Source organism: Ambystoma mexicanum, chromosome 8 (genome assembly GCF_040938575.1).
Source record: "Ambystoma mexicanum isolate Mex_15411 chromosome 8, UKY_AmexF1_1, whole genome shotgun sequence".
Lineage (NCBI taxonomy): Eukaryota > Metazoa > Chordata > Amphibia > Caudata > Ambystomatidae > Ambystoma > Ambystoma mexicanum.
Window position 1 is genome coordinate 488,850,338 of NC_090929.1, and position 1,030,320 is coordinate 489,880,657.

Here is a 1,030,320-nt window from a genome sequence, read left to right on the forward strand (position 1 = left end):
CTTATTATGATTTTTTGTTGTTAAATTATTTTTATTAATGATTGGGAGAATATTACAACAAATTGATATATATACAAATTGTTGATGAATAATGTGTAACGTAAGAATTATTAAATACAATAAATATTAAGTAATACACATTAAATAGGATATTTTGCAAAATTTAAACGAATAACTATAAACTACACAAATTAGGCCTCACAGGGTGGGGGTGTAGGGTGGTGGGTGGGCGAGGGACAGACTAGACATACAAGTGAAACAATAGGGGAGGGGAAAGGGGATTATTAGCTATAATAAAACACAATGTGAAAGGTTACTATTGTGGAGCCTGCTATGGGCACATGGTTGGCCTTCATAGCTCTCAACTCACACGCTTTTGGCGGGTGTCACCCGCCTTGTAAACAGCTGCCTCACCCGCCGAGCCTGCAGCACGCCCATTTGTATCAATGGGCCGCTCAACCGCCAAAAATAAAATCGGGTGTTTTCACCCGCCTTTGCCACACAAATGGTTGAGAGCTATGTCGGCCTTACAGGTTCTGGGGTCACACGGACTTATGATTGTTGCAGGGAGGGACCCTGATAGGCTAAAGCATACATGCCAACCCTCCTGATTTAAGCGGGAGATTCCCGATTTTTCACTGAAAAATATTGCTATTTTTAACATTCTCCCGCCTAAAATAATTGAAGCTTCAATGCATTCCTATGGGAAAATGCATGTCTCCCGATTTCCCTGACGAAATCTCCCTCCCAGGTGTGTTGGCATGTTGGCATGTATGCCATAGTGGCACGGCCTGGGTGCTGGGGGAGCCATGGATGCCTGGGAGAATCTTAGATGAGGGTGCCATGGGTGGACACAGGGCACCCGGTTGATCCGGGGCCCAGACCAGTAGAGAACTGGAGGACCCTGATCACACGGTGTGGGCCGGCAGGCCAGGGCTGCTGGACCGTGGTCACACGGTGTGAGCGTGCAGGCCCGAAATGAGAGACAGAGTCAGCAGTTCCATTGTTGGGGTCTACAGCCCTTCTGAGGCATGTACATGCAGGGTCTCCTTTTATTAGGTTGGCCATGACACAGTCATGGCCCATCTTAAAAGGGCAATTTTATCTTTTCTTTTTTTATTGTGCAATAGTCAAAAGAAAACAAAATTGACTTTTAACACATTTCATAATATCAGATAATTTGTACATTGACAACATTTAACTACAAAAAAGAAATTGAATTAAAGAAACACACAACCCGGTTAAAAGGACAAAATTAGATTCCCACCAAAGCAGACAAATAAAAAAAAAAATAATAATTTTCTCTTTTTCTCATTTTACATCACACATAGATCAATTATCCCTCAACCCGGTTAAGTTCCAGTCCTTTAGTAACCAAACCACCTCAGTCGTCAGGAAGACTTCGTTACCCGCTGAAAGTCTTTGTCAAAACAAAAATGAATCAAGAAAACATTCATCATGTAGAAACCTCGAGGGTTTTTCAGCCCTCTGCTTTAAGGTGCCTTTACAGATAGACAAGGGATGTCCAACTGACTGTAGCTCCTTGTCTGCACACTTATCATAGATATTAGTTGGATATAGATCCTTATCTCTTGTATGCAGAATTTCTAAGGTAGGTAGGATGTTGACCCTTAATCTTAGAAAATCCGCTCATGCTCTTGGGTCTGGAAATTTCTTTAAATACATTGGAAGAGAGGACCTTGGTTTGTACGTTATGGTGCTGGATGCCGAGAATTTTGCCTTTCTCATTTCATCAATTGTCCTAATCCAATCTCGGCGCTTCATTCTTTCCTTTACTTTTATAGGGTTTTGCAGTAGAAGGTCAATAGAACTGTCTGAATCGAACAATATCTCATTACATTTGGAACGTAGCTGATTGAGGAATACATTTTTCGAGTTAGACATTAACAATTTAACCTCTTCAAATAGAGATGATTTAGGAGGATCCAAAATCATCCTATACAGCAAAACCCATTTCCACTCGATCCCAGACAGCAAGGAGCAAAGACCCAATTCAAATCTTATGCATGCTATGGGTACACAATTAGGTAACATCAGAGTCCTTCTCCACATTTTTCCTTCTACTCTATCCCAATTTAGAGCAAAAGCTTGAGGATTACATTCCAACCCAGACAGAATAATCAGATTCACCTTTCCACTATAGAATTTAAGCAGAGGGAGTATCGAAAACATACAACATTTTACATACATTCTTTTCATGTGTGAGCCCAAATTCAACACTTTCTGATCAATGATTGAGAGAAGATGAAAACTGGTTGGAAACCCAGAATTTGAGTACCTAAATATGTAACTTCTTTTGAAATGGGAATTGAAAGATCATCCAAAAGCCAACAATACGATTTTAATTTTTTTAGCGGATGTTTAAAGATGAGTATTTGAGATTTCATAGGATTTATTTTCAAATTGTTAATAAGTGCATATTCAGCTAGTGCCATTAATAAACGCTGCAGTGCGACCTGTGTATAATCTAGAACTACAATATCGTCTGCATACGCTAGACAATTTAGCTTTAGGGTACCAATCTTTGGGCTAACCAAGCCAGAGTCTCTCAACCATTGAAACAAATCAGAGAGATAAAGAATAGATTAAAAAGGGGCAATCAGACATCCCTGGCAGACTCCTCTAACAATCTTATGGGCTTGAGTCAGGGACCCAGATTTCAACACTCTCACTCTCAGAGAGGATCCCCGGTGGAGTTCTATTAAAATTGATAGTAGACTGTCAGGCAAGCCCCAACCTTTCAACTTAGTCCACCACCAGTTCCTATTAACCGTGTCGAAAGCCTGGGAGAGATCAACCCAAGCTTCAAACATTGGCGATCCCCCCCTGACCAGACTGTCAGCAAACAGGCAACTAAGTACCAGAGTGTTCAAAGAAGTAGATAGTCTCCTTCTGAAACCTGTCTGCTGTCTGGGAATTATTCCCTTTCCCTCCGCCCAGGTCTCCAGATCAGCTGAGATGAAGCCTGCAATCGGCATCCAAAGGGGAAATGGGTCTATAATTTGAGGTGGCCAATCAATCCCCTTTTGTTATAAATAGGAATTATAACTGATTGCCACCAAGACTTCAGGATTTTTTTTGAGGATATAGCATTGTCAAAGAGCAATTTTAGGACTTTCTCCCACAATGGCGGATTCAGCTTAAAAACAAAATTACTAAAACCATTTGGACCCACAGCACTCGAGCTAGAAGATTTAATTACAAGAGTCTCGATGTCTTGAGCAGTATAGTTCACACTCCAATTGGAGTTAATTAGTATATTAGAGTCTTGGCTGACAGAGGGGCCATGCATCTTAGAAAATCTTTCTATCCAAGCCCGCTCAGAGTTCAAAGAATCTTGTGGTTGTTTACTGGAGATATTCATGGATCCAACAATCAACCAGAAATTTCTCTAGTTCTTCAGATATACTGGTTTTAGCATCTCTTCCACCTTTCTCTGTCTTATCAAACATATGTGGGACCTCATCCAGTTTCTATGCGCAGTCCTTATTGCTCTCATTCCCACTTCATATTCTTTTGAGTTTTTTAATGAGATTTCAAAAGAGAGATCTGTCTTCTATTATAGATCTTCCTTTCCTTAACTGATAGATCAAAGAAATTATTATGCTTCTTTGACTGCCTTTGGGACCTAGATTTTGGAGGGTTTAAATCCCACAGAAAATCTATGAAGCCACTAGGTTCACAATTAGTGGATAACTGTTTTACAGATAGCTCATTAACCGCAGTATCCAGATTTTCTGTGAGTATTTGACCCCCCCGTCAAAACTCACCACACGATTTCCGGCATTATTTACCAAAAGTTGTGGAGTATAACAGGAAATCGGGATGGTATGAGAAGCACGCAGTGTTGCTTCCAAGATAGAATGATCACCCAAATCCCCCACCGTTATACAGAAATGATTACAAATCTCAAAAATAGTTTTAGACGCAAACATATAATCAGTAGTGGAAAATGATTCTCCTCTTTGCCAAATCTGATAGACTTTGAAGAAAATCTATGAGTTTAACAGCCGAGGGGTTCCAATATAAATTCACTACAATCCAGTGACTACCAGTGATATTTATTCTACTTTGCAGTCTAATGGCTCAGATACCCTCGATCCCATTTGATAAAAAACTTGACAAGGGGCACTGTCCTTCATACAAACCGTAAGAAGGCCTCCCCTTGGGTGGCCTTTTTCCCCACTAACGGCCATCTGCTGATATATAGTAAAGGCATCCAAACTCAAACATTCCGATAGCAAGGTTTCCTGAAACTCTATAACATCAAAATTTTGAAAGATGTGTAATTTTCTCGTGCTTTTCAGAAGGAGTTATAGCCTCTTGTATTCCAGGATAAGAGTTTTACCACCTTACCAACTAAAGTTTCTGCTCAGGGCGGCCCATTTTAGAAAGACTTGAGAGATGATTTCAGGGATCAATTCCCACAAATTGGGTCTAGCTCCTTGCAGAAAACCTGTGTTCCAGCATAGACCTGAAATGGCTTGATTTAAGGGCTCTCCCCAATTTTTTTCTAGTTGTGGACAAGTTCTCGAGACCAGGAAACCTCTTCTAGCCCACTCTTCTTTTGCTCCCATTATAGTTTCCAAGGCCAATTTGGAATTCATTGCCATTTCAGCTATCTTAATATTACGTGCGTGATTCGGAAAACGTAGGCGATCCAGATCATCTGAAGATAGTTGTTTTAGAGCCACGATTGATTTCATTTCAGTCAGAACTATTGATCGACTCAGTGGGCCTTTAAAACTCTTATCATTATTTTCTCTAGCTAGAAAAACAGTTCAGCTAGAGTCTTTCTTCTGGCCCTTCTTATTGGAACTGGCCAAATTATTGTCCCTAGTGCTTGGAGGCAATCTTATCGAGAGAATTTGTTTTTGAACTTGCGACTTCTCCTTTGGTTGATTATAACTTTGGTCCTGCTGATTTAAACTGCCCATCCCTTTTTCTGTGCCAATGTCCACTGTATTGCTAGTACCTTTTGGCCCCGGATCCGTATTGTTATGATCTTCCCCAGCCGATACCCCGAACGAAGCAGCGATGGTCCTTGGTTTAAAAAAATGGGGGCAATTTTTCTCACAGACGACCTTACCTTCAATTTTTGCTTGTGAAGCAAACACATTGGGGCTATCTTCCTTATGGGCTGTGGTAACTCCATCTGGCTTCCCAGCATTGTCTTTGATATTTCAGGAGTTTTACCCACTGAGTCAGGGGTTCCAGTTTTAACCTCTGATTTCTTTTTCTTGATTTTGCCCCAACTTGGATTGAGGCCTTTAATCTTTTCTTCTCCATTAAGTCAGCATTCAGGGCCTTTAAGTTTTTTATGAGCTGATTATTAAGTACTATTCGCGCGTTTCTTTTTTTTTAATACTTCAAATAGACTCTTCAGAGATTTCTTGGACTGACAGTTCCTTTTGGAGTCTGCTAGCTTTCTTCCCCGCTTCCTAGTTTTCCCATATGCTTTCCTTGGCCGTTTTCGGCCTTGCTCTTTAGCGGCTAATACTGCTTTTAAAGTGTCAATTTCCTTTGTGGCTTTGGGAATCTCCTCCTGCTCCTCAATTTGGGCCAGTTGTATGAATTCCTCCATTGTGGAGGCAGATAGATGTGTATCACCTTTAGCTCCATCATGTGAGGTAGAAAGCGAAGGTTGTATACCTTGTTAACAGTTATTTTGTACACAATGACAAGTACCATCGCCCACCTTCACATTCAGAAGTGAAAATTCCTCTTTTGCCCCAGCCCATTGATTCGTGAGCAGGGATAGATTTTCCATTACTAACGAGATGAGTTAGCAGAGTTCACTACCAATTCAGTCTTTAAAATCGTTCCCTACTGATTGAAGTGCTACCATAGACAACTCATTTGTTCCAAGTCCTTCGCTATTTCTAGCAGAAACCCTGTTTGCTGCTAAACCTCTAGCTTCAGATTTTCAAATTCCTTAACAAGTGTGTTTTGCACAAAATTTAGGGACACAATAATAGGGGGCCCCAACCCCTGAGCTCCCCCAACCTCAGGGGTATCCAGCCCTGGAGGAGCATCAGGGATAACAGTGGGGGTGGGGGTTTTAGATTGCAGGTCATTTGCAGGGTCGATACCCTCCCTCAGGGTTGGGATAGGGTTTAACTCGTATGAGGTGTCCACCGCCATAGGTATAGACCCTGACCCCAATTCTTCCAGGATAATGTCTGCATTATCTCTGGGCCCGTCTAAGGACTCTCCAGCAGGGTCCGGCCTTACCTGCTGCTTAAGATGTTGGCCCTTACATGCTTCCATCCCCTTCCCACCCCACCTGTACCCACTGAGAGAAGTGTTCAGAAATTGCAGTTTTCATTTTTGTTGCTGTCAGCGTATTGAGATTGGAAGAAAAGGTGACTCTTAGTAGTTTGTTAATCGGGGTGGATTCACTGACCGGTTTTGTTACTACTGGGGGGTTTCACCCACACCAGAGCTAGTAGGTCTCTGTGAGTGTTTAGGGAATATGCTCAGCAGTGGGTAGAAACTACCTGCCCCCATTTTATAGGGACAGAGAGAGGATCTCTCCGACCTAGTCTGGGAGACCTCCTGTGATATTCCCTCCTGTGTGTCCATGGAACAGCGCCCCTCTCCAGATGTTGTACTTCTCAAGTTATAAGCTTTGGACATAGTATACTGGAATGAAAAACGATTTTATCACCAGTTTAAGTGAGAATATTTCTGTATCAGCAACAGATAATTTCCAACAATTGTTTTGATAGGCAGACAGATGCGGCGAGCACTCCGGCCCATAGGAGGGGGGATGCGATTTCAGTGTAGAACAGGACAGGGGAAGTTATTTGGCACTGCTGGTGAACTACGTTTAGTTCACAGATATTTTCAATACCTTCTCCTGCGGCAGCTGGAGCACGCCTCCCCTGCTCCCCGCTCTTACTCTCCAACAGTAACCATGTGGGGAGCCGGCGTGAGAGAGAAGAAATTACCGCCGCGGGTGAAAGAAATCACTGGTGGCCCCGAAAAAAGGAACCCAAATGGCCTCAAGGCAGCTCATCTCAGCTCGGGATGCCACAGTCACAGTCTCGCAGTTTCACTCAGCACAACACGGATCCATACTGCATCTGCCAGACGGCACAATTCTGCACAATTCCGATTAGAGCAAAGTACGGATCGTCAAGCCGCACTGTCACGTAACACACCAGCCGCTTCCGACAATCAGTAATCCAGGCCCACTTCAAGGGCAATACACTTGGGAGGGACACACAACACCCCCATCTTAAAAGGGCAATACATTTGGGAGGGTCACACATAACACTCCTCCTTTTTCATAACAAACAAAACAAATATTACTGAAACATAAACGATCCCACCCCGCCACCCCTGTTACAGAATGACAATACTTCGACCACTTGGGAATTGTAGGGTAGACAAATCATAGGATACACCAATGATACAGATATAGGGACTCAGGTAGTTGCAGACGTATAACACATATCAAACACTTTAAACATATTTAGTGAGTGACAGTCGTGGTTGACGAACTGCTGTTGGTATGTTGCAGTTCTACCACAGCCTTGATTAACCTGGGGTAAGTGGAACTCCAACCACTGAATGATGCCATTCTTAGCTGCTGGCACCATTTAGAGCATATTCACCCAAACACTGCACTTATACAGTAACTTGCTAATTGATTAGTAATGTAATCATATGCAACCTCAATGGCCCTCCAACCATACTAACTCTGCCCTTGCAGTTCTGGAAGTCCCTAGATGTTAGTGGTGAGCCGCCTGTGTAGGGGGAGGGGACAGAGAGAGGCTTGCTCTATTGCTAGCAGAAACAAGTATTAAAAACACTAACTGGACACTTCACACTGTGCCCTAGAGTGCTAAGGTTCTAGCAGGAAACCTTATTACTTTAATGATACTGCTATTAAAATATATTAAAACAAAATTTAAAAAGAACCATGTGTGTTTTCTCTATGCACATATACAAATATAGGGTATCCCTGGCGAGGTCAGAGATCCCGAGAGGGCACAGTTAGTAGTCCCCGGAGATCTGTCATCAGGGTGGCCAGGACACAGCCATCAGCTTTGGATCCATTTTCTGGGGGTGGACCAGTGCGGGAGGATCACCTGGGTGAGGTGTCTTCTGGGAGTGGGACTCCAGATGGTGAGACGCAGTATCCCCTTCCCTGTAACACCTTTACCCCATCCTACCTTGTAGGATATTTAGAAACTCTACCTAGTACAACACAACACGTTCTCATGGACAGCCCGCTACAAGGAAAAACAGACTAATACCCGAGATGTGTACCTGACATGTCCCAATACTATGGTCAGGTGAGGTCAAGCAATTATCACCAGTCAGTCACACCTGACTACCATTACACTTCCCCACATGGATAAATGCAGATAAAAGGCGGAGCACGAGAGCACACTTCAAGCGAGGCAAAGCACACAAGGAAACAGCAGTTTCGAGACAAGAAAACCAAAGGGGATCGCTGTCACCACGTCACTTACCTGGGGAAGGGGGCGCGCCTGTCGGACCCGGCGTCCCCATCCTGGCACTTCTATCCCCGATTTCGGCTGGGAGGACCGCGGTCTTTTGCGGCACTCGCCGCTTCCGGGTTTCCCGTGCAGCTGGACTCGCGCATGCGCGGAAGGCCGTGTTTCTCCCTTCGCGCATGCGCCGTCCACAGAGTGCTTGGGAAGCCGTAAGCTTGCTTCCCAAGCCTCGTTTTGGGCACGGCAGCTCCCGGGGACTGCATGGCTTGCGTTCCAAGCCTCCCGGGTGCTGCCGGCCCCATTTAAGGGCCAGTATCTTGAGTTTTCACTGCATCTCAACGCGGTTTGTTTCTGGTTTCTCGTGTCACACCTTCAGCATTCATCATTCGGACAGCCTGGCGACCTCACCACGATCAACATCCGGAAGTTCAGGTATTCAGCGCCCTCGAGACGCTTTCCTTAACAGATTGAGACGCCTGCCTTCCGACTCTGAGATGGATGAGGCTCAGGAACATCGGGAAGAGATGCCAGTTCTTCGAGCCGAGATGACTGCGCTCCGTCAAGAGAACATTGGTCTAAGACAGATGGTGACTCAAGGTTCTGGGGCTGCACCTCAGGGTGAAGGAGCTATGTCTCATACCACACCTATCAAGTTTGACGGAGATTCAAGGCGTGTGGCAGAGTTTTGCAATCACTGTAAAATACATTTCCTTTTTAGAGCCTCTTATTTCAATTCAGACAAGGCCAAGATTGGATATATACTGGGAAACATGACCGGAAAAGCCCTTGCGTGGGCAGCCCCCTTGGTGTCAGCCAATAGCCCCATTCTTAATGACTTTGCAGCCTTCGAAAAAGCATTTTTGGAGGTTTTTCAATCACCTAACCTGGCCTCCGCAGCACAAAACCAATTGATGGACCTCAAACAAGGATCTATGGACATTATAGCCTACATTGGTCGCTTTTGTCAATTGGCAACCGATTCGCAGTGGCCTGAAATAACCCAGAAAACTTTGTTTCGAAGAGGATTGAGAGATGAGTATAAGGACGAATTATTGCACATCCCAGAGCCTGACACCCTCCAGCAACTAGTAGAACAAGTTTTGCGCATAGACCATAGATTGGCAGAACGGAAGGGAGAGAGGCGCCGAGCAGAGTGGGTCTTCTCAAGATCACCCCACACACCGACCGGAACTTCTGGGTCTTCGGACCCTGGCCCAGAACCCATGCAGTTAGGAGCCGTGAGGTGACCGCTGTCAGAAGCAGAACGGAAACACAGAAGAAGTCTGAGGCTTTGTTTGTACTTTGGGGCCGCCGGGCATTACTTGGGTTCCTGTCCTCTACGTCCCCAAAGGAAGTCGGAAAACTAGAAGACCTGTCGTCAGTAGGAAAGGCAACGACAGGTCCTTATTCGTACTCAGTCCTTTCCGATTCCAGTTCTTTGCTTCAGCCCATGAAACCGGCTGTCCTACTGGTTTTGAAGATCAAGCTTACATGGTTAGACAAAGAGGCAGAAGTTCTTGGCTTATTAGACTGTGGGGCCTTGGAAACTACATTGATGAAGCATTTGCAGCATGTCATGGCATACCTTTGTTCACCCGGAGAAGCGTCCTGCCCGTAGATGTGATTGATGGGACCCCCTTATCTTTAGGGCCAATACGTCAACAAACCATATGCTTGCGTATCCAGATCAAGGAACATGGGGGAAAGAATCGCCCTGGAGGTCATCAGATCACCCTCCTATCCAGTGGTTTTAGGATTGCCCTGGCTTCTTCACCACAATCCAACCATCAATTGGGAAGCTCGCACTTTGGACTTCTCTTCCGCTTATTGCCTCTGTAATTGTTGCTCGCCCGGCGTGCCTCAGAATGGCATCACCTCCATACCCCTTACGAGGAGTACTGGTCCATCTGGGCTCTGCTCGTTGTTGCCAATCCCTCTGGAATACTCCGAATTTCAGATTGTGTTTTCCGAGCCTGGGGACATACCTCTGCCACCTCAAAGAACGTTTGATTGTTCTATAGATCTGGTACCTGGTTCTGTGATACCCCATGGGAAGGTGAATGCCTTGTCCCTAACCGAGAAGACGGTCCTACAGGAATACCTCTCTGATTGCATCAAGAAGGGATACATTGTACCTTCAAAGTCACCTGCGGGTTTTCCTCTATTTTTTGTGAAAAAGAAAGAAGGTACCCTACGCCCCTGTATCGACTATCATCAATTGAATGACAACCCACGAAAAGACAGATACCCACTTCCCTTAATCCGGAACATCATGGAATCTCTTCGAGCGGCCCAGGTTTTTACCAAGTTGGATCTGCGTGGCGCCTATCATTTGATTCAAATAAAAGAAGGCGATGAATGGAAGACGGCGTTTAAGATTCCTTTTGGGCATTACGAATACCGGGTAATGCCATTCGGGTTATGTAATGCCCCGGCTGTTTTCCAGCGCTTTATGGACAACATCTTTTGTGATCTGATTGGCATCTCGGTTTGGGTGTACCTTGATGATATTCTCATCCTTTCTGCTTCCCCGGAACAACATGTGGGACACGTTCAGGAGGTGCTTCGACGGTTGTCCCAGAACCAGCTGTACGCTAAGGCAGAGAAGTGTTCCTTTCATCAAAAAAGCATGGAGTTTCTGGGTTATGTGATCAGTGGCAGAGGTATCTGCATGGATCCAGCCAAGGTACAAGCCATTCAGAACTGGACTCAACCTTCCGATCTGAAGTCTCTTCAACGATTTTTGGGATTAGCCAATTTTTATCGGCAATTCATACCCCATTTCTCACAACTCACAGTTCCTTTGACTCAACTAACCAGCAGCAAGGTACCCTTTCTTTGGAATTTGCAGGCCACTAAGGCTTTTGACACCTTGAAGCAAGCTTTCTGCACTGCACCCATTTTGCGTCATCCCAATGACGAGATGCCATACATCGTGGAGGCAAACGCTTCCGACTTTGCTGTTGGTGCCTTTCTCCTGCAGAAGGAATCCGGAACGGACATGGAACACCCTGTGGCATATTTTTCCCGCAAACTCACTTCTAGTGAACGGAATTACGCAGTAATTGAAAAGGAGCTTTTGGCCATAAAAGCAGTGTTTGAGGAATGGAGGCATCATCTTCTTGGGGGACGGCATTCTGTGGAAGTTCGTACAGATCACCGAAACCTACAGTATTTGCGGTCTTTGCAGTGTCGAACCTCTCGTCAAGCCCAGTGGGCCTTCTTCTTCTCCCACTACGATTTTCATATTACTTACATTCCCAGTGCTCAGAACGTGAAAGCCGCCGCTTTGTCCCGGTCTTTGGAAGAAGACGTAAGAAGTGAATGTAAGGATATGCCACTAATATCTCCTAAGCATTTTCTATTCACTCTTTCACCTTATCTCCAGACAATTCTTCAGGACACAATATCAGATCCAGCTAGGGAAAGCATTCTGATGCAATCTCAGATCACTGAACGTAATGGGTTGCTTTTCTTTCTGAACAGGTTATATATCCCCACAATCTCTCTTCGAACTCTTGTACTTCATGGGTTCCATGATTCCCGAGTGGGTGGACATCGTGGGGTAAGAGCCACCCGAGAATTAATATCCAGACAGTTCTGGTGGCCAGGATGGGCCGACGAAGTTGACCGGTATGTCAAGAGCTGTCCTGTGTGTGCACAGGCTAAGACACCTAGGAGGAGACCACTGGGGTTGCTTCATCCCACAGAGATACCTCCTTACCCGTGGCACACCATTGTGGTCGATTTCATTGTTGAGCTTCCCCCATCGGAAGGATATACCTGTATCATGGTTGTTGTGGACTGTTTTACTAAGGAGGCCCATTTCGTTCCGTTTCATAGAATACCCACTGCATCTCAAATGGCCTTGGCATTTCTTCAAGATGTGTACAGGATACATGGATTACCAGAAAAGATCATATCCGACCGTGGATCCCAGTTCTTGTCATCTTTCTGGCACCAATTGTGTGGTCATCTCGGCATTCACCGAGCACTCAGTTCGGGTTATCATCCTCACACTAACGGCCAGACTGAAAGAACTAACCAGACTCCGGAACAGTACCTTCGGTGTTTTGCCAATGCCACCCAATCTAACTGGAAGATGCATCTGGTTTTTGCTGAAGTCTCCTATAACAACAAGGTACATTCTGCTACCGGTCTGAGCCCTTTCTTCTGTTCTTCTGGTCAACATCCTAGGCTGGTGCCTTTTCATCCCGTGCTTCCCTGCACGGTTCCTTCTGCTGATCATCTTGTCACTACCATCCAAGATCAACACTCCTTGGCACGCAGAACCCTGACAGAGGCACAGGAACGTATGAAGCAACGGGCTGATAAAGGGCGAAAACCAGAACCCGCTTTCCGGGTGGGAGATTTGGTTTGGTTGTCCTCCAAGAATCTACCAGTGCGTAATTTACCTACCAAGCTGGCTCCCCACTATTTTGGCCCATTCAGGATTACTAGGCGTTTATCATCAGTAGCATTTCGTTTACGGTTACCTCAGGCCTGGCGGGTACATCCTGTCTTCCACGTCTCCCTTTTGAAACCATACGTGGTTGATACTTTTGGACGGTCTCCTCCTCGTCCAGCCTCAGTTGTTGTCCGGGTACCCCAGAATTTGAAGTGCAGGAGATTTGCGATTCGCGCATAAGACAGGGAGTTCTCCAGTACTTAGTGGACTGGAAGGGCTACCCAGCCTGTGATCGCACTTGGGAACCACATAGTTATGTGCATGCTCCCCATCTGGTCCGTGAATTCTATCACCGTTTCCCTTGGAAACCTGGGGCACCTGGCCTTCCTGGGAGGGGACATAGTGTCACCACGTCACTTACCTGGGGCAGGGGGCGCGCCTGTCGCCCCCCATCCTGGTGCTTCTATCCCCGATTTCGGCTGGAAGGACCGCGGTCTTTTGCGAACCTCGCCGCTTCTGGGGTTCCCGTGCAGCTGGACTCGCACATGTGCGGAAGGCCGTGTTTCTCCCTTCGCGTATGCGCTGTCCACAGAGTGCTTAGGAAGCCGTAAGCTTACTTCCCAAGCCTCGTTTTGGGCACCGCAGCACCCGGGGACTGCACGGCTTGCGTTCCAAGCCTCCCGAGTGCTGCCAGCCCTATTTAAGGGCCAGTATCTTGAGTTTTTACCGCGTCTCAACACGGTTTGTTTCTGGATCGCGTCCTCGCCCCCTGCTGATTCTGCAGCTACACCCTGCCTGTTTTCCTGACTACTTGCTCCTCCCTGGTTCTCCCTGCAAGTTCCCGTGGGGGTTTCCCCTTCTCCTCTTCTCCTTGTTGGTTCCCCCTGCGTTCCCCTAGTCTCCTTGGATTCCCTTTCAGGCAGCTTAGGTGCTCTCCCTGCTTTGCTCCTCTCAGCCTTTGCTTCTGACCCTGTGCTGCCCTCTGCCTGCTGCCATTCCTGGAGTCTTCACAGAAATCTGCTCAGAACTTTCTGCCCAAGTATCTGCCTTCTGCCTGCTGCCATTCCTGGAGTTTTCACAGCAATCTGCTCAGGACATTCAGCCCAAGCATCTGCCTTTTGTCTGCTACCATTTCCAGGAGTCATTGCAGCACTCCGCTGTGGACAACCTTCTCAAGCTTCAGCCTTTCACCAGTTGCCATTTCTGGAGTCATTGCTGTAGTATCCAGCTGTGGACAGTCATCTTTGTATTCAAGACCCGCCTTCCCTGACAATGCTTGCACTGTCCCGACGTCACAAATATCAGGGAAGTGCGTATCCGTGGCGTTGGGAGCCAGTCCACTTCTGACCCTGTCTATTCCAGGGTGAGGCTTGTGCCGGTTTCTCGCGTCACACCTTCAGCATTCATCATTCAGACAGCCTGGCGACCTCACCACAATCAACATCCGGAAGTTCAGGTATTCAGCGCCCTCGAGATGCTTTCCTTAACAATCGCAAGGAGGGAAATTCCCTTGACCTTTTCGACAATGAACCATTACTTTCCAGACACCTTGAGAGTAGAAAAGGTAAGACCAGGAAACCAAGCTGGACAATCCGGCATTGTGTGTCAGAGATACCGGGGCCCTCCTGCATCAGTAATTAAGGCAGGGAGAATCACTAGCTGCTGTGGTACCGTCCTTGGCTCCAAGAAGAAAGCAGGATCAGTGAAATCAACACAGCCAGTGAATTGGGGAGACCGATACAAGACCGGTCTGTGTTGAAGCCAAGGTTGCAAGCAGCAACATTGTATGGCGAGCGCTGGAATGAACATTGTTAAAACGTGTGTGATAAGAGACGCAAGTGAAGTTAAACTGCTGATGAGAGATTAAACTTTAAAGCAAGCTACAATACCTTTGACGGAGTGGTCGGGCACCACGTGAGTGCTCAATCAAAGGTCTCTAAGGTATCCCGCTGAGAAGTAATAGCAGTAGATAAATTTGGTCCGAGCCCGGCGAGGGAGACCAATTGAAGGAGAACAAATAAATGTGAATCGAAGTGGTCCTGCGACGGGTCAAGCAGAATCCTGCACACAGTCGAAAGTCTTTGATCTTGTTGAAATAGAGAACGTTGGAAAAGTATGTGAATTTGGTCCAAGCCCGGCAGAGGGAGACCAATTGAAGGGTTTGTGTTACAGCGGGTCCGAGCCCAAGCGCTTAATGAATGAAGAGGTTTCTTACCCAGGAAAGGAACTAGGATTGCGGGATGGTTGAGAATGTAATCAGAAAGAGTAAATGTTTAAAAAGCATACGTTTGTCTTATCTGAATGACTGCAACCTTCTACTACGAAGCGCGGTTACAACTGTGAGGAAAAAACCTCTGTGGAGCTTCAGGTACGTATGCACGTAGAATTTGTCTTCTCACTAAACTCTGTAATGTTCTTTTGTAACTAAATACCTTTGTTTCTGCAGGTCTTCGCAATGCGGAGAAAAACCCTCGGAAGATGCTGCGAACGAGAACTGCAGACTAAAGACACTCTGTGACAAAAAAATATTCTTCTACTGGAAGACTGCAGCCAAGGAAAACTTTGGTCAGGTAAGTCTTGTCTGTGATCTGTGGATATTCTGTGAGCTATTCAACGTATTAATATTTACTGTCCTTTATTTTTCAGATTTTGTGGGAAGAAGCACCGGTAGCGTTACACTGCTGTCAGCGTGGAAAACGCAAAGCGCACGTTCCAACGGAGGCGGAGCTTAAGTAGCTCTCTATGACAAATGAAAAGTTCAATGCTGCTGCTTGTCCATGACCCTCTAGGCAGCCATTTTAGGGGTATTGTAAATCTGTTGTAACCCTATCGATGTCTATGGTATTTCAATGCTGTGAATGGTGTAAATGCCATGTGTGCCAGGCTAACACCCACCTTTGACCCGCTGATCTATGCAATGAATCCCGCCTGGCCTGAACACCTGAATCAAAACTATGAGCCCGGGCTGTGATCATGACAGGTGAACAGTAAATCACCCTAGAAGTTGCATGAGTGAAAATCCTGAGAAGAAAGTAACTTTACTGTTTTGTCGTGTTGCATAAGACCCACTGAAATAAGAGACTTTTGGCCTCATTACACGGACGGCCGTAAGGGAATAACGGTACCGGTAAGCGATTACCGGTACCGCTAAATTCCCTATTTAATTACGACCCGGACTTGCCGCTATTAGCGCAACCGTTAAGTACGGTGCCACTAATAGCGGCAAGTCCGTGGGCACGCGACCCCCAGGTCGGAATAGCGGCATGGCGCTAATAGCATTCCATCACAAGCTAGGCGGACATGGCAATAGCGGCATGGGAAAGACCCAAAAACCCCTTACCGGCATGGCGCAAATACCGGCATCGCGAACCACCCGTTAAGAGACCTGAGCAGTGTTTCCACCTGCCACAGCTGGACACATCCAGCACAGGTGGAGGCGATGGAGATTGTGGCAGCACAAAAGAGCACACAACACCCCTTCCCACACAAAAATGCTTCCAACACTGCCAGCATTACATGGGCTGGAGGACATGATTGCAGTGCGGCAGCACCAACAACAGGCAGCACAGAGGAGACGCAGGAGGAGGAGGAGGAGTAGGGCAAGACAGGCGCAGCAAGCACCACCAGGGCACCCAGAAATACCACAGAGCAAGCCACCAATCTCCAGGATCCAAGCCAGTCCATTGAACCAGACACCTGAGCACATACAAACCCTGTACCGTCGGCACTGGGATACCATCACCATCATCGTGGATAAGATACATGACGACAGCGAGAGACTCATAGACATCAGAACTGCAATCCCCCCTCTAGTGCAGGTGTTGACTGCGCTCCACTCCCTGGCTAGAGGCTCGCAGCAGCATAATGTGTGGCAGATGCATGGCATTTCACAACCAGTATTCCCATGCACGCCGAACCAGGTACACAATGCCCTCCTGAAGCTTGGACATGAACACATATTCCTGCCACGGACTGCCCAGGAGATTGCAAACACCAAATTATGCATCTATTCACTTGCAACCATCCCAAGTAGCATCGGAGCCAGCAACTGTACCCATGTGGAATTGGTGGTCCCACATCACAATAAAGTAGTCCACAGAAACAGAAAATATTTTCACCCAATCATTTTCCAAATGGCATGTGATGCAAAGAAGGCAATCACACATTGTTGCGCCAGACATCCCGGATCAACGCATGATTCGATGGTCCTGCAGAACTCAACCATACCAAGCAACATGGAGCGACAAGCTGGCCAACGATCGTGGCAACTTGGTGAGTAGCAGGCCATGCACAGGGCGGTGTGATTGGGGGGAGAGAACGATACACCAACTGTGAATTGTCTGGCGTGCGTGGGACAAATGGTCATACAGATGTACTTCAATGTCCATTGGGGGAGTTCACAATGTACTTGATAAGACCCCACATGAAATGCGAAGGTGCACAACATTGCATACATTCCAACATTTCAAAGATGACACATCCATCCACAACCACATTTCACATCATGCCACACCACATAATACACAAATCATCATCTTGCCCTCAGGACAGTCATACAGAATTTGAGCAGCACAACATTATTACCACAATGTGCCCTAAAATGCATGCAAAGGAATCACCCCTAGCCATGGCACATGACCACAAACCCATAGCACCACTGAAGTGATGCCCCGCAGCACAGGAACATGGATGTAGGGATGGCTGCACACTGGCATAGCGGTACAAAATTTGCCTGGGCCCTAGGACACCTGAGGCCTGGCCTCAGCCAGGACATTACCATTACTTGCGGAGGCATGTTTCGGGCATGTCGACTTGCATGGTTGAGCCCAGCTTTGTACATTGCAGTCACGCAGATTGTCTGCATGCATGCTGTCAGTTGTGACTTCCAATCACAATGCAAAGAAGACACGTGTGACATGTACAGTCCACAGCAGGGTGGCCGGTAACAGGTACCCATTCTTCACCCCATACAGGCAAAGCCGGCTATCCCCTGAAGAGGTAGCACCTAACCCCTGTATGGAACCCACAGAACCAGCAGGAAGAGGACAACAATATTGCACATACCCGTACCTGCGTCGTGATGGAGCAGGCATTCGGCCTCTCCAACACACAGCTCCGGTGCCTAAGCGTGCCGGGTGAGGCTCTCCTGTACGGCCATGACAAAGTGCCGAAGATAACCATGGCATGTGTGATGCCGGACTAAATTCTCATCAGACGGAATGTGCCTATGCCACCTGACATGCAAGCGCCAGATGAGGATGATGTGGATGGTGATGAGGATGGGTCAAAAGGCCCGCAAGGACATGCAAGTGGCAATGTCCAGGAGGGACACGATGTGCGTCAGCATCTGATGTATCAGATTCCATGACATCCAAGGTATAACTATTATGGATGCAGATGGGTATTACTGCCCTGATGCATGTGGTCAATCCCACAAAAAAACATCTCCCCAATACAGTACACACACACAATGATGAATACCAAGCCTGTGTTTCAACTTTTCAACAGTGTATTGTGAACAAAAGACAATAATTAAGTGCATGGCCCCAACTGTGCAAACAACTTTACCCCCTCCCCCCACTACACTCCCAAGAACACCCTTACCCCCCTGCCCCCACAACACTCCCAAGAACACCCTTACCCTCCTCCCCCACAACACTCCCAAGAACACCCTTACCCCCCTCTCCCCACAACACTCCCAAGAACACCCTTACCCCCCTGCCCCCACAACACCCCCATGTGAGCCTCATGGTGTGAACGTGTCCTTCTCCACATGTGCCACCTAGTCCTTGCTGGCCCTAATTGTCAGTGCCTCCTCCGCCATTTGGTGGTTGGGATGTGGTGCGCCTCAGGTTGCGCAGAGACCGGTGTAGGGGGCTAGTTTGCCGGGAACTCCCAGAGGAGGTGGTGCCCGGTTCATCCTGTGTTGTGAGTGGGCATCGGCGCTCAATCGCGCCTGCTATACGGATCATGGCCTGCCTGAGTTGGGCCATTTCATTGCAGATCCTGTTGGTGCATGCCTCCATGCCCTCCCTTGTCTGCCGTGCATACATACTGAGGTCCTCCCTCAGACGGCCTGCCTCAGCCACATGCTGCCCTACTAGCACAGTGATCTCTGCCTGCCTCTGGATGATGGATGAGAGGTCATGTTGCATGCTAGGTGCTGGTGAGATGACTGCTGCGCCTTGATCCATGGCACTGGCATCAGGTGAGAATACCTGGGGGCTCCATGCCCCTTCCAGGGTGGGGGTGGGTGATCCTCCATGGCTACCCGGACCTGATGACAACCTTGGGCTTGCCAGAATGGAATGTGTTGGTCTGGGGGTCTGGCTTTGATCCACAATCCCATGTGCTTCCTCATCGTCCGAAAGTGGGGCACTGGCTGCTGCCTCACCAGTTGAACTGGTGGCAGCAGAGTGCGTGCCCTCCATGCTGGTTTCACTTGCAGGGAGACACACTACCGTGGGTGCTATGATGGCAGCAGGCATAGTCTCAGGCTGCGTGGAACTGGTGCTCCTGCTGCCTTTGTCCCTCTGGTTATGGTCACTCCTCCCGGTTCCTCTTGAGGCTGTGGCGGTGTCCCCTGTGGCATCTCTCCTGGGTTTTTTGGTGGATGGGGGAACAGGTGTCGCAGTGCGTGGCGCCTCCATTTCTGTGTAATATCCTGTAGAAGTAAGAAATGGGGATATTCATCATTTATGGTTCGACCTGCCTTATGCTGAATGATTACATCATGCGGCTCTATGCATTTGGGCCTCTTTATTGTGGATTCAGGTAATGGGGATGTTGGGTGGGTCATGCATGAATGGGTCTGTGTTGCACGTGTATGTGGTGATGCATGCATGTATGTTTGTGGCTGAATCCACGGCATTAATATGGACACATAATTGGGGGGCCCCTCACACTTCACTGTGCATTTTTTGATGCATACACTCACCTCCATCGGACGAAGTGGCCACGCCATGCTCCATTTCTCCAACACCCTCTATGGATTCCACTCCAAGTGTGGATGCACAGGTCTCCTCCCACTCACAGAGTTTAATAGGCGATTCGCTGCCTCCTCCTGTGCCCATAGCCAGGTTGCGGTTCGCTGCCAGTATGTTCCTGACACGGAGCCGGAGGGCGTCCCACCTCTTACAACAGTCTTTAACTGTGCGGGTGGTGGTGTCCACCGCGCTGACCTTGTTGGCAACCTCTGCCCTGATGGCCTTCTTCTTGAGGATGGTCTCCCGCCGCATGTCGTTGCTGAAGACCACATGTGAACTTGCCGCTAGTGTCTCGGTCAGCATTATGAGCTCCTCATTGCAGAATTTTTCCTTACGTTGCCTCTCTGTAGATTTTTTTACGGCCTTGGGCATCTTTAGGCTGTCCTGGAAGGATTTTTGTCCGAGTTTCCTGGAAAGGTGTCCTGGATGTGGAGGATGGCAATGGATTGTGTTTTTAAAGATGGTCGCCGTGCTCTTTCCCGTTCCTGTGTGATGACGCTATTTCCGCTTCTGCGTTTTTACGATGACCGCTATTAGCAGTGACCGCAAATTGCATGCAGTAAGAAGGCGGAGGTGCTATTAGCACTTTGGTCGAATCCGTTAATGGACTTTTTGGGGGCTTTTACGACATGGCGGTAGGAGGATTACCGGCATGGCGCTATGCTCGTGTCCGCGTACTCGTAATAGTCTGCAATTTGCGGGCTCTTGCGAGGGCGGAGACGCAAATAACGCCATGCCGGTAAATGCCTTTTTTTACCGCACAACGTGTAATGAGGCCCTTTGAATGACAAAGAAACTTTGGCACAGAAGGCCCTGGTGTTGAAATCTTAAACTGCATCCTCGTGCTAGAGAAGCCAGAGAGTGCGGGGAAGGGAAGCCAACGACTTGAGTATCCTGACATATCATTTCTTGAACACTTTTCTTTTGCATAACATTGTTTCCCACACAATTTTATTTAGAAGTAAGGATTGGCAATAGGTTTATTAGTATAGGCCATTTAATTTTGACAAGACACCACTAGGGCTGCGCTATTATTATCTGATGGTTGTAGCTTGCTCCCATCTTAGATTTAGGATTAGATAGGCGTTTTTCAAACCCAAGTGAAGTTCAGTAAACACTGTTCAACTGTGATCACTTGTGTTTGTCTTACTGTTTGATACCATGCCTTCCTTACAGAGCACAGCGTTCCATCCGTTTAACTGGGACCACTTTAAGCACATAATTTACATGCAGGCTCACAGCATCTAAACACGTGTTTACTGAGTCTTCTTTGAGCACTTGCAGGACTGCAGGAGACCAGTTCACTTTACATCAGTGTGCGTTCAGGGTAGTCACTACTACCGGTCAATGTCTGTTTATGGCACAGTAGTTCAAATGATGGCAAAGCCCCACCTGGGAACACCAGGGGCCATATCGGCTTAGTCCCTTGATGTTGGGGTAGGCAGCAAGACGTGGGTAGCACAGCGTCTAGGTTGCACCACATTCCGGCTCAGTTCTTTGATATTGGGGCAGGCAGCGGGATGCGGGTAGCAAGGCTTCTATGCTGCACCACGTTCATGCTCAGTCAGTCACTTGATGTTGGGGCAGGTGGAGAGACGCGGGTAGCAGGTTGTCTAGGCTGTGCCACATTCAGTCCTTTTCTTTTTTTTTAAATTTGGCCTTATTTGGTTTTAAACAAAGAACATTCTAACATACATTTGGCATTCGGGTTATCTTACAACCAAGCAGTTCCAATCTCCCCCTCCTTCCTGCTATATGAGTCGTAACCAACAACAATAATTTCACATCCCCCTCCCACCTCCCTCCACCCCCCTGAATGAGGTTTCTTCTCTTCAATTTACACATTATCATGCTGTCACGTGTATGTTGTACAAGGTTTGGCGACCATTGTCTCATGGATTGCCGGGGCCTCACATCTTATAGCTTGTAAGGTCTATTTCAACTATTGGTTTCCCCATCGGATCCGCTGGGATGAACTCCATCAGGGTCAGGGATTTATACCTTTGCAAAGTCATTCCATAGTGCCTCATTTTGGGCAGTCTTCCCGTGGAGAGCTGTTGTGATTCTTTCCATTGTATAAATGTTTGTGGCCACTCCAATCCATGCTCTCTTACTGGGGAGATGGCTCGCCTTCCATTTGATTACCAAGCAGGGTCACGCAGCAAGGAGTAAGGGGGCCACAATTCCATTCACTTTTGACACTTCATCTTCTCCCTCCTCTAGGCCAAACAATATCATGAGGGGGGGTGATCTCTCGGGAGATCCCATCTACATGCTTAATCCAGCCCAGGACTTTGTTCCAATATACGTGGACCCGGGGACAATCCCACCACATATGCCAGTAGTTGGCTCTGTCTCCACATAGTCGCCAACATAAAGGATTCGCAGCATGAAAGGTTTTGGACAGCCCATACAGGTCGTATTGCCACCTGTGTAGTAATTTGATAGCATGTAATTTGTATTGAGCTGCAATTGACACCTGTGGGGGTCCCTTACACATCTTTGCCCATGTACTTTCATCCAGCTCTCTGCCGAGATCTTGCTCCAACCTGTGCTTGAGTCTGGCAGTAGACCCCCTCCCGTTATCTATTAGGGCTCTGTACATATTCAAGGTCATCCCTTTGTTTTCCGTCACCGTGTCAATCAGCTTTTCGAATGGTGTGAGTTCCCTCTGTATTTTCAGTCATCATTTTTCTCTGGAGAGGACGCCCTTAAGTCTGAGATAAAGGAAGACTGGGATTGGATGAAGTCCCAGTGCCTCCTCCAAGTCTGGGATTGTTCAAAATACCCCATCTTGCCATAGCTGCCCCACCCTCTCTAGACCTGCCTCATACCAGGATTGGTATCTTGCATGTTCAGGTATCTCCTCACGTACCCCCAGAGCCCATATGTGGCTCAGTGGAGAAGGCCACGTAGTGACGCCCTTCATGTCCGCCCCCTCCCTCCAAATGTCCCATATCGTGCCAAGTATGGGGTGGTCTCGGAATCTACGGAAGAGTCTCTGTCTGGGGACCCATAACCATTCCGAAACAGTGGCAGGAGCCAGGTTGTGATTGTCGAGATGAACCCATTGCAGGTCTTTTCTCCCTCTTAGGTGAGGAATCAGCACTCTTAATTGTGCAGCTTGCTAGTATACTTTTAAATCCGGGAGGCCCACCCCTCCTTTGTCTTTGGGCATGATGAGTGTTTCATACGCTATTCGCGCCTTCTTCCCCTATCATAAGAATTTCAGGATGGCACTTTTTACCTCTCTAAAGAATGCTTCAGGGATCCTCAAAGGGAGTACCTGGAATGGGTATAGAAATCGTGGTAGGCAAACCATTTTGATGGCATTGAGCCTCCCAATCCAGGAGATTGTAAGCTTCCGCCATTATGCCAAATCTGCGTGAAACGAGGTGAGGATGTGGGGGAAGTTTGCTGCCTACATATCATCCATGTTCCTCATCAGATTGATCCCCACATAACGTACGGTGGCTCCCCCCAACTCAAGGCCCAGCTGAGAGAGTGTCTTAGAGTTCTCAGGGGTGGGTATCTGTAATGGAAACAGTATCAATTTAGACCTATTGATTTTAAAGCCCGAGAGTGTACCGTAAGTCTCTATCAGGTGTATGGCTCTAGGTATTGATGTCATGGGGTTTGGCACGTGGAGTAAGATATCATCTGCATAAAGGGCTACTTTATATTCTTTTCCATCAACTTTGAGGCCTTCTACCTGACAATCAGCTCTAAGCATTAGGGTGAGCGGCTCGAGTGAGGGAGCAAACAGTATTGCTGAGAGGGAGCAGCCCTGTCTCGTACCTCTCCCCAGATTGAATCATCTAGAATATTCTGAGTTAACCATAACAGATGCCTAGGGGGATGTGTAAACTGCCTTGACTCCTTTTCTGAACGTGGGGCCCATTCCAACCTTACCCAATAATGCGTCCAAGAAGTCCCACTCTACCCTGTCGAATGCTTTTTCAGCATCAATGGACTGGAGTGAGAGGTCGCCAGCCATTTTCTTTGATTCATTTATTAAGTGGAGAGTCTTGCGGATCGTGTCGGCCCCCTGCCTTCCCATAATGAATCCGACCTGGTCGGAGTGTATCAACAAAGGCATATGGATCTCTAATCTGGCTGCCAATACTCGGGTGTACATTTTTGCATCAATATGAAGGAGGGTGATGGGGCGATAAGATCCACATTGCTTGTGGCCCTTACCTTCCTTAGGAATCACACATTTTAGCGCTTGTGAGAATGACTGAGGCGCTACTCCCGTTTGTAAAATGTCATTAGATAGCTCAACTATAAAGGGTAGGAGGGACAAGATAAAGGTCTTGTAGAACCCGGCCGTGTACCCATCATTCCCAGGTGCTTTGCCCATTAGGAGCCTCTTAATCTCCCTTTCCACCTCATCTGCCGTTATAGGAGACTCTAGAACTTCCAGCTTGTCCCTTGAGAGTTTGGGCATATCTACTCCCTCCATGTACTGGTCTATCTCTGCTTTTCCCTGTGTCATTTCGGATCTATAAAGTTGTTCATAAAAATCTGCAAAAATCTCTCGGATATCTTTTGTGCCCCCTGGTTGGGGATCACCACCTCATTCAAAGGCTGTGACCCACCTCTCCGCTCGCTGTCCTCGTAGTCTCGCTGCCAGGAGAGCATCCGCGTTATCGCCTTTCTCATAGTGTTTTTGCTTAAGGAACTGGAGCTTGCGTATAACCAACCCATCTCTAATTGTCAGAGTTCATCCCTCTTCTGTACCACTTCTGCAATTCTCTCTGTCCTTCCTACTCCAGAAGTCTGTGCTGTGACATCTAGTTGTGCGATTTCCCGCCTCAATCTATTCTCTATCAGGGTCCTCTCCCTTTTCTTGTTGGCCCCCTCCTTAATCAGAATGCCTCGCCATGTTGCCTTCCCTGCTTCGCATACCATTCTCTTAGACACCTCTCCCATATCATTTGTTTTGAAGTACTCTTTAATCTCGTCTGCCATGCGCTCACGGAAGACAGGGTCTTTCCACAGCGTGACGTTGCAGCGCCACTTTGCACTCCCATGGGGTAACGCAAGGAGACTGATATATGTGGTGCCCATATTGTGGTCCGACCATGAAATTGGAACAACCTCAGAGGCGGTCGTGGCCTCACACAATCGTTAAGAGAGATATAGGTAATCTATTCTGGTGAATGGGGAGTGTGGCGCCAAGTAGAAAGTGTACCCTGTTTGATTAGGATGGGAGCGTCGCCAAATGTCCTGCACAACCACATCTGTATGTCCACCATTTGGCGGTTCACCTGTTCCCGGAGTGCCTGTCTGTCTATCAAGTGTAGGGTCAACCCATATATTAAAGTCACCACCTAGGAGGACCTGTCCCACAGCTTCGAGCATAATCTTTGGGACCATGCTTTGAGGAAGTGGGATTGCCCAGTGTTGGGGGCATACAGTGTTGCAAGAGTGAGAGTGGTATTGCGTACCCTCCCAACCAACACAACAGCCCTTCACTCCACGTCAGACCAAACCTTAGTGACCTCAAAGTTGAGTCCCTTTTTTACAAGTATACCCACCCCAGCTTTTAGCAAGGGGCCAGAGCCCCAATGTTCGGATCCCTCTCTGGTTTACAAGACCCTACGCTCCTCTCCCCGTACGAACCTGGTCTCTTGAAGGAAAAGTACATCTAGATTCACCCTCTTGAATTCTCTGGCAACCAGTGACCTTTTGGTGGGGGAATTAAGACCCTTCACATTAAGTGTGTATGCCCTCAGGAATCCGGATCTATCCGATGTATAGTCCGTTGCCCTAGCCATGTCTATCACCTATGTGCACATATGGTAACCTCAAACATCCTTTTTCTGAAGCATTTACTGCATCCTTGCACATAACAGTATAGAAACCTGGTGCCGTCCCTCCCTTCCCCCAGCCCATTGCCCCTCCCCCTTCCCCCTTGCAGCGTCTGATCTAACTGGGTGATCTTCACCTAGTCAGTCTCAGACCACCAGTGAGGACCGTTAACCCCCTGGTCTCATTTCAAAAACATAATTACAAACATTGAGCCCCAGCTCCCGCTCCTCCCCCCTTCTCTATACCGCATGTATGATCATCAGTGTCATGGTCCTCATTGCCCCTCGTGTGTGAGCCATCCATCTAATATGGATAGGGACTCCGCCTGTCTGGGTGTTCATCTTTGCAGGGCCACCCCTTAGTAGATAAAATCTGTGTTCCATGTCCGGGGACGCATTCATCCTCCTGAACTTTCTCGATCCTGGTATCCTCCTCCGCTTTGGTCCTTTAATTCGCCATTCTCTATCCTTTTCTCTTTTTCCGTCCCTGTTTGCCTCATCCTCCTGGTCCCCTACCAGATCATTCGTACAGCTGCGGATGTCCCTTTCCGATTTTAGCCTGATCGTACTCCCCTCCCACTCAAATGTGAGTGAGAAAGGGTAGCCCCATCGATACCGTACACGCTTTTCTTTTAGCCATTTGGTTAGCGGGAGGCATTTCCTCCTCATGGCCAGTGTTAGAGAAGACAAGTCTTGGTAAATCAAAATATTCGGTGTCCAGAGAAATGTGTGCGTTGAGAATGGCCTTCTCGAGGACCCTAGGTTTGTCAGCGTAGTTGTAGAACCGCGCCAGAACCATCTTTGGGCTCCCTGCAGCACCCCCGCTCTTTGTATGCGATCGATTTTTGGTTCATCTATGGAGTCGTCCTCAAACAGAAGTTTCATAAGTGTGTGCATGGTCCTTTTTAAGTCTAGTTCGGTTTTCCCATCCCTTTCTGGGATGCCGAAAATGCGTATGTTGTTGTGTCGCTCCCGATTCTCCAAGTCATCGACTTTCAGGCGGAATTCTTCTTCCCTGGCTTCAATGTCTGCGATCCTCTGGTCCATTTGGGATTCCAGCGTGGCAAGGGAGGTCTGGTTATTCTTGACACCATCTAATCTTTCCTACATTTTATCAATTCTCTGGGTTATTTTGTCAACTTTTCCACCTATATCGGCTCTCATACTCTTCATTTTGTTCAGCAAATCAGCTAAATCAGCTTTGGTTGCAGCTGCTTCTGCCCCTTGTGTCATCATTATAGAGGCTGGAGGAAGAGTAGTATCTTCACGATGTGGGGAGAACCTATAAGGGGCGAGCTTCTCCTTAATGTCCATGTGCTCTTGGTCTAAGACGTTTCAGAGGGAGGTGTTCGGTATGGTGTTTCGAGGTCTTGCGTAACCCAGTTATTCCTCTGGTCTCTGCCAAAACAGAAGAGGGCACATGCCCCAACAGTGGGGGCTCAGCCTTCTCACTTGTGGATGGTGGGCAGGGTTAACGGAGAGAGTTGTTCTTTACTATGGCACCGTGCTCCTGGGAAAAGCCAGGTTTCCACGGGTCCCAATCGCCCCTCGCAGTGATATCCTGTCAGTCGTAGTTGGGGTGCGGAGTTCGGTGACTTGCAAGAAGTGTCTCCAAATGAGGAGGGTCTTCTTCAGCTGGCAGACTTGGTTTTGAGGAGGGCACATGCCCTGTTCAACAGGGGCCCAACCCTCTCGTTGCGGATCTTTAAGAATTTGTGTTGGCACTGTTATTCGGCCACTTTTCCTAGGTTAGCAATATCATTTCTCATATGGATTTCCTGTGGTTGTGAGAGACTGCTCGGACCACTCAGGGAAGGGCCCTTTTTAGGTTGACGTCTGTCGTGGCCCTTTACTGTAGAAGGATAGTGGGCAGGTTCTGACGGCATAAGGGGGCTATTTGCGAGGGTTGCCGGTGCTGTCTCAAGATATTCTCAAGGGTTCTCCAATATCCTGTTCTTCTTGTCACCTTTTCCTTGTGCATGATGTCGGAAACATTTCAAGTCTACTGGCTCGGGCCCTCGAAGTCTGTAGTAAAATCGGGTGAGTTCAGAATGACTCCAGGAATATGGATCGGACCGCGGTGTACAGATGGAGCTCGTGATTGAATTTTGGACTGGTTCTGTCCTCGCTCCTGTGATGCTGGAAATGCATCGGAGGGACAGGGCCTCCTGTACTGCTTTTTATTGTGTGTTCTGTTGTGTTTTCCGCGCAGAAGTTCATGTGGGACTCCTGGCGGTGCAGCTCTCTTTCTTTTGGTTTGGTGAACGGACACGTGGGATACCCTTATGGCACCCATGGGTGGGGGGTACAACCCTGTGCCCCTAGTGTATGTTTTTGGGCACCTGTGGGAGGCCCACAGAGCAGGGTATGGGCTGGTGGCAGCTCCATGCTGTATTTGACAGGTGCGCGGAGTATCCTCCATTTTGGGATGCCCCGGCCCTGCCATTGGGATCAGTTGATCCCTGATGGAAAACAAGATGGCCCCGGTGGCCTCTTGCTTTCCATCACTCAAGAGGGCACTCAAGAAGGGCCGTCGATTCCCCGACACCGAACGCCAAGTTCCCCGACACCTCTCTACGATCCGTGGCTCCCGCCTGAAAGGGAGGCACTCAAGAAGGATCGGTCGGTGCATCGTGGGAGAACTCTACTCAACCAGGTACATTGTGGGGGTAAAACCTTAATAGGAAGAAGTGAGACTATCGGACAATATATGGACTGGGCTTGTGCTATATATCTTTATTTACAGGTTGCCCAGGTGGGGGGATCTCCACTCAGAACTGCGCCTAGCGGTAGGGGTCAGAATTCTGACTATTGTTTCAACCATCTTGCGTTCCTTCCTATCTCTATTGCTGGTTTACTCGTTATTGATCTGTGTGACATTTTAACCGTACAGTTGATGCACTTTAATGAGATTTGATAACATTAGTGGTACCACTCTAGACGTGTATATATTTATCATTATTGACTTCCAAGTACAAAGTGCGTTATTGTGATCGTGTACATACCTTTGAATATTAATTATATAAAGACTGTGTTTTCAGTAATACAGTGTGTGGACATTCCTTTGTGGGGGTTCGGGGACTACACTGTACTTAAGAACCAGCCCGCATCACCTCTTGAGAAGCTAGGCCTTGATTGCTCGTCCATTGCTACCTTATAGAGAATCTTGGCTGGGGTCCGCTGTGCCTCTCCTCTACCATATAGAGAGCGGAAGTACAGACACCCCCTACCGGTCTTTACAACTCCTCCTCAACTACCCCCAGTACTTTTGGCTCCTGCTAATCATTAACCGCTCCCTCTAACCCCCTCCAACTTCCCAAAGGGCCGTGTGTGGGCGAGGCTGCACTGAGAATGTGCAGCAATCTTGGGTCGTGAGTTACCTAGGTATATGGTTCAGGCCGCCCCCACCCACCCAGAGGGCCGGGTGAGATGCGTGTCTAAGTGGACTCAGGACACAGTGACCGCCTCATACGGCCACTGGGCGGATCATGTGTGCGCCATATAGCTAATAGCCCCCTCAAACAACCACAACATTAATGTGGGGAGCAGTCGTGTTTCAGGGACCTGGGCACCTTCCCTACCTGTCCCCGTTGCGTCCCGTTGTAGTTTCTTGCTTCCGTTCACTGTAAGGTGACCTATGAAGCAGGGCGCAAATGCTCCATTTGGAGAAGAGCCGCTGTGTGGGCTGGGCCGTGTACAGTCTTCAACAAGGGTGTTCAAGAGGTTTGTATTAAGGCCTGGGCCCCCAGACTCTGAGTGGTTTTTTTTTTGTGAGAGTGAAACTCGTGACTCCAAAGGGGGGCCTGTACACCACCACTTGCCTGTTATTCTGGAGGCAGATTTATGCCTTGGGCTCAGTGGCCATACGTTCTCGGGCAGCACAGTCCGGAGGACACCGTTCTTCCTCGATGTTCCCCCGCTGGAAGGGGGGCTCCGGGGGGAACGCGAAGCGTTTCCCCCCGGGGAGTTTTTTGGCGCTGCACACGGCAAGCGAGTGGCCGTGGGGGGGCAGAGTGCCTCCCTAGGGGTATTTAAGGGCTTAGGGAAGGTTCGGGAGGCAGGCGACGGTTAGGACTTGGTAATTGTATCAGTCCTGTCGCCCGCTCCCGAGCCTTCCCTGAAGCTAGCTGGGAGGAGGGTTAGTTAGTATATTGGGGGTGGTGCAGGCAGTTAGGAGTTATTTGAAAGTTAATAAAAAAAAAAAAACAGTGGGGAGTAGCGTAAATAAGCTACCCCCCCCTTACCTGAGCTGCCGTTGGCGTTCCGTACTCGGTGGGGCGGCGGGATCGTGGGGGCAGGTTTTTTCGTCGTGCAGTCTTCGGGCCTCTGGGGAAAGGGGTCGTTGCGAGGGAGAGGGATTTTCTCCTCGTCGGGCCCATCTTGGGCTTCTTCCTCCGTCGCGCGGGAGGGGGAGGGCGTGCAGGCCTGGTTGGGCTGCACATTAGGTTTCCGTGCGGGAGCCCCGGACACTTCCTTTTCTCTCTCCACACGGCGCCGGATCTTCCCTGCCCGTTTCCTCTGGTTTTCGCGGGGGTGTTGATTAGCAGAGCCCAGGCCGCCCTGTCTTTTTGGGAGTGTACAGGCGCGGTGACAGCCTCCTGTCAGAGGGGGCAGGGCATCCGCCTTAAAGGGGCCGCGCTGTTTTACTGAGCTGCTAGTAGTGCGGTGCAGCTCGTGGGCCACCAGGGGGCAGGGCGGGCGGTTCTATAGTGGACTGTTACCGGATTGAGAGGGTTTTTTCAAAACAAAAAAAAAAGGGGAATAAGTTCAAGGGAATTAGGGGTGATTATCAGCAGCAGTAGTAGGGGGCTCCTGGGTGGTGTGCATTTAGCAGGGGAAGAAGTATAGGTAGGAGAGGGGGTTCTTTCTTTGGGGGAGGGGTATTTTTTAGGTGGGGGGGCAAATAAAAAAAAAAAAAGATTTTTCTTGAATAAAAAAGAAAAAGACAAGTGCTATTTTGGGGTTATTTAACCCTTTTGTGTTATTAGGGATATAGTGCAATTTCTGCTGGTTTTTCCCTCGGCTAGGAGTAATTTTCCACGGGTAGGTACCGGCTCGGGTGCATATTTAGCTAGTGAGCGTCAGGGCGAGGTTTAGTGCGCTCTCAGATTAGTAGTGCACGATGGTGGGCCAAGGGGTTAGCAAGAAGGGGCTGGTTGATGCTAGGGCTCTTAGGGAGGCCCTGGAAATCATCAGCAGGGCATCGAAGGCCCAGTTGGAGGGGGCGGTGGGGGAGGTCACGGGTGAGGGGGATATAAGGGGCGGTAGACCGCAGCGTAGAGCGGCAGCTGATGGGGCGCTTGCGGCATTGTTGGCTTGCACCCCTACGGCGGGGAGAGGGGGAGGTTTTGGAATCCAGGGGCAGGAAAATGAGGAGGGAGATAGACAGGAGGGCGGATGAGGGAGTAAGGATGTCGGGGGGGCAGCCTGGGAGGGAGGGAGGGAATGATAGCCCTAGGGAAGATGGGAATGCTCAAGAGGGTGGGGCTTCAGGGAACAACAGTGGGGGCAGGGATGGGGCACAGAAGGGGGTGTCAGGGCAGAGGGGAAGAGGGGGTAAATACCTTCAGAAGAGTGCAGGTGGGAGAAGGAGGGAGAGGTCCCCTTCAATTGAGGAGGGTAGGGTGGGGTGCGAAAGGCCCCCCCTGGGTAGGAGGAGTGAGGGCGGAGGGCGCTGCACAGCCCCCGCTGTTCAGGTGGAGGTTGAGGGTTTCAGTACGGCCCCTCCTCGGTCAACGCAAGGAGAGCCTGGAGGGCGCAGCACAGCCCCTAGCAATGAGGATTTCAGGGTGGAGGTCGGAAGGCCTCGCCCAAGAGAAGAGGACCAGGCAGGGGTTTCCACAACCCCGCCGAGAAGACGTCAAAGGAGTGGCGGGGCGGACGCCCTGGGCTCGCAAGAAGGTCATCAACTCATCTCAGGCATGAGCTCGCATCCACAATGGTATTTAAGGGGTGATGAAGTTGGTTGGGAGGAATATGTGGGGCAATGGGAATTGGAAGATTACAGGGCGGAAAGGGAAAGGGGGGAGGAGAGAAGAAGTTCAAGGTGGGATAGGGAAAGGGAAGTGCAGGGTGGACGGGGTGAAAGGGGTCAAGGGAACTATTGGCTGGGTGAGTGTGCTGACATGTTTTGTCCCCGCAGTAGGAGCCCTCTAAGAATGGAGAAGAGGAGCACCGGTGTGGACGCCAGGCCGCAGGTGGCAGGTGTGGAAAGAGGTGAGCGGGAAAGGGAATGGTCATCTGCATGGCAGAGAGGGGTTACAAATAGGTGGATAGGGGATGAACGGGCTGGTTTTCAAGGTGTAACGAAGGAAGTTGGTGTGCAGGCCATTGGAGCCGAGGGGGTTGAAAAGAGCATTTGCTCAGTGGAGGTCCAAACGGACAAAGTGGTGGAGCCATTGGGGCTCGAAGTGCAAGCTGTTAAAGATAAAGAGGTGGAAGTGAAAGGAAAGGAGAACAAATTTCCATACATGGGGATAACAAAACCATTGGGGGCGCACTTGATGGCAGCGACCAGGGAGAAGATCCAGGCAGGGGAATTTGTGGATGTCTTCAAATTGCTCCATAGGGAAGTGAGAGCGAAGGAGGGGTCTAAGGAGGAAGAGAGGGAACTGGCTTCACGCCCGAGGGTCCCGGTGACCATTGAGAATTGGACGTCGGCGTTTATCATTTATGCCAGTGTGTATTGCTAAAAATTCCCGGAGCGTTGCGTGGCCCTGCTGAAATATATGGATGTAATAAGGAAGGCTTTTACAAGCTTTGGGGGCTTTGCCTGGGTAAGGTATGATGAAGAATTTAGAGCGAGAATGGCAGAGGACAGTCAGGCGGTCTGGGGGGAGATAGATATGGATCTCTGGCTGCAATGGATGGCCCCAACGAGACCTGCCCCGACATTACATACAGCGAGTGGGCTGCCTGTGCCTTTCCGGCCCTTTCTTGGTCGCCCCGCCCATGAGGGGGTGGGGGGAGGAGGCAGGGGCCAGTCCTCAGCAGCGTGCTGGGGGTACAATAGGTTCAGGCACGAGTGTAGCAAGTGCGGTGGAAAACACCCTCTCACGCAGTGTTTCCAACAAGGAGACAGGGGGAGGGGGAGAGGTGCAGGAAAAGGGGTTCGGGGGAAAAGCTTTTACTCCAATTAAAGTGGGTGTGTTGGAAAAATGGTTGCAATTTTATCCGGATAGGGAAGGGGCTAAAATTTTGAGTGAGGGGTTTTGTCAGGGGTTCAGATTAGGTTACCAGGGTCCAAGGGTGCGGCGGTGGGCGGAAAATTTGAAGTCGGCAAGAGAAAATGTTGAGGTGGTAAGACAAAAATTGAGCAAGGAAATAGCGGCAGGAAGGATAGTGGGCCCATTTGATGACGTACCGGGTGACTTAGTGATATCCCCATTTGGGGCGGTGCCCAAGAAAGCTCCGGGGGAGTTCAGACTGATTCATCATTTGTCATGGCCGGAGGGTATGTCAGTTAATGATTTCATTGCCCCGGAAGAATGTGGGGTTGTGTATGCAAGTGTTGACCAAGCGGTTGAGCTGATAAGGAAGGAAGGGCGAGGGGCCTTCATGGCCAAGTGCGATATGAAGGCGGCGTTTAGGTTATTGCCGGTGCACCCGGAGAACTTTTGGTTGTTAGGTTTGCAGTTTGAGGACCGCATATACATAGACAAAGCATTGCCAATGGGGTGCGTAATTTCCAGTGCTTTGTTTGAACGGTTCAGCTCTTTTCTACAGTGGGTTTTCTCATTCAGCTCGGGGTGGGAGAGAGTGCTGCACTATCTGGATGATTTTCTGTTCATTAGCGGGGCAAAAAGAGAGGAGGATTGCAGAGAAATGCTAAAGTTGTTTCAGGAATTGATGGAGGAGCTAGGTGTACCATTAGCCGAAGACAAAACAGAAGGGCCGGCAGCGGTGTTAACATTTCTAGGAATTGAACTGGATTCAGTGGCCATGACCTCACGCTTGCCGCACGACAAGGTGAGCAAATTGGTGGTACTGTTGGAGAAAGCGGTGGGAGCCAAGAAAATGATGCTGGTGGAGATGCAGAGATTGGTTGGGCATCTGAATTTTGCATGTAAGGTGGTGGCCCCAGGGCGGACGTTTTGCAGGAACATGGCAAGGGCCATGGCGGGAGCAAAGTGCCCACATCATCGGATAAGAGTATCGGGGGCAGTGAGGGAGGATTGCAGAATTTGGCTGCGCTTTTTGGAGAGTTTCAATGGAATGTCAATGTGGTTGCAGGGAGACCCGGTGACATGGGAAGTTCAGATGCTCTCGGATGCAGCGGGGGCCGATGGTTTTGGGGTGTTTTGGGGGGGGGATGGTGTGCGGAAAAGTGGCCAGAGAGATGGTTGAAGGAAGGGAGGAGTATAGCATTTCTTGAATTTTTTCCATTACTAGTAGCATTGGAGTTGTGGGGGAAGGAGTTGCAAAACAAGAAGGTGAACTTCAATGTCGTCAACGAATGCGTGGTCCATGTGGTAAACAGACAGTCAGCTAGGGATCAGAGGGTGGCAAGGCTGATGAGAGAATTTGTCCTGCGTTGTATGGAATGGAATGTGGTGTTTAAGGAAACACATGTGCCAGGGAAGGATAATGGCATCGCTGATGCATTATCTCGTTTTCAATGGCAGAGATTCTGTGGATTGGCTCCAGATGCAGATCAGGAGGGGCAGCAGATTCCGGAGGAGCTGTGGAAGATAGGAAGCTGAGAGCGCTTGCTCTGGTGGAGGGTTCATTGGCCGCGGCATCTAAGAAGTCATACAGGAGGGCCTGGGAGGATTTTATTAGAGGAGGAGCTTGTAGTTGGAAGGGTAGATGAGATGCAGAAGAGCGGAGGAGGGATGATGTCACACATTTCCTTCTGAGATGCATGGACAGGGGCTGGTCAAGGGCAACGATAGCAGGAAAGCTAGCAGGGATTGCCTTTTACGGGAAATGGTTTTGGGGTTTTCAACCAAGTGGGGGGGAGATGGCGAGTAGGATGTTGGAAGGATGGACAAGGGAGAGTAAGAGGGACAAGGATAAGAGGAGGCCGATATCGGCTGAATTGCTGCAGAGGTTGATTGAGGTGGTGGGGGGAGTTTGCTGGTCGGTATGGGAAGGGGAACTGTTTGCGGCTTGTTTTACATGGTTATTTTTTGGGGCCTTCAGGGTTTCTGAGTTGGTCGGGGGAAAAGGGGGGGTAGGGGGACTGCAATGGGAAGATGTGCAAATTACAGAAGAAGGTTTAGACATCAAGATTAAAAGGTCCAAGACGGATCAGAAGGAAGGGGCTCTTGGGTCCTGCTGGGTCGAGGGAGCGAGGTTTTATGCCCAGTTCAGGCAGGTAAGGTGTGGAAGGAGCGCTGTGGGGGTAAGTCAGGTTTGGTTTTCCAGCATGCGGACGGATCGCCGGTTACAGCGGCACAGGTGCTAGGGGTATTGCGGAAGGCGCTGGCCACGGTGGGAGAAAAGGCTGAGGAGTTCGGGACTCATTCTTTTAGGATGGGCGCAGCATCTGAGGGTAACAGACTGGGTTTTTCGGAAGATAAAGTGAAAAGTTTGGGGCATTGGAGGTCGGGGAAATACAAGGGTTACGTCAGGGATTTTGGGAAAGGGGATTGTTGAAGAAAGATGGTGGAGGACTTTGTGGGCAAGATGTTGTTGTTGTAATAATTTGACTTGTCAGTAATTTTGTGATTTCTGTTTCAGATGCTGCGCAAAAAAAAGGGGAGTTGGCGCAAGTTTGGATTGTTGGCCATTCAATTGTGAAGTGGGCTGGTAAAGAGGCGGAGAAAAGGGTGTTTGGAAGGCAGTTGGGGTGCAGTTACAAGGAAGTGGTGGTGAGGTGGCACGGTTTGGGGGGCCTGCGGTGGGATCAGCTGCTGCCCATATTGGCAGGGATGAGGGAACGCTATGGAGTTCCACGGGTGGTGATGCTGCATGCTGGGGAGAATGACATGGTGAGAGATACAGGGGTGGCTCTGCTAAGGAAAATGAAGAGGGACTTAGTGTGGATTAGGGATATGTGGCCTCAAGCGGTGGTGGTGTGGACTAAGTTGTTGCCGCGAAGAGTGTGGAGGGGAGCAAGAAGTGAGGGAGCAATAGAGCGGGCCAGGAAGGGGATAAACAGGGAAATGGAAATATTTTGTGCCTCAGTGGCGGTGAGGGTCATGGACCATAAGGAAATAACATATGAGGGTTTTCTTATCTTTAGGGAGGATGGGGTACACTTGTCCGTGTATGGGAATAATCACTACCTGGCGGACTTGGGTTCTTGGCTGGGAGACTGGGTAAAGAGTTTGAGGTAGGAAAGTTGGGGGGGGGTGGTTTGGGGCAGAAAGAACTCCTCGGGGGAGGGTTTTTCTGGTGCCGGGGGCATGGCCCCTTTTGATGTGGGGGGAGGGAAGCACAATGGGGGAATGACACGGGAAAGGAGGGGGTGGCGCTGTTTGCACAAGCAGGTCACCGCGGGGGAACAGGTATTGAGCCTGGAGGGGCATGGCCCCTGGGAGAAAGCGGGACACCTGGAAAAGGGGCAAGGAGACGGTAGGATCCAAGGGATCATTAGGGAGGAAATTGGTTATTTAATTATTTAATTGTTGGGGGGAAAATGAAAATGTTTAAGTTATTTAATTGATTGTTCAAACATCTCTTTAGCTTGTTAGGCCATGGAGCCAGTTAAGCGTTTTGATTGTAAGCTTTGGCCTGTCACATTAAAGCGACCTTTTCCACTTTTAAATGAGTCTGGGTTTTTGTGCAGTAAGCCAAAAGGGACTCGCCACCATCGTGGAAAGCGGAGAGAGAAACCTTTCGGTGTCAGTGAGGGTAGTGCATCGTTCGTTGGTACACCCCTGTCGTGACCGCACGTTGCAATGCTGTGATCCGGACCAGCTCCGCTATTTCCGTTTTAAGGGTCGGAGGAGTCAATTGTTTGCAGATGTTGCCGACGGGTGCTGGGCCCCGGGGGGGTGGGTGTCGCTTCCGATGGGTTCTCCTCAAGGGTGCCGGTTTTTCAGGCTCCTGTCGCAGAACAACGATCGGGCTGCGGTGTACTGCAAAGCTTCCTTATTGCAGGCCTGTTGCGCAGTAGATCAGCATGGGTTAGCTCTTCACGTATCTCGATGAATACACCTCCGATTCAAGTCGGATTTTTCGCTCACGGCGTTGAGGCGACCTTGTGCCACAGGGTTTGCAGTTTCCCAGGTGGAGAGCGGGGGGTCCCGTGGCGGGGCTCAATCCACTTTTCGGGACCTCTGGACAGAGCTCACACAGAGGAGGTGTCCATCTATGCGCCCCCTGGTGGCCGTCTCGTCAGTCAGTCCTTTGATGTTGGGGCAGGCAGCGAGACATGAGTAGCAGGGTGCTTAGACTGCACCACATTCAGGTTCCCCCAGGCAGAACTGCCTCTGGGTGTTGAAAGGGCAGGGGGTGGCAGGATGTCCCTCACCCCCTTCTCGGCAGGAGGTTGGGGTCGGCATGATGAGGAGCCGGCTTAGGATAGGCTGCTCCGCGCAGCACGCAGGAGTCACATCTTTGCTGCAGGTGCAGGGCAGCAAGAAATTGGTGGTATGGTGTCTGGACCACACTCCCTCAGGCAGGAGTCACTGCTATTGGTAGGGCAGCGGTCCTGGCCAGTCCTAGCTTCCCTCTCCCCTGGCAGGAGAATTAGGCAGTTAATGTCCCAGTTCAGGGGCTGGCAGAAACCCACACCCAGGTCCACATCAGCCTGGTCCATGGATGGTAGGGCAGGCAGGGCAGCACTAGTGGCAGGGTGTTAGGGCCACATGCAGGGCAGGCAGGGTGACACTAGTGGCAGGGTGTTGGGGCCACTTGCTTCAATCCCCTGCACTGAGAGGCCTTTCTTCTTCCTGGAGTGGCACCACCCACTCACCTCCCCACCCCAGGCTGGGTTGTTTGCCAGCATTAGAGGGCATGCAAGCACTCGTGTTGAGCTGCAACCCTCAGGTTGCGGTTTGAACCGTACTTTCTCTTTATCTCACACTGGACCTGTGTAATGGCGTGGCCTGCTGTGCAGTTGTGGGACAGTAAGCTGTGTGTGGGATCTCAGCGGTGGGTTGGCAAGGAGCGCTTTTAGAACAGCGTTTCCTTTTGAAACTTCGATGACAGGAGTACTGTGTATTTGTTGGGCCAGGATTTACGGGGAGGCCTCTCCTTCATGCCCCGACGTGCAGCGTATTAAACTTCACTGCTGTATGGCCCAGGATCTTACTGGGGCTTTTTATTTTCACCTTCACTGGAGCTCAGATTAACATGAGTTCTCACAGCTCACTGCGCAGCAGCCCAGGATCACCCAGAGACTCATGAGGATTTGGTATCCATGCTCCGACGTGGAGCATAATGCATTTCACTGCCACTTGGCCCTGGATCTTCTTGGGGCTCTTTCAATCCTTGCTCAGATGATTATTCATCGCCAGTGGGGGCCGGGGACTTGCAGGGAGCAGCGGGGAACACCCAGGGAGGCTGCCGGCATAGCAGATAGTTTGCGTGCCTTGCCAGCAGCGTGGCTGATCTCACGCGGGCAGCCACTTGCCCCGTTCCTCTGTGTTCTGACATGGAGCAATTTCCTTTCCCACCACCCGCCTGGTCTGGGATCTTTACGACGGTTTTGGCGGGTGGGCAGATGGAGGATTCTGTTGCGGGGGGCACTAGCCTTCTCCTTTGCTCCGACACAAAGCACTCTCCCCTTTTGCCACCTGATGGCTCGGGATCATTGACTGGACGGCAACATACATACTTACATTTCTGCTTGTGGGGGTGCCTTGGCACCCCCACATTTTTTCCTTCATTGTACCATATTTGTTGTGGAGCTACGATCGTGGAGCCAACCACTTTCTCCCTCAGGTCGGACCAATGGCAACGATGTGGCAGCAGATGCTGCAGGTGCTGCACGAGCACCCTATTGACTGAGGGCCTCCTCCTCACAGCGGTGGATGCCGCTTTCACTTTTCATTGTGGCGGTGGATGCTGCTTACCTCTCTTCCCCCTCGAGCGGCGACCACACCACAGGGGTCCTTCTCCTTCATCAACATTATTGTGGGGATGGCTGCGGTAACACAGCCAGCCTCACAGTACTGGGGGGCCCAGCGCCCTGTTGGGATTGCAGGGATCACCTGGACTTATGATTGTTGCAGGGCGGGACCCTGATAGGCCATGGGGGCACGGCCTGGGTGCTGGGGCACCATGGATGCCAGAAGCATCCTAGATGAAGGGTGCCTGGGGTGGACCCAGGGAACCAGGCTGATCCGAAGGGAGCCCAAACCAGCAGGGACCTGAAGGATCATGATCACATGGTTGCTGGAGGACCGTGGTCACACAGTGTGGGCCTGCAGGCACGAAATGGGAGACAGAATCAGCCATTGTTGGAGTCCGCAGCCGTTCTGAGGCATGTGCATGAAGGGTCTCTTTTTATGAGGTTGGGCGATTTATTTATTTCATTTATTTAATTGTTTTTTTATGACACACTTAATACCTGAGTTTGATTTCTAAGCGCGGATTTGGGATTCAAACCTCTATTGATCTGCGTGGTCTTGCTTCCAAGACAGTACATTGCCCTATGCTATCTTCCGTTCACAAGGATGGTACAGTCATGGCCCATCTTAAAAGGACAATACACTTGGGAGGGTCACACATAACACTTATGACAAATGTGCCGTAAAAACACTCCATTTACTTTTGAATTTAGGCATTTTCGTGCAAGAAAAGGCATAGATTCTCTCAATTCTGTGAAAAGAACAAATCGAGTTCCACCAGAGATTGTAGGGCAATTTCTGGGCTGTTTCCCATTTGGATGAAATAAGATGAAAAGCAACAATGATGAAAAAGCAGAATAAATCAGGGGATTGGATGGTGGCCATATATGGGTTCGCTAAGAAACCTACCATCAAATTACCCAGTGTGAGAGATTAATGAAACGAAAAATATATGTTGCATACAATCCCAATTGGTTTCCCAAAAAGAATAGACATATTTACACTTGAATATGGAATGGGTAAAATCAGCCAGTGAGAATTGACAAGACCAGCATAGATTAGAGACAACACCAGACATTTTTGCCAATCTAGTTGTTAAATAAGCTCTCTCTAAAATAAAGTAGTGGGACTGCGTAAGATTATCAGCAACTGATAAGGTAAAGGACTGATTCCACATTTTAACCGATAAATCTGGAGAAGTTTGTAAGTTCCAATAGAATTCCTATTGTTTGCAAATTTTGGAGTTGAGATTATTATCTTCTATAGGTTGATTGAGAACTGAGTATAGTTTAGATGCTTTGGTGGATGAAGAATTAATTAATAGTTTTATGAATTTTGACGGCACTTTTTGGTTATATTGAGGAGAAACGTTTAGAATTAGATTTACAAGAGTATGATATACCTTTGGATCAGAGTTATTGAAATTAAAATGGATGCATAGCTGAGGAAATGGAATAGCAGCATAATCATGAAATATGTGTTTAACAAGATAGATACCTGAAGTATACAATTTTTGTAATAATGTAAGTTTGGGTTTAAAAGGGAAGAATTTATTATAGCATAAGAAGGTGTTGGCGGTATTCTGAATAGTATCAGAACAATTTAGCAAGCAGTGGCAGGCGTTTTTCATGGAGTGTTAAAGGGGCGATTTGTAATACCAGGCCACGATGAAGTCTGAAATGAAGATGAAAGAGGTGCGATTAATCTAGCTCCTATTTTAATCCAAGTAGGGGCTTTTGTCATCTGAGGTTCATTATGTAGAAACAAAATAATATGTTGCAATGAGAAGGCTTTTTGATATTTCAGGTGATCTGAAAACTTTACACCACCACTATCATTATTGGATTTAAGCTTATTAAGAGCCAATTTGGGATTTGTATTATTCAAAAGAAATGTTGATAATCATTGTCAATATTTGTAAAGAATGTAGATTGTAGAGGGTAAGATAATTGGGATCATTGAGAGATAATGGGCCTCATTACACGGTAGGCACTAAAAAATGTGATTTACCGTCATGGCGCTATTAGCGTGTCCGCCATCGTAGGAGACCGCCAATAGCGTTCCATTACGAGTTAGCGGACACGCGCATAGGGCCATGCCGGTAAATGACCCCACCGCCATGGCGGAAAAGCACCTTACCGGCTCCGACCAAAGTGCTGATAGCACCTCCGCCCTCATGCTGCACGCTATTAGCGGTCACCGCTGTTAGCGGTCACTGCTATTAGCGGTCACTGCTATTAGCGGTCACCGTAAAACACCGGAACCGGAAATAGCGTCATCGCACCGGAACGGGAAAGAGCCCGGCGGCCATCTTTAAAAACACAATCCATTGCCATCCCCTGCAGTCAGGACCTGCAGCAACACCACGACTGGCAAAACCACATCCCAGAAGAACAAACAATGCCCAAGGCCCTAAAGAAAGCCGATGCGCACCAGCGCAAAGAACGCTTCTCAAACGAGGAATTGAAAATGCTGGCAGACACCCTGGCTTCAAATGCAGACGTAGTGTTCGCTAGCGACATGAGGCGCCCGGCACTCCTGAGAAAAAAGGAAATCTGGGCTGAGGTGGCGCAGAAAGTCAGTGCGGTGGGCTCCACCCCCCGCACCGTAAAGGACGTGCGCAAGCGGTGGGATGATCTGCGCCTCCGTGTACGCAGCATTTTATCGGCCAACAGGAATCTGGCCATGGGCACAGGAGGCGGAGGTGGATCCCCGATGAAGATGCAGGAGTGGGAGGAGACATGTGCCAGCACCATTGGCATAGAATCCATCGAGGGAGTGGGCCGAATGGAGTGTGGTGTGGCAACAACGTCAGACGGAGGTGAGTGACCACGCAAGACACAGCAATGCCAAGCATGAGTCCCTCCCCCAAATGTGAATTGGGAATCAGCTAATGGATGGGATCATCACACACACATGTACACAACCCTGCATATATGCCCTGCACATCCCCACACAACCACATGCATGCAGCACCTCACACACGTGTCACCCTGACACATGTCCGGATGACCCACCCATCTGGCCAACAACCTGCAGGCCCAAAGTAGATGTCCAAATCCAAAGAACTGCAGCAACAACAACATATGCATGATGCACGTTGACCCATCACTGATGTTATCCCTGTCTTGCTCCCCCACAGGGTCACAATCTGACAGTGAGGAGCTGGACTCTGCAACGCAGGCCCCACCACCCAAAAAGCAGGCCAAGGGAAAGGATGCAGGCACCAGGCCCAGTACATCGAGGGGCACTGGGATATCTGGAGTGGCCCAGCGTTCAAAAGCCACCCACGCAACGACCACACCAAGGGTCGAAATGCCATCCGACACTGTGGCAGCACCCCCACCACCCACCCCCACCACTCAGGAGCCAGTGCCAGAAGGCACGCCTTCCGCAGCCAATAGCTCCGTTGGGGAAGCAGCAGCCACGGCACCTATGAGTGATGTGGACGACCCATGTCCGACACCGGAAGGGCAGCGTACACCCAGCCCCCAGCTGTCCCCACTCCACAGCCCATGCAACACATCCAATGGCAGCATCCATGAGGTGCATGCCGGAGATGCAATGGATGGGTCATTCAGTCCCGTGGCGAGCTCACCTGATGTCGGCCACATGCAGCAAGCTGCGCCGAGGAGTAACAGGGGCAGGGCCGCAGACGACACCATGAGCCTGATACGCCAGCGCCAGGAGGAGCTCAATGCCCTGGTTGCCCGGCAAGTGAGCGAGGCTGCCTCGACCAGGGAGGAGATCCGGGTGTTGTCAAGGGACATGAAAGCTGCCATGGACAGCAACACGACGCGCCTATGTGACGAGATGGCCGCTGTGAGGCAGGTCCTAACGCGCATTGCTGAGGCGATGGAGAGCATGCGTCACTCACAGGGAGCAGATCAACCAGCCACGCCCTCGTCTACTAGCTCCGACCAGACAACCATCCTGCGCAGGTCCAGCCGGTCCTTGCGGCGGTCAGACTCACAACCCCCCAATGGTGGTAGTGGAGGAGGGAAGTAGGGCCAGCCTGTCCCTGTTGACACTTGGGAACTAATGCAGCACTGATGTGCAGACCATGTTCGGTGGAGTTGTGGGGGGAGGGGGGTGAGGGTGTTCGGCGGAGTTGTGGGGGGAGGGGGGTGAGGGTGTTTGGGGGAGTTGTGGGGGGAGGGGGGGAGGGTTGTTGGGGTGGAGGGTACATGCACGTTTGAATGTCATAATGCTCAATACACACGTAATGGCATGGATAATCACATGACTGGACATTGATAATTGTGTATGTGTGCTTTATTGTTGAAGGGTGCACTGTGATTATGTCCTCCATACACCCCGTGCCCTGAGCTGAACACCAATTGCACCCTCCTAATCCATGTGCATCAGAAACAATGGTCTATCAGGTGCTGCCGCACAGCACGTCCCTCATGGGCATCGCCACCTGCATGACCTGCAGCCCCCTCTCCTCCATCCTCATCCCCGTCATCATCCTCAGACGGTGGTCGCAGTTCTATGTCAGGGGGCATTGGCACATTCCGTCTGATACACATATTGTGAAGCATGACACATGCCATGGTGATCTTGGCCACCTTCTCATGCCCGTACAGGAGTGCCCCGCCCGACCTGCTGAGGCACCGGAAGCGTTCCTTCAATAGGCCGAATGTCTGCTCGATCACCACGCGGGTACGGGTGTGTGCATGATTGTAGTCCTCTTCGTGCCTGTTCTGTGGGTTCCGCACAGGGGTAAGGAGCCACCTCTTCAGGGGATAACCTGCATCACCTGCATGGGTGCAACAATGGGTATGTGTAAGTGTCTACATAATGTGGAGCGTGCACATATCACACAAACAAACATTGCATATTCAACGACATCCACTGATCCAAGCACGCATGGCAATCAGGGTAACTGCAATGTGGGAAGGTGAGGTGGTCCTTGCAAGTGGACATGCACCATGCATGCATACAGCAGGGATTGCCATGTCCCGCCAGAGTTTAGGTGATTTGTGTTTCCTGGCCCTGGCAACGTTAGTGCCACACTGCTAGTACACTGCCATTCCTTAGTTGATGTCCCCATGCTGTTTGATGGCAATTCTGTGGTGGGGTACGGGTGTGCCTCACCACAATGGCTACAGGGGATCCATTTGTATGCACTCATGTGCGCGGACCATTTCTGATGTTGTTCAGCGTACATTTCAGTTGTGATTTTGATATGCATGTTGCTGATTTGTGTAATGGGGGAATGGTGTGTTGTGCGGTGTGCATGTTGTTTGGAATGGCCTGTTTGGCGTAATGGATTGATATGTTTGCCGTGGCACTCACTTCCGGCATGTGGTTTTGTCTCTGGTCCATTGTGGGCTGCCTCACTGTACAGTGATGCAAATATGTATGTCCATTCTTCTCATGACACAAGTTCACGCCCAGTTGGAGTATGCATCTCCCCCCCCCCCATTCACGGCCAGTTGGAGTATGCATCTCCCCCCCCCATTCACGCCCAGTTGGAGTATGCATCTCCCCCCCCACTCACAATCCACATCACACTGACATGTGGTCGGCCTGCTACTCACCAAGTAGCCACGAACGTTGTCCAGCATGTCGCTCCATGTATCGTGGTATTGTCGAGTTCCGCAGGACCATTGCATCATGGGTTGAACCGGGATATCGGGCACAGCAATGTGTGATGATCTTATTGGAGTCACATACCATTTGGACGTTGATGGAGTGGTATTGCTTTCTGTTACGGTACACTACCTCATTGGCATGTGGGACCAGCAGTTCTACATGGGTACAGTCGATGGCCCCGATGCAACTTGGGATGCCTGCCAGTGAATGGAAGCCAACTTTGGTGTTGGAGATCTCCTGGGCAGTCCGTGGCATGTATATGTGTTGACTTGTGTGCTGCAGGAGGGCATCGAGCACCTGGTTCAGTGTGCGTGAGAATACTGGTTGTGATATGCCATGCATCTGACCTACCGTATGCTGGTAGGTGCCTGTGGCCAAGAAGTGGAGCACTGTTACTACCTTCAGTAGAGGGGGGATGGCAGTACGGATGTCAATGAGACTCACAATGTCGTTGTATATCATGTCTACTATGGTGGTGATGGTATCCCAGTCCAGACGGTACAGGGTGTGTATCTGCTCAGGGGTTAGGTTGACTGGACTGGCTCTGATCCTGGGAATTGGTGGCTGCCTCTGTGGTATCACTAGGTGCACTGGTGGTGCTTGCTGCGCCTGTCTTGCCCTCCTCCTCCTCCTCCTGCGTCTCCTCTGTGCTGCCTGTTGTTGTAGCTGCTGCACAGCAATCATGTCCTCTAGCCCATGTAATGCTGCTAGTATTGCATCCATCTTGGTGTGGGAATGGGTGTGGGGAGGGGTGTGGTGTGCTCTTTTGTGCTGCCAGTCTCCATTGCCTCCACCTGTGCTGATTTTGTCCACCTGTGGCAGGTGGGAACTCTGCTGTGCTCTTTTAACGTGTGGTTCGCGATGCCGGTATTAGCGCCTTGCTGGTAAGGGTTCTTTGGGTCTACTACATGCCGGTATTGCCATGTACGCATGGCTCGTGATGCCGTGATATTAGCGCTATGCCGCTATTTCCGGTCTGAGGGGCCGCGCGCTCACGGACTTGCCGCTAATAGTGCCACCGTACTTTGCGGTGCCGCTAATAGCGGTATGTCCGGTTCGTGATTGGGGAGGGGATTTACCGATACCGGTAATCCCTTACCGGTAACGGTATGTCCCTACCGCCTACCGTGTAATGAGGCCCAATATAAAATAATAGATTCAAGCATCCTTTTGATGTAATCAAGGTGACCCCACCAAGAGAGAAAAAGAGGGGACCAGTGATTTATTAAAGTATTCATTTGATCAAAGATACTATTTTGATTCAAAATTAAAGTGGAAGTAATATCTTTTGATATGTGGATGCCTAAGTATTTAATAGAAGAGGTTCAATATTTCATGCCAAAAAGAGGGTAGTCAGCAAAAGTACAAGAATTAGTTAAGGGTAACATTTCAGACTTATCAAAATGTAATTTATAATGTGAGACTAAGGAGAATTTATTAATGACATTCATCAATGCTGGGATGGATGAGGATGGCAGGGTTAGGGCAGAGTTTCAAGTACTCCTGGTGAAGAGAGCCACGCTTTCACCACGGCAGCAGAAATTGCAGGGATTTTTATTTTCAAATGCAGGAAGGTATGCCCTTGCTATGCGTGAAGGCTGAAGGATACTAAGTCGTGTTTTCTTCTTCTTGGAATTCTGAGGCTGGTGGCAGACCTGCCTAATTTAAAATCAAAATTCCTGAGATTTCTTCCACCCCTATAAGTGCTATTCTGAGCCAAACACACCCTAGGTAACATTAAAAAAGAGGGCACATATATTATAGGGCAGCAGTCGCAGCACTATAGAGATATTGGGGAATATGGACAGCTGTGATCGTGCCAAACCGGGTTGGTATCCAAGAAAGGAGTCACTTGTTTTTTAAGTAAAAAGTAATTTTAAAGTTTATTTAAATATATTACAAATGTTGTTCATCTTTGTACAAATTTGGGTTTATAGAAAAATATCTTTTGTTCCTTGGTCGCCGCACTATAGTTGAAATAAGTTACAGTGGGCCTCATTAGGACCCTGGCGGTAGATGTGCCCTTATTAAGGGCATGGCTGCCGCTGGAAATGAATTTTTACTGGGTCCATGGAATGGGCAATTACCGGATCTTGCCGACCTTGAAGGACCCGGTAATTGCCCATTCCATGGACCTGGCAAAAATGAATCCCCATTCCCATTTGAGCCCCATAGGGCTCAATGGGAATGTTGATGATGCTAACAACGGGCCCGTTAGTAACATGCTTGTCCCCTCGCAGGACCTGTAAAGGATGTCTGGTAAAACCAGACATCCAGAGCGGGTCCCGCTGGGGGACCTCGTAATAGGGCGGTATGGGGTTAACAGCACCGGCACCTTTGCCGGCGCCGTTAACCCCTTACGGCCCTCCTCGTAATGAGGCCCAGTGTGTAGTGAGTACCATAGGAAATCAAAAAAATGAATTTCTTATAACTTTTGACTCGTACGACAGATTTGGCTGAAGTTTTGCAGACAATGTTGTACGCAAGGGCCCACTCCGGACTGGAAATGTTGGGAACGATTCATTAAAAAATAAAAAAGTTATTAAAAGAACTAAAAAAAACTTTCGGTCTAGTCTTCATTCATTTTCTTGTAGACAAAAAAGATCAATTTGTGCCGGACTGCGCATCAAAAACTGCTGGACAGAATTGAACCAGATCCAAAAGAACTTGGGAATGAAGCAAATGAAGCATTGATTCACAATCCTTTTAGAGTCTGGGGTTATGACTTCGAGTATTTTTTGTAAATTTGACGTAGAGGGCGTGCTCCCTTCCCCCCCAAAAATAGAGCGATCTCCCATGGTGCTTTTCAGGGTAGAGGCTTTTTTTTTAAATGAAAAAGCCACCATTTTTTTCCTGATGCGAGTGATAGCCACGGCTATACCCATGAGTATCAGAAAACGCAAGGCAGAAAAATTGCATTTTGAGGCAGAAACACATTGACATGGCATCAGGCTAGAGGTGGAGGGGGAAGTGGGCTAGGGGATGAGTTTTCAGCACAAACGTTTTCCCCAAAGCTGCGGTTATTCGTCCGATAATGTTTGAGGGGGTATGAGAGAGGGCTAGGGAGGCAAATGGGAGTGTGCGGGAGTGGGGGGATCTTGCCATGAGGAGAGGGGTAGTTGGTGAGTGAGTGCAAATCCAGGGGAACATTATTTTTCTGCCGTTTTTCCCGATAATCGCATTTATCCGAAACTACTGATAATAGTGGCTACATTAATATTATAGCCGTGGATATGTGGAAAAAGTAAAAAATAAAAAAGGATATTCTTACAGCTACAGTGAGGTTGGGGGTAAAAAAATCACAATGCCTTGGTAGCATTTTAAATGGCTAAAAGCCTGGTAGTGTTGTAAAATACACAGCAGGCACGGTCAAAGGCCGTGGCCAGTGGCCATGGCCGAAGGATGTGACCAGTGGCATATTAGTGTTAAAAAAAAATAGAAAATGGGCACAACCGAAGGCCAAGGAGTGATTTCAAAAATACAGTGAGCATTTGGGCACGGCCAAAGGAGTGATTTAAAAACAACAGTGGACGCAGCTGAAGGAGTGAATTAAAAACAACAGGGGGTGCAGCCGAAGGCCATGGCCAGTGGCCCATTACTAATTTAAAATATACAGTGGGCACGTCCGAAGGCCGTAGCCACTAGTCATGTCTGAAGGCCATAGCATTTGGCTTGTTAGTGTTTTCAAATAAACGGTGGGCACAGCGAAGGCCATGTCTAGTGGCCTGTTACTAATGTAAAATATACAGGGCGGCCATGGCCAGTGACGCTGAAAAATATACAGTGGGCACGGCCTGAGTTTCCCAATGTGCTGAACTTCAAGGGTTTCATTGTGTTATGTGTAGTCACCTTAACTGCACTTTAACCAAAGGTGTTTCCTTAATTATAATATATACATATATATGTACACACACTCATGCCAAATAGACATTTAATATTAGGAATCTGAAAAAAATAACCCCTCAATTGCAACTTACTATCAGCATCTCTAATTATTTCCCATCTGGGAGAATGCAAATAATCCTAATTTGTTATTTATTAAAACAACTACACAGATGTGTTTTCTTTAATTATTAGATCTTCATACGTTCATGACAAAAGTGGGGCTTACACATGCAAATCCGCAGATAAGGCACAGTGAGATGGAATTTTTGCCTAGGATAACACCCTTTTGTGAAGTGGTGAAGCTGGGATTGATACCAGTCTGCAATTCAAGCACTTGACTGCATATTTTCTCAGACGTAGTTGGTAGGAGTCTGTGTTACTGTTTGTCTTCTTAGAATACTCTATTACTCATTCTGTAGCAAACCTTTCCTTAAACAAAAAGCTTGAGAAATATACAAATCCATATATAATATGTTAATCAAAAACATAACAATTGTACCTTACTCCCCTTTCTGCTCCCAATTGAAGGAATAGTACTTCCAGGACGCAAAGTATTCCAAGCCGAAACAAATAGTTACGTTTTTCAACTGTACTCTCAACACTTAAAGCACCAGAACAAAGGATAGTGTCATATGTTTGCTTGTTCATTGGTTAACCCAGGCATTCTGCTTATTTATATGTAGTTCCAAGAAAATGTTACATAAATTGAAACATTCTTTCTGTGTGTGTCAAAATAAAAACACAACATGGGAGACAGTTGAAGTGTTACTACCTTTAAAAAGGCACAGACTTGGACATTTAGCTGAAGCTTTATTTTAGGATTTCTGATGCAAAATAGCGAATTCCCCCTCATTTCTGTTCTAACCCTTACAAAGAGGCGTTAAGTGTACAAATGCCCCGTGGGCGCTGTAAGGAAGGCATGGTAACAAACAGTAAAACAGACACAAGTGATCACAGCTCAAGGAGGTTTATTGAACTTCAATTGCTTTTGAAAAACACCTATCTAAACCTAAATCTAAATATGGGAGCAAGCTACGACCATAAAATAATAATAACACAGTACTAGTGGTGTCTTGTCAAAATAAAAGGGCCTATACTAATAAACCTTTTTCCAATCCTTACTTCCAAATACAAATAGTGTGGGAAACAATGTTATGCAAGAGAAAAGTGTTAAAGAAATGATATGTCAGGATATTCAAGCCGTTGGATTTGCTTCCTCGCGTTTTCTGCTGGGGACAAGGCGGCACACTCGAGCTTAGCACAGTCTCTGGCTTCTCTAGCATGAGGGTGCAGTTCAAAACTTCATTATCATTGCCTTCTGTGCCAAAGTCTCTTTGCCATTCAAAGTCTCTTTTCCAGAGGCCCCGATGCAATACGACAAACAACAAAGTTCTTTTCTCCTTAGGGTTTCAGATGTTCAAATTACATTACACTTCCCCACACGGATAAAAGGCAGGGCGCGAGAGCACACTCAGAGCAAGGCAAAGCACACGAGGAAGCAGCATTTCTAAGATGGTAGTTTAACACAAAGCGAAAGACGGCAAAACCGAAGGGGAACGCAAGGAGGGAAGTGCCTTTGACCTTTTCAACGAAAGACTGTTACTTTAATGAACCTTCGAGAATAGGAAATGTAAGACCAGGAATCAAGGCTGAAGAATCCTGCATTGTGTGTCGGAGGTACCTGGAGCTCTCCTGCGTCGATACTCAAGGCGCGGAGAATCGTGTACCACTGTGGTACTGTCCTTGGCTCCTACAACAAAGCAGCACCAGTGAAGTCAGCACAGCCAGTGAGTTGGGGAGACTGATACCAGACCAGTCTGTGTTGAAGCCAAGGTTGCAAGCTGCAACATTGTATAGTGAAAGCTGAAGAGAACAATATATGAAACCTATGTGGCAAGCAACGCAAATAAAATTAAACAACAGATGAAGGATTGAACTTTGAAGCAAATATACGATACCTTAAACAGAGTGGTCCGGCACCACATGTGTGCTCATTCGAAAGTCTCTGTTAGGTATCCAACTGAAAGGAGGCAATGCTAAAAAGTGATAAGGAATTGTGAAATCAAAGTGGTCCTGCAACGGGTCAAGCAAAACCATGTGCACATACGAAGGTCTTCGATAGTAATAGCATTAAGAAAGGTGACGACAAAGTAAATGAAGTAGCCTCCCTGCCGCCCTCCTTCTTGAGCCAGATCTCCTTAACTTTCGTGGAAACTACTTAAGATATTCCTCTTCTCCTCTTCCTTCTCTCTCCCTCTACTGTGCTAACCTCTCTCTCTGCTCTATCCATCTCTCCCACCTTTTCCGCACAGCCCGCTGACTGGCTGCCTGGTATACCTCAGAGTCTCACAGGTCCCTGGCACCCTCGCCAGTCCTCTCGCACTTGCCTCCGGCCCTTGCACTTGCCTCCTCATTACTGCACTTGGTCAATGACCCATGAGAGTGGCATCTCTCAGTACTTACCCAGCTTTGACTGACTGGGCTCTCTTGGTCCCCCCTGCACTTGCCCCCCCTCTCCTGCACCTGTCTGCGCACTTGCACGATCTGAATGTACCATGCATTGAACATCGTCTACCTGTTTTTCCCTTGTCTCCCCACTGCATGGGCGCGCCTCAGTGCACTTGGAAAAACTGCAGAATCGTCATCAGACCTATTTGCTGTTATCTACACTGTTAATTGTACTTATGCACTTGTGCCATGCGCTTACTCTGCCCGGTGTAGACTTGTATCATTCAGAAATTCAAGGGATCTGAATAACGGTTGTCTTTTCCCCTTGTTCTCTCCCTCCTTGAGCGCTTTGAACACTTGCTTTGTGTAAAGACATTTTGCAAATAAACAATACCAATACCAATACCAGAATTGGTCCGAGCCAGGCGGAGGAAGATCAGCTAAGAACTTTGATTAAAACAAGTTTGTGTTAAAAGTTATATTGGAAATTGAAATTGGTCTGAGCCCGGCGGAGGGAGACTAATTGAATGTTTTGTTGGAAAAGGGATCTGAACCCGGCTGAGGGGGATCCAGAGTGAACTGTGAATCACTCGAGAAATTGGATGCCTGAATAATCTACGAACATTGTGTTAAAAGGATCTGAGCCCGGCTAAGGGGAATCCGAGGTGAATAGTGAATCGCTTGAGAAACTGAGTACTTGTGAAAATCTGACAAAGAAAAATAACGTATTGTTTGTTTGTCGAATCGGGCCCTCTGAAAGAAGAGACTTTGAAAGGCAAAGAGACTTGACAATGGAAGGCCCTGATGTTAATGATTGAACTGTATCCTCATGCTAGAGAAGCAAGAGACTGTGCTAAGCTCGAGTGTACCGCCTTGTCCCATGCTGAAAACATGGGTTAGGGATGCCAACGGACTGAACATCCTGACATATCATTTTGTGAATATTTCTTTCTTTTTCAAAACACTGTTTCCCACAGTATCTGTATTTAGAAGTAAGGATTGGAAATATGTTTATTAGTATAGGCCCTTTTATTCTGAAAAGACACCACTAGAACTGTGTTATTATTATTTGATAGTCGTAGTTTGCTCCCATCACTGGCGTAACACAGGCCCACAAGCCCCCTCGGTGCGGGGGGGCTCGCCAGCACATGTCCTGGGAGGGGCCCCCACTTGTAGAAAAAAAATATATATTTTTTTTCTTTTTGACTCCCTCTGTATTTATAAAGAAATTATTTCTGTAACAGAAATAATATCTTTATGAAGTCAGAGTGACTTCAAAAAGAAACGATGGACCTCATTACGGGTTTGGCGGCAACTGTGCCATTGCTGCCAGCAGGTTGCCGCCAGACCCATAATGATTTACCAGCGCCCGACTTCCCGGTAACAGCGGGGGATTACAACCCTGGCGGTCTGGGAAGTCAGGTGCCGGCAAATGGTAAGTCCCCATTTCCATAAAGTCCTATCGGACTCTATGGGAATGGGGACCATAGAAGCACCGGCACCGTTAATAACGGTGCCGGTGCTTCCGTGAAAACTATGCGGGTGGGTGCCATTCTGCCCGGCAGGTTTGACCTGTCGGGCAGGACGGCAACCGCCAGCAGAGCTGTAATATGCCGGCCCGGAAAAAAACAGTGCCGGTGAGCTTACCAGCACCGTTGTTTACAGCCCGGCATAGTTGTAATGAGGCCCAATTTCTTTTTTAAGTGTTAGGGCTCCCCTTAACCCCCTGATGTGTGCGTGTGTGAGTGTATGTTGAAAGGGTTCACACTTAAATATATAGGTGGCTGCCTGTGTGAATGTATGGTGAAAGGGTGCACACTTTAATATACGGGTGGCTGCCTGGGTTTGCCTGTATGGTGAAAGGGTGCACACTTAAATGTATAGGTGGCTGCCTGTGTGAGTGTATGGTGAAAGGGTGCACACTTAAATGTATGGGTGGGTGCCTGGGTGTGTGTGCCTGTATGGTGAAAGGGTGCACACGTAATTTTATGGGTGGCTGCCTAGGTGTGCTTGTTTGGTGAAAGGGTGCAGACTTAATTGTATGGGTGGCTGCCTGGGTGTGCCAGTATGGTGAAAGAATGCACACTTAAATGTATGGATGGCTGGGTGTGCGTGTGTGTGTATGGTGAATGGTGTGTGTGCTTGCTTTCAGGGGCGCAACAAAACCTACATATCGGGGGCTAACCATCCAAATGTTGGTAGGGGTGCCAACTTCATGGGCGGTGGGGGGAGGGGCAAACTTATTTGTTTGGGTCATCTAATTTCTTTATTCATTTTTATGAGACTATTCTAGTGCAGCTTCAATGTTACAAGCAGTCAACTCTCTCCTTTAAGGTTTAAAGCACCCACTTATGACTGCTGTGAGAATGAGTGGTCTCCTGTTCCCTCTCTACCCTTCCAATCACTCCCCTGGCATGCAAGTATTAAACCCATATCACGATTTCAATTGCCTAAAACATTTGGCATTTGAATGCAGGTACTAACAGTGAATTGCTTTATGTTAGTAATCGGTGGGTTCTTGTTAACAGAGAAAACCCAGGTGCCGTTTAACATCTGTGTCCTTTTCTGTCTGGCAACTGCTCTGAAGGTCAGCCAGGTCTGGTCAACATAGCCCAATATTTCAGGGGGGGGGGGGAGTGCTGAATCCCAGTCAACTCAATGGTGTTGCACCAATACTTGTGTTTAATGCCTGGATTACTTATTGGTAATCTTCATTACTTCTAGCCCTATTCTTCCTCGTCCCAGTGTGTATGAGACAGTACTTGTGTATAAGGCACTCTGCCTCATACACAAGTACTGGGATGAGGTAGAGGTACATGGAAGTAATGCTTGATTTAGCTTCCTGTAATCTTCATTACTCCTAGTCCCACTCTTCCTCATCCCAGTACTTACCTATGAGGCAAGGAGCCTCAACCGTAAACTCTGGGGCAAGGCAGAGGGACGTAGAGGTAATTCTGGGCCAAGGAGCTGATTTTGGAGGTTGGGGTGGGAGGGAAAGGGGATGTGTGGGGGGGCAGTATTATACAACAAATTATAATGGCTGTCCATATCCAGGCTAAGCAGGCATGATATGTGGTATTAGTGGCTAGAGAGGCATTTTGGTGCAGCCAGTCTAGTCATTCCTCAATTTGGTATGACTTTTTTTTAATGGGGCATTTATGACAAAGCAGTCCTGCTAAGTGAATTACCTGGCTAGACTGCCATTTGGGGCTGCAAGTCAGCCGTTTCTTACTGCAGCATTGTATATTTTTCCATGATCAAATGATATGATATAAGTCATTTATAACGCACCTGCACACAAGTGTTTCTAGGCGCGACAAGACAAGGGATGGAAGATAGAGGGAGGACAAGACAAACTATCTTACTAGGCCTTGTGTCATTCAGATCGTGCAAGTGCGATAACGAGAAGCGCAAGGGGAAAGGGACGGGGAAGTGCAAGGGAGAGGGGAGGGGAAAAACAGGGCAGCAATGCTCTGAGTAAGTGCTGTCAGCTCTGGGTAGTGCAAGGAGAACAAGGGACTGTAGGGTTACAGTTACAGCCCCTAAGTGCATGGTAGGACCAGAGGCAGTGCATGGGTGACTGATCAAGAAAGAGTCTCGACTCAGTGAGACTCTGAGGGTAGCCAAGCAACCAGTCGGTACAGCAGACAGGTAGGTCAGGTAGGCCAGCAGGGGAGGGAGAGAGAGAAAGCAGAGGAGAAGAGGAAAGGTTTGAGCTGCTTCCAGAACTTCAGGTGGTCTGCTAACGCTTGAGAGGGGCAGGGAGGCTATTACAGAGGGAGGCACCTGTAGAGGAGAGAGATCTACCACCACTCTCTTCCTGGAGAAGCGTCTAACCCTTAGAGAGTTGTAGGTAGCTGAGCGAAGGGCTTGAGAAGGAAGATAATTTGGAAGAGAGCGTTGAATGTAGTGCGGGCCCCGGGCCCAGAAAGCCTTGTGGACAGTGCAAAGGGTCTTGATACTTGCAGCAACTGGGAGCCAGTGGAGAGATTTCAGGCTGGAGAGATACAATCCCTGTGATTGAGGCCAAGGATAAGTCTTGCAGTCCTTTTCTGGATTAGTTGCAGGGGCTGGATAGTAGAGAAAGGCATATTGAGAAAGAGGCTGTTCCAGTAGTCCAGCCTAGAAAGAACCAGGGCTCTGCAGACAGTGAGCTTCTGGGGGAAAGTGAGAAAGGGAAGAGTCCCTTTGAGGAGGAGCAGCTGGTAGTGTGACTTCTTGGCAATGTCTGAGATGTGAGGAGAGAAAGAGAGTGGAGTCAAAGATGACACCAAGTCCAAATGAGAAGGATCTCCATTTTACTGACATTAAGGCAGCGATAGTTGGAGGCACACCAATCCTGAATCGCGGATAGACAGTCGGGAATGAGCGAGAGATGAGAGGAGTCTGAGGGGAGCCTGAAGGAAAGCGGAGTGTCATCCGCATAACACTGAAAGTTAGAGGAGAATGTAGAGATCAGGTGGGTCAAAGGGGCCACATAGAGGTTGAAAAAACAGAGTGAGAGGATGGAGCGGAAGAAAGGGACCAAGTTGGACCTGGGAGGGGCAGTCCAAGAGGAATGAGGTCAGCCACTCAAGGGCCTGATCCGTGATGCCCAGGTTCTCATGGAGTCGATTGGTCAGGATTGATCAGGATGGCATGGTTGACCGTGTCGAAAGCACAGGAAAGATCAAGGAGGATGAGGACAGAAGGAATGCTGGAATCAAGGTTAGAGAGCAGAACTTCACAGGCGTTTAGGACAGCCATTTCCGTGTCTCCGGCACTGAAGCCAGACTGATGGTCATGGAGACAACCAACAGATTCCGTGTGGAGAGTAAGCTGGGCGATGTCCAGGTTTTTCAACAGTTTGCCCAGGAAAAGGGTGATGGAGATTGGGCGATAGTTTGCCGGGCAGGCAGGATCGGCAGAAAGCTTCTTGAGGAGTGGGTGCATAAGGGAGTGCTTAACAGGAGAGGGAAAAGAGTGATTACAGAAATCGGTCAAGGCTGGAGCGCGGGTGTCAATATGGTTCTTGATGGTTCTGGTGGAGCAGGAGAGCACTTGTTTGGATGACACTTTCATAGATCGGACTTGTCTAGAAACCTCGTCAGTGTTGTCAGAGAGAAAGAGGAGAAAGGAGGAAGAGAGGTAGAGATGGCCAAAGGGGGGCCGAGAGAGGAAGAGGGAGAGGGAGAGGAAGAGGAGATGGAGGACAGGATGTCCTGAGTTTTAGCATAGAAGTGAGATGACAGAGCCATACAGAGGGCCTGGGAGGTAACAGGAGATGTAAAGACCTCAACAGGATTGACCAGTTCTTTTCAGATTTTAAAGAGTTTGGCCGTGTTGTTAGAGGCCACAGAGACACAGGCTTGAATGTGTGTTCTATTCTTGTTGAGTGTTATTGCTTCGACTGCCATTTTGGTGCAACCAGTCTAGATATGTATAAATGTGGCCTGGCAAGCTTTACTATATTGTTATTACATGTCGACACTGGTCTACCTTGTGCAGCCAGTTGGACATGTTTTCATTGTGGCATGGCATTTTTAATAGCAAAGCTTTAATGTTCCTGTGCTCTGTTGGTGACTTGCATCTATTGGATTGGGGTTACCCTACAAAACAATTGCAAACACTCTGGCTTTTTAGCCAATTTTTCTCAGACAGTGTGCTGTATGTTATATTAAAACATATATGTATATCTTTCTCCTAGTGCAGTGTGCGGCGTTCAGCAGCACGTTTGTGCGTATTGCGCAAGTGTGATAATCTAGGCTAGCCCAGAGTGTGACGCGACCCTTGATTTGTTGCTGAGTTGGGGGCCCCCTCAGCATGGCTTGCAGGGGGGCCCCCACATCTTGTGTTACGCCACTGGCTCCCATCTGTAGATTTAGGATTAGATAGGCGTTTTTCAAACACTTTTTGAAGTTCAATAAACACACTTGAACTGCGGTCACTTGTGTCTGTCTTACTGTTGATACCATGCCTTCCTTACAAGAAACCCTGCAACATGCACATTATTTCTTCTTGAAAAATGTTCTTGCTCAGAACACTTGACAGTCAATTTCTTCACATGAATCTGTAATTCTCTTATTTGATCAGCCATCTTTCGTGAATTATCATCCATCATATTTAGGTGGCTTTCCACGGTGGTAATCTTCCCAGATAGTTCATTATATCTGACCACTGAAACAAGAAGTGTAGTCTTGATCTCCGCAATATCAGCAATCACTTTCACTAAAAGGTTCCATCAATTTATCTTCTCTTTTCTCACAGTCCACCTCCTCTCCCTTCTGCCTCTTTGATGGTTGTGAAGTTTCTGTGTTTTTTTCCGCCATTCCAAGTGGTATCAAAAGAGAGATGAATGCAGGCACCGGAGCTCAGCCTTCAGGCAGCCATCTCTGGAACTACAGGTTCTAGACTGCATTTGTGAAGGAACAGAATAGCCAACACGTGCTTACACCTAAGTGTCTTTATCAAGACAAGGTGGTTTCAATATGTCGTCCACTACTTAGGGTTGGTCACATGGTTCTGGGGTCCATGGTTCTCCGTGTGCATCTCCGCAGATAAGAGTAGTCTTGCCAAAGACTACCTTATCCACTGGGACGCACACAGAGAACCAGCTTCCTCGTAGAATGAAGAGCCCGCCCTTGGGCAGCAAAGATTACTAGCTGATTAAACAAACAGCAGGAGTAGAACCATTGAGGAACCCGACCTTCTGTTTGACTGCATCTGCAGCGAACCACTGACAATAAAGCACAGATTCCTGCAATTATCTAGACCACTCAGCTACAAGTTCTTCAACTGAAGTTCGCATGTCTACACCATGTGCCAATAATGTGGAAAAGTGGAATCCCAGATTAGGGATAGCCCTATCACCTGCACCTTTAGACTGTGAAAGACCAGTCATAATATTATTCAAACCAGTATAGGTAAACATATATCTTTCAAAATATTTTCCCAAACATGAAGTGTAGATAAGTTCCAACATAATTATCTAGATTCCAAGATATTTTTTAAATGATTTCCAGGTTTATTGAGCCAACATTCAACACGTTTCGGGAAACGTTTTTCCTTCAGCAGGAGCAACACACTTTTCTGTCAACAAAAAATAATTTTAGGACACAATACTGATAAGAGTTAAGAGTTAAGATAGTGACTAAATTCACACCATATCACTCAATAATGACACTATAGAAAAATCTTTAAATTCACATCAAAAGTTTAGCTGAATGTAGATCTAGCACATTAATTTGACAATATGGAAAGAAAACTAAATCTGGATAATCTAATGATTTTATATAATCACAAAAGCTCTAAATGATTATCTTAATTATTTCATTGTTCTTTACCCGAGTCTGCTGATCTATATGGAAGCTATTCAAGTAGTATAACACGTTAATCTTTATTGGTTCTGTCTCTTATCACTAACTGTTATCACTAATACTGCTGCACCAGTGCCCACGTACATTGCAATAAATTATGAGATGTTGTCTATCACATCATCACATCATCATGTTCATTACAATAAGTCTGCACCTGATTTACCACCAGCAAATGGCTGGAGGGAAGTCAGGCGCCTTACAGGCAAAAATAGCCGGTGCCAGTAATGCAGGCAAATTTACAACCCTTTACCGCCACTTGTAATCCAGCGGTAATTCCGCCGGACCAAGTGGCGGCAACAGTAATTCTGTTAGCTGGTATCCTGGCTGATTTTCCACCAGGATACTGGCAAACCTATAATGACCCCCACTGTACTCCAAAATGAAAACAACCATCCACTGGAAGTTTTGCAAAGTACCCAAGCAATACCTCAGAGGTGTTGGAGAACTCTCAAAAAGGGGAATAAAATGTTTGAGGTATTTAGACATTTTTGTCTGAAGTACCTAAGTGTGTTTGTTTGATAAACCCCAGGAAGCTTGCAAGGCTGCTGACTGATATGTGAGTACTTGTGCCCAGAATAAAAAGGCTTGAGTGAGCACTCTCAAATCAGAAGAGGCGTCTGAGAAAAATATAATGGACAAGTGGGTAAGGACAGGGGTTCTTAATTCTTCTTCCGAGACACATCTCCAAACATATGAAGGGCAAGGGCAATTCCCATCACATGGCCTGTCAGCTTCCACAGAAAAGAAGAGAAATGGTACCACTAACACTGGGACAACAACACCCTCAACATCCAAAGGATGTTTTCTGTGTTGGGACCTGACCTATAAAAAGGGTGATCCAGCATGCACAGGGAAACCCAAGAAGGTCATAGTCATTGCTGGTCTCATGAAAAGGTCATAATCCTTCTGGGCTTGCTAGCAGATTAATTGCCACCTGGCCAGGGAGTGGTAGAATGTTCTATGTTCACTCTTAGTGGGAATGATACCTGGTCCCCAGAGGAGACTCCAGTGCATGCAAATACTCATCTATTTATTGACCATGTATTCAGATTTAGGAACAAGGCTCTAGCACTCTGCGACATGCCTGCTAGTATCACAGCTGTGAGGTGACAATGTGTGCAAGATGGGGAGTATGTCCAAGGCCCAGAATAGATTGTGACATGTTTCTGATGGCCTCAGCCCATGTCCGGTGGCATGCCCATTGGCAATGTTAATGTTCAGCAGGGACAAAACCTCACGCACTGTATAGCAGTCAAGGGCCCCATTCCATTAGGGTGTCTGATAGGCAATGACTTTCCTGATCCAGAGATGGTTGTGGTGGTAACTATAGCCAAGGCTCTGCAAGCAGCCAGAGAAGAGGTGCTTGAGGCCCTAGGCTTGAGACTCTTCCTGCTGGAAAGTGGGAGGGACCGGTCACACCTGTAGCCCCAAGTGCACTGTATTGCCTGTTGCTAGAGTGAAGGACTATCGATCACTGAAGTGTCTATTGTAGTAGGAAAGGAACCTGAGATGGAGGACATGGTGTCTTCAGAATGGAGATGTGTGGCAGGATGGCGGATGGTCTGTACCAGGCTGCTAGGCTCCATCTGAAGGACTAACTGGTAAACTGCAGCCTGGCGTGAAGGTAAGGAGGTTGGGGGGAGCAGTAGGAATGTCTGTATTTGTAACCTCACTCCCGTAGGGGACCGAGGTCACATAGCATCAAAAGAGGCTCCGGTTACTTAGGTGATACTCCATTTCCTGTAGCACTTGAGCATGAGGAAACATAGTAAAAGTGCCATTTTGCCTGACTCTCCTCATTCCATTCGGTTTGTATGGATAACGAGAGTCCACTGAGGGTATTACGCTAACTAGAGTTAACTAGAGCCCCACGCTACTTATATTAGCTTTGCATTAGCTTGCTGCCCTTTGGAAGGGAAGGGGGAGAAAGTAAGGAACTCTGAACTCGACTACTTGCAGGCTCCCCTCGTTTGGATTTGTGTGTGTGCTGGGGAGAATCCTGCAGATCTCACACTAAAGCCCTGCCTAAAATCTCCTCCCAGGTGGCCAGGAGAGGGCAAATGCTTCCTGATCCCAATCCTAGGGGTGGTGTACCACAGGAGGATCACCTCTGTGGAGGCGCAGTAGTTCTCCTTGGAGAGGGATACTCTGGCCACTGGGTTAAAGGAGGAACTGGCTTATTGTCATTTTGATACATCTCATTTTGATACATCTCGACCCTCCTAACAAAGATAGAAGAGTAAACTCTAAGGAGGTAATCCACCAAAGTGTTGTATCCCAAGAACAGGCCTTTTCTACTCCTAAGATCACATATCCTCCCCTACGCCAAAAGTGTACCAAAACGAATGAAGGAAGCGTGACTTTTTCTATTCCATCTGCCTCTAAAAAGGTTAAGCCCTACAATCCCTCTTCTACAAACATCAAGTGAGGGGTACTGCAGAGGGGTCTGGGTCCCAAGAGAGCCTGTAGCAGTAATAGCAGAAGAAAGAAAGTCAGGAAGTAAGTGGAAGCCAGTGAGTGAAACTCTGTACTGCAAATCACATACAACTCCTTGCTGGTAACTGTAACCAGCTGAATTCACACTTGCATATAAATTGAAGGAAGTGAATTTTTTAGCTGCTGTGGGAAGTCTTGTATATTAAAGGGAATAGTTTCACACACCTATTCAGCATCAGTTAAAGTGCTCATGTAAGAAGAACACCTTTCTTTTCCCACTGTTACATATAAATCATTAACAGAGAGGTTCTGTGCCTCCTATTAAGAGGAGAACATTGTCTGTAATGGTTCAAGAAGTAGCAGCTAACTTTCCCAAAGTGTTACAAGAATATTTCACATCAAAGAAAGGTTGTGTTTAAGACACTGGGCCTCACTACAAATTTGGCGGTAGCCTTGCCGGTAAAACCGGCAGGCTGCCGCCAAACGTGCAATTTTTTCTGGCACCCGCGAATGGGCAATTACCTGCTCATTACGGCCCAGACGGACCCGGTAATTACCCATTCGTGGGCACCAGAGTCAAATGCTCCCCATTCCCATTTGAGCCCCATAGGGCTCAATGAGAATGGGAGGTCGGATGCACCGGCACCATTCAGAATGGTGCCGGCGCACCCGACATGCTCTGCTCGTGGGTGCCTTTCCGCCCGCTAGGTCAGACCTGGTGGGAGAAAAGGCACCCGCGAGCAGAACTCGTAGTTTGCCGGTCCGATAACTACGTTACCGGCAAGCTTACCGGTACCGTAGTTACCAGACCAGCAAACCTGTAATGTGGCCCACTGTGTTTCCTGATTCTGGAAGGATCTTATCCAGGATTACCATTGGTGCTGTTTTCTTTGTGGAACTTGGAAATAGAATATTTCATCAAACGAAGAAGGAACTGTTGAAATGTTGAAGCTGACCTCTGCCTCCTGTTGATTCCCGTCCATCGATCTGGCCCTAAAAGTGTATAAGTGTATAGGGTCTTGCACTTTAGAGGACAGTTTTGGCTTAGAGGTTTTGGCTGAGTTCACACTTACAATTGTGTTTGTACCTGAACTTGAGTTGTAATAATGGTCAGTGGATAAGACCTGGGTATATGCTGTCTTGTTTTAATGCTTTAATTGTTTTAATTTTTTTTTTTTTTTACTTTGATTCATGACTAAAAGGAAGGCTGCCAAATCTCTGCCTAATGCAGAGCCTGGGAAAAGAGCAGTTATGCCTGTCAATCACAGAGAGAAAGCTAATGTGATGATTATTGAGATAGCCACATTTTTGTATGATATTGAAGCCACTTTAGATTCAGCTAATCCACCTCATCAAAAAGTGCTCTTTTACAAGGCAGAGCTCCAAACACGCTTTCGAAGGCTGTTACTTCTAACTGTGCTATAAATTACGAGAAAAAACGTACAGCGTTAGAAGCAGCTCCAGATATTCCTGCAGCTTGGGATGCCGGTAATTCCAACTTCTAATTCAAGTTGTACTTGGCTGACATGAGAGCCCTACCTTTTGACAATCTCAATAAAGAGAAGCTCTCGATACCGGCACTAGTAGAGGTGGGCAAGATTCCGCCTTGGTATGAAGTCCCCAATATTTTTTTAATCAATATTCCATAGTCAATGCATTGACTTTTCATACATCACCATGATGGACATAATAATCAAAGAACATGTCTGGTCCTCAACTCCCTTAGATTTTTCCTCAGCTCTTTTTTTCAAAACCAAGTTGCTTCATCAAATTGGTACTTGTGTATAGATTTACTTTTCCTCCCTTCCATTTGGGGTTTATGCCGGTCCCACAAGGAAAGGCTAAACTGTTTAGACATACAGGCATCTTTTAACTGCTCAGTAGTTTTTGCACATAAAAAATATTTTAGCAATCTATTCAGGCATCTGCTGTTTTTCCCAAACTTGACCAACCGATTACCTCCTTGATTCACTGTGAGATTGTCTGTTAGCTCCTGGCTACCAAGTATCCCCCATCTGAGATCCTTGCGGTCAACATATTGTGATCGCTTCTTTGCGTTGGTCGCACCCACATCCAAGTTCACTGAAGGAACAAGTCCCTTGATAAAATATACAGTCAATAACTGATTTAGCATTATTTCCTGCCCAGGAAAAAGCAGAATGCAAGTCCCCTTTCACACTCCCATTACGGTACACTAATTCCCAATCTTCAAAAAACATACACCACTTCTTACCATTCTCTCCCACTGAAATAGTTCCCTTCTGACGTTGAATTACATTCAGGGATTGCGAGTTCAAGTCTCCAGATATTACAATGCTTATAGCTTCTCCCAAACTAACAGCATTAGATATCATTTCAACAATTGACTCCAAATATTCATCAAGCTTGGAGCAGGAGCGGTTATAGTATAAATTGAGCACTATCATACTCCTCAATTTGCCTTTAGAAATATGACCCAATTTGGTTGGCAGGATTCCACAGTGAGAGTTTGATAATTTCAACATAGATGATATTTTGGAATTTTGAGACGTGACAATAAGTCCTCCTGATGGCCGACAAGCCTGCCGTCTGGTCGCCTGTTGTCATATTATAGTAAATCCATAAAATTTAAAATCCATAAGCAAACAAGTTTCCTGTAACAAATTTAGGTCAAAGGAATCAAATATTTAATTTCTTATACTCTTATTAATGAAACATCTATACCCCCTCATATTCCAACTCAAGATGTTCAATTCATTATTCACTAAAACAATGTGTTGTTTTTGTCAGGTTTTTGGAATACTTGGGTCAGGATCCCTGGCAATAGAGATCACAATTTACTCTTAGAACCTCCCACTTCACCATTCACAGGCGCCTGAGGATCTAGACTCTCCAGGCCCTGCATTGTTTTACCGGTCATCATATCATGACACTCAGCCATTCTAGTGGGCACATTTATTCTCTCTTTCGGTTTGGCAGTAGATCATTTAAAACCCTTTTTGAGGAATGTTTCCCCTGCCAACAACAGAGTGTTTACCCACAAGCAAGAATGAAGACCAATTTCTATTATTTGAGTTGTATTATCATATGGAAAATGAATGAAGTCTATGTCATAAGTGGAGAAGGAATATAGCTCAGGGACATCCTTCACTATCCTCAAGATGGATTGTCTGTTTAAAATAGTTTGTTCTCCCAAGGTCGACATATGCTCCAGCCATACGTGAGGACATGCAAAGAAGGATTTTGAAAGTTCCCCATTGACTGCAGAGGCTTCTCTTTTGTTCTCCACCTCCTGTCCATGCCCCTTCATCAAAGTTATAGCTAGCTAATTCTGTTGTAGAATTTGGTGCTGAATTTTCGCCGATTTTTTTCTAATGCCTCGTTGGATTCTTGTACCACAGGCAAATTCCCTACGACTCCTGTGTCTGCTTTTGATTTTTTTTTCCCCATTAGGAAGATCGGAGCCCATTGCGTCACTGGTAATTTCACTGGGTTTCTGGGAGCATTTCACTGCGCATCCAACCTTGATTCCAACTGCTTCCAATCTACCTGTGTTTGCACATTAGAGCAACACTTCATATTTCAATGATCCGTCATGGGATTTTTCTCCTGCACTTTTCTTCCCTTGGCCAAAATTATTTTTGAGCCGTGTTAGAGGCACTATGATCCTAACTGTTCTCACACGCAGATAGGTGAGTATGCACATCTTCATGCGCTACTATAAGACAATCACTTTCCTCTACACTATTCACCATAGCCCTTTGATTATTCATTTGTCTGCTTTGTTTTCCCTCATCCAGTGCATTTCCTATTCCACTCTGCACTTGGTCCTCTACAGCTCTCTGATCATCAGATATATCCAGAAATATCATGTACCTTCTCAAGCCTTTTGTATTTTTTCCATGATTGTTATTTTTGTTCTTTTTCTTTCTTTTCTCCTCCTTTCTTTTTCTCTTACCAACCAAATTTGTATTATCAGTCTGGGCCGTATCAGAAATTGTTTCACTCACCACAACTCCCCCATGGGCTGGCACGGGATCAGGGCCACTATTTTTTTGTAGGTTGCATAAAGGGATTTGCCCTCGACAGTCTTGATCCCTGCCAACTTTAAACACTTGAGGAGTTCCTCCCCAGCGCTTTCTCTTGGGCATCGCCAGCAAGCCTATTACCTGGGGCATCTCCCGTCCCTACCCCTGGCTCAATCCGTGTTTCATTCAGAATCAGCCGGTTCATAAGTAAGCAGTGGTGAGTCTCTATGGTATTCACTAAACTTTCAACTTTCTGATACAAATCTTCAAGGGGAGTTGACATTTTTGTTTGATCAGTTAAATTCTTATTAAGCTATTTTCTCATCATGTCGTCCAACACACTAATCATTAGCTTTATTTCGCTTGTCTCTAACACATTTGCTGAAAGAGTGTCTTTAATATTCTCATATAGATTAACAAATGTCAGGAACAAAGCATGGTCACCCACAAAATCTAACCCGGTCTCTTCCCTAGACTTAATCTCACTGATGTCAATAACGAGGGGATTCCGGTCTTCTCGGATGCCTAGTTTACTCTCCACTCTTGGCAGGGCTTCTAAAAAAACTTTGGTCAGAGACTTCCATAGTGGATTCCGATTTATTCTTTGTCTCATGTTTCTTTTCCAGAACTGATTTTGATCCCAGCCTTAAAAAAAGTCTTTCATATTATTCTGTGATGTCACACTTGAGACCTGTTGAGGTACATGGTTGGACTCAAAATGTACTTGCACCTTAGTTTGATTCTTGTTTTTACTTATTATTTCGGGAAAGGCCAAAGAGCTATTTACCGCGGACATCTGCCCGACCGGAGCAAGAGCTACTGTTTTTTTTTGTGTTATGTTACCCTGCGCTGCTCCCTTTGGCGTTGATGTAGAGCTCAAAGCCTGGGACATGCCAGTGGGGCTATCAATCACGGGGAGATCTGCCCCGCCAACCTGTACAGACTGGGCTTCACTTTGAGCTATAACATGCGTTATTGAATGTGTTATTTTGTTTTGCTGGTCATTAAACAGACATGCCGCAAGTGTAGCGCACAGCACTTCCCTAATCTCACTCTCAGATTCACCCCGCAATGCTGCTGCTACTGCAGGGCTTACATCAATCAACTCTCCTGGAACGGTAACACAATGTTCCGTCCTCCCCTCCTTAGAGAGAACCAGTTTCTTTCGCATATGTTGTTTGGCTATTATTTGGTGAGAATGTGGATAGCTAACACCCTTTACTTCACTCTCCAACTGATTTCCGTTCTGCAATGTGGACATACACCCACCACCCAAAATGAGTGGTGTCTCCCATTAAATCCCATCAGTTCGGGTCTACTTAAGGAGATGGTGTACTCACACCCTTAAAAGACCACATGCGGTCCTCTACTCAGAATTTTCCTCAACAGTTCTTTTATGCATTGAATTTTTTGTATATTGCTTAAAATCAATTCAACCTTTAACAACTACATAACATACGAACATTTAGAGATGAATGAATACATACCACAGAGAATAAAAATAGTTAAAAGGAAAATGAAAAGAGAACGAAAAGAGAAAGAAAAAAAATGAAATCGAACCATACCAACAATTCATCTTTCCGTTTGCAATTTAAGTTACAAATCATTTGCACTCAAATTGAGGCAGGATAAAGTAAAACTGCATTTTCAGCCGACACAATTGGCAATAAGCTTCAGACAATTAATGTTTCACTTTTGCAGATAAACTACAAGTCATTCACATTAAGAATTGAGAAAGCTGCAACTGCATTTACAATCGATGTGGGTGAACCTGACAAACAGTCATTCCCGTTATGTTCAATTGATATGGAATACTCATTTTAAAACTTATAAAATGCTCTAATCCTAACCTTCTTTAGAGCTTCACATGTAAGCAGTAAGTAACTAACTGTCTCTAGCTGTGTTTCATCCTTGCAGGATCTACAGAAAGCTTTATCTACCGTAATCAATCCATATCTCAGTAATATTTCCTTTGTCCAGACCAAATTTAACCGAAATCTCAGAAAAGTGGTTCAAACTATGCCTTTAATGTAAAAGCGATGGCACAGTGAGTTGCAGGGCTGAGGGACTCAAACACTCTGAGACTCCAACACTCAAAGGCTCAAGGGTATATAACCCGCAGTCAACCTTGTGTAGGTATACGTAGACTTAATCCGTGCAGTGTTTCTTCACGCACTGCCCGCACTCACTACCAGTACACAGACTCTTTCAAGATTAGGTGTAACTTCTCCCCCAACACAGTCAATCCTGGGACTCGCCCGACAGTACTCCCCTGCCTTCACCCCAGCTGTCTCCCACCCCTACAAAGGGATACAGGGAAGCGGGGTGGTACACACCTGTGCTTTCCGCTGACTCTTGAACAATGTGGGAACTAGGACGTCCAAACAGGACTCAAGGAACAGACAAGAGCAGCAAAGGGAGCTGCTAAAACTTACAAATAACCAGGGACTGGTTAAAGACGATGGTCGTGCATGGAGTTCTTTTTCGGTGTAGAGCTTCAAGTTCAAGTTCTTTTCGGTACAGCCTGCTTCAAATTGCAGGCCCTTTCAACTGCTAACTACCACACTGTCTCCTTGCGTCTCCCTCATATCGAAGAATTACTAGAGAAAATTACCTCTAAGGGTGCAGCTATGTGTCAAACCGTCACTGCTACCAGCAGCCGCTTCCGACACAAAAACAGTCTGATGCCAACTGAAGTTGCTCAGAGTTTCTTATCCAATTGCTGGATGCTGGTCCCCAATATTCCAACTCAAAATGGTGGTAAAAGGTATTATAACCCGGTGGAGCTTAAAGGTTCGGTGGCGACAGACAGGAAACCAGTGACGCGTGCTGTGAACATTGAGAATGTTGAAAAAAGGGGTCACTTGGCATCAGACCCTGTCTAAACGTCCACAGTCATTGTAGGTAATGTCCTCATATCTAACAGATTTAATCCTCTGATTGATCTTGATAACATCAATTGCCAGCCCAGGCAAGCGTGTAGGGGCAGGGTGGGTAATGGTGGCAGGAATATTATTGAGCAGTCTTGTTTCGGTAACTGCATGGGGTGTAAACACAAACTTTACGTGTCCATGTAGATAAAGAAAGACTGTGAAAAACTCAGATGTGAAGTTAATATGTTGAAAACCATGTTGGCTGATATGTAGCGGATCATGTTGGGCATAGCGATATAGGGGGTGGGTAGCCTGAAGGCGTGTGATGAAGGCTTGTGAAATTGGTACAAAAAATGGTCCACCAACTGTTTACACTGGTAATAGTTTAAGACACTCCTCAGAACAGATCGTTAGAACAAGTAAAGCTTCTGAGACAAAGAATCCCCCTCCCAGGTTGATTGAGCGAGTCCCAGCGCCAATTTCAAAGGAGGGTGGGTTCCTGACAAAATCAGCTGTAACCAGTCCCTCTGTTTACTTATTAAATGTACCTAAATTGACAGGAGAGAATTGTAAATCTAAAGATAGCCTTGTGAATAAGGTCATACATTGGCTGAGGGTGAAAAGAGGATGCTACTCAGTGATAAGGGAGAATATTGTGGCCTTTGAACACAAGAATGGGTCCCAACTGAGGAATTGTATCAGGATACAAGTGACTTCAAATGCTTTGCTAGTGGGCTTGCTTGGTATGGAACAGAGGTCTATGCCGCCAGCTCACCTAAAGGTGAGAATTAGTATATCCCTGTAATCATTTCTGCTGCCTCAGTTGATAGCTAGTTCTGATAGAACTCTGGGAGGAGTTCAACAAAAAGGACCAGTGAGTACTGTGAGAAACCTGAAGGTGTCTCACACGCCAGTCTCAGGGGATCTGTCATTCAGGTGGCCAGGACACGGCCATCGTTATTGGATCCAGTTCCTGGGGGTGGACCAATGCGGGAGGATCACCTGGATGAGGGGTCTTCAGGGAGTGAAAGTGGGACACCGAAGGGTGAGACGAGGTATCCCCTTCCCTGTAACACATTTTCCCCATCCTACCAGGTAGGATACCTAGAAGCTCAACCCCCCCACCCACACCTTTCACGACACAAAAACTTTCTCATGGGTTGTTACATGGACGCCATCTGATGGGCCTGGTAAAGGAACGAGACTTGCTTGTGTCATGGTTAGGCGTTTTGCGAGGTCCTCGGTTCTCTCCCGGTTCACCGCAAATTATTTTCTCATGGCATTAGTCTCAGAGCGGGCCGCGAGAACCTCTGCTTGCAATTTCCCCAAAAGCGCTGCCAAAGGATCTACCTCCGACTCCATGACACTAGGCCAGGGCTTGAAATGTGGGCTTAGCATTCTGTAACGCTTACCTCTGGTGCCCTGCAGGAGTGCCTAGTCCGGACTGTTCTGAAGTGTTGCCCCCACTGGATAGACTGGTGATGATTGATACCCAAACCTCTCCTTCCCCCACTGACCCACTGAAGAGCTGTAGCCCAGTGACCAGTGTGGTTGGGAGGGGCTCGGTAGGATTATGAGCCTTGGGTAAAATGTGCGAGGGGTTCTGGGTGGAGACCTAAGGACAAGCAAGTACAGGTATTCAGTATGTGTCTCCCAACTCTTCCCCCACTTCCCCTTATGTATCTCTGAGGTTTTATGGCTGGCATGCAGGCGGTTGTGCTCACCGTGTTTAAAGAAGAAGAAGGCTGAAAATGCCAGGTAAGCTGCGACTCACGAGATGCTGAGGATGTTGAGGTAAGTCTTTGTATAGCGCTGGTGGCAGATTGAGCTTTAACAAGTCTCTTTCTCCTTGCCGGTGTAGAGTATGCGAAATGCCGTTCTGGATCGGACCGCTGCATGAAGAATGGTTGGAGCGGCAGCTGAGCAGGACTCCAGCCAGCTGACAGCTAGTTCTGGTAAGTGAGTTCTCAATGGGAATTTGGGTGGGGATTGTCTTAACACTTCAGGCTCTTACTGTAGTTTTCTCTGTTGCAGGCGCTGCAGTTGCCGTGGAACCCGATCAGTGAAATCCAAGAACTGAAACGCTACGGAGCTCGATCAATGAAGTCTTCAGGTAAGTATGAATGCAAAGACAGATTCCAAGCACTGATGAATTTGGGCGTGCACCGGCAAGGTAAGAGCCTCTGTGCACGTGGAAACAGGAGCGGTAAGCATTACACTGCTCTTGCATGGTGCAGAAGAAACGCTAAGCACAGGGTGTGGCCCGGGGCGTGGTTTTATAGTCTCGGGCTGCACTCTATAACACTAGACCACCAGAGATGTCAGGCCTTTGGGTCTGCTGGTGGCCATCTTGAGTTGCACAGCAGGTCCTAACTTGGTAGCCATGTTGGTGTGGGTCAGAGCAGCTCCTAGTACACGCCTTTGCCAGCCAGCCATCCTGCACGTCCAGTCCCTTCCTACACTAACATATGAGGGTGTGCCTTGTGTTCTCACTGGGTTCATGTCAGCGTGCTATGCTCGAGTGAACCGCCTTTTCCCGTGCTGAAAACGTGGGGACTGAGGCCATCGGCCTGAACATCCTGACTTATCATTTTGTGAACACTTCTTTCTTTTTCTTGAACATTCCCCCACATTATTTGTAACTTAGCGGTAAGGATTGACAATAGTTTCTTTTTATTATAAGCCCTTTTATTTTGACGAGACTCCACTAGGACTGCGTTATTATTATTTTGATGGTCGTAGCTTGCACCCATCTTGGATTTAGGTTTAGAAAGGCGTTTATCACACCCTTGATAACATTTAAAAAATCTTGAACTGTGGTCACTTGTTGATACCATGCCTTCCATACAGTACGTTAGGTGTGCCTCCTGTTCTAGACAGCAGCAATTCCTCGGTTCAACCTCTAGTGCAGGTCACTGTGAGAAACCAGAAGGTGTCTCACCCGCTAGTCTCTGGGATCTGTCATCCAGGTGGCCAGGACACGCCCGTCACTTTTTGGACCCAGTTTCTGGGGGTTTACCAGTGCTGGAGGATCATCTGGATGAGGGGTCTTTGGGGAGTGGCAGTGGGTCGCTGGATGGTGAGATGCGGTATCCCCTTCCCTTTAACACCTTTTCACCAGCCTACCAGGTAGGATACCTAGCAACCCAACTCCCCCCTTTCTGTACGCAAAAGCTTTCTGTCAATGCGAGGGGAGAGTATTCAACACTCTCTCCCGAACCACAGAAGCCGAATGAAAGTCGACCCTCCACCCTTGGTTGGCACAGGCACCTGATAGTATAAACAGGACACCACGTGGCAGCCAGTGGGGGGAAGAGGAGTTAGGGAGAGGTTGTGGATGGGTAGGGGAATATAGGAACACCGGAACGAGGTTGAGGGAACACCTAACGTGGATAGGACGAGGGGAAACCACAGGGAAAACACCCTACCTGTATCTACCTCTGACTCCATGACACTAGGCCAGGGCTTGAAATGTGGGCTTAGCATTCTGTAACGCTTACCTCTGGTGCCCTGCAGGAGTGCCTAGACTGGACTGTTCTGAAGGGTTGCCCCCACTGGATAGACTGGTGATGATGGATACCCAAACCTCTCCTTCCCCCACTGACCCACTGAAGAGCTGTAGCCCAGTGACCAGTGTGGTTGGGAGGGGCTTGGTAGGATTATGAGCCTTGGGTAAAATGTGCGAGGGGTTCTGGGTGGAGACCTAAGGACAAGCAAGTACAGGTATTCAGTATGTGTCTCCCAACTCATTCTGCCTCAGCACTCCAAGTAAAACACAATGCTTTCTTAAGCAATTGTGTAATGGGTGTCACAATTTTCGAGAAATTGCCAATGAATCTTCTGTAAAAGTTGGCAAACCCCAAAAACGACTGAATGTCTTTTATGCATTGTGGTGATGGCCAATCCCTTACTGCCTGCACTTTCTTGGGATCCATCACAATTCCTGTTGCAGTCAAAATAAAACCCAAAATCTCTACTTGAGTCACATGGAAGGCACATTTCTCCAATTTAACACATAATTGATGCTCTTGCAACCGTTGCAATACCTTTTGTACATGTAGTACATGTTGCTCTGGAGAGTCTGAATAAATTAAAATATTGTCAATATAAACAATAACAAAACCATCAATGAAATCATGCAATACCTATTGCATAAAGAACTGAAAAGCCGCTGGAGCATTACATAAAGCAAAAGGCATAAGCAAGTATTTAAACAACCCAAACTTTGTCCTGAAAGCGGTTTTCCACTCATCACCCTCTTTAACTCGTATCAGGTGATATGCTCCTCTCAAATCCAACTTAGTATACATCTTGGCTGTCCTCTCTTGATCCAAGAGGACCGCAATCAATGGCAAGGGAAGTCTGTTCTTAATTGTTACTTTATTTAGGGCACGATAATCTATGCATGTTCGTAAAGTTCCTTCCTTCTTAGGAACAAAAAACAATGGTGAGGAGACTGGGGACGTGGAATGCCGTATAAACCCCTTAGCCAACATCTCATCCAAATAGTCACGTAAATACTGGTTTTCTTTTTCTGTAAGAGCGTAAATCCTACTGCAAGGCAATTTTGCTCCTTCTTCCAATTCGATAACGCAATCATAAGATCTATGAGGAGGTAATTGTTCTGCTACCCTTTTGTCAAACACCTTAACAAACTCTCGTTACTGTGGAGGGATTTCTCCATTCATAGCCCCCACCATCTGGTTGTCCAATCCCCTCTCCGTCAACACTTTGACTGGTCCTGCTTCTGATACTGTATGTCCCTGACAATGTTCCCCCTCAAACCACAATAGTTGTCTTCTCCAATCAATTCTAGGATTATGTAATACCAACCATGGCATGCCCAAAATCAATCTGAACTGCGGGGCTGCAATCAAATCAAATGTGATTTCCTCCCTATGACCTGATTCACATATCATCTCCAAACTTTGAGTCTGTTTCCGTAAGGGCCCAGATACTAACAGTGACCCATCCACCGAATGCACACCTTCCATCTTTAGTTTCTCCACTACTGGCAATCCTAACTGTTTAGCAAAAGAAATATCTACAAAATTACCTGTAGCCCCTGAATCAACCATGGCCATCACCTCTTGTTTAGTGTACGCAAAACATAATGTTACCAAAATGTAAAAATGAGAAGTTTTATCCCCCACTGTATTTGCCACCCATCTGGGGAACCAAACATCTTTCAGGCCTGACACCTGTGTTCCCCCTAAGGTCGGCCCATCTCTTTTCCCGCTTCCTTGGTACTCTTTTCACCTCCCACCTTCTTCTGCGGAGTGTTGGGACAAGTCCGTATAAAATGTCCCGTCTGCCCACAATAAAGACATAACTTGCTCATTTTATGTTGTTCCTTTTCACTTGCTGATAATGGTCCTCTTATACTTCCAATCTGCATGGGCTCCACTTCACTCATCCTGCCTCCCCGCCCACGATCCAATTGTGCAAAGGGAACTACCTGTGGCCTTTTCTTGTCCCCTTTTCTCTCATTCATCCTATGATCCAAACGTAAAGCCAAGTCGATCATTGCCGTACAAGTACTGGCTTGCGGCTCAACTTGAGCAGTGGCATCTTTAAGCTCCTCACATAACCCCTGATAAAACAACACAGTCTGCTTGGCCACCGGCCACTCTGTTTCAATTACCAGCCGATTAAACTGTGTTACATAGGTGACCAAGTCCCCCCTTTCCGTACGCAAAAGCTTTCTGTCAATGCGAGGGGAGAGTATTCGACACTCTATCCCGAACCACAGAAGCCGAATGAAAGTCGACCCTCCACCCGTGGTTGGCACAGGTGCCTGATAGTATAAACAGGACACCACGTGGCAGCCAGTGGGGGGAAGAGGAGTTAGGGAGAGGTTGTGGATGGGTAGGGGAATATAGGAACACCGGAAAGAGGTTGAGGGAACACCTAATGTGTATAGGACGAGGGGAAACCACAGGGAAAACACCCTACCTGTCTCTACTTGTAACACTCTGTACTCGTAATTTTCATACCAAACCATACATTTTTTCTCCCTAAGGCTTGACAACTCTTAATACATGTCGAAACCACAGGGTACTAGTAACATAAGCTTACATACACCTTATTCAGTATATCTGGATCTAGGATGCCAGGCTGACAGCACTAGTCTCATATCAAAATGTAAGTAGATTGCCATCTACCAAACTGGTCGTACTCACATTGATCACAATGACATTAAATACAATGATAGACAAGAACACATGGCCATCAGGCACATATAAGCAATGAACATAAAACATGACGTGCAACGTGGACTTGATAACATAACTGAAGGCACCATATCCCTTTTGGAAATGCTGAGAGTTCCTTACACCCCCATCAGAGTCCTTCCTTGTTCTGAACGGGTTAAACTCAGACCTGCACTTAGACCTGAACACAAGAAATGCTGTGCAATAAATCCAACATTATCCATAATTGAAAAGTAGAAACAAGTTCCTAACAAACTCGTGTAACACTTATCCGAAGTCTGGGAGACCCGCAGGACATCCCGGACACCACAGTAATCCACCCGTAACTGGCAGCCAGGAATCTCCACCCGCCGCCGCCCAATATATTCACACAGTCTTCCCCAGTACTTATCTCATGTCCGGGAGACCTCTGAGCCGTCCCGGACGCAACAATCACTGCGTTTGCTATCCACTCGCGGCCGCTGCCAATCGTCTGAGTTTCTTCATAGAACGTGCTGCAGCCGCCGCATTCCGAAGTCCTGACCGCCCGTCTCCTGCTGCAGATACAAAATAAGCCACACCTGCCGTATGCCGCTTGCCCATTTATTGTGTTGGCTGATTGTTCACAGCTGTTCCAACGGGGGTACGGCTAGGACTACACTCTTCCCAAGTGCTGCTGGGAGTTGTAGTTTTACTCCAGATTTCCATTTCTACGTGTTTTTACACACACCTTTCTTGCTCCAGCCCTTAATCCTAACACTTTCTCACGGACAGCTCATTGTGAGGGAAAAGAGACTAACACCTGAGCCGTATACCTGACACGTCCCAACACGAGGGTCAGGCAGAGTCAGGCAATTACTTATAATTACACACACCTGACTTCTATCACACTTCCCCACAGAGATAAAAGGCAGAGCATGAATGCACACTCTGAGCATGGCAAAACACACGAGGAAACAGCAGTTCCAAGATGGCAGTTTAATACGAGGAGAAAGACGGCAAGACCAGAAAGGGTTGCAAGGAGGGAAGTACCCTTGACCTTTTCAGAGAGAACCGCTACTTTCACGAGCCCTCGAGAATAAGAAACATTAGACCGGGAATTACCGCCGAAGAAAGGTGCATTGTGTGTAGACGGTACCCGGGGTCCTCCTGCACCAATAGATAATACAGGGAGGAGAGATTGATGCTGTGGTACTGTCCTAGGCTCCTACAACAAAGCAGCGCCAGTAAAGTCAGCATAGCCGGTGAGTCAGGGAGTCTGATAGCAGACCGGCCTGTGTTAGAACCAAGGTTGTAAGTGGCAACATTATATGGATAAATCTGCAAATAACAGAGTGTGAGGCGTATGTGAACGACGCAAATATAATTGAACATGCAAGGAGTGACTGAACTTTTGAAGCCAACATCCATATGATACACAGAGTGGTTCGGCACCACGTCGGTGCTCATTCGAAGGTCTCTGTTAGGTATCCAATTGAGAATGTAAAATTGGGAACTGTGAAATCAAAGTGGTCCTGCAACAGGTCAAGCTAAACCCTGTGCACATTCAAAAGTCTTTGATAGCTAATATGAACTGCAATTGGTCCGAGCCCGGCTGAGGGAGACTAATTGTGTAAAATGGATCTGAGCCCTGCTTAGTGGGATCCTGGGTGAACCGTGAGTCAGCCGAGTAAACATATTATATAGGCATTGGAGAGGAGGATCTGACCCGGATCCAAAGTAAAGATTGTAGTATAAAACGGATTTAATCCCAGCAGAGGGGGATCCAGGATGAAGAGTGAATCACCGGACTTGAGCACTTGTAAAGGAACCTTTTGTTTGTTTTGGTACATCAGGCCCTCTGAATCAAAAGACTTTTGAGAACTTAAGAGACTTGGGCACAGAAGGTCATGATGTCGGTAATGGAACTGTGTCCTCGTGCCGAAGAAGCCCGAGAGTGTGCCATGCTCGAATGAATCGCCTTGTCCCATGCTATGCTAAAAACGTTGGGAAGGGAAGGCCAATGGCCTAAACATCCTGATTTATCATTTTGTAAACACTTCTTTCTTTTTCATGAACATTACCCCACACTATTTCTACTTAGCGGTAAGGATTGGCACTAGGTTTGTTAGTATAGGCCCTTTTTATTTTGACGAGACTCCACTAAGAGTGCATTATTATTATTTGATGGTCATAGCTTGCTCCATTGTGTAGATCTAGGATTAGATAGGCGTTTATCACACCTTTGTTAAAGTTCAATAAACACCCTTAAACTGTGGTCACTTGTGTCTGTCTTACTTCGATACCATGAATTCCTTACATCACCCAACCCATTTTGGTTATGGCAAGTATTTTAGATCGTATGGTGGGGGGAACTGTGGGTCCCATATTGCAACAAACACCATATGCCAGTCTTTCCTTAATTACATGTGCCAGATCAGCTTCTTGTATTTCACCAATATTTATCTCGGCCACTCCTGATGTTGTGAATGCAGACGCAAATTACCCCTTAAATATAGGTTGGAAACCAAGAGGCCCTTCACCGAAACTGAAGGTGACCTTTAACCAAAACATCACTGTGGGCAATCCAAAGGAATCTATTAGCAATTCTGCAAAAAGGTTAAAAGAGCAAGAACAACAACATGGGCCTGGATCCCAGAAGCCCTTGCAAATCAATATCGAAGTTAGCCCTTCACAGATCTCAAATCCTGCCAGAGAAAAAAGGCAAATACGGAAGTACAGGCCGAAAGGACAAGTTTAATAACCATGGGCTCATGGAACACCAGGGGCTTCAGCTATCTTACAGCCCCTAGTGATGTCAATCTCAGAGACTTCGATTTCCTGTGTCTCCAAGAGACATGGCTAATGGAAAAGCCTCACCTGGACCGCTAGGAAATCTTTATTTTACCTGTCCTAAAAGGACCAAAAGGTCACCCAACCTCTGGCCTCATAACGACTGTAAGATCTGGCACTGAGATATATCTCAACAAGATTCTAAATTCAAATCAATCTTTTTAAGTCTTACTCATGAAATGGAGAGGCCAAGGAAGGCGAGCAGATGACAACTCAGAAGACGTCATGGCGATCATAAACACATATTGGAATCCTCTGATAATGCACAACGAAAATTTCATCTCGATGGCTGAAACCATAATCGATGAGTTGTACACAGATTACCAATCGAAGTATACAATCATCTGTGGCGATTTAAATGCAAATTGCCCAAAACATCCAGGAGGTAAGAATCGTCTCAAAAAGCAACAGCCTGTAGTCAAAAGAGGAATCCTATGGTCATCCATGATGGACTCTGGAGATCTTCACAACCTCCATGCGTTGTTGGAGCAGAACATATCAATAATACCGACTTGGGAGAGGGGTGGCAAAACTGCTACCTTTGACCATATTTTTGTTTCCAAAGAATTCCTTTCCTTGATCACTTCCTTTGAAATAATATGTAAAAAATATAGTGATCATAACTTGTTAAAAACACCATGGAATTGTTACACTTCAGACTTCCCCGCAGGCATCCTTGAAAAATACAACTTCTTTACAGGCTCCTCTATGGTCCAGATACAAGCTACCATGGCGTCTGTACAAACGTCGCTGCACTCCAGGTCACCTGACACGTCTTGTACGTGGAAGACGTACAGTAAGCCACGCCCCTCTTACGACTATAAAACCACCGTCTTCCAAGGGGCTCGTTGCTGCTAATTAGCGTTACCAGCTACACACGGTTTTTGTACCGTTTCCTCTTCGTGTTTCCTTACACAAATCCTTATCTGAAATCCTGGTTTTGACCCTTTGCCTGACTTTTGGATTGCCTTGTCTCATCCTTTATTCCTGTTCTGCTCATCTGGTTGTTGGACTCGGAACGCTACTGGATACGGCTCTCTCTTCTTTGGCGGTTCTTCCCAGCGGCCGCTCTGCTCTTCAATTGCCTTCTTCTATCCGGATCATCTCAACAGCTACTCAGCTATACTCGTGTACTCAGGTACATACCTATTGCCTTCCTTGTACATTGTCTTCTGTTGGATTCTGGGACATTGAGTGACTTTTCTTGTGATTGCTCCTAAGTGCACATGAACGCCCTCCTGAACTGCACCAACCCGGCACTAGTGCGTCCCTCGTGCCGTTCGGGGTTACTTACCTGTACTAACTTCCCTGTTTGTTATTTTCTCCTGTCGTTGTCTTCAGAATCCTGGACTCCTCTTACTCTACTATCTTATTTCAGGTCAGTGGTTATCAATCCTATAGCTATAGTGGGAACCGATACTGAATTAGTTCAGTTCCACTCATTTGTGTTATTCTTTATTTAGATCATTCCTGGGGAAATTCAACTCCTCTCCAATCTCTATATAGGTAGTTGTCCCATCATTTCATCATTCTAATTATTTGCATAATATCAACACTGTCTAATATCTTGGTATTCTTTTGCAACATTGGTATTGGCGGTGTGTGTTCTCCCCGCTCTTTTATTCAATTGACATCTCTGTCTGTTCTAACTAAAACAGCAGAGAGGTACATTGTGGAAAAGAGCCCCTCTTTGAGGAAGCCTGAGTCTTGTACTCAGGGGAGCTGGGATGGAAGGCTGAGTTTGGAATCTTATACCACCAACATCTCCAAGGTCATTATCTCTGTATCTTCGGCCTACTCGGAGTGGTGAGTAACAGGAATGCTAAAAGAGAGCCAAGAACCAGAATGAAGGCTGAAGTGGAGGAATGCAACAGTGGCCCTCCTCTAAGATTGAGTGCTAATTCCATTAAAGACTTAACAAGGAAATGCATGGCCTCTGTCGATTCTGACAACGACGGCTTAAATGACCTAATGGTCAACTATCAACCCTTGCTAAGAAGTTTACTACATAAAGAAAAAAGAAACAAAAGACAGCACAAAGACAAACTTGCATTTCTATGACAGGCTTCTGGTGGACAAAACAAGAACCCTAAGGGCTGCTAGGCGTATGGCAATCAAGACCAAAAATTCAAAAGACAGAGGTCATTACGACCTTGGAGGTAGCCACGCCGCTATTTGTGGCATGGCTACCCCCATTCCGGGTACCGGGTCCGGGTTGTTAGCATGCTGGTAAAACCAGGCGTCCTTAGCGGGTCCTACGAGAGGAACTCGTAATGAGGCGGTAGGGGGTTAACGGGGCCGGCAGCTCTACCGGCCGCATTAACGCCCTACTGCAAATCTCGTAATAACCCACATAGAAAAGGCTAAGTGCGCGCAAAAGACACATAAAAAGATGGCTCATAGCCCATCGAACCCATTTGTAAGAAGCAGACTCGGAACAAATGCTTAAAGCAATATGTGGCAGAAAATCGAGTGAGTTTTGGTCCTTAATAAAAAGCATCATCCAATGAAACTAATGATTCCCTACAGAATAACATAGGTGAAAAACAATGGGTGGAACACTTTTCAGCTTTGTTTCAAAAGCCGGTTTTGGAAACAAGCCCTTCGTGAGAAAGTACACAAACGACTTGGAACTTCCCACATGATGTGGAAACAATTTTCGCAAAGATCAATAAGCTTAACACCTCAGGGGTGCCAGGCCCGGATGGGATTACAAATGCGGACCTCAAGGAACATCCGAATGAATGGGCCATTTTAATCCACAAAGTCTTTAAAAAATGCTTACAAACAAAAACCATTCCAACATCATGGAAGACCTCGACAGTAGTCCCTATTTACAAGAAAGGATCTAAAGAGAATCCGAGGAACTACCGCCCGATCGCCTTATTAGACGTAATCAGAAAGGCCTTTGGGTCTTTAGTTCTAGACTGCTTTCAGTTATGGGCAAGAACAGCAGGCTGTGCGGACCTGTTTCAGGCAGGTTTCGTGAAGAACATGGGAACAACTCCTTACATCCTTCTTTTAAGTGCTCTGAGGGCAAAGATCATGGAAGGCAGCCCCAGGATATTTCTCGCTTTTATTGACCTGGTCCAAGCTTTCGACCAAATTGTCAAATTGGAGGTGTCCATTGGAGATCTTGGAGCCCACACAAGCCCTCTATACCAACACATCAATGATGGTGCGGCTGAATCGTGTGGGTGTGTTATCAACAGAAATCAAAACAGCAAGAGGAGTAAAGCAGGGCTGTCCACTGACCCCTGCTTTATTTAACTCCTACCTAGGGGATTTTCAATATTCCAAAGAACAAATAATATCCTTTCCACCTGCACCAGGAGGAACAAAAATCACTTGTCTCCTCTGTGCTGGCGATCAGATCTTATTAGACCAGGCAGCCGTCGGCTTATAGTGACAACTGGACAGCCTCGTAAAATATATTAAGAGGAATAACCTGGAGATAAATAAAGAGAAAACTAAAGTAATGCCTTTGGAAATAAAAGCCAAACGAACTGAAAAACTCCATTGGCATTTGGGAGGATCTAAAATCGAACAGGTAAAGGAATTTAAATATCTCGGCATGATCTTAACAGCACTGTTGAACTCCCAATGTAAGACGTCCTGCTTATAAAAATCAAAAAGCTGACTGCCCAAGCAAAGGCAGTTGATAGAAAATTCGGTCGATTTTCTATAATACTGGTCAGAAACTTCTGTAAGGCTAAGGTTATCCCCTCACTCACGTACGGAGCGGAGGCAATGCCACAAATCCCTGACAGAATTTAGCTGAGGCTAGAAGGACACGTTTGCTGTTGTGTCTTACGACTCCCAGCATCAACGCCAATGGCTTCCATTCATCACAAGTTGGGCTTGTTCTCACTTCGATCAACGGTCGACAGAAACAGTTTAATGCTATACAGAAAGACAACAGCAGACATACGACTGCACATCTTTGAGATCATAAATAGTGAACTCAAGTGGGGATACAACAAGATGTTAACAAATTGGGCAAATAAAAATAAAAACAAACTGGAAGATCTTGACTGCACAGAAGAGGATCTCAGATAAAAACCCAATGAAAGTGAAAAAGAAATTGGAGGAATGGGATTGGATTCAGACTCTCTAAATTGCGTCTAAGAACAAGCAGACAGTTAATATACCAATGAACACAAAGAAGTTAAACCAGCTTCCAGAGTATATGAATATGTTCCCAAACAAAACTCTCCGAGACATCTTCCTGCGGGCACACCTGAATCTGCTCCCGATTAATGAAATTATGGCAATCAGGGGAAAGTCCTTGTCAAACAAATGTCGCGACTGTGCAATTACAGATCATGTTGAAACCGTAAAACACCTGTTATTATCCTGCCTGGGCTTAACAAAAGTAAGGATCACCTACTTGGGCCACCACTTCACGGACCTCTGGACCTGCGCAGAAGAAGATTGGTGGTCTCGTTTGATGTATGGTGAAAGAATGTCACTAGTGATCTCTGTGGCACAATATTTCAAACACATCGCACTTCAGCAACCTGGATAGTGTTCCGCTTATTCAAAGAAAATAAAAAAATATAAAATAAATATAAAAAATAAAATAAAAACTGAAAGACGAAATAGAGGATGGCATAAAGAGGGGTGAAATCTACCAAGGAACTGGCAAACAAAATGTTTTCTTAATAAAACATGCTGTACAAATTGCAAAGCCATTGAAACAAGCAATAAAAAAAATGTTAAAAAATGATCGCGTTCTAGGGCAGATTGATTGATAAGACGTGCACCCTAGCGCAGAGGATACTTTCATCCCCGAGTGAAGTGAATAGTGGGGCCAACATTGTAGAAACCACGATCTGGGTGGTAGGGTCCCCTTCAATGTTCCCTCTAATTTCTTTGGGCTGTGTGCGCAAAAGAAAAGTTGTGTGCGGGCTGTTTTTCAGTCATGTGCGCAACTGAGTGATGCGCTGCCAGACCGGGGGTGGTCGGCGCCGGCGCGGCGCCCCACCAGTGAGCAATGCTTAGTGATCAGATTCCACAGTGTGCAAGCGAGGAATGTGAATTTGCGGCACAACAAGCTCTACTTCAAGGGACATTTGGGTGCTCTATTCTCCTCCCAAGACTTTAGCTCATCTCAAATTGTGTCCTTTTACATCTCTAAACATTAGCAAGATCTTTCATTTTATGATGGGTTGGTACAAGTCAAGAACAGAGGGGTTCTTGTAGTGGAACACAGATTCTGCCTCACAAATTAATATTAGCACAGCATTAGCTTCTCCATTCACTAAATGTATGGAATATAAAGGAAATGCTTTCTATTGGTTTAATGAAATAAACAGTACATGAACATGATTAATGACAAAGACGACTTAATAGAAGGTGGGGTATGACACACAAAGCAACACAAAAATAGTTGTACAGAGGAACTGCACACAACCACAAGCAGAAGCAAAGCCGCAGAGCAGGGAACTGGCTACTAAGTGTGGATACAGACCAACAAAGGTTCACAGGTGTAAACCCTTCCGCTGCATCTTGACACTCTGACCTTACAGTATGAAAGGGGGTTACAGGCATCCAATGAGCGATAACCCTGGGAGATGAGCAGGGAGTCTTGGACGAGATCCTTGAAAACACTCAGCATTACCTGAGCAGCGCGTGCACTATTGGCCAGTGACAACTGGTATACACTGTGTCCTTGCCACTGTACACAGGATGCCGTGCTGCTCAGATGACAGTATGCACATGACACACAGTGTCCTCCCCAGGCCCAAACACATTATGCATACACGAAGAGCCCCCGCTTACAGTGTACACAGATGAAGCCCCTGGACGGTACAGAGCATGTGCCAACAATGTGCACAGCCGGTCTGACCTCTGTGCTTCTACAGTCCTTCAGTACACACGTGTGCCATGCTTCGATCGTGACGAGTATGTTGTATGTTAATGTTATAAACCCTCTGCTTCAGATGTGAATGTGCATGCCATCTTCTCTATATCTGTGCATGACCACGTTATTGTGTGCAACACCCGCCTGCCAACCTTCATGGAGTCAACGAGGCAAATTCGGACATGGATGCTATGTGTGACATGAGCATTTGAATTTGAAACACAATCTTTCACCCTCCCGCAGCCTTTCATATCCCCATGAGAGCACCGTCATACCCTACCCCATGAATAATTCATGGGAGATCAAATGCATAAATTCATACTCAATACACCTAAATGAGATCACAGTGTTGTGCATTGCATTTCGCTGCAATACAAAATTGAACACAATTCATCATGACGAATACCCATTCTTGTCATGGTCTCCCCCTCCCATGCATGACGCGAGAAGAGATTTTAGCTACAGCCGGCAATTATTCGCACCAGTACCACGAGATAATCTGCGATCCTTTTCTCATTAACCTGCATAGCGCATAATATTTGTGTTTAGCAGATTTGTGAAAGTGATTATGGGTCAGCATTTCGGATGCTGCACAGTTCGGTGGTCGCACGCAATCTAATGTCAACTCCTCAGACGGGTATTGCAACGCATGTCTGCCCCCTGACCCCCTGTTAATCCAATGTTTGCATATACATTGTGAAGGGGAATGCATTCATATTACGCAGATGGTGTAAAAAGAATTGGGTGAGACTGAGATTGTTACAGGTAGTGCATTCTGGGAGATGTATTCTTGATTTAACATGCCAAACACATTCATAAATGAAAGCATAGGGCGTTGTAGAATGTTCACATCCGATAGAAACATCTGCAACCTAGCCCAAGGCATTAACAACATAAATATAGTTCAAGCATGAAATAGTCCAGATAACGTTGTAGACCTATATATTTAAAGGATAATCAGGCCCCTTTGTTTGCTACAGCACTGTATTTTCCGAGTTTAACGGCTGATTTTTATAATTCTGTAATTTTACAAAGTATTGAGGCGTGCTAGAGCAGTCTTGGACCACAGTGGCAGTTCTACACAAAACATATGCGTCTCTCCCTATCAAAACTTAACAGGCAGGTCGGCAATTCTGATGTATATAATTCCAGTTCGGGTACAGGTATCTACAAACTAGGGCCCACGGCCACGTTTATTTTCTGGGCCATCTTCGAAAAGAGGAAGTATTTACGGAGGTCAGGTGAGGGCAAGAGTCTCAGCAAAGCACTGCACAATTCCCACAGCTCTAATGTGATGCTAGGAGGAGAGACAACATCCCATTCCCAAGAGCTGTCAGCAAGTCCCAGACCCACGCACGCACTGAATATGTCACACATACCATTCTCCGTGAACACACACTTAGCCCGGGGCCTCTGTCACTAGGATGGCAACGTGAGTCTCCTTTAGATCTGAGACTCTCCTTTGGCGGCGTAAGCAAACGTGGATTACAGGGAAATCAGACGATTATTCGGCGCTCCTGTCGCCGACCCGCCGAGACTGACTCTGGCCGAGACTGACAAGCTTTTCAGAGGCACACCACACACTTTCACTGTCACATGCCTATATTGAATGGGGGATGGGGGGTAGGTACAATCATTGCATGTATCCAATGTTGCAGAATGCTTGCACTGTGTCGTCGTAATACGACCACGGTTTCAGAGCAAAAACCGAATATCCCTGGAGCCACAAAATGCACCCTCTTGCCAAAAGAAACACGCGGGGACTACCTCCACAACCAACCAACTTGTGCACCATTTATTTCAGAATACAACCACTCCATGGCATACATGGGGATAGTGGTTCCACTGTACTAGTACCCACTCACAGGTTATAGCAACATTGGGCACTGGAACTTCAGAGGGAGCAGGTGCCAAAGCACTCACTAAGCACTTGTGCACAATACATATGGTTTCTCGTTCTGTCGGTAAGCAAGGTCTCTTCTATGCATCCATCATACCATAGTACTATAGTACTATAGGCTAGGTGCACACTGCGCTGCATGGCATGGGGCCCGAGCCGGGCGGCAGCTCTTAAATTCTTCACAGGGGGCCGGGGGGCCGGGGGGCCGGGTCAGGAAGGTGGTAGCAGCTCGAGCTCGGAGCTAGTCCTCGCAGTCAGCAGCACGTGCCAGCCCCACTGTGCAGGAACGGGGCGTCTCTCACACCACTACTGCACAAGTGCGCATGCGGGATGAACTCAGGGCACGTGCATTTGGGCCCGGGGCTGGGCGGTGGCTCGGCTCCCTATGCGCAAATGCTGCAGACTTCACTGCGCAGCCACGGACATGAGCCATCAGCACAGCAGCAGCACGAGTAGATGCAGGCCTGCCAGCCCCAGGAGGCAGCAATGTTCGTGTCTTTGACTTGGATTGTCAATCTAATCAGTCACGAACGTGCTGCCTCCTGCTGGGCCTGCATCTACCCGTGCCGTCACTCGTCAGCGTAATCATTTCCTTTCCATTGGAAAGGAAATTATTCCAGGCAAATAATGTTCGGGGCTAGCCTTTGTTTGTAGCCCCGCGATCTTCATCCGGGGCTACAAGCAAAGGATCCGGGGCTATAGCCCCTCTAGCCCCCCCCCTAGCAACGACCCTGATTCAATCTGACCTTACACAAAGCCAGTCTCTAAAGTTAATACAGGGAAGCAGGAAGGACAAGGGGGGAAACCGTGCTACGGGCGCACAGTACGTTCTTTTGAGAGCACTCGGACCATTTCTAGCCAGTGGGCTATTGAGTAGGAGGAGGCCACACACTCATCTTGGCAGGGATTGCGGGAAAATGGCTCAGAGGCCGCGCATGCAGCAGGTCTTTAGGCCTATGTTGCTGGTGGAATCTCTGCTCCAATCAGGAGCGGGGGATGTCAGAGAGCCGGGGTCAGGCACACAAGGAAGCCGGAAGGACAAGGGGGGGAAAGCGTGCTACGGGCGCACAGTATGTTCTTTTGAGGGCACTCAGACCATTTCTAGCCGGTGGGCTATTGAGTAGGAGGTGGCCACACACTCATCTTGGCAGGGATTGTGCGAAAATGGCTCAGAGGCCGCGCATGCAGCAGGTCTTTAGGCCTATGTTGCTGGTGGAATCTCTGCTCCAATCAGGAGCGGGGGATGTCAGAGAGGCGGGGTCAGGCACACAAGGAAGCGGGAAGGACAAGGGGGGAAACCGCACTACGGGCGCACAGTACGTTCTTTTGAGGGCACTCAGACCATTTCTAGCCGGTGGGCTATGGAGTAGGAGGTGGCCACACACTCATCTTGCTAGGGATGGCCTAAAAATTATGAAGAATAATGAATAATGAAGGGAGGGAGGGCTGGGAAGCACACTGCGCGGTAAAGAAAAGGATATGCGCGGCTCCAGAATCAAAGGTGCGCGGCCGCACAGCCGCGCACCTTACAGGGAACATTGGTCCCCTTCTGTGTTGGAGGTGTGCTTGGTATCATGCAACATAACTGGAGTCCACAAGTATTTGTTGGATGATGATTGGGTTCAGTTCATTCGTACCATGTGACAGGCCAGAATTTACAGAGGTATGCCACTTATTCCATCCTGGCAACCTAGGGAAGAGGAGGTCTTGCAAGTGGAGGTCTCCTCATCTGGGTTCATATATCACTTTTTATCGAATATCCAGGTGATAGATGTGGGCTCGAAGGACTTTCTTGAATTACGTATGAAGTGTGCAGATGATTCAGAGGCTCTTTTGATTAATATATAATCGACTGGCTTCCCAGGGAGGCACGAAACCTTTTGCTTTGCTGCAGGAGAGAGTGGGTGTTTGGAGATCTGAGCGTCATGATCCTCCGAGGATCATAGTTTGTGGTTATTTTAATCTACAATATGAGCCATTGGAGATCATGGCTAATATTTCTGAGGAGGAAGATGGTATTTGGGGCATAGCGGAATTGGTGTCCGCCCCATCTATACATAAATATATGAATTCTGAAGAAGTGTTTAGTCTTATCATGACATCCAGTTTGAGTGCATGCAATGGCGGTTCTCAAGCCAGCCAGACCTTAGCCATTGGAATGTGCTCAAGTATAGAGGCTTGGTATCTTATTATACATTTCCAGGTTCAACCTTGTGTAGAAAGTGACCATCATCCCATCATGGTCACCATTTTGGTGATATGTTGGGGATCCTTTCGCTATCAGCACAAGGCCCTGCGGTGGCCATTTCGATCATTGGCCTCTTTAGACACGCAGTAAGGTGATAATGTTTAGATCAGGCCACTGCAATTCCGGCTATCTACCATTCCATCTTGCCTCTCTTGGAAGAAAAGCTTTCATTAGGGGTGGGGCAGCCTGATTACACTTTAGGCATACACGAAGACCTATTAAACCATTTAGGCAGCTTTTTCTCTAGGTCCAGAAAGACAGTTAAGAAATCTACTTTAAGTAAATCACCATGGTATGATGGGGACTGTCGCTGGGCGAAAGAAGATGTGATTTGACAAGGAACAGTGGTTTCCCAAGACAGAGGGCTAGCCCTGCAGTAGGCTAGAACGTATTATCAAATGATTACTAGGGAGAAGAACAGAGCCTACATGGAGGAGCTGTGGAATTTTCTATTACAGGCTATCATGGATAGGAATATGAAAACATTTTGGGAACTAATGGCAAGGGGGCGTACAGATGACATTAATATTATACAGGGGTGTATTCCGGAAGAGAAGTGGCTGGACCACTTTGGAGCTCTGCATTGCGAAACTAGGACTTTTGAAGTTTCAACGGCAAGTGATGTAACATCCTCTGTGTCTACCCCCTCGTTATTATTAAATGAGAGAGAAGTTAGCCTTGCTTTGTAAAGTCAAAAAATTGGCAAAGCTCCTGGTCCCGAAATTACCCCAGTTGATTTCTATGCAGCTGAACTTAAAATGTGGGAGCCTTATTTAAACAGATTGTTCAATGGGATACTATCAACTATGCCTGACGCTGTGGGCGTATCAACAAGGTTTTCCGCTCTGTTGTTCACCCCACTCGAACCCAGAGAGTCTTCCAATTCCCCTTCCTCCTCACCTGATGTAGATGAGAAGTCCAACTTCTTTCCGCGGGATCGACGAGTGAAAGTCCTCCTCTCCTTGTGTAGATAGGGTCGGCCTCGGGAGGAAGCCACCGCGACCCCTTGGGAACGAATCAGCGGTGACCCCCCCCCCCCGCGGCAGACAAGTGAGGCAAGGGGAAAAGCCTTACGGCACAAAAACCCCTTTGGAGTGTAGAATCCGATGCGGCGGAACAAGAGGAATGCTCCAAGGCCAGCTGGAATAAGGGAAACCCGCAATCCGGCGGGTAGGGCTAAGCTTAGGAGGGGAGAGAGGACGGAGCGAAAGAGATGCCAAAGGGGGGGGGAGCCTGAGAGAGAGGGAACTCAAGCGAGGCAGGAGAAGAAAAGGGGAAGCTAGAATCCAAGCGCCCAAGCAAACAACGAACGGGGCACGGGCAAGAGAGAGAGGAGAAGAACAACGGGAAAGGGGGGGCAAGCAAGGTAAAAATAGGACAGGAGCGGAACACCGCCAAGAGAGAAACTGTAGAGCGTTAGCAACGAAAAGAGGAATCCGAAGTTGAAACGCGCCGATCCGCCGAGCGTAAACAGGGAAATACCCTCGGCGGCGGCCATGATGGAAAGGACTAGACCGCTAACGGCGCTTGAGAGCACAACGTAGCGGCACAGTAGGACGGCCGCCATGTTTCCACCTCTTCCATAACCGCCAGGAACCTGCGGTTGTGACAGTATGCCCCCCTCGAAGTCGGGTTCCCCCCGGCTTGCTGGGATATAATCTGTGAAACTGACATAGTAAACGGGGAGCATGTACATGGGTGCGAGGTTCCCAGGTATCCTCAGATGAATGATAGTCTTTCCAATGAATAAGATATTCGAGGCGACCTCTGTGGTAACAAGAATCCTGGATGTGGGAGACCTCGTATTCCTCAGAGGTGGGAGCAGGCAAAGTGTGGAGTTTGGGGGTCTTCTGTCTTCTGTTCCCTGATACGAAGGGACGTAATTGGGAGGTGTGAAAGGTCGGATGGATACGACTAAGAGTCTTAGGTAGTCTAAGGCGATAAGCTACTGGATTGATCCTGGATAGAACTTCAAAGGGACCAATAAACCGGGGAGATAGCTTAGAAGGACGTACCGAATCCGGTACAGGTCTCCCGTGTTTATCAGCTTGTAGTTTGTTACGGGTGTTGGCCTTTAGAAGACTTTGGTTGGCAGTGTTATGGGCTTCCTTTAATCTAGACAGAGAGGTTTCTAAGGATGGTATGGGAGTCTCAGTCCAGAAGGTGGATACTATAGATTTGGGATGGTACCCATACGTACAAAAGAAAGGGCTGATCCCAAGTGCGCTGTGTACAGAATTGTTGTACGCGAACTCAGCGGTTGGTAAGAGAGAAACCCAGTTTTCCTGTTGTTGGTTAATGAAACACCTCAAATACTGCTCAAAGGTTCCGTTTAACCTTTCCGTCTGTCCATTAGTCTGTGGGTGGAACCCAGAAGACAGAGCCCTTTCGATACCCAGCAGTCTGCATAAGGCAGTCCAGAATTTTGAGGTGTATTGACTCCCACGGTCAGACACAATCTTTTTGGGGAGACCATGCAACCTGAAGATATCTTTCATGAAGACTTCCGCCATAAGAGAGGCCGAAGGTATCCTGGGTAAGGGGGAAAAGTGAGCCAACTTTGAGAAGGAGTCCACAGTTACCATGATACAGGTACAACATTGGGAAACCGGTAGATCTACGATGAAATCTGTAGATATGTGCTTCCAGGGGCCTGAGGGAATCGAGTCTTGTTGAAGCAGGCCAAGGGGACTACGAGTGGAATGTTTATTTCGCATACAGGTCAGACAGGTCTGGATGTATGTCTGAGTATCGGCTAGCATACCGGGCCAGTAAAAGGATCTCTGTAGTAATTCCAAAGTCCCTCGTAAGCCTCTATGCCTGGCCACCTTAGCGTCGGGACACCACTGGGGAGCTCGTATTCTGAGGTCCTGTGAAGGAAGGATCAGCCTCCCTCGAGTGAAGTACAGACCGTCCCTCTGATCCACCGGAGTCCTCCCCACTAGCAAGAGCGTTTCTTCTGGGGAAAGAGATCTTTCCCTCACTTCTTCCAAGAAAGATGACACAGCGGAAATGATCTTGATATGGGGAAACATGAGCTCTTTCTCGTATCCCAGAGAGGTCTCATCTCTGCGAGATAAGGCGTCAGCAACCTGGTTTTGGGTCCCCGGGATGTATGTTATGAGAAAATGGAACTGTGCAAAGAAATGCGCCCATCGGGCTTGTCTGGTGTTATAACACTCTTGTTGACGTAGGATCTGCAGGTTCTTGTGATCAGTACGTATCAGGAACGGGTGTAAGCTTCCTTGGAGAAGATGCCTCCATTCAAGACAAGCCAGTTTCATAGCTAAGAGCTCCTTTTCTATGACGGAGTAGTTTAGCTGACTAGGGTTCAGAGTCTTTGAGAAATAGGCGATGGGATGTTCTTTGCCCTGATTGGATTGTAGGAGAACGGCGCCACCCGCTGAGGCGTCGGTCTCAAGAATAAAGGGGAGCAGTTGGTCCGGCTGTCTCAGAATAGGGGCAGAGCAGAACCTTCCTTTCAGGCAGATGAAACTCTCCTCGGCTTCCCTAGACCACCGAAAGGGCCGGGAGGCTTTCTTTAGTAAGGAGGTGATAGGCAGAGTGAGTCCAGAAAATTCGGGAATAAACTTCCGGTAAAAGTTGGCCAGTCCCAGAAATCTTTGAACCTCCTTGACCGACGAAGGGGAGGGCCAGCCTAGAATAGCTTCGACCTTCTTGGGATCCATGGCGATCCCCTCGCTGGACAAAATAAACCCCAGATAGGAGACGGAGGATTTGGCGAAAGCACACTTTTCCGGCTTGACCAATAAATGGTGTAGCTGCAGCCTGTGTAATACTTCCTTTACATGATGAGTATGCTCTTCGGGCTGTCGGGAGTAAACCAGAATATCGTCCAAGTAGACAATGGTGTTTTGGCCCAAGAGATCGGAAAATATGCAGTCCATAAACCTTTGAAAGATTGAGGGAGCGTTGACCAGTCCGAACGGCATAACCTGATATTCGAACAACCCATAGGGAGTGCGGAAAGCCGTCTTCCATTCATCACCAGTCCTGATGCGGAGCAAATGGTAAGCATTACGTAGGTCGAGTTTGGAAAAAACTACAGAGCCTTGGACGGTCTCCAGGATCTCCGAGATGATGGGCATAGGGTAAGCTGATTAAGCCCTCGGTAATCAATACAAGGTCTTAGGTCCCTGGAGTCCCTCTTGGGAATGAAGAATAGAGATGCTCCTGCTGGTGATCTGGAAGGTCGGATAAGTCCGTTGGCTAAGTTGTCATCTAAGTAGCGTCTAAGAACTTCCTTTTCCGACAAGGAAAGGGGATACATCCTACAAAACGGTACCAGAGCCTGATGGACTAAGTCTATCCTACAGTCCTCAGGTCGATGAGGAGGAAGTTCCATGGGTTGTTGGTCTTGGAACACTGCGGCGTACTCCTGAAGACAGCTTGGGATACAATGGATCGTGCTCCTCTCAGGGGCACACCCCGTCTTGACGCTTTCGAACAAGGGTCCTGGAAGACACTTTTCCTGGCAGTAAGCCGAATGAAAACTTAAAAGATTTGCCGACCAATCTATGGTGGGGTTGTGTCGTCGGAGCCAACCAATCCCCAGAATGAATGGGAAATGAGCTGCGCGAATGATATCGAAGCTCAGTACTTCAGTATGTTGTTGAATGGATACTCGTACCTCCTCTGTGGTATTGTCAGGCTCCTGTTGTCTGGCTCAGAGGCAGTACAAACACCTGCCTCCCCGTTGGGTCTTAGCACCTGGGATATTAAAACCGCAGGCCACCTTGACCCGCCGGGGAAAGAGGGTTAGGGTCCGTTGGTTTGGATGGGTAGAGGGAGTTCAGGATAACCGGAAAGAGGGTTAGGAGGCTGTTGTGGATAGGTGAGGGTTTTTAGGGAAACATACTCCTCGGCTCCTGTGCGCCACTCCGATGGACGTACTCCGCCCATGCACTCATGCACCTCACCCACACTTGTGTGCTCTTCGGAGGGGAGCCTTTGTACTGGAGCTCCTGAACCAGGACACTATAACCTTGAAGTGCTGACCCTTGCAGCTACCCCGCTACTAACTGCAGCGTCTCAACATAAATTATACCGGCATTTAGTCATGCAACACTTTGCCCAGATCATGCGCGTGATCACCAACCCCTTTGCATTATTCTCATACAGGGTACAAACATATAACCGCACTTAGCTCTGATTGCTGGCCGGTGCCTCCAATTCTCCTGCTTGTTCATGTGCTCAGCCAAAGCACACTCTGCTTTCACTGCAAAATACCAAAACACACTGTCAGTGCGGGCCAAAACAACCCGTAGTTGACTTCACTCCGAGTTGCCTATGTAATGCCTTCCCCGCTTTCCGTGCGTGGACAATTAGTCACAGCATTGCCCAAATCATGCAGGGTCTATGCATTGCTTCCCAGTTTACAGGGGACTCATGCGCGATGCTTCTCGTGCCTCAGCCCCGTTGCGGTTCGGTATCTAAACCGAAATCCAAGCCAAAAAGTGCAGCCGACGGGGACTCGTGCGCGATGCTTCTCGTGCCTCGCCCCCGTAGCGGTTCGGTATCTAAACCGAGATCCCAGCCGAAAAGTACAGCCGATTACAAGTACTTCTAGAAGAGGAACTTATCTTTTAGTTGTACGCGGGGCCTGGGGTGTTCAGGCGAGAGCTTGTGCCCCGCGTAGGCGTGCCTGCCGGAGCTCGGATGGAACACGTCTTCTCTCCTCTGCATCCGGAATTGCGAGCGTTGTCCCGATGGCGCGGCTCGCGTATGCGCGTTAGCGCGGGCGTGGCATTTCTTGACAGCAGGCTCGTGCAAGGCACGGCCTGCTGGGAAATGTAGTTCCAAGGCGGTTCTCCATCCCAGGGACTTCTTTCTGCAAAAGGGATGGAGAATCCGCCTTGAGTACTGGGTAGGGCTTTTTGGGGGGACTCTAACCCCTTCTGCAGCCCCCACAGTGGCTGCAATCTGCCTTTTGGCCCCAACCCGTGGTCCAGCCCTGACAGGTATGGGTAATGAGGCCGGAGCACAGAGGGGTACCATCTACTCCCTCTACCTTCTGGTCTTCCTTCTTGGCTATCCTGCGAAGGCCTACCTTGTCGGCCCATAGGGTGTCCAGGAAGTTCCCGGCTGCTCCACAATCCAGCAGGGCCAGAGTCTCCATCTCCTTTCCTCTGAACTGAAGCTGGACGGATATCACCATAAGACGTTGATCTTCCGAGGGTTGGGCAGAAGTGACTGAAAGAGTGACATAGGAACTGGGGAAAGCCCCTCGGTAGTCCGTCCTGCCAACTACCGAGGGCGTTCGTTTCCCGGACGTCTGGGGGGTACATCTGGACAATCTCGCAAGAGGTGTGTGGAGGAGCCACAGTATAGACAAAGGCTGCCCTCTCTTCTCCTCTTCTTCTCTTCCGCTGTCAAGGGCGCTCTGGTTGTTCCTATCTGCATGGGTTCTTCCCGGATGGATGGACGAACGGCAGGTGAGGAGGTCGATGGGTGAGTCTCGGGGTAAGAGCTGGAGTTACGGGTCTTTCTCTTCTCATTCCTCCGTTCAGTCAGCCGGAAATCTATCCGTACAACTGCCTTTATGAGATCTGGGAAAGAATCGGGGCGAGGGATCCTAGCGAGCTCGTCCTTCAGCTCTTCGCGCAAACCCCTCCTGAAGATGGTGTATTGGGCCTCTTCTTGCCAGCCAGCTTCTGCGGCTAGTCTTTTGAAGGAGGATATGTAAGTGAGTAGGTCAGAACCACCCTGACGTACGTCCAATAGGTCTTCACTAGCCAGGTGGGCACTTTCAGTGCGAAGAAATGTCTGCTTGAGAAGATCCTTGAATGCTACATAGTTCTGTAACACTGGGTCGGACTGGGACACCAATGGGGTAGCCCACGCTAGGGCATTACCGGTCAGGTGTGTGATCATAAATCCCACTTTAGCATGATCGGAAGAAAAGGTGTTCTGTCTGAAAGCAAAATGGATATTACATGCTTCCAAGAATTCTTTGACTTTTTTCTCTGATCCGTCGAATTTGCCTGACACCAAAGGCAAAGGTGGTAGATCTGTGACTTGCTGTTCTCTGGCGGTAACTCTCTGTTGGAGAGCGGTATTCGCCGCCTTAAGGGCTTGAACTTCCAGGTTTAAGTTTTGTACCGCCGCGACCAATTCTTGAAGTTGCTGGGGAGTGGCCATGTCAGTATTATGGCGTTTCAAGCTATCAACTATGCCTGACGCTGTGGGCGTATCGACAAGGTTTTCCGCTCTGTTGTTCACCCCACTCGAACCCAGAGAGTCTTCCAATTCCCCTTCCTCCTCACCTGATGTAGATGAGAAGTCCAACTTCTTTCTGCGGGATCGACGAGTGAAAGTCCTCCTCTCCTTGTGTAGATAGGGTCGGCCTCGGGAGGAAGCCACCGCAACCCCTTGGGAACGAATCAGCGGTGACCCCCCCCCGCGGCAGACAAGTGAGGCAAGGGGAAAAGCCTTACAGCACGAAAACCCCTTTGGAGTGTAGAATCCGATGCGGCGGAACGAGAGGAATGCTCCAAGGCCAGCTGGAATAAGGGAAACCCGCAATCCGGCGGGTAGGGCTAAGCTTAGGAGGGGAGAGAGCACGGAGCGAAAGAGATGCCAAAGGGGGGGGGCCTGAGAGAGAGGGAACTCAAGCGAGGCAGGAGAAGAAAAGGGGAAGCTAGAATCCAAGCGCCCAAGCAAACAACGAACGGGGCGCGGGCAAGAGAGAGAGGAGAAGAACAACGGGAAAGGGGGGGCAAGCAAGGGAAAAATAGGACAGGAGCGGAACACCGCCAAGAGAGAAACTGTAGAGCGTTAGCAACGAAAAGAGGAATCCGAAGTTGAAACGCGCCGATCCGCCGAGCGTAAACAGGGAAATACCCTCGGCGGCGGCCATGATGGAAAGGACTAGACCGCTAACGGCGCTTGAGAGCACAACGTAGCGGCACAGTAGGACGGCCGCCATGTTTCCACCTCTTCCATAACCGCCAGGAACCTGCGGTTGTGACAGATACTTCAACTTAATAAGTCCCCATCTCATGGGCCCAAGCGGTTATAGTTTCAATCTTTAAGAAGGGAGACTGAGACGTACCCTGCAGATATATACCAATTTCTTTGTTGGACTCAGGGGGCAGGAATTTTGCTAAGGTGCTCCTGGTTCATCAATCCGAATCCTGGATTGAGGACAATTTTATCTTATGTCATCGACCAGCAGGTTTTAGGAATGATACAAGATTACACCTTGTGTGTGATAAATACAACATATTTAGGAGAATGCACATTTACTGTTTTCATAGATCTTAAGACTGCGTTCGACAGGGTACCTAGAGCTAGGATCTGCACTATCCTTGACAAATTGGGCATCCCGCTGGAACCATCAGAAGCCATCAAGTCCTTGAATACAGCCAATGGGGCAGTGATCCATTGGGGACATGGGGGAAATATCACAGCGCCCGTCAGTATTGAAATGGGCATAAAGCAGGGCTGTGTATTAGCCCCTAAACTGTTTATTTTGATCAATTGGGTAATTACCAAATTGTTAGTAGTCCTGACTGATGCCCCAATCTTAGCACATGATAAGATGCCTATATTCATGTTCGCTGATGATGCAGTTCTGCTTTCCCTCACCCCAAGGGGTCTCAGACGTCAATTAGAGGTCTTCGCAGAATTCTGCGATTCGAATGGGATGTCCGTCAATGTACAGAAAACCAAGGCAATGATATTTAGGGCCGTAAAGTTGAGGAAGACCCTCAGTCTTAAACTCTCATTGAGAGGGGGCCCAATTGAGCAAGTCAAAGTGTACGATTATTTGGGTATGAGAGTAAGGGAGGTTGGAAGTTGGTATAGCCAACTTTCGAAGGCAGAATTGTCGCTCTCCGGGTATAGAGCAGCGATTGCGAGGTTTGCACAGGAGTTTGGGAATGGTGTGCTGAGTGTGACCCTGGAAGCCTACTGTCGAGACAATCAGGCTTTTATGGAGTGGACATTTGGGGCTGGATTAAGTCCCCAAAACTTGCTATAGTGGAACATAGGTTCATAAAGTATATGTTTGGTCTTCCAAAGTTGACTCCAAATCTTTTGGTCTGCCTGGAAACCAATCTCTGTAGTATTGAAGTAATCATCAAGGCGATGCCCATTTTTTATTGGGCAAGAGTGTGCTCAAATGATAATTTGACAAAATATAGACAGGCTATCCAGGCTGTAATGCCATAAGATGGAAGCATGAAGTTACCATGGTTTACCCACTTAAGGAAAGAGTTTCATTACATTGGTTTAAGTGACTTTTGGGTTAACCCAACCACTATTTCGGCGGTTCTAAGCAAATTGACACAATTGAATATATGGAACACTTAGTATTAAACTAGTCAGTATCATTAGTTGTATTTTATATGTAATGCATTTTATTTATGTAATTTTGAGGACAGGTATTCTGTAATATTTTTAAGTCCAATGAATAAGTGTACTTGAGGAAGGTTGGTATTTTAATTGTTTGTATTCTTTTGCGTTTATGGCATTTCCAAAATAAAGCATAACGTAATGTATTATCTGAGCCCCTGATGTGCACTGGTTCTCCTCTGCCTACTACTCCAGATCTTTCACCAGAAGTCCCGGGTCTCTGGAAATTACTGCTGCCTGTTGATGTAGCACACAACTGTTGTCTTGTCAGACTGAAACAACACCACTTTTCTCTGGAGCGTGGTTGGGGGGATCTGTAGGCCCCAATTGAAAAACTGGGAGGCTTTCTGCCTGTCTATTCTTCCTGGTGCGTCTGATTTTCCACCACTGCCCCCAACCCTTCTTGATCGCATCTGTAGTAAGGGTAGTCAGTAAGGACTGACTCTGAGGAAACTCCTTCAGGAGGTTGTCCAACAGCAGCCACCATTGTAATTCGAATTTCAGACTAGGAGGGATTGGGATCAGGGACTCAAAGTCCTGAGCCTCTTCTTTCCAGAACTTGTGGAGACGTGATAAAAATGGTCTAATATGAAGGTTGTGAGAAACCAAATGGTGTCTCACGTGCTGGTCCTCAGGGACTTGACATCCAGGTGGCCAGGACACGGCCATCGCTTTTGGATCCAGTTCCTGGGGGTGGACCAGTGCGGGAGGATCACATGGGTGAGGGGTCTTCGGAGAGTGGGGGGGTGGCAGCAAATGGTGAGACACGGTATTCCCCCCTTTTTTGTACACCTAGCCCATCCTATTCTTTAGGATTATCCGATATCCCAACTCCTACCCCCCTTTCTACACAAGCATCTGGGGCGACAGGAAAGAGGGCAACTGAGAGTAACAAGACTAAGGGGGTCATTACACGGTAGGAGGTAACCATGCCGCTATTAGCAGCATGGCTTCCCCCTTACCGGGTACCGGGTCCGGGTTCCTTGAATGAGGAATTACCGGGCCATTCTGACCTTGGAGGGTCCCTTAATTCCTCATTCAAGGAACCCAGATCCTAAACATCCCCATTCCCATTCGAGCCTCCATAGGGCTCAATGGGAGTGGGGAGCATGCTAATAACGGGCCCGTTAACAACAGTTAGCATGCTGGTCTCCTCGCGGAACCCACTAAGGATGCCTGGTTTTACCAGACGTCCTTACCGGGTCCCGCGAGGAGACCTCGTAATAGGGCGTTAAGGGGTTGACGGCTCCGGCACCTTTACCGGCACCGTTAACCCCTTACCGCCTACCTCGTAATGACCCCCTAACTCTTATACAGCGCACTGGACATGTCCCATTAATCAGGTCAGGCAAAGTCAGGAACTTGACTTTAAGTGCATAGATCTGATATCAATCAGCTCTCCTCACACGGACAAAAGGCGGAACCTAGAGACACACTCTGAGCATGGTGGAACAAGGTGAACCTACTGGAGCAGGGCGACAGTCCAAGGGATGAGAGTACCGGGTCGAGAACCCTAGGAGTTACCTACATGAGGTTGTGGCCTTCAAAAGGCTGTGAAAGGTATGTGGAGAAGGCCAGATCCCAAAGCAGAAAGCTGAATTGTGTTTCACGGATGCCAGTGGCCCTCTCGGGTGAACGGCAGAGTTGGGGAGGCGAGACCAAGCTGGTGCTACTAACCTTGACTTGTGAATTGGAAAATTGTATAGACAAGAAAGAAACGCACATATCCGGTGAGTTGGCAAGCGACCTGAGAGACATTTGTGTTAAGGAAAGATTGACGTTGCTACATTATATTGCATTTGAAGGCTGCATGTGTGTGGATGAGACGCGAAGAAACGCAGACCTGTGAATGAACTTTGAAGTAAGGACAGCTGTGAAATCAGTGATACCGAGTAACGGAGTGGTCCGGCGAAAGCAAGTAGCCCACTCGAAAGTCTCTGTGAAAGGTGCATTGTTTGTAGTGATAAAGTGAATGAACTGTAAAAGTGAAATGATCAAAATTAACCCCAAGAGAAGGGGAGAGTAAAAAGTTGAACTTTGAGTCAATGTGGTCTTGCGGTGGTCGGTAGAGAAAGCCACGCACATTCGAAAGTCTTCGACATCTGGAAACGGTCTGAGCCTGACTGAGGGAGACCTGAAGTGTATTAAGTTTGGGGAAGGGAGACCCCTGCAAGTATTGATGACCTTTTGTTGTTAAAGGTCTGAGCCCGACAGAGGGGGACCAACGTGAACTTTTGTTTTGAAGAGATCTGAGCCCAACAGAGGGGGACCAACATTAACTGTTGTTTTGAAGAGGTCTGAGCCCGACAGAAGGGGAACAGCATGAACTTTTTGTTGAACAGTGTTTGGAAGATTGGAAAGAGAAACTTTAACATGGAAGGCCAGGCGGGCCTAGATCCACGTTTTGAATTGTTTTTGTGTGGAAGACCCGAGCCAGAGTGTGTCTTCCTGTCTACAGTGACCGCCTTACTCCGTGCTGTCTAACGTGGGGAGGAGAGCTGATTCAGTTTGATGTGACTGACAACCCCATTGAATTTTAATAAAGGTTTTACAAATTGTACCTTTTGTGTCAGTGTCATACTTGTGATACCATGCCACCCTTACCAGGTGCATCCATGGTACCTGAAAAACATGCAAGGTCAAGTGCCCCTGGACCTGCAGGAACCCCCTTGCATTCCCCTGTGCTCTGGACAGGAGGTCCTTCAGGGTTGCTTGCAACCTGATTGCCCTGTCCTCTGGGAGCATTGCTTTCCTTCTTGCTGTCCAGAATCTTGAAACAATTAAATGAACATCTTGGGAGGGAAACCTGTTGATGAATCGAATCAGCCCCATGGTCGTGCTAATCTGGTCCACGTGTTGCACCAGTAGATCTTGTGACACTGCTCTGATCAACCAGTTGTTCAGATAAGGGAAGACCTGAATCGCCTTCAGGTGGAGTGAGGCTATTATTTGCCCCAGGACTTTTGTGAAGACCTGGGGAGCTGACTTCAGCCCAAAGGAGAGAGCTCTGAACTGAATATGGCTCTTTCCCATAGCAAATCTCAATAACTGCTGGTGTTTCTTCTAAAGCGGTATGTGAAAGTAGGCATCTGTATGTCTAAAGATGCCAGGAAGTAATTGTCCTGAATCAAGGGAGTCACTCACTGAAGACATTCCATCTTGAAATGCTGTATGGTTATGGAGAGATTCAGCCTTATGAGGTTTATAATCAGCCTGTACTTTCCTGATGGTTTAGGACCTAGAATAACTTATGGAGTAAATGCCTTTCCCTTTTCCCTGACTGGGAACCCTCCTAATGGCCCTGTGCTGGTACAATTTCTGGATGGCTTGTAACATGGCTTCCCTGTTGGAATGTCCTCTGGGAAAGCAGAGTATGAATGGTCCATGAGGGAGTCAAAACAAAGCAAAGTTGTATTTGATAGCCCCATCCAACTAGCCTGTTGACCCTGGCCTCCTTTTGGACTACGTGCCATTCTTTTCAGAACCTTTTGAGGTGACCTCTAACCAGCCTGGTTTCAGGATTTATGTGTTTGGGGAGGAGTGGGGGGTTGTTTATTCTGTTGTGCCCATCTCTGTTTGCCAATTCCTGAACATCTGTGTGTGATGTATCTTGATGCCTGTGGATTGTTACTTCTCTTGGTGTAATAAGTCAGGCTTTTTCAACTATTTCCCAGCATGCTTATCCGCCTTAAAAAAAACCTATGGATGTTGTCCTCAAAGGAATCTTCAGAGCTGTGGTCTGCTGATAACAGTCTGTTTGCCAGTCTCGAATGTAGGAGGTGACATCCTGGTGTGGTTGATCCCATGGCCATTGCTGAGGCCTTAACCGAATTATAGGCCAAGTCAAACATAAACTCTGTCTGGGATCTGGCTTCTTGTAGAACTGGCACTGGATTGGTACCTTCATGTAAGGTTTTGGAAAGTGCCTTAATGCCCCAGAGCTATCTCAGCTGTATGCGAGGACTAAGGGCCTACTCTTAGTGCTATGTGACTTCTCAATAAGCCTTTTATAATGCCACATCAACGTTCTTGTCTATATAGTCTCAGATGGCTTTTTCCAGGGCCATGTATGAACTTCCTACCAGACTAGGGAGGACAGTGTCAACTTGAAAAAACTGAGGTAGGAGCTTTTCTTCTCCCTTCAATAGGTACAATTTACTAACAAATCTGAGAACACCAATATTTTCAGGTTCCCTCCACTCCCTTAAAGTCTCATCCTTTACTGCTGGTACAAGGAGAAGACCTGCTTTTACCGTATGGTTAAATTTATGTTTTTAATAGCTCAAGATACCTTTTCTCTGATAACCCACACTGCCGCATTTTTCTCTTTCTGTTCCTATCTGGGGTCTGCAAGTTGGAGGAGTCCTATGCCTCCAGGTGATGCTGTTTTTCAGTGTGCTTAGCCATCTTACACACTGCCAGGGGTGTTGCTAGGTCTGGAAAAGATCTGGCGCTATGCTAATTTTGAGACTGTCAGGACAGGGGGCTAGCTAGCCTTTTTGGTTGTAACCCCTGAGCTTCTATCCAGGGCTACAACCAAAAGACCCGGGGCTATAGACCCATCAGCCCCCTCAACCCCCTAGCAACACCTCTACACCCTGCCACAGCAACCGGTCCCCACCAAAATGAACCCTAGACCATTTATCCTTGGTTCTTCATCATCAATTAGTTTATTTCGGAATTGAAGACAATCCATAAAACACATATGTACACAATAAAATATTCAGAACGTCATTGTAAAACTGTGTTCTCAAAAACACCATTAGCACAAATAATACTGTAATATGTCTAAGGCCTTGGTTCTTATATATACAAATGAGGGGTGTTTTGACCGCCTTCGGGTAATAGCACGTGCAGCATGCTATTTCCATGGCATTGTATACTATTGCCCTGGTAACCCTAGTCGTGGTAATGTCTCCTCCTTCCATTTCACTTGACACAAAAGGACCAAGAAAAGGGTCTCAAGCCTGAGTGTACCCTTACGTATTCACATAATAGAAGACTCAGGTTGGTCGATTCTGTAGGGATATTTGCACAAAATGTTTAATTTTTTATTTTTAGTTCGCCCTCTAGAGAGGTACTTGGAATTACTTTAAAAAGACTGCTTGATAGATGAAAAAATGATTTTATTCGGTTTCTCTATCCACGGGGTATAAAAAGAAGGTACAGATAGATATATTTCTATTGTATACACAATAGAAATATATCTATCTGTAAGGGTATAAAAAGGAGGTACAGATAGATATATTTCTATAGAAATATATCTATCTGTACCTCCTTTTTATACCCTGTGGATAGAGAAACCAAATAAAATCAGATCCTCCTTCCCCTTACCAACACCTGAGCTAAGGGGTTTGTTTTTTAAAACCTTTATTTACTAAGGTTCCTGGGTTGGTGTAAGGCCTGGCCCTAACTCTAAAGGCATGGTTCCCTTAAATGATGTTTCTAATGGACGTCACTGTCTAATAGTCCAAAATAAAGGTCTTTCTGTGTCTAAACCTATGCTTGCCCTCACTCCTTACAAAATGTGATAGGAAGTCTTTAAAAAGTAAAAAAAAGTGGTTCAACAGAACATGGGAAACCAAAGTCGGTTTCAGGTGGTCTTCCCACCAGGTGCAGTTTGCTCACTGTCCCAAAAATGAGTTCAATCAACAAGGGCTGTACGTAAGACCTTCTCCATAGAGCCCTTGCAATGGTTTGAAATACCTTCAGTGTCTTTGGGTTCCTTGGGGTTCCCTTCCCCAAGCTTCAATTTGTTCAAGTGACAGTTCCAAACACCACCAAACAAATATAACACAGTTCCTTTTGACGCTTCTCAGGGTTCCCTTCCCCCTAGCTTCAATCCTTTCAACTCTACAAAAAACAATGTCTCCAACTTAGTTGGGCCTCTCAGGGTTCCCTTCCCCAAACGCAGGTCCATTCCGGCTTTCAGCACAAAGTCAGTTTTATCAGGATGCACTTTGCTTTCGTTGCTAGGCCTCTCAGGGTTCCCTTCCCCAAGTGTAGGCCCCTTTCAGCTCCAACAAAATAGGTATTCAGCTTTGGTAGGTCTCTCAGAGTTCTCTTCTCCAAGATTAGGCCCCTCTAGTTTAAAACGTTTTTTTTAAAAGGTTCAGCTTGTCAGGATGTAGCTTTTCCATATATACAGTTTCTCTTACATAAATCCTTTCATGGGGTAGAATCAGAGACTTTCCAAAATGCCTGGCTTTTTGCTCTTCCTATGTGTGACCACTCTGATCCTTTGCCCCTCTCTTTATTTCTTACACTTGCTTTCCTTTGTACTTTTTATCTTCAGGGGCTTCCTGCACAACTTTCATCTTTCTGTCTGTGTCCCTTTCACTTCATCCTGCACACTTGCAATGTTCTTGTCTTTCTCTCTGTTGTGCTTTTTGCACGCTCCCATCCTTCTGCCATGCACACTTGCACATGTCCTTTTCGTATTGTGCCTCTTGCACACTTCTTTTACTCTTCCGTACATACCTGCGCTTGTTTCCTTCTTTCCGGGTCGCTCGCACCCTTTGCTTTTACTCTGGACTTTGCTTTTACTTCTGCACCGTTAGTTTGCCTTTTTCTTCCTTCTGTGCCACTAGCAGGCATTCTCCCTCTTTCCTTGTTCCTTCTTTCTTTAAACTGTTCTTCTCGCTTTCTGCTCTGTGCCCCTTTACAAATCTTGTTTTTTTCCCTTTCCTGCTCCAGCCACCCGCACGCTACCGTGTTTCTCTCTCTCTCATGAGAAACTCACCGGGTAGCGTAGCGCTGGCGAGCGGTCTCTCCTGGATGCTTTGGGTCAAGGTCAGGGTCTCACCACCTGCCCCTCAGACATGGGCCAAGGGAACGAGCAATTGTAACGACACTGCCAGCAGGATACCGGCTACCTCGCTCCAGCTCTCTGGAGACACGGCTCCCCAGCCATGCTGCAGCCCCTCAGGAACACCGGGCCAGCGTCGCAGCATACCATTCTCCTCCAGATCCTTCTTTCTGCAGCTTCCAGCTCATTGGCTTCTCTGGTCCAGTATACCTCCCCAGCTCGCTCATTCACCTGTGTAGAACCACACCTTTTATAGTTCCTAGTGGAGTCAAGTGGAGACAGGTGTGAATGATTAGTGTAGAGTGCATGACTTTGCCTGACACTATCAGTGGGACAATTCAATGGTAGTTGGTAATAGTAGACCTCTCCCTGTCTTCCCATCTTAACCATAGGGGAAATCTTCATTGCTCTTGATCACCTCTTCCTTGTCCCAGTATTTGTTGAAAATGGGGAGGGGGAGTCAAGGCAAGATGGGAATTGATATTTACAAGCTATATTATTAAAAGGTAATTGGCAAAGGATATGGGGGGTCCCCTGGCCCTGGTTTTGTATACAAAAGGTGATTCTCTTTGTATCAAATTACTCCCTATGTTACACACCCGGACATGCAAGCATGTGTCTGTATAACACTTCCCATGATTTAAACTACAGAAAGACAAAGAAGTGTTGGGATTGAGGTTATATCTTTATTTTACCTTGCTTACCCCTTTTCCAGTATTTGTTCTGGGATGATCTGTTTATCTCTCTCTTGGGTTAGGGACAATGGGACCTGCATAACCCATAAAGGCTTGTGGGATCTCTTCACCTATCATCCTGTTGGAATAATGCATCCCTCCTAGGGTACTCTCCTGAGTGCGACCCTGGACTCCCCTACCCAGGTGATCCTACCTCACTTGTCCACCTCCAGGGTTGTGATTCAAAAGAGATGGCCATCTCTGGCCACCAGAATAGAAGATTCTCAGGGTCCACATGGGAGAATACCCCTAGGTTTCTCACAGATGGTAGTTCGAGGGGGAATCCTGCTCTGCTTTTTTCTTATAGAGGAGTACAATATTGCTACTATGCCATGTTTCTGGTAATCTGCTTTCCACCTTTATTTGCTTAAACAAGAGGTAGCAACACAGTGGCCCACCACTGGACATCTCCTTTTAGCATTAGTTTTGAAAGGCCATCTGGTCCATTGGTCCTATAATGTGTACACAAACTAATAGTTCTTAAAATATCATCCACTGTCACTACTCTGTCCGAACTTGGTAAATCTCCTGGAGAGAATACATGTTTGGTTTGTGAGGAAGACCTGAATTTCTCATAAATGTTTACCTAAGATGCTTCAGAGACAGGACCGGTTTGAGGACTATTTTGAGAAATACCAAAATGATTTATATAATCCCCTAAAACCCTCAGATTATTTGCATTCAAAGCTCTAAGCATTCTAGCGGTATCTTCAATATTCATAAACACTTTATGATGTTTAATCCAGTCCTTGTATTTTTGTAGAACTAAATGCATGTTTTCTTGCTTTTCTAAGGGCTTTAAGGATCTATCCTTCCACAACATCCTTATATTACTTGTTAGGGCTTTTTTTGCTACCATAACATTTCTATCAAAGGAGTGAGCTTTACAGTTAACAAAAACGTGTTGGGATTTTTTGGCCCTACGATTCTCTACTGCTAGTAATTCACTCATCCTTGTATTGTAGTTGTCGATATGAATGTTAAGATCTCCCGCTATATCTATTGCCAAAGTTATATGATAGTTTAATTATGCCCTTGATGTAGTGGCCCTTCTCAACCTGTTACCCTGGGGATTAGTTCCTAAATCTACTGAGGCCAATATTATATGTAGAGAAACCAGGGCTAAACTTAATGCCAAAGTTGGCATGGAGTGTTCAATATAACACGAACCGGCAACCACCAAAGATTTGGCACTAGGGAGCAATTTTTGTAAAACAAAGAAGTAGTCTATAGTAGAATTACTCCCACCTTTCCTCCATATTGCAGTTGGAGGAACGTCCCCGTTGATGTGCCCATTCAATCAATATCAGTTCTACCCTTCCACTTACTTCCCACATGCATACTGTGAGAAACCAGAAGGTGTCTCATCCGCTAGTCCTGTGGATCTCTATTTCAGGTGGCCAGGGCACTGCCGTCGCTTTTGGATCCAGACCCTGGGGGTGGACCAGTGTGGGAGGATCACCTGGGTGAGGGGTTGTTAAGATGGATTTCTGAACTCTGACTTGGTAGGCAGAGGTTCAGGAGGCCAGCCTAGTTTCTTGGAACAGGGTAACCTTCTGGACAAGCAATACCAATCAAGGTAGCTTGGCGGCGGTCAAGACTAGGTCTCAGGAGGGGTGAGGGTGATTGAAAGACCTCAATGAGCACACAGAGTAAAGGACACTTACAAATCACTCCCTGTCAGGTGTAGATATATTAAAAATACATATACATTTATTTCAAGGCCTTTGAGTTTCAAACACACAAATCAAATCATAGTAATACTATTTAGACCAACACAATACTATCAAAAAACATATATACAAGACCAATGGGGTCTAAAGGGTTAAAGCACCAGATGGGTCCACAACCTAAAAGGGGGAGGAAACAGTGCAGTCTTTAGCCCCTTCTACATCCAACACACTCCTAACTAAGAAGCAGTCCGATCCCTACAAAGAGAGGAGCCTAATGCTCAAAAGTACAGGCAATGCAAGCGCACGTGGTTGTTCCAATGGGCAAAACGGGGTCTCTTCAAGGGTCTCTAGTAGCTCAAGAAGGTGGGTGAGGCGATGGAGAATAGGTTCCCACTATTCGAGTAGGGTCTCCACTTGAGGGCAGAGTCGATTCCAAGAGTTGGGAATAGTTCGCTAGTTCGCACTAGCAGTGGAAAGCAGAGGGACCCCCAGGGGCCACTCGTGCGTAAAAATGGATGGAGGCGCTAGGTGCCACCAGCTAGGGTTGAGATTACTCACTGACCCCCTGCGCACTCCGGACCAAACTTCGGCAGTCGAGTCCACTTCGGTTGTAGGTGCAAGTGCGGCAATTTGCGGCTCTGCGGCTTTCAGCGCTGAGGATACAGCGATGATTCCCAAATGGGACAGTGGGGATTTCTCCGCTCCTGGTAGAGAGATCAGGCCAGTTTCACTGCAGCAGGCTTCAGGGGCAAGAGGGGCAAAAATGCAGCACACCTGCAAAGGTCGTCACCACGGCTGGACAACACGGTTACTGCGTATGCTCCGTTTCGAGCACACTCATCTCACTTCAGACTTGGGAATGCAAAGTGTACAATATTCGGTGTGAGGGTGCCGTGAACATAGATCTAGCAGTATACCGAGTTTCGACGGCCTCCTCAAAATGGCGGCGGAGACAAAGCAAAGGTCCTGTGTAAGCTGGTCAGCCCACTGGTTAGCCCAGGGACACTTCCGAGAAGGCTTACTTGCAGGTTTTGATGAGGATACCGAGAATAGTTGGTCCCACTATTCTAATGGGTCAAAGCGTCTTTGCATACCTTTCAGGCCGACCAGATGCAGAGGGGTCCCACAGGACAACAGGGGGCTCAGGGTGCCACACCTTCCAGCGGGTCCCCAAAGGTTCCTCGACTTGGCTTCTTAGCTTCAGGATACTTGGATCCTATCCTTCTTTCAGTGAGAACTCCAGAGATCGACATGGTATGGGTGTTTGGGGGCTTCTCTTATCCAGAATCTCCTCTGCGCCAAAATAAAGAGGGCCCAATGGGAGATCTGCTCACGTACAGGCGTCCCATACATGGACCAATCACGGACCACAGTGTTCCCAGGCATTCACAGCACTCCAGACTCTCTGGCACCCAGGATGTGTATTGGGGACAGACACCTCAGGCCACATCCTGGAGGCACAAACACAAGGCACGCAAAAGCCTGCGAAAGCTTGGTGTTTCGCGGGGAAATGCCTACCCAAATAGGGACTGACATGGGTCAGCTCGAACTGGGGAAGGCGAAGGGGCAAGATGGCCAAAGGACAGGACAAAGAACCTTGTGGCATGGCCATTTCGGAGCCAGGCCACCTATCCGTGCCAAATGTGGTAATCGCGGTTTACCTGGCAGGAAAGGGTTAAAAATTATATGAAAAGATAAGCTGCCACCAGCCCTGTCCTTGACACATCTGCACATCTCCTAAAAAATCCTTCGAGAGTATCTAGGGCCTTTGGAAATGACTATGAGACCCAAGTGCACTGTATTGGAAGGTACTTTGTTCACTTGCTCCATGTTGCAGAAAAGTTGCAACATTGGAAAAGGACTAAGGAAAACAACGTTTCCCAGTACTGACTGTCTTAAGGGCATGTCAGTTTCCCCATAAAAAGTGAACGAAAACTCAGAGGATCTGGCAAAGTCAGACTATGGTGTTAAACAGTAGCAAAAAGAGTTGGGGGTACACAACTTGAGGGAATATTCCACATAAATGGAAATCTATCCTAACAGGGGTCCTCAGGGAGTGGAAGTGGGACACCGGATGACGAGACACAGTATCCCTCCTCCTGTAACACCTTTACCCCATCCTACCAGGTAGGATACGTGGGAATGTTAACCCCCCCTTACCTTTTGCACTTCCACACAAACAGCCCATTCTGGGAGAAAACAGACTCACACTCGAGCAGTGTACCTGATATGTCCTGCTACTACGGCCAAGCGAAGTCAGGCAATTACTGACAATCACTCAGACCTCACTTCCATTAAACTTCCCCACACGGAAAAAAGGCAGAGCACAAGAGGACACTCTGAGCGAGGCATAGCACACGAAGGAACAGCAGTTTTGAGTCGGCAGCTGAATGCGGTTAGAAAGATGGCAAACCAAGAAGGTTTCGCAAGCAGGGAAATACCCTTGACCTTATCAGCAAGAAACTGTTACTTTCAAGAAACCTTTGATTCGGAATGCGTAAGGCCAGGAAACCAGACTGGAGAATCCTGCATTGTGTGTCGGAGATACCAGAGGCCCTCCTGCGTAAACATCCAAGGTGGGGAAGAGCCGCAGCTGCCATGGTATCATCCTTGCCTTCAAGAACAAAGAAGCGTCAGAGAGATCAATACAGCCAGTGAGTTGGGGAGAACAATGCAAGACTGGTCAGTATTGAAGTCAAGGTTGCAAGCAGCAACATTTAAAATGAGTGCTGGAATGAACATTGTTAAATGCGTTTGATGAAAGACGCAAGTAAAGCTAAACGGTTCATGAATGTTTGAACTTGAGAAGGAACGATATGATACTGTTGACAGAGTGGTCTGGCACTGTGAATGTGCTCAATCGAAGGTCTCTGTAAGGTATCCCGCGAAGAAGTGACAGAAACAAAAGTAGAAGATTGATCAGAACATTGTGTAAAGTGAATCGAAAGTGGTTCTGCGACGGTTTAGGCAAAGCCCATTGCACATTCAAAAGTCTTCGATTTTGATCTCAAGAGGAAACTATAGAAAGTGAGAATGAGGGAGACCAAGAGTAAACATTGTGGTAAAAAGGGGGTCCAAACCTGAAGGAGGGAGACCCATGATGAACACTGGTAGCGAGAACTTGTGCATGTGAAAACCCTGATAAAAGTGGAACTTTGATATTTGTTTGTTACGACAGGCCCTGTGCAGTAAAGACTGTTATTGGGAAAGAGGCTTTGGCAGAAGGCATTGATACCAATGCTTTGAACTGTATCCTCGTGGCAGAGAAGCCAGAGTGTGTGCGAAGCTCAAACGTGCAGAAAACGTGGGGACGGGAAGCCAACTGCTCAACCGTCCTGACATATTATTTCTTTTCTTTTTGCATACACAATTGTCCCATACCCTTTTGTATTTTAGAAGTAAGGATTAGCAATAGGTTTATTAGTATAGGCCCTTTTATTTTGACAGAGACTCGACTAAGACTGCATTATTGTTATTTGTTGGTCGTAGTTTGCTCCCATCCTTAGCTTTGGGTTAGATAGGTGTTCAACCAACCCATTGAAGTTCAGTAAACACCCTTGAACTGTGATCACTTGTGCCTGTCTTCATTGTTTGATACAATGCCTTCCTTACAATACCCCCTAAGATATTTCCAGACCACACTTACTAAGTTACATCTTTAACTGTTCAGATTGGTTCCTTTCAGTACATGCACAATTCTGATGAGGTTTCCAAGAACCATTTGAATAACAGATCCACCAGAGCTACAATGAGTTCACTCTTAAAGGATTACAGTACATTTTTATTACCAATAACTGATGATTACCCCATTTTGTACTAACCTCTGTGATAGCCTCACACATAACTGCCCACTACTGGGTTTTAAAACCCCATGCATTGTTTAATCCTTTTTCCTGCTTTTAGAATACTTCTATTCCCATCTAGAGTTGATTTATTCAATGGGAATTTCCTGCAGTAGGAAGACATGATGGCTAATTGTACTTTCAGCCCATCGTGGTCTTGGTGCCGTCTCAACCCCCTCCAACTGTTTCTTGGGGGTCCTGCCACATCCCTGTGCTACAGCGGCGCTGCTCTGCAGTAGTGGCAGTCATTCTGGCCCCTGCGGTACCTTGCGGTACCATGTCCGTGCCTTTGCTCCAGTGCTGCGGTCTGCTCTTGTATGGTGCCTCTTCCGTCTCTTGGTGCCAGTGGAATAGGACACCAGTGCATCCAGATTTTTTTGGTTTGGTTTCGATCTTTCACGGTTCCCGTCTCTCTGGAGCAGCTGCGTCATTCTACAGGCTGCCTTCGGGCTCCTCCCTCCACTACGACTGTGTGGATGTCAGCTCCTCCTGTGTGGTAGAGTCTCCCTCTGTTGGAGCGTCTCAATCTATTGCGTGTCTATGCAAGCCCTCGTCCATCACCTTCCAGCAGATTCTCTCTTCCTTGGTTGGCGTGGTGCTGTATTGAGGCTCCTCCCTGGAATCGAGGAGAATATTCCTTTGGTCCGTAGTTTCACCAAGGGGCGGTAACAGGTATGGGTAAAAAACCAAGCCATCCACATTAAAGGGGCCCTGTACCTGATAACCCTGATCAGTTCCCACATAACCCATACATTTTTGGGATTTTGCAATAAGGGGAGGTGGATTGGAATCCCTACTTGGGCATTCTTTGTCCCCCCCCAGGGAGGTCACCCCAATGGGATCTGCTTTCCCTGTCCCCTAGGGAGGGCACTGTGTATTGAGCTCAGCTCCCTAATCACAAATGGGGTGGCTCCCCCTTTGGGAGAAGGGACACATTCCCTGGATTTGTCACAAGACACAAAGGTGAAGTGTTATCTTTATTGTGATGATTTTATTCTTTTACTCTGACCAAGTGTAGCAGAGTGGTATGGATCCAATAGCAGCGGCGCGTACCAGAGGACTTTTCTTCTCTAATGCCAACTGGAGCTGCTGTGCGCAGTACTTGCTTGGCAGTGCTAAACGCTGTTGCTATTGGATCAAGACATAACTCGATTGATTAAAGCGAGCTGAAAGAGCTCCCACAAGGAGGTTTTTTGGGATAGAAGGGGTAGGAACTGGATGCGAATGGCCATGGGGATTAGTATGGCCATGGGCCGTCAACGGGTGGCTAAATTAACAAACAACATCTACAAGCTGTGTGTCCCTCCTCACAAACCATTTCTCCCTATCTGTAGTGTGATGCAATAGTTTCAGTTTATAGGTGTTGCAAGCGACACCTAATACCCTAAAAATAAGTACTGGATGGCCTTCTCAAGCATGGCCAAGGAAACATGAGAGCTCTGGTGTTACTAGTTGAATTTAGATACTGTTCTCTGAGATTGAAAGTGGGAGACACATAATATGAGTTTACAGTCTTGCCAGAGAATTCTGTGGATTAGAGCGCATAGGGCCTTATCACGAGTTTGATGGTAATTCGGCTGTTAATCCACTGAATTACCTCCAAACACATTTTACAGTTGCCGCCACTTTGTCCCGTGGAGTTTCCACAGGATTACCTAGCTGTCAAATCACATGCTTTTGATAGGTGTCACCCTCCTTGCAATTAGATGACTCACTCGTGGTACCACCTATACGCCCATTCACTTCAATTAGCTTTGACCCACTCCGCAAAAAATGCTGTGTATTCACCCGCTTTGGTGACACAAAAGGTAGAGAGCTATGGATTACAAGTGGTGGTAGAGTGGTGTAATTCCCCATTTATGGAGTCAGGATTTCTGCCGGATTTACATCCGGTGGAAAGACTGCATACTTGCCAACATGACCCATTCCATCTGTAGGTGCTTGTTTAGTCCTGGTTTCTTTCTTTGCATTCTGGGATTTGTGGTTCCACTTTTGGGCCATTATAAAACTCGGACTACAGGTCCCAGAATGCAAAGACAAAAAAACAGGACTGGATAATGTTGCGTAGTAATACGCGGTTCTGCGCAGGCGCGGCCCATAACAAGGCTCGCGCATGCGCGCAGTAATAAAGACGGTCCCGGCCGGTAGTTCGCGCCGGAGACCAGAGCAGCAACACGTCTCCGGCGTGTCTCTTGGTGCGAGTGCTGTGTGCGTGCTTGTGTGCCTGCAGGTGGGGCCTGCCATCGCCCCACACCATCACACTGGCGACGAGGACGGTGCGGGAGCAGTCCTCCGCTCCGGTAGCGTCCAGAGAGGAGAACGCTGCTCCGTGTCGGCACGGGCTCACACGTGTGGCCGGCGGCCATCTTGGATTGAGCGCAGAACGCAGTGGTTGCGGCCCGTGAGGGTGCTCGTGCGCCACGCTCAATTTGCACCGAAAAGAGTACATTTTTGGACCCTCCACAGCCTGTGCAGCCGCAAGGTTGTGGCATTCTGCCAATATAACAGAAAAAAGAAGAAAAGAGTTGCACTGGAGAAGATATTGCGCCAAGGGTGACCCGGGGCCCTGTCTTCAAAGCAGTTCAATGTATTTCTGTGAGCACCACGCAGGGAAATGGGGGAGGAAGAAGAACAGGATGGCGCTCCTGCCCCCATCCCTCGCAGGGTGAACAGCACACTAGCCCCCATGCCCGAATTTGATACCACGGGCCCACCTTCCAAGTTGGGGCCTAAATGGCTCCTGTGGGTGAAGAGGTTGGAGATGTTCTTCACGGCCTCGGGGATCACGGAAGACGACGAAAGAATTGCAATCATGGTGTACTCGGCAGGTGCCGAGGTGCACAAGATATATGACTCTCTGAACATTCCGGTTGCGACATATGCTGCAGTGAAGCAGGCGCTCCGAGATCATTTTCTGCCAATGGCGAATGTAGACTTTGACAGGTTTGTCATGAGTGCGGAAAGACAACGAGAGGAAGAGTCATTGGATCAATTTTGTGCACGACTCAGAGTTCTAGCAAGTTCCTGTAGATGGGGAAATGAAGAGGAGATGGTTTGGAACCAGTTGTTGGAGGGCTGCAGCTCTGGTAAACTGAGGAGGCAGGTATTGAGGGAACCTAGTTTGACCCTACAACAGATTCTGGACACAGGAAGGACCTATGAGCTGGCTGACGCGAGGGGTGTGAAAATGGATGCAGCCACGCATGGGAGGAACGAAGGTGAGGCTTTTGCAATTGGCCGCACTAACCCAGGAAAGTCAAGGTGGACGTCAAGAGGAGGTGATAGCCCGGGGGGGCATAGCAGCGCTCCCTCGTGCCAATATTGTGGGTACGACCTGCCACATATGGGTGACTGTCCAGACAAATAGAGAACCTGTGGCCGGTGTAACACCCCAGGACATTATGCTAGGGAGTGCAGGGCATCAGCACCTGTCGCCGTGTCGAGAGGGCCCGAAAGGGTTGCCAGAGGCAGCACTCGGAGAGTGAGGGATGTATCATCCATTGAACAAGGCGTACAGGACCTGAACATCGCAGAGGAGGAGGAGGAGGAAGACGAAATCTTCTTCATCTCGAGCATAGCTGAAGGCCCAGGCAGGAGACGACAACCCAAGAGCACAGTTAACATTGGGGAAACACCCACACCGGTCTTGATAGACACTGGGGCGTCCGTCTGTGTGCTGGCAACAGAACACTACAACGCACTCTCTGGTCCACCAGGCCTAGCAGAGTCCACAGCACGGATATACGCTTTCGGAGGACACACACCGCTTCCCATCCAAGGAGTATTCATGGCCCCAGTCACTCACGGACAAAACAGAATAAGGGCAAGATTCTTTGTCACAGATGTGAGCCCGCATTCCCTTCTGAGTTGTGCTGAGGCAATGGAAATTGTACACTTCTCATTTGCGATCTATCACACTGACTTGGAAAATCTGTTGAGTCGTTTTGAAACGATATTCCGAGGGATAGGGAAACTAAAGGCTGACCCAATACACCTCCACATCGATGGGTCTGTGAGACCAACGGCTCTCAAACACCGCTGCGTCCCTTTCCATCTGAGGACACAGGTGTAACGCGAGCTGCAATCCCTGATAGACAAGGACATCATTGAGAAGGTAGAGGGCCCCACCCCGTGGGTCTCCCCGATCGTGGTAGCCCCAAAGCCCAAACAACCGGGTGCGGTATGCATCTGCATGGACATGAGGCTTCCCAACCTAGCGATCAAAAGAGAGCGCCACATAACACCCACCCTGGAAGACATCATTGGGGAGCTTCAAGGGATGAAAGTGTTCTCAAAACTGGATTTGAGGTCCGGATACCATCAGTTAGAGCTCCACCCCGAGTCAAGATACATCACGACGTATACGACTCACGAGGGGTTATGCCAATATAAAAGACTCCGTTTTGGTATCTCTTCCGCGGCAGAGGTCTTCCAGAATACCATCAGGGGAGCCCTGTCCGGACTCAAGGGAGTGATAAACATGTCGGATGACATTCTGGTCTTTGCCCGTTCTGAGGCTGAACACCTAAAGCGCCTGGAAAACACACTGGCGAGGCTGCGCGACCTAGGGTTGACACTGCACAGAGAGAAGTGTGAGTTCCTGAGAGACAGGGTGGAATTTTTTGGGTTCGTCTTCCACGCGGGGGGCATATCACCTGATCCCGAAAAAGTGAAGGATATTCGGGAAGCTACCCCGCCAACCTCACCATCTGAAATCAGAAGCTTCCTGGGTATGGTGACATATTGTGGTCGCTTCAACCGCGATCTAGCCTCCCTGTCGGAACCCCTGAGAGCGCTAACCAGAAACGACATCGCCTGGAATTGGGGGGAGAAAGAACAGAGGGCTTTCGACAACATCAAAAATGCCCTATCGGAACAAGAAACAATGGCATACTTCAATCCGGATCGGGAGTCCGAAATTGTAGTCGATGCCAGCCCCGTAGAACTGGGGGCTGTCCTCATGCAGGCCGACAATCAAGGAACCATGAGGCCCATCGCATATGCCAGCAAAGCACTAACAGAGATGGAGAGACAGTACTCTCAGATCGAGTGGGAAGCTCTGGCCATCCTGTGGGGGTGCAAGCACTTCCGGATATATATTTTGGGAAAACCGGTCGTGGTGGTAACCGACCACAAGCCTCTCATCCCGATCTTGTCCGGAACATCATCCAAACCACTGCCTAGAATAGAGAGATGGATGCTGTCGTTAATGGAGTACGGGGTCAAACTGCTGTATCGACCAGGCCCTGACAACCCGGCAGACTACCTGTCCCGCCATCCAGGTGCGGGGAGGCCAAAAGACACAGTGGAAGTGGCAGAGGGGGTTGAAGCGATACATCTCGCGGTCGAGGCGGCGCTGCCCGTTGCCCTATCCCGCCAGGAGATCGCCGAAGACTCCAACATGGACGAGACATTCACAAGGATCAAGCTTGCCATGGCAAATGGAGAATGGCGAGCGGTCCTACAGGACAACTCCCGAAGGAACGCAGGGGCTCAGAAAGACCTGCAGGCCCTCTGGAAAGCGCGCCATGAGCTCTCGGTAGCCGAGGATGGCCTCCTGCTAAGGGGACACCAGATTGTCATCCCGAGAACACTGGTTGACAAGGTTCTGCAGCTCGCACACAATGGACACCAAGGGATGGCCAATATGAAAGCAAGACTGAGACTCAAGGTCTGGTTCCCCGACCTGGAAAGTAGAGTGGAGGAGTTTGTGAGAAGGTGCATCCCCTGCCAAGCAGCCCACCCGGTGGAGAGGGCCCCGCCGATCCAAACCATGGAGAGAAGTGACCAGCCATGGGGGACGGTCCATGCCGACTTTGGATCCACCGGCCGAGGGCTCTACTTTCTAGTGGTGAGAGACCAATGGTCCCGCTATCCGGAGGTTGAACTGGTGGAGTCGACGGCGAGTGACCACACCATCATGGCGCTGGAGAAAATGTTCGCCACGCATGGATTTCCGGTGGAGATATGCTCAGACAATGGGGCACCATTTCGGGGGCAACCTTTTGCTCAGTACTGTGAGGAGAGGGGAATACGCCATAGGAAAATCACACCGCTCTGGCCGAGGGCAAATGGGGAGGTAGAGCGTTTCATGCGAACGCTAAACCAAGTGTTCTGCATATCAGCAGATGGAGGCGCAGACCTCCAACGCAACTTAGTGGACTTCCTTCGAGAGTATTGCTCGACCCCCCATCAGTCAACCGGGGTCGCCCCTGCCGAAGCACTCTTTAAGCGTGTACCAAGAGGGCTCCTGCCCGAAATGGAAGGCCGCCAGCCGGGGGAGATTGAAAAGGATCACGTGCGAACAGAGAGGGAGGTGTGGAATGAAAAGGAGACGATCAAGAGGAAGCTCTCGGAGAGGCCGATTGCGGTGGGGGATACCGTATTGGTGCGAAACAGAAGAGCAGAAGTAAAGTTATCGTTAACCTACGAAACCCAGCCCCTGGGGGTGACGCACGTAAAGGGCTCGATGATCACAGCGGCCAACGCACGTGGAACTGTCACCAGGAATGTCTAGTTTTTCAAGCGCGTGGAATCTGCCGAAATGGATGAAGTCGACCCTCCGGCACCTGAGCCAAGCGATGAACCGCCACTGAGACCCGATGGACTGGCCGAGGCACGCAGGTACCCGAGCCGGGCGGGGCGTAAGCCGCCGCAGAGGTTCCAAGACTTTATTATGGACCCTGCCTAGTCATCTAGGTCGTGCTAGAACATTTATGTTTGAAGAATACGTTGTTAAGTTATACTGTTGATCAATGTTCATTTTTTGGGGAAAAAGAAGGGATGTTGCATAGTAATACGCGGTTCTGCGCATGCGTGGCCCATAACGAGGCTCGCGCATGCGCGCAGTAATAAAGACAGTCCCGGCCGGCAGTTCGCGCCGGAGACCAGAGCAGCAACACGTCTCCGGCGTGTCTCTTGGTGCGAGTGCTGTGTGTGTGCTTGTGTGCCTGCAGGTGGGGCCTGCCATCGCCCCACACCATCACAGATAAGCACCTACAGATTGGAATGGATCATATTGGCAACTATGTGACGGTGCAGCAAATCTGATTTTTTTGGAGGTTAAGTGGATGATGTATCTCTTGCTGGAGATTAATCTGCCATTTTTCCACCAAAAATCTGCAGATTTACCGCGTGGTAATTCCGCTGGTGGTAAATCCGCCAAAAACTATAATATAGCTGTGCAGGAAAAACAGCCTTAATTCTGCCAAAAAAAGTATTTTTTAGGCAATTACTGCCACTTTTTCACCCACACGGCCAAACTTGTAATGAGTCACGTAGATTTTGCGTGATTAAAGTTATAGGAAAAGACTATAGCTTAAAAACACCATGTTCAGTTCTGACTGCTTTCTTTGGTCAGAACGCGATAAGGGCTCTGAAACGTGCCTCAGATTACAGACTCCAACATGGCCAATGCGAGGGCTGTGACCTATTGAAACTGTTAGTTTAACAGTCTGTCATTTAGACTGACCAATGGGGAAGAGGACATGTCCCCATTACGAGAAGTGTCTAGTATTTGAAGCATGCGTATTAGCATTTGACCGCTACAGCTGACATGTCAGGAAATGTGTTTCGGCGATGCAGATTTCAGTCTCGAGGTGTCCTGGGAGCGAGTGTCTCTCCTTACGCGCATGCGCTTCCGACACTGTGACACAAAAATATGAATGGTTCACTAAAGTCGCATGCGCAGCTTTTCAATGTGTCTCACGTGTGCAGTAAGCGGTAGTTGCTTGCTGGTTGCATCTTCACACACCTGACGTTAAGGACATGTCGTGGCTTTTCGGTCTTAACAAGACTCCTTCAGAGCCTACCCCCGCGCCACCTGGGGGGCCTGTGCCCCCGCCTCCACCTCCTGGGTCGGGAGATGGAGGAGACGGAGGAGGGTCTGGGGGCAAAGCCAAGGACAAGTGGAGCCACTTTGACCCCACGGGCTTGGAGCGGGCGGCCCGTGCGGCACGGGAGCTGGACCAGAGCCGTGAGTTGGGGAGGGGGTGTTGTGAGGGTGGGGGTAATTGATCCTTGCTTAATTTTTAAGCAGAGGCGTTGGTAGAGCCTCAGCGATGTGCTCGGGGTATGTGTAAGGTCGAGTGACAAGGTGATTGAAAGGTTTTCTTTAGATCTATTATTTATTTATTTATTTTGCATAGTCGCTAGCCTGATCCATTCCAAGCTGCAGGTGCTCCTACAATTCATCATTGGCCCCTGGTGCGTGAGAGGCTTAGGTGAAGCTTGCACCAGAACACAGCTATGGAGAGGTTGTATCGGTACCCCCTTGTGATGTGTTATGGGAGTATACGTTTATTTATAACTGTGTAGTGCTGAATAATGCCTTACCTGCATGTAAACTTTAGAATGTACCTAAGTAAACCTTAATATGATCCTGCATGGTCAATGAAGTTTACTATAAGTAATGTCCTTTCATAGATCATATCGTAGAAAAGATATTTGAGCGTATCTACAACACATGATTCTGCAAGAAACATAGACCACAAAGTTAATTTTAGGTTTTATTCAATGTAGCTTTACATTATTTTGCTTTAACTACATTGGATAAGACCCAATACACACAAAATATGTGGTTTGTTTTGGGGTCCCAGATTTAAAAACACACTATTTGGCACATGGTGTTATGTGGCATTGATTTTTTATTCATGGGTCATCCTGTTTTTAGGGCTGCACTTTTTATTTTTTTCAACAAAATATTTTATTAAAAATGTTTACATCAACATAGCTATTAGACATAGATGTAGATAGGGCGAATATTAATGTGTGCAGGCGTTCGTTCCAATGAACATGTCGCAGGGATAGTGCTGTCTAATTGTTCAATGCTGTAGCAAATTTTGTTATGTTTGAGAGCAGGGCCTCCATGAGCTGTTTACAGGGCTTTTGTTAGTTTGTTGCACTGATGAGAGTTCTAACCTTCTGGGAATTCCATAAGACCTGTGGTTTAGGGTCGACCCCTGTCGGTAGTATTACTTGAGCCATTGGGTTATGGGGGGTTGGCGAGTTATCCCCGGAACTTCTCAGAGTAGTCCAGGAAGGAAGCCAATGTACTGTGGAATTCATGTTCTCAAGGCGGATGGCAGTGATTTCTTTTTGGAAACTATGTCACAACACTTTACTCACCACATGGGGAGCGCCGGGCCATCAGGGTGCTTCCGCAGGGGTGCCATGGTGATTTTGGCTGTAGTGAGCAATTGTGTACATAGATTTGCTATGTGTACCGTCAGTGGGAAAGCTCCTTTCCCCGGTGTCCCCCAGTAGCACTTTGCCCGGGTCCCATGGGATGGTTAGTCCCGTGATCAGCCAAATTTGTTCCAGCCCCTCTCGCCATAACTGAGTAGCCTTCGGGCAGGACCATAACAAGTGAAATAAGGAGCCAGTGGCTGGGCATCCTATCCAGCATTGGGGTGGGATCGCCGGGTTACTTTTGTTTAATAGTTTGTGAATTATGTACCACCTATAGCACACTTTCAGCCCCCACTTCCTTAATAGTGACACATTTAGAGCTTTTATACAGTCGAGCCCATATGTAATCCCAATCTTCCAGTTCTAATACTCGTCCCAGGTCCCTTTCCCAATTGAGCATGTCATTTTGCTTTCTATTAAGGTCATTTTTATGTAGTAGTCCGTATAGGGCTGAAACTTTGCCCTTGGTGCTTGGTGTTGTTAGGGTGCGCTCTAGAGCAGTTAGGTCCCTCCCTCCATTAGCCCTCACTATGTGATAACAAGGGCCTTAGTTGTGCCTAATGAAATCTTTCAGCCTCTGTCACCCGGACTTTTATTTAGCACTCTTCAAATGTTAGAGGGATCCCGTTGATCAGGAAATCTGATACCTGTGTTAGACCCCTCCACCCCCCTCCATCTGGCAAATCCTTGAGGGTGCAAGCCAGGAGTGAAGTCGGTATTGGGGTTAGTCGGCTGAGAGTACCTCTGCATCCCCCTTTTCGGGCTGCTTTTCTCCAGCTTTCTATTGTATTCTTGGTTGATGTCAGTGGGCCTGAGTTCGGGGTGTTTGGAGGAACTGTGATGTGTGGTAGGGTCGCTAGCAGAGCTAGGCTCCATGCTTCCTTTAGTTGCTTCCATCGGCGCGGGTTAGTGGTAATTTGCCATGCAAAGGCATGTGAGAGTTGTGCTGCCTGGCAGTATCTGGATAAGTCTGGGACCCCCAGCCCGCCCATGCTTATGAAACGTAGCATGATCCGCTTAGATATGCATGGTTCCCCCCTGAACCCCCCAAACGAATTTCAATATGCTTTTTTGCAGTTTTTGAAGATCCACCTTCAGGATGTGGATTGGCAGGGCTGTACAGTGATAAATTAACCTTGGCATTATGTTCATTTTTACAGCTGTTATTCTCCCCAAGCAGGAGACCTCTTGCTTGTGACAGCGCCCTAGATCTTTTTGCAGTTCACTGAGTAGCTGTGGGAAGTTAGATCGGTTTTTGTGTTCTATTTTAGTTTGGGATTTGCACCTTTAGATAGTTGACACATGATTTAGCCCAAGGGATGGGGTAGGGCGTCATGTTTTACATCACTGTTCCCAATACCAAGTGTTTTTCCCATTGCATATAAACTAAGGTTAATTGTGATGTCTCGTTACCAGCAACGACTACTATCACCCTAACGAAACATTGGTAATTTAAGTATTTTCTGTGCTGTAGTCCTTCGGCGCTATAAATCAGATGCGTTTTTTGAATTTTTTTTATCATCCTCGGGAGGATGAAATGCTGAGTTAATCATGTTATGTGAAGGTTAAATATTGTCTATATAAATGCCCATAGTAGGTAGGTGTACCCACTAAATTAAAAGCCCACCTGTACGATTGTATATCAGGCATCCTGAAGGAAAGGGCCACAAGGCTGGACTACAGTGACTCCTTCCACTTACCAATACTGATTGATTTCGTCCCGTTGATCACTTGATCTCCGAATGTATCATTTGCTCAAGATCGCAAAGGACTACTTGCTGCAGTTAGAAAAATACAACCGTCACCCTGGCGCCATGATCTCATGCTGTATGTGTAATGCGTCACTAAACAATACAATATGTTTGTTGCAAAGTAAAGTTCAGCTCTGAAGGGTATTGTACTAATATTACAAATATGTGAAAATATTAATACATTAAAAATATATTACATTTGAGTATTTATATTTTTGGAGTGTTCTTTGCGAGTGCATTCAAATACTTTGCATTGCATTCTTATCTTAAATTATCACTACGATGCTCCATGTCCAACAGTATTGTAATTACAATCGCAAAGTTGTTTCAGAATTATTTCAATTTTGCCCTGCACCTTGAAGTGCAATTATTGCACATTGTTCAGTTGTCAGCCCGGATTTTCTTTTCTTTGCATTCTGTACCTATGGCGGTTCTGGGATGATAGATGAACACGAAGTAGGGGTACACGAATGCAAAGAAACTAACAAAATAGAAGCATGGTGCAAGGGAACATCTAGCACTGTATCGCAACCATCATATTGAGTAAGTCGTGGAGGGGAAGTAGCGGTCTCGTGTAGTCCACTTTTTTTTGCCGTTTACACATTTGATGACTCACAGGTTCACACCTACAGTAAAAGCTAAAGTCCCATTTTTATCAGTCCGTTACACTTCACAATGTGTGACACATGGGGCCACAACTACTGTAAAATCTAAATTCCCAGAGAGCAAACTTTAATCAGCCAGGGCTTGATTGAAGCGTTAGATTGTCATTGAGCCAGTTACTAGTGCTTAAAACTTTGTTGAAATGTGGTCCCATCTGTTTTAATCTAGAAGGCTGTCCAACGGCAAGTATTAGTATACCTCACAAGTACTGGCCTCCAGACACGTATCACTGTGTAAATCTGCTACTTCTGCATCTTATGTGGGTAAAATTCAACTTCACTACAGTGAAAGGGAACCATATGGCTTGAGCTAAAAAAACGACACGACTGGCAGAAAATCTTCACATCTGCCATCAATACAATAAACTCCAGTTCTGCATATTTTTTTCAGAGGTTGACAGGTGGCAGCTTGACCAGCCACCAAAATGATCTCAATTAGAAGTTACTTTTCGAGTATACTACAATATGACTAAACAATCCAGTATATGCTGCTTCTCCACATTGAAAGTTGGGGAATCCACCATAGTTAGACCCTTAAGGATTCTGGCTAAGAGATGCCTCTGCGACTTGCGAGAGAAATTAGGCAGATTTTGAAAAAGATATGCACTGGCTCATATATAAAACATTTTTTTAAAATGTAACTTGAGTGATTGCCATATACAATAACTTGACTGACATTAAGGAGCAGACCCATTGAAATGAATTACTGATATTTCTTCATGTCTGTTAAGAAGCAACCCCACTCCCCCATCTCTTCCCATGCAAGTCGCCTACCCATGTGGGCCCCGAGCAACATATGTTGTTGCAGCGGCTGTTCTCAAACTCTCAACACATGTTCAGTTAACAGCATCCTTCAGAGCAGTGAACAATTGCGAAACAATGCTGGGCGTAAATGTGCATGATGGGCAAGTTTGGCAGTATTCAATCGTGGGTGCCCATACATTTTGGTATTTACTAGCTTGATCATGAATGAGAGCTGTGAATCCCCACCCATTTTTTTTTTTTATTTCATTTTTTTTTCCACTTTTTAAAATTCTTTTGCTACCTTATTTTCCGAATTTTACTCCCACATAGGCGGTGGGGGGGCATCGGCACTTTCAAAGCGAACGTTATCATGATCTTGGCTGCTAACAAGAGCAGCAGTGTTTCTAGTACGTGGGTATCTTGGGTCTTCCAGTAGCGGGAGACCAGTTATTGCTTTACTGGCCACCAGAACCGTTCTCCAGAAATCAGCAACCTTCGGACATCGCATGTGATAAAATCACAGAATTCCCTTTCCCCACATTCACGCCATCAGTTCAGTGAGTATGATGCATTCATTATGTTTTAGTTTCGATGGATGGGGTTGGGGGCCTGGGGCGGTTGACGAACCATTGATGGCATAATTTGTTTACACATTCCCCGTTAGTGGTACAGCGGGATGTAGAGTGATTGCAGAGCCATATTTCTCTCTCGGTGTCATCAGAAATAGGGACTCTGGTCCTCCTCCCAGCTGGTCGTATATGCAGGCTTAAACGTTATCATATCTTTTTCAATGAAGCTGTATAGGTTGGATACCCTGGCACTCGACAGGCCTGCTTCAAGGGTGTGCTCCAGAGCTACGTGGCGCTGTGTATCTCCAGCCTTCGTCATGGATTGGCATTCCTGTCTGTTAGTTGAGGGCAGTGATTAGCTCTCTCTCCTTCAGTCGTTTGAAAAGTGTCCTTCCATTCTATAAAAGTGAGGGGAGTGCCATCATTGTATAGTTGGGATAAGATGTGTAAGACCACCAGCCTTCCAGTAAGGTGAGGCTTTCTAATGTAAACTAGGGGTGAAGTCTGGGTTCGCACTGAAGGCATGGCACCAGTTGCGTGGTGTATTTGCCATTTAGAATGCGCTTTCCACCAGTAGTACAGTGAGATTAGTGTTGATGCTTATAACTGAGTGCTTTGTGGAGTCTTCCTTGTATCCACAAAGTGAAGGTGTGGTAATGGTATGTGTGTCATGACTTGCTCTACAAGGCATAAATTAGTTTTAAAAAATTGATTAGCAGAGCTTGCTAATTAAAATGTTTTTGATTGGCAAACAGACCCATTTGATTAGCAATTTTGTACTAATATTGTTAATGTCACTGTATGTTATTTGTACCCAAGACATGAAATGAGAAACAATACAGCAGTTTTGCTGACCGCTGAAATAAGACATTTGTGAGAGGAGTCAGGCCTTGCAAATTCTTTTAATCTTCAGCTAGATCTGCGGGTCGGGTATCTTTTTTGTTTACCTATTCAATATAAGAGCAATGCACTCGTCCCATAGCAATGTATAATTTTTTTGTAAAATGGTAAATGTCACTGCAAACCCACTTAATGTTTGGCAAACTGCTGCCACCCAGAGTCCAGCCATGCACAGTGAAACCTTTGACATTTACTGCAAACAAAGTAGATGTTGAATTAAAGTTTCAAACATCTCTTGTAAATGCTACTCGACATTCATAAAATCTACTCGACTGAGTGGGGCAAAACGACTTTTTACAAGCCGTAGATGAGTGTCTGTAAAATGTATTTGTATTTATTGAATTTTTATATAGCGCTTTTAGCCAAAGCGCTTTACATGGAACAACAAGCAATACATTACAAAGCAAAATGTAAAAGATTTGCTGCATGAATGGACACAAATAGATACGATAAAAAAGCCTTGGAAAACAGTTTGGCCAGCTGTCTCCTGTGGGTGGTAATATATAATACAATCATAAAGCAAATTAAGCTCTAGAGGCTAACTACAGTGTTTGGTATGGCAGTAGATCTACAGACTGGATGGCTTTATTGATCACTACCTGGTGTAAGCATTTAGTTCACTTTGTGTATTATGTAAGAGGAAAGAGAGAGTAAGAGTGGATTGCGTAGCATGCAGAGAACTGGCCAACTAGGTGGAATATTGTAGTTTGTGGCCATCTCACTTTCAGGGTACCTGGTATAAAGCGATAGAGTGATATAGAACGTCAAGGAGTATGGGTTCTATCATGGGTTGAGCACCAGTTGCAAGATGTATGCAACCTGCAGGTTACAGAACTAGGTTTGCCATCAAAAGCATTTGATCATGTTATACTGTACATTTTCAAAAGTTCATTAGTCAACATGATGCATCTTCCCCATCAAAATGAAATATAGTTAACAATATGAAATTCAGATACACCAACCTAAACTTTACTGTAAAGCATGGATTGGTGCAAGGTTTTACAGTCTCAATACTGTAATTATGTCTTATTACACAACATACATTTTAGCAATGGAATTGCATGACTGTCTTTTTAAAAGAGATAAAGTTGCCACATACGTGTCTTTGCCAGACAGGATATACAAAGCTTAATAAAAGTATCATCCTGATTGCTTCTGGTTTGCAATAATTTGGAGAAAAAAAGTCTTGCACTCCTACATATCACATGCATTTGGCACTTAAAGGGATGGTCTAGTAAAAATTTTTATTTCAAAAATAGATAGGCCACATAAAAAAAAATACTAGCATCCTCCGTTTTAAAACTTCCTATGTAAAATTTTGAGCTATTCAAGCTCAAAATTCGAAAAAGCAAGCACAGGGGCGCAGCCATTTTGTGAAATGGAGGCCCTCCTGTGCTGGCTTTTGCTTTTGCGGCACTAATGAAGGAAAAGCCAGCCAGCTGTAGTAAACAAAGTCTACCGCTGGGTGGCTTTCCCTTCATTAGTGCCGGGACTCGGAGGAGGCGGACAGGAGACCAGGGCAGGAAAGCTGCAGCTGAATCTCGGTAAGTGCTATTTATTTTTTTTACAAAAAATAAGCACTAGCTGCGGTTTTTTTTCTAAGTTTTCCGGGCTGGAGGAGCCCGGAAAACTTAGAAATAAAACTGCAGCTTTAAAAACGTTGTATTTATGTTTGCGGTCGCTTTTGAAGCGACCGCAAACATAAATACAACGTTATTGTGTTGGAAAACGCTGCGGTTTTAAAACCTCAGCGTTTTCCAACACAACCGCGTGTGTTTCTGCCTGCTGTGGCTAACACTTTGGGTCTCCGGTGCGCAGGAGTTGAGTTCGGGTGTGAAGCCCTCCGAGTTCATGGTTGAAAGCCAGGCCTGTATGTCTGGGTCTTCAGTGTTGTTTGTGAGGAGCAGGAATTCAGTCTTGGAGGGGTTGAGCTTCAAGTATGCACAGGACATCCAAGACTGGATCAGCGAGAGGCAGGTTTTGAGTCTATGGATGCCTTGATGGAATCAATCTTGAGGTATAGCTGTGTGCAGCGCTCCTGATAAGATTTTGAGGTGGGAGTATTTTACTCCTTGTTTTTAAACTTTGAGAGTAAATGTGATTTCAAGAGCAAAAATGACCTTTCTCTTTTGTAAGAGAGTAACATGTATGACATCCAGCTGACGTGTGCATAAACTGTATACAAATCATTATCATCCGGCAGCTTTCTGCATTGTGACAGAATACACCTTTCATTATTTCGCTATGGTCTGGCCATTTGATCTCTCCTGTATATATTTGAATGTTGAAAACACAAACCTAGTCAAGTAAGCAAACATGAATTGTATTCTGTGTTTTGAGGTTCGATAGCAAAAAAATATCTTTTGATATCTCATTTACTGGAGTTAGTACTACCTAATGGTATGCTAATGTTATGATGGGACTCCATGGTAACTTTTATACCTAATTTCATGGAAATGGTCATTTATGTAGTGCTTTTGGCAGAGCGCTGTACATGGAACATATTTATCACAAGTATCACCAAACCGAAGTTGATACTCCTTTATCGACCTCGAAAGGATGAAAGGCTGAGTTTGCCTTGCCAGGATTTTAACCTGCAACCTACAGATCGCAGCAATGAGCGCTCAACTGGCTGAGCTATCTTATTGGCTAACATGCATCATAGGTCGGTAAATAGAGTATCGACTGGGGTACAATAATCACAGTGCCTAGATTTCGACGAACCATGTATGAAGCACTACAAAAGTTAAATACCTATCTGGATCATCACAGGGACAGGTTTTACTGAGTTTCTATTTCAATTACAAATGTAACTTTCGTTTGTATTTGAACAGCGCTTGCACTTCCTGGAGAGTCGGGTTTTGGATGTTTTAATTGTAGTCTTGAATATTTGAGAGGCCAAAACACATGTGATTGGTGTAATGACAATCCATCACCCATGAGCAAATACTCTGCTGCCACTGACCATTAATAGTAATGTACCCCATTGACTGCAGGGTTGAATTGATGTAAACTAGACTGTGCATGCTCATCATTTTATACACTGTTTGTATAATTGGAGTGTAAATTAAATGATGCCTCCATGATTATGTACACAGCACAGGAACTGTGAAAACAACAATTGTGCAATACTTGTATGCTTTCACTGGAGGAAAAAAGCATAGTTTGTTACAAATGTTTTCTCATTTGCAACTTAGTTTTCCAACTTATTAATTTTACAAAGCTAGGAAAATATGCACAGTGCTTCTATTTGCTCCATGAGCATCTACACACAACACAGCATAAGCTGAATTGAAAGAAACCATTCCTTCTATCACAGTGTGCAGTTTCTTTTTTTGAATTGCTTCAGAGAAATACATTTTTGTTTCAGAGGCTTTTCTCCAGGGCTTGCAATTACATCCATGTAGATAAAAATCAAAAGGAGCGTTTTTATTTATTTTATTTGTAATGCGCATAAACATGGCCCGTAGACATAAGTGCGCAAGGAGACACAGTTAGAACACATTTATGATCCGAGAGCATGGGCAGGGAGAGACAAAGGATAGTTTAGTAGAAAAGGAATGTCTTTAGTACCTGTTAAATTTCAGAAAGCTACTACAGGCTCTCAGATATGGCGGAAGCTCATTCCAGAGCCTGGGAGCTGCGTGGGGGGGAAAAAGGTTCTATGCCACAATGGCCAATCCTGCCTTAGGAATGAGCAGAAGATTCAAGTTGTTGGATCGTAGGACCCTGCTTTCTGGCAGTCGGACCAATTTCTCTGTGAGATATCTGGGGACATCTCTGTGCAGGCATTGGTGTGTGATGCAGTGTATCCGGAAGATCACTCTTATCCACTGGGAGCCAGTGGAGATTTTGTCTCGCAGTAGATACTTGGTCAGATCTTTTAAGATCCTCAACCGATGACCTTTAGCCTGGCCAGTTCCCCTTTTCCAATGCCCGGAACAAGACTAGAACAATGGTCTATACGGGTCCCAATAATCGCTCTTGCGATTGCTGCACAGTTGGATCTGCAATTTCAGATAGTAGCCTGTGCTGGATACTAGGCCACTAATCCTGCAATGTTAAAGGATTGATATTCATCCCCAAGTTTTTTTTGTCTGTCCAACAGTTCTAGTTTCTGTCAAGTAACCTGACCTTTGCACTGTCCTCTGCTCTAAACTTGTGTGTAAATGTACACAGAAAAATAATAAAGCTGTCGTATTTACAAGATTTTCATGCGTAAAAAGGCCTGGTGCGAACCTTTATATGGAGGCCTGGCTGTGTGTCGTCAGCGTATTGGTGGATGTTGTGTGTGGCTAGCAGGGGCTCCCAGCGGCTCCTGTATAGACTGAAGATCACTGGGGAGATGATGAAACCCTGTGGGACTCCTCAGGTGACTGGTATTGTTGGCAATCTAGAGGAGTCCATCTAAACAAACTGCTTGCGGTTGGCGAGGTAGGACTTGCACCAGCGTAGGACAAGGTTACGAATCCCCATGCACTGATGTAGGCTGTGTGGAAGCACCTGATGGTCTAATGTGTCAAAAGCGGTCGAGTAGAAGCGGGGTGGCCGTTTATCAAGTATGTCGATGTGGGGCTACCGCTTTCTCAACAATAAGATGGCTGATGGGGCGATAGTTACCTAGGTTGTCGAAATATCCAGAGTGCGTCTCTTTAGTAGGGGGAGGATTTGTCCTGTTTTTAGGGTTGGTGGAAGGTGCCTTGAGTTAGTGAGCTGTTGATGATCTCCGGGTATGGAAGGAGAGCTTCTGCAGGGAGTGTCTTGAGGATGGATGCTGGGTGGATGTCGTTTGTATATGATGTGGCTTTGAGGGTGGCCAGGGTTCCTACCAGGTCCTCTGTCGAGTCTCAAATGTTGTCCAGGATGTGGAGATTTCGCGAGGAGGGTCTGTGGACACAGAGCAGGCATCTATTGGCTGGCGAATCTTGCTGACTTTGTGTCTGAAGAAGGTGGTGTTGGCAGTGAATATTTTGATGGAGTGTGGTATGGCAAGGTTGGGTAGCGGGTTTGATGCACTGCTTGATCGCTTTGAAGAGTGCTCTGCTTTTGTTGGCTTCTGCTATGGTTTTCTGATAGTAGGAGGCCATGACACTGGTGTTTAGTTGCTGGCAGGTTGCACGGAGTTCCTTGAGTGCCAGGTCGGATACAGACCTGGAGCGGCTCCAGGTTTTTTCTTATTTCCTGACTCTTTTGCTTGGGTTGAGTTCTTGCGTGTACCAGGATGCTGACGGTTTCGGTTTGCTGGTGCGCTGTTTCAGAGGTGCGTGTTGGTCGATGGAGGCTGAGAGGGCGGCGTTTTCACAGTTCGGTTGGTGGGTTTTTTGTTCATGTAAGGTGTAGGTTGGCGAGCTCTTCTGTGAGGGCTTCCACTGGGAAGTTCTTGAAGGACCTGTAGGTTTGTCTGCTGGGTTTCTGCTGGGAGTGCTTGACCGGGGTGGTCTGCAGGATGTTGAAAGGCACTGCTATGGGGGGCAGGGGAGTCAGACCAGTCAAGCGGGAGAGGAGAGCTGTAGTGGAGGGAAGACAGTGCAGTGATAATTAGGTACAGGATTATACCTTTCTCGTGTGTTGGGTCTCTCGTGTTTTGTGTGAGGCTGAGGATGTCTAAGGATGAGGAGAGCTTCATTCATCAGTTTGGTGGCCTTGTTGCCTGGGAGGTTGAAGATGAGATATCAGTCGGTCCCGTTAGACGAGGATGGACGAGTGAGAATGGTGGTTGCAGAACATGGAAGCATTGAATGGGTGTGCCATTTTCAGAGACGTCCCAGAGCTGGTCATAGTCGGACGCAAGCAGTTCCGGTTGGGGCGCAAGATGTGGCCAGTTGGAGACAGGAGGCAAGTGGTCCAAGAAGGAACTCGACCTCCATTTCAACTCTCTTGAATTGCTAGCAGGCTTGTTTGTGGTGCAGACGTTTGCCAAGGACAAGGCGAGCTGCTGCGTTCTACTGATGGACAACGTCACTACACCCCGCTATATCAATCGGCTGGGAGGCACAAAGCCAAAAAGGCTAATGGAACTGGCAATGGACTTCTGGCATTATTGCCTGGAGACAAAGATAGTTGTAGCAGCGGAATATTAACCGAGACCAGAACGTAGTAGCGGACTGGAACTCCTGGTATCTAGAGGATGCCAGCAATTGGAAGTTGCACAGAACAGTGTTTACACAGTTACAAGGGATCTGGGGGCTGCTAAGTATAGATCTTTTTTGCCTCCAGGTTGAACACTGAGTCCCAAATGCTACAGCTGGTGGTTGGACCGGAGAGCATTAGGAACAAATGCATTTCTGCTCAACTGGGCGGCAAAGGTCCATTTTTCTATCCCAAGGGGGCAGCCTTTGCAATAGCCAAACGTACTAAGAATGGGTCCTCAATGCTGTCTTACCCGCACTTTCTTAGACTATCACCTCCGCCAACATAGCGAGGTGGGTCAGGGAGGTTAGGAGCTGGCAGGCATTAACTTTTAGGTTTTTGGAGCCCATTCAGTGAGGGGCGGTATGGCATCTAAGGCCTTCACAGCGGGATAAAAGATATATAAGGATAGTGTATACAATCTAATATACAGGGAACCATATCATTTCAATGTGGAGAAGAGAAAGGATTCAATTCACTTCACTCCTTATTTAGTTCACCACCCCTCCCCCCTCTCCACCACCCTTCCATATTATCCAGTGCTTCTGTTTTCTGGATTCGTGGCTTCTTCCCACCCCATATAAAATGTAATTATTTCTGCTGGAATGTGCGCATGGTTGGGCTAGGTATTTTGACCGGAAGAGCTATACAGTGGTAAAGGTATCTGGGCAAGAGGTTCATTTTAATTGCCGGAATTCCACCCATCCAGGAGATATCTTGATCAAATAGCTTGGGGAAGTTGTATTTTTTCGCATTATATGGATCTGCAGGGATATGTGCACCCAGGTATTCAATGGAGTCATTTATGGGGCAAAAATGCGCTTCACCTCAGCCATGAGGTTTTCGGGGACGGAAGCAGCCGTCCTGCAGGATTTTGATCAATTAAAAGGAGAGCCCGAGACATGTTCAAATTCCTGAAGTCTGTTCACACAACCTAGCTGCTTGGGATCAAGGCACGTCTGGGAAGGTTACCAACGTTAACATAAAGGGTGGTCTTGTACGTAATTCCCTCTAATGGATGGGCTGCTCCTAATCTCTCTGGTGCAAGGGAGGCATGGTATCACAAGTATGACACTGACAGAAAAGGTACAATTTGTAAAACCTTTATTCAATTCTTGGAGTTTGGAAAAACTCCTGCTTTGCCCTATAGCTAAGATGGGAGTAGTCTTGACCATCAAATAATAAAGAGAAAAAAAGTCCTAGTCCTGTCTCTGTCAAATCAAAATGGCCTATACTAACATATCCTTCCCTATCTCTTATGCAGAAAGTGTGCAATGGGGAATGTGCATGCAAAGGAAAATCCATGTTGGATATAAAGTATCAAAGTGTCTGAGTCAGCTCTCCTCCCCATGTTGGACAGCATGGAGTAAGGTGGCCACCATGGGCAGGATGACATACTACGGCTCAGGTTCTCAAAACAAAGCAGTTCAAAACTTGGACAGAGTTACTGCCTGGCCTTTCACGTTAAAGTCACTTTTTTCAGCTTTCCAAAAAGTTCCTTCACAGTTCAACAAAAGGGTTCACAATTCAACCAAAAAGTTCACGCAGGTCTCCCTCGATTGGGCTCGGACCTCTCCATCACAGCACTTGTAGGGGGTTCACTTCCCTAAGCTTCATTCACATTCGTTAGGAGTTACCTTCAACTAACCTATCACACTTCCGGTCTCCCTCAGTCGGGCTTGGAATGTGCAAGGCTTTTACTATGGACCTCCGCAAGACCAGTTCGACTTTTCCCTCACCTCACACTCTTGTTTCTTGGTCTATGTAGTTCAATGTCATAAGCACAAGAGTTTAATATTCAGTTTCCATGTCCCCTTTTGCCGGGGTCATTCTTGCTCATTACGCTTTTTAAAGTTAATTCACTTTGTGGCTTTAGAGCAAACATTTCACCTTTCGCAGAGAATTGAGTGGGCTACTTCCTTTCACCGGACCACACTGCTACTCTGTATCACACCCTTCACAGTCATCAGTAATTTTAAAGTTCACCACAGGTCTGCCATTCTTTGCGTCTAATCCACACGCGTGCAGCCTTCAATTATAAGGTATATTGTTGCCTCTTCAAGCTTTTCTTAACGCACACCGGTCTTTCATCTTACTTGCCAACTCACCAGCTGTGTGCATTCCTTTCTTATCTTCGCCGTTGTATAACTCACAAGTCAAGATTAACACCACAGACTTTACCTCGCCTCCCCAAATCTGCCGTTCACCTAGGAGGGTCACGGGTACCTTTGAAACACAATGCAGTCTTCTTGTCTGGGATTTGGTCTTCTCCACGTATCTTACGGTTCTTTGGAGGCAACAACCTCATGCAGGGAACTCCTGGGTTCCCTTAACCTTGGTTCTCGCCCCTCAATCCGTCGCTCTGCTCCAGTAGGTTGGCCTTCGCCATAGTAGTTCTGCTGCTTCTCGTGTTGCACCTTGCTCAGGATGTGTCTCTGTTCCTCCTTTCACACGTGTGGTGAGAGCTAATGGGTATCGGATATATGTGATTAAAGTCAAGTGCCTGACCCTATCAGCGGGACATGTCCAATGAGATGCGCAAGGGTTAGGCTTGTTACTCTGTCGCCCTCTTCCTCGGCCCAGTGTTAGTGTAGAAAAGGGGGAGGAGTTGGGATCCTATGAAATAGGAGGTGTCATGGGTACGGCGAAGGGAAAATACCGCTTCTCGCCATCAGTCGTCTCACACCCACTCCCCGAAGACCCCTCAACCAGGTGATACTCCTGCATTGATCCACCCCCAGGGTCTGGATCCAAAGGCGATGGCCGTGCCTTGGACACAAGTGAGACACCCTTTGTTTTCTCACAATGGCCACTGGCTCAATTACAAGGGAAAGATCAGCAGTGATAGAAGGTAGCCTTGACACTTGGATTGGATCAGCCAGTTCTCGATTCACCCATGTTCCAGTCAACAGGGACTGATAGTTAGCCATCACCATCTGCCAGTACCTAGGGCTCAAATTATATGCTTCAAGGACTTCTGCATTTATGTCCAGTCAATTCTTGCAAAGGCTTTAGTGGCGTCTAAAGCAAGGAACACACCCTCCCCCAACCCCTGCAGTTGGTGTTTCACCTCTGAACGATCTCTATCAAATCAAGAGTCTGATGTCTGATGTCGTATGCAGGCCTGTCTGCTATGACACCTGTTTGGTTGTACCTACGAGAAAGGCAGCATTTGTGCTAGTCCTGTGGCCAAGTGAAGCCCCGGTTTTATTTTTATTTGATCTCCTTCACCCAGGTGAGCACAATATTAAAAAAAAAATACTCTGGTCCGGGAACGGACCATACTGGCACACCCACCCACCATCCCAGACCAGCTGCTTTGGTGAGGTGCTGGACAACCTGCTAATAAAACTGATGTCAGTTCAGGATATGGGCCACGATACTGAGTTCCAGATCTTAATCAGGCACAGTATAACAGAGCAGAGTTTTAGAACCCTGACTGGCTTTTATATAAAACAGTAAAATAGAATCTAAATGTTATGTTAACCATTAGACCTATCCACTGCCATCAACTCGTTTCATGCCCCAATCCATGTACCCATTCTATGTTAGACAATGCAATAATATATATGGGTTAGAGATGCCCATTGCACAAACCCCACTTTACATTAACCTTTAGCAGGTTATCTATATCTTCACCCTGAGCATCACTCATTCCATTCCCGCCCGCTTCAGTTCACTTTACCTTTCCTCTATAACACTTTAATCTTGGCAGCTGCAGACTCAGCTGCAGACTGCCCTTATTTAACAAAGTCCCTGTCCCCATTTGTTAGTCATTGAAGTACATTACCTTCCTGGGATGCCATCATTGCTGTGTTGCACCAATGCACCCAATCTCCTGCTCTGCCATGGGGCACCTCTCTGGGCTTTGGGAGCCCTGGGTCCTCATGGGGTGGTGGTCCTTCTGCTCGAATAGGACTTTGGAAGCCCTTTGTCCATGTTTCTTATTACTCTTCTTAATTGATTGGCGCATTCCCCTCCCCCACACCCCCCCCCCCAGAAACTCATTTTTTCTGCTGGTTGTGCCATATTTTTCGATTTTAGGCAAAGTGATGCTTCTTCAGTTGACACTATGCCATGGTATAACTCGGACCCACAGTTTCAATTCAGTTGCCCAGGAGCTCCCTTTTGACTGCACCGATACCTCAGACACTCAACTGTAGTGTCACTCAGTCTTACGTGGAATTATGGCAAAATGCAGTAGTAGTGTAGTTGCATCCCTGGCAAAAGAAATGGCTAACAGTGCCATGGTAGCCGTTTACTCTAAAATACATCTCAGCACACCTTGAGTGTTACAGATGGTGGTTTGATGTGCACATCTTGAGTGTATATCATGCATCCCTTTGTCAAACGATGACTACAAGCAGATTGGTTTATCTCAAAGTCTCTTCTAGCAGTGCCTAAGTCTTGAACCTATTAAGACCTATTGGACAGTTTAAGGAGTAAAAGAGGATATTGCTCCCAATTCATGGAAAAGATCAATAGTCCTCCCAATTTACAAAAAAGGTATAAGAACCTTACCTTTGAACTACAGGTTCCTGTATGTTAGACACGACAGGGAATGTCTTTGCTTCCTTTCTGCTGGATGAAGTGCAAAAATGTGTTTGCCTAATTACTTGGCAAATTTCAAACAGGCTTTAGGGTTGGCTCTGCAACCTCCCGGTGCTTGAGGTTGATACATTTGTTGACGGAAAGGGCCAAGAAAAAGGGAAATCCTCTGTTCTATGCTGTAGTTGTGGACTTTCGGGCAGCATTTGATTCTGTGGACAGAGACACTGTCGTGGAAGATTGAAGCATTTGGCTGTTCTGAGAATCTGTTGGGCCAGTTGAAATTGTTTCATGAAGAGATAAGTGTTCAAGTGAGGTTGAATAGCGGGGGGGGGCATCACAGCACAGATACCCACTAGTAGGGAAGTCAAACCAGGGTGTGCAGTGGCTCCCCTGCTGTTCAACCTATACTTAAGAGATCTGCCTGCTCGATTGGGATCACTACGGAATTGTCTCCCTAAGATTGCCTTGACTCGCGTGGTTGGCTTGCCCTATGAAGAAGATCTGGTCTTATTTGAGCATACTTTTTTCATTATGACAAGAACATTTAAAGAACTTTGTATATGCAAAAGAAATAATTTGGCCTTTAATATGGATAAGACCAAAATAATGAGATTTACAAATAAACCGACAAGAAGACTTGGGTTGATATTGGTTGTTGGTCAGATTAATTATGTAGTCTTATAAATACCTGGGCATAGAGATAAGTACTGCCCGAAAAATATGATAAGCTGATTGATGCAAAATAAAAGTGCGAAGGATAATTGGCTTTCGTTACTTATTGCAAAGTTCACATAGCAAACAGTTGGGACATAGCCAGGAGGGAACTATTAGATTATATAAACAATGTTTTTGTCCGGCAATACTTTATGGTCCAGGCACATTTTGAAAACAAATATTGAAATTCCATTCTGCTTTCCCAATTGAAATCCTAAAGCTTCAGATGGGATCAATATCATTATATGCTCTGAAATTAATGAGATGGGGAGTCCTGTATATTAAGGCTATGACTATTCCTAGGTTTCGATATCATTATATGCTCTGAAATTAATGAGATGGGGAGTCCTGTATATTAAGGCTATGACTATTCCTAGGTTTCAATTATTGACTATGATTGGGAAAGCCATGAAGCAAAGATTCAACGATTAATTTCCTGACACCGTAATAAAGATTTTTGATTTGATAGATTGGAAGCCTGACTGGGATAGTAAGTTTTCCAATGTCACGTGTGAAATAATTAACCATTCCTGGTTTTTAGTTACATTCACACAAACGTGCATGCAAACACATGTTGTGAACATGTGTGTACGTGTCTGGACCAAAGGTTTAGTTTGTGGGCAGTGACATCATGTAGATCTGGGGGTCAGCCTGGACATATGTTAAGGCAGACTGTAGAATTTGATTTGGGCACTACCATCTTGGAAGGTAGGTAGTGCAGGCAGATATTGTTGACAGACCCATTTATTGGGCACTATCCGCGTGAAAATGTCTTTTACGGGGCAATACAGGCATGTATTGTGTAGACCAGTCATTACTTTCTTAGGACAAAAGGCATGAAAGGGGACCATACCTGGTTTGGGGATAACTTGCTTGAAAGTGGGGCAATGCTGGCATATATTGTGGTGGCCTTCTGATTTTTTTATTTTATTTTGGGGACAACTAAAATCAACACCCACTACAAGATTCTCATGAGTCCTGCTTGTGACATGGCATCTGTTGGAGTATTCCATATGTCCCTTGCAGAGCACAGTGTCAATTTATACATTTGTACTCAATTTTCTGAATTTTGTTTGCTGTGAAATGCATGATTTCAACCCTTTGTTTTTTTTTTTTTTAAATGGTGGCTGACCGACCGACAGGCTGTTTCCATAGCACTGCGTTGCTGGTTGCCGTGTTCATATTGGATCTGGAACTGCTCCCAGTAAGGCGGCGGTCTTCAAGAGTCACGTGGGTGGTGGCGGCAAAGGTTTCTTGCCAAAGGTTGCATCACTGTGTAATCGGGTCATTGATCTGCTAGTCTGACAGTAGACCGTTTTTGGGGATGGTAATCTTTAGAGCGGAGAGTTTTTAAGTCGTACATTCGAATTTCCAACACTTGTTGGGTCCAATGTTTGCCCCCCACACCCCAGCCCATTGGGTGTTGAGTTTGCTTGTGAAAGCGAATCTCAGCTGTAGAACCAGTGCTCCACTATCGAAGCAGTTTTTAAGGCTTTTATTTCGTTGTTTTGGTTTAGTGTTTGGTTCTTTGAATGCTCCATTTGCGTTTTCATGGTTGTACACGTCACTTTTAGGAAGTAATTAATTAAAATCATTGGAAATCATGGCATTCGTGTATCTGCTGGGTACACGAGCACTATCATGAATGGTGCACGTTGGTGTTTTGCTGCTTTGCCCCCATTAACCTGCATGTGGGTTCAGTCTGCGTTCAATCCCCCTGCTCCCAGCATTCAGCCAGCGCACAATAAACCCATCGAGGTCCGTGTTGAAAATAACAATCTACTTTTTGCTTTTTGTTGTTGCTGTAAACAAGTACAAATAGTAGAAACTTCACCTCGACTCCTCTCTTTCTCCCCCACACCCCGTCAGCTAACGCCCCAGGGAAAGGCGTGGAAACACAATGTCACCAAGCACACACACTTCTGTTCTCTCTCTCCTTGTAATCGATATTTGTAGGTGCTCAACCCAGAATTGAAATGTATGTTTTCGCGTATACAACCCATTGAACGGCCAGAGAGACGCTAGAGTTTAGAAGGGGTTTTGAACCAGGAGGTCGTTTGGTACATATTGAATGAAGACCCATAGGACAGACTCCCCCCCCCCCCCCCCCCCCCCCCAAATCCCCCATTCTGCTTTTGGATTCCTGAGACAAAGGAGGACTGCAGAAGTAACCTCTAAATGTGCTTAAACCAGGCTATTAATTAGACGGCTGATGAGGTGTAATATTAAGAGTCGTGAGAGCCAGCCTTCACGTATGTCCAGCACTACAGGTAAAGGTGTATCGGCCCCTTTTGCTCTCTAAAAATAGGCTCATACTCCAAAAAAATAAAAACGGGAGTTAAAAATACTCCCTTCACTCCTTGTGCCCCGGCTTTCACCGAAACAGCTCCATTGATATGTTTGGACCAGTTGTGCACATGTTGCCACAGGAAGAAACTAATCAAGCAGGAATAATAAACCTGTATCTTTTAATGTGCATGAGTCACTAGGTGCAAAGAAATAATTATTACAATAACTTCCGTTTTCCAGTTAATATATTTTTACTCCTAAAATACTCCCTTAGGGATTGGACGTACATTTTTACTCCCATAAAAATAATTTTACTCCCAACTTTAAACATGGGGAGTAAGACGCTCTCACCTCCCAGATCGTATCTGGAGCACTGAGTATGTCCACACAATAAACCACTCTACCCTGATCATCAAACTAGCTGAAGCAGGGCTGGAACAGTGTTAACATGAATTGCCTCCTTTTCTCAAATGCAGAACAAACTACCTGCTTGCTTAATTACAAATCGACACCATGGGAAATCGCATGTAGCCTTGCACAGGCATCCAGTTAATCTTGCCCTCCCCCTTCTTTTTCCTGCCTCTTTCGCTTGCTCTTTTGCTACTGCCCCCTTTGTTCTTTTACGCCTCTTGCTCTTTGCTCCCTCTCACTTGCTCTTTTGCTCCCACACGCCCTCTTCAACATCAACATGGCTCGTCTTTTTTGGCATGATCAGAAATAAGGCCATTTAAACTCTGGAATTATCCTTATTAGACTAGACCACTTTGCATACACGAGGAACATTTGACCTTTTGCAAACTTCTGAAATCAGGTCTGATAAACATACCTTAAGCAGGAATTTATTAAGATGGTCGCCTCACTGCTTCAATACTTGGACACATCGTATCCACGCTAACCTTTCCGCAACATCTAAAGAATATCACTGCACGTACTGGATAAAGGAGGGTAGCACAGACACCCCGTCTATATCCGTTGGAAACCTAATTTTTCAGCCACCACCTAGCTAGAAGTAACACCCAGATGCCAATTAAAACAGCAAAAGCCTTCTTGGTGCTGCTCGGTCATCTGTTGGTCAAAAGTACACACCACCACGGAACTAGAAAAACCCACGTGATCTTGGACATTAACCAACTCAACAATTACATGAATCTTCGGTGCATGTTTTGTTTCCATGTACCCCACTTAGTTTATAAATGGTGCTGTGCATTTTGGCACAAGCAATGCATGGCGAGACGCTGCCCAATATTTATTTTGTGACCACAAAAGCGATGCTGTATTATTGCCCACCATTCCCCAAGCTTACAGTTAAAGGGGTAGACATGCAACACAAAGTATATGCAGTCCACTCCCTTAATAATGAATACACCCGCTTGTGGGTGAACAGGATAGGCTATTTTGTAGAAGCCTGGGCTACTGTTTAAGTTTGGGCTAGCGTTGTATATTGTTACATCTAAGAGCCCCTTTCTTAGTGCGTTTTTCTTTTTTGCACTAGTCCATTTATGTGCATTTGTATTATTTTTTTATAAATGGAACAGGCTACTCCATAGTGCATGGTTAACCTGGCAAATATTTAGCAAGGGATGGCATTCTGATTGATGGGTGTGCCCCAAAATATTATATGTACCCCAAAATCTATGTACCATTGCACTGTGCAAAAATGTGGAACACCAGCAATCGGTGTCCTGGAGTACACGGTTAAAGTGTTATATGCTGCGAATTGGTGGCCATTTCGCAATCTGGCATGAACACACTTATACAGTAGTCCACTACCACACATGGTTAATAGAGGCTCTGCAGTCTGGCACAAGTAATGTACCTATGGACTCGCTGACCTTAATGTAACACTTGTCAATTGTGAAACACAGCCCTACGAATCTGTACTACTTTAGTGTGTACAGGTGCTTGCAGTGTATTGCATTTTTTTTTCTCTCCCGATATGTGCAGCATTCAAAGTATTCTGCTTATAAAGGGATCACATTGATCCGTGATGCATTGCTAAACACGTTATTTATTTTTCTTTCTTTTTTTTACTACGAAAATGATGCAATTTAACCATCCCTCCACTCTAAGCTAGAGCAACTGATAACGCGGAGGGTTGTCGTGGGGGAGGGAGCAGGACTGTATCACATAGGAAAAGCAGGAAACCTTCCTAAAAATGTGCACCAAGACTTGTGAGTGCATAGGATCAGATATTTTGTAGCAACCAGGGCTAAATGTAAGGTAGAGTTGAAGAATGCGGACTATAAGAGCTCCTTTAGTCTACTCTGCCTAGTGCATTGAATTTTGTTACCACGCGTGTGCTACATTTACATGTATACATATCCTTTCGTAAAGGAAGTGGGATGATCCATGATGCATGGCCAAACACTGACCAATTTTTGTCAAGGAGCCAGTCTGATGAGCGTTGGTATCCCACCATTTCTATCTATGTACCATGGCATTGAGCAGTATGGTGGGGCCATGCAACAGAAATTGGTCTTTAGAAGTGCGCTATCTCAGGCTTTAATGTGCAGCTTTCGCAGCTGGCTACCAACTTTGGATGTACAAGGTTGCAGTACTGTAGGCCGTTAATTGGTGATGCGCTGTAATCTGCAACTAACACATGCCTACAGCAGAAGAGTACTGCACTTCGTTTATAAGTAGTGTTGTACAGTCTAGTAGAATTTACCCTTTTGCCGCGGTGACTAATGAGTTGTTTTGTTTTTTTTGTTGATTTTGGACTTTTGCACCACCACCTCCATCTACTTCTGCTCTGATAGACGGTTTTTTGCACTTGAGCACCAATATTGGATGGATCTCGGTGCACTACCACACACTGCTAATAAGTATGTTGTGCAGTCTGGCATAGTTATTGGGTGTGCAGCCAAACTAAACCTGTAACTCTGTTACATTTGACATAGTGAAACATCCAGTTTGGAATGTGTTCTTGCTGGTTTTTAACAGATGTTTGAACCCGCAGCAGATTTATAAACTGAACAGTTGTAGAGTTGATGTCCCCTTTGTTTTGCTGCGTAAGAACAGATTCGGAAATCGGGCCTCAAAATTTGCACCAGCCATTGGAGAGTGATGATCAATGATTTCCAAGTAAGAAAGGTGTGTTGTGTGTATGTAGAAAAGTGAGAAGGCGAGCAACGTTTTATCCCTGGTTGGTTGCAACTTCTAATATGTATCCATGTATTATCTACCATTCACACATCGGTCATGCTGCTCAGGTATTTCTGAGCATACAATGTACACTACACTTTTATATCACTCCAACCAAATTCTGCATTTCTATGAGCCTTCAGGGCCCTAGTGTTTTGCTATGTTTTATTGAGGAAAAACAACAAAGTAGGTAATTATCGCAAATCTAATTCTTACCTGCTCAATCCTAATATAGAAACTTTACAAATGGACCTGCTCATCATTTCCTATTAATCCTAAAGGCCCTTTGTGACGGAATGCTATCTGCGATGGTGTGCAATCCCTAGCTTTTTTTAGTTTTGCAATGCAAAATTATGGTTTGTCTCTTGGAAAGTAGCTCCGCTCAATGTATGGAAAGTATAGGTCACACATGTACTTTTCCCCTGCTGGTGTTTTAGTAGACCTAACCCAGCAAAGTGATTTGGCAACAATGGCAACTACAGAGTAACATTTGCCTTCCTAGAACAACCTACTGCTACTAAATTCATTCAAACAGCCATGAGCTGGTTTTGAAAGTACTGGCACCCATGTTAAAATACCTTAACTGCATGTCCTCGTTCGTCTGAGGCAGAACTTTGGCTAAAGATTAATTTGTAGCTCCATCAAATTTTGATGTAGCGGCATATTATGTTAATAGGAATTTTGTGTAGCCTCTTGGAGCATCGGTATGGTCTCAATGTGCTGTAGGTTTAATGCCCTCTGGTACCGGGGTTCAGGTCAGATGAGATAGTCTGAGCAGTAAATAGTGCTTGTGTGAAGGCAGACCGAATTTCTTGTGGTTGATTGCTGCAGTCTAATGCTGGCAGTAGTGTGCAGGTTATATGCGACAGGTAGTATGTGTGCAGATGGGCCGAATTGTCGTGGGGGTAGGTGAATTCTAGCAGGGCTGGTGCTTGTAGGTGAGCTTGTGTGCACTTAGGCCAAATTGATCATTGGGGGATAGCTCCATTCTAGTGTTTTAGGTGCTGAGCGTATTCTTGGTAGCTGGAGGTATGTGCGAGTATCGTTGGTGTTGGAAGAGGCCTCCGTGTTACTGATTGTCTTCCTGTGCCTACAGAATTGATTATGCTCCCCCTTACAGGCATCTGGTGCGTCAGGAACCTCGCAAAGTCTAGAGTGAATTTAGCTCTGTTCTGCATTACATGGCAGTACCTTCCTAGGCCTACAAACAATGCTGTTTGCCCACAATCCCACCTGCTGTGTGAGGCTAAGCTCTTCCAGGTACAGAGGATTTTTGAGTAATCTAGGTCCAGGCATGGCTAGGGCTGATCAGTGTAGTAACAATGCTACAGTCATGTTGTTGTGGTACAGGACCAAGGCATTGCAGATCTTCTGTCCACTATCCCTGTGCCTACCTGATTGTGGATTGCTCATTGATTATAAACTACTGGATGGACAGATACAGATGCGTCCAGGTCAACAAGAATTTCGAATACTTCCATCAGTACGTGGCTGGATCCTCGAACCCAGAGACTGAAGCGTTGAACGAGTCCATCCTCTTGTGTGCATGTCTGAAACTTTCAGGTGCTGGAGTTAGCTGAGTATTATAGGTGCAGTGCATGACTGGAGGTTGCAAGGGGCAGTGCATCACTGGCCATTATAAGAGCTGAACTTGTCAGAACATCACCAATCTAAGAGTGTAGTACACAGCCAAACAAACAGAGCCAATACACTCATAAAGTTAAAACATAAGTGCTATTAGCCCAGGGTCCCTTGTTCCAGGCATACTTAACTGTCCGTTGTAGTGGGTACTTGATCATTCCCTAGCTGTGGGTGGCTCGCTGGGAGGCATGCTCTGCAAAGCCAGATTTGTCCTTTAGCACCATTTAGGGGGAAAAGCCAGGACTTGTGTGCTTTTTAGGAATGCCATGTCTTGCATGTATCGAATGAGGGGTGGGGGGACGGAGAGTTCAAGTTTGTGCCAGGTTTGCGAAGGTCGACGCTCCGAACCTGGCTGATTTGGAAAGGGGGGGCAGTAGGAGGTGGTCAGTGCTTGACCTCAGGATGCGGGTTGGCAAATAGGACGTCATCTTCCCTTGTAAGTATTTGAGGCCAGGTTTGTGCACGGCTTGGTGAGTAATGCACAAGATATCAGTGGCTCGTCGCCAGGCCTCCAGATGCGTACTAGGCCTTTTTACGCATGAAAATCTTGTATATACGGCAGCTTTATTATTTTCCTGTGTACAGGTTACTTGACACAAACCAGAACACTTGTTTTGATTTTTATCTACATGGATGTAAGCCATGGATAAAAGCCTCTGAAACGGAATGTATTTCTCTGAAGACTTTCAAAAAATTAAACTGCAAACTGTGATTAAAGGAATTGTTTATTTCCATTCAGCTTCTGCTGTGTTAATGCTCATGGAGCAAACGGAAACACTGTGCATATTTATTTTCCTAGCATTTTAGGATTGTATAATTAATAAGATGGAAAACTAAGTTGCAATTGAGAATTAACATTTTGTAACATTGTGCTTCTTTTCCAGTGAAAGCAAACCAGTATTGCACAATTGTACTTTTTAGAGTTCCTGTGCTGTGAGCATAAGCATGCAGAGGCAGATCATTTTTACATTTATAATTTAATTTACACTCTAAAAATAAAAACAGTGTGTAAAATGATGAGTATGCACGGTCCAGTTTACATCCAGTCAAACTTGCAGTCAATTGGGTACATTACTATAAATGGTCAGAGGCAGCAGAGTCCTTTGCTCAAGGGTCATTACACCAATCTCAGGTGTTCTAGCCGCTCAAATCTTCAAGACTACAATTAAAACATCCAAAACCTGACTCTCCAGGAAGTGCAAGTGCTGTTCAAAACCAAACCAAGGAAAGTTACATTTGTAATTGAAATAGAAACTCAGCAAAACCTGTCCCTGTGATAATCCAGATGGGTATTTACCTTCATGTAGCGCTTCAAACATGGTTGGTCCAACATATAGGCACTGTGATTATTATACCTCAGTCGATAATCAGTTAACCAACCTTTGAAGGATGTTAGGCAATAAGATAACTCAGCCAGTTTAGAACTCGTTGCTGCAATCAGCGTGAACTGTAAGGTTTGAATCCTGGCAAGGCCAACTCAGCCTTTCATCCTTTTGAGGTCGATAAAGGAGTATGACTTGGGTTTGGTTATAATTGTGATAAATATGTTTTATGTACACTGCTTTGCCAAAGGTGCTATATAAATGACCATTTGATCATGAGATTAGATATAGAATTTAGCATGGAGTCCTTGCGTCCCTTTACTGTTGTATCATAATTTTTACATATCATTTGGTAGCAATAGCTCCAGGAAATGAGGACTTTCATTAAACATCAAAAGTCAATTCTGCTATAGAACCTCAAAACACGCAATACAATTCATGTTTGCTTTACTATGCAATTGGCTAGGGTTTTGTGTTTTCAACAGTTAAACATATACACGAGAGATTAAATGGCCAGACCTTGGAGAAATAATGAAAGGTGCATTCTGTCACAACGCAGAAAGTTGCCCCACTGTAATGATAGTTTTTGCACACGTCGGCTGGATGTCGCATAAATTTTACTCTCTTGCAAAGGAGAAAAGTCATTTTTACTCTCTTAAAATCACATTTACTCTCAAAGTTTAAAAATAGGGAGTAAAATACTCCCCACCTCCAAAAATGTATCTGGAGCACTCAGTATAATTAACTTTACCCACAAATGCAGTACATAACGGCAGATCACTGGCACACGACTATTGTGTTGTATACAAAATAACACTAAACAGAATACCTTCAATGAATTCTTGTGCAAAATTGGAACTACAGCTCCTAAAGTAAGAAGTGTCAGAAAAAAGAGGATATATAAGGAGAAATGCAGGAATATAGTCAACATATTTTCTGGTCCCAAAGAACAACTTCCAGATGCGTCCAGTCCTCAATCTGCATCCAACAGATACGTGTATAAATCCACATCATTTCAGAATGGTCATCCTTTAAGAATTCATTCCATTGGTGAACAGGTGAGACTTGCTGGCATCTCCTGTAATAAATATGCATGCTTTGATATTTCAATGTTCCAGAAGCACCAACTGCATCTCCGGTTCAAGGTAGGAACCGCTTCCTATCAATTCAAAGTACTTCTCTTTGGGGGTAACATCAGCAACTTCAAAGGTTTTGTCAGCGTTGATGCACCTGACCACGCATCGTTATCTAGTCCTATCTATACACAAGAAACATTGCTGCTGTTATGACAATTGTGGTTGCTTAATAAACCTACCCAAATGTGGATTTGTCCTTTTACAGCTGAAAGTTCTTGGGGGCAAACTTCAACATGGAATATCCTCTAGCTTCCCTGGCCAATAAGGGAATGCAAACATTTCAAACCTTAGTTACCCTTTACCAGCCATCTTTCTCTGTCTTTGAGGAATCTGTTGGACATGATGCCATTGTGCATTATCTGATACTGTATGCAACTCTGCATATGAGATCAGTTCAATCATGGCAAAAGTTACCAGGATTTGGGAGGAATTAGTGAGCATAACAAAGATCTTCTGTGCTCTGCAATGGTGGAATGCCACAAACATGCTAACGGGATGACCGTTCCGAAATCCTCCTCCCTGCCCCCCGTGCAAATGCCCATCACAACAGATTTCTTTACGAAGGGGTCAGTTGTGGAGCGCACCACCTCTCGCTCTTTGCCCAGAGCAAATGGGCAGCCCAGAATGCACAGTTGGTTTTAGAGTATGTCTGTTTCCTTCCGCATCAACTGTTCAACATTGAAATGAGTGAAGTGTAAAGGTCAAAGAAATCTTAGGTCATAGGTCTAAAAATATACATAAGATCCTTTAAAGATCAACCTTGAACAGCAGCAATGGTAGTATTTTCTAGAAAAAACAAAACATTTAAGCAAACCGGGTTTAGTTACATAAAAATACAAACTTTTTAAATGTAACACACATAGGGCCTCATTACACGGATGGTGGAGAACCATGGCGCTATTAGCGCCATGGTTCATGCCGATAAAATACCGGCACCGCCTTGGCGGAAAGGGGAATTACCGCCCCATTCCAAGGTTGGCGGGGCGGTAATTCCCCCTTCCACCATTGCCCTTCCCCATTCCCATTTTTGCCCCATAGGGCATAATGGGAATGGGGAAGGCGCTAATTACAGTACCGCAAATTGCGGTACCGTAATTAGTTCCCTGGGTCCCTTTGCGGTTGGTTTTTAACGCCTGCAAAAAGCAGGCGTTAAATTCCCCAACCCGCAAAGGGACCTCGTAGTAAGGCGGTAAGGATTTAGCGGTACCGGTAAAATACTGGTACCGGTAAACCCTTACTGCCATCCGTGTAATGAGGCCCATAGACTTGCTTTATGGAGAATTGATATATACATGACAATAGGTGCTGGACCAAAGTATCAATGGCATCATCCCTACTTACAATGTGGTATATTCCTTATGTGCATAAAACATAGTTTAAATGTGCAGAAAATGTACAAAAGCAATACTAAAAAATAGAAATGATTTCCTAAATGATTTGCTTCGTAACCATCACTAGACTTGATTATGGGGAGAACGGATGTAAGCCAACATGCACGTCTTAAATAAAATGGACAGATGGCTTTTATCTGGGAATGAGCACTTCTTGTAGAGACATTTTGCACGCAGGTCTTTAAGATGTTCAAACTTATTGATAACTTAGATTAGAATTCATTGCTCCGACTCTGGAGTTGTCATTGGTGTAGTCATGCGAATTTGCAATAAGTGTCTGAAAAATGTTGAAATTATTCTTATTCATAAACGAAGCAAAGCTACTGGCAGCACGCTTACATTCAGGTGTTTCAGTAGATTGATGGCGCATTGTGGCATTGGTGATTATAATTTACCAATAATAACATATAACTCTCCCCCACACCCTCCTTAGGCTTTACATGCTGGTCACGGCCTCTCGGAGGCCCAAGTTATAACAGACCCTGCCCAGTACAGATACTAGTCCGTAAAGCCATAGCTGATGGCAATATATTGGTTTGACAAAATGGGAGTGAGCTTGCCCAAATCAGTTTTCTCAAACACTCACCCAAGATGGCAACCAGTTAATTTCCATGATAGCCTGGGATCCAGGTGAAGTGGCAGTGCCAAAACACAAGTCAGTTGAGTGGGAGTGGAAGAGGCAACTGGAGGGAAAGGAGAGTGGGGGGGGGGGTAGAAGTTGGTAATGCGGGTACAAGCAGCTCTCGGCGTGCTCGGAACACTGGCTTGGTTTGTGAGATTGGCTGCAGAGCCCACCCCAGGTGCTAATGTCCCATCCTTCCATTGCCGCGTGGGTCAAGTTCTCTAGTTGTGTTCCGTGGTTTACAAACACAGAATCCTGTGGCAGTTTAGAATCTAAATTGTTAGTGGCTTCTCATGTTTTTGATTCTGCTCAGTCTGTACTTGCTTTTTCTACAGACTATGGCCCAGTATCTCACTTCTGTATTTGTCTATATACAGAATGTCAGAATAGGTCATTGTATCATTACACTTAATAAATGGAATTTGCGGTTTTCTATTGTTGGTGATAGATCCGATGGCCTCCCTCATAGTAATTGTGCCCATTTTCCATTGACTTGAATGGTTTCAAGCCTTCCTCTTCCCTGTACTCGTAGATTATCCCAACTGCCTGATTCTGAGAATGGGATGTAATATGAAAGCATAAAAACAGTCGAGTGCTCTATTTTGCAAACCGGCTTTAAGGACAATATTTAGGTGGGGAGGCGGGGGGGGTGGGCTGCAACAGTCCCTGATGAGGCTTGCATGCAGAGGCCATCTAGCACCTTAATCACCGGCTTTGAGGCCTTTCTATAGATGGATAGTGGATGTATTGTTTTTATTGGGTTTTTGTACTGCAAGTTCACCGCCATAGTGGTCTCAAAGCCTGTAAACATTGTCTGAGTTAAGGCAGTTCATTCCTGCCCAGGGATCACAGACCTTGGTCTGCTGGAAGATATTGACTTTACCCCAGGTTCAACTGGGCCCTTTCTCGCTACCATCTTGCTCTCCACCTGCAGTGTCCCTCAGGGCTCTATCCTCTCGCCTTGGCTTTTCAACATCTACCTGGCCCCTCTAGCCCATTGGATCTCCACCTTCTCTCCTAACTTCCAGTGCTATGCAGATGACATGCAGCTCTCCTTCAAGCACCCCCCCCCCCCCCGCCTCCTCCTATTCCTCTCTCATTCCCGACTGTTATTCAGGGATGTTGCACTGCTATTGACCTGTCTTAATGCCAGTAAGACAGGGATCCTTCTCGTTGGGACCCCTGCCCCCTCTTTCCCTCCCACACTCTGGCTGCCCTCCATGGGCCCCCTCCCTTCACCATTCTGTGAGGCAAAAAAACGTAGTGTCATCCTAAACTCCTCTATCTCCTTCTCTCCTCACATCAAACCTTGCCAAGAAGGCCCACTTTCAGCTGCACCTCCTCAGAGCCATTCTCCCTTTCCTCACCTCCCCCCCAGAAACTCGGTGTCTCCAGAGCTCTGGTCCACTCTAGGCTGGACTACTGCAACAGTCTCTTCTTCAGTTTGCCTAAGACTTCTCCTTGGCCTCAAGCCCAGGGACCGTATCTCTCAGTTGTAAAATCTATCTACTGGCTCCCAGTTGCTGCAAGGATCAAGTTCAAGACCCTCTGCATCATCCACAACGTTTTCTGGGGCCTGGGCACCCATTACATCCAACTTGCTCTCCATAAATAACTCCATGCTAGAGCACTTCGGGCATGTAGCTGTAACTCTGCAGAACAGACTTTTCTAAGCACAGAGTGGGGACGGGGAGGTAGTTCTCATTTGCAGGTGCCTCCCTCTGGAATGTCCTCCCTGCCCCTCTCAGACTTGAGCCGGATCTTCTTAAGTTCTCAAGAACTTCCTTTTCTCTTCTTCCTTCCCCTGCTGATGTCCCACGCTGCCTCTTGACTTGCTGCCTGGTTCCTTCAGAGCCTTACAGGGCACCAGGACCCACTAGTCCAGTCTACCCCTGCACTTGGTCTCTCCTGACCCCTCCCCAACCTGCACTTGCCCTTCCGCCCCCACACTAGCAAGGCTGGGCCTGCACACATGTAGCCCTTCAAGCGCTTTACCTCACACTTAGCTCATGGACCTTCCTTCCCTTATACTCTATGCCTTTCCCTGGCTCTGTCCACCTGGCCTCCTCTGGCACTCTTTTTCCTCACAGGCCCTGACTGGCAATCTACCCCACCACTTCTCTTTACTGCACTTGCACAATCCGAGTAGGATCGTTTTTGTTTTGTCCTCCGTTCCCCCACCCTCTTGTCGCATTGCACCTTGAAACTCATTGTGTATTATAAATACCCAATAAATAAATAAAATCTATACTCTATACATGAGGAACTTGAGATGTGCTCTGCTATAGTAAGGATAATGTGGGCACGGACAGTGGAAAGGTAGAAAAAATGTGAGCGCTCTGCCTCTATTGAACAGCTGGTGCTCAAGGGCGAGGGGGGCTCCTATAAGCATGAAGAGCAAAATCCCAATTGTGTACAACGTTATAACTGACTCACAGAGCAGGGATTCAGAAAATGCCCGGGCTCACATAGTGAAGTGCTTGGTTTAATTTATTATTGCAATTGCAGACAACAGGATTGTTAAGACCTATACAATCCACAGGGACCAGTTAAAAAGAAAAGCACTCGCCCCCAGGGGTAAGAAAAATGCCATGTGTTCCGCCCAAACGGGGGCTTCCTCAGGCTATAATTAAATAGTACTAAGCGTTGGCTTTCTTCTATATCTATACAAACATAGGCCACCAGTCCCACCCCCTCAATCATAATCATGTGATGACCATTGAGTATGGGGATGCAAATGGTAACGCCATCTTGGAGTGAACTGATTTCACAGTAAATGTCGTGTGACCGCAATATCTGTTGCTTATTAATATATGGACCAGTGAAAGTCTCTATACATGTGATCCATCTGATTTGAAGTCGCATAGAATATAATATATTAAGATTGAATCGACTGGTAGCCAGTGTTGACACTAACATTTAATTATGAAAACATTGGTTCGCTAGTGCGTTTTTTATATTTTCTGTGCCAGCATTGTATGATCAAATATCAGTCATGCTGGCAAATGCCTCTTGGAGCAAGTGTACTGACTAATCAGCACCTCCATTCAAAATTCAATCATTTTATGTATGTGATATATTTGTATTACCTCATCTATTCTAAATATAAGGTATACACATACGAACGTCATCTACCATTGGGTGACGCACGATTGTGCCGCTTTTAACAATGAGCTGAAGCGCTTTTAACAATGAGCTGAAGTGTCAATTACTTCATATTGCACGAGCCCACATAGTGCAGGAAATGGGAGAACAAATGACATTACGTGAGGAGACGATAAAGGTGAAGGTTCCTAAATAGATATGTTGGGCTTCATATACGCTAACATTCTAAACCATCATCTAAAATTTCTATAGGCACATATGCCTGGTTGTCAGCAGCAAAATGGGATTTCTAAACTGCAAGTGCTTCGGTATGGAATTCTACATAACTGAACACAATTCTATGTAAATCTTTTCTACATCTCATTAGAATGAATTTGGTTAATCTAGCGTAATTCATGGTAAAACCTCCAATATACGCATACGGTGCTAGTGCAGTATATTTTAGCAGACACAATAAGATTAAGTGCAAGTGCTGCAGCACATAATTCTCAATGAACGAATGCTATTGGACACTCTTTTTGTCTGCAGTCTTATACTGCAGACATTCTAAGTGATAAAAATGTTCTATGGTTCTAGAGTATAATTTGTAAGTGCTAGTCCGTCCGTATATATTGAAGACCATGCCTAATCTATGATTAAATGTCTTTAAATATCAAAATACTCTATTATGGGTGGAACAGATAGTCACCTCTACATTTCACCACTTGCACGTATCATGTCTCACAATCAACAACTAAAATATCATAATTAGCTAGTCTACAACTCTAATGTCTAATTTTAAAAATGTATACATTTGAGTCCACATTTAATCCAGCAGGTTTTAAAGTATTCAGCTTGCATATCAATCTAGCTTATAGTTGTCGTAACTTGGTTCTCTTTTGCCTTTTCTTTCCTGTTTAGGGGATATGAGCCAGACCCAAAAATGTCATACTGTGCACATCACTATTTTTCTGAAAAATGCTGAGTTAATGGGTAACTTAAATCAATATTTGTGGAGAATAATCTGCACCGTGGAAGGTTTGAGTTGGGAACCAGAGTGCGCCCCTTCCCCACGTATGTCAACATATTTGAGAGTGCCGGACTCCAGAGGGGCAGCACCGGATGACTTGTTTATTTTATTTATAAAGCACGGAAAAACCCCACGGCATTGAGGCGCTGTTACAAATGCACGTTATTTTCGTTCACGTGGTGCATTCTGTCTGGATAGTGGTTACAATTATTGCTCTGTTAGATGCCCCTATAGGCAGTGTATTGTGCATGATGAACTGATGCAAGGGGGTAGAGAACATAGCAAAGAATCAAAATCATGTTACATACACGTCTAATCAAACAGCTGTTTTTTTTTTTTACGGCTCTGTGGAACAGCCAGTACGATTGGTCTATTCGTATCATGGGAGGAGTGGGGGGTGAGTTTCACCGTGATGTAAAGAAAGCTTGAGCCACTAGCTTTGACTCATCAGACATTGGGTAAGAGGAGGTGGTGGGTATAGGGCGTTCTGGTGGTTTGTGTTTTGGAGATTTTCTGGGAGAGGTAAGGGTGGGCCGTGTTTCAGATGCATTTATGAGTGATGGACAGTGTTTTGAAAATTATGCGTTTTCTGATAGGTGCTGCTCTTCTAGCTGCCGAGATGTGCTCTTTTCTTTAGGATGTTAGTGCAGCTCGAAGGGCATTATTTTGTATGACTTGAAGTTTTTGTGTGTTTCTAGCTGAGGTGCCAGTGAAGAATGTTACAGTAGTCTAATCTGGAACCTATGACAACTCGGGTGACGGTAAGGCAGCTACCTGTCTGTGGAAAGGAAGGGTCTAGAGGTGTTTAGGAGTTTAGTGACATAGGCCGCAGAAGAGGCGATGGTGCTCACTTGGCAAGTCATGGAGAGGGTGGCATCAAGGTAGACCCCTACGGGTTTTACTGATGAGACCATGTCAAAATGGAAGGCAGAATACTGTCCAAGGTTTTTAGCACTGTTGAGGGCTCCACCGGCAGGATTTCTATCTTATCCCCCTTAAGACCTAGGCGGTTTGCCGCCATCCATGTCTGGATCGTGGAGTGTGTTGAGGGTGTGGAGTCAACCAAATCGTTTCCTGTGAGTGGGAGGAGGATTTGTGTCATCGGCATAGTTGGTGTAGGCTATGCCGATGGCTTCCAGGATGGCAAAGCTGGGCCTGGTGAAGATGTTGTATAGTGTGGGGGATATGCACGAGTCTTGGGGTACCCCACAAGGAACAGAAGAAGGTGCAGCACTTGCGTTCTCCGCGAATACTCGTCATGACTCTTTATTCAAGAAAGGAGGGGATCCAAGAGGTTGCCTCGGCGGAGAAGTTAGCAGAGGTAGTGAAATGGTGGCACAGAATTTTATGATCGACCAAGTCAAATGCTGCAGAGGTCCAGGAGGAGAAATGCTGGCTTTCCCTTATTCATGAACTTGTCCAGCTGTGTTTTTTAGGTCCAGCAGGGCAGATTTAGTACCGTGACCTGGGTGGAAGCCAGACTGTCGTATTCCGAGGATGTGGTTGGCTTCTAGGATAGGCTGCCCGGTTCAGTATTTTGATCAGCCTGCAGTTTTTTGGGGTTATGGGGTCTAATTAAGGTTTTTCATAGTGAGGGGAAGTACTGATGCTTCTTTGAGGCTGGCAGGCACTGTGCTTGAGGAGACTGAGGTGTTTATGAAGGTAGTGATGAGAGATGCTAGAACTTCAGAGCAGTCCTTTACAGGGGGGGATGGCGGGACATGAATCTCCTTTTGCACCTAGATGGTTTTAGGCTCTTGATAATGGCCCGGACTTCTGATTCTGTGTTCATTTTGAAGTGAAACGGGGGGGGGGGGAGGGTCGGGAGGTTGTGAGGTCCATGGTAGCGGGTGTAAGCAGGGGGTTGTGGTGGAGGTCTTGTTTGCTAAGGCTTTTTTGTTCAGTGTATCGATTTTGTTAAGCATTGCAATTTGGATGTTTGTGCACCAGTTGTCGTCCTTAGCGATGGTCTGGGGCGGGGGCAGCGGGACGGTAGGGGGTCTTAAGTTCCCTAAAGATAGCTAAGATTTCTCTGGTGTCTGATTTGGTATTGGCGATTTTATGGTTGAAGGAGGAGTATTTGGCCACAATAATTTCTAGTTTATAGGTCTTGGCTAGCTTAGTATATTCCTTTCTCGGAGTTTCCGATTTTATTATTTTTTTCCATGTTCAATCTGCCTGTCGTTTTCTGTTGCGCAGTTCTAGGAGGTCGGGAGTGAACCATGAGTTTGAGTGTCTATGTTCCGCTTTGCGAGGAACTAGGGGTGTGGGGGTGTATTTTACTGCTGTAGTATGTTAGTGTCATTGGAGTATGGTGGCTTAAGGGTTGGCATGTCCAGCCATGGCAGGATGTGTTCTTTGGTGAGCTTTGTGCGAGTGCAGTGGGTAAAGGTGGGGCAGTATGCTTGGGCTTCCTTTGGTGAGGGATGGAGAAGCTGATGATGCGGTGGTCAAACCAGGGACAGTGTTGGCTGATGAGGCTTGGCAGTTAAGGCCACCGATACTCTAAGGTGCAGCCTTTTTGTGTGCGTGGGGTTGTTAATTTAGTGTCTAAATCCTAGGGTTTCCAAGGCATTTGCAAGCGAGGAGGCATGATGGTCGTCCGGGTCGTGGAGTCCCAGGTTGAAGTCTCCCAGGAGGATGGCTTTGGAGGAGGCCTTGATATTGTCTGTCAAGATGAGGAGGAAGTTCTCTTCGAAGTTAGGTGTAGGGCCAAGGGCAGTGTGTGAGGTGGAATGATATGGTGTAGGGGAACCACTTAAAGGAGAGAATGTCTACATTTTCTTAGAGGGCATTGTTAACCAGTCTAATGGGAAGGGAGTCTTTGGCCACAAGGGTGACCCTGCCTCCTCTGGATGTGCTCTGGTCCTTCCGGTAGATTGTATAGCCAATAGGAAGGACTAGGGCTAGGGTAAGGCCGGATGCTTCATGCAACCACGTTTCTAAAATGGATAAAGCATCCAGGTTGTTGGAGGTGATTAGGTCATTGATCTCAAGGTCATGTGCTGCTACGGAGTGAGCATTGATGAGGGCACAGGTTAGGTATGGCTCCCTAGCTAGGTTAGGATAGTTCAAGCTTTTTCTTGGACATGTTGCTGGTGGTGGGGGGGATGTCTTTGATTGAAGGGTGTGTAGGTTATCTTGGAGTGAGGCAGGGTGGACTCTGTCTGTGCAATTCCAGATGATATGGATTTGGGGAAAATCGGGGGCAGACATCGTGGAGCCAGTGCTGTAGCTGGGGTCTAACTGGTTTACAACTGCAGGTGTGCTTTGAGCGTCCTGGCATTTGGGGATGCCAGGAGTGAGGTGGTGCTAGTAGGAGTGTCAGCATTTAACAAGTAGTTTAGCTTTACACAAGACTGGACAGCGTTGTGTGAGTGGGTGACTGTCGCTGGGCATTGTGAGGTAGTTGGTGTGCAGCATTTGGGGCTTACTTTCAATGCTGGGTTGTTGGGGGTAGTGTGGTGAGGTGGTGTGCATTTGTATAAGGAGCTGGGTCAACAGTTGGCAGGCAGTGCAAGCATGCATGCAGAATATTGGTGGCATTGTGGGAGTCGGCATAAGTAGGGTCAGGAGAAGGTAAAGGTTGAAGTGGCAAATTTACAGGCAGTGTTGGCACACCAAGACCATTTTTGAGCAACCACTTGCATGTGGCAGGACATTACAATCGGGAAGGTCCGTGAGAATAGTGGCAGCATTAATGCAGCTTACAAATCTGGGCACATGATTGCAGAGGATAGCGTTGGCATTTTCTTCATCCATGCACCTATGATTTAGAAAAAGCACTTGTATTGCAAGGGAGACTGTTAGTGGATACGTCGATGTGCGTATCGCTAAATAGTTTTTGTGGTGGACTTGCCTTTGAGGGTCCTAGGGCGGCTGTTAAGGGGCTTGGCGTCCTGAGAGCATCCATGTTGGAAAGTTTTGTGTCGAGCCGCATAAGTTTAACGTCCAATGACGTGCGGTTGATGTTGGCGTCGAGAGCAGGTGCCTGCCAGTAGTTGAAGGTCTCAAGCATAGTTTGTCGCAGTCACAATAACTAGGGCATTGTGTGGGATTACAAGCGGCTGTCCTGTTAGCCGCTATATGTGAGCGATCAGAGCGATGCAGCATCCAGGTGCGCTACCTGTGTTTCTGGTTGCGTGCTGCCGGTGCATGGTGAGGTGGGGGGCTGGGACGTCGGAGATCAGAAGGGCCGTATCTGCTTCCCAACCAGGGGAATAAGTAACGGTGCATGTGGTTTCCTTTGGCGGGGTTGAATATGGAAGCGAGGGTCTGAATAAGGAAGGCGGCAGCATTGGTGAAGGAGTCGGCGAGGTAGCGGGTGAATGCAGCGGTCGGACTGCTGTAGTGGCTCGGCTGCTGGGAAGTGGCTGGCCGATCAAAAGTGGCGAAGTGTACCGTAGTGTGATAATACAGCGTGGGTTCCGACCAAGAGGCAGCAATGTGCTTGCAGGCACAGCAGAACGTGCAGAAGCGCACGGTTTTGCAGGAATGGCAGGTAAAATGAAGTGGGAAGGGGATGGTAGGTGAACAACCTCAGAGCAAGTTAATTTGAGAGGGACGGGCAAAATAAGCTTAGAGGACATCTCAATACATGAGGCGGGCGGCATGTGGATTACCTGTTGTATGTTGAAGTGGTTGTTGGATGGACTTTTGGATGTGAAAAGGTCTGTTGTGGCATCTTGGCATTGCTGGAGGAGACCGGCAGAGACAAATGGCAGAACCCTTAAAAGCAGGCCTTGAAAACAAGGCGACTTTGCCTCCTGACTTGCTGGGAATGGGGTCGAGGGGGATGACCAGGCCACCAGCCAATCCACTCCAGGGCAGGCTGGGAACACAGTGCTTGTTCCTCCATGGTGGCAACCATCTTAGTGTCGTATCTAGATGGGACATACCCCAATTCGGAGAGCCATACTATTGCCCCCCCCACACTCCCAAAAACCCCAAATGTGGGACTCCTACTTAGTAATGGGAGGAGGAGTTGGTTCCTGGCTGCCTGAATGGACTGCAGTTACCAGAATTCCCTGAGGCTACAACTGTGTACTAAACGACAACACCAGATTGGAATACCTCTCTGAGTGCGAGAGGCATGAAGGCGCTGGCTAGAGGATACAAATGGCATCAAAAGGAGCATGTACTTCATAAAGCTGTCCCCTGTGGGGGTTGGGGGAAACTGGCGCTGATTAAGATCGTAGAAATACATGTAAAGCCCTGTAATAAGTAGGGCTCGAACCCAACAAAAACATCTTCAAAACTGCAAAGAGGTGATCTCAAATATGTGCACTAAAATAAATTGTCAAACACCTTGTAGTAGTAATGATGAGCACATCTTCATACATTTGACCAGTAGGTGTCACTGTGTGCTTGGCAATGTAATAACTGGCTGTATTGAATTGAAAATATGGCGATCACGATATCAAATTGAGAGGTGCAGCATCAAAAGATTACAAGCTGCAAAAAAGTCTTCCTTTTCATAACTGTAGTCGGTTGGTCGAATTCCCATGTATAAGAATCCTCTGGCCTCAGGAAATGGCAAGCATCAAAGCAAGAGTGCCCACGGGTTCCACCCAGTGCAGTGGGAGAAAGCAAGAATATAAGTCGATACCTGAAATTGGGTCTGAGCTATTGATCATAGTGCTTGCAATATATTGTGTCCACAGCGGTTATGGCGCTTGAATCTGGACTAATTAATGCCTGCTATGGTCTTTATAGGAGCAGTTTCAATGCGCATTGCCCGGATTCTTAAGTGCAAAAAAACGGCTTCAAGCATCAGTGCAGTGCTTTGTCAAGGTCACTGCCAATCTGATGCGTTGCCCCACTGCCCAGAGCAAAATCTCTTACCGTGGTAAGGATGTAGCAGCTCATATACGTGAGAAACCCAAAGCTGTGATATCCACTGGTGACAACCATATATTTGCATTCTTAAATCTAGCACCGAGGTGGTGGTGGTCATGGACTTTTTTATGGCTGACTAGAAGCTTGCAACTCGAAATGTCTACCTCTGATTAACTGCTGGCTTAAAGAGGATTCCGGTTTACTTAATATATGTTTCAGGGATCGAAATTAAGATTGGTTAATGCTGAATACCCAGAAGCTGCTTTTAGCTCCTGGTTATCCAGTGTCCAGGAACTTCCGCCGGGGAACAAGGAGCTAGTACATGGCGTTCCGCCATTCTAAATTATATATAAATTGCAAACATATCATTTTGTCCATTATTTACGACGTCTTCTGCAGAAAATGTCGTCATCTAGAGGTGTCCTAATGTGTATTTATAGATATTCCTAAACGCAGGGTTACTCCGATAGATGTGTGTGTTTGGCATCAGTTGGCCCGGGGAGCCAAAAGTAGTACCTGTTGATGTCAAGCTAACCAGTCTCTTCTAGGCTGCAGGTGCCTCTCTTTCTCCTGACACTTGATTTTTCAAGGGTTTATCAATTAGCAGTGTGCCCCTGGCAATGGTGGTCTCGGATGGTGAGAGGAGGGGATAAGTAGTGAGGAGAATGGTTGCAGTAGATGGGGGAAAATAGCCAAAATGGATGTGGTGTCTCTCCTGCTTCTCCCCTTTCTCATACCACAATGTAGTTCTAATCCGGTTACATCTCGGTATTTGGTAGAGGCCTGCTCTTTGGGTGCATGGAAATGTCATGTATTGCTTGTCCGGATCAATGCTTTGCGTCTCCGAAGAAATATTAACTCCTTCTGCCCTTCCCAGCTGGGAAGGTTACCAAAACACGTGCATGAAGCCCTACAGATGAGGGATGTGTCGGCCACTTTTACACCTCCCCAACCCCTCCAAATAGGCAAAAACGCACAAAAAACAAAAGTCTGGGTAGTAAAGATGCCACCAAGAAAAAAATAGAAAACGGACACATAGGAGCTTGTCCCCCTGCTTTCACCTACATAGCTACTTGGATATGCTTGGACTAGTAGTACATGCACTGCCAAAGGAAGAAAAGTATTACTGCCTGATCATAAGAGTTCAAAATTGACGTTTTTAATGTGCGTGACTAACTAGGTTCAAAGATATATTTATTACAAAAATCAGTGTAGTTTTTTTATTTTTTTTTTTACAATTAAAACATTTTACTTGCTGATAACATACTGCCTTAAAATTATTTTACTCCCTACTGTCAAAAATAGGGTGTAAATACAGTTACTTAAAAATCTTGACTGGCGCACTGCTTGCAGTTTTACTACTTGAGCAGGCTACCAGAGTTCCAGCAGCAGGCAGGTCTTTTCCAACAGCAAGTCGCATCAAACGTTCCTCTGAAACTGGTAAGGGGAAGTCTGCACCCTCAGTGGAAATCCTCTTCTACCCTAATTGCTGGGGACTTTGGGCAAGCTTTAGCACAAGGTTCCACTGAAATCTAGAGACATTCTTCAGGATTTTTGTTCGAGTCCAGAGATGATTCAGTTAAGGTGGTGACCGCATCTGTAAGGAAGGCATGGTATCAAACACGGAAGACACACAAGTGATCACAGTTCAAGGGTGTTTCTTCATTGGGTTGGATGAACGCCTATCTAACCTAAATGTAAGGATGGGAGCAAGCTACGACCATCAAATCACGCAGTCCTAGTCTATTCTCTGTCAAAATAAAAGGGCCTATACTAATAAACCTGTTGCCAATCCTTACTTCTAAATACAAAACGGTGTGGGACAATTGTGTGTGCAAATGAAGTGTTCAAGAAATATGTAAGGACGGTTGAGCAGTTGGCTTCCATTCCCTGTGTTTTCAGCACAGGGCAAGGCGGCACAATCGAGCTTCGCACACTCTGGCTTCTCTGCCAGAAGGATACAGTTCAACGCATAGGTATCAGGGCCGTCTGCCAAAGTCTCTTGCCCAATTACTGTCTCTTACTGCAGAGGACCTGTCGTAACAAACAAATATCAAATTTCCACTTTCATCAGGATCTTCACATGCACACGTTTTTGCTTCCAGTGTTTATCATGGGACTCCCTCCTTCAGGCGTGGACCCCCCTCCCCTTTTTACAACAATGTTTACACTTGGTCTCACTCGTTTAGGCTTGCACCATGTAATCTCACTTTCTACGGTTTCCTCTTAGGTATCAAACTTCAGACTAAACATCAAATGGTTGATTTAATTACATGAGAAAAGTGTTTGTAAAAAGTTTCACATGAATCTACGACAAAAAAAAAACAAATGGTTTAAAGAAAATGATCACTAATCTCAGCCTAACCTCAGACCATGTCTGACGCTGGCTTGAAAACCCTACTTTTTGTAACTTATACCTGTGTGTATTTCTGCCTGTCATTACTATTCAACTGTACACTGTATTCTGTATTGTATTTTGTAACCAGTAAGCTTAAAGTATTCATATCCCTGTGCCCTGATAGCCTTGGGTCTGGTGCGCTTTATATATAAACAAACCAGCATAAACAAAAACGAAGACTTTCGTATGTTGGATAGGTTTTGCTTAAACCATTGCAGGACCACTTTAATTTACTTTGCACAATGTTCTGATCAATCTTCTATTTTCCTTTCTACCGCTTCTTGGATACCTTGCAGAGACCTTCGATTGAGCACATTCACGGTGCCTGACCACTTGAGCGGTATCGTATCTTTCCTTCTCAAGTTCAGACATTCATCAGCTGTTTAGCTTTACTCACGTCTTTCATCACACACGTTTAATGTTCATTCCAGCGGTCATTCTACAATGTTGCCACTTGCAACCTTGATTTCAACACAAACCGGTCTTGCATCAACTCACCGGCTGTGTTGATCTCTCTGGCGCTTCTTTGTTCTTTAAGCTAAAGGACGATCCCACGGCAGCTGCTGCGCCCGGTATCTTCGGCACACAATGCAGGATTCTTCAGTCTGGTTTCCTGGCCTTACGCTTTCTAAACTCTAAGGTTTTTTGAAAGTAACGGTTTCTTGCCGGAAAGGTCAAGGGTATTTCCCTCCTTTTGAAGCCTCCTTGGTTTGCCGTCTTTCTCCCCTTGTTCAGCTGATGACTCGACTGTTCCTTTGTGTGCTTTGCCTTGCTTAGAGTGTGCTCTCGTGCTCCGCTTTTTATCCGTTTGGGGGAAGTTTTAATGGAAGTTTGATGTGAGCGATTGACAATAATTGCCTGACTTCGCCTACCATAGAAGCGGGACATGTCCGGTACACCGCTCAGGTGCAAGTCTTTTTTTTCCTAGAGCGGGCTGTCCATGTGAAAGTGTTTGTGAAGGGAAAGGGGGTGGGGGGAAAGATCCCACGTATCTCCCCTTGTAGGATGGGGTAAAGGTGTTACAGCAAGAGGGATGCCACGTTGCGCCATCCAGTCTCCCTCTCCCCGAAGACCCCCTCACCCAGGTGATCCTCCTGGACTGGTCCACCCGCCAGGGTCTGGATCCAAAGGAGATGGCTGTGCCCTGGCCACCTGAGCAATCCACGGGGACTAGCTGGTGAGGCACCTTCTGGTTTCCCACACATCTCACACCTTGTATAATAATTTTGCCACAGTGAATTGGTCCATTCCAAGCTTTCTGCAAGGGGCCAATCCTTGTTCCTAGAACAAGTGTTTGCCTTCGGATGCCAGCTCTGAGAGGCCTTGTCTTCAGGAAGTTAGGAGGAGTCAGAAGAAGGCACCTCCTCGGAGGAGTCACAAGAAGCCAGCTGCACCTCCTCAGAGGTATTCTTACTTTCTTCTCCTTCCCCAGAAGCTCACTGTCTCCAGAGCTCTGGTCCTCTCTAGACTGGACTACTGCAACAGCCTTTTTCTACATCTACCTACCTCTACTCTCTGTCCTTTACAATTTCTCCAGAACAGGACTGCAAGACTTGTCCTTGGCCTCCAGCCCAGGGATCGTATCTCTCCAGCACTGAAATCTCTTCATTGGCTCTCAGTGGCGGCAAGGATCAAGTTCAGGAACCTCTGCATCGTCCACAAGGCTTTCTGGTGCCGGGGACTGCAATACCTCCAACTCTCTCTAGCGAAATATCTTCCCACTTGAGCCATCCTCTTCTCCTCCAACTCCTTTAGGGTCCGTCGCTTCTCCAAGCAACGAGTTGGGGGCAGATCTTTCTTCGGCTGGTGCCTCCCTATGGAACAGTCTCCCTGCCTCTCTGAAACTTGAGCAGAACAATCTACGGTTCCGGAAGCAGCTCCAGACCTTCCTCTTTGCTTCTGCCTCCTCTCGTCCTCTCCCCTGCTGATCTCCTGTCTGATACTCACACTAGTCACCTGGCCACCCTCTGAATTCGGGCCCAGGTCCCTGCCTGTCCAGCTGCAAACCCGCACTGCCTCTTGGCACGCCCCTGCACTTGTGGTCTGTATCCCTACAGTCCCCTCTCCTGCACTTACTAGACACTCGTCTGCACTCCTGAGTCATGAGCAACCGCACTAGTTGTGTTTACGGTTTCCATTGTCCTGCACTTCTCCATCCACCCTCCCCCCGGCCCTTCTCCCCTACCCGTTCCCTTGCACAATATGAATGTCAATAGGCATAGTACGTTTTTGTCCCCCTCTCCCCTCCCCTTGCCTTGTCGCGCCTGTAAACACTTGTGTATAGGTGTTATAAATCCCATATTGTATATCATATCATATCAAGGAAGTGTGACATAGGCATTTTCAAGATGGCAGGCCCCTTGTTCTGGGTTCAGCCTCTCTCCTCAGCGGCACTATACAGCCCCTTTTTAAGATCAAAAATACCATAGTCATTATGCCCCCTGTGTGCAATCACTATTGTTTGAGCAACACTCCTTTTGCAGCACCATTTCCTGCCCTTCTTCCAGGGCGGTATGCTCCTGGGAAGTTGTTAAGATGTCTCAGCAGAGAAGAAAGGGCCCTCCAATGCTGGGACCAACATTTGTTGTGGTAAAAGTCCCAGAGGGAAAGCAGTGCATAAAAGCTCTGACCTTTGCAGGAGTGACAGGCAACCCAGTTTATAACAAAATATCAGTTGGGTTTTGGCATTATAACTGTACCTCCCATAGGCCACTGTATACAACTAGATGTAATAGATTTTAATCTAGTTTTTACCAAAGTACCCAAGCTAGGCCTTGTGGTTAGTTTTATTTGATGGTTTATTATTTATTTAATGTGCTTATATAGCACATTTATCCAGTTTTCTTTAACAAAAGGATTACAGTACAGTCACAGTAGGGGTTACAGATTAAAGACCAAGAATCAAAAACAGAATTCAAGAGAAGGAAAGATTGTGTATCTGAGAAGCGGGAGAGCAAGGAGCAAGAGCGAATTTCAAAGCAGCGAGAGTTCAACATTTTTGGGGCAAGAAGTTAAAATGAGCCGCGGCGGCTCAAGGCAGACCGGAGAAATTGAGAAGAAGACCAGAGATTCCAATTGAGTTGATAAAGGGAAATCCTAGTACAGACGTAAGAATGAGCAAGAGCATGAATAGATTTGAAGAGAAGACAAATTAAATTTGCATCAATGGTGGACCAAAAGCCATTTAAGGCGGGTAAGGTAAGGTGAAATGTGAATAGAGGGATGAAGACCAGTGTCCTAACCGCAGAGTGCCGGATAGAACGGAGAGGATTAAACACATATTTAGGTAGGCCAACATAAAGTGAGGAGCAATAAGAGATGAGCGAAACAGAGACTGGAGCAACGTTTTGGTTGAAGAGGAAGTGAGCAAATTGTACATTTTTCTTATTTTAAACCGATGCAAGTGGTAAGAGTGAGATACAGACGCAATGTGCTTGAAAGGAGGAGGGGTCAAAGATGACTCCCGGGTTCCATGCTTCAGAGGACAGAGGTGCAGCAGGGGAAAGTAGATGGAAGGTCGGGGGAGAATCTTGGAGGAGGGGAAGAACAAGATTGTAGTTTTACTTTGAGTTGAGGCCCAAAAAACGAGAAGACACCCAGGCAGAGATGGGAGAAAGAGAAGAGGATTGACGAATAGTCAGAAAGGGAGAGAAATGAAAGAAAAATCTGGGTATCGTCCGCATAGATGTGTGCCTGAAACCCAAAACGAGTAATCTGAGCAGGCAGAGAAAGTGTGAAGGGAGAATTTAATAGTATCTAGGACAGACCCTTGCAGGTCACTGTGATAGAGGGAAGAAACAAGAACCTTTCCAAGTGACAGAAAAGGAGCAGTTAGAGCGGTAGGAAGTGTTTCGGTTGAACACTATGCCAGAGAGAACAAGGGAGGAGAGTTTAGAGAGCAGAGTGAGGCGATCAACCGTGTCAACGGCGGCACTGAGATTAAGAAGAATCGGCAGAGAGGAAAGTTTGAGCTGATGTGCATGACAAAAAGAATCGGATACACACGAGTATAGTTTCCGTAAAATAGCCAGATCTAAAACTAGATTGTTGAGAAGGAAGGAAGTTATTTAAGAAAAGAGGAAAGTTAAGTCGACTAAACGCTCTAATAGTTTAGATGCATATGGAAGGAGTGAAATAGGACAGAAGTTGGAGGGATCAGACAAAATAAAGAGGGTTTTTTTTTAAGGCGTGGTAGAACAGTGGCATGCTTAGAAACCGAAGGAAAGGAACTTAAGAGCTACAAGAGATGAAATAAAGTAGTAAGGAAAGAAGCCAGAGCAGGATAGACCGATTTGGACCAGAGAAGCAGGGAGATGGTCAAAGGGAGCAGCAGTACGGTGCATCCAAAGGATTATAGATAAGACATCACCTTTGGAGATGGGTGTGAACAAGGAGAAAGATGAATGCAAGGAGAGGGAAGCACAGGGAGCGGAATCGAGGAAGGCAGGAAGACTTGATAGGATGAAATTACTGAACTTGCAGAGGAACTAATAGTGTCAGTCTTAGCAAGGGAAAGAATTGGCAAAGTCTATAGGAGAGAGAATGAAATAGATCGAGGGGTCGACCAAAGGTAATTTGGGTGCCTGTGGGGAGGGGAGCAGGGGGTTCAAAGGCCTGTTCAGAGTGTGAAAACGCAGCTTTGGAGAATTAGAATGAGAAGAAATACGTTTTTGAAAGTAGCTTGATTTAGCTTGTTTGTGACGAGAGGTGTGTGAAGGAAGGGTGGCAGAGAATAAGCGATAGTTAGCAGGGGGGTTTGTTTTTGAGCCAATGGCATTCAGCTATACGGTAGGGATGTAACGGTATACCGTTAAAGATACCGTGAACCACTTAATTGAACAATAATAACCGTCACATTGTTTATACCGGTATACCGTTAATACCGTTAACTGTGCTTTTCTATCTTATTTGGAAAAGCTGCAGTAAGCAATTGCTGCGCAGTCTTGGTCTTGCACTGTTGGATGTGCCATCTTCCAAGTAGTTTCAGTTGGAGCAGTTTTTAATGCCATTCCATAAACCACACGTGTCTGACCAGACACAAAATCAGTATGTTAGCAATAGGAAGAATAAATACAGTGCCAAGAAGGAAAAAGGGTTTACTTTGGGTTGGCGGCTTTGGGGTTTATATATTTATAATGGATACTCTTTGCTAAACATATGACAATGGGGGATTTCCCTGGATCTATCATTGAATTTACATATAATAAGTCACACTGCAAAATTCACTCATCTCTGTGGTTATTCCATGCTGCCATACCAAAGGGTAAGATGTCTGTGATTACTGAACACCTTTTGGCTCGCAAGTAAACTAAAGGCTGTAATGTAAAGCGAGCCTGCGTGTGTATGCACACAAGCATATACTACCATCAGACCCCATTGATCTGTGGCATGCAGGTTATAAAGATGGCAACATGTTCATCTTCACCAGTAGCCAGTGGGGAGCTAAAAGCCTAAATGACCACTTAAGAAAAGCTATTCAATTTGCTTTGCCAGTCGCAGCAGGCCCCCCCTGTTAGGGAGAATTCTCAATTTATGGCTAATTTCCCTCACCTAGTGAGCCCCCAGCAGCTTTGCTGGACCTGTGGAGTTAATTTTCTTTCACTTGGTAAGAGTGAGCTTTTCCCCCACTCTTACCCATGTTTTGCCATGTGTATTTCATCTGTTTTTGTGATTGTGTACACCACTTCAGTACCCCCTTCTTTTGTGTTACACAGCACCTTCAGTGCAATGACACAGGGTTGTCTTTTAGACTTCCACCGACTCCATTTGTGAGGCTGACTACTGTCCCCCAGAAAAGGGTAAAGTTGCCATTAACTTTACTTAGTCATTTTACCACAGATCCAGTTCATCCGATCGTACATGGAGTACTGGAAAGGGTTACTCTGTATCCCTTTTTATCTGTACCTCCTAGAGCATTGTTTCGCTCTTTTAACATTTAGACTTGGCTGGTGGCAGTGTTATCTACCCTAACTTTTCTACCGCGATTATATTATATAAACGTGGTATTGTTTTAGGCTATTATATTAGCCTTGAAGTTAAACCCACTGGACCAAATACTTTTTCTTTTGGCTCCGGTCAAGTTTAGTCACCATTTATTTTTGTTAGTCTTTCTTGTGTTTTACTTTGCGCGGCAAACCAGGTTTGCTTCCTTTGTTCACTGTCTTTTGGCGGGCTTCTGCCAAGAAGCCCTCCTCTAGGCGCCTGGGTGTCTAGGTGGGCGGAATGTGAGGGAGGGGTGTAGTCACCCCCTGCACAGGGTTTCCTAGGAAACACAAGTCGCACTTTGCCATGATTGGCTGAGGTGGTTGTCCGGGCTGGACAACCCCCCTGCTGCATGATTGACAGCCAGGCTGTGTGAATGGGGGATTTTCGCATAAAAGGCAGGTCTCTTGGGCTAGAAGTCAGAGTCGCCACTGGAACTACAAGGAACCGAAGAGAAGCGGAGAAGACGGCTGCTGCAACTACCCCGTCCTGGTGAAGCCCTGCTGCAGTCCTGAGCTATCTACCCTTCGACGACCAGAGAAGATCCAGTGCAGAGTCTTCTTCCCTTGAGCCTGGTGGGGATAACCAGCTCATCTTCCACAGTCAGAGGATCCTCTTCTTGGTCGAAATCGCTGCACACTGCTGTAGTGGTCCAGATAGCCATCTGAAGAGCCTCTCCTGTTTTTAAGGAGAGCACCTTTTACTCACCGTCGCTGCTGCCGCCCTCATCCCTGTGTGATGCAGACCCCTCCAGACGTCCTCCTTCACACCGAAGCTACAGGAACCATGGGTCTGCAGGAAACTACCAGGAACAACTGCCGTGGCACCAGCTTCTTCATTGAATAAGGTACTGTGTTCTGCTAGAAGAAGTAGGGTGAACCCCTTTTCTTCACCTCCAAGGCTTGCCCTTGTTTTCCCTCCTTCTTATAACTTTTGCTTCCTCTGTTGACAATATCCAAGTACTCCTGGCAACGTTGAATCTCGAACCATCCGACTGTGATCCTCGACAACAGGAACCCGGTTCAACTTGACACTGGCTCCGGGCTATTGACTCTCGAATTTCTGTCTGAGTGTTCTCTGATTCTGTCTGCCTTGACAAAAGTATTGCCTATGATTTCTGCCCCAACTCTCTCTGGTTAACTCAGGTGCTAAGTGTGTTTTTGTCCCGGTAACATTTCTTGCCGCGGATACGCGTTTCTTTAGTAAGACCGAACTGTCATTACTGTCAAAAAGTGATCGCAAGTGTATTCCCGGTAACCTCTTTTGTTTCACAACACCGGTCCGTTAAACATAGGGTACTTACCTGGAGTTAGAGTGTACCAAAGTGAATTGGTTGGTTGTAGTGTATTTTACGTGTGATATTGAATTAATAGAAGTGTTGTGTTTATAACGAATGGTTTAAAAATAAATGTACTTATATTTTTTTTCCTGAAACCTTAAGTCAGTGTTTGCTTGAGTCACAGTAATTGTGGTCCCTTTGTGAAATCTCTGCTACTGCTCATATACTCTTGAGATAAGCCTGGCTGCTCTGCTACTGCTACCACTTTGACATAGTAGTACAGGCTTGTACCAAAGGTAAAACTTGTATTGCCACCTGTGGTCTTAATTGTGTGTAGTGGTCCCTAAGGGCACTGCACAGGATTCTGCCTAACACCCCCCCCCCCTCCTCCTCTCTACACGTGTGTTTGTGTTTGGTGGAAGCAAGAGGTGTCATTTCAGTGGAAATTATGTTGAAAAGCCCACTTCTGGCCCTGGGTACCTGGTTTTGTTTGTGATGATAAATCTGACAATGTATGACCTTTTAGAAAATATTTGTTAAGATTGGTTAACTCCACCTGCTAAACCGCGATCACTATGATATACCGTCATTTGGCAAGAAGGTTATCGTACCGCCATGAAACTAATACTGTGACACCCCTACTGTACGGGCAAGAATCCCTAGAGATTTCAAGAGGGGCGAGAACCAGGGCTGTGGAAAAGCGGAATCAAGCTTCTAAAGATCACATCTAAGAAAAGTGGATGCTTTGGGAAAGGAAGGAGATGAAATCTCATGGAAATCAAGTGATGTGCGGACCAGGAAATGATCAGCAGGAGGAAAAGAGTGAGGGGTTAATGGATTCAATAGAGTCGAGATCACAGGATGTAAAGATTTCTCATTTTACATCAGTTTAGTTTATTATTTATATAGCGCACCGCTTGACCCTGGGGCATCCAGGCGCTTGACATGGTTACACAGTAGTGAAAAAGTGTTGCAGACGGGTGTTACAGGCATGGTAAGAATAGGTAAGCGTTACATGAGTATGTAAACATTACATGAGATGAAAATATTGAAAACATTGGGAAAATAGTTGCTGATAATATACATGTTGTAAAAGCAGTAGCTGATAAAATACACATTGTAGCTCAGTTACTAGTAACATACAGCTTGAAACGTATATGCACGATTTGAGAATGTGCAGGATATACGGTATATACAAATGAGTTGTCATAAGTCGGCGATTTAAGCTTCTTTGGCCAGAAGCCAAGTTTTGGCGCTATGTCTGAAGCGGTGGAAGGATGGTTCGACTCTCAGGTCGGTTGGTAGTGGTTTCCAAAGTTTTGCGGCAAACACTGGGAAGCTTGTGCCGCCTGCTTTTTGGAGCTTAAATCTAGGGATATTTAAGCAGTGGGTTTGGGCTGATCTGGTTAGGCGGGATGGTGTGTGGAACGTGAGGTTGTCTGAGAGGTATCTGGGTGCTAGGTTGGATAAGCATTTGTGTGTGAGAGTTTTATATTCGATTCTCTGAGGTATTGATAGCCAATGACAGTCGCATCTGGTAGCAGAGATGTGCTCGTGTTTGGGAATGTTCATGGCTGCTCTTAGTGCGTTATTTTGTATAATTTGAAGCTTGTTGATATTCTTTTGGCTGGTGCCCAGGTAGAGAGCGTTAAAATAGTCGACTTTGGAAAGTACTAATGCTCTGGATAGGGTGGTGCAGTTGGAGGTTGAGAGGTAGTGTCTGCTGGCATTGATGAGCTTGCATGTGTAAGCGGTGGAGGATGAGATAGCGTTGATTTGTCTTGTCAGTGTGAGGGAAGAGTCAAGGTAGATACCAAAAGTTTTGACGCTGTTGGAGACAGAAATATTGTTGCCGTCAATGGTGAATGTATGATGAAGTTTTTCGAGTTCAAGTCTGGCTTGGGAGCCTAGGAGAAGGAGCTCAGTCTTGTCGTTAAGGCAGAGTCCGTGTTTGGCCATCAATTCTTGGATAATAGAGTAAATGTTGTTAAGTACTGTGTTGTCGGTGGAATAGTCGCCTGTTAGTGGTAGGAGTATTTGCGTGTCATCGGCGTAATTTGTGTAGATGACACCCAAGTGTCTAGTATGTCGAAGAGGGGATTTGTGAATACATTGTATAGTGTGGGGGAAACGCAGGAACCCTGGGGGACGCCGCAAGTAACGGGGGGTGGTGTGGCAGAGGCTTTGGGAGCGAAGACCCTAGTCGATCTATTATTCAGGAAGGATTGAATCCAGGCATTGGCTTTGTCCGAGAAGTTGGCTGCTGAGGCTAGGTGATTGCAGAGAATGTCATGATTTACCATGTCAATGGCGGCCAACAAGTCGAGGAGGAGAAGGAGGGCTCGTTTGCCATTGTCTTTGAGGTTGTCCATTTGTGTCTTGAGGTCGATCAAGGCTGTCTCTGTGCCGGGTTTGGGATGGAAGCCCGATTGTCTAAGCCCTAGCAAGTTGTTTTTCGCTAGATGGTTCTTGATCTGCAAGTAGGCAGCTCTGCCGAGGATCTTTAGGAGGAAGGGCACAGTGGCGATAGGTCTATAATTCGTGGGGACACTAGTGTCTAGAGTGGGTTTCTTAAGTAGCGGTAAGACCCAGTATGAGGGGCAAGTTAATAGCTTAAAATTGTAGGCAGATGTAAACAGTAAGGGACATTGAAGTACGTCAGTCTGAGTAAAATGAATATTAGTCACAGATATGATTAATAGGGAGTCGTATGGGAAAAACTGAAGCTAATGGGGTGTCCATATCCTCATAAAAGGATGCGATGTGGCCAGAGGTGTGATAAATAGTAAGAATAGAGAAACTGAGAAGGAAAAAGATATGAAATGGAATTCAAAGGACGAGACGGTAGGAAGGGGAGAAAGAAAAGGAACAGAAATCCAACGGGGGGTGAAATAAGAGATCAGTGCCGCATCGAGGGTAGCGAGGTCGAGGAGAATTAGAAAATGAAGAACAGCAGGAAGTATAGAATTGAATAATGGGTGCCGGCAGTTAGATTGGCATGGCTGTTGGAATTAATGTAATTCCAGCATGTTATTTTCAGGATTGCACATGTTAATCTGTTGCTGCCCTGTTGACAACTCAGATTGCAGCTGCTGCTGTCTCAGTAGCCCACGCCCATCGAAATACTGCACGTCTGGACTATACTTTTTTAGCATGGAACATTTTGAAGGGAGGCCTAATTAGACAAGCTCACTTTCTGGGAGAGCAAACCACCATTTCGCACAGCACAAATCGAAAACGTTCAGATTATATTCCATTACATTTTATTTATATGCATGTTATTTATTTTAAAACCAGGATTCAAAATTGCCCTTAGTGATTAATGAATCCTGATGTGAGAAATTGTGCTGTGTATGTCTAGAACTGTGGTGGATAACTGCAAATGGCTAGTAGGTTGCCACTTGAAATATTTATTAGACCATAACTACTTACATTTAAGTATGCTTGAGTTTAAATGTAATTGTCTATGGATTTTCATAACATTTCTCTTTTTAACCCATCCATGGAAAAAAATATGCCACCCCTGTATAAGTCGGCGCACCACTTGGGACACCCCAGTCAAGAGTTTAGACACGCCACTGGCTTGGTGGGGGTGAAAAATGTGAAGTAGCATGCCATTTTTTGTTTCTTTCTTCCACAGTGAATTACCACTCGCCAATGGCTACTGGTGGTGAATGCATGTTTTGTGCCCCTTGCTGTTGGAATTTTCAAAGGTCTTCGATCTGTTGGTTGTAAGGTGCCATGTTTTCTATAAAGCCTATTGACTAAAAGTTTGGAGGTTCGGTCAAAAAGAGCAACATTCCTCTTGAGTAATGCTTATTGTGTCTTTTTCATGGCATGCAGGAAGAGTCCGTCAAATAGGATCCAGACCCAAGCATAGTAACAGAGGAGCCATTTAAAAACGCTTGAAAGTGGTGATCACAATTTGGTTCCCACCAGTCCTAGAGCTATAATTGTGGAAGGATGGACATGAAAACTTGGCACAAATTAAATTGAAAGTCTTGTTTTCAGGATGGAAGTAGGAGCTTGGGGGGGTTTAGTGCAGATCCTTTTGTGTGCTTAGTTTGGACATTGCTTCAGGGTTGTGTATTAAGGTTTAAAAGCCTATCTGAGCTGGGTGAACTGCATGCACGGAAAAAGTGTGCTAACTTACAATTTAAGCAAAGCACTTGCGTGCTCATTAAAACTTCTTTGTGCTTTTTTTGTTTTCTAGGCCATGCCAAGGAAGCCCTCAACCTTGCACAGTTGCAAGAGCAGACCTTGCAACTGGAGCATCAGACAAAAGTTAAGGTATGTTGTAGATGCTTACTGTGTAAAGTGAGCGAGCTCTCAAGGAAACTTGACTCTTGGGGAGCTTATTTTGGGATGGTCCAAGCTGGATTGGAGTATAAAGTGGTGGTTAGCATGGAGAAGCCTGATGCAATGTATTTTTGTTTTTTCTTGAGCTGATGGTGGGGGGGGGAACCTGTGGCACAGATTTTATGCGATTGATGTGGAGAGGTTTGTGCGAAGTTTAAAGTGGATGAATCTTGTTTGCTGCAGATCTGTACGGTGGCTCTTGAGTTCTTTTTTTTATATAGCAATGTGGTGATTCACAAGTGTATTTGAAGTGTGAAATTGAAGAGCTCTTTATGCTTATGTTTGTAAAATTTGTTGTATTGTGATTGGATCCTGTAAAATGGGATTTTGTGAAGCTTATCACATAGAAACCACAATACCTTGTCTTCGAGATCCCATTGTGCTGTTTCCACGTTTTAAAGGCCGAACACAAAAAAGACGGATTTTATTTTCCGGACGGTTTTGTTTGGCTTTTGTGAAATAGCTGAAATATGAAAATCCAACCCCCCTTACATGACCACCCTCCCCCACCGGATTTCTAGCAAATCTGGGGGTTTTCCCCAAAACCCCTTTCATCACCAAACACCCAGCTTCCCTGCCCAACACATTCCCCTCCTCTCCCACACAGTCACACAGGCACACATTTACCCCCCCCACCCCCCAATCCCCTCCTCCATTACAAAAATTCACCCTCCTCTCCTGCAAAGACACGCACGCACTAACAACACATTCGTAACACTGAAAAGACACTTGCCTGGCTCCTGCACCTTTCCTCCTCTGCCTGTCAGCCTCTGGACACACTTGTGTGTAGCAGGGGCATGACAGTTTGATTTGGAAAGACCGCTCGGAGTGGTCGCTGAGCGGTCTTTCTTAATGGTATTTTTCCTGCTTTCTTTAGAGCGAGGACATTCTCTCCACACCGGTATTGTGAAGTACACCATGGAATGGTCTATAAGGCAATTTATTTTGCCCACTAGCCATTGGCAAGTGAGAAGGTGTGTGCTGTTTGCATTTGATGAACAGACCTTCATGTCCGGTTGGCGACTGACTTTTATACCTGGTTAATAGCTTAGAACTTGAAATGTGCACATCCTTTTGTTTGTGAATCTTGATGCAATTGGTTGAGATAATCGGATGCACTGCACACACAAGATATGTAGCACTGTGCGTGGGGGGGGATGTATGACTAGTTTTAGTTAATTTCAGAACAAAACAGTAAATCTCTCTGCTGACTTTGTAAACTTGACCATTAAGCCCTGCTCAGCATCCTCACCACGCACAAAGGCTTTGACTGAACAGTCGGGCATTGGTTCACCGTCTATCTCCTGCCGAGACAAACCTATACCTATAGGCCTCAAAAGATCCCAGCGTTGTCATGTGACATGCAGAGCGCCACAAGGTTTCATCCTGTCCACTTTTATCTTTAAACTCTACATGGAACTTCTGGGGAACTCCTTGCCAACGACGTCAAGATATGCCAATATGCTGATGACCTGCACATTTCTGTAAATGTCAATTGTATCAGATAGTGCTCGAGTTGATGCATTTTGCTGCCTCTCATCCAAGCCTGGACCTCAAGTTCCACCAGACATAGTCCAAATTCATTCTCTTGGGAATCCCCACCAAGAATGCTGAAGTCCTGGATTGGCTGATTGATATGAAACAACAGCTCAGCGTTGCAACATCTTGGCTTTACTATAGACTGTGACCTCTGCTTCAAAACACTTTTCACCAAGAAGACCTAAGCAGCATAGTACCAGGGTGCACTCCTCAAAGTCGAGCCTTTAATTTGTACCCCAAGATTCAGATCCGTTGTCAAGCCCTGATATTCACCCACTTGGACTGTATTAGTGCCCTGCCTGCAGGAGGCCTCATGCCACCTTGACCCATCTGCCAGCCATCCAGAAAGTCTCATCACAGGACCAAGAAAATGTGACCACTTCACCCCCATCCTTAAGGAGCTGCACTGGCTATCCGTTCGATCTCGCATTGTGTTCAAGACAGCCTGCGCCGCCTACAAAGCAGTCGCAACCAAAACTCATCTCTACTCTGGACAAGACGTTCACCTCTTGAGATGAGGCCAGCAAACTACCAGGAGCCACAAAATGCCTAGATTGGAATCAAAGAAATACAGGGGAGAAAAATAAACTGGCCTTTTCCTACTACGCCCCTTGTCTATGGAACAAGTTAACCAACACAGATGATGCTTGCCCCCTCCAGCCGGCACTTCGGGAAGAACATGAGGGCCCCATTCTTCAAAGAACATCTCAGCATTCACTGATTGCTTTACTCGAGCAACACCCCTGACCCCACCCGCTGCTCCTACCCATACCATCCTAGCTACCCCTGAAACCTACTTATCGCACCTTGGGTGCCTTTCCTTTGAGCAGCACTCTGTTGCTTCTCAGCTAGCTCTCTCCTACATAAGTCCTATACATACATAAACTCAATGACTGAGAATTTTGAAGATCGACAAAGTTCTGGTCTGTCAAGCTTTTGTGGTGCTCAGCACTGGATCGTCTGTTCTGCAATATTTTATGTAGCTTGAAATAGAGATTCTATAGAGAAGTGATACAAACACGGTTTTATCAAGCTTGACTGGGGTTATTCCAAATAAGTTACGAGTCTCGGCCTGAGTTGGCTTCATTTGTGGAACTCTATACGTAAGGGTCTGTATCGTGACTAGGTTTTATCTCTACGTTTTATTTATTGGTGATTTATAACCTGCTCCTTGCAACCAGGGCTCTCGGACCTCTCTGTGTCACATGACCTTAAAACTGTGTGTGCACAGGTCTGTTACAGTAGCAACCTGGAATCAAATGGGCCATATACATCGGTGTTGACTGTGAAGCTTGATATGGGGAACAGAACAAGGATTTGAATGAAATGGGGCTTGCTCTGAAAATGATGGTGCAAGATAGCATCTCAGCTTTTAGCATTTTATGCGCAAATTTGCTTGGTGGGGTACAGTTTGTGTGGCAGAGTGAGAAACTATAAACTAGTCATACGTACAGTCCTTTATTGTGCAGTGAAGATCAGTTTTGTGTGCAACACCACTTTCTTTCTATTTCTGCACAGGAGTATGAGGCCGCCGTAGAACAGCTGAAGAATGAACAGATCCGCGTGCAGGCAGAAGAAAGACGGAAGACCCTGGGCGAAGAAACCAGACAACATCAAGCAGTATGCATATCTATTTCCTAAGGTTTTGGGGTCAGGCTGCTTTGGCTGGAAAAGGCTGGCCAGTTCCTCTTGAGTGGGCATAGGAGGCGGATGGGCTTACGCGTTGACAAATTCTCCCAATCATCCCTGATTGGGAGAAGGCATTGCATACAAACTAGTGACTAGTGCATACTTCTCGTTATACAAGCTATGATCTTTAGACCATATGGATGTAAATTTGTGTTACGTTAATCTGCTTTTATATTGCACCAAATCATTTGTTTTGTATGTAACCAGAAATTAAAAACATAACCTGAAAGATACATTTTACAGAAGCACAGTTGGGTGACCTTAGCAAGCTTAAAGAAATCTACCGCAGGGTTCATCATCAAAAGAAAAACTTCCATGACCATACTTAGAGTACCAATCCGTAAAAAGTCAGTTGCCCCACCCTATCCTCCTCCATTTCCCAGGGCAGCTTCTTGCATTATATATTTTCTCGAGAGCCATACAGCAGTTCATTTCCACAACCCACTTTGCCAATCTCGGTCAATCTGCCGACCCCCACTGCGCCGCAACAGTTTGCTTCACCAGTATGGCCACCGTAGACAGTTTCTCAAACCTAGTAAAACCCCCCCACCCCCCACCAATACTCATAAAAGCAGTAATCGTAGGCCCGTGGGTATTTCCAATCCGGAGACAGATTGGATCTCGTCAAGACATTTCTGCGAGAAGCAGTGAACCTGTGGGCACTTCCAGAGAATGTCAATAAAGGTCCCTTCTGCCCGCCCACAACCAAGACCGTCCGCATGATCTGCCTGCCCCCACTTGTGTAAGGCATTACGAGAATAATATACCCTGTGCAAAACTTTGAGTTGTACCAGCCTTATACGAGCCGAGATACCAATCTCCCTAGGAAAGAGTAGAGCCTCCACCCAATCATCAGGTTGCAACAGGCTAAGGTCCCTCTCCCGCCATGTTTTAAGATTGACCAAGTCTTTTGTAGCAGAGGCGGCAAGGATCTGGTAGAGGGTGGCAATAACCTTTCTATTTATGCGCTTCGGGAGAAGGTTCTCTATACGTCGCACCTCACATCTTTCCTAAACCCCTATTCTGCCTATCTTAACCACTTCCGTGACATGGGCATTATTCCACAGTGGCTGCATCAGGGTGACTTTGTTCCCCCCAACCCACATAACGATGGGAGTCTGTCCATATCTGCCTAGTGTGTTGCATCATGGGTGGAAGCAGTGTTTTCTTCTGGCCGCTGTAGAGAACCTGGGGAGGAGGTAACCCTGTTCAGTCCCGACATACGGCAGTGACACAGCCACGTGGAGCCAATTGTTTACAACTGCCAATTGGGCAGCCCAGTAGTAACTGCGCAAGTTAGGGAGCCCAATAGCCCCTTCCCAGACCGAGCACTGCAGCGTGGCCAAGGTGATAAAGGGCTGCCCACCCTGCTATTCTTCTATAGAGTCCGAAGACCTGCATCCACTTTGTTAAATTCTACCCTGGGAGTCTGTAGCTGGGCGCTTTGCAGGATATCCATATACCTTGGCAAGGCTAGCATGTTGAACAGAGCCGCTTTCCAGAGTAGTAACGGGAGGGACTTCCAATGAGTGTCATCCCACAAAAACCTATTAGTGATGGGGTGCAGATTGCAACATATATAATCGGCGAGGTCAGGACCCACCCACACCCCTGTGACTGAGATCCAGTAAGGACCGTTCTGGGGAAGATCGTCCCCCAAAGGGGGAAGAAAATTGATTTATCCCAGTTCACCTTCATCCCGCTAGCCCCTTGAAACTCATGCAGAGCCTGTAACACTGGCACAGGTCTCCTGTGGTTTAGTGAGGTACACCAAGAGATTGTCTGCATATAGCGAGACTTTGTCCTCACCCCCATGCTTCCAACAGAAACCTGACCAGGTCTTGTCAGATGTCCAGTGGCTCGCGTAAATAGGAAGGGGGGTGGGGGGGCAGCCCTGCCTTGTTCCCCTACAGTGGAAACGCCCAGGAGGTCACCCCATCAACCCACACCTTCGCAGTTGGAGATGCATACAGTATTCGTATCAATCCCATGAAACTTTCCCCAAACCCCATGTGAGAAAGGATTTCCCACAGGAACCTCCACTCCGAGTCGAAATCCTTTTTCAGGTCCACCAAGAGAAGCGCCAACGGATCCTTCAACATATGTGCCTGAGATATGGCCATGAACAGCCTGGGAAAGTTCATCTTCGTAGTTATGTAGGGCAGAAACCTGCATTGGTCCGGGTGGACCAAAGAAACAATAAATTTTAGTAAGGCAGTCAGCAAGCCCCCTTGCCAGGATCTTAACTTCCCCGTTCACGAGAGCCCCTTCCAAATCGATCACCTCTCACATACCTGTATCCACTTCCTTTTCAGCCAGGCCAACATCTTACCAGCCCAGTCTCCCGATTTGATATATCTATGTTTATTTTATTTTATTTTTGTTTATTTTATTTTTTTAGCCACTGCGCCTGTTTGCCATTGTCAGAGCAATATTTCAAAGTCATTCCTGTGCTTTGCGAAACTCATCCCGTCTATATAGGGTACCCTGCTCCAGATACGCCTTTTCAACCGCCCTTTCCTGAACCGCCTGTCTATGGACCGTTCTGTGAGCAGCCACTAAAGAGATCTCGCCCACAGGATCGCCTCGTAACCTTCCCATAGCACCTCCGGATTATGCGCTGATTCTGTATTTGTCAAAATATGAATTGGTCTTGCATGGCACCCCCTCCAGAAATTCAGGCAACCCTAGATGATAGCCATTTGTACGCCATGGGGGCCGTTCCATCTTTGTACTTGTATCAAGTACCATGACCAAAGGAGAAGGATCTGAGATGCCCTTAGCCAGGAAGGTAGCTGACCGAAGCCTATGTACATCCCTCGACTGGACAAAGAAGTAATCTAACCTGGATAGCGAGCCATGCACCCCTGACAAGGAGAAGCCATCCTCAAGTGGGTGGACCTCCCTCCAGGCATCCACCAACCCCATCGTTAGAGCGATTGTGCTCAATTCCATGGGTGCGCCACCCGTTTTAGCCCTGGTGTGCCTACAATCTGGTGCAGGATCCATGACCTCTTCGAATCCCCCCCCTCCACCTCCAGGGCCTATCTATCCACCTGAATGCACAACAGTGTTGTCTGGATTTCATTCAGCAGGTCCAATGCCAGGGGTGGGGAGGCCACTCCACTCCCCAAACCTTTCCCCAAAGTTCCCCTGTCACCAGCACAAATCGCCCTTGCAGATCTTGCAACACTTCTCGATGCCGGAAGCGGACCCTCTTGTGCACGAATATCAAAACACTCCTTGCCCCTTTAGGGAAGCCAGCGTGCAATGCCATACGATAAGAAGCTGCACTGCGTCTCCGCCAAGTGAGTTTCGGTCAGGAGGACCTTATCTGGGGGAGTGCCGGTTAAGGGATTGCAACACCAGTATTCTTTTAATGCTGGACTGCAGCCCATTCACATTTCACGTTAAAGAAGGAAACTGTCTGAGGTTTATCCCTCCCTGCCATACTTTGGAAGCCAAACCAGTATTTTAACCAAGGGAACCCCCGCACATCGTGGTCTGCACTAACAATGAAACAACCCCCACAGAATCCCATTCCCTTCCTGTGCTCCTGTCCTCAAACCAACTCACCCAATCCCAATAAACCCAACCAACTATCTGTAATATGAACTGAACCGAACCAAACCCCCTCCACTCTCCAACCAGAAGGACCTTGCGTCTGAACCCCAGAGAACCCAAAAACACAACAGCCCTAAAACCTATTAGGAGTAACCTGCGAAAGCCACCTTAGCTCCCTCAAACCCTATCTTGGGGCCGCCATATACAGGATCTCAGCATGCAACTTGGCATTGAATGACCTCCTTCACCCCTTGCAAAGCGTGCAGCATCCCCCCCTCACCCAAATTCAGCCAGCGTGCTGATGATCTTGTATGCCTCCTACTGGTGTGGCTGGGACAGACCCCTGTGTGACGAACCAGACTGGGGACAATTCTTGGTTGCGACCCCGATTGGACCGGCCTTTTCATGTTCCGGAGACCGTTTCAATGAGGACACACATCTCCATCCAGTCCCAAGCCCCCTTAGGATTGTGAAGCAAATGAACCGTGCCCTTGTGATAGACCTTGAGGAGAGCCGGGAAGAACAGGGTGTACTTGATACTGAGCAACATCAACTTCCTTTTGACAGAGTCAAAGGATTGTCTGGCCCGCTCAACCTCTACAATAGTCCGGGGGGAAAAACCATGCAATTCACATTATGTGATCGGGCCCGTCGCCTTTGCCATATGCAGGAGAGTATTGCACTCTCTGTAGTTGAGACGCGCAACCACGGTGCGTGGAGGTGCTTCAGGTACTGGGCAGCCCCTTGGGACTCGATGAGCCCTTTTTATTGAGAAAAAGTTAGATGGTTTCTTGAGGGCCATTAAATCCCTCATTGTTCCAGAAATGGCTCCATACAGGGCCCTTCCTCCTTCTCCAGCAATCCAAGTATGCGCAAGTTATGTCTGGGATCTGTCCTCACTGTCCTCGGCTTGGTTCTCCAGGACAGTAAGCTTCTGCGACATAGAGGCCAACTGTTTCTCCATCTTTGTGAGCGTGTCTTCATTTTTGGATATCTTTTGCTCCACCTCGTCTACCCGTGAGGACTTCCAAGGCCAACCCATTGATCTTCGCTTCCACCGAAGACCTGGAGTCTTCTTCGCTTCCCCAGAGGCACCCATACCGGTTGTCGCTGTCTCTTGCATCACAACTTGCTGTGGAGGGGGACCCGCTGTGTGCCGATCCATCTTATTCTGTATGATCCCCTTCCACGGTTTGTCCTTTATCATTTCCAGAGGAATGATTTGCGACTGAATGGCCCTCGGCGGTTACCGGGACAATTCTCCCACCCCCCCCCCCCTGTTCTGCAATTGGCGGTTTGAAGGATCCAGGTGCCTGTCTCCAATTCCACCTCGCCAGCAGGGCTCCCACTGGAAGCCAACCCCCAGCCCCCCTAGCTCTGGATCACCAATTACTGCTGTGCGAGCTATCGTGGCCCACAGAGACTCCCGATATGAACACACAAGTAACACAATACCTCCTTAATGTAGAGACTTCTACTGTCAGTTCAAATCTGTTGTCGTTGTGTTAATGGGGGAGGATCAAGTAGAGCAGGTCGAACCATCTGTGAAGGTGGCGCAGACTCTCAGCGCTGTGACGTGTTTATTCAAGGCACGCTCCCTACCCCCAGATGTACAGTCTGCGCAAGCGGGAGGGGGAGCTATGCACCCATCTGGTGCACCCCAAGGCTGCCAACAGTGGCAACACCTGGCTCTCTGCAGGGATCAATTGGCCGGCGCAGTCCCTGCCCACACCGCCCTGGACCGCCTCAGTCCAGGCTCTGCCACCTGCAAGACTGACCTCCTCACTCTGGGTTGCTATACCTCCGCTCACCTCGCTTCTCACCAGGGACACCCAACCCTGTCAGCTGTCAGGCTGAGTTCAGAACTGAATGTCAGTGGAAGCTGCTGAACCCCAACTGTCGTCCTAGAGTGTAGCACACTGAACCAAATATATACAGCTGGGCATGGTACACCCCTGGGCGAAAGGGGAAGTGGAGAAAATAAGAAAACGCCAGTTTCAGTCCATTGCTTTCACAAACTTGCGGATAGGACGAAAAGAAATGACATTCCCATGTAAATAATACTCTTAAATTACCTGCATCACTCCTCTACAGCCACAACACCATATCAATTAACCATACCTGGCACTCCTCTACTGATTGCCCAGAGGAGGTAATTACCTGTTAGACTCTTGGTCTAATAGTGTCAACCTTCACCTCCTGGTACACACAATTCTTTTCTCAATGAGTCTTTGATAAAAAGGAATTGTTCTGTTAAACCTTAATATCTTTCTGATCAGTTTCAACCTCTTGGCTAAGTCTTTAGAAATTGTTTTCACTATCTTGCACCAAATAAATAACTCCTTTACAGTTTTCTCTTAAATTTCTGCACTTTTAAGGAAGCTCCAGTGCCAAAAAGTATGCTTCAAACTTTACTTAAAAAAGGAAACCTATCTTTGAACTCTGCACACGCGCGTCAATGTCTCCATGTTAGTATTCAGTCTCCACGCATGCGCGCCAAAGTCTAGTGTTGTAGTGTCTCCGCGCACGCGCCATTCAGTCTCCAGGTTAGTGTTGAAGAAGCAATTGCGCCTATGTCTCTGAGTAAGCGTTGAAGAAACCGTGCATGGTAGCCGTAGCTTTCAGTTCCGTAACATGCCGCGATCACAACCAGATAAAGTCACTCCCTGTGCAGGCTAGTTGTGTTAGACGCTCACCTGCTTCCGCTCAGAAAACCTCATCATTAACTTTTGCTTATTTAATGAAATAAATCGCATTTGCTGCGCACTGTATAATGTACAAGTGAAAACTGAGCTGCACCTGATATTGGCGTAGACTCAAAAACAGGCAAAGAAAAACTCGCTGCTGGTGCGGACAACAAAGGCTACTGCTGAGGAAGCCGGCTTGCGTGCTCATGCATCTTAGTAATGATACGTCGCACAGAGCCAGAAGTCTTTACCCAGTTCAACGCTCATTGAGCAAGACGCTCAATAAGTGGATTTGAATACTTATTACTTTAAAAATAACTACATCACATATAAACTCTTCCTCCACACAACGAGAAGATTAATAATATAACTTTTGACTTCTCAATACGTTTCCTCTTTTGATATAACACGCACTTGGCTTGTTTTCCTTTGGGGAACTCCTGCAGTCTTCTATCACCTGAAATACTCCTGTGCCTCCTGACGTTTGTCTCTGCTTGTAGGTTGATCTTGAAACGGCCCCCTTAGGCCTAAACTACTAGAACTCCTAGAAATATGTCGATGAAAGCCAGTTTAGAATGCCTATTGTCTGCCCTTCAGTCGCGTTCAGCCAATCAGGATGCTTGCTGAGAACCTCCATCTTGGCTTGGGAAGTTCTCCACACTCTGCATAAGGAAAGTTAAGGTCAAACCCATCACATAAAAAAAACTACGAACACTCCCAAAGCACACATTCCTAAACTAGGAAACAGAACCTGACAAGAGTCCATCCGCCTTTCAGATGCAGCCAGGGCCAGGCTTGAAGCACCCCAAAAGCACTTCCGCAGTGTAGCTGGTCCTGATGTCTTTTAGGGGGGGGGGCACTTCTCAGATGGCACCCTACCCCCGTGACCAGTTTCTTGATGGCGCCCTTCTGTGTCCACTGCACCCAGTCGTTATGCATACTGGCTGTGCGGCGCAGCTCTAAATCACTGCCACAGCCTAATGTGGGCCTTATGATCAAATCCTGCGCTGTTCCCTTCCAGGGATGCCTTTCACACCTGGAGGCCTCGTCCGGAGCACCACCCTATCGTACACGCTCTCCCGGTGTCCACCCCTCCCTACTCACAGCATCCTCCGTTTTCCTTTGTCTCCGTGTGCAGCGGGTGTCAGGCTTCTCACCAGCTTCCCTGCTGCCCAGCAACTATGGCGCTCCAGCTACCGCATGCACCGCGGGCACCGGATTTCTCATGCCTGCTCCCGTCGCTGCTGCTCCACACGCTCCTTGCTTCCTCAGCCCAACGGGTCCACCGTAGCGGCACACAGCTCACCCGACCGTAGGTGGGATCTCCAAGGCCGCCGCTCCTCTCAGCTAAAATGGCAGGCGGCTGCAGGCCTTTTGGCAAAGCCGTCCGTACGGGGGTTTCCTTGCACCGTTTCACATAAGAGTTGCAGCAAAATGTAGCGGCAATGTTCTGATTCTTAACTCTAATTTCTTTCAAATTCACGAAAAGGATCTACAATGCATCATCTAGTTTGCCAATTTCAATAGTTCACAGAACAATTGCATTTAGTCTCTTGCCACTGTTGTTCCCTATCCCTCCTGCTTCTCTCTTCCTACTTCCTCCCTTCCCGCCCCATGCTGTGATTGGCCTCTTGGCCTTGTGCTTCCTGTAGTACCGTTGGGCTCACTCCCTGCTCGCCTCTTTGTGCTGTTGGTGAGGCACGTGTGTTGGCCATTGAAGATCCTGCCATCTATGCCTTTTTGGAGTCCCATGCCCTGCGCTTGCCACTGTTGTGTTCCAGATCCCTCCTGCTTCCCTCTTCCTCCCTCCTCCCGCTCTGATTGGTCCCTTGATGGTCCTCACTGACCTCCCCATGCAGCCCTCTGCCCGGCAGCCCCTGCTGCTAAGGGCCCCAAGGCAAAGGGCGGCTCCAACTGAGGCGGCTCCAGCCAGTGTCTGCAAGTGTCTGCAAGTGTCGGCAGGGGAAGCCAGTTGCCAGCCGTCAACCAGCGACTAAGGCAGGCAGGAGTGGCCCAGCATAGGTTTAGAACCTCACTCTACCCTGCAAACCTGACCATATATAGCAAACTCTCAAACTTGGGTGTGTGTTCTCCTGTTTTAAAATTGCATTGTGAAAGTAGTGCCGGTCTGTGGCTTTGCCTCCTAGCAAAACCACTCATCTTGCAAACCTTTCTACCACTATCTAAGCGTCTGTCATTTTATCCAATTCTCTACTTGTCTCGTATGCTTGCATCCTGCCCAGTGTCCTTCCCTAGTATTCTCAACCTACCCATTCCCTTCCTCCTCTCCTGACCTACTCTATGGTGCTCTCTGTATCTCCTATCTTTTCTAACTGCTTCTCTATTGACTACCCTGCTCTCCTCACTAAATCTAGTAGGAAGAAGTTTAAAAAGGACATCCTGGTCTCCAACCCAGGCCTCACTATCGCTGACACCTATACCAGTGCCTCCTCCAGGCAAACCTTCACCGACATCCTCTGTCGTTCCCTCGCCAGACCTGTGGACTCTACATATGGTCTCTGTGCTCTCTCCCTGCTCTTCCTCTCCCATTAATGGTGGCACCCGGCGGGAAGCCATCCTGTCCTCCTTCCACTCCTCTAAGGTCTTCATTAATGTTTACTTGAATGGTACCGTCTTGGTCCAAGGCCCTCAAGCCAACCTTCTCCTCTTTGATAGATGCTTCCCCTGCCTCATCAATTTCCTTTTCCTGTTGTTCCTGCTCTCCCCTCCACGGCTTCCTCGCCTCCCACTGCTGTCTCCTCCTTGGCTACCTTGCCCTCTCCTCCTTCCTCTTCTACCCACCCCCCCTCAGGCTGCTTCTATACCTCTGCAGGGCATACCTCTAACTTGTACCCCTCCCTGGAAGTCTTTCAAGGATGGCAACTTTCTCCATATTGCCACTCTCAACTCTCGCTCTGCTGTCAAACACTCCTCTGACATCTGCCCGCCCCCCACCCCCTCCCAGCTTGGCTGACTCACACCCTGACACAGCACTTTCCATGTTCCACTCTGCTTTATCTGATACTCTTGATGTTCTTGCCCCTGTCATGAGGATCCGCTTGAAACACAAAGCCAAGTGCAACTCTTGGTATGACTCAGACCTCGTCACCCTTAAAAGCAAGTGCATGGTGACTGAGGGGATATGGCGTGCTTCTGGTACATCCTCTGACAATCTGGCCTGCCGCCTGCTCCAAAGGCAATAACGGCTCTCTGTCCACACCAAGAAGATAGCCCACATCCAAGCACGCGTCTCTGCGACATCTAACAACACGGCCAAACTGCTGCAGTCTCTACCTCTCCTGTCCTCTCCCAGGCCCACTGCTTCTCATTTCATCTCTACAACTCAGAACATCCTGTCCTCTCTCTCTTCCTCTCCTCCTCCTCCGTCTACTCCCTGCTCTTCCTCTGGCCCTTCTTCTGCCACCTCTCCTCCCTGCTCCTCTGCCTTTCCCCTGCTCTCCTCGGACAAGTCTGATCTATGAAAGTCTTGTCAAAACAAGTTTACCCCTGTTCCTCCAAAACAATCAAGGACCACATTGATACCCTGGCTCCTGCTCTGGCTGATTTCTGCAACGACTCCTTCGCCACTGGAGTCTTCCACCACTCCTGAAGCACTCCCTTGTGCACCCTCTTCTTAAGAAACCCTCTGCCGACCCTTCCTGCCTGGCTAACTATCATCCAATCTCCATCACTCCTTTCCTGGGCAAACTCCTGGAAAAGCTGGCCATATCCCAGCATGATCTTCACTCTGAATCTGTTGGCTGTCTCCATGACGATCGGTCTGGCTTCAGAACTGCCAGACGCACAAACTGCTCTCCTGGACATCCGTGAATACCTGCTCTCCAACCTCGATTCCAACACCATCTGTGTCGTCCTCTTACTTGATCTCTCTTCTGCCATTGACACAGTCAACCATGTCATCCTGCTCAACCGTCTGTGAAAACCTGGGTATCACTGATCAGGCCCAAGCTTGGCTGACATCCTTCCTCTCCGATCGACCCTCGCAGGTCCAACTTGGGGCCTTCCTCTCCTCTATCTCGTTCTCTACCTTGGTGTTCCCCAGGGTTCTAACCTCTCTCCCTGGCTGTTCAACCAATACCTGGCACGTCTTGCCCACCCCATAGACGCTCTCTGCCTCAACTTTCAGTGCTATGCAGGTGACACTCGGCTCATTTTCAGGCTCCCTTCGGCCACCTCTTCTCCTTCTCTCATCTGCGACTGTCTGCCAACCAGGAGTGGTGTGCCACCAATGATCTCTGCCTTAATGCCAGTAAGACCGAGCTTCTCCTCATCGGCACACCTGCTCCCTCCTTTCCTTTCGTTCTCTGGCCGGCCTCTCTTGGCCCTCTTCCTGCTCCCACCTGTGAGACTAAAAATCTCGGGGGTCATCTTCGATTCCACACTCTTCTCGCCTCACATTTCCGACATCTATAAGAAGTCACTTTACCAGCTGCACCTCCTCTGAGGTATTCTTCCTTTCCTCTCCTTCCCCCAGAAGCTCACTGTCTCCAGAGCTCTGGTTCTTTCTAGGCTGGACTACTGCAACAGCCTCTTTCTAAATCTTCCCTCCCTCTACTCTCCGCCCTCTGCAACTCATCCAAAACAGGACTGCAAGACTTTTCCTTGGCCTCCAGCCCAGGGATCCCATCTCTCCAGGAATGAAATCTCTGCACTGACTCCCAGTGGCGGCCAGGATGAAGTCAAAACACTCTCCATAGTCCACAAGGCCTTCTGGGGCCTAGGACCTCAATACCTTCAAATCTCTTTCTAAATATCTCCCTTCTCGAGCTCTTCGCTCATCCGCCTCCAACTCCCCCAGGGTTAGTCGCTTCTCAAGCAGCGAGTTGGTGGTAGATCTTTCTTCTGCTGGGACCCCCCCTCTGGAACAGCCTCCCTGCCTCTCTGAAACTTGAGGCAAACCATCTCCGGTTCCAGAAGCACCTCAGGACCTTCCTCTTTGCTTCTGCTTTTTCTCCTTCTGTCCCCTGCTCATCTCCTGGCTGAATCTGAAACTGCACTGGTTTACCTGGCTACCCATTGATCTCGGGCCCACACCTGCACTGCCCCACTGGCAACCCTTGCACTCGGGGACTATCCCTACAGCCCCTACTAGCACTTGCCACGTGATGTCTTTACTTCTATCTATTCTATTTATTTGATGGTCATCCTATGTACTGCACTGCCCGCTTCCCCCCTGCACTTTTCCCCTTCCCCTGCACTTGCGCGATCTCAATTTCACCTGGCCTAGTAGGGTCGCTGTCTGTCTTGCCTCTGTTCTCACCTCCCTTGCCTCATCGCGCCTTGAAACACTTGTGTATAGGCATGTTATAAATGCAATATCATAGATCTCCAGCATAGCCCTCACCCCATCACTGTATGTCCTTCCACAATTATTACCACTAAATTCAGGCCTTGAATTTGACATCATTTACACACGTTCCTGGTCTGATCCTTTTCCCTCCCCACACAAGCTTTTTGGTTGATATCAAGAATTTTAAGAGAACAAGATTGCTTCCTGTTTGTTCCATGATTAATTTTGAATGTACCATCACATCTCCCCTCTTTCTTCTTTATTCAAGGTACTCTGGGGAACAAGGAGCTAGTACTGAGTTGCAAATATGTACCAGTGTACTTTATTGACTCAAGACGCATTCCAAAACACCCTGAATTAATGTCACATATGCATGTTTTTACAGCAACACTCGACATGGTATATCAAAAGTAGCTCCTGATAGCTTTAGTTGCCAAGCTAACCAAGCTCTTCTAGGCTACAAGCCAGAGCTACATAGCTCCTGCCAATTTAGAATTCTGGAAAGTGTACTTAAGATTCATGATGTACCTTATGACTGGTCAGACATGAAGTACCTTGCTTTCTTTACATGGAAGTGTGAAAGGAGGAGGTCATGTCTGACTAAATATCAGGAAGTTGCAACAAGAAGATGTAGCACAGGGGTAAAGAAGGGTAGCCCTGCTATTATACCAGGCTATCTCTATGTAGTAGTTATTCTGGCACTGAGCATTCACCACTCGATGCTTTCATAGAGGCAGTTTCACTCTTGATTGTCCCTATACTGGACCTTTGCTCAAACCACTATCTTTCTTTACAGCGAGCGCAGTATCAAGACAAGCTGGCCAGACAGCGGTATGAAGAGCAATTACGACAACAGGTGAGTGTACGCTAATCTCTTCCATCATCATAGTAAAGCACTTCTGTGATAATTTTGTTTCATAAAAATGTAGTTAAAAGAAGCACATGTGATCCAATATTAATGACTTTTTAAGACGCATTGCTGTATAAACGGAAAAATATTGTATAAGAAAAAATGCTTCAAACTGTAAAGATTTTTTGAAAAATTTATAATTTTCCATAATGCAGATAATGTTTTCCCCAGTAATGAAATTACATATAACCCTGTAAATGCGGTACTGGTGTAGTAAAAATATCATAACCAAGTGTGCCTTTTCCTAGTTTAATTTGAGTTCTCCTTGTTCTTTATATTGAAATTCATTTTAAACCAGCGTTAAGAAAACCAACAGTTTTGGCTTGTTATTTAACATTAAAAGACATTACTCCTACGTCCCGTCCCCTTTCCTTCATAGTTGTGGGGACATTCCGTCCTTTGGGACGGGACTAGAGCACTATTGTAAAAAAAAAAAAAAAAAAACATCAAAAATGTGGAATTTTAGTTTTTTTTTTTATGCGCAGTACTGAACATGGCTGTAACTCTGCCCTGCGCATCGCCCTTCAATCCTTTTGTCCGCGCAGTTGGGGCTGGACGCACTAGGATCACTGGGAATTTTTATTTGTATTCCCTTTTTTATTTTTATTCCCTTTGTCCTTCCTTCCTGCTCCGGTTCCTCGGTTATCTAGTCCTCTGTCTATGCCGGAGCGTCTGGGATTCGTGTCCTGTTCTTCATGCGAACGTCGCTTAGCTAGGGCGGATCCCCACTCTCTTTGCTTGAAGTGCCTAGGTCCAGAACATCATTGGGATTCGTACTTCTACTGCGACTCCCTCTCCGTCCAGGCACTCCAACAGCATCATCTTCGGTGGGAGGAGGCGTTACTCCACCTCATTTTCAGCTTTTCCTTGTCGAAAAGAAGAAATGCCCTGTAAGTTCTTTACTTTTTAGGGCGCCACGGCCAGGAGACTCCTTTCCGGGGTCTTCCAGGTCTGTGAGGGGCTTGTGTAGCTCTGTCACGAGGGTGAGCTCGTGCCCCAGGGGCCTAATGGGCGTACTGGAGGGTTCCCGCAGTCCACCTGCCGGTACCGAACATGGTTCTGAGGTTCACCATTTGGGTGCTAAGGTTAAGCCCAGTTCGTCTGTGGCTCTGGATACTAGGGTTTGCCCTGAGGTCTCCATTTCTAGAGCTTTCCACGCTGACACCGGGGTACGCCCTGAGGTCTGCGTTTCTGGAGCTTTCCATACCGAGTCACGGCTCGAGGCCCCTCTTGAGGGAGCATTACATAACTGTTTTAAACCCGAGGTGGTTCTTGTTGTGGCTAAAGTCGGCACCGCCAGATCCGAGAGACCCTCTTTGAAGGTCTTGTCGGTAAGGTATATCCCTCAACCGCCCCACGCTCAGGGTCGTGGTAGTACCGGTTGTGTTGAGAGGGCAAAGAGGGTGGTCACGGACCATTACCCCTCCACTACCGGCTTTGCCGATGTTCCTCCACTAGAGGCTAATTTTGGGACCAGTTCCAAGAAATCCAGTTAACATCTGAGACCACCCAGTACCGGCTCTGCCGAGGATCCTTGCATCAAGGCTTGGGTTGAGTCCCCTGACTCCCCTGAGGAGACAATTGCCGCATCTCCACGTGTGACACAGTTCTCCTTGGGTGTCGGCAAAATGGCGGACCAACACCTGTGGTTTACGGCGGCCATTCTGAATACCTCTCTTACACCGACTTTCACATCGCCTGGTGCTGGGAGCATTCCTTTTGGGGCTGAGCAGCCTTTTCCATGCCATGTGGACAACCGAAATCCGTTCCGCCCGGACAACAATGCCTCATTCAGACTCGGTACCCCGGCTTCCGCTCCACTGAATTACGTGGACCCGGCCGGTGGTGGGCCTTCCTGGCAACCATCCTCCCTGCGTTGATGGTGGTATGACTCTCATGAGCGGACTCTGCTTGTACCAGGGCCAAAGCCTTCGGCTGAGGATGAGTTTTTTGGGAAGTTTCAGATGCTCATGCACTCTGACCCTATGAAAGCGTATTTCAAGTGTCTTTTCAGGGAAATGTACCCTGAGCCTCCTGTCCCACCTTCTGCCCCGGCTGTCCCAATGCAGGTTCCGGTGGTGCCACTCCCTCCACCGCTTCCTTCTGCACCACCTCATCTCTCCCTCCTCAGCCCCCGTTGTCTCCTATAGAGAAGACACCGGCGGACCGGGACAACACTTTAAACCCTGAGATGGTATGCGTGGTGGGGTTCAGGATGCTCAGGGTCGTTCAGGGAGTTTCAGGATCGTCGTGCGCGCCTCACTGATGCTGGCGGGACCGCCGAAAGCAACAACAGCAAGGTGGTCAATTTTTCTCGCCCATCAGCCTCTTCTCCAGGGACAGGTAGTCTTCCTGCCGGCAAAGCAGCAAAATATTTTTTGTTGGTCGCACAAGACTCCGGTGGGAGGACGAGTCTAGTCTCATCTGGAGGCCTGGCAGACCATCACCGAAGACTGGTGTGTTTTGTCCATTGCTCAGGTGGGCTTTCACTTGCCCCTCCCTCCTACTCCACCCTTCAACCCTCCCTCCCTTCCAACAGATCTGGACGCCTTCCCTCAGAGCCGAGGTACAGAAACTTCTCCACCTCAAGATGGTGGAACCTGTTCCCCTCGGGAGCAAAGGGAGGGCTTCTACTCATCTGTTCAGTGCCCAAACTCAACCAGGCTGGCCTGCACACTATCCTCAACCTCTCCAAGTTCAATCTCTTCCAACCCCAAGAAAGATTCAAGATGATAACGCCCTGCCAGATAAAGACATCTCTCCGGAAGGGCGATTGGCTCAGCGTGGTGGACCTTGATGATGCATGCATTAATATTCTCATCTGGAGTCCAAATTGAAAATATCTGCAGTTCTCCGTGGGAATGGACCACTTCCAGTATCGTGTGCTTCCGTTTGGTCTCCGCTCAGCACTGCATGTCTTTATGAAGATGTTGGTCATTACAGCATTCCTCAGACTACAGGGGAGTCATGTATATCCATATTTGGACGATTGGCTTCTGCGCAGTTCTTGCCCACAAGCCTCCTGATGGTCTCTCAAGACCTGATCTTTCTGGGTTTCCGTTGGGACACTGATAGTACCAGAGTCTTCCTGATGGACAGAATTGCAGACCTTTCAGCCACGTGCCAGCTTTTCCTGCAGTCCTCCCATGTCGTCCTGGTGGTTCCAGAGACTTCTGGGCCTCATGGCCTCTTGCGTGCTAGTTCTACCTCTTGCACGCCTGAAACGGAGACCCACTCGGCTTGCTCTTTGGAGCAGCTGGCCCCAGGCTACAGACCTAGATTCCAAGATGTTACCAGTTCCGTCCTGTTGGTAGATCTGCAATGGTGGTCATCCGTCAAACAACCTCGCAGTGGGGACCTCCTTCCAGGAGCCCTGCCCACAAGTAAGTTACCATGGATCCCTCCCTTTTGGGGTGGGGTGCTACTCTGCTCCACCACAAAGTGTCCAATTTGTGGACGCCCCAAGAAAGGTGCTTCCATATCAATTACCTGGTGCTCCTTGCAGTTTTTCTGGCGCTCACAGCTTTTCAGCCCTTGATCACCAACAGTTGCGCGAATACGCACTGACAATTCTGTGGCAATGTTTTACATCAACAAGCAGGGTGGCACCAAGTCTCCCCTCCTGGTTGACCTGGCTACCCAATCTAGGATCGGGCCATCCAGCACAATTTCTGGCTCCAAGCTGCGCACATCCCGGGCCCCATCAATGTGACAGCAGACTTGCTCAGCCATCAATCTACGACGAGTTACGGATGGGAGTTGAACACACATGGGCCAGCCCAGAGGTGGACCTCTTTGCGACTTTATCGAACAAGAAACTTCCTCTTTACGCTTCCAGTGACGGGCTCGGAGTGTCCCCCTTGGGGGACGCCATCAAGATCCGGTAGGACAACATGAGTGTATACACATTCCCTCCTCTGCCACCAAAATATCGGTCACTCTGGAAGCTCAGGAGTGCATCCAACTATACCCTCTTCTCTAAATAGCGCCGTGGTGGCCAGCCAGCTTCTGGTTTTTGCACTTGCAGCACCTGTCAAGATTCTCTCCTATCAGGCTACGGCAGATTCCCGAACTTCTTCACAAGAGCAATCACCAGTTGTGTTACCCCTTCCCACAATCGCTCAGCTTGGCGGCCTGGTGCTTCAGTTCCGGTCATTAGCGCAGTTCAACCTCTCCGAGGACAACATGTGACTAATACAAGCAGCGCGAAAGCCCTCTACGAGAGCGCAAAACAGGAGCAAATTGCTGTTTTTGTCACTGGTGTTTGGCCTAGAGCCTTGACCCCAGGCAGGCGTCGATCGACCCCGTTTTGTCTTTCATATCAGACCTTGCAGCTTCTGGTATACAAGTCTTGTCTTGCAGGACTTATTTGTCCTTCATTGTGGCTTACCTGTCCACGGACAGCTGCTCTTTTTCACTCACTAACCCTGTCATCAAGAGACACTTTGCGTGTCTTCATCTTTTTCCGCCGGTTCAGACTCCTCATCCCAAATGGGATCTGAATGTAGTCCTCACCGCTTTATGCCATAAGCCTTTTTGAATCCTTGGCCACTACTGATCTCAATACCTTTCTTGGAAAGTTGCTTTTCTGATTGCAGTAACATCGGCAAGGTGAGGAAGTGAGTTCCAAGCTCTTTCTGTGGAACATCCATTCTCCAGCATTGCATCTTTTATGGATTCACATGCTGTGAATATTTCCCGTCAGGCTGGGAAACCTCGGTAACTTTAACCCAGCTTTTTCCTATGGAAAACATCGACACCTTAGTGTCCTATCAACGTCCTTTTTGGGTGCTTTAGGCTTCCCAATAGGACGTTCGGTATAAATAGCCCCACCCCCATGACTTTCCTTCAGATTTCAACCTTCTCCAGATCAACTCCTGTCTACTCTTCGTGTTCTACACGTGTTTTTCGTACTACCGGCCATCATGTCATCTGCTGACCAGAAAAAAAATCAGCATTTAGTCCGTGCTACCTGCGGCCTGAAGGTCTTCGAGGGGGGCGGCTATGCAGATTGCCTTTATTGCCTTTACCCCAATCATTCAGTGGATGCCTGTGAGATCTGTCGTAGGTTTTCTCAGAAAACACTGAAAGACCGCAACCGCCGGCTGATTAGTTGGCTCAACGAGGACACTTAGCCTGGGTTTGGAGGTTTCCTCCGCGGAAGCAAGTCCTCTGCTCCGGCGGTGAAGGCGTCTACACAGCAGAGGACGATGTCCACAGAACCCGCCCCCCCCCCTGCCTAGAAACAACGCACAGAGGTGCCAGCATCGGAGGTAGGGAAAGGTGGTTCCTCTGAATCCAAGTCGCATCGGTCCCAAGGTGCGAGTAGTTCTTCGCTCTCCAGGTTGGAGAGACTGGACAAGCTCAAGGGGTTGAGTGATGGGCCGAAGAAGTCGGTGCAGAAGTCTGTGTCGATGGAGAAGGCGAGGGTTAGCGAGTCCTCTTCGAAGCACTCGTCGTCTAAGGACAACATAGGTCCTCTTCCAGCGGAAACTCGTCCAAGCACCGTACCGGCGCTTCAATCACGTGGACGGTGTTGCCAGAGAAGGCTGGGCTTGTGGAGGCCTTAGGGTCGTCTACAGAGGTTCCGTCGTCGCTGATTGTGGCACAATACTCCCTTCCTTCGCCGACAGGGGTGTTGTCGGCTCTGTCTACGGCTGTGACTGTCAGTGGCTCGCAATTGCTGATGACGCAGCTGGAGGTGGCTGGTGGTTTGTTGCCGGCAGGAAATCCGTGGCAGTCTGGGGTCAGCTTTGGGCTGTTGCTCCCAGTGGACATTCTCCAACAGAATCCGGCTTTGTATTTGGGTTTGGAGGAGGAGCATGAACCAGGTTTCCATCCATCAGTGTTGGGTCTGCGGGAGGCAGGTCCGTCTACGTCTAGTGGGGTTGAAGCTGGGGCACCCCTGTAACTGTTGGTGAACCCACACTCACTGCTGTCCATGCAGGTGTTAAGTACGCTCCAGTCGTTGTTGGGACAATTGGATGCAAGACTTCCAGCGGCTCCGAGCCCGGTGGCTCCAGTTGTGCGCAGTGTGCCTGTTGATGCCCCTCGCCCGAGTCTCCCCGGGGATTCGCCTCTGGCACGGCTGACGTTGCCATCACCGGTGGGGTTGGGCCTTCCAAGAAGTCATCCAGAGGAAGGAGAGCTGGTCGATTCGGATCAGGAGAGCAGGCCTCGTGACACGGTGTACTCGACGCCCAGGACATATGATACGTGTGATACAGACCCGGAGGTGGATCCGCCTAATGGTCCTGCTCAGCCGAATTTGGCCTTGCTCCTGAGGATGAGCGAAAAGACTGTTTTCTTTTCAATCACATGGGGAAGCGACGGAAGGCAGTCTTCTTGGTCCCCATTTTGGACAAGGGGTGGCAGGAGGGCCTGTGCACGATGCGCCATCCTTTTTTCAGAACCAGCCGTGAAGGGACGTCTGGAGAAGAAATTTAAGGTACCTGATTCGAACCACCAACCCAAATCCCCACCACCCACCCCCCCACCCCACCCCCACCTCCGAGTGCCTCGTGTCTCAGCCCATGCCGGAGACGGTGTCGGTGGCAGCTAGCCGGAAGGCGAGGAGCCAACACAAGTGTGTTCCACCACCGGCAGCGAGGCCAGAAAACAAGATGCTTTTAGGAAGAAAGTCCTCACAGTGGGTGCTACGACAGTGAAGGCGGCGAATTCCTTGGCCATTATGGACTGGTATGACCAGGAGATGTGGCACCGTTTGGCTCCGCTCTTGGAACATCTCATGGAACAACAACGCAAGGAAGCTATGCTGCTGGTTCGAGAGGGGGGGGGGGAGCTTCTAACCACAGCATTAACATTGCAGTGGACTTGGCGGAGTCAGGCTTTAAACAAATTAATAACAGTGTTGTTCTCCGGACGCAGGCGTGGTTGCGCTGCACTGACTTCCGTCGAGCATAAAGTCGTGGATACGCACTGTGAGGGGGAACAGCTCTTTGACAAGAAGATCGATGAGGCGCTCAAGGGCATGAAGGAAGAGACGGCTAAGTCCCAGGGGGCTCTGCAAACGGGCCGCTCTTTTCACCCCTTTGGGTGTTTAGAGGGGCCTCTGGTAATGCCAGATTTGCCTCGTCCAGTGACCGAGGTTACAGTTGCCCCGGTTACTCTTCCCAAGATTTCAGGCATTCGTTCCAAGCGGCACAGAATAGACTACCAGGCACAGCGTAAGAAGGGTCCTGCCTCCTCACCTGCTAAGGGATGCCAATCTAAATTTCACCAATGACTGCCGTGTGGGCTGTCAACTTGGGGGCAGAGTGTCCTGACATGTCTGAGTGGAATCTTATGACTATAGACCGCTGGGTGCTGGATGCGGTACGTCTTGGCCACTCGTTTGAGTTTCGGCGCCCTCAACTCCCAATTCTGCCTGTGCACGTGGTGCAGCCGCACCTGCCTGTCTTGCGGCAGGTCGAAATCATGTTGGCGAAAGGGGCGATAGAACCAGTACTGGTGTCGCAACAAGGACGGGGTGTACTCCCAGTATTTTGTCATCCAAAAACCCAATGGAAAATGGAGGCCTATTCTAGATCTTTGGCCGTTAAACAAGAATCTGCAACACCTGAAGTTCAAGATGCTGATGCTGCAGGATGTGATCCGGGCAGTGCAGCCGGGGGTGTTCCTTGGCGTCGTTGGATTTGGAGGACGCTTACTTCCACATCCTGATGCGGCCAAACCATTGCAAGTTCCTGCGCTTTCTGGTCGGGGACGACCATTACCAGTTCCGTGTCCGCCTGTTTGGGCTGAAGTCTGCACCCAGAACCTTCACAAAATGTCCAGCTCTGATGGCTGCCTTCCTCCGCAGGGAGGGGGATCATGTGTATCTATATCTGGACGATTGGTAGGTACAGGGGTTGTCGCCGGAAAGGGCGTGGGAGTCTTCAGGTGTCCATGAGTAACTTTGCAAAATCTTTTCTGACGCGATCCAGGGAGTTGGTTGTTCTCGGTGCCCAGTTTCTCACACAGGACAATCTGGTGAAGCCGTCTGAGGAAAGAGATGTGAAGCTGCAGTCCAGAGCAGCCAAATGGGGCCGAGGAACGGTGGTCTGGATCCGCATTTACATGTCACTGCTGGGGTCCATGGCGTCCTGCATCCTGCTTATCCCGAACTGTTTGTTCATGCAACCAGTACAAGAATTTCTCACAGAGAGATGGTCGCGCAGTCTAGGGTTATGGTCGGACAAGGTGGTCATCTCCAAGGGACTGGTGGAAGCCCTGTGATGGTGGGCATGCACAGACCATCTGGTATGTGGCATGCCCCTGCTGGAACTGGATTTTCATTTCACGATAATGGCAGACGCCTCCCAGGTGGGTTGGAGAGGCGGGGGGGGGTGCGCACCTCGACCAGTCGCAGGTCTAGGGCCTGTGGTCCCAGCAGGAGGCAGGATTGCACATCAATGTACTGGAGTTGTGAGCGGTGCACTGGGCTCTGAAGTCCTTTCTCCCTCTCATCGGAAGGCGCAGTGGTTCGAGTGTTAACGGACAATACCACCACAATGTTTTATTTAAGGAAACAGGGGGGCACGCATTCTCGGCTCCTGTCCAGAGTCTCAGGAGGTGTGGCATTGGGCCATTGCTTGGGGAATTCACATCACGGCTTACCATCTGTCGGGGATCCAGAATGTGCAGGCAGACTCTCTCGGCAGAGAGGGGGGGCTGAGGGGGGGCAAGTGCCTGAGTGGATGCTGTAGAAGGAGCAGGTGACGAAGATCTTCAGGGAGTGGGGTGTGCCCCCTCCCCTTCGCTTATTTTCCACGCCAAAGAACAAGCAGTGCCCATTGTTTGCCAGCAGAGTGGCTCAGCCAGGGTCGAAAGGGGACGTGTTCTCGTTCCCATGGACGGGCCTCTTCAGGTATGCGTTGCCTCTGTTTCCGCTGCTTCGGCGGTCGATACAGTGGGTGTGCAGATAAGTGTAGAATAATCTTAAGGGGGGATTGAACCCAGGAATTTAAAAGGCAAAAATAGAACGGAAAATTACTTTACAGTGGGTGAACCGCAACCTTATTAAAAGGCCCGGATTTGTGAAAGGCGCAGCATAGACGCCGAAACACGTGTCATCCAAGAAGGGCTAAACCTTTAATAAATCAAACAAATAAACCAAGAATTATTTACATCAGAAATAACAGCTGTTTTGGAATTTTTTATTCACTTATTGTGGCGCAAAGAAGTGCAGGCACTGATGTGCTTTTTCGTAGAATAATCTTAGTCGCCGCATTCTGGCCCAGACAGACTTGGTTCTCAGATCTCCTTCATCTAGCAGTGCAAGAGCCGCTTCGTCTGGGGGCGGAAGAGGATCTACTATCACAGGACAAAGGCAGAGGGTGGCAACACAATCGGCATCTCTGAGCCTGGCTCCTGACCACTCAGAGTTTGGTCATTTAGGTATTTCACAGGAGTGCTGTCGGATCCTGGAGGCTGCAAGGGCGCCTTCCCCTAATGTCTCTTATAGTAAAAAATGAGCGAGATTCTGTGCCTGGTGTGAACAGCAGCCGGGAGTACGGCCATTGGAGGTTACTCCAGCCCAGGTACTCCCATACCTGCTGCATCTGGTGCAGGGGTGCCTGGCGTTTTCTTCAGTCAGGGTGCATTTAGCGGCCATTTCCAGATTCACCCGACAGCGTAATGCTACTCCTCTGTTTAGTGACAGACTGGTTAAGCACTTTCTGAAAATACTTTTTCCTGACATTTCCCCTGGAGAAAAGGTTTGCTCCGGTATGGAGTCTGTGTGGTTCTCGCTGCTCTCATGAAACTGCCGTTTGAGCCCATGTTGACAGCGTCTTTGAAGTTCCTCTCGTGGAAAGTCCCGTTTCTGGTGGCAATCATCTGCCAGGAGGATTTTGGAGCTTCAGGCGCTGGTCATTGACCCACCGTACCCGAGATTCATGAGGGACAAGGTCTCCTGTCTACTAATCCGCACTTCATAGCAAAAGTGCCTTCAGAGTGTCACAAATGCGCTACAATTGCCTTGCGCTCGTTCTTCGCTAAGGCGACCATTCCGGTGGAAAGCGCCCTACATTCTCTGGACGTTAAGAGTGCGCTGAAGTTTTATCTGGCCCGTACTCCGGACTTCAGGCAGGTGAAACGGCTGTTTGTGGCGTTTGGTCCCTCTAGCAAGGGACGATCCTTTTCCAAGCAAGGACTTTCCAGCTGGGTCTCGTCCACAATTTCATTTTGTCACGAAAAGGTTGGCAAGCCCTTGAGGGGCTATCCTAAGGCCCATTTTACAAGGTCCACAGTGTCGTAGGCAGCGCTCTGGGCTGGAATCCCGCTCATTGACATTTGCCAGGCGGCTTCTTGGGCAGTGCTGCATACCTTCACCAGACATTGTCTGGGTCAGCAACATGTGGAAGATGTACAGGTGGGACAGGCGGTCCGTCAATGCCTGTTTCAATAAGGTAAGCCCTGCAGCTTCCTGGGTTTGTGTTTCACTCTATCACTTGCTGGTTCTGTTATCATGCATGTTGTTTGGTGTTATACGTTATGTTTTTGGTTATGGCAAGGGGTTGGCTTGCCCGTCATGCACCTCCAAGGGTTATTTGTACTGCTATATAATCTATTCACAGCATGTGAATCCATGAAAGATCCAATGCTGGTGAAGGGAGTCGGTTCTTACCTGCAACTCCATTTCTCCAGCGTTTGGTATCTTTCATGGATTCACATTCGCCTGCCGGCCTCCACCTGCAGGCAAACCGGGATTCGGGTTTCCTCTACTTTGGAGGATCAAATCTGATGATAAGCTACAGTGGCGGGACTAATTATACCGAACGTCCTATTGGGTATCCCAAAGCACCCAAAAAGGACGTTGATAGGACACTAAGGTGTTGATGTTTTCCATAGGAAAACGCTAGATTAAAGTTACTGAGGTTTTCCAGCCTGACGATGGAAAATATTCACAGCATGTCAATCCATAAAAGATACCAATGCTGGAAAAATTGAGTTACAGTTAAACTACTCCCTTCCTCACTTTCCACAAGTATAAGGTTGTGCTTCGCACTCCTCCTTCCTTTCTTCCTAAGGGGGTTACGGATTTTCATTTGAACCAGTCAGTCTATTTACTGGTCTTCTTCCCGAACCCAGCCTCTGATGCCGAGAGAATTCTGCATAATCTAGACATTCGGAGAGCTCTGAAGTTCTACCTGGATAGAACTGGTGAATTCAGAAGCTCCTCACAACTCTTCGTCATTATCGGCGACTCGAAAGGGAAACCGGCCTCGAAAGCATCCATTTCCCACTGGATTGCGTCATGTATTTCTGAGGCCTACAACATTCAGGGCCTTCAGCCACCAAAGGGCATCCATGCACATCTGGTCCGTGGCACAGCAGCTGCTGTTGCTTTCCAAAGATACGTCACTTGGGAGTCCACCGCCAGGGCGGCTACATGGCCCTCCCATTGGCTTTTTGCAAGCATTACTGTCTCAACCTGAGCTCCCGGCTGATGCCCTATTTGGCCACGCAGTTCTCAAGAATGTATTTCAATAAGGGGATTTTCCATTCACCCGTAGTACCTATGGTCGGTGCTTGGGAATCTCCCACAAGTATGGATGAAAGGAGACGGAAAGTAGAAGTATGACAAAGTTAGTCACCATAGTGACTACCTAACTCCTAGTCCATAGTCCCTTTTACTCCATACGCCCGCCTTCCTGGCCCTCCTAATAAGTTTCCTTGATTATTGCTAAATGGTCCTGGACCTGGCGATAGAAAAGGACAGAAGGGCGATGCGAAGCTCAGGAGTGCGGGTCTATAGTCAAGTGCAGTAGCCCAGCGTAAAAATAAAAGGGACAAATTCTTATTTTTGATGCTTTAAAGGTGCTCCGGTCCCGTCCCGTAGGATGAATGTCACACAAGTATGGAGGAAATGGGATTATGGACTAGGAGTATGGTAGTCACTACGGTGAGTAACTTTGTCAGTCACTAAATGAAACGAGTCTCATACTGAATAGTCAACTTACTGCCCTAGATCTTATCCTTCTCAACGGATTGGAACCTCTACAGCCCAGTATGAAGCTACTGTCTCTACTGCCCGATCTAGTAATCCTTGTTGTGATGTAATACATAATGGTTGTAGTTAAAATACTGTACTGATCTACACTGCCATGCTTTCTTTTGTTTGTACCCATTGTTGTAATGTCAATCACTCAATAAAGAAAGGTTAACAAAACAAAATAGATTGAGCTATACCACGTCCAAAAGCCGATTACTGTGGCCCTCTGACGGCCAGCTTTCAGCCTTATGGCTTCCTCCTTTCTTAACTTCAGATGCACGCAAAGGACGTTGATCAAACTACTTTTTGTGTAGAGATTTCATCTATTTGAAATGTGAGGTTGTCCTCTGCACTATAGGAACTTTTCTGATTGCATGTGTTCATTTGGCCCTCAAGTGATGTGAGGTTGTCCAACGACCATGCCATTGCACGTCTGTGAAGATCAAACATTTATTCCAATGTAAAATATTGTTGTAAAGAATAAAGATGGTTGTGGCTTCAGGTCGAAGCATATAAACAATGGTTTTCAAAGAGAAACTTAGTTTGGTGAGGAGGCATCTTGCTCTATTTCTCATCTCTAAAGTGACAGAGAACACTCTGGTCTCTAATGGTGGCTGCCTTTCTCTTTCAGCAACTTCTCAATGAAGAAAACCTGCGGAAGCAGGAAGAATCTGTACACAAACAAGAAGCGATGAGACGAGGTAGGACTTCAACCACAGGCAGTGGGAGAATTATACCAGATTTAAAGCTAGAACACTCTTTAGCAATATGTTGTATTGAAATGTTTTTGCATAATCCACTAGCGTAGGAACCTCCAGCACCGTGGCCCTACTGCAACAGTGGTCATGCTGACTGCAACAATGGTCATGCTGGAGTGTGCCAGAGAGCATAGGAGCATGACTCTGTTTGCATGGCATGATAAACATTTGTGCCCTTAGATTAATTGACCCAAACTTCAGTGTTTAAAGACATCAACGCTTGGTGACTGTTATACTGCGCCTTCACTGGTACTGAAGTAATCTGGCCTCTTGCAACCTAGAGAACTTTCCTGTGAGATCAATTGCCTTTGGAAGGCCAGTAGAGTTGGGGCAGGGATAGTACTTTGTCAGGCTTCAGGATCTTACTAATTGGCTCTGCTCAGATTGAAGCCCTTTACTTCAGCTTCTTACTTTATCTGGCAGTGCTTGCGGGTGCATTTGGAAATAAAATATGGCATGCAATATAGCCCACATTTCTTCTGTATTAGCTGAAAGGAAGATCGCTTGGTGGGTTAAATAAGACTGCTGCAGAGATCTGAGCTGCCATAATAGGTTTGAATCTTGACATTGTTGGAAATACTAATAATGCTCTATAAACTCTTAAAGAAATGTACTTTGCACATGTTCTATATATAAAAAAAGAAATGGACCATAGTAACCTGTTTTAGTCCCACAACAGCCACATTTCAACTTTGGAATGTTTACTCTATTCCTCTTTTAGTTGGTAGCAAAATTGGTGCACTCTTTTTTATTCCTGGTGCAAAATCCTGCCAATTCTACATCCCTTATTCAGTGTTGCAGAGGCTATAACATTTCTTTCCTTTCTTTTTTAGGCACTGTAGAACATGAAATGGAGCTGCGGCACAAGAATGAGATGTTGCGGATAGAAGCAGAAGCTCGGGCACGGGCCAAAGTGGAGCGGGAGAATGCAGACATCATCCGTGAGCAGATTCGGCTCAAGGCTGCAGAGCACCGGCAAACTGTCCTGGAGTCAATTAAGTACGTGGCAGCGGAGATCAAATTGGTGAAGTATTTGCAGAGCTACTGGGCTCGCAAAGGAAATCTGAAACACCCTGAGGTGTGCCCCCTTTGGCTTTCTGGCACTGGCCCAATTTTTCATACAGGGATCAAAATTATTTGATGAGCAGGAAGGAGCGAGAGCATCCCCTGGGCAACGTGTTTCACCCAGTAATTGGGACATAGCCTTCTAGGGAACAGGGGCATGTTCATGTTATGCACAAGTATAACTGCCACCTGAGCTCCAAACTAGAGCTTTTTGCCCCTTGCATAGTACTAATATTCTTTTAAAGCTCTTTATAATTATTTACCAATGTGCCTTTGGACAAAATATGGAAAATGGCAGTCGTCGTAGGTATTTCTTATGACATTAATTTGCCTCGAGAGTCACAAGTACGTCCTTTTAGGTAACAGTGGCTTGCTAACCAGGCTTTTTATATGTAAGCTCGCCCTAAGTGGTTTCAAGCAATTTTGACCTGTGAATGTGTGTGAACTTAGAATGTACTGTAGTGTGGATAGTGGGTGAACGACTTCCTCAGCACCACAAAATGGATAAGTGGTACCTGCGTGGCTTTCGTTGTCGTCCTGTTCACAACGCTATATGTTTGGTGTCGGAGCCCTATTTCTTTTGGAGTTTGGCGGGAGTTGTAGAATTTGTACACTTTTTTTTTTTTCTTTTTTTTTTTTACAATGGCATATATGTAGTTAATTGAGTAGAGTAAGAGGGGAGAGGGTGTAGTTATTTTAACAGACTTCGATCACTCCCATTACCTATATAACTTGTATTAGAATGTCTGTTGCTTATCTGATGGAACAGCATGATCTTTAACTGCAGCTTGTTGCAAGGAACTGGGCACACAGTGTTTCGGGGGAAGGAGTGGGGATCGGAGGGTATACCATTCTTTCATGTCTGTTCGTGGTCTACTGCGGTCCGATAATTAAAATCTGTATCACCCACTGTCCATCAGAATGCATCCATGATCAGAAATGCCCCAACCTTGTATTCTCTGCCTCAGTGGATTTTGGTCTTGTGACAAATCTTGCATTGTGCATGTTAAGTCCACTTGAGCAAGGCACGCACAGACTTTATAATCGGTGATTATAAACATTGATCATACATCATTGATTTGAACAAAAACACCTATGTCCATTTAGCGAACCTTGTTACCCGAAGAAGCAGCGTTGCATACCTTGCAGAATACTTAAACTATGCAAGCTTCAAGGATTGTTGCGACACATTGTAGTTTTTTTGAAATTGCATCACATTTATTTTCACCTTGCTGCAGATTCCCTTTGTAATTCAGTCCCCCTGTAGAATATTTCTTTATTTTTGGTAGCACAGAGTAGAGTTTTCTGAATATTCTGATGTGGTGACCTTGCATATCTATGCAGGTTGGCACGGTTACATCCTACCCTTGATACATTTCTGAATTTCTCATGAAAATGGCGATACCTAAATGTTCTGGTTTTAAAAAGGTGTCGGGATTGTGACGTCAAGCTGTCACTAACACCCTCTGAAGGTTTACCTTTGGTGCGGGTACTGTCGGACTATGACAATGAAGGTATTGTAGAAGAGGTCTTCCCAACTGACTCTCGGATGCTCAATCTCTAACTTGCCCAGTACAACCCTGTTGCAACTCAAATATTCTGAACGGAGAAGCTCTGATGTGGTCCAGAGATCCCTGGAGAGACCCAAGTTCCCATTCCAAGAGCAAATCCTGTTATTTTTCTCAATAAAAGGAAAGCAGATACTCTTCGTCTGATTCACCTGATAGACTGGTACCTTTTCCCTCCAAGTCTGCTTCTGCAGAGAAATGGAAGAAATTCCGTTGGCAGATGATGGTAAAGCAGGCTCCTCTTCTGTGAGGAAAAAGCAGTCGATTTCACTTTGCACAACAAAGCCAGCAAGGTATTGGAGTCTCAATCATCTTGTGCACCCAGGATCCTGGTTATATACAGACTTCGAAGAGAATTTGAGTCTGTGCATCAGCTGTTTTGACCCCCCTGTGCGTTCTTTAGTCCATCGGCGCAGGTTTAGACAGTTGATCCATGCTCGCTATCCAGGTTCACTCAGCAGTTGAGAAAATATAATAGGGAGATTTTTCAACATATCTTATCATTATTATATCTTTCATTATGCCTCTGAACCGATTCCATTCAGCTTTGTGCCTTTTACAGCTTCTAAGGCTCCAGGGGAGTTTCAATAGAAGGAAGTGAGATTTAGCGAGATGGCATTGAACCTGAAGGAGTCGGGTGGTCTCGACACCTCCCCAGAGGTAGAATACGAGCATCCAGACTCACAGGCACCCTAATGCTGCTTACAGAAGGGTGATGTGAAAACAGCAGGTGTCCACAACCTTTGTGGAACACTCCCGTCCCTTGCACACCCTGTAGTTGAAAAAAACAACCAAATCCTCTTGCGTAATTTCAAAATAAAACTTTATAAAAGGATGATTTTGTCATCCATGAGTTCCATACCCCAGTTAGGGTTCATTTAGACAAACAATAATTCAACATTCAATTTGTATCAGTTCATAACCAACATATATAACATAAAAAAAACTGTTTTTTACAGTACATGGTACAAATAGTAACAGTTTTTTTATAGTCCAGACAACCAAAATCTTCCATTTACAATTCATGTGGCTTATAGTAGACAGTTTGTACTTGATTTTAACTCGTAGTCCAATGTTCACAGTAATATGTGGTATGTTAAATGCGTCTTAGCAGACAGAGCCAAAGTCTTCAAAGTACAGTATGCTTTATGCGTTTTGGGGCGAATAGAGCCCCTTCTTCAGAAGATGTCTACTAGACTTGTTTTTTCTTCAGTTTATCTGTGTCAACAGTAAAAAGTATATTGTTATTTTAATCATCATGATATATTGTAATACCTGTTTGTCATGACTGGATATTTCCTTATATATAATCACCTGTTAGAGTCTTAGTATGCCCTCAATTTGAAATTCAAGTTCCATCCTGATTAGTATGATCTTGTCTATCCTAAAAAAAATTAAATAGGGGCTATAAATCCAAACGGTAGTGAGAAGTAAGGGTATTAGATATAAACAACCATGTTTGTATTCTCAAACATGTCCATTAGAAAAAGGGTATTAGTAATTACCTGATCAGCAGGTCGTAGTCAGGATTTTGGATAATCTCCCACTTTATTTAAGCTCTGTAATCCTGTAGTGGGTCTTAGCAGCACAATCAGAAGTAACGTGGGCCCTGTAGACGGAAAGAGGTTCCTCAGAGGCTATTCTTACCAGTTAGAAAAAACGCTATTGAATCATTCTATGTGGCGAGTATAAGGTTCTAACACAGCTTTCCTGAAAAGGGGACGCCCTTGTGCATGTATCCTGTGGTGATGCTCGTACGAACGGCAACTGAGAAAAATGGCCGTCGTAATGTTTATATTGCATAATGACGTCAATGCGTGACAACGTCGTGACGTCACAATGTTTACTTTTGACGCGATATAATGCACGGTATTTATAAAACAGGGTAGAGTCTAAAAGACTAAGTTGGAACCTCTATTTTTAAACATATCTAATGGTGGGTAATATAGATCCATTGAGCTATTACATGGATCTAAAAAACATGACATTTAAAATGATCAGTCTCATGATTAGAGGAAAAATCCAGCATGCTCACAGTCTATCTGTTGTTAAAAATAAATGTACATCCTCTATGTCAATTAATTACAATCAGGCAGCATCTATATAGGTGTGTATATTTATTTCATCATTTCAAGTAGAAAATAGAAACTCAAGATCTATCAAGCACAAACAATCTAATGACCTAGCTGTTTTTGCAACTTCAGTAACTATTCCTTAGATGGTAAAGGAGCAGTGAATGTATATTTTACTGTTGGATATTTTTATACGTCAAATTAAAAATGTGTCTTAGTACAGCTAGTCATGCATGTCTTAATCACAGAAAAATATTCAAAAGTCTAACAGTAAGCTTATAAGGAGACTTGTAAGAAAACACCCAAATTATATTCTTCGTTCATTCCATTGGGGGAAAGACTGTTCAGTTTTTCAATCCAGTGTAATTCTCTCTGACCCATGCGTCTGCCATGGTCCCCCCCTCCCCCCTAGGTAATTTTTTCACTTCCTCAAGAATAATCACTTTAAGTTGGGCTATTGTGTGTTTATTCTGAGAAAAGTGTCTAGCAACAGGAGATTTGATACTGTTGGTACGGATATTGCTCTTATGTTCATTCTATCTTTCTTTAGCTTTCCTGATAGTTTGACCCACGTAAAAGATACCGCAGGGGCAAATGAGACCGTAGATGACTGATTTGGTGTCGAATGTGGTGTAATGATTCAATCAAATTTTTTGACCACTGTTGGGGTGCCTCACATAGCTGCCCTTCATCACATTGTTACAATTGCCGCAATTTAAGCACGGGAATGTGCCTGTCTTCCTCTTCTTCAAAGTCTGTTGTCTGTCTTGTTTGATTTGTTCCTGCTTTCACTAGTTCGTCTTTGAAATTTCTTCCCCTCTTGTATGCAATTAGGGGAGGTTTTGGGAATAGTCTGTCCAGTTGTGGATCCATTTTGATAATATTCCAATTTTTCTTGATGATCCTAGTAATGTGATGACTTTGGGCAGAATATCTCAAAGTATGGAGAAATGGAATATCCTTAGATTTGTTCTTATTAATGAGGAGATCCTTTCTTTCAAGTCTTTCTTTCAAGTCTATCGACTTTGTCTTTAGCCTTTTCGATGATGTCGCTAGGGTAAGCTCTTTGTCTATATTTCTCGGACAGCAGTTGATTTTCTTGTTGTGGTGTCTGACGTTATTCTTTTAAGCCGTAAGAATTGGCTATAAGGTAAATTTTTCCTTAGGTGGTCAGGATGATGGCTCAAGTAATGTAATGAGTTGTTCACATCTGTCTGTGTGTGATAAACATTAGTGATTATTCCTCCATCTGGTCCAATCCAGATTTTTAATGAAATCCAAAAAAGCTTGTAAATCTTTCGATCCTCTCCAGACGACAAAAATAATTGTGAAGCCAACAAAACTTTCATTCTGGAACTCAGTAAGATTATATTGGTCAATAATTATTTCAGAAACAAATCAAAATTTTATCTACAAGCATCAGGCACGTCTATGGGCTCCTCAATTGCCCCGGCGTATGCTAATTTGTTCATGTTTCATTAAGAGAGCAAACATATACTCAATGTACGTCAATGGCAACAGAACCTAATAACATGGAAACGTTACATAGACTATATTTTTGTCATCTGGAGAGGATCAAAAGATTTACAAGCTTATTTTGGATTTCATTAATCACCTTCACAATCGGATTAAATTTACAATGGAGGTGGGAGAACCCAAACTACACTTTCTAGACGTTGAACTGTGGATTGGACCAGATGGAGGAATAATCACGAATGTTTATCACAAACCGACAGATGTGAACAACTCATTACATTACTTGAGCCATCATCCTGACTACCTAAGGAATAATTTACCTTATAGCCAATCTTACGGCTTAAAAGAATAACGTCAGACACCACAACACTACAACAAGAAAATCAACTGCTGTCCGAGAAATATAGACAAAGAGGTTACTGTCATGATCTCTGCTTCCAAAAGGTCAGGGTTTTCCCAACTCCCATGGAAGCAGATCCATAACCCAGGTTCCGAGGGCCAACCAGTCACAATTGGGACCTTTTGGACCCAGTCCTGGCGCCAGTGGCACCAGGCTCATAAATGTGCCCAGTCCCAGCGCTGGAAGCGCCGGGCTCATAATGCTTGGGTGGACTTACCTGCAGCAGACCATGCTGCTTACTTGCCTGCCAGCTGAGCCTCTGATCCTCTTCTGTTTGGAACTACTTTTCCTGTTGGGTGGGGCAGGAGCCACTCCCTAGATTCAGAACACTGGAACTCTTCTGGAAAGCAGGAACTCTTTTCTTACCTAGGCATGGCTGTGGAAGGAGACACCTAAGCACTATAGGAGGCTATTTAAACCACACCCGGTGGATGAATCTTGCTTTGCGTTATTCTGCATCCTCTGCAGCAGAACGCTCATCGTGTCTTCTGCATCGGATCCTGGGCCTAACGAAAAAGGCTTACCATCCTGAATCCAGTCTTCAGCAACACCTATAAAGACAAGAAAACAGGTTAGCATTCCGGCATCTGAAAGACAAAGGCTTACCTACTCTTCGTGCGCTCCGGAGGTCTTCACACTGCATTCCGGCATCTGAAAGACAAAAGCTCACCGACTCTTCGCACGCTCCGGAGGCCTTCGGCGCTGCATCCTGCATCTGAAAGACAAAACAAGGTGCGTTTAAAGACATTGGGGAACTTTAATACTCACGTGCCATTACTCCTTTCCACATCAACCCCAGTGGGTATTCCGGCACCCTGCAGCCGCTCCGAACTTGTACCTGCAAAATAAAAGACAGTTAGAGCGCATCGTGAAGCAGGCAACAAGCGCTTACTTACGTGCTTCCAGGCGCTTCTATTCATCATACGGACTCCATCTTCAACTCACTTCAGCCCGTCATCCGCCATCGCCGGAACCTGCAAAACAAGAGACATCATTGCTAAAGACTTTAAAGACAATAGAATTATTCGAAACTTACCGTTCGTGCAGTAAACGACGGACAGCAGTCCTCTGAAGTCAAGAGGCCTGCGCTACCGATCCAGTGAAGAAACTGGTTACAGCACCCTGCCCCGAGGCAGATGGAGAGCTCGGCATTCACTTACCTAAGGTGAGAGCGTTAACCTTTGGGGGTCTACAGGAGAGCAAAAAGGGAAGAGATAGGGACACCCCAATAACCCCAGTTCATTAATCCCATATTTTCTGTCTGCAGACATCTTACTCTTGAAGTCAGGCATACAGTGCACAGAGGTCCAGCCCAAAGAGCCAACCGGGTGCTACACATCACCTTTGAAGATACGGTAGTCGCCCAGTCAAGACCGGCGCCTCTGCGAGAATCAGGTGAGCGTTACAGTTACCCTAGCGACATCATCGAAAAGGCTAAAGACAAAGTCGATAGACTTGAAAGAAAGGATCTCCTCATTAATAAGAACAAATCTAAGGATATTCCATTTCTCCATACTTTGAGATATTCTGCCCAAAGTCATCACATTACTAGGATCATCAAGAAAAATTGGAATATTATCAAAATGGATCCACAACTGGACAGACCATTCCCAAAACCTCCCCTAATTGTATACAAGAGGGGAAGAAATTTCAAAGACGAACTGGTGAAAGCAGAAAAAATCAAACAAGACAGACAACAGACTTTGAAGAAGAGGAAGACAGGCACATTCCCGTGCTTAAATTGCGGCAGTTGTAACAATGTGATGAAGGGTAGCTATGTGAGGCACCCCAACGTGGTCAAAAAATTCGATTGAATCATTACACCACATGAGACACCAAATCAGTCATCTACGGTCTCAGTTGCCACTGCGGTATCTTTTACGTGGGTCAAACTATCAGGAAAGCTAAAGAAAGATGGAATGAACATAAGAGCAATATCCGTACCAACAGTATCAAATCTCCTGTTGCTAGACACTTTTCTCAGAATAAACACACAATAGCCCAACTTAAAGTGATTATTCTTGAGGAAGTGAAAAAATTATCTAGAGGGGGGGGGGGGGGGGGGACCATGGCAGACGCATGGGTCAGAGAATTACACTGGATTGAAAAACTGAACAGTCTTTCCCCCAATGGAATGAACGAAGAATATAATTTGGGTGTTTTCTTACAAGTCTCCTTATAAGCTTACTGTTAGACTTTTGAATATTTTTTTGTGATTAAGACATGCATGACTAGCTGTACTAAGACACATTTTTAATTTGACGTATAAAAATATCTAACAGTAAAATATACATTCACTGCTCCTTTAACATCTAAGGAATAGTTACTGAAGTTGCAAAAACAGCTAGGTCATTAGATTGTTTGTGCTTGATAGATCTTGAGTTTCTATTTTCTACTTGAAATGATGAAATAAATATACACACCCATATAGATGCTGCCCGATTGTAATTAATTGACATAGAGGATGTACATTTATTTTTAACAACAGATAGACTGTGAGCATGCTGGATTTTTCCTCTAATCCCGAGACTGTGATAATTTTAAATGTCATGTTTTTTAGATCAATGTAATAGCTCAATGGACCTACATTACCCACCATTAGATAGATTATATATATGTTTAAAAATAGAGGTTCCAACTTAGTCTTTTAGACTCTACCATGTTTTATAAATACCGCGCATTATAGCGCGTCAAAAGTAAACATTGTGACGCCACGACGTTGTCACGCATTGACATCATTACGCAATATAAACATTACGACGCCCATTTTTCTCAGTTGCCGTTCGTACGAGCATCACCACAGGATACATGTACAAGGGCGTCCCCTTTTCAGGTAAGCTGTGTTAGAACCTTATACTCGCCACATATAATGATTCAATAGCGTTTTTTCTAACTGGGAAGAATAGCCTCTGAGGAACCTCTTTCCGTCTACAGGGCCCACGTTACTTCTGATTGTGCTGCTAAGACCCACTACAGGATTACAGAGCTTAAATAAAGTGGGAGATTATCCAAAATCCTGACTACGACCTACAGATCAGGTAATTACTAATACCCTTTTTCTAATGGACATGATTGAGAATACAAACATGGTTGTTTATATCTAATACCCTTACTTCTCACTACGGTAGGGACTTATAGCCCCTTTTTTATTTTTTTTTAGGATTGACAAGAACATACTAATCGGATGGAACTTGAATTTCAAATTGAGAGCATACTAAGACACTAACAGGTGATTATATATAAGGAAATATCCAGTCATGACAGACAGGTATTACGATATATCATGATGATTAAAATAACAATATACTTTTTACTGTTGACAAAGATAAACTGGAGAAAAAACAAGTCTAGTAGACATCTTCCGAAGAAGGGGCTCTATTCGCCCCGAAACGCGTAAGGCATACTGTACTTTGAAGACTTTGGCTATGTCTGCTAAGACGCATTTAACATACCACATATTACTGTGAACATTGGACTAGGAGTTAAAATCAAGTACAAACTGTCTACTATAAGCCACATGAATTGTAAATGGAAGATTTTGGTTGTCTGGACTATAAAAAACAGTTACTATTTGTACCATGTACTGTAAAAAACAGTTTACTTTGTTATATATGTTGGTTATGAACTGATACAAATTGAATGTTGAATTATTGTTTGTCTAAATTAACCCTAACTGGCGTATAGAACTCATGGATGACAAAACCATCCCTTTTACAAAGTTTTATTTTGAAATTACGCAAGAGAATTTGGTTGTTTTTTCAACTACAGGGTGTGCAAGGGACGGGAGTGTTCCACAAAGGTTGTGGACACCTGCTGTTTTCACATAGTTTGGTACAACCCAGTGTCAGGGTTGATATTCTCCCCTGCACCCCGCTAAGTATCTTAATACTTTTACTCAATTTAAATAAAAGGTGTGCACTAGGCAAAATTGTTTTAGCTTTTTACTGAAGGGTGATGGCCAAGCTAACCGATGTTTTGGTATGGGTTGTTGGTGCTAAGGAGATCACATAATATAATCTTCCAGACCTCTTGGCCAGGACCTCTTCTGGGAGGACCTGTTCTACCCTTTCAAGCTGCGTTGATAGATCCTTTACTATGGCTGTGGAAGAAACCCTGCTCAGCATTGCAGTGCACAAGGATCTAGTCAGGAAGTACAAGCCAGCAACTTCTGAACCAGATATCCTCTGCAAACACTCCTCCCTGGGAGCCTAGTGGTGCAGGCTGCTACATCCGGGACAAAGCCAGTATATTTTCATTGTTGCACCCAGACAGGGATGGCAAAAAGTATGGTGCCTTGTTTGAAAATGTTTTTGCATCAGGTAGTATTACCTTAAACGCCAGCAGTGCGACATATGCCCTCTTAAGTACACCTATACTTTATGGGCGGTTATATCAGAGGCTGCAGAATACGTCCCAGAGGAACAAATCGGGGACAGCTTCTTAAGCATTGTTAGTGATGAGAAGGAGGCAATGTGCCAGGCACTTCATTCTGGCCCGGGTGTCGCTATTTGTTTCAGAAGAGGCATGGACAAGTTCCTTTCTAGATTCACATGGCTAAGGTGTTGTCCTGGACATACAGACCAGAATATAGCTCTAACATTTTTGACCCAAAGGCAGACGATAATCTGGGCAAATTGCAAGCTTCTAAAGCTGCACCCGAGTCACTGACCGCAGCGGTATGCCAACCGACTCACAGTAACTCTGACCTGGATAGGGAACCCCTTTTGTTACTACAGCTATCGCAGTTGTAGAGGGAAATGCCAAACACCTGGCAGACTAAGCCAGAAAATATTTGTGAGGCCATCAAGGGGCAGTTGCAAAAACCTCTGCCTGCTCGCGCTTCAGTCTCCTCTAGCATGGAAGCGGCTCCAAAAACTCTTTGAGAACTTCGCCTATTCCATGTTAGTGGGGGTAGGGGTTGGGGAAAGGGAATCTGACTCCTCATTCAAAAGAAGGGTACGATATTACTTATGCTGGGCTTAACCAGTTGTGCCTCCTTTTCTTGCAACGCTCACCAGATTATTCCCCACCCTCTCAGCCATCTTGTGCTCTAAGCTCTCTACTTCAGCACAAGATAACCTCTGTAATGGAGACGGGTGCTATAGAAATGGTACCTGAAGCAGAAAGGAATTTCCGTTACTTTTTGGTTCCAAAGAATGATGGAAAACTGCGGCCCATCTTCGAGTTGACATACTTGAATAAGTTCCCCTGGAAGGACAAGTTAAAATGGTAACACTCTCTCAGATCTTCCACGTCCTGGAGCTCCAGGATTGGTTTGCGTCACTCGACTTCCAGAACACTTATTTCATGTGCTGATCCATCCAAAGCACAAAGTACTGGAGTTTCGTTATCAGCAGTTCTCACTACCAGTTCTGAGTACTGGAAGAATAAGTAATTCAGCCTGAATAGCGGTTACTGGGGCCCTTGTATTTTTGTAGATGTTTGTTAGTTGGAGAAAATTAGGTTATTGTATCTAGGCTGCTCATTCAAAATTACAAATCACCCTAAGTCTGACCAGGGTATATTATACAAAAAAGGAAAGACTGCCGTAATATTTTGAATTGCGCCTTTATTATTAGAATTGAAAAAGAAAAAAATAAATGTAATCTTGTCACATGTTTCAATGTTGTCTAAGTTCCAAAAATAAGATTGAACTTTTGTTCCTCTTTGGTAAGTGCACCATAGTCACTGAATTAACATTTTCATTCAGTTAGTTTGCTTAATATGCTTCAAGTTGTGCTCCAAATTGCTTTTTGTACTTAGGTTTGTATCCTTTGGTTTTCGTACCTTTTTTAAATAGATGCAACACATTCACTGAATTGTCGTTTTCATTCAGTTGGTTTGCTAGGTTTAGGTTCCTCTGCTTAATATGCATTGAAGCATATTAAGCAAACTAACTGAATGAAAACGTTAATTCAGTGACTATGGTGCACTTACCAAAGAGGAACAAATGTTCAATCTTATTGAATCTCGCTGAGTTTTTAAATCACCAGACCAAATGGCGTCAGATCAGACTACCAGCTTTGCACCGGCCCTATGAATGGTAACAGTGATAAAAGGGACCAGATAATTTGTCTGGCATGGATTCACATGCTCCTGAATATTCCCAGTCAGGCTGGGAATCCTCGGTAAAAGAAAGAAGCGTTTCACTTTAAAACTGTTATTTCTCTTCTAAAACAATTGTTGTCCTCTGGGTCATACTGCCCCCATCCAATGACAGTCCTCTCCCTTAGCTCCACCCCTGGTGGCCATCTTCAGATGTTTACTGCACGATTCAGTGTTCGGAGTCCTCAAGTTGCTCTCCAAGCTAATTTTCATGTTATTTCAGACTTTTATCCACAATAGTTAGAATTTTGACCAATATTTTTTATTTTTTTGCTTAATTATCTTTGACGAAGGACCGAGGCCTGCAGCGGGGATCCGCTACCAGTGAAGATCTTCATCCACTGTCAGATTGTCATTGAAGTTTCGAGAAGGCCCAGCCTTGGGCCGACTTTGCGCCTTTCAACCATGAGTGGAGAGAAGGAATGTCAAAGCCTCTTCAAACTCTGTGCAAAGTGTGGATTAAGGAACATCTTCGTGGAAGATCTCCATCATAAATACTTATATTGCCTGTATCTGGACCACGATGAGGGATGTGAGGTGTGCCATGGTTTCTCGAAGAAAACCAAAAAGGATCGCTACAGCAGACTGGCAGCATGGTTCAAGTCGAGCAAGGCCACTGACTCAGCTGCGGGGCAGAGTCAAGCTTCATCTAGGACTGGTAGGTCTGAGGAGCGAACTCCTGCGAAAGGCGATTGCGATCCTACCATCGAAAGGGTCCTCTTCAAAGAGTAAGTCCCAAAACCTGACAAAACTCTGTGTGTCTGGGGTGAGAGGAGGAAGGGAGGGAGCGAGGGAGGGAGGAAGGGAGAGGGGGACTCCGCTGGCCCAGTCACTGGATGTTCGAACGACCTTGCACACACTGGTCACTGAAATCCAGCAGAGGATGCCACCAGGACCTTTACGGGACACATGAGCCTCCGAGGCTAAACTCGCCCCCACGAAAGAGAAAGGCCGAAAGGGGCCGCTGGTCCTCGCCATCATCCGACTCTTCCACCACCACCTTGTTGTGAAAAGTCCCCACCCAGAGCCCTGGATCCACACGGACACAGCTACCGCTGCCAGCCACAGGCACTGACGAGATCGACTTCATTGCGGCCCACTGGGAGATGCTGCATGCGGATGTGCCCCATAGGGTCTCCTCGCCTGACGAAGTTGGATCCTTTTCATCCTGTCATATCAAGGGCCTCGAACTGTTTCAGTTACCCCCAAGGAGACCAAGAAAGAAGATTCCTGTACCAACGGCACAACTCGAGAAGAAAGACAATCATCTCTGGTCCCTTCCTGGATGACATCTGGGAGGAAGGCTTGGCACTAATGAAAACCAGAGTATGGCCTTGAACAAGCAGGACAGGCTGGAGAAGTACAGGATCCCAGTTTCGGCCCCAAGATGCTTAAGGTCTCGGCCCTCGCCTGACTCAGTCCCGACAGCAGCCAGAAAGCACTCTGTGAACCTGTCGTCGGCAACCATGGTACCTCCTGTACAGGAGGTAAAGAAGCTGGATGCAATGGGCAAAATAATAATTTATACAGCAGCCTCTACTATCAAGGCAGCCAACACCCTAGCCATCTTGTCCCTATATGACCGGGCCTATGGTTCAAGTCGGGTCCTATTCTGGACTTCCTGGCCGAAAGCCGACAAGGTAGAGGCAATGGAACTCTTTCAGGAAGGGGAAGTGTCCTTGGATCAAGGTGGCAGTGGAAAACGCGGACACAGGTTTCCAGGTGGCCAATGGCATTCCTTGTAGGCATCAGATCGGTATTAGCAGACTGGATCGCGGCCCAATTGACCATTTCCAAATTTACTGAATTTCTTTTGTTGTTTTTTGAGGGTGTGGGGGGTAATTTCGGTCAATTTTAATTAAATATAGATGTGGAGTGGGGCAAGGGAATAGGTTAAGGTGGGGTGGGTCTCCCCCTGCATTTACGAAAAAAAGAAATTGGGTCAATTCGGCTTTTTTTCAAGATCAAATAGACCTAAACAATCATATCTTCACGCAGAGTAAATGAGTTTCAAGCTCTTGTGTAAACCACCTTTGTCTTCTCAACGGACAAAGTCACACTTTCAATATGCCCTTCCTTTTTACCGTGGTAAATTGTCGTGTTGTCTGAGTTTTACCTTGCTCAGAAAAATCTCTTAACTTACTTTCTATCCTCCACCTCATCCATCCAAACAAAGGGAGAGGCTGCATAGGTTAGGACCTAAATGACTGAGTTTTTACATTACCAGAACAAATAGCGACAGATCAGACGACCAGCTTTGCACCAGCCCTATGAAAGATAAAGGTGATAAAAGGGACCAAATCATTTGTTATGTGCGTCTTGGAATGCTATCCTATAGCAGGGAGGGAAATGCATTCCTGACTATTTCAGGGCACATTTGACTTGAGGGGTAGCTGCCACGTTGGCACTCCAAAGAGGAGTACCGGCTCAAAACATCTGCTTTGCGGAAACTTGGGCTTCTAGCCACGCTTTTGCAAAACATTATTGCCTGGACTCTGTCGGGTGACTATTTCGGTGGAGCTGTCCTGCAACAGGTTTTAATTTGTCAGTGGGAGTTCGCTATGGAAGATTATCGAAGACTAGGAATCTGTGGGAGGATACAATCCATTAGAAGAATATATTACTTACTTCGGTTGATGTTCTTGTTGATGGATGGTCCTTCCGCAGATTCCTCATCGCCCTCCCATCCTGCCCCACAATCGAGAGCTTTGTCCCTCTACATCTCCTTCAATGCTTGCAAGGTTTTTCTTGCACAATATGCAATTCCCAACACGGTTGCACATAGGGGAGGTTTATGGCTGCAATAGAATGTATTTAAAATGTGCAATCTGTGGGTGGAACATTCAGCAGAAAGACCATTAATGGAGGTAAATAATTGGTGGTTCTTCCCACACTCCACTGAGCCACTCTTCACTATCATCAAAGGTATTTCATCAGTGGACAAGATTCCACCCGCCGGTGTCCTCCGGAGCCCATTTAACGGCCTCATGCAAGCCCATGTTACTGCCTCACCCAAACCTCAGTTTGCCACCTAGCCCACTTGTGCCTTGTTCTCCCAGGATTATCCAAATATAATATCCCACTATTTGTTTACTTGGTTTAGGTGTTTTTATGTTGGCCGGTTTGTTTTGTAGTACTGTCCGAGGCCTGCTCGCCTGCTAGTAGGCCTTCATCTCCTTGTCTAACTAATTCAGATCAACAAAGCTTAATTTAAAGGCACCATACCCAGGGACTGCTTCTGGCCTCTGCGATTTTCTACTGTGTCCTTTTTGGGGAAAATTGTATCCTGCTGTTTCCGTAAATACAAAAAGACCGACACAAATGCTTTATAGCAGCCGGAAGGTGATCTGCAGCACTCCCCAAATGCTCAAATGAATGTGTTATGAAGTTCATATAAAGGACCATAGGGACCAAGATGGTGCTAGAATGTGAAATGTAAGCTGCTAAGTAGTCTCTAAATTCCTATTGAACTTGAGACCCCCTTTAGCTGCTCTCTCAAAAGGGCAAGTTAACTATAGCCCAGGGCGAGAAGTGTAGGCAAGACTGTAGCAGGTTTCACCAAGAAAAGCCCATCCTTGGTCTTCAAGGAGGGTAGCCTCCCACAACAATTCAACCACAGAAGTTTGGTCCATGGCATTGCTCTCAGTGGAGCAACAGTTTCATGCCCACCCTCATTTTAGTGTATGTTGTTCCTCCCAGCTTTCCTATATTAATAAGCTGGCTGTTCGAGACCTAGGGAGTTAGTAGATGGGTGTTTTGCTTTTCTGTTTCCCGGTGCATTGTTTTAACACATGCTAACAATGACGTCCAGGTGTTGCGGTAGGACACAAAGCCTGACACTCATTTGCCACAGATCTCCTCGCACCACTCGAACATTTCACACAAAATGGTGCCATACCTTCACTTCATACAGAAAGATAGACCTCTGGCCCATTCCTCTCCTTACCCCGTTTATCTTTAGCCACCATTTCCTTTGACAGTTTGGTCTGAACTCAGCCAATTTTGGCCCCAAGTTGTGGCAGTCCCATAATTAATTAAACATTTTTTAGGAGACATGTAATCTGTGAATTCCAGGGAAACTCTAGAGTAGCCCATCAAACAGCCATACAGTACCTTTTAGTAATATTGATGTAGCTCTCTGAAAGTGCCCTCTTGTAAATATTCAATGCTCATTCATACAATCCTGATCTTTCACCTACTTTGGCTGAATCTACATGCACCCAGGCTATCACAAACCTTGTTCTTTCTTATACCCTATCCCACCTCCAGTTGAAGCTCCTGTTTATTTTTTCTGTACCCTTTTTACCTTATCGCTTCACGCCTTCTCTTTTACTTCCCTATGCAGTCTATGGTCTGGATAACCCAGGTGGGGACATGACGTGCCATCATTCAGACAAGCCTCTGTGCTTTGAGACCACTATGGTGGTGAGTTCACGAAGTATCAAGGATTGCACACATAACCTAGGCTAGCATGATTTTGCAAGATAAAAAATAGATATTTTGTCATCTTTTCCCTAGCATGTAGTACTTCTGCTAACCCTGAATAATATTTTTAGTGAAACTGAATATGGTTTTGAATACCATAATCCCACTCCCTCAATCACCTCTTCTGGACCTCCCCCTTCAACGCTTCATTGTCCGAGTCTTTCAACTCGTGACTACCATGCATTTCTTTCTAAGGTGATGGTTTAAAACATGTTGTCCAACTTTCCATGCCTCCTTGCAACCACTCTTTGCTATTTCCGCTGGCTTGCACCAAATCCATATGCTACAACATTCTTCTCTTGCCTAACTCGCTTACTAGCCAGAATTGGGCATACCCATACCCTTCAGAAACAGACCCCTATCTTTTCACAGGAATCTAACCCCTCCAACTGAGCTCCTGTGGATGGTCTAACTCATACAAGAATCTTAAACCAGATTTAGAGTCCTGTGGTGATTTGACACAATTGAGAGCCTCCACTCAGGCAGTCAACTAGAAGCCACCAATGTCCAAAAGATGATTAAAGTCTTAAAACCATTTGTGCTTGATTCCAGTTTCCTTACTGGTATTTACCAGATTATTTGAGGTATCTATTGCACTGGTGAGCTTACAATAGCAGATTTTAAGGATTGCTGGGAAATGTTATGGAGAGTTTGAGATGGGGATACAAAAACACTTCAGCTGTGCACTCCTTTCTTAGAACGAGCTGTCTCTGTGGCTCCTTTTGTCTTTTTTAGCATTCATTTACACTCACTACAATAAAGCAAATGTTCCTGTCCTCTGTCACCTTGTCTCTCTCTCCCCCGCAGTATTCGTCTCCCTGTAACGGTCTAAAATATCTTTCATGAAGCAACATGCTTTGGGGTCTAGGCTGACTCAAGCTGATTGTATGTTATTCTGTGCCTTGAACCCCTTTTTCATGCTCCACCACTACCAGAACTAGCACTGCTTTCAGTGTCAGTCTATCCACCACTTTGCATCACAGCCACTACACTCGTCTGTGTCAGACTTTATACAAGCCAGACTTTATACAAGCCAGTGCATCATCTTCAATCAGTGGTGTGACCAGCGTCTGGTCCTACAAGTTGGATCAAACATATCTTGCCATAGTTGTCTGGGATCTGGTGTTGGTTTACTTAATAAATTTCCTCCTCCCTTTCCAGCTGGCATGTTTCAAGGATGTTTGCATCCACTATTTGTGCTTTGATGAATCTTGTTGAAGTGTCTTGTTTTAGAACGTGATAACGTGAGCATGCCCAAAAGTGGAGAGCCACCCACCCCACTAACCTGAGTCAGTTGCTCATAGAAAGGGGCAGGTTTTGCCGTTTGCTTGTGCTGCACAGAGGATATTCCATGACCTTGATGACCTTGCCGATTCCACTCTTCATTCACTTGTTCTCCCGAATGCTTCATTTGATCATTATTGCACATGGTGATCACATCTTACGCAGTTTACTCTCCCACATACTCAGGAAATGTTCCACTTTACTGAAATACATGGGTCGAGAAATGATGCCAGTTGGTACTCTATTGTAACAATGCATCAACATCCTCAAGGTGGTGAACGGTTTCCTCGTCAGCTGGGCCACCTGTCTCTTTCCAGATGTAACCAACTCATGCCTCTAAGGTAAGAAGGGGGGCTCTGCAGCACAGGATAGCTAGCCTACCAGGACAGCTTTGTCAAAGCTGAGATCTACTTGGGGGTGGTTGTTCTTGTACAGCTCTCTATTTAGGGTTGTACAACCATCTAACCGAACAAAGACGGGACTTCCAGACAAAAGATGGTCCAAACTCTTTAACGTGATAGCTATGGCTTAACTCAATGGATGAGGTAGGTTGGTAGTTAAATGCAGTTAGTCCCAGTAGTTATCCCCATAGAATAGGCCACTGGTATGCTGAAAAATATATACTTTATAAGATCAAATGGGTACTTTGTGTTAAACCTAATACATCGTAACAACGAGCATGTATATAAACAGTAAAGCGCCATGGGAGACCATACCCACTTCTAAGCTAAATGTATCACCACTATCTGGTTGTAGGCACAATACACAAGGGTAAGGGATGGAGAGGAAAAAGGGATCCATAGACAACCGTAAAACGCATTTGGTCGTGATTCAGGCCCAAGATGGCAACACATGAGTAGTCACAGTAATTGCTCATACCGCTAGTACATAGTAGAAATATTAGTACAAATGTTCGCCATGAACTACATCTAGCACCTACAGGGAGGGCAATGGGTTAACACTTGACAACAATGTCCAGTGATCCCCCAAAGTTAAAATAAAGTAGTCTCACAATACCTGTTACATAAGGTCACGTTAGAGTTTAAGAAATTTGATACGAGAGTGACTAGCATTAATTCATAATAACTTGGCACATTTCACTAAGCAAGAGTAGAATGCAGTGATTTGAAAATGTGAGAATGCTAAAATTCCAGTCTTTTGTAGAAAACTCCAGGAAGTCCATGTGCAGGTAAGTACCACCTTAAGTCATTTCAGTGGGGTTGAAAGTTTTGAAAAGTTGTAGAGGTGTACAACCGTAGGCTCTTCAAATGTTTTGGACTACAACTCCCATTAGCCCTCATTGTTGACTGCTTATGGGAGTTGTTGTAGTCCAAAACATCTAGCGAGCAAAGGTTGCAGACCGCTGATGGGACAAACCCAAAGGGGAGAGCCTCCAGTTCTAGGATGAACTCTGGTAAGACCGAGTTCTACCCCGGAGGTGTGGAAAAATGTGCAACTACAGTGGAAACCAATTTAAAGAGCTCCAATTGGAAAATGTGACTCACTGTAGTGTATTCTGTACAGGCTCATAGTCCATTTTCCTAAATACTTATGGGAGTCCGTCCAGGGGGTTTTGCAAAGAATAAAAAGAATAAATCCCGTGTCGGCATGGCTAGCCCCACTCACAATGTCTCACCAAGCACTGATGGGTGCATCAGTGCTTGGTACCCCCTAGGCTGATCACCTCAACTATCGCTCTTTATAGGGGGCCGGCATGCGGGGCGTATGGAGGAAAGGAGACTATGGACTATGAATACAGAAGTCACTATGGCGAGTAATTTTATCGTACTACTGCGCCTGTGCCCTTTTCTCCACACTTGGGGGAGATCGAAAATAACTAAATCACCCCGGGAGGCTGAAAAATATATTTCTGATGTTTGTTAATCTGCTCAGAATCACATGCTGTGCATAGGTCCGACATCCAGTGGTCACTGCGGAGTATTGCATTTTGTTTTTCGTAGTCGAAAAGGGGACGTCGACAAGGCGTGTCTGTAACACTATCCCTATAGTGACGTGCGTTGTACCCATAATCCCTCACGCGTCGAGGTCCCTCAGATTGTTTTTTTCCGCCCAGCTTCTGGTCGCCTTACGCGCGGAGCTCCTAGAGAGACATTGCAAATACTTACAACGGACCGCGGTCCTTAATTTTACTTATTATATTGTTAAAGATCCCTCCCCTCGACGTTAGCTGTGAAGCTGTTCCTCCGCCGAGCAAGTTTTCGACGGAGGAGATCCTTCGGCGCTGCCGAACACGTGGCCTGGCCTCGCCGGCCAACATACAGTAGGGAGAGTGGGGGTTCGAACTTTTATCTTCTCTTTGAGAATGTCTTTCTTTCTCCCCTATCTTTCCCTTGGGGTTGTTATCACCAGTTATTATTGCCTCAGCTATGGAGAGGACACCTTTTAAGTTTTGCCCACGCTGTAGGGGCAAATACACTTGGAAGGACAAACACAAGCTCTGTAATCGTTGCTTGCCCCTCGATCATAAGGAGGACAGCTGCGCGGCCTGTAAGCTCTTGAAACCAAGAACTCTTAAAGAACGCAAAGTTAAGAGGTGGGCGGACTAAGCTATGTCGAAGTCAGTTTCCTCACCCGCCGCCGCTGTTACAGAAAGTGACGAGGAGGGTGATAACTCGACGTCCGTTACGGAAGTCATTAACCCCCAGAAGGAGCGCTCGCGCTCCTCGACGTCCGTCCCCGGCCCCGACGGGCTCGGCTCACGCCCTGCTCATGGGGATGAACACCCCGGCGACAAGGACGCACACAGACCCCATAGGCCTAAGCACACAACCCACGGCTCTTCTTCGTCGAAGACGAAGGATCCATCAGCGCCGAAGGAGACGCAGGGCACTCCGGCGTCTACCTCAGACCATAAGGGTCTCAAGCCCCACCCGCAAACGCAGTCGTGACCAGCGATTGGGCTTTCATCAAACACAGGCGCTACCCCAAAATCATCCGACGTAACGCTCCATAGAGCGGCCTTCGAGGAACAACGCGTAACGCAGGCAACGTCGACACCAGAGTCCTCTACTGACAACCTTGTTGTCGAGAGTCTGGCGAGAATTGTTTCCGAAGACAAACGTAAGCGGACGACGAAACAAACATCGAATACCGCACAAAAAGCTATGGAAACGCCGAAAAAGCACAAGAGTAGCCAGGAACTGCCCCCTTCATCTAAGGGCACTTCTGAACTACCGGAGGGCTTTTCAGAGGGCGACGGAAACCTTTCTTCGACGTTGTGGGAGCGTTCTAAGCGTTTTGAAGGTGAAAACACTGATTTCCCCCCTCTAGACTATTCAGGGGTCCCCCATGAGACCCTTGAAAGACTCCATTCTTGTATGGAGAAAATGGAAAGGTTTTTGGGAAACCAAAACCCACCCACACCCAAAAGACCAAGAGAATGGCCCCAGGATGACCCTAGGGTCAAGATTCCTAGGCTGTTTCCCCCTTCTACAGACGTATATGACCTCACTGAAGAGGAGCAATACCTCCAGGAAGATGAGGAGTGTTTGGGTGGAGAGGAAGAACATGAGGAAGAGGGGTTTGAAGAAGATCCTTAAACTAGTGCAGGAGCTTTCGAAGAAGATACAGCTACCTCGCAGCCCTGGCAATCCCCATCAGTGCAGCCTTGGCAATCCCCATCAGTGCACTCAGACCCTGATGTCTTTCACCCTTCTCCTCCTATTCCTATTGGAAACACCTCTCCCATAGATGACCTACCTTCACTTAATGCACTATTGCGCAAGGCAGCAGCGCATTTTGAAATAGACACAGGGGAGACTCTTCCTGACATAGACTTTGTAGAGAAAGTTATTAAAGAAAAAGCCCCTGTTAGTCAGTCTATGCCGCTCCTGGCTTCTATAAAGAGAAGAATAACTCCTTCCCTTTCCAATCCTGCCTTAGTCAGAGGGGTCAACCCTCGGATAGAAAAGCTCTTCAGCCCTTCGTCCTCTGACCCTTTGTACATCAGAGGCCATTGTATTCCGGACTCCCTCGTAGTTACTAATACAAGGAAAAGAGCAGGGGTACCACTATCCACTAGTGAGGCACCACCTGACAAAGAGGGCAAAAAGCTCTATGCACTTGGGAAGAGAATCACGACGTCCGCTGCCTTTTCAACTAGGATTGCAAATAACAATTCCCTACTAGCTAGCTACGCAGATGCACAGTGGAGCAAGCTGCGCAGCTAAGCAGAGGACGCACCAGAACCCCTGCGTTCACGCCTGTTAGCTACAATCTCAGAGGGAACTCTTGTAAACCAGGGCATCGTAAAGAACTCCTTAGATGCCGCAGAGACGGCTGGCCGTTCCCTGGTTCAGGGAATACTTCTCAAACGCCATGTCTGGCTGCGCAATTCGGGATTTAAGCCGGAAACCCAGGCTTCCCTGATAAATAAGCCCATAAAACAAACACATCTGTTTGGGAAAGCAGTTGATGAGGCCCTAGAACATGCGAAGAAAGAGTTTGATACCATCAAAACTCTTGACCAAATTTCTAGGCCCCCTAACAGACGCGGCTATGGCAATAGATGCTCCTTTCGTGGCCAACGCCAGCAGCAAAACCAACAGCAATTTTACTCTGCTACCAACTGGCCCTCTAACCAGGGTAACAACACCCAGTTCAGTCAAAGAGGCCAACGCCGTGGCAGAGGAAGAGGTCGCGGCTCCAGCCCCAAAGGTTCCACGCCCAATACCAACAAATGACCCGAAGATTCGGGTCCCCTCCCATGCATCACCGGTCGGGGGCCAGCTAACATTGTTCCTTTCAGCATGGGAGGGAATATCGTCAGACCGCTGGCTATTATCCACCATAGCCCACGGATACTGCTTCGAATTCAACGGTTCCCCGAAGTACAGACCCCCACGGAACCGACGCATGACACCGGAACACCTCACCATTCTTCTTCAAGAAGTAGAAGAGCTACTGAAAAAAGAAGCTATAGAGGCTGTCCCCCTATCTCAGGTAACAGAAGGTATTTATTCAGTGTACTTCCTTGTACCCAAAAAGGACTTAACCATGCGCCCTGTATTAGATCTGCGCCCAGCGAACAAGTTTGTCGAACCCCAAAAGTTTTGTATGGTGACCTTGCAGGAAGTAATCCCACTGTTATCACAATGGGATTACATGACAACACTAGACATGAAAGATGCATACTTTCATATTTTAATGTTGCCAGCGCACAGAAAATACCTCCGGTTCAAGATAGAGAACAAACACTACCAGTTCAGAGTACTACCCTTCGGGATAGCATCTGCACCAAGGGTATTCACGAAAGTACTGGCAGTGGCAGCGGCCCACCTGCGCAGGTTATCCATTCCGGTATACCCTTACCTCGACGACTGGCTGATAACAGGGGATTCTTACGAAACATGCTTCTCCAATACCCAAAACACTGTAGACCTTTTGTTCCAACTGGGCTTCTCCATCAACGAAAAGAAGTCCAGCTTAGACCCCAGCCAAATCAAACAATTCGTAGGGGCTCTAATTCGAACAAAGGACGGCCTCGTCTTCCCCTCCAACGAGAGGGTCCAAAACATGCTGTTTCAGATCCCCCATTATGTGGCAGGTCGAGAGGTGACGGTACGCAAAGCAATGCGCTTGCTAGGGATGATGGCGTCATGTATTTATTTGGTACCTCACGCGCGCCTGCGCATGCGCCCAATGCAAGAGTGGCTCAACAGCCAGTGGTGTCAGGCCAGCGGACAATGGGACGATCTAGTGGTGGTCTTGCAGGCCTTGGTTCTCTCGCTACGGTGGTGGACAAAAGAAAAACTGTTATTAGGGAAAACTTTTGCCACACCCGCAGTGGAAGCCACTCTAACCACAGACGCATCCCTTACAGGATGGGGGGGCTCACCTATCCCATCAGACTGCTCACGGAGCGTGGACTCCGAGCTTAGCATCCAAGCATATAAACCTGCTGGAACTACTAGCGGTGTTCAAAGCACTGAAAGCCTTTCAGGAACACCTACAAGGAAAGACAGTGATGGTCCTCACAGACAGCACCACAGCCATGTACTACCTCAACAAGCAAGGGGGCACTCACTCTCCAGGACTGTCCAAGCTGTCCCAGAACATCTGGAAGTGGGCTCTCAAACACAACATGTTCCTACTATCACAACATGTACCAGGGGAACTCAATCTGCTAGCAGACAAACTCAGCAGAGACTTCCCCCTGCCCGTAGAGTACGAATGGCGGTTACAAGAAGACATTGTCTTCGACGTCTTCACACAGTGGGGTTTCCCAGAAATAGACCTGTTCGCAACTCTGGAAAACTCTCATTGCCAAGATTACGCCTCCAGGTCCCCCCAGAACCAGTCCAAGGGGAACGGTCTATCGATTCCATGGTCAGGGAAATTTGTTTACGCTTTTCCCCCCGACTCCCCTTCTCAACAAGATAGTGCACAAGATGCACCAGGAACAAGTTACCATGATACTGGTGGCCCCTATGTGGGCCCGCCATGGTTCGCTCACTTGTTGAAGATGTCTCTATCTCCTCCAGTGAGACTGCCCTGCCGTACAACATGCTGTCACAAGACAGGGGCAGGACACTGCACCCATGCCCTCAGACCATGAACTTAGCAGCCTGGCTCCTGAGGTCATAGAATTTGGACATTTACAACTTCCACAGAGGTGCATGGACATCCTCAGAGAGGCCAGAAAGCCTAACACTCGTCACTGCTATTCTAGAAAATGGAAAAGATTTGTCATCTGGTGTAGAGGGAAGAGCATCAACCCCGTTGACTGCTCTCCCACACAAATTATTCTGTACCTGACCCATTTACTGGACTCGGGTCTAGTATTCAATTCTATTAAAGTACACCTGGCAGCGCTTTCGGCTTACACCACTTCACAACTCAAAGTATCGTGGTGGAAGATCCCAGTAATCAAAGCCTTCATGGAAGGGGTAAAGAGAATACACCCTCCAATAGCAAACCCAACTCCTGGCTGGGATCTTAATGTGGTACTCACCAGGCTCATGGGGTCACCCTTTGAACCCATGCACAAGGCAACTCTTAAAGATCTCATTCTTAAGACTGCTTTCCTAATCGCTATTACCTCCATTAGGAGAGTAAGTGAACTACAGGCCCTTTCGGTTTTGGACCCCTTTGTAACAGTTCACAAGGATAAAGTGGTTCTACGCACACACCCAAGGTTCGCACCGAAATTCATCTCCAAATTTCATGTCAACAGTCTATAGAACTACCAACGTTCTTTCAAAATCCTTCAAATCTAGGAGAAAAAAGCCTGCATACACTTGATGTGCGCAGAGCTGTCATGTTTTACATGGAAAGAACTAGTCCACTGAGAAAGACTAATCAGTTCTTTGTCTCCGTGGCAGCAGGAAGAGAAGGAGATGCAGTTTCAAAATCCACTATATCTAGATGGATTGTACAATGCATCACTCTCTGTTACACTCTTGCTAAGAGAGAACTACCCTTCAAGCCAAGCGCACACTCTACTCGAGGCACTGGGGCATCCATAGCATTCATTGCAAATGTTCCCCTTGAGTCCATCTGCAAAGCGGCAACCTGGAGTTCTGTACACACCTTTACAAAACACTACTGTCTAGATGCCCACTCTAGATCTGATTCCCAGGTGGGACAAGCAGTATTAAGACATGTTTTCTCTACTGTTCCTTCTCACAACCCACCTCCAACTCCGGGTACTGCTCGCTAGTCTATGCACAGCATGTGATTCTAAGCAGATTAACAAACATCAGAAGACAATGCATTACTTACCGTAAAAGCATTTCTGATGGTTGTATCTGCTTAGATTCACATGCGCCCACCCTTCCTCCCCGCTCCGATGGAAGGAACATAGACATCCTTTTCTATATCTCTCTCTTTTCTGTACTCACTCACGTCTAGAAGGCTCCCTCAGGGCAGAAAAATACAAACAGAGGGACCTCGACGCGTGAGGGATGATGGGTACAACGCACGTCACTATAGGGATAGTGTTACAGACACGCCTTGTCGGCGTCCCCTTTTCGACTACGAAAAACAAAATGCAATATTCCGCAGTGACCACTGGATGTCAGACCTATGCACAGCATGTGAATCTAAGCAGATACAACCATCAGAAATGCTTTTACGGTAAGTAGTGCATTGTCATATTTCTGAGGCTTGTGGAATCTGCTTAGATCACATGCTGTGCATAGGCCGACATCTGGTGGAAGCTGCAGAGTATTAGTTTGTTTTTCGAAACTCGAAAATGGGCGTCGACACAGGGCGTGCCAGTAATACTATCCCTAGTGTGACGTCCACTGTACACAAGATCCCTCACGCGTCTAGGATCCTCAGATTGTTTTTTTCCGCCATACTGGTCGGAAGCATTTTGCGGAGTCCCCTGGCCTTAGCCATACTTTTGCTAAAAATTTAAAATAATAATCTATTGACATCCTTCCACACCCCAACGTCGACACTCTACGCCGGCTGGAGAAGAAATCGACCGTCGGCTGCTGCACGACGGATTTGGGCCTCGGAAAGGCCGCTGGCCTTGGCCCGGGCCTTGGAAGGCCTCTGGCCTCGGCCCTGCAAGTAGGGAGAGTGGGGGGTGCTACATACTCTACACTCTTGGTATATAGGTACACCTTATACATTTCCTACACTTAACAGCCCGCTGCCTCAAGGTGCGTATGGAGGGTACCCCTTTTCAATTCTGCCCCAAGTGCAATCGCAAATACCCTTGGGTCGACAGGCACGCCACGTGCAATCTCTGCTTGCCGAGGGACCACCCCAAAGCGAACTGCAGAGCGTGTAGTAGGTTTAAGCCTAAGACACTTAAGGACCGTTCGACGAAGCGTTGGGCCCACTACGCCAGGCAGGCGGCCATGGCAGCAGAGGGTGCCTTCAGCGACGGCAGCGACGCCGTACTTTCGGACGCGAGGGCATTACAATGTGGAAAGACAGCCGAGCGCAGGTCCCCGACCTCAGAAGGTCGTCCGGCAGGGCGGCTATGGGGAAGACCCCCGGCGACACAAGCGCTTCACATACTACACACACTAAACACACTAAGTCCAACCGAGACTCGACGACGTGGAGTTCTCGGAAAGAGGCACAAACAGAACGGTCCGATTCGGTGTCCTCTGGGCGCTCTCGATCAAGATCGCCGCATGACTCCAGGCAATCATCCACTCTTGCCAAGAGTGCTCGCTCCCTAGGCTAACAGAAGTTCGATCGTTGGGAGACAAAGACGACTTCCACCCCCAGGCCGCGCTCCAGGAGTCGGAGCCCGCAGTTAAAACCAGCGAGGCCCCACGCTCGAAGGACAGGGACACCACCCCCGATCCTCGACGCCAGGCGTCGAAAACCTCCGGAGCCACTAAAGGACGGGGAAAACATTTTTCCACTCACAGGGAGGGGGGAAAACAGCAGAAGAAACAACCTTTGCACTTTTCCACACCTGTGAAACACACCACTCCCCCTAAACAGACAGACAAAACCAGGTCTGCTGATTATGTCTAAAACCAGCAAAGCTACTCAAGATAAATCCCATAGACTTGCTGAGAGGGTCATCCCCAGTTCCAAAAAATGGTCCAGTGAAGACATAGATAGGGTCATGTCAAGAATGTCTTTGGCAGATTTTTATGATAAAAATCCAGAACATTTCCTCTCGTATGATCCACAGGGGGCGACACCCTCAGGCTCTACTGATCCTATCCCCCCGAGTAAGAAGCCCCGGTTTGAAACTCTGATGAGATCAGAACCCTTCGAGGTACAACCTTACGCAAGACCATACTCACTGTATCAAGGAGAGGCTTCCTTTTGTGAGGACCAAGAATTTGGTATGATAGAAGAGCCACCCGGGACGGGCTACTATGGGGATGATGAGGACCAGGAAGAGGAAGAGGAGGACCCGGAAACATACAGAGTAGATTCCCCGGTAGAGAACGAAGCCCCGGTTACCGACTCCCCGGTCGATAACCAACCCCTCCTAAACGAGGTTCTTGCACGCGCAGCAGAACATTTCCACATTGACACCCACGGTGTCCAGGAGGAAAGGGACTTCGCAGAAGAGTTAGTGGGAGAAAGGAGGCCTGTTGCCCAGACCATCCCTATCCTTAAGTCCATTCAGCGGTGAATAGATCCGTCCCTGGTGAACCCGAACCTCACCAGAGCAGTCAATCCCAGGCTTGAAAAACTTTTCAGGGCGGCCCAGTCTGACCCTCTCTATATAAGAGGACATCTGAAGCCAGACTCCCCAGTTGTCACCAACACTCGTAAGAGGGCTGGAACACCCTTGTCATCGTCCGAAGCAACTCCCGACAAGGAGAGCAAAAAACGATACGGTTTCGGCAGGAAAGTAGCCTCAACGTCCGCCTATCAAGCAAGGATTGCAAACTCAACCACCCTGTTGGCCAGCTACAACTGCCATCAGTGGGAAGAAGTCGCGGCACTCATAGCCTCTGCTCCTGAACCTTTAAAGGGCCAGTTAGCTTGGATTTCTGCAGAGGGCAGAGCCGTGTGTGGTTGCATTTTGAAAGCAACCTTCGACGCTGCGGACAACGCAGGCAGATTGATAGCGGAAGGCACTGTTATCAAAAGACATGTGTGGTTACGGCAGTCTGGTTTTAAGGCAGAAACCCAGGCATCATTGTTGGAAACTGATCTGTTGTTTGGTAAGGCGGTCGAAGACGCACTGAAGAATGCCAAGGACGAATACGAAACACTCAAGTCCCTTGGCCAGTTAACCAATAAACCCCCTAACCAGAGAGGGAATAGTAATTTTCGTCGCCCACGCGGCCAAAATTCCCAGAGAGGATCTACCTATTCCCAGGGGCAGGGTACACAGTGGAACAACAACCAACAGTTTACCCAGGGTTACGGCAGGGGTAATAGGAGAGGTCGTGGTAAAGGCAGAGGCAGCCCCAACAAGGGAGGCGGCACGCCTCCACCAAAGCACTGACGCTCAGTTCAGGGTTCCTTCTCACTCAACCCCAGTAGGGGGACGCATTTCCAACTTCACCCAGGCTTGGGAAGGGATCACATCGGACAGATGGGTGCTGTCAACAGTATCCACAGGATATTGTATAGAACTACTGCAGCGTCCCCGGAACCATCCTCCACGACAAAGAGTACACTCTTTAGAACATCAGAAGATTCTCCTCGAGGAGATCGCCATTTCTGCTAGAAAAGGACGCGATATAACTCGTCCCGGGACACCAGGTAAACAAGGGTATTTATTCAACTTACTTCCTTGTGCCAAAGAAAGATTTGACAATGCGCCCAGTATTGGACTTACGGCCTGCCAACAAGTATGTCAAGCCCCAAAAATTTCATATGACCACGCTACAAGAGGTAATCCCCCTCCTAAAAAAGGGGATTACATGGCAACCTTGGATATGAAAGATGCTTATTTTCATATTTCCATGTTCCCACCGCACAGAAAGTATTTGCGCTTCAAGGTGGACAGTCGACACTACCAATTCAAGGTACTGCAATTCGGGATAGCTTCAGCACCAAGGGTATTCACCAAGCTACTGGCGGTGGCGGCTGCACACCTACGCAGGGAGGCAATCCCAGTGTACCCATATCTGGACGACTGGCTCATAACGGGGGAAACCCCAGGAATTTGCAGGACAAACATTCAAAGGACTATCGACCTCCTTCACAAGTTAGGCTTCTCAATCAACGAGAAAAAGTCAAGCCTAGTGCCAAGCACTTCAAAACAATTCCTAGGAGCAATCCTAGATACCCAAGAGGGGTTGACCTTTCCTTCAGAAGAAAGAATTCGGAATATACTACTGCAAATTCCTCATCAGTCCGGTCAACAAATAACGGTACGCAAAGCAATGCGTTTACTGGGCATGATGGCGTCATGTATTTACCTGGTCCCCCACGCGCGCCTGCGCATGCTTCCCATGCAGGAATGGTTGGCGAAACAGTGGTCTCAGGCAAGTGGTCAGTGGGACGATCTAGTGGTTGTTTCACCAACACTGGTACAAAGCCTTCACTGGTGGACAAGAGAGAATCTCGCACAGGGGAAACCCTTTTACGATCCCGAGGTACAGGCAATAGTCACTACAGATGCATGCCTGACGGGGTGGGGAGCTCACCATCTCCACCACACAGCTCAGGGTCTCTGGTCTCGCTCAGTTGCCAAGAACCACATCAACCTGCTAGAGCTTCTGGCAGTATTCAGAGCGCTTCAGGCGTTCGAGCCCCACCTACTAAACCTGTCAGTGCAAATCCGGACGGACAGCACAACAGCCATGTTTTACCTGAACAAGCAAGGAGGGACTCGCTCGCCAAATCTGTCCAAGCTTGCCCAGAAAATCTGGATATGGGCACTCAGACAGAACATCTTCCTGTCATCACAACATGTTCCAGGGGAGCTCAATTCCCTAGCGGATGCTCTGAGCAAAGACTCCCTCCCAGAGGAACACGAATGGGTTCTACACAGAGAGGTCATAGAAGATATCTTCTCTCAGTGGGGTTTCCCCACTATAGACCTATTCGCCACAAGCGAAAACAGACAATGCCCAGGATTTGCATCCAGGTTCCCCCAATTAGACTCCCAGGGGAACACCCTGTGGATGAACTGGTCAGGGATGTTTGCGTACGCTTTTCCACCAACTCCTCTCATCAGGAAAGTGGTGAACAAGATGAACAGAGAGTCGATGACGCTCGTCCTAGTTGCTCCCATGTGGGCAAGACAACCGTGGTTCCCACACCTACGCAGGATGGCGGTGTGCGAGCCCATCAAACTTCCAGCCTGGTACAACCTATTGTCCCAGCACCAAGGTCAAACGGTGCACTAGCAACCCAACTCAATGAACCTGGCAGCATGGCTCCTGAGGTCAGAGTTTGGACATCTCAATTTGCCACAGAGGTGTATGGACATCCTAAAAGAATCTAGGAAACCAAACACAAGGCACTGTTACTTTGACAAGTGGAAGAGGTTCGTTATCTGGTGCCAGAGTAGATCAATCAACCCCGTTGATTGCACTCCTTCCACTATTGTTACATACATGCTCCACCTGCTGGATGCAGGATTGGTTTTTAACTCACTGAAAGTACACCTGGCAGCCCTGTCGGCTTACACCACTTCACATAGCAAGGTTTCGTGGTGGAAAGTACCAGTAGTTAAAGCCTTCATGGAAGGAGTAAAGAGACTTCAACCTCCTATTTCAAACCCACCACCAGGGTGGGACCTTAATGTGGTGCTAGCCAAGGTCATGGGCCCCCCTTTCGAACCCATGCATAAAAGCAGTCTCAAACACCTGACTTATAAAACGGCCTTCTTAGTAGCTATTACTTCTATAAGAAGGGTCAGTGAAATTCAGGCTCTGTCAGTGCAGGATCCCTTCTTTACTGTCCATAAAGACAAACTGGTTTTACGCACACACCCTAGGTTCTCACCTACATTTATATCTAAATTCCATGTAAACCAGTCCATCGAGCTTCCGGCTTTCATCCAGGACCCGCAAAGCTCGGCTGAGATGAAACTATACACCCTAGATGTGCGTAGGGCGGTCCTCTACTATGTAAATAAGACCAGACCGCTAAGAAAAACAGATCAACTGTTTGTCTCCGTAGCTACAGGCAGAGAGGGGGATCGCGTCTCTAGAGGTGCCATCTCGAAGTGGATTATTAACTGTATCCAGCTGTGTTACTCCCTTTCTGAAAGAACTCTGCCTTTCACGCCAAGAGCCCACTCTACTAGAGGCATTGGGGCCACTCTGGCTTTCATTGCAAATGTTCCCCTTGACACCATTTGCAAAGCAGCTACTTGGAGCTCTATTCACACTTTTACTCAGCATTACTGCATTGACACCCATTCCAAGGCAGATACACAAGTGGGACAAGCGGTTCTAAGACACTTATTTGCTCATGACCCTTCTCACATCCCACCTCCTTCTTCAGGTACTGCTCGCTAATCTATGCACAGCATGTGATCTAAGCAGATTCCACAAGCCTCAGAAGGGATACATTACTCACCGTAATCGTATTTCTGATGCTTGTATCTGCTTAGATTCACATGCGACCCACCCTTCCTCCCCTCTGAGAGAAGGCGCATGATGGCTTGTAGTCTTACCTTTCTATCTATCTGCTTGGATTATCTGTACTCACGCTACTCCTCATGCTACCTCATGTCAGAAAAAATACAATCTGAGGATCCTAGACGCGTGAGGGATCTTGGGTACAGTGGACGTCACACTAGGGATAGTATTACTGGCACGCCCTGTGTCGACGCCCATTTTCGAGTTTCGAAAAACAAACTGTAATACTCCGCAGCTTGCACTAGATGTCGGCCTATGCACAGCATGTGAATCTAAGCAGATACAAGCATCAGAAATACGATTACGGTGAGTAATGTATCCCATATATATATCTCCTGAGCCAAACAAGTTTAGCAAGACTGCCTGTCCATATCTGCCATCTCACCTGGCAGCAGTAGCCATACAGTAATGTTTGCAAAAAGCAGACTGGGATGACTGGGTTGCGGCCTTGATGGTGATGCGCTTGGGGACACTCCTCTGGAAAGCAACTGCTGTAGCCTTGCCTCTTACATGCATGAGCATGTAAGCCATTGGTAACTGTTTTCTTTTGAGGTTTTTAAGACTCCAGAATGCAAGAGATAATCCAGTAGGCGATCGTTGCCACAGAAACTTGAAATCCTAGCTGTAGACCACCAAATGTTAGAAACAAACCGTCAGATTTTGTAAATCCTCTGTATCGGCTCAAGTTAAATTTAAGCAAGCGCCTCGCATCCAAACTGTACAAGGTCTTTTCTCCCTCGGTCTGAGGAGAAGGGAAAAAGTTAGGAAGAATGACTTCATTTATGTGAAAAGGGATGATTTTGGCCCAAAAAACAGCGATTCTTAAAAACCACCTTATCCTTCTGAAAATAGGGCTCTGAAGCTGACCGTGCCTGAATTTCGGTAACTAATCTGGCAGACCTCATTGCTACCAAAAAAGCGGATTTCCAAGAAACTCATTTGTCTGCTGTAGCCTTTCGTCAAATGGCTTGCAAGCTATAGGGTCCAAGCACAACATCAAGATACCACGATTTCTGATGTGTATTTACTGGTGAACACCTTCAAAGGCCTTCGAAAGACCTTTTGTTATTATTGGCTTTCAAACTAGAAAGTAGTTGGGACTCTAAATATGCTCCAATCGCTGATAAATAAGACCTACATGGTTGAACCCTGACTCCAGATGTAGTCGGATGGGGCAGGAATGCTGGACTATCATGGATCCAAGGAACATGCAAGCCTACAGTAGCAAAAGCAAGTCCCCTTGCTTGCATACTGACTCCTTGTAAATTCTTTCCGGGCAGCCTGAATTATTGACCTTTTCTGCTCAGATAAACCTAGGTTTCCCTAGGCCAGGGATGCACAACTGATATTGACAGAGGGCCGAAAGTACCTTACATGATGGCTATAGTGGGCCGAAAAGTAAATGTGGGTGGGGCGGTAGGCGCAGTGGCGTTACAGGAGGCTTTTTCAACCCCCAATTTTTATTAAACACATGGAAAAAGAATACATTTTTGAGGTGTAACGGTTTTTATTTGTATTTCAAACTTACATTTTGTACTACACATTTTCCATTGTTATCATTTATTTCTATTTAGTTATTGCATATCATATGTTTAATTAAATTATATATATTTTATGGACCCTTGATTGGACATTCCATTATTTTGGACTGCTATACTTTGCTGTTTGGGTTGCCTAAGAGGAGTATGGACTTCATTGAGTTCGGTTTCCACAAAAAGCAAAGGATGTACACATCTCCTAACTGTGCCTGTTTTAGCTTTATTATTGGGTTCACTCTTGGGAGTGCGACACTATGCCCTATGGTCCCCACCCCCCAACCAAACACTATGCCCCATGGCACCCACCCCTCAAGCAAACACTATGCCCCATGGAAGCCACCCATCAACCAAACACTATGCCCCACAGTCCCCACCCCCAACCAAACACTATGCCCCATGGCACCCACCCCTCAACCAAACACTATGCCCCATGACACCCACCTCTCAAGCAAACACTATGCCCCATGGCACCCACCCCTCAACCAAACACTATGCCCCATGACACCCACCTCTCAAGCAAGCACTATGCCCCATGACACCCACCGCTCAAGCAAACAATATGCCCCATGGCCCCCACCCCTCAAGCAAACACTATGCCCCATGGCCCCCACTCCTCAAGCAAACACTATGCCCCATGACACCCACCCCTCGAGCAAACACTATGCCCCACGATACCCCCCACCCCTCAAGCAAACACTATGCCCCATGGCACCCACCCCTCAAGCAAACACTATGCCCCATGGCACCCACCTCTCAAGCAAACACTATGCCCCATGGCACCCACCTCTCAAGCAAACACTATGCCCCATGGCACCCACCTCTCAAGCAAACACTATGCCCCATGGCACCCACCTCTCAAGCAAACATTATGTCCCATGGGCCCCACCCCTCAACCAAACACTATGCCCCATGGCCCCTACTCCTCAAGCAACACTATGCCCCATGACACCCACCGCTCAAGCAAACAATATGCCCCACGGACCCCACTCCCCAACCAAACACTATGCCCCACGGCCCCCACCCCTCAAGCAAACACTATGCCCCATGGCCCCCACCCCTCAAGCAAACACTATGCCCCATGACACCCACCCCTCAAGCAAACACTATGCCCCATGACACCCACCCCTCAAGCAAACACTATGCCCCATGGCCCCCACCCCTCAAGCAAACACTATGCCCCATGGCCCCCACCCCTCAAGCAAACACTATGCCCCATAGCCCCACTCAGCACACAAACTCCCAAGCATACACCAAAACACCATGCACCCATACAGACCCGAACCCCCCCCCCACCCTCAACTCACCATACAAACTCACAAGCATACACCCATACAGACCCGAACCCCCCCACATCTCATCATACACTGCACTTGCACACAAACACATTCAGGCAGACACCCCCCCTCCTCCCCCACACACCCCCCTCCCGCCTCCGCATCTCGACATACACTGCACTTGCACGCAAACACATTCAGGCAGACCCGACAACATCCCCCACTCCCACCCCCACCCCTGCATACAAACTAACAAGCATACAACATGCACCCATACAGACCCGATCCATCACAAGCACACAGTACCTGAGGTTCGCCGTTGGCAACTCACTATAAGTTTCGAGTTCTGCCATTCGGGTTAACCTCCGCCCGAGGGTTTTCACCAAGCTAATGGCGGTTGTGGCAGTGAGTCTCAAGAGAGGGGGATTTGCGTATACCCCTACCTGGACGATTGGCTGATCAGGGGCAGTTCCCCAGAACAAGCCCTAGATCATCTCGGCTATGCTAGCGCGCTTAACCCTCAGGTATCTAGGCGCTTCACTTGAGAGCAGTGTTACAGATGCCGGCAGAAAAACAGAAAAAAACAGTACAGGAATTACAGAGGCAGGCAGATAACGGAAGACTTAGGTTGCATACGATAACACGTAACTGATTGAATACTGGTTAAAAGTGCTGAACATGTTACAAATACAGGCAGTGTCAGCATAGTTTATGTACAGTTAAAGTTGCACATAGCAGTTGAGATGAAGTACATACAATTCTGATGGAAGTTAGACTGGGGCCCTATGGTACAGTAAGACACAGTGTCTGGCGAAAGTTAGTTTTGAAGTTTATATGTTGGAATATTCGATGTAGGTAGTTGGCTCTACTGGGTCTGGAAGATTGGCTTCTGGTGAATTTGTTGGTCAGGTATTTCAGAGCCATATTGAACAGGCATTTGTGTGATTACTAATGTGCGCAGTGAGATTCTGTCGCGCACTCGTAGCCAGTGAATATCATGCCCGATTGCTTAGATGTGGTTAGAAGGGGGGGGATATTTAGAGCTGCTATAAGTGTGTACTCACTGTAATTGTATTTCTAGTGCTTGTATCTGCTTAGATTCACATGCGCCCACCCTTCCTCCCCTGCTGGAGTAGAAGGCACGTAGATGTTTTCTGGGTTATCACTGTTTCTGCTTTACAACATATATACTCGCGCTATACTTCATGCAACCTCATGTTAGAAACAAACAATCTGAGGGACCTCGATGTGTGAAGGACCATGGGTACAGTACACGGCACACTAGGGGATAGTATTACTAATCGCGCCCTGTCGACGTCCATTTTGAGTTTCGAAAACAAATCTTGTAATACTCTTGACTTCCACTAGATGTCGGAATATGCAGAGCATGTAAATCACAAGCACCAGTAATAAGAGTATGGTTAGTAATGTATGCCATGTAGTGGAAACCACTAGTTGTAGCCATTATGGCTCACAAGTAGTCTTTTCCTCCTCAGGGATTCCGAAAAATAGCCTCTATCGTTAAATCCAGTTCTCCAGCATGGGGTCTGGCATGGATTCAGATGCTCATGAATATTCCCCGTCAGGCCGGGAATCCTCGGCATAGAAAAAATCTGTATCAGTTCCGTCTCTGATCTGTCTTTCTTAGTAGTAACCAATCGCTGGTCTCTGGCTCATACTGCCCCCAGCCAATGACTGTCCTCTCCTCAAGCCCCGCCTCTGGCAGCCATCCTCAGATTTTTACCGCACGTTCAAGTGTTGGGAGTCCTCATGCTGTCGCTCTCGAGCTTTTGCTGCGTTTTTGCGCTTTTTCAGGAGATTTTTCTTCTAATTTTTCAGTAAAAAGAGCCTCAAGCTCCACCGTTTCTACATCCGATCAACGGGGACCCGTTTCAGAGTTTTCTACGCCCCTCAAGGGTGAAGATTTCGTCAAGTTACGCTTTTGGAGGATTCCAGAAGTTCCGAGGCCTACCCCGGACATGGCCCAGGAGAAAGGAAGCTCGACGCCCGGGAAGCTGTTCAGGACCTGCCCTGGATGCCAGCTTCAGAATGTGTTCAAGGAGGACGAGCATTCGTTATGCATCTACTGTCTCCATGAGGACAAGGCGCACGTGGAGAAGGACTGTGCGTTTTGTGGGAACATGTCGGAGCGGACCATGAAGGATCGCCACCTCTGTCTCGCCAACTGGTTGGAAGGTAGGAGCCCGTCAGGCGAGAAGAAGTAGTCCGAGCGGTCTTCTAAGTCCTGTGAGGGCGCCCCGGCGACGGGGGCCCCAAGAAAAGGCCAAGCACTGCGAGTCCGCGGGCACTGGGAGCGCCGAACGGTCGGGCTCCATGGCTGCCAGGCAGGGCGCATCCTCCCCGGCGCCATCAACCACGAGCCAATGCTCTGGCTCGGGTAAGAGGAAGTCCGAGAACCCGGCGAAGCTTCTGGAGTGGCTCCGGTTGATCTCAAAGATTCCGGCAGAGGGGGAACGAGGCTCGGACCCTCCCCCCAAGGTGAAGGCCCCAGGTGTACAGAAGGTGACGATGGCCTTAATTCACCCTGCTAAGTCCTCGATTGAGGATGTCGCAGCGGCCCTGGCTCAGCCTGTGGAGGCTACGCTAGTGGAGGCGACCTCGGGATCCAGAGTCTCCCTGCCACCGCGGAGGGAGTCCTCTTTCAGGCCCATCGAGAAGACCCCCACAAAGTCCCCGCTGGAAAAGGAGGGGGAGGGGCAGGTGGCCATCGTGGATACGGACACGACCTCTGAAGAAGAGCTCATCGAAGTCGTGGAGGAAGCCCAGCCCATCGGGAGGGATCCCGACGAGGGCGACGACGGGAGCGACGGTGTCGCTGAGGAGGTTCCTCAAGAGCCCTCGCGCCCGTCGTTTCCGGTGCCACAGGACACTTCGGTGGCCATTTTGTGAGCAATTCAGTCCTTATGCTCGGAGATGAGGACAAGGTTGCCCCTCCCCCCCCGACGGAGGTACCTGAGCCAGACCCGACGGGGGAACCGGAGCCAGGACCTTCGGAAAGTCCACCGCATAAAAGAGGACGACGCATCCTCCGCCACCTCTCCCACCTCTGCGGCCCGCTCTGCCTTCCCCCTGGTCAACTACCCACGGGGATGATGCAGGCATGGACACGGCTACGACAGGTACAGATGACGACGGAGGTGATGACGGAACGTATCCCCCGTCGCCCCCTGCTCAGGCGTCCCGCCCAACGAGATTGGATCCTTCCATGCCATGATTTCCAGGGCATCCGAGCTCTTCCAGCTCTGCCCCGAAGAGAAGAAAAAGGAAGGGTTCCTTTACCAACGGCGCAAGGCTAAACGTGGCCAGGAAGGAAAATTACGTCCCTCAACTACTGTTGGAAGTAAGGGCGATGCTCAAGAAAGGTGCCATCGAGCTCGTTCCAAAGAGGTTTCGGGGCTCCGGAGTTTACTCAAGGTACTTCCTCGTAAAGAAGACAGGAGGATTGCGTCCCATCCTGGACCTGCGACGACTGAACAAGTACATCAAGGCTCAGAAGTTCCGGATGGTCACCCTCCAGCACGTGCTGGGATAGCTGGAGGAGGGCGATTTCCTGTCGTCGTTAGACTTGGAGGATGCGTACTTCCACATCCCCATTCTAAGAAGACACCGAAAGTTCCTCAGGTTCGTGGTCCAAGGGCGGCACTACCAGTTCAAGGCCCTCCCGTTCGGATTGAAGTCGGCACCCACGGTGTTCACCAAGTGCCTCACACCGGTGGCGGTGCGGCTGCGCCTGCAGGGGATCCACATCTACCCCTACCTGGACAACTGGCTCATCCGGGCAAAGACAAGAATTCCTCGACGCACGCTGGGTCCAGTCGATGGGCAGCTTCAAGGACAGGATCCCATTCTTCATCACAACCCAAAGTCGCTGAACTTGCAGGCCTGGCTCCTGCAGCACTAGAGTTTGGAGGGTACGACATCCCAGCCGACTGCAGAGAGGTTCTTGCAAAGGCCAGGGCGTCCTCAACTCTCAAGTGCTACGGACATAAATGGAAGAGGTTCTCTGTCTGGTGCCGTGCACAGAAGATTAACCCTCTGCGGATTACGGGCCCTCAAGTACTGCCGTACCTACTGTCATTGGCCAAGGCTGGACTAGCTCACGCTTCCAACGCTTCCATCAAAATACATCTGGCCGCCATCTCACGATACACCAGGACTATGGGACGGGCGTCCTTGTGGTCTCATCGGCTGGTGAAGGAATTCATGAAAGGACTGTTCCGATCATTCCCGCCGGTGAAGGCCCCTGCCCCGGCGTGGGAGCTCAACGTGGTGCTGACCAGGCTCATGGGGGGGGGGGGCCCATTTGAGCCTATGCATTCGGCACCATTGAAGTTTGTCGTGTTGTGGCCATCACCTCCGCACGACGAGTGGGAGAGATCCAGGCCCTATCTTGCAAGCCACCATACTTGACTTTTCACGACACAAGGGTGGTGCTGAGGACGCACCCCTCCTTCATGCCCAAGGTGCCGTCGGACTTCCACCTCAACGAACCCTTGGTGTTGCCAGTTTTCTTCCTGTCGCCTTCGTGCCGGCTGAGAGGACTCTGCACTCGCTGGACGTAGCTAGAGCGCTGAAATTCTACGTGGACCGCACGAAGAGTTTTCGGAAGACATCACAGCTGTTTGTAAACTTTGGACCTGTGAATCAAGGGAAGGCTGTCTCGAAGGCTTCCATTTCCAGATGGCTCTCCGGCTGCATCATGCACTGTCACCGGTTGGCAAACCGACCGCTGCACGGCCGTCCGAGAGCCCACTCGACCAGAGCGATCGCTGCTACCATGGCGTTCCTTTCTGGTGTGCCCCTGCTCGACATCTGCAGGGCTGCGACGTGGAGGTCGACACACACCTTCACGAGATTCTACTGCGTCGATCGGGACTCCAGGGAGGAGTCCAGGATCGGCCAAGCAGTGCTGCGCAACCTGTTCGCTTAAGGTGAGCCTGGTGAGGAGGTAAGAGATGCTTAATGTTGAGTGTTTTGGTATTGCTTAATGTTGAGCCTGTTGCCACCTCCCGTGGTTGTGCATGTGTATACTGCTATGTATTCTTATATTCATGAGCATGTGAATCCATGCCAGACCCCATGCTGGAGAAGGAACAAGTTACTTACCTGTAACTGTTGTTCTCCAGCATGGGTCTGGCATGGATTCACATGCGAACCCTCCCGCCTACCCCTCTGCGGCTCTTCACTTGGTCATACTGCCACTTTACGTGCTACCAAATCTGAGGATGGCTGCCAGAGGCGGGGCTTAGGGAGAGGGCAGTCATTGGCTGGGGGCAGTATGACCCAGAGACCAGTGATTGGTTACTACTAAGAAAGACAGATCAGAAACGAAATTGATACAGATTTTTTCTATACCGAGGATTCCCAGCCTGACGGGGAATATTCATGAGCATGTGAATCCATGCCAGACCCATGCTGGAGAACAACAGTTACAGGTAAGTAACTTGTTCCTAACCAACTGTACTTTGTTGTTCATTGGCTTGATTGGATGGAGACCATGTAGGTTCCTTTGTATGACTTAAGCTGTGGCCAAGAGCTCCCAAAGGAATTGTGGGGTTGGAAGGACATTGCACCCCAGTTGGGTGAAGATTCAACGCTCCATATACACTGCTTATTGGTAAGGTTCAACTTATTTTCCAGAGTTCAGCAGATCTGATCAGCTAATTAGTTATCCTGACAAATAACATCCTTTTCTCTTTATTTATCTTTTATTTTGTGTTGATAAATGGCCAACGCATGTTTTGGGGAATTTGAGCTTTTTCAAGGCTTTAGGATGGGTCTTCAGTGTTTTTCCAGTTGCATACGCTGCGTTGGTCTCCTTCCTGTTTGAGCAATTGTTAATTTAATCAGGAGGCAGTATGGGTTTGCTTTTCTGCAAATGTTCTAATGTATGTGGTTTTCTGGGGTTTATGACTGGAATATCTCTACAATCTGCAACCTCTCTGCCCAGGAGATTGCCTACAAAAAATGTGTGTGGCATCCAGCACTGGTTGCTAAAAGTTTGAAGGGTGTGTTGGAGTAAGATTAGTGGTTAGTGTTAAGACTCTACCCGCCACTTTGTCATAAATGCGGTTTGTCAACTGCTGAGATTTAGTCCTGAGACGACTGACTGAAGAACGACCATGAAAGCTTTTCATCAGCAAATTTTGGATTCTTGATTGAAACTGATGGCTTCCCTCCTCGCTAGAAAGAACCTATACTCAGCTGGACAACAGTTCTTCAGTGGGCGTTTGTTTCTCTGCAACTCTCAGGACTTGCATCTGGTGGTTTGACCTCGTATCCAAGTACCATATCCTCCTTCCCAGTGAGGCTGTTGCCTCTGCTAGCACCTTCGCTCGACAAATCATCTGCGTAGTAGGACCCTGCTATACCATTCTCCTGACTTGGAAACCTCCGGTGGCATGTTTTTCTTCAAACCTCAATCTGGCATCCCTTTCTATGGTCACCGTTGTTGAATCTACATTCAGCAGTTACTGAGTTGCCCTTCATTGTCCTGCACATATTCCTGGGCTTTCTGATCCATTCCGCTCTAGCATAAATCGCGTCCATCACTGCGGCTGCTCGCAGGACTCCACGTTGGAGCGTTTACTGGAGCATCAGTCTTCACTTCTTTGTTGGGATGTTCTGTTTTGGTATCCCTGCGTACCCTGTTGGGGTTTGTTCCGTTCTTCTGTGTGTGGCTGTAGGGCTCCTATGGTGAGCCCTACATCCAGAACCAAGCTTCAATCTTTTTTGCTGCCGATTTCATCACTCACACCTGCAATCCCTGGTACTTGTTAGTGACTCTCTTGAAATGAACTGCCTCTGGTGGGTCTTCTGATTCTTCTGGAGTTCTTCTTTAGAACTGAACTGTTTTCAGGGCCTGGTGGCAGACCGCATACTTGACACCATAGGTTCACATTCCCATTTTTTTTTTTTTTTTTTTAAACTTTTTGTTTATTGGCAAAAAATTAAGACAGGTATAGCATATTTTACACAGAGATAAACAGAAATCACAATGTTGCATTAGTCATTAGATCATGCACTTATTGATACAGCTCAAAATGGGGTGGGGGGATGCTTGACAACATGAGGGGGCGCGAGGTGCGCAGTACTTATGGTGAGGCGTCGGGCGGGCCCGGCGGGCGGGGGGGTTGGAGCTCCACTCAACCTCGTCTCTATTGTTCAGATAGCTGCAGAGTTCTGTCCACACATTCTTTAGGCGGGATGGCGTGGGCAGGGATTCAATATACTCCTCTTCACAGATTTGTACCTATGTGAGGGCCTTCAACCACATCTCGAGGGTGGGAGGGGAGCGGCGCTTCCAACCTTGTAAAATGCATCTTTTAGCGACAATAGCACTTACATTTAAAAATGTTGACTTTTTTTTTTGCATTTTCTCCAGACCATATCCCAAACAGTAGGGCTAGCGGGTCAGGGTCTACTAGGGACCCAATTATCTCTGTGAGCGGTTTCGTTACCTCCAGCCAGAACGCCCTCCGCACAACACAGGACCAAAACATATGCATGTGATCTGCCTCTTCAGAGTTACATTTCGGGCATGTGTGGGTCGGGTTGTGTGTAAATTTCGCTACTATGTGCGGTGTGCAATAATGTCTGTTGAGTTTATATTGTATGTAGCGGAATCTAGCGCTAAGGGAGACTTTGCACGTGTGCACGCATATTTTGTTCCACATATCATCAGTGATTTCTATCTCCAGCTCTCTAGCCCAAGCTTCCCGTGGTTTAAGGAATGTGTTCGCTCGCTTTTCCAGCTGCATTTTATATAGAGAGGATATTATGCCCCTACCGCCTGTAGAGTTTGCTATGTATTGGATTTCAGGTGAGTCTGGGGGCTCGTCTGGGTAGGAGGGCCATATTGCACGGACTGCCGCTCTTAGCCTGAAGTATTGTAGTAGCTCAAGCGCTGAGTTGGAGTGCTCGGGCCGCCACGTTTGGGGGGTGATGAATTTACCGTCGGGGTATAGATCAGTTAGTGCTGGATATCCCAGTGCCTCCGAGTGTCGCATGAAATGCTGGTCGTGCGTGAGGGAGAATCCTGGGAATTGTCGTATGGGTAGCCATTTATAGTATGGGTGAAGCTCTTGTGTCGGTTTCAGAATCCTATTCCATGCTCTTATCCTGGTGGCCACAGGGTCTGCTGGGGCGTCTGTCCGGAACGTGTGATGATGTAATAGGGTCATGATGTTGGTCCCATCCCCTGCCAGTTTCTCTAATTTGATGTCGGGGGGCGGGCTCAAGTGTGCGTACCAGTGTGTGGCGTGTTGGGCCTGTGCTGCAATCCTGTATATGGTTAGGAGTGGGGCTGTGAACCCCCCTTTTTCGTAGGGAGGGGTCATATGTTGCCACTTCTTGTGGACAGCTACGGTATGCCAGAGGAATTGGGCGCACGCCGCGTGGAGCCTCTTGAAATATTGCCTCTCGGGCCACACTGGTATGTTGGCAAAGATCTAGAGAAGCTTAGGGACCGTGATCATTTTTACTAGGGACAGTCTGCCCTCCAGGGACAGAGGGATGCTGTGCCATTTAAGCATCTTGGATTCAATGAGCTGTGCAGTTGTCTCGTAGTTATCCTCCAGTAAGGAAGCTTTGGTTAGTGCCACTTGCACCCCTAGTTACCTGATGCCCCCCCCGGGGACCAGCGTAGGGGAAATTTGCATGATGGTTGCTGGGTTGCCGCAGTAAGGGGGAATATTTCGGATTTAGAATAGTTGATGGTAAAACCAGAGTATGATCCTATTTTTGTTATGTCTCGGATGATCGGGTCCAGGTGTGTGGAGGGGTTTCTGACATATAGAAGTACGTCATCAGCATACAGTGAGACGATTTCCGGTGTATCCTGTAGTTGAACACCTTTGCGGGTGTGTCAGTCCCTAATGTGGTCTGCCATGGGTTCAATGGCGAGCGCAAAAAGGATGGGGGAGAACGGACATCCCTGGCGGGTACCCCTGTGTAGCACAAAGGGAGAGGAGACGATGGAGTTGACAAGCACCCTGGCCATTGGATCAGTGTATGGCAGTTTTATGTAGATCATGTTTGGTCCTATTCCCATTTTTTTCCAGCACGGCCCATAAGTATTTCTATGAAACCATGTCAAATGCCTTCTGGGCGTCTAGCGTGGCGGCCACTGCATCCGCCTTCGGGTCAATTCTGGACATTACATTGAATAATCGGCGGATATTGAGTGTAGTAGAGCGGCCAGGAACAAATCCACTTTGGTCTGCGTGGACCAGGTGGGGCATAAATGGAAGGAATCTATTTGCAAATATTTTTAGCAAAAATGTTCATGTCCGTGTTGATGAGCAATAAGGGCCTATAGGAACCACATTCGTCTGGAGGTTTCCCTGGTTTGGGGAGGACGGTGATTAGGGCTTCCCTTGGGGAGGGAGGCTAACCGGAGTGATTCGGTCCAGACCCCGTGCAATATGGGAGCTAGGATAGCAACGTGTTCCCGGTAGAACTGAGATGTGAGCCCATCGGGACCCAGTGACTTGTTTTTCGGAAGGTCAGAGATTACCTGGACTATCTCATCCAAGGTGAATGGGGCATCGAGTTGTTCCTTGGTACTCTGGGAGATAAGGGTCATAGGGATGCGTTCTAGCAGGTCGTCTAGGTCTTGAGCATTGTGTTCTGGCTGGGGGCCATATAGACTGGCATAAAAGCTAGCAAAGGTGTCAGTGATGGGTTGGTCGAACCAGTGTCGTAGCCCCTGTTTGTCTACAATGCTATCGATTCGGGACCTGCCTCCCTCCACTCATACTAATTTAGCTAGGGTTCTACTGGGTCTATCACCCTCACCATGCCGTCGGGCAGCCACGGGGCGAGCAAAGTACCGCACCTCGCTCCGGGCGTAAGATTCAAACAGTTCTAGTTCTGTTCTGATTTTTGCTAGGATTGCCGGAGCTGGTGCCGAAGCATGCTGCAGTTCTAGAGTTTCGAGCTTCGTTTCGGAGCTGTTTAGGGCCTGCCTTATGGCTTTGAGAACCCCGGCCTCCCTTGAGATGCACATCCCTCTGATGTATACTTTAAATGCCTCCCAGTGGGTCCCCTCGGGTGTGTCCTGTGTGGTGGTGTTCTCGAAAAAAGTGTTTATGTCCAACAGGATCTCCGCTTTAAAGACAATATCAGATAGAGGCTTAGATTTAAAGCGCCAGGTGGGGCGGGCTGCCGGAATGTTACCCAGTTGGATCTGCAGCAGCACGGGGGAGTGGTCGGAGAGCATACGTGCAAGTATCTGAACGTTCGACACCCTGCCCACTCTATTCTCGAAGAGCTGTCGTGTACTGTGGAGTAGAAAGTGTAGTCTCTGTCATGGGGATGAACCGTTCTCCACACATCGTGTAAATTCAGGGAGTTCATGTGTGTAAGGAGTCGTTTGGCGGCTCGCGACATGACCCTGCGGGTCGTAGTTATCCTATCTAGGACATTGTCAAGTATAAGGTTCATGTCTTCCCCCCGCCCCCCATATAATAGGAACTTCCACATATCTCATGAGGATGGCGGTCACAGCATCTATAAATTCAGCGGAGTCAGTGTTTGGGCCATATGAGTTCACAAGCAAGCATTCCTCGTTAGCCAGAGTGCAGTGGAGGATCACGTATCTGCCCTCCGTGTCGATGTGGGATGTGGGATGTGTGGAGTGTGAATTTTAACGATTTGTGGGTGAGAGTCAGGACACCTCTGGATTGGGTGGAGAATTGGGTATAGAATCTGTTGGGGCCCCAGGACTCTGCAAGGTTGGATGATGGGAGTTTCAGAGCGTGCGTCTCCTGCAACAGGAGTACCTTGATTCCGTGTCTTTGTGCATATGCTGTGATCCTGCGGGACTTTGTAAAATTCATTAATCCCCGAATATTCCATGCCATCATTTTAATAGCCATGCTGACAGTTTATGGGACATCCCAACTAAAGGGACTAAAGGATCTGCCTCTGTTTACCAACATATGTGCAGCTGTGGCGCGGATGCGACTCGCTTCAAGACCAGACATTCCTTTCCTGCCTATTTTTTGATAACATTCCCCAACTTCACCACCACCTGCCCTCACCGCCCGGAACAAACTAGCAGTATTCGAATACCCACCCTTAGAGCAACCAACTGCGTGCCGTTCCCAATTTGGCGACACTTGACTAATAGCCCAACAGGGGCTTAAACATAAACACTCCACCTTAGAAGGCATTGCAGCTGCAGTGGGGGCTACCGCTGCAGTCTGACCCACATTTGTTAACGCATATTATGATGATACATCATTAATCCTTTGAACGGCTGATGAAACTTAGGGTTACAAAAAAGAAATAAGTATGTTCTTGGGTCCTGAGAACTGAGCAATTACTGGCATAGTTCGGTGCCTAACAGTTAGGCTGAGGAGTCGAGGTTCAGGCCTAGTGTTTGCCATTTTGGTCAGGTACTTTAGGGATGTACTCCCTTCCCCGAGTCATGCACTTGAATATAGCCATTGGGGCTATGTACAGCCCAGAATAGTACAGAGGAGGGGGGGGGCAAGTTCGCCCCCCCGGGGGAGGAGGGGGCAGTCTCTAGATGGGGCTTGGTTGATGAGGCCTCCAGTAGGGTCATGCAAGCTTTGATCTCAGTCGTCGTTCATTGGTTCCTCTGTGGGATCCACTACTGGGATTTGTGCCTCGATGAATTTGACTGCCTCATCCTGGACCGTGAAGAAGTATAGCTTGTTGCGGTGAGTGAATTTTAGGCGAGCCGGGAAGAGCATCGCATACTCGATTTTCCTTTCTATTAGCATTTTTTTAACATCACCGAATTGACGTCGCTCCATCTGCACCCCTACGGAAAAATCGGGGAAAATCCTGATGATTTGTGAGTCTAGCCTTAGTTCCCCTTTCTCTCTGGCCAAGCGAAGTATATGGTCTCTGTCTTTGTAGCTTAGCAGTTTTGCAATTATTGGTCTGGGGAAGTCTCCTGGTTTAGGCCGGGGTGCCAGTGAGCGATGTGCTCTTTCTACATTGAAGAATGGTGATAGCTCAAGGTTATCGAAGAGGTCCTTGAAGTTGTTCGACCGCGGGTTCCATACGACCCTTCAGAGCGAATTCGGGAACCCCCACTATGCAAATGTTATTTCTTCGCGACCTCGATTTGAGGTCGTCACACTTAGCTTTGACCTGTTTCATGTCGCGGACGAGCTCTGTGACTGTGCTGTGTAAGGTATGAACATTAGCCTCGTTGGTTCCTATCCTTTGCTCTGCCTCTGTGATTTTGGCCCCATGTTGATATAGTTTAGCTCTCAGGGAGGCTACGTTTGCGTTTATATCGTCCAGTTTTTCATGGAAGGCTGCAAAGTTTTTGGCCATGGATTCCATCAGTATAGTTGCGTCAGGCTGAGGTGGGTCCGGCAGGATATCGCCATCTTCCTGTACTATGGAGGAGGACGCCTGGTCCGCCCTGGGCGCTGCCTTGGTGAACTTATCCACGGTGCCTACTTTGTTGGCTCCTCGCGATCTGTTGGACATTGTTACGATGGCGAGCAGCTCCCAACTGGGAGGGTTTGGTGGTAACCGTAGTACAGGAGTCCTGTATTGAAGGTGGTAGCAGGCCAGTAGTTTTGGCGTGCTGGGAATTCACGCCTAGTAATTGCAGGTATTTGGCACAACCAGTTGAGGGTGGCCAGCTCAGGGCCGGGCAGTGGTAGTGAGCGCTGTGAAGAAGGGATGGCCAGGGTGGCTGTATGATGGTGGGCTAAGCAGGTTCCCCGCGACAGCCGCAGGCACAATCGGTGGAGATAGCTGAGTGGAATCAGGTGGGCTCCTGTGAAGCCATTATCGCATTAGGTGGTATTTCGGCTTCTCTGGGCGAAATGCAATGGGTGAGGTGTGTGTGTGGGGGCCCACTAGGGCGAAGAGACGTTGCCACCGGAGGCTGCGGGTGCTGGTGGAGCGGGGTGCGTTCGCCCCTCGTGGTGTACTGTGCAGTCCCAGCTCCCCTGTGGAGGGTAGAGGCCTTCTGGTGTGGGAAGCAGCCGCGTGGGAGGGAGAGCTGGGGAAACTGGTTGGTCCTTGCATCTGGGAGAGCAGCAGGCGATGTTGGGGCAAGGAGATCAGCCTGCGGCAAGCATCCCGTCGTAGATCCGGGGCCCAGGAGCGGGTCGTCGCAGACCACCGCCGCGTCCAGGCAGGGACGGCAAGTATTTCTGGAGTTGAGGGGGAGGGGAGCAAGCCGCAGCTGCCCTGTAGATGCAGCAGGGGCTCGCGGGAGCTCCGCTGGGCAGCAGGGGGGGGTGGGGGACGGCGGTGTACCAACACACCACCCCGGGGCACTCGCTGTTGCCGCCCGCCGTTGGCAGGGCCCGCGGCAGCAGATTGGAAGGAGCTCCTGCTGGTGTCGCAGAGCGGCAATGCGGTCCTTCGTCCCACAGCGGTTGCGCCGCAACGGCAGCACGTCGGGAGGTTCGTTAGCAGGTATCTCTCTGGCCCAGGAGTGGTGTATCCCGTGGCCGCCCAAGCGCCATCTCCCTCCGAAGATCCAGGAGGTAGGCCCAGTGGGAGTACAGGGCTGGCCTGCATGGTCGGCTGTATCTCGGCCGCAGCTGAACTGCAGGTAGTGGTTTTTACGCAGTATGTGTCCCGTAGTTAGGGGAACCGTCCGGTGTAGAGATGGCTGGATTCTGCCGATGTTCATCTGTGGGTTGCGGAGCTCTGTAGCTAGGCGCCCATCTTGTTGGCTGCTCAACAGCGCCCCCTTTCTCACATTCCCATTTTCTTATGGGATTTGGGGATACTTGCGTTTAAGAGGCCTGGGTTCCCCCACAAAAAGTCCACTTCGATTTCTGATATTTGTGTAAACTTTCTATGGCCACTTTCTTAATGTTTAACCATATTCTGAAATGTTATACTGTGTACTTTTTAAAATGTTGGAGTTATTTCTTATGCGCTAGTTCATATTAAAGAATATATTTTGACAGAACGTTTGTGTGGACCTTCCCTTTATTGGTTGATAATCTGAGTATTTACTGTCTCTTTAAGCCAGCTCCCATCTTCTGGAGGCTTGCCTTGATTGTAGTGTCTTGCCTACCACTTGTAGAGCCAGGAACTCAAAGGCGAGGTCACTGTATGCCCATGCCTGGGCTCTAGAAATGGAGCCGACGAAAAATATTCCTAGCAGGAAAGAATGTTAGAGAATACTATCTTACAAGGGACTGAAAACGGACTTTAATCAATAATTGCAGCTGGTTGTTTCCAAGTGTGGTGGATGACTGGTGGAGGCAAGGAAAACCTCTTGGATCCCTTGCATACACTAATTCCTGGATAAATGCTGCATCCTGTTTTAAAAAAAAAAATAACTACTTTTCCTTTACATCGCTAGTCTGTTTTTATTACCAAGCAAATTTGCTTCAGGTGACAGAGTGGGATGTAGAGGAAAGAGGGCGATTAAGCGTGACAATGTAGGGACTGGGGAGGGGAAATACAAATATGAACTGCATGAGGGGGCATGAGTTGACAGGAATGTGTATTGGCAAAGCAAATTAATCTCGCTTTGTAAATGTACAACAATATAATACAGCATAAAAGGGCAAACAAATTAACACAACAGTACCAAGAAGCAGGGGAATGTTTTAAAGCATCCTTCACAAAACTCTTCCACCACATTACTTAATACGCCTTCAGAATGGCTGCAGCTATAACCAAGCTTTCACCAGGATGCACCGCTTCTGCATCACTGCACCAGAGCCCCTCTCTTGTATGAATCTTTAGGATGCATATGCACAAAGCTCTGTAGCCAAGCCTGAAAAGGGAAGAAACACTAGTGTGCCAAATGAAAATAACCATATATAACCCTCAATGTGATAATTGCATGAAGAAATTAAACTAACTTTACATATTCAAAGTATTTTGAGACCTATATTGCTATATCTACTTTATTTGGGACCGCCTTTGGATTGAAAAACACAAATTAAGATCTCTCCTTCCCATCCCTACCTTATAGCACCTTCACCTCCCCTGCACCCCACACCGCAACAGAGGGTATCGTTTACCAGTGTATGGCACCCTGAACCCAATAGATCAAAGTATTAACGTTGGTACCATTTCTGTGTTGGGACCGCAATTAGTAGTTCTGAAGTCATGTCTTGCTCATCACTGTCTTTCTGTGATGCTTGTTTTTTCTTTCCTGAAAGGACTGCAGGCACAGTGTTTGGAGAAGGGTTCCGGGCCTTCGTTTCAGACTGGGACAAAGTAACAGCCACAGTAAGTATTGCTTCACACAGATTTATTTTTAAAATATTTATTTTACATATACTCATGCGTCCTATTCCCCTTTTCTCCATCCTTGTGGGCGTCACCCAACATGGGGACGCTACTGAAACCTTTGGCAGCAGAACATTGAGCTTCCCCATTAAATTTACTTTACAGTGCGGGGTGTGCCTCTGGCGTGTGAACGCCCCACTGAAGCCCTGCCCTCTGGCGACTCGCCACAGTCCCTTTTTCTGCACGGACGGTGTCAGACTTGGCAGCCACTGCAGAGATGTTTTTTAGCTTTCCGCTTTTTTTTCAATCTTATTTTACTTCCCTTCGATACCTTTCCTCCCACCGGCACGTGTCAGCTGCAGGAGGATTCATGAGATGTGCCTCATGAGACTGCTTGTTCCCAGCCTCGGACTCCCACGCACTCTGTCTTGAGTGTTTGGGGCCCGACCACCCCTGGGTTATGCATGTTTGGCTTGCCGCGCACTCGATCACACGGCATTGAAGAATCGGTTGTCATGGTGGAGGGAGATCTTCTACACTTCTCCTCCCCACTTTAAGGACTTTGTCTCCAGGACCTCTCGTCAAGACAAGGTTAGCCCTCTGTTCAGCACAGCAACTCCTTCCTCAGGGTTCCCATGGATAGGGGTTCCTCTGATTCAGGTTCTGGCATGTCCAAGGCCTCTAAGGCTACCGGCTCTCAAGCCGAGGGGCTTGGGTTCTCTTCCAGGCGCTCCCGGGGCCGACATGAGGCCGTCCAAGCTACCAGTTCCCATGCTGAGGGGCTCTATCAGGCTGTCCTCGGAAGGGCGATCAAGTTTGTCCTTTTCTTCAAGCCCAGCTGCTAAGGGATAATAGAGTGCCTCCTCCAAAAGCCTGTCCTAGCGTGTCGAGCCTACTGTTGCTCACTCCAAAGTCCTGAGTCAGGCCGTTATGACTAAGGGCCAGCGGGCCGAGGGCACATCCCCTACCAGAAGGAAAAGACCAGGTGAGGTGCCCAGACTGGGCATGCGGCACAATGGCCCAACTCCTTCTCTGCCCCCAGTTCGGGGGTTTGTGCTCAGTTGCGTGGTGGTTGAAGCGGGCTCTTCCAAGGTCGGCTCCCCCATTGGCATTATTGGCAGAAGTAGGCAGAGACTCCCTGACCCACTCAGGAGGATAGCTCGGGGGCAACGTGCTCGCCTTGGAAGCAAGACGACCTGCAGCAACACAGGTTCGATCCCACTGTCCGTGCTTAGAAACCTCTTATTAAGCGCATTCTAAATAACCTATCATATCATATGCCAGGACAGCGCCCATCTTGGATCCAACGCAGGGCCTGCCCGTGCTTTCGGCCATTGAATTGGCTTTGCAGGATACTAGTCCCCTTCCTTCAAAGTGGCAGCAGATTGTATGGTACAAGCATCTGGCATCCTCCCAGATAAATTTACCCATCGCAGCCTTATGGCTACACGCTCCAGGCCCCTCGGCGCTTTGACCAGGAGTGGAGGCCCAGCGCCGCAGAGAGTTGGGCCCCTAGGGACCTGGCAGCTAGCGAGGACTGCTTCTTCGAGTGCTTCCTCTTCCTCGTGCGTTCAGCTCAGATGGAAGGGCTCCTGAAGGATATGGTGAAGTAGGTCATCCCATAGGTGGTGCCTCCCTGGCCCCCCTCCTCTGGGTACTCCTCCCGTTCCCCCAGCGCTGCCGGTTCCAGTGCTGATCCCTCCTCCGGTCAATGCCCTACCAGTTGTACCTCCTACTGTACCACAAATGCCTCCCCCTCAACAGCCGTTGGCCCTGTCTTCGGTATTCGGGGTGAGGGGTATCCCCATCAGTACCTGTGTCCCAGGGTCTGGACTCCCTTCGGTCTGTAAAAAAAAAAGGGGGGGGGGCAGGGCGGTGTGATGACACCCAGGACCCTGACCCCTTGGCAGTAGTTAACGCCTTTCATGACTGCCTTTGTGGCCTTCCAGAGTTCTTGGGGGAGAGGTGGGGACGGGTCCCTCTGCCTGAGGAAGCACCCCAGGAGTCGGAAGTGCTAGCAGTGGTCTTGGGTAAGTGCACCACGATCCGGTCTGGCAAGCCTCTACAGAAAGATGTCCTGCAGGTGGCGCAAAAGGTCAGGGCCAACGCCCAGATGAACAAGAAGTTGGAGAGCAGGTTCAGGCTGACGTACAGGGAGCCAATCCTCCTGGCCCCCCACCTGCAGCTGCATTCTTCAGTGGTGGCTGGTGCCTCATATTCTAAACCATCGTCTTTGTCGTCTTCATCCATGGGAGCCACCTCAGTTGTCTTTCCAAGGAGGACAAGGTCCTCGAGTCTTTGGGAAAGTGTTACTATTCCATCACAGGACTAGATCTGCGGCAGGCCAACGCAGACGCCCTCTTGGCTGCGGCTGACTACAAGCTGTGGAAGGTGCTCAGGAATTTCTGCCCAACCAGCCTTTGGACAAGCAAGCCTCCTTCAAGGCCGGTATGGCAGATGCTTGGGCAATTGTGCAGGACCTCATGAAGTCTTTGGTTTCCCGCATCAGCACAGCCAGCAGAGGGCTGTGCCTTTGTGTCGAGATGAGAAGGACAGCGTGGATGCACGCCACAAAGTTTTCATCTGATGTGCAGGAGCGGATCCTGGATCTGCCCTTCAAGGGCATGGACCTTTTTCATTCGTCAACTGATGAGTTGACCAAGAAGAAAATGTCCACTGACACTGCCAAGTCCTTGGCCATCTTGACAAAACCTGGACAGAAATCCTTCCCTCAGACCCAGGCCAGGACTGAGTTCAAACCCAGCGCTTTCTCCGGCTTCAAGGGGTTTAGGCACTGCGGTACACAGAGGCCTGACCGGTCACCCAGCGACAACAGTAGGAAGCAGCAGAGGACTTTGCTGGTTTTCCCGCACCCCCCCTCCTATACCCCCAAGAAGCAGTGATGTCAAGGTCAGGGAACAGCTCGCCTGTGGGGGGCCGTTTGGCTCTTTTTCAGGACACCTGGAAGTGTCTTTTCAGCAACCCATGGATCCTAACCATTGTCGCCACAGGCTTTAGTCTTCCTCTTCCTTGGCCTCTACCATCCTCTGTCGGATCGTGTCCCTGGCTCTTTTACAGGAGGGTCTTTCGTTCTTGACAATGTAAACGATGGAACCGGTTCCTCTTTCAGACAGGTGCTCCGGGTCCTATTCCAGGATGTTTGCGGTACCCAAGAACAACCAGGCTGGCCTGAGGGGTTGTCCTGGATCTGTAATTTCTAAATCTGTCTTTCCAGCGGGAACGCTTCAAGATGATTACTCCTGCACACATAGCAGAGTCTCTGTTTCCAGGGAACTGAATGTGTTCCCTGGACCTCAAGGATGAGTACCTGCATTTACCCATCTACCATCCGCATTGGACATTTATTGTCAGACCACTTTTAGTACAAGGTGCTGCCCTTCAGCCTGAACTCAGCCCCTCGTGTCTTCAGAGTTGATGGATGCAGTGGTGGTCCTTCTCCTCCACTTGGAGGGCCATCATCTGTACCCTTATTTGGAGGACTGGCTGGTGAAGGGCGGGCCTCCCCATCCCCACACGAGGGGGGTGTTGCACTCTTGCCAGAGATTGGCACATATTCATCAGTTGAGATTGCCAACTCGACTACTTTGGCGTGGTGGGTCCAGCATATTCTGGGCCTGATGACCTCCTGCGTGCTGCCTGTACAGCATGCTCGCCTCAAGATAAGGCGCTTCCAACTCCACCTGGCGGCCAATTGGGATCAGGAGGCAGGGTCTCAGTTGGACAGCATCACAATACAATCGCTCCTACTGCCAGATCTTAGTTGGTGGATGGCAATGTTTCAGTGGGAGCCTCCTTCACCCATGATTCATGACGTATGGTCCAGGATGGAAGCCCTCCTGCATCAATCTGCTCGAGCTGAATTTGGTGAACCTGGCCCTCAAGGTGTTTTTGCCCCTCATCAGGGACAGGTTTGTTCGGGTCAGGCCGGCTAAATCGGCTACAATTTTTTACCTGAACAAGCAGGGTGGCACTCTTCTTCCCCCACCCCGCCCCTCCGCCACCCACCTTCTATGCATGGATGTCAGTATCGATCTGGGAATGGACTTGACAGAGGGTGTTTGGATTTCAGCAGTCCACCTACCGGCAGACAGCAATGCAGAAGCAGACAATCTGAGCTGCTTGGGATTCAACACCTACTAGTGGAAATTGTACAGAGACTCTGTTGCAGCTGTTCCAGCATTGGGGGTTTGCAGACCTGGATTTGTTTGCATCCCCTATGAATTCCAAGGGCCCCCAGTTTGTTTCATGGGCAGGATGAGGTTGGGGGTGGTCTCTGGGAGATGCCTTCCAGATCTGTTGGCATGGCCCACAGTTATGCGTTCTGTTCCAGCGGACCCTCGGCAAGTTTCGGGCTTTGGTGTGTTGCATACTCATCCCGATTTCCCCCCACTGGCCTTCGAGACCCTGGTTTTCAGATCTGCTGCAATTGTATTCGCACGGTCCTGTCCACCTTCCAATCTCCAGCAGGGGATTCCTGACTCAGCAGGGCGGGGCGGTGGAACATCCGGACCCGGCCAAGCTGCAGCTGGCGGCCAGGTTCCTGACCCGCTGACACATCAGCATGCTCAATTTCTGGATGACAACTGGGACATTATTCAGCAGGCCAGGAGGCCCTTGACTCGGTCCCAATATTGGAGTAAATGGACTAGGTTCTGCCTTTTGGCTCATAAGTATCTGGACCCGGTCACCTGTCCTCTGGATGACGTACTGGCTTTTTCAGCACACCTGGCTTGTTCTGGGGTCCAGGTTGATACTTGCTGCACTTATTTGGCAGCCATTGGGGCTTATAAGAATTCCCCTGAGCACGTTTTTTCTGCGGCCAACCCAATGGTTCAGGCCCACCTTAAGGGATTGTCTAGGCTTTTTCCCCCGGTACATAGGCTGCACCCGGTCTGGGACCTCAGTGTGGTTCTTGCAGCTTTGCACCGCAAGCCTTTCAAGCCAATGGCCTCTGTGGACATCCGCTTGATGACATTAAAGACAGTTTTACTGGTGGCCCTCACCTCTGCGCGCAGGGTTTGTGAACTGCAGGCATTGTCCTCGTGCAAGCCCTTCACGACAAGGTCATCTTGCGCACTCACCCAGATCTCTTGCCCAAGGTGGTCTCTCCATGTCATCTGAATCAAGAGATCTGCCTGCCGGTGTTCTCCCCTAACCCGCATTGGAAGGCAGAGTGGGCCCTGCATTCCTTGGACTTTTGGAGTTTTGTCTCTAGGATGAAATCCTTCATGAAGTCCAGGGCATTGTTTGTGACCTTCGGGGGCTCCTCCCCTGGCTCTCACGCTTCCAAGGCTACCACGCTTCCAAGGCTACCATCGTCTGTTGGATGGTTTAAGCCATTTCAGAGGCATACACAGCCATGAAGAGACCTGTTCCTGAGGGGATTTGTGCCCATTCGGTCAGAGCCAAGGCAACAGCTGTCGCGCTTCAGAGACCTGCTTCTTGGGATGCCATCAGCAAGGCAGCTACTTGGGCCACTTTGTCAGCCTTCTTAAGCACTACTCACTGGACACCAGCTCCAGGCGCGATGCATTGTTTGGTCAGGTGGTTCTGAAGAACCTTTTTGCTTCGTCCAAGATATGAACCAGCTTATCACAGCTCCACTCTGTTCTTATTCGTTGTAATCGCCCATGAGGATGGAGGAAAGGGGATGGGACGGAGGAGTAATTAAAGTTACTCGCTGTAGTGACCAGAGTACTTGTAGTCCCCTTTCCAACATACGTCCCAACCGCCTTCCCCAGCTAGTATACCAATGGTGAATATGTAATGAGCGTAGCCAGGTTTCCAAGCGTCCAATGTATTCAAAGGGGACTGAGGTGAGGCGCCAGAGGGCAGGGCCTCAGCAGGGCGTTCCCATGCCAGAGGCCACGCCCCAGCACACTATTCTCAATTTAAAGGAAGGAGAAGTTTAATTCTTCACTGCCAAAGGTTCTGGTACCGGCCTCATGTTTGGGGACGCCCACAAGGATGGTGGAAAGAGGACTATGCACTATGAGTACTCTAGTCACTATGGTGAGTAAGTTTAATTTATTTTGATCAAACTGCATTATTGGGACTTCTGTTGTAAACACAGACTTTAAGAGGCGATTTGGATCCATTGTGTACAAACGTTATTGTATTAGTTGATACTGTTACAGTACTCTTTCTCTCATCCTCGCATGCACAGACATTATCACAATTGTGATACTTACTGGCATTTTTTCCTTTAAAAGGAAGGGTCTAAGGATGTGTTTCTATGTGTTCTGCCACAGTCCCTTTGGTTCAAGGATGATGCTTTGGCAGAGCAATGAATGGTCGGCTTGTATCAAGGTTGCCTGTGCTATAACTGGATCCATACAAGTCGTGTATTTGTGAACCAGTATGGTGTCTCTTATGCACACTAATTAAAAACCAGTTTCACTTGCGTTGTGAAAAAAAAGCATAATTATGAAGGCCTTAAATTAGCCTTTACTTTTAGTTCCATTAGTACTTTTTGCGCGGAGACAATGATCAAAGCAAGGATGAGCATGCTGCATTTTAGAGGAATGGACAGTTTCCATTGCAGTTTATAAAGGTTAATGCTCAGGGTTGGAATGGAAGCTGCTGGCCTAGTTAAGATCCTTCTCTACTCTTACCATCCTTCCAAAGAGATGCATACTCAACACATCTAATGGACTTTTGCAGCTATTTAGATACTTCATGACAGAAGATAGCTAGCCGTGTGATGCCACCCACAGGTACTCGAACACTTGGATGTGCAAGTTTGTTTGCAGTCCATGGAGGTGCACATTTAACCTTGTACCAGTTCAGCAACAGCACATCTGATACGTTTCTTATTCTATGGGTTAGTACCAGAACACTATGCTAGTCTCAAATTTATTTTCTGATGTGTCCTTTGGGTGTGCCTTATACACTCCCAGGGGAAAACTCTGGAGTGATCCTAATCCAACCTGAATGCCAGAGTGATTTCTTCCCATAGCCTGCAGCCTACTGCTGTAGATGAAAGATAGTGCAGACATGAAGCACTTCAAAATGAAGCACATCAGATATGCCAAAAATGTTTGGTGGAATGTAACAGTGTTCCTTTTCTTTTTTGGTACCTACTTGTGCTTCAGTGATCCTCCAGAATATTTGCTCTAGTTGTCTTATTTCTTGTTAAATAGAAGCACACTGTATGGCAAACTTGTGCTTCGACATAAGCCACAATAAAATATTCCAACACTGCTAACAGCCACCCTGTAGATCTTGTGCGTCTTAAGTAGCATGATTGAGAAAAGCTTATCCTCAAACTGTATCATGGTACAGTGGCACATGCTTCTGAATCCATTGATGGTTTGTGGCGTTATCAACAAAATCCACAATTCAGGACATAAGTGTAAATACAGTTTATGGGTGGGCTGGGATACACTGCAAGGTTTTACCTAGAACAAAAAAGGGATTCTTTCTTTGGGATTGACTTAGACTGAGTAAGGATGGGTTACATTGGAAGTATCCGGGAGCTACTTTTCATAGGGATACTAGTCTCCTCAAGCTCTCCATAAACAAGTTTCATGGAGTCTGCGATACAGGATACTGCGCCTAGCTACTTCCTGTGTCAGGTTATATACACATGGCTATACCACCCACTGCTTCTTTGCCACAGGTCCTCTTTGAAAGAATACATCAAAAAGTAAATTCTGTTTAATCAACACCAGGTGGCTAGTGCCTCGCCCACTTCTTCCCAGTCTGGTGCTATCGTGCCCCAGATCACCTTAAGGGATAATGGTTTACTTCCCACTGCTAAGGAATGTGATCTGTTGTCACCCAGTAAGGGACCCTTCTCACCATGTGTGTGGATTTCTCAGCCCTCACTCCTAGAATTGTATGTTTTGTTCTCACCTATCTTATCTTAATAACACTTAAAAAGCGAAGCGTAAGCCTGAAGGCATCTTGCCGCTAGAGCGAACAAGGTCAGGTCAGTCCAAAGCATCGGAGGCTAAAAAAGAAAGGTCTTCAGTGCCCGACGGAAGGGCAGATGGGCCTCGCTGTTGCACAGGGATAAAGGAAGTAGATTCCAGACCTTCGCAGCCGCCACTGAGAAGGTGCGGCCACTGACATGGGCAAGCCTGGCCATCGGGTGCTGAATGGTCTTCAGGGATTGTGAGCGAAGCAGCCTAGCAGGTTTGTAAATGCAAAACGTAGCCTGAAGAAACTCTGCTCCCAATCCTATGAGATATAGTGCTCTACCCATTAATGTCAAGGAAGTTGGTAGCCTCTTTCCTCGGTCCATAGTCGAGCATTGAATCAACATTCTCAAGGGGGTCCAACTCTGCGATCATCCCAGATATTTCTCCACAATGTGTCGTTGACTCAATTCAAGACCCTTCTGAGGTCTCTCTAATGCTCTCCTGACCAGTGGCAGCTTAAAGGTGCAAGGTTCCTACTTGGTTTTAAAAAGAAAATGTTTTTATTTTAGTGTTTGGCTACAAGGTCCCTACTGCTTTTTTTTTGGTGTTGCTGACGTCTCCTGGCAGTCTAATTTCCCTGGTTTTCTCCATGCCACTTCTGCTCTTCACCTCTGTGCTCTTACTGCTCCTGCAACCTCCACAATGGCTTCTCCGGTCTTATATAGCCCACTTTATCAGCGCATTGTTCTTGCCCATGCTCTGGTTAACCCGTTGTGATGTTGACAGGTTTAGGGCTCTGACATTGATCAGGCCCTTTGTCACTCTGATTTTCACCTCTTGCTGCTCATCTGTGACGTTCTAAAAGGCCTGGCAGCCACCTTTTGTATGAGGTAGAAATCTTACCCACCCACTCAGACACTGCTGCAAGATTTTGACTCCGTTCACTGGTTCTTGTTTGCTTCCCTGTGTCACTCGCTCTGCTCATCCCTGCTTCTTCAAGGTGTTGGATCTTGGGAACATTCCTGATAAGTTCATGCACGGTTTGCAACTTGTGAACGGGCCGCTGTATGTTTTTTGCCACCGCTCATTCTCAGTGATGGTACTCTTTCACTCTGTGGGGGCTTACCTCAGCACATGGGGGGGCCTTGCAGGCTTAAATCTTCTAGTAGAAAATGTCTTCATTTCTTTTTCAACCTTTATTGCTTTGAGTGACATATGTTTCCTGGGTCTCCTTGCTACAGCATGATTGCCAAAGCCGACACCTCTAACAGTGGTATGAACGTCCTTGTACCTACTTATAATCAAGGATGGACTACCACAACAATGGTATAACTCTCTTCTGAGTCAAAAAAATGTTGGTTAGGTCAGGACAGGACTGTGATGATGGATGAGGCCCCTGCAGCTCCCACCCTTTTCATCCTCCAGGTGTTGCACACTTGGCTATGATGATTTATGCTGGGTCACAGAACCCCTCTGTTCCTTGGGAGGTAGTTAAGTGCGCGTGTGTGTGTGTGTGTGTGTGTGTGTGTCTACACATGTACATATACTGATATTAAATCAATGGATCCTGGCCATGTTTCTGCAGACCTTATTGCCTCCGTACATGACTTCACTGTCAGTCTTTCCACTTTTTCCCAACTTCCTTACCTGCTGTCTGTTGCTTTCGCTCGAGGGGTGGTTCCTACCCCTCTCATGCTTGCCTACTTGTGTTAACGGGCATCCTCTTCATCCTTCTTTCATCATATGCCCTTGCTCTTACCCTTTCGCAAGTCTTCGTCCTGTACATTCTCTTTGCGCCAAGGTGTCGGCTATCTTGCACGTCTGGCGTATCATTACATTGGGCATTTTCATGACCAGCATGTATTATACGTTTACACGGGGGAACACCCTGTGGCACACTACCCTGCATCAAATATTGTTCTACCCCAGGACCCTTTCATTTCCTAGTAAGTTCCTCTGCCTTGCCCCCAATCTCTGACTGATGGAGCCACCTGCTCCCATTGTAAAGTATTGTAGCCACAGAAAGCTTTCCACACAGCATTGTCTCCAAAAACATTACCAGATCCCCATCTGTCTTTGTTTACAGCAAACCTTGTGACAGGAGAGAAGGATACACCATCTCCGAGGTAGCACCTGTTGTAAAACCAATCGGGGCTAAGCAAATGAATGGTCAGGAAGTTCAAGAGTGGCAAGATTAGCAGTAACCTGTGACAGGAAGCAACATCTGCTGAGAAAAGACTCTTTCATGCAGAATAGACCACCTTCCCGTCCAGCTGTCCTGATCCTGGAGGTGGACAATTATTGTATATATGCCAAGCTGAACTCTAGTAAAAACTAAACCTACGTCCCCCGCTGCCAGTTGTTACTTGTGACCATCTGATTATTGATTGATTGATATTTTATTTCTATTGCGCTCGTACACAAGTGTTTCAGAGCGCGGCAAGGGAAGGGAACAGGGGAGAACAAAACAGCGATCTTACTAGGCCCAGTGACATTGAGAATACGCAAGTGCATGGGAGAGGTGGAGGGGGAAAGTGCATGGAAGGGGGAGAGGTGGAAAGTGCGAAGCAGAGGAGAAACAGATAAATAACAATAAATAAATAATAAAAGCAACAAACGGTGGTAATGCAGCCAGCAATTTGCAAGTGCTGGATTTAAGGCAGCAGACAGGGTAGGTCCGATCAGTGCAGGAAGAAAAAGGGGGGGCTGTATGGGTACAGATACAGACCCCAGTGCAAGGGGTGGCCCGGAGGCAGTGCGGGAGGGTGACGGGATGAGCAGGTACCTGGGCCCAAAAGACAGAGGGTGGCCAGGTGCACGGTGCCAAGAGAGAACAGATCAGCAGGGGAGAGGGGGAGCAAAGGCAGAAGAAAAGGGGAAGGTCTTGAGGTGCTTCCGGAACCGGAGATGGTTCTCAAGTTTTAGAGTGGCAGGGAGGCTGTTCCAGAGGGAGGCCACAGCCGAAGACTGAGATCTACCCCCAGCTCTTTTCTTAGAAAAACGACTGACCTTGAGGGAGTTGGAGGAGTGAAGAGCTCGAGAGGGGAGGTATTTGCGGAGGGATAGCTGAAGGTCTTTTGGACCCAGGCCCCAGAAAGCCTTGTGGACAATGCATAGGGTTTTGAATTTAATCCTTGCATCCACTGGGAGCCAGTGAAGAGATTTCAGAGCTGGAGAGATACGATCCCAGGGCTTGAGGCCAATGACAAGTCTCGCAGTCCTGTTCTGGATTAGTTGCAGAGGGCGGAGAGTAGAGGCAGGTAGATTTAGAAAGAGGCTGTTACAATAGTCCAAGCTAGAGAGAACCAGAGCTTGAGATACCATGAACTTCTGGGGGAAGGAGAGGAAAGGCAGAGTACCTCTGAGGAGGTGCAGTCGGAAATTTGACTGAGACCTCAGAGATGTGGGCGGAGAAGGAAAGGGTGGAGTCAAAGATGACCCCGAGGTTCTTAGCCTCGCAGGTGGGGGTAGGAGGAGGGCCAAGGGAGGCCGGCCAGAGAGTGAGGGGAAAGGATGCTGCTAGGTGAAACCTCAGGTTTGTTTTCCACATTTTGGAACTCTAGCTAAATGGATTATCTTAGAAAGTGAAAAAAGCAAAAAAGTAAATTTTGCGACATGCTCTGTGTTTAGAAATTGATGGTATCTACACTAGTGGGCCTAATGGCCTACAGGATGCATAACTGAAACACTGATGTCCTTGTAGTAGACAAACCTTGTGCTGTGCAGTGTAACAACATTTCAATGGATTGCTTTTCTCCGGCAGATTCCTCATCTGATGGATATTCCGTCCAGCTATGTTGCTTTGGAAATCTTTTGATCGAGGTCGTAGTGGACCTTGACCTGGCCGTCTACCATTGATCCGTCTTGCTCAGCGTCTGGTGGTCGGCTCTGGAAATGACGTCCGGCATCGTATAAGTAGCACATCACTATGCCCTGACCTTTCTGCGCGCTAACACGCTGCTTTGGGAACGCAGAGCATTTGGCTCCACATTGTGAGAAAACATTTCTTTTCAAAATTCCCTGATGCGAGATGTCGGTCGCACGAGTGTCCGGTTTGAAGCGGTGTACCGATTGTGGCACCAAGATGTCCCTAACCGACCCACACAAGTTGTGTCTCTGGTGCCTCAGCATGAGTCACGGGACTGATGGGTGTTCCTAGTGCGCCAAGATGCAGCTGAAATCCGTTTGCGACCCAGCTGCTAAACTCGCTCTGGGTCGACCGCCCTCAAAATCTCCAGTGAGGTCGACGATTCGGTCTTCGAAGGCCAAAACAGAGGGGCATACCCCCAAAAAATACTGGCAGACTTGGTCCCAAAAAAGAAAAGGCGCCACCACCATCGTCAGGACTCCGTTGTTGACGGAAGAAGGTAAGCTGTCGGCGGGGCTTACCGCCCGCCAGGAGTGGGAGGATTTTAAGTTCTCAATGCTTGAAATATTCAAGCAGCATGCTGCAGTCGGCGCGGTTCCCACCCCCACGCAGCATGCCTCAGAGGGAAGAGCGGCGCTTGGTGTACCAGACTCCTCTGGTGCCCCTGTACGACTACGTTAGCGCCGATTAATCTTTTGAAGTGAAGATATTGTATTGAAGCCGGATTACCCCCGTGCGTCCATGGATGCCGATGCTACTGTTAGCACATTTTTGAGAATTCTCCCCAATTCCCTTCACCTTAGAGACCTCCAGCAACTTTGCTGGATTTTGAGGACTTGATTTTTTACCTGGAGAGAGTGTACCCCTTTTTCCCACTGTAATGTATTATGAATGTGTTTTTACTCTTGTGTTTTCTTGGCGATGGGGTCTACACAACTCCATAAGCATCATCTTGTCAGGTGTGTCACACAGCGCCCTCAGTGCAGTGGCACGGGGAAACCTTTTCATGCTTTCCCAAGGTTTAAATACCCTCTCTGGGATAAACTGTTTCACAAAGAAAGTAAAGTGAAATTGACTTTACTAGTCTTTTTAAATACCTAGACCCAGGACACCGTATCTTACAAAAGTGCTGGAGGGGTTACTTAGCATCCCCTGTGTCTAGATACTCATGTAGCAGTCAAATGCTACCCTTTCCTCTTAGAATGGCTGGTGTCCGTGGTTTTCCAACAAACTACCATGATTTTTCCCCGACCGCTGACTATTCGTAGTTCCTGTAGCGTTAAATCGCGGGAGCCATGTTTTTCAAGATGGCGTCTGAGTGTTTAAACTGGTCCCGGTCTTCTTTTTTCGCCATTTCTTTTTGGAAAGGTCCTTCTAGAGTTTCTCTGCGCGCCAAACTAGGTTTGGTCCCTTTGTTTATTTGCCTTTAGCAGGCTTTAGGAGTAAAGACCGCCTCTGGCGCCCGAGTGTCTGGGTTGGGCAGGAAGTGAGGTAGGTGCCCAAAACTCCCTGTGCTTAGTCTCCTAGGAGACCCAAATGCACTCTGGCACGATTGGCTGGTTGACTGTCCGGCAAGGACAGCCACACTGCTGGGTGAGTGACAGCTAGGCTGGAATGAATCGGAGAGAACTGAATAAAAGGCGAGTCTCTTGGCTTGGAAGGCAGTCGACCACTGGAACGAAGGAACCGAAGGAGGAACTGGATGACGGCGCCTGCTGCAACTCCTGGACCGTTGGTTTGCCTGGTGAAGCCCTGCTGCAGTGCTTTATTACCATTTTTGTATCGGCGGAGAAGCCCCTGCAAAGACGACTCCTCCCTTTTGAGTTGGTGGGACCAATCAACTCGACAGTAAGCCACCTGGATACTCACCTTGGAGCTGGTTGAAGTTCCTCGGAGTTGCTGCAGGAAACTGTAGAACCAGGGAGGGAGACACCACTTTGTGTACTCTACTTACAACCACCGGAATTGAAGTTTTGCCAAGCTTTTTGACTTTTCAAGTGTAGTGCAAGAGTCCCCCGACGTCCTCCCTCTTGTCACCACGATTGAGGCTCAGGAACGGCGAGATCTGCAGGAACTGCCAGGCTAAGAGTACTTGCCTCTCGCAGTGAAAGTGTTTGAAACTTTCCCAACTCACAGACCTAATTAGCTTGTGACTGAACATATGATTCTTATTACTACAAACGATTCCTAAGAACTTTTGCAGAGACTTTTCCGTTTAACTACCAGAACTGCTTTATCCTATGCAAGGGTTTAGCCCATTGACTTTGGCCTAGCCTATTGAATTGACTCTTCTGGTGAACTCTAAATATTTGCACTGTCTAAGAATAATTGTAACCTTTCATGTTCTAATAATCTTTGCCTTTTACTCCTCTTGAAAAGTATTTCTGAAATAGTATTGAAGTGTATTTGAGTTTATTATAGAATTGCCTCCTTCTATTGAATGTTTTATAACTGACAGATACATAAATTAATAAGTATCAAACCTTGAGTGTAAGCGTTTATTTGAACACCTGTGATTGTAGACCTGTGTAACATCCTTACAGCTCACATTCTTTCTTGAGATAAGCCTGGCTGCTCAGCACCGCTACCAAAACTGTGTAGTACAGACTTATACCAAAGGTTGGTTTTGCTTACACCTGTAGTCATAGTTGCATGTGGTGTTCCCAATGGGTACTGCATTCAAACTTTGCCTAACAGCTATGGCATCTCGGTCGACATCCACCTTCACAGCTCTGCAGGACACGCCCTCGGCGGTTGTTGACAGTCTTTACACCACAGCCCCGGTCTGAATTTTTCGAGACCATGACGGGTATATTCAGCCATCACAGAAGCCGACAACCAAAATGTCGAACCCGATGTTCTTGGGCAGAGGTGGCATCGACTATTTTGACAACCAGAATAGGCTACAACTACTGGCTCAAGATTTCCAAGTCGCCAGGGGTCTGGCCACTTCACCTTACCTAGAGTTTCAACAGTCTCAGCCTTATCTCCACAATGTATCCAAATGCAGGGCTCTGTTGGAAAGGGTTATTGACACCCTGGGTTTGCACTAAACCGTGGCACCTCCACAAGGTTATGACCTTCCCGACATCCTAGAGGAAGGTCTTTCCACTGAAGGCATATGCCTCTAAACCCGGGCACTGCCGATCGTCTGACAACTCTGTGGCAAACGCCATGTTCGATTCCTTCCGTCAACTCCACCATTTCAGGGATTTACAGGCTGTCTAGAGGAGACCCCTTATACCTCTCCTCTCACCCTTCCCCAGAAGGGCTTGTTATGCAAGCTGCTACAGTGTCTTGTCTAGACCTGTATAATCTACATCCACTCTGCTGCAAGACCGAGGCAAGAAAGAAGATGCCTTGGCAAAGAAGGCATTCATGTCGGGTAGCATGGCCCTCAGAGCTACCAATGTTGCAAGCAATTTTGCCATATACTCCTTCGGTCTATGGAGAGTAGAGGAAAATGCTGCCGAGTATGTCCCGAAAGGAGAGATGTGTGAGGGCTTCCTACAGCTAGTGGAGGATAGGAAGCAAGTGGCTAAGCAGTCGCTGCAAACGGGCCTGGACATCGCAGACTGTGTGGTCCGATCTGTGGTTTCGGCCATAACTTTAAGACGACAGGCCTATTTAAAGACCTCCTGGTTTTTCACCCAACGTCAAAATGAAACTTTTGGACATGCCCTTTGAGGGCGATCTTTTCGGTGACAGCCGAAGATTTCTTGGAAAAATTACAAGAATCAAAACTTGCTGCCAAATCCTTGGGCCTAGTGGCCCAGCCAGCCAAACCTGCCTTTAGTTTTGCCTCTAGGGCACGGGGCTACAGGACATATGCTCCTTATAGCAGAAGCGCAGCTCCCACTGGCCAGGCAAGGGCAGAAGTGTTTCACGTGCTCCAGAAGGGGCAGAGGGGCTTCTAGAGGCCAACTAGCAGCGTCGGCAGCAGGGGCGACCCAGCCTCTGAAGCTGCTTTGATTTCCCCTCTCACAGCACACCGGTTGGAGGAAGGTTGACGGAGCACTTACTCCTATGGCAGGAAATTACCTCCGATGCCTGGGTTTAACAGCTCATTCAATGGTGTTATTGTCTGCCGTTTCTGAGACAAACCACCCGACAGAGCACCCCCACCTCCATTCTAACCAGGATAGGAACTCCAGGAAGAACTGAGAGCCCTGTTGCTGAAGGGTGCCGTGGAAGAGGTACCTCCCGAACAGAGGGGACCGGGTTGGTATTCCCGTTACTGCCTGGTGCCCAAGAAAGGAGGTCTCCCTCCCATTCTGGACCTCAGTGCCTTGAACAAGTTCTTGAGGAAAGACCAATTCAGGATGGTGATGTTCAGAGAAATTCACCAGGCTTGTGAACTTCAGGACTGTCTGGTGTCCATAGACGCAAAGGACGCTTGTTTCCATGTGCCAATCCATCAAAGGCACAGGAAGTTACTAATGTTCACCATAGGGGATATGCACTACTAATTCAAGGTGCTTCCCTTTTGGTCTTACCACCGCCCCAAGGGTCTTCAACAAGCTCATGGCGGTCGTTGCGCTCACCTCAGGAGATCCAGGCTCCACATATGTCCATATCTGGACGTCTGGCTGATCCGAGGGAAGTCTGTAGATTAGTTATTTCCCATCTCCAGGACACTTGCTCACTGCTTCACAGGCCGGGCTACTCCCTAAACTTAAAGAAGCCCCACATGACACCAGTTCAACGGCTCCAGTTCATCGGAGCAGTCCTAGATACCAGCGTGGGAAAGACCTTCCCTCCCGAGGAGAGAGTAGTCAGCTTGACACAGATGGTGAATTTATTCTGGAACAATGCCACTCTACCAGCGGCTTCCTTCCTCTGCCTTCTTGGCCCTTATGGCTTCCTGCATTTTTCTAGTGCGAGAGGCCAGGTTGCGAATGAGGTCCCTGCAATGGTTACTGAGGGATGAGTGGTCTCGGTACTTTGACACTGTTTCGGATCTCCTCAGTGTCTGCATCAGTGGTCCACGGCCTGTCCCGGTGGGCGGACTGCAACAGTCTTTTGGCAGGGGAATCCTTCTGGCCTCAGACCAGAGTGGTCACGGATGCGTCCTTGAAGGGTTGGGGTGCTCACTGCAAGGGATTTGCAGGTGAGCGGTCTCTGGTCAACGACAGAAGCCAGTTGGCATATCAACAGGCTAAAGTTATGTGCCATCAGTCTAGCCCTGAAAGCCTCAGGCGGATAGCTCAGGGGCAACGCGCTCGCCTTGGAAAGCAAGACAACACTAAACAACACAGGTTCGATCCCTGTGTCCGCGCTTAGAAACCTCTGGGTATTAAGCGCGTTATAAATAACCGATCATATCATTTGCCCCGTCTCTGCAGGGAAAGCATGTCCTCATTCTGACAGACAACACTGTGATGATGCACTACCTCAACAACCAAGGTGGGGAGCACTCCTGCCCCCTCTGCAGAGGCGATGCTTTGGTTCTGGTTGCTGGAGAACAGGATCTTGGTCTCAGCAGTTCATCTGGCCGGCACAGAGAACAACTTGGCGTATGCTCTGAGCAGGCAGAGCACAGTCTTGCACGAGTGGGAATTGTGCCAGGGAGTCCTAGAGGTCTTCCGTCTGGGGTACCCCAATAGTGGATCTGTTCGCAACAGAATCCAACAGGAAATGTGAACTGTTCTGCTCGAGGGAATTCACAGCGGGTGCACTGGGGGACACATTTCTGGTGGATTGGTCCTTCCCTCAGATGTGCGTGTTCCCTCCAATTCCCGTCATTCCATGGGTTCTCCAGAGGTTGAAAAGGTTTCGAGCGACCCTGACCTTGATCGCCCCGGACTGGGCGAGGAGCACATGGTACTCGGATGTCTTGGATCTGTCCATCTGTCTGCCTCACTGGTTGCCTCGGCGTCCGGATCGCCTAACCCATTCGGAAGGCCGGATACTCCATATGACCCTGGAATCCTTGAACCTACATGCATGGCTCTTGAGAGGATGAGATATGATGACTAGGACCTCTCTGAGGAAGTACTTGGTGTTACTGGCTGCACGCAGACCATCTACAAGATCTTTACATGCGTGCAGATGGAGGAGATTTAAGGCGTGGTGTAGGGAACGCGAGATTGACCCCATCTCTTGTCCCACCAATGCAGTGATTGAGTTCCTTCTGTCACTGCCCTCTACAGGCCTTCAGGTCAACGCAGTCAAAGGATATTTGGCAGCCTTGTCTGTGTTTAAGAGATCCCTGGATCAAGTTTTATTTTTCATGATCCCGGTAAGGGCACAATTCTTGAAGGGCCTTGTAAATAATTTTCCGCCAACTCCCTTTGTTGTCCCAGATTGTGATCTTTATCTGGTTCTTAAATCTCTACGCTGGCTCCTTTTAGAAAACAGCCTTCTTGGTGGCTATTGCATCCGCTAGGCGGGTGAGTGAGGTACAGGCCTTAGGCTGGAATCCACACTTGTGCTTTTTCCAGGAGAAAGTTTAATTCGGGGTAAGGCCTGGTTTCCTTCCCAAGTTCATGTCAGAATTTCACTTGTCACAGTCCTCGACCTTCCGGTCTTCTATCCTCCACCTCACCCTTCTAAGCAGGAGCAACGATTCCATAGTCTTGACTCTAAGAGGCCGTTGAGTAACTATGTTGCCAGAACAGCTGATTTTAGGAGAACTGACCAGCTCTTTGTGCCTTTTTCCTTGGCCCGTGAGGGCCCGCCCATAACAAAGCAGACTTTATCTCATTGGATAATTCTCTGAATAGGGGAGTGTTACCAGGCATCTGGGAAACAATTACTAGCAGGCATCAGGGCCCATTCTACAAGGAGGGAGGGGAGGGTCTCTGCATCCACCGCATTGCAGAGGGCAGTCCATGTCCGGGTGATTTGTCGTGCAGCGACATGGTCATCTTTGAATACCTTTGCAAAGCACTGTAGCCTGGATATGGCTAGCACATCCGTTGCGTGTTTTGGCAGGGCAGTACTACAAAATGTTTTGGTATGACTTCCTACCCGCCTTCTTTTATTACTGCTTTTGGAGTCGGATGAGTAATCAGATGAGGAATCTGTGGGAGAAATGCAATCCATTGAAGGAGAAATTACCTTACCGTAATATTCTTTATATGGATTCTTCTACCGCAGATTCCTCATATCCCCTCCCATCCGTCCCCGCTGAGAAAGTCTGTGGTTGGCGCGTAACTTTCTATTTCAAATAACAATGACTTGGAGATGGTCCTCTTTGTCCTGTTTTCTGTCTTCCTGCCACATTCTTAAAACCAACATTTTTCTAACACTACTATTAGTGTTTATTTTTCAATTATTCCTTCCTCTGAGGTCTGTAATTACTTTCCTATTTTTTTTAAATGTGTTTATTAGCCCGCTTGTTCTCTGATTTCCTATGCCGTGTGTGGTGCTCTGGAAAAAAGGGGAACTGTGGTCTGGGCGTAGTGACGCGCTACTTAAGCGACGCCTGACGTCCTGTCCGGAGCCGACAACCAGACACAGAGCAAGACGGGTCGATGGTTGACGGCCAGGTCGAGGTTCACTACGCCCTCTATCAAAAATGTTCCGAAGCAGCGAAGCTGGAGGGAATATCTATCGGATGAGGAATTTGTGGGAGAAGAATCCATAGAAAGAACATTACGGTAAGGTAATTTCTTCTTCTGCAGCTGTAGCCGAGAACGCGTCCTTTCCAAAATGAGTTAACACAGTATTAAAAAAACTGTGCGTGATACCCAGCGTTGCAATTTTCATGTTTGCCTAGGTTTCCAGTCCAGTAAAACTTTGCTATTTGTGTGATGCATCGATTGCTTTTCCCAGCAAGTTCATCCAGATCTCACTGGGGGTGCAAACTTAGTTGTGGCCTTTCACAAAGTGACTGGAACCAAGAAGTATGTCGACCGATATATTTTAGTTTCTTATTATATTTTGGTTATTATTTTGAATCCAATAACAATAAGACAGGATCTTAAAGAAATAATTGGTAAGGCTGGACTGTTTATTTCCCCTGTTCTCATTAAGCCCCCCTGACCTGTGGTTTTTCCCTTTGTTCGGTATTAATGTCCAAATGTCTTTTTGTCACCTCTCCTTACACAGGTGGTCTTGCAGTACAGGCGTTCATGGTTTCCTAACCCTCTTTTTTTTTTTATTTTTTATTATATATTTTATTTAATTAAAGCGTGCCTCCGTTGAAATCAACTTTTCACGCTGTCACATATACCAACAAAGAAATTATATCGTTATTCAATCATTTACATGGTCAACACATACCAGTATAAACACGTTACCCGGTCTAAAGTCATTATATTTAAAAAGGTAATTCTATTTTTTTGCGCGCTAAAGCCCATGGGCATCAAAGCGCAAAACCAAAGCGTCATAACTGGTATGGGACAACAAATAGCGTAGTCTGGAGAAGGACAATGCCTAGATTCAGCACATAGGGTATGGGTCCGGATCTAAATCAGAAACATAATTTAGGTAAAGAATTCGGAAAGAGGGTTTTGAGCTTTTTCCTAAAAGAAAGGAGGGATTTGTCAGACTTTGTAGCGATGGGGAGAGAATTCAACAATGCCGGTGCCAAAACCTGAAATGATTTGCACCTGCCGGCTACGTTTCAAAATGTTTGCAGACCATATGATGTTGAGAGCCCGAGCGCAATTCTTGAATTGGTTTATACCATTTAAGGCACTCTTTAAGATATTACGACACACTGCCATGGAAGCATTTATGTGCTGTTGGCGTTTTAAATGTAATCTGTTGGATGATTGCAAGCCAGTGGAGTTTTTCCAGGACTGGTGTTATGTGCTCCCGACAACCATTGTTGGATAGGATCTGGCTGCAGCATTCTGAACCACCTGCAATCTGGCTATTCCATATGCTGGAGTCCCCAATAACAGTGCATTACTGTAATCCAACTAGCTTCCTAGGATTTCTCTGGTGATGATTGCCACATTAGGGTTGGTTATGAAAGGTATAAATCTGCATGAGCAGCAATAGATGACGATAAGATCAATTATTACCAGCAGAAAAAAGTAAATGGTCCACTTTCAGGCAAACACTAAGGATAGTTAGTGAAACTGAAACGTGTGTATTTGTCAGACATCTCCTCCAAAACGCCTCAATGTTGGTATCTAATCCATGAACAATGTTGCTCAAACAAATTTTGTGCTAATGAAGAACAGCTAAGCATTGTGCAAGTAGGTGCTGATGAGTTTCACTTTGACATTAATTCTTGCAAAGCGTACAAATTAAACTTATTTTTGTAAATTAATTCTGGGACACAGCACCAACAGCGTGGAAGTGAGTTAATTCTAATTAGCATGAAAAGTCTGATGAGCGAAGGAAATTTCAGCAAATCATTTTAGGATTTATTATTATTGGCTATGCACGCGCTGTAATTTGCCCGGGATTTTATCCCTTTTCACGTAGTCTTAATTGAAGCACCAATCTGATGAACTTGATTTTGCTTTAAAGGACCTGTTTGTGTTCTTTAAAAAAAAAAAAAAAAAAATCTGTTTCTCAAACTAAAGAGAACCAGTGTTCTTACCACTTAGATTTTCCCAAAAAGGCAAATGAGGGGAATTCTGGATGTTTTCAAACTCTTAATAGATAAAAAGTCACTCCTTATGGCTGAGAGTATCAAATGATGTAATAACCAACTCCAGATATAAACATTCAATAGGTACACATTGAGGGAGACGAGCATCTTTCCCCAATGTTTGTCTTCAATAACTTCAATTTTTTGAAGTTTAACTCCTATTGGTAGCCATTAGACATATGGCTTTTGTCTCTAATGAGTCATTTCTTCTATTGTCACTCAGTTGACCCCAAATATTTAAGTCTGAGTCACCATACATCAGCTATTAAGCTGTCCCCTGTGTTTTCCAATGTACATGACCTTTATTTTATTAGCACCCAGGGCATGGGAACCAACCAAATTGGTTGCTTGGTTTGCTGGCCGAAATCCACAATCTTGGTTCGTGTTCCAGACAGCCTAGCCTGATGGCTGCTTTTCTGCGTTACCATCTCCTCCACCCCCACTCTACTCCCTTTCCCTCGAGGGCTCTAATCCCATCCCACACACCCTACGCCACTGATTCCTTCGGCGGCCGCCCTTCAAATGGAAGAGGTACTGGTAAAAAAAATAGCTACATTATGGGCGCTGTTTGGCAACCGAAGCTTAAAGACGTGAGCCTTGTTGACTCCATCGCACCCTGCAAGATCCTGGCATGAATATCCTGGAAAACCGCTTTGAAACCCGGGAATCCCAGGCATGGTGCAGAGAGGAGTGGCTTCTAAACATCCTGTCGCTGTTCCTGTGCGATACAGAGCCGAACAGCTAGAACACGGGAGACTGCTTTGGAGAATATGTGCCATCTTGTGCAACCTCAGAAATCCATTCTAAGAGCAGTGGCCAGGGTGGCGCGCGCTCCCTGGGCTGTGCAGCCTGCAACATAAGTGCCGGGAAATGGATGCTGCCTCTTTCTCTCCTCCACCGGAGATGGGAGACCAGCAAGATAACACACTGGCGGTTAAAGCTCCCCCTTTGTGTGCTAGGTGGGGCACTGCAGTGACCCTCTTGAGCCCAGGATAGGCCTGACCAGACTTGTGAGCACTCCTCTACGTTCACGTCGAACTGCATCTAGTGCCACTGGCGATACAGGTACTCTTCCCTGCAGATCTTCTACGGGATCTGGTGCTTTGCATTGCCCTCCTTGCTCGTAGCAAGGAATCTACATTTCGGCTGCATTAAGATGTCTACACCAAAAGAGGAACGGAGTGGAGTTGGTGCTCCTTCCTCTGACCGCAATCCTCCGCCAGTGATGGTGAAGAGCAAGAAGATGAAGCGCAGAGTAAAAAGTCCAGCCACCTCTAAAGCACTAGTGCCCATTGTCTCTCTCTCTCTCCCTCTGAGTTCGGAGGTGTCCCTCATGTACCACGATTGAAACAAGCTGTCGTCCTGAGTAGGGGAAGCTTTGAGGTGCATCTTTGACTTGGAGGACAACATCAGGACACTGGGGCACCGAATAACTATGTTCTCACAGCAACTCGAGACCATGGTTAGTGAAGTGGATGAAAGTGAGGGCTGATCCCGGCGAAACAATATTCATTTTGAGTCTCCCAGAAAACTTGGAGGGGCCCAGCATGGGGGCTCTTCCTTGAACAATGGCTCGCTGACTTAATGGCGCCCAAGAAATGCTCTCATTTTCTTTGGATGCCCACTTGTCTACCCGTACCGGGCATGCCACCATGTACAGTGACTGCAAAATTACTGAACAACTGCGACGTACTTCTGCAGATGGCATGCTCGAGCAGACAATCGCCTACAATGGCTCAAATTGCCCTCTTCCCAGACTACAATAGAGATGTACAAAGAGCCAGGCAGTCCTTTGACTTGATCAAGAAAACACTGCAGGTCCAAGGTATTCAATACGGCCACCTCTGCCCAGTACAACTCAAGGTATACTCCAAAGAGACCACTCATGCCTTCAGTGATCCTTGTGAAGCCTGGGCCTGGTTCGCAACAGATTTTGAGAAGGACACTAATCCCAAAGTATGCAAGAACATACCACCAACACGAGAACAGGGGTTGCTGCCACGCCCAAGTAGGCCCTGAGAATAATATTCTACTTAAACAGAGGAGGGGATTTAAGCATCCACGGACACAGGCTGACAGACCCGGAATGAGGTGACTCCTCTCTTGGGCCAACGCAGGGACGAGACATATTTTGCGCTTTGGACATTAAGGCTTTGCCCGACTGGTGGGGCTTGTGCTGTTCCCTCTCATATGCTTTTCCTTTACAAGACCCCCCTGGCGGTTATGTACATTTACTGACCGGTGTTTGTTTGCTGAATGTTGGATTTAATGTTTGGGCAACTGGTGCTTCAGGTTGGGATGAAGTACGGTGAGCAGGGGCTGGGGCGCTTTTCGTTTTAATAGGTGATTGGCGACAGTCTTATGCAATTTATGGGGAAAGGTTATTCCAGTCTCTTCTGTGATAACCGGCAACACAGGTATTTCGCACGCACACATTTTAGCTGCTTGTATGGGGACTAATGACACCGATAGGCACTTGTCATTCTTGACTTGTGTGAACGGGCTGGGCTCCAGCATTAAGCAAAGGCTTATGCTGCAACCTCTTAATAGATATTCACCATATGTAGCTCTCTGCACCGAAAAACACCTGGCCAGGTCAGAATGCAATGTCTTTAGAAGATCAAAGTACAAAACGGTATTACCCAAATTCACCTTTTACAGTTGACCTTTTGCACAATTGACCTAATTATAGTGGTCCTAATTGACCTGCACAATTGACCTTTATTATTTTAGTTATTTTATATATGTATTGGGTTGGTTTTGGATTACAAAATAATATAAGGGGATTGGGTGGGGGATTGTGGGGTTTTTTGGATTGGGTGTGTTGCCCCCCCGCATATATGTCCAAATTGACCTTCTAAATTAGGACAGTTCTCCCGAGGTCAATTGTGAAAAGGTCAATTAGTATACAACCTACAAAACTGCATCCCACACCGGCTTCTTTGGGTTTTCCAGGGACACCCTCATCTTGATTCATAAACGGTTACCCCTTAGGCTCATAATGATACAGCAGGATCGTTGCGGGAGATTGTGTTGCGTTGGTAGGCGGGGGGTGTTACCCTGCGTATTATTGCTGTCTACACCCCTCCATCGCTGGCACTGGAATTACTGGATATCATCCAGGCATTGCTCATGAGTCACCAAGTAGATTCATGGGTCATTGGGTAGAGGGAGAGTGGGTGGGAATTTTAATGAGGTCATGGACTTGATCCTGGACCGAACCCACCTTCGAAGTATGAATTCTTACACACCCACAAAACGACACACTTTTTCAGTGGCGCTCAGGCTATCTGACACCTGGAGAGCACTGCATAACACACACAAGACTGCGGTTTCTCATTTCACTCTGGAGCTCCCACATTGTGGGGAAACAGGAATGCTGCGTGTTGGCACCCGTGGCAACAGCAACATCCGCAGTGGGAGAAAGGGAAAAGGCCGAGGCAGCAAACTCAGCACCCGCTGTAGCAGGAGAGGAGCTACAGTAGGTACGGTACCCGACAGCTACCTGGCCACTTCTGCTGGGTGTTTCGGGAACCAGCCGCACCCGCCGCCTGCATAAGCACGGTGAGTGAAAGGGAGGCAATTCATTACAGAGGCCAAGCATCCGTCAACCCCCCTGACAAAACGCTGCCAACCAGTTGGGGGGGAGGGAGGGTTTGAAGAGAAACCTTACCTTGATGACTGGACGATGAAAACCCAGAATGCCAGAGAAAAACACTCCCAAGAAAAGAAAGCGGAGTATGCACAACAGGAGGACATGAGGGAAGAACAGCTGCCATGACAGGGGCTTACAGGGAAGAGACGGGATTTGTGGCCTCCACAAAGGACTTTGTTTGGCTACTGCAGGCAGGTGGGGCTAAAAAAGGAAAAATAATTCCTATTACAGTGTTGCCTTTTCTGCCTTTCTGGACAACTTGCTGCTTGAGGACCCAGAGAACTGGTGCGCCTATCAGTAGCCTTAGAAGGAAGGAGACTAGCCCTTTTGCTGAATACTTGACCAGGAAAATCCCTGCAGAATGGGAAGAGGGGTGAATTAACCCTCTGCCCAATGTATACTTGACAAAAATTGGAAGTTTTCACCTACCTCCACAGTCTGCCTCCTCTATCAATCTCACACGCATCCATGTTGAGGATTGATGACTTTATTTATTCCCCCACATGATACACATAGACTGGTATTGGGTAGGTTTTTGGCTATAGGGATTTTGGATCACTCCTTGCTTTTAATGGCACTAGTTAAACTCAAATTAATGTGGTCGCTAAACAGCTACTCTCTCGGCTTCCCCGAATTTGTGGATGGTATAACCTCTAGGACTACTGAATATAATATTTCACCATCAACGAGGGGACAGAGGGATATAAAACTGTAATCCGGGAGGGAAATTATCTCATTGATGGAAGCGGAAAGTGCAAAGAATAAGGGATGCAGAATCTACTACAATAGCAATTGAAGAAGAAATCATTAGAACAGTGTCTCAGACATTGCACGATTCGCTTCTTGGGGCTCGGAAGGCACTTACAAATGCCTCCCTGGACAACGTACGGCAGGCACTCTGGGTAACACTGAGCCAAATGTATGAGTCGGGTGATAAAGCAGGGAAAATTCTCTCATAGCTGGAAGATGAATGAGGGGAATAGGCACTTTAGGGAACTATTAGATAGCGGGCGAAGAAGGGTAACTGTTGTGGCGATAGCAGAGGAGTTCGCTGACTATTGCGAGGCGCTCCATCATGCTCCGCTATATCCGGTTTGGACAACGGGAACCAGTGTATTGCGTGATCACACCCTCGCCCCGCATACTGAACCAACAAACTAGATCTGGATGCTGAGATTTGAGAGTAAGACATAGCCATTGCCATCTCGCCTCCACTCTAGGAAGACTCTGGGTGCAAACGGTTTCCAAGTAGACACCTGGAAGAAGCCGAGTGACCTCAATGTTATCCCCTTATGCAAGATATTCTCTCACAGCAGAGAGACTGGTACCTTGCCTCTTGATCTCCGGTGGGCCAGTATTGTGGTCTTCCCCAAGAAGGGCAAGCTCCTGAGTTATGGTCGTCTTATAGACCCATTTCTCTCATTCATGTGGAGGCTAGGATTCTGGCCGCCGTACGGGCTAACCGCCTGCTCGAGGTGATACCTTCCCTGGTTCACCCGATCAATGTGGAGTTATGCCGGATAAATCTACTTGCATGAATATCCGGCAGCTGCATCTAGCGATGAGCATAGCTTCTAGGCTTTGTGACCCATTGGGTCCTTTTGTCGGTCTATTTTGATTATTTATTTTTTTGATTCGATTATATGGTAATGTCTGTGGGGAAATCATGGCGGTATGGGTTTTGGAGACCACTTCCTTTCGATGGACTCGCCTGCTTAATAAATCATGGACTACAGAAGTTAAGATAAATGGGGTGACCTCTAGGTCCTTTACTTTGGGTGGAGGGACAAGGCAGCGGGGGGATGCCCCCTTGCTCCCTTGATGTTCATTCTGGCCATAGAACCCTTAGCAATACAACTAAGAACTGACCTAAACTGGGTGGGTTTCTGATGGCTGCCTGGGTGGGAGGAAACTTCAGGATTACAAGAATTTCAGCTGTCTTGGGGTAAATTGGCAAAAGTCCACTTTCTTTTCACTACAAGGAGAGGATTGGCCTATTCCCCCCCCCCCCCCGATCAGATAACGAGGGAAGATTTGAAATGTTTATGCACAATACAAGTAGGACTCGACCATGTAACATTCATCCCATTACCAATTGATTCTTACAGGGCGTCCTACATTGGAGAGCCCTCTTGGTGAACATGGTGGGGAAAGCCGCCCTGTTTTAATATGTTAAATTATTGCTTCCCACACCATAATTTGAATTATGTAAATGTATCTAGGTAGTGTTATCGCTCTGAATACGTTACAGTGCTCTATGTGGGAATGAGGTATTGGCTAACTTAACATATGCCATTATTGGGCGACTGAACGACTGGCTGCACGGGGACCTTCAACTACCACATATTAAAGTTGAGCAGGCACGGATGAAAGGAATCTCGCCAATCCCGCCCTGAATGCATGTCGTGGGGAGCTTGCTTTGCTCTACCAGACTTTACGCAACATACCAAACGCGTTTGGAAAGAACCACACCCAACATATTGGGTGGGGAGGCAGGCTGACATTAGTGGAACCTCTATGGTACAACATGTACATACCCAAAGTCAATCAGATAGGTAGATTTATGGTATGGGTTCACTGTAATATTCTGGTATTGTTTGTGATAAGAGAGAAACATTATGCACTTTGCAGATCTCCATCTCACGTTTGGGCTGCCGAACATGGAACATTACCACAATATGCAGTTTGCATATTTCCAGGCATACAACTCCAGAATTTTCATGAGGTTCTGTTCTTCTCTCATCTTGAAAGAAATATTGTTCTGGAGCCTATAGCTTTGAAAGTTACCTCCACACTAGATCAGGTTATGGCCTCTTTTATTTAATTTATTTGTATATTTGTATAGTGCACCAAACCCGTAGGCATCCAGGCGCTGTTGCAGACATTCATAGGTTACAATAGCAGCATTACAATACAGGGTCAAGGCGATATACCGTTCAGTTACAGTGGAAGAAATCAAATGGGTTGCTGTATCCCGGTGCCATACCCGGGAAGGGATATGCTAATGTTTGTCTAGTGAGAACAGCCAGGTTTTAGTTTTTTTCTCGAAGGACCAGGAGGAGGTGTCGCCTCTATGTTGGGCAGGTAGGGCATTCCAGTGTTTTGCTGCTACTAGAGGAAAGCTGCCCGGGAGCTGGCCAACTTTAAAGCAAGATGGGAGGCTGATGTGGGTGTAATTGACCTTGAAGATCGGACTGAGGTGCTGTTGCTCCCAAGGGAAGTGGGGATCTCGACTAGGCTGCAGTTAATGCAGCTTAAAATACTTCAGAGTGTATTACCTCCACACTTCCTTATTTAAATGGGGGTGCACTGAGCATAGCAACTAGATGTGGAGGATTTGAGGGAACTTTCTTTCATAACTTGCGGGTGTGTACCCTATTAAAGGACTCACTAAAGGGACACAAGCAGAAGCTTGAGTCGTAGGTAAGAGGGGCGGGGGGCGAGGGGAGTTCCCTGGACAACTCTATGTGCACTGCAATGCTCTGGAGTGACTTTCTGGAATCTGGTAAGCCATACCTTTTTCCCCACAGAACTTTTGGTTAGAAGAAAATGTTTGTGGTGGATGCTCCGCGATGTTGCAGCTCTGGACCCGACCTTTGGATTCCTTGCTCTGATGAGTAACTGCAGGAAAATGGACGGGATCTCTTAGCAGTCTTGAGGGAGGATTTCTGCCACGACTCAACTTCTTGGGTCACTCTGCGGTTCTGGCACCTTTTCTGCATCACCAACAAAGGACTCGTTTTGCCCGGTATTCTTCGCTTACTGCATTCCTGTACTCTGAGGCGGGGTCTGGGTAAGTTGGATCCGATCTCTGGAGTGTCATTGAGGGCTCAGCAAAGATTTGGACGTATTCAGCCTTTCCACAATGATGCACTCGAAGTAGGTAGAGCGTCTCCTGGTATTGGGGTTCTGCAGTTCTGGAAACTCGCAGGACCTCGGGAGATGGCTCAAATCAAAGTTCTTCCCTTTGGCTGGTCGGAACAACCAGTACCAAGACGGAGTCGTTCTATTTTGAGCTCCTCTGTTGCACCGAAAACTGGGGAAGGACAGCAGTGGTCTCTTCAGTGTTGGTTAGGGGGGGTCTACAGGCGTCTTTGCTCGTCTTCTGCTTCGGTTACTTCAGCTTCCAGTGGTCGACTTGCTTTTCACTCCAGAAGCCTCATCTTTTATACAGTTCCAGCACTCACTCCTCTGCAATCTCTCTCAGCAATTTACAGAAAGCGGCGTTTGGCTTTCCAATCAGGACAGCCAGACCCCCAGTGGGAGCTGGTTCTATTCAGGCACTCTGGCAGACAAAGGACAGGGGGTAAAACCTCCTCCCCAACTTTCTGCCTGCCCAGACACTCTGGAGCCTAGGCAGGGACACCAAAGGGTTCCTGCCAAAGGCAAAACACACACATGCTTCCCCCTCCCAGAATGGTAGAAGAAGGGTTAGCAAAGAACAACCATGCTAGTAATGGAAAAAAGGAGGCCCCCAAGTTGGTACTTGGGTGCACCTATTGTGAATTACTGATGCTATGGACATAGCCTGTAGTAAGAAACTCACACAATAGTTGGCAGAACACGTCCACTGCCACCAGCCATACCTAGGAGATTGCCTGTGACTAAAAAGTCACAGGAGCAAATAGGGGCATACTAGCTATCCCTTTGACACTGCACATAAGGTGGTGGGTGCCAATCTCTTGGACTATAGTTTTAGGGAAGATACTAAGAACTGTGGTAACTTGACGATAAGAAAAATAATCTCAAAGGAGGACCCTAAGGGTCCCCAGCAACACTGCCCATAAGGAGCTGTTTGCTGCAATAGTAAAAAGGATTCCTTTAAGAGTTATGGAGAAAAATAGACTCCATAGTGGAAAAAGGCTCCACTCATTCAGGATTTAAAGAAAAAGGTTCAGAAGTCCAGCAGAAAGTGCTGGGGGGGTCTCACTAGACGAGGGGATGAAGCATAACAATGATACATCTCCCTAACACCGACATTGGAGCACGAAGAATCCTTTCGCTGGGCGTCCTTTCTCCTGACTGCTGCTGCTGCAATATCTCTGCCAGAGTCCCTCCTTTCGTCAACAAGACCAAGGAACAGGAGACCGGGCCCACTGTTGATGTATAGTAAAAGATTCCAGCTGCATCTTCTTCACAACTCCTTAGGTACTGTGGGACTCGTGGTAGTAAATACCTCAAGTCATTCTCTCACTCCTTTGCTGCTGAACTGCTGATTCCCGTGTTTGGGCGTTCGCCCATACCATTTGCCCAGGCCTAATGCTTGTGCACCATAGGGAGCCTTTCCCAAGGTCCCTGAAACCTTTTGGACCCACAAAAGCATCTTACTGAACTTTGCCTTTTCTGCTGTTGTGCCTTACCTGTGTTACTGCCAATCTGAAGGCTTTAACTTCAATCTGACTATGAAGAACTCATAACTAGATAGGGATGGACTGCTAATGCCTTCAGGCCACTGAAAACTATTGGACGTCTTTTTAAGTATTGAACTGCTATTGCTGGTGTTGAATAACCCCTTTTATTTCTACATCAGACCATTTTCTCGGGTATCCAGTGATATTATCCCCATATATATATAGTCTGCCATACATAATCTCGCCGGGAGAAGGTCATGGCGACATTATATATGGTGACCATATATATGGGGTGAAGGGAAGTGGGGGGTGCGGGGATGCCCCCCGCATGTTCAATGTAATGATGTCCCTGCAAAAAATGACAATTTTATTTTTTTTGGTGACTTTTTTGCCGGGACATTATTACATGGAACCTTTTCTCAGTTGCTATAACCAGTGATTTTACTTACCGTTGAACTGTGTTAATGATCTGTATAATTCCCTACGATTTGTTTACTCACCTGAGGTTTTGCTTATGTTTTCTATTGTGCCAATTATTTAAAATGGTAACTTACTTACCTGAATATAACGTTACCTTGTGTATATAAAATAAAGATCTGTTTTACTTGCCTACATCTCACAACTTCCTAAGGTAGAATGGCAGCGCCTGGCTGCGCTGCCATTCTACCAAACCTTTGAGTAGTACAGCTCTGTACTAGAAGTTGGGTCCTGTATACCAAGGGATAGTTTTATAAAGTCTCACCACAGGTGGACTTTAGGAAAACTCCCACTACCCCTCAACCCCCCAGTAGATTATACCTTATCCGCAACTTCCATAATGAGCAAGATTACAGGCTTTTCCCCAGAAGATGAGGGGGTTAATTTGTGAGATTTAAGGGTCAGTTCACCTGTACTTACTTAGCCGCAGGCCCATAGGGAGACTTTCACAGAAAAAGGAACAAACAGAACATAGGGTTGAGTCTTTATTCCACAGAACTGTTTGGATGAAATATTGCTGGGCACTGTAAACTCGCCTTTTGCAAAGCCTCTTCTGGTACTAATGCATTGTTTATTATCTCCCCTGTTTGATGAGCAACCTGGGTACATCTTTGTCCCCTCCACCTCTGGGTTTGAATATTGACGCTCCCCTTTCAGCAGCGATTAATTGTGTTTAAACTTCCTTGTTAAAGCATGTGAATCAATTAAGGAGGAAGTAAGATCCAATTCTGCTCAATTAACTGATCTGCAAGTCAAGATGAATCAGTCTGCAAAATACAGAAGACATTGTTGTCCTCCTAAAAAAACTCAGGGGCAAAAAAAAGAACTTGAAAAATCTTTTAATGGAGAGGTTGATACTCCACCAAGTTTCTGGAGGAATTCTCCAGACTAGCTGTTATGCTGTGTTGTCCGGAGGAGGATTATATCTCCCGGGGTCATGGCAACTGCACCTTTCAAGGGGAAGTTCATCGAATTATCAGTGGCCAAAAGAAACCAGGGCAAGAAATCTAAGACTACAAAGGTAAAAATGATTAAAAAGAGCGCTACAAATAATTTAATTCGGGCTCTGAATTTCTATCCAGACGAGGTTTCAAAGTTCGACCCAAGCTGCTCATAGACCATTAGCAATAGAAACATTGCTCACATTTTTCTGAAATGATAACGAAGGAAAGCAAAACGGAAAAGCCACCTTTGGTGAATGAAGATGGAGCATTCAAGCCAAGTGGAACAGTTATAATAGACTTTGTGGAGAAACCTCCTTCTCCTTCGCGAAAGATTGACTTCATTAATCAACATCTGGGGGACAGTTGCTCAGTGGAATGTCATATCCTGACGTATTGTATTACAAATGAGGAATTAAGGAAGGATTATATTCTCCAGCATGGGGTCTGGCATGGATTCACATGCTCATGAATATTCCTCGTCTTCAGGCTGGGAATCCTCGGTAAAAGAAAAATCAGTTTTAGTTTGTTTCTGAACTGTCTTTCTCCCATAAACCAATCACTGAGCTCTGGGTCATACTGTCCCTAGCCAATGACTGCCCTCTACCTAAGCCCCTCCTCTGTCAGCCATCTTCCGTCTGCTTCAGTCTCCAGTCACCACTACTGCTCTTTGTCCAAGAGGAAGTTGGCTACCCCGTGGAAGCTGAGAGAGCGACTCTGGAGAAGGCAAAGCAGGATATAGTGTCCTACCTACCCGTGAAGAAGGCTAGACCAGACAAGGGGTCCAAGCAGGCCCCAAAGGAGAAGGCCAAGCAGTACAAGGGAGCCGGCCTCTCCGTGAAGGCCCAGGTACACCAGGCCAAGTCATTATCCTCCATGGAGTTGGTGGTGGCGTCGCTCTTTAAGACCGTAGGGACGGACCCGACCCAGGGCACCCGGACGACTCTCAGAAGGGAGGCTTCGAGCAAGCCAGACGAGAACTCCTGAGAAGAGGATGCTGAACCTCAGCCTGAGACTGATCCCTCTGGATTCAGAGAAAGCGTGAGGGGCGGGGGGCAGTGAGGGTCTCTTAGGAACAGAAATGTCTTCGCCCAACGAGGATGAGATCACTTCCATCCATACCGTCCATGGTGACGAGGCCGACTAAGGGAACATCGGGGAATCGCTCTCCGGAGGCGGAGACGATGATGGGGATACCGTCCATGGGGACTACGCCCCCGATCCTGCTGCGCCTATTCCTCAAGAAGACTAAGCCCCTGGGCCCAGCGCTCCTACACCGCAAGTGACGCAGAACAATCTTTCACTGGACATCCTTTTGACCCACCGCACGCTGGTGTTGGAGATAGAGAAGGATGCTGACGGGCCCTCTGCCTGCTCTACCCTCGGCACCGGTTCCGGCCACCCCGTTGACACCGGGGGAACCGCTGACCAAGAAGAGGAGGCATCCCACGCCTCCATGTCACCCATTTCCACCCTCTCCTCCGAGGGAGATACACAGCGATGATGGGCACGGATGACAACAGTGGGATAGGAGAGCCCCCCCCGAGTTGGGTCCTTCAATTCGATGATCGCCTGAGCATCGGGAGCGTTTCTAGCTCATACCTCAGGAAAAGGAAGGCTTTTTATATTAGCGCCGGGAGGCAAAGAGGAAGATCATCCTTTCAGTCCCACTCTGGGATGAAGGGCTGGCTTTGCTGCGGAACCCCTCAACAGCTCCAGTGGAGAGAGACCGATTGGAGAAAAAGTACAGGGTGCCGGACTCCGTACCAAAGTGCCTTTGGTCTCAACCGTCACCAGACGCTGTGGCTGCAAGGACGAAATCATCTGGTTCGGCATCTTCCTTCTCCTCCGCTCCAGACAACGTGGGGAAGAAATTGGATTCCATGGGTCTAAAGGTTGTCTAGTCGTCGGTGACGATGGTCAAGACTGCCAATGCCCTCGCGATCTTGGCCAGATACGACCAAGAGCATTGGTATAAGTTGGCCCCGCTACTGGACTTCCTCCCCGATGACAAGAAGGTTGAGGCGTTGGAGATCCTGCAAGAAGTGGCAACGTAACCACGCCATCACGGTGGCCCTGGACATCGCAGACACGGGTTTCCGCCAGATGGGGAACAGTCTGTCTTCGCCGGCGTGGCTGGATCCAGGCCACCAACTTTAGACAGGAGGTCCAGACGAGAGTCCTAGACATGCCCTTTGACAGGGCCAACCTGTTAGGAAAGGTGGTGGTTGAATCACTCCAGGCCATCAAGACTGACAGAGACGTCACGTGCCCTAGGTACCCTGCAGCAACGTCAACAGTCCTTTCGTTCCTCAGGAGGGAGTTTTTTCAGATCTCTGAAGGGTTTCAGCAGGAGCTCATCTTCTTCCCACCAACCCTCCTGCTCCTCGACCCAGGAAGCCAACAGGGGTTGCTCCAAGGCCTTTGGGGGTGGACGCCGTCGTTGTCAAGGTCCGGGCCTTCAACCTCCAACCAAGAAAGAACTGGCCAAGACTTCGGGCTCCCAACCGTGCACCCTGGTAGGAGGCCGGCTGGCGAACTTAGTCAGCATGTGGGAGACCATCTCCACCAACCATTGGGTGCTGAACGCTCTCGCCCGCAGACACTCTCTGGAATTTCAACAAGTGTCCTTGTATACCACCAGTGGCCCGGCAGGAGCTGCACATCCCTCAACTGCTGTTGGAGGTCCCGCCCATTTTACAGAAAGGGGAGATCGAGCAGGTCCCACGACGACTCTGGGGCTCCGGGATCTACTCCAGATCAGTCTTCACCAAATGTCTGGCTCCTGTGGCGGCCCATCTGCGACTACAGGGGATCCACATGTACCCTTTATTTGTGCTGGCTCATTCGGGCCAAGTCAAGGCAAATCGCTGTATATCACACGGCACAGACCGTCCAGCTGCTGACTAACCTGGGGTTCTCAGTAAATTATGTGAAGTCCTGCTTGACTCCATCGCAGAACGGTATTTTCCTGGGAGCCAGACTCGACACAGTGGCTTGCTTGGCAGCTCCGGAGGAGAGGCTACCGGCCATCCTAGGCAAAGTGCAACAGCTATTGGCATTGAAGATCGCCGCGGTGTGGACCATTAAGTTGCTGCTCAGCATGATGTTGTGCATTTATCTTATTCGGCTCTGCAGGCTGCGGATGCGTCCTCTCCAGGAGTTCCTCGACAATCACTGGGTCCAGGTGTCTGGAAGTTTGCAGGACAGACTCACGCTCGACAAGGAGTACTGTCGAGCGATAAGGTGGTGGGGCGTGCGTTCCAACATCCCCAAAGACACGGACTTTGAGCCCCCTGTACCAGGAGACAACTCAACGGATGCTTCTCTGGAAGGCTGGGGAGTCAACACCGGGCGTCTTCACGCAAGAGGCCTGTGGTGGCCGGAAGAGAAGATGCTGCAGATCAATGTTCTGGAACTACGAGCAGTGTTTTGGGCCCTCTGGTCATTTCTACCGTCCCTCAAGTGCAAGGTGGTGAGGGTCTTCATAGACCATACTACCATGATGTTTTACATCGGTAAGCAGGGGGCACCAGATCCCCAGCTCTCTAAGGAGGCACAGGACTTGTGGCACTGGGCCATGGGCCGTCACCCAGGGTATGTTCCTCATTCCGTTCCACCTAGCCGGAGTAAAGAACATCATCGCCGACTCTCTCAGCAGGGAGCTATGCTCTTGCCACGAGTGGGAGCTACGACAGGATCAAGTGTTGTTCCTCAAGTGGGGCAATCCCCAGATCGATCTGTTCGCGACGGCAGCGAACACCAAGTGCTGAAGGTTTGCCAGCAGGTTCCCCCAGCCGGGGAGCATGGGGTACGCATTCTCCTTTCCTTTGGACAGCCTGTTCTTGTACGCGTTTCCTCTGTTGCCGTTGCTATTACGAGTCATCAGTCAACTCAGACGGTACCTGTGCAGGATGATCCTCATCGCACCAGCGTGGCCGAGACAGATCTGGTACCTGGACCTTCTCAGCATGTCGACATCCCCGCCAATCAAGCTGCCAGTGGTAGCAGATCTTCTCGCCAGAGAAGGAGGTGCAATTCTGCCACGACCCAGGATTGCTGAACCTGAAATCCTGGCTCCTGCAGCATTAGAGTTTGGTGGTTGCGAGCTTCCGGCAGACTGCAGGGAGGTGCTCACCAAGGCCAAGGCGGCGTCAACGTTTAAGTGCAACGGACACAAGTGGAAAGGCTTTGTGACCTGGTGCCGTATGCAGAAGATCAACCCTTTGAGGGTCCCGGCCCCTCAGGTGCTTCTGTACCTACTATGTTTGGCTAAATCGGGGCTGGCGCACGCCTCCATCGTGCATCTAGTGGCTATTTCCTGCTACAAGCAACCTTATTTGACTTTCCACAAGACGAGGGTGGTGCTGCAGATGCACCCCTCCTTCATGCCCAAGGTTCTGTCAGACTTTAATCTCAACTAACCCTTGGTGTTAACTGTTTTTTTTTTCCGACTCCATCTCCGGCTAAGATGACTTTGCACTCGCTGCATGTGGCTTGAGCGCTGAAGTTCTAATTTCTCTGCTTTTTGTGAACTTTGGTCCTGTGAACCATGAGAAGTCCCTGTCCAAGGCTTCCATTTCCATGTGGCTCTCCGGCTGCATCACCCATTGTCACCGGTTGGCTAACCGACCGTGGCCTGGCCGTCCAAAGTCCATTCTACCAGAGCGATCACTGCCACAACAGCGTTCCTGTCTGGTGTGCCCCTGACATCTACAGGGCTGCTACGTGGAGGTCGACGCACGCACCTTCACGAGATTCTACTGCGTCGACAGGGATACTAGAGGAGTCCAGAGACGGCCAGGCAGGGTTGTGCAACCTGTTTGGTTCAAGGTGAGCCTGGTGAAGAGGTAAGAGATTGCTTCTGTTGAGCCTTGCCACCTCCCGTGGTTGAGCATGCGTGTACCGCTATGTATTCTTTATTAATGAGCATGTGAATCCATGCCAGACCCCATGCTGGAGAAGGAACACGCTAATTACCTGTAACTGTTGTTCTCCAGCATGGATTCACATGTGAACCCTCCCTCCTACCCCTCTGCGGCTCTTCTCTTGGTCCTACTGTTGTTTTTTACGTGCTACCAAATCTGAAGATGGCAGACAGAGGAGGGGTTTAGGAAGAGTGCAGTCATTGGCTAGGGGCAGTATGACCCAGAGCGCAGTTATTGGTTTATGGGAGAAAGACAGTTCAGAAATGTAACTTTCTTTTACCGAGGATTACTAGTTTGACGGGGAATATTCATAAGCATGTGAATCCATGCCAGACCCATGCTGGAGAACAGTTACAGGTAAGTTCCTTATTACAGTGGCAAAGCAGAGTGTGTCAATTCAGTGCAGAAGTGACGGTTTCAACACTAGAGGGGTGGTGGCATTGACTTGGATAATCAAAGGGGAGGGAAAGGTGGTCCAGCACTAGTTGGCAACAAACACATTGTGGCTGAACTTGATGGGCAAGAAAGCCAGAGAAAAAAGTTTAGAACATGTACCTTAAGGTGAGAGTAGTTCTGAGGATCAAAAATGTGAATCACCAGCCTCTTAAAACAATCATTCCGTCTTGGAGTCTTTATTTGCAAAGGAGAATGGGGTGATTTTGAATCGCCAAACAATACGGTCTCCTTTTCACGATATCCTACGACTTTAAGGATTGTTGTTTTTGGAGATCTGACGCGGGTAGAACTCCCGATTGAAGACCGACTAGATGTTGTGATTATAGATATTCCCCCTCCTTTGGTTTGTAAATGCCTCTTTAATGCGCTTGATCTCTGGTTACGGTGGTATATGTCCATTTGATGAAAATACATATCATGCTCCGGGTAAGTGGGGAGGGAATAAGATCCAGTCTTTGAAGGTTTCCTGCTTGGTAGGGGAACACACTGTCAGAAAAGTAGGATTGTCCGAAGATGCTATGTGTGCTTCCTTCAAGTGTGAGGCTTGGTCTTGGATTATGTTGTAATTTCATACATGGAAGCCTCAATATGTGTGTGACAAGATTTATTCGTAAGCTCCTGGAAAGCTGCCTCCAGGTGAAAGCAACAAACATACAATGGTTCTGGAATGGCAGCATTCCAGAATCATTACAGCTTGGATTCCACACGTTATGCAGTGCTACTGCATAACGTGTGGAACCTTTACATTACATAACATCCCCCTTCCTTATGCTAATAACTTTTAATAAATATGAGGTGCGTTGCACATACCCACGTCACAAGCACAAAGTTCTATAAATGGAATAAAAGATGTGCAAATTCAGAAACGTGGTAAAACACTAGTAATATATGTAATCATCTTTAAAATTCAGTATGATTCTGCGATTCCTCTTGGATAGTCCACTAGAAGTGGGTACACTGCTCCCACCAGTCTCCAGCGTGTATCCCTTGGCTTATTTCCTGCATTCCACAATCCATGGCCCTTTCCACCACTTTTTTTGTAAAAGTACTGGTGCTGGGACATTCAGTATCATTCTGCACCCCAACAATATCAACAACAGACCACATCTTGCCATCCTCCAGCACCACTGACTTTCCCGAACAGCTCTGTACCTTCTGTGGCGGTCTGAATCTGGATTCACCCTTATTTGTCTTTTTAGGTTTTCTGACACAGACCAGATCACCTTTCTTGAATGTCCTCACAATCACTCCTTTCTTGCGGTCATAATAATCCTTGTACTTCCCTTGTTTCTCACCCACCCTCTTTACAATCTTTTCTATGTCCAATTGTACATCTCCAGTTTTAGAAAACATCCAAGCAGGCCTCAATCGATTGAATGCTTGCCTACCCCTCATCATGGTGAAAGGTTCAGTTTCCATAGCTGTGTGGAGTGGTGCTATACGTAAAAAGAGCTTCCTTGAGGGCTTCCCTCCATGGAAGTGAATTTGAAACGGGTACTTGAATCACTCCTTTCACAAACTTGTTCATCCTCAACAAGTCTGTTCGCAATAGGGTGGTACAATGCTGTTCTTATGTGGTTGATGGCTCTCTCCTTAAGAAATTGTTGGCATTCTAAAGAAGTGAACTGGGGCCCATTATCTGACACTATTTCTTTTGGGTCTCCTTCTCTGTTAAAAATGTCATTTAGAAAATACAGAATTTTACCAGTGGAGACATTCTCCTCAACAATTCCCCACTCCACCCACTTGGAAGTGTAATCCACTAAAACCACAATGTAAATTTTGACCACTTCCAAATTTTTGTATGGTCCCATGATGTCTATGGCCAGTTTGGACCAGACCTTGTCTGGAATCTCCACAGGTTGTAGCGGTGCCTTTCTTACAATTTTAGTTTTGTCACTGGTGGCACAGGCAGCACAATTCCTTACATTTTCTTCTACTTCTCTCCACAAACCTGGCCACCAGTATGAACTTCTTACCCTTCTCTTAGTCAAATTCCTGCCCAAATGTCCTTCATGGGCTAAAGTGATTATCTTGTTCCTAATTCCCACTGGGGGAATTGCTCGCTCCCCTCTATATATGTAATCCGGTTCTACCCAAATCTCATCTTTGACCTGAGCATAATCCCCAATACTGTGGTCATATTCTTGCTAGTCATTCTTGATTGCCTCTCTGATGTACCTTTGTTCCTGATCGGTATCAGCCACGTTCTTCCAATCTTCTCTGGTTATACCCGGATTTATGGCGGCAATGATTTCTTCATCTGCCAATTGTACATCTAACACAGCATTTCCTATTACCTCGCTAGTCTTGATAGTCTTCAGGTAATCTGGATAGACAATCGGCCACAGAATTCATTTTACCCGGTGTATAGCAAATGTGGATGTTGTACTGCATTATGTCCAGAAGCCACCTTCTGATTCTAGGTGAAATCAAATGTGGCTTTTTGGATTGCAACACATGTACAAGAGGTTTGTGATCAGTCTTGAGGATGATGGGTAGTCCCCATATTAGATTTCTAAAATGTTCCAATATCCATTTCACTCTAGCGCCTCCCTCTCAATCGTCGAGTAATTCAACTCCGCATCCCTTAAGACTCTCGATGCAAATGCTATTGTAACAAAACCCTTTTCTTGTAATTGTTCTAATACTACACCCAAACCAATATTGCTGGCATCAACTGAAATAATGGTTTTGGCTTTGCAATCAAACGTGCTGAGTGTTGGGGCTTCATTAATCATGGATTTAATTTGCTCAAATTCAGATTTGCAGTCCTCTGACCATATATACTTTGCAGATTTCTTTAGAAGCGCTCTTATATTTTTAGTCTTGTTGGTGTAATCATGCACAAACTTAGAATAATATTCCGTCATGCCCATGAAACTTCTCAATTGCTCTTTGTTCTTAGGTTCCGTGATGCCCAAAATAGTATCTCTCAGTTCTTTTTTTGGACTGATTCCCTCAGAATCAATTGAATGACCCAAATATGATACTCTGTTGCACTTTATCTAGTCAAGCTTTAAGGTGAGACCACTTTTCTGGATTACCTGCAGTACACCCATCAACTTTGCGTCATGCTCCTCTTCTGTGTTAGCAGAAACTAGAATATCATCTTGAAAGCAGTATATGCCTTCTAGACCACCAAATAGCGATGACATTAGTCTCAAACACCGCTGCAGCGGAGGCGAGGCCGAACGGCATGCTCTTAAACCTATATGCACCCAATGGAGTTACAAATGAGGTTAGACTTTTAGATTCTGTTTCCAGAGCTATCTGGTGATAGGCAGAGACCAAATCTAGGGTGCTAAAAAACTTTGCAGGTTTCATGGTTGTCAGCAACTCGCCTATATTTGAAAGCGGGTGTCTGTCTATCCATATATTTTTGTTGAGATCTTGGAGATCCACACACATTCTTATGGATCCGTCAGGCTTATTGACTAGTACTATAGGGGCCAACCACTCCGAACTTTCAATAGATTCAATTATATTCTGCTCACACAAACGGTTGAGTTCCTTCTGAAGTACTTCTTTGGTGCCAATGGGAACACCCGTTACCTTGTGTGCAATAGGCTTTGGTCCTTTCTTGAGAATTATTCTGTGCTGGAACCCCTCTAGAAGTCCAATTTTGTCACTGGAAACTTTGGGAAACTGCTTAGCCAGCGTAGCTTTAATGTCATCATTGTCTTTGAAAATGCTGAGAATGGGAACTTATTCCCCAGGATGTATTCTTACTCGAAGGGCAGCCTGTTCTTCCCACCCAATAACAGATGAACCATTTCTTGCTACATACAGCTTGCAATACGTTTCTCTTCCACGGAATCGCAATCTTACCCCTGAACAACCAATGATTTTAATTGGAGTTTTCCCATAACCTGTCACTCTAATTCTTGTATCTTGTAATTTCTTCACATCACCAGATAGTACTTTCACAAAAGTCTTAAAACCCACCATTGTATAGGGAGATCCCGTGTCTACAATTATAGGTAAGGATATGCCATTAATTTCCATATCCACCCATGGTCCACCTTTCCTTCCTACTGCAGTGACTGTGAGTATTTGCACATGTTGTGTGTCTTCCTCTATGATTGTCATCATACTGTCAGGTCCGTTACTCTCTTTGACCACACTTACTATGTCTCTGTGTGGTCTATTGGATTGATATCTGTTAATCCTTCCACCTCTTCCACGGACGTTTCTGCATACTTTAGCGAAATGTCCAACATGGCCACGTGTAACATTCTACAGCAGCAGCAGGGCATTCCTTCTCCGTGTCATTATGCTTATACCAACCACATTTCTGACATCGATTCTGAGTCACATTTCTGTATCCGCCGTTGTCCCTACCTCTTCTTGAATTATTTCTGGAGTTGTTGACTGACATTCTCCTTACCACTGCCACTAAGGACCATTCAGAGTCTCCACTTGCTTCTTCCTGGACCATCTTGATTTCTTTTTCCTCAAATTTGGTAAACCTCTCTCTCATACAATGATCTCCCAATTCCATAGTTCTGGCAGTCTCTAAGGCTTGTTCCAAAGACGGGTCCTTCATTTGCCATAGTCTCTGCTGAATGCGAGAATCCGCCACATTCAACACTAATTGATCTCTCAAATATTCATTGTATACTCCAGTAAATTTGCATGTAGACATAAGACCTCTTAGGGCCGCTATTTAAGCATCTATGGACTCTCCTCTTTCTAATACAATGTTGGTTTTGTTGCCAAAATTCTTCGCCAATTTCCCTAATGCACTCTCAAATTTACAATTATCACTAGCACCACTATCGTTTTCTTTGAATTCAGGAAGTGCCCTGAAAATTCTCAATCATTCTACTCCAATACAGTTTAGTAGGGTGGCCTCCTTGAGATCATCATCATCATTGTATTTTCTGCCTCCCACAGCTCTCGGCTATACCTGGAAACCATCCACTCACTGTTCCCATGGGCAAATGGGGTTACCTGGCAAGGGAAGGAATTGTGCTGGTGCTGTAACATGTTGCATTTTCTCAGTTGTTGATTAAACTGCAGGGGCTGCAGACAGGGCTGGCTGTTTGCTGATGTAAAAAAAAATGATATATATTTATTTTTTTAAACTGTCTTATTCAACTTTGAGGCAGACTTGTATTAACTTGGGACTGAATGTGTGCATACATGTATATATACCAGCAGGTGGCGCTGATGCTTCACTGTGCAGAGTGGATATCCTCTTTTGTTTATTTATTTTTTTATATATATAACTTCACACAAGTCTCATGAAAGTATACCTCATAATAGGCCAGCACAACCGCAGTCCTCCATCAACCACTGGTAACGTGCACTGCTTGCTGCAATTTTACCTCTTAAAATCGTCATATACAATGTTCGTCGCTCCGTAGCACGGTTACTATGGTAACCTGTGTACATTTTCGACCTGACTTCAAAATGGCTGCCACGCTGAGCCACGCCTTAGGGTCCTTTACTCTAGCGCACACACACTATTGCGACAGTTTGTGAAGCGTTCAAATGATGCATCCACAGCGTTCATAAGATGCAGTCACTTTCCTCATGTTTTTGGGCTGGAAACTTGCTTTATAAGGAGATATCATCACTCACCAACGCTCTGAACTGTTTTGTCCGTGATACTTATATACGCGACATCAGCGGTGGAGTGTATCCTTCACGGTCAAGCTGTCGCACTGAAACTTTCCTCCGTGACACTTCCCTGCGTGACTGTGATGGCGACCTGGGTTCTGGGGGCTTCTTAATGCGCAGGTACCTCATCGCCAATTGTTGTCATTTCATACACGGGAGCCTCAATATGTGTGTGACAAGATTTATTCGTAAGCCACCGCAGAGCTGCCTCCAGGTGAAAGCAACAAACTTACAATGGTTCTGGAATGCATTCCAGAATCATTACAGCTTGGATTCCACACGTTACGCAGTGCTACTGCATAACGTGTGGCTCCCTTACATTACATAACAGTAGGGGAACACACTGTCAGAAAAGTAGGATTGTCCGAAGATGCTATGTGTGCTTCCTTCAAGTGTGAGGATTGGTCTTGGATTATGTAGGCCCTCTCTGTAACAAATCCTCTAGTTTGCTTTAAAAGGCCTGGTTTTTAACATTCTTTCATGGAATTTGGGGTGGGGTTTTCATACATCTTTTATACACAGTTGTAATCCTATTGCTGATTGGTGGTGCCGAAATCATTTTACTACAGGAAACCTTCCTGGTGAGCCCGTCTCATTGGTTGAGTTTTTTATCTGCCAAAAAGGGACATTAAAAGGGGCCATGGGTCACCCGAATGGAAGTCCCCTTGTTGCCGTAAATTTCGAGCTGGGCTGGGAAAGTACAGATTTGTATTATCCGCCCCCCACCCCCACCTGTTTGTTCATTGTGAGCATCAAAACCTGTATTGTAGCTATAATGAAGTAGCGTTACGTACCATCAAGGGTGTTTTATTGCAGTCGTATCAGTTTTATAAGCATTTTTATGTTGTAGCAGGAGATTTGAGTGTTTATCCTTTTATAGAGATAATCAGGAGGTGGAGGAGCCCAGGTCTTAAACGACAGGCGGGTACAATGTGGGCAGCATTCATGGACAAATGGAATTTGTTTCCATTGAATGATAACGTGAGGGGCTATGAGGACGGTCATAATGCATTAACTGTCCTCTAGAATTGATTTTATAATGGTAACCGAAAATGTATTTCAGTTATGTGCCATTTTAAGATGTGTAGGTCATCCAAGTGTTCATCCGATTCTATTGGGGGAGTTTGGCTAACCGGTGGTCCGAGCAAGTGCTGGTCAAATTCCCATAGTTACTGAAGTAGGGGGAAGAATAGGCTGGTCTGGAATGATAGGACTGTGAACAGCTTTAGGACTATGGTTAAAAGTAAGTACTGGGGCCCTTTAGCTGAAAATGATGTGCAAGAGTGTTACCTTAATTATTGTACTTCAAATATTTAGAATTCATTGCTTTATACTCCTTTTTCTGAATTTAGAACCCATGGGCGCCCTGGTGGCTTTAACCTGGAGATTCAGGAATTCAAGCGGGGCTTGAGGAAGAATATACGTAAGATATGAATACATAGGATAGCGGTATGGATAGAGCTATGCTTATCCATAGTGAGAGGCATTGTTACAAGAACAAGATAAAAGCCAGGTGACACTTAACCCACCAAATGTAGGGAGAAGCAATGCTTCAAAGTTTCATTAGAAAGGTCGGACTACAATGATTGGAAACTGGTGTATTCTGGAGTGGATCAGGCATTTTCAAAACGTGTATATGACACCCCTTGGTTTGCAATTTCTTTTCTTTTTTTTGTCATTTGGTTAATGAATGACCTTTAACAAAATTACATCAAAGTATCAAAAATACATATTAAAACACATGATTAAAACACTTCATAAAGGAGAGATTAAAAAGTTCACAAAAGACTTTCTCATTACAAACTCATGATAAAACAAGATATCCTTACAATCAATACTTGGTTCATACTAGGAGGTAGGGGCCATTTCGGTCGTTACTCACCAGACTTAGACACAATCGCACAATACATCATGGGCACTAATCTTTATAGTAAAGAAACAAACGGGGATAGCTTGGGAAAGGTAAAAACACGGTCTCGCCGTGATCGTCCTGTTAACCGATAACAAGGAAACATGTAGTAGCACAATAAACAACGGTTTTCAAGGAAGGTAGTCATTCAGACGACATGTCACACATGAGAAAACTGGAAACAAGTTAAAGCCTATGCTCACATTCTAATGCAAATAAAGAGGGGCCACCCGGCTTGGCGTATCTCACCCTAGAGAAGAACACCCTGTCCCTGACGGTGGCGCGTGTTGTATCGCCTATCTAACAGATATAGAGGAGAGAACTATCCCTCAACCGTCTATACTAGTGGCAGTGTCTGAAGGTAGGTAAACTAATGTTGTGAGCACACAAGGTTCCTCAATTTTTTGTAAAGGGGGCTGTGGTATATGAGGAAGGATGCATCAAACAAGCGAGTACATTAACCACTAGCTACCCACCTCTAACACACCCAACAGCAGCAGTACAATGCACGCTTTCAGAACTACTGCATTGTTCTAGCTATGGAGCTCCGTGTGCTGTAGCTGGGTTGGGTATACAGCTTGCCACTGACGAGCTGTATACCCAGCTACAGCACACGGCGCACACGGAGCTCCGTAGCTAGAACAATGCAGTAGTTCTGAAAGCGTGCATTGTACTGCTGCTGTTCCCTCTGCCCTTGGTCAACAGAGCGTTCTCCAGCCAACATACGCCTTCTTGCTCCTCTAATCGGACGCAGACCAGCAGGAGACCACAGCACTGCTCCTCAGTTCAGCATCCCTTGAACTTTTACAACTTAGCCTGTTTTGAGAATTACGGTCCTGAAGAAGATGGCGGCACTTACCCACGCCATTGAAAACGGTCGACCCCTTTCGGTCATGAGGGCTGTCATGACCCACTTCTGATCTCTCCCACATCAACAGAGAGACTTGGTTTTCTTCAAAATTGCTTGCTCTAGCATACTGTCCACTATCGAGTGAGCTGTTTTTATAAGAGCTTTTTACCCCCCCAGCCCTCCGGCTGTTTTTTACTACCTAAACCCACCAGTGGGTTCTCCAGCTGTACTGTTTCGCACCCCATACATAGTGACCTACAGGCTGTATTAAAATTGAACACTTTGGATGGAAGATAAACAGTTGACCTGCTCCTCAGGTTGTACCTGAGTCTAAAACCACAGCAGTCACAGAATCTAATCCACAGCTCTGTGGTACACTTCTATACCACTCTGGAGAGCACCATTTTTAGAATCCTTTTTGGAAAGTGTTCTGCCCAGTGGACCACTCTGCCTTCAGACACTGCCACTAGTATAGAAGGTTGAGGGATAGTTCTCTCCTCTATATCTGTTAGATAGGCGATACATCACGCACCACCCAGGGACAGGCACCCCTGTCAGGGACAGGGTGTTCTTCTCTAGAGTGAGATACGCCGAGCCGGGTGGCCCCTCTTTATTTGCATTAGAATGTGAGCATAGGCTTTAACTTGTTTCCAGTTTTCTCATGTGTGACATATCGTCTGAATGACTACCTTCCTTGAAAAACGTTGTTTGTTGTGCTACTACACTAATCTTTCTATATAGTCTAAAAATGTTGAGATCACCCGGACAATTGTGACCAATCACTTCCCTCCAATCCCAAACCATTAATAAATCCCACCACAGCCAGGGCAATAGATTTAGAACAGCTTAAAAGCTAACAAACCCCAAAAGCTTCCCAATCAATAGAGGTGTTCGAGTTTACAAACTTAATAAAGAATGTAATTCATTTTCCCTGAAATGCGGTCCAGTAAACCAAAAGATGTTTCATCGTCTCAAGTTCATTGAATTTCCCACAAAATCTACAATTGGACATCATTCCATATCTAACTAATAATTGTTTCGTATGATGCAGATTTAGCCTGAATCTTAGAAAGGACCCTCAAACCTATCTTTTGGGCTAGATGGACTGACTTGTTTTTATGCTACAAACTAAGATGACCCATATCTTTGCATTCCCTCAAAGTTGGAAATCCAGTCATGTCTATACAATGCTTCTTTTACTTTATCAGTGCTACTCATTAGGACTCTTTTTGACAAATCAATCTCCTGCATTAAGTTAATACAGAATGATGAAAAGCTCTGCAGAAATTGATCCCCCACCCTATCCATGATGTCCTTCAAGTCAGAGAATAGAGAATCCAGAAGAGGGCAGATAATCTTATGTTAGAATGACAAGTTTCCAAAGAGCCCTGCTAACTAAAGATAAAATCCAAAGCTCATACCTAATTGCTGCAATAGGCACCAAGATAGGAACCCTCAAGGCCATGTGCTAAATAAGCCCTTCAAACTGGGGCAAAAAATCCAAAACACTCAGTTGCAAGACTTCAATACCAATATAAAATATTTGGTACAACTTTACCTTCGTAACATTTTATAAGTGGAATTAACCGCATAAATTCAACACATTTGGTTGGAAAGGGCATTAGCCCTATTCTTCGTCCATTCTCGTAGCTGGGGATTATAGGGCTTTGAAGTAATCAGAAACCCAAAGTGTGCAAAACTATCTACCTGCTCTAATACATCAGGCAAAATTTGCCATCGAAAGGATGTTACATTTTTTTCATTTTTTAACGGAGCATTGTGTTACCTTAGTTTTCCCAGGATTCATATTTTTTAAAAAAAATGTCTTTCCATATTCCACAAATGTGCCCCTTCTGTGCAGTCAAAAAGAAACGGTCATTGGCGTATGCCAGCCAGACTCCTTTCAGCTGACCTTACTTGTGGGAAGCAAAGGCAGCTTAAACAAGAAAATTACCAACATCCGATACATGCAAATTGAACAAACAGGGAGCTAAAATGCATCCCTGGGATCGTGAGCGACAAAGAACCAGATTGGTCCAGCCTCAATTGTATGTTCTTGGAGGCCTAAAATCGGGCAAATACCAGCTGGAATCCCTCACTGCTTCAATTTGGCACCAACAGTCCTCTATTAACTCTGTTGAAAGCAGCGGAAAGGTCTATTGAAGCTGTGAAGACTGAGTCATACTACTTCGTCCATGCAAACTTATGTGCACGTGTCGAAAGGAAACCATTGAGCCAAATATAAGATTTCCTAAAGCCAGTTTGCCATTTTTGTAATCTGCCTGTCGCCTTAACTCAACATTCTAAATGGGACGGAAGTACACCTGCTAACACCTTGCTGTTCGCATCTAGAATCTAGATATATCTGTTTTAGTGTCAGCCCGTAAACCCTTCTTAAAGATGGGAATGATGTAAGCAGTTTTTTTGGAATTAGAAGTATGAGTCTACCACCTGTATGGTGGGAATAGTAGCTCAAACCAACAGATTGCCTTATAAAGTCTATTTGACAATGCATTAGAGCTGTGGGCCTGGAAGGTGTGATTTTATTTATTTTATTTATTTTTTTTTTTTTTTAACTAAGCACTTCTTCAGTGGTTGCTTGATCAACAATAGAAAGATTTCAATTGTCAGCAAGGTCGGGGCTTCAGAACAATCCACCCCCACGATGGATGCCCTTATAGCATATATAGCTTCAAAATGCTCAGACCAATCTTTCTCGGACACAGAATGTATCATTCAGCCTGAGAGACTCCCACTTCATTAATCATTTTCCAGAAGGTAAAAAAGCTCTTGTTGCATAGTAAACAGAGCATCTGTTCTGCATCCCTCTAATCTTAAAGCTCTGTGTCACAGACAGTTTTTATATGCTTGTTTAACCTTTCTTATCTGACTAAGAGCAACATCCGGTTCCAGTACCATTGAATGCTTTCTGCCTCTAATATGGGCTCTCGGAGCCCTCTTCTCAACCACCGAGGAATCGTAAACATGTAAATGCCTAAGTGATCGGTTTGGGATCACTGCCTAGGTTGTCCCATGACCGCCTTTAAGGTTCCTCCATGAAAGTATCTTGATTACTAATACTAAATGTATGATTCTTCAACACTAACAAGGTGCTTTACAAGAGTCATTGACATGATTAATAAGCCTGGGATTCCAAGAGATTCTATTTCCAGCTGGGTTGATAATACCTGAGTCGGGCCGTGAACATCCCCTCGTAGAACATTCAATTCAAACTCCATGATGACCAAGCTATGATCGCTCGAGGGAGGGTCTAAAACCTTTAAACAGCTGCTCTCTCACAAAGACATAGTCAATACTGCAAGAAAACCCACCACTATGCCATGTGGGGTTGCTTGGGATGTCTCCAGGAACCGTCCCATTCAAGATCAATAGCGCCAGCCCACAAAGGCAGCTTACCCAGCGCAACCCATTGATATACTTATTGTTCCCATTCTTATGGGTTGGAGCTATATCTGATGTTCTATCTATTTCAGTACAGGAGGCATTGAAATCCCCTGCAACAAGCAAATGCCCCCTCCCCTTGATTCTCCATTAATTTACAAAAGAGGTTCGTTTTTCAAGTAAATATTCAAGAATGCATATACCTGTGTCAAACCTTTAGGATCCTCACATTCCAAGGTCACCAACTGTTAAGACTCTTAACATGGGCTGCTAAAACACCAGTACAGATGTCACAGATTGTGTAACCTCCAGCCCATTGCGCGATTTCACCAATGTCAGTGAGCCTCTGGACGGTCTACCAATAGGGCTTTTTTAAAGCTGACTCTTTCATGACATAGCGAGGGATTGGTGAAAAGATTGGTTTTACCCCATGGATTCCATGATAACAAGGATGGTGTTTCACCAGTGCTAAAGACATTGTGTTTGAGCGGTACTCCTTGCCTGTACCATTTGATGCAGGGATTCTGATAACCACGACAAGTCCTAACCCGTTCACACTTCTGCTGCTTTATTCTGAACCAAATGAATCTCGCTTGTTGCATAAGCATCCCTATCCACTGAGATGGCAATGTCTTTAAGGAGGGGAGGACCCATCCCACTTGCCCTTTGGGGGGGCCACGAGACACCTTTTTAGGGGCATAAGGCATTACATCATACCCCAGCTGTCTCAGGGATTGGGTTTCATTCATGATGGTTTCAATAACAATTCTTGATCCGATATGCATTACAGCCTGATCAGTCCTATGTATATCAATAAAGTCAACCTATTTGATGTCTTTTGTTGATATGGCTGTTCAATTGGGTACTTCACCTAATAGCCAAAGTATCGTAGATCGATTCAACACAAAATGTCTATTTTCCAGCAAAAGACTTTCCACCGAATCTTTGTGGGATGAGCTAAAGCCGGTCATGCCCCACTGTAACTCCTTTCGGATTGCCAGGTCTTCACCTATCCGTTAAGGGTTCTTCTGTCCAAAGAACAGGGATTTTCCCCAGTGCCCCTAGAACCTTTTAATACACTTAACACTGGTATGTTGCCTTTGTTTTTATTGCCTTCCTGAGTTGTCTGTTGGCAGTCAGTAGCCCTATCCCCCAACAATAAATCTGATGATATCTCTAGACCTACCCTTTGACCGTCGTCATTTAGGGCCCCCATGAACAGAGGATGGTCTTCAGCAAGGCAAGCTGCCTCCCCACCTATGAAAAAACCTCAGCCAAATGACGTCGTGACACAGGATCAGTTTGTGCAGACATCGAAACAGTAGAGGCTCTGGGGAGATTATAGCCACTTAATCCACTCGAAGGGGCTCCTTCACATCCTTGATCAAACCTTGACTAATGCCCTGATTGGGTGCAGGAGGCTTTGCCAAGGCTGCTTTAATGGTAGGATATCCAATCAATTCTCAATGGAATTTTCTTGATTTATTGCCAATACTGCATGAGGTCTTGTTCTTATTTTTTGGCTACATCACCTTGCCCTTTGGTTTCTCCTGCTGTGAGACATCTGCCTTCTCAGCTTCAACCTCCCACTCCTGCTCCAACGGCACTGATGGTCTTTCAACCTCTAGGATCGAGTTTGATATGGACTGATCCAACAAGACACAGGCCTCTGTTGCCATAGGGATTACCATCTCCACAACCTCTGTAGAAACTAAAGCATCTTGGTCAGCTGCCGGCCACCCGACCCCTCCATGTGTCTGGCAAGCCATATCGGAGGCATTGACCCCATTCTGGCAACCACCTTCCATTGGGTTATGACGGAGCCCGGTCAAGCTCCCCACAGACCTTTCAGTCAGTTGGAAATCCTTCATTTTGGTGTGAACTCCAATATTCTCAAATTTAAACAATATAAACTCCTACATGGTCGAGTCTTGTTTCAGCTTTTTTCCCCTCATACCTAGGATACCAGTATACAAAGTACTTTATTGATTTCTTGAAAAACACCTTCCTGACAATCTTATTGTCCATTTGCGTTAGCTTTGTTGAGTCTCATCGGAGGAACAGACCTTGGGGTAGACCTCATAAGAGATAATTAAGGTTCCTGTGTCTTGTGTGCAAGCCTCAGACAATGGGTGAGGTATCAAGATAAGAATCCTGCCTCGTTCCCTGTCCCAGGGCACCAATATCCGAGATGTTCAACAACTGTTCATCCAGTATGAAGGGTCCTCTCCCTGAAGCTGGAAGCACACTGCCGAAAGACTCTGATAAAACAACCGGATTTGAGGGATTGGCTGCAAGTGGATTAAAAAGGCGATTTTAGCTGCTTTCAAAGTTTTGGTGTTTGATGCAGCCCCCAAGCAACCTTCCCCCTGCGAGAGGGGCAATGGTAAGTCAATTGCCATTTGGAGGATTTTTGAAGAATCAGGATGCATTATGGTCTTGGCGGTTTTACATCTTAGATTGTACATGGACCAAGCAGGCAAGTACCATAAATAGGCACTCGCCCTCGGAGGTGATATTAGTTCATACAGATTATTCTCTTTAATACTAAGAAGCAGGAGCTGTGCTGGTTACTCGCAAATCACAAGTAAAAATAATCCTCTGCCACTGACGAACTGCCAAACTGCTTCACACACTGCTGAATGCTCTGTTGAGGAGTTTGAAGAGTTGTGGGGAGGTGTGATTGGTTCCAGCCCTGTAAACTGAGAAAACAAACTCTGTATCCAAATAGTAACTTCAGCTAAGGCAACATATCTTGCCAAACTGTTTCAATTTTGTACTTCGGACAACATTTAATGGATTTTGACCTTTGACATTGAGGATGGTAAGGTTACTGATCAAAACGTATAGTGTCTCAAGGGCGCCTAGCCCTAGTGGGTTTTGTAATTTAGGTGTAAAATCAGATTTCACTTTCTGGCCAATCACCTTAGGTATATTGTTCAAGGAAATACTCTGGGCTAGTAAATTACCATTCACTTGGTCGAGGTTTAACATTGTGTCACTATGTAAAAAAGGTAATCCAATTGATCCCAGCAACTACAGGCGTATTGCCTGGATTAATGCAGACTCAAACTTGTTCGCCTCATTAGTGCTTGAAGATCGTAAGGCTTGGGCTAAGTAGTGTGGAATTTTAAATCGCGGTAAGTGGGCTTTCGGGAGAATATATAATTGTAATTGGTTATTTTTAACGCGCTTAATACCCAGAGGTTTCTAAGCGTGGAGCCACAGATCGAACCCGTATTTCTCTGCCTCATCTTGCTTCCAAGGCGATCGTGTCACCCTTGAGATATCCTCCCAAGACGCCTCGATTGCTGGGCTCATTGTAGATCATGTGCATCAAATGGCATAGCATGAAACCTTTGTTCATGCTTTAAGTATTGACATGTCATTAGCCTTTGACAGGGTCAATCGCAATCTACTTTGGCACAAACTACAACAATGGGTGCATTGCATAATACTACAGTCAGATTGAACCAGTTGGGAAACATGACTAGAGAGATTAATACATCGAATGGTTTGAAACAAGGGTGCGTAATCGCACCTTATTTGTTTAACTTATACTTATCGGATCTGGGTGACGCACTGGCAGAGACGGTCTTTGTGTCACCAGTAGTGTATGGAACTAAAACGCCATTCATCACCTACGCAGATGATATTCTGTTTGATTGCTCGAAGGTTGGAATAAACCATCCCCTCAGGGCTTTCGAGCAATATTCTAAAATATATTATCAATACTGCAAAGTCAAAGATGCTTGTATTTAAGGCGGGTAGGAAACGGCAAAAATGTAACAAAGTTTAATAATGATTGTATGGAGGAGGTTATTGAATTAAGATATCTTGGATTTCAAATGTATAGAACAGTTTAATAGAGTTTCTGTTTCACAAAAATAAATCGTGGCTATCCCAATTTAAACACTTCCACAATAGATGTGGTAGATTCTCCCTTAAACCAATGATTAGATTTTGAGCCGATCATTCCTTCTCCAAGTTATAGCTTAGAAATGTATCATTTATTAAGTGATTTTAACATTGATTTAATTGAGGACATTTTGTGGAGAGGTTTTGGGTTTAACTCGCTCTGTTCCATGTGAGTATAAGGCACAAATTGGGGATTGTCTCTTTAAATGCCAAAATTAATTGGAAAAAGGGTCCAGCAATATAGTAAGTTCAAGTACCCACCAAACAATATGCTATATGAAGAAATTGAGAAGCCCTTGAACTTGCTTTGACTCATGGCTTAAAGATGGGGGTTTTTGCCAACAGAGTGTAATGATGCTACTAGTTTCAACAAGAAACACATGTGGAGGCATTACTGGTCCAATACAGTGGACAGGCTGAGCTCTTACAGTAGATATGGGCACTTAAATAATGGTCATCGGGTTCTTGCAGCTCCTGTCCCATATCTGCTAAGGCATCCCACTTGGAATATATGCCAGAACTATTGTTTTGATTTATTTCCAACTACGGCTAATCAATTTTTATGGAAAGAAATTGAAATGACCGCTCGGAATGTAGGTTATGTAAGGAGAGTCTGGAGACATTAAAACATTTGTTAGTGTAGAGCCACACAAACACCGTGCATTAAGCACTTTCATAAGCTTGTACACGATCTCACCGCCCTTCCTTGACTATTGCTCCCAGCCTTGGTTGATTGCACTTCATCACTTCTTGAATGCTATGTAATTAGTTGTATTTTAATGAATTGGTTTTAATGAATTGTACTGATGTTTTATCATTTGTTTGTATTTTTAGAATTGTGGTGAATTATGGATTAATGTGGTTTATTGTGTTTGTATAGTGTTCAAATTCATTCAAACTAAGTGATGCAATAAATGAAATGATCACCAAAGTTTGACCTTGGTCACATCCTGCAGAAAAGTTTCCTCACAATCCTTTTTAGCTGCAGTTGGCTTTTCGGGTGCTTTGAGACTTTTCCCTGCCTTTGACAAAGCTAAGGTGCAAATTCACTTTTCAATTAGCCACATTGGCAATCGAGTGCAAGCTCTGGTTCCAGTCATTAGCATGCATCCCTTAAAACGTTTGGCAGTTGGCCACGTTTTGGGGAATGCCACATTGAAACCATCTAGCCTTAAATCCGAGACATCCTAGCCCCCTTGTACTGTTGATGCACTAGCTAAATCTTGGCCTAGCTACGCCTCCCTCTGACTTCTTTAGAAGGCAGTAGCCATGACCATATATGGCATCATCCACAACCTTGTACACAAAGGAAAACAAGATGATCTGCAGCACTCCAGGAATTCCAATGCAAGAGCACCACTTAGGGGTCTGTCTGCATCCATCCAGCCATGGCACCTGCAGCTAAAGGCCGAAAGTAGAAAAGGGAATCTCCCTATTTGGGCAGAAAAGAGCTTAGGACCATAGCCTCTGCTGAAGCAAGAAATCGCTGAGCTTGACCTTTGCCTGATTCTTGCTTCCACACATGGGTATCCTTTGTTCCAGTGACTCTGTTATTACCTTTATGAACTAAGGGACATCCCTGTTTGGAACAGTCTTTTTGGAGGCTTGTAGCTACATTTTAGCCAAACTCAGTACTTTTACTAGCTCCCTCACAGGCAGCTTAACCCCTTTCCCTTGTCGCTCGCACACCTACATTGTCTGGTTGCACCCTTCCCTCACTGTCTTCACTTCCCTACTTTTGCACTTTACACCATATTATGCACCTTGACTTTGCTTCTTTCCTCCCTGTACGCACTCTTCTCTCGCAGCCTTCAACCACACATTTCTTTTTTCTAACTCCATCTCCCCCTCCACACGCATCCCTCAAACCAGACGCTCCTGTTCTCCCAGAATCTCCAATCTCATTTATCCTCCTCGCTTAATGCAAACACCTGCTCCTGTATCTCACCTCCTATCACTTGGCCTCTGGAATGCACAATCCCTCTGCAGTAAGGCTTCCTATGTCACTGACTACTTTGACTCTCGCTTTTGAAATAGCAGGAAACCGGTTCACCACTCCTGCTTCTGCTACAGTAGGTAGTAGCTCTCCGCACTCATTCTGCAACCTTCTCCCACTTTCCCTGACCTGTTCCTGGTCAATAAAGGCTTTCACTGTTGCCTCCTCTTTCCCAATTCTAACATCTCAATTTCCCAAATATGTTACTATTCAACTCCTCCATCCTGCTCTTTGCTGTTGTGGCTCTCTACCGACCCATGATCCTCTGAACAACTACTTCCCTCACCTAAACCTTCTCCTTGAGTCACTTCCCTCTGACATCCCCATTGTTCTCCTGTGGGACTTTAACCTTCTCAATCCCGCCACAGCCACCTGCCTTAAACTGAACTCCCTCCGATCTGACCACTCCCTCTAGTACCTCCATGACCAGCCTACCTTCTTTAGTGGGAACTCGCTTGACCTGATCGTTCTCTGTACTTCGCTCCCCTTCTGAACTTTCAATTGACTCCTGTACCCCTGATCGCTCCATTGTTAGTTAACTTCTCGCTCCCTTCCTCATTTTCCCCTCCTCTCCCCTCTTCAATGACCAAGAAGAAATTCAAGCAAGACTCTTGCCTCTTACCCAGTGGTCGAAGTGTACGGGAAAAAAAAGTTGTGGCACTATCTATGTTCGGTTCTACGTCATATCGACAGTAATTTTTACCACTGTTTTTACGAATACATTTTGCCGAAAAGTCTGACATTTTTTAAATTATTTTTGGTGGGTGCCCCAGATCCCCCTCCCGCGCCTCTTTTTAACACTTTCCAACCCCGCCTAGCCACTAATCTGCCCCGCTCAAAATTTCGACAAAGTATATTTGTAAATAAACCAGTCGTAAAAATTACAGTGCTATACCTTATGTTCCCTGCTGGCCTGCCCCCGCTCCCCACAAACCTCATTGCCATGCCCCCTCACATGTGCAATACAAACCCCCGAAACACACCTGCTGTTTAAGGGAATGTTTAGTGCTGTGCACTGAAGTGCAAGTTTAAACTACTTCCTACACTTTTTTAAATTTTATTTTAAAAGTAAACCATTCCGGAGCAGTTTCTTTTTAAAATAAAAGTATTGGAACAGTAAAACATAATTTCTTTTAAAAAAGAGGAGCACCGCTCCCACCCACTTTGACCACTGCCCTTACCTTGACTTGATAATGTAAGGACTTCACTACTGGCTCTCCCTCCCGTTTTCATGCCTCTCCAATTGACTGCTCTTTTTTTCTTATTTTATTTTTTTACTTTTACTGTGCACTTATGGCTCTCTTTGACCAACAATAGCCTTAATGTACATTCACAACTTCCTACTCCTCTTTTCATCCCTCAGTCACCTTTTGCGATTCAAACCCTCAAAAGAAACCTGCACTGTGACCTAGGAAGAATGTGCAAACTTGAACCCACGTCCTACATTTAGATTACAAAAATAGCATTCTGGTTTTCTCATATGAACTGGGCTCTACAAGTCTTACTTCACCAACCTAATCTCCTCTCTTCACAATCACCCTAGCAAACTTTCATGTACTCTCCAAGCTTTACTCACTCCTCCTTAGCCAATATCCATTGCATTCCCCCTATCTGCTAATGATTTCCTCACAAATATCTAACACCTGTGACAGTTTCACAGAACTCCTCTCTCGCCCTCATCCTACATCTGTCCCATCTCTCATCTCTTCCACCTTACCACATTGGCACCCATCCTTTGCAGCACCAGCCCATCTTGTTCCCCCTATTGACCTGTTGGCTCCTCAAATGGTCACAATCACTTGCCCGCTGTAAGCTCTTTCTCTCTGCTGGACTGTTCCCTGCCTCCTTCAAATCTGCAACTGTCCTACCCATTATGAAGAAACCCTCTGCTGACCCAACTGTTGTGGTGAAATATTGTCTGGTTTCCCTCCTACCCCATTATTAAAGGTCCTTGAGCAGGCAGCTTCAGTAGTACACACTCATCTAAACTGCACTCCTGCTAGCTTTCTTTTGTATGCTCATAATACTTAACCTTTTGGAACTCTCTGCCCCTTTCAACACTGTTGAACACTCCTCTCTCCTGACACTCTCCAGGACCTATAATTTTGCAACTGTGCTCTATCCTGGATTGCCTCCTACCTGGAAGACCCCTCTTTTAAAATGTCCTTAAAGTCTCAAACCTCTGACCCTACTCCTCTCCCCGTTTCTGTCCCCAAGTTCTGCTTGGAACTCTGCTCTTCACCGTCTTTACCTCAGCCAAAGGATGAGAAAAGTCTAGTCAAGGCATTCATTATTTGCTGATGACACTAAAATATTTCTGCATTCCCTTGTTCACCCCTGCAATCTTGGAACAGTTGACCAACTGTCTCACTGCAAACTATCACCAGATGGCTCTTTGCTGTCTCATACTGAACTCCTGCAACACCAGCGCTACCCTCCCCCTCCCCCTTCACGTCTCTCTACCTGGGTAGGCCTCTTATCAGGGCAGTGCCATACCTACTGCAGAGGTGATGCTGGCGATTTGAGAGGGGACCCCCGTCCCCAGCTCACCTGTATGGGTGGAGCAGGGTACATGCATTGGTGTCTCTTTGACCCGATGCTGGCAAGGCTCTGTGCTAGCCAGGTCTTTCCGTTGGTTTCTGAGACATTAAAGCTAAAAGTGTGAACCAGACTACTCCAGACCCCTGGAATGGATAAGGACTAGTGGTCTCTGTGAAGCTGCAGTCTGCAGAGAAAAACCCATAATGCATCTGAGCCAACTAGACAAGATCAGGCCTAGAACAGGGGCAATGAATGGCCGTGGAACACACTTTACAATTGAACAGCTGAATGGGAGACCTAGCATCAACCCTACAAACCCCAGACTGGCTACATGTGAACAGTGGAGAAGCAGCTGGAGCAGAAACCAGCAGCGAGCTGCCCAGGACCAGGAAACGCTCCCCAATTCTTTTGCGGAGAACAATTTACTTGATCTAGGAGGAGAAGGGAGAACAAACGACAACATTGACCGAATGGCAGATGAAGGTAGAAAACAGGCTGGGGCTAAAGGCCCTTATGAACACTTCCAGGAAAAGACCCAGCACAAAAGAGAAGGAAATGGCCCAAGAAGCATCAGACCCATCTAACCAATGGGAGCGGAGATGAGCATTCAGACAGGAAGTTGAGGGCTGTAAAAAGCCAGCAGCCATTGAAAGGTTAACGGGTGAGATAGGTGCAGCCTAAGAAAGACCAGGTAACTGAGAGGCGCTTGTAGCAAGTGAAGGAGGACTTCGAGTTGAGTTTAGGTGTGTTTGGAGAGAGTGATGGTAAGGTGTTGGGGGACTGTGAAGATGGTAACAATGTGGCTCTGTGTGTGATTGAAGGTAATTTTGTAGAGAGAGTGAAAACACCATTATGCTCTGCAAACTAGACTGCTACTCGTGCCTACATCTTGGCATTCTTATACTCATTCCTCCCTCTAGACAAAGTCCTCAACTTCGCTACTTGCACTCTACAACCTACCCATACCCCCCCCAATTATACCTACCAACATCTTGATGGTTGGCTCTCTATGCGCAACCACTCTTTCCAAACTCCTTCCCCCTATTTGTCTAGTACTCTACCTGTCCAACGTTATCTCCATCTACTCGCCATCTTTTTCCCTCCACTCCACCTCTGCACACTCGATCTCTGTCCCATTTTCCACCACCGTTTGCATCCTCTGATTTCTGCTATTTTGCCCTGCTCGACCTGCTCCTTTGGAACCTGCTGCCCTTTACAATCATAGCCAGCATAATTGTGGATTTTTCCAATGCTTGGCTTAAACTTCACCTACTGGCCAAAGAGGGAGCTGCTTCCTCTAGTGCTGCGTAATACCATTTTGCATATTTGTATAGTACTCCTTTGTAGTTTTCGGCACTAAACCCCCCCTCCCCCTCTCAGGGTAATGATTGTTACTTTTGTAAATTGCCCGTTTTCTCCCTGATTTATGTCCCACTTTGCTTGCACCCTTCGAAACTGGCAGTTAAGGTGTTAAGGCAGTTTGTACCATCTGCTGATGCTACAACTAACCATAGGGGGGGAAGGCTAGGAGGACTCTCGGGGGTGAGTAGCAAGAATAATCATGCTTCCCAGGACATCACGATTTGCACTTGCCTTGGTTGTTTTCCTGGAAACCACTCCAGTGACCAAAAACAAAGTGGGAAGTCAAACTGCTCTTTTCCATAGGTCGGGGTTTCAGAATCCGGTTCCCAGGGCCTTGCACCCTGAGCAAACAATGATCCCAGTAACACAGAAGAGCAGGGTGGATATCGACCTGATGCTGAACAAATGCTTAAATGCGGCTGTTCAAAGAATTCCTGGGATAAATGGGCTCTGCTCAATAACATGACTTTCCAATTAGCCACTTTATCACAGGGAGTATCAGAAATGCAATGGCTGTTACACTTCACCAAATTGTTTGCGGCACAAAATAATTATAAATTGGCAAAACGTAAGATTACAACTACTCCTTGGAATATTCAATTTGAGAGAGATGACCTCCTTACACTGATTAGAAAACTAAGCTCTTCACAAGCTCCTAGCCCAGATGGGCTCCGCAATGCTATCTTGAAACAAAATCCAGAAGCCTGGGCTGACTTCTGTATGTTGCTGTTTAACGAGATAATGATGACTAAAGAAGTCACTCCCTCTTGGAAAACTGCCTTGATCATTCCGATATATGAAAAAGGCAATAGTGAAGAACCCAGCAACCATCTCCCCATTGCTTTGCTTGATATCTTAGGAAAGATCTTTGGAACAATATTACTACTACATCTAAATAAATGGGCAAAGTGCTTCGGCCAACTAGACCCCAGACAATCTGATTTTTGTAAGCAGCGTTGGTACCAACCAGAACTTGTTCTTGTTGAAATTATTGAAGCTTAAAGCCATGAAAGCAAAATCACGACTATATGCATCCTTTTTTGACCTCAAACAAGCATTCGATGGCGTTATGGGCAAAGATGCATGGGGATGCCCTGAAGACCTATATGAAGCAATTGAAGCTCTTTATTCAATTTCTATCCAATTACGATTATTGAAAGAAGGTATGTTCTCTGAAAAAATCACCACTTGTGGATTAATACAAGGCTGTCCTCTTGCTCCTGCCCTTTTTAACATATATTTGGCTGATATGAATTTGAACCAAGCCGCGATTCGAGCATTCCCTCCAAATTAATTACACTGAGATACCTTTTTTAGTGCTATTTGACCAGATTACCAGCAATGCGACCCCAGGTGAGCTGCAGGACCCTCTGCCCCACGCTTGCCACCTTGTGGCCAGGCTCATGCCCCCTTTGCGGCCCCAGACCCCCTCACTCCCCATGTTCCCCGGCTTCCCTCTTCCCCTCCCTCCGCCCACCTCCCGGACCTCCCTCCGCCTGTGATTGGCCTCTCAGGCCTTGTACTGAGCGAGGGCCCGCAGCTGCACCTGGGGAAATGCCATTACCAGCTCGGCGACCCCAGGTGAGCTGCAGAACTGTCTGCCCCACGCTTGCCACCTTGTGGCCAGGCTCGTGCCCCCTTGCGGCCCCAGACCCCGTCGCTCCCCATGTTCCCCGGCTTCCAGTCCTCTGCCAGGCTGCCCTGCGGCGAAGGGCCCCAAGGAAAAGGGCGGCTCCTGCACTGGCAGCTCCGAGACATGATTCCGGGTGTCCGCAAAAGGAAGCCAACAGACACCAACAAAACTGGAAGTGTGGCATGGGTGGGGTGTAGAGCCATTACTCTACACCAGAAAGCCCTCGCCACTCTACCTTACCTTCCATAATGTAGACTGCCATAGGCTTACACCATGCCTACTTGGAGAGATTTGCGACCACAAATCTAAATCCACTCTTAGGTGAACCGTAAAGGTTGCATTCCATCACACACTAACATACTAGCCACACCTATAGAGAATGATCAAGATTAGCCTGCATGACCTTTAGACAGCTGTAACAATGTTAGCATGTGCCATACTTGGATGTCATCCTTAATTCTAGCTTCCGTCACTTCTAGACGGAGTTGGGAATTTTAGCATGTGCTACACTTGAATGAAACTGTTCGGGATGACCCATTCCACACCTGGATGGAATAACGAATAATGGCGGGCATCACACCTTGACACAATTGCAAGGACAGCAATGCCAACTAAATAATGCACTAACAACTTCAGCCCTCTGCATACACCTCTCAATCTCTAACAAACACAACCACAAGCCTAAATACAGCAATCCGCAAAACTTCACTACATTACAACAACAAAATAAACCACACATAGACTTGCACAACAGCACACGATGACTACAGACCGTAAAACACCCCAAGGCCAGCCAACAGACCCACCTGGCTGAGGCTGCCAACAGCACATCACTACTCTCTTGCACTTTTCCAGCTTATTCCCACTAACTAACCCCCGCCCCTTTTCTCCCTTTTCAGAGCCACCAGAGCGCCAGGGGACCACTCCAGTGGTGATAGTGCGCGGTACAAATATCCTTTAACATTAACATGTTATCATCTTTGACAGCCCTCCAGGGAATGCCTTTGTCATTGTAAATGTCTTATTGCAAGTCATTTCTGATTACAATGAACATCCTTGTTCATCAAATAAATACAAATACAGATCATTGCCTCGCTGGACTGCTAGGGCTTAAAGTAAATTTGCCTTAACTTTCTCTTCATTCAAATTTTGTGTTTTTTTGACAGGTGGCTGGATTAACACTGCTCGCAGTTGGGGTGTACACAGCAAAGAATGCCACAGGTGTTGCAGGGCGCTACATTGAGGCACGGCTGGGCAAACCCTCGCTAGTGAGAGAAACATCTAGGCTTACTGCGCTGGAGGCACTCAAGCATCCAATTAAGGTAAATGTTGTTTCTGATGAGGGCTCTGGATTTGGGAAACTTGATTTATTTTTCTTTCTGTAGCTTTCATTGTGGTTTGGCATGATTGGGTGCTAACTAGTACAAGTGAGACCGTAAGAAAGCACAACAAGTGCAGTGCAATGCTTTTTCTGGTTAAAGTTAATAAGTGCATTTGCACAACGCCACTGGAAAGTCCCTGTGTGTAAACTATGCAGGACTTGAATAGATGCCACAGGGACCCACCTCACATTTTTAGGAATGGCAGAAGAAACTCTGAATATCGTCAAATTACAATGTTCAATAAAATTCATAATTCTGTGAATGGTACATGTTTGGACAGAATTCAATATTTGATCTGCCGTTTGGTGTTCCTTTTTATGGGACTCCTTAACCTTTTTGCTTTTTCCTCTGTCTTCTTGGCTCCTTTACATTATTTTAGTTTTTAAGAATCCAGTTTTGACCCTGAAGTGATTCTATCACACTACACATAGGCTAATCAGTAACGTATTCCTTTTTCCATTGTTTTACAATATTCCCATCAAATTGGACACCCTACTCCAGAGACTTATTTCATAACCCTTCTGATATTACCATGCCTGTCCTAAATCGTGCCCAATCATGCTGTTTGGTCTTCTGATAGCAATGACACTGAAATGGATTTTAATTCCTATCGTTTTAATAACTTGCTATGCAAATTACTTGGTCCCTCTTTAAAACATTTTTTTTTTAAGAACTCATACTCTTGGCAGTCATAAAAACTTGTTGAAAATAAGAGTTCTGTTACATGTCTTGAAAAAAAGATTTGTCTGCAAGCTCTTTACTCTTAAGTGCAGCTAGCCTTAGTTGCAAAAAATGATTGCTGCAACCATAGCACCGTTTACACTTCAACTATCTCTAAGGCTTATTCCAATCCTAATGCTATCTTTAAAATGATCTAGAACTGTTTGAATCGACTTTCGGCTACTGTGCCCCATTATTCAAAGGACAAATGACATGACCAATTTATCTTTGGTTGAGAAAATTAAGATTTAAGAAAATTTGATCTCTCCTGATTCCATTATTCACCCCTCATTAAACCCCTGTTTGGTGTTCTTTCAAGCTACTTACAACAGATTTCTTTTACTTCACTTCAGTCCACCTTCTATGCAGATTTAATTCCTGCTAGTTTTTGTTAAGATCTGCCCTTTACTGGCAACTTCAGTTGGGTGATATTATATGTATATATGTTCTATGTAAATACTCATTATGATTACTGCCCTCATTTTTTTTAGACTCATGTGACAACTTTATTCATAAAATATACATTTATTAACAGTTTTGCAAACTGTTCAAGTACAAAATTCTAACAAATCAATTCTTTTCAAGAAAATCAATGTGTTAAGGAGCCAATACATGCAAGATGGAAACAGTCTTTTAGAGTCTAGGTAATTAAATATATAGAAATGATTTGTAGAAATTACAGGCTGTTAGACACAGACCCACTTAAAGAAGAAAAATTAGACTATTACAAACAAAGAAGTAAAGCAGTATTTGATCGCCAAAAAAGTTGAAGTTGAACCATCTGAGGCATCCCAGTTAGCTGCATGAAGACGCACTTTTGACAAGGAATCCCAAGCAGGATGCCAGTTAACAGAGCATATACTGTCCACACATTCATCTTCTGGGGAGCCATTGCATGGTGACCCTAATTTAAAAGACCTTTCATCTTGAATTGCATCCGGTGCATAGTTGCATTCTGAGAAAATCCTACACAACATTGGACATGAATGAAGAGCGTGACCAACTTTGTAATCTTCAGTCCAAGCAATCTGTGGTCTAATGGCCTTGCACAGTATATTGTGCACCTCAGCATAATTCATTATGAATTTTGCGTCAGTAATTTCTGGTATGAAGAAGTCAGTCGGCAGGCATAGATGCGCACAACTGCCAGCCCCAACAAGGGCCAACAAATAAACCGAATTGTCGCCATGCTGCGCCTTGAGGTGTCAAGCAAACAACTGCGTCTCGTTTGAGTAGTCTGATCAATCTTTCCTTGATGCAATTTTCCCATCCTATCTTAAGACTAGACCTTCTTCCACTCCTGAACCAATAGTTTCTGGATCTTGTGCTACATAATTACCCTCCCATCACTAGTCTCCCTATATTAGGCACGATGCTAGAGACGGTAACTGCAACTCAAATAGTGAATCATATTGAGACCATTCGGCTTCTCTGTTTCTACTCATCTGGATTCCTTAAGCTTCAGTGTACCTAATCCACCACGCTTCAAAATGTAGACCGTATATAAGACTCAGCTGATGCTGGTCTGCTGATGTAACTTGGTTTGTCCGCAGCTTTTGAGTCATGCTGCGCTGGTTGACGTCCTTCAATATAAAATGGACCTTGATGGAAAATGTTTAGCCTGGCTTACCTCCGACCGCTCCACTTGTCAACAAGCAGACTAAGACAAACCTATTCATCTGCAACCTGCAGAGCTCCATTCTGTCAACTATTTTGTGGAGCCCTCAGAGGATATTGTCTAGAAGTTGTGAGTCCGTATGCTGATGTCATTCAGCGTGATCTGTTTCATCTGCTGCAGACCTTATGAATCTGTCTGCTCCCTTTCTGACTTCGAGAATTGGATGGCTTCCACGAATAAAGCTGAATTTCTTTTCTTTGTTCCCCCCGCAACAAACCGCTCATAGCGTTCTAGCTTGTTCAAATGGCTAAGGCTGGGGTTACTCAATCTATGGTGCCTGCAGCTATGTTTCTTGGGTTTGGTCATAAAACAAACTTTGATTACAAATACACATTGAAAACAATGAGCTCAGGTTGCCAATTTTCTCTTTTACAAAAAAATCAAACATTTCATCCCAGCTGAACTTTTTTTGTTCAGTGGTACAAGCCCTTTTCCTTTCACATATTGATGGAGGTAATGCTACTTTCTGATGTTTGTTAATCTGCTTAGAATCACATGCTGTGCATAGTCGACATCCAGTGGTCACTGCGGAGTATTGCATTTTGTTTTTCGTAGTCGAAAAGGGGACGTCAATAAGGCGTGTCTGTAACATTATCCCTATAGTGACGTGCAGTGTACCCACATCTCCTCGCGCGTCAAGGTCCCTCAGATTGTTTTTTTCCGCCCAGTTATTGGTCGCCTTTATGCAGAGCTCCTCGAGAGACATTGCGAAATCATTTCCTCGACCCTTGGTCATTTATTATTATTAGCTATAACGCATAGATCCCTCCCTCGACGTAGCTGCCAAGCTGTTCTCCGCTGAGCAAGATCTTCGACGGAGGGACGAGCGGAGGAGATCCTTTGGCGCTGCCGAACACACGGCCGGGCCTCGCGGCGAGCGATCCCTCGACGTAGAAGCTGATCGCCGAAAGCCTTGCGCGTATAGCTTCTAAAGACAGCCAGAGACTGACTACGGGTGACACGTCGAAAACCGCTCACAAGGCCAAAGAAACGCAGAGGACGCAGGAGGGTAGGCTGGGACAGCTCCCACCGTCGACACAAGACCCTAGCCAGCGAGAGGGTTTCTCAGAAGGCGAAGAGACTCTATCTTTGACGCTATGGGACAGAACTAAGCAACTACATGGAGAGGGAACTCCCTTTTCACTCCCAGACCACTCTGGCCTACCTTACTGGACTGCAGAGAGGTTCCAGTCATGTATGGACAAGCTAGACCGGTTCATGGCCATCCCAGAAAATAGGACACCCAAGAGGTCAAAGAAGGTACTCCAGGAGGGGCCATGGGCTAAATACCCTAAGCTCTTTAACCCCCTACAGAAAGACATGAACTCTTACGACCTCACTGAAGAGGACTCTCACTTCCAGGAAGAGGATGAGTTTGTGAATAATGAAGACCAATAAGAGGGAGAAGGTTTTCATGATGACACTAACATAGGTGAGGAGGGCTACGAGGAGGACCCAGGTGAAGGTAGCTTACAGCCCTGGCAGTCGCCATCAGGGTCTACAGACCCCGACATTATAGACATTTCTTCTCCTCAGACCACACCGGTCAAGAACCCATCTCCAGTAGACGGATCAGCCCACCATCAATGCGCTACTGAGGAAGGCAGCAGCGCATTTTGAAGTTGAAACTGGGGAGGTCAGCCCAGATACTGATTTCGCCAAAGATTATTAAAGAAAAACCTCCCACTAGTCAAACTATTCCTATGCTCGCCTCGGTTAAGAGACGACTCCCCCTATCGCTGTCCACCCCCGCGCTGGTAAGAGGGGTCAATCCAAGAATCGAGAAATTGTTCTCACCCTCTGTCAGACCCATTATACATCGGAGGTCACTCAGTCCCGGACTTCTTAGTGGTGACTAACACAAGGAAGAGGGCTGGGGTTCCACTGTCAACCAGCGAGGCACCCCCAGATAAAGAAGGGAAAAAGCTTTATGCCTTGGGCAAAAGAATTTCTGCCTCAGCAGCGTTTCCGATTAGGATTGCCAATAATAATACATTGTTGGCAAGCTATGTTGATGCTCAATGGGGAATGCTTAAGCAGGACATCGAAGAAGCCCCTGAACCTCTAAGAACTCGCTTATTGGCTAGAGTTACAGAAGGAGCTCTGGTCAACCAGAGCATCATTAAGAACACTCTTGATGCGGCAGAAACTGCTGGCTGTTCTTTGGTGCAGGGAATAATGCTGAAGCGTCACATCTGGCTTCGCAATTCCGGTTTCAAGGCATAACGCAGGCGTCACTCATTAATAAGCCAATAGAAGAGTCAAATCTCTTTGGAAGGGCAGTGGACGATGCACTGGAAAATGCAAAGAAAGAATTCAACGCCATAAAGACCTTAGACCAAATCTCAAAGCCCCCAAACAGGCGGGGATTTGGGAACAAGCGCTTTTTTCGTGGCCAACGCCAACAGCAGCAGCAGCAACAGCATTACACTGTGGGCAACTGACCCTCTAATCAGGGTACCAGTAACCAGTATAACCAAAGAGGACAACGCCGTGGCAAGGGCAGAGGCCGGGGCTCCAGCCCCAGAGGCACCCTGGCAAGTAACACCAAATGACCCGAAGGTTCGGGTCCCCTCCCATGCGTCTCCGGTTGGGGGCCGGATAACATCGCTCCTTTCAGCATGGGAGGGAATAACATCAGACCGGTGGGTATTGTCAACCGTAGCCCACGGGTACTGTATAGAGTTCAATCGGGCCCCCAGCTACAGACCTCCAAGGGGACGACGCCTGTCACCAGAACACCTCGTCATCCTCCTCCAAGAAGTAGAACAGCTGCTACAGAAAGGAGCAATAGAGGTCGTGCCCCTATCTCAGGTAATGGAAGGTATATCAGTGTACTTCCTTGTACCCAAAAAGGACCTAACCATGCGCCCTGTACTAGATCTGCGCCCAGCGAACAAATTTGTAAAACCACAAAAATTTTGTATGGTAACATTACAGGAAATAATTCCCCTGCTAATTCAGGGGGATTACATGACAACACTAGACATGAAAGATGCATACTTTCATATTTTGATGTTGCCAGCGCACAGAAAATACCTCAGGTTCTTGATAGAGGGCAAACACTACCAGTTCAGAGTGCTACCCTTCGGCATAGCGTCTGCACCAAGGGAATTCACAAAGGTACTGGCAGTGGCAGCGGCCCACCTGTGCAGGTTGTCCATACCGGTATACCCTTACCTCGACGATTGGCTCATAACAGGGGAGTCCTACGAGACATGCTTCTCAAACACCCAGAAGACAGTAGACCTTTTGTTCCAACTGGGCTTCTCCATCAACGAGAAGAAGTCCAGCTTAGACCCCAGCCAAATCAAACAATTCCTAGGGGCTCTAATTCGAACAAAGGACGGCCTTGTCTTCCCCTCCAACGAGAGGGTCCAAAATATGCTGTTTCAGATCCCTCAATATGTGGCCGGTCGAGAGGTGACGGTACGCACAGCAATGCGCTTGCTAGGAATGATGGTGTCATGTATTTGGTACCTCATGCGCGCATGCGCCCAATGCAAGAGTGGCTCAACAGCCGGTAGTGTCAGGCCAGCGGACAATGGGACGATCTAGTGGTGGTCTCGCAGGCCTTGGTTCTCTCGCTACAGTGGTGGTCGAAGGAAAACCTGGTAATAGGGAAACCATTCGCCACCCCCGCAGTGGAAGCCACTCTAACCACAGACGCATCCCTCACAGGATGAGGGGCTCACCTATCCCATCAGACTGCTCGCGGAGTCTGGACTCCAAGCGTAGCTTCCAAGCACATAAACTTATTAGAGCTACTTGCAATGTTCAAGCCTTCCAGACACACCTACAAGGGAAGACAGTGATGGTCCTCACGGACAGCACCACAGCCATGTACTACCTCAACAAGCAAGGGAGCACTCACTCTCCAGGACTGTCCAAGCTGTCCCAGAACATTTGGAAGTTGGCTGTCCCAGAACATCTGGGAGTGGGCTCTCAGACACATGTTCCTATTGTCACAACATGTACCAGGGGAACTCAATCTGCTAGCAGACGAACTCAGCAGAGACTTCCCTCTGCCCTCAGAGTACAAATGGCGGTTACACGAAGACATCGTCTTCGATGTCTCCAACCAATGGGACTTCCCAGAAATAGACCTGTTCGTAACTCTGGAGAACTCGCAATGCCTAGATTACGCCTCCAGATACCCACAGAATCGCTCCAAGGGGAACGGTCTCTGGATACCATGGTCAGGGAAATTTGTTTACGCTTTTCCCCCCGACTCCTCTGCTGAACAAGATAGTGCACAAGATGCACCAGGAACCAGTCACCATGATACTGATAGCCCCGATGTGGGCCAGCCAACCATGGTTTGCACATTTGATGGAGATGTCCCTGTCCCCACCAGTGAAACTGTCCTGCCCGTACAACTTGCTGACACAGGACAAGGGCAAGACACTACACCCATGCCCACAGAACATGAACTTAGCAGCCTGGCTCCTGAGGTCATAGGATTTGGCCATTTACAACTCCCTCAGAGATGCATGGACATTCTCAAAGAAGCTAGAAAACCCAACACTCGCCACTGCTAGTCTAGCAAGTGGAAGAGATTTGTCATCTGGTATAGAGGTAAGAGCATCAACCCAGTCCACTGCTCTCCCAGACAAATTGTCCTTTACCTGACCCATTTACTGGACTCGGGTCTAGTGTTCAATTCTATTAAAGTCCATCTAGCGGCACTTTCTGATACACCACCTCTCAAATTAAGGCGTCATGGTGGAAAGTACCAGTTATCAAAGCCTTCATGGAGGGGGTAAGGAGAATAACCCTCCGATAGCAAACCCAGCTCCCGGCTGGGACCTTAATGTGGTACTTACCAGGCTCATGGGCTCACCCTTTGAACCATGCACAAGGCAACTCTTAAGGACCTCACCCTTTAGACTGCTTTCCTAATAGCGATCACCTCCATTAGGAGAGTAAGTGAACTACAGGCTCTTTCTATTCTAGACCCCTTCGTAACAGTTCACAAAGATAAGGTGGTTCTACGCACACGCCCAAGGTTTGCACCGAAATTCATATCGAAATTCCATGTCAACCAGTCAACAGAACTACCAAGCGTCTTTCAAAACCCTTCCAATTTGGGAGAAAAGAGCCTGCATACAATAGATGTGCACAGAGCTGTCATGTTTTATATGGAAAGAACTAGGCCACTGAAAAAGACTAATCAGTTTTGTCTCTGTGGCAGCAGGAAGAGAAGGGGATGCAGTCTCAAAGTCCACTATATCTAGATGGATTGTTCAATGCATCACTCTGTTTCCTCTTGCTTAGAGAGAACTACCCTTCATGCCAAGAGCACACTACTTGAGGCACTGGGGCATCCATAGCATTCATTGCAAACGTTCCCCTTGAGCCCATTTGCAAAGCGGCAACCTGGAGTTCTGTACACACCTTTACAAAACACTACTGTCTCGATGCTCACTCTAGATCTGATTCCCAGGTGGGACAAGCAGTATTAAGACTTATTTTCTCTACTGTTCCTTCTCACAACCCACCTCCAACTCCGGGTACTGCTCGCTAGTCTATGCACAGCATGTGATTCTAAGCAGATTAACAAACATCAGAAGACAATGCATTACTTACCGTAAAAGCATTTCTGATGGTTGTATCTGCTTAGATTCACATGCGCCCACCCTTCCTCCCCGCTCGGATGGAAGGAACATAGACCTCTTTCTACATCTCTCTCTCTTTTCTGTACTCACTCACGTATAGAAGGCTCCCTCAGAGCAGAAAAAATACAAACAAAGGGACCTCGACGCGTGAGGGGTTGTGGGTACACTGCACGTCACTATAGGGATAGTGTTACAGACACACCTTGTCGACGTCCCCTTTTCGACTACGAAAAACAAAATGCAATACTCCGCAGTGACCACTGGATGTCGGACTATGCACAGCATGTGAATCTAAGCAGATACAACCATCAGAAATGCTTTTATGGTAAGTAATGCATTGTCTTAATAGGCTCATGCAGATGCTTTCTTAGGCCTTAAGTCCCCTATACATGCAGAAGCCCCAATTGTGGCAAATGTAGCTTCTCAATTCTGTTTAATCTTTGTTGGGCCCTTTAGGAACTGTGGAACTATGGAAATATGTATACAGATAAGATCATATTGTGGCTACGTTTTATAGGTGATATATTTGTCATATGGAAAGGGAGTGAATCGGAATGGTTAGAATGTGTAAAGATTCTCTGTTAATAGGAACCTGCAAATCACTGAATCTTATAGCAGTAATTCAGTAGTCTTTTTAGATGTTCTAGTACAAAAGAAAAAGGCGAATTGTTACTGAGCTCCACAGGAAACCCACTGGTTCCAATGCACCCCGACATGCTACCAGCAGTCATCCCAAAAGTCTGATTTGGAGCAACCCCTATGGGGAGCTTATCGGACTGTGAAGGAATTGCTCTTCCTTAGCAACATATGATGCAATAAGCAAAATTACTGTTAAGGGGTTTAGTCAACAAGCATATTCCAGAACAGTGATTGAAATAGCCTATATTAAAGCCTGCAACAGCAATACGGTCTTCTTTTTACATGTTCCAATTAAGAGAAGAGGGGAGACAGTGAGCATGATACCAGCCTTATTTTAATGTTTGCACATTTCTGAACAGATCAGGGAAATCTTAGTCATTGGCATATTCTCAAACTTGACAAAAACATCTCTTATTCTGGGCAAACAACCTAGTAACAGCTTTCGAAAATCCACCTTTATTAGGGCACACGTTGGTGTTTAGTGAGTAGTGTCCCTGGAATCCATTGGTTAAGTGAATCTGGCACAGAATGTAATAAATGCATGAAGTGTGAGGCCTACCAATATGCCCACAATTGTACTTGATACAGACATTCTGTCCTAGGTAATATAGTAAAGATTGGTTCAAAGGATAACTTGTGATACATCACAAATTCTGTATGTCTTGACGTGCACATGTAATAAATGGTGTGTGTCACGACTCGCCTACCATGGAAACTCACCACTCGCCTGCCATGGAGAGTGTGGAGGAATTAGAGGAAGGACTATTCCCTGAGAACGCTGTACGCGGTCTAGACTTTTGCTGCTTGCCGGCCATGTCACCATGAGCAATAGAGGAAGGACTAATTCGGCTTTTGTCTTCCAGGAAGCAACTAACGCATTCGCGTTGCAACTTCCAATGATACGGAAGATAATCCAGCGCTCCTGTGTGTGTGTATTCTTTTGCAGCTCCCAAACGGCTTACCCTTCGTTTCCGCTGTTCTCAGACGGCTTGTACTCCTTGTGCCTTCTACTTTGCCTAACTCTTGTATTCCCCTTCTTCCCCGTGCACGCTTGTTCTATCCTACGCGAGGTGCACGCCACGCTACCTTTCCCTTTCACCTCCAGTCTCCGAGTTTCCATCTGTCCGCGTTATTCAAGCATTCGTTTCTTCTCCCGGAGATATCACGGAACACTTCATCAACTACACGGTGCATTCTGGGATTCGTTGTCCATTCAGCCATAACCATCTGCCAGGGTTTTTCGGCAAGGCTTTTCCCTGGCCTGGGGTGGGCTCCCCGGGGTCACCGCTACCAGGCAAGCTGCATCTCTGGCAAAGTGGCCTCCGGTGGAGCTCACACCCATCTCTTCAAACAGGGGAAAAGGACGTGTATGAAGCCCAGCGATAATTGGAGAGAAGGAAAGAGCTATCTTCGGACGACTCCGGGGACACAGATACAGACGATACCTCTACCTTCAGGGCATCAGGTGAGGAGGGGGTTGGTGAAGATATTAAAGATCAGACAGAATCTGAGAGATTGCAACGCCAAAAGAAAATGGCCTCCCTAGAACAATACCAAGAAATGGTAAACGCTATTCAAGCCTTGACAGCTGAAGTACAGTCTCTAAGAGCGGATAATACTACGTTGCAGCAACAGATCCAACAGGTGGGACAACAGGCTCTGCAACGGGATGATATCAGAGGGGAACTGCCTCCCCTTACTCTGTCATGTGGGAAATATGATGGGGACCCAAAGAAGATAAAGGAGTTTTTGGACGCCTGTACCATTCAATTTACCTTTCGTCCTAAAACCTACGAACTAGACAGAACGAAGGTTGGGTTCCTAATATCCAATCTAACAGGCAATGCACTCGCATGGGCCACACCTAGTCACTACTTCGGACCCGGTCCTTACCAGTTACGACCCATTTGTGCAAAGACTGCGAGAGTTTCGAGAGACCGGAAGTATTCCACTTTCGAAGACTTGTTCGACATACGACAAGGATCATCTGATGTCCAGACTTACGTTATGAAATTTCAAAGGATAGCAGCAGAGGCACAATGGCTCGAAACTGCCCAACAGACTATATTCCGAAGAGGACTTCACAAAGACATTAAAGAGGAGCTGGCGAGAGTAGCCAGACCTACTACTTTCCAAGACCTGGTCTCTTTGGTCTTACAAATAGAGTACGGTATGGTGGAAAGAAAGGCAGAGAGGAGAAGACAACGCACCTTCGTATCGGGACCAAGGCCCCCCTATCCCCCCTCGGTGCCTGAAAAGGGATCCACGGAAGAGCCTATGCAGATTGGAGCTACAAGAGGACCACTCTCTTCCAGCAAAAGAAGTCCGTAAAAGAAGGACGGACCTTGGCTTGTGTATGTATTGTGGATCAGACAGCCATTTATTGAGGGTTTGTCCAGAAGTACCCCCCAGAAGGCAGGCAAACGAAAGACCCCTACCTTAAACGGGGAAAGGGAAGGGGTGAATACCACAAATCCCTGTCTTATGACACAGCCTCCGATGTTGGACTGCTGCAGTGTTATGGTGATCAAGGTACTGATAGAATGGGATCCAAAGGGTTCTGTGGAATGCATAGCCATGTTGGACTGTGGAGCAGCAGGCAATTGTGTGGACGACAAGTGGGCGAAGGAACATCTAATACCCAGACGCCCAAAGATTAGGTCCATACCGGTGGAAGGAGTCGATGGTACCCCACTCACTTCAGGTCCCATTAGCCACGAAACACAGGAACTGAAGATAAGGATGGCTAACCATCAGGAATACCTTACCTTTGATCTGATCAGGGAAGCACATTTTCCAGTTATACTGGGAATTCCCTGGTTAAGGAAGCATAATCCTCACATCGGCTGGAGTTTGAACACTGTAGACTTCAGATCACAATACTGTGATCAACATTGCTTGACTAAGGAGATCTTCCCGGTCATTCAAGCAACACTACATGCTTCCTTCAGCGTCAACATACCAGCCCCATATAGGGAATTCATGGATGTGTTCACAGATGCACAACCACGTCGTTTGCCCCCACACCGTAAGGAAGATTGTAAGATTGATCTGATACCGGAAGCAGTTGTACCTGTCGGTAGAATGTTCCCACTTTCTCCACCCGAAAAAGAAGCTCTGAAAGAGTATCTTGCAATCAATTTAGAGAATGGGCTCATTAGAGAGTCGACTTCTTCAGCAGGAGCGTCACTATTCTTCATTTCCAAGAAAGGTACAACAGAACTACGTCCCTGTATAGATTAGAGGTCTAAACAGCCTTACAGTACGGGACAGATATCCTATGCCTTTGATGAAGGATATAATTGAAGCCGTCCAGGGTGCTCGGGTTTTCACTAAGTTGGACTTGAGAGGGGCATATCACCTTTTGAGACTCCGCGAAGGAGATGAATGGAAGACTGCGTTCCGGACGCCACTAGGACACTACCAATACAGAGTAATGCCCTTTGGGCTTGTCAATGCACCAGCACAATTCCAAAGATTCATGGACAACCTTTTTTCAGACATGCTCTATTCCTCAGTAGTCGTTTACCTGGACGACAACTTTGTCTTCTCTACCACTTTGTCGGAACATCGCATCTTGGTTACAGAAGTTTTACAACACTTAAGAAAAAACTATCTGCTAGCTAAACCTGAAAAGTGCGTGTTTGAGGCATCCACTGTACCGTATCTGGGTTTCATATTATCCGCAGATAACATACAGATGGACCCAGCCAAGACTAATGCCATTACCAACTGTCCTGCACCCTCCAATGTCAAAGGGATCCAACGATTCCTAGGACTAGCGAACTTTTATAGAAAGTTCATCCCAAATTTCTCAGAGATTATTCTTCCTATCACCAATCTTTTGAAGAAAGGGGTGAAATTCCTCTGGGATTCCAGCACTGAACAGGCCTTCCAACTACTAAAAATATCCTTTGTAACAGCTCCAGTTCTAAGCCAACCAGACCAAACACGCACATTCCTAGTGGAAACCGACGCTTCCCATGGTGCTATTGGGGCAGCTTTACTACAGAAAGAGGAAGACTGATTAGAACATCCGGTCTCTTATTATTCCCGCACATTGACCACTAGTGAACGTAACTATTCCGTTCTAGAAAAGGAACTCCTGGCCATCCGACAGGCTTGCGAAGAACGGAGACATCTTCTACAATGCTCTGTAGTTCTGTTTTTGGTCCGTCTGGATCATCAGAACCTTAAAGTACTTCAAAAGATGGAATGTCGCAATTCACGACACGCCAGGTGGGCATATTTCTTCTCACAATTTGACTTTGAGATTACCTACCTTCCAGGAAAGGACAACACTCTGGCAGACGCCCTTTCTAGCAGCATGATTGAGGAAACGGGAGATCCACCAGAACCGGAACTCATGTTGGCAGGAAAGACATTCATCAATATCATAAATACGTTTTTACAACGGGTAAAGACGGAACAACAGAACAAGAGAGGTGTAAGGACGGACTTAAACTGGAAGGGCAACCTTCTCTTCAAGAAGGATGCGTTGTATATACCGACTCGGAATCTCCAAGTACACGCAATGTCCTGGTGTCATGATATTCCTTCTGCAGGACATAAGGGCCAAAGAGCCACTTTGGACTTAACATCCCGTCAATTTTGGTGGCCTTCTCTGATTAAGGATGTCAAGGAGTATGTTCAGGCTTGCCCGGTGTGTGCCCAAAACAAGTACGACCACCACAAACCCTTAAGACTCCTACAGCAAGAAACTCAACCTCAAGGACCTTGGCAACACATTTCTACTGATTTTATAGAAGATCTACCGGAGTCAAGTGGACACACTGCCATAATGGTCACTGTTGATTCCTTTAGCAAATTAGCTAATTTTTCACCTCTTAAAGGAATCCCTACAGCCAGCATTACTGCAGAAGTCTTTCTTAAAGACCTTTTCAGACTACATGGAATACCCATCAATATAGTGTCCGACAGAGGCCCTCAATTCACGTCCAAATTCTGGGCTACTCTGTGCAGAACACTAGGAATCCAAAGATCGCTTTCATCAGGGTTCCACCCGGAGAGTAATGGGCAAACCGAGCATTTGAACGCCACACTAGAACAGTACATAGTGTTTTTGTAACCAAGAGCAGGATGACTGGTTTCATCTTCTACCCATGGCGGAATTCTCATACAATAACACTACACATACCTCCCTAGGTAGGAGTCCTTTCAAATGCACGTACGGTTATGACCCGAAACATATACCTCTCTCTGGTATTCCTCTTACAAATACGCCTTCAGTAGACCATCTATTAGATACCATACAGAGGATGCATCGAGAATCCAAATCCAATCTCACAAAGGCTCGACAGGATTGTAAGAGATGGGCAGACAAGAAAAAAAGTCCAAACCCCCAGTGGGAAGTAGGGAATCGAGTGTGGCTAGCTACGAAGTACCTACCCAGATGGGGTCATTCAGGAAAACTTGCGCCCAGGTATTTAGGACCCTTTGGTATTACAGCCAAGATCAATCCTGTAGCTTATAGATTGGATATTCCTCCAACTCTTAAAAGAATCCATCCTGTCTTTCATACCTCACTCCTCAAACCATACGTTAAGGGCCCTCATTTTCGAAAGACAAAAGGACCTCCTCCCAAGATCACAGAAATCGCTGAGGAATGTGAAGTTTCCAACATCCTTGATTCCAGATACAAAACAGGCGTTCTGCAATATCTGATATTTTGGAAAGGATATCCAAAGACAGACTGCACTTGGGAACCTGTTAAGAACATTACTGCTGCTCGGCTAATGCAAAGGTTCCATCGCCTTCATCCCGGGAAACAAGGGGGAGGAAACCTAAGTAGGGGTCATACTGTCACGACTCGCCTACCATGGAAACTCACGGCTCGCCTGCCATGGAGAGTATGGAGGAAATGGAGGAAGGACTATTCCCTGAGAACGCTGTACGCGGTCTAGACGTTTGCTGCTTGCCGGCCATGTCACCATGACCAATAGAGGAAGGACTATCTTCCAGGAAGCAACTAACGCATTCGCGTTGCAACTTCCAGTGCTACGGAAGGTAATCCAGTGCTCCTGTGTGTGTATACTCTTTTGCCGCTCCCAAATGGCTTACCCTTTGTTTCTGCCGTTCTCAGACGGCTTGTACTCCTTGTGCCTTCTACTTTGCCTACCTCTTGTATTCCCCTTCTTCCCCCTGCACGCTTGTTCTATCCTACGCGAGGTGCACGCCACGCTACCTTTCCCTTTCACCTCAAGTCTCTGAGTTTCCATCTGTCCGTGTTATTCAAGCATTCGTTTCTTCTCCCGGAGATATCACGGAACACTTCATCAACTACATGGTGCATTCTGGGATTCGTTGTCCATTCAGCCATAACCATCTGCCAGGGTTTTTCGGCAAGGCTTTTCCCTGGCCTGGGGTGGGCTCCCCGGGGCCCCCGCTGCCAGGCAAGCTGCATCTCTGGCAAAGTGGCCTACGGTGGAGCTCACTCCCATCTCTTCAAACAGGGGAAAAGGACGTGTATGAAGCCCAGCGATAATTGGAGACGGAGAAGGAAAGAGCTATCTTCGGACGACTCCGGGGACACAGATACAGACGATATCTCTTCCTTCAAGGCATCCGGTGAGGAGGGGGTTGGTGCAGATATTAAAGATCAGACAGAATCTGAGAGTATGTGGGAAGTACAGTGTGCAAATTAGATGTATGGATTGTGCAACACATTGGAGCAATCAAGAAAGCTGATCATACTTATCTGATGGCCAGCCACTTTCACGAGGTGCATACAGGCAGCTTTGCACGCACCGTTACTTTAGTCTTCATGCAATAGCTGTTTCACCAAGAGGTGGGAACAGCGAACTGCTACTTTGCCGATTGGCAACGAGATGTATTTTAGGTTTTGAGACTCGGTGACCAACAGGACACAACATTGACAAGTGTTTTACACCTTCTTGGGAACGTGAATTATCCATATTCTAGTCAAGGGTTTATGTCCTGTGGAGTGTTTATAGATGGTATATGAATAGGATGAGTCAAGAACCTATGTTTACCTGTAACTTAATTGAACAATTCTTTAACGCTCTGGCGAGGATCCATTGGCGAGAGCCTCTTAAGAGAGAGGGACAACATTTTGTCATTCATTGGGTCTCTTTCCCATATCAATGTTTCTCTTTTTTGGATTGCAATACATTTTTTAATTTTTCTTGAGTTTATGCATTGAAGTGCTGTTCTTTTCTTTTTTCTTATCTTCATTATTTTCCTTACTTTTGTACGTATCTTATTACATATGTGATTATTTTAAATGTATTTGTCTCTTGTAGGCTTGTGGGTACTATGGTATAATCAGTGGCTAGGGTTAATTGAAGTGGCACAAATAATTGGGCAGAAATCATGTGCAGAACCATTTAGGATTCATGAGAGAAAGCAGTTTTTGTAATCAGCGTTCCGATCTACCAGTGTCGGGTCCGATTGGCGTTTCTATTTCAGGTTAAAAAGATTAAAACATTTCTTGTTATACTGGTGCTCAGAACATCTAGGCTTTAATGCCTTGTGATGCATCATTTTGTATCTGTTCATTATATGTGTATATTTGGATAACGTATTGCACTGGCACTTTATAACGAGCAGCAGTTAACTGTACTGTACATCATGGGTTTTATTAACTATCTTAACTATCTTTATTAACTATCAGTCCTCGGTTCACCCGGCACTTTTGGACTGAACGTTGTTTCTCCCTCGCTTTGCTTCCTGCTTTGGGCCACTTTGTCAACTAGTGAACCTGCAGTCCCTGTGGGCTGCAGCTGCTTGGGATTCCTCCATTCTACCCTGGTGCCACCTACAGCGGTCCGGTCCGCCTGAAGCGTGTTTGCTCTACAACACGTTTGGTCTCCTCCAACCACATCTTCGAGTGCCTACTCCCTCTGACTCTAGTGGTTCCTGCTTGTCATCTCTCAACACTGGTCCCGTGACCACCTGGCGGCAGTCCAATATTGCCACCTCATTTTCCTGCCTCAAGCACCTGGACTCCTCCAACTGCAGTTTCAAGTGCCTGCTCCCTTTGACACTTTTGGCTTCTTCCGGGCCATCTCTCATCACTGGCCCCGAGTTCACCTCTGGCGCCATCCCGTACCTGAACTCCTCCAACTACAATTCCGAGTGCTTGCTCCCTCTGACTCTACTGTCCCTACCGGCCAACTTTAATCACTAGACCCGTGTCCACCTTTGGCGCCATCCCATACCTTCCCTTGTCACTTTCCACACCCCATTCTTCTCCTGGTCCTACATTGCCCACCGGCTCCCCCTTTCTGTAACTGTCACACTGGTCTCTGCCCCCCCCACATTCCTAGCTCCTACAACTACGGCCCTTTTCTAATTGTCCTTCTCTATGTCCTTTGGTATGCGATCTCCCATAACTCCCTTCCACCTCACTCCCCCCTCCCCCCCTGTCCACCCTTCCACCTTCCCCTTTCCTTCCTACTCTCCTCTCTCCTCCTTATGCCTAGTCCTCTTCACTATCCTCACCCCACTCCTTCAGTGACCCTCTTTCCTTCTCTCACCACCCTAACCTTCCTTACCCCCCCCCACTGCCAACCACTCTGCCCTCATGAACACTGCTCTTTGGAACGCCAGATCCATCTGTAATAAAACTCAGCTACCCTTGATTTATTCTTTCGCCTCAACCTTCATTTCCTCTGTCTTACTGAAACCTGGATTCCCCCTCATAACACCTCTGTCCCCGCCTCCTTCGTTCACACCCCCCCACCCCTCTGGCCGTGGTGGAGGCTTTGGTCTCCTGTTCCACCCCAAATGCATCTCATCCTCTTCTTCCCCAACTCTCCCCTCTTTCCCTTCCTTTGAATTCCTCTACAAGTCCTTCTCCTCTCCCCACCTTATTTCCTTCCTGATCATCTATCGTCCCCCTGGCCCTCTCTCTTCCTTCTATGAAGACCTGGATCACCTCCTCTCACTTATGTCTCCCTCTCCCCTATCTGTACTTGGCGACTTTAATAGCCATCTTCCTCCTCCCCCTCAATCTTTTCCCCCTCCATCCTCGACTCCTACCTCCTCTTCCCCCCTTCCCTCATCCCCTACTCACTCCTCCTGGCTCCACTCTTGACCTCATCTTCAATTCCTCCTATCCCTCTTCCCCTGTCTCTTCTATTCCTATTTATCTCTCAGACCATGCCTTACTCTCATTCTTCCTCTCTCCTCTCTCACACTCCACTACTGCTAATCCCTCCCCTCCAATCTACTTGCATTGTGACCTTCGTGACTTCGACGCTACCCTCTTTTCCGACACCTGCTCAGCTTCTCTTCCATCTACCCATGACTTTGCTGTACTCTCTGCGGACGAGGCTCTCTCTTCCCTTCCTCTTCTATCTCCATTGCCCTAGATCAACTTTACCCTCTTTTTTCGTCCTACTCGGAAGCCTTCTCAACCCTGGCTTACTTCCCATCTCCGTTCTATGCAGCGCCTTCTCTGGCGGTTAGAGACACTCTGGCTCAAAACTCCCTCGCTTTCTAATCAAACATCTTACTTTTCTTACCACGCACTTTACAACTCTTGTCTTGCAGCGGCCAAATCCTCCTACTACTGTAACCTTCTCCAGTCTCAAGCCTCCCACCCTCGTCGGATTTTTCAAACTCTCTCCCGTCTTCTCTCTCCTCCTACTCCTGATCCCTCAACCAATTCCACACTTTATCCTTCTGACTTTGCCAACTTCTTCTCCTCCAAAATCCTTACACTCCGGCAAAAAATGAACCCCCTCTCTTACTCACCCCTCTCATCCGCCTCCCTCTTCTACTATGTCCGTCTTCTCACCTGTTTCCCCTTCTGAAGTCTCCTCCCTTCTATCCAAAGCCCACCCCACGTCTGCCCCCTCTGACCCCTCCCCTCTGTTCTTATCCCCAAGATCTACCCTCTTCTTATCCCTTACCTTACCACTTTCTTCAACTCCTGCCTCTCCTCATCAACCTTTCCCTATGCTTTCAAACATGCAACGATTATTCCTATTCTTAAGAAACCCTCTGCCGATCCACTCCTCACTGCTAACAGACCTATCTCTCTTCTACCTTTCCTTTCTAAGCTTCTTGAGCGCCTTGCCTACTCTCAACTCTCATCCTTTGTCACTTCATCCTCTCTCCTTCCTCCCTTCCAGCAAGCATTCCACTGAAACTGCTCTTGCCTCTATCCTTAACTCATTCCTCTCTGCTCGACATGCCAAGCAATCCTCTATCCTTATTCTACTTGATCTCTCTGCAGCTTTTGACACTGTCGATCATCCACTCCTGCTCCATACTCTTTCCTCCTTTGGATTTAAAGGCATTGTTCCAAAATGGCTATCCTCCTACCTCTCCTCCTGTTCCTTTGCTGTATCGTGGGGAGGCCAGACCTCTCCTTCCTTTCCTCTTAGCTACGGTGTTCCTCAAGGCTCTGTACTTGGTCCTTTCCTTTTCTCTCTTTCCACCTCCCTCATTGCCCCCGTCATCTCCTCGTTTGGTATTTCCCACCACTTCTATGCTGACGATACTCAACTCTTTCTCTTTCTCCTCCTTCTCGCCTGACCTCCACCTTAAACTCTCCTCCTGCCTCACTGCTATCAAAAACTGGATGTCCTCCCGCTTTCTCTCTCAACACCGATAAAACCGAAGTCCTTTTCTTCCCCTCTAATTCTCTTCTCCCTCCCTCCCCGCCTCCTTTCATTCACTTTCCTCCCTCCAATCTCCCTATCTCCCCCCAAACTCGTAATCTTGGTGTTCTTTTTGACTCCTCTCACCTTCTTTTTGCAACACATTTCACTCGCCTCCTGCACCTGTCGATACCACCTCTACAATATTAGCAAAATCTGTCCTTCCCTCACATTCCACGCCACCATTTCCTCATCTTTTGCCACCTCTTCTACTGCTCGTCTCTAATCTTTGGACTTCCCGCATCTCAGCTTGTCCCTCTTAAATCCATATACCACTCTGCTGTTCGTACTCTTTGTCTCCTTACCTCCCGTGACGCCATCTCTTCCTCGCTCTCACCTTGGCTGGCTACTTTTCCACTTACAGCTAAAATGTTACTTTCTCTGCCTTGTCTTCAAATGCCTCCATTGTCTTGCTCCTCAACTCTCCTCCCTTCTCTCCTTCTACTCCTCACCCCGCTCCCTTTGTTCCACTGACCATTTCCTTCTCACTGTACCTCCATCCCCCTGCGCTTCCTCCCGTTTCCGCTCCTTCCAACTCCTTGCACCTCTGCACTGGAACTCGCTCCCTCTCACAATCTGCTCTACGATGACCTTCACCTAATTTCCTAGGTGAAAATTCCTCCATTCTCCTCCTTGAAAACTCCCCCTATGCCCTATCTAGTACCCCTTCCCCCTCCTTTTCCTTCATCTGATTCCTCTCCCCCTTCTCCTACTCCTCTCTCTCCCTTCCATTTTCCCTCGCCCTATCCATATCTGTCATACCGCCGAGTTCTTGGCGTCTATGGAGCCGCTGGCGACGCGGAACCTAGCTTCGTTCGCTTCGGCCACGCCCCCTGTTTCCTGGTTTCCTTTTTCTGATTCTGATTGGCTAGACGCTCCGCGGCCCGGTGTTTTAACCAGCCACTTCCGGGTCACGGACGCGTTGCAACGCTTCCGGTTTCGTCCGTAGGCTGAGTTGCTTGCTGCCTGTGGCTTTCGTGCTGCTCTCTCGCTTGCTGCCGGTCGGGTCCTCGTACCCTGTCTGAACCTGTCTGTCATTCATTCCGCTGGATCTGTCTGCCTTTCCCTTTCTCTCTTGGTTCGCAATAATTCTCCTTTGCCCTCCTTCCATCTTACTTCCCCTCCCACCTTCCCATCTTCACTTACCGCATTTTTCCTTTTTCTGTCTGTTATTCTTCCCGCTCTTCCTTCACCTACCTTCAGTATTGCTTCTGTGACCTCCCGTGTACCAGACTCCGGCCTGTTCCCCTGGACTGCCTTTGCTTGCTGCTTCAGTACTTCCTCACTTAGCCTGTGTACCAGTTCCTCGGACCTCTTAATGGACTGCCTGTGTTTCTGAATCTTCACTCCACGTGTTTTCTTCAGTCACTTCTACCAGATCTTACCTAGAGTACTCCGGGTTCCACGTTTACAAGACACCCAACGATTCTACAGGGGTTTTTTGTGCCTAAGGCTTTTTCCCCTCTTGGTCGATCCCGGGGGTGGGCCCCCTGGTCTCCCTTCTTTGGGGAGCATGGTGGCTTCCTTCCGGGGTCGTCCCTATCTTCATAAAAAAAAGGTGTCAACTCGAAGAAAAGAAAAGAAGGGTTCTTGGAAGGAAGAAGAAGGTGAGGAGTCGGGGGAGGGGGAGATTTCAGAAGCTACACTTTCGGACGAAGATATCACCGACCCCGGTGACAATATCCTACTCCCAACCCCCACCTTTTCCCACTCCTCTCCCCCCGTCAGTTAATTGCTCTTTGTACTGTTTTGTTGAGTGATTCAAGATGTAACTTTTGCTCCCATTGTTAAGTTTTGTTGTTGTTATTTTGTATCTTGTTGTTCCATTGTACAGCGCCTTGGTGTAAAGCGCTCTATAAATAAATCAATCAACTATCTTATTGGTAGAAAAGGTTTTGGATGACCATTCAATTATTTTCTAATAACAATGAAAGGTGAAGCATTAGCACTTTTAATATAGATTAAGTATTTTATTCATTATATTTGTAAGCACTACGCACTTAAATGAATTATAAGACAATCAGCAGTGACAAACAACATTTAAGTTTCTCAGTTTCAATGCATTTGCTTCTTTTTTTATATTGTTTTTTATGTAGATGTTTCAAACAATACACACTTTATCAACATTATGTCCCCACTGATGAATTTAATGCCTGCACCTTTTCTCAAGCACTGTGCACTTTAGTCAACAAAATGTAACAATGTTGCTAAACCCGTAACAAATTTTGAGCTCACTTGTCTGTGTATACTAGTCCTCTCGTGTACTAATGTACTGTTTGAAATACAGAATTTAGAACTTGTTTCATGATACTTTAGGAGAATCTTTCTGGTGCATAGTCTAAGGTTCGTCTATTTAAAAATTCCTAAAATGGCCAACATATTTGCATGCAGTAGTCACGCTTTACCTGGAGCCACCTTAACCAAGGATTACAAATGGACTACCAGAAATCATAGAGCTTCATTAAATAGTTGGGAAATGACTAGATGTCTTTTTATGTGAACAAGCAACACGTTGGTTATGAAAAAGGTTGTATGGCCATTTCACAGTTCTGCCTATTCTGTGAAGGGGATGCTTCAATAAAAGACTGTCTTTTCCAACTTGGTCATATTTTAATCTTTTTGCTGGCTTCTCGAGTGCGATTCTCGGTATGCTTGTTCCGTATTTGTTATATATTCCGACTCTTACTCGTGACTCATGGCTTTATAAGCATTACCAAGTGAAAAGGCCTGCAAGGATCACCTATACCTCAATTCGCTTTAGGTCATTATTGAAATTAGATGGTGTACATCAGCCTCCTCAGTAGCCTTTTTTTAATGGATTTCCCTTCCCCTCTTTGCCTTGCCAATGGCACATATTGAGTGCAGAATCTCTCAGCCGGATGACTGCTTTCTGCATGAATGGAGGCATATATGTCTTCACCCATGAGATCTTTATTCATAGAGCCTATTGAGTGTTTGTTCCTGCTGGTATATCCTGCTCCCATGGTACTCTGCCTGCCTCTACACCTGGCCATCATGGTGGTCCGCCCTCTGCCCACCAGCCCCCTCCACCGCTGATACATCCACCATTACCATCCTTGTCGCCTTTGGGTGACACTGCACCTCCCTTGCCTGCATCTTCATGAACACCTGCTGGGTGTTGTGCAGTTTCTGGTTTTGGAGGCCCAGAAGCCAGAGCCCATTGAGATGGGCATCCTGGTGGGATTATCAGGCACTCGAGGAAAAACAAGCATTCTCCAACATCCTCCGTTTTAAGAGGCACATAAGCTTTTTGAGGGACCTTTGCTCCACAGCTGTAGCCACCAGACACTGCCACTAGGTTCAGATTTTGCTTTGAGGATAAACTCTGGGTAGAGTGGCTCAATCAGCTGTCGTGGCTGAGGCTCTGGCCAGACCAGAATCTTCACTTCCTCCTCCTCTGTGCCTGCCCTCCCTCCCACTGGCAGAGAAATCGCTATGTGCCATAGGAAGGAAGCATTCACAAATTGGGGTATTGCACGTAAAACAGGATAATTCTGATGCTATCTTGGTAGTGGTTGGCAGGCAATATTTATGGACGTCTTACAAGTGGCAGTGTGACAAATGGAATGTGTATTTTGATGAATTGTCAGAAGCCGAAGAAAAAGTTGGTCCTTTCTTTCAATGGGTACCAGCTCTTTCATTCCTCAACAGGTGAGGTTCCAGTGAAGTTTCTCCTTGCCAGCACAACTGTCAGGATTTAAACCCTTTCAGCCCTCGTCTTAGAAATGGTTTAGGGGCAGAGCCTTTTACCAGTTTAGGGGCTTTCTACCTAGAAGGTAAGCAACATATTTTTGTCATTGCGATATCATACCCGGAAGCGATATGTTCACCAACGTGTTTCTTCCCCTCCAGTTCAAATAGGCTTTTTGGGACACAGGATTGTTAGGGCTGTAAGACTTGCTCACGATCACCTGTTTTTCTTTTCTTCTGTTAGAAAGGACCCTGGCATACCTTAGAGCTAAGTAAAGAATAGATCGTCATTTGATTAAAGCACATCACCTTTTGTCCATCTCATGAGTCTGACTTTCCACACGGGGTAAGAATCTTCATTTGCAACTTTGGCAGTTCCAAAGACTACCAGGCTAGATTCTGGATGAAGAACTTCTGCTTCCAATCCCATGATGATGAAGGACCTGCAGGGTGCTACATACAAGCTGAGCAGTTGACGTGACCCTACAGAAGAAAGCAGAAGCTAGGCACAGAGCCCACAGGACTTGGGCTACAACAACGCTCCTCCTGTTGGCAGAGAGCAGTAGCAGTAAAGCAGCACTGTCCTGGAACCACAATGAGTGTCCATTGTGGGTTTCATAGTACCACAGGGTGCATGACATACAAGCAAAGGGAGAAGTTCAGTTTTTGTATTGGTAGATGTCAGCTACAGGCCGACAGATCTTCAGTGCTCCAGGAGAAAGACCTTGGTTATGCAGGACTTGAACTTCTTTGGCCCACAAGTTCAGTGGAGGAAAGCCTCATACAATGAATTGCATGTTGATGACAGTGCAGTGATTCACCATGTGGTAAATGGATTCAGCAATGCTTGTCAAAGAAGCAGTCTTCTAGCATTCGCTGCTGCCTCACGTGATTTTGATCCTGTGACTCCAGTGTTCAACTAAACAAATGGCTTTAGATCCTCTCCTGATATACAGAAACCTGGGCATGGGCAGACCACAGCCCACTTTTCGGGGGCCTTGGCGTGGTCAAACTGGGCAGCTGTCCAATCATGGAAAGTCTGCTAAGGATATAAAACCTCGTATAACTTTTGGGATGTGTTATCCAGACCAAACCATTTCCATGCACGCACTGAAGGCCTACCTCACAGGTTCTGGCCTGAGGTCTCAAAGAGGATGCCTCTATATGGCAGTGTCCTACTCCTGCCCGGGTGCAAGACAGTCAAAGGGACGGTGAAGCACAAAGGCAGTGCTTAAACATGACCAGCCATTTTGAGCATTGCGAAGAACAAATGTTTGTCATGCGATTAAATAGAATATGCCCAGGAGTGCACTCTGTGTAAAAGGAATGTTCCACTGCTACGATACAGTCAAATGAAAGGGGAAACTTTGTTCACCTACACTACTCTTCTTAAGGGATTTGGTAGTGCTACACAATTGACTTATATTGGGGACAGGGTTTCCCTGCACAGTTAGTCTTAAGGATTAACCAGTACCCCCCCCCCCCCCCCCCCCCCCCCCAAATGAAGAGTAAAGTAAGGGAGTGAGGTTAAAGGAAGTCCTTGCTTCCAAATATTAGATCTGGGTCTCAAACTGCAGATTATTTCAGTGGGTCCTTTGAAGTTGATCTGTACCTTTGGCACTTTAAAGCAGATTTGCGTCTGCTGGGTTTTTCAACTGAAAAGAAGGCATCAATGGGCCAAAGGAAACTGCCTCTGCATGTTAGTCATAATTTGTTACACATGTAGAGATCTCTGCTAGCATTTGGGATTACTGTCTTCTAGCGTGGAGTGCAGCCAGAATTCAGCATTCAAGACTGCACCACTATGCTCTGAGGTCAAAATAATCTCCAGCCACTGTGGTGCACACTCGCACTTGACTACTGTTAAATCTAGCTATTCTTAATCCTTCACGAGTGTGCCTAATGGGTCATGCAACTGCCTAGAGAAACACAGCCCCACCCATCAGACCGGACACAATGAGCTAACCATTTCCCATAGTACATCCATCTGGCCCACTGTGAAGAAGAGCCAAACCTTGGCATCCTAACCCTTGATTTCTTACTTTGCTAGCATAGAATGACCCCATATAACATCTAGTGTAATTTTATGAAAATTATGATTTCTTAACAAGTTTCCGTTACACTGAGAAGGCTTTTAGGATCCTTTGTACCATCTAATTTTTATTTATTATTTATTGGATATTTGTAAGGTGCCTATACAACAAATGGTGTTTCAAGGCGCCACAAGAGACAAAAAGGAGAGGGGTTTGGGAATGGGGAGAACGATAACAATCCTACTAGGCCTTGTGACATTCGGATCGTCCAAGTGCAGTAAGAAGTGTGAGGGAGAGAAGGGGGAGGGTGGTGGTCTGCGTGAAAAGCGTGCTAGGGTGGGAAGGGACGTACAGGGTCTAGAGGAGAGAGGAAAAGTGACAAGGGGCGGGGCGGGTGGAGGAGTGGGGGCAAGAGGGTAAAAGGGGCTAGGCGAGTGGTAAGAGGAGGCCAGGAAGGCAAGTTCCAGGGATTGTATAGGATGCAGGTCAGCATGCTAAGTGCAAGAGGGACTGGATGGGTGTCTGGTTCCCTGTAGAACTCAGAGGCAACCAGGCAGCCAGTCACTACGGCAGATGGGAGGTGTTAGCAGGGGCAGAGTAGAGGGAAGGTGGGGGTCTTGAGGGGCTTCCGCAACTTAAGGAGATCCGGCTCAAGCCTGAGAGGGGCGGGGAGACTATTCCAATTTGAGGCTCCTGCAGAGGAGAGAGATCTATCCCCTGCACCCCATCTCTGCTTTGAGAAACCTCTGATCTGCAGAGAGATGGAGCTAGAAGACCGAAGGGTACTAGCAGGGAGGTATTTGTGGAGAGAACGTTGGATGTAGCGGAGTCCCAGGCCCCAGAAAGCCTTGTGGATGATGCTGAGGGTCTTGAATTTCATCCTGGCAGCAACCGGGAGACAGTGGGGAGATCCTAGTAGTGGAGAGAGGTCTCTAGGCTTGAGGCCTAGGATAAGTCTAGCAGTCCTATTCTAGATTTGTTGAAGGGGACAAAGGGAGGATAAAAGAAGTTTGAGGAAGATAGTCCAGCCTAGAGAGGACCTGAGCTCTGTAGACATTGAGTTTCTGGAGGAAGGCGAGGAAAGGGAGCATGCCTCTGAGGAGGTGGAGTTGATAGTGGGCCTTCTTGGGAAGGTCTGTGATGTGAGGAGACAGAGGAGTCCAAGATGACACCAGGGTTTTTTCCCACACCAGAGGGTGATGGGACCCATAGGTGCGGCCAGAGGGTAGAGGGAGCTGGAGTCCCAATTGGAAGGATCTCATTCTTCCTGGCATTAAGGCAGAGATCATTGGCAGCACACCATGACTGAATTGCAGTCAGTCGGGATGAGAAAGGAGAAAGAGGAGGCAGTAGAAGGCAGCTTGAAGGAGAGCTCTGTGTCGCCTGCATAACACTAAGTGAGGAGAGGCGATCAGGTGGGCCAGAGGGGCCAGGTAGATGTTGAAGAGCTACAGCAAGAGGATATAGCCTTGAGGGACGCCACAGGTGGGGATCGTGATAGGGGAGAGAAAAGGGCCAAGGGTGTCGCAGAGCAAATTTGTCAGGGTGGCATGATTGACCATGTCAAAGGCAGGGGAAAAATCCAGAAGGATGAGAACGGATGGAGAGTTGGAATTGAGATTAGAGTGCAAGTCTTCACGGGTGTTCAATAGCGATGACCAGCTTCTCCAGGAGATTGCCCAGGAAGAGGGTTATGGCTTCAGGGGTCCCCAGCGCGCTTTTTGAGGATAGGATGCAGAAGGGAGTGCTCGAGGGGTAGCAGGAAGGAACCAGTGGCAAAGGAGTGATTACAGAAATCAGCCAGGGCCCGCCACTTCTGCTCAGCAACTCTGCCCTTGTGTTTCAGAGTGGCTAGGTGGAAGTAATTCCAGGTGTTGTGCTTGGAGTCAGTCTTAATGGGTCCCTCATGGCTGGGGTAAGGATGTCTAGGGTGTTGGTTATAGAGAGGGGAAGATTAGCAAGGGCAGAGTCAGTGTGGGAGTCCGTAGGAGGGGGAATGAAAGTGGTGGCAAAAGCAGCAACTGACACTCGCTTGATCGGTCGAATGACTGAGAAGGAGACTAGCAGTGTAGGCAGAGACTTAGCCGCGGGGGGGGGGGCACCTAAGAGAAACAGGAGAGCATGGTCCGATCAGGAGAGGTGTAGTGAGAGGGTTGGAGATGGGGATGTCTGCAGAGATGAGTGCATCCAAGTTATATCAGACTGTCGGCATCGGACTGGAGGGATGAATGGTGAGGGAAAGTCAGTCTGAGGCTGCGGAAGAGGCCAGTGGCCAGATCCAGAGAGTCAAGGTGAATATTGATGTCCGAGGAGGATAAGCTTGGAGGTGGAGGCAAGAAGAGAAGAGAAGGGAAGAGGTCAGACCCCTCGGAGGAAGGAGGTGGCCGTACCAGGGGACCCGTAGATGGTGGCGAAAGTCAACGAGAGGGTTGGAGAGACACCAAGCCTGCAGACAAGGCATTCGAAGGTAGAGTAGGTCTGAGTGGGAATGATAGTAGCAGGGACCCATTCAGGGAAGATCAAGGCCACTCCGCCTCCAAACCGGTTAGGACTGGGTGTAGAGGATCTTGTAGCTCTCAGGGTGGAGTGTGTCAAAGCAGTGACACAGCTGGCAGTGAACCACGTCTCAGTGAGAGCGAGAACGTCGAGGTCTTGAAGATGGAGACTGATATCAGATGAGCATTTAAAAACAGAGCGAGAGTTGAGGGTGAAGCTGGTTGCCACCTTTTGAAGGTCTTCCGAGGAGGGGTACAGGGATGTGGTACGCCCGTTGGTGGTGAAGGGGTGGCAGGTGAAGGGAGGAAGTTGATGAGAGAGGGAAGACTCCTATCAAGGAGGCGGTTAGGCTGAGAGCCGTGGGCCATGACAGTGCCATTCTGATGAACATTATGCACCTAGGTCTGGTGCCACCATTAATGGGCGACGAGAAGCGGGAGAGAACGGAGATCATGTGGGGGAGTCCATAGGTCCGGAGAGGGAGAGACAAAGAGGATGTCTGACAGTCTGCTTGGATGAAGCATTGACAATAGGTGTCGCTGATGGGCAGGCCTGGATTGGAGACCTTTTTTGATTCACATTCAGTATTCACATTCACTATGCAGATTTTTTTCAATGTCTCCTTTACCATGAAGTTTGCGTATTCGGCTTGTTTGCTTTAACAGAACCTTCTGTCCTTAGTTGTTGGCAGCTGATTTAAATGTAGTTTCATAAGCTCTCTATGGCGAGTTTTACAAGGAAATGGGAAGAAAATGTGGGGAAACCCCAAGTTGCATGGCATATACCCGTAGAACATTTTTGGACAAGACTAGAAATGATGCTCCTGAAGCCTGTCTTGAATGTAAGACTAAAGTTCATTTTTTAAGAGCCAGTATGTTCCTTCTTGGAGTTCAAATGTGCACACCACAAAAGGGACTAGATGAATCATTTTCCGTTATTGAGAGTTTAAAGTTATGGCAGAGCACACTGTTCTAACCTTAGATTTCAAGATTTTATTAGAATTGATTCTTCATATTTTCACTTATTGAATTGCTCTACAATCACTGAAAAAACCTTTAAGATGCAGTTAAGTTGCATGGATTTAACACAACAAAACACTTGAAATTCAGGGTTGTGGGCAGTCCTGACGAGCTCAACTTGGCGTGTTCCCTTTGATGTCTCCCATATGCCCTTTTGTACATCATTGCAAGTCCCTTTCTCTTATAATATGTATGTGATCATTGGTTTTGCAACGGGAAGTCGCAGCATTAAGCTGGTCATGACTTCCCACATCCGCTGAATTTCAATGGTTTTGTTCCGTTAAATCTGCTCAACTTAACTGCACTTGAACTAAGGTGTTTTTCAGTGAATTACAAGGGTTTTGTTATACCATAGTTTTCTTTTTTTTCTTTAAGGACCACTAGCTACGGCCTTAGTGTGCATGTTCCCCAAAAATGTTTGTTTTGGATCCACAAGGTTACTGCAGCCTTTGACCATGGCCACTGTGCAGGCCTTTCGGGCCCACTAGCCAGGACTTTCAGCCCTTGCCAGTGAGCACAGCCTTTGTCCGTGCCCAGTTTCTTTTAAAACACTACCCGGCTGTATATGTTCCCCCACCCCCAATGTTTCAGTTTCATTTGGGCCCAGTAGGTTGCCACAGCCTTTGGTCGTGTCCACACCACTAGTTTCTTTTGGTCACGCTTGCCATGGGCAGTGGTCACAGCCTTCGGCCGCGTCCACTTTCCATATTGCACCAATCACTTCCTTAAAGTAACCCAGTACCCATATTCTTCGGCCAAAACCATTACCCCCCCCCCCGCACCCCACCTCAGTGTAGCTGTAAAATTATTTTTTTGTGGTATTAATTTTTTTTAATATGTAATCTGCTTAGATCACATGCTCTGCATAGTCCGACATCCAGTGGTAGTCGCAGAGTATTACAAGATTTGTTTTCGAATTTGAATCGACGACCAGAAGCAGCCTTCACATGTCTCTTCGGGCTCTTACAGTAGGGAGAGAGGGGGGACGGTCTTTCATACTGACTACTTTAGAGAATACATATTCAGCCACCCCTTTTCCCTTTTCCTCGCCTAACTCCCCTTTCCATTTATAATTGACGAAAAGCCTTTTAAATTTTGCCCGAACTGCCATAGAAAATTCATGTACAAAGACATGCACCGAGTGCGCAATTACTGTCTCTGTAGGGATCACTCCGAAAAGCTTTGCAAGTCCTGCAAACCTTTTCACTCAATAACACTTCAAGATCGTCTCACCAAGCGCTGGGCTATCCACGCAATACAGGCCGAAGCCTGCATCGATGTGATGAAGGGCTGCCGCAAGGGCACTATCTGTCCTGGGTGACGCCGAAGGCGACTGGGGTTTGTTGGAACCACATGTGTGGGCCCCTGACTCCAATAAGCAGGCCGGCGTCTGTGACACAGACAACCGGTAGCCATAGCATTCACGTCCAAAAACATCAAGCACATAGCCCATGGTTGACATTAGACGAAAGCGTCGAGGGCCACGCGGTGTCTGCGCAAAAAGCCTCTAGATCTTCCCTGTCCTCTGCGCCATTGCTTACGCTTTCGCCTCATGACTAGAGGGCGGAAACAGGTCCCCAAAGTTGTTTCGGACACCAGGCACAAAAAGGCCCTCCTTTCACGAGCAGAAATACAGGTGGTGAAAGGCGCATCAGCGTCCCCTAAACATATGCCGAAAATGCAACAATTAAACACATCCCTGCTGCCCTGTAAAAAACAAAGTCGCAAAAAAAGTCAAAATCCTCGACGCCTTTGTTCCCCAAAAGCATTCAGGTTATAGATTCTTCCTCCCCTGTAGGCAAACTCTCAGGGGCTATGCATGACAGGACCAGGCACCCCTCCCAAGCCACCCCTACTATGTCGGGCTTCCCACCTTCATGTGACTACACTCATGAACAATGTAAAAGAATTATAAAGAGGATGTCTTCATAGATGACCATTCAGAAGAACTAACATCCCTTAGAAATGCCTCACAGCCAGGGGCTTCAAATCAACACACTGCCAAAAAACCTCATCTTGAGCCACAACCCAGTACTTCTGCCCTAGGCCTGCCCTGCCTTCACCTATCAAGACCCCACTCGGGACATGTATGGTGTGGATCTCTCAGGGTCACAAGACCCCAGCACTCGCGGGGCCCTATACAGTCGGATCAGTACTACGACGACGATAACATCTACATCATCCAGTCGCCTGACCATCATGACCAGCCTGTAGCAGATTCTCCCGTAGACAACCGCCTACAATACAATGAATTGCTGCTGAAGGCTGGCCAACACTTTAGTATTGACACCCAAGAGGCACAAATAGACCAGGACTTTGTAGAGGACATTCTGGGATTCTGGAAGTCTGCCACTCAGTTTATCCCACCGTTAGTCTGTACAAAAACGTATACAGCCCACCCTACTTGCGCCTAACCTCACAAGGGCGGTTAAAACCAGAATCGAGAAATTATTCAGGTCAGCGCCCACAGACCCCTCTGTATATTAGGGTTCAGCTAAAACCTGATTTCACTGGTCGTCAGCACTACCAGCAAGAGGGTTGGCACTCCTCTGACGTCGGCTGAAGCCCCACCAGACAAAGAAAGCAAGAGAATCTATACTTTCGGAAGGAAGGTTGCCTCCTCAGCAGCATATCGAGCTAGAATCGCAAACACTACACTTCTGGCTAGTTATGGCTGCCGCAAGTGGGATGACTTGGAACACCAGGTTGAAGTGGTTCCAGAACCTGTAAAATCGCAATTGAGCACCATCGCAAAGGACAAGCAGGTATCAAACTGCATCCTGCAAAAGAAATCTCGATGCAGCAGACAATCCGGGCCGCATCGTCACAGCAAATCGGGTAAACAAGGGTATTTATTCAACGTACGTACTTGTGCGAAAGAAAGTGTCATGATGCCTACCCCCAGGGACCCAGACCAAGTCCAGCAAACCCGGAAGCAGGCATCAAGTTATTCCAAGCAAGCCCAACAACCCCTGCTAGGCGCTATTTCGGTGCAGTCCTGGCGTCTATGGCGCCAGGCTCATATGGAGTCAGTCCTGGCGCCATAGGCGCCAGGCTCATAGATTAAAACCTGATGCAGACCATGCTGCAAGAGCTCCAAGCCAAAAGAGGCTTGGAAGGGACTACTTTACCTAGGGACTATTTTTTACTCCGGTGGGGCTGGGGAGGAATACTTACCTGGGACTACTTAAGACTATTTAAACCACGCCTGAAGAGCAGTACACTCTTCGTGTTATTCTGCATCCAGCAACGTAACGCTCAACGTGCCTGCAAGTCTGCATCCAGTCTTCTGCCACGCCTCCCTCGAGTCTGGAGCTCCTAGAAAAAGGGAGAAAGAAGGAGAAAAGGTTAGAACAAGAGCAATACCTTTTGATCCTTACCTGAATTCCCGATGCACCGCGCCTTCGAGCTGGAAGAAAGAAGTTATTTTATGCGCGTCGCCTCGCCTGCTGCAGCGCCGCACTGAACTCACCGGCCTTCACATCATCTTCACATTCCACCGCATCCTTCTGCATGTTCCCGCCGCACTCCGGCACCTAAGGGGAACACAAGAACAGCAAGGTGAGCCAAGGGAATAAACGAAGGCAATATTAGTTACCCCCCATAGACTTACCTGATTTTACCACCGGGGGTACTATTCCTCTTCACGGGTCGGCGCAGCTTCCACAGCATCCTTGCCGAACCCCGGCCCCTAAGGGGAAACAAAAGGACAGCAAGGTGAAACAAAGGGACAAACCAGGGGAAACCTCCTCACCACAATACTTATCTGATTTTACCGCCGGAGGCATTATTCCCCGAGACTTCATACTTTCTCTCAGCGCCTGAATAAGGGAGAAAGCAACAGGTTACATGCTGACATTATTTTATCGAACTGTGTTGGAAAAGACAAATCCTTACCTGAATATTACCGGTTGCCAGGGGAACCTCTTTGCTAGGGTTACGCTGCAACCTGCAAGGAATCAGACAAGAGTGAAAGTTTGACATTTGAACTCTTACGAACTACATACTTATGGCGTCTTGCCGGAAATCTGAGTCAATATTGTACTGGAACTCACCAATTCCTTCGAGCCAGTGAAGCAACTGGTTATCTACGCGCCCCTGCGCTCAATGCCGGATGGAGAGCTCATCTTTCCAAACCATCAGGTGAGACTATAAGAGGGGACATCAAAGCTGATCAGTGGGGAGAACAGCGGGAGTGGGTGGGGGGTTAACGCTCAACTCCACGGGTGGTTAATTCCCTTTCTCCATTTGCAGAAGAATATTCCTATGGGCCAAGCAAACTAAGCTAGGTGGGCCAGTCCAGTCTGTCATCTCGGCACTACGCGTCACATTGGTGGAGACTGCAGCTGTCCAGTTCAGATCGACGCCCATGAGGAGCCAGGTGAGCCTAACAGAAAGACCTTTCCATGCGCCCAGTACTAAATCTGTGCCCTGCGAACAAATATGTCAAACCCCAAAGGTTTTGCATGAGCATGCTTCAAGAAGTAATCCCCCCCTCTTCAAACAGAGGGGATTACATGGCAACATTGGATATGAAAGATGCATTCTTTCATATTTCAGTGGTCCCTGCGCACAGGATATATTTGCGGTTCAAGGTAACGGGAGTTCACTACCAGTTCAAGGTACTCCCCTTCGGTATTGCCTCAGCACCAAGAGTATTCACAAAGGTGCTTACAGTAGTGGCAGCATAGCTGCGCAGCAAGTCAATCCCTGTATACACTTATCTGGACGAGTGGCTGATCGCTTAAAATTTGCAAACAAAATACTCAAAAGACAATAGACCTTATTTTCAATTTGGGCTTCTCCAACATAAAGAAATCAAGTCTAGTCCCCAGCCAAATAAAACAATTTCTGGGAGTAATTCTAAAGACAATAGGGGTGCTGGCTTTCCCATCAAATGAGAGAGTACAAAACATGCTGTTGCAAGTACCTCACTACAAGGTTGGTCGCCAGATAACTGTACGCAAAGCAATGTGCTTGCTCGGCATGATGGCCTCATGCAATCACTTGGTTCCATACACGCGCCTGCGCCTATGCCCAATGCAGAAATGGTTAGCGAAACAACGGTCTCAGGCAAGCGGCCAGTGGGACGACAACTGGTTGTTTAGCTTACCCTGGTAAGGGCTCTTCGCTGGTGGTCCAAGGACAACCTGCTAAAAGGAAAACCCTTCTCTGTTCCACCAGCTCAAGCGATCTGAACTAAAGACTCCTCTCTAGCCGGATGGGGGTGGGGAGGGGCTTACTTCCTTCACCACACAGCCCACGGCCAGTGGACACATGCTACAGCCCAAAGACTCATCAACCTCCTGGAGCTTTTGGCAGTCCTCAAGGCTCTTCAAGCCTTTCAGCAACATCTTACAGGTCAAACAGTGCAAGTCCTTACAGACAGCACCACTGCCATGTTCTACACATACAAACAAGCAAGGAGGCACACACTCTGTTCAAGCTATCCAAGAAATTTGGAAGTGGGCCCTCAAGCGGAACATGTTCCTAGTAGTTAAACATGTTCCAGGAGAACTCCATTCTCTGGCAGACTCTCTAAGCAGGGACCCCCCAACCCGAAAACACAAGTGGCAACTCGTCAGGAATTTTAGCCATCTCTTTTTCCCTCTGGGGCTATCCTCCTTTACATTTGTTCGCCACAAACCAAAACGCACAATGCCCAGACTTCACATCCTGGTTTCCCCAACCCAGATCTAAGGGCAACACCCTATGGATGAGCTGGTCAGAGAAAATTGCTTACGCTTTTCCACCAACAGCGCTCCTCAGCAGAATAGTGCACAAAATGCACCAGGAACAAGAAACTATAATCCGGGTTGCTTCAACGTGAGCAAGACCACCTTTGTTTCCGCATCTGCTCAAACTGGTGATGTGCAACCCAATCAAACTCCCGAGCCCCTTCAACATCCTCACCCAACACAGGGCGGACAACGTTACACCCACATATGAACTTGGCAGCTTGGCTCCTGAAGTCATAGTTGGGTTGTTTTTATGGAAATCCTGAAGAAGGCACGTAAACCCAACACCAGACACTGTTACTTAGTAATGGTAGTATGGTGCCAGTCAAAAGAATTTAAACCCCATCGAATTTACTTGTTCACACATTCTTCACTGCATGCTCCACTTAATAGACTCTGCCCGAGTATTCAACTCCATCAACGTTCACCTAGCGGCTCTATCCGCATGCACCTCCTCACAAAACAAGGTGTCCTACTTGAAAGTCCCTGTTAATGCTTTCATGGAGGAAGTAAAGAGACTCTGCCCCCCCATAGCCCCCTATTTGCAACCCGCCTCCAGGGTGGGATCGCAATGTGGTACTCGCAAAGCTCATAAGTCCTCCCTTTGAGCCTATGCACAAATGCCAGCCTTAAACACTGACCATACAAAACACCTTTTCTGGTGGCCATCTCCTCCATAAGAAGAGTCAGTGAGCTACAAGCTTTCAGTGTAAAACCCTTTCTTTGTTATCCACAAAGACATGTTGGTATCAAGAACACACCCTAGGTTTTCGCCTAACTTCATATCCAAGTTCCATGTTAACCAATCCATTGAGCTACCCGCTTTCTTTCAAAATCCTTCAAACTCTGCTTAGAAGAACCTCCATACACTAGGCAGGGAAGGTGATCATGATTCAAGGAACGCCATCTCCTGATGGATAGTGAAATGCATACAGCTCTGCTACTCCCTTTCAAACAAGACTCTGCTTTTCACACCAAGAGCTCACTCTACCAGGGGTGAAGGAGCTACTTTGGCCTTTATTGCAAACATCCCTCTGGACGCCATTTGCAAGGCAGCTACATGGAGTTCCATGCATACTTTTGCTCTGCATTACTGCATTGACACACATTCTAAAGCAGATTCATAGGTGGGGCAAGCAGTGCTAAAACATCTATTTGCCGCAGTGCCTTCTCACAACCCACCACCTTCTCCAGACACTGCTCGTTAGTCTATGCATAGCATGTGATCGAAGCAGATCCACAAGCCTCAGAGGGGATACATTACTCACCGTAATTGTATTTCCGATGCTTGTATCTGCTTAAATTCACATAAGCCCACCCTTCCTCACCTGTGGAGTAGAAGGTTCATAGATGTTTTCTGGCTTTATCTACTCTTATCTGCTTTATTACATCTGTACTCACGCTACACTTCATGCTACCTCATGTCAAACAACCATCTGAGGGACCTCTACGCGTGAAGGACAATGGGTACAGGAGACGTCACACTAGGGATAATATTACTGGCACGCCCTGTCGATGTCCCTTTTTTGAGTTTCGAAAACAAAAAATGTAATCGCAGCGGCTATCACTAGATGTTGGCGTACGCATAGCATTTAAATCTAAGAATATAAAAGCATCAGATATCTGGTGTGGTAGAAGTTGCTGAGTATTAGTTTTCGAAACTCGAAAAGGGACGTTGACCGGGCGTGCCAGTAATATTATTCCTAGTGTGACGTCTACTGTACCCATGGTACTTCACGCGTTGAGGTCTCTCAGATTATTTTTTTCCGCTATCATTGTCTGCCGCTTATAGCAGAGTTCCTTTTGGCTAATGCCTTTACTTAAAAAAAGGAAATCTAATACATTCTTTCTGCCCTTTGTTAGTCGTTCTCCGGCGACGGCATCGAGGACGACTTGCTTTGTCGACGACTTCACCAACTCATCTTGACATCCTTTCATACGGTGCAATCTGTCTTCAAAGGGATCACGCCGAGGGGCTCTGCAAGTCGTGCCGACTGTTGAAGCCCAAAACACTTAAGAACCGCAAAACAAAACGCTGGGCCAACCACGCCATGCAGACCGAGGCCGCCATAAACGTAGAAGGAGCCTCCAATGACAGCAGCATCGACGTTTACAGTCATGCCAAGGACGATCGGGATCGGTTGGATACCTGCGTGCAAGCCCTATACCCCAACAGACAGGCCGGCAGTTCACCTATGGGGACAACACTCGGCGGCACTAGCACAACCAAAGCACACCACACAAAACACACCTCCCATGGCTGAACGTCGGCCTCAACGCGACCGGAAAGCTGCACCACGGCGTCAAAGGGGGTGGGGGGCAAGCCCCACAGTTCCCTGGCCTCTGGGCCATCCCATTTGCGTTCGCCTCACAGCAGGCCCCTGAAACAGACAGCCAAGTCCGTTTCTGACACTGTCAAAAATTACAAAGTCCTCCCACGCCGCGACGACCGAGCGCCGAAAGACGCGTCAACGGCCCCCGCGCATGCCGAAAAAATGGTCGAATGACGCGTCGGAGGCCTCTGCAAAAACTACAAAGCTTGAAAATGAGTGAGCTCATTAAGAAACACGTCCCAGACATGCTATTGAAGAGTCGGACGTCGAAGAACCACAAGTCTTCAAAAACGCAGGGAAAGGGCTCTAGTTTAGGGACTATGACCCGGTGGAAGGCACCATTTTGGGGACTATGGGACATAAAACATGCACCAGTACCAACACGCCCCCAAACCCCCCACCCCCCGGTTCCCCTCCACCCCGTAATCCCAAGTTCATCACAATGAACAACAGAAATGATTGATGGTCATGAGACGGATGTCTTCCCTAGCAAATTTCTTTGACCACCCAGAGGTCCTAGTAAACATTCAGCATGCCCCACACTGTGGGCCAGCTACTACTCAAAGCGGGGCAGCAGTTACCCAGCCCCCCCCCCACCAAGGGAGCCCGCACAGACCCCACACAAGCTCCCACCTTGAAGCAGGACTTAGGCCAGCTTGCTTATTGTGATGCCATGCAAGAATTCCAGTCCACTGGAATTTACACTGACCCTGAAGACCAAGGGGACATGGGTGATGTCGACCAGTTTTACAATGATGATGAGGATGTCTGCGTCATACAGTCGCCACCGGTGGCAGACTTGCCAGTGGCTAATCAAATATAGTACAATTACCTGCTCCTAAAAGCAGCAGAACATTTTAAAATAGATACACAAGAGACACAGGTGGACAAGGACTTTATTGAGGACATACTGGGTGATAAACAGTCTGCTACCCAATTCATTCCTCTACTTCAGTCAATACAGAGGCGGATCAAACCCTCTCTAATTACTCCAAATTTAACATGGGCAGTTAACCCGTGCATTGAGTTTTCCGGCCAGCTCCCTCAGACCCCCTTTACATCAGAGGACAGTTAAAATCCGACTCCCAAGTGGTTACAACTACTAGGAAGAGAGCAGGAACACCTCTAGCCTCTTCCAAAGCCCCTCCAGATAAGGAGAGTAAAAAGATGTACACTTTAAGAAAGGTAGCCTCTTTGGCAGCTTACCAGCTAGAATCGCTAAGAAGACCACCTTATTAGCTAGCTACAACTATCACAAGTGGGATGAAATGGCTTAGCAAATAGCTTCAGTCCCAGAGCCCCTGAAAACACATATGTCTCTCTCAATTACTGAGGTTAAACAAATCGCAAACTGCATCCTCAAGAACAACTTTGATGCAGCAGACAATGCAGGGAGGATAAAAGCAGAGGGCACATTAATCAAACGCCACGCGTGGCTGTGCCAGTCTGGCTTCAAGCTCGAGACTCAGGCTACCCTACTAAATATGCCCATAGAGCCAAACGTGTTTTGGGAAAGCGGTGGAAGACGCTCTAAAGAGCATGAAAGAAGAATGATACCCTAAAGTCATTAGGGCAACTCGCCAATAAACCCTCCAGACAAAGGGGAACTACAATTTTCGACGCTTTCGAGGGCATATCTCTCAACATGCATCAGGTTACAACCAGGGTCAAAGCTGGTCTTGGGGCTAATCACAAGGATAGTCCTCACAACAAGGCTTTCAAAGAGACCAAAGAAGGTCTCGCAGAAGGGGTAGATCCTCCTTCAGAGGCGGCTCAACACCCCCATACAATGACCACCCGCTACAGGTTCCCTCTCATGCCACTCTAGTAGGACGCATTTCATACTCTACCCACGTATGGGAGGCAATCACTTCGGACAAGTGGGTACTTTCAACCGTGTCGGGCAGTTATTGTATAGAACTGTTACCGCAACCCACCAAGACAAAGGAACACCTCCAAGGAAGAACAGTGTATCCTGTTGTAAGAGGTGACAGCTCTTAAAGGACACTGTAGAAGTCGGCCCGGCGAACCAGGTAAACGAGGGTATTTATTCAATACACTTCCTTGTGGCAAAAAGACATTACAATGCGCCCTGCCTTAGATCTTTGCCCTGCAAAAACCTATGGCAAGGCACAGCAATTCCACATGAGACGCTACAGGAAGTAATTGCACTGCTAAAGCGGGCAGGACTACATGGCAACATTGGATATGAAAGATGCATACTTTGCTCTTTCAATGTTCCCAGCGCACAGAAGAGTCTTGCGTTTCAAAATAGCAAACCAGCACTACCAGTTCAAGGTGCTGCCCTTCGGCATAGCATCCGCTCCAAAGGTATTCACCAAGGTACTGGTAGTGGTCGCTGCGTATCTACGAAGGGAGTCAATCCGGTGTACCCTTACCTGGACGACTGGCTGATCACAGTGGAGAATCCCCAAATTTGCAAGCAAAATACCCAAGGAAAGATCAATCTACTTTTTTAATTGTGTTTCTCAATCAACAAGGAAAAGGTCCAGCCTTGTACCGAACAAGACCAAACGGTTCCTAGGAGTTGTCGTAAAAACTGAAGAGGGTCTAGTCTTTCGATCAAACGAAAGAGCTCAAACATACTGCTGCAAATACCACACTATCTATCCGGACGTCAGATAACTGTACGCAAATCAGTGCGCCTGCTCAGGATGATGGCACTATGCATTTACATGGTCCCACACGCACAATTGCGCATGTGCCCAATGCAAGTGTGGTTGGCTAAACAGTGGCTCAGGCAAGTGGTCAGTGGGACGATCTAGTGGTCGTTTCGTCAACCCTAGTACAAGCTCTATGCTGGTGGACAAAGGAAAACCTGTTGAAGGGGAAAACCCTTCCACGACCCGGTGGTGCAAACAGTTGTCACAACAGACGCATCACTCACCGGGTGGGGACACCCATTACCGTCATCTCAGAGCACATGGTCTGTGGACTCAAATCACAACCTAGAATCACATCAACGTTCTGGAACTTCTAGCAGTGCTCAAAGCATTACAAGCCTTCCAAGCACACCTGAGAAATCAAACCGTACAAATACTCAGACCGCACCACTGCAATGTTTTACATTAACAAGCAGGGGGCACACATTCTCCAAGTCTGTCCAAGCTAGCACAAAAAATATGGAAGTGGACACTCAAGCGGGGCATGTTCCTAACATCGCAACATGTTGCAGGGGAACTCCATTCTCTAGCGGACTCACTAAGCAGAGATCCTCTACCAGAAGAGCACAAGTGGCAACTCGAAAAAGATATCGTAGACTACATTTTCACACAACGGGGCTGCCCCCGTTAGACTTGTTCGCTACAAGAGATAACAAACAATGCCCAAACTTTGCATCCAGGTTTCCCCAACACGACTCAAGGGGGACGCCCTATGACTAAACTGGTCAAGGAAATGTTCCTATTCTTTTACCCCCAACTCCTCTAATGAGCAAAGCGATGAACAAAATACACAAGTATTTAATCCTAGTTGCTCCTATGTGGGCGAGACAACCTTGGTATCCGCATGCAAAAACTGTCGATGTGTGACCCGATCAAACTCCTGTCCCCATTCAACATGCTCATACAGCACGGGACGACGACATTACACCCTCAACCAAAGTCTATGAACTTGGTAGCTTGGCTCCTGAAGTCATGGAGTTTGGCCATTTAAATCTTCCTCAAAGGTGTATGGAAATCCTTAGAGGCACGTAAACCAACCACTAGACACTGTTATTTTGACAAGTGGAAGAGATTTGTAATTTGGTGATAGTCAAAACAAATTAAACCCAATAGAATGTACCCCATCACACATTCTTCATTACATACTCCACTTACTAGACTCCGGGGTAGTATTTAACTCCATCAAAGTTCACCTAGCGGCTCTATCCACCTACACCACTTCTCAAAGTAAGGTGTCCTGGTGGAAAGTCCTAGTCATTAAGGCATTCATGGAGGGAGTATAGACTCCACCCTAGGGTGGGACCTAAATGTATTTCTTGCAAAGCTCATAGGACCCCTTTTTAGCCTATGCTTATGTCCAGTCTTAAACACCAAGTATAAGACTGCTTTTCTGGTGGCTATCACCGCTATAAGGAGAGTCGGTAAACTGCAAGCTTTGTCAGTGCAAAACCCTTTCTTTGTTATCCATAAAGACAAATTGGTATTAAGAACGCTGGAAATGAAATTTAAGGGGAGTAAACTGAGGTGTGCGCTAGTCCAAGATTTCACAAGAGGGTCTTTTAGCAGCAAAAAGCAGCTAGTGTTGTCCCCCCAGACCAACACCAAGAAATCAAAAGTAATACAGGCGGTGCCGCTTTTGCGCATAGATCCCAAGTTGGGGTACATTAATTAAACAGAATCAACTCATACTAGCATCAATTCTGGACATTCTTATATATAATTGTCTGATACTAACTTGGGGTCTATGCGCAAAAGCGGCACCGCCTGTATTAATTTTGGTATTAAGAACGCACCCTAGGTTTTCACTTAAGTTAATTTCAAATGTCCATGTCAATCAGGCTGTCTAACTACCAGCTTTCTTCCAAAATCCATCAAGCTCAGCAGAGAAAAAAAACTCCATACACTAGATGTAAGGATGGGTGATTCTCTACTAAGTAAATGAGACCAGACCACTAACGAAAACAGACCAACTGTTTGTCTCCATAGCTCCAGGCAGGGAAGGAGACAGTATTTCCAAAAACATCTCCAGATGGAAAGTCAGATACATACAGTTCTGCTACTCTTTCAAATAAAACACTGCCTTGTACACCAAGATCTCACTCCACCTGGGGTACAGGAGCTATCTTGACTTTTATTGCAAATGTCCCGCTGGACGCCATTTGCAAAGCAGCTACATGGAGCTATATCCACACTTTTACTCGACACTACAACATTGACACTTAATCTTAACCAGATTCCCAGGTGGGACAAGCGGTTCTAAAACGTTTATTTGCTGCTGTACCTTCTCACAACCCACCACCTTCTCCAAACAATGCTCGCTAATCTATGCATAGCATGTGATCTAAGCAGATTCCACTAGCCTCAGAAGGAATACATTACTCATCGTAATCGTATTTCTGATGCCTGTATCTGCTTAGATTCACATGAGTCTACCCTTCCTCCCCTTGGAGTAGAAGGTGCATAGATGTTTTTCTGGGCTTTATCCGATACATAATTTGCTTTACTACACCTGTACTCACGCTAAACTTCATGCAACCTCATGTCCGAAACAAAACAATCTGAGGGACATTGACGCGTGAAACACCATGGGTGCAGTAGATGTCAAACTAGGGATACTATTACTGGCACGCCCTGTTGGTGTCCCTTTTCGCGTTTCAAAAACAAATGTAATACTCTGCAGCTTCCACTAGATGTCTGCCTATGTATAGCATGTGAATCTTAGCAGATACAAGTATCAGACATACGATTACGGGTAGTAATGTATCATATTTTTTTTCTTTCTATATTTTATATTTCTGAGGCTTGTGGATCTGCTTAAAATCGCATGCTTTTCAAAGGTGGACATCTAGTGGAAGTAGCAGAGTATTCCGCATGAAGTTTTCGAAGTTCGAAAAGGGACGCCGAAAGGGCGTGACTGTAATACTATCCCTAGTGCGATGTGCCCTGTACCCATGATCCTTCATGCATTGAGATCGCTCAGATAATTTTTTTCCACCATCGTGGCAAGTTCTCTAGCGGAGTCGGTAGCTGTGCGCTACTTGAGCGTGAGATTTCTTCTAAAAATGTCTCTTGTCATTTGTGTTTGATGCAATAATTAAACGGCTGATAATCGGAGCTTCTCGATTGCTGAGCCCGGCTCCCGAACCGGACGTTTACTCCAACGGGCTTCCCTACACCGGCTTCGGCCTAACAAGTAGGGACAGTGGGGAGGGGGTGCTGATTCTTTCCTTTTCGTAGAATGCATTCCCCCATTTACTGCCCCTACTATTCTTGTCTTGCTGCCTCTGTACGCCTTCCATTATGGAACGCACTCCCTTTGCGTTTTGCCCTAAGTGCAACAGGAAATTCCTGTGGTTGGACAAACATTGAGTTTCTAACCACTGCCTTCTGCATGACCATCTCGAATCCCATTGTGCTGCATGCAAGCTCTTTAGGCTCAAGACCCTACAGGAGCGCAAGACCAAAAGGTGGCCGGCATATGCCATGTCGGCGGAGTAAGAGCCCGCCACAGGTATCTTCGAGTCGGACCACGAAGGCTGAGGTAGCCGAAACTGTGATTCAGAGCTTCAAGACACTACCATGGAACTTTCCAGTTCACACACACCTGTCCCCAGCCTCGATAGACAGTCGCATCATGCTTGTATAGGCCTCTGACGCCGGCTTACCCACTCTTCTCACAATCACACCCCCATCCGTAACTGTCCCTCGACAACTCAGTGGACAGTGCGGTGCTGTAGCTCAGTTTGTGTCTACCACATGCGTTCATAAACACACTGCGGTGAAAGATGCGCATAAACGCTGATCGGCGGCTGAGGACGGGGACACCGAAACAGCCATAAAAAAGGATAAGTCACTCACACGCAGAAAAACACCACAAGGAGCTCCCTGCCCACAATAAACAGGCTTCTCAGACCACTGAAGAGTTTGCGGAAGAATCCTCGCCCATAGCTTCCACCCCTCACAAGAAGCATCCTAGGCAGAGCCTCCTATGCCAAAGGTCTCCCCTGTTACACCACCCTCCATTCTGTCTGCTACACCTTGGACCCAGTCACAGTTTGAGGACACCATGGAGAAAATCTCATTCTTCGTAGATTTAATGAGTTCGTTTCCCACTCCTACAAAGCCTAATGAGCAGCCTCCTGCACCTCCTATATTACCTGTGGCACCTTCTCTTCCAGCCCCGCCATCCAGGGAGCCCTTGCAGGGTCCTCTTTCTGTTGACATTCAATCCACACAAGCAGACCAAGACATCTAGATAGATGATCAAGAAGGCCCCGCTCAGGATGAGGAGTATACTTACCTACAGGACCAGGTCGACTCAGATCTCATTTTCATCGACCCGGTGGTAGAGGAAAATGGTCACTCCTCCCCCATTGCAGAACAGCCTCTCTATAGTGAGCTATTAAAAAAGGCTGCCAAACACTTTGGCATAAACACAGATCAATTTAGCCCCACAGGGACTGACTTTCTGGAAAATATCCTTAACAAAATAAAAGTCAGCCAAGCCATACCCCTTTTGGAATCCATCAAAAAAGGTCTCCCCTTCACTGTCTACCCCCTCCTTTGCTAGGGTGGTTAACCCACAAGTAGAGAAGGCCTTCAGACCTTCCCCTTCAGATCCCCTCAACATTAAGGGACAAGTTAAGCCTGACTCCCTAGTAGTTGCCACTACACGGAAAAGAGCAGGCATTCCACTCTCAACCTCTGAAACACCCCTAACGAGGAGTGCAAAAAATGGTACACCCGGGCTAAACTCATCACTTCTGCTGAATAACTTACCAGGATAGCAAATAATACCACTTTGGTTTCCAGCTATAGCAGCACCTAGTGGGACGGGGTTGCACATCACCAGGACTTAGTACCAGAGCCCACATGGTCCCATCTACTCTGAATAACCACAGGGGGAAAACCGGTTTTGCGGACCATCCTCAAGAATGTCTTCCTCTGCAGACACCTCAGGTAGGATCATTGCAGCGGGGACCCTCCTTAAGAGACACTCTAGGCTTAGGGACTAGGGATTTAAGCCAGAAACAAAGGCAGCACTTATTAACATTCCCATGGAGGGGGCCTCTGCTTCGGCAAAGCTGTCGACGACGAGCTGTTGACAGCAAAAAAGTACAAAACAATTTAACTCTTGGCCAAATTTCCAATAAGCCATTCGTCCCAAGGAGGGTGTTTAACACACACCAAAACTTTCAGCCGCTAGGCTCTGGGAGAGTAGGCCAAGCCAGAGTGAGCACGTCTAGTACCTCTTTCTATTCCCCACACGTTCAAACATCCTACCAATTCCAACAGTGAGGGTTTCGCGCGCAGAAAAGGACGAGGCAGGTCTGAAGCCTCTAGAGGCACAGTGGCCTCTATTGCCAAATGACGTGCCGATTCACGTTCCATGCATCCCCATTCGGTGTTTGTATAACACTCTTCACCTGGCAATGGGAGGGAATAACCTCAGAACAATGGGTGTTGGATACGGTGGGCAGATACTCTGTGGAGTTCCTCGAAACACCTTGTTGCCATCTGCCTCGCGGAGGACTCGTGCCCTCGACGCATCTCAACATCCTCAAAGAGGACATTGAGATCCTGTTGCATAAAGGAGCCATCAAGCTGCTGCCCTTCAGGGAACAAAATCAAGCTATCTATTCAATGTACTACCTTGTGCCAAAGAAAGCTGTAACAATGCGCCTGGTACTGGACCTGCACCCTGCAAACGCGTATGTCAAACCACAAAAGTTCAGGATGACAAAGTCGCAGGAGGTCATCCCACTATTAAATAGGGAATTATATGGCAACATTGGACATGAAAGATTCATACTTTCATAATTCAATGTTGCCAGTGCACAATAAATACCTCCGGATTCAAATTGGGAAAGGAGCACTACCAATTCAAAGTTCTACCATTCGGCAATGCATCAGCCCCCAGGGTATTCACAAAGGTCCTAGCAGTGGTGGCTGCCCACTTACGCAGGCAGCCCATTCCAGTGTACCCTTACATAGACGACTGGCTAATTACCGGGGAGACTCCCCAGAGGTGCCTTCAAAACACTCAACAATCAGTCTGCTATTCCAATTGGGCTTCTCCATAAACAAAAAGAAGTCAAGTCTAGTGCCCAGCCAAATAGAGCAATTTCTGGGAGTACCAATCCAAACAGATGTTGGGCTAGTTTACCCCTCCGAGGAGAGGGTCCAAAACATGCTGTTTCAAACACCTCAGTACGTAGCCGGTCGTCAGGTGACCGTACAAAAGGCAATACTCCGACTGGGAATGATGGCTTCCTGCATCTACCTAGTGCCTCACGCGAAACAGAACAGTGGTCACAGGCAAGCAGGTTGTGAGACGATCTAGCGGTGGTTTCGCACCCTTTGGTTCAGTCGCTACAGTGTGGAACAGACAATCTGCTAAAGACATATTTTCCACACACCAGCGCTCAAAGCCACTCTCACAGCCACTCTCACAACAGACGTGTCAATGACTGGGTGGGTCGCTCACTTCCTTCACCATACCGCTCACGGCTGGTGGGCACAGGCCCTGACCAAGAAACACATCAACCTTCTGGAACTTTTAGCATTCCTCAAGGCACTTCAAGCCTTCGAAGCTCAGCTAGCTCACAAAACAGACCTAGTCCTCATGAACAGCACTAAATCCCTGTTTTATTTTTATTTATTTTTTTAGCAAAGGGAACACATTCCTGCTTCTCACACCTACAAATGATGTCCCTGTGTCCTCCCATGAAACTACCCTGTACAGACAACCTGTTGGCCCAGTATCAGGGAACAACATTGCACCCATGCCCTCAGAGGCTGAATTTAGCAGCTTGGCTGCTGAGGTCATAGAATTTGGTCACCTTAACCTAGACCAAAGGTGCATGGAAATACTCTGAGGCACGTAAGCCTAACACATGGAACTGCAATTCTAACAAATGGAAACGTTTTGTGTTGTGGTGCACAACACAGTCACTCAGTCTGACCGACTGTTCGCCGACCAGTATAGTCAACTATCTCCTCTACCTACTTGACTCAGGATTAGTCTTTAACTCACTCAAGGTACACCTAGCGGCTCTCTCCGCTTACACCACGTCTCACAGTAACATATTGTAGTGGAAGGTGCCCGTAGTTATTGCTTTTTTGGATGGCGTCAAAAAGCTTTACCCTCCAATCTCTAATCCGACTCCTGGCTGGGACCTCAATGTCGTACTCACAAGGCTCATAGTGACCCCCCTTTGAGCCTATGCACAAGGCCAGCCTTAAACATCTTGCATACAAGATGGCTTTCCATATAGCCGTTACCTCAGTCAGAAGGGTCAGTGAACTATAAGCTCTGCCGGTACAAGGTCCCTTTGCAGTTATACACAAGACAATGTGGTGCTATGCACACATCCTAGATTCTCACCTAAGTTCTTATCAAATGTCCATGTAAATCAAACTATAGAGCTGTATGTGTTTTTCTCAAGTCCAACAAATGCAGCAGAAGGAAGCCTTCATACACTAGATGTACGCAGAGTTTGTCATGTTCTACCTTCAAAGGACAAAGTTGATCAGAACAACAAATCGCTTCTTTGTCTCTGTAGCCACTGGAAGTGAGGTTGATCCTATCTCTAAAGCAGCAATTTCTAGATGGATTGTGACCCGATTCCAAAGCCCAGAGCACACACTGCTTGAGGCACAGGGGCAACTCTAGTCTTCATAGCAAATGTGCCCCTTGATGCCATTTGTAAGGCTGCTACTTGGAGTTAAGTACACACTTTCACCCAACCTAACTGTCCGGACACACATTCTAAGGGTGATAAACAGCTGGGACAAGCGGTGCTGAAACATCTTTGCCGCGCTACCTTCTAACAACCCACCTCCTTCTAATAGTACTGCTCGCTAATCTATGCCAAGCATGTGACAGATCCACAAGCCTCAGAAGAGATACATTACTCACTTTAATCGTATTTCTGATTCTTGTATCTGCTAGCATCTGCCCTTCCACCCCTCTTGGAGTAGAAGGTGCCTGGAAAATCAGCATGGATCTTTCACACCTCATGATCTCTAGCTACACTTCACACTTATAACTTACGCTCCCTCTTGTCAGAAACAAATAATCTGAGGGACCTTGACGCGTGAGGAATCATGGGTACAGGGTACGTGTCACTAGGGATAATATTAGTCCCGTCCTGTTGACGTCTTTCCGAACTTCGAGAACTTCATGTGCAATGCTCTGTGACTTCCACTAGATGTCAGCCTATGCAAAGCATCTGAATCTAAGCAGATACAGCATCAGATTTGCGATTACAGTGAGTAATGTATCCCATATAGTAGTGTCTTGTGTGTGATACAACCACATTGACTCCCATGAGTGATGGCAGACTGCTCTCCTATGTTACCATTGGGAGCTTGTTGGACCAGCTTGGTGGATACCCTGTTAATATAAAACTGGTTGGGTCTTCTGAGCCCCTACAATGAGTCTTCTGGAAAACCTGCCTAACAGTGTTTCTTGAGGAGATTTAACAGACCACAAGTCTTACTTAATCCCGAAGGTGATGGAAGAGAATGAAGACTCTCCTGAAGATTGAAAGGCTCATGCTATCTCTCACCCACCAACTGATAGATGCCTTAAATGTCTCAACAAGACTTTGAAACACATTCTGCAAATTGGTTGAACATGACTAGAAAACCGAAGATGCATTAATTCCATGGGCTTTTTCATAGTATGAAGGACACACCTGTCATGATCTCTGCTTCCAAAAGGTCAGGGTTTTCCCAACTCCCTTGGAAGCAGATCCATAACCCAGGTTCCGAGTGCCAACCAGTCCCAATTGGGACCTTTTGGACCCAGTCCTGGCGCCAGTGGCACCAGGCTCATAAATATGCCCAGTCCCAGCGCTGGAAGCGCCGGGCTCATAATGCTTGGGTGGACTTACCTTCAGCAGACCATGCTGCTTACTTGCCTGCCAGTTGAGCCTCTGATCCTCTTCTGTTTGGAACTACTTTTCCTGTTGGGTGGGGCTGGAGCCACTCCCTAGATTCAGAACACTGGAACTCTTCTGGAAGGCAGGAACTCTTTTCTTACCAGGAACTCTTTTCTTACTTAGGCGTGGCTGTGGAAGGAGACACCTAAGCACTACAGGAGGCTATTTAAACCACACCCGGTGGATGAATCTTGCTTTGCGTTATTCTGCAACCTCTGCAGCAGAACGCTCATCGTGTCTTCTGCATCCGGTCCTGGGCCTAAGGAAAAAGGCTTACCATCCTGAATCCAGTCTTCAGCAACACCTATAAAGACAAGAAAGAACAGGTTAGCATTCCGGCATCTGAAAGGCAAAGGCTTACCATCCTGAATCCAGTCTTCAGCAACACCTATAAAGACAAGAAAGAACAGGTTAGCATTCCGGCATCTGAAAGACAAAAGTTTACCAACTCTTTGCACGCTCCGGAGGCCTTCGGCGCTGCATCCCGCATCTGAAAGACAAAACAAGGTGCGTTTAAAGACATTGGGGAACTTTAATACTCACGTGCCATTACTCCTTTCCACATCTAATCCAGTGGGTATTTCGGCACCCTGCAGCCGCTCCGAACTCGTACCTGCAAAATAAAAAGACAGTTAGAGCGCATAGTGAAGCAGGCAACAAGCGCTTACTTATGTGCTTCCAGGCGCTTCTATTCATCACACGGGCTCCATCTTCAACTCACTTCAGCCCGTCATCCGCCATCGCCGGAACCCTGCAAAACAAGAGACATCATTACTAAAGACTTTAAAGACATTTGAATGACTTGAAATTTACCGTTCGTGCAGTAAACGACGGACAGCAGTCCTCTGAAGTCAAGAGGCCTGCGCTACCTATCCAGTGAAGAAACTGGTTACAGCACCCTGCCCCGAGGCAGATGGAGAGCTCGGCATTCACTTACCTAAGGTGAGAGCGTTAACCTTTGGGGGTCTACAGGAGAGGAGAAGAGGAAAGAGATGGGGACACCCCAATAACCCCAGTTCATTAACCCCATATTTTCTATCTGCAGACATCTTACTCTACACGTCAGGCATACAGTGCACAGAGGTCCAGCCCAAAGAGCCAACCGGGTGCTACACATCACCTTTGAAGATACGGTAGTCGCCCAGTCAAGACCGGCGCCTCTGCAAGAATCAGGTGAGCGTTACAACACCAGGGCTCAACAGGTTTGACCCCTTTTGTGCTTGTATATGGGCACAACTGCAGAGATGCACTGGTCCTGCTATGAAGAGCAATAGTTTGCAAAAGTACTGCCTACATTGTGCATAAGAGCAAATTACCTTATTACACACTGTAGTACGGAAGCCTCTTGTGGAAGTCCCTCCTGGAAGCTCAGGAATGGCAGGTGGTTACAATCAAAATGCCCAGCAGAGCTTTTAAACTGAGGGACCATGTGATGGCCCTACTCCCTTCCTTTGCAAACAAGTTATTAGCCTTTTGGCATGAACACTATCAACTCATTGAAGTCCTATCAAACAAAATTACTGAGTGAACCAGTCCTGCAGAAGGTGGAGCAGATATATCATGTGAACTGACTAAAGCTGTGGAAAACCAATTCGGAGATGTCTTTGAGGACTGCGGCCTAAAGTTTGAAAAACCCTACCAACTGCTACTGGGATAAAGCATGGAGATCCATGTGCACATTTCCGTAAGTGTTTCAACCATAATCCAATTAGAGGGATGGAAGTACTGAGGGTTCTATGGGTGTCCCCTCATATTAGCCTTTCCGGACTTTGGTGAGCTGTGGAGTAGGTGTTCTTAGGGTGTCTCCCTGGAGAAGGAGCCAAGAGACTTGGAGGCGGGCAGGATGGATGGCAATGGGTGAAGATGCATCTATTTTGCAACTCCTGTTCCGCTGTAGTCCTGGTGAATTGGGAGTCAGTAAATCGATGGAATTCGCACAGGTCACGCAGGACGGTTTTCCCAGAAGTTCCAATGTGGGCAAACGTTTTTCCATCACATTCGGACACCCCTGGGAAAAGCCCTCCGGTTGAGTTCCTAAGTATTAGGAGATCAAAAATGTGAAGCTTTGACGTTTTTGCAAAGTTCCAGTGGGTGACCATTGCCTATCCTTTTATTTGCTAAACTTAAAGAAACTTGGACATTTTGCATCTGTTTTTCAGAAAGTTAATAGGAATTGTTTGCTTCCAAGATGCTGTGAATTGATGAAATAGTAAAAAAGGCTACTCTAGTCTGCTGTCCACTCTGTCCCTGACCAAAGGCTAATGCCATATACCCCTAGCACCAGAAGACAAGAGCCTTCTCGAGTCCTTGTATTCAAAGTTGCTAAAGGTCAATATCTTCCTACATATCTGAGAACTATGTTACTGCCAAGTTTGCATCTTTCTCTCTTTATCTTCACTTGATTTACAATTGTATTAATTTGTATCATTCATCGACATTGTTTAACTGTTAATCTTTTAAGTGTTCTTTTGATGGATTTACATGTAAATCATTACATTGAATCAAATATAAATTTAAAAAATCTACCTTCTCCACTCGGGAAGGACTTTCCTTTTACTGTCTTCCCCATTTTATAATCTATGGCTCTGCGACTACTTTTCAGGACATCGTGGCTCACCTGCTAAGGCCTCCCTGAAACTTAGCCAGTTTATGTATATGTGGGACCATCCTGCATAGTAAGAGTTGTAGAGGAGCCTCTATCTATTAGCAATACCTTACAAAAAGTGGTGCTCCTGTCCAGTCCTGCCAAATGTAAATTCTGCATATATCCCTTTTGTTTTTGAAACATGAAGCACCAGCTGGGCGCTAGCTCCCTGAGGCTATTTTCTTCAGAGGACCTGGGGAGAAATATCCCCACAAACAAAGACATCCTGACACTTTAGAATTCAACCCACCCTGATGCAATTGGTGTACATTGGTCTCAAAGGGAAATTATTCGGTTTTCTGTAGATAATTCACTAGAAAGCCCTTTAGGTATTTATCCCAACCATACCTCAAGTTTGAATAAAAACCTGTTTGAACCACATTCTGCATAGCATGGTTAAGTTTATCCACCACACAGAAGAGCAGTCTGGCACTCTGGCAATGGTTTCAGTAGAGTGGGCGAGGATTAACTGACCATGTACTTACTTGGTTGTTTTGCTTCTCTTGAACAGTCTTGCTTGAAACCAATGGTGGGAGTACTCGCCCCCTAGTCTTAGGCTAGGCACCTGTTCCGGAGAATCACCTTCAGGGGCCCCTGTGGTCTGGGTAAAGACTTTAAGGAACTGTCTTACTCCTTCGTCCCTTCCCTTTCCTCCATACTGTAGGGGCATCACCAGAAAAATCAACTTCCCCTTTAAGTTCAGAGGCACGTGGTTGCCCAACTGACGGAAACCGGTGTCGGCGATGTCCGTAGCCACCGTAATGGCGTGGTCCGAGGCAATCCTTCCTGCAAGATTTCCAGGGCCTCAGCCCTCTTGGCATCCGGGAGGAAGTCCAACAGAGGGGCGATCTTGAACCACAACTCCCTGTCGTCGCGGGCTACGATGGCCAGGGCATTGGCCGCCTTGATGGTCGTCGCTGCAGATGAGATGACCCGTCCTCCCATCGCATCCAGTTTCCTACCCTCGCCGTCCGGAGGGGAGGTTGAAGTCGAGGCCGATGCCTCCCCCAGCTTTCTTCTTGGCCGCCGCCGAGACGACCGAGTCCGGGGTAGGTTGCGCTCTAAGGCACAAGGGGGAAGCGTCAGGGACCCGGTACTTCTTCTCGTAGCGGTCCCTCTTCGCAGGAGCCGTGGCAGGGTTCTTGAGGAGGGCGAGCCCCTCATCCCAGATGTCATCAAGAAGCGGTACGGCGAGGACCGTCTTCCTTTTAGCCTTGCGCCGCTGGTAAAGGAACCCCTCCTTTTCCTCGGGGCAGAGCTGGAAGAGCGCGGATGCCCTGGAGATCATTGCATGGAAGGATCCAATCTCGTCGAGCGGGGACGCCCGGGCAGGGGGCGACGGGGGACACGTCCCGTCGTCGCCTCCGTCGTCACCCCTACCCGTCGTAGATGTGTCCATGCCTGTATCATCCTGGTGGGTAGTGGACCGGGGGGAAGGCAGAGAAGGCCGCAGAGGCAGGAGAGGAGGCCTAGGATGCGTCCTCCTCTTAGGCGGTGGGCTCCCCGAAGGTCCTGGCTCCGGATCCTCCGTCGGGTCTGGCTCGGGCTCCTCCGTCGGGGGAAGGGGCAACCTAGTCCTTATCTCCGACTATAAGGACTGGATGTCTCACAAAATGGCCGCCGAGGTGTCCTGCGGCGCCGGAAACGACGGGCGCGAGGGCTCTTGAGGAGCCTCGTCTGCATCGCAGTCGCCCTCGTCGGGATCCCTCCCGATGGGCTGTGTCTCCTCCACGACTTGGGTGAGCTCCTCTTCAGAGGTCGTGTCCGTATCCACGATGGCCACCACCCCCCCCCTTTTTCCAATGAGGACTTTGTGGGGGTCTTCTCGATGGGCCTGAAAGACGACTCCCTCCGCGGTAGCAGGAAGACTCTGGTACCTGAGGGCGCCTCCACTGGTCTAGCCTACACAGGCTGAGCCAGGGCCGCGGCGACATCCTCAATCGAGGTCCTAGCAGGGTGACTCACGGCCAACGTCACCTTCTGTACGCCCGGGGCCTTCACCTTCGGGGGGAGGGTCCCAGCCTCGCTCCCCTTCTGCCGGAGTCTTCGAGATCGACCGGGGCCTCTCCAGAAGCTTCGCCGGGTTCTCGGACTTCCTCTTACCCGAGCCAGAGCCTTGGCTCGTGGTCGATGGCGCCGGGGAGGGTGCGCCCTGCCTGGCAGCCAAGGAGCCCAACCGTTCGGCGCTCCCGGTGCCACGGACTCGCAGTGCTTAGCCTTTTGTTGGGCCCCCATCGCCGGAGCACCGTCACAGGACTTAGAAGACCGCTCGGACTTCTTCTCGCCTGGCGGGCTCTTACCTTCCAGCCAGTTGGCGAGACGGAGGTGGCGATCCTTCATGGTCCGCTCCGACAGGTTTCCACAAAACGCGCAGTCCTTCTCCTTGTGCGTCTTGTCCTCATGGAGAAAACTCCGAAACTGATTTTTTCTATACCGAGGATTCCCGGCCTGACGGGGAATATTCATGAGCATATGAATCCATGCCAGACCCATGCTGGAGAACAACAGTTACAGGTAAGTAACTTGTTCCTTTCGGCGCAGCCTTGCAACAGGCACCTCAACGCCAAGTACAGGCAGATGGAGGAGGATCGACTCTTGCTGTCAGTGCATCCCCATCCACACTCCTCAGTGATTGCCGCAGCCTCAATCTACTTCAAACCACAATTGTCCTAGTCTACTTCAGCCTCTGCACTCCATGGTAAGGAAGAGAAGATCCTGGAAGCATATGGAAAGAAAATCTTTTCCAACGCTTCACTTCATCTTTGTCAGTCAAATGCAGAGACTTGTCTCTCCATACCTAGATGACTGGCTTGTTAGGGCAAGGTCTCCAGAAGCGGTTCACCACACTGCCTCCGCCCTCATGAGTACACTACATGAGTTGGGAATTTCCATCAATCTCAAAAAGTCTAAGCTGGAGCTTACGCAGAATCTAACGTTCCAGGGCCTCATCAGGGATATGTGCTCAGAGTTTTTACCTCGGAGGACAAGATCACAGCCATCAAGAAGGCCACAGGGCATTTTCTCAGCAGAGCAGTCACCTCGGCATGGTACCAACACCTCTTGGGCATCATGGTGACCTGTCTCCTGGCAGTGCTGCACATGAGGCTCAAAATGAGGCGATTGCAGTTGCACTTTGCAGCCTCCTGGAGTCAGGAGAAGGGTTCCCAGGCAGAGCTGGTCAGCATCCCACTTCATCTCCACCAGGACCGTGTCTGCTGGAGCAAGGACTACAACTTGCAGAGGGGCCCTTCGTCAACCAGCACCGCAGGTTACCATCACCACGGACTCATCCCTGGAGGGCTGGGGAGCTACCTTGGATAGCCAGTGTCCCCGGGTTTGGTTCCTTCAGGAGCAGGAGGCCCACATCAACTGGCTCAGGTTGATGGGCCATCTGGCTTGCTCTCAAAGCCTTCTGCACGATGATCAGCGACAAAGGCGATCCTCATTCAAACTGACTCCCCCAGCATTTATTACATCAACAAGCAGGGTGGCACCAGGTGGTCTCCCCTCTGCACTGTAGCAGTCAACATTTGGGAGTGGTCTCTGGTAAACCGTGTGCACTTGGCAGCAATCCACCTCCCGGGGGAGTCCATCATGGAGGCGGACAGGCTCAACAGGCTGGGTGTGGACAACTACGAATGGAAGTTGAAAAAAACCTGGCTCTTCGGGAATCTTTGACAGATGAGGTCAGCCTCGGATGGATCTCTTTGCCACCTGGTCAAACAGGAGGTGCCCCAGTTCAAGTCCTGGCAGGGACAGGGCTGGGGCTCTCTGGACAACGCGATGTAGATCCAATGGAACTACATGAATGCGTATGCCTTCCCTCCCACTCCCGTGGTGCACAGGGTCATCTGCAAGATCACGGCGTCCCGGCACCTCTATCATCCTGATAACTCTGTGGTGACCCACGAGGCCGTGATTCTCAGAACTACCCATCCTGTCGGAGCAGCCCCAGTGCACCTTCTGCTGGGCTCAGCTCACCTACTCTTGCAGCAGGAAGGCACGGTCATCCAGCCCGCACCTCATAAGTTAGTCCTTGCAGCGTGGTTCCTGAACAGGTCACAGTAAGGTATCTACATCTGTCACAGGCTAACCTAGACATTCTACAAGATTCTAGCAGCAATGCTACCAGGAGCCAGTAAAAAAGCAAGTGGACTAGGTTTTGCCACTGGGCTGAATCCAAGAAGGTCGGTCCATTGACCTGACATCCTATCCTGCTCTGCACACCTCGTACACTCAAGGGTGCAGGTGGACACATGTCGCACCTATCTGGCGGCAATTGGAGCCTACCGGAACTCTGGGGAGGTATTCATCTTCTAATCCGGTGGTTAAAACACCTGGTGGGCCTCACCAGGCTCTACCCAGCTATCAATAAGCCACACCCCGTGTGGGACCTAACCGCGGTCTTGGGCGCCCTGGCGCATAAACCATTTGAACCTATGGTGTCTGTGGTCATCAGGTTAGTCACCATTAAGACAGCCCTTCTGGTGGGCCTTGCATCTGAACGCAGGCTCAGTGAAATCCAGGCACTGGTGCCTTCAGAGCCTTATACTACTTTTCATAAGGACAAGGTGGAGCTTAGAACTCACCTCGCATTCTTACCTAAGGGGGGTCTCCACTTTTCACCTGAATGAAGAGTGTTACCTATGTTCTTCGCGGATCCTAAGGGCGACGCTCAGAGTATCCTGCACTGTCTAGACATCAGGTGTGCTCCAAAATTCTACCTGGACATCTGTTACTGCCATCAAGGAGGTCTGAGGGTCAGCACTAACCTCTCCCAGCAAATCTACATGCCCACACTATCAGAGCGAAGGACGCAGCGGTTGCTTTCCAGGAGCACGTTGGGTGGCAGGTTATCAACAAGGCAGCTACATGGGCTACCCCGTCTGCTTTCTGCAAGCACTACTGCTTGGATACCAGCTCCAGGTTGGACATGGCATTTGGCCAGGCAGTGTTAAGGAACTTGTTTTCCTAGTAGGGGCAACTCTCCACCCTGGGTGGGGCTACATTCAGTTGTAATCGCCCGTACAGTATGGAGGAAAGGGGACTGGACGTAGAAGTAATTATTATAAATTACTCACTGTAGTGACTAACATACTCCTTGTCCATAGTCCCCTTTCCTCCATACACCCCACCATCTCCCCCTAATAGAACTAGTAGCGTTGGGCAATGGTAATATTGTCGGCACGTCAAAGGGGACTGAGGAGTGGCGCCGGTAGGCATAGTCAGGGGAGCGCATGCTCTTTGGGCCACGCCCCCGCTCGCATCTAAATTTAAAGGGGAAGTTGATTTTTCTGGTGAAAAAGGTTCCGTCCCTAGCGAGGGACATACCTACAGTATGGAGGAAAGGGGACTATTGAGTAGGAGTACGTTAGTCACTACAGTGAGTAACTTCTAATTTATTGAATTTCCCATTGGTAACATTAGGGGGCTTTTTCTTTGGTTGCATCCTCTTAGGCTTCTGGTTCTTGAACAGACTTCTGGATTCCTTCATTGGGGGCTCCTGTGGTCTTCCCTGGGGTTGTTTGCTGCCGAATCTTCATCTGAGCTGTAGAACTGAGACACTGCCTTTATTTTCCGCATACACACAGATGGCTTACTGTCACCCCTGTTTATTCCAAGGGAGCATCCTACTGACGTTGCAACTCTCCTAAAGTGACTTTGAGGTTACTTGCCTTCCCCTCGACCTTGGCTATGTACTCGGCAAGGATTTGTGGAGTTTGAGTACAAGAACTGGATTTTTAGCACACACCAGTGATTTTTGTTTTTAATGCACTTTTTTCCAGCTTGCCACTGCTGCAAATGTGAATACTTATTTGGTGTCTATTTTTAATAACTCTTTTCCCCTGGAGTGAATTGCAGTGGTAACTGTATTTTAAAAGGTTTTGGGATATTTTGGAAGCCTCTGGCTATGTTTCAGAATTGTTTTTCACCCGCTGGAACTGTTTTAACTGTGATGTGTGCATTTCTATTATTCCAATACTATGCCCTAGAAGGAAAGAATTACTTCGGACTGTTTGTATTGGCCTTCAAGGTCTGTACGACTATTACTATTTGTGAAAATGTCTGGTTCCCTTTTCTTCCTGACCCTTGTCTTTGCTTTGTCTACAATGAGGTAGTGGAGTTACAATATAATCTAGGAGTGAGTTGTTTATTGTGAGACAGTGTATTATATTATGCAGGAACTAGATATTGTTAACTGTGTGAATGGCTTGCCCAAGTGTATGCTGTGCACCCAGCTTTAGATAGTGGACTCACACCTAAGTATAGGCATGAGGTGAGTCATCAGACATTTACGGTTTTATAATGTACTTTTTTTGTTCTGTTTTATGTGCTCAAGTACTTATTTGAACTGAAAGTTTTTTGTGTAACATAATGGATAATCTTTCACTATATTAGTGTGGTGCATTTTCTACAGATGTAGAAAATGAAGATGTGGCGGTACAGTAAGAGTGTAGAGTGACAGTACCTTTTTGTATTATACCGCTACTCTTTCCTGCGAGTTAAGCATGGTCGCTCTGCCACTCTACATACCTTTAAGATAGGTTTGGTTTTCTTTTTGGCTGTTTGCTTTTGCCCCACCTCAGGAGATAGTCGCTCTACTGTTCTCAACAGAGAGCTGTGCAGAAACTGTCTTAAAAAAATGGCCAGCCTCTCCAATATGTCAGGTCCAACAGCTCCACCTTCACTCAACTCTGATGACTCAATGGTCAACCTGTTGTCTCCATCTCCGGTTCCGGGACATTGCCCCTACATCTGTTCTGAGGCGTGGACTACAGGAGAGGAACACTGCACGGCCATCAGACCACATCAACACTACAGGCCCAGGCCAGAACATTGGCCTGCTCACCCCTGTGATCAGCGCTACAGATAATGGGTGTATCGGCCACTTTTGCTCCCTAAAAATAGTCTAATACTCCCAAAAAATGCAAATGGGGAGTAAAAATACTCATAACAAAAAATAGGAAATGGACACATAGGACCTTGTGCACCTGTTTTCACCTACAGTTCCATTGATATGTTGGTACCAGTAGTGCGCATGGTACCTGTTGTGATGTTCCTGTGTGTGATGTGAGAGCTGGTGATGTCATGTGGAGTGTTGCCTTGTGAATGTTGGAATGTTTACTCAAGTGGTTCCACACTCGGGCAGTTGGAGCTTCCCAGCCTAGGTGATGGGAGCCAGTGTTATGTCCTGTCCACTTATATTTGTCTTCTTGTAACTGTGAATTAAGTACTTGTAATAAACCCTATAAGTAACCATAAGAAGCCTGGAAGTCACTTTGTAACAATGGCGACGCGTCTTAAAAGGAGAACCTGTGCGTGCAAGAAACTGATGTAAGCTGAAGAAGCCTGCTGCGGGGGGTGCAGGAAAGAAAAGGACAAGGACGACAACTCTTCCCCCCCCCCCCCCCCCCCAAAGACAAGTAAGAACCATCACCCAGGGCATAAAAAAGGGGAAGAGAGCCCCATAGCAGGTGGGATCAGTAGCCCATAAGCTGGAGCGAGAGCTGGGTCCCAGGGGCTGAAGAGAGAAGCTGGGCCATAACGAGAAAGGACAAGCTATGCTCCATTACTCAAAGGAGAAGCTGTGCTCCTTAAGGTGAAGAAAGGAGCTGGCCCATAAGGAAAAAAAGAGAAGCTATGCATGTTAAGTAAAAAGGAAAGTGACAGACTTTAAAGACCGTGGGAGAAGGTGCACCCATAAATTGAAGTGAAGAAGAAATTTACCCCGTGAAACGAGAAGGGAAGGAGTGCTCAGAAGTCAATAGGGGAAGCTTAAGCCCATAAAGTCAAACGGTCTAATGGGAAGGAACATCCCAGTGATGTCCAGGGTAGGGCTTAAAGGAGTAAGCCTCAACACGTGGGTAGTTCCCAAAAGATGAGAAGGAGAACCTCGACGAGTGAAGGCTGTGCCCTTAGTACTTTCTGAGAAAGGACTTGAAAAATATAGGTGCTGCTGCATTTGTGTATTAGGAGAGAGGACCGTAACGTTTTCTCATGGAGCATGAACAGAGGAACTTGTCGGGGAAGACCGTTGGCCAGCGGGAGCTCAGCGATGCTTCGCTGTGAATGTGTGACTGATTACATCACACAAGCGACAGGGGGAGTTTGCGAAGCAAAGGAACGAACATGCCAACGTTCCGTGAGTGGATGTTGCAGGCGTAGGGTATTAGTTCCATAACAGGTGTTATGAAGCGACAGGAAGCATTGCAGAGTTTGAGTAAAGGACCTGCACTGTCGAACGTATAACATGATGGCGTCACGTGGGTGGCTGTATCCGGAAGACACTCAAAACAAACCGCTGCACAGAAGAGAAGCCGCTCCACCTCATTCCTTGAGGTGTTCAGTAGCGGCCAACGTTAAATGAAAAGTGCAGAGCCATGCGCTGTGTACATTAGGAAGGCGGGTCGCTGAGTTAACTGTTTTGGAAAGTTGCCACATCGGAGAAGGCCCGAGGCCTCGTCGCTGTGTAGCGCAGCAATTAGAACATTGCAGGAGATTAAGTTAAGTGGAACGCTGTGTAGTATCGTAACGCAGCGCAATAATAAGACGTGTGTGCGCCACTTAGTGATGAAATGCAGCATTTTGTGCAATACTCTATGAAGATATGGAACTGAGACAGAGCAGTGTATAATTAAAGGTTAATGGAAAATGTTTAGAGTAGAAGTGCTGGTATGGGGAAAGGTGGCACAGTGTGCCGTACAAACAGGGTGAAGTTGGTCTGTGTGAGATTTAATGGTGCTAAAATATGCTTAAGATGAAGTTAAGGATGTGCAGGCAGTGTTGGATTTAGGAAAACGAATGAAGATTAAATGAAGTAAGCATGAAGTAGAAGCATGAAGTAGTAGATAACCATATTTGAGGATTTTCAGAAAAAATATGGACTTCCATTGACAATTCAAATGTAGGCGTAAAGTTAAATATAAATCAGCATGTCTCTTAGCAACAAAAGCATATGTCACTAGCAATGCGATTAAGTAGTTGTAAGAGAAAATAAGAAGCAAGTTAAAGCTAAAAGTGTTTAAAGTGCATGCCTGTGAGGATGGCATAGTATGTGAGGATTATGTCTTGCATGTTTGGGAGGCCTCTCTAAAAAAAAAAAAATAGGGAGTCGAATACTCTACTTCAAACCCTTATCTGGAGCCCTGCCTGCTGTGCACTGCCAGTCACGTGACTAGCTCACGTGATCCCATCTCTCCTTCTTTGCCAGCCCCCTAAGGGCATCCTGCCCAGGGTGCCCATCTTCAAAGGGTCCCCGTTCTAAGGGCACAGATACTTCCTGTTTGCCCCTGTACGCAACACTTCGCAACCTTCAGCAACCTTCAGCTACTTTCACTGGTCATGTTTACCATTGACTCTTGCACACCATGAAATTCTTAGTCCATTCTTTTATGCTTTGCCTTTTGGCTCTGCTCTATAAATATTCCTGTTCATCTCTCTCCTCAACTCAAATGTTCTTTCTTCCCACCATTGCTCTATAATCTGATCTCTTCCCATTAATGGCTCCCTTCCTGTCCCTATTACCTTTGGGCTATGGAATGCCCTTTCTATTGTTTCCAAAATAGACCTCGTCTACGTCTTCCTTTCTCTAAATTTTGACTGTCTTTGTATTACAGCAACATGTATCCGTTATTTTTACACGGCTACTCCTGCAGATTAAACCTCCAATTGTTCCTCCTTTTCCCCCTTGTCCCAATTCACTTGCCATGGTAGCAGGACTGCCATTTTTTTAAATCCATGCTGGAGTACTCGGCCCCTTCCTTTTTCCCTCGGCCCCTTCCTTTTTCCCCTTACTTCCTTTTCCCACTTTTGAATTTCATACTCTACCTCCTTGCACCTGCTTCTCTCTTTCTTCTGGTTATTTATTGCCCCCCAGGTTCGCTCAGGTCTTGAGTTTGATTCCATTCTAGCTCTATTCTTTCTCATTGGTTACTTCTTCTCTTATCGTCCTGGGTGACTTTAACATTCACCTTCCTGCCTCTGATCCTTCTTCCACCTCTGAGCCATCTAACTTCTACTCCATCTCCCTCCTTCCATATCTATAAAGTACTTGAGGGACTTGTCAGTTCTCAACTTAGCTCCTACCTAAACTCATTCAATCTACTTCCTCCTCAACAGTTCAGCTTTCGTCCTGGATTGTGCATGGAAAATGCTCTACTCTCTGTTCTTAACTCAATTCTGCATGCCTGTTCTCTAAAGCATTCATACGTTAATGTCTTACTTGACCTTAGTGCTGCTTTCAACACAGTGGATCCACACTACTCTTTCTACACTCCTCTTACTTTTTCTGACACTGCCCTTAATTTCTTCTCTTCTTGCTTATCTAATCACTCCTTTGTTGTCTACCGGAAAGGATCTCCCTCTCCGCCTTACCTCCTTCCCTTTGGTGACCGCCAGGGTTCTGTGTTTGTCCCTTTTTTTATTTTTCCTCAACACATCCCCTCTGTCCATGCTAATTCTTGACTGGGTTTCAGGAACGCTTGTATGCCAATGACACTCTAATCTTTTTTTCTTGCCCTTCATTCACTGATTCTATCCATCAGCAACTCTCTTCCTGTCTGTCTGCCATCAAATCCTGAATAGCTTTCTGGTTTCTTTGCTTAAATCCCAACAAAATGGAATGTTTCTTCCTTCACATTCAATTCCCCCCCGACCCCCTTTGAACTTTGTTATCCAGTAGGTGTGCAATCTTGATTTTAATTTTGGCCTCTCTCGCAACTCTTACTCTCCCAACTCTTTCTCCCGCCTCTCTCTCCCTCCTCTCCCAACTATATCGCCTTTGTAAAATTGTCACTGTTCACTCCTGTCAATTCCGTCTCTTTAATATTAGGAACATTTTCCATCTTCTGACCTTTACCTCTCCCAGGATTACAAACCACTGTCTTTTCACATCTTAATTATTATTGTTCTCTATAAACCGGTCTTCCCAACTATGCTGTTCTCCCACTACATTCTAACCTTCATTCCTAAGTCTGAATTTTCTTCTGTCTCCCCTTGCTGGTCTGCTACATCTTTGTTTGCTCATTGCAACAAAGGTGTGAATTCCAGCTCTTAAGTATTGTCTCTAAGTGCATTCATGCACTGGACCCTCCTTATCTCTACTTCTTGGTCACTTTGTACCGTCCATCTCATGATCTATGCTCGATCTCCCAATTTCTTTTGTCTGTTTCTTGCCCCACCTTCATGGTTCCGATGTTTCCAACTCTTAGCTTGTAAACTCTGGAATTGGATGTTCATTCCTGCCCCTCACGTTTTCTTCAAGAAATGTCTTAAATCCCACCACCTCCAGTAGTTTTTATCTTCCCAAACTTTTTCATCGTGAGGTTTTCCCCATGGTTTACTGTGTCAATTATCTCATTATGTTGGTTTTGCAGTAATCATGTTCAGCGCTTTGGATAAAAGCACTATATCATTTATTTACTTGTTTGTAACGGGCGGGAGCCCGCAGGCATCAGGGTGCAGAGGAGAAAGAGGAAGGCAAACCAATGCCGGGAGAGAAAAAGCCTAACGTTGAATTTATTTGAATAATGAGGTCTTTAATCGCTTCCTTAAAGTACTTGGGTTTCTATTGGCACGCAGATCCTTAGGGAGATTATTCCATACCAGGGCTGCATGAGTCAAGAAAGACCTGCCAATACCTCTAGCCCGTTTGCTATTAGGGACGATCAGCCGCTTAGCATCGGTAGACCTAGTGGTTCTATTGGGTTTAAACACATTAAATGGTCTTTCAAATACTTTGGTGCATGCCCATAAAGACATTTGTGCACAATAGTGCTGACCTTGTAGCGAGTTCTAGCCTCAACATGGAGCCAATATAGGTTTCTCCTGTGGATCGATGATGCCTCGTGCCTGGGTACGTTTTTCACGATGCGTACAGCATCATTTTGCACAATCTGAAGTTTCCCCATACTACCCTTATTTGCGTCTGCTAACAACGCGCTACAGTAATCGATCTTGGGCATAATTGGAGCACAGACCAGTGTAGGGCAGTTGGCTTCAGAAACATACCATAAGATTTGTAAATAAACCTACATAGCCTCCATCACACTCTAACTGCTATTTCTACCTCCATACTGATGTCTGCTTCCCACAAGTGACCGCCCCTCTCTAGCCACTCTTTTTCACTTTACATCCCTATTCGTCCTCCACTCTCGCATCCTCCGCTCTCAAATATCACAATGTAAATTCAATTCTTGCTCCAACTTGTCTCCATTGATTTCCCCTTTACCAAACTTATTAGTGCACTGTACATGCACTTCAATGATAATTACTCTATTTCCCCCCCCCGCCACTCCTGCCCACGTCTCAACCATGGATCTCCCCAGTCATCCAGCTGCTGAGGACACCAATGAGTTGCTTCTTACGCTGCAGTTGCAAAGACTGGTTCCTCCACTCTCCTCGCTGCCTAAAAGGATTCTCCAATGACCCGGTCTACAGCTCTTTGCAGCTAAATCCTCCTATTGAACTTGCCTTGCTTCCGCTCTGCCTTCTGCAAACTATCAAGAACTCTCCAGACATGCTTTTCCCCATAAGAATTGCTATTTTGCTCCGCTCCTGTGTCAATGTCTTTACCTTCTAATTCTACACTAAAATCACCAAAATATAGGACACTGTGCCCAACTTTCCATCTTTCTTATCTGTGCCCCCATTCTCCCCACCTTCCACACACTGAACTTCTGCCCATCCTTCGCTCTGACAATCCAGCCCCCTGCTCCAGTTGACCCCTGTTCACCACAAATTAAGGAATGTTTATCTGTTATGCCTGCAAACCTCTGCCTTATTCATCCTCTCTCTCGACTGGTGCCTTCCCAGCCTATTACAAAGCATCGACAGCCATACCTCTTTAAAGAAACCAAGTCCTGACCCCCCAGAACTCCTCAGTCTCGAGACCTTTCTCTTCTTCCCTACAAGTCTAAATTCCTTGAAGGTTATCTTCAACGCATTAGTCCACTGTCTTGAGGTGCTCACTTTCTGACCCCCCCTCCAATCTCGATTCCGATCTAAGCAACCCACTGCGCGAGATCATCTCAAAACGCATAACTGCCTAACCACCATTTTCCATTGAATGGCTCTACAGTGCCCTATGCTAAAGTCCGCAAAAGCTGGAGTCTGCTTTTTCCTTACCTTCAATGCCAACCACACTCCCATCTTTCACTCCCTTACCCCTTCACCACCTCATCCATTGCTCGCAACTTTGGGGTTCTTTTTTAAAACAACCTAAAACACTTCAGTTCATCAGAGCCACTGCAGCTAGACTCAGTCTCCTAAACATTAGAATAATCTGCCCACACCTGATGCCCCACTCAACTAAACACTTCTCTACTCCTGTGCTCTGCAAGTTGAGCTACTGTGCCAGTCTACTTCTTGGTCTACCCCTCTACTTTTATATTCCCCTTAACAAAAGTACTCATCTTTGCGACATGCACATCTTTAAACCTTTCCAGCTCCTCCTCCTCCTCCACCTCTACCTACCATTAACATTCTGGATGCCTCTCCATGCAAATATTTTTTTTAACTTCTGCTGGTCTTGTCACATCTATAAAGCCATCAATGGTCTTGCCCACTACTACCTCGCTGACTGAATCTTACTGTACCCTGTCAGCTCCTCATATTTATCATGACCCGTCAGTCCCATGTACCTTTTTCCTCCTCCCACTCCTTTTCCCCATTTGCCCACTCCACTGGAACTCTCCTGGCAATCAAAGTAATCTTTTCAGTGGTACTTGTGAAAACTCAGCTTAAACTTCACCTGCTAGCAGTGGAAGGAGGCCCAACCCCTTCCACCCTCTTAACCCACCTATTGGAAGTAACTGTACACCCCATCTCTTGCATTTCACCCTGAGGACCAATCAATGTAATTTGTAAATGTATAAAAATTGGCATCAGGCTGTCAATCTTTAAAAAAAAAAGAAAATGTACTCCAGTCGCTGTCCCGTCCCTAGTATATATTCTCACTGTTGCCTCTTCCCTAATCGGTATACGTCACTCAATCAAACAATGCTCTTATGTAAAGCCAACTTACTCTAGGACTTCCTCCCCTCTGTTATTGTCTACTTTCAAAGTTGTTTTTGTTCGAAATGGCAGCTGGTTCTTTAATAAATAAAAATAAAGTGAATCTCAAACAAGAAATGAAAACAGTGTTTCAGTGAAGAGCTCGAGAGTGAATCCCTGGGAGCAGCAACAGGAATGGTGTAGGTCTGCTGGATGGGGAAGATCCACAAACTAAGGCACTAACCCTCCAGAAATGGACCATTGAGTCCAGCTGAAGTTGGAGGGACCTCTTGTGGTCTTGCAGGTGAAAGAATGCAAACTCAGGACTCCACTATGAGAGAATGGTACCAGCGTTCCACTACACAGATGTAGTTGGGAACAAATCTTCCAGCAAATGGAACGGCCACAATGGAAAGCCAGAAGGATGTGGTGCTTGGTTCCAGTGGTTAAGCAGTGGTTAAGCAGCGGTTAAGCAGCAGCGGCAAGCTGTAGGAGATGGAGAGGTATACAAATGCTTTCAAAGCAATAGATCGAACTGCCACCCATGGTTCCTTCTGGCCATCAAACAGTCAGAGCGTTACTTCTATTTTTTTCAAATAGTCCAAAAGATGCTGGAGCAGAGCTTCTTCTGTCTTCATGTCCGTTTCCTCAGTTGGGTACTTACGTATTGTATCCCGATAGTTGACAAAGCTCTTGTTGCACAGAACACGTTCTTGCAGAGGGGTTCCTATGGACTATTTTTTGTCTTGTTTTTAAGGGTCTTGGGTTTGGTCACCCTAGGTTTCCTAGGGTCATCCAGACGTGGACCCCTTGCTCACTGCGCTAAGAGAGGCACAGCTCCACCTCACCCCAATAAGGCTGAAACACGTGTATGGGGGTTGCTGTTGGTACTCTTGTTCAGAAGGGAATTGCCATAGCATTTCCGTACTGGACTGCCCATGTCGGTGGGACAAAGACTGATATGCAAATGGTTATTTCCCATCTGTGAAAGGTACAGTGAGCTAAAGTGTGGCTGCGGACTCTCGAGTGGGTACCTTCCCATAGAACAGGTCAATGGGCCTCGTTCGTTCTCACAGCGGGACGCCTATGGACTATTTTATGATTTTTAGAATATTTAATGGCTTGTTATCGGAGTAGGATTTACCTTCTCAGTTACCCACTTTGATGGTAGTGAAAACTCTTGTGATCAACGGAGGAACAATGTGGGAATCGGAACCTTAAAACCTTGACTTTGGATAAATATCATTCTCCCTTAAATGTGGATCAACCATTGACCCCTCTAAAACCCTTCCCTAGGGATTTATTTAATAAACAGAATAAATCTAATAATGTTGAAGTTTGTATTCCTGGAAAATAAAGGAATCCGAACATCAGAGAAATCAAGTCCCACAATGCCCTGAGTACTGAGACAAAGAAGAGTGACTCAGAGGCACTAAAATGCAAGATGCAGTCTAGTGGTTCTAATGACCCATGCCCGAGTGGGACTTTTGAATATATAAGGCCCCTCAGGTGCAGGCCATTAGAACTGGGAGGTGGAGTAGTTGCAGAGACTAAAAGTTCCAGTTCCAGCAGAAAAAGAAAAGAAACGGATGCCGGAGCTGTCGCTTTGTGTAGCTGATGAGTCCTGAGAGGGTCTCCAATATTGATGGCCTTAAATGCAGAGGTTGCGTAGCGGGAAGCGATGTTGTAGGAAGTTTTCCCCCTATATATCAAACTAGGAAAACTCCAATCTATAATATATACCGAACCCACAGACAGAAACCGTCTCCTATATGCCACAAGTTTTCACCCTAAAAGCAATGAAAGTAGCCCCTCAAGTCAATTCGTATGGTGCAGGCGCATCATCTCAGACGACCAAGATTACTATAACAAAGCAAAGCAGCTCACAGATAAATTCCTCAACCAAGGTTGCAATCCAGATTCAGTCCAAGAATGTGTGTCCAAGAATGTGTACAGAAAGCCAAAAATATTACAAGAATAGAGGCTCCAAGTCCCAAAAATCGCATACCCAAAAAGGATATGGTATATGTGATCACATATTCGCAGCAAAGTTCCAAAATGAAGACAAATCACTTGATTGAACATTAGCAAGACTGATTCCTAACCCCCCCTCTTTGCACAAAGCAAGAGCAAATCCATATGCGACTACCTCATCAAGACAGATTTAACGACAAAAAAAACAAAGGTCGCAAGTTTAAAGGCACTCTACCTTGCAACAATTGCAATAATTGTCACAATGTGATTAAATGTAACACTATTGCACAACCCCATAAAAGGCTCCGATATTGCCCTTCACCACACCTCCACCTGTGACTCAATGTAATTTATGGCATCAAATGCCCTTTACTATGTTGGCCTGACTTCAAGGAAAGCCAAACGCGCTGGTCAGAGCACAAATCTAACATTAGACAATCAGAAAGATCACCAGTGGCACAGCATTTCAGCAGACTACGATATACCATTGCCCAAATACAATTTATCATCTTTGAACATGTATGCTTACCCCAGAGGGGTGGAAACATCACTTGACTACTACTACTACAACAACAAAGAGATTTATTGGATTGATCGTCTTGACTCAATGTCCGCACGTGGGATGAATGTAGATTAGGATTTAACTTGTAATTTATGATTCAAGTACCATTTAAGTCACACTTTGTATTTTCTTACCTCCGAGTACAATGTTTTCCTGAATCACTTTGTTTCTTCTACAATTATGTAATATCCAGGATGTTCTCAGAGACATCTAAAAAGATCGATATAACATTGCAGATATGTTCTCTCACCTTTTATTATGTTGAGTTTATGGGAACGTATGAAGTTCTATAAGCCATGTTTTATTTACAATTCACATCCATTGTAATTACCAGGATCACATTAATCCTGCTTTCCAATATACAGCAACCCTGTTATTCGATTACCTACAATACTAATCACACACCCATTCCAACATGGCGATTTATATCGTCATGCTCGCCATATATCATACAGGACACACTCACAAATGCGTGCGTGTTGCCACGACGACAGAGGTCAACACAGTCGAACGCGAAAAGACAGGTTACTCCATACCGCTTGAGACCGTGGATGCAAAATTTCTCCATGCAATCTAGTAAGTTCCTCCAAATGCCCACCCCCATCCACATGCACTTGTTTGATGCATGCGAAATAACAGCAAAATTCACCCATACCGAGCCTCTTGTTTGAACATGCTTCTCCTACGCTGCTTTCATAATCTAGGAGCACGCCGTACTCCACAATAGTCTGGACACTTATTTACTTTAACCAATTTTAAGACCTCGCCTCTTATAGAGAATGTGTGCAACAACATCTTCTAGAAGCACGATCTGCCCCATGAACCATGCTTCTTGACACTCTAGGTGAGTGCAATGCTCATTTACCCTGATCCATCTTTACTTATAACACCAGTCTCTAGAAATAGGGGTCTAGACATGGAACCCAGCAATATACCCTAGCGGTTGAACCCATGCTAGACCACACCACGCAATGAGTGTTACCAAGTACCGAACACAGAGTCCACTTCACAAATAGCTCTACTTTGTTATTGCTATCCACTGCACTAGCAAGCGACGTTGGAAACAACATCCGACCAGCTCAGCCTGACACTGAAAATAAACCCTCTCTCCACTGATGTTTCTCAGTGAAAGCACAGATTAGTTACCGTTCTTCACAGGTCGTCAGGGCTGTCACGAAAGGGTCCAGGGGGGGGCAAACTGCCACAAGCCTCGTGCTCAGGGGGGCCTCGCAGCCGCCTGGGGCTGGGTGAGATTTCGAGTGTGAGGTCAGATGCTATTTGAAGATTTGCTTCTGCAGCAGCAGCAGAGAAAATAGAAGTTTAAAGATGTTTACGTGCAACACACACACAGCATGGGGTGGGGGCATGGGGCCATGGCCCACAGGGATAGAGTGGGCACTGGGCAGATGGCGCCAGCGTGACTGTATAATGTAACTGTCTCCCGGCGCCCCTCCATGATTTCACGTCATGTTACCAACCAATGGCCCACAGCGCCATAAGAACTTCCGAAAGGCGAAAGCCAACCAAGCCAGTTATTTCTCGTTCACATTGGACCTTGCTGCTAGCAGCCCAGCAGACATGAAGGCGGTGGAGACTGACAAAGTGAAGTGACTTCGGTGCAGTGAGGACCAGGACTCTGGAGCAGATACCCTCTGGAGTGGACTAGCGCCACGTTGTATTTGTGTGCCGGAGTTGCGGCCTGGTCCTCGTGGATGAGCACAGCAGCACCCACAGAGAGTGCTGAGGACTTAAAGTACATCAGCAGGTAAGGTGCCCCTACCTATTCCTCTCAGAAGAACTCAGCTACTTAGTACTTGGGCACATCACACGTTTGCAATCTTGCAGCTTTAATTAACCCATTTGGAAGGTTGGCGGGGGTCAGCCAATGCAATAGCAACTTCCCTTTGCAATTCCCCTCAATTAACAATGCAACCGGTCTTTAGAGAAAATGCTAAATTAACATTATCCAAAGCTGCAGACGTGGCCGAAGGGAGACAATGCAAGGAGGAGGATATGGGATTGTGTTCAGGAGGAGCGTGGAATTGAGCCTGCCAGGAAAGCGGCTCTTTCAGTGCATGCAGTAGCCTTTTCTGTCTTCTAGAGTGAAACGGTGGGACCAGAGGTGGTGATACAGTGCATTGTGCGCCTGCTGCGTAGATATGCACGCAACTTCCAGTTAACTGGTTGGAATTATGGTGGTGTCAGGGGGAAGGACGCTGGTATGCACACTTTTACTAATTGGAGTCTAGAATTATTGTAGTGTACTGAAAAAGTTTTAACTTGTGGTTGAATGGGCTTTGTATAAGTGGATTATGTTATTTGGACACAATATTTTTACTTTCATGTTGGCATTTTCAGTTTTCGTAGACTTTGCCTTTTTATAGGTAGTAAACTTAATTCCCGGTTAAAAAAAGGGGTTGTTTTTAGAGTGAGGTCTGTATGGCCGTTTGTGTCTCAGGATGTAAACGTGTTAGAGGGTATATGTTTCCTGAATACGTAATTGTGCTAATCACAATGCGTGACGTCAGCGGTCTTCAACAATCTACTGTGGCCTTTGGTTGGATTTTCAGTCACAACCCCCTATGACCTGTTGCTGAGGGGTGTTGAAAATTAACCCTCATCCGTTAATGTTGTATGACAGGAGGCGCCTTCGAGTTTAGTTGTGATTTAACGTTGGCATGGCATTATAAGGCTATGCGCTGTCATGTGGAAAAGGGGCTAGCCAATGGGCCAGGAGCTGGTACCACCTGCAGTTTAAAATCTGGACCCAGGGTTGGTATGGGGAGAGAACCTTTGTGACCCGCCTTCCCCTATGGACAGGGGTCTTGAGAGACCACAATGTGATCCCAATCTCAAAAAAGTCAGTAGGTTCCAGCGTCTTGTGAAGATCTACTTCAGAATAACATACAGGAAGAACCGCTCTTCATCGTCAAGAACATGCAGGCACAAATACCCCCAATGATTTCCCTTGCGGGGGAAGATTCTGCAAGGCAGGAGAAAAGGAGAACCAATTTAATGCTACAGAACCTATCAATTTGTAAGTGTTGACAACCTTAACTCCGAAGCCCCCCTTGATGTCATACATTGTCAGCAATGTCATTGCTGATGCCATCTGTGACGCCATCTTTGTGCTCATGGGCTGATCAACCCTGACAGTCACTGCCTTTAATTAGCAAGGAGAGCGCAAAGGCCGATAGCCAGCATAGCACTTGCACACATGCACACTTGTTTACGGTGCCACTGGCCAAGTGCAAAAAATGAAGGGGCCTCACCAAATATTTTGCCACAGGCCTCACCTCACCCTGACAGCCCTGCAGGTCGTGACGCACCCTTCATACAAAGTCTTATTTACACACGATCATTATCTTTACTCAAAGCTGAGAAAAACAGATATCCCTTACCTGATGAAGGGCGCTTTAGTCCAAAACACATTGTACCATATATAAGAAGACACTTTGGGGACACACCAACTTGATATGAAATCACACCTAATTTAAGACAGCTCTTAATTGCTCATGTGGCCTGCAGCTAGTGAAACAATGACAAATGTAGATGACAGCTATTAAAAGTTCATCAAACTTAATTGTTGTCAAACCTATAGCGCACGTTTTAAACAGAAGGTTAGTGTCCATGCTTGCTGGACAAATATGTCTTGGCCTAAACCAAGTCCAGGAAGTTGTGCTTTCCTCTTCTGGCAGATTACCAAACCACAAACTGCAGAGAGCTGCCTGTTTCAGTAGGTGCGAGCGTTGACTTCAAACCATTGAGTGTTATATCTGATAAGGATTCAAGGACAGGAAATAGGCAGACATGAATAGAAGCGTGGGGCAAGTCTGCAAGGCTAAGAAGTAACAAATGACAGAACTGTCTCTTCGCAAAACACAGAGCCATAAAGTCCAACTGGAGCATTCACTGAACGGGTACAAAGCTCTCACTGAGAGGTGTTAAAACCCAGGAGACCGTACTCAAAAAGCACAGTGACTCGCTTAGCTCTAGGCCTTACTCTTCCAGATAGCGGATATGACGCATGCACAAGGGCAGGGAAACCATGTTCCTTCATACATATAAGGCCTAAGAGGAAGGACGAGATCAGCAGACTTGCCTGTCCATCGAGGCCTGCAGGGCTGGGGAAGAGTACAGAGCAGAGGAGTCCAGTGCAGAGTAGCAGGAAAGAGACAGCCGGACCCTGCTAAGCAGAACTTGTAAACTCCAGGAGGCACTGTTCCATTTGAAGCACATTCTGCTCTAAATGTGCGTGAAGGGTGGCGATGTGCAAAGTGCATTTAGACTAATGCCGTGCAGTGTAGTGTAGCATAGCTCCATAAGATGCAAACGTTACACATGCTGTTAAATAATAGAACACGTGGTAGTTTTAGTTTATCTATTCACACATGCTCTTTGCCCACATGGCAATCTTGTTCATTGGTGTGATGTTGTAGTACATCTGCTTTTGCTTGTGTAAAGAGTCCTCAGATGGTAGGGTGCCTTATTAAATACATTAACATGATGACTCCTGTGTCAAGTGTATAAATCAGAGTAATGTGTCCGAGTGGTATCTCTCGGAGTACAAGAACTTTACACATCCTGGCAGTATATGTTTAATCATGTTGGTAAGCACACAAACCTAGGCAGGCCTGTCTTCTAGCGCTGAGACACAGCCTAGGGTGAATGTCGATATGAAACGACTGATGATCAAGGGTCTATTTTCACAGCCTCCAACAAGGTGGAGATGAGAGGCTCATGGTCACGCCTACATTGTAGGCAATTAAGTCAAACTTGTCCTGATGAAACAATCTTCCTAACAAAGAGATCTGTCTGTATTGGGGAATTAATCCTGACTGTTATTTTATATGCACCATGTTCATGCATATTCACCAAGAACGCCTATGAAATTATGATGCATATGTTTTGCAAATGTTAACTATCATATTTATTAATTAAATTGGTTGTTAATCTATATATGTTTGACTTAATTATCATATTATTGTGTACCACCCACAATTAAAATATCAATCTTTGCTGAATAAGTCCCAAGTGAAAGACTTTCGGAGTAAGAACTTTAATGATCAAAACTTGGCTACCAAAAGGAATGTTATTATTTGAACTTGTGATTGAAACCCCTGCTTTGATTCTGGGGAAGGGGATCCAATCTAGATTACAAGGATACACATTTATTAAGTTTGTTGAATATGGCTGTTATTTGTATTGCATTTGATTTTCTGTATATTACCTTTGAGTTTGTATAAGTGTGAGGGCCAGATTCCTTTATTAGAGTGTTTTCCTTTAGTTTATTTTGATAGATGGGGAAATCCTCTTTAGGTTGCGCATCGTGAGGCGTTTGTCACACCCTTTTGAGTTAATAAAATTGCTACCTGTGAGAAGCCTTTACCACGTTGTCCACCTCACATTCAGACCCCTCATATGTTCCCTCCAAAGACCACTTCAGCCTTTGATTTCTTTATGGATAGTTGCACATCTTCATTCTCCCTGCCAGTTTTCGCCACATATTTTTTTAATGGCAAGAGGGTGTGAATCACGTTACGTGCACTTGACGCCCACAACTCTGAAGACTGTACACAAATGGGCATAAGTTGTCTTGAGGATGTCTTTCATAAACTGCCTCGAGACTGAGGTTCCAGTTGGTGATCTTATCTGCTTGACTGGGAGTCAGAAAATGTATAACTGGATGGAGTGGTGGATGTGGAGGACAGGGTAAAGGTCTTTAAGTGGTGTTGCAACATGTGTAAAGTTCACTGCTGGATATTAGGTGCTTTTCATTGACTGGTGCAATAGTTCAAGGAAACAATGAGATGAGAAATGTGCAGTTTTTTATTGGGGTCCTCATGTTTGATTTCTCTTTCCAGGTCAGCAGGCGGCTCCTCAGCAAACCTCTGGATGCCCTGGAGGGAGTTGTTCTTAGTGTGAGTACTCGTCTTTTGGTCCTCTGGTGATTCACATTACCAATGTTCTTTTTAATTCTATGGGACATGCAATACAATACATTGATAGTGATAGCGGAGAAAATCCACAAGGCTGGTGTAGTCGGCTATTTATCTCTTGTAGCATTCAGAGAACGCACTTAATGTGCACCTCTGATCTAACCCTGGCTGTCTTTGGTGGGTCGTGGTGAAGTTTATCACACTGAGACCTGTTCATGCTTTGATGGGACAAGGCCACATATGCATGTGCGTACACGCACGCTTTTTTGATGAAGGACATGAATCTTCGGGCTTCGACACATACTATTTTGAGATGGCATGAAAGTTGGGAACTTAGTTGAACTAGTGATTCACCCTGCTAGTGGGTGAGAAGTGCATTTTTCCCAGCAAGCCTTTTTTTTGTTATAAACTAAGTTCTATTTCTTCTGGTTACATTTTTGTTGATGGAATTCAATGGACCATGATGTATAACCAAAATGGCAGTTTTGCATGCTGTGGACAGAGCACAGCCAGGCACTGTTTCACACTTTTTTTATTGGCTACTAACTAGTTTTTATTTTTTTAAATCAAGTTTTATTTGGTGGCATTTTGTAACATCGAGAAGGACACTACAAAGTTTAATCACATTGACAGATTGCTAGTCACGACCCCCTGTATGTCCCCCCCATGAAATCCCCCTTTCAGCACCCCGCCTCTATAACTATATGAAACTATCAGCGGTTAGAGGCAGCTTCTTTTCCCTTGCTCTCCCTCCCCATTTCGGTCTGTCCATCAAGTTAGCTGCCTTATTTAACGAACAAAGGTAACGTCTCTCCAGTCTTGACCCTGGACTCATTGAGGATATGCGTCAAATATTCAATTTCGTAGATCCCCCCTTACTTTTGCAACCATTCCTTTTCCGTGTGGGGGTTTTATTCCGTTTCCAGAATTGTGCCACACAGCACCTAGCTGCCACCATCAAGGTGTGGGTCATATGATTTTCTTGGGCTTCCTCTTCATTCTCCTCCCATACCCCAAACAGCCAGTTCATAGTCATAATCTCGAATGTAAGAAAGTCAAAATCTCAAACAAATAGTTGAAGATTTTTTTTTTTTCGAATGTCCTTTTTTTAAATGTTTTGTTCGAAATGGGGGGGCACCCTAACCCCCCTTAAAAAAAAAAAAAAAAAAAAAAATGCACGAAAGCCCAAAAAAACATGCAAAATAAAAAATGACATTCGAGGGGAAAAAAAATGTCGACTATTTGTTTTTGACATTTTTGTAATTCGACCTTTTGCAGTCGACATTATGACTGCACACCACAAGAGCCCCCATGGGGACAGCTGTCATGCAATCCCATCAATCCCCTTAATCTATGAGAGGACCTCCTCCCAATAGATCTGTATATGGGAGCAACCCCACCACATATGATAGTAATCTGCGCCAGGGTGTCGGCATCTCCAGCACTGGGAGTCTGCCCCTGGGTACATTTTAGCCAGGAGGGCGGGTGATGCAACCCATGAAGAATTTTGATCACCTGCATTCTATATTGAAGGGAGGCCGTGGAGTGGGTGACCCTTTTGCACATAGTGTACCATAACTCATCAGGTATCTCCTGCTACAAATCTCTGGTCCATCGCCCCCTGGCCATTGGGCCCTGTGTGGGGACAGCCCTTAGTAATGCCTTATAGAGGCCAGATCTTCAACCAGTCGTGTCTCTACCCTGCAAAAGTAATTAAAAAGTTGGGAGGACCCTCCGCAGGTTGTCTCTCCCCCCACATCTCGTGTCGTGAAGAGCACCCTTCAGTTGTAAATGGCATCAACCTATCTGGAGACAGTTCTTTAGTGCCCCCATAGATGGGAACTCCCCCTTCTCCCACATCTGACCTGCTGTACTGAGGCCCGCCTCGTACCTTTTCTGAAAGGGGTTCCATTATCATGTTCTTTAGTGGGGGGGGGCCCAAATGCAGCTCAGCAGGGAGGGTCACATTGTGATCCACCTCATGCTACTTCCCTCCTTCCAAATTAAGCACATCTCCTCTAGCAGGGAGTGCTGCAACACCCTATTCGGAATCTTTCTGGGCCATTCACCCAAGGAGACTGGGCTGAGAATCGGATTGTCCCTAATCCCCCATTGCTTCTCAGATTGCGGCTCTAAATGATCGGTAAGTATCTGAAGCTGGGTTGCCTTGTAGTAGGCTTCAAAGTCCGGAAGCCCGACCCCACCCTCGTCCTTCGTGAGTGTAAGTGTCTTATATCCTGGGCCTTTTCCCTTCCCACAAGAACCGCAAAAGTCTGCATTTGGCTGTCTCTATGAAGGCGTCAGCACCTTCATGTATTGTCCTTTCTGGTCCCTTTCGGGTCCCACCGGGTATACCACTTATTTATTCAGATTCCCTTTGAACCCAGATAGTTGCCCATAGACCTCCAGCCTGTCGAATAGTATCGGGAGGGATACCTGTGGGTGTGTTATGTACAGGAGGGCATCATCTGCGAAGAGACTACGTTTATATTCTCTTCCACCCATCCGGACCCCATGGTATAGGCTATTTGCCCTAACATCTATCGCCCATGGTTCCATTGCCATTGCATAGAGGAGAGGAGACATGGGGCAGCCATTTCGAGTGCCTCTTCCCAGCCTGAACGGTCGTGATTCTGTCCCATTTGTAGTACCATTTTGGCCCTGGACCTTGAATATGAGCCGAGGCCCAGTTTGCCCATTTCTCTCCCATTCCTACCAACGTCAGAACCTCCCGCAGGAAGGACCAGCTAACACAGTTAAAGGCCTTTTAGGCGTCTAGCGATGGTATTAGTGCTCCTTGTTCCTTGACCCCAGGCGAGTTCAGCACGTGGAGGGTTTTACGGAGGTTATCTGTCCCCCTGCCTGTTCATGATAAAAACCTGTCTGATCGGGGTTGATCAGCTTCAGGAGGTTTCTTTCCAACCTTGTTGCCAATACCTGTGCAAAGAGTTTGGCATCAACCTTGAGGAGCAAGATGGGTCTATATGCCTGACAGGACGTTGGGTCCTTCCCCGGTTTCGGTATTACCACTATTCTTGCTTCTAGAAAGGAGGGGGGAACCTCCCTGCTATTGCCAATGGGGTAGAAGACCTTTGCCAGCTATCCTGCCAGTAATTCTTGAAATTGTTATAAAAATATTCAGTATATCCATCCTCCCCTAGGGCTTTCCCGGCCTTCAATTTCCCTATTGCTGTCAGTACTTCCTCTGCTGAAATCTTACCTTCCATAAAAGTGATGGCTCCTGTGGAGAGCTTCGGGATTGCCAGGCTTTCCAGGTGTGACCTAATTGCATCTTCCCCTGGGTTTGGGGCTTTTCTGTATAGTACCTCATAGTCCGCAGAGCATCCAGGAATCCCTTTCTGTGGTCCCACTAGCCTCCCTTCATTGTCCCTGATCTTTTCCACCTGTCTGTCTCTTCTACTACCCCGGACTCTATTGGCCAGCAGTGATCCCCCAGTCCCCTTTTTTCATAGTATCGTTGTTTGGCATATCTTTTTCTTGACTACCTCCCCCATTAATGTGGACTGCAGTGATTCTCTTGTCTCGGATTTCTTGCAAAAGGACTGTCCTGTCCCTGAATCTCCCAGTCAGTCTTTGCCTAAATCTCCAGATTACCTCTGTCTGATTTCAATGAGCCCCCTTTCTTGTTTTTTCCTTGCCCGTTCTGCAATCAGCAGTCCCCTTATTGTTGCCTTAGCAGCGTCCCACACCAGATTGGGGTGGACTTCCCCTGTATTATTGGTCTCGAAGAATGCATGGATCTCCGTTCCATTAAAAATCCTTGAAAACTGGGTCTCTAAGCAGGACGTTGTTACAGCGCCATCCTGGGGGTAGTCCTTCTTTTAGTGTCGATCTACCTTGAAGCGATGACCATCTCGTGGTCCGACCACCTGACTGTTTCTCTTTTAGGGGAGGAAATTTCACTCCTCTTTTCTTTCGGGATGAATAGGAGGTCAATCCTAGTATACGTCAAGTGGGGGGCGAGAAGGTGTAGCCACACGCATGGGGGTGAGAAGCCCTCCAAACATCGACCCAGAAGTGGTCTTCCAGGAGGCTAACAAAGTCCCTATTCTCTTGAAGCACTTGCTTGGTTGCCCTGCCTCCAACCTTGGGTCGGCCACCATGTTAAACTCCCCCCCCCCCTTTTGCGTCCCTCCCCCCATTCTACTAAAGCTACTAGGACTTTTCTTAAGAAGGAGAGCTGTCCCACATTCGGTGCGTAACTGTGGCCAGAGTAAACGTGAATCCATCTACCTGCGTCAGTGACCACCTTTTTTTTTTTTTTTTTTTTTTTTAGGGAGTCAAGACCCTTAAGATTTAGAGTTGCCACACTTATCTCAACCATTTCCTTTTCTGGGAAATACTATTATACCAGAGGCCTCCACCCCGTTTGGGGCACCCACTGCTCTCCACCCGTGTGCTGGACCCCACCCCTCCTTCCCATCCCTCACCCTGTTTCTCCCCCCAGACCCCCAACCTGTCCACCCTCCCTATCCCATAACAAAACTCCCACACTCAAACCGTGAAAACTCAGAGCATATAGCCCAACTAGGTAGAGACACCTGGATATCTCCAGGTCACCAGGGTATGTGGAGGCTAGCGGTGGGCCTTGCCTTCTTTACCTCGACTGGTCGGCTGGGGGACAATAGGCTTGTTCATGGCCCCTACATTGGGTCATGTTTTAATCACCCCCTTTCATCTTGGAGAAAGTGACTGTCGCACCCTAGGTTTCCTTGTTCATCTTGAGCTCCCCTCCTTGCGTTCCTTAGGGTGGGCGAATGCACTCTTGAAACGCTACCTCAGCTGGCGTTGACTCTCCCTTTCTGGCTGTGTTTCTTCTCTCCGCAATTCCTTAAGGAGTTTATCCGCTTCTTCTCCCTGGTGTAGGATATAATTCTCCCCCTTCAGTTCAAAGGCCAGGGCAAAGGGGAAGCGCCAGCGCGATCTCACCCCCTTTTCCTGGAGCCATCTAGTTAGGGCTCCACGTTTTTGACGTTGGTCGAGGGACGTTGTAAATCGACAGGTCTTGATAGATTTTTACCTTGGCTCCATCCCATTCTTCCATGTCGATGTAATAGTGGCACTTTGCTACCACTGAGTGAAATCCATAGCCAGATCCTACGCCCTGATGGGCCCTATCAAATTTAATGTCACTCTCTGCTGGGGCCCCCAGTAGCTTGCGCAGCATTTGCTGCAAAGACTTTTCTAGGTCTTGTGGTGTTTGTGTCTCTGCCGGGGAACCCCCAAATGTGCAGGTTGTTCCTCCTCTCCCTGTTTTCAACATCATCCACCTTGCACCAGACCTCTGTCCATGCGTTCAAGCTCCTTTACTCTCATCTCAACCTAAACGTCCATGGTGTCTGCTGCACGCTGTGTATGCTCCAATGTTTCTACCCGGTCCTCCACTTTTACGACTCCTTCTATGAGGGCCCCCATTGAACCCTGAACCTCTGCCCGAAATGCCTTTAGCCCTGTGAGGACGGCGTGTATATCCTTGTGTATGTCACCCACGGCCGCAATCTCATGTCCGGCCCTCGCAGTCCCTGCCATGGTGCCTTCTCCGGTGAGGTCTCTCTTTGGGCCCGTGACTCCCTCTTGTTGTGCCTTATCAGGTATGCTTGGCGTCCTCACTTCTTTATAGGGTAAGGCCACTCAAGTCTTTTCTGGGCCCCCCTCAAGGATGGGGCCACTCCTCGCCTCTTATACATCCTCTGGAGGCTTGTATGTTCTCCCAAGGCTTCACCAAGATGTGGCTCCTTCACTGCCACTTTGCTGGGGGCCGGGGGGCTGTTCTGGTGGTACCAGGCCACTCCTCTGCCAATGATCGCCCCCGGTCTCCCCTCTCGACCCCTCTCCCTCCCCCCCCCCCCAGGGCATGGGTTCTGCCCAAGCCCCTGCTGCTGTCTCACATCACAGGCCTCCGCCGGGCCTGTGTGCTCCTCGGGATCCACGCGTCAGTGCAGCATTGCCAGATGCCAAGATTCCCCTCAAGGTGGTTTGGGCAGCACTCCTGGCTCTTACTTCAGAAGCCGTTGCGGGACAGGGGCCGCCGCCAAGCATGAACCTTACCGTGTTCACGACCCGCCTTCTGCAGCTTTGTATTGGGGGGGAGGGGCACCTTCTGCGCCGGGTCCTCTCCCCGTCGCCTACTCTGTTGGGTGCTCAACGGGGCCAGTGCTTTAAATCCACTATGCCTGCAGGGGTGGTGGGGTGCCTGCAGCTCCCCCCCACCCCCTAAACTCCCTAGCTCCGATCCTCCACAACAGGCTTTACCGTTGGTCGTGGGCATGCCCACGGGTGTCTGTGCTAGTCGGTATGCATACAACAGACTGTGACCTCGCTGCGGGCCGGAGCCGATCTGTCCCGCAGAGCTAGCTTTGCAAACAGGGCTCTGGGGGTGGCGGCTCCACACCTCGACCCTCCGGGAACCTTACAGGCGTCCACATCCCCTCCCATCCCCCCAGCCATGTCGGTTCCTCCAGTAGTACTCAGTTTCAAGGCCAAGCGCGGAGCTCCTCTCTCACGTGGCCATCTTTTGCACCCCCTGGTGGTCGGCGTTAGTATCTAGTTTAATCTGGATTAGGGCCTTCCAGATACATCAATAAACATGTTTAAGTGTTCCAGAATGTGTGAAGCTTGCCTCGCCATCCAGACTTGGTGAAACTTTGAATGGCCCACAGTTGTGGGTTGGTGGACAGGTGTTACCCCTGCCCTTTTATGTGTCTATATCTAGGGAGACCCCATGCTGTTTAACTTAATCCTGTTGGAAACTGTACTTGGAAGAATTATGGTGAAAGGAGTTGCTTCAGAGGATCCGGATTCTGCTGTCCTTGCTGTGCACTGTTTTGTGGATGCTTTCCTGTGTCTCAGCTGGAATTATTTCTCAGTGGGCTGTTCTGCTGCAAACTGATGTGGCATGTTCAAACAAGAAGACTGCTGTCTCTCAATCTCCCCTTAAGCATCCTATCTGCAATATTCACTGGACAGAATGTGCTGCCTTCCTGGAACTTGAGTGGAGTGCTGCTCTGCCTCAACTGTGCCCCATCGTAGGGACACTTTGCATCATGTCCTGCAGCTGTTATTCTTCAAAGGTCTGTTCCTGCTGCTTGCCTCATCACTGTCTCCGCCTGTGACCCTCTTAATTGGTCCTAAACTTTCATGGTGCTGTTGCTTGTTTGATGCACTCCTACATCGGGGCTGCTCTGAAGAGGGTCATTCGTCTGGGTACTGGTGTCCTGGTCATGCCACCTTCTTAGTCTATATTCTTTGTAACTGGGGTCCAAAAGCAATTGCTCTGGGTGCAGATGTTGTGAGCTCAAGCCCCACACAGATATCCATCTTTTTGCGGGCCTTGGTAGTGGAACATGTTCCTGTAGCTCCTCTGGTGGGATCCCTCAGACTTATAAGCTTAGTGGTTGTCTACTTGCTTAGAACTGTGGGCTGTACTTACAACATACCTGCCTTTTTTACCCATTTGTGTTATTGGGGAAACGTCAACTGGAAATTGAGCTGACGGTCCTGAGAGTTTGGTGGCCTCCTTGGTCCTGGCAATGCAGTCTCCCACGAAAAAGATGGAGGATGTGATATCCGAAGCCTTGGAGCAGTCCTCGTTGCTCAAGAAGGTGGTGGATTATGAATTAATTAATGCAGGGAGATGGCAGCGTATTAAGGAGCTTATTATACGTGATCTCAATGCTTGCACTAATGTGGCAGATTTTGGTTCCTGGGTTGAGTCATTGGCTACAAGGGTACCTTTGGTACATACTGGGGTGGAAAAGTCCCGTCATACGGATCAAATCCATGACTAGGTTAACCAGCATTGCCAAACTAATTTAGGTGAAACTTTTGGCATTGGAATTCGTAGTAAGGAAACTGTGGATATTGGGGTACAGCAGGCAAAACAAGCCAGACGCTTCCTCAGAACCGTGGTAGAAGCCTCCTATTGTGTTACTTTATCATCTGCAAAGGCTTCTGGATCCAGGACCAGGTCTAATATTACATCTGACACCTTATCTTCAAAGGATATTCATATTAGAAAGTCCCACATGTTGAAGATTGCTGATCCAACTCTAAGGGGGTTTATTATGGATCGGAGGAACATTATACTTACTAATGTTGAGAAGCCTAAGGAACCAAAGTCAAGGGAGCACTCAAGGTTCTGGCCTGGTCACATCAAAGAGTGTGCCAAAGTTGCATTAGAATACAGGACCTCCAAGTCCTCTGTAGGGTGTAGATTATCCCTGGTGTTCTAAGGTCAATATAAATTGCATTGTTATAGGATGCAAACAGTTAACTTACCATTGTTTTTGAGCCAGTGTAAAAACCTGCAGAATGTCATCCTAGACCAAGTTGAGCATTATTTTGGCCTGATATCTTTGTGTATTATGGACCTTTTTTCTGGGCTTTTTTAATTAATGGTTAATGATGCTGTTGATTCATTATAGGTTGTTTGTGGTGCATGTTTTGTCAGCCCACTGAGGTCTTTGGGCGTGCTGCATAATACCCCTCAGGCCAAGCCAACCTCAGCACTGCCACCCACCTTCTCGGTTATCCGACCATGAAGCGTGTCAGTTGAGGCTTTTGCTGCCACTTTCTCACCCCTTCCCCCTCCCCTCTGGCTGACTCACACCATGACACAGCCCTTTCCATACTCCACTCTGCTATATCTGATACTCTCGATGTTCTTGCCCCTGTCATGAGGATCCGCTTGAAGACCAAAGCCAAGTGCAACTCCTGGTACGACTCGGACCTCGTCACCTCAAACGCAAGTACAGGGTTGCTGAGAGGAAATGGCATGCTTCTGGTACATCCGGCTCTCTGTGCGCACCAAGAAGAGAGCTCGCAACCAAGCGCGTGTCTCTGTGGCATCTAATGACTCGGCTGACGTCTTTAAAATCTGCAAGGAACTGGCCAATCCTGCTGCAGTCTCTACCTCTCCTGTCCCCTCCCAGGCCCTCTGCACGGCTCTGGCTTCTCATTACATCTCTAAAACTCAGGACATCCTGTTCTCTCTCTTCTCACCCCCTCCACCAACACCCCCCCCCCCCCGGCTCCCTCTACTCCCTTCTGTTCCTCTGGCCCTTCTTCGGCCACCTCTCCTCTCTCCTCTCTCCTTTCTCCTTCTCTGCCTTTCTTTGTCTTTCCCCTGTTCTCCCCAGACGAGGTTTCTTGACAAGTCCGCTCTATAAAAGTCTTGTCAAAACGGGTCCATCCCTGTTCCTCCAAAACCATCAAGGACCACATTGACTCTCGCCAACTTATGCAACCACTCCTTCGCCACTGGAGTCTTCTGATTCCCCCCTGTGCACCCTCTTCTTAAGAAACCTTCTGTTGACCCATCCTGCCCGGGTAAATATCGCCCAATCTCCATCACTCCTTTCCTGGGCAAACTCCTGGAAAAGCTGGCCATCTCGGAGCTTAATCTTCACACTGAATATATTGGTTGTCTTCATGACCATCAGTCTGGCTTCGTAGCTGCCAGAAGCACATAAACTGCTCTCCTGAACATCTGTGAAGACCTGCTCTCCAACTCTGATTCCAACACTGTGCTCTCATCTTACTTGATCTCTCTTCTGCCTTTGACACAGTCAACCATGCCATCCCGCTCAACCGTCTGTGATAACCTGGGTATCACCAGTCAGGCCCTGGCGTGGCTGACTTCTTTCCTCTCTGATCGACCCTCCCAGGTCCAACTTGAGTCCTTACTCTCCTCTATCTCTTTCTCTACCTGCGGTGTTCCCTGGCTGTTCAACCAATACCTGGCACTTCTTGCCCACCGCATTGCCGCTCTCTGCCCTAACTTTCAGTGCTATGCGGATGACTCAACTCATTTTCAGGCTACCTTCAGCCAACTCTTCTCCTCTCATCTCTGCCTGCTATCCAGGAGTGGTGTGCCGCCAATGATCTCTACCTTAATGCCAGTAAGACTGAGATTCTCCTCATCGGCAGACCCGCTCCCTCCTTTCCTGTCATTCTCTGGCCGGCCTCTCTTGGCCATCTTTCAGCTCCCAAGTGCGAGGCTAAAAACCTTGGTCATCTTCGACTCCACACTCTCCTTCTCTCCTCACATCTCTGACATCTCTAAGAAGTCACACTACCAGCTGCACCTACTCAGAGGTATTCTTCCCCCAGAAGTTCACTGTCTCCAGATCTCTGGTTCTCTCTAGGATGGACTACTGGAACAGCCTCTTTCTAAATCTGCCTGCTTCTACTCTCCGCCCCCTGCAACTCATCCAGAACAGGACTGTGAGACTTGTCCTTGGCCTCAAGCCCAGGTATCGTATCTCTCCAGGACTGAAATCTCTGCACTGGCTCCGAGTGGCTGCGAGTATTAAGTTCAAAACCCTCTGCGTTGTCCACAAGGCCTTCTGGGGCCTGGGGCCTCAATACCTTCAACTCTCTTCCTAAATATCTTCCTTCTTGGGCTCTTAGATCATCCGCCTCCAACTCCCTCAGGGTCCGTCCCTTCACCAAGCAACGAGTTGGTGATGGATCTCTCTCTTCGGCTGGGGCCTCCCTTTGGAACAGCCTGCCTGAAACTTGAGGGGAACCATCTCTGATTCCGGAAGCACTTCAAAACCTTTCTCTTTGCTGCTGCTTTCTCTCCTCCTCTCCCCTGCTGAACTCCTGGCTAAAACTGAGGCTGCACTGGTTACCTGGCCACCCTCTGATCTCGGGCCCATGTCCCCTCCTCCGCCAGTTGCACACCTGCACTGCCTTCCTGAAAACCCCCGCACTTGGGGACTGTTTTCTGTAGCCCTACCACCAGCTGGCCGCACTTTTACTTATTGCTTTTATTCTATTTTATCCCATGTACTGGACTGTCCCCGCCCAGTTCCCTCCCCGCACTTTCCCCTTCCCCTGCCCTTATGCGATCTGAATGACACTTGGCCTAGTAAGATCATTGTCCCCCCCCCCCCCCCTTGCCTCGTCGCGCCTTAAACACTGGTGTATAGGCACGTTATAAATGCCATATCATATAATCATAAGAAATGACTGTAAGCGAGCAGTTGGTTTTGTCCCATTAAACCTTATGGTTAACTTTCTGGAACTCTACAGACGTAAAAAGGACACAAACCTTTACTTGTAAACTGCCATGGGCACTTTCTCTATTTGGGTCCTGGATTTGTTTAGAGCAAACCCTCCATTTAAAAACAAATGATTTTAAAAGGGATAAAATGTGGAACCACCATACAGATGTTGAAATAAATTTCCTTATCAGGGTACATGAAAATCCTCTGTTTCTCAATTGTTTCCAAACAAACACACCATGTTAAAGTTACAAGTCTGTTCAGAAAACCTAAATGGATACATTAACTGCAGCGATCTACAGGCCTATGACATTGCATTACAAATTTAAAACCCATATCACAGTAACAATGTACCCTCCTAGAGCTATATTCTCTCCCCTCTGCTCCCCCAGATCATTCACCCCTCCCCCGCGCCCCCCATGAAGGTGTGTTCAATAATAAGAATAAAGTCAATATTAGACCAGATCAATCATGGGTTAAGAATCCCCAGAAGTAACATTTCCCATTACTAGAAGGGATTATAGGGAAGAGAACCCAGCACAGACTGAAGGAATCCATCACCTCAACTGCACACAATGCTTCAGCTTGGGCTGTCCACTGTGAGGTGGAAGCTGAAGAATATTTAGACCAGAAAGGGAACCCCTCCATCTCAAGGTCAGTTGGTATTTCTTTAACCAATAAAAAGTAAGTCTGTCTCTTCATATGGTATAGATACAAGTTACATTCTTTATTTCGAAGCATTGCTCCATAAAAGATGACATACAATATGGTATAGGTGTCATTTCCAAACCCCTTCCTCCTTGGAATAACATTTTCCTCTTCAAGACCGCAACTAGGCTTGTCCTACTGGCAAGAGCACATAATGAACCATGTGAGGGAGGTAGAAAAGAATGTTCATCCTTTGAAGGGAAGCCAAACACCACCATCAATGTTTCCAAGTGTCTCTCAACCACATCAGTCTTTTATCCAAGATAAGGCATCCACCCAAGAAATCCAGATTAGTATGCAATCCCTTCAAGTAGGTCATCGTAGTGCCTCACTTTCTCCAACATTGATCACTTACCCCTGGATACATTCTCAATAATGTGGTGGATGGGAATCGCCACTTGTTGTGGAGCTTGGTTGCATGGAAATTGGGTTTCTATAGATGTAGTTCATAAGTTATCAAAATGCAAAACCGAAATCGTTCTCCTTCGCTGAAATAGATTTTGAGCAGCGAGCCCCTATCGTTTATCAAGAATACATATATTTATTTCTGGAGCTTGTGAATCGGCTTAGATGCACATGCTTTGTATAGTCCGCCATCTAGTGGTTGGCTTGGAGTATAACATTTGTTTTCAAAGTTTAAAAAGGAGTTGTCCAGTCACATTATCCCTTTGGTACTTCCACAGGTACCCATGATTCTCGCGTGTCAATGTCCTCAGACTGTTTTTTTCCGCTATCAGTTCGCTGAAAAGCTTGTTGCGGAGAGAAACACATAGCTCTCAACCATTTGTGACGCAAAGGCGGGTGAAATCACCCGATTTTGTTTTTGGCGGGTGAGACGCCCATTGGAATGAATGGGCGTGCAGGAGGCTTGGCGGGTGAGTCAACCCTTTACAAGGCGGGTGACACCCGCTAAATGCGTGTGAGTTGAGAGCTATGGAAACATTTTCCTCACCTTTGCATGCAGATTGCAGACTGACATCGAAGAGGAGTCGGATGAAAGACTTATTCGACCCGAATGCGACTCAATGAGACTTAGAGTGCGTGGGCGCCGAGGGGGGCTATAAATTATATAGTTTACATTTACATGAAAGCCTAGAGAAGGTTTTTGCCCCCTTACACCACACAAAACGGGCCAGCGTGGTGTACCTGGTGCCCTTATGCAGAACCCACCGTTTAAATTCTGCCCACGGTGTAATTCGAATTTTCTCTGGAGAGACTCACAGAGTGTGTGTAACAACTGTCTCCCAAGGGACCATGCTGAAAATGGCTGCTGTGCGTGCCAACAATTTAAACCAAAAATCCGTAGGGAGCGCAGTCAAAAGCGCTGGGCTTTAAACACCATGAATGTGGAATCTGATACGGCCCAGTCCGGTGCCCAGGCAACAGAACTAGAGTTCGGAGTTTCAGACGTAGGGGTCGAGACTGCTCCCCCAAACAGTCAATCGGAGCGCTACTTTCAAAGAAAGCACCATGGCGGATCCGAAGCTCTGATGATTCCATGTCAGGGCAAATTATGGAGAAGGCCCCAGGCGATCTAGAGCCCACAAATGCACATAGGCAGGAGGAAAGTTAAACCGTGGAGTCGTCGACATTGATGCATAAGACCAAGGACACAACTCGCACGACGTTTGCTGTTACCTCCCTGTGATGAATTGAGGGTTTAAATCACGTCTTGCCAATCGTAAAAAGAGGAGATGGACTACTCTCCATGAGAAGCGAAACCCAGGCGTTTCAAACCAGCCGAGTCTGGAGTGCTGAGAGAGACTGGGAGATCCTCCATCAGGAGGAAACCAAAAGGTGCTTTGGGCAGAAAGCACTGAGAAGCTAAAAGCCAGAGAGAGTGGGGGCGACAAAAACTCCAGGTGAAGGAGAGCCGAGAGAAGTGGAATGACCCAGGAGAGGTGAAAGGTTCAGTCTGGCAACACTGCAGAGACAGCTGGAGCACTAGTATCGCAGAGCCACTGAGAATAAACAGAAGGTGTCTGAGCAAGAACCGAAGCTATCTGGACTACGAAAGAAGTCCCTATCCTGCGAACAGGCCTGGTGACACCAACCCGTAGAAAACATAACTGGAATGGCGGGAGACAAGACTGGGATAACACAGCCTATGTGTTCCAGTGAGTGGCCCAAAACAAGAAAAGTGAGAAACAATATGAAACTTTTTACTCGCCTCATTAATAAAAGAATTGGACAAGAGTAAGAATAGCTATTGGGTCTGCAATAAATATCTCGAGGAGGAAGACCTACAAATAGAGGAGGATGATCAAGATGTTAAACAGCTTATTCAGAAGGATTTAAAGAAACACAGAGGATAAGAATCACATAGAGGGATTCAGTATCCCTATTCATCTTGGAGAGAGTCTTTCAGAGATCGACATTGTACAAGAATGTCCAAATCCCATAACATTGAGTAGGAAAAGCCTACAAAGAGAACAAATGGGGAAGCCACAGACTTTTAAAACTCCCCCAGAGGAACTAAATAAATTAATCCAAGCAATAACTAAAAAGTATCTCAAAATTGTCTAGTAAGGCTGAAAAGCCGATCCAGAAGGAGTCATTCCCCTGGTGTTTTGTTATTTTGTCTTATTGGTAGGGACCGAGCAGCTTAGTTGTGGCCAGAGATCAGACAGTTTACTTTGGTCTACACAACAGACAAGCACCTTAATCTGTTTGGTTCGGCATGGACATTCATAGTTTAGGTATGGTGAGACCTTTCACTTACTTTAATAAAAGATAGTCAAGAATGCCCAAAACTGGTCTGTCTCCTTCTAACCTGCCACACCTTCCACAGAAAGGCTAGCGCGAAACTCAGCTGGTTCCCAAACACACATACAGAAATGGATTGAACAAAACATACGCCACCTGTTACGTCCATGTAAAGGGTCAAATTAACTTAGAAAGAAAAGACGTTGTCCAACATTGAATCGGAAGACTCTTGTAGATATCTTGGACTCTGAAGAGGAGTGGGAGGAAGAAGACAACATGGCTGATGACCAGGGCATCTCTGATACAGAGTTCTACCACTTCAGACCTGACACTGAAGTGCCAGAAAGAGTGGTCTATGCATACATTTAAGGACACTGTCTGGAAAGATACGAGTCGCAATTGGAGAGAAAATTGAGTATTACAGAGGGAGAACGGCTTTATAAAAAAAGCAAAGATGCATGTTTATGTGGACACCCAATCAGACTCTTTCACAGGTCAGGAAGGCTTTGGGGAAACAGGTGGCACTAATTTACATTGGGAGTTCAAGGATCTAGATCCAGGTGACTACATCATAAAACCCTCTGACGAGGTTGACCCTGCAGTTTTCGTTTCTCCAACAGAAGAACATTTTCAATATTCAGACCTCTTAGAAAGAACAGCTAAACGATTTGGACTTTTTACCAAAGGACCAGACCAGGATAAAGACTACATAGAAAACATTTTAGAGGAGAAAAAGATGGTGGCTTGTTGTATTCAGTTGCTGGCAGCAATTAAAAAGAGAATTACCCTTTCTTTAAGTAAACCAGTCCCAACAAAACCTGAACAAAGAGAAAATGCACCCATAACTAACAGTTTCCCTCAGACAGGGAGAGCAGGTGAATATATAACTTTGAAAGTAAGGCAGCCTCAAATTCAAAATTGTGTTCGGATTGCAATTGCATCCACCGAATGTCTAGGTACCACAGGACACAGAGCGATGGCATAAAGTATGTACTAACACATGTCCCAGTTGATGTTTAGGTTACATTCTGAAAAATATGATCATATAGGAAAACAATGGCTAACACTATCATAAAGAACACTGTTAATGCAGTGGACACAGCAGGATGCCAAATTGAAGTTGCAAGTTATAAAGCACCTTGACTGAGGGGCTTGGGATTTAAGGCGAAAACCCAGGCTACTTTACTGAACAAGCCTATAGTGGAGGCAAGTCTTTTAGGAAGAGAGGTAGATGAGTTTCTAGAAAGAGCCACGAAGGGCCATGACCCATTAAAGACTCTGTCAGATGTTGGGCAGGTCTTTCCAACCAAGAGGGACTCTGGCAAACCGCTGTTCCTTTTGTCCCAATACCTTCTCCCAACCCACAGGTAATTTCACAAAATATAGCTGGTTTGCAGGGAACCAACAGCACACTTACCCAGTCCTGTTAGGGAGTTTTACTAAAGTCCACCTATTGTTGGACCGAGAGAAGACTCACTCTTAGATGTTCAGGGCTCCAATTCATAGATCTAGCCCGAACCACCCAAAAGGTTTGGTAGCTATGGCTTAGTCTAGGATGGAGAAGGGCTTTAGTAGAGGACAAAGACCTTATAGCACACTGGCCGTCAGGAAACGCACACTGTAGTTATTTTTTTTTTAAAAAGTCTATTATCTATACACCAGGCAATGTTCAATTCAAAATACAATTGATGTAAGTAAGGAGAGTTTCCTACTTAAATACAATAGGACATTTGCAGTAGCACTACTCGTACAGTTGGAACTTTAGATTGTAAAATGGGTAGATACCAAGAGTAGCTTGAGGTTAGCAAACCATTTATCAAACACAATTACTACATAGCAATACTGGCAGTTTAGATTACTTTGTGTAGGCCTAAACTTTAGAAGTCCAACCCTATCTGGAAGAGTCTGTCAGATGGGGACACTGGGGGACCAGTGACCTTTGATTAGCAGAATAAAGGAAGGCAGACCCTGTCAAAGTTAAGAAGATAGTTTTAAGTAACAGGTAAGTGACGAATTCTGATTCAAAGAGTTCAGTGGGGCTAGATAGGTCACCTGAAGGATTTCAGCCTTTGGGAGAAGTGTCCTTAGGCCTGGGAGAATATGGTTGGGTCGTCCAACTCACCCCCCGCAATGTGATTCGGGAAGCTCTAGAGGGGCAAACCCAAAAACTGTCTTGATAAGTACCCCAGGAGTTAGACAGTACCTTCTAGGATGAGGAAGAGCGATGTCACAGGTGGGTCACCCAGGTAAGACGGCATCTCTGGTTCATGTATCTGGCTTTGGTGGCTCATTTGAAGAACTTTTAGCCAGAGCAGACGTCCAGACTCCGCCACAGGGATGCCCAGCAGATCTCTGTGGCATTTGGGTATGGTGGCTCTACACAGGCTTTGTAGCAGCGGCGGTTGTCACCTGGCAGACTTTCTTCCTTCTCTCGTTCCTCTACTCTTTTGTGGGGACTTCTATGGTCAGGATGTAGTCCCTGTAGGTTACAGACGGAAACTCACAAGTTTGCAGCCGGAACCGCGCTTGACGAGGCGATGTGTCACAGCAGTGCCAGGGGTTCCATGGTATTCAGGCATTCCAGGCCCCGAACGTCGCAGCACTTTGTGGGATGGTGCAAACTGTAGCTGGTCTTGAGACTAGTTAGGCTCACCAGTCCAAGGGAGGAAGTCATCCACTCTGGATCTTCCCTGTCTCACAGAACAAAGGGCTGGGGCTGCAGCAGTCACTCAGGTGGCATGGCGGTTGCTGGAGGTGGCTGCAGATGTTTCTTCCAGTGTTCGATTCCGGCATCAAGACCCTCACGTTTTATGCAGTAACCCAACCAATCAGCATGCATGCACCATTCAAACTTTGGGTGGTGGCTGTCTCGAGGAGGCAGCTAAGCACCCAGTCAGAACTGGATATAAGCAGACACACTGGAGGACAAAGACCTGAGGAGTTTCCGTGTCCTTCCAGTCACACTGGTGCCTCTGGGCGGGCTTCCCAAAGGGAGCCCGTCGAAGATAAAGGAATGAGCAGGACCTCCCCCACCCAGTTTACCAGAGGAAGGCTCAATAAAGGGCAAACCATTGTTTGTTGGCAAAAAAAAGACATGCACCTTTTAACTCGAATCCTGATCCTATACTTAGAAACCACTCATATTAAGCGCGTTATAAAAGAAAAATTATAATTAAAACTATAAATTTACAGGAGCAGTGAGAAAGGGATACTATGTTTCCCCTCGGCCCTCCACATAAATTTGGTGGGCTGATCTCACAAAAGAAAAGTGTAGGTTGGATTAAAAAGTATCCCCTTATCCTGGTAACATTTAAGTTAGCCCAGGAAAAGAAAGTTAAACCAAAGAGGGAAGCTCAAAGAGCTCCCAGCAACACTGCACAAAATGTGCTGTGTGCTGAAATAGTAAAATACAGATGCTATTGAAGAAGATGGCGGATAGCAGACTCCATCAAGGGAAATAAAAAAGGATTCTCGGAGACACAGAAAAAGAATGAGTGAGAAAAAAGGTTCCCACTGACTCAGTCAGAAAATAAACAATAGTCCTGCAAAAAGTTCAGGGGGACTGACTACATCGGGAGAATAACACACAAGATGGAAATTCTAAACTGTTCCCCTCTAGACAATTGTGTAGAGGTATACCCAGCGGACAAGCCTCTAGAGGCACACAATCTGCCGCAAAACAATGACTTCAGCATCCACATGCTCGTATGCCTCTCCTGTGGGAGCAGGGGAGAGGAGTCAAATAACCTCATTCGCCCGCACATGGGAGGGGATTATAGCAGATTAGTGGGTGTTCGACATGGTTGACAAAGGGAAGTATATTGAATTAATAGGTACTCCCAGAAACCTGCCACCACGTAACAGAGCTGCTGCAGGAGGCTCCTAGAAAAAGAAGTAGAGACTCTTCAACAGAAAGACTCCATTGGAAAAGTCAATCCAAATCAGACTAGTGGGAGCTCCTTTAGAGCCTATGTACAAGTCCACATTAAGGAACCTCAAAGTGTTTTTTTTTTTTTTAAATAGACTTTATAAGGAGGGTTGGCAAACTAAGCACAAGAGCCTTTTGTCTCCTTACACACACACAAGATAGTTATTTGCGCTTCTTTCCAAAATTCATCCCAAAATGTCATGTTAACCAGTTCATTGAACTACCATTTTTTTCCCTAACCCACAAAATAGGAATCCAAGCTCTGTATACACTGGATTTGTGAAGAGAAATCATGTTCCATTTGCAGAAGACAAAAGAATTGCACAAACGAGCCAATTTCTTGCTTCTTTCGCTACTGATAGGGAAGGTGACCTAGTTATCGGGGCCACCATTTCTAGATGGTTTGTCAAGTGTATTCAACTCTGCTATTAACATCCAAATAAAACCATTGGAGGGGATTTACCAACTGACAAGATAATGTTCAGTACACCCTTTCACACAACACTACTGTGTTGATACACAGGTGAGATCAGATTCACAGGTGGGACAGGCAGTACTTAAACACCCTTTTTCAACTCTCGCGAATTGCCCACCACCTGTTTCAGGTATTGCTTGCTAATCTATGCAAAGCATTTGACTCTAAATAGAGTCACCAGCTCCAGAAGACAAGTTACTTGCCATTAATCGTCTTTCTGAAGCTCATATCTGCTTGTAATCACAAGCGCCCATCCTGCCTCCTCACAAGAGAGCAACGGGACAGTGCAAAATATAATTGACAAAAAAGCAGTGTTGCACACTGTTGGGAACAATTTCTCTTTCATCATGTTTCCCTCCATATTCTATGTACCCCAAAACGTTTTGCTTTGATTTTGAACCTGTCCTGACATTTTACAGGGAAGTGAAGTCTTCAGCTTCACACCCCTGGCCTTTTGCTCATTTTTCACAGGGAAACTGATCAGTCCTTCTGACTATCAGTACTGCGAACTGTTTCACTTTTCTTTTTACCTTTTTGGTAACTTTTTAACAGTACACACAGCATTTTACAATGCAGAGCTGTTGGGATACTTTTTTACCCTTGGGATGATTTGGTTATTTGTGCTTAATGACAAGCTAGTGGCAGCAGATAGAATTTTGCATTATTTTTAGTTTGCCCATTTGCAATTACCGTTTATGGCTACTAAACCTGGCGAGTGCCTTAAAATGCCAGTGCCACAATTTGTCCTTTGGCCATGTTTGGCTTTCTTCCTGCCTTCTCAGGTAAGGAAATCCCTTATGTTCATGCATTCCTTTGGGAAAGCTGCTGTAGTCTATTACTGACCTAGTGTGTGTGGACCCAGGATGTGGATGGGACTGTCCGGTCCCACTCCACATCTGGGGCGCCTGAAAGTCTAGATGTGACGCATGACCCTTGCTGTCTGTTTGAACAGTGCAGATCCTTACCATTGGTGGGCTTGGACTTGCTTCTAGCCAGGATTTAGGACTCTTGCACCCATTTCTTCACATCATTGTTGGAGCCAAGTATCCTGTGTAAAAGAGCAGCTGACTGAAGATCTGTGGACCACTCCTGAAGAGGCCCGGCATCCCTTCCTGTGTTTGGCCCAGTGAAACCCTGCTGGACTTACCTGATCTGCAAAGGCCCCGAGTGGTGCTTCAACAGCGCATTCTTCAGAATCCAGCCGTCCTGACACTTTGAAAGTGTCCCTGGAGTACCCGATGGACTGACCAGCTCTCCAGTGGGCTACCTTGGTAGAATCGTTGCTGTTCTGAGTTCGCTGCCGGAATTTCGATGGTTGTCAGCTCGTGCCACAAGTCTCCTTCCTGCCAAGTTTCAGCTTCCCAGCATCGAGGAATACTGCTCTGGAGGGTCATCAACCGCAACTTGAAAGATGCTTGTGTGCGGTGTTGTTGCTGGAACTCGCCTTCCCCCGTCTGGTGAAGTCTCTTGAGGAGTTTGGCACTGGTGTTTTATTTCTTCTTTACAAAGGGTTGCACCCGGCTCTTGGAACTGAACAGAAGAATCCTTACACCCGCAGCTCCTGGGCATCTTCTACTGGACCCAATGATTCCAATGATTCCCTGTCGACCTGCCTAGAAAATATGGAAAATCATAGTCACACGGGTAAGTAATTGCAAGGCATTCGCCCCCGGGTCCTCCTCATAACAAACCTTAGTATACATTTTGGTTATTCCATTCCATCACTTTTTGATAGTTTAATCGAAAAGCTGTATCTAAAGATAGGAACATTATTTTACTGACCTGTAACATTGTTGAAGTATCTGCTGGAACATTCTCACCACCATAGAGCTCTAACCTACATCTGTCCCCTCGCCTAAGAAAAAGGTTTGTGAATTTTGGGCACAAGGCCCAATGCATCAGAGATTGGACTTATAAAGTTAGGGTATGACTCTTATAAACTGATTTCATTCTGCTTTTTAGTTTTTGTATGCATTCCTACAAACCTAAAGATGACTAAATATATATTTCTGAGGCTTGTGGAATCTGCTTGGATCACATACTGTGCATAGGCCGACATCTAGTGGAAACTGCAGAGTATTACAGTTGCTATTTCCAAAATTCAAAAAGGGATGTCGACAGGGCGTGCCAGTAATACTATCCCTAGTGTGGCGTCCACTGTACCCATTGTCCTTCACTCGTCGAGGTCCCTCATTTTTTTTTTCCCGCCATCGTAGACGGATGCTATTTCTCGTAGTTCTCCTTTTTCGTCATACCCCCATTGAATTATACAAATAATTTCTCTTACTATCCTTTATATTCTACATCACTATCGAAAACATCCGACAGTGATGAAGAAACGACCGTCGAAGACTCCCATCGACGGATTCGTCCGGCCTTGGAAGGTCGCTTCGATCTTCGGCCCACACAGTAGGGAGAGAAGGGGGAGGATATTTCAGAATATATTTACCCCCTTTCGTACATTATTCTCACCTAGTTGCCGTGTCATTCCATTATGGATAGAACCCCTTTCAAGTTGTGCCCCATGTGCAACAAAAAAATCACCTGGAGTGCAACCGTTCTCTCCCTCTGGATCACGTCGAAGGGTACCTGTCAAGCCTATAAGCTCTTTAAACCCAAGACTGTTTAACCAAGCGCTGGGCCCATCGCGCCATGCAGGATGAGGCCACCATGGACGTAGAGGGGACTTTCAGCAACGGCAACGCTGCGAAGGCGATGGGGATACTTCGTGTTCCCAAGGGCAGGCACCAACCCCATCAGACAGGCCGGCAGCCTTGTTACGGGGATGACACCTGCCGGCATTGGTGCTCACAGCCCCTTCCACTAAGCACATAACCCAGGGCCAAGACTTGACGCGTTAGTCGGACAAAGGCTCATGCACAGCGTCTAGGGAGTGATCCGTAGAATCACTGTCCTAGGCACTCGAGGTCCCGATAAACACATGAAAGGCCCCGGCTGTCGAAAGACAGAACAGACGTCATGACTAAATCCATTTCCGAACGCCGCACATCAGTAGATGAGATTTCTGATCATTCCGTAGCCGAAGTTCGACGTTACTTGTCAAACGGCAACAAACCTATACAGACAGGACTAGACCATTTGGTTAAAAAACAGGTCCCAGAGGGCCTAATGAAAGGGAAGGAGTCCAAGAAGAAGTCTTCTGAGAGCCTTCATAGGGGAAATTCCCATAAGGAGAGGTCCCCACACAAGGACTCACAGGAACAGGATTCCTTATCTTCAGCTTTAAAGAAAAAGGGCCAGCCTTCACAACAGGTCCCATTCACTCCTCAGAATCGGGGGTTTCCATTGGACCCCATGTCTATTCCTAGCTCTGCCCAATGGACGTAGGGATATTGATGTGGTCATGAGAAGGATGAGCTTCATAGCCGACTTTTTTTTTTTTTAAAAAAACCTGGATTCTTTCCAGAGTCTTCAGTCCACCCCACCCACAACAGCGGACTCTAGTTCTTAGGACACTGTATTGGCCACTGCTTCTCAACCCACTTCAAAGAGGTCTTGCCCCGATACCTTAACTATTCCGTCACAGCAAGACAGTATCAGTGACCTGTATGACCCAGACACTGATACTGAGGACCTCTATGTAATTCAAGAGGCTGCAGACCCTTACTATGGTGGTGATGATGATGATGATGATGATGATGATGAGCCAGACATGTATAAAATGGACTCTCCCGTCAACCAGGATCATCCTGTGGCAGATTCGCCTATAGATAACCAGCCACTGCAAAACGACATGCTCATCAAGGCAGCTGAGCACTTCCAGATAAAAATGCAGGAAACTCCACAAGACAAGGACTTTGACAACATTTTGGGGGATAAGAAGGCTGTCACTCAGTTCATTCCCTTTCTGCAGTCTATTCAGCGGAAGATGCAACCCGCGCTGCAACTCAGTGCCTTGGTGTAAGGCACTCTATAAATAAACAAATCAATCAATCAAACTCCTAACCAGACACGGACAGTTAATCCCTGCTCCATCAGACCCTCTCTATATCATGGGACAGCTCAAACCTGACTCTCTTGTAGTTACAACAAGGAAGAGAGCAGGAACACCCCAGCCTCTTCCGAGGACCTCCGGATCAGGGGAGTAAACAGCTGTACACAGTGGGGAAGAAAGTGGCCTCTTTGGCTGCCTTTCAGGCGAGGATAGCTTATAACACCACTCCTTTGGTGAGTTAGAACTGCCATAAATGGGATGAGGTATCGGCTTGATCAGCCCCTGAGCCCCTTAAGAGACAATTGGCCCTTGTGGCAGCAGAAGGCAGGGCAGTTTCAAGCTGGACGCCGCTGACAATGCGGGCAGGATTATTGCAGAGGGAACAATTAAGCGTCATGCTTAGCTACGCCAGTCCGGCTTCAAGCAAGAGACGCAAGCCTTGATTCTTAATATGCCCATTGAGCCCAACGTACTCTTTTGAAAGGCTGTTGAAGACGCCTTGAAAACTGCTACAGAGGAATACGATTCACTAAAGTCGTTGGGCAAGCTAACTAATAAACCCACTGGCCAGAGAGGCAATAGTCCTTTTCGTCGCTCATGTGGACAAAATTCACAGGGAGGTTCAGGCTACAATCCGAATCGAGGAACATCCTGGGGGTAACCATCAAGGCCAAGCCTCAGAAGGTTATCAGAGGGGGCAGCGCAGATCCCGCGGCCAGGGGAGGTCCTCCTTGTCTAGAGGTGGTACCACACCTCCAAAACAGTGACAACCCGCTTCAAGTGCCCTCCCATGCCTCTCCAGTAGGAGGGTGTATTTCAAACTTTACCCAAGCATGGGAGGAAATTACCTCCGACAAGTGGGTGCTATCCACCGTAGGGGGCGGTTATTGTGTGAAGATCGAGCGACCCCCGGAACCATCCCCCGTGCCAGAAGACTCACTCAAAGGAAGAACAACGCATTCTTCTCGAGGAAATCGCAACGCTGCTCCAAAAGGACGCCAAAGAAATCGTCCTGGCCAAACAGGTAAACAAGGGTATTTAGTCAACATACTTCCTTGTGCCGCAGAAAGATCTAACAATGCGCCCAGTATTAGATTTACACCCTGCAAACAAATGTCAAGCCACAAACGTTTTGCATGACTACGCTACAAGAAATAATCCCTCTGCTAAAACGGGGAGGATTATATGGCAACATTGGATAAGAAAGATGCTTAGTTTCATATTTCAATGTTCCCAGCGCACAGAAGATTCTTGCGGTTCAAGATGGCAAACCAGCACTACCAATTCAAGGTGCTACCCTTCGGAATAGCATCTGCACCAAAGGTATTCACAAAGGTACTGGCGGTGGTGGCAGCGCACCTGCGCAGGGAAGCAATCCCAGTGGACCCTTACCTGGACGACTGGCTGATTACAGGGACGACTCTCCAAATTTGCAGGCAGAACATTCAAAGAACGATCAATCTTCTCTTTCAATTGGGCTTCTCTTTAAATGAGAAAAAATCAAGCCTAGTGCCGAGCACAACCAAAGAGTTCCTAGGAGCTGTAATAGACTCAGAAGAGGGGTTAGTCTTTCCATCAGGGAAAAGAGTCCAAAACATGTTACTACAAATACCTCATTATCAAGCCACCCGCCAGATAAACGTATGCAAAGCTATGCATTTGCTAGGCATGATGGCATCTTGCATTTACCTGGTACAACACGCGCCTGCGCATGCGACCCATGCTGGAGTGGTTGGCGAAACAGTGGTCTCAGGCAAGCGAGCAGTGGGACGATCTAGTGGTGGTTTCGCCAACACTAGTACAAAACCTTCGCTGGTGGACAAGAGAAAATCTGTTGAAGGGAAAACCCTTCCACGATCCGGAAGTGCAAGCGATTGTCACAACAGACTCCCCACTCGTCGTGTGGGGTCTCATTATCTTCATCACATAGCACAAGGTCTGTGGACTGATGCTACAGCGCAGAAGCACATCAATCTTCCGGAACTACTAGCGGTGTTCAAGGCTTTTCAGGCATTCGAGATACACCTAGCAAACCAGTCACACGTTCTCCAAATCTGTCCAAGCTAGCGCAACAAATTTGGAAATGGGCACTAGGGGAACTCGACTTACTCGCAGAATCGTTGAGCAGAAATCCCCTACCAGAGGAACACGAATGGCAACTAGACACAAAGGTCGTAGATCACCTCTTCTCTCAATGGGGCTTCCCCACAATAGACTTATTTGCTACAAGCTAAAACAGTCAATGCCCAGACTTCGCGTTTAGGTTCCCCCAGCCAGGCTCCAACTGGAACACCCTATGGATGATTTGGTCAGGGAAATTTGCATACCATGGTATCCACATCTGCGCATACTGGCGATGTGCGATTCCATCAAGCTCCCGTGCCAGACCAACCTACTCGCTCAGCACGGGGGATTAACAGTGCACCCTCAACCTCACTGAATGAATTTAGCAGCGTGGATCCTGAAGTCATAGCGTTCGGACATCTTAACCTACCACAGAGGTGTCTGGATATCCTGACGGAGGCACGAAAGACTAATAGACACTGTTATTTCGACAAGTGCAGGAGATTTGTAACTTGGTGCCAGTCTAAACAGATTAACCTCATAGAATGTACCCTATCCCACATTTATTCATTTTATTTATTTATAATTTATATAGCGCATCTACTGACCCGGGGGCTTAAGGGCGCTAAACAAACAGGGCATAAAAGCAACAAGATAACAAAGGAGCGAACCACAGGCGAGTGTAAGGACGTTCAAGAAATCGGCACGAGGGCATTAATTAAACGGCAGGGTCTTTAAGACCTTTCTAAATATTCTGATTGAAGTCTCTTCTCTGAGGATGGTGGGTAATCCATTCCACAAAGCAGGAGTGGCAGAGAAGAAAGCTCATTGTTTCACTTGTGATAACTTACTTGAAGGAATTTTTAACTGAGAGCAGTTAATAGATTTCGGACTATAGTTACTGGACTTTGGGATCAGAGCGTCTTTAAGATAGGATGGGCCCGACTTTTTCAGGCAATTAAACGTGACCACCATTAGCTGAAAATTGATTCTTTCCTCAACAGGGAGCCAGTGGAGGTCTCTTCTGGCATCTGATATGTGATCTCTTTTCTTGCGATCTGCAATAACACTTTTTTTATTTATTTTGCATAACCTGCAATTTGTTGATTTCGTTTTTAGAAAGACCTACCAGCAGGCTGCATCAGTAGTCTAACCTGGAATTTATTGAGGCCCGAGTGAGTTTTGTGGCTTACTCTTGAAAGGAAAGGACAGGCATGAGACAAGAGTTTTATATAATATGCTGAGGAGCAATACGAACTTGAGTATAGTAACTTTCTAATTTACATGTTTTAGGAGCAGTACCTACTAGCATTAACTCTGTTTTACTTGTGTTAAGGGAGAGACCATTTGCACACATCCAGCTGTGAATGAGATCATAAATCCTGTTGATGATAATTTCTTCCTCGGAGAAAACACCAGTAAGGGGGATGACACTGGGTGTCATCGGCATAGCTTTTAAACTCTATGCCATTAGTGTCCAGAAAGTCCAGGAAAGGAACAGTGAAAATATTATAAAAGATAAAGGGGAGACAGGCTCCCTGTGGTTCTCCCCTGTATCAGTTATTTCGGTTTGGCATCAGCTAAATCACTGCTGATTCTCCAGAGATGACCATTTCCCCCTAGCCTCCCCCCAAGAATGATTTGACCCATTGAGCCGCTGATGGAGGGAATCCTGCAACCTCCTCCAACCTGGTGACCAAAGCAGTGTGGTCCAACAGGTCGAAGGCAGCCGATGGATATAACATCAGCATACTCGTTTTGCCTTGATCCACGTGTCGTAAAGGCCTAGATTTTAAATGCAACGGGGCTGTTTCTGTCCCATGATTATCTCTAAATCCTGATTGCCTCTGATTTAAAATATTAATGGATCTTAGGTGGCAAGTACTTGTGTTTAGGCCACTCTATCCAGGATCTTCAACAGAAATGGCGAATTAGAGATGGGACAGTAATTTAGAGGATCAGTAGGTGGAAGGCCATGTTTTTTCAGCAGTGGGGTTACCCAAGACTGCTTAATACAGGCCGGCACCAAGCAGTCTCTAAAAGATACATTAATAAACCTGCATAGAGTGGAGATCATTGAGATCGAGCATGCTTTAATGGTTAGTGCAGGACAGACCTCACCCATACAATGACATGGTTAAAGTTTCTACATGATCACCATGAGGTCTGCTTCCTTAATGGGTTTAATGGAAAAGAGCTCATCTGGCTTCCACATCTTAGGAGCAGGAATATTATGAGGTTCTTTTTGTGAGGCGTTTTTGTTAGAGAATGAAATTCCAGCTTTAATTTTACTAAGTTTATCATCCATAGATTCTTGCACCAGTTAACATTTCTTGTAATTGTGTCCACATTATTATTTTTGGTTGTTTCCAATTACCTAAAACCTTTAAATAGCTCCTTAGGTTGTGATTGAGCTTTGGCAATGCATTTGTCCAGATAATCTCTCTTGGCTGAAATAACTGCCTTTTTTAAAGTTTTTAACATGAGCGTTATGCATTCTACTCCACTTGCTAGACTCAGGGTTAGGATTTAACTCTTTAAAGGTCCACCTGGCGGCCTTGTCAGCCTACACCACCTCCCACAATAAGGTATCGTGGTGGAAGGTGCCGATCATCAAGGCATTCATGGAGGGAGTAAAGAGACTCCACCCTCCGATTTTCAAACCTGCCGCCAGGATGGGATCTCAATGTAGTACTTGCTAAGCTCATGGGCCCCCCTTTCGTGCCGATGCATAAGTCACGTCTTAAACACATGAATTACAAGACTGCCTTATTAGTGGCTATTACTTCCATAAAACGAGTAAGTGAATTGCAAGCATTGTCCGTGCAGGATCCTTTTTGTCATACACAGACAAACTGGTATGTTCTCTCCTAAATTAATCTCAAAACTTCATGTGAACCAGTCCATTGAGCTTCCGGCTTTCTTCAAGAGCCCAAAAAGCTCAGCTGAGGTAAAACTCCATACACTAGATGTAAGGAGGGCGGCCCTTTACTATGTAAACAAAACCAGACCGCTAAGGAAATCAGAGCAACTGTTTGTCTCCGTAGCCCCAGGCAGAGAAGGGGATCGCATTTCCAAGAATGCCATCTCCAGGTGGATAGTCGGGTGCATACAACTGTGCTATTCCCTGTCGGACAAGACACTGCCTTTCACTCCAAGAGCTCACTCCACAAGGATCACAGGAGCTACTCTGGAATTTATTGCAAATGTCCCCCTAGACAGCATTTGCAAAGCCGCTACATGGAGCTTAGTGCTCACTTTCACTCAGCACTGCTGCATTGACACACATTCCAAGACAGACACAGGTGGGACAAGCGATTCTAAGACATCTGTTCGCCCATGAACCTTCTCACAACCCACGACCTGCTAACACTGCTTGCTGGTCTATGCACAGCATGTGATCTAAGCAGATTCCACAAGCCTCAGAAGGGATACATTCCTCACCGTAATCGTATTTCTGATGCTTGTATCTGCTTGGATTCACATGCGCCCACCCTTCCTCCCCTCGGAGAGAAAGCGCATGGATCCTTATAAGCTTGTCTGATACAAATCTGCTTGGATAAATCTGTACTCGCGCTACACTTCATGCTACCTCATGTCAGATAAATAACAATCTGAGGGACCTCAATGCGTGAAGGACCATGGGTACAGTGGAAGTCACACTAGGGATATTACTGGCATGCCCTGTCGATGTCTTTTTTTTCGAATTTCGAAAACTGTAATAATCCGCAGCTTCCACTTGATGTCGGCCTATGCACAGCATGTGAATCTAAGCAGATACAAGCATCAGAAATACAATTACGGTGAATGTGTGTGTGTGTGTGTGTGTGTGTGTGTATATATATTTCTGAGGCTTGTGGAATCTGCTTAGATCACATGCTGTGCATAGGCCGACATCTAGTGGAAGCTGCGGAGTATTACAGTTTGTTTTTCGAAAGTCGAAAATGGGCGTCGACACAGGCGTGCCAGTAATACTATCCCTAGTGTGACGTCCACTGTACCCAAGATCCCTCACGCGTGTAGGATCCTCAGATTGTTTTTTTCCGCCATACTGGTCGGAAGCATCTTGCGGAGTTCCCTGGCCTTAGCCATACTTTTGCTGTTATTATAATTATAATTCTTATTCATTCCCTTCCCCACCCCAACGTCGACCCTCAACCTCGACGACGGCTGGAGAAGTCATCGACCGTCGACTGCTGCACGACGGATCTGGGCCTCGGAAGGCCGCTGGCCTCGGCCCGGGCCTAGTAGGCCGCTGGCCTCGGCCCTTACAAGTAGGGAGAGTGGGGGGTGGTACATACTCTTCACTCTTGATATATAGTTACATTTTATATATTCCTACACTTAGCAGCCCGCTGCCTTAAGGTGCGTATGGAGGGTACCCCTTTTCAATTCTGCCCCAAGTGCAATCGCAAATACCCTTGGGTCGACAGGCACGCCACGTGCAATCTCTGCTTGCCGAGGGATCACCCCGAAGCGAACTGCAGAGCGTGTAGTAGGTTTAAACCTAAGACACTTAAGGACCGTTCGACAAAGCGTTGGGCCCACCACGCCAGGCAGGAGGCCATGGCAGCGGAGGGCGCCTTCAGCGATGGCAGCGACGCCGTACTTTCGGACGGCGAGGGCATTATGGCGTCGAAAGACAGCCGGCGAGCGCAGGTCCCCGACCTCGGAAGGTCGTCCGGCAGGGCGGCTATGGGGAAGACCCCCGGCGACGCAAGCGCTACACACCTAACACACACTAAACACACTAAGACCAACCGGACCTCGACGACGTCGACTTCCCGGAAAGAGGCACAAAAAGAACGGTCCGACTCGGTGTCCTCTGGGCGCTCTCGATCGAGATCACCTCACGACGCAAGGCAATCATCCACTCTTGCCAAGAGTGCCTCGCTACACACATTAACGGAAGTTCGATCGTCGGGAGACGAAGACGACTTCCACCCCCAGGCCGCGCTCCAAGATACCGAGACCGCGGTTAACACCAGTGAGGCCCCACGCCCGAAGCACACAGATACCTCTCCAGACCCTCGGCGCCAGGCGTCGAAAGTCTCTGGGGCCTCCAAGGGACAGGGAAAACATTTTTCCACACACGGGGAGGGGGGGAAACAGCGGAAAGCACAGCCTTCCACCCCTGTAAAGCCATCCTCTCACCCTAGGCAGACAAGTAAACACAAGTCTACCCTTGAAAAGTCCCATAAATCATCACCTGCTAAAGTAATACCCTGTTCCAGGGAATGGTCCAGTGAAGACATAGACAGGGTTATGTCTAGGATGTCTTCCTTGGCTGATTTTTATGATAAGAACCCAGAACACTTTCTTTCATATAACCCTCAAGGGGCCACACCCTCAGGCTCCTCCGATCCTATCCCGCTAAGTAAAAAGCCCCGGGTCGAAAGACCTGAACCCTTCGAGGTTCAGCCTTACTCCACTCCATATTCTACTCCACTCAGGAGTTTGAAATTATGGAAGAACAAACCGGGACAGATTACTATGCAGAGGATGAGGACCTGGAGGAGGGAGAAGATGAGCAGGAAATTTACAGAGTAGATTCCCCAGTACAAAGCGAAGCCCCAGTTACTGACTCTCCAGTTGATAACCAGCCCCTCCTCAACGAGGTTCTCGCTCGAGCAGCGGAACACTTCCACATCGACACCCACGGTGTACAGGAGGAAAGGGACTTCGCGGAGGAGTTTGTAGGAGAGAGAAGACCGGTCGCTCAGACCATCCCTATCCTCAAATCCATCCAACGAAGAATAGATCCTTCCCTGGTGAATCCTAATCTCACCAGAGCTGTCAACCCCAGAATTGAAAAGATTTTCCGGGCAGCCCAGTCTGACCCTCTGTATATAAGGGGACATCTTAAACCAGATTCCCTAGTGGTGACCAACACTAGAAAAAGGGCTGGCACGCCCTTATCTTCATCAGAAGCTCCTCCCGACAAGGAGAGCAAAAAACTTTACGGCTTTGGCAGAAAGGTAGCCTCAACGTCCGCCTACCAAGCAAGGATTGCGAATTCCACCACCCTGTTGGCTAGTTACAATTGCCATCAATGGGAAGAAGTCGCGGCGCTCATTGCCTCTGCTCCAGAACCGTTAAAGGGCCAGCTGGCTCGGATCTCGGCAGAGGGGAGAGCCGTGTCTGGTTGCATTTTAAAAGCAACTTTCGACGCCGCTGACAACGCAGGGAGATTGATAGCAGAAGGTACTGTTATCAAGAGACATGCGTGGTTACGGCAGTCGGGATTCAAGACAGAAACCCAGGCTTCTTTAATAGACAAGCCAGTGGAACCCGACCTATTGTTTGGGAAAGCGGTCGAAGACGCACTTAAAAATGCCAAAGATGAATATGAGACTCTCAAATCCCTTGGCCAGCTTACCAACAAACCCCCTAACCAGAGGGGGAACAATAATTTTCGTCGCCCACGCGGCCAAAATTCACAAAGAGGCAACTATGCCCAGGGACAAGGTACACAATGGAATAACAACCAGCAGTCTACCCAGAGTTACGGCAGGGGTAACAAGAGAGGTCGTGGAAGAGGCAGAGGCAGCCCCAACAAGGGAGGTGGCACGCCTCCACCAAAACAGTGACGCTCAGTTCAGGGTCCCTTGCCACGCAACCCCAGTAGGGGGACGCATTTCCACCTTCACCCAGGCTTGGGAAGGGATCACCTCAGACAGATGGGTGCTGTCAACAGTATCCGCAGGATATTGTATAGAACTACTGCAGCGTCCCCGGAATCATCCTCCACGACAAAGAGTGCACTCCCTAGAGCATCAAAGGATCCTTCTCGAGGAGATCGCCATTCTGCTAGAAAAGGACGCGATAGAACTCGTCCCAGGACACCAGGTAAACAAGGGTATCTATTCAACTTACTTCCTTGTGCCAAAGAAAGATTTGACAATGCGCCCAGTATTGGACTTACGGCCTGCCAACAAGTATGTCAAGCCCCAAAAATTCCGTATGACCACGCTACAAGAGGTAATCCCCCTCCTAAAAAAGGGGGATTACATGGCAACCTTGGATATGAAAGATGCTTATTTTCATATTTCCATGCTCCCAGCGCACAGAAAGTACTTGCGCTTCAAGGTGGACAGTCGCCACTACCAATTCAAGGTACTGCCCTTCGGGATAGCTTCAGCACCAAGGGTATTCACCAAGGTACTGGCGGTGGTGGCTGCACACCTACGCAGGGAAGCAATCCCGGTGTACCCTTATCTGGACGACTGGCTCATAACGGGGGAAACCCCAGAAATTTGCAGGTCAAACATTCAGAGGACTATCGACCTCCTCCACGAATTAGGCTTCTCCATCAACGAGAAAAAGTCAAGTCTGGTGCCAAGCACCTCAAAACAGTTTCTAGGAGCTATCCTAGATACTCAGAAAGGATTGACCTTCCCTTCGGAAGAGAGAATTCGGAATATACTTCTGCAAATTCCGCATTATCAGTCAGGTCAACAGATAACAGTACGCAAAGCTATGCGGTTACTGGGCATGATGGCGTCATGCATTTACCTGGTCCCCCACGCGCGTCTGCGCATGCGTCCCATGCAGGAATGGTTGGCGAAACAGTGGTCTCAGGCAAGTGGTCATTGGGACGATCTAGTGGTCGTTTCGCCAACACTCGTACAGAGCCTACACTGGTGGACAAGAGAGAATCTCGCAAAGGGGAAACCCTTTTACGATCCCGAAGTACAAGCCGTGGTGACTACAGATGCATGCCTGACTGGGTGGGGAGCTCACCATCTCCACCACACAGCTCAGGGTCTCTGGTCTCACTCAGTAGCCAAGAACCACATCAATCTGCTAGAGCTTCTGGCAGTATTCCGAGCGCTAAGGGCGTTCGAGCCCCATCTACTGAACTTGTCGGTGCAGATCAGGACGGACAGCACGACAGCCATGTTCTATCTGAACAAGCAAGGGGGGACTCGTTCGCCAAATCTGTCCAAGCTTGCCCAGAAAATATGGATATGGGCACTCAGACGGAACATCTTCCTGTCATCGCAACATGTTCCAGGGGAGCTCAATTCCATAGCGGATGCTCTAAGCAGAGACTCCCTCCCAGAAGAACACGAATGGGTCCTTCACAGAGACGTAGTAGAAGATCTCTTCTCTCAGTGGGGTTTCCCCACTATAGACCTATTCGCCACAAGCGAAAACAAACAATGCCCAGGATTTGCATCCAGGTTCCCCCAGCCGGACTCCCAAGGGAATGCCCTGTGGATGAACTGGTCAGGGATGTTTGCGTACGCTTTTCCACCAACTCCTCTCATCAGGAAGGTGGTGTACAAGATGAACAAGGAATCGATGACGCTCATCCTAGTTGCTCCCATGTGGGCGAGACAACCATGGTTTCCACACCTACGCAGGATGGCGGTGTGCGAACCCATCAGACTCCCAGCCTGGTACAACCTACTGTCCCAGCAACAGGGTCAAACAGTGCATCAGGAACCCAACTCTATGAACCTAGCAGCATGGCTCCTGAAGTCATAGAGTTTGGACATCTCAAATTACCACAGAGGTGTATGGACATTCTAAAGGAGTCCAGGAAACCAAATACAAGGCACTGTTACTTTGATAAGTGGAAAAGATTTGTTATCTGGTGCCAGAATAAACAAATCAACCCGGTTGATTGCACTCCTTCCAACGTTGTGACATACATGCTCCACCTGCTGGATGCAGGGTTGGTTTTTAACTCGCTGAAAGTACACCTGGCAGCCCTCTCGGCTTACACCACATCCCATAACAAGGTCTCGTGGTGGAAAGTACCAGTGGTTAAAGCCTTCATGGAAGGAGTAAAGAGACTTCACCCTCCTATTTCGAACCCACCGCCAGGATGGGACCTCAACGTGGTGCTAGCTAAGCTCATGGGACCCCCATTCGAACCCATGCATAAAAGTAGTCTCAAACACCTGACTTATAAAACGGCCTTCTTAGTAGCCATTACCTCCATAAGAAGGGTCAGTGAAATTCAGGCTCTGTCAGTGCAGGATCCTTTCTTTACTATCCACAAGGACAAACTGGTTTTACGCACACACCCTAGGTTCTCACCTAAATTCATATCCAAGTTCCATGTAAACCAGTCCATCGAGCTTCTGGCTTTCTTCCAGAACCCGCAAAGCTCGGCTGAGGTGAAACTACACACCCTAGATGTGCGTAGGGCGGTCCTATACTATGTAAATAAAACCAGACCGCTAAGGAAAACAGATCAACTGTTTGTCTCCGTAGCTACAGGCAGAGAGGGGGATCGCGTCTCTAAGGGCGCTATCTCGAAGTGGATTATCAACTGTATACAGCTGTGTTACTCTCTTTCTGAAAAGACTCTGCCTTTTACGCCAAGGGCCCACTCTACTAGAGGCATTGGTGCCACTCTGGCTTTCATTGCAAATGTTCCCCTCGACACCATTTGCAAAGCGGCTACTTGGAGCTCTATTCACACTTTTACTCAGCATTACTGCATTGACACTCATTCCAGGACAGATACACAAGTGGGACAAGCGGTTCTAAGACACCTGTTTGCTCATGACCCTTCTCACATCCCACCTCCTTCTTCTGGTACTGCTCGCTAATCTATGCACAGCATGTGATCTAAGCAGATTCCACAAGCCTCAGAAGGGATACATTACTCACCGTAATCGTATTTCTGATGCTTGTATCTGCTTAGATTCACATGCGACCCACCCTTCCTCCCCTCCGAGAGAAGGCGCATGGTTGCTTGTAGTCTTACCTTTCTGTCTATCTGCTTGGATTATCTGTACTCACGCTACTCCTCATGCTTCCTCATGTCAGAAAAAATACAATCTGAGGATCCTACACGCGTGAGGGATCTTGGGTACAGTGGACGTCACACTAGGGATAGTATTACTGGCACGCCTGTGTCGACGCCCATTTTCGACTTTCGAAAAACAAACTGTAATACTCCGCAGCTTCCACTAGATGTCGGCCTATGCACAGCATTTGAATCTAAGCAGATACAAGCATCAGAAATACGATTACGGTGAGTAATGTATCCCATATATATATATAATTCTCTTTGTGAAATCTGCTTAGATCACATGCTGTGCATAGGCTGACATCTAGTGGAAGCTGCAGAGTATTACAGTTTGTTTTTCGAAACTTGAAAAGGGACGTCGAATAGGGCGTGGCAGTAACACTATCCCTAGTGACGTTCCGTGTACCCATGATCCCAGACGCGTGTAGGACCCTCGCATTGTTTTTTTCCGCCATACTAGTCGAACACATGTTGCAGAGTTCCTTCGGAGCTAAGCTGTTTTATAGTTGAATTAACATTAAAACTTCTCCTTTCCCCCTTCCACCGTAAACCGAAGACCGATGCCGGTGAAGATCGGAGAAATCAACTGTCGAAGACGGCCATGACGGACTCCGGGCCTCGGCCCTATCAGTAGGAGAGTTTGGGGGTGGTCATATAGGTTCTCTATTCCCCCTTTCATATATAGATTTGCCCCGCTGCCTTATGGAGAGTACTCCATTCAAATTCTGCCCTAAATGCAATAGGAAAATTCCCCCTGTGGTTCCGAGGCTAACTGTCGAGCCTGCAGGCTCTTCAAGCTGAAGACCCTTAAGGACCGCTCAACTAAGCACTGGGCCCACTACGCCAGGCAACTAGAGGCCATGGACGTAGAAGGGACATTCAGCGATGGCAGCAACGCTGCCGAATCGGACGGCAAGGGCAAAGGGGTGACTTTGGACACCCACGCACAGGCCCCCAACCCAGAAGGACTGGCCGGTGGCCACGTTGTGGGGAATACACCCAGCGGCAAAAGCGCTACACATTCTTCCACCACTAAATACATTAGCCCCGGTTGTGACTCGACACACGTGTCGAGCGATCGGCACCGGACGACACCACGAGAGCGGTCCAATGAATCTTTGTGTGCTGGGCGTTCCCGTTTGCCTCATGGCAACGCCCAACCGTCTTCGGTTGAGAAAGGCGTTGCCCGATCAACAGTCTCTGAGGCCCGGTCGTCGGATGAAGATACCGCCCGGCACCCTCAAGAGATCAGACGCAATGAGTCTGACCGTACACCCGAGATTCAACGTCGTCCTTTGAATCCCGCCTCTGAAAATCGACACGATGCATCGGACCCCTTGGAGGCCCCTAAAAAGTCTGGTAAACACTCCTCTAGCCAGGGGGAGGGGATAAGCAACAAAAAAAGGCATCTTCGGATCCCCATGTTCCTAGGGAGAAGCATAAGGCCCCAAAGGTAACGGGGAAGTCCAAGGCTTCGGAACCTACCCCAAAGACAAAGCTCATACCTCCCGCTGCTGAGGATATGGGCATCACTCTTGAACCAGTAACTATTCCTAGCTCTAAAGAGTGGAGCTCAGCAGACATTGACAGGGTCATGACAAGGTTAACATTCATGGATAACTTTTATGAAAAGGACCCTAACTATTACCTTCTGGGTCCAAGGTAACACCTGTGTCCTCTCAACCTCCTACTTGGACAACCCTTTCCAGGGTTTGGTCGCAGACCCCTTTGTGGTGGAGCCTTCTCACCCTGATTCCTATTGTGACGAGACAGAGCCTCAAGATGTTGAGGACCAGGCGGGTGACCCTTATTATGGGGATGACGAAGACCAGGAGGATGATGAAGCTGAAGCTTACAACATTGACTCCCCAGTTCCTAAAGACCCCCCCGGTGCATGACTCGCCTGGAGACAACCAGCCCCTCTTTAATGAGGTTCTGGCTAAGGTGGCTGCCCACTTCAGTATTGACACACAGGGTGTTCAGGAAGACTGGGATTTCACCAAGGAAATACTAGGGGATAGGAAAGCTATTACTCAGTCTTTCCCAGTGCTAAAGTCCATGCAGTGCAGGATTGAACCCTCGCTGCAAACCCCGATTCTCACTCGAGCGGTTAATCCGCGGGTCGAGAAATTGTTCCGTGCCACGCCCTCTGATCTCCTGTACATTAGGGATCAATTAAAACCAGATTCCCTGGTTGTGACAACCACCAGGAAGATGGCACGCACCCCGCTTGCTTCCTCGGAAGCACCTCCTGATAAGGAGAGCAAACGCCTCTATGGCCTGGGAAGGAAAGTTGCCTCCACTGTCGCTTCAGACAAGAATTGCCAACAGTGCCACCCTTTTGGCAAGCTACAATTGCCATTAGTGGGAGGAAGTGTCCACATTGGTTTCCTCCGCACCCGACCCCTTAAAGAGCCTGTTGGCTCGGGTGGCAGCAGAAGGGAGATCTGTGTCAGGCTGCATGTTAAAGACTAACTTTGATGCAGCGGATAATGCTGGGAGGTTAATCCCCGAGGGCACTATTATCAAGCGCCACGCTTGGCTTAGACAGTCAGGTTTCAAACCTGAAACCCAAGCAACCCTAATAGATATGCCTGTTGAGCCGAATGTACTATTTGGTAAGGCAGTTGAGGAAGCTTTGAAGACTGCAAAAGATGAGTACGAGACCCTGAAATCTCTTGGCCAACTCGCCAACAAACCCTCTGGACAGAGGGGTAACACTTTTCGCCGCTTTCGGTACCAAAATTCCCAAAGGGGTTCCAATTATTACCAAAACCAGGGAACTTCATGGGGTAACAACCAATCCCAATCCTCACAGGACTAACCCAGAGGGCAGATCCGGGGTCGCACAAGGGGTAGAGGCAGCCCTGCCAGAGGTGGTACGCCACCCAACAAGCAGTACCATTCCACTTCAGGTTCCCTCCCATGCATCCCCAGTAGGGGGGGGCGCATTTACACCTTCACCCACGCATGGGAGGGGATCACTTCGGACAGATGGGTGCTGTCCATGGTGTCCGGAGGATACTGCATGGAGTTGCTAGGGCGCCCCACGACCATCCTCCACGACAGAGTACACTCGCTGGAACATCAAAAGATCCTCCTCGAGGAGATCGCTGTTCTACTAGCAAAGGACACCCTAGAGGTTGTCCCAGTCAACCAGGTAAACGGGTATTTATTCATCCTACTTCCTTGTGCCAAAAAAAGATCTGACAATGTACCCAGTATTAGATTTGCGCCCTGCAAACATGTATGTCCAGCCACAAAAATTCTGCATGACTACACTACATGGGGTAATCCCTCTACTAAAAAGGGGATTACATGGCAACATTGGATATGAAAGATGCCCATTTTCATATTTCAATGTTCCCAGCACACAGAAGATTCTTGCGTTTCAAGATAGCCAACCAGCACTACCAATTCAAGGAGCTACCCTTTGGAATAGCCTCGGCTCCGAGGGTATTCGCCTAGGTTCTGGCTGTGGTGGCAGCGCACCTATGCAGAGGGGCAATCCCAGTGTACCCTTACCTGGACGACTGGCTCATTACAGGGGAGTCACCCCTAATTTGCAGACTAAGCATTCAAAGAACCATCAACCTCCTTCCAATTGAGCTTCTCAATCAACGGGATAAAGTCAAGCCTGGTGCCAAGCACCTCAAAACAGTCCCTAGGAGCTGTCCTAAATACTCAAGAGTGGTTGGCCTTTACATCAGAGGAAAGAATTCGAAATGTGTTGCTGTAAATTGCTCAATATCAGGGCGGTCGCCAAATAAGGGTGCGCAAAGCTATGCGTTTGCTAGGTATGATGGCGTCTTGCATTTACCTGGTTCCCCACGCACCTGCGCCTGCGACCCATGCAGGAATGGTTGGCGAAACAGTGGTTTCAGGCAGTGGTCAGTGGGACGATCTAGTGGTCACTGCGCCAACACTAGGACAGAGTCTTCGCTGGTGGACAATAGAGTGTCTTACGAAGGGGAAACCCTTCTACGATCCAGAGATGCAGGCCGTTGTCACAACAGACGCCTCTTTGGCAATGTGGGGAGCTCACTACCTTCACCACACATCTCAGGGCCTCTGGTCCCACACAGTGGCTCAGAACCACATCAATCTGCTAGAACTTCTGGAAGACTTCAAAGCGCTTTGGGCATTCGAAAACATCCTATCCAACCAGTCAGTGCAGATCCTAACAGACAGCACAACTGCAATGTTTTACTAAAACAAACAGGGGTGCGCTCGTTCTCAAAATCTGTCCAGGTTTGTCCAGCAAATTTGGAAATGGGCACTCAAACGTAAGATTTACCTGTCATCCCAACATGTTCCGGGGAGCTCAACTCGCTAGCAGACGCTCTTAGCAGAGATCCCCTCCCAGAGGAACATGAGTGGCGACTACACAAAGAGGTTGTAGGAGACCTCTTCTCTCGGTGGGGTTCCCCCACTATAGACCTATTCGCCACGTGCGAAAACGGGCAATGCCCAAACTTCACATCCAGGTTCCCTCAGCCAGGCTCCAAGGGGAACGCCCTATGGATGAATTTGTCAGGGATATTTGCCTACGCTTTTCCACCAACCCCTCTGATGAGGAAGGTGGTGAACAAGATCCACAGGGAACCGATGCCGCTCATCCTAGTTGCTCCTATGTGGGCGAGACAACCATGGTATCCACACCTGCGCAACTGGCGGTGTGCGACCCCATCAAACTCCTGTGCCGGTACAACCTACTCTCCCTGCATGAGGGGCTAACAGTGCATCCTCAGCCCAACTCGATGAACTTGCCAGCATGGCTCCTGAAGTCATAGTTTGGCCACCTCAACCTTCCACAAAGATGCATGGACATCTTGAAAGCCCAACACTAGACATTGTTACTTTCACAAATGGAACCATTTTGTTATCTGGTGCCAGTCAAAGAATATCAACCCTTAGAATGAACTCCATCTCACATTCTAACCTATATGCTCCATTTGTTAGACTCAGGGTTGGTATTTACCTCCCTAAAGGTCCATCTGGCTGCCTTGTCACCTACACCACCTCCACCTCACAGAGTAAACTCTTATGGTGGAAGATACCCATTATTAGAAAATTCATGGTGGGAGTAAAGAGACTTCATCCCCCAATTTCTAATCCGCCTCCAAGTTGGGATCTTAATGTGGTACTTGCTAAATTCATGAGACCCCCCCTTTGAGCTGATGCACAAATCTAGTCTAAAACACGTGACTTCTAAAACTGCCTTCTTAGTGGCTATCACTTCTAGAGGAAGAGTAAGTGAAATTCAAGCTGTCAGGGCAGGATCCTTTCTTTTCTATTCATAAGAATAAACTGGTTTTGCAAACCCACCCTAAATTAATTTCTAAATTTCATGTAAACCAGTCTATCGAGCTACCTGCTTTCTTCCAGGAACCCAAAAGCTCGGCTGAGATAAAACTCCACACACTAGATGTGAGGAGAGCGGTCCTCAACTACGTAGACAAGACCACACCGCTGAGGAAAACTGATCAGTTATTTGTCTCCATCGCACCAGGCAAAGAAGGCGACCGCATTTCCAAGATTGCTATCGCTAGGTGGATAGTCAGTTGTATACAACTGTGCTATTCTCTATCAGATAAAACATTGCCTTTTACTCCCAGGGTTCACTCTACAAGATGCACAGGAGCCACTCTGGCATTCCTTGCAAATGTCCCGCTAGACCGTATTTGCAAAGCAGCTACATGGGGCTCTGTTCACACGTTTACTCCGCATTACTGCATTGACACTCATTCCAAGACAGATACACAAGTGGGACAAGCGGTTCTAAGACATTTGTTCGCTCATGACCCTTCTCACATCGCACCTCCTTCTAACACTGCTCGCTAATCTATGCACAACATGTGATCTAAGCAGATTTCACAAACATCAGAAGGGATACACTACTCACCGTAATTGTATTTCTGATGCTTGTATCGGCTTAGATTCACATGTGCCCGCCCTCCTCCCCTCTGAGAGAAGGCACATGGATGCTTGTGGTCTTATCGCTTATCTGCTTGGATACTCTGTACTCACGCTACTCCTCATGCTACCTCATGTCAGAAAAAATATAATCTGAGGGTCTTACACGCGTGAGGGCTCATGGGTACAGGGGATGTCGCACTAGGGATCGTATTACTGGCACGCCCTATTCGACGACCCTTTTCGAGTTTCGAAAAGCAAACTGTAATACTCTGCAGCTTCCACTAGATGTCGGGCTAAGCACAGCATGTGACTCTAAACAGATACAAGCATCAGAAATACTATTAGTGAGTAATGTATAAAATATATGTAAAGCATGGGATTCCAAGCAGATGCCAAACCCACACCAAGTCACTAATGCCTTACAGCCATCACTGGAAGTTTACTTCCAGTTCAGAGCCAGATGAGAAAAATCATTGTGGGTATGCACATTAACCCAAATGCAAGTCTTTCGCTCCAGAGAAATCTGTTTTGCAGGGAAACACCATTTTATACATAACTTCTTCAACCCAAGACGGACCGTTCTCAAGGTTGCAGAAAACGGCATACTGGTATTATCCTAATTAGGGGCCATCTGTCTAGATACAGTCTTAAAGCCTTGTTGTTTGAGCTTTGAGGCATAGTTAGCAAACCTCTGTAAAGTTATGGTGTGTTTAAAAAGGCTTGAAAACCTTCAAAAAACCCTTCCATTTGAAATGTAAACGTAGAAAATGACATTTGGTCAAGTCACACATGCCACAACGCCACCTTGTAGCCATCACTAGAAGTTCATATACCGTTCAGAGCTACATGAGCAAAGCATTTGGAGTATGTACCTTGTATGCATATACCGAACTCTGAAATGCATTAGACAAGATATTATAAAGGTTGAGCTAGTAAAAATGATTTGTGGGCTGCAACGTGTCCGTATGTGTGTGGATATAAGATTAAACCACAATTTCCAAACTTTTGATCTAAGAACGGCTCCAATTTTGTTAATTTCGGAGAAACACTTTCCTTTGAGTAAGCACCCTCTTCAACGGTAGGCAAAGGGGGACACTGTTTACCAGTACTGAGATTCTCCTCGAGTGTAGCAATATTTTAATGTGGATAGAGTTGTGTATGAATGTATGTTTCTCGTGCCACTGATTTTCCAGGTGAATGGGGTTCTTTCTAGTCCTAATTCTGCATTTATTAAATTTTTAAATGCCTTCTGTGATTGTTTGTTGTAGTACGTCTTATTGACTGTTAAATCACTGCCACTCACCCCTAGTAATCCTTAACTTTGGATAGTTTTTGACTTGCGTGTTGCTGTCTTTTTCCACTGTTTGCTTGAGGAGCCAGTGGGTCTATCTTCTTACCTTATAGTACTTATTTGAACTCTGCTTAGTTAGTGCCATGCATACATTGCAGTATATGTATTGTCACTGTAAATTGTGATGTTTTTGTTTTGTGCAGCTAATTGTATGTAGATGCCTACTCCTCTGAAGCCACACTGCATGCTAAATTACCATTGAGTGTTTTGGGCTTGGCGGACATCCTCTGCACACCCTACTGGATAGGTCTTCTGAAGCCCTCACCAGAGGGATTCTGAAAAGACTTCCTAGCTGCCACAATCAGGAGTGAAGTTCCTGTGCTTTTCCACAATTTGTCAGCTACAGATTAAATGGGTAGCCTGTCTCAATTCTTCAGGTCCGCTTTGGGAGTGCAGTCGATTTACGTGGGGGTTGTGTGCAATGTATGTATAGTACTTAAAGCATGAGTGGATTTTGTGGGCATGTTGAGCTGGCGTGGTGAAAGGCTTTGCATACCAGGCGTAAGGCCTTACTTTTATCTCTGCTTACCGCATACAGTGGAGTTCAGCCAGGTTAAATGTGTTATGGAATTATTTTAGTTATTTTCATCAATATTCCATCTGCAATGTTTAGGATGCTTTGACATTTTTTTAGATCGTTCTTGGGTTGTCCCAAGTAGCTAGAGATGCAGTAATCTAACCTTGTGGAGATCAAAGCATTTCTAAAATTCCCATAGATTTAATGTAAAGAAATGTACAATTCTGTGCAACATGCGTATTTGGCCAAATCAAGCTTGTTTAAATGTAGTAATGTTGCGGCTGCATAGATTGGTTGTCCATTTGAACACCTAGGTTAAGCACGGTGGAAACTGGTTTATGGGGAGAGCAGAGTATAGTAGACCACATGGAATTATCCCAAAGCGAGTTGCGTTGCCCGCAGAACATTCTCTCTTTATTGCGTTGAGTTATGAATGGTTCCTGTTTATCCAGTAACTGAGGTCATGCAGTGTCTGAACGGATCGGCTATGTCTTCTTATTTTTGTGAATAATTTGTATACATGTAAACATTTACATTGTGGTGGTGCAGAGGCGTGGCCTTGGAATTTAGAGCAAAATTAAACAAAAGTGAGAGAGCGGAGTGCAGAATTCTGTAATTCCAGGGGTAGCACTTATTGCCGCAACTACCTACAGACACAGATTGGGAGTGGGAGTTTAAGAAATAACTGAGCCAGTTAAAAACAGAGCCTGAAAAGCCAGACGCCTAAAGAAGGTCAAGGACCATCTCCATGTATGGCCATGTTGAATGCTGCAGATGCAGCCAATGCGACCAAAGGCACCAACACTGCCAGATCAGCCAGTCGTTTTATTTCATCATGCTTGGACGTGACTACTGTTTTTCTGCTCCTATCAGGGCAGAGACCTGCCTGAAAAGGGTGTAGGATGTGGTTCGTTTGCACATACTGGAACTTTAAAATGACCACTTTTTCCATTATTTTGCTCGACAAGAGATGAGATCTTGGTTTTCTAGTTCGCTGTGCTTCCGGTAAGCTTTTCCTTACCAAGAGAAGAGAACCACTGCATGTTTAAAACCCCATAGCGCAATGCTTAGTGAGAGTGGCCGATTTATATCGGAAGTACGATTTTTAGAAATGGATGAATGGCGAATAGGTTTTTCTTTTTAATGGGTTGGGGGGCTGAGTGTTATGGGGAGGCCTGTCATTTGGCGTTTGTAAGCGTATTTCTGTCAATTGAGCATGACTTTCTGAAGCATCAAGCCTTTAACAAGGTCGGTGGCATTCACAAAATAGGATTCCATGGGCATCCTCAATCGTCGTGGCTAGTAAAATCGGTTCTGTGATATTTTCGAATATTGAAGGGCACATGGAAAAAAGACCGATTTTCTTTTGGTGGATTTGGTGCAGCCTTCAATATACCAAAATATCACGATTTTGGGGGTGGGGGTTACCCATGATCACCCCTCGTACTGTCAATCCCACCCGTCTGCCCTCTCCTAAGTGGCAATATTTAACAAATAGGGGGTCCCCCAAAAAATCCCCCTCTTCCAAAAGAAACCTGGTCACCCACCCGGCCAGTCTCTTTCCCCACGCATGCAGTCCTCTTTCATCCCCACCCTAAACATACAATTGCTTACACATGCTTACTCGCTCCCCCAATCCCTCACGTAGACATCAAAATACAAACACCCATCTTCCCCATTACCCAAATATTTCTCAACACATATATACATACAAACGCACTTACTTTCACTTCCATCTTCCGTTCCTTCCCTGTCGTTCCCGCCTGACTCTGTGTGCACTCGTGTGCACCAGGGGAGTGACTGGTCGCTTTAGGAAGACCGCTCTCAAGGGTCTTTCTAAAACGAATTTTTATTATTTTCATTAAAGTGAAAAGGGGATTTTCACTGAATATCGTAATTTCAGGTCAGTGCAAATCGTTTGCATTTTAGTGTAGAATACAAATGGCTTGAGTGGGAGCTGTCACAACAAAAGGCAGATGGGATTTTTAAATCCAGCGCTGAAAAAAGTCTGCAAGACTTTTAGCTCCTGTCGTATTTAATCAAAAACCAAATCAAGAAAAAGTGTCCCACCCATGGTGTGTTTCTGCCGCCAGCAATGCTGTGCAAGGGATGTGGTGTTCGTGATGGAGGGTGGGGATCGGCCGCATGCACACTCTGTACATACCACTGCCCTCTTCCCCCTGACCCTCTGTAGACCTCAGTTCTGCTCCTACAGCATGCACTTGGGAAAGGCGGGGGGGATAAAGAACCATCCCCTGTTCATGAGCGACCAGAGAATGGGGAAGGTGGAGTAGCGAGTGTGGGAGGGCGCTCCCTCTTTGGGGACACAAAAGATGATAGAAATAGGGGAGAGGTTGAAGAGGGCCCAGGATTCGATGCCTTTAATGTAGTTAGAAGATTACAGTTTGGGTTTCTGCTCTTCCTCTTGCAGTCCACATCTTGGTGGGTAGGAGTTAAAGCCTCGACCCTGGAAGTTAGAGGACCTGCTTATCTGTGTGGCCTTGCCGTTGCTTCCTATTTCACCAATTTCAGATGGGCAAAGGTCGCACCTGCTTTAAGAATAAGATCTAATCTACGGCACAGAGGCAGAGCTCTTGTAATTTTTTATAACTCTTAGTCCGGTCTCCTTTCCTCCAATTTAGTGGGATGTTGTCCCTGGAAGGGGACCAGACCAGCACATGTTACGCTGTAGCACTTGGTATAGAGAGTGCTGCGCCCCATGACAATTGTCTCCCCTACACCCTCCCCAGCCCTCGTTCCGAGCTCCCCCCCGCATGCTCTTTGAACCAACCACCAATACTTTCCTCCATTTGGACTAGTCTGAAGCATCGTGCCATAGCTGTGCTTAATCATGCTCCAATTTTAATGAGTTTGCACCTATGCCCTGGAGCAGGGGGTTAGACATTGCACCTCGTGTTGTAGACCTTTTTTCACTTTCCATTTCACATACATTGTTTTTGAAGTGTCTCTGGCTGGTTCACACATGGCTGTGCTGCATTTTATCATAAGCACTTTCGGTCAAGATATTATGAGCAAGACCATTCAGGTTTTAAGAGGACTTTCAACTGTTCCCAATGGCAGCATTGAAGATTTGCGTTGCCAAAAAAGTGTACTTTTCTTGACTCCAATGGATACTGTCCAGGTGACACATTCCCAACATGTCATCCTTGTGGGAGTGGTCATTTGAGTCATTATCTGTGCTGCACAGTGCCATACCTTGGGGTTTGCACAAAGGTGCCTCAATTTGTTGGTATCTGTGCAAACGTAGAGGACACAAAGCCTAAATCCGGAACGTGTCCAGTGTTCCCAACTTGGTGGACTAAATCTGGCTGAATCCCTGAATTGGGGATTTAGCATGCAATTTAACACCATTAGCAGAGCTCTTGGGATTGTATATATCCAACATATATCGAACAAACTCTTTTCTGAGGGAGATCCCAAGGCCAAACAGGATTCGTTATCTCTGCAGGGTCTTGCCTAGATTGCACTTCTCTGCAAGCATCTGCCTCCAAAGAATATTGCCTGTGACACATTTTTGTCAGAAAATTGTATTACCTTTGTTAACATGCACCTTTTGGGGCAGAGGAAAGGGATTGCACCCACACTGCATTTCACTTGCATGTTCATTGCACTAATGGGCTAGGACTACTGCAGTAAGACCAGAATTGTGCTCATTCCCACTTCTGTCAGCAGTGATCTGCCTTGACACCAGCCTCTACCTTTTAGGCATTCTTAGTTTTTCTTTCCACATTCTGTGTGCTGACCTGACCATGACGAGAGAAGAGCCTCAACGCTGAGATGTACTAGCAGCTGACTGCACCACAGAGAAGCAACTTCCCCAGCTGATTTAGTATTTTAAACAATATCACCCTCCCTTGACACCCACAAACTGATTGTCTCCTTGTCTGGTTCATCTTCATTCAGGGGACACAGGAATCACGCTGGTGCTATTTTGAACTTCTTGTACCAGAAGGGCAGCCCTCCTGCCAATCTTGTTCCACGTTTGTATGATTAACCAAATGCTGATTATAATTCTTTCTCTTCTTCACACTGCTTTGGCAATGTGGGTTTAACACATTTCCGTGCATCTGGGCAATATTTCCCCATATACTTTATGTTCAATTATCTTCTCTTGATTTAGGCAAGCCTGGTGTCAATTGTCTGTGCAGTTCTTGTTCGGCTTTGGCAATGATGGTTTGGGTTCCCTTCTTTATATGTTGCCTCTTTATGTGGTTGCTTCTCATCCCCCACTATATAGTAATCGCCTCCTTCAGGTTGAATCTTGGAAGTCTGTCTGCCAAATGCTTTTGTTTATATCCGCTTGGTATTTGTTAAAATCAGGAATCCATTTTACATTAAGTCGATATTCAATAATGAGTCTGGGTTTATGCAGCGAGTTACTGCAGAGCTCTCCGAGATCACAACTCGACAGTGAACTCGCTGGTGGCGTGCGTGTCAGTGTGCCTTGCGGCTCCCAGCTAGTTTTGTTCACTTCAACTTCTCTTGCACAGCCTCCTGCGTCTTAGGGCCCTCGCGGCTTCCCCAGTGCTCTGGTGCTCGCCTGCCACCACTGAACGCTGCACGTTGGGGGAAAATCGCAACCGGTGCAATTTCCGCTGCGCAACCTCTACAGCTGAAATCTCTAAACCCCTCGACTCTCAGGACTGACATCAGCTTCTCTAGCTGCTCTGGTCCCAGCGTCCTGGTTCTTCACTTTTTTTTCTGCTGCCTCGTGGAGTGTCAAACCCCTTCACCCACTAATGCTTCCACTTCTCTCCTGCTGCTTTGGCCACCTCGCCGTCTTCCACATTGATCTCATGGTCTGCACCTGAGCCATCCTCAGGTGTGGGTCATTAATCCTAATGGGCTGCACTCTGCAACCCTGTTCCTCTGCAGCCTTCTTCGTTGTCCCAGTACTCTGGAAATTATGGGACATGAACTAACTTGGGTAGGGACTTCTTTTGATAGCTTCTATTTTACAATAAGATGTAAGGAGATTGGGGTCTTGTGGAAAGTTACCTAAGGGGGGAGTAGGGTCTCCCATTCCTCCTGACCTGTTGTCCAAGCTCTCCCCGCACCCAGCCCATGGGATCCTCCCAGCCAACACGGCACCCAGGGTAGGATCAGAAAGTGTCTGCCTTTCCCTGACCACAAGAGAGGGGTTCCATGTCGGGTTTCCTGGCTGAATCATCAGATTCATCATACTTCCTTCTGTTGCTCCATCGTTTAGATATTATGAGCAGCGTCAGATTTTAACTACATCTATAGTCCCTGACCCCAGACTGAGCCAAGTGCTTGGGAGCTCCAGTAATTAAGAGCTACAAACCTATACCCACAAGGTAGCCAACCCCTTTATAGATCCTATGAAGTAATCTCCCTGCCCATTCCCAACGTTAAGGGTTTGATGAGACCAAATGCTTCTAGTGAGTTATTCGCACACACAGGGTGGAGGCCGACAGGTCTCATTAAACTCTTTATTCTTCCATGGTCGAGATTCAGTACTATTGAATGGGATCATAATGCCCATCATTCCAGTGCTTAGAAGTAGGGAAAATCCAGCATGAAGCCTTTAGAAAAAAGTATATGAACTATACCGGTTAACCAGTACCTTGGCCGCCTTGTTCACCTCTTTAAAGCGTGGTGATGGACACTTAAGGACTCTTGTGCGAATCTGGAACCTTTTCAGATCACCATACATAGGGTCTTGGGTGTCCTTTAAATACCTCGGAAGATAGGATACCTCAGCTGAGTAATACTAGCACAGCTTTGGCAGTTTAAGTTCTCCCCTGATGTCACAAGCTGGTCCTTGTAGTTCTGTGAGAAAGAGGGTGAACCTGAGCACAACAGAGGACATTATCTGATTATTGCACCCTTGTGGTTTTATCTTCAGTTTCCTTAAGCACCATATGAGAGCAGCGTTTTCCCCTTTTTTCTAAGACCAGAGGTACTCAGACCTTGTTTAGTATTCACCCCCGGAATTATAGCAGATGCAGTTTATCTTGAGTGTTTCTTTCCCCTTCCTTTCTCTCCTTTAATATGTGCTCTCAATTTTCTCCCTTCATATTGATTTTCACTTTCCCATCCTTTCCCCCTTTGCTCAACATTTTATTCTACCGTTCTTTTCAATCTCATTTGATTGTTTCTTCTTTCATCTCCTTTTGTCCCATGTTTATCTTCAAACCCATTTCTGCAATATTTCGCTTTGCCGCTTGGCACACAAACCTTCTACCAAATATTTTGCATCAACACCTCCATGTATTTGTCTTTTAGCAGCAATCTAATCCTCTTTCTTCAGGTACCCTTCCCAGTCCCAGATTCATGTCTGTCTGATTCGCCTGTTCCCGGATCCATCTCTTTAATCTGTTATGCCCCAGGTCCTCTCGCCCTCGGCTGTGGCCCGGGTCCTCTCGCCCGGGTCCTCTCGCCCTGGTCCTCTCGCCCTCCGCTGTGCCCCGGCTCCTCTCGCCCTCGGCTGTGCCACGTGTCCTCTCGCCCTTGGCTGTGGCCCGGGTACTCTCGCCCTCTGCTCAATTCAGATCCCCCTGCCTTTGACAGGCCCACCACTGCTTCAGAATGTCCTTGCCACTTTTCTTTAACTTTTTTCCATTCTGGAAATCCCTTTTTCCGTTGCCCTTCCCCCTGCAACAAATCTACATGTTCAGGTACTGGCACCTACCACATACTCATCTTCAAATAGAGGATGAAACCCAGAGGTGGACAAAAATAGACTTTGAATGAAATCTCATTATGATAGTCATCTCTATAAGAAGAACCTTGTAGGGAACAATCAATACACATCGTTTGTATTCAAGCCATGTGTGCTCGGACTTCGTAGACGGATGGGAAATAATGCAGGACTGCTTCAGGGTCAGCGCTTGGTTGAAAGAAAATACAACAGATATTTAGCCCATATGATCGTTTTGGCCCACGTTTTTTCTTAAATGCAGGAACCTTTTGTAATTTAAGTACTAGATCTGAAATTAGTTTGTTTTTCTTTTAAAAAATAAACACAAACAGGTTTGCTACCTATAAAAGGGTGAAGTCTAAAGCATATTTTTTAGTAACCATTAAGTTGCCTTTCCTACTCGTAAGCAAAGTACATCACGCTACAAGTTAAATATTACATTTAAATACAAATAGTGTAGTGGGCTATGTTACCTTCTACTTTAAAGAACTTTTTCTAAAGTGGTGTATTGCGAGTTAAGATTTGATTTGTAGTGCGTTTGCCTTTTAGACAGAATCGTTTTAGTAACTTTAATGTTGGCATTCATTTGTAGACTATACTTTTGTAAGTAGTGCCATTAACCTTTTTAAAAAAAGTTTTTACACTGATTGCTTTTTGTGTGTCTTTGACTGTGTGGATGTTACTCATTGCGAGTGTATGCACGTTTCCTAATGTACCAAAGTCGTTTTATTACTAAGCAGCATGGGTGTGTCTACATATTATTAGGGGCGTATTGTATGTCCATATCACTTATATTCTGAGCGTACATATTGTTTGTAGTTGTGTGTTTTGAGGTTATGGTATATTCTTAATTATTTTCCAAACATATCCATATTCTGAGCATTGTATATTTTGTGTATGTGTGTAAATCTGCATCTGTAAATCCAGTCGCATGCATTTTTGGGATATCTGGATCTAGGTATTTTTAGTGCGTGTGTTTTAGGCCATGTTATGTTGTTAGGATGTGTATGACGCACTGCTGCCATTTGCATAGTTTTAAGGCGCTCTGCTGGGTCTGGAAGAGAGTGGGTGGATTTGGCTAGTTAGGAGGAGAGGGAAAGGTAAAACAATCCCTTGTGTTGAGTATGTTGAGGATGCAGATCAGAAGTACCCAAAGCCCTGCATGCTTGTCTGCTTTCTAGATGTGGCGGGCAGGAGGTATTGAAGGCTTTCTGTCCAGAGGGGAAGACTCAAGTCTGTAGTGTGAGCGTTTTTCGTTGGGTTTACGCAGGGCTTTCAAATTATTGAAGCATCAAACGGAAACTACCTCCGTTTCTGCGCTGGTTTGTTTAGGGATTGGTGTGTACACAATTAATGCAATAATGGCTCTAGTTAATAATACACAGCCAAGTCAATGGAATGGTTTTACCAAACAGTTCATTGTTAAGATTAGTCGTTTAGGAATGATCCTGAATAAACAATATTACACTTGCTTTTCACGTTGGATTCCATCTTAATATAAATTGATAAAAGATAAAGCCTACAAAATATAATTAGCATGAAATATTGTCGACATGGTGCACGTGCATTGAGTTTCACCCACATAGGTTTTCATCATGGCATAAACATTTGATTTATATCAGGTCAAGACCCAAATTGGGCAACAAAGACGCTTTTTGTCTATAACAGAAAATATAGTCCGATGGCCATGGAGAAATAAATGTTCCTTATGTTGTTCATGATGGAATCACCTAAAATCAATTTCTAACTGAACCAAGAGGGGAAAATCTGGTTAGGAAAAAATCAAAGAAAACCTATGTTAGAACATTTTTAAAGTACAAGTTTAAAAATGGTACATGCGTCCAACATATCATTGGACTTAGCAGTATTGAGCAACTCTGCTGTATATGATCATGAAACTGTTCCTGTTAATTACTACTCATTCCTTGAGTATGCCACAATCTCGTGATACTGTAAAACTGTTCAAAAAAGACATATGGCTCTTTCTCATTAATTGGCACAAAATAAATAATGCCATATTGCTTAAAACGCCAAGCTTCTAAACTATTGAAAATTAAAATGTACATGAATGGTGTTGCAATCCAAAGAACTCGAAAAAAAGAATGGTGTATGGGTAATTCCCCTGAACTGAAGAGTTTTAGACACTGTCCATTTTCATTATGAAGTTTCAAACCCTACAAAGTAAACCATTGTCATTTAAAATGGTCTATATGCTACTTATTGCTGCAGTGATGGCTTGCTGTATATTCTATACTTTTTTGAAATGGTTGGTGATGTGATATAGTTTTTGGGTAGGGGAAGGTTCTCATCCCATTAATTATTTGGTGAAACCTTCTCTGGATGAGGGGCATTGTAGATTTGTTTGGAATAAGAATGTTTCTTTACTGTAGGGATTTCTGCTTTGAAGTGGTGGATTCGATTTGGTAGGGTACCTTGTCTTGTGGGTTGCAGTGTTTCCACTGTTTTTCAAGTATTCAATATCTTTTGTTCATTAATCTCGGTGGGTTGTGAACAATCTAGCGGAAGACTTTTTTTTTTTTTTTCCTGAGCGGGTGATATGCTTTAATGGGGTTAGGGGGTCTAGTGCTTTGGTTATACTGTTTTTTTCTGTGGTCATTCCTTCCGGCAGTAAGAGTTTTGGATTGTTTGGTTTGGTTTCTCATATTCTCTTGGTGGTGGTTGTTTGTCCTTTGTAAGTCGGGAGTTGACACAGCGTTGTTAGTAAAAGGAATCATTTGATGATTTCTCCAGCCTACCTGAATGGGTGGAGAGGTGGTTATTGGGTCTGCATCACAAAATATTGCATCAAGGGTGTGTCCTGCAATGTGTATCACTTCTTTGACCATTTGTTTGAGGTGAAAGCTGACCATGTAGGAGTGCAAGCTTTAAGGTGCCAATTCTGTTTGATCCTTGAACCAAATTTTGAAGTCTCCGAGAACCAGCAGATGTTTGTGTTCTATCACTTGGTTAGAAATCACATCTACACATTTTCTGCAAAGGATAGGTTGTATGTTTGTGGTCTGTAAATAAGTAGGAAGTAAAGGTTAGTCAGGTGGTCAAGTGTGAGGTGGATCAGTAGGCTGGGAATTTCTTGTGGCGTGGAGTCTATATTATGTAGTGTTTGTGTGAGACCGCAATATCTCCTCCTTTTGCCAATCTGGTTAACTTAGATGAGATTGAAGTCGGTAGGGATGGGTTTGTGCCCCGTTCCATTACAGTCACTGATAACCAAATTTGTTATAAAGAGCATGTCCGTTCCTTGGCTAAGGATGTCGTAAATCTCCATTCTCTTTAGAGTTCAGTGCAAATTCATGAGGCTGCAGTGTTTCATGTCTCCTGCCTCTATCACTCTATCACTTGTCAATATCATTGAATGCCCTTTGTCGCTTCCATGTTTTGTCTGAGGCAGAATCCAAGTTGTCGGATGGTTAATTGGTTGTGGGGTTCAGCAGTTGCATCAAGTCTATTTGGTGGTTAAAAAGGTGGTTTATAGTCATAAAATCGAAAACCAAAATGTCAGAAGTCGAAAAAATAATTTAGAAAAAAGTCGAATTTCTTTTTTATTACGTTTTCTATTCGAAATGTTTTTTTTGCTTTTACCTTTTTTTGATTTTTGTAATTTTTTTTTACATGCGGGACCCAAAAAATAAATATAAATAAAAAAAGAAATCATTCGACTTTTTTTTTTGTTGACATTTTTTCGATTTTTTGTGTAATTCGATTTTTTTTTTTTCGATGTTATGACTGCCCACCTAAAGTTCTAGTAGGTTCTGGGTTGGGTTGTTTATTTTGTCTGATTCTAGGAGGAGCGTTTTTTTTAGGTGGTCTGTGGTGATGTGTATAGGTTGAGGGTTCTTCTTAAGACCATGTGGTCTCTAGCATCTGTGGTGTGATGATTTGGGCCATGGTTACAAAGTTGATATAATTGTATTTTTCAGTTGGTTGTGTGCAATGTTTGCTTTGGTGGCGGTTTCCAGGGTTATTGCTATTGTCCTCATGTATTTGTCTTGCTGAGTTGTTTGTCGTCTTTGGTGACTGGCGTGTTGGTAGGTGTAAAGGAAGCATGAAACTAAGCTGGATCTGGCTTGTAGTCTTTCTCCCCAGGAGCAGGAGGGTCATTGTTTCTTGGTGTTGCCTACGCACAAGCCAGTTGGTGGATCGTTGGGCAGTTTTTGTAGTATAAGTGTTTGGCCTGCAGGCTAGTTCAAGGGATTGTATCCTTTAAGAGATCTCTCATCTGGATAGATACCCTTCAGCTCCAGCTGTTGTCTGTAAAAGAAAACTCAGAAGTAGACCGTGCTGCTTGATCCCTCCTCTGCTCTCATGCTGAACCATTCCAGACATGTAGTCGGACAAATATTTATTACAGTATGCCCTCTGTCCCTACACCCCAGTTCCTTCTTTCCATTTCTTGAAATGTTGTCTTTGCAAAATCTTTCAGCACCATCATGCCTGATTCTAAGCCTTCAGGTTTCAAGTACTGACTGCACAGCAGCCACACGATGTCCACAATATTTGAGAGATGTTTGTGGAAGGATCACAGTGAGTTGCAGTGCAGCTGGTGCCAGTCGGACCCGAAGGCTTTGAGGAAATGGGCAGCTAAATTGGCCAAAGGCTGTCCCCCTTTTAAGTTGCCACCCTGAACTCTGTCTAAATCCTTGGAAGTTGGTGCAGAAGAACATACTACGGAGAAAGGGGAAGAGAGGCAGTTAGACAAAACATCAGTCCAAAAAGCGAACTCATTCATTTATTGAGGCTCACCACTCCTCTTCTTACTCTTTGTTAGGAAAGTAGACTATCTAATGTTCCCACCGATCACCCTAACCAGCATTGCATACCAAGCATAGTATATAGTTCAAGTCATGCCTTGAACATGTAATGAACACCAAGCGTTGTTCATAGTTAATGTTATGTCTTTAACATGTATACAAATTCACTGTTGTTCTTATAAGATGTTTACTCATGGAACCTGGAGTGTTGGTTAAGGTCTAGAGAGTGAGGCAGCTCCAGGTTCCAGGAGAGTCCGTTGATGGGTGCTGAGCTGGGAGCACGCTGCTCAGGACTTCACTTAAATAAAGGTGTGAGTTAAGAGTCACTACCTTGTTGATTGAATCATTTGGTATACTCACAATAACTGATGATGAGCTGGCTGGGGAGCAGCGACCCACGGCTGTATCAGCAAGTCTGTAGCTCCAACAAAGGACAAGGAAGGGAGCTCACAGGAGCAGAGTGTGCCAGAAGACTGTGCGGTGCAGCAGTTCTGAAAAACAACCAGGCACACTGCGCAGAGTTAGCGCAGATCCACCAAAGCATCAGAAGTCCCAGACAGCCTGAACTGTACCCTGACAGCACTCCAACCCAGAGTTTGCTGGTTGTACTACAGAGTTAGAGCAAAGTATTGATGTTTAGGCGCAAGCTTGCCGGGCTACGGCGGTTGCGAAAAGCAAAGTCTGGGCAGCATAAAGAAAAAAGACTAGTTTGGGGCAGGTGGCAATAGCGGACATCAGAGCGAGCGCTGTAAGCCAGAGTCGCGTACAGTGACAAATGAGCTGCGAAGTTGCTGGGAATTAGTAACCTCAGCATTTCAACAAAAGTAATCCTCATACTTGCGGCATCTTCTGCGTCGCAGTGATAGTTATTAAACATTCTCGCTCGAAACTGAGTAGCTAAGTCACAATTGCACTCACTGCATCACTTTGAAGGATAATTGTGAGCAGATATTGACATGGGTAATGTTCCAGGGCCAATATTTTTCTTAGCATCACCAGGTGAAACAAATGTACGGTGATGTGACTGGTGAGATGGATTCACGAAATATGTGCTGGTAGTGTTTGCTCCAAAATATTCAAATGGAAAGAAGCATTATTTCATTTTTTAGGGTCAGCTGTTCAAGATGTCCTAAAAAAGCTACCAGAGCCAACAGGCATTGGTGATGCGGGTCCATGTGGGAAAAGCATTGCCGTGCTAGACAAACATTACGAAGTACAAGAAAATATAATTTTGGCACACTATCATTCTGCTACCAGAGAACTGAAAACGGGAGAATCAATTGAAGAATTTGTCACAATTCTGAGGGGACTAGCAGTCAAATGTTGCTTCAACACTGTCAAGAAGAACATCAAGAAGAACATTTATGAGACCAATTGATGATAAAATGCATGAACAATAGAATCAGAGAGGAGATGTAGAGCACATAATTGCAAGTTAGACGGAGCTATTGAAATTGCTAAAAATATAGAGCACATTGATTCATGCATCAAAGAACTTCACTCTTTTCTGAATGATGGACGCAAAGGGGGATTAACAGAAGGAACATTCAATAAAACGAATAAAATATTCAAAAGCAGTGGGCAGGAAGTGGAAAAAAGACAGGAAGAAGACAAAAGAAACAGGAAAAGAAAGTGACATAATACCCAGAAGCACCAAGAGCTGGGGTCCGCCCAGGGTCGGGTCCAGATTTATGCAGGGCAAGAGGTGTTACAGGTGTGGAAGCAGCACACATTTGGCGAATGACAAGGAGTGTGTAGCTGTGCACATAATTTGCTGTGACTGTGGGCAGACGGGACACTTGGCACGGTGCTGCAAAAATGTTAAGTACTTTGGCCAAGTGAGAGAAGTCGGTGAAGAAGACAGTGACGATATGGGGAAGCAAGTGGATTATTCTGTGCAGGCAGTCACTGGTAAGGTGAAAAGGAAGAAACCATATGCAGTTACAGTGAATGGGGTTCAAGTGTCCATGTTGATAGACAGTGGAGCAAATTATACTCTGATCAGCAAAGGAATGTGGAAAAATGTTGTACTATGGAGGTGGCCAAAGTCAAAGCGAGCACCTATGTCGTTGTTCCTATAGACCTAATAAGACAATTTGAAGATGAATTACGGTTCAAAGACAGGGCGACAACCAGTATAGTTTGTGGCAAGGAAAGGTAGGGAGCTGTTGTCTTGGGATGACCAACCAAGTTATCCATTAGACTTGATGCTCGCCATCCTGAGCCAGTACTGTCAATTCAAGGAGGGAAGCAAAGTTGAAGATGTGGAACCTTGGTATCCGCAGGTGTTCAAAAAGGGACTTGGTCACCGCAAAGGTTTTGTACATCGAATAAGGCTCAAGAGAGGAGCAATTCAGTATCTTCAAAATTGTATCCGGTACCTTTTGGACTTTCGAAAAGAAGTGGAGTTGGAAATTAAACGCATGGAGGGTGAAGGAATCATTGAAAAAGTGGATGCTGCAGAATGGGACAGCCCAACTGTAGTAGTGAGGAAATCCAATGGATCTGTTAGGTTATCGACCTTAGAAATCTCAATAAGGCAGTTGTCGCAGAGAAATTTCCTTTACCCAGGATCGATGATCTGCTAGGAGTGGCTGGAGAAAAGGGGTTTTCCATTTTAGACCTAAGAGCAGATTATCACCACATAGAAATGCACCAGGAATCCATGGATTTGACGGCATTCTTAACACGCATTGGTTTATTTAGATGCAGTCGGATGCCGTTTGGACCGGTGTTGGCTGCCAGTGTTTCAGAATGTTATGCTTTAATTGCTGGGGAATGAAAAAGGGGTGCTGTTTTACCAAGCTGATGTTCTGGTGTTAGTCCTGGTTAACAATTGCCAGGGAGAAGTGTACTTTCGGAGCAGATAGTGACATATTTGGGGCATGGGATATCGGGGTGTGGTGTGAAACCAAAAAAGGACACGGTTGAGGCTATTGAGAAGATGAAGGAACAGAAAGAACAAAAGTGAGGTGGCTTCATTTTTAGGATTAGAGTTCTATAGCAAGTTTGTTGAGACTTGCAGCCAAGAGACACAATTTGAGGAAACCCGCACAGAAGGGTGTTATTTGAGTGGAGTGAAGCATGCACCAAAAAGTTTGAGAATTTTAATTCAAGCACCAGTTTTGTCTGGATTTGAAGAAAATGGCAAAACAGTAGTATATACTGATGCGAGTGATAGTTGTCTTGGCGGAGTGTTGATGCAGGAACAGGATAGGGAGTTCGTAACCATTACTTTTGCCGCGAACTCTCAAGGATGTGGAAAAGAGATTCTGTGGTAGACTAGGAGGCACTGGTGTGTGGGTGTGGGCAGTTGGAAAATTCAAAATGTATCTTTGGGGTCGAGAGTTCAAAGTGAGGACTGATCATAAACCACTGGTGAGTATATTTAATAAGGGTGGTTTAGAAGGTGCCGAGAAGGATCATGAAATGGGTGAGCAGTCTGCAAGGATTACTGTTTCAGGTAGAACATGTTCAAGGAAGAAGTAACGTAGTGTCAGATGCCTTGTCTAGATCGGCAGTTAGTGCTCAGTGGTTGGTGATGAAGAAGACTGTGTTGAAGAGGGAATTTCAGGTATTTTTCAAGTGCAAGAGTGCATCAAACAAAAGTATCGGGATGGAGCATGCATCTATCAGATTGTGTTGGAACTAGTATGTAAGAATTCCAATGCATGTGGAGATTAAAAGGTTTGAGAATACAGGAGAGTGAGAGATGATTTGTGTGTTAGTCTTACTTATGCGGGGGGCACAGGCATGTTGTTCCCGAAGAGATGAGGGCTCCCATTATGTAATTGGGCCTGACGCGGACAAAAGCACTTATCAGAGCTGATTTTTGGTGGCCTGGTTTATATAAGGAAGTGGAGGTCATGGTGAAGGAGTGCTCTGATTGTAGGGATGGTGATAAAGGCATTACGGTGTGCAAGCCAACCTTGAAGGCACGTGCGAGTCCCAAAGTGCCATGGGATGAGATTGCACTAAATCTGTTAGGCCCCCGTTAATATTAGAGGTACAATGGACACTTACCTGCGTTTTGTTATGGACGCGTTGTCTAAGTGGCCAGAGGTTTGTGTATTGAATGATGTGACTTTCAGTAGTATCAGATTTTTGGAGCCATTGTTTCGGCGTGAAGGATTTCCATGCAAGAGTTTGTCGGGTAATGGGCCTCAATTGGTGTTGAGGGATTTCAAAGCATTTTTGGAGAGGTATGGTATACAGCAGATGCATTGCACCATCCCCAGGGCAATGGGTGTGTGGAGAGGTTTAATTACATGTTGATGGATGTCATTAGAATTGCAGTGGCCACGGGTGGGGATTGGATAAGAGCGGTTATTGAGAGGACACAGGAGTGGCACAGTTTGAGGTTTTCAGAAGGAAGAAACCTACTAGACGTTTGTGTCCAGGTTGGATGGGCAGATCGAGGTGTGAAGAAATAGAAGTGGAACCAATTCGAGAGAAGATGCGTCTGTCTGGTAAGAAGGCCAAAGAAAGGTTTGATGTAAAGAATTGTTGCAGGCTGGTCGGTGTGAGTCCGGGTGATGTGGTGAAGCTGAAACTACCACTCAAGATGAGGAAAGAAGATTCCTGATTTTCAGAGAAAATGGAATTAATGAAAGATCTGGGTGAATCCATCATGGTCAGAGGTGGTGTGTGGAGCATGGAGATAATGGTGATAAGAGGTGAGCTGAACAGTGTTTGGCAGAAGGAAGGCAGGGAGGTGTTATGAAAGTAGACTTTCTCATGTTCCCACCGATCACCCTAACCAGCATTGCATACCAAGCATATTATATAGTTAAAGGTCATGCCTTGAACATGTAATAAAACACCAAACGTTGTACATAGTTAATGTTATGTCTTTGACATGTCTAAAGATTCACTGATGTTCACTCATGGAACCTGGAGTGTTGGTTAAGGTCTAGAGTTTGAGGCCGCTCCAGGAGAGTCAGTTGATGGGTGCTGAGCTGGGAGGTTGCTGCTCAGGACCTCACTTAAGGGTGCGCGTGAGTCATTACCTTGTTGATTAAATAATTTGGTATACTCTCAACAAAAAAAGCGAACTCATTCATGTATTGAGGCTCACCACTCCTTCCTCTTCTCATAAGAAGAAAAAGAGAAAGCACAGGTCTAAGAGGGCGATGGTAGCGATTCGCCAGACGATTGACCGGGCAATTCTTTTCTGTCTTAAGTGTGCGTTTAGGGAGGAATAGGAGAATTTGAGAATCAGATGTTGGATATGTTTGCTAAGGCTACGGTTCAGCCATGACCTAGTTTGCAGTTCTACAACAAACTACCCTTCCCTTTTCCACATCTGCTAATAGCCGTAGACTATCCTCTGTGCTCTGGTTGAACAACTCTACTGCACCTCTTCCCAAAAATCTGTTAAACATTTTAATATTTCATAAATCTTGGTGAAAATAGTTTATTACACGAAATATTGCAAAACCTGGGTACCGTCATTATGCCGAAATGCTTAGACGCCCCAAGACATATTTAAAAATTACAGCCCCCTTATCACACTGTGTTTAGCATACAATTGTGACAGTTACACTTTTTTAAATTTCTTTATTTTTATACCACAACACAACCTGAATGATTCAGGTAAGGACACAACCTTAAACATCCATGTTCGATCAACTTCAGGAAAATACTCAAAGCACTGTATCCATATGGTGCAATTCACTGTAGATCTTATATGGTAATCTATTGCGTGCAAGGTGGTGACACGTTGTGAGAAAGACCTAATCAGACAGCAAAGAAACAGATGACTTTCAGGACTCCCCGAGTCAGACTATAGGTCGACACATTGTGTTTCTGGCCCCTACTAAGAGTACTATCTATTTTAGACACTGCCAATCAATCGCAAAAAGGGGCCTACATCAGGACGTAAAAAAACGTATAAAAGCTGTAATTTATTGTTGATTTACGTGACTTTTCCATGTGAAGAACTGTGAAAGACATACAAATACCCCAAATCCCATTCAAATCAGATCTCTGATGTACTGGTAAGATTCCTTGTACACTCAAACTAGCATAGTGCAACACTAACCTCCGTTTCCTTCGTGTTTAGGGCACATTTCTTTGTTTACTTTTGCTGGATTTATTCCCCATCAACTTTATCAAAACTCTTTCAATAAAACAGAAGTTTTGTATTCATATTTGATTTCTCAAATGTTTGCATTTTGATCCTGGAGATAATTGTTACCTTATTGCTTCCTATGCCGACTAAACTGGATTTATATAAAAGCATGACTTCTCTTGGTCTTCTAAGTACCACCTTTTAGAAAGGGAAAACAGGATACTGCCACGCAACCCTGCGTAGTTGAAAACAAAGGATGTTCCTGTCATATTTGCATTATGTTTCTCTGTCTGCGTATTAAAAACTATTAACATTATGTGATCAGCCTCTGCTTTTTTCATTATGGTTATTTATTAGATGGATACACATTGCAGCCCATGTCACAAATACTAAATACATGGACTCTTGAGTTCATTTATTTTGATGTTTATGGCTTTAGTAATAATTACTATTGCCATTTTCTGGTCAATCCTTTAAAAACGGTCACCTAAAAAGGCAACCTTAATGCCTGACCGAGGTCCAAAACGCAGGTCGATGGAACCTTGGGTGCTAAGCGGTTGTGAATTGGACCTTGAACATTCAACTATGTTGGGCGGGTCGTTATCCCAGTTCGTCTGGGAGTGTCATCTCCCCACCAAGGATGCTTGGGGATACAGGGTGCAACTTGGAGCTGCTGCCTCTTGTTTCTCCAGCACCCAAATTACCACCTTTCCAGCCCTTCTTTGCCTCCTGACCCTCCCCTGTTTGTCCGTTTCTGAAACGGGGCACCATAATGTTGGTACCCCAGCCAGTGCAACGGAAGTGCTAGTGCTCCCTTTACTTTCTGGTCTCGAAGACTGAGGCCTACTTTCCATCGTGGATCTGAGGCTATCAATGTGTACAGGCAGAATGAAAGTTGAAGATTGCTACTTTGTCTCATATCCTCCAGGCCCTCGAACTGCAGGGCTTGTTGGTATCTCTGGACCTCCTGATTGCCTAGATCCATGTGCCGATCAACTCCAAGCACAGGAAGTATCAGAGATGTGTGGTCAGAAATATCAACTACCATTTCTGCCATTAATTCTTTCCTTGGCACCCAGCGCTTTTACCAAATTGCTAGTGGTGGTAGTGACACATCTCATAGAGGAAAGGATTCAGGCCTTACCTTACCTGGACGATTGCCTCATCTGTGCCTGCAGCCTGTACTTTGTGTTGGCACGCTTGTACTGCACATGCAGTTTATTGCACTATATGGGCTTCTCCCTGAACTTATTGAAGTTTTGTCTCATTCCCTCCAATTAATTGTTGCATTTTGACACCTGCTTGGTCAGGGCTTTGCCTACCAAGGATCGCTTGGCAAACTGCCTTTTAGATGGTGCATTTCTTCTATTCCCAGAGGCTGGTCCATACCTCCCCCTTTAAGCTACTTCTGGCCTCCTGTATCTGATAGTGGTGGCTTGTTTGAACACAGGTTTTCTCAACTTGCTGAGGGGCATTGCATCAATAATCCTGGCCGCAACTGACTGGTGAATAAACTCATCCCCAAAGGGCTTGGGTGCTCATCGGTTAGATCTTATGGTGAGTGGACACTGGGTAGCTGACAGAAGCTCGGGAACACATCAATTGGTAGGAGCTGTGGGCGATGAGGCTGGCCCTGATTGCCTTCCTCCTCCCTGTGTGAGGCATGAACATTCTACTTTTGCCAGACAACTCAGTGGCTGTGCACTTCTTCAACAAAGTGGGTGGTGGTTAATTGCCTCTGTACAGAGAAGCAGTAAGACACTTGTTCTATGCTCTGGAGAGTTCTCTTATGGTGGCTCATCTTGCCAAGACGGGCAGACTTCAGCCTCCCACAGGTGGAAACTCCACTTGTAAGTTCTGGTGGAGATATTTGTGTTTTGGGGACAGAGGGACATCTCAAGTAGACATTTTCGCTTCCAATGTGAATAGGAAGTGCAACTTTTGCTCCAGGGAATTTCCTCTGCAGTGAGCCCTCGGGAATGCCTCGGGGATGCATTGACTCTTGTGTGGAACTTTGATTTCTTGGTTTCCGGTGATCCCAGCCATCCTACTAGTTCTCAGAAGACTACTGCAGTTCATGCCCATGTTGATTCTGATTGCTGAGGACTGGGCACAGAAGAGACTGTACCCCAAGCTTCCGTCATGTCCATCTGCCCTCTGGCAGCTTCTGGGAAGGGTGGACTTGCTCTCTCACTCTGGGGGTGCGTCCCCCACCTGAGCATCAGCATCCTTGACCTTCATTGTTGGTTGCTGAGATACAGGAAGTGGGACTTGTCGGACAATGTCTTGGATGTGCTTCTTTACAGTTGGGGGCCAACACCAAGTCAGTGTATGTCTGCAAGTTGCATAAATGTTCAGCTTTGTGTCTGGAGCGAGGTCTGGACCCTTTATTCTGCCCTGCTTACTCTGTTCTTGATTTCCTTGGCCAGGATGAGCCTGCAGATTTGCACTGTGAAATGGTACCCGTCCACCATTTCCATCTTTTAAAAAAATCCAAAAAACTTCCTCCATAATAATCCCACCAGTTATTCCGTTTTTGCAGGGTTTGTGTCATCAGATGCCCCCATGCCAGTTGGTTGTTCTTGATCAGGATTTGAGTTTAGTTTTGACTTTCCATTTGGGGGCACCTTTTCAGGCCCTGCATTCATATTCATCAAGACCTCTCACCTTTAAGGTGATATTCCTGGTAGCCATAAACAATTTCCGCAGCAAGACTAGTGAATGAGCTCCGGGCTCTGTTTGTCAAACCTCCATACTTACGTTTTCCAAGGAGAAGATGACTTTGAGAGACCAGGCTTCAAGCTCAAGGTTATCTCAAAATGTCATCTTCCAGAAGATCCGTCTTACTGTTTTTTTTCCTCGCCACCTCATCCCTGTAAAATGAGGGGTCCTATCTTCCACACCCTGTGTAGGCTCTGAGCTGCTAGGTTACTCTGCATGAGGGACATCAGGAAAGCTCTTTCTTGGTGCTTGTGCAGGCAAGGCTGCGACTAATCAGACCATCCAAGTGGATCACACTCTGCATCTCAAAATGCTATGGTCCAACTCGAAGGATGTGCCTGATGGTCACAGGGCTCACTCCACTAGGGGCCTGGCTGCCAGCTCTGTGCTGCTAAGGTGGTGTGGTTGGTGCCCGATTTGAACATCTGTTCTGGTGCCATATAGGCTTTGCTGCACGCGTTAGACAAAAATGCTTCCCTGCTTTGACTTTTAGGGCAGGATGCTCTTTTTGGCTGAGCAGTTATTCAGAGTTTTTTGGAGTAAGTGGTGGTTTATCATTCCCCTCCAGATTTCCGTACTGCTATCAAATCCCATTAAGGACAAGGAATCTGTGTGGGGGGTGGAATCCATTAGAGGAGCAAATGCCTTACCTCTTGGTAATGTTCTTTCTCATAGATTAGTCTTCCTCCCAACTTAATAGCTCATACACCTCATCTGTTGTGCTGTTCCTCAACTGCTGAGTTCTAGGGAAAAGGATGGAATTGATGTCATGGGGCACAGTGACTGTATATACTGGCCCTGATGTCCCTTCTGGTGTAGGGGTGTGCATCAGTGACTGGCAGGGACAATCTTGAGCTGCACCCCCTTGTGGTGAAAAAATGTTTTAAGTCAGCTGGCCTAGAGCAAAGAAAATGTCAACGTTGATGATTCTGTGAGAGGAAGGACTAATCCTGCTTCGTAATATTCTTTCTGGTGTAAATAATTTGTTCTTCTCTTATGTCCTGATGTGCATGTAAGGGGGTACAGCCTTTTGCAGTACTGGCCCCTACCCTTTGGAATAAATGTCCATTATACTTAAAATCTTGTACTGATTTCTTAGTGTTTCAAAAACGGTTCCAACCCCATTTTATTTCCTTGCTAATTTCTTTTCGCGACAATTCCACACAGCTTAGCGGCAGGATGCCTTTTTGCATGAGTTGTACTATACAAATATCCCCATACTCAAGTTCTCAGCCACCGTTTTTACTGGATTTGAAGTCCTGCGTGTAGCCACTATCCCTGGCACCTGTAAATCTCTTCCCACCCTGCCTCCCCAACAACCACTCAAAACACCCTCTGGTAAGATGGCAAAGCAGTTGAGTAAACATCGGCTATTGAACCGAAAGGTCCTCACCATCACCTTTGCCCTTTATCATAGCTGCCACTTCAGCCTCATTTGCGAACACCATCATCTGCATCCACCATTACCCTCCAAAACAGTCGTACACATCCACCACTGGCCTGATCCACATCCTTCATCAAACTAATATATTTCCAGCACCACTAAATTCATCCATATCTGCCACCTTGCAACTGCATCCCAATTCACATGATCATCATTTACCTCTGTCGAAGGCTTAAGTCCTCCACTACCAATCGTACCCAAATTCACAGCTATCTTCCACCACTACACCATCCAGACTTACCCGAACACATCTCCAGCCACCAGTTATCCCCCTCATCCACATTCGCTACTGAACTTGTGTGCATTCCACCCTTATTCACATATACCACATTGAAGGTGGTGGGTAGTGGATGATGAACAAATACTGCTTCATCCATCACTCTGATCTGCATTCATACTCCTATGTTGCGTCCAGTTTCGTAATGCTTTACACAGGAAGGGGACAGTAGCATGAGGTGCAGTAGCATTAAGATGCAGATAGGAGTGCCTGGGCTCCTGCATGGACTGCCATCCACTCCTCCCTACCCCCAACAATACACTCCCTCCTCCCCCTGCGCCATTCCCCCCATACCTCCTTTAGCGGGTACTTGCAAGCATGCACACAAACCCCAGGCGCACCGAACTACCTGCACAGGCACACCTATAGACACATGTGCACCTAACTACACAGCACATTCTCCCAGCCCAAACCCCCAGTCCTTATCTCTTCAGTGTCGGCACTGGAGCATCGCGCTTCACTTTTGTGCACTTAAGTTCTTTTTTCATGTCTTGACTCCTGTGTCTGCAGTACATGGGCACATTATGGCATTATCTCGCATACGGCCAAAAACACTGGTAATCTAACTCAACAGCTGCTTGAATTGGTACCAATGAACACGATCTGGCCGCCGTTATTATTTTTAGCTCTCCTTCTGATAATCCATTAATACGTGTTCCTACACTTTTCAGTCAGCAGCATCTTATCTGGATCGCTTCTAAATGTCCCTTCTCTTATAAAAAATTAAATCCACTTCTGTGACGTATTTCTACCTTTTGCCCAGTAATTTTCTTAATTAAAGATTTATTGATTGCTCACACAGGCCTACACGAGCAGTCCCCTCTGACAACTTCTCTTTTGCATGTGTAATGATGGTATTTTACAGCATCCTGTCAATTTCTTTGTCATGTTATTGCCATTTGTTTTGTTCCTTTGTTGCTATAAAGTTTTCTTTTCACTATTGGACAGAGCCAGGCTAACAGTGTTTCTTAGATCCAAGCACTCCCCTCTGACCTAGCAGTTCCAGAGAGAAATAGTAATGGGATCCAAGACCGTCATCTCCTTGTTTAACCTCCCCTTCGTGAAACTATATGTTTAAGGGGCAGAGATGATAATGAGGCAGTGTAAGGATCTGTCTAGGTCCAATGGACCGCTGAGAACAGGGACCATGTTTCTTGGGAAAACCCAGATGGTTTTCAGAATCCACCTGTGGACAGATTCTGAGAGGCCAACCCATTCAGACAAACTGGGACAAACACTAATGTCTAAACAGACTATCTGGGTAGTGAGGCTGAACAGCAAGGCTTAGACTTGGGAGGTTGTGAGAGTGGTGAAAGGTTCAGTTAAGCACACCCAGAGCATTCTTAATACAGAGAGAGAATTGTAATACTAGCTCGTGCCACATCTAAACAGAATTGTGAAGACTAGCATTGCATCACATCTAGACAGAATTGTCAAAATGATCATTGCGTCACATCTAGACAGAATTGTGAAGATTAGCATTGCATCACATTTAGACAATTGAAATACTAGCTTGCATCATATCACCAGAATTATGAAGATTAGCTCGTGTCACATCCAGATAGAATTGTGAAGACTGGCATTGCTTCACATCTAGACAGAATTGTAATACCAGCCCGTGCTACATCTAGACAGAATTGCGAAGATTAGCATGGCCTCACATCTAAATACAATTGTGAAGATTATCTTGTGTCACATCTAAACAGAAAGCTTTCATCACATCTAGATAGAATTGTAACGATTAGCATTGGCCACATCTAGACAGGATTGTGAAGATTAGCATGTGCCGCTTCTAAATAGCAATTCCACTAAACAACCCCACTAAACAATCTCACCCCACTGCATACACCTCTCACTCTACACAACCACGCCTCCAAAGCACTACAAACCTCACGCAACAACAAAACGTAGCACATAGCCTTGCACAACAACACATGACGGCTACCAACCGAAAAGCACACCCTAAGCTCAGCGAACGGTGTTAACCGAACTGAGGCTACCAATAGCACATCACAGTTCTCTTGGTCTTTTTCCCGCTCTCCCTTAGTAACCCATCCCACCCTCTTTCCTTTTCAGATCTGCTAGGGGACCACTATAGTGGTTATAGTGTGCAGTAGAAATATCCTTCAACATAACATACAAGTTAGGCAGAAAGTACAAACATCGTTATTTATTTAGGCAACTCTTAACAATTAAAAACCACAAGTAAGTTACACCCTAAAATATTCACACTTTATTTACAGCATTAGACAACCACTGGCCACTGCATCTGCCCAGCAACAGAGTCACCTGGTCAAGATGTGGAGTGGGTGCAGACGGACCCAACCTCACACACAGACCGCCACTTTGCCTGTGAAAGCTTTCCCCAGATAAGGGCTAACCATATATTGGACATATGGCCAATCCAGGGCAGGAGGAAAGTCAAAAGACCAAGATGGCCAAAAGACGAGCAAGAATATCATAGCACCGCCATATTAGACTATATGGTACTCTCCAACGCAGTTGCTAAACTTCCCCTTGTACTGGGATGAAGAGACATCTCGCCTGCTCTCTGCACCCACCACTGGCTACCCATTGGACCAAGGGCCACCTTCAAAATCCTGTGCATCACCCACCGAGCAGTACACAAGGCCGGCCTGATATACCTTCAAGAGAAGACTTTGCGCTACCGCCCAACATGCACCCGAAGGTCAAGCACGGCCCTCCTACTAATGATCCCAACCTCAAATTCAGCCAGACCTGGAGGGTCCGCCTACTCACCTTGGGCGCCAACTCTGTGGAATTTGCTACTTCCCTGTATTCGACACATCTGGGACTGCATGGCCTTCTGTAAAGTGGTAAAAACATGGCTCTTCCCAATTCCGGGAAAGGGTCCACCAACTGCCATTAACCCATCCCAGAATGTTCAGAGTTGTGTGAGAATCAGCGCTAACCTGAAACAAAACAAGAGCCACGGAAGACAGCTGACCAATTAAGTAATTACCTCACTCTGGAAAATAATTGAAAAGCATGGAACATTCAAGGCTTGGAAGTCAGCCTACTAACCCAGGAACAAGAAATTCCACACACGCACCTAGCACAACCGCCAAAGCATATCTGGTGCTATATGATCAATAGAGGCAACCCCTACCGACCTAGGAAGAAATAATAAAAAAACAAAAAGACTACATCCCTGCACCAGTGGCACTTAATTAACTAGGCTTGGCTTACCTCACTGGAGAATCATACAATAACCCAAGGAGCACCCGACAACTCAAGTTAAAATCCTTCTAGGGATCTGGAAAATGGGCCCAAAACCAGAGTACAGAGCGTCCGCAAAGGACGGCCCGACCAAGAGAACACCACTAACCAGTTTACCTCCATGAAATCCACAACCATGAACCACCAGGGCAGACATGGCCGGCGCCCTGAAGCCCAAAAGCACCCCAAGTAAAGGGGCCACCCAGCAATAACCGCATGCACTAATTTCTACCAAAATGTTCACTCTCCACTTTTTTTTAATTTCTTTTTATTTTGCATTTTTAAAGCGCTCATACAGCCCGCGGGCATCGAGGCACTGTTACAGGAATTTGTTTTTTAGTTCCGTAATTGTTTTTGTCTTGGTTGCGTATTTATAACGCGCTTAAATATCCAGAGGTTTCAAAGCGCGGACCCGGGGATCGAACTTGTGTTGCTTCGTGTCGTCTTGCTTCCAAGGCGAGCACGTTGCCGCTGAGTTATCCTCCCGGGACACTTTACATCAACAAACAATAGAATGCTGCTATACCCCTCGATCAATTCGGCCTAGCTGCACACATGACCACATCACTCATAGACCACCTCAACAGCCTGGTAGAACACAGCTATACCCCACGAAAGAATCAGCCTAGCAGCACGCATAATCTCCAACACATGCCCAAGGGCAGTCAGAATGCATACTTGGAGACCACCCCCTTCCTGCACACATTACACTGACCCGCACATCCACTGCACCGCACTTATCATTAGAATGCATCCAAGCCGCGCAAACCACTCTGGCTGCCCACATACCAAGTGCACACAAGCATTATATACTACTACTCTCAATTGATGAGGACCAGGGTCCCTGAGGGCATTCAACCCACAGCGCTTTGAGATCCTTCCAATGGTACATAAGGCGCTATACAAATGCACTATAGCATAGCATTTACGTGGTAAAATGCAAAAGTGCACGACAATATAAAAAAGAAAACACAAAGTATCCGCTGCCACCAGCCCATCCTGGACGCATCATGCAAGTAACCAATAAGTAGCTAAAAAACAAGTTACATGAACACAGAAGGTCCTTGCAGCAATTCAGTGAAGGTGATGTGCGCACGAAAAATAAACAAAGAACTTTGCAATGTAGAACAGAGCTCTCATGCACCGATGGGCCATAAAAATTGATCAGTGCCCCAAAAACAGATGAGCTTAGCAAGGTAAGTGGAGCCAAAAGGCTTCACTTGCCTCCAAAAGTCTGGAAAGTTTCAAAACCATAGCAAAAAGAAAGTGTATAGAGGGAAAGCAGCAAAACAGTATTTCCTAACACCCCACCAATGGGATGAAAATTTGAGTAGGACAAAAGCAAGTGGCACATCAGTTGGATAAGCTATGGAGACTTGGAAGAAGTGAGACAGATGCCAGCTACGAAAGCCTGGAGGAAAGATTGCAGAGTGTGCTTGGAGGAGAAGTTGCTAAAGTTTAATGTCTAGCCCCAATGAATATAATTTGCTGCATAATAAAAGTTTAACAGACAGACATTAAGCCGTATCCCTCATAATATCAGTCTTTAATGTACCAAACGGAATAAGGAATGTGGGGATCTGAAACGAAACTAGCACACGTAACTATAAGAGATCAATCACGTGATGCTTATGCGCTGGAGTAGGGCACTAAGATCTGACGTCACGTAACGCGACGGCTTATCAAGACTCTGGCTAGACATTAAACTTTAGCAGCCACAAGGAACAGGCGGACGAACGGAGCAGCAGACATAACGAAATGCAACAGGTTTCCCAAAAGGTAAGACTCAGCAAGAACCTAGAAATACTTATTAATCGCATGACTGCAGCATTCATGAAGCACATAGAAACAAAGTATGTTTGCACTGCCCTATATAACGAAGCCTCTCGCGACGACGCTTGCACCTACTTTGTGGACTGTATATCTAATGTGTACGACCAACCACGTGCACAAACAATAGATTTCACAGTAGTGAGTAGGCAATACGAACCGCACAAACGAACAAATTAATATTAGGAACGGCATGCAACAGTACAGAGCTCTGTTAATCGTAGAATGAGAACACACAACACTGGACCCAAAGTAATGATTGTAGCTCACACGAGGTAGGCGGCACACTGCACAGCCACCATAATTGGATCTCTACACAATTGAAGGTGACATATATAAAACAAATTGGGGTAGAGCTGCTTTTAATGTACCGAATATAGAATGCACAATTCAATAATGTTGACAAAAAGAGAATGGGCAACCATACTATCATGGGCACCTGGTTGCACATTAATACGAAGGATTAAATAACACCAAAACCACCATGGTGCATAGGTAATATAATCACACAGATCACACAGATAGTATCAGTCCGTCTAAAAAAAATTTAAAAAAAACTTTCTGATCATTAGGGAAGAAAAAAAAAAAAAAATATATATATATATATATATATATATATATATATATATATATATATATATATATATATATATATATATATATATATATATATATATATATATATATATATATATATATATATATATATATATATATATATATATATATATATATATATATATATATATATATATATATATATATATATATATATATATATATATATATATATATATATATATATATATATATATATATATATATATATATATATATATATAATCTCCAGCAATCGGAAACTTGAACAGTAAGATATTTAAATCCAGCAGAACACCATGAGTGAAAATTACTTACCTCAACAGAAGGTAAGCAATGCTTTACTTAAGAGCAACCTACAATTAGAGTTAGCGAGTTGATGATGCGTTACCACACACCAATCCATATTAAACCAATCCTTATTCTCCTTTATCATCAAACTCCTCAGAACCACAGAAATGTGTTAATTCAGGAACTTCATTACAAAAGAACAGAGAAGCTTTGACTATCACTAGATGATTGCAATGTTTGTATTATGCAGAATTGTACTGTCTATGAGCAACAAACTACGTATTTTACTATTGTATTAGTGCCTTGAAAAAGCCCAAGGAAGGGCGAAACAAACGCATGTTGGCACCACCCTAGGCACAAAATTGTTGTGAAAACTGTAATGGAATACACCAAAATAAATTAAACCAATAAGTTTATTTCAAACGTATTGCAAACGTATAACAAACGTACAAAAAATTAACTCTCCTCTTCTAGAGAGAGAAAAATAACACCAAAGGAAAGGGAAAAAAAAATACTAACGCAGAACAAGATTTTTGGCTAAAAGTAAAATCAATGATGATCAGAAACCCCTGGGAAAACAAAGTACATTTTCAGGAAAAGTGGACAAGAACGAAAACAGGAAGACCTATTTGTAACTATGCACTCAAAAGAAGCAAACCCTGAGGCTTTGCTCCTGGAAAACTAGGGGCTTTGCCGACTTATATAGAAATGAAAAAACTCTGAATTAGCTGAATTCAAAATCATATGTCTCCAGGAGACTTGAATAGTAAACCAACCCATATGTGATGGGTTCACAACATACATGAACCCAGCCATAGTGGGAGACAAGGGTCGACCTTATGCTGGTTTATTAACCCTAATTAAAACAAATATGCATCTGAAAGAATCTATTAATCCTAACTCTTGGACTCAAATAACCATAGTCGAATATCAGCAGATGAAAGAGATGAACAAAACAAAAATACAGGACAATAAGTTCATTGGAATTGTTAACCTGTATTGGAATACACAGAGTAGTGATGTCATATATAAACAGATGTAGTACTAACAAACAGACGGTGCAAGCGAAATACAAAAATCTTGAATTGATTGTATGTGGCAACTTGAATATACGTTTATTTCAAGCTCATAGAGTGAAAATTCCATATCATAAACTCTCTATCAAGGCACAAACGTGGACAAAAGAAATGAACGGAAGAAACATGGCCTTAGCCAATAAGGACATAACATCAAGTCCAACATGGTCAAGAGGTCCATCAAAGCCCTATTTGGACTATAAAAATAACGGCCGAAATACAAGAATTTTCAGTGATCCCTACAGCGCAGAGTGACCATAATAAAATTCTAGTAACATGGACATCCAATCATGAGATGCTGGATAAAATACAAATCCCAAATCTAGAAATTAATAATGGCTGGAATAGACTGTGAATTTCTGAACATCAGATTGGAATTATTGAAAAAACCGCTTCTAATTCAACTAAGTACGTGCAAGATAAAATTAACTATGAATGGATGTTGATAACCTTTCATTTCAAAGACAATTTCAAGACCGACCCAGAAAATTGAACACTCGTGCCTACAATACAAACATTGCATTAAAGAAAAAACTACGGATGAAGATAACAGTAACACGAAGACTGGCACCTGAAGAAGGGAATAGAACAACCAAATGAAGACTATCGAAATTGGCTCAAGAACATGAGAGCATCCCTAGCTCAGAACGATCCCGAAAACATGCTATCGGAACTAAGAAATAAAAACACAAGAGTTATGGAAATTGCTCAATTAGAAAATACGACAACAAAAGATGACTATGGATGTTCCAGTAAGAGAATGGATTACATACTTCTCAGAACTATATAAAAAAAAAAGAACGGAAGCAACGTTTCAACTAAAGAAAACTCCTGAAACTAAGGGGAAATGTTATATCAAGTGGGAGTATGATGAAGTAGAGTGACACACAAAAGGTCTCAATAGTTCAAGAGCACCTAGACCTGACGGTCTGAACAATGAGATGCTAAAGAGATTCTTACCTCAGAATGTAATTCCTTTCCAGAAACATGGAAATCAGCCACTTTAATACCGATCTTCAAACATGGAGATCAGAAACAACCCTGTAACTACAGGCCGCTAGCTCTGCTAGATCTGTTGGGAAAAGTCTTTGCATCTCTACTCCTAAAGAGACTGATTGAATGGGCTAATTTAAATGGAAGGCAAGACCCACAACTAACTGGATTCACAAAGTTTGTACAAACATCAATTTAATCATACTCCATTACTAAAACTAGAAGCAATAAAACCTAAAACATCTATAAATGCAGTCTTTATTGACCTACAGCTAGCTTTTGATGGCGTTGATCGCCTAAAATTGTGGGAAAAACTAAAGAACTGGAGCTGTCCGACTGAAATCTTGGAACCCATAAAAGCCTTATAAACAGATGCAAACATAAGGGTGAGACTCTCCCAAGATGGATCAATTACCTCATTGATTCAAACTTTTAATGGGTTAAAACAAGGATGCCCTTTGGCCGCTACACTTTTCAACCTTTTATTTGTCAGACATCTTCGAAAACCAAAGTAACTGCAAATCCTCTGAAGCTGAATGCTACACCAATTTCATATATATTATATGCAGACGACATAGTCCTACTTGATAAGACTCTTGTAGGAATACAAGAAAGATTAGACTAATTGGAAAAATATTTGGAAGGAAACAACCTGATGTTAAACATCAAAAAAACACAAGTCATGACATTGGCACACCAACGAAGAGTAAGAGTAAAACCATTATCAATCGAGATAAAAGGGGAAAAGATGGAGACAGTCAAAACAGCAAAATATCTTGGAATTTGGATAAACCAATCAGAGGTGGAAAAAGATTGGACTGAACATCTAAAAAATAAGGCACGTTCACTTTCAAGGGAAGGATTGATAATGCATAGAAAATATGGCCAATTTTCATTGAAGCCTATAATAACTTTCTGTAGGCAGAAAGTGATAGCAATACTAACATATGGAAGTGATGAATATCCCACGATTTACGTGGAATCAGGTCGAAGGGATTTTCTGGTGTAAGTTTTTTATCCCTACCAAGCGCATACCCAATACCAAGGATACGATTCGAATTGGCTATACAATCAATTGAATCAATAATCAACTGGAAGTATCTGGATCTGTACAGGAAAGTCATCACTGATGAAAATATTCCAGCAATTGAGATATTGCGAAGTAAGGAAAAATCTTCCAATATAACAGCTCTGAACCTTTGGAAGGAAGCATGTCAGAAAATGCTAATTAATACTGAATTAACCATTGAAACGTTGATGGAGAGACCCTTAGAGGTCAGAAAAAGAATCCAATACAGTGATTGGATTAAGACTATGCATGAGAAAACACAATACTGGATGAATATAACTTCGGACACAGAAGCTAGAGCATTAAATGAACTGCCACAATATTTGAACATTTTTCCCTGCAGACATATGAGATATGCTGTCTGCCGATTACGGCTCATTGTCTTGCCCATGTGAGAATATCTTGCCCAAACCAAACAAATACTTCCAAATATGGCCTTTTGTCGTTTCTGCCAAGAAGATGATCAAGTTGAATCTTGCTACCATATTTTTATGGAATATCCAGCACTCACCGTTCAAAGGGAACTGTTCGCAGGAATTTTACCTATTAGATGGGCACAAATAATATCCAGTACCAACCAAATCTTGACTTATGGGTTCATTCAATTCTAGAATAAAATAATGATGAATAATGGTGAAAAGAGGAACAAATCAACTTAATTGGACATGAAATGATAGGAAAAACGTGAAACTCCCAGGTACAGACTCTGAACAACTGAATTAGTATGAGCATATTTGTGTTTTATACGGACGTGTATTTTAAAGATGAACTTTTGGAGAATAAATGTAATGGATGAATGTAAAAAGTTTGTATGCAAACTATATTAAAAAAAAAAAAAATCTTTCCTCCCTTCACCTCGGGGCCCCCCCCCTCTGTCAACAATAGCGTCACACATGGTACCTTTCTATCTCCCCTACTTATCAATCTCTACATGCGCCCCCTCCTTGCCCTTATTCGCTCACATAACCTAACTTACTACAACTATGCAGACGAAACCCAGTTCATCTTTTAAGATCCCCAAGTCCGCCCCCATCCTAAACTCGCATCCTACTTCAGACATCGACCATTGTATGACGGCCAACCACCTCCTCCTCAACCCCAGAGAAACAGAAATCCTGATCTGCGGGAAGATTGTTCTCTTTACCCAAGCCACTCCTTGGCAATCCTCTATAGACACCCCCCACCGCCTCCATTACAGTAAAGAACCTGGGATGCATGATGGAATGCACGATGGAAGCTGATCTGACACTCTTACACCACATTAACTATTTTGCCTAAATCTTGCTATCTAATCCTCCACATTTTCAGATGCATCTTCCCTTACCTCTCCTACTCTGTCACTCTCCTACTCTGTCACTGCAATTATGGTCATCATCCTCTCCTGCCTAAACTACACCAATACTTTACCTGGGCGCCCCTGCTTATCAACTCCGAAAGCTCCAATGGTTCAAACACTGCAGCTGGTCTCATCCTGGCCCTTGGCCTGAGAGAGCACATCACACCAACCCTCTTTGTCCTCCAGTGGCTCCCTGTTTGGCGACGGGCCACTTTCAAAGCCTTGTGCATCCCCCACTGTACCCTCCACAAGACAGGACCTGAATACCTTCAACAGAAACTCATGCGTTACCAACCCAACCAACCTGCGTTCAGGCACTGCACTCCTCCTTCTGATACCTCCCTTTAAATAGTCTAGAATAGCAGTATCCTCCTTCTCATCTGAGCCCCCTCGTTTTGGAATTCAATTCCCCTTCACGTCTGACACATAGAGGATCACCTTGCCTTCTGGAGGGACCTCAAGACCTGGCTTTTCCCCCCTGCATCCTGATGAACCCATGCCGCTCTTCAGGTTATTTAACCACCTTCAGGTAGGCCAGGGCAGCAATGAACCCACCATGAAATGTGATGAGTGACGGTGAGAATAAACTCCAGCAGACCGCAGGAAAGAATCCACACCACACCTACGAAACCTAGAACCAGCCAGGACACCCAGGTACATATCACACTCCATGATTATGGAAGATTACATAAGGCAGGGCCACCCACCGCGCACGCATCTGCTATCATGCACCATTTTTAAGACACTCCACACAACATCTCTGCGATTAGAATGCAGCTCTCCTCCACAACAAAAATGCAGCCTAGCAGGCCACATGAGTCTCCTTCACTCGCATACTCAAGATGACCTCACAGCCCCCATCCACATGCCAGCTCGATATGGGAAACTAGTAGGGATTTGGCCACTTCTAACCACCTTCTGATTGGCTAAAATGCATTCATGCTTTCTAAACTCCTCTGACGAATTATCCATGTCTTGGACTTCCGTTGGGCGTTCAACTACAGCGCTTTCAGACCATACCAATGAGAAAAGGCGCTGCGCAAATGACGCATTACATACCATATATTGTTTGTCTTCATATCCTGTAGGTAAACCAATACTAATTAACACTTTTCTTGCCATTTAACCCATTAATGTTCCAGTTAATAATTTTTAGTTCATCCCTCCCATAATGGAGTTCAAAAGATTGATTTACTTCTCACTGCCAACCGAAGCACATTTGATAATAAATAATTTAACATATTCCTTATAACTGCTTCAAATCCAATGGATGTTCTAAACCCCCCATGATTCCTATTAACCCACCCACTAGCCCAATTCAACCTAATCCATGGTCACAGAGGAAGATTAAAGGGAAAATGTTCCCCCTAAACTGAAGTTGAATTTTCACCAAATCCTAAAAAAAAAACAAACCCAAAGGAACCGTTAAAAACACAGACCAAACCTTCATATAATCATTCCCTAGGTGCCCCTTTTCCGCAACCCAGTGTATTACATGTATAACACCCCTTTTTATCCAATCAAGCAGATAGATCACTTCCTCTAGTTTGTACGAAATGGTCCTCATTTGCGCTCTTAGTTTTACTGATCGCTAAAGAAACCCCTCAACTTTTGCTTTATAATTTAGGTTCCTGCTCCAGCAAGTCATGTCGCTTTCCTGAAGAGCTTGAAGTCTAAGGTCAGACTAAGTAATAGTCTTGTACTGCAGTTATGCGTGATTCTTAATTACCTTGCATCTCCAGATGGAGCCGCTCCATCCAAGCCATCCTGCAAGATTCCTGGTCTGCCCCTGATAAACCCCATTCCTCCTAGATGGACAGAACCTGAAGCCCCAGTTCTTGATGCACAGTGTGCTTCCTGAACATGAACAAAGCCCCTGGCCATACATGACTATTTCAGTGTTCTGTGTCAGGAGGGGGCTAAAGTGATTAGGCTAAACAAAGTAGATTAGCCTAAACAAAGTATTGCAGGGTGACCTGGCATCTCTTGGCTGCCTGCTAATAATGGCAATGTCCTTACCAAAGGGACATGGCAGTTGCTACTGCTGTACTTTAGGGCCTTTTGGTCTACCCCCTTTGTTCTCAATACGTGTGCTTGGGCATTTGGGTTTGCACCACTAGCCTGTCCCAGAGCTTGTGCCTCGGTTAACAATTGCATATGGAGACAACTAAGACATGCTGGCTGCCTGCCCAATTCCCATGAACCCCAGTGACGGATCCATCCCTCTGTGTGCTCAAGAGTTCAGTTGCTACCACTGGGCCCTGTAGCTCTCCTCATGGGCTTCCATTCCCTAAGGGTGAACATTAGAGTAGCATTTGTATCCCTACAGGATGCACTGAACTAGAAGGAAGAGGAATTTCTCCTCAAGTCCTACAGCAACTTTTGACTCCGGCGATGTACAGCCATAAAGGGGACACAAAACCCTTTGTGGCCTTGGCGCAGTGTTTTTGTTGAGTTCACTTCTCTTTCTCCTCAGATGCCTCCAGCGGGTACAACATCATTGGTATGCAAAGGTGTTTCCTGTTGTTTTGTAAGGTCTTTTTGAAAAGGGGCTTGGATCCCCTTTCCCCCATCTCTCCAAGGACCCAGCCTAGAACAGAGCCCAAGGTGAAATTTGTTAAAGCCATCTCCCTGCTGATTTCCCTGAAAGACACCCCACACCACAGCGAGTGTCTTTTCCCTTTCACCACTAGTCAGCTGAATGTTTGTTCTGAGGCAGTCAAACGCTAGGTGGTTCCACACCAAGTCATCCCACGTCAAGGGTCAGAACTTTGTTATTGCAAGACCTGCCAAGTCAGCTTTGTTCTGCTCCCCTGGGAGAGTATAAGCAGAACCTGCTGAGCCCTTTGCCACTGGCAACATCCACATCCAGCTCAATCTAGCCCCATACTGCTTAAGGGACCGCCTGACACTATGCATTTATTTTTTAGAGACCCCCACCCTGTTTTTGATTTGATTAATTAGAAAGTTTACTTTTCTATGGGTTTTTTTTGTATTCACTTTTTGTGTTCAAGAGCTCGCCTTGCAGAATGTTTTGTTATGGTTGCAATGTTGATGTCATTCTGTGTGTTATTTTACCTTGTGATGTGGGGTAAGATGTGGGTTAGTTAAATGGAATCGAAGAGAATTGAATAACGTAGGACTTAGAACGGGAACATTTTTGAGTAAAGTGTTAGCAAAAAGTGAGAGCTGAGCAATGAGCTTCTCCAGCATGGGGTCTGGCATGGATTCACATGCTCATGAATATTCCCCTTCGTCAGGCTGGGAATCCTCGGTAAAGAAAAAATCAGTATCGGTTTTGTTTCTGATCTGTCTTTGTAGTAACCAATCCCTGATCTCTTGGTCATACTGCCCCCCCGCCAATGATTGCCCTCTCCCTAAGCCCCTCCCCTGGCAGCCATCCTCAGATTTTTACCGCACGTTCAAGTGTTGGGAGTCCTCGTGCTTTAGCTCTCGAGCTTTTACTGTGTTTTTGCGCTTTTTCAGGAGAATTTTCTCATTTTTTCAGTTTTATCGAGCCTCAAGCTCCAACGTTTCTACTTCCGATAACTGGGACCTGTTTCAGAATTCTTCTACGGCCCTCAAGGGTGAAGTTTTCGTCGAGTTACGCTTCTTGGAGGATTCCAGAAGATCTGTGGCCTACCTCAACGGACATGGCCCAGGACAAGGGAAGCTCGACGCCCGGATCCAAGCTGTTCAGGAGCTGGCCAGGTTGCGGATTGCAAAATGTTTTCAAGGAGGACGAGCATTCGAGATGTCTCTACTGCCTTCATGAGGACAAGACGCACGTGGAGAAGGACTGTGCGTTCTGCAAGAACCTGTCGGAACGGACCAAGAAAGATCGTCGTTCCCGCCTCGCCGCCTGGCTGGAGAAGGGTACAGCAGGTGAGAAGGCGAAGAAAAAGTCTGAGCAGTCTTCTAAGTCCTGTGAGGGCACCCCGGCGACGGGGGCCCAACAGAAGGCCAAGCACCGCAAGTCCGCGGTCACCGAGAGCGCTGAAAGGTCTGGCTCCTCGGCTGCCAGGCAGGGCGCGACTTCCCCAGCACGATCAACCACTAGCCAGCGCTCTGGTTCGGGGAAGCGGAAGTCCGAGAACCCGGGTAAGCTTCTGGAGAGGCCCCGGTCGATCTCAAAGGGAGCCGAGGGGGAGCGAGGCGATGACCCTCCCCCCAAAGCGAAGGCCCAGAACGCACCTAAGGTGGTGAGGGCCTTGATCCAACCGGCAAAGGCCTCTATCGAGGTTGTCGCAGCGGCCCTGGCGTTAAGACCCCCGTGAAGACCCCGGTGGAAAAAGAGGGGCCGGGGCGGTGGCCATTACGGACTCGGATTCAGCCTCCGAGGAGGATCCGGTGGAAACCGTGAAAGGCCTCAACGAGAGGTTCGTAGGCCTCAACGAGAGGTTCGAGAAGGTTCGATCCCAGGGGAAGGTTCCCGCTGATGTGATCGAAGATAGCGACGAGGGCCCAGTGGAGCAGCCATCCCATCCGTCGCAGCCATTACCCTAGCCCCAGGATAGCTCGGCGGCCATTTTCTTGGTGATCCAATCCTTATGTACTGAGAAGGACGAGGTTACCACGGACCCCGAGGGAGGATCCAGAACCAGGACTGTCGGGAAGCCCTCCGAACAAGTGGAGGAGAGTCCACCCCGCGCCACCCTTCGTGCCCGCGAGGCCTGTGGACAACTCATCCCCCTCGCCGGACCCTCGGGAGGATACAGCGACGGGGACGGACAACGACGACTGCGGCGGCGATGATACAACGGACATGCCGTCATCACCGCCCCCTCGGCCCTCACCGCCCGACATGATAGCCAGGGCATCCGAGCTCTTCCAGCTCTGCCCTGAGGAACAGAAAAAGGAAGGTTTTCTTTACAAACGACGAGAGGCCAAGAGAAAGACGGTCCTCGCGGTGCCGTTGCTCGACGACATCTGGCACGAGGGGCTGGCTATCCTGAAGAACCCTTCCACGACACCCGCCAAAAGGGACAGGTACGACAAGAAGCACCGGGTCCCCGATGCCGCCCCATTGTGCCTCAGGGCCCAGCCCACGCCAGACTCTGTCGTCTCGGCAGCGGCCAAGAAGAAAGCAGCGGGTGCGGCGGCTTGAACTTCCACTTCCCCGCCGGACAGCAAGGGCAAGAAGTTGGACTCCATGGGACGAGTCATCTTGGCGGCGACGACGATTAAGGCGGCCAATGCCTTAGCGATTGTGGCCCGTTACAACAGGGAGCTTTGGTTCAAGATAGCTCCTCTGCTGGACTTCCTACCGGACGACAAGAGGGCGGAGGCCTACAGATTCTGCAGGAAGGCGAGGTGGCGTCGGATCACGCCATAACGGTGGCAACGGACATTGCCAATACCGGATTTCACCAACTGGGCAACGGGGTTTGCCTCCGACGATGAGGATGGCTCAAGGCGACAGACTTTCGCCAGGACGTCCAGACCAGAGTGTTGGACATGCCGTTCGACGGCAACAACCTGTTTGGAAAGACGGTGGATGAGTCCCTCCAGGCCATCAAGACAGACACGGAAACAGCCCAAGCCCTAGGAGTCCTTCAGCAACGGGTGCCCTTTCGGAGCTCCAAGGGGTCCAGCGGTGGCTCTTCTACTTACCGCCAGGCGGCCCGCTCCTCGTCCCAGGAGGCCTACAGAGGCCGCGGCAAGCAAGGAGGGTCTCGCCGCCGTCGGCAAGGAGGCCAAGGCGGCAAGGCTTCTTCCAAGCAGGACTGAACCGGCCGTAGCGTCGGGGCCCCCACCGAAGCACCCCGGTGGGAGGCCGGCTGACGAAGTTCGTCAGCGTGTGAGAGTCCATCTCCACTGACCGTTGGGTGCTGGACACCCTGGCCCGCGGACACTCGCTAGAATTTCAAAAGCAGTGTCCTTGCATTCCTCCTTGCATTCCTCCCGTGGCCAGGAAGGAGAATCACGTCCCTCAACTGCTGTTGGAGGTAAGGGCGATGCTCAAGAAAGGTGCCATCGGGCTCATCCCCAAGAGGCTCCGGGGCTCCGGAGTATACTCCAGATACTTCCTCGTCAGAAAGAAGACAGGCGGTTGGCGCCCCATCCTGGACCTGCGTCGGTTGAACAAGTACATCAGGGCACACAAATTCAGGATGGTCACCCTCCAGCACGTGCTGGGACAGCTGGAGGAGGGCGACTTCCTATCGTCACTGGACCTGGAGGATGCTTACTTCCACATCCCCATTCTAAAAGGACACAAAGTTCCTCAGATGCGTAGTCCAGGGGCGTCGCTACCAATTCAGAGCCCTGCCGTTCGGATTAAAGTCAGCAGCCAGGGTGTTCACCAAGTGCCTCGCACCTGTGGCGGCGCGGTTGCGCCTGCAAGGGATCCACGTATACCCCTACCTGGATGACTGGCTAATCCGTGCAAGGTCAAGAGAACTCGCCGTCGAACACACAGCGAGGACCGTCCGCCTGCACACAGAGCTGGGATTCGCCATCAACTACCCCAAATCCCATCTGGTTCTGTCGCAGGTGGCACTGTTTCTGGGAGCGAAGCTCGATACAGTGAAGCGTTTGGCATCTCAGTCAGAAGAAAGGATGAAGGCCATTTTGGGCAAGGTGCAGCGCCTGTTAGCCACGGATGTGGCCAGAGTGAGGTCCATCAAGTCCCTCCTCGGGATGATGTCCTCATGCATCTACCTTGTGCCCCTTTGCAGACTTCGGATGCGTCCGCTACAAGAGTTCCTCGACGCCCGCTGGATTCAAGCGGCGGGCAGCTTCGAAGACAGGATCCCGCTCGACGAGAAGTTCCGTCTGTCAATTCTATGGTGGGGTGCCCGTGCGCACCTCACGGCAGGCATGGACTTTCAGACCCCGGCGTATCAGGAGACGGTAACGACGGACGCCTCCCTGGAGGGATGGGGGGCCCACACCGGAGATCTCCACGCAAGAGGTCTCTGAATCCCGGAGGAGAGGTCTCTCCACATCAACATCCTGGAGCTACGAGCCGTGTTCTGGGCGCTCAAATCGTTCCTTCCGTCCCTCAAGGACAAAGTGGTGAGGATCTTCACCGACAACACCACCACGATGTTCTACATCCGGAAGCAGGGAGGCACCAGATCCCCAGCCCTATCCAAGGAGGCCCAGGATCTGTGGCACTGGGCAGTTGCCCAGGGGATGTTTCTGGTTCCCTTCCACCTGGCAGGAATAAAAACCATCGCCGACTCACTCAGCAGGGAGCTGCGCTCGTGCCACGAGTGCGAACTACGCCAGGACCAGGTGGATCGGCTCTTTCAATGATGGGGCAAACCCCAGATCGACCTGTTTGCGACGGTGACGAACTCCAAGTGCCAGAGGTTCGCCAGCCGGTCCGCACAGCCGAGGAGCATGGGCGATACTTTCTCGTTCCCTTGGGACGGCCTGTTCCTGTACGCGTTCCCTCCGTTGCCATTGCTGCTCCGTCTCATCAACCAGCTCAAGAGGTCCAGGTGCAGGATGATCCTCGTCGCACCGGCGTGGCCGAGACAGATCTGGTTCCCGGACCTTCTGGACTTTTCAGCGTCCCCACCTATCAAGCTGACGACGGACGCGTATCTTCTCTCCAGAGAAGGAGGCGCCATTCTTCATCACGACCCGGAGTCGCTGAACTTGAAAGCTTGGCTCCTGCAGCACTAGAGTTTAGAGGATACGATATCCCGGCTGACTGCAGAGAGGTTCTTGCAAAAGCCAAGGCGTCCTCAACTCTCAAATGCTATGGACATAAGTGGAAGAGGTTCTCTGTCTGTTGCCGTGCACAGATTAACCCTCTGCGGATTACGGCCCCTCAAGTATTGCCGTACCTACTGTCGCTGGCCAAAGCTGGACTGGCTCACACCTCCATCAAGATACATCTGGCGGCCATCTCCCGATACACCAGAACTACAGGACGGGCGTCCTTGTGGTCTCATCGCCTGGTGAAGGAATTTATGAAAGGACTATTCCGATTGTTCCCGCCGGTGAAGGCCCCTGCCCCGGCGTGGGAGCTCAACGTGGTGCTGACCAGGCTCATGGGGGGCCCCATTCGAGCCTATGCATTCAGCGCCGTTGAAGTTCCTGTCGTGGAAGACAGCATTTCTCGTGGCCATCACCTCCGCACGACGAGTGGGAGAGATCCAGGCTCTATCTTGCAAGCCTCCATACTTGACTTTTCACGACACGAGGGTGGTGCTGAGGATGCACCCCTCCTTTATGCCCAAGGTGCCGTCGGACTTCCACCTCAACGAGCCCTTGGTGTTGCCAGTTTTCTTCCCGTCTCCTTCATCTCCGGCCGAGAGTTCTTTGCACTCGCTGGATGTGGCTAGAGCACTGAAGTTCTACGTGGACCGCACAAAGAGTTTTCAGAAGACATCACAGCTGTTTGTGAACTTTGGACCTGTGAATCAAAGGAAGGCTCTCTCGAAGGTTTTCATTTCCAGATGGCTCTCCAGCTGCATCATGCACTGTCACCGGTTGACAAACCGACTGCTGCCCGGCCGTCCGAGTGCCCATTAGACCAGAGCGATCGCTGCTACCATGGCTTTCCTGTCTGGTGTGCCCCTGCTGGACATCTGCAGGGCTGCTACGTGGAGGTCGACGCACACCTTCACAAGATTCTACTGCGTCGATCGGGACTCCAGGGTCGGCCAAGCAGTGCTGCGCAACCCTTTCGCTTAAGGTGAGCCTGGTGAGGAGGTAAGAGATGCATAATGTTGAGTTGTTGTATTGCTTAATGTTGAGCCTGTTGCCACCTCCCGTGGTTGTGCATGTGTATACTGCTATGTATTCTTATATTCATGAGCATGTGAATCCATGCCAGACCCCATGCTGGAGAAGGAACAAGTTACATACCTTTTAACTGTTTTTCTCCAGCATGGGTCTGGCATGGATTCACATGCGACTCCTCCCTCCTTCTTCACTTGGTCATACTGTCACTTTACGTGCTACCAAATCTGAGGATGGCTGCGCCAGGGGAGGGGCTTAGGGAGAGGGCAGTCATTGGCAGGGGGCAGTTTGACCAAGAGATCAGTGATTGGTTACTACTAAGAAAGACGGATCAGAAAGGATACTGATACTGATTTTTTCTTTACCGAGGATTCCCAGCCTGATGACGGGGGAATATTCATGAGCATGTGAATCCATGCCAGACCCATGCTGGAGAACAACAGTTACAGGTAAGTAACTTGTTCCTTAGCTTACTCATAAAATTGATCTACTCTTCATAAATGTAGTTTGGTCGGTTCACATAGCTGCTAGAGTAGGGGAAAAGTTAAGCCCGGGACCCAAAGGTTGAAGGAACAGAACAAATGAAGAGTGGGGAATTAAGACATCAAAGCCTACAAGGAAGGACCACCCAGACCTGATAGAGGTACACCCTGCGCTGAGAGGTTACTATGGGCATCTTCCCTTCCCAAATGGACATTGCAAACCAAAGAGGCGTGGTTCTGCATTCTGGAAAGTAGGGATTTCACTCAGTCACCAAGACACATCATCAGAATTGGAAGTATGTTCTTTTTGAAGTTTCGGTCTATAAAAGCAAAACCTGGAAATGTAATCGCCAAAATCAATGGTCAAATATAAAAGTTTTGAGTATAAAACTAAAACTGTTATATTTACACTTCGGTAAACCTCAACCTATACAAATTAATCTTCAATTAAGAAAATAAAAAAAATATAGCAATGTTGTACTCAATATGTCAGCATTTCAGAATAGCAAAATTCACTGGTGTGCTGACTCACAATCACCTAACTGTTAGGAAATCTCATGATAATTGAACCGTAATACCATCAGTGAAGAAATATCAATTAGCAAAAGCTCTCACACACTGACTTTAGCTCAAACTCATGGAATTTGATTAGGCTGCCTCTGTTTACAAAATTATTTGTCTATGGTACCATTTGTTTGTGTAGATTTCGAAGTTGCTGGAGTAACATCCAAATATATAGTTGATTTGCACAGCAGTCCTGCAGAAATTTCTAACCCATAATTATTCAAGCATGCTTTCAAAATGTTTTTCCAATATCTGCAGAAGAGACAAAGAGTATTTTTGCTTTCATAGAAATAAAAGTAAATATTCAGTGTAGAGTTCCCATCTTTTCCGCTAGGGCTAATGCAAGAATGCCCATTCATTTGTTTATATTTATTTAAAGGGTTAGAGGGTTCAATAACAAGAACTCTTGTATTTTTCATATAATGGCTCTGAGCTATTGTCCTCTAGCTTTAGTTGGGTAATGGTATCCTCCAAGTTATGCATAAATATCTACATTAGAGGTAAGAAGACCATGAAAAACAAGTCACGCCTAAACGTCACACCCAACAACTCAGTCAAGTATTCAGCGGTTCTTTGCAGGTAAGTAAGTTACTTTAGAATAATTTAGATTACTTTTAATGGAAAAAAGTAAAAAATGCAGCTTCTGGTTATCTTTGAGCAGATGTCGGCAGAGGGCCCATCCAGAGAAAATACAGTTGACTAGCGAAATAACCTTGAAAGAAGATTGCAGTGGTGAATGCAAGATTCAGATGCAGATAGTTGGTAGTTGTATTGAAAGGTGCAAGCAGAGCTGCTGAAGTGCATTGAAGTCCAGGGTGTATAGGTGTGGTCATATGTATGGTTTTCTACTGCCCGTACTTCAGGCACAGCCCAATGCAATATATAGAGAAAACACAAGGATAAGACTAATAGTGCAGGCTAGGTCTGAAGACCCTCAGGGCAGTAGAACAGCAGTAGCAAATTATCTTAGTGGTGACACTTAATTGGTGAAAAGATGGTCCGGGCAGGACTTGGTGCTGCCAGACAAGACATTGGAGTTTCCTTCAGAGGAAGGACTGCCACATAGTATGGCCTGAAAAGTATGGAGACGGAGTAAGCACTATTGTACGCTACAAAAAGCGGTCTGGTTTCTAGCCACGAAGCCATGCTCACATGTCTGAGATGGCGATAAACATCCTAGAGGTTCAGTGGCACACACAACAGCATATTGGGCGAGGGGAGAGAAATCTGACTGTCTGCTGGATCACAGTGAAAGGATTGCTGTGGAGGGGCAGAGTTTTGTGTTCTGTGTCTCATGCAGCGCGGCATTACACATAACTGTACATACATTCTGGTTCTTGAATTGAGTTGCTTTGAGCAGAGTCAGTAATGTTATGATCCAGAGCAGAGGAGCTGTGCTCTGTGGGCTGCAAATAAAGCTACTTCTCAACGTACCACTCCTCTCCTCATCAATGGCGATGAGGATCTGGAACCCACGAAAGGAGGGAAGCAGAGTGCAGCCCGCAGAATACATTTTCCTCTTCTGTGTGCGCAGCTGCTGCTGGCTTCCGGGCCCGAAGCAGCGGTCGCTGAGGGAGACCCCATCGGCCTGGAAGTAAGAGCGAACGTTGGGCAGTGAGGGACAGAGACCTCAGCTGTCTGGAAGGTGAGTCTGCGGCGAGCAGTAAGCCCTGCTCCCAGTGTATACAGCCCTAATGAGGGTGGTCCCCAAGCCTCACACGACCTGGATTTGAAGGAAAGGACCTGCTGGCGGAAGGAAGTGCATGCACACAGCATGTTGCTCCTATAGCAACGGGCCACGTCGCAGACACCTTGCTGGCATTCCTGTCATGGAAGTGTCCATTAGCCCACAAGCATGGCCTCAGCCAGTAGGGGTGCCAGCGTGGATACAAAAAAAGGAAAGGAAAACGTGGCAAATACCATCCTCGTCGCTATGTGACGAGTGGTACGTTCAGAAGTAGCTTTATTTGCAGTGCGCAGAGAGCAGCACCTATGCCCTGGGTCATAACATAACTGATTATGCTCAAAACACAATTCCCGAACCAGAATGTATTTATGTGAATGTGGCATGCCACGCTACTTGAGCCACCATCTGTGGGAGCAGTTGAAAAATGAACTTGATATACTACTACAGAAGGGTGTTTTAGAAGGAGTTGAAGGTGTGTAGTGGTTGTTCCTGTTAGTTTTTGTTGCAAACGCAAATAGAAATCGGAGACTGCATAGATCTGAGGGATCTCTACAGAAATGTTTTGGTGGACCATTCTCCCCTACCAGCGATCTCAGAGGTGTTGGCTCTGTTGGGGGACGCCAGGCTTTTAACAGTCATTGATCTCTGTGGCTTTCCATGAAGTGCCCCTGGCACAAGAATGTCAAGAACGGATGTATTTTGTCACACCAAAGGAAACCTTTAAATAACTTAGGATGCCCTTTGGGCTGGCGTCAGCAGGTGCCATGTTCCAGCAAATTAAGGAAAAAGTACTTGAGAATGTGAAGAATTTCATTTTCCAAGATGTGTTGATTCACGCTAGCTCAGTCGAGGAACATATGATAAAGTTTTGTGCAGGTTGAAGGGAGCGGCACTAGCCGTTCAAAGAAGTAAATGCAAAATTGGTGTTCGAAGTGTGAAGTATTTGGGCCATTGTATTTCTGATAAAGGAATTGTTCCTAAAAATAGTTTGGTTGAGGCAATCAGTCTTGCCCCTGAGGCCAAGTATAAGAATAATTCTCTTCTTTCCTGGGATAAGCTGAATACTACCACAAATTTGTGGAACATTTTGCAGTGCTGTCAACACCCCTCAGGTCATTTCTCAAAATAGGGGTGAGGTATGTGTGGTCGAGCGAATGCCAAGAAGCTTTTGGGAAGATGGAGAGTATTGCTAATCCATCATCTCTAGGAAAGTTTTGTTCCAGGAGCAGGACTTTCCTTACTGTTGGCGCCAGCATTTTATAATTAGGAGCCTTTTCTACTCAGAGTGAAGGCAAGGGAGAAGAACATGTGGTGGCGTTTGCTACCAGATCCTTATGGGGTGCGGAAGGAAACTATTCTGTAATTGAGAGATCGGCATTGGCCGTATATTGGGCAATTTTGCATTTTAAATTCTTCTTGTCGGGTCAGCGCTTTATCGTAAGCTCAGACCACAAACCACTTGTCCAGATGTTCTAATGTGGGGTGGAGCAATGGTTCTCCCAGAATTTCAAAATGGTTACGGGGCCTTCAGGGGAATGATTTTTGCGTGAGTTACCTGCCTGGAAAAAGGAATTTAGTAGCGGACTGCCTGTCAAGGTTGCCAGGTGGCTCGTCGGATTCAGAAGAATGTATCCAGGTAAAAGAGTTGGCTGTGGCGAGCATTGAGAGAGGAGCAATCGATGAATAATGGGAGCGTGCGGCTTTGGGAGAGCAGGTTTTGAGTTCGATTACTGAATGGACTGTCATTGGTTGGCCTAGCAGAGACATGTTGGACAGGAAATTTGGCCCCCTTCCAACTCTTTCCCATACGAAGCATAAGATGAGTTATCCTTCATAGGAGAAAGAGTTGGAAGGGGGACAAATTTGTGCCTCGGGAGAAGTTAATTGAGTTGGCTCATCAAGGTCACTTGGGTGTGAATGGCACAAAGAGAAAAAGTTGCGCCAGAACTATTGGTGGCCCAGCATGGATGGGACAGTGGAGAGGCAGGTAAGAGTGTGTGGAATGTTTGAGCGACAAAAGCACGGTGGTGCGTGTGACGCCTTTGATTCCTGTAAAATTCCAGCCCAAGGCTGGCAGAAAATCGCTGTGCATGTGATGGGCCGATTCAAAGGCTGGGTGATCATTTCAATTATTTGTTTGTGATAGTGCACGACCACTCGAAATGGGTGGAGGGGGCAAGTGCAAGGGAGGAAACAACTGAGTTGATTAGGTTTCTGAAAAATGTGTTTTTCAGAAAAGGATTTCCCAGAGTCTTGGTGACCGATAATGGTGTCCATTTCACCACTGATATGATGATGTCTTTAGAAGAATATTCTATATCAGAAGTGCACACAGCCTTATATCATCCCTGGGTAAATGGCTTGGTGGAACGGGTGAACAGGTTTATCAAGGGTTGTACTCGGTTGGCACTTAAGTCTGCCCTATCCTGGCCGGTTGTGTTGAAGCAGATGGTTTGGGGATACTGCACTACCCCGCATTCAGCAGTGGGGGTGTCTCCTTTTTGTTTCTTTGAAGGGGCGCGAGCAGGGCACCAAGCTATGTCCTGGGTGGATGGGCTCAGCTGTCTGTTTAGGTAGACCGTGAAAGGATTATGACGGTGGGGGTTAAGGGAAAAGACCATTATGACTGTCATGGAGTGAAGGATAATGCATGGGCCGTTGGTGATCTGGTTTTGGTGAAGAATCCCAGAGTTGGACTTGAATGTTTTGAAAGCAAGTTCTTGGGTCCCAAAAAGATAACCGACGTCGGGGTTGAAGTTGTAATTGTAGCAGGTGTGGTGTGGTCAATGGGCAGATTGCACCTTACAAAGGAGTGACACTGGGTGATGATGCGGTTGAGGGAAGCAGTGCTGGAGAGGGTGCCAAGAGTAGGGTTTCTATCATTAGTGATCTGTTCTTGGAAGGATATGATGTGGCATTTATAACGCGCCTATGCACAAGTGCTTCAAGGCGCAAGGAAGTAATGAGCATGATTGGTTAGAGCTAGCAGATGAGTGAGGAGAGCTCAGGGTCACTTGAACGATTTTGTTTGTTTATAATGTTGGAGTCCGTCATGCAATGTTGATTATGTAAGCAATGTTCAATTATTCAATGGTTATGCGCTCATGATCTGCTGCCTTTTGTGCACTTATGGCCAGCAGCTCTTCGCATGCTTATTTGTTAATCCCAGTTTTGCTTTTCCTTTTTTTTTTTTTGTGTAGCTGTTTACTCACTTGTTCCTTTGTTACTTTCATTTAGAGGGAAACATATGTTGTGTTCTGTGTGCCACGCAGCGCAGCATTCCATATAGCTATACATACATTCTGGTTCTGGAATTGTGTTGGTTTGGTTGAGCAGAGTCAGTTATGTTATGAACCAGAGCAGAGGTGCTGTGCTCTGCGGGCTACAAATAAAGCTACTTCTCAACGTATCACTCGTCTCCTCATCACAGAGCTTCGCCTTTAGTGTTATCAGTAGCACCTGTGATAAAAGCTTCCAGCGTGGATCCTTAGGGTTGTCTTCCTCCTTTCTGTTCACAGGTACAGTTGCAGGTTTTGACTGTGAATGACCGAGGGTCCTCAAAGTAACATACACAGGGATATGGGGGTCACTCCAGCTCTCCAGTCACAAACCATGCACTTTCCTTTAACATTTTCTATTGATTGCAATGATGCAGTTCAGAAAACATCCAGAGTAATTTTACAATTAAATCAGTATTTGCAGAGAAGGTGCACTAGCAACTATACCAGCCATGCGGGTCAATGGGCATCTCAAACATATTTGGGAGTAAAGACACCCTGAAAGGCAATTTAACCATCTGATGTGGAAGGAGACCCATATCCCATTGTACCTGGGTAGGAGCGGAAAGCAGTCCTGCTCTTATATGGGCATTGTTTTTGTGGCAATAGGATACATCTATTCGCTTCATGCTTGTTACACCAAGTGTGTTTGCAGAGCATGGAGGCAACTGAAAGTGAACCACTCCCTTTCCAGGTCAGAAAGATAGTGTTTGGTTACTGGATGCACAGGCAAAATCAATTGAAATATCCTTATGATATGGCATTTATCATATTCATTATAAGGGGTTTTGGCAATCCAAAGGTGTTACCGGGAGAGCAGAACTGATAACTTTGATTTAAGACCAAAATGTAAATTGCCTGTAGGTGACCATATCTGGAGCAGGTGGCATTTAAACCTGCCCCATTATTGGAAACTCTGTCCACAGTAATACACACCATATGCAAGAGTTTGACTTGAATCTCATCTGTGCCCAGATTTTGGAGAAACCCTTTGGGAATAATAAAATAAGTGGGACCACTGCTTACCTGTAAAGGTTGTATTAAGATCTCTCTCCCATTTCATCTTGACGGGAAGTTCAAACTGAACAGTGGTGTCTTGAATCAACCTATAAAGGGCTGATACAGTGTTTGCACACAGAGGCATAAATGGGGAAATCCAGCTGTAAGGTTTCAATGCATTGCAGCTCTGCCAGCCTGTATGCCTCTTCCACAAGCTAATAATGACCGAAGGGTACCACAAGCACAGTACTCCTCCCAGTTGGTGTGCACAAGTGGACACACCTGCCAAAGCAGGCGGCCCACGAGAGACCAGAGCCTACATCAAGTTCCTGGCACGCATAGTCAGTCTTTTGGAGCTGGCAACTGTATGGCACTGGGAGCCTCGTAGAGCACCATGAATGGCAATCTTACCGTTGAATCGGCAAGACGAGGTAGTAGCTGGCATTAAGAAGACTGCCTGAGCAAATCCAGCCCAGCTGCATTCCGAGGCTCACCAAGACAGGCCCACAGCAGCAATACGGCATCTGGGGCAGAGGGGATTGAAGTCCCGCTCACTTGAGCTATACCATGCTCAACAGCCATGAGATGTTACTGTTAGGAGAAGTTTCTTAAGGTTCTACTTAGAGGTAAGACTTTAGTAATCTATCCCAGTGGTTTGTAGATCCCCCAACTCCTCTTATCAGTCTGTATTATTCAGAGACCTTGGTAGAGTGGCAGAGCAATCAGGCTAAACTTAAGAGGAAGATGTGAGCTGTATGTAAGTACACAGAGCCCAATTAGTAATGCACGTCAAAGAAACACACATAGTTAGATTAAAATATCTATTTATTATATTTACACAAGTCACTGTTAAATACTTGGCACAATAAACCAACACACACAGGTATACTTTTCAATACTATCACAGGGCCATTTCTTAGTTGGTAGTTGCTGAACGTGCACAATTGTTACAGGAATTTGACAGGTCTACCGTATTATCGGTAATGGGGTAGTTGCATTTAGTCAGCATGCACATATAATAAGATATTGATTTTAGGGAAGGAAAACTGTTGGTTAGTGTTATCCTAGTAGAGCTTCAGGTTCTAGATGCCGTTTCCCTGCACAGCAAGTCTTCTAAAGTCCAAAACGCAACACTAGCTAAAAGGCAGTTTGGAGAGGCTTATCGTCTTGTAAAGCAGCAGAAGTCAAAAGTTTCTGTGGATAATTTCTATATCTAGGAAAGAAGATACAAGAAGACTTAACCAACGTTGGAGAGCTTGTTAAGACTCGCTAAAGGGACACAAGCAGCAGCTGGAGTCAAAGGTAAGAGGGGGTTGTCCTGGACACATCTATGTGCACTCCAATGCTCTGGGGCTACTTCCTGGAATAAGGTAAGCAATACCGCTTTTGCCACAGTACTTTAGGTTAGAAGAACACATTTGTGGTGCAGTTCTGGACCCGACCTCTGGATTCCTTGGTCTGATGACGAAAGGCAGGACAATGGGCGGGAGCTCTCGACAGCAGTCTTGAGGGAGGACCTCTGGCATGGCTTTCATCAACTTCTTTGGCCGTTTTTCTGCAGCACCAACAAAGGGTGCGATTTGCCCGGTCAATCTTCAGTTCCTGCAGTCCCACACTCTGATCTGGTCTGGACAAGTTGGATTGTGTCTCTGGAGTGTCTTTGAGGGCTCAGCAAAGACTTGGATGGATTCAGCCTTTCCATGAAAATGCACTCGAAATGGGGCAGCAGGTCTCCTGGTTTTGGGGTTCTGCAGCTCTGGAAACACACAGGACCTCTGGAGATGGCTCAAATCAAAGTTTTTACCTTTGACTGGTGGGTACAACCAGTCCCAAGACAGAGTCGTCCTCTTTGCAGTTCCTGTCACACAACACTGGTCAGGACAGCAGTGGTCACTTTAGTGTTTAAAGGATATGCAAGCATCTCTGGTCGTCTTCGGTTACTTCAGCTTCCAGTGGTCAATTTCTTTTCATTTCAGGAGCCTCACCTTTTATACAGTTCCAGCACTCACTCCTCTTCAATTTTCCTCAGCAGTTTACAGAAAAGGGTGTTTGGCTGTCCAATCAGGACAGCCAGACCCCCAGTGGGAGCTTGTCCCATTCAGGCACTCTGGCAGACAAAGGACAAGGGGGTGGAAAACTCATTCCCCACTTCCTGCCTACCCAAACACTCTGGAGCCTAGGCAGGGACACCCAATGGTTCCCACCAAAGGCAAAACACGCACACAGACCTCTCCCTCCCAGAATGGTAGAGGGGCTGACCAAGAACAACTACGCTAGTAATGGTGAAAAAATAAGTGAGGCTCCAAGTTAGTACTTGGGTGCCCCTATTGTGCACTTCCGGGGCTGTGGACATAGCCTGCCATGGAAAATGTACACAATAGTTCGTAGAACACGTTCACTGCCACCAGTCTGTTAAGCTCACCTGGTATCCACAGGGACGCCACCCACTCGGGTTACTCGCTGGTATTCTTCTCAGCTTTGCCCTGATGTGGTCTGCGGGGAAGGTTCTGCCTGAAAATACAGGAGGAATGTGTTCAAGACTGACCGACTGGGGTAAGTATGCTCCCTCCACCCCCATATGATTTCAGTCCCTCTGGCGCCTTCTGCTCACCTTGTGGTAGAATTAGGCGTGCTCTCCGTCCTGCCTTCTTTGCAGGGGCGCGTTGTCTTTCATGGGCGAGTGCGGTCCAATTACTTCACTGACGCCGGCCCATTTGATATTGTTCAGTAGGTCTTATTGCTGTTCTTTAGTTTTGTTGCTATCCTGCATGCCTTTTTGTTTTAAATGTCTATTTTTTTCTCCCTTAGGTATGCAGAGCTTCAGCGCGGCGAACTGGCTTGGTTGAGCCTCGCTAGTAAATGATGGCGCATTAAGAGCGCTATGATGCGGTAAGTAAGCGCTATGCGCAGCGCTGCAAAGTCTTGCCTTTGCTAACCTGTGTTTTCCTTCCTTGTATGTCGCAGTGTTCTTCAGCGCGAGTGTAATGTCCGGAGTGGTGCCAGCCGAGAGGCGACCAGCCAGGGAAGCCTTTTGAGCAGTTCGTAATTTGTAAATGTCTCTACTGCTTTCTTTAATGTTGCCTCTATCTTCCTCTTTCAGGTCGTTCTGTTCGGGAGGCAGATTCGAGCAAGGCAGATTCGAGGAAGCTGTTCTCAGTAGCTGCGAATGTTTAAAGATGAAGACTGCAGGTAAGATGATGCTGCTGCTAATGATGTTCCTTTTGTCTCCTTGCAGGTTCTGCTTCTCCGAGGTTCGAGGGAATAGCTGGACTTCGGTGAGTGTCACATTGCAAGCTGCAAAGTAACGCGAAGCGTGTTGTCTTGCTCGGGTGTGGTTTAAATAGCCCCAACAAAATAATCCAGGTAAAGTAGTCCCTAGGCTACCACACCCCAAACACTAGACTGCATAGCTTGGTTCTTCGGAACCAAGCTATGTGGATGCCTCCATGTTGGCTGACAATACAATATAGTTCCCAAGCACATTGTTTTTCATGGTGGATGAGCCTGGAACCATAGGCACCAGGACTGGCCCCATGAGGGCTTTTGAAGAGGATGCCAGGCTCTAGAGGCCCGAGTCTTGACTCCACCTGGCCAATGGGTTTGCCAGAGGGGGTTTTGGGCGAGGTTTGTGACACAGCCATAACTTGGAGATTATCTATGTGACTTAAGTCACATAAGCAGAGAGAAGGGGGGTATTAGTTTTCCCTTTGGCACTCCACATAAGGTGGTGTGCGCCAATCTCTGAGACTATAAAGGTTTAGGAGAGATACTATCTTTCTATCCTTATGAACTGTAGTTACTCTAGGATAAAATTCCTGAACTCGAAAACCAACTCCCAACCCGACCTGGCATCTTGCCTCCTTAACATAGAACTATGGATGACCCAAAGCCACCTCTTGTTAAACCCCTCCAAAACAGAAATCATGGTTTGTGGCAACTCCGATCTTCTTCCACACCCACTACCCTGGCCACCCGCCATGGGCAACTCACCGACACCCTCCAACTCAGTGAAAAATCTTGGATGCACCCTGGACTCTGATCTAACACTCTCGCAGCAAGTCAATAATGTCTCAAAGTCCTGCCACTTCCACCTCAAAACCCTTAGGCACATCTTTCCATATCTCTCATTTCCCAACAGACTCTCTGCGGTCCAATCCATCGTCATAACAAGACTGGACTACGCAAACCCCATATACCTCGGAATCCATGCCTACCAACTGAATAAACTCCAAAGGGCACAAAATGCGGCGGCCAAATTGCTACTTGCGCTCGGCCCAAGAGACCACGTCTCCCCAGCCCTTAAGACACTGCACTGGCTTCCTGTAGCCCGTAGGGTGGCTTTCAAAACCCTATGCCTCTCCCATCGAGCACTGCATAAAACTGGACCTCAATATCTTCAAGACAAGCTAATTCCTTATCGTCCCACTCGCACCCTAAAATCAAGCTCAGCCGGCCTCCTTGTAATTCCTAAGACAAACTCGGTCAGGTTAGGCGGATCATCATTCTCAGCCCGGGCCCCAACCCTGTGGAACTCGCTCCCACCACACATCCACCTAACTGAGGATTTAACGTCCTTCCGCAAACTACTGAAAACTTGGCTCTTTCCCTAAAACCATCCGGTCTTCCAAACTAACACCATCACAAAAACACCACCCAACAAACTACCTGATACGAGAAACCGACAACTAATAAACTTCAATGTAAACTGGAAAGACATACAGAACTAAACAAGTAATGTAGATCAAACAGTGAAGTGGATAAGATGAATAAATCATTGGGAAAGTAAATAGATCTAAACTGATGAAATGGACATAATGAGTGAGGAGGGAACATAGTAAATGACATGGATGAAATAGTTTGGATGAAGCATATAGATCCGATGAATGCACTTTGTGGAAGAGTATATGAGCGGAAGAACAGACGACTAGAAAGATCAAATGAGTATGGAGATCGGATGAGTGTATACATTAGATGAACATACTAAAGTCAATGAGTGTGTAGAGTGATTCGGTGTGTAGAGCGGACGAGCATGTAGAGATGAGTACGTGTAGAGTTGATGAGTACGTAAATACAGAAAAGCGAATAGAGGGAGGGCCTATACTGAACGGACGAACGTATAGACCGGGTGAACGTTTAGACCAGACGAACGTGAAAGAGCGAACAAGCGTGGAGTGCGGCTGAGCGTGGAGTGCGGCTGAGCGTGGAGTGCGGCTGAGCGTGGAGTGCGGCTGAGCGTGGAGTGCGGCTGAGCGTGGGGAGCGGCTGAAGGTGGGGAGCGGCTGAAGGTGGGGAGCGGCTGAAGGTGGGGAGCGGCTGAAGGTGGGGAGCAGATGAGTGTGGAAGGCGGGTGAGTATGGAGGACGGATGAATGTAGAGAGCGGATGAGTGTGTGGAGCAGATGAGTGTGTTGAACGGATAAATACGTAGAGCAGATGAGTGTGTGGAACGGACAAGTACGTGGAGCAGATGAGTGTGTGGAACGGACGAGTACGCAGAGCGGACGAGTACATGGAGCGGACAAATGTATGCTACGGATGAGTACGTGGAGTGGATGAGTGTGTGGAACGGATGAGTATATAGAGCGGACGAATACGCTGAGCAGTCGAGTACATAAAGCGGACGAGTACATAGAGCGGATTGGTGCGGATGAGTGTGTGGAGCGGATGAGCATCTGGTGTTGATGAATGTGAGCGGGTAAATGTGTTGAGTGGATAAATTCATAGAACAGATGAGTAGGTGGAACGAATGAGTGGGTGGAGCGGATGAGTGTGTGGAACAGATGAGTGTATGGAGCGGATAAATACGTAGAGCAGATGAGTGTGGAACAGATGAGTTTGTAGAGCGGACGAGTAGCACATCAAGCAGACAAGTGTATGTGGAGCGGATAAGTGTATGAGGAGCGGATGAGTGTATGTAGAGCAGATGACTGTATAAGGGGCGGATGAATTCTGAGAGCATATATCATACCACACCCCACGCTTACTCTTTACACCACCACTCAACTAGAACACAGAGCTACTATGATACCATTCGGTATAACTGTTCTCATATCAACATCTTCCGCTCACTCCCCATCACTCTAAGTAAACACTGCTGGTTTCACACCCCCAGCCCGGCGTTCTCCTCAGGCCTAACACAGCCACACTCGGTCTGGATAAATCCTGCCAGACCGAACACATACTCCTGATCTCTCAACCACCACACCTACCGCTAAGAAGCAGCTACCACATGAACTCCGCACCAGCTTCACACATACCTGGTGCACACACGCACCTTTGGACTCTCTCTACTCTCTCTACTGACCCGAACTTCGGTTGCCAAGGGCGTTCAACCTACCAGCGCCTTCAGACTATACCAATGGTATATAAGGCGCTATATAAATGCAAAATAACATAATGAAAAAAATATCAAAGGAGGGTTCTTAAGGGTCCCCGGCAACACTGCCCATAAGGAGCTGCATGCTGTAATAGTAAAATACAGATGCCTTTAAGTGTTATGGAGGAAAATGACTCCATGGCATAGGTACTATACAAAGAGTAGAGTTTTCCCAAAGACCGAGCCCATAAGAATGAATGAGCGGAAAAAGGCTCTACTTATTCAGGATTTTAGAAAAAGGTCCAGAGGTCCAGCCAAAAATGCTGGGGTTATCACTAGGAGAGGGGATGAATCATACAATGATAAAACTCCCTAACACTCGTACCCTCTCAAACTAGGGACAGGAGGATCTAATCCACTCCTGGATGAATCTCTTGATTCAGTCGGTTATACTTTCTAGAGAGATCAGCATTTGTATGTTGGGTACCAGAGTATGCCATGCAGAAGTTCTCTAACCCGTTCAGAACATTAACCATTCTCTGGAATGTGGCAGGTGCGTTCTTTAATCCAAGGGGCATGACCGTGAACTGGTACAAGCCTTCTGGTGTTGAGAATGCGGTCTTCTCCTTGGACTCCTTGGACATGCCAATAACCACTTGTCAGGTCAAACGTACTGAGGAATTTGGTTGAGCCCAGCTCATCTACCAGATCATCTGTCCTTGGCAAGAGATGGGCATCAGTCTTGGTAACTGCATTTAATGCCCTATAGTAGTCACAGAATCTAAGTTCCTTAGTCCCTGCTTTTGGTACTAACACAACTGGGATAGCCCATAGACCTTTGGAATGTCCAATTACTCCAATGTCCATCTTGTTGACCTCTTTCATGCAATTACTCACAATATTTGAGACCCTGTAGCCCCTGCTTGGAACAGGTACACCATCACCAATGTCAATGTCCGCCTGTTGGTGAGAACAGAGGTGCAAAGTGAGTTAACACATCTTTGCACTCCTGCTGTTGCTGCATTGTCAGATTAGTAGAGAGTTTTAACTCCTTCTCCTGATCCATCTGAAGGGTGTCCCCTTAGAAGATCTGCGGGAGGTTCACTCTTCTTCCTGATCACAGGCTATCTCTGGCCTGGAAACATAGATTTGAAAGCAAGGCATAAAATAAGCAGCGTCGCATAGCAATTTGCTATGCAGTTCTGTAGGTTTGCTATTTAAATGGACACGTGTAGCAAAGTTAGCTATTTTAGTTGCCCTCTTCAATGAAACCACAGCTGACCCTGCATTCCTCTCTTACCCTCGGTGCTCTCTTCACCCTTTTTTCTTTGTTTTTTAAAGTGCTAATGGAGAGAAAGTGCAGCAGTAATCATGTCCACCACTCTTAAGTGCCAAAGGCATGTGTGGGAGTGCTAGGCAGGTATTTCTTTTTCAAATAATTGCAATCCAGAAGTAATCGGGATGATACTTTTATTAAGCTTTCTATATCGTGTCTGGCAAAAAGATTTGTGTCAACTTTATATGTTTTTAAAAGATAGTCTCGCAATTCCATTCCTAAAATGTAAGCTGTTGCATAATTACAATATTGCTACTGTAAAACACTGCATCATCTCTGTTTTACAGTAATGTTTAGGTTAGTGTATCTAAAGGTCTGTGTTGACTATATTTCATTTTGTTGGTGAAGATGCATCATATTGACCAGCGAACACTTTTGAAAATGTACATGATCACATGATCAAATGCTTTCGATGACGCACCTTGTTCTGTAACCTGTAGGTTGCATAGATCTTGCAACTGTTGCTCAACCCCTGAGCAAACTCATACTCCTTGACATTCTATATTATCACCTTGTTGCTTTATACCATGTACCCTGAAAGTGAGATGACCACAAACTACAATAGTCCACCAAGCTTGTCCAGTTCTCTGCCTGCTACACAATCCACTCTTAGTTGCTTTCTTGTATCTTACATAATGAATACACAAAGCAAACTAGATGCTCATGCAAAGTAGTGATCGGAAGTTCCATCCAGTCTGTACATCTACAGATCTTCTGCAATACCAAACAATGTAGTTGGCCTCCAGAGCTTGCTTTGCTTTATGCTTATGATTGTATTATATATTACCACCTGTGGGAGACAACTGGCCAAACTGTTTTCATAGCCTTTTTTATAATATTTATTTGTGTCCATTCATGCAGCTAAACCTTTTTACATTTTACAGACTCTCCCATATGGCTCGCGAAGTCTTTTCGCCCATTCGCATAGTCTAGTAGATTTTATGAAGGGCGAGTAGGCATTTACAAGAGAAGTTTGAAACTTTTATTTAACATTTACTTTGTTTTGCAAAAAATAAAAGTTTCACTGTGCATGGCTGGCCTCTGGGGGCAGCAGTGTGCCAAACATAAAGTGGGTTTGTAGTAAATCGCTTTTTTAATTTGTTGTCCTCCGTTCCTATGGGTCGAGTGCATTTCTCTTAGGTTGAATAGGTAAACTAAATTACCCGACCTACAGGTCTAGCTAAAATGTAAAGAATTGCCAAGGCCTGACTCCTCTCACTAATGTCTTATTGCAGCAGTATTCATAACTGCTGTATTGTTCATGGTGACATTAACAGTATTAGTACAACATTGCTAATCAAATGGGTCTGCTTGCTAATCAAACATTTAATTAGCAAACTCTGCTAATCAATTTTTGAAAACTAATTTATGCATTGGAAAAACCTTAGGAGCCTCCTTGGGGTTGGCCAAGTCTTCCAAATAATTGACCTCTCCAAGTCTTCCCAACATCTTTGAAAGGCCCTGCCCCTTTGTCCTGAAGGACCCTCTGTCTTACTGGAACCATGATGAGAACTTATTGGTCTGGAGTAAACTCCATCATGTGAACCTTCTGGTCATGCCAATGCTTGACCAGCTTTCAAATTCTAAGAAGCCTGTCATCTGTGCCATCCTCTGTCTGAGGCCTAGCACATAGTCTGTAATCCTTACTGGCTTGAGGGAAGGAGGACTCTCCAGACCCTCCTTAATCTGGGCCAATGGGCCCCTGACAGGATGACCATAAAAGGACTAAAGCCCACTCCAGCTTGAGGAACTTCTCTGTAGGCAAAAATGAGACCTGGCAGAAGAAGGTCCCACTTTCTTCTCAGTGGTTCTTTCAAAGCTCAATCATGTTCTTCATTGTTCTATTAAACCTCTCTACCAATCCATTTGTCTGAGGGTGGTAGGCAGTTGGGAACTTATAGGTGACTCCACAGGTTTTCCACATTGCTTGCATGTAGGAGGACGTACAATTTGACCCCCTTGTCAGATACAATCTCCTTAGGAAATCCTACTCTGGTAAAAATACCAAGTAGGGCCTTAGCCACTGCCCAATCAGTAACAGTTCTCATTGGAATAGCTTCAGGGTACCTAGTGATACGGCCCACTACAACCAATATACATTGGTTGCCTCAAGAAGTTGGAGGATCTAGTTGTCCAACAATGTCAATCCCCCCCCTTTCAAAAAGAACTCCCACAACTGGCAGAGGTACTAAAGGTGCCACATTCTTGGCTCCACGTTTACCAGATAACTGTGACAACTCCTACAAAGCTTCTCAATTTCTGCACCCATCTGGGGCTAATAAAAGTACAATGTTATCCTCTCCTTGGTCTTCTTAAAACATAAGTGACCAGCCAAGGGTACTTAATGTACCAACTGTAGGAATTTGGATCTCAATTCTTGGGGTACCACCAGCCTCCTGAGGTCCCTTGGAATAACCTCCATGCAATCATGGGAGAAGGGTTAGGAAGTTCCTTAAAGGAACAGGAGTACTTGTCCTCTAAGGGGAGTCTCTCCCAGTGAAATCCCACTTGTCCAGACCCCTAGGGAGGCTCTTGCGGAGCGGGCTCACCGGCCTAGCCTCACAGGGGAAGGCTCCCTCTTGGGGAGAATGGACAAATTCCCTTGATTCATCAAAGTAGCCCCAATGGCTACCAAGGCCACACATACACAACTCTTTGCTATTCTTTATTAGACAAATTTATTGGAGTCTTTGAGGTTTAAACCAGAAAAAAGCCTAGGACCTTGCACAGATAATCGATAGGATTTTCTGAACAAACGCACACAAATGAGCATGAAAAGACAAACTGTTTTTTGTGCTTCACATGGCTCGTTTCTAACTGTTATAAATAAGGTTGCACGTATTGGTGTTGACAGTGCGTGTTCTTAGTATGCTTTCAATTGTCTCAATGGAGTTGAGCGTTTTCTGATTTGCACACCTTTTGGTCTGTGGAGAACACCAACCACATTCACATGTGGTGATGCACATGTGAACCTTAAGATGCATGGTAACCCTCCATCCAGGATACCCATGGTAATCATTTCCTGGGCCAGTGGAGAAAAATTCAAAATGTGGAGCTCCTGTAAGTAGGCCTGCCCATCCCCTCTTATTTGTAAGTCTTGTTTGCTCTTTTTTGCAGCCCACGCTGGAGGAGCGCGTTAGAGATATAGCGATTGCAACCAGAAACACAAAGAAAAACAAAGGACTCTACAGGAACATCTTGATGTATGGACCTCCAGGCACTGGGAAAACGCTCTTTGCCAAGGTACAACTAACAAATATTGTTTTTACTGCCGACTAATCCTTTGTCTATTTGTTAGACTGCAGTCTCATTGGTACATGATTTGAACCGGTGGAATGTTGGAGAAGGGTTGGCTCTAGTTTATGTGGGATGATTTGAGAAATGTTATGTTGAATCAGTCTCCCATCGACGGGTCCAGGTCGACCCCAACGATCCAGCACTGCATCCTTCCACACCATACTTTAGAAGGCTCATGTACATTTCCGAGCATTGAAAAGATCAGACATGTAAAGCAGATGAGAAAGGCGTGTCTGGTTCGCCAGATGCCTCCAGTCATATGTTTCAATCAGACAACATCTGGCAATGGCTATGTTTTGGTAGACTGTCAAATGCATCCGAGAGGTTTAAGAGGACCAGGAATCCCCTATGTATGTCAGTGATTTGCAGCGTCTACCAGTGCAGTGGTTAATGGCTCTTTGCTGCAGCTGTAGTGGAAGCTGATTGGTAATCGCAGGGAAGGCCAACTTGGCCAACTTTGGCAAGTAGTTGGCTCGCAACTACTTTCTTGATAACGGGTACACCCTCAAGGACTTAGGGAGGGGGGACTTCTACTCTGATGTGCAAACCACTAAACCAACATTCTGAATGAGTTTGGTACTGGATCCATTCGATGGCATGTCCTTGCTGCAAGGATTGCCAATCCAGACAGAAGGGCCCCTTAGGAGTCTAAAACACACTTTATATATTCAGTGACGTATTGGTTTATCCACTGCGCATAGAACACTGGAGCCACTGCTCAATGTTCAATTCCTTGTATTCTCTGATATCGGGAATACACGGAAAGCGCCATTGAAAGCACTGTATAGGTCAAGGATCTCGCAAATTGTGGGAAACAACCAACATTGTGGATACTAGCCTGCTAGGGAGATTATTTCATTTATTTGGAAACCAGTCTGCCAGTTATGTGGTTGAGTACTATGAGAGAAAGAAATCTCCATCTGTACAATTGAAAGTGATTTATTGGCCCTGAGGAATACCTGTTCTAGAGGTCGAAACACGTGTTGGCAGTTTTATGCTAATCACCACTAGAAATGAAAGCATTGGAAAACGGAAAATATTCCTGAGATTTCTTGTGTGCAAGAATTTGAAAAGATTGTGACTGTCAATCATTAGTGACTTTTTACTGAGAAGGAACTGAACATGGAGCATTGGCTCCAGTGGTCTGTGCGCAGTGGACAAACAAATACGTCATTGATTATATACTTTCTTGATAAGCTACCTGATGAACTGGAGGCTTAGTATTTGGGCCTGCAGTTGGCTGTACCCTCTGGGTCAATTTAGGTTTTTTTGAGAAGGGGTCGTACAAGACCTGTTTTCAATGCATCTGGCACCTTAGTTGTGGGAGGTGTTAACAATATAGAGTCAGTTGAGCACTGGGCAAGTGAATTGTTTAATGTGGGAGGCTATAAAGAAGTAATTGGTGTAATCGTATATTTTAGGGAAGAAAGTGTCTGTGAAATCCTCAGGAGAGAAGAGGGTGAGGTTTGTCCAGAAGGGTAGTGCCCGGTCAAGTGGGTGGAGAGCAGGGCTCAGTCTGGTTTTGATGCTCCATTGAGAAACCTGATCTTATTTGTTTTGTTAATGAAGGTTATTGATTCAGTCACATTTCTCTTGTGCAACAGTTGTCTTGGGGACGAGTGTGGGCTGCGTCTATTTCAAATAAGAATCTGCTCCCCTTAGAGGCAGCCTCAATGCTGGGGGTGCAGTAAAATGACTTGGCCCTAGAGATCCTCTGGGCTGCAGTCCTTGTGCTACTGCTTTTCAAGGGATCTGATTGCGTTTGTGTTAGTGGCGAGCTTAGGTGGGTACCAGGATACGGCTGGTTTGACTGTGATGCGACTAGAGTTTAGGAGCATGTGGGCATCCACTAGTCTTTTGGCAAAGAGGTTGATTGTATCCAGAAGGGGAGACATTCCCACCGGTGAGGAACGTTCTGTAGGTTTTCCCGGTTGTCTAGCGGAAATTCTTGGAGTGGTGCTCAAAGGGCTTTTAGTATGCCGTTTGTGAGGCTTTTGTGTGTATGAGAAGGGGGACTACAAGGTGGTCTGTCCAGTCGAGGGGAAAGTGTTTTTAGCTCCATAAGAGGTTGGAGGTGGTGACTGGTCAAGTGTTGTGTGGCCTTTGGCATGCATAGGGGACCGTAGACTGTTTAAGGTCCATTATGTCTCTCATGGCGAATAGAGGTGCTTTCGTGTTTTGCTGGTTGGGACTCTGGGATGTTGACATCTCAGAGGAGGATGTTATGCAAATAGGAGACAATTGCTGGGAAGAGACGTTTGGCGAGCTCATGGATGAAGTTATGCCACCCCTTGGATGGCCTTAAAATAAGATTGAATGTAATAGTCATTAGAGATGAGCGATCAGCATGGGAGGGATTTGAAGGAGCTGTGTGCGGGGGTTTTGGGATTTTTGTAGAGGGCCAGTTGATCTTATGGATGGCTGCCACCCACTTCCAGTTTTTCCCTTATCAGTATGTTGGATAAAGTAGTCATGGGAGTAGGAGGACATTGATGGAAGGTGTAAGCTTAGCAAGGTGTAAACCATGTTTCGGTAATGATTGAGGCATCTAGTTCCTTGTTGGTTATGAGGTAGGTGCAATGTCTGTGGCATGTGTGACCGCTGAGAGGGTGTTAACAGCACAATAGGGCAAATGCGAATGGCAGCTGCGTGTTGCATTGGCGTATGGAGGATATTGACTAGGTTGACCATATAGAGGTACGCGGCTGATTTTGTCCTTTGGCTTTGCGATGGCTGGAGACAGTGGGAAATGGTTGTGGGGAGAGGAGACACATGTTGATGTCTACCTGGTGTATAACAGTAACTGGACTAGGACACTAGATGCTTTAGAGGAAGTCCTTGGACTTGTTTTGTTTTCCCACCTTGTATCTTCAGTAATCCTGCACCCCTTTTGAGTTACAATGGTAAACTTAGGCATTTAACCCCAACCTCTTTAGAGGTGTGGCAAGGAATAAAGGACAGGCTGGGCATTTGCCCCATTGTGAGGGGCCATCACAGGAGAAGCAATGAAAACCTTAGCTTTTTGTTTAGTCTCCTAGTTGCTGAGCCCATCCAGATCAGATCATCCTGCTTTTTCTATACCATCCCTTACCCTTTTAGTCGCCTAACCCACCTTTCCAATAATAATCTTTGAATGTGTTATGTCTTAGGAGTTATGTTGGTCTCCTATAGTCTCATTCCCAGTAGCCATAGGTCTCTTTCCTACTCTAAATGACTGCCACACACACACGTCGACAAAGCATCTCTACACGAGTTGAATAGCTGCTGTCTATTGTAACCATGGATTCCATAACTAGTCTGCTAGTGCATCCCAAGCCTAGCCTAAAGCAGCATCCATTGTTGCATCTCAGTTTTAGCTGCAGCACTGTAGGATCAAAGACTCCTCTAGCTGGTGCCCCAAAATATAATTTTCTTTCAAACATATGATGGGACCTAAATGAGGATAGAAATGTAGCAGTACGCATTTTGTGAAAATAATGCAGTTCGCCCTAGCCCCTTTTGGACACAGTGTGTCAGAAATGCATAAAATGCAACATTCTGTCCTACCCATGGACCGCCCTGAGTCCAGTGCACTGCCGTTGTTGGGTTGGTATGCAGTGCAATTGGTTTAAAATGCATTGCACTGACCTGCTGCTTTTTTACTTGATCCCAGCAAAGTACTATATTGATATTGATATTTTATTTATATCGCGCTCATACACAAGTGTTTCAGAGTGCGAAAAAGCTACAGTTGGCTCCCATCAGTGCTGAAGGTTACACTTAGGCTTTGGGATTTGCGTATGTCTAATGAGATGCAGAAATCCTTCGAGTACTTGGAGCTCACTAATGGATGTGAATTTCCTAGCATTGGATGTTTTGTAGGGTCAAATGCTTTGAATAATTCGACATTATCAGTCTGGGAATTCTCCAAAATAAACTATCAAGATATACATGTTTAACTTTGAGTAAATTTCCCCTTGACCACTGAGGTGGGCTAAATTAAGCTCGTCTGAGTGGAGCCGTTTTTCATTGTTTAACCTCATTGTGGGTTGGTAGTCCTCATAGCTATCTGAGATTATTTCAATACTTTTGTCATGATCTCTGCTTCCAAAAGGCCAGGACTTACCCAACTCCCTTGGAAGCAGACCCATAACCCAGGTTCCGAGTGCCAGCCATTCCCAATTGGGACCTTTTGGACCCTGTCCTGGCGCCAGTGGCGCCAGGCTCATAAATATGCCCAGTCCCAGCGCTGCAAGCGCCGGGCTCATAATGCTTGGGTGGTCTTACCTGCAGCAGACCATGCTGCTTACTTACCTGCCAGTTGAACCCCTGATCCTCTTCTGTTTGGGACTACTTTTCCTGTTGGGTGGGGCAGGAGCCACTCCCTAGGTTCAGAACACTGGAACTCTTCTGGAAAGCAGGAACTCTTTTCTTACCTAGGCGTGGCTGTGGAAGGAGACACCTAAGCACTACAGGAGGCTATTTAAACCACACCCGATGGATGAATCTTGCTTTGCGTTATTTTGCATCCTCTGCAGCAGAATGCTCATTGTGTCTTCTGCATCTGATCCTGGGCCTAAAGGAAAAAGGCTTACCATCCTGAATCCAGTCTTCAGCAACATCTATAAAGACAAGAAAGAACAGGTTAGCACTACGGTCTTCAGTGACAGCGCATCTCTTACCTGGTCCATTGGCTGTCAACGCCTCGCGCAGCATTCCTGCATCTGAAAGACAAAGGCTTACCTACTCTTCACGGGCTCCGGAGGTCATCGCACTGCATTCCGGCATCTGAAAGACAAAAGCTTACCAACTCTTCGCACGCTCCGGAGGCCTTCGGCGCTGCATCACGCATCTGTAAGACAAAAGAAGGTGCGTTTAAAGACATTGGGTAACGTTAAATACTCACGTGCCATTACTCCATCCACGCCGAACTCGGTGGGCATTCCGGCATCCTTCAGCAGCTCCGAACTGGTACCTGCAAAATAAAAGGACAGTTAGTGAGCATCGTGAAGCAAGCAACAAGCGCTTACCAGGCGCTTCTATTCCGCATACGGGTCCATCCTCAACTCACTTCAGCCAGTCAACCGCCATCGCCGGAACCCTGCAAAATAAGAGACAGCATTACAAAAGACTTTTAAAGACATTTGAAATATTCGGAACTCACCGTTCGTGAAGTAAACGACGGACAGCAGTCCTCTGAAGTCAAGAGGCCTGTGCTACCTATCCAGTGAAGAAACTGGTTACAGCACCCTGCCCCGAGGCAGATGGAGAGCTCGGCGTTCACTTACCTAAGGTGAGAGCGTTAACCTTTGGGGTTCTACAGGAGAGGAGAAAAGGAAAGAGATAGGGACACCCCAATAACCCCAGTTCATTAATCCCATATTTTCTATCTGCAGACATCTTACTCTTCGAGTCAGGCATACAGTGCACAGAGGCCCAGCCCAAAGAGCCACACATCACTTTTGAAGATACGGTAGTCGCCCAGTCAAGACCGGCGCCTCTGCGAGAATCAGGTGAACGTTACAGAACGCAAAGCCTACCGCAAAACTCTCGCCCAGGCGCTATGGAAACCTCGGATACCGACCACCTAGCCCGGTTACTTGGGGAACTAAGGGCAGAAGTGCATGCAGCTCGTCAGGAAACGAATGCTCTAAGACGGGAACTAATTATTTCCAAGGAGCGAACAGACGATCTTGCTAGACAATTGCTACAGTCACAAGCCGGACAGACCCCGTTACCCGCATCAGGGGCAAATCTTCCTTCAACATCCCCTATGAATCCAGTGCAGATCAACCTACCTGGGAATGTACCTCTGGCTCCGCCCGAACGATTTTCTGGTGACCCAAAGAGGTTTGCAGTATTTATCAATCAGTGCCGGTTGCATTTTTTATGCCGGCCAGCAGCCTTTCCAACTGATCAAGCTAAAGTAGCTTTTGTGCTTTCGTACCTTAGTGGCAATGCGGCAGACTGGTCGATCCCTCTAGTTAATCAAGATGATCCGGTTCTCCATGATTTTCAAGCCTTTCAGCTTAGTATGGAAAAACTGTTCGCAAGACATTCACAGGGGCAGGCCTTGGACAATGAGCTTCTTTCGTTGCGACAGGGTAATCAAGACCTTTTGGCTTATATTGCATCTTTCAACAGACTAATAGTGGAAACTCAATGGCCTGAGGACAAAAGGATTACGCTGTTTTATAGAGGTCTACGTGGCGAGCTCAAAGACGTTTTAGCCCAAGTAGTGAATCCCCCACAAGACTGTTCGGATTATATAGACTTAGTCGTTCAAATAGATCACAGACTGCAGAACAGGAAGGCCGATCGTTCCAAGTTTGATGCTCGAGTATTTTCCAAACCACCAACTCCTTCCAAAGGAGTAGACTCCGGGGAACCCATGCAAATAGGGGGCCTGAAAGGACCACTAACACAAAAGGAGCGGTAAAGGAGAAAACAGTTGCAATTATGCCTCTATTGCGGAAACTCAAGGCACTTTCTTCGAGACTGTCCGGTGAAACCAGCCAAGAAGGCGGTAGGAGCTGCAGTTACCAAGGTCACAAACTCTGAGCAGGGAAACGACCTCGCCCGACAAGAATAGAGGTCCTCTTGCCGAGCGTTAAAACCAGTTCCATGACCTCGCATTTCGTGATACCTATGGTCCTCATTAGCCCTGATCATCCGGATCGATTACATGCGATTGAAGCTTACGTCGACAGCGGTGCCATCGGCAATTATGTGGATCAGGAAATGGTTTTGAGGATGAATCTAACTCTTTGTCCCAAGGCTGTAAAGGACGTCATTACTACGGTGGATGGTATGGAGATAGCCTCCGGACCAGTAACGCATACCACTCAAGAAGTGACGCTAGTAAGTCAAGATGGACACCATGAGAAGATCGTGTTCGATGTGATCAAGGCCCCTCAGTTCCAGATTATTCTAGGGATACCTTGGTTAGAGAAACACAATCCTCGGATCGATTGGCGAGCAAGAACGGTTCAGTTCCCAGAATGTGTCTCTACTTGTCACCCTCCACCTGGTGTTGCTCTAGCAGCAATTTCTTCGGAGACTCCCCAGTTACCTCCCGAATACCTAGAATTCCAAGATGTTTTCCGGAAGGATCAGGCTAACTCTCTACCTCCTCATAGGTCCTATGACTGCCAGATAGACCTGATACCTGGATCTACTCCTCCGTGTAGCAGAATTTATGCCCTCACCGAGCCTGAGAACCTTCACCTCCGACAATACCTGGATCAATACCTAGCGAATGGGTTTATTCGTCCTTCTAAGTCCCCTGCTTCTTCAGCTTTGTTCTTCGTTCCACAAAAAGAAGGGGACCTTAGAACTTGTATAGATTACCGCGCCCTGAACCAGATCACCGTTAAGAATAGATATCCGTTACCTTTAATCCCTGAACTCCTGGACCAAGTCAGAAGAGCATGCATATATACAAAGCTGGATCTTAGAGGAGCCTACCACTTGGTACGAGTAAAAGAGGGCGATGAATGGAAGACGGCCTTCCGCACCAAGTATGGGCTATTTGAATATCAGGTCATGCCCTTCGGACTTTGCAATGCCCCGGCCGCCTTTCAATATTTTATGAACGATGTCCTCAGAGAACTCATAGATGTATGTGTTGTCGTTTACATTGACGACATCCTCGTTTATTCTTCATCGGAATCTGAACATCGGAAACACGTGAAAATGGTCCTCGAGAGGTTGCGTCAACACAGACTTTTCGCTAAGTTGGAAAAATGTGTTTTCAACGTGACTGAAGTTGAATTCTTGGGATTCATATTATCACCTAGCGGAGTGCGTATGGATTCAAGGAAGGTCGATGCAATTCTCAAATGGCCATCACCATCCTCCGTAAAAGGGTTTCAAAGCATGTTAGGCTTCGCCAACTTTTACCGCAGGTTTATCCCCGAATTCTCTCGAATAGTCCAGCCCATCACCGCCTTGTTAAAGAAAAACAAACGTTTTGAATGGTCTACTGAGGCGGAACAAGCTTTCCAGAATTTGAAGACAAAATTTATCTCTGCACCAATTCTAAAACATCCCCGCCCCGAACTCCCCTACATCGTTGAAACTGATGCTTCGAGCCTTGCCATGGGGGCAGTTCTATCACAGAAGGACCCAGTAACCAATCAGTTACATCCCGTGGCATTCTGGTCTCGCAAATTCTCGCCGCCTGAGATCAATTACACTATTACTGATAAGGAACTTCTGGCTATCAAGTCTGCCTTTAAGGTTTGGAGGCATTATCTTCTGGGGGTCCGACACACCGTTACTGTGATTACGGATCACCGAAACCTGCAATATTTGAAAACCGCAAAAGCCCAATCCTCTAGACAACTCCGTTGGGCACTATTCTTTGCCGAGTTTGACTTCATAATTACCTATCGACCTGGTACAAAAAACGGTAAAGCTGATGCCCTTTCTCGGATGGAAGTGGAGGAACACTTGACCAACCCTAAACCTGTACCTATCATTCCCGAACAAAGAATTCTGGGTGTAATAACCACACAATCCATAGAGGAAATTAAGGATAAAACCAGGCAACTTATAACTCCAGCAGAAATACAGAATTGGCATCTGCAGGGAAAGGACTTTGCAGTAAAGGACAACTTATTGTATTTCCAAGAACGATTATACCTGCCCAGCACAGATTTACAGAAAAAGGTGATCTCTTGTTATCACGAGTCTCTAATGGAAGGACATCCCGGTATGGCCAAAACCTCAGAAAAGATCAAGCGCTACTTCTGGTGGCCGTCTTGGAAAAAAGATATCAGAGACTTTATAATGTCCTGTGGAGTATGCGCCCAAAACAAGAGTCAAAAGGAAAGACCAGCCGGCCTCTTACGCCCTATTGACATCCCACCTCGCCCTTGGCATACGCTTTCTATGGACTTCATCACCGACCTACCTCCATGCTCCGGATACAATATGATCCTGGTAATCGTGGACTTATTCTCCAAGATGGCGCATTTCATTCCACTGAAAGGCTTGCCAACAGCAACAACTCTGGCCCGAGAATTTCTCGAAAACATCGTCCGACTGCACGGTTTTCCTTCAGTGCTAATTTCGGATCGAGGTAGTCAATTTATTTCTCATTTTTGGCGAAGTTGTTGCCGGTCGGCTCAAATTGATGTGAGATTATCGACCAGTCACCACCCTCAAACCGACGGACGAACCGAGAGGACCAATCAAACTCTGGAACAGTATTTACGCTGCATGCTGCAACAAACTGAAAAAACTTGGAAAGATATCCTTTGGATAGCCGAATATGCCTACAACAACTCTGTCCACTCAGGAACTGGGAAAACCCGTTTTTTCTTTTATACGGCTGTCACCCTCGAACCTCAGAGTTGGATCCACCCCAAGATCTTGGAACACCAGCAGTAGACTACCTGCACTCTACTATCACCCAAGCTTTTAAGGAAGCCGTTTCTCACCTTCAAAGGGCTAAAGAACAATACAAGAAAGGAGCAGATCAACATCGGAAGGAAGCCCCCCAATATCAAGTAGGAGATCAAGTCTGGTTATCCACCAAATATCTACCTCTAAAAGGACCACGCACATTCAACCCAAGATACCTTGGTCCCTATTCCATCACTACCATAGTAAACCCAGTAGCGGTCAAGTTGGACTTGCCCCCTCACATGAAGATACATCCGGTCTTCCACGTCTCTCTTTTAAAACCCGTGCAACCTCAAACCCGACTAACTAAATCCCCAAAACCTATCCTAGTTGATGGAGAACTCGAGTTTGAAGTCAAAAGCATCCTGGACTCCAAGATCTCCAAATCTAAGCTATTTTACCTAATTGACTGGAAAGGCTACGGCCCTCAAGAAAGATCCTGGGAACCTGCAGAATATGTCCACGCTCCTCGTCTAATCAAAAGATTTCATCAAACATTTCCCCCCCGGGGAAGCCCGGTTTGGGAGGGGCCTTGAGGGGGGTACTGTCATGATATCTGCTTCCAAAAGGCCAGGACTTACCCAACTCCCTTGGAAGCAGACCCATAACCCAGGTTCCGAGTGCCAGCCAGTCCCAATTGGGACCTTTTGGACCCTGTCCTGGCGCCAGTGGCGCCAGGCTCATAAATATGCCCAGTCCCAGCGCTGCAAGCGCCGGGCTCATAATGCTTGGGTGGACTTACCTGCAGCAGACCATGCTGCTTACTTACCTGCCAGTTGAACCCCTGATCCTCTTCTGTTTGGGACTACTTTTCCTGTTGGGTGGGGCAGGAGCCACTCCCTAGGTTCAGAACACTGGAACTCTTTCTGAAAGCAGGAACTCTTTTCTTACCTAGGCGTGGCTGTGGAAGGAGACACCTAAGCACTACAGGAGGCTATTTAAACCACACCCGATGGATGAATCTTGCTATGCGTTATTCTGCATCCTCTGCAGCAGAACGCTCATCGTGTCTTCTGCATCTGATCCTGGGCCTAAAGGAAAAAGGCCTACCATCCTGAATCCAGTCTTCAGCAACATCTATAAAGACAAGAAAGAACAGGTTAGCACTACGGTCTTCAGTGACAGCGCATCTCTTACCTGGTCCATTGGCTGTCATCAACGCCTCGCGCACCATTCCTGCATCTGAAAGACAAAGGCTTACCTTCTCTTCACGCGCTCCAGAGGTCATCGCACTGCATTCCGGCATCTGAAAGACAAAAGCTTACCAACTCTTCGCACGCTCCGGAGGCCTTCGGCGCTGCATCACGCATCTGTAAGACAAAAAGTCCGTTTAAAGACATTGGGTAACGTTAAATACTCAAGTGCCATTACTCCATCCACGCCGAACTCAGTGGGCATTCCGGCATCCTTCAGCAGCTCCGAACTGGTACCTGCAAAATAAAAGGACAGTTAGTGAGCATCGTGAAGCAAGCAACAAACGCTTACTTACGCGCTTCCAGGCGCTTCTATTCCGCATACGGGTCCATCCTCAACTCACTTCAGCCAGTCAACCGCCATCGCCGGAACCCTGCAAAATAAGAGACAGCATTACAAAAGACTTTTAAAGACATTTGAAATATTCGGAACTCACCGTTCGTGAAGTAAACGACGGACAGCAGTCCTCTGAAGTCAAGAGGCCTGCGCTACCTATCCAGTGAAGAAACTGGTTCCAGCACCCTGCCCCGTGGCAGATGGAGAGCTCGGCGTTCACTTACCTAAGTTGAGAGCGTTAACCTTTGGGGTTCTACAGGAGAGGAGAAAAGGAAAGAGATAGGGACACCCCAATAACCCCAGTTCATTAATCCCATATTTTCTATCTGCAGACATCTTACTCTTCGAGTCAGGCATACAGTGCACAGAGGTCCAGCCCAAAGAGCCAACCGGGTGCTACACATCACTTTTGAAGATACGGTAGTCGCCCAGTCAAGACCGGCGCCTCTGCGAGAATCAGGTGAGCGTTACAACTTTTCCTGGTAATTGGAAGGACAACTTTATATTTGTTATCTAAAGGTTTCTTAGGTACAAATAAACACCGATTGTATTCGGCTTTACAGCCTGGATGGGCTCCATCCTGCCACCCATGAAGCTAAGCAGGATCGGCCTTGGTTGGTTTGCTGATGGGAGACATTGACATGAGACGTGCACTGGTCTTGTGACAAAGAGGCGTAAGCTTCTCATGATGTCAGCTTGAGGGGGTCTGGTCTTATGATTTACTGCCGCAGGGGCACTTTAACTTAGGGTGATGGGTCAACAGATAAGATTAGCACAAGATGGCGGTTTGCAACGCGTGAGTTTAGCATGTGTAAACGTGACCATATCGAAGGTAAGATGCTCTGGAATCTTTTTTTAGGATTGATCGATATATGCTAAACAATACGTGGCCTATCCATTGGAACAATAAAATTCCTGGCTGCTCTTTAAGTGCTCCCCAGAGTTGGAGATGTCCTCATCATTGCCAACGCATATAGACATATGCAGGGTATCCCTCTTACCCCAATGTGCATGTAGGTGTTAACATGGTTTCTGGAATGTAACGGTATTGTGGGCTGAAAAATAACATCACTGAGGTCAGTGCACAGACCCAATGATGGAGCGTGTCTCTGCAGCATATCCCTCGTGGACTTCAGCCAGAGATCTCATGAAAAAGCCATCCTTGTGTGCAAAAATTCCTATCGTCACCCTCACACTGCAAACAAAACAAAGGGTACTAGGAAAGGGCTTCAACCTGATATTGGCAAAAAAGTGTTCACAACTGAATATTAGAAGAACTCCAACAAAAATGTTCTCCAAGGTGGAGGACCTTGACACAGAGAGTGGTTCTCTTCTCCTGGATTCAAAGTGGATGGCAATGTCTTTTACTAACAGTTCCTTTTGTGTCCCTCCTGGATTCACAATGTTCCTGTTAGGCAACAAGTTCAGCAACAGTCTTTCTTTAACAGAAGGGTTTCTTTTGAATAGCAAACACTGTTCCTCTTTTAGTATTTCTTGTAGCCTTGCAACTCTCCTGGTATACTCCCCCACCAGGACTCTCTGCAATTCCAACTGCCTGGTGTCTTTTCCTTGCCAGGACTACTTATTCAGTTTCTCATTATCAACAGAATTGCTTTGGCTCGATAGATCTTTCTGTGGTAACGTTGCTTCAAGCTTTGCCCCACACTTGCTTCGCATGCATCCATATCTCATTGGGGTTTGAATTTGTACTTTGCCTTTTCTGTACTCAAACAAGTTTCTTGTATTCTTTGATTTAGCAAACTCATTACCTTCAAATGATCGTGGCGCAGTCGCTGGAATGCCCCAGGGTCCCTACTTGCTTCGGGTCAACTCAATGGTTCGCCAGCGTCTACAGTCCTGCTTGCGCTGCAGTGGGGTGGCTCTGCCGCTCTCCTCTACTCTGGGTGGTGCAGACTTCTGTCCTCGCGGCTCTGTGAGCACATGCCTGTTTACTTTCAGGTCCCGGTCTGGAGAGCAGTACGTCTTCGAACTGCCGAGTGCTCAGGAACTCTCTTGCAGCTCCCAGCGTCTCCACGGCTCTTGCTGCTTGCGCACTGTGGTTCTCCTTCTGCCCCGATGGACTCCTCTTCTCTGCCACACTGTTGTCTCTCACAACCATGAGCCTCTGCATAGGAACCATCGTCTCCTCCTGCAATGCCATACTCAGTAGTGCAGTTGCCAATGTCTTGTGCACAATGTGATTCTGAAAAACTAGTCTGTACATTAAGCTTTGAGCTTCTGCCGCCTTGGAGCAGCTCATTCATCTTCCTCGTCCCAGTACTGCAGGGATTATGGGAGTTGGAGTCCCTAGATGTCATCGGACATATAGCATGTTGGTAGTTTTTCAGTGGTTTTACATGATAGAACCCTTTCACATAAAGGTATATCGGAAGCAAAAAGGGTGTTGGAGCTTTGGATACTTGGGTCATAAGTAGGATTTTTACTCAAAGAATATGGGGAAGACATCCTTTTTCTTCCTCTACAAGGAGAACAGATAATTGACAATTAGGCCATTAAGGTCTGGGGCATTGGCGGGTCTTCCTCAGGGGAAAAAGCTATTGGGTATTAAATGGTCTTCCTCATGGGGAAAGTAGAGATACTGCGTATCGTCCTGGGAAGTCATGACATCTCCCAGCAGTTGTCTCCTCCCATGTGATCCTCCCTCATATAGCCACCCCCAGGGTCAGGATCAGGTAGCGGTTGCCGTCCCCTGCCCACATTGGAGGAGGTGACCGCCAGGGAATCTGTGATTACTCCACTGGATTCATCACAATATCCTCCAGAATCCAAAACAAAAGGACAGATCTGATGGCTAAAAAGTGCCTGAGCAATAGCCCTGCAGTGGAAATGTGTGCTTCTACTCTGTTCAGTGTCCTTACAACCACTGCAGAAAAGAAATCCTGCCTACATGAGTTAAGAGATGAGCATCCCAATTGTTCCCTACTCAATCAAGTCCCATCTCAAGGCATGGAATTGGGAAGAGAGGGACTATGGAGGAAGGAAGGGGCCACCCACTCTTTGATGCCAATCGCAGCAGACGTGTATATATGTGGGGGTCCCTAGGACCTCTTCCCCCTCCCAGCCCGACTCACTTCATACCTCGAAAGTAGGTATGAAAGTTTGTACATTGTGATAGTTTCACCCGGCAATTGTGGTTTACGGATCCTGTTCAGAGTAAAACAGAAGTACATGCTCCCATACAGTACATGAAAAAAACTGCAAGTACAAGTGTGTTTCATCTCGGTCTGAAGCAGACCCAGATGGTCCAATCATACCCGCAATTCAGAGACCAGGGAGGACAATAGATCTACAGTCCACAGGACAGAAGCCCATTGTGTAATCTTGCACCTGCCATAACACGGCTGCCTAATTACAAAATGTCAACGGCACAGTTTATAAACTCAGGTAGCGTAGTGGTGGGGACAGCCGGACGACGGGGAATATTCATGAGCCTGTGAATCCATGCCAGAACCATGCTGGAGAACAACAGTTACAGGTAAGTAACGTGTTTCTTTTCAGCCTTCAGTGGCTACACATGGGTGGGAGGAGTAACCGAAACTCGCCATGCAATCTCTGAATAGAGTCAAACCTGTACAGAGGATTCTAGAGAAACTTTCACTGTCACCATTAAAGACAGATCAGGTCAAAAAAGCAGCTGGCGCAAGCAAGAGAAGAAGGAATTTTAGAGACTAGTGGGCAAAAGGTGTGCGTAGATGGTGAGAGAAGAACAGGGACGATGGAGGAGATAATCTGAGGCATTGGAGTAATAGGAAAGGACTCGGAAAACCAAAGGAAGGATGGTAAAAAGAAAGATGTAAGAGAAAGTAAAGATCACGATTGAAGGGAGAGGAAGCGATTGCAGGTAGGACTGAAGTTATCAAGAGTTAGCAACATCAGACACTTTAATGATCCCCGATGTTGCTGACCTAGTTCTTATGCCCTCGTTTCTCCTCTTTGGCCTACTTAACACTTGCTCCATGGTTAGACATGCAGAGGAGGTTTCCGACCTGATATTGACTCTGAATCTTGACGTTTGCTGTTTTACAGAAACGTGACATGCCAGCTGTACTAATCGTGCTACCATGACATCGTTCCCTAGTGGATCTCAGATATTCAGAACTGACCTGGATACAGGTCGGGTGGTGGCACAGCGATTGTCAGGGATACATTTGTCACCCACAAATGTACCTCTTCTGAGATTGCCGAATGCCAATATACTTTTCTCAAAATCTCCATTGATCATAACACTACTAGTTGCATTGTTAATATCTATCGCCCTCCCACAACCATGACCTGGTTTGAGGAGCAACTTCTGGTGGTCCTTGTGTCAACATAGAGCACATCCTATGTGGTTATCCTGGTGACTTCAACTATTGGGTCTATCACATTGACGACCATGTTGCCCATGGTCTCCTCCACTCCCTTCAGGCTATTGGTCTGAAACAGTTTGCTATAAGCCCCACCCATTAAGACTGTCACACCTTGGCCTGGTTACTCACTCATGGCTTGGAAATTGATGATCTTGACATCCAAGCTTGTCCTTGGTCTGACAACTACTTTATATCCTTTACCGTGAACCTTCCTGGCAAACTTGTTTGGCAGAATACTAATCCACACTCTTTGAGGGTTGTTGGGAATACCCATAAGATCACCACTGCGGCTTTCTGTGAACAAGCTTTGCCTTTACTGGCCAATCTTTCCCCCCTCCAACAATGTTGTGACTCTCATTGATCAACACAATGAGACTATTGCAGCAATTGCCAACTCTCTTGCACCTCTTTCTATTAAAACCGTGAAGACTGAAACCATTGGTAAATCATGGTTCGAGGGTATTGGGTCCTCCGACTTATTCCATATCTATGACAGATAATGTCCACAGCTGTGCTGCTTCGGAACATTTTCGGCGTCTGCGTCGATGACATCGATACGCCGTCCCCGAGGACCTCCTCCGACGGCTGACGTCACCCGATGTGATAAGGAGGACGTACGACGCCTGTAGCCTCAGTTCTGTTTTTTCCGCGAACGTGTTCACTTTGTGAATCTCGGTACGCCTCGACTCTTTGGAGTTTGTTGTATTCTTCTCAGTTCTTTGAACCTGTTCGGTTTTTGTGAAAACCTGTTCATGACGAGGTCTACCTTGTCTTCAACCCCGCGTCCGGGCTTCAAGAAATCCGGGGACTGTGGGTCAAAGATGTCAGTAACGGACTCGCACAACGCCTGCCTCTGGTGCCTCGGTCAGGCCCATGACACGGACGACTGTGTCGACTGCCAGTCGCTCACGGACAAGGCCTTGCGGGAGCGCAAGAAGTTGTCAGTAGGTAGGGTGTCTAAGCCCAGGAAGTCGAGGTCTGCGGTGCTTTTGACGGATGATTCGAGAGGCGACTCTCCGCGTCATCGTCGGAGGTCCAGTGGGTCTCCTCCCAGGAGTCGGTCTCACCACTCCTCTGCCTCTTCGAGGCATTCCCGGAAGCGCCGGCATCGGTCGCCTTCCCTGTCCTCTTCCGAGGACTCCGCCCGTCGGCGGGTCGCTTATCCCACCATGCAAGCGACACTGGAGGAATAGGCTTTCTTCGGGAAGATGTTGGCGATTCTTGAATCACAGGGCACCGGTCCGTCCGCGCCTCCGAGTGGGGTCGGTCGTGATCGGTCGAAAGACTCCGCTCGCACGCCTTCGGGCTCGGGTGGTCGGCACGGTTCGCGGGAGAGGTACCATTCAGACAAGGGTAACAGTTCTCGCCATGCCCATTCCAGGTCCCGGTCCTCGACGCGCTCGAGACCGCGTGATCCTGTGCCGTCTTCGAGGAAGACGTCGACGCCTGTGGCGCCGAGGCCGTCAGCGACCTCTCTCGAGGCTCCGCTTTCAAGGGGGTCATCGACGATGTTGGCGCCTAGGTCGTCGAAGGACACGCTTGGAGCCCTGGCTTCGAGGCCTGTGTCTACGCCGTCGGTGGCGCTGCGGCTGACGTCCACGCTGACTTGTTCGGCGCCCTCGGTGCCTTTCGAGGTAGTGGTGTCGGAGGGGCCCCGTGGCATGGGGGTAGCCCCTAGAAAGGCTCTGGCTAAGGTCAGGCATAGCTTTGGTCCCCAGGTGTCTCCCTCTGGAGTACATTTCAGAGGGTGATGAGGGCTCTGATGAGGGCTTGGTTCCGGTTACGGTGCCTGATGAGCTTCTCTCGGGCCATAGCCAATTTGATGACCTGAGGCAGTCACTGCATGATGCTAGTGGACTGGACACCTCTCCGGAGGTGGAGTTTTGTAGGCCGGAGCCTGGCACTCATGCCGATTCTTCGTACCGGCGCCTTATGTCTCGGGTCACCGAGTACTTGGGATGGTCGGCTCCCCCAGGGGAGTTTGTTCAGGATGATCTCACGGACATCCTTGATCTTGGTACCCCCACTGACCCGGTACTGCCGTTTCATATGGCTCTGCAGAGAAGGGTGGCGGCGGCTTGGACTGCTCTGGAGTGTCTCCCGGCAGTGGGCAAGTCTTTGTCGCGAAAATACCATCCAGCCAGTAGCGACCCCTGCCACTTGTCCAGGCACCCCACTCCGGAGAGTTTGGTGGTGCAGGCGGCTACGGCCCCAGCAAAGCAGGTGTCGTATCCTACCATCCCTCTGGATAGGGACAACAAACGTTTTGATGGCTGGGCGAAGAAAGTGTTTTCTTCAGGGGGTATGGCGCTTCAGGCGGCCAACTCCGTATGTGCCTTGTCTCGTTTCACACACACTCTGTGGAACTGTGTTGCATCAGCGGCTGAACATATTCCCGAAGGGGACGAACGGGATGGTTTCCTTGCTATGGTTCAGGATGGCAAGGATGCCATGTGTGAGGCCGTTCAGTCGGGTTTGGACATGGCAGATTGCGTCAGCCGGTCCATGGCGGCGAGCACCGTAATACACACGTTTGCGTGGTTGCGGAAGTCGCGGTTCGCTCCTGATGTGCAGTCCCGGCTCCTCAACATGCCCTTTGACGGTGAACATCTTTTTGGCAGCAAGGCTGACGAGAGCCTTGAGGATGCAGACCTCCAAAGCTGCAGCGAAGTCGTTGGGCGCTGCTTTTTACCAACCTCCGCCTTTTCGTCCTAGGGGACAGCAATGGAGGGATGGATCCTTTCGCTATTACTCGTCCTTTAGCAAAGCAAGAGGAGCTGTCAGTCAAAGGGGTCACCGTAAGAGTGCCAGAGGTGGAAAACAGGGTACTCAAGGTGCCAAGGTCGCTCGGGCAGTTGCCTCTTTGCCCTCCGGCAACGCTGCAGCCGCTACCACTCAGTCATGAGGCCAGGTCCCATGGTTCGCCGGTTGGGGCAGGCTGGCACAGCATCTTGTAGAGTGGCATGCCATTACTTCAGATGTGTGGGTTCTGGAGATCATAACCCACGGCTACTGTCTTCCCTTTCGGCAGAGGCCTCACGACAATCCACCTCGGAACCTCTCTTTGAACAGTCCGGATCCGCTCCTTGCGCAGGAAATTCAAGCCCTGCTGGAGAAAGGCGCCATAGAACTGGTGCCTGTAGCGGAGAAGAACAATGGATGGTATTCCCCTTATTTTTTGATTTCGAAGAAAGACGGTGGATTGAGACCCATCATGGACTTGCGCGGTTTGAACAAACTCCTCAGGAAGGACAAGTTCAAGATGGTTACTCTCTCTCAAGTCCTCCAGGCCCTTCAACTTCAGGACTGGTTGGTGTCTCTCGACCTCAAGGACACTTACTTCCATGTGCCAATCCATCCCAAGCACAAGAAGTACCTGAGGTTCGCGGTTGGTGACTCGCACTTTCAGTTTCGGGTCCTGCCGTTAGGATTGACCTCCGCCCCGAGGGTTTTCACCAAGCTCATGGTGGTGGTGGTGGCAGCGCATCTCAGGAAAGGGGGGATTCACGTCTACCCCTACCTGGATGATTGGTTGATCAGGGGGAGCTCTCCCGAGCAAGTCCTGGATCATCTGTCCGTCACCTGTCACTCCCTTCACAAGCTGGGCTTCTCCCTCAATTTAAAGAAGTCCCATTTGACGCCAACACACCGGCTCCAGTACTTCGGAGAAGTGCTCGACACATCCCTGGGGCTGTGTTTTCCTCCCCAGGTGAGGGCTCTTCACATTCAGCAGATGGTGCACAAGTTTCACCTTGCCCAGACACTCCCGGCGTTCAAGTTCTTGAGGTTGCTCGGCCTTATGGCATCCTGCATTCTTCTGGTGCCAGAGGCTCATCTGCGGATGAGATCTTTGCAGTGGGCACTCAAGATGCAGTGGTTGCAATCTTCCGGCAGGATGTCGGACCCTGTTCAGGTGCTGCCCTCGGTCGCCCAGGACCTTCTGTGGTGGGCCGTCAAAGGCAATCTGATGAAGGGGGCCCCGTTTTGGCTTCTCTGGCTGGAGGTGACGATCATGACGGACGCATCCATCACAGGATGGGGAGCTCATGCCAACGAGTTGACAGTCAGCGGTCGTTGGTCTCTGTCGGAGTCCAGACTCCATATCAATCTGTTGGAGCTGAGGGCCGTCAGGCTAGTCCTGAAGGCTTTTCTGCCGACTGTGCGAGGAAAGAGTGTCCTGATCCTAACGGACAACACGGTGGCCATGCACTACCTCAACAAAAAGGGAGGGGGGGCAGGGTCACTTCCTCTGTGCAGGGAGGCGATGCAGATCGATTTCTGGGCCATCCAGCCGGAAGTTTCTATCTCGGCTGTTCATCTGGCCAGGGACGACAACGAGCCCGCGGACGCTCTGAGCAGGCAGAGCACGATCTCTCCCGAGTGGGAGTTGGCCCAGGAGAGTCTCCTGGAGATCTTTGCCCTTTGGGGGACCCCTGAAGTGGATGTCTTCGCCTCCAGTGTCAACCGGAAGTGTGAAAGGTTTTGCTCGCAGGAATTTCCTCCAAAAGGAGCCTTAGGCGACACGTTTGTGGTGGAGTGGTCGTTCCCACTGCTGTACGCGTTTCCTCCAGTCCCCGTCATCCCGCAAGTACTGAGGAGGTTACGGAGGTTCGGTTCCCGGATGATCCTCATTGCCCCGGCGTGGGCTCGGAGGGCGTGGTACCCGGACCTTCTCGACTTGTCCATCTGCCCTCCGCGTCGTCTTCCCTACCAAGACGATCTGCTCTCACGGGAGGGGGGTCAGGTTCTCCATCCAGAGGTCAGATCCCTCAACCTTCACGCTTGGCTTCTGAAAGGTTGAGGTATAAGGATTGGGACCTCCCTGAAGACGTGTTGGAGGTGTTGCTCTTGGCCAGGCGGCCAGCAACAAAGTCTCTGTACCGTTGCTTTAAATTCTGCGACTGGTGCAGAGTTAAGAATGTGGATCCTTTTGAGTGTGACATTCCCATGGTTCTGTCTTTTTTTGCTTTCCTTGGCCCACAGGGGCTTGCAAGTGGGTACATTTAAAGGTTACCTGGCGGCGCTGTCCATATTTAAGCGCTCGTCTGAAGAATGTTCCTATTTTAAGATTTCTTTAATTTCTCAGTTTTTAAAAGGGCTTGAATGTGTTTCCTCTGTCACCTTTTCTGGTGCCCGGTTGGGATTTGAACCTTGTTCTTAAGTTTCTTATGGGTGCTCCGTTTGAGCCTTTGCATTCTTGCCCTTTGAGACTGTTAACTCTTAAAACTGTGTTTTTGGTTGCGGTTACTTCCGCTCGCAGAGTGAGTGAGTTACAGGCACTTTCAGTTAAGCCACCCTTCACTGTGTTTCATAAGGACAGGGTTGTCCTTAGAGTTCGTCCTTCCTTTCTTCCGAAGGTGGTTTCGGAATTTCATTTGAGCCAGAAGGTGGTTCTTCCGGCGTTCTATCCTCCTCCACATCCTGGTAAGGAAGAGGAGAGGCTCCATAGGCTTGATCCTAGTAGAGTGTTGAGCTTTTATATTTCGCGCATGTCCCGGGTCAGAGTGGACGGTCAACTTTTCATTGGTTACGCTGGAAAGCGTTTGGGACAAGCTGTGATGAAACAGACTTTGTCTCGTTGGATTATTTTAGCAATCTCCGAGTGTTTCCGCTTGGCGGATAAGGGCCCTTCGGCTTGCTTGCGGGCCCATTCTACCAGGGGAGTGGCTGCGTCTACTGCCCTACAGAGGGGTGTTCCTAATCGTCACATCTGTGATGCAGCCACCTGGGCTTCGGTACATACTTTTGTACGTCACTACTCCCTCGATTCCATCCGAGGGCAGGATCTGGCCTTTGGCAAGGCAGTCCTTTATTCCACAATTTGATTGGGCATGCTAAATTTGTGTTCTAAATTCTTTTCCCACCTCCTTGCTTGGTACTGCTTTGGGAGTCTTTCGTAGAAATGGAATACGTCGGAGGAACCAATCCCCTCGAAGAACAAATTACTCTTATCTGGTACAGTTCTTTCGATGGGATGGTCCGACGACGTATTCCATATCGCTTCCTCCCTACCTTCCCCGCTGCAGAATTTCTTATGCGATTGCAGCTTGCGTTCCGCAAGGCCTTGTGTGTCTGACTGGCAGAAAACTGGTGTTACACGTTCTGGGGAAAAAACTACAACTGAGGCTACGGGCGTCTTGCGTCCTACTTATCACATCGGGTGACGTCAGCCGTCGGAGGAGGTCCTCGGGGACGGCGCATCAACGTCATTGACGCAGACGGCGAAAATTTTCCGAAGCAGCACAGCTGTGGACATTATCTGTCATAGATATGGAATATGTCGTCGGACCATCCCATCGAAAGAACGTTACCAGGTAAGAGAGTAACTTGTTCTTCTCTGATGAAATTCTTCACCTTTGAACATGTAAAAGACAAAAAGAGCAGTTCTGTCGGAAATATCCTTCAACTGACTCTCTGGCAGCTTATCGTAGAGCCGCCTCTGAGTATAAGCTGTCTATCTTGGCTGCTAAACGCAACTATTATCAAGAACGCATTGAAAAAGCCAACCCTCCCAAAAAGAACTCTTCACCTTTCGTAAGGAATTTGAAGGGAAAGATAACCCTTTTTTCTCCTATCACAAAAAGTGATCAATGGTGCTTCAATATTCAACAGGGCTTTAGTAAGAAACAATGTCCAAAGGGATTAGATCACTTTCCTACGTACTAGTCATGCCACCTTGACCAATGTCCATTCCAAGGAATTTGAGTGCACTGAATTTTTATTGCATTATCCCTGTTTTTAACTTTAAAGAAATAAAGGAAGTTGGACTCTCTAATATTGTCCGCAATCTGTAGCCATCTGCCTGCCCTAATGATCCCTGTCCACCATCTAAAATTAAAGAATGTTTTGACTGTCTAGCCCCTTTTATCACTAAATTAGTTAATTCCTGCTTTGTCACCTCTACAGTACCGGTGTCTCTCAAAAATGTCTGGATTTCCCCTGTTATCAAGAAGGTCTCTCTTGATCCGGCTGCCGTAGAGAACTACCGTCCTATCACCAATGCTACTTTCTTGTTGAAGATTCTGGACAGGGTTGCTTTCCTTGCAGCTTCAGAAACATATTGAGGAAAATTGGCTTTTGGGCTCTTTGCAGTCTGGCTTTAGAGTGCTACACGGCACGGACTGCTCTGTTGGCCCTTAATGCCACCCTGTGCTGTGTTGACGACTCTGGTCGGGTTGCTATGCTGATGCTTCTCACCCTCTCTGCAGCGTTTGACCTTGTTGGCCATTCTCTGCTGTTGAAGAGGTTGGGGGCCATCGTTGACTGTTCCAGTAGCGCCTTGGGGTGGCCGGCCTCCGTTTTGGGACCCCGCTCTGCCTGTGTAGCCTCCGGTGGCTTTAAGTCACTTGCCGAATTCCTTACTTGCTGTGTTCCGCCGGGTGCTTGCTTTTTTCCCACCTCTATATTCGTCCTTCGATCTTCTGGAGAGTATTGCCATGAGTTACACTAACTATGCAACTGTTAGCCTGATATTGATCGAGCTCACTGGCAACTATGAGAGGGATCGGTCGAGGATCACTGAGTGGATGATTAACAACTCACTGGCCCGAACAGCAAGAAAATCGAACTTATTGGGCACTACCCAACGCCTTGGCAAACTAGATCCCAGGTATGCTGCCTTTGATATTTCTGATGGCTCTATTAAAACCACCCCATGGGTCAAGACTCTTGGTGTCTATATTGATGCCTCTCTTAGCATGTATAAGCACGTTAACCAGGTGAAGAGATCCTGTGACACTACTCGCCTTATTAGGCAAATCAAGCCTTTCCTCTCTACAACTAATACTGCGGTTGATCTTGTCAACTTTAAACTGGACTGTGGAAAAGTCTATTGGAAGACACTTCTACGTCCAAACGGGCCTTGTTACAAGTGGCTCAGAATAATGCAGGTCGAGCTGTTTGTGGTCTGGCGAGAAGGAATAATGTCACTGAGGCTCGTAGATCTCTGCATTGGCTTCCAGTTAAACATTGTCACTTATAAAATTCTTCTCCTTACTTACAAGTGGCTCAGTGACGGAGCACCTCCTTATCTGAAGAAAAGGATTAGGCGACCGTGTATCATCGTCCTCTCTGATCTAACAAATCTTAATAAACTTGAGCAGCCTCGCTATAGAGTGGCTCTATTTTGCGGCACCTGCATTGATTCTATTGCACCCCAAATGTGTAATACGCTGCCCACTGATCTTCGTCTTTGCCCTGAACGGTCCTCATTTAAAAGATCTCTAAAAATGTATCTCTTTAATTCTAAAAACTAAGCTCCTTCTTCCCGTCTCCTTTTGGTTTACTAGACTTCCTGTTTCTCCCCTCACATGCTGCGCGTTGAGGCCCACAGGCGAGTTGTGCCCTATAAAAGGTATTTAACATTATAGGAGAGAAAGTAAAGATGATCAAAGGCAGATGAAGGTGGGGTTTAAATAGAGTGGAACATATACTCATGCAAAGGAACCAGCATTGGCAAAGCCATGAGAGCCAATGGCTGGAAGGGTTACTGAAGTAGAAGTCGATGCTACTGTGGCCAGGGCTGGGTTGCGTCCAATGGACAAGAGTGAGATGAAAGCCTTTGGACATGGACAGAGAAACTGATGAGCAAAAACCTGAAGAGCCAAGAGAGCGGAGCTATAGAAAGACAAATTAAGGTATCGGGCTAGGTGGAAGATATAGTCTGGACTCTGGTGGGGCGGGCAAGTCCACCAAAGATGTTAAATGGCACTTGCTCAAGATAAATCAATTTTTGAAAATGGAAAACTAAGACTAGGTATATCAGATTAGGCTGGCCCCCATATTGTAAGGCCAAGTGGCAGAATCAAAACCACACCAAGGAATTATAAAGGATCTCCCTCATTGTGACTCTGAGTCAAGGACGAAGGTTGTGGTGCTGAACAACCATTTGAGAACTGAAGCTGGTAACCACACCTGGAGGACCCAGCAGATGCCATCTTGAAACCATTGCTTTTGGCTGGAGGGCTCAAAGGACCTGCAGCCTGACTGGACAGATGGGGAAGAAATCTGTCCTATGAAAGCCAAGCAATCGCCTCCCAGGCTTATAATGCTAGCATGGTTCCTCCTTATAGCTGTCCGAACTACTTCATCAATGTTCGCAGTCACAGGATTCATTAGGGCATTGAATCTGGATATCAATCACTGCTGAAACTTCTATCCCTCTTCTAAACAAGTTGCTATGCCTGTTGGATTCTGCTATTCTGTTATGACCGTTATGATTGTTTACCTCTTGGTTATTTTGTTCTTTTTTGGGTAGAAGTGTGGGGTGGATGAAATATGTACTTAATACTATGAGGAATATGGGTTGCCAGTGAATTCGTCGAAAAAAATTGGTCGACCAGACAAATGGTCGAATCAAATTGGTCGAAAACCATTTCGTCGAATTTTTTTTTTTTTCTATTTTAACCCTTTTTTTTTTTTTTTTTTTTTGGGGGGTCCCCCCCCAACCCCCTTTTTTTCTCTAAAAACCCATTTTTTAACAAAACGAAAACCCAAAAATAAATATATAAATAAAAAAAAATTTCGACGAAATGGTTTTCGACCAAATTGCGTCGACCAAATTGCAGTCGACCAGTTTTTTTTCGACGAGTTGACTGGACACCGGAATATGTACAATTTTAAAGGCTTTAAATTATTTATTTTATGTATGATGTGTATATGTATAAATGTTTGAGTTAATTTAAATTTGATCTTTGTTTCAACCATATAATTAAATAAAAACATTTAAAAACAATGCTAGCAACCCCCAGTAGGCAGTTCCAGGATTCATGAAACGGAGCTGAGTGACATGGCCTGCAACAGGTCAAGACTTTTGAACTCTGGACCACTGTTCTAACAAGTAAATCATTTTTGATACCTATGAATTTGCATTTCACATGTTTTATTCTTGTTTAACCCTCGCCCTCTTAAGGAGAAGAATCCCAATTTAGTTTTCCTTACCTCAGCCCCTGCTTTTTTATAAGGCTTTTATTTGAAACCTAAAGGAGTCGGTCAACTGCTGATCCTTGGTTCGCAATATACTAAAATACCCATCCTTGACAAAAACATGAGCAAGCACTATGCATATTCTAAAGGCCCCTTTGTAAGTGCTGCCTAAGCAGCACAACTCGATGACGTATAGGTGTCCTGACAATGCCTGTTTTCTGCCTGGCGGCCATCCTGGCATGGGAGCGGTAGTTATGGCTTCCGCCAGACACTGTTCCTTTTAATCTTGTCTTACAATTAACAGCCTCACCAGACAAGGAGGGCATAAAGTTGGCGACTGTGGGCAGGAATGTTTCTGTCATGGCATCACTGACCATCTGTACGGTTACCAGTCATTTGGTCGAAAACCAAATGGTCGAATGACCATTTGATCGAAGTAAAATGGTTGAAAAAAAGGTCGAATTTTTTTATTTTTATTTTATGGGGCGGTTCCCCCTCCCCAACCCCCCATTTTCTTTATTAAAAAATATTTTTAAAGCAACCAAAACTAAAAAAAAATATATAAATAAATTCGACCTTTTTTTTTTTCAACCATTTTGATTCGATCAAATGGTCATTCGACCATTTATTTTCGACCAAATGAACGGACACCCCATCTGTACTGCCAATTGGTTACTCCTCCCACCCATGAGTAGCTACTGATGTGAGCATAACCTTTAGGTGGAATAACAGGAGATGGGCTACTCACTCTATATGTTTACCGGAGTTCTTTTTTGGGATCATGGACTAGGCCTAAAGGACTTTGGACTACCTGTTTGTATCTTTTGTAATGGTAGTGCCCCCACATGGATCCATAATGAGGGGCATTATCCCATATTCTCCAGCTGTAATGGAAAGATTAAGTAGACCTCGAAATACAGGTATAAATTCATGCAATTTTAGTCAAGCGCACTCCAATCCACTCAAAGCATATTTAAACCACTCTCAAGCTGCACCTTTATCTAGATAAATAAGGAATACCCCTGCTTATGGTGCCGTAACCAGGTATTCGAACACAATCCCATTTTGAATATGATGCAGTTCTTAAATAACTTTCTGGAATATAATTAATAAAAACATGCTGTAATTATTAATTCCATCTTTGACTGAAGTTATTTCAAGGTGAGTGAATGCAAAAACAGTGTGCACAAACCTTTTGAATGCTGTTGATGTATCTTTCATATTGGTCACACAGACTATGGCGAGTTTGTGTGACTAATTAGAGTACAGCTATCTGCAATGACAAATGGGGTTCCGCTGGGGATTAGCAAGCTTGAATGTGTAAAAACGGGTTTGTAGAAGATATGGAGGACTACATCCTTATTTGGTGTCTTTTGTAACAATAGCATAAGGTTACCATACATGCTGACAATGTTATTATGTTACTTAGCAAAATTATTACCTCACTCCCTTTATAGTGTAAGAAGAACTGACAATTTTGTGCATCTCCATTTTCCCCATATCCCCAGGACCAATCTGACTGCCATGTGGTTTTGGTTCCCATCGACTAATTAGGCCCTTAAGCATAGTTTCCTGTATTCCTGGTGATCGAATGAGTGGAATATTTGCGCATTCATATAATTCCCTTGACTGACTCCTTATCCCAGCATCCCTAAACTGGCAGTCCTGTGAAGAAGTATTAACAGGTTGGGATCTTCAGCAGATTTCATCGTTTTTGAGAATAGCTATACATTAATATGGGCAGTAAAATAATTTTAATGGCACATTTCGTGATATCCCCCTTAAAATATCTACCCAAAGCGTCTTCAGGGAAAGATACTGGCCTTTACCTCGGGGAGTTAAATGTAGTCACAATCTGGTAAATATTGCCCAACCAAAATGTTGATATTGTTATACAACTGGTCAGGTTGAGTCATTAAAGAACGTAATGGCATAATCTGCCAAATTGAGTGTACAGCTTATCTTAGTTTAGTTTATTATTTGATAATGCGCTCCAAACCCAGGGGTAGCCGGGCGCAGCAGTTACAAGTATACTTGAGCTTGGTTACATACAATAATACATAAGGAAAGTATAGTACAAGTGTTGTTAACGATTAGCAAGCAGGTAAGAAGGTACAGGCCGAGAGGCACTCTTATGCAACAAAGGAGTCGGATCAGGGATCAGGAATATCATATCAGTTATTCGCAGTGGTTAGTCAGTGGTAGGTCCAGGGAAGGAGATATTGTATTTCAGACCTCTGTTCTTACATAGCAAAGATTTAGATATAGATGCTTTTTGGTCTCTAATATTTACAACTGACAAAATCTGTGTGAGTCGCTGTAATTAACTTTTTGGAAGCGTTGAATTGGAACTACGAGGAGTTGAAAGTCCCAGTAAGTGTTTAATTGGCTCTTATATTGAGAGTATGAATTAGGCGGAGAAAAAAAGAATCTCTCAGTCAACTCTTGCTGAAATTTTGAGGGGTGATGCCACCAGCTAGCGCTCAATCAGTTTTTTTCTTTTTTTTGGGAGCCAAAATTGAGAGAAAAGAAAAAATTTATTTTTTGAAATGTTTCATTTTTCTGTCTGATTTAAAATTGTGTAGTCAAGACAATTTAATTGGTCTCAAATGAATTTTTTTTTCTTCAATTAAACACATTTTTAGCATACCGAAATAATAACATTGTAAATAGGCAAATATATTTAATAGATGAAATATCTGGCTGCCAACAGGCATTGTTGTGATGTCAGACAATGTCATTTTGTTTCTCTTCTTGTTTTCTTCGTCTTTGATAATTTATAAAATGTTTAATTTGTGTAACTTTGTAAAATTTTTATCAAAATGTATTGAACAGTTATCCGCTATATCAATAAAAAAAATAAAAATGGGTACGGTTTTGGTGGGGATTGAGCATCCCACACATTTGGAAATACTTTTTGGCTACTCAGATAAGACCTCTCTTTGATTGGAAACATCCCTCAGGGTTGAAATTGTAGCACAATTTAGAACAATCTGCTACATCCCTGCCATTGTCTAATTTGTGCTTCTTGTACTAAAAGGAGAGGCACTCCATGGTAACTTGTTGTGGGTGACTAAATGCTGCCTGGTTCACTGAGATGAGGGTTTGAAGAAAATGTGCCTCAGTGAACGGCTCGCTTGTCTCCAGTCTTCCTGGCACATGATTTTTCTCCTGGCCTGGCAAGAGGATCATTCTCAGCGTTGGAATGTCAAGGGACACTCATTCTACAACAGCTGTATTTGAGTGTAAACCAGGGTCCATCAAATAGTGTGAAACTAAATTTGTGTTTGATGAAAGGGAGCGCTTTGTGTACACATGTTTGACACTGGTAGTGCATACAGAGTCTGTTATTGTAGGGACACACTCACCCAAAAGCCTGGAAGTCATTCTGAATGTAAGCCTTAATGGAGGTAGACTCTCCGTCCAGCGAGCATCCATAAATGTCCTGTTTTTCAGGGGAATTGGGCATGACCATAGAAGGTTAAGATTGGATGCTTAATTGGGAGAGAGCTGAAAAGTAATCTAAATGTGTAATAGTTAAGGAATTTGTATAGAAAATCTGTTTGAGTTGATATGTCTGCTCTAAGGAATAGATGTAATTTACCTATCCCCCTACTCTGCAGAGGATGTGTAAGGGTGGCACATACCAGGCATATATGGAGGAGTTGTCTCCTGATACAGATGTTCTGATAAGAAATTCTGTCACATATCCAAGACATCTGACTCTCTGGTGATCGTGCTGGGCAACTCTGAGCAGAAAAGAGGATGCACCTTAACAGCCACAGAGCCTTACTTATCACACACCTATTACAGGCAGCAAGTTTGGATTGCCTAGCATTGGAAAACCATACAGACCAGTAATGCCCTGATTGTTGGTTAGAATTTGGGAACTGTCAGTGGATAAGTTATCTGCACTAGTATCCAATAGATGGCACCCTATATTTCAATACGTGGTCCCTTTTTATTGAATTGGTTCGAGATCGAGAGCAGTACTATCACAGAACCCTACAGTTAAAAGATTTTTTCACTGTTAAAATACCTTTTAAGAGGATAAAAATGGTAACATTCTCTGCTAGTTTAGTGGCAGGGAAATTAATCTGCAAAAGGGTAGTAACATTTGGGACTCTTGTGCCATTCCAGCTGTAGACAGTATTTGTTCTTTTCATTTGAATTCCTGTAATGTCTTTGTATTGTTCTATACTGCGTACTGTTTTCAATATTTTTCTTCCTGTGTTATAGATGTTTATTATTGTAAAAGTAAATAGATTCCCTAGTAACTTAGGGTGACCTAAAGTTACTTAAATTATGCAAATTAACAAGGGGGGGGGGGGTCCTGGGTGTCCCTCTGCCAGACATTAGTCCTGGTTACGAGAGCCTTAACCAGATTCTTTAGCTCACTATCTTTCACAGAGGAGAAACCCTAAGTTACTAGGGGAATCTAGACGTGGAGCCCTTGCTCACTATTCTTACAGAGGCACAGCTCCACCCTACTGATGAGGTCCAACCATACTGAAACACGTGTCTGGGGTTGCTGTTGGTACTCTTGTTCAGAGGAGAATTGCCTAGCATTTCGGTGCTGGACTGCCCCATGGCAGGACAAAGACTGATATGTTTAGGATATTTCTCCTCTGTAAGATAGTGAGCTAAAAACTCTGGGTATGGCTCTCGCAACCAGGACTAATGTTTGGCAGGGAGACACCCAGGACCCCCTTTGTAATTTGCATATCTCTAGATAGGTCATGGTGGACGGCGCTTCACTGCATAATCCAAACAAACATTTGCTGAAATTAACCAATTTATTCCTACATGCATACACCCTAAAGCAACAAAGGACTATCATCAACAAGGGTAGCTACTGATGGTTGGGGATGACTTAAACTTCACTTGAGCTGGATGAAGGCTTTGCTGTAAGCCTTCAGCGTGATTAACCTTTGGCGATGTTTACATGTTGTGAAAAGCGATTACAATTTGTGTCTCCCAGGTGCAATTGTCTCAATAAATCCATAACGGTTTGAAGTAAATGGCCTTTTGCTGAGCAATAAAATAATGAATCACCATGTCTAACTGCCCCAGAAATGGTCAAACTTTAATTGAAGAATTAAAAGGACTAGCATTAATAAGATCTCTATCCATGGAGAAATAATTGGCTCCAACTCTATTGGTTTTTTTATTGGACTACAACACAGATTTTTCTGGGATTGTATCCATATTATACCAACTAATGTATAATATGTCTAAGGTTTTCCAATCCAAAGCCATCCTGCCAAACAACTCTAATTCAAGAGCGTGGTTCAATAAAGATTGTAGAGTAATAAAACTACTTTCAGTTTTGAAAAAACCGACCCCATAAAAAGTGGAGGTGGGTATAGGCTGTTGCCCATCACAAAGCTGGATTAGACAATCAGCCTGGTTGGAGTGTTTGGAGATTTTCTATATATATTATTTCAAAAAGTTCTTCGATTTTCTAACCAATTGTCCTTTATATAAACTGAAATAGGCTGGAACTGAAAATAATGCCCAAGATCAGACATTCGTTGATCGTTTCTCAGTACTTTATAAGAACTTGGATTCTACAATTGATGTTGAGTCACTAAAAGTGGCTACTTTGAGAGGAAAGCCAACTTTGATAAATAAGGGTCAGTTCACCACATTTTGAATGCTCTCTACAAGATGTACTGGACTCCATTATGACGCAGGCTCAGAATCTTTCTCCTGGTCCGAATGGAATCACAGAAGACCTCTTCAAAGACATACCCGAATTTTGGGCTTCCATATTTACCATTATATTCAACACACTCATTAAACTGGCAGGATTCCGGAGTCCTGGGAACTGCCAGTAATAATTTCAATATTTTTTTTAAAAAGTAAATAATTCATTTCTTATGAAGCTCTACACACCCCTAGGTCTCGGAGCGCTCAAATAACAGAAGACATTAAAGGAAATCATTTGCCATTCAGGCATTTCTCCCTTCTGCATACCACCTTTTATAATTCTTGAAATTGTACTTTTTAAGAAACTTGAGTATTGGGTAGAGGAAAAAATATGTTGGCAGATGTACAGTTGGGCTTCCGTCTTGGACAAGGGTCTAGTGACCAAGCCCTTAATCTCTACGTGGTATAGTTGCATATGGTTTGTATATAGAGAGCCAATTATTTGGCTTTTATGGATCTGAGCACAGCATTTGATAAAGTGAATAGATCAAAATCGTGGCTGTTGTTCAGGTCATTGACTTGCCCAAATGACATTGTAAACATCCAGACTTGTATTCATTGGGGCAACAACGATTGAGTCAGAAGTGGAGATCCTGGGCATTGCGCTTCATATTTTACGATTACCTCAGGAGTATGTCAAGGGTGCGTGTTGGCACCACTATTTTCTATATCTATTAATGGTTTGTGATTTTCTTGTAAAAAAGTGGTGCGGATGTCCCTAGGATTGGAAACATATCTGGGCCTGTGTTGGCCTATGCAGATGATACTGTGCCCATCGCCCGTAAAATGAAAATGTGCAAATCACCACCACTGAGCATGATTTGGAGGTTTACATGATGAAAAGTAAATCGTTAGCAACATATGGTGCAACCTTATGGGGTTTTTCCAATGTTTCCTCCCTGCAAACGGTAGACAATGACTTTAAAAAAAAAAAGAAATTGTTGGTTCACCCAATATCCACTCCCAACTATGCTTGACACTTAAAGTTGGGTATGCGTTATCTGGAGAATATGTTCCTAGAAATGGTCTTTCATTGGGCACATTTTTGGTCAAACCCCAAAGTGATTCTAACATAGTCCATTGTTGGGACCGGGAGGCTAGCTCAGGGGCAGCACATTTGTCTTGGAAGCAAAACCACACAGTTGAATCCTGGTCCCTTGCTTAGACACTGCTCTCCGGTATTAAGCAATACAATTAATTAGTTAAATAAACCAGGTGCTTCGACCAGCCCATGGTTATACCACGTTAAGAAATAATTGATGAAAATGAACACACCTTTTCACTTTTCTACTGCCTGCATCTTAGACCAGCCAATGAAAATGGATCTTGAAACATGTCTGAAGGTGCCTAACAACAATTTGCGGGAGTGTTCAGTTAATGAAACCTGTCAATCATAGATATATTCTATTTGCAATTAACAAAATTCAGGATTAGTTCATATGCAGTGATCAGTTAAATGATCGATTTTTAATCACGGGGGCACATTTTATTTGTATTCCCCTCAGCACTGTCACTGCACAATGGGTGGGCAGTGACTTGAAACAAAACTGTATTGTCAGGCTCTATGCAATGATTTATTGCATTTTATCTTTTTTTGCACAGCTTACTCCTGTTGGAGTAAGAGCAATTTTAACTGTTTGGAGAGGGGCAGGTTTATGACAACGTTGCCCAGTCCTGTGTTATTTATTAGAGGCCGATTCACCGCCAATGGGCTTGTCATTACTGTTGGATCTTCGCCAGGTATTAAAAATAAGTATTTTAATTGACTACTCTGTATTTGTGTCGTTTTTTTTATTCTGATTGCGTATTTTGTATTCCCTACTTTTCTGAAATGTTAGTGTTTAATGGCATTTTTTCCTAAATGAGCTTAGTGATTTTCTCATTTCATCTAAACTGCTGGGAGATATGGTTGCATCATTGACGGGAGGAATGATTATATTGGATAATGTGGAGTTTGTTTTGGATATTTCCCTTGCTGGGTTCCTGGAAAAACATGGAGTCTAGTTCCCACTTAACTAAGAGAGGAGTTTTGATTGGCATTTAACGTCTTCTGTGGAATTATACATTGGTGAGAACAAGGATTCAGTTGAGGACTTCTTTACCCGTTAGGATGCACTAAAGACTGCAGATCATGGGACAATCTTAACATATTCCTCTAGTAGGACTGGGTTTAGAGACTGAATTTTCTGATGTCAGAAGAGGCCCTACAAATGACAAGAGCATATGCTGGTTTCAGCACTGATGACCACCTCTGTGCCCTTTGAACCTTGAGGCATACTCATGATTTCCTAATCGTGCATGCAGCATGCAGGAAAGGCAGTATTTTTGAGAACATATGGGGCGAGGGTTAAGGGGAGATGGAGACTTTTGGCATATAGGCATAAGAAAATAGAGTTGAGGCGAGTCCCATCAATCTGATTAGATGATGGGGAACCTTGGTTAAGAAAACCTTTAGTCTGTTTTTGAGCAGATAGGAGTCCCTTGATTGGGTTGAAAATATCCCATGTGCTCTCAAGAAATGTGGCTTTGCTTCCAACTAAAATTGTTTGGGGATCTTTATAACGGTGCATCCACTAAGATCCCTGTTAATAGCTTTGTGTCCGAATCCTTCTTTTGTCAATGGGGAATGAGACTGGATTGCCCTATCAGACACTACCCTTTCAATCTGACTGTGAAGCTTCTAGCATCAGTGATTGGAAACCTGTGGGTAATTTCTGGGATCTGTGTTCTCACTTTAGAATCCAAAGTCCATCATGCCGATGACTTGCTTCTCCTTTTGTCAGACCCTGAGGTGTGATGAGATCTGTTAACCTTCTTTGAAGCATTTGGGGATCTCTACTTCAAGGTTGCCTTCTCAAAGCCTTTTGTCCTCCTGATCACCAGCACTTGCCATAGGGGGATGTTTTCCAGGGGGGCTATTAGTTGGGAAAATTATGGGACAAGATAAGGTACCAATCTCACACTACGGGGGAAAGATAGTCAACATATGTGGGTGTGCCTCAGTGTTTGGAGGTTTGGCTGGCCAGTCCTGATTAACTGCCCGCCAACACTTGAAGGCTGCACACCTATGATATGTAGCGCTGGCTTAGACAGCCTCTGAGTATGCTCTGATCCTTTGGAACTTACTTTGAAGACTAATTAAGTCCATTGTGTGGTCATAGTGTTTGTGCCCCTCATTCTTTATTCCTTTATGCCTGCTTACTCTGGTCTGGGTGGAATTCCTTGCTGGGATCTTACTTTACTTCCCTCCATTCTTCATTGCTGGAATGTCGGGTGGTCTTTTGCTTGAACCCCCAAACCTGCAGCTCACGATTTCCTGTGAATTAATACTGGCCCCAGTGTTCTAAAGCGGGTGTGCCTCTTTTCTGTGAGTGGGTCTGGAACTCAGCTACTGCTGTTCTGCCTCTGCTCCCTGATTGTGGGACCATGCCTGCGTGGACAATTATTTCTCTCCAATAACCACCCGCGACTCTTGCTGGATCCACCTCGCCTGCACTGTCGCTTCTGTGGTTCCCTCCTTGCTGTAGGTTGTTTTACTAGGTCGCCTCTTCTTCGTTCAGCCATCATCCAGGCTTTGGTAGCCTTATAGACACACTCCATATTGACCCCCAAATACCACTCGCCGGATCTGAAATTGAACTATGCACCGATTCTCCATGGGCCATTTCCACTGCAGCCAGTTCCGTGAGATAGCATCCCAACATCCAAAGACCTCGACCCAATCGCTGGTCCCATCCCATAGGGTCCCCTGCCTCTGCAGCCCTCAGTCTCTGGTCTTCTGCGTCTCCAACTATGTATGGAACTATTTGGTGGAGGTCACAGAAACCCACTGGTTGGGTGGTTGAAATTTCATCTGCACATTTAGGTCAAAAGTACAATTTACCTAACTTTCCCTATAAATGTGGAAAACCTATTGTGTTAAGCCCGTTTCTTATTGGATTCCTTTCAAAACTTGTATTTATCTGTAACGGTGAACATTGGTTTCCTGGTCCCTCCTGGAAATTTGAGGACCATCTGTATTTTTAGATGTTACTGGTGATTTTCTATTGGTAATAGTGATATATTGCTGCATTTCACTCACAATGTATCTATTGTATCAAAATTGTGTGCAACTACATGTAAATGTTACTATAACGTTTGAGTAAACTGTCCTTTGTAGACACAGTATCGCACTACTCTATATTTATCCTGCACGATTAATTTCCTTTTGGTACACTTTGTTAAAACCATTTGTATGCCTTGTATGATAGTCTATAATGTGCGTAGTGCTCCTGTCTTTACAGAACGTTTTGCAGGGACTTTGGATCATTTGAACCTGTTACTGTTTTTAGTGCATGTTTACCAAGTTGTGATGTTGACTTACCGTAGCATGTACTTGGCTATGTTACCTTTTACAATTCTTAATGAATGATATACATATCTACAGTGTATTATGTATAGTCTATTTTGGGGGGTGTATGTGCACAATTGTACCTTGGTACACGCCATCCCCTCGTATGAGTGTAGCCTGGCTGCTTAGTCACACTACTCCTTGAGAGAATTTGGACTTCAGGTACACCCATTTTCTATTCTACAGGGCTGGTCTTCTAAACACCGCACTAGAGAGGTTTAGGAAAAAACCTGCCTAACCAGTAAAAAAATTATCTGCTTTTTTTTAATGCATTTTACTGCATAGGAGGACCAAAAGAGATATATATATATTTTTGTATGGGCACACATCAGTAAAATGTATCTCATACTTTGTTTTGCTTTCTCTGATTTGCCTTTATCTTTTTGTTCTAATTGATAAAATGTTTTACGACCTCGCTAGAACACACACTAGACCACATATAGTGGATACAAATATTTTGTCTGCATCTCGTGTGGAAATTACATTGGTGGCATGCTATCTCATTGTTCCCCAGAGAGACGGTCTGCTTACCGGATGATGCCTCATTTCAAAGAGTTTTATTTCCTGTTCATCAAATCCTTACCACGTGTTTCTCCACTTCAGGCAAATCAACCTTCCACTCATCCTGCTTTAACCCAAACCATGGTACCCTACATTTTCTTCTCCACCCCTCGGCATCTCTTTTAGGAGACAAATCCCAAAGAGTGCATTCAAATGCCGAAAGTCATGCTGCTTAAGACACAGTAACCAAACCTGTTTGAGATGTGCACGACTGTGCAACATCTCTTGACTTTCTTGGAACCTCTTGGTTGTGTCCTCTCAATCTCCCCCTTTCTCCCACACTTGTTAATTTCACCTAATTTCCTACGGGATTGTCCAGAGGCAGACCACTTGCCTGAGATGGGAACCAGAAAACAGTTGTATTTAAAATAAACTCGGTGAACAGTGGAAGAACACTCATTTGTTTATTCCTTTTTTCCCCAGAAACTAGCCATGCATTCTGGCATGGATTACGCCATAATGACTGGTGGGGATGTCGCCCCCATGGGGCGGGAGGGTGTTACCGCTATGCACAAGGCCTTTGACTGGGCCAACACCAGTAAGCGAGGGTAAGTACATTTCTCTTTCAGCTGGTCCTTTGCATTAAGGGAGTTGCATGTGTTGAAATGTTGTGCCAGATTGTTGCAGAGCTAAGGGATCCATGGTAGTATTGACATTAATTTGGGGCAGTTGTGGGAGTGCTAGAAAGGTTTTTCACAAGCTGCCGCTGGTGTAGGATTCTGTGGGGGCCGTCCTTAGTGGACCTGCAAGATTTGCATAAAGTCTAACCATTCTCACTGGTAATGGTTGAGCCGTAAACTTTAGGCTAATGAGATCATGGGACTGTCGCAAAGTACAGTACACGTAGACCGTGGTTGTCCAGCAATAGATTTTCCTCACCGATATTTGAAAAGAATCAGTATTTAAAAGAGGCATTGAGCTAACAATACTATGTGTAAGTTACAACATATATACAATCAAAACATAGGTGTCCCATTGGGACGCCAATGACACTTTAGATCAAAAGTCAGTTATTAAGTAATACGCGGTTCAAATAAGCTAAAATGAGGTAAAATGATGTTGGAATCAGCCTTATAAAATCATAACGCACAAATATTTTGGTAATAAACTTAAGCAGTCCAACCGTATCCTAAGAACCAATGTTTAATGAGTTCAAGGTAAGTAACCTGTTAAGGATATATGAGAATTTGGAACAGCTACCACAGTTCTCCCATTGGGTTCACAAGGGCTCAAAGCAATTGACAAGTTTGCTTGTGTAGTAACAATTGGTTAAGCAGTACTTAATGTTTTCTGTCAGGTACCACTCCCAGGTTTTTAGGGGGCCCAGACTGGATTCCTATGCCGTGGTTCCTCCACCAAATGTAAGGCAAAGGTAGCTGCCAAAACCTGACTTTACAATCTATTGGATTCAGCGAATAACTGGGTGGCCATAAAGGGTATCCAGCCAAGTTCCTCAAACTCAGACCAAGAAGGTCAACAGCACCGGGGCAGTCTTGGCCATTTGGTTTGCCTGTTCGTATTGTTTGCTGCATGTGAGTCACTGGTGCAGAAGTGGGAATTTTTTATAGCTGGGTCCAGTAGTTGTGATCACAATCTTGCAGTACAACAACCGGGCTGGACCTCAGGCTTTCACAGAAAAAGGACCTCTGTTATAACATCCATGATGAAGTAAGTCCCCAATGATGCACAGGCAAAGATCCGTATGTTTGACCCAGGAAGGTTCTGCCGTCAATGAAGACGGTTGCCGGAGGACTTCAGTTCCAAGAAGGTGAGGAGTAGCGACACACAAGCAGGGCACAGAACCGGTTGTTTGCACTGACTCAAGGAAGTATAAGACCATCTTGACCTCCCCTGGTTGATAGGGAGCACAGCCTTCCTGTCCGTGAATTGGCTTCGGCAGCACTTGTCACAGCAACCGCATCCAGGCATCCCTGTGCAGTCTGTATTACTTTGGATCTTCAGTTTCAGTGGTCAACCACCTGAACTGCTTTATATCTCCTGATATACAGATGACTGGGTGGTTACCTTGGCCCACCTATAAACGGAACTATTCAAACAGAGTGGTTATCCAATCCTGGAGGGCCAGCTCAGCCACAGTTGTGAATTTGGATATGAATGATGGTGTCTAGGACTCCCTGCCCAGTCAAAACGAGTTCCCAGCACAAAGAATCTGCTCCTCCGTTTCCGCCCAGTCCTATAAAGAGAGTGGCCATATATGAGCCTCGCCTACCACTGCATGGGATAAAGGCAGTGAGCCTAAAATGACTGGGATTGAACAGCAAGATTAGCCATTTTGGTGGATGTAGTGATTAGAAATGGACCTCATAAAAAGTGCAAATATACCACTGGCTACAAGCCTTTCTTGGGGCTGCACTGATTAAGGAAAAATGACTTGATGTTTAAAAAAACAAAAAGGGCAGCATACATTTCAACTGCAATACTGTCCATAAGGGATGCAGTAATGTTATACAGTTGCCATAAATGAAGGATTGGGTTCCCTGCACTGGTCTCCTTGAAGACTGACACTGCCCCAAAAACAAATTAAGTTGGAGAGTGAGGTTAAGAAATGCCTCGCTTTCCATAAAAGAAAAATATAGCCTTTTTCAAATTTTCGTAATCTGTTTAAAGGGCAGCTGACCGCATCTACAAAGTCATAGATGATGAAGTCGCATGTATGCAATGTTTTTGCTTGATTTTGTTCCAGCTTTCAGAGTTGGAAGTGTACAGTGTGTTATCATGCATGTGGTATTATTGTTCATGACTGATGTAGGTGGTGCTGAGAGTATCCTTCCAATAAGGGGAGACCTAAATGTATTAAATGTGCAATAACCCCGTACCCCCTCTTATCGGTCCTTGCCTGAAGAATTCCACTGCAGAATCCCATTGACCTTAACGAATACTGTCCCATTGTTAAACACCTGCACTTTTAAGAACGGCACATACAGTGCACTGTGAAAGTGAACTAGGAGTGCAGTTATAGGAGGCTCAGACTGACTGCTGTGTTTGGGCTGTGAATTCTACAATGCTTGTAAAGCTGTGGGAGAGACCCAACATATTGTTTGGAGGACTACCCGTTGTCCCTCCTTTGTTTTTGACAACTATGAGAAAGGAGGAAGAGGAAGCCCTCAAACCAGACTGCGGGGCAAAGCTCCCCCGAATTGCACTGTAAGTGCAGCTATTGCAGTTACTGCAGAGGACAAAGAGGAGCTGGTTGAGTCCTTAGACTGTGTATGGTTACTTGCGCTCTCCGTAGGAAAACTGGTCTCCTATTGGGGGCTGTGAGTAGCATGCACGATATGGTAATGAGTCAGGGGAGTCTCGCATGTCCCAATTGGGGCTAAGAGAAGCATGGATTCAGTAAATCTTTAACTAGTATCTCGCTTGGGGTGTGACTCCAAAAATAACACGTTTATTTCATAGAACTTCTGACAATCTATAAGGATCTTAATGTGAAAAATGTAATTACTCCCCAGCTGTTCATGTGGAGGAGGGGTTCTTACTAGGGGAGGGCTGCTCAAATGAGCTAGAGCTATATCGTCGTCCTACGCACCTAGAAGATTTATCCAAGACTCATCTCTCCTGGCTCTGGCAATCTCACAGGAGTTGGTCTGAATGATCTCACCAACTGTGAATGTTAATTTGCGTGGAGGAAGTGGCACCACAGGCTCAAATGTATATACAGTCTTACCTCCCACGCCAATCGCCATACAGCCATCTAATTTGATGGGGGTGGGGGGAATCTGATTTGTTTAGATCACCTGACTTTGTCCGATCTGGACTTGAGTAAAGCGGCCACAAATATTGAGGATCTGGACTACAGTAAAGCATCTACAAATATTCATGATCCTGTGGGGGTGGTAGGGTGGGGTGGGGAGTATACTCTCAGACCTCCATGGATAAAGCAATGGGGCCCGCCATATCGACATTAAACTTTGTTCTGAACTCACTTGTGCGTCTATACGAAAATATAAATTACGGCATGAGATGTCAAAGCACAGTTAAAAGTATAAATACTAAGATGAGCTTCTTGGAAGGTTTCATCACTGCACAAACCACTAGGATGGGGCATCAGTCCCATTTGCTGGATGAGGGTCATAGCACTAGCCCCAAGTCATTAGTCGCACCGCCCATGTAAACTTTGAGATGGATAAGGTAGAGGAGAATGGGGTGCAAGGTGAACTGGTGGAGCTCATCCTCACTATCGGGAGGCAGTTACCTAAGAGGGAGAATAGACTAATTCGGGAGGAACTCGTCACCCTAAGCCCCTGGTCTCAAGAAGTGAGTGCACCTGGGATAAGTAGTTTGCATGTTCTGTGGAGATCAAAAACAAAAAAATAAATGTTCCAAAGACAAGTACTTTGGCAAGCACAGTGGAACTGGAGATTGCTTCGAAATGAAAAACAAAAAATCAAAAGAACGAAAAGGGCTATAGACATGAAAAATTGTGGCTCAAGAAAATTCCTAATGGCTTTGAGACAACTTTGCTCGGTGCCACTTGAGGATGCAAACTTGGAGTTGTCGTACAATACAAAAAACAAGAGGGAGAAGAGGCTAAAAGAAATGTGGCAAAACACACCAGGCTCTTCTACCAAAGTAGTGGAAGGAGCTATTTTGCCCTATTTAAAAAAAAAAAAAAAAAAAACATACCAACCACTCCATTTATGAGGAGACAGAATTCAGGGGTGTTGCTAGGTCTGGAAAAGATATGGGGCTGCACTAATGTTGCGACTGTCAGGCCTCTGGGATAGCTATCCTTTCAGTTCTAGCCTCTGAGCTTCTACCCGGGGCTACAACCAAAAGACCTGGGCTATAACCCCCTCAGTCCCCCCGCCCCTCCACCCTAGCAATACCTCTGAGACCTTTAAGGAAGATCACGCTGAGATTACCATACTGAACTCCAATAAAAGGGATATCACAGATCTATTGAATGAGGGGCTGGACTTGGCATCAATTCTTAAAGGTCATAAGCCCCTTAAGAGAATGGTGACCTTTACTCATGACCAGCCAGATAAGACTAATCTAAGAGGGCAAACAAAAGCCACGTAGGAGAGCGCAAATATGTATTGGAAGTCCACCTACCAAGAGATCAAGAGGATGTATGTGGCATACTGGGACTTGAATACATTATGAATTCAGATGCCAATATTTAATTGAATAGTACCAATGTTTTAGAGTTGTTCTCGTATAACCTCGCTGTTAAAAATGTATAGTCAAGTGATTTTGCATTAGTGGAGTTTCTGGACCAAAAGAGGATGGATTTTTGCATGTTAAAATGTTTATGAACTACTACTTCCAAAAATGGAAACCATGTTACTGATGGGCTATGACATTTTTAAATACCAAAAGCCTGCCATTATATTTAATGCTGAATGGAAAGCCCCGGGGAGGTTTGGGGTGAGGCGCTGTAAATCGGAGATTGTGCGCTCGCGTTTAGCAGTGGAGAGTGTCAGTCATCAGGGAGGACTAGTCTTTGATCACTAAATGTCAAGCCGCTGATAGACCTGAGGGAGGGATTTGAAGCAGGTCCTCTGCAAATTCTTGGTGGATAGCCTCATAGAACACTAAAGGCATCAACCATCTGTTAAAAGATGGTAAGGGTACAGCTACATGAACTAGATTTCACAATATTAACCTGTAGGAGGCCTGGTTAAGAGAAATGCAGTTTTTGGATGGTTTCTCATTCTTCATTCATCTAGCTACACAGGGCCCAAGGGGACATTTGTATAGTGGCCTCCTCATGGCAGCCAGGTCAGAGTGAATGGTGCAGAATTTGTGGTCTACCCCTCTTTCAGGAATTTTAGTGGGTGCCCTATCGCTTAATAAACACTGTGTGTACCCTGATGGAGTTCTTATTATTAACATATACTGGAACCACTTGGCCCAACTGCAGGTTGATATACTACACTGTGAAGAGAGGCTTCTGGTGGAGTGCTATAGTGGCTTAGGAAGGCCTTTGGAATCTGTTTTTGAAGGGATATTCTCCTTACATTAAGACTAAAACCGTTCCGTCCTCCTAGAAAACTTCCCTTCTTATTGCTATCTTTAAGAAGCGGGACAGACTGTCTTCTTTGAATTACAGTCAGATTGCGCTACTGGGCATGGGCAGTCAAATTGTCTCTGCAGTTTTGTGTTCTCTGAATGCTTGGTCTGCAGAGACAGATGGATCGCTCATCAGGCAGGTATTTGACAGGGACTGGGCACTCGGCTCAATGAATTCCTTTTATTACTCTTACTGAAGGCCAACTGGATAGATAAACGTCCAGTTTATCTATCATTTATAGATCTTTCATCAGCTTTCGACACAGTGAATAGGAATTTATTGTGGGAAAAACTGAAGCGCTGGAGGATCCCGGGACACATTTTGGCAATTCTAATTGCTATTCATATGGTCACGAATGTCGGAGTGTGAGTGGACGGTGAGGGGCACATGTAAGGGCCGGTTAACACTTGTAGGAGGCTGCATCAGGGGCTTGTCCTCTCCCGTGCACTCTTTAATCTGCATTTGGCAGATCTGGAGGACCATCTTCAACTGGCTAGTACATTCCCTCCCTGTCTAGGTAACGTGCTGGACGTTCAGTATCTTGATTATTTGACAATCTGGTTATCCTAGATCAGACCCCTATAGGGCTTGCAGCAAAGTTTAGATGTCCATTACATCTGCATGAAGAATCTGGATTTGTATGTTAATCCCCCAAAATCAATCTGGATTTATTCCAGTAAAAAGAATAAGCTATGTTTTTAGCTGGAAAATGAATGGGAAAGATAATTGATATAGTAGCCCAGTACACCTACTTGGGATTCACTATTTATGTTATGTTATTTTGCATTTATATAGCGCCTTATATACCATTGGTATGGTCTGAAGGCGCTGGTAGGTTGAACGCCCTTGGGAACCGAAGTTCTGGTCAGTAGAGAGAGTCCAAAGGTGCGTGTGTGCACCAGGTATGTGTGCAGCTGGTGCGGAATTCGTGTAGTAGCTGCTTCTTAGCGGTAGGTGTGGTGGTTGAGAGATCAGGAGTATGTGTTCGCTCTGGCAGGATTTATCCAGACCGAGTGTGGCTGCGTTAGGCCTGAGGAGAACGCCTGGCTGGGGGGTGTGAAGCCAGCAGTGTTTACTTAGAGTGATGGGGAGTGAGCGGGAGATGTTCATATGAGAACAGTTATGCTGAATGGTATCATAGTATCTGTTTTCTAGTTGAGCGGTGGTGTAAAGAGAGTAAGCGTGGGGTGTGGTATGATATATGCTCTTTTAAATGATCACTGCATTCCAAAGCATCTTATGTACGTCACGCAATTCTATGCGATCACGTCCGTTCTATGCACTTTTATTCATTTCAGGCGTTTAAGATTGCCCTACACACTCCTGTCTGCTCGACACACTCACGCACTCTAGTCCACCTTGCGTGCTCTAGTCTATCCCTCATTCTCCAGTGTGCCCCACGCATGCACTCCTGTGATAGGGTGGGGTGTTGCTGACTAGAATAACCATAGGCCATCAAGATCACGGGTATCTGAGAGTCTTTCTCATGGGGAGGAGGGGGAACACTGTGACTCCTTCAGTGAAGTCACAACATCTCCCCGGTAGTTGTCTCCTCCCGTGTGATCCTCCCTCATGAAACTGCCCCCAGTGTCAAGATCAGGTAGTGGCTGCCTTCCCCTGGCCACATGGGAGGAGGTCACCACCTGGCTTCATTGGATTAATCATTCACTAGAACATGCTACAGAATCTGGGAGCGAGTTGTTAAATATGGGCTGTATCTTCGATAAAGGGGGGGGACTTTTTGAAAGCTCCCGGTATGTCAAACCTCATGCATCATCTCCGAGGACCATTGCTAAAATGGGGTCTCCTTTGGGACTTGCTACACACACTGGACCAACAATCCAGTTTGCTCCGCCTGGCATTTTGTTAGAGGGTCCTCCTAGAGAGACTCTGCTTCCCCTTTAAACCACCTGTGGCTACCCCTGTCATGACTGCATGGCAGAAACCTGCCTCTGGTCCTTCAGTGGACGTGACCTGGCTAAGAAGCGTACGCTGGCTCCTATCCAGGGATTTCATCTATTTGCCCAATGCCTGAAAGCCTAGTAGTCCAGGACTTCACCCATGCATGGGAGGAGATAACATGGGACAAGTGGGTGTTGTCCACTGCGGCAGGCGGCTATTGTGTCGAGTTGTTAAAAACCATCCTACCACCCGCCATGACAGAGGAAAATGTCAGTAGAAGAAAAACACATACTGTTGGAAGTAGTAAAGGCACTGCTGGAGAAGGACACCATAGAGATCATCCCAGCAAACCATGTAAACGAGGGGATTTATTCAACATACGTACTTCTGCCAAAAAAAGACCTTTACATGCGCCCAGTAGTAGATCTGCGCCCTGCGAACAAATGTCAGACCCCAAAGTTTTTGCATGACCACGAGGTAATCCCACTCCTAAAACAGGTGGACTACATGGCAACATTGGATATGAAAGATGCATACTTTCATATTTCAATGCTCCTTGCGCACAGAAAATAGTTAACTACCAGTTCAAGTTACTCCCCTTCGGCATCGCGTCAGCACAAAGAGTATTCACAAATGTACTCACAGTGGTGGCAGCACACCTGCGCAGAAAGTCCATCCCAGTATACCCTTATCTGGACGACTGGCTAATTACTGGGGAATCACCTCAAATTTGCAATCAAAAGACAATGGACCTTTTCAATCTGGGCTTCTCCATCAACGAAAAGAAATCAAGCCTAGTCCCCAACCAAATAAAACAATTTCTAGGGGCTGTTCGAAAGACAAAGGAGGAGCTGGCTTTCCCCTCAAACGAGAGTGCCAAACATGCTGTTGCAAATACCTCACTCGAAGATCGGTCGCCAGAGAACTGTTCACAAAGCAATGCGCTTGCTCGGGATGATGGCCTCATGCATTCACTTGGTTCCACATGCGCATCTCCGCATGCATCCAATGCAGGAATGGTTAGCAAAACAATGGTGTTCTCAGGCAAGCGGTCAGTGGGATGTTCTAGTGGTTGTTTCACTAACCCTGGTACAGGCTCTTTGCTGGTGGTCCAGGGACAACCTGCGAAAAGGAAATCCCTAGCGCATTCCACCAGCAAAAGCAATCCTAACTACAGACACCTCACTCGCCGGATGAGGTGAGGGGGGCTCACTTCCTCTACCACACAGCCCACGGCCAATGGACACATGCTACAGCTCAGACATATCAACTTCCTTGAACTAGTGCTAGTCCTCAACGCTCTTCAAGCCTTTCAGCAACATCTTACAGGTCAGACAGTGCAGGTCCTCAAAGACAGCACCACTGCCATATTCTACCTAAACCAGCAAGGAGGTACACTCTCTCTGTCCAAGCTATCCCAAAGATAGGGAAGTGGGCACTCAAGCGGATCATGTTCCCAACATCTCAACATGTTCCAGGGGAGCTCAATTCTTTGGCAGATATTCTAAGCAGATGCCCTCTACCAGAAGAACATGAGTGGCAATTCGACAGATGTCCTAGACAGAATATTCTCACAAAGGTGGTAACCCCCCCGTTAAACTTGATTGCCACAAGCCTAAACACACAATGCACAGACTTTGTCTCCAGGGTCGAAGGGGAAGGCCCTGAGGATGAACTGGTCAGGAAAATTAAATTTGCTTGCCCTAACACCCATCCCCGCCCTCCCCACAGACACCACACCTGAGCAAAATAGTGTGCACGATGCACCAGGAACAATTAACTCTAATCCCAGTTGCTCCTATGTGGGCAAGATAACGTTGGTTTCCACATCTGTTCAGACTGGTGATGTGCGACCCAATCAAGCTCCCGTGCTGGTACAAAATATTAACACAACAAAAGGGAGCATCCCTCCACCTGCACTCTCAATCTATAAACATAGAAGCTTGGCTCCTGACATCCTAGAATTTGTCCACTTGAATCTTCCACAAAAGTGTATGGATATCCTAAAAGAGGCACGAAAACCCAACACCATACACTGCTATTTCAATTAGTTGAAAAGGTTTGTGATATGGTGCACGTCACAAACACTAAACCCAACAGAATGTTCCCCCAGCTAACATTCAACACTACATGCTTTACCTACTAGACTCGGGCGAATTATTTAATTCTATCAAAGTGCATCTGGTGGCACTGTCGGCTTACACCACTTCACAGAACAAGGTGTCCTGGTGGAAAGTTCCTGTCATGAAGGCGTTCCTGTCATGAAGGCATTCCTGGAAGGGGTAAAGCGGCTATAAACATTCACCCATAGGAGAGGTGGAATAGCATTTGAAACAGGTGCATAAAAACACTTATATGTTTAGAATATACAAAAATTGTATCCCTCAATCTTATGAACTCCAACCCTAAAATGGTTTTGGGCCTTATGCCCAAAAGTCACCAGTTCGAAAGGATAAACTTCTTCATGTAGGTTTATAGAGATTTGAGGTGGTAATGGTTATGATTAACAAAGTCGTAAAAAGTAAACTAAAGTTCAGATCAGGAATCCACTAAATCCTAACACACTAAGCTAAAACTCAGGAGGGGTCCTTATTCTAGGTTTCACCATCGAAGTTCAGGCAAGAGTGAGATAGGGTCAGGACTTTACCCCATTGTTACCCTATGGGAGACAGAGTTGTGGTGGTGGGGTAGGGGGAAAGCAACTGGGTATACAAGTAGATGTATCCCTGGCTCTCGGAGTTCTCCGAATACCACTTGAATGTGTCAGGCTTCGTTGCAGTCTTGTTGTTCTGTCTTGGTTTCTTACTCAAGGGTTGTCTACTCATCTAGACAAGAGATGCTTTGTTTCGTTTGCTTTAGATTTGCTCTGTCACAGTGTTTAGTAATCCATTCCAGACAGCTTCCAGTCAAATACCCAAACAAAGACAGGTGAAGACTTCTGCGGGACAGATGGACATGGAACATCGCAGAAACACAAATCCAATTAAGGTCACCATGGTCAGGCGGTGACCAGTGATCGTCATGACCAGAGCATGCAGCTTTTGGCACAAACTGAAGATCAGCAAAGTTCCAAGGCTCTGTTTGGAGCAGCGAGGTAGCATAGGAGATAACTGATCAGTCCACTGTTTGATCCAGGGACACTACTGAAGGCATGGTCAAAGTCATATCCTATGGCAGGAGGCACTATAAAAATGCAAGATAAAATAACGTAGATGAATGTATGACGTGCCATGGGGTCGGTCCTGAGGAGGCACTCGTGGATGAGAACATCAGGCAAAGTTTCTGTATATAACCTCTTTGGGGCCAGGGGCAATCCCCTCAGGACATTTTAGGCATTGAATGCCACAGCAAAATAATTCATCCTGGATGTTAGGCACCACTCCAACTCGGCTCCACAGGGTCAACTTATTTGGCCATTTGCCTCCTATACCCACCATGTACATGATGGGTGCCCTCTGGCAAGCAACAGCGATGCCCTCTTCTCGATAGGGCAGAGGTTGTGGAACACTAATAGATGGCATTGCTGCCTCAGCTGTTTCCACGGCAGACCAGGAGCAAAACCACTGTGGAGAGGGCTTTGTCCATTTCACTGTCGTGGCAGGGAAAAAGACCCTGTTTTGGAGTAGTGTCCGACCACTTCAGATGCTTATGCTTTGCAGGTTGTATGTTAGGGTTATTGCCTCCCTTTAGCTCAACGGCCTTGAGACCCCCCCACCCCCCCTCCTTCCAGTCACTCACTACCTCTGCCTCCACTCCTCAGCTTCTAGTGAAAAGTGCCATAGAAATGGTACCCTGCTCAGAACGAGGCAAGGGCCAGTATTCTCTTTACTTTCTGGGTCTGAAGAAGGGTGCTGCGGGGGGAGGGCAGGGTCGGTCTCATCCTGTATCATAGGCTTTTGAACCTGTATCTGCACATGTCCAAAATGGTCACCTTGGCCTAGATTTTCCAGGCTCTGTATTACCCCTGGAGCCATCACAAACACAAAAAGGGACTGATATTTTTAATTGGAGGCCCACTACGAACTCAGTCCTGTCATTCAGCCTTGCTTTGTAGCACACAGTCATCACCAAGCTGCTGGCATTGGTTGCGGATCGCCTCATGATGGAAAGCATACCTGTTTTCCACCTACCAGGGCAACTGGTTTATCAGAGCTTGCTCTTCAGACCTAGCATCAGCATGTCTATACCGAACATACAACCTGTTTCAGTTTGGTCTGCTCCCTCAACTTCAAGAATGCCTATTTTCACCATCCCAGTACTTTTAGCTTCGTTGGGGCGATCGTGGGCATGCGCCTTGTTAGGGGCTTTCCTTCCGTGGATCAGGTGGCAAACCTATTCAAAGTAGTCTGTTTTCAGTCCCAGAGGCTTGCTAGCTTCTGCCTTTGAGTCTACTGGACCTCATGACCTGCCTTGTTTTTGCGAGAGACCCAGTTATGTATATGATCGCTCTAGTGTCTAGTTTGATGACAGTGGCTTCAGTTTCAAGTCAACCTGTTAGATCCATTGAGAGTCTCGAGAGGGTTTCTCAAGATGATCTGTTATGGGCCCTTCGAGACAACTTGCTAAGGTGAGCATTGCTTTGGAAACCTTGGCCCCAGCTGACTGTAGTGTAGTCTTTGTTGCCTCGCTGAAGGGCCGGGGTGCATCCCTACTGGATGTAACGTGAGCTGGCTTTCATCCTCAACGGAAGGTAGGCTATCGGGCTGGCCTTGGTTTCCTTCCTCCCATCTGCGGGGGAAAAGGTGTATTGGTCTTGACAGAACACTGGCCATGCCCTGCATCAAAAGGACTGGGTGGTGTAGGGTTGTTGCCTCTGAAGAAAAGAAATGCAGATGCTATCCTGGGATCTGGAGATCTGTCTGACAGTGGCCCATCTTGCCGGAACAGAGAACGTCCTGGCAGATGCTCTGAGCAGTGTGACAGATGGCTCAAGAATCAATGAGTCTCGAGGACAGTTCAAGGGTTTTTATTTTATAATTTGCGGGGCCCAGGGTCTGCCTTCTCCATCTTGTCTACCCATGACCCTCATCCCTAACCCAGACGCCTGTAACCCTGGTTAGTTCTATTCAATGTTGACCCCTACCCCCCATTGTACCAGTCTGACTTGGACTAAAAATGTTGAGCTCAATGTCGGCTGTTTAGAGTCCATCAGAGACTTACTTAACACCTCCTAGTCTAACCAAAGGTTAGTGTAATTTGGATTGGGTTTGTGCCTTCCTATTGCTCTGTAGGATTCAACTAGATTCATCCATGCCCACCTTCCTTCCCCTGCTACTCTATTTCCTCCCCTTCACTCCTCTCTACCAACCTTCCGTCCACCAATGTTTCACTCCTCCTGCCTCCACACTTGAATAACTCCTCCCACCTACCCTACACTATTACTCTCCCCACACTGCTGCTATTACTTTACCCTCACACTGTTCTTCCTACCACCCTCCTCCCAACACAACTACTTCTACTCCTGTACCTACAACTCTCCTCCTATCACTTCTACCATCCTCTTGCTACTACCACTCTCCTCACACCACTATTGCAATCCTCTTACTCACACTACTCCACCCTCCAAACTGCACACTCTTTTGTTCTTTACCATTCAATTCACTTTCGCTCTTACACTATCTTCGTCTACTCACTCGCCACCCAAACACACATCCCACTAAAGCACAACTTTCACTCCTTAGTCGATATATCTCCCCTGCTCAAACAATCTCTTCTGCAAGTCGTCACTCCTTTTCCCCTTCCTCTGTACTGATTGGAGAGCTTTCCTTGATCAATCCTGTCCTGTCTTCCCCTCCCAGGATGGGTACGCATGTAGAGTTCTTTTGAAGGAGGCTAAGACCTGCCTACTTTCTCTGAGCAGACGTGCTGTGTAATGTCCATGACGGCGTAGAAAGTTAATGTCCCAGCTTTGTGGTTCCATGTCCGTTCACTGGGACAGTTTTTGTAAGTTTGGGGTAAGGTGTCTCTTTTCCACTTCTTTCCCTGGTAGCCTGGGGACCTTTATCTGATGGTTTGAGCTGGCTGCTGGTCTCTGCTGCGCTCATGGCGCAGGTTTCCATGCTGCTCTGTCGTGCGACTGCAGAGGTGGTTTCCCTCCCTTGGGTAGGTTTGCAAGGCTTCACTAGGGTCTCTGCTGTGACGGCTTCTCTTTTCTCTCCTACTCTGGGCAATTTGTTCTGGTGTTGCTGCACTCTCTTGCCCTTCATTGATGTTTATAAAACATTGCTCTGGGGTTTTCTATAAATAAAGAGAAAAACCTTACACGTGCACCAAATCATGAGGGTGGATCTCTCTCACCCACACTCACTCACTCTCTCACACTCTCTCACACTCTCTCACACTTTGAGACTCCTGTAGCTGAACAGGCTTTGAGGATTAGGGCTTGTTCTATATTCCTCTGCCCATTCTTTGACAAGGCTGATGATCATACATCAGCCTTGTCAGTCGGGGGAGAAGGGACTTCACACCTACCACCTGCTGCTCTTGGCAGATAGCTGCTGAGGGTCCGGATGGACGAGATGTGGCTGAGTGCTGGGAGAGAAAGGGCTGAACTGACCTCATGAGGCAGGCAAATCTATATATACTTCCCTTAACGTCCTGTCCGGAGACCATCAGCACAGTGTGGAGCTGACTCTGATGCACTCTGCTCCCCTTAGTGGTGAAAGTATCGGAAGACAGCAGGCGCTGGAGATAGAATATCAAAGGATGAGGAATCTCTGAGAGTAACATCCATCGGAAAGAACATTACCGCGAGTTAAGTAATGTTTTACACAACATCCGTTTGTTTTTCCTGCAGGGGGGTTTGAAACTTGTTTTAATTGCTGCTTTATTTGGACCTTTACATGGCTTTGGCATAGGGGGTGCTTTGTGCATATCTCTAATGTCCTGGAGCCTATGTGTTACTTATTATTCCATAACCACTGTACATTGGAGACCTAAGAGGATTTCCAGCAGCTGATTCCATATCATGCAATGCAGGGTGCAACGCTCCCTCCCCCATTCCCACAACAGCAGGCAGAACCATCCATCCCAGGGTACCAATGGCTGCCACTTTTCATGACACATTTCAACACAATATGAGGTATGGCGTTTGCCCCTCAGAAAAATTGCATACTGTTAAATGCCCTGGTTTTCGAGGACCAACAGACATCCAAAGAAATGTCACCTCCCCAGGTCGAAGCAGAGGATGACACTCTGTGAGGAAGCGCTGAGATGGATGTCATTTCAAAATTGTAATAAAGGAAATGTAGTGCTACTCAAAATCTTCACAATGGCCCGATCACCTAACAAATCGATAGACTACTACATAGTGCAACACAGAGAGATGTCATACTGTGATTTTGTTGAAAACATGTGACTTGCTCCTAGAGCATACATAAAGCAAAAAGATTGAAAATGTTATGCAAGAGAAAAATGTGTAACCTTGGACAAAGTGGTACAAAAACGCCAGATCATTAGAAGAGACAATTTTGAGAAGAAAAGGCCACCCTTTTCAACCAGAGATCCAAGCCGTCATCAGGTCATATCTCCAAGCACGCACAAGGTGTGGAAATGTCTGCAAGAAACGCAGAGAAAGCAAAGAGGCATTTGACAAACTAAACCCATCATGCCACAATGCTAGCATTTTATCGAAATTGGGTATGAGGACTGACTGTCGCTAAACGAAACGCCACAGGGACTCGAAATCCCTCACTTCATTGATCACCCCTTTCGGAAACTACAGACATACCAGAAAGCCTTTCAGGCTGTCATCAGCTGCATCAATATTGAAACTGAGGATGGATTTGCTAATCCAAGCCAGCATTCTGAACGTAGCATACTTCCAAGAAGACCTCCTCATTTGTGGTGAAAGCTGCTCCGATCTTGGTGCCACTCTGGAGACAATCCTGTGGAAGCTTCAAATAGCAGCCCCTAGACTGCATAAGAAGTGTGTTTCTTGCAGATACAGTGGGGTACACCCTCCCAGCCAACGGCATCAACCCAATGCCTGATCTTTTGGCAGCTACGGTAGATGCCCCAGCTCCGACTTCGAAGGATGGCTTGATGTGCTACTTAGGTCTGGCTGAATGCTCTGCGAAATTCATCCTACACTCTTCTGAAAGGATGGAACCTCAAGAAAGACAAAAAAATTCAATGGTCCACGGCTCAAAAGATGGCTGTTTACCGCTCGCATCCCGAGCGCTCCCCTATTTTGAACCAAAATTGGAGGCAAGTGTCACGGTGGATCCCAGATCCTATGGCCTGAGTGCCACCCTCATGCAAACAGGCCACCAGGTGCCTAAAAAGCCATGTCGGTAGCAGATCGCAATTATTGTGTTATTGAAAGAAATGTTGGCCTGCACATGGGCCATTGAACAACTTCAAAAGTATATATGGGGGAACAAATCTGTGTACTGACCACAAACCCCTATTTCACACGCTACATCCCAGAGGAAGCTAATTCTCTACCCCACGTTTGCTTAGGTTAGCTGCACAACTTGATGAATACCGCTTCTCAAGCCAGCATCTCCCAGGTTGGAAAAATAATTAGGCAGACTTATGTCACGGTTCCCCGAGAGGCATGATGGAAAAAGCGTTCTGTAACACAAATGTATCAAGTCTGCTTTTTTGAGCTGTCTGCGAGGAAAGCACACCAGCATTCCAAGCACTTGAATTGGAAAGAGCCATGAAAGTGGATGGAATCCCTCATGAAAATAATTTATCAAGGATCCAATGATGGCTTGATGAGAGGAGGTTGCTGCAGCAGTTCTCTCAAAAGAACTTCCACCCTGGTGTCGGAATAGTAGATACACTCTCATAGAATATATAGGGTAAAAGGACCAAGCTATCTGCAGTGTTTTTCCTTAACTTTTTTAAGATTTGAAAACATTTTAAAATGTAGGCGCAAAATACTTCTGCTCACCGCACCCCTTAGACCACGGCGTCTCCAACCTTTTGTGCTGAATTAGCAAAATTTGCATATCAAACGAAATGGTGAGCAACATCCATTCATCGGACCCTATTGGCACTCCTTTGGTGGAAAAAATATTGAAACACAACTTATACATGTAATAAACTTAAAATTGCTAATAGAACATATTTGCAGTAGTTAACAATTCTCCTAGACCATGTGCCGGTCATTTGCAATGACTTAAGTTCATTTGACATTAAGGGGCTAATTTTAGAGTGCTGCATAATTAGGTGCCTGGGACCTTTTACATTTACACTTTTGTGTCAACAGGTCCCAACTGCCTACTTGTCATTTGCATGGCAGAGTGCAAAAGGGGAGGGTGAACAGTGGCATACATGCCTGTAAGCTGCCTTTTTGCACTCTGCTGTGCAAATTGAGAAAACACTGCTTCCATGTACGCATGGAAGTTGGCATTTACAGTGAATTCCTATGGAGTCTGCCGCATGAGTGCCAGCATTACAATGCATCTTGGCACAAATGCTGCAGTATTTGTATTGCTAAGAGGAAGGGGCTGGCAGAATCATATGTTACGATCCGCTCAGCCATACAAATGAATGAAAATGGCGTGTGACAGGAATGAAGAGGGTAACAGCCATACGCAAGGCTTTTACGCATTTAATTTACGTTATACCCAACTCATGTGCTCTGAAGTGGTTGTTTACAGGAAATGTTCAGGAAATTAAGTGGCAAGTTGGGCATTTTTAGATAGATGGGGCCAGTCAAGTTGTTCAATAATATGGTAGAACTAAATAAACATTATCTGGGGCTTAGGGTTCTTGCTCATAATATGTTCAAGACATTTTGTGCAAATGTTTAGACAGTAAAATTGGTCAGAAATTGAGCTCTGATCTTCAATTCCAATTTGGGGTTCTGCCCAAGGAATTGCTGGTATCTTTAGTGGTAAATGGTGCATTCTGAAGCACACAAGATGGAAGGATTTACAGATCACTTCACCTGGGCTTTGGAGGGGACTCACTAAGAATTATTTTGACCTTTACTGGCAAATTGTGCATTTTAAAAACCTGGGGGCTTTTACAGTGCTGAAAAAGTGGTTGGGGAATAAATATGTTCTTAAGAATCTTGGGGCCTCTGCTCTCTGCGTAAAGGGATTTTCCAGTACATTTTGTGAGAAACTTTGGTCAAAACTTTGAGGACCACTTCACAGAGAGTTGTGGTGGTGGTGTTAACTATGGATTTAGTTTAGTTAATTGGCGTGTTAAAGTGTTGTAATTTAATTGGATTTGAATATGATCTGCCAGATATCCATGTGCCAGGTGGACAGAGTTTAAAATGATGACTGTGTATTTACCAGGGCACTACTTAACGCTAAATGTAGTTTACTGTAATACTTCTGATAAATAGAACGCATGGTGGCATTAAACAAACTTCACCTGTACAAAAATCTGCATATGCAAATCATTTAATAAAGGAAAGTTGGTTATGCAGGCCACTTATTTGTGTTATGCATTTACTAACTGTACAAAACAGAAGTTTACCATGTTCTCCAGGACACAAGCATGGGCACATGGTTCATTTATTCTGCTCATTAATGCATTTGTCAGCTGGAGTATCTGAAGATGACAACTTTTTAACAATGAAACTGCAATGAGTAACGACATTTTCTGAAAAATAATCTGCATGGTGGGAACAAAACTTGCATCAACAAATGTAAGCCACTGGCACCCACAGAAGGCTTATTGGTTCATATTGGCTTGCACAGTACATGACTCTGTCCTTGCTTCACTACTATTCAGGTCTCATCCTTTCAGCACCTCCTTCTTGGCATCCACACCATGACCCAGAGCAAATGGCAAGCAACATTTTAGGGTGCGTGGCAAGCCAAAAGGAAGACTGGGACCACACGACATGGTTTGAACAGTTTTATTTAAATTAAAAGAAAATGCCTCACTGCCCTATTGCTAAAAAGGAGTTTCTTCTTATCAAAACTAAACTAAGGTGCTCTTCGATAGTCCAAAATAAAATGGTCCTTGGCCCAGAACTATTCACTGAACTGGACCTACCGCCTCAACTCAAAAAATGTGAAGGAAAAATAGGTTGAGTGCCCTGCACGCTGGTGTTTTTACCACAAGCTCTGGTCTTCAGATTCGGCTGCTGTTTGTGAGCTCCAGGCTCACCACGTACTATACATGGCTGTGCCTCCAGGTACTGTCCTCTTTGTGCGGCCTCTGCTTCTCAGGCCCCGCGCGCACTTTTGCTTGGTGGACAGCTTCTCCTTTGTGCGTTTTCTTCCGTGCTCAAGCTGGCTCTGCGGGGTTGCGCAGCTCTTCATCTCACCAATGTTTTCCAGTCAGAGGATCGCCTCAGCATAGGGTTTCTCCTACTCTATTCAAGGGTTGTTGGCCCTTTTATTCTTGCTCTGAAATTCAAAGGGGCGGATTGTTCTCCACCTGCTGTCAAGCCTGTAGAACGTTCTGCACTACATTGAGCCAAACACATAGGGGTAATGGCAGTGTTACCTTGAGTGCAACACACAGATGTGAAGTCAGTCTTTCTTACTCCCATGTAGGCAGATACTACTTTAGGTATAGGGAGGCCACTACAGGAATGGGAGTCCTTGTCTCCTGAAGAGCAGTCACTCCCAGTGAGGACCCCCTTTCCAAATCCCTTAAGGAGGGTTTTGCTGAGTGGGCTTACCTCCCTACCCTAAAAGGGGGTGGCTCCCCCAAGGGAAGAAGGGACAAATTCTCCAGATTTGTCACAGGTACTGTGACAAACATGTCACACCCAGCTGCACGATGGGGGCTGGGAGGTCACTGCTTTAGTACATTAGAGCACTTTCATGAGTGCACGAAGAGTGGTGAGGCTTAAACTGAGACAAACGCCACACCCTATGTCGAATCCCTTGTCAAAACCTGTGAGTAGGTTGGCTGGAATTTTATAGGCCTGTTGGACCTCATGGGACCTGACCACCGGTACGGCATAGTGATAGTGGAATATCTGTCAAAATGTTTAGAAGCACACTTGGTCTCAAACATCAGAATGAGCACAGTTATCATACACAAGGAGGTATTCTATCGAAGGATTTTTTATGTTTTTGGTTTCTGAAAATTTAATTTAGTTTTATGTCCAATGAGATAAAGAACTACTTAAACACAAACCATTCCAAGTGACACTATACTATCCCCAGAAGAGAGCTAAATGATTCATTAAGGGGTGCCCACGGCTGTAATTGCCATCATGTAAGAACCCTTACGCCATGATAAACTAGGCGTTAGCCATGCACAGACTCGCCATAATCAATACAGGAATTTGAGTTTGTGCGAGGACAAAGAGCGTGCTGTCCCCTCATACCAACCTGGCTCCCAGGCATTAAGCAAGATTCCTCCGTCTCCATCGATGACATTCTGTGTACGATTAAGGAAAAGCAGAGCAAGCGCAAAGAACTGTATAGAGCGGAGACTGGGTCAAAATAGACCATAAGAATGCCCCCCTCCAAAGTTCAATGCACCCAACCTCGTGGTCAAGAATGAACACAACTTCAACCTTCGAGATGACAGCAGTTTACAACCTAGAGATGGCAGCCATATACAAGAAAGGAAAGGCTGTACAAGAAAACGTGCACAAAGGAGGTCACAGTAGCCCCAGCCTACCAGGACCACAAGAATTGTTAACTGCATGAAAATGTGGAGAGTCGATTGATGGGAATAACACTTTGAATGCTGACCTCAAGGACTCGTATCACGAGCTGCAGATCAGCTGCGGTACCCCAGGTGAAATTGGGAGACTACCAAGACATTGTGGCTCACCAACCGGCCACAGAAGAAATTGCCTCAGGCACTCAGCACCTTGACCAAGAAGAGAACAAAAGATACCCGACTGGTATCCTGACTTTGAAATGAACCCATTGTGTGAGAGGCTTTACTTTTCTTGAGAAAGGAAGGTATGTAGCATCGGCCCTCACATCTATCTATAAATGTCAACATTATCCATTGTATTCAGGAGACGGTACGAGTCCTATCTTGGTTTAACTTTGCATTGCGGGACTTGTAGTCCTGGGTATATAATGGGCAAAGCATAGAAAGGTAAAATGTTAAAGGTATTTGTACCGTGCACCGTCACCAATGGAGTTGGTCCCCAGGCGCTCTGGCAGATCTGTAAACTAGAAGGCGGGATGGGTTAGTAAGGTGAAGCAGGAGTAGGATAGTGAGAGGAGTGGTGTTCTGTTGGCAGCTTCTTCTCTGTATACACTGTGCGCTGAGCTTTGGTGCGAGTACCGGATCGATGTCAGTCCTCGTGTGCTGTTGGTGAGGCTTATGTGTTGTTGCGGTGTGGTCAAGTGCGTGCGGTTTGTTGTGCGAGAGATGGTTATGTGAGTTTTTGAGAGAGTTGTATGCAGAAAGTTTGAGCTTTTTGGTTAGTGGTTTATTTAACATTTAGCATACCAACATTCACAATTCTAAGTGTGGCACATGCTAGCATTCACAATTCAATCTGAGTATGGAACAGGCTAACAATCCTAGTTCTGTCCAAGTGTGGCACATGTTAACCCTCATAATTCTATCTGTGTGGTGCTTGCTAACATCACAATACGATCTAGATGTGACGCAGGCTAAAGTTCACAATTCCTTCTAAGTGTGGCACATGCTAGCATTCACAAATATGGTTAAATGCGATGCAAGGCAACTTTTACAATCCTGTCAAGAATAGTCAGGCTCATGGTCCGAAATCTATCTAGTGTGAGTGGTGTTTGCGTGGCAGTCTATGTTTTGGAAGGGTAAGATAGAGTGGCAGGGCTTTCTGGAGTAGAGGAACTGCTTTACTCCCCACCCATGCCACACTTACTTTTTATGTTGGTGTCTGTTGATGGCTGGCTTAACTGGCTTCCCCTGTGGACACCTGGAGCCACCTCTGTTGGAGCCGCCCTTTGCCTGAGGCCCTTAGCTGCAGGGGCTGCACGGGCAGAGAGCTGCCCTGTGGGTGCCAGTCAATACCAGGTTATTCGCCAATCGGGGCCGTGGGGCAGGCAGGGAGGCGGGAGGCTGGGTTTCCAGGTAGTGGAGTGGGGAAGGGCTCCGGGTTCAGTGGCGCGAAATGGGGCTAGAGAGTACAAAAAAATGCAAGATGGGTTTCATGGAGCCCAGGAGGGTCTCCTCCTTGCTGTCCCTCACCTGGATATCGATCTAGAACTAGATCATCTCCTGAATGGAATCGATAATTTAGGCACGAATGTTTCACTGGTGTGAGGACGAATGGAAGAGGAGCGCTAGCGTGGAAAGGAAGATGCACGTTCTTGAGACCGCCCTCTGATCGCTGCCATTCCTTCACCTTTGAATGGTAACAGGTTATCCAAGCAAGAAGGCAAGTTACCACTTGTACCAGTACATCGCTGTTCTGCTTTGGAACAGGGCATTAATAGTTAATATTTTACGCGCTTAATACCAGAGGCCAGTTTCTAAGGGCGGGAACGGGTTTCGAACCTGTGCCGGTATTCGCACCCGTGTCGCTTTGAGTTGTCTTGCTTCCAAGACAACGAGCTTCCCCAGAGTTGTTATACCGTAACCACTACATTGTTCATAGAACACGCACATCCCATTTTGTAATGCTTTAATAATAGTAGCTAAATATGTTTCTAGCTTCACTCATTACATTCTCATTATGGATTCTTTGGAACTTGGAATTTCAGTGTGTCGAGGCGAGCAGTAAGTGCCTTTTTATTACACAGAATACTACTGTTTGCCAGTGCTGGTAGGGAATGGGAAGGGGGTGGATTGACAGTGGTGTGGGTGCGACTGGGGCGGGAGTGGTGTGAGCGGGAATGAGGGGTAGAGCAGAGTGTCAAATGATGTGCATGCCCAGAGGATAGGATCTTGGCTGCTTTGCATAAAAACAAAGTACTTTTTTAAATTTTTGTGATGGTCAATGTGCATTTTGGGAACATTAAGAATGACCACCAATTTATCTGTGCTAGTAATTCAAACGTGCATGCCATGCACGCGCGGTATGGCGCACACATTCTGAATTCGTTCTTTTACTACTGTCAGAATAGTCACCCTGACAGTAAAATGTGAACAAAGCCCGAGACATATATACATACAGCTTTGATTGTTATTAAAGTTTGGGCTGTTGAGCAAAGGACGACTTTGAGATGCAGTCTGTGAAGACGTGCTCATGTGCATGCATTGAGACACTGCATACAGGAGGCTCAGACTCGCGGCAATCGGGAGCAGAGAGCTTCAGCAACTTGGGTTTGACCTAGTTGCTACAGGGGACGGTGCTTTGGTAGGACAGTTTTTGCCGGAGCGCAGCTCAGCCTTGTTTCGGCCCAATTCTTCTGAATTCTGGTTCTCCTTGCTAGGTTGTGTGGCATCTGGCTTTAAACAGCACACGTAACTTCAAAGCTTCCCATGATATGTTCTCGACTCTAGTTGTGAAATTGTCTACCGTGGTTGGAACCAGGAGACTGGGGCTGCAATTCTGACTTCAAATATTTCCTTGCTTTGGCTGCTTCCTCTGCATGCCAAAATTACCAGCGTTTAGAAACCAGCGGCATGCCACCGTTAAGGGCTTTTGGAAGAGACTAATCATTTATATGTATTTAAGGAGTCAGGTTTGTTATTTGACATCTGCACAAAATCTGTACACGAAAAAAAGAATGCCTTGATCCTAATCTCACGCGATGACTAAATTGAATCAGGCCAGTTTTTGTAAAACTGTCCCGTCTGCGCGGGCCTTTCCGGCCTTTCTGAAAGTCTCCACGTTTCCCGATAGCCCAGACTACCCTGTTACACAGCAGCTCTTGATTGTATACAATTCAGGCCCATGATTCATCGAGTGCAGAGCTTTGTTGTAAAGCATATTTGTTTGCAAATGTCTGGAATCCCTTGCTTGTCTTCTAATGGTCTTTTCCGCGTTTCTCTTGCTCATCATTTCCTTCCAAGCACAGGAATGACCGAGGTGGTCACGACCCCCTGCAATGCTGTGGCGGCATTGAGGGTCAGGAACCAAAAGCACTTACTTTATGCCGTAATCGCACACTGGTCATTATAGAGGGCTGATTGTTTGCAGAGTTGACCCTGTGTTCTCCGTGAGTTTTCAGGTGTCAAAACTGAATTGCTGCTTCCTAGCATTAGCAGGGTCATTTGGTCTGTGTATGATCACCCAGACTACTGTAAAGTGAGGGAGGTAAATGTGGTCTGACTATTAAGTGCATTGTAGGTATCAGAAGCTAGGAAGCTGGAATTGGCGCTTAAGTCAGCAGTGAAATCCCTTTAGCCCATCTCCTGGTTTGAGCTCTGACATACCCTTGGTCCTTTACTTTTGCAAGGGCGTGTTCTCTGAACTTGGGGCAGGGAGTCTGAGTCCCTGCAATATCTACTCTGCATCATGAGTTGTTACAAGCTTCATAATTCAATTAATATTTTGTAACATGCTTCAAACAGAGACCAGTCTCTAATCGTGGGACTGGATTCGAATCTGTATCGCTCTAAGTTGTCTTGCTTCTAATAGAAACGCATTGCCCTTGAGCTATCCTCCTGGCACTAGGAGTTTCCTAAGTAAGTGCATCCCCAGCTTATACCCTGTAATGGATGCCTCAAAGATCAGTTAAAGGAGTGCTTTTGATTTGGGAAATAGTAATATCTAATATTCTAAGTGCTGACAGTCTGACATCAAGGATTTTCTTTGTGTGTATATATATATATATATCCCGTTGCTGGAATTCGTATGCGTCTTTTCTCAATGTAGGAGTGTAACATTACCACTAATGGGCCTTCCCCGAGTTCCCATTCTCATCTAGAGTTGTACCGAATAGTTGGACGATTATTCGTCCGGATCTGAATAGTTGCCTTCTCAATAAATGAATTTTGTAAACTAGAAAAACACTTTGTATATTAAAAACATGCTTAAATAAATCCTTTCTTTATTGCATTTCTTTTCTTTGCTGTTTACGGAAGATGTTATGTAAACCATGAAAGGAATACATTAGAAAATAAACTGTTCAATAACAGCAGTTTTTGTATGCATACATGTCAGTTACTTGGGCCCTGCCAAACAAGCAAGTATAATATGCCTGTATGCAATCACTTTGAGGGGAGACTGGAATGTTTTTACTCTCACTTTCAAATGTTCCTTTTGGTCCTGCCCATCTTTAGCCTTGTGGCTTCAGTAAGGCACTAACACAATTAACAACACACTGGTGACGGCTGAAGTGCTACTGAAAACAAACCTTTGGGACGCTAAAGCCATGCTTTCTACCTGTGGCACTGAGTGGGGATGAGACATTTGAAAATTGTCTTTTTTTATTAATGGTGTTTTTCCTTTGTTCTGGTCGGGTTATGTTTGTGGGGTTTTGCAGCATGGTAAGAGGCACCAGACAAAAATATATAGTGAATGCCAAGGACTCCATGGTTCTCGACTGACCCTATAAGGAAACGGACCTTGTTGATTTTCATGTCTTCAATTGGCATGTGCATGTTTTTTTAACTAATTTTCACTTGTACATCCATTTGGTCCTATGTTTCTAAATTGTAAACTTGTAGCTTCTTGGTATTTGTATAAAAAATATCCCACTTTTTGTATGTTTAATGTTGAGAGGAATATTTTTGCTACCACAGCCTGGGGGCATTTTGGTTAAAAAAAAAAGAAAGCCACTTTCTTCTATAACATCTGTCACTTTTACTCCATTCAAAGGGACTCAACATGAGAAATTTGGAGGGCAGGAATTGTAATTTATGTTTTGATATTGCAAGCACATCTCTGGCGCAGGCACACTTCCAATTGAGCTATTTTACTTGCTTTATAACTTTGGCCTGCAGGCTGAATAGAGTTATTTTCTGCAGACTCACCCCCTGAGCTATTTTACCCTGGATTTGGAACTTACTGGGATCCCTGCAACAGCTAGAATCGTATTATTTGGATTGGGAATCTCTGGGATTGGAATTTGCAACCTTCAGCTTTCTCACACAGGTCATCAGCAAATCAATAAGCACCTCAAGAAATACCATTTTCCAATTGCGACTTCATAAACTATTGTTACAGCCCAATGGTTTTCAACTGCAAAATACAGTGGAGACCAGAGATAAATTCAAAATATTGAGTGTTTTGCTTCAGCTCAGGCATCCCCAATACAAATGCCAAGATAAGTCTGTCCAGCACATGAAGGGCAGGGACTTTGCACTTTGACACCTCTGCTCTGCCAGTACTCGATCAAAAAAGTGGCAGCTTTTCTTTAATGATCCTTTTAAAGGATAAACATGACATGCCTGAATGATTTCCAGGCACACAGTCAAAGCAGTACTATTCGACTTCGAGTGATATTTAAGTATTGGGCCGAAGCTGAAAATCTCATTTTCAGCCGGAATTCCTCGAATACTAACTCAAAGCTGAATTGTGGTACACCCCCTACGTCTCCCTCCTATTGCTTTGAAGGGGCATTGCATGCGACACAATATAAAAACTCAGCAAATAAATAAGCTAGAGTTTGTACACTGTGCACATGCATAATCCCACCATAGGCCTCAGTTACTTGCCCTCAAAATTGGCGTTAATAAAAGGCACTCGCACAATTATTAATCACATATAGAATATAACTTTATTTTTACATGAAATATGTTTTATACCTCTATATGTATCCCACCGCACCAAATCTGTCTGCAAATAACATTCTGAATTCGAGCATCGAAAGAAAAATGATTGAAGAAATGCAGCTAAAAGTAACATGCAAAAAGATGGTCCTATTGTATCGCAGGCCTTCTTTCTTCAGTCTTTGCTGTAGAGAGAGCCTGATGTTCTTCTTTTCGTTTATTCCACTCCAATGTTCTATTTTGGGCACGCCTGCAGCTCTTCGTCCATAGTTAATTGATGATCGATGGGCGTATGTATGGGTTCCGACTTGCACGTTCCTCGTGTGTCTGTGTTAATATCAGGCGGCATTCATCACCGTAGCGCGTCTCTATTCTGTGCTCCTTCAATTACATAATGCACCAAATTAACTCTGGTCTGGAGGTGAGGATCGTGATGGGGAACTCGTTTGGACAGGATTTTCTCTTTTGAGTTGTGTCCATTTTCCTAGCTTGGCTGCTGCCTTTAGGCTGCTTTCATGGTGAGGCGGCACTGTGCGCCTGTATTTAGAGTGATGTAGATAAGTGCGATTATTCTGCTGTCATTTTAAAGGACCAGTGAAGACCATTAATTAATTTACAGGTCTCTTTTGTACCTATTTGTACTTGGTTTTCTGTTTTGTACTTTTTTGCTCTGCGTTAAAGGTTTTTCTGTAAACGCCAGACCTTTGGTTTTAATATAAAATGTTCCATATACCCTTTGTGGTTATGTAGCCCTTGTTTCCCAGCCCTGGTCCGTGCAAGGGGACAGTTGCCATGGATACCACCATTCCTCCAACCCCCTGGGTAGGTTTTGCACCTGATAAAATTGCGGTTGACAGGAGATGGCCTACACCCAGAGTTCTTTGATCACTATGGCATACAGACACCAGAGTGTATTTTATAGGGATCCCAACAGGGATCCCTCTTTATTTAATAAAACATACCTTTTATACCTTTATACCTTTCCCCTAGGATCCCCCTGGAATGAGATTCAACTGACTGGGGGCCTGCTACGACAGCTCACCCTTCCTTGGAGGGGTCCCGGGGACCCTTAGTTTGAGTCTGACGCAACAGACCTCTACCTAAACTCAGGTACCACTCACATGGAGTTGGAGGCCAGAGGATTGCCTCTGTGAGTGGTCCTATCTCGCTAGGCGGGCTCGGGCAGGCCGGCACTCTTCTGCTCCTTCACGCCAGGGTACCTCCCCTGTACCCTCTTTATATACTTAGCGTTCCTATTATTAATATCCTACCCCTACTTGACTCTTAACCATAATTAATATTCCCCCTTGCACTTACCACCATACTCTATGCTTCCCCTACTTAAGATTATACTTAACATTCAATAAATATATACACGTACATATATATACATTGACTTACAATGGGGTGACTGCTGCAGTCATCCCCTTCACATTACCTTCATGGGTCTGTCCTGGGTGGTGCTGGCTCTGTTCTGGCTGTGACGCTGGCTGTAGGCAATGCTGGATGATGGCTGGCAGAAGCTGGCTTGGGCCCTGTCCTCTAGTGGCAACATAGCTGGGGCCTGGCCCCAATGTTCATTATTCTGGTGGCCCAGTCTACCACATGTAGCGACTCAGAATCTGAGTCCTGCACGCCCCCATCGCGAGTGGGAGTCCACTCGTGGTCACCGTTGCATACCTTTTTTGTCTTCAGGGTGGGCCCTGTTGGCTGGGGTGCCAGCCCATGCCGCTCCCCGTGGCATGGTATTTATTTTCTGGGTTGACCCCGTTGGATGGCGGGCTCACCCGACATCACTGCCGTGCCTGTGGAACGTCAAACCTTCGGGGTGCCCGTCCGCCTTGGCGCCGCCCCTGTCACTGCACAGCCTCCACTGCCATTTTGCCTTCGGATGGTGTGCCTGCTGTCATGGGGACGCTGCCACACTCACCGGTGTATTCCCTGCGGCCATCTTGGTCCAGGTGACATCCCCATATCAACTGCGACGCATCCTACTTCACTGCTGTGTTCCGCTTCGTTGGGGTTTCTGGCACGCCCCTCTCTAGTGCATCACGAGATGCAGGGGACGGCCGTTGCCCTCACATGGGCTGCTCCACTGGGTGAGCTATTGCTTTCTTTAACCTGGCTTCTTAACGGAGCAGCCTGGGTCTTCCTCCACCTCCTTCATCTGGGTTGGCTGGCGAGGCCATTCCGAGACTTCATATTCACTGCCCCACTCAGGGAGGTGGAGTGGGCTTCACTGCTGCTCTTCTCTCCACCTCCCATGCTGCATCTAGCATGCGCAGCCAGAGTAGACTTCAATGAAGGGCCTGCCTTGCTGGCCACGAGGCGGACCATCTGGAGCATGGTTTGGTTTGGCTGCCCTCCCCACCAGGTAACATGGGCTGCTCTTCATTTGCCTAGGCAGCCCCTGACACACTGCATGGGCCCTGGATACTGATTGGCCTGTCCGATCTCGGTCCCGAACAGGCCAGTATCCGCCCGGCTTGGCCCCCTTGTATCCCTCTTCTGGGAGGGCTTCGCACACTCCTCAGAGCACCATTAAATGGATTTAGCCCTGGGGAGGGTGCTCGAGTCAGCACCCCCCTTTCCCCTTGGTAAGTCTTTTTAGTTTTTCTCCTCTCGCTCTGCTCCTCACTGTCCTTTTCCAACCATCCGTTGTCTTCAAATTCTCTTTGAATTCTTTTCTCCCCTGCCCAGTCTATTCTTGGGCATAGGAGTTCAGTAGTTATGTACACGTTCCTATATTGCGCACTGTCACCACCTGCGTGGTCCCTTGGCGCTGATCTGTAAAGCAAGAGGGTAAGGGGGTGTAAGTGAACAGGAGAAAAGAGCAAGAGAGCTGTGATGTGCTGTTGGCATCTTCAGTTCAGTTTACACTGTTAGCTGAGCGTAGGTGTTTCAGTTAGTGCTGTTGTGAGACAGTGTGGTTTGTTTTGTTGCGGCTTAGTGAAGCAAGTGTGGTTTGTTGTGCTATAGAGGTAAGATTGTGCTTAGTTCAGAGTTTGAGAGGTGTATGTAGGAGGGTTTTTTTTTTGTAGTGTTAATTGGTGGCGGTACCCTATCCTACCCCCACTGTTCTTATGAACTGTGGCCTGTGCCCCCTTCCCCTGTCGTATTTTCTGGTGTGCTACACTTAACACTACTATGTTGTGAGCAGAGGATAAGTCCTCAATGTGCTATTCAGTGGCAGTACCTTTCCACCTCCAGCATTCAGACCAAGTCCTGCCCAAATCCCTTCCCCCTTAGCACACCCTGGCGTGCAGCAACCACCCACAGGTGGTGCATCAATTGTAAGATTGGATGCCTCTCCCCATTTATTCACCAAGGCTCTCTGTCAGTGGTCCAATTTAAGTCTGACCTCTTCCACATCCCCCCGTACCCCTGTCTGCTCCTCTCCATTTCCTGTTTGACCCGCTATAGGGAAGGGGGTACACCAGTCTCCCTTCTCTTCGGACAGCTCGCTTTTTCTCTGCGGTCCACTCTGGTCTGGCTTACTCCCCAGTCCTCATGAAAGATCACCTACATTTGGGACTCAACAGTAAATGCAGTGACACCTAGATTTGAGACACAACAGTAAATAATAAAATGGCCAAATTTGAGGTGCCTGGACAAATGGAGAAACACCTAAATGTGAGAGTCAAGCGCACATGGTGTAACACCTAACATTGGGAGAAAACACCTAAATATGACAGTCAACAGTACATGGTGGAACACATAAGTTGAGTATCGACAGTACTTGCATAAACGCCCAACTTTGGAATACCTGAGCAATGGGGGACACAGCTCAATTTTGGGATCATTAGTACAAGGCTGAAACACCTTCATTTGAGATACATGATAGGACGTTAATTACTAGCTGACTATCACAGATGTACAATTTTATGCAGGGCAATAAGTGTGGCAGGGCCCCAACGGAATACAGTAATTGCTGCACTCCCGACACAAAGCAGTACAAATGAAATGATGGAAGACACCCTGAACTGACCCTCCACAGCAGTAGGAGACATCCAGATTTGAGGCAGAGCAGCGATGAGGAAACACCTAGGCTTGAGACACAGCAGCAATGAGGGAAACACACAGATTTGAACACAGCAGTAGTTTTGACAGATGTCTACAGTTTAGACAAAGCCGTAATGGGTAAACAACCGGGGTTTGACATAACTGAGGTAGTTCCAGAACAGGTAAAATTGAAGCAGAGCAGCAATTCGGAACTAATTAATAGCTGATAACATCCATGCGCTGTTTTGTTGGGTAGTAAGAGTGATGGAAGAAACACATAGATATGAGCCACAGTAACAGTGAGGGTACACCTGGGGTTGGAACACAGCAGCAGTGGATGGTAGTAGAATGTATGTTATATGTGCGTGATGTCCGAATGACAGAGGTATGTTGTGTTTAGATTGGTAATCAGAGTGGTGGGGCAGTTAGTGGGATAAAGTAATGGTTGAGCCCCCTGCCCGAACCACACTTACCTTATCAGTTGCTGCTGGTTGACAGCTACTGGTTTCCCTTGCGAACACGGGCTAAAACAGAGTGGAGCTGCTTCGTCCGAGGGCTGCCCTTTGCCTCGGGAGTGTCGTAGAAAAGGTGTTCCAGGTCATGTGAGAAGGCCTCACAGGCTAATCGGCACTCACTGGATGGGGGCCGAGGGGGAGCTTTGAGGGAGCAGGAAACAGCGGGGGAGTAAGGAAAGTGGTGCGGATGCACATAGTAACGAAAAAAATAATACAAAAAATGAATTGGGGACAAAACAAAATGAAAATAGCATTGCTCTCATCAGTAGAGTGACTTACTGCACAAATACCAGGGCCAAGTGGCTATAGGCCTGAACCTGCAGGGCCTGTCTCCTAACTAGTGGGGAAAAAAGGCAGCTTCACAAGCAAATCAGCACTGGGTGGGTGGAGGTTAAGGGGGATTCTCGAGGGTCTGTTCCAATTCTTTGCTACACACATGCTGGATTTCACTGGTGATTGACATCTAGATCTGTGATAAATGTCCATCTAGCATCAGATTTCTAGACGCATAGCGGCATGTCTTCAGATCCTTATGGTTGATGTCCTGAGACAGAATCCTATTTCAGAAATATTTCCCTAATGCCCACCTTTTTGGGGACAAAACAACAATCTCACCAGTTTTCTAATGTGATGTCAATCTGACATCTGGTTCCTCAATTGATGTCCCAGCTGGCCCAGCGCCCAGATTTCTATCTGGGTGGGCCAAGTGTGTAATCGATAACAGTGGATGCTGGGCAATTTCTCCTGGGTGTGGGAGTAGCTTAAACCCACAGGTGGTGAATCATATAAGCTTCTAAACACTCGCCACACTAAACAAGATTTTATAGTTTGCATGCAGACGCTGTTGACAGTATAAACTTATGATAGTCTGTACTTACCAGTCCAATAAATAACTTCCACACAAATTAGGATACTTTCTAGGTGGGGTGGGTGATGAAACACATGGGTAGATATTTACTATATGAAGACCTGAAAATTGTCCCTACTCGCCATCTTAGCTTTGACATTTTCAGGTATGATCTTCGTGAACTTAATCGGCGTTGGGTTTAGCAAGAAAGGCAGCCACATCAGTGCATATACTTTGTCACACAACAAATGAAAGCCAAAAAGGGGTGGATCTAAGGCTTTGAATCAATCATAACCAGTAGCAATGGTCTCTCTGGGTAGCCTGCCATTCCATTGTATGTGAATCGGCCTTAGTCCTGGCACCAATGTGAGCAGTCCTGCTTGAACTGCTAGCCCACAAGACCTAAACCTGGCTTTGTTGGTTTGCTTTCATTTCAGGGGGGCCTGGACAAGCAGTTGAAAAGGACTGAACTTTCTGGTGGCAAGACCAAGACTTGTTTTCATTTGGCTCGTCCCCTTCTCACTAATGGTTTAGGCATGCTGCATATTGTTATGGCAGACTGCCTCAAGCAATGATGCTGCTAGTGATTTAATTCAAATCTGTGCATCCATCACTTTTATTATTTACGTCGCTCTGCCCTGCACAATTGCATTTCTCGTGTACCAACTTTTCACCCATGCTCAGTAGGTTTACTCACAGAATAGATATTTTAAATGTAATTGTTACGGTTCCTCAATGGGTCGATCCACCTCCTGCAGATATATGTGCAAGCTGTAAGTCACTAGTTTCTAACTTGTATTAGCCTGGAAAGAATTTCATCCCTGTGACCCTGATCAAATGTGTAAAATTGAGAAGGCTCATTTCCTCCTCTCTTGCAATGGATGGGAATGTTTCCTGGTCTCATGCAGGCAAACACAGGAGCAGTAGGGGGCACCCACATGTCCAGGAAGATGGTTAAGAGGGGGGAAAATGTGTTACAGGTGTCGGGCATCCTCTATGACCAGGATAAGTGTCCCCCCAACCAGTCCACTCCCATAGTCGCAAGCCCTAGGCCAAGGGAGGGGGGAGCATAAAAGAAATCCTTTAGCTGATTCCATGCACAGTCAAGGCGTATGCCGCAGGCAAGCCCCCTCAATTACTGAAAAGTGTAGTATGTCATAAAAATGACCACTGCCCTGCAGGAGTGCAAGGTTGCGTAGTGGCTAAACTACCTACTCAGCCCTCACACTACTACAAACCAACAGATACTGTGGCAAGGGTGAAAGGTAAGAAATTACAACAGTAAGTGTAAATGGGTGGCTTGGCAGTCACTAGAGTCCCAAATGTCATCTGTGCGGGGTTAGGCTACTCAACAATAACTTAATCTGTTCTTGGATGGTTTGACAATGTCAGACCTGCTTTGAGATGCTGTTTGTGGATTAAACCGGTTTGAATGTGGTGAGTCATGCTGGTCCAGGCATTTAAGTCTGGTTCAAAGCAGAACTCTATGCAGTTCCAAGGCAGTGTTTGAGCGAGGCACTTTCATGAGCCTATGGGGTTGAGTTTAATGATCAAGCCAGTTCATGACAATGGCTACCAATGGGTCAAGTTGACAAGTGACACACAGCGTCCATGAGTTCGATTTGAGGTATGGAGTGGTTTGATGTAGAGATCCTGTGGTCTGATGTAATGTTCCAAGTGACAGCGGTTCAAGGTAGTTGACAGTGGCGAGTTGATTTTTAAGCTGAACCGGTGATGTGATTTGCTGATAAAATGTGGGGTCGAGCCGATTCGATGAATGCAAAACAGCTGTTCGAAGAGTTGCAAAGGCAGCTCTGCAGATCAAGAATGTTTGTAGGGTGTTCAAACGCAGTCGAATCTGTTTCGAAAATGTTTGACATATTTCAACACTGGAATCCAGCTGCTTTGACTTCTTGTGATGCTGCGAGTACCAATCCAATGCTCATGGATAAGAATAGCCCTTTTCTTCTTTCCCAGTCCAGGTAGGTTAGCTTGCACCTGCAGGAGTCCTTCACCTACTGTGAGGAGCCTGGGTACTGTTGCAGCTCGCAGAGTGTGCATGTGTTGGTCCAGTAGCAGTCCCCTCCACTACTCAAGTCTGTCCCCTTTCCTCCAACCTTATGGGTGTCCCCCAACATGGGGACGGTGCCAAAACCTGTAGCAACGAAAATGTTTGCTTCCCTTTTAAATTTAGTCCAGCACACAGGGGCTCAGAGAACATACTGCTGCAAATACCTTGTTATCTGGCCAATCGCCAAATAACCGTACGCAAAGCAATGCGTTTGCTCGGGATGATGGCATCATGCATTTACCTGGTTCCGCACGCACGACTGCACAAGCGTCCAATGCAAGAGTGGTTAGCGAAACCATGGTCTCAGATAAGCGGTCAGTGGGACGATCTAGTTGTGGTTTAGCTAACTCCTAGCTCAAGCGCTAAACTCGGGGACAAAGGAAAACCTGTTAAATGAAATTCCTTTTCACAGCTCGATGGTGCAAGCAGTTGTCATAGCCCATTACCTTCACCACATGGCCTGTGGACACAAATCACAGCCCAAAATCACATAAACCCTTTGGAACTACTGGCAGTGCTCAAAGCTCTGCAAGCTTTCAAAGTGTACCTGTCGGGTCAGTCAGTACAAGTCCTCACAGGCTGCACCACTGCCATGTTTTACATAAACGAGCAGGGGGCACACACTCTCCAAGCCTATCCAAGCTAGCACAAAACATTTGGAAGTGGGCACTCAAGCTGGGCATGTGCCTATCGTCACATGTTCCAGGGGAACTAAATTCTCTGGCAGACTCATTAAGCAGAGAGCCTCTACCCGGAGTGCACGAGTGGCAACTTGACAAAGATATCCTAGACAATATTTCTTTCTTATAGGGGTACCCCCCCTTTATAATTTGTGACAAGCCAAAACACCCAATGTCCAGACTTCACATCCAGGTTTCTCCAACACGGGTCAAAGGGGAACGCCCTGTGAATGAACTGGTCAGGGAAATTTGCTTACGCTTTTCCCCCCTGCCCTGCTTCTGACCAGGTTGGTGAACTAAAGGCACCAGGAAGAAGTGACACTAATCCTATTTGCTCCTATGTGGTCGAGGCAACCTTGGTTTCCACATCTGCGCAAACTGATGATGTGCAACCCAATCAAACTCCTGTGCCCCAACAACATACTCACACAACACGGGGGAACAACGTTCCACCCTCAACCTCAGTCTATGAACTTGGCAGCTTGGCTCCTGAAGTCAGTGTTTGACCTTTTAAAACTACCTCAAAAGGTGTATGGACATCCTCAAGGAGGCACAAAAACCAAATACCAACACTATTATTTCAACAAATGGAAAATATTTGTAATATGGTGCCAGCCAAAGAGTATAAACCCGATAGAATGTACGCCATCACACATTCTACACTACATGCTCCACTTACTAGACCTCGGCCTAGTATTTAACTCCATTAAGGTTCACCTGGCAGCTCTATACACTCATACACCACTTCTCAAAGCAAGGTGTCCCAGTCTTTAAGGCATTTATGCAAGGAGTAAAGAGACTCTACCCTCCCATCTCAAACCTGCCTCCAGGGTGGGACTTAAACGTGGTACTTGCAAAACTCATCGGACCTCCCTTTGAGCATATGTATAAATCCAGCCTTAAACACATTGCATATAAAACAGCTTTTCTGGTGGCTATCACCTCCATAAGAAGAGTTGGCGAACTACAAGCTTTGTCAGTGCAAGACCCTTTCTTTGTTATCCAAAAAGACAAGTTTGTACTACGAACATTCCCCAGGTTTTCACCTAAATGTATATCGAAGTTCCATGTCAACCAGTACATCGAACTACCAGCTTTCTTTCAAAGACCTTGAAGCTCAGCTGAGAAAAAACGCCATACACTAGATGTAAAGAGGGTGGTCTTTTATGTAAACGAGACGAGACCTCTGTCTCCATAGCGCCTGACAGGGAAGGTGATCACGTCTCGAAATGCCATCTCCAAATGGATAGTGAAATGCATACAGCTCTGTTACTTTCTACCAAATAAAACTCTGCCTTTCACACCAAGAGCTCACTCTATCAGGGGTGCAGGAGCTACCTTGGCCTATATTGCAAACTTCCCCCTAGATGCCATTTGCAACAGCTACATGGAGCTCCATTCATACCTTTACTCCAAACTACTTCCTCCCATGTGGAGTAGAATGTGCATAGATGCTTTCTCTGGCTTGATCTGCAATCATCGGCTTTACACACCTGTACTCACGCTACACTTCATGCTACCTCATGTCAGAAACAAAACAATCTGAGGTACCTCGACGCGTGAAGGGCAAAGGATACAGTAGACGTCACACTAGGGATAGCATTACTGGCATGCCCTGTCGACATCCCTTTTCGGGTTTCAAAAACAAAAACAAATTCTCTGCCGCTACCGCTAGATGTCGGCCTATACATAAGCATGTGAATCTAAGCAGATACAAGCATCAGAAATACGATTACGTTGAGTAATGTATCCCATATGGGCAGTGGGGGTAAGGGGTTGTAAAGACTGGAGGGGGGTGCTCTCTGTGGTAGAGGAGAGCCACAGAGGACCACAGCCAAGATTATCTGTTGGTAGCAATGGACGAGCAATCAAGGCCTAGCTTCTCAGCAGGTGATGCGGGCTAGTTCTTAAGTACAGTGTAGTCCCCAAGCACCCACAAAGGAATGTCCACACACTGTATTAGTGAAAAGTCTTTATAGAATTAAGGTTCAAGTTATATACACAATCACAATAACTCACTTTGTGCTCAGTTAATCTACAATAGCAAATATATACAGTTCTAAGTGGTACCACAATTATTATCATATTTAATTAAAGTGTATCAACTGTACTCTGGTCAAATTTCAAACAAATCCAATTAATAAAGGTAACCAGCAATAGACATAGGAGGAAAGCAGTTGGTTAGATCAATTGACAGAATACTGGCCCCTACTGTTGCACACAGTTCTGTTTGGAGATCCCACCCCCCCCCCCAACATGGGCAACCTGTAAAATAAAGATATACTACAAGCCCAGTCCATATATTGTTCAATGAGTCTTATTTCCTTCTAAAGTGTTTCTATCACCCCAAAGTACCTGGAATAGCAGAGTTCCTCGAGGAGGCGTTGATGGATCCTTCTTGGGTGACTCCCTTTAATGCAGGAGCCACGGATCGTTGATGGGCCTCGAAGAAGGTGAACTTGGCGTTGATGATCCTCGATGAAAGGTTCGATGGCGTCGAGGCAGCAGCTTCGGTACCAGTGGTGCTAGTTGATGACGAGTCGAAGACGTCCTGCAAGGATGAGGCCTGCGGGGCACCTCGATGTCGATAGTTCAGGACTGCAAAGAGTTTGTGATGAACTTTGGCCCAGCAAGGGCGTTGAGTAGTCCGGCATGTCTACGGTCTTTTTGGGTGGCGGGAAACCCACCGGCAGATGCTCCTCGGTGTGTCGACAGCACGGCCTTCTCCGGCGGGATAAGGCGGTCAGCGGTGCAGAAGAGCGCATCCAGGAATCAAATGTCTTAGGCAAAGGAGCATTGAGGCTCCAGTCATCGACGGCACAGCGTCAAGCAGTGCCGGCTTCTGGGAAACTATATTCGACGGGCCTCTCTCCGGCTGACAGTCTTTCGTAGGCTCACTTCCAGGGCACTTCGGCGAAGGTTAGCAGTGCACGATGGTCCCTCGTAGCTCGGGAAGAGGGCGCCTAACCAGGTCCTCTCTGGATCAGTTCTTGAAGACACAGCAGCTTTCAGATCGACGAAGTAGAGCAACAGCAATACTTCTCTTCCAGCAGGGCTTCAAGGTTAAGCTTCAGTTTCAATGTCAGTTTCAACTCCAGCTTCTGAACGATTTCTAGCAGTGAAAGTCCCCCAGATATACTGTTGATCTCCCAATCATTATGCTGGGTCACACTCAGGCAACCAATCACTCAGAAGGGCATTCAGGCAGTCAGCCAATCAGGCACACAGTGCATTCAGGCCATTCTTCTCCATCCAGACACTCATAACACAGAATGTGGATTCGGACAAGTACCACGCCATTCAACACTACACACTGCATTCATACCAGTTTCGGGCAGGGCTGTCTGTCATTGTGTCAAACACCAGATACTAGACATCCACAACACAGAATGCGTATTTGTCGCACACGCCACGAGGGCCATCTTGTTTCCATCAGGAATTTACTGATAGCAATGATGGGGTCTGGGCATCCCAAAATGGAGGACACTCGGGGCACCTGTCAATTTAGCGCAGAGCTGCCACCAGCCCATACCCTGCTCTCCGGGGGACTCACAGGTGCCCAGAAACATACACTAGGGGCACAGCGTTGTACCCCAACCCATGGATGCCGTAAGGGTTTCCCATGGGTCTGTACACCAAACCAAAAGAGAGCTGCACTGCAAGGAGTCCCACATGAACACCTGCGATGCAAACACGACAGAACACACAATAAAAAGCAGTAAAGGACAAGGATATGGAGGCCCTGTCCCTCCGATGAATTTCCAGCATCACAGGGGTTATAAAGTGTGGGGATGTTTCACGGTACGATTGAAATGCCCCCCAATTAAAAAAAATCTATTTTTTTTCCCCCAATATTATTTAATTCACAATTTTTTGTTCCGTTACAATCAAATGTAACCATTTCTTGTATCTGCTTAGATTCACATGCGCCCACCCTTCCTTCCCTCTTTGAGTTGAAGGTACATAGATCTCTTACACCTTTTCTTAGATTTTCTGTACTCGCACATAATACTTCATGCTCCCTCCTGTCAAACAAAATGTGAGGGACGCACATGAAGGACAATGGATACAGTACACGTCACACTAGGGATAGTAATACAAACATGCCCATTCGACAGCCCTTTTCGAACTTAGAAAACAAGTTGTGCAATACTCTGTACCTACCACTAGATGTTGGCCTACGCAATGCATGTGCATCTAAGCAGATGCAAGCATCAGAAATAAGATTACGGTAAGCAATGCATGGCATATATAGGTATATGTACATCACTGGGCATACATTTACTGAAAAGGCAAAAATGTCAATTTCGATATCCAAATTTCACCCCATATGTATTGGGGGGGGGGGTAAAGTAAATACATGGGGAAGGGGTTGGAGGGCTTCGGTGGGGAGGGGTCTCCTGCATATATATGGGGTGAGGTGAAAAGGGGAGGATAAAACGAAAGTCGACATTTTTGTAATTCAGAGTAAAATATCCAGTGATCACATGGATCCCCATATATAGAGGGACCATACCCTGTTGCCTTTGTTCCACCTTTTTCCCTAGCACCCTGATGGACCCAAAACCAAGGTGCACCAGCTATCCGCCAAGAGGGACAGATGGGGAGAGTGATGAGGAATCTGTGGTAGGTGCGTCCATCAGAAAGACCATTACTGAGAGATAAGTAACTTGTTCTTCTGATGCACTTCTTCCTACCATGAATTATTCATGTTTGATAGATTCCCAAACCACTACTGTTACTTGGAGGAGTGGATAGCAAGGACACCACCTAAACCAGAAAACTGTGAAGGACAGCCCTGCCAAATGAGCATTCTGACCAGGAACAGAATTCAAGCAGTAATTCTTTGAGAACATGTGCAAAGAAGTCCATGTTGCATAGAGCAGGTAGAAGTCTCACTCTACTGTTGGTATCCCCCAAAGCTCCCCGACTAGGAAATTCACTGGAGCAGAACCACTTGCACTTCCTTTTCACAATGAAAGCGAAGAGATCCACTTGAGGATTACTCAAGTACTTCCTGCCAGCTGCCGTAGGGCCTAGAACCACAACCACATTGCTTCCCTGCACTGAGGTATGGAGCCCATACCACCCTACTTGTTGAGGTAATGCATGGATATCATGTTTTCTATTTGGACCAGCACAGTGTTGCCTCCCAGAGGGGAGGATAGCAACAAGGGCCAGCTTGATCGCTCTCAACTCCAGCAAATTGATTTCCATAGAAGTGCACATCAAAGGTAGCTCACCATAAGGTCTTGGAGGAGAGTTCCCCAGCCCTTAAGGCAAGCATGCGTGACTATTGAATTGGGACTATGGTTGTAGAAACGCCCCTCTCAGTAGTGTTTTTCTGGGACCACCATTCCGGGTCTGCAGAACCTTTTGCCAAGACATGAAGAAAATGTGATGTCTGTCCCTGAAACTGTGACTACTGGTAACTCTGAAGCAACCTCATGTCAACTGCGCCTCTGGTAAGAGGCCTTAGGACCTATCAAGTGCAGAAAAGCAGAGGCATGAACCTTTTCCTGTGATTGGAAGACCTGTACCATCTTGACGATGTTTGCTACTCTGTCCTCTGGTGGAAGGCCCGGCCCAGGTGAGTGTCCAAGACTGCCCCAGTGATTTGGAGGGAATGGGACTGTGAAACAAGAAAATTCCAGAAGTTCAGGAAGAAGCCCAAACTGTGCGATGGGCTGCACATCTGGTCCAAGTGTGCCGACACCAGGTCTGGGGAGCAAACCCAGACAAGCCAGTCCAGATTGCGAAAACCATGGATGCTCTCCCTTCTGGGGTGAGTCGGTACCACTGCCAGCAGCTTGGTCAAAACTCTGGGTGCCAAAGAAAGAAGGACCTTGAACTGGAAGTGCCCATTCCCCACTTTAAATCCCATGAAGTTCCTGTTGATGGGTACATGAACGTATGCATCCTCTTGATCCAGCGAGAACAGCCAATATTGCAGGACTAGGGCATGAAGAATCTGGGCTAGAGTGACCATATTGTACTTGTCCTTCCTGATGTACAATTTCTGAAGCCTTCGATCCTAGATGGCACGTAAACTTCAGTCTTAAGTACCATACAATAGGTCCGTTAACAACCCATACGTAGTTCTGAGCAGGACACTGGGTTTACAGCCCTCTTTGCCAGAAGCTGACAGACCTCTAACAGGGGGGGATCTGGTGGCAAGTACTAGCCATCCACTGGATGGTGATGAGCGAAAGAGGTGAGCATCCATTCCTTGCTGAATTGGGATATCCTGCCTCTCACAGGGGGAAGGTTTGGAGGCAATCTAATTCGAAGAGGCTTCGCACCTGGTGCAGCAGAGGGCAATGTGGAGGCTGGGCGGCACTTCTGCCCTGACCCCTGTAGGGGCAGTGCTGTACTTGCTTTCCTGATTGAGAGGGCTGCGACGGGTCAGAATGAGGACACAGACTCTTTAAAGACATTTTAATTATGTTGTATGAAAGAATATTCAGAAAGGGCTAACTACTGTGGCCTTGGGGTATTCCCTACTTCAAAAATAACTAAGGAGCTTGCCATCTGTTTCTCAATGTCCAAAAATAATCTCTGCCCAAACTATACTATCTGACCCTATCACTATAACTAAATAAAGGCAGGATAGTGTCTCAGCACTGGTTCTTTATGTTCTTTTCTTGAACAGTTCTTTTTTTTTTATCAATTCCAGAAGTTCTTTTCTCACAGTATAGAGATGATATCCCACTTTTTGCAAGTCTTTACTTTTTCCAACTTGATTGCTGGTATAGGTTATGCATATGTTTACCTTTTGATATTCTGCTCCTTTTACTTCACACCCTTTTGCTTTGGGTATCTCCCAGTATTTCCTTTCCTTCTCATATAGAAATATTTGCCACAGGTTTAGCCCTCTATTTGAGAATCTCTTGATCTCCCTCTATTGTATTCACGTTTTATAAGATTTCTCGTTCATGCGGGTCCCTCTCGGGGAACGTTATTCTCTCCTTAATTCCATCAAAGTGTACATTTAGTGAATGTACTGTATTTCTCCCCTCCAGGGAATATTCTTGTTCCTTTACATAAATGATCGCTCTTCATCTTTGACAATGGTATTTCTTTTATATCCAATTCTCCTCCACTGAGTGGTATGGATATCACAGTTCACATACTGTACTTTTATTCTTGTACTGGGACGAGTTGTTCATTACTTGTTATTTTTCCTGTGCCTCTCCGGTCCCTCGTTACATTCTCTCTTCTTCGGAAACGGTCCTGGGACTCTTACCTGTCTGGCAGCACTTTCTGTTCTCCTCTGTACTTGCGGGCCGGTGTCTTCGGCATCCTCTGCCGGCAGTCCTTGCACCTCATTTATTCTAGTCGGTCTCTCACAAACGAGCTGTGTTGCCTGCGGCGGCGCCCCTCCAATGGGCTCGGCATTGTTGCACAGGTCTGCTGCCTACCCTGGCTCTTTCAGAGTCGCACCACCACTGATTATTTTACTGTGCAGCGTTTCAATGCGCTATTCGATCAAATGCCTGACAATAAGTTTGGATTTTGCAGGTTCCGTGTCCCAGTGCGGAGAAGTACTGCTCTCTCCCTTCCATACCAGATTCCTTCCTTAATGACAAATGTTTTCTTCTCCTACTCGTCTGTGGATTGGTCAGTTTTCATGAGACACTTCTTTTTTTTGTGAAGAATAATATCCTTGAGCATCATCTTCGGCACAGTCTTTGTGTTTGACAAGGCTTTATAATCCCATAATCCCATGTAGGCCATTAGGCTTACTGGTGAAGAACTTGAGTCCTTGTCCCCAAAGGATTAGTCGCGCCCAGTGAGGTCCCACTTGCATCAACCCCTTGGGAGGGTGTTGCGGAGTGGGCTCACCTCCCTAGCCTCACAGGGAGGGGCCTCCCTTTGTGGAGAATGGACAAATTCCCTTGATTCATCTGTGTGTAGGCGGTGAAGTGGGTTGAGGATTGTGTGGGCAGTGGTACCCCCGGAGCTTAATCTTCAGTGGATTCCCTGGAGTGGTGGCACCTCTTCAATGAGGAAGAACAATGGTACGTTGAAGAACCGCCAGGAGACCCAAGACCCCTTGCAGTGTTTTATTTGCTTTTGCCCTTGCAGACTTGGAACCTTTTTGGTCCAGAGATCCATGTTGGACCACCTCAAATGGGTCTGTTCCTCACCTTTATCTTTGTAGAGGAAAGTGAACAGCTTTGCCCCCCCTCTGCCCCCATTCCTCAAGTGTTGTGGGGTGCATTAACTGACACAAAGCACAGTCCTGCGCGTCGTGCCCCTCACAGAGAAAGTAAACACAAATTCAGTGATGATCCGAAATGTGTGGAAAAAAGGAACTAGGGTTTGGCATGCGGAGCCACCTATATATGCTGGGTTTGATGTCATGTCCGGTGTGGGGCACATAGAGGCATTAATTGACCACTCTATACGCCATGGAGGCTGAAAAGTGTTCGAAGAGCAGCTGCGTTGGGAGATTAATGTCAAAGATGAGGAATCCGTGGGAAGGAGTCAATTAAAAGAAAGGCTACTGCCATGACCAGTTTGGCAAATATTCGAGGGCAGATTTCTGCCTTAAGGGACACTTTGCATATTCTAGGTGCTGGTCTGTAATGATTTTGAAATACTTTGTGTGGGTCGGAAGTCTCAGAAATGTCATGGTACGTATCTTGCAGGTCCACTGTTGCCATAAAGATCCCTGGGTGGGGCATGGTCAAGGTTTTCTGAACAAATTACTTCTTGAAATTGTCAGCTACCCATTTCTTCAGTCACTTATGGTTGAAAACCAGTCGGCGAAGACTCGTCCCCCTTCATATTGGGAGTAACCGCATTGTCACTGTTTCGGAGTTATAGTACAGCATTTTATACTGGCAGCTCCTTGATATAAGACATTGCATTGCCCTGTGCAGGTCACATCTGAGCAACTTGATCATCACAATCTGTCTTTTCCCTGGAAGAGAGGAGAATTCTATAGATTGAGAGGTGAAGCATCCCTAATCAGGCTCTGCCACAACTCTACAAATGCCTGCAATCATCTTCCCACTCAAACCTGATCTGAAGCGCATGAGTAAAGCTTCCCATAAACCCTGGCATGTTCTTTGGAAATCCTCTTGTGTCCATAAAAGGACTTATTGGTCTTGGGGTTGCTTCCTTTCCTGTGATTCTTTTTTTTTTTCCTCTCTAGGGTTTCAGAGTAGGTCCTATCCTCCTAGGATTTTTTTTTAAATTGATCCTGTTTTCGGCCAAACAGTAAATGACCCTTAAAAGTTAGGACAATGTTCTGAGCGCCTTTTACAGTGAAATCCATGATGTACATATTATGGTCTCTGTGCTGTCTGCAACTGAGATGTAATCTATGGCGTTATCGGATATAAATTGTATTTGCTGCTCTGCCCCCCCCCATATAGTTGTTCACTACAATCTTACTCCACCTCGATCTTATTATAAATCCCAGACCTCTGGGCCAGATTGGACCGTTCGTATCTCTGCAATGAAAATTGTAACTTTCCGTCATGTCTTCTGCTGCCATTGATGGCCTTGCTGACAAAGTTTAGTACCACAATCTTGTCATGAGCTTGCCATTCTCTTTTGATTGGTTTATGGATGGTCTAGGAGATGATTGGTACATTGGAAGCAGCAGAGCTATCCTATCTGCAGATGAAATAGTTTCTCTTCCTTTTCTGTGATCCTTACCTGGAAAGTACAGAGATTTCCAGATGTGCTGTAACAATGTTGGGCAAGCATCCTTAAATATATATCAAACCTTTTTGTCTGGGTCAGTCATCTGTGGCTTCATCAGTCTTCTTGATTCCCCTCTTTAGCCAAGGTTTTCTTAATTGCAGCATCTAAAAGGACTGAGATCTGCCTTCGATTTTGGAATATTTGGATAGGGACATCTTTCCCTCTTCTGGTGATCGTGTGGCCGCTTATGCTCCCTTCTGTGGCCCCATCTGTGCCCATGGCTTCTGCTATGATCAGAGTGCTGTCTGGGTGAGGCCGACGTAGTGGTGTGGGCCTCCTGTTTTTAGGCACGCACATCTATAGCCATCTGAAATCTCAAGGTGTCGTGTTTTGCAAAGGCATTTACTCATAATACTGGCCACTGGGCCAGACCGCAAAGAACTGAGCGTGTGCACTAGCAGTCCAAAGTCGGTGGCACGAGTCAATAGTGTATGCAGTTACTTGCAGCCTTGCTGATCGATGTTTTTGTCTGCTATGATTTGCATGTTGCTCTGATGTCATTGCACTTTGGGGAAGCTTGTAGCTGCACCGTTCGGCTCAGGCTGCACCTTCGTGATTAGATTCTCCTGCAGTGATCCCAGCCCCGCCTGTTCCAGTGCCAGCTCTCTGAATGCGCAGCCCCAACCTCGGACATCGTCTCTTACACAGCATACTCCACCAGGTGAGTGATATACTTGGAGCTGGCATCTTTGCAAGCCTGATGGCCCTGCTATCTTCTGGCTGGCTTTTATGAATATGCTGCAAAGAGAACAGGGCGGACTGTGCTACCCGGCCCTGAATATAGGCCACAATGGTAGAGTGGAGGAGTCCGGGTCAGCCAAGGGAGGGTTTCAATCTTTGAAATAATTCTTAATCTGTGGGAAGAGGCCTCACCTGATTAAGGTGTTAACAGTGGGCAGCTGGTGGGTAATTACAACTTCTATGTATTTTCTCCGAAAATGCAATGGCTACAGAAACCCACCTCTTAAGATATGCAATTTAAGTTCTCAGTTGGTGTAGTTTTATTGTATTGAGATTTTTTTAAAAAACACACATGAATGAGTTTACCCCTTTCAGGTTCTGTTTCAAAGAGGCATTGTGAAAGTATTATCCCGTTCCCATTTCAGGAGCATCACCCTATGTCGATGCAGCACTCGCGAGTTCCTATGCTTAAAAAGCACACCATCTCTTCTAATATGGTCATCTTGCATTTTCAAAGAACAACAGTTGTCCAGCTATGCACTTTCAAGCTTTGTCTATGACCAGCCCTCTTTTAGGAAATCGTGTGCAACCACAGGAAAAATTGGGTTGGCAAAATGAAATGGCAGGTTGTTTTTTTTTTTTGTTTTATTTGTTGTTTTTTTTGTACTACCCATCTCTGTGGTAGGTCAAAGTACGGTTAAGTGAAAATCTGGTTTACAAGGGGTCAATCAAAAGGAGATAGATGTCCACATACGTTATAACAAGCTAAAATAGTTGACATCTATTTTCTTAAATGACACGACATACATTTTTATACAGACCTTAATATCCGTTTCAAAAGATTTGTGTTGTGCATAGCTGCCATTGCTATGACTTTGTGTTCTGTGTCTGTCCTCGGTGGTCTCCGCCACCCAGCTTAGGTGCCCTATTGGTGTGTGCATAGGGAGATCATGTCCACAGACCTACAGTTAACTATATCTTCTTTGAAGACCAGAGGTCAGCAATCTGCTCCTTGACGTGAATATTTCACTAAGTGCCAGACCGTCATTCGTGCTCTATATATGTATGTACACTGCATTTACTAAACTTCATGCTATAGATGGATATAGGTCTACTTATTGCCCAAAATGTGGAAGGGAGGATGCCGATATAATATGGCTTGCTCATGCATGGGATACTGAAATTTTAGGAAGTGGTAACCGATAGGCTCATTTAATTGCACAGTGACTCTAGAATCTAGGGTCTGCGTGTTGGGTTTGTTCGCTGAGAGACCAGAGCACAATGCCAAATTTGTGAGGTTGGAACTCCTTTTTGCAAAATGTCGAGTATCCATGAACCACGCTGTTTAGACGCACTTGTGTAAATTCTCTAGCAGGTGACATGATTGCCTCATAATGCACATGAGTATTTTAATGGCGCTGGAATAAAGGAGGGGGACAGTAATGGTACTGTTGACTTTACACATTCATCTATAAATGGTGGATGTTTGTTTCATTTTGTTCAATACGAATTAATCGATAATCAAATCTGTTGGATTCAAAAGTTCATGTTCTTCCTGTTCTATTGTTGTGATATTTAATTTAATAAAAAACAATCTTAAAAAATATTATTCTTTCCTTGCACAGGCTCTTGTTGTTTGTTGATGAAGCAGATGCATTCCTAAGGAAGCGATCAACGGTAAGTGAACAGAATTTGCCTGCTTGGGGTGTAGATGCCTCCCCCACATGATACCACATTTAGTTAGTGGTTATTGTAAGAGATTTCAGATGGCACTTACCTGCTGGTTGGATAATCAAAATGTCTTGATGTGAAAAAATGAGTTTCTACAGCAGCGAGACGAAACCTTACACCCTAAAATGTGCTGTTAGGTGGAGACTTGTTTGTGGTGGGGTCAAGTTATGGAGAACCCATAGCGAAGCCGATAAGGCTGTGGAAATAAGAAAAAAATGCATTGGCAAAAACAACAGTTTTGGCTTTTATATAGGCATGGGATCGGCGTTTGCGAGGCACTGACAAAGATAACATCTGAAAAATGCTCCAATTACCTGGGCATGTGATGTAGTGCAGACTGTGCGAAATTGTTGCCTTTGTCAATGCTTGTTTTTAATAGGTCAAGGAACTATGTTATGTTCAAGTGGCTGAAGGCAGACTTGGTTAAGAAATGTTAATGACAACAGTAGAGCATTTAAAGCTGCAATTAAGCCATTAACTCTAAGCAGGCTGCCAAAGGTTGTTGTTGATTCTTGATAGAGCCATCTCAGATATTCCAGGAGGATGTATTTTGGTCTGGGAGGGGCAGGTAGAGTTTAGGAATAGCATGATCAAGAGCATTCAACTGGTGTGTACATTCCCAAATAACACAAAGCTTGTGGGTTCCTCTGCACAGTTAATCGCCCTCATGGCTGTACTTCAGTGCAGTAGTTTTGGCTTATAGGTGATGCTTAAGCGGCAACCAATGGAACGACGACTGATCTCATACACTTTCCACTGCAGACTCCTTCTTGTGTAATTGGTGCAGAGACGTTGAATCTTTTATTCGTGGTATTGTGTGTCAGGAAATTACATGGCACACATTTGGAATACACTGTGAATTGCTAAATCTAAGCCCTCACTGAATTGGTGTTCCAATGACACCCTTGGACATCGATCAAAAGTGAATTGTATTGACAAAAGGGTGGATTCAGTGAACATGGAAATAGAGAGCTTGAGTGCACAGCAAGACATGTTTCACACGTTATGCTATGTATTGTAGCTTCATTTTTATCCATTCTACCCCTCTTCAGAAAAGTCTGTTTTCTGGTCCCTGTGCTTTCTCTTTTCTTTTATTTCGTTCTCCTAGAGCCCCCACCACCTTTACCCTGTTTTCATCCATCTGTTTATCCCTTGTGTCTTGCTTCAAAAGGATGATTCATTTCTTGATGTGCCCTCAAGCTCTCTCTATATCCACACTTTTGTTAATGCAATTCTCTTTTGATCGATCTCCAGGGGGTCACTGGTGCGTTTAGACAGGGAGTGCACATGGATGAGAGCAGGGGGGAAGATCGGAAGTAGGGGTGCTGAGCACTGGGCCATCGTAAACGTAACGAGGAATGTAACCGAATGAAAGAACTGAGTCAAAGAGGGAGGGACAGATAAGAAAACCGACTGATTAAAAGAGAAATTGACAAAGAAAAGGTCAAAAAACTAAACCGTGCCAGCTATGAGCAGTGGGTGAAGGAACTCCTCACACTGGCCTTCATGATTAGCACATGTATACATATTTTCAGTCTGTCCTTTTTGTATTTTTTATATGCTTTTGATTTCCCATGGATTTATTGTATTTCACTAGATTTTGCAATGTGTTTTTCCTGATAACCGACAAATATGAACACTTTGAAAACGCTAAAATCTAGCAAAACAGAGCCAGTTTTCAGCTGTGCCCTTGGCATCCAACTCGACACTCAGTTGTCACATCACTCAATTCTCCTCTGTCTTATATCTTCACATGTATCCTCAGTTGTTTTTGCTTTTCCTCCGTCTACCCGCAACTCTGTGGATACTGCACTTATTCAGTCGGGCCATGACTACTCTAATGCTTTGTTCCATTCTCCCTGCATTTCATAATCATACACTTCAAGTGCTTCATAACCTAGCTTCCCGTTTATTTTTTGGCCTCTGCCGTAGCGCTCCCTATAACCTCCGAGGCTGAGAGCAAATCTCTTAGCATTGTGTAGTGCTGCATTTTCAACAGTGGTCTAGCTTTCTCTTCCAACCTCCTAGGTCGCGGCCCTTGCTGTTACCCTTTCTCGGCTCATGTTACCTGCTTCCGCTAATGTTGCATTACTAGCCACTCCTATTCGGTTCTAGTCTATTCGGTTATTTCCTCTGCCCTTTGGAACACATTACCGCTCGACAACAGGCAGGCTCCCTCCTCCTATCATACATTTCGATATTCCCTTAAGACCTTCTCTACATTCCAGCACTGACCACCTGCAGTCAGGCTACACTTGTGCTCTCTACTTTTGCTTATTTACTATCCAGTGCCAAGGAACCACATTGCGGTGTAAATGTGTTTCACAAATGGCACTAGACTAGCCAAGTCTACTTTCCTTTGTGTTCTTCCCACATTACTTCACAATGTTTCCTCCTATTGCATTTTGCAAATCCAGGTATAACTCGTAATGTTAAGCAGGCTCGGATTGGCCCTTAGGGCAATGCCCAAACCAAAAACACAAAATGCTAGTGTGGGCCAGTGTATGTTTTCTAAGTGGGACACTTTTTTGACCCATGTGGGCCAGTTTGATAAGTTACATCATTCCGAGGCTAGTGGTTGTGTCCAGTGTTACTGTATCAATATTCTTAAAAATGCACAATTTGCATCACATTTTATTTAAAAAGAAACTCCCCATTGGGTACTACTTAAACAGTCTATCACAAAAGGAATGAATTTGGGCAACTTTTTCACTGGTGCCCGAGGTCATTTTATGCCCCAGTCCGATGTTAAGACTTCTTTCGAGTGCCAATTCCTTTGGAAAGGAACTCCAAGGACAAGAGTTTGGCCAATCGGCAAATCCAGTTTCTTCTTTAGGATTCCTTCGCTCACCTGGTACATCAATGGTGAAGCATGGTATCTGGTCATTTCATCTAATACCATTGCATCTAATGCCACTCCATCGAAATGTTTCCATCTAAACAAATGTCCATCTAATGCATGTTTTTGGGCGGTAAAGGGTTAATTTTTGTTCAGGTGCATTTTAAAGGGTCAAAAATAGGGGTTTGGGGGGACACCTCCCACCCCCAAAAAGGAAAAAAAATGCATTTGATGGAAATTTTTTTGATGGAATAATTTCGATTGAATGACATTAGATGGAATGACCATAAACCGTCATGCATAGCCCTTGGGGAGTGTTAGTTTGATCCAAGATAAGGCATCCCTGCCATGCATCGAAAATTACTCCTAGTTTGGCTGTAATTATAGCTCTTTATTTTCATGCTTGGACTGGCCTCGGTTCGGAATTCCCGAACCAAAAACACAAAAGGCTATTGTGGGCCACTTTTTTGGCCCATGTGGTCCAGTTTGATAAGTTACTTCACCATGCGGCTAGTAGTTTTGACCAGTTTTACCAAATATTCTTTAAAATGCACAATTTGCATCGCATTTTTTCAAAAACTTCCCCCTTGGGTGCTACTCAGTCAAAAAGAATGAATTGCCATTTGCAACCATGGGCCACTTTTTCATTGGTGGCAGAGACAATTTTATGCCCCGGTACGAACCTGTTTCTCAGTAATTAATACTGTGAAACACACACAGTTTCTATAAACTGCTTAGTGTAAGCGCACCGTGAAGAAAATGTACTGTTCAAGAAGGGCTAAAAACACATTTTGTTTTCGGTGGAACCGGAAACCTGTTAGTCACGCTAGTCCATGCTAATAGGAAGAGTTGGTGGTACAGTCGTACCACAGCCGCACCATGCAATCTCTGCTCACAGAATCTAAGCATTTTTCTACCCAATGAATCCTCTGAAATGTTTGTGCACACCGGCACAGTGTAGATTTGCATGTCACAGTTTCTCCCCACCTTAACATGACGTTTTGGTGCTCTGTACGGTTTTCTTTAATTACCAATAAAGAAACGGCATGGTACAGAGCTGGTGTTATGACGGCATGAATGTAGGTGGCAACATATTAAATTGGGAAGGCAGTGTGATGAATCCTGCTGAGTTCTCACATAATCCCTCCCTAAAGTCCTTCCACCGCCACACGGTGGCCAGGGGAAGACGGCCGCTACCTGATCCTAACCCGGGGGTGGTATTAGCCGGGTGGATCATCTGATAGGAGAAGGCCACCAAGAGAATAGGATGACTCCGTTAGGAGAGACGCAGTATTAATGTTCTTTGGAGGGTGAAATTTCCATCATACCAGAATACCTAATGGCTTGTTGTCAGAGTAAGGCTTCACTCCCTAAAATTACCCGCATTGTTGGTAATGAAAACCCTTATGGTCAACATGGGAATGATGTATGTAGGGGTCACAGAATCAATATTATGACTTCCAATAGGTATTATTCCTCCGGGTTAGAATTATAAAGTCAAGAACCAATCATTAACTCCTTTTAAAAACATCCCCTAAAGATAGGTTTTATAAAACATTTAAACGGCATGAATTGGAGGATGTAAAAAGAAACAAGAACATTAGCGACTTCAAGTCCCATACTGCTCCAAGTACTGGGAAGAGGAGCTAAGAGGTGCAGAACTGTAGTATGCAGTCTAGAGTTTCTAATGACCTACACCTGAACAGGATTTTAAAATGTTTAAAGCCCCTTGAGGTGCAGGTCATTAAACCGCAGTTGTGGAAGCAGCAGAAGCTGAAATAAGACTACGCCAGGGCCACCCCTGGGTTTAAAGCGAGACGCAGTGCTGAGAGTCAGAGAAGTGAATACTTTGCAGTGCAGAGGGGACACAGTGGGAAGCAGTACTGTTGCTGGCTGTCCCGTAGGAGAAAGCTCTCCTAGTCTGGCATCTTACTCCAGTGATTGGCGTACACTGGAGTCAAAGAGGTTCCCTTTCTGAAAGGCGTGGGACATGGGCGTGTGACCATAGCAGTCAGACACCCAAGACCTGATCAAAGAAGTTGCAGCGGATCGAACGGACATGCAGAGAAAGACCAGTGAGTTGGCCTTCATTAGGTGACCCTGAGGCACAACCACTGGCTGCACACAAATGTTTTGAGTGCCGAATGAATGAAATTAAGCAATTCTGTCATGATACTCCTATTGAGATAAAGTGAGAAGAGGAAGATTGTACCCATCATTGCCCAAGTAAAGAGGAGGCAATATTTGAAGTAGATAATAACCAGCATTGTCTAAGCCAAAGAGAGAAACCTGAATCAGAGACATTACCAGCAGTTAACTAGTATGATAGGAACTAAAGGTTACCTCCTTGTAGAAATCGAGGGGGAGAGAAACATACCCTGCATTACATTTGTCAAACAAATAAGTGGAACAAACAGCATCAATGTGTATTATATCCTTATGGAAGAAGTTGTGAATCTCAATGTTGAAAGTCCCACCTCTGGACTCTTTCGTGACCTCTGCGACTCTCTCACTCTCTATTCTCCTGTCTGGGCCTACTCATTCTGCAGGGCACACTCTTGATGCTCTGATCTCTTCTGAACTTCCCCTCTCCGTCCCTCTCTCCACTCCTCTCTCCTGGAGTGATCGCTTTCTCCTATCCTCCCACCTCACCCTCCCTACCCCACAGGCAAAGCCACCCTCATCACTGACGCCCACCTTCTTGGTCATCCGACCCATGAAGCGCGTGTCAGTTGAGGCTTTCGCTGCCACCTTCTCGCCCCCACCCTCCCCCTCGGCTGACTCCCACCCTGACACAGCCCTCTCCACGCTCCACTCTGCTATATCCGATACTCTTGATATCCTTGCCCCTATCATGTGAATCCGCCTGAAGCCCAAAGCCAAATGTAACTCCTGGTATGACTCGGATCTCGTCACCCTAAAACACAAGTGCAGGGTGGCAGAGAGGAAATGGCGTGCTTCATGTTCATCCTCTGACAAACTGGCCTGCCGCCTGCTCCAAAGGCAATACCGTCTCTCCGTTCTCACCAAGAAGAGAGCCCTTATCCAATCCCGCATCTCTGAGGCATCTAACAATTCGGCCAAACTCTTTAAAATCTGCAAGGAGCTTGCCAACCCTGCTGCAGTCTCTACCTCTCCTGTCCCTTCCCAGGCCCTCTGCACTGCACTGGCCTCTCACTTCATCTCTAAAACTCAGGACATCCTGTCCTCACTCTCCTCCTATCACCTCCCTCCCTCTCTTCCCGGCTCTTCCTCCGGCCCTTCTGCAGCCACCCCTCCTTCTCTGCCTTTTCCCTTTTCTCTGCTGACGAGGTTTCCAGACAAGTCTGATCTATGCAAGTCTCGTCTAAACAGGTTCACCCCTGTTCCTCCAAAACTATCAAGGACCACATTGACTCCCTGGCTTATGCCCTGGCTGACTTTTGCAACCACTCCTTCGCCTATGGAGTCTTCCCATCCCCCCTTAAGCACTCCCTTGTCCACCCTCTTCTTAAGAAACCCTCTTCCGACCCCTCCTGCCCGACTATCGCCCAATCTCCATCACTCCCTTCCTGGGCAAGCTCCTGGAGAAACTGGCCATCTCCCAGCTTAACTTCCATGCTGAATTTGTTGGTAGACTTCATGACCATCAATCTGGCTTCAGAGCTGCCAGAAGCACGGAAACAGCTCTCCTGAACATCCGTGAGGACCTGCTCTCGAACCTCGACTCCAACATTCCGTGTGTTCTCATTCTGCTCGATCTCTCTTCTGCCTTTGACACTGTCAACCATGCCATCCTGCTCAACCTTCTCCGTGATAACCTGGATATCACTGGTCAGGCTCTGGCGTGGCTGACCTCTTTCCTTTCCAATCGTCCCTCACAGGTCCAACTGGGGTCCTTCCTCTCTGACATCTTTTTCTCTACCTGTGGTGTCCCCCACGGTTCTAATCTCTCTCCCTGGCTTTTCAACCAGTATCTGGCACTCCTTGCCCACCGCATCGTCGCTCTCTGCCCCAACTTTCAGTGCTATGCGGACGATACCCAGCTCATTTTCAGGCTACGCTCGGCCTCCTCTCCTTCCCTCATCTCTGACTCTGTCTGCTATCCAGGAATGGTGTGCCGCCAATGACCTCTGCCTTAATGCCAGTAAGACTGAGATTCTACTCATCGGCACACCCACTCCCTCCTTCCCTGCAGCTCTCTGGCCAGCCTCTCTTGGCCCTCTTCTTTCTCCTACCTGCAAGGCAAAAAACCTTGGGGTCATCTTCGACTCCACTCTCCTTCTCTCCTCATATATCTGATGTCTCTAAGAAGTCACACTACCAGCTGCACCTCCTCAGAGGTATTCTTCCCTTCCTCTCCTTCCCCCAGAAGCTCACTGTCTCCCGAGCCCTGGTTCTCTCGAAGCTGGCCTACTGTAACAGCCTCTATCTTAATCTGCCTGCCTCCACTCTCTGCCCTCTGCAACTCATCCAGAACAGGACTGCGAGACTAGTCCTTGGCCTCAAGCCCAGGGACCGTATCTCTCCAAGACTGAAATCTCTTCACTGGCTCCCAGTGGCTGCGAGGATTACGTTCAAAACCCTCTGCATTGTTCACAAGGCCGCCTGGGGCCTAAATACCTTCAACTCTCTCTTCCTAAATATCTTCCTTCCCGAGCCCTTCGCCCATCCGTCTCCAACTCCCTCAGGGTCAGCCGCTTCTCGAAGCAACGAGCTGGGGGTAGATCTCTCTCCGCGGCAGGGGCCTCCCTCTGGAACAGCCTTCCTGCCTCCCTGAAACTTGAGGAAAGCCATCTCTGGTTCCGGAAGCACCTCAAAACCTTCCTCTTTGCTTCTGCTTTCTCTCTCCCTCTCCCCTGCTAAATTCTTCACTGAAGCTGCACTGAATCTCCAACTGGACCACTCTCTCGGACCTCGGTCCTTGGCCCAGCCACTCTCCACTTGCACTGCCTCCCTGGCAACCCCTGCACTGCGGGACGGTCTCTGTATCCCTACAGCCCCCCTCCCCAGCACTTGTCTGCACTTATCTTGCACTTGCCACCAGCTGGCCCTATTATTTATTGTTTATTCTACTTACCCTGTACTGCACTCCCCCCCCCCCTCCCCTTCCCCTTGCACTTTTCCCTCCCCCTGCACTTGCATGATCTAAATGACACCTGGCCTACTAGGATCGTTGTCTGTCTTCCCCTTGTTTCCCCCTCCCTGCCTCGTCGCGCCTTGAAACACTTGTGTATAGGCGCGTTACAAATGCCATATCATATCATCAAAGAATTTTCTTAATTGAAAGCAAGCCTCACCACAGAGTACTTGTAGCAGTATTGGGAATTTTATCCTGGCAGGCGAGTATACCAGGAAAGGGCCTATTGGTGGTTAGTCCTCCTGGCAGGTTTGTGGACCAGGAAGAAGATATTCAGGTACTGCATTTGGTGGAAGGTTTTTGTGGAAAGAAAGTGGCAAGTCCACTAATATGTTGTGATGAACTGTGGTTAAAAACCATCCTGACAAAACATTGTTTATCAAGAAGCAATGTGAAAGTGGTTGTTCTTCTAAGAGAAGAGGTTGTATCGAATACTATATGTGAAGACAGTCTCTTTGGTTTTGTGGATACTTTGGACAATCATTTTGAAGAGTGATAAATACAAATTGAAAGTCTCATGTAATGAAAGAAACTTTGTGTTGCCTGTGGAACAGAACTTGGCTATTGAAAATAACTTTCTTGATTGAAACTTTGATGTGCAAAAATCCTGCCTTTATCCTGGGAAAGGAGATCCAACCCTGGTTAAAAGGATACATGCTTACAAAGTTTGTTTGAATATAACTGTTTTGTTGAACTTGAATGGCCGTATGATACCTTTGATTTCGTTGTATGTGTACGTGTGAGGTACAAATGTCTTTTTATTAGAGTGTTTTCCTTAAGTCTTAGTTTAATAGGTAGGGAAATCCTCTTTAGGTTAGGGAAAATGAAGCATTTATCACGCTCTTATTTAATAAAATTGCTACTGGGGGTTGTGGGGGGGGGGCGGTAATAGGGAGGGGGGAAAGCGCCATCTACTTGTCCACCTCGCATTTCTGATCCTTCACAGTAAGCAATGTAAACATTCAGTTCATCAGAACATTAAAATCCAAGACATGTGCTTGCAAACCTTGAAAAGAAAAGTGCTAATGATAATTGGTCCTCACAAGAATCTTCCTTGTCTGAGGGTGGCTTCTTATTGAGCAGTTCACCTGGCAGTCCCTATTGGGGCCCCACCCAGAGACCATCAATTGAAATGGAAATCTACCCCTGCCCTGTGGTTTCTGGTACTTTGTGTCCAAATCAGTCAACAGTTATAAGCAACTTTGCCCTTCCGCCATTTCATCTTGCACGTTTGTGATTTGTGATCTCAGTGTAGCAGTGGGCCTTTGATCACTGTTACCTAAAGTAGGCCTACCCCTTAGAGTAAGTGCACGTTTGTCCATAAAGCAAGTTTTATGTACAACTGACCGGGAGGAGCTAGATGACATCAAAGAGTCAAACTAACCAGAGTGTACCCGAACCACACAAAGAACTCACATTTTACAAACGGTTAATACACTCCCACGTGTTTTGTTAGTCAACCCCCCACCCCACATGATTGGTCAAACGTATACAATGTAACCATATTCCCTTTAGTTCCCACACTTCTCATTGGATACATTCATCTAAGCACCATCCTCTTTAAATATATAATTACATGTTTCATATTTACACTACACACTTCTCTGGGGTCCTTCCATATTTGGTCACAGCCCTATAGTTAATTTACACAGCTCAGTTTCAATTATTACAGGTTCCACCTGGTTGGAAACCTTTACCCCTACTTGTGACGCACACAGCCCTTCTATAGAAATTCTATTGTTCTGAAGAGACGGGGAACAAACTTCCTTTTGATCTATTGTTGCTTGTTTTGCCGCCCAAACTTGTTGGTGTCCACATTTCATTCTAAACTGTGACTTTCCATTCCAGCCCACACCCTGACAATTCAATTGAAAATCCATGTTCTATTGGTGCACCTTCCCCGCAAGCAACCCTTGTATCAGTTTAATTGCCCGGCCCTTAAACACAGCCCAACCAGGTGGCAGAAATCCCTCCGTCATTCAACAGTCTCATGTACTCGGAGATCACATCTCTCTTCCAAAATACTAGCAGGCCATTAAAACAGGCTTGGTCAAAACTGACCACGGCTCTGTCGCTCAGCCTTCAATCTTGTAAAACCAGTTTCCTGGCCAATCAAAGTTTCACCTAGCAGCAGATCCAAGCTTCAGTGATTCACACAAACTCCCCACAATGAGGGGGCACATGGCGCACAGAATCATGTATTCATAATATCGCCCATATCTCCCAAGTATCCCAAAAAGCTTGCATGTTCATGCATTTGTGTTTATAGACTGTGTCCCCTCGTCAAAACCCCCATTCACAACCTTCTATCTGGCATGCGCATGTTTAACTCTTTGGTTCTCATTAAGGTTGATTACACTCCATGCATTTATTTTATATCTATTTCATATCAACAAAGTTGTCATTATATTGCTGAATGCATGCAAATCTAAAAATGTATCATCTTACACCAATAACCCTAAAAGTAACATTTATCCCATTCACATTAACCACACTACATTTGTGCCAATTTGCACCATTGTCATCACCCCAGTTCCCGATATGGCGTGCATAACTCAAACTTCTCTTTACTCGTGGGACCTTTATTAACTTCCCCAACATAAGTAAACCTATCCAGTTGGTTTTTCTGGTGAGAAGCTATAGAAAAGTATCCTCCTCATGGATTATTAGCCACAGCGTCCGACACCCTGTAGCGCAAGTGTGGTAGTGTTTGCTTTAAAATGGCATGCCACCAGTGATTTTATAGTGTTTACGAATATTCCATTTGTATTGAGAAATGTGTTATTTAAGTGTGATCGTGGTGTTACCCATATATACTAGAGCCCACAGACATGTTCTTGGATAAATTAGCGGTTTACTCAAACAAGTTGCATAGTCTTGTAATTTGATTTCCTCACCTGTTTGTGGGTTTGTAAAAGAGTTCAGATCATTTGTGCATACATCATTCGTTCAGAGATATCCATAGGTTGGAGAGGAACCATTGGCAAGATGTGAATTTTCACCTGCAAGCATTTTATATCCTGTGGGGAGCCAGGAATGAGCCACAGAGGACTCGTGGTTTTTGGTTTGGAGTTTTATTAAATGAAAAAGGGGATAGAAAATGCCTCACTGTCCCTAATCTAGAAGGTATTTCCCTACCTCAACACAAACTAAGGGGTTGGTCCTGTGTCAAGATGTCCAAAGCAAAATGTCCTGTCTGAAATCCTATCCTTGACCTCACATTCTAAAAGTAACTCTAAGGTGCTATGGGTAATGTCTTTGGCTCTCAAAGTGCACACATATTCAAGTTTATCAAAAATGCTTAAATCCAACAAAAAAGGTTTGAAGTAGAGATTGTTCAGTTCCAGGGAATTACTCCTTTCCCCAGGTTTCTTTCCACCGCAACACAAGTTCAAATGTATATCGAAGCCTTGTATAGTTCAAGAGGATATCCCCTTCCTCTTGGTATTGCAATCCACTCCAGGGGAAATGACTCCTTGCCCCAGGTATTTTCCACATTTAATAGAATGCACAACCCTAAGGGCATGAATCTGCCTTAGGATTGTTCTTTTAAAAACACAACTTGGGTGTGGGTTCCAGGCTTGCAAGACGCAACGGTATACTCTCCTGCCAAGTTATTTGATAAAGTTCTTTATACAACTTGGTTGCGGGTACCAGACATGCATATGGCCTGTTGTACTCTGCTTCCGGGACTTTGTGTTTCACTGTTCATCAATGTTAAGGACAATGGGGGGCATGTGTCATCCCCAAGTTCCTTTTTGTTTTCAAACTTTACAATGTTACTTGTTTTTACCGTGACTATGAAGATGACAAGTAATTCGACTAGGAGATCTTTGCTCCCCTACTCAGGTAGTTTAATTCACTCTTTCAGTCTCTGTACTTCAGCCATGGCTTTCCATCCCTCCAGCATGGGCTCACCAGCATTGGGTCTTCTTTTCTCTGCTTCTGCAGTCTGGGTCTTTGCTGCTTCTGCAAATGCTCGGGAGGCTTGTCTCCGATAGCGGCATTGAGCGTCCTCGCTCCCGACTCGACTCGGCTTTCAGTTCCCAATGCGTGTCTCTCTGGTAGCTCTGCTGGCTACAGCGCTCTCCTGAGTGGCTGGTACGGAACTTCCTAATCTGCTTCGCTTCTCCTCACTGGCGGACTTCTCCCGTCACTGCTCCCCAGCTCACCCGACTGGGACAGAGCCTCGGTCTTATTCCTCCCTCGCCAGCACCACTCCAGAGCTCCAGCGAATGTCATCTTCCGGTTTGCAGTTGCCACACTGCCTGTCACGTTTGCCTCCAGCTCTCGAGTCGGTTCCTGGAGGAGTACTCTTTTTGCCCTCAGCTGTTCCATTTTTTAACTCCTGCTTCCATGAGGGGAGCTGCTCAGAGCCAATCGGTTTTCCACAAACACTAGACTGCTCCCCTTGGTTCAGTCTGGTGATCTTCATTTGGGCAGTCCTCTTTCTTGTCTCGGTCTTTCTTCTGTTTGCCACAGAATATGGGTGGATATTGTCAGTAAACTTTACGGGTTAAGAGGGATTTTTACAGTGTACCATCAAGCCATGAGGAATGGAAGGGGTATTCCCAAAAGGAAAAGGGGTATACCATGTCTCATCTGGGATGCCTGTCCTTACCCATGAGGGTTGTCTCCCCTTATGTGATCCTTCCTTAAATAGCCACCCTCAGGATCAGGTAGCGGCTGCCATCCACTGGCCACACGAGGAGAGGCTACCTCTGGGAAAGGAGTGATGAAATCTGATTCATCACAGCCCAGACAAAGCAAATATGGCATTTAACACCTCAAAATACAAACTTTACTGGAGCAAACCTAGCATTAAAAACCTTTATTTAGAAACCATGAGTGCGGGTGGCCTCAGCAGACTATGGTTTCACCCGGCAAGGCAGCACAGACAGGACCCAAAAGGGCTTTGAAACCAGTCTTGGACTTCAAGTTTACATTTGATTTCCTGAAGGCTAGTCACACACTGACTAGAAGGCAACTGGTGGGCCGGTGTCCAGGAGACAGTCCAGGCTAGATCAGTCTCCTGTTCCGCAGGACTGTCCACAGACAGAAGCATAAACGCAGTCCTCGTATGTGCCCACGGGTCCCAGTAGCATTTGTTTGAGATACTCAGTTTCTTACCATTAGGGAGTGCTTAAGCGTGCCAGATGGGAACCCTGTAATCTCAGTGGCATACCTGAGATTCAGCCAGAATATCCTGATTGCAGCCGAATAAAAACTGCTTACAGTGGCACAACTGAGTACCCAAATTGATTGCATGTGCTCTGTAACGGTACCCGCAGAAATGTTCGCAGGAAAAATAATGAATGGAGAAATGATTGCATCTTTTCTGACATTTTTGGACATTAAAAAATATATATATATATATATATATGTGGTGGGGCAAGGGTAATAGTTAAGGTGGGTGGGGCGCATCATTAAAAAAATGCAACCTTTTCTCTATTTGTTATTATCATGGACATCCCTCTGTAACAACTATTGCATGGACATTGAGGTAAGCAAGACATCCCTGCATGGAAGCACAACTCTTTACCTTGCTGTAGTGATCTGCAGCCGTCCTGCCTGTGATCAGAACCCAAGGAGAGCAGACGATGAGCAGAGTTGGAGGGTGAAAGCTAGCCCTTGCTGGTGCCCTGGCAGAGGGACCATGGTTTCCTCCTTTCTCCCTTTGCCCCAAAGGGCCGGAAAGGGTCGAAGCAGAGTTGGACTGTGCATGTGTCAATTGCTGGTCTTATCACCGAGTCGAGGCGCTTGTGTAGACCGTCTGAGGATTCCAAGCTCTGTGAGAGCAGAACAGACGGTGTGATCCCCAAAGACAGGTACCAAATAGAGGGAAAACCTCTGAGGAGGAAAAGTTCAAGGTGGCAAACTGGTCCAGAGGAATCCAGAAGGAGGCAACAGAAGTTCAGCAGGATGAGTCCAGCAGAGCTAAAAACTCGAAGTAGATGAAGGGAACCAATGAAGGATGCAGGGGATAGGCAAAGACGAAGAGCAGAGAGCGGAAATGGGGTTGTGGGGGCTGGGTTAGTAGCAAGGAAGGAGCTTTTCAGGGCAGAAAGGAACGAGGAAAACTATCAATAGCAGGATTTGGAATTATTACGAGGCACAATCCTCTCTAAGGCGCATTTCTGTCCTCATTCAGTGTTTTGAAATAGCTGATGAATCTAACTTCAGCAGGAAGCGGATGCATGTCCTTGGGTGCCATCTTGGTATGGGCGGCAGATCTGGGTGTCATGTTGGGAAGGGCGGCAGGTCTGGGTGTCATGTTGTGAAGGACGACAGATGGGCCGATGGAATCCGCAGTGCCTACGGGCATACAGTACAGGTTGTGCCAGCACCAACGAGAATCTCGGTGCATCCGAAGCAGCTCACTCGTTTCCTGTGTCAATAAAAAGTTAGTCTGAGGAAAGTGCTCAACCCATGCAACGGACATGCAACGGATCAACCAGTGGCCTCTAGGTGGGAGGATAAAATCTCTCTGATAATCTATTATTTGGCTTTTGAGATATCGGGCCCTACAACATTGGATATATTGCAGTTGTCTTTACTGCATTTGGTCTTATAATTGATGGGCAAGTCATTAGCCTTCAAGTCCTGGTAGAAGGGGCACAGGTGTCTTCCCACGCCAAAATCCATTGTTAGCATTCAGATATCTGGGCATGTGGGAAATGTGGCAATTAAACAAATATATTGCTCAGGAGTTTTAAGTGTCATTTTATTTTAGAGGGGGAAGAGGTGTTCTGATTAATTATGAAGTAAAGGGGTCTTGATTTCTTTCCTTCTGGAAGATCTACAGCAGAATCGGGATGGGTTAAATGATAGTGTCCAATATTTCCCCATCTTTTGGATATTGGTATTCCCCCAGAATCTCTAGCACATCATAATCTTTAGATTATATCTCTCAGCCGCTTCTTGATCAAGTCTCGGTCCAAGGGTTATAGTGCCCAGCTGCTGCTTTGCCGCATTCCTCTTCACAGGGATAAAGCATTGCGCTCCATTTGCAATTTGCAATCCACACTATGAGGATAGTTTTTGCTCTACTGCTTTCTGGTTCCGGGTTATAGTGCTTCAGGGAAAGGGATCTAGTGCCTTTTCCCCTCTGCTGTAAGTCATATGCTGCCCTTCTCACCGTATCAGTGTTTTCTCTCTTGGTCTCTCTTCTGATATAGTGTGTAACAAATCCAGGGAATTTGTCCCTTCTCCCCAAAGGGAAGCCAACCCCTTTTGGAATTGGGAGGCGCACCTGCTAGACAATACTCTCCCTAGGGGACAGGACATGTGGGATCCCATGGGGGTGAGCCCTCTTACCCCCGTTAGGGGAGAAGAAGACCCCAAGTAGGGATTTATCTATACCTCCCTCATACCCAGATTCCTCATTGTTAATGGCATACCTAGGGACTGACCAAGGTAATAATGGTTAGGGGCCTTTAGGACAGGCTAGTGTGGTTTCTGACCTGTAACAATTACAATCACTATGCGTGGAAAATAACCAATCAACTTTCCCTTATGTTACAATGGATGGACATGAGGCAATGGGAAGGAGAGACGGAGCCAAAAGAAAATCTGCTTGGCCACAGAGCTGCAGCAGGGAAGAGTACCCGTCCTGGAAGGAGGCAAACTCAGCTGACCCCTCCTTTCATCCTACCGAAGGGCCTGGAGCTGGGGAAGCCTGGACCCACCAACTTGCATTAAGCGACTTAGAGTGGCCAAGCAGACCGGAGCAGACGCTGGACCCCTGTCAGCCACATAGGAGGAGCACTGAAATCCCAAGCCATATCAAGGAGGAGACCCGGGAAACTCTGCACTTGATGCTGCTATTCCTGAAGGGCCATTAATATAACCAGGATGTGGGCAGTTGACCCAGATATCGTATAGCAGGTGTGACCAACCAGAAAACCAAGAGGGGCATGTATTGAGACGGAGCAAAAGAAAGGCTAGAAACAAGAACTGTGCAAACTGGGGTGACCAGTCGATACACAACGCAGGGGTGAGCAAACAAGAGGCACAAGAAGGTTGTATAGTGAGACGAAGAGCACATGAGGCACTCAAATTGAGAACTGTCTAAACCAGGGTGACAAGCCCCTACCCCCCCCCCCGCTACCCCATGCCGGGGTCTGACGCAAAAGCCTGAGAAGCAGCCTGAGAAGTGAACTACCTAAGAAGCTGGCTAGCCCACAAGGGACTGAGACACAGAATAGCCCACGAGGGCGTGGATGCTATCCAGTACACAGCCGGCCCCAGATCGCCCCTGTGGAGCTAAAGAACAACTGGGAGAAAGTTTGCAAGACCAATTAAGAGATGGAACTTTGTGATTTGATACAAACACTTGCCCAGGGGTCCCGAAAGAGTCAAAGGACCCAGATTGGAACTCTTATCTGCCAGGGCCTGAGCAAAACCCAAGACACAAGTTGGGGGGCGGGGGGCAGAGGAGGGTCAGAAACCAGCCACTTGAGGCCAACCAGCTTCACCTAGCTTCCCTCAACTCGCGCTCTGCTGTTAAACACGCCTCTGATATCTGTTGCTTTCTTGAAGATTTTGACCTTGAAGTTTTGGCTCTCACTGAGACATGGTTCTCTGCCAGCACTGGCACTGCTTTTGACACACTCCTCCCTGAGGGCTACAAAATCCTCTCTAAGCCCAGGCCTAACCGGTCTGGAGGTGGAGTGGGTCTTGGTCTTCCCTGATTGGGTACTATCATTTCCACTCAGACCTATCTTTCCTTGGAATGCCTCATCTTCAGGCTTGGTGTCTCTCAACCCTCTCTCTGACTCTCGCTACCATCTACACGACCACTGGTCTGTTCTTCCTCTTCCTCTGAGTGGTCTGACCTTCGCTTTTTGCCTCCCCCCTCCAAGCTTCTCCTTCTCAGAGACTTCAATATTCACCTGGACTCTCCTGGCTCGGCCACTGTACTCTTCTGCAACCTCTTCGACTTTTTTCCCCTCACCATTCTTCCCTCAGGTCGGCCGCATTCAGCCGGACATACCTTGGATGCTCTCATATCTGCAGACATCCCTGTCTACATCCCTCTCACTACACCCCTCTCCTGGTCTGACCATGCTCTGCTGTCCTCTCACCTGGATTTCTTGGGTCCCCCGGCTAAGGCTCTGCCTGCACTGCCTGTCTCCTCAGTCATTCGACCGATGAAGCGAGTGTCAGTTGCTGCTTTTGCTGCCACTTTCATCCCCCTCCCACCCTTGCCAGAGACTCCCACAATGACTCTGCGCTTGCTTATTTTCACCTCTCGATCACCAACACCCTGGACATCCTTGCGGCTGTCATGAAGATCCACATGAAGCCTGCCTCCAAGCGCAACACCTGGTATGACTCTGACCTAGCCTCTCTGAAACACTAGTAAAGAGTTGCTGAGTGGAAGTGGCAGGCTTCAGGCACTTCCTCTGACAGACCGGCCTGCCGCCTGCTCCAAAGGCAGTACAGACTCTTTATCGGCTCGAAGAAGAGGGCCCATATCCAAGCCTGCATCTTTAGGGCCACTAACACTTGAGGTGGGGGGACTGTTTAAAATCTGCAAGGAACTTGCCAATCATACTGCAGTCTCCACTTCTCCCCTGCCTTCCCTGACCTCTGTACTTCACTGGCATCCCACTTCTTAACCAAAACTCAGGAAATCCTGTCCTCACTCTCCTCTTCACTCCTCCTACCCAAGCTCTCACGCCTCCCTTGCCCCCACTCCACCATGTTTTCCATCCTACTCTTTCTCACCCATAGCACCGGATGAGGTCTCCAGACAAGTCCTCTGTGAAAGTCTCCTCCAAACAGGTGCTCCCCTGCTCCTCCAGAACTAGCAAGGACAACATTGCCTCCCTTGCACCAGCCTTGCCTGATTTCTGTAATCACTCCTTTGCCACTGGCTCCTTCCCGCTACCCTTCAAACACTCCCTTGTGCATCCTCGCCTCAAAATGCCCTCTGGGGACCTCTCCTGCTCAGCTAACTACTGCCCTATCTCCATTGCCCCCTTCCTGGGCAAACTCCTGGAGACGCTGGTCACCTCCCAACTGATCCAACACACTGAAGCAGTTTGTTTGCACTATCACCAGTCTGGCTTGATAGCTTCTAGAGGCACGGAAACTGCTCTCCTGAACACGCATGAAGACTTGCTCTCTAATCTATATTCCAACTCTCCATCTGTTCTTATCCTTCTGGATCTTTCCTCTGCCTTCGACACGGTCAATCATGCCACCCTGATGAATCAGCTCTGTGACACTCTTGGCATCACGGACTGGGCACTGGACTGGTTGTCCTTATTCCTCTCTGACCGACCTTCCCAGGTTCAACTAGGCCCTTTTCTCTCACCTATCACTCTCTCCACATGCAGCATCCGTCAAGGCTCTATCCTCTTGCCGTGGCTCTTCATCATCTCCCTGGCCCACCTGGTGGTCTCCTTTTCCCCTCACTTTCAGTGCTATGCAGACGATATGCAGTTCTCCTTCAAGCAAGCCTCCGCTCCTCTCTCATCCCTGAATGCCTGACTGCTATTCAGGCATGGTATGCGGCCAATCATCTCTGCCTTAATGCCAGTAAGACTGAGATCCTTCTCATTGAGAACCCAGCTTCCTCCTTACCTCCTACCCTCTGGCCGCCCTCTATGGGTCCCCTCCCCTCACCCTCTAGTGAGGCAAAAAACCTTTGTCATCTTTGACTCCATTCTATCCTTCTCACATCGCGGACCTTGCCAAGAAAGCCTGTTATCCGCTGCACCTACTGAGAGGCGTTTTCCCTTTCCTCACCTTCCCCCAGAAACATGTTGTCTCCAGAGCTTGGGTCCTCTCTAGGCTGGACTACTACAACAGCCTCTTCCTCAATCCTTCCTTTGCCCCTTCAACTAATACAGAATAGGACTGCAAGACTTCTCCTTGGCCTCAGGCCAAGAGACAGCATCTCCCCAGCCCCAACATCTCTCCACTGGCTCTCGGTTACTGTTAGGATGAAGTTCAAGACCCTCTGCATCATCCACAAGGCTTTCTGGGGCCTGGGACCTCGCCACATTCAACTCTTTCCCTATAACCTCCCAGCTAGAGCCCTTCAGTCCACTAGCTCCCACTCTGCGGATCAGACGCTTCTCTAAGCAGAGAGTGGGGGTTAGATCTCTCTCCTCCACAGGAGCATCCCTCTGGAATGGTCTCCATGCCCCTCATAAACTACTCAAGACTCTCCTTTTCTCTTCTTCATCCCTCTCCCATGCTAACACCCCCGTCTGACGCAGTGACTGGCTGCCTGGTTTCCCTCTGAGTTCTACAGAGCACCAGTCCACCCCCTCCCTCTCACTTAGCATGTGGACCCTCACCCCACGCAATCCCTGACACTTGCCCACCGGACCTCCTCCTAGCACTCACCCAGCCCCTGTGCCCCCTTTAACTTGCACTCTCTCCTCTTTGCCCTGCTCTTCCTTCCCACACTAGCACTTCTCATTCGTGCAGACCAGCAGTCCCCCTGCCATCTCACACTTCTTGTTCCTGCACTTGGAGCAATCCGAATGTCACAAGGCCTAGTAGGACCGTTATTGTTCTTTCTCCCTTGTACCCACGCCCACACTTTTGTCTTGTGGCGCCCTGAAACACCTTTTGTTGTATAGACTCCTTCCAAATATCCAATAAAATGTAGAGTAAACAACTTATATAAGCAGAAGTTTGTTATTTAGGTTATTAGTGGTAGGGACAGAACATAGGTTAGAATAGGTTTGGACAGAGGACAGGATTTTTGTGAGACATCCCGACAAGCACTGTTTATTATTTAGTTTGGAGTTGGGGAAAACCATCATCATAGCTATAGGTTTAGTTGAGGTGTTCTTTAATAAAACTTGTGGAACCAGGTCTTGTCTGTCCCCCATGTCTGACTTGCCACGGGTGCCTTCCACCCCCACATGAGTTGTAGAGTTTATCCCAACTTAAGCAAGTGAGTCAGCAGCACTTTGCACTGGTCCCTTTGTCAGAATCCCTTATTACAGCCTCCCATTCCAGGAAGCATCCTTGAGGTGTCTCCACACAGCCTTGGTCCTCCCCTCAATCCACCACAAGTTTTCCCCCACAGCCTCCGCTCTGTCCTGAGCATTACATCGTAAGTTTGATGACCTTTTTGTGCCTTAATGCAAGGATTCCAATCACTCCGTTTTTTCATGTCTGTACACCTGACATATTCTCGATACATATCTAATTGCCTGTTTGGGTTTTTTCACCACAGGAGAAGATCAGTGAAGACTTAAGGGCGACACTAAATGCGTTCCTCTACCGGACCGGTGAGCAGAGCAACAAGTAAGGGGTTAATTCAGACACACATTTTGCTTGAGGGGCATGCAGAGGGAACGGGCACACGTGTAACAGAGGGGATTCATGCAAGTAAAAAGTCAAGATGAATGAATAGGGGGCAACCAAAGGTGCTAAAGGCACATGTGCAAAATGGCCAAGAGAAGGGCAAGTGTTTTCTGTGCAGTTGAGCAGAATACCTGGAGACCTGTGCAGTTTGACCAGGTTCATGCAAGCAGGAAGGTTGGGGTTGGCAGACGTGTGTGGAAATACCAGAGGATGTTCATAAATGCGCTGATGTGACTGGGTTTAAACATGTGTAGAACGACATTGCAAAGGGAATAATGTCTGATGGTTTGGGGGCACAGGTACAGTTGGGGCTGAGGGTAGTGAGTTGTGTGGAACTAGAAGCATAGTATCGTATGCGTGGGTTAGGCAATAGGTGTATGGGATGTCAGGAGGGGGATCAGTGCACTGTAGTGGTAACAGTGCAGAAGGGTTTTCTGGGACGCGGAAGTGAGGGGATCAAAATCTGTGCAGGAAATTAGTCAAACACTACCAAGAGATTGGAATGATTAGTGCACAAGGTTAATAGAGCGCATAACAGAGGGCAGTTTGGTTGGACAGGCGCAGGGAGGTGCTGGGACTCGTGCATGCATGTGTGTGAGCATGGGCAAGGGAGAGGGGTGAGCCATTGGCTCAAACCTTAAAGCCCCTTAGTGTAATTTGCTAAAGAATCTCCAACCTTCAGTGGCAGTCTAGATTCATTTTCATGTCAGTTCCTGCATACACATTGCCCAGACAAGCTAGAGATTATGACCTCACAGGCCATCTGCACTTGGCACAGCGTTTGAACAGATGGCAAATGATGATAGATATTCCACTGGCTGCTATAAAATGGGCATGCCAGGTTTTAATACCCCATTAAGCGAAGCACAGCAGTCAGTGCAGGGACATGACAATGGGAAGACAAGGGCTTCATTGCGAAGCTAATCTAAGTCTTCTATTTTTGTTTTATCAAAATGGAAATGTTACTTTCATCCTAGTGAGGGAGGAAAACATCAAATGGTTGAAAAGCTTCTCCAAATAATGGCTGTCGGCGTTTCTAGGCATTTTATTCCACATACTGTGCATGTTTACCATGCTTGTTTTGTCTAAGAATGTTTTCTCTGTAAATTGAGTATTTATTTCACAGGTCTGTCTGCAGCCTGCAGGCACACATGAAAACCCTGGCAGAGCCGACTCGACCCTTCTTTCTTCTGAGGTTGACATGACACATTGAGTAATATTAAGATGGATTTTCAGGTTTTGAATATGGCTTACAAGGAGCATTCTGTACTATGAAAGAAAAATGACATTAGGTGTCTTGAAATGTTAGGTAGAGTAAGTCCATGACAAATGTCCTAATGCTGCTGTGTGAGGACTGGTGTCTTATAGGAAGATACTTCCCTTGTTAGGTATGTAATTGTTATGACGTTACATTTCTGCAATGTTTGTTCTCTCTGCAGTCAGTCAGGAGGTGGCAACATACTGTCTTTAATCTTCATGAAATGAAATCTCGTGGGCTTCAAGCGCTATACCTCATATCACCTTCACCTATAAGCAGTGTGATTGTAACCCCACAGTACTTGTAATTACCAGTGTGCTATTTAATCGGTGTTCAGACAAAATATCATTGTGGGGTATGTGCGCCCTGCTTTTCTGGGTCACCTAAACATTTTGCTCACTTCTATGTTTTTACTACTTTTCTTTTGTGATCCGAGGGACTTCTACTGAAGTCCTCCTATTACTTCAACCCTTTTTCTGGTGTGCTGCCCTTGCTGGCCCCCAGGGCTGCTAAAAGGGGTGTGTGTGTGTGTGTGTGTGTGTGTGTGTGTGTCTGTCTGTCTCTGTCTCTGTCTCTGTCTCTGTCTCTGTCTCTGTCTCTGTTCCTGTTCCTGTTCCTAGCTTGATTTGCTGGCCACCATAACCTTTGTGTACAGCTTGGAGTGTGATTGGTGGGCAGGCTTAGGACATCCCGATTGAATGTGATATCAGCTGCCTGTGTGCCTGAAGGACTTTGAATTGGGAAATCGGCATTGCTTTATCCTGAGCCCAGATGATTATTATGCTTTGCTTGGCAGAACACAATGCATTCAGGGCATTTTTCCTATCCCTTTGAACTAAGGGTATGCACGTTAAACAAAAAAAACTAGTGGACAGCGTACTAATAATTTGACGCCTCCAGCTCTGATTCTACCAGTGGAGTGGCTGTCATCTCTGCAAGGGGAAGGGGCGCCTGTCCTGGATATTTCCCAGGCTGCAACCTGGCCGTCTTTGCACACGTTTGCTAAGCATTGCTGCTTGGATTCTCTTGCGCACCAGGAGGCCAGTTTTTGTAGGGCAGCCTGTTGGGTAAGATTTTCATTTCAGTGATAAATCTTCCTGACCTGTTTCAACCCCAGAACATTTTGCTGGACTGTTAGATTATTTTTCCCTATACCTCAGTGAGTGGGAACCTTTTTCCCTGCTCAGTCTTTTACTCTTTTTATTGGTGTCATTTTTAAGACTCTCCATAGTGTCTTTTAAAAGTTATCCTCTTTGACATCATTGCCCTAGGGCTCCTTTTTTCACTTTCTCTGGCTAACCTTGTGAGAACTGCACTTCCCAAGGGTAGAAAGGATCTTTGGATCCTTTTTACATTTTATTCGGTGAGACCAGCTCCCCCCCCCACCCCCACACCTTATGTAGAGTGCTGGGGAGTTACATTTCAAATGAGAAAGGGGATACTCAGTAACATTTATGTTACAAGGACAAACTTACCTTTAATGGCTGGTGGCAGTGAACCTTTTTATTAATTTGGCTCACCTTTACTGTGGACTGTTTGCCTTGCCCCAGTAAAGGCACCCATGGGGGGCTCATTATACCAAAATGACCCCTGTCTACTTTTTTGCCATTTCAGCATTACTTGTCCTTTCTTGTTGTTTCTCCTGACATCCAGGGTGGGAAAATCCTTTGTTTTAACTTTATCTTCGGTGGGAGACCTTGGTCAAGCCCGCCCAGGCTCCAGTGTGTCTGTGAAGTCAGGAAGCGAAGATGAGTCCAAAACTCTGCAGCCCTTTGTCTTCCAGCCTGAATGCGAGAATCCAGTTCAAACTGGAAGGCTGGCTGTCCTGAAAGGACTGTCAAGCCTCCCCCCCCCCCCCTCCCTAAGTTTGAATGTTGCATGGCTGGGTTCCTGCATAAGTCTGATCCGGGAAGCTGATGAGGTAGTCGACCACTGGAACCGAAGATGAAGAAAACGCAGCTGAAACGATTTCCAGCGAACAGAGAGCCAAGGACTGCATAAGAAAAGGGTTCTAGTTACTCCTAAAAGAAGTTGGTTTGTAACTGTGACTGAGAGTGAACAGTTAAAGTTCTTACCTTGAATGGGTTATGCGTTCTGAATAGTATATATAAGGTTAGGTTACTCACCTGTGAATTGGTTGTGCCTCTTCCACCAAAGTAATGATGTTGGCTTCACTTCACTATTCTTGTTTGGATAGATGTACGAGGGTCCCCAATTGGGTCTTGCTTCCCCTGACTTGCTGTTAGCCTGTCCAGAAGAAGTCTGCCCAGGGTTATACTTGCCTTTACGTTTCTGATCGCCTCTTTCAAATGTATATAGGTTTTACTTTGTCTTAGCTGTGTGCCATCCTAAAAGATGTTAGTTATCACTTATCTCAATCTTGGTCCACTGATCTTAAAAAGCAGCTTTAATAGTATGTTACAACATTGGGTTTTACCTACCTAGAATAGCGGTGTGCCATTCCTGAAAAGTGTTCCTTTAGGTGTAGCTGACCTTGGGTCGCCTGGAGCATCCAAAATGAGTGTAACGATTTCTTGCTTATCTTAGTGTGTTCCACTGTGCTGAAAAGCAGCTGTAATTATATATTACAACCATAAAGGTCTTACCCACCTAGTATAACTGTTATCACAAATGCAGTAGAGGTATATATTGTTCCTTGAGTCTCTGTTCCACTATTCAGAAAAGTATATTTTCAAGTTGGTTGACTGATCTTGTCACTGCATAACTGACAGGGTCTACTACCCTTGTATTACTGAAAGTAATCAAAGTAATCTATGGTCCACTAGAAATACTGTTAGGAGTTCTAAATAAGGTATGTGCTTTGATCTGTTTATTTAAAGCATAGTTTGTTTTTGTGTTTTATATACTTTATGCTTGTACTTACCCAATAATCTCTTGGTCTGCTTGTAGATAAAATAAACCCTTTATTTGTACAATACATAGTGTCAGTGTTTCTTTGGACCATATGTATAATGCAATTTTATTTGTACTGATTCTACAGCCCTCTTTCCCTCCTAAGATCAGCCTGGTTGCTCTGTCTACGCTACCCTGAACTCAGATGGTACAGCCTTATACTAAGAGTGAAGTCTTGTACTCTGCCAGTTGAATGGCTTTACTAAGCCCTTTGGGCTTGAGAAAAACTGTCCTAACACATCCCTCCAGAGCTTTCTGGATTTGTGTGTCATTGATTACTTCCTCCTCCCGATGATGTACTGCTTTGGAAGTCTATGGTAGATTTGGAGTCTATAGGAGGAAAGAATTCTTTGGAAGGACAAATTACTTACCTCTCGGTAATGCTTTTTCTGGTGGATGTTCCGTATTCCTCATCGCCTTCCCCAACTGCCCCAACAGCGGGAAGCTAGTAAACAATCATTTCTTCGTCCCTTCAGCTTCAGAGTGTCAGTAAAAAGGGTGGAACGGAGAACATGGTGTCACTATATACACTGTTCCGATGTCCTGTCCGGACGGAGCCATGCTGCGCCCCTTGCGCCTTTAAAGTTTGCCAGAGAACAGGTGCTTTGGGATAGGGATATCATAGATTAGGAATCTGTGGGAGCAACATCCATCAGATCATTACCAAGAGGTAAGTGATTTGTTCTTTGATTTCAACAAGAGTGCAATATTTATTAAAGCATTAGTAGTCCAATGTCCTATTATGAACTCCATTTTGGAACAAATTCCTTTTTTACGCCATACTGTCATCCATTTTGTTATGGCTCATCCACCTTACATTGGTTCACTCTGATCCCACCAGAGTAATTCGAACTGAGTATTTGCTTGTGATTGGTGGGCAGGTTAAGGCTAGCCCTTAAGTGAATATGTATATCTAAGGGAGATGCTGCGCATTCCTCAGATCATTTGCTTCTTGCCCATGTTGCTGGAGGACACCTGTGACCCTGGAAATTCTGCCCATGTCCTGATTTCTCCTTAAAGCTGCTGCCCTTTCCGGGCATTTCCTCCCGCCCATTCTTATGACTTTCTTTTGCTCTGCTGCCTCTTTGTGAAATTCTTAATCTAAAAGCTTGTGTTTTTACCTTTTTTGCTGTCTCTGCTCTGGGGATGCATTTTAGCATTTTTTGGAAATGTTCTAAACATTTGATTGCCGTTCATGATGGGGTTCAAGCAGTGCATAGGATTCGGTAAGGACTTCCATGTGGTGAGTTCCTGTCAATTATGTCGCTATCAAGCCCAGGTTACTGATGACCCGCTTAGGCACCATGCCCAAGAAAATGTCGGTTCTTCAGGCTACTGTGCTGACCACAAAAGTGATGGGTGGAATGTTTCGAATAAATCTAAACCACTGGCGATTGCTCTGGGCAACCTTCCACACCACCGTTTTTTAGCCCGTCTGCGCCATTGCAAAAGGGGACCAGCCATATCAGTCAGCAGCTGCCGCCACCGAAGGTAGCAGCCCAGCCCGAACTGCTAGGCCAGGTCCCCTCTGCACAGAAAACCAAGCAACCCCAGACATGTTTTGGCCTTTAGGCTACTGTGGACATAATAGAGCGAGGGAAGACTTCACATCCTAGCAGTAAGAAATCATCAGGAATGGGTGCAGTCTCCGATTCAGCATGGTTTTTTGGTTCTTGGCAATGTCCCCACTTCAGACCAAGCAAGGGACCTTGCACTGCCTGTTCAGGAGTTCACTCCGGGTGCACACACTTGCAAGTACTTCTGTCATAAAGGACCAAGTTGTAAGGCTTGGGCATCAGTACTGGATGACCTTTTTACTCCAGATAAGGTTCAGAAGGTACTGGTGAGGACTGTTCTGCTTCGGCTCCGTTCTGTACAGGCAGGTGATCATAACCCTCATTATGCACCTGCTGCGGTACCAATGTACTCTACTAGGCATAAAAAGTGCAAGCATAGGCACTACCACTTCCCTAGGGTGAACGAGGGTCGCAGTTTGCTTTCAGAGCCCATTCAGTTCTGATGCTGAGGCTGATGACTTTGATCTGTCTGAAATATTTTATGCTACTGTCTCAACTTTCTGGTTGCCTGCCAGGGAAGAGGTTTTGTCTGTTCCTCAGTTTTCCTCAGGGGAAGATCTCCCTTCAGCCACCCAGCCTTCAATACCGATATTTCTAACCAATGTTCAGATGCCAAGATTGGTGGTGTTAAATATATACCAGAATATAGGTAACATTTCTGGGGCTCCATCTTTTCCTAGAGCAGATATTTCAACATAGGTGGACACTTCTAAGTTTCCTATGACTTTTCCAGAGCCTTGGGTACCCTCTTCAGATTTAGTGGAATCTATCGCTACTGCGGTCATGCAATCTGTGATTTCTAATCAGTTTTTGGAGGTTTTGACATCTAAGCCTTCAGACAAACTACTGTGGCGCCTTCCCATATGGCTGCACCTCTGGCGTACACCCTCCCTGCCCCCACCCTTATTTACATAGAGTAGAAGATTGCTATGACACTTCGGAAGAAGAGGATGAAATTCCGGTTCACTCTGTGAAATAGTTTTTACCAGGTGATGTCCAAAACTGTGAAAGCCTTGGATCCCCTGCCACCTGAAAAGCAGGTAGCTTTGGGTCTTTTCTCAAGGGTTTCTTCTTCCACACCGAACAAACGGCTTGACGCTGGAGGCCTCTGTAATGGAACAGGCTGTACAGAATTGGTCAGATCTCATTCTGAGCCGGTAATCTCAAAATCACTTAATTCTAAATAGTTTCTGCTCCTCTGAAAAAGGCAAAGGGCCCTATTTAGGATTCTTCCTTGTTCTGAACAAGGATTTCAAATGATGGGAATCTCGCGGCAAGAAATCCTTCCAGAATTCTAACTTGCCACTTAATGCTGCTTCAGTACCTGCCTGTTATAACATACATCATTTTTCAGGCTTTGGAAAAAGTGGGTGACTTGCTTCCCCCTGAATTTTTCTTTTGGCTCTGAAGGAAAATAAGCTGAATTGCAACAGCTTAAGATCAATAAGAATCTCTCCGACACTATTAACTATTCCTTGGTATGTATGTGTAAGCACGCTATCCTAAAACGTGTTAACTTCACCCTGACATAGAATTCAAGGTGATGGATCTCCCTTGTAATAGGAAAACCTTTGTTTTCACTGTTGTAGATCAGAATTAGGAGATGGTCAAGGAGGCCTTGCATTCAAACCTTAATTTTGTTCCGAAAAAAAAAAGATCTGTGTTGTCCCAAAGTCCTGGGAACTGGATTCTCTTCATAACAAAAAGGTGTAAACAGGTGCTTATCAGGATGTCTCCTAAAACACTACAGAAAAAGTCCCCTGTCCAAAATCTATATTTGCCTAAACCCTGATCCGACAACTATTAAATGACCAAAACCAACTCTGGAACAATACTTCTATTGCACTCCTTCATCCCATGGGTTACTCACCTATGTTCTCTATCTACCAGCGGCAGCTGCTCTTCGGAAACTTTTTCTGCTGTAAGGGGGCGCACAGAGGCTCTGCGTCCTTATGTCGGTCCAGTATATATGGAGGCTATGCAACCTGTGACCCCAATTCGTTTTATTCATGTACTCTGCTCGTTACTAGGAAGCCCGCTCTTAGCTTATTGGTTATAACAGTCTTGCTCCACTTCTCTAACTCGTCGCAATGCCGAACCCTGACAAGGTTTTCGGGTTTCACATTTTGCAAGGATTTCTGGCACCAAATGTCTGTGTTGGACCCGCACCTCACATGCCTTTACTGCCTTGGTGAAGGCCACGATGTGCAGGACTGTGCATCATGAAGGCTCTCGGGGGGGGGGGGGGGGGGGGACTGTGGGTTGTTTCAACCCACTAGTCCAGGCCCTGCCACATTACTGTGCATTGCTTGCATCAGGAACATCAGAATGGCCACTGGAAAGCATTCTGCTCACTAAAAATCGCCCAAAAGTACACAGTAAAAATCTGAAAAGTGGGCCGCCATCCACTTTTGCCTATCTCAGTGGTAACACAGGAGCCCACTGCCAAAACCCATCACTTGGCTGCCCACAGAGCAAGGGTGATTGCAAAAGAAACACAGAGCTGTGTGAAAATCTGTTTTTTCTTGGTTATCAAATTTGCAGAAATCATGGCTCACAAACCACCCAAAAGATCCATCCTCCTGTTGGGTGTTGAACATCATTCTACTTCAAGAATCCACATAAATATAATGTCAGCGGGAGTATATGTTATCAGAACAAAGTCCACTTTTGAAGATGGTTGTTGGAAAGAAATCTGTCAAAAATGGGTGTAAAACCGTTACCCGCCTCTGTCGGACGCTGGCGATTTCTAAATCTGACAGGAGAAACTGTGTCTCAAAAGCTAAATATGCCAAGGAAGGGATTTCCATCAAATGCAATATAGGGTGCCCACACATTGATTTTCATGTTGAAAAAGACTGGAATTGAAGATATGTTTGCTGATTTTAAATTTGTTACTGTAATACAAGGAACTATGTCCCAATTGACCATAAGATAACCTGAATCAGCTAAAACTTCAAAGAGGCTTTCATCCCCTGAGAATACCCCACCCTGTTCCTTCCCACCAAAGGAGAGGATATCGCATTGGGATGCTAATGAGAAGGGGAGGAGACTTCCTCTGTTCTGGGAAAGAGACAATGGAATCCTTGAACTGAATGGAAATGCTAATTCGGGTGTGACTGACATCAACTGCCCTGGCAGGAAGACAAGCCATGTGACTCTCTGACTCAGCCAAGCTTTGGAGGCGGTCCAGACTGAAAATGTGGATTTTAAATTGGACTAAATATATGTTTAAGGAAAAGACTTATAAAATATGGTACCGAACTAACAAAAACATGAAACTTGGAGATTATTAAAATGAAAAATTCACTCAGTTTAAAACTAATCTAGAATCTGTGCGACATTCAGAGACTGAACCACGAAAAAGTTCATATTGTAGCTATTGTGATTATGCTAGGAACCTGAAAAATTACAGGAATATGTCCAGAGGGTATGTGCATGTATGTAAAAAAAATGTACAGATTCGGAAATGTTTAACCAACCAAAAGCGTGAAAAATTGTCATTTATGAACCAAAACTCGTAGGAAAATAAGATTTTGACAGAAACGTACCTTAGGCAATCTGTGATGTGTATTGCTTACAAGTTGTGCATATTGAAAATATGTTTTTTGGGAAAAATAGTTTTTCTGGGTAAAAGCAAAGGGAAGGTTCTTCCCTAGATTGTAAATGGCAGCATCACTCTGACACATGATGACACCTCATGACACACTGTTCCTTTCTCAAATCAGGGGACAGGGAAGTCTGACCATTGAGATCCTTAGAGGGTTGGGCATAGACAATCAGCCTCCCCACCCACTTTGGAAAATGGATAAATAGGGACTGCTGAGGACAGGGAAGACGCACACTTCCACTCATCAACTGATCCACTGGCGAAGTACCCTGCAGGAAGATCCAGACTCCAGAACCGGACTCCAGAACCGGACTCCAGAACCGGACTCCAGAACCGGACTCCAGAACCGGACTCCAGATCCCTGAAGCAGAGGCCTAATCCAAAAAGCGGAACCCTTTTCAGCAGGCCTTTAGAATCTTTTGCAACCTGATTCTAACCCCAAACTTCCACGGGGCCAACTAAACCATTCAACAGCCTGGCTGAGCTGTTTTGCTTCTGGCCAAGAACCCGTGCTAGAACCCAAGATCCAGACCAGTCCAGCAGAGCTGTAACCCAGAACCAGTCAGATCCAGTCCAAGAGGCCGTGCAGACCAGAGTGCCTTGCTGAGAGCAGAGTCCCAGTGTCCTGATCCTGTCCGGTGGCGAGTGAAGTCCAAACCCTTGACCAGATCTTTGATGGGCCCATTCCATTCCAAAGCCATAGTAGTGAGTATTTAGTATAGAACTGTTCATAGTCATCTCTTAGTTTAAAGTAATCCATCCAACCCATTCCAACATATCCAGACTGCATTGTAGAATCTCTTTTGTTCATTCTGAATCCTTTCTCATCCATCTAATTCTGTGATAATTGTTAGTGTAAGCCAACCTGTTTGCAATTCAAAGCGCAATTTCATTAGAAATCTTGACTCCTTTTGAGAAAAATCGACCTTCACTAAAACCTCTAACTTTTGAAATGTATGTGCTAGGAACGAAATCTAAATGTCATTTTGAACCTAACATCCTCAGCTTTCAAACGAACCCATGCGCGAATTTGCATTTGGCTAAATCTCACCTCCTGTAAAAACAGCTATTTCTTTTCAATTTATGAATTTCGTTTTCCATCTGCCAATCATTCTACAATCATTGCTAGTGTTGACCTGAACCAATCCAAAGCAACTCTCACTAGTTCTGAATCTCATTTAGCGAATTAGTCATTTTAGCATTTTCCCATTCAATTCATATTACATTTAAAAGCAATTGACCTGTTTAAAATCATTCCTGTTCTCTCTAAGCTTGCTGGGGGGAAGTGGGATTGAAACTGCAATTGTTGATTGTTATTCCCGATACTTGTGTGCCCTCATTCCATCTCTTCACATTGCATACTGGGGGGAGTGAGTAATAGTGGGAAAGAGTGATTACATTTTCTTTGGTTGAATTCATATCAAGTTTATTTCTGTGTTGCATTCCTTCCTATCATTGCAATTTCTTGAACCCATACAAAGTATTCTCTGCTATATTATTCTTCCATTTTCCTACGCCTAATTGATTAAAGAGATTGTTGATATTGTCATATTACCCATTGCCGATCATTGTTCATATTCATAAGTGTGATATTCAGATATTTATAAAAGTGTGATTATATATATTGTTCAATTCTTCAAATAAATCTTTTAATTTGCAAAACAAACTTATTTCTTGGTTCAGTGAGACCGGGGGGATTCAAAGAGAGGGGCGTTATATAAGGGTACATCATCCAGAATTAAAAGAACTTTTGACATAAAAAATATATAAACAAAGGTTTCCATTGGGCATCACATACTAGGCATTGACTTAGTTGTAGTGCTGGATTGAAATCACTTACAAAACGCAAAGTGAAATTGTTCACATTTCTCCACAAGGAGAGGAAATAAGCTGACCAAAGTCGCTGGGCACGGAGCGCGGCACTGAGAAGCGGCCCCATGTCCGGAAGGACAAAGAAAAAGTACGGCAAGAGTGTGAGGTCACCAGGTGGTTCTTCATGCCATTCTCGTCTTTGTCCTCAAAGAAGAGCCACCACGCCAAGGAAGGCCAGGAGAAAGATGCCCCGCGGGTACCTTTTCCGACCAGGTTCTCTTCACTGTGGAATGGGAGGCTTCCCGTTAAAGATGCTTCGGTAATGGCCCAGACGCCTGTGGTCGCAGTGTCTGCACCAACGGCTTCAGCCAACTCAACAGATCCCCTAGTGCTTGGAGGATCAGGCAGAGACTGCAGTGCAACGCAACAAGATCGCGAGCAAGAGGCGCACCTTTCCGTCTCCGGTCCACCCCGCATATGGTCCTGGACCATCGGCGAAGACTGGTACCGAGTTGCTAAGGAGTTCCTCCTGCTCCAAAAAAGAGCATATAGGTCTCAATCGGGGGAGATTTATGATGAGGATGGTGCTGTACCTTTTGGACTGGAACCCTGCTACCCCAGGGAGGTGAGGGACTTCCCAGAGGAGTTTTACAGAGAACAGGGTGACTTGGTGGATCTAGCAGCCGGTTTGCAGTAGGCAAGGTGTCTAGGCACCTCGCCAGATGTCGACATGCCTGCTGCCACCTCTGGTAAACCAGACAGCTTTTCAGCACCTGATGATGGTGTTCGACACCCTTGGGTTGTGAAGCCCCCTCACAGCCTAATTTACAATACGACCTGCCCAACATCTTGGACGAGTGTCCTAAGGAGACCTTACTGCCTTTCAATCAGGCAGTGGAGACTTTCAATCAAGCAGTGGAGAGAACTAAGGGGTCTGAAGGGGCAGGCATTTGCTGGCACGGTGGGCGATGCCAGAGTTGGTCAGCACATTGGACTGCAACCTTGGCAGGAAGCACAGGCCCGTCCCTTCAGACCCCTTAGTTCTCTCCTCCCACACTTCTCAGGAGAGTTTGGTATAGGCCGCTACAGTTAATCTCATGACAATCTCTTTTCCGTTGTTGCCCCCAGTTATGGCGAGCAAACGATTGGATGCGTGGGGCCAGAAGATTTTCAGGTCTTTGAGCTAGGCTCTCTGGCTCCGCTCAGATGGCCAAATTCTCCTTTTAGCCTATGGTCTGTGATAACTTTAGCAGCTGAACACATCCCACAAGGGGAGCTGCAGAACAGCTTTGAAGCCATTATTAAGGACTGCAAGGGAGCATCCCGTAAAACTTTGAAGTCTGGCCTGGACACAGCAGACTGTGACGATGGCTACCAGCAAAGTCTTGAGGTGATTTTCTTGGCTGAGGATGTCTGGGTTCGCCACTGGCGTCCAAGAGAAACTCCGACATGCCCTTCGATGCCATGAACTTTGTCACCAAGGCGGGTGAGTCACTCCCACAAGTTCCAAGTCTCTAAAGCTGCAGCAGCAACCTCCGGCAGGCAGAGGCAGGGGTTTTCGTCCCTTCTTCTTATGCCCCAATGGGTAGGCGTCTGGCTTCCTTGGGCAGGTAAGGACCGCACTGCCCCTACAGGGGTTGGGGACAAGGTGTGCCTAAAGGAGGCGCTTCATCCTTTGTGCCCTTTGCAATCCCAGCGCAAAACCTCTGTCTAGCAGGCTTATGCCATTTGTACCTCATGGGAGGCAGAGTATTCCTATTTCGCGAGGAATGGAGAAATGCCACATTGGACACCTGGGCCTTACAGGTCGTCCAGCAGAGATATTGCCTTCCTTTTGCCTCTCACCCTCCAAAACCACCCTATGTCAGCAACCCTTGCCTTCAGAACCTCTCTTGGAAGATATGTCGGCTTCTAGCAAAAGGGGACCATAGTGATGGTACCCAGCCCGTAATGAGGTAGGGGTTTGAGCTTTTAGAGCCCTTTTGGTAACATGCATGTAATTGATGGGATGCAGAATAACTGACAACAAATAATCAAACCAACTCAGGAAGATGGCAAAGTTGTCTGTTTTATTATCAATTGTCTAAAACAGGGAGTTACAATGGATCTCAGCGGACGCTCGCTCGAGTTCGAATTGCATTTCAAATAAAAACATCCTTTTATACAAAGAATGTCAGACGTGACGTCCTACTATGTGGCAAATAAGAAAAAACTACAAGGGATTGTGATGCGCTCAAGGGGAACATCTAAGTATAATTTCTAAGGGGTTTGGTTGTGATTGGGTCTCTGTCAGGTGGACATCTTGTGTCCACCTTTTAGTGCAAGTAATCTTCATCATTATTAAGTACACAGTATGTCATTGGCTCTCAAAATGTAAGGCCATTTGTTATATGGCTACAATTGGTTGTCACGCTAGTGCAAGTCGAACATTCGGCTCAGTAGCAACACATAAACTCATACCCCAGGTGCCAGGAGGTGGACTGTACCTCTCCACCCAATTAGCCCAACGTCTCATCACCCATGCCTTCTGCCATGAAGATTCTTTGAACTTGGCCTTGCAGTGTATTCTTGTCTCTGGGAATATAAGGGAGCGCGGGCACGCGCTTTCGCCGTACTAGAACTCCTCGCCCAACTCTATTTTCATCCTTGACTCACATAACAAGAGACCATGATTCGATCCATTTTGCTGCGTTTAATTGTCTTAAATTAATAAAAACTTGCCACACATGGTGTTCTTTCTTTGCACCTTAACACGCCATGATTCAGCATCTCATGTTCACCTCCTTCAAGAATAGATAACCAGTCTTTGCTGCTTCAGCCTTGACACGAGGCCAGGCAGCTTTGCCATTCATTTTCACGATCCCAGCTTATTCTTACTGCGACACAGCTCTCTACCTTCTCTCCATGAGTCTGGGCTTACTAAATGTGTGACACCGATGTCCAGCTTCTATATAATGGTGGCTATGCCTGCTATCTATTCAGTACGTATAGCCAGCTTCTATGATCACTTAGTCTACTTGGGTTGCTGCATCTGTACAGTTATTAAATGGCTTGTTTTTTCTGCAGTGCTCTTCACAAGTGCACTCTTTTCTTTGCATATGAAAGTTTACTCGAGTCTTTCATCAGTTTCTAGAAGGGTCATGCATCTTCAGCTAGTTATCTCTGTGCGTCATAATTCGCTTCTTGTGATGTCACCAGCTTCTTTTCTTACTCTTTTTGTATTCCTCCTGGGATTTCCTCCATTATATTGTCATCTCTTCGAGAGTACATCTGATAGGGTTTTCTTAATGGATATCTTTTCTCAAAGATTTGCCGCAGAATGGTCCCAACTGCTGGTGTCAAGCACGGCACAATCTCAGGCCTCCAACATACAGGTGGGAGAGTGGCGGGACTTCCTGCAGAGGCATTCGGCTGCTTCACTACAGGTTGGTACTCTACATACATTCTAGTGCCGAAGAAGGACAGATCTTAGACCAACCCTGGGTCTGCAGCTTCTGAACTTGTACTAGCGCAAGGACATTTTTAAGATGGTCTCTCTAGCCCAGATCCTGGCTATGAAAGAATGGCTAGTTTCACTTGATCTTCAGGATGCTAACTTCCATGTGTCTATTCACAAGAAGTACCTGAGATTCAAAGTGGGAAGCTGTCACTGCCAGTTCAAAGTCCTTCCTTTCGGTCTGGCTTCGGCACCTGGGGTTTTCACCAAGCTGCTATCAGTAGTGGTGGCTCACCTCAGGCATTCATGTCTTTCCCTACCTGGATGACTGGCTTGTCTGCGCTAGCTCACCATATCTAGTGTCTGCACATCTGTGCCAGCCGTGCAGCCTGTTGCACAGCTTGGGGTTATCCCTGAGCTTCCGGAAGTCACCAGTTTCGGTGTTCCAATCCCACGGTTTATTAGGGCGGTCTTGGGCACTCTGATGGGTCAGGGTTTCCCACACAAGGACAGAGTGGCAAACATCTTCATGATGGTTCAGGTTTTCCAACCTCGGACAGTTCCTAAAGGGGTCTCTTTTCTGTCAACAATGGCTACAGTTGACCCTTGTCCTGGATGCATGCTTGAAGGGCTGCGGTACTTGCCTACTAGATCTGACGGTGAGTGGACTGTGGTTTCCCTCGGAGTGCCAGGAGCATGTTAGTTTGCTGGAGTTGAGTGATCCGGCTGGCCGTGGTCACTTCCCACCCCCTTCTGAAGGACAAAGACAGTACTGGATTGGACAGACAATACTGTAGCCATGCATTTCCCCAAGAGAGGTGCCGCATGCTCTTCGCCGATGTCCAGAGAAGCAATAAAATTGTGGTTCTGGGCTCTAGAGAACAGCATTTTTTTGTTGGAAAACACTAGGGGTTGAACTGAGCAGGCAGTTTTTAACCTCCCACGAGTGGAAGCTTTGCCAGGAAGTTCTGGAGATTTTCCTCGCTTCCAGTGTAAATGGAAAGTGCAGGTGTTTCTGCTCCATGGAATTTCCTTGACTGGGTGCTCTGGGGGATGCCTTGATGGTCGAATGGGGCTTTGACCTGCTCTATGCGTTCCAGCATTTCTCCAGCATGGAGTCTGGCACGGATTCACATGCTCATGAATATTCCCTGTCCGGCTGCAATCCTCTGTAAAAAGAAGCAGTCTTGCTTTAAAACAGCCTTTCTCTCATGAACCAATCGCTGAGGTGTAGGACATACTGCATCCATGACGACAATCTCCCTAAGCCCTGCCCCCGGTGGCCATCTTCAGATTTGTACTGCCCGCTTCAGTGCAGGGAGTCCTCTTGTGTTGCTCTTCGAGCCATTTTTTCCCCATTTGTGTATTTTTGTACGGACAATTTGTTCTACTTTTCATCCAAACCTCATTTGCGGACCCATTGGTAAGTACTGGAAGTGGTGCTCCGTTGCCAGTGAAGTTTGACTGCTACCTTGTCGAATCTTCGAGTCTTCTGTTCGGAAGCCCTAGTCAAGGCCTACATCACACCTCGCCATGTCAGAGGAAGGCAAGAGTAGTCTGTTCAGGCTCTTCTCCAGATGTGGCTTGAGGAACATCTATGTGGAAGACCGGCACACAAGGTGCCTCTGTCTGCATCCTGCCCATGTCTAGGATCAATGCAACATCTGCCGAGGTTCCCCAGCCAAGATGAAGCAGGACCGGTACCGAAGGTTAGTGGCATGGCTGAAGGAAGAAAGGGCTCCAGGTGTGGCCTCTGTGCACGCACAGGCCCCCTCCAGGTCCGCACGACCTTTGGAGCGATCTTCCTTGGAAGAGGTTGAGATACGCCGAGGATGTTCCTCCACAGGATGTCCAGAGAAAGGCTAAGCGCCACGCTGCCAATCCGACACAGGCTTCCCCTGACACAGGTCCTAGTTTGCAGCAGATGCGCTCCCCTTCCACAGTAAACCTGCTGGTGTATCTTTGGAGAGGCTGTTCCTCTCTTCCAAGCATGACCCTTTGTTGAAGGATAGGCCAAGGAAACATTCTCGCAAGGAAGACACTCCGAGGCCGTCATCGACGCCTACGTCCACGACTTTGCCAGGGGCAACACCATCAGCGCCTCAGGCCCCAATCGGCGAGACCGCTGTCTCCAGTCACAACAACCATGATCCCCGTTGATTGTCCTGTTAACGACCACGGCCAAGTCAACAGAGAAATCGTCATTGAGGGTTACACTACCTCCCCGGCCCATAACTACGACCGCCTCGACCACGACTACACAGTCCGTGAAGGCACCAGTCTTTTCTTCTTTCCCAAAGGAGGTAGGAAGATAAAGAGAACTGTTGATGCCAACAGTTTTTCTCCCCAGGCCTACGGTGGAAATTAACAAGGGATCCGGTCATGGCAATCTATACAAGCGCAGACAAGTCCTTGCAGGAAGGCTTCTGCTCCTCGGACCAGGGAGGGGGAAGACTGATGGGTGAAGAGACCACCCTTGTGGGACAGGCCCGGCCATCAGTCCTGGCAAAGCACACTAGCCCTCTATTTGTGCCCATGTGGCATGTTTGCTGTCCATCAGTGAAGACCCACCAGTCCTCTATCGACGCCAGCCCTGTTGGTACCCCTGCAGAGCACTAGAGACATGTTCCTGGATATTCTGACTACACTACACACTCTGGTGTCAGAAATAAAGCAGCGGTTCACACCCCCAATGGCCCCGGTGGGGAGCACCCCGAGGCACAGCCCTCTGAGACCACAGCACAGAAAGTGCCATCCAAACACCAAGGTGGCCCACGCCACCCCCACCCCCCACTCCTTCTGTACCGATGGTGGGGGAACTGTTGGGTGCTGATCCTGGATGGGGAACTGTTGAGTGCTGATGACCCCCATTCCCCCAGGGCATCTCCTCCTGATGAGGTGGGTTCCTTCCATGCCATGCTTTCAAGGTTGTCTACCCTTTTCAACTTCGTGCCTGAGGAAAAGGAGGAAAGATTTCTTTACCAGAGGTGCGCTTCATCCAAGAAGACTGATGCCCATTCCTCTGCTGATCGAGGTTTGGGAGGTGGGCTTGGCTCTCGTGAAGATACCAAGCTCTACCGCAGTGAAACAGAACAGACCAGACCAGACCAGCTTGAGAAGAAATACCGGGTGCCTGACTCAGCCCCTAAATGCCTCCGGTCTCCGCTGTCCCCGGACTCTGTAGAGTCAGCCGCCGCCAGTAAGCGGCCGGCAAACCTGTCCTCCAAATCCATGGTCGCCCCTGACCAGGAGGGAGAAAAGCTGCACGCAATGGGCAAGTGCATCATCTATACAGCTGCCTCAACCGTGAAGGCCGCCAATGCCCTGGCTATCCTGGCCCTTTATGACGGGGAGTTGTGGTACAAGCTGGGCCCAATCCTGTATTTCTTGCTGGATGACAAAAAGACTGAGGCTTTCGCCCTTTTTCAGGAAGACGAGGTGGCCTCAGACCATGCTATCACAGTGACGATGGACGTCAGGCTTTTGTCAAATTGGGAATGGGGCTGCGCTCAGACACCAGGCCTAGCTAAAGGCCACACATTTCAGACCAGATGTCCAGGCGTAGGTGGTGGATATGCCCTTCAATGGGGATAACCTCTTTGGCAAAGTGGTGGTCGAAACACTGCAAGCTATTAAAACGTACACAGAAACAGCAAGTTCTCTGGTGACCTTGCAGGAACAGCGATTTTTGTCCTTTTCAATCATCCAGAGGGAAGCTCAACAGATCATCGAAGGGGTACGCATCCACCTTGTACTGTAAACTCTCCCGTTCCACTTCACAGGGGACGTACAAGGGGCCATTTGCCGGCCTTTGGCACAGGGGGCACAGCATCAATGTCGTCCACAATCCAGGATGCAGGCGCTTAAGCAAGCCTGACCCGGCTCAGGACCCCCTCTTTCACACCCTGTTGGGGGGTGGGGGGGTTGTCTGACGCACTTCTGCACTGCGTGGGAGAGCATCACCAGTGACAACTGGGTGCTAGACATACTTCGTCCGGGGTACACCATGGAATTTTAACACAGGTGCCCTTGCATTCCCCCTGTGGCAAGAAAGCAACTGCACATGGCCCAACTGCTGCAAGAGGTGCAGGCCATGTTGACAAGAGGCAATGGAAAACGTCCTGCTGCGCCTCTGGGGCTCCGGAGTGTACTCCGGATACTTTCTGGTCCGAAAGAAGTCAGGGGGTGGCGTCCGATCCTAGATTTTTGACGCCTCAACAAATAACTGACGTCCCAAAAATTCTGGATGGTCACGTTGCAGCAAAAGCGCAGCCAGCTGGAGGAGGGGATTACCTAGTTCGCTGGACCTAGAGGATAACTACCTACTTCTACGTCCCCCATATGTCCAAAGTATCAAACGTTCCTGTGCTTTGTGGTTCTAGGATGTCACTATCAGTTCAAGGCTCTGCCCTTTGGCCTGAAATCGGCACCAAGGGTATTCACGAAGTGCCTTGCCCCAGTAGCTGCGCACATGCATCTTGGGGGCCTACACCTGGACTGGCTCATCCGGTCCCCCTCTCAGGCCCTGGCAGTGCGGCACACCAGGGAGACCCTATGCCTTCTGAAGGAGCTAGGATTCTCCATCTATCCGAAGTCCTGCGTGGTGCCATTGCAGAAAACTGTTTCTAGGTGCCTCCCTCAACACAGTAATATTTCTGGCGTTTCCCTCGGAGGAGAGGGTGGTGGCTAGGTTGGGGAAGGTGCATCGCCTGGCTACGGCTCAGTCCACGACGGTGCGCTCCATTAAGTCACTTCCGGGCATGATGTCTTCCTGTATTATTCTGTTTTGCAGACTACAGATGTCACCTCTACAGGAGTGTCTGGACGCCAGGTGGCTCCAGGTCAGGGGCAAGTGGACCGACAAGATTTCACTCAACCAGACTTCAGAGAAGCCATCCAGTGGTAGGGAGTGTGCAAACACCTTATGCAGGGAGCTCCATTTCAGGTTCCCCCGTTCCAGGTTTCGATCACACCGGGCAGTCCATGCCAGAGGCCTCTGGCTTCCGGAGGAACAGGCTGTGCACATCAATGTTCTGAAGCTGCGGGCTGTGTTTTGGTCCCTCAAGTCTTTCCTTCCTCTTCTGCAGTGTCGGGTGGTGAGAATCTTCACGGACACCACAACCACTGTTTTACATCCAGAAGTAAGGGCGACCCCGCTCTTTTCCTGGAGGCGCAGGGGAGCCTGGGAGAAGCATTTCAGTTCACACGGGAGGCCCTCTACCTGCACACGTTCCCTCGAATACCTCTACTGCTACATGTGACCAACACACTCCAATGCTGTCAAGCAAAATGATACTGATCGTCCCGGGGTGGCCTTGTCAGATTGCTCTGCATTGTGATGGCACCATCCATCCGGCCACCTGCTCTTCCAGACCTCCTCTCCAGAGAAGACGGAACGATTCTGCACCACGACCCAGCATCTCTGAACCTCACGGCCCTAAACTTTGGGCATTGACAGGAAGGTCCTGGCCATGGCTAGAGCGTCCTCTACACTGTCGTGCTACGGCCACAAATACCATTTTACTGTGTGGTGCTGGGCGTGAATGATTACGCCTCTGCACATCACAGCCCCTCAGCTCCTGCCATACCTGTTGTCTTTAGCCAAGGCAGGTCTGACTCACGCCTCCATCAAGGTGCATCTGGCGGCCATCTCCCGGTACACGCGATCAACGGGCAGGGCTTCACTGTGGTCTCACAGGCTTGTCAAGGAATTTCCGAAAGGCCTCTTCAAGACTTTTCTGCCAGTGACGTCCCCTACCCCGATTTGGTAACTCAATGTCGTTCTAACTAAACTCATGGGGACCCATTTGAACCATTGCATTAGGTTCCTCTGAAGTTTCTTTCGTGGAAGATGGCTTTCCTAGTGGCCATCACCTCGGCCAGGCGGGTCGGGGAGATCCAGGCTCTTTCATGCAAGCAGCCGTACTTGTCTTTTCATGCTACGAGGGTGGGGCTACGGACCCGCCCCTCCTTTATGCCGAAGGTTCCTTCTGAATTCCATCTCAACTGACCCTTGGTGCCTACAGTTTTCTTCCTGAATCCTCCTTCGGCCGCTGAAAGGTTGCTGCATAGGCTGGATGTTGCGCGTGCCTTAAAGTTCTATGGGGCATGCACAAAGGATTTTCGGAAGACCTCAACTCTTCGTGAATTTTATTCCTGTGAATTAGGGGAAGGCCATGTCTAATGCTTCCATATCCAGGTGGCTCTCTGGCTGCATCATGCACTGTCATCGTCTGGCCAGCAGACCTCTTACAAGCCGGCCCAGAGCCCATTCCACCAGAGCCATCTCATCAACCACTGCGTTTCTCTCTGGTGTTCCCCTGCTGGACATTTTCTGGGCTGCTACGTGGAGGTCTATGCACACCTTCATGAAATTCTCCCTGGGATCCCTGTCTAAACAGTAGGAGTCCAGAGTCGGCCAGGCGGTGCTGCGCAACCTGGTTGTTTGAGGTGAGTCAGTTCCATGTGTATGTGATTGTACTTCCATTGAGCCTTGCCACCTCCCGTGGTTATGTACTGCTGTGTATTCGTATTCATGAGCATGTGAATCCATGCCAGACCCCATGCTGGAGAAGGAACAAGTTACTTAACTCTAACTGTTGTTCTCCAGCAAGGGACTGCCATAGATTCACATGCGAAACCTCCTTCCTTCCCCACTGTGGCTCTTCTGGTTCATACTGTCACTTAGCATGCTTTCGAATCTGAAAATGCCCACCGGGGGTGAGGCTTAGGGAGACGGTCGTTATTGGATGGGTGCAGTACAACCAAGACCTCAGTGATTGGTTAATGGGAGAAAGGCATTTTTCAAGCTCTTAAAGCAAGACTGCTGTTTTTTTACCGAGGATTCCGGACCTGACGGGTACTATTCATGAGCATGTGAATCCATGCCAGACCCATGCTGGAGAACAACAGTTACAGGTAAGTAGCTTGTTCCATCCCTGACATTCCACTGGTTCTCAGAAGGCTGCCTCTGTTTGGTGACACAATGATCTTGATCGCTCTGGACTGTGCTCAGAGGATGTGGTACTCTGAGTTGTTGGACATGGCCATCTGCCCTCCCTGGCATCTTCTGCTCTGCAGAGGACGGACCTCCTCTCCCACTCAGAGCCTCCACAGCCTGAACCTTCATGCATGGCTGCTAAAAGGTTGCGGTATTGAGAGGGAAATTATTAGGATGTTCTGGACGTACTCCTGTCTGCTAGAAGACCCGCCACCAAGTACTTGTATGCCTGCTGGTGGCAGATGTTTTCGGTTTGGTGCTGAGAGAAGGATCTGGACCCTTTTACTTGCTCCACCTCCTTGGTATTGAATGTCTCAGGTCTTTGGCCTGGACGGACCTAGAAATCGGTATAGTGAAGGCTATCTTAAAACCATTTCTGTCTTCGAGAGGCCCCCAGAGCAGGTCTCCTTGTTCATGATACCCAGTTATTGAATTCCAAAGAGGGTTTTTCAGTATGTTTCTCCCATGTCCATTTCTTGTTCTGGCGTGGGATTTAAACTTAGTGTTGACGTTTTTACTCAGCGCACCGTTTGAGCCCCTTCATTGTTGTTCTTTAAGACTACTCACACTTGCGATGGCAACCAAGAAAATCATTGCTTCCACTAGATGGGTGAGTGAGCTACAGGCTTTGTCTGTTAATCCTCCCTACTTGGTTTTCTCCAAGGAGAAGGCGACGTTGAGAACTAGACTTTCCTTCCTTCCGAAGCTGGTCTCAGATTTGCATCTCTCTCAAAAGATTTATCTACCATACTACTTTCGTCCGCCTCACCCTTCCAATGCAGAGGAACGTTTCCATCTGTTGGATCTCTTGTGAGCCCTCACGTTTTAAGGCTCTCGGACATGTGAGAACAGGACTGATGACAAGCTTTCCATTGGTTACGCAGGTTCCCAAACAGGTAGGTTTGTTATGAAAACAGCCCTGTCTCAATGGATCATTCTCTGTATCTGGGAATGCTGTGATCTGGCCGGCAAGAAGGTCCCTGAGGGTGTCTGGCTCACTCCACCAGAGACCTGGACGGCACCTCGGCTCTGCAGCATAAAATAACAATTTACTTACCTCTCTTTAATGTTCTTTCTGATGGACGTTCCTCCCACAGATTCCTCATCGCCCTCTCTACTTCCCCTCTTGGCTAAGCTAGTACACCTTAGTTCTGCGGTCCCTCAGCATCGGAGTGCTAGGGGAAAAGGGAACTGAGGACATGGCGCGGAGCGCTTTTATATATTTTGGCTCCAACGTCCTATCTGGTGGGTAGAGGCGTCAGGCTGAACCGACGCAGAGCTGTGCTGTGCCCTCTGACAGTAGAAAAACTTTCCAAAGAGCAGCTGGCACTAGGAGATATATCATAGATGAGTAATCCGTTGTAGGAACATCCATCAGAAAGAACATTCCAGATAGGTAAGTAATTTGTTAATTTGGGCCTTGACCCACTTAACTGAATGTTAGGTGGTTTCTGACGCCCACTGACCCCGGTCGTCTTTGCTAAAGCTTGTTTACTAGTGCTTCTGCTATTCTGCACAGTTTATGCTTTCATTCTCAATGCCTCTTAGACTGTAAAGTTTACCTCCAATATATTGAATGTATCTTACTTGTTGACCTCTGATCCGGGTCTCTGGCTATCCACCCCAACTAGGCTTTTGGGGAACTCTTTATCCACCTTGGGTTTGGCATTCTGTCTCCTGCTCTTGGGTTTCGTTTAGCCTTCCTTCTGTGCTCCACTGTCTCACCCCGACCCGGGGTTTGGTTTTCCTCAGTCCGGCTTGGTTCTTATTTTTCGAACCCGCCCTGGGGTTCGACTACTCTTAGCCCGCGTTTAGATACTGTACCCTGTCCTGTGGCTTGGTTGCTTGTAGTCCACCTTGGTTTTCAGCATGTTTACCCTGCTCTGGGGTCTGACTTCCCCCAGCCAGCCTTGGACTTTACCCTGCCTCAGGGTTTGGTCTCTTATCCTGCCTAGGGCTTTCACCGTGTTTACCCCTCTCTGAGGTTCGAATTCTCTCTGCCCGCCTTTGTCATATGAGTGATGCTCCTTGGGATACTCTGGAAACTTTTCCTCTTTCATTTCCCCTCTGGCATCGTGGCTCGGCAGACCTCACCCTCTTGTTATCCAGTGCCCCTTCAGGCACTGGATGCCGGCGTCTGTGTCCGGCGCTGTTCCTTTCCTTTGGTGGCTGCTCTTCATTTGTTGGGCCGAAGCACCACCAAGCGGTAGCCAAGGGGTGGCAATGGACACCCTTATAAAAATGCTGGTCCCCCCACCCCGCACACGCACAATGAATGCTACTTTGCCTGCAACGGGCCAGGCCACCCCTATGCAACTCCTATGCCGGCCAAGCCACCCCGATGAAAAATTTCTGGGGGCGCCACTGTTGGGGCTGGCTCCTTCCGGCTTCAGCAGGACTCCCAGCGCTCCATGGACTCTGCCACGGACCTCCAGGCCAAACTTGGTGCACGCAGAGGGAGAGTGGCATTCCTCCTTTTACCACAACTTGTGAGCATCACAAAGAGGGTATAACTTTAAATATATATAACTTTCCTTTACAACCATCCTCTCTGCTGAAGGTCCAAATGTCTAATCCGGTCCCCACACAGGAGATTCAAAATGTTCTCTGTCTCAAATCGATAGTTCGTTCTGGAGGACGATGGAGGTTTAGTTTTCTACTCCTGATACTTCAATGTTGAACAAACTTTGGGGATGTTCTACTAATTTGAAACCCCTCAGAAGTCAGTGGTTTTTTCCCTTAGAGAACTTTCACTTGACAACTCTAGCTCACCTATTGGAGGCTCTTCACATAGGGAACTGACAAACATCAGTGGATCTTCAGGATACTTATTTCCACATCCTCATCAAAAAGGAGCACTCCCAGTTCCTGATGTTTACTCTGGACAGCCAACACTACCAGTCCAGGTGTCTTCCATTCGGCCCGAATGCGGCACCCAGAGCAGAATGTTCATGAAGGTGCTCTGGGTTGTGGTAGGTCACCTTTTATTTCCGGAAATCCACATTAAACTCTATCTTGACGATTGTTTCAGGGCCTCATCGTGGGAGTAGAATTTCTCAATACTCTTGGTTGTGTACAACACCCTTCATGACTTGTGTTTCTCTATCAATGTGGAGAAGTCTACCTTTCTTCCATATCAGAGGATCCAGTTTATTGGCCTGGTTCTCAAGACTTCTCTGCATATGCTGGGGGCTATGGTGGATGGACTGGCTAAGGGGGTAGGGGGGTTTCAGGCTGGGGGAAAAGGGGGGGGGGGTCCTTTTTCTCCTCCTGTACCTCAAAGATCTGATTCCTCCCTCTCAGGTTGGAGGAAGAACTGTAAAACTCCTCACTCATGGCGTGTGAATGCCATAGAAAGGCTTCTCCACATACTTATTTTAGAGCTGAATAGCATTTTTCTGAGCCTCAACTCATTCCTCCTGTCCCAGAGTTTCTGGTTTAGGTGGGGGTTCTCGGTTCCTCCCTCCTCCAGGTTTATGTACTTATTTGGAAGTCTGTCATAGATGGAGAATTCATGGGAGGAAAGAATCCATTTGAAGAACACATTACTTCTCTGTAATTTTCTTTCTGATGGATGGTTCCTCCTACAGATTCCTTAACACCCTCCCTGCCTGCCACTCTTTGCAAAAAGCTAGTGCACCATCAGTTTTACAGTCCCTCAGTTTGAGTGCTAGGGAAAAAATGCGCAACTGAGGGCACGGAGAGATTCGCCGCTATATATACTGCCCCTGACTTCTTGTCCCGTGCAGGGAGCGTCAAGGCGCTGGATGGAGACGATGTGGAGCTGTGCTTCTCCCACCGGTGGCTGAGAAGTTTCCGGAGAACAGCTGCGCTGGGGTAGGGTATATCAGTGTGAGGAACATCCATCAGAAAGAACATTACCAAGAGTTAAGTAACGTGTTCTACGAACCCTGCCGCACATGCCCACCAACCCCCACTAAAAATGTTGCTGCTCTGAATCCTATTCCCCTGGTCAACATCCCAGAAGCATGGGGAAAAGTTGACTCTGGCATAGGAGTGCAGTAGTCATTATCTGAGTTACATGTTCTGAACTATTCTTTTCCTCTTTTTCCACAACATATGATGGGCTTCTTTTGTCTTGTGAAAATGTTATCCTAAGAAGCATTCCAGCCCAGGCCTTAGTGACTTTGGCCTCTTAAGCTCACAGTGTCAAAGAACTGTAATACTATCATGCACATTTCAAGTGAAAAACCACCCATTAGCCACACTTGTAGTTTCTTTTTCTTTTTTTCTTTGCCCTTTAGTTGTCTCATCTGCAAAACAAAACACCCAGTTGTTTATGAAGGTAATGCACAAACTCGCCCTTTATCCATGAGACAAACACGTAGCACAGTTCACTGGGAAGCACAATGCATGTGTATGTATGGAATTTATAAAGCTTAAACTTAGATGGGAAGCAATTAATCCATGTACAAAGGGGATGCACAGAGGGGTTACAAGTAGAATGCAGAGGAGCTGAGATTGGTGAAGGAACCAGGGGATAGGAAGAACTTCAAAGGGGCAGAAAGGGTTGAGTGGAGCAATCAATGTTTGGCCAGAGTTCTTTGAAAAGTAGGGTCCTTCCTAAAGTGTATAATGGAGGGGAGCCATTGGTTATGTGTTCCAGAGACTGGGTGCATAACAGGAAAAGGTCAGTTTCTGTTTTATTCCACCTCTTGCAGTTCTTTGCTTCCAGCTTGGCGATGTTGTTGCTTTTGGTTTTATGCTGGACTCTGTAGATGGTGAATTTCTCAGCCACGTAGAGTGATATTTAGCTGAAACTGCATGCTGTTGCTGCAGGCAGTCTGGAACATGATGCATGCTTGAACACCTAGCCAGTGCAGCCCCTTTAGAATGGGGTCGGGAGTGGGGTGTGGGGGGGGGGGGAGATGTGGTCGAATTGTTTTAGTCCTGTGATGTGCTGCAGCATACTGTCCATCTTTCAGGGGGGCCATGGTGGCATCAGAAGGGCATTGCCACCATCCAGATGGGAGATGACCAGGGCTTAAACAACTGCTCTAAAACTCGGGGCAGGGATGAAAGGCTTGACATTGCTGAGGAGTGCAAGCTGATGTCCTGCTGGCTGGCTGGCTGGGGGTGGGGGGGGTGGGGGGGGGGGGTGAGGGGGTGTGTGTGTGTGTGTGTGTGTGTATATGTGTATATATATATATATATATATATATATATATATATATATATATATATATATATATATATATATAGGAGGTCACAGTCCGTAGTAAACCGGAGGGATATTGCACTTAGTGAGAGTTTCAACATGACGTTTTTGAGCTTCTTGTCAACTAATTCTGAACTTGGGGTTTCCTAGGAGATTGAATTTGTTCTTTGTAGGCTTGAAATCCAGGCTTCGGCGCAGGAGACGGTGCTTGAGTTGATGGATTAATTAATCTTTTATAACGTGCTTAATACCGGAGACAAGTCTCGATGCGCCGAGCAGGGATTCAAACCTGTGTTGCTCTGTTTTGTCTTGCCACTAAGGCAAATGCCTTGCCCCTGAGCTATGCTTCCGTTCCTCCTGATGTCTTCTGTGTAATTAAACTTTATGTAGAACTGTTTGTCATTGGCAGTATGGTGTAGCTTGATGTCTGTGTTGGCAAAGAGTTGCTCCAGAGGTACCATGTTGAGGTTGAAGATAAGGGGACAGGATGGAGCATTTTGGAACTCTGCAGGTTACTGGTTGGTGCTGGGTTCTATTTGGCCCATCTGGACAAGTTGGTCTCTGTTGGAAAGGTATGAGGCGACCCACTGCAGGACTGTTCTATCGAAAACCCATGAGTGTTGTTAGAATGTTGATGTTGGCTTCATTGTCAACAGTATTAAAGGCTACAAAGAGGTTGAGGTGGACGAGGAAGCAGGGGCCTTCTTCGTCAAGGACGTGTAGTGCAGAAATAAATGTGTTCTTTTAAAATACTATAGGAACGTATCCTCACAACACAAAACACTGTCTGGTGGAAATACATTCTGCATGCATGTCTGTATCGGTGCACAAAGTGTACATTCCTTTTCTTCTCATCTGTCCTTTCTAGGTTTATGCTTGTCCTTGCCAGTAACCAACCTGAACAATTTGATTGGGCCATCAATGATCGAATCGACGAAATTGTGAACTTTGCTCTCCCGCAGCTGCCTGAGAGGGAGCGCCTAGTCAGACTGTACTTCGACAAGTATGTGCTAAAACCAGCCACGGAGGGAAAACAGTAAGTTTCTACTTTGGTTTACTACTTGGACTGCTACTAACATTGACTAGGGGGAGAATATGGTACTTTTCCTCCAGGTCTACATACATACACCGGATTTAGAGGTGCTCAATCTGGGTATTTCGAAGGGATTGTGTCCTCTGACGTATTCCTCATCTTGGATATCTCCTTCCAGCTCTGCTGGCCTCAAACATTTTTCACTAGAGGGCGCTGCGCGTCGACGTCCTCTGAGTCGATGTCCCTCGACAGCCGCCGTATCGACGCCGACGTCATCCTGGCTATAAAGGCCGCGCGCAGCGCCCGTTGCTCAGTTCCGTTTTTCCGCGCTTACTCAGTGCCTCGGAATACCGTTGCTCAGTTTTGTCAGAGTTAAACCTATTTACCTCGAGTTATTCGATCCGTACTCGATGGCTTCTTTGTCGGAACCGACAACTCCTCGATCCGGCTTCAAAAAATGCCGAGATTGTGGGAAAAAGATGTCGCTGACTGACCCTCAGAGTTTGTCTGTGGTGTTTGGGAGCTGAACACCATTGTTCGGAGTGCGAGGACTGTATGTCCATGACAGCTAAGGCCCTGAAGGAGCGTAGGGGGAAGCTGGAGAAAGGTAAGACTTTTAAAGCTTCTTCTTCCTCGACGAAGTCGAGACATTCGTCTCCTCGTCACCATTCGCGCTCCAGATCTCCGAGTGGGTCTCATCACTCCTTGAGATCGAAGCACTCGAAGAGGAGACGTCGAAGATCCCCTTCTCCGTCTTCCTCTTCCTCTGTTTCGCCAAAGAGAATCCCGTGCCCCACGAAACGTAGTTCCCGGGCTGAATGGGAGGAATTCCGCAAAAATATGATGAGTCTTCGAGAAAGCGGCCTCGACCCCCTCGAAGACTGCCGAGAGCGATGCTCTGGTCGAAAGACCCGAAGGTCAAAAACGCCGCGAGTCACAGTACCCGGCGAAGGAAACCTCTCGAGCGCGTCACGAACCCTCGAGTAGGACTATGACCTCCAAACCTTCCTCGAAGGTTCCGTCGACGCCGTCGACGAAGGTTCCGTCGAGGTCGATGTCTTCGACGCCGTTGTCGAAGGGCCAAGAAAAGTCACGGTTACGACACACCAGTGACTATCCCCAGGTCCTCGACGTCGATGGCTTCGAGATTGTCGAGCAGAATTCCAATTCTGTCGAGGTCTTCGAGGCCTCCGCCTTTGTTTTCGACGCCACGCTCGAAGCCTTCGGCGTCGACGACATTGACGCTTTCGAGGCCGATTATGACAAGTTCGGCACCCTCTGCCTTGGAAATGGGGTTTACACCCTTTATGAGTTCAGAACAATTGAGAACTATGTCCTCAATTATGGAAGAGGGTGAATTGTCTGAACAGGAAGACACATTTGAGTTGCAGGGACCTGTAACCCCAATTAGAGAGGAATTTCCCTCTGAAGAACGCAGGTTAAAGGATCTTCATGATTCCTTACATGAGGCAAGTGGGTTAGACACCTCCCCTGAGGTGGAGTTTGCTAGGCCAGACCCGGGGGAACATGCTGAAACCCCCTATATAGAGCCTTAATGGCCAGGATCACAGAGTTTATGGGGTGGTCTGCACCCTCACAATCTTTCCAACAAGATGACCTCACGGATATTCTTGACAAAGGCCCACAGGAGGATCCTGTGGTGCCTTTTCATAAAGCTCTTCAGAGGAAGATTATGACAAACTGGGAAACCCCAGATGTCGTACCGGCAGTAAATAAAAAACTGTCTACAAAGTACAGGGTATCCTCTACAGACCCGGAGTTTTTGTCTAAACATCCATCCCCAGAAAGTCTGGTGGTACAGGCAGCATCCTCTACCGATGTCAAGACGGCTAATCCTACCGTCCCACAGGACAGGGACGATAAAAAATATGATGCTATGGAGAAGAAAGTTTTTTCGGCATGTAGCATGGTGTTAAAATCTGTTAATGCTACTTGTACCCTTGCTAGATTCAGCCTTACACTTTGGGAGTGTGCTTTTACAGCGGCTGACTGCATCCCGGAGGGAGAAGAAAGGGATGCGTTCCTGAATATTATACAGGACGGTAAAGACGCTATGTGCGAATCCCTCCAGACGGGCATTGATTCGGCTGACAGTATCAGCAGAGCAATGGCAGCAAGTACAACAACCAGGAGATTCGCTTGGTTGAGAAAGTCTGGTTTTGCCCCAGATGTGCAAGCCAGGCTCTTGAACATGCCATTCGATGGTGGTTCTTTGTTCGGGAAAAAGGCGGATGACAGTTTAGAGAAACTGCAAACTTCAAAGGCAGCAGCAAAATCCCTAGGCGCTGCAATCCGTCAAACACCTTTTCGTCCCACAGGAACCTCTGCGAGGGGCAAGTCCTTTCGCTTCTACTCCGCATTTGGAAGAGGTAGAGGACGACTGGCTCAAAGGGGACAAAGAAGAACTACCCGAGGTGGACGGGGTAGATATTCAAAAGCCGCAGCTTTACCATTGGTATCTGCATCAGCCGCCCCAAAACCACTCTGAGGACTTCCCTCACAGGACACCTGTAGGAGGCAGGTTGACTCAACATCTGGTGGTATGGCAGGCTATCACGTCAGATGCTTGGGCATTGGAGACAGTTGCCCAAGGTTACTGCCTACCTTTCCTACGTATACCTCAGAGTCATCCACCGGGATCAGCTCTCAGAAAGCTCCAGATCCGCTCCTCTTGCAGGAAATTTTGGACCTGCTAGAGAAAGGTGCCATAGAACCGGTACCTGTAGCGGAGAGGAACAAGGGCTGGTGCTCCCCTTACTTTCTCATTCCAAAGAAAGACGGAGGACTGAGACCCATCTTGGACTTGTGAGAATTGAACAAATTCCTCAGGAAAGACAAATTCAAGATGGTCACTCTTTCTCAGATCCTCCAGGCCCTTCAGTTCCAGGACTGGTTGGTATCTCTGGACCTTCAGGACGCTTATTTCCATGTGCCTATCCATCTCAAACACAGGAAATACCTGAGGTTCGCAATTGGCAACTCTCACTATCAATTTCGAGTGCTGCCATTTGGGCTGACCTCCGCCCCGAGGGTCTTCACCAAGTTAATGTCGGTAGTGGCGGCAAGTCTGAGGGAAGGGATTCACGTCTACCCCTACCTGGACGATTGGTTGATCAGGGCTGTCTCTTCGGAACAAGCTCAGATCCAGCTAAATCACGTGTGCCACTCCCTTCACAGACTGGGCTTCTCCCTCAATTTAAAGAAGTCACAAATGATACCATCGCAGAGACTCCATTTCATAGGAGCGATCCTGGACACTTCCCTGGGAAAAGCCTCGCCACCAGAGGTGAGGGCTCAAGATATTCTACAGATGGTTACCAAGTTCAAACATGCCCAACGTCTCCCAGCCTTTGACTTTTTGAGGTTGCTAGGCCTCATGGCATCCTGCATTTTCCTAGTGCCAGAGGCTCGCCTGAGAATGAGATCCCTCCAGTGGGCACTGAGGACTCAGTGGTCACAATTCTCAGGGAGAATTACAGATCTTCTTCAGGTTCCCGACAGGGTCGCTCGAGACCTTCAGTGGTGGGCCTGTCAGGAGAACATTCTGAAAGGAGAACAGTTTTGGCAACCCTGGCCGGAGATAACAGTAGTCACGGATGCCTCACTCACGGGGTGGGGAGCCCACGCCAACGACTTGACCATCAGCGGTCGTTGGTCTCCATCGGAGTCCAGACTAGATATCAACCTGTTAGAGCTGAGAGCCATCAGACTTGCGCTGAAGGCGTTCCTGCCAGCTGTACAAGGGAAAAACGTCCTGATAATGACTGACAACTCGGTGGCCATGCACGATCTCAACAAAAGAGGAGGCGTAGGATCACTGCCCCTGTGCAGAGAGGCAATGCAGATCTGGTTTTGGGCAATCCAAGAAGGAATCTCTCTATCGGCAGTTCACCTTGCCAGAGAGAAGAACTTGACAGCGGACGCTCTGAGCAGGCAGAGCACAGTCTCCCACGAGTGGGAGCTAGCTCAGGAAGTCCTTCAAGAGATCTTCGCCCTTTGGGGAACCCCTCAGGTAGATCTGTTCGCCACCAGCCTCAACAGGAAGTGCGATCTGTTCTGCTTAAGGGAATTTCCCCCGAGAGGAGCTCTGGGAGACGCGTTCATAGTGGACTGGGAGTTTCCGCTTCTGTACGCGTTCCCACCGGACCCTGTCATTCCTCAAATGATCAGGAGGTTGAGAAGATTTCGGAGAACCATGATCCTAATTGCCCCGGATTGGGCCAGGAGAACGTGGTACCCGGACCTTCTAGACTTGTCCATCTGCCCTCCAATTCGACTTCCACTCAGAGAGAACCTACTCTCACAGAAGGGAGGTCAGGTTCTCCATCCAGACATCAAAACCCTCAACCTTCACGCTTGGCTTCTGAAAGGCTGAGGTACAAGGATTGGGACCTCCCTGATGATGATATGGAGGTGTTGCTTTCGGCAAGGAGATCAGCAACAAAGTCTTTATACCGCTGCCGTTGGAACAGATTTTGCAGCTGGTGTAGAGAACAGAATATCGACCCTTTTTCATGTGGAACACCAATGGTTTTGTCCTTCCTACTATATTTGGCAAATTCAGGCCTTCAAGTTGGCACCATTAAGGGCTATCTCGCAGCGCTATCCATCTTTAAGCGCACTGCGGAAGAACCATCCTTTTTCAAGTTACCCTTGGTAATACAATTTCTAAAGGGGTTAACCAATGTTTATCCCCCAAGACCATTCCAAGTTCCCCTATGGGATTTAAACTTAGTCCTAACTTTCCTGATGGGCACACCTTTCGAACCACTCCATTCTTGTTTGTTACGATTCCTTACCCTTAAAACTGTTTTATTAATAGCACTTACATCTGCTAGAAGGGTGAGCGAATTACAAGCTCTTTCTTGTAAACCCCCTCACACTATCTTTCACAAAGACAAAGTTGTCCTGCAAGTGAAGCCTAATTTCCTCCCAAAGGTGGTTTCTGAATTTCATATCACTCAGAAGATTACCCTACCATCTTTCTATCCTCCTCCTCACCCGGGGAAAAAGGAAGAGAGGTTACACAGGCTAGACCCTAGAAGGGCTTTAAGTTTTTACATCAGTAGACTAGCCAGGATAAGACAGGCAGACCAGCTGTTTGTAGGTTACACAGGTCACAAGCTGGGGTTACCAATAACTAAGCAGACCATTTCCAGATGGATCATTCTAGCCATTCTGGAATGTTATAAACTGGCGGGAAAAGAGCCCCCTCAAAACCTTAGGGCTCATTCGACCAGAGGTATTGCAGCTTCATTGGTCCTCAAAAGAGGTGTGCCGGTTAAAGACATCTGTGCGGCCGCTACATGGTCGTCTGTCCATACCCTTACATGATTTTACAACTTGGATTCCTCCTCCAGTCAAGAGACTAGGTTTGGAAGGGCTGTACTGCATTCTATTCATCAATAGAAGACAGCATGAAGTCAGTACACCCTCCTCCAATAATAGAATACTGCTATGGGAGCCTATCTAAAATGAGGAATACGTCGGAGGACACAATCCCTTCGAAGAACAAGTTACTTCTTACCTTGTAACGTTCTTTCGACTGGATGTTCCTCCGACATATTCCTCATCGACCCTCCCATCCATCCCCGCAGTTCTACTTCCCTTGTTGTTGCAGCTTACGCTCCTTCAGGGTGATTAGTTTAGTCCAGAAAGCATTATTGTGGGCTACAAAACGGAACTGAGCAACGGGCGCTGCGCGCGGCCTTTATAGCCAGGATGACGTCGGTGCCGATACGGCGGCTGTCGAGGGACATCGACTCGGAGGACGTCGACGCGCAGCGCCCTCTAGTGAAAAAAATTTCCGAGGCCAGCAGAGCTGGAAGGCGATATCTAAGATGAGGAATACGTCGGAGGAACATCCCGTCGAAAGATCGTTACAAGGTAAGAAGTAACTTGTTCATCTATTACATTTCATGTGATCTCTTGACTGAAGTATTCTTTATTATTTAAAACCTTCAACATATCATTAGCATTTCATTTGCAGCCGTTAGGTCACTAATACCCTCCAAACTACATTTTGCATCTGAAGGAGCTCTCATTTGGTGGACCATGAACTATCCCTCCTAATCATAATTGGTGTTTCCTGTTTTCAGTCTTTATTTTGTGATAATTATGGTGGCATATTTCCAGTGCTTTCAAAAAAATATTGAATCCCACTCCCAAAAGTCACAGGGCATTTAAAGTTATTTGAAACAAATATTTTCCACACAAGAAATACATATTTTTTAAATAATTTCTCATTTGGCTCCAGCTTCAGAATCCAAATTCTCACAATTCGCTCATATTCTCTTCATTAACTTTGAAAAGCCTAGACATCTGCTTCACTTCAAGTTTAAGAAAATGCTAGTCTACAACTGGGAGCTTGCAGCTACTTAAACTTAAAAGCCAACAATGGGATATGCAGGGTTAAAATAAAAACTATGCAAGCACAAGGTGTATTTTTGCTTCGGGTACTGTGGGGGACCAGAGGAAGGAGTCGGACACACTTTGTACATTTCTTGAGCTATTTATAGACCTAATAACAAAATACCTAACTCTTCCTATTGCTAAGGGAATTATCCCTACCTAACCAAACTAAGACTTGTGTTTGTCCTCAAAAGTCCACATTCCAAAGTCTACTTCTAACTGACCCTATCACTCAACTAATAACTGAAGATGGCTGGAATATATATATCATCTAGCACCTTCCCTTTAGCTGGGTTTCCTGGGCTTTACTTCAGGGTTTTTCCAATTGCAACCAGTTCTTGAAATTCAACCAACTCTGTACCATATATTTATCTGGGTTTACAAATACTCCTTCGTGAGCTTTTTCAGCTCGTAGTACATGGTCCTACATCGGATATCCAGGCGATTGTGAGACCTATCAGTATCCTCAATGTCCTTCTGACCGTCTTTCTGTATGAGATCTTGCACTTCTTGCTTTTAATTTGAGTCCTTCAGGTTCTTTCCATTCAACTCTGCTAGGGTTCAGTATACCCTTAATAAAGTTGTAGCACCACCACTCCTGGTGCCTCCCCCTTACTTTCTTTGTGATTGGTTCTTGTGCTTATTTCAGGGGTTTCTCAAAAGTCCATTCGTAAAATATTCCAGTGTTCATAAGATGTAGTACCACTACTTCTTGGACCTCGCCCTTGTTGTCCACCTGCTTTCTCTGGGATTGGTACTTGTGGTAAATTTGGAGGGTTTCTCAAAATCTCTTAGTAATGGATTCCAGTATTCATAAGGTATAGTTCCATCACTCCTGGGGCCTCTCCCCTGTTTTCTCTTTTCTTTCTTGGCGATTGGTACTTGAATTTAATTCTGAGGTTGTCAGTCTCTTTGTATAATAGCTTCCAGTGTTCATCACCAGTTATACTTGGCAATTTTTGCAGGATGATACTACTGTGGTAAAAATTATGATAATGCAGCCACACGCGAGAGCGTGTACTCTACATTGTAGAGTACAATTAAGTACAATTTCAAATATAAATGCGGGAGTCAAATAACAATGAGTCTATTAATGTAGACAGAGCTATAAGATGTTTTTATAGAAATATCCACATGGATAAGTATTGGTAACAGGTCAAAGATGGCTGCCATTATTTCAACAACTAAGGGGACACGAGTCAAGTTAGTCACATGACTTGTAAGCAAATTGCCTCCCGAAAGAATGTAGAAATAGATTAAAAGTTTGCATTAAACAGATTGATAAACTTCACCTGAGGTAGTCCCTGCTTAGGGGTGGAACGTGTGGCGCACAGATGAGTGTTCTTTTAACTTTTCAAGCGGTTTTGTAATTCCATGCTGTTTAATATGTTTACTATGAACTGTTTTTAACTTTAATAACGTTTTTTGCATGTTACAGTTGGATCGAGTGCTCTGTTATATATAGTTCTGCCATGTGGGCTGCAAATATACTCTATGCAGTGTTAACTGGCATAACACCGGTTGGCAATTCTGAAAGTTATCCCTTAACTTTAAACAGAGCACCAGCTGTAAATTGGCGTGGCGCACCACATGAAGGGCATTGAAAGTGGATATATACATATACATTTCTGAGGCTTGTGGATCTGCTTAGATCACATGCTATGCATGGGCCGACATCCAGTGGTAGTCACAGAGTATTACATGATTTGTTTTCGAAGCTCTAAAAGGGACGTTGACTGGGGGGTGTTAGTAATGCTATCCCTATTGTGATGTCTTCTGTACCCATGGTCCTTTCACGTCGAGGTCCCTTGCATTGTTTTTTTCCTGCCATTGTAGTAGGTCGCTAGTTGGCAGAGTTCTTCTGGCTAGTGCCTTTTATATTATAAAGTTTAATATTAGAATTTCTTATCTATTCTTTTGTTACAACCACCCATCGCCGCTGTATCAAGAACATCTTCGGTGGATCAACGGTCGGACCCATCGTCGACGATGAGCTGTCTTAACAATCTCGACAGACAGTGACTGCTGCCTTCATAGGCCTCACAGGGCCTCTGCCTGGGGGGCGTGGGGTTTATACAGTTCTTTATTTTTAGAGAATGCCTATCCCGACCCCTTCTGTTCCTGTTCATCTCCATGCTGCCTTTCCTACTAACTATGGAAAACATGCCCTTTTGACCATCTTTTAATCGAAAATATCCCTGGAAAGATGTGCACAACCACTGTCTTGCAAGGGATCACCCCAAAAAGATTTGCAAATCCTGGAAGCTCTTCCATCCAAAGACTTTAAAGGACCGTCAAACTAAACGCTGGGCTGCCACACCATTCAGGCCAAGGTCTCCATAGATGTGGTGGGTGAATTCAGTGATGGCAGCATCCTCAGTGACGCCGATGGTGATCAGGGTTCAGGAGAATCCCATGTGTGAGCCCCTGACTCTATTAGGCAGGCCAGCAGTCCTGTTACAGCGAAAACACCCAACGGCAAAAGCGCGCACACACACACACACACACACACACCATGAAGCACTAAGAGCATACCCCACAGCCGAACACAGACCACGTCGTCAACCGTTCATGGCCACGCAGTGTCTAAGGAGAAGTCTTGCAAATCCAAATCACCTCAGTCCTCTGGGCCATTGCACTTGCTGCATGAGAGGTCTCAGAAACAAGCGCTGACTAGACATGTTTCAGACACCATCCCTAAAAAGGCCCTCCTTTCGCACACCAAATAGCATGCGTCGAAATCAAAACCTTAGATGTCCTCTTGTAACGCATCGAAAATGTAGGATTTAAAGAAACATGTCCCAGTCACTCTTTTATAGGACAAGACATCGAAAAACTGTACAATTTCAACTGTTACACCATATCAGCACCCTCCCTCACAGGCTAGTGCTTATACTCCCTCTAGGGACACCCTATCAGGGGCTCAAAGTCACAAAGGACATGCACCCCTTCAGGATACTCCTTCCCATCTTGTATTTCCTAGGCCCACTGAGTGGACACCGGAAAGCTTTGACAAGGTAATGAGGAGGATATCCTGTTTCGTGGACTTTATGGACCGCCACCATGAAGAGTTTACAAGCCCTCAGGCCCTAACGGAAAGGGTTGCCAGGGATGAACCACCTAAAGTGCCACGATTGACACTTCCCAGCCCAGCACCTCGACCCAAACTCGTGTTACCTCACAGTTCCAAGATTCCTCACAGGATCTATATATTGTGGAACCTTCAGATTCTCAAGATCCAGGTTCCCAGGGTGACCAGTACAGTCAGGACCAATACTACAACAATGACGACCCTGATATCTACATCATCCAGTCCCCAGACAATCGGGATCAGCCGGTGGCTGACTTGCCTATAGATAATCGGCTCCAGTTTAACGAGCTGCTCCTGAGGGCCACCAAACACTTCAAAATAGATTCTCCGTAGGCCCAACAGGACAAGCATTTTGTGGAGGATATTCTGGGAGACAGTCTGCTACACAATTAATTCCCCTCCTTCAGTCGATAAAAAGGCGCATTCAGCCTTCGCTACCAACAAACCTCACAAGATTGGTCAACCCCCACATTGAAAAGGTGTTCAGGCCAGCTCCTACCAACCCACTGTATATCAGTAGTCAATTAAAACCAGACTCCCTGGTTGTCACCACGACCAGAAAGCGAGCAGGCACACCGCTGGCATCTGCTGAGGCACCACATGACAAAAGTAAAAAGATGTATACCATTGGCAAGAAAGTGACATCCACTGCTGCCTATCAAACCAGAATCGCCAATAATACCACTCTTCTGGCTAGTTATGGTTACCATATGTGGGACTCGTTCGAACAGCAGATTGAAGCCGCCCCAGAGTCTCTCAAATCTCGGCTTGCAAAAAACAATTTCAGAGGGCAAGCAAGTGGCTAATTGCATTCTAAAATATATTTTCGATGCCGTTGATAATGCGGACTGCTTTATAGCTGAGGGCACTTTAATTAAACACCATGCATGGTTAAGGCAGTTATGCTTCAAGCTGGAAACGCAGGCCATTACTTAATATGCCTATCGAGTTGAATGCCTTGTTTGACAAGGCAGTTGAGGATGGACTGAAAAGTGCCAAAGAGGAATATGACTCCTTAAAATCATTAGGACAACTGTCTAACAAACCTTTTGTCCAAAGAGGGGTATTCAACACAAGACATTTCTTTTTTTTCGTGGACTAGGTCCACTACGCCCCTCCAACTATGGTCAGGGAACCCAGTCACCAACTCACAGGGACAGTCCTCCAGCGGTTTTCAAAGCGGCTACAAAAGACCCAGGAGTAGTGGTAGGGCGTCCCCCACTAGCCCCAAAACATTATGCCCTGCTTCAGGTTCCCTCCCATGCTACTCCAATAGGTTTTATCCACTGTGGCAGGAGAATACTGCATAGAACTTCTGCAGAAACCACTCAACCATCCGCCAAGAAACAGAAAAATGACTTCAGAAGAAAGGTTCATATTAATGGCGGCACTGAAGACCCTGCTGGAAAAAGACTCCATAGAAATAGTCCCGGCGAATCAGGTAAACAAGAGTGATCTAGTCAACGTAATTCCTTGTGCCAGAGAAGGACTTAACAGTGCCCCCTGTACTAGACCTGCACCCAGCGAACACTTATGTCCAGCCACAAACGTTTCACATGGCAACACTCCAAGAGATAATTCCTTTATTAATCCGGGCATTTCATGGCAACATTGGTTATGAAAGATGCATACTTTCATTCATATTTCAATGTTCCCAGCGCACAGAAAATTCCTGCGCTTCCATTTAGCGGGAGAACACTACCAATTCAAGGTACTCCCTTCGGTATACCCTCAGCTCCAAGAATGTTCACAAACATACTTACTAGCAGTGGTAGCAGGTCACCTATGCAGAGAGTCAATCCCAATGTACACTTATATAGATGACTGGCTAATAACAGGAGAAACTCCTCAAATATGCAAATACAACACCCTAAGAATAATCAATCTGCTGTTACAATTGGGAATCTCGATCATCGAGGAATGTCAAGTCTTGTCCCCAGTCAAGTAAAACAATTCCTTGGAGCGATCATAAAAACTCAAGAGGAGTTAGTCTTCCCCTCAACCGAGAGAGTACAAAGCATGTTGTTTAAGGTACCTCATTATCTAGCCAGTCGCCAGATAACCGTACGCAAGGCAATGCGCCTTCTTGGGAGGATGGCCTCCTGCATCTACCTAGTTCCACACACACACGACTGCGCATTCGCCCGATGCTTTAGTGGTTAGCAAACCAATCTCAGGCAAGCGGTCAGTGGAATGATCTAGTGGTTGTTTCACTAACCCTTGATCAAGCTCTTTGCTGGTGGTCCAAAGACAACTTGCTAAAAGGAAAACCCTTTGCAAACCACCAGTTCAAGCCATACTAACAGATGGCTCACTGTCAGGGCGCGGAGCCCATTATCTTCCATCACACAGCTCACGGCTTGTGGACACAGGCTACAACCCAACACCACAGAACCCTTCTAGAACTCTCTTCCAGTTTTCAAGGCACTGCAAACTTTTCAACAGCATCTAGAAGGTCAGACAGCAACACTGCCATGTTTTACCTAAACAAGCAGTGAGGCGCACACACTGTCTGTCGAGGCTATCCCCAAAAATGTGGAAGTGGGCACTCAAGCGGAACATGTTCCTAGTCTCTCAACACATTCGAAGGGAATTCTGTGCTCTACCAGACACTCTGAGCAGCATTCCTTTATCTGAGGAACACGAGTGGCAAATCCGCAAAGACATTGTGAATGAAATCTTCTCCATGTGAAAGGACCTAAACGCACAATGCCCACACTTCACATCCTGGTTTCCCCAACCAGGATCCAAGGGGAACGCCCTATGGAAGAGTTGGTCTGGGAAATTTGCTTATGCTTTTCCACCGACACCACTCCTCAGCAGGATAGTGCACAAGATACACCAGGAGCAAGTCACTCTGATCCTAATCACTCCAATGTGGGCACAACAATCAGAGTTTCCACAACTTCTCAAGCTAGCAATGTGCAAACCAATCAAACTTCCATGCCATTTCAACATGCTGCCCCAACACGAGGGGACAGCACTCCATCCACACCCTCGGTCTATGATCTTGGCAGCATCGCTCCTGAAGTCCTAGAGTGTGGGCACTTAAATCTTCCTAAAAGGTGTACAGATATCCTCAAGTAAGCACGGAAAACCAACATCACAAACCTTAAATCCAATTGCATGTTCACCATCTAACATTCTCCACTACATGCTTTACCTATTAGAATCTAGTTTAGTATCCAATTCCATCAAGGTGTACATCTAATGGCTCTTTTCCCTTACACTACTTTCCAAAACAGTGTCTTGGTGGAGGGTACCTGTTATCAAAGCATTCATGGAAGTAGTAAAGAGACTATTCAAACCCTCCACCAGGTTGGGACCTTACTGTTGTACTCGCAAAGCTCTTGTGTCCGCCTTTAAGCCAATGCACAAGGCCATCCTAAGACACTTACTTTACAAGACTGCCATTCTAGTAGCTATTACCTTGATAAGACAAATCAGTGAGCTACAGGCACTATCTGTACAAGACCCTTTCATTGTCACCCACAAAGACAAGGTGGTTCTTAGAACACACCCTAAGTTCTCACCTAAATTCATATAGAAGTTCCATGTTAACCAGTCCATCGAATTAACTACTTTTTTCCAAACACCATCTAACTCGGCTGAAAGAAGCCTCCATACTTTAGATGTAGGCGGGCGGAGGGCGGTCTTGTACTACATAAACAATACTAAACCTCTAAGGAAAACTGACCAACTTTGTTTCCATAGCACCTGGTAGGGAAGGAGATCACATTTAAAAAAACTCTTATCTCTAGATGGATAGTCAGGTGCATATAGCTTGGCTACCCACTATCAAAAAAGACTCTGCCTTTTACACCAAGAGGTCACTGTACCAGGGGTGTAGGAGCTACATTAGCATTTATTCCAAATGTCCCCTTAGATGCAATTTGCAGCCCAGCTAGTTGGAACCCTTTACATAAATGTACTCTGCATTACTGCATTGGCACACTCTAAAGCAGACTCACAGGTGGGACAAGTGGTGCTGAAACATCCATTTGCTGCTGTACCTTCTCACAACCCACCTCCTTCTCCAGGTACTGCTTGCTAATCGATGCCAAGCATGTGATCTAAGCAGATCTACAAGCCATGCATTACTCATTGTAATCGTATTTCTGATGCTTTTATCAGCTTGCATTCACATGTGCCCACTTTTCCTCCCCTCCTGGAGTCGAAGGTACATGGATGTTTTTGCTCCATCTACTGTTCTGCTTTCTTAACTCTGTACTCGCGCTACACTTCATTTTTGACATTTATTTTATTGGACATTTGTATGGCGCCTATACACAAGTGTTTCCAAGTGCCACAAGACAAAAGGGGGAGCATAGAAAAAAAGCTGCAACAGTCATACTACGCCTTGTGACATTCTTACTCTGCAAGTGCAGAGACAAAAGTGCAGGGGAAGGGGTGTGAAGTGCAGGAGTGGGGGCCTTGGAGGGCTGAGGAGGTGCTGAGGGGAGCCACGAAGTGCAAGTGCAGGGGAAAAGGAAAACAACTGCAATGGTCTGGGTGGACCAGAATCCGGCTATTCCGGGGAGGGAGCCCAAGAGCAAGTGCTGGTTTAGGGATCCTGGGGGAGACTGGTCAAGGAGAGCCATGCCCATGTAAGACTCGAAAGGGACCAGTAGCAGCGGCTTAGGGACATTAGCATGGGAAGGAGAAGGAGAAAAGGAAAGTCTTGATGTTTCCGGAGCTTAAGAAGATCCGGCTCAAGCCTGAAGAGGGGCAGGGAGGCCATTCCTTTCCACTCTCTGCTTGGAGAAACTTCTGATCTGCAGAGAGTTGGAGCTAGAGGACCGAAAAACTCTAGCAAGGATGTGTTTAGGGAGAGAAATCTGTATGTGGAGAGGTCCTGGGCCCCAGACAGTGGATGATGCCAAGGGTCTTGAATTTGATCCTTGCGGTCACTGGGAGCCAGTGGAGAGATTTTAGGGCTGGAGAGATGCGGTCCCTGGGCTTGAGGCCAAGGAGAAGTCTTGCAGCCCTATTCTGGATTAGTTGAAGAGTGCGAAGGGAATAAAGAGGCAGACTGAGGAGGAGGCTGTTGCAGTAGTCCAGCCTAGAGGGAACCAGAGCTCTGGAGACATTGAGCTTCTGGTTGAAGGTGAGGAAAGGGAGAATGCAGCAGAGGCGGTAGAGCTGAAAGTTAGACATGCAACCTCATGTCCGAAACAAAACAATCTGAGGGACCTTGACATGTGAAGGACCATGCATACAATTAGAAGTCGCAGTATGGATAATATTACTAATGCGCCCAGTCGACGTCCTTTTTGAGTTTTGAAAACAAATTGTGTAATACTCGCATCTACCACTAGATGTCGGCCTATGCAGATACAAGCATCAGAAATACGATTAAGGTGAGTAATGTATGCCATATATACACATTACTATCTGTGATGTCACACAGTGCTATGGTCTTGATTGAATAAACCAATTTCATAATATAAAGATTGTTATCAGTCCTAACTTCAAATTTATAGATCCATTATTGTATAATTTCCTTAACCCCTCAAATTTAAACATTTGCCCCATTGTTTGTTCTTATCCTTGCATCCTATTTTGATTCCAATCTCATTAAGCTTCTTGATGATCTACTCCCATTAGTTTCTCCTAAATCTTAAAAAATATTCAATAAAATATATTTATATGCTTGATTACATTGCTTTCCCAGGTTTACTAGAGATCCAAAATAAAAATAATTGGAATAGAAGTATACAATTTGCCTTCACTTTCTTCCACATTGATGGGCGTTATATATATGACCACATTATGATTTTTAGATTAAGACTACTAACACGTTTGGGATTGCTAGTCAACGTATTTGTGCACAAAATAATTTTCATGAGATTATTTTGGGGTATATTGCTTTACGATTTTCTTGAAATTGTTTCAACATTAGTTTTAGTTGCTTACCTCAACATTTCGGCTAGATCTTTTCAAACCCTCTTACCTGTTTGGCCATGATTTATATACTGAAGAACTGCATTTTTGCAGCAAATCGATCATGTCATCACACGCAAAGGCGTAATGATGTCTTAAAGTTGATATGATATGTGCTATATCAGTATGGTAATTTCTTGCTTTAATAATATATTTTACCCAAGTGCCTCTCATAGGTGACAACTTTAGCATTAGTAGTACTCAATCGTTGTTTCAGCAATATTTTAGTAATTTTATTTGTCTACCACATCTTTCCTGAATTACTTCACGAGTATCACATAAACCTATTCATTTTATTATATTTGTATTCTTATCATTTAATTCAATTGACCTATTCTACCCCTCATACTTTCAGTGATAATTACACACTGCATATATTTCTTCTCCTTCCTGCCACAGATTCCTAAGCTATGATATCCATATCCCAGTGCAGCTGTTCTCTGGAAACTGTTCGGCTGCCAGGGGTCCGCCACGTCAGGTCCGGTCTGTCCGACGTCTCTACATGCCTCGTGCTAGAAATGACGTTGGGGCCACTATAAGTAACAGTGCCACGCCCCGTCGCCTCCTTTTTCACATGCACTGTTTGCTTATCTGTAAAGTGCTCATCGAGCTCTTCTGAAAAGTGATTCGCCAGGTGACTGTCGAAGTTGTCTGGGTTCAAGCTATGCGCGGGCTGCGATAGGCAGATGCCTGTCTCCAATCTGCATTGTATTTGCGTGTACACTCTGGGCAAAGACCACGACACCCAGGACTGCGGGTCGTGTCAGTCGATGCACTAAAAGGCCTTAGGGAATGGGTGGTCAAATTATTATTCCTATTCATCCACAATGCAAAGGTTGTGTGGTCTATGTCGAGGATCATCATTCCGAAGATAAAAACCGTTCCGCACGTGGAGGAGGAGTAGAAGAAACACCATAAGAGGTTGCACTCTCAGAGTGAGCCATCTCACTGGCACTCTTCTTCCTCCTCGAAGAAAGAGTTACTGCTTTAAGAGTTCTCGGGAGAGGTTGCCACAGGTTGCGCTTTCAACCCCAAACCTCCATGAAGGAGGAATGGGAGACTTTTCACCTGAAGATGCTCGACCTCTTCGCCCAGGCATCATGGTTCCAGATCCGCCACCTGTAGGCAAAGGTGGGCAGTACCCTAGATCTCTCGGTGCCATCCAGGTGCATAGTGCAATACGAACTCTGCAACATTCTGGACAATGCTCCAAAGAGACGCTGCTGTTCATCAACTTGGCGGTGGAGGCCCCAGTGATGAAAGTGTGAGAGATTTGCCACAGTGGACAGGGATCTGGCAAGGAAGCGCAATCCTGCCCCTTCGCACTCAGCATTTCTATCCGCCCACGCAACACCTGAAAGCCTGTTGGTACTGGCTGCAACAGCAAGCCTGAAGACCTCTACCTTTTCTGTCCCGTCCACCAGATGGGGAAATCAAAAGGTTGGACGAGTGGGACAAGAAGGTGTTTGTGTCAAGCAGTCTAGCGCTGCGAGCCGTGAATGCATCTTGTGCCATGGCAAAGTTCTCGTTTGGCCTCTGGTCGGCTGTAGCCGGTGCGGCAGAGAATGTTCCAGAGAGCGATATGAGGAGGGATGGGCGTCTGTCCCCGGGCTCGGACAGCAAGGAGACTGCGCATCAGATGCTGCAATCTGGCCTAGACACAGCAAACTGTATATGCAGGTCCATGGCCACTAGCACGGTCCGGCACCAGTCATGTTTAAGGACGTCCGGGTTTGCTGCCGACATCCAGTCAAAGCTGCTAGATATGCCTTTTGATGGAGAGAGCTTATTTGGAGCTAAGGCTGACCCCTCCCCCCCCCTCCAGAATGTCTATTGGGACTCGCAGTCCAGCAGCCCACCAGCCCACCACGCAGTCCTCGTCATTGGGCAGGAGTTTTCGCCCCTTTCCCACGTTTGTTGTAGACAGCCAGACCCGTGAATGGGCTTAGGCAGACGCTTGCTGAGAGGCAGAGCTTTGCAACAAAGTGGTATCGCGGCAGCCGCTGTCCCCTGCGCTCCCTAGGGCACCAAACCTCAGTGTCCGGCTCCAGCACCCGTCACTGGTGAGGGGAAGGCTATCCCTGTTCAGCAGGGAGTGGTCAGAGACCACGTCTGATGCTTGGGCCCTGCAGGTCATGAATCGGGGTCATTGCCTTCCTTTTCTCCAATGCCAAGCAGACAACGGTCCATTGGCTATCCCTCTCGCTCCGAATGCCATCCTTCTGCAGGAGGTCTGTTGGCTTCTAGTAAAGAACGCTAACAGAATAGTTCTGGGATCAGAACGAGGGAGGGGTGGTACTCCACCCATTTTTTTGGTGCCAAAGGACATTGGAGGCTTGCGCCACATACTAGATCTTCAGCTACTGGACTTGTTCCTTCACAAGGACAAGTTTAAGATGGTCACTCTAGCTCAGATCCTGCAAGCCCTCGATGTGCAAGACTGGTTGGTATACCTGGATATTCAGGACGCCTACTTGCATGTGCCGGTTCATTTGAAGTGCTCGAGATTCGTGGTGGGCCAACAACATTGCCAATTCAGGCTCCTGCCGTTCGGTCTTTCGTCAACACCCAGGGTTTTCACCAAACTGCTGGCAGTGGTACAGGCTCAAGGGGGGAGGGCATCTGTCTTTACCTACCTGGACTGGCTCATCCCAGCTCGGTCACCAGAACTAGTATCAGAACATCTACTCCGTACATGCACTCTGTTGCAGAGTTTGGGTGTTTCTATGAACTTTAAAAAGTCTCAGGTTCTGCCGGCCATAGTCTATCTGATTTATTGGGGCAGTCATGGACACTAGCCTGGGCAGTGCTTTCCCGCCCGAGGATCGAATGGCTAGCATTTTCGGATGGTCGATGTCCTTAAATCAGAGACACAAGTACAAGCCTCGGCCTTCCTGGGCCTCCTGACATCCTGCATTCCAGTGGTGCCAGAGGCAAGGCTGTGCATGAGATCGCTTTAGTGGCTTCTTTGTTTCCAATGGTTGCAGTGCCAGGGCCACATACACTTTCTGGAAGTCTCGATTTGGGTGGCTCAGGACCTAGCCTGGTGGGAGTCTTTTGGCAACCTTGGCCCCAGTTGACAGTTGTCACATACGCATCTGACTGGTTAGGATGCTCACTTGTCAGATCTTATGGTGAGTGGACTGTGGTCTCCCGTGGAGTCTCAGGAGCACATCAACTAGCCGGAGCCGAGAGCGATCAGGCTGGCACTGGTAGCTTTCTTCCCCTCTGTAAAACACAAGACTGTGCTCATCCTGACGGACAACACAGTAATTGTGCACTACCTCAACAAATTAGGTGGCGTGGAGTCCTTGCCTATGTGCAGAGAAGCAATGAGACTGGATTTAGGCTCTGGAGAACAGAGTCTCCCTGGCTGCAGCTCATCTGGCCGGATTGGAAAATGTCACAGCGGATTCATTGAGCAGACAAACCTCAGCCTCCCGCGAGTTGGAGCTCTGTCACGAAGTTCTGGAGGAGATCTTCTCTAGGTGACCCACAATCGGACCTCTTTGCTTCCAGTATCAACAGGAAGTGTGAATCTTTCTACTCGAGGGAATTTCCTCGTCTGGAATCTCTGCGGGATGCACTGATCGTCGAGTGAACTTTCAACCTCCTTTATGGATTCCGCTGATCCCTGTCATTCCGCTGGCCCTCCGGAAGCTAAGTCTGTTTGGAACAACACTGATCCTGATTGTCCCTGTGAGTTTAGTATCTGGAGTTGCTGGACATGTCCATCTGTCCTACCTGGCACCTTTTGAGGAGAGTCGACTTGCTCTCCCAATCGGAGGGAAGGTTCCTCCATCCGAACCTCAGCAGCATGAACCTTCATGCTTGGCTACTGAGAGGCTGAGATACAAGGAGTGCGACTTGTCGGTTGACGTCCTCAATGTTCTCCCCTTATCTCAGAGACCCGCACCGAAGTCCATTTATGTCTGCAGGTGGTGTAAAGTTTTGTTGTGGTGTCAGGAGTGGGACCTGGATCCCATATCTTGTCCTCTATCCCCTCTGTTGGACGTTCTGCTTTCTTTGGCCCAAGCGGGCCTACGGATTGGCACTGTAAAAGCTTACCTTGCTGCTATTTCTGTGTTGAAGTGTTCCCGGAACAGTTCTCGTTTTTCAAAATCCCCACTGATATGCATTTCTTGCAGGGTTTGTTTTTACCAGTTTCCTCCCCGCCATTTTGTGTTTCCAGCGTGGGATTTGAATTTAGTTTTAACAATTTTCATGAGGCGCCCCTTCATTCCTGTTCTATTAGATTTCTCACCTGCAAGGTGATTTGCCTGGTTGCCATCACTTCCACTAGACTGCTGCGTGGGCTCCAGGCATTGTCTGTTTAACCTCCTTATTTTTTTTTCCAAAGAGAAGGGGACTTTGAGTGAGGCCCTCCTTTCTGATACAGGAGGCCTCAGACTTCCATCTCGCTCAGAAGAGCCATCTTCCTGTGTCCTTTCCTCAGCCTCACCCTTCCAAGGCAGAGGAACGGTTTCATCGACTGGACCGGGTGCTCGCCCTTAAGTTCTACATCTCTCGTACTGGAGAGGCTAGGCAAGATGCCCAGCTTTTTGTTGGGTTCCCTGGTGCTCGTGCTGGCCAGGCTATGACCAAAAACTCTGTCCAGGTGGATCATTCTATGCATCTCAGAATGATACGATCTGGCTTGGAAGGATGTGCCTGAGGGTCTCAGACCTCTTTCTACCAGAGGAGTGGCTGCCACCTCCACCCTGCAGAAATGGTGGGGGGGGGTCCATGTCCTGGACATTTGCCAATGTGGGCGTCTCTGCACACATTCATTAAGAATTACTGCTTGGATTCCCTGCCATACCAAGATGCCTGTTTTGGTAGGGCAGTCCTTCCAAGATTTCTGGTTTATGTGGTGACCTTGCTTTCCTCTTTTCCTCCATATTACCTACTGCTTTGGAGTCTATCATAGATGAGGAATCCAATGCAGGAAGGAATCCATTAGAAGAACAACTTCTCCAAAAATTCTTGCATGGATTCACATGCTCATGAATATTCTCTGTCGTCGGACTGGGAATCCTTGGTAAAAGAAAACACAGTTTCACTTTAGTTTATAAACTGTCTATCTCCTATAAACCAATCAGAGTTCTGGGTCATACTGCCCCCAACAAATGACTGCCTTCTCCCCAAGCCCCTCCTCTGGCAGCCATCTTCAGATTGTTACTGCACGTTCAAGTGTTGGGAGTCCTTGTGTTTCTCTCGGAGCATTCTGCGTTTTCATGCTTTTTTGGCTAGGAAAACCCTATTTTTTGTTCAATCGAGCCTGTGTGCTCCATTGTTCCTTCATCCGATTAACGGGGATCCGTTTTTCGGCATCTTTCATTACCCCTCAAGGGTGGGGATTGTTGAGTGTTTCATCTTGGAAGTTTCCTTAAGGCCATCAGGCCACACCATGCCGGATCATGTCGCAAGAGAAGGTCGGAGCTTCCCTCTTCAAGTTCTGCACCAGCTGTGGCGTGCAGAATGTTTTCACAGACAAGCATTCCCAGTGCCTTTATTGTCTTCACCCGATGCACATGCAAGAAGATTGCGAGATCTGTCATGGCTTTACCAAGCACACGATGAAGGATCGGCACGCCAGACTGGTGGCGTGGCTCAAAGCCAGGGCCTCTACCCTGTTTGGTTCACAGGGGCATGCCTCATCTGGATCCAGCCAGCCAGCCAGAGCAGGCTTCGAAGTCCTTTGAGGGCGCTCCATCCATGGGGACCCAAGACCAGGCCAAGCACTGTGAGTCTGCTCCCGTCAGGGTCGCTGCGCAAGTGGGTCCCATGACGGCCAGGACACGTTCATCGTCTCTATCGGCCTCAATCTCCAGCTATCGCTCCAGTTTTTCATCAAGGAGAAAGTCAGCTACCACGGGAAGCTGCGGGTGAGACCAGAGAAGGCCAAGCAGGACAAGGTGTCCGACCTGCCTGTGAAGGCCCAGGTGATCCAGGCCAAATCATCCTAGTTGAGCTGGTTGCTGCCGTGCTCTCAAAGGCGAAAGGGGCTGACCCGGTCCAGGTTACCCCTGTGGCGGGCACGGTGGCTGTTCCCCTTGGGCGAGAGGCTTTGGCCAAACCATTAGAGAAGACCCTGGAAAAGAGGATGCCTGACCTTAGCCTGAGACCAACCCCTCAGGACCCGAAAAGGGGCAGGGTGGGGGGCATGGAAGAACTCCAGGACACGGATATGGCTTCCTCTCATGAGGAAGACATTGTTTCCATTGACACCGTCCCGGAAGAGGGTGGGGATGACTACGATGAGAACATCAGAGATGCCCGCCGGAAGGCAGTGACGACGTCAGCAGGGACAACATGGGCAATGAGCTCCGTAACCCTGTCCCCCAACAACCTCCCAGAGATCTGTTGCAGGATATTCTTGACCCTCCACACACTGGTGTTGGCGCAGCCAACGGCACCACTGGCGATGACGCCAAGGCCACCCCTCCATTTCAACTGCCACTCCCCCTCCCACTAGGGATACGGGGGATGGACACGGCAACAATGGACACAGACGACGGGGGACTCTCTCAGCCCAAATGTCTGCGGTCACAACCATCGCTGGACTCAGTGGTCTCGGCAACTGCTCGGAAGAAGTCGTCAAACCAGTTGTCCTCGATCTCAGCCCCCCCACTCTCCCCTGGACAGCGAGGGCAAGAAAGCGGACGCTGTGGGTAGGAGGGTAGGAAGGCCATCTATTCAGCCGCAACAACGGTCAAGGCGGCCAACGCTTTAGCGATCCTGGCCAGGTACGATCGGGAGCTATGGTACAAGATGGCTCCGATCCTGGACTTCCTCCACAAGGACAGGCGGGTCGAGGCAATGGTGATACTTCAGGAAGGTGAGGTGGCGTCGGATCACACCATCACCTTGGCCTTGGACATTGTGGACATAGGGTTCCACCAGATGGGGAAACGGGGTTTGCTTCTGTCGTCGTGGCCGGCTGAAGGCCACCAACTTTAGACAAGAGGTACAGACGAGGGTCCTGGACATGCCGTTCTGAGACAACCTTTTCGGCAAGGCGGTTGAATCTATTCAGGCCATCAAGACCGACACAGGAGGGAAGTCTGGCAGCTCTTCAAATAATTTTGGTGATGGATTGTCCTCTTACCGCCAACCCTCCCATTCCACAACCCAGGAAGCCTACAGGGGGTCCTTCCAAGGCCTTGGTAGGTGGCCGCCATTGTCGACAAGGCTCACAGGGCAGCGCAACAGCCTCCAAGCAGGACTGAACCGGCCGAGATGTCAGGCCCCAACCCCTGCACCCCGGTGGTAGGCCGGCTTGTGAACTTAGTCAGCGTGTGGAAAAATCATCTCCACTGATCGATGGGTGCTGGATGCTCTTGCCCACAGACACACTTTAGAATTTCAGCGGAAGTGTCTGCAAATACCACAGGTGGCCTGGCAGGAGCAACACATCCCTCAACTGCTGCTAGGGGTTTGGGCCATGTTTTTTTTTTTTAAATGTGGGGGCGATAGAGCTGGTGCCAAAGCGACTCCAGGGCTCCAGCGTTTACTCAAGATACTTTCTAGTAAGAATGAAGACAGGGGGCTGGAGGCCCATTCTCGATCTACAACTACTAAACAAGTACATCAAGTCCCAGAAATTCAGGATGGTCACGTTGCAGCACGTGCTCGGCCAACTGGAGGAGGGAGACTTCCTGTCATCGTTGGATCTGGAGGACATGTACTTCCATGTCTCCATTCACAAAAAACATTGCAAGTTCCTGCACTTCGTCGTACAAGGGAAGCACTAACGGTTCAAGGCTCTCCCCTTAAGACTGAAGTCGACGCCCAGAGTCTTTATGAAGTGCCTGGATCCGGTGGGGGCCTATGTGCGACTACAGGGAATTCATGTGTACCCCTACCTCGATGACTGGCTCATCCAGGGCCACGTCAAGGGACATTGCCGTCAATCACACGGCGAGGACCGTCCGGCTGCTGTCAGATCTGGGGTTCTTGGTGAACTATGCAAAGTCCTGCTTGACTCCATCGCAGGAAACGCTGTTACTGGGTTCCAGGCTCAAGACGGTATCTTGCCTTGCGGCCCCATTGGAGGATCGGATAGCAGAGCCATCTTGGGCAAAGTTGCAACAGCTGTTGGCACTGAAGATCGCCACAGTGAGGACCATCAAGTCGCTGCTCAGCATGATGTCATGTATCTACCTGATCTGGCTCTGCAGGTTATGGATGCGACCGCTCCAGGAATTCCTGGACTCCCATTGGAACCAGTTGTCCGGAATCTTCAAGGACAGGATCGTGCTTGTAAAGACTGGTAGGGGGTGTCAGTACTTCCGCTCTCTATATGGTAGAGGAGAGGCACAGAGGACCCCAGCCAAGATTCTCTATTATTGGTACGTGGTCAAGCAATCAAGCTTCGTTCCTAGCGGTGCTCGTCGACGACAGAGCGTTGGCGTCCTGCAAGGAAGAGGCGTGCGGGGCACCTCGGTGACGATAGTTCTGGACCGCAAAGAGATGATGAAGAACTGTGGCCCAGCAAGGGCGTCGAGTCGTCGGCGTCTCTGTGGTCTTTAGGTGGCGGGAAACCCACCGGTGGATGCTCCTCGGCGCATCGACGGTGGGGCCTTCTCTAGCGGGAGACAAGCGGATGACGATGCTGGCGAGAGCGTCCGATCAATTGAAGTTCTTAGGCACACAGCAGCACGGCGGCTCCGGTGGGCGACGGCGGTCGTCGACAGTAGCGGACAACAGTCCGGGTGCTTCTCCTTGGAGTTCCGCAGCAGTCCCCGTATCTGGTCGGCAGCCTGTCGAAGGTCTGTCTACCAGGGAGCGTTGGCAAAGATCAGCTGTGCACGATGGTCCCTCATAGCTCGGGAAGAGGGCGCCTTACCAGGTCCTCTCTGGGTCAGTCCTTGGAGGCACAGCAGCTTTCAGATTGTGAAGGAGAGCAACAGCAATTCTCGTCCAGCAGGGCTTCAAGGTCAAGCGTCAGTTACTCCAGTTACTCGTAGTGGACTTCAGCTTCTGAACACCATTCCTAGTAGTGTGAGGTCCCCAGATATACTGTTGATCTCCCATTCATTCTGCTGGGTCACACTCAAGCATCCAATCACAACTAAGGGCATTCATGCAGGCAGGCAGCCAATCAGGCACACAAGGTATTCAGGCCATTCACTTCTCTCCAGACACTCACAACAAGTTGTGTATTGGGACAAGTACCGAGCCATTCAACATTCCAAGCTGTATTAATACGGATTTCGGGCAGGGCTGTCTCAGTCATTGTGTCAACCACCAGATACTAGACATCCACAACACAGAATGCATATTCATCACACACTCTATTCACCCGGGTCCTGCCCACAGGAGGTATCCACAACATAAATCACCGGGAAGGCTCCAGCTAGTCTAGCCGGGCCTTCACAACACCACCATAAATGGCATTTCCACCCAACAGCCAGTCAGGGGGAAGGGACAGAGTCAGGGCTTCCCAGGACTTTGGGAAAACAAGGTAATGGGTAATAGAAAGCAAGAGGCCACCGGGGCCATCTCGTTTTCCATCAGGAATCAACTGATCCCAATGGCAGGGCCGGGGTACCCCAAAATGGAGGATACTCTGAGGACCTGTCAAATTCAGCATGGGGCTGCCACCAGCCCATACCCTGCTCTGCGGGCCACCCACAGGTGCCCAAAAACATACACTAGGGGCACAGGGTTGTACCCCCACCCATGGGTGCCATAAGGGTATCCCACAGGTCCGTTCACCAAACCAAAAGAAAGAGCTGCACCGCCAGGAGTCCCACATGAACTCCTGCATGGAAAACACGACAGAACACACGATAAAAAGCCATAAAGGACAAGGATACGGAGGCCCTGTCCCTCTGATGCATTACCAGCATCACAGTGCTCTGAGGAGTTCTATCGAGCGATAAGGTGGTGGGGTGTACACTCCAACATCTCCGGCGGCACAGACTTCCAGAGCCCCCCCATACCATGAGACGGTCACAACGGACACTCGAGGGCTGGGAGCCCACACCAGACATCTCCACACCAGAGGGCTGTGGCTGCCGGAAGAGACGACGTTGCACATCAACGTCCTGGAACTAGGGGCAGTGTTTTGGGCCCTCAAGTCATTGCTTCCATCCATCAAGGGCAAAGTGGTGAGGGTCTTCACGGACAAAAGCACTATGATGTTTTACACCCGGAATGGGGGGGGGGTGGAAAGGGCACCAGATCCCTGGCGCTCTCCAGAGAGGCGCATGAAATGTCGCACTGGGCCGTTGCCCTGGGGATGTTTCTAATTTCTTTTCATCTGGCGGGAGTCAAAAATAGTCGCTGACTAGCAGGGAGCTGCACGCTTGCCACGAATGGGAGCTTTGGCCGGATCAAGTGGACAACCTCTTCAAGTGAGGCAGTCCCCAGATCGATCTGTTTGCGACGGCGACGAACACCAAGTGCCAGAGGTTCACCAGCAGGTTCCCCCAGCCGGGGAGCATGGGGGACGCATTCTCCTTCCTTTGGGAAGGCCTGTTCCTTTACGTGTTCCCTCCATTGCCAGTATTACTACAAGTCATCGGTCAACTCAGACAGTGCCGGTGCAGGATGATCCTCTTTGTTGCAGTGTGGCCGAGGCAAATCTGGTATCTGGACCTTCTCAGCATGTCCGCTTCCCCTCCAGTCAAACTTCCTCTGGTCGCAAATCTTCTCTTCACAGGGAAGGAGGCGCAACCCTGCACCATGACCCAGGATCGCTGAACCTGAATGCTTGGCTCCTGCAGCATTAGAGTTTGGTGGTTACGAACTTCCCATGGACTGCAGGGAAGTCCTTGCAATGGCCTGGAGTTCTACGAACACAAATGGAAGCATTCAGCGTTTTTGTGCCAGTCGCAGAAGATTAACCCTCTGAGGGTCACGGCCCCTCAAGTGTTGCCGTACTTGTTATCGCTGGCCCATGCCTCCATCAAGATCCATCTGGTGGTTATCTCCCGCTATACAGGAACTCCCGGGCGCTCATCTGTGTGGTCCCATCGCCTGGTGAAGGAGTTCATGAATGGACTGTTACGCTCGTTCCCGTCGGTGAAGGCACCTGTCCCGTGTGGGAGCTCAACGTGGTGCTGACCAGGCTCATGGGGCCGCCATTCGAGCCTCTGCATTCGGTACCGTTGAAGTTCCTATCGTGGAAAGCGGCATTTTTTGTGGCCATCACCTCCACACGACGAGTGGGAAAGATCCAGGCCCTCTCTTGCAAGCTTCCATACCTGACTTTCCACGAGACAAGAGTGGTGCTGAGGACGCACCCCTCCTTCATGCCCAAGGTGCCGTCGGACTTCCATCTCAATGAGCACTTGCTGTTACCGGTTTTCTTTCTGTCGCCGGCCGAGAGGACTTTGCACTCGCTGGATGTAGATAGAGCGCTGAAGTTCTACGTGGACCGCACAAAGAGTTTTCGGAAGACATCACAGCTGTTTGTGAACTTTGGACCTGTGAACCAAGGGAAGGCCCTCTTGAAGGCTTCTGTTTTCAGATGGCTCTCCGGCTGCATCATGCACTGTCACCGGTTGGCAAACCGACCGTTGCCTGGCCGTCCGAGAGCCCATTCGACCAGAGCGATCCCTGCTACCACGGCGTTCCTATCTGGTGTGCCCCTGCTGGACATCTGCGGGGCTGCTACGTGGAGGTCGACGCACACCTTCACAAGATTCTACTGCATCGACCGGGATTTCAGGGAGGAGTCATGAGTCGGCTAGGCAGTGCTGCGAAACCTGTTCGCCTGAAGGTGGGCCTGGTGAGGAGTTAAGAGATGCTTAATGTTGAGTGGATGAAATGCTTAATGTTAAGCCTTGCCACCTACCGTGGTTGTGCATGTGTGTACTGCGATGTATTCTTGTATTCATGAGCATGTGAATCCATGCCAGACCCCATGCTAGAGAAGGAACAAGTTACTTAACTGTAACTGTTGTTCTCCAGTATGGGTCTGGCATGGATTCACATGCGAACCCTCCCTCCTACCGCCCTGCGGCTCTTCACTTGGTCCTACTGCCACTTTACGTGCTACCAAATCTGAGGATGGCTGCCAGAGGAGGGGCTTGGGTAGAGGGCAGTCATTGGCTGGGGGCAGTATGACCCAGAGACCAGTGATTGGTTATTAGGAGAAAGACAGTTCAGAAACTAAACTGATTTTTTCTTTACTGAGGATTCCCAGCCTGACGACATGGAATATTCATGAGCATGTGAATCCATGCCAGACCCGTGCTGGAGAACAACCGTTACAGGTAAGTAACTTGTTCCTTGTACTCTCCTGACACCAAACCTCCTAGACTGGTCTTGGTGAAGGAGGGCATTGTTAACTTTTGAATGTTACCTCACATCCCAATCCTCCATCCTTCCTGAAAAGAGACCTGTGCAGCTGGACACAATCGTGCATTCTGGGGCCAGTCAGCTCTCCCACGTTTCCGGCCAGGTAGGACAAGCATTTATGGCAGCCAGTACAGCACCATACCATACCATACACCTTTATTGCCAGGGCACAAGAGAAAGAATGTCTATAAAATCATGAATAAATAGTTCTTCAAATTATGTTCACAGCTGGTGGCACAGAGTTTACTGCCTTAGCCTCCCTCTTCAACGACCGGCCACAAGGTTGATGCCTAACAAAGTTTTGCATCTTTCATTCTCTGTTAACCTACTGTTTGTGGTTGTGAATGAGTTACTCAAATGAAAAAGAAGGCCAAAGGCTCTTGAATCTTAAATATTAAGAGAATGCATTGGTGGTGGACCCTCCTGTTGTCACCTAAGGGTTTATTAGCAGCAGGCTAAAGTCCCACATATGTCCATCAAGCATAGTTCCACTACCCACAGCCTGATCTTCCTTTGTTGCAAATAAAAGCATCAGTTAGGAAGAGCAAGCGGACAAAAGTCACCGGCGGGAGGGAAGCCACCTGCCCTCTGGAAAACCTGCCTTTATCCGGCTTCCCTCACCTCTTGACACAAGGGTTGATGGACCAAACAAATAAGTTGCAGTTACCCGTAGATAAACTGCACATCCTCCTATTATTGATTCCTATAAATTCATACGTAAAGAACATTACCTAATCCCCTCCAAGACAACAACCCTATTTAAAGAGAGTATGTTTAGGACACAAGACAGCATGTCAGAACTCATTTCTTTCAAGTTTATTTCATCATATTTTAATTGTAGAAAACTTTTACAAAAGAGAATATCAAAAATATTAATAAACCATCTATAAAAAAGCCAATTGTCAAAAAATACACATTTTGTCTCATCAACCAAAAAGAAACTCACATCTCACATATCATTCCTGACATACTCTTTCAACCCCATACATGCAAATAACCACTCGTACTTGTGCAAAAAACGCAATCCTGGTAGTTTTGTTCTGTGACTCAGAACATCCCAACCATTGGGTTTGACAATTTGATAATTCAAAACATGCCTATTTGACACTATTTTGTTTATAAAAATATATAAAACACAGGGTGGATATTCCAAGGTGATTATTTATGGACACATATTGATCCCCATATTTTGTCTAAATGAACCCAAGTTAAAGCCAGCTCTGGGAGGAGTAGGCTCTATGGTGTTGACTCGAGTATCGGCCGCCAGAACAGTCTGTACAGCTTCCGTCTGGTGCACCTCATCAGGACATATACATTACAAACAAAGACAATTTCTAAAAACAAAGTTCCGATTGATGCGATTTGACAAATTACATTAAATTTCCAAGAGCTAGTTTCTTTTGCTTCACAAAGTATTACAAATGGTAATCCAAGTATATTTTTTCTTCAGAGAGTCGCTTCTTGATCCGCAGAAAGGTGGTATTTCACCCCGCCAAATATATTGCAGGCCGGTTGGGTCAAATGTGTGAAACCAATGGCGCGTGATCCCTGTCTTCTTTCCAAAAGAAGAGACCCTGGATGTGGACAGTGTCACACACACAAGGTGTCGGCAACCACTTGTGTGTTTTCTTTGGAGTCGGCCAGCCGTCTCAAGGGAGCAAATCCCGATTCTGCAGCGCTGCTATACGATGCTGCAACAAGGGTTGATAGAAGCATTTCAAGTAATCTATCCTTTTTCTACAACTTAACAAGAGACAAAAGAATGTTACAAATTGTAATAGATGGCTACAGGATCAGATTTCTGCCTCTCCACCCAATATCGCAACTTGAAGAGGCCACAACCCTCTGCACATGGACTGACTGGTCCAAGAGGTCAACGTTCTGCTATACTAGAATGCAGCGGAAACAGTGCTAGGACCATGACTATGCTAATGCAGCTGCTCCAGTTCTCTTCTGAAAGAAAAGCCAGATCAATTCTCATGAGTCCTCGATCTGAAAGTGCCAAATAAGAGGTTGATGGAGAAATTGAGCTTGTTGACCTTGCCCTTGAGCATAACTTTACTTCAGAAAGGAGATTGCCTGTGCGCCATCGACATTCAGAGCTCACACTTACACATTCTGTTAGCTATCCGCATTGGAAGTTCCTGAGGTCTATGGTGAAAAACAATTAATTTCAATATTAGGTCCTGGCATGCTGAGTCAGATCTGCGCCCCCCCCCCCCCCCAGTGTTTTTCAGTCTATTGAGGTAGTGGCTGCCCACCTAAGTGAAATCCAAGAGACTCCAAATCTACCCATATCTCAACAACTGGCAGTACAAAGCAAATTTGACCAAGGCAATCTGCAAAAATCTTCTGATTCCAAGACAATGTCTTCATTACTTAAGGACAGTATTGGACGTTATCACAGTCTGAGAGTATCTCTTTTAGAGGAACGGTTTTCTGAGCGACAAACAATGCATCAGTCTACAGGTGGACCCCTTCACTAGATAGCAAGGGAAGTGTCTGTGAGGTTCAAAGTCCTGAACTGTGACAGTACTCCTCTTTTCTTGTGTCTTAATCGAAGGCATCATCATGGATGTCAATCTGCTTGAGGTGCTCCAGGAGGCAGTTGGGCCTCACAGGGTCGGGGTACATCTCTCCTCCTCAACACCTAGGCTATCACGTCGCCCCCGCACCACCTGACTCGCTGAATGCCGGCCCACCCGCTCTTCCCTACCAACCTTTACAGTTTTGTCCCTCTGTATCCTACACCCGCTGTATATTCGTTCTGTTACCTCTGAAAAGTGCTCCATCATGCATCTGTATTGTTGTATACCTCTCTAAAGCGCTCCATTGCTTCTCGAAGCTAGGTCCCCACTCAATAAATACCATAAGTCTCTGGAGGATGGCTCATGGGCAACGTACTCACCTTGAAAGCAAGACACAGCACCACAGGTTCGATCCCCGGGTCCGCGCTTAGAAACCTCTGGGTATTAAGCACGTTATAAATAACCCATCATTTACCATATTAAATTAATGAAGTTCTCCTTTTTACTTGATTGCGATTGCACTGCTGGTTTGTGACAAGTACCCCATTGTAGTAGAGCTACAGGCAGTTTCTCAGGGTGCCTCAACAAAGCCCCCTATTCCATTCAGTGTAATATGACCAGATGTGGTTGTCCACATGTCTGTGAATGTGATACAAATTGTGACATGTAGGACCTTTCCTCAGCTGCCCTATATATGTGTGTGTACATATATATATATATATATCGGACCAGGTAAGCTTTAACAAAAGTTTATTGCTGGTTACATAAGACACGTATGAGAGACCCCCAGCCAGCTCTCCACACCAAGTCAACTGTCCATTATTGAGCCATAACATTCTCAGATGTTTTAGCTCTAGAACTCCATGACCGCACACAGATGAGGTTCAAATAGCAATCATAAACAAAGTATAAGCAAAGCATCCTCATAACACACCCCCCCTCCCTTATCTAACAACATAATACATCATGTGACAGTAAGTGCGTACAGAGGAGCAAAAAAAATAATCTATGAAAATAAACGGAAAAAAAAACATGAACAATTACAATGAAATATCATGAAAGTGTCGAGACACTGCTTGCAGAAAATATTTTAACACAAAAGCAATGTATCTCACTATCTCATTTTAGCAACTCTTGATAAATTCCATACTTGACCACTTTCTTACTTCACAGTACCCTAAAAAAACTGAGCAACCCTGACAGGCTCCGAATATAGCAAATCACCCTTCCTGGGAACAACAGCTCTTCTTATTCTAACAAAATCACCCACCTCAACTAACGTTCTCTTTCTAGGGAATTTTTCATTGACCTTCTTAACCCATTTTCCCTCCTCCATTCTCTTCCTTACTTCATCCACAACTCTATCAGTTTATCTTTCCCGACCAAGCCATGCCGGAGACAATAACGTGTTCCCTTTCCGACCTCTTATTAACTCAAAGGCACTAACCCCTGTTTCAATACTGGGGGCCTTCCGCAAAGCATACATCCGTTCTTTGACAGCCACTTTCCTATCCAAACCACACGCACTTGTACCTCTAATCCCCTCCATGATACACCGATTGACTCTCACTCATACCATTTCCTTGGGGATAATAAAGTGCCATTCTCTTATGTTTTATCCCACACTTGTTCATGTACTCCTGGAAAAGTCCCCCAGTGGATTGTGGACCGTTATGTGAGTACACTCCAGGGCAGCCCTTCCCTCTCCAAAACTTCCTCCAGAAATCCCACTATACTCTGCCCCGTAACTTCCCTCATCACCTTAAACTCCGTCCATCCTGAAAACATATCCACCAGGGCAAACACAAATCTACCCCTGCCCATCCCCATATCCACTGGACCCAAAACATCTATAGCAAGATCCTGCCAGACCCCTTTCGGTCCTCTTATCTCCTTCACTGGCTGAACAACAGCTGATAAATTCTTACCCGATTTAATACAATCCTCACATCCCGCAACTACTCTTTCTACCTCGTGATCAAGGCCCGACCACCAATAATCCGCTTTTATTATCTCCTTGGTCTTGTACGATCCAATATGACCTTGATGGGCAATATTAATACGTCTTTTCCTCAAACAACCAGGAACCACTAACTTGTCCCATCGGTATACTAACCAATCCTTCACTGACAATTCCAATCTCACCTCCCATAGAGATCTTTCTTCACCAGATAACAATCTTTTCTCAGGCCAATCCCCCCTGAGAAAGCTAACGATGCATTTCTACATTTCATCCGATTCCATTACTCCAATCCACTCCTCTTTGTGTATCACACCATCAACAGTGGCAAAAAACATGTTCCCCACTTCTACATACTTCTCCATCATTTACTTTATCCACTCTTACTCTAGAGGCACAATCTGCCCTCACATTGTCTTTACCCGATACGACTTCAATAATGAACTTGTGACATTGAAGTCTAGTTACCCAGCCAGCAACCCTCCTAGAAACTTTATCCAGACCTTTACTTTCAAAAATTGCCTTCAAAGGCTTATGGTCAGTCCTTAGGATAAATTCTTGACCCCACACAACATTTTGAGTTTCCCCACGCCCCAATGGCATGCCAACGCTTCTTTCTCCAGAACAGAATTGAGCTCAGCACCCTTCAACATGCGGGAGGCATGCATCACCACTGATTCAGTACCATCTGCCTCCAATTGAGACATTACTACTCCAATACCCATCTCACTTGCATCTACAGAAAGCACAGTCTTTTTCCTAGTGCCAAACATCGCTAAAGGTTTTGCCATATCTATTTTCAATTTAATTTCATTAAATTCCCTTTCACAATTCCTGTCCCACTCGAATTCTATGCCCTCAATGCAATAACACTATCAGAATAGTTTTCCACAAACCGATGGTAAAATTCTATTGTTCCTAAAAACGATCTTAGCTCTGCCTTATTTCTCGGGGATTCCATTCTCTTTATTCCATCCACTAATTCTCTTTTTGGCCTTAACCCCTCTTCGGATATCTCATGTCCCAAATACTCCACAACACGTGTGGAGAAGACCCACTTCTCCCCACGCAGAGTTATGCCAGGTCCTCTGAAAATTTCCAATACCACCTCTACTTTTCTCTTCAATTCCTCCTCAGATTTCCCACCAATCAACACATCAACCTGAAAACACCAGACATTGTTCACTCCTTTAAGTAATTTGTCCATAACCTTTTGAAAACAGAGGAAGCTGATATTAGACCAAACGGCATGCGGCGAAACTGAGAAATCCCCTCATAAGTTATAAATGCAGTAAGTTTACGGGATTCAGCATCTAAATTGATCTGGTGATAAGCGCTTGCCATATCTAATTTTGCAAAATACCTCGAATTTCCAATCTGGCTTAAAGGTTCTCCCATGTTTGGAAGAGGATGACGGTCAGCTATCACACAACGATTCAACTCTCTTAGGTCAACACATACTCTTAAATCCCGCTGGCTTTCTTTACTACGACTACCGGGGAAATCCACTCTACCACCTTAGCTGGTTCAATAATACCGGCTTTCATTAATTTTCTTAACTCCTCCCGTACGGCATTGCGCATTGACATAGGCAAAGGTCTGAGTTTGGCAGCCATGGATTTGCTTCCCTCTCTCAAAACAATTTTGTGCACCATCCCCTTGAGACATCCCACACCCTTGTTAAAAACATCAGGATATTTGTCTATTAGGTCATTGGTATTCTCATTTCTGTTCACATCTGAAATATTCCCTACATTTAGCACTTGCTCTTTGCTGTTGGGATCTAATCTGATGCACAGACCTCTTTGCTCTCTCCAACCTAGTAATGTTTCACCCTCCATAGTTAGATATATTTTCCCATACGTTACCCTACCTTTAAACTTGAATTGGGCATTACAGAATCCTAACACTTCTATTCTACCTCCATTATAACCCCCAGGGTCTTTATCGGAGGGACTCAAATCATCCATTCTGCCACCAACCACATTTTCATACACAGCCTTCGACATCAGAGTAATTTTTTAACAAGAATCTGCCAGCATTCTTACCCGATGTCCATTCACCTCAATCCATGCAGAAGGATGCCATGCCGGGTAGGAAGCCATGCCGGAGACAGTAACGTGTTCCCTTTCCGACCTCTCATTAACTCAAAGGGACCAACCCCCGTTTCAATATTGGGGGCCATCTGCAAAGCATACATCCGTTCTTTGACAGCCACTTTCCTATCCAAACCACACGCACTTGCACCTCTAATCCCATCCTCGTCGCCAATGAAGTGACATGGACCGGACCAGGTAAGCTTTAACATAAGTTTATTGCTGGTTACATAAGACACATATGAGAGACCCCCAGCCAGCTCTCCACACCAAGTCAACTGCCCATTATTGAACCATAACATTGTCGGATGTTTTAGCTCTAGAACTCCATGACATCACACAGCACACAGATGAGGTTCAAATAGCAATCATAAACAGAGTATAAGCAAAGCATCCTCATAACACAATATATATAAAGGTGTAAATAGTGCTGCTCTAAAAAAGACAACAAATTATAACTTAGTAATTTATTTTCAAGTTTTCGTAATCTTCAGAGTACTTCATCGGGCATAGGAAGATTGAGGCTATTGAAATAGCAGTACAGCTCAAGGATTCACCTCCTGAAAGTCTTATGTGCTTGTCTGCTTCTGATTCTTCTGCACAAAGAGCCTTCTAGTTCAGCAGCTCCGCCATGCATTCCAGTCACAAAGATTTAAGTGGAGCACTCAAAATGATATTCAAGCATGCGAGAGAAAGAAACAAGGCTGGGCTGCTCTCAAATAGGCATGAGGGGATGGGGTAGTGTTCGTAAAATTAGGGAACGTGGACGAGACTTTCAAGACGGTTGAACATTGGCTTGCTCCAGGTGAGAGCATGGATGTCCTGCAATTGGCTCCTGTTGAATGCCGGTAAAACAAAAGTTGCATTTTTTGGCCCAAAACAACTTTTGCATTATAATATGCACCCAGAGCCACCTTGCTTTTTGGATGCAGACCGATTGTTCACACCCAAAATCAAAAATCTTGGCTGTATATGGCAAGAAGATCTAGGTTGCACAGCCCAGGTGAGTGCGAAGGTTAAATCTGTCTGTTTTACCTTGTGCCTTTTATGACCGGCCCTCCCTTTTATTCCGGTGGAGAACCATCCAGTCGTGGTGGGAGTATGGTGTGAACTCCCGCCTAGACTACTGCAATGGACTCCTGGCAGGCATACCAATTACCCAAATGCATTGTATGCAAAAAGCTAAAAATGCAGCTGGTAAGATGATTTTTAAAGCGAGCCAGTCCTCCTCAATTTCTAAGCTCTGTCATTCCCTGCACTGGCTCACAGTAAAGGACTGGATAGATTTTAAAGTTCTTTGCCTGGTGTTTAAGTGTGTCAATGGATATCCCTGGGTCAAATCATGTGTTTTGGGGCGACCGTAGATTCAGTGTGTATGGTCCCAGATTTTGGAAAAGTCTATCCGGGCCAATAAATCATTATATCAGTTCCGTAGGGCATCGAAAGCTCGCCTATTCAAATAGTTGCTTAGGTGGGTAACGGTAGAAATTAATAAATGGACCAAATTTGTTAGCAGCTTTAAGGTTGGTCGACAAACCGTTACGGATGGCGGTTGTTTAGTTAATCTGTGCCTACATACGATTCACTTTAAGTGCACGTTACAAATGGCTCCAAATTTTTTTTTAAAAGTGTCAATCTTAGCATGTGCAAGCATACTGAAGGCCAGTATGTTTTAGACCTAGTCAATTGCATGTCCATCTCCACTAAGCCTGTTGCCCACCTACGTTTAAGCTACGGATAGGTAACACAGCCAGGAACTTGGAAGAGTGAAGGAACTTACCATGGTGCATGCATCTAAAGAAACCTCAATCCTTGGGACTACCTGAACTGTGGGCTAGGGCTCGCACTATAACCAGTGGCCGAAAGCTAACAAACTAAAGAAGAAGCAACCTCACTATTGGTAAGGAGAGCACTGGCATACTGCAATTACTGGCCCATTAGGATCAATTTACTGGGCCAATGAACATAATCTCGGGTCTGAGAAATGACTTGATTGGGTCCAATCTGCCCTTTCAAGATCCTTATAAGATTTAGAGTAGGCCTGTTACCCTTTGCTTATCGAACAGAACTTCAACTGCCTGTCCGATATGCCATGACCCCAAAGAAAATGTTGTTCATTTTCTGTTCTTTGGTCCAGCGTATACCATACTTGGAGCGTGAGCATAATATTTAGCATAGAAGTAATGCTTTGCTCCTCTGTAAATCTACAGAAAAATGCTACATTTTTGCAGTGTCCAAATTTATACAGAGCGCAGCATGGCTCACCATGAACACCTTGCTATTAACTCAGTAATGGACCATGCTTCTCTTGGCCTCATTTACTTATTGTTTTAACACACACTTTGGGTGAACATTTTAAAAGTTTTATCACAGAATTTCATACTTCTGGAACAGGCCAATTTTTATATTTTGGATGATTATAGAACTTTTTATTAATGAATGTATTGTATTTTTGTCTTTTTTATTGGCTGTATGACTATTGCCGAATAAAGCGATTTGTTGATGGATGGCCAGTCACTTGTTGGGCAATTGTATTTAGAAAATTGGTCAGACTGTTAGTCACATTTTCAGGATTGCTTTTGAAAGGCTGACCAGACTGAAATTATGCAGGCCATTTGTTGTGCTGGTCCCTGAGCGTGATTGGTGATGGCAAAGTCAACCACTTGTCGGGCTTGTGCTTCTAGAAGGCCAATAAGGAGGGGAACCATTAGTCCTGTTTGAGCGCCTATGCTTGTGTGAAAAGTATACTGTAGTATTGAGCGTGTATATATATATATATATATTTTATTTGTTACACGTCCAAGACCCTGAGGTATCCCGGCGTGGTTACAAGACAGCTTAGAGATTAGTAATACATTGTTAGAGAGTACAAATTAAAGCACAGGTGGCGAGCTAGTACAAACAAGATAGACAATATTTACAATTTACACATTTCACTGGCATGTTACACTTTCGCGGCGGCATGTCCCTTAATGCCAATATTGGTTAAATAACCAGGTTTTAGCAACTTTTTGTAGCCAGGGAAGGAAGATTCTTTTTTTATGTTAATGGGGAGGGTGTTCCAGTGTTTAGGGGCTAGAACAGGGAAGCTGCTGCCCCCTGCTCTAGTAGTTTTATAGCGAGGGGGTGCCAATAGGAGGTTGTCATTGGATCTTAGTGATCTGGTGTATTTTTTTGGTTGTAGAGTATTGTTAAGGTAAGTTGGGCCTTTTTTGGTCAGACATTTGAGCAATGCAAAGTGTTTTAAAGATAATTCTTGCTTTGATGGGAAGCCAGTGAACATCCTTCCTTGTCTTGGAAATGTGGTCCGATTTTATTTATTTATTTATTATTCTTAAGGCTGCTCTTAGGACTCTATTTTGCAGTAGTTGCATTTTGGAGAGGTTGGTATTGGGTGTGCCTAGTAGTAATACATTGCAGTAATACAATTTCGATAGTACTAAGGCCCTGGCCAAGGTAAGGCAGTTTGCTGATGTCAGAAATTGTCGTCAGAGAGCAATACGTTTGGAGGTGTAGGCCGTGGAGGAGGCTAGCGCATTGATAAGTTTAGTCAAAGTAAGGCTGGCGTCGAGGTACACTCCTAATGTTTTCACTTGCTTCAGCACTGGAATAAAGGTGCCATCAATATTAATAGCTGAGTAGTCTGGTTGGAGAGCCGCTATTTTAGCTGGGGATCCTACGATGAGGACTTCTGTCTTCTCATCATTGAGACAGAGACTATTTAGTGCCATCCAGTTTGGGATGATGACGTACATTTTGTTGATGGTTGTGGTGTCCTGGTCATAGTTGCCTGTGAGTGGAATGAGGATCTGGGTGTCATCCGCAAAATTGGTGTAGATGACACCCATGTCGTCTAATGCTGAGAAAAGGAGTTTGGTGTAAGCATTGTACAGAGTGGGGGACAGACATGATCCCTTGGGGCACTCCTATGGGAACTGGGATGGGGTTGGCCGCTTCTTTGCCTATCGACACTCTGGAGGTGCGATCGGTTAAGAAGGATTTCACCCATGCAATGGCTTCGCTGTAAAAATTGAAGTCCCAAGCAAGTGAGGTGCATAGTTTATCATGGTCCACCAGATCAAATGCTGCAGAGAGGTCCAACAGCAGGAGTATGCAGAGTTTCCCTGAATCTCTAATGGCATCCATCTGGATTTTGAGGTCCAAGTGCGGTTTCTGTACTATGGTTCGGCCTAAAGCCTGATTGCCTGGATTGTCAAATATGTATTTGAGGCTTTTGGATCTTCTTGGAACCACATGCTGTGCATAAAGTCCGAAATCAAGTAGAACTCGCAGAGTATTGCATCTTGTTTTTTCGAAGTTTGAAAAGGGACGTTGACTGTGTGTGAGTGTAACACTATGCCTAATGTGATGTGTACTGTACCCATGAGTCTTCACTCGTCAATGTACCTCAGATAACTTTTTGCTGCCATACTAGTCATATCATGAATGAAGAGTTTGTAGCTTACTAGGTGGTTATATTGCTATATTATTTATATATATATATATATATATATATATATATATATATATATATATATATATATATATATATATATAATATTTTTCGATAATTATTGCATCTTTGTTCGCTCTCGGCAAAGACACATTACAGATGAAGACTTAAACGACTGAACTCTCAACAGCAGACGGCGGTTCCCTTCAGGCTTCGGCATTCGCAGTAGGGAGAGTGGGGGTTTTCTAACATTCTACCGTTAATTAGTGAATGCTTTTTCTGATACTTTACACTACTTTTCTCAGTCTGGCTGCCCTTTCTGTTTCTGCTAAACATGGAAAGAACACAGTTTAAATGTTGTCCTTCCTTTAACGGGAAGTTCCCTTGGAAAGCCACTCATAACAAGTGAAATAACTGTCTTCCTCAGGACCACGATGAAAGGCTTTGCAAGGCCTGTAAACTCTGTAAACCCAAAGCTCTTAAAGACAGGTGCACTAAGTGGTGGGTGGCCTACGCCATGCAGGCCAAACCCCTTTTCCCCCCACCGGAGCACTCGCTTCAGACATGGAAGACTACGACAGCTGCGGCTCTGGTTCTGATCCCGAAGACCACCCGGTGGAGTGGTTGGACTCCCACATGTCCTTCACCGGCCCCACTAGGCGTGCCAAAAGCATTGCTATGGGGGTGTCCTCTGGCGACAAGGGCGCGCACACATTCTCAGCACACATCCTATGGGCATTCTTCAATGGTATCGTCGAAAAAGCCAGCAGCACCAACGTATTTGTCGAAACCCTCCCCGAAACCCAGAGAAAGTCCACATTCTCAGACATCAACGCTTTCGCAATCGCTTAAAGCGCATGGTTCCAAATCTCTCATTGCTGGGTGTCTCCCATAAATCTTTGTCGCTCATTTCAGACTCGCCAAAACGTACGTTGAAGCAGCTTTTGCATCCCAAATTAAGGAACAAACACAATAAAACACTGCCACAAGCTTTGCACAACCTGTAGGTACTGGTGCCCAGTCTATTCCCCAACCTTTTGCCCAGTACAATTTGTAGGCTACTAATACCATTTCCCAGTCCCTGCAGAGTAGGCACAGTCCATCTAACTTGGATGAAATAGTATTTCCTCTTCCAGAGACATCTAGGACAGGGACCCCGACCAGGGAAATATTTGAACATGCTATAGACAAAATGTCCGAGTTTATTTATTTTTCAGAAAGTATCCCACTAGGAAGAGGACCCGTCTGTTAGAAGAGGGATCTTGGGTACCTAACTCTCCTACGCTTCAAGCCTCTCCTGTGCAGCTTGTCACTAATATATCTGAAGACCCCACTAATAATTTTCAAGATGATTAATATGATCAAGACCATTTGTATACTAACCAGGACCAGGGGTATGATATCCAAGATCCAGTCTTCAGGATCCTACTGATGAGGGCATTGTCTACTCCTACACATATTGGCACTGAGCCAGATAGGGTTGGGGGGGCGGGGGGGAATGATACTTCTAATCAACCCGGAGATTCTTCGCCAATTGATGATCAACTGCTGGTTAATAATAATCTTAAAGGGGGTGCAGAACACTTTATAATATACACACAGGAAGCAGTGCCTGACCCTGACTTTGTTAAGGATATATATATATATATTCTTTGTTTATTGGTTTAACAGAACCTTTACAAATATTTACTTGAACATTCATAATTATACATATAGAACTTTCATATTGCCATCCATCACCATTTTCGTACGCCTAAAAATGCAATTAATTACAAGGTACAGGGCAACCTTCGTTTGTACATAACAAGCTTGCCCTCTATGTGAGGTCCATGCTTTTTATAAATTCGACAATAGCTATTTGCGCTTTTAGTCTGTGTGTAAAAGGTGCAGCCACAAGCTTTCCACTGTCAGAATCCTGTAATCCTCAAATAGTGATTTCAAATGAAAGGAGGACAGTTAAATCCATTCTCTTACTCAATTCTATTAAAAAGAGGATTGCACCTTTCCCAGTTACGCCTTCTCACATGTGCAGTTAATCCACGGGTTGAGAAGATGTTTGTCTGCACACTCAGATCTACTATACATTCGGGGACATGCTGTCCCAGATTCATTAGTAATCACCACTACCAGGAAGCAGGCTGGAGTTCCTTTGTCCACTGCGGAAGCACTGCTTGACAATGCAACGAGCGTCATGCACTGAGGAAAAGGGTTACAGCTTCATCAGCATATATTCCACCTGCATTGCCAACAATACCGCACTGCTTGCAAGCTATATTGATGTGAAATGGGGTTTGCTTCAAGCTGGTTTAAACAGTTCCTGAACCTACTAAATCTCAACTACTATCCATAGTAAAAGAGGGCAGACGAGTAAAACAAACTATACTAAAGAACTTTAGCAGAGGGCACCTTAGTTAAACGCCATTTGTGACTATGCAACTCCAGTTTTAAACCAGACACTCAAGCAACACTAATCAATAGACCTATTGAAGAGTCAACCTAAAAACTGTACCCAAAAAGGATCTAACCATGCTTCCCGTTTTTAGATCTGCGACCTGCAAACAAGTATATCAAGCCTCAAAAGTTCAGGATGACCACTCTGCAGGAGGCAATTCCCCTTCAAAAACATCTTAGCCTCAACCTGTGCAGGCGGTATTGCACGCTCAATACTTAACCACTCCCTAATATCGGGAACTTTCCTGGAAGCCTTAAAAACCTCCTACATCAAACCCCTTCTCAAACAACTATGCTCGACCCACTCCTCCCCCAGAACTTCCAGCCCATTTACAACACCTGCTTCATGGCCAAACTCATGGGCCGCACCGCATACACGCAAATGTCATTTCACTCAAGCCAGCAACCTCTTTGACCCTGCCCAATCTGGCTTCAGACCGCTCTGAGGAATGGAGTCCTCCCCGGTGTCCATTTGGAACGAACTAAAAAGCACAGGGGACGCGGAACGATGTGCTGTACTCATTCTCCTTGACCTCCCTGCAGCATTCGATACCATTGACGGCAGGCTACTCTTTACGAATCAAAGACACTGCCCTCAATTGGATCTCCTGTTTCATCTCTAATCTCTCACAAATCAAGGCTCTACCTCCCTTTACCCTCTGCATCACAACCAGTAACAAGAGGTCACACAGGGAGCAGTCCCATCTCCCGTTCAACATCAATCTGAACACACTCCTGCCCTCATCCACTCCCCAATCTCACTTTCTCCAACTACGCAGACGATACCCAGATCATCCTTAAAGACCCCAAATCGCCCTACTTCGACCGTCCAGATCTGTCCTCCTGCCTCTCGAATGTTGACCACTGGAAGACGACCACTGACCTCCTCCTCAATCCTGGGAGAACAGAAAACCTAGTCTGCTGGAAAACAGCACTTCTTCCCTAATCTATTCCCTGGCCTCACTCCCTATGTCTACCCCATTGCTGCCGGAAAACTCCACCTCAGTAAAATAAACCTTGGATGTAGACTGGACTGATTTATCCCTCTCCCAACACATCAACTCTGTAAGCAGAACCTGTTGAGACCCTCCAGTTTATAGCGATTTTGCAATCCCGCAAAATGCTGCGAAAATGCTGTTTTGCCCAAAAACTGTAGTTTTGGGTGAAAACAGCAGTTTTTGCAAAAACACCTGCAAAAACGACCGTTTAAAAGACACCTGGAGCCAGGTTGTGAACTTTTTTTTTTGACTCAAGAAATAAAATGCTCAAGCACATCTCATCACTTGCGTCAGAAAAGAGCAGCCCAATCCACATATTATATGCACCCATTTGGATGGCCTTTTTCACCTCTTTGCGCAACACGGGGGCGTTTCTGCTCATTTAAAAGCGCATCCCAAATTTCCAAACAAGATGCACTTTTAAATGTGCAGAAATTTTATGCAACCCTGTGCGCCTGTTTGAAAAGACGCACAGGGTGTCACTGCATGACAGGGTCTTTCCTGACCCTATCATGTAATTTTTATTTTTTTTAAAGTGTGGCAGCAGGGGTATGACACGCTGCTGTCTCGCTTGCATTTCTATAACGGTGAAATGCGCTCGGAGCCTGTAGAAAATGTATTTAAAGCGGCTGGTCAGCACACAATTTGTGCTACAGCTTAGCCCTGTGGAAATGCACAAGTCACCTTCGAGAATAAGGTGACCTGCTCGTATCTAAAAAAAAAAAAGGCAGAGCGCTACAGATTGGGGAAAGAAGATGAGGGAAAAGTACGGTAGAATGGGAGAAAGTATGCAAGATGCAGAAGTAGCATGAAAGAATGAAGGACTGTATACAGCGGGAGGAATCGGGGAGCGTAAGGTGTGAGTATGATTTGGAGTGTGGCATGGGCTGGGGACCGCAAATTGTGATATGGCAGTGTGACATAGCACAGGAGTATGTGTATGACGGAGAGTGAGAAGTTCGGGAATGTAAGTTGTGATGGGGAATTGGTGAGACGTGTTGAGGATTGTGGGTGTTTGGGGGATTGGAGGACCTAGAAGGGAATATTTTCAGCATTAAAACTGATGATCAATTTAGTTAATATTAAAAAGGCATACACATTAAACCAAAAAAGTTGCCGGAACACACACACTATTCTGTCAAGCCAGAGACATCTGGGACTCTTCCTATTAAATTTCTACAAATGATACATAATGACACCCTGGCTCTCTTGTAGCCTTGCACTCTGCCTCTTTCCTGCAATGTGTCAATCTTAAACCATCCAGTCAATAGAAAATGTCCTGGAAAAATGGAAATGCTGCAATAAAGGTTTGTGGCGCATAATTTGCCATTTCATGCTGCAAAATGTGCCATTTCATGCCACAATATTCTGGAGGTTACATAGGTAGGGTTGGCGCCTGCTCCCACTGGTGGCTGGGGTAAAATATATGCACATAGACAAATGGGTTGCACCGTGGGGAAACTCATATTTACACTTATTTGCAAGTCAAAGTGTATAGATACAAGTATCCATGACGGACATCCCGTGGGGCATAACTGAAATGATACAAAAACGCAAATGTTATGAGCACTTACTGGTTGGAGTTTGCCAATATTTATTTTCAGCACACTACTTTGGTCAAGGAAAGAACATAATATGCATGGGATTTAACAAAATGCACAAGCAAAATACAACAAATCAGGCGTAAAAAAAAAAAAAAGTTAAAACTATGTCATACTATATAGATTTCCGGGAGGACATTTTCTAGCATACAGGTATGTCTCTTTGGACAGTACCTTTTAAGGAAAGGTCATAAATATTACATGGAAAAAGAATAAGACCCAGCAGAGTGAAATAGAAAAGGAAGAAGAGACAGTGAAGAATAAAAAAAAACACATTTTCATAGACTTTGTGAAACATCCGTGTAAACAGAAACATTTACTCCATGGTTGGACAAAACCACTTATTTCATGCTTAATATTTGATGTGCGTCTCCTGATTTAGAGACTCCAAGGTTCAACTGGTTTTATTCCCCTAGGTTGAAGTCAGTCTAAAATCAAGACTTCAAGGTCCTAATGTCCCTTTCCCTAGGATGGGGTCTGGCAATGTGTTAGAAAGTATCTAATTGATCTATGCCAGGAATCTCACAATGGGTTTGTTGGAGGTCCCTGATTGGGCACGTTTTGGCAAGGAAACTTGGGTCTGCTCACCTTCGTCAGGGCATCTTCGTGGACCCTGTAAAGTCTACAGTATGTGTTTCAGTCATATGCCAGAAAAGGACAGTGTGTCATTCTGGAAGGGTCTTGTAGGTAAAGAATCACACTTGCCCCATATTGAAGGGGAAGTGATGAGCTCCAGTATGCACCTCCCGGTCCAGTCTGGCGGCCGCATGCGGAGGGGCTGTCAACACTCGTGTATTGAATATGTGGATCCGGGTGGTTAGCCGGATAACCAGGGGGGGGAGGGGCTCAAATGTCTGTAAAGGAGCACTTACAATTTGCAAACTGAGGTCCCACACAACTTTATAATAGAACGTATGACCCTAGCACTATCCAAAAACATCTTTGTCTTTAACCAGCAATTCTTTCTTCAAACAAAAGGTAAGGCTATGGGCGCAGCATTTGCACAGAGCTTGGCCATTTTGTTCATGGCCAACTTTGAAGCAGAACACGTTCTGGCTAACCTGAACCCCTTTTATGAACACATTAACACCTGGAGAAGATACATATATGATGATACATTCATCTGGAACGAGACGGAAGAAAAACTTGAATCCTTTCTTTGCTGGCTATGAGCAGGACGAAAACATCCAATTAACAATGGAATATCGTTGTTCAGAACTCCACTTCCTGGACCTGACAATTAGACATGACATAACGGGATGTTGGAATGTAGCATCTATCGTAAAAGTACTGATAGGAATACGTTATTACATTTTCAAAGTAATCACCCAGCACATATCAAAGAGAATCTGACCTATGGCCAATACTTATGTATCGGAAGAAACTGTACCTCCCTTGAGGACTTTTACAAACACGCAGAAGAGTTGGACATTAGGTTGAAAACACGTCAATATCCTAAAAAACTACTAACAAGGTCCAAAAAACTAGCAAGATTCAGTGATAGGGAATCCCTACTCACTCTCATAAACAACATTGAGGAGGATCCCAACAAACAAATGACTTGTGTCATCACTCATGGTACACACACCTTTCTGGTTAAGAAACTGATAAATAAATATTGGCCACTTGTACGCCTTAACCTGCCTGAAGAACCATTACCAATTCTTGCCCTCAAAAGGGCTAAGCACTTACGTGACGAATTGGTACACTCATAATTCACCAAGGGCACTACTCACACTGGATTATGGAACCTCCGGGTGGTGACTGGACACCATCCATGCGGAAACTGTGTGGCCTGTCAATTAACCAGAAAGATAAAAACATTCAAGATAGGAGAAAGAATATGGACACTTCGCTTAAATGACCAATTGCAAAACCAACCTATCTATTGCATAGAATGTCCGTGCAGACTTCGATATGTTGGTCAGACAATCAGAGCATTAAATACAAGGATCTTGGAGCATAGATCCAGAATACGCTGCATAAATGCTTCAGCCCCTTTACTGAGCCACTATATGGAATACCAACATTCTCCAAACGATCTACTATGGTGGATCTTGGACACAGAGAAAAGTGGACCCAACATGCAAAGAAGCCGGTTGGAGAAAAATCTGATGTATACATGAACTGGATACATACGATCACAGTTTCAATGAGGAATTTTTACCCCCCATTTAAATCCATCCCGCGGCACCCTGGAGTTCCACCAGGCTCAGTGACTCTATTCTCTATATGTTAGCACTCGCATGTGCAACACATCTTTCCTTTTTTTCAATATGACCGGAGTGTTTCCAGGAGTTACTTCGGACAGCATAACCCCAGGATCACTCCTATTCCATCCATACTTGATGATGATGTACGACTTTGAATATGCAGCTTTGTTTACACACTGTTGCGCATATTCTCCTGAGATGCAGAACACTAACTTCGGCTGTCTGTCTGTACCATTGTTTGCTGGCAACCGACACCTGATCGAAACCCAAACCATTTTGTATGCATACCTGTTGCCATACCAGGAAGTAGCTATACATACACCTGACAATGTTCTTTGATTTAGCTGTCTCCACCGACAGTGGACATAAACTACGCGGCAATCATTACATGCCGCAGTGTCACTGGTTTCCATAACTATGGCGTTGAAACACACTGCCTTCAGCTTGCAACTCACCGCACAAGGCCTCAGAACAAGCTTTCCTGTCTTCATGGCACCACAATAATGAGAAATTAAGACACATCTACTCCCCAGGTAAGAGCTAAAACATAGCTCAACAACAATGCTATTCGGACTCATTCCATTAACAGAGGGGAATAGTCATCTGGTATAGATCTCCTTTCCCTGCTCAGTTGCATGAAATCCGATCATCCTGGAGCATCGCCCCCCACAGCAGCTCAATGACTAAGTGTGAGTGGTATAATCGGGCCACAAGGGTCGCATAGAGATAAGTATCTACCTACATTAGTACACTCGAGAATCCTGGCACTAACCTCATGCTAATTTGGTGTTTGTGTGGATTCTATAATGGGGCAGGGAAGCGTCTATGTAACCTCAAACCTCCCAGGCCCCACTTTAATCATGGGTGCACCCCCTTCACTTTCCACAGACTTAGACACTGTGTTTCAGCTGCGGCACTCAACGGCACCCTTTACCTCCACCATCACCACGCATAGGATGCATGCCTATGGCACTGGGTAGTCTAACCCACGCGACACTAGGGAGCCAGCAAAGATGTTTCATATTTACTACTGCCCCTATGAGGAACTCTACCGTACTGTACATGATCCACACTTCCTTTACGGACATTTGACTGCCCCTCTGCATGTGCCCACCCTACTGGACAGGGAGGTGCATACCAGAGCTTATCACTTCCCATTCAATATTGGGTAAGTGTGCTTCTTTACCTACAAGGCCCCTCCAGAATGACACTGTCCGTTTCTGGCATGTGACTTAAACACATACACACTTTACAGGATCCACAAAGATGCCCTGATGAAGGTGAGCTTACCCAGAAGTTTCCTCGCTGACACTTGCCCAATCGGGGATCTCCAATGAACCCATTGCGAAATTCCTGCAGGAGAATGGACTTTAGGACCTCAAAGTCTTGATTTTAGACATACTTTAACCCAGGGGAATAAAACTGTTGAACCTTGGAGTCTCTAAATCAGGAGAGACACATCATGTATTAACCATGAAATAAGGGGTTTTGTCCAACCATGAAGTAAATGGTTCTGTTCACACAGATGTTTCACAAAGTGTATGAATATTTTCTCTTATTCACTGTCTTTTTCCTTTTCTATTTCACTCTGCTGACTCTTTTATTCTTTTCTATGTAATATTTGACGTTTGCTTAAAGGTACTGTCCCAAGAGACATACCTGTATGCTAGAAAATGCCTGATTTGTTGTTATATTTTGCTTGTGTATTTTGTTCTTTCCTTGACCAAAATAGTTTGCTGAAAATAAAAATTGGCACACTCCAACCAGTAAGCGCTCACAGTATTTGCGTTTTTTGTATCATGCCAGTTATGCCGCACGGGATGTCTGTCATTGATACCCGTATCTGTACACTTTGACTTGCAAATACGTGTAAATAAGAGTTTCCCCACTGTGGAACCCATTTGTGTATGCACAATATTCGGGAGGGTCTGCTTGTTCCCTCCACCTACGCCTCCTCGGGCATATCTTCCCATACCTCACTTATCCTCACCATTTCTCTGCCATCATCTCCATCATCCTATTGCGCTTAATTATGCAAACTGCCTTTGTCTAGGCGCACTAGTGTTACAGCTAAGGAAACTGAAAAGAATCAAAAACGCTGAGGCTCGCCTGCTCATTAGCCTCCCTCCCAGAGCATCAGCCCTACAGTAAGAGTCCTCCATTTGCTCCCTATTGGTCAACCCACTACCTTTAAAGCCATGTGCATCAATCACAGTGCCATCCACAACGGCTCGGAATTCCTCCAATACACTCACTCGCTACCACCCCTCAAGGACACTCTGATCTGGCACAGCATCTCTCCTAGTTGTCCCACAGTACAACTGCACCAGAATGGGCGGATCCTCCTTCTCCGTCCAAGGGCCAATCATCTGGAACATTGCCCCTGCACATCCGCAACTTTAACAATCGCTTGGCATTTAGAAAGGCCCTCAACCCTTCCTCCTCTTGAAACCTTCTCACTCTATAAGGTTGCTACGCGTACTGAAACACTGGGCCAAACCCGACAACACACCTATCCACCCAAACCTCCACGGATGCCGACAGTGTTTGCAGCGGCACAAATTCCCACCCCCACCAACAGACAATTGTTAACTCCCCCATCCCTCCGGGGCCCTCTCCCGCTTCTCAGCCTCTCAATCTAGGGAGACAACACCACGTTGGACCTTGAAAAACGACATTGAAGATGAACTCCATTCGAGTTTACGGTATGTATACCTTGCACCACGTCTGTGGACACAGGCCGCAGGCACGGCTGCCCATCCATTCACTTTAGAATGCAGCTATTCCTATGCAATTCCGGTCTTGCAGCTTGCACAGCCTTCCACACTGAAACCCCTGACGTACCCCAACACCTCTGCCATTAGTATACAGCTACAACCTATGAAACATTTCGGTCTAGCTGGGCACACATCGAATCTCCGGCACTAGCACTCTATCCTAAACCATCATAAACATGCGCCCACGTGCCTGATCTCTGGGCTGCTTACTGGAGCTTAGCCAGCCCGCCTAAGTTCTAACCTGCCAAAATGTACACACGCATCTTATAAATTAACTCTTAGAATCTCCCACACATGAGCAATGGTCCCAGAGGGCATTCCAACCACAAAGAGCATTGAGGCCAAACAAATGGGGGAGAGGGTGCTATATAAAAGACAAATACATTAAAATACTCAGATCTGAAAGGGCTTACCAAGGTTCTAGCAGTAGTAGCGGCACATCTCCGCAGGCAATACATTCTGGTGTATCCTTACCTGGACGAATGACTAATAAGCAGAGAGACACATCTAGCTTGTCTACAAAACGCCCACAAAACAAACCTTCTCTTTCAATTAGGGTTCTGCATCAACAAAAATAACTCCAGTCCAGTTCCCAGTCAAGTAAAGCAATTTCTTGGTGCTCTAATTCTGACGGAAGACGGCCTTGTCTTCCCCTCTGAGAAGGTACAAACGTGCTGTTTCAAATCTCTCAGTATGTAGCCAGTCACCAGATAACCATATGAAAGGCCATGTGCCTTCTAGGAATGAGGTCTTCCTGCATTAACTAGTACCATATGCTAGTCTGGGCTTGCGCCTGATGCAAGGGTGACTCTCAAGCCAATGGTGTTGGGGAAAGTGGACAGTGGTACGATCTAGTGATTGTTTCAAAAACCCTTGTATTATCACGGAGGTAGTGGACAAGGGAAATTCTTTTGAAGGGGAAATCATTCACCACAGACTCATCCCTGTCAGGGTGGGTCACACACCTTCTCCACCAAACAGCGCACGGTACATGGTTACAATCAGTAGCAAACGAGCACATTAACCTGATGGAGCTACTGGCAGTGCTCAAAGCCCTAAATGCATTTCAACAGCTACAAGGGAAGACCTTCCTAGTCTTAACAGATGGCACCACAGCCATGTTTTACATAAATAAACAGGGGAGGGGGGGTGGGCACTCTCCAGGACTGTCCCATATATTTTGGGCTACTTTGAAGTGGGCACTCAAGTAAGTGTTCCTTCTGTCACAACACATTCCTGGGGAACAGCCTTCTGTCAGATGTGCTCAGCAGAGACATTGAACTGCCTGTAGAACACGAGTGGCACTTGCACACAGACAATTTAGACTGGGCGCATACAGAGATGGACATTTTTTCGCAACTTAGGAAATGCACAATGCCCAGACCTCCAGGTATCCCCAGACAACTCAAAGGGGAACTGTCTCTGTATCAAGTTGTCAGAGAGATTTTACTTATGCTCTCCCCCACACCCCACCATCCCCCGACTCCGCTCCTCAACAGGATAGTTCACAAGATGTGCCAGGAACAAGTTACTCTACTCCTAATAGCACCGATGTGGGCTCGTCAATTATGATTCACACACCTCATGACGCACAGGTGTGCAGCCTGCGAGGGGCTCTTCCCTACGTCCGACCCCCCTCCCCCCATGTTCTTTCACTCCGCTGCCTTGGCCCCGACCACGGCTGGGAGGGTTGTACCACGTGTGACGCGATTACACTGCACGCTCTGAAGAACAGGTTAGCTTGGTGGAGGGAGCTCTTCGAACGCTCGCCTCCAGAGGACTTGAAGAACTTGGTGAAGCACAAGTTGAGGCCCAAGGTAGGGCCACTTTTCATCTGCACCCTGCAAGGGCGATTACTTCCCAAGAAAAAGGCCGAGCGGGAGGGACCATTCAGGTTCTAACACCAGCACAGGTATTGAGGCTGCTTCAGCTACCGGCTGAGAGGCCAAGGGGCCGCTAGATCCTGCTAGTGACTTCTCTGAGGGACTGCAATGTTCTTTTACTGGGTTTCCACCCGAGGGGCTATGCCATACTACCAGGCAAATGTCTGAGGGGGCGCCTGTACGCAGCACTACTGGCGACACAGCCGAGGCCTCATCCTGAGGTGCAGTGTAGGCCTCAAGCTCCACCGCCAAGAGTCCTGGAGCCCAGGCCCAGCGCAGCAAGCACCACGGTTCAGGCACGTGTCTTGCAGCCTGACAAAATGGCCACAGTGCTAGATAAAATGGCTGCTCGTCCGACACCACCCCCTTTTGGGGAGCAGGTAGGAGAACGAGTTTCCAGGTGTGACTTGTCTTCTCCAGGTACGTGGCCTACAGCATATCCTTCAGCATTGCATGGCAGATGCACCCCGCAGGCAGCAAGGCAGAGTACGCCCAGGCCTCAGCAACCTCAGGGCCCTAGTTCCGTGCCACCGAACGCCCCACTGACCTGTGAGGACAGGTTTTTTGAGAAATTCCTCACGCTTATGAGATTCCCTCAGATGGGAGCCATCCATTGCGATGTGATCAGGGACATGCTACCACCTGTCCCGCCATTAGCACCCACCGTTATTCCTCTTAAGGCTCCAGAGCCCCAGGCCCCTGCGCAGCCTCAGTTTCCTGCGCCAGGCCCCATGGTTCCAGCACCTCTGCAGCCCAGGCGTTTCCATACCAGCCTCCACAGCAGCCTTAGGCTCCGGTGAGCACACCTCAGCCTGCAGCTCCTAGTACTCATCCACCTGTTCCAGACCAGCAGGATACCCTGGTGGACACTGATGAGGAGGACCCTGACACTCCGTCTTCGGCCAAGACATTCCATGAATGACTCGCAAGTCTGGCTGAATACTTGGGGCTGCCACAACCCGAGGTTGAACAGAGGCGGGTGTCCTAGCCGAGGTCTTAACTACACCCCGCGACTAGAATTGGGATTCTGATGGAGAAGGACGCTGTCAGCCTGGCTAAAAAGGTATGGCTTAAACCCCATTTGGCGCAGCCTACCAATCGGCGCCTCAACGCCAAGTACAGGCAATTTGAGGAGGATCCATTCTTGCTGTGAGCACACCCTCAACCTCCCTCTTCGGTGATTGCTGTGGCCTTAATCTATTCCAAACCGCGGTCTTCCTCGGCTACCTCGTCGCTACTAGGCATGTAGGAGAAGATCTTGGAGGCATATGGAAAGGTCGTCAATTCCAACACCTCATTTCACCTTCGTCAGTCAAATGTGGATGCTTTGCTTGCAGCCGTGAATCAAAGGCTTTGGCGGGAAATAGCGGACTTCCTTCCAGAACTTACGGTGCACAGTCAGACATGCTTCAAGGTGGGGCTGGCAGAAGAAAAAACAGTGTCTCAAGACATCTTGGAGTCCACTGTGGCCCATATAGACACCTCAGGCCTTCCCATCTGCATCTACATGGACATGAGAAGAACTGCCTGGCTTCAGGCTACCAGGTTCAACCCGGACCTCCAGGATCGCATATTAGTCCTTCCATTCGAGGGTAGCAACCTCTTTCATTCACGACCGATGAGGAATTGGATAAGAAGAAACAGTTCCCAGACTGCAAAATCCTTATCTATCCTCACAAAGTCCAAGCCCAAGACGTACAGAAAGACGCACCAGCGTTCCGACAAGGGGCGGGCCTTTGGTGGGCCTGTGGCTTCCAGGAACGAAGTTCCAGGCAGCCGGACCGATCTCAAAGTCAGCACTGCCGCAAACAGCACAAGGCAGGGAATAAGGGCTTCTTTCAGTCCCCCTGCACAGCCCCAGCCTCGGAGGGAAAAAAGGCATGACACTCCCCTCTGGGTCCACTTGTCTCTGTGGGGAATTGGCGAGGGGGTAGAGAGTCAGGCAGTGGACGAAGTCCCAGCCTCCCAGCGGGGTATGGGCTTCTACTCCAGGATTTTCACCATATACAAGAAGAACCAGGCTTGCCTGAGAGTTGTGTTGGACCTTTCCACCCTGAACCTTTCCCTCCCTCTTCAAAAGTTCAAGATGGTTACCCCAGCGCCTATTAATAGACTCTGTGGAAGGGAGTCTGGATGTGCTCACTGGATCTTAAGGACACATACCTACATGTCCCGATTTGGCTGCCTCATCAGTCCTTCCTGAGGTTTAGGATTTGGGCTTCCATTTCCAATACAAGGTTCCACCCTTTGGCTTCAATTCAGCGCCCAGGGTTTTTACCTGATTTATGAATGCAGTGGCAGCCCTGCTCAGGGCTCATGGTCACCATGTCTATCCATACCTAGACGATTGGCTCATCAGGGCGAGTTCCCTGGAGGCGGTCCATCACACCACCTCCGCCCTCATCAATACGCTACACAAATCCAGTTCTCCATCAATCTCAAGGATTCAAAGCTTGAGCCGACGCAGAGCGTAGCGTTCCTGGGCCTCATCTGGGATACAACCTCAGTTTTTCCCTCTGATGACAAGATAACAGCCATCAAAAAGGTCACGGGTAATTTTCTCAGCAGACCAGTGATCCCAGCATGGTGGTACCAACACCTCTTGGGTGTCATGGTGGCAGTGCCACACACGAGGCTCAAAATGAGAAGATTACAGCTGCACATGGAGTCAGGAGCGGGGTTCCCAGGTGGAACTAGTCGGCATTCATCCTCTTCTCCACCAGGACCTTGTTTGGTGGAGCACGGACTGCAACTTGAGGATAGGCACACCCTTCCGGCAACCAACACTGCAGGTAACCATCACCACAGTCTCTTCCTTAGAGGGCTGGGGGGCTACCCTGAACAACCACAGCGTCCATGGCGTTTGGTCTATTCTGGAACAGGAGGCCCATATCAATTGGCTAGAGCTGAATGCCATCTGGCTTGCTCTCAAAGCCTTTCAGCCGGTTATCAGAGGCAAGACGATCCTTATTCAAATGGACAACTCCACCAGCATGTATTACATCAACAAGGAGGGTGGCACCAGGTCTCCTCCCCTATGCACCCTGTTAGTCAGCATCTGGGAGTGGGCTCTGGAGAACAATATTCACTTGTGGGCAATCCACCTCCCTGGGGCGTCCAACCTGGAGGCTGATATGCTCAGCAGACTGGGTGCGGACAACTCTGAATGGCACTTGAATGGCACTTGAACAAACAAGTCCTTGAGCAGATCATCAACAGATGGGGTCATCCTCGGGTGGATCTCTTTGCCACCTGGCACAACAGGAGGTGCCCCAGTTTGCTTCCTGCCAGGGACAAGGCAGGGGTTTTCTGGGCGACACAATGCAGATTCAGTAGGACAACATGAACATGTATGCCTTTGCTCCCACTCCCTTGATCCACAGGGTAATCTGCAAGATCAGGGAAGCATGACACCTCTGGGTCATCTTGATAGCACCATGGTGGCCCACAAGGCCATGGTTCTCGCAACTGCTTAGCCTATCTGAACAGGCCCGGGTGCACCTTCCACTAGGTCCATCTCACCTACTCTCACAGCAGGGGGGGGCGCGCTGTCGTACATCCCACCCCCCAGAAACTAGCCCTTGCAACATGGTTCCTGAACAGGTCACACTAAGGCATCTGCACCTGTCTCAGGCTAACCTAGACATTATACAGTGTGCCAGGAGCGATGCTACCAGGAGCCAGTAAAGGAGCAAGTGTACTAGGTTCTGCCACTGGGCTTCATCATAGGACCTTGACCTGCATGCTGGGCGATGGCCTATCCTTCTCGGCACACCTTGCAGTCTCGGGCGTATAGGTGGACACATGCCGCATCTATCTGGCGACTATTGGAGGCTACCAGAACTCGGAGGACAGGGTATTTTCTTCCTCTAATGCCGTGGTTAAGACATCTGGCGGGCCAAGAAACCACACCCTGTGTGGGACCTTAATCTGGTCTTGGGTGCACTGGCTCATAAACCATGTGAGCCCATGGCGTCCACGGACATCAAGCTAGTCACTTTTAAGAAAGCCCTACTGGTGGGACTAACGTCTGCATGTAGGGTCAGTGAAACCCAGGCACTAGTGGCTTCAGAGCCTTGTACTACTTTTCGCAGAGACAAGGTGGTGCTTAGAACACATGCCGCATCCTTACAAAAGGTGGTATCCTCCTTTCACCTGAATGAGGAGATAGTGTTACCCACTTTCTTTGCGGATCCTAAAGACGATGCTCAGAGGGTTTTGCACGGTCTAGATATCCGGCGCACTCTAAAATTGTACTTGGACAGGACTAAAGGCTTCCGCAAGTCGGAGGCCCTCTTTGTCACCTTCGGTTGGTCAAGCCAGGGCTGGCTATTAAGCCTCCAAGGCCTCCAAAGCCAGATGGATGGTAGCAGCCATCAAGGAGGCATATGAGGGGCAGCACAGACCGCTTCCAGCAAATATGCATGCCCACGCTATCAGAGCCAAAGCTACAGCAGTGGCTTTTCAGAGGCACGTTCCGTGGCAGGTCATCAGCAGGGCCTCTACGTAGGCTACTCCTTCTGCCTTCTGCAAGCACTACTGTTTGGATATCCGCTCCAGGTCAGATGCGGCATTTGGGCAGGCAATGTTAAGAAACTTGTTTTCTTAGGAGGGTTACGTCTCCACCCTGGGGCTACATTCAGTTGTAATCGCCCATACAGTATGGAGGAAAGGGGATGGGACGTAGGAGTAACATAAGTTACTCACCGTAGTGACTAACGTACTCCTAGTCGATAGTCTCCTTCCTCGATACGTCCCACCATCCACCGCCCCTCCACAGCCCCCCGAGAACCCCATAATAAAATGAGTGTCATTAGGCAATGGTAATATTGTTGATGAGTCAAAGGGGACTGAGAGTGGCACCGGTGGGCAGAGTCAGGGGAGTGCATGCTCCCACGGCCGAACCCCCACGTTACTCTAAATTTAAAGGGGAAGATTTATTTCTGGTGAAAAAGGTTCCGTCAACCGTCCCTAGTGAGGGACGCCCATGCAGTATGGAGGAAAGGGGACTATGGACTAGGAGTAAGTTAGTCACTACGGTGAGTATTTTATAATTTACCATGCATAAGCACAAAGTGGTTTTGCGCACACATTCACGCTTCTCACCTAAATTCATTTCTAAGTTCCATGTAAATCAATCCATAGAACTTCCAGATTTCTTTCAAAAACCTATAAATTCAGCTGAGCGATCTCTCCATACAATTGATGTTCGAAGAGCATTAATGTATTACCTCAATTACACAAAACCACTCAGATTAATTCTTTGTCTCCATTGACACTGGTAGAGAAGGTGATCCTGTCTCTAAATTGGCAATCTCTAAATGGATTCAAATGTGTGTGACTCTTTCCAAGAGAACGTTGTCTTTCGTGCCTAGCGCGCACTACTCTAGGCACAGGGGCCACTCTAGCTTTCATTGCAAATGTACCTCTAGATGCCATTTGCAAAGCAGCTACTTGGAGTTCTGTTAAGCCCTTTCCACAACACTATTGCTTAGATGCTCATTCTAAGACTGATTCACAGGTGGGTCAGGAGATATTAAAACCTCTTATTGCCACTGTACCGTCAAACATCCCACCACCGTCTCCTGGTACTACTCACTAGTCTGTGATTCTAAGCAGATCCACAAGCCTCAGAAGGCATATATTACTTAGCATAATCATATTTCTGATGCTTGTATCTGCCTAGATTCGCGTGCGCTTGCCCTTCCTCCCCTCTTGGAGTTGAAGGTACATAGACCTCTAACACCTTTCCTTTATTTTCTGTACTCACTCATGCAGTCTCTTCAGGCTCCCTCATGGCAGAAACAAACAATTGGAGGGACCTCAGTTCAAAAAGGGCTATCAAGAGGGCATGTCTGTAATAGTATCCCGTGTGAGGTGTACTGTGCCCATGGTCCTTCACGCTTCGAGGTCCTCAGATAATATTTTTCCGCCATCAAAGTTGGTTGCATTTCGTGGAGTGGTTAGCTTATGACTAGCATAATATTTGTTACTCTTATTTTCTGTTACTTGATATAATTTCTGCTGCAACCCAACGTGCCTCATCGACCCTCAACGTCCTTCGGTGTTTGACTACACACCCGTCGACTAATTGTGGATCCAGCTCCTAGTTGGCCCTCACGGCCTACATTGGCTTTGTCCGACACAGGCTTTGCCCTTCGCAGTAGAGCGTGTTTTTGGGGTGGACCTATTCCTTGTACATTTAGAGAATGTCTTCTTTTCCTCCCCTTTTACACTCACTATCTGGCTTTCTTTATCCATAGTAATGGAAAATACACCCTTTAAATTCTGCCCTAAGTGAACCGTACATGTCTGTGGAAGGGTACACATATACTGTGTGTAATCCTTGTCTTCCATGTGACCATTCCTAAAAACGGTGCATCTTGTCCGCTTTTCTACCTGAAGACACTCAAGGATCGGCAGACGAAGCATTGGGTGGCCTACGCCATGAAGGCAGAGGCCTCCTCGGATTACTCCGCCTGCGCAGAGGAGTCTGAGGACGATCGAAGCAGCATCAGCGACTTTAGTGACACCAAAGACACATTACAGGAGTCTGAAAACTCATGCCCGCTCGTCCCCAGCTCCGGAGGGAATGCCCCCAGCACTGCTATGGATAAAACCTCTGGCAACAAGAGCTCACATCCACACAAGCAGGAGCACATATTGAAACAAATTAAACCCATTCATGCCCCCAGCCATGCCTCCAGCATGAAAGGCCTGCCTGCAGAACACAAAGCTACAGTAACATTAACCGAGATGGCGCACATACAGTACTCTCCGTCCGCAACTAAAGTTTCTATGTATGAAACAGAACCCACAAAGCTACTGATCATGGTGAGTTCTGCTCCACAATCCTTGACGCCTTCATCTGCGCAGATGCAGTAATCGAAAGAAAAGTCAAAACAGACGTCTGTTTCACATTTGCACATGCACGCATTGAAAGTCGGCGAAGCAGACACACCGTTTCAAAATCATCACAATACACCAGGGCGTCTTCCCCTTTTATTAGAGGCTTTACATAAAGTCATTCAGTGACCCAGAAGAAATGTTCCCATTAAACGATACACCATCCACGGGTGCATGGACAAAAGAGCATTTTAAGTCCACAATGGACAAAGTCTGCTCTTTTGTTAATTTCTTTTAGTGAAACACCCTATAAAACAAAAGTATATTACACAGGGAGGTTGAACTACCATCTAAAGCACCTAGGTTGGAACATGTAACACCACAAACATTAATTCATATTGATGACGATCAGGATCAAAATATTTATATTGATGATCGGGATAAGACTGATTATGAAGATGATTACACCATCCAAACCCCAGACATCGGAGGAGCTTATGGCAAATGCACCTATTGATGATCAACTCCTTTTTAATTACCTCCTAAAGAAGGCAGCTGATCACTTTAAGATCGAGACCCACAAATCGGAGTAGGACACCGATTTCGTAGATAATATTCTTAACCCAATTGCCTTCAGCCTGCTCATGTGCCCAGGCCTTGCCTTGGCACCCATGGCCTATGCTACTGTAGACCTGCACCCATTTATTGCAGCTGACCTCTCCCTAGCCCTGACTCCACTCAGCACTTACATCTGCCAGTCACTCATGAGCACGGGCACTCCTTGCACTTAACCCCACTACCTTTTCCCCCTCTCCTCTCACTGCACTTGCACATTCTGAATGCTCACAAAGCCTAGTAGGTCTGTCTTTGTCCTCCAGTGTTTTAATTGTTCTTCAATCACAATTCTCTCCCTATTGCCCTTATGGTGCTTTGAAGCACAATGTACTTGTTGTAGAAGCGCCTAACAAATGTACAATAAATAAAGTAATGAGACAAAATCACTCGGCCAATGTATTCCACTTTTACAATTGGTGAAAAAGCATATCCTCCGATCCCTTTCCACACCATCTCTTACAAGGCCGGTGAACGTGCATACAGAAAAGCAGTTTAAGCCAGCTCCCTCTGACCTCTTATACATTAGTGGTCATTGAAAACCTGACTCTCCAGTGGTGACCACAACCTACAAAAGAGCAGCATTCCTTTAGCAACTGCTGATGCTCCTCCAGATAAAGAGAGCAAAAAAATGTGTAGTCTAGGCAGAAAGGTGGCTACTTCAGTTGCCTTTCAAGCCAGAATTGCCAGTAATATCACTCTAATGGCAAGCTACAATAGGGCCCAGTGGGACCTAGTTGAAGTCATTGGACGAAGTGCCAGAACCTCTGAAGACAGATCTTAAAAACCATGTCAAAGGGCTAAAGGGTTGCAAATCCCTTCCTAATTAATTTGCTAGATGTGGCTGACACCCCTGGCAGAATTGGTACAGAGGGGCTCATTAAGCAGCACTCGTGGCTCCGGAACTCCAGTTTCAAGCCGAAGATGCAGTCAACTTTGATTATTACGCCCATTGAAAACTAGGTGCTTTTTTGCTAAGCAGTGGATGATGCCCTGGAAACTGCGAAAAAGGACCATGAAACATTAAAGACCCTTGGGCAAATGTCTAACAAACCCTTCATGCAACAGGGCACCTTTAACACCTAGCACACTTTTCGTAAGAGGGATTGTCCAGGGCTTCACAGTCTCCATGCCCACCAGGTGCATCTTCTTCCTCCTGGTATGCAGCAGTTACAACCCTCATCCTCATCTTTTTAATCCTCTGGTCAAAGGACTTTTTGTAATCGAGGCAGAGGCCCAGCAGCTAGAGGCTAAGCCACTTCCTTCAAACAATGAAGGGCACATCCAGGTTCCCGCCTAGGTCTAGGGGTATTTATTCTTTGTACTTCCTTGTGCCAAAGAAAGACGAAACAAAACGTCCAGTACTGGACCCAAGACCTGCCAACACATATATAAAGCCACAAATGTTCCGGATGCCAAATTTACAGGGGGTCATCCTCCCTTTGAAAAAAAGATTACATGGCAACATTGGACATGAAAGATGCATACTTTCATATTGCAATGTTGCCATCTCATTGATAGTACCCAAGGGTCAGGGTACGGTCCACTCACTAGAAGTTCAAGGTGCTTCCATTCCGTATAGCCTCAGCCCTTTAAGTGTTCACAAAGGTGCTAGCAGTTGTGGCAGCCCAATTACACAGGCAATCCATACCAGTGTACCCTTATCTGGATGGACAACAATTTCTGGGTGCAATCAATCATACAAGCATTACCCTAGTCTGTCCGTCCCGAGCAAAGAGTACAAAACATACTTTCGCAAATTCCCAGTTACACAGCTGGTCGTCCGATAACTGTCCAAAGGTTTATGCGCCTTCTCGGAATGATAGCTTCCTGCATCTTTCTGATGCCACACACAAGGTTGCGCATGTATCCAATACAAGAGTGGCTGGCGATATAAATGGTCTCAAGCATACCGTCACTTTGACGATCCAGTGGTTGTTTCGCCAGCTATAATTAAGGCACTGCAGTGGTCCACAAGGGTGAACCTGTTAAAAGGCAAACCTTTTCTAAACCCTGCAGTAGAGGCTGCTGTAACAGGTGCATCACTTTCAGGGTGGGGAGCACATTATCTCCATCAAAAAGTGCACAGTATGTGCACACAATCAATGCCAAAGAAGCAAATTAACCTTCTAGAATTGCGAGCACTCTTCAAATCCCTATAGGCCTTTCAACACCAACTGTCGGGGAAGACAATTTTAGTACTCTGAGAAAGCACGACAGTCCTGTTTCACATGAACAAGGCAGAACACACTCAGCAAGTCTGTCCAAACTAGCTCAGAGGATTTGGAATTGCTCTCTCAACAGGGACATCTTCCTCCTATCACATGTTCCAGGGGAACACAACAGTCTAGCAGATGTTAAGCAGAAACATACAGCTTCCCACAGAACATGAATGGGAGTTACACTCCGATATTCTACACATCTTCAAAAACTGTGGGCATCCAGACACAGATCTCTTTGCAGCACAAGAGAATGCAAGATGCCACAAATACGCATCCATGTTTCTCCAGGCAGAGTCGAAGGGGAATGCACTGTGGATCATTTGGTCAGGGAGATTTTCGTATGCTTCCCAGGTTGGGACTTAAATGTGGTTCTTAAAAAACATATGGGGCCCCTTTTGAACCTATGCATGAAGCATATCTTATGTGTCTCACCTATAAGACTGCTTTTCTCATAGCCATCACTTCAATAAGAAGGGTCTGTGAACTGCAAGCTCTGTCAGTTCAAAATCCATTTGTAGCCATTCATAAGAACAATGTAGTGCTAAGAATAAATCAATGTTTTTCACCAAAAATGTAATTCCAAGTTTCATGTCAATCAGTCAATAGAACTTCCAGCGTTCTTTCAAAACCCACAAAACACTGCAGAGAATGCTCTCCATACACTAGATGTCTGGAGAGCGGTGATGTACTATCTAGATAAAACAAAACCAATACGGAAGACGGATCAATTTGTCTCCTTACCTGCTGGAAGAGTAGGGGATCCTGTCTCTAAATCAGCTATTTCAAGATGTATTGTCAGTTGCATCCAACTTTGCTACTCTCTGTCCAAGAAAACTTTACCATTCATTCCCAGAGCGCACTCAACTCAAGATACTGGTGCTACTCTAGCATTCTTTGCAAATGTTCACTTGGAAGCTATTTGCAAAGCAGGAACTTGGATTTCAATTCACACTTTTACACAACATTACTGTGTAGATACTCCTTCAAGGAATGATTCTCAAATGGGTCAGGTGGCATTAAGACATCTCTTTGCTGATGTACCTTCTAACAACCCACCTCCGTCTCCGTATACTGCTCGCTAGTCTTTGCAAAGCATGTGATTCTAAGCAGATCCACAAGCCTCAGAAGACATATCATATATTTGTAATCGTCTTTCTGTTGCTTGTATCTTCTTAGATTCACATGCGCCCACCCTTCCTCCCCTCTTTGGATTTGAAGGTACATAGACATCTTCCACCTTAGCTGTGCTATACTCGAAGATGCAATTCATGCTCCCTCATGTCCGAAACAAAATAATCGGAGGACCTCAACGCTTGAAGGACCATGGGTACAGTATGCAAAGCATGTGAATCTAGGCAGATACAAGCATTAGAAAGACTATTACAGATATCTATTATTTGTCAAATATATGTATATCTGTGGCGTGTGATTGTTAGATCAGCCTGTGCATGGATTGACATCTAGTCATTGGTGTATGGGTATTACATGCTTTGTTTTCGAGTACGAAAATGGGTGTAACCTATGTGTACAGTACCCATGCTTCATGATTCGATGTCCTCGGATTGCTTTTTTTCCACCATTGGGTTGGACACTCCACGCAGAGTTTAATAAAGGTAATCCTTTTTCAGAGAGCTCTGCTCCGAATAATCATTTATTGACCGCTTTCGACACCTCTGCATTTCTGCTTCAGAATCAGACTTCTAAACGGAGACTGAGAGACTTTGGGATATTATTGGGCAACTACAGCCAAAGATTACGCGTCTCCAGGCCGAAAGCCACACTGTAGGGAGGGTGGGGAAAATTGCTTTCTGCAAATTAATTTCAATTCTGCCCTTGATGCAACGCTAAGCTTCCCTGGAAAGACGCGCACATAGTGTGCAATAGTTGTCTTCCACAGGACCCTCAGGAGGAAGTGTTGCGCGTGTAAGTTCTTTAAAGTAAAGACACATAAGGAACGCCAAAGTTAACCGCTGCAGTGGATGAAATCAAAGCCGATCAAAACCATGTAAGTCTTGAGAGCAAAACCAAGAAGACCACTTCCAAGACATCAGTTTCCATATGGCCTGTCCACAGCTTCATAAGGCAGGCATCGAGCCTATCAGTGGAGACTACACCTATCGACAAGAAGGTTCCCTGTATAAAAACAAAGCACAAATCACATGAGGTGTGTTTGAAGTTGAGCACTGATTCCCTTGGCGTAGGGAAAATCCACAATGGACGACACACACACTACAACATTGTCCTTTTTGGTGTTGAAGCAGAAACAAACGTATGGGCTCAGGTTCAGAAAAATGTAGCCACGTTATAAAATGCACAGGAAGCTTGAAAGATCTTCCTAGACAACGAGAAAGCACACTTACACTAACTGCTGCAAACACTACAGTCTACTGGCATGTCGGAACGGGAATGTACACTTTTGCATACAATTGAAGAAAAAATGGTTCTTTTAGAATTCATATTCAGAGGGCTAAATCCCACCTACAGAGTCACAAAATAAATGAACCAGAGAAAGGATTCTAAACACAGTAGACAAAATGTCCTCTCATGGATTTTCTGGAGAAACATCTGCTAAAAATAAAACCGGTAGTGAGGGCAGTGTACCCACAAATTCAAAAGTACAAACTATTCCAGTGGAAGAGACATTTATAGAGACGGATGATTACTCACGTAGAGGTCATCCTTGACGATGACCAGAACGTTGAGCCAGAGTACTACCCTATTCCATTACTTGACATTGTAGACCCACCCATAACGACCCTCATCAAGTTATGATCAGACCCCATAAACGGTTTGATAGTTCCGCTAACATGTAAGTTATTGAAACAAACTAGTTCATAGAGGATACGGATTTCATAGAAGTTATCCTTCAAGAAAAGAAATAAATCTGTCAGAAAAAAAAAACGTACTTTCTGGTGAGTCATTTCTCACCAAGCCAGTTAAAGCTTGGTTTGAAAGAAAATATAAGCCAGCCCCAAGTGACCCATTGTATATGAGGACATCTAGTCCCGGATTCACTAGTTGTAACAAATACATTAAGTGAGCGAGAAAATGTATGCACTTGGCTGTAGAGCAACCACCTCAGCAGCCTTTGAGTTGTGCATTGCAAATGTAACTGCATTCAGGCCACGCTATAACCGGGCCCAATGTGATCAAATGGATGATCTAGTGAAAGAAGTCTCAGAGCCTTTGAAGTCACAAATGCTCAAGTTTTACAACAGGGAAAACAATCTTAAAATGCAGTAATAAAAATGCACTAGATGCAGCAGAAACTGCAGGAACGGTAATAGCAGAAATAACTCTCATGAAAGCCATTTGTGGCTGCAAGGTTCAGGATTCAGGCCGAGCACACAGGTAACACTTTTAGACATGCCAGTGGAAGAAAACCGGCGCTTTGGCAAAGTTGCAGATTGATCTCTGGATAAAGCAAAAAAGGAACACGACACAATTAAAACTCTGGGCCAAATCACAGGCAGACCATATCAATGAAGGGCAAACTCTGCAAATAGGCTTGCGTTTAGCCAACAATCATATCCCAGGTTCACATCACAAGGCCATTTACACTACTGGTACTAGCACTTAGTATACCAATCAATGGTCACAACTTCCCGCCACACCAGGGATACAAAGACAATTAAGACATGGAAGAACCCGTGGTAGAGGTCTAGGTCCTACTGGCCCAAATCCATTGTTATAGAGCAGTGTGTCAGATAACAGGAAAATAATGCATCTTCTCAGCATGGTGTCATCATGCATTCTCATCATTCCTCATGCAAGACTCCATTTGCAGCAAGTACAGCAATGGCTGGTAGAGCAATGGTCGCAAGCCGAATGGGACGATCTGGTGGTAGTCTCGCAGACACTACATTTGGCACCCAAATGGTGGAAAAAACAAAGCCTGCTGAAGGGGCAACCTTTTAACAACCTAACAATACATGTAATCATTACAACAGACGTATCCCTGACACGCTGGGGAGCCCATTGCCTACACCTGAATGAACAGGGATGCTGGTCAGCAAATCTCACATGCCTGTATTTGAACTCCTAATAGATGGCACTGCGCAATTTTCAGGAGGCTTTTAGGCAGGGCTGATGAAGTGTGGCGCTCTCAATGGGCACAGAGGCTGCCCTCTAGAGACTTTTGTCAGGATCAGGGCTTTTGCATGGTGTGCAAGCAAAGCTACTGGACATGCACTTTGATGGAACTAATCTTTTCAGATACAGGAAGGATGAATTGCATGAGGAATTAAAGGCATCCAAGTTTCCTCATCAGGCGGTCCAGTTACCATCCTTTATTAGGGGACATCCTTTTCATCCTTTGCCAAGGGATGAAACACCTACACGCAAACGGCACCAAAGTTATTTTCACAGTCAAGGTGTAACCAGAAGTAATATTTCTGCATCTCCAGGACTGCACACTCCCAACTTCCCTCTGTGGTAGCTCGTAAACAGCAGTTTGGCGCTGCTGCACACAGTCTCTTGTAAAAATGTTTTAAAAAACAGGTAGTCCTGGTCCAGCAACCAGGCAAATGTTGTGACCAGCTGCCACTAGCAAAGTCCTTTACTTGATGGTCCCAATCTAATGCTTCTGCCATCACAACAGCAGATATTTTGAAGGCTCCTTTTTCAAAGAAATTAGCGTGACATTTAAAATTGATACTTAAGTCCCAAAGATTCCTCATGTATGATAATCTATCTCCAGCACAGCTGATCTTTGGAATCTTCTGTCACCAGGTGGCGTAGGGAGGCTCGGGTCCGGCTCTGCCCTACACCTCTACGTGCCTCACGTTGGACATGAAGTTGTGACCAGCATAGATTGAGATGCCGCACCCCATGATATCATTTTCTTTTATGTGCACAGTCTATTCATTTAAGGAACACTGCTACTCTGAGCTTTCCCAAAAAAGTTCACTCCTGTTAAGCCTCTGGCTTCAAACCCTACATGGATGACAATTGACACATTTTGGTATCAGACCCCCACAGGATCACTCTTTACTGTGTGTGATGGGAACATGAACAGCAAACACTTAAAGAGGTGTGAGGGAAAGATTACCTTACTCTACAAGCACAAACCCTCAATGTAGGTTTCAAAACTTAAACTAGCACAAGGACTGTAGGCAGCAGTCAATTTCAGAGTGGGATACTATGTCCTCTTGAGCATAATAACCTCTATTGTTGAGCATCACTGGTAGTCTCTTCCAATTAAACCTACCACCAGTCTGGTTGTAAAAAAATATTACTTTTATTCATATATATAACAGAAGAAATCATCTTAAAAGACAAATACATTGATTTGATCAAACTATGATGTGTTGAACAAACATCTGAAATTGTTTAATTCTGTTTGGTTATTCTCCGGCGTAAGGAGTTAAGGCGGGCCTCTACAGTTACATAATACACGTAGAAAAAACAGAGAAAAAGAAAGTTGAAACAAGCTCACCCGGTATAAGCACTTCTGTTGTTGTTAAACTGTAAAGTGGATAGTCAAAAGTGATCCGAGGTTACCGATCTCACTGGGTCATGTCTGCCGTGGTGACGATATATCATGTCAGTGTCCTTCTGTAAGCACGATGGGAAAATAAATTGCTGTTAGTGGAAAGCCGTATATTGTACAAGCCGTACGTTTAGTGTTGTAACCATGATCACCTGTATAGCTGATGCAGGGTGATTCTCAAATGTGAAATCTGCATTTCGCTCGTGCTAAAGGCACGCTGGTAGTCCGTGTCTTGAACGTATTGTTTTGCCCGAAAGAAATCTGAGCCACGTTTCTTTTTACTCAGCGCAGTATTATTAGGTTCTAAAATGAACATTGAGAAGGGAAAATTCGGTGAGGCGTGCGCGAAGGATTGTAATAAGTTCAATTCAAAAGAGTGAAAATTGAGCATCTTCCTCTTACCCGAAGTGTTACTGAGGCTTGAATGTAGTCCGGAAAATGACGGCATTGGCTACGTACACAGGAACAGTCCTAGCTCACCGTCCTCTCTCCCTCACGGCGGTCGAATGGAAGTCGTGGGAGGAGTTGGATGATTACCTTTTAACCAACAGGTTACAGGTGCTTGTCATCTCACATGATCCTCATCTGTCTAGAATGGGAGTAGTCCTCTTCATCTACTCTTAGCCTGTTATTTTTACCAGGCTGTCCCAATAACGGGCTGGAAAACATGCTGACGTGACGTTACAATGAACGATCTGTCATTAAGCGCAATATTGCCACAGCTACCATAAGAAAATAATTACTTTTGTGCCAGCTTGAAATGCGGGAAACCGCAGCACTCAAAATTAAAAAAAGCCTGTGGTTAAAATACAATGTTAGGTGAGTTATTTAAGTCATTATTGTGGCGTTAGATCCAGGACATCTCAAAAAGGCAATCAGTTATACAGGCCAGTCCAATTTCTCATTAAGGCAGTTTTCCACATTATTGGCCAGATAAATGAGTTGTTGCTCTTTCTTTAGCAGTGTTCTTTTGTCACGGTTAATGTCCGAACTAGGTTTGAGTTTTAAGAGCAGTGTCCATCTCAAATCATCCGATTGATGTATTAGATCTATCCAGTGTCCAACTAGCGGGGCATTGACCGTCCGATACCCGAGGCAACTTTTGTGTTCGCTTATTCGTGTTTTAATCTTCCTTTCAGCCTTTCGGTTTTCCCGATGTGTTGCTTATTGTAAGGGCACCAAACACCGTAGACTAGCATAGTTGAATTGCAGTTGGTCAGTTTAGCTTGCCTTGAGGGGGTCTCTAAACCTATGTGAACTTGGTTTATTTTGGTAGTGGACGGGCAGCAAGCACAGGTACCGCAGGGATAATGGCCCGTCAATTTGGATATGCCCCGCTGCTCAGGGAGTGTAATTTGTCTTGTGGGGAGGGAGCTGATGTTGTTTCTCGCGACTTGTTCTTTCAGATTTTTGCTCATTTTGAATGCCAAAATCGGTCTTGGTAGTCATTTTGTGCCTTGTTCAAGGATGTTCCAATTTTTTATTAGGATTTTCTTGATAGGATTCGGGAGATGGCTGTAGGTATTAACAAAAACAAGTTTGTAACTTTTCTCATTTTGTCGTTCTGAATATTCTTGGTAGCCTCTGTGGTATAGCTGTTCATTCATTTTATCAGCTTCTTTCAGGAAGTCCGCTTTATTTGTACTGTTGCGTTTGAGGCATAGAAACTGCCCTAGGGGGAGATTGTCTCTATCGTGTCGCGGATGGAAACTGTTGTAATGGAAAGGGGAGTTCTCATCAGTGGATTTGTGGTAATGTCTGACAGTGTTTTCAATTGTGCTGCTGGCATTGGTAAATCTGAGAAATTGGTCTTGTATATTGATCCACTGGCAGAATTGTTCTAATTTAGTGGCATCACCCTTCCAAATGATGAAAATATCGTCAATGTACCTTCTCCAGGCCCGTATGTTCAGGAAAGGGTTCCGATTTGTACGAATTCTATTTAATTCAAACGCCTCCATGTATAGGTTTGCAACACTGAATGCCAATGTGGCTCCCATTGCAGTTCCTTGTATTTGTTTAAAGAACTTCCCATTAAAATGAAAATAGCTCTGTCAGGGACATTTCAGCACACCAAAGAACTGACAGTGGAGTAGTTGATGCTGTATATTCTCGAAGTACTCTCTCTTCAAGCATTTCTAAAGTAGCTCTTTGTGGGATACTGGTATATAGGGCTACTACATCCAGTCCTACTAGAATCTCGGTGTCTGCGTCAAAAGTAAGCCCTTCAACTTCCTTAATAATTAGCATAGTGTCCTGTACGTAAGAATCCATTGTGCGCACCTGGGGTTGGAGAAAGAAGTCTCCAAATCGTCACAAGGGTTCCAAAACTGAATTGACTCCAGAGATGATTGGTCTGCCCGGTGGGTCTACCATGAACTTGTGCATTTTGGTTAGAGTGTAAAATTGTGGAATTTGTGGTTTATCTACACACAAAGTCTCCCTCTTTAAAGTGAAACCCAACCTCCTCTGTTTATCTTTTGTTACTTTGGATAGAATAAGTTCCTGTAGTTTAGTGGTGTGGTCACTACTCAGGGGGGGGTTGGTGGGTTCATAGCAGTTCTAGCAGTTGTCTATTGCATTTTCTCATGTATGCTTCCCTCACTTTAATCGCACTGCCTTTGTCCGCTTTGCGGATTATGATGGTTCTATTGGTAGATTGTTCATCGCAACTTTTTCACGATTGCTAGTATTTTGGAAGAAAGATTTACCTCCTAGTGATTTCTCCAGTTTGGCTACATCCCGATGCACCTTGTTTTAAAAAAATTGTGCTTCTGCAGCTCTAGCTTGCAGAGGTACACAGAACAGTGATTTTCTTTTTTTTTTTTGTTTATTTTTTTTTTATGTAAACCTTTCTTTGTCTTCCGATTCTCTGTCTTGGAAGAATAGTTGCAAATGTATCTTTCTCATGAATTTTGAAAAACTGTCGAAACAGGAACTGGTTGTGTTGATTCGAGGGTACCAAACCAATTCCTTTCTCTAGAATTCGGTTTTCATCTGGAGTTGGTGTATATTTGGAAAGGTTTACCATAAGGCTTGTATGCTGCGCGTTATGCGTGGCTCTAGATACCAAGCCTCTGGGCCCTGTTAAAAAAAAAGGCTATTGGGCTCCATTTCCTCTTTTACTGCGGTTACCCCGATTACTGTTGTTTCTACTGCAGTAATGATTAATTTTTCCTTGTTGTCCACGATTGTATCCACCTCGATTTGCTCCTGTATCTCCATAGTTGCTGAACTGAAAGACGTTGTTCAAAATGTCACTCTTTTTTTAGCCTTGTTATAATTGTTAGGCGTCTCATTTTGCGGATCATCGTGTTTATAATTTTCCTGAGTGTATTGGAAAGCCTTTTCATGTGTGAAATTAGGAAGATCCTTGTTCATTCTTCTGACCCTGTCCCGAAATGTGTCTTCTTTTAAAGGTATTCATTTCCAGGAGTAGTGCATCAACTTGTTTTTTGTATAGGTCCAAGGGGATGGCTTTCTTATTCTCTTCAAGGGTTTTGAGATCTATTAATATTTTCTGTCATTTCATTGGCTGTGTCAATAATTGGAATAATCCAGTTCCGTTCACACTTATTGGCCACATAGCTCCACATGACCGCCAGGTCGGTGGGTCTTGTCAGTCGATGCATCCGTAGGCTGTTGGGGAAGGGGAGGCGAGTTTGCAGGGCCTGTAGTGGAGTCAGAAGAACAGTGCCTGGCCAAAAAGAAAATGCAGCAGTACAAAAATTGGCATTCTCCGAACAGTAACTCTCTGCACAACACTTCTCCCTCTGCGAAGAAGTCACCACCACTCCCAGGAAGCGGCTCCGCAGTTAGTTTATCCCACCCTGAGGAATGGGAGGCTTTCTGGCTGAAGGTGATGGACATCTTCAACAAGGCCCTGGCAGTGTCTTCGGGGGCCCATTGTGCATGGGCAATACATAGGGACCCTGTGATGGTCCATGACCGTATACTTGAGGGCCCAGCCCTTACGAGCAAGGACCCGCCTCATGCGCAGGCACACACTGCCTTCGGGCGTCATGTGATCCGCGCCACTGCTCTGAAGCATGCCCCCTCTTCAGATGGGGGGGGGAATTCATGTGAAGATGTGGGAAATCATTAATGAAGAGTGACCCTATCACTTTTGGGATGGAACCGCTATACCCTCGAGAGGTGAGGGACTTCCAGGAGGCGTCAGAGTGACAATACTGTTGGAGGCGGGAAGACAGTGGTCTGGATTCATCCCTGGAATTGTATATTCTACAGGCTTCGACTCCGGGGAAGCTAAAGCCCTCATTCCAACATCTGATGAAACACATTGGTGGAGACGCTAGGTTTGTCGCCCCCTTTCAAGCCAAATGTTCAATTTGTACTTGCAGACATCCTGGACAAAGGTCCTTGAAAGGAGACTTTACTGGCCTTCAACCTGGCAGTTGACGCTCCATTACTGGAAGCCCGGAAAAAACCTGATCCATCTCTGCAGTTGAGACTTGTCCAAGAACCACCGCCCGTCCCCTTCAGACCTGTCCTTTCTATCCACCAACAGCTCCCCTGAGAGCTCTGTGGTTCAGGCTTTAACTACCAGCCTGAAAATATCCATATTGCCTTATCTCCCTTGGGACAGAGAAAGCAAGAGTTTGGATGCATAGGAGAATGGTTTCGCCCTGGACAGTCTTGCCCTTAGAACGATAAATGCCTTCTGTGCCTAGAACAGATTTTCTTTTGGCCTTTGGTTGGAGTGTCTGGGGTAGCCGAACATTCCCCTGGTGGAAAGGTGAGAGAGGGCTTTGGGGCCCACGTTCAAGTTGGCAGAGAGGGGTCTCGTCAGATTCTGCAGTCATGGATGGGCATAGCAAACTGGGTTTGGCATGTAATGGATACGGGCACAGTGGTGAGGAGGCATTCCTGGATGAAGACCTCGAAGTTAGCACAGAATGTGCAGGCAAAGCTTCTAGATGTGCCTTTTAGCATGCATAACCTCTGTGGGGTCAATGCTAATGACTTCTTACAGAGGTTGCAGTCCTCTAAGGCAACTGCAAAGTCCCTGGGTTTGGCAGTACACCTTTCGCTCCCCTAGTAAGGGTAGAAGATGTTGTCCCTTCACATCTGATGACTACCATGGAAGAGGTCAAGCACCCTATGGCAAACAACCACACAGTTTCTGCTGAGGTTGGGGCAGAGGAACTTTCAGGGGTGGAATCCTCACCTCTGCAGTGCCCTCTACCTCGCCAGGTGCAGAGCCCCTGTGAAGGAATCTTCTTCCATCAGTTCTTAGTGGCTGGGAGAGTTTCCCGGTTTCGGCTCAGAATGGTGTCACGTGACGTTTGACTCTTGGTCCTTGCAGGTCGTTCAGTAGGGATATTGTTCTTTCACTTAATGCCCTAGAGACCATCCCTTGTCTAGCCCTCTTGACATCCATACCCTCTGCTTTTGGAGGATTTCTTCAGCTTCTGGTGGAGGACGCAATCAAACTGGTACCTCTCTGGGAACCATGCAGAAGCTAGTATTTAGTTTGTCTTGTTCCGAAGGAGGATTGGACTTGCTTTCCTTCCTAAATTCTTAGGCTGCTGAATTTTTATCTACGCAATTTCAAGATGTTAACTCTGACCCAGATTGTTCAAGCCCTCAGTTGGCCGGATTCTGTGTTATCACTGGCTCTTCATGATGCCTACTTCCATGTGCCTATTAACATCAATTACAGGTCGTATCTCGGATTCAGTCTGGGACATTGCCACTGCCAGTTCAAAGTCCTGCCCAGCACCCAGGGTCATCACCAAACTGCTAGCAGTTGTTGTAGCTCGCCTCCAGGAGAGCGGGCATTAATGTCTTTCCCTGCCTGGATGACTGGGTCCTCGGAACTCGCTCTCCAGACCAGTCGTCTGCACACTTGTTCCATTCATGCAGCCTGTTGTACAGCTTAGGTTTCTCTCTAAACTTCAAAAATGCTCGTTTCACCATCTCAGTGCCTCCAATTTAACAGTGCTGTCTTGGACACTTACCTAGCTAGAGCATTTCCATTGGAGGATCGAGTGGCAAACCTCTTCTGGAGGGTGCAAGTTCTTCAATCCCAGGGGCAAGTTCCCACCTCAGACTTACTGCGTCTGTTGGGTCTCGTGGCCTCCTGCATTCTGGTGGTTCCAGAGGCCCGACTGAGCAGTGTGGTCTCCATTTCAGGGGAACATGTTACATCTTTTGCAAGTCTTGAGCAGAGTTCCTCGAGACTTCACGTGGTTGTCTGTGCGAGACAACCTGTTGAAGGGGGCGTTGCCATTGGTAAACCTGGCCTTCGCCAAGGATGGCCACTGATGCTTCCTTGAAAGGTTGGGGTGATCACCTGTTGGATCTGATGGTGAGTGTACTGTGGTGTCCCGTAGAGTCTCAGGAGCACATCAACTTGCAGGAATTTATGGCGATAGGTTGGCCGTGGTTGCCTTTCTTGCCTCTGTAAAAGGCAAGTCTGTACTGGTCCTGACAAGCAGCCCAATAGCCATCCACTGCTGCAACAAACAAGGTGTTGTGGGTGCCTTGCCTCTGTGCGGAGAAGCAATGCGACTGTGGTTCTGGGATCTAGAGAACCAAGTGTCTTTGACACTGGCACATCTTTCCGGAACATAGCATGTCATAGCAGAGTTCTTGAGTAGACCGACTCCGGCCTCCCATGAGTAGGAGCTCTGCCAGGAAATTCAAGAACTCTTCACCCACTGGGGGAATCCCCTGGTGGACCTCTTCACTTCCAGAATGAACAGGAAGTGCATGTTCTGCTCTGCGGAGTTCTCTTGGCAGGGAGCTCTGGGGGATGCACCGAGAGTTGACTGGACATTCGACCTCCACGGTACATCCCTGCCAATCCCTGACATTCCACTGGTTCTCAGACTGTGCCTGTTCGCAACCACGTGGATTCTGATCGCTCTGAACTGGGCTCGGAGAATGTGATACCCAGAGTTGCTGGCCACGTCCATTTGCCCTCCCTGGCGCCCTACTAAAGGGAGTGGATCTACTCCCCCAGTTGGGGGCGGGTCCTCCATCTGAACCTCAAAAGTCTGAGCTTCATGCCGAGGTGCTTAGCTACAAAGAGTGGGACTTTGAACAATCTCCTGGGTGTGCTTCTGAGGCCCACCACTAATTCGATATTAAGCCTGCAGATGGTTTAAATATGATATGCCTGCAGATGGTTTAAATACAAGGCTTGGAGCCAGGAGAGATCTGGAACTTTTCGTTTGTCCCATATCCTTTTGTTTTTGATTTATTTTATTTTTTTGCTATATCGCCCAGACAGGTCTGCGGATTGCCACTGCGAAGGGGTACCAGGTTGCTATGTCAGTTTACAAAATACCCCTTTGCAAGGCTCGTTCTTCGTAATTCCCACTGTATGCAACCTTTGCAAAGATTGCATCAGTTTCCAATATGCTAGGTTTTGGTTCCGGCATGGAATATGATTTTAGTGTTGACATTCCATATCTTGTAATTGCTCCGTTTGAGCCCTTGCAATCATGTGCTCTTATATTGCTCCCCTGTAAGGTGATTTTCTTGCTTGCATTCACTTCCAGAAGATAGGTGAGTGAGCACAAGGGATTACATCTTCAACCTCCCTATTTGGATTTTCTCCAAAGAGATGGTATCGTTGAGGGGGAGACATTCTTTCCTCCTAGAAGTGGACTTGGACTTCCATCTCAAAAGATTCCTTCCAGTGGTTTTCCCCTACACCTTATCCTTGGAAGACAGAGGAGCAATTACATTGGCTGGAGCTGGTGTGGACCCAAGCTCTTGCACGAGGACCGTTGGAAAAGATAACAAGCTTTTTGTTGTTTATGCCAGTGCCTGTGCTGGCAGTGCTGTGACCAAAGACCCTGATAAGGTGGTTCATTGTCTGCATTTAGGAATGCTATGATCTGGCTGGACATGATGTGCCTGAGGCTCTTGGGGCTCTATCAGAGGATTGCCTACCACCTCTGCCCTACAGAGGGTGGTCCCTGTCTTGTACATTTGCCAAGTAGCGATGCAGGCTTCGTTTTCCTAACATTACTGTTTGGATTCCCTTTCGAGGCGGGATGCACATTTTGGCAGAGCATTCCTCCAGAGCTTTCTGGTTGAGGTGGTGTCATCTTGCTCTCTTCCTGCCTCCAGATCCCTGTACTGCTATGGGAGTTTATCATGAATGAGGAAGCCATAGGAGGAAATAATCCATTAGAAGATCAAAGTACTTCTTGGTAATGTTGTTTCTGAGGGAAGTTCCTCCCACGGATTCCTCATTGCCCTCCCAACCTTTTCCTCTTGGTAGATATCTACTAAACACTCTTCACTTCTGGAACCCATCACGAACAGAGTGATGGAGGGGTGGCGGAAGTTGTGCAGGTGGAACCTAGGTCATCGGGCGCAGCACCTCAATATAATGCCAGCACAGACGTCCTGTCCATCACAGGGCGTGTAGATGCATTGAGCAGAGAAGTACTGCACCCCTTGGTAACAACTGTTTCCGAAGATCAGCTGCGCTTGAGATGTTTTATTAGAAATTATGACTCTGTCTGAGGAATACACATCCGAAAGAATATTACTGAGAGATAAGTAGTTTGTTCTGCTCTTAACCTTTAGGGCCAATCTCTCTAGTTCTGTTGAGTGTGTGAGCGAGTAGAGGGTACTTACTTGGCTCAGGGTTTCACCAACAAACCAGGCATCTTCTCTCCCCCTGCCCCTGCTCTTTCTCTCCCCCTGCTCTTTCTCTCCCCCTGCTCTTTCTCTCCCCCTGCTCTTTCTCTCCCCCTGCTCTTTCTCTCCCCCTTCTTTCTCTCCCCCTTCTCTTTCTCTCCCCCTTCTCTTTCTCTCCCCCTTCTCTTTCTCTCCCCCTTCTCTTTCTCTCCCCCTTCTCTTTCTTTCCCCCCTTCTCTCTCTTCCCCCCTTCGCTCTCTTCCCCCCTTCGCTCTCTTCCCCCCTTCGCTCTCTTCCCCCCTTCGCTCTCTTCCCCCCTTCGCTCTCTTCCCCCCTTCGCTCTCTTCCCCCCTTCGCTCTCTTCCCCCCTTCGCTCTCTTCCCCCCTTCGCTCTCTTCCCCCCTTCGCTCTCTTCCCCCCTTCGCTCTCTTCCCCCCTTCGCTCTCTTCCCCCCTTTGCTCTCTTCCCCCTTCTCTCTCTTCCCCCTTCTCTCTCTTCCCCCTTCTCTCTCTTCCCCCTTCTCTCTCTTCCCCCTTCTCTCTCTTCCCCCTTCTCTCTCTCTTCCCCCTTCTCTCTCTCTTCCCCCTTCTCTCTCTCTTCCCCTTCTCTCTCCCCTTCTCTCTCCCCTTCTCTCTCCCCTTCTCTCTCTCCCCTTCTCTCTCTCCCCTTCTCTCTCTCCCCTTCTCTCTCCCTCTTCTCTCTCTCCCTCTTCTCTCTCTCCCCCTTCTCTCTCTCCCTCTTCTCTCTCTCCCCCTTCTCTCTCTCCCTCTTCTCTCTCCCTCCTCCTCTCCCCCCTTCTCTCTCCCCCCTTCTCTCTCCCCCTTTCTCTCTCCCCCCTCTCCCTCCCCTTTTCTCTCTCCCCCCTCTCCCTCCCCCTTTCTCTCTCTCCCTCTCCCTCCCCCTTTCTCTCTCTCCCTCTCCCTCCCCCTTTCTCTCTCTCCCTCTCCCTCCCCCTTTCTCTCTCCCTCCCCCTTTCTCTCTCTCCCTCCCCCTTTCTCTCTCTCCCTCCCCCTTTCTCTCTCCCTCCCCCTTTCTCTCTCTCCCTCCCCCTTTCTCTCTCTCCCTCCCCCTTTCTCTCTCTCCCTCCCCCTTTCTCTCTCTCCCTCCCCCTTTCTCTCTCTCCCTCCCCCTTTCTCTCTCCCTCCCCCTTTCTCTCTCTCCCTCCCCCTTTCTCTCTCTCCCTCCCCCTTTCTCTCTCTCCCTCCCCCTTTCTCTCTCTCCCTCCCCCTTTCTCTCTCTCCCTCCCCCTTTCTCTCTCTCCCCCTTTTTGCTCTCCCCTTTTCGCTCCCTCCCCCCCCTTTTCGCTCCCTCCCCCCCCTTTTCGCTCCCTCCCCACCTTTTCGCTCCCTCCCCCCCTTTTCGCTCCCTCCCCCCCTTCGCTCTCTCCTCCCTCATCTCTCTCCCCCTATATTTTCTTTCTTGTGTTCTTTCTCTCTCCTTTTTCTCTGTTTCTTTCTTTCTTAGTGCAGGCCATTTGCTGGCATGGGGTTAAGCATCCCCTAATCCCAGGATATCACTAAATAGCGGTAACCCTACTATCTAAGAAACTGGTTGTGATGGCATAAAGGCAAACACCTTCTATATCTTAACTCCCTGTGGCAGCAATCTATGTTGTCCCTGGCCTAAGTTCCCCAATACAGTATAAGGTCAAGATTTGTGCCTTCCAGGCACCTAGGCCCCACTTGGTCCTTTCCTGCCATGCCCTGGTATTTCCCTCCGTATGTCTGTCGCTCTCAACTCTCTCCTCTCCCTACCTCACACTTCATCTTCTATGCTGCCGATGTTCCTTTCCTACCTACGCCCCCGATGAGTTATAGGTTAAATAATCAAATGCATTTGATCAAATGACAATATGCTCGAGTCAAATCGACGGAAAAAAAGGTCGTTTTTTTTTTTTGGGGCCCCAACCCCCACCCCCTTTTTTGGGGTTAAAACAGCTTTTTTTTACCTATACAAGAGCACACAAAAAATATACTTAACAAAAAAAAAAATTCAACCTTTTAGTTTTCGGTCAAATTGACTCGAGCATTTTGTCATCCCATCAAATGCATTCGAACATTTGACCGGAAACCCCCCCGATGTTAATCTCTAATACGCCTCCTCCTTCACACACCACTTCTACTATTCCCCTCTCCACACCGCTTCCTCCCCACTGCTACTACTCTCCCCTCTACTGCTATTCAAGCTACTACTCACTCCACACACCCCTTCTCCCACAGTCCCCTTTTATTCACTCCCCCAGTTGGCTTCTCGTTCATTCACTTCCTACTCTCTCTCCATTAGACTCCCGCACCTTGCACACCTACCAATACCAAAGTGCCACTTTCCCCCACCAACCAATACCTTACCTTGCACACTCCTTCAGTAGTTCTCATCCACACACCTCTGCTCCGTCATTCCTCCGACTGATTTCTTGGTCCTCCTTCTCCTCCTATGGCGTCATTCAAAAAAATCCACACCTTCCTGTTCCCCCTTTTATCCTCCCTCTTCCCCTGCCATTGTCTCTCTCTCTCTCAGCTAGTTCCCCAGGTCAACTGTTGCCTGTCCTTTTCCGAGGGGAGGTGCTACAGGCAAGAAAACCTACAAAAGGGGTCTTACGACCAACCCATTTTTCAATTGTGGTTCTGTTGGTTTCAGTCAATGGTATCCCAATGCATTCAATTTCCCAGTTCATGTGAAGGCAGCTGCTATTGCTTGATGTCCTATAGAATAAACTGAAAGAAATGGTCCAGAATTGGGCAGTGTGGGTGTGGGGTGATCAACAGTGGTTCTTATTTCAAACATACAGACATAAAAAGAAGGGACAGAGACCGGGGCACTCCCAGTTTCCACGCCCGCCTCCGTCACTGGGAATCCCTGTGGTAGAATCCACACCCCAGGCTGAGAGGGTGGGCTGTCCCACATCCCTTCTTGAAACAGTCAGGTCTCTGACCCTGTCACCGGAGACTGTATTTTCTCATATTGGTCAATTAAATCATTGCAGCATGTCTCTTATGGAGACCCCTGACAAATAGAAGCTAGCTGTAACTGACAGCAACTGTCTAGCTCACGTTGCCTTAGGGCACACATTGCGCACATTTGCATCCATTGTGGCTCTGTATCTGAGTATTTGAGGTCACATGAACTCTGCCTCTGAACATTTAGTCTCCTAATTGCCAGTGTTTGTTTAATGTTTTTTAGGTTTGAGTTAAGAATATCCATTGCTTTGTAAAGGCAGAAAGCTGCACCTTTTTAATATTGTGTTTTTGTTGTTTTACAGACGTCTGAAACTTGCCCAATTTGACTATGGGAAAAAGTGTTCGGAATTGGCAAAAGTGACAGAGGGCATGTCTGGCCGTGAGATCTCTAAACTCGGAGTTGCCTGGCAGGTGAGGAAGTAGGCAAATAGGCATCGCTGTGATTCTAGACTTGAGGTTGCCTATTTTTCTTGAAGCTTAGGTGATCAGACCTCAGTGAGGGGGACTGAGCTATTGTGAGACATTTATTGGTTGAGATTCTGTAAGTGATACCTTAAGTCAGAAAATGTAAACTTGAATGCTCAATACTTGCTGATTATCTCCCCTTGTTTTGCCAATATCCACTTCTGGAGGATGGTGTAATCTCTGCTAGTGGGATATTAAGCTGTGCATTAATGTTCTGGAAGGCAGGAACTTGTCATATTGAGGAAAAACGCCCCTTTGTGCTGTCAGCCAGTTCCTCCTACCGTGTCCTTTTTCTCTTCATGTTCCTTGGTCTCCTCCCACAGATATATGGACATCCTGATTTCTGGCAACTACAAACCTGAAGCTGTGATGTTTTTCTGTGCCACTTTTAGGAACTAGATCACAAAACAGTTTTCCTATCCACTTATTGATCAAGAATTGCACCTCAGCATGGTCAATGGTAGAAGGTTATGGAGTGTGAAGTTGTAGAGATGGGAGAAGATGATCCTACTTCCATAATGTTAATCTTTGCGTAATACCTGTGTTTTTGCAGTACCCTAGTTTAAACTTGCCCTGGAACAGGGGGGGGTGATGAAAGCCTCATTCTGGGGACCACCAAAGTGGTGACTCAGCGGACTGGGTGCCTTACCTCCCCAGACCCAGTGGATGTTGGGCTTGAGGGTGCTGTGGGCGGGTGGTTCCACAGGTGGCCCCACCTTGGTCTTTCCCTCAATACAGGAGACAGAGTACCTCACTTCAGGCAAATCGTAGGGACCTAGATTCCTCCTAATGCAGCAGTCTGGACAGGCTAGCCCTAATCTTGAACCTGCCCAACCCCCTTTTGAGACCTTGCAGGGCAATACTAAGGCACCACCTACTCTATCTAGTGATCTCTGAGAAGTCCCTAAGATACTGTATAGGAAGACACCTTTCTATTTAAGAGAAATCATTTCGTTTCACTTAACGATGGTAGCATGTGCGAACATAGTTTCTGCTTTACACAATACATCAAAGAAGTTATTTTGTAGAATTTATGGGGCCCTTTGTGATCTCTTAAACTTGCTGATGCAATCGTAACTTCCCAAAAGCCCAGAACTTCAGAAGCAAAGTTATGGAAGCATTGTTCTCCAGCAAGACATTCTTGTGCCCAGGATGCAAAGTTTAAATTCCACCAAGCCCACAATCTGGAAACAACAAAAGTGTTTACTTTGACATGTGGTGCATTGAATAACCATACTTGCTAAATGTTCCTGGAGGTTTGGAACAAACCAATCCTCCTGGATGTCCGCAGCAATGTGGTGTTTGGAACTGTTTGAGGGTGGTGCAGCTGGTCAAACGCAATTGTGAGTAGTTTGTGTGGCATTACTGCTTTACCACAGCATTTCTGTCTCCATAATAGTCCAGTTGGGGATTGCTTGCATCCTCGCTTTACCCACAATTCCTTTTATTTCTCGGAGGTCCTACTTTGTAATTCAATGACTTGTGCTGTGGACAAGGTGTTCTATGGGACGGCCTGCTGCTCAGTGCTGGGTGTAATAATCACATATTGCGGGCATGGGCACGGTGAGATATGATGCTAATTTGGCCGCTGCGGCAGCCTTCCGGACTGACACTTTGTCGGTGTGGGTGGCGCATTTACCGAGCGCCACTACAGAAGGTTGCGACAATGCAAAGATCAAACTGTCCAAGAGTGCGGCATGCTGCACTGGGGACTATGTGGCTCCCAGGTGTGTGATGTACCGTCTCTGTGATATTGCATCGCACTATGGTTTTAGTTAGGTTAGGAAAAGCTGACAATCCCTGAGACTGCTTGTACATGGAGACACATTGCTCAGTTCCGTATGGGTTGTCCTAGATGGCCTCAAAAATGCACAAACTCCCAGAGACAGTTCAAAGAGAACCTTTATTTTTTACAAATCAAAATAAAATCAAAGGGCTGTCCCTCTGTATGTAACCTAGGGATGGGCATTCCCTCCCTAACCCAGGTGTCCCTAAACCCCCGGCTAGTCACGAGATAGCTAACCACCTTCTATCTAAATGCTGTCTAGCTCAATGTGTGATGTTCAAAGGTGTACACCTTATCTATCTAAACTCCCTCAGGGAACAATCTAGGAGTCCCTACTCGAAGACTCGCCAGTGTGCTGCAACTCAATGTTTGTGCCTTCCAGACACTCCAGTCCCACTCTAGCTTATAATTCCATGCTTGGATCCTCTCCCTATATCTCTCTGATACTCTTTGCTACTCTTCTCCCTCCTACTCCACTTAACGTCTCTCCTCACTCTCTCTACTGGGTCTTCCTTTATCCCACTGACGTTCTTCTCCCTACCGCCACACTCCAATCTTACTCTCTCCTCCACACCACTTCTACCGCCCCCTCTGCTCAACACTATTCTCCATACCTCTACTTTTCCCTCTCCACACCTCTACTTTCCACTCTTGATGCCTCTAATACTCTCCCTTCTCCACGCCTTTACTCTCCCTTGGCACACCTCTAGTACTCTGCCATCTCCTCACCCTCTACTCATTTCACCCCCTACTGCTACTACTCCACCGACCCTCTTTCTCAATCACTCCCCCTTTCACTCTCCTGGTCACCTTATCACTAATTTCCTACTCCTCTGCTACTCCACTCATAAGACGATCATTCAACTCCAATTGCCACTTCCTCCCACCAACCAATACCTTATGCACTGCCTAAATAATCCACTGCCATGCTCCTCTGCACCATCCTTCCTCTGCCTGGTCTCCTGGCCTGCTTCCAACTCCTCTGACCTCACCGAACAACGCACAACTTCATGGGTCACCTATTATCTATTCCCCCTTCCTTTTTCTCTATTGGCTATACTATCCCACTGGTTCTCCATGCCAATCTCCTATTGTTCTTCGTTCCGGCCCCCAGGAGGTAGTACAATTGGCAAAAGCCATCAAAGGGCATCTAAGCACCACTACTTTCTCGTGTGTGGGTGCCCCTGGTTTTGGCAATGGCAGCCCGCTGGTAGTTCATGTCCCAGTTCATGTGAGGGCCTCCCAGGCTTGTTAGCCCCTTGGTTTGGCTGGGGAGCCGCTCTGCAGGTTCATAGCAGGTGAACCTCCTGTGTTGATGAAGCGGTTGGGAGCTTGCTGCGTACACGCTGATAATCTGCTTTGTCCTCTGTTGCATGAAGTAGCGATTTTGCTTCATTCTGTTGCTGTTTTGGGCACGTGAACTGCCCTACAACTTTCGGAGTCTCCCTTAGATGGTTCTCTTGTCCTCTGTTCCTAGTGCATGCTGGATCATGTAGTGTTCTACAAGCTATAGAATGAAACTGCTAGCATCATGCAGGACAGTTATTGGGTGATTGACAGTGATACCTGCACAAGCATACTGGCAGTAAAAGGGACCGGGGACTTCCCAACTGCCACCATCCCCCTCTGGGCACAGACTCTAGCTTCCACCCTGGTAGGCCTCCCACACGAGGATGAGAGGGGTTTCCATCCCTTCTTGACAGGATCATCTTACTGACCCTTTCACAGGGGGGATGACCAAGCAATACTCTGTTCACTTTAGCTATTGCAAGTGGGGGTGTGGAGAAGTTTCCTCTGTTTGACCCAAGGCTGGACTTTCACATGACAACCCCAAAGGACACATGGTTTTGGATGCTGCTAGGCCAAGGGATAGGGCAATGTATCAGATGGGGGGGCTATGCCTTATTCACCGAAGAAGGGTGCTTGGCCAATCAGGTGGCTGGAACAGCAGGCAAGAATGCACATTCTCTGTCTGCTGCTTCCAGCCACTCGAGGCCCAGGTGGTGCCATTTGTTAGGGGTGGGGGGAGGTCCATGTAGGGAGGCATCAGTGAGTCTCTCCCTGTTGCCTCCCCAGCCCTCTTTCCAAAACAATCCTTACCCCTTCCCTTTCCCCTCCCTCCATCCCCACTTACCTGATGGAACGGAGCTTTGTGCTCCTGTCCCTGTGCTCCTCGGCCGTAATAGTGGCGGTTATATTTTTTTCATTTATTTTTCCTCGGGAGATTGGCATGCCTCTTCTGGGGACCGTTAAAGCCCATGTCCGACCTGCCCCAGAGCGGGGTGACAGCCATATTCTATCTCCTGCACAACTGACCCTCAGAAACTTTTCTGCTCTCTTGGAACGTCTCTTTTTGACATTTGCTACTACACCATTCTGAATCCCATAAATGCCTCTGGCTTCAAGCCCTGCACAGGACTGCAGACTACAGATGTCTGTCTCTAACCCCACCTGCTACATTTTTACTATTTGGGGAGGAACACAAACCCCAGAATAGATATTCCTGGCAATCTGGGCATCTAGACTGAGCAGTTGGTGAGCAGGTGCAAGTGGATCTAGGTCATGTGTCCTAAGTTCCACCCACCTTCTTAGCCCTGCCGCTTCCTTTCTGCTCTTCACTTAAGCCAAAGACATCTCTTGCCCGGGTATCAGAAGTAAAGGGCAGAGGAAGAAAAGGACAATTGTAGTTTGGACCAGGAGGATCAGTACCTCTGCCCCTATTATCAGATAAGCTCCCTTAAATATGTGTTTCACTCCTCTCTCCCAACAGCTCATTCCTACCATCACCACTCATCTGCAACCACACCGTTCACAAGCAACATCATAGATACTGCATCGCAGCAACCTCACCCATGTACCATACACCCCATCACCACTCCCATCATCCACCATTACACAGAAATTGATGCTCGCCAATGTACGCTGAGCAATCAACCATGCAGCGGACATCGCAGACCTCCTCATCACACATGACTTGGATGCCATCTTCATTACTGAAACATGGATGACATCCACTTCCACTCACATCCTAGATGTCCTCACCCCCAACGGCTACAGAACCAACTCACAGGAAAGGTAATATCCTCAACCTCATCATCACACTTCTCACCCTTCATCACAGCTCTCCTATCCTGCTTGACTGGTCAAACTGTAGAGGAGGTCCCAGACATGGCATGCACCCCAGCCCCCCAGTTCGAGGTACCAGGAACATTTTCGCCAATGTATGTGATGTATGAGGAACAAGTGAGCCAACAGAGAGCAGCTCTAGGACTCTTCCCCGTGCCCATCAGAAGAGCAATACCTGTTGAAGTGCCTATAACCAGACAACCTTGGGTATCCCGGTACCCACTGAGACAAACGTACCAGCAGTTAACACGAAATGAAGACTACTTGCACACTGTCCGCGAAGAGACCCATAGAGCCTTATTGGAAGGCGAGTGATGATGGCACACGGGCCTGGACAGACTCACAGATGAACGAAACAGCTAAAGGACGACACACAAGACGAAAAGTTATGAATAATGGTGCGACAGACTTAAAAGAAGAAACAACGTTGCAGCACAGAGAACGTAACCAGGAAGGGTAGATGAAAATACGTAACTGATTAAATGCCTGTAAATAGGCTTGGAACGCAAGAAGCCAAGGAAACGGTACTGCTTGCAATGCTTAGTAGAAGAATAGAGCGGCAAGCGCCAATTATATACCTACCTCAATGAAGCACATTATACAAGTGCGACTCCATTTTGTAAAAGCAGAATTAAGCCCAGGCTGCAAAGTGGTAAAACAGGCCGAGATTCATAATCCAGCTAAAGCCAGAAGGGAAGAGCAGAATTGAAACTCAGTAAGAAGTAGCTCATGCCGGGAAATTCAAGGTCAATTCCAAGAAGGGAGGAGAGCGGCAACCTCGAAGAATCGAAACTTCAGAGCATAGCTGCCAGCCAGTGAAGGTCGAGATAAGGAGGCCCCAGGCAGGTGGCGAGGCTAAGAAAGAATCAAATGCACGAAAAGAAGGAAAATGAAGTAGATTAACGGTGAACAGACACGTGACCAGCCAAGGGCAAAGAGGTACCAACGTCTGATGTCACCCAGAACCCGAGGATGCCATAACTTTTCTTGATAAGAAGTTAGTTTCGAGGCCATCCTCAGCCAACAAATTGACACATAGCCCTAAAGTACTGATTGATGGAAGGGAGGCAGGGTGAATCTTGGGGCACAAGGCACCTGGGTGTCTATTCTGCATGGTGCTAATTAAAGTGGAGATTTATGCCTAGGGATGTAACCCACCCAATCACAATGGACCAAATAATCTAGGGTCCTATAGATAGTAGAACCAATAGGGCATCGTACTTGTAGTGATGTCTATTACGAGTGATTTAGAGGGTTGGGCGTGGACGCCCACCCGATAAGAGTTATCCAATCTTCACGCTCTGTTACCATATACAGATATAGCACCTATACTTAAGGTACCTTTTCCAACCAATAGAATTGCATGTCAAACTTATGAATTTTACACGTCAATGATGACGAGAATGTACTATAAAAGTTACTGTTTGCATGAAGAATTTGGAAGTTGAAGCGAGACAGGCGATCGCATCACTGATGATTTCCATTTGTTTCCCCGTTTTCTGTACTTGTCATTAAACGGACTTCCATTTGCCAAACCATTGACTTGTCCTTATTGATTTGTGTTGGAGTAAGAGAATACTGCAACCCATCCTCCTCAAGGTGCAGCTATCTCGTCTTAAAAGTACTTGAGGGTGAGCTCTGATCCAATGGGCCCGTCAGAGGTCGCTACGCCCTCCTGTACAAAACCATCTGGCAATCCCCTTTGAGGTTAGTCACTCCACACCAAGCAAACCCATTTTAAACCAAACCTTTAGATACTTCAAAAACTTCCCAGTGGAGGCTCTCACAGAAGACCTCACATGTGCTGATGTCCCTCTGATGAACCAGGACTGCAACTCGCTTTTCCAAGAACTTCATGCCATCCTCACAAACATCAACCACCACGTCCCAGTCATACGGCGCACCCTCAAACCTAAGCCTTCAGCACCCTGGTACACTCAATAACTCAACCTGTGCAAACGAATCATCAGAAAACAAGATAATAATTGATGAAAATCCTACACCGAATCCGACCTCGTCTTGCTCAAGGAACTCTGTGCTGCACTCAAGTGACTGATGAACACTGCCAAGGCCAACAATGAAAGCAGAGCCCTCTTCAAAGCCATCAAGCACTGCATCAGCCCTCTTCCTGGTGACTCACCCATAGCACTCCATTGAAAGATTCACTGCCATCAACATGATCCATCAACACAGACACGCAAAGCCACAACTGACAACAGACTACACATCCCATCTCACAAAACCACAACTACCTGGACAAATTTAAAGACACCAACTATGGAGGACGTCACTGCCACCTTGGCATCTCTCAAGGTCATATCGAATGCAGATTACATCCTCCCAGCCTCCTTACTCAAGACCTTTCTGACTGAAGCACTCCTCCCTTACCTGACAATCAGCAGCTCCCTAACTCAAGGCACCTTCCCCTCGACCATCAAAACCGGACAAATCCTCCAGCTTCTTTTGAAGCCAACACTGGACCCTGACTATCTCAGCAACTACCGTCCCATTACCCATCTTTCCTTTCTAGATAATATCCTTTAGAAAGCGGTAGCCACACAACTCCTCCAACACGTTGAAGCCAATAACCACCTTCAGTCCTACCAATCTGGCTTCAGACCCAGATGCAGCACAGAAACAGCTACCATCAAGGTGCTAGACAATGCCCTTAAAATCCGTGATGATGCCCATCCGTGCCCCCTAGTTCACCTTGACCTGTCAGCAGCATTTGACACAGTAGACACTCACTGACAGTCTACATCGCCACATGGTGATCAGCGAGATCGTTCTCAGCTGGTTCAAATCCTACCTTGCGAACCGCCAACAGTTCATACGAATGGATTCTTCCAGATCACCAACTCTACCCATCACCTGTGGAGTCCTGCAGGGATCTATCCTGTCCTCTGTGATCTTCAATCTTTTCATGAAATTGCTCTGAACCCTGCTCCCCCACACATCCACATTCACCAATACGTAGATGACATTGTTATACCTCAAGATACCTTCATCGAAGACATTCACAGGCTCAAGGCCTGCCTCACATTGATCCAGTCCTGGATGTCCAGTGCTTAGCTGAAGCTCAACCCATCTAAGACTGAATTCCTACTGCTGACCAGCAACAACGAACACCCTGACATCCACACCTGGCTCTGTTACGAACCTCAAGGGATTCACACCTCAGCTGATCCCCCCCCCCCCCCCCCCTCTGCCAAGTCCCTTGGGTTCAACGTCGACAGACACCTCATGTTCAAACAGCACATAGCAAGGAAGACACAAACTGCTTGGCACCAACTTTCTCTCCTGCAGCAAATCAAGCCTTATCCCAGAAAAGAACTTCATATCCGCTGTCTAAGCCTTTGTCCTCTCCCACCAGGATGGTGGCAATTCCCTTTTGGAAGGTCTTCTGGCGACTAAGGAGGCACCCATGAAATGTGTACTTCATGCTGCAGCAAGACTCATTAAAGGCAAATTTGACTGCATCACCCCAACCCTTATCGAACTGCACTGGCTCCCACTGCAAGCCTGTTGCATCATCTGCAAGGCTGTCATCCTGACGTCCCCAAGCTACCTCACTGAGAAACTCAGCATCTCTGGAGGCCTGCAATCCACCAGAAGTAAGGAAATGTGCAGACTTGAATTACAATAGTGCAGGAAGGAAAGAACCAGAAGACAGACCTTCGCTGTCTATGCTTCAAAACTCTGAAACCTACTCCCTGTCAACATCCTACGTTCTACAGTTCAGGAAAGCGCTCAAGACCTTCCTCTTCAAGGAATGGCTCCTCCTTAACAACCAGGTTTACACACCCTGCACACCCCACCCTACCTGGGGCTCTGTGATCTGCTCCCTACTGTCTTCCCGCCCCCCCCCATGCTGGCAATTGCCTACCCTACCCTGTTAGCTCCCTGCTCTTTTTTTCTCTGCTTCCCTCCAACACTGTTCTCCCTCCTATGATTGTAAAGCACTCTGTTGCTTCCCAACGCTATGTCCGCGCTCTATAAATAACCTAATATTAATAGAGCACTAGCGAGTGTGCCGCAAAGATTTTCACCTTTTCCCACAAGGATGGAAAAAGGGATGGCAGAACACAAGTTCTCAGACGCTGAGTGGAGGGAAGAAGAGAGCCCATCCCTACCCAGAAGGATAATGAGCACCATAAGACACCCCGCTCTTCCAGCAGGTCCTCTCTGCACCATTCGTCTTCCTCAAAGAAGAAAATTCACAGATAATGGTCTTCTCTGAAGATATGGGTTTGCAGGTACCATTTCCCATTCAACGCCCTACTCGAGTGGAATGGGAGGCATTAAGATCAAAGATGCTTGACTTCTTCTATAACCTCCCTCCCCCTCCGGCGCCTTCCCCCACAGGGCCCACCGCGATTGGATTAGCTGGTGGGACCACACGCTGGATTTTGAGATGTTTCCCACAGATTTTGATAAAACTGTCTACCCGCGTCGCTTGTTGCCGAAATTCCACAGGTGTATGTGCCACATCCTATTGGCGCATATGTCTACAATCTTTGGCGAGGAGAGGTGACCCTATCCCTTTTGGACTGAAGCCCCTATGCCCATGGGGAAGTAAGGACATTTCCCAGAGGAATTTTATAGTGAGTGAGTGGATCTGTTGGAGCTGGTCTCGGACTAGAGGCTTCCCCGGAGCTGTACATCTGGCCAGAAGATGACTAAGGTTGTTCAAAGCACTGGGCTTGTCTGCTCCTACAGGCCAAAAGTTCAATTTAAGGACATTCTAGATGAGGGTACACTAAGAAAAACCTTACTGCCTCTTAGCCTACCAGTGGAAGAAGCCAACTTCTATCCCTGCAGTAGGCTGAGACCTGGCCGGATGCACTGTCCACCCATCCTTTCTACCCATACCTCCATGCAGCCCAGGGTAGTCCAGAATGCGACTGCCAACCTAAAGGCGTCCCTGTTTCCCATCCACCTCCCCCTCCCACCCCAACAGGTAGAGCAAAAGATTGGATCACTGGACAAGGAAGGCTTTCTCCTCTGGCAGCCTTGATCTAAGGGTGGTGAAAGCTTCCTCTGTCATGGCCATGCTTTTTATTAGCCTCTGGTTGACTGTCTCAGCAAGTGCATATAGTCTGTGTCAGGGGCTAAGAAAGGGCTTCTGTACCCTAGCTCAGGATGGTCAAGCGGCACCTCGCCTGATTAGAGTCCAGCCTAGACAGTGCAAACTATGTGGCCTGGGTGATGGGCACTGAAAATGTAGCAAGGAGACAGTCCTGGTTGAGGATCTCTAGGTTCACTCAAGATGTTAACAGAGCTCCTGGCTGTCTTTACAGGCATAACCTGCAGACTGCCACTTGATGTCCCACTTCGTGGTGTCATCTTCGACTCCTCCGTCTCCTTTTCTCCTCACATCACGGACCTTGCCAAGAAGGCCCACTTTCAGCTGCACCTCCTTAGTCATTCTCCTTTTCCTCACCTTCTCCCAGAAACTCTCTCCAGAGCTCTGGTCCTTTCTAGGCTAGACTACTGCAACAGCCTCTTCCTCCATCTGCCCAATTCCTCCCTTCCTCCCTTCGCCCCTTCAACTAATCCAGAATAGGACTGTTAGACTTATCCTTGGCCTCAAGCCCAGGGACTGGATCTCTTCAGCCCTAAAATCTCTCCACTGGCTTCTGCAAGGATCAAGTTAAAAACCATCCACTAAGGTTTCCTGGTCCTCGGACCCCGCAACATCCAGTGCTCTCTCCCATAATACCTCCCTGCTAGAGCCCTTTGGTCTTCTAGCTCCAATTCTCTGCCGATCAGCCGCTTTTTGAAGAGTGGGGGGTGGGGGGGGTAGATCTCTCTTCCGCAGGTGCCTCCCTCTGGAATGACCTCCTTGCCCCTCTCAGACTTGAGCCAGATCGCCTTAAGTTCCAGAGGCTTCTCAAGACCCTCCTTTTCTCTTCTTCCTTCCGTCTCCCCTGCTAATGTCCCCCTCTGCCACTTTTTTGACTGGCTGACTGGTTCCTTCCGATTCATACAGGTCACCAGGACCTCCTTGCCCAGTCTACCCCGGCACTTGCCCTTCCTGGCTCCATCCCCCCTGCACCATCATGGCTGATCCTGCACCCCTGTTGTGCAAGGGCTGCCTCTTCCTCGCACTTAGCATGTGCACTTTCCATCCCCTGCACTCTCTGCAACCCAACTGCATCCACCGCCCCCCCCCCCCATCTCCCCACTCCCTTGCACTTCTTGATACTGCACTTGCATGATCCAAATGTGACAAGGCCTAGTAGGACGGTTTTCTTGTTATTCTTCATTCCCCTCCCACCCCCTTCTGTCGTGTTGGGGTCTTGAAACACCATTTGCTGTATAGGCGCATTATAAATACCTAGTAAATAAATACATACTCCCTTTACTTTCTGGTTCCCAGGAGAGGCCCGGGGGCTTGCACCTAATCTTGGAGCTGAAGCTCTTCAATTTGTACCTCAGCAAGGACTGGTTCAAGATCATGACTGTGACCCAGATCCTCCAGTCATTTGTCGAACTTAGTCTTTGAAGAAGAGCCACTGCTCCAGGGAGTTAGGCGCAGATACCTTTTCCTACTCAGTCCTCCACTCTGGAAGAATGGGAGAACTTCTGCCTGACGTTTTTGGACATCTTTGCAAAGGCACTGACAGATCCGGCCTCGGCACCTGTGGCGTAGGCAGCGGCCGGCTCCTGACCTCGGGAGCAGCAGCCTAGGAGCTCACTGTCGACATTGCTCCACAGGAATACGTTCCACTCCCTAAGGGCACCTTCATGTCAAGGATGCATGACATCTATGATGAGGAGGACAACCAGGTCCCTTTTGGGCTCGAACCTATGGATCTAGGGAAATTAGGGATTTCCCTGAAGAAATCTATGGGAAGATGAGGACATGCTGAGCCTGGCAGAGGACGGTGGCCTCGACACCTCCACAGAAATTGAATTTTTACCAGCTCCCACCACCTTCCAGTGCTTGATGGCTAAGGTGGCCAGTACTCTGGGGCTCTCTGATATGTCAATTTCCAATTTTCAGTATGAACTTTGATATTCTGGACGATGTCCCCCAAAAAGACGCTTCTGCCCTTCTATGGGGCAGTGGAGGACTCCAAATTGTATGTGTGAGAAAGCTTCCTCTGTTCCGGCAGTGGACAGGGATTTGGTGAGGACACACTGTTGCACTCAGTCTATCTGGCTTTTCTTTCCTCCCATGCCTAACCTGAGAGCTTGGTGATTCTGGCTGCAACAGCTAGCCTGAAGACTTATAACTTCCTGTTGCTTCGACCGGACAGGGAAAGTAAGAGGTTCGACACATGGGGCAAGAACGTGTTTGCGTCGAGCAGTCTTGCACTGTGGGCTTTGAATGCCTTTTGCACCATGCTGAAGTTCTCCTTTGGACAGCGGTGGTCAATGCAGCGGAGTGTGCTGGAGGGAAAGATGAGGGACGGCTTCCTGTCCTTGGTCACTGATGGCCAGGGAGCGGCACATCAGATGCTGCTGTCGGGACAGTACACAGCAGACTGTGGGAAGGGCAATGGACTCTAGCACAGTGGTCAGATGCCACTCGTGGCTGAGGCTGCAACTAATCTCCAGACCAAGCTCTTGGATCTGCCGTTCGACAACCGTAACCTTTTTGGAGCCAAGGCTGACACCCTCCAGAAGGTCCAGTCCAAGGCGACTGCTAAATCTTTGGGACTAGCATTACAACAGCCTTCCTCACAGCCGTCTCATGGCGGGAGGTGGTGGGGTGTTAGTCCCTTTCCGTTCCTTTTCCTGAGAGGATTTGGTCACTCTGCCCTGGAAATAGGTCAAGGCAGGCAATTACCAAAAGGCAGAGGAAGGGGAGACCAGCAAGGGGGTGTTGCAGCACCGCTGTCCCCGCTGCAACAAAGGGTGCCAAGCCTCAGTGATGGGCTTTGCCATTTGTCCCCAGTAAGGAGCAGACTGTCCTTTTTAAGCCTGGAATGGTCAAAGACTGCGCCCAATACTTAGGCCTTGCAGGGATAGTGCTTCCATTCCTTCAGTGCCTCCTGGATCACAGCCCTCTAGCCACCCCTTTGTCTCTGTGCCCCATTCTACTAAAAGAGGTCCGGCAGCTCCTATTGAAAAGCATGACTGAGCCAGTTTAAATTTTAGAGCGAGGGAAGGGGTTGTACTACACCTATTTTCCAGTGCCGAAGCCGGGCGGAGGCTTGCAACTCATCCTGGATCTGTGGCTGCTGAACTTGTTCCTACACAAGAACAAGTTCAAGCTGGTTACTGTAGCCCAGATTTTACAAGCTCTCGATCTGCAGGACTGGTTTCTTTCCCTGGACCTTCAGGATGCCTACTTCCTGTACTTTCAATGAATCAGCACATGGAAGTGCCTGAGGTTCCTGGTGGGTCAATACCATTTCCAGTTCAAGGTCCTGCCATTCGGGTTTTCTTGGGCACCCATGTTTTTTTTTTACCAAGCTGCTAGCATTAGTGGCGTCTCACCTCATGAAGGAGGGCATTCATGTCTTTCCCTACCTGGATGACTGGCCCATCCGAACTTGCTCCCCGGATCCAGTATAAGAGCACCTTCTCCACACATGCACTCTATTGCACAGACTGGGCTTATTCCTTAACTTCAAAACTTCTCTGGTTTCCCTGTCCCAGTCCCTCCGATTTATCTGTGTGGTCTTGGACACTCGCCTGGGCAGGGCCTTCCCACCCGAGAATAGAGTGGCAAACATCTTTTGGATGGTCAATGTCCACCAATCCCAGGGACAAGTCCAAGCCTCTGCCTTTCTGGGGCCTCATGGCCTCCTGCATCCTAGTGTTGCCAGAGGCGAGGCTACGCATGAGATCACTTCTGTTGGCTTCTCTGTTGCAATGGTCGCAGTTTCAGGGCCACATGTCAGATCAGGGGGCTCAGGATGTTCAGTCGTGGACCGGATTAGACAACATGCTGAAAGGCAGGTTGTTTCATCAACCTTGTCCCAGGTTTGATGGTCATGAACCCTTTGCTGGATTTGAGGGGCTCACCTTTTAGACCTTACACGAAGCAGACTGTGGCTTCCCGCAGAGTCTCAGCAACACATCACCTTCCTGGAGCTGAAGGCGATGAGGCTGGTCCTGGTCGCTTTCCTCCCCTCTGTGAAATGCAAGACTGTGCTGATCCTGACAGACAACACAGTGGCCATGAACTACCTCGACAAACAAGGTGGTGTGGGCACCTTGCCGCTATGTAGAAAGGCAATGCCACTGGTTCTGGGCTCTGGAGAACACGGTCTCTGACGGCGGCTCATCTGGTCAGATGAGAGAATGTCACAGTGGATGCCTTGAGCAGACCGGCTTCGGCCTCCCACGGGTGGGAGACCTGTCAGGAAGTTCTGGAGGAGATCTTCTCCTGTTGGTGAACCCCTCAGGTGGACCTCTTTGCTGCAAGTGTCAACAGGAAGTGCAAGTTGTTCAAATCCAGATAATTTACTCATCAGGGAACTTCGGGGGACACTCTGACGGTTAAATGTATTTTCGACCTCCTTTATGCATTCCTGCTGATCCCTGTCATTCCACTGGTTCTCAGGAGATTGTGTCTGTTCGGAACAATGATGATCCTGATTGCCCCTGAACTGGTCCTGTAGAACGTAGTATCCAGAGTTGCTAGACATGTCCATCTACTTTGCCTGGTGCCTTCAGAGGAGAGTCCACTTTCTCTCCTGTTTGGAAGGGTGGGCCCTCCAGCCGAACCTCAGCTGCCTGAACCTTCATGCTTGGCTACTGAGAGGTTGATATACAAGGAGTGGGACTTGTCGGACCATGTGCTCCTTTCAGCCCAGAGGCCTGCTACTAAATCTTTTTATGCCTGTGGGTGGTTCAAATTTTCAATTTGGTGACAGTCAAGGGACCTCGGTCCTTCATCCTGTCCTCTAGCGCATGTATTAGTATTTCTTCTATCTTTGGCCCAGGCGGGCCTGCAGATTTGCACTGTTAAATAAAACAAACAGGCCGTTGATCATTTATACAGTTAAAATCAAACTACTCACTGCTATTTCAGTATTCAAGAGTTCGTTTTTCACAATCCCCACTGTTATGCAGTTCTTGAGGGGTTTCTGTAACCAGTTTCTTCCCTGCCAGTTTGTGGTTCCGGAGTGGGATTTTTATTTAGTTTTAATGTTTCTCATGGTTGCTCCGTTTGAGCCCCTTCATTCCAGTTCTATTAAATTGCTCACCCTTAAGGTGATTTTCTTGGTTGCCATCACTTCCGCTGGGCGTGTGTGAGAGCTCCAGTCATTGTCTGTTTTACCTCATTTGTTTTTTCCAAAGAGAAGGTGATATTAAGACTGAGACTCTCCTTTCTGCCTAATGTGGTCTTGGAATTCCATCTCTCAGAGGATCCATCTTTCTGTGGTTTTTCCTCCACCTCACCCTTTCAAGGCAGAGGAACGATTCCATCGGCTGGGCCCATTATGGACCATTAAGTTCTACATCTCTTATACTAGAGAGGTTAGGAAAGATTACCAGCTATTTGTTGGTTACGCTGGTGCTTGTACTGAGAGGGCTGTGACGAAGCCAACCCTGTACAGGTGGATCATTCTCTGCATCTCAGAATGCTACAATGTGTCTGGTAAGGATTTGCCGGAGTGTCTCAGAGGTCATTCTACCAGGGGAGTGGCTGCCACCTCTGCCCTAATGAGGGCAGTCCCAGTCCTCGATAATTGGCAGATGGCAACATGGGCATCCTTGCACACGTTTGCTAAGCATTACTGCTTGGATTCCCTTGTGAGCTAGGATGTTCGTTTTGGTAGGGTAGTCCTTAAGAGTTTTCTGGTTAAGGCTGTGGTCTTGCTTCTTCCCTCCTCCAGGTTTACGTACTGCTTTCGGAGTCTGTCATATATCAGGAATTTGTGGGAGGAAAGAATCCATTAGGGGAACAAATTACTTACCTCTCAGTAATGTTCTTACTGATGGATGTTCCTCCCATGGATTCCTCATTGCCCTCCCTTACCTGCCCCTCTTTGCAGGAAGCTAGTGTACACCATCAGTTCTATAGTTCATCTGTTTCAGAGTGCTAGGATAAAAGGTTGAAACTGTGGTCATGATGCGCGGCACAGCTATATATACTGTCCCAGATGTCAAATCTGGGTCGTAGAGGCGTCAGATGAAGCAGATATGGAACCCCACTGCACCCCCTGGTGGTGAAAACGTTTCCATGGAACAGCTGTGTTGGGATTAGGGATATGATAAATGAGGAATCCACGAGAGGAACATCATCGGAAAGAACAAGTCATTTGTTCATCCATGCCATGTGTTGCAGCCAGTTGCACAGCTTGTGCTTCTCCCTGACGGGATGTTTGTCAATCCCAGCCCCTCTGGTTTATTGGTACAGTCCTGGATACTCACCTGGGCAAGGCCTCCCAAAAACATCCCTCCATCGACCTCTGAGGGTGGAATGGCACACATCTGCTAAATGGTTCTTCTCCTCCAGCACTAGAGCAAGTTCCGGCCTCTATTTTCCTTCACTTGCTGGCTCTCATGGCTTCCTGCATTCTTGGTGTGCATGAGGCTTGATTGCCCATGGGTTCGCTTCAATGGCTTCTCCAATGTCAGTGGTCCGTTTCAAGGGAACACATTGGACATTTTGCGGGTCTCAAGCAAGGTTTCTCGAGACCTCACATGGTGGTCCCTGCAAGGCAACCTGTTGAAGGGGGTGTTGCTTTAGCAACACTGGCCCCAACTGTGGGTGGTCAAGGATGTGTCCTTGAAAGGCTGGGGGGGGAGGCCATCTTCTAGATCAAACGGTGAGTTGATTGTTGTTCTCCTCTGAATTTTGGGAACACAGCAACTTGCTGGAATTGAAGGCCATGAGTATGGCCGTGGTTGTCTTCCTCCACTCTCTGAAGGACAGGTGTGTGCTAGTCCTGATGGACAACGCAGTGCCTCAACAAACAAGGTGGTGTAGTAGGGCCCTTGCTTCTGTGCAGAGAAACAATGCGTCTGTGGTTCTGGGCTCTGCAGAACGTGTTTTTAACAGCGGCCCATCTAACGGAGAAGGGGGATTTCATTGTTGATCCCTGGAACAGGATGCGAGGCCTCGCATCAACTTCTGAAGCAGATTTTCTCCCATTGGTGAATCTTTGAGGTGGTCCTTTTCGCTTCCAGTAGGAACAGGAAGTGCATGTTTTGCTACTCCAGTGAATTTCATCTGTGGGAAGCTCTGGGGGATGCCCTGACTGTGAAATAGACCTTTGTCCTGTGTTTCGGCCCATTGCTGTCATTCTGCTTGTTCTCTGTTTGGGCCACACTGATGTGAAGTGTTCCAGAATGGGCCTGCAGGACTTGGTACCCGGATCACCTGAACAAGTCCATCTGCTCCGATGGCGTCTCCTGTCGAGGATGGACCTGCTCTCCGAGAGGCAAGTGCTCCACCCGAAACTCGGCAGCCTGACCTTCATGCTTGTTAGCTGAGATAAAAGGAATGGGAGTCATTAGATGACATCTGGATGTGCTCCTCTCAGCTAAGAGGACTTCTACTAAGTCAGTCAATTTATGCCAGGTGTACATTTGCTGCTTGACGTAGGGAGAGAGACCTTGTCTCACATCCTCTGTGAAGACAGCAGAAAATCCTACAGAATGGCACTGTGAAGGTATACCTGGCCACTATCTTTTTTTTTTTTTAAATGACCCCTTAGCAAGGCTCTTTCTTTGCAATTCCCACTGTTAGGCAGTTTTTGGTGAATTGTGTAGACTTTTCCCACATGCCAGTTTGATGTTCCTGCGTGGGATTTGCTTTTTGGTAATAACCATTCTAATTTGAGCAATTTCATGGATGTGCTTTAAGATTGCTCACGATTAAGTTGTTCTGGTGGCCATCACTTCCACAAGACTAGTGAGTGAGCTCCAGGTGTTCTGTTAAGCATTCACCTTTTTGTTTTTTTGCAAAGCGAAGGTGACATTGAGAGTTAAACAGTCCTTACTTCCGATGGTGGTCTTGGGCTTCCATTTCTCTCCCTCCCTCATCCATCTTCATGTGTTTTCCGCTGCCTCATCCTTCCAAGACACAGGCACAAATCCATCGGCTGGACCTGGTTTGGGCCCTCAACTACTACGTCGCTCAGGCAAGAGGCCAGGTAAGATTGCCAGCTTCTCGTTAGTTATGCTGGTGGCAGTGCTGTGACCAAACCTGTCAAGGTGGATCATCCTCTGCATCTCGCAATGCTATGATGTGCCTGAGGGTCTCTGGGCTCCTTCCACCAGAGAAATTGCTCTTCAGCGTGGAGTCCCTGTTCTTGACATTTGCCAAAAGACCATGTGGGCTCCTTTGCACATGTTTGCTAAACATTACTACTTGAATTCTCAGCCTGGTTAGCACGCTCCTTTTTGCTGCGCTATCAAGAGTTTTCCGGTTTGAGGTGCTGTCCTTGTTCTCCTAAATCCTCCAGCTGCTATGGCAGTCTATCAAAGATGAGGAATCTGTGGGAGGAAGGAAACCATTAGAAGAACAAATTACTTTCCTCTTGTTAATGCTCTTTCTGATGGATGCTCCACTCATGGTTTCCTCATCGCCCTCCCAGTCGGCTCCTCTTGGCAGATAGCCTGTACACCTTTTTAGTTCTCTCAGGGATCATCGCCTCGATATGTACCAGCCCCTAAGTCATGTCTGGCGCAGGGCATGTAGAGGTGGTGGGCAGAGCCACACCCCCTGATGGCAAAAACGTTTCTGTAGATCAGCTGCGCTGCTTATAGGGAAATGGCATAGATGAGGAATCCGTGGGAGGAACATCCATCAGAAAACATTTTTGGAGAGATAAGTAAGTTGTCCTTTCACCCATCATTTATATCTGTACGAGTTTTAGGCCAAAGGGTTAGAGCAGATTAAGGTTTGGAGATTGCTGGGATTTCAAATAAGAGAATAACTACCATTGTTTAGTGTTAGAGGTGTCCAGATGCAATATCCTGTTATAGAAACCAGCATTTACAAAAAGAATCTTTGCTATGTATAAACATCACATGCCCACGTACACTCATGATTTGCCCGCCATTACTATTGCATGCACATGTTACCACCATTTGTTGGATTTTATCATATGCTCACTTAGTCATATCATGTTAAAAGTATTCCCAAATTATAGGAAGGTGCTGCCATCATTGCCAGATAAACTAACCGCTTTTGCCAAGAGACCTACCTCGGCAACTCAATTTTCGAGGTATTTCGATAATAGATGTACTTTTTTTAGGCCAGCATTTGCTGCTATTTGCCAGGTGACTGCATTACATGCCCAAATACTTAATTCATTAGACCACTACTGCTATCACATGCTCAGGTACTCATGCCATTTTCCATATATTGGCATCATGTACTCGCCATATGCCAAGTTGTTCCCTTGCATGTTCATGAACTTGCATCATTTGATGGGTATGATAATTTGCCCAAGTACTGACCTCAAATGACAGCGTGACTGGATCACCTCATAATCTTCCTACTTCTCTCCCCTTACAGTGCTTTGAATAAGTTTTAGGGTGCTCATAGGAGCCAGCCATCTAACTAAACCTTAACACTTGGAATTGCCCCCATTTCCTCACTTGCCGATGCCTTCCCTTTCCCCTTGTATTCTTCCTCTGGAGGATTTGGAACCGCATCAGGATGGTGTGTTGAGCACTAGATTGGTAGCCAAAATTACTTATGCATCTAAAAGTTGTTTTTGCAAATTGTTTACATTGCCAATTGCTGTGTGTAAAGGTTGGAAATATCGTTTACACGTCAGCAATAGCTACAAAAGGCCCTTATTTAGACAATTACATAAACATGATATAATTAATTTATATTCCTGTTTGTTATATTGTGATCTATGTTGGTATCTGCTTGCTACTTTCAATACAAGTCAATATCTAAATCACAAGAATTCCATGGCTTGGGGAGAGATGGCATTGCAGGATTTACACGTATTTTTAAAACTAGCCCTCTCAGTTTAGGAAATGGAAATCCAGCAATAGTATTCACTTTGCATTTTGGGACTTGTGGCCTGGAATTTCACTATCCAGGAAGACCGGGCTGGGCTTTTGCTCCCAAGGGAGTTGTGGTCGAAATCCCACCTTCAGTTAAATGTGCCCATATTGGCAGTTTGTGGCCATTCGCAGCTTAGGGGAGTAAGGAGACTGGCTTTGCACGCTGTTTTCTTGGGCATGGTTTCTACATGCCTTGGCTCACCATAACACTCATGAAGGCCCAAAGGTCTGGCCATAGATAGGTTTCGTTTCCTTAAGCACAAGCCTAGTGTTTTGGTAACCACAACACAAAAAAGGAAACCAGAAAAGGTCCATTGTTTTGCTTGCTTTTCAGGGATCTTTTTCAAACTTGGCATGTTCAGATTTCTAGCATGAAACCCCGCCCAAATGTTTTGGGGGGGCCTAGGGAAGTAAGCAGACAGGGCTTTGCTGCCTGCGTTTTCCTTGGCATGGCTTCAACATGCCCAGGCTTCCCATGCAGCAAGTAAATACCAGACATACCCTCCTGGCGCAGCAAACACCACCTCGCCAGCTATCTCTCCTCTTGGTTTGGCGTCACATAGAATACAGTAGAGTTCCACAATAAATTTGGTTGCATTATACACATTGCTCCTCCACCTTTTCCTTCTCATGTCTTCCTTTGGATCTTATCTCGCCATCATCCCAACTATCTACCCAACTTTGCTTCTCCCTACCACTACTGAATGTTCTATCATACTCTTCCTTTGCCTCTCTGACAGGCAAAACACTTCACCGTAAACATGGCAGGAGGCACTACACAAATGCAAGTTAACCTAACATTACATCATAAATCACAGCATACAAGTATATTCTACGGTTTTGTCTTGGGCCCTGCCCTGCTTGTTCCCAACTGTATACTTAAAGAACCCCAATCTACCACGTCTTCTGAAGGTATTCAATTACACAGGGCAATTGAAGGCACTTTCAGATTTTGATCGTGCACAAACCTCTTGAAGGATGGGAAGGATGCAGACTTCCCTCTTCGCCCCCACACCAGACAGCATGACGAATTTCAGAAAATGACTGCAGCGGTGATGGTTACGATTATTTCTGCCGAGCGAATAACAATTTGCAGTAAACTGGCAATTGAGTTAATAAGATTGGAGCTCAGAAGCCTGATCGAACAGCCTCCCTTCTCTATAATTGAAGTGTTCTTTCTGTAGGTTGCTCCTAGATCCTGCCACACACGTGCACCCTCCTCCCCCCAGGCCCCTCCCCTCTATCATTAGGGATTTTTCTAATTGATGCATGTGCCCATTGCCAGCCACACACAGAGCAGCTTCTAGCCAACTTGGTGCCCAGGGCGCAACACTGGAATGTGCCGCTTCTGCCCCCTACACCTCTCCGACTGGCACACGTCACTCCTAAACTGCACCTCTGTCGCGCGTGACAAAACCCTTCCTGAATATCAATAAATCATTGCTATATAAATGAAGCTGCCTCAATTACGCTGCAATTCACTTCGTTTAAAGAAGCAATCTAATGTGAAAACACAGCTGTTGCTGCCCAAGTAAATGGTTCTTCTGTCACCTGCTCTTATGGAAGGCCTTTACTGAATGCAGGTACAAACTGTCCGTACTGGCACACTGCGGAGTGACCAGCCTACTGGGGTCTGAGGGCGACTGGCCCTGTGTTGCAGGTGTACTGTTCGTACCACCTTACTTTTATTTCTCAAGGGGCAATACTAGACTAAGCATATTCATTTTTTTCTGATAGGTTATCATTCAAAGATGCACTGTCTGTTACGCTCCTTTTGTACTCTTATCAAAATACCTCCTAGAGTGGGAATGAGTGTTCCTGTCTGCTTTGCATTAAATCGGAGCATTTTCGGAAATAGAACAGTGATCAGATATCTTTCTATTTGATAAGTCTGTGATAAAAGGGGTGTATGTGTGAATCTCTAAATGCATAATGGGCATATGGATTGGTGCTCACGTCACTGTTTACAACACTCACCCTAACATTCAAAGGTTTGTCCCCATGAATCATACGTGCTCATTTGGACAGCTTACGTTTTTGGATCGGTGTATTGCTTCATGTTTTTGGAAGCTTTAGATGACGAGGGGCAAAGTGTCAGTGTGGGCATGCCCAGCCCCCAATTCAGAAACGTCTTTGGGGAATGATATCTATATACAGGAAAGGATACCCAAGTGACACCCAATAAACAATGCACAAAAAGGATAAGCAGAAAGGATTGTACCTCTTACAAACTTAAGCCTGACCAGTAATAAACCGATGAAGCGTTTTAAATAAAAGCGGCTTCTGATGCATGGTTAGCGTCCAGATCCTCACCATTACGCAGACCTCTGGGGTTATTTCTGCAAAATAGAGCAGGCACATGCTTTATTTAACAGAGCTAGCATTAGCATCTCTTATTAGTGCCTACTTGCAGCTAGTGAAAATCATGGTGTAGCAAGGGCGTTTGGCCTAGTGGATGTACAATTTGAGGCAACTTCTTTGATTGCTTTATGTGTTTACGTGTGGGCACAGCATGGCATACTCGGACACATACACATAACGTTACAGTGTGGTATTGTATGGAAATGGGACGCATCAGACAAAAACAGGCATATGTGCTGTTAAATAGAGGGAGCACCACATAGACGTCATTAAGCAACAGGGTGGTGACTTGTGCAGCGCACAAATCATTGCTGCCCACATCACTCCATTGATTTGCCATGGACTACTGTCTGCTTGGCGACACACACTGAACCCTGCTTTCCTAATCAAGGTGCCAAGTCACATTGAGGTGCCATCTGGTGTGCACTAGGCAGTGGTTGGTTGTGAAGAAAATTAAGACTGTTGATGCTGAGCCTATGCATTTAGTCCATGTCCCAAAGCAGCCACTAGAATACTTAAGCAAGAAAATACTAAAAATATACCAAAAAAGGTTTCGGTGTATCGAAAAGATATAAACCCACCCCCTAGCGCCCTCCTCACTAAGCAATTTAGCTCTGCTCCATGGGCAGTCCCACCCTTCGCCCTCCCCAATAAATGGGTCTGGCCACACAGGTGTAGGTGTTGTGTCCCTTATTCAGAATGGAATTAGCCAAGTTCATTGTACAAAAACGATTGAATGGTAGATTCACAGATTTCAGCCTGTGCCATTCGATGCATTTTTCAAAATACTGAACACTGAGAGCGGGGATGTCCCCTGACCCATGCCCTCCTCCCACCCCACGGCCCCACCCATGTTCAGTATTTTGGGGTTTCGGGGGTGCAGGAGTGTCCCCCGCTTCCTCAATATTGGAGGTGGGGGTGGAAAAACAAAAAAAAAGATAAAGGGACCCTGCAGCATCTGATCCGACCCGCGTTAGAGGTACGTAACTGATACTGCAGGGTACAAGAGAAGCGGCGGTTGGAGAAAAGGTAAGTAGGGGGTTGTGGGATTTGTGGATGTACTGGTGAATTGGGGGACATCAGTTTGGTTGGTTTGTCTGCAGTAAAAACATATTAGTGGCAAAAATGACTATGGTCGATTCCGCCGCGAATAATTCTACCACAGTCAAACAACCCAAATCCTTTCAGAATCATAGCACCCCCAGTAGAGCGCATTTTCTAGACAATATTACTCCCAGGGCAAGCGCCAGAATACGCCAGTTATCCCACATTTTTTAGTTAGCTAAGGTAGGGGTACTCTTGTTGCTGTATAATTTTTCCAGCAACTTTGATCTCAACTGAAAGTGTAATCCGAGTCAATAGGTCTCTTCAGTTGGTGATCACAGTGCTTAGAGGCATTTCCAGTCTTCCCTTGCTGCATTTGGGAGAGGGGTGTAAAGAAAGGAAAAAGTTAGGCGATGTTGCAAAACTATTCTGTTCCCAGCAACATTAAGGTTATGCCACAAAGAGTGCCTCGAAGCAGGAGATATGTTTGTAGTATTAAATTGAAGCAGTCCCGTCTTCAAATGGTATCTGTTAATAAACCCAAATTATAACAAGACGAGCCAAATGTTAATTTCATGAGCATTTAATGGCAGCACCTGCCTTATTTAAAAGATGTGTGTAGATGTTGTTTGTTTTAAATACCAATTCCCAAAAAATAAAATCTCCCATTTAGTAAGAGTAGAAAAAAAAGGCATGACTATTTAGGCATGTGGTGGCCTTGTTAATACTTGTGTTCTAGTTTTGCACATAAAACATTTTCTGCAGTAAATGACACAATCACCAGCCCACCCAACAACCAAGCCCCGAGCACCGAACAAAAGCTCTGAACCATTACCGTCCCATGCTTCCAAAACCTGGCCTGTTTGCCTATAAAGGTCTGCAGCAAACATAATGGGTAACAATGTTGCTTTTTTCCATTCTAAACAGCATAGTTTGGTACGTGACTCCAGGTCATTTGAATGGGTTATCCAGCCCTGGCTTTTTATGTTACAGATAAGTGCATTTTGTGAGTTGTAGTTTTGTTTCGTTTCACCTGGATTAACATACCGGAAAAGAATGATATTCCAAAGAATCCCCAGCGATGTCTAGATGACATGGAGTTACTCATTTAATCGCCCTAAAAACATCACACATTAGAAAACAATCGTAGTCACCTGCTACAGGAACATAAATGAAAGCCACTTGCTCCTTTGCTCATGTTTAACCCTTCCTCTGGCCGTTTACTTGGGCCTGCCAACCCTGCCCACGCAAACTTCTACTCCTGCAGGTGGTGTGGCCGTTTTGATTAAGCCAGCAAAAAAGGCCTTTTTAGTCCACCATCAACCACTAACCCTCCATTCTAGAAAGCCAGTCTACATGCGTAGCAATTATTACACTATCGAAGTTGTGGGGGTGTTTAGTTTCACAAAGAGAAGCTGATGGGGAGGTGTCACCTTTCATAAAATCAGCATAGTAAATAAAACCTGCGGTAGCGGCCCTGTATTGTTAAGTTGCTCAACCCATAGGAAGAGCACTCCTTGGGTGGCTTATAACTTTGCCCCCCTGGACGAATCCTTACCAAACTTTTCAAAAAAAGTATATGGCCCCGTCAGATTGAGTCTGCAACGTTTGGTGAGGTTTCGTCAAGGAGGTATGGGGGGGGGGGCAAAGTTATAGGGGATGTCCCAACATTTTGGTTTTTTTCCATAGATTTTCCATAGACGCAATGTAAAAGGTTTTCGCTCATGTCTACAGCCCAAATCGCTGGACGGATTTTCCCCAAATTTGCAGCAGGAGCAGCGGCATGGTCCCGAAAGCATGCTTTTGTAAATTTGGTGTATATTCTTTCAGTAGGCTTCTTTAAAACGGTCCAAAAGTAGGTCAAAAGAAATGTGAGAACTTGGTTAGGTCTGCGGACCCACTTGACTGTTCGCTCCAATTGGCCCAAGTGCCGACGTGAAGCCCGCAGACATCGAAAGGCGCCCGCTGATTGGATTGTGAAAAGTGTGAGTTGCATCATATTTTTCCAAAAAGCCGCTATGTTGGATCTGCAGACAGGGGGAGAAAGTCTGGAAAACACATTTTGGGTCATTTGGTGTTGGGAAGGGGCTGGGAAGGGTGAGGAAGTGGAAACAAAATATGGGCCTCTATATTTATTTTATTTAATTTTATATTTATAATGCACCAGTAGCCTGCCGGCATCAGGGCGCAGAAGATAAAAGGAGAAACCACGCAAAACAGAGACACTAATCAAAAATAATTGTTTTCAATAGTTTCCTGAAAGATAAATTTCTTTCTGCAAATAAATCTTTTATGAGGTTATTCCACAGACGTGTGCCGCCTGTACCTGGAACGATTTTCCTAGGCCATTTATATACTAGTCTACTTTTCGAGATAGCCAAATTAACTGAGTCCTGAAGGTAACTAGGCGTATGACTGTAAAGACATTTATACATGACGGTGCATACTTTAAATCAGATCCTGGCTGCTACTGAGAGCCAGTGCACACCTTTACTATGCTCTTTGATGTGTTCTCTTCTGGAGACCCCTTTAATGATGCGCACGGCATCATTCTGCTAAATTTTGAGCCTTTGTATACAGCCCTTGCCAGCGCCGGCCAGTAGCGTGCTGCAATAATCAATACATGGGCTAATCAAAGCCCTAACTATGGTGGTACAATTAAAAGAAGAAGGTGGAAGAAGAGCGTACAGGTGGCGCAGTAGTCTGCAGACACTGCAGTAGTCCATGGGCAGAGTCTTAGCCGGACTGCTTGAGAGACACATTCGGGGTTATTTGGTGACTGCAAGAGGGCTTGGTCAGGGTAGGGGAATGGAATCTAGATGATATGGGAATATTTTCATAGGTGAAAAATAAGGTTGGTGGTCCAGTTCGATGTCTGCAGATGTCATTTGAATTGGCATGTTGTCATAGGTGAAAAATAGGGTTGAGGGTCCATTTCGATGTCTGCAGATGTCATTTGAATTGACAGGGTCAGGGTGAGTTGTTGTGGCCAGATTCTTGGGTGCATAGCCCTCTTGTGCTGTGGTGGTTGTGGCCAGTGGCTAGATTATTGGGTGCATGGCCATAGGCCATGCACCCAAGAATCTGCCCACTGGCTACAGCCATTATAATAATGTCTACAGAAATTGAATCTGGCCACTGGATACAACCATTTCAATAATGTATTTAGTAATTACAGACAGTGTACGGGCAGGACACAGTATTTGGTGACACAACACAATTGAAGTGTAAACAGTACTTATGATTGCTGTACCATGGGGGTACAGGTTGAGTTTGTTGTACATGGTACTGAAGGAGACATATTTGCTTTGATCTCTGAAACAAACACAGTACAATATGTTAGGCAGGATAGTGTACAATGTCTTATTGCATACAATGTCACATATTCATGTAATTTTCAGACCCTCATAATTGGTACATTCCAAGTACTATGCTTGAAACAACATGACTGGGTTCTGCACAGTTGCCGTTTCTGTTTGCACAATCATTGGGTCATTGGGGGAATAAAATCCATACAGGATTTTTTTTTAAACCTACTACATGTATTTGACTTCATCTTTCACAGTATGTTTCTTTGAAGTGTGCAGTACTTAAGGGAACATTTTAAGTACAGAAATATGTGTATTTGTTACAAGCAGTGTTGCAGTACTTTGCGATTAAGTGTAATGAAGGATATTTTTGAAGTTCTCCAGCATGGGGTCTGGCATGGATTCACATGCTCATGAATATTCCCCGTCGTCAGGCTGGGAATCCTCGGTAAAGAAAAAACCAGTATCAGTTTTGTTTCTGATCTGTCTTTCGTAGTAATAACCAATCACTGGTCTCTGCGTCATACTGACCACAGCCAATGACTGCCCTCTACCTAAGCACCGCCTCTGGCAGCCATCTTCAGATTTTTACCGCACGTTCATGTGTTGGGATCCTCGTGCTATTGCTCTCGAGCGTTAGTGCTATTTTTCGCGCTTTTTTCACAAAAAACTTCGATTCTTTCGGTCAAAGAGCCTCAAGCTCCACCGATCCTACATCCGATCAACGGGGACCCGTGTCGGATTCATCTGTGCCCCTCAAGGGTGAAGATTTCGTCGAGCTACACTTCGGAGGAATCCAGAAGCTTCTCAGGCCCGGTCTCGGAGATGGCCCAGGAGAAGGGAAGCTCGACGCCCGGAAAGCTGTTCAGGGTCTGCCCTGGATGCCAGCTGCAAAACGTCTTCAAGGTGGACGAACACTCTTTCTGCCTTTACTGCCTTCATGAGGACAAGACGCACGTGAAGAAGGACTGTGCGTTTTGCGGCAACATGTCGGAACGGACCATGAAGGACCGCCATCAACGTCTCGCCAACTGGCTGGAGGGTAAGAGCCCGTCTGGCGAGAAGAAGAAGAAATCCGAGCGGTCTTCTAAGACCTTTGAGGGCGCCCCGGCGACGGGGGCCCAACATAAGGCCAAGCACCGCGAGTCCGCTGGCACCGGGAGCGCCGAACGGTCGGGCTCTACGGGCGCCAGGCAGGGCGCACCCTCCCCGGCACCATCAACCACGAGCCAACGCTCTGGGTCGGGTAAGAGGAAGGCCGAGCACCCGGCGAAGCTCCTGGAGAGGCCCCGGTCGAGCTCTAAGGCAGAGGAGGAGCGTGGCAGTGCCCCCTCCCTCAAGGATAAGGCGGTGAGCGCACCTAAGGTGGTGAAGGCCTTGATCCATCCGACCAAGCCCTCTATCGAAACGGTCGCGGCGGCCCTGGCTCAGCCTGTGGTGGCTGCATCAGTGGTGGCGACCTCAGGGCCCAGAATCTCCCTGCCTCCTCGGAGGGAGTCTTCCTTTGTGCCCATCGATAGGACCCCCGTGAAACCCTCCGTGGGGAAGAAGAAGGGGGGGCAGGGCGTCGTCGGAGATTCGGCCTCAACCTCAGAAGAGGAGCTGATCGAGTTTTTAAGCCACGGGCTAGGCGTGGAAGAAGGCCAGCCCGTCGGAATGGACCCCGACGCAGGTGACGACGACGACATCGTCGAGGATACCGACGGGGCCCCGGCTCACCCGTCGGATTCCCCTCTGCCAGCGCCGCAAGACAACTCGGCGGCCATTTTGTTGGCCATACAGTCCTTATGCTCCGAGATAAGGACGAGGCTACCGTTACCGACGGAGGAACCTCTCCCGTCGGGGGATCCAGAACCGGGACCTTCTGGTGTTCCCCCTACCAAGAAAAGAAGGATCCATCCACCACCTCCTTTTCAACCGTCGCGCCCCTTCCAGCCCTCCTCCCCGTCCACCCGAGGGGATGATACGGGGACTGACACGGCAGCGACGGGTACGGACGACGAGGCATACGACGAGGATTTTCCGTCGTCGCCTCCCACCAGGGCTTCTCCGCCCGACGAGATCGGATCTTTCCACTCCATGATCTCCAGGGCTTCCGAGCTTTTCCAACTCTGCCCTGAGGAGAAGAAAAAGGAAGGCTTCCTTTATCAGCGGCGCGAGGCCAAGAGGAAGACGGTCCTCTCAGTGCCTCTGTTGGACGACATTTGGGATGAGGGCCTTTCCCTCCTCAAGAACCCTTCCACGACGCCAGCTAGAAGAGACCGGTACGAGAAAAAGTACCGGGTCCCGGACACGGCCCCCCTGTGCCTCCGGGCGCAGCCTACCCCGGACTCCGTCGTCTCCGCGGCAGCCAGGAAGAAAGCGGGGGGGGGTGCGGCCTCCACATCGACTTCCCCGCCGGACGGCGAGGGAAAGAAATTGGATGCTATGGGACGTAGAGTCATCTCGTCGGCAGCGACGACGATTAAAGCGGCCAACGCCTTGGCTATCGTGGCCCGCTATGACAGGGAGCTCTGGTACAAGATAGCTCCCCTGCTGGATTTTCTGCCGGACGACAAGAGGACGGAGGCCCTTGAGATCCTGCAGGAAGGTGAGGTGGCCTCGGACCACGCCATCACCGTGGCGACGGACATCGCCGACACCGGGTTCCGCCAGCTGGGCAACGGCGTTTGCCTTCGACGTCGTGGATGGCTCAAAGCTACGGATTTCCGGCAGGACGTCCAGACCAGAGTCCTGGACATGCCCTTCGACGGGAACAACCTGTTTGGGAAGACAGTGGACGATTCCCTTCAGGCCATCAAGGCGGATACTGAGACGGCCCGGGCCCTTGGAGTCCTGCAACGACGGACGCCCTTTCGGAGCGGCGGAGGCAAGGGCGCCTCCAAAGGTTCCGGCGGCGGTTTCGCTTCCTACCGTCAAGCGGCCCGCTCGTCGTCGCAAGAGGCCTACAGAGGACGAGGCAAGTCTAGCGGACCCCGCCGTCGTCGCCAAGGAGGTCAAGGCGGCAAGGCCGCGCCCAAGCAGGATTGAAACGGCCGTGGGGTCGGGCCCCCACCGAAGCACCCCGGTGGGAGGCCGGCTGGCGGGCTTCGTCAGCGTGTGGGAGTCCATCTCCACCGACCGTTGGGTGCTGGACGCCCTGGCCCGGGGCCACGCGCTCGAGTTTCAAAGAAGGTGCCCGCGCGTCCCCCCCCGTGGCCAGGAAAGAACTTCACGTCCCTCAACTTCTCCTGGAGGTAAAGGCGATGCTCAGAAAGGGCGCCATCGAACTCGTCCCAAAGAGGCTTCGGGGCTCCGGAGTCTACTCGAGATACTTCCTCGTGAGGAAGAAGACGGGAGGATGGCGCCCCATCCTGGACCTGCGACGTCTGAACAAGTTCATCAAGGCGCAGAAGTTCCGGATGGTCACCCTCCAGCACGTCCTGGGTCAGCTGGAGGAAGGAGACTTCCTATCGTCGTTGGATTTGGAGAATGCCTACTTCCACATTCCCATCCTAAAGGGGCACCGCAAATTCCTCAGATTCGTGGTCCAAGGGCGTCATTACCAGTTCAAAGCCCTTCCCTTCGGACTACGGTCGGCACCCAGGGTATTCACCAAGTGCCTCGCACCGGTGGCGGCGCAGCTGCGCCGCGAGGGGATTCACGTCTACCCCTACCTGGACGACTGGCTCATCCGCGCCAAGACGAGGGAGCTCGCCGTGGTCCACACGGCAAGGACCGTCCAACTCCTCACGGACCTGGGATTCTCCGTGAACTACGCCAAATCCCACCTGGTGCCCGCGCAAGTCGCACTGTTTCTGGGAGCCAGGCTCGACACAGTGTCCCTTCTGGCCTCCCCGTCGGAGGAGAGGACCAGGACCATCTTGGGCAAGGTGCAACGGATGTTGGTGGCCGACGCGGCCAAAGTGAGGTCCATCAAGTCCCTCCTCGGGATGATGTCTTCCTCATTCCCATGTGCAGGCTCCGGATGCGCCCGTTGCAAGAATTCCTGGATGCGCGCTGGATCCAGACGACGGGCAGCTTCGAGGAAAGGATCAAGCTCGACGAGAGTTTCCGACGAGCGATACGGTGGTGGGGCACCCGCGCGCATTTGACGGCGGGCATGGACTTCCAGACCCCAGCCCACCAGGAGACCGTGACCACGGATGCCTCCCTGGAAGGGTGGGGAGCGCACACCGAAAATCTGCACGCAAGGGGACTCTGGCTCCCGACGGAGAAGTCCCTGCATATCAACGTCCTGGAGCTCCGTGCAGTGTTTTGGGCCCTCAGGTCCTTCCTTCCGTCCCTCAAGGGCAAGGTGGTGAGGATCTTCACCGACAACACCACCACCATGTTTTACATCAGGAAATAGGGCGGAACCAGGTCCCCAGCGCTGTCCAAGGAGGCGCAGGACCTGTGGCATTGGGCCGTTGCCCAAGGGATTTTTCTGGTGCCGTTTCATCTGGCAGGGATAAAAAACACCATCGCCGACTCACTCAGCAGGGAGCTGCGCTCGTGCCACGAGTGGGAACTACGGCAGGATCTGGTGGATCGCCTCTTCCGACGGTGGGGCACACCCCAGATCGACCTGTTCGCGACGGCGACGAACACCAAGTGCCGGAGGTTCGCCAGCAGGTTTCCCCAGACGAGGAGCATGGGCGATGCTTTCTCGTTCCCCTGGGAGGGCCTGTTCCTCTACGCGTTCCCTCCCTTGCCTCTGCTAATCCGGCTCGTCAACCAGCTCAAGAGGTCACGGTGCAGGATGATCCTCGTCGCACCTGCGTGGCCGAGGCAGATATGGTTCCCGGACCTTCTGGACTTGTCAGCGTCCCCGCCGATCAAGCTGCCGGCGGACGCGGATCTACTCTCCAGGGAAGGAGGCGCCATCCTCCACCACGACCCGAAGTCGCTGAACTTGCAGGCCTGGCTCCTGCAGCGCTAGAGTTTGGAGGATACGACATACCGGCCGATTGCAGAGAGGTTCTTGCAAAGGCCAGGGCGTCCTCGACTCTTAAATGCTACGGACACAAATGGAAGAGGTTCTCTGTCTGGTGCCACGCACAGAAGATTAACCCTCTACGGATTACGGCCCCCCAAGTACTGCCGTACCTGCTGACGCTGGCCAAAGCTGGTCTGGCACACGCGTCCATCAAGATTCATCTTGCTGCGATCTCCCGATACACCAGAACCACGGGGCGGACGTCCTTGTGGTCTCATCGTCTGGTGAAAGAGTTCATGAAGGGACTGTTCAGATCGTTCCCGCCGGTGAAGGCTCCGGCCCCGGCGTGGGAGCTCAACGTGGTGCTGACCAAGCTCATGGGACCTCCGTTCGAGCCTCTGCACTCGGCCCCGTTGAAGTTTCTATCGTGGAAAACAGCTTTTCTTGTGGCCATCACCTCCGCACGACGAGTGGGAGAGATCCAGGCCCTTTCCTGCAAGGCCCCGTACTTGACTTTCCACGACACGAGGGTAGTGCTCAGGACGCACCCCTCCTTCATGCCCAAGGTACCGTCGGACTTCCATCTCAACGAACCCTTGGTGTTACCTGTGTTCTTCCCGTCGCCTTCGTCGCCGGCTGAGAGGACTTTGCACTCGCTGGATGTAGCTAGAGCGCTGAAGTTCTACGTGGACCGCACGAAGGGTTTTCGGAAGACGTCACAACTCTTTGTGAACTTTGGACCTGTCAATCAGGGGAAGGCTCTCTCGAAGGCTTCCATCTCCAGATGGCTCTCCGGCTGTATCATGTGCTGTCACCGGTTGGCAAACCGACCGCTGCCTGGCCGTCCGAGAGCCCATTCCACCAGAGCGATCGCAGCTACCACGGCGTTCCTATCTGGTGTGCCCCTGCTGGACATATGCAGGGCTGCTACGTGGAGGTCGAACCACACCTTCACGAAATTCTACTGCGTCGACCGGGATTCCAGGGAGGAGTCCAGGGTCGGCCAAGCAGTGCTGCGCAACCTCTTCGCCTGAGGTGAGCCTGGTGAGGAGGTAAGATGCTTAATGTTGAGTTGATGTGATGCTTAATGTTGAGCCTTTGCCACCTCCCGTGGTTGTGCATGTGTGTACTGCTATGTATTCTTTATTCATGAGCATGTGAATCCATGCCAGACCCCATGCTGGAGAAGGAACAAGTTACTTACCTGTAACTGTTGTTCTCCAGCATGGGTCTGGCATGGATTCACATGCGAACCCTCCCGCCTACCCCTCTGCGGCTCTTCACTTGGTCATACTGCCACTTCACGTGCTTCCAAATCTGAAGATGGCTGCCAGAGGCGGTGCTTAGGTAGAGGGCAGTCATTGGCTGTGGTCAGTATGACGCAGAGACCAGTGATTGGTTATTACTACGAAAGACAGATCAGAAACGAAACTGATACTGGTTTTTTCTTTACCGAGGATTCCCAGCCTGACGACGGGGAATATTCATGAGCATGTGAATCCATGCCAGACCCATGCTGGAGAACAACAGTTACAGGTAAGTAACTTGTTCCTACTTAGATACCTGTTGGCGTATTCTAACTGTTAATAGTTGTACGGGTCAGTGACTAAAGTTTGTAGACCCTCATAATCAGTACATTGTAAATACTATGTTTGAAATAACATTACTGTGGTCTGCACAGCTTGCGGTTCTGTTTGACTAATCTTTGGGTCATTGGGGAAAAAAAATCTATACAGAATTTTTAAAAACATAGTACATGTATGTGACTTTACCTTCCACAGTATGTTTGTTTGCAGTGTGCAGTACTTAAGGGAATGCTTAACGTGCACCAACTACTGATAGTTTCACAACAGTGACTAAATTTAGGTTTATGGAATATTAAGTAGGCATGTGTTAGATTTGCTGGTAATCTCTGTTTTACAGTAACGGAAGTGTTGTTGCATTTAAACCAACCACATCTTTTTTAATGTATGCAGTATAGTGACCTGCAGTGGTTGTGGCACCACTGTGGTAGATTATGCCTACTGTTGTGAAAGTGTTCTTGCCAAGAGATACTTGCCCATGTGTGAAGCATGCAAGCTTGCAGTTTTTGATACCTTCTGCGTTTTACCTTAAAAGCATTAGTATCAGATATTGGCTATGTGAGTTTGTGCAAGGTGGAATGATTGCCTGAATTGCAAAAGGTGCATAAAATGGCATGATTTGCATTTTGCACCAGCTGATGGAATGGATTCACAATTCGGTATAGATACGTGCACAAATCGTTCATTAGGGATGTGCTCTTGTGAAACATGGTTGCAGAGAGTGCATGTATGTTTCCACATGTATGAAATCTGGAAGATGTCATTTATTGGTATGTTTTTGTTTCTATTACTTGCAGGAAGTCCATTAAACATTCCTGTGGATCTCCCTGTATGTATGATGAATGTTACCATTCCTGCACAGTAGTCCAATTCTTGGCTTATTCCTGAGAGTGTTGTCAGGATTATTTGTGGCATTTCTATGAAGGATGAGCATTTGCAAACACACCTGATTTATTGCTACATTTGCATAGCAATTTACACCAGTTGTGTTGGAAAATTTAAATGGACCAGAGAGTTCTGTCATTTGCTGGAGCTCCACTTGTGTTTTTTTTTTGTTTTTTGGAAACCTTTGTCTTTATATGTGCTGATGGATGTGCAGTTGTTTGCCCTAGATCGTTTTGTGCTTGTACTGCTTGATGGAGTAGCAGTTGTTTTTTTTCTGTTTGCATTAATTTTCTTTTCAAAACTGTACCTTTTTGAGGAACAGGGTACATATCTAGATGGGTTTTGTAGAGTGCACATAGTCTATTGTACTCTAGGATTCAAGGAATGTCAGCCATTACTTTGTTTGCATCAGAATTGACTAGAAATAGTCCTTTGAGTGTATGTAGACGTGAAAGTGCCACATAACTCGTACCTTCTTTAAAGACTTCTGCCAATAACAATCAATGGCTAATCTAGTGTTAGACCTTGCGATTTGTGAATAGTGATGGCATATGCAAGAGACGGAGAGAGTTGTTCTCTCCGTACATACAAGTCTTTGAAAAGAGGGAATCGTGCTGTTGTGCATCCTATCCTTTTAACTTCTGAAAGTTTGTCTAAGTGGATACGTCTGGTAGCCAACAACTGTACCAATTGCCCCATTGACTAATCCTTGCTCCATGTCTAGGTTAAGTTTTAGAATTAAACATATTAACATTTTCTCCAAACCAGCTGTGTTGGAGATATATTTTTCTAAGCTTTTTAGTCGTGCTGTTGCATGTTGACACATAGGGAGTGTTATGCCATGCACTTCCAGTTTGTGCAGCTTAAATGCACTATTGGTTGCATTTCCTTTTTTAACATTCTTATTGAACTGAGTAGTGTGCTAGGTTTGGCATTAACAACATATACTTTAAATGTTTTTGTGCTAATTGTTCCATGGCATCGGGGGCAGATGTGTTATGCCCATATAGCTCATGGATGAGTCCACTATTTAAGTTGGATTGTGCATCTTTAGAAACACCAGTAGTAATACTTTTTAAAATGTTAGCATAGGTGAAGTCTGCAGACGCATGTTTTGAGTTAGTTCTCTATATTGGAAATGTTGCCAGAGATTTACATTTCTTATGCTGCCAAGTGTGTTGCGCCACTGTTTGTGTCCTAAGGTTTTAAAAATAGGTTCACCTTTTACTGGTGTTAATTGTAGGAGATATCCAAAAACAATAACGTGATTTCCTCCAAAGAGTTCTTCGTAGTCCGTTTTAAGGACTTCTTGCAATCTGGGGTGAATTAAAGCCAACATTAGGTTGGAAACCATGCTTACCTCATCTATTAGGAGCATTTTCATTTGTTTTGGAATTCTGCATGCTTCAGTAGCAGCTGATGTTGATAGTTTGTAGTACTCTAATTTGTTTTGGTGTTCTACTGGAAGGAGCAGTGGTCGTTGTAAAGTAACACTACTATGTTGTAGGCAGCTAAACCTTTGGGGGGCTGTTATGACAGCTGAAAGGAATTTGCTGATTTTAATTAAGAATGTTTTTCCAGAACACGCTTCACCACTTAAATAGAGGAGCAGAGGTTTAAAATGTTGACCGCTACAAGTTTTACTTTAATGCTTCAAACCATGTTCATTTTCTTTAGTCACTTATAGGTAAATGCTAAATTGCTCGTCATTTAGCTGTGATTTCAGCACTGACAAGTTTTCTTCTGATTGTTAATATTGATAGATGGTGTTTTCTACTTCAGTTGTGGCTATTTCTGCTTCATTTAGAATGAGTGGCTCTCCAAGTGTTTCTTGGCTTCCTGTGAGAAAAGATTGACTGCCCTCAGTGTCTTCAACTAGTTGTGCTTGAACTTCTTCCTCTTGTTCATTGTCCAACATGTTTTTGTATTGCTTGAAATTGACATTTGTTATACTGCTTTCATTTGCATTGAATGCAGCTTCAAATGAGTCATGGTTACCTAATAATAATAGATCCCCTTCTTTTCTCCATGGCTTAAAAAGTTGCAGTAAGTCAATGTAGTTAAGTTCTCTATGTTGAGGAGTTTTAAATCATAATTTTATGATTAATTAGGCTGGGTTTGTTAAGTTTGGCGAGGCTGCCTTGACTCGCTGAGACCACGTATTTTCCACATTTTTCATCTGGTTTCACATTATTTTTGTAGGAAAAATGTTGGGCTATGTGGTATATGTACATGTTTTCCAAAGCAGTACTTCTGTTTGGGTAGTATGTGTCTAATACATTTTTTTTAATGGCCTGGCTGCTGGGATCATTTCTGGCTATTGTTTCTATGTCTTGGTAGGATAGGATTTCAGCACTCTTTCTGGATGCAGCTGGACCAAGGCTTAGCCAGACTCTGTTCAGATTTGCCATATAGGGCTGTACCTGTTAAACAGTCTGCTTCTTTGTGGCATCCACTTTCTCTATCGGACAGAATTGTTATGCTAAAGCTGTACAGTTTTTGTGACAGTGTTTTGTCAGATGATATGTCATCCCAGAGGTCTTTTAGCTTTGTTTTCTCAGCATAGGTGAGATAGGCTGTGACATATCTTGCAACAGCAGTGGAATTGTCTGCAATATATTGTATATCTATGTTTGCATTCCACAAGAGGGCAATGATTGCATTGTAATCATTGACGCTTCGTTTCTTTTACTGCTGTATGTGTTTTTAGGCAATTTTCCTTTCACACTGTGTCTAACAGAAGACATCAAGCTGTTTTGATAAATTTACAGGATCAAGAGAACAACAGAGTTTTCCTGGTGTTTTTATGTCTATTCCTTCTTTATTTTGGTTTGCTATGCGTAATAAATCATGCAAGTCATCCCATGCATATTCTGCACAATTTAAAGTAACAAACCATGTTTGTGGGCCAAGGTTCCTAAGCATCTTTTGCTGAAAAACAAGTAAAATTGATCCCATCACCTGAACACCATCAGATATAGTAATAAATCTATTGCTGCTAGATTTGGGCTTGGTGTACAGCTTTATCGAGGTACACCTTGCAGCACTAGCGGCATATTAAACCTCACAATTTAAGACACCCTGGTGGAAAGTACCACTGCTTAAAGCTTACATGTAGGGGGTTAAACGCATATACCCCCAGAAGCCCACCCAGTACCAGGGTGTGACCTGAATACATTACTTCAGAGGCTCATAGGCAACCTTTCGTACCCATGCACATATATGTCAAAATTCCATGGAAATCAATCCATTAAACTCCCTTGTTTTTTTTCCCCCAACCCTCAGAGTAGGGGCGACATAACACACCCTCAGGCCTCCAGATAAGGTTCGTACCAGGCCTTTTTACGCATTAAAATCTTGTAAATACGATTTATTTTCCTGTGTACATTTACATGCAAGTTAAGTGCAGAGGGCCATGCAAAGGTCAGGTTACTTGACTGAAACAATAAAGCTTCTTTTGATTTTTATCTACAAGGATGTAATTGCAAGCCATGGAGAAAAGCCTCTGAAACAGAATGGATTTCTCTAAAGCCTTTCAAAAAAAGAAACTGCACACTTTGATGAAAGGAATGGGTTCTTTCCATTCAGCATCTGTTGTGTTATGTTTAGATGCTCATGAAGCAAACCGAAGCACTGGGCATGTTTATTATCCTAGCTTTTTTGGATTGTATAATTAATAAGATGGAAAACTAAGTTGCAATTGAGAATTCATCTTTTGTAACTAATTATGCTTTTTTCCCAGTGAAAGCAAACCTGTCCCTGTGATAATCCAAATAGGTATTTTACTTTTTATAGCGCTTCATACATGGTTCATCCAACATCTAGGCACTGTCATTATTATACCTCAGTCGATACTAATTGGCCAACATCCTTCAGAGGTCGGTAAACTAAGATAGCTTGTTGCTGCTATCTGTGCGTGCTCTGTAGGTTGCAGGTTCGAATCCTGGTGATGCCAACTCAGCAAATCATCCTTTCGATGTCGATAAAGGAGTACTAACTTCAGTTTGGTGGTAATTGTGATAAATATGTTCTATGTACAGGGCTTTGCCAAAAATGCTATATAAATAGCCATTTGACCATGAGATTAGGTATAGAATTTAGCACAGAGTTCTTGCCTCTCTGAACTGTTGTATCATAACATTGGTAGACCACTAGGTAATAATACCTCAGGGAAATTAGGACTTTCACTAAACATCAAAACAAATTCTGCTATCGAACCTCAAAACACGCAATACAATTCAGGTTTGCTTTACTATGTGTTTGCCTAGGTTTTTTTGTTTTCAAGATTTAAATATATACAGGAGAGATCAAACGGCCAGACCTTAGAGAAATAAATGAAAGGTGTATTCTGTCACAATTAAGAAAGATGCTACGTGGTAATGATTTCCATACAGTTTTTGCACATGTCGGCTGGATGAGACAGACATTTTACTCTCTTGCAAAGGAGAAAAGTCATTTTTACTATCAAATTTTAAAATTGGGCAGTAAAATACTCCCACCTCAAAATCCTATCTGGAGCACTGCACACCCTAGATGTGCGCAGGACAGTGATGCTCTTTTTTGACAAAATAAGGAAGACTAGCAAGTTGTCTCATTTACAACATGCCGAAAAGGGGATCCCGTTACTAAGGTCACCATCTCCAGATGGATCGTAAAATATCCAGCTTTGCTACACGCTAGCACACAACAGTCCCATTTACATGAAGAACTCATTCCACACGCAGCACTGAGGCAACCTTGGCTTTCATCGCAAATGTAACTTTAGAAGAGTTGTAAGGCTGCGACATGGAGCTCAACACATACTTATGGCACATTGCTTGTGAGACACACAAGCTAGAACAGGGGTTCACAAGTGGGACAGGCATTTCTAAATCGTTTATTTTCTGCTGTTCGTACTTCTCACCCTCCACCTACTCCAGGCACTTCTTGCTAATCTGTGCATAGCATGTGAATCTAAGCAGATTCTCAAGCTCAAGCAGACAAATGTTACTTGCCCAGTTACCGTCTTTCTGTAGCTTGTATCGGCTTAGTCCCAGGTGCCCACCTACCTTCCCGCAAGAAAGAAGCGGAACAGTGTTTCCAAAAACCATTACTCAGTTGAAGTACAATTAACATGCTTGGTACGGGGAACAATAAACAGTCTGAGGACATCGGCGCATGAAGGATTGTGGGTCCCTGTACACGTTGGATAGGGATAGTGGTAAAGGAACGCCCCTGTCGACGACCAATTTTCGAATTTGTAAAAGATGTAATACTCCAAGCTAATCAACGGATGACAGATTATGCAAGCTACAGAAAGATGATTACTGCCAAAGTAATATTTGTTTACTCAACTGAACTGTCACTTAGATGTAGCTTCCTATTTAAATGCAGTGCTATAAAAGTGTGGTAAGTGCAGTGAGATCCGCTGTGCAGCCACTGAGAAGGTGCAGAGATGGAGGTACGGGGGAAGAGTTCTCTCAACACAGTTAGGCATTAATGGAAGAAAGAGCATGGTGCTGGCACCTGCACAGCCCGTCCATAAACCCAATTTAATAATTGCCATACAGGTGTCAGCTGTTGTCTGCAGGCTCCCCCATGACCACGCGGGCGTGGTACGCACCGACTGTGATAAATGAAAGCGCACTACCCTTCTGTGTGAAGTAGTCGCTGGCCCTTTGTAATGGTAGGCCTAAATGCCAGTCCTGTCCGAGTCCAGAACATTCTCATGAATGGGTGGTTTCACCAAACTTTCTTCCAGACTAATTGGAACTGTCACCTCACTCATGCCCCGACCGGTTTTATTTACATGTTGAGAGGTGTGATTTAGAGAACATTTGCTAAACGCCCAATTTTGGCAAAGAGGACTAAAGGCACTACTGTAGAGGAAAGCCCAGGGTGTCACAATGTAGTCAAGTGATGCGGCTGGGTTTAGAAGTCCGGTTTCAACGATTCCTCGGTACCCAACAGGCCCCATTGTTTCCATAGACTGAGGATGTCCTGGCCTGGAGAGTAGTTTTGTCGTGTTTCAGGGAATGGACACAAGCCAATGCCTGGGATGTACATCACGTTGTGTTCAAAGGTGGTCCTATGTTATGACCGTTTTCACATTAAGTCCATCAGCCTAGTCGTTGAGACCCTCTGTAAATAGCCAGCATTATAATCAATATAAAGCCTGGCAGAGTTAGATAAGAAAGAAAAAAATGTATATTTTCTTCACCTAACCAGCCAGATCAAAAGTAAAACGACAGCCTTATCTTCACCGACCATAGATTCCTTCCGCCTCCAGCTAGGCTTTGGGAGAGACGTGGTAAAGGAATTACCTGCATGCTGAGAGCGGTGGTTAGGGAAAGGCCTCGCTGACACCAGGGATATTGACACACAGCGATAAATTGAATTTCCATCATCCAAAATGAAATTAGGCTGAATGGGCGACTGCGCCGTTGACATAGTGGCAGGCCGCAGACGTGTACAGGCCTGGCACGATCCACCGCAACGCAGACTGGGACCTGGGGTTGCAAGGTGGGAATCCATACAGTACAAGAATATTGATATTATCTGGAGTCACCTTGATCCCACAAGAACTGGGAACAGAGGAGTGGCTATGATTTGGCAATCCTTTCTATACTGTAAACTATTTTGGTTATAATCCAGGCCTTGCTGATTCAGCCTTTCATACTTCAGAGGTTGGTGCAATGACTACCGTTTAGTTGGATACTATCGCTTGATCTTTTTGCACAGTGAAACTAGTGTTCTGATGGTCAGCTCTATATAATTCTACTACTTTAAAATCATCCGTTTTTCAGCATTTTGTGGAGCATCAAAAAATGCAAAATGTGTAATTTTGTATTGTGCCGGAAATGTTTCAAAATACTTTTAAAAGTACTGGAAAATGAGTGTTTCCCTGCCTGGAAGACCAGTTCTTTGGAATTTGAGGAATTCAATGTCCACGACGTGTGAATTCCCAATAAGTACATACCATTTAAAGGGAGCAACTTGCCCTTTCCCACTTTAATAAAGAACAAAATGTTGCCACAGTACAATTAAAATAGTCTAGTATTTTGCCTCTGTCCTTCCGCCTTGTTTGGTAAGGCCTTAACCGAACCAGTTGGGAAGAATAGAGAACAGTCATTTTGTGACATACTTCCGTTTTCTTCGTACATGTTTTATTGTATCATAATGTGTTCATTTAGAATATGATGGCATCAAGTCCCAAGTGCGAACAACAGCTGGGCTAGTTTAGGCGTCCTTCTTTGCAGGCCAATCGACGTCATTTTGTTTGTGCTGGTCTTCAAGGCTGTGAAACGCTGTGTATTGAGCGGCTCTAAAAGAAAGCATCAGATACGGGTGGATTGGGGTTACAGGGAGGAGGTATGGAGGTTGTGAGAATTATATCTGGTTGTTTTTACGGTTTTTTTTTAAGCTAATTCTTGTTACCCTGGTAAGTGCCAAGAGTATTTCCTGACCGAGTATGCTGCCTCCGAGACCCCTCCTCCCCCCCCTCTCCTCCTACTCTGCCTAATTAACTCACTCCTATCTCTATCCAGCATGGTACCATCGTTTAGCGTGCAGTCCTCCGCAGGGCCCTGTTCTTTAATACGGACGCAGAGGCTGGTTCGAGGACAGCTGCTGTTCCCCCAATTTGCCATCTTGACAGCCGGAGAGGGAGAGGGGCGCCCTCGTGCTCTATTTTTAGAAAGCAATTTATATAAAATCAGCCGTGTGAAACTCTGGCGGCCTCCGCCGCATTGTCGCAGGCGCTGCAGAAAGGGAGTTTCCACCGCTGATGGCAGAGGACGAGACCGGGTTCCATAAAAGGAATATCCAGGCGCACAGGTGAAACCCGAACTGTGAAAAATGCCAATCTAGCGATGCAGGTAACCCCCTAAAAAGAACAGCACAAACCAACTATTTAAATACACAACTGAAGAACTAGAAGCTGAAGGCGAAACGCGAGACGTGCAGGAAAAGAACACGAGACGGAAAGTTGAAACGCCATGGCACAGGAGGCGCTAAGCAAAAAGAGCATTTACAGCCTTGCAAGTTAAAACCGATGTGCAGAAATGAATCCCCCCGCCACGCAGAAGGAGAACCTCCAGCCGCAAAAAGGGAATCTCTCTTGAATAGGCGTAGACAGAGCTGCGGCAAATTAACCTTTTGCCTGGCACGTGACCGACCTATATTAGAAAGGGACACCCGCCGTGCAGGTGGACCTAGCGGCGAAACGGCGTTATCCAGCCGTGCTTTGCGGGGCGGGGGTCTACAGTAATAATGTCTTATAGAGTGTATTTGCAAAAAACACAAACTTCATGATAAATCCACATGACAACATGTACAACCTTATAGCGACGTGTTAAACCAAAAGAATATAATTGTGGCTTTAATTTCATATCCTGAATGGTCAACTATAAATCCCAGAATACAGGATAATGCCAAACAAAAAAATATAGTTAACCCCACTGTACTTTCAGTGAATCGAGTCACAAACTTCCAGCTCGCTGTTTTGCTTGTCAAGATGGAGATCGTGGATATAAACACATCTTGAAATGGGCGCTTTGCGTTGCTCACTTTAACTATAACAGATTTGTAAAGTAACTGGTGCTTTGCGAGCTCTTTCAGTTGGAAATGTACTACCATCATGCATAGCAAAGGCTTTGCCACTGATAAAAGAAATGTGTTTGCAACCCGAGCACCTTAATGACCTGCAGAGCCACAGACGCTGTGTGTCTGCCAAGCTGTCACTTGGGAAATGGGCAGTGCTTGAATGTACGGTGAGTCAGGAAAAAGAGTGTCAAGGTTTCTTGAACCTTTGAACTAAAGGTATGCTTTGTAAAAATGGAAAGAACGGGTCTAAAAATAAAAGCAAACTGTGAAGATTCTGGGTTTGGAAAACAATTTCCCCCATCCCCAAACAAGCCCCAGGTCCTGTGAAAAGGCTAAGGGAAACGGGGAACAAGGGTTCAAATCCTAACGTTCTTAGCCCCTCCCCATCTTCTGCTGACTTCTCACCAGTTTGGCTTGAGGTTCCAGGCTGCAGACAAGAAGCCCATGTTAAGCTAGATGAAGGGCGGGACACTGGTAATAAAGGTAGCAGGTCCATCAGTAGGCCAGAAACACTGTTACGTAAAGAGAATTTAGATTTCTTTTTTTAGCATGGATCACTGGTTACTTCCCCTCACGGGTCCAGTCTCGATGCCAGTTACTGACTGTAAACATCACCAATTGGTTTGAGGGGAGATGCTTTTTTCGGATGCTGCTCTCTCATACGGTGATCCACAAATCATGACAGCGGGTGTCCACAAAGCTTAACCCAGATCCAAAAGACAAATGGATGTTTACAGTTTGTGCACAGGAGCGTGAGCCTCCTGCAGGCAGCCCTGCATGTGAACATAATCAAATCAATTCCAAGATTGAGGCATGTATTAATGAAGGCTCGGACTGCTGACCACCGCTAACATTTCATGCACGAGATCTAACCAATATCCAATCAATGGGCCATCCTGCTCTACTATGAAAAGGGCAGTTCATCACAGGTAGTGTGTGAGCGAAGAGTTGGAAACAGACAAAATGACTTGGTGCATTGTAGAGAGGAGGAGAAGGTGACAGAGGCTTGGTGCGGAAAGGGGACATAAGACAAAAGCAATAGTAGTCTGAGAGAAGTTGGTCCGGGTTGACAAAAGGTTATGAGAGAACATCAGTAGGAATAGGAGAGGAACAGAAAACATCAAGTGGAGAAGGGGAATGGAGTGAAGAAGTGGTAAGGGGAGGAGAGAACAAACGGGCAGAGTGGAGGAAGTGAGCATATACAGGAGGCAGTGGTGGAAATGGAAAAAAGTTGGTGGGGGATCCCACAAGGGCTGGTGTGGGGGTGGAGTTTGGCAGGGGGGCGGTGTCCGAGGAGGCAGGGCTTAGAGGGGGCGGAACTGGCAGTTGACCTCTGATCAAAGGAAATGTACAAAATATTAGTTTAAAACAGCAATATCAAACATTCGGGCACAAAAGGAATGAATGGCCATGTGCAACTGTGGGCCACTTTTGCATTGGGGCCGAGACAATTTTATGCCCCAGTCCAACCCTGGCAGCCAGTATGCAGACGCATAACATTTGCCCACAGCATCACTCACAAACCACACTTTTACTCCAGCACGAACCTAAACACTACACATTACACAGGGTCACCAGAGTTAGTACACATTCAAATCTGGCCTCTAAAAAATGCAGCACAACACATAATATTTAACGTATCTGATGTGCTGCATTTTATAGAGGTCAGATTTGAATGTGTGCTGGCTCCGCGTCTCTCTCTGGTGTTCTTAGTTCTTATAAGCATAACCAACTAAGAACAAACGCCAGAGAGAGAAAAGCAACGGGTGCACAATGAAAATGAAAGCACACGAGGGGAGAGTACAAAATAACAAAAATGCTCTGTGCAGTGTGCACAGTCCGCTTGCACCATGGGGCAGATTAGACTACGAGCCCACCAAGGTGGGCTCAGAGATCTAATCTGCCCTGTGCAAAGAGTACTTGGAAGATTAGATTGCAGGCTCGGCAAGGAGCTGCTCCATTCCCAAACCCTCCCGCCCCCTTCCCCCCTGCTGCCGTCGTGGATGCTCCTTTTTTTTAAAAACATTTTAAAAACTTTTTTTTATAAGTAACCCAGGGCATAAAGGTGTCAGCCCCCATTGGCGTCCCCCCTGGTCGTGGGAGGATGACGTACCCTGGGAACATAACCTGCTAGTAAATAATAGCCAGACACTCGTTTACATTTTTGGAAACAGGTCACAATTTTTTGGAGCGTACAACACAATGGGCAGTCCCACCCCTAAAGCATCATGGTTCACGACCATACTATACAAAAAAGCTAGCCCACAAATAGGGCAACACCTCTGAATGTTCCAGTGTACACTTGCCGCCTCTATGCACAGCTTTGTATTGCACCGAGTACTTCCTCCTCGGGCCACTGAATCTTGCAGGTGAGGAATCTCAAGTGTCCCTAAGCGACTCAGTGCCCAACGTCCGAGTGCGGCCATCGGGAAACCTGCCCACGGTTCAAGCCGTGGCATACTGTCCTCCCTGGCTAGAACTGCCCCGAACTCCGCCTGTGACAAAAATGTAACAATAATACAGGAACCATAAGCAAGCATCTTTAAACCACTTACACCTCAAAATACGCTGAAAACAAGTAAACCATTATACATACTTTTATATAACCACATCTGATAAGGTTACGCAAACTAATAATCAAACATTATTTAACCACTTACACCTCAAAATCCGCTGAAACAGAAAACAGATTGTCATACTTTTACATATTCACAGCTTATGTTGCTACTAACCTCACCTGTATTAACCGATTTACCCCTGCAGTCTGCTGAAACAAATTCAATGTATCTAAAGATTTCTACGATTTCCTAGTCCGCATTCCCCTGCCGGAGTGACTGCTAAAAGCTGGTCAAGAAGGGTGATGGAGGGTGGGTATTCAGGCTGAGATGGGGGGGACTGGAAAAGGCTGGGCTCCAGTCCCACACCGCCTTATATGCGGTCCCCAGAGCGGGCCGGAAAGTGCCTGCCCCGGGGACGGCCTCACGCCTCCAGGAGGAGTGGTGGGTAGGAGTACTAGGGGAGGTTGGGGTGGGGCAGCCAGAGGGGCGTCCCGCTATGTGGGACGTCCTCTGAGCGCCACCTGTGGGGGTTGGGACCTCCTCTGAGCATGGGTTTGGGGGCTGACTCTGGCCAGATCCAGAGATCCGGCTACACATCTGGTGCCGGATCCGGCGAGAGACGGCCCAATGACCAGCGCTGACAGGCGGATGAGGTCAAAGACAAGCAGTGCGAACATCAATAAGAGGAGGAGAACGTGAAAAAGGAGTTGAGAAAAGGAGCAGAGGAAAGATTACCAAGAGAGGAGAAAGGAGGTGCAGTAGAGGAGGGAAAATCGCTGCAAAGGGAACGATTTGTGCATTGCAGAATGTCGGGAAGATGCAATGAGGCACCAGTGGAAAGCAAAGATGAGGAGAAATGAGAATTAGGCATGAGTAGTACGATGGGGGGGGCGGAGGGATTGGCCTGGATTTGGGCTTCTTTATTTATTGTCTTTTTGGTTAAAATGCAAAACTTACACAATCAAATACATTTATCAAAAAACACACCCACACACTTAAATACATACCGATCTAGAGAAGTAACTAGAAACATCCTAAATTAAACAATACTGATAAATCATTACATCATAAACAGTCGTTAAACAACCAATGGATGCCAAGACAGGCCCTTTTTTCTCTTAAAAACAAGACGAACTCAACAATTACTGATATACGTTTACCTTCTAACAATAAGGCCCACACATTGCATGGGATGACTGCAGCTGTGCAATGCACACATTTACCAAAATAAAAAATCCTCCTCGATAAAAGTAATGAGCATTTCATGATCACGTTGTAAAGGGTCTCCATACTTGATTGTTTACACCACCTACACAAACGTTCACCCCTTGATATGTACCCAGTCTCGGACCAATCATTTCCATAGATTGGTGGAGGGGGCAGTTTGGACAGAACCTAATATACCATAGATATTTTATCTTAAATGGAAACTTCATCAAATAAGGCCACATAAATCTTGTATTGGTATATTGATGTGACGTGTCTCTGTAAATAACCGGACTTTGAGGTCATTCCCATCTATTATTCTGTCCCAGACCTTCATCTTGACTTTAACATTATTTATTGATTGCTGAGTCTGCTGGTACATTTTCCTCTTGAAAATAAAGTTCAATGGATTGCTTTTCTCACACAGATTCCTCATCATGATAGATATCCCTTTGCAGCTTCGCGGTTCGTAAAACCTTTCACTAGAGGGCGTAGTGGCCTCGACTTGGCCGTCGATCCGTCTTGTCTGGCTCGCCATCGTCTGCTCCGGGCGTGACGTCAGGCGTTGTATAAATATACCATGTCACTACGCCACACAAACCAGTTCCTTTTCTCCACGCGCTTGCATGGCGCATCGGGAACATGACTCGAGTTTACTCTGCGTTCTTATTGTACTTTTTATGATTTTATTCTGTCGTCCCACAGGGTTACGGTCTTCATGTGATGCCGCAATTGTGAGGCCGAAATGTCTGACTGACCCCCATGACGCCGGTCTATGGTGTCTGGGTGCTGATTACGACACAGAGGCCTGTGTGTCGTGCGCAAAGATGCAGCTGAAATTCCTGCCCGAGAGAGCCGGGAAACTGGCTTTGGGCCGACCTGTCGCCAAGTCTCAGGCGCGGTCACTCCTCCGGCCCTCGGAGGCTGAGATGAGGAGGAAGACGGACATCGTAAGAAGACCAAGAAACGGTCCCATTCCAGGAGACATTCCTCGTCTTCCTCACGGGAGAAGCTGCACCACTGCCATCGACGCAAGTCCAGCTCGTTGTTGGAATATGAGGTAAGCCCTTGGCGGGGCCGACCACTCAAGAGGAGTGGGAGAGTTTTAAGACCTCAATATTGCAAATGTTTAAGATGCAAGTGGCTGTAGGTGCAGCTCCGGCCCCCGACCAGCAACCTTCAGAGGCTAAAAGCAGAGCTAGGTGCTGCCGACCTCAAGCCGGCCACTCAGTTGACTTCGGCGTCGAAAGCATCTTCGGGTGCTTCTCCCGTCAGGAATACGTCACCGGAAGGTCGTAGGGCAGAGGCTCCCGACGTCTCTCGGTTGCCTGAGCGTCCCTCGGTGACGAAAGTACCCTCAACATCGATAGCTTTGGCTTCGAAGTCTATCCTCAAGCCTTGGGCACAGACAGTTGGCGATGGTTCCTTTGTGCCACTGTCAAGATCAGGGTTTCTTCGATTCCATGCATTCCATTTTCGGAGTCGAGGAACACGATGACTCTGAGGTCACGGTCGACCCTGTTTACATGAAAGCCGGCGGCATCGACTATTTCGGCGACCAGGCCAATTTATTGACTTTGGCTCAGGGTTTACATGATGCCAGTGGTCTGGATACTTACCCAGACTTTGAGTTATAGCAAAAACAGCCTATACGCACACTAGTGTCAAGTTCAGGAAGCTGGTTCACCGGGTGGTGGACACCCTGGGGTCGGAGGCGTCCTCTGTCCCTCTTCAGGGCTATGTTCTTACCGACATTTTGGACGAGAGTCCCACAGTCAAACAATATGCCTTTCAAGCCAGCAATTGCAGACCCTTTACGGTTCCCCCTATGGATGCCAATTTCACAGGGAAGTATAGGCCAGCCAGAGGAAATCCTTCTTTCTTCGCCACACGTCCTTCCTCAGAAGGGTTGGTGATTCAGGCTGCCACTGTTTCCACCAGACGTGCAGCATCCACCTCTAATCTGACTATGGACAGAGAAGGGGAAAAAATGTGACGCCTTGGCCAGGAAGGTGTTCACGTCTGATAACATGGTGCTCAAAGCCACTAACGTGGCGTGTGGTTTCGCCAAATATTCGTTTGTCTTATGGAAAGCAGTGGGACAGGCTGCTGAGTACGTCCCTGAAAGTGCCATGCAGGACGGTTTTTTACAGTTGGTGGAGGATGGGAAGGAGGTAGACAAACATTTGTTGCAGACAAGCCTTGACAAGGCAGACCGTGTTGGCAGAGCAATGGGTTCAGCAGTTGTGATGAGGCACCAAGCTTTTCTTAAAACCTCTGGCTTCTCCCCAAATGTCCAAAACAGGTTGCTGGACATGCCTTTTGAAAGTGACATGCTTTTTGGGCAGAAAGCAGACGAATCCTTGGAGAATTTCAAGGAGTCAAATTTTCCTGCTAAATCTTTGGGCCTAGTGGCGCAGCCAGCCAAACCTGCCTTCATCTTCACTTCCAGGGGCCGAGGCTATACACTTTATGTGCCCTATGGCAGGAAGGCAAGGCTCCCGCAAACCAGGCAAGGGTAGAGGCACTCCTCGCATCCGATAAGGGGCAGAAGGGCCTCTAGAGGCCAACAAGCAGTGGCAGGGTCATGCACACCCTCTAAGCAGCTTTGATTTTCCCCTCCCACGATGCACTGGTTGGTGGACAGTTGGCAGGGCATTGGCCCCAGTGGCAGGAAAAAAGTTCCGATGCCTGGGCCCCTTGCAGTTGATTCAGTGAGGTTATTGACTGCCTTTTCCAAAGAGGCCTCCAGACAGACCTCCACCTCCCCGATCCAACTGGGACAGGAGCTCCAGGAAGAACTGAGAGCCCTGTTGTTGAAGTGTGCCGTGGAAGAGGTACCTCCTGATCAGATAGGGTTGTGGCCCAGTTCCTGAAGGGCCTTCTCAACCAGTTTCTGCCAAACCCCCTTGTCCCAGATTGGGGTCTTAATCTGGTTTTGACCTTTTTGATGGCGGCTCCATTTGAGCCTATGTATTCATGTGCTCTGCGGCTGTTCCTTAAAACAACCTTTTTTGGTTGCGATCACTTCTTCCAGGAGAGTTAGCGAACTGCAAGCCTTGAGCTGAAAACCTCCATTCCCGAAGTTCTTTCGTGAGAAAGTCTCTCTTAAAGCCAGGCCAGGAGTCCTTCCTAAGGTGGTTTCAGAATTTCATCTGTCCCAGTCCATTGATTTACCTTTCTTTTACCCTCCTCTGCATCCCCCGAAAGAGAAGAGTTTCCATCGCCTTGATCCCAAGAGGGTGTGAAGTTTCTGTACCTCGTACGTCTGAGTTTAGGAAATCGGACCGGTTGTTTGTAGCCCATTCCTTGTCTAGAAAAGGCCTTGCCATCACTAAACTAACCCTGTCACAGTGGATGATCTTGTGCATAGCCGAGTGTTAACAATCGACAGGCAAGGACCTTCCAGTAGGCATCCAGGCCCACTCGACCAGAGGGGTCTCAGCCTCTTCGTCCCTCCAGAGAGGGGTCCCTGTTAGGGATATTTTCCGGGTGGCCACTTGGTCATCCTTGCATACCTTTACCAAGCACTATGCCTTGGACGTTGCACTGGGAGCTGATGCTAGGTTTGGTAGGGCGGTTCTGCAGAATCTACTGGTTTAAATCTTTCTGCCCTCCTCCGTTATCCTAACTGCTTGGGGAGTCTATCATGATGAGGAATCTGCGGGAGAAAAGCAGTCCATTGACAGAGAAATTACCTTACTGTAATGTTATTTCTATGGATTCTTCTCCCGCAGATTCCTGGTGGAGGATGGCAGGGGTGGCCAGGCAGTCGCTGCCCAATTGTCCTGGACATCGCCGACTGTGTGGGCCTTTCTACGGCTCGGGACGCGTACCGACACACTGAGACAGGGCTTGTCTGACATCTCAGCACCATTCATTGTGCTACCAGTGGACTGAGGCTCCAGCATCATATTGGTGCCTGTCCTGGAGTGATTCGATTTTCCTGGGGACTCCTTCCGTCTCGCGCTCTCTCTCCCACGAGAATGATAGCCGCATTCTCAATCTGATGCACTGGGTCCACTCTCTTTGGACTCCGTTGTGGGGATCCGGTTAATGTTGCACAAGCTCCCCCCCAATGCCCTTGCTCGCTACGTTTAGGGCTTTACCACTTTCCATTGATGACAGGAGCACCCCTTCTCAAGAGCGACATCCGTAGGTCCAGATGAAGGTAGCCTTCACTGCCCGCCAAAACCTCTTTTGGACACGTAATTTCATTGCGGCCCTCCTCTAAATCAACAGGAATACACCTACCGATGTTGACCTAGGATTGGTGACCTAGGATTGGTCTCTACACACCCACAGCACCCATTAATTAACCTGAGTCACCAGGAAGACTATCTCTTCATCGTTGGAACTGGTTTCAGATTAGAAACAGCCTGGTTGTTGGACCACAAGACTTTACACTTGTTCTACAAACCAGCTCGCAAGCAACTAGACTCCTGTGGGTAGCAAATTCATTTGCTTTTCTATACCACACACAACCATGGCAGAATAAGTCTGCCCCACTTTGCAGGTTTACAGAACTAGTGTTGCATTTCTAGTTGTGTGGGTATTTTATTTTATTCTGTATGTTTTGGATAAGTTGCACATTTAGAAATATATGTTCAAAATGGATTCCGTTTGGAACTGTTTTTTCCTTATATCGGTTTGTATGTACACCATTGATTGGTGAAAGTTTGCAATGTACACCATCTGTTGGTGACTCCTTGAAAGTATAACCTGTGCAGTACCTTTCTTTGAGAAAAATGTTTTCTTTGTTAAAAAAACTTCCTAAATTAAAAATGGCTACAAAGTCACAACAGTAGTTCATCATAATCATTGTTTTCTTGCTCCAGACTAGTGACATTGCTTTTTAATGGGGTAGCCGGAGATATAGACTCAGTGGTATATCCAGAGCACTTCCTTGGGTTCTACATTTATTGACTTTGGAGGCTAATTATTCATGAGCCTCATCTGGAATAAAGTAATCACACGTAAATGAATAATGTGTGCAATAACCCAGTTGGGTAGGTCAGCTCTCCTTTTGTATACCACCTTTCTACGGCATTGGCAGTAACACTGAGGAGGCAGGCATACTTGAAAAATTCTCGCTTTTCGCCTAATGTCCAGGCAAAATTGCTGGACATGCTTCAAGGATGATATCCTGTTTGGCCAAAAGGCTGACGATTCTTTGGAGAAATGTAAGGAATCCAAAATCGCTGCTAAATCTTTAGACCTGGCTGCGCTGCTGGCCAAGCCTGCCTTCAGCTTCACCTCTAGGGCAAGGGGCTATAGCTGGATCGGGTTGGTGTTCCCTGTTTTTCCAGGTACCCAAGAAAGGGGGAGGTCTCTGTCCCATTCTGGGCCTCGGGGCTTTGCACAGGTCCCTGAGGAAAGACAAATTCAGGATGGTGTGTTGAGAGAAATTCTCCACGCTCTCGAGCTTCAGGACTGGCTGGTGTCCATAGACCTGCAGGATGCCTATTTCGATGTGCCCATACATCAAAAGCACAGGAAATTCCTGTGGGTCCTCATTGGGGACAAGCACTATCCGTTCAAGGTGCTTCCCTTTTGGTTTGACCTCCGCTCCAAGGGTCTTCACCAAGCACATAGCCATAGTGGCGGCTCACCTCAGTAGATCCAGGATCCATTTATTCCCGTACCTGGATGACCAGCTGATCTGGGGGAAGTCAGCGGGGCAGGTCTCGTCTCATCTAGAGGACACCTGCCTGCTACTGCACAGGCTGGGCTTCTCCCTGAACTTGAAGTCCCAAGTGACTCCAGTCCAAAGGCTCCAGTTCATCGGAGCAGTCCTAGATACCCAGGTTGGGAAAGCCTTTGTCCGCTTGACACAAATGGTTGACTTGTTCCGGAACCATGCCACTCTACGAGCGTCTTCCTTCCTCTGCCTCTTAGGTCTCCTGGCGTCCTGCATTTTTCTAGTGACGGAGGCCAGGCCGTGCATGAGATCCCTGCAGTGGCTCCTGAGGAGACGGTGGTCACAGCACCTTAGTGCTCTTTCGGATCTCCTCAGGGTGTCAGCTTTGGTGGTCAACTACCTATCCTGGTGGGCGGCCTGCAGCAGTCTCCTGGCGGGGGAACCCTTCTGCTGTCCTTGGCCTCAGACCCGAGTGGTCGCAGTTGCATCTCTAAAGAGTTGGGTTCCTCACTGCGAGGATTTTCATGTGAGCGGTCTTTGGTCAGCAATGAAGCCACGTGGCACATCAACAGGCTGGAGTTTCGAGCCATCAGGCTATCCCTCAAGGTGTTAGCTTCGTCTCTGCAGGGGAAGAATATCCTCATTCTGGCGGAAAACAGTGGCAATGCACTATCTGAACAAGCAAGGTAGCGTGCAATCCTGCCCCCTCTGCACGGAGGTGATAATGCTATGGTTCTGGAGAACCGGATCTCGGTCTCGGCAGTTCATCTGGCTGGGAACAGAGAACAGTTTGAATGCTCTGAGCAGGCAGAGCACAGTCTCACACGAGTGGGAAGTGTGACAGGAAGTCTTAGAGGAGGTCTTCTCTCTCTGGGGTACCCTGGCAGTGGATCTGTTTGCAATAGGAACAGGAACTGCAGACAGTTTTGCTCGAGGGAATTCCCAGCGAACGGTGCACTGGGGGACACGTTTCCGGTGGATTGGACCTTCCCTCTCAATTAAGCATTACCTCAGATTACCGTCATTCCATGGGTTCTCCGATGGTTGAAAAGGTTTCCAGCAACCATGATCTTGATCGCCCTGTACGGGGCGAGGAAAATGTGGTACTCCAACCTCTTGGATCTGTCCACCTCATTGGTTGCCTCGGCGGCCGGATCTCCTAACCTAGTTGGAAGGTTGGATACTCCGCCCAACCCCAGAATCCCTCAACCTACACGCGTGGCTCTTGAGAGGATGAGGGATGAAGACTGGGACCTCTCTGAGGAAGTGCTTGAGGTATTGCTGGCTGCACGGAAATGGTCTACAAGATCTTTGTACGCATGCAGGTGAAGATTTGAGGCGTGGTGCAGGGAACGTGAGATTGACCCCATCTCTTGCCCCACCACTACAGTGAAGAAGTTTGTTCTGTCAGTGGCCTCAACAGGCCTTCAGGTCACCACACTCAAAGGATAGTAGGGCGGCCTTATCTGTGTTTAAGAGATCACCGGATCAAGGTTCATTTTTTACGATCCCAGTGATGGCACAATTCCTGAAAGGCCTTGTAAATAAGTTCCTGCCAAATCCCTTTGTTGTCCCCGATTGGGACCTTAATCTGCTGCTGACCTATCTGATGGCGGCTCCTTTTGAGCCTATGCATACTTGTCCTTTAAGACTTCTATCCTTAAAAACAGCCTTTTTGGTGGCTATTACATGCACGAGGCGTGTGAGTGAGCTACAGGCCCTATGCTGTAAAACGCATTTCCTGCAATTTCTTTTTTTGGGAGAAAGTCTTGCTCAGGTTAAGGCCTGGCTTCCTTGACAGTTATCTCCGAGTACCACCTATTGCAATCCACTTACCTCCCTGTCTTCTATCCTCCCCCGCATCCTCCTAAGGAGGAGGAGCAATTTCATTGCGTTGATCCCAAAAGGGCGCTAAGTTATTAATTGCAAGGATGTTTGAGTTCAGAAGAGCGGACTAGCTCTTCGTGGCATTTCCTTTAGCCTGTAAGGACCCGGCCATAACTAAGCACACCTTTCTATATAGCACAATGTTACCAGTTGGCTGGAAAGGAATTACCAGCCGGCATCAGGACTCGTTCGACTAGGGGAGTCCCTGTTGGGGATATTTGTCGCACAGCAACATGGTCATCCCTTCATACTTTTGCTAAGCACTATAGTCTAGATGTGGCTCATACAGCTGGTGCACTTTTTGTCAGGGCAGTGCTGCAACATGTCTTAGTCTAACTTTCTGCCTGCCTCCTTCATCCACTGCTTTGGTAGTCTATTCGATGAGGAATCTGCAGGAGAAAGGCAATCCATTAAAGGAGAAATTACTTACCTTAATGTTCTTTCTATGGATTCTTCTCCTGCAGATTCCTCATCTCCCCTCCCTTGTATCCCCTCTCAGAAAGTCAGTGGTTGGTGCGCATCTTCTCTTTAACGATGACTTGGTAATGGTCCTCAGTGACCGTTTTCTGTCCTTCCTGCAACATTTAAAAAGAAAAAAGGTTTCCTCTGATGCTACGTCGTCTATTGCAAATTCTTCCTACTTCGAAGGTTTATGGTTATTTCATTTTTGAGGGCTTATTAGCCCATTGTTATCTGTGTTTTCCTATGCAGTGTGGTGTGCTCGGGGGAGGGGAGGGGGTGGGTTAGTGAGGGGGAAAATGAGGTTTGGGGCATAATGACACAACGCCCGATGTCACGTCCGGATCAGACGATTCGATGCCGAGCAAGATAGATTTACGCTCGATGGCTGAGTCTAGGTCCACCACGCTCCCTGTCAAACTATTTTCCGAAGCAGCAGAGCTGGATGGAATATCTATCAGACGAGGAATCTGCGGGAGAAGAATCCATAGAAAGAACATTACAGTAAGTGATTTTTTCTCCTTCTCCGATCGTTCAAAACAAATTGGTCCTCCCACTGAGAAATGGTGCGTTTAAATCGCCCATACAGTATGGAGGAAAAGAAGATAGTAATATTACTCACTGTAGTACTAGTCCATACGAGCCACCTTCCATCCCCCTAATTAAGAGATCAAATGGACTAAACAGTCTTGTGTCTGATGCTAGGGGGACTGAGTTCAGACACCAGTGGGTGGGGCTCGTGGAACGTTCTTATGCCCATGTATCCCTATGCTCTAAATTTACAGGGGAAATAGTATTTTTGTCAGGCAAAATGGTTTCGGTCCCATCCCAGTAACGGGACGCCCATACAGTGGTGGAGGAAAGGGGACTACAGACTAGGAGTGTTTCGGTTACTACGGTGAGTAACTTTTTATATCTGCATAGAACTCACTCTGGGGGGAAAAATGGTCAACACATCACAAAGAATAAGCAAAAAGTGGAGGAATCGCCCAAAAGTGAGCAACTGAGAACTTTTCATTACAACCTCCTTTGCCAATAGGGACAGTGGCAAAGCTTCTCATGATAGACGGTGGTGCTAAATCTGTCCAGCTAAGGAGAGAGGTGCACCAAGATGTAACGTTCCTTCCTCCCCTGTTCCCTTCTCCCTCCCAAAGGCAAATCTTCTTTAATTCGCACATTGACCATACTCGTACGTCCCGCCCCCTTTCCTCCATCTTTGTGGGGCATCCCCCAACATGGAGACAGTACTGGAACCTTTGGCAGCGAGCAATTAAACTTACCCTCTAAATGTAGTCTAGGGCGCAGCCCTGGGCGTTGGAAGGCCCCCCGGAGGCACCGCCCTTGGGCGCCTCACATCTGTTCCTTTTTCCGCACGGACGGTGTCGGACCTGCCAGCTAGGTGCAGAGACTTTAACTTTCTGCTTGCTCCCCGTTGTTTTTTTTAATTTCAATCTTCTAACTCCCTCTGTGCCTCAACTCCCCCGGCGCATGTCAGCTGCAGGAGGATTCATGATGTTTGTGGTGCAACTGCTCCTTCCCAGCCTCGGACCCACATGCACTCTCTCGAGTTCCTGGGGCCTGACCACTGCTGGGATGTGTGCACGGTTTGCATCGCTCTGTCACCTGGTATTGAAGAATTGGTTGTCACGTTGGAGGGTGATCTTCCACACTACTCCTCCAGCTCACCTTAAAGACCTCGTCTCCAAGACCTCATGTCAAGTCAAGGTAGGCCCTTTGTTTAGTCCGTCTCCTCAGCACAGCCACTTCGTCCCATGCGTTCCCAGGGGCATGGATTTCTTGAATTCAAGTTCTGGCAGGCCAGAGGGCGCTAAAGTTACTGACTTCCAAGCCGATGGTCCTCAAGGCCTCTTCCGGGCAATCCGTGGCAGACGCGAGGCCGTTATGCTTACAGGCTCCCAAGCCGAGGGGTTCAGGGGCCCTATCGGGCTATTCCCAGAGGGGCTATCAAGTTTGTCCTCCTTATCGACCCCAAGGGGTAAAGGATCGTCATGCTCTACCTCCAAGAGTCAGTCCTTGGCACGATCCAGCACAAGTACAGGCACCGGTGCCGAGGGCACACAGCCTAACAGAGTTCCCTCTGAGGTCGTGGGTCAACCAGAGGAAGTCAGTTATGCCCATCTCAGGAACTGGTCTTCCTAGGGTTGTGTTGGAACACTACCGTTCAGTTGTTTCCTACGCCGAGAGGCTTCTGTCCCTCCACAAGGCGGTGGGGCATTTTCTGGCCTACACAACCACCTCTGCATGGTGGTTCCAGCACATTCTGGGCCTGGTGGCCTCCTGCATGCTCACTGTACAGCATGCCCGTCTCAAGATGAGGCGCCTCCAGCTCCACTTGGTGGCCAATTGGGATCAGGAGGCGCCTCCAGCTCCACCTGGTGGCCAATTGGAATCAGGAGGCTATACCGCTGCTCCTTCTGCCTGATCTTCACTGGTGGCTGATGAATGGCAAAGTTTTAGAGGGAGTCCCCTTCACCCGACCAGAGCCTTCCCTGGTGGTGATGTCTGACTCCTCTTTCTGGCTGGGGGGTTACTCTGGAGGGCTATGCAATTCATGGTGCATGGTCCAGGACGGAAGCCCTCCTACATATCAATCTGCTTGAGCTCAGGGCAGCGGGCCTGGCCCTCAAGGCATTTTTGCCACTCATCGAAGACAAGTCAGTTCTGGTCAGGACGGACAATTCTCCTATGTTGTTTTATTTGAACAAACAGGGTAGCACCCGTTAATCCCCCAACCCCCCTTGACCTCACCCCCTGTGGTCCCCTCCTCTGCATGGAGGCAGCTTCGATCAGAGAATGGGCCCTGACTGAGGGGATTTGAATTTTGGCAGTCCACCTGCCGGGGGACAGCAACGTAGAAGCCGATTAGCTGAGTCGCTTGGGGTTAAACACCTACAAGTGGGAGCTGCACAACAACTCCTTGTTGCCCCGGTTCCAGCACTGGAGTTCACAGACCTGGATTTGTTTGCATCTCCCTTGGATGCCAAGTGCCCCTGGTTTGCCTCATAAGCAGTTCGGGGTCAGGGTCACTGGGAGACGCTTTCCAGATCTGTTGGTACGGCTGCAGGTGTTATGTTCCCACCCACCCCGCTGCTTCAACGGAGCCTCGCCAAGTTCGGGGCCTCCATTGGCTGCAGCCACATCCTGGTTGCCCTCCACTGCACTTCGAGACCCTGGTTTCGGGATCTGCTGCAGTTGTGCTCCCGGGGTCCAGTACATCTTCTGATCCCCAGCAGGAGTTTCCTGACACAGAAGGGCAGTGGAACATTTGGACCCGGACAAACTAGCGGCCTGGTTCCTGATCAGCTGAGGCTTCAGCATGCTCAATTTTCAGATGACAAGAGGGACATCATTCAGCAGGCCAGCAGGCCTTTGACTCCGTCCCAGTATAAGGGCAAATGGACTAGGTACTGCCATTGTGCTCGCGACAAAGGTTTGGGCCCTGTCTCCTGCCCTCTGAATGACGTACTGGCCTTTTCAGCACACCTGGCTCGCTCTGGAGTTCAGGTGGATACTTGCCACACGTATCTGGCGACCATTGGAGTTTAAAATTATTCTTCTGAGCATGTGTTTTCGGCGGTCAACCTAGTAGTTGGGGCCCACCTTAAGAGGATGTCTAGGCTTTTTCCTCCGGTGCATAGGTCGCATCCGGTCTGTGTCCTCAATGTGGTTTTTGCAGCTTTGCAACGCAATCCTTTCAAGGCGATGGCCTCTGCGGACAACCGCTTAGTGATGCTAAAAACTGTTTTATTGGTGGATCACACCTCTGCGTGCAGGGTTAGTGAGCTGCGGGCATTGTCCTCCTGCAAGCCCATTCACCACGGTTCACAGCGACAAGGTCCTCTTGCGTATTCGTCTAAACTTCTTCTTGTCCAAGGTGTTCTTTCGTTCCATCTGAATCATGAGATCTGCCTGCCGGTGGTGTTCCCGAACCTACAGTCGGAGGCAGAGGGGGCCCTACATTCCTTGGACCTCAAGAGAGTTCTCATGTTTTAAATCTCTCGGACGAAACCCTTCAGGAAGTGGGAGGCATTGTTCGTGATCTTTGAGGGCTCCATGCTGGGGTCTCGGGCTTCCAAGTCTTCCATCGCCCCTTGGATGCTTCAACTCATTTCGGAGGCGTACACGGCCATGGGCAAGCCTGTTCCTGAGAAGATTCATTATATAACCTGAAGATGTCCCATTAGGTTTATTTCGGAGCACAATGGTGTGCATTCAAATTCTCTATTGCCTTTTTACAGCTAATGTCTTCAATCATTTCGGCATAATTGGCAACAGTAAGACACAATCGCCATTTAATTGTGATTCAAAATGTTATATATTTAGGTGCAGAGTGATGGAACATCAATCCCCATCCTCTTATTTTTTTTATTCTTCAAAATAGTTTCACCCAAATTTGCATTTTCATTTCAGTGCCAAGTATTAAGAAAGTATATGATATAATATGGCATTTATAACGCCCCTATACACAAGTGTTTCAAGGCGCGACGAGGCAAGCGGGGGGGACAAAAGGGGGACAGACAACGATCCTACTAGGCCAGGTGTCATTCAGATCGCAAAGTGCATGGGGAAGGGTGAAAGGGTACAGAAAACAGTCCCCCGATGCAGAGGTTGCCGGGGGGGGGGTCCAGGTGGGCAATTGACGGGGCCTGGGCCAGAGATCGGAAAGGGAGGCCAGGTAACCAGTGCAGTTTCAGTAGGGAGTTCAGCAGGGGAGAGGGGGAGAGAAAGCAGAAGCAAAGAGGAAGGTTTTGAGGTGCTTCCGGAACCTAAGATGGTTTGCCTCGAGTTTCAGGGAGGCAGTAAGGCTGTTCCAGAGAGAGGCCCCTGCCGAACAGGGTGACCGGCCACCAACTCGTTGCTTGGAGAAGCGACTGAACTTAAGGGAGTTGGAGTTGGATGAGTGAAGAGCTCGAGAAGGAAGATATTTAGGAAGAGAGAGTTGAAGGTATTGCGGCCCCAGATCCCACAAGGTCTTGTGTACAATGCAGAGGGTTTTGAACTTAATCCTCGCAGCCACTGGGAGCCGGTGCAGAGATTTCAGTCCTGGAGAGATACGGTCACTGGGCTTGAGGCCAAGGACAAGTCTTGCAGTCCTGTTCTGGATGAATTCTAGAGGGTGGGGAGTAGAGGCAGGCAGATTTACATAGAGGCTGTTACAGTAGTCCAGGTTAGAGAGGACCAGAGCTCTGAAGACGGTGAGCTTCTGGGGGAAGGAGAGGAAAGGAAGAATACCTCTGAGGAGGTGTAGCTGGTAGTGTGACTTCTTAGAGACGTCAGAGATGTGAGAGGAGAAGGAGAGTGCAGAGTCGAAGATGACCCCGAGGTTTTTAGCCTTTCAGGTGGGAGTAGGAAGAGGGCCAAGAGAGGCCGACATGAAGGCTGCGGGGAAGGAGGGAGTGGGTGTGCCGATGTGGCATTTAACCTTTTATATTTCTGCACAAGTTCGTATATTTCAATATTTCATATATGGTGATGTACATTTATTTCTCAAAGTTCCTTAAATCCATGAGGCTTGGCTTGATATACAGGCAATTCATGTATAGGTACAAAACAAGGTTCATGCAACAAAACATTACATTCAGTAAACAAAAAAACACTACATACAGTAAACAAAAAAGTGAGGTAAGGCATCAACATCTAACATTTAAGAAGAGTTTTAAACGGTTTTCTGCACTCATAATTGCAACTCTTAGTGTTCCAGTATTTATTCTGAATATTTATTCCACGTAATCTTGGTGGAATTGTACTCCTCAAAGGTCCCTCGTCAATAGGACCTGGGGTACTTTATGTTGGAACAACATTAAGATTATGTGGAATAAATATTCAGAGTAAATACTGGAACACTAAGGGTTGTAAAAAAAACTAAGATGTTCTTCTCACTGCCCGCTAACTCTGTAATTGCTACTTCCAGCATGTGTTCAAGGAGCATTTCAGGGAAGCCTTCCCATGTCTCTCGATCACTCGCCATTGTTGCAGCAAAAGCCAAATATTGAGAGCTACCAATATTCCAAGTTAAGCAGAATTCTTGAAATGACATAGCTCTACCATCAATATTCAAATTCCCAAAAAGTTCTGCAGCCTTTTACACCCCAGAAGTAATATTAGTCAAAATTTTTGCTATTGGGTTGTTATAAAGCAGGGAGAACATCTGCAAAGCAGCGGCCCAAACCCATACTTCTGCAGTACTGCATACATATATTACCTTTGATTGCTTTCTCACCTTTACTGAAATACAGGAGATTGCTAGGAAACTACATTTTAATGAATTGCTTTTCTCCCGCAGACTCCTCATCTGATAGATATTCCCTCTAGCTTTGCTGCTTCGGTACATTTTCGACAGAGGGCGTAGTGGGCTCGACCCATTTGCCGACCATCGATCCGTCTTGCTCGGCGTCTGGTCGTTGGCTCCGGACGTGAAGTCAGGCATCTTATAAATACCACGTCACTACGTCCCAACCTTAGTTCCTTTTTTACGTGCGCTGCTTGGTAACACAGAGCTTTGACTCTCTCCATGTTTTCGCCAAAAAACGTATTTTTAAAACTCGGGTATCGGGTTTCAAACGGTGTTCTGATTGTGGCACCAAGATGTCCATCACTGACCCACACAAGTTATGCCTCTGGTGCCTCGGCACAGGTCACTGTACTGACAGGTGTTCGTCGTGTGCTAAAATGCAACCTAAATCCCTTCGCGATCGAGCTGCAAAACTTGCTCTGGGTTGACCGCCCTCAAAGTTTCAGACACGGTCGACAATTTGCTCTTTCGGAGGCCAAAATTGAGGGACATACTCCCGAGAAAGGACATCGGCGTAAGAAGAAACGATCCCACTCGAGGAGCCACTCTTCCTCATCCTGAAAGAAGAAAAGGCATCACCGCCATCAGCAGGATTCTGAGCCGACCGAAAGAGGTAAGCCGTCGGCTGGGCCTACCACCTGCCAGTGGAAGCATTTCAAATCCTCGATGCTTGCAATGTTCAAGCAGCATGCTGCAGTTGGCACGGCTAACCCTGCCCCACGCAGCATGCTTCGGAGCCAAGAGTGACGCTCAGTGTACCCGACCCCTCTCGTGCCCCGCTACCGACAATGTCAGCGCTGATAAGTCTTTTGACGTTGAAAACAATGCAAGCAGGATTACCCCCGTGCATCCAAGAATGACGACGCTACTGCGTCTCAATCCTGATACAAGGGTGATCTTCTTTTCGGACATAAAGCCGGCGATTCCTTGGAAAAGTTAAAGGAATCCAAAATAGCTGCCAAATTCTTAGGCGTAGCTGTGCACCCGGCCAAACCTGCATTTATCTTAGCTTCTAGGGCACATGCTACAGGAGATGCTCCTTATGGCAGGAGAGCACAGCTCCCCCGGCCATCCAAGGGCTGAAGCGTTTCTCGCACTCCGGAAGGGGCAGAGGGGCTTCTAGAGGTCAACGGGCAGCATCAGCCGTGGGGGCAACCCAGCTTCCAAAGCTGCTTTGATTTTTTTTTCCCCTCACAGCGCACCGGTTGGAGTACTATTGACAGAGCATTTGCTCCAGTGGCTGGGAATTTCTTCTGATGCCTGGGCTTTACAGCTCATTCAGTGGGGTTATTGTCTGCCATTTCTAAGAAAACCACCGGACAGACCGCCCCCGCCTCCAATCCAATCCAACCGGGACAGCAGCTCCAGAAAGAACTGAGAGCCCTGTTGCTGAATGGTGCTGTGGAAGAGGTACCACCCGAGCAGAGAGAATCGGGCTGTTATTTCCAGTATTTCCTGGTGCCCAGGGAAGGAGGAGTTCTCTGTCCAATTCTGGACCTCAGTGCCTTGAACAAGTTCTTGAGGAAAGACCTATTCAGGATGGTGACGTTGAGGGAGATTCTCCACACTCTCGAACTACAGGACTGGCTGGTGTCGATAGACCTAGAGGACGCCTTTACATGTGCAATCCATCAAAAGCACAGGAGGTTCTTAAGGTTCACCATAGGAGATATGCACTATCCGTTCAAGGTGCTTCCCTTTGGTCTTTCCTCCGCCCCAAGGGTCTTAACCAAGCTCATGGCGGTAGTTGTGACTCACCTCAGGAGATCCCAAGTCCACGTATTTCCATATCTGGACGACTGGCTGATCCAAGGAAAGTCTGTAGTGCAGGTCTCGTCTTACTTAGAGGACACCTGCTTGCTGCTGCACAAGCTGGGCTTCCCCCCAACTTAAAGAAGTCCCACATTACACCAGTCCAACGGCTCCAGTTCATGGGAGCAGTCCTAGATGCCTAAAGAGAGTAGTCAGCTTGACTCAGATGGTCGACTTGTTCTGGAACCATGCCACTCTACCAGCGTCTTCCTTCCTCCTAGGCCTTATTACCTCCTGCATTTTTCTAGTGCCAGAGGCCAGGTTGCGCATGAGAACCCTGCAATGGCTACTAAGGGATCAGTGGTCTCAGTACCTCAGCTCTCTCTGATCTTCTCGGTGTCTGCATCAGTGGTCAACGACCTGTCCTGGTGGGCGGACCGCAACAGCCTTTTGGACGGGGAACCCTTCTGGCCTCTTTGGCCTCAGACCAGAGTGGTCACAGATGCGTCTTTAAAGGGTTGGGGGTGCTCACTGCAAGGATTTACAGGTGAGCGGCCTCTGGTCAACGACGGAAGCCAGGTGGCACATCAACAGGCTGTAGTTGCAAGCTATCAGGCTAGCCCTGAAAGTATTTGCCCCGTCCCTGCAGGGGAAACGTGTCCTTGTCCTTCCGGACAACACAGTGGCAATGCACTATCTCAAGCTAGGTGGTGTGCCCTCCCGCCCCTTCTGCACAGAGGCGATGATGCTTTGTTTCTGGTTGCTGGAGAACATGATCTTGGTCTCAGCAGTTCATCTGACGGGCACAGAGAACAACTTGGCGGATGCTCTGAGCAGGCAGAGCACAGTCATGCATGAGTGGGAAGTGTGCCAGGAAGCCCTAGAGGAGGTCTTCGCTCTCTGGGGTACCCCATCAGTGGATCTGTTTGCAACGGTGTCAACAGGAAATGCGAACCGTTCTGCTCAAGGGAATGCCCAGAGAACGGTGAACTGGGGGACGTGTTTCTAGTGGATTGGACCTTCCCTCTCCTTTATGCGTTCCCTCCGATTCCCGTCATTCCATGGGTTCTCCCGGAGGCTGAAGAGGTTTTGAGCGACCATGATCTTGATCGCCCCGGACTGGGCGAGGAGAACGTGGTACTCCGACCTTTTGGATCGGTCCACCTCACCGGTTGCTTCGACATCCGGATCTACCCAACTACGGAATCCCTCAACCTTCATACGTGGCTCTTGAGAGGAGGAGATATGACCACTGGGACCTCTCTGAGGAAGTGCTTGAGGTTTTGCTGGCTGCACGCAGACCATCTACAAGATCTTTGTACGTGTGCAGATGGAGATGATTTGAGGCGTGGTGCAGGGAACGCAAGATCGACCCCATCTCTTGCCCCAACACTACATTGATGGAGTTCCTTCTGTCACTGGCCTCGGGTCACCACAGTCTAAGGATATTTGGCGGCCTTGTCTGTGTTTAAAAGATCCCCGGATCAAGGTTAATTTTTTTCGATCCCGGTAATGGCACAATTCCTGAAGGGCCTTGTAAATAAGTTTATGCCAACTCCCCTTGTTGTCCCGGATTGGGACCTTAATTTGGTTCTGACATTTCTAATGGCGGCTACCTTTGAGCCTATGCACTCTAGTCCGTTACGCGTTCTCTTTGAAAACAGCCTTCTTGGTGGCTATTACATCCGCTATGCGGGTGAGTGAACTGCAGGCCTTATGCTGTAAGCCACCCTTCTTGCTTTTCTTCCGGGAGAACGTTTCACTCAGGGTAAGGCCTGGCTTCCTCCCCAAGGTTGTTTCAGAATTTCAACGGTTGCAGTCCATCGACTTTCCGATCTTCTTCTTTCCTCCAAATCGTTCTAAGCAGGAGGAACCGTTAGATCGCATAGGCCCGAAGAGGGCGTTGAGTTATTATACCTTGTACCTATATATACCTATATATTGTACCTCTGATGTGCGTTTTGGCAGGCCAGTGTTGCCAAATTTCTTAGTATGACTTTCTGCCTGCCTCCTTCATTTACTGCTTTTGGGAGTCTATCAGATGAGAAATCTGTGGGAGAAAAGCAATCCATTGAAGGAGAAATTACCTTACCGTAATGTTGTTTCTATGGATTCTTCACCCACAGATTCCTCATCTCCCCTCACATCCATTCCCGCTCAGAAAGTGTTGTGGCTCTTTGCTTCTTATTTCATGAAGTGTGTTGGCAATGGCTTTAGGGTGCTCATCTCAGTTAATAAAATAAATGTTTTTATAATTGGAATGTTTTTAACCTGTTCGTTTCTATTCCAGATTTTCTTTTTAAGGCTGGTTAGCCTTCTTCCGTTTTCCTATGCAGCGTTTGAGCTCGGGGGAGGGTGGAAGCGGGAGGAACTGAGGCATGGGGCATAGTGACGTGGTATATGCATGTGTAGCATAGAGATAGCGATGATGCAGAAGGGAACTGACAAAAGGGGGTTTATTATAAACTTGTATTAAGGGTATATTAAATAACTTGAAAGGATGGCGAGCCCCACCAGGCTCCGTCTTCTTCCTCGCCCGCTTCAACTGCCGTTGCAGCTCGCACTCATCACGTCACCCAAGCTCCATGGCACAAGCTGCCCGCACAGCGATTGGAGCATTCCATGTGGCGGAATGAGTCCACCACTACACATCCCCTCCTCTTCACAGTTCAACAAAAACGCAGAAAGTCCTTTTCTTCCTCCTACATACATCCCATCATATGTTGAGGTCTCCGTTAGATTCTCCCCCATCTTTACCAGCGAAGACATTCCGCTGTGTTGCTAGGCAAGGAAAGTTCAACACCATGTCTTCCCAACCCTTCACTAGCAACCTCATCACCAAAACTGTCACTGTTACCTTTCACCCCACCATCCATATTCTTCACCACTGATACTCTCTCCATATTCCATATACATCCATCCTCCACTCTGATCGCATGTTTAAACACTTCAGTCACCACATTAGGCTTGGACCATTTGCAGGGACCGTTCCTGAGAACAGGGGGGGGAAGTTCAATCCTTACTGTGTCTCCTACGGCAGGAAGATCAACCTTACCTCGTCCCACACTTGACCTGTCATGTGCCATTTTGTTCTTTAACTGACTACATTTGATACTATCCAAAAGCATTGTCTAATTTATTTCCTATAGAGGTGTCCCTGGCCATCTAAGATGGCGCTAGTTTAGTATTGGCCATCCTGCTTCTACTAAACTCAAAATGGGAAACACCTGTCGTGCAATGAGGGGTGAATCTGTGTGCCGCAATCGCATCCCTCACTGCTTTCTCCCAATCCATACCCTTAGACCACACTCATCGAATGGCTTCTTTGAGAACTTTGTTAAAGCGTTTCACAACACCATTCATCTGAGGATGGTAAATGGCGCTTTTCCTGTGCTCTGAGTTTTTCCGACAATAGTCCTCATATCTTTTTGAACAAAATGGTGACCCATTATCTGTCACAATCACCCTGGGAAAGCCTTCCCATTCACTGATCTCTTCCAAAAAATCAGTTACATACTTGGTGGTAATGCAAGGTCTAATTAGCACCTCACCCACCTGGTTAACAAATCTATGATGACTAAACAAAAAGATTGTCTCCATTGGTCCACACCGGGCCCAACAAATCCATTCCTAGTTTGTCCCATGGCCATTCAGGGATATCAGTCGCAACCATGGGATATTTTGAACTCAAGCATACTTCGTCACTTCTGTTACAAAGGATATATTCCTGGACAGTTCTTTCAATTTGAAGATCACAGCCCGGCCACCAGTAATCGCTCCTTATCCTCTGCTGAGTCTTAATGATCCCTTGATGCGCTTCATGACCCAGGTCTATGATTTTCTGACGGACACCAGACAGTGGAATGATCTTGTCACCACGCATCAACATCTCGCCTTGGAGACTTAAATCGTCTGTCACATTCCTATACGGCAATAGACCGACATCCTCAAAACGACTCTTCCTTTGAGGATCATTTTCTTCCAATATTTGTCTGTTCAGGCTATTGTCCTGTTTCATTGCCTCCTCCCATTCCTTCTGTGGCACTGGTACCAAAGCTATATTAAAAACCACTTTTGAGTCATTTTCTTCTTTATTCGTCTCCGTCACACTCGTGAGTCTAGACAAACAGTCAGCCACAACATTTTTTGCCCTAGGCACATACTTCATTGTGCAATTATATTCTTGTAGTTGAGCTACCCATCTTCTAATGCGACCACATACTCTGTCTAAACCCTTCACAATAATTATCTCGACCAAGGGTTTATGGTCGGTGCGAAATTCATAATTCATGCCCCAAATGACGCTTCTTTCTCAATGGTGGCAAACAACCTCTCTGCTCCTTTCAATAACCTGGAAGCAAACGCTATAAGAAATTCTCTTCCATTATCCTCTTTGAGTAACCACGGAGTCCAGACCTATGTTGCTGGCATCCGTTGTTCTTATAGTCTTCCTGTCACTCCTGAAACTCTTTAAGGCAGGAGCTCTTGCCAACACTAATTTGATAGACTTAAACTCTTCTTCACATTCATTGCGCCACACAAAAACACTCTTCCCCTTGGTGAGTTTGCGTTGGGATGCTGTGTGTTTACAAAATCACGGATGAACTTTGAGTAATACTCTGACATACCTCGGAAGGTTTGAACCTCCTCCCGAGAGACTGGTCTGGGCATGTTTTCTATTGCATCTGCAAGCTGTCTTTTGGGACATATACCGTCAGATGAAATGATGTGGCCCAAATACTCTATTTCGAGGGGATTGTGTCCTCTGACGTATTCCACATCTATGACGGGTAATCACTACAGCTGTGCTGCTTTGGAAAAATGTTCGCCGTCGGATGTTATAAGTAGGACACGACCCCTGCAGCCTCAGTTCTGTTTTTTCTGCTAACGTGTTTGCTTCGGAATCTTGGCGCGCCTCGGTTCTTCTACTGTTGGATCGGTTCTTCGTACTTGGTTGACTTGTGAAATATCATGTCTTCTTCTTCTACCCCGCGGTCGGGCTTCAAGAAGTGTCGGGACTGCGGTTCCAAGATTTCGCTTACGGACCCGCACATCGTCTGCCTCTGGTGCCTCGGCGAGGACCACGCCGCCGATGACTGTGACGATTGTCAATTTTTGATGTCGAAGGCCTTGCGGGAGCGGTAGAAGAAGCTATCTGTAAGTAGGGTTTCCAAACCCTGAAAGTGGAAATCTGCTGGGCTTTCGACAGACTATTCGAGGGGCGACTATCCACGTCCTCATAAATCCAGGGGGGTGGGGGGGGGGAATCTCGGTCCCGGACTGGTTCCCGCCATTCCTCTGCCTCTTCTAGGCACTCGCGGAAGCGGCGTCACCGGTCGCCTTCCTCATCCGAGGACTCCACCAGACAGCGGGTAGCTTGTCCCAACAAGCATTCCTCTCCTGCGGAATGCGACGCATTTCGTAAGGAGGTGATGGCGATTTTCAAACCGCAGGGCTCTGTTCCGTCCGTGCCTTGGAGAGAAGCCGGCAAGGAATGCGCTAGGGCCACCGCTCGCACGCCTTCGGGCTCGAGCGGTCGGCGCGATCATCGGGAGCCGTTGAAGTCCTGATCGGACAAGGTAGATCGTTCTAGCCATGCCCGCTCCAGGTCCCGGTCCTCGAGACCGTCTGAGCCTGTGAGGTCTTCTAAGAAGACGTCGAGGCCATCTGCTCCATGTCCGTCGAGGGACTCTCTCGAGGCTCCGCCTCCAAGGAAGTCATCGGCACCGAGGCCGTCGAAAGACAGGCTCGGGGCTCCGGCCTCGAAGCCGTTGTCGAAGCCGTCGCGCCGCGCTCAACGCAGATTCTGTCGACGCCCTCGACATGTTTTGAGGAGGCTTTATTGGAGGTACCCCGGAGACCGGTTGATACACAGAGGAAGGCCCTGAGTAAGTCAGTGAGGCCTGTGTTTGAGCCTTTTTCTGTGCCCTCATCCAGGGATTTGTTCCAGCCTCTAGAGTACATCTCTGAGGTGGATGAAGGGTCGGATGTGGAAAGTTTGGTTCCTCAGGAGTTTCCTGATACTGTTGTCTGGTCATAGCCAGTTGGAAGACCTGCGTCAATCCTTGCATGACGGCAGTGGTCTGGACACCTCCCTGGAGGTGGAATTTGGCAGGTCTGAGCCTGGTTCTCACGCCGAATCTTCATACAGGCATCTCATGTCGAGGGTGACAGAGTATTTGGGGTGGTCTGCTCCACCCGTGGATTTTCTACAGGATGACCTGACAGATATCTTGGACCAAGGTCCACCCACTGACCCGGTGCTGCCATTTCATATGGCTTTATAGAGAAGGGTGGCGGCGGCTTGGACTGCTCCAGAGAGTCTCCCGGCAGTGAATAAGTTGTTGCTGAAAAAATACCGTCCAGCCAGTGGCGACCCCGGCTACTTGTCTTTGCACCCCACTCCGGAGAATTTGGTGGTGCAGGCGGCTACGGCCCCAGCGAAGCAGGCGTCGTACCCTAACATCCCTCCTGATAGGGACAGCAAGCGCTTAGACGGTTGGGTGAATAAAGTGTTTTCATCTGGGGGTATGGCTTTAAAGGCAGCCAACTCTGTCTGTACCTTGGCAAGATTCACTCACACTCTGTGGAATTGTGTATCTTTGGCGGCTGAACATATTCCCTAAGGGGAGGAACGGGATGGTTTTTTTGCCCTCGTTCAGGATGGCAAGGATGCCATGTGTGAATCCGTTCAGTCGGGTCTGGACGTGGCAGACTGTGTCAGCCGGTCCATGGCGGCGAGCACCGTGAAGCGCAGGTTTGCGTGGTTGCGGAAGTCGGGGTTTGCACCTGATGTACAGTCCCGGCTTCTCAACATGATCTTTGATGGTGACCCTCTTTTTGGCAGCAAGGCTGACGAGAGCCTTGAGAGTTTGCAGACCTCCAAAGCTGCAGCGAAGTCTTTGAGCGCTGCGGTTCGTCAACCTCCGCCTTTTCGTCCTAGGGGACAGCAATGGATGGGAGGTTCCTTTCGATACTACTCTACCTTTGGTAGATCGAGGGGAGCTGCCAGTCAAAGGGGCCAACGTAGAAGTACCAGAGGTGGAAAACAAGGTACTCTAGGTGCCAAAGCCGCTCGGGCAGTTGCCTCTTTGACCTCAGGCACTGCCGCAGCTGCTTCAGCTCAGTCATGAGGCCATGTCCCATGGTTCGCCGGTTGAGGGGGGGGAGGCTGGCACAGCATCTGGTAGAATGGCGTGCCATTACTTCAGATGTGTGGGTTCTGGAGATCATAGCCCACGGCTACTGTCTTCCTTTCCGGCAGAGGCCTCACGACAATCCACCAGGGAAGCTCTCTTTGAAGAGTCCGGATCCACTCCTTGCGCAGGAGATCAAAGGAGCTGGAGAAAGGCGCTATTTTTTGTTCCCGAAAAAAGACTGGGGATTGAGACCCATCATGGACTTGCGTGGTTTGAACAAGCTCCTCAGGAAGGACAAGTTCAAGATGGTTACTCTCTCTCAAGTTCTCCAGGCCCTTCAACTTCAGGACTGGTTAGTGTCTCTCGGCCTCAAGGATGCTTACTTTCATGTGCCGATTCATCCCAAGCACAAGAAGTACCTGAAGTTTGCGGTTGGCGACTCGCATTTTCAGTTTCGGGTCCTGCCGTTCGGATTGACCTCCGCCCCGAGGGTCTTCACCAAGCTCATGGTGGTGGTGGCAGCGTATCTCAGGAAAGGGGGCATTCACGTCTATCCCTACCTGGACGATTGGTTGATCAGGACGCTCTCTCCCGAGCAAGTCCTGGATCATCGGTCAGTCACGTGCCACTCCCTTCACAAGCTGGGCTTCTTCCTCAACTTAAAGAAGTCCCACTTGACACCTACCCAGCTGCTCCAGTACATCGGAGCAGTGCTCGACACCTCTCTGGGGCAGTGTTTGCCTCCCCAGGTGAGGGCTCATCACATTCTGCAGATGGTGGACAAGTTTCAACGTGCCCTGTCTCCCGGCGTTCCAGTTCGAGGTTGGTCGGCCTCATGGCATCCTGCATTCTTCTGGTGCCAGAGGCCAGGCTGCGGATGAGACCTCTGCAGTGGGCTCTCAAGATGCAGTGGTCGCAAGCCTCTGGCAGGATGTCTGATCCCGTTCAGGTGCCGCCCTCGGTCGGCCAGGATCTTCTGTGGTGGGCCGTCGAAGGCAATCTGATGAAGGGGGGCTCCATTTTGGCTATCCTGGCCGGAGGTGACTATTGTGACGGACGCATCCCTCACGGGATGGGGAGCTCCTGCCAACGAGTTGACAGTCAGCGGTCGTTGGTCTCTGTCGGAGTCCAGACTCCATATCAATCTGTTGGAGCTGAGGGTCGTCAGGCTAGCCCTGAAGGCTTTTCTGCCATCTGTGCGGGGGAAGAATATCCCGATTCATACGGACAATACAGTGGCCATGCACTACCTCAACAAAAAGGGAGGGGGCAGGGTCTCTCCCTCTGTGCAGAGAGGCGATGCAGCTCTGGTTCTGTGCCATCCAGCAGGAAATTTCGATCTCGGCAGTTCATCTGGCCGGAGACAAAAATGAAGCGGCGGACGCTCTCAGCAGGCAGAGCACGGTCTCTCACGAGTGGGAGCTGGCTCGGGAGGTTCTCCTCGAGATCTTCACCCTTTGGGGGAACCCACAAGTGGATCTCTTCGCCACCAGAGTCAACCGGAACTGCGAAAGATTCTGCTCGCGGGAATTTCCTCCAAGAGGAGGTTTAGGGGACGCGTTCGTAGTAGAGTGGTGCTTCCCAATGCTGTATGCATTTCCTCCAGTCCCTGTCATTCCGCCATTCAGTGCTGCAGAGGTCACGGAGGTTCGGTTCCCGAATGATCCTCATTGCTCCAGCATAGGGCCTAGGAGAGCTTGGTACCCGGACCTTCTCGACATGTCCATCTGCCCTCCATGCCGTCTTCCCTACCGAGACGATCTGCTCTCACGGGAGGGGGTTCAGGTTCTCCATCCAGTGGTCAAGTCTCTCAACCTTCATGCTTGGTTTCTGAAAGGTTGAGGTATAAGGATTGGGACCTCCCTGAAGACGTGATAGAGGTGTTGCTTTCGGCCAGAAGGCCCGCAACAAAGTCCCTGTACCGTTGCCGTTGGAAAAAGTTCTGCGACTGGTGCAGGGTTAAGAATGTGGATCCTTTTTCATGTGCCATTCCTGTGGTTGTCTTTTTTGCTTTTGTTAGCCCACAAGGGCCTGCCCATTAAGGGTTACCTGGCGGCGCTGTCCATATTTAAGCGCTCGTCTAAGGAGTTTTCTTATTTTAAGATTCCTTTTGATTTCTCAGTTTCTGAAAGGGCTCACTAATGTGTTTCCACCATCACCTTTCCAGGTGCCCGGTTGGGATTTGAACTTAGTTCTGAAATTCCTAATGGGAGCTCCGTTTGAGCCCTTACGTTCTTGTCCTTGGAGACTGTTGACCTTTAAAACTGTATTGTTGGTTGCGGTTACTGCCGCTCGCAGAGTGAGTGAGTTGCAGGCACTTTCCACCAAGCCACCTTTCACGGTGTTCCATAAGGACAAGGTTGTCATTAGGGTTCGTCCTTCTTTTCTTCCGAAGGTTGTGTCGGACTTTCATTTGAGCCAGAAGGTCATTCTTCCGGCGTTCTATCCTCCTCCGCATCCTGGTAAGGAAGAGGAGAGGCGCCATGGGTTGGATCCTAGGAGAAGTTTCTACATCTCACGCATGTCCCGGGTCAGAGTGGACGATCAGCTCTTTGTAGGATACGCTGGAAGGCGTTGGCATGACGGTCCTCTATTCTGCAATTTAATTGGGCATTATAAAATTCTAAATTCTCTTCCCACCTCCATATGTTTATACTGCTTTGGGAGTCTGTCATAGATGTGGAATACGTCGGAGGACACAACCCCCTCGACAAACAAGTTACTTTCTTACCTGGTAACGTTCTTTCGATGGGATGTTCCTCCGACGTATTCCACATCGCACCCTCCCAGCCTGCCCGTCCACAGAATTTCTTATGCGATTGCAGCTTCCGTTTCTGCAAGGCTTTCTGTAGTCATACTGGCAGAAGATTGGTGCCACACGTTCTGGGAAAAAACTACAACTGAGGCTACGGCCATGTGCGTCCTACTTATAACATCCGGTGACGTCGGCTCGACGGAGGCCCTCTAGAACAGCGTATCGACGTCATCGACGCAGGACGCAGACGGTGAAAATTTTTCGGAAACAGCACAGCTGTCGTGATTACCTGTCATAGATGTGGAATACATCGGAGGAACATCCCATCGAAAGAACGTTACCAGGTAAGAAAGTAACTTTTTCTTCTTGTCTGTTGATATGGCATTTTTCCTTGCTCAGCGTCATCACTGCCGAACGTAGTTTCTAGAATACATAGCCCCATCTTTCAGTTATCCACATAAATCAATATGCCGTCCTGAAAATACAGGATCCCTTCATCCCCATTAAACATTCCATGCATGACCTTCTGAAATACTGAAGCAGCTGAGACTAGTCCAAATTGCATCCTTTTGTACTGAAATAGCCCTTCCGGTGTAATGTTAATGTTAAAGGATATTTGTACTGCACACTATCACCACCGGAGTGGTCCGCTGGTGCTCTGGCGGCTCTGAAAATAAGGGAAGGGTGGGGGGAGTTAGTGGGATGAACTGGAGAAGTGCAAGAGAGCAGTGATGTGCTGTCGGCGGCCTCAGCCCGGAATTCCGTTGGCTGGGCTTGGGGTATTATACTGTCGGAAGACGTTGTGTGCTATTGTGTGGGTCCATGTGTGCTTTGTTTTGTTGTTGCAGTGCAGTGAAGTTTGTGCGGATTGTTGTGTTGTAGTTTTGTGGTTGTGTTTGGTTAGAATTTGAGAGGTGTATGCTGAGGGTGAAGATGTTAGTGGGTTGGTTAATTGCATTGCAGTTTTGAAGTGAGGCGCTACGTTTCCCTATTTCTAATTAGGTGGGTGTGTGGGTGCATCTGTGTCTGCGTCCAGATCAGGGCTGTACGACACTCGCGGTCCCTTTCCCATATGGCATCCGTTGATATGCATAACCTTGACCAAGTTGGGTACCGGTCGCCTACGTGGCCCCCGTTTGTATGCGGGGCGGGCAGGCGTTTATGCGTCCCTAGCGGTCTAGCCCAGAGAGCATTCTCAATCTAGTCTAGCAGGAGGGTGGCATTGGTCAGCCCGGGTTTACTGCCTCCATATGTTGGGGCTGCTCGGCATTCATCCTCTTATTCGGTTGCTCATTCATTTTACCTCTCCTACCCCCTTTGGAATGTGGCAGTGCTAACGCTTGCAATTATGTCCAGGCGCGGCGTCTGCCTTCATTCACAACTCTCTTCGGTCCATGCCCCTGCCAATATCCACAGCTTAGTTAGTGTAGCCAGTGCTAACGTTCACCCAACTTTTATACAGGTATGAACTATAGGATCATTTATCGAGTGGGTGAAGGTTGTTTGCTGGGAGTTGGCTAGGGATGCTGGATTCTATCCTCATGGGTGTCGCTTGTGTCCTATTAGAATTAGTGTCGTCTCTCTTGTTGTAGTAAGAGTTTTTTTATTCAGTTCTGGATGTTGTCATTGCCGTCCTAGATTTGTCGACCTTTTCATTGTTTTTCCCGTTTGATGGTTTGGTTTTTCAGTTTGAATCTGTGATGTTGAAGAGCCAGATTTTTAGTAATTTTCTGAATTATAGGTGGTCTTTGGTGTTTATTTCTTTCGGGATGTTGTTCCAGGTCTTTGCGGCTAAGTGGGAGAAGCAGGAGCCGCCACGTTTTTTCTTCAGGTATGTTTTTTGTTCAAAACTGATTTCGTTGCTTGATCTGAGGAGTCTTGCATTTTGATTCTTCATGTAATTTAACTTTATGGTACACCGATGCGAGATCCAGAGTGGAGAAGAATTTTGCTGGGCCAATAGATATAATTTCCTGTATGTTGGGAAGTGGATGTCTCTCAGGAATTATACATTTATTAAGCTCCCTCGTGTCCACACAGACTTTGAGATTCCCAGTTTTCTTTCTAAGAACTACAAGAGGCGACACCCATTTGCTCGCATCAATGCTTTCTATAATGCCTTGACATTCAAACTTCCTTAACTCCATCTTCACTTCATCTGTCATCGACAGAGGAATACTGTGCAACTTCTGCGCTACAGGTTGATATTTTTTCATTTTGATCTTATGCACAAAACCGCGTAGACAGCCGATCTCATCACGAAAAACGTCCTTCATCACACTCTCCTCCATGTTGATATTTCCTACGCAGAGTACCGTTTCTTCTGCATTTGGATCTAATTTCACAGAGTTTTTGTTGATGTGTCCAGCTCAACAACAGGGTACTTCCTTTTTCTTGTCACATATATCTTTCCCTTAGCTTCTCTATCTCTGAATCTTAGCATGCCACAAAACCACCCAATTAATTTGATCTTCACGCCCCCATAAGCTTTGGGGTTAATGTCAGCTTCATTGAGAAATTCATGTTTCAATGTATTCCATTCGCTTTGTGGCAGTAAAGTATATTTGGCACCTGAGCCCATCATCATGAATACTTGTATATCGTCTGTAAATATTGAGGCTTTGGGGCTGTCTATCTCTTCTTCATCTTCATCCACAATCCTAGATATACATTCTTCTCCTTCTTCGTCACTATGATCACTCCCAATCCCATTTGTGGATGTCCTTTTAGTTTTACAACATCTTGAAAAATGACCTTTTCCTTTGCATGTGCGACGAATGATTTTCACAACGGGCCAATTTGGATAGCCTGCCCAGTGATTTGCAATTTCACACCTGAAGCATCTGCCAGGCCTATTCCTCCTAGGACTATTTCCTCTCTGCATGCGAAAGGACGACCTTCCCCTTCTGTCATCCCTCCAGGCAGATCTTGGTACTAAATTGCATAAATTGATCCCTTAACCGTTCATCCAGCTGTTCATTGAAGTTGCACATTCTTGCTAATTTCATTAAACTAGTAATGTACTGCTCCAAACTCTCCCCTCCTTGTTGCGCTCTTTTTCCAAATTTGTAGTGTTCTAAAATAGTGCCGAGTTTTTTTTCAGAATGTTTGCCAATCTTCTTAACCGTTCTCTCATATTCATTAAGGCCATCATATTCATTCTCCGGGAGGTCAGGCAAGTCTTCAAACTTCTCCTGACCAGCAGGACCCAAACAATGTAATAACAAGGATTTTCTTCCCTCAATGCTGCAATTCTGGCAGCAAACCACATTAGCGATGTTCAAAATAGTGTATCCATCTTTTCCATGGTACTGCAGGCTCCCCTACTTCAAGCAGAAAGAAAACAGTGGATGTACACTGCTGAACACCATGCTGTACAATTAGTCATCGTGTCTTAGCTGAATATGCCTTTTTTTTAGACAGATGTTGAATAGAGGTAAGATTGAACTCCTGATGAAGTTGTTGTATTTCTTATTGTTATTATTTTCCAGTGCAGTGCTCAACGTTGTGGTCATAGATGTTTGCTTTTAATTGAATTTGCAGATCTATAGCACTTGAATTAGGTTTCTGGTTTCTTTCCTTTGACAGACATTAATTGCCTGACCTTAACATGGCGGTTTTCATGTAAAACAGGTAGGGTGTCTGTAAAGTTGCCTGACTTAAAGATGGTGTCTGCATATCTCACAAGCTTTCCTTATTACTGCAGTTCTGTCGTGCTTGGTTGCCGCTTTCCTTATCTTCCGTAATATGGACAACATCAGTGTTTTTGCTCCTGCGGCCAGGAGGTCACAGGTGAAATTCAGGAATATTATATCAGGATAGGATCTCGCCAATGCTAGCACGGCGCTCTGCTCCTTACAATGCGGGCATGGTGGAAGGACAGCTGATTTACCTGGGATTTCGTATTAATGCGTCGGCTGAATATGGGGAGATGCGTCAGCTGATGCAACAGTGCTCGGATCAATTCAGTGGTCGCATCCCACCTTCGTCGCCACGTGTAGCATAGAAATAGCGAGGACGCGGAAGGTAAGTGACAAAAGGGGGTTTATTATAAACTTGTATTAAGTGAAAGTTAAGGGTTAATAAACTTGAATTAAGTGTATATTAAATAACATGAAAGGATGGCAAGCCCCAACAGACTCCATCTTCGCCCGCTTCAACCGCCGTTGCAGCTCGCACTCCTCACGTCACCCAAGCTCCATGGCACGAGATGCCTGCACGGCGAGCAGAGCATTCCGCATGGCGGAATGAGTCCACCACTACAGTATGCCACCTGACGTCACTTCCAGAGCCGACGATCGACCCCTGCGCAAGATGGATCGACGGCCAAGTCGGGGTCCACTACGCCCCCTGGCGAGAAAATTTCCGAAGAGAGGAGCTGGAAGATGGATATCTGTCAAGAGAAGGAATCTGCAGCGGAAGAATCTAACGAAAGAACATTACGGTAAGGTAATTTCTCCTTTTCCTCCCACTTTAATAGCTGAACCAGCTTCATCTCTGTTGCCACCTGTCCCAGTCTCAGCGGGGAGTGCTCTGATAGCTCCTGGTACACCTGTGTTACCAGATGCTTCGTCTGGGGCAGGGCCAATTGGCCCTCATGTCCAAGCAGAGGCAGATGATGAGGATCGTGATTAAGGGGAATCCCCATTATCAGCAAAAGCATTTCACCACCATATATGGGTGTGCTGGGTTTCCTAGGTATGCCAGTTCCAGAGGAAACCAACTAAACCTGACGTCATCTCTGAGGTTCTCTGGCTACAAAAAACAGACAAGTTGGGGATAGCCATGCAGAAAGATGTACTGGCAGAAGCAAAGAAGTTGTGGAAAAATCGAAACTCTATTTTACCTACTATCAAAGAGATTGAGGCTAGATATCATCAGTTACGATTTGATTCACTGTGCATAACTAATCTGCAACCTCAATCTTTTGTAGTAGCGGCTGCTACTTTATTTTCTTGAACCTCTACATCCTCCTTTGTGGCAGTCTCCAACACCTCTTTTTAAGGAGAATAAGCTTTTAGATTCACATGGCAAGAAGGTGTACTCAAACGGTTCCTTGCACCGCCGTCATGCAAACGCTGATGCATAGTTGGCATCTGCTAATCGGCGCCCATGAAAAGAAATAGCCGATTTTCAGCAGTTTCTGCCTGTGGATAAGGCGGCAGCCTTCAGGTCAGGCTTTTTGGAAGGGAAGCTTGTTGCAAAGGATCTAAGAGAATCCTCTATTCATTACATTGATACAGCATCTATGACTCATTTCCTAAGTGTGGACATTCATTGTACAGTGTGGGATAGAGCTACACATTTCAGTAAACATGTTCAAGAGAAGCTCTTGGATCTTCCGTTTGAAGGAACTGACCTTTTTCACTCATCCGCCGGCAACAAATGAAACAGTAAACTTCTACTTTGACATCTGAGTCTTTGACACTTCTCACCAAATTGCCTCAAAAGACCTTTCAGACTTCCAGACAATCTCTGATTTCAGATCAAAGAGTTTGAGGATTTCGTGGCTACCATGACTGAAAAAGCAGGCAACCAGACAGGCCGCCTAGCATGCAATGACGTAAGCAGCAGAGATCCTCTACCAAAGGATTCTTTCCCTGAACCACAACTATTTTGAACCGAAATAAACAATTACGCGGTTGTCCAAATGCATCCATGCCCAGTAGAGGGGAACGATAACCGGTTACCATCAAGGCTGGCATACAATTCAAGTGGATTCCTGGCTCCTCTCTGTAGTCACTATCAGCTATTGCTTGACAATTCCTCCAGTGCCTCCTTCTCCACCAACTTCACGTCAGCTGTGCCACCCTATATTTGGACGTCTCCAATCCCCTTCAGATCAAGGCAATAAAGGAGGGATCCCCTTGTGGAAAGAGGGAGCCGATTTTACTCTCTCCTTTTTTAATGTCCTGAAGTACAGAGCGTTTTAGGCTTCTTTTCTGAACCTCTTTCTCCCTCTAGAAAAATTGAAGAAGACGACGTCAGTCCAGCTCCAAAATTCCCTTTAGCAGGGAGACTAGTTTTGCTCTGTGGATCTGAAAGAGACTTACTTAAACGTTCCCATTGTGGCAGCGCACAAGAAATTAAGAGATTTCTCCTGGGAGGTGGGGGAGGGTGGGTGGTTGGGGGCAGGGGTGCATTTTCAGTACTGAGCACTTTCAGTCTTAATGTGACTCTGCAAGTATTCATGATATTGATTCGTGTAGCAGTTCACTTACGAGCCCATGAACTGATATATATATCCATATATGGATGACTGGTTGTCAGCTTGCTCAATGGTCGCTGCTATTGATCTTACTATTCAAGCTGGGTCTATCTGTCAACCAGAGGAAATCCTGTTTAGCTATAATTCAGGACATCAAATGCATAGGTTTCAGGTGGGACAACACCTCATGAAGAGTCTTCCCCAGTGCAGAGAGGATTCAAGACATCAAGTTATCGACTGCTCATTTTATAAGTTGGCACGAAACTTCAGCTCGGTGGTTCCGACATCTGTTGGAACTCCTAGTGGACTCTCGTCTCTCAGTAGCTCTTGCTCATCTCAAATTGAGACTACAACTTCAACTTGCTTCCGGCTGGAATCAGGAAGTGAACAAGCAATCTTTCAGGATCCCTATTCCGTTTCATTTGAAAGCATATCTAGAATGGTGGAACAAGCAGAATTTGCGGGTGGGAGGGAGGTTGATTCCCATCCAGGATTTGCCTACACTGCATACAGTAACATCAGATTCTTCTCACACAGGTTGGCTGGCGACTTTAGGTCAGCTGCAGACCCACATTTTGTGGACTTCAACAGCGAAGAAATAACATAAGCGTGCTGCAGTGTTTAGCAGTTTTCAGTGCCTTAAAATAGTTTCTCCTAATCTTTCAAAAAACCAACAGCATGACGGAATGTTTTATGTAACCAAGCTCGGGGGCACCAAGGCTCCTCCACTTTGTCCCTTGGCTTTTCAGATCTATGAGTGGGCCCTATTGCATCGATATTCTCTCCAAGCAGTTTACCTGGTATGGACTTCAATTCAGAGTCTGGCAGGCCCAGTCCCTTTCTCATTTCAATCACCAGTAGGAACTCAAGACCTCTGGTGCACAACGTTTTTCTCTGTGGGGGTATCCTCCGTCTTGTTCTCAATGGATCAGAATTGCAAAAAAGAGCTTTATGCATCCTGACAAGTCAAGGGCAGGGCTCTCGAGGATCTCCTAGATGCCCTACAGATCTCTTGGTATCACTAATAGCTGTATGGCTTCCCCCCCTCAACCATTGTTGCTGAGGGTCCTATGGAAATTTAAATCCCCCACAATTGCTCTCATTCTGGTAGCCGCAAATGAGTCCCCTCATTCTACCAGTTTTCCAGGATCTTCTCAGCCAAATAAGCGGTCAGGTATTCCAGTCTGCCCTCTATCAATGAACTTTGCTGCTTGATTCCCGAGAAGCTAGTTTATGGCGATCTAGGGTTGTCTGAGCAAAATATTTCAAGAATTCAGATGGTCAGGAAGTTGACCTCAAGGCAATTTTTATGAGCAAATGGACATGTTTGTTGCTGGACTGCCGTTCTGATCTGTGTTAAGCTTCTATGGAGGATGTTTTATCTTTTTTTTAAATCTGATCTAGTTACATGAAATGTTAAAATCCAGTCTTGCAAGTCATATTATTTGCAATTGGAGCTTTTATAGGTTCTTTGTATCTTTTTGTTGTCTGTCTAATCCTATAATTAAGAGTCATTTTGAGGGCCGTGTGTACTTTTACCCTCCCGTCAACAGGCCTCATCCTTCCTGGTACCTTAATGTAGCATAGCAGCTTTGGCTCACAAACAGTTTGAGCCTATGGCTTCAGCGGATATCAAATTCCTTTCATGGAAGACTGCTTTTTTAGTAGCTGTTTGTTATTCACAGAACCAAAGTAATTGTAGGAACTCAACCTCCTTTCCTACCCTAGATTGTCCCATTGTTTCAAGTCAATCAAGAGATTGTGCTACCTACTTTTTTTCCCTTCGCTACAGACTGAGGGTGAGAGAAACCTGCATTATCTTGATGTGAGACAAGCTCTCAGATTGCATACAGACCGATCTAAAGAGTTGAGAAAGTCAGACCGGCTTTTTGTGACTTTTGCTGGTCATCAGACGGGCTCTCAAGCTTCGAAGGCTACTATAGCAAGATGGATTGTATCTTGTATTTTGGAGGCAAAAAGACTTAAGAAAAAAGTTGCTCCTCGGGGCCTTCACGCGCCTGCAGTTGGGGCAAAAGTCGCAGCAGTCGCATTTCAGAGGAACTTTCCCTGGGATGTCATCAGCAGGTCCGCCGCGTGGGTTTCCCCATCAGCCTTTTGTAAGTATTATTGCATGGGCACCGCCTGCAGGGTTGATGACAGGTTTGGTCAGACGGTCTTGCAAAACTTATTTGATTAGATTTTGCATTCCTGCCTCCAGGTTAGGTTAGTGCTACTCAGTCTCCCATAAGTATGAGGAAAGGGGATGAACGTAGAAGTAAGAAAATTAATCATCTTCATGACTTCTGTACTCCAAGTCCTCTTTCCTCCATGCTCCCACCCGCCACTCCCATGTTAATAAGACTATTATTCAGTGACGTTCAAATGGCTCCAAGGACTAACAGTTGTTGCCGTTGGGCGGTGTGTGCACCCACACAGCCACACCTTACCACATTATTAAAAGCTTTTGTTAAGGGGTATTTACATTTCTTACTGTGCTAAAAGAGCTCCGGTCCCGTCTCCATGGACGGACACCGACAGACAGCCCTAAGTATGGAGTAAAGGGGACACAGAGGAGTACAGAAGTCACTACGGTGAAAGACATTTTCTATCTCCTCTTTGTTCTCTCTGATTCCCGTCATCCCTCTTGCTCTCCGGAGACTGCAGTGTACCGTGATTCTGATCACCCCAAACTGGGCCCAGGGGACATTAGTACCAAGAGCTTCTGTACATGGCCATCTGACCCCCTTGGTGCCTTCCAGTGAGGGTGGATGTATTCATGGCAAAGGCCTTGTACCAAAATATCAGCAGTCTGTCTTCATGGTTTGCTGCTGAGGTGCAATGAGGGGGACCTGTCCACAAGGACCTGGTTGTTCTCCTTTCTGCCAGTATGTCTGCCACTAAATCAGTCTATTCTTGATGGTGGCATACATTTTTGACTAGATACCTGGAGCAGGGTATGGACCTTCTATCCTAACTTGTCTGTGTTGGTGGTTCTGCTTTTTTGGGCCCAGCAGGGGCTTCAAATTGGCTATGTGAAGTGTTACATGGCTGCTATTACGGTCTTTGAGGGCCCCAATCAGGACTTGTTATCCACTATCTTAACCAGCATACAGATTTGTCTAGGACTATCTAGCCAGTTTCCCCCATAGCATGTTATGGTGCTTGCATAGGTTTTGAACCTTGTTCTTACATTCCTTATGGCAACTCGGGTTGAGCCTTTACATTTGAAATTGCTCTTGGAGATTGCTTACCTTGATTGTGATGTCTTTGGTTGCTATCATCTCTGCCATGAAGGTCAGTGAGTGTCGGACTCTCTGTTAAACTTCCCTACCATGTTTTCTCCAAGGAGGTGGTTTCTAAGGCAGAGGAGTGGTTTCACAGCCTTGACCACAAGAAGGCTTTCAGTTATTCTCTCTCTCGGCCGAGGGACATCAGGAAGGGATTGCCAGCTGTTGCTAAGTTTCACTGATTCATGTGCAGGCAGGGCTGTTAAGCTAACCCTGTTCAGGTGGATTGTACATCATGGCCTAAGGGCCCATATGACGAGGGCTGGAAGCTTCCTTAGCATCACAGATTGATCACTCTGCTGGACATCTGTGGGGCTTCTCTGCAAATGTTTTTTCAACATTGTTTGGATTCATTATCAAGATCGCATGCCTGTTCTGGTAGAGTGGTCCTCCAGAGTTTCCTGGTTTAGGTGAGGTTTTCGCTCTCCTCCCCCTTTCGGGATTTCTTGCGGCTCTGTAATGTCCTTTCTGCAGAGAGTTGGCTGCTGAGTGCAAGAAGAAAAGGCAGAACTGTGGTTATAGGGTGCGGTTGGTTCCATAAATTATGATGCCACCATCCTGTCCAGCTTAAGGGGCATGCAACGGGTCTGTATTTCACATCCTGGTGGCTGAAAGATTGTGAAGGCAGCTGGTGCTGGTGTAGGTATATCCAAGTTGAGGTGTTCTGTAGAAGGCATTGCTAATCCATCGGAAAGAACATTACTGAGAGGCAGGTCATTTTGTCTTCATTTGATTCAATGTATTTCCAACAGATTCCTCAGCAACCCTCTGGCTACACCTCTTAAAAACCTTTTTCCATCTTTTTGACCATTCTGCTGTTCCTCACTGCAACCCGTGTGCTAAGGCTGTGACTGAGGTAAGAAGGTGCCTGGTGCCTGTGGCACACAGCGTCCTTTCCGATTCAGGAGCTGTAATAAATCAGAGCTGCACCACCTTCTGGCTGTGGGAAAAGGTTCAGGACCATTGTGCTCCTGGCTGACACTTCAAAGAGGAGGTTTTCATAGGAGGTATAATGTATCCATCAGATTGAAAATTACTTACCAGAAGTAATCCATTCTACAGAATGAACTTGCTGTCTCAGCTGTATCCATTCCTCTTATGTTACCCTGTGTTGCCCGATTTTATGATCAATGTTGAAACATGGTTGTCTATTGTTTTAGGTATACGAAGCATGAAGGGCGAAGTTGGCTTGCCGGATACAAACCTATCATGCATGCTGATGAGCTATCTGAGGGAAACACTCTAGGCTAGCTTCCTATGTGTCAAGTTTTAAACCCCAGGACTGCTGCTAGACCCTCAGCGTATCTCTTCTAGGCTTTGCTCACCTCTTCTTCACATGTGGTCATGAGGTGACCCTCAGACGCCCAGGAGAGGCAGATAGTGGGCACTCACTGTGATTCCTAGTGTGGAGCTCTGTACTCCAGCGCTGTGACAAATGTTGACTCTTAAGTAAAACATATTGGTACTTTGTGCACCGCTCCTAGATCTCCTTCTGTCTCCACCTTTAACAGGATTAACGTATTGCAGAGGGGTGTAAAGAGGTCATTTTAAGAAACCGGCATAGAGGGCATCGATTATGCTGACCTTGTTAAGGAGAATGGGATAGACATTCATTGCTGGATCATTGTTCCGTGCAGTGTAAGTTTTACTACAATGTGCATACCACCCTAGGGATGGCCCAGTCCTTGCCTTTTTTTTCATAGACTGCGTGCCCTGATTTTACCTTTTGTACCAACATTATCTTGGACCTGCTTTTAGTTAGTGGTATACAGCTCTGACTATTAGACACAATATCTGTTTAAACTATTCTCTAACACTAGCAGGGTGGCAAAGGAAGGTTCAGTGCCACCCTGCAGGGATGTGGACATGAGAGGATTAGTTAAATAATACATCAGGAATGTGCAAGAGGGTTCAGCATCACCAAGACTGCTTTTGGCATGTTCCGAGAGGGTTACAAACTCATGCAATAGGGAAGTCAATGTAATTTGTGGAGGGGATCAAGGCCGCAAGGCATGAATCGGTTTTCAAACATTTATTTGCATAGTTTGCTAATCAAATGTTTCTGAATTAGTAAACACACTAATTTCATTAGCAATGTTGTACAATTGTGTTTGTCACCAGAAGCTATTCATACACAAGGCATACAATGAGCATCAGTAGCATTTTTGTGTACATCTGAAATAAGACACTAGTGAGAGCAATGTCTGTAAAATGTAGAGCTTACCTCATAAGAGGACACAACCCAACCACAAAATCAATATGATAGAGACTCAAATGTTTCCAGTCCAAGGCTCTGTGCAGCCAGTAGAGTTGGGAAAGTGTCCCCTTATACTTTTTGCCGACCCCTTTGTGTGCTATGAGAACTTAGCATGTTTCATTAATTAAAAGGTTCAACATTATATGAAAGTCACAGCTGGAGACAAATGTTTATGGTGTTGCCTAAAGCAGGTTAATTAGGATTGGTTTTGGAAGTAGGGTACAACGCGCACTGCCTACGATTCTTTCCTTTTAGTCCGTTATAATCACAGATACAGTTCTGTTTTTATAGCATAAGAAGATTTAATCATGAAGTGAACAGCCGACAAGTGTTTCGACGATGTGGGTCGTTTTCAAGGCTGCATAATACGTAAAAGGAACAAAATAATTCACAATTGACATACAAAGTGCATAAAAGAACAAGGTTTTGCCAAATTGACATAGTGGCAGTTGGTTGGCGGGAATAAAAATTGTGCATGGGTAGTACGAGTCAAAACAGATAATCAAATAATACAAACACAAGGTAATGGTTTTCATAACAGATAAAAAGTACAAGATTAGTTAGTGAAATTAAATGACATACCGCAGGGCAGGGGTTGAATTCGGGGTTTACGGAGGCGCACCTGAAGGAGAAATAGCAGAGAAAAGAAGCAAAATTAGATGTCATTCAAATGTCTATGACATAAATGTCTTTGGAAAAGTGCAAAGGCACCCCATCTGCCCTAAGAAACACCTGGTGACAGTAATCATGAGATATTGCTATGCTTTGGATAGTTAGTAGAGTAGCATTCAGGGCATGCATCAAAGCAATTTCACCTGGTGATCTAAAACTGGCTTACCCTGGGGTTTTGAAAATTAAGGAAAGCAAATATTAGTGTTGGTTCGGTGACAAAGGTAGTGGGAAGTGCAGATGAGCAGTAGTTGAACGTGGCAGGTTAATTAGATGGTGCATAGGGCCACACAATTAGTTGGTATGGAAGTATACTACCGTACCTAACGGCTTGTCAAAGTAAAGGACTGGAGTAGACCAATTTGTCGAAATAGATGTAGGAGATTAAATCACAAAACCATCGGTCATCCGTTTCAATCTGGCTGATGTGATTCATAAATGGATAAAATGGAAAAAATTAGGAGAATAAGCACACAGTAATTGACAAGCAGCGTAGATCTGGATGGACTTTTGCTTGGGGGAGAATAAATATATTAACTCGCCATGCGGTTTAAAAAGATGTGAAACCACGCTGCTGAATAAGTACAATTCCAATATTTTCAATAATAGCGCCCAATCACAGGTGCAATCAAGTGTCGTGCCTGTGTAAAATAAACATAGAGCATGAGTTGAGGATGCTGTCAAGGTAAACGACAATCTCTAGACAATCAGATTACCGGCTCTATTGTAATTTGTGGGCTCGATTGCTATAAGAGAAATAACATTCTAGTATTTAAGGAGGAAAAAGGAGTCACCTTTATTGGCGTTTGAAACAGTACTGAGAGTCGGGAATGAATCCAATATTATCAATAGTAGCGCCAAAACACATATGCAATCAAGTGCCTGTGTAGAGTAAACATAGGGCACGAGGTGAGGATGTTGCCAGGGTAAACAACAAGCTCTGAGCCATCAGAGTACGGTCTTTAGTGAAAATGTAGTCTATTGTTATAAGAATAGGCATAGTGCTAGTACTTGTGAAGATAAAGGACTCACCTATGTTGGCATTTGAGAGAGTATTGAGAGTCAAAAAGTGATGGGGTTTGATCCCTGCAATGTAGCGTCTCGGGACAGCGCTGCTGAATGACTGAATTCAAATGGGGAAGACCGCGGGAGTATGACGCAATAACGTGTTGATGTTGCGTGCCAAAATGGGCATGACATCACAGGTAAATGAAAGAAGTCACTTCGGGACGATAAAACAAGCAGAAAATTGTAAGTGAACTTGAGTTGATTTATGAATGAAGGCTCTTGGAACAGGCTTCTCTCAATGTTTATCTTCTAATGCATATGTTGGAACTAAGTCTGTTCAATATGTGTGGTGAAAGGACTATAAAATGTTGATGTGAAGTCTGATGGTCAGACTTGTAGACGAGTCAAAAGCATCAATAAAAGCGAACTCTCAAATAAGGCCTGATGGAGATGGTACATAAAGATGGTCCTCTCCAGATGAAGTCATTGTTGGGCATCTAATCGTAAATCCTAAATCATATTTGTAGCAAATTGTGTTTAGTATGTGTGTTCCCAAAAGACTTTGCTGGAGTTGATGTTCCTGGGCAAATGAGATGACTTAACACTCAAATTGTCGTGTATGCTTTGATTGCAGGAACATGGTCCTTAATCATTCAGACTGAGTGAAGATGATTAGAGGGTGCCTTTACCCTAAACCATGAATCACAAAACTTGCAATTGAAGGAAGAATTTACATAGTTTTCCATAGTGCATAAAGGGAAACAAACATGCTGACGCATATTCTAACACTATTCCAAATAAGTTAATTTTGCTAGCGTATACCATTTTCAAAAATCTATCATATTATTTCTGATGCTTGTTAATCTGCTTGGAATCACATGCTGTGCATATGGTCCGACATCCAGTGGTAACCGCGGAGTATTGCATCTTGTCTTTCGGGGACCGAAAGGGGACGTCGGCATAGGCGTGTCTGTAACACTATCCCTATCATGACATGTGTAGTACCCAAAATCCCTCATGCGCCGAGCTCCCTCAGATTGTTTTTTTCCGCCCAGATAACTGGCCGCCCTATAGCGGAGCTCTTACTAGAGACATTGTTTATCTTAACGAATTGTCGGTTTATTCCCTGTAAAGTCACTTGGCCCAACAAGAACATCTTCGACGAAGACTACGGGGGAATCGTCTACAGCTGTGGATTTCGGCGCCTAAGATCAGGCGGCCGGATTTTCCAAGTGGTCGGGCCCTCTGGCCGACCTATACAGTAGGGAGATTGGGGTCGGGGTGGCCATATTGTTTAGTGTCTTTCCTCCTTTCCCCTCTTTTCCCTGTCGGCCTCGTCATCCTTCCCTTTTGCTATGGAAAGGACTCCTTTTAGGTTCTGCCCTAAGTGTAGGGTCAGATATCCTTGGAAGGACGAACACAGGACGTGTAACCCCTGTCTCCCCCTAGAGCACGACGAGAAGCGGTATGCGGCATGCAAACTCCTTCGGACCAAGACCCTTGAGGAGCGCCATGTAAAGCGGTGGGCCGCGTACGGTATGTCACGCGTGGAGACCTCCCTCCCCCACGCCAGCTGAAAGTGACAGGGGTACTTCGGATGATCGAACGTCCAATGTGGATGTTATAGAGCTTGAGGCGGACGCTTCTAGGTCCGCCATGCCTGTCCCCGAGCCTTCTAGGCTCGACTCTGGTCTTGCTACAGGGACTACACCCGGTGACGGGCGTACAAGCGCATCGCACTAAGCACACAACCCCTAAGCCAATTTTGACGCCTTCGTCGAAGAAGGCGAAAGTGCCAACGGGGGCCGCCGAAAACTTCGCTGGTTCTCTCGGATCGTTCAGATCCAAAGCCTTCCCTGCATCCGCAGCAGTGTCTTGTGACTGGGCAATCGAAACAAACTAAGGGCGCTACTCCAAAACCTACACTCGTCGAAGTTCGGGAGCCCGACGCTTTGAAGATTTCCAAGGCCACAGTAGGCCCAGAAAACTGACCGCTAGGCCCCCCAAGTGCCTCGGACGGTATTACAACTGCCGACAAATCATTGGAGCCTTTGTCTCACGACGATTCGGCGACTATCGAAAGTAGCATCGGAAGAATCGCAGCGGCGATGGGCCTTACTCCGGTTCCGCCTAAGGTTATGGGCCAAGCCGCGGAAAAGATTTCGGCGGTTTGGGTTCCCGATTCCGTTGAGGCTTGCGTAGATAGTCGGGAGGCTCTTTCCGACACCGTGAGAGGTTCCTTTCAATGCCGCAGTGCAGAGAACGTAGTTTCTCCTCGCGTAGGCCCGTTTGGGTCCTCTAAATGGACTACAGAAAAATTTGAGGATTGTATGGATCGGTTGGAGCCGATTATCTGTTCTTCTGATCATCCTCCCCCGAAAAGGGCTCAGGTAGACCCTAACCTCCAAATTCAGGAAGATCAGTCTCATGTTTTCCAACAAGAAGACGTGGTCCATATGGACACATATAGAGACATTTATAATGAAGAAGCTTCTTTTCTCAAACTGAGGAAGATCAACAGGATACTACAGACAACTGGGAGGAAACCCAGCAAGGAAGGTCAAGACCCTTGGACACAGCAAGATCAGGACACTGTTTTGTGCCTAGACTCTCCTCCGTCCACCCCGGCTCGCCAGGCCTCTGCTGTGGATGACCAAATGGCTTTCAACTCCATGTTGAAGAAAGCAGCTGAATACTTCAAAATTGCCACTCAAGAGGCGGTACCTGAGCAGGATTTCGTGGAGGATATTAAGGAAAAACTTCCGGCCAGTCAATCCATCCCCCTCTTTAACTCTGTTAAGAGACGGGGTAGCTCCCTCATTGGTCTCACCTGCTCAGACACGGGCAGTGAACCAGAGTGTCAAAAAATGATTTCGACCTTCTCCTTCCGGCCCTCTATATATCAAAGGGCACGCGATCCCAGACTCACTGGTAGTGACTACCACTCGAAAGAGGGCAGGGGAACCTCTTGCCACGGGAGAATCACTACCGGACAAGGAGTCTAAGAGGTGTATGCCCTGGGCAAACGTGTCACGTCAGCAGCTGCATACACCATTCAGGTTGCGAATAATACTACTCTATTAGCAAGCTATGCTGATGCCCAATGGAATTTGCTTCAGGAAGGCCTCTAGGAGGTCCCTGAACCTGCCAGGACAAAGCTTCTCGCCATTGTTTCAGAAGGAAGACTGGTTAACCAGAATGTGGTGAAGAACACCCTGGATACTGCAGAAACTGCAGGCAGGTCTCTTGCACAAGGGACTCTACTGAAAAGACACGCATGGCTGCGTACATAAGGATTTAGGCCTGAGAGTCAGGCCTCCCTCATTAATAAACCCATTGAGGAGACTAACCTCTTCGGGAAAGCAGTGGATGAAGCATTGGAGACAGCCAAAAAGGAGCATGAGACTATAAGGTCCTTGCACCAAATTACACAGAAACCCTCCTCCCAGAGGGGTAATAACTCTCGGCGGTCTTTTCGAGGGCAAGCCTGTGCTGGTCAAAACAACTACGGCACGAGTAACTTCAACACAAATCAAACATCTGGAAGTCCCACTTACTCCCCCTCAAGGGGTCAGAAATGTGGAAAAGGTAGAGGCAGAGGCCCCAATCCCAGAGGAGCCACAGCTTCTGGTCAGAAATGACCACCAAGTCAAGGTCCCCTCACATGTCACCCCGGTCGGGGGGTGATTAACATCTTTCCTCAAGGCATGGGAGGAGATAACTTCAGACCAGTGGGTCTTAAAGACAGTCGCCCACGGTTATTGTGTGGAATTAGTCCGACCTCCACAGTTCAGACCGCCGCGCTCACGGCGCCTTTCACCGGACCATCTGGAGATCCTGATCCAAGAGGTGGAAGCACTCCTGGGAAAAAGGACACCATAGAAGCCGTCCCTATTCTTCAGGTAAACCATGGTATTTATTTAGTGTACTTCCTTGTACCCAAAAAGGATCTCATCATGCCTCCTGTTCTAGATCTGCGCCCAGCGAACAAGTTTATAAAACCCCAGAAGTTTTGCATGATAACATTGCAGGAGGTGAGCCCATTGCTGAAACGAGGGGACTTCATGGCAACATTGGACATGAAAGATGCATACTTTAATATTTCAATGTTGCCAGCGCACAGGAAATACCTAAGGTTCATGATCCAGGACACACACTACCAATTTAAGGTACTCCCCTTCATCATCGCCTCGGCACCAAGGGTGTTTACCAAAGTCCTGGCAGTGGCAGCAGCACACCTGTGCAGACTATCAGTGCCAGTTTACCCTTACCTTGATGACTGGCTCATTACGGGGGACTCGTTTGACGCTTGTTTTTCGAACACCCAACAAACAATAGATCTCCTTCAACCTGGGTTGTTCAATCAACGAAAAGAAATCAAGCTTAGTCCCCAGCCAAGTAAAACCATTTCTGGGAGCGCTAATTCGGACAGAAGACAGTCTTGTCTTCCCCTCCAGCGAGAGGGTTCAGAACATGCTCTCTCAGGATTCCTCAATATGTAGCCAGTCGGGAGATGACGGTACGCAAGGCCATGTGTTTGCTAGGGATGATGGCGTCATGTATATACTTGGTTCCCCACGCGCGGCTGCGCATGCGTCCCATGCAAGAGTGGCTCAAAAGCCAGTGGTGTCAGGCCAGCGGACAATGGGAAGATCTATTGGTTGTCTCTCCAGCCCTCGTTCTCTCTCTGCAGTGGTGGTCAAGAGAAAACCTCTTGAAGGGGAAGACCTTCACCACCCCTGCAGTGGAAGCCACTCTCATGACAGACTCATCTCTCACGGGGTGGGGGGCTCACCTGCTTCTGCAGACAACGCACAGAGTGTGGTCCCCTCAAGTACCGTCCAATCATATAAACTTACTGGAGCTGTTATAGGTGTTCAAAGCATTAAAAGCCTTTCAGGTGCAACTGCAAGGGAAGACAGTTCTGGTCCTAACCGACAGCACTACAGCAATGTATTGCCTGAACAAACAGGGGGGCACTCACTCTCCAGGGCTATCCAAGCTGTCCCAAAACATTTGGTTATGGGCTCTCAAACACAAGATGTTTTTGTTGTCCCAACATGTTCCAGGGGAACTCAATCTTCTGGCAGACGTACTCAGCAGAGATTTTCCTCTGCCAGAAGAATACGAATGGTGACTGCACGAAGACATTGTGTCCAACGTCTTCGCAGAATGGGTTTCCCAGAGATCGACCTGTTCGCAACTCAGGAGAGCACCCGATGCCAAGGCTACGCTTCTAGGTACCCCCAGATCCGATCAAAGGCGAACGGTCTCTGGATAACTTGGTCGGGGAAATTTGCCTACGCTTTTCCCCCCTGACTCCCCTTCTCAACAAGATAGTGCACAAGATGCACCAGGAACCAGTTACCATGATACTGGTGACCCCCATGTGGGCCCGCCAACCCTGGTTCGCTCACCTGATGGAAATGTCCCTCTCCCCACCAGTGAAACTACCCTGCCCGTACAACATGTTGTCTCAGAACAGGGGGGAGACCCTACACCCATGCCCACAAACTCTGAATTTAGCGGCTTGGCTCCTGGTGTCATAGTTTGGACACCTGCAACTCCCTCAGAGGTGCATGGACATACACGGGGAAGCGAGAAAAATTAATACACGTTCTTGCTATGCCAGCAAGTGGAAACGGTTTGTCATCTGTTGCAATTCCAAGGACGTCAATCCCATCGATTGCTCACCCTCACACATTATGCTGTACCTAACCCACCTGTTGGACACTGGGTTAGTCTTCAATTCCCTAAACGTTCATCTGGCTGCTCTGCCGGCCTACACCACATCACAACAAAAAGTATTGTGGTGGAAAATACCGGTGATTAAAGCCTTTATGGAAGGGTGTTAAGAGGATTTATCCTGCCATCTCTCACCCAGCCCCTGGATGGGATCTGAATATGGTTTTGACCAGGCTCTAAAGCAAGTCTGAAAGACCTGACTTATAAGACAGCCTTCCTAGTGGCTATCACTTCTATCAGAAGGGTTAGTGAACTACAGGCTCTTTCTGTTTTAGACCCCTTTCTTACATTCCACAAAGAGAAGGTAGTTCTGCGCACACATCCCAGGTTTGCGCCTAATTCATCTCAAAGTTCCATGTGAACCAGTCAATCGAACTACCCACTTTCTTCCAGAACCCTAACATGGCCGAAAGAAGCCTTCACACACTAGACGTGCGCAGGGCAGTCATGTTTTACCTGGAAAGAACTAAACCACTAAGGAAGACTAAACAATTCTTCGTTTCAGTGGCGGCTGGTAGAGAAGGGGATCCTGTTTCTAAATCAGCTATCTCAAGGTGGATTGTCAAATGCATCACACTGTTTCTCTCTTACTAAGAGAACTGCCCTTCAAGCCTAGCGCACACTCCATTTGCAAAGCGGCAACCTGGATTTCTGTACACACCTTTACAAAACACTATTGCCTAGACACTCATTCTAGGTCTGATTCTCAGGTGGGACAAGCAGTACTAAGACATCTTTTCTCTACTGTTCACAACCCACCTCCAACTCCGGGTATGGTATAAGAAATATTTTTATGAAAGAACGGCCTACTGCGTTAATACTGGTATCCCCCTTAGAAAGCCCAGATCAGTTACACAGTTATAGGATTGGATTTGGAAGTAAGGTACAATGTGCACTGCCTACGTTTTTCTCCTTTTAGTCAAGAGTCATAATTTGGATTTGTATTTATTACATTTTTATATAGCGCTTTACGCCAAAGCGCTTTACAATGGGACAACAAGAAATTAAACGAGCATTACATAACCTTGAATCAAGAACCAGAAAACAGAATAAGGAGCAATTTACATAAGAAAAGTGGTTGAGCATGAGTGGAGAAGGAGTGAGAGAAGGCGTAGGAGGTGTGGAAAGGGGAAGAGACCGAAATGAGAGAGGAAGTGAAAAGGTGTTAGGGAGGTGAGTGGAAGAAAGAGGATTTTAGATGAGTGCGGAAAGCATAGTAGGAGGAAATAGAGCGGATGGGGAGAGGGAGGCGGTTCCAGTGGAAATGGGTGAGTAGTTGGAAAGAGCGTAAGCGGAATGGGGCACAGGGTGGAGGAGTGAATAGGAAAAGATCGGCAGAGCGGAGTGAGCGAGAAGGAGTATAGAACATGAGGAGGGAGGAAAGATAAGGAGGGGCAAAGACCATAGAGGGATTTGAAGACGAGACAGAGGAAATTAAATTTAAGCTGGGAGTGAAAGGAGAGCCAACCTAGTGAGGAGAGAGAAGAGGAGATTGACTTGTGAGGAGAGAGAGAAGGCAGAGAGAGCGGATATCAGAGTGGTAGACTGATTTGAGGAGGGTTAGGTGAGTTGAGGGGAGACCGAAGAAGAGAGTGGAGCAGTAGAAAAGTCTGGAGAAGATGAGGGAGGTGATAGAGTTTAGTAGCATGGAAGCTTAGGAAAGGTCGAATTTTACGGATGTAATAGAGGTGAAAGCGGACAGATCTGGCAGTAAGAGAAATGTGGTGAGAGAGAGCGAGCGAGAGATGGGAGTCAATATGAAAACCAAGGTTACGGGCATGAGGAGAGAAGGAGAGTTGGGAAGGGGGAAAGAGGATGAAATGAGGAGGGGGAATAATCACAGACACAGTTCTGTTTTGTAGCATAAGAAGATTTAACCATGTAGTAAACAGCCTTTTCTTTTTTTTTTATAGCATAAGATTTAATCATGAAGTGAACAGCCGACATGTGTTTCGGCCATGTGGGTCGTTTTCAAGGCTAACGGCTTGTCAAAGTAAAGGACTAGACACGTGTTTCGACCACGTGGGTCGGTTTCAAGGCTGCATAGTACATAAAAGGAACACAATCATTCACAATTGACATGGAAAGTGCCTAAAAGAACAAGGTTTTGCCAAATTGACATAGTGGCAGTTGGTTGGCGGGAACCAGAATTGTGCATGGGTAGTACAAGTCAAAACAGAGAACCAAATAATACAAACACAAGGTAATGGTTATAACAGATAAAAAGTACAAGAATAGTTAAAGTGAAATTAAATAACATACCGCAGAACAGGGGTTGAATTCGGGGTTTACGGAGGCGCACATGAAGGAGAAATAGCAGAGAACAGAAGCAAAATTAGATGTCATTCAAATGTCTATGACATAAATGTCTTTGAAAAAGTGCAAAGGCACCCCATCTGCCCTAAGAAACACCTGGTGACAGTAATCATGAGATATTGCTATGCTTTAGATAGTTAGAAGAGCAGCATTCGGGGCATGCATCAAAGCGACTTCACCTGGTGATCTAAAACTGGCTTACCCTGGTGTTTTGAAAATCAAGGAAAGCAAATGTTAGTGTTGGTTCGGATGATTACTGCTGCACTCTCGAATATCCCCTTTGCGCTTCCTTTGAACAAAAGGAAGGCTTGGAGAGAGATTACTGAGGGAAAGAGAAAGAATGCAGGTTGAGCTGGGTTTTCTTTGAACAGGGGAATTTTAAATAACCAGCTGTGCTACACGTTTCAAAGTAATTCGCAAACCTACCGTATTACATAGCAAATTGCTACTCTATACTGCTTATTTAATGCCTTAAAGCGCCTGTATTTAACAGTTACTTTTTCTTTCTACCTCACCCACAGGCTGCTGCTTATGCCTCTGAAGATGGAGTCCTGACTGAAGCCATGATTGATGCCCGTGTTGCAGATGCTGTGCGGCAGCATCAGCAGAAGATGGTGTGGCTTAAGGCTGAAGGCAAAGATGCCAGCAAGGATGTTGGCAAAAGTCCTCTGCAGCCACTCTTGGAGGGTACGCCTGTTTGAAACAAACTGCTGGTCAGCCAGGAGGAAGGGCCAAGTGAGATGGAAGTGCCCATTTAATGATGGTGTGAACGGACAGGAACACCCACTTGCTGTGACTTGTGAGGCTGAATTGTCCCTCATATGCTGCGATCTTGCAACCATCAGCCCTATGTGCAGCAATGTGTGAGCTGGAACCACAACTGACGTGCTGCAGCAGTCTCATATTCAAGTCGTCATTCCTGAAGTTGTCTTTTATTTTTTATAATCTGTCGGTCACAAAAACGATGACCCCCAGAGAAAATGTTTTAAACTTGGATGTAGCTGCTGTATTAAAAGATATTCAATCTGCCCACTTGGGTTGTGACCTTATCTGACGAGTGGAGTGGAGTGGAGTGGAGTCTTAAAGATGGTTTATTTTTGTTGAAAGGTTTTATTTACATTTTAGCATAATGTAAGTGCACAAATCAACTGAGGAATATATATTTCTGAGGCTTGTGTATCTGCTTAGAATCACATGCTCTGCATAGGCCGACATCTAGTGAAAGTTGCAGAGTATTGCACAAAACGTTTTTGAAGTTTGAAAAGGGACGTTGACTAGGCGTGACTGTAAAACTATCCCTAGTATGACGTACCCTGTACCTACCTGTTCTCCAACCTTGACTCTAACATTCCCTCTGTCCTAATCCTTCTTGATCTCTCCTCTGCTTTCAACACGGTCAACCATACTACCCTGCTCAATCGTCTCTGTGACAACCTGGGTATCACCAATCAGGCTCTGGCCTGGCTGACCTCTTTCCTCTCTGATCGACCCTCCCAGGTACAACTTGGATCCTTCCAATCTTCTATCTCCCTCTCTACCTGTGGTGTTCCCCAGGGTTCTAACCTCTCGCCCTGGCTTTTCAACCAATACCTGGCAACTCTCGCCTACTGCATTTCCATTTTCTGCTCAAATTTCCAGTGCTATGCTGATGACACCCAACTCATTTTTAGGCTTCCTTCAGCCACCTCCTCTCCTTCCCTCATCTCTGACTGCCTAATCGCCATTCGAAACTTGTGTGCCGCCAATGATCTTTGTTTAAATGCCAACAAGACGGGAGATCCTCCTCATTGGTACACCCTCTCCATCCTTTCCCCTCACTCTCTGGCCGGCCTCCCCTGGCCCTCCTCCTGCCCCTAACTGCGAGGCTAAGAACCTCAGGGTCATCTTTGACTCCACACTTTCCTTCTCCGCACACATCTCGATGTCTCTAAAAAGTCAAACTTCTTACTGCACCTTCTTAGAGGTACTCTTCCTTTACTCTCCTTCCCTCAGAAGCCCACTGTCTCCCAAGCTCTGATTCTCTCTAGGTTGGACTACTGAAACAGCCTCTTTCTAAATCTACCTGCCTCCACTCTCCGCCCTTTACAACTAATCCAGAACAGGACTGCAAGATTTGTCCTTGGCCTCAAGCCCTGGGATCGTATCTCTCCAGCTCTGAAATCCCTTCACTGGCTCCCAGTGGATGCAAGGATTAAATTTAAAACCCTCTGCATTGTCCACAAGGCTTTCTGGGGCCTGGGTCCAAAATACCTTCAACTATCCCTCCATAAATACCTCCCCTCTCGAGCCCTTCACTCCTGTACCTCTAACTCCCTCAGGGTCAGTCGTTTCTCAAAGAAACGAGCTGCGGGTAGATCTGTCTTCGGCTGGGGCCTCCCTTTGGAACTGCCTCCCTGCCACCATGAAACTTGAGGAGAACCATCTACGGTTCCGAAAGCTCCTCAAGACCTTCCTCTTTGCTTCTGCCTTTCCCCCACTTCTCCCCTGCTGATCTGCTTTCTCTCTCGGCACTGTGCACCTGGCCACCCTCTGTCCTTCAGGCCCAGGTACCTGCTCACCTTGCCACCCTCCTGCACTGCCTCCGGGCCACCCCTTGCACTGGGGCCTGTGTCTGTACCCATACAGTCCCCCACCTACTCTTCTTCTGCACTTATCAGATACACCCTCTCTGACTAACCTAGCTCTTTGCCACCTACTGGCTGCACTACCACTATTTATCACCTTTATTTAATGTATTTGACTTATTATTTATTTTGTTCTCTCCTATGCTCTGCACTTTCCAATTTCTCCCCCTCCAATGCACTGCCCCCTTTTTCCCTCCCCCATGCACTTGCGCGTTCTCAATGTCACTGGGCCTAGTAAGATCGTTTTTTTGTTTCTACCCTGATCCCTCCCTTCGCCTGGTCGCGCTCTGAAACACCTGTGTACGAGCGCAATATAAATAAAATATATCTTATCGAGGTCCCTCAGATTATTTTTTTCCACCATCGTGGCAATTTATTCTTTCGCAGAGTGCATAGTATGAGCTACTTTGGGAGTTAAAACTCATCCATAACTCTTTTGTTGTTTGCGTTTCGACGCACTGATTTGACGGCTGTTTCCTCTGAACATCTCGACGGCTGATCCCGGTTTCAAAAACAGATGTTCTGTTCCGATGATGGCCTTCGTCTTACACCAGGCTTCGGCGTAACCAGTAGGGAGAGTTGGGGTGACTTATCCTTCTTTGTTAGAGAATGTATATGCCCATTTTCTGCCCCTATTACATTTGTCCTGCTACCTTTGTGTTCGTTTTCCACTATGGAGCGCACCCCTTTTTAATTCTGTCCCAAGTGCAACAGAAAATTCCTGTGGGTCGACAAACTGTTTGCAACCACTACCTTCCATGTAACCATCTCAAATCCTGTTGCGCGGCATGCAAGCACTTTAGACCCAAGACTCTAAAGGAGCGCCAGACCAAACGGTGGGATGCATACGCCATATCGGAGTCGGAAACAGCCGCCAGGATTTTTGGAGTTCGAGGACACTACCGTGGAAAAATTTTGTTCCTGCACGCCTGTCCCCAGCCTCGAAAGGCAGTCGCAGGGTGCTGCAGTCGCATGGTGCTACTTTGAGGAACACCTCTGGCGTACACACACACTTCCCATAAGCACATACCCCTTAGCCGTCCCCAGACTGATACGTTGAGGGTATGCTACACTCCGTCGCATGACGCCTACCGACTTAATGCCGATCAAGTCCGCTGTGGTTCTGCCTACATGCCTACCACATGGCAAACATACAGACACTGCGGCGCAGAGCATGCAGCAAATGACGTGCCGATCCATGTTCCCTCCCATGCGTCCCCAGTCGGGGATCGCATAACACTTTGTCCAGCAATAGGCGGGAATAACGTCAGACCGCTGGGTCCTCGATACTGTGGCCAAAGGATGTTCCCTGCCTCCAAATGACGTGCCATTCCATGTTCCCTCCTATGTGTCCTGTGAAACCTGAGTGTATACTCCCAAGTAGACCTAAGGAGTCCCTTATTCCGGTGGCCAGGGAAGGGCTGGCACTCTCAGATTCCAACCCTGGCGTTGACAAGCGAGGGAGGATCCCCTGGGTAGGGGAACCTGGGGTTATGTTAAGGGAAATGCCCCAAGTGAGACGCAGTATTCACCAGGGAGGAAGATGAGATATCTGAGACTGTTATGGCTACTCCAAATCAACCTCCCTCCCTTTTGAAACCTCTCCCTTACTAGAACCCAACAACACCTCTGCATCTAATAAACCTATCAGAAACTACAACTCCCAGAATCCCTGCTATCCTGTCTTCTACCCGGATATTCCCAATCATTCTTTCTCCCGGTCCCTCTGATTATCATTTCCTGCAATTCCAACCTGCTCAGATAAAGCACTACCATTCCCACAAACCCCCTTCTTTATTGTTAATAATACTGGACATTCCAGTTTCGTCCACACACCCTACAACACCTCTTCCTCTCTATAACCCATAGGATACTCGAACACTCTAACTTCCACCCCCCCCCCTTTCTGACACAAACACCTTTACACAGCACCAAAGACAACAGACTAATTCTAGAGCTATTCACCTGACATGTCCCAACCGTAGGGTCAGGCAATTGACCAAAATCCCACACAAACCTGACGGCCCTTTCCTTTCCCCACAGGAGTAAAAGGTGGAGCAAGAGAGCACAATACGAGCAAGGCAGACCGCACAATGTGAAGGCTAACTCGGCACGGCAGTTCAAGAGGAGGGGAAAGACTGCGAATACCGAGAAGGTGACAAGGAGAGAAGTGACCTTGCTCTTTCCAATCCAGACCTGTGAAACCTCCGCAGATGGAAACATAAGACCGCAAATAAAGGCCAGCGTGTGTTGCAGCAGATGTCTATGCTACATGAGACCATCCTCCGCTGATGACCAAGCCGGGAAGAGTCGCTTGTCTCTGTGGTACCAACCTTGACTCGAAGAAGAAAGGCAAGCGGTTCATCACAGCCGGTGAGTCGAGGGGAGAATCGATGAGGAACCAAACTGTGTTGAATGACAAATAGTCAACGGCTAATTTGAACTTTATGAAACGTATAAAGAAACTATTGAGAGAAGGAGGGGAAAACCTGTAACAGAGATGACCGGCACCACATGGGTGCTCGCGCAGGAAACTCTGGCCAATTTCTCGATAAGGGACTACCATAACCAGAAGGCCTTGAGAAGAGGCGAGAAAAAGAACAAAGTGGTCCCTTAGGGGTCTTGTAAAATCCTCTGTACCGTCAAAAGTCTTTGACCGACAGATGATGGCGAAGCTGAGGGAAATTAATCCCACATGGTGAAATGAATATATGAACAGCGTGTGGTAAAAGTTGACAAGAGTGAACTCGGCGGAGGGATGCTGATGAAAAGGGGCAAAGGCTGAAGTCCCTATGAACAGAGTGTTGACAGGAGTGAACCCAGCAGAAGGTTGTCCACAATAAACTGTTTTGTGAAAGTAAGAAAAGCCATAGTGAACCCGGAAGAGGGAGGCTGACATCTGAAAGGGGTCTGAGCAAGAAGGAGGGAGATCAGGGGTGGAAAGTCACCACCCAAAAGTTGATTAAAAGAATTGTTTAAAATGTCATAAAGATTTGTGAAAACAAGAAGTATTGCAAGACAGGAAGGAAAGTGTCCCCTTTGTCATTTGGGATCCAAGCCCAAAGTTCACTGAGAAGGGAACTATCTTATGAATTTGTTTAATACAATTACTAAGGGGTTTGAAAGATGCATAATTATTTCAATGTTGCCAACACAAAAATAATGCCTCGGATTCAAATTGGGAAACAAGCACTACCAATTCCAGGTGCTACCATTCGGCATTGCGTCAGCCCCAGGGTATTCACAAAGGTCTTAGCGGTGGTGGCCGCCCACTTGCGCAGGCAGTAGATTCCAGTGTAACCTTATATAGACTGGCTAATTACCGGGGACTCTCCCCAGAGGTGCCTTCAAAAACACGCAGCAAACGATCAATCTGCTGTTCCAATTGGCCTTCTCCATAAATGAAAAGTCCAGTCTAGTGCCCAGCCAAATAAAGTAATTTTTGGGGGCACTTATCAAAACAGATGTCGGACTAGTCTACCCCTTCGAAGAGAGGGTCCAAAACATGCTATTTCAAACACCTCAGTACGTAGTCGGTAGTCTGGTAATGGTATGAAAAGTAATGCACCTGCTGGTAATGATGGCTTCCTGCATCTACCCAGTGCCTTACGCCAGGCTGTGCATGCGTCCAATGCCAGAGCGGCTAGCAAAACAATGGTCGCAAGCAAACGGGTTGTAGGACAATCTATTGGTGGTTTCGCAAACTGGTTCAATTGCTACTGTGGTGGAACAGAGACAATCTGGTAAAGGGACAGCCTTTCCACACACCAGCGATCAAGGCCACTCTCACTACAGACTCATCGATGACTGGGTGGGCACTCCCTTCCTGCATCACACTGCCCACGGCCTCTGGGCACGGGTGCTAACCAGGAAGCACATCTACCTTGATTCTCAAAGCACTTCAAGCCTTCAAGACTCAGCTAACGCATAAAACAGTCCTAGTCTTGACAGACAGTACCACAGCCATGTTTTATGTAAACAAACAGGGGGGTACTCTTTCTCCAGGGCTGTCAAAACTAGTCCAGAACATTTGGTGGTAGACACTGCAACACATGTTCCTTGTGGAACAACATGTTCCAGGGCAACTCAATTCTCTGGCAGATGTACTAAGCAGGAGTACTCGGAGCACAAATGGCAACTAAACGCAAACGTGCTAACATCTTCTCAAATTGGGGATTCCCAGCGATGGACCTTTTTCACATCCCCGGGAAAATGTGCGATGCCAAGATTACGCATCCAAGATTCCCTAAAGGATCCAAGGGGAACGCACTTCTGATGAACTGGTCAGTGAAATTTGTATATGCCGTTCCCCCTTTCTCCTGTCCCCCCTCCACCCAGCCACACCTGTTCAACAAATAGTCCACAAGCTACATCGGAAACCAGTAACACTGATCCTGATGGCTCCAATGTGGGCCCACCAGACCTGAGTCTCACATTTATAAAGGATGTCCCTGTGTCCTCACATGAAACTACCCTGCACGGACAACCTGCTGACCCAGGATAAGGGAACAATGCTGCACCCATACCCTCAGAAGCTGAATTTAGCAGCTTGCCTCCTGAGGTCCTGGAATTTGGTCACCATAACCTCGACCAAAGATGCATGGAAATACTCAAGAAGGCACGCGATCCTAACACACTGCACTGTTATTTTAACAAATGGAAACGCTTTGTGTTACGGTGCAGAACACAGCCTCTCAATCCAACCGACTGTTCACCCACTAATATAGTCAACTACCCGCTCTACCTACTTGACTCGGGTTTAGTCTTTAACTCGCTCAAAGTTCAGCTAGTGCCTCTCGCCCCTTACACCACGTCTCAAAACAAAATTTCATGGTGGAGGTGGCCGTGGTTAAAGCTTTCATGGAGGCGTGAACAAATTGTATGCTCCCATCTTTAATCTTACCCGGCTGGGGCCTCAATGTCGTACTCAAGGCTCATGGGAAGCCCCCTTCGAGCCTATGCACAAAGCCAGCCTCAAATACCTTGCACACAAAACGGTCTTCCTAATAGCCGTTACTTCTATCAGAAGGGTCAGTGAACTACAAGCTCTGTCTATACAGGACTCCTTCGTAGTTATACACATGGACAAGGTGGTGCTAAAAACATCCTCACTTCTCACCCAAATTCATATCAAAGTATAGAGCTTCCTGCGTTTTTTCCAAAACCCAACAAAGGCAGCAGAGAGAAGTCTACATACATTGTAGGTATGCAGAGCTGTCGTGTTGTACCTTAATTTAGACAAAGCTGATCAGAAAGACAGATTGTTTCTTTGTATCTGTAGCCGCCGGAAGAGAAGGGGTCCCTATCTCTAAAGCATAGACTTCCAAATGGATTGTCAACTGCATCCAACTCTGTTACTCTCTTGCCAAGGGAACATTGCCCTTTAAGCCCAAAGCACACTCAGCTCGAGGCACTGGGGCAACTTAAGCCTTCATGGCAAACGTGCTTTTAGATGCCATTTGCAAGGCTGCCACTCAAGAGTTCAGTACACACCTTCACCCAACATTACTGTCTGGACACACATCCTACCGGTGATGCACAGGTGGGACGAGCAAAGCTGAAACTTCTCTTAGCAGCGCTGCCTTCTAATAACCTGCCTCCTTACTAGTACTGTTCGCTAATCTATGCAAAGCTGGCACTTTGTCTTTAACTCCGATCTTGTAGCCGCTCTTACCTCTCAGTGCACCCCTAGTACGCCTTGCTCATTGCTAACTCTTGATGCAACATTTTGTGCGGTAGCTGACGCCTTAGCCCCCCTTAGGTGCTGCAGAAAGAAAAATAGCCCCTCTGAGCCTTGGTTCTCAGATGAACTCAAGGCTCATACACTTCATTGCAGGCGGAAAGGAAGTGGAGAGCCAGCTACTCGCTAGTTGATGAAACCCCCATCCGTCTTACTACGTCCACCTATCATAAGGCAATTATTTCTGCTAAACCATCCTTTTTTAGCATGAAGGTGGAGGCAGCCATAAATCAGCCTAAAGCTCTGTTCGATCTGATTCATTCACTCTCTTCCCCGGTCAAGGTCAGCTCACATTCTTCACCCTCTCAGGATCTGTGTGATTCTTTCTCACTTTTTTCTTTATAAGATTGATACTATTCACCAGAATATTACCGGTACTGTGAGGCAATCTGTAACTCCTCTTTTCTGCTTCCTCTGCTATAGCTAAAGCTAACTGGTCTACCTTTCCTATTTTCTCTGATCTAGATGTTCTTACTGCAATTCATGTTTAAATCTGCTTCACCTCTTGATCCTATCCCTCTTGCTCTTCTCAAATAGATTTCAGGGGATATTGTAACATTGATTACGTCATCTGTTAATATATTATTTTCATGGGGATATATTCCCAGTGCCTTGAAACATGCACTGGTCATTCCCCTGCTAAAATAATCTTCTCTTGATCAGTCTGTGCTCTCGAATTCTTGTCCTATTTCGCTTCTACCTTTTCTCATGAAGTTTCTTGAGTCCCCTGATCTCTCCTTTGCTCTCGTCCTTGCTGGAATCATCTCGTTTCTTTGATTCATTCCAGTCTGGTTTTTGCCCGGGTAGAGGTACGGGGTCAGTTTTTACATCTGTGATTGACGATCTTGTCAGCTTGGTTGATCGGGGTGGTGTCTGGGCACTGGTACTATTAGAACTCACTGTTGCCTTCGATACTGTCGACCATCCCACCCTGATCTCCTGGCTATTGGCTCTGGGCCTGTCAGGTCAGGTTCTGACTTGGTTCTCAGCCTTTTTGGCGTACCGCTCTGTTTTTCTTGCTCCCGTCTGCTGCAAGGCTGTTTTGCTATTTTGCAGGGTACCGCAGGGCTCCGCCTTCTCACCTATATTTAATATTTACATCAGGCCACTTCTCCGCCTTATCCTCTCCCATGGCTTCCAGTATTACTCCTATGCTGATGACACGCAGATCTTGGTCTGTCTTGACCTTACCCGGCCTGATACTGCTGCACGGTTTTGGAGCTACCTTGAAGACTTGGGCTCCTGGATGGCCGCAAAGTGGCTGAAACTAAATGGGGAAAAGACAGAGGTCCTGTTCGTGGGCTCCCCTAGCCCCCTGTCTTTCTGGACGGCAGACTTCTAGCCTACTTCGCTAGGACCTTTTCCCTCGCCCTATTCGTCTGTTAAAAAACTGGGGGTATAAATCTCCTCTACTGTCGATGTGCGATCAGGTCGCCCCAGTCTGAAAATCGGGCCACTGCAAACTTAAAATCTTACGGAAAGTCCTCCCATTCATCCCTTTACAACTTCAGGCACATGTGGTGGCCGCTCTTGTTCTTAGCAACATTGACTATTGTAATGCGCTCTACTTAGCTCAGCCTAGCTATCTTGCGCACCGTCTTCAGCTCCTCCAGAACGCTGCAGCTAGGTCTGTTCTTTGCCCCTCATTTGGTGCCCATATGTCTCCTTTGCTCAGTCAACTACACTGGCTCTCAGTCGAGAAGCGGGTTCTTTTGAAATTGTACGTAGAGCTTTCTATAAATGTGGCGCAGACTAAATTCTCTTTCTATGTTCCTCTGCAACCACTTCGCTCACAATCTGCTGTTCTGATCCAAATTCCTAGGGTCACACTCTCTCGCATGGGTGGCCGTGCCTTCTCTGTTGCCGCAGCCACGGCATGGAATTCTCTTCCCTACTCCCTGCGCGCCACATCCGATCATCCTCCCTTTCGTCGGGCTCTAAAAACTCTTCTGTTCTGAATTTCATCTATTGTTCCTTGGTCTGCACAGCTGGTGAGCGCCATGATGCCTTAGGGTGAACGTGCGCTATATAAATCTCGCTAAGATAACATAACATGTGATTCTAAGCAGATCCACAAGCCTCAGAAGAGATACATTAATCAGCGTAATCATATTTCGAGGGGATTGGGTCCTCCGACGTATTCCATATCTATGACATGTAATCACCACAGCTGTGCTGCTTCGGAAACTTTTTCGGCGTCTGCGTCCTGCGTCGATGCGCCGTCGTCGAGGACCTCCTCCGACGTCATCCGATGTGATAAGTAGGACGCACGACGCCCATAGCCTCAGTTCCGTTTTTTCCGCGAACGTGTTGCTTCGTGTTTCTCGGTTCTAAGCCTCGACTCTTTGGAGTTCTGTTCTTTCTGGTTCTTCGAACCTGTTTGTTTGTGAATTTCCTTCGGCGATGTCTTCCACTTCGTCTTCAACCCCGCGTCCGGGCTTTAAGAAGTGCGGGGAGTGTGGGTCCAAGATGTCGGTGACTGACTCGCACGACGCCTGCCTCTGGTGCCTCGGGGAGGCCCACGACACGGATGACTGTATCGACTGCCAGTCGCTCACGTCCAAAGCCTTACGCGAACGTAAGAAGAAGTTGTCGGTAGGTCGGGTGTCCAAGCCCCGGAAGTCGAAGTCAACGGGGCTTTCGACGGATGATTCGAGGGGTGACTCTCTGCGTCATCGTCGGAAGTCTCGTCGGTCTTCTTCTAGGAGTGGGTCTCGCCACTCCTCAGCCTCTTCGAGGCATTCTCGGAAGCGCCGTCACCGGTCGCCTTCCAGGTCCTCTTCCGAGGATTCTGCACGGCACGTCGGTTACCCCACCAGCCGTGCGACGCCGGAGGAATGGGCTTCCTTCGGGAAGAAAATGTTGGCGATTCTTGAGTCGCAGGGTACTCAGCCGTCCGCGCCCCCGAGTGGGGTCGGCCGTGTGAGGTCGAGAGACGCCGCTCGCAAGAGTGGTCGGCACGAGTCACGGGAGCGGTCCCGTTCGGACAAGGAGGCTCATTCTCGCCGTACCCGTTCCAGGTCCCGGTCCTCGACGCGTTCGAGACCGTGTGCTCCTGTGAAGTCTTCGAGGAAGACATCGACGTCAGAGGCGTCGAGGGCGTCGACAGGCTTTCTCGAGGCTCCGGCTTCGAGGACGTCGTCGAAGCCGTCGACGATCAGGTCGTCGAGGGACACGCTCGGGGCTCCGGCTTCGAGGGCTGTGTCGACGCCGCCGATACTGGAGGCGCTGCATCTGACGTCGACGCCGATTTCCTCGACGCCGATCCTCTCGGCGCCGTTGCCGGTTTTCTCGGCGTCGGCGCCGATTCGCTCGACGCCATCGACGCCTTTCGTGTCGGAGGTGCCCCGTGTCACGGGTGTACCCCCCAGGAAGGCTCTGGTTAAGAGCAAGCACTCTCGGGTGCCTTTTCGCCACCTGGAATATATTTCGGAGGCGGATGAGGATTCTGATGGCCTGGTTCCTAGTCAGGTGCCAGATGAAATTGTCTCGGGCCATAGTCAGTTTGACGATTTGAGGCAGTCACTGCATGATGCCAGTGGACTGGACACCTCTCCGGAGGTGGAATTTTGTAGGCCTGAGCCTGGCTCCCATGCCGATTCCTCGTACCGGCGCCTTATGGCTAGGGTGTCTGAGTATCTGGGATGGTCTGCTCCCCCAGGGGAGTTTGTGCAGGATGATCTGACGGACATCCTTGATGTTGGTCCCCCAACTGACCCGGTACTGCCGTTCCATATGGCTTTACAGAGAAGGGTGGCGGCGGCTTGGACTGCTCCGGAGAGTCTCCCGGCGGTGGGCAGATCCTTGTCGCGTAAATACCGTCCAGCCAGTAGCGACCCCTGCTACTTGACCAGGCACCCCACTCCGGAAAGTTTGGTGGTGCAGGCGGCCACGGCCCCGGCAAAGCAGGCGTCGTACCCTACCATCCCTCCTGATAGGGACGACAAACGTTTTGATGGCTGGGCGAAGAAAGTGTTTTCTTCTGGTGGTATGGCGCTTCAGGCGGCCAACTCCATTTGTGCCTTGTCACGTTTCACGCACACTCTGTGGAACTGTGTTGCGTTAGCGGCTGAACATATTCCCGAAGGGGATGAACGGGATGGTTTCCTTGCTATGGTCCAGGATGGTAAGTATGCCATGTGTGAGTCCGTTCAGTCGGGTCTGGACTTGGCTGAATGCGTCAGTAGGTCCATGGCGGCGAGCACCGTGATACGCAGGTTTGCGTGGTTGCGGAAGTCGGGGTTTGCTCCTGATGTGCAGTCCCGGCTCCTCAACATGCCCTTTGATGGTGAACACCTTTTTGGCAGCAAGGCTGACGAGAGCCTTGAGAGGTTGCAGACCTCAAAAGCTGCAGCGAAGTCGTTGGGCGCTGCAGTTCGCCAACCTCCGCCTTTTCGTCCTAGGGGACAGCAGTGGAGGGGTGGTTCCTTTCGCTATTACTCATCCTTCAGTAAAGCGAGAGGAGCTGGCAGTCAAAGAGGCCAACGCAGGGGTACCAGAGGTGGACGACAGGGTACCCGTGGTGCCAAGGCCGCTCGGGCAGTTGCCTCTTTGCCCTCAGGTAACGCCGCAGCCGCTCCCATTCAGTCGTGAGGCCATGTCCCATGGTTCGCCGGTTGGGGGAAGGCTGGCGCAGCATCTTGTAGAGTGGCAAGCCATTACTTCAGATGTGTGGGTTCTGGAGATCATAACCCACGGCTACTGTCTTCCTTTTCGGCACAGGCCTCGCGACAATCCACCGGGGAACCTCTCTTTGCAGAGTCCGGATCCGCTCCTTGCGCAGGAAATTCGAGCCCTGCTGGAGAAAGGCGCCATAGAACTGGTGCCTGTAGCGGAGAGGAACAAGGGATGGTATTCCCCTTATTTTTTGGTTTCGAAGAAAGACGGGGGATTGAGACCCATCATGGAATTGCGCGGTTTGAACAAACTCCTCAGGAAGGACAAGTTCAAGATGGTTACTCTCTCTCAAGTCCTCCAGGCCCTTCAGCTTCAGGACTGGTTGGTGTCACTCGACCTCAAGGATGCTTACTTCCATGTGCCGATCCATCCCAAGCACAAGAAGTTCCTGAGGTTCGCGGTTGGCGACTCGCACTTTCAGTTTCGGGTCCTGCCGTTCAGATTGACCTCCGCCCGAGGGTTTTCACCAAGCTCATGGTGGTGGTGGCAGCGCATCTCAGGCAAGGGGGGGATTCACGTCTACCCCTACCTGGACGATTGGTTGATCAGGGGGAGTTCTCCCGAGCAAGTCCTGGATCATCTATCGATCACCTGTCGCTCCCTTCACAGGCTGGGCTTCTCCCTCAATTTAAAGAAGTCCCATTTGACGCCAACACAGCGGCTCCAGTACATCGGAGCAGTGCTCGACACTTCCCTGGGGCAGTGTTTTCCTCCCCAGGTGAGGGCTCTTCACATTCAGCAGATGGTGCACAAGTTTCAGCATGCCCAGACGCTCCCAGCGTTCGAGTTCTTGAGGTTGCTCGGCCTCATGGCATCCTGCATTCTTCTGGTGCCAGAGGCTCGCCTGCGGATGAGATCTTTGCAGTGGGCACTCAAGACGCAATGGTCGCAGTCCTCCGGCAGGATGTCGGACTCGATTCAGGTGCCGTCCTCGGTCGCCCGGGACCTTCTGTGGTGGGCCGTCGAAGGCAACTTGATGAAGGGGGCTCCATTTTGGCTTCCCTGGCCGGAGGTGACGATCGTGACGGATGCATCCCTCACGGGATGGGGAGCTCATGCCAACGGGCTGACGGTCAGCGGTCGTTGGTCTCCGTCGGAGTCCAGACTCCATATCAATCTGTTGGAGCTGAGGGCCCTCAGGCTAGCCCTGAAGGCTTTTCTGCCGTCTGTGCGAGGGAAGAATGTCCTGATCCTGACGGACAACACAGTGGCCATGCACTACCTCAACAAAAAGGGAGGGGCAGGGTCACTTCCTCTGTGCAGAGAGGCGATGCAGCTCGAGTTCTGGGCCATCCAGCAGGAAGTTTCGATCTCGGCAGTTCATCTGGCCGGAGCCGAAAACGTGACGGCGGACGCTCTGAGCAGGCAGAGCGTGATCTCTCACGAGTGGGAGTTGGTTCAGGAGATTCTCCTGGAGATCTTCGCCCTTTGGGGGACCCCTCAAGTGGATCTCTTCGCCTCCAGTGTCAACCGGAAGTGCGAAAGGTTTTGCTCGCGGGAATTTCCTCCAGAAGGAGCCTTAGGAGACGCGTTCGTGGTGGAGTGGTCATTCCCGCTGCTGTACGCGTTTCCTCCAGTCCCCGTCATCCCGCAAGTGCTGCGGAGGTTACGGAAGTTCGGTTCCCGGATGATCCTCATTGCCCCGGCGTGGGCTCGGAGGACGTGGTACCCGGACCTTCTCGACTTATCCATCTGCCCTCCACGTCGTCTTCCCTACCGAGACGATCTGCTCTCACGGGAGGGGGGTCAGGTTCTCCATCCAGAGGTCAGATCCCTCAACCTTCACGCTTGGCTTCTGAAAGGTTGAGGTATAAGGATTGGGACCTCCCTGAGGACGTGATGGAGGTGTTGCTTTCGGCCCGAAGGCCGGCAACTAAGTCTCTGTACCGTTGCCGTTGGCGTAAGTTCTGCGACTGGTGCAGAGTTCAGAATGTGGATCCTTTTGCATGTGACATCCCCATGGTTCTGTCCTTTTTACTTTCTTTGGCCCACAGGGGCTTGCGAGTGGGTACCGTTAAGGGTTACCTGGCGGCGCTGTCCATCTTTAAGCGCTCGTCTGAAGAGTGTTCTTACTTTAAAATCCCTTTGATTTCACAGTTCCTGAAAGGGCTCACTAATGTGTTCCCTCCGTCACCTTTCCTGGTGCCCGGTTGGGATTTAAACCTGGTTCTTAAGTTTCTTATGGGTGCTCCGTTTGAGCCTTTACATTCTTGCCCTTTGAGGCTGTTAACTCTGAAAACTGTGTTTTTAGTTGCGGTTACTTCCGCTCGCAGAGTGAGTGAGTTACAGGCACTGTCAGTTAAGCCTCCCTTCACTGTATTTCACAAGGACAGGGTTGTCCTTAGAGTTCGTCCTTCTTTTCTTCCGAAGGTAGTGACGGAATTTCATTTGGCCCAGAAGGTTGTTCTTCCGGCATTCTATCCTCCTCCGCATCCTGGTAAGGAAGAGGAGAGGCTCCATAGGCTTGATCCTAGGAGAGCTTTAAGCTTTTATGTTTCACGCATGTCCCGGGTCAGAGTGGATGATCAACTCTTTATTGGTTACGCTGGAAAGCGTTTGGGGCAAGCTGTGACGAAACAGACTTTGTCTCGCTGGATTATTTTGGCCATCTCGGAGTGCTACCGTTTGGCGGGTAAGGACCCACCGGCTGGCTTGCGGGCCCATTCTACCAGGGGTATGGCTGCGTCTACTGCCCTGCAGAGGGGTGTTCCTATTTGCAACATCTGTGATGCAGCCACCTGGGCTTCGTTACATACATTTGTACGTCACTATTCCCTTGATTCCATCCGAGCACAGGATCTGGCCTTTGGCAAGGCGGTCCTTTGCTCTGCTATTTGATTGGCTATTCTACATTTTGATTCTAAATTCTTTCCCTCCTCCTTGCTTTGGTACTGCTTTGGGAGTCTGTCATAGATATGGAATACGTCGGAGGACCCAATCCCCTCGAAGAACAAGTTACTTTCTTACCTGGTAACGTTCTTTCGATGGGATGGTCCCACGACGTATTCCATATTGCTCCCGCCCGGCCTTCCCCGCTGCAGAATTTCTTTTGCGATTGCAGCTTACGTTCCGCAAGGCTTTGTGTCTGACTGGCAGTTGACTTATGTCACACGTTCTGGGGGAAAAAACTACAACTGAGGCTATGGGCGTCGTGCGTCCTACTTATCACATCGGATGACGTCGGACGTCGGAGGAGGTCCTCGACGACGGCGCATCGACGCAGGACGCAGACGCCGAAAAAGTTTCCGAAGCAGCACAGCTGTGGTGATTACATGTCATAGATATGGAATACGTCGTCGGACCATCCCATCGAAAGAACGTTACCAGGTAAGAAAGTAACTTGTTCTTCTGAAACTTGTATCTGCTTAGATTCACATGTGTCCACCCTTCCTCACCTCTTGGGTTGAAGGTGCCTGGGGAAAAAGAATAAAGCATAGATCTTTCACACGTCATGGTCTCTACTTACACTTCGTGCTTACAACGTACACTCCCTCTTGTCGGAACAAATAATCAGAGGTACCTCGACACATGAGGGATCGATCATGTGTACAGGGTGCGTCACTCTAGGGATACTATTAGTCGCACCCTATCGACGTCCCTTTTCGAATTTGAAAAATGTCTTGTGCAACCCTACACAACTTCCACTTGATGTCGGCCTATGCAAAGCATGTGAATCTAAGCAGATGCAAGCATCAGAAATACGATTAACCGGAGTAATGTATCCCATATATTCTCCAGCTGTGGATCTTTCATAGATTCACATGCTGTGAATATTCCCCGGCAATAATGAAACAAAGATCATGTCAAGCGGAACAAAATTTAAATCTAATATGAGTGTTAACCAGACAAAGATAAATTAGAAAAGAGCCCAGAGCGAGACCAAAAAGACAAACAATTTTGTCATTTTATAAAAAAATATAGTAATTTTATTATATAACAAATTCAATAAAATTCATGTTCAGGCTGTATAAGCCTATACCAAATATTGGGTCAATATATTACAGAAAAAATACATTGTGCTAGAAGTACATTCAAAGAAATGGGCCTGCTAAAGGGTCCACTCGCATGCAAGCGTGCGAAGCACCGGAAACCCAAGGTGAGTGAAGGGGATCAATCAGAGGGAAAGCAGTGTCCACATAGATGTCTGCAGAGTATATAACAAACCATCTGTAAATTATACAGTCACAAGTATTGGTAATATTAGTTTTAGTAAAAACGAAATATGCAAACACTTGAATAGAGGTGCCATTCGTCAACTAGCCTAGTGTGAGACAAATAGAATGTTCTAAAGTCAACCTAACACTTAGAAGAGAATCATGTTGATAGGTTCGACTGGTTGGAAGCATCTAGCCGCCTTTCCAGTTGATGCCAGTCTTCCTCAGGATGAAATGCTACATTGTAGTCAACAGCCTCAAATGGTGGCTCATTTCAATTATACGCAATTTTTAGGAACAAAGCTAAGTAGACACACCCAGAACAGGGAGTCGATCCAAAAAAAGAGAAGTAAACAGAATATAACATTTAAAAACTAAGCTGAAACACTACTGGGCACATTTCCTACAATCAAAATCAAATACACTTCAACATAGATATAATTATAAATATAAATATAAACCCGGGAGAAAACTATACATACCATTTGCTCAACCAGGCTGGCCAATCTCAACGTCAACCATGCAATTCTAATGACGTATTGGCCCTGCCACATATAGATCTCTTTTGATGAGTCTGTGGGGACATAGGAGGAAAAACAAGAAAAACTCATGAAATTAGGAACAACCCTTAATTCATATAATGAGAAAAAGTATTAAACCATCAGGTGGCCAAATGAACAAGAACAGAAATCCAGAGGAAAGGATGGAAGCCAACTCACCCAGTCAAAAAAGCCAGAAGATGGAAACCTTAAGACAACCAAAAGCCCTCAAATGGATCTGGGCTGATACCGATGGCTTTGATTTCATAGCTCATCGAAGTAAAGGAGTATTGCAAGTGGCATTAGTCAGCCCTTTTCGTATTTATACATTAGATGCTATACACAGGAAAAAAGGAGACAGACCTGATGTTCAGTATATGGACCATTGTAGCATTCCAGTTTAAGAACAGACATCCTAAGTGTCACTGAGATGCATCTTGTAGTTAATAAAGTACCCAAAGTGTCTACAGTTGTAACAACACTGGGTCTACAATAGGGACAAACAACATCATCACATTGCAAACCTAAACGGAATATACTGACATGAATCAGAGAAGGTGTATGCACGCAAGGGCGTGTCGTCATTGCCCAGATTTTAAATCGCTAGTACTGCAGTGTATATAGATATAATTGAAATATGCGGAAAGATGGCCATGGAGTGTGGAGTAAGCTCTAAACACCCACCAGGGATCATGAAACAGGTTGCCCCAACGGCGGTGTATATTCCCCCGGTGTCAGGCTGGGAATCCTCGGTTACCTTTTGGTTTCCCTTGCTAAAAGCAAGAAAAAACTCCAATTTGTAGCCTGCCACCCTTGTTATGAGTGGTTTTGGTCCCAACCAATGGGACCTCGGTTAGCCAGACAGTAGTGCCTCCTCTTCATCTCCCCTTCAGATTCTAACCGCATGTGGAAGCTGAGATAGTACTCCGGTTTTTCTCCACACAGAATATATATCTATATCTATATGAACAACTATCTTTTTAATGGATTACTATTCTCCCGGAGATTCCTCATCATGATAGATATCCATCTCCAGCTTCACTGTTCGGAAACTTTTCCCCAGAGGGTGTCGTGGACCCTCGTCTCGGCCGTCGATCTGTCTCGTCTGGCTCTCGATCGGCAGTTCTGGTTGTGACGTTGGGCCTATATATACCACGTCACTACGCCCCATGAATCAGTTCCTTTGTTTCACACACTAGCACGCTGCATCGGAAACACTGCTAGAGTTTACTGGATGTTCTTATTGTACATGGTATGCTTTTTTCTTCGAAAACCTTCACGCGATGTCGTCCCACAGGGTTTCAGGCTTCAAGCAATGCTGCGATTGCGAGGCCAAAATGCCTACGACCGACCCCCATGACGTCTGTCTATGGTGTCCGAGTGCTGGTCACGACACCAAGGCCTGCGCGTCATGCGCAAAGATGCAGCTGAAATCCCTGCGTGAGCGGGCCGGGAAACTGGCTTTAGGCCGACCTTTTGCCAAGTCTCTGGCACGGTCACTTGTCCGGTCCTCGGAGGCCGAGATGGAGGAGCCCACCCCCGTCAAGGGGAAAGACCGACATTGTAAGAAGACCAAGAAACAGTCCATTCCAGTAGCCATTCCTCGTCTTCCTTACGGAAGAAGCAGCACCACCGCGAGGTAAGCCAAAGGGTCATTGTCGAAGAAGACTGCCATGTCCACATCGGGGCACAAATCCCGAGCCACAAAAACATGCGGACGCTGTTGATGATGACCACGACCGTGGGGCCCTGCCCGTCAATGACATCAGGGCCAACGGATCACCACAAACACTATGCTGGACATGGCAAAATGTTGACCTCTGCATCGTCAGCAGGACCTGAATGACCAACGCCAAAGGAAGGCACGTCTACAACTAAGCATAGGCGCAAATCCACCTCGCCGACTAAGCACGTGCATAAAACCAGCTTGTCGAGGGAAGGACACATAAAACAAACCCATGCACCAGCGGGCCGCCATCGCGGATAATTGGGGCATCTACTCAAAGGAAAGGAAAATCCCCGTCCACAGGACACAAGAAATCACAGAAAAGCGTCTTGTCACCATTGTTGACAAATACCCTTGTCAACAAAGAAAGGGGAAAAAAAGAGCATCTGTTACAGCTTCCTGAGCCAGCTAGGCCAATGCCTCAAACCGCAGATCATGGACTGGAAGAGCCCATACATAAAGTCTCTCCAATCGCATATTCTTAAGTTATCGCCGAAGAAATATTACAACACGAGATAGACACGCATTTTGAAACTCAGCATGAACTACTGGTTTCAGACTCCAAGGAGTCTGTCATAATGCAAGAGGAGGCCCCAAGTAGGCAGGTGACACCAGAGACACACATTCCCTAGGTGGGCTAATCAGACCTTGTCCCACCACATCTGCAGCGAGAGGCAGGGCCAATGCCAATCCTAGGACCCAGCCATTTACGGCATTGCTATCAAATCTGCAAGTCCTGCTGTCCCTACTTGGGCTTTTCTCCTTACAAAGGGATATCACCCAACTGGTTGCACAAATGAATCCATTGCTACCAACCTTGCAACTTCTCCCCCAGCAGCCCCCATTCCAATCGGTAACATTGCAGAATCTCCGACCACCAATGGGCAGGTCTGCAACAATGTCACCAAGGGGCCTTTCGTGGTCTAGGTCAGTTTCTCGCTCCCCTCCAAGACCCTCCATTACTCAGAGGGAGAAGCACATCGTCGGGCCAACATCGCCCCAAAGCAAGAGAAGCCACACCATCTCACCTTTAGGGCGGCCAGCAGCGGATGAATTGGGTTTATGGACACTGATGCAGATGAGCCACGAGACTTGTCTTCATTGTCCTGCACCCCACACAGGGACGATGAGTGGGACGCCAATTCCCCACAGGAGTACCTGCCTAAGGCGAGCCAGCAAAACCACCCCCTCCAGATGACATCACGGGATTCCATTTGATGATCATGAGGGCTTGCAAAGAATTCGGCCTCCTCACCTCGGAGGAAGAGAGAATGTTTCTTGTTTGACCACATTGGCAAGCGGAGGAAGGCGATTGTATTGATAAGGATTTCAATCGGGCGATACACCCTAGTCTCAGCCTAGTATGCAGCGCTCAACTGAAATGCCTATTTTGTTATATATATATATATATAGGTTCAATATTTGAGAGATACACCACTCATATCACACCCCATTTTCAAATACCCCGGGTCAGGGTGGGCCAGGAAGCAGGCGGGTTGCTAAAGGTAATATTTATTTATTTAAAAGTCAAGAAAATCATACACTTTTTAATGTGGTGACAATAACAATAGGAATGTAGACAGTGCACTTAATTAACCCTATAGCAACACAGATAGAAACACCAGAGAATAGAGACACTTTTGAATTTTTAGAAAGATAGCACTCAAGTTAGGATTTCCCCCTGCAATATTCCTCAACCCACAAATAATCAATTCTAAAAAGATATAAGGAAGCAGCAGGTAATCTGGAATGAGGAATAAGAAACCAAATTCAAATCCAACCTTCCCTCCCCAAACAAGTGAGAAAAATGGATCCGAAACCCTTACAATGCTAAAATGACACTCGGAAATGGCTGAAGAAAACAATGATTGTGTGCAAAAATCCTTAAATAAGTACAATTCTCTACGGGATCAGCACTGGAAAGTTACAAGCAATCATAAGCAATAGATTGAGCAAAAGCATACAATTCGAAAATGAATGGAAGGTTTAAAACAATTGATAGTAAAAATAACACGTGTAAGACTTTGCAAAAATGCTCATTCCCGCCTGAAATTAACCAAACGTTTTTTGGAAAAACGGCTGAAATTCACTGGTTTGAAATGCGGTTTTTGGGTTGGGGTGTAGCTATAGATCTTAGGTACACTCAGGAAGTGAAATTAAGTCTCTAGCTGCTAAACTAAGGGAGATGGGCGTTTTAGAAAAATCGGGTAGTGAAACAGAAAAGTAAATCAGTTTGGACAAGAACAGTTTTACTCTATACTAGAGCATTCAGACTAGAATACCAAAGAGGGACACAGTAAGCTCCAGGGTTGATTCATGAGTTCAACCCTAGTTCCCCAGCGCCCGCCCTGGGGAACCAGTCCGATCACTCGAAATAGGATTGATAGTTTAGGATTTAAATTACAAGAATCAGTAAAAAGATAGCGCTTGCGCTAGAAATCAATGACAGGGTTGCAATAAGGATTCTGACAAGGTTACAAGTTATTAAGCTAAGTATAGGATGGTTTTAGGGATTGGGATAGGACAAGCAAAGCAAGGTTTACTATGTTTCTATGGTTCCTATTGATACTCACAGTTCACTTTTAGTTTGGTTTTTGGACAGTCAGCGGTTCTGGTCGCCACACGGGTCTGGTCTAACACAGGACAGCCGGACAGAATCAGCGGGCATGGACTGGATACCGGGTAGCACTTCTGGTTACTGGATAAGATAGAGCATCAGGATAGCAGCAGCATGCAGTGCGTGGCGGCAAGCCAAGCTGGATTTGGATGCTTCCCAACACCACAGCGTTCCCCTTGGTTATGTGGATTATTTTAGTATTGAGGCCCAGCTGAAGCAGAATCAGCAATGCTTGGCCTTGTGGTTGGGATCTGGAGTTTAGATGGATAAATGCAAGATGAAGACAGGAACAGAACTCCGGGCAGGAAATCTGGAATCAGTCGGGAATCAGTGTGTGTCCTGAGTGCTAGTCGGGGGCCCTGATTTATAATGCCAGATGACATCATTACAGTATATGACAGGGGCAGGATTCACTACGCCCACCTCTAATAACAGGATTGGGCAAGGGTAGAAGTCCCCACCTAGCGCTTCGCTGATTGGTTTCAGGAAAAAGATGTCATGTTTATGAGGTGATTTCTTTACTGTATCTAGAAACTCCCACATTTACTTTACTGAAAATCCAATTTTGCCAAAAAAACATACTTCTGCAGTTGCAACCTCTTAGTAAGTCAGATACACAGGTTACATATTTTGTGCAGCACAGATTAGTCCAAACCTCCAGTCTGTGCAACCTTGTTTTTGCCTTTCTGACACATTTTGGTAATTTTACACATTAAAGATTTGGCCCACAATTCCCCAATTTTATACACAGATGCAAATTGTCCCCAGGGGTGTATGTACAACATTTGACATTTGCAACATGGATGCTTTTCTGGTAATACAACATATATCACCATTTCTATCCAGAGTGTGTCATGACATTATACCAAGTTTTCTAACACAGCTCACAATTCCACTTTTACGCTGTGAAAATTCCACATTTTTACCAATTTTGACAGCTGAGATACAAGTCTTTTTAAAGTTCTTTTTAAGATAGTCTTAAGACAAATGGGAGTCCTTGTCTGTCATTTATATTCTTCACAGCTAACACCAACTGGCAGTTTCTTCCAAGCAGGATGGGGGCCTCTCTTAATTGAAGGTTTTATTGCCCTTCACACTTGACGGGTGAGTGTCCCAAGACTGCTATTGTCCCATCCTGGAGCACAGACAAATGTCTGATGAGCTTGTGAACTCCCATTGTCCTGTCCCATACAAAGTTTTTCAAGCTGGCACTTCGCACCTACTTGTCCTGGAAGTTTATGGTGTGCCTCACTTCCTAAAGGAAGTTGCAGGGCGGAACTTGAACTGGAAGACCAGGTTTTTTTTTTTTAGAGCTTGCCAACTCAGCTCATTTGATTTAAAAGTCTTTATTTCCTGATTTGAGTCTTGATTTAACAAACCGGTGGAATAAAAAAAGCCTATGCATGTATTATCACCAACCACATAATCCCTTTACATTGCTAAATAAGCAGGCCTTCACTCAACAATTTACTTTGAAATAGGCCATTTTTCTTCAGTCAGCAAAGCTCATTTTACCACATGTGTTTAAAAACTGCTAACATTTCTTCTAAATTCGATTTTCATCTCCAGCAAATTTACACACTGCCATGCAGCTATGGTTATTCTCTTGAATGCTGGAGTTATTCTGCAGCTTGGATACATTTAAACAGGCATGGCCCAGCTATTTAGAGTCTTTCTCTGAACAGTTGATTTTTAGATACTTTTGCAAAGCAAATAGACGCGTTTCCCGTGTAAACTGAAAACAAAGCCCCTGGTTGATTTCTTTTCAAGCTAAAATGACTGGGCCTGTCATTCAGGAACTAGACATGGTTTTGCTAATGCACAATGACTTCTCCTGGGCATGGCCGGGCCTTTTCAATCACAGCAGTTTCATAGTACATGGATGGATTTAGCCTCAAAACAGCATTTTTAAAGGTTGAAAAGGTGTCATTTTAAAAGGACTTTTGGTGTTTTCAGCAAGGCAATGTTGCCTATTTCACTTAATTCAATGTTAAACGTTGCAGAGCACAGTGGCACACTCCTGCAGTGTGTACTCTGTTCCTCCCCGCCTGAAATGTGTGTGGCAGGGTGATGCAGCCATTTTCTTTGGTGGTTGTAAAAATGCAATTTTGAGATCCTGGCGCGCACCGGAGTTAGCGCAGCCATTTTGCTGTTTCTTGTACCAATGCAGTAAAGTGATGTGGTACAGCACATCTGAGTGGGTCAATATATCCCACACATTCCATTCCAATCCATGATCACGTCTGACAGGAGGGCCTCAAGACGATGAAACTCCTGATCACAACTCCATCGGTGAAAGGGTGGCTGGACAAAAAATATAACCCCCGGAACACGCACCCAAGTGCCTAACTTCTTAATCATCACCATAATCTGTGGCAGCAGCTGCAGCGGTTCGCAAGGCCAAGTCGGACAAGCTGAGGTGCTCAGCCCCGTCTGACACAGAAGCACGTAAGCAATATGCATTTGTGAAGAAAGTGCTGGCGATAGGGGCTGCAATAGTCAAGGCTGTCATCTCCTTAGCGATCATCACCCGGTATGATGGACAAATGTGGGACAAACTGGCCCCAATCCTGGAACATCTTCTGGAGGAGAAACTGTCAGACTGGTCCCCCTCACCACCCTTCTCCTCACCTGTGGCTTCCTCTTGTTTGTGCTTGGAGGGTCTTCGGGGAGTCCTGGTATCTTCCTTTGTGGGCTTGTCTCTGGACCTCCTGTCATGCAAGTAGGGCCTGGCTCCCTCGGAGGCCACCTCGACAGGAAGTGGGACCTGTCTTGGGGGGCCCCGAGGAGCCATGGCCCCGCGACAGGGAAAAGACCGATGGACGGTAAAAAACCCTGTGTAGTCTTCCTGAGATGGTACTGAGTAATAGACTCTCCAATAGCGGATGTAGTTGTGAGTGATCCGAGTGAACCCGGAAAATTGTGGATCAGGTAAGTTTGTTCTGTCCACCAATATGAAGATGGCTTGAGGAAAGGAAGGCAGGATCCGATCCGTGAAGACTTGGCCGGATACAAGGTAAGTAGCAATGAGGAGCGATGTGGGAGGAAAGAGAAGAGGGATAGAGCCCGGAATGGGGAAACGGTCTGAGCAGAGTGGGAAAGGTAGGAAAAGAAGGAGAAGCAGTTAAAGTCCCTACTTACCAGAAACGGTTGGCTCCACGAAAGGTACAGGGAGGAACACGTAGATACGCGAGGATGGCGGAGGGCCGCTAGTACGAGTGGCAAGGTGCCGAAAGCAAAGGAAAAGACTGGGAAGGCGTAACGGTCGAGAGCCGTGAAAGGACTAAGGAAGTTGGTAGACAGAAAAACAAAGATAAGCGGAGAGTAAAGGCAAGCGGGTAGGGGTAAACACTGCAGGAGGCACTGAAGGAGCTAAAACTGAGTTTTAGCCGAGCGCTGGTATCACAGGAAAAAATAACAGATACAACGCACCGGGAGGTGGGCGGGGCTTGCTTAAAAATTACGAAGGCAGCCATGTTGGATGAGGACTGGACTGCTAACTGAAGGTTCTTCACGGCGATAACTTCCACTTCTGCCATAGCTTCCAGGGATGGATCCTGACAGTATAACCCTTCTCCCTCCGAAAGCCCCCTGGTTTTCCCGGGTATCTTTGGTGAAACTCTCTCAGTAACCTTGGAGCTTGTAGATGGTGTCTGGGTTCCCAGGTTCTTTCTTCAGTGGAGAAACCCTTCCAATGGACAAGATACTGGAGACTGCCTTGGCGATATCGAGAATCCACCAAGTATTCCACTTCATACACTTGTGGTTCTACTGTGGTCGGAGTCTTGGCTTTCCGAAACTTTCGTGAGAAAAGATCCACCTTATATTCTTTAAGCAGTGATGTGTGGAAAACAGGGTGATCTCTCTGGAGGTTCTTAGGCAGGCGGATTTCATAGGCCACTGGGTTTATTTGTCTCACAATAGGATAAGGACCCAGATATCGTGGAGCAAACTTGCCGGTATGTATCCATTTGGGTAGATACCTCGTGGATAACCAGACCCTTTGTCCGGACTTCCAATCTGGATTGGGTCTTCTGCTTCTGTCGGCCCACTTCTTTTGTGCTAGTTGGCTGTCCTCTAATGCTTCTCTCGCCAATTTATGTACCTTCTTTAGTTCTGATAACCGGTCATCTATGGCAGGAGATTTGGTGGGTTGTATTCCGGACCAAGGCATCTGCTGAGGATGGTAACCATAAGTGCAATAGAACGGACTAATTCTAGTCGAGGTGTGGTAGTTGTTGTTATAGGCGAACTCGGCCTGCGCGAGGTAGGAAGACCAGCTCTCCTGTCCATTGCTGCAAAACATCTTAAGTACTGCTCAAGTCCGGCATTAAGTCTCCCTGTCTGACCGTTGCTCTGTGGGTGAAAGCCGGACGACAGTGCTCAGTGAATCCCCAACTGTTGACACAACGATGTCCAGAACCTGGAGGTAAATTGGGTACCTCTATCCGAGACTATGGTTCGAGGCAGGCCATGCAAGCGTACTATATCCCGGAGAAAGACTGAAGCCGACTTAGGAGCTGACGGAAGACCTTCTAATGCTGAGAAGTGGGCCAGCTTACTGTGTGAATCGATAGTTACCATGATTGCGGTCATTCCCTCTGATTTCGGTAGATCGACAATAAAATCCGTAGACGCATGTTCCCAAGGCAGGGTGGGTAGGGTAGGTTTCTGCAGTTTGCCGAATGGTTTGCCTGTTTGGTATTTGTTGGTAGCACAAATCGGGCAGGCCGAAACCTATCTCTCTACGTCCTTGTGGAGTTCTGGCCACCAGTACCTTCGGCTTATGAGATCCTGGGTCTTCTTGATACCGGGGTGTCCGGCGAGGGGGGGCATCATGACACCAGGAGAGGATCTATTCCTGAAGTCCTTTTGACGGGAGAAACAACCCAGTACCGTGGTAGTACAAACCATCGTTGGCCAGATTGACAGTGGTTGGAATGGTTGATAGCGAACCGTATTGGTTGGTAAGTTCTTGCAAAAAGAGAGACACCTGCCATGATCTTAAGGTTGGGAAACAAGAGATCGTGATCTTGATTATGGTTGGTTTCTTCTCCTTGACATCTGGAGAGGGCATCTGCCATTCTGTTCTCTTACCCTGGTAAATAAGAGATGTTAAAGTCATATTGAGAGAAGAAATATGCCCATCTACCATGTCGGGCTTTAGTACACTCCATCTGCTGTAACACTCTGAGGTTACGATGATCAGTTCGTACTTGAAATGGGTGCGCTGCTCCTAGTAACAAGTGCCTCCACTCTTGGCATGCCAGTTTGATGGCCAGTAGTTCTCTTTCTAAAACGGAGTAATTTCGTTCACTCTTGGTCAGGGTTTTGGAATAATACGCTACTGGATGCGCCTCTTGCAATAGAATGGCTCCCACTGCTCCACCTGAGGCATTAGTTTTCATTATAAACGGTCTTGCTTGATCTGGTTGCACCAGTATGGGAGCGGAGGTAAACCGCTCCTTGAGCTGTAAGAAGGCTCTTTTCTGTTCTGGTCCAAAGGAGTACTGAACCCCTTTTTTAAGGAGACCTGTGTGATGGGTAACATCACGGTAGAGAAGTTGGGGATAAATTGGCGATAGAAATTAGCCAGACCTAGGAAAGACTGGACCTCCTTGACACTTCTTGGCTCCTTCCAGTCCAGGATAGCCTTTATCTTTCCGGGTTCCATCTTGATCCCTTCCTTCGCGAGGACATAACCTAGATAAGAGACGGAGGTCACTTCAAATTGACACTTTTCTGGTTTGACCAGGAGGTGATTCGCTCGGAGCCGATGTAACACTCTTTTGACTTGTTCATGATGGTCCAGTAGCTCTTGAGAATATATCAATATGTCATCTAGATAAACGACCACCGAAACAAACAACATGTCGGAGAAAATCTTGTCGATAAACCTCTGAAAGACCGCAGGGGCATTTACCAGGCCGAATGGCATAACCCTGTATTCGTACAATCCGAATGGGGTCCGAAATGCGGTCTTCCACTCGTCATTTCTCCTCACTCTGAGGAGATGGTAGGCTCCTCTAAGGTCCAATTTGGTAAAGTAAGAAGCCCCTCTAACGGCTTCTAGGATGTCCCTTATGAGTGGCATAGGGTAGCGATCGCGGATAGTGATCCGACTTAACCCTCTGTAGTCTATACAGGGACGTAGTTTGGTGGTGTCCTTCTTAGGAATGAAAAACAGTGAAGCCCCCCCTGAAGACCTTGATTCCTGTACTAGGCCGTTCTGCAGGTTGTCATCCAGATATTTTCTTAAGGCCTGTTTTTCGGAAAGAGATAGAGGAAACATCCTGCCAAATGGGACAACAGACTCCGGGGTCAGTTCTATGGCACAATCCTCTGGCCGATGAGGAGGTAAGAGTTTGGGTGTAGTGTCTTCAAAGACCTCAGCATATTCTTGGTACTGACGGGGAACCGATGAGGCCACCTTGAGGAGAGGGGTTTCCTTGTTTTCTTTCTTGACTTGAAGGGCTGATTGGCAATGCTGTTCACAGTAGGAAGAATCAAAGCGCGCACAGTTGGTAGTCCAGTTTATCTGCGGATTGTGTCTTCTTAGCAATGGTATCCCTATCACCAAGGGAAAGAGGGCTGCTCTAATGAGATCGAATACCAGCAGTTCCTGATGCTCTCCCAAATCCAAACGTAAGGATATTGTCTCGGATTGGATTGGGCCTAAGGACAGGGGGGTACCATCCACTCCTTCTACTGGAATAGGCCTTTCCTTCTGCCTAAAGGGGATCTGTTGTTCTCGAGCCCATCCTTCGTCCATAAAGTTCCCTGTGGCACCGCAGTCCAGCATGGCTAAGACCTCCACACATGAAGTTCCGGTTGTCCAGAGTTTGACTCGAAACACCATCAGGCTGTTATCCTCTTTTAGTTCTGTTGGTCTGGTAAGGTTGCAAGGACTGTGTCTTGTTCCCCCTTGCGAAGGACCGAGGGTGGAAGTTTTCCTTCCTTCTTGGAGGAACTTCCGGACAATCTCTGAGGAGGTGCTTTGAAGAGCCGCAATACATACAGAGGCCCGAATCCCTGCGTCTTTTGCGTTCTGCATGCGTGAGGGGGCCTCGGGCTGCCCCTATCTGCATAGGTTCCTCTTGGGTGGACGGTTCCCTTGAAGGGTGAGGAGCCGGGCTGGATGAGGGCAGGCTGGGACGAGGTCTTCTCCTTTCCTGGCGGCGTTCGTTGAGACGATACTCTAACTGTAGAGTGAGTGACATGAGATCCTGAAAGGACGGAGGTCGGGCCACTCGAGCTAACTCATCCTGAAGTCCCCTCCGAAAGATCGTCTGTTTGGCAGATTCTGGCCAATCTGTCTTCGCCGCTAGTCCCAGGAAGCGAGATATGTAGGTCTGTACATCCGTGTTTCCCTGTTTTACATCTAGTATTGCTTCAGAAGAGGTGTACAGAACCTCAGGACGATCGAATCTGGCCTCGAAAAGGTCCACAAATAAGTCATAATTAGCCAGTGCAGGATCATTTATTGTTGCCAACGGGCTGGCCCAAGCCAAGGCATTTCCGGTGAGATTGGCTATGAGAAACCCCACCTTAGCTCTGGCAGTTTCAAAGGCGTGGGGACGAAAGGCGAAATATACGTGGCCGGCGTCGAAGTACTCCTTTAGACCGCCTGGATAGCCATCATATTTTCCGAAGGATAAAGGCATGGGTGGTAGGTCTCCTTGGTCGTCCCTATGTAGGACCACTTGTTGGCGCAGGGCGGCATTTTCGGTTTTCAGGGATTGGACTTCTAGGGTTAGCCCCTGTAATGCTGCCACCAGCTCTTGATACTGTTCAAGGGAAGCCATGATTCTGTCTGGGCGTTGTATTCTGTCAGGCTGGTCCCCCTCACCACCCTTCTCCTCACCTGTGGCTTCCTCTTGTTTGTCCTTGGATTGCTTGGAGGGTCTTCGGGGAGTCCTGGTATCTTCCTTTGTGGGCTTGTCTCTGGACCTCCTGTCATGCAAGTAGGGCCTGGCTCCCTCGGAGGCCACCTCGACAGGAAGTGGGACCTGTCTTGGGGGGCCCCGAGGAGCCAAGGCCCCGCGACAGGGAAAAGACCGATGGACGACAAAAAACCCTGTGTAGTCTTCCTGAGATGGTACTGAGTAATAGACTCTCCAATAGCGGATGTAGTTGTGAGTGATCCGGAGTGAACCTGGAAAATTGTGGATCAGGTAAGTTTGTTCTGTCCACCAATATGAAGATGGCTTGAGGAAAGGAAGGCAGGATCCGATCTGTGAAGACTTGGCCGGATACAAGGTAATTAGCAATGAGGAGCGATGCGGGAGGAAAGAGAAGAGGGATAGAGCCCGGAACGGGGAAACGGTCCGAGCAGAGTGGGAAAGGTAGGAAAAGAAGAAGCAGTTAAAGTCCCTACTTACCAGAAATGGTTGGATCCACGAAAGGTACAGGGAGGAACACGTAGATACGCGAGGATGGCGGAGGGCCGCTAGTACGAGTGGCAAGGTGTCGAAAGCAAAGGAAAAGACTGGGAAGGTGTAACGGTCGAGAGCCGTGAAAGGACTAAGGAAGTTGGTGGACAGAAAAACAAAGATAAGCGGAGAGTAAAGGCAAGCGGGTAGGGGTAAACACTGCAGGAGGCACTGAAGGAGCTAAAACGGAGTTTCAGCCGAGTGCTGGTATCACAGGAAAAAATAACACAGATACAACGCGCCGGGAGGTGGGCGGGGCTTGCTTAAATAACAAAGGCAGCCATATTGGATGAGGACTGGACTGCTAACTGAAGGTTCTTCGCGGTGATAACTTCCACTTCTGCCATAGCTTCCAGGGATGTATCCTGACAGAAACTGAAGGAAGCGATGGGGATCCCTAGGGAAGGACAAGAGGCCTCCAACCTTAATATCAATATGACAGGAGACCTGGCAGAGACTGTGTTTAAACAAGTGGGAAATGGAGCTGTCCTGAGACACGGACCTCCGCCCCAACATCCATTCGACATGCCATACGAGGGCAGAGAGCTTTTTGTTCCAAAAATTGACAAGGCCATTAAAACAGACACAATCCGGTCCCTACAAAGCTGCCGGTCCTTTCGCTCGTTCAGGGGAGCCGCAGGCAGAACATCCACGTCATCCTCCAATAGTGGATTGCAATACTCCAGAGTGTCCTCCTACCATTCCCATGGGTATAAAGGACCATACCAAGGATATCACAAATCCAAGGAGTACAGGCAGATGCAGCGCCGAAAGCAGCCCTCTAGCGCTCAGTGGACGGCAGGGTAAAACCCAACAATGACTACATACCTAGACACAGGGCCATGGGGGGCGGTGAGTCTCCAGGTTGAGACTGAGTCACCTATTTTAATTCTAGATGTACGACTGGTAAGGAATTCTTTAAAGCAATCCTTCTTGGATTTGGATGCTTTTTTAGTTTCTACAATACATTGCTAGAGAATGGCGTGATCTTTAGTCCTGGCATCACTTTCTTCATTTGGCCTCAAAGGTCCTGTTCTGTCCTGGTTCAATTCCTAATTGTCCAACCAAACTTTCTCTGTTTCTTGGGCGGGCAAGACCTCTACGTGTTTCTCGTTTGATCACAGGGCACCTTGAGGGTCAGTTCTAGGCCTTTTCTTTTCTCCTTATACACAACACATCTTGCCGCTATTATCTCCTCTTATGGTCTCTCACATCATTTCTACGCAGACGACACTCAACTATTCCTATCCTTTTCTTCCTTTTCCCCGGATATTCATCACACTCTTTCAGCCTGTCTTGTCGCTATTAAATCCTGGATGTCCTCTCATTTGCTCACCCTCAATGCAGGGAAGACTGAGGTACTGTTCCTTCCCGCAAACGCTCTTCCCCCTCATCTTCCACCTCCTTTTATAACCTTACCACCTTCAAAGCTCCCAATTTCAACCACAGCTCGTCATCTTGGTTTCCACTTTGACTCATCTCGTTCACTCATATCTCCCTCTTCTTCTCGCTCCTGTCGTTCATCTCCACAACATCCATAAAGCTCATCCATTTCTCACTTTTCAAGCATCCAAACTTTTAATCTCTTCTCTCGACTTTACTACTGTTCTGCCACTCTGTTTGGCCTTCCCAGATCTCGTCTTGCCCCTTTAAAATCAGTCTTTAACTCTTCTATCCGTCTATTGTGTCTTCTTCCCTATCAGGACTCCATTTCCTCTTCTCTCGCAACACTTGGTTGGCTGCCCTTTCGCTCTCAAATTAAATTTAACTTTCTTTGCCTTGTTTTCAAATCTCTTTATGGTCTTGCTCTTCTATCTTTCTACATTCCTTCTCGCCCTCTCCGATCTTCTCATTTTAGACTTCTGGTTCCTCGCCCTTCCTGTGCTAAGTCTGGTTTTCGATCTTTTGAACTCCTTGCTCCTCTTCACTGGAATGCTCTCCCACTTTCTCTTCATTTTATTACTGTTTATTCCTTCTATAGTTCTCTAAAAACACACCTACTTCAACACCCCGATTGATTGCCATCTGGATTTAACTGTTTGTTCAATTTTACTGTACTGTGTTTCAATTTTATTGTTCAGCGCTCTGGTTTAAGGCGCTCTATAAAAGACAAATAAAATACAAAAATCTAGGATAACAAAAACTGCAGACAAGTATAAAAGCATTAGGTCAATGTCCCTTGATCAATGATCTGTTAACTTTTATAGGGCAGTCTGTGTACTCCTCTGAGCGGAAGGCCTCGCTGGGGTTCCCCCAGCATCATTGCGATAGCTGTATTGTGGCCGTTTTGTCAGTAAAGGACAGTTGGTTGTCGGCCAGCAATTTTCAGGAGCAGCAGTTTCAGATGTGGGTTTCTTCGAGAGGAGTGTGACTCAAGATTGTTTTAGAACAGACTGTATAGAACATTCCTGAAAAGAAGGGTTGATAAAATGTGTGATAATTGAACTCATTGGCACATTTGTTAATAACAAAGGAGGGAGGTAAATGGGTCTCCTGAGCACAATGTAGTGTGAATGGAACAAATATTTGTCATGGTACATTGTGCACAAATGACTTTAAATGAGTCTCTTTAATAATAGAGGGTTATTTGTCCGCACTTGGACCAGGTATGATGGGAATGTTCATATGAGAAGATATTTTATTTGTATCACGCTCATACACAATTGTTTCAGAGCACGATCCCACACATCAACTTGTGATCTGGTGGAGGAGTTTTTGGTGAATAAAGACATTTTATCTGTGTCTTCAATCTTTTTAATGAAAAATTGTTGAATTTCCTCGACCTATCTTGGATGGAATGAGCAAGGATTGGTGCATGGGTTATTAAGCTTGTTAAGTATTCAATACAGTTCTTTGGTTGAATTCATTGTGTTTATCTGGTTGGTAAGAAAGTAATGTTTAGCTTTTTGTATATCATTTTTATGTTTGGATCCAGCTGTCTTTAAGGTGTAAATGTTTCTGCTGTTAGGGACTCTTCTCCATTTGTGCACTAGACATCTAAAATCAGTTTTTTGTTGTTTAAGTGTGGGTGAGAGGCATGATTTTTTAACGTCTTTTGTTTTGATTAATTTCGTTTTTACGGGGCGACTTGAATAACTGAGTCATATAGGAATTAAAGTAATGTACTATCGTTCCTGTAGAGGTATCTTTTGGGATCTTGGCTTCCATATTTATTAGGTGTTAGGAATTCTGATTTCAATTCATACTTGTAAAAGTTATGGGTGTTTAGTTTTTTTTAAATTAGATTTGATGAAGAGCAGTGAGGAAAATAGGCTAATGGTGATATCTGACCACTCTACGGGGAGTGCCTTTAGATTAACTGGATGGATTATTTCTATTGATCACCGAATCAAACTTCCGCCCCTTAATGTGCATCGGATCAATAGCAAAAAAACAAAATGCTATTATGTGTGTCTAAGGCATGTGCTTGGTTATTAAGTGGCTAGGTGAAGTCTAAATTGAGGCCTTCTAGGATGACATGTATCCTAGTGCTTAATTGGGATTCCATAATGGGTTTATAGAAGTTATTGTATTGTGGTGAGCGGTAGAAAACAAATATGATTATATGTGTGTGTGTATATATATATATATATATATATATATATTTCATCCCTCCCTGAGGCCATTCATAACTCTTCTCTCCAAATTATCCTCTTCTACTGTTGCAGAATAAAGTACATACCTCAATTTTGGTACTAAAGATCTTATCACCAGACAGGCCCCAAATTCCATGAATAATATCTCCAGAGGGCCAAATCTAACTGCAGGTTTGGACAGGATGACCGTGTGTGCGTACATCTTGGTTTTGTATTCTACCATTCAGATAGATAACTTTTACAGTCTCCTTCTTAGTGTAGGCTGCTAATGGTTCAGAAGCTGCAAGTAGTATTGACAAGAGATTGCACCTTTGCCCTGTGCTGTTCTTCACTAAAGACCTCAGGCCTCTAGCAGAAACATTCCTCCCACATATTCCTCATCTTTGAAATCTTCAGGTGCAATCTGCACTTGGTTTTCCTTGCTCTCCTTCATATGTTGCTGTTTGACTCCAGGCAGCTATCGTTGGGTCTTTGGTGCCCTTTTGCACCAGACGTGACATCGGCTGTACAAATGCCCGGGCCACCAGCGCCTTATTCTCTAGTTCCTTTTTTCTGTAACGATGCACAGGAACGTTTTTTCCACTCAACAATTTTTCTCTGAACATTGACACGCGAGTCACGCTTTAATCTTGGCAAAAATGCAGACTCGCCATTTCTGTCTCACCCACATAGTAGTTGTTTGTTGTCTTGGCTAGTACCACGACACAGATGTCTTTGGGTCATGTCAGTCCATGATATATGATAGTTTATTTATATAGCGCCTATACACAATGTGTTTCAAAGCGCTTCAAGGCAAGGGATGGAACAAGGGAAAAATACGACATTCTTACAGGCCATCAACAGTAAGGATGTGAAATTAACGATCATACTCTGCCTGACGACATTTCAGATAGTGCAAGAGCTAAGACATAGATAAGGAAGGGAGTGGGAGAGTGGGAAGGAAATGGAAAAACACAGGCAACTACGCTACTAGGTCTGGCGATATTTCTGGTAGAGCCGGAGAAAAACAAAAGGTGAGTGAGAGGTGTGCAGAAAGGGACGGGAGGAACAAAACAAGCAACTATCGTACTAGGCCTGACAACGTTTCAGATAGTGCTGGAGGGTGGGGGGGGGACGGTGGACAGGCGAGGTTGCTATCATACTAGGTCCAGGAACAATTAGAGTAAGTTCATAGAAGAAAGTAAGGGGAGGAGATAGGAAGAGGGGAGGAGAGAACAAGAGAGTAAGCAGTCAAAAAGAGTGGAGAAACAAGGGGGAGAGCAAATACAATTGCAGAAGTCAGTAGTAACACATAATGTTGAAAGCCAGGATACAAGATGAAGATGGGAACAGTATGATTCAGGGCCACCATGAGTACAAGATGCAAAGTAAGTCCAGCATGAGAGTTGAGAAAGGGTGACGCACCATGAATCAATGAAGTCCATAAAAGTAAAATCCAGCATTGGCCACAAGACGGTGATGGTGAAACCAGAATGCATCAGAACAGACTCCTGTGTGTGGGAAGGGGGGGCGCACAAGGGAACAACACAGGGGGACTAGAGAGGTTGGGGATGGCCTGTGGGGACAGAGGGTGTAAACACGTGTTGGTGCATGCTTACCTGCTGTCTTAGCAGGGGGTCGGACTCTGGGTTCTCCTGGTCCAAACAGGAATTGCCCTTTTCTTTGACTGCCCTTTTCTTTGGACGCCCAGAGCGAGAGACGCCCTTGATCGAAGAGTTAAGAGCAGGAAGGAAGAGGCAGGGCTAAGAAGGTGGGTGGCGCTTAGGCCACGTGACCTAGATCCACTTCCAGCTGCAAAGGAAAAAAGGCTGGAGGGCTCCTTAAGTAGGGAAATGAGCAGCAAGCAGGAAGGCACCAGGTGCAATCCAAGGCATTAAAGGAGCAGACAACAAAGCTACTTCTAGCGGATGGTAAGAAGATGACTATGGAAAAATCAGTTGCTTCTACCGCCTAATCCTGATTGGCACTGAATGCCCCGTGGAAAGATCTCTTCTAGGTACAAGGGTGCCGAAAGTGAGAAGAAAGAAGCAACACCTGGCCTGCAGCAAGTCTTCTTCCTTAAGTCACTTCACAGATTGCACCAATTGCGTTTATTACAGTTGTGACCCGCGGTTTACACATGTTTCGGCCCTTGGCCTTTCTCAAAACCGGACATGAGCTAAATAATCATATGAATAACAACGATTGTATGTACATGACAGAGAGAAGAGGTTGGAGAAGGGAAGGATTGAGGTATATGAAAAAGAGAAATGGGAGACAAAATATAATAAAAATATAAAAGGTGAGACCAAATTAGTTAATATGAAATACATAATGGTTACAAAACATAACAGCTTGTTACATCATTCTCCACCACATGAGTTGGTTCTTTAGAGCGATTACTCAGTTTATACTCACCCCAATTGCTTATAACCTTGTTTTTTGCAATTGAAGTGACTCCCAAAACTGACTTGAGTTCCGGGTTAATCCCTTTACTCTTACGTCCCGTCCCCTTTCCTCCATATGCATGGGCGTCCCTTCCAAGGGACGGCAGACAGAACCTTCTTCCCCTTTAAATTTAGAGGTGGGTGTGGCCCTCGGAGCAAGCGCTGCTCTGACTCCGCCGCCACACCTCAGTCCCCTTTTCTGCATCGATTGGAATGGGCCGAATTCACCAGTGCTCCTGGATTTGGCTTTGCCATGTAATTCCACGCATGGATACTTTGTCTTTTTTGTCTTTCTTATCATACAGGTACTCGGTCCTCAGGCGTCACGCTCCTCTCCGACGCATGTCGACTTCCACAGGGTTCAGCAGGTGTACATGCTGCAACTGGCTCTTCCCAACTTCAGACCCCCACACCCTCTGCCTATGTTGCCTTGGCCCTGACTACGGTTGGCAAGCTTGTACAGCGTGCAACGCCCTGTCATCAAAATCGCTGAATAACAGACTAGCCAGGTGGAGCAAGCTCTTTCAGAAGTCTCCTGCAGAGGACCTCAAGAACTTCCTGAAACATCGAGCCAGGCCCAAGGTAGGGCCTCTATTTTCCATCGCACCCCGCAAGGGAGACTCCCTTCCCAGGGACTCGCCCATGCCGGAGGTACCGCTTGGGTTCTGGTACCAGCACCTGCACCGAGGCTGCTTCAGCTACCAGCCTACAGGCTGAGAAATCCTTGGATCCTCCCGGTGACAGTGTTGAGGGACCGGAAGGTTCTTGTACCGGATTTTCATCCGAGGGGCTCCGCCCTTGTACCGGCATTATGTCTGAGGGGCTACGCCCTATTACCGGCAATACGTCCGAGGGGGTGCCTAAATGAAGCTCTACCGACCCCCAGGTCGAGGGTGTAACACCTACCTGGTCTAGGCCCGAGGAGCAGGGTATACCTCGCAATCCACACTCTAGAGTCTTGGTGGAGGCTGGTCCCAGCGAGCCGAGCAACACAACGCAGACACGTGGCAGGCAGCTCGACAAAATGGCAGCCGCGCCAGACATGGGCACCTATCCGACGCCATTCCAGGAGTTCGGCAAAGAACGAGTGTCAAGGTGGGACTGGCCTCAACCAGGTACGTGGCCCACAGCCTATCCTTGATTTGCGCATGGCAGGTTCCCACTGCGTCTTTGCGGGCAGGGTATGCAGCGGCTCAAGCAGCCTCCTGCTACCCCGTCGGTACCCCCTACCACCTCTCCGGCCTGTGAAGAGGCGTTCTTCAAGGGGTTTCTTGGGCTCATGAATTCACCTCAGATGAGGTCATCCTCAGGGACGTGCTCCCTACGATGCTACGGCACCACAGGCTCCTCCTCCGGCGCTCTCAGCGCAGCATCTGCCTCCGGCTCCCCAGCCGATTCCTCAGGCGGTACCGTCTCAGCCTCTGGCTCTGGTCCCCGTACCCCAGCCTCCGGCTCCCGCTACTGCTCCACCTATGCAGGATCCTCCTGACCCACAGGATACGGACAAGGAGGAGGATCCTGACACGCCATCCTCAGCCAGGGCCTTCCACAAATGTCTTGCAGGGCTGGCGGAGTACCCGGGCCTACCTCAACCCGAGGTTGAGCAGCCAGCAGAGGGGGTTCTGGCTGAAGTCCTCACGCAATGCCCTTCTGCCAAACGGGAATTCCACTGCAGACTGATGTAGTCTCCCTGGCCAAAAAGGGTTTCCAATACAAGGTCCTTCCTTTTGGCCTCAACTCGGCCCCCAGGATCTTTACCAGGCTCATGAATACAGTGGCTGCCCTTGTCAGAGCGCAGGGCCTCCACATCTACCTATACCTTGACTGGCTCGTCAGAGCTACATCCCTGGAACGGTTCACTACTCTTCCCATGCCCTTATGAACGCACTGCACGATCTGGGCTTCTTGCTCAATCTCAAGAAGTCGTAGCTGCAACCCACGCAGACTCTGACATTCTTGGGCCTCATTTGGGACACATGCTCCGAGAAGGTATTTCCATCAGCAGACAAGATCTCGGCCATCAAGAGGGCCACTGCCTCAGCAGAGAGGGGACCTCGACATGGTGGTACCAGCATCTCCTAGGTTTCTTGGCGGCGGTCCTATTAGCCGTTCCACACACAAGACTGAGGATGAGGAGCATTCAGCTGTACTTCGCGGCCTCATGGAACCAGGAGCGGGGCTATCCGAGATGATCAACCAACCTCCATCTCTCCACCCTGACCTAACATGGTGGTCCAGGGACTGCAACCTACAGACGGGCAAGCACTTTTCGGCAGCATACCCCTCCAACCTGGAGGCGGACACGCTCAGCAGGTTGGGAGCGGATAATTACGAGTGGCAGCTAAACAACCTCGTTCTTAAGGAGATCTTCAGCAGATGGGGTCATCCCCAGGTGGATCTCTTTGCCACCCGGAACAATAAGAAGTGCCCTCAGTTCACCTCCTGGCAGGGACAGGGCCCTGGCTCCCTGGGCGGCGCATTTCGGCTTCAGTGGAGTGGCATGACCGCTTACGCTTTCCCGCCCCCTCCGCTGATTCACAGAGTGATTTGCAAGATTAAGGAGCCTCGCCAGCTCAACATCATTCTAATAGCTCTGTGGTGGCTGGTCAGACCATGGTTTTCAGAGCTGCTCATCCTCTCGGAGATGCCTACGATTCACCTCCCGACGGGCCCAGCACATCTTCAGGCGCAGCAGGGTGTCAGGGTCAGCCACCCCGCACCACAGAAACTGACCCTCACAGCGTGGTGCCTGAGCAGGTAACCCTGTGGCACCTCAGCCTCTCCCAAGCTCATCTGGAAATCATACAGGGTACAAAGGAGCAAGGCTACCAGGGCCCAGTATAAGAGTAAATGGACCAGGTTCTGCCACTGGGCAGACTCCAAGGAAAATGACCACCCGGCTTGTACTTTGGACAACGTGCTTTCCTTCTCAGCGCACCTCGTCCACTCTGGCGTGCAGGTGGACACCTGCCATACATACCTCGTAGCCATCTAGGCTTACAGGAACTCGAAGGAGGGGATCTTCTCCTCCAATCCTATCATCAAGAAACATCTGACGGGGCTCGCAAGGATCTACCCGCCCGTCAAGAGGCTGCACCCAGTGTGAGACCGCAACATAGTCTTGGGCGCCCTGGCGCACAAACCATTTGAGCCAATGGCATCCCCCGACATCAGGCTGGTCACCATCAAGACGGCCTTACTAGTCGGCCTCACCTCGGCTCCTAGAGTCAGCGAAAAGCAGGCGCTGGCCGCCTCAGAACTATACTACCTTTCACAGGGACAAAGTAGTCCTGCGGACACACCCAGCATTTGTGCCCAACGTGCTGTCTGCTTTCCACTTGAACAAGGAAATAGTCCTTCCTACATTCTTTGCTGATCCTTTGGATGAAGCACAGAATGCTGCACTGCCTGGATGTCAGGCGTGCCCTGAAATTCTACTTGGACAGGACCAAGGGCTTCCGCAAATCGGACGCCGTGTTTGTCACTTTCGGAGGATCAAGGCCAGGCTATCAGGCCTCCAAAGCCTCCATATCCCACTGCATGGTCTCGGCCATCAAAGAAGCGTAGGAGGGCCAGCACAAGCCGCTTCCGGCCAACATGCATGCCCACGCAGTCATGGCCAAGGCAGCGGCCATCGCATTCCACTGCCATGTCCTTTGGCCACTTGGGCCACTCCCTCGGCTTTCTGCAAGCATTACTGTTTGGATGCGGGCTTTAGATCTGATGCGGCTTTCGGACAGGCGGTTCTCAGGAACCTATTTGCTAAAGGAAGGTCTCCTCTCCACCCTGGGGCTACATTCAGTTGTAATAGCCCATGCAGTATGGAGGAAAGGGGACGGGACATAAGAGTAATTATACGTTACTCACCGTAGTGATTAACGTACTCTTAGTCCCCTTTCCTCCATACGTCCCACCATCCTCCCTCTTAATAATACTGGTGTCATTAGGCAATGTTAAATCGATTGTCTGTGTGTCAATGGGGACTGAGGTGTGCCGCCGGATTCAGGGCAGTGCATGCTCCCAGGGCCACAACCCTGCGTGCCTCTAAATTTAAAGGGGAAGAAGGGTTTTTCTGGGGAAAAAGTTTCCGTCTCCCTGCATGGAAGGGACTCCCATGCAGTATGGAGGAAAGGGGACAAGGACTAAGTACATTAGTCACTACGGCGAATAACTTATAATTTTTGTTCTACAATATAAACATGTACTAAGCTTCATAATTCAACATCTAGGACCAAATTTGAAGGTCCAACATTCTTTTTTGGACAATACTGGGTACATATTGAATTAAACCAAAGTACACTTTCTATATTGCCTATTCATCAATCTCACACTGCATTTCACAAATGGAAGCAGGAATTGTGACTTTAACTGGATCCTGTATTTGTACAATGTTAGATCTACACTCAAGTAAATTAAGAGCACGCTTAGTTTGGTCCATTCACAATTTTTGCTTTGTTGATAAAGTGTAATCAACATAGTGTTAAAGTACAATCATTTTTTAAAACAATATTTTTCCGTTTACGAAGTAAATGAGTGGGTGAATTAGGAACCCGTGTTCAACATGGTATGATGTTTCAATGGGCGGAGTCCACGGCCACCGCATTTATTTATTCAAATCCAAAATGGTGGGCGCGTGTTTTATGAGGATTGTGGCAGCAAGGGAGGACTAAGCTCAGTTATTGTGGTGTATCAGGAGGCTATTGGGCCTTACCAGTTGAGATAAAATATTCCTGCATTTGCAGGATGTTATTTTATGCATTAACATTGGTGGCAACACCCATTATCGTGATCACGATCGTGCACGTGAGGAGAATTATGCTCCCAAGCTCTTAATGCGCTAAACAAGTAGCTGCTGGCCTGTGGGTGAGGTATTTTGAGTCATGCATATTTCTGGATTAATGACAAAGGCAACAGGCTTTTACCTGGTATAACTAACTTGGTGATTAGTGTGATCAGGAGCTCTAGGTTGTCGAACCTCTTATTAATAAGAACAAAGGGGGGGATCTGGGAATCTCTCTACCAGTACGAACACAGCCCAATGACCTGTTCTTGGGGTGAATAACCCCTGGGAGAGACTCTACCAAGTCTTTAGCTCACTGCCCCTTTCACAGAGAAGAAATTTCCCGGCATATCAGTCTTTGTCCTGCCCAGGGGCAGTCCAGCATCGAAATGCTAGGCAATTCCCCTCTGAATAAGAGTACCAACAGCAACCCCATACATGTGTTTGAGCCTTGTTGGGCATCATCAGTGAGGTGAAGCTGTGCCTCTCTAAGAACAGTGAGCAAGGGGGTCCAAGTCTGGATCGGCCTGGTAACTTAGGGTGAGACCCAAAGTTAATTTATGCAAAACAAAGGGGGGTCTGGGAATCTATCTACCAGCACGAACATTTCGGTGCTGGACTGCCCCAGGGCAGGACAAAGACTGATATGTGGGGAAATTTCTTCTCTGTGAAAGGGACAGTGAGCTAAAGACTTGGTAGAGTCTCTCCCAGGGGTTATTCACCCAAGAACAGGTCATTGGGCTGTGTTCGTGCTGGTAGAGAGATTCCCAGACCTCTCCGCCCCTTTGTTTTTAATATTAATAAGGCCTCAGGCAGTATACAATATCAATCTGTAGCAAATTGCTATGCTCACAAGTTAGATGTCGTGCATTATACGGATCAATCAGAATATCTATAAATATTTAACAACTTAAATGGGAAGATGGTTGCAATAACAAATGTATTAATTATGAATCTTAGTACATGTTTATATTGTAGAACAAAAAAGGATTAACCCGGGAACTTAAGTCAGTTTTGAGTGTCGCTTCAAAAAATGGCAAGAAACAAGGTTATAAGCCATTAGGGTGAGTATAACCTTCTGAGTAATCGCTCTAAAGAAGCCACTCATGTGGTGGGGAAAGATGTAACAAGCTGAAATAGTTTGTAATGATTATGTATTTCATATGAACTAATTTGGTCTCGCACTTATATATTTTATATTTTGTTTCCTGTTTCTCTTTCATATGCCTCATAATCCTTCCCTTCTCCAGACCATTCTCTCTGTCATGCACATACAATCATTGTTGTTCATATGATTATTTAGCTCATGTCCGGTTTAGGAAAGGCCAAGGGCAGAAACATGTGTAAACCGCAGGGCACAACTGTAATAAATGCACCTGGCGCAATCTGTGAAGTGGCAATTGACACTCTTTTGCTAGTATCAGGAGGAGGGTGTTTACTCCTAGGCTACTTCCAATGCGACGGAGCACCTAATCAGACTGACTCGTGCTTTAAATGTATGAATCCAAGTCGCAGAGAGATTCTCCTTAACACCCCAAGCCTCTTTTTCTTCTTCCTTAAGTCATCGCAAGTCCCAGTTCTGATGGAATTCAGTTTCCTCAGAGGTCAGGTGGGTGTAGACCTGCTTTTCTTTCATCTCCTCCCCAGAACATGTTGAAGCATTTCGGGTGGTAGTGCATAAGGTTGTTGAGGCTCCACATCTGTGTAGCTAATGAAGGCACATGCTTCTCTATTTGCTGACCGTAATGCTCGCTAAATGGACCATCTGTGCATGCCTAAAACCTTAGATATTTGAATATCTTGCAAAAAGAATGTGTGCCAACAGAATATTGTGTGGTTCTGACAGCAATGGCTGGCTCCAGGGCCACAGCATTTCCAACCACCACTCCAGACAGCGAATGCAAAACAACATGATTCTTTAGGTAGAAAGATTTTTGCTGATGGCAATTTGGTGCAGAGGGCTCGCAAAGCTTCTTGTACCCTGCCCTGGTACTCTTACGCTTTGTGGGAAACAACAGATGCTGGGAAATGCTTACGTCCGGACATACACATACTTTTCTCTCAGCTAGTCCAGCATTGCAAGGGTGCTTCCAGACACATCCTGCAGTTGAGGCTTGGCTGTCAGACTGCGTTGATCATTCTATGGCCACCAGGGCTATAATTGTCCATAGTTTGTGGATGCACACTGGTAACTTCCTTCAAGCCATTCAAGCTAAGCTTATAGAAATACTTTTTTGCTGGCTCTGAACTTTTTACCTGTAAGGCTGGGAAGTCTTTTGAGGAATTTAAAACATCCATGCGTTCTCTAGGAATGTCATCCTCTTCATAGTCCTTCCCGTCTGAGGTTCAGACTTTATTCCCATCTAAAAGTCAGAGCTTGGTCCAAACTCACCAGTGCCATCAGCAACAGAGGATAGGTTTCTGCTGCTGCAGGGACAAGGGCTTGGACAAACCTAAAGCTTCAACTATCTTCCTGGATTCCCAATTGACAGCTGACATTTTTCAATCATTCAGGTGCACAAATCGCCCTGTGGCAGGCAGGGTCTGACTTTTTGTGCAGAAAGGGTGGCCGATAAGCTCAGACTGCAAGGGTCTTGGACGTCCGAGACCACTACAGCTATTGCCTGCTGTTTCTTTCAAAACAATTGCAAGATCCCCCCTTTAGCTCTTGCCTCCTGCCGAGCCACTTCTGCTTCAGGAAATGTCTCCAATTCTGTTGAGGGGAGCGTGGAGCTTGTTCCAGCAGCAGAAGTCTTGAAATGTTTTGACACGAATCCCAGGGTATTATCACTGCTTCCATGGGGGAAGCCCCTTCCCATGAGGCCATGGAGGTGAGGCTGCTACCCGCTAGTCCCCGTGGGGTGGTACTCAGCGGGTAGATCTCGTGGGAAGGGAGAACCTCCATGGACCAGTGACGATAGCCTCGGGAGAACACGATCAACCTCTCCATTGTTGTCTCCATAACCCTCTGGTCCCACATACCACTGTTACAGTAGAGAAGACGGTTTCATTAATCATACAGAGGGGAGGAAGAATGAGGTTTACCCAGGTAAAATACAAATTACCACTGACAAAAAGAAGATGGAGCAAGGAGGCAAAAGCCCACTGCATAACAACACACGCGTTACAGCTTACAAGAGGCAGCCTCAATCATAAAAAGGGAATGAGGACTGGATAGAGCGTCAAGTGAGCCCTGGAGGAGCGAGGAAACGGGCACTGGTTCCATGGTTAGGGACCCGAAGGCTGAAAGCTGTGACGCTGCCAAGGAGAGATGCGTCTCTCCAAGAGGTTCAAGCAACAGGGACCTGACCGGTGGCAAAGAGAAGGGAAGCCCGACCGATAAAAGTGAAATGAGACCGCGTGCAGCCAAAGACATGATAGAGAGCCTAACACTGCAGAGCTGCCAAAGACAGAACACAGAGTGTGGCAGCAACACAGAAGCCCTGCTCTGCCACTAGAAGAGACCAGCGACCGCACCAAGACTTCCTGAAGGTAGGGAAAGGGTCGGACCGGTTATTAGGGCACAGAGGGAGCAGAATGGCACATGAGTACATCCCAAGAAGTAAAAGGGGATGACAGAGGAATTCTACAGTTTGATACAAACCTTGTGAAAAAGCCTGTGTGCAACAGTACCTGGCAGGAGAGTGCACCAGGTCTTTTCAAGTGGACATTAGATGAAACAGGGACAGGGATCCCGCAGAAACGGAAGAGCAGGGTCTGGGACCCATATGGAAATGGGCAAAGCCCACCAGAGAAATGTACAAGAGTCAACGACCCATACCAGTACAAAGATGCATATAATCAATGTGCTGGAGCCCAGAGTAAACCGGTGAGACCCTGAAAAAGTATAAAAGGATCTGCAACTCAGAGAAAAGTGAAACAAGCGAATGAGCAAATCTGTGATACCCAGAAGCAGTCCAGAGAGATCTGGGGGCAAGACTGAGAAGGAAAAGAGGTGCTATAGATTTGAAGGTGTTGGGGATCGTTTCCCAAAGAGAGAAATACATCTTGGAACTTTAAAATAAGTAATAAAGTCTGGCAGGATAGTGAGCCAGACTTGATACCATGTTGGTTATCTGGAGTTACCTTGAAATTGTGTTTTGAGGAAAAGGGAAGGCCACAATGAAGTCTGGCAGGAAGGTGAACCAAACTTTATATCACATTAGTGACCCAGAGTTTACTCCTATGTCCCGTCCCCTTTCCTCCATCCTGTATGTGTGTCCCTCACTAGAGACGGGAACATAACCTTTTTTTCACCAGAATAATCACTTTCCCTTTAAATTTATATGCACGCGGGTTGCAGCCCTGGGAGCATGCGCTCCCGTATCCACGGCACCACACCTCGGTCCTCCTTTTCCACGTCGACGGAAACGGATCGCTTTCATCGGCACTCCTGGGTAAAGTCTCAAGCCTCGTAATTCCATGCGCTTTCCCTAATCTTTTGTTTTCTAATTTTCAGGTCTTTGGGAACACCGTCCACCGCTGCCCTAGCCTGTCCCTAGCACATGTCGACCGCGGCTGGCTTCAGCAGGTGCCGGTCATGCGACGGTTCCTTCCCCACATCAGAGACTGGGGAAGTTGATCATGCCAGATCTCGCCTTTTCTCAACACAACAATCCCATCTTAACCAAGACTTTCCAGAGGGTGATGTGCGAGGAGGAGGAAGAAATGAAAGGGGCAGTTCCCTTCTTTTTTCTCAAACAAGGTTTACTGTATAGGGGAGACACAACCCGGGAGGTGGTGTACAGTCCCAAATTGTAGTCCCAAAAAGTAATCGTAGAATAGTCTTGGAGATCGCTCATGCACATCTTACCTTGGCACAATTGGGGACAGCTAAGAACCAGGCACAGGTAGTGTTGTGTAGGTTCTACTGGTCAGGAATTTAGCCGACTATGCGACCCGCTACCCCGAGGCCTTCCCAATGCGAAAAAGCTCAACCCAGCAAATTCTAAAACCGCTCATCCCTTTCCTTTCACGTGTATAGTTCCCTAAAGAAATTCTCATTGATCAGGGAACCAATTTCATGTGCAAACTGATGGCCTAAGTGAAAGAGATCCTTCAGATTAAGATGCTCCATATGTCAGTGTATCATCCTCAGACAGACAGACAGACTCTGAGTGTATTATTAAGACCCTCAAAACGGTCCTTAGAAAACTTGGAAACTGATGGATGCGACTGGTATGTAATTATTCCCTGGGCTCTCTTTGCTGTTAGGCTTCCCAGGTTTTTCTTCTTTTGAACTTTTAGACAGACGTGAACCAAGAGATGTGTTGGATATGCTACGGGACACCTGGGGAGAAAGGGAGGAAGCTGCATTACCTTGATCCCACGCCGCCCACAGAATAAGAGTGCAAGAGGATTGTCTGAGATCTAGTACATTCCCATCTAAGTAAGACCCAAGAACATCAAAAGGGGTTGTGTGAACGAAAGACAGTTACCTGCTCTTTTTCCACTGGACTGAAGGTGTTGGAACTCCTCCCTACGTCTGAGAAAAAGATTCTCTCTCTGTGGCATGGTCCATACAAAGTCTTAGAACAGTCTACCCCATGTCATTATGGAGTATCCCAACCAGATAGACTCAAGTCCCAGATCTACCATTTTAACATCTTGAAAGACTGGCAAAGTCTTCTTCATTGGTGATGGCCAATCTGTTAACTGACGAAGGGGAGAGACATTTAATACCATCGAACCTCCCACTAGCACGGCAGCATAACATTGAACATCTATTAACCAAATTCCTGGATGTTTTCAGTGAGGAACTAGGTAGAGTTAATGGTGTTTATCATTGCATTCTTACTGCCCTGGGAAAAGTGGTAGACCTGAAACCATACAGGATCCCAAAAGCTAGAAAAAAATAATCCTCCAGGAACTGGAGGAAATGCTACTGGCTGACATAATAGAGCCTGCTGAGTCCATGGTCCTTGCCAATAGTCCTGGTAGCAAAACCGTATCGTTCATGCAGATTCTGTATTGATTTTCAAAAAATGTAATGCTGTCCCCAGTTCGACAACTATCCCATGCCCAGGATAGATGACCTGATCGATTGACTGGGCGCAGCTGTTTATATTTCCATGATTTATCTTACCACAGGCTATTGGCGGGTCCCTCTGAACCCTGAAGATAAGGAATAGACTGCATTCTCCACTACTGGAGGGCAATTTCAATTACTCCCTTTGGCTTTCATGGTGCACCAGCAACCTTCCAAAGGCTAATGGACAGAGTATTTAAACCATATTATAGTTTCCGTGGGGCCTATTTGGATATCATTATCTATAGTAAAACCTGAGAGGAGCATATGACACATCTATACAGATGCACTAAAGCCCTGCAACAGGCCAGACTAAACGTAACCCAAAGAAGTGTCACCTGGCCCAATCCCCAGTGAAGTAACTGGAATTCTTTGTCAGTAATGGGTTGGTCCAACCCCTAATAGAAAAGGTTAAAGCCGTAAAAGCAACGCCTGTGCCAAAAACCAAACGAGATCGAAGAGCTTTCTTGGAGCTGGTGGAGGTACTACTGGCGCTTTATTCCTAATTTCTCATCCATCATGACCTGTTTAACCGATAAATTGAGAAATGCAGAGCCTCAGAAGATAAAGTGGGGTAAAGAAGAACAAAGCTTCTTTGACCATTCAAGAATACTGTGCAGTTAACCAATTTGTAAGGTCCCAGACTTTAATAAAGAGGGTTTGCTTTAAACTGACACATACAGGGTGGGCCTATGACAAGTGCTTTCACAGACATGAGGGGATAGAAAATCCAGTAATGTATATCTGCCGAAAACTGTTTCCTAGGGAACAAAATTATGCCACAATAGAACTTGAGGCACTGGTGATAAAGTGGGCAGTGGGACACTTAAAATATTACCTCACTGGAAGAAAATTCACCTAATCAGGCCGCGCACCCCTCACGTGGTTGAGTTTAAGAAAAGAACAGAAATCACTGAATCATGCGCTAGTTTCTCGATGTGCAACTCTTAACGTACAACACTGCAAAGGTAAGGAACAGGGTAATGTTGATTTCCTTTACCAGATGGAGAAGCCAGCTGCATGAGGGGAAGGGTTATGTGACGAATCCCAGGATATTGTCACTGCTTCCGTGGGGAAGCCCGTTCCCATGAGGCCAGGGAGGTGAGGCAGCTACCCGATAGTCCCCCTAGGGGTGGTACTCAGCAGGTGGATCTCATGGGGAGGGAAACCCTCCATGGGACCAGTGATGATAGCCTTCGGGAACGCTGTATTCACCCTCCATTGTTGTCCCCATTGTCTATATATCCCATTTCGGTCCCCCCTCTGTGTTACAATAAAGGGTTTCATCAATCATACTGGGATGAGGAAAAGTGAGGCTTACCCAGGTAAAATACAATTACCACTGACGCAAAAAAGATGGAGCAACGGGGCAAAAGCCCACAGTGGAATCAATGCATGGTACTGCTTACAAGAGGCAGCCTCAACCATAAAAAGGGAAGGAGGACTGGATAGAGCATCAAGCCAGCCCTGATGGAGCAAGGAACCATGTGCTGGTAATGTAGTGAGGGACCCGTCCCTGGAAGCCGAGACGCTGTCAAGAAGAGACTCCAAGGGGTCCAAGCAACAGGAATGCGGCGGGTGGTGGAGAGAAGGGAACCCCCGACCGGCGAAAGCGAACCGAGAACACGTGCATCCAAAAACGTGAGGGAGAGTCTAATGCTGTGGAGCAGCCGAAGACAGAGCGCCGCAGCAGATTAGAAGCCCCGCTCTGCATCTAGGAGAGACTGCACCAAGACTTCTCGAAGGTAGATTGAAAAGGCATACAAGTGCATCCTGAGAAGTAAACCGGGATAAAAGAGGCATTATACAATTTAATACAAACTTTGTGAATCACATAGTGAAAAGGCATACAAGTGCATCCCGCGAAGTAAAGAGGGATAACAAAGGAATGATGCAATTTGATCCAAACTTTGTGAACAAGCCTTTGTAAAACAGTACCTGGGAGGAGAGTACACTAGGTCTGTTCAAATGCACATTAGGTAAAACAGGGAACGGGATCCCACAAACAGAAGAGCGGGGTCTGGGACCCATATGAAAGCAGGGAAACCCTGCCAGTGTACATCAGGGGTTTGGGACCCATATGGAAATGGGCAAAGCCCACCAGAGAAGTATACAAGGGTCAATAACCCATACCAGTATGAAGATAAATATAATCAATGTGCTGGAGCCCACAGGAAATCGTGGGATGGAAAGACCCAGAGAAAGTATAAAATGATCTGGCACTCAGAGAAATAAGCAAGAGAACAAATCCATGAGGCCCAGAAACCGTCCAGAGAAATCTGGGGGCAAGGCCGAGATGGAAAAGAGGTGCTAGAGACCAGAAGAATAGGTTGGGGACCCTTTGCCAAAGGGAGAATTACATTTTGGAACTCTAAAATAATTAATCAAGTCTTGTAGTGTATTGAACCAGACTTGATACCCTATTGGTAGATACTCGAAATTGTGTTTCGGGGAAAAAGGAACACCACAATCACATCTGGCAGGAAATTGAACCAAACTTGATACCACATTGGCAACCTGGAAATATTTTTGACATTGAATTCCTGTACAGAGTAAAATCTATGGTCCGATCTGGCAGGCTGGTGAACAGACCTGGTAAAACATGTATGAGCTGAAGCGCGGACAGAGGAAGCAGTTCCCTCCAGAAGCTTGGGGAACTGTGTTGTGTCTAAGTGGGATTGAACATTCAAGAAGTGAACATTGAAGTTAAATATTCAAGGATTGAGCCTTTGAGTCTATATCCAGAATTAGAGGTGCCTCCTGGATTAAGAAGACACCCACTTTTCTTTAGTCCATTTTAAAGTGTGTGTAAGGGACAGAAATAGGTTTTGACGAGGACGGTGGACATTTTACTGTATGGACGTCCTGACAGAATCCTTAGTATTTTTGTTGAGGTAGAGTAACCCCTTATAGTAATAGGGCAAGATAGGCTTTTCTTTTTATTTCACTTTTATAAATAAGTTTTTGCCAACAAACAAGCCACCACTGTGTTAGACTCGTACTTCTGCACCCTTGCAGTTGCTATTCCTGTTACTTCCTAATACCGAAGGATGGAGTGCTCAGAGAGCCATTTTAGATATCTCACTGCTAAACTAGCTGCTCTGAAAGGATTGATTCAATATGTTCAGCAGATGCAGATCCCCCAAGCTTTGGAGTTGTAGACTGGGTAGCACATTTAGGTCTGCATGCCCTGCATTTTCATGTCCCCATAGACCCCAAGCATCTAAACACCCCCTGTTTTGTGGTGGCAAGCACTCCATACCAGTTTGAAGTGCTCCCATTTGGCCCAATCCGAAACTAAAGTATTCACAAAGGTCATGACAGTGCTGATGGTCTATCTGCTCATGATGAAAGTGCACGTCTTTCCCTACCCAATGACTGGTTCCTAAGGGTCCTATTCATAGAGGTGGCTCTACAGGGCCGAGGAATGTCTTGCTTTTTCCTCCTTGAGATTGGTTTCTCCATCAATCCAAGAAAGCCCTTTCTGACCCCCTCCAAATGTCTCCAGTTTGTAAGGGAATTCCTGGTTATGGAGTTAGTCATTGCCGTCCCTCCCAATGAAATGAGGCTGGCCTTCTCTCCTACAGAGAGAAAGCCAAACATTCAGAACACAGTAGCCTAGCCCTCTACCAACAATACAGGGGCTCCCAGTGGGTTTTTTGAGGATCCTAGGGCTCCTGGCATCCTGCATCTTAATAGTCCCAGAAAGGAGATACAGGATGTAGTCGCTGCAGAGGTCTCTTAGAAGCCAGTGGTAGAGCCAAGAATTATTGGTGCACCACATTTTCAAAGTCAATGCTCTATATAACTTAGTCACTCAATTAAAGAAGATTTAAGGTGCAGGGCAGGAACTACGGTCCTGGCACAGAACCATTACAAAATACAGGAAAGGGAGAAGATCCAAAGGTCGAATCCTTCCATTCCCTGCACACTTTAAGATACTGTACGAGACAGTTAGCAAATAAATTCAAAAACTTTCCATATATTAGTTAAGTAAATAAATCCAACAAGACATGCTTATATACATTTTGTAAAAGAAAATACAATTTTAATTGTGAATAGTTTTAGGCAAAACAGTCCGGTATCTTGGCTGACGCGTTTCAAAGTCCATACCTCTTAACGTGAGTCTTACGGACTGCATAGAAGATATCATACAAAAGGACATGTTAAGTACAAATTCAGTGAGGTTAAACATTTGAACAAATGTTCTCAAAATTGGATAATTCTAATAGTGGAGACAGCAGAGGCCAAATCGCCAAACTCCAGAAGGATATATCCAATTATAAGGAAGAGAGAACTTACCTTTATTTAAAGGAAGGCTTTTTTTACTGATCAAGCTAATGCACAAAACCATAGAAGAAACAATAGATATGTGTCCTTTTCCAACACTTCAGGCTCAATCGAGTGGCTCAGATCCATCTCTTAATACACTGGTAGGATCCTGTACAGGGGGTAGAGGAGGCCAAAACACAACGTGGAACTAGGTCTTCTCTCTAAAGGTCTTTCCTTTGACCCTGTAGGCAAAGCAGATCGTTTTACAATGGAATTAGAACTACACAGGTTTTTTTTCGTAATATACGCCTCAAACACTACTTTGAGGTATGTTTACCTAAACGGAGAGGTGAAAATAGTGAGAGAGAAACGATAGTCACATTGTCAAATATGACTGGTTTGAAACCCAAATCTACTTTCTGTCCTCCACCCCACACCTGCCTGCAGGAAAACGAAACTTTTGAGAACAGGGTTACTCAAGAGGTCCTTAAAGCAGTTGACAAGAAAAATGTTGCCCCCGACAATTTGACGAAGGCTGAGAGAGAAAGCCTTAAAAAACTATGCGACCTACAGGGAATTACTATTAAGCCAGCAGACAAGGGAGGAGGTATTGTGGTCTTGCAAACAGATTATGACAAGGAATGTCTACGGCTGTTTGGTGACGAGGAATCCTACAAGACAATAGATTTGGACCCGCCACTGGGTTGCAAGAGGAGATTCAAAGTCTCATGGCACATGCTGAAAATCAAGTGGGTCAGCTGTGAGGAAGGTAGTTTCCTTAGAAAATTACAACCCAAGAGGGCGGTCTTCTATATCTTACCTAAAATCCACAAGAATAGGACAAGCCCCCTCCCCCCAGGAGACTTATAGTCACGGCCATCGACTCTCTCATAGAGCACCTTTCAGTATATGTTGGATTCTTTTTAAAACCTTTCGTAGAGAAAATGCCTTCCTATGTGAAAGATTCAGGTGATATGATACGAATCACCCAGCGGATTAAGATGAGAACTAATGATATTGTGGCAACTATGGATGTTGAGTCCCTTTACACTTCCATTCCTCAAATGCAAAGCCTGGAGGTGTTAGGCAATTACCTGGATAAACGCACTGTTCCACATGTACCACCTACATGTTTCATTCTGGAATGTGCATGGTTAGCTATGACCAAAAACTTCTTCATGTTTAAACAAAATCTTTACAAACAAAAAAAGAGGAGTGAGTATGGGGGAGACATTCGCCCCTGACGTCACTAACCTCTTCATGGTGGATTACGAAGAAAAATGTGTGCTAGGAATCAACAACCTGTTACAACAACAAGATCTGTACCAGAGCCTTGTTGCCTGGTACAGATATATAGATGTGTTCATCATATGGAGAGGCACTAGTGATTCCCTAATGTGTTTTCATGAATGGCTAAATACATGCAACCGTACATTAGATTTACGATGGATTGGAATAAAACAGAAGTCCGTTTTTTGGATCTGGTGATCAGGAAATCAGCTAATAACCTGGTTACCACTCTGTATCGGAAGCCCACAGATAAAAATACATTATTGCACTTCTCCAGCTTTCATCCTGTTGGGCTTAGGCAAAACTTACCATACGGACAGTTTCTACGAATACGTAGAAACTGTTCCGAAAGAAAAGAGTTTGATAAACATGCCACTCTTTTAAAAGAGAGATTAACTGAGAGAGGATATCTGAAGAAATGAATTAAAGATAAGCTTAAAAGGGCCTCGAATACCAACAGAGAGGTTCGCCCCACTCCCCGAGACAAACAAAAACAAGACAGGCTGGTGTGTGTCACCACCTATAATCCGGTGAGTAACGATATTTTAAAAAATCATCAATCGTAATCGGGATCTGATAAAACGACCCGGAAGCCTGAGCCATAAACCTACGTTTGCTTTAAAAGAAGCAAAGGCTAGTGCATACTTACCAAGATAAGAAAAGAGACCAAACGGTCTTGAACCAGTGGGGTCTGCCTCCAATAGTAGGCCACCATAAATGTGTCAGTTGCGTAGCATGTTTATTGACTGAGACTAGAACAGAGTTCAATTTTGGTAAAGTAAAATGGCAGCTAAGAACACACACTAACTGCAGACCTAAAAATGTGATATATGTAATCATCTGCCCCTGTGATCTTCTATACGTGGGTAAGACCACGCAAGAGGTTAGGCAACGAATAGGGGAACACAGAAGTTGCATTTGCAACAAAGTGGCAGACAAACCACTAGTCGATCATTTTATACATTGTAAACATAAAGACCCGGACCTCAAATGGTTCGTTCTTCAAAGCATCCGACCATTGAGTAGGGGAGGTGATCTAGCTGCAACCCTACATAAAATGGAACAACTGTGAATATATACCTTTGAGAGTGTGAGACAGGGACTCAACGTAGCGGTTGAGTGGAATGCTCCGATCGCTCATTAAATTAATCCCCTGTACAACTTTCCACTAAACAGTAATAGTCCCCTCTCGGAGCGTGAAGAAGAGGATGGTGAGATGGGCTCTTTCTACAATATTTTCCATTTAATAAATGGGGGTGACATATTCCGCCTATGTTGGGGCCACCATACTTTAGGAACATTCACGTATGGCACTTAAAACGGTACTAAACAGTACTAACTCCCTCTCGGAGTATGTACTTTAATTGAAGAAGCAGATGGCGATATGGGCTCTTGTACAATAAATCCATCTGTTACTATACCATTTAAAAATATGTAGTTTGTTTAATATGGTATAAACTAATAATCAATTACCCATGTAAATATACAAGAAAAAGAGGGCTTGTTTTGGGGCCACCATACTATAGGAACATTCAAATATGGAATTTACAACGGACAAATAATTGACGAGTTTTCTCCCGTGGGATAAGGGTATAGGTTAGTCCTCTTTCTATGACTATTGGTCGTCACTATTACAGACAGCGACGTGAGATATGAGCGTTTTGATCGGCCGCCCGGGCTGCAGAGACGAGAGCTGCCGTCTTCGAGTGACACAAAACGAAAGGCAAGTCACGAACAATGTTTTGGAATTTACATATAACTATAGATACTATATAAGACGGGTCGAGAAATGAGCCGCGCGAGAGCAACGTTTTAAATGACAGGGTAATTACATGAGACATTGTAACGAACTATGGCGTGTTTACAGTGGGCGATGTGCACCGCATAAGAGCGAACACAAAGGGAACTTTGGTGCTCACTAAATATGTGTAAAAAGGAAATACCCTCTTATCCTCTTTGTAACTTTCTGTTTGGGATGGGAGAGATGACTTCCCCATCAGTCACTATATGTAGAGTGAACTTGAATAAAATTAATAGAGCAGTATGTGTCGTTTTGGAAATGGACACTAATTGGTGTTCCTCTCTTCCCCATTAGCTACTTAACGTCATGGTGAACGTGCAGCCAATGCATATGAAAACAGTGTAATCCCGGCTGGGAGAACAGAAGGGGGACCCTTTGGAATATCGCCACATCCCCTCACTGGATTAAGATCTTGTGGATATAGATGTAAGTGATCCTATCGTATGGTATAGAAGGGAAGTGTCGAGAATATAATAGTGGCATTGACATGTCATGTTCACCTATAGAAAGTGGTAATTTGTCAGTAAAAGGAACCAAACTTGTGCCCCCAGAGAATCCCTGCACATTCATGGCGATCCCAGACAGAATATTTTTATTTTCTCAATCACAGGAACGAATTGCTCCCATGTCCACAAGGAACGAAAATGTCTTGCCGCCTATCGTTACCCTAAACCTTGGTTCCTCTTGTGGTTTTGGTGTCACAGATAGTACTGAACACATCAAGTTGCTCTTTGGGCATTCCTATTCCCATTCCTATTGTGGATATAAATTCATCCCTGTACCCGTAAAAGGAGTCCCTCCCACTACTGTAACACTCCCTATCCTGGGTTGGACGCTTGGATAGCTCCTGTATTCTCCTTCCATTGTGGCAACGTTATTTGTTGCACCGGTGCATACTGTGGTTGCTATGTCTGTACCTGTACCTGCAAGTGTTCTTGCTGTGGTTGCCCTTGTGGTGACTATTTGCTGTGGGATCTGTTGTGCTTGCTGTGTTTGTGGCGCATCTGTCTGATACTGCGTGTGTTCTTGGGCATAATATTCCTGTGCTTCGGTATTGTACTACATAGAATAGTACAGGGTCTTTGTCCTCTCCCATTTTCCTAGTCATAATGGCACCCATGTCTGATGTGTCAGGATATTGTACTCTAAGTGCCCTGCATATGTCTGCCCTACAATTATTAAAGGGCGCGTCATCATGTCGTGTTCTGTGCTGTTACACTTGCATATCCTGATTGTCTCCAAATGCCGTCGGCTTCCTCCACTGGGATAGCTGCCAATAGGCCTTTTACATCACCCACTGCAAGCGTTGTTCCTGTTGTCATTCTTTTGAATTCATAAATCAATTTTCCTGCACCTGCAGTCTAACTAGGTAATTTAAATTTCAAATTGTCTTTGTCCATTTGTGGCCACAGAATATATTGTGAATATGGTGTAGGCTCTGGTGGTTTTTTTGGGTCTTTTAAATCTGACCACTTTACCCCTCTCTCTGTGTTCAGATCTTTCGAAGAAAACGCATACACCTTCCCTTCGAGCTTTCTCATTTTCCTCCATTTTTTTATTATGCCCTAACTGATATGACAATTATCCCTTTCCTCATCGCCAAGATCTAGTCTACTTAGGGACAGCCTTCTATGCTCGTCCATCAATGTGTTATTATCAAGCCCACAGGAAAGTAAAACGACCTCTTCCTGACCACAGAAGCAGAACGGAAGCCGAACCCTCCACCCTAGGTTGGTACAGGTTCCTGGTTATGAATAACCAGTCAACACGCAGCAGCCAGTAGGGGGGGGAAGAAGTTAGGGAGAGGTTGTGGCTAGGTAGGGGGTATAGGAGCACCGGGAAGAGGGTTAGGGAACATAAATGGATAGGGAGGGTGAGTTGGGGAACAATACATAGCATAGTGCCAAGAATAGCTGGTAAGGAAGCATATACTGAATTGGCTGCCCAACCCTAAGCTCTCCAAGTCACCTCCTAGAAATCCTACCCACCTGCGATACCAGCATGCCCTTCCTTAATCAAGAGCCCCTGATCTCAGCATTCTGCCCTCCTGTCCAGCACACTCATACCTATTCAGCATGATTGGAAGCACATGGTTGCATGACGATGTAACAAGCACATCAACTGGTCCCTTAAGACTCGGAACCAAGCAGCATGAGAAACATTTGATAGAAAACATGAAAGCATCATCAGTGAATAAGCGGCAACAATGAGTCTTTCATTCCGTTCTTCCCTGGAACGGTTCTTGCACACATGTTTAAGAATTCTCTAATTAGCTCAAACCTTCTACCTGCTTACCAAGCACTCGTTATGAAGTTTGCCACCATGTCCTTATCTCAATTTACATGCCCATAATTGTCCGAGTACACACGCTCTGGCCTGGGGGAACCTGTCCTCTGTATCCCCAATCTTTTGAAGTGTACGCCGAACCACAAATGAAGACACACCAACTTGCAGAGACTTCCCGCTCTGCTGGGGAAAATGATGTGGCGTGCACCAAAGACTGCATGTGAGCAGACCGGTACGGAGCTCCCTATGCACACCCACTCTCACGCTCTGTCCTCTGCCGTTCACCTCCAGTCCTCCGCCATCACTCCTGACCTTGGCACGTGCCTGCATAACCCAAAATCACCAACAAGCAGGACAGACAGAGGTGGGTTTAAGAAGCTGCAATGACAGTCTCACCGCCACGTGTCTTCAGTTACGTGAACACTGCCCTTCCTGCCAGGCCTCATAGGAACTGTAGTTTCCCCACACACAAAGCTGCCCCACTGCCTGGCACCTCCAGAACTTGTTGGCTCTTACGTTGTGACTCCTGCCACAAAGTCCCAATCCAACACCCCACCTCCCAGTCCTTGCAGTATTCCCTCCTCAGGGCCCCTTCCAGGTCTTGGTTTGTCCGGGTGCAAGCAATGAAACTATTTTACCACTCTCTGAGCAGGAACTGCATCTGCCGGTTCCCATGAGTTATCCTCAGGACCATACACTGCCCATTCAATAAGATACCACACCTCATCTCCCACAACGTACTTAGGACCCTTCTGCCTCTTCCTGCAGGTGTATTCTTTATTTATTTGTGTGTCCAGGGTTCCTCTGGGATCAGGAGAGGCTGCAATAACCCTACTCTGAGTGCTCAGTCTTGGATCTCATACAAGTATCGCATCGCTGAATATAAAAGTGATTATCGATGTTGATTCCCGGCCACCCAAAACATTTTCAAGGTTTTCCATTCACCTGCATGACCCGCCAAATGAGACTTATGGCACCAAAATAGCACCTTTTCCCTCAGAGTTTGAATAGGTAGTTATAGTCTGCCTGCCTGATGAGGCAACCCATCCTGTATAGTCCTTTTCCTGTCCTCCCAATCCTGCAATTCCTTTGCAGAGAGACTCCTCCAAACTTCAGTTAAGATGTTGCTATTATTTTTATTTATGCGTTTGTTACAGCGCACAAAACCCTCTGGTATTTTGGCGCTAGTTACATTAGGGTACATTAGTTGGGTACATTAATTACATTAGGGAGCAAGGTTAAATTAAGTGAAGAGAGGTGGAAGGAAAGTTACATTTTACATTAGAAAGGGAGTTAAAAGTGGGGGCAAAGCAGTGGGGGGTGCAATAGTCTTAGAGGAGTACAGTTAGTTGAACAGCCAAGTCTTCAGGTTTCTTCTGGAAGGTCCAGTAGGCCTGTTGCTTTCTGAGAGCCAGTGGAAGATTGTTCCAAAGTTTGGCTGCCATGGAAGCTCTTGCCCCCCCTACTGAGAGGCGGTCGAAGTTTGGGGTCTTCAGGAGGTGAGAGTTTGACGATCTCAGTGGGCAGACATGGGCGTATTTCTCTACGCATCGTGACAGGTAGGTCGGGGCAATGTTGGAGAGACAACAGTGGACCAAGGATAATGTCTTAAATGTGATCCTTTCCCAGATGGGCAGCCAGTGTGCAGCTCTCCTAGCTTATGAGATATGGTCCGATTGGAGAGGCCTAGTCACTGCCCCAACTATTCTGTCCACTGCTATAATATTTTGCTTTTCCTTAATAGCAGCCTCTGTGTTTCCCCCTCTAGTTAAGACATCTGCTATTTCAGCTATTCTTTCCTGGCTGTAACGCTCACCTGATTCCCGTAGAGGCGCCGGTCTTGACTGGGCGTATACCGTATCTTCAAAGGTGATGTGTAACACACGGCTGGCTCTTTGGGCTGGACCTCTGTGCACTGTATGTCTGACTCGAAGGGTAAGATGTCTGCAGATAGAAAATATGGGATTAATGAACTGGGTTATTGAATGTCTCTCTCTTCTTCCCTTTCTCTTCTCCTGTAGAACCCCGAAGGTTAACGCTCTCACCTTAGGTAAGTGAACGCCGTGCTCGCCATCTGCCTCGGGGCAGGGTGCTGTAACCAGTTTCTTCACTGGATAAGGGGAGCAGGCCTCTTGACTTCAGAGGACTGCTGTCCGTCGTTTACTGCACGAACGGTAAGTTTCGAGTAATTCTAATGTCTTTAAAGTCTTTAGTAATGATGTCTCTTGTTTTGCAGGGTTCCGGCGATGGTAGATGACGGGCTGAAGTGAGTTGAAGATGGAGCCCGTGTGATGAATAGAAGCGCCTGGAAGCACGTAAGTAAGCGCTTGTTGCCTGCTTCACGATGTGCTCTAACTGTCTTTTTATTTTGCAGGTATAAGTTCGGAGCGGCTGCATGGTGCCGGAATACCCACTGGGTTAGATGTGGAAAGGAGTAATGGCACGTGAGTATTAAAGTTCCCCAATGTCTTTAAACGCACCTTGTTTTGTCTTTCAGATGCGGGATGCAGCGCCGAAGGCCTCCGGAGCGTGCGAAGAGTTGGTAAGCTTTTGTCTTTCAGATGCCGGAATGCAGTGTGAAGACCTCCGGAGCGCACGAAGAGTAGGTAAGCCTTTGTCCTTCAGATGTCGGAATGCAGCGCGAGGCGTTGGTGACAGCCGATGGACCAGGTAAGTGAAGAGCTGTCACTGAAGACCGTAATGCTAACCTGTTCTTTCTTGTCTTTATAGGTGTTGCTGAAGACTGGATTCAGGATGGTAAGCCTTTTTCCTTAGGCCCAGGATCAGATGCAGAAGACACGATGAGCGTTCTGCTGCAGAGGATGCAGAATAACGCAAAGCAAGATTCATCCATCGGGTGTGGTTTAAATAGCCTCCTGTAGTGCTTAGGTGTCTCCTTCCACAGCCACGCCTAGGTAAGAAAAGAGTTCCTGCTTTCCAGAAGAGTTCCAGTGTTCTGAACCTAGGGAGTGGCTCCTGCCCCACCCAACAGGAAAAGTAGTTCCAAACAGAAGAGGATCAGAGGCTCAACTGGCAGACAAGTAAGCAGCATGGTCTGCTGCAGGTAAGTCCACCCAAGCATTATGAGCCCGGCGCTTCCAGCGCTGGGACTGGGCATATTTATGAGCCTGGTGCCACTAGCGCCAGGACTGGGTCCAAAAGGTCCCAATTGGGACTGGTTGGCACTCGGAACCTGGGTTATGGATCTGCTTCCAAGGGAGTTGGGAAAACCCTGACCTTTTGGAAGCAGAGATCATGACACTGGCAGGTAAGTGACTATAAAGTAGAATTCTCAAACAACTGTTACCACCACAGTTGACATGGACTTAAGGACTTGGCTGATTTTTTAAAAACTACATTTTTGTCTTCGCGAGTACCGTTACCGGATGATGTACACCCATCAAACAGTGCCGCCACTCCTGAAACGTGTCCGACCAATAACTCCTTATCAGTAATGGCATAATATTGTTCAAAACTGGTCAATTTTCTGGAAAAGAATGCCACTGGATGCATCAACCCATCTTCCGTTGGTTGCGAGAGAATGGATCCAATTGCCAATTTGGGTGCATCAATCTCCACTTGGAATGGCCTCTCCAGATCCAGATGTCGCAGGATTGGAGCCTCGGTGAAAGAGGTGTTTACTTTCTTAAAAGCTGCCTCCTCATCCCGAACAAACCTGGTTGCCTTCTCAAGTAATCATTCTATTGGGGCATGATGTAAAATTGCTACTAAATCGCTGTTCAAAATTGGCAAGCCCTGGAAGGCCGGAACATTTTGACACTTTGATGAGATGGCCACTGAGTGACCGCCTGCACTTTCTTGCTATCCATAACCACTTCATCAGGAGTAAAGATAAACCCCAAAAACACTACCCGAGAGCAGGGACGTCATTTCACGAAAATGCCTCGGGTAGCGGAAGTGACATCACATGACCCTTGATCCCTGATGACATCACAGGAAGTGATGTAAGTTGACACCACCCCAAGTGACATCACAGAAAATGATGGCAAATTACCTTCAGATGTTTTAGATGCATCTAGCACGTGTTTCCAGGTGCTCTCATTTCAGCCAGGTGTAAGAACTGAGGCATAGAGGGAGGCATGATTTGTCTACGATTACACATTTGGGGAATGCCATTTTCCAGGTTCAATGTGGGGTCTATATGTAAAACATACATAGTGCAGTATTTGTAACAGGATAACCGAAATCTGTAATGCAGGCTACAGCTAGTGTATGAAACATCTATAGATCAATGGACACAGAAGTTACTTCAAAAAAGCATTGACCTCGGGAGGCATGCGCTGATGTTTAACCAGGACAAAAATGCAGCACGGGCAAGACCTGAAAATGAAATCATTGACCAGGATTTAGTATCAACAAAATTCCCTGGTTATAAATGTGTCTATGAGTCAGCTACCACTACGATAGAAGAAACCTATTAGACTGGACTGCGTGCACAGAGGGGAGTGCACCTGATAATGTTATCTTTGCTGGAGTATAATACCTGGAAAGGTTCTTTCAATATACCCAAGACCCCCCCCCCCCCCCCACCCATAGTTTTTATTATCTAAGCGTAATACTGGGGGCCAGTGGACTTAAAAACCAAAACACCATTTAATGTAATATCATTGCTGCACACACAAATCCATAGCACCACACAGTTATTACAAATTGAAAACGCCCATGAGTTGCTTCTCGCCCGGGGACTCACTGCCAGACTTCAAGGTGCGCACTGCACACTACCCCTTTGTCAGACACAGTGGTGCCCAATGGCGTAGCACAAAATTTGGCAGCTCCCCTGCGAGCCATGCTGTAGGGTCCCGCCAAGCTCCTCAAAGGACAGGGAATGCCATAACTCGGGCCAGTCCGGACCACCATGTGTGTGCAATGTCCATGATGGTTATGCCGCTGCAAGGGCATGCACTACTGCAAGTGAAAGAAGTAAATGTTTTTCAATAAAAGCTTAAATCTTTAACGTAACAGAGAGAAGGGGGTGGTGCCTGGTCCACAAATATACCAGCCACCATTGGATGCTGGTGAGTTGTTATTTTGGAGGGTGTAAATATTTGCCACAAGTATGTGATTCGACTGAGCATGGTGAAGGAGCACGAACTAACGAAAATGGGTTGGGGTGGGCCCGGGGGGATTCTTCTCCCTCCCAGAGTAAATGTTTTGAATAATGAGTTAAAATGGTGCATTGCACAGCACACTTTCTGGGAAAATGTGGATAAAATGCCAACAATGTGGGTAAAAAGCCAACAATTGTTTTTTTAGAGTGTAGGGTAAATCATGAAAACAGTACAATAGATGCAAGTAACCAAAAGTGCATTTCCCAATGCATTATCATTCCCGTCCCTGCAATATATGCCAGCATAAAAATCAATTGTATGCTGGCTGTGGCCATACATTTGCATACTGGCTCCACCAACATATGCTAGTATTTCATTATAAGACCATGCATGTTCGCTTTGACTTTTTTCTATAGTATCATTAGTGGCACTGGGCACAAAACTGTCTCTGCCAATATATGTCAGTACTCCTATGTAAGTACATACTCCCGTTGGTTTGTCCATCAAAAGTGGCATGTCACAATATGAAAACGTGTCCAAACTGGTACCAATGTAAGCCAGTCTAGACCCATAAGAACACTTATCTTGCTTGATTCAACATAGATGCTATGTTAATAAAATGTCATGCCACAGTGAAGAATATACAGGCTGCTACATCAAAACGACAGTCTAGCAAGGTAACACTAGCAAGGTAATGCTTGCTTTTGTAAAGAGGGCGAGTAATAAATGTCATGCCTCAGTAAGCAATGGCTAGACAGACTGCACCAAAATGACACTCTAGCCAGGGAAGGGCACACATGAACTTGCTGTTGCCCCAAAATACCAGTAAAACATGCAAAGTCAATAAGGGATTTGTCAAAAACGCCCAGTGATCCCCAGTCTCCCAGGGCCTTACACACACACACATGCATCTCTTCTCACACTGGATTCACCATACATGTGCACACCAAACCCCACCCAGAACATTCAAATACACACCATCACATTCATACTCATTCACCCACCAGTCACTCACTCATACACCTTTTCTTACCTACACCCATTGGTTTTTCTACATGGGGGCATCCACCCAATGCCAGAACATTCAAAAACACACCATCACGTTCATACTCATTCACCCACCAGTCACTCACACACACATTCTCCTACATCCACTCATTGCATTCTCTATACAGGCACACACCCACCCATCCAGAACATTCCAAAACACACATCACATCCCTTTTCATTCACCCACCATTCACATACATACATCTGACACAAACTTCACACATGCAAAACACACATATTACTAAAGAAAAGCATTCTTACCTTTTTCTTTCCAGGCCCCCTCAGCTCCTCGATGCTGCTCACAAACAGGAACCAGGAAGCTAAAATAGCTTCCTGGTTCCGGTATGTGAGCTGCAAGGAAGCAGAGGGAGAAAGGGTTGGAGCTGAACGTAGCATGTGACATGTGCCACATGTCAGTCTGCTCCAACCCCTACTGAGTCCCTCCCCAGCCCAGCCTTCACTTTGATGGGTGAGGACTGGGACGGGGACCCACCAGACCTGGTGTGGCGGGGCCCCTGCGCCTTGGGAGGTCTCACTACACCAGGAGTACCCATTTATTTTTGTTTTTGCAATATATACATATATATATTTTTAAGTTTGGGGTTGCAACCGTGGCTCCCAGGGGTCGCAATGGCGACCCCAAAATTACATCCCTGCCCGAGTGGTATGGAATTCACACTACTCCAATTTCGCAAACAACTTTTACTGCTGCAGACGTTCAAGCACGGCTTTAACCTGCTGCACATGCTGCTCCACCGACTCTTAATAAATCAAGATGTCATTTATGTATACAATGACAAAAACATCCAAGTACTCCTGCAACACATCTTGCATAAAATGTTGAAAGGCTGCGGGAGCCTTTCATAATCCAAACGGCATCACCAGATACACAAAAAGACTAAACTTAGTGTGGAAGATTATTTTCCATTCTTCCCCTCTTTTCACGGATCAAGCGATAAGTCCAACTTGGTATAGATCTTGGCTGTCTTCAGTTGATCAAGTAAGACCAATATAAGAGGTAAGGGGACCCTATTCTTTATGGTAACCCTGTTTAATGCTCTAATCAATACAGGTCCTCAGGGCACCCTCCTTTTTGGGAACAAAGAACTAAGGATAGGAGATTGGTGACCTGGAGTGCCGAATGAACACGAAGGCCAGCATGCCATCTAAATATTGTTGCATATGCTGTCTTTCTTTTTCTGAGAGGGTATAAATGCGGCTGCAGGGTGACTTTGCATTAGGCTTGAGCTCAATGATACAATCGTAAGATCTATGAGTAGGCTAGGCCTTTGCCTTCCCCTTGTCAAAAGGCTCTTCTACATACTGGTATTCTGGCAAGGAGGTGACCCTGCCCCAATATTTGCCTGAACTACAGCTCCCTCCACCAAGAACGCTGTAGGACCCAGTCCCTCTCTTAACTGGAAACCACACTTTAGGGAATCAAAGGGTAAGGTACGCTCACCCCAATCTATCTTTGGATTCTGTCACCAACCATGGCATCTCTAGAAGCAAACCGAATTGAGGGGCTGCTATCAAATCAAAGGTGGTAGTTTTCCACATGTCCTGCTGCACACAACATCCTAAGGGGTTGGGTTTGCGTAGCAATTGGTCATGAAAACAAACAAGAACTATCGACTATTTGTACTGGCTCCGTTACCCTCTTTAGCATAGTGGGTATCCCCAACTTGGTTGGATGGGTAATGTCTAGGAAATGTGCTGTCGCCCCTGAGCACACCATAGCAGAACCTGTTTCCTTTGTGTTCATGAATAACAATGTCACAAGCAAATACACATGTGTTTATTTATTTAATATACATATAGCAAAGACGGCTTTGTATATACATTACAAACAACATGTAAGAACACAAAAAATACACATTTTTCCATTGCCAACACATCCACCTTCCAAGATCAAAATTCCAATATATTATATAGTTAAAATGTGTTCTAAAAGGAGAATGGCAGTTTAATACTAAATAAAAACGCATGATTATAATCTAATCTAAAATTCCCTTGCATAGGTCATATAAAATATCCCTACATTTAAGATAAAATGTTACCATAAAATATATAAAATTTAAATAATGTCCGTCCATGAATCTGAACCATAGGAATGGGCTGTCATCAGTCAATTGCATTATGATATGCTTTCATATAATTAGATCTGATCGTGTTCAGACGTTTGCAGTTAAGCAATATGTGCTCTAGTGTTTGCACATTTTCTCCACATAGTCGACACAGACTGTTGGATCCATCAATACCAATTTTTGCACCTCTACACTCCGGCACTTCACTAATGTTGAATTTGAGCAATAAATATTGTCTGATGACACCACTGTTTGAGTAGACCGAGATGTAATTCGGTTTGAAGGCCCAGAGCATACGATATTGCACATATTGGACAATTGGACAATACTCTTTCTCCCCCCCACCCCTCTTGACACCCTCATTTTCAGATCATCCAGAGCGCTTGGAGACCACAGCAGTGGTGACGGTGCGTGCTACAAATACCTTTAACATTAACATATTGCCCACTGTTTGGTTTGTAGCTAATCGAATCAGATTGTTCTCAGTGCTATAAGTATGAAGTTTCTGTTTAAGCCAACATTTACACGACCTACATGATAAGTCACTGTTTGTCTGCCTATACCCTTCAAACCATTTGTTGTGTATACTCAGTATCTTTCCCAGGGTACCTATATTTCCACATCGATCTAGTTTGGTAAAAGCCTGACAATAACTAACCATAATGGTTGATTTTTCAAGCAATCTTTCGTAACACATGGCCACTCTGAAATGTAGGCCGCAAAGCTACACTTAAGGTGAAATTCCAATAGTATGTGCTCAACTGATAGGGTGTTTGGCAATATAAACAATTTCCGCAACATTTTTGCTTCAAATTTCCACATTTCACCACACAGAATATGGCCCCATACCTCAATCCCATACATCAGGACTGAAACAACAATCTCGGTGTTATATAAAAGTAACATCGCCTCTGGAGAGCAGCCTCCATTTCTACCAATAAAGGCACTAATGGTGTTTACTACCTTTTGTACATTTGTTTTTTGTTTCTTCCCAGTGTGTGTGCGCGCCATTTACGCTTATCCTCAACCACTACTCTGAAGTATTTATAATGCCTTACTCGTTCCATGACATCACCAACCATTTCCATACCATTTTATTACTTACTTTCTTTTTACTTGTAAACACCATGATCTTACTTTTTGAGATATTAACACGTTGTTTTTAGCATATGGGCCCAAAGCATCTAGCATGTTTTGCAGGCCCTTAGGGGTGTGATAAGGAGAAGTAGATCATCTGCATAATCCAACCAACTGATTCTTTGTGTCCACACTTTGAGGGGGTAGTGGTCTATACTATCAAAGGCATTGACCAGGTCATCTAGGTATAAATTAAGAGTGTAGCTGCCACTCTGCATCCCTGTTTAACCTCTCTATTTGCACAGATTTTCTCTGAGAGGTTACCTTGGCCATCAAGTCGTACTTTTATACTTGTATCTTTGTATAATAGCATTATCATCTTTATATTCCATCCCACTAGTTTCCTCCACACCCTGGTCCGCATAACGGTATCAGATGCAGCGCAGAAGTCCATGTATGCGCCATGGACAGCATTGTTATGTCCAGTCCATGCATACTCGACCACAGAGACCAGGATCAGCAAGTTATCTGTCATGCTTGAGTTGGCTCTGAATCCAGTCTGATTAGGCGGGAGAATATTATTGTCAGTCCACTGGTGCAGTTCTTTCAGCATTACTTTTGCAAATATCTTCCCAGGAATATCTAACATTGCAAACATTCTATTATTAGAAGGTTCTGGCCATGAGCCCTTCTTATGCACCGGAGAATGTTGCTTTCCGTCCAGGATTCCGGTACGGTACCACATTCACCAATATGCACCAAGAGTATGGAACGCTTGGGTCCACATGTCTGGGGAAGTCTTTAACAGAGTATTGCAGGTGCCGTCTGGACCAGTGGCTCAGGAATTGTGGAGGGTCTCTATGGTCTTGGATATTTCGCTCACTGATACTTTGCAGACCCATTTCTGAGTACAAGCACCCAATGTTGACTCTAATGAGGGGTCTTATTCTGAATTGTGTTTACCCCCAAACTCTGAAACTCTAGTGTAGTAAGGCTACCAAGCCAACTCTTTTCCCAACTCAATCTTTTTCTAGTCTGCGCTACATGCCGGAGTATTATAACAGTTTCTTAAGTAATGTCCTGATATGCCACAATATAGACCTAGTTTATTTGACGTTTGCTTTTCTCTTTCCTATGCCGACAATGGTCCGCTCACACTGCCAATATCCATAGGCTCCCCCTGAGATGATTTAGCAAGAGAGTTCCTACCCTTGTCTAATAACGCAAAGGGAACCACCTCCGGCTTCTTCCTTTCCCCCTCTTCTCTCACTAATCCTATGATCCAGTCTTAATGCTAAATCAGTCAATGCACTACAAGAATCAGGTTGTGGATCCACATGATCTATTGCATCTTTAAGTACTTCTTTGAGGCCTTGGTAAAACACGGACTGTTTGGGTTCGGGTCATACCGTTTCCACCAGAAGCTGGTTGAAGTGTGTCACGTAGGTTACCAGGTCTCTCGTTCCTTGCCTGAAACCCAATAACTCCTTATGCTGTGCCAAAGACACATTCCTTCCATCAAACTAGCGCTTAAACTCCTCCATGAACCCATCCCAACAATACAGTATAGGATCATCCTTTTGTACCAAAGGAATAGCCTGTGCAGCTGCATCTCCTGACAGATATTAAATTACAAATGCAGTCCTAGCCTGAGTAGCCTCAAAAGCAGTGGGCTTACAAAGAAAGTGTAGTTGGCATTGTGTTAAAAATATGGAACACTTACTAGGGTCCCCTGCAAATCATTCGGGTGGGGCCAGCGGCACCCCCAACTTCTGCTGAACCACTACTGTGTTGGACCGACTTGACGAGGCAGCAGGAGAGGCAGCAGCGGCACCCTGCAATGGAGTACTTTGTGCCAATAGTCCCCTAACCTGAGTCTTTACAGCGTTGGTTTCCTATCAGGCATGTACTAACTCCACTTGAATCTCTTGTAATGCCTTTAGCACATCTGCTAAAGGCTGAGTGGTAGACTCCATTTGGCTTGGGTGGTGTCTTGTTCCCGTATTGGGGGCTGGTGATTATGTCTAGTCCACTGGGAAGTAACACAACATCTTCCGGACTGCGGAAGCCTAATGTAAGTCGACCTTCCACCCTAGGTTGGCACAGATTCCTGGTTATGAATAACAGGTCACTAAGCGGCAGCCAGTGGGGGGAAAAGGGTTAGGGAGACATTGTGGATAGGTAGGAGGAGTTAGGAACACCAGGAAGAGGGTTACAGAACATAAATGGATAGGGAGGGGGAGTTAGGGGAAAAATACATATAGTACCAAGAATACATGGTAAGGAAGCATATACTGAATTGGCTGCCCAACCCCATGCTTCCCAAGTCACCTTCTGGCCACCTGTGATACCAGCATGCCCTTCCTTGGGTATCAGGTAATATTATCCCTACCAATAATATCACCATATATATGGTCGTCGGGAACAGCGATAGGTGATATTATTAGTGGGGATCATTTTGGGGGTAAATGGGAGTGGGGTTTTTGGTGGTGTCACCCCCTCCCTTTAAAATAATATGGGGTAATATGGGGTTTGCGGGGTGTCTCACGCAGGTTTAATTCTTGTATGGCGATATTTATGCGGCGATATTAACACATGGAACCCTTCCTTAATCAAGAGCCACTATTCTCAGCATCCTGCCCTCCTGTCCTCCTGTCTAGCACACTCACACCTATTCAGCATGAATGGAAGCACATGGTTGCATAACAATCTAATAAGCACATGTAAGCACATTAACTGGTCCTTCAAGACTCAGAAGCAAGCAGCACGAGAAACATGTGACACAATACAACATGAAGGCATCAGCAGCGAATTAGCGGCAACAATGAGTCTTTCATTCCATTCTTTCCTGGAATGGTTCTTCCCGACATTTGTAAGAATTGTCTCTAATGAGCCCAACCCTTTTCCCTGATAACCAAGCACCCGTTATGAAGTTTGCCGCTGTGTCCTAATCTCAATTTGCATGGCCAGAATAGTTGGAGTACTCACTAATCAAGACGCGTTGTGCTGGGGTACTTATCTCTGGCCTGGGGACCCGTCCTCGGCATCCCCAGGCATTTACAGTGTACACTGAACAACAAATGAAGAGAGACCCACTCGCAGAGATCTCCTGCTCCACTGGGGAGAGTGACATGGTGTGCGCTGGAGACAGCGAGCAAACAGACCGGTACGGAGCTCCCTATGCACACTGCTGGCTCACACTCTCCTGCTGCCTTCTCTGCTGTTTGCCTCCAGTCCTCCACTTCGGTATCCGCAATCGCTCCTGATCTCAGCCTGTGCCTGCATAACCCAAAATCTCCAGCAAGCTCTGGGCCGAGACGAGACCTAAGAAGCTGGAAAGGCAGCCTCACCTCCACATGTCCAGTCACGTGAACGCTGCCCCGCCGACCAGGCCCCACGGGAACTGTAGTTTGCCCACACACAAGGCTGCCCCACTGTCTGGCACCTCAAGAGCTTGTTGGCTCCAATGTTGTGACTCCTGGCACAAAGTCCCAAACCAGCATCCCACTTCCCAGTCCTTACAGTTATCCGCTCTATCTCCTTTGTACTCCAGTACAGGAGTAATATACCCTATGGAGGATCTTGCATTGTATTAGCTGCAGCCGGGCCGCTATTCCCACCTCTGGGCCGCTGTTCCCACCTCCCTTGGGAACATCAGAGCCTCTACCCAGTCTTCCAATTCCATCTGCTCCAAGTCCCACTCCTATTTCTCCCTTACGCGGGCAATGGGCAATTTCTGTGGTCACAAACGCTATGAGCACCTGGTACAATGTGGATGTAACCTTGGAGGGAATGCCAGATGGGGACAGGTTAGCTTCCAGATGAGAATTCTTTGGGACCCCTCCCAGAGCGGGAAATTGGACATTTGTGGCATACGTTATTTGTGCATAGCAAAATCCCTCCCCTGCTGGTAGGCCATATTGCTCTTGTAACTCTTTGAATGGTCGCAGGTGCCCCTCCTGTACTAAATTCGCTAGGGTGTCTATTCCCTTCGCTGCCCAGCTCTTAAAATATCCCTTCTTCCGGAGCTCCATCAGGTGCATGTTATGACAAATGGGCTGATCAAAGGTCTGTTTTCTACCTCACCCAATATCCTGTTGCGCCTGTAACCACACCTGGCATTTGTGCCTTGCCAACCCAGGGAGAGTCCTCCTCTGACTTGTCCCCGAGCACAGTACCTGTCTGGGTGACCGGCTGAGGGAGCGAAGGGTCTCTGTGTAGCCAGTCAATCACGACATCTAGTTGTGCTGCTGTTACGCTGACCTGGTATCCACGGGGGCGCCACACGATACTGGATGGAGGTCTAAGCATTGTCACGGACCCCGCTCTACATGGTTGTGTGCCAGACGTTGGGTAGCACCTATAACAGGAGAATGGAGGGTTAAGATACTAGTTCTGTGATGGGTGGACTCACACCTCCCTCTGGTCCAAATCCCCTCCCTTGGGGTTATTGCTCACCTTAGGTTTTTGTGCGTTGAACTCTCCGTCCTGTGTCTCTGTGCAGGCGTTCCGTGGACCTAGTTGCTTCACTGGTCCGTGTGCCCTTATGTCGGGTCCAGACCGGCTGTGATTCCGACTCTGCTTGCTGTCTTCCAGGTGAGTCATAATGTCTTTTCCGTCTTTATGCTGTCTCTTTTTTCCTTCTTTTTTCTCTGTCTTCTCAGCGTCTTGCTCCACTATGCTGTTCCCTAACAATGTCTCTTTTTGTTTTCACAAGGATTGTTGTGAACTCGGAGTTGCCGCACCGATGGCGAAGACCACAGTGAGTTATTGATGCGCGTAGCGCTGCGCTGTTTATTGGTGTTAATTGCTAACCTTTGTTCTCTTCCCTTCTTCGTACAGGTTGCAGTGATGTTCCGGAGTGATGAGCGATCAAAGCGCTGCTTGCCCAGGTACGCGCCTTGTTAATGCTGACCTTGTTCCTTCTCCCTTGCAGGTTGCGGTAAAACCCAGAGATGGGCGAGGTAAGAGAAGTGCAGAGTGCTGCCAGGACTCGCTGCTTGCCCAGGTAGGAATTGTTATTAATGCTGTCCTAGTTTATTTACCTTTGCAGGTTGTGGCGAACTCCGGAGATGGGCGAGGTAAGCGAAGCACAGGATGGATTCAAGACCGGTTACTTCACAGGTAAGTGTTCTTGCTCGCTAATGCTGTTCTTGTTCTTCCGGGTTATTAATGGAATCCAGATCTAGGGGCTTCAGGATCGGGCTGCCGGAGAAGCAGATGAGCAGGAGCCGGACACGGTGAGCATTACGCTGCAGGAGTGCAGATTAACGCAAAGAGTGTTCTGCTGTTTGGGTGTGGTTTAAATAGCCCAGGTAAAGTAGTTCCAGGCCAAGTAGTTCCAGGCCCAGCCACACCCAAAACACTAGACCGCATGGCTTGGTTCTAAAGAACTGAGCTGTGTAATAGGCTTCCATGTTGGATTAAGGTCCAAAACTGGTATTGCTTTATTCCTGATAATGAGCCTTGCGTCAAAGGCACAAGGACTGACTCCATGTATGTTTCTGATGGAGTTTTAAGGCCCTTGGGGCCAGTGTGAAGGGCTTTAGCCCCACTGCTGCCAGGTGGCTGTTATACCTGAGGGGGTCAGGGGCATGGATCGTGACAGCACTCCCCCTTAAGACCCCTCTCAGGGTATTTCCTCTGTCCGGCCCTGGTTTGGTCGGATGGTTCTGATGAAATTGTCTTACCAGGCGTGGCGCATGGATGAGTTTGCCAGGCTCCCATGTCCTGTCCTGCGGGCCGTATCCCTTCCAATCCACTAAGTAATATAACTTGGACCTGGTGAGTTTAGAATCTAGGATGTCCTTGACTTCAAATCCGTGTTCTCCGTTAACCAGTAGCAGATTTGGTGATGTTTTGACCCGAGCTCCAGGCTGAACAGGTTTTAAGAGTGACACGTGGAATACGGGATGGATCTGCATATTTGGTCGTAAAGCTAGTTTTACTGCCACGGGATTTATAATAGCCTTGATGGTAAATGTTCGAGTTCCCCTTATGGGCACGTGCCGAGACGCCAAACAGACTTCATCTCCGACTTGGTAGTCTGGGGCCTTTCTTTGTTGATCAGAGAATCTTTTCTGTCTTTCTTTGGCTTGGATCAAGTGGTCTGCTGCCTTTTTGAAGGCTTGAGTGATGGTTGTATGTAAATTCTTTACCGCAGGCATTTCCAAGGGCATGAGGGTATCTAATTCAGAAGTACGTGGGTGCCATCCATATACAGTATAGAATGGACTCTGTCCGGTATTGGTGTGTCGCGAGTTGTTGTAGGCATATTCGGCTATCCACAGCACATCCTTCCAGCTTTCTTCCACTTGATGTAACATGCACCGTAGGTATTACTCCAGTGTCTGATTCGTCTGCTCCGTTTGGCCATCAGTTTGGGGATGGGGACTAGTGGACAGACGAATATCGATTTGGACAATTGCACAACTCTTCCTCCAGAAGTTAGACACAAACTGACTCCCTCGGTCAGAAATCGGGACGGAGGAGAAACCATGTAATCGTACGATTTGCTCTAAAACCACCATGCGTTTGGTAGACCCTTAAGCGGAATGAAATGGGCCATTTTAGAGCATAGGTCAACAACCAATAGGATAGTGTTGAACCCTTGACAGGGAGGCAGATCTGTGATGAAATCGAGGGAGAGTGTGTATCAAGGTGCAGGTGGAATATCCAGGGGTTGAAGAAGGCCCGCAGGTTTTTGTTTCTGGGATTTATTCTGTGCACAAATGCAACATGACAGAATAAACTGCGCAATGTCCTTTCGCCAGGTCAGCCGCCAATAATTTCTTTTCACCTTGGCTAAGGTCTTGGCAATTCCTGGATGTCCTATCAGGAAGTCGTGATAACCAGAAATGACTTGTTCTTGTAGTGCCTTATTTTGGTAGATATAAACGCCCTCTGAAATATGGGAGTTGGTTCTTTGTTGTATAATGTTCACCTTGTGTGGTCCAGTCTTGTAGAGCCTCAATGTTCATTAGGAGCTGAATTTCCTTTTGGAGTTCGTCCAGAGATAATGTTGTAAGTCCTAGTAGTTTGTCACCTGGAATAATGGCCACCGGGTCTGGGGTTGAAGATGCGTTCTCATCAATACCCATGCAGGATAGGGCGTCAGCTTTTCCGTTCTGGACTCCAGGTCAGTATGTGATTATGTAATCATATTCTGCGAAGAATAAAGCCCATCGAGTTGATGGGATGATTGAGCCTTTGCCGTCTTGAAGTATTGCAGGTTGCGATGGTTGTTGATTACTGTGATGGTATGTCTGGCGCCTAGGAGGTAATGCTGCCAATCCTTAAAGGCTGCCTTGATCGCTAGGAGTTCCTTGTCTGTTATTGCATAGTTAAGTTCAGGTGTAGTACATTTTCGCGACCAAAAGGCCACGGGATGTAACTGGCCTGTTTAGGGAAAGAACATCCCCCATTGCCATGCTGGAGGCATCTGTTTCCACTACACATGGGAGTTCTGGGCGGGGGTGTCGTAGCACCGGGACTGAGGTAAATCTTTTCTTGAGTTCCTGGAAGGCCTTTTCCGCCTCTTCTGTCCATTGGAACAGTTTGTTGTTTTTTTGTAATAAAGAAGTGATCGGGTTCACAATCTGGGAGAAACCCGGGATGAATCAGCAATAAAAATTCACAAAGCCGAGCATACTTTGGACACCTTTGACTGAAGACGGTAATGGCCAGCTAAGGATGGCGTCTACTTTGTGCATATCCATCCAGACGCCTCTGGGAGTGAGGACAAAACCAAGGAACCCCGATTTCGGTGACATGGAAAGAGCATTTTTCAAGTTTGGTGTATAGCTGGTGCTTGCAGAGTTTTGCAAGGATGGAGCGAACGTGCCTGACATGGTCCTGTTTAGAAGAGGGGTACACCAAGATGTCATCGATGTAAACCAGGGCACATACGTCGATCAATTCCCGTAGTACATCGTTCATGAAGTACTGGAAAGCGGCGGGAGCGTTGCAAAGCCCAAAGGGCATCACCAGATATTCATACAGCCCATACTTGGTACGAAAGGTGGTCTTCCATTTGTCTCCTTTCTTTACACGCACGAGATGGTATGCCCCCCTGAGGTCCAATTTGGTGTAAAATTGGGCATCCTTGACTTGGTCCAGCAGTTCTGGGATAAGGGGTAGAGGATAACGGTTTTTAACTGTTACCTGGTTTGGTGCACGGTAGTCGATGCATGTTCTCAAGTCCCCCTACTTCTTGGGTACGAAAAATAGGGGCCAGGCTGCCGGGGATTTGGACAGGCGGATAAAACAGTTTGCTAGATATTGGTGCGGATATGATTTCTCAAGTGGAGATTTTGTAACCTGGTATCCACAGAGACACCACCCGATCTGGTTGGACTGCTGCCGACCTGTTTCCACCTCTCCCGGGTTCCCATTCTGCTGAGGATCTAGTCTGGAATGCGGGAGTTTTGATTTAGTCCACAATCTCTTCCTCTCTGAGCCCACCTCCCTTGTGAACCCAACGACACCCTTAGAGCTTTCCTCACCTTGGATTTCGATATGGTGCGCTCTCCGTCCTGCAGTTCTGTGCAGGGGTGCGTCGTGGATGGGGCGCTTTGCTGCCGAGTTAGCTTCACTGGCACGGGCCCGTGAGTCCAGACCTGCTGCGACTCAGTTCTTCAGGTAAGTCTATTGTTTTGATAGTTTGTCCGTACTTGTAATTGCCCCGGTTAATGTCTTTCCTTCTCTCTTAGGTGCGGGAGGAATGATGAAGACGCCGAGCTGGCTGGGGCTTGTGCTCGAGATGGAAAGTGAATGCGCGGAGCGCGGCGCTATTTGCGCTTTTGCAGTGTGCTAACCTGTGTTATCCTTCTCTTGCAGGCTGCTGTGATGTTCTGGATGGTAAGCTGCCGAGAGGATGCGGAGCGATGAGTAGAATCGCCGTCGAGTAAGTATGCGTGTTAACCAGCCTTGCCTTTCTCTTGCAGGTTGATGGAAGGCCGGAACGGGAATAAACCAACAGCGAGATCCGCTCAGGTAAGCGTGCTTCCGCATGTTGTTTAAATGTGAGATGCAAACGCTTACTAATGCTATCTTTCTAGTTCCTTCCCCAGGTTGCGGCATCCAGGAGATTGCGAGCGTCTGCCGAAATGCTGGAGAATCGGGACACTGGAGCGAACGACAGGAGCTGGAATAACTAGCAGGTAAGGATGGCTAATGATGATCTTCTATTCTTCTTCTTGTAGGTGCAGGCCTGGAATGCAGAGAACAGAACGCAGTGAAAGTCGCGCTGCGAGTGCAAAGCAACGCGAAGCGTGTTCTGCAGCTCAGGTGTGGCTTATATAGCCTGCAGGTATCCCAGGTGCCTTTAAGCCTGACCACACTCTAAATGCTAGACCGCATGGTTCAGTTCTGGAACTGAACCATGTGGGGGCATCCATGTTGTGCTATTGCCATTGAGAGCTCCAGCCCCTCCCTTCTGCCATATGAGCCTGGCGCCAAAGGCGCCAGGACTGACTCCAAGAGAGTCTTGGGGGGGCATGATTGGGCCCTTGGGGCCATGCAGGGACACTGTGAGGTGGCCCAGAGGTCCCGAGTGTCAGGGCCAGGGGCCATGGTCATGACATTTTCAGGTTTGGTGAGCGCATAAATTCGGCTACACAGGATTTGTGCAGCAGGTACGAGGTCAATCTGACAGTCATATGGCCTGTGAGGGGGCAAGGTATTAGCCTGTTCTTTTTGGAAAACGTCTTGGAAATCGTGGTATTCGCTTGGTAGTGTACTTGTTACACCTAGTACCAACACCTCTTTATCTTGGACAGGTGTCTCTGGGTCAGACAATGGCATTTCCACTTGGTAGCATGCATGAGGACACTCATTGGAGAAGGCAAATTTTGTGGCTCGCCAGTCGATGTTAGGATTGTGAGCCACCAACCACGGCATTCCTAGAATGACCCGGAACTGAAGGGGCCTTGATAAGGTCGAAGGCAATGGCTTACCGATGTCCATCTTGGCACAGAAGGGTCAATTCTTCTGTGCGTTGAGTTATAGGACCAGAAGCTATCTCCGTGCTGTCGACAGTGGTGACCTTCTCAGTTGTCATTTTCTGACAGAGGGGAAGCCCATCCTTGTTGCCAGGCCTTGGTCTATGTAGTTACCAACAGCTGTGCTGTCTATGTATGCCTCCACAGCATGCATCCGAGACGGATGTTGGTGACTGATCAAAATCACAGGCAGGACAAGGTGTGAGGTCTGTGGCTCTTTTGCTTTGCCCGACAAATGGACCTCTATGCTTGCCGGGCCTGACTCTTGTTCTCCTCCTTCTTTCTCTGTAGCTCCAACTGTTCTCCTAGGGGGTTTTACCGGACATTCTCTGAGGAAGTGACCTGATTTCTCACAGAACAGGCATAATTGTTTTTGTCTCCTTTTGTCTCTTTCGGCCTTGGTTAATGGGCTCTGTGCCACCCCCAATTTGCATGGGTTCCGAAGTGTTTTCTGATGAACACGGAATGTTCTCCTTTGAGCGTACATACACAGTCCGATTCTCCGTTCTGGCTTGATCTGTCCTTCGATCTTGCAGCCCGTGGTCTAGCTGCACCGATAGGTTGATGAACTCTACACAGTCTTTTGGCGGGTTTACCACCTGAGCTAGGACGTCTTTCAATTTCCCCCTTAATCCTCGATGGAATAACATTGTTCGTTTCTCCTCAGGCCACTCAGTTTCAACGACAAGTCTGTTAAAAGTGGCGATATATGTTAACAAATCTTGGCTGCCTTGGCAGAGGGACAGAAGTTTGTTATCCAGAGCTTGGCTCTGGGCATGTCGGGCTAACAGCTTCTCCATCTCCTGTTGAAAACGGCTGAAATCCCGCAGGAGTGGGTCATCCTGGTTTATTAACGGTATGGACCAATCCGCTGCACTGCCACTCAGATATGACAGAACAAAGGAAACCCGCGACTGATCGTTAGGCAAGGCTCCAGGTCTACAAAGAAAATGGAGACGGCACTGGTTCATGAATACTGCATATTTTCTTGGGGGGGCCCCCATAAAATGTTCCGGTGGGGCCAAAGGAACTGCCCCAGGGAGGACCACCTGCATTGGATTGATAGATGTGGCTGGAACCAACTGAATACTTCCTGGCAACGGAGCCTGCCCAGCCTGTGTTTGGAGCAATTGGCTAATTCATCGGTGCAGTCCTTGGTGACAATCAACTCCCTCCTAAGGGCGTTGGTTTCTTGCCGGGTGGAATGCACCTCGGCCCGTAATTCTCCCAGTAACTGGGCTAGTTGGGCTAGTTGGTCAGTCTCTGATGTTTCCATGACGCCCAGGTGGATGTTTTTAATTGAGGCGTTGCGTTCTGTTACGCTCACCTGGTATCCACGGGGGCGCCACACAGTACTGGATGGAGGTCAAAGCGCTAGCCTGGACCCCTCTCTGCTTGGTTATGTGCCAGACATTGGGTACCGCCTATAACAGGAGAATGGAGGGTTAAGATACTGGTTCTGTGATGGGTGGACTCTCACCTCACTCTGGTCCAAATCCCCTCACTTGGGGTTATTGCTCACCTTAAGTTTTTGTGCGTTGAACTCTCCGTCCTGCGTCTCTGTGCAGGGGCACGTGGTTGGTGCGTCTGGGCCATCACGTACCTAAGCCTTGCCTACCACCTTGAAACCGTACTTACCTTCTAGTGGGGCCGCTCCATTTCCCTTCTGGCATCGTGTGGACTCGCTTCCAACACCGCAATGCAGCGTGGCCATCTTCACACCTATTGGGAAAACGAAAAGACATTATAAGAATTACGGACAAGAATCATTGGGAAAGTAATTGCAAAAGCATACGGACGAAGATCATTGTTATGAACACTTACCTCCAAAGTGGATTGGTCGCAGTCAGTCTGGACCATCACGTACAGTGACCAGTGAAGCAACTAGGTCTATCTACAGCGCCCCTGCTGAAGAGAAGCAGGACGGAGAGCTCATCTTTACAAAACAGATAAGAGTTTATGGGAAAATGCATGCTCCTCTCATTCTGGCAAGAGGGCTTCGAGGGGATCGCAATTCAGCCGCAGCATTTTCACTGCCTCTTACCTTCTCCCAAGAGCATTGCCAGCGACCAGAGCAGTCCACACTACAGCAGCTGGGGGTAAAACCGGATCCAGGGGAGCCAAGTCCAGGGAGGCCTCCAACCGTGCCCCTATGTCCTCGCAGAGATCAGGTGAGCATAACAAATGCATTTTCTCAATCCCCCTTCATGAAGAGTCACAAGTGGAAACATACAAGGTTACCTCAAGGGTGATGTGAGTCCCTGGCGATATTCAACTGGGTGCTCAAGATGGACTTAGGAAATGTGCACCTTGATATCACAGTAATTCAGTGTGTGGACAACATTCTGGTGTGCAGTGAAACAAAAGAACAGTGCAGGAAAGACTCAATACAACTGATGACTGTCTTGGCAGACAAAGGTTACAAAGAAGACAAGGCAATATTACAATGCTGTCAGGAGGAGGTTTTATACATTGAACAGGTGATATCCCATGAAGGCTGGAAAGTGACCCCTGAAAGAGCAAAAGGGCTGTCATGTTGGAAAAGGCGGAGTTTCCTATACACTGACGGCACGCCAGTGCAACACACACCATTACTGGACTGGCTCATGAATACAATACATCTCCCATCGGCTATTGCCATGGTTAACTGGCAGCCCACACGAGGGGGGAGGATTTCGTTTCTTGTGGCAACGAAGCTGCCGACACAGATGCCAAAACGTGTAGCATATTTTTCCAAAATATCTGAATCTGGCACACCATCCAATAAGTACACACAAGTGCGCAACATGGTAATAAAAGGCTTTCATTCCTTGCACATCACACAGATAATAGAGCTGCAGGGACATGCACCACCAGAAGAGCATGAGCTGTGGAAGAAGGGGGGTGCTCAATAGCCCCCATCAATACAATACAATGTGGCGACAAGACAGCACTGACAAACCGGTAATGCCCCTCACGCTACTGAAAGTAGCGTTAGTACAACATCACTATCCTGCTCTTATAACATGAGTCTTGAAGCCCATATTGCGCAGGACTGGTTCACCCTCACCCTTGCCAAACATTTTGCTGCTTTCATTGTGAATTGTGTTGTATGTCAAAAGTATACGTCGGGGCACATGCTGCAAGTAGTGAGAGGAGCAATACCCCATCCTACTGGACCCTTGCAACATTTGCATATTGACTATGTAGATATGCTCCAAAGCTGTAAGGCTACAGGTACCTGCTGGTAGTTTTATTCCCTTTTTCTCGATGGATCGAAGCAGGTCCATGCACACACCCCAATTCCCCAGGTACTGCAAAATTCTTCGTACAAGAGGTATTCCCACGATGGGGTGCGTGCGAAGTCCTGCGGTCCGACAATGGACCACATTTTGTGAATGAGTTGTTTGACCACATCACGATCCTACTGTTATGTTATGTTAACAAAATGTATTAAGCGCACGTACGCCCTAAGGCATGTTGGCGCTAGTGGCATGAACAGAAGATTTTGATGGTTTGACTGATTCTAGAATAATGTGGTTTTAAGTAGCCGGTGGAAGACGGGTGATCAGCAATCCCCCGTAAAGCCAGGGGAAGGTCCTTCCATGTTTTTGCCGCTGCCACCGAGAAAGCGTGCCCTCCTGATCGAGATAGTCTAAACCGAGGGACCACTACCAGAAGAGCCGACTGGGAATGCAGAGAACGATTGGGCATATAGCGCAAGAATTTCGCTTGCAAATATTCTGCTCCGAGACTGTTCAAGCCCCGGTGCACCATGCACATGGGCTTGAAGGAGATTTGATCTGCAACAGGGAGCCAGTGCAGTTGCCTTAGCAATGGAGACATGTGGGCTCCAAAGGGGGGGTGAAGAATAGATCTGGCAGCAGCATTCTGGAGTAACTGTAGCCGCTTGATCAGATAACCAGGCTGAGCCAGATAGAGCGAGTTACAATAATCCAGTACACTCAGGACCAAGGTTGTGACCACCGGAGCCTGACATGCTACGGGAATAAATGGAAGAACCTGCCAGAGAATGCAAAGCTTGAAGTGGCCTGTCTTGCATACTGCTGCAACCTGCTCATCCATGGTGAGGGAGGCAGATATTTTTACCCCCAAGTTTCTGACCGACAGTACAGGCGTGGGAAGTGGGCTAAAAATCTGCAGTCCAGAACAGGTGGGGAGATTTATTACCCACGACTAGGACCTCAGTCTTGCTTCCATTAAGCTTTAGCCAGTTTGTCCTTATCCAGGTCCCCAAATCCTCAAGACACTTCTTAAGGCGGACAGCTGTCTCAGATTGAGTGAGGTCCAAATGGACCAAAATGTGTGTAGTATCTGCATAGGAGTAGTAGCGGAACCCATGAGACTAAATGAGAAGCAGGAGAGGTCTAATATAAACATTAAACAAAATAGGGCACAGTGCTGATCCCTGAGGGACCACACAAAAAAGAGAAACGGGACCAAAGTGAAATGGAGGCAAGGAGACGGATTGAGATTGACCCGCCAGGAAGGCCATGAACCAGTCCAGGACTTGGCCAGACAGGCTGGCCGCAGAAAGACTGGAGATTAGGGTAGAATGGTCAACCGTGTCAAAAGCAGCTGAGAGGTCTAACAGCAGAACTGCTCCGACATCCCCTGACCAACCAGGTCGTCTAGCATAGAGTTCAGTACAGATTCAGTACCTCTCCGAGGTCAAAATCTGGATTGAAACAAATCGAAGTATCGGGAAGACATCAGGAAATTGGACAGAAGTGGAGAGACCAGTCCTTCTAAAACCTTCATCAGGAACGGTAAAAGTGAGATAGGGCGGTAGTTGGCTAAGACCTCGGGGTCCAAAGAGGGCTTTTTTTAGCAGAGGTATAACAAAGGCATGCTTCAGTGAAAGCGGAATCACTCCAGTTGCAAATGAGACATTGACTGCGGTAGTAATATGAGCAATCAAATAGTGCCAGAGGTATAGCATCAGCCGGGGAGGCTAATTTAAGTCGATGGATCGCAGACAATACATCTGATTTGGAAAAAGAGGAAATGTGGACCATGAACCATTGGTAGAAGGGGGTTCAGCAGAGTCCCTATCGTGGGCAAAGGCGCTTCGGCTTTTGTGTTTTCCCAGATCGTAGATATTTTGTCACAAAATGCGCAGAGAGTGAGTCGCATAAGTCCTGTGAGGGCGGCCCCAGGGCACATCCTTTCTCAGGGATGGATAGCGACTGAACAAGGTCAAATAGGGCCTTCGGTTTATTCAGAGCCCCCTCTACCTTATGACTAAAATAAACTTTTTTGCGTTGATGACAGCTTTATGATAGACAGCGAGAGAGTTGCGAAAGACGGTTTTAGCTTCACAAGAGTAGCTGAGGCGCCACCTTCTCTCAGGCTGTCTGTCTACAACGCAATTTGCTAGCACTAAGCTCCTCCGAGAACCAGAGTTCCGGGGGGCGGCTTTGCTGTTTACATAATCTGACTGGGGCCAGCGAATCAGCTGTCACAATAAAAGAGGCCTCCAGTGTGGCCAGAGAACAACCAGCCACTGCACCACAGTGTGCTTGAATAGAGGTGATCACATCGGGATTAGGTGCCCCTAACCAGCACCGCTTGTAAATGGCAAGTTTAGCCAGAAAGGAAGGAGGGACCTTAAGAGAAATTGAGAAATGCACCAAAAAGTGATCAGACCATAATACTGGGCAAGGGGGTGATATGGCAATAGAGGTCGGATGCGCGAAAACCAGATCTAAAATATTGCCACATTGATGAGTAGGTTCATTTGCCCACTGAGGGAGCCCAAGATCCAGCATTAGGGCCATAAAGTTAGCAACCTGCCCCACAGTAGTAGGGTTAGCAGGAAGGTTACAATCACCAGTAATAAGCAGGTCAGGGTATTTAATCTGTATTTCTGATAGCAATGTGGGAAATTCCACATAGAACGTATTATCCGCCCGAGGGGGCCGATATACCACCAGCACAGTAAGTGAAACACAGATATGGACCAAAAAGCACTCCATTTTTAGGGAGTGCTTAGGGACCGTATAGGCCCCCTTATATTTGCTTTTATGGATAATAGCTACCCCCCCACCAGGATGGGGGCTATACGATCCACATGCACCAATTCATATTTAGGGGGGATGGCCTGCACAATGGCAGGACCAGATGACCATTCTAACCAGGTCGCTGTTAAGAACAAAGGATTACACTTGGGGATTAATACTGGGGATTAAGCATAAATTCTCTTGCATTTACCATCCGCAAGCAAATGAGATCTGTGAATACCTCAATGGCCTGTTCAAGGAGAGAATAGTCAAATTAAAAATGACTTTGAAAAAAGGATGACCCCTGGCCCTTTTCACATTGCGCAATCTGCCCGGCTCAGACCATCACCTGACTCCTTATGACCTAGTGACGGGACGCTGTATGCATATACCTCTTGCTCTTCCCACTAGAGAGCGAACTGAGGCCCATAGTGCAGGAGAAGTCGAAGAAGAGTGATGAAGATGACCAAGAGCTCGACACACTGACTCTGCTCCAACCCGCTGTCCTCTACCCTGGCCACTCTGTAAATAATTTTACCTGTTCTTGGCATAAACCCCCGGTTTGAGAGGCCCTTTGTAGTAGAAGACATTAGCATCACTGCTGTCAAAGTACAAGGCAGGCACGCATGGCTACGCATCAGCAATGTCAAACCATGCAAAGGTGAGACCCCCCCCTTTCCACAAGTCACAGATGTTGAAGAGGAAGAAAGAAGGATGCAAACCCGATCCATCACAAGGCGCAGACAACAACCCACATAAAGAGAATAATAACAGTCCTTTTTTACAAAAGCAAATAGTCTGCTCCAATGAATTTTTTACCTGCAAATTAAGGAGAACACACACTTTGAGAAAAGAGAACATACTTGTTAAATGTTGCATCTCAAGGTATTATTATATGCAATTCTTTTGCTTGTAATGGACAGTTATAGTGCTTTCAGAAACAATAGCACACCACTTATAGCTTTATTAGTTAACCCTAAAAAACAATTTAGGGGATTTTTGTGGAATTAGTCATACAATATTTCATGTAGGGATCCATTGCTTGAGATTTGAAGTAAACAAAACAAAATGATCTTTTTACTTTTATTAAATAGAGGCTACTGGCACGCAGACAACTAAATGAATGTGCACCCTTGCTGCCTATGAACTCATCAGCAAGAATGATTGTACTGATATATTTTGCTTTCTGCTGTCTCTATCTCCTTACCCTCCTGGTGGCCCTATATCATGTATCCGAAGCAACATATGCTAATGTGACCCCCTATTCCCCTGTCAAAGGAAGTAATGACCCTGCCTTTCACTAATGCCATTAAACTCTAGTCCTCGCCTGTGGACCTGTTGCTGTCCGGTATACCCCCGGTGTGCCATCTCCAGCTCCCCTTGACTTTTCCACGCCCACTGCTTTCCGCCACTGGCACATCCCCTGTCCTCTCCTGCTTAGCACTGCATGTCTACCTAAGTGCACTGCGACAGTGGCCTCATTCATCCCCTGGATCTTTATCCCTCTCCAACCATTCAGGAACATCAATACTGCCTCACCTAACCTTTTGCTCCTTGGGTGCTGCCTCAAATCTTATTCTGTGCTCCAACACAGACAGACTTCCACAAATTGCATCACATGACTACCAGACGGCATTGACTTGGCTATAATACTGACACATACAGACCCTGGGTAAATACAAGAGCAGTGATCTTACTGCTCTTGTATTTACCCAGGGTCTGTATGTGTCAGTATTACCTAACTGCGGCTTGACATCTCCCCTGTTCCTTCAGTTGATTTGAAAAAAGTTATTGGGCCTCATTACATGGATGGCGGTGAACCATGGCGCTATTAGCGCCATGGTTCATGCCGGTAAAATACCGGCACCGCCTTGGTGGAAAGGGGAATTACCGCCCTATTCCAAGGTTGGCGGGGCGGTAATTCCCCCTTCCACCATTGCCCTTCCCCATTCCCATTTTTGCCCCATAGGGCTCTATGGGAATGGGGAAGGCGCTAATTGCGGTACTGCAAATTGCGGTACCGTAATTAGCTCCCTGGTCCCTTTGCGGGTTGGATTTTTAACGCCTGCAAAAAGCAGGCGTTGAATTCCCCAACCCGCAAAGGGACCTCGTAGTAAGGCGGTAAGGATTTACAGATACCGGTAAAATACCGGTACCGGTAAACCCTTACCGCCATCCGTGTAATGAGGCCCATTGTCTGCATTCTGATCCTGCTCTAATGTGAACCTAGGCATGCTTTAGATATATGCATCCTCCATTTTGTGCTGCATTTTAGTGCCTTTTGGACCATTCAAATCTAGGTGTGCTTTTATATCGATGCATCCTACATTTTCTGCTGCATTTTGGTGCTTTTTGAAAATTCGAGTTTAGGTGTGCATTACATCTGTGCATCCTCCTGCCTCCCTTGGCTGCTCGACTGCCAGGTGAGTTTGCCCATGCATTGTGCAGCCTCTCTAACTGAAACTCTTTTCGTCCAACTCAATGGCACTTTCCATCTGCCTCATCTATTCTAACTGCTACTCTATCACTTATCGCCCATGAAGTCAGGAAGAAAAACGTTTTGAAAAGATCTCTTGGCATCTAATCATGGCCTACCTATTGCTGACACTGACGTTAGTGCTACTTCCAGACAGACTATCACTGATATTCTCTTCTCTGTCCCTTCTCCAGACCTATGGACTCCCTTCTGATCTCTACCATCTCCCCCTTTTCCTCTTCACCCATTAATGGCAGCACCATATGGGAAGTACTCTTGACACACTTTTCCTTCTCTAGGTCCATCATCAACTTCCATCACAATGGCACTGTCATGGCCCAGGGTCCTCAACCCAATCTTTTTCTCTTTGACCGGCGCCTGCTAGCCCACATCAACTTCCTACCTTCTCCTGCTACTCCTCCTTCCTCTCTCTCTGCTCCTCCTTCACCACCTCCAATGGGTGTACCACCCCCCCCTGTACCTCTTCTCAGAAAATCTTCAGTGGTTGTGACCAGCTACACTTGGCTACTCTGAAGGCTCGACATGCTGTCAAACATTCTTCTGACATCTGCCACCTTCTTGAAGACTTTGATCTTGGTGTCCTTGCTCTCACTGAGATGTGGTTCAATGCCAGCTCTGTCACTGCTTTTGACTACCTTTTCCCTGACGGCTACAAGATCCTCTCCAAACCTCGGCTCCCCCAATCTGGTGGTGGAGTAGGCCTGATCTTCTCTGAATGGGTCCTTACCTCCCTTATGCCCACCGAGCCCACACTCCTCCTTTGAAAGTCTTGTCTGCAAGCTTGGAGTCTCTCCGACTCTCTGTCACCCATGCCACTACCTACAGGCCCCCTGGCCCTGTATCTGTCTTCCTTTCGGAATGAGCTGACTTTACCTTCTCTCTTCTGCCTTCCACCTCTAAACTCCTCCTTCTTCGAGACTTCAACATCCACCTTGACTCCACTTTTCCTGCCTCCTCACTCTTCCGTGATCTCTGTACCTCTGTCTCCCTCACTATTCTCCCTTCCGGCCCTACCCACTCTGCCAGACACACTCTTGATGCCTTCATCCCTGCTGATCTTCCTTTCTCCAACCTTCTCACTACCCCTCTGACCTGGTCTGACCACTCTCTCCTCTCTTCTCATCTAGGACCTCTCGGACCCCTGAACGAGACACTACTAGCACTGCCAGCCTCTTTCGCGGTCATCCGTCCGGCGAAACAAGTGTCAGCTGCTGCATTTGCCTCCACCTTCATCCCTCCTCCTTCCCCTCCTCGTGACTCTCCCACTGACTCTGCCCTTGCCAATCTTGATCTTGCTATCACTAACACTCTTGGCATTCTTGCCCCTGTCATAAGGATCCGCCTGAAACCTGCCTCCAAGCGCAACAGCTTGTATGACTCTGATGTAGCCGCTCTGAATCGCAAGTGAGAGTTGCTGAAAGGAAGTGGCAGACCTCTGGCTCATCCTCTGACAAACTGGTCTGCTGCCTACTCCAAAGGCAATGCCATCTCTCTCTATCCATTCTAAGAAGAAGGCCAACATCCAGGCCTGTATCTCTGGAGCCTCCAACAACACAGATGGACACTTAAATATCTGCAAGGAACTAGCCAATCCATCTAAAGTCTCTATCTCACCTCTTCCTTCTCAGGCTCTCTGCACTGGCCACCAATTTCACCTCTACAACTCAGGACATTCTGACTTCTCTCTCTTCTTCCCCTTTCCCCACTCCACCCTCTGTCCCACTGCCTGCCTTGGCCTCTCTTCCACCCCAACTACTCTCTGCTCCTTTTCACCTATCACAACGGACGAGGCTAGAGTAGTCTGCTCTGTGACGATCTCATCCAAACAGGTGTCTCCCTGTTCTTTCAGAACTATTAAGGACAACCTCTCCTCCCTCGCTCCGGATCTTGCTGACTTCTGCAACCACCCCTTAGCAGCTGGCTCTTTCCCTTCTTCTCTCAAACACTTCCTTGTGCATCCGCTCCTAAAAAAAGCCTTCAGCCGACCCCTTATGTCCGGCCAATTAGTGCCCTATATCTACTACACCCTTCCTTGGGAAACTCCTTGAAGTTGGGCCCCCCTCCCCAACTGACCAAACACACTGAGCTTGTTCGTTGTTTACATGACCATCAATTTGGATTCCGAGCATCCAGAGGCACGGAAAATGCTCTCTTGAACACCCGTGAAGAACTGCTCACAAATCTTGACTTTAACTCTCCTGCTGTTCCTATTCTCCTTGACCTCTCTTCCGCCTTTGACACGGTCAACCATTGTTTCCTCATAAAGCGGCTCCAAGATACTCTTGGTATCTCAGACTGGGCACTGGATCGGTTGACCTCCTTCCTCACTGATCGCCCTTCCCAGGTGCTCCTGGGATCCTTTTCCTTAACAACCACTCTCTCTCTACATGTGGTGTTCCCCAGGGCTCTATCCTCTTGCCTTGGCTTTTCAATGTCTACCTTGCACCGCTTGCTCACCTGATCTCTGCCTTATCTCCTAATTTCCAGTGTTACTCAGATGATACACAACTCTTCTTCCAGCTCCCGTCTTCCTCCTATTCTTCCTCCTCAATCATCCCGGACTGCCTTTCTTCTCTTCAGTTTTGGTGCACCTCCAATGATCTGTGTCTTAATGCCAGTAAGACTGAGATTATTTCTATCAGTACACCAATTTCCTGTTTCCTTCCTGCACTCTGGCCGCCCTCTATGGGATCGCCTCCCTCTCCTTCAGCTGAAGCCAGAAACCTTGGGGGTCATCTTGGACTCCTCTCTTTCCTTTACTCCTCGCAACCTGGACCTTGCCAACAAGGCACACTGTCAAATTCACCTCCTTAGAGACATTCTCCCTTTCCTCACCTTCGCCCAGAAGCTCAATGTCTCTATAGCTCTGGTCCTCTCTATGCAGGATTACTGTAACGGCCTCTTCCTCAACCTTCCTCTTTCTTCACTCTGGCCTCTTCAACTAATCCAGAGAATAGCTACGAGACTTATCCTTGACCTCAGCACAGGGAAAATATCTCTCCAGCTCTAAAATCTCTCCACTGGCTCCTGGTTGTTGCCAGGATAAAACGCAAGACCCTGTGCATCATCCACGAGGCTGTCTGGGGACTGGGGCCGCGCTACCTGCAGCTCTCTTACTAAATGCTCTCCTTCCAGATCCCTTCGATCTTCTTGCTACAACTCTCTGCTGATCAAAAACAATTCAAGCGGAGAGCTGGGGCAGATCTCCTTCCTAAGCTGGCTCCCTCCTTTGGAACAGTCTCCCTCTCTCTCACTGCCTTGAACAAGACCACCTCAAGTTCTGCAAACAACTCAAGACCTTTCTCTTCTCCTCTTCCTTCCCCCCCCACCCCGTGCTAGCCTTCCCCTCTGTCAAGATTCAAATAGGGTCCTGGCCTTCTGCCCAATTGTGATCAGCAAACTCCATCATCCCCCCTCCACTTCCCTCTGGGCCCACACCTGCCTGTAAGGTGGTTTGCCTCCACCCTGCACTTACATGTTGGGAGGTAGACCTCCCCCTTCGCCTGGGACATCTCCGTCCATGCAGTTACATGTTACCTTCCCAACAGGCACCTCTGGCACTGCCGCCCCTGGGAGATCCTAATAGGACTTACCACCATTCCCTTTTATTTTTATTTTTACTGTACTTGCACGTTCCAAATGTCTCACGGCCCAGTAGGACCGCTTTTCGTTTCTTTTTATTTTTTGGCCCTTTTGTTTCTTTATTTGCTACCTTGTTCCCTTCCCCAGTGCCTTGTGGCGCTTTGAAACACTTTCTTGTTGTATGAGCGCCTAATACATATCCAATAAATAAACACATAAACTGACTCAAGAGAAATGAAGATAATAATTTTGAACATATAAATGCCTATATGGCTGAACCGGCCCATGTGACCAATCATATATGCCATCCGCACATGATCTGTGTGGGGAGAGAGAAATACCAGGGGAGAGCTGCTATGTGTGCTCTCTCATTCCCTATGCCCTGAGCGCTTCCAGGACATTTGTGGCTACTACAATACCAGCAACCAGAACACAGTGCCTAGTGCATTTGACGCTCTGCACAACTAGACGTCACTTTCAAGGGAAATGGGCTACTTTTTGATGGATGTCAAAGAAAATGTTCTTTTGAGGATTGCTCCATAAAAACAAAAACCATAATGGATGAATAGTGGAACAAACATAAGATGATACAATATATATTAGATGGCGAAAACAAAGGAGAAGCAAGAATAGTAGACCAAAAGGAACTGAAATGCCCAAATGATGGAAGAGAAGAGCTATAGGGAATGCATGGATTTTGTGAAACTCCCCAATTACTGGTATACGGACATGTATTTACTTTAGAAGGATGGGTTGAGGGAATGATGGGGTGCAAAGCACAAGCACTCCCGACAGTACCATTGGAGGTGGTACAGACAGGGAATGATGGTTGTCTTATGGAATGGACGCAGTAGTCCAAATTGCTCACTTAGGTGGAAAAGGAAGCAGGCTCCATACCCATAATACCCCTCAAGAATGCCACACTATGTTTTCAAAATGATGGTGCTGTGAAGGTTGGAACAAAGAAAGGATACAAACGCATATTGAAAGTACCTGTTATGAAAATTGGTACGGCAGTGCTCATGGACCACTATTGGGCCTGTGGCTCAAAATCTTACATGTAAATGCCTCCAAATTGGGGAGCAATATGTTCTATTAAATACACCATCCCTAGTAGTACCTCAGAACAAGATATAAATTGGTGGATTCCCTAAAATGGATGCACACACCAGAGAAAGAAGAGATCCTTGACCTTCGAACGAGTAAAAAGTAGCAATTATATGTCAGACAAGATGGAATAAGCACTTGATTACATACCAGAGCAATACAGACTGTTCAGTAAAATGGACATGTTCTTTGCTTCTGTCATCCCTGGGATGCAGGCAAACTGAAATGCCAAGTGGTTACAAATGACCTTTTGGGAATTGCTAGACACTTAACTTGACAGTAAAAGGTTTTAATGCACTAAAGGAGGAGCTCTGAGCTGTAAATTGGTCCGTCCTGCTGTACCTACGTATCTGCCCATGATGAAGAAAATGGGACCCCTCAGAAGCTATAACGCTGCTAACAGATCTCCACATGAAGATGGTGTAAGAAGTGGATGAAGTGGAGCATGATGACAATTGACTCTTATCTATTCTCCTGGATGGGATCCCCTCCTGGCTGGCTAATGCATTCAAAGTATTAATAGCTGTATTAGTGTTGGTATTATTTGGATTCTGCATCCTGAGAATAGCCATAAGTCAATGTAAGAAGACTGCTAACAAGATAGTAGGAATTAAAATAGTGATGGATGTTGACACTATGATGGATTAGCACACACAAACTGATAATTTACCCCTGTTGCACTTAAAACAAAGTCCAATTGTTCCTCCAGGCACAACATTTCTTTATCCCTGAGACGCTTGCAATTATGTGGGATGTGGGTGTTCTGGAAACATGATGGGGAGTGCTAATATATGACCTGGAGTTTGGCTGAGCATATACAAATGCAGGTGACCTGAGAGGGGTTTAGCAAAACAAAAAGGTGATGGCTGGAAGGTTTTGAATCAATCATAACCACGGGCATAGCTCTGGGCAACCCTCCAGACCATCGTTTTTCAGCCTGCCAACCCATTACAGATGGGGAAAAACCATATGCAAATCAGGCTGGTCCTACCCCAAAAGGGGCAGCCTGATTTGCATATGGCTGGACCACTTTTGCAATGGCACAGACGGCTAAAATTCTGTGGTGTGGAAGGTTGCCCAGAGCAATGCCAGTGGTACAGATTCATTCAAAACATTCCACCCATCACTTTTGTGGTTACAGTTTGTCTCACTATGTGAGAGAGGGTATGCCCGGACATGGGTACCTTGCTCCCCGCGCCATAAGGTACAAAGCTGCACCTCACTGAGGAGGCCCAACAAGACTGAAACATGTCTGGGGTTGCTTGCGTTTCCATGCAGAGGGGACCTGGCCTAGCAGTTCGGGCTGGGCTGCTACCATTGGTGGCAGTACCTGACTGATTTGCATATGGCTGGACCCCTTTTGCAATGGTGCAGATGGTCTAAGAAACAGTGGTGTGGAAGGTTGCCTAGAGCAAAGCCAGTGGTACAGATTCATTCAAAACGTTCCACCCATCACTTTTGTGGTTACAGTTTGTCTCACTATGTGAGAAAGGGTCTGCCCGCTGCGCCATAAGGAACCAAGCTGCACCTCACTGAGGAGGCCCAACAAGACTGAAACATGTCTGGGGTTGCTTGCGTTTCCATGCAGAGGGGACCTGGCCTAGCAGTTCGGGCTGGGCTGCTACCATTGGTGGCAGTACTTGACTGATTTGCATATGGCTGCACCCCTTTTGCAATGGTGCAGACGGGCTAAGAAACAGTGGTGTGGAAGGTTGCCCAGAGCAAAGCCAGTGGTACAGATTCATTCAAAACGTTCCACCCATCACTTTTATGGTTACAGTTTGTCTCACTATGTGAGAGAGGGTATGCTCAGACGTGGGTCCCTTGCTAGATGCGCCATAGGGAACCAAGCTGCACCTCACTGAGGAGGCCCAACAAGGCTGAAACATGTCTGCGGTTGCTTGTGTTTGCATGCAGAGGGGACCTGGCCTAGCAGTTCGGGCTGGGCTGCTACCATTGGTGGCAGTACTTGACTGATTTGCATATGGCTGCACCCCTTTTGCAATGGCACAGACGGGCTATAAAACGGTGGTGTGGAAGGTTGCCCAGAGCAATGCCAGTGGTACAGATTAATTCAAAATGTTCCACCCATCACTTTTGTGGTTATGACCTGAGGGGTGACAAAGATATTGATTGCCAAGGTACCCTAAAGGGCGAGGGTTATTCAACGAGCAGTATGGTTGAGGGCTCGACCAGAGGGTGGAATGAAGAGAGCTAAATGAATGTCATTTATTATGTCAGCCCCTCCCCTGTCTCAATGCTATAGAAAATTTAAGGTGCATATCGTTTGACATCTGCCTCCTCCCCGCCATCATACCGCAGATGCTACTCATTAAGGCAACCCTAGCGATCTTCTCCCCTGGAGGGACCGAAGAGATGCTGAACTTGCAAGCTATGGAAGATATGAACATGCTGTAACTGAAGATGATAAAGGTAAATGACATCACTGTTGGAGTTGACACACGTAGATGCATTAGACACAAAGCAGATATGCATCCACCACAAAGATACACGAACAGGTCAACTTGCACTTGGACATTAAGAGTATGCTTGCATCCAATAGGCTAGAAACCACATACGGTGTATACGCTGAAACGCAAGATGCATAAGAATACACATAAAGCTTGCTTAATGCAGAAATGCAACTAAAATGAGTGACCATGTAAAGCAAGATGGACGGTGCAACCACGTTCATGTGAATGGGAGACGTCTAGAAGCCTCGAAGCTGAGGGGAACCCGCTTCAATAAGTTAGCAGAGAAGCCAGGCCTGAACAGCCCAGACCGTAACTGTACATGCCTTGCCATGGTTATCGTGAGCAGGGAAGGTTTGGATTGGCACCCGAGAACAGACAACACCAGTTCCCAGAAATCAGACACATTTCTCTTAGATTAAGTAAAGAAACAAATAATACTGGAAGGTCAATTTCCATGGACTAAGGTTTAATATTGGGAAGAAAGTAGTTCACACAAGTCTCTAGAGGCCAAGGAAGGTAAAGGCAGCTGCATTAATAAGGGCTGAAATCCTAGCAAATATTGAACAGAATAATCCAAAATCTGGTCTCCACACACATGACCTGCAGGTCAAATTGAATGGCTATTCACTAGCGTCAAGGACAGACAGGCTGAAGCCTTCATTCCCATCAAATTTTCAAGACAAAGATACAAGTTATGCCTAGTCCTGGGTTGGGGCCTAGCGAATCAGAGATGGTAACCTAACTGTGAGAAGCAGCACCTTGGTACTGCTCCCGCTGGCTACTATTGTTGCTCATCTGCTGATACCCTTCCAAATTGCCATGGCTGACAAAGCCAATACTAACCAATCCATACCCACCAGTGTATTCTCTTAACCAATCCCTCCACACCGTAGGCTTTTGTGATGCTGAGGAATAATGTTACATCAGTTGTGATATGTTTTATTTTTATAACCCTTTGTCAAACCTAAGACAAACGCGCTGTTGAAGATTTTCTAACCTAATCTGACTTTTTCCAGTGGAGCATAGCCTTCAGCGGCACTCCTCTGGGCTTTTGCTCATCTGTTATGGGGACACTGACAGGGCCTTCACACTGTCAGTACTGGGAAACTGTTTCCCTTAGTCTGTCATTTCTTGTTAACTTTTTATACATGTGCCAAGTACCTTACAGTACTGTGCATAGGGGTCCTTTTGGTTTTATGGTGCTATACACCCTCTAAGGATTTGTTGGTAATTGTACAAGTGTGCCTAGGATGAACTGGTGGCAGCAGTTTACTTTTATAGTATTTTAACTTCTTTTTAATTAACCATATCGTGTTTGGCTCTAGATTGTGGCCAGTGCCGAAAATGGCCGTGCCACAGTCTTTTGTTCTGTCCTTTGGCCATGTTGGCCTTTTGCCTTGCCCCAGGTCGAGCAGACCCAGGAATTCCTTATTTGGGCATGCAGCCTCCCGCGAAAACCGTAACTTTCGCAGGCTCCTGCATGTTACGTGTGCTAGTGCCCAGGAAGAGGTTTGGGACGGTCTAGTCCCAATCCACACGAATGGCCCCTCTGGGTCGCAATTTAAGAGTGTGATACACTGCGAGCATGCGCGGTCCCTGTGTTGCCCTGCTCTGGTGACGGCTGTTGTAGGAGCCTTGCCTGCCTGCCCCCCTGTGCCCTGAGACGTGCTGCACTGTAACTGTCCTCTTTTCTTCAAGAGCTGAGAAATGGGATGCTGGCGGGATGTGGCTGGATGTCCGTGGCGGGATGGGATGATCGTCCCGCCACGGACGATCATCCCATCCCGCAGCCGCTGAGAGCCATAGTGACGTGGAACTGCAGGGGTTGAACCTACAAGCAACCTGGCCTAGACTGACAGTTTAGCCCGGACTGTGTTGTGGGTCGGTGAGTACTTGCATCACTTACTGGTGCCCCCCTGGCACAGCTGTTATTTACGCATGAGAATCCCTAAAAAGGTACTTCCCTTAGCTGGGCTCACCTGTGCTCCGTAGCTAGTCCCGAAACTTGAAAGTCACTCTGCCTGCAAGGGTAGACCCTCCTCGAATAGTAGGACACTGTTCTTCATCACCTCAGGCCCCTTCCTGAACTGCTACAGCTCCTTGACGATGACCCGCTTTCTCTTATTAAGCACGACCGTTCGTTTTCAACACACTACTGTACTTTTGAGCATAAGGCTCCCCACTCTGTAGGGCTGGACTGCTTAAGTTTGGGATCGATTCTGAAGAACTGCCTTATGCTATATTTGTGTTAACCTACCCTTCTGTTACAGGTTGTGGCTGTGTTTTCCCCTTTGCTGCATTAGGCACAATGTAACTGTATTTATGTCAAATAGTGAAAGGCGTGTGTGGTAACTGTTTTATATTACTGTGGTTTATTTGTGTTTAATTATTAAGGCCTATAATAAATGTATATGTATTGTTGATATATACTTGGCTATGTGTATTCTGTGGAGTTTTACTGTGTGTGCTCATTGTGGGCTTCCAATCACTCTCACCCCTCCTGAGACTTAGTCTTGACTGCCTGCCGAGCTAAAGGGACTGGTCTGGCTTGTCCAGAAGGTTCCCCTGTTCCACTAAACTAGGGTGGCCTCCTAAACCTCTGCCCACCAGGTCAGAGTTTAGAAATCCATCTTAACACCAGTCCCTCATGGTCTTCCTTTGTCCCAGTCCCTTGTGCTCTTCCTTGTCCCAGTCCCTTGTGCTCTTCCTTGTCCCAGTCCTTCATGCTCTTCCTTGTCCCAGTCTCTCATGGTCTTCCTTTCCCCAGTTTTTCGTGCTCTTCCTTGTCCCTGTCCCTCACGTTCTTCCTTGTCTCCATCCCTCACGTCATCTTTCTTTCATGCTGTTCCTAGTCTCTTGCCCTCAAGCTCTTCTTGCTCATCTCGGGCGCTCATGCTCTTTCTTGTCTATGGCCCTTATGAGGTTTCTCATCTATGGCCCTTATGTTCTTACTCGTCCATGTCCCTTTTGCTCTTCTTCATGCTAATCCCTTTTTTCCTTTCCTCGACCCAAACCCTCTTGCTCGTCCTCATCCCAGTTCCTCTTCCTCGTTGTCCAAGTCCCTCATTCTCTGCCTTGTCATCCCTGACCCTCATTCTCTCCATCCCTCATGCTCTCCCTTGTCTCTGTCCTTCATGCTGTTCTTCATCTCTGTCCCTTATTATTCTCTTGCTCATCACAGTTCCTTATGCTTCTCATCATCCCTGTCCTTGATGCAATTCCTTGTTTCTGCCTTTTCTGCTCTTCATATACGGTCTTTCATGGTCTTCCTCATCACACATGCTCTTCCTCACCCCAATCCCTCTTGTTTTTCTTCATCCCAATCCCACTTGCTGTTCCTCAGCTCTCTCCCTCATGCTCTCTCTAGTTTCCATTCCTCAGGCCCTCCCTCCCCTCTGTCTCTCATGCTCTCCCACGTCTATGTTCCTCATGGTTGTGAAGAATGTACTTCTTCCCTGCAGGATTACAAGGATGAGTAAGAGGGTAAAGCACCCACTCAGATCTCACACTTCTACAAACCAGGAGCCAACACAATCATAAAGGTAGAAAAGGCACAGTTAAGAGATATACCTCCTTAATCTTTTGTGGTAACGTGGGTTGTGGGACGTCTATACACTCAAGAGAGGTTTGAATGTGGTTCAGTAGCGACCCAAACAGCGAAGTATAGCTGTCCATAATAAAGGAATGTGCAAAAATATATATTTAAATGAAACACCCCATGTACAATAACTAACTAGAAAATACTGTAAAATCCCACCACTGTAGAAGGAATACAGAAAAGGCAAAGATAGAATAGATGCAGCACTCTAGGTAATGAAACAAGGCGGTGGGGGTTTATTAAAATACCACAGTGTTCAAAAAGAAAAGGATATTTCATGAGGTTGCAAATGGGATTAAATGACCTAGCCAGTCACTAGTGCCCAAAGATGGACCATTGGGGCAGATACCAATCAATAATACCTTTGCAAATGCCTTGGCTCGACGGTTTTGAACCAGGCTTCAAAGCGTTGTTCGTGGCTCTCTGCGGTTCAGGGATGCGGCAGTCGCGATGGTCCTGTGGCAAGCTGGTGTTGAGTCATGGTTGAACGGAAGGTAGATATGGTCTCAAATTGTCTACTCGAGCTGTGTGGCTCAGGCTTTCACCAAGTCAGGTCGGCGGTCGAGGTTCCATGGTGGTAAGCTGGTACCAGAATGCACAGGGCTTGGAAGTCACTGTTTGATCAACACCAAGGTTGCGTCGAATAACTTACTTGAGCTTCTTGCTGGTGCTTCAAACTGTGACTCGAAATGCAAGGTAGCTGTACTTGTTGGTTTGCGCCGAGGCAACAACATGCTTCCGTTGGCGCGGTGCGGTGGCGAAAGGAGTCGACCAGTAAACTGCTGTTTAGAGAATGATGAACATCAAAGGCAGATTCAAAGGTTCCTGGAGGTTCGCTTGGTGTCAAACACACTCAAATTATGGCTCACAGTGGGTTGCTGTTGAACCCAGGTATCTTGGCTGTTCAGGCTTTCAGAAGCTGCAAGTCCCACTCCAGGTTTTTAAGGGCAAAGGTTAGTCCTTTTCTCGTGCCCCCAAACACAGGGGGGAGGCTGGCAGACACCTTCAGGGATCCTGCAGCATGGTGAGTTCCTAGGCAACAGGGCAGCTGGCAGAGAAGCAGGCCTTGGTGCAGCAGCAGAGTTCACCCCTATGGTCCCTGGGGAGGGTTAGGGGACAGAGCTCACCTCTGCCTTGGAACACCTACATTTACCTCACAACTGGAAGATTTTGGAAAGGACTGCTCTTTCAGTGAAATAGTCTTGCAGGGTTGGATTACAGAGATTATTCCAAGAAGTGGTTGGAGACCCCTTATTTATTTTAAAGACAAAACACCACAGGTTATTGGACTAAAGCTATCCTGCCTTAGTGGTGCAATCCCTGTCCTTGAAAGACTGGACATTGCCCTTCTGACATTACATCCAAAGTGTTTTGCTCTAGAGGAAGTGGAGGGGACAGAAAGGAGGTGGAAAGCCAGAAAGAAACAATATGGTGCAAGTCTTCCTCCACTGCACGGATTTCTCCCTGGCTACACTGCCTCGGCCCCTTTCCCTTCTTCTCAATAGAATCAAAGACCATTAGAAATGCAGCACCCTTGTGTTAGGCCTAGCCCTTTTATTGCTGTTTCGAGGCCAGCTTCCTGTGGAGTAACTATCCCTGAGCAAAGGGTGTTAGCTGTCCTTTTAAAGGAATAAAGTGAGGCACAATCCTCCAAGGCTACTGTCCTGTCAGTGAGAGCCTTGTCTGGAATGGGAACATACGGCTGAGACATGTATGATATTAATTTAATGTGGCTGTGATGACTGATGCTGGCCACCATACCCTTACTCGGATATGGCTTATATTTACAGTTTAATGTGCCATCCGGACAGAATCCTCAGTTATGAGCGTTTTGGAATAGGGGTGTGCATCATAAATGCAGCCCCTGCTCTTCAGAGACTTGGCTGTCACTGCAGCTGTCAGGAGGGCACCTGTGAACTCTGAATCTGCTCTCTGCGGCTGTGCCACTGGTAGACCAGGGTCTGCGAAGCAGAATACTGATTCGGCAGGGCGCAAGTGCACAGTATGCATTTGGCATGAAGCTTATGAAAGGGGACTCTGATCAGCAGATTTCCCTTTCAGGGATGGAATTACCTGCATCATTTTATTATAATTTTTTTTTTTTTTTTTTTACAAACAGGGTTTTCACACCCTTGCTAGATGGCAATTCATCACATTGGTCTTCCTCGGCTCTGTCCCTCATTCTCTTCTTCATCCCAGTCCCTGATGCTCTTCCTAGACTCTGTTTCTAATGCTCACCTCAATTGTCTTTCATGCTTTTCCTCGTCCGAGTGCCTCATGCTCTTCCTCAATTCAGTCACTCATGCTTTTTCTCGCCCCTGTTCCTCCTTTTCTTTCTCATTCCATTATGTTCCTCCTCATCTGATTACTTCATGCTCTTCCATTCCCTCATGCTCTTCATCGTCCCAGTCCCTCATGCTCTTCCTCGCCCCATTCCTTCAATAATTTCCTCGTCCCCATCCCTCGTGCTTTTCCTCATTCTGTCCCTCATGTTTTCCCCACATTCTGGCCCTCATGCTATTCTTCATCCCATTCCTTTATGAGCATCCGTGTCTCCATCCCTCATGCTCTTCGTCGTCTCTGCCCTCATTCTCTACCTCATCCCCATTCCTCATGCTCTACCTCGACCCCAGTCCTCATGCTCTTTCTCGTCACAGTCCCTCATGCTCTTCCTTGTCTCTGATACCTTGCTCTTCCCGTCCTGAACCCTGATGTTCTTCATCGTCCCATTCCTTCATGCATTTCCTTGTGCCCCTCCTTCATACTCTTCCTTGTGTTCATGGTTCAGATTGTTCCTCGTCTCTGTCCCTAATGCTCTTCCTCATTCCATTCCTTAATGTTTTTCCTTGTCTCCATATTTCAGGCTCTTCCTTATCCCAGTTGCTCATGCTCCTCCTCATCTCAGTCCCTCTTGATCTTCCTCATTCTTCATGCACCTCCTTGTCACAGTATTTCATGTTCTTTCTCATCCCCATTCATCCTGCTCTCCCTTGTCTCTATCACTTATGCTGTTTCTCATCCCTCATGCTCTTCCTCTTCATCGTCCCTCATGCTCTTCCTTGTCCCCAAGCCTCATGCTCTTCCTTGTCCCCACCCTGCATGTTCTTTCTTGTCCCCATCCTGCATGCTCTTCCTCGGCTCTGTCCCTAATGCTCTTCCTCATCTCTGTCCCTAATGTTCTTCCTCATCTTTGTTCTTCATGCTCTTCCTCATCTCCATCCTTCATGCGCTTCCTGGTCGTAGTGCAGTCCCTCTTTCTCTTTCTTGTCCCCATCTCTCATGCTCTTCCTTGTCCCCATATCTCATGCTCTTCCTTGTCCCTCATGCTCTTCCTTGTCCCATCCCTCATGCTCTTCCTCACCTCCATTTGTTATGCTTTTTCCCCGTCCCTCATGCTCTTTTTTTATCCTTCATGATCTTTCTGTTCCCAGTCATTCACACTCTTCCTTGTATCTGTCTTTCATGCTCCTCTTCATCTCATTCCTCATGCTGTTTATTGTCTTTGGTCCCAATGCTCGTCTTCATCCCGGTCTCTGGTGCTCTTTCTCATCCCTGTCATTCATCCTCATCACCCCTATCCCTCATGCTCTCCCTTGTCTCCACCCCTCATGCTCTTCCTACGCTCTGTCCCTAATGTTCTTCCTCATCTCCGTCCCTCATGCTCTTCCTTGTCCCATCCCTCATGCTCTTCCTCGCATTCATTCTTTATGCTTTTTCCCGTCCCTCATGCTCTTGTTTATCCTTCATGCTATTTCTCTTCCCAGTCATTCACACTCTTCCTTGTTTCCATCATTCATGCTCCTCTTCATTTTGTTCCTCATGCTGTTTGTCTCTATTCCCCATGCTCTTCTACATCCCTGTCTCTCATGCTCGTTCTCATCCCTGTCTCTCATGCTCCTCCTTGTTCCTATCCTACATTCTCCTCTGTGTCCCAATCCCTCATGCTCCTCCTCATCCCAGTCCCTCATGCTCCTCCTCATCCCAGTTCCTCATGCTCCTCCTCATCCCAGTCCCTCATGCTCTTCCTAGTCCCACGCCCTGTGCTCTTCCTTGTCCAAGTCCCTCTTGTTCTTCTTTTTCTTGTCTCAATCCCTCATGCTCTCTGACCCTCATGCTCCTGTTCATCCGAGTCCCACAAGCTCTTCTTCATCTCAGTCCCTCATACTCTCCCAATCACTCATGCTGTTCCCAGCCATGTAGCGGGTAAAGTGGCCACTGACCATGGCGGTAGGACTCAGTCCATGGCCCCTCTGTGAAGTAATGACCTCGGCTCTGTAGTGAATAAAACTCTTACTCTGTTCATACTACTAAATCAGCAGTGAATCCAGTCACAAAGGTGAAACAGGCAAGGCCCGACAGGTATACCACATTCAGCTATTTGGGTAGCGCAGGCCAAGGGTAGACTATACACTTCAAAAGGGGGTGAGCTAGAACAGAAGCCGTCCGAACAACAAGAGTACTGTGGCACCAAAATACCTGAATGTCCAAGGAGGGTTCTATAAAAATAGGGTACTTGATCTAAACAAAAAATGCAAACGCGCTAATCAAATACACCATAACCAACCCCTGTAAGGGAAAACAAGAATGAATACTTTGGAATATAAAGGACACACTGGATTTGAAGACAGGGGTTCACAGGCAATATTTTCAGCAGCAATGTCAAGTTACTAAAGATATATATATATTTTTAAAGGGAGCGCAGTCTCTTACTGGTCACTAAGGCCTGTTAAAGCATGCCACGGGAACAGAACAACTATCAGAATGTTATTCTTGCTTTGAAGGCTTCTGACCATCAAAACCTGGAGTCTGGGCACTTCCGGCACCGAGCTGGAGTTGATTCAGGGAGTGACACTGACGAGATCCAATGATGCAGTGCAGTTCGGCAGCACTGATGGCTTGTGGGTTGAAAACCCTGGGAAACGGCAGACATTGGGCCTCAGCACGAGTTGGGCTGTAGCCCTTGGGTGCGGTGGTAACGGTATTACAGCCGCATTTAAGGGCTGGCCCTATCACGAGTTGGGCGCTAAATGGGCTGTTTTACCTCCAGCCTTTCTCTGGAGGTGAAAATCCCCTGTTTTCAGCTGTGTTACCGCCGGCTGTATTAGCCCGCATAATTAGCGCTGAAAATTCCCCATTGAATCCAATGGACCCAATGGGGAATGGGGATTTACTGTTAACACCCAACTCGTGATCCGGCGGTAATACAGCCGGACCGGTCGGTGCTAGGGCATTACAGTCGGTGGTATTACAGCCGGGAATACAGCCCAACTCGTGATGAGGCCCATTGTTGGAAACGTGATGCTCAAAAACGTGGTGTCCTCGGGTGTGGAGAAACAGACTTTCAGCGATGAGTGGGCTCAACTGGCTCAACAAAGTGTTTCGGCACACCAGTGGTGACGGCTTGTAGAGGTAGCTAATCAGGCAGGCCGTGTCGAGCTGGGTGCGCTAGGAGACTCAACAGGTATTGGATGCAGAGACAGCTGAGCTTGTGTTGAGCTCCAAGATCCGTGAGGCAGTTGACTGCAGTCGGTTCTCTTGCAGGAGCTTGCATGGTGTCAAAAGTGCCAAAGCTGGTGTCATGGAGAGCCAGCATGTGCTTCCTTCATTCTTGGTTGCTGAACAACCCTCACCAGGGTCTCCAATGATAAGGGTAGTCCCTGTGCTGCTCTTACCAACCAGGAAGGTTCCAGAGAGCACTTGCAGGGGCTGCTACCTTCAGTGGACCGGACTCTGAGTATCAGTATTCTGGTTGCAAGCAAGCCTTGTCCATCAACTGGTCATCCCCAAATGTTACCTTGGGTTCATTGGGAGGAAAAGCTTTTCTCTTTCTTGGAAATCTTGGTTTTCCCCCTGTATGGCCGAGGAATTTGAAGTAGACTGCACTCCCAACCAGGTTCCAGATGAGTCCTTCTCCTTTGGTGTTTTAAGATGAATCAACCAATGGAAAGTCTCCCCCTCTATATAGACAAAGGGTCACATCGAAATGGTTCCCATCTAGCCTTCTCTAAGGGGTCCAGCCATGACTACTGTTTCAGAATATACTTGCCTGGTGATATCATACCCAGAGCGCTTTGTCTGCAGGAAATGGTAATGGGAAAGGAAGTTTGGAAGCCCTTGGAAAATCTCTTCTCCTCCTCTCTCACTGGCAGGTCCTCTCCTGGGCTACTATACTTTGCCCCCTCCTCTGTCTGCCTACATCAAAGGGTCTCTGTTAATTAATACCTTAGTGTGACTTTTCTTGGCCTGTCAGTCTGTCCTTTGAAGCACTGTACCCCTTCCTGACCTCTTGGGAGGTGACACCCCTTTTTCAGTAACTATACACTTATCCATTAATACACGTTGATCCAAAAAAACAAGTTGATACCTTAACTAGGCTATTTATTTATTTGCGAGCTTACATGATCACTTCCTCAATTTATTGAAATTAAGGACCGTGGTGAGGACGGGCGAGTAGGAGCAATGGGACGCCCGGATAATAATCAGAGCGTTTCTGCCTCTGCATGAGATCCAATTGAACAGTCTGTTTCATCTTCCTGCCCCAGCGCCCATTTCCTTCCGACCTCCTGGCGCTATCTCATACCTTGCAGCGGCTCACACCTCTGGCGCCAATTGAGTTTATTGCATGCTGGAAAAGACAGTTGCTTGCCTTCCACTTTGCATAATCTCCTCCAAAGCGTGTCCATGTCACGCTGAGGGAATTTTCTGATTTCTAGCTCGTGTTTTCAAGAGATCCTTCGAGACATGTGGGCAGCAAACTGTGAAGTTGATAAAAATGCAGATTCGCCGAGAGCTTTCCCTGCACAGTCCTTTCCAAGTGGTTTTTGAGCTATTTGCGGCGGGTGGATGTTGTTGCCCATTTATTTTGTAGACAGTTCGATTCTGAGTTCAACTATAACGCTGGATGATCGCCATTAATATGTGTTGCCCACGTGACCCAGCGATAGATTAGGTGGAGGGACCTCAGCACCGTTTTCTGTGACAGAGCTGCCCACTCAACACAGGGTAGAAAGCGGGCAGTTGCGTCACAGTAAACCAACACTATCATTCATATTTGTTGTGGGCCTCAAGAGGGAGGCCATGGGCTGCGCGACCACCTCCCATGGCATTTTCTAGCCAATTTGGTGTCCAGAGCGAACATGCCCCCTCTTCTGAGGAGGCACACATGTCGCTCCCAATGTACACTTTTGTGTCGCAGGGCAAGGGCCGGTTTTAGGATGTGTGCGGCCGAGTGCAGCACATTAAGTGTGGGTCCCTTAATTTGCATTTGATGACATCACAGGAAGTGACATCACAAGATAATGCAGGAGCGGAAACATGGTGAAAACACAAATATATAAATAATCTGAGAGGATAATTTCCATTAACTACACTAGCAAAGTATAAAAGGTGCCCAACTTTTAAGACCAACAATGTATAATGAAATATTCCAAAGAAAACAAAATCCAAACATTAAACGTGTGCTTTAATGGCACTTTTATCTGTTCTTGTGGGTAAGCGTCTGGATTGGAAACAAGACAACCTGCTGTGAAATCCTAGTAGATGAACACTTTATCAAGTACACTTTTTTTTTTAATGCTGACTTCCAACAACACACAACAGGGGATGAGTCCACCCGTTGAAAAAAGTGGGCGGATGCTGTCCACCCAAATGTATGGACTTGTGCCCTTCTAGCCCTTTTTGGCTTGGTAAATATACACATGTGGAAAAAAGGCGAATAGCTAAAACGGTTTTGGGCAACATGTTTAATTGTGCTCGAGGAAGGCACAGATTTTAGACTTCTAAATGCTGCTTCACATATGCTTTTAAAATAAAAATGCTCCTTTGCAGTTCTCGACACGTTAAGAATGCCTTGTCCACAACAATGGTGTATTAAATAGGCCATCACCAGTACATCGCACCCACTTTAAACGCTCTGCCCTAAGAAGGGAAGTGATCAGACCCAGACAGAACCCTGAACATTAGCCTGCGTCGCATCTAGATGGAATTGTAAATATTAGCATGCCCACACGTAGATGGAATTGTGAACGTTAGCCTGCGTCGCATCTAGATAGGACTTTGATTGAAGGATAGCATGCCCGCGCCTGGATGAAACTTGAATGTTAACATGTGCCACACTTAGAACTGTGAACACCAGCCTGCACCGCATCTAGATAGGACTGTGAAGGCTTACAAATGCCACACTTAGACAAAACTGTGAATGTTAGCATGCTAAAAGTCTGGTAACCCACTAACCAATATAACCTCAAACTCTGCATACTTATCTCACCCAAAAACTCACACAACCATCTCTCGCACCTCAAGCCGCACGCACTTCACAACACTGCAACAACACGTAAGCCGGAGGAACAGCACACACGGACTGACACCGATCCAATACCTGCACTAATGCTCAGCACCCGGTGCATACCGAGTTAAAGCTGTCAACACCACTCCTCTCACTATCCTACTCCCTCTTCACCTTACTAACCCATCCCACCCCACCTTATCGTTTGCAGATCCGCCAAAGCACCTGGGGATGAATTCCTTTGGTGACGGTGCGCGGTACAAATACCTTTAACATTTAGCATCAGCAGTCCCTATTGGGCTGCTGGGAAACAAGAGAGCCAACCCGCAAGGGCGAACAGTCCCTTTTGAAAAACATGAGCTTCTCTGTCATATATGCTGCAGCGTGTGCCGTCCATATGCTCAGAGTGCACTGCAGCAAGCTCAGGTACTCTGAGCACACGGCCCGTGCTGTAGCCTGCAAGAAGAGCACACGGCACCCTCCGCGTGGGGCGCTATGGGCGCGGGGCCACGTGCAGCTGCACATGCTGTCCACGCCTAGCGCCGGCCCTGCGCAGTGCACAACCCCTCCTCAATTTTACATATGTCACTTTACCGGACAAAGGATGGCCATGGCTCCACACACACCATATGGGATTTTTCAATCTATCCTCTAATGGCCCTGTCCAAAAGGAGCTGCGACTCTGGGTCTTGAAAAATGAGGCAGGCATGCTTCTTATGTGAGGAAAAAAGAAACATTCTACCAAAAACAATTTAGTGCATCAAATAGGTAAACATGAAAATAAAGGCCATCGGGGCTCATTATAAGTCTCACGGTATATGGTAAAAGTGGCAGTACCGGGATTACCGGCACTTTCACCATAGCGCTGAAATTAGGAGTCAGTGCTAATTCCGATGGTTGTATTATCCTGGGGTGGAATTACCGGTAACATGTGGCGGAATTAGTCCCAGTGCTAATTCTGCCTGTGGAAATACTGCTGAGATACAAAATGGTATTTTTGCCGTATTACAAGTTGAAATAACACTGACAATGGGCCTTAATTCCACCAAATACACAATGCAGTCATCTCCACCTAAAAGGTGGAGGTAAATGCATACAGGCAATGGAAACACATTTTCCAACACCATGCTGCCACTAGCTGTTGTGAACTGGGACATGCAGCTGCTCCTGCTCCTCATTGAGTTGCACAGGCTGGAACAGCAGGACAGGGCACAAGGCGCAGAGAGGAGGAGATACCACCATGCAAGGCGAATGCATATACCCTGGGTCAGGCCCTGACCCTGGACCTTGACTGACAACCAGCTATCACCCTGTACCGCCTGAACAGGGAGACCATTGCTGAGCTGCTCACCCACATCCATGATCAGGCCGGCCTTGGGGGCAGCAACGCCCCCCACCCTCACGTGCCCCTGGTCAACAGAGGGTGGGGCCAGGAAGTGTAACTTTTTTTTTTAACCTCCTGGCTCTGGCGAGGAGGTAATGCTATGAATAGGGTGCATTGACTAACAATAAGGCGCCTGCCGCACCTTCTGCCACTATGCCAGCTCGGGGGAGCCCTTGAAAGACTCCCCTGAGCTGGCGTGGTGGGGGGCTAATGGCGCCTTTTGTTGTTGAAGGTGCCCGAGGCAGAAGGGTGCATTTGGTGACAATGGGGTCATTGAATGCACCCGCCTGCCGCGCCTTCTCCCTCCACGCCAGCTTGGTGGAACCCTTGAAAGACTCTCTTGAGCAAGTGTGGCAGGGGCTAATGGCTGGGGGGCGTGGTGCCCCGGGCGGTCGCCCTCCACCCTCTCCAGCCCCCCCCAAGGCCAGGCCTGTCCATGATGACATAGAGAGCAGGATAAAATTAGAACAGCCTTACCCCCGCTGCTGAAGCTCATGTCAGCTCTACATTTCTTAGCAACCAGGACCTTCCAGCCAACCGTGGGCATGCTGCATGGCATGTCCCAGCCCACATTTTCTAATGTGCTTGTGCAGGTGCTGAAAGCACTCCTGCGCCATTTCTCCCGGCACATCTCCACACCCACCACCCCTCCACAGGAGAAGGACATGAAGGCATGTTTTTATTGCCGCAGAACCACATGCCCAATGTGCTTGCTGCCCTGTACTGCACCCATGTGGTATTGGTGGACCCTCAGGCATCTGAAGAGTTATACCGCAACAGGAAGCAGTATCACTTCCTGAATGGCCAGGTTACCTGTGATCCTCAACTCATCACACTGCTGTGCACGATTCACTTGTTCCACCCACCACGCCATGGTCATGCAGAACAGCACACTGCTTGGATACATGGAGAGGCACAGAGGGCAATGGCCATGGATATTCAGTGAGTACAAGTGCCATCACACAAACTGATCTCGCAGCACCAGTCAAATGACATGTGAAGGAGGGGCGGGTGTTACCACAACTGAACAAGGCATGCCCTGTCAAGGCCTATACATGCTGGACCGTCCCTCTCACCCCACACGACCGCCAACAACCCACAGGACTAGGATATGCTTGACAACACAGTGGTAAGTCACCTGTGGATATTGCACAGGCAAGCAGCACACACAGGACTACAGGAACCAGAATGCAACATAACATATCCCTATACATGGAATTACACAGTGCAACACTGCACAGAGACAGTGCAACTCTGGCAGAAAGTAATGCATGTTCTCTGGTAATCATGTATGTGAAGTCATTATGGAATAGACCCAGACACCACAAACTTGCACAAGTACAACTAATCACCCGTCAGGGTACATGCATGAGAGCAATGCACAGGCCCAACAGAGGCAACGTGCATTCTGCCATGCCAATCAAAGACCCTGAAAGTGACAAGTGCTGGCTGTGTGCTGTGTGCATGGTACAACATGAGAATGCATATGATATGATATGATAGGTTATTTATAACGTGCTTAATACCCAGAGGTTTCTAAGCACGGACCTGGGGATCGAACCTGTGTTGCTCCGTGTCATCTTGCTTCCAAGGCGAGCACATTGCCACTGAGCTATTCTCCCATAGTTACCCCATAGTGAATGACCCTACATTTAAGTACTGTGATGGTAAATCATGATGTACGACAATTCATGTAAAATGCATTCACAGTCAACATGCCATTGGAAAAGGCAACACACGCACAAAGCACTGTGACTAACGCCTATGACCTTTGCCCTTGCAGGAGACTGAAGATATACCCCCTGCTACCATGGCTGATGACAGGTGTGCGCAATCCACGTACACCACAGGAGGTGGCGTACATTGAGGGGTATGTCAGGACCAGGCTGTGCATCAAGCGGACATTTGGCCTGTTGAAGGGTTGTTTCCGGTGTCTACACCGGACCAGAGGGGCCTTGATGAACAGGCCAGAGAATGTTGGACAAATTGTTCTTGCCTGTGCCACAACATTTGCCTCAGGCGAAATGTCCCCCTGTCCCTTGATGTGGACATGCCACCCCCAGACGAGGAGGACTCATTACTGTGGGGGCTGTGCTATGTAGGGATGGTCGTCTGGTTCGGCAGGAACTCATGGAAAGCCTTTTTAGCACATTGATATCCACATGTTATGCACCTCATAGCCATGTAATTAAACACATGCACACAATGAGAAATGTCCTAGCATTGCTTCAAGTGAACTATAATTTAATGATCAAATGTGAAAAACCCTGCCCCACACACCTCCCCCCTCCAACACACCATCCCAAATACCCCCAACCCAACCACCCACCTCCCTTGTAACTATGTACCAAATGTGCATTGCAGTGTTACGACCGTGGCGTCTTGGCCTTGGCAGCCATCTCAAGCATCTTGGAGTGAGGTGGCACAAGGAGCGGTGCCTTGGAGTGCTGGGCTGATCCCTCCATGGGGGTGACAGAGGTGGGGGGCTCAGACCCCTGGCCCTGGATGTGCTACAGCATCAACTGCATGCAGGAGTTGAGGGACTCTGCAAAGGCTGACATGCCCTCTGTGTGTTCCCGCATCCTCTGCCCTACAGTGGGGATGGCAGCAGTGGTCTAACAGAGGGAACGGGAAACCATCCAACATGATCCCTGGAGGCAGTCCCTCATTGCCTACATGTGCTGCACCTGCTGGCCTGCAAGTTGCAGCCATGGTTTCATGTACCACTGGTGGTGGGCTCTGGGGAGGGATGGTGCTGAAACAGGGTGAGTGGAAGCTTGTGTCTTCCTCCTCCTCATGCATGGAGCTGTTGCTTCCTGTGTCGGCAACAGACTGCTGCTGGTGATGAGGTGGTGTCAGGGGCCAGATGGGTGGGTGATTGTGTGTGGACAGCATGCTTTTGTATCATCATGGGGGCCAGCTGTGGAGTGGCTGTGGCTGCACCTGTGTAACGATGGCCTGGAAAACCCCAGATTTATGCAGAGGATCAGGCGCCAGAAAAACTGAGTCTCATTAACAGGAGTGGACATAGTGAAAGGTAAAACCCAGTTTTATTAACATCCAAAATAAAGTAGGGGCCACGTACAAAGGATTGTGGCTCTCAGAGCTCCTCGTACAAAGCAATATCTTTTATATCAAAAACATGTCAGAATACCCACATAGTAATATAAAATCTAAGGGCTGAGCGGATTGGTTAGGGGAATTGACTACATACATTTTCGATTTGGGTTGAACTTTTAAATGTATAATGCTTAACTGATGGCTCCTCCTAAAACGACCTCTAAATTGATAATAACAGGACTATATCATTTATACATTTAACTATTGGTTAATACAATATGTAATGGGTATCTTGTTACCAAGAGTTTTAATTGGTTGGCATTGCACTGATCAACTGATAGGCCATCAAGCCATGAGCCAAAATGGAGTAGGGGAAGGGAGGTCCATGGGCTGCATGTTTTAATTCAAGAAAAATATCATCCCTCACCTCTAGGCAATGAGCCAGGGTGATCACCTTTGCAGTTATCTTGATGCGATGTCTCGTGTTTGGGACTATGCGTGAGTGAGGCAGGTGACCGATCTGTGTTCTTCGCTAATTAATAGACGGTGTTCATCAATTCTGGGTCGCGTGTGAGAGCAACACATTTGGATTGAATTCGCCCTGCATTTATGAATATTTTAGCTAATATCAATGCAAATGTTATGGTCTCCTCTACCTCTAGGGACTTTCTTGAGCTCATGCTTCATGGGTTCTTCTGACTTATAATTACCCTTCACCGGGCTCACAATGGTCGGCTGTACTTTTAAAGAACTTTAATTTAAGAAAGAGTATTCCATCTACATCCTTAGAACACTTATCTTGCGCCTTCTATGTGGCGCTCAGGCCCTCCCTAATTTCTTTGTAACCTTGGCTCAAGCTATGAGCTACTGTCTGAGCTGTGCACGGATCTGTATTTAAGTAAACATTCAACATTTTGAGTTCTTGTGAAGCCTTGAGTTTGTTTGTTTACTTGATATGTATTGCGGGTTCCATTTTGGCAAAGATGACTTCCTACTACTGTCACATTCCCATGTTAGTGAGCTATAATCGTGTGCCATTTGTGTTGCATTCAACTTATGTATTGCTTATGTTAGTATTTGTCATGTCTTTATGGTTGCAATGTTAGTATTCTTCATGTATAAATGCATATTTGACCTTGTGCGTTTTCTTCGGGGAGACATACTACTCCCCGAATTCACAGCACATTGATTGCTGTTCACACATGAAAATTCTTATCTGTTGCCTCTTAGTTGTTTTACGTTGTCTTTAGAATTCCGCTTTGAATTGTTTCACAATTGAACTGTGTCTGTTTTGACAAACCTCCACAGAGGTTGGGTTTGTTGCACACACACCATTTTCAACTTTTCCCGAGCATTGGTGGTAAATGGTGTTTTAAAGCATTTACGTTTATGTTCTGTTATGGTCCAACAAACCATTGATGATGTCTATTCTCTCTCTGTAAATTGTGTTGTTGTGTTTTTGACTCATGCAATTACAACATAAAAAGTCCTCTAGAGATCTTTCTCTATGATAACAATTTCGAAGAGTCATTTTTTCAAACCAATTGTGGGAGCCCTTCGTGTATGAGTACCCTTGAACCTATTCATTGGTGTATTTTGTTTCTGAGTGCATGTGTGCTTCATGTCTAATGGATGCATATGCATGATTATAGGATCCATTTTTAGTTATTCTCGCCATCTTCAGTTTACATTGTATTCATCCCTTGCTGTACCTCTCTGGGATAAGGGCGCTATGGTTGCCTTAAAGAATACAATTTCTCACCTTCACAATATTGAGCCGGTGGAGAGGCAATAGTCATAGATGACGTATTCATCTCTCAACACCTGCATCGGCTTGTACTGTGCCACTTGCATGGCCAGTGCATGGGCCACTGGGCATTGATGTGGGGATGGTGCGTGCCTCAATGACTGTCACAGTTGCCACAGTGGTGGTGTCCTGTGGTTTTGCTGTCTCCCTCCTGCTCATCCTCCCACTGCTTTTGGTTCCAGCTTGTGCAGGGGTGGAGGTGGATCACTGCGAGCAGTGGAGGTGGCCTTGGCAGTGGAGGGCCCAGGCTCTTCAGCGTATGTCGCCTGCACTTATTGGGTGCTTGCATAAGTGTTAATTGCCTAGCAAGACACTTGTGCGACATGGAGTTCATTCTGCTTACACACAGTTTGTATGATGGGCATGGGTGGTTTAAGGCTAGTGAGTGTGCTGTTACTGCTAGGTGGAGGTCGTGCCTTCTATGGGTTTGCACAGTGCATGCATGTGCACGTGTCCTGCTGGTCTGCCAATGTTGCTTGTTGTTGTGGCGGCACTGGGGGGTTCACTTGGCAACATGGACTGTCACAGCACATATGTGTGCTTCTCATGATTCCATGTCTTCAAAGGCACATTTCACCTACAGTGCATGTGCATTACTACATTGTCCCACCTCCCACGGCACATGTGTACTCTCTGCGCCTTTGTACTGATTTCCATGTGTTTGCCCATTCCCCTGCCCATGGTGCTCATCTATACTGGGGGATGCATGCTTTTGGCCAGTGCCTTCACATGGGAGTGGGGACTGATAGACTTACCTCCATACCCTTGGCTAGATGCTCCTGCCTCTGTACTGCTGGCCTTCTCCTCCCAGGGGTCAGGGCGAGGGGTTTCACAGGGCCATCTCCTATGGCTGCACGCTCTCTCTTGTGCCTGGCAATGAGGCTGTGGACCTGGCCTTTAGGTCATTCCACCTCTTCCTACAATCTTCAGAGTCCTGAAGGATCATGCCCACTGCCCCCACCTTATCCCTGATGGAGGACCAGATGGCAGCCTTCTTCTAGGCAGAGGACTTGCGCTACCTGCTGCCATATTACTCCGCTGCATGGCAGACTACCTCGTCCACCAGTACCTGGAGTTCAGACTCTGCAAATTCTGCATATGCAGCCTCATCTCAGGACATTTTGGGGCTGATTCATGTTATTATTTGCACAGAAAAATGGGGATTTGTGTGCCATTCTTTTTCGGCGCAAATAATTCCATGCATCAGCCCCACTTTTTTTTACCGTCTCCTTTGACATTTTTTCACTTGTATGGTCTCTGGATGGTAACGGGAGAGAAGAGATTGAAAGTGGATTGTATTTTTCAAAATGGCCACTACCATCGTTCCTGTTCCGGCGATGTTGCTATTAGCGCCAAATGTGCCCGCGGTAACAGTAATTCTGCCGATTCCAGGCGGAATTACTGCCAGATACTCATTTTCGGCAGTAACTGTGCTGGATAGAATTACTGTTACTACCAGTGGCGCGTGCGTGCTCCTGCCAAGTCGTAATACGGCATTAATTCTGCCAAAACAATGGTGGTAACAGTGATTCTACTGCTGTATTACCAACCAACTCCTAATTAACCCCATAGTTTTAAACTTGGGTGACGTTTTAGTTCTCTTGGAATAAGACGTGTATATGGCCATCTAACGTGGGTTTTCAGGATAAAAATGCCCCTTTTTCGGCTCTAATCGGCGAAACATTAAGAACGCATTGTGTAAAACAATGAGAACACACCCTTTATATTTAGCCCCAACTTTAAATGCTCTGTCAAAACAGAGACCTCAGTGACGCGTGCTGTCCAGCTACTACTCTGCAGCTGGAGAGGTGTAAGGAGGGGATGTGTCTCCATAGCGCCTCGGGGGATTGGGAGACACCAGTCCTTTCTGCTGGGACAGGCAGTAAAAAAAAAAGCCTAATCCCTGAAAGCATTGCAGCCCCTGAAGGGTACCATCTGAGGAAATGATGGGTTGGTTTATCAGTTTACTTCGCAAGTGCCAACTAGAAGCGGCAGGGTGGGCTCACTTGTTTAACGGGGACCCCCGCAGTCCCCGTGGTGCCCCAATGACCACATGTCCTCGGAGAGGGCCCCACTTGGAGTAAAAAAAAAGAAAAAAACATTGTTTTCTAAATGTTTTTTTTTTTACATTTCTTCATTTCTTTTTTAATTCACTCTGCATTTATGAAGAAATAATTTCTGTAACAGAAATAATTTCTTTATGAAGGCAGAATGAATACAAAAAGAAACCTTTTTTTTAAGTCCTGGGGCTACTCCCACCCCATGAGATTAAGACCCTAGGCTGGAGGCCTCCATGTCATGGGGTGGAGGCAGCCCTATGAATTCAAAAATAAATAGTTTCTTTTTGAAGTCACTCTGCCTTCATAAAGAAATTATTTCCGTTTTGGTTCAGCCCTTAACGGAAATAATTTCTTTATGAAGTCAGAGTGACTTCAAAAAGAAACAATTTATTTTTGAAGCATAATGACTCCTGTCAACCCCATGACGTGTGCGTGTGTGAGTGTAAGGTGAAAGAGTGCACACTTAAATTTATGGGTGGCTGCCTTGGTGTGCCTGTATGGTGAAAGGGTGCACACTTAAATGTATAGGTGGCTCACTGTGTGAGTGTATGGTGAAAAGGTGCACACAAATGTATGGATGGCTGGGTGTGCCTGTATGGTGAAAGGGTGCACACTTAAATGTATGGGTGGCAGGGTGTGCACGTGTATATATGGAAATCGGTGTGTGTGCTTGTGTTCAGGGGCGCAACAAAACCTACATATCAAGGGGGCTAACCCTTCAAATGTTGGGAGAGGCGCTAACTTCATGTGTGGTGGGGGAGGAGCAAACTTATTTGTGTGGGGGCATCTAACTTCTTTATGCATTTTAATGAGACTATTCTAGTGCAGCCTCAATGTTACAAGCAGTTAACTCTCTCCTTTAAGTCTGAAAGCAGCCATTTATGGACTGCTGTGAGAATGACTGGTCTCCTGTTCCCTCTCTACCCTTCCACTCACTCCCCTGACATGCAAGTACTAAACCCACATCACAATTTCAACAGGCTAAAAAATTTGGCATTTGAATACAGGTACTAACAGTGAAATGCTGTACGTTAGTAATTTCTGGGCCGGGCCCATGTTAACAGCAAAACCCAGGTGCCGTTTAACATCTGTGTCCTTTTCTGTCCGGCAAATGCTCTGCTGGTCTGCCAGGTCAAGTCAACATAGACCACAATTTCAGAGGGAGGGGAGTGCTGAAGCCCAGTCAGCTCAATGGTGTTGCACCACTACTTGTGTTTAATGCCTTGATTTCTTATTGGTAATCTGCATTAGTCCTAGCCCTATTTTTCCTCATCCCAGTACTTGTGCATGAGGCAGTACTTGTGTATGAGTCACTATGACTCCTACACAAGTACTGGGATAAGGTAGAGGTACATGAAGGTAATGCCCGATTTAGCTACTTGTAATCTTCATTACTCCTAGTCCCACTCTTCCTCATCCGAGTGCTTACCTATGAGGCAAGGAGCATCATACGTAAGCACTGGTAGAAGGAAGAGGGAAGTGGAGGTAATTCTGGGCTGGTTTTGGAGGTTGGGGTAGGGGATGGGAGGGAGAGTGGTTTTTGGGGGTGGGATTACGCAATAAATCATAATGGTCGACCATGTCCATGCTGAGCCGGCATGATATGTGGTATTAGTGGCGAGAGAGGAATTTTGGTGCAGCCAGTCTACTCATTCCTCAGTTTGGTATGACTTTTTTTAACTGGGCATTTCTGATGAAGCAGTCCTGCTAAGTGTAATTACCTGGCTAAAATGGCATTTGGGTTCTGCCAGTCTAGCCATTTCTTACTGCGGCATTGTATATTTTTCTGGGCAACTGTGATAAAAATATGATATGATAAGTCATATATAATGCGCCTGTACACAAGTGTTTTTAAGCGCGACAAGACATGGGAAGGAAAGCAGAGGGCGGACAAGACAAATGATCTTACTAGGCCTTGTGTCATTCAGATCGTACAAGTGCGAGAATGAGAAGTGCAAGGGAAAAGGGAGGGGGGGGGAGTGCAAGGGACAGGGGAGGGGACAACAGGGCAGCAATGCTTTGAGTAAGTGCAGCCAGGGCAGCGCGGCTCTGGGTAGTGCAAGGAGAGCAAGGGACTGCAGGGTTACAGCGACAGCCCCTAACCGCGTGGTTGGCCCATAGGCAGTGCAAGGGTGACTGATCAAGAAAGAGCCTGGAAGCAACCAGTTGGTACAGCAGATAGGTAGATCAGCAGGAGAGGGAGAGAGAGATGGCAGAGGAGAAGAGGAACGTTTTGAACTGCTTCTGGAACTTCAGGTGGTCCGGCTCAAGTTTGGGAGGGGCATGGAGGCCATTCCAGAGGAAGGCAACTGCAGAGGAGATAGATCTACCCCCACTCTCTAACTGGAGAAGCATCTAGCCCTTAGGGCTTGAGAAGGAAGGTATTTTGGAAGAGAGCGTTGGATGTAGTGTTGATCCCAGCCCCAGAAAGCCTTGTGGACAAAGCAAAGGGTCTTTAGCTTGATTCTTGCAATCACCGGAAGCCAGTGGAGACATTTCATGGCTGGAGAGATACGGGCTTTGGGATTCATATAGGATAAGTCTTGCAGTCCTGTTCTGGATTAGTTGCAGAGGGCGGGCAGTAGAGGAAGGCAGATTGAGAAAGTGGCTGTTGCAGTAGTCCAGCCTAGAAAGAACCAGAGCTCTGGAGACAGTGAGCTTCTGGGGAAAAGTGAGAAAGGGAAGAGTCCCTTTGAGGAGGTGTAGCTGGTAGCGGGACATGGTGACGTCCGAGATGTGAGGAGAGAAAGAGAGAGTAGAGTTGAAGATGACACCAGGAATGAGCGAGAGAGGAGAGGAGGCTGAGGGGAGCCTGAAGGAAAGCTAAGTGTCATCGGCATAACACTGAAAGTTAGAGGAGAAGGCACAGATCAGGTGGGCCAATGGGGCAAAGTAGACTTTGAAAAACCAGGGTGAGAGGATAGAGCCCTGGGGAACGCCACAGGTAGAGAGAGGTGGCGGAGAGAAAGGGACCAAATTGCCCTGGGAGCGGCGGTCCAAGAGGAAGGAGGTCATTCACTTCAGGGCCTGATCCATGATGCCCAGGTTCTCACAGAGTCGATTGATCAGCATGGCATGGTTGACCGTGTCGAAAGCAGAGGAAAGTTCCAGCAGGATGAGGACAGAAGGAATGCTGGAATCGAGTTTAGAGATCAGATCTTCACATGTGTTCAGGAGTGCAGTTTCCATGACTCTGGCAGCTCTTAAGCCAGACTGATGGTCATGGAGACAACCAACATATTCAGTGTGGAGAGTAAGCTGGGAGATGGACAGCTTTTCCAAGAGTTTGGGAGAGGGTAAAGTTCCAGTGGGAAAAGAATGATTACAAAAATCGGTCAAGGCTGGAGCAAGGGTGTCAATATGGTCCTTGATGGTTCTGGAGGAGTGGGCGAGCACCTGTTTCGTCGACACTTCCATAGATGGGACTTGTCCAGAAAGCTTGTCAGGTGTTAGAGAAAAGAGGAGAAAGGGAGAGATGGCCAAAGGGGGGCCGAGAGAGGGAGAGGAAGAGGAGAATAGTGGGCAGGATGTCCTGAGTTCTAGCAGAGAAGTGAGAGGCTAAAGACGTACAGAGGGCCTGTTGAGGGAACAGGAGAGGTAGAGACCGCAACAGGATTGGCCAGTTCCTTGCAGATTTTAAAGAGTTTGGCCGTATTTTTAGAGGCTGCAGAGAAGCGGGCTTGAATGGGTGCTCTCTGCCTGATGAGTGGTATTGCTTCGACTGGCATTTTGGTGCAACCAGTCTAGGAATATCTAAATGTGGCCTGGCATGCTTTACTTTAATGTTATTACGTGTCTACACTGGTCTACATTGTGCAGCCAGTTGGACATGTTTTCATTGTGGCATGCTTTGTTTGTTTGTTTATTTATTTGTAACGCGCACCAGACCCAGGGGTATCAGGGCGCGAGGACAAGGAGATTTTCAGCTTACATAGTTGTGAGATACAGAGAAAATATAACATAATTTACAGGATTGCAGAGATAGTACACAGATATATAGATATAATATTGCACAAATATACATGGATGAGACACATTATACGATAGACATTACATTGGGAGGTGATTTAGAGCAGGTGTGGCAAGTTTGGGCTTAGATATCATTGGTTTTGAACCAGTTGATAATGTTTCGTCTGAAGTGTGGGTAGGTTTGGTCCACCCTAAGGAGAGAGGGGAGGGAATTCCAGAGTTGGGCAGCTTTGACAGGGAAGCTATTACCACCAATTGTCACTCGTTTGAAGGAGGGGACTGTCAGACAGTTGGTATAGGCTGCTCTAGTAGGTTGGAGTGTTAGTCTTCTATTAAACCTCTCTGTCCAGTAACGGGGTGCTGCATTATTGAGGCACTTGAAGGTTAGTGAGGCCGTTTTGAGTCTAATTTTATCGATGGTGGAGAACCAATTAGATTGCCTCCTTGTTGTAGATATATGGTCTCTTTTGGTCATTCCTAACGCTGCTCTCAAGGCATTGTTTTGGAGTATTTGAATTTTGTTAGTGATGTGTTTGTTGGATCCGATATATAAGGCGTTGCAGTAGTCCAATGTAGACAACACAAGTGCTCTAGCCAATGTGGTACAACTACTTGTTGAGAGGAAGTGTTTAGCAGACCTGATCAGTTTACATGTATAGGCCGTTGATGAAGCCATTGCGTTCACTTGTTTAGTCAGAGAAAGGCTGGAGTCAAGGTAAAAACTTACCTCCTTAGCAACCTTGATTGTATTGCCATCTATATCAAATGAAGTATAGTTGTGTCTGAGTTTGTTAATGTTGGGTGTGGTCCCCAGGACGATGAGCTCCATTTTGTCATCATTCAGGCATAGACCATGCAGTGCCATCCATGCCTGGATGATGAGGTATATCCTATTCACCAACGACAAATCCCTATTGTAATCTCCTGTAAGTGGGATGAGAATCTGGGTGTCATCTGCATAGTTAGTGTAGGTGACACCAAGAAAATCCAGATCATCAAAGAGGGGCTTGGTAAAAATATGATACATAGTGGGGAACACTGCATTTGATGGGAATGGGATCAGCTGCTTCTGATGTGGAGAAGACTCTCATAGATCTTTCACTTAAGAAAGATTGAATCCAAGGTACAGCTTGTTGCGAGAAGTGCGCTGCTGACTCTAGGTGGTTGCAGAGGACATTATGGTCCCCCAGACATTATTTTTAATAGCAAAGCATTAATGTTCCTGTGCCTGTTGGTGACTTGCATGTATTGGATAGGTGTTACCCTACAAAACAATAGCAAACACGGTGGCTTTTTAGCCAATTTTTCTCAGAAAGTGTGGTGCATATTGCATTAAAACACATATTTATATTTGTCGCCAAGTGCATTGTGTGGCATACCCCTTCAGCTGCACGTTTGTGCGTATTACGCAAGCGTGGTAATCTAGGCCAGCCCAGAGTGTGGCACCACTGGCGTAACAGGGGCCCCCGCAGCCCCTGCGGTGCGGGGGGCCCCACCAGCACATGTCCTGGGAGGGGGCCCCAATAAAAGAATAAAATGAAAAATATTTTTTCCTAAAAAAAAATGTTTCTTTTGAAATTCACTCTGCATTCATAAAGAACATTTCTGAAACAGAAATAATTTCTTTATGAAGGCAGAGTGACTACAAAAAGAAACTTTCTTTTTGAAGTCCTAGGGCCTCCCTACCCCATGACATGGAAGACCCTAGATTGAAGGCCTCCATGTCATGGGGTGGAGGGAGCCCTATGACTTCAAAAAGAAATAGTTTGTTTTGAAGTCAAACAGCCTTCATAAAGAAATAATTTTGGTTACGGTTCGGTCCTTAACGGAAATAATTTCTTTATGAAGTTATAGTGGGCCTCATCACGAGTTGGGTGGTAATGCCGGTGGTATTGCAAATGAAGAAACAAGGCAACTCTGCCTTATTAAAACTGGCGCTTCTCAGTTGGCCCTTTTTATAGGGCTGCAAATTTTCAAAAAATTCGATTTCTTCTTTGATGTCTTATTTCAATCAAATGCGAAAAGTCAAATATTTCTATGTATTTTTAGACAGGAATGTTTATTCACATTCTCATGTATTAATTCACGTTGCACTGTGTTGGGCGATCAAATTTTGCCTTCAATATACATTCTGCCAATGCATTTCGGTTTGAACCTTCGTCAGGGCTGTATAAAGGTACTTGATTACATCATCAAGCTAGTCATAATTATGGATTCGACAATTTAAATATCTACGGTTGGAAAACAATATATTAACAAATTCACACATACCATTTGGATTGTCCCACGTATATGTAGTAGTTCCGCCAGATGAAAAATAAACAACCAACAAAAGCCATTTAGTTTCTACATTATAAGTTTTGTATGCATTAATTTTTAAGATAGAAACCAGTCCTACCTGATTGCTTTGAAGGCGTTTTCTCTCTAATTTCGCAGCTGTGTGTTTAAATGCGTAACGAGGTGCATATGTCCATCGTCTTTCTGTTGAAGAGATAGGCGGTTTAGACAACCATTCTAATGTTGCTATATCTAACGTAGAGCACGGCGAGTGTTCGCCGATGCTTACCTGGAGTTCCAGCGTTGTCCTGCGATCTGTAGAGAGACGTGTGCGCGCAGGCGTCTGTGTGTTTCATTCAAGCGTTGCCATGGAGACGGATGCGAGGCGCCGTGGTCCAACCCGGTTGTCGGAGCACGTACGCCTCGCGCCCCACCCCCGGGTGGTTACCCTGGGGCGGGGATGTCTCCATGGCAACCTCTGTTCCACTATATGCAATAGGTCGAGCTGTCAATACCTATGCGTAACTCCAAATTCGGATAGCTAGACATACTATTTGTGATTACACATGTGTTCCTACGGTACGTTACGTATATTGCGTAATATATGTGCTATATTGTTATTCATTTGCAAGTGCAAGCAGCAATCATTCACCCAGAGTGATTTCTAAACAATTAAAACATGCATAAATTACTCAAATAAGGTATAAATGTTAATCCAAGTGTCTAGATAAATCGGTCTCATGCATCAATGCCTGGAGTACATCTAAGGTTATCCAGCGTCTGTAGGTACATATGTAAAATCGGACATTCTAAATCACAAAAAACACATATAGTTAATCTCTTCATTCATTCCTTTAGGAATTAAAGAACTCAAACGGTCAATCCAGAAGGTTTCTCGTTGATCCATTGTTTTTTGGAAGTTTTCATGTGGATCTCTCTTTTCTACTATCTCTAAGATAGCAAAGCGTATTTGTGCCAAGTTATGTTTCTTGTCTTGCCAGTGTCTGGCCACAGCCGAGGTTTTGTTATTATTGCGTATACAAGATCTGTGTTCATTCCATCTTGTTTTTGCTGTTCTCACAGTTTGGCCAACGTAATGCAAACCACAGGGACATTTTATAGTGTATATCACGTTTTCAGAGTCACATGTCCCGAAACTTTTTAATTTTATGGTTTCTCCTGTATGCGGATGTCTCAAGGTATCCCCTTTCATTATGTAGCCACAGTTGTTACAATTTAGGCAGGGAAAGGTACCACATCTTTTCTTGACAAATTCATATCCTCGGATACCACATTTCTACACTCTCCCAAAGGTGCACAAGGATTTAGTAAAACCACCAGGCAGACCTATCGTTGCAGGGATAAACAGCATCCTAGAACCCCTTGGTAAATATGTGGACTACTTCCTACAACCCCTTATACAAAAAACAAGTACATATATCAGAGACTTCACCCATTTCTTGCAACATCTGAATTCAACACCATTTGACTCTGGAAACATTTGCTTCACAATTGATGTTAAAAGCTTATACACGTCAATCCCACACGATCTAGGAAATGAAGCAGTTGAGTGGATTCTTCTTAAAGCGGATGAAATAGGAGCACAAAAAGAATTCATAATGGCACTCTTAGAGTTCATTGGCAATAACTCGTACTTTAGATACGAAGATAATTACTACCTACAGGTAGCTGGCACAGCCATGGGAGCCACCATGGCCCCTTCTTACACTAACTCATTCATGCACAAATTTGAAACTGAAAACGTTCTACTTAACCAACGGTGGCAACAACAACTAGGGATTTGGATAAGATATATTGACGATATATTCGGAATGTGGAAAGGTAGCGAATCGGAACTACTTGAATTCTTTGATTACCTGAACAGCATAGACAAAAGAATACAGTTTACATATGAATACTCTCGTGAAAACATACATTTCTTGGATGTACAAATCAGAATAACAAACACAGGATATCAGACCACCATTTTTCGTAAATCTACGGATCGGAATAATTTACTACAACGACTAAGCTTTCACCAACCAAGCCTCATTAAAAATCTACCATACAGTCAGATGCTTCGTGTGAAAAGATTGGTGAGCGATCCAATAGAGTATGAAAAGGAGATCAAAGAAATGGGAAAGAAATTCCTTGACCGTGGTTACAAGCAAGAAGAAGTGTCGGCAGCGGAAATACGAATAGCAACACAGACAAGGGGAGACCTACTGAAAACAAAAATCAAAAAGGATGACGAATCTCCCTTAGTTTTTGTATCAAAATACTCAAGACAGAGTAACCGCATCAAGACAATCATTAAAAAACATTGGAACACAATGACCTGTGGCCACCGAGTAGAACACCTATTTAAAGACATCCCGGTATTCGCATATCAACGAAGCCATAACCTTAAGGATAAACTGGTAAAAACCAAACCAGCACACAAAAAGAAAACTACGAAAAGATGTGGTACCTTTCCCTGCCTGAATTTTAACAACTGTGGCTACATAATGAAAGGGGATACCTTGAGACATCCGCATACAGGAGAAACCATAAAATTAAAAAGTTTCGGGACATGTGACTCTGAAAACGTGATATACACTATAAAATGTCCCTGTGGTTTGCATTACGTTGGCCAAACTGTGAGAACAGCAAAAACAAGATGGAATGAACACAGATCTTGTATACGCAATAATAACAAAACCTCGGCTGTGGCCAGACACTGGCAAGACAAGAAACATAACTTGGCACAAATACGCTTTGCTATCCTAGAGATAGTAGAAAAGAGAGATCCACATGAAAACTTCCAAAAAACAATGGATCAACGAGAAACCTTCTGGATTGACCGTTTGAGTTCTTTAATTCCTAAAGGAATGAATGAAGAGATTAACATTATGTGTTTTTTGTGATTTAGAATGTCCGATTTTACATATGTACCTACAGACGCTGGATAACCTTAGATGTACTCCAGGCATTGATGCATGAGACCGATTTATCTAGACACTTGGATTAACATTTATACCTTATTTGAATAATTTATGCATGTTTTAATTGTTTAGAAATCACTCTGGGTGAATGATTGCTGCTTGCACTTGCAAATGAATAACAATATAGCACATATATTACGCAATATACGTAGCGTACCGTAGGAACACATGTGTAATCACAAATAGTATGTCTAGCTATCCGAATTTGGAGTTAAGCATAGGTATTGACAGCTCGACCTATTGCATATAGTGGAACAGAGGTTGCCATGGAGACATCCCCGCCCCAGGGTAACCACCCGGGGGTGGGGCGCGAGGCGTACGTGCTCCGACAACCGGGTTGGACCACGGCGCCTCGCATCCGTCTCCATGGCAACGCTTAAATGAAACACAGACGCCTGCGCGCACACGTCTCTCTACAGATCGCAGGACAACGCTGGAACTCCAGGTAAGCATCGGCGAACACTCGCCGTGCTCTACGTTAGATATAGCAACATTAGAATGGTTGTCTAAACCGCCTATCTCTTCAACAGAAAGACGATGGACATATGCGCCTCGTTACGCATTTAAACACACACAGCTGCGAAATTAGAGAGAAAACGCCTTCAAAGCAATCAGGTAGGACTGGTTTCTATCTTAAAAATTAATGCATACAAAACTTATAATGTAGAAACTAAATGGCTTTTGTTGGTTGTTTATTTTTCATCTGGCGGAACTACTACATATACGTGGGACAATCCAAATGGTATGTGTGAATTTGTTAATATATTGTTTTCGAACCGTAGATTATATTTAAATTGTCGAATCCATAATTATGACTAGCTTGATGATGTAATCAAGTACCTTTATACAGCCCTGACGAAGGTTCAAACCGAAATGCATTGGCAGAATGTATATTGAAGACAAAATTTGATCGCCCAACACAGTGCAATGTGAATTAATACATGAGAATGTGAATAAACATTCCTGTCTAAAAATACATAGAAATATTTGACTTTTCGCATTTGATTGAAATAAGACATCGAAGAAGAAATCGAATTTTTTGAAAATTTGCAGCCCTATAAAAAGGGCCAACTGAGAAGCGCCAGTTTTAATAAGGCAGAGTTGCCTTGTTTCTTCATTTGCAGTTTATTAAGGTCCAGGTGCTATGGGACTAGATTTAAACTGGCAGCTCCAACTTTACCTGACACTGAAGGTGAATCTTTTACATATATAATTTAAGCAAAGAAAGAAAGAGAAGAAAATAACTTGTGGTGCCCACCTCTCCAATACTCCTGTAATGCCGGTGGTATTGCCACCGGCGCTATTAGCCCTACCGCCAAACCCCCCGGCGCTATTAACACTGGATCACGGGTTTGGCGGAACGGTTAGTGCCCATTCCCCATTGGGCCCATTCGGGAATTCCTCATTCCCCATTGGGCCCAATGGAGAAAATGTGCACTATTACCGCCGGCAGATTTCCCGCCGGCAGTAATAGCGCTGAAAATCAGCTCTAAGCCTGGGGGAAATCCGCCAAGGCCATGATCTGGCAGACCCTTAAATGCAGCGGTAATAGCACTACCGCCACATTTAAGGGTTACCGCCAGAGTTGTGATGAGGACTAGTGACTTAAAAAAGAAACAATGGGGCTCATTCTGACCATGCCGGTCCAGAAACAATGGTGCTGGTAAGCTTACAGGCACTGTTGTTTCCAGACCGGCATATTACAGGTCTGCCTGCCGGGGCTGCCGTGCCCGACAGGTCTGACCCTGCCAGGCACAGCAGCCACAGTAGGCAGACCCGTCACGGAAGCACCGGCACTGTTAACAATGGTACAGGTGCTTCTGTGTCTCCATTCCCGTGGAGTCTGAGGATTAATGAAATTACCGGCGCCTGATTTCCCGGCCGCCGGACTTGAAATAGCACGGTGGCACCGGGAAGTCAGGTGCTAGTAATTTTTTACAGGTCAGGCGGCAACCCGCCGGTAGCACCGGCACGGTTACCGCTGGACTCGTAATGAGCCCCAATTTCTTTTTGAAGTAATAGGGCTCCCCTCAACTCCATGACGTGTGCGTGTGTGAGTATATGGTGAAAGGGTGCACACTCAAATGTATAGGTGGCTGCCTGTGTGTGTATGGTGAAAGGGTGCACACTGAAATGTATGGGTTGCTGCCTGGGTGTGTGTGCCTGTATGGTGAAAGGGTGCACACGTAAATGTCTGGATGATTGTGTGTGTATATGGTGAATGGTGTGTGTGCTTGTGTACAGGGGCATAACAAAACCTTCATTTCGGGGGGGGGCTAACCCTTCAAATGTTGGGAGAGGCGCTAACTTCACAGGCAGTGGGGATGGGGATACTTATTTGTGTGGGGGCATCCAACTTATTTATGCATTTCAAAGAGACTATTCTGGTGCAGATTCAATGTAACAAGCAGTTAACTCTCTCCTTTAAGTCTCCTGTTCCCTCTCTACGCTTCCAATGACTCCCCTGGCATGCAAGTACTAAACCCACATCACGATTTCAATTGCCTAAACAATGTGGCATTTCAATGCAGGTACTAACAGTGAAATGCTTTACGTTGGTAATTGCTGGGTTCTTGTTAACAGCAAAAACCAGGTGCCATTTAATATCTGTGTCCTGTTCAGTCCGGCAACTGCTCTAAAGGTTAGCCAGGTTGAGTCTGTGGATTCAGAAAAAAATACAATTTACGGCTGTTACACCAAGCAAAGGAAAATACACCGACACAGGCTTGTAAAGATTCCCAGAATCTTTATTACAAAACTGAACAGTATTCAACAAAGTACACAAATAGCTATTTGGCCATCAATACGTCACAGAGACCACCAGCAGGGTTCAATGTGAGCAGTGAACAGAATTTCCTAGCTGGACATCGACGTATTTATACAATTTGTAAAAATGATGTCCAGCCTCTTACAAGTTAATAATCCATTGGGCTAGGGTCGCGCCAGGTTCACTTTCCTAATTTACATATCTCGTGCATGCGGTTTACTTTTGAATACATTTACTAACACACTCCATTATTCTTTAATTTAATGTTACACTCTTTACGTATCGTTTTAATACAGATCCACCAAATGTTTCACATATCGTATTTGGATAGCTTTAGTGTTCTTGTATACTTGTAGTTTAACATTGCTGATTCAAGTAATCCCCTGCTCCCGAGTGTGATGCTGGAAATGCATCGGAGGGACAGGGCCTCCGTATCCTTGTCCTTTACTGTTTTTCATCGTGTGTTCTGTCGTGTTTTCCGCGCAGGAGTTCATGTGGGACTCCTGGCGGTGCAGCTCTTTCTTTTGGTTTGGTGAACGGACCCGTGGGATACCCTTATGGCACCCATGGGTGGGGGTACAACCCTGTGCCCCTAGTGTATGTTTTTGGGCACTTGTGGGTGGCCCACAGAGCAGGGTATGGGCTGGTGGCAGCTCCATGCTGAATTTGACAGGTGCGAGGAGTATCCTCCATTTTGGGATACCCCGGCCCTGCCATTGGGATCAGTTGATTCCTGATGGAAAACAAGATGGCCCCGGTGGCCTCTTGCTTTCTATTACCCATTACCTTGTTTTCCCAAAGTCCTGGGAAGCCCTGACTCTGTCCCTTCCCCCTGACTGGCTGTTGGATGGAAGTGCCATATATGGTGTTGTTGTGAAGGCCCAGTCAGAAGAGCTGGAGCCTTCCCGGTGATGTATGTTGTGGGTACCTCCTGTGGGTGGGACCTGGGTGAATAGAGTGTGTGGCGAATATGCATTCTGTGTTGTGGGTGTCTAATATCTGGTGGTTGACACAATGACTGAGACAACCCTGCCCGAAACCGGTATGAATGCAGCTTGGAGTGTTGAATGGCTTGGTACTTGTCCCAATACACATAACTTGTTGTGAATGGCCTGAATACCTCGTGTGCCTGATTGGCTGCCTGCCTGCATGAATGCCGGTAGTCGTGATTGGATGCTTGAGTGTGACCCAGTGGAATGAATGGGGGATCAACAATATACCTGGGGACCTCTCACTGCTAGGAATCGTGTTCAGAAGCTGAAGTCCACTACGACGAGTAACTGGATTAACTGACGCTTGACCTTGAAGCCCTGCTGGACGAGAAGCATTGCTGCTGCTCTCCTTCACAATCTGAAAGCTGCTGTGCCTCCAAGGACTGACCCAGAGAGGACCTGGTAAGGCGCCCTCTTCCCGAGCTACGAGGGACCATCGTGCACAGCTGATCTTTGCCAACGCTCCCTGGTAGACAGACCTTCAACAGGCTGCCGACCCGATACGGGGACTGCTGCGGAACTCCAAGGAGAAGCACCCTGACTGTTGTCCGCCACTGTCGACGACCGCCGTCGCCGACCGGAGCCGCCGTGCTCCCGTTTGCCTAAGAACTTCAACTGATCATCGGAAGCTCTCGTCTGCATCGGCATCCGCTTGTCTCCCCCTGGAGAAGGCCCGACCGTCGACGCGCCGAGGAGCATCCACCGGTGGGTTTCCCGCCACCTACAGACCACAGAGACACTGACGACTCGACGCCCTTGCTGGGCCACAATTCTTCATCATCTCTTTGCGGTCCAGAACTATCGTCACCGAGGTGCCCCGCATGTTTCTTTTTTGCAGGACGCCAACGCTCTGTCGTCGACGAGCACCACTAGGAACGAAGCTGTCACTTCCCTGCCGTAGTTCACCCTGTTCACTGTCGGGCGTTCGACGACCCGTGACTCCCGCCTTAAATGGAGGGCACTCAAGAAGGGCCGTCGATTCCCCGACACCGAACGCCAAGTTCCCTGACACCTCAACGATCCGTGGCTCCCACCTGAAAGGGTGGCACTCAAGAAGGATCGGTCGACGCATCGTCGGAGAACTCTACTCCACCAGGTACCTTGTGGGGGTAAAACCTTAATAGGAAGAAGTAAGACTATTGGACAATATATGGACTGGGCTTGTGCTATATATCTTTATTTACAGGTTGCCCAGGTGGGGGGGATCGCCACACAGAACTGTGCCTAGTGGTAGGGGTCAGCATTCTGCCTATTGTTTCAACCATCTTACGTTCCTGCCTATCTCTATTGCTGGTTTACTCGTTATTGATCTGTGTGACATTTTAACCGTACAGTTGATGCACTTTACTGAGATTTGATAACATTAGTGGTACCACTCTAGACATGTATATATTTATCATTATTGACTTCCAAGTACAAAGTGCGTTATTGTGATCGTGTACATACCTTTGAATATTAATTATATAAAGACTGTGTTTTCAGTAATACAGTGTGTGGACATTCCTTTGTTGGGTTCGGGGACTACACTGTACTTAAGAACCAGCCTGCATCACCTCCTGAGAAGCTAGGCCTTGATTGCTCGACCACGTACCAATAATAGAGAATCTTGGCTGGGGTCCTCTGTGCCTCTCCTCTACCATATAGAGAGCGGAAGTACAGACACCCCCCACCGGTCTTTACACTGGTGGCAGCGGTGGGATGCTTATGGTTTTAAGAATCAGTGTATAACCGTGCCACTTACAAAATATCTGCACTTTATTCGATTAAGGTTTGGGTGTGTACAAAATAACTGCATTACAAGCAATGGAGTCTATTGCAAATGGTAAATTGACTCGGATGAGCTTAGAGGCTCTCCAGTGTGCTTGTGAAGCCAGGGAGTTATACTTTGTGGATAAGTCTAGGGCTGAGCTGATAGCTGCCCTGGTGGACTACCAGACTGATGGTAAAACTCTTGATGAGGGGGGGAATGCAACCAATGAGGACTCTGCCCCTGGGGTTTCTACTGAATCTGTTTCTGGGAATGCCGCCATTCCTGCTGCCTCTGTTCCGAACCCCAGCAATACCTTGGAACTTGAGTTATTAAGGATGAAATTGGCCTTTGAATATCGCAAGTTGGAAATAGATGCTGAGCTTAAGAAAGAGGAGCTGGCGCAACAAGTGGAACTCAAGAATAGGGATCTTGAACTCAAAGACAAGGACACTGAATGTCAGAGAATCCAGCTAGAGAAAGCTTGAGTGGAGACTTCAGCGAAACCCAGTGAGAGTGTCAGGTCCCCAGCCACTAAATTTATGAAGGATTTGGTTGGTGTGTTTTCGGAGGGTTCTGATATCCTCCAATGGATTGAAGCGTTTGAAATGGCTTGTGCAATTCATGATGTTGACAAAAGAGATTGGGCTAAGTGTTTGCTAAGTAGAGTGCCTCAAACTGGATATGACTGTATTCTGAAGCTGAGTGTGGAAGAACGGGGTCAGTATGAGTGTATGAAATCTGCTTTGATTGCCAAGTTTGGCAAGACACCTACCCAATACCTTAAAAGGTTCAGGGATTTTAAGAAAAGAGAGAATGTGTCTTGGGTCGACTGGGTGAGTGCTGCGCACATGAATATGATGGGGTGGATTGATGGTTACAAGGTGAAAACTTGTGTTGAATTGTCCCACCTGTTGTTTTTTTAGCATTTTCTGAAGCCTGTTCACCGGAGCTGCGTCAGTATGTTGCTGACCAGAACATTTTGGATCCCTTTAAGCTGGCTAGGTTGGCTGGCAAGTGGGTCTCCCTCTGGGTGTCCCCTAAGGACTCCAGTGGGAAGGACAAGGACAAAGAAAAGAGGGCCTCTCAGAAAGCTGAGGAGTCCCCAAAGCAGTCACAGTCGAATAAACCTAAACCCTCCTCTCCTAAGACCCAAAAATCTAGTGGGGATAAGTCATCTGTGGGTGGGAATAAGAGTAGTGGTCCACCTGCTGCAAAGCAGGCTCCCGGTGGTTCCACTACCGTACCCCGCACTCCCGGCACTTGTTGGGACTGTGGGGCTCTGGATCACAAGAGGGGTGACTCCAAGTGTAAAGTAAGGCACTCGGAGTACAGGCTGTCAGCCTGACCTACCCTTACCCCATGTCTGAGGTGGAGGCCACGGCCCTCCCCTCCTCTACCGGGATCACTTTTGGTGCTCGCGTAGAGATTTCCTTAGTGTCCCTTGGGACCTGGGACCAGTACGCGGAAGTACTGCCGACTATCCCACAGAACACCCATAGATTTTTGAGAAGTGTCCTCCTGAATGGCCAGCCTTCTACTGGTTTGAGAGACACAGGGGCAAGCATGACAGTGGTGGACAGCACCCTGCTCAAGCCAGAGGACTATGTAGATGCTCCTCTGAGAACCACCAGGTTAGCTGGTGGGCCTCCCAAATTATCGCCTGTAGCCCGAGTCACACTTGTGATTGGAGACAAGACAGCAAAGCTTACTGTCCTGGTTCAGGACAACGTCCCCGCTAACATTCTGTTAGGTAACGATCTAGTCGAGTTGGGATTGATCACGGATGGTCTTCCCATGACTGCTGCTGCGGTCACTAGGTCACAGGTGACACCGGGTCTGGCTGTGAGTCAGGTACCTGAGCCGAAGGCGCGGCCTAAGGCACGACGAAGGAAGAGCAAGAAGGCCGCCTCTGGGGAGGGAGCCCATTCTCTTCCTGCTGTTCCTACAGCACCCATTGGGATCCATCCCCCGGACGGGCTGGGTCCAGTGGTAAACCCCGTCTCAACTCCTGTGGGAGAAGAGCCAGAAGACTCTCCTGTGGGAGAGGTTCTCAACCCGGAGGATCATCCCGATCTTCAATGCTTGTTAGCTGAAGGGGGACCCTCCTGGGCAGACTTCTGTAAAGGACAGAGAGAGTGTCCCTCTCTCTCGGGTCTGAGGAAACAGGCCCTGTCCCAGGCACAAGGCGAAGTGCCTAGGACTTTCTGGATTTATTGGAAGGGTGAGCTCCTTGTTAGTGAGCCCACTAAGCCTAAACCTGGTGCCCTCAAGAGGTTGGTGGTACCCCAGGTTTACAGGCCCTTCCTACTGCAGTTGGCGCATGAGGTGCCCTTGGCTGGTCATCTTGGTACCAAGAAGACTAAGCAGAGGCTCTCTGCCCATTTCTACTGGCCTCGGATGGGAGTAGAAGTGGAGTCCCACTGCAGGACCTGCCCAACTTGTCAGTTGTCTGGCAAGACTGGAGGCATTGTCATTGCCCCACTGCAGCCATTGCCAGTGGTTGGCACACCGTTTGAGAGGTTGGGCATCGACATCGTCGGTCCCCTTCACCCTCCCACGTCAGGTGGACATCGGTTCATCCTGGTTTTGGTAGATCATGCCAACAGGTACCCTGAGGCTATACCCCTTCGGACTGTTACGGCCAAGGTGGTTGCCCGGGCTCTCCTGGGCATTTTCACCCGAGTTGGATTCCCCAAGGAGGTTGTCTCTGACCGAGGATCCAACTTCATGTCTAGTTACATGAAAACCATGTGGAAAGAGTGCGGTGTAACCTACAAGTTCTCCACTTCTTACCACCCCCAGACCAATGGTCTGGTTGAGAGGTTGGATAAAACTCTCAAGGGAGTGCTTTGGAAGAGCTCCTAAGGAGGAAGTGGGATTTCCTCCTGCCATGCCTGCTGTTTGCTTACAGAGAGGTACCTCAAGAGGGTGTTGGTTTCAGCCCCTTTGAGTTGCTCTTTGGACATCCCGTGAGGGGGCCCCTCGCCTTGATCAGAGAAGGTTTGGAGGCCGCCCCTCCCGGTCCCGCCAAGCAAGTGGGGGACTATGTGTTAGGCCTCAGACGGAGGATGACACAGATGATGGGACAAGCAACGGCGAATCTCAAGGCCAGCCAGGAATTGAACAAATACTGGCATGACCTTAAAGCATCGCAAGTGGAGTGGACTCCGGGACAGGAGGTCCTCGTGATGGAGCCTACCAAGCCTCGGGCATTGGCAGATAAATGGACTGGACCCTTCCGAATAGTCTCCAAGATGAGCGAGGTCAATTATCTGGTCGACATGGGAATCACAGGGGGAGCCCCTCAGGTATTCCATGTTAATAGGCTCAAGCCGTTCCACAGGTGAGCAGAAGTCTCATGTCTCTTGCTGGCTTCAGAGCAAGAAGAGGATGAGAGTGAGCCCCTTCCTGATTTGCTGCATAGCAACCCTCAGGATGGCTCAGTGGAGGGAGTGCAGCTCTCTCCAGATTTGACAACCGAGCAGCAGAGGGCCTGCAGGACTTTGCTCCAGCAGTATGCCTCTCTGTTTTTGCTGACGCCAGGCCTTACACCGTGGTGTAAGCACGAGATTGACACTGGTGACAGCGTGCCTGTCAAGAGCAGGAGCTACCGAATGTCAGATACGGTTAAGAACCACATCCAGGCTGAGGTCGCCAAGATGTTGGATCTGGGTGTTATTGAACCCTCAACCAGTCCATGGTCCAGTCCAGTGATCCTTGCCCCCAAGGCAAGTTCCCAGGCCGGTACCAAGGATTGGAGGTTCTGTGTGGACTACCGAGGAGTCAATGCCGTCACCAAAACTGACGCGCACCCACTGCCCCGGGCTGATGAGCTCGTGGACACCATAAGTGCTGCCAAATTTGTGAGCACCTTTGACCTCACCTCCGGCTATTGGCAAATAGCTCTGACGGACCATGCCAAGGAAAAGACGGCGTTCTCCACCCCAGAGGGACTCTACCAGTTTAGGGTCATGCCTTTTGGGTTAAAGAATGCCCCTGCCACCTTCTAGAGATTGGTCAATCATGCTCTCAGTGGGCTGGAAGCCTTTTGTGTGGCTTATTTAGACGACATTGCAGTCTACAGTGCCACCTGGGAAGAGCACTTGACACATCTGGGTAAAGTTTTGCGGGCCTTAAAAAGGGCTAACCACACTATCAAGGCCACCAAGTGCCAGATAGCTCAGGGGAAAGTCACGTATCTTGGTCATGAGGTAGGAGGGGGTCAAATCCAACCTCTCCCCAGTAAGGTACAGGATGTACAGGACTGGGAGACTCCCACTACTCAAACCCAGGTGAGAGCCTTTTTGGGGTCTCACTGGGTACTATCGCAATTTCATGGCGGACTATGGAACCATAGCTGCACCACTGACAGCTCTGACTTCACCCAAGCAGCCTAGGAAGGTCAATTGGACTGAAGACTGTCAGAGGGCCTTTAAAGGCTTGAAAGAAAGTCTGTGTCGGGCACCCGTGTTGTGTGCGCCTGACTGCAGCCGACTCTTTATCGTCCAGACGGATGCCTGCGACACCGGAATTGGAGCTGTCTTGTCCCAGTTAGATGACAAAGGGAGAGAACATCCTATCATATTCATCAGTAGACAACTCAAGGGTAGAGAACTCAGGTGGGCTACTGTTGAAAAGGAGTGTTTTAGTATAGTTTGGAGCCTTAGGCGTTTTAGGCCCTACCTTACGGGGTCTACCTTCAAGGTCCAAACGGATCATAAGCCCCTAAAGTGGCTTATGCAGATGAAGGGTGAGAACCCGAAACTGCTCAGGTGGTCCATTAGCCTGCAAGGGCTAGACTTCACCATAGAGCACAGACCAGGGAAGAGTCACGATAATGCAGATGGCCTTTCCAGAAGGTATGTTGACCGTCTGGATGAGGGTGTCTATCCCGTGGGAGATTAGGCACCCTCCACCTCAGTCTGGGGGGGGATGGTGATGCTGGAAATGCATCGGAGGGACAGGGCCTCCGTATCCTTGTCCTTTACTGCTTTTCATCGTGTGTTCTGTCGTGTTTTCCGCACAGGAGTTCATGTGGGACTCCTGGCGGTGCAGCTCTTTCTTTTGGTTTGGTGAACGGACCCGTGGGATACCCCTATGGCACCCATGGGTGGGGGTACAACCCTGTGCCCCTAGTGTATGTTTTAGGGCACTTGTGGGTGGCCCACAGAGCAGGGTATGGGCTGGTGGCAGCTCCATGCTGAATTTGACAGGTGCGCGGAGTATCCTCCATTTTGGGATACCCACGGCCCTGCCATTGGGGTCAGTTGATTCCTGATGGAAAACAAGATGGCCCCGGTGGCCTCTTGCTTTCTATTACCCATTACCTTGTTTCCCCAAAGTTCTGGGAAGCCCTGACTCTGTCCCTTCCCCCTGACTGGCTGTTGGATGGAAGTGCCATATATGGTGTTGTTGTGAAGGCCCAGTCAGACTAGCTGGAGCCTTCCCGGTGATGTATGTTGTGGGTACCTCCTGTGGGTGGGACCTGGGTGAATAGAGTGTGTGACGAATATGCATTCTGTGTTGTGGGTGTCTAGTATCTGTGATTGACACAATGACTGAGACAACCCTGCCCGAAACCGGTATGAATGCAGCTTGGAGTGTTGAATGGCTCGGTACTTGTCCCAATACACATAACTTGTTGTGAGTGTCTGGAGAGAAGTGAATGGCCTGAATACCTTGTGTGCCTGATTGGCTGCCTGCCTGCATGAATGCCCGTAGTCGTGATTGGATGCTTGAGTGTGACCCAGCGGAATGAATGGGAGATCAACAGTATATCTGGGGACCTCTCACTGCTAGGAATCATGTTCAGAAGATGAAGTCCACTACGACGAGTAACTGGATCAACTGACGCTTGACCTTGAAGCCCTGCTGGACGAGAAGAATTGCTGCTGCTCTCCTTCACAATCTGAAAGCTGTTGTACCTCCAAGGACTGACCCAGAGAAGACCTGGTAAGGCGCCCTCTTCCCGAGCTACGAGGGACCATCGTGCACAGCTGATCTTTGCCAACGCTACCTGGTAGACAGACCTTCGACAGGCTGCCGACCTGATACAGGGACTGCTGCGGAACTCCAAGGAGAAGCACCCGCACTGTTGTCCGCCACTGTCGAAGACCGCCGTCGCCGACCGGAGCCGCCGTTTGCCTAAGAACTTCAACTGATCATCGGACGCTCTCGTCTGCATCGGCATCCGCTTGTCTCCCGCTGGAGAAGGCCCGACCGTTGACGCGCCGAGGAGCTTCCACCGGTGGGTTTCCCGCCACCTACAGACCGCAGAGACGCTGACGACTCGACGCCCTTGAAGGGCCACAGTTCTTCATCATCTCTTTGCGGTCCAGAACTATCGTCACCGAGGTGCCCCGCACGCCTCTTCCTTGCAGGACGCCAACGCTCTGTCGTCGACGAACACCGCTAGGAACGAAGCTGTCACTTCCCTGCCGTAGTTCACCCTGTTCACCGTCAGAAGTTTGACGACCCGTGACTCCCGCCTTAAAGGGAGGGCACTCAAGAAGGGCCGTCGATTCCCCGACACCGAACGCCAAGTTCCACGACACCTCTCGACGATCTGTGGCTCCCGCCTGAAAGGGAGGCACTCAAGAAGGATCGGTCGACGCATCGTCGGAGAACTGTACTCCACCAGGTACCTTGGGGGGGGGTAAAACCTTAATAGGAAGAAGTAAGACTATCGGACAATATATGGACTGGGCTTGTGCTATATATCTTTATTTACAGGTTGCCCAGGTGGGGGGGGATCTCCACACAGAACTGTGCCTAGTGGTAGGGGTCAGCATTCTGCCTATTGTTTCAACCATCTTACGTTCCTGCCTATATCTATTGCTGGTTTACTCGTTATTGATCTGTGTGACATTTTAACTCTACAGTTGATGCACTATACTGAGATTTGATAACATTAGTGGTACCACTCTAGACGTGTATATACTTATCATTATTGACTTCCAAGTACAAAGTGCGTTATTGTGATCGTGTGCATACCTTTGAATATTAATTATATGAAGACTGTGTTTTCAGTAATACAGTGTGTGGACATTCCTTTGTGAGGGTTCGGGGACTACACTGTACTTAAGAACCAGCCTGCATCACCTCCTGAGAAGCTAGGCCTCGATTGCTCGACCACGTACCAATAATAGAGAATCTTGGCTGGGATCCTCTGTGCCTCTCCTCTACCATATAGAGAGCGGAAGTACAGACACCCCCCACCGGTCTTTACACCTGTGGAAATCGAAATAATATTATACCTCCTATCGCATTGTTTGAATGTATTTTGGCCTACGCCAAGTTGTCTAAAAACATCGTGTAAATAGATTCTGCGGCAAGGTCTTGACCTTAATGTATTGTGTAAATCGCCATCTTGGATTTAGTCGCCATTTTAGGTTCTCTTGTAGTGTGGAAGTCACCCTGAACATCAAAATGGGGGCCGAATGACATTTCGAGTGGGATTCTGGCCGTTGTGACCTCCGCACACATGAATAAGTAATATGCCTGCAGGCCACTTGTTGGGGTCGCGAACTGAGACCTTGTCCTATCCCTGACCTATGTGTAAATGAACAACTGTATCAGCGGAACTGATCAAAATGCATACATTATGGGATTGACCTGGCAACGAACCCTAGGCCTGGTTCTAAGAATGGTTAACCCGCGGGGGGGTTGGCCAGAGCTGGATAAAAAGTATAAAAACCTGAGTATCCCAATGTACGGTCTCTCACACTAACACGGCGAACTACCGTTGATAGTTCGTTCTGTTCCTCTGAGGGCCGAATAGCTATCCGTTTGTCAATTGACTTTTGGTAATTGTTGTATCTTTTGAATAAAGCGCTTTGTATGTTCTTTGGAACCTGTGTTGGTGTGTTTCCTTTGGGCTTCCCGGCCTCATATCAATTTTTCTGTTTCCACAGTTGGCACCTGAACAGGGACCCTCAAGATTGATGCCGAATCATTGAAGGTTGACGCAGACTATCGAACCGGGATCGGACGGTGTGATTCTGTGGGCCCGACCGATCGAGACGCGATACCTCGGCAGCGCTGCACGATCCGATCCTTGGACGATAGTCATGTGGTCTGACACGGCATCTTGACGAGGGTCCAATTTTGAGGCGGGCAGATTTGCCGAAACCACCAAACACAAGGTAAAATTCGTTAGGTAAGTTCTTTGGTAAACCGTACGGTCCTCCTTAGGTTTGGTCAGGTGCAGTCGTGACCCGGCTCTTAATTTAACCCTGACAATTTGAATTTGGCGTATTGTATCTGCAGACACAATTATTGAACCAGGTAACACCAATTTTTTGGGAAATTGTCTAGCTGCTTTAGGGCTCTGTTCCGCAGCGATCGACAATCCTTGGAATTTAGCCGTCCGGCACCACAGGAGGAGTCGCCGGCGTGTACTATGTACTGTAAGTATGGCATTGGAAGTATAGTATTTAATGATATTTGGCACAGACAGACCAGACATGCCTCCGAATTTCAGTGGCCAATCAACAGTAGTTTTGAGATCCCCCGTATTGAATACTTAGAATCGATCTTGTTAAAGAAAAAGGCTAGACCAGCAGCCTTTGATGTGTTACAGAATTGGAAGAAAGAAGCATTACAGCAGCTTAAAAGTAGGGATAAGCATGCACGTCGTCATACAACAAACGCTGAAAAAGCATTATTATATGATAAAGAAAAGCAGTCAGAATCAGTTAAAAATTTGGAGAGAGCCTTTTCACTCGGGATCCAGATAATTTACCCCTCTAAAGATTTCCATGTTTCTGAGGAATTTATTGAGAAGTTATTAAATGAACGCAGGCCCGATGCCTCAGCGCCACCTCCGTATGCTCCTATTTTGGGCGCTCTGCCTATTCCTGTTGTCGCGCCTGTTGTTACTCCTGTTCCCCCTATACAACCTATTGTTCCCAGTCCTTTGGTTGTTGTTCCTCCGCCTATCGCACCGCCCCTTCCCCCTGCACCGATAGTTGCACCTTTGTTAAATTTACCTATACCTCTGCTCCCGAGTGGCCCCGTATTGATTGAAGTCGATCCAGGTGCAGGGTCAAAGATTGTGACTCGTAGTACTGTTTCTGCAGATAAGAAACAGGAATTGTTTGCATGGGCTAAGCATTGCATGGAGAAAGGTGATCAAGCTAATGTTTTTTCCACATTATCTAATTTGAATAGTTTTCCCGAGAAAAATGTTTTTATCGAAGGTTTGGGGACTCATTTGTGTGTGATGTGGGGTAGATTACAAAATTCGGATCTTCCATAAGGGATGAGAGATCTGAATGCTTTGGCACTTTCGCGGGACACAGAGCAGAAAGTATATGGACATGTTGAAAGATTGTTTGAGCTTAGGAAAGACTTTGAAAAAGCACGAGATGAGGATGATGAAGACGATGGAATATATGTACAGAAACGGTTCCTTCCATGCCGTAGAGCGGCACCTGAGGAAGTACGAATTTGTACCAAAGATGCGGTTCGATGGATCTCGGATTCATCGATACCGCCAGACGAAGTGTATGACACGTATAGTCAGTATACAGTAGAAATGCAAAGAAAGGTAATTCAGGTGATGGTACAGCACCTGCAGGAGGAATGTGTAAGGAAGAGGGTTAGTTGCCCCATAGAATTATTGGGGATTTGTAAAAGGGCTTTTTCGCCCGACACTTCTACAGCTGCCTTAGCGCTCGACCTGGCTCTATTGCTTAGTAAGCGGCTGGAGGTACCTATATCTCAGTTGCCTATGAGAGAGGTTCCTCCGACCTTTGTCCCAAAAGTTGAGATCCCCGCCAACGCTGGGACTGGTGCCCCCGCTGTGGATATCCCTGCACATTATGTGACGCAATTTGTTCACGTCCCGTTTTCACGACAGGAAGTGAACACAATTAGACAATCCGTTCCCGATATTAGGAAAAACCCAACAGGGTTTTACAAAGAAATAGAGTCTGTTTTACAGTCCTCTGTGTTCACCTTGAGTGACATTGACTTGTTATTCCCTGTACTCCTACCCATAGATGTATGGAAACAGGTTCGGACAATAGATGATGTGCCGGGGTTGGGAGATACGTGGGCTAATATGATTAGAATTGATGGAGAAAGACCAGCTGGTGAGAAACCACCACAGGTAATACTTACTTTACCTGATAGGATTGTTACGAAGCTAAAAACTATAATTCCAGAGAAAAGGATTATTTGGGACAAGCTTACGGCCTGTGTCCAAGGGAAAACTGAAGGCGCCACCGAATTTTTTAATAGATTCGAGCAGGTATTTTCTGACTTCAGTGGACAGGATTTAGGTACAGAGTCGGGGAAAAGGTTGTTTGTGGACAAATTTGTACGTGGATTGTTACCTGACATCCAGTCACAAATTATGTCCTCTGAGAGCGCTTGGCAGGCAAAATCTCAATCTGAGGTTTTGCACATGGCTCAATATTATGAGAACCGTGTTAATGAGATGGAAAAAATTGAAAAGTGAAAGGGAGATTTGAAAACCAAAGTATTATTGCAGCAAATTGTTAGAAACCCCAGAGGAGGTACGACACAGACTAGAGGTCAGTACGTTCCGAAAGGAAATGCTCCTCTGAGTCCTGTGAATATTAATCAATGTGCTTATTACCGCCAGGAAGCTCATTGGCAAGCACAGTGCCCCGTCCTTCGCCAAAGGTCAAACAGTACGTTTGGGAGTATGGGTAGACGACCTATGGGCCGCCCTGGAGCAGGGGGCCCTGACAGAGGTCAGCTTTTGCAGGATTCTCAGCAACCTTTTTCGCGGGAAAACCAGACCTCGAGTATGTACTCGAGAAACATATTTGATCACCCTTCTGTTGCCTACCTTTCTGAAGAGCTTCCTTCTGACGAGGCTCCGTTTTATTAGGATTGCCCGAAGCAGGGTTTGGAACCTTCCCCTATTCCCGTTAATCAAAAAGGCCCCTATGTTGAATTATTAGTAGGGAATAGGAAACACCAGTTTTTGATTGACATTGGAGCACAGAAGTGCTCCATTGATCATTCTCGGGTTCCAAACATCCCACTGTCAGGGCAAACAAATGTTTCTGTAGGGTTTTCTGGTATACCAACTGTCTGTCCGGTTTCTACGCCGGTATCCGTTTCTTTGGGTCCCTTTACGGACCATTGTCCTTTTCTTCTCACTTCGAACTGTGGAGAGAATTTGCTGGGGTTGAATTTGTTAAAGAAATTGAACGCAGTAATTCATTGTTCTTCGGATGGAGTACGGCTAACGGTTTCACCACAGCAACTTCCTAATTCTCAGTTCTTGATTCGACCTTTACCTCGCGAGTTTAGCATTGTCCCGGAATGTTTGTGGGCGGTGGACGACAATGATGTTGAAGTGTTACAGATTGAGCCCGTTAAAATAGTTCTGAAACATGGGGTGAAACTGCCACGCATCCCGCAGTATAAAATATCAGTCGAGGGCGAACGTGCTTTGAAATGCATTGTCTCCGATTTTGTACATCGTGTGGTGATCGAGGAGATTACAGGTAGTCTGTGTAACAGTCCGATCCTACCCGTATATAAGAAAGGCGACAATGCAATTCCTTACCGGTTTATAATTGATCTTCGTGCTATTAACCGAGTGGTCGCCCCACAATTTCCTATTGTACCTGATGTGACGACGATATTGACAATGATCCCTGCTATGGCCACGCACTTCAGCGTTGTGGATCTAAAAAACGCTTTCTTTAGTATCCCAATACATAAAGAAAGCAGATATTTGTTTGCGTTCACCTTGGGGGGACGCTCATTTACATTTACAAGGGCACCTCAAGGGTATACTGAAAGTCCTAGTATTTATAGTAGAGCCTTGAAAGAGCAGCTCGACACCCTTGAATTGCCACCTACTTGCACGCTGCTTCAATATGTTGAGGATTTGCTTTTGGCTGCAGACTCTGAGAGTGCCTGTAAAGAAGGCACTGTACTGTTGCTCGTTCATCTAGCTAAAAATGGTCACAAAGCTTCGCTTAAAAAATTTCAATATTGTTGTCAGAAGGTTGCCTATCTAGGCTACCTCCTGTCAAAGGAGGGGAGAAGATTGACACCTGAAAGAATAAAACACATTTCTGGCATGTCTGTTCCAAATACACAGAAGGAAGTCAGAGCCCTGATAGGTATGGCTTTTTACTGTAGGTTGTGGATCCCGAATTTCGCACTAGTGATAAAACCGATGTTGGCTTTGACAAAGAAGGGCATTTCTCTGCCACTGCCATGGGAATCGGAACATCAACGATCATTTGAGCTTCTCAAAACCGCGCTATGTTCGGCACCGGTTCTGGGTACTCCAAATTATGACAAGGCCTTTGTGTTGTTTGTGCATGAATGTGATGGATGTGCTTTGGCTGTGTTAACACAGGAACACGGAGGGAAGAATAGGCCGTGCGGCTACTACTCCTCCGCCCTTGATCCTGTCGCATGCGCTTTGCCAAGATGTTTGCGCGCTGTTGCTGCTGCTGCCGCCGCGTCTGTAAAACAGAGTGAGGGAATGGTCCTAGGCCATGATTTAATTTTGATGGTACCTCACTCTGTTGATATTCTATTGAACAAAACTCAAACGCAACACCTCACCCCAGCACGGTTAACAAGGTATGAACTAATTCTGTTTGCCCCTCATATTCAAATTAAGAGGTGTTGTGTTCTTAATCCGGCTGAACTCTTACCTTTCCCGCAAAACACTGTTTGCGGTGACGAAGAATTACATGACTGCCTGTATACCACTGAACAAGAAACGAAGGGCAGGATAGATCTCATAGATACTCCTTTGGATAATGCAGAAGGGGAGCTGTTTTGCGATGGCTCCTGCTTCAAACTTTCGGATGGTACATCTACAGCTGCTTATGCAGTTACTATGTTGAGTAAAGTTGTCGAAACTAAGAGAATTTCGCATAACTCCGCGCAGGCCGCAGAGATTATAGCGTTGACCCGAGCTTGTGAACTTTCCCAAGGGGCGAAGAGTCAATATATATACTGATAGCCAGTACGCATTTGGGGTGGCTCACAACTTCGGAAAGCTTTGGTCGGAAAGAGGGTTCCTGACCTCACATGGGACCAAGATTCAGCATGGCCCCTTGATAGTGCAATTACTTTCAGCACTCTCACTTCCTAAACAGTTAGTGATCATGAAATGTGCAGCACATCGCAAGGTCATAGATGATGTGGGCAAAGGGAATGCTTTTGCGGATTTGATAGCCAGACAAACGGCCACAGACCTTAGCACGGACATGTATGCCTCGAGGGAAATGAGAGATGCTTGCATAATGGATGAAGGTATTGGGTCTGTGCGGGATATTCAAACTGATGCCACAATGGAAGAATCTAGAAAGTGGGCTGAAGGAATGGGGAAACTGGATGACGAAGGGTGTTGGGTGGATACATCCGAAGGGAAATGGTTGCTTTCTGATTCTTATGTATTGGCAATGGTTACGATGGCACACGGTCCTACGCATGTGTGTGCCCAGCAGATCACTAAAATGTTAGAACAGGTTTGGGTAAATGACAAGATTCTGGAAACTGCAAAGAGGCACGCCCAGAACTGTATGATCTGCCTACAGCACAATGTGGGTAAGGGGACAGTGACTCCAAGGGGAAGCTTTGGGCCCCCGTCTGTCCCCTTTGAGGTTATCCACTTTGATTTTATTGAAATGGAGCGATGTAATAATCTAAAATATGTTCTTGTAATTATTTGTGCCTTCAGTAAATGGGTCGAGGCTTTCCCCGTCAAAGATGCTACCGCCATGACCACTGCAAAGATTATGGTAAAAGAATTCTTTCCTCGATTTGGGCTCCCGAGGATAATCTGGTCGGATAATGGTCCTCACTTTATCGCAGCAGTAATTTTGCAAATATGTGCAGCCCTATGTATTGAGAAATGATTTCATTCAGCTAGGCATCCTCAAAGTGCTGGATTGGTGGAAAGACACAACGGTATTTTAAAGAATAAACTTGCAAAAACATGTGCTGATACCAAACTGAAATGGCCAGATGCTTTGCCTATTGTGTTATTAGCTATGCGTACCACACCCCAGACTAGAACTGGGCTTTCTCCATTTGAAGTAGTAATGGGGAGACCTGCTAACATTTGGGGTCTCCCGAAACCTAAAGCCCTGAGGGAGGTGGAAAATGTATTGCTTATAGACTACTGTAACCAGTTAACTAAAAACCTGTATTTCATTTACCACCAGGTGCATGCGGCTTTACCTGTACGGTTCACGGGCCCAGGACACGATAGACAGCCTGGAAGTTGGGTCCTCGTGAAGGCCTACGAAAGGTCTTCCTGTCTCGCGCCTCGCTGGCGGGGACCCCATCAGGAGTTATTGGTCACCAGGACAGCAGTGCGGGTGGCTGGAAAGAAGAACTGGATTCACGCGACGCACGTCAAGAAACTTCCTCACCCGACGCCACACGCTACAGAAGAAGCAGAACCCCTCGCTGACGCTACAGTCTCTGATCTTGGAGTAGCAAACAGCGCTGCGAGTGCGTCGGAGAAGTTCTCTGAGCCTGAGGAGCTTGGGGAACAGTCCATTTCGTCTCTGCACTCTCTTGAAAAATCACTTCCGGAAAACACTGTTTCGAGCTCTGCGACTTCCGTCGCCACCTGAGGGAAGCGACGATACCTTGCTTCCGGACCAGACAATTTTGGGTACCACCAGGTACAACCTTCAACCAAGGAAATAGAACTACGGCACGAGGTTCGTGCATCTGGAAAAAGGAAGTGATTGGAAAATTGTCTTGTAATGAGAAAGTTTTGTTGAACAAAAAAGGGATTCTGCTGGCTAGGGTTGGGAAGGACTAAGAAATCACGCGACCGTAGTGTCGCCAGCAACGAACATTGGGGCCGTCGATCGAGGAACTACGATGCCTGCCACCTTCACAGCTGCTCCCCGCACTGAACTTGTAAATAAGGGGGTGACCAAATCGAACAATGAACAATGTGCCTGGGCCCCGAAAACGTACTGTTGTGTTTTGATAATGATTATTGTTATTTTTGCAACTGCTGCTGTGGGACTTTGGTATTTCGAAGAAATCTATCTTTTGAAACCTTTATTACCGACCGAGATCGTACCAACTGTTTTGACTCCCTCTGTACACCTTCACACTCTGTCCCCTAGGGACTCCCAACATAGACAAAAGTATTAGGAATGATGTTTAGAACTTGGCATAGGCCAAAAGGAGGGTCTGTGGAAATCGAAATAATATTATACCTCCTATCGCATTGTTTGAATGTATGTTGGCCTACGCCAAGTTGTCTAAAAACATCGTGTAAATAGATCCGCGGCAAGGTCTTGACCTTAATGTATTGTGTAAATCGCCATCTTGGATTTAGCCGCCATTTCAGGTTCTCTTGTAGTGTGGAAGTCACCCTGAACATCAAAATGGAGGCCGAATGACATTTCGAGTGGGATTCTGGCCGTTGTGACCTCCGCACACATGAATAAGTAATATGCCTGCAGGCCACTTGTTGGGGTCGTGAACTGAGACCTTGTCCTATCCCTGACCTATGTGTAAATGAACAACTGTATCAGCGGAACTGATCAAAATGTATACATTATGGGATTGACCTGGCAACGAACCCTAGGCCTGGTTCTAAGAATGGTTAACCCGCAAGGGGGTTGGCCAGAGCTGGATAAAAAGTATAAAAACCTGAGTATCCCAATGTACGGTCTCTCACACTAACACGGCGAACTACCGTTGATAGTTTGTTCTGTTACTCTGAGGGCCGAATAGCTATCCGTTTGTCAATTGACTTTTGGTAATTGTTGTATCTTTTGAATAAAGCGCTTTGTATGTTCTTTGGAACCTGTGTTGGTGTGTTTCTTTTGGGCTTCCCGGCCTCATATCAATTTTTCTGTTTCCACACACCGAGGTCAACAAAGGACAAGGTCTACATGACCCTAACATGTAGCCTGAAGGCAGGTTGGACATTAACTCTCCTACAGAGGTTGAAGAGGTTAAGGCAAGAACAAGAGCACACGAGACAGCCATTTTAGATTACAGGGTGACTTTGTACAAAACCCCTAAAATGGCGGTTCTAACCTAAAATGGAGGTTTGATTCAAGATGGCGGCTTACATCAATTTCTAAGGTCAAGACCTTGCCGTAGAGAGTTATTCGCATACAATTTTAAGCAACTTGGCATAGGCCAATATACGTACAATCGTTACAATAGGAGGCATAATTTAATATTCCAGTTTGACAAGTCAATATAGCCCAACATTTCAGGGGGGGTAGTGCTGAAGTCCAGTCAACTCAATGGTGTTGCGCCACTACTTGTGTTTAATGCCTTGCTTACTCCTAGCCCTATTCTTCCTCGTCCCAGTACTTATGTATGAGGCAGTACTTAAGTGTGAGGCACTCTGCCTCATACACAAGTACTGGGAAGAGGTATAGGTACATGGAGGTAATGCCTGATTTAGCTACCTGTAATCTTCATCACTCCTAGTCCCACTGTTCCTCATCCCAGTACTTACCTATGAGACAAGGAGCCTCCTACAAAAGCTCTGGGACAAGGAAGAGGGATGTGGAGGTAATTCTGGGCCAAGGAGCTGATTGTGGAGGGTTGGGGTAGTAGGTGGGAGCGAGAGGGGATGTGTGGGGGGGCGGGATTGTGTGATAAATCATAATGGATGTCCATGCTAAGCAGGCATGATATGTGGTACTAGTGGCTAGAGAGGCATTTTGGTGCAGCCAGTCTAGTCATTCCTCAGTTTGGTATGACTTTCTTTTAGCTGTACATTTCTGATTAAGCAGTCCTGCTAACTTTAATTACCTGGCTAGATTGGCATTTGGGTGCTGCCAGTGTAGCCATTTCTTACTGCGGCATTGTATATTTTTCTAGGCATCCGTGATAAAATTATATGATATGATACAAGTCATTTATAACGCGCCTGTACACAAGTGTACACAAAGGGAGGGAAGATAGAGGCAGGACAAGACAAACAATCTCACTAGGCCTTGTGTCATTGTGAGAACGAGAAGTCCAAGGGGGAAGGGAGGGGTGGAAGTGCAAGTGAGAGGGGAGGGGAAAACAGGGCAGCAATGCTCTGAGTAAGTGCAGCCAGGGCAGAGCGGCTATTGATTGTGCAAGGAAAACAAGGGACTGCAGGGTTACAGTTACAGCCCCTAAGTGCATGGTAGGCCCGGAGGCAGTGCAAGGGTGACCAATCAAGGAAGAGCCTGGACTCAGAGAGACTCTGAGGGTAGCCAAGCAGCCAGTCGGTAAAGCAAACAGGTAGGTCAGCAGGGGGGAGAGAGAGAGAGAGAGAGAAAGCAGCAGAGAAGAGGAAAGTTTTGATCTGCTTCTGAAACTTCAGGTTGTCCGGCTCAAGTTTGAGAGGGGCAGGGAGGCCATTCTAGAGGGAGGCACCAGCAGAGGAGAGAGGTCTATCCCCACTCTCTGCCTGGAGAAACGTCTAAGCCTTAGAGAGTTGGAGGTAGCGGGGGAAGGGCTAGAGAAAGAAGGTATTTTGGAAGAGAGCATTGGATTTAGTGTGGGCCCCAGTCCCAGAAAGCCTTGTGGACAATGCAAAGGTTCTTGAACTTGATCCTTGCAGCCACCGGGAGCCAGTGGAGAGATTTCAGGGCTGGAGAAATACGATCCCAGGGCTTGAGGCCAAGGGTAAGTCTTGCAGTCCTCTTCTGGATTAGTTGCAGATGACGGAAACTAGAGGAAGGCAGATTCAGAAAGTGGCTGTTGCAGTAGTCCAGCCTAGAGAGAACCAGGGCTCTGGCGACAGTGAGCTTCTGGTTGAAAGTGAGAAAGGGAAGAGTCCCTTTGAGGAGGAGCAGCTGGTAGTGGGACTTCTTGGTGATGTCCTAGATGTGAGGAGAGAAAGAGAGTGTGGCGTTGAAGATGACACCAAGGTTTTTTGCCTCGCAGGAAGGCAAAGGAAGAGGGCCCAAGGCGGTCTGCTATAGTGTGAGAGGAAACGCAGAGGCAAGGGTCCCAATGAGAAGGATCTCCGTCTTACTGGCATTAAGGCAGAGATTGTTGGAGGCGTACCAATCCTGAATTGTGGATAGACAGTCAGGAATGAGCAAGAGAGGAGAGGAGGCTGAGGGGAGCCTGAAGGAAAGCTGAGTCATAAGCATAACACTGAAAGCTAGAGCAGAAGGGAGAGATCAGGGAGGCCAAAGTGGCCAAGTAGAGGTTGAAAAACCAGGGTGAGAGGATAGAGCCCTGGGGAACGCCACAGGTAGAGAGAGGTGGCAGGGAGAATGGGACCAAAATGGACCTGGGAGCGGAGGGGTCCAAGTGGAAGGAGGTCAGTCACTCTAGGGTCTGATCCGTGATGCCCAGGTTCTCACAGAGTCGATTGATCAGGATGGTGACGTTGACCCTGTCGAAAGCAGAGGAAAGATGAAGGATGAGAACAGAAGGAATGCTGGAATCAAGGTTAGAGTGCAGATATTCACGGGTGTTAAGGAGAGCAGATTCCATGCTTCTGGCAGATCTGAAGCCAGACTGATGGTCATGGAGACAACCAACAGATTTAGTGTGGAGAGTAAGCTGGGAGATGGCAAGCTTTTCCAAGAGTTTGCTCAGGAAAGGGATGATGGAGATTGAGCGATAGTTTGCAGGGCAGGTAGGATCAGCAGACGGCTTCTTGAGGAGTGGGTGCACAAGGGAGTGCTTAAAGGGAGAGGGGGAACGTTGCAGTGGCGAAAGAGTGATTACAGAAATCAGCCAAGGCTGGAGCGAGGGTGTCAATGTGGTCTTTGACGGTTCTGGAGGAGCAGCGAGCACCTGTTTGGATGACACTTTCACAGATCGGACTTGTCTAGAAACCTTGTCAGGTGTTGTCCGAGAGAAAGAGGAAAAAGGAGGAGGAGAGGTAGAGATGGCCAAAGGAGGCCGAGAGAGGAAGAGGAGATAGAGGACAGGATGTCCTTAGATTTAGCAGAGAAGTGAGAGGCCAGAGCTTTACAGAGGGTCTGGGAGGGAACAGGAGAGGTATAGACCACAACAGGATTGGCCAGTTCTTTGCAGATTTTAGAGTTTGGCCGTGTTCTTAGAGGCCACGGAGACACATGCTTTAATGTGTGCTCACTTCTTGATGAGTGTTATTGCTTGGAGTGGCATTTGGTGCAACCACTCTAGGTATGTCTAAATGTGGCCTGTCATGCTTTACTATAATGTTATTATGTGTTTACACTGGTCTACATTGTGCAGCCAGTTGGACATGTTTTCATTGTGGCATGGCATTTTTAATAGCAAAGCATTAATGTTCCTGTGCACTGTTGGTGACTTGCATGTATTGGATTGTGTTACCCTACAAAACAATTGCAAACACTCTGGCTTTATAGCCAATTTATCTCTGAAAGTGTGCTGTATATTGCATTAAAACACATATTTATATCTTTCTCCTAGTGCAGTGTGCTGCATACCCCTTCAGCAGCACGTTCATGCGTATTGCGCAAGCGTGACAATCTAGGCCGGTGTAGAGTGTGGCCCGACCCGTGATTTGTTGTTGGGTTGGGGGGCTCAGCATGGCTCGCAGGGGGGCCCCCAGATCTTGTGTTACGCCACTGGGTGGGCTTCTTCCGGGTCTCCCCAGGGCAGCTGCCCGCTTCGCCCGCTCTACCACCATCCCAAATTGGACCTATCTTTGCGTTACCAGAAGATGGGTGTATGCTAAGGTGGAGACCAGTTTCTGTGCTTCACCGCCCATTCTTCGGTGTCTTACCTGCACTGCCTCTCATTTTGCAGGCATGATGCGAATTTGGCAATTGTCACCATTTACGTAGCTTGTCCACATCCAAACGACGTGCTCTTCCTAAGCCACCTGCACTGAGCCCACTTTGTCCTGATGTTAACTAATGGCGTGCAGACGTATGAAAGCTCTGAGGCAGGCGCTCAGCCCATTCCTCTATCTTAAAGGGAAAACGGTGTTGGCATTGCTATCCAGATCGTTGGTGCCCAATTGGGGGCGTGGAGGTCCCACGTCAGTTGACGTTCTGCCCGATCACTCATTATTCTATCCATATGTCTGGTCGCTGGGAGGGAGGGTTTGGAGTGCTTCCCGTTGCCCCCACGCACCTGTCCCTCTCTGTGACCGTCATGCGGAGCGGTTATCGACCGCTCCGCCCGCCGCACTTTCGGAATCTGATGACATTGTAACTCGGGGTGGCTTCGACCTGCGAATTGATCGCCACGATAAACCTGCACTTAATCTAATTCGAACATTGGATTGTGGCGGCCTCCGCCAACCCCCGCCGGAACATAGCCCCTCCCTGATCCTCCGCTCGCCCCCTCCGGGGGGGGGGGGGGGAGTCACGCACGAGATCTTCCTTTCGATGCAGGGGCGTGTGCATATGTCTGTCGGCGAGCGGGCAATTTGGAGCGATCGTCCGCATTGTTTCTCTTGGGACTGGCTGCCCTTAAAATCAACCCCCAGCAAAAGCCACATCTGCTTATATCCAAACTCGGCGCAATAGTAATCAATCATGGACCAATCAAGGCCCTTTCTAGGCACTTAGTGCAGAAAACCGGTCTGGTGACTCCTCCGGGTTCCTCCTCGCTACCAAATACAAACGCTGTGCCTTGCTGTGGAAGAACAAGAGTGATGGATGGCTGGGATGCCATCGTGGTCAGAATCTAGTCCATCGTATTCAGCTTGCCTGCAACATGACAGAACGGCCATGTGCAAAACAGGGCTTTTTTGACCCTCCTGCCAAAGGTAACATTCGAGCCTGAACTACTAGTACATGTTTCGGGATTTTTGGGCTTCTTCAAGGTGCAACCCGAGTGCCCAGGCACACTTAGTTCAGGGTCCCTGCCTGGGCTGGGAATGCACCCTCCCATTTAAGGAGCCTCACTGCGAAAACCACAATTTGATGGATTTAAATGCTTGCGTGCGAATGATGGGGGCGTGGGGAGGCATCCACCATATTTTGGATCTTCTAATAACTCAGTGGCTTAGGACCTGCAGTCAATCGCCCGATTGGATACCTGACAGAGTACTCAGACCTTCATCCATATTTTAAAATGCATAATACGAGCATCAGTTGTGCATAGTACTAAGAAGCAGAAACATGACAGTAGCATGTGCAATGTAAACCATCTATTTGCTATTTTATTCCAAAAGAGCACTAGCCACTTGCAAATCAGTGCCTCCCCTGCCCCCCCCCCAGCCTTCAGTCCAATCAGAAATGACGAGCCTCCACATTCCCTCTTAAGGGGGCGCACGCAGCCTAGTGCTTTTGTTTGGCTTGGTTGCATTTCTTATCAACCCCCCCAACCAGAAAACCCACAAAAAAAGTTCCAGATATAGAGGCACTTTCACTATACAGGCAACACGCATGACCATGCTGAACCCATAGGCCCTTTAAGCGAGGTAACACATTATTGGATGGATAGGGATGCAGAAGTTATTCTTACACCAATAATAAGCCCGACTCAGGAAGTTGGCAAAACTTAGCTGTTTTATTTGCAATTGTCTAAAACAGGGAGTACAACGGACATCAACGGACGTTTGCTCAAGTCTCTCAATGTTTCAAATGAAAAAACACATTTATAACAAAAACTCGTCATCCGACACGTCCTACTACGTGGCAAAATAAGAAAACCTACTTGGGGTTGTGATGGGCTTAAGGGGCAAATCTAGGTATACTTTCTATGGGGGATAGGATCGTGATTGGATCTCTAGTGTCAGGAGGACAACTTATGCCCACCCCGTGTGCAAGTTATCTTCGCTGTCATGAAATACACAACATTTCGTTGGCTTTCAAACTATAGGGCTCTTTACTACGTGGCCCTCTATAATTGGTTGGCATGCTTGTACCCTTATGGACAATTCCACTCACTAGCAGCACCCAAGCTGGTACCCCAGCTGCTTGTGGGTGGACTTGACCATGCCTTCCCACCTAATTAGCCCATCATCCATCATTACTCCTGCTGTCTGCCATTCACATTGTCTTTAGACTCGGCCTTGTAAAGTATCACTGTGCCTGAGAATAAAGGGGACTGTGAGCAGTCTTATCTCCACTCTCGATGTGGCTTTCCCAAAATCTATTTCCATCTAACCCATGTGACAGGAGACCGTGTTTTAGCTCCTTCCTCGCATTTAATACTATTAAATGAATAAGACTTGGCACTCATAGTGTTTTTCCATTGCACCTCAAACAGGAGCTTGCATCGCTTCTCACGTTCTTTTTATCTTCTTAAATAGATAACCAGTTTCTTGGCGGCCTCAACCCTTGGCACTGAGCCAGACAAGCCTTCTCGAATCTTCCCTCATTGTCAGCCATCTTTCTTTGCTGCTCCAAACTTTCAGCCCTTTTCTGTTCGTGGGGTTCTAGTTTACTAAATGACGACGTTTAACATCCAGATTATATATATATATATATATATATATATATATATATATATATATATATATATATATTCACTAAAAAAATGTTGTTAAGGGGACGTTATGGTTAAGCTGCGCTACTAAAAACCTGTGAAATTCACTAAGTTTTTTACAAACGTGACATAATACAAAAGTCTCATTATGGTTCAAAGTAAAACCGAAAAACCCTTGAAATTCGCCAGTTATGGTACGCTAAGCAACCATAACTCCCCGCAGCACTGTGCACTGCTAACAGTAAAACCCAGGACATCAAAGATGACATCACTGATGACATCACATGTGCATTTACTTTTCAGACAAGGGGTTGTGAAGGTAATTTTGGTAAAAATGTATCGGGGATTATCGGGACATGTGTAATAAACTTCATACTTTAGCACGCAATGTAGGCGTGTAAAGAAAATCCCATTGCAGTGTTCTTTCTAGTACAGGAATCTGCTCAGACAGAAATGTAGGTATTGGCTGCAGCATACACCACAGAGGTGCTATATTTGTACTTTCCAAAGTTGTATAATAAAATGGTGAATGCTTCTGTATGAAACTTTTCTGGTCTGCGAAACATGTACTAAGTTGCTAATAATGCATTGGTCAGTATATATTTCTAGTAATACACACAAAACGTAAATAGACAACAATGCATACAAATATGGAGCTTATGTATGGAGAGAAAAGTAAGCAAACAAGAGGCAGTATCATTCGCAACTGTATAGAATGTACATGATAGTATTGACACACAAAAATGATTGCTGTGTTGCAGGCCTGATTCTTCCCCTATATATGTGCATTATAAGATGCAAATACTTTCTAAGAAAAGTAGTGTAAGAACATGTGAGAATATCAATATCTGTAAATGTAATACCTTTTGAAAGCCAAGTTTCTGACTGTCAGTAAATAAAGCCACCTTGCCTACATATGGCACTGAAGAAAAACAAAGGGGCTACACATGTGATGTCATCAGTGATTTGTGATGTCATCTTTGATGTCCTGGGTGTTACTGTTAGCAGTGCACAGTGCTGTGGGGTGTTATCATTGCTTAGCGTACCATAACTGGCGAATTTCAAGGGTTTTTCGGTTTTACTTTGAACCATAATGAGACTTTTGTATTATGTCACGTTTGTAAAAAACTTTTAGTGAATTTCACAGGTTTTTAGTAGTGCAACGTAACCAGAACGTCCCCTTAACAAAGTTTTTTTTAGTGAATTGTACAGGTTTTTAGTAGGAGAATTTAAGTGTAAGGTCTTGCTAAGAAAGACATTTTGTGCTGCATGTCACAGATTTTCAGTAGGGCAACGTAACCATAACGTCCCTTTACCAAGAGTCATTTGGAAAACAGTATACACCTTGCGAAGAATGCCACATGAAAGTATGCTGGCGTACAGCACCGTGACATGTCCCGGAATTAGTACACACTTAACTGTACCATCTAAGCCTCGTGGGCAGTGTGGAAATAGATTTTATAGTCATGTAGGAACGTCCACCCTCAACATTTGCTGTACACAACGCCAACATGTATTGGTATGCAGGGATTACCAATGCACTACACATTATATATCGTTAGTAAAAGTTGTACTTATCTGAAAAAGACATCAGCTAAAAGCATCCTTCCTCCCTAAGAAACAGCAGCACTGGTGTTATGAGAAAACATAAGAAACAGTGGCGCTACCTTGCACATAACAAATGGACAAAATGTATCGCCGTACATCTACCAACCCATATTACTGTTTATTGCCTTTTTGCTCATTGCCGTTCGCAAATTCCTTTATTGCCTGCCGTGCCCAAAAATAAACCCACCTGTAAACAAGGATAATAATGTGTTAATAACAACCTTTCACAGTGCAAGGAAAAAAAAAATAAAAAATGTGCATACACGCCAAATAATGCATATTTCTCAGTAAAGTAGATAGACACCATAATCTTTGCCAGTAATATTCTAAATTAGCAAAGCAGTAACATGTGCTACTGAAAAGGATGATTAGTTGTAGTAATCCAGGGCGGTGGTCGCAGTTCGCATTACAAAACGAAATCCTCTTTCAAGATGGCCGCCATAGAAAGGGAAGGCGTTTATTCCATACATAGCCCCTCTTCCCTTTCCATGGTAGGCTGCAAAAAGCACAAGTACATGACGTGACGCCGCACTTGTAAACAAACATACAGCGACGTACAAGTACGGCGTCACGTCACATACTTGTGCTTTTTGCAGCCTACCATGAAAGGGGAAGAGGGGCTATGTATGGAATAACCGCCTTCCCTTTCTATGGTGGCCATCTTGAAAGAGGATTTCGTTTTGTAATCTGAACTGCGACCTCATCGTTGGAAATGATGCAGTTGAATGTAAAAGAAAACGTGAACATTTTACAGTTTGCAAAGTAGGTTTATTTAACAACAAAGTGGCAGAGACCATCGGAATTAGGGCATTTTTAGTACAATCATAACAATACTTCTAAGGGCGGCATTGCAAATGTCGAAGATCACAAACACATTTTTTTGGCAGACAAAAATTTGGGGATTTCGTTGAAGCAGTCGCTTTGTTTCCACAGTGATTTCCTAAAAGTCGTCATGACCTTCAGCCTACAGCATCATAAATGAAGTGACGTTGCTTCGCATAGCAAGTTCAGCATACGGACAAAGCAGACTTAAAGTCTCATTCCACATAATTGTTATGGATAGGCAACCGCCCACCAGCAGCTGTATTTGCCGTCCGAGGAAGCCGTCACTCGGCAAGTGAAACCCATGACACGCACAATACAGCAAGATATACCTAGGCGGGAGAGGTTACCGAAAATACGTGTTAATAACCAACCTGTACCAAAACATTTCTAAAAGACACATAAAATGTGCAAAGTACTACACAAAGGTACGTGTTCAAACATGACATTTTAATAAAATGTTACTAATGTCCATTTGTACCTATAGTGCCAAGCTCCAAATGCCGAGATTTTGCATTCGCCGTAAGAGAAAAAAAATGCAAACTACACAGGAAGAGGATAATTCAGTTATGAAATGAAAAAGGAAGGGATTATGAAAAAGAAATTGCGCCGCGTGATTTCAAAGAAGACAAAAAAAACGTGCAAAGGTTTATACAAAGCTATGTAGAGATAGTGAACGTTTCAAATAAGAAATAGTAATGCTAAAAAAGGAGTGCAGTCATACACTACAAATGTACAACCTGGGCACTCTTAAATATTACTGCAATAATGTAATAGCGCAGGAAGATAATACGACAATTATATTGGCACAATTAGATGTGCGGTAAGAGAACAATGAAGCGTGGTTCGCTGCAGGATGGGCAAAATTAAACTTACACAATATTTACTGCCTCCATTCTGTTTGTGCAAGGTACACCAATGTGTTCGCATGGAAGATTCTTCTTATACTGATATTCCATGTCCCTTACAAACTTTTTAAAACATAACGTTATCAATTGCTATTTTTTTCGACCCTTTCATTCCGTGAACTGCCAGTAAGTTTCCCTTTTCACTCAAGGTCAAAAAACAATTGCCCCTTATACATTCACTCAGATGCGTGGGCGTATTGAGCGGTCAACCAAAAAAGCAACTCATGTGGCCTTCATTCAGAAGCCAAATACATTCTTTCTTTGAAGCAACATATTGCAATCCAATTATGAGAACCGCTAATCCCATACACATCCCGAAGAGATGTTTCCAGCAAACACTGCAGATGGGTGCCGACGTTTACAAAACTGAGGACGCTAGTCTGACAGCAATTTTATTCCAAAAACATTTTAACCCACACGTAGTAATTGGTCGTGGAACAGTAAGCAGGAACTTCCATTTAAACGTATGACTTTGGTGACAAAAAAGCTCCACTTTTTCTTTTTGTACTTCCACATCCCTTTCCGGCCCCCTCAAAGGTCAACTTCCGAAATACTGTTACATGAGTGTGTCAAGTCGAATGCAGTGTTGGTTTCGATGTGTTACTAGCGATATCCGTGTACATTAAAACATGAATAAAACATAGGGGGGGCACCAAAAAAGCTCACTTTACCTGTTGTACAACCCATCAGGGAATGAGTCACATGTTCACGTGCACAAACCTTTTCCCCCATTCAATATAAGGGGAAAAGAGACGTTTTGAGAACCTCTGCCCCTTATAACTTGCGCCCCCTGCACCAAACATCAAACTTTCCAAAGAAAGTCACAGTGAACAATACAATTATTTTTTGCAAACTTTGGTGACGATTCATCCAAGTGTAGCACAGGTATAAGTCAGTCAAAAAGTCTTCTTCCTATGGAAACAACAACTCCACCATAACAACATAGCCACTAACGTGCCTGTCTAATATGCTGTAGTGGTTGTTGGCTGGACCTACAGATTTGGATATATGTCCGCATACATTTGAATGTATACGTGTACATTGGCTTATAACTCCACTGCTTATAAGACAGTACACCCTCCCCAGAACCATCTGACATGCTAACATATACTACAGGTGTATGCATTGCTCTAATATGATGCAGTGGTTGTGGGCAGGGCCTAGGGTTTTAGGAGTATGTTGTATGGGCTACAGCCTGCAGCCATGCAACCAAAACTGTACATCCTGCCCACAACCACCTCAGTGATGTGCAGTAGTACGGGTGTATTGATAGGTGTAGTTTGCTTCACTTGTTCTGGCCAGAGACTGCACTCCTAGCTGTATGTCCATAAATATTGCAATGTGTAGGTGTGCACTGGTTTACACCTACAGCGCTTATAGCTTTGTTCTTGGGTGCTGTACACACTCCCCACAACCATGTAATCGTTAGTCAATATTACAGGTGTATCCATGGTTGTGACAAGCTGCGGTGGTTGTGGCCAGGGCCTACAGTCTTGAAAGTATGACCTCCGGCCTGCGGCCATACATCCAAGACTGTAGGCCCTGGCCACAACCACCGCAGCATGTCCTAACCATGGTGGCATACTAATCAATAACAGACCCATAGGAAAATGTAATCTAATAACGTCATGTACTCAATTCGAATGGTTAGTAACACAACGCGTGTCCTTCGAACATTTTCAAGGTGCCTCTACACAGCACGGACTAAAATACTACCCTTATCACACCCCTAATTTTCTGCATGTACAAATATCCTGAACAAGGCGGCAATGGAGAATACATCATTAACAGTTGCCGCCCAAACAAGTACAGTATTTCAGTAATCTCTTACGCTCTGAACCTCTCCAAGCACTGTAGGTGTTCAGAAGACTTTCCCAAACACCATTTCGCATGGCGAATACATCATTACCACCTGCCGCCCAAACAAATACAGTATTTAAGCCATCTCTTACTCTGTGATCCTCCCCACGCACTGTAGGAGAGCAAAACAGTTTCCAAAACAGCATTTCGCCTCTGGTGGCGACCGCGCTGTCTTCGGATCCAAGATGTCGGGCGCATCCACATATTGTAACGCACATCACGGCTCGCTGTAGCCAATCGGCGAAGACGTCACATGTCCGAAGTCATGATGCCACCCCCCTGGCCAATCAGTATCTTGTCCGCAGAGCGAACAGGGAACTGTGACCGCAGAGCGGACATACATATCACTTTTTTTAGACATATTTTTTGTTCATTTTAAAGGAAATTACTAGATGGATTGGCACCAAATTTACAAAAGCACGCTTTTGGGACCAAGCCCCTGCCGCAAATTTGATGACAATCCGTCGAGCGGTTTGGGCTGTAGGTGTGCGCAAAGTTTTTCCCCCATTCAGTCTATGGGGAAAAAAAGATGTTTTGGGACCCCCCCTATAACTTTTGCCCCCCTGGACCAAACATCACGAAACTTTGCATATACATTCTTTGCAATTTTGGTGAGGATTCGTCCAGGGGGAGCGGAGTTATAGACCGCAATGCTGGAATCCAGGTTAGTTGCACGAGCGCACAAACCCCTGTAAGAAAGAGACATTATTCATTGTGCTCGCTCCAATAACGCAGACACTTATTTCACTGCGCTCCCTCTCTCTATGCAGTGCGTACTTACCAAAAGCCTCCGTGCAAACTTACCTAACCACCAAGTCTCCAGTAGCTCTGAACCCAGACTCGAGGCGCTAACACCACATAATTTCTCCTGCAAGAGAAAAGGAGAGACATTACCAGGCGTGCTCCAATTGAAGGCGCTGCGCAAACCTACCAGCAGCTAGCTTCTACACGCAGCGCTACTCATCCACAAAAATACCAGCAAACAAAGACAATACGGACAATTTTGGACACTCGACATTCTCCGTGCAACATTCACTTGTGGGAAGGACTTTCTAGCCAGTGAAGAAACTGGCACCTTGAACTCTTGGCCTCGCTGTGAAGGCATAAAACAGCGTTTGGCATCTGAACTCAGCCTACAGACATTGGCACCAATCACATGAGTGAATCGCGCCCCTGCAAATGCAGGATGGAGTGCACACCCTACTAAAGATCAAGGTAAGCCCATAGGGGTACATCACAGCACCAGTAAAGAGAAGGAAAGGGCCCAGGGGAATCGGGTGAATTCAGGTCTGTGTGTACACCTTGTATTTGACAGGTATTCCTCCGGGTGAAACAGGGGAAGTGAAGACTCGGGGTCAAGGGAGGCTCGGCCATCACTCCTGCAGAGACACAGGTGAGTGTGACAGTTCCACTATCTGTACAGTATAAAGCAATTTTGATTTTCTTCAGTGCTCTTCGCATGTGCAATCTTCATTCCTGCACATGAAATGTTACTCAACTCTTCACTTTGTCATCAGATTCTATAAGGTTTATATATTTTCTTTCTTGGCATCTCTTCTTGGTGCGTCATCCCTGCTTCATGTAACGTCACCAGTCTCTTGCCTTGGTCAATTCACACTTCTTCAGGAACCTCCTTTAAAAGACTGTCATTTCTCCGCGGATACATCATGTAAGGCTTTCTCAATGGATACCTAGTTTGAGGATTCTTCGTGGGATAGGTACCATTATCGGCGTCGGGCATGTTGCAATTTCCGGCTTCCAACATATAGAAAGAATGGGGGCGGGAATTATGGTAGAGGCATTTGGCTCCTCCTCTACAATGCAGTCCTGAAAGTCTCGCTTTCAAAGGACTTCATCATTTCATGGATGAATTGGTCCTTCACAGCCTCTCTTATGCTTTCAAGGCCTCCATATTTCCTTTCCTGATCCTTTGTCCCCACGCCCATCAGCCTGAGGCAGAGAGCTGGCACCCTCACTTTGTGGCCTGTTGCCTGGGCCATGCAGAGCCTTGGCTCAGCTTGACCATTGATGCCGCGGTCTTTAAAGTGCGAGAACATTTGATCCCTTGCATAAATAAAAAATTAATAAATAAAGGAATTTGATTCCTTAAGCACTTTTGATGTTGCTGAACCATCGCTGGGTAGCTTGGTTCACCTCTCAGGGGCCCACTTAAACCACGGTTTTAAAAAAATAAGTTATTATTTTCATGATACACATAACAGTAAACAGTAGGCCCCAACTTCACAAACAAAATAGCAGCACAGCGCGTACCAGTCAAGAACATAAAGCACAAACATATCCCCCATAAGGTTGCACATCGACCCTCACCTCAAACCCGCCCATCTTCCTCCCCACCACCCAATGATCCAAGCATCGCCATGTACAGATCCCATCCACGCCAAGGGTGCTCTGACCCCGCAGATGTCCGGAACCCCCGCCAACTTCCACTCGCACACGCCGGGAAGAGATCCCAAGCAGTCTATCCAACATCATCCAGGTCCTCAACGAGCGGGGATGCCGCCTTCGAGCTCTGTGTCCCTGAACGTGTAAATTGTGGGGGGGGGGGGCAATAGTCCAGTGGTCTACTCCAGTCTGGGAGGCTCATAGCAAACTGTGTCTCCCTTTTTTCACATAAGTTCAAGGGAGAGAGCCACTCGCAAAAGCATATGGTGCCCTGCGCTTCCCCCACGCCCTTGCAATCACCATTGGCCACAATAGATGCCATACCCAGCAGCTTCTTCTCAGCGTGAGACCCAATCTCTACCAATGGCAGCAGCCACAATTCCAGAGTATATTGTATTGGAAAGGGTATCAGGGCCATAGTGTCACTAATCCGGTCCTACAGTGGCCTAACACCTGGACAACTCCATTCCACATGCAGGATATCCCCCGGATCATAGGTGCATCTAAGACACTGAGCTGATCTGTCTGGATAATATCTGCACAGCCAAGCTTGGGAATAATGAACCTGATGAAGGAATTTGAAGTGGGTGACCCTAAAACGAGTATTTAAGGACAGGTTACGGGAACTGCACACATATGAACTTCCATTGTGTCTGTGATAGTTCCCTACCAAGCTTCTCAAAGTGAGTTCGACATATCATTTCAAAAGAAAGTGCTACCCCTCTTACTCTATTGATGGAGAATGCAGGAGAATAAAGTGCCCCCAATCCTACCAACCGCTTCAGCTGGTTCCCAGCCCTGCACGTGAGGTCCTCCCTGCATCACTGTTTTTCCTCACAATAGCCCTTTCAAATCATTCGACAGGAAACCCGGCCCCCCTACCTCCCATATGTTGGAAGTCAGAGATTATGCCGTGTTTGACACCAGCACTTGTGCCAATACCGCAATGTATATTCGAAAGAAGATACCCATTGAGACAACCCTATCAAATGTATCCCCGAAGGAATGACAATTTGAGGGGGGAACTCCCTGAAGGAATATGAGAAAGAGCAAAGAAAAGAAGCCTGTGACGTCAATAAGTATTAATGGAATAATTGTAGTGAACAGGGGGATATCTTCCAGTCCATCAAGCTTCTGGCATCTGTGAACACTTTCAGAGACGGGAGACAGGAGAAAATCATCAGGCGTGCCCGGGAGGTTTTTACAGCAGTTTTTATTGGATGTAGGTTCAAGACACTTCTGGAAAAACACTCGGCAACATTTCGCCTTCAACCTGCTTATATAGGCTTATTTGGATGCTGCAACATTCTCATGCAAATGACTACTTGGTGAAAGTATGCTTCTGATAGGTACTCTTAGCCAGAGGAAAAACCCTCCATTCCCTTTGATTGGATGACTTATCTGGTGCACCCCAAGCCCACATTAGCATACATGGCATTAAAACTTGCTGTCTGACGCATAGACTGATAGGCTATTTTAAACCTGGCTGAACACAATTACACCATTCTTCAGCTTCTGCCAAAAATAATTTCATCACATCACTGTCAATTCTTATCTATTTTTCAAGGTCCTGACAAGTTTACTTAGCCATTATACCGTGGGGAAATTAATAAGCTCAATTAAGTGGTGCCAAGTAATGCAGCTGTTCTGTTCAAATTGGTAATTCCCCTTGCCTTTATCTGACTCCATCATCAGTTTTGTCTGCCTTTCCTGCCAAGTTGCAAATGGAACCTCCCAGACTTAATTATCAACAGTGAGATGCGGCCAAAGACTATTTCATGTGTTGGTTTCTGTTACTTTATCAGCATGAGACAGGATTTGCTTACACCCGGCCTTAACATTAGATGCCATTTTGCTTGTGGTATCCATTTTAAAATATATCTGTGTCTGTCTACTGTATACATTTTTGAGGGAACCATTATTTAATTATTTAAGCACTCCTCATTTTGTATCTTTTCCTCATGATATGTTTGAGATATTTAAAGCATCCTTCACCTCCTGGGTCATTCCAACCCAGATATCGCAGCGCCATGTGCACTTGTTACCTTTAATAAAAGGCACTATAATCCTGATTCCTGCAATAATGGAACCATTGATCTGTCTATCATGTTAACTGTACTCAGTTGAGGGGGGGGGGGTCGATACCCCTATACACATTAGGGGTCCACATAATGAAGGACCTTATAGTTTGAGAACCAATGACAAACTGTGTATCTAATGTTTCTGAAGATGACATGTTTTAGAGGTAGGCATATGTAATCCACCTGACAGTGGAAAGCCAATTACAATCCTAGTTCCTATAGATTATATACTAAGATGTTCCCCTTAACCCTATCCCAGTAAGTTTTTCATTATTTGCCACATAGTATGATGTTACCTCCGATGTATTTTGGACATATAACCTTTGTTTTGTGAAAAGATCGCTGAGCAAAATCGACCGTACGTCCTTTGATGTTCGTTGTAACTCCCTATTTTAGATGATTGTTAATAAAACAGTACTTTGCCATCTTCCTGAGTTGGTTCGGTTATTCTGACTCAGAGTTTGTCTGTGTGATCCCATCCATTACATGCACATTCCTAAAGAGCCCTAAGCTCACGTGGTAGCGGTGTGGATGGTTCAAAAGATCCAAAACAGTTCAGCTCCAGATTTTTGGACGATCAGGCATCTACCGCCATTAGCAGAAAGATTGCAGAGTTTCCTGTGGAGAGCGGCCGAATAGAAATAAACTTGCAAGAAGAACCGAGACGGTGGGCAGGTCTCCCTTTGAAGAAATCCCTGCCCAGTTTCCATGAATGCTCTGCGGAAGGAAGCCAAAGTGGTCGGATTGGAGGAGTTGATACCTGTCAGGATTCGACCATGGAAACTGTGGCATGCTTGGAGACACGCTGCTGTTTACCCCATTCAAGCGGTCTAGTCCTCACCTAACATGGCCGCCGTGAGTATAAGACTAAGCCCTGCCCTCCAACCTGTGCATTGTATCTGCTCATTGATACTATACGCTCCGCAGCTATCCTAGTGTTAGCAGCTCTCCATAGCCCTTCTAAAGTGCTTTTCTACAGCATCTGTAGCTACCCCCTGCCCAGCTTTCCGCCGTATCCTTCCTTAAGTTTCCTGCTTTCTTTTTTCTTGTTCAGTGCCACTCGCTACTTTCACCCTCTTGCTTCTCTGTGATTTCCTTACCGGCAGATTCGCCATTTCCTACTTTCGGTTCCCCTCCTCCTGTCCCGTGTTCTTCAACGGCTCTCTGTTTTTTCGTTCTGTCAGCTTCGTGGGATCTATCTATCTCTGGTAAGTGGTTCCTAATCTATTCTTCCTTACTTTCTGTGCTCTGTTCCTCCCCTGGTATTTCATACTGTCTCTGCTGTTTTTCTAAACACCCCTCCTTCTTGTACTTCGCGGCTGACTCTCGGCCGTCATTTCCAAGTGTTCGGACCTAGCTCTTGGATTCAGCCTACAGTATACTCTTCAGACCCTTCGAACACTTCAGACCTGCACCTCAGAGTTCATAGGCTTAACATCCTGGACATACTCTTTTGTCCTTTTGTGGACAATTCTTGACAGCCAGACCTTATCAACATTGGAACGAGACAACAGGGTTTTTTGACGCCATTCAGCTTTTTCCCTGAACTTGGGGTTTGTCTCCCCGGAATCCCCCTCAGACAGGTCCCAATATCTGTCAATGGGGCCTCTGAGGGAGCCAGACCCTCCACGATAAAAGATTGAAGGATAAGGCACCAAGGGAGGATTCAAGATCAAAGAAGAAGTCCCCTTCCTCTTCCAAGGACAACAAATCAGAAGGTTCAGGTGAGGAGCAGGGGTAGGACAGGGCTAGTTCTAACAATACCGAAGGCCTCAAGTCAATTAATGAATGGCGAGAAGACTAAGGGGAATGGCAAATAAGTGAATGGGATTGTAATAATTTTGAGTAACGGAAAATAATTGTAGAGATAGAAGGTACTGCCTAGAATTCCTAGTTCAAGAGAGTTAGAAGGAGACATTTCAAACTCCAGCAGGAGTAGGGTGAAAATAAAATGCATTAGACAGGACTACATAATGTGATGTCTCAAACCCTGTACAGGGTAAAAAAGTAAAGGTGACGGAAGAAGTGATCACAGTGTTGTTTAATGTGTAAATGTGTGACTTGTCTAAATGCTGTCTGTTAAGTAAAATATCGAAGAGAGATAGAGATTGCGATGAATTGAAAAGGTAACAGTGATTAAAAGTTAGTGTAGCAAGAACAGTTGGCACCAACCACAAGAATAGATAGGCTATTGAAACAAGAGGATTGAGCAGCGATTGGTGCTTGCTCACATTCGTTGTTTTAAAATGTTGAAAAGTGGTGATTTAAGCCACAGTAAATGGTTTATTTAACGATCTTGTAAGTATTGGCAGTCAAGTGAGACTTGTCATTATGGGTATACTCCTCTCATGCACCTATCGAAGACACTGCCAAAACATGTGCCCAAGCTCAAACAGTACAGTGCAGAATGGGTAAAAGGGACAGCAGTTACAATGTTCATGCCGTGGCCACAAGGGGGATCTTTGTCAAGAGCGGTATTGCAACACATGACTACATACTTGCACTCTTCGTACACAGGGAAGAAATTAGAGAAAAGATTAGCGATTTTAGGGCTCTGGAAGATGTATCAAGAGGAAAGAGAGGACCTGCCACCTAAGGAGGGGATGCATAATCAGCATAAGGAGGAAGGCGTTGAGCCCTCAGCTCCCATTACCTTGCATGAAGTAAAAAGTGTTTCTATAGAAGAGATCGGAGTGTATCTTTTAAAGGAATTGAGAGCAGCGACGGGGTACAGTAGTCCAATGTATGAACCCATCCCCCTTGCTTACAGTAGCGATGATAGTCCAGAAGAGAATAAAAGAAATGAAGATATTTTTAAAGTCATGCAGAAAGGAAGAAGTGAGGAGTTGAATTTGTCGACATAAATAGACAGGGAAATCAAAAGATGGAAAGGAGAAAGACAAAGCTGACGAGGTAGCGCTCATACAAAATGAATGGATGGGAGCACAGATATTACTTAAGATAGATGGGATAAGTATTGAGTAAGTTAGGCAAAGAGAAGATGAGGATGAACAAAAAAGAAAGAATAAGGAATGAGAGAGGAGATTAAGAGGATGAGCAGAAAAGGAAAATCAGGGAGCGACGAGAACAGATAAATCAGGAAGAACAAGAGAAAATTGAAGAACGGGCAGAAGAACAGAGAAAGTATGACAATAGCCAAAGAGCGATGGCAGAAAGGAAAGAAAGCGAGGAGGAAGAAGCACAAAGACTAAGGGACAAAAGATTACAGAGATGAAGAGAAGAGGAAAGAGGGGAAGAGTAAGGAGAGGAGAAGAACAAAGGCAAGGGGAAGAAAGAATGGGAAGGGATACAAGAAGGCAAAGGGAGGTAGATGAAGAAATAGAATGAAAGAGGAGACTGCCAGGTTTCAATGCCAGTCTCATTCGTAAAGAACAAATTATGCTGTAATGGTATGTTAATGTTATTTGTAGAGCGCACGTACACCCGTGGGCATCATGGCGCTAAAGGAGACAGTGAGGAGTAAGTTCCAGGATGCCGTTGTTAAAACAGCAAAGTCTTCAGGTTGCGCCGGAAAGTGAAGTGGTCAGTAGTCTACATCAGGGAGATGGGCAGGCTGTTCCACATTTTTGCGGCAGCAACCGAAAAAGCGCGGCCGCCTTTGTGGGCCAGCCTGAAACGGGGCACCACCACCCAAAGAGCCGGTTGGGGACGGAGGGAATGAGTGGGTAGGTAGCAGGGAAATGTGACTTGCAAGAACTCCGCTCCCGTACCATAAAAGGCTCTATGCACTATGCACATGGATTTGAACATAATCCGATGAGCAACAGGGAGCCAGTGCAATTGCTTCAACAGAGGGGTCATATGCGCACCAAATGGAGGGCGGATGATAGATCTGGCAGCAGCATCATTTTTAAGCAGCTGCAGCCGCCCAATCAAATAACCGCTAAATAGAGCGAGTTGCAGTAATCCAGAACACTCATGACCAAAGCAGCAACCACTGGTGCCTGGTTTACTGTTGGAATGAAGGGGAGAACCTTTCGGAGAATCCGAAGTTTAAAATGGCCAGATTTACATACCGCACTGACCTGTTCATCCATGGTCAGTGTGGCTGAGATCCGCACACCAAGATTTTGCACAGACGAGACTGTTATCGGAAGAGGGCCGAGGGATGGGGGCCAGAAGTCTGCTGTCCAGAATAGTTGAGGACTAGAGGTGCCTACAACTAGAACCTCAGTTTTACTTCTATTAAGTTTCAACCAGTTTAGCAAAATCCATCTTCTCAGTTCCTCCAGGCAGCGTCTGAGATGGGATGCCGCTTCCGATTTGGTCAGATCAAGGAAAACCAAGATCTGAGTGTCGTCCGCATAGAAATAAAAGCGGAAACCTTGAGCTGCAATGAGAAGCAGGAGATATCTTATGTAGACATTGAATAAGATAGCAGAAAGTGCAGATCCCTGAGGAACTCCACAGGAAAGAAGGGCAGGGGCAGAGCGAAAAGGGGGAACAGAGACTGATTGGGAGCGATCCACAAAGAATGCTGTAAACCACTCAAGCACTTGGCCAGAAGTCCCTGCCGGGAGATAAGGAGAGAATGGTCGACGGTGTAGAAGGCAGCCGACAGATCTAATAGCAGAACTGCCCTGACACCGCCCTGATCAACCAGACACATCAGGTCATCCATTACTGAGTTAAGAACAGACTCTGTGCCTCTGCCAGGCCAAAAGCCGGACTGAAAGGGGTCAAGAAAATGAAATGAGAGGATTCCAGAAATGCTGAGAGAAGAGGAGACACCAGCGCCTCCAGAACCTTCATCAAAAACGGGAGGAGAGAAATCAGACGGTAGTTGAGTCCAGAAATACAATGGGACAGAGTGGAAGAGATTCTTCCAACAAAGGAAGTAATGCCAGCAGTATCTAGAGTAGTGCTAGAAGAAGAAAGGTTTGACGCAGAAAGTATTGGAGAAACGATTGATAGGGTCTATCAACCGTTAAGACGAGATGGCGCATGTGGAACTTGAGGGAATAGTGAAATTATAAAGTGAGGAAGATAATCCAGTCTTGGGGCAGAAGGAGGGGGAGAGTGCACCCCTGAAGGAAGTCTGCAAATGGATAAGGAAGTGAGATGGTCGAATCTGAAACCGTCTAAAGATAGAACGCCAGATCCCACAGCATATCTTGAGTGTCCTCGAGGATGATCACATATTGAGAAGGGAGTGTCTCCACCATATGTAAGCAGGTTAAGGGCCTTACCAACAAGGACAATTTTTTTTCACCATGGATAGACTAATAGTAGGCTCAGATTATGGGACGGGGTTTACACAGTTCCCCGTGTTGGAACAAGGGGGAGCAAGACCGCAATAAATTCCATGGCCACAGATGGATAAGAGTAACTTAAAATGTAAGCTCCCTAATTTGAATTCCGGGGCTGGGAAATGGATATACAAATTAGAGGAAATGACAGGAGGAAATATGCTGGCCATAGGAGACATAAAAGGTCTCCTGGCAGACATTCTTGGAGGGAGGGCTGATGACATATAGAGAAGAGTGGGATATTTAAGTGCGACTGCACAAAACACAGCACATGATGGAGCAAGGTTTAATAATTGTAGAGCAGACAAACGTCTGCTCTACAATTAGGGTACAGTATCCTGACACATCAGATATGGGTGCAATTATGACATGCAAAATGAAGGAAGATGAAGACCCTATTGCTTACATTCAGGATATTCAGGCGAAATGGCAGATTGAAACTCGCAAGACGTGGGAAAAGACAGTGTCATTATTTTATCATATTCTATGTCAAGGGTTGCCTGAGCCAGTACAGAGGCAGATGAAAAAACAAGTAGGGATCGAAATGAAGTCATGGGCTGCGATACAGCTGACGATATTGAACCATTGTCGGTTATTACAAGAGAAAAACAAGAAGAAAGATGAGAATAGGAAGATCGAGGAAGCCAAGTTAGATCAGAAAAAATTGTCAAATTATGCTATAGAAGGGGAGGTATTGACAAGCTGAGAAGGAATGGGAATGCAGGAAGCAATGGGTATATCACAGGCAAATAATCCACGCCCAATGGACTAAGGAGGGTATGGGTTTGCACCACGAGGCAGAGGTATGGGTTATAGAGGAAGAGGAGGCGGATTTCAGAATAACCCAGGTGGGTTTCAAAATACACAGAATGAAAACCGGAGCATCCAGGGAGGATATAATCAAGGAGGGATTAACAGAAGAGTTTCTCCAGTATGTTGGAATTGTGGAATGACAGGACATATTGCACGCGTATGTGGGAGCCAAGGGAACGTACAAAATGACCAGTTTTCCTGAGGAGGGACAGTTTATCCTCCACCATACAGCACACAGACCAGGGAAGGTTTTTCCCAAGATCACACATCTTATCAAGCACCAGCACCACAAGTACAGCAGGTACAACAGGGACAAACACAAATTAATCCGCTACAAGGGCAGTCGCAACAAGCCCCAATGCAGACACAACAGTATGCAAATACATGACAAGTATTGACCCCCTAGAATCGCAGGTGTCACTGTGGTAGAAGGTAATCCTTTTACAGGACAGGGATGAGTTTGTATCCACAATAAGACAGCTCAATGGGTGACTTGATGTGTTCAGTACTATTTGTGACAGCAGACGTCCAAGAGGAACGAAGGGTCGATGTGACGATAGGAGGCAAATCCTTTTCTTTTTTGTAGACATTGGAGCAACTCATTTGTGTATACAAGAGGGAAAATATCCAATGTCAGTGATTGCCATGAATGCTCAAGGGTTCTCTGGAGCTACGAGTTGAGTTCCTTTTACTGATAAATTACTGGTCTCCATAAGAGAATGTGATCTATTAATATACTCACGACAGACACTGGTTAATATTTTAGGAAGAGATTTAATGATGAAACTTAACATAACGATTTCATTTACTGATCAAGGAATAGTGTGCTCCACTCCAGGAATACTCCATTTTAACGTGGGAGAGTTTATATTGGCATTCACAGGGCAAGTGGCTATGCAAGGCGTCCCAGTAGATCCAGAGATTTTTCTATATGGGGTGAGAATTTTACTGACGTGGCTGCCTGGCTTGGTGGGAAGGATTGTGAGCATACCTGAGGAATTTTTGTTCAGACCACAGATACCTGTGGATGAGGAAGGTGGACAAACTATTCCTATTAAGTTGGAAGCAGCTATAGTGTGAAAAGAAATGGCAATGCTCGAAGGAGTAGATGATGAGGGTAGACCATGGAGAACAATGATAACTCTTGAGGGTACAGATTGACCGTCATAACTGATGACGATATGTTCGGAGAGGACCAAAGCGATGATGAAGTAGTGTTCTTCATGAGTATTACATACTGGATAAGGTTAGAGAAAAGGTAAGCCTCACAGTGAATGGCAATAATGTGACAGCAACCAGCATTCTTTAAGGAGGTGCAGAGTGCCCTATGGACCACAGACCCTTATGACTTAGGTTTATTGAAGGGGATAGGGAAGATTAAAATAAAGCTTAAGCCAGGAGCAATTTTACCCTGAGCAAAACAGCACCCCAGGTCTTGAAGCTGATGAAGGTATATTTCAGACTATTTCAGCACTGATGAATCAGGGGATTCTGGCATTCTGGTGCCATCAGAGTCATCGTGCAATACCGTGGTGTTTCCAATTAAGATATCTAAAGGAGAGTTGAGGAGATTTATCCAGGATTTGAGACCTCTTAACCAGATTGTAGATGCTGAGTTTCCTTTAGTTCCTAATCCGGAGACCAGATTATGTAGTATCCTAGTAGAAGCTCGATTCTTCACGGTGATCGATTTGAAAAATGCGTTTTTCTCTATCCCGTTGCATAAGTACTCCCAAGACTTGACCTCATTGACATTTCGCCAAAAAAAACTGAAACCACACTTGTTTGCCTCAAGGGATCTGTGAGTCCCCATCGATCTTTAACAGAGTCCTACAGATGGATCTAGGCAATATCGATCTCGAAAGTGCTGTAATACAATGCATAGATGATCTATTGATTTGCAGTAAAACGGAGGATGAGTGCAGACACAACTCTACCCAATTAATGACTATTCTAGCAGACAAAGAATATAAGGTGGACAAGGAGAAGTTACAGTACTGTCAAGAAGAGGTGTTATACATAGGTTAGTTGATTTCGCATGAAGGAAAGAAAGTGACACCTGAGAGAGCTGAGTCAATCATGAAAATGTCAAAACCAAACACTGTGAGACAAATGTAACAGTTTCTGAGTTTGTGCAACTGCGGTAGAGCATGGGTGTTTGATTATAGTACATACACAAGGCCACTTCTGCAAGCATTAAAGAAAGCACAAGTTGGTAAAACAAAACTAGAATGGACTGAAGAAATGGAGGAAGGATTTGAAGAATTGAAAAAAGCAATTTGTACCATCCCAGTTTTAGGGATTCCCAATTATGATGAGGAATTGTATTTATTGTCACACACAAATGCGTCAGTAATGACAGCAGTGCTAACACAAAGAACCACCTTGGGGTACAAACCGTTGGCGTATTACAGTGGGATTTTAAACCCAGATATGAGAGACACTTCCCTTGCAAACAATCTTTGGCAGCCACTGCGTTTGCAATTGAGAAGTCCACAAGTATTGTCATGGGCTGCTCTCTGACCCTTTACGTGGAGCATGATCTATTTGCTATTCTAGAGAAACCCAAGGGTACACTGACATCCCAAAGAGCTTCAGTTTTTGAGGTAATGATTTCTAACCCGCGATTAAAATTTTAAGATGTAAAACAGTGAACCCAGCCACATTTATAGCTGAACCCATAGAAGAAGGTGATCATGTCCATGACTGTGCCAATTATGTTGAATTTTATGATATACCCCATGTGAAGGAGAATGCTTTAGCGGGGGGGAGATTCTTTTCATTGATGGTTCTTCAAAAAATTATTTGATTAGTGGGGAAAGACATTCAGGCAACGTAGTAGTGAGACACAGATTAAATGGAGAATTAGAAGTAGTAGCAAGTGCAAGACTACTGTCTCACTTTTCAGCGCAAGCAGCAGAATTAATAGTGATTATTGTCACACTGGGGAAACATAAAGGACAGGAAGTGACCGTGTACAGTGACTCTGCCTATGTGACGTCAAACGTACATGCAGGGTTGGAATGTTGGAAAAGGAGGTGCTACCTCCATGCAGACGGCACTCTGGTGCAGCATGTGTTTCTATTGGGGAGACTCATTAAGGCACTACAACTCCCAGTACTCATAGCAGTTGTTAAATGCGCAGGGCCTACTAAGCAAAAAGATTTTATCTATTGCGGGAATGAAGCCGCCGATGCAGAAGCCAAAAGGGTTGCATATTCTCCAGAAATTTTGAGTTTTGATACTCAAGATATTAAAGAAAATTCAGTTACAACCATGTTGGTACCGGAAGGGTTTAATAAGTTGTCAATAACCCAATTAATAGAGATTCAGGGAAGCGCACCACAGGAAGAGCAAGAACTATGGAAACAAAGGGGTAATTCTTTATCCTCCACAGAAGCTTTATGGTGACAGGACAGCACTGGAAAGCAAGTGATGCCAGTAACTTTATTGAAAGTTGCGCTTGAACAGCTACATTATCCTGTGCATGTAATTAGAGAAAGTTTTGCTGCTAGTATTGCAGAACAATTTGTTGGAACACGTTGCACTGTTTATGGTGAATTGCATTGTGTGTCAAAGGTTTACTGCTGGGCATACACTGAGAACAATTAGAGGAGTTAGACTTCAACCGAATGGTCCGTTTCAGCATCTGCATATTGACTATGTTGATATGCTGCAGACATGTAATGGAAATAGGTATTTATTAGTGGTGATGTGTCTAGGTGGATCAAGGCAGGTCCAGGTACACACCATGATGCCACTTGTGCAGTAAGGTTTTTAGTGCACAAAGTATTCCCGAGTTGGGGTGTGTGTGAGGTACTAAGATCTGATAATGGGCCACATTTTGTTAATGAGCTATTTGAACAGTTAGGACTTTTACTAAATATAAAACACAAGTTCTCTTCTCCTTATCACTCGCAAGCGAATGGGATATGTGAGAGACTCGATGGCCTCCTGAAGGAAAGGATCACCAAGATTAAATTGACTTTGAAAAGGGGATGGCTGTATTGCCTACCCCTGGCCTTGTATGCCCTTCGGAATCAGCCAGGATCAGACCACCACCTTTCTCCTCTGTCTAGGAGTAAGAGTGATTCCCAGAGCGTAGCAAAAACGTTAGATGATGAGATGCATGATTATTTGACATGCATGACTTCTAGTGTTTCTTCAATTTCAGATCAAATTAAGCGCTGGGGTGTCAGTCTAAGAACACAAAATAAGATAATTCGGCAACCAATACAAGTTAACTAGTACCACCACCTAAGTTATATGCTGCAGACCTAGTGTTGATTAAAGCTTTTACCAGGACGTGGCATGAGCCACAGTTCCATGGCCCTTTCATTGTCGAAAAAGTGTCCCCTTCTGCAGCTAAAATACGAGGAAGATGAGCTTGGGTGCACTTGAGTGACGTGAAGATTTATAAAGGTAAGACCTTCCCTCCCACCATTGCTGATCCAGAAGTGAGACAAGAAGAAGAATTTCTGCATGTGCGAACCTGATTGTTGACCAAGAAGGACAATAAAACGAGTGATTAACGCATACTTTATTTTGACTGCAATTCAACACACTCCTTATATTTACTCTAGCAAGGAGGGCGAGGAATTGCAGAGAATTCCAGGAATTATTTTTAAATTAACTTTTAGAAATATATTGAAGCAGAGAATAATGAATCAGAGTTATACTTAAACGTCAGTTCTTGATCAGAAATTGGAAACAAGACCAATATTCAGATTCATTTTGTGGAGAATATTTGTTTTAAGTGATCAAAGCATATGGTACCTGCCGACAGTGTTGTTTATCGGTTTGTGGTTGCTGTCTTTGTGTTCATACTTCAATCGTACCCTGCTCTTGGTAGAAGAGACGGTAATATTCAGACTTTCTTACAGGATACTAAAAAAGGTCCAGTGATAAGAAGACTCCTTATTGCTATAAGTGAACACATTTTACAGTTGCAAATATACAGGAATTTGATGAATGTATTAAAAATGATTAATGAAGCAGATGGCATGATCATAGAAGGTGAAAAAGTTCAGCAAGCAGTAGGATGGCATGAGAAATGGATGCCCAGATTTCTATTCATGATGTATATTTGCATTATTGTTCTTGTCTTTCTGTTCCTCATCTTTCACAGTTTCTATCATCTTAGTACTTCTGCTGAAGAAAGAGTTCCTATGGTTCTCCCCACTGTGAAAACACATAAAGACAGGCTCTTTGACTTCTGTAAATATATTGGGAGACACAAAAGAGATGCAGAGGAAGATAGTGAAGAGATAAATATATATCTAGATAATGCAGCTCACCTGGGGAATAACATGTGGTACCAACACTGGAAAAAGATGGGGGCATCTAATGAGGGCTGCCGTGTCTGCTCTCTCATCCCCTATGCCATGAATACAGTAAGAACATTCATTTCAAAGGAGGTTCCAGAGCACGATGTGAAGTACCTCAGCCATCTTGCAACATGTACTACTCAAGGGCAGTTCCAAGGAAGTCAGCCAATCTTGTGGTGGAGATCAAAATGGTTGTTTGCATACTAGGATGACTACATCAAGACTCTACAAATGGAAAAGCAAGATCATTGTGTATCCTGCCAGAGGACAGGATGAGGCGATCATTGAAGAAATGAAGAGGATGAATTGCCCTGATGTGACAGAAGTAGTCGGATCACCTGGATGTTGGGAACAAACTCAATTATTGATTTGTGGACAAATGAATTCCAAGAAGGGCTGGGAAGAAGGAATCGTGTCCTATGCAGCTCATCTGCTGAAAACAGATTACGCACAAGAGGTACAGAAGGTGAATGATAGATGCTTAAAGTTGTGGGCCAAGCACTCCAAATTGTTTACATGGGTAGAAGACGAATCAGGCCCAGTAGTTGTAATCCCATTGGTTAATGAAACACTATGCTTCCGAAGACATGGAAATAACCATGTGGGATATAACAAAGAATGCAAAACCACAATTGACATTCCCAGGATGGGAGAGGGGAGAGCGTCCTCATGGACAGATATTGGGCTTGTGGATGTAGAACTTATATGAGGTTGCCCAAGGATTGGGGCGGAGTATGTTCCTTGGTGCTCATCCATGTGCCAGCATTAGTGATTCATCAAAGCGACTTGAATATTGGTGAATTTCCAAAAGTGGATGCCCACTTGAGAAAAAGATCACTTGAACTTCTCTGATGGACAAAAAGAGAAAATTATTTCTCCGCCAAATCGATACCCGCGTATGATTCCATTCCTGAGGAGCACAGGTTGTTCAGCAAGACTGCTACCATACTGACCACTATATTCACGCCTGGAATGCAAAGTGGTTATAAATCACTAGATTGGAGCTTCTGCTGACAATCATTGCTACCATAAAGGCATTCAACGCAATTAAAGAAGAGTTGAGGGTCATACACCTGATGACCCTCCAGAACAGGTATGTCCTTCATAGGATCACAGCAATCATAGGAGGAGTTTGTGACAAAATCAGGCCATCATGTTGCACATTTAAACCTTCTCACGATGAACAAAATAGAACCTTGACAGAGGCCATAACATTGACAACCATGCATAACAAGATGTAAGATGAGATGGATGATATTGAAGATGAGTTGGTTTGCTTCCTTGTTTTCATGGATTCCTCAGTGGGTGGTGAACATATTCAAAGTCCTTGGAGTAATATTGGTGTTGGTGATGTTTGGATTTTGCGTAGTCAGGATGGTGATTACGCCAATGCAAGAAAATAGCAAAGAAGGTGGTAGGGGTGACGGTCATGATCGATGTCAAACCTGAACCAAATTTCAAAAAGCTGACTGATGATGCTGTCAGAGAATACATAGCGGCCGGCATTATAGCACCTGAAGGAACAAAGTTCCTGTATCCAAAGAATCATAAGAAGTACGTGGGATGATGGGTCTACTGTACCCCGAATGGAGAATGTAACTACATGACCTGGAGTGTAGATAAACATGTCAAATCAGCAGGTTACCTGAGGGGGCTGATGAAGATATGGACACTAAAGAAACACTTCTTCAAGAGAAAATAACTGGACGTGGAAACAATTAAGGAGGTGGTCGCGGACTCGACCAGACGGGGGGATGTAGAGGAACAGCTGCATGCCTCTGCAGGAAACCACGCCCCCTACGTCCCATATGTTGGCAGTCTGAGAGTGTGCCGTGTTTGACAGCTGCAGTTGTGCTAATGCAACAACATATGTTCGGAAGAAGATACCCATTGAGATAACCCTATTGAATGTATCCCCGAAGGGACGACAATTTGAGGGAGGAACTCCCTGAAGGAATATGATAAAGAGCAAAGAAAAGAAGTCTGTGACTTCATAAAGTATGAACAACGTCTCAGGATACTGGCTGAAAAGGATGTATGGATGCTACAGAAACTAATGACGAAGTAAAGAATAGAGTGAACTTATAAATAAAGATTACATGTGCACAAAGGGCTGCTGAGAATCAACCGTTCAATAATTGTACAGATGCTGAAATGCAAGTAGACCAAGTCACCATAGAAGCTGGCAATATGTAGTGAATAGAATGCAGGCAAAGCCACCATTGTATAGAAGCTGGATATCGGTATCATGAATTTTAATAAGCCAGGACCCATGAAGAGGGAAGAGAAAACTATGTTGCAGCAAGAAATAGCTGAATTGTGCAGCTGCATGGCGAGGCTGTCCGGCCTGAAGTCAAGATTGAAGCAGCCAAGGTCAGCTATCTACTCTGGAAAGGAGTGAACATACGAAGGATGAATCATCTCTTGTTAACTTGTAAAGAAATAACACTGCGTGCAAGTTTAATTCATTTAAGACAATTAAAAGCTGCAAAATGGACCAAATTGTGGTCTCCTGTCACGTGAGCCAAGGAGGAAAATAGAGTTTGGACTTGGAGTCCTAGAACATGTCTTCACTCACATGTATTCTCAGAGACAAGGATACTAAGGCCAAGTTCAAAGACAATCTTCATGGCAGAAGGCATGTGCGATGAGAGATGTTGGGCTAATTGGGCAGAGAGGTAGAGTCAGGCCCATCTCCTTGCACCTGGGTCTGAGTTTACGTGCTGCTAAGTGAACCTAATGTTCCAGACATAGCACAAGCGTGCCAACCAATTGTAGTGATCAATATAACGAAGGAACTTATAGTTTGAGAACCAATGAGAAACTGTGTATCAAATGTTTCTGTAGATTACATGTTTTAGAGGTAGGCATATGCAGTCCACCTGACAGTGGACAGCCAATTACAATCCTAGTTCCTATAGATGATATCACTGGATGTTCCCCTTAAGCCTATCCCCAGTAGGTTTTTCATTATTTGCCATGTAGTATGACATCACCTCTGACATATTTTGGACATGTAAGATTTGTTTTGTGAAAAGATTGCTGAGTAAAATCTAGTGTACCTCCGTTGATGTTCATTGTAACTCCCTATTTTAGATAATTGTTAATAAAACAGTACTTTGCCATCTTCCTGAGTTGGGTCGGTTATTTGGACTTGGCTTTGTGAGTCCATCCATTACATGCATGTTCTAAAGGGCCCCAAACTCATGTGGGATGTGAAGGAAGATCAGTATTAATAAATCACCCACCTGAGGGCACGGAGGAGTCTGCTATCCCTTGCCAAATGGGTTTCTTGCAATCATACAATATTTACACTGTGGTTTTCACATGATTCATAATCACCCTACATTTCTTCTGATTAGTGAACCACCCCTGTATGTTCCAGGGCATCACAGTAATACACTCCCCAGACATCTCATCCAAAGTCATCGTAATCAGGCCATGTTCTTCCTGTAGGCGAGACCCCAAGAGGCAGTTCCTGCATCACCACCTCCCTCCGAGGCCTAGTTCTGTACAACCTCTTAAGGCAAAGGAGATACTTGTGCTGCTGTCCGTAATCCCCAACCTCCTCAACTCCCGCCCGCAACCCATGCAGGAAACAAAAATGTACTGGCCCCAGTACCCTACTTCCCACCCCAGTAAACACCATGAGACAACAACACCCGCAGTGACTTTGGAAGTGGGGAGCCGTTGGCAGCTGGATCAGCTCCCAATGACGGAAGGCACATTTGAACATGTTTATGTATTCCCACTTCAAAATAATGAGGCCACGTCTATGGACTCCTTGCAAGGGGTCCATGGCCTCCCAAAAATGGGTTTGTGGAACCAATTAGGGTACTATCGCTCAATAAGCGAGGTGAACAGCAGGGAAAGCCGCCAGGGTCAGGAAGTTCCAAAGCAAAGCGTTCCGTTGCCTCAGGGGATGTGAAAAGGGTCAGCTTGCACCATTGCACCACTCAAAGGTTTTATGGAAACTGCATCGCATATCAAACCTTTTTCTTCTGCAGGATGTTTTTTACTGCTTGGAAAGTTTTCTTTTGTTCCTGCTCCTGTGGACAAAAGTCTGGGAAGAGACAGATTGGCGCTGACCCCTAGCGCAGGTCATTCTTATCTCTGGTGGCCCTACGCAGTACGTCCTTGTCACGGTAATTGAAGATTCTAGCAATGATAGCCAGCTCAGGCGCTTGGGGGGGTAGGGGGAGCTTTGCAGCCAGTGAACGGCATGCCCGTTCTACCAGGAACATATTCAAGACCGGAGGGCCCTCCACAAGCAGCTTTTCCATTGTGTCCATGTTGTCGATGGGGGTGGATTTAGGCACCCCCAGGATACATGCATTACTTGGTCTTGATCTGCCCGTGACGTCATCATTCTTTGCTACCACTTTCTTTATTGTTTGCTGGAGTAGTGCGACCTCTCGGTGGAGGACTGCCACTTTATCCTCCACGTCACTGATACTCTGCTCCGCTGTTGTCATCCAGCCGCATAACTTGTCGATCTGAATTGCAGAGATATCAATCTTGCATGTGAGGGCCCTGACCTTTGGCTCCAAGGTTGCCCGTGCTGTTCTTGAGGGCCAGTAATGTGCGATTTAGAGCTGCGAGTTCCAATTGAGTGTCCAGGTTATGGTACAGCAGGAAGCAGAGCCTGATCAGCTCTGGCAAATCGGTCTATTTTGGCCTGCTTTTTAGTGGTAACCTTGGTCGTGCAGGGGGGCTATAGTCGTTCACAGACCTGTGTCGTGCCATTTTCACAGTGTCTCCCCCAACCAAAATCGATCACTTGTAGAATTCTACTCCGGATCCTCCACTGCAGGGGGACCTCCTGTGGGCCAAGCGTACCAGGCTGCACTATAGAGGGGTCAATCGTGGACTCCCCTGGATGATGACCAACCTCAAAATACATCCCTCCTCACCAGTCACAGCATCTAATTAATACAGGGCAGTAGCAGGGGTTGGTCTTCACTTGTTAAGCTGCGCCTATGTAGACAGTGAGATGCACCCCCGCACCGCCACCAGGTTCCCACTGCCCCCCCAAGTCCAGGAGAGTAACTGCCCCCAAAAGTGCCCCCCCTTAGCCAAGGCCCAGATCCAGGGGCCGGACCAGGTGTCCATCAGCAACAGTCGCCAATTAGTACGGTGGGCTCCACCCGAGCACCTCACCTGGGTTACATGCCAGAGGTGCCACCAAAGGCTCTCAGCAGCAGGGGCACAGTCTTTAGCCACAGAAGTGCATGAGGACAACAGCCCCGCCAGGTCGTCCACGATAAGCTGTCACAGGCACAGCTACTACTCGTCTGCCACTCGTGTCAAGAGGTTGTCTCCCAACAAGTCTACTTACAGAACCAATTTGTGGTGAGGACACAGTGCCTCCCTCGTGTCAGCACTCTCCCCAGCAGTGCCGTGGCTTCTTCCATATCCTCACCAACATGGGCAGTCCAAAGAAACGGTGCTGGCAATGCAACAGGGAATCGAGGTCCACAGGCTTGAACTAGGTGAGATCAGGGCTCAGCCCGCACCGCTGCATCTGAGCGGGAAAGGACGCGCACACAGAAGTAAAGGCCCGCTCAATGGTGGTGCAGCTGGCCCTAGCAGATGACGGCCTCCTCCGTGGCCAGCGAGGTTCTCCTAATGCTCACCATCGTTGAGCCCCGCATAGAGCATGACATCCAGCAGCAGGGCGGTGTCCTGTGTCCGGCCACCCTGCATATGACCGAACGGCGGGCCGCAGGCCACACCGCCACCTTCCTTCTGCGCACACATGAAGAGCTAAGGTAAGGCAGGGAACTCAGTGGGGCTGCTGCCGCTCCTGACACTCTCCCCACACAGGTTGCGATAAATTGGCAGGCAAATATGGCCAGCAGCGTACTCTCAAGGTCTTGCCAGCCCAGGCGGTACCCCAGTACCAACAGGAGAGAGGCGCAGCACACCACCAACCAGTGGCCCGCCATACTCTGCACCTCGTTGGGCCGAGTCGTGGTCCTCTGCAATACTGTGAGCCCCAGCCTCAAACAGCAACAGACCATAGCCACAGTCTCCCGATCAGCCATGTGGATGGCAAAATGCAGGATATTTTTCCCAGGATATGCAAGCCTTCGCCAGAGTGCTCTAAGACGGCGGCCATTTTAAAACCGTGCAACAATGCGAGTGCTGTTCCTCCCCTGGCCTCTGGCCACTGTGCCTCCCCCCGGCCCCTGGCCACTGCGTCCCCCCAAAAAACATTGTGCCTCAATACTACAGGCCATTTACACAGATGTGCTTGCTTTACTTTCGTGATTCTAAGACATGACCTGCCCATTTCCTGGCAGCCGTGCACTAGCAAAAATAATGCGCTGGACAACCCTCTTGCATACATTAGTGTTCTAATACGCAAAAATAATGCGCTGGACAACCCTCTTGCATACATTAGTGTTCTAATGCGCAAAAATAATGCGCTGGACAACCCTCTTGCATACATTAGTGTTCTAATGCTTGATCACTCCCAGTGCTGGAGACCATTTCAAGGTGGCAGTCCCTGAAGGGGTTTGTCACTGTGAAATGTTAAAGTATTCCCTCTCTTTTAGAGGGTTGCATAGTAAAGGGAGACAGCAACATCGTACTACTGCTATCCCATGTAAGAAAAAAATGTGTGAAAGAAGGGCAAAAGTCAAGGGTACACGCGGTGGACAGCGTCCGGCCAGTTTTTTCAGAGGCGGACGCAATACCCCTTGGGTGAATGACCCAGGTGTACAAAAAAAAATATGTGACGTGTTACAATTGCTAATGTGTATTTACTCCAGCTCTGGGATTTGAACGAAGAGCGTCGATTTTGCAGGCCACACACTTACTGAGAATGCAATGTAAAGAACTTGATCATTCATATGTTGTTGTGAAAGGACTATTTCCAAACAGATTATTGGGTTTAAGATATTTTTCTTCTTTTTATACTTTGCCAGTAAAGTCATAAGAACCTCTCTTCTCCCAGGTTGTTTTTGGAGTACAGATTAATTTTTTGAAAGGCAAATTGCTAATTGGTACTGGGCACTTTTTTCCATTAACGGTCAAGGGAATAAACTTTCACGTTTCACATGATATGCTCACGTCCAGTGACGTCACTTCCCATTGCATATGTTAATGAGTCCCCGGAATGTTGGACTCATGCACTGCTTGAAAGCGGCATACATGTGAATCTTATGAATGTTGCACCCCCTGTGCCCATTCCACTCAGGCACAGAAGGATGGTAAACCGTGTCGCGCATTGGTAAGCATATAGTCACTTTTGTAAATTGGAAACCACTTTATATTCAGATGCCTTTGGTTTATGTGGCATCTCTTTGTTTGAGGCAGAACGTTTTGTGACTCATGCCCAGTGGCATTAAATAGGGAGGCTGAGACAAAAAGGCCGACTGCCTCTGCAGCTGGCATGTTGGCATCTAACCCACGTCATAGGGAGGATAGCTCAGAGGCAACGTGCTCGCCGTAGAAGCAAGAAGACACGGAGCAACACAGGTTCGATCCCTGGTCCGCGCTTAGAAACCTCTGTGTATTAAGCACGTTATAAATAACCTATCGTATCATAATGACAAGAGTCTGTATCGTAGCTTGGTGCCGTCTTTCCTAGCTACGTTTCTTTAAGAATTACCACCAAAACTAGGTTTGTTTGTTTATTCTTTTTTAATGCGCACCAGACCCAGGGGTATCAGGGCGCAGCAGGTTACGACAGATGTAAAGCTTAAATTATCTGTTACAAAACATAGGCAAGGATACAACATATGTACAAATTAAACAATATTACAGGATATAGACAAGAGTATGGCAAATGATCAGATGATACACAGAAAGAAATCTATATACAGCAGACTTTAGGTTAAGGATATTTGATTGACTATGCATACATAATACCGAGGAGTAGCCCGGCTTACAGTTCGGTAGATTTGAGCCAGGTTCACTTTATTGACCAGCTTGTCACCTGCTTATTTCCCAAAAATATGAATTCCTTTGGCACCTTAAAAAAATGTTTTAGGAAATAAATATTAGTCCTACACCTTCGCCTCTTCTATTCCCAACCTCTTTCGTAGATAGTCTAGTTAGGTAGAGGACACGTCTCTTGCTGCAGGCATGCAGTGCCACGTGGGCCTTTCTTGGCAGGCCCCTCTGGATTTATCTTGGCATTTAACTGCTCTCCCACTGAATACATTGCCCTCATCCAAGGCTCCCATCTCACAGGCTATCAGATGCCATGAGTGCTGCTTCTGCGGTTCTCAGTTTTCAGATGGTGACCCTCAAACGTAACGCTCGAAGTGTGCAGTGTCTTGTCACCCCGTGTACCAAGAGTGGCTTTTCTCACAGCTGGTTCCCTCAAAAGTCTGTACCAGTGTACAAACATCTTTGGCATCGGTCTCGGATAGATGGTCTGAGGACGGAATATCTCCAAGATAAATTTTGCCCCTAAGTGCCCTCTCGGGACTTACGTTCCAAGGACTCCTGTCTTTTTGTGATCCCTCGCTACCAGTTTGACCATGTGGTGGGGCCATTCCTTTTCTGTGGCGGCCGCCAAATTGTGGAACTCTCTGCCGGCCCCAATTAGGGCTACAAAAAATCTTCTCGCTTTCCGGCGATTGTTAAAAACGTATCTGTTTTGATATTTCTATATTTTTGTTAGTTGGTCTTTAAATCCCTCCGTGTGTGGCTTGTGGCCAGTGATTTCCTTTACTAATGTATACTCAGGGTCTTCACCTGGGCCATTCCAGCAGTCAATATATAGCTTCTTGCAGGCAAGTACACGCCTCCCCCTTGCTGGGCAGCTCATTGAAGGTTGCTTCTGCACAGGAGCAGAGGAACCTGATCCATCAGGTGACATTGAACCTCTTAAACTGGGTTCTTTGGGCAATAGTACCCCATACCTCAATACTACAGGCTCAATGCCTGACATTCATTGGGGGTGTCTTTAGCTATAGCGGTGTGGAAGGCACCCCCAGCAGAGAGCATCCTGGCCCTCAGGATACATCCTGTCTCTTCACTTTTAGCACAAGCGATGGTTTCAGAGAGCTTTCAGGGGGATGGCTGTTAGGGTCCGTGTACCTCAGAGGTACCGGAGGCCCGCAGTGACATTATCCCTCCTCCTTAATCCCCAATACCCCAAAGAGGGAGATGAATGAAAATGTCTGTATAGTTTGTGTGTGCTGTAAATGACTGCATTGTTAGTCCATGCTGCGTCCAGCCCAGCTTCCGACTTCGTCACCCTTTTCACTCACCATGTGCAATTGTTCTTTTGTAAAGCATCCTGCAAGAAGCATTGGTCTAGTTGTTGCTTGTGGTCTCTTGTGTGACGTCCCAGTCAGTTGTAGCGCATGCACAAGCCTCGTTTGGGACCCGCGCATGCGCAGGTTAATAAACCTCGCTCGTGCGGGCAGTTGCCGCCGGGACGCGTAGCAGGCAGCATCGCGTCCCTTGTCTCTCTGAGTGTGTGCGTGTGCGCATATATGCATGTGAGCCACCCGAGGGACGGGTGGCTATACAACAACTGGCGACGAGGCGGGACACCATCGCAACGTTCGCTTGATGAACACGGCGTGTTTAACATCGGCGACGCTACACGGTGGTGAGTCACGGACCCGGCGGGAACAAATCCATGGTGCCCTAGCGTCTGGTATGCAGCAGTAGCGGCCTGAAAAGGTGCTTGTGCGCTGCTCATACCACATTCACAGAATTTTTGGAACTCTGGAAGTCCTCTACAACCCAGAGGACAGCCAAAATCGCAGAGCTACCGAACAAAAGGTGGCTGGGCAGCACAGCTGGCAACAAGGAAGACACACAAAGCTGGAGGGGAGCAATGGCATGCTGAATTCCACCGTACAGTAACGGGAGGTACGTGCGCTGCCCACCCAAGTCAGGTTTGCGGCCTCTGAGCCATAAGGAGGTGCCTGTGCGACCTGTAGACATGGCGGAAAGTGATGGAGAGGCGGACGCGGCGACTGTGGTGGTGAAAGCACAACAGGGGTCGTTGTTACCCATGCAGGAGTTTGATGTGTCCGGTCCCCCTTCGAAGTTGGGCCCAAGATGGTTGCTATGGATAAAAAAACTTGATATATACTTTACAGCGACTGGGATAACCAATGACGACGCGAAGAGGGCCACTCTTTTGTACTCAGCAGGCCTGGATGTCATACGCATGTATGAATCCCTGAACCTGCAGGTAGTGACCTATGATGCTGTCAAAACTGCTCTGGAAAATCACTTTATACCACTCTCTAACGTCAACTACGAGAGGTTTCTCTTCTGTGGCGAAAAACAGCGGGAGGAGTCGTCACTGGATCAGTTTTGCGCTCGACTGCGGCTCATGGCCACCACGTGCCGATGAGACAATGAGGAGTCGATGATTAGGAATCAAGTACTTCAAGGGTGCAGCTCGGGAAAACTACGAAGGCAAGTGTTGAGGGAACCGGGTTGGACTCTGCAACAAATCCTAGACAGTGGCAGAACCTATGAACTGGCGGAGTCGAGAGGTGCCAAGATGGACGCAGCAGTGCGCCCTGGGAAATCGGAAGAGGCATTTGCTATCAGCAAACAGACTGCGTCGAAAGACAAGTGGGGTCAGAAACGACAGGAAACTCGTCCCCCTGACAAGGTCTGGATCTATTTGCCAGTATTGCGGATATGATTTGCCCCACTCTGAGGAATGTCCAGCCAAGTCGAGGTCATGTGGCAGGTGCAACGGACCAGGACACTACGCCCGTATGCGTCGTGCCCCAGCTCCCGTGTCAATACAGAGGGGCCCGGCCAGGGTACGAGGAGGTGGTTCGAGAAGGCAGAGAAGCATTGCGGCTTTGGAGCAAGAAATGCAGAGACTTCAGCTGGCTGAGGAGGAAGAGGAGGAGGAAGACGAAGTGTTTTTCATCTCGAGCATCGCTACTGGGGCGAAGAGTAAAAGACAGCCCAAATGTGTCGTGAACATTCAAGGGGTGCCGACACAAGTGCTAATTGACACAGGGGCCTCAGTATGCGTGCTGGCCTCGGAACATTACCAGAAGATTCCTGGCCCTCCCGCGCTGGACATTTCGGCGGCAAGGATTTTCACGATTTTCCCGCTCCCTATCAAGGGTGTGTTCATAGCGCCTGTATACAGGGGCGGAAAGACCATAAAGGCCTGATTCTTTGTTACAGATGTGAGTCCACACTCTCTACTCAGCTGTGCGGCGTCCGAAGCCCTGAACCTGGTTCACTTTGCAATAGAGGTCTATCAGGTGGATATCGAGACACTGCTGGACAGGTTTGCGGGCATTTTCGAAGGATTTGGGAAGTTGAAGGCGCCCCCGGTCCGTCTGCAAATTGACGACACGATCAGACCAACAGCTCTCAAGCACAGGCGTATTCCGTTTCATCTTCGAGAGAAAGTGGAAGAAGAGCTCCGGTCGCTTGTCATTATGGACATTATCGAGAGGGTGGAAGGGCCGACGCCCTGGGTCTCGCCCATTGTGGTGGCGCCCAAACTGAAACAGCCTGGGGCAGTGAGAATTTGTGTAGATATGCGTCTCCCCAACGCCGCAATTAAGAGAGAGAGACACTTAACGCCGACCCTCAATGATATCAGTGGGGAGTTGCAGGGGGCGAAAGTTTTTTCGAAATTGGATCTACGGGCGGGCTGTCACCAGCTTCAGCTCCACCCAGACTCTAGATTCATCACGACCTTCACCACACACGAAGGCCTTTATCAATTCAAGCGCCTGAGCTTCGGCATTTCATCGGCCGCCGAAGTCTTCCAGAACACCATTAGGGGGGCGCTGGCAGGCCTCAAAGGCGTCTTGAATATGAGTGACGACATTTTGGTGTTTGCCGCCGGGACGCGTAGCAGGCAGCATCGCGTCCCGTGTCTCTCTGAGTGTGTGCGTGAGCGCATATATGCATGTGAGCCTCCCGAGGCACGGGTGGCTATACAACATCTTGTACAGCTTTTGTGATCGAAACGCTGCACTAAATACAAATACTTAAGTCTGCATGAGACCTCCCCAGTTCAGTTTCCTCTGCCATGATTTTGGAATCGAGCACATTGTTTGGTCCCCATGTCCCCAGCAGTGAACCAGTTTTTGTTTTTGTGGTTCAACGAAAAATGCCTCTCCCCGGTGATCGCTTAGTTGCTCCTAGATCCCAAGTATTCCACTATGACACACTTCTCTGGGAATCAGTGATGGAATTCTGAGCGTACAAACATTTATCTCCTGTAGATTTGATAATTATATAAGTGTATTAGAGCTGTCAGCAATATTCTTGGCATTAAGAATGTACTCTTACGTCCCGTGCCCTTTCCTCCATAACCGAGACCGGAGAACTTTTGCACAGTTCAAAAGTCCATTTCCCTTTAAGAAATGTAGGTTGCCCGGTAGGCTCCACATGGTGGGGGTGGCTGGCTCCCCAGACTCTGCAATCTTTTCTCTCATCAGTCTTGCCATTTATTATTCGCCTTCCGGCAACACCAGTCAAGTTTTTATGACGGGTGTTACTGGGTTTTCCACCTGCGCTTCTTGCCGCAGACTCTTTGTGGCATCGGACACCTCAGTGCTTTTCTTGGATTGCTTAGGCCCTAACCATCGGTGGGTGGCCTGCTCCTCCCTTTTCGCTCTTTCTCCCGGACTCTTCATTGGAGACTTTTGCTGTGGAGAAAGGTGTTCTGCGCGTCACCACCCAGCCACATGAAGAAGTTTGTGACTTCTAAGTCATCGAAGCAGGTAAGTGGGGAACCCCACGGAGCGGGATGGACACAAGTCCTGTTGCATTTAGCCACAGTGATACCAGAGTCCGCCTGAGGCCATCCCAGCTTCTACCAGTGCAAACACTGAGGCCATTTCAGGGACTGTGACCGGTGCAGTCACCAAGGCCATCCAGGATTCTACTGGTGGTGACAACAACGACCCCTCTGGGTCTATTACCGGGTCTTCCAGACCTGAGGTGATGCCTCAGTGTCATAAGCCAACAGGGCCTGGGATTCTTCAACTTTTCAGAGGTTCCTCTGAGGGCTTAGTTACGAGGTTATGCCCTGAGACCCCTCAAGGGTCTCATTGAAAAAAGAGCTCTTCATTGAGCACAGCTCCCTATGTTGCCTCAAATGACAGTTTCTTCAAAGATTAAGACCTGTGGGGCACTTTCACAACCTCCTGGGGTGGTGACGCATTTACAAGAGCAACAGTCCTCCTTCAAGATGGTGGGTAAGGAGAATGGGAAACGCAAACCTCCTTCAGCCTCAGTGTCCTGCGCAGCAGAGGAAATATCTAAAGTACCTTCACCATAACCTATTCACATGGTGATATCGTTGTCTCACCAAATTCCACTCGCTTTCAAAGTAAATGAAAGCGAATTTGTGAGGGTCCAATGGTCCCCAATGACTTCTTAGTCGACTAAGTACATTTTCGCGGCGTCTTTACCTCCAGCTGTGAGCTGGAGGTAAACATGCCAGACTCGAGATTGGGCAGAGAGGTAAATGCGGCGGTAACAACTTTAGTGTGTGCTGTGCTCCAAGGTCCCACCTTAACTCGTGCTCAAACCGCGGGGATGGAAGACACCGGCTAACACATCCTGACATATTATTTGTGAACACTTCTTTTTTTTTAAGATCTATGCCACACCCTTTTTGTATTAGTTGCAAGGTTTGGCAATAGGTTTCTTAGTATAGGCCCTTTTATTTGACACAACTTCACAAGGACCGCCTTATTTTTCATTTGATGGTCGACGCTTGCTCCCATCTTAGATTTAGGTTTAGATTAGGCGGTTTTTCCAACCTGCATACAGTTTAATAAACACCCTTGAACTGTGATCACTTTTGTCTGTCTTTACTGTTGCCACCATGTGTTCCTTATAGTCCAGAATATTCAGCGCAATTACTGTGCAGCGGTAATTGCCCCGAAAATGGGCATTTTCCCTGCGTGTTTACCCCCAGCTACGAGCTGGAGGTAAACACGCTGGACTCGAGATTGGGCAGAGCGGTAAATGCGGCGGTAACTACGTCACCACCGTATTTAAGGGCTACCGCTCAATTCGTGGTGAGGCCCTGTGTCTTGCTTAAGGTATTTGTGATTAGTTTTACCTGAAATCCGATTTTCATTCCCTTTTCTAAGGCTTTTGAAAAAGCCCTTTGTGTCCTGTTTAAGGTATTTGTGTGTAGTTGTAACTGAAAGCTGATTTTCCTTCCCTTTTTATCTTGGTTTTGCAACACCAGAGTTCACTTTTCAAGGAGCCATTTTGCACTCCCCTGCCCACAATCCCTTGAAGGAATCCAGGCATCCAATAGGCCCAGGAAATCACATGAGCAGTCCCCCAGTCCTATTTTTACAGTTTGCCTGGGGTAGCCTTGCCAGGGCAGCTGGATATGGGCAAATCCCTGTTCGCCTGGCAGTCAGCCATCCCTGAACTTCAGCCACCAACCAGCCCAGGGGATCAGTGCAAAAAAAGCTATGGGACGATGTAGTAAACTCAATTTGTTTCTTGCCACTTTCCATCTTCACCACCAAGATTTCCACCTTCTTGTTAGACTTCTGTAATTTTGAGCAATGCTGCTGTATGTTTTTTTTACTTTAAATGTAGCTGCTGCAAGTTTTAACTTTGAATCCGGTCATGCTGGGACTTCATTAACTTTGATTTTTACCACTGTCAAATTCTGTCACTTTAAAGTGAGCTGCTGCGAGCTTCGGAGCTCTGAATCTTGACAGCGTGGGACTTTCTTAAATTTGAATTTTGCCACTATGAGACTGTCATTTTGAATTTAGCTGCTGTGAATTTTAAGCAAGATTCTGTCACTCTGAACGTTGCTACTGTGACGTTTATAAATGAATTTAGCACTGTGGGACTTTCTGACTTTGAATTTTGCCATTGTGTGCTCTGTCTCAACAAATTCTGCCGCTGTGAGGTTTGACACACTTTTAATTGTGTCATGGTGGGGCCCTGCCACTGGGCTACTGTGAGACTTTGCCACTTTTTAGAGCACGCCAACTTGTGAATTCACCACTTCTGAAATTCACCACTTTGCCACCCGATTACTTTGAACTCTAACACTCTGAACCTCCCACTATTATGTCTAGCCACTTTGAACTTCCTGCTTCAACCTTTACCACTGTGCAGTTTATGTTACCACACCACAAGGCTTTGCCACTGAGAGACAACCACCACAAAGTGGTCTTCACCACTTTGAACCTGCAACCACCACAAGGCGCTAAAAAAGTGAGTCCCAAGCATCCGGAAGCTAACACCATATTGAGCCACTCGCCCCAGCAAAGCATTATTGTTACAGGATCTTGCATCTATGAGGTCCTAACACAGTGAGGATTTACCATCATCATATAACGTTATTTCAGCTTAGAGTTCACAACAACAGTTCATACAATGCAATATCAACATATTACAATCATTGTCACAGATAGAAGGCGTAGGACAGAATACTCTTAGGAACCAGTGGCAACTTATCAGGTGCAGTAGATGCACAATCTGAGTGAGACCACTACTGACATTTATGCCCATGGATTGAGGTGCGCCAACAGGCCTTTCCACCAATTTGAACAGCGTTCTCTCCGGTCGATACTAACCCCTGTGGTTTTCTCCAAAGGTATGGGGTCATTATGATTGCACTATTTGCCAGGGGGTAACATGGACTGATGGTATCCAATACACCCCTTGCTACTTTGATGTCTCCATAACTTTATCTCAATGGAAACAGTCCTCCTCCCCCATTTCGGAGATCCTAATACAGTCTACAATCTGCTCCCTATAAAAATAAAAATGACAGCCCACCACCGAGCGGAGCCAATTAAGACATTTGTTTCCGCCGTGCTTCCCTCGATTCGTGCACCTTAGTCAATTTAGGGACTCTATGCAAAAATAGAGTCTGGGGCGAAGAAGACCCAATGGGCTAGTAGATTTTCCAGGTCGATTTAATGACACTTGGGCCAACACACTCGTTGCCTTTACAGGTGACCTGTTAGTCCTAATGGTTCTGTCACCCTGCAAGCTACCGATCTGCCTCGGCAGAAGAGAAGTTGGTGAATATGAGGGGCCCTATGTGATCGGGCCAGGTGATGTTAATCTGCAAGGTGGCCCTTGTTGGTTTTGGCTCTGTGCCTGTCACAAGACCCTTTTGCTTCCTTTCCTATGTTGGTGGGTTTGGTGTGAACTGGGGCTAGCTTCCCAATTTCAGCACTCCTTCCCGACCTCCCATTAGGGACAAAATCAAGTTCTTTATTTACAATAGTTTAGAAAGTACCAAGCTGCAGCTACATGGGCACTCCTTTGTCCCAGTGCCCCCTCCCCTTTTTGCCCCGGGGGTTGCACTAGCCGCTCCCATTATGTTTGCTGATTGGCTGTTTGAGGTGTCCGGGCAGACCTCGTTGAATGACCCAAATATTTTAGCCAGACTCTCTCCAAACTCACTACACACATTAGTAGCTGGCAGGCAAAGACCCCCATCTGGGAAGGGGACTGAACGAGGGGCTCGTTGGTGGTAGAAATGGGAGCAGTAAAGATTTCAATCATCCTGGGACTGTTGGTGTTTGACACAAGTGGTGATAATGGAGCAGGCTGGCTGGGAAACACTTAAGGGCCCCCTGGACCTGATTGTTGGACCTTTTGGACTTCTGAGGGGAGCCAGACCTCTCCTAAACACTCCACACTTGGATTGATAATGGATGGAAAAATTGGGGTGTTGGATGGGATGCCAGGAGGGGTGTCCAAGGGAGTGTCAGGTGGTTTGACAGCCAAGGTCGTGTCATTGGATTTAATTACAGTGTCAGTGGTTATCCCCTCCCCATGGATAAACAACTCAGGACACTGGGTGTGCCAAGAAACGGCTGGATTTTGCATTAGGGACTGATGAGTCAGCAACGGCTCAGACAGTCATGGTGAATGGGTTTGGGTATTTGCGTTTGCTTTTCCCTCTTCAGGGACAAAATGTTCAGTTTGTGCCCCATACCTAGCCCAAATCCCAATGGAAGCCCAGGCCCACATATGCGGAGAGATATGGATGCCTCCACAGGATCCTCTATGAGCTCCTTGTCTAATTCCTGATCAAGAGTTGCAGGCATAGTGAATGTGGCGATGACAGTGTGACAGTGTTTTCAAATATTTTAAACGCTCCAGTGTCTCAATAGTACTTCAATAATACAAATGTTTTCCGTGTACCTCTACATAAAAGCAATACGGGCATACAGCAAGAATATTACCTTCCTAATTAGTCCTCTTTGGTCCAGAATTGAGAGTGTTGGGGGCAAAGATGCAGCTTCCAGAATTCGGGGGTGGGCTTGTGTGGAAGGATAGTAGGCAGGCAGGATGCCAACACCCGTGCCCTTGACTCCCCGCGGCTTCACCCTCGTGGGGGAAGCCAGGGCTTTTGTGGCGGGCGAACAGGCAGCAGTAGGAGGGGCCAGCAGCAGCAGAGAATGGCCTCCAGAGGGTCCTGCGGGACACCAACACCCCACACCCTTGACTCACCGCGGGTTTCATCCTCGCGGGGGAAGTCAGGATTTTGTGGCAGACAAACGAGCAGCAGTAGGAGGGGCCAACAGCAGCTGCAGAGAATGGCCTCCAGAGGGTCCTGCGGGACACCAACACCCCACGCCCTTGACTCACCGCGGGTTTCATCCTCGCGGGGGAAGTCAGGATTTTGTGGCAGACAAATGAGCAGCAGTAGGAGGGGCCAACAGCAGCTGCAGAGAATGGCCTCCAGAGGGCCATGTGGGACACCAACACCCCGTGCTCCTGAATTCCCGCGGCTTCCACTTGGAGAATCTGACATTGCGAGACCTCGCTTTCACATGCTTCTAACACTACAAGGCCTCCGCCACAGGAATATTACACCAACAAAACAACCCCCTGGGTTAAGGGGACATGTTTGGTGCTGGGATAATTTGCCCTAAGATAGTTTAGCCCTGGGATAGGTCTTGCCCTTAGGATAGGTGTTGCCCCTGGGATAGTTTAACCCTTGGGATAGTTTGGCCCCTGGGATAGTTTGCCCCTGGGATATTCCACTTTTTAATATCCTAAACACTACGTCCCCTGTTCTATTCTGGAATAGAATGAACAATCACAGCTCAAGCAAATATTGCCACTGAAACGCCAACAAATGAGGAACATTGACCAAGGAAAAGTAGCCACCACCCACAAAACCTGTGCGACTGGACTTCAAGGAGGATAAAGAGAAAAAAACATGTGGACAACTGGACAACCGACCAGGAAAATATATGAACAACCAACATACCTGGAAAAGCAGACCCAGAATCTAACAAGAAACCTAGCCTCTAACCAACAGGCCCACACTGCAAAAATGCATTGTGCCAACAAAGACTGATGCACAAGAAGGAGCACAAATAGAACAAACTAAACTGAAGAAGACCAACCATCTCAAACCACCACACCTGAGAGCCAACCAACACCAATAAACACCACACCTAACTGCCCACTGGAAGGGAGCTCCCTTGCTGAAATGAGACCAAAATCACTCTACGTATCGCAATACCTATCAACTTGTTACCCACTAGCACAACCAACCGCCCAAAAACACCCTAAACAAATAAGGAGGAGTACTGGAAACAGAACAGAGACACGTGAAATCCACAGAAGCACAACCAAATGAAATGAACTCAACAGACCATTAATCACAAAAAGTTGGTGCGGCATAAAGAATTAACACGAGCAGACCGACTACTCAGAAAAAAAACATCAACCCAAAATGCAACCCTCTAAAACTACTGAGCGAAGTAACCGAAGCAGCAAAACTGAATGCAGAATCTAAAGGAAAAATGAATGAATACCAACTCAAATTACCAACACCACCCTCAAAAGGAAAGTAAAACCCAGAAAACAAAAAGACTGCACCCTAGTCAATGCTAGATCAATGTCAAGACACACCTCAGAGATACACAAACACCTAAGTGATGGAGGAACAGGCATCCTTTTCCTCACTGAAACCTGGGTAACTCAAAACCTCAAGATAGTCACACACAAATCCCTATCCAACAACTTCAAATTGAAACAAGCCAACAGAAAAGGAAAGAGGAGGCGGTCTCCCTGTTGCATACAAAGATCACCTTAAAGTGACAGCAGCACCACCACTAAATATCCAAAACTGTGAATCACTCCTTCCGCACTTAGCCTTAGACCACAAAACCAACCTGTCATTCCTACCCCTCTAATGACTGCCGACATACAACACTACTTTCACGGACACACTTGTGGATACCATCAACAACATTGCCATAAAATATGAGCATCTGATCATGCCAGGGGATTTCAACATCTGGTTTGAAGAAAAAAATACTCACCTAAAACATTAACAAATCAAAAGCAGCAACGCATCTACAGCAATTGGCAACACAAACAGCAGGGCACACCCTAGAGAAACCTGGTCACAACTGCACCCCTGATGCAGATCCTCTGTAGTGACCCCCTCATAATACCCTTTGTGATCAACCGGCCAGTGTGAATAGTAACTAAACTCCCCAAAACTCCTCCAATTCAGAAAAGAAGCTAGAAATCCATAAACATCCGATTTGAATCCACAAAATCATCAATCAACGTCTTGGACTCATCCAACATCGAAGGAAGAACTAAGACAATCAAAAAATGTATCACAAAAAACTAGGTGACATTGCACGTGAAGAAACATTCAGCCCTTCACTAAAGAAACGAATGGCAAGATGGTTGACAGCCCACCTCAGAGCACTGAAGAAAACTAACAGAAAACTGGAACACGAATGGAGGAAAAACTATGATCAACAGTAAAAAATCACATACCAAAGACAGATACGACTGAACAAAGCCGAAAACCTCAAAGGATTTTTTTTTTTACAATGAACATATCACAAATGCAAGCAACACCCAGAAAGAGATGTTAAACATCATCGAGCTAAGAAAGCCAACAGGCTGCAACACACCCACACCCTCCCAAAAACTATGCGATGACCTTCCAGACCACTTAAAAAACAAAATCAGAAATATCCAGCAAGTTATCAAGTGCATGCCCAAAAACACCAACAACTCTCCTATCCAGTCAATGCTGGGACCACTACAAGACTAGAAGTGATAGTGGGTCGTAGAGGTGCACGCATCGTAATTTTAAAGAATTCACTTGAATTCAGTTAGTTATCACAGTAGTTTCCAGGTGCTCCTTGTTAGGTCTGTGCTACCAGATCAGATAGATAGAGAGAATAGAGCAGGTCCCTCGGAAGACAAGGGGCGAAAAAGGGCGCACAATTAAACAATATCATTGTTAAAGTATTCACACTTTTTTTTCAGACAAAAAATACTTTTTTTTATAAAAGAAGAGTTTTATATTGATGATTATACTTCATACATTCTGAAGCGATTAACTTGATGTCAAAAACATTATTCGTACAAAGTAATTAATGGCATTACACTGTGTGCTGCTTCAAACAATTCACAATTAAACGTTATTACATTCGCACATATTTCATGTTAATCATACAAGTTTTCTGCATATTGTATACAGGTTTTCAAAGTTACAAGTAGGTTCATTCCTTGTCAGTCCCGATATCTCGATAGGGATTATTTTGATTACACAAATAGGTGTCGCCTATCAGCTACTATGCGTTTAGGGCTCTCGCGCCCTTCTTCAGGTATAGGTATCAGGAGTAATTTTTTTCTGTAATAATAAGAGTAATATCTTTTTAGTATCTAGACTACACTTGCTTTCTTTGCTAACTGTAATAGGTTTATTTGTCTCTAGTGTACTAACCTCAGAACCAAGGGTGGGTCAGAAGTTGTCCTTAACTCTTTCAAAAATACTTTAGTGCGCCAGTTCTGTGGGTACAAAACACTGTATTACTATTCTGTGGATATTTACATGGTCGTGGTCTTTAGTGGGACAAGTCGCTATAGTGAAGCACTGTGTCCCACTGTGAGACCAACTGCGTAGGAATTTAAAGTAACCGTTTTCTTAAATTGGGTCAAGTGACTCACCTAGATCTTTCTCAATATCTTGTATGAGGTCTGATTTCCATCACATACAAGCTTAGGCTGGGGCATTCACATGGAGAATGTTGGTTCCAGAAACTGTAAGAGGATACTATATATTAGATGCCTTATGTCGCTGCTAGACATAATGCCTGCATAGACATTCAGTGCGTGTGATTATTTTATATAAATATTTGTACCTCTTAATGAAGGCTGTCTTGATTAATTCTTCCTGTTCTCTTTTGCCAGCAATTATTGCAGAATATTCAGATTGGCAATCAGTAATAGCCAGATAATCAATTCCTGTCTGTATAAATGCATAAAACTTGAATCGATGGTCTGTGTTCCAATAGAGTCTTAAATGCGACCAAATAAGTCAACGCGTGTTTACATTTGTGCAATATATAACCACCTTCTTACCTCCGGTAATTTGAAGTGAGTTGTGAGATTAGTATGTTGTTTCTCCTATGGCATTCTTCAATTAGTAGATACTGCGAAGTCTTTCCTAGCAACATGGTGGATCATAGATCGACATGCACGAGTCGGTCATATTTCCTGTTAGACAGTTTAAACTGCTGTCAATATCTGGTGAAACTGCTGGGCGATTATGTAATTCGAATCATCTATTACTAAAAGTGCTTACCCCTCAGGTATAAGTGTGTCAGTGTCTCTTGGTTACAGGGAATTCCGCGTGTATTGATCGAGTCAACCAGTTGCTAAGCAACCGTGCCGTATGTCGGCTTTTATGTAAATCTCTATGTTCGTATGGATGATTCCTGCCGCCATTTTAGGAGTGTTTATAGAACACGCGTTTCAACTGTGTCCAATACATTAAGTTACCTAACTGGGCTATTAGGTCCTGTGATTAATAATACTGACATCTTTAAATGTCAGCGTTACAATATTCTCATTGGTCGCTGTGTTTGTTTACCGAAATGTGGCTATTATTTTGTTAACATTTTAAACGTACAGTCTTGTATGGACTTTGATGATCAGGGAAACCCTCACCCGATTTAATCTTGATGAATATTGATGATGAATATTGTTTACAGTTATATACATTATCAATTCCTGCAGTGAACTGTTGACTTTCCCAAAGGGATATCTGTATGCAAACTGATGATTGACCAAATACATCCACCAATACAAGATGAACAGGTATAATTACCATGGCACATAGATCATATTAATATCACAAATTGATTCTGGAGCATAAGTGTGTTATCTCGAATGATATCAGGGGACCATTCCCAGTGTTTTATCATGGTTACATCTGGATGTGCAATCACAATTAATATGATACATTCATCAATTCATACTAACATAGGTAATTCATACACGTATGTAAATCACATTGATGGCACAAGCTTATTCACTGAGATGCCTTGAACATATAAGTGTCTTTTATAATTATGATAAATCACAGCATGTTTTCAGTAGTGTCCCAAACGTCCAGTGAGTCATGGTTTGACCAATTTCCAGTTTCATAAATAGCAATTCAAATCCAAATCTAAATTCATCCCTTGTGGGTGCATGGTGCCACGTTTCTCAATCCAATATATTTCCGTCACTGTAAGAGTTTGGTAAGATTGCGACCTCTCATGGGTAGACTAAACAACTATTCGCCAATTTCAACAGAAATAATCACCAGCTTAGTGAAGCAACAGAGCCGGCTCGCCAACAGATCCTTGCCCAGCAGACATGTACAAGACTATCCTCACCCAAAAAACACCTGCAGAATACTTCTGCAACCTCTTCAACCCTTCAATAGCACCAGGAAATGTGCCTCGAGCCTTAAAATTGGCATACAGCAAGCCACACCTCAATGACCCATCAGGAAACACAGAAGACCTAACAAACTACTGACCAATTTGAAGCATCCCATACCGGGCAAAACTCGTAGAAAGCTACTACTTTACGAACAAATCCTTGAACATGTATAAAACAATTGGATACTAGCCCAGGCACAAGTGTCAGCTTCAGACCCATGAGAGGAATGGAAACCACATTGCTATCTAAATGGGATGACCTAAAAACCAATGCAGACTCCAGCATCACTATGGCACTAATACTAGATCTATCAGCAGCCTTCGGCACAGTCCACCACGAAACGCTCATCAAAAGACTCAAAGAAATAGGAATCAGCAACACAGCATTATTATGGTTGAAATCCTTCCTAGCAGAAAGAACAGAAACAATGTGGCTGAACCCCTTCAACTCAGCACCTCACAAAACAAACTGCAGAGTTCCACAAGGTTCATCCCTCTCACCACTGCTCTTTAGAATCTACATGGCCCCTCTCATCAATCTCATCAAAAGACATGTTCTTACTTGCTACAACTACGCAGAGGACACACAAATCATCTACAAAATGAACACTAGTGAAGAACAAGACCCAACACTTATCAACTGCCTCACAGAAATAAACCATTGGTTGAGTACCAACAGCCTTCTGGACAAAACAGAAATCGTGATTATGCCCAGCGACCCGTTGAACCAACACCATATTAAATGGCCTACCGAAATGGGAAATTGACCAGAACCTTCCAAAGTGGTTAAAAACCTTGCAAAATTAATGGAAAACGAATTAACACTTGACCTGCAAGTCAATGCAGTAGTAAAGAAGTGCTCCTGCCACCTACACACAATCAAGCGGAAACTACATTTCTTCACCTTCCCACATAGAACACTCACTGTCATCTCCCTCATCATGTCAAGATTAGACTACGCCAAAGGCATCTATCACGGAATGCTGGACTACCATGCAAACAAAATGCAACAAATACAGAACAGGGCAGCAAGACTACTCCTCAGACTCACTAAGAGAGAACACATCACACCGGCACTGAGAAACATACATTGGCTACCAGTCAAAAAAAAGAATCTTCTTCAAAACACCCTGCATAACCCACAGAGCAATCCGTGGCCAAGGAGTGGAATTCATACAGGGAAAAAAGTCCATCTACAAACCAAACCGAACACCAAGGTCCAGCAAAAACATTTGCCTTGAACCAAAACAATACTCAAAGAGGAAATTTGGTGGACCAGCATTCTCCTGCATCTCGGACTTGGGAATACACTCCCGAAGGAAATACGAACAACAGAAGACCACCTAAAATTCAGAACATTGCTAAAACATGTCTCTTTCCCTAACCAAGCTAAGCGGGATACACTGTGCAAAGGAAACAGCCAACACAACACAAAAGAAACACCCAAAATAGCCGAAACCTAATTAACCAAAACCTGAATAGCCCAACTAAAGAAAGCATTTGAACACACACCATCATAGAAGAATATGAACCCTGCCAGACCAAAATAACCATTGCATAGAAGGTCACAGATCACTTACAACACTTACCTTACAAAAAACATTCTGACATCCTGCATACTCGCCCTCAAACGCCAAAACAAAACACACACACACACACACCTTTACTGCAGCAGGAATCTAAAACCACCACAGAATGCACACACTCAGCAACACCAAACTAAACACAACACGCCACAGAAAACTTAACCAATTACACACAAATCATCCCACACACACTCTTACAACAAACACTGCCTAACCCTTACCAAAAAAAAAAAGAAACGCACACAGTGATGGTTTTTCCAAACTGAAGCTACCAACAGCACATCAAAGCTCTCTAGCGCTTTCCTTTTCTATCTCCTTACTAAGCCCTCTTTCATTTTCAGGTCTGCCAGAGCACCTGGGGACCATGAAAATGGCAGCAGTATGTGATTTAAATCACAATAACATAACATAACGGAAAGAATGCAAGAGAAAATCTGCAAAACATATATCACAGTTCCCTGCACAAGTAGGGAATATTGCTGAGCAAACTAAATACACAACAACACACCGATTTCTGACATTATAACGAACATGACAATTATCATGGATTGTCTGAATACCCCAATCCTTAAAGCATTACAGCCTAATGTTTCCAGTGGAACATTGAAAAGCAGCCATTGTGACATTTGTACTTTCAGCTTTCCCCCCTTCCTCCAGGTTACCCACCAGCCAAACCTGCGCTTTGTTAGTTGATGTATGAAAATAGAGAAGAGATACTGTGCTATGTGAGCCGCGAGCGGCAGTAGCTGTCATCTGATGATGCCTTTAGTATAGAAGGACATGCAAAGGAATTTCTCTAGTGGGAAGCAGGCTTCTTATCTCATATAGGATTCAAGAACTAGTAAGCAAGTGTATACTGAAAGACTGAAGACAATAATCAAAAAATGAATTGAACAGCAATTCTATGTTGGTCTACCGAGCACAAGTATGCTGCGATACCAGTCTTTGGAAACATGCACCTAAACTCGTTGTACCCATAGGTTGATCACAGAGAATGCTGCTTACAGCACTCACCAGTCCGCTGCACATCGATTGGGATACAAAGCGTCTTGCTTACAATGGAGCAGAAGATAATGCAGTTTTGATGAGGGACACCAACTCGATCTAAATCATCGAAAGCTCATTAACCTGCACGCTAAAAGCCACAGCCTATCCTTTCCAGCTTGCATGGCCCATCATGGGAACCACATCTTGGCTAATCACTCTCACAATTAACTGAGTTGCCCTTGGCGGCTTCTTTTCCCTTGATATTCCCCTACGTGCCTCGGCTGCCTCTGACCTCTATGCCCAAATGCCTTCTGATGACGTGGTCGATGAACTCATGTGGTCCTGAAGAAGGCTTGGCCTTCACAAACATTGCCAGCAACAGCCAAAACGTAAATCTTAAGCCCACCTTTGTTTTAAATGTCAACCTAGAATGAGTATTTAGAACAACTCTGGCATTAATATTGCTTTGTGTTTTCCTCTACAATATCTGTGTCATCAATCCACAGGTTTGGATCTATGCTTACTCGTATTCAAAATAAGACCATATGCTTATTTTAACCACATACATGTTTCGTATATTCACATTGTTATTTAGTTTTCAAAACAATGTTGCACATCATGGAGCACGTCTGAGCCATATTAAATATCGTGACGTTTTTTGTTTTGAAGGAACATGGAATATAGGAATGAAGTCGAATTCACTGTCTGCCTGTTGTCTTCCGTCTTGCAGTCTACATGTGTCTACTAGTTTGTGAATTCTGCACGGCGTAGGGTGCCTACTGCCCACTAGGGGAATTCCTGGCCATGTTGATTTCATGCCCCCTTCCCACTGGGTATTCATTAAAAAAAGCGAGATTCACACACGCCTTTGCACGCTTATTGCACAGGCACCCTAGGCTGTGAATGCCCCTCGTTTTCTAAAATGATGTCTGAGCTGGTCAGACATGTGCTTAAATCCTCGGATATCACAATGCAGACATCTCATGAAGCTGTACAGAGTGGGACAGAGAACAAGTCGTATAAGAGTCACTTTCGCTTAAGGGATTCTTACTTTTTTCAACCAACTAACTCTCTGGGGGGAAAGAGGAAAACCTTGAAGTGTTATCCGACTATACACATCTCGATTTGACTTCCTTTTCAGACACCAAGCTACCAAAGACTACCTAATCCCACTGTCCAAAACATCTTTTCGATAGAATTAATCGTGTCACTCCTCTTCCAGCACATTCATTAGCCTCCCTGCTCCTGTCACAAGCAATTGAGAAATCTGGGGGTAATTTATTAGCCCAAAATTGAGTCTAGGACCATACATTATTTTGGTTAATGAATAGAGACAGGTTGATATATATGGAAATTGTTTTTTTTCCACCATATAGTCTGTCTCATTCATCCATTGTGTGTAAGCCATTTAAGTTTACAGGACGTTGAATTGTCAAAATTGAAAAGAAGGGTCTCCTTCTGGTGCTATTTCCTTGGGATCGTGCTTTGTGACAATTCGCGAGGTGGGAGCGGGGGAGTGGGTTCCACTCGAAAGATGATCTTCTTTACACTGCAACACATAGTAACCCCTTGGAGTCCAGCAACACATACAGGCCAGAATTCAGAGAGCAAAATAAAACCCATGGTGAAGGAGAAGGGGAGGCGTGGGCAAAAGTCTAACATTTGGCGCAAGATCAGGGTTCGACCTAGTCATGTTGGTATTTGCCCAAGAGTGAGGAATGCGGATGGATACAATTGTGCAGAGGGAAATGGTATTCAGAAAGCAGAGAAGTGCAAAAAGGAACTTTTCTATCCGTACAATGGGCTATTACTTGACAGGGTGATCTCTATGAAAGGCCACCTGGGCAGGGGCATGGTCAGTAAAATTAAAAAGTGAGGCTATCCAGCTCTGTAGAAGCAATAGCATAATCTCAATCGTAAGGTAAAGGGCCAAAATGGTAATAGCACGCGACAGGTGGTAACACTTTAATAATAATAATAATAATAATAATAATAATAATAATAATAATAATAATAATAATAAAATAACTTTGACGCCTCCAAATATGCAGTGGCCTGCCTTGGCAAACCCAATTAATTAAATTCTGCTCATGTGACTATATGCGCTATATCATTTTTGGCATCTTCTTTGTCTGGAACCAACACAGGTTTATCTTAAGTATCATTTACCTCAAAGTGCTGGATAGCGTGTACTGTTTCCAATCCCAGCAAGGCAAACTTTAACTATCGCCCGTGGCCTAACGATAAAGCAAATACCACTTAAGTAGCTATTCGGTTTAACTGTATGTGCAGTTGGCCATATATCCCCTGACACCAGTTCTGCTGGGTAGTGAACAGATTAGAGGAGCAGGCTGCCACAGGGTTTGGGAGCTCTTTGAGAACGAATGGTCTGGCTAGGCCTCTATCCATGATGTACAATATGCAGTGATGTCCTGCCCATCATGGTCCATGGGTGGTGTCCACTTCCATTATATCGGAGAAGCAAGCGGGGAAATCAGTGCGCTGGCCCATAATTCTGCCTCGGAGCTTGGTAGCTCTGAAGCAGACCTAACAGAGCCGTCTTCAAGCCATTGCATGCCATTAGGCTCCCATGCGGGACAGGGGGCAAATATCTGCCAGCAAAGCACACACCTGAGGGTAATTAGTGAAACTGGGCTAAACCCGGTGCTATGATGAAGTCCTGGGAAAACAGTGAAATGGCGCAAAACCATAGACAGCGAGACAGGTTTGAGAAAGGCAAGTGGAACAAGGGATAAAACGGGGGCAATGAGGCATCTGTGAAGCAAACAAGAGTACTGTGGGGCACAGCTGGGGTCAACCCATGACATGAAGCAAAACTCTTGGCAATGTGTCATTCAATTCTGGAGGAAAATGAAAATGGCACGGGGCGCATCTGGAGACACAAGGATTGTGGTGGGGCAAAACAGTGGCATGGGGCAATGTCTGAAGGCAAACAAGAATGAAGTGGGCAAATCTGGGACCAATGAGTAGCATGGAATTAAACTGGAGGCAGTTCTGCGGAAAAATGGAAGGTTATGCTGCCCTTCTGGGGGAAAAAACAAGGATGACATAGGGCAGAACTGGGACCAAGGAGTAACATGGGGTTGATCTGGGATAGTGTTGGGGACACCAGGATTATCCCAGAGCAAAACTGGGGCCAAACAAGAACGACATGGAGTACAACAGAGTCCATAGGTCAAAACCGATGACGGCGAGAAAGCTCTAGGGGACATGAGAGTGACATGGGGGAAAAACTGGTGGTTTTGGAAGCGGGTCCAAAAGGTGCTCTGCATGACTTTAAACTCCAGGCTCACCTACTGTGTGCGCCTCCAACACTGCATGCACAAGGCCCAGACCTAGCCCCAGAAAACTCTGTCTCCTTAATCAGTCCACGGAAATCCTGGAGAAAAACAGGCAGAGGTATGTGCCAAAAATACAGCTCAAAATCGTCGGGTGAAGCCGTACTCCAGCCCAAAGCTTTACCACCAAAACACTGATCTAGAATGCTTTGGGTCCAATATGGGGCTCAGGAGTGCAATGTCAAGCCGTCGTGGACTCTTGCATTCAATAGGCACCCCTTGCATAAGAAAAATGAGGAGATGGCTGTTTGACAGACCCACCGTTCTGCGTACCCTAAAAGCTCTCCAGTCAAAGGGCCAGCAGGTAAGTGTATTATTCAGGGAGAGGGAAAAGGAGCAGGAAGCGTTTGTGTTTGCGAGAGGAGGGATGACGGTAGACTGGAAATCTATGGTGGTAGCAACGTTGCTAGCTACATTGGGCTTCCTCAGGAAGACCCTAGAATTCTATGGCTGACCTCCAGGATCTGAACTCTGTATCAGGTCTGGAGTGCTTCACCTACTGTCACTTGGAGGCTGAAATCCTCTTCCAAACAGGTGAAAGGCTCCTATAGACTACTATGGGATTTTCCTCCCAGCAAATATTCAGTACCCTGCAAGCATGCCTCCGGCTCTGAAGGTCTCCTCCTGAGCAGTGCCTAGAGACAATGATTCTTCATAACACTTACCATGTGTGGTTTACTCGAAGATAGGCGAGATAAGGCACGCTGGTTGTCGATGTGTCAGCCTGACCAGGACGTCCCATCCCTCTGCTGAGGGGCCGAACTGCACTAGCTAGAGGACACTGTTGTCTGCTCCTTTTTGAGAATTTGATATTGCAACATTTAGGCGAGGAGACCATCCCCATGACGAACCACCCAGGGACCCAAAGCTTGTCAAACATGCACACTCATGTGGCTGTGAGCAGATAATGCTCAGCAAAACCAAAGAATATGTATCTTTTGAGAAATTGCGACCCCCCTGGGTCGATGACAGTGCACCCTGCTTCATTGGACACTTTGAGGAACCCTACCTCCAACTTTCACCTTTCCTGCTCTGCATCTCCTCGATCTGCCTGTGAAGAACCCCCTTCGGGGATTCAACAGAATTCTGGGATCTAAGATGGAAAGCATTTTTACCTGTAACTGCCTTTGATGTCACCTGAAACTACTGGCAGCTTTCACATTCCTTTATGTCGGAATGCAGCACTGGAAAGTGGTATTCCTGTTTGCAAGGAAATTGTTGGTCCCATCTCCTTCTGCCAGAGCCAATGTACTCCTCGAAGAACAAAGACTTGCAATGATCAGATATCTATGCCAGTAAGGTGCTAGAGATACAAATCTGATATTGAAGCATTGTGGAACTGCGTACTCCATGCCAGTGACAGGCATTTTCCCTCAAAGTCTTGCTTTCCACGTTAACCTGTTTTCTTTGCCTTTCCTGAGGCTGCGATGCCCCATCTGCACCCTGCCTCATAGGTCACTTTGCAGGAACCTTTCTTCCACCTTTCATCTTTCCTGCTCCTTATCTCTTTGACCTCACCGGGATGATTCTCCTGCATGGATTCAATAGCATTCTGAAAAAGGAGTTGCCTTAACACCAGATGTGGGTGGTGGAGCCTTTGAGAATGGCCATTGTGCACTTTATCACTATCACTGGGGAACATTTCGGGGGCAAAATGCAAATGAGCAGAAATTCTGTCCCCGCTCCCAATTATTTGCCAAACACTTTTCTTTGTCCGATGTGCGTTTTCCAGATGGGTAAAAGTCCCCTGTGAAATGTAAGATATAGCCTGAGACTGCTCCTTACCTATCTCACGTCAAATTAAAAAAGGAGAAATAAGGGCATACGTTTTTAATTTCCTGGGGCCTGCATGAAATGGGACAAGATAAAGTAGGGATACCATGTAGTTACGTAGTGTGAGAAACCTGAAGGTGTCTCCCCGACGAGTCCCCGGGAATCTGTCATCCAGGTGGCCTGGACACAGCCATAACTATTGGATCCAGTTCCTGCGGCTGGACTAGTGAGGGAGGATAACCCAAATGGGAGGTCCTCGGGGAATGGAAGTGGGACACTGACGGGGGAGACGCAGTCTGCCCTTTCCTCCAACACCTTTTCCCCATCATACCACATAGGACATTCAGAGACACTACCCCCCGGCTTTTCCTACACGAATACTTTCGCACACCACGAAAGACCACAGACGAACACCAGAGCCGTTTACTGAGATGTCCCAATACAAGGGTCAGCAAAGTAAGGCAATTGACAAGAATCACATACACCTGATGGCCCTTTCTTTTCTCCACAGAGATAAAAGGTGGAGCACGAGAGCATAGTATGAGAAAGGCAGACCGCACAGCAGACAGCTATCCAGGCATGGCAGTTCAAGAGGAGGGTAAAGGCGGCAAATACTGAAAGGCTGACAAGGAGAGAAACAACCTTGCCCTTTCCAACCCAGAGCCGCAAGACCTCCACAGAAGGAATCGTAAGACCGCAGACAATAGCTCAAGTGGGTTGCAGCAGATGTTGACGGTACACGGAGCGTGCCGACGCTGATAAGCATGATTGAGGGAGACGCCTGCTTCCGTGGTACCAGCATTGACTCCTGATACAAGGAAAGCCAAGCGTTCATCACAGCCGGTGAGTCAAGGGGAAAGCCGATAAGAAACCAAACTGTGTTGAATGAAAGTCGCAAAGTGGCACATTGGGAAAACTTCAAAGAACTTTAAATTGTTAAGGGAAGACCAGCTGCAGAGGGAATCGGCAACATGTGGGTGCTCACTCGAGAGACTCTGGTTAATCCAATGGTGAGTGAAAACTGCTAATACCAGAAGGCCGTAGGAGAACCACAGAGAAATGTCAAAGTTCTCATAACGGGGTCTAGCAAAACCCTTTACAGGCAAAGACTTTGACCAACAAACTGTAAAGAAAGCAAGGGAAGTGAATCCTGCATCAAGAGAAAACAAAAGGAAACATGAAATGACAAGAGTGAACCCGGGGGAGGGAGCCAATAAAGAAGGGTGAAGTCTAAAATCCCAAGAAGCAGTGTGTTGACGAAAGTGAACCCGGCAGAGGGATGTCCACGAAGGACTGTTTAAAAAGACATTAAGATTTGTGAATGCCAAGGAGAAAAATAGCTTTGCAAAAGCCAGAGTGAACCCGACGAAAGGCAGCCAATATTGAAGATGGGTCTGAGCTCGACAAAGGGAGATCCAGGCGGTAGAAAACCATTACCCCATCAACACATTACGGCAAGAATAACAAATCTTTAGAATAGCAGCCAGAGTGAACCCGACGGGAGGGAAGCTGATATTCGAGATGAATTTGTGGCCAAAAAAGGGGACCCATGGCTGAAGAATTGTCACCCTCAGAAGCAGGATAGACAATCTCCGAAGATCCTGATATTGATAAGAAATGTTTGAGGAGTCTGCACCCGGAAGAGGGGGACCCAGGGATGAAGCCATCACCCAATGTACATTTGGAATAGAACTTCTTTTGTTTGTTATCTTTTGAAACCCTTCAGATCCACGCGGGCAAGAGACTTTTTTTTGTATGTAAAAGGGACTAACCACGAAGGTCCTGATATGTGAAGCAGAACTGTTGTTTCATGCTGGTAAACCTTGAGAGTGCGCTGTGCCCAGGAATCGCACCTTGTCCTCTACTCAAAATGTGGGGAACAGAGAAACCAGGCTAACACTTCTTTCTTTCTTGTGAAACCCTATCTCACACTCTTTTTGTATTTAGCGTAAGGAGTGGCAATAGATTTTGTTTTTTATTATAGGCCCTTTTATTTGGCATGGCCACTAGGCTGGACTTATTATTATTTGATGGTCGTAGCGTGCTCCCTTCTTAGATTTAGGTTTAGATTAGGTATTTTTCCAACCTACCTATACAGTTTAATAAACACCCTCGAACTGTGATCACTTTTGTCTGTATATTCGTGATATCATGCCTTCCTTACAGTAGTAGGATAGGATCAAGGGGGTAGATGGGAAGATACATGGGCATAAAACAGAAAACAAATATTTCATCGAATACTTTTTGCCGAATTGCTGATTACTGCAGAAATCGGCATGATGAAATGATCGAATCCTGATATGATCGGCTTAGAACAGACATTGTGTTCGCATATGTTATACCGTACAGAGGAAAGCGGGGTGTTTACCCCATCCCCTTGTATGGTATAACATATGCGAACAAAGAGCCTAGTGGTGTGCACTCACTTGAGGGAAGCATAGTGTTGCCTGCCAACCTCTAATGTGGCCCAAAGAGGTCTATAGCACTCCACTATTTGAGCACATTGTGGGATATGTAGTGAGAGAGAGTAGCAGTGGTGAGGGACATGCTTTTTGGCTATATTTCTGGTATTTTGTGGTATTTATATGGTACAGTGGGATTTTTGGAACTTCAGAGTACCGCCTGATAATTGTTCTTATACCGGATTCACTAATGGTAAGCAAATACTTGACTTTAGCACACTCTAAACAATTAACAAATCCCCTTCTGTGATATTGTATTTACAATACCACATAATGCGGTTTGGCTTGCATCTCAGAATACATTTACCATGTAAATGAAACAAACATTCATTCAGAGCCTCTCATAGTGCCACAATTTACAGTGAATAACATTGCTTTTATATTTTACCACACATTCTGCACCTCTCTGTATTCCAATTCAATAAAGCTGAGCACAGAATAATTACACTCTTCTGAGGCTAATTTACCTTTTTTGAATTGTTATTTTTTATCAGAAGTTAGAAATATGAAAGTTACACAGAATTTCATTTGCATCAATGTTGTAATTCAAACATAAACTAAGCCTTTCCTGCAATGGGTTTCAAAACATTCTATTCATGATAATGCCCAGAGTTCTGCCAACATTGGCCTTTAACTTTGCAACAACACTTGGCAGAGCACAGGATTCTGTCACATTTGAGTTTTATCGCAACAAAACTTGGAAAATCATGAATACAGTTTTACATACACATTTAAAATATCATTGTGCAGCACTTAAAAATAATATGAAGCATTCACTCAACACGATGCTCAAATTGACTGAATTTACAAAATAAAACTTTAATCGTGTGTGTGTCTTGAACTGTTCAAGACCTCAATCTAGTAGTCAGACAGAGGAAATCTTTATCTGGTCCACTGCCTTTTCGCCTGGAACAAACCCTTTACCAGCCTTTCTGCCAGACCCTTCTCCCGAAGTCAACCAGAGGAAAAGAGTGCCGGGAACCCCTCCTAAGGCAGCTGCAAACTCCCAGCCAGTGAGTCAGAGAAAACATCCCCGCCCTTGCCTTCTGCAAGCCTTTTTAAGCCTTTTTCTCAGACCTCATGTGCCATTCAAACCACCTTCATTTTTGTCAATCAGCCAATCCAAGAATGTTCTGACCGTGTTCATCCCCATCGCTTAGAAACGGAAGCTATAGCTACATCTCAGTGCTGTTTTCCTGCTCTAGAGGTTTTTTGAACAGTGCAATGTCTTTAGCAGAATGTATCCCACATGCCACACTTCTGATTTGTCACGTCCCCATTCAGACACAGCGCAGCTTTATGCCTGCACATTCAGTTTATTTCATTTCCAAACTACAATGCATTTCCATCAATCTGCACCAAGTTTATATAACCGGCATGGACTGGTTTGCACTAAATTTTAGCATGGGAATCTGTTATACGTTAAATGGATAAGGTAAATTAGTATGTTAGTTTAATGTTTGTTTTATTTCAGTGCAACCCAGCCCACTACCATGGTATCATGGAGCAAAGTGATTATTTTTGAAGCATGTGTTCTGTGCATTCCAAATATTGGCATCTATTGGATTCAGCCCGAGTCTCACACATGAGTCACATACATGAGTCTCACACCCTTGGCCCTAGTTAAAATTCAGACCTTTGCTAAAATGTGGATGTTGAAATGTGGAGCTACCCTTGTTGAAATTCAGAATATGGAAATGCATTTCCCTATTACATTTCCCTACACACCCTTCTTTTTTTCTGGTGGGACACAACCAAAATCACAGCTGCAGGAAAAAACAAACATGAAATAATCCCGGCTTCAACTGCCTCGATGATGTGGGATAGTGACCCATTCTCAGCATCCTCCGGGGGTACAAAAGTGCAGCAGCTGCTTCTCAACTTTTTACACACTCCTCCTTCTATGGCTGTTAATAGATCCAGCATATAGCGATTCTGCATCGTCATGAGTCTCAACGCACAGAGCTCTACTTTGATGGCGTTGAACCCATTTTCTGTATCATTGGCGAGCTGGACTAGCTCCCATCGAATGATCTGAACCCACTTGGCGTTAGCAGCTGCTTGTACCCCAGGAGCCAAAAAAGAGTCTCTGCTGAGCTCAAAAAGTTGATTCTTTTTATTTTAACCTTTAATTCAATTCTGGCAGGTAGGTACAGAGCGGCACCGGGGCAACCAGCCCGAAGTGCATATATTGGTAGATTCATTAACAGGTTTACAGAAGGGGAAATTAATGGTACAACAAACACGATAAAATGATTGAGTCCATGGGCATTAATTCACAACGTTAATACTCATTCTACAGCTTTATCGCATAGATATGTCCGGAAACCTGCCCAAGCGTCTCAGGGCCTGGAAGTGGCTGGAAGAGTAACTATGTACGTGCCTTCACATTCTTGAGCCCAGGTGAGCGCCGCTAGCCACTCCTTCGTATTAGGTGGGAGGTTATTTTTCCAGTGTAGGAGAATAGTTATTTTGGCTACCATGCAGGGAATATTTGCAAATGTGCGGTAGCTCTTACTGTCTATCATCAGCCATATACCAAAGAGTGGGCCCATGGGGTTGTGTTCCAGTGGGGTCTCTGTTATTTCCTGTATCGTTTCAAGTACTTGAGACCAGTAGTTCCCCAACCTAGGGCATGCCCAGAACATGTGTAAATGGTCTGCTAAGAGGTGAACACACCTAGGGCAGGCAAGTGGTTATAAGAGGGCCATCTTGGATAGCCTAGCCAGTGTGTAGTAGAGTCTGTTTAGGATCTTAAATTGTATACATTTAAATCTGAAGTTTATGGAGACTTTCTTGGTATGTGCACACATGCGTAGCCATTGCTCATCTGTAAGTTTAAAGCCTAACTCATGGGCCCCACCTTGTCTTGCTTTTGAGGCTGGGGGTGAGGTGGAGTTCTGTACCAACTTGTATAGTGTTGAGATGATGTGTCTGCAGTCCCCAGTGATAGCGATGTAGGCCAAGCTGGGTGTTTCTGGGGGTTCATCCATGTATGCTGGCCATCTGGTCGTGCATATTGTAAGCGGTCTCCGCTTGTGTTCCCATGCCCTGGTTTCCGAGTTGAGGAAGTGATAAATTTGCCTTGCGGAAAGATATCCGCTAAAGCACTATAACCCAGGCTTTCCCATTTTTTCTGGATCGTTTTATACCATGTTGGTTGAAGCTCTAGGAACTTCCACAGGGGTAGCCATCGATAGTATGATCTTTCCGTAACCATGAGGGAGAACACCATGCACGCAGAGTGGCCTTGATCGCGTCAAATGGGCAGTCACGCGTTAAAGTTGGTTTAATATGAACATTTTGAGGTATGATTCCTCCGCAGCAAATGCTTCTAGTTTAACATGTGGAGGCGGGAATGTCATGGGGTACCAATGTGTCGCAAACTGGGCTTAGGCCACGATCCAGTATAGCTCAAGATTTGGTGCGGTGAGTCCCCCCTTCTCGTACAGGCATGTCATGTCTAACCATTTCCTGCGGACAGCACCAGAGTGGCAAAGAAATTGGCCGAGTTGACTGTGAATTTGGGCAAAATAGGGTTTCCCGGGCCAGATTGGGACATTAACAAATATCTAAAGCATCTTGGGGAGCAGAATTATTTTGTCCAGTGATAGTTTGGCTGTCGGGGATAGAGGCAGAGCCTTCCATTTACTAATCTTGGTTTCTGTGTCTGTTCTGAGGGTGGCTTAGTTATCCCATTGTATTGAGTCTTGAGATCTAGTTATCACTACCCACAAGTATTTGATACGGTCGGGTGACCACCGTAGAGATGCCGTTGCCTGGCAGCAAAGTGTGTTGCTGGTGAGGGGGAAAATCTCCGATTTTGAAGCATTTATCGTGAAGTCTGAGAGTTCGCCGATGCGGACTATGTCTTGCATGATCGGGGCAAGGTTGATCAAGGAGTCTCTTACATAGAGCATGACGTCGTCTCCATATAACGAGATGATTTCGGGGTGTCCCGACAATCGGATACCCCAGTGAGCATGGTGTTGCCTGATGTACTCCGCCATCGCGGCTCGATGGCGAGAGGAAATAGGAATGGGGAGAAGGGGCAGCCCCGTCGGGTCCCTCTTTCTATCTTAATTAGAGTGGATGTATAAGAGTTGACCCGGACTCTGGCTAAAGGTCGTGTATAAAACAGCTTGATATATCATAGCATCTGGGGGCCAATACTCAGTGCCACCGGAGCCAGGTGAGTGCTGCCCCGTTGTGCGGCGGCTGGCCCCTCTCCCATTGCCCGCACTTTGTGTATTTTACCCAGGCCCCGAGGCCCTGTGCATTCCCTGCCGCCACCCCGCACCCGCTACCTGAGTCTCCTTCCTCCCTCTCGCCTCCCGTCCAGCCCCCCCTGCTCCCATTGGTCTCCGAGCCCTGGTGCCCGTAGTATAGGCACAGGGCAACACTCACCAGCCCCATCTCCACCGGAGCCAGGTGAGTGCTGCCCCGTTGTGCTGCGGCTGGCCCCTCTCCCATAGCCCGCACTTTGTGTATTTCACCCAGGCCCGAGGCCCTGTGCATTCCCCGCCGCCAACCCGCGCCCGCTTCCCAGCCTCCTTCCTTCCTCCCGCCTTGCAGGGCTCCATTGCAGGGAAGCCAGCGTGAGGTGAGCCAGACCATCTCTGGACACTCGTGTGTCGGGCCCAAAGACAAGACCACCAAGCCCCCTAAGCATCCCTGTCCCACCCTGCACCCTCCTCCTGGTCTCTCTTCCCCTCCCCCTCCCGACCAGCCTATTACCCGCTCTGACTGGGCCTCGAGGCCTTCATTACTAGTCCTCCCAGGGCAGCCCGCTGCCAGTACAACCCTGTGGCTAAGAACCCCAAGGCCAAGGGCGGCTCCAGGAAGTGTCAGCAAGTGTCCACAGGGGAAGCCAGTACCCAGCTGTCAACCAGCATCTACTAGGACCAGTAAGGTAGGGGGCTTCGGGTTGGCGAGACAACCCAGAAACCCAACCGCTTGGCAAAACCAATGTTTAACAATGTGATCTGTCCCCGTAACCCAAATTGCATTGCGTGATCTCGAAATTGCATTGATAGGCCGCTCTCTGAATATACTGGCATCTCAAAGTTAGCAGGACCTCTGGGCCCAAATTGCATTTTTGTGTTATTTAGATCTCACTGATAGGCCTCTCTCCCAATATAAAGGTGCCTCGAAGTTAGCAGGGCCCTGTGCCCAAATTGCACTGTGTGATCTCCAAACTGCATTGATAGGCCTCTCTCCCACTATATAGGTATCTGAAACTTAGCAGGGCCTCTGTGCCCAAACTGCATTGATAGCAGGGCCTCTGTGCCCAAATCGCATTGTGTGATACCCAAACTACATTGATAGCAGGGCCTCTGTGCCCAAATTGCATTGGGTGACCTCCAAACTGCTTTGATAGCAGGGCCTCTGTGCCCAAACTGCATTGTGTAATCCCCAAACTGAATTGATAGCAGGGCCTCTGTGCCCAAACTGCATTGTGTAATCCCCAAACGCATTGATAGCAGGGCCTCTGTGCCCAAATTGCATTGTGTGATCCCCAAACTGCATTGATAGCGGGGCCTATGTGCCCAGATTGCATTGTGTGTTCTCCAGACTGCATTGATGGGCCGCTCCCCCACTGTACAGGTGTCCTAGGCTTGGCAGGGCCTCTGTGCCCTAATTGCATTGTCTGTCCTTCGAACTGCATTGGTGGCGGGGCCTCTGTGCCCGGGTTGTATTGTGTGATCTCCGAACTGCATTGATGTGCCTCTCTCCCACTGTACAGGTGTCTCAAACTTAGCAAGGCCTCTGTGCCCAAATTTGGATCGTGTGATCTCCAAACTGCATTAATAGGCCGCTCTCCCACTATGCAGGTGTCCCAAACTTAGCAGGGCCTCTGTGCCCAAATTGCATTGTCTGTTCTCCGAACTGCATTGATAGCAGGGCCTCTGTGCCCAAATTGTATTGTGTGATCTCCAAACTGCATTGATAGGCCTCTCTCCCACTATACAGATGTCTCAAACTTATAAAGGCCTCTGTGCCCAAATTGCATTGTGTGACCCCCAAACTGCTTTGATAGCAGGGCCTCTGTGCCCAAATTGCATTGTGTGATCTCCAAACTTCATTGATAGGCCTCTCTCCCACTAACAGGTGTCTCAAACTTAGCAGGGCCTCTTTGCCCAAATTGCATTGTCTGTTCTCCAAACTGCATTGACAGCAGGTTCTCTATGCCCAAACTGCATTGTGTGATCGCCGACTGCATTGATAGGCCTCTCTCCCACTATACAGGTGTTTCAAACTTAGCAGGGCCTCTGCGCCCATTTGCATTGTCTGATCTCCAAACTGCATTGACAGGCCTCTCTCCCACTATACAGATGTCTCAAACTTAGCAGAGCCTCTTTGCCCAAATTGCATTGTCTGTTCTCCAAACTGCATTGACAGCAGGGTCTCTCTGCCCAAACTGCACTGTGTGATCTCCAAACTGTGTTGATAGGCCTCTCTCCCACTATACAGTTGTCTCAAACTTAGCAGGGTCTCTGTGACCAAATTGCATTGTCTGATCTCCAAACTGCATTGATAGGCCTCTCTCCCACTATACAGGTGTCTGAAACTTATCAGGGCCTCTGTGCCCAAGTTGCACTGGTGATCTCCAAACTGCACTGATAGGCCTCTCTCCCACTGTACAGGTGTCTCAAAATTATCACAGCCTCTGTGGCCAAATTGCACTGGTGATCTTCAAACTGCAGTGATAGGACTCTATCCCATTATACAGGTGTCACAAACTTAGCAGGGCCTCTGTGCCCGAATTGCATTGTCTGATCTCCAAACTGCATTGATAGGCCTCTCTCCCACTATACAGGTGTCTCAAACTTAGCAGGGCCCTCTGCCCAAGCTGCACTATCTGATCTCCAAACCGCATTGATAGGCCTCTCTCCCTCTGCACAGGGGTCTCAAATTTGATAAGCCTCTCTCCCACTATACAGGTATCTCAAATTTAGTTCACTCTCAAATCTAGCTCACTCGCAAATTTAGCTAACTCTCAAGTGAGACAGAAGCCACCAGTGAATTACGGCGGTGGGTTACTCTGACTAGGGCCCCTCGCATCACAAGGCGAAAGTCCAAGCTGCGCCCGTCCAAGCCAACCTCCAACCAGCAATACCCTCCCAACCCACACAGCCTGCCCACCACAGTGAACCGCACTCAGGGAGACAGACAGTAAAGAGAGCCACCGATAACACCCAACTTAATAACCCTTACCACCCCCTTACCCCAGGACAGCAACTGCATGACTCGCCAGCTTCAGCCGGAACACCACCTACAGACGCAGCCCAAACTAGTAGCGGACACCCCTTCACCCGCCACTACACCACAAGACCACAAGACAACAAAATCCAGAGCAGGACCAACTAGACGTCACCAAACAAAGACTAAACAACTCTCAATCTTACAATGCCGCGCAAACGACCCATCCCAAGGAAAAGACGAAGAGTTGAAAGAACAAACACTCCAGAACAGCAACTTAGAACAACAACCATAGACTGGACCCCCACAGACAGGAACACAAACCGAAGCAACTCGGAGAGAAGAGAAAAATCCCTCTACCTAACCCCTTACATCGCAGACAACTGGCCACCACGGCAATCCAACCCAACATTAGAAGCAGCAACATCAAACAACCTAACACAAGCAAGTAGAAGAAGGATTAACAACACAAACAACAAACAGACGACCGACGCAATAACCCCCTACATCACCAAAGCAAGAGGAACTTCCGATCAACAACCGCAACTTCCGGAAGACGAACCCAATGAAAACACAAAAAACCCAAGACAAAACCTAGAAGAACTCTTCGAAGACGCTGACACCCCGAATCCTGCAGCCCAACAAGTGACCGACCAGGAAGGAAACCTCAACACTGAGCAGAAGACGACCTCGACAAAGCCCAAACCAAACAACACCTCCAAACTTCACTGCAATCTTATAAACGCAAGATCCATGTCAAAACACTCAACAGAGATCTATGGCCTACTCGACGACAACGGCATTGACATCCTGTTCATCACAGAAACATGGCTGGACGAAAACTACAAAATCACACTCCAAAGCCGCCTTCTGACCGACTTCAAATGCCTACAAATAAACAGGAAAAACAAAAAAGGTGGAGGCATCGATATAGCATTCAAAGAACACCTGAAAATAAAAACTGTCGAACCACTCAACATCCTCAACTGCGAAACCATGGTAATACACCTAACAGCGAGCCCAAAAACCAGCATCACATTCATCCTGGTATACAGACCGCCGACATATGATGCAACATTCGTCGATAACTTCATAGAAGCCGTCACCAACTTAGCCATCAACCACAAACACCTAATCATCCTGGGGGATTTCAACATCTGGTTTGAAGACAGCCACGGCAACTCCCAAAACTCACTAATTGAACAACTCAACACCATGAAACTACGACAACTAGTCAAAGGAGCAACGCACTCGGCAGGACACACCCTAGATGCAATTTTCGCCAAAGAAAAACTCATCACCACGGCACCTCCATTACAAATACTGTGGAGCGACCATCTCATCATCCCATTTGTGATCACTCTGCCTACCCAAGCCTACATCCAACATCCGAAACTCACAACCACCACCAACAGAAACTGGAAACACGTCAAAGAAAGCAACCTATTTGAACAACTGGAATTAACAAAACCCTCAACTACAGAACTGGAGCTATCTGACCTAGACGGGAAAGCAGAGATACTGCACAAATGGATCGCAGATACAATAGACAAGATCGCCCCAGAAAAACTGTTCACCCCATCAAAAAAAAGAGCAATGGCAAAATGGTTCACCCCACTATTAAACGCCATGAAAAAGGGAAAAAAAAGATGGAATTGGAATGGAGGAAAGAATACAACCCAGGGAAAAAAAACACTGTACCAGAAACAAATCCGCGCATACAAGAATGAAATTCAAAAGGCAAAGAGAAGACATTACGATGACAGAATCAACAATGCCACCAACACACAAAAATAAATGTTTAACATCATCGAAGAAATGAGAAACCCACCAGGCTGCGATAACGCCCCAGCCCCATCAGAAAAACTATGCAACGACCTGGCGGACCACTTAAAAAAAAAAATCAATGACATCCGACAAACCATACAAAAGCGACCAACCAATGACAACATACAACCCAACAAACCTAACACGGAACCACAGCACAAACTCCAAAGCTTTCCAGAAATATCAGCAGAGGCATTCGCAATGCTGGTAAAACGAAGCAAGAAAGCGGGATCACCCATGGAACCCTGTCCCCCAGACATCTACAAATCAATCCTTGCGCAAGGATCGCCAGCAGAACACTACAGAAACCTTCTAAATCTATCACTATCAACAGGGAACGTACCGAAGATCTTCAAATCAGCATACATCAAGCCACTCTTGAAAAACACAAGTGGTGATGTAGATGACCATTCCAACTACAGGCCGATCTCTAACATCCCCTACCCAGCAAAACTTCTAGAAACCTACGTATATAAACTAACCCAAGAACACGTAGAAAAACACCACCCCGTGGACCAAGCTCAAATCGGTTTCAGACCAGCGAGAGGAACGGAAACAGCACTACTTCCTTCTGAGACGACCTCAAAACTAACACAGACTCAAACGCAACCTCAGCCCTTATTCTGCTCGACCTCTCCGCAGCCTTTGACACAGTTAGCCACGACACCCAGACCAAAAGACTAGAAGACATAGGCATAACAGACACAGCACTACGCTGGACCTAATCATTCCTAGCAGACAGGACAGAAACTGTATGGATCAAACCTTTCAAATCCACTCCACGAGTTAACGACTGTGGAGTGCCACAAGGATCCTCACTATCTCCACTACATTTCAACATCTATCAGACTCCAGTCATCAGAATCTTCAAAAAATACAACATTACATGTTACAACTACGCAGACGACACTCAGATCATCTACAAAATCAAAGACACTGATGCCGACCACTCAACCCTAATCGAATGTCTAAAAGAAGTCTTCGCCTGGATGGATGCCAACAACCTGAAAATCAACCCAGGAAAGACAGAAATCATGATCGTATCCAAAGAACAAGAGAACGAAACCACCATCCCATGGCCTACGGAAATGGGAAACACACCGACACCATCGAAGGTAGTAAAACATCTGGGAGTCCTAATGGACAACACCCTAACCCTGGAAACACAAATAAATGCAACAGTGAAGAAATGCTTTTTTCTCCTCCACACGGCAAGAAGAATTCTACCTTTCCTCTCCTTCGCGCATAAAACACTCACTATCGTCGCCCTAATCATGTCAAAAATCGACTATGCAAACAGCTTCTACCTCGGAATACCAGAATACCTCCTAAAAAAATTGCAACGGATCCAAAATGCAGCAGCAAGACTACTCCTCAAACTATCCAGAAGAGACCACATCACTCCAGCCCTAAAAACACTACACTGGCTCCCAGTAAAACAACGCATCAGCTTCAAAACAATGTGCATAACGCACAGGGCAATCAGCGGACAAGGAGCAGAATTCCTACAAAAGAAAATAACAGTCTACAAACCAACGAGACCCCTCCGATCAAGCAACGAAATCCACCTGGAACTCAAACCATACCTTAAGAAAAAACTTGGAGGCACCTCCTTCTACCACTTAGCCGCAAAAACCTGGAACAACATCCCAAAAGAAATAAGAAACACTGAAGATCACCTAAAATTCAGGAAAGCACTAAAAACCTGGCTCTTCAACACCACAGACTAAACCTTGAAACCAAAACTGAAAAAAGGATGACTAAGCCGGAAAGGACACGGACACCCCCGACCCAAGAGGGTAGCTCCCACGGCACCTGGACGGGTGACACAGGCTAGATTGGAACACAGGCTGCACGCACAGAGACTGGATCAACTATCCCAGACAATCCCACCAACACTTTCGCCCGCCCCTGAGTTACCGCCAGGTACCACAGTAGCGCGGAATTGTCAAGATATTGGCAATCACCACACTACCGAAGAGGCTGACAAAGGCAGGTGCACCGGCCAGAGGAGTATGAAGGGGGGATGAGGGGAGCTATGAGAGAGCATGTTAGAGGTGGGGGCCAGAGGAGTAAGAAACCTTGTATACCCTTCGGACCCAGATCAGAACAAAGCCGCATCAGGGGAGACTAAGCAAGCCGAGCGCCTCAATTCAGGATGGAGACGCAAATTAACCAACCCTACTAACAATTTCCCTTTCTGCATACACCTCTCAAACTCCGAACCAAACACAACCAAAACCTACAGCACAACAAACCGCACAAACTTCACTACATTGCAACAACAAAACAAAAACACACATAGTCTTGCACAACAGTACACGACAACTACCGGCCGCAAACACCCCAGGCCCAGCCAACGGAGCCACTGGGCTGAGGCTGCCAACGCCACATCACTGCTCTCTTGCACTTTTCCTGCTTCCTCCCACTAACTCAACCTCCCCTCCTCTTTCAGAGCCGCCAGAGCGCCAGGGGACCACTCCGGTGGTGATAGTGCGTGGTACAAATGTCCTTTAACATTAACATGTAGTCCCAGGCGATCATATCATAGGCCTTTTGGGCATCTATTGTTACCGCCACTGCTTCCGCCTCCGCGTCAAGTCTGGCCATTACACTGAATAAGCGTCTGATGTTGAGTGTGGTGGACCTCCCAGGGATGAATCCACCCTGATTGGAGTGGACCAGGTGGGGCAATAGTGGAAGGAGTCTATTGGTCTGGACCTTTGCATATATTTTAGTATTGCAATTTATAAGCGAAAGGGGCCTGTATGAACCGCATTCATTGCTTGGTTTGCCGGGCTTCAATAGTATCGTAATCATGGCTTCTCTCAGGGATACTGGTAATATATGTCATTGTAGTGACTCTTCCCACACCCGTAGGAGAATGGGGGATAGCACCGCCGCGCACTCCTGGTAGAATTCGGCTGTCAGGCTGTTTGGGCCCAGAGTTTTGCCTTTGGGGAGTGCTGAGATGATTGCCACTATTTATTCCATGGTGAGAGGGAGTTCTAGATCTTCCCTGGCCTGTGGGCTCAGGGTGGGCAATGTAATTTTTTTGAGTAGAGCTTGTATGGCGAGGTCCTCCCTGGGCAGTGGGGCTGTATATAGGGTATGGTAGAAATCCCTGAAAATTGTCGCTACATCTGCGTCCGCCCATCTATTATTCCCCTGCTCATCAAGGATACAGTCGACTTGTTCTTGGGCCACGTTCAGCATGGACCATTCTCGCTAAGGTTTTCCCTGGCCTGCGCCCTTCACCGTATCTCCTGCCGGCAGTAGGACGAGTATAGAATCTGATCTCCCTAATGGCATGGGTCTTAAAGTTTACTAGCTTGGCTTGGATCTGTGCCAGCAGGTCCTGGAGGTCTGAGCATGCTCTTGTTGTACATTTTTAAGTTTGCTTTTGGACTGCTCAAGGTCTCTCCTGATACATTTGAGCACTCCAGCCTCCCTCGATATAGACGTGCCACAGATGTATACCTTAAAGTACTGCCACCTGGCTCCCTGGGATGTTGCATCTTGTGTGTTCGTAGCAAGAAAAGTATCTATGTCATTCTTAATATCTGCCCGGAACACCACATCACGCAGCGCTTCAGATTTGATTCACCATATCTGTCTCACTTGGCCGTCTCTACATTTCAGGGTCAAGAGGACTAGGGAGTGGTCAGAGAGCGTGCAGGGTTTTATTTTGACATTCAGTACTTTCCCCATCAGTGAACTAGAGACTAGGAAGAGGTCTATTCGGGAAGCCATGCCATGGACAGATGAATAAAAAGTGTACTCCCTGGTTGAGGGGTAAATGGTTCTCCACGCGTCCTGGAGGTCATATGTCTGAATGACAGATAGCAGTTGACGGGCTGCCCGAGATTGTGGTCGGGGGGGCTTTGTTGGTCCTGTCCGGTATACGATCAAGTATTAAGTTCATGTCCCCTCCCCAGATTTGGGGTATCCCATAATATCCAGGCAGGGTATCTTTTAGGTTATCAAAGAATTCTGGGGAGTCGGTGTTCAGGCAATATGTGTTCACGAGTAGGGTCTCAAGGCCTTCGAGGATACAGTGTAGTACTATATACCTGCCCTCGGGAACGATATGGGTGCGTTTTGCGGTGAATTTCAAGGATTTATGGATAATGGTTATAACCTCACCTCTAGTGGCAGGTTATAACCCCACCTCTAGTGAAACCTGGTGGCAGATTAACCTGGTGAACTTGATGTGGTAAAGTTGTCTCCTGGTTGTTGTTTTTATAAAGTACTAGGAGTTTTGGGTTGCTACTCTCGCCAGGCCTTCTGGTTTCTATTGTGCTAGCCTGATGGATTTTGTAGGTGAGGTGCGACACAACCATTGTGATAACAGATAGCAATAGCTTGTTCTAGATAGCAGGCAGCAGGAACTTGACATTGGGCCTCATCACGAGTTGGGCGGTAACGCCGGTGCTAATGCCCCATTCCCCATTGGGCTCAATGGGGAAATTTCATGCTCTTACCGCCGGCGGATTTCCCGCCGGCGGTAAGAGCGCGAAATTTCAGCTGATTTCCCCCCAGCAAAGAGCTGGGGAGAAATCAGCCGAAGCCGTGATTTGGCAGACCCTTAAATGCGACGGTAATAGTGCTACGCAATTAAGGGTTACCTCCAAACTCGTGATGAGGCCCATTGTCTCCCACTTCAACGATGTGTAACCTGGTGTTTATATTGTAGGCCTTCTTTTGGCGGGCCTGTACTGCATGAAGTTTATCTTTGACCAGAATTTGTATCTTCATGTATTTCCTGGTGTTCTGTATCATGGAATGATCACTGTTCTGTTGAATCCCAGGCACTCCGCACTATTCTCACTTAATGTCCAGCACATGTTTAGGGTTTTGGCCATGCACCGACTCAAAGGGGTTGAATCTGGTAAATGATTGGGGTGTTTTCTCACCACAAAAAGGGCCCACAGTATAAGATTATCCCAGTGCTTTCCATCGTTGGTGACCAAGCTCTTTAAGATGCACTTGAGAGTCTAACTAAACCTTTCCACTAGCCCGTCAGTCTGAAGGTGATACACTGATGTTCACAGGGTCTTAATCTTCAGGAGGACATTCATCTCACCCAAAAGCTGAGACATGAAACTACTGCCTTGATCAGTGAGGGTTTCTGTTGAGAAGCCAACTCAGGTGAAGAATGGTATAAGCACCATGAGATTTCTCCTTAAAGGAAATGCCTCTGAGAGCCAGGAGGAATCCAATATCACAAGGATGTTCTTGTTGTGGGGCCTTAATGGCTCCAGTCACCCCATGAGGTCCATGCCTATTTTGTAGAATGGGACCTAAATGATAGCCAATGACGGGAGTGGGGCCCTTCGTACATCATCTGGTGAGGTTTTCTGAAACTTTGGACAAAATTGTTTGTCTTGGGCATACATCCCAGGCAAGTATAATCGTTTGAGGATGGCCTTCTGTGTCTTCTCCAGTCCCAGATGATCAGCCATCAGGTTGGAATGGGCTAAACCCATCACTGCCTTCCAGAATTGCATTGGGCCAGGAGTTGGAAAGGGTTGGTACTGTCCTCCTTGGATTTATAGCCAATCTGTACAGGATCCCTTTATGTCGATGAAATGGGGGGTGGAGGGTCCTTCATAGTTTGGCTCTCAACCTCAGAGACTACATTCTTATTGGCTTGCTTCAGAAGAGGATCTGCTTTCTGTGCTTCAGCAAACACTGTTTATGTGGGGCCTGGAGCTCCTAGGAGTCGGGATTCCTCTGTTTGTTCCTCTGTCATTTCTCCAAACCAGGCTTTGGCTCTCCTGGTCTCAGCCAGATCTGCCACTTCTCCGATTTTTGGTACTAAGATCTTCATGCACACCAACTGAGTTATTTATTTCTTTTATGACATAGCCAAGGTTCCAAGTGATGAAGAGTGCCACCTTCACTCTTCCCCTCGGTAGTCCCCATCGATGAATCCAACTCTGGCATCCAAGGAATGTTCATTCGTCAATCTGAATTGTGGTGCAATCCGCCCATAGGTCCCTTCAGGCACTAATACCTTCAAACCTACCTTGACTAGGGTTTTCCCCTGGGCTAGAACTATGACCTCTTTGTCCCCATACAGATCACATCCTGTAGCCTTTGATGTTGCTGTAGTGGGGGCGCAGGCCATCTTGGTCAAGCGTATTATTCTGAGCATCTCTCCTGGCTATGGGTGACCACTTTATCAGGTTCTGGATGATCCCACAATGATACCATGTGTCACAGATGGTCTCAAAAACACACCAACTCTCAAAGACAGTTTAAGGGTTTTTATTATAGAAATGGTAAAAGGGCCTGTTAAGGGCTGTCCCTGTATCTCTCGTGTAGCGAAAGCGGTTCCCTCCCTTGTTCAGATGTCCCTCAATCCCAGGATGATCACTAGAGATTGGTAGCCATTATGGTCTAATATTCTGCTTGCCTGTTGGTGATGGCCTAATGGCAAAAAATCTGCTAGAACTACCTTCCTCTGAAAACAATCTAGGTAGTCCCTAACCTCAGTTTTCCAATGCAATTCAGTGTAAGGATGGGTGCCTTTCAGACACTTGATCCCTTTCACGACCTTGTACTCCTTGCCCTGAAGTCTCTTCCTTCCGATGTTGACTCTCGTTTTACACTCCACCTCTCCCTACCATGACTCTCCTCTCTCCACACCATTAATAGTCACCACACTACTATTAGTCTCCCATCTCCACACTCCACCTCCTCTTCTCCCACAGTAACACTCCTTTTACACTCTTATTCTCTTATCATTCACTCGCTGCCCTACTCACTCTTACTCCTTGCATGCACACTCACATCTCAGTACACCTTTTCTCACCTACCAATACCTCACCTTGTGTACTCCTTTAACAATCCTTCTCCATGCTTCTCTGCACTATCCTTCCTCTGTTGGTCTTCCATGTCCTTTCTTGACGTCACCCAAACAACCAAAGCCTTTTCCTTTATCCCCCTCAATTGGCTCTCTCTCTCTCACCTGGTTCCCCGGGCCAACCACTGGCTTTCCTTTCGCCAGGAAGGTGTCACAGGCCAGCAAACAAATAAACGGGGATTTGAGTCCCGCCCCTTTCACACATGGTGGCCCACTACCATCCCAGTCAATGTCCCAGCTCATTTTTGGTTTTGCTGGAGTGGTTGCTATGACTTTTAGAAATGGGGACCGCTATATGGTAGGGAAATTGGGTACTGCATAGAGCGCTGGAAATGCAGGTTTGCTGCTTGAACCGCTCCACATGCTCTCGGAAATTACTTCTCTCCTGCTGGTCTGTATCGCGTAGAGTGTTTCGTCTGCTGTGCGGATTGCTCTGCAGCACAGCAGTTCCTTACTGTCCCGGTCAGTCTGGTTGCTCATTCTTCCTACTGGACAAGAGAGAGCCTGACATTGTGCAGTACAGGCATGGGGCAAAAAAATGGTACTCATTTCATGTAAATTTGCACAAGTGACGGGGGGCTCCCACACCCCACCTCTGGAGCTGAATTGGCTCTGGTAAAAATACTAGTAGGCCTCCCACCCGCGGTTGAGAGGGATCCCCATCCCTGACTCTGCCACACAACCCAAAAATTTGAATCATAGTAGAACTCAGCTCCACATGGTTTTATGATAAAATCTGGCAGCACGCACTATGACATCGCTAATCATACATCACATTACCGCCACATTACTATGCTGATAGGTACCGGTAACGCATAGTCTACTATAGTCTGCACGTTTATTATGCTATTCTGCAGGAAATGTTATGTTAATGCTCTTTTTCAAACATTTTATGTGGCAAATGTTTAACATTCGGCTATTGCCTTACTCAGTTTCGTTTATTTTGCTCTCTTGGACCATGTAGATGGAAGCACTAAGTGGCATTGCCTTGCCCAAAGTGAATACCAACTACCAACCAACCCTTTAACCTTGCACCTTAACTAACACCGAAGTCTCCACACCACCATAACTCTAATAAACTCCATCAGGAGCACCGACTTCTGTTTTTTCTGGCAGTGCCGGAGCCCCCCCTAAAAAGTGCCATTGAAAGTACAGGGACTCTTATGCAGATGGCCTTTCCTGGTACGCAAATGGCCTTTCCTAGGCGGGGAGATATTCTGTGCCCCTGCACTCCATGCCAAGCACCTTTGACTGCAAACTCAAAGCACTGGACATGCGTGCCAAGAACTGAATGGGACACCAAGCAAACACACAGTTGATACCACGCATATGCAGCCCAGGGAACGCCCTGTCCAGGTCTTGCCAGACACTGAATGTACAGAGACACTGAGAAGTTTACCTGCACAGGCAGTCTGGTTCCTTCAATCTTCAAGCACCAACACTTCAGCAATAGCTACTTCTTCAACCTCCACTCCAAATAACTTTCCAGCAGTGCCCCGTCAAAGTTTCGAATACATTGTTTAAAAATGCAATAGTTTAGAAACAAAATGATCGAGAAAAAAAAAATTTCGAATGCCTTTTTTTTTAAATGTATTTTTTTTTGGCTTTCGTATAGGAAAAAATACTGTTTTTTCCCCAAAAAACAGGGGTTTGGGGGGACCCCCCCCCCTGAAAAACCGTGCATTTGAATTTTATTCCAGTCCTTTTGTTTCGAAACTATTGCATTTCGAAACAATGTATTCGACCCTTTCACTATAAACCCTTCCCAGCCCATCTCTTGCATGTGCATACGCGCCAAAAGGCCCTGAAAATGGTACAAGACCCAAGAACATAACATTATTTTTGTAGATCACACTGCTATCTTGGTCTTGTTATTTCCCAGATGCTGGAGGAGTTGCATAATTCAGAGCGCCTTGCATTCCACACAGGCAAGCAAGCATGCCTGCATCTGATTAGATCTCAAATGGTCATTCTATCATTGGAGAATTGCATAAGCAGGAGGGCCCACTGAGATAGGTCCTAACTATGAGCAGCCCAAAGGCAATGTCTCCGTTTTTTTCAATGATCCAGTATCTCTTAGCAGGTCACCGACAGCTCAGCGGCCCACCGAGCGCTGACTGCCTCCATTAAAGTCCACATGTCTCCCGCGCCCCATTCATGGAAGTCATTATGCAGTTCCAGGCCTCCGTGACCAACTGTTTCCCATTATAGCCCAGCCATCGACGGGTAAAAGGGCGCCTGTTGTTTATCGTCCCCCCTCTGGTGACGAGGCCATTATCGGTAATTGGGGGGGAACAATTGATGTACTGCAACTGGAGCCAGAATAAAAGGAAGCGCGGAAACCCTGGGGGTTGGAAGTAGTTGGTGGAAGATGAAAGCAAAATATCTGGAGGAAGCAGCGAGTAAAACCCGCTTCTGTTGAATCTGTTCAGAAGCTGGTGTTATCGCGTCGGAAATTACAGAGCAAGTGTCCTCCAGAACTCTCACGCCATCTTGTATGTGTGTGCCTGCCTGTGGATGTATGTGTGTGCGTGCCTGCGGATGTGCGCGCGCGTGCGAGTGTGTTTTCTATATCTGTAGATGGGATTCCACCAGCAGCCTTGGCTGTAAGAGGCTGCAGCCTACTATCAAAAACATTGAAACATTCCCTTCCGCACCCGCCACTGGGAACGCCTCTGCGCTCAGAAGCACTGTCACAGAACAAGAAAACGTCTTCAGCCGTTGCTGAAATGGCTCTGTTACCGAATTATGTTAAATGTTAAAAGTTAAAGGTATTTGTACCGCGCACCGTCACCAACGGAATTGGTCCCCAGGCGCTCTGGCGGATCTGCAAACGATAAGGTGGGATGGGTTAGTAAGGTGAAGAGGGAGTAGGATAGTGAGAGGAGTGGTGTTCTGTTGGCAGCTTCAACTCGGTATACACCGGGTGCTGAGCTTTGGTGCAGGTGTTGGATCGGTGTCCGTCCACGTGTGCGGTTGCTCCGGCTTATGTGTTGTTGCAGTGTTGTGAAGTGCGTGTGGCTTGTGGTGCGAGAGATGGTTGTATGAGTTTTTGGGTGAGATAGGTATTGTAACGCTCACCTGAATCCCGTAGAGGGGCCGTTCTTGACTGGGCGTATACCGTATCTTCAAAGGTGATGTGTAACACACGGCTGGCTCTTTGGGCTGGACCTCTGTGCACTGTATGTCTGACTCGAAGGGTAAGATGTCTGCAGATAGAAAATATGGGATTAAGGAACTGGGTTATTGAATGTCTCTCTCTTCTTCCCTTTCTCTTCTCCTGTAGAACCCCAAAGGTTAACGCTCTCACCTTAGGTAAGTGAACGCCGTGCTCTCCATCTGCCTCGGGGCAGGGTGCTGTAACCAGTTTCTTCACTGGATAAGGGGAGCAGGCCTCTTGACTTCAGAGGACTGCTGTCCGTCGTTTACTGCACGAACGGTAAGTTTCGAGTAATTCTAATGTCTTTAAAGTCTTTAGTAATGATGTTTCTTGTTTTGCAGGGTTCCGGCGATGGCGGATGACGGGCTGAAGTGAGTTGAAGATGGAGCCCGTGTGATGAATAGAAGCGCCTGGAAGCACGTAAGTAAGCGCTTGTTGCCTGCTTCACGATGCGCTCTAACTGTCTTTTTATTTTGCAGGTACAAGTTCGGAGCGGCTGCAGGGTGCCGGAATACCCACTGGGTTAGATGTGGAAAGGAGTAATGGCACGTGAGTATTAAAGTTCCCCAATGTCTTTAAACGCACCTTGTTTTGTCTTTCAGATGCGGGATGCAGCGCCGAAGGCCTCCGGAGCGTGCAAAGAGTTGGTAAGCTTTTGTCTTTCAGATGCCGGAATGCAGTGTGAAGACCTCCGGAGCGCACGAAGAGTAGGTAAGCCTTTGTCTTTCAGATGCCGGAATGCAGAGCGAGGCGTTGGTGACAGCCGATGGACCAGGTAAGTGAAGAGCTGTCACTGAAGACCGTAATGCTAACCTGTTCTTTCTTGTCTTTATAGGTGTTGCTGAAGACTGGATTCAGGATGGTAAGCCTTTTTCCTTAGGCCCAGGATCAGATGCAGAAGACACGATGAGCGTTCTGCTGCAGAGGATGCAGAATAACGCAAAGCAAGATTCATCCATCGGGTGTGGTTTAAATAGCCTCCTGTAGTGCTTAGGTGTCTCCTTCCACAGCACGCCTAGGTAAGAAAAGAGTTCCTGCTTTCCAGAAAAGTTCCAGTGTTCTGAATCTAGGGAGTGGCTCCTGCCCCACCCAACAGGAAAAGTAGTTCCAAACAGAAGAGGATCAGAGGCTCAACTGGCAGGCAAGTAAGCAGCATGGTCTGCTGCAGGTAAGTCCACCGAAGCATTATGAGCCCGGCGCTTCCAGCGCTGGGACTGGGCATATTTATGAGCCTGGTGCCACTGGCGCCAGGACTGGGTCCAAAAGGTCCCAATTGGGACTGGTTGGCACTCGGAACCTGGGTTATGGATCTGCTTCCAAGGGAGTTGGGAAAACCCTGACCTTTTGGAAGCAGAGATCATGACAGTACCCCCCTCAAGGCCCCTCCCAAACCGGGCTTCTCCGGGGGTTTTGGCTTGTCAGGAAATGTTCGGTGAAATCTTTTGATTAGGCGAGGAGCGTGGACATATTCAGCAGGTTCCCAGGATCTCTCTTGGGGGCCGTAGCCTTTCCAGTCAATTAGGTAAAATAGTTTAGATTTGGAGATCTTGGAGTCCAGAATGCTTTTGACTTCAAACTCAAGTTCTCCATCAACTAGGATAGGTTTTGGAGATTTAGTTAGTCGGGTTTGAGGTTGCACGGGTTTTAATAGAGAGACGTGGAAGACCGGATGTATCTTCATGTGCGGGGGCAAGTCCAACTTGACCGCTACTGGGTTTACTATGGTAGTGATGGAATAGGGACCAAGGTATCTTGGGTTGAATGTGCGTGGCCCTTTTAGAGGTAGATATTTGGTGGATAACCAGACTTGATCCCCTACTTGATATTGAGGGGCTTCCTTCCGATGTTGATCTGCTCCTTTCTTGTATTGTTCTTTAGCCCTTTGAAGGTGAGAAACAGTTTCCTTAAAGGCTTGGGTGATTGTAGAATGCAGGTAGTCTACTGCTGGTGTTTCAAGATCTTGGAGGGGATCCAACTCCGAGGTTCGAGGGTGACTGCCGTACAAAAGAAAAAACAGGGTTTTCCCAGTTCCCGAATGGACAGAGTTATTGTAGGCATATTCGGCTATCCAAAGGATGTCTTTCCAAGTTTTTTCAGTTTGTTGCAGCATGCAGCGTAAATACTGTTCCAGAGTTTGATTGGTCCTCTCGGTTTGTCCGTCGGTCTGAGGGTGGTGACTGGTCGATAGTCTCACATCAATTTGAGCCGACCGACAGCAACTTCGCCAAAAATGAGAAATAAATTGACTACCTCGATCCGAAATTAGAACCGAAGGAAAACCGTGCAGTCGGACAATGTTTTTGAGAAATTCTCGGGCCAGAGTTGCTGCTGTTGGCAAGCCTTTGAGCGGAATGAAATGCGCCATCTTGGAGAATAAGTCCACGATTACTAGAATCGTATTGTATCCGGAGCATGGAGGTAGATCGGTGATGAAGTCCATAGAAAGCGTATGCCAAGGGCGAGGTGGGATGTCAATAGGGCGTAAGAGGCCTGCTGGTCTTTCCTTTTGACTCTTGTTTTGGGCGCATACTCCACAGGACATTATAAAGTCTCTGATATCTTTTTTCCAAGACGGCCACCAGAAGTAGCGCTTGATCTTTTCTGAGGTCTTGGCCATACCGGGATGTCCTTCCATTAAAGAATCGTGATAACAAGAGATTACTTTTTTCTGTTAATCTGTGCTGGGTAGGTATAATCCTTCTTGGAAATGCAATAAGTTGTCCTTTACTGCAAAGTCCTTTCCCTGCAGATGCCAATTCTGTATGTCTGCTGGAGTTACAAGTTGCCTGGCTTTATCTTTAACTTCCTCTATGGATTCTGTGGCGATTACACCCAGAATTCTTTGTTCGGGAATGATTGGTACAGGTTTAGGGTTGATCAAGTGTTCTTCCACTCCCATCCGAGAAAGGGCATCAGCTTTACCGTTCTTTGTACCAGGTTGATAGGTAATTATGAAGTCAAACTCGGCAAAGAATAATGCCCAACGGAGTTGTCTAGAGGATTGGGCTTTTGCGGTTTTCAAATATTGCAGGTTTCGGTGATCCGTAATCACAGTAACGGTGTGTCGGGCCCCCAGCAGATAATGCCGCCAAGCCTTAAAGGCAGACTTGATAGCCAGAAGTTCCTTGTCAGTAATCGTGTAATTGATTTCAGGAGGCGAGAATTTGCGGGACCAAAATGCCACTGGATGCAACTGATTGGTTACCGGGTCATTTTGTGATAGAACTGCCCCCATGGCAAGGCTTGAAGCATCAGTTTCCACGATGTAGGGGAGTTCGGGGCGAGGGTGTTTTAAGATTGGTGCAGAGATAAATTTAGTCTTCAAATCCTGGAAAGCTTGTTCCGCCTCGGTAGACCATTCAAAACGTTTGTTTTTCTTTAACAAGGCAGTGATGGGCTGGACTATTCGAGAGAATTCGGGGATAAACCTGCGGTAAAAGTTAGCGAAGCCTAACATGCTTTGCACACCTTTTACGGAGGATGGTGATGGCCATTTGAGAACTGCATCGACCTTCTTTGAATCCATACGCACTCCACCAGGTGATAATATGAATCCCAAGAATTCAACTTCAGTCACGTTGAAAACACATTTTTCCAACTTAGCGAAAAGTTTGTGTTGACGCAATCTTTCGAGGACCATTTTCACGTGTTTCCGATGTTCAGATTCCGATGAAGAATAAACGAGGATGTCGTCAATGTAAACAACAACACACACATCTATGAGCTCTCTGAGGACATTGTTCATAAAATATTGAAAGGCGGCCGGGGCATTGCAAAGTCCGAAGGGCATGACCTGATATTCAAATAGCCCATACTTGGTGCGGAAGGCCGTCTTCCATTCATCGCCCTCTTTTACTCGTACCAAGTGGTAAGCTCCTCTAAGATCCAGCTTTGTATATATGCATGCTTTTCTGACTTGGTCCAGGAGTTCAGGGATCAAAGGTAACGGATATCTATTCTTAACGGTGATCTGGTTCAGGGAGCGATAATCTATACAAGTTCTAAGGTCTCCTTCCTTTTTTGGAACGAAGAACAAAGCTGAAGAAGCAGGGGACTTGGAAGGACGAATAAACCCATTTGCCAGGTATTGATCCAGGTATTGTCGAAGGTGAAGGTTCTCAGGCTCGGTGAGGGCATAAATTCTACTACAAGGAGGAGTAGATCCAGGTATCAGGTCTATCTGGCAGTCATAAGACCTATGAGGAGGTAGAGAGTTAGCCTGATCCTTCCGGAAAACATCTTGGTATTCTAGGTATTCGGGAGGTAACTGGGGAGTCTCTGAAGAAATTGCTGCCAGTGCAACACCAGGTGGAGGGTGACAAGTAGAGACACATTCTGGAAACTGGACCGTTCTTGCTCGCCAATCGATCAGAGGATTGTGTTTCTCTAACCAAGGTATTCCTAGAATAATCTGAAACTGAGGGGCCTTGATCACATCGAACACGATCTTCTCATGGTGTCCATCTTGACTTACTAGCGTCACCTCTTGAGTGGTATGCGTTACTGGCCCGGAGGCTATCTCCGTACCATCCACCGTAGTAATGACGTCCTTTACAGCCTTGGGACAAAGAGTTAGATTCATCCTCAAAACCATTTCATGATCCACATAATTGCCGATGGCACAGCTGTCGACGTAAGCTTCAATTGCATGTAATCGATCCGCATTATCAGGGCTAATGAGGACCATAGGTATCACGAAATGCGAGGTCACGGAACTGGTTTTCACGCTCGGCAAGAGGACCTCTATTCTTGTCGGGCGAGGTCGTTTCCCTGCTCAGAGTTTGTAACTTTGGTAACTGCAGCTCCTACTGCCTTCTTGGCAGGTTTCACCGGACAGTCTCGAAGAAAGTGGCCTGAGTTTCCGCAATAGAGGCATAATTGCAACTGTTTTCTCCTTTCCCGCTCCTTTTGTGTTAGAGGACCTTTCAGACCCCCTATTTGCATGGGTTCCCCGGAGTCTACTCCTTTGGAAGGAGTTGGCGGTTTGGAAAATACTCGAGCATCAAACTTGGAACGATCGGCCTTCCTGTTCTGCAGTCTGTGATCTATTTGAACGACTAAGTCTATATAGTCCGAACAATCTTGTGGGGGATTCACTACTTGGGCTAACACATCTTTGAGCTCTCCACGTAGACCTCTATAAAACAGCGTAATCCTTTTGTCCTCAGGCCATTGAGTTTCCACTATCAGTCTGTTGAAAGACGCAATATAAGCCAAAAGGTCTTGATTACCTTGTCGCAACGAAAGAAGCTCATTGTCCAAGGCCTGCCCCTGTGAATGTCTTGCGAACAGTTTTTCCATACTGAGCTGAAAAGCTTGAAAATCATGGAGGACCGGATCATCTTGATTTACTAGAGGGATCGACCAGTCTGCCACATTGCCACTAAGGTACGAAAGCACGAAAGCTACTTTAGCTTGATCAGTTGGAAAGGCTGCTGGCCGGCATAAGAAATGCAACCGGCACTGATTGATAAATACTGCAAACCTCTTTGGGTCACCAGAAAATCGTTCGGGCGGAGCCAGAGGTACATTCCCAGGTAGGTTGATCTGCACTGGATTCATAGAGGATGTAGAAGGAAGATTTCCCCCAGATGCGGGTAACGGGCTCTGTCCGGCTTGTGACTGTAGCAATTGTCTAGCGAGATCATCTGTTCGCTCCTTGGAAATAATCAGTTCCCTTCTTAGAGCGTTCGTTTCCTGACGGGCTGCATGCACTTCTGCCCTTAGTTCCCCAAGTAACTGGGCTAGCTGGTCGGTATCCGAGGTTTCCATAGCGCCTGGACGGGAGTTTTGTGGTAGGCTTTGCGTTCTGTAACGCTCACCTGATTCCCGTAGAGGCGCCGGTCTTGACTGGGCATATACCGTATCTTCAAAGGTGATGTGTAACACACGGCTGGCTCTTTGGGCTGGACCTCTGTGCACTGTATGTCTGACTCGAAGGGTAAGATGTCTGCAGATAGAAAATATGGGATTAAGGAACTGGGTTATTGAATGTCTCTCTCTTCTTCCCTTTCTCTTCTCCTGTAGAACCCCAAAGGTTAACGCTCTCACCTTAGGTAAGTGAACGCCGTGCTCTCCATCTGCCTCGGGGCAGGGTGCTGTAACCAGTTTCTTCACTGGATAAGGGGAGCAGGCCTCTTGACTTCAGAGGACTGCTGTCCGTCGTTTACTGCACGAACGGTAAGTTTCGAGTAATTCTAATGTCTTTAAAGTCTTTAGTAATGATGTTTCTTGTTTTGCAGGGTTCCGGCGATGGCGGATGACGGGCTGAAGTGAGTTGAAGATGGAGCCCGTGTGATGAATAGAAGCGCCTGGAAGCACGTAAGTAAGCGCTTGTTGCCTGCTTCACGATGCGCTCTAACTGTCTTTATATTTTGCAGGTACAAGTTCGGAGCGGCTGCAGGGTGCCGGAATACCCACTGGGTTAGATGTGGAAAGGAGTAATGGCACGTGAGTATTAAAGTTCCCCAATGTCTTTAAACGCACCTTGTTTTGTCTTTCAGATGCGGGATGCAGCGCCGAAGGCCTCCGGAGCGTGCGAAGAGTTGGTAAGCTTTTGTCTTTCAGATGCCGGAATGCAGTGTGAAGACCTCCGGAGCGCACGAAGAGTAGGTAAGCCTTTGTCTTTCAGATGCCGGAATGCAGCGCGAGGCGTTGGTGACAGCCGATGGACCAGGTAAGTGAAGAGCTGTCACTGAAGACCGTAATGCTAACCTGTTCTTTCTTGTCTTTATAGGTGTTGCTGAAGACTGGATTCAGGATGGTAAGCCTTTTTCCTTAGGCCCAGGATCAGATGCAGAAGACACGATGAGCGTTCTGCTGCAGAGGATGCAGAATAACGCAAAGCAAGATTCATCCATCGGGTGTGGTTTAAATAGCCTCCTGTAGTGCTTAGGTGTCTCCTTCCACAGCACGCCTAGGTAAGAAAAGAGTTCCTGCTTTCCAGAAGAGTTCCAGTGTTCTGAATCTAGGGAGTGGCTCCTGCCCCACCCAACAGGAAAAGTAGTTCCAAACAGAAGAGGATCAGAGGCTCAACTGGCAGGCAAGTAAGCAGCATGGTCTGCTGCAGGTAAGTCCACCCAAGCATTATGAGCCCGGCGCTGGGACTGGGCATATTTATGAGCCTGGTGCCACTGGCGCCAGGACTGGGTCCAAAAGGTCCCAATTGGGACTGGTTGGCACTCGGAACCTGGGTTATGGATCTGCTTCCAAGGGAGTTGGGAAAACCCTGACCTTTTGGAAGCAGAGATCATGACAGGTATGCAGAGTTTGAGGTTATATTGATTAGTGGGTTACCTGACCTTTAGCATGCTAACATTCACAGTTTTGTCTAAGTGTGGCACTTGTTGCCCTTCCCAATCCTGTCTCGTTGCGGCACCGGCTGGTGTTCACAGTTCAAAGTGTGGCACATGTTAACATTCAAGTTTCATCTAGGCGCGGGCATGCTTTCCTTCAATCAAAGTCCTATCTAGATGCGTCGCAGGCTAATGTTCAGAATTCCACCTATGTGCGACGCAGGCTAATGTTCAGGATTCTATGTAAGTGTGGACATGCTAATATTTGCAATTCTATCTAAGTGTGGACATGCTAATATTTACAATTCCATCTAGATGCGACACAGGCTAATGTTCACAATTCTATCTAAGTGTGGACATGCTAATATTCACAGTTCCATCTAGATGCGACGGAGGCTAATGTTCACAATTCTATCTAAGTGTGGACATGCTCATATTTACAATTCCATCTAAGTGTGGACATGCTAATATTTACAATTCTATCTAAGTGTGGACATGCTAACATTTACAATTCTATCTAGATGCGACGCAGGCTAATGTTCACAATTCCACCTAGATGCGACACAGGCTAATGTTCACAATTCCGCCTAGATGCGACGCAGGCTAATGTTCACAATTCTATCTAAGTGTGGACATGCTAATATTTACAATTCTATCTAAGGGTGGACATGCTAATATTTACAATTCCATCTAAATGCGACGCAGGCTAATGCTCACAATTCTATCTAAGCGTGGACATGCTAATATTTACAATTCTATCTAAGTGTTGACATGCTAATATTTACAATTCCATCTAAGTGTGGACATGCTAATATTATAGCACTCTATGTTATTGGGAGGTAAGATAGAGTGGCAGTGGTTTTCTGGAGCCGAGTAATTGCTCTGCTCCCCTCCCATGCCACACTCAGTTTTTGTGGGTGTCTGTTAGCTGCTGGCTTCCTTGGCGTCACCTACGGACACCTGCAGACACATCTTGGAGCCGCCAATGTCGGAGCCGCCCTTGGCCTTGCGGCCCTTAGCCACAGGGGGCTGCCAGGCAGAGGGCTGCCCTGGGGGTTTCAGATTTGTCCATCAGGTAACCAATCACGGGGGGGGGGGTGGGCGATTTGGTTTGGCGGGAGGAGGTGGGAAAACAACATTGGAGGCTGGTGGGGAGAGGGAGAAGGGGACAAGGCAGCGCACGGCCAGCTGCTGCCAATATTTATTTTTTAAAGGGCCCAAAGCGTTCCCGTGCCCATTCCACTCACCTGGCCTCCAGAGTTGGAAATGGCGAGGCGGCCGGTGGCTGGCCTGCACTCGCTGATCAACTGTAGCCAATCACGGGGGGTGGGCAGGCTGGTTCAGCGGGAGGAGGTGGGAAAACAACAAGGGAAGCTGGTGGGGAGAGGGAGAAGGGGACAAGGCAGCGCGCGGCCAGCTGCTGCCAATATTTATTTTTTAAAGGGCACAAAGCGGTCCCGTGCCCATTCCACTCACCTGGCCTCCAGAGTTGGAAATGGCGAGGCGACCTGTGGCTGGCCTGCACTCGCTGATCAGCTGTAGCTAATCACGTGCTGGTTCCGCGGGAGGAGGCAGGAAAACAACAAGGGAAGCTGGTGGGGAGGGGGAGAAGGGGACAAGGCAGCGCGCGGCCAGCTGCTGCCAATATTTATTTTTTAAAGGGCCCAAAGCGGTCCCGTGCCCATTCCACTCACCTGGCCTCCGGAGTTGGAAATGGCGAGGCGGCGAGGCGGCCAGTGGCTGGCCTGCACTCGCTGATCAGCTGTAGCCAATCATGGGGGGGTGGTCATTCTGGTTTGGCGGGTGGAGGCAGGAGAACAACAAGGGAAGTTGGTGGGGAGGGGGAGAAGGGGACAAGGCAGCGCACGGCCAGCTGATGCCAATATTTATTTTTTAAAGAGCCCAAAGCGGTCCCGTGCCCATTCCACTCACCTGGCCTCCAGAGTTGGCAGTGGATAGCTCAGGGGCAGCGCGTTTGTCGCGGAAGCAAGACACTGCAGCTGAACACATGTTCGGAAACCAGGCCCCACGTGTTATAAATGAACAATAAAATACAAATAAATAAATCAAACTTATTTTTCATTAGCACCAGGCACAGGTGTGCCAGCATCCTGGAACATCGAACAGAATCCCGCAGTGAAGGACAGTTGAATTTTCGCTCCGGCAGGCAGTGCTCCCAGCTCTACCTAGATCTCTTGCACCACATACCTATCCGTGGCCCACCTTGCCTCATCACGGGGGCAGCGTCCCTTCTCTCTCGTGGTGGCACTAAGGTAAGCTAGAAGGGACTTGCTTCAGAGCCCCTTATCGTGCCAACATGATGGCCATCTTGAGTCGTCCTGATCTTCCCTACACCCATTGCTCAAAGGGATCATCTTTAATGCAAAAAACACTTTTACCTGTGGCGAAATTAGCTGGTTGCTAGTAGTGCTAAGTTCTACGTTCTGTCTGGGATAGGGTGTTAACGTCCCTAGTTACTCACTGAGGACTTAGCGAAACTATGCTCAGGCTATTGGGCTATGACCGACCAAGCCAGCTGTAGAACGCAGGGCATAATAATCTCATAATTTTAAGGGCCTCATTACAGGGTTTGTTGTAGTTCCTCTGACAACGGGAAGGGTCTACATGATTCAGAGTCTTGTAGAACCTTCACCTGTTCCCTGTTTTGGAGTTCCATAGGACTTCTTTGGTGAGATACTGCACCAGCACATGCAATAATACCACATTCATCGGGTAATACATTTGTGTGGAGGTAATAACCCCCATTCAAAAGCCGGCAGATATTACGAAAATGGCTTTTGAAACAAGCTACTAACGTAGTAGCTATTTTATACAGGATTGCCCGATGTACTGTTATTAAATGGTCATGAGGAAGTGATTATTGCGCAAAACAAATGTCAACCAATACTCAGTGTAATTAACATACTTTCCTATGGAAATCAAATAACTTGTGAATTACAAATGAACTAAAGAAGCAAACAAATAGGCTTTGATTGAAGGATTTATCTTCCAAGCTAACATATATGCCAACACGGATATATGAGGATATATTGAGGCGGGAGCCCTAAACCAAGTCGCCTGGGTCGCTTTCCGCTGCTACAACAGGGGCCTTCGAAGGGCGGGTAGTTGTGATGCAGGTATGATGACAAATAGAACATCAACCTGTATGCCAGAGGGCAAAGCGTGACCTTGCTCCACATAACTGCTGTGCAAGGATGAAAGAGAGCCGTTACCTTCTGGCAGGGACTGTTCCTTGCTGAGCCGGGATCACCTCAAGGTCCTGCATAGGTCGGACCATGTCTTGCTTCTAGATAGGAACCCGCAATGCTGTGGTTTGTGTCCATGGGATCTGAGAATTTGATTGCTGTGCAGGCAATATCTTCCAGAGAATTTTGAGAAGCTGCATGGGCCACCCATGGTGGGGACAGGGGACCAGATGTACTGGGAGCAAGGGAGGGGATGACTGACATCCATGTTTCCCCCTGCTTAAAGATCAGGTAGCGCCCTTCTCTGTGCTCGATTACAGTCGAATGAGTTACCTCTGTCCCATCTGACCCTTCCAGGAATAAGCAAATTGGGCAGGGGAATTCACAAGCGAGGGAGTTGCCCTGCACACCATCCCTTGTGGGGCATAATTTTGTGAATGCCTGCAACCCAAGTAGTTGGTATACCTAGGAAGACTCAGTCATACCTGGCCAAGGTCTAGCCTGCACAAAGGGGTCCAACTCTGTTTCAGGTCATGAAATTCTGGGCTACATAAAGCTGTCTGTGCCCACCACATTGGGCTGCGTGTATCTGGTCCTGAGTTCCCACACTTCATTACAGATCTTCAAGTGCAGCCTTCAATGGTGCCATGAGGATCAGGGGCGGAGGTGGTTGAAGGTTGAAAATGCTGTCCCAATGACGTACCCCGCTGGCTGTAATCTGCGATCGTTCCCAAAGAGCTGGCCATGTCAATGCAAGGACACCTGCTGAGGGACAAGGTAGGCATGTTCCAGTCCATGTTGGGCAGGCGTGATTTTCCCAGTGTTTGGCCACTTCCATTGCAGTTAATTGTTGTGCTTTGCCGGAACCACACTGACAGAGAGGCAGGGATTTAATTGGGGCTCTGAGCACAGCCTACACATGCATGGTGGGCTCTAGTAAGGAAGGAACAGTTGCTGGACTCTTTCCACAATATTGAGTTTCTTCATAGTGGGTCAAGTGCAATTCTGCTGGTGCTCATCAGGCTCTGTTGATACTCCATCCATGCATCTCACTGGCGGGCAGGTTGAGGGAGAGTAATCTACGGACCATTCCACGTCCTGCTGTACCTTCAGTGAACCACTGACCCCACGGGGAGCAGTCAGAGAGAGTTTTCATCAGTGGTGTGCTGGCCCTGCCTGCTCCGCTCCATCCGCTAAGGTCCTTCTATTGTGGTACGTGATTCAGTAGCTATATCTCCACAGTCTGCCCATGCTCTGTGAGAGCCTCTCCTTGTCCTTGGCAGTCTGCCATCTCATTCCCAGCACATCCCCACTTCCATCTTCTGAGGCCCCCTCCCGTGCCTTGCCGGGAGCCCACAAAGACAGAAAAATGTGTGTCTCGCAGCACAACCTGTATATCCGTAGTGTGCGCGAGGAAGGGAGAAAAACACACAAGTGATAATTGCACCAAAACATTGGTCTTCCAAGTGTGGCAAGGAAGGCAGAGGTTATTTTCATCGTTCGGAATGACACACCGTCCCAGCTTTCCATCAAAATCCCACCCATATACAGCAAACCTCGAACTGCTTCCTGAAAAGTTTGAAAACATGTGGTTCTTTGTGTCTGCTGATAGGAGCCTGAGCTATCCTATCAGGGCAGTCCCTAACAGTTGTTTCTTTCTCCAAAATGTTGCACAAATTGAAAAGAATAATTCCCTGAACGGCCTTATTGTAACTTTACTTCAGCAAAAGGCATTCTCCAATTCGAGCGGCCCATTATACATAACGGTGTGTTCTCAGCCTTCGATTAAGAGAACCGTACAATGCTACGGAATAAGCTACGTAAAGTGCATGTACTAGAGGCCATACTTAACACACTAATTGCCCTCCATAGGGACACAATAGTTCATGTTAGATTGTACATGTCGGGCAATATCACCAGAGCAGTACACATCGCAAGGTCAAAGGCAAGGATGTGTGTTAGTGCCTTGCCTATTCAATGTATACTTTGCCGACATTTTTCAACTTTTGGAAAACAAAACCATTTCCTCCTAAAATTTGGACCTTAACTGTTAGAGCACTAGCCTTTGCCAATGATGATATGCTCTTTGATAGCACTCCAATAGGGCTACAGCACTCACTGATAGTATTAGAATCATTTATCTATAGCAGAAGGGCTGCAAATTAATCTTAACAAATCAACCATAATGATTTGTAAGAAGGCCAAGAATCCCAGTAAGTTTACTTGGTGCTTAAACATTGGCATCATGGCTACATTGGAATATATAATGTATCTGGGCTTCCTGCTATACTAAACCAAAGAGTTGTAGCTAGACTGTGAACAGCGCTTGGCCATTTAATAGCCCAGATGCGTAAGATTTACAATAAGGTCTGTGCATTTACATTGTGTTCTCTGATACGATACTATAAGAGAAAACACATTCTCACCTTGTTAGATGGCCTCAAGATTTTAAATCTCCCAGAGAAATTGTCCTTAGATACTATAGAGAGATTGATATGGAAGGGATGTCTTCAGCTTCCACTAAATATACCAATCACCCAGAATAGATTAGAGCTGGGAATCCACTCTCTGGACTCTATAGAGGCACAGAAACTGCTCTCCTTAACACCCGTGAAAACATGCTTGCAAATCTCGATTCCAACTCTTTTGCTGTTCTCATTCTCCTCGATCTCTCCTCTGCCTTTGACATGGTCAACCATTCTATCCTCATAAAATGACTCAGTGACTCCCTCGGCATCACTGACCAGGCACTGGATTGGCTGACCTCTTTCCTCACTAACTAAGTTGCAACTGGGTCCTTTCTGCTCCACCACCACATCTGTACCTATGGCATCCCGCAGGGCTCTATCCTATCGCCATGGCTCTTCAATATCTATCTCACCCCTCTTGCTCACCTGAGCTCTTACTTCGCCTCCTCATTTCCAGCGTTATGCCGATGACACACAGCTTTCCTTCAAAATTACCTCTTCCTCCTCTCTCATCCCTGACCGTCTGTTCGCCATTCAGGCATGGTGTGCAGCGAATGATCTTGGTCTCAATGCCAGTAAGACAGAGATCCTCCTCCCCGGGACACCTGTACCCTCTTTTCCTCCTACTCTCTGGCCACCCTCTTTGGGCCCTCTACCCCCACCATCTAGTGAGGCCAAAAACCTTGGGGTCATCTTCGACTCTGCTCTGTCCTTCACCCCTTACATCATGGACCTTAACAAGAAATCCCACTTCCAGCTCCACCTCTTCAGAGGCATACTTCCTTTTCTCACCTTTCCCCAGAAGCTCAATGTCTCCAGAGCTCTGGTCCTCTCCAGGCTGTACTACTGCAACAGCTTCTTTCTCAATCTGCCTGTTTGCTCCCTTTGCCCCCTCCAACGAAACCAAAATAGGGCTGCAAGATTTATCCTTGGCCGCAGCCCAGAGACCGTATCTCTCCAGCCCTAAAATCTCTCCACTGGCTCCCGGTGGCTGCAAGGATCAAAGTCAATCCCCTCTGCATCATACACAAGGCCTTCTAGGGCCTGGGACCACGCTATCTCCAACTTTCCCTCCTTAAATACTCCTCTACTAGTGCCCTACGCTCCTCTAACTCCAATTCTCTGACTGTCAAACGCTTCACCAAGCAGAGAGTGGGGCAGGTCCCTCTCCTCGGGTGGTGCCTCACTTTGGAACATCCTCCCTGCCCTTCAGACTTGAGCCGACCTCCTTAAATTCTGGAAACTGCTCAAAACTGTGCTCTTCTCTACCTCTTTCCCTTCCCTGCTAATCCCCCACTGCCGCCATGAGCAGTGGCCTGATCCTCATGAATCCCACAGGATCCCAGGCCCTTCCTCCCAGTCAATGCCAGTACCCCTCCTCGCCCACTACCTTGCAGGCCCCTGCTTTGTTGCTCTATATCCCACCTTTGAGAGTCACCTGTACTAATACTTAGCATGAGGTTCTCCTCCTTGGCTCCCCTTAGCATTTCCTTCCCGGGCCCTCTTCCACCACATGTCACTCATCTGCTCCCACTCCATTCCTTTCCGCTGCACCTCTCCTCGATGCACTTGCATGTCTGAATGCCCCAAGGCCTAGTAGGACCATGACTGTATATTTACTGTTTTTTGTCATTGTTCTTATTTACCCTGTTCTCTTACCATCTATCCTTGTGACGTTTTGAAACAGAATTTTGTTGTATAAAGCACTTCACAAATGCTCAATGAAATGAAAATAAAATAAATAGTCCTATATAGGAAACTGATGATTTTTCACAAAGTGCTTTATCCTCCAGCAAACTCAGTATATGAAGACCTGAAAACAATATGCACTTTGGGCTCCTTCCCTATCCCGAACAAACTGTACTCTGAGTATCTGACAACGTTGGAACATATTTGATCCAATAGTGGAGAGCTAGATTGGAACACGAACAAGGTGAAATTGAAAATAAAAACATGGCATTGGTGTAACTAGAATCAAAAACTGCACTAATACGTGCCTGGACATTACAATCAGACTATCCATAGAACAGATTGCCATATTATCTAAATTTGTTCCCAGACAGAAAAGAAAGAACACTCTACCTCGGATTCAGGTTGTCCACTTTATGTACACTAAGTGTAATGTGTCCCTGCAGAGGGATCCCATCCAGTGACAGATACTGTTGTCTTTGTAAACGTTAAAAAGAAACCTGGAAACGTCTTATTCTTGCATGTCCAATTATGATGGAAGCTAGACCTAGTTGGCTTTGTCGTTTTGTATCTGACATGCGAACAAATCAATCTGAGACCATGTTGCGGCTTTTTCAGTCATTTTTGCACTAGCACACTTTATAAAGGAAATGTATGTAATGCTCGGATAATCTCTTTTATAGAGATATCGTATATAGAGCCAATTGTAAAGACAATACTCTTTAAAAAAAAATGGAATGTTCATTATTAAGATTTACATATTGTATACCCTTATATTGACTATGTATAGATGTATATGTAATTCTTATGATGAATTATGCTGCACGATGTGTTGTTACTGATTGCGTTAATTTATAAACTATGTGCAAGGTTCTTGGAAACCAACAACAATAAAAAATAAATAAAAAAAGAATAATTTCCTTACTAAGACATGTGCAGAGGCAGCAGAGAATTCCAGGCTAGATGGTGGCAATGCGCTTCTGCAACTCTACCATCTACAAGCGCATAGAGCATGCAGAGTGCGGCTACCAGGTTTGAAAGAAAGCTAGCGATGAATTCGGCACCCAGCAAGTCACTTCACTGATCTTTTTTGAAGACTGGATCATTCGTAAGATCGCTATGCGCCAGCATGCCATAACAGTAGACTGCTTGATCTCAAATGTACAGCCCTATCCACACTATTGCCCTTTGAGAGGGACAATCTTCAATTTGTCACTGCTCCAAACATGAGACTCCAGTCCAAAGCAGGCCGAGATTTCTGGGTTCAAGACCTACAATTCACCAAGTAGCAACCTTTGTGCCATATCATGATTTCCCACTTCCAGTTCTGATCTTGAACCCATGGCTTATCGTAGAATGGATCCATTTCTATCGGAGCGTAGATTTTTAACTCACTTCGCTTCTATGAAACTAGTGTCTTTCACTAACGACTCTATTTCAGCTTTTGTTATACAAATCAATGTTCCCTGCTTTGTTGCCTTTTTAAGCTGCCTGCTCTATGTAACCTTTTGTTGACATTAGGCGCACTCCCTTCTCTATGCAAGCCGGGGCAACATCTGCCTGTGCTTCAAGCACTGTTACTGTACCTGGTTACCTAAGGAGTTTCACTTCACCACCGTGCCTCTTTTCCAGTTAAGTGCGATGGGAAATATCTTTCATTTTGAGTCTTCTACCATCAATCCTTCCATGATCTGCCTCCCTTTTGGGCCAGTTAGTGGCCTGGATGGAGTCACTATACTTGCAGTGGAATGGTAGTGTGCAGTAACCGCGCCAGGACAAATGCTGGACACGCAGGTAAGTGTTATGCGGTAACTTTATTCCTTGTTACAACGCCTTCCCTCATTACGAGAGATTGTGAGCAACGACACTGGTAACACCCCACCCGGCAGTAACAGTCATCCCCAACTGACAAAATGTAGAATCCTCACACGCAATCGCACACTGCACGTTCTCATTCCACAAGCCCAGCTACACATTCACGTGCACATCACTCCAGCACGTAATACACCTTACGACACAGTGCCATGATAATGCTGCATTTGGGGTATGCTTGGCTCTCACTGGGATTTGTCACATAATGTCATCTGTGTGGTGTGTGGCCCATTTAACTGTGGGCCCGTTTCCCCTTTAAGAAAGGGCGTGTGACTTTGTCATGACGCTCCTTAATAAAAGGCGCTCTGCTGGCACATGAGAGTCAGTGCAGTAGAGCCCCAGGAAGTGGCAATTAGTGTCTGTGGTTGTTATTGTTTTTGGTGTTGCTGTATGATCATGGCCTACTCCTGCAGCCTGGCCTGGGTGCCCCCAAAGCCTAGGCTTGTATCCTGGGAGCCCCCAGTCGTGGTAACCCATCCGGTGACCCGGACTGTGCAGGGTGCCCCCTGCTGTTTACTTGCTGCGTGCCCGTAGACTTGTTGGTCCATTGGGGGATCCCGACACGTGGTGTGGCGCGCCCCGGAGGCGGGCCACTACATTGGCGACAAGATGGTCTGGGCCTGCACACTTTTCATGTGCGGGTCGCCAGACGCCTCTTTGGGGGAGGCAGCTGCGTGTGTGAATTGTCGTCGGCCGCTGTGGGTGGCCAGGGCCCCTGCTCCGTACTGGCACAGGCTGCCTGGTGCCCGAGTGTTCGAGGCAGCGTGGTGGCTGCCAAATGGAAGAAAGATCAGCTGCCGCTGAGGTTGTGAAGAAAGTAGCAGCGGCCTTGGCTGCGTATGAGGAGGTGTTGTGGGGTCACCGAGTAAACGAGGACCAGCTGGAGCGGCCGCCGAACAAAGGAAGAGAGCGGAGCCTGGAGAGGCCCGGGCCCGCAACTGTGAAGGCGCAGAGGACTTCCTCGCGCATGCGCCTATTGATGTAAGGAGGCCGCATCAGGAAGCAGGAGTGCTGTAACCAGCTGGTGGCTCCCTGCAGTCACCGGGCCGTGGAGGTGATTTATTTTCTTTTCTCTTCTGCATCTGTGACAAAGGTGGGCATGGCCCACGAACATCAGGCCTGCGGCAGAGAGGAAATACCATTTTTTTTAAAAAAATGCAATGTGACTGTTGTTCCTTCTGAGCTGCCTCAGAGCACAAGGCCCACGGCAGCCCCAAAAAAGGGCATGGCCATTCCATACCAAGGCCTGCAGTGATGAAAAACATTTTTGGGGAAAAGAAGTAACGAATGAAGCGGGGGAGGCCTTGGGTGTGCAGCATCTTGATCAGCTGCTGGCGGTGGTCCCAAGAGGGATTAACAGGCAAAAGTGGCTGGCCCCACATTCACTGGCCCACCAGATCGACAGGTGAGGCTGTGCACACCCCAGCACATCACCACAGGGCAAGGGGGAAGCCAGAGTGCCCAGTCCTCCACACAGTGAAGGAGAGGAGCAGACAGGCTGCTCCAGTAGCGACAGAGGGAGCGAACAGTGCAGCGGTATTGACAACGCAGCTCAAGTCCTGGCCTGGGAACCCCATTAGCCCTGAGGGCCCATCATTCAACGCTTTGCAGCATCTCCTTGCCTGTCACCAAAGGGAGCCCTGAAGGGTAGCGGTTCCGCAAGGAGTGCCTGTGCACCCTAAGTGACTTCCAGAGTGTGCAGCCCACCCAGGGGCCCATCACCATGGAGCACGAGCGGCGGCACGCCTAGTAACAATCATGGGGGATGATGACAACGGAAGGGTGTACCGCCAGAATGTGCAGCTGGTGATGTTGTAACCGTTTGACATGGTGGGAGCTCCAGCTATCCTAGGACCCCGGTGGACGGCGTGGGTGGAAAATCTGGAACTGTATTTTGAGGCGGTGGAGATCAAGGACAGAGCTTAACGCCCAACGCTTCTATTCTCAGCTGGCCCAGCGTTGCAGAGGCTGTTTAAGACCCTGCGGCCCATAAATCAGCCTTGAACGAGTACTTCATGCCCATCGTCAACCGGGATTATGATCGGTTCAGGATGAGATGCACAAGGCAAGAGGAAGGGGAGAGCCTTGATGCATTCCATGGCAAGCTTTGTGGAATCGCGCTGTCCTGTGCCCTGGGCAACTTCAAGGATGATGAAATCAGAGCTCAGATAATCTACGGCTGTAGCTCAGCGAAGTTTCAAAAACAAGTCCTCAGGGAGCCAGGGCTGGGCCTTGACCGAATCCTAGAACTGGCCCGTGCCCAGGAGTTGCCGGAGGTGCGTGCCTCGGCTATGGACCTCTCCAGGCAGCAGCTCAAGCTGGAGGCCCCCATGCAATGGGTCAAGTTGGAGAAGGTGTCAGCTGTCAGCAAGGGGCAAGGAGGTAGACCAACGAAAAGAGGGGATTGGCCACGGGGAGATACAGGCGCCACCATATGCCATCAGTGTGGATGGGACCTCCTGCATGCGCAGGCGTGCCCGGCCAAAGGAGACATCTGTGGGAGGTGCAGAAAGGTGGATCCCTTCACACAGGTTTGCCCAGCCTCAATGCCAGCCAGCATAATGGGACCCTCGGCCGGTGTGTCAAAGGAGCGCACAGGGAGGAAGCCCCAGTGGAGTAGCTGTGCTGAAAATGTTGGGGGGGGGAAATGATATCTGATTAAAAGGTGCCCCATTCAAATTAATGGGGACAGAAAGGTGTGCCATGAAAGTTGGGGGGGACAAACACCCCTGTCTCCCCCTAAAATTACGCCCATGGGAAGCCCCCCAGAGTGGCAGCAGTCCAGGTGGCTGATGAGCAAAGGAGGGGACTGTATGACTATGCCGAGGCAGAAGATGAGGAAAATATGTTCTTCTTGTCCTGCAGCAGCGCAAGCGGCAGTTTGATCCAGGCATAATCTCCAGCGCCCGCCATCTGCCCCAGTGGTGTACGGACTGGAATGCACCCGTTGTTTGCAGTGTTTGAATAGTTTACCACAGTGCTGTGCGGACTGGATTACACCACAGTTGCAGGCCCTTATTTACAGTCACAGTATTATATGTGCTATGTTTTTTGTTATAATAAAGGAGGGATGTGGTGTGTGGCCCATTTAACTGGGCGCCCGTTGCCCCTTTAAGAAAGAGCATTATGACTCTGTCATGACGCTCCTTAATAAAAGGGGCTCTGCTGGCACGGAAGAGTCAGTGCAGCTGAGCCCCAGGAAGTGGCAACTCGTGTCTGTGGTCGTTATTGTCTTTGGTGCCCCCAGAGCCTAGGCTGCCGTATCCTGGGTGCCCCCAGTTGTGGTAACCCGTCCGGTGACCCAGACCATGCAAGGTGTCCCCTGCTGTTTACTTGCTGAGTGCCCGCAGCCTTGTTGGTCCGTTCGGGGATCCTGACACGTGGTGTGGCCCGCCCCAGTGACCGGAGGTGGGCCGCTACAACCTACTGCTCTTTTTTATACTGGAGTGGTTTGATCTTTTTCTGTTTAAAAGATCTCTGTGTAAAGATGGATCCATTTTTTTATTTATTTAATAATGTACCTATACACAATGCGTACATTATGGACTTGCCCTGGGCTATATGCTGTCTCAAACTTTAGTCACCCTTTACATGGATTCTGTGGGGGAACTGGAGCTGCCATCCCACTCCGCAAGTTTCCTGATTCCATTCGGCTGTGCCATCGAGGGCCCTCTGTGGTGGACGTCCACGCCCTGAGAGGCTGCCTTGGCATCATAGAAGGCTGGCTGTGACTTTACCCCTAGGCGCAACCGTTCTCAAATAGCGTTCCTGCTACTCTCACCTTCTTCACTTGCAGCTCGGTCCTGGCCTTGCTGACTTTCTTTACTCAAGCTGACCTCGCTCTAGTTCTAATTGGCTATACTTTAGCTTTGATTTGACCAGAAGGGCCCTATTGTGAGTGTGGTGGTAACAGCAAACCTATGTGGTATGTTAAATACCACTTGTCTAATTATGACTTGGATTTATATGGGATATTTACCTTTACACAGAAAGTACTAGATGGTGTAAATATGAATTATTTATCGCAAGCATTACTTTTAAATTTCCTTATCGCTTTATCTCTTATTGCATGGATTCATAATGCAAAAGTATGCCTTTTTGTAGTTTTTGGTGTATTTTGTGTTAAACATCCCCTCCTCCACCCTACCCATTGTGACAAAGTATATGGTGCT

At 46.9% G+C, this 1,030,320-nt stretch overlaps 1 protein-coding gene across 1 annotated transcript; it reads left to right on the forward strand.

The window, feature by feature from the left end:
• The first annotated feature begins 116,326 nt into the window (after window positions 1-116,326).
• LOC138472127 (ATPase family AAA domain-containing protein 3-A) lies at window positions 116,327-788,429 on the forward strand. The gene is made up of 16 exons (XM_069610129.1): window positions 116,327-116,719; window positions 169,323-169,399; window positions 172,526-172,627; window positions 185,055-185,114; window positions 197,798-197,867; window positions 198,758-198,923; window positions 248,356-248,425; window positions 309,949-310,104; window positions 383,470-383,526; window positions 484,852-484,977; window positions 521,332-521,456; window positions 567,484-567,535; window positions 587,756-587,826; window positions 615,540-615,707; window positions 693,501-693,609; window positions 787,922-788,429. The coding sequence occupies exons 1-16, from the start codon at window positions 116,512-116,514 to the stop codon at window positions 788,099-788,101; spliced, it is 1,797 nt and encodes a 598-aa protein (XP_069466230.1). The 5' UTR covers window positions 116,327-116,511; the 3' UTR covers window positions 788,102-788,429.
• Window positions 788,430-1,030,320: the final 241,891 nt, after the last annotated feature.

Bases quoted from the DNA above. Each gene is read 5' to 3' on its own strand.
- LOC138472127 (XM_069610129.1), top strand. From the start codon at position 116,512: ATGTCGTGGCTTTTCGGTCTTAACAAGACTCCTTCAGAGCCTACCCCC. The intron at 172,628-185,054 runs GTATGCATATCT...CTTTCTTTACAG, and splicing joins AAACCAGACAACATCAAGCA to CGAGCGCAGTATCAAGACAA. The intron at 615,708-693,500 runs GTAAGTTTCTAC...GTTGTTTTACAG, and splicing joins CCAGCCACGGAGGGAAAACA to ACGTCTGAAACTTGCCCAAT.